The sequence below is a fragment of the Thalassophryne amazonica genome, chromosome 11, assembly GCF_902500255.1.
Source record: "Thalassophryne amazonica chromosome 11, fThaAma1.1, whole genome shotgun sequence".
NCBI lineage: Eukaryota > Metazoa > Chordata > Actinopteri > Batrachoidiformes > Batrachoididae > Thalassophryne > Thalassophryne amazonica.
The window spans coordinates 67,567,905-68,612,141 of record NC_047113.1 but is presented as its reverse complement, the minus strand read 5'-3'; the positions used below and the strand labels follow the sequence as shown (position 1 = coordinate 68,612,141).

The window sequence follows — 1,044,237 nt, the reverse complement described above, 5'->3', positions numbered from 1 at the left end:
GTGATGCAGTTCAGGTGAGGTGGCGTTTTTTCTTTGTTTTCGGTGTTTTTGTTGATTTTCGGTTTGTTTGTTAGTTGTTTTGTATTGTTTTGACTGGTTTGCTTGTGATTTTGTGTGGTTTTGCGGCAGGTTTTGGCGTGGATGGCGTCTGGGCCACCGCCGGCCCTCTCGCTCCATCACGGGGTGAGGGTGGTCCCTGATCCGGCTGTGTCTGTGGAGGATGTCCTCCTGGCTGTGGGTGAGCAGGTCGGACATGAGAACTTAACGTTTGCATCCAGGATGAACACAGCCATGGTGGTTTTTCTGTCGGAGGAGCGTTTCTCTGCTCAGCTTGTTGAAATTGGGGTTTATCTGAATGATTCTTACCTGCAGGCTTCTCCTCTCTACGCTCCGTCCACTAAAATCATTGTTTCCTGGGTTCCTCCGTTTGTTTCAAACGATGCTCTCAGTCGGGAGCTGCAGAGGTTTGGAACATTTCCAGCTGTTTTAAGACGATCGGACTTGGCTGTAAGAGCGAGAAACTTCGCCACGTTCAGTCTTTCCGTCATCAGGTGTTCATGTTCCTGAACTGTCTCACCCAGACTCTGGACGTGTCCTTCAGAATCAAACATGAGGACTCTTTTTACATGGTTTATGCCAGTTCAGGAAGCATGAAGTGTTTTGAATGCAGTGGTGGGCACAGATAACCCAAAAATTAACTTCGATAACAGATAAGATAACTGAAAAGTTATCTTTGATAAAGATAAACCGATAAACCACCCAAAAATGTATCGGAAGTTATAGATAATCAATAACCGATAAATTCCGGTGCTGTCTATGGGACATTTGCAGTTACTAAAGAGCTGAAATTGATTTTTAACACGATCGCTTTTGAAAGCATCAAAAGCGGTAAAAGACCTAAAGAATAAGCAAGAATGTTTGACCATACTGCCTCCTGCAGGAAGCAGCACAGACAAACCCTGAGAGCACCCATGAAATCAACTCTTTATTAATCATAATCATTTTTGTTTCAACATTCTGCATCTGCTAGAAGCTCTTATTTACAACAGCGCTGTCAACACAGAGGACCACCAAGAGGAGCCATAAGCTCCCTATCAAGTTCAACACTCCGGTCAGGAGGAGGTCTTGAAAAATAAAGTCATACTAACTTATGGTTTTTTGAAAATACTGATAGAATAACTCCATTAATGTCAATTCTGTCATTTGTACAAAGTTAAAATATAACATATATCTTTTAATGTTGAATAAGGCACTAATTCTGAGGTTTTGTAACAAACACAGACCGCAAAGCATTCTGGGTAAAAGTGCTAAACAGTGATTGGTTCAGTAATCCATTATGTAAACGAACACATTAATGTGACATGTGTCGTGTGTTGGTTTAAAGATAAATGTGCTTTTGTAAAATATTCCATTTTTATTTGTAACAACAGGCATTTTTACGGAGCCCTGGAAGTGTCATCGCAATTGCATGTTTTAAAACTTTTATGATGTTGTAAAACGTGCACTCAGTATTAGTAAGTAAGTAAGTAAATTTATTTATATAGTGCCTTTCACAGACATAAGGCCATGTACACACGTTGTCGGGTATTTGTAAAACAGAATATCTTACCCTTTCAGTTTGGGGAAAAAACTTCATCCACACTACGTCGTTTAAAAAAAAAATCCATCCACATCGAACCGTATAAATGTGTTGTAATTAGTCTGTCAAACCTTTGGGTGGCGGTACTGATTAAAATTCTATCCAATCAGGAGCCTTATTCTCTTGTCGTCACTTCCACAAAAACTAAAAACATGGCGCCAACCTCGTTCGTGTGGACCAATAAGGAGTCGGAATTACTTCTAACCGTAGTTTTAGAATACAAAGTTAACATATATGCACACAAAAAGCGCCTGGACAATGGACAATACCAACACTTTAAGAGCAGCCATGTACACAGACGTTTAATACTGCCATGAACACTCCTAGCCAGTAGATGGCAGTACCGGCCTTGAAAAAATGTCAAACAAAATTCCAGATAATCCGTGTCTGCTACATTTAAGATGCGTGGAATTTAACAAACGCAAATACACTAATGTCTATAAACCCAGAGAATATATTCACGAGAGTTTTAGGCACTAGAGTTTATTGCTGTTATCTGTGGACCCTCAACAGAGTGTCTGAAATGCATTTGTCCTGTCGTGAACGTCTGAGATTACCTTATACTACCCATAATGCATTGCTGCCTGGCACAGCATGTGCTCACAAAACCTTAAAAATTAGCACATTACTTTAAAATGAAAACATATATCTGATATTTTCAGTTTATAAACTTCAGACATGACAATAATTTTAAACAACTTGTCTAAAATGAGTGGTTAAAATTTGAACCATAAGTTAAACATGTATGCCTCTGGATGACTTGGTGACATTGTGATTATATTAGTATGGTGTTAAAGGAAATGACTGTTTTTTGGTCACCAGTTTTTCTTTGCTTACAGACTATAGAGTGGTTTCTGATTGCAGAGGGTAGAGCAACATGCTTATTAGGAAACTTTTAACAGGTAGGTCTTAACAGCTTTAACACTTTTAAAAATGTTTTTCACTGTTCAGCTTAGTTTAGTACGTTATCAGTCTAAAAGTTAACGGACGGTAATTCATTGGAAGATAATTAGTCCAATGATGGTTTTTAAATTTATCTAAAAAGATAATCCGATAATGAAAACATTATCTTCAATAATTATCTGTTATCGGATTATCGGAAGTGTGCCCACCACTGTTTGAATGTGCTGGTCACAAACATCTTGCGTGTCCACACAAACGCGATGTTTCTGGGGCGTCTGTCGGCAGCCCCGGGTCCAGTTCCGGGACCTTTGGCCTCGGGGTTCGGGCACCTGGTGATGGTGTTTGGTCCGGGCGAAGGGCCCAGCGTGCAGGAGGAGGTCATTTCTCCACAGCAGGGTGTCTCTGTGACTGAAGCTGTCAGTGTAACTGCTGATCAGTTGACAAATGAACATTCTGGGTTGACTGATGCTGTGGTGACTGATGGTTCTGAGGTTGGTCCGGTTGATGTTTCTGTCTCTCCTTCTGTGGTCAACACTGATGTTTCTGCTGCGGCTGAGTCCTCGGTCAATCCATATAGTTTTTGCAAAAAATAAAAAGGTCCGTTACTTTTCTAACAGACCTCGTACACACAGACACAATAGTATGCAAAGAAATATAATGAAAATGAGAGCTGTATCATGTCTGCCACCTTTCTCAAACCGCTTTTGTACAAGCTACGTCGTAAATATAAAGAGTGAAATGAAAGGATTAATAAATGGTATAGTTTTGACTGTATTGAATGTTTGGTTTCCGAAGTAAAGGTCAAACAAGGTTGATATCCATTGGATACTATGACAGGTGACATATATTACCCTGTAACATGATAACTAAGCAGGACAGATGGTGCAAACTATTCCTTATTAAAACCCTATCAACCCAAATAATAGTTTGTATCATTTTTTTACATCATCAAATGATGTCATAACCTTTGGTATATTCTGGATCCTCTCATCAAGCCCTTTAATTTGGTGTATTGCACAACATGTTTTACTGTAGTCTGAAGTTTGACCTAATTTAAGTGACAATTGACCTGAAGCAAAACCCTGAAGGTCAAGGTCAATTGCTTATCCCAGGTAATGGCTTATGGTCAAGGCCTATCGCTATATTCATATTCATATATTCAAAAATTGTGACCAGGAAAGTTGTTTCATCAAATTTAGTGTTTGACCTTCCAGTGATCTTGACCTTTGGCCTTGAGCTTGATCCTTTTGTGTACTGAAAGGTACCTTACTAGGGCTGCTATATTTCAAAAATTGTGACCAGGAAAGTTGTGTAGTTGAATTTAGTGTTTGACATTCCTGTGACCTTGAGCTTTGACCTTAATCCTTTTGTGTACTGAAAGGTACCTTACTAGGCCTGCTATATTTAAAAAATTTCAACCAGGAAAGTTGTTTAGTTGAATTTAGTGTTTGACCTTCCTGTGACCTTGACCTCTGACCTTGATCCTATTGTGTACGGAATGGTACTTTACTAGGGCTGCTTAGATGTGAACTTGCAAGACTCTGCGATGTAAACTGTGTGCTGCACAGCGAGTTAAAGGTGAAAAATGCAACGATTACAAACAAACAAAAACCCATACATACTGCAAAACTTCAATTTGGCCTTAAAAGCCAAGTGGCCTCTGTATATGTACGCGTGCATGTTTTAGCAAGATATTGGGTTGGGGGCAAGATATCAGGGTGGGGGGTAAGATATTATCAGTTATCAAGTTGTTCATTGTTCCTTCGGCCTCAGGGTGTATAGTTTTCTGAAGGGTGTAAAAAGCCATATTCATTGGTGAACAACTTGATAACGATTTTATCATATACAGTGGTCCCTCGTTTATCGCGGGAGTTACGTTCTAAAAATAACCCGCGATAGGTGAAATCCGCGAAGTAGTCAGCGTTATTTTTTACAATTATTATAGATGTTTTAAGGCTGTAAAACCCCTCACTACACACTTTATACACTTTTCTCAAACAGGCATTAACATTTTCTCACTTTTCTCTCCTGTGTAAACACTCAAAGTTCAAACCTTAGTAGAAAAAAAAAAATAGAACGTTTTCCTATAAATAATTATGATGGCTTTTAGAACTAACAAATTTAATTTTAACGATCAACCTACAAGGTTGGACACATAAGAAATTATTAATAGTGACTCACCAGTATTTCACAGCTCCTCTGACCGCGCCTCTTCATCGTGGCACCGCTCAGCTGTCCGGATTGGCTGATTACTCGGGTGGTATGAAAAATATTACCCGTCTGCGAAAAGGGTGTATTCCTATTTATTCTTTAGTGTTTTATCCAATCATATTGGTGTATCATTTATAGGTATATGATAACTTAGGATATCCAGGGGGGAAGATAAACTGTTACGTTTATGGAATCATGAGGTTAACAGATGGAGCAGCACGGTGACTTAGTGGTTCGCACGGTTGCTTTACAGCAAGAAGGTCATGGAATTGATTCTCACCTGTGGCCTTCCTGTGTAGAGTTTGCATGTTCTCCCCGTGTTTGGGTGGATTCCCTCCGGGTGCTCCCGGCTTCCTCTCACATCCAAAGACATGCAGGCTATGTGGATTAGAAGTGTTGATTAGGTATGTGTGCAGGTGTGAATGAGTTTGCTTGTTTATATGTGGCCCTCTGACAGACTGGTGTCCTGTCCAGGGCATACCCCGTCTCATGCTCCATCACTGCTGGGATAGGCTCCAGCCCACCTGTGACCCTTAATGGAAGTAAAGCAGTTGAAGATCAGTGAGTAAGGTCAACAGACAGAGGTGTGTGTTGATGCCAATATCTTTGCATGAGAATGCCAATCAGTCAGAAACATGGATCCAGCTGACCGTCTCTTCACTTTGTAGACAACCCACATCACTATAGCTGCAACAGGGCTGTAACTGACCATAAGGACATTTTTAAAGAATTTGAAAACATTGTATTGAAGACCAGAGTAATAATTAATGGATTTTTTATGACACATTAAAGATGTTAGACCTGGATTGAAAGATGTACCATTAAATTGTGAGGCTGCATTTTGGATGGAGCAAAGGCATTTGAAAGTTGTTTTCCCTCCTTTTAAAAATGGGAAAAAAAAAATTTGAGGACCTGTGGTAAACCTGCAAACAAAATTTGGGGCCTCATTCATGAAATGTCACAATAGTAACATAAACCAGCATGCCACTGCACCCTGTGATTGATGTGGGTGCCATCACTGATACATCATCTACATTTACTGAATTTGATATTACTTAATTGGGTGTTCTGACGAAACTTGGAACTTCCACAAAAAGCACAACGTCTTTTTGACCAAATACTAACAAAACTGTTTATCCTCCTGACTACCAGGACACACACACACACACACACACACACACACATATATATATATATATATATACATATATATATATATATATATATATATATATATATATATATATATATATATATATATATATATATATATATATATATATATATATATATATCATATCAGAACAGAATCACGATCAGACCATGATTCTGTTACTGTTAGATCTTAGCGCTGCATTTGATAGGGTGGATCATTGTATTCTACTTGATTCTACTTGATAGGTTGGAGAATCACTTTGGGATTGCTGGGAATGTCCTTGCATGGTGGACATCCTACCTAACCAATCACCCTCATTGCGTCCTGTATAATAACTTCACCTCAGAAGTTGTTGCCATGATATATAGGGCTCCACAGGGGTCTGTCTTAGGCCCCCTGCTTTTCTCCCTTTATATAGCACCCCTTGGGCATATACTGTGATGTTATGGGATTACTTTTCATTGCTGCACTGATGACACTTTGTACATGCCAGTAACTGCTGGTAATCTCATACACATCAAGACCTTAGAGGACTGCCTTGTTTCTGTAAAAAGCTGGATGTCAAGCAATTTCTTGCTTTTAAACTTGGGGAAGACTGAAATGACAGCCATTGGTGCAGCGAGACATCGACATCAGTTTGACCAGCTAACACTTATCCTAGGCTCGTGCGTGATACATCACACTGACAAAGTGATGATCCTTAGGGTGATCCCACGTTGTCTTTTGACCTACACATCAGAGAAACCACCAGGGGCCTCATGTACAAAATGTGCGTATGCACAAAAATGTAGCGTACGTCCATCTTCACGCTCATGTTCAGATGTATCAAAAGTGAACTGACTGTGGAAGTATACGGTGTGTCATGCAAAAATCCTGGCTGGTGTATGCATGTTTGTACAGCTATTGTGTCATCTCTGACACATGGAGGTGATGCTGGGAACCTTAACACGTTTCAAAACTAAACCGACATTGTACACTTGGATTTGAGTAGAAAGTAAATTTTGTCCGTTTTTTTATTTATTTATTTATTTTTTTTGAAAGGCCATACAGTCCAGGTTGATTCTTTATCAAAATCAAATAAAATATCATAAAAATTTCACTTTGTAAATTCATGCATTTTGTATCCTGTTAGGTTGCCTTCCCTTGTATTATCTGAGACATTTGTAAGTTTTTGCAGATTTACTTATTATTCTATGCAAATCTTTTGGGCCTGTTGTCTTTGATAAGATAAATCGACACTGACAGTGTTTTCACGCATCTTGAAATAAAGGCGGTGACAAAACATCAGGTACTTAGGGAAAATCTTCTCAATGATGCTCCCGCTCCCCGACACATTCCTCCCTCATCACAACTATTGATATCGTTGACTTGATTCTTCACACCGTGAGGTCCTGCAAGACATCATCGTCTGTTCACCACAAAGACGTCTTCAACAGCTCTGCTGTGCTGAGAGTTTATATTACAGCAGGTTTCACATCTTATGCTATTACACAGAGACATTTCATGTGGTGTGATGTGAATCTGTGTAGAACTCGGAGTAATAAGTAAAACTTCCTGCTATGGGAGACTGCTAAAGCTTTACGGTGCTGTGCATTTCACTAATAACTGCCATCAATTGTAGCTCCCAATAATTTAAATATATATATAATGCAAAGGCAATATCGTAAGATACTGGTCATTACAGAAGTCATAAAGTTAAAAGATATCTTAATTAGAAATCACTGACAAGGCAAATTAAAAAGCAAAAGGGGAAGTGGCTGAAATTAAGATGTACAGATAAAGTTATCTGAAAAAGCCAAAAGCATGGAGTTGTTAATGTCTACGGTCATAAGGGAGATGCTTTTAAAGAATTTTCCTTGGGTTTATTGTAGTTTAAAAAGACAGCTGTGTCCAAGATTAGATTTCAGCACAGTTTAAACAGATGCCTCTGCAACAGACTCACAATTGAGGTATTGTGCTGGGACTCATGAATGGCTTTGAATTCAGGCCTTCACATCTTTCATTCAATCAGCGATAAGTATGACCGTAGCTGGCAATGCGCTCAGCAGCCTTGGTTCTGACATGCCTCTTGTCATCATTGCTTGTTTTATTACTGGGTCTAGATTGGGTTTTGTTGGCGAGACCTGATTACAACTGCGGCACTTCTCATTTCACAAATGAACACCTCACCAGGCGCCGCGCCCCGTTGCATCATCAATGACACGCTGAAACTGCTTTCACTTCCACAGCTCCTACTGTTGTGGAACAGCACCAGCTGGTCTGTAAATCATCTATGCATTTGTGTAATAGTGACTCAAAAAATATGCCAGAGCTTTTGGTCGGTCATGAGCTTAACTGTTATTCAGGATGAGTTTCTAAACATATTCCACCTCAGGAAAAATGTCGTAAATACTTAAAACCTTGAAAGGCATCACTGAGCTTTAACCTTGCTGGATTTAAGAAGGCATCATCCTTCATCCAGGCAGCCTGTACAAGTGCTGTTTAACTTATTTTTACTTCGTTCAACTGTCCCCTCTCAGAAGTGGCCGCAAATACTCCATTTCAACTACAAGGGTGATACTATCCCAACAGTCAGCTTGGGCAGTTTTCTACTTTTTTATTCTTGCTGTGTCCTGTATTCAGAGGAAGAGGTGTGTGATATGGATAAAAAAAAATAATATCTCAAATATTTTTGGTAACTTTGATGACTGTTAGAATGTTGCAAGATACAGCAAATGATTTCCAATCCTAAGGGCCCCTTCACACATAGTATGAATAACTACAAATCAGGTCGAATCACGGCGGAACAGCTCATATGAGCGAACCATGAAAACATCGAGCCGATGGGCAGGCGTGAACGACACCACTGTGATGGTTTCGAGCACGCGAACGCAGTGTGACCAGCTGGAGCATGTGTAACCACAGCTGCTGTGAAAAAAAAGAAAGAAAAATACAGGCCATCCATGGGATTTGAACCTGCAAAGCTCTGATTGCCAGCCAGAAACCTTACCACTGTGCTACCATCGCTGGCCTGTAATTGGTACGGAAAAATGCCTGAAATCAACAAGGACATTGACCAGGTGTGCTGTGCGTGGCCGCTGCAAACCGGTGCAAAGCCGAAAGATGTTTTATGTATTTACACGTGAGGACAGCAGGCAGAGACACAAGCCTCACAGAGGAATGTTGTAAGTTCATGTCTTTCAAAACATGGTACGTGTTCTCCAACTGGGACGTCCAAGAGCACAGATCACAACAGCAGCCTATGTGGGCAGACATGCTTCCCTGTCTGTTCTGCACCCAGACCAACGTCTCACTCTGTTATGTGGTCATTCATTTTCATTATTTGTTATGTAATTGCGTATGAAGGTATTGTCGAAATGATTTATATACCTGTCCTGACAGTGGTGTCTGTGTTTTTAATGTGTGCACTGAGTTGTCATCCAGCTGTCAGTGTGCTGTGATCAGCTGACAGGTGCCTCCCCATGCTGTGTGTGATCAGACCTGGCTGTCCGGCCCCCATGTGATCAGATCTATACATACATATAAACATTTTATACAAGTGTGCCCCCCCAGCTCGCCATATGTGTTGGGGGGGGGGGGGGGGGCGACACACGTGCTCACGTGTGAGACACATGCACCACTTGTGTTGCTTTTTGCAACTCCACAGTTGCACTTAAATTTCACATCCAGCTCGAAAGTGATCGTCTACTGACTGTTTTCGTGCTCATAGCGTGAATGGCTCCACATTTTCTAAGTGCCAAGCGAATGGTGGCGATGTTCGTGTGTGTGACCTGGAATTTCGCTGACACCTGCCGCGAGAGGGATGGGCTCTCACAGGGCACTCTCTGTCATTCAGCCGCTGGTGTGCGCAAATAGTTATAGCAACAGGTGCACGAGGCGTTGCAGGCAGCTTAGATTTTAAATGTATTGCATATGGTTCCTGCTTCATACGCAACTCATGCGCAATTCGACCACATTCGTACTTTGAGTGAAGGGGCCCTAAAACTGGTTAAAAACAGCTGTCAACCTGCAAAGTAATATTCAAACTGCCTAATGTTTAAACATTGCTCTGGCCATCAGATGTGTATCTGTATACAGTTTAAAAGTTTTGGTTGCAGTTCCATGTGACATAAACCAGTACATCTGACTAATGCACTTCACAAAGTGCAGGGAAATCTCATGTTTGTGCAGGTCTGTGGTGCATTCACTTTCTGCTGCCACACGATAGTAATGCACATGCACCTGATCATCACTTTTAAATGAACACATCAATGGGTATGAGTTCACTTGCACTCAGTACTTACACAACGAAGGCACTAGGTGTGATAATGATAACTGTGTCAGTTGTACAGTACCAATAATACTTGCACTGTGCACTGTGTAGTGTGCTAATACTTTGGGCCAGGTGCAAGAAAGGAGCCATATATTGCATAACAATACAGGGCAGAAGAGTGTTAAAAGGTAGGGTAATTCATTTCATTTCAGTTACCAAAAAAAAAAAAAACCAAACAAACCTCACAGTCAATCTGTAGCCAACACACCTCATATACATATACGACCTCTTTGTTGTATATATTTGATGGTGAAAGAAATGAACTTCTCAGTCATTTTGCTCAGGAGTCCATAAAAGAAATATGTGTGATGTTACCTGACATCAACACAACGTAAAGCTGACAAAAGCGGTTAATCATACTGACTCATGAAGAGTAAACCTTTCGCTCTTGCTAGTGGAGGTAGAAGATAATGCGGTAGCAATTCTTTGTACATAATTTAAATTTTTCTCACAACTGTAAGTTGTGCATCTCAAGAGAAATTCCGTCCTTCCATATGTCCTTCTCTACGTCTTTCATATCTTAAAACCCAAGAACCATGAAACTCTGAAAATCTAAGTTTTTATACATTAATAATGGGAGGTCAAAGCTCTGAGTGCCACAAAACAATCATAGATTTCTGACACTCACTTTTACTGAATTTTGAGTTTAAAGTAGGAGTATACCAGAAGCCCCCCCAAGTGGCATCAAATGTGTGGCAAAATCTCAACTCTGATGGGCTGTCAGTTAAAACTCAGCTTAAAACCGTGTCCCTTTCCCTTATGGGTAGATTACTTGTTAAAAAAAAATATATATATATATATATATATATTTTTGCCAATTTCACAGCTGATCTAGAAATTACAAAATACAATATCTCAGCATAAGAAAGCAGAGGTTTATCTACAGTTTTACAACTGACTGACTGTTTTTAATGTAATGTTATTGTATTTTTGTCATCTATTTTAGTTATTTATTTGTTGTATGATTGATGTTTTATGAGCAGCAGGCCAAATGCAGTTTCCTTCGGGATTAATAAAGTTCTTATCTATCATCTATCTATCTATTTATGTACTAAGCCTGTTAATAGAGAAGCTGACTGCACACAATTTGAAGGTATTGGGTACACACAGAGTTGTTTTCTACACTTCAAGAACATCTTGTGTAGTTTGTGTTTATTTTCATCAGTCTAAGTCAGGGGTGGGCAATCATGTGCCATGAAGGGCCTAGACACTGTAGGTTTTTCTTACTACCAATCACCTCAGCAAGTGATTTAATTCATGATCAGGTGTTTTAGCAGGTGATTTCATTGACGATCAGGTGTTTATGTTCAGGGGAGCAGCTCATCAGCAACCCACCTGCTGAGGTGACTGGTTGCAAGGAAAACCTGCAGTGTCTCGGCCCTCGCTGCCCACCCCTGGATGCAGAGAGTTATTTGAACTAAGCAAGCTTTTGTACTTCCTTTTGGCACTGTGGCTCCAATCTTAACCAAAAGCAGCACAGAAGTCATCCTTATGGGCTCCTTCACACATAGTGTAAATATGTACAACTCAGGGCAACTCCCGTCTGAACAGCTCGTATGAGCATACTACAAAACATCGCGCCAGCGAGCAGGCGTGCACGATGCCAGTGCGACGGTTTGTGCACCCAGCAGTGCGATGTGTAACCACATCACACTAGCTGCTGTGAAAAAAAAATACATGTCACCCACGGGATTCGAACAGGCGCCTTCCAAAAGCTCTGATTGGCAGTCAGAAACTTTACCACTAAGCTACCATCACTGGCCTGTGAAAGCTGCAGGAAACTGCCTGATATCAGGAAGGATATGGACGTATTTAAAAAAAAAAACACACACACACCATATAAAAACATCACATTATATTGAATCCCTCTTATTAAGTGGACAATACAAATATGATTCATCTGTTCCTCTGTAGATGACCCATGGTCACAAATGTACAGTCATGAAATGACATGAATGAGAAGCAGGGCACTCTTATCATGTCCACATCTGCTGGCAGCATGTCCTGCCCGACACACATGTCTTGTGGATGGCGTGCCACAGAGCAGTCACCACGTCATGTGGAACAGAGCTCACGTGGGTGGCGTGACATTCAGATCATCCACTGCATGTTGTGTTCTGATGGTCCAGATCACCTGGAGTAACCTGTCAATGTGCGTGGCATGTGCGTGCTTGCTGCAGCCCATTGAAACAGCGATAAATTTTTTAATGTATGTCAGCCTGAGGACAGCTAGCAGACACATGAGTGTCACAGTGGGCAGTTGTTAGTCCATGTCTGTCCAAACACAGTACATGTTGTCCAGATGGAATGTCCAGATCGACAGATCTCCACAGCCGCTTCTGTCGGCGGCCATACCTCCTGTCAGTTTAGCGCACACACTCGTGGGGCACTGTGTGTATTTGCAAAGCCACACTTGTGGGGCATTTAGACAAATTTCACTGCAAGCATGACAGTAATTGTCTGCTGACTGGTTTCGTGATGACAGTGCAAATGGCCACACATTTTCTAAGTGCCATGAGAGTGGTGTTAGATGTTCGTGCATGTCACCTGGAATTTCGCTGACACCTGCTGCGAGAGGGTTCGATGGGTTCACACAGCGCACACTCTGGCTTTCAGCCACTGGTGTGCGCAAATAGTTGTAGCAACAGATGCATGAGACGTTAGAAGCAGCTACGATTCTACATGTTTTGTATACGATTCCTGCTTCATGTGCACTTTATGCACAAATCGACCAAATTGCCACTATGTGTGTGAAAGGGCTCTATTATTTGTTCAGCCCGACACACTCGGTGGCAGAAGTTCCTTTTGTTTTTCTCGCATATGGTCTGGAATAGTAAATAATACTGATTTTTAAACCAAGACATAACTGATTTGAATTTAACCTTTAAACTCGGCTACAAGGCGCATAGTAATGCAAAGCAAAGACAGTGAATGCAAGCTATGGCCGGGCAGCACTGAAATACATCCAATAAGCAAGTTTGGCCTCGGCTTAGTTACCTGGAGAATACAACCCACAGTTCCATTGGTCTCCACCCCGGCACAGCCTATTCCTACGGGGAATTAGCTTGTCAATAAGAACGCATCAAACCAACAGGAAAAGCTCGAATTCATTTGACCTGCCTTTTGTTTCCGACATTTTTCAGCTGCCATCTGGAAAATGTCATGACAACCTTACTGCAAAAGTCACACACTGCAGGGTCGACAGCCAGCAAGTGACAGAAGAGTGCTGAAAATAATGTGAGATGTCAGTTCATATATGGTCCAAGAACATCTTTGCCAAGTTGTCCCCAAGAAACTCTGGGTAATACAGTCAGCAGACCTCTGCTGGTTCAACAGACTGTCAATATGTCTTTTGTAGTTTGCACCATTATCAACTGAAGAACAACTTCTGATTAATAACCATAATTACTGTTATCATTATTATTATTATTATTATTATTATTATTATTACACCTTTCCTTCCTATATACTGTACATGTGTCTTAATCTTCCCATGGTGAACTGACCCAAAAAATTTCCAGAGAGTATTAAGTAAATCTTTGTAAGAACTTATTATTGTCTCAGAAAATATGAGGGCAATTGGACATGACTGACAAACTTTCTAAAGAACTCATCCAGGGAGTAACCTTATCACATAAGAGAACCATCTCTTTAGCTGCCTCCTTTTTGAGAGAGTACAATCTATGATATGATGTGCAGAGTCATACCACAACCTAAAATCACAGTAGTAGTCACCTCCTCCCTTGCAGGGGAGGTGAATGTCTAGTGGATAAGCAGTGGGCTTGAGACAAGAGGATCCTCAGTTTAAACCCCAGTCTGGCCAGAAAAATCATGAAGGGCCCTTGGGCAAGGTCCTTAATCCCCAAGTTGCTCCCGGTGTGCATTGTGCACCTTGCATGGCAGCACCCTGACATTGGTGTGTGAGTGAGTGCCTGTGAATGGCTGAATGCAAGGCATTACTGTAAAGCAATTTACACACACACAGAAACACACTCACACACACACACACACACACACACACACACACACACACACACACACACACACACACACACACACACACACACACACACACACACACACACACACACACACACACACACCACGGTCACCTGAAGTATTCTACCTCCTACATGCCTCCTAATTACTACTCATGAGTATCTGCTCAAAGCTTGGAATGTTCTCAGGGTCATTACATTTTCCTTTCCACACACTTACACCGAATGAGATCTGGACTTCATGGTGGAGGTGGTAAGGTCTTATAGAATTTGAACCGCTGCAATGCATCCTGCATCTTTTCCAGTATGAACTCCCTTCAGGATGTGAGCAGCTTCCAAAGTGCCCACATATTGGTTGGAGTTGACAGTGTTGCCGTGTTCCAAAAGTTCTGTCAGGACAATGTTATTGTGCCCATGCTTGATACTGTGCATCTATGGCTGAAATGGGGTGCCTGCTATAGGCCTGGTCATGCAAAGTTTTCACCGCTGGATTTTCACCTTTCAAACTGCTCATCCACCTACTGCCTATGGTGATATACGAGGGTAGGCTGAAAAGTTCTAAGGTTCACCAAGAAGGAGAAATGCCATTTCAATAAAACTTGGCATGCATTAAGTTCAACTCTTCTGATGACTAAATGTGTTATTTTCTTCCAGGTTGTGAGGTAGTTTGTGGTTCATAGCCAAGTTTGAAAGTTCGTGGTAGAGGGAAATGGCAAAAATGGACAAAATCTGGCATCGCGGTGTGATTACGTATCTGCATAAGAGGGGTTAAAGCCCAAGGACATTCATGCGGATATGGTTGCTACATTAGAGGATGAAGCTCCCTCCATATCTACAGTGCAGAAGTGGGCAGCTGAATTTAAGAGGGGCAGAGAGAGCCTTGAAGACGACCCAAGGTCTGGGCGGCCTGCAACAGCCACAACCCAGAAAAACATTGACCTTGTTCATGAAATGATGATGGACGACAGACGATCAATGATTCATCAGCTAGCAGATGCTGTGGGAATATCCCGTGAGAGAATATAACACATTCTGCATGAAGAACCTGGAATGTCAAAGGTGTCAGCTCGGTGGGTGCCACGTCTTCTGACGCATGATCAGAAATGCACCAGGCTAGTCATGTCGAAGGCAAACTTGGCGCAATTTGAAGAGGATCCAGCCAATTACATGGAACGTTTTCTTACCCAGGATGAGTGTTGGGTTCACCACTTTGAACCAGAGCCAAAATACAATCAATGCAGTGGAAACACCCAAGGTCACCACCTCCAAAGAAGGCCAAGGTCGTTTCGTCTGCGGGGAATCTTTTCAGTTTTCTGGGATGCCAAGGGCACTGTGTTCATGGACTATCTTGAAAAGGGACAAACCATAAATGGACAGTACTATTCTAACCTACTGAGACAGTTACGCAAGGCTATCAAAAAGAAGCGACCAGGAAAGCTGATGAAAGGGGTGCTGTTCCATCAAGACAATACCCCAGCTCACAAGTCAACAGTGGCCATGGCCACTATCCACGAGTGTGGATTCGAACTGGTAGATCACCCACCATACTCCCTTGACTTGTCCCCCGTCAGACTTTCATCTGTTCCCAAACCTGAAAAAAATTTTGGCTGGGAAGCACTATCAGAGCAATGATGAGGTGATGGCTGCCGTTGAGGACTATTTTGACTCTCAAGATGAAAGCTTCTATGCCAAGGGAATCGAAGCACTCAAGCACCGCTGGAAGAAGTGTGTGGAGTTACAGGGAGACTATGTAGTAAAATAACCCTGAATTTGTTCAATTCGACAACTGCATCATAGTCAGCCTCAGAACTTTTCAGCCTACCCTCGTATATGCTGTGCTGATGAATGCTACGCAATTGTGCGTGTTCATACCTGAAACTGCATGAAGAAAAAAAATTGCTGTAGTGATAGCCAATATGTAAAGGATTATTCTTGCACATTTCACTTTGATATCTTGCTTGCTATTGAAACAATTGCAATGGAGACAGAACCTCACAAAAATATTTTTACTGTATGCTACAATTCCTATGTGTATTCTTGAGAGGTTTCCTGTAAATGTCGAGCTTTTCCATTATCAAAGTTATTTTGTTTTGGTTCAAGTCTGTCACATGATCCCAATAAATTCAACCACCCAGCTTTTTTTCTTCAGGCAACACGACGACATAATATCAAGAGTCGGTACGGCTGCAAGTATTCCTGTCAAACAGCTTCTCCTCCATTTGATTAGCTGTAATTCTTTTCTCTGTGTTGCCCAAACAAGATGCTGGTATGCAGCAGAACTGTAGTGAAAACTGGCCTTTTGTCTGTGGTGTTGGTAGTAAGCACTACTGTACTAATTAAAGTTTTGGATTCCTGACAGATTTTCCTGGCCTCTGTCAGTGTAAAAATCCACACAGTTTGGACGATTCTGCTGGGCTTTCTCAAGGATGCTGAAGTGCAGCCTCATGGCTATGATCTGTGTTAGTCAGTATATCTTTATTGCAAATAAGTTGCTCCTCAAAACAGCTTCTTATGACGGCATTTTAGGATCACATTGAGGTTTTTTTTACACTTCACACTTGTAATTTTGTGAGAAAAACTCATAATGTTACGACAATAAAGTCATAATATTACGTGAATAAAGTAATTTTATGAGAAAAAAATTGTAATATTACGAGATAATCTCATAATATTACAAGAATAAACTTGTAATTTTTCGAGAATAAAGACGGAATTTTATGAGACTTTGCATCTCAAAATGAGATCTGTGGAGCACTTTGTTAAGTTGTACTTCAGTCTAGGTTTTACAAATAAGGAAATGCTTCATCTTTTGGTCAGTCTGCACCACATTATCATTAGTATCAGAATTTTGAAAAGAAAATGCAAGAAAATGCAGGAGGAACTAGACAGACTTCGCCTGTAGTTCCAGCAATTAGTAGATCCTGAAATCGCCTCTTCCATGGAGGAGGAGATGGCTGGAACTGGCAGTCTGTAGCATTATCACTTCTTGTATAAATACAACTTTATTTTTGTAATATTACGGGTTTTTTTTTTCATAAAATTACAACTTTATTCTCGAAATATCACATTTTTTCCTCATAAAATTACGACTTTATTCTTGTAATAACATGGCTTCATTCTCATAATATTTTTAATATTCTCGTAATATTATGAGTTTTTTTTCTCATAAAATTACAACTTTATTCTTGTACTATTATGACTATATTCTCACAATATTATGACTTTATTCTCATAATATTATGACTTTATTCTCAAAGTCTAAAAAAACCTTCAATGTGGCCCTAAAACGCCACCGTAGCCTCTCTATTAAAAAAAAAAAGGAAAATTTCTTTTCAATTGTCATCGTACTCCACAGCACAGCAATTACGCTACAAGGACCAGACAGTTACAGAAACAGCAGCAACACTTTAAGTAGAATAAGACAGAAATCCTTGAGGGCACTGGATGGATCCCTTCACACATCTTTGCTGGTCTGCTGTTTGTTATCTTATTTGCAGCTGGATGCAGCTGGAATGTGTCAGCAGAGGACTGACTGAGCCTCGGGGGAGATAAAGTGTCAGGTTTGTCCTACAAACTGAGAGAGACCTGTCAGTAATCAGATGACTGCTTCTTCTCTGTACAGTTAGTATTCTTTGTTGTGCTGCCGTGGACACTGAGCCGTTGCCGCCCTTTCCTTCAACCACGCACCATTTATCAGACAAACTCAACTATACTTACATTTTCATGTTTCTTCTGAAATCAGAATGCAGGCATTCACACTCTGAATTCATACACATTTGACAAGATACTGTAACATTTGTCAGCACAGTGCCATTCACTTTTATCATATTGTTTATTGAAAGCAGACATTCTCAGACCTTTTAAAGCTTCAGGTGGTTAATTTTATGCTGACAAAGTTTATGATCTTAATTTACCTTTTTTTTGGGGGGGGGGGGGGGGGGTGCTCCATTTGCTCAGAATCATCAAATCAGATCTGGAAGAAATTCACAGCAGTTTTATGCCGGATGACATTCCTCATACAATGGCAGTTATACATACAGAAACGTGCAGCTCCTGGTGTTCCTATAAGCAGTGTCCCAACCAAGTACTAATTAAGCGCTTAATTTGCATCTTCTACCATCTGATGGGATTAGATGTGCACGGAGGATGGATGCACACTTGACAAATATGTATTTCAAACAACAACAAAAGTCTAATAATCTTTCCCTCTAAAGATGTAGGACTAGAATACTTCTCCTTCCTGCACATCTTCATATGGTGTCTCACTTAAAACCCCAAACCATTTGATGGTGAGTTGCAATTATAAGACTCATGGGAAGATGGACAGCTTGGAAATGTATTTCCATAAGTGTTTCCATTAGATCTCATTGGTCTAGTCTTGTCTATGTGGTACTGTGTAGAATTGGCAATAAATATCATCACAATTTATAAACACCCATGGATACAGGCTTGCAGATGAAACTCAAAACTTGGTTAGGACAGACAGACAGACAGACACCTACAAAGTATACTCCTAAAGCATTTGTTTGCAGAGGGTACAATAAGTTGTTTTAGGGAACATGAAGCAAGAGATGAACTTGCCTACTGGTAGGAATAGTCTTAACTGTAAGAGGCACTATCATTTTTTATGAGAAATTTCAGTGTAAATTTTCAAAATTTAAATATAATTCAGTGCAATCTGTAGAGCCATTCAAAGAACCATCATATTTATTTGTTACGCCCACCAAGAATGTAATAAAATGATTGGCAGTTATTTATTTATTTATGCGTCTGCCTGTTAGCAAGATTAGGTCAAAATTACTGCACAGATTTTGACTACATTTTCACCACATGTAGATATTAGGGCATGGAAGACTCCACTGACCTTTTGAGATGATCTGGATCCAGATCTGGATTCCTGATCAAGATTTCCCTTTATACAGTAGTGTTCAGAATAATAGTAGTGCTATGTGACTAAAAAGATTAATCCAGGTTTTGAGTATATTTCTTATTGTTACATGGGAAACAAGGTACCAGTAGATTCAGTAGATTCTCACAAATCCAACAAGACCAAGCATTCATGATATGCACACTCTTAAGGCTATGTAATTGGGCTATTAGTAAAAAAAAGTAGAAAAGGGGGTGTTCACAGTAATAGTAGCATCTGCTGTTGACGCTACAAACTCAAAACTATTATGTTCAAATTGCTTTTTTAGCAATCCTGTGAATCACTAAACTAGTATTTACTTGTATAACCACAGTTTTTCATGATTTCTTCACATCTGCGAGGCATTAATTTTGTTGGTTTGGAACCAAGATTTTTCTCATTTACTAGTGTGCTTGGGGGTCATTGTCTTGTTGAAACACCCATTTCAAGGGCATGTCCTCTTCAGCATAAGGCAACATGACCTCTTCAAGTATTTTGACATATCCAAACTGATCCATGATACCTGGTATGCGATATAGGCCCAACACCATAGTAGGAGAAACATGCCCATATCATGATGCTTGCACCACCATGCTTCACTGTCTTCACTGTGAACTGTGGCTTGAATTCAGAGTTTGGGGGTCATCTCACAAACTGTCTGTGGCCCTTGGACCCAAAAAGAACAATTTTACTCTCATCAGTCCACAAAATATTCCTCCATTTTTCTTTAGGCCAGTTGATGTGTTCTTTGGCAAAGTAACCTCTTCTGCACATGTCTTTTATTTAACAGAGGGACTTTGCAGGGGATTCTTGCAAATAAATTAGCTTCACACAGGCGTCTTCTGTCACAGCACTTACAGGTAACTCCAGACTGTCTTTGATCATCCTGGAGCTGATCAATGGGTGAGCCTTTGCCATTCTGGTTATTCTTCTATCCATTTTGATGGTTGTTTTCCGTTTTCTGCCACACGTCTCTGTTTTTTTTTTTTTTTTGTCCATTTTAAAGCATTGGAGATCATTGTAGATGAACAGCCTATAATTTTTTGCACCTGCGTATAAGTTTTCCCCTCTCCAATCAACTTTTTATTCAAACTACGCTGTTCTTCTGAACAATGTTTTGAACGTCCCATTTTCCTCAGGCTTTTTTAATGTGTAAATGTTGTGCCTTGAGTTAAATTGTGGTGAAATCACATGAATTTGCACCAACACTGACTCAGTAGTGATCCTGCGACTGTGGAAAAGGAATTGTACAGTGTCCAAAATAGCAGCGGCTAACATGTCTATGTCACATTAAAAAAAATCTGTCCTAATTTCTGTCGAAAAATGGGTAGATAAACTTTGTAAACAGTTGGAAGACACAATTATAATTTTTATGAGCTAACCACCCAGACTAGACCAGTTAATGCAGTGGTTTATTCAGGCAGCTATCTTGTCCATTATTTCTCTTTAACAAGCAAAAAATGTATTTTGATGTAATGTTGACCAGCCTGCTAGCCAATTGATGATTTTATTTAGAGATACAGTTCTAATATTAGACATTTAGCATGCAATGAAAATCATCTCGAGCGCCTTGGGGCAACTGTTTGTTGTGATTTGGCGCTATATAAGAAAAAAGTTGATTGATTGATTGATTGATCTCACAATCAACAATGCAAGAACAGCTTAGGTCCTGCATGATGTCTCGACATCACCAAACTTCACTTAAGCCAATTTTGCTTTATTCTGCATGCAAGAATTTGTGTTTGCTTGCCCACCCATGATGAGTCGCAACTGGAATACCTCTGATTTAATCAGGCATTTGATGTTCCATATGCATTACACACACTACTTTGTTATTGGAGTACTGGTCAAAAGAAAAATGAAATCTGCTTTGGGAAGCCCTTTGTAAAAGTATAAATCACTCTGAGCAGGCTGTCAGAATGGTGCAATTACTTTGTGACATATTCTGTGAAAACAGCATTGTGCTCAGTGATGTTTGTTGTGTTTCCTTTGAGTAAAAATTTGGAGAAGAAAGAGACCAGCTAATGATGAGAAGCTGCTACACTCAGCTCTTTGCCAATTGCGTGATTACACTGTGATTGAATGGAGGAAAACACTGTCATTAGTTCAAATTACAATGATTTGTTCAAATTGCAGATTCAGATATTTTCAAGTATGGGAGAGCTGAAGATTTATACTGACTGTTTTTTTTCCAGCTGATCCCATTTGTTTGGGGCTAAAACAGCATATTGTCCCACTTTATCTCACCTCTAGTATCAAAGCATTACACAGCTACAGTGTTTATGATCTTCATATTAATTTAGCATTTTTTTAAATGCCCGATGTCCTTCCTGACAGAACTCCAAATTGACAAAAGGAAAGCATTGAATTTGCATGTGAGCTTGAACCCAGGACCTTTGTCCTCTGAAACAACAGTGCTAACCAGTATGTGTCCATCCTGTCTACAGTACAGACAATAGGGCGTCAAAATCCAACCTCTCGTCCACGTCGTGAGACTTTGGGTAAGGGATCAAGTCAGGGATTGCCTGATGAAGTGAAATACGGTGGGGACATTGTGCATCACCAGCATTCATGAGCAGCGCAAACCTCCGCTGGTTCACACAACACAATCACATTTGAACCATTTCTGTGACTGCTAAGGTGCATCTTCATGTGAAAATAACTTCATAACCAGTTAAGAAAAGCATGTAACAGTAGTTCTGACTGCCGTGTGGCACTCAGCTGAAGAGAGACAAAAAACAAACACACAAACAAACAAACAAAAAACAGAAAAAACCCAGATTTCTCTGTTTCTTTTAAATAGTTCTTGTACGTTTTTGGGTTTAAGTTTCAAAATGTCCCTTATTATTTGGGCTTCTTTTGGTGAGTAAAGTGGCTCATTTTGGGATTGTTTCCACAGAGGTGGATGCTTGTTTCCTGTCAAGACATATATTTTGCCTTATTTTTTGTTATTTCATCAGCATTATTTTACATTGGTACTATGAAAAAAAATCCTTCTGGTCTGGTGGGGCTTCTGTACTGTTATAAGGGAAAACCTGATTTCTCACAGTGTTGACAGTATGGTGTGGTGACTATCACACCAATGATGCCTATAACACAGGTGTACCACCAATGTTTAATTATTGGTATGTGTGCTTGTTTTGTTTATTTATTTCTTTATTTTTTTACTCACAGGGTGAATAGATTTTGCCTGGCCACAAAAAGACACCATTAAACTGTGGGGCAGATGTACTTAAAGGGGCACACATGCATTTATCATGATACTTCTGCATTCAGAAAATGTAATTTGTGGACTTTGACTATTTTCTTGTTTCTTGTGTTTGTCCCAAGTTTGATTAGCACAACACAGTGTCAAAGAACTGAATCCCATTATGAGAGAATTCACATAAACTCTTGTACCAGAAATGACTGAAATTACTGCAACTCCCTGAGGCAGATAACTTACCAGGAACTGAAGCCACACTAGGACAGAAATCCCATCAGTCACTCTGCAGAGACTTAATGTTGACATTTGGGTGGTCCCATTATTTTGACCTTAACTTGTATGTAATTTATCACAAAAGATGCCTACTGATCAGATAAGCTGTCTGCTTCAGTGCTGAAACATATATATCAAATGCTTTTCTGAAATCAGTGGAGCACAAAATTACAGCCCCAGTTACCTGACAGAGTCCTATCAAGTTTGTGATTAGGTGCCTAACCTGAATGTGAACCAATATCCAGCCGCTATTGTTCTCTCGACCATCAGGCGGCCACCGGTTTTTGATGTGCCTCCTTGAAATACAGATGAGTCATACGTGTCACTAATCATTGGCAGCATTTCCATCTGACAGGGAGTTGATTGAAGGGGTAGGACAGCTGAAAACAAACCAGTGACATGCTGTGAATATTTAAAAAGGACATGTTTTAGTCTGCTTCTGTTACAGAAATAATCTAACTTCCCTTCTCAGATGTAAATTGACTTTTGTTTTTGACCATTTTTCATCTGCATATGTGCATTTTCAAAATGCCACAATTTTCTGTCAGTTTAACATCTTTAACCATTTCACCTGGGCACCTATTACTTTGACGTCCTATACAAAACTGACCCAGGGAAGCAGAAAAAGATAGACTACATTCCTCACTTGCTCTTGCTCAGACGAATAGTCTTGCATGTCAACAAGGTGTTCTGCTTGAATGAATTTGTCCGCCAGCTCGCCTTCGTTGGACTTTAACAGAAAGCAAGAGGATGTATGGGTGAAAAATGTGGGAAGGGTGACAAAAAGGCCTCCCGCTGCCAGACACCATACAGAAAAGACTAAAGATCAAGAGGCGTGAAGAAGGCAAGATTCTTTGTCTTAACTTTATCTCTCTACACAAGTCCATTCACCTACACTCGAAGCTTTATCAGCGTCAAGACCCCCTGTTTCATGAACAACATAAATACTGGTGAATTCTGAAAAAATGGAGTGTAACCTTAAAGAGTTATGGCACCATGACAAAATGGTATTAAACCCCGCGCAGACTGGAGTTGGCAATATTGCTTGTGCTGGATTCAGATCCTGAATTTGATCAGCCCATATCATATCTAAGCCAGATTGTTTTCGTGAGGGGATCACTTAATGCGGGGAGACACAGGGGATAGTAAATAGTAGAAATAGTAAGAAAAAAACACAGCATCATGAAAATGTGACTTATTTCATGATTGGAGCATGAAAAAAGCATGAAACTGGGCTGTGCTTAGTGCTCAATGCGGCTGCAATATCCAGGACCGCGAACAACCTTCTTTCTCTGTGGCGCCACCTCACCAAGAAAACCTGCCGGGTGCACTCTGACATCCAAATCCAAATCCACACACGCACACACCCATGCTCTAACATCCACACAATCACCCGTGTGAGGTGATGTCCAGATTCTGTCTCTCTCACACACACATGGCTTGAATTTGGCTTGAGCCGGATTGAGTTTGGATGCGTTTGTAGGATGAGCCAGATTTGAAAAACAGATCTGAATGCTATCCGACTAGAAAGCAATCCAGACTGAATCAGCGGTGGGGCAAAGTCACCATCACGTCACTCTCAAATCATGAATCAGCAAGTCCCAAGTCAAGTCTCAAGTCATAATGGCCACCAGTTGTTTGCAAGCTGACTTGAGACTTGATTGGGGACTTGCAGATTGATGACTTGAGAATGACTCCATAGTGACTTCATCCCACCTCTGGATTGAATCTGGCTCAAGCAGGATTGCCAACCCCAGTCTGAACAGGGTATTAAGAAACCAAGATCTTGATTGCAAAGGAACTTGCCTATATAATAAATAAAATAATAATGACTTGGATTTATAGAGCACCTTATTATTACTAAGATATCCAAAGTGCATACAAGTTGCATTTTTATTCATTCACTCATTCACATACTGGTCGTGGTAAGCTACAAGTGTAGCCACAGCTCCCCTGGGGCAGACTGACAGAAGAGTGGCTGCTATTCTGCTCCTATGGTACCTCTGACCACCACCTCATTCATATACATTCATGTTTTTGATTGTGGGAGAAAACTGGAGTCCCCAGAGGAAAACCATGCAGACATGGGGAGAACGTGCAAACTCCACACAGAAAGGGCAGGAAGTGATCCCACAACCTTTTTGCTGTGAGGCATCAGTGCTAACCACTAATCCACCGTGCAGCCTAAAAGTGCTTACTCCTAACCGAAGCCTTTTGAAGAGGTCAGAATGCATTGATCTCACCATCTGCAGGTAAAGCTTGGGACTAGTTTTAATGATGCTGACAAAATGTGCAAAGTATTCCGATGTGGAAATCCCAATTCTCTGCTTGCTTCTGTCTGTCTATGCAGTGATCCCACAGGACTCTGACAAGGCAGCACAATTTGTCTTGGGAATGAGGGTGGATGCGGCAAAACGAACAAACTAGTAGTAGGAAAAGGCAGCACACTCATTTGTGAGCATCTATATTTTCCCCTGCACTTGACACACAGAATTGAGGAAAAAGGACAGGACCTGGCCCTCTTCATGTCCCACGTCTAATCTTGAGTGGACCTATCATGATCAGTTATGAATAAACATGCATCACAATTTATTGCACCACTTTGACACCATTACCTTTTGTGTCATAATGTGTTTACCTTGACTGAGTTGTCCTGTTTAGTAATGTGATCATGTTGCCTTCTTATTAAATGGCAATTGGGCTGTTTATATCGCACACTTCCATCTGATAAAGATGTTCAAAGTACTTTACAGTGATGCTTCACATTCAACAACTTGGGCATAAAGAACATTGCTGAAGGGCACCATGGTAACTTTCCTTTACAATTAGGGAATTAAACCCATGACCTTCTGGGCACAAGCATACTTATCATTAAGGGCACCACATCCCCACTTCTGTGGTACACTGAATCTGTGAAATATGGTTTAACTATTGTAATCAATATATTTACTATTATCTGTATTGCACAGTGGATTAGTGGCTAGCATTGCTGCCTCACAACAAAAAGGTCCCAGGTTCAAATACGACCCTGTTCTTTATATGAGGAGTTTGCATGTTCTCCCCGTGTTTGTGTGGGTTCGCTCTGGGTGCTCTGTATTACTCCTACTTCCAAACACATGCAGGTTAGGTGAATTAGTGGCTCTAAATTGATTGCACGTATGACTGTGAATGTGTTTGTTTGTCTTTAGGTGTCGGCCCTGCAACTGAATGGCGGCCTGTCCAGAGTGGACTCCACCTCTCGCCCCTTGACTGCTGGGATTGGCTCCAGCACCCACCCAACCTGAATGAATATACGAGGTCTATTAGAAAAGTATCCGAGTTTATTATTTTTTTCAAAAACCATATGGATTTGAATCACGTGTGATTGCGTCAGACAACCTTGAACCCTCGTGTGCATGCGTGAGTTTTTCCACGCCTGTCGGTTGCGTCATTCACCTGTGAGCAGGCTTTGAGTGAGGAGTGGTCCAGCCCCCTCGTCATTGTTTCATTGCCAGGAAATGGCGGAATGATTTGGGCTTTTTTTCCATCAGAAGACTGGCAGCTGGAAACCATTCGAAACATTTATCTGGCTTTCGGTGAAAATGTTACGGGCTTGGTAGAGAGTAAGGAGTGTTCAGAATAAGCAGAACATGTCCCGTGAGGCTTCATCAAGGTATTGCTGTGCGCCATGTGGCACCGCCGTGACGCGCGAAGCCTCCGCTCCTCATTCCATGACAAAAACTCCTGTAACAGTGGAATGTGCTGTTCATTTCCAAACTGGACGCTGTGTTTTATCCAGGACGTCGTCTGACTAGCACAGGAATTGTGAAAAGGCGTGGACATCAGCACTTTTTCGGCACATTGAGACAGACGTGTGGAGGAATTCCGCACGTCGCTGCGGTGCCGCATGGCGCACAGCAGCACCGTGATGAAGCCTCAACAGGACATGTTCTGGCATGTCCAGGCACATCCACAATTTCTCGGATAATCACTCGATGGAAAAACCACCGACAGCTGTCTGAACGCCATCTCAAAGCCGTCCTGTGAGACCAAAACGGAGGTGGTTTTGTCTCGCTCGAGTAGCGAATCCATCGTGACGCGCGAAGCCTCCGCTCGGCTTTCCATGACAAAATCTCTTGTTAAAGGTGAAATCTGCCGGAAAATGGTTGATGTCCAGCTCTTGTGATAACCAGAGAAATGGCACACGATGGTCACGGATCCAGACAGCCATCCGTTTAGAAATGAAATGGTCGTTCAGCCTGTCGATGGCGGCTTTGGAGCACGGCGCGCCCCACAGCCACTGGGGGCCGTCCTTAAAGTGACAGTAACACTCCTTATTCTCTACCAAGCCCGTAACATTTTCACTGAAAGCCAGATCAATTTTTCTAATGGTTTCCAGCTGCCAGTCTCTAACAGTTTCTGAAAAAAATTCTGATGGAAAAAAAGCCCAAATCATTCCGCCATTTCCTGGCAATGAAACAACGACGAAGGGGCTGGACCACTCCTCACTCAAAGCCTGCTCACAGGCGAATGACGCAACCGACAGGGGTGGAAAAACTCACGCATGTGCACGAGGGTTCAAGCTTGTCTGACGAAATCACACGTGATTCAAATCCATATGGTTTTTGAAAAAAATAATAAGCTCGGATACTTTTCTAATAGACCTTATATATATATATATAATATTTGACTGGGAATTGCAGACGTCTGAACTCAAATGGCATGTCTGATGGGATAAGTGGAATCCTTGGTATGAAGACATCTTCTCCCTTGGCCTTGCTGTGGCCTCCAGGACTCTTGGCATCAACTTCTTAATTGTGAGTCGCATTCCATTGCAGAGCTTGGGTGGGTCAAGATTCCGCAGGTGCATGACTAGGGCACCAACTTTGAGCACCAAGCTGTGTGGTGGGAGGCCTGCTGGTGCCAGGCTGTTAAGGAATTCAACTGGGTAGTTAACCACCTCATCTGGATTGGGCACTGTGTCAACTGACATGTAGCTGGACGCCTGTCATGGAAGCTGAGCCAGAAGCTTAGCACTGATGTCATCCAAGTTCTTTGGAGCAAGGATAGCACGCTCGCTCAGCCAGTTGTGGTTCTGGTAGTTACGGTGGAGGTTTGAAAAGACTTTGGCCACCAACTCACTATGTCATGAACAGTGTGACCAAAGGGCAGCTTGACCTGGTCATCCAGAGTGTCAGGTTGCCCAGTAATCATAAAAGATAAATAGATAAAGAGAATAGATTAAAGCACTAAATTATCGGTTGCCCAGTAACCATAAAGAATTAAAGTGAAAGTTCTTTTAGTCTACGATTTCTAGCAATAATGATTAAAGCAGAATTAATTAAGTGAAAGTTCTTTAATTCTAAGATTTCTAGCAATAATGATTAAAGCATAATTCTGTAACAGATAAATAAATAAAGAGAATAGATTAAAGCATTAGTCCAGTAACCATAAAGAATTAAAGTGAAAGTTCTTTTGTCTAAGATTTCTAGCAATAATGATTAAAATTGAATTCTGTAATAGATAAATAGATAAAGAGAATAGATTAAGGCATTAAATTATTGGTTGCCCTTAATTGTGTCTTTAGGAAGTAAAAGATGTCTTACCTTTAAGGTTTATGTATCTTGCCACCTTTTTCTGTCTTGTCATAAATGGTGAAAATATATATATAACTCAGCCACATGGGGTGTGCAGCCAGTATATTCTGAGTGCCGGTCCCAAGCTCGGATAAATGAGGAGGGTTGCGTCAGGAAGGGCATCCGGCGTAAAACAAGCCAACCCATCTATGCAGACTAAGAATCAAATTTCCATACCGGATCGGTCGTGACCCGGGTTAACAATGTCCGCCACCGGTGCTGTTGCCCAACAGGGTGCCGGTGGAAATTGGGCTACTGCTGGGTGAAGACGACGAAGAAGAGGAGGAGAACGTTTCCACAAACAGCGGGAGAAGATGAAAACTAGACGGGTGGAAATGAGAGTAGGGACTTTGAATGTTGGTAGTATGACTGGTAAAGGGAGAGAGCTGGCTCATATGATGGAGAGGAGAAAGGTAGACTTATTGTGTGTGCAAGATACCAAGTGGAAGGGAAGTACGAGCAGGAGCACCGGCGGTGGGTACAAGTTGTTGTACCATGGTGAGGACAGGAAGATAAATGGTGCTGGGGTCATTTTAAAGGAAGAGTAGGTTAAAAGTGTGTTGGAGGTTAAGCGAGTGTCTGACAGGGTGATGAGTGTGAAATTGGAAATTGAAGGGGTGATGATGAATATCATCAGTGCATATGCCCCACAGGTAGGTTGTGAGATGAAGGAGAAAGAAGATTTCTGGAGTGTGTTAGATGAGGTGGTGGAGAGTGTGACCAAGCATGAAAGAGTGGTGATAGGAGCAGACTTCAATGGCCATGTTGGTGAAGGGAACAGAGGTGATGAGGAAGTAATGGGTAGATATGGTATCAAGGATAGGAATGGGGAAGGACAGATGGTAGTTGATTTTGCAAAAAGGATGGCAATGGCTGTGGTGAATACCTACTTTAAGAAAAGGGAAGAGCACAGGGTAACATATAAGAGTGGAGGAAGGTGCACACAGGTGGACTACATTCTTTATAGGAGATGCAAGCTAAAAGAAATCAGAGACTGTAAGGTGGTGGCAGGAGAGAGTGTCGTTAGACAGCATAGGATGGTTGTTTGTAGGATGAATTTAGAGGTAAAGAAGAAGAAGAGAGTGAGAGCTCAACAAAGGATCAGATGGTTGAAACTGAAGGAGGAAGACTGTTGTGTGAAATTTAGCGAGCAGGTGAGAGAAGCAATGGTTGGAGGGGAAGCAATTTTGGACAACTGGAAAAGTACTGCAGATGTGGTGAGGGAGACAGCTAGGGCAGTACTGGGTATGACATCTGGACAGTGGAAGGAAGACAAGGAGACTTGGTGGTGGAATGAAGAGGTCCAGGAAAGCATAAGGAGAAAGAGGTTGGCGAAAAAGTTTTGGGATTGGCGTAGAGATGAAGAAAGTGTTGTGAAAGTGTAGTGACACAGACCCACAACAGGGGGTGCAAATGAACGGTCAATAGATGAGCCAAAAAGTAACAATTTAATGTTGTGAAATGTGCACAACGAAATTCAGACAATCTCAGAATATAATTACAGTCAAATCACAAAGGTGACGTGTGGGCAGGCTCGAGGATAGAAGACGTCTGTCCTGAGAAGAGCCGGAACCACACGATTTCCGCCGCCTCCGAACCTGGTGAATACTGGAGCCGCCAAGTCCCGAATTCCCACGTGATCACCGTCCCCGACTGTCGGATCTGGTACTGCTGGCGAGAACAAAGACAGTCAAGTGTAGGTGTGTGCACACCCAGTAACAATAACGGTGGGAATGCCACCTCCACCTCTCACTCAATATGTAGCAGAGTACCGCAGTGATCCCTCAGAGGAAAAGAGTGCCGTCCTGCACTCACTCAGCCTCCACAGGAAGAGGGACCGGTACTCCTGCAAACACTCACAATATACAGCTTATTAGTAACACAAATGGCTGAGGATATTACCTCCAATGAAGTACGATATCTCGGCAACGAGGTGGAGATGACGTCTGGTCTTTATGGAGTGAGATGATGTTGAGTAGATGGGTGACAGCTGTCAAGAGATAATGAGTGACAGCTGTCACCCCCGGCTGTGTCCGTGGCGGCAGCGCCCTCTCGTGCCTGAAGCCCGCACTTCAGGCAGGGTGCCCACTGGTGGTGGGCCAGCAGTACCTCCTCTTCTGGCGGCCCACACACAACAGGACCCCCCCCCCCTCAACGGGTGCCTCCTGGCACCCGACCAGGCTTGTTCAGGTGACGGTGGTAGAAGTCGGCCAGGAGGGCCGGATCCAGGATGAAGCTCCTCTTCACCCAGGAGCATTCTTCGGGTCCATACCCCTCCCAGTCCACCAAGTACTGGAACCCCCGGCCCATCCGACGGATGTCCAGGAGCCGGCGCACCGTCCAAGCCGGCTCCCCGTCGATGATCCGAGCAGGAGGCGGTGCCAGTCCGGGAGCACAGAGGGGTGAGGTGTGGTGAGGCTTGATTCGTGACACGTGAAAAACCGAATGGATCCGCAGTGAAGCCGGGAGTTGGAGCTTCACTGCGGCAGGACTGAGGACTTTGAGGATCTTGAATGGTCCGATATATCTGTCCTGAAGTTTCGGGGAGTCCACCTGGAGGGGGATGTCCTTTGTGGAAAGCCACACCTCCTGCCCGGGCTGGTAAGCAGGGGCCGGGGATCGCCGGCGGTCTGCATGGGTCTTCGCCCTCGTCCGGGCCTTCAACAAGGCAGAACGGGCGGAGCGCCACACCCGACGGCACTTCCGCAGGTGGGCCTGGACCGAGGGCACACCGACCTCTCCCTCCACCACGGGAAACAACAGGGGCTGATACCCCAAACACACCTCAAATGGGGAGAGGCCGGTGGCAGAAGACACTTGGCTGTTATGCGCATACTCGATCCAGGCCAGATGTTTACTCCAGGCCGTCGGGTGTGCAGACGTTACACAGCGTAGAGCTTGCTCCAACTCCTGATTGGCCCGTTCTGCCTGTCCATTGGTCTGCGGATGATACCCGGACGAGAGGCTCACAGTAGCCCCCAGTTCCCGGCAGAAGCTCCTCCAGACGTGTGAGGAGAACTGGGGACCACGATCTGAGACGATGTCGGTGGGTATCCCATGCAGACGGACGACGTGGTGGACCAGGAGGTCTGCTGTCTCCTGGGCTGTTGGGAGCTTCGGGAGGGCCATGAAGTGGGCCGCCTTGGAGAATCGGTCCACTATCGTGAAGATGGTGGTGTTTCCCTGGGACGGCGGGAGGCCCGTGACGAAATCCAGGCCGATGTGGGACCAGGGGCGATGAGGCACAGGTAATGGCTGGAGAAGTCCTTGGGACCTTTTATGGTCTGCCTTGCCCCTGGCACAGGTGGTGCAGGCCTGGATGTATTCCCGGACGTCGGCCTCCATAGACGCCCACCAGAAGCGCTGCCGGACAACTGCCACAGTTCTTCGCACCCCTGGATGACAGGAGAGCTTGGAACCGTGACAGAAGTCCAAGACTGCAGCTCTAGCCTCTGGTGGGACGTACAACCAGTTCTTCGGACCTGTTCCTGGGTCCGGGCTCCGTGCCAGGGCCTCCCGCACGATCTTCTCCACGTCCCAGGTGAGGGTGGCCACGATAGTGGACTCAGGCAGGATGGGCTCAGGTGGATCCGACAGTGCAGTCTTGACCTCCTCTTCGTGTACCCGGGACAAGGCATCCGACCTCTGGTTCTTGGTCCCGGGGCGATAGGTGATCCGGAAGTCAAAACGCCCGAAGAACAGTGACCAGCGGGCTTGCCTGGGGTTCAGCCGCTTGGCGGTCCTGATATACTCCAGGTTCCGATGGTCAGTGAAAACCGTGAACGGCACAGACGCTCCCTCCAACAGGTGTCTCCACTCCTCAAGAGCCTCTTTCACCGCAAGGAGTTCTCGATTGCCGACGTCATAGTTCCGTTCAGCCGGGGTCAACCTGCGTGATAAGTAGGCACACGGGTGAAGAACCTTATCGGTCTCTCCGCTCTGGGATAGCACGGCTCCTATCCCTGAGTCAGAGGCGTCCACTTCAACCACGAACTGGCGGCTAGGGTCGGGCTGCACCAAAACTGGCGCAGTAGAGAACCATCGTTTCAACTCCTTGAACGCGGCTTCGCACCGATCCGACCAGGTGAAGGGGACTTTTGGAGAGGTCAGGGCTGTCAGGGGGCTAACTACCTGACTGTAGCCCTTAATGAACCTCCTATAGACATTAGCAAAGCCGAGGAACTGTTGCAGCTTCCTACGGCTTGTTGGTTGGGGCCAATCTCTCACCGCCGCAACCTTGGCCGGATCAGGGGCGACAGAGTTAGAGGAGATGATAAACCCCAGGAAGGACAAAGACGTGCGGTGAAACTCGCACTTCTCGCCCTTCACAAACAGTCGGTTCTCTAATAACCGCTGCAGGACCTGACATACATGCTGGACATGGGTCTCAGGATCCGGAGAAAAGTTGAGAATATCGTCCAGATATACGAAGACGAATCGGTGCAGGAAGTCCCGCAAGATGTCGTTAACCAAGGCTTGGAACATCGCTGGGGCATTGGTGAGGCCGAACGGCATGACCAGGTACTCAAAGTGACCTAACGGGGTGTTAAATGCCGTCTTCCATTCGTCTCCCTTCCGGATCCGAACCAGGTGATACGCATTTCTAAGATCCAGCTTAGTAAAGATTTTGGCTCCATGCAGGGGGGTGAACACGGAATCCAACAATGGCAACGGGTATCGGTTGCTAACCGTAATCTCATTCAGCCCCCTGTAATCAATGCATGGACGGAGTCCGCCATCTTTCTTGCCCACAAAAAAGAAACCTGCCCCCATCGGGGAGGTGGAGTTCCAGATCAGCCTGGCAGCTAATGAGTCCCGGATGTAGGTCTCCATTGATTTGCGGTCAGGTCGTGAGAGGTTGTACAGCCTGCTGGATGGGAACTCAGCGCCTGGAACCAAATCAATGGCACAATCGTACGGACGGTGCGGGGGAAGGGTGAGTGCCAGATCCTTGCTGAAGACGTCAGCAAGATCGTGGTACTCAACCTGCACTGCCGTCAGATTGGGAGGGACTTTGACCTCCTCCTTAGCCTGTAAACCGGGAGGAACCGAGGATCCTAAACACACCCGATGGCAGGTTTCGCTCCACTGAACCACCACCCCAGACGGCCAATCAATCCGGGGATTGTGCTTCAACATCCATGGGAAGCCCAAAATCACGCGGGAGGTAGAAGGAGTTACAAAAAACTCAATCTCCTCCCGATGGTTTCCAGACACCACCAGAGTTACTGGTTGTGTCTTGTGTGTGATTAAAGGGAGGAGGGTGCCATCTAGTGCCCGCACCTGCAGTGGCGAAGGAAGCGCCACCAGAGGGAGCCCTACCTCCCTTGCCCATCTGCTGTCTAGCAAATTCCCTTCTGACCCCGTGTCCACCAGTGCTGGGGCTTGAACGGTTAAATCCCCGCTCAGGATTGTAACTGGGAGTCGTGTGGCAATCTGTGTGTGTCTCATGTGAATGTTATGACCCCCCCTTAGCCCAGTCTCTGAGGGCGGTTGTTGTTGTGGCCGTTTGGGGCAGTTTTTCTGTGTGTGCTTCTTTGAGCTGCAGAGAAAACACTCCCTCCTCATTTTGGCCCTGTGCGTTTCCCTATCAACGTCAGCAGGGGGAGCTGTTGCCCCACAGAGTGCTGCGGCTGTGGAGCGTGGGGAGGGCGGCCCCTTTTCGAACCCGGAAGGGAGAGGGACGGCGCGTATCCGGCCACGTCCTTCGCCTCGCTCCCGACGGCGTTCCTCCAACCGATTGTCTAATCGTATAACGAGATCGATAAGCCCATCTAAATCCCGCGGTTCCTCCTTAGCTACCAGATGCTCCTTCAGGACAAACAACAGTCCGTTTATGAAGGCGGCGCGGAGCGCAACGTTATTCCAGCCGGACCTCGCAGCCGCGATGCGGAAGTCGACTGCATATTCGGCTGCACTCCGGCGCCCCTGTCACATTGACAGCAGCATTGTTGAAGCGGTCTCTCCTCTGTTAGGGTGATCAAACACTGTTCTGAACTCCCTCACAAACCCAGTGTATGCTGATAACAACCGTGAGTTCTGTTCCCATAGCGCCGTAGCCCAGGCGCGTGCCTTACCCCGAAGCAGAGCAATCACATAAGCTTTTTTACTAGCATCTGACGCTTACATGACGGGACGTTGTGCGAAGACGAGCGAACACTGCATGAGAAAGTCAGCGCATGTCTCCACACAACCTTTGTACGGCTCAGGAGGGCTTATGTATGCTTCAGGGGATGGTGGGAGGGGTTGTTGAACCACCACTGGAACGTTCATATCCAGCACAGGGTCGGCAGGAGGAGGAGCTGCAGCATTGCCCTGAGCGCTCGCCGCCATCTGCGCGGAGAGAGCCTCCACCCTGCGGTTCAGGAGGATGTTTTGCTCGGTCATTTGATCCAACCGAGCCATAAAGGTGGTGAGAATGTGCAGCAGCTCACCAATCACGCCTCCTGCAGACGCCTGCGCTTCCTGCTCTCCCATTGGTCGTTCAACAGCCGGGTGACGCCCCTCGGAGTCCATGACACTGGCCGAGATATCCTGTTGTGAAAGTGTAGTGACACGGACCCACAACAGGGGGCGTAAATGAACGGTCAATAGATGAGCCAAAAAGTAACAATTTAATGTTGTGAAATGTGCACAACGAAATACAGACAATCTCAGAATATAATTACAGTCAAATCACAAAGGTGACGTGTGGGCAGGCTCGAGGATAGAAGACATCTGTCCTGAGAAGAGCCGGAACCACACGATTTCCGCCACCTCCGAACCTGGTGAATACTGGAGCCGCCAAGTCCCGAATTCCCAGGTGATCACCGTCCCCGACTGTCGGATCTGGTACTGCTGGCGAGAACAAAGACAGTCAAGTGTAGGTGTGTGCACACCCAGTAACAATAACGGTGGGAATGCCACCTCCACCTCTCACTCAATATGTAGCAGAGTACCGCAGTGATCCCTCAGAGGAAAAGAGTGCCGTCCTGCACTCACTCAGCCTCCACAGGAAGAGGGACCGGTACTCCTGCAAACACTCACAATATACAGCTTATTAGTAACACAAATGGCTGAGGATATTGCCTCCAATGAAGTACGATATCTCGGCAATGAGGTGGAGATGACGTCTGGTCTTTATGGAGTGCGATGATGTTGAGTAGATGGGTGACAGCTGTCAAGAGATAATGAGTGACAGCTGTCACCCCCGGCTGTGTCCGTTGAATAGTAAGGAAGGAGAAAAGGATTTGTACCGATTGGCCAGTCAAAGGGACAGATCTGGAAAGGATGTGCAGCAGGTTAGGGTGGTAAAAGATGCACATGGTAATGTGCTGACAAGTGAGGAGTGTGTGCTGAGAAGGTGGAGGGAATATTTTGAAGAGCTGATGAATAAAGAATGTGAGCGAGAGAAAAGGCTGGATGATGTGGTGAGAGTAAATCAGGAAGTACAAGAGATTAGTAAGGAAGAAGTGAGGGCTGCTATGAAGAGGATGAAAAGTGGAAAGGCAGTTGGTCCAGATGACATTCCAGTGGAGGCATGGAAATGTCTCGGTGAGATGGCAGTAGTGTTTCTAACCAGATTGTTTAATAAAATCTTGGAAAGTGAGAGGATGCCTGAGGAGTGGAGACAAAGTGTGCTGGTTCCTATTTTCAAGAACAAGGGTGATGTGCAGAGCTGCAGTAACTACAGAGGCATAAAGTTGATCAGCCACAGCATGAAGTTATGGGAAAGAGTAGTAGAAGCTAGGTTTAGAAAACAGGTGAAGATCTGTGAGCAGCAATATGGTTTCATGCCAAGAAAGAGCACTACAGATGCAATGTTTGCTCTGAGAATACTATTGGAGAAGTACAGAGAAGGCCAGAAAGAGTTACACTGTGTGTTTGTGGACTTAGAAAAAGCTTATGACAGGGTGCCAAGAGAAGAGCTGTGGTATTGTATGAGGAAGTCTGGAGTGGCAGACATGCAGTGGTATGTTAGGGTAGTGCAGGACATGTACAAGAATAGTGTGACAGCAGTGAGATGCGCAGTCGGAATGACAGACTCATTCAAGGTGGAGGTGGGATTACACCAAGGATCAGCTCTGGGTCCTTTCTTGTTTGCAGTGGTTATGGACAGGTTGACGGATGAGATCAGACAGTAGTCCCCATGGACTATGATGTTTGCAGATGACATTGTGATCTGTAGTGAGAGTAGAGAGCAAGTTGAGTCTAGTCTGGAGAGGTGGAGATATGCTTTGGAGAGAAGGGGAATGAAAGTCAGCAGAAGCAAGACTGCGTACATGTGTGTGAATGGGCGGGAGCCCAGTGGAATAGTGCAGTTACAAGGAGTAGAAGTGGTGAAAGTAGATGAGTTTAAATATTTGGGGTCAACTGTTCAAAGTAATGGAGAGTGTGGTAAAGAGGTGAAGAAGAGAGTGCAGACAGGGTGGAGTGGGTGGAGAAAGGTGGCAGGAGTCATTTGCGACCAAAGAATATCAGCAAGAGTGAAGGGGAAAGTATACAAGATAGTACTGAGACCAGCTATGTTGTACGGCTTAGAGATGGTGGCACTAACAAAAAGACAGGAGGCAGAGCTGGAGATGTTGGCATTCTCTTTGGGAGTAACAAGAATGGACAAGATTAGGAATGAACATATCAGAGGGATAGCGCAGGTAGGACGGTTTGGAGACAAAGTCAGAGAGGCACGATTGAGATGGTTTGGACATGTGCAGAGGAGGGACCCAGAGAGTATATAGGGAGAAGGATGCTGAGGATGGAGCCACCAGGCAGGAGGAGAAGAGGGAGGACAAAGACGAGGTTTATGGATGTGATGAAGGAGGACATGCAGGTGGTTGGTGTGACAGAGGAAGATATAGAGGAGAGGGTGAGATGGAAACGATTGATCTGCTGTGGCGACCCCTAACGGGAACAGCCGAAAGACAAAGAAGTCATAAATGGTGAAAATACAAAGTTTTCAGACAGCAAATCATCAAACTGTACTGGGTTGTACACCAAAGGTAATTATATTTTACAGATTCAATATAATGTTACATTGAATCAAATAACTTCTTTGGTTGAATGTATTCAGACAGGAAGGCGTAACAGTCAGGTGTTTAACAGTTGAGAACAGCTGAGAAACCACATGGTACAACACTGTATGGTCTTACATAAAAGGCTATTTCTTACATAAAGGCTATTTTGGGGATAATTTTCAGTTCAACTTTTAAAAAAAATGGTACCAGTTTGTTCCCCATGTCACGGGATTCAGAATATACAACAAAAATATAAACGCAACACTTTTGGTTTTGCTCCCATTTTGTATGCGATGAACTCAAAGATCTAAAACTTTTTCCACATATACAATATCACCATTTCTCTCAAATATTGTTCACAAACCAGTCTAAATCTGTGATAGTGAGCACTTCTCCTTTGCTGAGATAATCCATCCCACCTCACAGGTGTGCCATATCAAGATGCTGATTAGACACCATGATTAGTGCACAAGTGTGCCTTAGACTGTCCACAATAAAAGGCCACTCTGAAAGATGCAGTTTTATCACACAGCACAATGCCACAGATGTCGCAAGATTTGAGGGAGCGTGCAATTGGCATGCTGACAGCAGGAATGTCAACCAGAGCTGTTGCTCGTGTATTGAATGTTCATTTCTCTACCATAAGCCGTCTCCAAAGGCGTTTCAGAGAATTTGGCACTACATCCAACCAGCCTCACAACTGCAGACCACGTGTAACCACACCAGCCCAGGACCTCCACATCCAGCATGTTCACCTCCAAGATCGTCTGAGACCAGCCACTCGGACAGTTGCTGGAACAATCGGTTTGCATAACCAAAGACTTTCTGCACAAACTGTCAGAAACCGTCTCAGGGAAGCTCATCTGCATGCTCGCCGTCCTCATCGGGGTCTCGACCTGACTCCAGTTCGTCGTCGTAACCGATTTGAGTGGGCAAATGCTCACATTCGCTGCCGTTTGGCACGTTGGTGAGGTGTTCTCTTCACGGAATGATGCGAAGGAGATGTGTTGCACTGCATGAGGCAAATGGTGGTCACACCAGATACTGACTGGTATCCCCCCCAATAAAACAAAACTGCACCTTTCAGAGTGGCCTTTTATTGTGGGCAGTCTAAGGCACACCTGTGCACTAATCATGGTGTCTAATCAGCATCTTGGTATGGCACACCTGTGAGGTGGGATGGATTATCTCAGCAAAGGAGAAGTGCTCACTATCACAGATTTCGACTGGTTTGTGAACAATATTTGAGGGAAATGGTGATATTGTGTATGTGGAAAAAGTTTTAGATCTTTGAGTTCATCTCATACAAAATGGGAGCAAAACCAAAAGTGTTGCGTTTATATATATAGTTTTTAGGGCTACATATTATACTTTGGGTGGGGTGGAATTACAATTGAACACTTTATACTTTTTGTACTCAGGCTTTCTTGATGACATCATCAGGATGGGAGGGGGGTTAGAATTCTGACCACTTTATAATTGTTGTACTCAGGCTTTCTTGATGAAATCATCAGGATGGGGGGGGGGGGGGGGGGAGTGAAATTAGAATTCTGACTGCTTCATACTTTTTGTATTTCTTGATATCTTCAGGATTGGGGGGGGGGGGATTAGAATTCTGACTGCTTTATAATTTTTGTACTCAGGCTTTCTTGGTGACATCAAGTAACCATAAAAGATAAATAGATAAAGAGAAAAGATTAAAGCATTAAATTATTGGTTGCCCAGAACTTTAAAAAAAAGGTACCAGTTTGTTCCCCATGTCATGAGGATTCAGAATATATATAGTTTTTATGGCTATATATTATAGTTTGGAAGTTTATCCCGGACAGACAGACAGACAGAATTAGCCCTTTATCTGTGTGTGTGTGTGTGTGTGTGTGTGTGTGTGTGTGTGTGTGTGTGTGTATATATATATATATATATATATATATATATATATATACACGAAGTCTGTGAGAAAAGTATCGTACCTTTTTATTTTTTTCAAAAACTATATGGATTTGATTCATATGTTTTTACGTCAGCCAAGCTTGAACCTTCGTGCGCATGCGTGAGTTTTTCCATGCCTGTCGGTTGCGTCATTCGCCTGTGAGCACGCCTTGTGGGAGGAGTGGTCCAGCCCCCTCGTCGGATTTTCATTGTCAGGAAATGGCGGAATGATTTGGGCTTTTTTTCCATCAGAATTTTTTCACAAACTTAAAGCTGTAGTAACAGTCCTTATTCTCTGTGAAGCCCGTAAAACTTTCACCGAAAGCCAGATAAATTTTTCGAATGGTTTCCAGCTGCTTATCTCGAACAGTTTCTGAAAAAATTCTGATGGAAAAAAAGCTCAAATCATTCCGCCATTTCCTCGCAATGAAACAACGACGAGAGGGGTGGACCAGTGCTCACTCAAAGCCTGCCCACAGGCGAATGACGCAACCGACAGGCGTGGAAAAACTCACTAATGCTCATGAAGGTTCAAGCTTGGCTGATGTAAAAACATGAATCAAATCCATATAGTTTTTGAAAAAAATAAAAAGGTATGATACTTTTCTCACAGACCTCGTATATAGCTTTTGAAGCAAGCATTGAGTCATTTTATTCAGTGATGTGTATGCAATTGCCTAGAATGTCTAGCATAAACTGCGCAAATCTGCAAATAAGGATCACATCAATAATTTGTTTAGACTTGCTTCTTGACGATTTGTCTTGGAAACTGTAGTACTAAATCTTCTCTGATGTTAAACAGCATACATGTTTGGTACTGTGAAATAATAGTTTATATCCAGCAACATACTGAGCAATCAGAGATCATCAGCCAGCCAATAACACTGGAACTCATCAGTTATGACCTTAGTTTTAGCTGTCAGATGAGAAGTAGAAAGCCATGAGACAAAGAGAGATGAGGGGTTAATGAAATGGTTGGAAACTGAAAAGCAAAAGAGTTGATGAGAAAAAAATGCAGAGGAGTTGGGGAGAGAAGATCAAAACAAAGAGGTAAAGAGACGAGTGGGGAATGAAGTGAAATGAGCAAAGATTAGAAGAGATGGGATGAAGGCAGAGAGTGAAGACAATATGAGAAGAAAGGCCATTACAGGTGAAATAAGAACATGTGAACTATTAGGGATCTGCCAAATTCCCTCCTGAACCTGGGAGCTGCTTGAGCACCTGAGACCAGTGAAGGAGGTTCTGCTATGATCCGTGTCAAATAAAGGATGGATCAACAGCAATGACAAAGAGACAGGGTTCTGTTTTAATTCATCTTTGTCTCTGAACAGTGTAACTCCTGACACTTCTGATGTAACTGTGGATTATGACACACTGTTCATTATGGCTTGTCGGTTTTAGGCCCAGGTCATGCCTGAAGAAGAACTAAATTCTATGTAGGCCCTAATGTCCATTGGTAGTAGTGCTTATCCCCAGATAGGTCCAACAGTATTTGCAAATAGTTGGCAACATACCAGACATAACGTGCATCTAAACTCATCTCCTTATACAAACACCATGTAAAATCTACCTTGAAAGTTGTATTTAGTTATAATGGGCATTGTTATTCGGTTAACTGCTTGGTTTAAAAAATAAAAATAAAAAAAATATCAAATCAAATCAATTTTATTTATATAGCGCCAAATCACAAAAAACACTTGCCCCAAGGCGCTTTATATTGTAAGGCAAAAGCCATACAATAATTCCAGAAAAACCCCAACAGTCAAAACGACCCCCTATGAGCAAGCATTTGGCGACAGTGGGAAGGAAAATCTCCCTTTAAACAGGAAGAAACCTCCAGCAGAACCTGGCTCAGGGAGGGGCAGTCTTCTGCTGGGACTGGTTGGGGCTGAAGGGAGAGAATGAGGAAAAAGACATGCTGTGGAAGAGAGCAGAGATCAATCACCAATGATTAAATGCAGAGTGGTGCATACAGAGCAAAAAGAGGTGAATAAAAAGAAACACTGGGTGCATCATGGGAACCCTCCAGCAGTCTAAGTCTATAGCAGCATAACTAAGGGATGGTTCAGGGTCACCTGATCCAGCCCTAACTATAAGCTTTTTCAAAAAGGAAAGTTTTAAGTTTAATCTTAAAAGTAGAGAGGGTGTCTGTCTCCCTAATCCAAACTGGGAGCTGGTTCCACAGGAGAGGAGCCTGAAAGCTGAAGGCTCTGCTTCCCATTCTACTCTTACAAACCCTAGGAACTACAAGTAAGCCTGCAGTCTGAGAGCGAAGCGCTCTATTGGGGTGATATGGTACTATGAGGTCCCTAAGATAAGATGGGACCTGATTATTCAAAACCTTATAAGTAAGAAGAAGAATTTTAAATTCTATTCTGGAATTAACAGGGAGCCAATGAAGAGAGGCCAATATGGGTGAAATATGCTCTCTCCTTCTAGTCCTTGTCAGTACTCTAGCTGCAGCATTTTAAATTAACTGAAGGGTTTTCAGGGAACTTTTAGGACAACCTGATAATAATGAATTACAGTAGTCCAGCCTAGAAGAAATAAATGGATGAATTAGCTTTTCAGCATCACTCTGAGACAAGACCTTTCTAATTTTAGAGATATTGCACAAATGCAAAAAAGCAGTCCTACATATTTGCTTAATATGTGCATTGAAGGACATATCCTGATCAAAAATTACTCCAAGATTTCTCACAGTATTATTGGAGGTCAGGGTAATGCCATCCAGAGTAAGGATCTGGTTAGACACCATGTTTCTAAGATTTGTGGGGCCAAGTACAATAACTTCAGTTTTATCTTAATTTAAAAGCAGGAAATTAGAGGTCATCCATGTCTTTATGTCTGAAAGACATTCCTGCAGTTTAACTAATTGTGTGTGTCCTCTGGCATCATGGATAGATAAAACTGGGTATCATCTGCGTAACAATGAAAATTTAAGCAATGCTTTCTAATAACACTGCCTAAGGGAAGCATGTATAAAGTGAATAAAATTGGTCCTAGCACAGAACCTTGTGGAACTCCATAATTAACCTTAGTCTGTGAAGAAGACTTCCCATTTACATGAACAAATTGTAATCTATTAGATAAATATGATTCAAACCACTGCAGCGCAGTGCCTTTAATACCTATGGCATGCTGTAATCTCTGTAATAAAATTTTATCGTCAACAGTATCAAAAGCTGCACTGAGGTCTAACAGTACAAGCACAGATGAGTCCACTGTCTGAGGCCATAAGAAGATCATTTGTAACCTTCACTAATGCTGTTTCTGTACTATGATGAATTCTGAAACCTGACTGAAACTCTTCAAATAGACCATTCCTCTGCAGATGATCAGTTAGCTGTTTTACAACTATCCTTTCAAGAATTTTTGAGAGAAAAGGAAGGTTGGAGATTGGCCTATAATTAGCTAAGATAGCTGGGTCAAGTGATGGCTTTTTAAGTAATGGTTTAATTACTGCCACCTTAAAAGCCTGTGGTACATAGCCAACTAATAAAGATAGATTGATCATATTTAAGATCGAAGCATTAATTAATGGTAGGGCTTCCTTGAGCAGCCTGGTAGGAATGGGGTCTAATAGACATGTTGATGGTTTGGAGGAAGTAACTAATGAAAATAACAGACAGAACAATCGGAGAGAGAGTCTAGCCAAATACCAGCATTACTGAAGGCAGCCGAACATTTGGAATGGTTATGAATAATTTTTTCTCTAATAGTTAAAATTTTATTTGCAAAGAAAGTCATGAAGTCATTACTAGTTAAAGTTAAAGGAATACTCGGCTCAATAGAGCTCTGACTCTTTGTCAGCCTGGCTACAGTGCTGAAAAGAAACCTGGGGTTGTTCTTATTTTCTTCAATTAGTGATGAATAGTAAGATGTCCTAGCTTTATGGAGGGCTTTTTTATAGAGCAACAGACTCTTTTTCCAGGCTAAATGAAGATCTTCTAAATTAGTGAGACGCCATTTCCTTTCCAGCTTACGGGTTATCTGCTTTAAGCTGCGAGGTTGTGGGTTATACCACGGAGTCAAGCATTTCTGATTTAAGGCTCTCTTTTTCAGAGGAGCTACAGCATCCAAAGTTGTGCTCAATGAGGATGTAAAGCTATTGATGAGATAATCTATCTCACTCACAGAGTTTAGGTAGCTACTCTGCACTGTGTTGGTATAAGGCATTGAAGAACATAACAATGAAGGAATCGTATCCTTAAACCTAGTTACAGTGCTTTCAGAAAGACCTTTGCTGTAATGACACTTATTCCCCACTGCTGGGTAGTCCATTAAAGTAAATGTAAATGTTATTAAGAAATGAACAGACAACAGGGGTTTTCAGGGAATACTGTTAAGTCTTCAATTTCTATGCCATATGTCAGAACAAGTGCGGATAAAATGGCGGGTGGGCTCATTTACATTTTGAGCGAAGCCAACTGAGTATAATAATAGATTAAATACAGTGTTGAGGCTGTCATTCTCAGCATCTATGTGGATGTTAAAATCACCCACTATAATTATCTTATCTGAGCTAAGCACTAAGTCAGACAAATGGTCTGAAAATTCACAGAGAAACTCACAGTAGCGACCAGGTGAACGATAGATAATAACAAATAAAACTGTTTTTTGAGACTTACAATTTGGATGGACAAGACTAAGTGTCAAGCTTTCAAATGAATTAAAGCTCTTTCTGGGTCTTTGTTTAATTAATAAGCTGGAGTGGAAGATTGTTGCTAATCTTCCTCCTCGACCCGTGCTTCGAGCATTCTTACAGTTAGTGTGACACGGGGGTGTTGACTCATTTAAACTAACATAATCATCCTGCTGTAACCAGGTTTCTGTAAGGCAGAATAAATCAATATGTTGATCAATTATTATATCATTTACTAACAGGGACTTAGAAGAGAGAGACCTAATGTTTAATAAACCACATTTAACTGTTTTAGTCTGTGGTGCAGTTGAAGGTGCTATATTATTTTTTCTTTTGGAATTTTTATGCTTAAATACATTTTTACTAGTTATTGGTGGTCTGGGAGCAGGCACCGTCTCTACGGGGATGGGGTATTGGGGGAATGGCAGGGGGAGAGAAGCTGCAGAGAGGTGTGTAAGACTACAACTCTGCTTCCTGGTCCCAACCCTGGATAGTCACGATTTGGAGGGTTTAATCAAATTGGCCAGATTTCTAGAGATGAGAGCTGCTCCATCCAAAGTGGGATGGATGCTGTCTCTCCTAACAAGACCAGATTTTCCCCAGAAACTTTGCCAATTTGCCAATTATCTATGAAGCCCACCTCATTTTTTGGACACCACTCAGACAGCCAGCAATTCAAGGAGATCATGCGGCTAAACATGTCACTCCCGGTCCGATTGGGGAGAGGCCCAGAGAAAACTACAGAGTCCGACATTGTTTTTGCAAAGTTACACACCGATTCTATATTAATTTTAGTGACCTCCGATTGGCGTAACCGGGTGCCATTACTGCCGACGTGAATTACAATCTTACCAAATTTACGCTTAGCCTTAGCCAGCAGTTTCAAATTTCCTTCAATGTCGCCTGCTCTGGCCCCCGGAAGACATTTGACTATGGTTGCTGGTGTCGCTAACTTCACATTTGTCAAAACAGAGTCGCCAATAACCAGAGTTTGATCCTCGGCGGGTGTGTCGCCAAGTGGGGAAAAATGGTTAGAGATTAACGGGTTGGTGGTGTACAGGGGGCTTCTGTTTAGAACTACGCTTCCTCCTCACAGTCACCCAGCCAGCCTACTTTCCCGGCTGCTCGGGATCTGCTGGGGGACAGCTAACAGCGGCTAAGCTACCTTGGTCTGCACCAACTACAGGGGCCTGGCTAGCTGTAGGATTTTCCAAGGTCCTGAGCCGAGTCTCCAATTCGCCCAGCCTGGCCTCCAAAGCTACGAACAAGCTACACTTATTACAAGTACCGTTACTGCTAAAGGAGGCCAAGGAATAACTAAACATTTCACACCCAGCGCAGAAAAGTGCGGGAGAGACAGGAGAAGCCACCATGCTAAACCGGCTTAGAGCTAATAGCTGCGCTAAGCTAGCAGATTCCTAAAAACACACAAAGTGAATAATGTGTAAATAATTTAGAGGTTTAGTTAAAGTGAAGATTACACTGTGAAATAAATCATTATCTAGTTATCTAGAGCAATCTAACTACACAGATTAAACAGCTAACAGATACAGAAAAACACCGCTGTGCTCCGGAACAGCAAGTATAGGTCCTTTTTAGTTTTTTTCAAAAACTATATGGATTTCATTCATATGTTGTTACGTCAGACATGCATGAACCCTCGTGCGCATGCGTGAGTTTTTCCACGCCTGTCGGTGACGTCATTCGCCTGTGAGCACTCCTTGTGGGAGGAGTTGTCCAGCCCCTCGTCGGAATTCCTTTGTCTGAGAAGTTGCTGAGAGACTGGCGCTTTGTTTGATCAATAGTTTTTCTAAACCTGTGAGACACATCGAAGTGGACATGGTTCGAAAAATTAAGCTGGTTTTCAGTGAAAATTTTAACGGCTGATGAGAGATTTTGAGGTGACACTGTCGCTTTAAGGACTTCCCACGGTGCGAGACGTCGCGCTGCACTCTCAGGCGGCGTCATCAGCCTGTTTCAAGCTGAAAACCTCCACATTTCAGGCTCTATTGATCCAGGACGTCGTGAGAGAACAGAGAAGTTTCAGAAGAAGTCGGTTTCAGCATTTTATCCGGATATTCCACTGTTAAAGGAGATTTTTTTAATGAAAGACGTGCGGACGGGTCCGTGCGTCGGGACGCAACCGGCGCGGAGCGGCGGCACAGGAAAAACACCTCCGTGTTGATAACCATTTGTAAAATCCAGGCGGCTTTTGATGGCTTTCAGTGGAGTGAGTATATGAGAAATTGTTTAACAGCTGGACATGTTCCAACTTGTCCTTAAGGCTTCCAACAGAGGTGTTTTTCCTGTGGCGGAGCGTCGCGGCGGCTGCGAGCCGACGCGCGGACCCGTCCGCACGTCTTTCATTAAAAAAATCTCCTTTAACAGTGGAATATCCGGATAAAATGCTGAAACCGACTTCTTCTGAAACTTCTCTGTTCTCTCATGATGTCCTGGATCAATAGAGCCTGAAATGTGGAGGTTTTCAGCGTGAAACAGGCTGATGACGCCGCCTGAGAGCGCAGCGCGACGTCTCGCACCGTGGGAAGTCCTTAAAGCGACAGTGTCACCTCAAAATCTCTCATCAGCCGTTAAAATTTTCACTGAAAACAAGCTTAATTTTTCGAACCATGTCCACTTCGATGTGTCTCACAGGTTTAGAAAAAATTTTGATCAAACAAAGCGCCAGTCTCTCAGCAACTTCTCAGACAAAGGAATTCCGACGAGGGGCTGGACGACTCCTCCCACAAGGAGTGCTCACAAGCGAATGACGTCACTGACAGGCGTGGAAAAACTCACGCATGCGCACGAGGGTTCAAGCATGTCTGACGTAAAAACATATGAATGAAATCCATATAGTTTTTGAAAAAAATAAAAAGGACCTATACTTTATGGACAGACCTTGTATATATATATATATATATATATATATATATATATATATATATATATATATATATATATATATATATAGATATATAGATATATAGATATATATATGATTATTCGCTTGATCTGATAAAGTAAAATGAATTCATATCATTTTTTATTTTGCCAAATTTTCAGAGGTATAAGTTGTGGTTTATTTTTTGTATGTTTGTTTTTTCTTACTAGTTTGGGGGGTGCCATGAATTATATACATACACTAGACATGTGAATCTCATCGCTGACAACGATTCAATATGCACCTCGATATGATACATATGCCGATACGATACATATGGCGATACACAAAAGAACAGTGACTGCTCTTTGTTGTGGCTGGGTCTAGACTTTGGAATCCTTTGCGCCTTGAGTTGTGCTCGATCAGTACCTTGTCTCTGTTCAAAGCTATTTTAAAAATTTATTTGTTCAGAATTGCTTTTAGTATGTAGAGTCTTATTATGATGGCTGTTTTGTTGTTTTATTGTTGATTTTATGTATTCATGTAAAGCACTTTGGTTCAGTGGTTACTGTTGTAAAGTGCTATACAAATAAAGTTTGATTGATTGATTGATTGACTGATATGTATTTGATTGTGATTCAATTCCTCACAGTGTGATACGATGCGATTTGGTACAATATGATTAATGATGGGTATTGATAAGATTTTATCAATATTGATTCCATAATCAGTTCCACTTATCGATCGAATCAATTCCGTTGTCAATACCTCCTGTGAATTTTCTGCGTACTATAAGTAGGCTTTACAGGTTTTCTATCTCAACAACTTTTTATTGAGTCTCAACGTAAATATGAAATTGCTCACTGGATCCTTGATCTCTGGACAGAAATAAACAAATTTGTATTTTTTGTCAAAAGCATTTCCTTTCAGATATTAATAACACAAATGTAACTCCATAGATTCTGAGCAGAGGATGTTTCATTTTGGGGGAAAAAAAAAACTGTTCTGGTCAGTTGTAGTTTATTTTTTGTATTGTATTTTGTATTTTTTTGTTTGTATTATAATGTTCAGAAAGTGGTGTCAGTTGATTTAAAATGGCGATTCACTCTGAAGTTATTAATTCAAACAGAAATCTGCATGGCTCTTTGGAGCTGTGCACTTAGTCCCACAAAACAGAGGACATTATTATTATTATTATTATTATTATTTTTTTTTTTTTTCCATTACCTGATGGACAACTTCAGTTTATGCACTGCCTGGTGCTCATGCCACAGAACCATCGTGTAAAACTCCGGTGTGGAACAGCCAGAGGTGGGCACAGTTCTGCTAATCTGCTATCGAAGATAACGTTTTCATTATTGGACTAGCTTTTCAGATAACTTTGGAAACCATCATCAGATCAATTATCTTCTGATAAGTTTTGGTCCGATCATTTTTAGACCGCTAACATTTTTGCAGCTGTAGCTTTTTTGTAGTTGATGCACAGTTCTATCCTCTAAAAAACAGAGAAGAGCTGGTTCTAGAAGAAACTACTTTATCCTCTGTAGGCAAAGGAGAACTGGTCACAGAAAAGAGAAAAGAAAAAAACTAATTTCTTCTAACCTCATACTAATATGCTGGCAATAGCACCCAAGTCATCCAGAGGCATACAGTTTTAACTTATGTTTAAAATTTTAACCAAGCTAATTTTGGACAAGTTATTTAAATTAACTTCATGAAGTTTAACGTATGAAGTTTTATAAAGTGAAAATATCAGATATATGTTTTAGTTTAAAATACTGGACTAATTTTAAAGGTTTTAGTGTGGACACGGTGTGTGCACAGTGCATTCTGGGTAAAAGTTCACGACAGGAGAAATGCATTTGAGATGCTCTGATCAGGCTCCACACAGACAACAGCATTAAACTCTTTGTATACTGTGCCTAAAACTCTCGTGAATATATTCTCTGGGTTTACTGACATTGTCATTGTGTTTGTTTTATGTAAAAATACTAAAAACTAATACTAGTTTTTAATACTAGTTTTAATACTAAAAATACTAAAAAATAAGAAGCTCAGGTTGCTTCCTCCAAAAGCCAAAACGTCTGTTAAACTGTGATTCAGGCCGTGTGCTATAATCAAAATGCATAGAACACTGCCATCTACTGGTGACCGGTTATATCACAGTGTTGTCGACCACAGGGTTTTAAAATTATCTGTAGGTTTCCAAAACCCGAGAGACCATACACACAGAGATTAAAAAAAAAAAAAAAAAAAAAAATCATAGACCTGACAGGTTTAGTTGTACAGTGTGTGGTGTCAGTCACACGGTAAAAACAACACACAAACAGATTTCACACACGAACATTCCCAGGTCAAACACCATGCTTTCTGATTGGCTGCATGTCACATTTAGCTCCTCAAGTCCTTCTTAACACACCACATATGACAGGAATATATGATAAGATTATATTTAGTGTCATCACGATTGTAGGGACGTCCTTAAGATTGTCGGAAGGGGAAGATCGGGTCCGATATCGGCCTAATTATCTTGCCATGTGAACCAGGCTTTGATATTATGACAACTCACGGAGCGACTGATTGATCTGTTATAACACTGCACTGAGCTGCTAACCGATCAGATGTTATGATGCCTCACGGAGCAACTGATTGATGACACCACACCGAACATGTTTTCACTATTATTTGATATCTTTGTGCGACTGACATCATTATTCAAGCATTCAAAAGGCAATTCCTATCTCCACACAATTCCAACCACACAGAAACCACACAAGAAAGTTTTTTTGACAGTTCTTGTTATTTAAAGAAACCTTGGCTCCCTAACCATATAGAGTTGTGATGTCATCATGCGTGCGCTTAGGCGCTGTCTAGCGGGATCTTGAAAATTTCATTATTTTATACAAATGAAAAAAATTACATATTTTACAAAAGCACATTTATTAACATGTTACATTGATTCACTTGTGTTGGTTTTTACATAGAATGAATGAATCAACCAATCAGTATGAGCGGAGGCTTAGTATACCCATAATCCCTTTGGGCTTCTGTGTGTTAATATTCAAATCTTCAAAATTAGTGCATTATTTAAAAATTAACAGATATGTGTTATATATCACTTTGTACATTTTAAAAGTTTACATTAATGTAGTTATGCTACCCAGAATAATTTTATTTATAAAGCAAAACCATAATTCAAATCTGCTTTCCATTTCAAGACCTCTGCCTCATTGCTGGACCACTGTATTCTGTCAGGGTAAATGACACTTTCCTACAGCAGAGGGTAGAGTGCACAAAGACAGAAGTGCTGGCTTATTGACTGTTTGGGTTTGTGACTGCCATTGGTTCTTTTAGAAACTTTGGCGGTGTTTAAACTCAAAATCAGCTTCTTAGTAGCTTTAATCCACACAAAGCGACTCATGACTGACATCTTTAAATGGCTTTGAGAGGGGTTAACGAAGAAATTGCGGACCTACTGCTGGAAGCTGGAAGAACCAGCAAACATCGGGTCAAAGTGCTGCTTCATTGCTTCACGCTTCAAGCAGGTCCACTGCAGTCTGCAATCAATGTAGAGAAATTATAATTTCCTGATAAACACCCTCAAAAACAGTGGCTGCTCCGGTGTCCCGAACTGAAGCACCAATAAGGGAATCAGTAAGCAAAAAGGCTACTGATGTCATCATTTTTGTTGTGGTAGAAATGTGCTTTCTGGCTTCCGTCCGTGGTGCATTTAAGTCCATCAGAAAAAAAAAAGATGTAAGCAGGCAGCGACCGATCCGTCGCGATTTCACCCGTCAGTTGAATCGGTGCACACTGAATGATTCAATGCACTTGCATCATGCATGTTTGTATCTAGAATCACAAGTGGCCGAAAGACCCAACCAGAATCACCGTCAATTGTGCCACCTTGATTGACAACATATACACTAATGAACTTGAGGATAAAACAATAAGTGGTATTCTAATTAATGACATCAGTGATCATCTACCAGTCTTTATCATCTATGATTACAACTATACCAATAGAAAAATAATCAAAAAGAATATCAGACAATGAGGTCAGAGGAATCAGTAAACACATTCAGGAATGAATTATTGGCACAAAACTGGGAAGCAGTATTCCAAGAAATCAATGTGTACAATGCATATGAAATATTTCTGAAGGCATTTAAGCAATTATATGACAAATGCTGTCCTAATTAAATAATACACAAATAAACTGAAGTATGGCAACTGTCCATGGATCACAAAGGTTTACAAAATGCCTGCAAGAAGAAAAATGTGCTATACAGAGAATTCATAAGACTGAGAACTAAAGAGGCAAAAAATAAATATAAACAATATAGAAATAAGTTAACAACTATCATAAGGTCTAGCAAAAAAAAAAAAAAAAAAAAGATTATTATAGGACATTATTAGATAATAACAAACATAATATAAAGGGAATGTGGGGTGTACTAAACAGCATTATAAGAAGTAGTTCTAAACAGTTACAATATACTGAGTATTTTATTGATGACGGTAATGTAATTTGTAATAAAAATGATGTGGCTGACAATCAAAATAATTTTTTTTGTAAAAGTGGGACCTGATCTTGTAGGAAAAATCTCTGATCCTGGGAAAGATGGGAAAAACGTGGATGCATTGATAGAATAAAATTATAATTCAATGTTTCTCAAAGCGGTGGAGGAGAAAGAAATATTATATATTGTTAAAAATGTAAAAACGTCAGCTGATTATAATAACACTGATGTGACAACAGTAAAGGAGGTCATTGAAGGAATCTCAAAACTTTTAACATACATCTGTAATTTATCCTTTCAAACTGGTTCATTCTCAAACAAGATGAAAATAGCCAAAGTCATTCCACTGTACAAAACCGGGAACAAGGATCATTTCAACAACTACTGACCTGTGTCTTTACTTTCACAATTTTCCAAAATACAGGAAAAAATTACACAATTGCATTGGTAAATCGAGTTTACAGTAGTGTTCAGAATAATACTAATGCTATGTGACTAAAAAGATTAATCCAGGTTTTGAGTATATTTCTTATTGTTACATGGGAAACAAGGTATCAGTAGATTCAGTAGATTCTCACAAATCCAAACAAGACCAAGCATTCATGATATGCACACTCTTACGGCTATGAAATTGGGCTATTAGTAAAAAAAAAAAAAAGTAGAAAAGGGGGTGTTCACAATAATAGTACTGTGGCATTCAGGCTGTTCATCTACAATGATCTCCAATGCTTTAAAATGGACAAAAAAAAAAAACCAAAACAACAACAACAACAAAAAAAACAGAGACGCGTGGAAGAAAACAGAAAACAACCATCAAAATGGATAGAATAACCAGAATGGCAAAGGCTCACCCATTGATCAGCTCCAGGATGATCAAAGACAGTCTGGAGTTACCTGTAAGTGCTGTGACAGTTAGAAGATGCCTGAGTGAAGCTAATTTACTTGCAAGAATCCCCCACAAAGTCCCTCTGTTAAACAAAAAACATGTGCAGAAGAGGTTACAATTTGCCAAAGAACACATCAACTGGCCTAAAGAGAAATGGAGGAATATTTTGTGGACTGATGAGAGTAAAATTGTTCTTTTTGGGTCCAAGGGCCGCAGACAGTTTGTGAGACAACCCCCAAACTCTGAATTCAAGCCACAGTTCACAGTGAAGACAGTGAAGCATGGTGGTGCAAGCATCATGATATGGGCATGTTTCTCCTACTATGGTGTTGGGCCTATATATCGCATACCAGGTATCATGGATCAGTTTGGATATGTCAAAATACTTGAAGAGGTCATGTTGCCTTATGCTGAAGAGGACATGCCCTTGAAATGGGTGTTCCAACAAGACAATGACCCCAAGCACACTATTAAACAAGCAAAATCTTGGTTCCAAACCAACAAAATTAATGCCTCACAGATGTGAAGAAATCATGCAAAACTGTGGTTATACAAGTAAATACTAGTTTAGTGATTCACAGGATTGCTAAAAAAGCAGTTTGAACATAATAGTTTTGAGTTTGTAGCATCAACAGCAGATGCTACTATTATTGTGAACACCCCCTTTTCTACTTTTTTTTTTTTACTAATATCCCAATTTTATAGCCTTAAGAGTGTGCATATCATGAATGCTTGGTCTTGTTGGATTTGTGAGAATATGCTGAATCTACTGGTACCTTGTTTCCCATGTAACAATAAGAAATATACTCAAAACCTGGATTAATCTTTTTAGTCACATAGCACTAGTATTATTCTGAACACTACTGTATTTATTGAAAAGTACAAATTGCTCTCCGATAACCAATATTGTTTTAGATCATTACAGTACATTACATTACATCATTAGCAATAATACAAGCAATTGAAGAAATCACAAATGCCATTGAACAAAAGAAATATGCAGTTGGAATATTTATTGACATTAAGAAACCCTTTGACACAATCAACTATGAAATATTAATTAAAAACTGGAAAGCTATGGCATCAGAAGTATTGTATCAGACTGGGTTAGAAGCTATTTACAACAGAGGCAGCAGTTTGCTAAGATGGGTGATGTCAGTTCTGAATGTTTGGACATTGTTTGTGCGGTACCACAGGGGTCAGTGTTGGGGCCCAAACTCTTTATATTGGATATTAATGATATTTGTAAGGTGTCACAGATACTCAAACTGGTGTTGTTTGCTGATGACACAAATATTTTCTGTTCTGGGAGAATTTAAAAGAAATGTAGAGGAAATCACTGAAGAAATTAACAAATTGAAAATATGGTTTGACCAAAACAAATTGTCATTGAACTTAAATAAAACAAAAGTAATGTTATTTGGGAACTGCAGAACCAATGAGCAAGTATGAATGGCTCACAATATGCTAAACCATTATATTACACCCAAGGTACTTCATGAATGAATGTTTATTAAATATGGACTGTTGAATAGAAATGTTTGTTATTGTTAACACTAATGTAACTAATGTATATATAGTATGCATAATTTGAGTGTATTTTGTTGCTCATAAAATAAAGAAAAATTGAAAAGAAGTTTGGAAAATCCACTTTTTTTCATCACATAACACGATTATGACACAACCTCACTTTTTCAACCAGGTTATATTTTTTTCAAACCAACCTCAAGGCAATTGCATTGTGCGTTAGTCAATAGAAAACCCATGAAATGAAAAATTAAAAGTAAATAAAAGGCCCTTGAATCAATTTTAAGTACAAAAAAAAAAAAAAATTAAACATGACCCTTGTGGAAGTTACGCCATCTGTCAAAACCAAGTGGGAGATATAGATGGTTAAAAGTCGCATAAACTATAGCTAACATTTACACTTAGATGGGCATTCTACTTTGAAATATGTATTCTCTGATATACATTGTCAATTTGTATAAAAGATACGCGTATTAAGAAATTATAACAAGTTGAAAACAACCTGAGAATTGTCCATCAAAAATAATATCCGCAAGGGTCCATACTCTTATTAATTTCACTTTTCCATTATGGAAAAGTGAAATTTTTAAAGTTAATAGTTAATGAGTTATCTTGAGCTTTGTGGTTTATGAAAGAAATATATGTGTACTACAATTTCAAACTAGTTTGCAATAAAAACATGTAACTTGAAAAACTGACCTTTGTGTTACACTTTCATAACAGTTTAGCATATTGTGAGCCGAAGACAGATATATGCGGTGCAGACTGAAAGGGTTGATGAAAATAAATTCCTTGGGGCAATAATAAATGAGAAAATCAGTTGGAAGCCACACATCAAATATATACAAACCAAAGTATCAAGAAGCATTTCACTGTTAAACAAAGCAAAACATGTTCTGGATCATAAATCACTCTGCATCTTATACTGTTCCATTGTCTTATCATATTTCAATGTCTGTGTAGAAATTTGGGGTAATAACTACATGAGTTCAATGAAATCACTAATTATTCTTCAAAAAAGGGCAATACGGATCATTCATAATGTCAGCTATCAAAATCATGCTCACTCACTCTTAAAATCAAAACTATTAAAATTAACAGACATAGTACAATTCCAAATAGCACAGATCTTGTACAAGGCAAAAAATGACCTTTTACCAAAAAACATGCAGAAATTGTTTAAAGATCGAGAGGGGGGATATCAAATGAGGGAAATGCAATTTCAAAATGAACAAAATCTGCACAAACGAGAAACGATTCTGCATTTCATTCTGTGAGGTGAGACTGAGGAACACTATGAATGAGGAGTTAAAGCAGTGTCCAAACATTCAACAGTTTAAAACAAAATATAAGGAATGTGTTTTCATGGGATAAAGGGATGAAGTGTGAGAGTTACTAGGTGTTCACAGGAAACTGTTATTGATTATTTATTTCTGTATTTGTTTATGGATTTATTTATGTTCATTGTTAGTTGGGTCTATCTTTTCTGTTGTGTTTTGTTTTGTCAGGTTCCTTATGTCTTTGTCTTTTTTCTAAAATTGTATCATTGTATCATTATTGTTATTATTAGTTGTTGCTATTATTATTATTATCATTATTTTATTATTATTATCATGATTGTCAATAATATTTTTAAGGAAACAGGGATTAATATGTAAATCATTATACAGGGAGAAGGGATGGGATTAGATAAGTTTTGACTTCTCAGTCCGTTTTGAACTAATTTTAATTTTACGTTGTCTGTTGTTTTATTTTTTCTTTTGTTATGTTCAAAATAAATCTTCAGTTTTTCAATTCTTCAATAGATACTGATTAGTATTGATTAATCTCAACATGCCTAACACACACACACACACACACACACAAATCATGTACTTATTATTATCCATCCATCCATTTTCCATACACACTTACTCCAATTAAGGGTCGGGGGGGGGGGGGGGGTGGGGTGGGATGGAGACTACGCAGTCATAGGGCATGAGGCAGGGTACATCCTGGACACGATGCCAGTCTGTCGCTGGGCCACATATAGACAAACACATTCACACCAGCACGCACACCTATGGACAATTTAAAGTTTCCAATTCACCTGTCTTTGGAAGTGGGTCGAAGCCACAGCACCCAGATGGAAACCACACAAACACGGGGAGAACATGCAAATTCCACACAGAAAGGCCCAAGATGGGAATCAATCCCATCACCTTCTTGCTGCGAGGCAGCAGTGCTACAGTGCTAATCATTACACTGCCCTATTATTGTTATTACTACTATTAACAATAATAAATAACAATTTAATTAAGGAATCAAAATACTAAACCAAATATACTCCAATAAAAAAAATGAATAAACTCCAATAATAAAAGTACACTACAACAATGCAGAAAGATCCCGAATTAAAAAGGTGATAAAAGAATAATCAATTAGGACTCACGTTTTTCTTGTAGTGTTTCCAACACTGTGAATATCCAATATGTTGTCCGATGTAGGCTAATTTGTCCATCTTGCATTTGAAAATTAGAGTTCTTATGTTAAGAAACAGCAGAGTCTGTGATGTGGACATGTGGTACACTAAGAACCTGTCTGTCGTTAAAGTCACTCCCAGGGAGATGCTGCATTACAAAGTGTGTTTCACATATACGAGGGCTGTCAATAAAGTATAGGTCCTTTTTATTTTTTTCAAAAACTATATGGATTTCATTCATATATTTTTACGTCAGACATGCTTGAACCCTCATGCGCATGCGTGAGTTTTTCCACGCCTGTCGGTGACGTCATTCGCCTGTGAGCACGCCTTGTGGGAGGAGTCGTCCAGCCCCTCGTCGGAATTCCTTTGTCTGAGAAGTTGCTGAGAGACTGGCGCTTTGTTTGATCAAAATTTTTTCTAAACCTGTGAGACACATCTAAGTGGACACGGTTCGAAAAATTAAGCTGGTTTTCCGTGAAACTTTTAACGGCTGATGAGAGATTTTGAGGTGATACTGTCGCTTTAAGGACTTCCCCCAGTGTGAGACGTCGTGCAGCGCTCCCAGGCGCCGTCGTCAGCCTGTTTCAAGCTGAAAACCTCCACATTTCAGGCTCTATGTTGTGAAAGTGTAGGAACACGGACCCACAACAGGGGGCATAAAAGAACGGGCAATGGATAAGCCAAACAGTAACAATTTAATGTTGTAAATTGTGCACAACGGAATACAGACAACAATCAGTTTGGGACTATAGTCAATTACACGTTGGGTGATGTGTGGGCAGGCTTGAGGATAGGAGACGCCCGTCCAGAACCGAGCTGGATCCCACACAGCCCTCACTGCCAACGGATCTGAAGAACACCGGAGCCGCCAAGTCCTGGGTCCCCAGGTGGTCACCGTCTCCAGCTGTCAGACCTGGTACTGCTGGCAGAGAACAGAAACAGCACAGGTGAGTGTGAGTACGCACACTCAGTAATCCCACAGTCTGTGTTCTTTTGGGAGGGAGCACCTCCACCTCCAGTCACACACTCGTGCAGCTCCTGTCTAACCACTTATCTGGTTGGGGTGTGAAGCGAAGCCGTCGCTGATCACACCAAATGCCAATCCCACAGATAAGGCAACACCACAGGAAAACGGCTGCAAAGAAGTTCAGATTATTACTCAAAGTTGTAAGTCAGCAGAGAAATTACCTCCAAGGTAGCTGATTTCTCGGCGAGGAGGTGGAGTTGCAGTCCGGCCTTTATGGTGATGGTGATGAGTTGACTGAGTGACAGCTGGTGCTGATGATGAGTGACAGCTGTCACTCCCAGTGGCTCCGGCGCCCTCTCGTGCTTGAAGCCCGCACTCCAAGCAGGGCGCCATCTGGTGGTGGTGGGCCAGCACTACCTCCTCTTCAGCGGCCCACACAACACTCTATTGATCCAGGACGTCGTGAGAGAACAGAGAAGTTTTAGAAGAAGTCGGTTTCAGCATTTTATCCGGATATTCCACTGTTAAAGGAGATTTTTTTAATGAAAGACGTGCAGACGGGTCCGCGCGTCGGGACGCAGCCGGCGCGGTGCGGCGGCACAGGAAAAACACCTCCGTGTTGATAACCATTTGTAAAATCCAGGCGGCTTTTGATGGCTTTCAGTGGAGTGAGTATATGAGAAATTGTTTAACAGCTGGACATGTTCCAACTTGTCCTTAAGGCTTCCAACAGAGGTGTTTTTCCTGTGACGGAGCGTCGCGGCGGCTGCGAGCCGATGCTGCAATCCGCCCGCACGTCTTTCATTAAAAAAATCTCCTTTAACAGTGGAATATCCAGATAAAATGCTGAAACCGACTTCTTCTGAAACTTCTTTGTTCTCTCACGACGTCCTGGATCAATAGAGCCTGAAAAGTGGAGGTTTTCAGCTTGAAACAGGCTGACGACGGCGCCTGAGAGCGCTGCGCGACGTCTCGCTCCGTGGGAAGTCCTTAAAGCGACAGTATCACCTCAAAATCTCTCATCAGCCGTTAAAATTTTCACAGAAAACCAGCTGAATTTTCGAACCGTGTCCACTTAGATGTGTCTCACAGGTTTAGAAAAAATTTTGATCAAACAAAGTGCCAGTCTCTCAGCAACTTCTCAGACAAAGGAATTCCGACGAGGGGCTGTTCATTCCTCTACGTTCATTACAGACCCTGCAGCGGCTCTGTAATCAACCGTTTCTGCAGTGCGACACCACTTTGAAGTGTGAACCAATGAAGCAATGCTTCGATCCACTGGCTTGTGGTTCTTTGATTCGCTGCTCTTCAGAAACGGCAAGTCTGCTTCTTAACCCCTCTCAAAGCCATTAAAATATCGTGAGTCACTTTTTTGTGGATTAAAGTCACTAACTGGGACTCATGTCTTGTTGCAGTCAAGAAGCAAGAATCGTCCTCCATTCCAATGGCACAGCTCCAAATGCTGCGCGGCTCTCTGCTGAGACAGAGTCCGGTCGGAATTAAGAACTTCAAAATGAATCACCGCTTTGAATAAAATGACACCGCTTACAAACATTATAATACAGACAAGAAACTACAATCGACTAAAACATTTTTTTTCTCCCAAAATGAGACGTCCTGCATTCTTTATGAATTACATCCTGATGTGCAGCACAGCCGGCTGCAAGAGCTCAGCTCAGATGTATGTAAAGACATTCATCCGAATAATGTCTGAAAGGAAATGCTTTTGACAATAACTACAGATTTTGTTTATTTCTATTTATGTCCAGAGATCAAGGATCCACCATGTAGAGTTTATTATGTCCAAAGTTTAAGGACCCAGTGACCAATTTCATATTTATTTACTTTAAGACTCAATAAAATGTTCAATTTCAATTCAGTTTCAATTTAATTGGCTTATAAGGCACCAAATCACAACAAAAGTCATCTCAAGGTGCCTCACATAGAACAGTTCAACATAAAAAATAAAATAAATAAATAAATAAAAAATTCAAATACATAATTAAAAACAAAATTAAAAGAAAAAAACAGATAAATAATAATAATAATAAAAAACTATTCATAAGAAAAAGAATAAAAATAGGCTTTAAGTCTTGACTTAAAAATGTCCATGGACTCTGAGTACCTCATGGTTGCAGGAAGACCATTCCACGGAGTGGGTGCACAATAAGAAAAAGCTCTTTGACCCTCTGAAATAGAAAACCTGTAAAACCTACTTTTAGTACACAAAAAATTCACAAGTGGTATCGATAAAGAACTGGATTGATAAGCAGAATCGATAATGGTATTGATATCGATAAAATCTTATCGATACCCATCCCTAGTCTTGACCATTCCCATGACAACCCATCAGTTCAACGTGTACAAACATCTTGTATCTTGCAAACTAAGCCAACACCAAAATTAAGCATGTAGAACCTGCAGTTCCTTTAATATGATATGATATAAGGTCCATGGAAACACAGTTTTGCAGGGACATGCGGAACATAGTACAATATGTGTTACTGTTTTGGTCAGTGTTCATGTATTGCAACAAGTGGCTGTGAGACTTGATGTGTGCAACAACCACTGTGGCTGTAAGGCAAAAAAGTTATTTACCAATCCCGATTAACACCTCCAGCATTTCCGTGGCAACAGTTCTATGTAATACTCTGCAAAACTCCTGCACTGCAGCATCACAACAAACTTATCAACACCTGTTAAAGGAGAATTTATCAAATGAGTCTGTGATTCTGTATCCAGCAAATAGCAATGTGACAAAATAATACATGCACACAAGCTTCAGAGAAACATATTCATAACAAATTAATCACCTATGCTGTGGAAAAGATAAAAAAAATACAAGGTCAAAGAAAGACTTTTCATGAATATCACAGTATCATTACGCATTAATGCCGTTTGACAAATTAATTTTTAATTAAATATGATTGTAGAATAGATTAAGTCCGCGGAGGTTTATCAGTCTGCATCTCCTCAAGTCTGTGTAATGACTTTTAGTAATAGACGGGATTCCAGATCGGCCAGTTTGAAAACAAAATTACCGCAAAGTCAACATTTACTTTATTCATTTATTCTACCTGTAAAACGATGTTTAACATGCAAGTAACAGGCATGAGAATAAGCTCTTATAATGGAAAAGTGTTTCAGTCCTGGAATGATGCCCAGGTAGGAGTCTAGGGGGGAACTCCCCATCAACTCCAAGAAATTGAGCATTTTTGAGTGACTGACTATAATTCTAAGTGTTAATTGTCAATGTCATTTGTAGAGGTTTTCAGACATTTTTGTTGATGACATACAGCAAATGATTTCTCCCTTTATGGAAAATTATCAACAAAGACTAATCTATTGTCCTCTTCTTTGTTGATGGTATCTGTCTTCACAGAAATTCACCTTCAAACTAATCTAAATGCTGCAAAAGGTGAATTTCAAATAGATCCTGTACTGGAGAAATGTAGTATACTTATGAACTGATAGTGTGCCGAGGTTAGAGCCCTTTCACACATAACATGATTAAAGCTGACTAGTGCACAAAGGAGGAATTGCATGCCATTCGTGAAAAATCGGAGCTGCCTCAAACGCCTCGTACACCTGTCCCTACAACCATTTGCGCACCCAAGTGGCCTAAAGACAGAGAATGCCCTGCATGTGCTCATTCGATCCCCCTCTCGGCAGGTGTCTGCCAAACTCCAGTTGCCACATACGAACATCTAACACCGCTTGCTGGACACTTAGAAAAGGCGGGGCTGTTCGCGTTCCTGGTACAATAGTAAACAGCCAGCGACCACATCCGACCTGTCTGTGAAAAGTGTCTGAGTGCAATCACACCAAGCAACACACATGGGTGTAACTGTGCCAAGCCCCCCCTTGTGGAGTGTGTCATTCTCCCTCACCAACACACACACACACACACCATGAATACAACATTGTCAACTGTGGCTGAAGGTCCCGGAGTACGGTTGCTGTCCAGCGCAGTACGCTGCTGCACCAGCTGACCACTGTGGACTGCAGCTCAGCTGGTGAACACGCAGTGCACATATGTGGGCAGGCGCTCACGCCCTCATGAGGACTGGCCAGCGTCTGAGCGTGCGGAATGGTGTGAAGCTGGCCCTGGCTGGCTGATGTCACTTCCACCACATAAATTGTGGTTTACATGACAGACAGAAGAGTGGAGATTAAATAAACACATAAGGGTGAAGGCGTGAACTCATTCTTGTGTAATTTCTTTGCTCATATGCATTGCTGTGGACATACAGCGCAGGTCAGCTGACCGTCGACTGACAGGTGGACGTGACCATGCACGCAAGGTGTTACATTACAGCACATATATCAGACAGATGCAGCACAAACACATACATTATATTAACATCACAGAACAAAGCAACAGAGCGTGAGCCTTTTTGTTCTGTGAGTTGCCGAGGTCCACTGACAGAGGTGGGCGTGTCTCCCTGCGACGTGCAGCTGTTCAGATATCTATGCTTGCCAGTCACACCTGGGGAACACCCGTAGTGGCTTGTAGGATATTAAGTCACATAACTACAGCGTGAAGCGCGGATGTCGACATGCTGTCCTCACGTGGAAATAAATTAAAACATATCACGTCGGGTGACTGGGTGACTGGCGCGTCAGTGCACCGCTACACTGGTGAATATCGTGCTGTGCAGGAAATCACCCCACAGGATGCCCTCGCAAGGCACGTGTCACTGCAGGATTTCCCCACATTCTAATTATAAGCGAAGTGCGCAACGCATCTGCGCATGCGTGGGTCAAACGGGGGCAAAAATCCCAACTACCAAACACAATGCTCCCATTGAATTTCGTATACAGTAGCATTGGCGGATTGTAAAAGTTAAGGCTTACAGGGATTTTATTAATTTTTCGCTCAGCTGCTGTGTGCACAACTTTCCATGTGCTCGCACTGTGTTTGTGCGTGCGAACAAGAGCATGCACAGTATGTGACATGCCTGTCTGACCGTGCGCCCCTCCCAACAGCAGGTGGAATGTTTCACAGTTCCCAATTTCGTTTTTGGTTTGCGGATTTTCTTACGTTTTCTGCGTCTTTCATGTTATGTGTGAAGGGGCCCTTAGAGTCAGAAGAATTTACTTACAAGTGTTGAAGAATTGCCAATATTACGCAGTTATGAACATTTACCATTTCTCCTGTCATTGTAGTATGTTCAAAGCATGAAACTGTCTTTAGGATATAATAATAGAATACACAAATAATGAAACCCAACATCACTGCACACAATATCACAAAGCATACCCTATGACCAGTGGTGGGCACAGTTCCGATAATCCAATAACCGATAATTATCGAAGATAATGTTTTCATTTTTGGATTATCTTTTTAGATAACTTTAAAAACCATTATCGGACTAATTATCTTGCGATAATTTTTTTGTCCGATAATTTTAGACCGATAACGTGATAAGTAAAGCTGAACAGCTACAAATATTTATAAAACTTAAAATAAGTTGAGTACCTACCTGTTAAATGTTTCGTAGCTGATGCGTAGTTCTACCCTCTGCAAAACAGAGAAGAGCTGCTTTAAGAAGAAACAGCTCTGTCCTCTGCAGGCAAAGGAGAACTGGAGAGCCAGTAATGTTCATTCGCCCTATTGATGTATCCCATAATCCCTTGCGTGCCAGAGAGTCGCTGCAATCAACAAAATATAGACGATCAACATGATGGCAATTGTTATACAAATAATGAATGTTTATGAGTTCAATGGTACGAATATTTCATGAAATATAAAGCTGGAACATACCATTCAACTCGGCTTCACCTCGTTGAATGGTATGTTCAGTTTCACTGAATTAAATATTTGTACCATTGAAAGAATGTAAAAACATTCATTATTTGTTTTATATAATGGCTAAAATATATCCTTTTCATTTTATGTTTTATTAATTTCTAAACAACAGAAAAGGGACTTACATTTTGGTTTTCCACTGTGACGTGTAGTCCAGTGATGCTGTGCACTGACTTCAGACTTCCATTAAAAAAAAAAAAAAAAGACTTTGTGTAGTTTCTCAGTCCAGCCAAAAATCACACCAGCGTTTCATGTTAGCAGCTCTTCATGCATCCAGACGGCTTTGGATTTTGTTTGTTTGTGTGTGTGTGTGTGTGTGTGTGTGTGTGTGTGTGTGTGTGTGTGTGTGTGTGTGTGTGTGTGTGTGTGTGTGTGTGTGTGTGTGTGTGTGTGTGTGTGTGTGTTGCAGTGTTAGCAGAGGTGGTGGCCAAGTGGTTACTGCGCTTGGTTTCAGTTCAGAAGGTTCCGGGTTCAAATCCCACTCCTGCCACATTTCTCCATGTAATGTGGCGTTGCATCAGGAAGGGCATCCGTCGTAAAACTTGTGCCAATTCAACATGCAGATCCACCTTGGATTTGCTGTGGCAACCCCGAGTACAAACAAGGGAGCAGCCAACTCAATCAAATCATCATGTCGCTGTCCTGTGCACGTGCGCACACGCAACCGGCTCAGTCGAGCTGTGGACCTCCTTAGTGCAGCAAAAAAAAAAAGTCACGTCAGAAATGAGTCCAGGTTTTCTTTCTCTTCCTGCTAACAGACAGCACAGTGGATTTGTTTTGTGTGTGTGTGTGGGTATCTTACAATAATTAGCAGTCAGTTAGCTCAAATTATGTCTCAGGAGTGTCGTGTCCCCCGCGTGCACGCGCATACACACACAACCTGGTCGGCTCTTGTGCGTGCATGAACAACAAAAATAAGACTGTATTCGTCCTTAGTGCAGCAAATAAATAAATAAATAAATAAAATAAAAAATCACGTCAGAAATGAGTCCAGCTTTTGTTCTCTCTTCCTGCTAACAACCTCCAGGCATCACAGTGGATTGGTTTTGTGTGTGCGTGCGCCCGCACACACATGTGGGTGCGCGTGCATGAGCATGCATTGGTGCGCACATACTCGTGCACGAGCATGTGTATGCACGCGCGTGCACGAGGGCGTGCACACTTATGTATGTGTGATCGCATGTGCCTGCGTGCATGATGCCGTGCGTGTGCATGTGACAGTGCAATGGTACCAAACGTATGGAACCAAATTTGCACTCTAAATGGAACCAAGTCGCACTCTGAATGCAATGCAACACAAATGGGATGAATTAATCCATGTCATGTGACATACAAAGCACCAATCAAATGACAAGAATCCACTCAGCCATTATATAAAAATGAATATTATGCTACAAAAATGTAATTTTTTTATACTTTTCATCACGTTAATAAGAGACTGCTGCATGATACCCTGAAAACTTGCTAAAACAATTAGAACAAATAATCTGTGTCTGTTACGTTTAATCTGCATGGAATTTAATAAACACAAACTGAATTTCAGACATATTATATATATTAGTCTCGAACGAAGAGGACAAACAGTGTTGTAAAGAACAATAATCAAGACGTTAAAGAGCAAACTTCACTTTCACTTTCACTGTGTGCAGCGGTTAGTGCAGCGTGATCAGAGCGTCTCAATGCAGTTCTCAATGTTACTGAGATCTCGCAGCGTGGCGAGTGCACAATATAATAAAACGTGCGTACAACATCATAAAACGTGTGCACAACATCATAAAACGTGTGCACAATATAATAAAATGAGTGCACAATATAATAAAATGAGCGCACATTCTGTCCACATGCAAAACATTTCGCGATGACACTTCCAGGGCTCCGTAAAAATGCCTGTTTTTATAAATAAAAAAACTGAAGATTTTACAAAAGCACATTTATCTGTAAACACCAACACACAACACACATCACATTAACGTGTTGGTTGACATTTTTTTTCAAGGTACAAATTTGCAGAACTAGAAATTTGTGTTGGCGGAGGTTTGCACTCTATGAGTGTGGTGCTCCAGTTTGCCATGCCATCCAGCACTACTAACGTGTTTTCTGAGAACAACTGCAACACATACAAACCAGAAGGATCAAAATTGTTTTGGGAAATAAAAGTTTACTTTGTGAGTTTGACATGTAATGCACTTTTTTTAAAGAAACAACTGCAATTTGTGATGATTTACAACCCCTGGCAAAAATTATGGAATCACCGGCCTCGGAGGATGTTCATTCAGTTGTTTAATTTTGTGGAAAAAAAGCAGATCACAGACATGACACAAAACTAAAGTCATTTCAAATGGCAACTTTCTGGCTTTAAGAAACACTATAAGAAATCAAGAAAAAAAGATTGTGACAGTCAGTAAAGGTTACTTTTTTAGACCAAGCAGAGGAAAAAAATATGGAATCACTCAATTCTGAGGAATAAATTATGGAATCACCCTGTAAATTTCCATCCCCCAAACTAAAACCTGCATTAAATCAGATCTGCTCGTTGACATTGACCCTATGCCATGACATTGATCCTATGTGTCTTTTTGCAAGGAACATTTTCACAGTTTTTGCTCTATGGCAAGATGCATTATCATTAAAAATGATTTCATCATCCCCAAACATCCTTTCAATTGTCCAAAATATCAACGTAAACTTGTGCATTTATTGATGATGTAATGACAGCCATCTCCCCAGTGCCTTTACCTGACATGCAGCCCCATATCATCAATGACTGTGGAAATTTAGATGTTCTCTTCAGGCAGTCATCTTTATAAATCTCATTGGAACGGCACCAAACAAAAGTTCCAGCATCATCACCTTGCCCAATGCAGATTTGAGATTCATCACTGAATATCACTTTCATCCAGTCATCCACAGTCCATGATTGCTTTTCCTTAGCCCATTGTAACCTTGTTTATTCTGTTTAGGTGTTAATGATGGCTTTCGTTTACCTTTTCTGTATGTAAATCCCATTTCCTTTAGGCGGTTTCTTACAGTTCGGTCACAGACGTTGACTCCAGTTTCCTCCCATTCGTTCCTCATTTGTTTTGTTGTGCATTTTTGGATTTTTGAGACATATTGCTTTAAGTTTTCTGTCTTGACGCTTTGATGTCTTCCTTGGTTTACCAGTATGTTTTCCTTTAACAACCTTCCCATGTTTTTTGTATTTGGTCCAGAGTTTAGACACAGCTGACTGTGAACAACCAACATCTTTTGCAACATTGCATGATGATTTACTCTCTTTTAAGAGTTTGATAATCCTCTCCTTTGTTTCAACTGACATCTCTCGTGTTGGAGCCATGATTCATGTCAGTCCACTTGGTGCAACAGCTCTCCAAGGTGTGATCACTCCTTTTTAGATGCAGACTAATGAGCAGATCTGATATGATGCAGGTGTTAGTTTTGGGAATGAAAATTTACAGGGTGATTCCATAATTTTTTCCTCAGAATTGAGTGATTCCATATTTTTTTCCTCTGCTTGGTCTAAAAAAGTAACCGTTACTGACTGCCACAATTTTTTTTTCTTGATTTCTTATAGTGTTTCTTAAAGCCAGAAAGTTGCCATTTGAAATTACTTTAGTTTTGTGTCATGTGTGTGATCTGCTTTTTTTCTACAAAATTAAACAACTGAATGAACATCCTCCGAGGCTGGTGATTCCATAATTTTTGCCAGGGGTTGTAAATCAGTTCTTTGATGAATAAACACAATACTACCTATCTCCATGCAAGAATTGCTTAAATAACAGTAAATGCCACAGAATTTTCCCCCGTTTTGATAAATTAAACTGGACTGTAATACATGCAGGAAAATATGTAAATCAAATTTGTGGGAGTTCATTTGTTTGCTGTACCTGACCTTTACTCAGTAAAAGGTAATGAAATAATTGAGTTATTTAGAAAACAGCATCTGAATGCAGCCTTGGCAAAACAAGATATTTGATCACAAGAAAGTTTAGTGGGAGAAGGCTGCTTTAAGCAAATTACAGCACATTACCTTTTATAGGCCCTTGTAAACCAGCAATATGACAGTGAACAGTCCTCAAGCAGTTGTTCAGTACTTTCAAGTAAAACAGCAAAACAAATCAGAACAATTTAAGGCACAAATTATAATGTATTCAACAAAGACATTCCATGACAACACCCAATGGGCTTCATGTAAGAAGCGCTCATTTCAACAGATTTGTCTGTAGGTGGCTTGTACGAGTGATTTAGACAGCTTCAAATTGGGGGGGTTGTAGGTAGCTGTGGGAGTTAAGGTACCTTGACACTTGCATTAAACTGATCCCCGTACTGGCATGCAATGTGGCGTGCCAGAGAGTTAACTCGTTGTAAACTGTTATAAACTGTGTGTGAGCTATACGTGGCTGCGTGCAAGTGCACAAAGAACATTTTGAAATGTTCAAAATCTCTTGCACGGATTAATTTTGTGAATTACACATGAACGTTGCGTAATCTTTTTGAAAACACTGTGTGTCACTGCGAGTCGATGCATCTCACTACCACAGCACAGCGCACCTCATCTGAACGATTATGACGAGATGTTAAATCTATAATAAACACAATTTTACAGATACTCATATAAAAGAATGAACATGCAACTGTTTTACCAAACCATTACAATATAAATAATCACCTTTGAGATGATTTAAAATGCTTTCTCCACATCATGAAGCACACAAGAAAAGCTGCAGTTGTAGAAAAAGTCTCTGTAATTCTGGGAGTGATTAGAGATGGTTTCATCAGCCAAGTTCTGAGAGCAAATAAAATTCTCTACAAAATAATTATTTTTATATGCGACAGCATCCAACGGCACAAAGTGCAGCATCCAGTGGGACAAAGAGCAGCATCCAACGGGACAAAGCGCAGCATCCAGCGGCACAAAGCGCAGCATTCAGCGAGACAAAGTGCAGCATCCAGCAGGACAAGCGCAGTGTCCAGCAGGACAAAGCGCAGCGTCCAGCGGCACAAAGCGCAGCATCCAGCGACACAAAGTGCAGCGTCCAGCGGCACAAAGTGCAGCGTCCAGTGAGACAAAGCGCAGCATCCAGCAGGACAAGCGCAGTGTCCAGCAGCACAAAGCGCAGTGTCCAGCGGCACAAAGCGCAGCGTCCAGCGGGACAAAGCGCAGCATCCAGCGACACAAAGCGCAGCGTCCAGCGGCACAAAGTGCAGTGTCCAGCGGCACAAAGTGGATCGCATTGGCACAACGAATTGTGCGGCAGTGCAGGGATTAAATTTGTGCAAGTGTCAAGGTGCCTTTATGTTTCAGAACTGAATGGGGAAGGCATATTCAAACTTTCTACGGGTAGACTCTCTGTTTCTTTTCTCATTCTGTGGCTTTAATAGGTCCTTTTAGTCCACTGTTGATGACTATAACATACTTTTGGTTGTGGATCTCTGCTATGACAACGTTCTTCCTACAAATGCATTAATGTCCTTTTCTTAGTCTTTGATGCCATTTTTCTGAGTGGTTGTTCCAACCCCTTGTCCGCGTCGTGACACCTGGGTAATAGATTAAGTAGCGAACACCAACTTTCTAGTTTCATAATAAAAAACTCTACAATCAGTGTACGTTCTTTACACAAACACAACACAACACACAGAACTCATTCTGTTTTCTCTTTGTTGCTTCCAGCATATAAACCATCTGAGTCAAAGGAAATAACAATCAGTTAAAATAAAATGCCTGTTGGGGTGAAATACATTGGGGAGGGACTGCTACAGTAGCCATGAAGGCCCAACAGGAACCCGGAACACGAGACGGCTAACATGCCTCTAGTGAAACAAGAAGTCCTCAAAGGCAGATCAGGTGGAGAAGGCCCAGATTTCTGAGGGTCTAATTCAGAAGCTGAGACTGTGGTAAAGGTAATTGAGGTTGTACCACTGTGCTCATTTACAAGCATTTTGGCACATGATATGCTAATAAATTACTACACTGCAGTAATGCAATGGGGGAGATAACCTTAAATTTAACTGGACTTAAAATAAAGTATGTGACTCTCTCCAAAAACTATATCGCAGTGATATATGCCAGATCTGGGCTTTGTTTTCCAAGTGCATCTTAAAAAGGTTATAGAAATACTCGTACAGAATTTCTTAAACTAAAGAGTTGTAAACTAGAGGTACTGTGAAGCGAGACGGTTGTTAAAATATTTACAGATTGAGTGGCTCTTGACCACTCCAAAGAGCTATTAATGCATTTTAATATGCTCGGTCCAAAGCCAAGCATCATTATTAACAGTATAAGTATTAAAATTTGGTATGTATTAATACATTATGATTTTCTTTTCCTCATTTATAATCATGACCTCCAACGTGGAGTTTGCAGCTACAGCAGTATATTAATTTGATCTTATTAAAATGCTACTTTTCACAGATAATCTGTTTTGAAATTCAGCTACTTTGGTATGTAATTTAACACTCTGTCCCAAATGCTTTGCATGTTTTTTTTTCTTTTGACAATTTGTGTAAAAAAACATTTATGACAAGCTGTTGATCCTCATATGCATCACCACAAAAATGTAAATGGGTTTTCATCTCGTAACAACCAATACTTACAGTTCAACTCCATCAAAATGAAACCCGCAGTTTCTTGAGAAATCTGATTTCTGTATTCATTCTGTCATCCTATCCTAACTCATATCACTTTAAACTGGGGCCCTGCTACAGTTTTTATTCTGTGTGGAACAACCATAAACAGACTTGGCAGCACAGATTTATTGACTGAATCAACTTTCAGCCTCTTTTGTAAACACTCAGAAGAACTGCTGTCTTGAGGGAGAACAAACTTAGACATATGAGATCTACACACTGTAAGATCTGAAACAGTCCTGTCCAACACATGCAGAATGTGTTTGACGGGACTGTTCAGCTGCCAGTCAATCAGCACCGGTGGGTATTGTTCTAGATGTTCTACAACAATAAAAACATTTAATTACATACATTTTTGAGGGAATCAGAAATAATGTGATAGCTAACCCTTTGAGCTACTTATAAAAGAGATTTTGTTGTCGTCACAGCTTTAAGAATAGTTACTAATACTTCCAAGTTTGTGTTTTGGATACAAACCCATGAGAGTACAGCTCTGTTTTTTCACAGTGGTTCAGTCCACCACAACACTCTTTAAGGGCCCATTCACACAATAACTTGAAGTGGCTAATGCTGGGTGATGTAACAGATTCTCAAAAATGCAGGAAAAAGGCTCAAATTTCCTGTTTTCAAAGCAGGCCAACGTAGCTCAGCAGAGGGCAAAGTTTGATGACAGCCCACTGACTTACTATTCGATGTACAGTGCATCTGGAAAGTATTCACAGTGCTTCATTTTTCCACATTTTATGTTACAGCCTTAATCCAAAATTGAGTAAATTCATTTTTTTTTTTTCAAAATTTCACTCACAACACCCCATAATGACAACATGGAAAAAGTTATTTTTGTTTAATTTTTGCAAATTTATAAAAAAACAACAACTAAGAAATCACATGTACATACGTATTCACACCCTTTGCTCAATACTTTGTTGGTGCACCTCTGGCAGCAATTACAGCCTCAAGTCTTCTTGAATATGATGCCACAAGCTTGATGCACCTATCTTTGGGCAGTTTTGTCCATTCCTCTTTGCAGCACCTCTCAAGCTCCATCAGGTTGGATGGGGAGTGTCGGTGCACAGCCATTTTCGGATCTCTCCAGAAATGTTCAATCAAATTCAGGTCTGGGCTCCGGTTGGGCCACTCAAGGACATTCAAAGAGTTGTCCTGGCTGTGTGCTTAGGACCATTGCTTAGGGTCATTGTCCTGCTGAAAGATGAACTGACTAGCCTCCCAGTTCCCATGGCTGAAAAACATCCCCACATTATGATGCTGCCACCACCATGCTTCACTGTAGGGATGGTGCCTGGTTTCCTCCAAACATGATGCCTGGAATTCACACCAAAAGAGTTCAATATTCATCTCATCAGATCAGAGAATTTTGTTTCTCATGGTCTGAGAGTCCTTCAGGTGCCTTTTGGCAAACTCCAGGTGGGCTGCCAAGTGGCTTTCACTAAGGAGTGGCCACTCTACCATACAGGTCTGATTGGTGAGATGGTTGTCCATCTGGAAGGTTCTCCTCTCTCCACAGAGTGACCATCGGGTTCTTTTCACCTCCCTGACTAAGGCCCTCCCCCGATTGCTCAGTTTAGACAAACGGCCAGCGCTAGGAAAAGTCCCGGTGGATCCGAACTTCTTCCATTTATGGATGATGGAGGTCACCGTGCTCACAGGGACCTTCAAAGCACCAAAAATGTTTCTATACCCTTCCCCAGATTTGTGTCTCATGACAATCCTGTCTACTACTATTTTTCTGAACACTACTGTAAACTAGATTTACCAATGCAATTGTGTCATTTACTACTAGTGCGTAATCCACAAAGGTTTGACTATTTCTTCGTGCCCAAAGGATCCAGAAGAAGAGGTGCACCCAATCAAGTCTCTGATGTTGGCCAGCAGAGGCTGGAGGAAATGAACAGAGCAGTAACGTCGACTAGCGGAGCTCAACTCTTGCTGGTATTTTAGAATGAACGTTGAAGATTTTAAGCACACTGCATTTTATTACGGTACCACAATGATTTGCTTTGTCCAACTGACATAGACTTATCTCCTGTGGAGTCTGGAAAATCCTGGCGCTGGTCAATGGTAAGCAACTTATCACTCTCCATTGACAAATGCCGGGCTAATCGTCAGCATGTGAGAGGGCCATAAAGCTAGTCTTGCTGGTTTCATACTAAAGGCTGATGGTTCTTTGTGTAATTATAGTGATATTACTGAATGTACCACAGAAGCGTTTTAGAGTCACAGTCCTGCTGGGTGCCAAAACCCAAAGATTATTCATTCAATGATGATGATGATGACTGGACCATGATAGAGTCCTTATGGTGTTGTGCTAAACAATGGTGCATCAAGTTCCAGTCATCATGATGATAACTGTACCATGTCCTGAGTCTTAATGGTGTTACACTAAATCCTGGTGGGTCTTGCACAGCTCAACATTAACGTTTTTTCTGCTTTTCCAACACAACTAGAAATTCTCTGGGGACAAGTTAATGATGTCTATCGGTTGTCTGTTTGGACACTACCAAAACTGCACTGACTACATTATGGCGAGCATATCACACCAATGATTGCCACTAACACTCCAAGCGCACTCCTTTTATATGCGGTAGTTTACTTAACCTTGATTGTGTTGTGCCCGATCATCGTGGTTCTTGCTTCAGTTGTGATAAATCATTGTCTGTGTTGTCTTGTGTCTTGGCAGGACATGTCCAAGTTTCACCACAGCAGCTTTGCTGGTGTGTATTTGTGTAAATTCATGGTTGAAACTTTGTATGTGGGAACAGGGCTTAAGCAGTGTATTCATTCTGTCAGGTGTAGAGGGTGCCGACAGCCAAGAAAAGCACCATACAAAAGAACACCCCAGACCACAATAAGAGGCTTTATGTAGCTACTCATTTTTCATTAGAATGCTGGCACGTACATGCGTCTGGCCAATTTATACCAAGTGTCTTATTCCATGGATGGAACTGTATGCATGCTGGAAGGTTCTGTGGACTGTGTCAGCATGCAGACATCAGTGTATTTCTCTGTGTCTGCATATTTGAAAATGAGCATTTTCTTGCTTCCTCTCTGCTCCATTTTATCTGCAGTCATATCCACTTGTGCTAATGCATTGAGACATGATCAGGCGGTACACAGAAATTACAGTTAAAGACAAAATTGAAAATAGATTTCACACTTGACTTGTCAAGCGAACTGAGGATTATAATTTACATGGCTCCTTGTTACTTAATAAACCCAAAATTTAATTAATTCTGCAAATGCTCTTCAGTAAATGCAATGTCATATTCTCCTGTTAATTGGGCTGCAGCTGTTCTTGTGAGGCTTCAGACATTCTTTGGTACATGCATAGACTCTATTAGCTAGTTGTCTTTATTCCTTGACAGAAGGTTAAAAAAGGACCTAGATGCCATAGGTCATCAGATTTGTCAAGGCTGCAGCCTTTTTTTTTTTTAAGTTATTTTGTATTCCTGAATGAATCCTTCTCACTCAGTGTCACATATGAATGGATACTGCATGAAGCATGAACCACTCAGGAAAATAAAATGCTTCCTTTTACAAGTAGAGTGCAATGCAAGCAACTGTGAAACACATTAACTGTTAAATATGACAATCATTTCATCTGCAAGGGAAAAATGCATCAGAAAAGGTTTCTTGAACATCTCTTCCTGAAATATGGCACAAAGTGCAAACAACATAAAAACTTGTCTATAAGAATACCGCTGACCTTGCTGGCTCATGGCCTTGTGTGAACTGTTCAGCCTGAAAAGACTCTCAAAGCAAGTGTTCAGCAGGATGGCTCAGCATGAGATGCAGTATCTTGCCATATGGCTGACACATCTTTAAAATAATAATAATAATTTTAAAAGAACAGACAGTGCAGCCTTAAAAAAATGGTACCATTTTCAGTCCACAATGTACCTTGATACAAAATATTAATATTTAAGAGCTCCTTATATGTTATACATGCATGGTTGACATCATACCTGACCAGTCTGTGTTTTGTACAATAACACTACCTCTAACCTTAGTGACGTGAAATTTGGGGTTCCACAGGGGTCTGTCTTAGGCCCCCTGCTTTTGTCCCTTTATATATCACCCCTTGGGCACATTTATGGTGCTTTGGGATTACCTTTCATTGCTGTGTTGATAATATTCAGTTATACATGCCGATAAATGCTGGTAATCTCATCCACATAAAATCCTTAGAAGATTGCCTTGGATCAGTGGAAAGCTGGATGTCTTGCAATTTCCTACTTTTAACACTTAGCCTAGGCTCATGTGTCATACATCACACGCTAAAGTGAGGAACCTTGGGGTAATTTTTGATCCTACGTTGTCCTTTGACCTCCACATTAGAGATATTATGAGGATTGCTTTCTTCCACCTGCAAAATATAGCGAAGATTCATCCCATCCTGTCTATGGTTGATGCTGATACCCTGATTCGTGTGTTTGTCTCTTCTCGATTGGACTACTGCAATGTTCTATTCTCTGGTTTACCGCAGTCCAGCATTAGGGTCTCCAATTGGTTCAAAATGTTGCTGCCAGACTTTTGACAGGAAGCAGATGTTTTGACCACATTACATCCATTTTGACATCTCTTCACTGGCTTCCTGTCCCTGTGAGATCAGATTTTAACATATAAAATTGTTCACGGACTGGCACCTCTCTACTTAGCTGACCTACCTAAACCCTACGTACCAGCCCGGGCTCTGCGTTCTCAGGGTACAGGACTACTTTGTGTACCTAGGGTGAATAAAAAGTCTGCGGGTAATAGAGCTTTCTCTTATCGTGACCCTGTTCTGTGGAATGATCTCCTTGCATCAATAAAACAGTCAATTTCTGTGTAGACTTTCAAGTCCAGACTTAGAAAACACTTATTTTTACCTTTTGTATGAATAGCATACTAGCATAGCATGTTACTATGCTTTTTACCCTTTTAAATTAATTTTATTAGGAAATAGAGCATGCCGCAGCCTCGACTTTATCTAAAGTCTGGGTCTTTTAGTGAAGCTTAGGGCTAGTGGCCAGCGATCACCTCAGTATTTCTTCAATTTCAATTTATTTTCATTGATATAGCGCCAAATCACAACAAAGCTGCCTGAAGGCGCTTCACACAAGTAAGATCTAACCTTACCAATCCCCAGAGCAAGCACACAGGCGACAGTGGTAAGGAAAAATCCATCTGAGGAAGAAACAACAAGCAGACCAGACTCAAAGGGGTAACCCTCTGCTTGGGTCATGCTACCAACAGAAATTACAAAACAATTCACAAAACAAATATACACATATTTATTTATGTTTTTCTTGTTGCCTAATGCTGATAAATTATACTGTATTTGTTGTCTTTCTGCTGCCTGATTCTGTTTTTTTTTTTCTCTCTGTTTGAGGTGCGGCTCCATCCAGAGATGGGTGTGGTGTCTACTTCTGCAACCCTCCCGTCCTGTGCACCCGCAAAATTTCCTGTATATTCCTTTTATAAATTGTTTTGTCAGGTTTTCCTTACCACTGTTGCCTGTGTGCTTGCTCTGGGGGTTGGTAAGGTTAGACCTTACTTGTGTGAAGCACCTTGAAGCAACTTTGTTGTGATTTGGTGCTATATAAATGAAAAAAAAAAAATTAAATCCTTCAAAATAACATATTGCAATATACACTTTCATTGGCATACATTTGGACATTTTACATTCTATCACAACTATTAAGAGTTGAAGGCAACCACAAATTCAGACCACATGATGCATACTGTCACCTTGAGGTGTAGATGGTTGGGACATGTACAGTGGAAGGACATGTATATAGGAGGATACATAGGGAGAAGGATGCTGAGGATGGAGCCACCAGGCAGGAGGAGAAGAGGGAGGGCAAAGAGGAGGTTTATGGATGTGTTGAGGGAGGAGATGAAGGTGGTTAGTGTGGCAGAGGAAGATACAGAAAACACGGTGAGATGGAGATAGATAATCTGCTGTGGCGATGCCTAGCAAGAGCAGTTGAAAGAAGAAGATACAAACTATTAGTTTGCACCATAAGCCACATATATGCTGACTTTTTCTGCCTGTGAATTGACTGAACTCGGGCTTCAATGATTAATTGATTATTCATCACCTATTCAGTTCTACATGGATTCTCAAAATAGTTGGCAATTTTTTGATTATCGATATTGTTCTTTGTCAAAATTCACTGATTTCAGGTTCTTAAACATTAATATTTTCTGATTTCTTTGTTCTTCTTTGTCAGTAAAATTAATATCTTTTGGTTGAGGGGAAACGACACTTGAAGACATCATCTTGGGTTTTGGGAAACACTGACTGATAAAAATACAGTTTAACAAGTTGCATGCTGTTAAGTCAGCTGTTAAAGATATACTGACAGGCAGTTTACTGGTTCTTCAAAAAACGTTTTAATTATTTAATTAACAAATACGGTTTTCCTGAAATCACAAACAAACAACAAACCTCCTCTTCCACTTTTTTGAGGTGTTCTGGAGTTACACAAAGCAAAGAATCACAATATAATATACGAGGTCTGTTAGAAAAGTATCCGACCTTATTATTTTTTTCAAAAACCATATGGATTTGAATCACGTGTGATTACATCAGACATGCTTGAACCCTCGTGGGCATGCGAGAGTTTTTTCACGCCTGTCGGTTACGTCATTCGCCTGTGGGCAGTCTTTGAGTGAGGAGTCGCCCACCCTCTCATCGATTTTTCATTGTTTAGGAATGGCTCAGAGACTGCTGCTTTGTTTGATCAAAATTTTTTCAAAAGCTGTAAGGCACAACTGAGTGGACACCATTTGATAAATTCAGCTGGTTTTCGGTAAAACTTTTAACGGCTGATGAGAGATTTTGGTCTGGTAGTGTCACTTTAAGGACGGCCCACGCCGTTTCAAGTTGAAAACTTCCACATTTCAGGCTCTGTTGACCCAGTAAGTCGTCAGAGAACAGAGAACTTTCAGAAGAAGTCGGCATGAGGAGTTTATTCGGACATTCCATTGTTAACGGACATTTTGTAATGAAAGAACGTGCAGGCAGAGTCGCATGTCGGGCTGGACCCGACCGCGGGGGGTCGCGACAGGAAAAACACCTCCGTTGGAAACCTTAACGGGCAAGTTGGAACATGCCCAAGCTGTTAAACAATTTCTCAGTTACTCACTTGTTGAAAGCCATCAAAAGCCGCCTGCATTTTACAAATGGTTTTCAACACGGAGGTGTTTTTCCTGTCGCGGCGCACACAGATTTGCCGAGTCGTCACGGAAAAGACTCGGCGAATTTGCGCGCACGTCTTTCATTAAAAAATGTCCTTAAACAGTGGAATGTCCGCATAAAGTCCTCATGCCGGCATCTTCTGAATCTTCTCTGTTCTCTCACGACGTCCTGGGTGAATTAAGCCTTAAATTAGGATGTTTTCAGGTCGAAACAGGCCGACGACGGTGCCTGGAAGCGCTGCGCGACGTCCCGCTCTGTGGGAAGTCCTTACAGCGACAGAAACACCCCATAATCTCTCATCAGCCGTTAACTTTTCACCGAAAACCAGCTAAATTTCTCGAATAGTGTCCACTCGGATATTCCTCACAGGTCCAGAAAAATTTTTGATAAAGCAACGCGCGCCGTCTCGAGCAGCGTGTGAAACAAAGGAATTCAGCCGAGAGGGCTGGACCACATCTCACTCAAGGCCTGCCCACAGGGAAATGACGGAACCGACACGAGTGAAAAAACTTACGCATGCGCACGAGGGTTCAAGCATGATTGGTGTAATCGCACATCATTCAAATCCATATAGTTAAAAAAAATAATAAAAGTGTCAGTTTCTTATCTAATACACCTCGTATTGTGATATCAACTTGCATTACTCTAGAATGGCATTTCTCTAGTACCATAATACACATCATATCATCATTCCTGCCCTGATATACTGTAGTAATATAATTACGTTTAGTTCTTAATGTTATTTTTTCTACCTATTTTGGTCCTTTATTAGTTCAAAGGTTTGATACTAAGACAAACATAGACTGACAGTGTTAAACTGTGTAACACAGATATCCATCATGCATCTGTGTGGAAATTTACTGACACTGTGAAGGAAATTGGCTGAGAAAATAAAAAAGCCAAGTAGCAAACCACTGATCTGTGTTCTGCAAGGTGTGAAAAAATGGCAAAACTCTGCTTTAATATTAAACTTTGAGAATGGCTATTTCAAGCAAAGGTTATATGCTTTATTTTAATTTAATGAAGTGAGCAAGTGCAAACAAATGGGAAAAAGTGAAAATTGTATAGAGAAGTTTATTAAAGTCTCTGTAGGCTGCCAGGAGTTTTACAGCACTGGAGGGATTCAACAACTTCATTTGACTTTGTTTAATTCATGTTATTTCTGACCTAATAAATGATATGGAGACAGATTCACTCCATTTGCAATCATCTCATGGAATTCCAAATCACTGGTAGCTGGTGGAGCTACAACTGAGGAACCAACGCCTATCAATAATTATACGAGGTCTATTAGAAAAGAAACCGACAGTTTTATAAAAAAATATATATATATATGGATTTGAATCACGTGGGATTACACCAGACATGCTTGAACCCTCGTGCGCATGCGTGAGTTTTTTCACGCGTGTCGGTGACGTCATTCGCCTGTGGGCAGGCTTTGAGTGAGCAATGGTCCAGCCCTGTTGGCTGAAATCCTTTGTCTGAGATGCTGCTGGAGATGGCGCGCGTTGCTTTATCAAAATTTTTTCAGGGCCTGTGAGGGATATCCAAGTGGACACTATTCAAGAAATTCTGCTGGTTTTCGGTGAAAAGTTTAACGGCTGATGAGAGGTTGTGGAGTTTCTTTCGCTTTAAGGACAGCTCACAAAGCGGATCGGTGCGGCGCGGTCGGAGGTGGCGTCCGTCTGGCTGTTTCGAGCTGAAAACTTCCTAATTTAAGGCTCTGTTCACCCAGGACGTCGTCAGAGAACAGAGAAGTTTCAGAAAAAGCCGGTTTATGCGGACATTCCACTGTTAAAGTAGATTTTGTAATGAAAGAACGTGCGGGCAAATTCGCTGAGTCGGTTCCGTGACGACGCCGCAAATCCGTCTGCGCCACAACAGGAAAAACACCTCCGTGTTGAAAACCATTTGTAAAATTCAGGCGGCTTTTGATGGCTTTCAACAAGTGTGTATCTGAGAAATTGTTTAACAGCTGGGCATGTTCCAACTTGTCCGTTAAGGTTTCCAACAGAGGTGTTTTTCCTGTCGTGACCCCCCGCGGTCGGGTCGGGCCCGACATGCGAATCTGCTCACACGTTCTTTCATTACAAAATCTCCTTTAACAGTGGAATGTCCGAATAAACTCCTCATGCCGACTTCTGAAACTTCTCTGTTCTCTGATGATGACCTGGGTGAACAGAACCTGAAATGTGGAAGTTTTCAGCTTGAAACAGCGAGACGACGCCGTCTCGGCGCGCAGATCGCCGTCAGGCGCCGTGGGCCATCCTTAAAGCGACACTAACAGACCAAAATCTCTCATCAGCCGTTAAAATTTTTACCGAAAACCAGCTGAATTTATCGAATGGTGTCCACTCAGTTGTGCCTTACAGTTTTTGAAAAAATTTTGATCAAACAAAGCAGCAGTCTCTGAGCCATTCCTAAACAATGAAAAAATCGACGAGAGGGTGGGCCACTCCTCACTCAAAGCCTGCCCACAGGCGAATGACGTAACCGACAGGCGTGAAAAAACTCTTGCATGCCCACGAGGGTTCAAGCATGTCTGATGTAATCACACGTGATTCAAATCCATATGGTTTTTGAAAAAAATAATAAGGTCGGATACTTTTCTAACAGACCTCGTATCTTAAACATTATTTTGTACCTTTTGAGTGTCCAGTGACTGGTGTGATGTGTCTTGTGTGGTTGAGTAGCATCTGTGAGTAGCACCAGCTTCCGGTGCTTGCAGTGGGGAGAAAGGGGGAGCCAAGTGCGTAAGTCTCCTCTTGCCAGTAGATAACCTCTCCCCAGCAAGTCCTATCATAGTCCATCAATGCTGCGACACCTGGCAACTGAGCGCATTTCGTGCCCAGGCTGAAGCGACAGGGATGTACTAGTCTCATGATCTGTCGGTACCATTAAAGCTCCTTTTCAGTAACTCCTGTTTCACACCAGACAGCTACGCTGTTGAAGCCAAAGTGTCATATATTTGTTACCCTTAATATGCTCTACATGATGATTTTGCCAGACAAGAGCTTTTTAGCCAAAGCGGGGCTGTTAATTTACATCGCACGAGCCATGTTAGGGACAGTCTCGTTTCTTATGGGCATAAGGACTTAAACTAAAGAAAAAAGTGTAAGTGCACCTTGAAATCTGTCAGTGGCAACTGGGGGATTCTGACAATAAATATCATTCCGTCACTCATCTTAAACTACTTACTCGAATTAAGGGTCAAAGGGGGCTGGAGCCTATCCCATCAGTCATAGGGTGTGAGGTCGGGTACACCCTGGATAGGACGCCAGTCTGTCGCAGGGTCACATTTAGACAAACAAACACATTCGCACCTGCACACACACCTACGGACAATTTAAAGGTTCAAATCAATCAATCAATCAATCAATTTTTTTATATAGCGCCAAATCACAACAAACAGTTGCCCCAAGGCGCTTTATATTGTAAGGCAAGGCCATACAATAATTATATAAAACCCCAACGGTCAAAACGACCCCCTGTGAGCAAGCACTTGGCTACAGTGGGAAGGAAAAAACTCCCTTTTAACAGGAAGAAACCTCCAGCAGAACCAGGCTCAGGGAGGGGCAGTCTTCTGCTGGGACTGGTTGGGGCTGAGGGAGAGAACCAGGAAAAAGACATGCTGTGGAGGGGAGCAGAGATCGATCACTAATGATTAAATGCAGAGTGGTGCATACAGAGCAAAAAGAGAAAGAAACAGTGCATCATGGGAACCCCCCAGCAGTCTACGTCTATAGCAGCATAACTAAGGGATGGTTCAGGGTCACCTGATCCAGCCCTAACTATAAGCTTTAGCAAAAAGGAAAGTTTAAGCCTAATCTTAAAAGTAGAGAGGGTGTCTGTCTCCCTGATCTGAATTGGGAGCTGGTTCCACAGGAGAGGAGCCTGAAAGCTGAAGGCTCTGCCTCCCATTCTACTCTTACAAACCCTAGGAACTACAAGTAAGCCTGCAGTCTGAGAGCGAAGCGCTCTATTGGGGTGATATGGTACTACGAGGTCCCTAAGATAAGATGGGACCTGATTATTCAAAACCTTATAAGTAAGAAGAAGAATTTTAAATTCTATTCTAGAATTAACAGGAAGCCAATGAAGAGAGGCCAATATGGGTGAGATATGCTCTCTCCTTCTAGTTCCCGTCAGTACTCTAGCTGCAGCATTTTGAATTAACTGAAGGCTTTTTAGGGAACTTTTAGGACAACCTGATAATAATGAATTACAATAGTCCAGTCTAGAGGAAATAAATGCATGAATTAGTTTTTCAGCATCACTCTGAGACAAGACCTTTCTGATTTTAGAGATATTGCGTAAATGCAAAAAAGCAGTCCTACATATTTGTTTAATATGCGCTTTGAATGACATATCCTGATCAAAAATGACTCCAAGATTTCTCACAGTATTACTAGAGGTCAGGGTAATGCCATCCACAGTAAGGATCTGGTTAGACACCATGTTTCTAAGATTTGTGGGGCCAAGTACAATAACTTCAGTTTTATCTGAGTTTAAAAGCAGGAAATTAGAGGTCATCCATGTCTTTATGTCTGTAAGACAATCCTGCAGTTTAGCTAATTGGTGTGTGTCCTCTGGCTTCATGGATAGATAAAGCTGGGTATCATCTGCGTAACAATGAAAATTTAAGCAATACCGTCTAATAATACTGCCTAAGGGAAGCATGTATAAAGTGAATAAAATTGTTCCTAGCACAGAACCTTGTGGAACTCCATAATTAACTTTAGTCTGTGAAGAAGATTTCCCATTTACATGAATAAATTGTAATCTATTAGACAAATATGATTCAAACCACCGCAGCGCAGTGCCTTTAATACCTATGGCATGCTCTAATTTCTGTAATAAAATTTTATGGTCAACAGTATCAAAAGCAGCACTGAGGTCTAACAGAACAAGCACAGAGATGAGTCCACTGTCCGAGGCCATAAGAAGATCATTTGTAACCTTCACTAATGCTGTTTCTGTACTATGATGAATTCTAAAACCTGACTGAATCCAAATCCACCTAACCTGCATGTCTTTGGATGTGGGAGGAAGCCGGAGCACCAGAAGGGATCCCGCACACATGGGGAGAACATGCAAACTCCACACAATAAGGCCACAGGTGGAAATCAATCCAAGGACCTTCTTGAGTTGACGCAACACTGCTAACCACTAAGCCACTGTGCTGCCCTTCTGACAATAAATATAAACAATTAAATTTGCTTACACCCAACAATATTGCGGGGTGGTGGGGATGTTAATGATGCTGAAACTAAGTGATTCTAGTCTTTGGATATTCAGAATACCTAAATTCAGAATTTTTCTGTGGAAAATACATAACTATTTTTCATATTCATGATTACCATAATTGTGAATATGAACAATACTTATGTATTTTCCACAGAAAAATCGCACGACTGAAATAATACGCACATCACTTAACTTTAGCATTTGCCTGTCTGAGCACATCACGTTTCCACATGCAGCTTGTGATTTGAACCCCCCCAGTGAGTACCATTGGACTTGAAAAATATATCAACTGGAAATAAGTATTTTGTGATGTCTTGCTTTTTTTGCAAGTGTAAGAAGAACAAATCATCACTATAGTCAATATTCCACAGTGCAAGTACTACGCACCATAACCAGTATCCAAAGCCACACACAGAGACACACAAACACACCATCATATGTGGATATGTTACAAAACCAGGTAGCCTTCTGCAGAGGGTTACGAAGAAGCCACATGCTCATACATCTGGTGAAAGAACACATTCTACAAAATTATGTGTCAGTTTCTGAGGTTCATTACAAACACACACTTAGAAATATCACATAGATTGAGGTAACTGTGTCTAAAAAAATTCTGATACACAAGCAAATAAAACTTAAAATATGACACCTGGAATGCACCAGAGTCCATAGAACTGAAGTAAGGAGGACTGGGCTCCTGCACCCACAACTCTTTCAATCCTGGTGCTTCCTGTGAATGAGGAGATTCACCCACTTAGACTACAACCGCAGCAATTTGAGAAATGTCAGCTGCCATCCCACAACAGAATTCTGGCCAGTAATATTGATTTTCTAACATGACCCACAACATTACAAAGACAAGTGTGGTTTTCCATAAGAAATCTTCAAAATCCTAAAATAAAATACATTACTATGCAGGATGAGACTTTGAGCATATAGTATGTTAGAAATTCCAGAAAGCAAAATAAAATGCACAATTAATTCATGTTCTTGAAGGGTGGTATCATTGATTGGTTATGTCACAGAGAAATACTGATAATTTCACGCAGGAGGTAAAACTGGAACTATTTGTTTCAATACTTGTTAGTTGGTTAGCAAAATTAGTTATATAACTAATCACCCATTTTACACAAAACTACGTGACTGTTTCTGACTATGAATGGGACAGAGTCTGGCTCAATTTACTAATAAAGGCATTTCACTTGGAAGGCCTTGGAAGGCACCAATAAAGAGCAATTCAGGATTATTTATCAACTTCAAATTACACCAGTGAGGCATAAATTCAATCCTTTATTTTCAAAATACTGTAATAAGTGCAAAATTGGTGTAAAAACTGCAAAACTGGTGAAGGTACATATATTCATTGAATTTCTGAATTGCTCTTATAAATGACTTCTGGTGTAAGGCATGTAAGGAAATTGATGGTATTTTTAAGAAACTGTCCCTTGAAGCCATTTTCTGTATATTTGGGGTTCAGTCCACTGCACTGAACCTTGCTCTCTACTTATTGAAGTTGCTTTTGGTGGTACTGTTTGGTACTATAAGATGAATTTTCCTTCACTGGATGTTAGATCCTGTTCCTACTGTCTCATATTAGGCCAGAAGTATTGCAGATCTTATCATGAGGCAGTAAGCTTCTGGCTGAAAGATAAGTTTAAATTCAACATTTGGAACCCCATTTTAGACTCTATTGGGAATGAAGGTGCTGAGGCTTGTTGGCGGGGCCTGTGTGGGCTAGTGTGGACTGAATTGTCTGGGTGCACTCTCAGCTAGTTCGCCGAAGTTTTATAAACATAGACAACCTCTGATGCGATATCTTGTATTTATCTTCTGTGACGTATGTGTTACTTTATTTTTTGCCCCTTTCTTTTCTAATTTATCACTTTCAATGCTATTTACCCTGTTGTCTGTGAAGGATTTTTTTTTATTTTGTTGTTGTTGGTGAACTTTAAAAGCAATAAAAAAATTCAGTTAGAATCATACTCAAACTCATGCTTGCTGTGTTGCAGTTCATATTGAAAAGTGAACATTTGCTAGTCCAAGTGAAGCGTTTTGATGGTACATAATTAAAGCTACAACAACAACAAAAACATTCAACAAACTGTGGCGAGATTGGTTTCTATTGTCCATCCGAGCCTACCATAGTTTGAGTATGGTGACCACCAGGGGCACTGTGTTGCAGTTTGAGGATAGACATGTTAAAGTGAGATTGATTCGGTTCTCTGCGGCTTGTTACGTGGTGTTGCGCTTAAATAAAGAGCAGTTTCATGAAGGTAACAACTCATGTCTTCCCTCATAACATGACATGGCATCAGAACTAAAGACTGCATGCCTACTTTGAGAGCACGATGGCAAAGTTTGGGCCTCCAGAGCCGTTTGACTTCATGCAGCTTGCTGAGTGGCCAACATGGCGGCAGAGATTCTCGATCCAGCCATCCAGCTTGCACGTTAAAGTGAGCAGGTGAAACAGCAAAGTGCAGAGCACGTGAAGACTGCAGTGAACAAGGTGAGACAAAAACGGTACAACAGCACAAAGGGGAGCTATGATAAACCACGGCAGGCACATGGACAGAAATACACTGAGAATAAACACTACTGTCAGAGATGCATGGGGTGCATGACAAAAAGGAAAACTGTCCAGCCCAAAATAAAAGATGCAGAAGTGCAATAAAATGGGGCATTTCGAGGCTGTGTGTAAAACGAAAATGCTAAAAGAAGTCAGAGCACAGACTGTTATAGACTCAGATGAGGATTTATTTTTTATTGGAGAACTGTTCCTGAGAGCAACAACAAAGTCAAGGCCAAACGTCATTGATGAGTCATACCCAGATACAGACTGGGATGTGGAACTACTTATGAATAGAAGCTTAGTGGATTTTAAAATTGACAGTGGTGCAGTAACCACTGTTATGACAGAAGTGACTTTCAATGAACTACTGCAAAAACCAAAACTGAACAAGTCAAGGCCAGCAGTATACAGCCCAGGTGGGAAAGTCAGAGTGGTAAAGTTCCTCACCACATACAAAGGTCAGAAATACCAGTACTGGATTACAGTCATTAAAGGACAGTGTGTAAGTAACTTGTTAGGCAAGGTAGTGGCAAAGTGCATGGGACTGGTATCACGAGTCAATGCAGTAGTGACTTAATAAGTGATGTGTTTGGGAAAATAGGACTACTGAACTGTGAGCCTGTCAACACTGAGCTGACTGAGGAAGCAGTTCCATACAGCATCAATACACCACGCAGACTCCCTTTTGCGCTCCTTCCAAATGTGGAGAAAGAGCTAAAACGCATGCTAAACCTTGGGATCATTGAGGAAGTTACAGAGCCAACAGACTGGTGTGCCCCAATGGTGCCCGCTCCTAAATGTGACAAGGATGAGGTCAGGGTGTGTGTGAATTTAAAACGGTCAAATAAGGGAGTAAAGCGTGAACGTTACATTTTGCACACACTGGATGATATAATGCCTAAGCTGGCCGGAGCCAAAGTTTTCTCCACTCTGGATGCCTCTCACGGGTTCTGGCAAATTCTGTTGGACCCCAGCTGCCAAAAGCTGACCACATTCATTACCCCAATGGGCCGGTTTTGCTTCAAACGTCTGACATTTGGGATTACATCAGCTCCTGAGATTTTCCAGTGGTTGATGAGTAACTTGCACAAAGGCCTAGAAGGGACTGTTGTTGTGATGAATGATATCCTGGTTTACAGATCTACTAAAGAGGAGCATGATTGCCACCTAGACGCGGTGTTGCAAGTGGTCAAAGCTTCCGGGCTCAAGCTCAACAGGGCCAAGTGCCACTTCAGAAAGAATGAACTACAGTTCTTTGGACACATCATTAGTGTGGATGGTGTGAAGCCCGATGAGAGCAAAGTGGAGGCTATCGCAAAGATACCTAGCTCCTCAAATGTGGTGCTCGGTTTAGTGAACTCTAATGGGAAATTCCTGCCAGGCTTGTCCACAGTGTTACATCCACTGACTAATCTGCTCATGAAAGAGGCTGCATGGCTTTGGGGTGAGCCTCAGGAACAAGCACTCAATGAGGCTGCGCCATTAGCACTGGTTACTATGCCCACAAACCAACAGTGGTCAGTGACAATGCCAGCAGTTTCGGCCTCGGTGCGGCCCTGTTGCAAGACCATGACAGAGACTTGCAGCCTGTTGCCTTTTGCTCACGCATGCTCACGAATGCAGAGAAGAGGTATTCGCAGATAGAAAAGGAGTGTCTGGTATCTGTCTGGGCCTGTGAATGTTTTGTACGCTACATCCAAGGTATGGGCCATGTCCATTTACAAACTGACCACAAGCCCCTGGTGCCATTGATCAACTAATATCATCTTGACAAAACACCGCTAAGATGTCAGAGACTGATTATGCGCCTAATGCAATTCAGTGTCACTGCTGAACATGTTCCTGGCAAGCAGCTGGTAGTCGCTGACATGCTCTCCAGACATCCTTTGAGAGACAGTTATGTGTCTGAGACAGAAACACAGGTAAATGCATATGTGAATATTATGGTGGATAGCAAACCAATTAAGTCACCCAGCTCGAGGAAATCTGCAGAATCACACAAAAGGATGCTGAATTCAAAAAGTGGTCACATTAATCAGAAATGGGTGGCCTCGCCATATAGCGGTGAGCTCACCACTGCATGGATACCATGCAGCCAGAAGCCACCTATCAGTGTTGGATGGTCTGGTCCTGAATCATGACCGAATTGTAGTTCCAACAGCATTCTGAGCTGATGTTTTGGACCAACTGCAAGAAGGTCATCAGGGCCTCACCAAGTGTCAGTAGTCACTAGTGACAACTCCCCTGCCTAGTGGCCCTTGGCAGAGGATTGCGGTTGACCTGTTTGAGTTAGAGGGTAAGACTTATCTTCTTGCCGTTGACTATTTTTCTGGAGACAATGAGATTACTTCCCTCACCACCATTACCAGCAAGCAGGTTATCAACAAGCATAAACACATGTTGGTGAGATGGGGCAGCCTGCTAGAACTGGTCAGTGACAATGGGCAGAGTTCCAAGAGTTCAAACAGAGTGTCACTCACATAACACCCAGCCCCCATTACCCACATCAAATGGAGCTGCAGAAAGGGACGTTCAGACTGCCAAGTACATCCTCAAACAGCCTGACCCCTGCTTAGCCCTTATGAGTTATCGCTTAACACCAATAACAGCAACAGGTGTCAGTCCAGCGCTACTCATGACTGGCCGACAAGTCCGCACTACTGTTCCTGTTCTGGAAAAGACATTACTGCCACGTCCAGTCAACCCAGATCAAGTCAACTTAAAGGACACCACAGCAAAAGATGGTTACAGATTCTTCTACGACTGCAGACATTCAGCAAGCGCCCTCCCCGAACTTCACCCTGGTCAGAATGTTAGAGTGAAGCTTGATGGAGAAAGAGGGTGGACCACACCTGCCAAAGTCATCAGCAAGTCCAAGGAGCTGAGATCCTATCTCGTGGAGGAGGCTAATGGGAATGTGGCCCGTTGGAACAGGTGTCACCTCTAGGCTGTTCCTGGGATTGAAAATTCAGCACAACAGCAGAGTGCCGAGCCTACAGCACCACAGCAGGAGTGCAGTTTCCCAGCTAGAGTTGTGGCTGCTCCATCTGAACCACTGATGAGCTAGCCACCAGCAGGCCCTTCCTCAGGGTCTCCCCTCCCATCATCCACTCCTGCGAGAACAACTTCCTGGGGCCGTGAAGTAAAGCTGCCTCTTAGATTCAGAGACTGATGAGTTTTAAAAGAGCAGAATAATCCCTTTCAAGACGGAGGCAGTCTACCCCTGTGACATTTATGTCTGGTCATGCTGGAAAGACATTTGTCTACTGAAAGGGATGTTGAAAAGTAAATTATTGATATTAGATAGAGAAATGGACAATCTAAGACACGTAACGAATATAGCAGATGTTTGGGATATTGCTATGGTTAACTCTCAAAAGGGGGAGATGTCATGAGATTGGTTTCTATTGTCCATCCCAACCTACCATAGTTTGGGTGCGGTTACCATGGGCACTGTGTTGCAGTTTGAGGATAGTCCTGCATAAGTGAGATTGGTTAGGCTCTAGTGCGGCGTGTTACCCGGTGTTGCGGTTAAATCAAGAGCAGTTTCGTGAAGGTAACTACTCGTTGTCCTTCCCTCATAACATGACACAAACCCCAAGAGAGGTCGCAGTTTTCAAAAAAAAAAAAAAAATAAAAAATCTGATGTGTCCAATTAATTTCTAGGGGTAGTGCTGGCTATTCCAGTCACCCTTCTGCAGTCGCTGATGCCAACTTGATTGTTGAGCAAAAAAAAAAAAAAAAAAATCAAAACAAATATCACTTAAATGTGAGTACAACATATTCACAATGGTTGTCCTCATCATTTGTTCTCGCTGTCAACCCACTACAACCAATATAACTGTTTACAGCGTTGAAAACACAATGTGTGCAAGCAAGCAAAGGCAGTAAAATCCCAGAATAATGCAGCCATTATGAAAAGCTGTACAATTTTATTGCAAGCTTGTTGTATTTTGGCTCTACTGCCTCAAATGATTGTTGGCATGAATCAAGTTTGTTGTCTTTTCCTAACTAGCTGATTGGGACTCGGTACAATTGCTACATCTGCAGTGAGTGATGCAGAAAAGACACTTGAAAAAAGTACTTTTACAATTCACAGCCAATTGCCCGTGCCGCGTACTTAAAGCAGGAAGAGAGAAGAAATGTTGAAGTGAACAGCGATGCTGTCATGTTGAAGGTATTTATTGGATTACTACAAAAGGCACAGAGCATACAGCTACACGACTTTGTTCCAGCTACAGACTGTAATTCTGCCATGTTCCTGTCATGGATACTTGACTATTGTGCAACCACGTTTTGTGGAATGACATTTGAGGATGCTGATGTCCTTCAATGCTGTGTATTTCTCCTTCAAACAACGTAAATGTGTTGGGGAGCGAGGCCTGAAATTGAAAATGACTTTGGAGCAGTGTCTTTATTATACCCTTATTAATCCCTGCTTCTGTTGTACTTGACCAATAAATTGCTATGCAAGCTGAACTATACACCAATCTGCCAGTGTTGAATTTATATATATATATATATATATATATACACACATACACACACACACACACACATTAATCTCATTTAGGAAAGCACACAGCAGGAAAAGTGTTGACGATTGCTATTTTTATATGTCCTAGTGTAAGAGAAGTAAAGTCCTGTTTTCCTTTCGGTCTCGTTCTCATTACCACTGTAAATAGGCTCTCTGTGAGATAATTAAATGCACTTCTACAGCCAAAAAATGCAAATGAATGTGACAAACACAGCAACAAGTCTTTTTATTTCCCCATAGATATGCTGAGCCAGAAGTGATTCAGAGGCAACAAAAGAAACAACCCGATTATGACAGCAGAAGAGCTTTTAGTTGTTTATGTCTGCGCTGTTGTTACAGAACATAATGAACTACTTTGCTTTGTGTTGAACATGCAGGCCGCCACATTCTTGCATTAGCACACAAAGTAACAAAAGCAGAAGAGCAATCAGACTGAATACCTTTGACGCAAACCATCCTACCTTGAAATAACTTGAAAACGTCCAGACGCCACTCCTTATCCTGAGCTATGAAGTCATATATAGCCCTGAGACCCTGGTCCTTATCCCTGGATTCCACAATGTGACACCAATGACAGTCTAAAACTACCTCCCTGGATGTGACCCCAATCTGACGCAGGTTTACTTCTCCAGCCGAGAGCAGTATGAATTACAGCTAGGTGGACTGGGACCATGCAGGTCAAGTTTTTTGTCAAACGACACAGAAAGGGAGCATGACTTGGAATCAAAGCTACAGTAGGTCTACATATTGGTAGCCTAGGGATGGGTGATTTGACAACCAATCTCATATCTCAATAACGATGTATATCATGATATAGTGTTTTCTTTAAATTCAATGAATTAACAGATTAAACATAATGACGAAATGAAAAGGCCCATGTTCTATTTAAATTATACACTAAAAAAAAAAAAATCATATTTGATTATTTATTTGAACATTTTGAGAATGTTTAAGCCTGTAAAATCATTACTCATTGACTTTTGAAACATGAGGAATTTTACACACACACACACACACACACACACACACACACACACACACACACACACACACACACACAGCACACACACACACACACACACACACACACACACATATATATGTACAACCCCAGTTCCAATGAAGTTGGGACATTGGGTAAAATGTAAATAAAAACAGAATACAATAATTTGAAAATCCTCTTCAACCTACAGTATATATCAATTGAATACACAACAAAGGACAAGATATTTAATGTTCAAACAGACTTTGTCGTTTTGTGCAAATATTTGCTCAGTTTGAAATGGATGCCTGCAACACATTTCAAAAAAGTTGGGACAGGGCAACAAAAGACTGGGAAAGTTGATGAATGGTCAAAGAACACCTAATTGGAAACATGTGAGTGTCATGATTGGGTATAAAAGGATCACATCCCAAAAGGCTCAGCCATTCACAAGCAAAGATAGGGCGATGTATCACCACTTGTGAACAACTCGTGCAAAAAATAGTCCAACAGTTTAAGAACAATGTTTCACAACATTCATTGCAAGGAATTAGGGATTTCCATCATCTACAGTCCATAATATAATCAGACTATTCAGAAAATATGGAGAACTTTCGACACGTAAGCGGCAAGGCCGAAAACCACATTGAATGCCTGTGACCTTCGATCCCTCAGGCGGCACTGCAATAAAAACTGACATCATTGTGTAAAGGATCTTACGGCGTGGGCTCAGAAACACTTCAGAAAACCATTGTCAGTTGACACCAGTTCATCGCTACATCTACAAGTGCAAGTTAAAACTTTACCATTCAAAGCGAAAGCCATACAGCAACATCCAGAAACGCCGCCCGCGCTTCTCTGGGCCCAAGCTCATTTGAAATGGACGATGCAAAGTGGGAAAGTGTGCTGTGGTCTGATGTGTCCATATTTCAAATTGTTTTTGGAAATCATGAACGTTGTGTCCTCCAGACAAAAGAGAAAAAGACCGTCCAGATTGTTATGGCGCAAAGTTCAAAAGCCAGCATCTGTGATGGTATGGGGTTGTGTTAGTGCCAATGACATGGGCAACTTAAACATCTGTGATGGCAACATCAATGCTGAAAGTTACATCCAGTTTTGGAGCAACACATGCTGCCATCCAAGCAACGTCTTTTTCAGGGACGTCCCTGCTTATTTCAGCAAGACATGCCAAGCCACATTCTGCACGTTACAACAGCGTGGCTTCATGAGTAAAAGAGTGCGAGTACTAGACTGGTCTGCCTGCAGTCCAAACCGTCGCCCATATGAAAATGTGTGGCGCATTACAAAGCACAAAAAACGACAACAGAGAACCCGGACTGTTGAAACAGCTGAAGTCTACATCAAGCAAGAATGGGAAAGAATTCTACCTACAAAGCTTCAACAATGAGTGTCCTCAGTTCCCCAACGCTTATTGTGTGTTGCAGGCATCCATTTCAAAATGAGCAAATATTTTCACAAAGACAATAAGTTTATCAGTTTGAACATTAAATATGTTGTCTTTGTGGTGTATTTGTTGTGTGGCCCGCCCGAAGAGGAGGTACTGCTGGCTGTTGTGCGGGTTTCAGGGCACCAGAGGGCACAGTTGCCATCCAGGAGCCGGACTGACAGCTGTCAGTAATCACTGTCAACTGCACCATAAAAGCCTGGAGGAGACACCACATCTGTGCCGAGATATCAGCTTACCTCACAGGTAACCTCTCAGGCCGTTTCTGTGCCGTTTGCACATTATTTGCTATTGATTTGCAGTCGTAACCTTTGTATGCTCGCAGCTTGGAGCTGGTTTGTGGAGGTTAGAGGAAGTAGGCGTTTCCCACTCCTCACGTTCCTGAACTTTAAGTATACAATTGGTACTGCACGTTCTCAGCATTCCTGTTGTCACCTGGGAGTGGTGGATTTTCCCTCAGGAAGGAACTGGTTATCCTTTGCTTACGTGCTTACTGGGTGTCACATACCCACCATTAACATTTTTTGGTTCCTGCCAGCAGTACGATCTGACAAGCTGGAAGCAGAGTCCACCTGGGGACTCGGGACTTGGCTGCTCCGTCATACTGCAGGTTCTCCGTTGGGCGGTGGAAGCCTTGTGGCCCCAGCTCGTCTCTGGATATTAGGCGCTCTACCCTCTTGCCTGCCCACGATCACCTATTGTATTTTGTGATTGACTGGCCTAAAAGCAATATTTGACCTGTTGTGCACATTTGCTTGCAATAAATTGGTATTTATTGGTGTTTATCTATTTGACCGTATCATTTCCGCACCCTGTTGTGGGTCCGTGCACGTACCCTTTCCCCAACAGGATATCTCGGGCCAACGTCATGGATCCCGAGGGGCAACAATCCCACCTGTTGAACAGTCAATGGACGCAAGGTGCACAGGCTTCCGCAGGTGGAATAATGGGGTGAGTTGCAGCAAATCTTGGCTGCCTTCACTGCTCGGTTGGATTTGGTAACTGAGCAGAATGTACTACTCAATCGTAGGATGGAGGCTCTCACCACACAGGTGGAAGCGCGTGCACAAGGCGCGGCTGCTGCCCCTCCTCCTGCCAACCTGTTGCTGAACAGGGACCCTCCAGTGGTCGTTCAACGGACCCCCCCATCCCCTGAAGCATACTAAGTCCCCCAGAGCCGTACAGAGGCTGTGTAGAGACGTGCACGGACTTCCTAATGCAGTGCTCGCTCGTCTTCGCACAGCGCCCAGTAATGTACACGTCAGACTCCAGCAAGTGGCTTATGTCGTTAATTTGCTTCGAGGTGAGGCATGCGCCTGGGCTACGGCGCTTTGGGAGCAGAATTCATGGCTCCTAACGACATACCTGGTTTCGTAAGGGAGTTCAGACAGGTGTTTGATCACCCTAATCGAGGCGAATCTGCTTCTGCTTTGCTGCTGTCCATTCGACAGGGGCATCGGAGCGCTGTGGAGTATGCAGTCGACTTCCGTGTCACGGCCACGGGCCGGCTGGAATACGATAGTGCTCCGCGCCGCCTTCTTAAACGGACTGTCTCCAGTCCGAAGGAGCACCTGTGGGTGGGACGAGCCGCGGGATTTAGACGGGCTTATTGACTTGGTCATACGGTTAGACAACGACTGGAAGAACGTCGATGGGGGCGAGACAAAGGACGTGGCCGGGCATGCGCCGCCCCTCTCCCTTCCCGGTTCGAAACAGCCCCGCCTTCCCCACGCTCCATAGCCAGAGTGCTCCGTGTGACGACAGCTCCCCCTGCTGACGAAGCTTATGGACCACGAGCAGGGCCAAAATGAAATTAGAAAACAGACAGAGGAGGCTGGCCGGCGTAGAGTGCTTTTTTCTGCGGCTCTAACGAGCATTGCAGAAACAATGCCCCAAGTGGTTAAACACCAACGCTTGCCCTTAGAGACTGGGATAAGGGTGGGCCATAACACACACGCGGGTAATGCACGTAAATCCGCACGAATCCCAGTTGTGATCCCTGTGCGGATTTAACCTTTCAAGCACCAGCAATTAATGAAAACGGGGTCAGAAGGGTCTCTGCTAGATAGCAGATGGGCTAAGGAAATGGGGCTCCCCTCTTCACCAGTGAGGGTACGGGCACTAGATGACACCCTTCTTCCACTAATAACCACCAGACAAGCCCTTAACACTGGTTGTGTCTGGAAACCACAGGGAGGAGATCGTGTTTCTTGTAACACCTCTACCTCCAGAGTTATTTTGGGCTATCCATGGATTAGTAAGCACAATCCCTGGATCGATTGGCCATCGGGGGTTGTGGCTCAATGGAGCGAAACTGCCACCGGGAGTGTTTAAGATCCTCGGTCCCACCCGATGTGACTGCTAAAGAGGATGTTCGAGTCCCTCCCAATCTCACGGCAGTGCCGGCTGAGTATCACAATCTTGCTGATGTTTTCAGCAAAGATCTGGCACTCACGCTTCCCCCGCATCGACCGTATGATTGTGCCATAGATTTGATCCCGGGCGCTGAGTATCCGTCCAGCAAGTTGTACAAACCTCTCACGCCCCAAGTGGCGAATCTATGGAGACCTACATCCGGGACTCTTTAGCTGCCGGGTTGATCTGGAACTCTTCCTCCCCGTTAGGTGCGGGTTTCTTCTTCGTGGGCAAGAAGGACGGCAGAGTCCGTCCATGCATTGATTACAGAGGGCTGAACGAGATTACGGTTAGTAACCGATACCTGTTGCCTCTGTTGGATTCAGTGTTCACGCCCCTGCATGGAGCCAAATCTTTACAAAGTTGGATCTTAGGAATGCGTATCACCTGGTTCGGATCCAGAAGGGAGACGAATGAAAGACGGCATTTAACACCCCGTTAGGTCAATTTGAGACCTGGTCATGCCGTTCGGGCCTCACTAACGCCCCCGCGACGTTCCAAGCATTGGTAAATGACATCTTGCGGGACTTCCTGCATCGGTTCGTCTTCGTAACCTAGACGATATCCTCATCTTCTCCCCGGATCCTGAGGACTCATGTGAAGCATGTACGTCAGGTCCTGCAAGCGGTTGTTGGAGAACCGGCTGTTTATGAAGGGTGAGAAGTGCGAGTTCCACCGTACTTCTTTGTCCTTCCTGGGGTTCATCATCTCCTCCAACTCCGTCGCCACCGATCCGGCCAAGGTAGCAGCGGTGAGAGATTGGCCCCAACCGGCAAGCTGTAGGAAGCTGCAACAGTTCCTCGGCTTTCGCTATTTCTAATTGGCGGATTATCAAGGGCTATAGTCAGGTTGTTGGTCCCTTTACAGCCCTGACCTCCCCAAAAGTTCCCCTTCACCTGGTCGGATCGGTGCGAAGCCGCATTTAGGGAGTTTGAAACGCTGGTTCTCTACATGCGCCAGTTCTGGTGCAGCCCAATCCTAGCCGCCAGTTTGTTGTGGAAGTAGATGCCTCTGACTCAGGGATAGGAGCCGTGCTGTCCCAGAGCGAACATTGTCTCGACCATGGTCCCCAGTTCTCCTCGCAAGTCTGGAGGGAGTTTCTGTAGGGAACTGGGGGCCACCGTGAGCCTTTCGTCCATGTACCACCCTCAGACCAACGGACAGGCAGAGCGGGCAATCAGGAGCTGGAACAGGCCTTGGCGATGTGTGACATCCGCGCACCCGATGGCCTGGAGTCAACATCTGGCCTGGATCGAGTATGCTCATAACAGCCAAGTCTCGTCTGCAACCGGCCTCTCCCCGTTCGAAGCATGTTTGGGGTACCAGCCCCCATTGTTTCCAGCTGTGGAGGGAGAGGTCGGGGTTCCTCAGTCCAGGCCCACCTCAGGAGGGTGCCGTCGGGTGTGGCGAACAGCCCGCTCTGCCCTGCTGAAAGCCCAGATGAGGCGAAGAGCCATGCAGACCGCCGACGCGCCCCGGCACCAGAATATCAGCCCGGGCAGGAGGTCTGGCTGTCTACAAAGAACATCCCGCTCAACACGGAGTCACCAAAACTGATGGACAGATATATCAGACCATTCAAGATCGCCAAAATCATCAGTCCAGCCGCAGTGAAGCTGAAACTCCCAGCTTCACTGCGGATCCATCCAGTTTTTCATGTCTCCAAGCTCAAATCATATCACACCTCGGACCTTTGCACCCCCGGACCAGCACCACCTCCTGCCCGCATCATCGACGGCGAGCCTGTGTGGACAGTCCGTAGGCTCCTAGATGTTCACTGGAGGGGTCGGGGTCTCCAATATCTGGTGGACTGGGAAGGTTACGGACCTGGAGAACGCTCCTGGGTGAAGAGGAGCTTCATCCTAGATCCGGTCCTCCTGGCCGAGTTCTACCAGCGGCACCCCGACAAGCCTGGTTGGGGGGGGGGTCCTGTTGTGTGGGCCGCCCGAAGAGGAGGTACTGCTGGCCAACGCCAGAGGGCGCCCTGCCTGTTGTCGGGTTTCAGGCACCAGAGGGCGCAGTTGCCATCCAGGAGCCAGGACTGACAGCTGTCAGCAATCACCATCAACTGCACCATAAAAGCCTGGAGGAGACACCACATCTCTGCCGAGATATCAGCTTACCTCACACGTAACCTCTCAGTCGTTTCTATGCCATTTGCACATTATTTGCTACTGAGTTTGCAGTCGTACCTTTGTATGCTCGCAGCTTTTTAGCTGGGTTTGTGGAGGTTGGAGGAGTAGGCGTTCCAACTCCTCACTTTCCTGTGTAGTATACAATTGGTACTGCACGTTCTCAGCGTTCCTGTTTCTGGGAGTGGTGGATTTTCCCTCAGGAAGGAACTGTTATCCTTTGCTGACTGCTTACTGGGTGTCCACACACCCACCATTAACCAGTTTTTGTTCCTGCCAGCAGTACCGGATCTGACAGCTGGAAGCAGAGGCCACGTGGGGACTCGGGACTTGGCGGCTCCGGCGTACTGCAGGTCTCCATTGGCGGTGGAACCTTGTGGGCCCTGGCTCTTCTCTGGATAGGCGTCTCCTACCCTCGGGCCTGCCCACACGTCACCTATTGTATTTTGTGATTGACTGGCTAAAAGCAATATTTGACCTGTTGTGCACATTTGCTGCAATAAATTGTATTTATTGGTTTATCTATTGACCGTTCATTTACGCCCCCTGTTGTGGGTCCGTGCATTACACTTTCCCCAACAGTATTCAATTGAATATAGGTTGAAGAGGTTCAAATCATTGTATTCTGTTTTTATTTACATTTACATCACAACTTCAATGGAATTGGGGTTGTACATACATACATACATACATATATTCATGGAAACAAGTTTTATTTTATTTATTTATGCTTCTGTTTGAAGCTGTGGCCTAACCACAGCTTCAAGGTGAACACCTTAAAGTTGAGATTTGTCATCGATTTAGTCATTCAATTAATCCTCTTGAAATGACATCTATTAGACGTTGCCAACATTGCATAGATGGTACGAGCTAAGATTAGTATGATGAAATGACTTCTTTGTGATCATTTTATTTCAAATGTAGCTTGTTGTGTGGTTAGTTGGCTAACAGATGATCTAAGAGGAGTTTGCTGCAAATTGCTGCAGTGACGTGGCGCCTTACATGCACAAATATCCACTGCTTAACTGGGCACACACACACAACCACACCACACACACACACACACCACACACACACACACACACACACACACACACACACACACACACACACATATCCAGAGCCCCAGAAGCACTCACATAAACGTATTTATGGTATAGATCAGGAGTATTCAGCTCATTCCAGAAAGGGCCAAGATGGTGCAGGCTTTCTTTGCAACATCATGAGCAGATGGAATCAGTTAATCAGTGAAATCACCTGTTGGACTGGGCATTTGCAAAGAAAGCCTGCACCCTCTCTGCCCATTCTGGAATGAGTTGAAGAGCCCTGGTACAGATAGATGACGTCAGATGTGACATCATGACCCGATGTTTTGGCAACGCAGATGTGTCAGATTAACAATAGCAGTACTGATAAGAGGAACTGATAATAGTCATAGGCACATGATTCCAGTGGACTGAAAAAAAATGAGACCAGTTCTCAATTTCCATCCCTAAACCCACTAAGACAGCAGATGACACAAAAACAGACAAATCCTCTAACACAATAAGTGCAAAAACAGGCAAACCTGCTAAGATGACAGAGGTAAAAACAGACAAACCGGTTGAGAAGACAGAGGTAAGAACAGAGAAACCGACTGAGAAGACAGAGGTAAGAACAGACAAACCGGTTGAGATGACAGAGGTAAGAACAGACAAACCGGACGAGATGACAGAGGTTTGAACAGACAAACCGGACAAAATGACAGAGATAAGAACAGACAAACCAGACGAGATGACATAGGTAAGAACAGACAAACCGGACAAGATGACAGAGGTAAGAACAGACAAACCGGTTGAGATGACAGAGGTAAGAACAGATAAACTGGACAAACTGACAGAGGTAAGAACAGAGAAACCGATTGAGAAGACAGAGGTAAGAACAGACAAACCGGTTGAGATGGCAGAGGTAAGAACAGGCAAAACGGACGAAATGACAGAGGTAAGAACAGATAAACCGGACGAAATGACAGAGGTAAGAACAGACAAACCGGATGAGATGACAGAGGTAAGAACAGATAAACCGGACGAAATGACAGAGGTAAGAACAGACAAACCGGATGAGATGACAGAGGTAAGACCAAACAAAACAGACAAAATGACAGAGGTAAGAGCAGACAAACCGGACGAAATGAGAGAGGTAAGAACAGACAAACCAGACGAAATGACAGAGGTAAGAACAGACAAACCGCTCAAGATGACAGACGAAGAACAGACAAGCCGGATGGGATGACAGACACAAAAACAGATAAATCCTCTCAGATAACAGACACAAAAACCAAAAGACAAGCAGATAAATCTGCTGCAATGACAAAAACAAAGCAAATGCAGCAAAATACATAATAAAAAAAGAAGCCCAGCTAAGCTGACAGATACCAAACAGACAAACCTGCAGGCCCCATAGCACATGTGGACACTTTTGCAAATCTGGTCCATTATCCTATCCACATGAACACACCTCAGTATTTCATTACATTTCAAGACCTTTAACGTTGTTCCCTAAAGCGCCTTGTTGGCATCATAGAACTGCAGGTTTGGCAATAATAAATCATAAATATGCAGCTTTCTGAAACCTGTGTTCAATAAATTCCCAAGAAAACTCTAAAATCCCATGTGAGAGGTCTACAGCAGATTGCAGGCTGTTGAGAAAGTACTGTAGGTATCGACTCGCTCTGAATTATTTTGGGAAATACACGCTTGCTTACTCCATTGCATTAGAATTGCCTCCAACTCACCTGCGTGCAGAGTTCTCCTGGAGGGAATAACTGTTTATACTTGTGCCATATGTGTCATTATTCTCCCCTCAGCCATAACAGAAACAAATTTATACTGAAAGTATCCTCATTCCCTTTCCAGTGCAAGCACTATCACCTCAGTCAGGGGACATTGGAGAAAGAAGATTAAAACCTTGTTAAAGTGTCAAACATCAGTAAAAGGTCTGACAGATTTATGGCGGGTAATGTAAATCAAACATCTCCAGAGACTTGAATGCCAAACAAACTGCAATTTCACTATTTTATTGTGCAATAAATTGGGACTATATTCTACCCCACCCCACTTCACCGTATGAGATAAAAATATAAAAATAATGTGAAGTCGCTGAGTGTGGTATCTACGGTTTTCATCTGGAGCCAACAAGCATTGTGCAATGGAACCCTTGTGAAAAGCAGTGGTGGGCACAGCTAACCAAAACTTTAACTTCAGATAATCAGCTAACTGAAAAGTTATCTTTATGAAGCTAAACAGATAAACCACCCAAAAAATTATCGGAAGCTACAGCAAACTGATAACTTTCAGTATTGTCTCCGGTATACTTGCAACTAACAAGCTGCATCGCTTCTAGTAGCGTCAAAGACAACCACAGATCAAACAATGAGTCAGCACTTCTGTCTTTGTGCACCCTGCCCACTGCTGGAAGCTCCTGTTTAATACATAGCTTGTAGCAGTGAAGCAGCTGAGAGGAGCTGCAAAGCTCAACTTTCTACGCAATAGCTGTGTCACCGTGAGGCGGAGGTCTTGGAAAATAAACCAGTGCTGACTTATGGTTTTGAAGTGTAAATAAAATTAATACAGATAGAATAACTCCATTAATGTCAATTCTGTCATTTGTACAAAGTTAAAATATAACATTCATTCATTCATCCATCTTCTACCGCTTAGTCCAGTTATGGGTCGTGGGGGGCTGGAGCCTATCCCAGCAGTCATAGAGCGCAAGGCGGGGTACATCCAAGACAGGACGCCAGTTTGTCACAAGGCTACAAACAGACAAACAAACACAGACACACCCACACACACCTACGGACAATTTAACGATTCCAATCCACCTAACCCGCATGTCTTTGGATGTGGGAGGAAACTGGAGCACCCGGAGGAAACCCACGCAAACACGGGGAGAACATGCAAACTCCACACAGAAAGGCCACGGGAATTGAACCCACGACCTTCTCGCTGTGAGGCAACAGTGCTAACCACTAATCCACCGTGCTGCCCTAAAATATAACGTATATCTTTTAATTTTAAATAATGCACTAATTCTAAGTTTTGTAACTAAGTTTTGTAAAAAAACACAGACAGATGCCAAAGGAATTATGGGTAAATGAGCCTCCGCTAACACTGTTTGGTTGACTCATTCATTCTATGTAAAAACAAACACGTTAATGTGAGGTGTGTGTGTTGGTTGAGAATCACTGGTCTAAAGAGTATTTGTGCCAACTTTGGTACTTGTATCACCATTTGCACGGTTTTGCTCTAAATATTCTCTTAGCTGCTGTACTAGAAGACCAGAAACACCTGTTACACTCAGATCCAGACTGAAGGTCGATTTTCCACCCATGTGTTTGTTTCAGTGATGATTTGGATCACAGGTAAGGTAAGGGTTAGGGTTATATCGGGCTAGAATTAAGGTGGTAAGTGGAGCTCCACCTTCTCCACATTCTGCAGCCAGAAAAGTAAGGCTAACCTCAGTGGTTATCCTTACAAGACTCTTAGCACTAACATAAACCTCTCCCTCTATCTACATAGCCATGAATTAATGATAATGTTGTCCCTAAAGCAAGCTATAACCACAACCACAAGTTAAGAACAATCTGAACACCATAGCCATAACCACAAGTTACCTAGTACCTTAACTCTCAACATATGCATAACATCATTAGAAATGAACCAGAAGCTTAATCTTTCTGATAGCCAAAACGAGAATTTAACAGTAGTCTTAGCAGTCTCCTCACACTGAGTCATAAATTAAAGATAACCTTAAGCATCATGCTAGTCACAACAACAACCACAAGTTGAACTGAAGATTCACCAAAGACATAACCATAGCAACAATTTAACCAAACTTTTAGCCCTCAATATAGCCATAAGCTAACCACAAGATAAACTTCATGCTTGCCAACACTATAAATAATAGACTTAACATTCTTCCTACACATAAGCATAAATTGATAATAATGTTGTCCCTCATTCTAGCTATAACCACAACCAAAAGTTAACAAAAACCTGAGCTCCAAGTATAACCACAAGTTAACAATTATCTTAGTTCTCAATGTCATCATAGCAGCATTATAAATGAACCATAGGCCCACTGATGACGTGATGGCTGGATGTTGGCCGTGCACCCCAAGGTGCTGGATGACCCCTGCCTGTGGCGCAATTGCTTAGGGTCCATTCACACATAACACAATTGAATCCGACTAGCGCACAAAGGAGGAATTGCATGCCATTCGTTAAAGCCGCCTCTAACACCTTGTACACCTGTCGCTACAACTTTTTGTGCACACCAGTGATTGAAAAGACAGAGTGTGCCCTGTGAAAGCCCATTCGATCCCTTTTGCGGCAGGTGTCGGCAAAATTCCAGTTGACACACGTAAACACCCAACACCGCTTGTTGGGCACTGGGCTCTAAAGTGGTTGTGCGTTCTCTATTTTCGTGCTGACAGCACGAAGGGCACCATATTTTCTAAGTGCCCCTACGAGTGTGGCATTGCAAAGCAACACACATGTGGCGTGCCAGTGTGTCGGCTCCCCCCACAAAATTTGTGGCGTTCATGTGTATCGTGCATGTATCATGCTCCCCCCAACACATGTGGCATGTGGGGGTCACACTTGCATGAAATTCTGATATGTATGTACTGATGGGGAGCGGCCATCCACGTCTGAGTGCACACACCATGGTGAGGCGCCTCACAGCTGGTCACCAGCCAGAGACTCACTGACAGCTGCAAATGACGGCTCAGTGCACAAAACGTGCCACATTATAACACAGAGATCACAGCCAGGACAGCTATATAAATAAGTACTACAATAACTACATACACAATTATACACCAAATAACTAAAATGAATGATCACATAACACAGAAACAGAGAGTGACACGTTGGTCTGTGCGCTGAATGGACAGGGGGCGTGGCTTCCAACAGCAGCAGCTGTTGAGATCTGTGGTCCTGGACATCCCAGCTGGGGAACACGTACCATATTCTGATGGACATTACAACTGTCCACCATGATGCGCGCAGTGTCTGCTTGCTCTGCTCCACACAGAAATACATAAAAACATATATCACTTTTTGTGATGGGCTGCAGCGAGCGAGCGCGCAGTGTATATGTTGACAGGCTGTCCCATCTCTATCTAAATTAGATCTAATCTAATTTTTTTTTTTTTTTCTCAGAATCATGAACCTTTAATATCACACAAAGCCAAATTCTGGTTCCTGTTAAAACCAGAATTTTGGTTGATGCCTTTGAAGAAAACAGAATGTCTATTTAAAATTCAATTTAGCTATGAATGATAAGTCTGCTGCTAGACACAGGGGTAAAAATAGTTTCATGATGTAATGATCTGAGGACCGATATAATGAATTTCACTGCAAGAACTAATCTGACACCCAGTTTTACACCTTATCTGAGTTATTAAACCTTGTTCACAGATTAATCAATGATTAAAATAATCCTTACATATATGTATAGACTCCCATAAACTCCTTCTAACAGATAATGCAGGCAGTCTTGTAAAACTTCTATTTAAGAATGTTTTATCAATGACAGTGTTGCCAGATGTATGATAATTATGGTATTTGTACGATAGTTTTAGTTTTTTGTATGATAATTTCAGTTGGTTGCCCAAACACTCATCTCTCTCTGACACCCAAGAATCATTTCGCAGGTGTTGCACTCAGGCGGCATCAAAGACACACCACACACAGGGCTGCTGCTAGCTTTGGCCCGGGACAAAGTCATTTGAAAGCCCACTCCCTCTCCATACAAAGTAATGAGTTCCCAATTCTTGGCCCTGCCCCTCCCTCCCTGGGCCCGAGACAACTGACCTGTAATGTAGACTGTTTTGGCTTTACATATGCACATACGTAGCTTAGCCCACCCCCGTCACCATCACTACACACACACGCAACTTTTGAGCCTAGCAGCTAGTCTGGTCTTTTTAATCAAACACGTTTGTGTCCCTTCACAGAAAAAAGAAATCTTTCTAGTCTGGTAGTGCATTTGCGTTCTTTTTGTGCCATAGTTTCCCCATTACTATAGGGATATTGTGAATTACTGTTTAAAAATGTGACATAATATTCTTTGGAAATAAAAAAAAAAGCTAAAATAGCTACGTTGTATCCGTTTTCTCAGCAGAAGACTGCCCCTCCCTGAGCCTGGTTCTGCTGGAGGTTTCCTTCCCACTGTAGCCAAGTGCTTGCTCACAGGGGGTCGTTTTGACTGTTGGGGTTTTACATAATTATTGTATGGCCTTGCCTTACAATATGAAGCGCCTTGGGGCAACTGTTTGTTGTGATTTGGCGCTATATAAAAAAATTGATTGATTGAAAATACTATAATTTTGAGGTTTTGGTATCATAGTTGCATATTTCCTATTTGGCAACACTGATCAATGAGATAAAGTCACAATAAACGCAACACTTTTGGTTTTGCTCCCATTTTGTATGAGATGAACTCAAAGATCTAAAACTTTTTCCACATATACAATATCACCATTTCTCTCAAATATTGTTCACAAACCAGTCGAAATCTGTGATAGTGAGCACTTCTCCTTTGCTGAGATAATCCATCCCACCTCACAGGTGTGCCATATCAAGATGCTGATTAGACACCATGATTAGTGCACAGGTGTGCCTAGACTGCCCACAATAAAAGGCCACTCTGAAAGGTGCAGTTTTATCACACAGCACAATGCCACAGATGTCGCAAGATTTGAGGGAGCGTGCAATTGGCATGCGACAGCAGAATTTCAACCAGAGCTGTTGCTCGTGTATTGAATGTTCATTTCTCTACCATAAGCCGTCTCCAAAGGCGTTTCAGAGAATTTGGCAGTACATCCAACCAGCCTCATAACCGTAGACCACGTGTAACCACACCAGCCCAGGACCTCCACATCCAGCATGTTCACCTCCAAGATCGTCTGAGACCAGCCGCTCGGACAGCTGCTGGAACAATCGGTTTGCATAACCAAAGAATGTCTGCACAAACTGTCAGAAACTGTCTCAGGGAAGCTCATCTGCATGCTCATCGTCCTCATCGGGGTCTCAACCTGACTCTAGTTGGTCGTCGTAACCGATTTGAGTTGGCAAATGCTCACATTCGCTGCCGTTTGGCACGTTGGAGAGGTGTTCTCTTCACGGATGATGCGAAGGAGATGTGTTGCACTGCATGAGGCAAATGGTGGTCACACCAGATACTGACTGGTATCCCCCCCCCCCCCCCCCAATAAAACAAAACTGCACCTTTCAGAGTGGCCTTTTATTGTGGGCAGTCTAAGGTACACCTGTGCACTAATCATGGTGTCTAATCAGCATCTTGATATGGCACACCTGTGAGGTGGGATGGATTATCTCAGCAAAGGAGAAGTGCTCACTATCACAGATTTAGACTGGTTTGTGCACAGTATTTGAGGGAAATGGTGATATTGTGTATGTGGAAAAAGTTTTAGATCATTGAGTTAATCTCATACAAAATGGGAGCAAAACCAAAAGTGTTGCGTTTATATTTTTGTTGAGTATATGTGCGCACATGTGTGATGGTTACCGTAAGAAGCTATTACATGAAAAGGAAGAACAGGTGGATTAAAAAAAATGATTTACTTTGCCAGACTTGGTTTTGGGGTTGGCAGATGGCTACACCCTTAGTCTCCTTCAATTTTCCCAGCACGTTTCCGGAATCAAATTAAACTGAAAGCACAAATTATGAGTCATAAAGTCATAGTAAGCAGATAATTTCCAAAAGTTGTATTTAATAGTCCTGATCCAAATATATAGGTGCTGCTTCAAATGTAATAACATGTAAATAACTATGGCATTTTAAAGTTCATAGAATCATAGACTGCTAGAGCTGCCCTATTTACATCCATGGATTTCCATCCATCCATTTTCTATACCCGCTTACTCAAATTAAGAGTTGTGGGGTGGCTGGATCCAATACTAGCAATCATAGGGTGCGAGGCAGAGTGCACCCTGGACAGGACACCAGTCTGTCGCAAGGCTCAATGGATTTCCTTTCCAGTAATCTGATGAAAATGAGATTTCTCTAATGCAAGGCAATTATCAAAGATGGCAGAGACTTAGAGGCCTTTTTGCCTGACATGTCAGGACTAACCTGTGTGCTATCTGAACTAGGGCTGCAGCAAATTTTTGTAACTGATTAATCTATTGATTATTTTTGATTAATCAATTCATCTAAATTTTTATTTCATTTTTTATTGTATCCATCTACTGATTCTTTTTAGTTGATTATCCTTTGGTTTATTATTTTATAAACATAAATTCTACACATAACTTCCAACCTTGAATTAAAATATTTTATCATAGAAAGTTTTTTTTTTTTTTTTTTTTTTGTAATCTCGACATATAAAGTATCAAAAATGAAAAAGGCATTCATTGGAAAATCTTGCACACAGGTTTGACTCTTCCTGAGATATAAATCAGTTAATCTGTTAATTATTTTCTGGATTAATCAATTCATTGTTTGGTCCATAAAGTGTCAGAGAATGATGCAATATATTGATCATTGTTTCATAAAGATAAAGATGACATCATCATGTTTTGTTTTACCCACAACCCAAAGAGAGAGAAGGAGCTGAAGTTTCAGACTCAAAATGATTAACGATTTAATAAAATAGCTGGTGATTAATTAGCAGTAAATTGATAAATCATTGAAGCTTTAATCGGAATGTGATCAGTGTTTTCTCTGTCCATCATGGCAGAGTGTTGCCACCTGTCTTTAAGCTTCAGAATCAGAAAAGTAAAGGCGATGAAGCACCAGCTGTCAGTGTCAGTATCATTGACCATAGATCCTGGCCTCCTGCTTTCTCCTTCTGTCCAAACTTCCTGATATGAAAAGGTCACATCAAAATTTATCTGAAAATACTTACTGAAAATACTGAAAGACCTCCAATCTCCCCAGTCTGAAATATCCAGTATCTAAAAGTATGACCATAAAGGATTTATTTACAGACTTTGTAAAGTTGCATTGTTTACAAGAAAGCCAACATGGTTTCTAAAATCCCTGAAGTCCATGAAGAACTGTTAAATGGTCACTTAATGAGCAAAACCCCTAAAACTCCCATCTGCTGAAGAGGGAACCAGAGCCATTTTACTCACTACTAATCACTTATTTTGTTAGAACAACAGAAATAGAACAGAATTGGCACTTTGCTTAATACATTATGTCTTCAGTGCAGCACTATAAAACTCAAAGTAAATTTAACCTTAACAGTTTGAGAAAACTAATTACCTCAAATAATTACGATTCATAAATCACCAAAATTGACTTAAACAAATGAAGCTTGTTACATGTTAAATTAACTAAAATGAGTTAACTAATTAAATGTAACTATTCTGACATACAGAAGCAGGGTGGCATTGTCCCAGGAGCCTTATGTTGGTGAATCCGCTGATTCACAGTTGCAAATGTTCACAATAATAGTGATAAGTTGGGTTAAAATCTGACCTTCAGCTCTGATCAAATCAAATCAAATCAATTTTATTTATATAGCGCCAAATCACAACAACAGTTGCCCCAAGGCGCTTTATATTGCAAGGCAAAAGCCATACAATAATTACAGAAAAACCCCAACGGTCAAACGACCCCCCTATGAGCAAGCACTTGGCGACAGTGGGAAGGAAAAACTCCCTTTTAACAGGAAGAAACCTCCAGCAGAACCAGGCTCAGGGAGGGGCAGTCTTCTGCTGGAACTGGTTGGGGCTGAGGGGAGAGAATCAGGAAAAAGACATGCTGTGGAAGACAGCAGAGATCAATCACTAATGATTAAATGCAGAGTGGTGCATACAGAGCAAAAAGAGAAAGAAACACTCAGTGCATCATGGGAACCCCCCAGCAGTCTAAGTCTATAGCAGCATAACTAAGGGATGGTTCAGGGTCACCTGATCCAGCCCTAACTATAAGCTTTAGCAAAAAGGAAAGTTTAAGCCTAATCTTAAAAGTAGAGAGGGTGTCTGTCTCCCTGATTCGAATTGGGAGCTGGTTCCACAGGAGAGGAGCCTGAAAGCTGAAGGCTCTGCCTCCCATTCTACTCTTAAAAGCCCTAGGAACTACAAGTAAGCCTGCAGTCTGAGAGCGAAGCGCTCTACTGGGGTGATATGGTACTAAGAGGTCCCTAAGATAAGATGGGACCTGATTATTCAAAACCTTATACACTCAACAAAAATATAAATGCAACACTTTTGGTTTTGCTCCCATTTTGTATGAGATGAACTCAAAGATCTAAAACTTTTTCCACATACACAATATCACCATTTCCCTCAAATATTGTTCACAAACCAGTCTAAATCTGATAGTGAGCACTTCTCCTTTGCTGAGATAATTCATCCCACCTCACAGGTGTGCCATATCAAGATGCTGATTAGACACCATGATTAGTGCACAGGTGTGCCTTAGACTGCCCACAATGGCGTGTTAGATCATGTGGACACGCAGCTGGCAATCTGAATGTCACGTCACCTACGTGAGGTCTGTTCCACATGACGCAGTGTCTGTGCTGTGGCGTACTGCTCAATAATGCACTTTGTCTTTGATGTTACGCTTTTCTGTTTCCTGGTTGTTCAGCTTTGTTAAAACCTTGTAACTGTTAGAATGGTCTAAGCAGTGTGTCACCCCTTTGAGTCTGGTCTGCTTGAGGTTTCTTCCTCAAATCATCAGAGGGAGTTTTATTGCCTGTGTGCTTGCTCTAGGGGTTGGCAAGGTTAGAACTTACTCATGTGAAGGGCCTTGATGCAGCTTTGTTGTGATTTGGTGCTATATAAATTAAATAAATTGAATTGAACCATAAGCTTATCCCTCATGCTTGCCAAAACTATAATTTAACCCTAACCTTAACCCTCTGCCTACATGTAACCGTAAATTAACAATAACCTTACCCTTACCCTAGCCATAACCGCAACTTACCCAGAATCATAAACCTCAGTATAGCCATAATTTAACTACAAACTGTCCACAACATAACCATCATGCTTGGCAAAAGTATAATAGCCTTCACTCTCGCCCTACACGTATCCATAAATTAATAATAATGCTGTCCCTTATGCTACCTATATCCACAACCAAACATAAACAAAAATTTGAACACCTTAGCATAATGACAAGTTAACAATTATCTTAGTATGTTTCTGACACTTATCATCTTCGATAAATTCCATTCATCCACATTTTGTCGCTTTAGATAGACGTGAAGCTTCAAACAAATTTAATTCAGAGTTACACACTGCAATTTCCTATAAAGCCTTGTCAGTTTAATTGTGCTGCCATTGCATAATTACCTCCATTCATGAGTGAGACTGACAACTGGAAGCAGTTCTGGCCCACACGCAAATTATGTGTTAAAAAAGAAATAGCCTATTTCATCAAGCACTGCTTAATTGCTTTTGCTCTTCACAAAGCTAGGCTCCTGCTAGCTAGCTTAACTTTGTGGCTGTCTCCATTGTGTTGCCAGCATAACTTATGAAATGGCAATTGAAGACTAGTTGTGGTTTGAGTCTTTGAAGCAAACAAATTTTAAAACTTAATAAAGATTTAGCCTAAGCCAAATTCATGTCTAAATTAAGTTTGAGTGGCTCAGATGCTACCTGACTTCACATTATTCCATAATCATCTATGGACATCATTCAACCAGGCCCTATTGGGACAGCAATGGATGACCTCAGGGTCCCTTAATCCTTTGTGCGCATGGAGTGATTCCAGTTCCACGTTAACATGGCATCGCACAGAAATTCATTGTTTCTTTGCAGTTATCAAGAAATTAAGGACCTTCTGGAACCGGGATACTCATTATAAGTAACCTGCTTGTCCTGAGATTAAAAAAACAAAAACTAAACCTATATACACATTAACTTATGCCTGAATGCCTTCGGTGATCACATTTCATGCTGATTTGCATTTCTTTTCCTTGTGGATGGCGAGCGGTGACACCATTTCATTTATTTACAACCAGCAAGTCAAACTGGTGTTGCCAACCGAATGGTCCCCCTAAAAATCGTCCGCCCCGATGACGCGGTTCATTAACACCTCATTTCTGCTTCAAACTGCACTCCAGTCATCATCTATCTCAGCGACAGATATCTGAAGCTTTTGTACAACAATCATTTCCACATAAATTCAGCATTATTTCATCATAAAAGGCGGCACAAGTGATCAGAGCGCCACGGCTAAATGAGCTGCTAGCTAATGTGTTCAATGTGCGTCGGTCATTTCAAAGCGTCACAGAATTTCATCGAGTTTCTGCTTAAAACGGCTTTGTTTCTGCTTAAAAGTGACTTTAGAATAATTTAAGAGGTTTTAGCTTTATCATCTGATGGTTAATAATCCCATTAATCCATTTGATTGCTTTGGGTGAAGCGACTCTGTCTCAGACGTGCTGCTTCTGAAATAATGCATGCGCAGATTTTTAATGGTGGGCCGTTTGGTCTGTGACACTGTAACGTGAAGAGAATGATGGGACCCTGAAAGGCTCTAGTTGTTCTTCTTAAAAGTAGATTCAAGAAAAAAATGTAGTTGTTAAGTTTTCCAACATCAAAAGAAATGACTAATTACATATAAAAAAAATAAATATGAGCTATTTACTTAACTTGCCCAACCAAGGCGGGTACCGGTATAGAGCTTTTTGGACAATATAAAGTGTCTTGTCCAAAGTTATTGTGTGATATTTGTGTTTCACGCTACCTTCAGAGACTGATGTTGCAAATTTACAAGAAAACCCTTAGATATTCTGTAAGGTGGTAAATTTGTGAGAATCCCCCCACCCCACCCCACCACCACCGCCACCACCACCACACACACAAATTTACAAGATAAATGTGAACACTTTCTAAAACTGTCATGAATTGTATGTCAAAACTCAGAAATTCTCTGAAATTAAAGTCACAAATTTGCAAGACGCCACCCCCAGAGTTATATATTTATGCATGGCATTATTTTTTTTTTTTTGCATTTGGTCATTAATGGAACTTGTCAATAGGTGTATGAGCTGAGGATTTGTCCTTGAGAATCACCAACCATTATACAGTAGTGGTCAGAATAATAGTAGTGCTATGTGACTAAAAAGATTAATCCAGATTTTGAGTATATTTCTTATTGTTACATGGGAAACAAGGTACCAGTAGATTCAGTAGATTCTCACAAATCCAACAAGACCAAGCATTAGTTGTATAACCACAGTTTTTCATGATTTCTTCACATCTGCAAGGCATTCATTTTGTTGGTTTGGAACCAAGATTTTGCTTGTTTACTAGTGTGCTTGGGGTCATTGTCTTGTTGAAATACCCATTTCAAGGGCATGTCCTCTTCAGCATGAAGGCAATATGACCTCTTCAAGTACTTTGACATATCGAAACTGATCCATTACCTGGTATGCGATATATAGGCCCAACACCATAGTAGGAGAAACATGCCCATATCATGATGCTTGCACCACCATGCTTCACTGTCTTCACTGTGAACTGTGGCTTGAATTCAGAGTTTGGGGGTCATCTCACAAACTGTCTGCAGCCCTTGGACCCAAAAAGAAAAATTTTACTCTCATCAGTCCACAAAATATTCCTCCATTTCTCTTTAGGCCAGTTAATGTGTTCTTTGGCAAATTGTAACCTCTTATTTAACAGAGGGACTTTGTGGGGGATTCTTGCAAATAAATTAGCTTCACACAGGCGTCTTCTAACTGTCACAGCACTTACAGGTAACTCCAGACTGGAGCTGATCAATGGGTGAGCCTTTGCCATTCTGGTTATTCTTCTATCCATTTTGATGGTTGTTTTCCATTTTCTTACATGCGTCTCTGGTTTTTTTGTCCATTTTAAAGCATTGGAGATCATTGTAGATGAACTGCCTATAATTTTTTGCACCTGCGTATACGTTTTCCCCTCTCCAATCAACTTTTTAATCAAACTACGCTGTTCTTCTGAACAATGTCTTAAACGTCCCACTTTCCTCAGGCTTTCAAAGAGAAAAGCATGTTCAATAGGTGCTGGCTTCATCCTTAAATAGGGGACACCTGATTCACACCTGTTTGTTCCACAAAATTGATGAACTCACTGACTGAATGTCACACTACTATTATTCTGAACACCCCCTTTTGTACTTTTTTTTTTATTAATAGCCCAATTTCATAGCCTTAAGAGTGTACATATCATGAAGGCTTGGTCTTGTTGGATTTGTGAGAATCTATTGAATCTACTGGTACCTTTTTTCCCATGTAACAATAAGAAATATACTCAAAACCTGGATTAATCATTTTAGTCACATAGCACTACTATTATTCTGAACACTACTGTAAGATCAGACTCTGAAGTAACATCCAACTTGAAAACATGTTTTGTAATCTTTGTATAATATCAAATTAGAAATCCAAAGTGAACTTCTATGATTACAATACTTTTATCAGATTCTAGCAAATGGTGTGCCTCAGTTTTGCCGTTTCTGCAACTTCACATCTCTGTGTCTCGGCTGAAACCACCGGACTTTGTCTCTGTGAACTCTCTGAATTTCTCTCTGAACAGCTGGCTCTTTGGCTAATAGCCGTCAGCTGGAGAGAGCTGTGTGATGTTTCCTCCTGGCAGTGATAGAGCTGCTCACTCAGTCTCCCCTGGTACAAGATGCATCTTGCTGCATTTGGCAACCCAGGAGGCTTGCATCACATCTGGTCCTTCACTGTGCAGTGAGAAGTAAATTCTCCTAATGATGAGCGGCTGGCTGACGGCCTGATCTGCCAGGACCGGCACGTAATGCTCGCCTCCTGCTCTAATGGAGACAAGAATCTAAAGACAGGGACCCTCTATGATTTGTGGAACACTGAACAGATTTCAGGAGTGTGGGTTTGACAACCAAGGCAACAATGCAAAAACTCATAACAGATTACACCCCCACCCCCAACAGCGAGGTCACAATGCTATAACAATACACCATAAACCTAAAGACAATGATGAACAGTACAATAAAACATTAGTTTGAAGAGGTAATTTGAAACAACTGGGAAAGCAGGAGCTAGGACAGAGCTTCTAATTTAGTGACTGGAACAGTGAGAAGGTTTCTAGCAGTGGAAAGGTCGATAGTGTGAAAGTCCATTTATACAGTGGAGAAAAAAGAAGAAAAAAGTATGTCCTATATAGGCTCTGAGGTGCATTGCTGCCATTGCTTATCCCTGGAATACATAGCAAGAAGTGGTTAAGAGTCTATGATTCCCTCAAGATGAAACACCAGTCCATCACAGCTTACTTCCCTAACCAAGGCCGATACCCATTTACAGCTGTGTGGATTAAGATGATGCAGATGAAGTGTCATAACCAAGGACATAGACAGCATCACTGGCAGTCAGTTCCTATCAGCCCATTTTCACATTTTTTTTCATGCCCAGTCATGGAAAGCCCCCAATTTTTTGTGACATTTTTTTAAATTTTGCTTTTAGCCATATAGCGTAGGTGTGTACCCTCCCCTAACCATAACCCCCTTCCCCCCCCTCACCCCACATTTTGTGCCCCATCACAAACCCATACTTTTCATAATGCCACCACGAACTACTGTGAGACTGGGTTGTTCCAATACACTGATCCACCTGGGGGGTTAAAATACAATTTTAAAAGTTGATAACCGTATGAAATCCAACGCTTGAATTTCTAAATCAAATACTAAGTTAAAATTTGACTTAGTTACTCAAAATTATGACTTAGAATGTTACTGTGCCAGATGTAGTCAGATTTATAATTTCACATTTATGACTATACATTGAAATTTAGATGAAAAAAAAAATCCTAATTACAGTCTCTGTGTATTTTTCTCACTTCATTCCTTATTCATCTTTTTTTTTCTTAACCCCTCACAACAAAATCAGGCTAAGTAGGTTCACCTAAAAAGTGCAGTCACATTTTTAATTCTTTATTGATTAACTATTATCAACAGAAAATAAAAATGCTCAGATGCAAAAAGGATGTGTAATTTCCCTCAGTTTCTCTGATGGAGTCTTCCCAAGAGATCAATAAAAGTTCTATCTAATCTCTATCTAAATTAGATCTAATCTAATTTTTTTTTTTTCTCAGAATCATGAACCTTTAATATCACACAAAGCCAAATTCTGGTTCCTGTTAAAACCAGAATTTTGGTTAATGCCTTTGAAGAAAACAGAATGTCTATTTAAAATTCAATTTAGTTATGAATGATAAGTCTGCTGCTAGACACAGGGGTAAAAATAGTTTCATGATGTAATGATCTGAGGACCGATATAATGAATTTCACTGCAAGAACTAATCTGACACCCAGTTTTACACCTTATCTGAGTTATTAAACCTTGTTCACAGATTAATCAATGATTAAAATAATCCTTACATATATGTATAGACTCCCATAAACTCCTTCTAACAGATAATGCAGGCAGTCTTGTAAAACTTCTATTTAAGAATGTTTTATCAATGACAGTGTTGCCAGATGTATGATAATTATGGTATTTGTACGATAGTTTTAGTTTTTTGTATGATAATTTCAGTTGGTTGCCCAAACACTCATTTCTCTCTGACACCCAAGAATCATTTCGCAGGTGTTGCACTCAGGCGGCATCAAAGACACACCACACACAGGGCTGCTGCTAGCTTTGGCCCGGGACAAAGTCATTTGAAAGCCCACTCCCTCTCCATACAAAGTAATGAGTTCCCAATTCTTGGCCCTGCCCCTCCCTCCCTGGGCCCGAGACAACTGACCTGTAATGTAGACTGTTTTGGCTTTACATATGCACATACGTAGCTTAGCCCACCCCCATCACCATCACTACACACACACGCAACTTTTGAGCCTAGCAGCTAGTCTGGTCTTTTTAATCAAACACGTTTGTGTCCCTTCACAGAAAAAAGAAATCTTTCTAGTCTGGTAGTGCATTTGCGTTCTTTTTGTGCCATAGTTTCCCCATTACTATAGGGATATTGTGAATTACTGTTTAAAAATGTGACATAATATGCTTTGGAAATAAAAAAAAAAAGCTAAAATAGCTACGTTGTATCCGTTTTCTCAGCAGAAGACTGCCCCTCCCTGAGCCTGGTTCTGCTGGAGGTTTCTTCCTGTTAAAAGGGAGTTTTTCCTTCCCACTGTAGCCAAGTGCTTGCTCACAGGGGGTCGTTTTGACTGTTGGGGTTTTACATAATTATTGTATGGCCTTGCCTTACAATATAAAGCGCCTTGGGGCAACTGTTTGTTGTGATTTGGCGCTATATAAAAAAATTGATTGATTGAAAATACTATAATTTTGAGGTTTTGGTATGATAGTTGCATATTTCCTATTTGGCAACACTGATCAATGAGATAAAGTCACACATATGTATGTGCGCACATGTGTGATGGTTACCGTAAGAAGCTATTACATGAAAAGGAAGAACAGGTGGATTAAAAAAAATGATTTACTTTGCCAGACTTGGTTTTGGGGTTGGCAGATGGCTACACCCTTAGTCTCCTTCAATTTTCCCAGCACGTTTCCGGAATCAAATTAAACTGAAAGCACAAATTATGAGTCATAAAGTCATAGTAAGCAGATAATTTCCAAAAGTTGTATTTAATAGTCCTGATCCAAATATATAGGTGCTGCTTCAAATGTAATAACATGTAAATAACTATGGCATTTTAAAGTTCATAGAATCATAGACTGCTAGAGCTGCACTATTTACATCCATGGATTTCCATCCATCCATTTTCTATACCCGCTTACTCAAATTAAGAGTTGTGGGGTGGCTGGATCCAATACTAGCAATCATAGGGTGCGAGGCAGAGTGCACCCTGGACAGGACACCAGTCTGTCGCAAGGCTCAATGGATTTCCTTTCCAGTAATCTGATGAAAATGAGATTTCTCTAATGCAAGGCAATTATCAAAGATGGCAGAGACTTAGAGGCCTTTTTGCCTGACATGTCAGGACTAACCTGTGTGCTATCTGAACTAGGGCTGCAGCAAATTTTTGTAACTGATTAATCTATTGATTATTTTTGATTAATCAATTCATCTAAATTTTTATTTCATTTTTTATTGTATCCGTCTACTGATTCTTTTTAGTTGATTATCCTTTGGTTTATTATTTTATAAACATAAATTCTACACATAACTTCCAACCTTGAATTAAAATATTTTATCATAGAAAGTTTTTTTTTTTTTTTTTTTTGTAATCTCGACATATAAAGTATCAAAAATGAAAAAGGCATTAATTGGAAAATCTTGCACACAGGTTTGACTCTTCCTGAGATATAAATCAGTTAATCTGTTAATTATTTTCTGGATTAATCAATTCATTGTTTGGTCCATAAAGTGTCAGAGAATGATGCAATATATTGATCATTGTTTCATAAAGATAAAGATGACATCATCATGTTTTGTTTTACCCACAACCCAAAGAGAGAGAAGGAGCTGAAGTTTCAGACTCAAAATGATTAACGATTTAATAAAATAGCTGGTGATTAATTAGCAGTAAATTGATAAATCATTGAAGCTTTAATCGGAATGTGATCAGTGTTTTCTCTGTCTGTCCATCATGGCAGAGTGTTGCCACCTGTCTTTAAGCTTCAGAATCAGAAAAGTAAAGGCGATGAAGCACCAGCTGTCAGTGTCAGTATCATTGACCATAGATCCTGGCCTCCTGCTTTCTCCTTCTGTCCAAACTTCCTGATATGAAAAGGTCACATCAAAATTTATCTGAAAATACTTACTGAAAATACTGAAAGACCTCCAATCTCCCCAGTCTGAAATATCCAGTATCTAAAAGTATGACCATAAAGGATTTATTTACAGACTTTGAAAAGTTGCATTGTTTACAAAGAAAGCCAACATGGTTTCTAAAATCCCTGAAGTCCATGAAGAACTGTTAAATGGTCACTTAATGAGCAAAACCCCTAAAACTCCCATCTGCTGAAGAGGGAACCAGAGCCATTTTTACTCACTACTAATCACTTATTTTGTTAGAACAACAGAAATAGAACAGAATTGGCACTTTGCTTAATACATTATGTCTTCAGTGCAGCACTATAAAAACTCAAAGTAAATTTAACCCAAACAGTTTGAGAAAACTAATTACCTCAAATAATTACGATTCATAAATCACCAAAATTGACTTAAAACAAATGAAGCTTGTTACATGTTAAATTAACTAAAATGAGTTAACTAATTAAATGTAACTATTCTGACATACAGAAGCAGGGTGGCATTGTCCCAGGAGCCTTATGTTGGTGAATCCGCTGATTCACAGTTGCAAATGTTCACAATAATAGTGATAAGTTGGGTTAAAATCTGACCTTCAGCTCTGATCAAATCAAATCAAATCAATTTTATTTATATAGCGCCAAATCACAACAACAGTTGCCCCAAGGCGCTTTATATTGCAAGGCAAAAGCCATACAATAATTACAGAAAAACCCCAACGGTCAAAACGACCCCCTATGAGCAAGCACTTGGCGACAGTGGGAAGGAAAAACTCCCTTTTAACAGGAAGAAACCTCCAGCAGAACCAGGCTCAGGGAGGGGCAGTCTTCTGCTGGAACTGGTTGGGGCTGAGGGGAGAGAATCAGGAAAAAGACATGCTGTGGAAGACAGCAGAGATCTGTTGTGAAAGTGTAGGTACACGGACCCACAACAGGGGGCGCAATGAACGGACAATGGAGAAAGGTGAATAACAACTTTTACTGTTGTGAAACGAGCACAACCAATACAACAATCAATAATTTGGGGTTTAAGCCGAAATCTGCTGGTGTCGTGTGGGCAGGCTCGAAGGTAGGAGACGTCCGTCCTAGTCGAACCGGAACCACCCAGATCTCCTCTGCCACCGAACCCCAGAAGTACTGGAACCGCCAAGTCCCGAATTCCCAGGTGGCCACTGCCTCCGCTCGTCGGATCCGGTACTGCTGGCGGGAGAGAGCACAAACACACAGGTGTGGATGCGACAGCACCCAGTAAACGGAGAGGGGAGAAGCCGCCTCCACCTCTTGTCACAATAAAGCAGGAAGGTGAGTACTTATCCAAGCAATTGGCTTTCGGTAGTCAGCTGTCCTGAAAAGGTTTAACAGGTTACCTCGATCTCAAGGCGATATCTCGGCACTGAGGTGGAGACGCCGTCCTGCTGATATACCTCCGTGCTGAGTGGAACAGCTGTGTCCAGTGATGGGTGACAGCTGTCACCCTGGCTGCTCCCGTAAGGCGGCAGCGCCCTCTGGTGCCTGGAGCCCGCACTCCAGGCAGGGCGCCCTCTTGTGGTGGTGGGCCAGCAGTACCTCCTCTTCAGCGGCCCACACAACAGAGATCAATCACTAATGATTAAATGCAGAGTGGTGCATACAGAGCAAAAAGAGAAAGAAACACTCAGTGCATCATGGGAACCCCCCAGCAGTCTAAGTCTATAGCAGCATAACTAAGGGATGGTTCAGGGTCACCTGATCCAGCCCTAACTATAAGCTTTAGCAAAAAGGAAAGTTTTAAGCCTAATCTTAAAAGTAGAGAGGGTGTCTATCTCCCTGATTCGAATTGGGAGCTGGTTCCACAGGAGAGGAGCCTGAAAGCTGAAGGCTCTGCCTCCCATTCTACTCTTAAAAGCCCTAGGAACTACAAGTAAGCCTGCAGTCTGAGAGCGAAGCGCTCTATTGGGGTGATATGGTACTAAGAGGTCCCTAAGATAAGATGGGACCTGATTATTCAAAACCCTCAACAAAAATATAAATGCAACACTTTTGGTTTTGCTCCCATTTTGTATGAGATGAACTCAAAGATCTAAAACTTTTTCCACATACACAATATCACCATTTCCCTCAAATATTGTTCACAAACCAGTCTAAATCTGATAGTGAGCACTTCTCCTTTGCTGAGATAATTCATCCCACCTCACAGGTGTGCCATATCAAGATGCTGATTAGACACCATGATTAGTGCACAGGTGTGGAGGTCAGGGTAATGCCATCCAGAGTAAGGATCTGGTTAGACACCATGTTTCTAAGATTTGTGGGGCCAAGTACAATAACTTCAGTTTTATCTTAATTTAAAAGCAGGAAATTAGAGGTCATCCATGTCTTTATGTCTGTAAGACATTCCTGCAGTTTAACTAATTGCTGTGTGTCCTCTGGCTTCATGGATAGAAAAATCTGGGTATCATCTGCGTAACAATGAAAATTTAAGCAATGCTTTCTAATAATACTGCCTAAGGGAAGCATGTATAAAGTGAATAAAATTGGTCCTAGCACAGAACCTTGTGGAACTCCATAATTAACCTTAGTCTGTGAAGAAGACTCCCCATTTACATGAACAAATTGTAATCTATTAGATAAATATGATTCAAACCACCACAGCGCAGTGCCTTTAATACCTATGGCATGCTCTAATCTCTGTAATAGAATTTTATGGTCAACAGTATCAAAAGCAGCACTGAGGTCTAACAGGACAAGCACAGAGATGAAGATCATTCATGATCTTCTTATGGTCTTCTGATGTTCATTAAATGTTAATGACTTACTTTCTCTTTTTGGATTTTAGAAGCAGATGGAGTGAATACATAGAATATGGATTTATTTGACAAAAAAAAAATAGCATGGGTCATAAGCATTTTTGTAAAGATGGTGTATGATGGTGGGCACTAGAATTTTTGTACATTGCTGTAGTGAACCTTCACTCTTGGAGTATATTTTGTTTAATGTGTTGACTCCTGAGGAAGCCTATATAAATATTTATTATGACTATTATCACTCACTCACTCAACTGTTTACTCCAGTTAAAGGTCACAGGGGGCTGAAGCCTATACCAGCAGTCATAGGGCGTGAGGTGGGGTACATCCTAGACAGGGTGCCAGTCCATGTAGAACTGTCTTTGATCTAAGAATATTGTGTATTTAAAGCTACTGATGAGCTTTAATCTTTGTTTACTTTCGGAATGTAAGGCTTTTAGTGAAAGCAGCGGTAATATCCAGAACATAAACTCCTAAATCAGGAACCCAGTTGGATTTCAGCTCTAAGAAACAACATTTTTTTACATTCTGTGCATGCTTAGTGATACAGTAGTGTTCAGAATAATAGTAGTGCTATGTGACTAAAAAGATTAATTCAGGTTTTGAGTATATTTCTTATTGTTACATGGGAAACAAGGTACCAGAAGATTCAGTAGATTCTCACAAATCCAACAAGACCAAGCATTCATGATATGCACACTCTTAAGGCTATGAAATTGGGCTATTAGTAAAAAAAAAGTAGAAAAGGGGGTGTTCACAATAATAGTAGTGTGACATTCAGTCAGTGAGTTTGTCAATTTTGTGGAACAAACAGGTGTGAATCAGGTGTCCCCTATGTAAGGATGAAGCCAGTACCTGTTGAACATGCTTTTCTCTTTGAAAGCCCGAGGAAAATGGGAAATTGGGCTATTAGTAAAAAAAGTAGAAAAGGGGGTGTTCACAATAATAGCAGCATCTGCTGTTGACGCTACAAACTCAAAACTATTATGTTCAAACTGCTTTTTTAGCAATCCTGTGAATCACTAAACTAGTATTTAGTTGTATAACCACAGTTTTTCATGATTTCTTCACATCTGCGAGGCATTAATTTTGTTGGTTTACTAGTGTGTATCATGATGCTTGCACCACCATGCTTCACTGTCTTCACTGTGAACTGTGGCTTGAATTCAGAGTTTGGGGGTCGTCTCACAAACTGTCTGCGGCCCTTGGACCCAAAAAGAACAATTTTACTCTCATCAGTCCACAACATATTCCTCCATTTCTCTTTAGGCCAGTTGATGTGTTCTTTGGCAAATTGTAACCTCTTCTGCACGTCTTTTATTTAACAGAGGGAGATTCTTGCAAATAAATTAGCGCCACACAGGCGTCTTCTAACTGTCACAGCACTTACAAGTAACTCCAGACTGTCTTTGATCATCCTGGAGCTGATCAGTGGGTGAGCCTTTGCCATTCTGTTTATTCTTCTATCCATGTTGATGGTTGTTTTCCGTTTTCTTACATGCGTCTCTGGTTTGTTTGTCCATTTGAAGCATTGGAGATCATTGTAGATGAACAGCCTATAATTTTTTTGCACCTGCGTATAAGTTTTCCCTTTTTAATCAAACTACGCTGTTCTTCTGAACAATGTCTTGAACGTCCCATTTTCCTCAGGCTTTCAAAGAGAAAAGCATGTTCAACAGGTGCTGGCACATGTCTTTTATTTAACAGAGGGACTATGTGGGGGATTCTTGCAAATAAATTAGCTTCACACAGGCGTCTTCTAACTGTCACAGCACTTACAGGTAACTCCAGACTGTCTTTGAGCATCCTGGAGCTGATCAATGGGTGAGCCTTTGCCATTCTGGTTATTCTTCTATCCATTTTGGTGGTTTTCTTCCATGCGTATCTGTTTTTTGTCCATTTTAAAGCATTGGAGGTCATTGTAGATGAACAGCCTATAATTTTTCCCCTCTCCAATCAACTTTTTAATCAAACTATGCTGTTCTTCTGAACAATGCCTTGAACATCCCATTTTCCTCAGGCTGTCAAAGAGAAAAGTATGTTCAACAGGTGCTGGCTTCATCTTTAAATAGGGGACACCTGATTCACACCTGTTTGTTCCACAAAATTGACGAACTCACTGACTGAATGCTACACTACTATTATTGTGAACACCCCCTTTTCTACTTTTTTTTTTTACTAACAGCCCAGTTTCATAGCCTTAAGAGTGTGCATATCATGAATGCTTGGTCTTGTTGGATTTGTGAGAATCTACTGAATCTACTGGTACCTTGTTTCCCATGTAACAATAAAAAATATACTCAAAACCTGGATTAATCTTTTTAGTCACATAGCACTACTATTATTCTGAACACTACTGTACATTTATAAACAATGTAGGTTAGAAATTGCAAGTTTTACTGTTACAGTGCTGTCAACAGTTAAATATGAAGTCAAGAAAGAGGTCTTTATTTTATTTTTTATAAAACAAGTATTTCTTTTCATTGAAGTCAAGAAAGGGTGACTATAAAGTCAATTTTGGCAAAACAAGTATCATTGTTGTCGGAGTTGTTGTCTCAGCTGGGGAAAGTAACTAAAAAGTAACTAGTAATCTAACTTAGTTACTTTTACAATTGTGTAATCAGTAAAGTAACTAAGTTACTTTTTCAAGGAGTAATCAGTAATTGGATTACTTTTTCAAAGTAACTGTGGCAACACTGGACATACTAAAACTGAAAAATCAATCTCAAGTTTCAGCTCTTTATTATTACTGTCATACTGCACCAACAGGTCCAAAATACTTCATGAGCACAATCTCTAAAGCCCCTTTCACACCAGGGCTGCCTCGAGCTTCCTGTGGTGTCATGACGACACAGGAATGGCTGCGTCAGGTGCACGCAGCAGGGGGCAGAGAGAAGGTGAGAACGCAGCCTGCAGGTTCTCTGCACAGAGGGATCAGAGTGCAGTTTGGCTGCAGACAGACTGTGCACTCTGATTTATCTTCTAGTTTATAATTTGTGCTGAGCTGCAGATCTGAGTTCTGTTATAGTTTATCTTTCCTACTTTGACCGCCAGATGCGCGTGCCAGATGCGCGCGCGAACGTACTGATACTTCATGTGGACATGTCCTGTTTCTGTCAATCAGTCTGTGAGTAGGACTTTTATGGACTGTATTTAAACACATTTGTAAGAGAAGACTGAGAAGCTGCTGCAGCCAGCAGCGTTTTTTTTTTCTGTGCCCTTAGTTTTTACTGCATTGTGTACACGGCGTTGTCATGACGACGCACAACGCAACTCGAAGCAGGTCAAAGTAGGCATTGTATCGCGTTATCTGATTGATCGTTATCGATAGAAGGCGTCGCTCAATTGGCTAGCACTACGCTGCACGTGAGGTGTACTCGGCTCTACCAGCGGTCAACTAGGCTCCACCAGCGGTCAACTCGGCATGTGGTACAGCTCAGAAAGTGGCGAATGGGCCAATCAGAAGTTGGCAAAATCACATACCATATAATAATAAGAAATATACTCAAAACCTGGATCACATAGCACTACTATTATTCTGAACACTACTGTATGTCATATAATATTATTGACTTCAGACTCTAAAACCCATGTTAATACATTGTTGCATTTGTGCTGTGGTTATGTGAGGTTAAGAGCGATGACTGTCAGCAAGTTTGCACTGGGTCAATATGTTCTTGATATCTGCACAGTAAGTTTCTGTAGTTTTGTCTGCACCAAAAGTATATCTTGTCAAAGCTAAGCGCCTTTCATTATCTTGTTATCATGTGAAAAGACATAAACAGCAGGCAGTGGTTCCACTAACACAAAGCCCTGCTTTTCACGTCTTTAAAGTATGACCTAGTTAGCCACATGGCCTAAACATGACATGGCATTTTTTGATCATGTAAGCACACACATGGGAGGATCACTTCTTTATCAATGATGTCAACTGATGTATCATTTCAAGTTGACCTGAATTGGAAACCATGCAGAGGAGACCTAAAGCAAGCTGATAAGGAAGCGAAGGAAATTTTGCCAATCAAAGGTGAAAAAAGGTAATGAGGACAGCGCAGTGAGTGGACCGTGGGAGAAGACCACTGCTGGACCGTGAAGATGGGTGGGACTCTGACCAATCAACAGAGAGCAGATTCTGATTATAAAAATGTAGTGTAGTCAGAGAGTCTTCAGTCTTTTCTGCTCTCTCCCCTGCTAGTGATTTGCTAAGAATTACGTTAGGAGTAGCCAACCGAACGGATCCACAGAATTCTGTATCTGGTAAACTTATCTTTACTCACTCTGTTTGAATAATAATTTGTTAACCTCTGGGGACGATGCCATCATATACGACGGCTAAGACCAAGCTTTACTAAATTATAAATTACTTTTTAACGATATGAGATAGAAACTTACTTTTTTTTTGCTGAAAAGTTAACTCTGCGGACTTTCGAGCCAGCCATCGGCCATCTTTGTACTCCGCATAGAAGCTGTGTGATGACGTGCGGAATGTGAGTGTCCAATCGGAATTGGTTCATTGTCACATAGTTTTCCAAAATCTAATTGTAGGGCAGATTCACCTCACGTGAAAAGCCAAAGTTCATATGTTACTAGTTGGCCTGTTTGAATAGCCCCCTGGTGCTCCAATGAGTACATACTATTGGGCTCCAAATGCGCCCTGCGCCATTACGCACTGCAATCACTGAAAGCAGACGGAGAGCCTCTGATGACAATCTCACGTGCTCAAACAAAGAGTGTGTAACTATCAGGATTACTCCACTAGTTTGCATGTGAATGTTACTGGATAACAGAAGAAGACAAAAAACCGCATAGACCATTTTGTATATATTATTCAAAATATGCATTTGTGTTTATTGTTTGAACCTTTTTATTGTACAATCTTTCACACAAGACCTCAAATTACTTTTATAAAGTTTCAAATCAGTTGTTTATTGTTATGTGGGCCGCTGAAGAGGAGGTACTGCTGGCCCACCACCACCAGAGGGCGCCCTGCTTGGAGTGCAGGCTCCAAGCACGAGAGGGCGCCAGACCCAGAAGAAGTGACAGCTGTCACTCATTTACACCACTACATAAGCCGGACTGCAACTCCACCTCCCCGCCGAGAAATCAACTACCGAAGAGGTAATATTCTCTGCTGTGATTATTCATTATTATAACAGTGTTCTGTGTGCAGCCGTGTTCCTGCGGGCTCTATCTGAAGCTGGGTTTGCGGATAGTGGGAGTGCGACGGTCCTCGCCTCTCACTCCATCCAGGGAAGAGACTAGCGGGAGCTGCACGGGTGAAAGTGTTTTTGGAGGTGGAGGTTTCCCCTCCTAACTGAATGCAGACTGTGGATTACTGAGTGTGCGAATTCACACTCATCCATCCTGTCTTTGTTTTCTGCCAGCAGTACCAGGGTCGACAGCCGAAGACAGAGGCCACCTGGGGGCTCGGGACTTGGCGGCTCCGGTGTTCTTCAGGCCGTTGGTGGTGGAAGCCGTGTGGGACGCGGCTCATCTCTCGTCGGGGGTCTTCTATCTTCGAGCCTGCCCACACGTCACCTGGTGTTAATTGTCTATTCATATCTTGTGTGTTTAGTTGTGTATTGTCACAACATTAAATTGTTACTTATTGGCTTATTCATTGTCCGTTCCTTTGCGCCCCCTGTTGTGGGTCCGTGCTACGACACCTTCCCAACAGGATTTCTCGGCCATTCGTCATGGATTCCGAGGGGCGTCAACCCGAGCTTGAACGGCCAATGGAAGAGCCAGGAGCGCAGGCGTCAGCGGGAGGCATGTTGAGTGAGCTGCAGCAGATTTTAACCGCCTTCACGGCTCGGCTGGATTTGGTTACCGAGCAGAATGTTCTCCTTAACCGGAGGGTGGAGGCTCTCACTGCCAGGGTGGAAGCGCGCGATCAGGGCGCTGCTGCAGCCACTCCTCTTGCTGGTCCTGGGCCCGTAACAGACGTGCCACTGGTCGTTCAACGACCCCCCCCCCCCCCCCCACCGTCCCCTGAAGCATACATAAGCCCTCCGGAACCGTACGGAGGCTGTGTCGAGACGTGCGCAGACTTCCTCATGCAGTGTTCGCTCGTCTTTTCACAGCGTCCTGTCATGTACGAGTCAGACGCCAGCCGGGTGGCTTATGTTATTAATCTGCTTCGAGGAGAGGCACGCGCCTGGGCTACGGCGCTTTGGGAGCAGAATTCACGGCTCCTAACGTCTTAGCTGGGTTTGTACGGGAGTTCAAACAAGTTTTTGACCATCCCAACAGAGGCAAGACCGCTTCGAGCGTGCTGCTGTCAATGAAACAGGGGCGTCGCAGTGCAGCCGAGTATGCAGTCGACTTCCGCATCGCGGCAGCGAGGTCCGGCTGGAATAACGTTGCGCTCCGCGCCGCCTTCGTAAATGGACTGTCTCCGGTCCTGAAGGAGCACCTGCTGGCTAAGGAGGAACTGCGGGATTTTGACGGGCTTGTCGATTTGGTTATACGCTTAGACAACCGTTTGAATGAGCATCGTCGGGAGCAGGCCGGGGGGCGTGACTGGGCACGTCCCTCCCCCTTCCGGTTCCGAAAGGGTGACGTCGTCCCCATGCTTCACTGCTAGAGGGCTCCGTGTGGCTACAGCTCCCCCTGCTGAGGAGGCTATGGACACGAGCAGGGCCAAAGTAAAGACAAACGTCAGACAAAGGAGGCTGGCCCTGCGGGGAGTGTTTTGTCTGTGGCTCTTGTGAGCATATGCAGAAGGACTGCCCCAAACGGTCAAACTACAACGCCCGTCTTTAGAAACTGGGCTAAGGGTGGGCCATAACACGCACGCGGGGAAACCCCGCAAATCTGCACGAATCCCAGTAACGATCCTTTGTGGGGATCTAACCCTTCACACCCCAGCACTGGTAGACACGGGGTCGGAAGGGAATCTGCTGGATAGCAGATGGGCAAAGGAAGTAGGGCTCCCCCTGGTGGCTCTGCCGTCACCATTGCAGGTGCGAGCACTAGATGGCACCCTGCTTCCGTTAATCACACATCAGACACAGCCTGTGACCTTGGTTGTGTCTGGAAATCACAGGGAGGAGATCGTGTTCCATGTAACACCTTCTACCTCCCGAGTGATTTGGGGATTTCCGTGGATGGTGAAGCACAATCCCCGGATAGATTGGCCGTCCGGGGTTGTGACGCAGTGGAGCGAAACCTGCCACCGGGAGTGTTTAGGATCCTCGGTTCCTCCCGACATGACGGCTAATGAGTCCCGGGCGCTGAGTACCCGTCCAGTAGGTTGTACAACCTCTCACGTCCGGAACGCGAATCAATGGAGACCTACATCCGGGACTCTTTAGCTGCCGGGCTGATCCGGAACTCCACCTCCCCGATGGGTGCTGGTTTCTTTTTTGTGGGCAAAAAGGACGGCGGACTCCATCCATGCATTGATTACAGAGGGCTGAACGAGATCACGGTTCGCAATCGATACCCATTACCTCTGTTGGATTCAGTGTTCACACCCCTGCATGGAGCCCAAATTTTCACGAAATTAGATCTTAGAAACGCGTACCACCTGGTTCGGATCCGGAAGGCAGACGAATGGAAGACGGCATTTAACACCCTGTTAGGTCACTTTGAGTACCTGGTCATGCCGTTTGGCCTCACTAACGCCCCCGCGACGTTCCAAGCTTTGGTAAATGACGTCTTGCTGGACTTCCTGCATCGGTTCGTCTTCGTATATCTGGACGATACACTCATCTTTTCCCCGGACCCTGAGACCCATGTCCAGCATGTACGTCAGGTCCTACAGCGGTTGTTGGAAAACCGGCTGTTTGTGAAGGGCGAGAAGTGCGAGTTCCACCGCACTTCTTTGTCCTTCTTGGGGTTCATCATCTCCTCCAACTCCGTCGCCCCTGATCCGGCCAAGGTTGCGGCGGTGAGAGATTGGCCCCAACCAACAAGCCGCAGGAAACTGCAGCAGTTCCTCGGCTTTGCAAATTTCTACAGGAGGTTCATTAAAGGCTACAGTCAGGTAGTTAGCCCCCTGACTGCCCTGACCTCCACCAAGGTCCCCTTCACCTGGTCGGATCGGTGCGAAGCCGTGTTCAAGGAGTTGAAACGCCGGTTCTCGACTGCACCAGTTCTGATGCAGCCTGATCCTGATTGCCAGTACATAGTGGAAGTGGACGCCTCTGACTCAGGGATAGGAGCCGTGCTGTCCCAGAGCGTGGAGGCTGATAAGGTTCTCCATCCTTGTGCCTATTTTTCCTGCAGGTTGACCCCAGCTGAACGGAACTATGACGTCGGCAATCGGGAGCTCCTCGCGGTGAAGGAGGCTCTTGAAGAGTGGAGACACCTGCTGGAGGGGGCGTCGTTGCCTTTCACGGTTTTCTCGGACCATCGGAACCTGGAGTACATCCAGACCGCCAAGTGGTTGAATCCCAGGCAAGCCCGCTGGTCTCTGTTCTTCGGGCGCTTTGACTTCCGGATCATGTACCGCCCCGGGACCAAAACCCAAAAATCGGATGCGTTGTCCCGGGTGCACGAAGAAGAAGCCAAGGCGGGGTTGTCGAACCCCACCGTGACCATAATCCCCGAGTCCACTGTCGTGGCCTCCCTCACCTGGGACGTGGAGAAGACCGTCCGGGAGGCCCTGGCAAGGAGCCCGGACCCGGGGACCGGCCCCAAGAACAGAATGTACGTCCCACCAGAGGCCAGAGCTGCCGTATTGGACTTCTGTCACGGATCCAAGCTCTCCTGTCATCCCGGAGTGCGTAGGACCATGGCAGTGGTCCAGCAGCGCTTCTGGTGGGCGTCCCTGGAAACCGACGTTCGGGACTACGTCCAGGCCTGTACCATCTGCGCCAGGGGCAAGGCAGACCATCGAAAGACCTCGGGACTCCTCCAACCCCTGCCGGTGCCTCACCGCCCCTGGTCTCACATCGGCCTGGACTTCATCACGGGCCTCCCGCCGTCCCAGGGCAACACCATCATTCTCACGATAGTGGACCGGTTCTCCAAGACGGCCCACTTCGTGGCCCTCCCGAAGCTCCCGACGGCCCAGGAGACGGCAGACCTCCTGGTCCACCACGTCATGCGGCTGCATGGGATACCATCGGACATCGTATCAGATCGTGGTCCCCAGTTCTCTTCGCAGGTTTGGAGGAGTTTCTGTAAGGAGCTGGGGGCCACCGTGAGTCTCTCGTCCGGGTACCACCCCCAGACAAACGGCCAGGCAGAGCGGGCTAACCAGGAGTTGGAGCAGGCCCTTCGCTGCATCACCTCCGTGCACCCAGCGGCCTGGAGTCACCATCTGGCCTGGATCGAGTATGCCCATAACAGCCAAGTCTCATCTGCTACCGGCCTCTCCCCTTTTGAGGCATGTTTGGGGTACCAGCCCCCATTGTTCCCGCTGGTGGAGGGAGAGGTCGGTGTGCCCTCGGTCCAGGCCCACCTCAGGAGGTGCCGCCGGGTGTGGCGGACCGCCCGCTTTGCCCTGTTAAAGGCCCGGACGAGGGCCAAGACCCATGCGGACCGCCGGCGTTCCCCGGCCCCCACATACCAGCCCGGGCAGGAGGTGTGGCTTTTGACAAAGGACATCCCTCTCTGTGTGGACTCCCCGAAGTTGAAGGACAGATTCATAGGACCCTTCAAAATCCTCAAGATCATCAACCCGGCCGCAGTGAAGCTCCAACTCCCAGCTTCACTGCGGATCCACCCTGTGTTCCATGTGTCCCGCCTCAAGCCACACCACACCTCGCCCCTCTGTGCTCCTGGACCTACGCCGCCTCCTGCCCGGCTCATTGACGGGGAGCCTGCTTGGACAGTCCGCAGGCTCCTGGACGTCCATCGTAAGGGCCGGGGGGTTCCAATATCTGGTGGACTGGGAGGGGTATGGACCTGAAGAACGCTCCTGGGTGAAGAGGAGCTTCATCCTGGACCCGGCCCTCATGGCCGATTTTTACAAGAGACACCCGGACAAGCCTGGTCGGACGCCAGGAGGCGCCCATTGAGGGGGGGGTCCTGTTATGTGGGCCGCTGAAGAGGAGTTACTTGCTGGCCCACCACCACCAGAGGGCACCCTGCTTGGAGTGCGGGCTCCAAGCACGAGAGGGCGCCAGACCCAGAAGAAGTGACAGGTGTCCACTCATCACACCAGCTGTCACTCATTTACACCACTACATAAGCCGGACTGCAACTCCACCTCCCCGCCGAGAAATCAACTACCGAAGAGGTAATATTCTCTGCTGTGATTATTCATTATTATAACAGTGTTCTGTGTGCAGCCGTGTTCCTGCGGGCTCTATCTGAAGCTGGGTTTGCGGATAGTGGGAGGTGCGACGGTCCTCCGCCTCTCACTCCATCCAGGGAAGAGACTAGCGGGAGCTGCACGGGTGAAAGTGTTTTGGAGGTGGAGGTTTCCCCTCCTAACTGAATGCAGACTGTGGATTACTGAGTGTGCGAATTCACACTCATCCATCCTGTCTTTGTTTTCTGCCAGCAGTACCAGGGTCGACAGCCGAAGACAGAGGCCACCTGGGGACTCGGGACTTGGCGGCTCCGGTGTTCTTCAGGCCGTTGGTGGTGGAAGCCGTGTGGGACGCGGCTCATCTCTCGTCGGGGGTCTTCTATCTTCGAGCCTGCCCACACGTCACCTGGTGTTAATTGTCTATTCATATCTTGTGTGTTTAGTTGTGTGTTGTCACAACATTAAATTGTTACTTATTGGCTTATTCATTGTCCGTTCCTTTGCGCCCCCTGTTGTGGGTCCATGCTACGACACCTTCCCAACAGTTTATTATAGTTTGCTGTTTGTTTTGAATAAATGTGTGGAAAATTATTTTTCGCTTTACTTTTTCCTTCCTTATTTTTGATTGTAAAAATTTCTTACACTTATAAAACACAACAAAAGCATATATATTATGAAAGTACAGGTTGTCCTGAAAAAAAAGAGACATAAAACGTGATGGTGGGATGCAGGGAGAGCTGTTAACAGCAATAATAAAACATTTATGCCAGGCTTGTGAATTGTCCAAAAAATGCCCTCAGACCCCAGAGGGCTAATAAATTCCCGCGCAAGAGGTCTGTCATCCGGGACAATGTACATTATAAATTGAGACTGGCTTCCTTTTGCATCAACGGACACGTGGCGTTTGTGACCTAAGGTAAGTAGTTTTGCTGTCCACACGTTGATGTTTGGGTTCATAGGCATTTAACAGAAGTAAATAATTCTGCTCCAACCAGGAGGATGATGTCTTGGGTTTTCAGTTAAATACTATGGTAAAAGGTCCACTCCAACATGTGAAAAGGTAAAAACTCCACAAGGCACAGTATTAGGTTTCACACTCCAACACCAGACTGATGTTCTTTGATGAAGTTACCTGTTACACAGGGCCCTCTCCAACTACACACAGCTCCTGTAAATGCCCACATGCCAAATGAGACCTACAACACCCACTTGGACCAGGTTCCCCATGACACCATCAGGTCTTCCAAGACATTTCTCATGATCAAAGGCCGAAGAGCCAGAGACATAAATGCCACTCTGCAAAATGGTCGGGAGAAAAATTACTTCAACAGTTACTTCCAGTAATGATTGTAACAAAAGTAACAGTGTTTCTTAAACTTTTTCAACCCAAGAACCAATAAAAAATAATAATAATCTTACCATTGAACTCTCCAAATATCCAACAACAATAGGTTTTCATCCCATTCCAAAAGTATATTACTATTTGTTAGACATTGGAGACGTTATGAATATTTTGTCTGACTTTTTTTTTTAAATTTAAGCTGTAATGGAAGACATGTCCATGATAAATGCAATGAAATTAGAATTTTGACTGTATTCCCACATGCTTTCAAATTCCCTCTCAAGTCTTCACTCTGTTCACCTTACATACAATATTTATGTATGTTCATTGCTATAATTTGCATTCACCTACTCAGTTTTTTATACAGCAGGGTTTGTTTTTCTTCAAACAACATGCCTCTCATAAGTGTGAGTTATTCCCTCACACTTACATGCACATAAAAGTGATGGATTTTTTTTATTATGATTCTTTAATCAAAGTTTATACAAGTTTTGTGCTATCAGGCTCAATGGTCAGGAATGGCTGGACACAAATGCAGGACTCAGACAAACAGCTCTAGAGTTTAAAATGGTTCACTGAAAAACTTTGCTGAGGTTGGTACATGTGAAGGCAGTCCAAAAGAAGCAGCAGCACAAACATCATCAGGCTAAAGGTGTGGTCAGATAAAGGCAGGTGATCCAAAAATACGATGAGGCAGGCAGAACTAGAGAGACACACAAACAGCGCTGGAAAGAAGGCACAAGGCACATCAATGTGGTGAGGGACTAGTGCAACCAGTGAAGCTTATATACACCCAGGTGATGAGCTGTAGATTAGAAATAGGTGTGTGTGGAAGCACCAGAACAAGGTGTGGCCAGACAGAGTGCAACACCCACCACCAAGCAGCAAGAGGCAGACAAGAGAGATAGGGGCAGAAAAAGCCTCAGCAGGAAAAAGACCAGCAAGAGAACACACATGCAACAAAACCAATCAAACAAAACAGCTGAACATAACAGAACAAACAAAGCACAATGCAAAAATCCAAACCCTGCATCAGCAAGCTTATCAATCTATAAATGGTAAATGATAAATAGACTGCGTTTATATAGCACTTTTCTATCTGCATCAGACGCTCAAAGTGCTTCACAAATAATGCCTCACATTCACCACGATGTGAAGGTGCTGCCATACAAGGCGTTCACTACACACCGGGAGCAATAGGGGATTAAAGACCTTGCCCAAAGGCCTTTAGTGATTTTCCAGTCAGGTTGGGATTTGAACCGAGGATCTTCTGGTCTCAAGCACAAAGACTTAACCATTAGACCATTACCTCCCAATTCAAATCAATCTATCTATCTATCTATCTATCTATCTATCTATTCTATCTATATCTATCTATCTATCTATCTATCTATCTATCTATCTATCTATCTATCTATCTATCTATCTATCTATCTATCTATCTATCTATCTATCTATCTATCTATCTATCTATCTATCTATCTATCTATCTATCTATCTATCTATCTATCTATCTATCTATTTCTTGCTGTGGTTCATTATGTTTCTACAATGCACTACATTTCTTCCTCAAAATATGAACCATTCATGGTCTCAATGAATTGGAATTTTTTTTTTTTTTTACCATTAATCAAAGATGTTTTATATTATAATATATATATATATATATATATATATATATATATATATATATATATATAAAGCGAGAGAGAGAGAGAGAGAGAGTTCCAATCTATATATAATAATAGCCAAGTGACCTCTGTATATGTGTGTGTGGATGCGTGCATGTCTATGACATCAGTCACGGAGAAACTGGGGAGAGCTGACATTTGCCTTTTGCTATGCTTATGTATTTTGGGTCAAGGATGAACACTACAAAAATGGAAAGTTGATAGGACTAATATTTTTAAAGAAATTAGTGATATTAGCTAACAACAGTGAATATGGACATTGTGCTGTTTTAAATCAATCAATCAATCAATCAAATCACTTTATTTATCCCAGAGGGCAATTTTAAAAAGGCATGACAGTAGCTTGGAAGACTTTAAAAAATAAAAAATAAATAACATACACACAATACACAACCATCAGCAATATACACAGACCATGCAACCACATTCAACAGCTAAAAAGGTTATACATGCTGGATTATAAAGTGCTTTCAAATAAAGTGCTATTGAAATGTGCTTCAAACATCAGATTCCAAGCCATGAGGGGGGTCAAAGTTCAGCGTTTAGGAGATGGACAGCCCTGGGAATAAAGGTTGTCTTTCTCCTCTGAGTCCGACAGCCTGGACACGAAGTCTGTGTCCTGAAGGGAGCCACTGAAACTCTGAAGAAAGCACATGGGTGGTAGTCATTTAATATTTTGCGAGCAGTTTTACTGTCAGTTGATCACATAAGAGGTGAGAGACCAAACAGGTTTATATAGGCTTTGAAGGATTACTTCAAAACTATTTCACGGATGTTTACCAAATTTGCACCACAGATAGATATTAGGGCATGGAAGACTCCACTGAATTTTGGAGGCGATCCAGTGCCGCAGACCAAACGGTCCCCCCCCTAAAAATTGGTCTACCTGCCTTCACTGTGCATATGTCATTCGGGACAACAGCAGCTCATCTGAGACGGTCCTCTCTAACAACAAAGCGATCAAATGGATTAATGGGATTTTTAACCATCAGATGACAAAGTAAAAGATCTTAAATAATTCTAAAGTCAGTTTTAAGCAGAAACAAGGCTGTTTTAAGCAGAAATGAGGCAATACTTGGTGACGCTTTGAAATGACTGACCTGCATTGAACACATCAGTTAGCAGCTTGGGTATCTGCATCGCTCAGATCGCTTCCTCTGTCTTTTATGATGAAATAATGCTGAACTGATGTGAAAATAATTGTACAAAAGCTTCAGATATCTGTCGCTGAGATAGATGATGACTGGAGGCAGTTTGAAGCAGAAATTAAGTGATAATCTCTGAACCGCAGCTAATGACGCATGCGCAGTGAAGGCAGGGCAGACTGATTTTTAGGGGTAACCGTTCTGTCAGTGACACCAGGTCTGGATTGGCAGATGTCTAATAATAATAATAATAATGATGATAATAAAGAAGACATGATCTTTTTGGTATATGAGTCATGCCACAGCACAAATTGCAGGACCTCTCCAACTATTAAAAAACAAACAACAAAAACAGTGACTTAATATACACTAGAGCAGTGATTCTCAACCGAGGTGCCGTGATCGATCGTCAGGGGTGCTGTGGGTATTTTTCATATTCGCGATTATTTTTTATATTCGCGATTTATCCACAAAGCATAAAACGACTCAGAATCTGACGTCAAACGTGCTGCAGCCTCGCTCTCGTCTTAAGGTGGGACAATAACAAGGAGGCTGACGGCCGATTAAAACAGTGCCGTCTTCTTCAAAAGCCGTCTAAAATGTGGAGCTGTCGGTGTGTGTGTCTGTGTCTATGCCTGTGTGTGCGCGCGCACGGAGTTAACAGGCTGCAGACTGCGAGGGAGGGGGTGGGTGAGGGAGATTCCTGAATGCAGGCGCGACACGTTCAGTGCGCAGCGAGCGCGGAGCAGAGAGAGGATTTTAACCCGAGTGAACATGTTAACAAAACGAAAACGTGAAGCTGCCTTTACTTCTCTCTGAACTTTCTCTAAAGGTGTGATTCTGCCGTTACCGTCCTGTTCACACCATGTGCGTGTCGTATGCTGAATTTATGAGATCATGAGATGAAATAAACGGTCAAATAGCTTTAAAAACATATTTAAAAAATGAGAATATATGAATGAACTGAGCCACAAAAAAAAACAATGTTCAGACGCAGAGATCACAAAAAGCAGGTGAGAACTCTGAACTTTAACAGCTGTTATTTTCCAAAGGTATTTATTTGTTCAATTTTGAGCTTAATTCAGTGTTTAAGCACAAAACGTGACTGATGAGGAGAAACAATTTCAGAAATGCAACAGAAACAACCACAAATCAGAAAAAGTTGGGACTGTATGTAAAATGAAGATAAAAATAAAAATGTTGCACCATTCCCAGTTTCTCCACTCACAGAAGCCAAACGTTCTTCCAGAGTTGTGTAATTATACTACAATAGTAGAATATAAAGAAGGGAAAAAAAGAAAAAAAATAGACAATATATTCGTCAATCGCAATTATTTGTCTGACAATTAATCGTCTCCAGAAATTTCTAATCGTGACAGCCCTACTTGAGATCAGAGCGCAAAATGCTTGAGGATTTTCGAAATGCGGTGTTTTCTGTATCGATTTTCTATTGCGATAACTGGGTTTTGTGCAAAACCAGAGGTAATAGCATTATAATATTATTTTGGTTGGTGGTGTGCCGCAGGATTTTGTAAATATAAAAAGGGTGCCGCGGCTCAAAAAAGGTTGAAAATCACTGCACTAGAGAATATGTTATTTGACCTCTAAATTGCACAAATCAGTCAGACATGATGGATGATCTTCATGCACTATAAACTGTTAACATAGGGAACTTTATATTGTTGTCAGAATTCATCTTCAACCTCCACAACCTGCTCCCATGGCCTGTGGGGGCAACAGCTCCAGTAGGGGACCCCAAACTTCACTTTCCCACCTCTGACCAAGGGATACCGCAGTGTTCCCAGGCCAGTGTGGAGATATAATTTCTACACCTAGTCCTGGGTTTCCCCGGGGTCTCCTCCCACCTGGGTGCACCTGGAACACCTCCCTAGGGAAGCGCCAAGGAATTATATTAATTATTATTAATTATTGACGCTTATATGATTTGGTTTGTGCTAATAAGTTGGATAAATTTAGCACATTTTACATTGTGTATCTACTTCACTGCTCCTGCAAGTTTACTTTCGGAAAGCATCTTTAAAAGACATTCCGTTTCCTCATGCTGCCATCAACCACGGTGCAGATGAGCACAGTGAAAGCTGGCGAATGCACGATGAGGATGTATAACTGGCACAAGGTGCAGCGACACCAGTGGCCTCAATCAGTCACCAGGTGCTTTGGTATGGATGGAGCAAGGGAGGTGGTGCTGCTGGCAGGTCCCAGCGCCATGATTAAGGAGCCACCAGCATGATTACGGTGCTCGCCTTATGAATGGTGCAATGGCGAGAAGCAGAGACTGGTGCTAAATTCTCCTCCTGGGAAGGAGACGGAGGCGAGACAGAGGTGTAAGGCGGGAGTAGTCCGAGGTCCTCCCATGTGACCGAAGAAAGATAAAGGAGTGACAATAGATAATTAAGGAACTGCCAGGGCCTCTTTTCTATTCACATGGCTGTTTTATTAAAGGAAATTCAGTCAGGGAGAATATTAATATAAACTACCATCTTGTGTGACTCAAAGATGAATATAAATTGGGAGTGGCAAGGAAAGGAACTCATTAGGGAGCGTTTATCAGGAGTGCAGGGGGGCATGTGATAAAGAGAAGGGGCTGCACATTCACACTGGCTTGGTTGATCTCTGGCAAATAACTGCAGAAAAAGCCATCTCCATCGAAAGTGCATTTAGGAGCTTTAAGGAGTGAATATACTTCAAAACCAATGCAGGCATGCATATTAGTGGACGTGGACACGTACACAGTGGTGCTTATATACCATTTTTATGTCTGCTGAGAAGAACCATTCCTCATGTGACAGTACATTAGTGTCTATAAAAAGTCTGAGTTTGGAGCCTTATGTTTTAACCCTGCAAGTGTGGAGGTGTGCAATGGAGACAAAGCTGAAAAATACAAAATCAAAATGTTTCCAGAAAACAGCTTGATTTAGTAATCGTCCTGAATCTGACCCGTTTGTCAGTTTGATCATCTCAAAAAGATGAGGTAATTTCAAGTGAAATGCGGTTAACAGCTCGGCCTTGGGTCAGGGAGTCGAGTATATTTTGATGGGGATGCAGACTGAGGATAAGAGACCTCTATGAAATGAAATGAAATGTCATTAAATATAGCAGTGAAGCAGAGGCTGTTTCTCTAAATCTTCCTGGAGTCAGCGGTTGAATCTGGTCAATCAATCAATCAATCAATTTTTTTATATAGCGCCAAATCACAACAAACAGTTGCCCCAAGGCGCTTTATATTGTAAGGCAAGGCCATACAATAATTATGTAAAACCCCAACGGTCAAAACGACCCCTGTGAGCAAGCACTTGGCTACAGTGGGAATGAAAAACTCCCTTTTAACAGGAAGAAACCTCCAGCAGAACCAGGCTCAGGGAGGGGCAGTCTTCTGCTGGGACTGGTTGGGGCCGAGGGAGAGAACCAGGAAAAAGACATGCTGTGGAGGGGAGCAGAGATCGATCACTAATGATTAAATGCAGAGTGGTGCATACAGAGCAAAAAGAGAAAGAAGCAATGCATCATGGGAACCCCCCAGCAGTCTACGTCTATAGCAGCATAACTAAGGGATGGTTCAGGGTCACCTGATCCAGCCCTAACTATAAGCTTTAGCAAAAAGGAAAGTTTTTAAGCCTAATCTTAAAAGTAGAGAGGGTGTCTGTCTCCCTGATCTGAATTGGGAGCTGGTTCCACAGGAGAGGAGCCTGAAAGCTGAAGGCTCTGCCTCCCATTCTACTCTTACAAACCCTAGGAACTACAAGTAAGCCTGCAGTCTGAGAGCGAAGCGCTCTATTGGGGTGATATGGTACTACGAGGTCCCTAAGATAAGATGGGACCTGATTATTCAAAACCTATAAGTAAGAAGAAGAATTTTAAATTCTATTCTAGAATTAACAGGAAGCCAATGAAGAGAGGCCAATATGGGTGAGATATGCTCTCTCCTTCTAGTCCCCGTCAGTACTCTAGCTGCAGCATTTTGAATTAACTGAAGGCTTTTTAGGGAACTTTTAGGACAACTGATAATAATGAAATACATTAGACCAGCCTAGAGGAAATACATGCATGAATTAGTTTTTCAGCATCACTCTGAGCACAAGACCTTTCTGATTTTAGAGATATTGCATAAATGCAAAAAGCAGTCCTACATATTTGTTTAATATGCGCTTTGAATGACATATCCTGATCAAAAATGACTCCAAGATTTCTCACAGTATTACTAGAGCTCAGGGTAATGCCATCCAGAGTAAGGATCTGGTTAGACACCATGTTTCTAAGATTTGTGGGGCCAAGTACAATAACTTCAGTTTTATCTGAGTTTAAAAGCAGGAAATTAGAGGTCATCCATGTCTTTATGTCTGTAAGACAATCCTGCAGTTTAGCTAATTGGTGTGTGCCTCTGGCTTCATGGATAGATAAAGCTGGGTATCATCTGCGTAACAATGAAATTTAAGCAATACCGTCTAATAATACTGCCTAAGGGAAGCATGTATAAAGTGAATAAAATTGGTCCTAGCACAGAACCTTGTGGAACTCCATAATTAATTTAGTCTGTGAAGAAGATTCCCCATTTACATGAACAAATTGTAATCTATTAGACAAATATGATTCAAACCACCGCAACGCAGTGCCTTTAATACCTATGGCATGCTCTAATCTCTGTAATAAAATTTTATGGTCAATAGTATCAAAAGCAGCACTGAGGTCTAACAGAACAAGCACAGAGATGAGTCCACTGTCCGAGGCCATAAGAAGATCATTTGTAACCTTCACTAATGCTGTTTCTGTACTATGATGAATTCTAAAACCTGACTGAAACTCTTCAAATAGACCATTCCTCTGCAGATGATCAGTTAGCTGTTTTACAACTACCCTTTCAAGAATTTTTGAGAGAAAAGGAAGGTTGGAGATTGGCCTATAATTAGCTAAGATAGCTGGGTCAAGTGATGGCTTTTTAAGTAATGGTTTAATTACTGCCACCTTAAAAGCCTGTGGTACATAGCCAACTAACAAAGATAGATTGATCATATTTAAGATCGATATTTAAGGGCTTCCTTGAGCAGCCTGGTAGGAATGGGGTCTAATAAACATGTTGATGGTTTGGATGAAGTAACTAATGAAAATAACTCAGACAGAACAATCAGAGAGAAAGAGTCTAACCAAATACCGGCATCACTGAAAGCAGCCAAAGATAACGATACGTCTTTGGATGAGTAGGACACCAGTCTGTCGCAAGGCTCAATGGATTTCCTTTCCAGTAATCTGATGAAAATGAGATTTCTCTAATGCAAGGCAATTATCAAAGATGGCAGAGACTTAGAGGCCTTTTTGCCTGACATGTCAGGACTAACCTGTGTGCTATCTGAACTAGGGCTGCAGCAAATTTTTGTAACTGATTAATCTATTGATTATTTTTGATTAATCAATTCATCTAAATTTTTATTTCATTTTTTATTGTATCCTCTACTGATTCTTTTAGTTGATTATCCTTTGGTTTATTATTTTATAAACATAAATTCACATAACTTCCAACCTTGAATTAAAATATTTTATCATAGAAAGTTTTTTTTTTTTTTTTTTTGTAATCTCGACATATAAAGTATCAAAAATGAAAAAGGCATTCATTGGAAAATCTTGCACACAGGTTTGACTCTTCCTGAGATATAAATCAGTTAATCTGTTAATTATTTTCTGGATTAATCAATTCATTGTTTGGTCCATAAAGTGTCAGAGAATGATGCAATATATTGATCATTGTTTCATAAAGATAAAGATGACATCATCATGTTTTGTTTTACCCACAACCCAAAGAGAGAGAAGGAGCTGAAGTTTCAGACTCAAAATGATTAACGATTTAATAAAATAGCTGGTGATTAATTAGCAGTAAATTGATAAATCATTGAAGCTTTAATCGGAATGTGATCAGTGTTTTCTCTGTCCATCATGGCAGAGTGTTGCCACCTGTCTTTAAGCTTCAGAATCAGAAAAGTAAAGGCGATGAAGCACCAGCTGTCAGTGTCAGTATCATTGACCATAGATCCTGGCCTCCTGCTTTCTCCTTCTGTCCAAACTTCCTGATATGAAAAGGTCACATCAAAATTTATCTGAAAATACTTACTGAAAATACTGAAAGACCTCCAATCTCCCCAGTCTGAAATATCCAGTATCTAAAAGTATGACCATAAAGGATTTATTTACAGACTTTGTAAAGTTGCATTGTTTACAAAGAAAGCCAACATGGTTTCTAAAATCCCTGAAGTCCATGAAGAACTGTTAAATGGTCACTTAATGAGCAAAACCCCTAAAACTCCCATCTGCTGAAGAGGGAACCAGAGCCATTTTACTCACTACTAATCACTTATTTTGTTAGAACAACAGAAATAGAACAGAATTGGCACTTTGCTTAATACATTATGTCTTCAGTGCAGCACTATAAAAACTCAAAGTAAATTTAACCTTAACAGTTTGAGAAAACTAATTACCTCAAATAATTACGATTCATAAATCACCAAAATTGACTTAAAACAAATGAAGCTTGTTACATGTTAAATTAACTAAAATGAGTTAACTAATTAAATGTAACTATTCTGACATACAGAAGCAGGGTGGCATTGTCCCAGGAGCCTTATGTTGGTGAATCCGCTGATTCACAGTTGCAAATGTTCACAATAATAGTGATAAGTTGGGTTAAAATCTGACCTTCAGCTCTGATCAAATCAAATCAAATCAATTATTTATATAGCGCCAAATCACAACAACAGTTGCCCCAAGGCGCTTTATATTGCAAGGCAAAAGCCATACAATAATTACAGAAAAACCCCAACGGTCAAAACGACCCCCTATGAGCAAGCACTTGGCGACAGTGGGAAGGAAAAACTCCCTTTTAACAGGAAGAAACCTCCAGCAGAACCAGGCTCAGGGAGGGGCAGTCTTCTGCTGGAACTGGTTGGGGCTGAGGGGAGAGAATCAGGAAAAAGACATGCTGTGGAAGACAGCAGAGATCTGTTGTGAAAGTGTAGGTACACGGACCCACAACAGGGGGCGCAATGAACGGACAATGGAGAAAGGTGAATAACAACTTTTACTGTTGTGAAACGAGCACAACCAATACAACAATCAATAATTTGGGGTTTAAGCCGAAATCTGCTGGTGTCGTGTGGGCAGGCTCGAAGGTAGGAGACGTCCGTCCTAGTCGAACCGGAACCACCAGATCTCCTCTGCCACCGAACCCCAGAAGTACTGGAACCGCCAAGTCCCGAATTCCCAGGTGGCCACTGCCTCCGCTCGTCGGATCCGGTACTGCTGGGGGAGAGAGCACAAACACACAGGTGTGGATGCGACAGCACCCAGTAAACGGAGAGGGGAGAAGCCGCCTCCACCTCTTGTCACAATAAAGCAGGAAGGTGAGTACTTATCCAAGCAATTGGCTTTCGGTAGTCAGCTGTCCTGAAAAGGTTTAACAGGTTACCTCGATCTCAAGGCGATATCTCGGCACTGAGGTGGAGACGCCGTCCTGCTGATATACCTCCGTGCTGAGTGGAACAGCTGTGTCCAGTGATGGGTGACAGCTGTCACCCTGGCTGCTCCCGTAAGGCGGCAGCGCCCTCTGGTGCCTGGAGCCCGCACTCCAGGCAGGGCGCCCTCTTGTGGTGGTGGGCCAGCAGTACCTCCTCTTCAGCGGCCCACACAACAGAGATCAATCACTAATGATTAAATGCAGAGTGGTGCATACAGAGCAAAAAGAGAAGAAACACTCAGTGCATCATGGGAACCCCCCAGCAGTCTAAGTCTATAGCAGCATAACTAAGGGATGGTTCAGGGTCACCTGATCCAGCCCTAACTATAAGCTTTAGCAAAAAGGAAAGTTTTAAGCCTAATCTTAAAAGTAGAGGGTGTCTATCTCCCTGATTCGAATTGGGAGCTGGTTCCACAGGAGAGGAGCCTGAAAGCTGAAGGCTCTGCCTCCCATTCTACTCTTAAAAGCCCTAGGAACTACAAGTAAGCCTGCAGTCTGAGAGCGAAGCGCTTATTGGGGTGATATGGTACTAAGAGGTCCCTAAGATAAGATGGGACCTGATTATTCAAAACCCTCAACAAAAATATAAATGCAACACTTTTGGTTTTGCTCCCATTTTGTATGAGATGAACTCAAAGATCTAAAACTTTTTCCACATACACAATATCACCATTTCCCTCAAATATTGTTCACAAACCAGTCTAAATCTGATAGTGAGCACTTCTCCTTTGCTGAGATAATTCATCCCACCTCACAGGTGTGCCATATCAAGATGCTGATTAGACACCATGATTAGTGCACAGGTGTGGAGGTCGGGTAATGCCATCCAGAGTAAGGATCTGGTTAGACACCATGTTTCTAAGATTTGTGGGGCCAAGTACAATAACTTCAGTTTTTATCTTAATTTAAAGCAGGAAATTAGAGGTCATCCATGTCTTTATGTCTGTAATGACATTCCGCAAGTTTAACTAATTGCTGTGTGTCCTCTGGCTTCATGGATAGAAAAAATCTGGGTATCATCTGCGTAACAATGAAAATTTAAGCAATGCTTCCTAATAATACTGCCTAAGGGAAGCATGTATAAATGAATAAATTGGTCCCTAGCACAGAACCTTGTGGAACTCCATAATTAACCTTAGTCTGTGAAGAAGACTCCCATTTACATGAACAAATTGTAATCTATTAGATAAATATGATTCAAACCACCACAGCGCAGTGCCTTAATACCTATGGCATGCTCTAATCTCTGTAATAGAATTTTATGGTCAACAGTATCAAAAGCAGCACTGAGGTCTAACAGGACAAGCACAGAGATGAAGATCATTCATGATCTTCTTATGGTCTTCTGATTGTTCATTAAATGTTCATGAACTTACTTTCTCTTTTTGGATTTTAGAAGCAGATGGAGTGAATACATAGAATATGGATTTATTTGACAAAAAAAAAATAGCATGGGTCATAAAGCATTTTGTTAAAGATGGTTGTATGATGGTGGGCACTAGAATTTTTGACATTGCTGTAGTGAACCTTCACTCTTGGAGTATATTTTGTTTTAATGTGTTGACTCCTGAGGAAGCCTATATAAATATTATTATGACTATTATCACTCACTCACTCAACTGTTTACTCCAGTTAAAGGTCACAGGGGGATGAAGCCTATACCAGCAGTCATAGGGGTGAGGTGGGGTACATCCTAGACAGGGTGCCAGTCCATGTAGAACCTGTCTTTGATCTACGAATATTGTGTATTTAAAGCTACTGATGAGCTTTAATCTTTGTTACTTTCGGAAGTAAGGCTTTTAGTGAAAGCAGCGGTAATATCCAGAACATAAACTCCTAAATCAGGAACCCAGTTGGATTTCAGCTCTAAGAAACAACATTTTTTTACATTCTGTGCATGCTTAGTGATACAGTAGTGTTCAGAATAATAGTAGTGCTATGTGACTACAAAAGATTAATTCAGGTTTTGAGTATATTTCTTATTGTTACATGGGAAACAGGTACCAGAAGATTCAGTAGATTCTCACAAATCCAACAAGACCAAGCATTCATGATATGCACACCTCTTAAGGCTATGAAATTGGGCTATTAGTAAAAAAAAAGTAGAAAGGGGGTGTTCACAATAATAGTAGTGTGACATTCAGTCAGTGAGTTTGTCAATTTTGTGGAACAAACAGGTGTGAATCAGGTGTCCCCTATGTAAGGATGAAGCCAGTACCTGTTGAACATGCTTTTCTCTTTGAAGCCCGAGGAAATGGGAAATTGGGCTATTAGTAAAAAAGTAGAAAAGGGGGTGTTCACAATAATAGCAGCATCTGCTGTTGACGCTACCAAACTCAAACTATTATGTTCAAACTGCTTTTTTAGCAATCCTGTGAATCACTAAACTAGTATTTAGTTGTATAACCACAGTTTTTCATGATTTCTTCACATCTGCGAGGCATTAATTTTGTTGGTTTACTAGTGTGTATCATGATGTTTGCACCACCATGCTTCACTGTCTTCACTGTGAACTGTGGCTTGAATTCAGAGTTTGGGGGTCGTCTCACAAACTGTCTGCGGCCCTTGGACCCAAAAAGAACAATTTTACTCTCATCAGTCACAACATATTCCTCCATTTCTCTTTAGGCCAGTTGATGTGTTCTTTGGCAAATTGTAACCTCTTCTGCACGTCTTTTATTTAACAGAGGGAGATTCTTGCAAATAAATTAGCGCCACACAGGCGTCCTTCTAACTGTCACAGCACTTACAAGTAACTCCAGACTGTCTTTTGATCATCCTGGAGCTGATCAGTGGGTGAGCCTTTGCATTCTGTTTATTCTTCTATCCATGTTGATGGTTGTTTTCCGTTTTCTTACATGCGTCTCTGGTTTTGTTTGTCCATTTGAAGCATTGGAGATCATTGTAGATGAACAGCCTATAATTTTTTTGCACCTGCGTATAGTTTTCCCTTTTTAATCAAACTACGCTGTTCTTCTGAACAATGTCTTGAACGTCCCATTTTCCTCAGGCTTTCAAAGAGAAAAGCATGTTCAACAGGTGCTGGCACATGTCTTTTATTTAACAGAGGGACTATGTGGGGGATTCTTGCAATAACTTAGCTTCACACAGGCGGTCTTCTAACTGTCAACAGCCACTTACAGGTAACTTCCCAGACCTGTATTTGAGCATCCTGGAGTGATCAATGGGTGAGCGACTTGCCATTCTGGTTATATTCTTCTATCCATTTTGGTGGTTTTCTTCCATGCGTATCTGTTTTTTGTCCATTTTTAAAGCATTGGAGGTCAGTTGTAGATGAACAGCCTATAATTTTTCACCTCTCCAATCAACTTTTTAATCAAACTATGCTGTTCTTCTGAACAATGCCTTGAAATCCCATTTTTCCTCAGGCTGTCAAAGAGGAAAAGTATGTTTCAAACAGGTGCTGGCTTCCCTTTTACTTTAATAGGGGACACCCTGATTCACACCTTGTTTGTTCCACAAAATGACGAACTCACTGGACTGAATGCTACACTACTATTATGTGAACACCCCCTTTTCTACTTTTTTTTTTTATAACAGCCCAGTTTCATAGCCTTAAGCGTGTGCATATCATGAATGCTTGGTCTTTGTTGGATTTGTGAGAATCTACTGAATCTACTGGTACCTTGTTTCCCATGTAACAATAAAAATATACTCAAAACCTGGATTATCTTTTTAGTCACATAGCACTACTATTATTCTGAACACTACTGTACATTTATAAACAATGTAGGTTAGAAATTGCAAGTTTACTGTTACAGTGCTGTCAACAGTTAATATGAAGTCAAGAAAAGAGGTCTTTATTTATTTTTTATAAAACAAGTATTTCTTTTCATTGAAGTCACGAAGGGTGACTATAAAGTCAATTTTGGCAAAACAGTATCATTGTTGTCGGAGTGTTGTCTCAGCTGGGGAAAAGTAACTTAAAAAGTAACTAGTAATCTAATTAGTTACTTTTACAATTGTGTAATCAGTAAAGTAACTACGTTACTTTTTCAAGGAGTAATCAGTAATTGGATTACTTTTTCAAAGTAACTGTGGCAACACTGGACATACTAAAACTGAAAAATCAATCTCAAGTTTCAGCTCTTTATATTACTGTCATACTGCACCAACAGGTCCAAAAACTTCATGAGCACAATCTCTAAAGCCACTTTCACACCAGGGCTGCCTCGAGCTTCTGTGTGTCATGACGACACAGGAATGGCTGCGTCAGGTGCACGCAGCAGGGGGGCAGAGAGAAGGTGGAGGAACGCAGCCTGCAGGTTCTCTGCACAGAGGATCAGAGTGCAGTTTGGCTGCGACAGACATGTGCACTCTGATTTATCTTCTAGTTATAATTTGTGCTGAGCTGCAGATCTGAGTTCTGTTATAGTTTATTCTTTCTACTTTGACCGCCAGATGCCGGCGTGCCAGATGCGCGGCGAACGTACTGATACTTCATGTGGACATGTCCTGTTTCTGTCAATCAGTCTGTGAGTAGGACTTTTATGGACTGTATTTAACACATTTGTAAGAGAAGACTGAGAAGCTGCTGCAGCCAGCAGCGTTTTTTTTTTCTGTGCCCTAGTTTTTACTGCATTGTGTACACGGCGTTGTCATGACGACGCACAACGCAACTCGAAGCAGGTCAAAGTAGGCATTGTATCGCGTTATCTGATTGATCGTTATCGATAGAAGGCGTTCGCTCAATTGGCTAGCACTACGCTGCACGTGAGGTGTACTCGGCTCTACCAGCGGTCAACTAGGCTCCACCAGCGGTCAACTCGGCATGTGGTACAGCTCAGAAAGTGGCGAATGGGCCAATCAGAAGTTGGCAAAATCACATACCATATAATAATAAGAAATATACTCAAAACCTGGATCACATAGCACTACTATTATTCTGAACACTACTGTATGTCATATAATATTATTGACTTCAGACTCTAAAACCCATGTTAATACATTGTTGCATTTGTGCTGTGGTTATGTGAGGTTTAAGAGCGATGACTGTCAGCAAGTTTGCACTGGGTCAATATGTTCTTGATATCTGCACAGTAAGTTTCTGTAGTTTTGTCTGCACCAAAAGTATATCTTGTCAAAGCTAAGCGCCTTTCATTATCTTGTTATCATGTGAAAGACATAAACAGCAGGCAGTGGTTCCACTAACACAAAGCCCTGCTTTTCACGTCTTTAAAGTATGAACCTAGTTAGCCACATGGCCTAAACATGACATGGCATTTTTTGATCATGTAAGCACACACATGGGAGGATCACTTCTTTATCAATGATGTCAACTGATGTATCATTTCAAGTTGACCTGAATTGGAAACCATGCAGAGGAGACCTAAAGCAAGCTGATAAGGAAGCGAAGGAAATTTTGCCAATCAAAGGTGAAAAAAGGTAAATGAGGACAGCGCAGTGAGTGGACCGTGGGAGAAGACCACTGCTGGACCGTGAAGATGGGTGGACTCTGACCAATCAACCAGAGAGCAGATTCTGATTAAAAATGTAGTGTAGTCAGAGAGTCTTCAGTCTTTTCTGCTCTCTCCCCTGCTAGTGATTTGCTAAGAATTACGTTAGGAGTAGCCAACCGAACGGATCCACAGAATTCTGTATCTGGTAAACTTATCTTTACTCACTCTGTTTGAATAATAATTTGTTAACCTCTGGGACGATGCCATCATATACGACGGCTAAGACCAAGCTTTACTAAATTATAAATTACTTTTTAACGATATGAGATAGAAACTTACTTTTTTTTTGCTGAAAAGTTAACTCTGCGGACTTTCGAGCCAGCCATCGGCCATCTTTGTACTCCGCATAGAAGCTGTGTGATGACGTGCGGAATGTGAGTGTCCAATCGGAATTGGTTCATTGTCACATAGTTTTCCAAAATCTAATTGTAGGGCAGATTCACCTCACGTGAAAAGCCAAAGTTCATATGTTACTAGTTGGCCTGTTTGAATAGCCCCCTGGTGCTCCAATGAGTACATACTATTGGGCTCCAAATGCGCCCTGCGCCATTACGCACTGCAATCACTGAAAGCAGACGGAGAGCCTCTGATGACAATCTCACGTGCTCAACAAAGAGTGTGTAACTATCAGGATTACTCCACTAGTTTGCATGTGAATGTTACTGGATAACAGAAGAAGACAAAAAACCGCATAGACCATTTTGTATATATTATTCAAAATATGCATTTGTGTTTATTGTTTGAACCTTTTTATTGTACAATCTTTCACACAAGACCTCAAATTACTTTATAAAGTTTCAAATCAGTTGTTTATTGTTATGTGGGCCGCTGAAGAGGAGGTACTGCTGGCCCACCACCACCAGAGGGCGCCCTGCTTGGAGTGCAGGGCTCCAAGCACGAGAGGGCGCCAGAACCAGAAGAAGTGACAGCTGTCACTCATTTACACCACTACATAAGTCCGGACTGCAACTCCCCTCCCCGCCGAGGAAATCAACTACCGAAGAGGTAATATTCTCTGCTGTGATTATTCAGTATTATAACAGTGTTCTGTGTGCAGCCGTGTTCCTGCGGGCTCTATCTGAAGCTGGGTTTGCGGGATAGTGGGAGTGCGACGGTCCTCGCCTCTCACTCATCCAGGGAAGAGACTAGCGGGAGCTGCAGGGTGAAAGTGTTTTTGGAGGGGAGGTTTCCCCTCCTAACTGAATGCAGGACTGTGGATTACTGAGTGTGCGAATTCACACTCATCCATCCTGTCTTTTGTTTTCTGCCAGCAGTACCAGGGTCGACAGCCGAAGACAGAGGCCACCTGGGGGCTCGGGACTTGGCGGCTCGGTGTTCTTCAGGCCGTTGGTGGTGGAAGCCGTGTGGGACGCGGCTCATCTCTCGTCGGGGGTCTTCTATCTTCGAAGCCTGCCCACACGTCACCTGGTGTTAATTGTCTATTCATATCTTGTGTGTTTAGTTGTGTATTGTCCCAACATTAAATTGTTACTTATTGGCTTATTCATTGTCCGTTCCTTGCGCCACTGTTGTGGGTCCGTGCTACGCACCTTCCCAAAGGATTTCTCGGCCATTCGTCATGGATTCCGAGGGGCGTCAACCCGAGCTTGAACGGCCAATGGAAGAGCCAGGAGCGCAGGCGTCAGCGGGAGGCATGTTGAGTGAGCTGCAGCAGATTTTAACCGCCTTCACGGCTCGGCTGGATTTGGTTACCGAGCAGAATGTTCTCCTAACAGGAGGGTGGAGGCTCTCACTGCCAGGGTGGAAGCGCGCGATCAGGGCGCTGCTGCAGCCACTCCTCTTGCGGTCCTGGGCCCGTAACAGACGTGCACTGGTCGTTCAACGGACCACCCCCCCCCCCCCCCCCCACAGTCACCTGAAGCATACATAAGCCCTCCGGAACCGTACGGAGGCTGTGTCGAGACGTGCGCAGACTTCCTCATGCAGTGTTCGCTAGTCTTTTCACAGCGTCCTGTCATGTACGAGTCAGCGCCAGCCGGGTGGCTTATGTTATTAATCTGCTTCGAGGAGAGGCACGCGCCTGGGCTACGGCGCTTGGGAGCAGAATTCACGGCTCCTAACGTCTTAGCTGGGTTGTACGGGAGTTCAAACAAGTTTTTGACCATCCCAACAGAGGCAAGACCGCTCGAGCGTGCTGCTGTCAATGAAACAGGGGCGTCGCAGTGCAGCCGAGTATGCAGTCGACTTCCGCATCGCTGGCAGCGAGGTCCGGCTGGAATAACGTTGCGCTCCGCGCCGCCTTCGTAAATGGACTGTCTCCGGTCCTGAAGGAGCACCTGCTGGCTAAGGAGGGAACTGCGGGATTTTGACGGGCTTGTCGATTTGGTTATACGCTTAGACAACCGTTTGAAATGAGCATCGTCGGGAGCAGGCCGGGGGGCGTGACTGGGCACGTCCCTCCCCCTTCCGGTTCCGAAAGGGTGACGTCGTCCCCATGCTTCACTGCTAGAGGGCTCCGTGTGGCTACAGCTCCCCCTGCTGAGGAGGCTATGGACACGAGCAGGGCCAAAGTAAAGACAAACGTCAGACAAAGGAGGCTGGCCCTGCGGGGAGTGTTTTTGTCTGTGGCTCTTGTGAGCATATGCAGAAGGACTGCCCCAAACGGTCAAACTACAAACGCCCGTCTTTAGAAACTGGGCTAAGGGTGGGCCATAACACGCACGCGGGGAAACCCCGCAAATCTGCACGAATCCAGATAACGATCCTTTGTGGGGATCTAACCCTTCACACCCCAGCACTGGTAGACACGGGGTCGGAAGGGAATCTGCTGGATAGCAGATGGGCAAAGGAAGTAGGGCTCCCCCTGGTGGCTCTGCCGTCACCATTGCAGGTGCGAGCACTAGATGGCACCCTGCTTCCGTTAATCACACATCAGACACAGCCTGTGACCTTGGTTGTGTCTGGAAATCACAGGGAGGAGATCGTGTTTCCATGTAACACCTTCTACCTCCCGAGTGATTTGGCGATTTCCGTGGATGGTGAAGCACAATCCCGGATAGATTGGCCGTCCGGGGTTGTGACGCAGTGGAGCGAAACCTGCCACCGGGAGTGTTTAGGATCCTCGGTTCCTCCCGACATGACGGCTAATGAGTCCCGGCGCTGAGTACCCGTCCAGTAGGTTGTACAACCTCTCACGTCCGGAACGCGAATCAATGGAGACCTACATCCGGGACTCTTTAGCTGCCGGGCTGATCCGGAACTCCACCTCCCCGATGGGTGCTGGTTTCTTTTTGTGGGCAAAAAAGGACGGCGGACTCCATCCATGCATTGATTACAGAGGGCTGAACGAGATCACGGTTCGCAATCGATACCCATTACCTCTGTTGGATTCAGTGTTCACACCCCTGCATGGAGCCCAAATTTTCACGAAATAGATCTTAGAAACGCGTACCACCTGGTTCGGATCCGGAAGGCAGACGAATGGAAGACGGCATTTAACACCCTGTTAGGTCACTTTGAGTACCCTGGTCATGCCGTTTGGCCTCACTAAACGCCCCCGCGACGTTCCAAGCTTTGGTAAATGACGTTCTTGCTGGACTTCCTGCATCGGTTCGTCTTCGTATATCTGGACGATACACTCATCTTTTCCCCGGACCCTGAGACCCATGTCCAGCATGTACGTCAGGTCCTACAGCGGTTGTTGGAAAACCGGCTGTTTGGAAGGGCGAGAAGTGCGAGTTCCACCGCACTTCTTTGTCCTTCTTGGGGTTCATCATCTCCTCCAACTCCGTCGCCCCTGATCCGGCCAAGGTTGCGGCGGTGAGAGATTGGCCCCAACCAACAAGCCGCAGGAAACTGCAGCAGTTCCTCGGCTTTGCAAATTTCTACAGGAGGTTCATTAAAGGCTACAGTCAGGTAGTTAGCCCCCTGACTGCCCTGACCTCCACCAAGGTCCCCTTCACCTGGTCGGATCGGGTGCGAAGCCGTGTTCAAGGAGTTGAAACGCGGTTCTCGACTGCAACCAGTTCTGATGCAGCCTGATCCTGATTGCCAGTACATAGTGGAAGTGGACGCCTCTGACTCAGGGATAGGAGCCGTGCTGTCCCAGAGCGTGGAGGCTGATAAGGTTCTCCATCCTTGTGCCTATTTTTCCTGCAGGTTGACCCCAGCTGAACGGAACTATGACGTCGGCAATCGGGAGCTCCTCGCGGTGAAGGAGGCTCTTGAAGAGTGGAGACACCTGCTGGAGGGGGCGTCGTTGCCTTTCACGGTTTTCTCGGACCATCGGAACCTGGAGTACATCCAGACCGCCAAGTGGTTGAATCCCCAGGCAAGCCCGCTGGGTCTCTGTTCTTCGGGCGCTTTGACTTCCGGATCATGTACCGCCCCGGGACCAAAACCCAAAAATCGGATGCGTTGTCCCGGGTGCACGAAGAAGAAGCCAAGGCGGGGTTGTCGAACCCCACCGTGACCATAATCCCCGAGTCCACTGTCGTGGCCTCCCTCACCTGGGACGTGGAGAAGACCGTCCGGGAGGCCCTGGCAAGGAGCCCGGACCCGGGGACCGGCCCCAAGAACAGAATGTACGTCCCACCAGAGGCCAGAGCTGCCGTATTGGACTTCTGTCACGGATCCAAGCTCTCCTGTCATCCCGGAGTGCGTAGGGACCATGGCAGTGGTCCAGCAGCGCTTCTGGTGGGCGTCCCTGGAAAACCGACGTTCGGGACTACGTCCAGGCCTGTACCATCTGCGCCAGGGGCAAGGCAGACCATCGAAAGACCTCGGGACTCCTCCAACCCCTGCCGGTGCCTCACCGCCCCTGGTCTCACATCGGCCTGGACTTCATCACGGGCCTCCCGCCGTCCCAGGGGCAACACCATCATTCTCACGATAGTGGACCGGTTCTCCAAGACGGCCCACTTCGTGGCCCTCCCGAAGCTCCCGACGGCCCAGGAGACGGCAGACCTCCTGGTCCACCACGTCATGCGGCCTGCATGGGATACCATCGGACATCGTATCAGATCGTGGTCCCCAGTTCTCTTCGCAGGTTTGGAGGAGTTTCTGTAAGGAGCTGGGGGCCACCGTGAGTCTCTCGTCCGGGTACCACCCCCAGACAAACGGCCAGGCAGAGCGGGCTAACCAGGAGTTGGAGCAGGCCCTTCGCTGCATCACCTCCGTGCACCCAGCGGCCTGGAGTCACCATCTGGCCTGGATCGAGTATGCCCATAACAGCCAAGTCTCATCTGCTACCGGCCTCTCCCCTTTTGAGGCATGTTTGGGGTACCAGCCCCCATTGTTCCCGCTGGTGGAGGGAGAGGTCGGTGTGCCCTCGGTCCAGGCCCACCTCAGGAGGTGCCGCCGGGTGTGGCGGACCGCCCGCTTTGCCCTGTTAAAGGCCCGGACGAGGGCCAAGACCCATGCGGACCGCCGGCGTTCCCCGGCCCCCACATACCAGCCCGGGCAGGAGGTGTGGCTTTTGACAAAGGACATCCCTCTCTGTGTGGACTCCCCGAAGTTGAAGGACAGATTCATAGGACCCTTCAAAATCCTCAAGATCATCAACCCGGCCGCAGTGAAGCTCCAACTCCCAGCTTCACTGCGGATCCACCCTGTGTTCCATGTGTCCCGCCTCAAGCCACACCACACCTCGCCCCTCTGTGCTCCTGGACCTACGCCGCCTCCTGCCCGGCTCATTGACGGGGAGCCTGCTTGGACAGTCCGCAGGCTCCTGGACGTCCATCGTAAGGGCCGGGGGTTCCAATATCTGGTGGACTGGGAGGGGTATGGACCTGAAGAACGCTCCTGGGTGAAGAGGAGCTTCATCCTGGACCCGGCCCTCATGGCCGATTTTTACAAGAGACACCCGGACAAGCCTGGTCGGACGCCAGGAGGCGCCCATTGAGGGGGGGGTCCTGTTATGTGGGCCGCTGAAGAGGAGGTACTGCTGGCCCACCACCACCAGAGGGCACCCTGCTTGGAGTGCGGGCTCCAAGCACGAGAGGGCGCCAGACCCAGAAGAAGTGACAGGTGTCACTCATCACACCAGCTGTCACTCATTTACACCACTACATAAGCCGGACTGCAACTCCACCTCCCCGCCGAGAAATCAACTACCGAAGAGGTAATATTCTCTGCTGTGATTATTCATTATTATAACAGTGTTCTGTGTGCAGCCGTGTTCCTGCGGGCTCTATCTGAAGCTGGGTTTGCGGATAGTGGGAGTGCGACGGTCCTCGCCTCTCACTCCATCCAGGGAAGAGACTAGCGGGAGCTGCACGGGTGAAAGTGTTTTTGGAGGTGGAGGTTTCCCCTCCTAACTGAATGCAGACTGTGGATTACTGAGTGTGCGAATTCACACTCATCCATCCTGTCTTTGTTTTCTGCCAGCAGTACCAGGGTCGACAGCCGAAGACAGAGGCCACCTGGGGACTCGGGACTTGGCGGCTCCGGTGTTCTCAGGCGTTGGTGTGGAAGCCGTGTGGGACGCGGCTCATCTCTCGTCGGGGGTCTTCTATCTTCGAGCCTGCCCACACGTCACCTGGGTTAATTGTCTATTCATATCTTGGTGTTTAGTTGTGTGTTGTCACAACATTAAATTGTTACTTATTGGCTTATTCATTGTCCGTTCCTTTGCGCCCCCTGTTGTGGGTCCATGCTACGACACCTTCCCAACAGTTTATTATAGTTTGCTGTTTGTTTTGAATAAATGTGTGGAAAATTATTTTTCGCTTTACTTTTTCCTTCCTTATTTTTGATTGTAAAAATTTCTTACACTTATAAAACACAACAAAAGCATATATATTATGAAAGTACAGGTTGTCCTGAAAAAAAAGAGACATAAAACGTGATGGTGGGATGCAGGGAGAGCTGTTAACAGCAATAATAAAACATTTATGCCAGGCTTGTGAATTGTCCAAAAAATGCCCTCAGACCCCAGAGGGCTAATAAATTCCCGCGCAAGAGGTCTGTCATCCGGGACAATGTAAATTATAAATTGAGACTGGCTTCCTTTTGCATCAACGGACACGTGGCGTTTTGTGACCTAAGGTAAGTAGTTTTGCTGTCCACACGTTGATGTTTGGGTTCATAGGCATTTAACAGAAGTAAATAATTCTGCTCCAACCAGGAGGATGATGTCTTGGGTTTTCAGTTAAATACTATGGTAAAAGGTCCACTCTAACATGTGAAAAGGTAAAAACCTCCACAAGGCACAGTATTAGGTTTCACACTCCAACACCAGACTGATGTTCTTTGATGAAGGTTACCTGTTACACAGGGCCCTCTCCAACTCACACAGCTCCTGTAAATGCCCACATGCCAAATGAGACCTACAACACCCACTTGGACAGGTTTCCCCATGACACCATCAGGTCTTCCAAGACATTTCTCATGATCAAAGGCCGAAGAGCCAGAGACATAAATGCCACTCTGCAAAATGGTCGGGAGAAAAATTACTTCAACAGTTACTTCCAGTAATGATTGTAACAAAAGTAACAGTGTTTCTTAAACTTTTTCAACCCAAGAACCAATAAAAAATAATAATAATCTTACCATTGAACTCTCCAAATATCCAACAACAATAGTTTTCATCCCATTCCAAAAGTATATTACTATTTGTTAGACATTGGAGACGTTATGAATATTTTGTCTGACTTTTTTTTTTAAATTTAAGCTGTAATGGAAGACATGTCCATGATAAATGCAATGAAATTAGAATTTTGACTGTATTCCCACATGCTTTCAAATTCCCTCTCAAGTCTTCACTCTGTTCACCTTACATAAATATTGTATGTATGTTCATTGCTATAATTTGCATTCACCTACTCAGTTTTTTATACAGCAGGGTTTTGTTTTTCTTCAAACCAACCATGCCTCTCATAAGTGTGAGTTATTCCCTCACACTTACATGCACATAAAGTGATGGATTTTTTTATTATGATTTCTTTAATCAAAGTTTATACAAGTTTTGTGCTATCAGGCTCAATGGTCAGGAATGGCTGGACACAAATGCAGGACTCAGACAAACAGCTCTAGAGTTTAAAATGGTTCACTGAAAAACTTTGCTGAGGTTGGTACATGTGAAGGCAGTCCAAAAGAAGCAGCAGCACAAACATCATCAGGCTAAAGGTGTGGTCAGATAAAGGCAGGTGATCCAAAAATACGATGAGGCAGGCAGAACTAGAGAGACACACAAACAGCGCTGGAAAGAAGGCACAAGGCACATCAATGTGGTGAGGGACTAGTGCAACCAGTGAAGCTTATATACACCCAGGTGATGAGCTGTAGATTAGAAATAGGTGTGTGTGGAAAGCACCAGAACAAGGGTGTGGCCAGACAGAGTGCAACACCCACCACCAAGCAGCAAGAGGCAGACAAGAGAGATAGGGGCAGAAAAAGCCTCAGCAGGAAAAAGACCAGCAAGAGAACACACATGCAACAAAACCAATCAAACAAAACAGCTGAACATAACAGAACAAACAAAGCACAATGCAAAAAATCCAAAACCCTGCATCAGCAAGCTTATCAATCTATAAATGGTAAATGATAAATAGACTGCGTTTATATAGCACTTTTCTATCTGCATCAGACGCTCAAAGTGCTTCACAAATAATGCCTCACATTCACCACGATGTGAAGGTGCTGCCATACAAGGCGTTCACTACACACCGGGAGCAATAGGGGATTAAAGACCTTGCCCAAAGGCCTTTAGTGATTTTCCAGTCAGGTTGGGATTTGAACCGAGGATCTTCTGGTCTCAAGCACAAAGACTTAACCATTAGACCATTACCTCCCAATTCAAATCAATCTATCTATCTATCTATCTATCTATCTATCTATCTATCTATCTATCTATCTATCTATCTATCTATCTATCTATCTATCTATCTATCTATCTATCTATCTATCTATCTATCTATCTATCTATCTATCTATCTATCTATCTATCTATCTATCTATCTATCTATCTATCTATCTATCTATCTATTTCTTGCTGTGGTTCATTATGTTTCTACAATGCACTACATTTCTTCTCAAAATATGAACCATTCATGGTCTCAATGAATTGGAATTTTTTTTTTTTTTTTACCATTAATCAAAGAATGTTTTATAATATATATATATATATTATATATATATATATATATATAATATATATATATATAAAGCGAGAGAGGAGAGAGAGAGAGAGAGTTCCAATCTATATATAATAATAGCCAAGTGACCTCTGTATATGTGTGTGTGGATGCGTGCATTGTCTAGGACATCAGTCACGGAGAAACTGGGGAGAGCTGACATTTGCCTTTTGCTATGCTTATGTATTTTGGGTCAAGGATGAACACTACAAAATGGAAAGTTGATAGGGACAATATTTTAAAGAAATTAGTGATATTAGCTAACAACAGTGAATAATGGACATTGTGCTGTTTTAATCAATCAATCAATCAATCAAATCACTTTATTTATCCCAGAGGGGCAATTTTAAAAAGGCATGACAGTAGCTTGGAAGACTTTAAAAAATAAAAAATAAATAACATACACACAATACACAACCATCAGCAATATACACAGACCATGCAACCACATTCAACAGCTAAAAAGGTTATACATGCTGGATTATAAAGTGCTTTCAAATAAAGTGCTATTGAAATGTGCTTCAAACATCAGATTCCAAGCCATGAGGGGGTCAAAGTTCAGCGTTTAGGAGATGGACAGCCCTGGGAATAAAGGTTGTCTTTCTCCTCTGAGTCCGACAGCCTGGACAACGAAGTCTGTGTCCTGAAGGGAGCCACTGAAACTCTGAAGAAAGCACATGGGTGGAGGTCATTAATATTTTGCGAGCAGTTTTTACTGTCAGTTGATCACATAAAGAGGTGAGAGACCAAACAGGTTTATATAGGCTTTGAAGGATTACTTCAAAACTATTTCACGGATGTTTACCAAATTTGCACCACAGATAGATATTAGGGCATGGAAGACTCCACTGAATTTTGGAGGCGATCCAGTGCCGCAGACCAAACGGTCCCCCCCTAAAAATTGGTCTACCTGCCTTCACTGTGCATATGTCATTCGGGACAACAGCAGCTCATCTGAGACGGTCTCTCTTAACACAAAGCGATCAAATGGATTAATGGGATTTTTAACCATCAGATGACAAGTAAAAGATCTTAAATAATTCTAAAGTCAGTTTTAAGCAGAAAACAGGCTGTTTTAAGCAGAAATGAGGCAATACTTGGTGACGCTTTGAAATGACTGACTGCATTGAACACATCAGTTAGCAGCTTGTGTATCTGCATCGCTCAGATCGCTTCCTCTGTCTTTTTATGATGAAATAATGCTGAACTGATGTGAAAATAATTGTACAAAAGCTTCAGATATCTGTCGCTGAGATAGATGATGACTGGAGGCAGTTTGAAGCAGAAATTAAGTGATAATCTCTGAACCGCAGCTAATGACGCATGCGCAGTGAAGGCAGGGCAGACTGATTTTTAGGGGTAACCGTTCTGTCAGTGACACCAGGTCTGGATTGGCAGATGTCTAATAATAATAATAATAATGATGATAATAAAGAAGACATGATCTTTTTGGTATATGAGTCATGCCACAGCACAAATTGCAGGACCTCTCCAACTATTAAAAAACAAACAAACAAAAACAGTGACTTAAATATACACTAGAGCAGTGATTCTCAACCGAGGTGCCGTGATCGATCGTCAGGGGTGCTGTGGGTATTTTTCATATTCGCGATTATTTTTTATATTCGCGATTTATCCACAAAGCATAAAACGACTCAGAATCTGACGTCAAACGTGCTGCAGCCTCGCTCTCGTCTTAAGGTGGGACAATAACAAGGAGGCTGACGGCCGATTAAAACAGTGCCGTCTTCTTCAAAAGCCGTCTAAAATGTGGAGCTGTCGGTGTGTGTGTCTGTGTCTATGCCTGTGTGTGCGCGCGCACGGAGTTAACAGGCTGCAGACTGCGAGGGAGGGGGTGGGTGAGGGAGATTCCTGAATGCAGGCGCGACACGTTCAGTGCGCAGCGAGCGCGGAGCAGAGAGAGGATTTTAACCCGAGTGAACATGTTAACAAAACGAAAACGTGAAGCTGCCTTTACTTCTCTCTGAACTTTCTCTAAAGGTGTGATTCTGCCGTTACCGTCCTGTTCACACCATGTGCGTGTCGTATGCTGAATTTATGAGATCATGAGATGAAATAAACGGTCAAATAGCTTTAAAAACATATTTAAAAAATGAGAATATATGAATGAACTGAGCCACAAAAAAAACAATGTTCAGACGCAGAGATCACAAAAAGCAGGTGGAACTCTGAACTTTAACAGCTGTTATTTTCCAAAGGTATTTATTTGTTCAATTTTGAGCTTAATTCAGTGTTTAAGCACAAAACGTGACTGATGAGGAGAACAATTTCAGAAATGCAACAGAAACAACCACAAATCAGAAAAAGTTGGGACTGTATGTAAAATGAAGATAAAAATAAAAATGTTGCACCCATTCCCAGTTTTCTCCACTCACAGAAGCCAAACGTTTCTTCCAGAGTTGTGTAATTATACTACAATAGTAGAATATAAAGAAGGGAAAAAAAGAAAAAAAAAATAGACAATATATTCGTCAATCGCAATTATTTGTCTGACAATTAATCGTCTCCAGAAATTTCTAATCGTGACAGCCTACTTGAGATCAGAGCGCAAAATGCTTGAGGATTTTCGAAATGCGGTGTTTTCTGTATCGATTTTCTATTGCGATAACTGGGTTTTGTGCAAAACCAGAGGTAATAGCATTATAATATTATTTTGGTTGGTGGTGTGCCGCAGGATTTTGTAAATATAAAAAGGGTGCCGCGGCTCAAAAAAGGTTGAAAATCACTGCACTAGAGAATATGTTATTTGACCTCTAAATTGCACAAATCAGTCAGACATGATGGATGATCTTCATGCACTATAAACTGTTAACATAGGGAACTTTATATTGTTGTCAGAATTCATCTTCAACCTCCACAACCTGCTCCCATGGCCTGTGGGGGCAACAGCTCCAGTAGGGGACCCCAAACTTCACTTTCCCACCTCTGACCAAGGGATACCGCAGTGTTCCCAGGCCAGTGTGGAGATATAATTTCTACACCTAGTCCTGGGTTCCCCGGGGTCTCCTCCCACCTGGGTGCACCTGGAACACCTCCTAGGGAAGCGCCAAGGAATTATATTAATTATTATTAATTATTGACGCTTATATGATTTGGTTTGTGCTAATAAGTTGGATAAATTTAGCACATTTTACATTGTGTATCTACTTCACTGCTCCTGCAAGTTTTACTTTCGGAAAGCATCTTTAAAAGACATTCCGTTTCCTCATGCTGCCATCAACCACGGTGCAGATGAGCACCGTGAAAGCTGGCGAATGCACGATGAGGATGTATAACTGGCACAAGGTGCAGCGACACCAGTGGCCTCAATCAGTCACCAGGTGCTTTGGTATGGATGGAGCAAGGGAGGTGGTGCTGCTGGCAGGTCCCAGCGCCATGATTAAGGAGCCACCAGCATGATTACGGTGCTCGCCTTATGAATGGTGCAATGGCGAGAAGCAGAGACTGGTGCTAAATTCTCCTCCTGGGAAGGAGACGGAGGCGAGACAGAGGTGTAAGGCGGGAGTAGTCCGAGGTCCTCCCATGTGACCGAAGAAAGATAAAGGAGTAGTGACAATAGATAATTAAGGAACTGCCAGGGCCTCTTTTCTATTCACATGGCTGTTTATTAAAGGAATTCAGTCAGGGAGAATATAATATAAACTACCATCTTGTGTGACTCAAAGATGAATATAAATTGGGGAGTGGCAAGGAAAGGAACTCATTAGGGAGCGTTTATCAGGAGTGCAGGGGGGCATGTGATAAGAGAAGGGCTGCACATTCACACTGGCTTGGTTGATCTCGGCAAATAACTGCAGAAAAAGCCATCTCCATCGAAAGTGCATTTAGGAGCTTTAAGGAGTGAATATACTTCAAAACCAATGCAGGCATGCATATTAGTGGACGTGGACACGTACACAGTGGTGCTTATATACCATTTTTATGTCTGCTGAGAAGAACCATTCCTCATGTGACAGTACATTAGTGTCTATAAAAAGTCTGAGTTTGGAGCCTTATGTTTTAACCCTGCAAGTGTGGAGGTGTGCAATGGAGACAAAGCTGAAAAATACAAAATCAAAATGTTTCCAGAAAACAGCTTGATTAGTAATCGTCCTGAATCTGACCCGTTTGTCAGTTTGATCATCTCAAAAAGATGAGGTAATTTCAAGTGAAATGCGGGTTAACAGCTCGGCCTTGGGTCAGGGAGTCGAGTATATTTTGATGGGGATGCAGACTGAGGATAAGAGACCTCTATGAAATGAAATGAAATGTCATTAAATATAGCAGTGAAGCAGAGGCTGTTTCTCTAAATCTTCCTGGAGTCAGCGGTTGAATCTGGTCAATCAATCAATCAATCAATTTTTTTATATAGCGCCAAATCACAACAACAGTTGCCCCAAGGCGCTTTATATGTAAGGCAAGGCCATACAATAATTATGTAAAACCCAACGGTCAAAACGACCCCTGTGAGCAAGCACTTGGCTACAGTGGGAAGGAAAAACCTCCCTTTTAACAGGAAGAAACCTCCAGCAGAACCAGGCTCAGGGAGGGGCAGTCTTCTGCTGGGACTGGTTGGGGCCGAGGGAGAGAACCAGGAAAAGACATGCTGTGGAGGGGAGCAGAGATCGATCACTAATGATTAAATGCAGAGTGGTGCATACAGAGCAAAAAGAGAAAGAAGCAATGCCTCATGGGAACCCCCCAGCAGTCTACGTCTATAGCAGCATAACTAAGGGATGGTTCAGGGTCACCTGATCCAGCCCTAACTATAAGCTTTAGCAAAAAGGAAAGTTTTAAGCCTAATCTTAAAAGTAGAGAGGGTGTCTGTCTCCCTGATCTGAATTGGGAGCTGGTTCCACAGGAGAGGAGCCTGAAAGCTGAAGGCTCTGCATCCCATTCTACTCTTACAAACCCTAGGAACTACAAGTAAGCCTGCAGTCTGAGAGCGAAGCGCTCTATTGGGGTGATATGGTACTACGAGGTCCCTAAGATAAGATGGGACCTGATTATTCAAAACCTTATAAGTAAGAAGAAGAATTTTAAATTCTATTCTAGAATTAACAGGAAGCCAATGAAGAGAGGCCAATATGGGTGAGATATGCTCTCTCCTTCTAGTCCCCGTCAGTACTCTAGCTGCAGCATTTTGAATTAACTGAAGGCTTTTTAGGGAACTTTTAGGACAACCTGATAATAATGAAATACATTAGACCAGCCTAGAGGAAATAAATGCATGAATTAGTTTTTCAGCATCACTCTGAGACAAGACCTTTCTGATTTTAGAGATATTGCATAAATGCAAAAAAGCAGTCCTACATATTTGTTTAATATGCGCTTTGAATGACATATCCTGATCAAAAATGACTCCAAGATTTCTCACAGTATTACTAGAGCTCAGGGTAATGCAATCCAGAGTAAGGATCTGGTTAGACACCATGTTTCTAAGATTTTGTGGGGCCAAGTACAATAACTTCAGTTTTATCTGAGTTTAAAAGCAGGAAATTAGAGGTCATCCATGTCTTTATGTCTGTAAGACAATCCTGCAGTTTAGCTAATGGTGTGTGTCCTCTGGCTTCATGGATAGATAAAGCTGGGTATCATCTGCGTAACAATGAAAATTTAAGCAATACCGTCTAATAATACTGCCTAAGGGAAGCATGTATAAAGTGAATAAAATTGGTCCTAGCACAGAACCTTGTGGAACTCCATAATTAACTTTAGTCTGTGAAGAAGATTCCCCATTTACATGAACAAATTGTAATCTATTAGACAAATATGATTCAAACCACCGCAACGCAGTGCCTTTAATACCTATGGCATGCTCTAATCTCTGTAATAAAATTTTATGGTCAATAGTATCAAAAGCAGCACTGAGGTCTAACAGAACAAGCACAGAGATGAGTCCACTGTCCGAGGCCATAAGAAGATCATTTGTAACCTTCACTAATGCTGTTTCTGTACTATGATGAATTCTAAAACCTGACTGAAACTCTTCAATAGACCATTCCTCTGCAGATGATCAGTTAGCTGTTTTACAACTTACCCTTTCAAGAATTTTTGAGAGAAAAGGAAGGTTGGAGATTGGCCTATAATTAGCTAAGATAGCTGGGTCAAGTGATGGCTTTTTAAGTAATGGTTTAATTACTGCCACCTTAAAAGCCTGTGGTACATAGCCAACTAACAAAGATAGATTGATCATATTTAAGATCGATATTTAAGGGCTTCCTTGAGCAGCCTGGTAGGAATGGGGTCTAATAAACATGTTGATGGTTTGGATGAAGTAACTAATGAAAATAACTCAGACAGAACAATCAGAGAGAAAGAGTCTAACCAAATACCGGCATCACTGAAAGCAGCCAAAGATAACGATACGTCTTTGGGATGAGTAATTTTTTCTCTAATAGTTAAAATTTTGTTAGCAAAGAAAGTCATGAAGTCATTACTAGTTAAAGTTAATGGAATACTCAGCTCAATCGAGCTCTGACTCTTTGTCAGCCTGGCTACGAGTGCCTGAAAAGAAACCTGGGGTTGTTCTTATTTTTCTTCAATTAGTGATGAGTAGAAAGATGTCCTAGCTTTACGGAGGGCTTTTTTATAGAGCAACAGACTCTTTTTCCAGGCTAAGTGAAGATCTTCTAAATTAGTGAGACGCCAATTTCCTCTCCAACTTACGGTTATCTGCTTTAAGCTACGAGTTGTGAGTTATACCACGGAGTCAGACACTTCTGATTTAAAGCTCTCTTTTTCAGAGGAGCTACAGCATCCAAAGTTGTCTTCAATGAGGATGTAAAACTATGATGAGATACTCTATATCACTTACAGAGTTTTAGGTAGCTACTCTGCACTGTGTTGGTATATGCATTAGAGAACATAAGAGGAATCATATCCTTAAACCTAGTTACAGCGCTTTCTGAAAGACTTCTAGTGTAATGAAACTTATTCCCCACTGCTGGGTAGTCCATCAGAGTAAATGTAAATGTTATTAAGAAATGATCAGACAGAAGGGAGTTTTCAGGGAATACTGTTAAGGTCTTCTATTCCATACCATAAGTCAGAACAAGATCTAAGATATGATTAAAGTGGTGGGTGGACTCATTTACATTTGAGCAAAGCCATAGAGTCTAATAATAGATTAAATGCAGTGTTGAGGCTGTCATTCTCAGCATCTGTGTGATGTTAAATCGCCCACTATAATTATCTTATCTGAGCTAAGCACTAAGTCAGACAAAAGGTCTGAAAATTCACAGAGAAACTCACAGTAACGACCAGGTGGACGATAGATAATAACAAATAAAACTGGTTTTTGGGACTTCCAATTTGGATGGACAAGACTAAGAGTCAAGCCTTTCAAATGAATTAAAGCTCTGTCTGGGTTTTTGATTAATTAAATAAGCTGGAATGGAAGATTGCTGCTAATCCTCCGCCCCAGCCCGTGCTACGAGCATTCTGACAGTTAGTGTGACTCGGGGGTGTTGACTCATTTAAACTAACATATTCATCCTGCTGTAACCAGGTTTCTGTAAGGCAGAATAAATCAATATGTTGATCAATTATTATATCATTTACCAACAGGGACTTAGAAGAGAGAGACCTAATGTTTAATAGACCACATTTAACTGTTTTAGTCTGTGGTGCAGTTGAAGGTGCTATATTATTTTTTCTTTTTAAATTTTTATGCTTAAATAGATTTTTTCTGGTTATTGGTAGTCTGGGAGCAGGCACCGTCTCTACAGGGATGGGGTAATGAGGGGATGGCAGGGGGAGAGAAGCTGCAGAGAGGTGTGTAAGACTACAACTCTGCTTCCTGGTCCCAACCCTGGATAGTCACGGTTTGGAGGATTTAAGAAAATTGGCCAGATTTCTAGAAATGAGAGCTGCTCCATCCAAAGTGGGATGGATGCCGTCTCTCCTAACAAGACCAGGTTTTCCCCAGAAGCTTTGCCAATTATCTATGAAGCCCACCTCATTTTTTGGACACCACTCAGACAGCCAGCAATTCAAGGAGAACATGCGGCTAAACATGTCACTCCCGGTCTGATTGGGGAGGGGCCCAGAGAAACTACAGAGTCCGACATTGTTTTTGCAAAGTTACACACCGATTTAACGTTAATTTTAGTGACCTCCGATTGGCGTAACCGGGTGTCATTACTGCCGACGTGAATTACAATCTTACCAAATTTACACTTAGCCTTAGCCAGCAGTTTCAAATTTCCTTCAATGTCGCCTGCTCTGGCCCCCGGAAGACAATTGACTATGGTTGCTGGTGTCGCTAACTTCACATTTCTCAAAACAGAGTCGCCAATAACCAGAGTTTGATCCTCGGCGGGTGTGTCGTCGAGTGGGGAAAAACGGTTAGAGATGTGAACGGGTTGGCGGTGTACACGGGGCTTCTGTTTAGGGCTACGCTTCCTCCTCACAGTCACCCAGTCGGCCTGCTTTCCCGGCTGCTCGGGATCTGCCAGAGGGGAACTAACGGCGGCTAAGCTACCTTGGTCCGTACCGACTACAGGGGCCTGGCTAGCTGTAGAATTTTCCACGGTGCGGAGCCGAGTCTCCAATTCGCCCAGCCTGGCCTCCAAAGCTACGAATAAGCTACACTTATTACAAGTACCGTTACTGCTAAAGGAGGCCGAGGAATAACTAAACATTTCACACCCAGAGCAGAGAAAGTGCGGGAGAGACAGGAGAAGCCGCCATGCTAAATCGGCTAAGAGCTAGTAGCTACGCTAAGCTAGCGGATTCCTAAAAACACGCAAAGTGAATAATGTGTAAATAATTAGAGGTGATTCAGCAGAAGGAGTGCTTTAGTTAAGGCACGTAAAGATTACACTGGGAAACAAATCGTAATCTAGATAACTAGATCAATCTAACTGCGCAGATTAAACAGCTAACAGATACAGAAAAACACTGCTGTGCTCCGGAACAGGAAGTGATACAATACCGCAGTGAGAGCCAACCACCAGTAGAGGCAAGCAAGAGCAAAAGAACAATAGTTTTCTTTAAAACGTTGAAATAATTGAACATCAATGAAGCGTGCACAAACAAACTATTGGAATCTGGTCAGTGTAATATTTTCAGAAAAGATGAAGCACTAAAGGGAACTCAGAGGGCACAGCTTTGCAAAGGCCCCAAAGGCCACATATTTTATTCCTTATGGCACCTTCACACATAGTGTGAAGTTTGGACGGTGTTTGGACGGTGTTTGGATGAAAACGACGAAACAGCGTGAAACAGTTTGAAATTAGCACATGAAACATTGCACCGACAGGCAGGCATACACGAACCTGGTGCAAGAGTTCATGCGTGCGCCAGTGCCCGTTGAGCAGGAACAATGCCAGGTGCAGCACATGGTGCCGCTTATGTGGAAGAAATAAAAACCAGCTGGTACGTGTGGAACCACATCGCGCCGCTTATGTAGAATAAATAAAAAAAATAAAAACCAGCCGATACCTGTGGGATCACATCACGCTGCTTATGTGGAATTATAAAACAAACAAACAAACAAAAAAACAAAACAAACAACAAAAAAAAAAAAACACACCACCCCGGCGGGGACACAAACACACCTTTCAAAACCTTTTTTCCAAATAGAGATTTTACCACTGAGCTACAGAGCTATTCTTTGGAAAGTTCTGGGAAACTGCCTCATATCAGGAAGGACATGGATAGTATTACAAAAAAAAAAAAAAAAATAAAATAAAATACCACACCATATAAAACACTGCATCTATCAAGTGAGCAATACAAATATGATCTGTCTGTTCCTCTGGTGATAACCCATGGTCACAGACATACAGTCATGAAATGACATGAAGGAGAAAGCAGTCAGGTGTGTTCCAGTCGGCCGCGTGGGTGTTCTGCCCAGCAACGTGTCTTGTGGACAGTGGCCACAGCACAGACATCGCGTCATGTGGAACAGAGCTCATGTGGGTGACATGATGGTCAGATCGCCCGCTGCGTGTTCTGATCTGACAGTCCGTTTCAACCTGGGGGGCTGTCAGTGTCTGCTCCATGTGCGTGCTCGCTTGCTGCAGCTTGTCGCCACTACGGTGATATATATTTTTAATTATGTCCACGTAAATACAGCAATCAAACAAATGCGCCTCACAGTAGACAGTTGTTAGCAGTGGTGGGCACAGTTCAGCTAATCCGACAGCAGATAATTATCGAAGCTAATATTTTTGCTATCGGATTAGCTCTTCAGATAAGTTTTAAAACTATCACCGGACCAGTTATCTTCTGATAAATTTAGTTCCGATAACTTTCAGTCTGATAACATTTTCTTTGCTGGAAAAGTTTACTGTCAAAAACATTTGTAAACCCTGAAATCAAACATTTTAGTCCGTTTGTTGTGTGTTTCTAGCCACAGAGCACGGTGGCTGCCTGTCGCTTGCTGATGACATCATCATTAAACGTAAAACATGATTGGCCGGTGGACGCACGGAGCATTGTGGGTAGTGTAGTTCAGGTTCACTTTGCATGTTACAGTGGCTTGTCCACTCGACACAAAAACAAAACAGACTAATTTTAACATTATTTTATTTTATTTCTTTGTGGCTGTAATTTAATCGCCAAGACTTGGCAGGGGAGAGGAGCTCTCATGGCGCAGCTGTGTGTACAGAGGGAGGGACTTTTCTTCACGTTTAGACATTATTTTGGATTTAAAACATGGATTATTTATTCAGATGAATCCCACTGAAACTAACAGGGAAGAATTTATATTTACTACGTGTATTTTACTCTGCCAATCAATGCATTAATGGATGTATTTCAGTTGTTGAAGCGGCAGGGTTCAAAGTGTGCAAAAAAAGCAGCAGCTTTTAGCTTGTAAATGACAGTGTATCTAATACCGAGATAAACTGTGACTTCTAATACTGTGTGTTACTGCTTTTGAAAGATGATGACAGTGTTTGGGGTTTTATTTATTTATTTTTATTTACTAATTTTTCATGTGTTCTTTGTGTTTATGATCCTTAAATTTACCCAGAAGCCCCTGCGGCGCTTAAAGTGAAACTGGTTTAGCAGAAGCCGACAGTGTAATCTAATGTGGCCGCGTCCAAATCAATACTAATAGTTATCGGTTATCAGTTATCTGTAATAAAGATAATTTTTTTAGCAGTTTATCGGTTTATCATCACAAAATATAACTTTTCAGTTATCTGATTGTTATCTAAGCTAACTTTTTGGTTAGCTGTGCCCACCACTGCTTGTTAGTCCATAACTGTCCAAATACAGTAGGTGTTGTGTAGCTGGAATGTCCAGAATGACAGATCACCACAGCTGCTTCTGTTGGAAGCCACGCCTCCCGTGAGTGGAGAGCACACACCCACATGTCAGTGTGTGTGTTTGCAACACTCGTGGGGAACTTAGACAAATTTCACAGCAGTACAACAGTGATTATCTGCAGTCTGCTGTCGTGCCAAGAGTGCGACTGGCCACACATTTTCTAAGTGCCATGCGAGCGGTGTTAGGTGTTCGTGCGTCACCTGGAATTTGGCCGGCACCTGCCACGAGAGGGTGCAATGGGTTCGTAGAGTGCACACTTTGTCTTTCAGGCGTTTGTGTGTGCAAATAGTTGTAGCAACTGGTGTACGAGGTGTTTGCGGCAGGGACAACATTACACAGTTTGTACATGATGCCTGTGTGCACTTCGTCCAAACTTCACACTATGGGCCCTTAATGATTTTTTTTTTTACCTCGTTTCTGTTTCTTCATTGATAAAATGCTCCAGCTAACAAAATACAAAAACAAATACAAGCATAAAATAAAGTCTTACATGACATGAATCTGGCCAAGATTTCCATACCATTCCACAACAACTACACTTCTTCTTGGCCTTTTGGATGTTTTGCAACTCATCCATGTGACTTCTTCCATTCTTTAAAGTAAGTTTACCAAATATATACACTTAGGGGGGGCAAGTCTCCATTCAGTCAATCTGTTCAACAAAAGAGATACACAATATACATTCCCCATTGTTTAGAGTTTCTCCACAGCATTATCCACAGGAGGCAAGTAGACTTTAACCAGAGTAAGAAAAACTTTATAATGATGTCTTTTTGCTTGATTTACACAATAAACTCTCCCCCTCAGGGCATATGTTGGGCATAACAGAGACTCTTACTTTTTAAAACTGAAAAAGTCACTTGAATGAATGGCAAAATGTCTTGAAGACCAAGAAGATACAGTGCATAGATACAGTGCATCTGGGAAGAATTCACAGTGCTTCACTTTTTACACATTTTGTTGTTACAGCCTTATTTTAAAATTGATGAAATTCTACACTCAACAATAATGACAATGTGAAATAAGCTTATTTATTTATTGTAAATTTATGAAAATTAAAATAAACTAAGAAAACACCTGTACATAAGTATTCACAGCCTTTGCCATGAAACTCAAAATTGAGCACAGGTGCATCTTATTTCCAATGTTCATCATTGAGATGTTTCTACAGCTTAATTGGAGTTCACCTGGGGTAAATTCAGTTGATTGGACATGATTTGGAATGACACACACCTGTCTACATATAAGGTCCCACAGTTGACAGTACATGTCAGAGCACAAACCAAGCATGAAGTCAAAGGAATTGTATGTAGAACTCTGAGACAGGATTGTCTCAAGGCACAAATCTGGGGAAGGGCACAGAAACATTTCTGCTGCTTTGAAGGTCCCGATGAGCACAGGGGCCTCCATCATTGATAAATGGAAGAGGTTCAGATCCACCAGGACTCTTCCTAGAGCTGTTCGCCCATATAAACTGAGTGATCAGGGAAAAAGGTTTTAGTCAGGAAGGTGACCACGAACCCAATGGTCCCTCTGTCAGAGCTCCTTTGTGGAGAGAGGAGAACCTTCCAGGAAGACAACCGTCTCTGCAGCAATCTACCAATCAGGCATGTGTGATAGAGTGGCCAATATGGAACCCAGTCCCAAATAAAAGGCATATGGCAGCCTGCCTCGAGTTTGCCAAAGAGCACCCGAAGGACTCTCAAACTATGAAAAACAAAATTCTCTAGTCTGATGAGACAAAGATTGAACTCTTTGGCCTGAATGCCAGGTGTCATGTTTGGAGGAAACCAAACACCATCCCTGAAGTGAAGCATTGTGGCGGCAGCATCATGCTGTGGAGATTTTTTTCAGTGGCAGGAACTGGAAGACTACTCAGGATTGAGGGAAAGATAAATGCAGCAATGTACAGAGACATTCTGGATGAAAACCTGCTCCAGAGCGCTCTTGACCTCAGATGGGGGGAAGGTTCATCTTTTAGCGGGACAATGACCCTATGTTTTTGGCTGATGTGCAGTGCCATTGATGGTGTGTATTATCGCATCCAAAGTGTTCAGTTTTGGTCTCATCTGACCAGACCATTTTTCTCCTAGTATTTCACAGGCTTGTCTAATCTTGTTCAGCAAAATTTAAACGAGCTTCAAAATGCTTTTTCTTCAGCAATGCAGTCTTGTATGGTGAGTGTGCATAAAGGCCATGGTGATGAGTGCATTACTTATTGTTTTCTTTGAAACAATTCTACCTGTTAATTCCAGGTCTTTCTGAAGCTCTCTACAATCTGTCCTTGGCTCTTGGACAACTCTTCTGATAATCCTTTTCAGTCCACTGGCAGAAATCTTGTGAGGTGCACCTGGGCTTGCCCGGTTTATGGTGAAATGATGTTCTATCCACTTCCAGATTATGGCCCCAGCAGTGCTCACTGGAACACTCAGAAGTTTAAAAATCATTCTGTAACCAGTGCCATCAGTATATTTTGCAACAATAAGGTTGCAAAGATCTTTGCTTTTACATATATGAAATGTTTCTTGTGCAATACCCTGGTAATGAGACACCTTTTTATAGTCCATTACTTGGGACTGAACCAACTGAGATTAACTTTCACAAGGTTTAGGATTAGGATTACTTATAATTACTGATAGATTTCAGATAGTGTGTTGGCTTTCCATGTATTTTTGCACCTCCCTTCTTCAGGTGTTCAATACTTTTTCCTGTGTCATTCCACATTATTACACATAACTTAATTTATGGATGTCTACGGGTTGATTTCTCTGAATGTGTGGGTTACTTGGGTTGTTACAGACATCTGATGACAATTTCATGTCAATCGCACCTTTAGAAATATATTTACCGAGAAAAATGTTGACACGTTCAATACTTATTTTACCCGCTGTATGTGTGTGTTTGTGTGTGTATATATATATATATATATATTATATATATATATATATATATATATATATAAACGAGTTAATCAATTACCTAGATGGATTTAGAACTCGTGCGTCATTGTGTTCATGATTGTTATAATTTGTAAAATTTACACTCACATATTGTTACATATATGTACCTTTCTGAGTCCTAATATTGTGATATTTTGTGCATTCAAAATATTAAAATATTTCTTTAAAGCAGCATTTATACTGATATATATTTATCATTTCAATGCATGTTAACCTCCTCCTTTTGTAAAAAACAGTGGGCATTTTTAGTCCCCCAAAATCTCAGTGATTGTTATGAAAAGAGGGGGATATTTCAGGGTAACCTCCTTCAAATTGGGTGTTTTTCATTTCATTGAACAAACATGCTGCCACATATCATGACACTGACATAATCAGGTAGTTCAGTGGTCACACTGCAAATAGCGTGAAATCAACACTACCATAGTGTTAAACTGGGTCACTCAGTGTTACATAAAGGTGATCATCTGTAATAGAATTTATTTATGCTATCATAAAATTTACTTCACATTGTGATAGAGTTGATGTAACACTCTTTGGGACCATACTATGTACTATCTGCAGACAGTTTTTCTCAGAAAATTTTACAGAGTACCATCTGTTCTGTTTATTAAGTACAGCGAAATCTAGCTAATTACTAGAATATCTTGTTAAAAGTTTAAAAATCAGAAGGGGTCTTAGCACACTGTATCCCTCCACCAAGGCACAGACAAAAACAAACAATGCATCAGATTTTATGGTACAGGATTTATTGTCAGGTAAAATGACACGTGTTTTCGCTATATAAATAATCACATGAAGGAACATACAAGACATGGCTATATGGATGTGAGAGCAGCGTATGAGCCCAATGTGCTTTGTACAGAGTGTGATGAGAGTGACAGTGCCTACAAAACACTTTTTAGCATTTAAAAAAAAAAATGGTTTCATGACACCAAATCTAAATAATTATTAAAATCAGGATTCTTCATACAAAATTTTTTGAAATGATGCTCTTTGAATCAGAGTAAGAACAAGTCTCAACAACATGATGCAAACAAAATTAGAAATAATCATAACAACATACTAACCCCCTTTAATTTGGATTTAGGAATGTTTTTGTATCCATTCCCAAACTTGTCACATCAACTGGCTGTAAAACTAATGATGTACTTGTGTTATAAAGGGGTGATCCATTGTTTTAGGTTTTATATTTTTAGATAGTTTATATTATGGTGTTCATTTTTTTCTCTTTTCAAGTAAAAGGAATAATGTTCAAAATTTTTGCAAAAATGAACCTGATTTTTTTTATATTTATAAAATAAAAGGGTAAAACCTCAAAGGGGTTGAGTACTTTAACAGATGCTGTATTTCATAAAATATAGGGTTTCAATCATGCTCAGAAAATATGGAAACCCTTTTTAAATTTGCAGAAGAATCAGACATAATAGAGTCACAGCCAGCTGCTATGTACAGAACATAAATGAAGATCGGAGGTTGTCTGCGGAGTAGCACGGTGCCAGGGCTAAGAATTAACACATAAGAGAGGAAACCAAAACATACAAAGTTTAAACAGGAAGTACAGAATCAGTTCATATAAGCTATGCACATTAAAAGTCCATATTCAGTGTGAGAGTGGCTGCAACATGTTTGCCGCTGAGTCAGAGTGCTCGACTAAAAATGCATAGAATGTTCCATTTTAATTACCAGTCATTATGCAAATCAGATTCTGTTTTCTACTCTTTCTACTCTTCTAATCTTTCACAAAAGCTCTTTTCAGACATGTATCACTAACATACCCCAAACTAACATGTCTGTAAAATTAGTGCTGGAAATTCTAAAATAATCTCAGGTGGAGTTAAATTTCCTTCATGGCTAAAGTCTTCTGGTAAAGGTTTGACCATGATTATGTCAGAGACGAAGCAAGAAATCAGAAATGTTGAGCTTTTCAATGCTATAAGGGTGATTCTTTAACTACGGGCACTATTGGCCTTGTAAATGTAATTTCCACCACGCCATTGCCTTACAATATAAAGCGCCTTGGGGTAACTGTTTGTTGTGATTTGGCGCTATATACATGTGCTCTGATGTCACTGTTTATCTCCATAGAAACTACCCAAACAATCTTTCATACAAACTGTTTAAAGGGACATTACAGTGTTGTGGTGGAAATTACGGCAATAGTGTGGGACAATTACATTTTGTTAAAAAAAATCACAACAGTTGTATGACATTGAATACCCCAATTATGTTTTGATTATTTCACTGATATTTTATTCAGAGATATTTTAAAACATTAGAAAAAACATTTCTTTACCATTCATTTTTATCATTGAAGATTAAGTCTGGGTGTGGGACAAGCACAAAACGGCAATATTTGCATATAATGATGCTGAAAAAAGGTGAAAAAGTCATCATAGACTACTAGAACAAATTTCTTAACACACTTTCATTGTAAAGATAACTATAAAAGTGTGAAATTTCCCCTTTTTTGTTTTTCATACAATATGATCAAAGGACATAATAAGTGCCCGTAGTCTAAGAATCACCCGTAATTTTTTTTTTAAAGCTAATTGGTTCATTTAGTTTTTTGAGCAGCTTAAAATAAGTTTTCTAAACTATTTACAATATATTAATTTGCATTTTAAACACACAAAACAAAGAGGATTATTGGATTATTGGAAAAATTGGAGCTGCCTCTAACGCCTCATACACCTGTCACCACAACCATTCACGCACACCAGCAGCTGAAAGACAGAGAGTGCCCCTCGGCAGGTGTCGGCCACTGTCGAGCTGGCTGTGAAATTTGTCTAAATGATATGAATGTCAAGCTCAAACGTGGGTGATGTGACATTCATATCACCAGCTGAGTGTACACATGATCTGACGGTCCATTACACCTGGCACAGCCTGTTGAGGTGCGCGCTGTGCATTCGAGCCATCCCGTCGCAAAAGCGATATATGTTTTTGTGTATTTCCATGTGAGGAGAGCAGGTACACACATGCACATCATGATGGACAGTTGTAAGCTCATCTCCTTCAAAACATGGTACGTGTTTTCCAGCTGCGACGTCCAGGTCCAGAGATCTCAACAGCAGCGGCTGTTCGTGGCCACGCCCACATTTTCATTCAGCCCCCAGAACAAAGCATCACTCTCCGTTTCTGTAATATGTGTTCATTTTTTTTTGTTATTTGTTATGTAATTGTGCATGTAGTTATTGTAGTAATTATTTATACAGCTGGCTGGACATAATAAGACATAATAAGAGCACATGACTGTACGTCTATGACCATGGGTCATGTACAGAGGAACAGGGAGATCATACTTGTATTGTCCGCTTGATAAGAGGGATTACATATTGAAGGTTGCAGTGTTTTTATTGTGTGTGTGTTTTTATTATTTTTTTCCATAGCAGCAGCGCGATGTGGTACCACACCCTCCAGCTGCTCACACTATGATCCCACTGTGACAGTTTCATGCACACTTGTGCACATTCACGTTGGCTCTATGATTTCAGGGTTTGCTCATTCAGGCTGTTTTGCTGTGATTTGTACCTATTCATGCTATGTGTGAAGCCTTAATCAGTGAATTACTTTTTGAAGCAATTGCAAATTTTCAGGATCTGATCACACAAACTGATCACACATTTTACTAACTTACTTATAAATTTATATTTACAGCCGGTTAACATTACAGTCAGTCCCTTTTATGCCAATTTGTGACAAGTTGGGTAGCCCCTTTGCATCATTCAGTGATGTGCGGGTAGCAATTTAACAAAAAATGGTCTAATTTCTCTCTGATAACGGCTTAAATCCCGTATCATCTGTCAACACAACAGTGAACATTTATCTGTGTTTGAATTATGATTACAGTTAGGGATAGGATTAACGCTTCCCCTTTGTCACTAGCTGACACGAAGGGGCTACCCAACTAGTCACATTTTGATGTTCATTCACAGCAAGGGTTTTGTTTCAAAATGTGACAAGTTGGTTGTGAGAATGTGTTGCTTTGGTTACCACTGATTTAATTTGAACAGCTTTAATCTTTTGTTAAAGCTTTTATCTTAAATAAAAACAAACAAACAAAAAAAACACCCATTTTGCCACACTTAATCCATATTAGACTATTTGAGTTCAACAGTCATGACCTTCAGTTTGGCATTTCAGTGTCATTACTGCTGACTTCATATTAGTGTGCATTTGTAACCTTAGTTGTATCTTTAAGCAATTCCCAGAAAAAAGTGAATATAATGATCCCCATATAGATACCATAAGCTTTAGACCAAAATTTCAACCTTGTCCTGTGACCTTGACTTCTGACCAAATTATTTTTCAAAATAAAATTACTTTGTCCTTGGCTGATCATCAATCATTACACCAAGTTTCATCCAAATTGAATCAGTTGGATTCTTTTTTATTTTATACACACATGGCCACAAAGAACCATGTAATAAGTTTTACAGTTTGATATAATTAATAATATAGAATATCATGCATGCTATTTCCATAAAGGTCCCGCCATGTTTAACCAGAGCCATGAAGGAAGCATGCGGTGAAGTTGACGCATGTTTGAAAATCGAAATTCAGTCAGTTCAATGCAGCATTAAGATTTGCATGCCTGAAAAGAGCTGAAGCTTGGGTGAGCTCATCCTCAAAACTGTTCTAAAATGCATGCTTGCAACAGTGCATTCTATTGTAATCTAATCTGTAATCTATATATATTTTGGTCCAGAGAGAAGAAAGTGAAGATTTTTTCTTTTCTTTTTTTTTTTTTTACACATCAGTGCTCCATTGACTCTTTGCTAAAGAACATTCAGAATACTTGAATACCACAACATGTAGTGTGTATAAAGCGGATACAGTTGAACAATCATCACCACTAACTTTCATTTTTCTGCTTTGTACTTTTCAAAAATAGAAAAAAAAAAAAAAGATTTAAATCTTGCCATGTTGGTTATAATTTAGGATCAAAGCTTACCGAGTGTGCCACCATAATGAACCGCTCAGTCTCCACTTCAAATGGGACAGAATCATTGCTGGGGCTCGCTTAATTTGACAGACAGATAGATTTGTGAGGAACCACGAATGGAGGGTTAAAGTAAGAGGTGTACTCCACAGTTACACCGGGAATAATTACACTAAATTGTTAAACAGGGGATTTTTACCTGGAAGGCACAGGGAAAAGTTAGGGATGGGCTTACGTAAATGCCAACAGTTACTCCTGACATATACAGTATAAATTTTTATTTTGTTTATTTTTTGGCCAATAAATGTTCATAATTTTATCCAGAAATAATCTACAGCATTCCCACACACCAAATACAACCATTTGTGTACAATAACACTATGTTGCAAATTTTATTTATGGATTCATGTTTATTTTATTGAGAAATCATGCTGCAAGCAACTCTATGTAGACTTTGGGATGAACCACTCCATGGGAACAAAAATTTCAAGCTAGATTTAAAACATTGGATCCATCGAGTATTAACAGGTGGTCCACGAGTTATGTTCCGTCAGTACAAAGGAACGGACATTTGCACAATTATTTTTTAAATCCCAGTTATGTCGATTTGTATGTACTATGAACGAGAGAACTAGTCTGTATAATTCCTTGGTCAGGCTACCACACCTTTATGTGTAGCACGCATATGTATGGAAGCTGGAGAAATGGCTTTGTTCCGACTTGCATCAAAATCCGTGTTAAGTAGAATCTTAGGAACCAAACTCGCGGACCGCTTGCAGTTTTGTTTACTGGTTTTCAGTTCCTCATCCAATGTAATTACAAATGATCAGTTTGGTTTCTGAATCTGTGGTATTCACTATCTTGAAAAATAACAAAAATCTGCAACAAAATTCATTGCAACAGTACCTTTGAGGGGGAAATAGATCACTGGGCCTTGATGATGGACCTAAGACTCCCCAACCCAGACCACAACATTGCCTTTAAGGACATCAGTGATCTCACAATTAAGCTTGCTGAGCCGTCCATCTAGAATGAAGAGAGAATCTCTGGATGGTGTCATGAGGTACTGCCCAAACAGTCCGCTACCCACCATTACCCTGTTCCTACTGCTCCATGGCCACTCAAATGCTTTGGTGGCCTCTTTCAAACTCTTGATCATCTTAACTTTGCCGGTGCTCAGCTCCACAAACAGAGCATCAGTTTGACGGCCGGAGCTGCCGAACACGTTGTACTGGTGGAGCTCGGTGAAGGAGCGCTGGAATGCCAGGTCAGAAATGTGCAGGTTAGTGTGGATGTCAAAAGGGTCCTGGATCTCCCCTCGCTCTGAGATCAACTGGATTCTCATCAGGCCATCACCATCATCAACAGTGACCATGTAGTGGCCGTCTGGAGATGCAAAGGCGGTACCGGTGACATCACTGTTTTGGCCAATCACAGCATCTGTCACACTGTCCAAGATGAGCTGCGGCTGAGCGGCACCAGTGGAATCAGGCATACAGCTGACAAAGTAGTAACCACCGAGGTGGGTGTAGGCGATAGACTTTGGGATGCAGTTATACTGACGTAAACTGATGTTTTTCACATACGATGTCGTCTCCAGGTCAATTTTGTGGAGGACAGGTTCATTTCGATGAAGGATGAGGCCAAATCTGCAGACAATTTGAAAAGAAAAAAATTCAATCAATAACACATTTTTCCATTTACAACCCCAATTCCAATGAGTTGGGACATTGTGTAAATTGTTAGGGAATTAGGGTTGTCTGTTAACCTCAAACTATATGTATTCTTTTTGTCTGGGTTTGAGTTTTGTTTGGTTATCTGTTTTTGTCAGGCATGGAACAAACCGGGTGGACACAAATCCAAACTCTCACAGTGAATGCAGTTAGAATTATACTCAACAAAAATATAAACGCAACACTTTTGGTTTTGCTCCCATTTTGTATGAGATGAACTCAAAGATCTAAAACTTTTTCCACATACACAATATCACCATGTCCCTCAAATATTGTTCACAAACCAGTCTAAATCTGTGATAGTGAGCACTTCTCCTTTGCTGAGATAATCCATCCCACCTCACAGGTGTGCCATACCAAGATGCTGATTAGACACCATGATTAGTGCACAGGTGTGCCTTAGACTGCCCACAATAAAAGGCCACTCTGAAAGGTGCAGTTTTGTTTTATTTGGGGGAGGGGGGGGGGGATACCAGTCAGTATCTGGTGTGACCACCATTTGCCTCATGCACTGCAACACATCTCCTTCACATAGAGTTGATCAGGTTGTCAATTGTGGCCTGTGGAATGTTGGTCCACTCCTCTTCAATGGCTGTGCGAAGTTGCGACGACGAACTGGAGTCAGGTCGAGACCCCGATGAGGACGATGAGCATGCAGATGAGCTTCCCTGAGACGGTTTCTGACAGTTTGTGCAGAAATTCTTTGGTTATGCAAACCGATTGTTTCAGCAGCTGTCCGAGTGGCTGGTCTCAGACAATCTTGGAGGTGAACATTCTAGATGTGGAGGTCCTGGGCTGGTGTGGTTACACGTGGTCTGCGGATGTGAGGCTGGTTGAATGTACTACCAAATTCTCTGAAACGCCTTTGGAGACGGCTTATGGTAGAGAAATGAACATTCAATACATGAGCAACAGCTCTGGTTGACATTCCTGCTGTCAGCATGCCAACTGCACGCTCCCTCAAATCTTGCGACATCTGTGGCATTGTGCTATGTGACAAAACTGCACCTTTCAGAGTGGCCTTTTATTGTGGGCAGTCTAAGGCACACCTGTGCACTAATCATGGTGTCTAATCAGCATCTTGATATGGCACACCTGTGAGGTGGGATGGATTATCTCAGCAAAGGAGAAGTGCTCACTATCACAGATTTAGACTGGTTTGTGAACAATATTTGAGGGAAATGGTGATATTGTGTATGTGGAAAAAGTTTTAGATCTTTGAGTTCATCTCATACAAAATGGGAGTAAAACCAAAAGTGTTGCGTTTATATTTTTGTAGGTTTAATAGTATAAACAAGCAAGGATTCAGTACACGTGTGGTCCAGCAGTGAAGTGATGGTACAGGCAGACGGGAGACAGAGCCTAGGTCTAATAAACAGGCTGAAGTCAAAATACACGGTGTGATGGCATTCAAAGGCAAAGACAAAAATGTGGTCGTGGACAGAACAATGTCAAATACCGGCAGGCTGATCACAAGGCAAAACAAGACAACGGGTGAGGGCTGAAAAGTGAAATACATTGAACACAAATACATTGAATCTGGCAGGGGAGTGTGAGACTGTGAAGGTTTAAATAGTGGCAGGCTAATTAGGGAGTGGAAATAGGAACAGATGTGCAGAAGACTGTAGAAGGGGCTGGCCGAGAAAGAGAAGAGCAGCTGCAAGAAGGTGCAGTGAGACAAAAAGCAAAGCAGACTGGGGCAAGATAAACAAGTGACAGATAAAAAAAAAACAATGGTGACAAACATGATGTGCTCAAGACAAACAATAATAGATGTAAACAACACAAAGGGAGCAACCAAGGAAATATCATGATCAGCCTAAAAAGAAAGATAAGCAAATAAAGGCTATAATCCAAAACCAAAGCAGAACAGATACTGACTTAACCCTCTGGGGTCCGAGGGCATTTTTTGGACAGTTCACTTGCCTGTCATAAATGTTTTATTATTGTTGTTAACAGCTCTCCCTGCATCCCACAATCAAGTTTTATGTCTCTTTTTTTCAGGACAACCTGTTCTTTCATAATATATATGCTTAAGTTGTATTTTATAAGTATAATAAAGGTTTACAATCACAAATAAAGAAAAAATAAAGCGGAAAATAATTTTCCACACACATTTATTCAAAACACACAGCAAACTGTAATAAACAACTGTTCTGACACTTTATAAAGGTAATTTGAGGTCTTGTGTGAAAGACTGTACAACAAAAAACTTCAAACAATAAACACAAATGCACATTTTAAACAATATATACAAAATGGTCTATGCGTTTATGCTCCAGTCTGAGGAGCGGCCCCTCTCCCTCACCCCATTGATATGGTAAACAGTGCTTTATGCCAGAGGGAGAGAGTCACAGAGTAATCCAGTAACATTCAAATGAAACTCATGGAGCAATCCTGATAGGTACACACTTTGTTTGAGCAGGTGAGATTGTCATGTGAACGCTCTCCGTCTGCTTTCACTTTTGCTGTGGCGCAGGGAGCATTGGAGAAGTTAGGGGCCTATTCAAATGAGCCAACTAGTAAGATATCACTCCTGAAAACGATCTTTGGTTGATCATGCAAGGCAAATCTGCCCTACAATTGGATTTTGGAAAACCATGTGACGGTGAGCCAATTCCAATTGGACACTCACATTGCGCATGTCATCACACAGCTTCTAAGAGGAGTACAAAGATTTCCGATGGTGGATCGAAAGTCCGTGGAGTTAACTTTTCAGCAAAAAAAGTAAGTTTCTATCTCATATCATTAAAAAGTTATTTATAATTTAGTAAAGCTTGGTCCCAGCTGTCGTATATGATGGCGTGGGCCCCAGAGGGTTAAGTATAAAAGTAAATGCAATAACAGATAATGAGATGGAAAAGCAAACTACAAGAACAGGGTTCAACAACCAATAGAGCAGGAGACTCTAGACTGGAGTGGTAAGATGGCGTAGAACGGCACAGCACAACTGGAGCGAGACTTGACGACGCAGCATTTCAAGAAATAGAAAAAAACCTGCTGGATTAAATTTAATATCTACAAATAACAACAAAAGAAAGCCTTAACGACAACAGCTTTTGGCAGACGTGGATATCTGGAACCGACAATAGTGGATTGCATTGCGGATTTGGAAAACTACATCCATCACTACTTCCAGGCCTGCTGCTCGGACATGGCTTCTCTGGCACACAAAGACGACAACAACCCATGTAAACATAAGAAAAAGGACTCCTGTACAGACACGCAGGATCTCCAGACAATGGAGGTGGAGGTAAGTGTGCTCCATTCCATAAACACAAAGCTGGATTCACTCATGGCGTTACACACTGAGATTAAAGACATTTGGGTAAGCCTCAACTTTGCATATGAAAAAATAGAACGGTTGGAGTGTGAAAATAAATCACTCAAAGCATCGGTGGACTTATTAACCAAAAAAAAACCAGACATGCTAACCAAAGAAAACAAGAAGACAAATGAAAAAATACTGGATATCCAGTCTAGGAGCATGTGTGACAACTTAATTTTCTCAGGGATACCAGAAAACCCTGCCTCAGACAATCCAGAAACCCTCTTAAAAGACTTCATGCTTTCCAAACTCAAACTTCCTTCAGCTACTGCCGATAACATCACTTTTCATCATGTGCACAGACTCGGTGGACCCAAGAGCAGAAGACCTCGGCCCATCATCGCCAAACTGGAACACTACAAACATAAAGACCTCATTAAAAGCAAAGCCAGAGAGCTCAGAGGCACCAACTTTGGAATAAATGACAAGTTTCCAAAAGAAATCAACGACCGCAGAAAGATTCTTTACCTGATCATGAAACAGCACAGACAAAATAATGAACGTGCGTACTTGGTAGTAGATAAACTGTATATACATGGTCAGCTGTATCAAAATCCATCCATAACCCCGTGGCTCTTTTGAGGATGTCCGCAGTCTTAAGAAGATGGATAATTTAAACACGCTCCCACCGCACGCAGTCTCTCCTGAAACTACACGCACACTTTAACTTGTTTACACCCGTTACACTCACTCAATATGCACAGGTGTCATTTATGTTTTATGTATGTCGTACTTGTGTCTGTTTGTCTTTTTGGAGAGCCTTTTCAATATGGAGTATCAGAATTCTTTTTTTCTTTAATATGCATCCACTAAAATTGGTGTCATGGAATGTATGTGGCATTCGCTCACAGGCAAAGAAGGTAAAAATCATGAATCACATCGAAAAATTAAATGCAGATATTTGTCTTGTACAAGAAACACATTTATCTAAAGCAGAGGAAAATTTACTGACCGGCCCAATATTTAGTCAGTGTTTTTCAACTTTTTATAACAGCAGACAGAGAGGAGTAAGTATATTAGTTCATAGAAGAGTTCCAGTCATTCTTAATAACTCTGTGACAGATCCTGAAGGTCGGTATATAATAACCCAGGCGACTATTTTGAGTGAAATATTTACAATTGTTAATTTATATGCTCCCAACAATGATGACCAACCCTTTTTTCATACATTGCTTTCACAAATTTCTAATTTAATGCCCAATTTGGCAGTCAACATTGGAGGGGACTTTAACGTTGCTTTAAACCCGTCTTTAGATCTTTCCAGTTCTCCAACATCTGTAAGGCTTTCTCAGTCTGCCAAAACTATAAAGGAGTATATGGATGACTTTGGTTTGGTGGATAGTTGGAGAATCAAAAATACATTGACAAAGGAATACACATTTTTCTCTCCTGTATATCAGTCTCATTCTAGAATTGCCTTGTTCCTCTCTAGTAAGTCTATAACTCCCAAAATGAATTCTAAAATTCATTCCATCACTATCAGCGATCATGCTCCTGTGTCACTCTCCGTACAAATAGAATCCACTATTATACTGTCTCACTCATGTCGCTTCAACACCTCACTTTTAAAGGACTGTGAATTTCACAAAATCATAAGGAAAGAGTGGGCAGACTTTATAGAAAGAAATGACTCGCCGAGTGTTTCTCCTTTGCTTTGGGAAACAGAAAAGGCAGTAATTAGAGGGAAAATTATTTCATATTCCTCTTATAAAAAGAAAATGGTGCATAAATTAGAAATTGACCTTGAAGAAAAAAATAAACATTTAACAAACAAATATGTGGCAGACGCAAGTGATCAAACTCTGTCTGAATTAAATAATGCAAAATTCCAACTTGACAATATTATATTGAAAATACAGAGTTCGTCATTCAACGACTTAGATATAATAATTTCGAACAAAATAATAAAACAGGTAAATTTCTGGCAAATCAATTACAATGCAATAAGGAAAAATCAAGCATAACATCTATCCGGGCTGGGAACTACACACAGTCACCACAGGAAATTAATCAGATATTTAAGAACTATTATAGTAATCTATATTCATCAGAGAATGCACCTAATCCAGTAGATATCCAGTCATTCCTTGATAATCTGAACTTACCTCAACTTTCTAAAGAGCACACTGAATCATTAGACACTCCTGTAACTATCATAGAACCACATGCACCTTTGAATAAAATGCCTAATGGCAGGGCTCCGGGTCCAGATGGCTTTCCTCCTGAATTCCTGAAACATTTTTGGGAGATACTGGGTCCACTATTCTTTAGGACTGTTTTAGAAATTTGGACTAAAGGTCAAATTCCCACTCATATGAATACTGCAGCAATAAAACTTATACTGAAACCACAAAAGACCCTACTCTGACCTCTAATTACCGTCCGCTATCATTAATAAATACTGATGTAAAAATCATTGCTAAGGCATTGGCATCTCACTTTGAAAAAATATTGCCATCAATAATACATAAGGACCAAACTGGGTTTATTAAAGGTCCACATTCTACCAATAATGTCAGAAGACTTCTCAATCTCATTGACAAATCACAGCGTAGCAATACAAAGGCAATAATGGTGTCATTGGATACAGGAAAAGCCTTTGATAGAGTCAGTTGGACTTTTCTTATTAGAGTCCTTCATAAATTTGGCTTTGGAGAATCATTTATTCATTGGATCACAACTCTATATAACTCACAAAAGGCCACAGTCACAACTAATGTGATTACCTCTCAAAGTTTCACTTTGCAAAGAGTGACTAGACAAGGCTGCCCACTCTCACCGCTATTATTCGCAATATTTATCGAACCACTTGTGGCTGCAATATGTCGGAACGTCAACGTCAAGGGTATCAACTCTTCAATGTCTGACCACAAAATCAATTTATATGCTGATGATATCATACTATATCTCCAAGAACCCTCAAAATCACTACAAGAAGTATTTAAACTGATCACTACTTTCTCACAACTATCAGATTGCTCAATTAACTGGTCAAAATCAATAATACTTCCTTTAACTGAGGATTCATGGAATCAGACGTGGGCATGCGGGCAGTGGCGGTCCTAGAGTGATTTACTCCCTGGGCGAAACCCCCTGCGTGCGCCCCCCCCCCCCCCGCGCGCGCACACTAACATGGACACCACCTCCGCCCCACCACCCATGAAAACACTAACTTCGTCCAGAACACCCACAATCCCACAAATTAACTCACAACAGCTATTTTCAAGAACAAATTTCCGGTTTTAATGACTACTGCAATAACAAACACAAAGAAATTGGCACAGTCTAATGTGTCATCATCCATGGACTTATCTGCAATGATCATCTCAAAAGTTAGCAGGAGGGCATCATAATTGTTTGCCACAGTGCTCACTATCCGTGATGTGAAATTCCATTGAGTGGGAGCATTTCTGGGCAACCTTGAGCAGCCTGCAGACTCAAGAAAAGACATCCTCTTTGTGGATTTTGAGAAAAATGTGGCAAACCCAGAGAGTGATGCAAAAAATATTCTGCACTCAGATAAGCATTTAGCCCCCTGAGACAGAACCAGATTCAGTCTGTGTGCATAGCAATGCACAAACATTGCACTGGGGGCTATTGCTTTAACTTTGGCCTGCAAACCATTGAGAGCTGAAGCCATGACAGCAGCCATGGCTTCTTCGTAAGGAAGACTATCAAATGGCTTCGCCAAAATCCGGTCCACAACATTCAAATTGTCTGCCATTATGTGCAGCTTGCTACCTAGTTAGCTCGCTAGCTGGGACTGGCGCGAGGCTAGTGTGAAGTTTGTCCGCCTGTGAGTGCTTTGTGACGGTGAAGGAGCTCAGCAGCACCCGCTGCTCGGTAGGCACAGAAACTGCGATAGAAGTCAGAAAGAGTGATAGAAGTCAGTCTCCAAACACAAGCAGCTACAAAAAAACACCAAAAATAGAAGCTTGATTTGTCACTAGTCGTTTTTAACAAAGAAAATACAGCTAAGAGGATTAGGAAAGTCTCCGGTTCAACTCAGAACAGAATTAAAATGCTCCCATGGATGTTTACACCAAAAGATCGCTGATTCGCTCATTTCGTTGTCAATCAAAAAGGGATTCAGCCTCAGACAGATCATCCAATCATCATGCAGAAGCTGAGCGTCCGGGCCAGCTGAGGCCAGCCCACTGCCCCATAGACCCCCAGATACGCTGAGCATCTGATGAGCCGGACAAAGCCCAGCATTTATCCAATGACTCGTCTCATTTCTCTGCACTCTTTGTGTCGCTATTGAACTCTGTGGACCGTTTAAAGCACTGTGAAGCTGCAGGAATGAGTGAGGGGAAAGCTGCGTCGTTACCAGTGATAAGAAGCTAATTCTGAACAAAAGTTGAGCGCGTTGTAACCATGAACCCCCCCGTCAGGACAACCCCCCCACCCCGGTTTTTTTTTTCCCCCGCACGGTCGTGCCACCCCCCAACCCCCCCCCCCCCCCCCCCGCGCGCGATGCCGCCCCGGGTGGCTGTCCGGTCGGCTGCCCGGTCGGCCCGCCTCCAGGACTGCCCCTGCATGCGGGGATGGTCTGGTGTCTGTGTGGGGGGTCCTGGACTTGCTGGGGAATTTGGGGTTGGGGGTGGGAGTCCGGGGGTCTGGAGGGTTTGCTTTCTGGTGCTGCCTGTTGGCTCCGCGGGCTTCCGGGGGGTTGGGTCGGGTGCTGGCCCGCGCTCCCTTCGGCTCCTCCCTTGCGGGGGGGTGGGTGTGCCTCTGTGCCTGGGGAGCTTGGGCAGCTGGCCGGCCCACCAGTGGGGGCCCAGGTGCTGCGCCGCAGTGCGTCTGGTCCTATTGGTGGTGGGGGTGGGGAGTTGGGATCCATCATTCCTTTTCAGTTGGGACTGTCTGCTCTGCCGTTGGTGGGGTTGGGGTCCGGTACCTGGGCGGGGGGTGGTGCCTCTCCCCGGGGCTTGGGTGTATGTGGCATCCCGTGCCCCGGCCTCTCCCTTCGGGTTTGTGGGGCCCTCCTGTCTCCCTTTGGCTCCTCGGCTGCCCCTGCCGCTCCGGGATCCCATCCTGCACCTTCCCTGGTTCGGAGACCTCCGGGCAGGGTGGCCTGTCCATCTGCGGCTCCCTGGCCCCCTGTCTCCCCTGTCTCCCCTGTTGGTTTGTTCCTCCCTGGGCCTCCGGTGCTCCTCTGGGGCTGCCAGCCTCCCCCCATCTCGTGGTTTCCCTGGCACCTCCGTCGGATCTGGGGTTGGGCTGGGGGCCTTGTGGGGCCGGTGTATGTGGTCCGCTCCCTGCACCGCACCTCTCCTTCCGCCTGCTGCTTGGGGTTGGGCTTCACATGTCACACCCTTTTAATACCCTTCACCAGGTTAGTACCTGCACGCACATCATATTGGGTTGTTAGTAGCACATTGTAGGGTTCATGTAGATTTGTGGTCGGGTGTTGAGATGGGTTTGCAGGACAGTCTGTGGCACAGCTGTGCGCTGCAGCCTTCCACTACCACTCCTGCCTTGCAATTTTAATGCACACAGTTTATTTCTACACATTTAGTAAACACCTTCAGTAATTTAGAGTCAGGGTCACCAGGCGGTGGTGGGTTTGCAGGGCAGGCTGTGGTACAGCGGTGTGCCGTGGCCACCCATAGCAGTCTGCCACCTGCCATCTCTTGCCCTGCTTCTAATGCAACACTTTATCTTTGCTCACTTAGGGGGTTGTACACAGCAAGGGAGAATAATTATAACAACTATGGTGTGGTTGGTAGGTAGGGTGAGTGTGGCATGTGGGGTTGGCCCGAAATGGCTGTGGATGGCTATGGCTCTGGGGTAGGGAGTCTGCCTCGCCCATTCTGCCGTGGTCCCATGGCCCTGCTCTGGGCCTGTGGGGCCCGGGGTCCCGCGGCCCATTGTGGGGGTGGATGGTGGCGGTGGGGCACGAGTGTTGGCACTGGGGGGGTTGGGGGCCATGGTCTCCACAGGTTGGTGCCCCACTCTCGCTCGGTTTGGGGAGCCCTGCTGGCTGTGATGGGGGGCCTGGCTGTTGGGGAGCCTTGTGCACTTCCTGGCCCTGAGATTGAGCCTCGCCTCTTGTCTGGGGGCCAGGCCCCGCCCTCGTATGCCTCGGTGGTCCCTACCTGTGCTTTGGATTTGGTTGCGGTGGCTCCTTTGCCCCCGTCTTTGCAGCCACTCGCTCCTGCCTTTGGGGGCCGTGGCCCTGGTGGTGTGGTTCTGGGGCGGGCTCATGCCGGCGCCCTGTGTGCTTCCTTTGGATATGGGGCTGCTCCCTGTGCCTCGTGAGGAGGGGAGGTCTCGAGGGTGCGTACCGGCACCGTCAGGCTGCTCCCCTGTTGGTTTGTCATGCTGCCCGGTGGCTCTGGGGGCTGCCCTTCCTGGCCCCTGTGCCCTTCCGCTGCCCTTTTTCTCCTTGTTTCTTCTAGGGCCCTGCGTCCTGGACCCATTTCCGTCGATGCTCGCAGCCAGCTGCATGGCTTCTGACATGCTGGAGTGGTCCATGTTGTATGGTAATGTTCTGTACTCTTGTCTTGGCCCAACACACCAGAAACAGTAGTGATCAGATATTTAGCTGTGATCTGGGTCTCTGTGCGTGGATGGTTGTGTGTTTGTGGCCATCACCACAATTCCGTTTTGGGTGCTCTCAAGGGGATCAAGACTCTGGTGTCCTACATTAGGGTATGGATGCTCACTAATTAGACAACAGACTGTTGCTGTCACTGTTTGTTCATGCGTGGTTGTTTGTCCTGGTATGTTGTACAGTTGGGGCACCATCTCCTCAATGTCTCACGTATAGTTACTGTCTTCACCACTCGTCTTTCATTCTTGTCTGTCTTTGTGTTGTTTTGGTGGTCGGCCCTTCCTGATAGAAGTTGTCAGTTGGCTTTGAGTAGGATGTTGTAGGCTGATCGGGAAGGGCGGGATGGGGGTCACACACACCACATTCACTCATGCACTACATACTTTCTGTCTTCCAAGAATAAATTGCATATATGGGTATTAATGTTCATAAATGGTTCTGCCAGTGTGGCATTTAACATTACTATATATGCAGACATGGGGAAAAGAAAAAAAAAAAAAAGCAAACTACAAGTCAAATGGAAAATAAATGGCAGAACACAAAACCAGTGACAAAAGAATACGGATGATGTAAACGAAGGGCTACACAAAATAAATGATAAACAGAGAATGCAATGAATAACTAAAGAAACATATCCCAATACTAAATACAGAAAGTAAATGAAGCAAAACCAGACTATAAAGTCATCAACAGAAAACCAAACCAGAGACAAAAGCATAATTCAAGAAAGGAGATAAACAGAATCAAACTAAGATGGAAGTGACTAAGAAACCAAGAGTGAAAAAATAAAAGGCAACACAATAAATGAAAACAATATGGCAAAAGAGCTACTAAGACAAAACTACACAGAAGACCACAAATAAAAGAATGATGAACAGAAACAAAACCAATGATAACACGAGCATGACCATGATGACATGACAAGACATGAATAAAAAAAGAAAACAGTGAAGACTCAGAGCACAGAAGGAGATATGAACCCAGACTTAAGACAGACGGCCCAGAAGGGTCGGATCATGACAGTTTTTAATTCTTTCTTTTGATCTATTTGTTATTTTTCGTATTTCATTGGTTTTTGTTTGTTTATTCTCTTGTTGGGTTTTTCTGCTTGGGTCTGTCTGTCTCTGCTCCTCTTGTCTTTCTCTTGGTTCTTGGTGATGGGTGTTTCCCTCTCTCTGGCCACGCACTTGTTCTGGTACTTTCTATGCACACGTTTCTGATTTGCTGATTGTCACTGGGGGTTATATAAGCTCACTGGGTGTGTTAGTTCCTCGCCAGTTTGTCATGCCTTGTGGCTTCATTCCAGCTCTGTACCTGTGTTCCATAGTCATGCCTGCCACCTTGTGTGTTCCTGACCTCCAGGCTGTTGCAATGACCACGCCATTTTGCCTGATGATTTTTGTACTGCTGCTCTTTGACTGCCTACTCATGTACCAGCCTCTGCAATCCACTTCAGCCATACGGCCACTGGCAGCACCTATGCACCACTACTGGGGCCTTTTAAAAACCAGAGTTGTTTGTTCGAGCCGTGCATTTGTGTCCAGCAATTCCTGACCATCCAGCCTGATAGAACAAACTGGCCAACAATGGACACAGCCAGCTGTGACCCATTCCAGATGGCAGTGTGCCAGCACAATAGGAAGCTCTTCAAGCTTCCTATTGTGCGCAGTACAGCAAGAAGACCAGCTCACCACTCTCTGTTCTGGGTTTAGCGATCTCACTAAACGCCAGGACTCATGTATGGTGTCAGTGAGCACCCAGATGGGACAATTACTGTCAAGATTCAATCCTGCGGCTTCTTCTGATACGGCCACCAGCAGCACCTGTGCACCTCTACTGGGGCCATCAGCAGCCTCACTGGCTTCCGTACCCGAACCTGTCTATCAGTCATATGCAGTGAGAATGTAAAGTATTCTAATTACTGAAGTCCTGGAGCTTCACTTTGAGTTTTGCTGTTTCTCTGTGCGTAAGCAAAGATACTTTGTGCAGTGGCAATAAAATAAATCAGTCAATAAAAAATAAGCCACTTTCATCCATTACATTTATCATATTACTCAGGCTGGCAAAGACCACAAATTGTCTAGTGTACTTCCATCCACACAGGAAATGTGCTGCTGGGAGTGTAGCAACAGCTGTAATAGAAGTCAGTGCGGATCTCTGTGGACACATCTGTAGTGCTTGTTTTGAATTAGTGACATGTAAAGGTATAAAAAACAAATTCCTGTCAAACTAATTCATTACCCATTTCCACAGGATTTGTTTATTTATAATATTCTACACATGCTGAATGTGATTTTGTTTCCACAGTTTGTGAATTTTCTTTTAGCAAGTCATAAGATGTATTTATTACATTTATTAGACACTTTCATTCAAAGTGACTTACACCAATGCCAAAAACTTCTATACAAGGTCCTGATTTCAGCACTGGGAGCAATTTGAGGTTCAGCATCCTGCTCAAAGAAACTTGGATACATAGACAGCATTAACCGGGATTAAAGGCCCAAACACTTCAGCTAATGGCCAACCTCAACATCTTAAAACTAGAAGGCAGAAGAGTCAGTACTGTCTATACCTACAGAATAATAACAATAATAATAAATATTATTATTAGTAGTAGTAGTAGCTGTATATATTTACTGAATTCCATGTATTATTGCTCCAGGAGGTTATGTTTTCATCCATGTCTGCTGGTTGAGCTATACGCAGAGGTTTCAAACTTGTTCTAAAAAGGGCTGAGAGGGTGTAGGTTTTCTTTGCAACCACCCACTCCACCAGGTGATTTCATTGATTAACTGATTACAGCTGCTCAAAGTGATCTTAATCAGTGAAATCACCTGGTGGAGTGGGTGGTTGCAAAGAAAACCTGCACCCTCTCAGCCCTTTCTGGAACGAGCTTGAGACCTCTGAGCTACATTCATGTCTTTGGCCTTTCAGATAAAGCAATACCAAGAAAGAGCTCTGGACAGAGGTGTTTGGAGATTCTGATATCTTTGCAGGAAACAAGAGATTTGAAGGTTGAATCAGTAAAAATGCTGTGTATTAGGAAAGTCCAAAATCTGTAGGGTTCTGGTGCTTCCTGTCTTTAAATTTAACCCATACAGTTACATATATTAAAGCTAGAGAGATGGCATCCTATACAGCTAATGTAACAGTGCCATTACCAAAGAGTTAAAAAAGGACACAAAGTACCCAGATGTGCAAAACAGCGTGTGTGTTGAGTGAATGTGGGGCCCAGAAAGAAAACAAAAAGAACAAAGAATAAAAACCCAAGACGGACACAGCTGTTTGCCCTCTTTGCTAACGGCACAGCATGCTCCTTGCTGGCACACAGCCAAGCGTGAGTCCTCACTCTAGCTTTCATATATATAACTCTATGATTTAACCTTTATTTTAGGTAAGTCCCATTGAGAGGGACTTACCTAAGTTTCCAATTCACCTAACCTGGATGTGTTGGAAGTCAAAGTCAAAGTCGGCTTTATTCTCAATTCTTCACATGTACTAGACATACAAGAAATCGAAATTTCATTTTTCACCTTCCCTCGGTGATGACAGGACAAGACATTTCAACAATAAGGACAGTAAAGTGCACAAGTATTTACAGTGTAGTGTCTGAGGTAGTAGCAAAAGTGGAAAGTGCAGTAGTGCAAACCATTCAGTATTTGTAGCAGCAGCAGAATTGGGAGAACATGCAAATTCCACACAGAAAGGCCACAGGTGGGAACTGATCCCATGACTTGTTTCTCTGAGGCACCAGTGCTAACCACTAAGCCACCGTGCTGTCTTACTGTATGGATGTGAGTTTTGGACATAATTCAGTGAGCTATGGTGATGACTAGATGTCTTTAGTACTCAGTCTAGGGTACCGCTAGAATAACTTTGCGTCAAATGAGTTATCACTTTGGGAGATTGAGATGAGGAGTATCATTTGCATGTTAAGGTAGCATCAGATACGATGTGTTGGCCATGTGGAGTATTTCTCTGGGCAAGATCGAGCATGTAGGTGCCCCAATCTTGAGGTCTCTAGGGGCTGGAGAAGGCGAAGCATTCACCCATGTTTCACTTGGCTATGGCAGATGGACGGCTACTTTCAAGAAGGTGCTTCCGTGGTGTGGTGGACACAGTGATGCACGTTACCAATGCGTGCTCCTGGACCAGACCTGTTTGTTTACTGTCTTTGTCATTGTTAGATGAAGTGTTGTTCTGCATTTTATGCTGATTTCTCATTAAATAAGGCATCACGCTAAAAAAACAAAACAGATATGGTTAAAGTTATGGAATAAGGCATGCAGTTAATATGAGTGAATGGCCTGGCATGTAATGCTTCCACAGTACTATTATGTCTCACAATAGTAGTGGTACTTGTACCATCAAAAAAGTGATGAAAACACACACACACACACACACACACACACACACACACACACACACACACACACACACACACACACACACACACACACACACACACACACACACACACACACACACACACACACACACACACACACTAATCTCATATTGTTCTCAAAGGTTTTCAAAAAGTCTTGAAACTCTCCTACAATATTTAATAGGTTCTTCATTGACTCATACACCACCCCATCATCTGTTTTCATGAAAATGAAGTCCACAGGCTTTTGATTAAAACTGATCAACCAACCAATCGATGCAATTCAAATGTCTTATACTGCAAATTTGTTTTAAAAAAGTCCTAGTCCTGCCTCTAGATCTGTGGAATCCAAGGATAAGCACCAGCACCAAACAATCTAAGGGCCTATAAAGGACTTATTTCTTCCTCTGCTAAGTCTAATTATTCAAGACCACACCAAACCATTTTTTTGTTGTTGTTGTGAAAAGGGACTAATCATTTTGTAGTAAATCTGAAAAAAAAGACATACACAACCTTCTCATCTGACTCAATAAAGCTCCAAAAGTCACACATCAAACTGTCATTGACCTCCACTAGATATTGAAACATTTTCAGGGGCAGAATTTCTAAGACATGTAACATAATAAAAGGAGGTGGAAAAATGAAAGTGTTCCTGAGTGATGGCCCATTTCACAACTTCGACAACTAAATTCTGCCGCCTGATAATCTTCATATTGGAAGTCAAGCATCATTTATCCTTTCCCCCTAATAGAATTATAGCACTTGCGTGCGGCCAAGGATGAGTGAAAATGCTATGCATTAGGAAAGCCCAAAGCATCTAATAATGACACATTACATTTTTACCACTGCAAAGGGTAAAAAAGGAATATGGTAACTGAACTAAAGCTGACAAGCCTCAATTAAATGTGAATAACAGCTCCATGCTGACAGCCATTTCAATCTTGCTATCATTTATCATCTTTTTTGCCACTTGAACACTAAACTGTCTGTACCTGTGAATAGAAAAGAGCATTTTGAAAGCCACAGAGAATATTATCATCTCAGTGATGGAAACCATTTGTCTATAAATCATTTAATGCACTGGGGCAGACAGTGGAACCACAGCGTTACTCTACTTTGACATTTTAATAAATGCATCATTTTTAAACAGAAATTTAAATCTAAATAATTGTGACTATGAAATCGTGCAACAATGGGCATAAAGATTTATTTAAACCACTGCCCCATTTTGTAAAATTCTTGTTGCACTACTGAAATGAGCACGACACAAATTGGTATTATAAGTCACTCTTGAGTCATTAAGTCATGAATTTTAAGAAACTTGTGATTATAAACCTTAAACAAGTCCATCTGGTTTTGGTAGTGGGTTTGACATTTAGGTCAAAGTGGTCAAAGATTACTGTTAAAGTTATAGTACGTGTATGGAAAAAAAATTCCAAAAGGTCATTTTACACACATGAAATCATATTGATAAAAGAATGAGCCATGAAAATGTGAATATATCACATTTCTTTTGGAGTAGAAGTCACTTTGTTCTTTTTTTTTTTTTTTTTTTTTTTGCTGGTTTGGGAAGTCATGAGACCTATACTCAGGTACAACTTATATAATCAAAAATCACACTTGTGATTACTACTACTATTAATAATAATAATACTACTACTACTAATAATAATAATAATAATAACTATTTCTATAAAGCTTTCCCAGGAATCAAAGTACGAAACAAAATAAACTCCAATAATATAAAAGAATAATAACATTAAGCAACAATGCACAAACATGCCTAATTACAGAGCTGATAAAACAGAAAAAAAGGTGCAACTTATATTCCAAAAAATACTTAAATTTCCTGTCCACACAAATTTTCTAATTTTCCAATCCACATACTTTTGTGTATGAGGGTTATGTATACAACCCCTGGCAAAAATTATGGAATCACCGGCCTCAGAGGATGTTCATTCAGTTGTTTAATTTTGTAGAAAAAAGCAGATCACAGACATGACACAAAACTAAAGTCATTTCAAATGGCAACTTTCTGGCTTTAAGAAACACTATAAGAAATCAAGAAAAAAAGATTGTGGCAGTCAGTAACGGTTACTTTTTTAGACCAAGCAGAGGAAAAAAAATATGGACTCACTCAATTCTGAGGAAAAGAATTATGGAATCACTGTAAATTTTCATCCCCAAAACTAACACCTGCATCATATCAGATCTGCTCGTTAGTCTGCATCTAAAAAGGAGTGAACACACCTTGGAGAGCTGTTGCACCAAGTGGACTGACATGAATCATGGCTCCAACACGAGAGATGTCAATTGAAACAAAGGAGAGGATTATCAAACTCTTAAAAGAGAGTAAGTCATCACGCAATGTTGCAAAAGATGTTGGTTGTTCACAGTCAGCTGTGTCTAAACTCTGGACCAAATACAAACAACATGGGAAGGTTGTTAAAGGCAAACATACTGGTAGACCAAGGAAGACATCAAAGCGTCAAGACAGAAAACTTAAAGCAATATGTCTCAAAAATCGAAAAATGTACAACAAAACAAATGAGGAACGAATGGGAGGAAACTGGAGTCAACGTCTGTGACTGAACTGTAAGAAACCGCCTAAAGGAAATGGGATTTACATACAGAAAAGCTAAACGAAAGGCATCATTAACACCTAAACAGAAAAAAACAAGGTTACAATGGGATAAGGAAAAGCAATTGTGGACTGTGGATGACTGGATGAAAGTCATATTCAGTGATGAATGAATCTCGAATCTGCATTGGGCAAGGTGATGATGCTGGAACTTTTGTTTGGTGCCTTTCCAATGAGATTTATAAAGCTGACTGCCTGAAGAGAACATGTAAATTTCCACAGTCATTGATGATATGGGGCTGCATGTCAGGTAAAGGCACTGGGGAGATGGCTGTCATTACATCATCAATAAATGCACAAGTTTAGGTTGATATTTTGGACAACTGAAAGGATGTTTGGGGATGATGAAATCATTTTTCAAGATGATAATGCATCTTGCCATAGAGCAAAAACTGCAAAAACATTCCTTGCAAAAAGACACATAGGGTCAATGTCATGGCATAGGGTCAATGTCAATGAGCAGATCTGATTTGATGCAGGTGTTAATTTGGGGGATGAAAAAATTACAGGGTGATTCCATAATTTTTTCCTCAGAATTGAGTGATTCCATGTTTTTTTCCTCTGCTTGGTCTAAAAAAGTAACCGTTACTGACTGCCACAATCTTTTTTTCTTGATTTCTTATAGTGTTTCTTAAAGCCAGAAAGTTGCCATTTGAAATGACTTTAGTTTTGTGTCATGTCTGTGATCTGCTTTTTTTCTACAAAATTAAACAACTGAATGAACATCCTCTGAGGCTGGTGATTCCATAATTTTTGCCAGGGGTTGTAATTGCGTAGCTTATAAAGAACAAACATCCTTTGCCTTTAATGTCTTTGAAGGACTACACAATGAGTTTGAAGCTAACAATTTGTCTTAGGCTGCTGTTGCAAAATAAATAAATAAATAAATAAATAAATAAAATAAACAAAACTCAGCAGCTGGGTCTTTCTTGGATTCTTGGGTGCTGCTGGAATCACTTTGAGTCAAATAAACGGTTACATAGGGAGACTCAGCTGAGGAGTATAATGTGCACAGTGAGGGAACGTCAGTCATGGGGCTATTCAACAGAGCATTGTTCTTTCCCGTTTAATTCCAAAAAGCAAATAGCCGCAAGTTATATAGTACCTTCTTGATCCATCTTTGTCAATCTTGAACAAAATTGGTATATGCAATAGTTACGGCCAGGGTTCTAGCACAGACCATTTTAGTGCCAGTTAAATTATGTAATTGCAGATCATACCTTCGGGGATCCGTAGGCCCCTAGATCTGCGGCTCCCCTCAGCTATATGGTTTTATACCACTAAAACAATCTTGGAAAACATTATTTTAACTCATTTTCTGTGGTTTTAGATGCATTCAACGCAAGAATAATAATAATAAAAAAATTATATTATGTTGTAATATATGTAAGATCAAAGTTATTTTTTGCATCCTTCTGTCAAAGTCTAAGTTAATAAATTAAATAACATTGAAAATGTTCTCCCCCTCTAGCTGCCACCTTATCGTGGTGGGGGAGTTTGCGTACCCGGATGATCCTAGGAGCTATGTTGTCGGGGGCTTTGTGCTCCCTGTAGGGTCTCCCAAGGCAAACAGGTCCTAGGTGACAGGTCAGACTAAGGGCAGTTCAGAACCTCCATGACCAATAAAAGATCAAGGACCGAGATGTCGCCCGGTATGGCGGAGTCGGGGTACCACCCTGGAGCCAGGCCTGGGGTTGGGGCTCGCGCGCGAGCGCCTGGTGGTTGGGCCTTAGCCCATGGGGCCCGGCCAGGCTCAGCCCGAAAGAGTGACGTGGGCCCGCCCTCCTGTGGGTTCACCACCTGCATTGGGGGCCATGGGGGTCGAGTGCAGAGAGGATTGGGTGGTGGCCGAGGGCGGGTGGCCCGGCGGCCCGGTCCATGCTCACAGCCCCTGGCTGTTGGGACGTGGAATGTCACCTCGCTAGGGGAGAAGGAGCCTGAGCTTGTGTGGGAGGTTGAGAGATACCAACTAGAGATAGTCGGACTCACCTCCACGCACAGCTTGGGCTCTGGTACCCAACTCCTGGAGAGGGGCTGGACGCTTCATTTTTCTGGCGTCCCCCACGGGGAGAGGCGGAGAGCTGGGGTCGCATTGCTTATTGCTCTCCAGCTCAGTCGCCAAGTGTTGGAGTTCACTCCGGTGAACGAGAGGGTCGCGTCCCTACGCCTTCGGGTTGGGGACAGGTCTCTCACCGTTGTCTCGGCCTACGGGCCGAGCAGCAGTGCAGAGTGCCCGACCTTCCTGGAGTCCCTGGGAGGGGTACTAGATAGCGCTCCGACTGGGGACTCCATTGTTCTCCTGGGGGATTTCAACGCCCACGTGGGCGGTGACAGTGAGACCTGGAGGGGTGTGATTGGGAAGCACAGCCTCCCCGATCTGAACCCGAGTGGTGTTCAGTTGTTGGACTTCTGTGCTAGTCACAGTTTGTCCATCACGAACACCATGTTCGAGCACAAGGGTGTCCATAAGTGCACGTGGCACCAGGACACCCTGAGCCGGAGGTCGATGATCGACTTTGTAGTCATATCATCTGACCTTCGGCCACGTGTCTCGGACACTCGAGTGAAGAAAGGGGCAGAGCTGTCGACTGATCACCACCTGGTGGTGAGTTGGATCCACTGGGAGGGTAGGAAGCCGGTCAGACCTGGCAGGCCCAAACGTATCGTGAGGGTCTGCTGGGAATGACTGGCGGAACCCTCTGTCAGCGAGGTCTTCAACTCCCACCTCCGGGAGAGCTTCTCCCAGATCCCAGGGGAGGTTGGAGACATGGAGTCCGAGTGGACCATGTTCTCCACCTCCATTGTCGATGCGGCTGCTCGCAAGGTCTCTGGTTCCTGTTGCGGCGGCAATCCCCGAACCCGGTGGTGGACACCAGAAGTAAGGGATGCCGTCAAGCTGAAGAAGGAGTCCTACTTATCTTTGTTGGTAGGTGGGACCCCAGAGGCAGCTGACAGGTACCGGCAGGCCAAGCGTGCCGCAGCCCGTGCATTGGCAGAGGCAAAAACTCGGGTCTGGGAGGAGTTTGGGGAGGCTATGGAGGTGGACTATCGGTTGGCCTCGAAATGATTCTGGCAAACCGTCCGACGCCTCAGGAGGCAGAAGCAGCTCTCCACCAGCACTGTTTACGGTGCGGGTGGGGAGCTGTTGACCCTGACTGGGGATGTTGTCGGGCAGTGGAAGGAGTACTTCGAGGATCTCCTCAATCCCACCGTCACGTCTTCCGAAGAGGAAGCAGAGACTGGGGACTCAGAGGCGGACTCATCCATTACCCAGGCCGAAGTCACCGAGGTGGTTAGAAAGCTCCTCGGTGGCAAGGCTCCTGGGGTGGATGAAGTCCGTCCTGAGTACCTTAAGTCTCTGGATGTTGTGGGGCTGTCTTGGCTGGTCGAACCTTGGATTGAGGAGGAGCAGTGTGGTTTTCGTCCTGGTCGCGGGACACTGGACCAGCTCTACATGCTCCATCGGGTGCTCGAGGGTTCATGGGAGTTTGCCCAACCAGTCCACATGTGTTTTGTGGATCTGGAGAAGGCGTTCCTCGGGGCACCCTGTGGGGAGTGCTCTGGGAGTACGGGGTCCTTTGCTAAGGGCTATCCGGTCCCTGTACGACCGCAGCAGGAGCTTGGTTCGCATTGCCGGTAGTAAGTCAAACCTGTTTCCAGTGCACGTTGGCCTCCGCCAGGGCTGCCCTTTGTCACTGGTTCTGTTCATTATTTTTATGGACAGAATTTCTAGGCACAGCCAGGGTGTAGAGGGGGTCTGGTTTGGGAACCACAGAATCTCGTCTCTGCTGTTTGCGGACGATGTGGTTCTGTTGGCTTCGTCAAATCAGGACCTTCAGCGTGCACTGGGGCGGTTTCCAGCTGAGTGTGAGGCGTCCGGGATGAAAATCAGCACCTCCAAATCCGAGGCCATGGTTCTCGACCGGACAAAGGTGCTTTGCCCTCTTCAGGTCAGTGGAGTGTCCTTGCCTCAAGTGGAGGAGTTTAAGTATCTTGTTCACGAGTGAGGGACGGATGGAGCGTGAGATCGATAGACGGATCGGTGCAGCATCTGCAGTGATGCGGTCGCTGTATCGGACCGTCGTGGTGAAGAGAGAGCTGAGTAGGGGGGCAAAGCTCTTGATTTACCGATCGATCTACATTCCGATCCTCACCTATGGTCATGAGATTTGGCTCATGACCGAAAGAACGAGATCGCGAGTACAAGCGGCCAAGATGAGTTTCCTCCGCAGGGTGGCTGGGCGCTCCCTTAGAGATAGGGTGAGGAGCTTGGTCACTCGGGAGGAGCTCGAAGTCGAGCCGCTGCTCCTCTACATCGAAAGGAGTCAGTTGAGGTGGCTCGGGCATCTTTTCCAGATGCCCCCTGGACGCCTCGCTGCAGAGGTGTTCCGGGCATGTCCCACTGGGAGGAGGCCCCGGGGAAGACCCAGGACACGCTGGAAGGACTACATCTCTCGGCTGGCTTGGGAATGCCTTGGGGTTCCCCCAGAGGAGCTGGGGGAGGTGTGTGTGGATCGGGAGGTCTGGGCGGCTTTGCTTGAGCTGCTGCCCCCGCGACCCGACTCTGGATAAAGCGGAAGAAAATGGATGGATGGATGGATGAAAATGTTGAAAACATATTAGTATTTAAGGGACATAGATTTAATCTCTTCTTCAAAAATGACACACAGTAGCTTTTAATCCAGTGAAGCAGGCAGTTTTTCTGTCATCCTGGCAGCTTTGTTTTGACTGGCAGCAGGTTTGACTGATTTGTCAAACCTGCTGTTTTAAATGAAAAACTTTGTGAATAAAGTCCCGTTTACACATAGACGGTAAGAGCTCCCGGAAGCGTCTCGGAAGAGTTTTTGGCCGTCTTAAGGATCACACGCCGTTGTTAACGCCGGCACTAGGGGGCGTGGCTTAGTTCCGGCTTTACCGGGAATCGTTGAAAAAATTATTCAACATGACGAATAATTCCAGGAGCGCTCCCGGAGAATTCGTGTGAAGACGGAGACAACGTGAACAACGGCGCTTGATACTTTTTAATCGCCGTTTCATCCTGCCCCTTCCTGTAGTGCCGCAGTTTACACTGCCGTAATTGGCGGCCAGCATTGTATCCCTAATCAACGGCGTGTAAAACGGCGATTTAGCCCACATCGGCGTCCTCAAAGGCGTTTTAACCAGCGACAGAGGCAGACAAAACGGCGGCGCTAGCGGACAGTACGCCGTTCTAAATGCCACCTCCCGGTTAACGGCATTCCAAACAGCCGACAGGCGGCGGTCAGTATAAAAACGCTAGCGCGCTGCATGCACTCGCTCACTCGCGGCCAGCTCCAGATATTTTTGCAGAGAAGCTCCAGTATGCCTCCTAAAAGAAAATTGGCAGCGGCAAGGACTTACCAAGAGGTCTGGTTCAGAAGCAGAGGGTAGCCCTGTGGTGGAGACGGAGCAACACGTTGAGGAGGGGAAAAGGAAAGGAGAAGAAAAGGCTGAGTATCTCCCTCCCCCTGCAGTGACAGAGGCATGTATTCCTGCTGCTTCAGCCTATTATACTCTGGGGGCGGTGCCTATATGCAAAAGTTCCTGGAGTAACGCAGGATTTGCCTGGATAAATCCAGTGGTACACAGGGCATTATCGGCGGCAGCAGAACACTGCCATTCTCACGCACGTCTTAACCTGCGATTGTAAAGGATAGAACTGGGTATTAACCCCGTTCCCTGACGTGTGCTGGATGCTACGGTGTCAAAACGCTGCTTTATTCGGTGGATGTAGCGGTGTTTTATCCACGTATTTGCGCCTAGTACGGTGGTCAAAACGCCGGTGAAATGCTCCGCCCCTTTCCACCGTGAAAACAGCTGGAACTACAGCGAACTTCGGTCTACGTACTACCCGCCAACAAAACCGTCTATGTGTATACCATGCATAAGTTTCACTTTCCTTTCACTGAAGCTGTGCCCCTAGAGCTCCTCCTCTCCACCCCTTCTCCTCCTCTCTCTCTCTCTCTCTCTCTCTCTCTCTCTCTATCTCTCTCTCTCTTCCTCCTCCTCTCTCTCTCTCTCTCTCTCTCTTCCTCCTCCTCCCTCTCTCTCTCTCTCTCTCTCTCTCTCTCTCTCTCTTCCTCCTCTCCCTCTCTCTCTCTCTCTCTCTCTCTCTCTCTTCCTCCTCCTCTCTCTCTCTCTCTCTCTCTCTCTCTCTCTCTCTCTCTCTCTCTCTTCCTCCTCCTCCTCTCTCTCTCTCTCTCTCTTCCTCCTCTCTCTCTCTCTCTCTCTCTCTCTCTCTCTCTCTCTCTCTCTCTCTTCCTCCTCCTCCCTCTCTCTCTCTCTCTCACATCTGCTGTTTTTCAAACTCTGAGCTTTTTGGAAACACAAAGCCTTTTTAGCTGTAAAATAAACCAAAATTCTGAATGTATCTTCAGATACAGATACAGAAGGACCCCTGGATTAATGACGGTGACTTTTTTTCCGTCAGCTCAGAGCAGAGATGCTGTTTCCAGCTGCTCTTCACAGCTCTGTGGCCACAGAATGCGCTGACTCTCTGATCTCTACTGTTTGTGATTTGATACGAAGAAAATGAGAAATATATTTCTTATTACTTTAATTATTGGTTTAAAATGGCAAAACTATGACTCTATAAGCTTGAAATATGAACAGATTGGTACATTTTCAGCAACATATTAGTTAATTTTTCAGAAATTCTGTGCTGGGCGGCAAAGCAAATTTGACCCAGAGAGCCAGGCGGAAATTTCCAGTACCGGACGGGGCCGTCCATCGCCGGCCACCGTGACTAGAACCCTGGTTACAGCCATCATCGCACCAGTTTTGAAATCTGGGCCAAATTTTTGAACTGTTAAAAAATTCATCCCGATTTGCAAAATTGTCACTGCTACGTGGTAACTTCTGGATATTCGCAGTCTTAACAACTTCAGTCATGTTTGAATGTCTTTAAAACTTGTTTGATTGTGCATCATCGGGGTAAAACTTTGAAGCAGAAGCAGCATTTGTTGCAGATCTGGCTGAGGGCACAGTCAGGCACAGCTCCTTACTTTCATTTTTGGGCGGGTTGCCAGATCTGCACTTTATAATTCAGCCTGTTAGGATGCAAGCCAGAGTAAGACATTTCATCCCGTTTTTACACTTGTTTTGGATCGTGGGTGACTGTAGTAGAATGGAGCAATGTGGAATAGGGGTGTTATAACATTTTGTCATTTAACTCTGATCTTTGTGTTGTTCTAGTTCTGGTATTATTCTCCATATATTATTATTCCCTGTGTTTTCTTCCAAACTACATCATTTCTGGTGCTTTACCTTTGACCTCACTTCCACATTCACTCCACTTAATCTAACTTCCTGTTTGTGGCCTTAATACATTCTTACTGTGTCCTGATTTGACCATGTACTCGCTACATATTGCTCAAACATTCCAAAGTCTGACCATGTCTTCCATGTCCATGGAAATCACATCAAAGTCCTTTTCTGTTTCCATGGTGTTCCTTTTATGTTGTACAAGTTCTTAGTGTGTCCACCCAGTTTTTTGTGGATGCTGTGGAAACATGGCCGAGTTTGATGATGTTTAAGTGTGTTGTAACACCCACCACATTGTGCTCTGCAGAGGTTCCCCTTTCCTTATCATGAGCACATAGGAGGCCTTCAGTGAGATTCAAGATCCTGACAATCATCTTGGTAGATCAACTATAGCAGAGCATTATATTGCCATAGAAATGGAGACTACAAAAAATTAACTGCCAGTTTATCCAAAGGAAACTTCAAACAGCCAAATGACAAAGACACCACCTCATTGACTCCCAGATCTCATGGAACTCAAACAGAGGTGGCTCAGACACAGGTCAACATATCAAGAAACAACCTTGTCAGCTTTTAAAGCACATCCTGCAGCATTTCTTCAGCAATTTGTGACTGCAAATGAGAACATAAATCAGTGCTCAGTGATCACCATGTTTTTCCCCATGATGCCACTGATGCTATGGACCACTTCCTGGAGGCCAAACAATCCATCTTCTGCAAAGAAGTACTGAATCTATAAACGTAGGAGTGACTACATGGCAGTTAGGTTTTCAAAAAGTTGACTTCTTCTACCTACTGCCACAAATGTATTGATTAACCCTCATCACATCCAGAGCTAAGGTTCTAAATTTAAATGCACAGGAAGCCCACTGATAATAAACGGCCTAGTTCTTGATCTACTTATCCCTTGTGTTAAAAATAAACTCGACAGCAGATTAGCATTTTAGAGAGAATTCATTTAGAATGTGAATCCTTATTTCAAACATGGAAAAGTATGTTGTGTTCAGCCAAATCTGACCCCTGTGCTCTGTCAAACAGATGACAAACAGTTTGCTTTCAACACTCAAGCACTTATCCAAGATTGGGTCATGGGGGCCTGGAGTCTATCCCAGCAGTCACAGGATGTGAGGCAGGGTCCACCCTGGGCAGGACGCCAGTCTGTCACAGGACCACATGAAGACAGACAAACACATTCACTCCCGCATACACATCTATGGATAATTTCAAGTTTTCAATCCACCTAAGCTTCATGTCTTTGGATGTGGGAGGAAGCCGGAGCACCCGAAGGGAACCCACATGAACACAGGGAGAACATGCAAACTCCATAGGTGGGAATCAATCCCTTGACCTTCTTGCTGTGAGGCAACACTGCTAACTACTAAGCCACTGTGCTGCCTGGTTTCAACACTGTGAAAGGAAAGAAAAAAAAAAAACAAAAAACTGAGAGTTTACTGGCAACATGCTTTAGAGCTAAAGGTCAGTGGTGCATTCATCCTGCAATAAAAATAGCTACAACTAGACTTACAATACATTAATAATGGGACATTGTTTGGTCTCTCTGAGATGTGTGAACATAGCTAAGCTGCTGCATTCACAGACCCACAGTGTGCTCAGTAAAACTCGTCATTTATCACTTGTGGCAGTGATTAATGCATTAAAGGCCTTTTTGTATTTTTATTTTTTTGCAGCATGAGGTGAAGATATTGTGCATTTTATCATGTTATTATTTCTAGTTTGCAACTGAATAGAACCAAACACTTAAACCCGGAGCAGCTCAGTTAAAAGTCCTGAAGGCAAAACTCATGCATAGAGCAAATAATGAATGTTGCACAGTGAAAGACAGCCAGAACACAACAATTCTTGTTCACCAATCTTCCAGCTCATAAACAGTGAATCAACATCTCGCTTGGCTTGTTTTGCCAAAAGGCAGTTTGTGGCATGATTAGAAATTTGTGAAAAATAGGGTTGGAAACCTCGAGCTGTAGGGTAGTGTAGACGGTGAATAAATAGAATAAATAAAAAAGCCTGTTTGTTTTTTTTTTTTGCTGGCGTGCAGTTTGCTGATTGTGAGTCAATGGCTTTAATGAATGACAGCCCCCACTGAAGTTCCTGCTTGCCCTGTACTCACTGCTGAGGGAATCCCTGGTCATTAAACAATTCCTGAATGTAGGCCAGTGTTCAGACACTGCTCATGCTGCTAAATCGACTAATCAATGCTGCATTCCTCCCAACAGAACTCTGACTCTGTGGGTTCAAAGCAGCATTTAATATAAATGTTTCCCCTACTGTCTTGCTCAAATATAAAGCTAAATCTGAATTCTGATATATAGCTTAAGTTTTCTGTGCACAATAATTTTAAGATGACAACTTAGATGGCTAAATGATGGAGAGATAATGGTTTAATTTAAAGGGCTGCACAATATGGCTAGAAAAATTTGGACCCTTTGGTGACATAAGCTACAAGAGCCAGAGGCAAAGTGACAAGCTGCAATTCATCTTCAATCAGAGTGGACATTTTATAGCAACAAGAAACAAGTGGTCGCTACGCCGCCAGCAAGGCCAGCACAAAATAGATGTGTATTTTATGCTAATGAGTAGGAATGAGCGAGTACACCACTATCTGTATCTGTATCTGTTCAACCATCTAAATTATCTGTATCTGTCAGAACATGAATATTCTTAAGTGTATGAATGAATAACAGAACAGCCTCAGAATTGACATTCATTGTAGAAGAAATTATAAACTACTAAGTATGCATGAACAAGAGTTGTCATACTCAACACAACTTTCTTTTATTTAATTTTATGATCAAACTGTGATTTTTTTTTGCAATTATTTATTTATTTGTACTACCTAACTTTCTTGACATTTTTTTTCCACACAAAGTTAAACAATATTGATTAAGGTGTGTGTGTGTGTGTGTGTGTGTGTGTGTGTGTGTGTGTGTGTGTGTGTGTGTGTGTGTGTGTGTGTGTGTGTGTGTGAGAATGTGTGTGCATGTGTGTCTGTGTGTGTGTGACTAAGTGACTGTGTGAGAGGGAGAGAGAGAGGTTGTTCGACTGACCATTTTTTTATGTACTGCAGTGAGAAAGTGTCAGATACTACATGCAGCCATATACAAAAACATTTTAATATAGGCTACTTTGTGTGTTCAGCTATATGTTGTCATGTCCCGGCCGTTTCCAGGCTTCAGCCCCTATGGCCCTTCTTCATTTAGTTCTGTTCCTTTGGCATCAGCCTCGTTTTGTTAGTTACCTTTTTCTTCATGTGGGGTTTTTTTTTCCATGTTCTGATTTTTGCTTTGTCACTTTCTTCCTTTGTTACTTTTCACCTCAGTTATGTTTTAGTCTTGTTTTGTTATTGCCTCTTTTATCACGTTTATTCAATGTTCTCATATTGCTTTGTCACTTTCTTTCTTTGTTACTTTACAGCTATGTTTTAGTTCCATTCTAGTTTCTTCTGTCTGTTCTAAGTAGGTTTATTGTATTATTTCCCATGATTCTACTTATCACATTCTTGTATGCTTTTCAGTTTTGATCAAGTTAGGGTGGTGTTCATGGTTTTCTTTGTATTATCTTTTATTGTCATGTTTGTATCTGATCACCTTTCTCTTGCTCCTGCTTGTCAGTCTCTCATTGTTTCCACAGTCTTTTCCGGATCACTGCACTCTCAGTTCCACACCTGCACTTTGTCCTCTCAGTCAGCCACGCCCCTTCATCTGTCATTCTCTTGCCCATTTGTCACCGCCCTTCTGCATCACTGGCCTCTTAGCTGTCACCTGACCACGCCCCCCTTTCCAGGCCTTTCCTCCTCCATGTGCACCTCATTTCCTGATTAACACCTGTCCCTATTTAACCTGTGTCTGTTCACTTGTTCCCCGCTCATTCGTTGATACACTCACGTACCAGCCTCTTGTTTCGTTCTTGTTTTGCCAAGCCTTGTTTTTGGACTCTGTTTTGTGTTCTGGATCCTGTTTTTTTTTGCCTCTGCTCTGACATACCTGTTGGCTCATGTTTTGACCTTGCTTGTTCTTTGGACCACGTCTTCAGCTTAATCCTTGTCAAGTACTTTTGCTCCGTGGACTGCCTTGCTGTTATCGATCCCAAGCCTGAATAAACCACCCTTTAAGTATATTTCCTTTTGTCGAGCCTGCATTTGTGTCCTGCCCTCGTCCAGTCCTGACAGAACGAACGAGCCAGACATGGACGCAGCGGGCTCGAATCCGGTCGCCAGGAATCAAGACGCTGATACAATCAAGAGGATTTTTTGATGACCTTCAATTTTTTTTTATTTGTTTTCGTGACTGTTTCTCTCCAAAAGAGAAATTTGATTATCTTGAGCAGGCATGGGAAATCGTGGAAGCCAATGAATGGCTTTATGAACGCTTCCCTGATCTGCAGGACCTGGACACGATTTTTTCTGGCACTAAACTTCCTGACTGGATAAAACATCCAGAGGCCCACCCGTGTTCACAGCCCCTGCCTGTCGATGACGAAGCTGAATGGAGCGATTGTGATGACGATGACGAAGACAATTCATCGGAGTCAGAGCAGTTTGTAGTACAGGACTCGGTAAACGTATTGTTCAAGATACAGGACTTGTTTTATAAATACCATGACAATCTGAGTCCACAGAACCGACGTCGCGTTCTGTCGGACCTTGATCAGCTGTTACAAGCCGAGCCTGACGTGGTTCGCTCCTTTCCTGACCTTGAGAACATAAAGGCTCAGTTTAAGCAGGGCCTTCTTCCGCCATGTATCGAAGATCCGATAGAGTTCATGTTTGAATCAGACATCACCGCAGCCTGTTCGACCGCACCACGGCACATAACGATATCAGACGCAGCCTGGTGTGCATCAGGAAAAGAACCGGCTGCACCTGCAAAACCGAAGACACCGGGACCACGGCCACGCTCAACACCCATGCAAGCCCCTTCACGAGCACCACCTCAGTCCGCACCACGAAGGACTCACGTGGCTTCCACACGCTCGCTTCGGACCGAAGCGGAGCCGGCCTCCTCATGCCCGACTTCCCAACGTCTCCGGGCCACGACAACGGCTGTTCTCAGCCTTCCTCCTGTTCCAGCTCCTCGACAGCCCTGCGCGCCTGTGCCACCGAAGACCGTGCGCTTCGCACCTGCAGCTGCTCCAGTCTCCACGCCAGCGGCACCAGCGACGCTTCCAGCCGGCCCGGTCTCCATGCGCACTGCACCAGCGACTGGAGCGATCTCCGCACCTGCGGCACCTCCCGCCGAACCAGTCTCTGTGCGCATCACTCCAGCGGTTGCTCCAGACTCCACGCCAGCTGCACCAGTGGCTGCTCCAGTCTCCACGCCAGCGACACCTGCGACGCTTCCAGCCGGCCCGGTCTCCATGCGCAATGCGCCAGCGACTGGAGCAATCTCCGCACCTGCGGCACCAGCGACTGCTCCAGACTCCACGCCCACGGCTGCATTGGACTTTGCGCGCACCGCGCCAGCACCTGTTCCAGCGCACGCCGCACCACAACCAGTCTCAAGGCCAGACGGTGCGTCGTTCGCACGCATGCCGTCGGAACCTTCCCCTCCTGCGCCTCCTCATCCTGCTCCAGCTTCACTGTCGGCACAGAAGATGACGATCGAGGACGCAAACCTGGAGATGGTTAGTGACATTTTGCTTGAACTGTATTTGTTGCGGGTCTATTTTGTACTCACATTGTTTACCTCTGTGCTTTGTTGGTTCAAAGCCCCACGCCTACTCCTGGGGTGGACCATGTCTGACCTTGACTCACAGTTTCAGAGCGTCATGACCTGGCTGTTGGGTAAAATTATTTTGTTCTTAGGGGTCTCCCCAGGGGGCGGTTGTGGGTTCATGGAAACATTTTCCATCTCACGCCTGTTAAAATTCTCTCTCACGTCTCCAAGTACTTCTGGCCATGCCAATTATCCACAGACTTTGATTAACCTTCTTGTGCAATACATTCGGCACCCTGAGCAAATACAGGGTTTTCTGGTTGGTACTTGTGTTGGTCTGGTTTTGTTTGTTTTCTGTCTGCACTTTTGCTCGTTTATGGGGATTTTTTGCTTTTTTGGGGTTTTGTTCATGAACTTTTATTTACTGTATGAGGGCTCTTTTCTGTCTTGTTTTTGTCATTGTTGTAAGGTAGTGTGTAAGCACCTAAATGTCTTGTGTTACAGTACCTGGAATGTGAACGCCCTCTGTTTTGCGTGTGGCTTAGCTCTACTCCCTTTTGCCCAGTGGCTTCTATGCACGGTGGGACTCCTCCTGAGGAGGTTGTTTTCTGTACACCACTGCTTTGGAGCTATTCGTCCTAAACCTGGCCCCGATTGTTCTTTGGGAACCACTCTAGGGGCCGGTTTGTCCCAAGGCCGAGTTCCTGATGTCTCCACGCCCGTTTCTCCACGGGTCCACTCCCCTGACCTCATGGTAACTCACGACCCGGGTGTGTGTCACGTGCCCAGGCTCTTTGTTGAGCCGTATTGTCGCCCGCCTGGGGGCCTCTTTCCTGCCTTGGCTATGCCCAGTTTTGGGTCCCTCGACCGCCTGCCCGGGTATTGTTATTCCACGTTTCCTCTGCCTGTTTTGCTGGGGTCTGTTGTCAGACATCCCTGGGGTTTTGTTTTTTTTCGGCCCTCTTGTGGCTCTCCTCTCTCATTCTGTCCTCCGTCCTGTTCCCCCTGCCGCCCTCCCGGTGTCGGGTTCCTGGGCAGGTGCCCGGGGGCACCCGCTTGGGGGTGGGGGTACTGTCATGTCCCGGCCGTTTCCAGGCTTCAGCCCATATGGCCCTTCTTCATTTAGTTCTGTTCCTTTGGCATCAGCCTCGTTTTGTTAATTGCCTTTTTCTTCATGTGGGTTTTTTTTTTCCATGTTCTGATTTTTGCTTTGTCACTTTCTTCCTTTGTTACTTTTCACCTCAGTTATGTTTTAGTCTTGTTTTGTTATTGCCTCATCACGTTTATTCAATGTTCTCATATTGCTTTGTCACTTTCTTTCTTTGTTACTTTACAGCTATGTTTTAGTTCCATTCTAGTTTCTTCTGTCTGTTCTAAGTAGGTTTATTGTATTATTTCCCATGATTCTACTTATCACGTTCTTGTATGCTTTTCAGTTTTGATCAAGTTAGGGTGGTGTTCATGGTTTTCTTTGTACTATCTTTTATTGTCATGTTTGTATCTGATCACCTTTCTCTTGCTCCTGCTTGTCAGTCTCTCATTGTTTCCACAGTCTTTTCCGGATCACTGCACTCTCAGTTCCGCACCTGCACTTTGTCCTCTCAGTCAGCCACGCCCCTTGATCTGTCATTCTCTTGCCCATTTGTCACCGCCCTTCTGCATCATTGGCCTCTTAGCTGTCACCTGACCACGCCCCCCCTTTCCAGGCCTTTCCTCCTCCATGTGCACCTCATTTCCTGATTAACACCTGTCCCTATTTAACCTGCGTCTGTTCACTTCTTCCCCGCTCGTTCGTTGATACACTCACGTACCAGCCTCTTGTTTCGTTCTTGTTTTGCCAAGCCTTGTTTTTGGACTCTGTTTTGTGTTCTGGATCCTGTTTTTTTTTGCCTCTGCTCTGACATACCTGTTTGCTCATGTTTTGACCTTGCTTGTTCTTTGGACCACGTCTTCAGCTTAATCCTTGTCAAGTACTTTTGCTCCGTGGACTGCCTTGCTGTTATCGATCCCAAGCCTGAATAAACCACCCTTTAAGTATATTTCCTTTTGTCGAGCCTGCATTTGTGTCCTGCCCTCGTCCAGTCCTGACATATGTGAATGTGTGTAAGTGGTCTGTAAGACTTTTTCTTGTTTTAATGAACTGTGTGAACTTGGTGATTCATGCAAACATCCAGTGATAGAAAACAGGGAAATAATATATCAGCCTTGTTCACTGTGTTCTTTTCAAAAGCACCGCATTCAGTAGGAGCAAAGTTTTCCAACTGACTTTATATCACCAACAAAACAAAGAGCAAACAAACGGTTAAAAAAAAAATAAATAAATAAATAACCCGACTGGAGTGGAGGCAGTGACCGACGCAATATTTCTACGTAAGGACAGTAGGCAGAGACACGCACCTCACAATTGAATGCTGTATGTTCATGGCCTTTCAAACATGGAACGTGTTCTCAAGCTGGGATGTCCAGGAGCAGAGATCTTTACACCTGTGAGCAGCCACGCCCCCTGCCCATTCAGCACCCAGACCAACGTGTCACTCTCTGTGTTATGTGGTCATTTATTTTCATTATTTGTTATTGTGTATGTAAGTATTGTCGTAATTATTTATATAACTGTCCTGGTGGTGGATTCTGTGTCATCCAGCTGTCAGTATGGTATGATCAGCTGACATGCACCTCCCCGTGCTGTGTGCGATCAGACCTCGCTGTCCGACTGCCATGTGAACAGATCTGTACATACATATAAGCATTTCATGCAAGTGTGCTCCCCCTGCTCCCCCCAACATTCTGACGCCATTCTGTGTGATTCTGGCTATGTGTGACAGGGGTATAAAGAATGAGACTTTCTGAAGAAGCAGCTGGCATCAGGTAAATCTTTTTCACTACATTAAAATTTACTGTATGTGTTGTCCTTGTGTGTATTTATCTATTTGCTCTAAGATCACAATTATACAGCAAAGTGAGTCTATTCTAGTGTTTTAATCAATTATCTTATCTTTCAGATTTGTTTTTACAGTTCTTAAAAAGGACACCCACTCTAAAAAGTATTCCAGAAATGCAATAAGTCTTTCCTCTGACACAGCATTAGAATGCTCATCTGAGTCATCTGAGTATTGCTCATCATCACTGTCATCAGATGATGACAAGAAGAAGAGGAAGTCCAAAAACAGGATGAAGTGGGAAAAGGGGAAAAAGGGGAAAAAGTCACAGAAAAATGAGGAGGACTGTCAGAGGAGTAAAACTGTTACTAACATTTTTCCTATTTTATTTGCATGTGTTAATTATGTTATGTGTCTTTATTTTGACCTTCATAATTGGTGTTTAAAGTGCACTGAAATAAATGCAGTCAGATCTTTGGACCAAAAAATGACATATTTACACATAAGATCCTTCTGAATGTAGTAAAGTAAATCTGCAAGCCCAGATCTGTCATTCAACAGAGAAATCTTCATTTAAAAATGACAAATTTACAGCTAAAATTTAGCCCTCCGCAAAACTGTCAGCACATCCGGGATGCTGCCGAGACATCAGGGAAAAGACCCTATCCCAGCATGCATTGCACGCGCCAACTGTAATTTGTGGATTTAAGTCAGTTTGCATCTGCACCTTTTTCTTGTCTTATATGGAAGGATCTACTTTTTTTAAAACTTCATATTGTCTTGTGGTGAGTACACATTTATTTTATTTGTGCTTGAAAATTATTTTGGGGGACTTTTTCATACGCCTGTTTGATTGAGTGGTGTCGCATTGAAAATCTACTGTCTTTCGCCTCCGGTGTTACCGTTGCGGGGTACGGAGGCGTGACCCACAAAGAATCCAAGTCATTAAAAAGATATAAACCTCTCTCGGTGGCCACAGAGCTCTGCGGCTCTGATTACTGAGACGTGCAGCACTGCGGAAAGTCTGTCCTTGCAGCAACAGATGTCACCGGCCGCTCCACATCAAAACAGCGAGCATAGTCTCTGGACTTTTGCCAAGTTGGCTGCACCTCCATTCAGTAGACAGGGAGGTGGTGCCGGCTGCACAGCAGTCACGGGAGCGATGTGAGTGGCCTGCTTCGGTTTTTACCGAGCACGCAGACTCAGTAAGTGCAGCGGAGGCAGAGAGCGAGGCGTCGGGGAAGAATGTCGCCCGCTGTCGATGTCCCCGCTGATCTGAGCTTGCAGAGCTGTATCTCACATTCATTGCAGCTTACTTTTGGATGCTGAAACCAGGACGTGTATAACAGTAACATTACTAACAGATAAAATCAATTTCAATGCGGGATCGGACTGAAGGCGGGAGCACTCCATCTTTTGCCGGATGTCACTGCAATGACCCGGATGTACAAACAGTTTTCGCCGAGGGCCAAATTTTAGCTGCTAATTTGTCATTTTTAAATGAAGATTTCTCCGCTGAATTACAAATTTGGGCTTGCAGATTTACTTTACTGCATTCATAAGGGTCTTATAAATACATATCAGCTATTTCTTTCTGACATCTGACCACATTTATTTCAATGCAGGTCTACTAAAATACTTTCTATTCCAGCCCAAAGTCCAAATCAGGTGGTTGGCCCGGTACCGATATCTGCTCAAACTCATCAGGAGAGATGTGACAATGGCTGGAGTGCTTATGTGCTACTGAGTGGACTGGAACACCATCGTGATGACAGCCCCCATCAAAGAGCTGTCAATCACTGCACATAGCAAATATAGGGAAGTCTTAAAAAATACAACAGTCAGGTTAAGCTCTCTGCTTGCAGCGCAGTGTGCATTTGCAATAACAGAGGCTCCAGAGGTAGGACAGCTGATTAAAGACTAGAAGTCTAATGGAACGCTACTGCCTTTAAAGATAAAGTAATGATGATTATACTGTTGACTGTTCACTGGTTTCAGAAAGTATTTCAGAGTTGTATTTACGATAGAAACATTTGCACTAAGATACCGTTGCCTTTGAAAAGTATTTCAGAGTTATGTTTACAAGTATTTGTGCTGATAAAATATTTTTGTTTAATAATATTTTGAGTTTTTATGTAGCCTACACAAGATTTGCAACTGTGCGGCTAAGTTTTAATGTCACATTTTTGGCACTTTATTCTTTTATAACATATGTAAGTGTGAACATATGTACATTGATTTTATTTCTGTACAGTTCTGCAAATACTTACTTCTGTATCAACATCTCATGGCTTTACTTGTAGTGATTTTGGTCTGATTTCTGCACTGAAAAGGAATTTGTGACATTTTAGGGTTTTGTCTACCTTAACAAATACTTTATGAAACATAACACTAGAATGCCTGGAACTTTCTGCCGCTGCTGCAAGGCCCTCCTCCCCTCTCAAATTAGTGTTGTGGTGATCACCCTATTGACTGGTTCCTTTGAGCTGCAAATTAGATCAGTACCTGCTCCCTTGCCTCACTCAGAATGTGTTGAAAGAGGGAGACATGTAGGAAAACAGGTCTTGAGGACCAGGGTTGGGCATCCCTTGCCTAAATTGAAGGATAGACCAACCAAAGGACTTCAGTGAAAAAACAACGTTTATTTCACACGTAAAAAATATTCAAGAGAAATCACATTGATAAACAATTTGTGAACACAGTCAACAAATTGTGAGTTCCTGTGTACAGTGTTCTGTTTTTTTGTTTGTTTTAGTTTTTTATCAATTTTTACACACAAATGGAGATCCTTTCCTACATTTCCGACATGTGTACTTGTGGCAAATGGCACATTTCTCTGTACTGCGATTTCTGTTGCAACTCTGACGCCCTTGGCAAGTTGTTGTTTTCCCTTCAGAAACTCTTCTCATTTCACATAGTGCCTCCTCTCTGTCTCTCTTTCCAGTGCGTGTTCCTGCATGTGTCTATTTCTCAGTTCAATTGCAAGCTTATGCTGGAACTTTCACCTCGACTCCTTTGATCCTATACATGCCTTGTACAGTACATGTGCATTAGCAGCAGCAATGTCCAGGATGTTGTAGAAGACAGCTATAGGCCATCTCCGTGTTCCTGTGAACATTGTGTAAGCACGCAATTTTTGATCCAGCACATCAACACCACATTTCAAATGGTTGTAGTCTATGATTACATTTGGTTTTCGCCGCAAATCTTCTTCAAGCTCCACTTTCTTATGCAGCGTGCTGAGAAGACACACATTTTTCTTCTTTTTAGCTGCTTAAACTGTTAGCAGGGCACTGTCAGAAGTGAACACCCATGTTGAAAACTCCTCACATTCTCTGGTGTTTTACCTGCTCTGGAACTTCATGTTGAATTTTGTTTATTGTGCCAAGCAGAGTTGTGTTGCATTGTAGAAGCCTGTTTGTCAGAGACAACGATGTGAAAAAATTGTCCACAGTGACAGTTCTGCCTCTGTCCAAAAAGGGTTCCATAAGCCTTGTCACAACATTGTCTGCAAGTTGCTCTCCTATGGCACGGCTGGGGTCTTTTCCTAAGTAAGCAATGGCATTGCACATGTACTTAGTGTCCAAGTCTTCTGCAATCCAAAACTTTATTCCAAACCTGTCCGGTTTGTTGCAGAAAAGGACATCAGACCTTTGTTGGAAATAACTGTTCATCAACTGTTATGTGTTGCCCTTGGTTGTACGACAACAGACAGTTCTGAACAAAGTGCCCCCAAATGTCTGAAATGGCAGCAAATTTGTCCGTCTGCATGCGTTCCAAACGGGTGTCCTTGATATCGAAGAGTAAATAGCGCATCAACTCTTCATATCAGTCTCGGGACATTGTGGACATGATTTCCGGAATGCCGAAGAATTCTGACCAGCAGTCACGCATGGCACCGGTTCTGCCAATCACTCCTCTGAAGAATAAAACAGCGATGAATGCCATCAGCTCGTAGACACTTGTGCTCCAGTCAGGGTTTGTTTTGCGGGCTTTGTGTACTGTGCAGTCTATGATGGTCCTCAGCATGCTGATGTCAAATAGACAAAGGAAGCTTTGCAAGCGACGAGTCACTTTGCGTCTTTCAATCTCCATCAGCCCTGCATTGCTGACTGATGTCTGGGTTGTCTGCCTTGGCTGAACGGTGCTGAAGTCCTTAATTTGTCACTGAACCCAAACACTTCCATCTCTCGCTATTTCATAAGGTCCTGCCTAAAGATAACATGAGACAAGATGAAACATCTATTGCCCAAAAGGGAAGAATTCTTTTGCATTTAGGAGCATATATAAATAAAACCATAAACAGAAAGACGTGAACACAGACAATGCTACAATATAAAAGCAAAATGCAAATACCTTGGAGTTTTCACTTGCATCCTTGCTTTTCTGGGACTTCTGTTCAGTGCGCTTGCACGTCTGGGATGAAGAAGACTTTTCTCCAGTGCGCCTGCATTTTTGGTACCGTGGTTTGTCTTCAGCATGCTGTTTACCTTTTCTGAATTGGGAAGACTTTCCTTTCACAGATGAAGGCTTCTCTTCATCGTCCTCCTCTGTAATAATTATTAGTCTTTTAGTCCACTTATGTGCAAGTCTCGTGTGAAGAGGCTGTTTCGGCTCTGAATCCGTAGGTGCTGGCATGTCCTCATCAGAGAAGGAATCAGAGGGGATGAACTCTGATTCACCAACGAAGGAATCTTCATCACTACTCCATGAGTCCACATCTGGGAGTGCTTGCAAAAGAGCTAAGGCTTCTAGAGGAGTGTATTTCTTGCTTGACCGTCGTGCTGCCATTGTGATATTTGTCTTCTTGACTTGAAGATATGTCTGCTTTTATAATCAAAATGTCACACATACACCCACATACATCAGATAACACTAACCCCACACACCCTGTTTGTCTATGCAGATTGGGGACTGCATGCTGCATTAGCATATGTTTGGGCTAGTGAATGGCTCATTAATGAACCACCGTGCCACAATGATGGGCTCATGGAGTAGAAGGGGAGCTCTTGGAGTAGAAGGGAGCCTGAGCCTGTGCAAAGTGATAAATAGCCTTCACTTTAGTAGTGTTCACAAAAAGTACTTGTAATTGCCTGAATTAGTAATGCATTGCAGAACTGAGTTGTCATTAACATATCAGGATGTCTAAACTGACTGTCATGACACAGTTATGACAGTGTAATGAAGATATTCTTTGACCTCAAGTAAAGTGGTAGCATTTTGATCTGTCATTAACATATCATGAAGCATCAACTGACTGTCATGACACCATTATGACAATGTAATGAAGATATTCTTTGACCTCAAGTAAAGTGGTAGCATTCTGATTTGTCATTAACATATCATGACAGATAAACTGACTGTCATGACACCATTATGACAATGTAATGAAGATATTCTTTGACATCAAGTAAAGTGGTAGCATTTAGATTTTTCATTAACATATCATGACATATAAACTGACTGTCATGGCCCCATTATGACAATGTAATGAAGATATTCTTTGACCTTGAGTCAAGTGGTAGCATTTTGATTTGTCATATCATGAAGTATCAACTGACTGTCATGAGTCATGACAAAGTTATGGCAGTGTAATGAAGATATTCAAATTGGTCTGTAACCTTGTGCATGTAATTATAATAATCATTATGTCAGCTTGCCATGAACACAAAGTCTAACTCATGGCATAATAGTGCATACATAGTGCACTTACAAACAGTTTGTTCATTGTTTATTAAGTATGAAAAACAATGAGTAAACACATAATGCATGGCACCCACTTTAAAATAAATAAAACATACTGTAGCTACAGCCTAATAATTAAAAAATAAGTATAAAAATAGGCCAGTTTGTAGTTTTATTATGACTGAAATTAATTTCAGAGAGATACCATGTCTTTTCTCCTTAGCCACATACAGCAATCAACTGTCACACCTACACAGCTAAACACAACTACATCAGCTCAGGGACGAAAACAATTGTGCAGCAGGTTGTCTGCACGAGAGCTCCTGACTAGAGTGTGACGCAAGTCAGGAGTATGTATAAAAGGAGGATCACCACCACCTCTGCTACCTCATGCTCCTGTATGAGCACCGTCAATGTCACTTTGTGCCTTTCCTCAGCTTCTATCTTCTACCTGTAGAGGTCGAAGACCCTCAGACACTGCAGTGGTATGGCATCCCTTTGACACAAGCCTCGAGGCTGCGCCACTGTCCAAGGTGCTGAAAGAGTGGGAAAGGCCACTTTGGGTCTGTGCTGCATTATAGCACAGTCCTCCAGTACTAAACACCATGTAAGGCACGTCTGATCACATCCTCTTTCTTTTTTAAGGGCCCATTCACACACAACATGATTGAAGCCGACTCGCGCACAAAGGAGGAATTGCATGCCATTCATGAAAAATCGGAGCCACCTCGAATGCCTCGTACACCTGTCGCCACAACCATTCGCTCACACAAGCGGTCGAAAAACAGCGAATGCCCTGCATGTGCTCATTTGATCCCCCTCTCGGCAGGTGCTGACCAAATTCCAGGTGTCACGAACATCTAACAGTGCTTGCTGCACACTTAGAAAAGGCAGGACTATTCTCGCACCTGGTACAATAGTAGACAGCATTCGAGCTGTTTGTGAATAGTGTCTAAGTGCCACACAAAAGTGGCGTAACACAGCAAAACACATGGGTGCGACAGTGCTGACCCCCCCCCCCCACCACCACCACACACACACACACACACACACACACACACACAAAACAATGGCTTGTGGAGTGTGTTCCCTCCCACCACCACTACCAACACACACACCATGAATCCAACACTGTCAGCTGTGGCTGAAGATCACGGAGTCCAGTGGTGGACCAGCTGACCGCTGTGTATTGCACCTCAGCTGGAGAACATGGAGTGTTCAGCTGCTTTTGTTGCTGTGTGTGTGCAGGCACTCCCACCCTCATGAGGACCAGCCAGCATCTGAGCGCTGGCACGGTGTGAAGCCGGCCGGCCGGCTGATGCCACTTCCACCATGTAAACTGTAGTTTACATGACAGACAGAAAGAGTGAAAATTAAATTAAACCCATATGGGTAAAGGCGTGAACTCATTCTTGTGTGATTGCTTCTTTGCTGTGGACATACAGTGCCTGTCAGCTGACGACAGACTGACTGACAGCTGGGTGTGACCGTGAACACAAGAGAATGAGTCTTTTTTTTTCTGTGACCTGCCAAGGTCTGCTGACAGAGGTGGACGTGTCCCCCTTTGACTTGGGAGTACAGGTGGTCACAGCTCAGGACCACCTGTACTAGCTTGTAGGATATGAAGTCTCATAACTACAGCGTGAAGTGTGGATGTTGGCATGATGTCCTCACATGGAAATAAATTAAAACATATCGTTTCAGCTGACCGTTGCATCAGTGCACCGCAAAGCTGCTGAATATGGTGCCATGCATGAAATCACCCCACAGGATGCCCCCGTGAGGCACGTGTCACTACAGGATTTCCCCACATTGTAATAAGTAAAACACATATCACATTTGCAGCAGATCACTGCTGATGTGTTCACAATGTGAGAGCCGGCTCTTCAGGACACGGGAGCTGGCCAGCTCTTCATGAGATGAATGCATCAGGTAATTCACGTAAAACATGAAAGAACAGTAATCCATGCCATTTCATTCGCTCTGGGTGTACATCTCGGTGGAGGCTAAAACCGCACTTTCTAACAGGAATTAAGTACTATAAATTGTGGTGTTTTTTTTTCCTCCGCTGCTGTGTGCGCAACTGTCCTCATGCTCACAGTGTGTTTGTGTGCGCGAACATGAGCGTGCATGAAACCGTCGCTGTGGTTTTGTGCATGCCTGTCTGAATGTACGTTCCTCCCGATAGCAGGTGGAATGTTTCATGGTTCCCCATTTCATTTTTGGTTTGCGGATTGTCTTCCGGTTTCTGCGTCTTTCATGCAACACTTTTGTTTTTACTCCCATTTTTCATAAGATGATGACCTATTTCTCTCAAATATTGTTCATAAATTTGTCTAAATCTGTGTTATTGAGCACTTCTCCTTGCCGAGCTAATCCTTCCCACCTCACAGGTGTGGCACATCAATATGCCGATTAGACAGCATGGTTATTGCCCAGGTGTGCCTTAGGTTGGCCACAATAAAAGGCCACTCTGAAATGTTCTGTTTTATCACACAGCACAATACTACAGATGTTGCAAGTTTTGAGGGAGCGTGCAGTTGGCATGATGACTGCAGGAATGTCCACCAGAGCTGTTGCCCGTGAATTGAATATTCATTTCTCTACCATAAGCCATCTCCAAAGAGAATCTGGCAGTGCCTCCAAACAGCCTCACAACCGCAGACCACAGACCACAGTGGCCAGAGAATCCTTACTCGCCCTCCCTCAAAAGGAAAAAAGCATCGGTCCAAAACCAAAGTTCTGTCTTACTCTCAGCATTTCTCTCTTTTATGAAGGTAGTTCAACTGATTGGTTGCCTGAAAAGGTGCTGCAGTTAGATCACAATCACAGTGTCTTTCTGAATTCTGGGATTTTCAACTTAAGAGACACCGTCACTCAAGTAATATGGACACAGAACCTTGTCAAAGCTACAGAGTGACTCTGCAGGGGGGCTAAAAAGCCACATGTGACTCTAGAGCTGCGGCGTGCCAGCCTCTGGTTTAAAGTGATCATTAATGACAATGATTTTACCATAAATTCATGTTGGGATTTGCTGTGCTGCTCAATGGTCAAGGTGGCCAACAACTTTTTTATGCATTCAGATGTCAAAGTATCATTTATGAAAAATATTTTTTGTGAAACTTCACTACAGTACAGGACTGAACTACTTCCTCATTTTTAAAAATACATTTTTTTTTTAACTTGTAAATTCAGTCTTTTCTACTGTTGTAACTGCCATTGTGTCTTTCACAATGAAACAAGAAATTTGACATTTTATCATTACTTAGTCATCGTTTCTATAAGTTCTGTGAAAATTTACACACATTAACTGCAACATCAAACACCATGAACGGTCTATTTTATGCACTATATATTAATTATGTACTGTAAGGAGTGGTGGCCAAGTGTTTAGTGCGCTTGGTTTCAGTACAGAAGGTTCCCGTTTCAAACCCTATCCCTGCCACATTTCTCCATGCAATGTGGAATTGCGTCAGGAAGGACATCCGGCATAAAAATCTGCCTTGGATTTGCTGTGGTGACCCTAAGTGAAAACAAGGGAGCAGCCAAAGGGGCTTACTATATTAATTATGTCCTGTAAATTACATGACAACTGCAGCTGAACGCTTCATATTATTAATGACCGCATGTAACAAAAAGCTTTGTATGTAATTATATAAATGAGTTTGTTAAACCTATTCAACAGTGCATAATCAATCTCCTGCTCTAATTTGTAATCAATCAATAATGACACTCAGTAGCTTTCTTTGTCTTTTTGTCTGTGAGAAGCATTCTATCCTTGTTCAGGTGAGTTTAATGGTGTGTTTATACCTTTTAGGGAACACTGAGACCTTGGAGGTGACTTTTTGACATGAGATCTATTCACCAATGCCCAGTTGTGACTTTCATGATATGCATCCCAGAAGGTCATGGTTTGAAACTAGTCCACATCTTGGATGACCAGGATAAAGTGAGATTTTCCATTATTGGGCCGTTGTGTTGTTTTAAAATGTGCCACGATTTTCAAGATATAAAAAAAAAAAATCTTTTTTCTGTGACAAATGCTGACAGTTTCGTAATGCCTTGCAATTCCCTGGAGCCCAAAACATTGTACGTGCCGTAACATCAATGGGAGGTCTTCTGGAAGACCTGTGCTACACTTACACCACGGGCATCCTATGATTGTTTTTGCACATGATCATGTTCATGTCACATGGTGCAAGTCTGGCATGCTATGGTATCAAACTGTGCACTACAACACAAATGTGAGCAACTGTGGTCTTCACATCCTGGTTTATCAAGGTCATAGACCATGACCTTCCAGGATGCATGTCTGTGAAAGTGAGAATGGAGCTTTTGCCTGCACATAGTAGCTAAAGTCCCCCTGCTGCCGCATGGAAATACACTCAACAGGATGATGGACTTTCTCGCTGTAGGAAAGGGGATGTGAGTGGGACTGGGGCATGTGGGGTGTACGCTGAAGCTGTTTGAGAGCAGGTGCCTGTTTATGGGTTCATAGACAACGGCTGGGTTTCCATTACAGATTTTCACAAATATCTAGTGATATTTTTAGAATGTTGAAAAAAGACAACAGCAAAATGACACATATATACAGGAGAAGTTGGCCCAATATAAAGTTGGCCACAAGTATGAACTGAGCACAGGCTACCCTACCACCAACCCTAACCCCGCCCCTACCCCAGGCCGAGTTCTCCCGGGGGCTCCTCTTGTTACCAATGACAGCCTTTTCATTAACTGATGGAATGTGACTGCTAGATCCTCTCGTGATAACTGCCATTCAATCTAGGCTCTCATGACAACTATAATACCAATAGTCGTGGCAACAGAAGGGTAAGTCCTGATAAATGTTTAAAAATTCTTTCTTGTGCTTTGGTTTTATTTCATTGTTTGAGAGCAGATGACCACTCCACTGAGGCTAGTCTGCTTGAAATTTCTTCCTGTAAACAAACAAACAAACAAACAAAAAAAAAAAACACCTGAGGCTGTTTTTCCTAACCAATGTTGCCAGTGTGCCTGCTTAGGGGGTGGGTAACATTTCAAACCTTACTCATGTAGCGATGGGGGGGGGGGTATGTTGCAATTTGGTGCTATATAAATAAACTGAAGTGAATTAAATTGATTATCTGACAACTGGTCAAATATGTGACATTACCTCTTATGGGTCTTTCTACATTTCAAGTATTAATTATGATTTACAAAGTATTAATTAATTACCTCCATTAATTGCAGTATGCTTATATTTCATTATTAATTCCAATTTACAGCCATATGATAACACCTGTACTTCTAAAAGAAATGAGGTATACAACATCAGACTGATTCAGACATAAAATACATGCTTTCAACATCTCTATGTAACAGCAATTATGTTCAGATGATACACTTCGTATTGTAGGCCTATGGACGACAGTAAACGATCCCTGTGTCTTGCAGCTGCAATACTGTTCAGGAAGCTGGTATTTGAGCAACACAAATGGTGGACGTCTCACTGGTAAAGATAGCAATTTTCAAACTCGAGATTGCAAAATTGCAGCCACACTTCCCTGCAATCTTCCCTGTAGGTCTCAGTGGATCTAATTACAGCTGTGCCAGTAACACGGCACCAGCACCACCACCACCACACAGTGACAGGCATGACTGCTCGCTCCTCCTCTGCAGGAGACTGTTAGCATCCTGAAATCCTGCAGACCTCCTCCTTACTCTTGGCCTCTTCTTGACATTAGTCAAGCATATTGTGTCAGTTACTCACAGTAAAGGACATAAGTTTACACACACCTTGGAAAAAACTTCCTCCATTTTCTGCAACTACACATTTTGAATTTTTAACAGACAATATTGTAAGTTAGAATGTCTACTTTATTTCTATAACAAGTTATTTTAAAATAAAACAAGATAGACTGTTTCAGTTTTTGTCATTATGTTATAATTTCAGTGGGTAACCAGTTGGCCAAGAGTAAGCTGAATGCTCCTTCAGCAGCATGAAAGATTCCAGGACATTCCAGAATTTTATGGATTTTTATTTTGTGGAATTTTATGTAAATGCTTCTGTATGATGAATTACCATATTTTTGGGGTTAACTGGTGAATGATTGGCTATATTTAAGGGCCTACCTAAGGAACCAGACCTTCTTGTTTTTACCAAGAACAAATAAGGCCCTGAGGACCACTGGGCCGTGCTCTTCTCTGGATTCCTTAGCATGAAGCATATGAGATATGACACCTCCTGGACGTGATGGCAGTCCATCACAGGTTACTTCGCCTGCCAAACACGGTACCTACAGTGAGGAAAATAAGTATTTGAACACCCTACAGGTTTTGCAAGATCTCCAACTTGGAAATCATGGAGCAGTCTGAAATTTTCATCTTAGGTGCATGTCCACTGTGAGAGACATAATCTAAAAAAAAAAAAAAATCCAGAAATCACAATGTATGATTTTTTTTTTTATAATTTATTTGTATGTTACTGCTGCAAATAAGTATTTGAACACCTACCAACCAGCAAGAATTCTGGCTCACACAGACCTGTTAATTTTTCTTTAAGAAGCCCTCTTATTCTGCACTATTTACCTGTATTAACTGCACCTGTTTGAACTTGTTACCTGTATAAAAGACACCTGTTCACACACTCTATCAATCACACTCCAACCTGTCCACCATAGCCAAGAACAAAGAGCTGTCTAAGGACACCAGGGACAAAAGTGTAGACCTGCACAAGGCTGGGATGGACTACAGGACAACAGGCAAGCAGCTTGGTAGAAGACAACAACTGTTATGATTGTTTATTAGAAAGTAGAAGAAACACAAGATGACTCTCAATCTCCCTCAGTTCAAATACTTATTTTCCTCACTGTATTTGCAACTGAGTGGACTGGAACACAAGCACGTAGCTTGAAGCACACACCTGGAATTGAACCTTGGGTCTATATACTGGTAGTCCAACTCCTGTCCTAGAGAGCTTCCTGCTCTTATTTTGAAGGAAAAAATATTCAGCCAAGGTCGTTGGAACAAAATTTGTGAACTCCCCAAGTCAGGTTCCTCCTTTGGAGCCAATGCCATAGCTGGAAGAGCTGTTGAGGGAGCTGCAGGTTCCCTCCCCCCCATAAATAAGAAAGGAAAATAGAAAGAAAGGAAGAAAATTGGAAAAGAGGAAAAATAGTGAAAGGAAAGGAAAGATCAAGGCTGCATGATTCTTTAACTCCTGGGGAAAATAGAGAGCAAAAAGGGGAAGCTCTCTAAACTTATGGCATGATTACATCAAGTAAGACGGCTTGAGGCAGAAAGTAGACAACTGTGACTGAAGAGTTAAACACTTCATTAATTATGCAAAAAGATGTCTGTTAAATTATGGAGGGGAGCTGACTGCTAAATATTTGTTGGAGAGGGCAGCTCAACGGGTTTTCACACATCTCTGTCACATTATGGAGTGAAGGTGGTGGGTGGGGTGCAAATGAGGGGGTAAGAAAATGATCTATATGTATGGGATGGGGTTAGGTCTCAAAGCCAAAAGCGCCTCCCCCCCTAAAAAATGGAAAATTTCAGCTATGGCCCTGGGAGCCATCTCAGAGAGATTCTTGGCACCACAATTAACTTTACAATCGAACAGTACAAAAATTTAAGAAGGTTGTGACCATACAGATTTTACATCATTGAGGAAGGAGGCCCAAAATAACACCCAGGAAATAATTAGCTTTTGTCCTAAATGTCAACCAGAACAGAATATATGAAGGAGCTGGAGGCATCAGACAGAAATGTGAAATTGTCCACTTTTAACAGACTAGACAAGTGTTTCCAGTTAATAGCTAGGAGAAAGGCTGAGCCTTTTTTAATGTCAGTTTTGGATTAGTTTCAAGATTCAAACAACTTTATTGATCCCTAAAAGGGCAATTCATTCTTCACACCTGATTACCTCAGACAAAAATACAGCAATTAATCCACAATTATTACTAGTTGAACGTAATTATGGCAAACATCAAAATGAAAACAACTGCACATATACATTTGATTGTTTATGTATGCTAAACTTTGAAACAGTCCGTCGCCCGCATTGAGGCAATGAGGGTGTAGGTAGCCGCAGCAGCGTGCTGCACCACCAGCTTCTGGGAGGTGAAGGGCGGAGGAGTGGCAGGGTGGAGGCAAGTGTGTGTGTGTGTGTGTGTGGGGGGGTGGTAGGGGTGGGGGAGGGGAGGGGCGGGGGCGTGTGTCATGTGAGCAGATGAGATGAGTTCATATCAGTCAGATGAGTTTGTATCAGTTTCTGACAGTGTGTGCATAATGTCTGTAGTTGCCTTGACAACATAAGACTGAAGGGGAGGGCAGAAAGATAAGAGGGGCAGCCGAATGGTTCACCAAGGCTGTAGACATTTTTCTGGAGGAAAACAGCAGCGCGTTTTGACCTTTGGAGGCTGATAAGCTTCCCATGTTTAGGGTTAAGCAGAGAAACACATTTATAGCTCCTCTGACTGACCAAGTCCGATTTATGAGTATTACCTGGTCTCTAACATCTTCCTTTGCAAGGCGTACATTTGCTCTGAGATGATTTCCAACTTACGTCTGATTTCAAGGGTTAACACAAGGCTGAAATAAGCATCTCTTTTTCAATGGCCAACATACGAGGGCTGTCAATAAAGTTACGGTCCTTTTTATTTTTTTCAAAAACTATATGGATTTCATTCATATGTTTTTACGTCAGACATGCTTGAACCCTCGTGCGCATGCGTGAGTTTTTCCACGCCTGTCGGTGACGTCATTCGCCTGTGAGCACTCCTTGTGGGAGGAGTCGTCCAGCCCCTCGTCGGAATTCCTTTGTCTGAGAAGTTGCTGAGAGACTGGCGCGTTGTTTGATCAAAATTTTTTCTAAACCTGTGAGACACATCGAAGTGGACACAGTTCGAAAAATTAAGCTGGTTTTCAGTGAAAATTTTAACGGCTGATGAGAGCTTTTGAGGTGATTCTGTCGCTTTAAGGACTTTTCACGGTGCGAGACGTCGCTCAGCGCTCTCAGGCAGCGTCATCAGCCTGTTCAAGCTGAAAACCTCCACATTTCAGGCTCTATTGATGCAGGACGTCGTGAGAGAACAGAGAAGTTTCAGAAGAAGTCGGTTTCAGCATTTTATCCGGATATTCCACTGTTAAGGAGATTTTTTTAATGAAAGACGTGCGGACGGGTCCGCGCGTCGGGACGCAGCCGCCGCGACGCTCCGCCACAGGAAAAACACCTCTGTTGAAAGCCTTAAGGACAAGTTGGAACATGTCCTGCCTGTTAAACAATTTCTCATATACTCACTCCACTGAAAGCCATCAAAAGCCGCCTGGATTTTACAAATGGTTATCAACACGGAGGTGTTTTTCCTGTGCCGCCGCACCGCGTCGGCTGCGTCCCGACGCGCGGATCCGTCCGCACGTCTTTCATTAAAAAAATCTCCTTTAACAGTGGAATATCCGGATAAAATGCTGAAACCGACTTCTTCTGAAACTTCTCTGTTCTCTCACGATGTCCTGGATCAATAGAGCCTGAAATGTGGAGGTTTTCAGCTTGAACAGGCTGATGACGCCGCCTGAGAGCGCTGCACGACGTCTCGCACCGTGAAAAGTCCTTAAAGCGACAGAATCACCTCAAAATCTCTCATCAGCTGTTAAAATTTTCACTGAAAACCAGCTTAATTTTTCGAACCGTGTCCACTTCGATGTGTCTCACAGGTTTAGAAAAAATTTTGATCAAACAACGCGCCAGTCTCTCAGCAACTTCTCAGACAAAGGAATTCCGACGAGGGGCTGGACGACTCCTCCCACAAGGAGTGCTCACAGGCGAATGACGTCACCGACAGGCGTGGAAAAACTCACGCATGCGCACGAGGGTTCAAGCATGTCTGACGTAAAAACATATGAATGAAATCCATATAGTTTTTGAAAAAAATAAAAAGGACCGTTACTTTATTGACAGCCCTCGTATAATGAATACAGAGCATTGCCACCAAAGCAGAAGAAGGCTAAGGTAAGACACTAAATGTGTAATGAATGTTTCATTACATTGATGTTTTCGCCAAATTGGTCACGACAAGCAAACATTAGCTCAGATATAGACTTCTGTGACATACACCACAGAAGACTTCATACAACAGGAGACTTTCTTCATACACAGTCATATGAGACTGTATGCATGTTTAACATGACACCCTGACCAACTGCAAATCACCAATTAAAAATGACTTTGCACATTTTGTCTCCTCCATTAGACTTTGCATTATTAATTTTTCAATATGAATATCTTTAGTTAACATAACTGATGAGAGAACATTATATTGTAGGGTTATTTCAGGTGCTCACTCATTTATTCATGTGTAGCAACGATGACCACTGGGCTGAAAAACTCCATTGGAGAATTTTTTTTTTGCAAGTGCATAAAGTGCCAACGGGATGAATTTAATTTGCAGCTCAATTTGCATGAAGAATTTTATTCAATGGCACTCTGCTTACCTGACATGGTTAATGATGAGGCTGGAGGCAGGAATGAAGAAGTCGTCCACTCTGTCGAAGTTCCTGCCGACCGGCTGGGTGTGAACCGTGTGGTGGGACGTTCTTCCACTGGCCTGATTGATCACCTGGTGAGCAGCAGGGGAGGAAGAGGAGGAGGAGCAGGAGGAGGAGGAAAGTTGTTCAACACGAGTGTGATAAATATGCTCAGTGCTGTGTTGTTTGTACCAATTCCAGCGTGTTAACTCAAACTGTTTGAGGTTTACCACAGAGAGAGGCATGGCAGCTGAGTTCATATTTTAACACTTTTATTACCCGTTAAAAGAAAAAAACACAGAACATCTGTCTTTTCAAACACAACCACCTTGAAAATCTTCCATCATGGATGGCAACATGCTGAGGATGTGTAGTTGCGATCGATTCTGGAGGACAAAAAAAAATGTCTTAACTCATCAAAGTGTCCTTAGAAATGATGCAAATGTATCCTGCAGCAGCAAGACTGTGAATGTCTTGATGCAATTTTAAAAATCTTTAAAAAATGCCATTCAGTTTGAGGGAGTTCAGGAGACAATTCAATCCTGCAGCATTTTCCAAACACTAATATTTTTTAGTGGGTTTGTGGAACAGGAATGATTCGAGGAGTAAAATTTCTCCAGGGAAATTTTGTGCCTGAAGGATTCAGTTGATCCATTCAGCCATTATTCGCCAGATGACTGCACAGATGATGTTCAGTGGCACACCGACAGATGTGTGTTGGCTGTGATTTAACTGTGGCATTAATGACTTTTTGCTGGTTTTCAACACAAGAATGATACACTCGTCATTTCCTTCGGCTTTTCCCGTAACCACAGTGAATCCAGTGTGGATTCGCATGTTGAATTGGCATGTGTTTTATGCTGGATGCTGCTTCTTATGCAGCGCCAGTTGCACACAGGTGACCTTGAACTGGGAACGTTCCATTCTAGAAGTAAGCGTGCTGAACATGTGCAAGTGTAATTTAACCAGAACGTACCGCTGATCTGCCACTTCAATCCAACCAATGCGTGGAGCTATAATAACCTCGGAAAAAAAAGTGAATGCATTTGAATCATGTCATTGCAGAAGAAGAGTAAAGAAAATCAAAAAGACGAAAATGATTTTCTGAAGAAGACAAACTTTCAGCTACTCCCAGACATTTGGGGCTACGGGGCTATCTTGAGGAGCGAGGTCAGAAGCGTGTGTTAGGGGTGTCTGCTGGGGAGGCAATAGGAGTGACAGGTCTCCAGACAACACTATGCATGAGAGAAGTAAGCTTGGACTTGATCTGTTTTCAAAGTCCTTCTCTTGTCCACTCTGCCATGTACACTCAGGTCCATAAATATTTGGACATTGGCACAATTTTTGTAATTTTGCATCTGCGTACCAACACAATGGAGTTGTAATAAAACAATAAAGGTGTGTTTGCAGTGTAACATACAGCTTTAATTTGCGTGGAGATCACAAAATATTGCATAACCCATTACAGACTGCTCCTTCCCAAGTGCAGAACCAAACTCCTTTGTCCCTCAGGCCATCAGACTGTACAGCTCCTCCCTCGGGGGGAGAAGGAGTAGCAGGAAGACAGAGATCGGGAATGAGAATGCGAGGAAGAGTAGCAGTCAGTAAACCAGTATTGATCATTATTATCACTTTACCGAGGTGTTGCTAGGCCGGTAGCGTAGATTTACATCGATGCTACCTGGCTATACCCGCCCGCAGTAGTGAACGAGTATCAGCATACCCACCTGCTGTGCGTAAACAAATGACATCATAGCGCGCAGCCCAAGAACTGTCCACAGAGGGAAAAAAAAAAAACTGTCCACAGAGGAAAAGATAAAAAGGCGAGAAGTGTGTGTTGGTCCCAATATGGATATTCTGGATGATTTTCTCATGGATAGTACGACAATGAACAGCAGCCAGAGCAGCCAGCTTGATGAGGACGCACTGCCGAATTTGGAGAGCAGCGTGCACCAGCCAACACGACAAAAGTTAAAGTGAGCCAACTTTTTATGTACGTGTTATGTGTTGTGTATCTCAGTAAAAAGTGATAATGCAAATAACATGCATTTGTTGTGCGGTATGCATTTTCTGAGTCCCTCCGTCCATTCCGTCATCCGCAATGACAGATATTCGCCTTCGTCTAACTCGGGCGAATATCTGTCATTTTGGGTGACTGGCCATGAACGTCGGGCCTCTGAAAATGCATACCACCTTCCAAAAGCATGTTATTGTATTAGTATGTCTGGTATTTATGTTGTGTATTTGTATTTCAAACTGGTTTTCTTTTTTACTTGTACTTTCACTTTTGACACTGTGTGCTTCTTACCCTGTGTGCTGTTGTACAATGCTGCTGGAACCTCAGTTTCCCTGAAGGAGTCTTCCCAAGGAACCAATAAAGTTCTGTCTAATCTAATCCAATCTAACCTTACGGTCACAAACCAAATGACTATGTCTTCACTGTCATGTACTTCAGTCATTATGACATAAACAGTATGGTACTGTAAGGAACAAGCAGCTTTGTAAATCTGAATAACCATGTAAGAACAAGTGGTCAGGGAAGCCACCAAGGGACCATGAAAAACCTGCAGAAGTTGTAGATTGGAGTTGTTGTGCCTGTGCTGGGAGAAACTGTTCATGGAGGAACTTTTGTCTGTTGCATCATCAGGCACAGCTTCAGAGTGGAATGGAAAAGAGAAAAGGATTTTATACAATACAATAAAATCTAGGCTCGGGTCTGTTGTATGCATTCTGGCAAACTTTATTTGAAATTTAATTTCATCCTTTGAAGAAAATCCCTCCGTGATCCACTCCACCATGAAGCTGTACAACTGGTGATGCGACAAAAATTACACTATGCCCACATCCACAAAAGACTTTAACTCCTTCAGAGTGGTGGTGCTGTACTTAAGTCTGGATGTGGTCTCGAAAGAGTTGTAATAAGTGTGTTGGTGGCTTCCCTCACTCGTCTACTTCCTGCACAGTCGCTGTGTTTTTGGGAACTGCCTCCTCCAGACAGAATGATCATAATGTGTGTATTTCTTAATGACTGATGTGAGGTGCCACCTGCTGTACTTTCTGTGATCTCATTATTGACAAATATATTCAGCTCACAATACCAATTTTTTTTTATTCTGGAATGACAGAAGCTTCATTTAAATAGTGATTTAGTGACAAATCAATGGTTGTTTAGAAGATATTGAACACAGGAATTAATGGTGATGAAATGGATTATGCTGCAAAAATGCCAATGAAGGCATTGATGCTTTTTCATGATTGCAGCTCAAAATTGCAAACGAAGTGCAGTGAAATCAGCAGATGCATCCTCGGAAAGAAACAATCTTATCAGAGGCATATTCCAACACTTCAGGTCTCCATTTGTCCAAGTTTCATTTTACGACATCTACTTAAAATAAGGTTGCTCTCATATGTATTTCTGCTTGGATACCCTCATTTAGAATGAAACATTTGAGTCATTCAGCCTGTTTGCTTGTTGCTCAGACATTGGAGCTTCACAGTGGGAGGTGGTTTACTGTGTGTCCTTGATGGCGTCTAAAAATGCTTGGCGCATAAAACCACTGGCTTTTCGGTAGGCAGGCTTTTCCTTCAGTTTGTCACGATGCACAAAGGAATTGCCACCAACCAAAACCCTAAATTATGTCTTTCTCGGCATCCAATAATAAGCTTGACTTATTAAAGGGTACAATTTTGTTAGAACTGGGGAACGTTTTGAAATCCAAAGTCAAAACAATTGGAAATGTGTCATTTCTCCAAATGCCCATCGATTCCACTGAAAGTGACAATTAATTAAAATTAAGATGAACAAAATCCAAAACCCAGGGAGGTTGATTAATGTAACATAAGGGAGGAAAGACAGAATGACTAAAAAGCATTCAAATTTAATTAGCCGCAATGCCTTTCCAAGTCGGTGAGCCAAAGTTTACAGCAATGATTCCCAAGCTGGGGTGCAGGCCCTGAGGCTGAGCCACAGCAGGGGGCATGTGAATTACTACAACATTAATCTTATTCATGTTGAAAGAGCAATGTTAACGAGTTCATCAAGACTTGTGTCAGAAAGATATATTCAGAAAAAAGAATTAAATATAGAACAAACCGATTTTTAATTGGGAATGAAAGAAAAAAACAAGTGATGTTCATTAAGCAAATGAATGAACAACCCCAATTCCAGTGAAGTTGGACGTTGTGTAAAATGTAAATATAAACAGAATACAATGATTTGCAAATCCTATTCAACCTACATTCAAGTGAATACACCACAAAGACAAGATATTTAATGTTCAAACTGATAAACGTTATTGTTTTTGAGCAAATATTTGCTCATTTTGAAATGGATGCCTACAACACGTTTCAACAAAGCTGGGACAGTGGTATGTTTACCACTGTGTTACATCACCTTTCCTTCTAACAACACTCAATAAGTCATCGCCCAGCACGGCGGAGCCGGGGCCCCACCCTGGAGTCAGGCCTGGGGTTGGGGCTCGCGCGCGAGTGCCTGGTGGTCAGGCCTTAGCCCACGGGGCTCGGCCGAGCCCAGCCCGAAAGAGCAACGTGGGCCCGCCCTCCTGTGGGTTCACGACCTGCAGAGGGGGCCATGGGGATCGGGTTCAAAGAGGACTGGGTGGCGGTTGAGGGCGGGTGGCCTGGCGGTCCAGTCCGCGCTCACAGCCTCTGGCTGTCAGGATGTGGAATGTCACCTCGCTGGGGGGGAAGGAGTCTGAGCTTGTGAGGGAGGTTGAGTGGTACCGACTAGAGACAGTCGGGCTCACCTCCACACACAGCTTGGGCTCTGGTACCCAATTCCTGGAGAGGGGCTAGGTGCTCCACTTTTCTGGCGTTGCCCACGGGGAGAGGCGGCGGGCGGGGGTAGCATTGCTCATTGCTTCCCAGCTCAGTCACCATGTGTTGGAGTTCACCCCGGTGAGTGAGAGGGTCGCATCCCTATGCCTTCGGGCGGCAGTGCAGAGTACCAGACCTTCTTGGAGTCCCTGGGAGGGGTACTAGAAAGTGGTTCGACTGGGGACTCCATTGTTCTCCTGGAGGACTTCAACGCCTATGTGGGCAGCGACAGTGAGAACTGGAGGGGGGTGATTGGGACCACAGCCTCCCCGATCTGAACCCGAGGGTGTTCAGTTGTTGGACTTCTGTGCTAGTCACAGTTTGTCCATCACAAACACCATGTTTGAGCACAAGGGTGTCCAAAAGTGCATGTGGCACCAGGACATCCTGAGCCGGAGGTCAATGATCGACTTTGTAGTCATATCATCTGACCTTCGGCCACGTGTCTCGGACACTTGGGTGAAGAGAGGGGCTGAACTGTCGACTGATCACCACCTGGTGATGAGTTTGATCCGCTCCTCCTGGGATCTCCTAGGGGAGGTTAGAGACATGGAGTCCGAGTGGACCATGTTCTCCACCTCCATTGTTGATGCAGCAATGTGGACGCCGGATGTAAGGGATGCTGTCAAGCTGAAGGAGTCCTACTTGTCTTTGTTGGCAGGTGGGACTCCGGAGGCAGCTGACGGGTAATGGCAGGCCAAGCGTGCTGCAGCCTGTGTGGCTGCAGAGGCAAAAACTCGAGTCTGGGAGGAGGTCGGGGAGGACTATCGGTCAGCCTAGAAGAAATTCTGGCAAACCGTCCGACGCCTCCGGAGGCGGAAGCAGCTCTTCACCAACGCTGTCTACGGTGCGGGTGGGGAGCTGTTGACCCTGACTGGGGATCTTGTCGGGTGGTGGATGGAATACTTCAAGGATCTCCTCAATCCCATCGTCACGTCTTCAGAAGAGGAAGCAGAGACTGGGATTTCAGAGGTGGACTCATCCATCACCCAGGCCGAAGTCACCGAGGTGGTCAGAAAGCTCCTCGGTGGAAAGGCTCCTGGGGTGGATGAAATCCGTCCGGAGTACCTTAGGTCTCTGGATGTTGTGGAACTGTCTTGGTTGACACGTCTCTGCAACATCGCTTTGCAGTTGGGGACAGTGCCTCTGGATTGGCAGACCGGGGTCGTGGTCCCTCTGTTTAAGAAGGGGGACCAGAGGGTGTGTTCCAACTACAGCGGGATCACACTCCTCAGCCTCCCCGGCAAGGTCTATTCCAGAGTACTGGAGAGGAGAATTTGACCGATAGTCAAACCTCAGATTCAGGAGGATCAGTGTGGTTTTCATCCTGGTTGCGGCACACTGGACCAGCTCTACACCTTCCATTGGGTGCTTGAGGGTTCATGGAAGGGGGACCGGAGGGTGTGTTCCAACTACAGGGGGATCACACTCCTCAGCCTCCCCGGCAAGGTCTATTCTAGAGTACTGGAGAGGAGAATTTGACCGATAGTCAAACCTCGGATTCAGGAGGAGTAGTGTGGTTTTCATCCTGGTTGCAGCACACTGGACCAGCTCTACACCCTCCATTGGGTGCTTGAGGATTCATGGGAGTTCGCCCAACCAGTCCACATGTGGTTTGTGGATCTGGAGAAGGCGCTCAACTGTGTCACTCAAGGTGCCCTGTGGGAGGTGCTCCTGGAGTACGTGGTCCAGGGTGCTTTGTTAAAGGCTATCCGGTCCCTGTACAACCGCAGCAGGAGCTTGGTTCGCATTGCTGGTAGTATGTCAAGCCTGTTTCCAGTGCATGTTGGCCTCCGCCAGGGCTGCCCATTGTCACCGGTTCTGTTCATTACCTTTATGGACAGAATTTCTAGGCACAGTCAGGGTGTAGACGGGGTCTGGACCATCGCGGTGAAGAGAGAGCTGAGCAGGGAGGAGGAGCGGGGGGAGGTGTGTGTGGATTGGGAGGTCTGGGCAGCTTTGCTTGAGCTGCTGCACCTGCGACCCGATCTTGGATGAAGTGGAAGGAAATGGATGGATTGATGGACAACGTCCCAACTTCATTGGAATTGGGGTTGTAAAAACCAAACTGCAACCTCTGGACCTTCAAAAGAAGCCAACACAAAACTGCCAAAACCTACAGTTCCTTGAAGGACCACTTGAGGCTTACTTCAAAAGTGAATCAATCTCCATGGAATCCAATGTTAAAATGTCCAACTTGTTTACAGCCTGATACAGAAAACCATTTATATCTCTATAGCTAGTTTCCCTGTTCATGACTACTATACATACAGGGGTTATTTTGCATGGCTCACCTGTTTCAGCTATTGTAAGCCACAAAATGATAAATAATTAGGGGTTTGGTTGGTTTAAGTGACAGCTAATGTGCTTTTCCCAGTTGCTAACAGAGGCCACAACCTGCTGTTGGCTCAAACATGTTTGTACTTTCAAAGTATTTTATTACAAAGATCTGATATACTATGGCTTACTGTGTGGTGAACTTTACTAACAGACTGTCTAAGAAATCTATGCTCCAGTATTTGCGCTTAGTGAAATTATAGCATTATTTAATTTGTGGTATGTTCATGCTGTTAGCAGCAATTAGCTAGAATTGATTGCTTGGTGATGCTAGCTAAATTCATAGATCTGTTGTTGTTGCGGCAGCAGTATGCCCAAGTTTTTAATAGCCACACCCACTCATAAAAACCACCACCCAGTCTGCAAAGATAATCAAACACCCAAAACAAGCTCCATAGCCTGTTAGCCTGAGGTAGCTTGCCAACTACGAAAGAGGTGCGCATGCCCACGCGCCACCCCTTTACACATATATGGATTGGACCTATATTAGGTGGAGTAAGACACCGTCAAGTCGGAACCATCTTATTTGTACTTCAAACCTGTTCTTCAGAAAACCTCTGCATGGCATCACAGAGGGTTTGTCCAGTAAACATAGTCTATGGTAAAAACTAACATACTGCAAAATGAAGGATATTGTGAGATTTTGCGTTTAAAATTTCTGTCAGTTTCAGCAAATTCCAAATGGCATTTTTCATGTTTAAAGAAAAAAAAGCCAACATGGGAAAATACACCTATCAGAGAGGGGAAGGCTGTTGTTGTTCTAGTGGAGGTGTCAGGAAACAGTGTGACTTGCGCACTAAAGGTAGTGCAGTTGCAAATAAAGCTCAAAAGTAAAGGTGCTGCAGACTCAAGCACTAGGTTGCTTCGTAAAATGATTACACATTTGTTTGAGTGACTTGACGGAAAAAAGCCATGTGCTCAACTGCTGAGCAAATGGCTTAACATCACTTCAGAGGATATGGACTCAAGCAAAAATCTCATTAAAACCAAGACTCCTAAGTATGGATATTCACTTGAGGATGAGACCCTCAAACTGATATCCCAGAAAAATAAAAACCAAGTTGGTGAAGTACGCATAATTTAAGATGGGAGTTGCAGTCGGCTCTTGAAATTTGATGAAGAGATTTTTGTTGAAGAGATCGTTGTTGCCGTTTGTCTGTCTGTCTGCCGGATTGCCATCAGGACATCTCAAAAGGATAGATTCCAATTACACCTTGGTGAAGAGGTAGTTCTTGGGTCTTAGAAGAGGTGATTAATTTTTGGTCGAGATCCAGGCCAGGAGGTGAAGCTTGCCTTTGATCACTGATCTTTGAGTTCTGAGCTTTGACGCTGAGCCTGCCTTTGATCTTTGATTTCTGACCCTGATTACTTTATTCCTGTTTGCAAGATAAAAGCAGGACAGATTTTGATTTTTTTTTTTTTTTCGTAAGAAGGAACTAAGAAAAATGCTTCCATTCAAACTCCAGAACTGAGTCAGGATTGTCTCAATGGTGAGGACTTGGGTTTTGCTTAAAGGTTCCTCAGTGTTTGACAACAACAGTCTTGTGAGTATGGAGACACTTTTGGTATTTTAACACAATGTGGATGCAGATGGTACCTTACAGCCATCCATTCTCTAAACTTGCTTATTCCAGGTAAGGGCCCTGGGAGTTGTTGGAACCATTCTCAGCAGTCACTGGATGAGAGGCAGGGTACACCCTGGATAGGCCACCAGTCTATCACAGGCCCAACATATATAGACTGACACACACCTATGGTCAATTTAGATTGACCAATTCACCTAACCTGCATGTCTTTGGAGGTGTGAGGAAGCTGGAGCACCTGGACAGAAATGTAAATGGGTTCTGGTCCTAGCTAGGGAAAGTAACCTTTGATGGGGGGACTTGTAGACTCTCAACCTCTTCACACTGCAGAATCCAATGAGACGCACTCGTATTAATGACCCTACATAGAATTTACTTTTAAAACATCTTCTACCCAATAATGAGTACCTTCCACAAAAATGACACTTTAGATCGTTCACTGGTAAGCCTCAAAATGAAAAAAATAAATAAATAAAATGAAGAAAGAACTATATGGACCCCGTGGCCCATTGGGTAGGTACTTATCCCTGGTTTCTGTTGCACAAAGTGGACAAAAGTCTACGACTGCCCCTGGATGATATGGTAGGTTACTTCGCTAGCCAAAGCTGATACCTATTTTCTGCATGGTAGACTGAGAGAATTCAGAATAAATATGATGAAAGAGGTTGGAGTTATAACACATGAAGAAAATCTACAGCAAAAAAAAAAAAAAAAAAAAAAAAAAATACAATTTCCAAAATAATCACACTTCAACTGGGTCCATTCCAGCTGGACAGAGGATCATCTTAACTAGGAATCTACTGCAGGTTCTGGTAACAGTTGTTACTTGGCATGGGTGACCAACCTAAAGCTTCTCCCAGTTAATATCTTATTCTTACAGTGTTGTGACAACAGCCATGTACAGCACAACACAGGACTTTGAATAACTGAGGACTTTGGAAAACCCAATAACTTTCTTTGCCTTTTAAAATTTTCACCAATGATATCAGTTTAAAATATCTTATGAGTCGGTCTTGCGGTTACCTGCAGAGTTGGGAAGTTCTTCTCCATGTCCCCCCAGCTGAGGAGCCACACATGGTCATGGGATTTGTCATAGTGGAGCTTCACTGGATAAGGGTCAGTGCTGACTACCTGTGGAGGAACAGAATAACCAAATAATAATAATAATAATAATAATGAATAAATAATCAAACTAAGCCTTTTAATCAAAGCAGCAGAGCCACTGAATAACAATTCAACATACTCTAGACCGTCTTTGAAGAGATACTCATTTGATGTGAGATGTTTTTTTTTTTTTAAATAAAGCTTCTCCAGGAGACTAATGCAGTGAGGTGAGAGGAACAGGTCTTCTTTTAACAAGGTAGACTGGAGGTATTCTTTTTTTATTTATAAGGCGTTGTTGGTGCTTTGCTGCATTTAAAATCAAGTGATGACAGACACAATTGGTTTACCACACTGAAGTAATTGCTTTTGGTATTTATTCGTTCCTTGACACAAGGCAGCAATATTCCAAGTCAGAACAATAGATAAGTCACATATGACAGAAAAGCGCTCCTCATGCATTATGTCCACCTGAGTGCAGACAGATGGCGCGCTCAAAGGCATGTGGGTGAGGGTGGGGGTGCGGGGCGGGCATGCATGCACTATCATCAATAAAAAGAAGAAAAAAAGGCAATCATTTCTTTACAACAAAGTAATTGCAATCCTATCTTCCAAGAATCCCCTTTGACTGCAGCTGTAATAGTATTGTTTACCTATGCAAAATATATATTGTATCACACAGTAAACAGATCCTGAGAGAATTATTGGAAATAAGAAGTGAAAATCTGCTGAATGCTAACTAATCTCCAAGCATGTATTCATAGGAGAAAACAAGTGTTCATGTCACTCTTTTTTCTCTCTTGAGCAACAACTTCTTTGTACTGAAGAAAATGATCAAGATTCTGAGTGAATATGGTCTTGCAGCGTGAGTTCTCACTGCGGATCGCTCTACAGACAACCCTGTACTCTGTGTCCACATGCGCATTGAAAATAATTGGATGAAAGATTTGACATTTATCACATGCATTTAAGTGGTTGCAAATATCAAACTAGCACTTGTTCACTGTGAGTTTGTGCATGTCCACTGTATTGATAACTTAATGTAAAGATGGACAACAGGGAGGACAAAATCCGAACATGTGCGTCTCGAGTATCTGAGATGACAGATGAGATCAGGTGGTTAATTAACAACTGATAATATAATGCACTGAAGCTAAACCTCCAGGCGACTGAATAATGAGCTTCTGACGGTCTCTGGGATGCTAACCTGTTTACCGGCTGCTCCCTGAGAGCCTTGTGAGCTGTAAACAGCCGTCAGTAGCACCTGACACACCTAAAAACCTCAGTAATGCCAATGATTGAACTGAATATCATGCTTTAGAAACGTCATCATGTATGAATGATGCATTTCCATTCTCTCCTCTCAGGAAAATAAATGACCCTGCCAAGAGGCAGAGCGAAGTAGCAGACTGAGCCTAACACCATCTGAGAGGAAAACTGCTGTGATACCGTACCTGTGAAGGGTTAGTGGGTTAAGATATTGATGAAGAGGTGAGACTGGAGGTTATGTGGGGGCTGCATCAACGAGGAGGTTAAGTATAGCTGATTCCAGCTTTATTATGTATGACGTGGGCCGGGTCGTGTCATAGAGGTGCAACTCCAGGTATGAAGGCTGATGTGAAAACTGGGAAAAAAAAAAGCATTTGAGGGTGCTGGTGTGAATGGAATGGAGAGGTGATGTGTAAATAATTTAGAAAAATGAGAAGCCTTGGGGCTTTAAAGGGTTTGACAATATAGTCTGGGAGGAAAAAATGTATCTCACGTTAATGGTGTTGTTACAATCATCTATCTCTGTACCCATCTACCTATCTATCTCTAAAATTATCTGTGCCATTCACAGTGGGCTATGACAATTTATTTTTAACCAAATGGGGTGACAATTCTCCTGGAAATAAAACAGTTTTAATGTTTCGCACACAGTGACAGACATGAATCCAGTACAGCTGCAAATCTGGAGGCAAAGGCAGATGGAGGCTTTTGTACGTGACCTTGTCTGTGTTGACAATGAGACATTAATCACCCTCATGTTTTGTGTTGTTGCCAGTTTTATTTTTTCCAAATAAGTCATTATAATATGTCACTTATTGGTGCCGTATTGGCGGCAAACAACAGAAACTATAGCACTGCCAAGACTAGTTTCCAATTCCACAAATTTTTACCTTGGAGAAATGTTTCAAGGTCAAAGTCCTGTCAGAAGTGGATTTTCAGAAGTTAAAATATAATACAAAATATCGATCAAAAGGGCTTTTCAATGTTAAAATCAAAAATCCGCTAAATCCACAATACTGATCAGATGCAGATCAAACTTAAATCTATTCACTGAGAGTGCCAGTTTGCAGCTCATTGTCACAAATGAGAGTGATTGAGGCACTTTTGATTGAGATATAATGTGAAATATACATTAAATGGTGCTTTCCATTTTAAATTTTCAACCCCAATTCCAGTGAAGTTGGGACATTGTGTGAAATGTAAATAAAAACAGAATACATTGATTTGCAAATCCTCTTCAGCCTATATTCAATTTAATGCACCACAAAGACAAGATATTTAATGTTCAAACTGATAAACTTTAATGTTTTTGTGCAAATATTTGCTCATGTTGAAATGGATGCCTGCAACACGTTTCAAAAAAGCTGGGACAGTGGTATGTTTACCACTGTGTTACATCAACTTTCCTTCTAACAAAACTCAATAAGCGTTTGGGAACTGAGGACACTAATTATTGGAGCATTGTAGGTGGAATTCTTTCCCATTCTTGCTTGATGTATGACCTCAGTTGTTCAACAGTCCGGGGTCTCCATTATCGTATTTTCAGGGTTGGGTAGGATTACGTTGAAATGTAATCCAAAAGTAATCAGATTACAAGTAATCCAAATGTATGTATATACATACATGTAATCCACATGTATTCTTTCAAAGTAATCCTACCCAACCTTGCATATTTTGCACTTCTTTTGCTTGTCTTTTATACAGGTAACAAGTTCAAACAGGTGGAATTAATACAGGTAAATAGTGCAGAATAGGAGGGCTTCTTAAAGACGAACTAACAGGTCAGTGAGAGCCAGAATTCTTGCTCATTGGTAGGTGATCAAATGCTTATTTCATGCATTAAAATGCAAATTAATTATTTAAAAATCATACAATGTGATTTCTGATTTTTTTTATTTATTTATTTTTTTAGATTCTGTCTCTCACAGTTGAAATGTACCTATGACAAAACTTACAGAGCTCTCCATTCTTTATCAGTGGGAAAACTTGCAAAATCGACAGTGGATCAAATACTTATTTGCCTCAGTGTATATAAATATGCAGTGTATTTATACACTGCGAGGATTGCTGGATAAATTTATCAACCCTTCCAGAGATGCAATGGGTGAGAATCTGTCAGAAGCCAGCAGGTGCAAAAAAGCAAATATGGCAAAAGGTAGCATTGTGTACAGTAATGTCAGCAATGTGGCTAGTGAGCCAACTGGACCCCAACAACAGCAGGATGGCATGAATATAATGAACACTAGATTACGGATGATGAATAAGTCCAATATGAGCAATGAGGATATGAAACTAAAATTACATTAAAATAAAAAAATTCTGATCTTAAATCAAGAAACATTTTATCTCATCTTGGGATCGGTTCCTGTAGCTGCAAATTTTACATTTTGCATCACCAGTCTTAGCTTCATAGTGGAGTAGAGCAGAGAAGGATTTTCTTTCACAAAACAGATCATATCTAGGCTTACATCTCAGATGTACCTTCTGGCAATTTGTAGCTAAAATTTCAGGTCTTCTTTTTAAGAAAATCCTTCTCTATACCACTTCATCATGAAGCTGTATAATTGGTGATTAGGGATGGGTATTGATAATATTTTATCAATATTGATGCCATTATCGATTCCGCTTATCGATCCGATTCCTTATCGATTCCCTTATCAATACCTCTTGGGAATTTTCTGTGTACTAAAAGTAGACTTTACAGGTTTTATATGTCAGCAACATTTTAAAGTGGTCACTGTATCCTTCTGTATCTATCTCTGGACATAAATAAAAATAAATAAAATCTGTAGTTTTTGTCAAAAGCATTTCCTTTCAGACATTTTCGCATGAATATCTCTCCATACCGCTGAGCTGAGCTCAGCTGGCTCCTGCACGTCAGTGCAGGACGTCTCATTTTGGGAGGAAAAAAATGTTTTGATCGATTGCAGTTTGTATTACAACGTTTGGAAAGAGGTGTCAATTGATTTAAACGGCGTTTCGCTTTGAAGTTATTAATTCCGGCTAGACTCTATTGTTCTAACTTGACTTGGCAGAGAGCCGCACAGCATTTGGAGCTGTGTGAACAAAACGGACAATTCTCATTTCTTTCTCGCAACAAGACAGGAGTCCCAGTTAGTGACTTTAATCCGCACAAAAGTGACTCACGATTGACATATTTAAGGATGAAAGTGGTGAAAAACAAAAAAAGCCGTAACCCAAAATTACCCCCAACACCAACCACACGAAAATGATTGAATTCTAGAAGCTCTGAAATGCAATCTGGGACTATTCCAGAAAATAAACTGCAGTGAGTGAGAAAAAAAAACCAACGTTACTTATTCAAATTCATTCCAGTAGTATTCTGCCCTTACTAGGATGCAGCAGTTTTCTAGCTTGGCAGATAGTTCTGGATGAAATCACTGAAGAAATTAACAAATTGAAAATATGGTTTGACTGAAACAAATTGTCACTAAACTTAAATAAAACAGGGATGAAATGGTGGTGTAAGAGTCAGTAGGTTTTCACAGGAAAAAAGTTATTTCTACATGTATTTCTTTATTTTCATTGTTAGTTGGTTTTATCTTTTTTGTTGTGTTTTGTTTCATGAGGTTCTTTTTGTCTCTTTATCTAAAATTGTACTATTGCATGATTAGTTATTATGAGTTATTATTACTATTATTGTTGCAGTTGCTATTATTATTAATGATATATGAATAAAAATAAATGTTTTAAAAATTTCAATTTGACTCTTTTACGACAACGGACGCTAAGCCATTAATTATTATACAGAAAACAAATGCAAACAAACGTGCTGAAATGCGAAGAGCTTAATGCTAACTTTAACATTGAAAACGCCATAGACGTGTTAGCATCGGTCCCATTTTTACATTATAAAATACATCTATCAGCTGTTTCAGATGACCATAACAGGTCGGTTTAACATAAAAAAAATAAATAAAAAGCTAAATATTACTCACAGACATATGCTCTTTAGGGTTTTAGTGGGGGGAAATTAATATAAAGCAAAATAAAACAATGAATCAATGAAGCAGTAGATCAAAGCAATGCTTTGATCTGTGAATCACTGCTTTGATTGGTTCAAGGTTCAAAGCAAAGCCGCCCTGCAGAGACGTTGATTACAGACCCGCTGCAGGGTCTGCAATCAATGTAGAGAAATGATCATTTTCCTGACAAACGCCCCCAAAAACAACGGCCACTCTGAATGAATGATAAGGGAATCGTTAAGCAAAAAGGTTATTGATGTCGGTGGATCGAATCATTTCTTAACGATACCTGAAAGGAACCGGTTCTCGATACCCATCCCTACTGGTGATACGAAATGCACAACTTGCACTGTGCATAATTTCTCCAATCACAGCCACATAAGCCTATGACTTCTTCTGAGTTGTCTGGGTGTCTTGGTGGCTTTTCTCACTCATCTCCTTTTTGCACAGTCACTGAGTTTTTGAGAACTGTCTACTCCATGCAGATTTACCATAGAGTGCTATACTCTTGTGGCCAGCCTTTGTCTGCCTCTCTCCCCGTCCCACTCTGAGTTTGTGAGATTCTAGCTCTCACCCTGCTTCTGTTTGTGACTGTGCATTACCAAGAACTGTTACCAAGAACTTTATTTGAGCACAACTGTAGCAGCAACTGATATGTTTTCATCCACAAAGTCTAAGATGCATTGTCCAACAAGACAACAAACGCTCTTGATGCGTTGCCTCATTTGCGAGAACCTCCTCATCCATGCCTCGCCTCTCTCTATTACAGTGTGCACCCCGTGGTGGCACAAAAATATCAAACAGTGCTGAAAATACCACACTGAATTAATACTGGTCACACCGGTTTTGGCTCCTTTGCAAACATGTGGCCATAGGAAGATGATGTTATACTTGATTTTAAAGGATCCTATTGAAAAGACTTTGTCTTTTTTGGGGGTGGGGAGGGGATGGTTGAGGCTTTAGACTTTACTATAGAACACAACTAATTAGCTGTTCCTCAATGAAGACTTGCAAGGATTTTAGGTCTTTCAGCCTTGATGATGCATAAAATCAAAGGATCCTTTGATTGGTGGAAGAAAGCAGTCCTCATAATATTTCTAATGTGGAGGTCAAAGGACAACATAGGATCAAAAATTACTCCAAGGTTCCTCACTTTGTCAGTGTGATGTATGACACATGAGCTAAAGCAAAGCGTTAACTGGTTTAATTGATGCCGAAGTCTCACTGGACCAAGAACCATCATTTCAGTCTTATCAGAAATTAAAAGTAGGAAGTTTCCAGAGATTCAACTTCTCACTGATGCAAGACAATTTTTAGGATTTTATGTGAATGAGATTACCAGCAGTTATCGGCATCTACTGGTGGTTGGCTCTCACTGCGGTATTGTATCACTTCCTGTTCCGGAGCACAGCGGTGTTTTGTGGAATCTGTTAGCTGTTTAATCTGCGCAGTTAGATTGATCTAGTTATCTAGATAACGATTTGTTTCCCAGTGTAATCTTCACGTGCCTTAACTAAAGCACTCCTTCTGCTGAATCACCTCTAAATTATTTACACATTATTCACTTTGCGTGTTTTTAGGAATCCGCTAGCTTAGCGCAGCTACTAGACCTTAGCCAATTTAGCATGGTGGCTTCTCCTGTCTCTCCCGCACTTTTCTGCTCTGGGTGTGAAATGTTTAGTTATTCCTCGGCCTCCTTTAGCAGTAACGGTACTTGTAATAAGAGTAGCTTATTCATAGCTTTGGAGGCCAGGCTGGGTGAATTGGAGACTCGGCTCCGCACCGTGGAAAATTCTACAGCTAGCCAAGCCCCTGTAGTCGGTGCGGACCAAGGTAGCTTAGAAGCCGTTAGTTCTCCTCTGGCAGATCCCGAGCAGCCGGGAAAGCAGGCCGACTGGGTGACTGTGAGGAGGAAGCATAGTTCTAAACAGAAGCCCCGTGTACACCGCCAACCCATTCACATTTCTAACCGTTTTTCCCCACTTGACGACACACCCGCCGAAGATCAAACTCTGGTTATTGGCGACTCTGTTTTGAGAAATGTGAAGTTAGCGACACCAGCAACCATAGTCAATTGTCTTCCGGGGGCCAGAGCAGGCGACATTGAACGAAATTTGAAACTGCTGGCTAAGGCTAAGCGTAAATTTGGTAAGATTGTAATTCACGTCAGCAGTAATGACACCCGGTTACGCCAATCGGAGGTCACTAAAATTAACATTGAATCGGTGTGTAACTTTGCAAAAACATTGTCGGACTCTGTAGTTTTCTCTGGGCCCCTCCCCAATCGGACCGGGAGTGACATGTTTAGCCGCATGTTCTCCTTGAATTGCTGGCTGTCTGAGTGGTGTCCAAAAAATGAGGTGGGCTTCATAGATAATTGGCAAAGCTTCTGGGGAAAACCTGGTCTTGTTAGGAGAGACGGCATCCATCCCACTTTGGATGGAGCAGCTCTCATTTCTAGAAATCTGGCCAATTTTCTTAAATCCTCCAAACCGTGACTATCCAGGGTTGGGACCAGGAAGCAGAGTTGTAGTCTTACACACCTCTCTGCAGCTTCTCTCCTCCTGCCATCCCCTCATTACCCCATCCCCGTAGAGACGGTGTCTGCTCCCAGACCACCAATAACCAGCAAAAATCTATTTAAGCATAAAAATTCAAAAAGAAAAAATAATATAGCACCTTCAACTGCACCACAGACTAAAACAGTTAAATGTGGTCTATTAAACATTAGGTCTCTCTCTTCTAAGTCCCTGTTGGTAAATGATATAATAATTGATCAACATATTGATTTATTCTGCCTTACAGAAACCTGGTTACAGCAGGATGAATATGTTAGTTTAAATGAGTCAACACCCCGAGTCACACAAACTGTCAGAATGCTCGTAGCACGGGCCGAGGCGGAGGATTAGCAGCAATCTTCCATTCCAGCTTATTAATTAATCAAAAACACAGACACAGCTTTAATTCATTTGAAAGCTTGACTCTTAGTCTTGTCCATCCAAATTGGAAGTCCCAAAAACCAGTTTTATTTGTTATTATCTATCGTCCACCTGGTCGTTACTGTGAGTTTCTCTGTGAATTTTCAGACCTTTTGTCTGACTTAGTGCTTAGCTCAGATAAGATAATTATAGTGGGCGATTTTAACATCCACACAGATGCTGAGAATGACAGCCTCAACACTGCATTTAATCTATTATTAGACTCTATTGGCTTTGCTCAAAATGTAAATGAGTCCACCCACCACTTTAATCATATCTTAGATCTTGTTCTGACTTATGGTATGGAAATAGAAGACTTAACAGTATTCCCTGAAAACTCCCTTCTGTCTGATCATTTCTTAATAACATTTACTCTGATGGACTACCCAGCAGTGGGGAATAAGTTTCATTACACTAGAAGTCTTTCAGAAAGCGCTGTAACCAGGTTTAAGGATATGATTCCTTCTTTATGTTCTCTAATGCCATATACCAACACAGTGCAGAGTAGCTACCTAAACTCTGTAAGTGAGATAGAGTATCTCGTCAATAGTTTTACATCCTCATTGAAGACAACTTTGGATGCTGTAGCTCCTCTGAAAAAGAGAGCTTTAAATCAGAAGTGCCTGACTCCGTGGTATAACTCACAAACTCGCAGCTTAAAGCAGATAACCCGTAAGTTGGAGAGGAAATGGCGTCTCACTAATTTAGAAGATCTTCACTTAGCCTGGAAAAAGAGTCTGTTGCTCTATAAAAAAGCCCTCCGTAAAGCTAGGACATCTTTCTACTCATCACTACTTGAAGAAAATAAGAACAACCCCAGGTTTCTTTTCAGCACTGTAGCCAGGCTGACAAAGAGTCAGAGCTCTATTGAGCTGAGTATTCCATTAACTTTAACTAGTAATGACTTCATGACTTTCTTTGCTAACAAAATTTTAACTATTAGAGAAAAAATTACTCATAACCATCCCAAAGATGTATCGTTATCTTTGGCTGCTTTCAGTGATGCCGGTATTTGGTTAGACTCTTTCTCTCCGATAGTTCTGTCTGAGTTATTTTCATTAGTTACTTCATCCAAACCATCAACATGTTTATTAGACCCCATTCCTACCAGGCTGCTCAAGGAAGCCCTACCATTATTTAATGCTTCGATCTTAAATATGATCAATCTATCTTTGTTAGTTGTGTTATGTGTCGGACGCAGCTCGGAGAACCGACCAGCGTTTGAAGGACCCAGTATGAAATAAGCAGAGCACGGTACAAAGGCTAACTGAATTTAATACATAACAGTGATGTGATACAAAACAACAAAAGAGTGTGCGGTCTGGCGTGGTGGTGATATGGTGCGCTCCCAGCAGCGCTAACGGTCCAGAGCCAGAAGCCGTTCGGACCCAAGTACCCCGCCAACACCCCCCAGGTGGTCGCAACAAACCGAGTCTGTGAAAGAAGGAACCATTATGTGAGTCCACACTCTACACACAGAGAGACCACTCAAAGGTGTACATAAACAGCAAACACTTCCTGGCTTAATTACTAATCAGCTTCCCAACCTGCAGGCATGGAACATCCAGTTCACAAAACTCCACTGCAGTGGAAGCCGATACATGACTAACGTACAGCTCAATATAATAAGGTGTGAGGGACACCACATTTACTGACTGTATAAACGTTAGTCACAAAATCTAACGTACCTCAGGAAGTGTGCTGACGAGCGTGAGACCTCACCCCCTCCTCTTTCACAGACCGTGCATCAAACCCTGGACGTTCTCTGCATCCACTGATGATGAGATGGCTCCCGAGACGACGATCTCACCCGTCTGGTCACAAGGTCGAGTCTCTGGCAAATACACACTGTATACTCCAGTCTTAAATGCCACCATGTTCCAATCCATATAGATGCACCACAGCTGTGAGTCCTGACGAGCCGCAGGTGATCAGGGTGAGGTCCTGATAACCTCAGCAACACAGCCACTCAGTCCCAAATGCAAGCCACCTGGAAGGAAAAACAAAAGACAGAAACAAAAAGGCAGCCAGGCCCCCCAGCCATACAACAGTACCCCACCCTCACGGGAAGCCTCCCGGCGACCACACAAACCTGGCCCAGGAGAAACACCCCCCTCCAGGGACCATGGCTGGAAACCGCATCTGCATTAGTCTTCCAACAGAATGGTTGATGTCCTCTCCTCTGGCTGCATCATTGCCTTTGTTTCAGTCAGTCACTTAGCACAGGTGTGGCCAGGAGTTCTTAAACCTGTGCGGTCAGCCTTTATCCAACCATGTTCGGTCTTTAGTCATAAAACAAAAAAGACAAACACAAACAACCAAAACACCCCCCCTCCCCAGGGGACCGTCCCATCAAACCCCGGGAAGAGGAGAAAAGAAAAACCCCAAACTTAAGCTTACAAATAAAAGTGCTAAAACACCCCCCCCCCCCCCAAACGACATGTAGGGACCAACACCCCCCAGAGGACTTCCCGCCAGCTCCAGGAGTAATAACCACAGCCGAGGTCCCTCTGGGATCAAACGTCACCCACGGGGACTCCCAGCGCCTCCCAGAGGACCACTTGTCAACCCCAGGAGACGCCTCCCCTCATGACCAACGGACCCAGCCCCGGCCGTCTATGGCTAGATGGACCCACAGCCCTTTCCCCCCCAGAGGACACCACAGTCAAACCCTGAGGGCGGAAACTGGGGGGAAAAACAAGAAGAGAGAAAAAGAAAAAACATACAAACAAAACAACCCCAACCCCACCCCCTTGGCGCAGTGGAAACTGGAAGCACGTCCAGTGTCACCAACCGTGACTATACCCCAGAAGCCAACCGGGAGGAGTGGAACAGCGGTTATGGCAAACGGCACAAAACGGCGCCACTCCTCCGACTTCTACACCAGCCACTAGCTGCGGGTATATCCCACTGCCCCAAACCTCAGCCACGCCGATGGCAGACGGCCAAAGGCGTGCTGAAGCCGGAGGTGGAACAGGGAATCAAAAAACACCCCCCCCCCCCCCCCCCAGGTGCAGAGGTTACCCGGGAAACGCCCAGTATAACCAAACTGCACCACTCCAGCAACGGCGACACTACGGCTCACCCGGCTGGAGCCAGAGGAGAAGAGAGGGAAGAAAAAGAAAATACCCCAAACCCCCCCCCCCTCCCGGGTGCAGAGGCTACCTGGGAAATGCCCAGCACAACCAAACTGCACCCCTCCAGCAACGCCGACACTACGGCTCACCCGGCTGGAGTTAGAGGAGAAGAGAGGGCATAACAAAAACAAACAAAAAAAAAGAAAAAAAAAAACCAAGTACCACCCCATCACCCCCCAGGGGACCGTCCCATCAAACCCTGGGGAGGTGAAACAAAAAGAAATAAAAAGAAAGACTAACAGACCAACATACAGTCGTTTGGGTCCCTTTTTTTTTTTTTTTTTCTGCTTAGACAGGCTGCAGGGTCACAACCCCAGACACAAACAGTGAAAAAAAAAAAATAAATAAATCCCACACAAAAACCAACTCAAAAAACACCCACACGAAATGAACTAACACAAAACAAATCAGTGACGTATACCGTTAAGCTCAAACAAATCGAACACACCTGTTCTAACTTAAGAGCTTAACGGTAATGTGACTAAGTCACCAAAAGAGGGAGCCAAAGTGCTAAAAATGAAAAAAAAAAAACCCTTTGGTGACAGAAAACAAACGAGCTGCATCTCCATGCGCAGCTGTGTGCAACACACAACCAAAATGTGCTCAACTAAATAACGCTGGAGCTGATACAACAGACGCAGTAGTTATCTTTATCCGGGGAAACGGGGCTACAACTGTAACACAGGAAGCTCAGCGACCCGTGCCACAGAGCTCCGCCGTGCGCGTGCACCCATTACAGACACACTCTTGCAGCTCCCGTTTAAACCTCTTATCCGGTCGGAGCGTGACGCGAAGCCGTCGCCAGTCACACTCCACCACGACCCACGGATAAGGCACAAACACAGGAACACGGCTGCAAGAGAGCACAAATCAGTATTCAGCAATGGGTCTCAAACACGCACCATCCGGGCGGAGAGCACCCGCAACTGATCCGGATAACTACTGAACGTCTGCTGCCGCCTTCCCGGCGCGTTACCGTCTCTGCTACCGCTAGGTCCGTGATGTTTGGCCAGAGACTACTGTTATGTGTCGGACGCAGCTCGGAGAACCGACCAGCGTTTGAAGGACCCAGTATGAAATAAGCAGAGCACGGTACAAAGGCTAACTGAATTTAATACATAACAGTGATGTGATACAAAACAACAAAAGAGTGTGCGGTCTGGCGTGGTGGTGATACGTGCGCTCCCAGCAGCGCTAACGGTCCGGAGCCAGAAGCCGTTCGGACCCAAGGACCCCGCCGACACCCCCCAGGTGGCCGCAACAAACCGAGTCTGTGAAAGAAGGAACCATTATGTGAGTCCACACTCTACACACAGAGAGACCACTCAAAGGTGTACATAAACAGCAAACACTTCCTGGCTTAATTACTAATCAGCTTCCCAACCTGCAGGCATGGAACATCCAGTTCACAAAACTCCACTGCAGTGGAAGCCGATACATGACTAACGTACAGCTCAATATAATAAGGTGTGAGGGACACCACATTTACTGACTGTATAAACGTTAGTCACAAAATCTAACGTACCTCAGGAAGTGTGCTGACGAGCGTGAGACCTCACCCCCTCCTCTTTCACAGACCGTGCATCAAACCCTGGACATTCTCTGCATCCACTGATGATGAGATGGCTCCCGAGACGACGATCTCACCCGTCTGGTCACAAGGTCGAGTCTCTGGCAAATACACACTGTACACTCCAGTCTTAAATGCAACCATGTTCCAATCCATATAGATGCACCACAGCTGTGAGTCCTGACGAGCCGCAGGTGATCAGGGTGAGGTCCTGATAACCTCAGCAACACAGCCACTCAATCCCAAATGCAAGCCACCTGGAAGGAAAAACAAAAGACAGAAACAAAAAGGCAGCCAGGCCCCCCAGCCATACAAGTTGGCTATGTACCACAGGCTTTTAAGGTGGCAGTAATTAAACCATTACTTAAAAAGCCATCACTTGACCCAGCTATCTTAGCTAATTATAGGCCAATCTCCAACCTTCCTTTTCTCTCAAAAATTCTTGAAAGGGTAGTTGTAAAACAGCTAACTGATCATCTGCAGAGGAATGGTCTATTTGAAGAGTTTCAGTCAGGTTTTAGAATTCATCATAGTACAGAAACAGCATTAGTGAAGGTTGCAAATGATCTTCTTATGGCCTCGGACAGTGGACTCATCTCTGTGCTTGTTCTGTTAGATCTCAGTGCTGCTTTTGATACTGTTGACCATAAAATTTTATTACAGAGATTAGAGCATGCCATAGGTATTAAAGGCACTGTGCTGCGGTGGTTTGAATCATATTTGTCTAATAGATTACAATTTGTTCATGTAAATGGGGAATCTTCTTCACAGACTAAAGTTAATTATGGAGTTCCACAAGGTTCTGTGCTAGGACCAATTTTATTCACTTTATACATGCTTCCCTTAGGCAGTATTATTAGACGGTATTGCTTAAATTTTCATTGTTACGCAGATGATACCCAGCTTTATCTAGCCATGAAGCCAGAGGACACACACCAATTAGCTAAACTGCAGGATTGTCTTACAGACATAAAGACATGGATGACCTCTAATTTCCTGCTTTTAAACTCAGATAAAACTGAAGTTATTGTACTTGGCCCCACAAATCTTAGAAACATGGTGTCTAACCAGATCCTTACTCTGGATGGCATTACCCTGACCTCTAGTAATACTGTGAGAAATCTTGGAGTCATTTTTGATCAGGATATGTCATTCAAAGCGCATATTAAACAAATATGTAGGACTGCTTTTTTGCATTTACGCAATATCTCTAAAATTAGAAAGGTCTTGTCTCAGAGTGATGCTGAAAAACTAATTCATGCATTTATTTCCTCTAGGCTGGACTATTGTAATTCATTATTATCAGGTTGTCCTAAAAGTTCCCTAAAAAGCCTTCAGTTAATTCAAAATGCTGCAGCTAGAGTACTAACGGGGACTCAGAAGGAGAGAGCATATCTCACCCATATTGGCCTCTCTTCATTGGCTTCCTGTTAATTCTAGAATAGAATTTAAAATTCTTCTTCTTACTTATAAGGTTTTGAATAATCAGGTCCCATCTTATCTTAGGGACCTCATAGTACCATATCACCCCAATAGAGCGCTTCGCTCTCAGACTGCAGGCTTACTTGTAGTTCCTAGGGTTTGTAAGAGTAGAATGGGAGGCAGAGCCTTCAGCTTTCAGGCTTCTCTCCTGTGGAACCAGCTCCCAATTCAGATCAGGGAGACAGACACCCTCTCTACTTTTAAGATTAGGCTTAAAACTTTCTTTTTTGCTAAAGCTTATAGTTAGGGCTGGATCAGGTGACCCTGAACCATCCCTTAGTTATGCTGCTATAGACGTAGACTGCTGGGGGTTCCCATGATACACTGTTTCTTTCTCTTTTTGCTCTGTATGCACCACTCTGCATTTAATCATTAGTGATCGATCTCTGCTCCCCTCCACAGCATGTCTTTTTCCTGGTTCTCTCCCTCAGCCCCAACCAGTCCCAGCAGAAGACTGCCCCTCCCTGAGCCTGGTTCTGCTGGAGGTTTCTTCCTGTTAAAAGGGAGTTTTTCCTTCCCACTGTAGCCAAGTGCTTGCTCACAGGGGGTCGTTTTGACCGTTGGGGTTTTACATAATTATTGTATGGCCTTGCCTTACAATATAAAGAGCCTTGGGGCAACTGTTTGTTGTGATTTGGCGCTATATAAAAAAAAAATTGATTGATTGATTGATTGATGTATAACTGAGTATCATCAGCAAAGCAGTGAAAGGTAATCCCAAAACGCCGCAATATGTGCCCAAGGGGTGCTATATAAAGGGAGAAAAGCAGGGGGCCTAAGATGGACCCCTGTGGAACCCCAAATTTCATGTCACTAAGGTTAGAGGTAGTATTATTGTACAAAACACAGTGAGAACGACTGGTCAAGTATTACGTAAACCATGCAAGGGCACTCCCAGTAATCCCAAAGTGATTTTCCAGCCTATCAAGTAGAATATGATGATCCACAGTATCAAATGCAGCACTGAGATCTAACAGCACCAGAACCGTAGTGGTGTCCGAATCCATTGCAAGCAGAAGAACATTCACCACTTTAGTGAGAGCCATCTCTGTGGAATGATATTTTCTAAAAGCAGACTGCAGCGGCTCAAAGAGATTATTCTCAGTAAGATAGTCCACAAGCTGCTGTGACACCACTTTTTCCAGAATTTTACAGCAAAATGATAGATTTGATATCAGCCAATAGTTTTTCACTACAGTAGGGTCAAGATTAGGTTGCTTAAGTAATGGTTTAATAACTGCAGATTTTAAACATTTAGGAACAGATCCAGAAGTTAAAGAAAGATTAATAATTTCCAGCACAGTAGTCCCAAGAGTGGGCCACAGGTCCTTAAACAGTTTTATTGGTAGAGGATCAAATAAGCAGTTTGTGATTTTTGTTGACGTTATGAGTTTCGTCAGCATGACTAGAGAGATACTTTCAAATTATGTAAATCTAGGTAATACCTCAGTAATTGTGCCCACCTCAATAGAAGGGTGTAGTGGCTGGGTTGAGGCATGCTGGGATATGTTTAACCTAATGTCTTCTATTTTCTTCACAAAGTAATCCAGGAAATCTTGTGCTGTAAAATGACAGAGAACTACAGGTCATTTCACAGGTGGAAGGTCTATGTACCCAGTAATTCTTATAGTCTAAGATAGCATCACACCACACAAGGTGGAATAGTTCTAATTTTGAACTACGCCATTTCCGTTCTAGACCTCTAGCCTTATGCTTGAGGTCACACAGGTAATCATTGAACCAATGTGACTGTGTCTTGGGGAGCACGGTTTTAACACAGGTGGCACAATCATGTCGAGTGCAGTTCTGAGCACTGAGTTTAAACTATCCACAAGACTGTCTACTGACTGGGAATTTGCCAAATGTGAAGCTAAGACATCAGGCAGTCTAGCTTTGAGTTCAGTCTTAGTGGAGGAGTTGATGCATCGCCGTAGTGATATATAAGGTTGTTGTTCCACTAAACATGGCAGCGGAACTGTAAACTTAATAAGTGAGTGATCAGAGACCACTGATGTAAGAGGCATGATGTCAATAATCGTGACAGCAATACTACATGCAAGAACCAAATCCAGGGTATTTCCACTAATTTGCGTTGAGTCCCGAATGCAATGCCAAAATCCTAATGCATCCACAATTTCCATAAATGATATGCAGAGGGGATCAGAAGGCTTATTTATATGAACATTAAAGTCACCAATGATCAGAATGTTATCTGCACTAGTTGACAAGTTAGAGATGAACGCACCAAATTCATCTAAGAATTCAGAATATGGGCCAGGAGGCCTATATACAGTGACAAAGTAATACGGCTGATTTTTATTCTTCTGACCTTGGAAATGCATAATATCCTGAGCAGAGCAGAAAATCAGATGCTCAAATGAGTTATATTTGCAACCCCCAACAGCTAATACAGCCCGGTCTCACTTTTTTTCGTGCTCCCGGCGCGAAATGAGTCAAATTTGTGTGACATTTGCGTGGCTTTTTTAAACTCAATATTACTAACCCTACTCCAACCCCCAACCCTAACCATAACCTAATCCTACTCCTTCCCCCCACCCTAACAATAACTACCCCAACCCCCCGCTTCATTTTTAATTTCATGCAGCCATCACAGAATGAATGAGAATGAATCTGTGCTGCCGTGATGAAAATGAGGCACTTTTTGTCACAATATCACAAACCAATAGATTAATATATATTTCGTGCTCCTGAATCACAACTTGCTGTGAGACAGGTTGGCTAATAAGCTAAACCTAGATTTATAAATAAGAGCAACACCTCTGCCTTGCTTCACATCATGAGGGACGTGACTAAATTATATGCTGGTGGGCAGGCCTCATTTAAGGGGAAGACATCTCTAGGTTTAAGTCAGGTTTCACATAACCCAATCATATCTAAGTGATGATAAATAATTAGATCATTAATCAACAATGATTTTGAGGTTAGTGATCTTATGTTAATGAGACCCAGACTAAGGACCTCAGTGGGGTTGACAGTTGAACTGTCTGGGTTTTGGGGTGGTTCCAGAGTAGCATATATAAGATGCCTGGAAGTAGGTTTAGGTTTGAGATATTTCACACACGTTGTTGGTAGCACGCACAAAATCTTTGATATTGGTGGAGCATCTTTTCCAATATTGCTGGAACAACTTCAATTTCAACATCATGCAGTGTAGTAATGGGTATTAAGTTTGCAAAGCATATCCCTCTATGATTTTTATGGACACATCTACGGAAGTCTCAACTTGCTGAATTTCCCTTCCTGGCAGATAAACTGCACTATCATCATAGTGGATTTTCTGAACTAATTTCCCCGCTAAGCTAATGGATTCCACACACACATTTGTCATAAGCCTTGCAGGGTCTCTAATCACCTGCTCCATGGCCTGCTGTAATTTCCTAATGTTACCCTCCTTGTAGAGCTCTAATTATGTTCACAGACAAGATGGCAGCGCCTTCCCCAGTAGGGTGGAGGCCGTCCGGCATCAGCAAGCCATGGTGGACCCAGAACAAAGGCCAATTATCAATAAAGCTAAAGCCTTGCTCTCTACAGAATTGTGCCAGCCACCTATTTAACAATGTCAGCCTGCTAAATGCCTCATTAGTACCCCGGGAGGGGAGGAGACCAGATACTATTAATCGATGCTGACACATGTTTCTGGCAAGGTCACAAGTCCTCTCTATGTCCATTTTTGTGACCTCTGAGTGCTTCATCCTGACATCATTAGTGCCTACCTGAATAACTATGTGACTATATCTCATGTCATGTTCCTTAGTCTGTCTTCCCAACTGCAGTGTCAGCACCCTAAGATGGGATGCAATATCAGGAGCTCTGGCCCCAGGAATACATTTAACATCAGCCGGCATCTGTAACCTTAATTTGCGGGTGATAGAATCCCCTATCACTAAGGTCTGGCATTTCGGCCTGTAGACAGGAGTGGAAGTCACTCATGGGCTCAGAGAATTCAAATCAAAGGGGGAGAATCAATTCACAGTTCGCAGTGGCAAGTGTGATAAGGGTGCCAGAACTGGGCACCAAGCCCTACGGGGCTTACTCGGCCTAGCCACAGTCCGAAAGCCATTTTCCACAGCTGACGTTTCTAGGCTGATGTTAATGGGCACGCTAACCGGCCCAACACTAACCTCATCTGGAGTGCCCATAACATCTAACTCCACTGAGCTAAGAAGCTGTTCATTCTTACGGACACGGCTCTCTAAGAGAGCCACCCTATCTTCCAACATCACGCAGGATTTAGGAGGGTGTAAAGTACTGTACTTTGTGCACTAGGAAATTCAAAAGTATGGAAAAGCAAGCACGAGCTAACCAATAATGAATAAGCTAACCACTCCTAAGGCTCACACAGGATTCACACAGATGTAAATAAATGAATTAAAATTCACAGCAGTTACACTGAAAAAGTAGTAGAAGTATTACACTTGAGGAACAGTAAAAAAAAAAAAAAAAAAAAACTCCTACGAGTAAACCACTCCTAAGATTAACACGAGTAATGTCTGTGTGTCTTGTCATTTCGGCTGCTCCCGTCTCAGGACGGGGTTGCCACAGCGGATACAGCCAGATCTGCATTGGTAATTGGCACAGGTTTTACGCCGGATGCCCTTTCTGACGCCACTCCAGTTTCAAACGAAGAAACACACACACAGCCGCTGGTGTTCCAAAGAGGTCTCCCATCCAACTACTAACCAGATGCTGCACTGCTTAGCTTCTGAGATCTGATGGGATCAGGCTGACACAGAGCAGACCAGCTGCTAACATAAGAGTAAAGTACTAAGCTAAAATTCACAATTACACTAAAAAACTAACAGAAGTATTAAAGAAACGGTGGTGGTGGTGGTGGTGGTGGTGGTGGGGGGTTGAACTAGCTAACGCAAGCTAACCACTAGCGAAAATGCTAGCCACTCCTAAGATTTACACAGGAGTAAAATAATGACCTAAAATTCACAGCAGTTACAATGGAAAAATGGAAAAACTAACAGAAGCATTAAACAGGTATAGAAACAGCTATAAAAGTTACAACGGGGGGTAATCTAGCTAACGAAAGCTAACCACTAGTGAAAGCTAATCACTAGTGAATGCTAACCACTAGCAATTCACAACAGGACTGTAGTTAAATAAGATTCAGAGTAGATACACTTAACAAATTTAAATGATAATAATTAAATGATAATTAAATGATAATAATTAGGTGACCAAAACCACATCTTCAGCTCTGCTACCTCTCGTTCTTTTTTGTCAGTGACACTGCCTCCAAACCAAGTCAAAGCTAGTCTTAAACTTTCCCTGTCACTCACACAGTTGCCCTTTTATCAACCAGGCACTCCAGCCACTCTTCTCCACCCTGCATGCATGCTCTTCTTCATCTTCTTCAACTTTGAACAGCTGACTGCAAGTATTTCAGTCCATCTATCTTCTCCACCTCAACTCCTTGCAACAGCAACATTTCTCTGCCCTACTTCTCATTCTTTCACATACAAGGGCTGTCAATAAAGTAATGGTCCTTTTTATTTTTTTCAAAAACTATATGGATTTCATTCATATGTTTTTACGTCAGACATGCTTGAACCCTCGTGCGCATGCGTGAGTTTTTCCACGCCTGTCGGTGACATCATTCGCCTGTGAGCACTCCTTGTGGGAGGAGTCATCTAGCCCCTCGTCGGAATTCCTTTGTCTGAGAAGTTGCTGAGAGACTGGCGCGTTGTTTGATCAAAATTTTTTCTAAACCTGTGAGACACATCGAAGTGGACACGGTTCGAAAAATTAAGCTGGTTTTCAGTGAAAATTTTAACGTCTGATGAGAGATTTTGAGGTGAGACTGTCGCTTTAAGGACTTTTCACGGTGCGAGACGTCGCGCTGCGCTCTCAGGCGCCGTCATCAGCCTGTTCAAGCTGAAAACCTCCACATTTCAGGCTCTATTGATCCAGGATGTCGTGAGAGAACAGAGAAGTTTCAGAAGAAGTCGGTTTCAGCATTTTATCCGGATATTCCACTGTTAAAGGAGATTTTTTTAATGAAAGACATGCGGACGGATCCGCGCGTCGGGACACAGCCGAGGCGGTGCGGCGGCACAGGAAAAACACCTCCGTGTTGATAACCATTTGTAAAATCCTGGCAGCTTTTGATGGCTTTCAGTGGAGTGAGTATATGAGAAATTGTTTAACAGGCAGGACATGTTCCAACTTGTCCTTAAGGCTTTCAACAGAGGTGTTTTTCCTGTGGCGGAGCGTCGCGGCGGCTGCGACCCGTCCGCACGTCTTTCATTAAAAAAATCTCCTTTAACAGTGGAATATCCGGATAAAATGCTGAAACCGACTTCTTCTGAAACTCCTCTGTTCTCTCACGACGTCCTGGATCAATAGAGCCTGAAATGTGGAGGTTTTCAGCTTGAACAGGCTGATGACGCCGCCTGAGAGCGCTGCGCGACGTCTCGCACCGTGAAAAGTCCTTAAAGCGACAGTCTCACCTCAAAATCTCTCATCAGACGTTAAAATTTTCACTGAAAACCAGCTTAATTTTTCGAACCGTGTCCACTTCGATGTGTCTCACAGGTTTAGAAAAAATTTTGATCAAACAACGCGCCAGTCTCTCAGCAACTTCTCAGACAAAGGAATTCCGACGAGGGGCTGGACGACTCCTCCCACAAGGAGTGCTCACAGGCGAATGACATCACCGACAGGCGTGGAAAAACTCACGCATGCGCACGAGGGTTCAAGCATGTCTGACGTAAAAACATATGAATGAAATCCATATAGTTTTTGAAAAAAATAAAAAGGACCGTTACTTTATTGACAGCCCTCGTATACTGTCATGCAACAAATGACTTGCATTCCCCTTCTCTCCAGTGCATATCACCACCTCTCTGGGGTCACTGCAACACACACAAATACACTCACTCTCTCCACACACACACACACACACACATACATACACACACACACACACACACACACACACACACACACACTACAAAAAAGCATCGATTTTTGTGGATGAACTAGATGCAGTCTATCAGTGTGATGTCTGATTCAATGGGGATTCTTGGTGAAACAAATGTGACCTTAATTAAGGATAATAAAGTGCAGAAAATACTTTAAGAAGTCATTATTTATTGGCAGCTGTTGTGAAATATTTTCTTCCTACATAGGAACATTTGAGAGTTTTGGCCAAATGGCTTGCAAATTCAGTCAAAGACCAATACATTCTCCACTCTTGCAGCCTTGAGGTTTGTAGGCTCAGATAAAGTGAAAGTTTCAGTTCTGAGAGAGAACCTTGAGTTTTACAATGGCACAAACACAGCACCGATCATTTATTTTTTCTGGGTTTTTTTTTGTCCACATTATATATTGTTGTCATGCTGTTGGCAAAACGGACATGAACTTGCTTTTCCAATTTAGTTGGAAAATTACCTGGACAGCCTTCTGAGACTGAATGTCAACTATGAGTACTCGATCCAAGGTTGGCTGTGTCACATAAATAAACTTGTCCTTGATGTTGACCGCTGATGACCACACACACCTCTGGACCTCCTCTCCTGCTGAGGCGGGGCACACTTCCTCCTGAAAACAAAAAAAAAACAACAAAACAAAACAAAAGCACACACAAATAGTCACCTAATTGTTTCTGATCACACATTAAAAAAAATGCTCATTAAAAAACAATTATCTTCCTCCAGTTCTTATTCTCTGTTTGCTATTTGCAGTCTTATCACCTATGCCGATGTGAGTCCTGTTATCTTGGCAACTTAGACAAATGAGCTTTGCTCGGTCCTGAAAAATCTCTCTAATCACTCCCATTTGTCCATGCTTAATCCACAGAACAAAGCCAGTCTGCGGCTGTTTCCACTCCTGGCAGCTCTGTGCTTCCCGGCCAGTGGAAACCTGATCAGGCCTTCTGTCCCTGGAGCTTTTGCCTGTACTTATCCTCTCCTGAGCCCTGTGAGTCCTCCTGGCTCAGTCCAGACGTTTGTTGCACTCTCTGGGACGATTTATGGAGCTGCTGGCCTATGAGAATGAATGCAGTATCATGCCACGGTCAGATGAACTCTTTCCCCCATAATTACAGTTACAGTCACTCCACTGACAGGTGCCTTCCCAAAGGCCAAACCCTATGTAAGAAGACCATTCAGTAATGTACGACTTTTGTTGAACTCCATCAGGGATGTGTGGGAAAACAGGATTACTAGTACAACACAGACATACTTTGTTCTTGTCTCTGGTTCACCCCAACCACGGTTGGTTTTACTCTCACCATATAAGGGAGATGACACATGATACCTCCTGCCCACATTTGTCTGTCTGTGGACAGGATAACTCATAATGCTATGGATGAGTCCTTTGCCCACGTCAGGTTTTACAGTTTATCTATGCTGCTGCTTACCTGCCATCTGAACTGGCTTTTAAAGACAGCTGCACAATTGTTTGTCATTTTTGTTTTACCTAATCAAAGGCGGGGGGGGCAGTGTTGCACACAGTGGCAAAAAAGATAACAGGAGAAGCTCGAGGCAGCATGATGTCAGCTGGTTGTTCACAAATAGCCAATATGGTTGAATACGCACCAAAACAGTTGTTTAAATGTAGTTTGTTTCTCCTATATTTTGCAAAAGCTAGCAAAAAATAAACACTTTTAATTCCAAAAATGCTGTTTTTGTAACCAGATAACACCTCTGAAGTGATTTACAAGACATGTTATTGAGATGTTTGCATGCATGCCAAGAGAATGTCCATCAAGCAAGAAATCTCACTGCTTTTCAGCATCATTTGTAGCTAATGTGACCTGAGGGTTATTTCAAAAGCTCCTCAGGAAGTGGCCGATGAATACAGCCTACTTTCCTCCCCAAAACAAAGGCTGCAACAGGTGTATCCTTCATGACCCAGACAATTCCAAGAATCATTGCGATCTTTCTTTTTCTGCAAGATACATGTCCTGGGAAAACAGGATGTTTGGTCACCCTATGCTAGCCTAGGAGAGTAGGGCCGAGATAAGCTAATGATGCCATTACAAAATGCTCTGTGTGCTAGACTGTCTTGATGGTTAGTTTGGCCTCTGTGGTCTCAGAAGGCCTGGATTTTTGTAGTCTGCAGGATGCAGTCTCCGAATTGAGAAACAGCCACAGTTTCCCCCTGTTAGCTTGTGTAACATATCATTTCTATAGGAGAGATATAGTCAAAGAAGGAAAATGTCTGGGATTTCTGTATGCTGAAAGATGTCCGCACTTGTTGATGCTGCAAGTTCATCCACCTCTGTGATTTTGTTGCAGCCATTCATTTAACTGAATAGCATGAGCTGAGGCAGAGGTACACAAAAGCATCTCTGCTGTCTGATTACACATAATTCTCTGTGTCTACCTGTGACCACGCAGATGCAGCACAAAGGTAAAAACAGATCTTAAGGTTTTGACACTGGGATGAAGTGTTTTACATTGATCCAAATGCATCTTCAATGCTTTCAGTGACTCTAAATTTCCGTATCAGCATAATGACTTCAAAACACTTGTGCTGGTGCATGAAAGAGAAACAGTTGACACACTGTCTGACACCTTTTCCAATCAGGCCAGTGCTGGATCCAAAATATAAAGTAATCAAGGCAGATTCACTGCAAAAAAATTATCTCACGGCTTCTTGCAGTTTCAGAACTGAGATCTTCTCGAGCCAGGGAACAGTGGCATATTGCCCAAAGGATGAAGACCCAAGTAGAGGAAATCAGGGCACGGTGAATCAGTAGCTATATCTGCAAAACTACATATATTTGCAGCAGTTATGCCATATTTTGATGCATAAAAACATCCCCCTAATAAATTAGTGTTTTGTTTTTGGATACATTAAGGGTAAAACTAAGTGGCAAGAGAAGTCAGTTCTTTTCCTATCAAAAATAAATTTAAATTTTGTGGATGTCAGTGTCTTTGTATTTATTTCTCACAACAGAGGAAAGGTGGACCAAAAAAAAATGTTATTAGTTAGAAGACTACCCCGTCCAACTGATGAGCATGTGTTATGTCTTCTCCAGATTATCAGCTATTCGATAACATGACTCGTGTGTCACATGCACCTGGGGCACAGTGAATCAGTCTAGAAAGTGATTTATTAAGCCACAGTATCAAGTGGATGACAAATATTACTTGTTGAAGCTTATACATTTATTTTCCCATGAATTATTTCTATAATTTGTGTATATAAACAACTGTTTTCACATTTGAACAGAAATTCTGACAGTTGTATTTATAATAGTTTTAAAGAACTTATATCACTATATAAGATACTCTCACATTACATAGCTGGTTTGCTGGATTATAGTTTGTATATGCATCAGCATATATTTAATGATTTTGAAGAAATGTTTATAATCATGTGTTTTTTCATTATATTCTAAGTTGATTCACTGTGCTCTGTGAATTGGTGTCCGGAGCACAGTGAATCAAAAGTTTAAAAATTGATTTTAAACACCTGTAAATTACACTTGGGGAGACATAAATAACACAGCCTTATAAACAATGACTTCCTGTATTAAATCCACAATAGAATGACTTAAACCTATGCATAATGCGTTTATACTGCCACAAAACAACATTTCTGATCCACTGTGCCCCGGTTTCCCCTACTTATAAAACTTACTACTTACAAAAATGAAAACTCTATTTGAAGATATCAAAGGTGAGCTGCAGCCTGTTTGACACATAAAAGAGACCAATTGATTAGGAATTCTGAAGAGTTATAAGAGCCGAATTATGCACTAACACCATCACCAGGTTGATGGAAATACAGTACTGTGAGAGTATTTCAAGTTTTAAGATCAAACTTATCTCATAATTAAAACTTAGCCCATCAGAGGTGAGGTTTTGCAATCTCTGATTTTTTCATCACTCCTTTATTTTCTCAGTGGAGGTAAATTATAAAAATGAGCTGGTATTTGATAAAAACACTCAGTGAGGAAGTTATTTCAACAGATTCAACAGAGTGGCACTTACTCAACTCCATGCTTCTGATAAGGCCCAAATCACCTCATACTGCAATGTTCAAAGGGATGATATGAATTATATACCTTTCAGCAATAGCTCACCAGATGTCTTGAAAACAGATATTAAAGGTTAGCTTCATGGAGAATTTAGCCACAGTAACTGACTCAGAGGTAGGCTGAAATGACTTTTTGAACCTGCAAAACCCCAACGTTTCCTGCCAATCACAAACAACTAACTAAATTTTGATTATACCTGCTTTCTCAAACAGGAACCATGTCTAAAAAGTACACCAGTTATGTGCCTCTCGCTTTAAATGGAAAGGAGCTACTGGATGACCAGCCCTGTTCCTCCTTTGGCAAGATGGCTTCTTTTCAAAGACTGCATGGGCTTGTCTCTTTGAGCAAGCAGAAATCCTGCTGCAATCATAAATTAGGTATTTTAGGATGTAGTTTTTCTAAAAGGAGGTTAGTTTCTACAAGTACTTGTATAATTATGATGGTTTGATGAAGAACAACATTAAGCCCCACCCACATTTAACCATGAAACATAGACTTAAAACTATTTTGCACAGCATGGCCCCTTAGAATGTTTAAAGAATAGCTATTATATATATATATATATATATATATATACCCTCCAATTTACAATCTTAAAAGTTTTTTTTTATCTTCTGTCTTCAACTCTTTAACTGGATTAACTGGAAAAACATGTATTAAGTCTATTCCACAAAAGCACAAGCTTATTTTTTAATTATACATTTCATGATTAGCAGGTTTTTACAGATTGTCCCTAAAATAACTGAATGGCTTCTGTTACGGAGTAAACATTATTTTTATTGTCTATTAGATTAGTTTATTATTATAATTTTTTAAAGCTAGCTTGTTTTTTTTATCAGCAAAACTACAAATATGAAACAACCCCCATGCCAGATGTAAAAAATGTAATAGTTTATGTCCAGCTGTACAATGTTTATTTGCCTCACCAAGGCACTGAATGAGAACGTCTGGTGTTTGTGATGGAAAACTGTTCCAAAAGCTGCCTGAGCTGAAGTCATGTTTGAGTCACTGGTACTGACGTATATGAAAACCCTGCACACTCACACTGTAGCCACTTTGTGTGGTGGTTCTGTAAATATTCCACTTACTGCACCACTAAGAGGTGAGAAATCGAACATCTGATGCCCAGCTGCGGGTGTGAATGGAGGCGTTTGTAATCCTCTGTGTGTGTGTGTGTGTGTGTGTGTGTGTGTGTGAGAGTTTGTTTGCGTTTGTGCAGGCACAGTGCATATATGTGATTTATGATGTAACAAATAAACTCACACAGATCTTCCCATCACCATGCAAATATACACCTGCACGCCGCGGAAACCTTTCCTGTACATAACATCGTGTCGCTGTGAAGCTGTGCCACGAATAAAAGCGCAGCTGTCTACAGAAAAAAAAACAAAAAAACAACAAAAACTGAAGACTATTATTTTTTAAAAGTTTAATTTGTAACACTTGTGAATATGAATGATAACAGTTGAAAAGTGAAGCAGAGAAATAAGGTTTGTGACATTCTCCAGTTAAACCGCTGAATGATTTGTTGTGTTAATATACTTGTGTCAAAACATCATTTGCCTTTAGGGAAAAAAACAACAACTGGGAAACAGCGTTGTGTCAAAAAGAAAAATGTTGCACAAACGTCGCAACCGACTCACACAGAGAGTGCATGAACATGAGTCATGACCAAAATGTGACAAATCTATGAGGTCAGCAGTTAAAAATACACACGCTTATACAACATTCTGAGAGACAGCTTTCACAAAAAAATTAAAAAATAGACCACTGGTGTATAAATGAGGATAATCTTTTGTTTTTTAAACCCATTTTCACAATAAGAATGAAAGTTGTGAGAAGGCTGATGGATACACTGCCCACTCTACACACCACAAAATAAATACACAAGTAAATATACATGTGTGTAATGGTGTCTTTGATGATGTATGACTCAGTCATATGATGTCATAATGAAATCATTCACATTAATCAATCACAGATATTTTGCTGATCAATATACAAGGGGTGATTTAACAGTTTTCAGCACAACCAAGAAGAAACCAGAACTGAATTAAAGCAATGCTTTGTTTTCCAACATAATCCTCATGTGAGTCCAATCACTTTTTCCTGTTAACACTGTTCTCATAGAAGGTCTTACCCTGGAGCTCAAAGATGTCATCTGCTGCAGGTATGACATCATTATCAGTATTATAATGAGTTCCAGCAAGATGCCTTTTCATGTTTGGAAACAGATGGAATTGCAAAGCAGCCAAATCAGGTGAATATGGTGGATTTGGAAAAGGTTTGAAGCCACTTTCATGAATATCAGCCATCGTGGTGACCAACGTGCAGACAGGAGCATTGTCCATGTGAAATCAAAGACCTCATCGGAGCACTGCACACTGTTTCTGCTTTATTTTCTCCCGCAGTTGGCATAAAGGGGGGAGCATACAGGCCCCATTGATGGTCTGTCCCTTCTGGAGGTAGTCCACCATTATGATGCTTTCAGCCTCCCAGAAGACAGAGGCCATGAAAGCCAGTGCGGTCTCATCTCCCAGCAGATGAGACCACGTTGGTTTCTTTGGTGGGGGAGAACCCACATATTTCCACTGATTCGTCTGTTGTTTGGACTGTTGATGGACCCAGGTCTCATCCATGGTCATGAATCGCTGCATGCCTCAAAAAGCCAAAGATTGTCCTTGGATATCTGGAACCTTGTGATCTGCCGTGAGAAGCCTTTGGATCCATCGCACTGAAAGTTTCATCATTCCCAGTTCTTCTGTCAGAAATGTCTACAGTACTGGCTATGTGGCGCTTACATACTCTTCTGTCAGCGAGGACCATATCATGGATCTTTTTGATTTATTGGTCAAGGTGGCAGTTCTGGGTCTTCCTGATTTTGCTCCATCTTCAAAAGTTGTTCTGCCCCTCTTGAATTCGGCTGACCAGCATTTAACTGTCATTACCATCTTCACATTGAAATGGACAGCTTTGTCCATTTTGACAATCTGGCACACCACTAAAATATTCACTGAAATATTACATCTGCAACACTGTACCCAGTGAGTCAAATTTTCCTAAATTCTCAAGAGAAATGTTGGTTTCTCAACATGCCGATGGTGAACTATGGTCTACTTTTTCTGGGTCAGGCTCAAAATTTTTCACTCACCCCACATATGCTTTAGATCATCCATCTTAGTCTTTTGGTTGTTGAGATATCCAAGAAAGGTGTTTTTTGAACCATTATTTTCCTTGACTATGGGTTTTAACCAAATGACTCCAAAATGTAATCACCTCTCAATATTTCCACCAATCTTAAAGGAATTCCATCCAGCCATTTCTGAGTTATCCTGTTCATAGGCACAGACATACACCAGTGAAAACCATACCGTGCTATCGCCGCTTCGCCAACATGCAGGCTAAAATTAGATATCTCCAAATACAGCTGAACCTCTATTCTGTTATACTGTATAACGTGTGGCATGAAAATAACCAAACACCCAGATTTTTAAAATTAATTTTTAATCTCAATTTTATGACCCTTGATGTGTTAAAACTGCTTTGTGCCACATTACAGGTGATAATCTTCTGTTGTGTTGTGGACTGATAAGTAAATGCTTTTCAAAATAAGTAAGATGGATGAATTATAAAGTAGAGAACCAAAAACAGCTGCTACAAGGAATTTGAATATGAAGGCTGGAATATAATGACGCATATCTCAATGATCTCTAGAGCACCGTCTAAAGCACATCTGGGGTGAATCCAACTCCACACACACAGCACTTAATCAGGAGTGTAAAGTAAAGTGCAAGGTGCAAAGGGGCTGTGACCATGAGCATGTTTTAGGTATAACATACCTAAGGTATACCTTAGGTATAACATAAATTATGTAGCATTCTAGAAAACTGGGAAATGTAAAATTTCAGACATCTGACTCAGAAAAGTGCATTGGAATGGCACTCAAAGTCAGAGTTCCTATTGGAAAAATCAGGCAATTTGTTGTGTGTTGTGGGGTTTGGCTGGATGTTTTTGTGTTGTTTTCTTTTCTTTGCTCTCCAGGTGGTATGCAAACTGTTTTTTGTCTGTGGAGAAGGTGCTGGCAGAAGAGTCCTTCACCCTCATCAACATTATTGGCTGCACTTGTGGAGGATGTCCACGTGCAGGCCTAATGACTCGCAGCACCTGTGGATGATGCTCACGTGCAGACTTAAGGACTTTCAGCTGAAGCAGATAATTAGATGGTGTTCTGCATTTAAGCCATGAGTGGTTCAAGCAGAATTGCCGGGAACTCGACCTTGTGACGTTCGTTTGTGAGACGCTGAGGACCGCGCCTGGGTTTGACACATCGTGCCTGTGAAGGAGGACGGGTGAGGGACACATGCTGTCAGCACACATCAGAGGTGATTGATTGTCTGAATAGGTGTTAATAGTAATTTGGTATTTTGTTACGCAGTATATTTGAACATTGATGAGAATTGTGCAGCTCGCTTCTCACGGCCGTGGCGTGCGGACTGATGATCCTCCACCTGTTGTGAGAAGCTGCTCATTTACATAAAGCTTAAAGTCAGACCTGAATGTGTTGCTGATAGCGTGTGCCTTTGAAGGATATTAGTTGTAGCTGTTGACTTACCTCACCTCTTCTATCCTTCACAGAGTCAGTTTGTCGTGTCCACCTGGGGGGTGTTTGGCGGTGAATTTGAGTCCAGAAGCGCCGGGCTTGGATCCCTTTGGGCACTGGAGAGCGCGCTGTCCTTCACTCCGCCAGACAAGCTATATATTATGTTGTACACAATTATTGCACGGAAAGGGAAATAAATGTTTTGTTTTTGGAACCGCTTTCTGGTTATTTAGCGCTGGGTTCAGTCAGATGCAGGTCCGCTCCTCAACCCGCGTCGGCACATAACAGTAGTTCCCGGCCATTCTAAAATGGACCCAGCGGCAGAAGCGGTTCCATTTGCCGAAAGAGTCCAAGAACACTTGGAGAAAATATGGGAGCAATTACAGCATCTCACAAACCAAATTAAACAAACAGATGCCCGCGTTACGGAGCTTGCAGCGCAAGCTGTTCCGCTTCCTGCTGCTCCAGCTGCGGCACCATCGATACCGGTGCAGATAACTCCGTCACCCAGAGATTCGGCTTCCGAACCAATTATTTGTCATCCGGAGCCTTATGCGGGAAACGTTGAAGCCTGTGCTCCGTTTTTGATGCAATGTTCTCTGGTTTTTGCTCAGCGACCGGCTTCCTTCTCTTCTGATGGTAGCCGTGTCTCATATGTGACAAATTTGCTCCGAGGTGACTCCTTAGCTTGGGTCACTGCGTTGTGGAGTAATAATTCTCCATTGTTAGGATCCTTTAAGGATTTCTCCCGGGAGTTCCGATTGGTTTTTGACCATCCGGTGAAAACAAATACCGTTGCCCAACGGTTGCTGAATCTCAGGCAGGGGAGGCGGAGTGCGGCGGATTATTCCGTGGATTTCCGAATTTTTTCTGCTCAGTCCGGTTGGAATACCGCAGCTTTAAGAGGAGTGTTTGTGGATGGTTTGAACGATTCATTAAAAGACGAGATAGCAGTCCGTGACGAACCAAACGATTTAGATGAGCTAATATCTTTGGTTATTCGTCTAGATGATCGGATAAAGGAGCGTGGACGTGAGAGAGGGCGGACATCAGAGCGGGTCTTTTTGTCTCGGGGCTTTCCCCGACACAGATCTGGGCTGCCTCTTCTTCGCCCCACTGAGACTCCTCCGATGGGACCTCTGGCTCCTCTTGCGGATGAGCCCATGCAGCTCGGAAGAGCTGAAGCCGCCATATTGCCCTGGTCACATAAGCGTCAAGAAAGATAGTGATGACGTATCTCCAGGTGTTCTGGGACAGGCACAATAATGGACACACACAAAAAAAAAAACATAATTAGTTATGTGGGCTGTTTTTGTTTTTTTTGTGAGGGGTTATAAATTGTTTGGGTGTTTAGAGGCGGTTCTGGTGGAGTGAATGACTGGCGGGTCGGAGCTCGGCTGGACTCAGCCAATTGTCGGTTTTTATCATTTGAATTTAGGTATTTTCTGTTTGGGATTGGGTTGTTTTGTTTTGTTGTTTTTTATTTCCCTGCTTCCCTAACCCCAACCTCACTTGCCCTAAGACCGTTCGTCTTGTGGGTTGTGGGGTGGTGCAGGTTGGTCACGCTGAGTGTTTCTCAGAAGACCTCTGCACCTAGGGGGGGTTGTCAGGGGCGTTTTTTTGGGTTTGGTTAGGGCCCGGTTCCACTCCAGCCTCGGTGGGCCTTTGACCGTTCATCATTGGTGTTACCGGGGTGTGGTGCAGCGGGAACATACCTCAGTTGGAGGGGTGGGCCAATCTGTTGCCGTTCGCCATTTCGGTAGTTCCGCCCTTCCCGATAGGCTGGTGGTCTGGTCGGGTAGGGGCACCGGACGTATTTCCGGTTTTCCGCTGCGCTTCGGGGTTGGGACCGGGTTAGTTTTTCCTGTTTCCTTCCCCGGGTTAGTAATTTTGTGCCGTTCGCCAAAATGGAGCTAACGACTGGCTCTGGGAGTGATCTGGGGTCTTTCGGGGTGCTGGGGGAGGTAACAGGGTTTTCCAGTTGTTTTATTTGCCCCCGGGGTGTTTTAATGAAGTCCGCCGGGGGTTGGATTTTTGAGTTTTTATGCTTCCTTCCAGGTTCCACCTCCAGGGTTGATGGGACGGTCCTCTGGGAGGGGGGGATTGATTGTGGGGCCGACTCACCAAGTGTGGCCGGGTCTGGGGTTCCTGGGTTGTGGGGAGGGGGCCTCCTGGGGTTGATGGTACGGTCCTCTGGGGGGCGCTGCTCCTCCATGTAAACCTGGGGACCTCTGTGGGATTCCGGTTTTGGTTGTCTCTCCTAGAACTGGCGGTAAAGGTCTTCTGGGGGGGGGGGGTTGTTTGTTATTTTTCTTTGTGAATTTGTGTTTGTATTGTGTTGTTGGGGCTGTGTTGGGTTTCTGCATTAGGGAGTTTTTCTTTTCTTCCCGGGGTTGGATGGGACGGTCCCCTGGGAGGTTTTGGGTGGGTTTTGTGTTTTTTTTGTATGTTGGGTTATATGTGGGACTTTTTTGGGGTTTTGTTGATGCCAGCCGGCCTTCCAGCCGCGGTGCCCTGTCCTGCTGTCTGCTGTGGACCTTGGGAGCGTTACGCCATCTGCTTGCTGTCATGGACCCCGGAGGGAAGTGCTGTTCTCGGGCTTGGTCTGTTCGGTCGCCGGGAGGCTTCCCGTTGATGGGGGGGTACTGTTGTGTGTTGGGGGGTTTGGCTGGATGTTTTTGTGTTGTTTTCTTTTCTTTGCTCTCCAGGTGGTATGCAAACTGGTTTTTGTCTGTGGAGAAGGTGCTGGCAGAAGAATCCTTCACCCTCATCAACATTATTGGCTGCACTTGTGGAGGATGTCCATGTGCAGGCCTAATGACTTGCAGCACCTGTGGATGATGCTCACGTGCAGACTTAAGGACTTTCAGCTGAAGCAGATAATTACATGGCGTTCTGCATTTAAGCCATGAGTGGTTCAAGCAGAATTGCCGGGAACTCGACCTTGTGACGTTCGTTTGTGAGACGCTGAGGACCGCGCCTGGGTTTGACACATCGTGCCTGTGAAGGAGGATGGGTGAGGGACACATGCTGTCAGCACACATCAGAGGTGACTGATTGTATGAATAAGTGTTAATAGTAATTTGGTATTTTGTTACGCAGTATATTTGAACATTGATGAGAATTGTGCAGCTCGCTTCTCACGGCCGTGGCGTGTGGACTGATGATCCTCCACCTGTTGTGAGAAGCTGCTCATTTACATAAAGCTTAAAGTCAGACCTGAATCAATCAATCAATCAATCAATTTTTTTTTATATAGCGCCAAATCACAACAAACAGTTGCCCCAAGGCGCTTTATATTGTAAGGCAAGGCCATACAATAATTATGTAAAACCCCAACGGTCAAAACGACCCCCTGTGAGCAAGCACTTGGCTACAGTGGGAAGGAAAAACTCCCTTTTAACAGGAAGAAACCTCCAGCAGAACCAGGCTCAGGGAGGGGCAGTCTTCTGCTGGGACTGGTTGGGGCTGAGGGAGAGAACCAGGAAAAAGACATGCTGTGGAGGGGAGCAGAGATCGATCACTAATGATTAAATGCAGAGTGGTGCATACAGAGCAAAAAGAGAAAGAAACAGTGCATCATGGGAACCCCCCAGCAGTCTACGTCTATAGCAGCATAACTAAGGGATGGTTTAGGGTCACCTGATCCAGCCCTAACTATAAGCTTTAGCAAAAAGGAAAGTTTTAAGCCTAATCTTAAAAGTAGAGAGGGTGTCTGTCTCCCTGATCTGAATTGGGAGCTGGTTCCACAGGAGAGGAGCCTGAAAGCTGAAGGCTCTGCCTCCCATTCTACTCTTACAAACCCTAGGAACTACAAGTAAGCCTGCAGTCTGAGAGCGAAGCGCTCTATTGGGGTGATATGGTACTACGAGGTCCCTAAGATAAGATGGGACCTGATTATTCAAAACCTTATAAGTAAGAAGAAGAATTTTAAATTCTATTCTAGAATTAACAGGAAGCCAATGAAGAGAGGCCAATATGGGTGAGATATGCTCTCTCCTTCTAGTCCCCGTCAGTACTCTAGCTGCAGCATTTTGAATTAACTGAAGGCTTTTTAGGGAACTTTTAGGACAACCTGATAATAATGAATTACAATAGTCCAGCCTAGAGGAAATGAATGCATGAATTAGTTTTTCAGCATCACTCTGAGACAAGACCTTTCTGATTTTAGAGATATTGCGTAAATGCAAAAAAGCTATTGCGTAAATGCAAAAAAGCAGTCCTACATATTTGTTTAATATGCGCTTTGAATGACATATCCTGATCAAAAATGACTCCAAGATTTCTCACAGTATTACTAGAGGTCAGGGTAATGCCATCCAGAGTAAGGATCTGGTTAGACACCATGTTTCTAAGATTTGTGGGGCCAAGTACAATAACTTCAGATTTATCTGAGTTTAAAAGCAGGAAATTAGAGGTCATCCATGTCTTTATGTCTGTAAGACAATCCGCAGTTTAGCTAATTGGTGTGTGTCCTCTGGCTTCATGGATAGATAAAGCTGGGTATCATCTGCGTGACAATGAAATTTAAGCAATACCGTCTAATAATACTGCCTAAGGGAAGCATGTATAAAGTGAAATAAAATTGGTCCTAGCACAGAACCTTGTGGAACTCCATAATTAACTTTAGTCTGTGAAGAAGATTCCCCATTTACATGAACAAATTGTAATCTATTAGACAAATATGATTCAAACCACCGCAGCGCAGTGCCTTTAATACCTATGGCATGCTCTAATCTCTGTAATAAAATTTTATGGTCAACAGTATCAAAAGCAGCCACTGAGGTCTAACAGAACAAGCACAGAGATGAGTCCACTGTCCGAGGCCATAAGAAGATCATTTGTAACCTTCACTAATGCTGTTTCTGTACTATGATGAATTCTAAAACCTGACTGAAACTCTTCAAATAGACCATTCCTCTGCAGAGAGAAAAGGAAGGTTGGAGATTGGCCTATAATTAGCTAAGATAGCTGGGTCAAGTGATGGCTTTTTAAGTAATGGTTTAATTACTGCCACCTTAAAAGCCTGTGGTACATAGCCAACTAACAAAGATAGATTGATCATATTTAAGATCGAAGCATTAAATAATGGTAGGGCTTCCTTGAGCAGCCTGGTAGGAATGGGGTCTAATAAACATGTTGATGGTTTGGATGAAGTAACTAATGAAAATAACTCAGACAGAACAATCGGAGAGAAAGAGTCTAACCAAATACCGGCAACACTGAAAGCAGCCAAAGATAACGATACGTCTTTGGGATGGTTATGAGTAATTTTTTCTCTAATAGTTAAAATTTTGTTAGCAAAGAAAGTCATGAAGTCATTACTAGTTAAAGTTAATGGAATATTCAGCTCAATAGAGCTCTGACTCTTTGTCAGCCTGGCTACAGTGCTGAAAAGAAACCTGGGGTTGTTCTTATTTTCTTCAATTAGTGATGAGTAGAAAGATGTCCTAGCTTTACGGAGGGCTTTTTTTTAATAGCGCAACAGACTCTTTTTCCAGGCTAAGTGAAGATCTTCTAAATTAGTGAGACGCCATTTCCTCTCCAACTTACGGGTTATCTGCTTTAAGCTACAAGTTTGTGAGTTATACCACGGAGTCAGACACTTCTGATTTAAAGCTCTCTTTTTCAGAGGAGCTACAGCATCCCAAGTTGTCTTCCATGAGGGTGTAAAACTATTGACGAGATACTCTATCTCCCTTACAGAGTTTAGGTAGCTACTCTGCACTGTGTTGGTATATGGCATTAGAGAACATAAAGAAGGAATCATATCCTTAAACCTAGTTACAGCGCTTTCTGAAAGACTTCTAGTGTAATGAATCTTATTCCCCACTGCTGGGTAGTCCATCAGAGTAAATGTAAATGTTATTAAGAAATGATCAGACAGAAGGGAGTTTTCAGGGAATACTGTTAAGTCTTCTATTTCCATACCATAAGTCAGAACAAGATCTAAGATATGATTAAAGTGGTGGGTGGACTCATTTACTTTTTGAGCAAAGCCAATAGAGTCTAATAATAGATTAAATGCAGTGTTGAGGCTGTCTTCTCAGCATCTGTGTGGATGTTAAAATCGCCCACTATAATTATCTTATCTGAGCTAAGCACTAAGTCAGACAAAAGGTCCTGAAAAATTCACAGAGGAAAATCACAGTAACGACCAGGTGGACGATAGATAATAACAAATAAAACTGGTTTTTGGGACCTTCCAATTTGGATGGACAAGACTAAGAGGACAAGCTTTCAAATGAATTAAAGCTCTGTCTGGGTTTTGATTAATTAATAAGCTGGAATGGAAGATTGCTGCTAATCCTCCGCCCCGGCCTGTGCTACGAGCATTCTGACAGTTAGTGTGACTCGGGGGTGTTGACTCATTTTAAACTAACTATTCATCCTGCTGTAACCAGGTTTCTGTTTAGGCAGAATAACTCAATATGTTGATCAATTATATATCATTTACCAAACAGGGACTTAGAAGAGAGAGACCTAATGTTTAATAGACCACATTAACTGTTTTAGTCTGTGGTGCAGTTGAAGGTGCTATATTATTTTTTCTTTTGAATTTTTATGCTTAAATAGATTTTTGCTGGTTATTGGTGGTCTGGGAGCAGGGCACCGTCTCTACGGGGATGGGGTAATGAGGGGATGGCAGGGGAAGAGAAGCTGCAGAGAGGTGTGTAAGACTACAACTCTGGCTTCCTGGTCCCACCCCTGGATAGTCACAGTTTGGGGATTTAAGAGATTGGCCAGATTTCTAGAAATGAGAGCTGCTCCATCCAAAGTGGGAGGGATGCCGTCTCTCCTAACAAGACCAGGTTTTCCCCAGAAGCTTTGCCAATTATCTATGAAGCCCACCTCATTTTTTGGACACCACTCAGACAGCCAGCAATTCAAGGAGAAACATGCGGCTAACATGTCACTCCCGGTCCGATTGGGGAGGGGCCAGCGAAAACTACAGAGTCCGACATTGTTTTTGCAAAGTTACACAACCGATGTAATGTTTAATTTTAGTGACCTCCGATTGGCGGTAACCGGGTGTCATTACTGCCGACGTGAATTACAATCTTACCAAATTTACGCTTAGCCTTAGCCAGCAGTTTCAAATTTCCTTCAATGTCGCCTGCTTGGCCCCCGGAAGACAATTGACTATGGTTGCTGGTGTCGCTAACTTCACATTTATCAAAACAGAGTCGCCAATAACCAGAGTTTGATCCTCGGCGGGGTGTGTCGTCGAGTGGGGGAAAACGGTTAAGAGATGTGAACGGGTTGGCGGTTGTACACGGGGGCTTCTGTTTAGGGCTACGCTTCCTCCTCACAGTCACCCAGTCAGCCTGCCTTCCCGACTGCTCGGGATCTGCCAGGGGGTAACTAACGGCGGCTAAGCTACCTTGGTCCGCACCGACTACAGGGGCCTGGCTAGCTGTAGAATTTTCCACGGTGCGGAGCCGAGTCTCCAATTCGCCCAGCCCTGGCCTCCAAAGCTACGAATACGCTACACTATTACAAGTACCGTTACTGCTAAAGGAGGCCGAGGAATAACTAAACATTTCACACCCAGAGCAGAAAAGTGCGGGAGAGACAGGAGAAGCCGCCATGCTAAATCGGCTAAGAGCTAGTAGCTACGCTAAGCTAGCGGATCCCTAAAAACACGCAAAGTGACTAATGTGTAAATAATTTAGGGGTGATTCAGCAGAAGGAGTGCTTTAGTTAAGGCACGTAAAGATTACACTGGGAAACAAATCGTAATCTAGATAACTAGATCAATCTAACTGCGCAGATTAAACAGCTAACAGATACAGAAAAACACCGCTGTGCTCCGGAACAGGAAGTGATACAATACCGCAGTGAGAGCCAACCACCAGTAGAGGCAAGCAATTAGGAAACAAAAAATGTGTTGCTGATAGCGTGTGCCTTTGAAGGATATTAGTTGTAGCTGTTGACTTACCTCACCTCTTCTATCCTTCACAGAGTCAGTTTGTCGTGTCCACCTGGGGGGTGTTTGGCGGTGAATTTGAGTCCAGAAGCGCCGGGCTTCGATCCCTTTGGGCGCTGGAGAGTGCGCCGTCCTTCACTCCGCCAGACAAGCTATATATTATGTTGTACACAATTATTGCATGGAAAGGGAAATAAATGTTTTGTTTTTGGAACCGCTTTCTGGTTATTTAGCGCTGGGTTCAGTCAGACGCAGGTCCGCTCCTCAACCCGCGTCGGCACATAACACAATTCGATTCACACCGACTTCACCAGGATGGTGGCATCCATGGAGATGCACACTGAACGGTAAAACATCAACTAATAGACTATAAACTATTTTTTTATTGATATTATTGTTTTTTTTTTTTTTTTGCCTCCTTGCTCTCGGCTGAGACAGTCGCATTTTTCTCTTCTCCCTCCCACCTTAACTTTCCTGCTTCTGTGGCGTGTTGTCTGTGAGGCTGCCAGCTTTGCTCTTCTGGAAACAGCAAAAATGGATCTGTTAAAGTGGTCTCTGAATGCAATTGACACTATTTTTTCTACAAGACACTCGGGAGCGGAGGACCCGACCTGTCCTGCCGGGACACATGTGATGGGTTACGTGATGGACAGTTGGAGGAAATGGCAGGTCATGTGCCTTTACACGCTGTCTGTGGAGGACGTCAAAGATGTGTATATATTTGGCATGGTGGTGACCGGGTTCCTGCTGTGTGGAGCGGGCATAGCGCTGGTTTACCGGAAAATTAAGAAAGTGGAAGCGGCATGAATGATTCGATTGGAAGGGCAGTGTCAGCTCAGTCGGCGGGTGTTAACCGCGCGTTGGATACCATCTCCGGAAGAATGGCTGCACTGGAAAACCGCATTGATCGTCAGTAATGACCACATCTCCTCTCCTAATTCAGATGTATTGAAAGCCACTCTGTCTCAGACTGTGGAATCTTTCAGGCGTCTGCCAATCTGGATTTTCATTCGGCTTCCCAAAACACAGCTGCACTTCAAGGCCGCTGTGATTAAAACCTCCTGGAGAAGAACAATGCTCATGCCTCACTCCCCTGGTCTCCCCCCGCCCTCAGCTTCTCCAGCTCTGACGTTGACTGTGGACAGTGGACTGTTCAGGGCTGGGCCCCTCCTCCCTCCAGAATGGACAAACAAGGCCGTTGATGGCGCCTAAAGGCGGCCTCCGGGTATTCTGTCTGATAACTGGACTCTTACAAATCTTGGTCGTCGTCTCTCGTCCTGTTGTTGTGTGTGATCATTGTTCATTGTGCTGATGGGTTTTTTCCTGCATTGCTGCTGCATGATTCAATGCAGCAGCAATGAAGGTTTTTCTTTCCCAAGTTTTACCTTGTGTGTGCTTTTAATATGTGTTCATGTACCGGGCTGACTTATGTGTGTTGTGTGTTATGTGTGTGTCATCTGTCGTCATGAGGCCGGTCATGGTTTGCTCAGCCCTGCTGTTGACCTAAGGCAGGATATACATCTGGAGCTGGTCCCCAGGCGCCTAAAGGTGACTTCTGCTCCTAACTGGCAATTAGGATGGGTTAAATGCAGTAAACACATTTCATTGTGCAGGGAACATGTTCCTTTGTGCATATGACAATAAAATTCTTTTGAATCCTTGAATCCTTTGAATTTGAATAATAATAATAATAATAATAATAATAATAATAATAATAATAATAATAATAATAATAATAATAATAATAATAATAAGGGCCTTTATTGCCATTGTATGTGCATAAAATGAAATCTGTCCTCTGGATTTAACTGATTCTAATTACAGTTAGACAAAATCCAACCACTAGGAGCAGTGGGAAGCCACAGTACGGCGCTTGAGGACTAAATCCAGATGTAGAGACGTTAGACACGGTCATTTAATACAACTTGTTCTGCTGTCGGTCAAAGCAAATATTAGCATATGGTGGATGTTTTTTTTTTTCAATTTGGGTTGCCTAGAGTACTTTGAGATCAGACCGAATACACTCCAAGTAGGACATGTTTGGCATCCCATTTTTCTGGAATGCAGTATTAAACCATTTGTCATTATCTTTATGAAACAGGTGCAGCAGCAGCATCTGGTGCATTGTTATACAGATGGTGTATTCAGAAGTGAAAGGTTTTCTGGCAAAGACAATTTTCCCCTACCCCCATTCCCACTGCACCAGGACACTGTAGCCAGCTTGTAAACCCAGGTAAGAAGAAGCTATGGTAACAAATTGGTACAAACCACTATATTGATTTTTTCTGCCACTGTGTTGCAAAAGCACTACACCTTGCATGGTCACTCCGCCTCATCCCTCCCTCATCCCCCTACACCATACAAATGGGCTGTGCTTGACTGCAAACCATTTTCTTACTGGTCTATGTTGCCTCACGATAGCACTGCACCATCACTGAGCCTTTTTAACACCTCATTTTTTAAGACCAACTTGCACGCTGTTGCACAGAAGAGTGCAAGTACTCGTTCATCTTATATAGCATGCATCAGATGGAAACTAATAGTAACACTTGCACCAGATGTAAGCCAGAAGGTCCTAATGAGTTATTCCACAGATAATGGTCCCTAATTCCTACCACATTGCCCAAAGGTGTGAGGGCACTATTTTTTTTTATTACTTCTCCAGTACTTTTTAACTGTGCACCTTCTAAAATTTTATGCTGTTTGTCTTTCTGTAATTGCATTCTTATCCTCTTTCATGGCGGTTAAATAGAGTTGATTGCCCTCTTGTGTCTTTACAAAGCACTTTGAACTGGCCCTGTGCTTGGATCCTTTGCTTTTTAACTTGGGTTGTTTATTAGTTGACTGTGGATAGAATAACTCACAAAGTTATCGGTGAGTTTGAATGAAAACGTTTGTACAAGTAATTTTGGGAATGTGAACAAGTGAACTGATTTTAGAGATGAGCCAGAAATTGATCCTAGATTGTGATGACAATAACTGAGTGTATTATTATTACTACTTTATTTAGCATTGCAAGATAGGGCACTGGGGCTCTTTACCAAGTTGTAGAACAACACCTCCCTACAGTAAATCATTAGACAGTAGCTGAGCAACCCCTGTCAGACCAGGCTGGAAAGACAGGAGTATGTAGTCTGTTTGATGTCACACATTCTAAATGAAAAAAGAGGATGTAAAAAATATGTATATCATGTTACATGAGGACACTGATTGAGGGTTTTGTTATTTCCTAATCATGCTGATGTTTCCACTTCATTTGCAGAAGAAACTGCCTGAATTATCAAATAAGAGTGTGAGATGTCTACAGATGACTCAGAATGCTGCTGCTAGAGTTTTGAATAAAGCACATTATACCTGTTCTGGCTTCCCTCCTTTGGCTCCCCATGCTGATAAGAGCAGATTTTAAGGTTTGCCTACTGATATATAAGACTCTAAAGGTTATGGCCCATATATCTTATTGGACCTGGTAAACATTATGTGCCTTCACGTTTTGCAGTCACAGGATGTGGGCTTATTCTGGGCCTTCAGTGTTAAGAAGAAGTCAGCAGGCTTTAGATCCTTGGCCTACTGTGCTGCTTTGTGGAATAGTTTGTCTGTTCATATTAGAAAGTCCACTTCTATTGAGTCTTTTTAGGCACATCTTAAAACATATTTATTTCCACCCATTTATCATTAATTTTGTGATTATATATATATATATATATATATATATATATATATATATATATATATATATATATATATATATATATATATATATATAATTTTATTTTAATTATATCTGCTGGTGCTTGTTTTATTTGTACGATGTCTGTTAGAAAAGTATCCGACCTTTTTTTTTTTGCAAAGACTTGATGGATTTGAATCAAGCATGCTTGCATGAGCCAACCTTGAACCTTCATGCGCATGTGTGAATTTTTTCATGCCTGTTGATTACGTCATTGCTGGCAAGCAGCATTTGTGTGAGGTCGTGTGTAGTGCTCTCTATGGTTTTTCATTGCAAGGAAAATGACGGAACGACTGGAGCAGCGCCGCATCAAATTTTGCCAGAAACTGGGTGACAGGCAGGTGGAAACCATTCGGAAGATTCAGATGGCTTTCGGTGACAATGCTTTAGGCATCACAGATTAAGGAGCGGTACAACCAGTTTAAAGACGTCCGCACAACGGTGGAGAGCGAGCCACGCTCCGGTCGGCCATCAACATGCTGAAATGACCAGATCATTTCCAAAGTGAACGCTGTAGTGATGCAGGACCATCGTGTGACTATCTGAGAAATTGCGGAAGAGGTGGACATCAGCACTTTTTCGGCACATTCCACTGTGACAGAAGATTTGGCCATGAAGGCAGTGGTGGCGAAATTCGTGCCGAAGATGCTGACGGCGGAGCAAAAGCAACTTCATGTTGAAGTCTCACAGGACATGCTGGACTCCGAAAAATGATGCCCACCTCTTCCACAATTTCTCGGATAGTCACACAACTGAGAAGCCACCAAAAGCCGTCTGAATCTTCCGAATGGTTTCCACCTGGCTGTCGCCCAGTTTCTGGCAAAATTTGATGCGGCGCTGCTCCAGTCGTTACGTCATTTTTCTTGCAATGAAAATCCGCAGAGAGCACCACACACAACCTCACACAAAGGCTGCTTGCCAGCAACTGACGCAATCGACAAGCGTGAAAAAATTCACGCATGCGCACGAAGGTTCAAGGTTTGCTCATGCAAGCACACTTGATTCAAATCCATCAGGTTTTTGCAAAAAAAAAAGGATGGATACTTTTCTAACAGACCTCGTACTTGACATTTGATTATTATTATTACTACTATTATTATCACAGAACCCATTCCAACAACACATTTTTCATTCCACAGCAAGAATAATAATCCTGGCAGTAAGAAAAAATGTTTATAATCCCACCCCCCACCACACACACACACACACACAAAGGAAACTATAATCCATAGTTGGTATTACTATAACCGGGCATCACAGTGTTTTCCCTGATATTTGATATATCTCAGTAAAACACTCTTCAGCATAGTTAAAGATAATGGATTGGTTGGGTGATTACCATAAACAAATCAATCAATACTCCTGTACAACGCAGAAAACGAGAAAGGCATGCAGGGAGGACTGAGCTCATGTGTTCACTCAACAATTCCCTAAGATGGAAATGGTACGACGACGCTCCCAGTGATTGATAGCCTAATACAAACACACCTCTCAGAGGAACACTCTGCTGACTGCTGAGCATTCATGGCATCACTTTATGTTATAACAGCTATCCAATCAGCACAGGCTCCTGGATGAAAGGCAGCTGAGAGGAAAGTGTCCAGTGGAGAACACGTGTAAATCTAACAGCTTATCTATCAGAGACCCGCTTTGAATATTTGCTACTTGAAAGCTTTAGCGATAAACAGCTATTCAGGAAGCAGTGTGTCTGGAAAGGTGTAACCCTGTCTGAATGCATGTGGTCTGTCGAATTAAATTAAGCACATTAGCTCACATCACAAAGCTTTCCTGTGTTTGTTGGGAATCTTTCTATAAAACTCAATCACACACGAGCATGTGACTATTGATCACCCATTTTCCAATTCTGCATGTTTTTGCTTACTTTCACTGTTAAATCCTTTATAATGCTGCTTTTTGTTATTTTATACAGTGGTGGGCACAGCTAACCAAAAAGTTAGCTTTGATAACAGCTAATCAGCCAACTGAAAAGTTATCTTTTATAAAGCCAAACCACTGAGTGGATTGAATGGGCTCTCGCAGTGCACACTCTGTCTTTCAGCCACTGGTATGCACAAATAGTTGTCACAACAGGTGTACAAGGCATTTGAGGCAGTAGCGACACATGTACGAGGTGTTGGAAGGGGCCGTAAAGGTGTTATTGAAATGAAATTGTCACCAGATGTTGGTAGCAACCCAAGTAATCCACACATACAACGAAATCAATCCATAGATGTCCACGAATTAATCTATGTGTAATAATGTGAAATGACACAGGAAAAAAGTATTGAACACCTGAAGAAAGGGAGTTGCAAAAAGACATGGAAAGCCAAGACCCCAGCTGAAATCTATCAATAATTAGAAAACAGTCCTCACCCTTGTCAGGGCAAATTAATATCAGCAGTTTCAGTCCCAACTGATGGCTTATATAAAGGTGGCTCAATATCAAAGTGTCACACAAGAAACATCTCATGATGGGAAAAAGTAAAGAGCTCTTTTAAAGATCTTGGCAAACATTGTTGCAAAACATACTGATGGAATTGGTTACAGAAGGATTTCTAAACTTCGGAATGTTCCAGTGAGCACTGTTAGGGCCAAAATCCGGAAGTGGAAAGAACATCATTTCACCATACCACCTCACAAGATTTTTGACAGTGGACTGAAAAGAATTATCAGAAGAGTTGTCCAAGATCCAAGGACCACTTCAGAAAGACCTGGACTAAGCAGGTACAATTGCTTCAAAGAAAACAATAAGTAATGCACTCAATCAAAATGGCCCGCATGCACACTCACCACACAAGATTCCGTTGCTGCAGAAAAAAAAAACATGTTGAAGCTCATATGACATTTAGACAAGCTTGTGACGTACTGGGAGAATAAAGCCTGGTCAGATGAGATCAAAACTGAACTTTTTGGATGCCATAATACTCAGTATAAGTGGCACTGCACATCAAACACCATACCAACAGTGAAGTTTGGAGGTGTGAACATCATGGTGTGGCGCTGTTTTTCAGTATCTAGCACTGGCAAACTTCATATAATTGAATGAAGGATGACTGGAAAAAGTAACAAGACATTCTTGACAAAAATCTATTTGGAAGATGAAAATGAAAGAAGAGTGGACATTTCAGCAAGACAATGATCCAAAACACAGAGCCAAGGACACTCCAGTTGGTTTCACAGAATGAAAATAAAGCTGCTTGAATGGCCCAACCAATCATCTGACTTGAATTCAATAGAAAATCTATGGAAAGAACTAAAAATTAGAGTTCATACAAGAGGTACCAAAAGAACCTTCAACATTTAAAAGCTGTTTGTGTAAAAGAATGAGCCAAATCACACCTGACCAATGCATGGGACTAGTTTCTCCATATAGGAGGCACCTTGAAGCTGCATTACCAGCAAAGGCTTTTCTACACAGTATTAAATACATTCCAGTAAGCATGTTCAATACTTTTTCCCGATGTCATTCAATGTTATTACACGTAATTTACTTTCTGTACTTATTCATTTTGGTTTCTTTGGATCAGTGGATTACTTTATTTGTTACAGACAGCTAGCAAAAATTTCCTGCCAATTAGCACCTTTAGAAATATATTTACTGACAAAAATGGTGATGTGTTCAATACATACAAAGCCTGAGTCCTGTTTGGTTGTAGTAAAAGATGAATATCATCTAATTTTCTACTTTTGAATTCATTATTTTTGAAAACTGAGGTTGTGGTTACTGGCCTTGCAGAGAATACATGCTTTATCATGTGTTTAGGTGATTCAACACTGTGATAAAGTTAAAAACTAAACCCTGTCCTCACTTTTACAGATGTGCATCCTGGAAGGTCACGGTGACAAACCTGAAAGTGAACATCTTGGTTGCCACAAATTGTGACCTAGTGCATGATTTGATGGTAAAATGGTAAATGGACTGCATTTACATAGCGCTTTTCCATCTGCATCAGATGCTCAAAGCGCTTTACAATTATGCCTCACATTCACCCCGATGTCAGGGTGCTGCCATACAAGGCGCTCACTACACACCGGGAGCAATAGGGGATTAAAGGCCTTGCCCAAGGGCCCTTAGTGATTTTCCAGTCAGGCGGGGATTTGAACCCATGATCTTCTGGACTCAAGCCCAACACCTTAACCACTAGACCATCACCTCCCTAGGTGATGGTCTAGTGGTGACCTCACATTAAGTCTAGTGGTGACCTCACATTAAGACAGACATAGGGGAGGTGATGGTAGTGATCCCCTTGATGGCATAATGTGCCAGACATGTACCATGTGCTAGGCCATTGTATAACTTTAGCAGAACCTTGACACTTCTAGAAAACCTTCTGGTGATGTCACATCATGTCCAGTGCTACAGCTATCAAGCCAATATTACAGCTAAAAATCTAATGTTTCTCATATATTTTATAAATGTTACTGAGAAATAAACACTTCTAAATCTAAATCTTTTGTAAGCAGATAACACTTCTGAATTGATTTACAAGACATCTGACAGAGATGTAGAGGAGCTAGCTGAGTAGATAAGGAGCTGACCTGCCAATAAGCACACACTGGTTCAACTCCCCCTCACACTACCAGCCTGTGTCAAATGACAAAATACATAATTTACATGATTTCAGTCCACCCAGCTGCAAATGGGTACTGGCCTCGACTGGGGAAGTAACCTGCCCCAGACTGGAGTCCTATCCAGGGGGAGTCATAGACTCTCATCTGGTTGATGCTAAGGAATCCAGAGATAAGCAATGGGCCTCAAGGCCTTTACAGGTCTTATAGAGATGTGAGTGCTCACATCCTGGAAACACCCATCAAGTGACAAAACCAACTGCTTGTCGGCATCATTTGCAGCTAATGTGACCATAGGGTCACACATGACTATTATACACTGCTGCAACTATTTATAGCAACTAAATAAATAGTAATTTTTACTACACAAATAATAATATACCACAGGTATTTGTGTATGAAGAAAAACACTTTTTTTAAATGTTAGTAAGAAATGCAAGCTCTATGACACCATATCAGGCTCGACTTCCTCTGAAAAAAGTACGTACTTATGGTCTAAAGTGTGCATGAGGTATGCACAGCCTTCCTTTAGAAATGCCAGTTCATGTGTGGGGAAAGGGCATGTGCATGGTTTTTGTGCACACAGTGGGCCTCATGTATCAACGTTGCGTACGGCGATATTTGAGCGTATATGGGGTGTACGCCAAAACGGCTGCGCTACTTGGCATTTATCAATGTGGTCATTGGCGTACGCTGCGCTGAAAATATACACCAGGTCGAGAGTATACACCAAAATGAACCAGCGCTGGAATCCACATAAAAATGAAGATGATCAACATGATAAACAGTGCCATTATACAAATCAATGCATATGTTACATAAATAACACTTTCCTGATTATACTACATAATAATCAATACAAATCCCGCCTTTGCGGGATTGTTATGGAGCACGATCCGTGGCCACAGCGCTGACTGCAAAGAAAGCGCTGCTCGCCTTTTTCTCCAGACTTCGAGCCTGGAGCCAGAGCAGCGCTGAGCTTAAGTTCATGTGGTATGATCATTTTAGACTATGAAATTGATAATAACAACTGTAGTTTTGTCATTCCCTTAATTCGCCCGTGCTGCAACCATGTTTTGTCGTCTCCATTCAGTTGTCACAATAAAATAAATACAGAAATACATTTAAAAAATAAAGAAATCAGATTAGGCGTGTCTTATTAATTGAGTGAGCAAATAGCCACATGTCAAGAATTACTGACGTGAAAAGAGAATACAGTGGTCCCTCGCTATAACGCCGTTCACCTGTCGTGGCCTCGGAGTCTCGCGGAGTATTTAGTGCAGTTTTGCATGCCCTTTTTTTTTTTTACAGTGTTCTGTGTTCTGCGTATCTGTTTATAAGAATCTTGTTGCCCAGAAGAGAAAAGAGCGCCAACAACTACTCATAACTGTGTTTGTCACACGGAAACAAACACCTGCTGCAGCGAGATGTGAGTGGGAAAAGGTGCAGCGCCAGGACGCAGAGGCCTGATCTGTAAAATACTGGTGAGTCACTATTAATAATTTCTTATGTGTCCGACCTCGTTCGTTGATCGTTAAAATTAATTCATGGTTCTAAATGCCATCATAATTAGTTATAGGAAAACGTTCTATTTTTATTTCTCAAACCTGAAAACAGTTTGGTATTATTTTCCTACTAAGGTTTGAACTTTGAGAGTGTTTACACACGAGAGAAAAGTGAGAAAATGTTCATGCCTGATTGAGAAAGTGTATAAACTGTGTAGTGAGGGGTTTTACAGCTTTGAAACATCTATAATAATTGTAAAAAATAAGGCTGACTACGTCGCGGTTTCGCATATTACGGGCTATTTTTTAGAATGTAACTCAAGCGATTAATGAGGGACCACTGTAACACTTTATTGATTATATACTACAAAACAACTGATACGACAGCTGCTTCTGACGCTCTATTGGCACGCGTCGTGATTGGTGGAGTTCTTTTTCATTGCCGTCTTCCTGGCTTCCATGTCGTAAAATGAGGGTGTGTCTGAAGCGGAGTCTCAATATTTATGGGCTTGTTTATTGTAATTACGATCGTTTCCACCTGCCGCATTTATCAAGATCACGTCAGGCGTACACCAGAAATGGGCAGGTACGCACTGCTTGATACATGTCACGGCGACTTTGGTGTATTTCAAGTTTACGCCGTAAATTTACGCCACAAGTGCGCAACATTGATACATGAGGCCCACTGTGATAAAGGCACTGCTGTTGGAAGGGTAAGTTCTGTTAAGTGCACACCATCCAACTGGCATCAAACGCAGCAGTCTTCAACTGTCTCTAAAAGTAGAATATCTGATGTCTTACATCTGATGAAGTGTGCATCAGTCTTTAACTTCCATCTAAACATTTTAGATGTGGTAGGACTTGGACAGTGCATCACTGTTTAATGGATCTCAAATGAGATTATTTCACTGGTCATGCAATGTGAGGCATCATTGTTCTATCTGGTGGCATTGCACAATGAACTCCAAACATACTTCACTGTGGCCTGAGCCCTGAAAGAAATGTGTTTCATCTCAACATGTACCGGTGTCTTCAGAATAAAGCAGTGACAAAATAAAATTAAAAATACCAATTTCTGTTTGTGTGCACTCACCTGCAGGCCCAGTAGCTTCTCACTGGGTTTAATGTGACGTTGTATTTCACAAGCCACCGGCTGGATAACTTTAATGCCATCCTCATAGAAGACGTAGAACATGTTACCAATTCCAAGACCTGGAAGGGGAACAACAGCCCCGTTACATACCTCAGATAAGGTGTCAAAAATACAGTGAGAACATTCACATCAGAAATTAGACACCAACTGCTATATGAGAAGCAAATCATTTAATCCCTCTCGTCACAGTTCAGTAACCCAATTACAAAAATTCAATTAACTCAGTCTAATGAATGTTAGAGGAGAAACAGTCCAGACATACCTTCTTCTCGCCACAGAATGTTTGCCACTGCAGGGGAAGAAAAAAACAAGTTAAAGGATTGTAGAGAAAAACATGCAACAATCAGTAGGCTTCCATGGTGAGAGCAAACAGTAAAACACTAACACCTACTGAGGAAAAGAGGAAAGCAAACCACATGAAAGGTTCCCTGTCTCAGCACAGCAAAACAAATGACAGAGCACTCGGGTTGGAAATAATTTGATCTCAAACACTGGAAAATGGAGTGCGGTCAACAAGTTACAAACAGACTACAACTGTTGATGTTGAGGCTGACGAATCGAACCTTCAGGTGACCATCCATCAGGATGAGTTTTATTGATAACATTTCTGAGTCATCTATCAATACTTGACAAATACCATGAGGAGGGCTGACCGTGATGCATCTTACCAAAACCAGTTTCTACTCCATAATCTGTCATTTCTCTCTCAGTACTTTTCATGTGGTATCTGGTGTAGTAATTTAGAAACGTGTTCCCCTTTTTTTTTTTGTTTTTTACTGTAGCACATATTTTCCTTATTTTTGCACAGTGTGAATAAAGATCATGGACTGAGATGACTACTTGATCAGTACTTGCCCTCATTATTTACACAATATTACAGACTGATTTTGTATGTCACCAAAATCACCTCTGAAATGGATTTCAAACCAGATATTAATGTGACTTAATTATGATTTTGGTTATAATAAATTGTTGATAACAAATCTGATATAGCGTACATGATAAGCCGTATCGTACGTCGCAAAGAAGCGCAAAGCCCAGCACAAAGCCCAGCACAAGTGTGATTGCTAGTTTCCTCTTGACAAGGTTGTCAGTTTGCTCCCGCTAATTTAGTGGTTCCCAATCCTGATCCATGGGACCCAAACCCAAACATTTTGTATTTCTCCCTGCTCTACCTGCACACAACGGGCCTCATGTATCAATGTTGCGTACGGCGATATTTGAGCGTATATGGGGTGTACGCCAAAATGGCTGCGTTACTTGGCATTTATCAATGTGGTCGTTGGCGTACGCTGCGCTGAAAATATACACCAGGTTGAGAGGTGGTATAAATTATACACCAAAATGAACCAGCGCTGGAATCCACATAAAAATGAAGGTGATCAACATGATAAACAGTGCCATCATACAAATCAATGCATATGTTACATAAATAACACTTTCCTGATTATACTACATAATAATCAATACAAATCCCGCCTTTGCGGGATTGTTATGGAGCACGATCCGTGGCTACAGCGCTGCTCGCCTTTTTCTCCAGACTTCGAGCCTGGAGTCAGAGCAGCGCTGCGCTTAACTTCATGTGGTGTGATCATTTTAGACTATGAAATTGATAATAACAACTGTAGTTTCATCATTCCCTTAATTCGCCCGTACTGCAACCAGGTTTTGTCGTCTCCATTCGGTTGTCACAATAAAATAAATACAGAAATACATTTAAAAAATAAAGAAATCTGACAGATTAGGCGTGTCTTATTAATTGAGCGAGCAAATATCCACATGTCAAGAATTATTGACATGTGAAAAGAGAATACAGTGGTCCCTCGCTATAACGCCGTTCACCTGTCGTGGCCTCGGAGTCTCGAGGAGTATTTTGCATGCTTTTTTTTTTTTTAACAGTGTTCTGTGTTCTGCGTATCTGTTTATAAGAATCTTGTTGCCCAGAAGAGAAAAGAGCGCCAACAACTACTCATAACTGTGTTTGTCACACGGAAACAAACACCTGCTGCAGCAAGATGTGAGTGGAAAAAGGCGCAGCGCCAGGACGCAGAGGCCCGATCTGTGAAATACTGGTGAGTCACTATTAATAATTTCTTATGTGTCCGACCTCGTTCGTTGATCGTTAAAATTAATTCATGGTTCTAAATGCCATCATAATTATTTATAGGAAAACGTTCTATTTTTATTTCTCAAACATTTGTTTGAGAAAAGTGAGAAAATGTTCATGCCTGATTGAGAAAGTGTATAAACTGTGTAGTGAGGGTTTTACAACTTTGAAACGTCTATAATAATTGTAAAAAATAAGGCTGACTACATCGCGGTTTCGCGTATTACGGGCTATTTTTTAGAATGTAACTCCAGCGATTAATGAGGGACCACTGTAACACTTTATTGATTATATACTACAAAACAATTGATACGACGGCCGCTTTTAACGCTCTATTGGCATGCGTCGTGATTGGTGGAGTTCTTTTTCATTCCGTCTTCCCGGCTTCCATGTCGTAAAATGAGGGTGTGTCTGAAGCGGAGTCTGAATATTTATGGGTGTGTTTATTATAATTACGATCGTTTCCACCCGCCACATTTATCAAGATCACGTCAGGCGTACGCCAGAAATGGGCAGGTACGCACTGCTTGATACATGTCACGGCGACTTTGGTGTATTCCAAGTTTACGCCGTAAATTTACGCCACAAGTGTGCAACATTGATACATGAGGCCCTATGAGCTGTATCAGATGTGTTCACCTGAACACACCCGACTATTCTGACCTGAGTAGATCAGGCACAAAGGGAAAATGTGCAGTTCTTTGGGTCCCGAAGACCAGGATTGGGAAACTGCTCTAAATCACAAAATCACTTGTGCTCATATTGGCATGTTGATCTCAAAATGAGGTGTGGTCAGTTGTAGGGCTGGCATGTTGATATAGTCTGTCACCAGAACGCATTTGCTCCTTATCCTGTTGTTAAGCTCTGACGTAACGCATCACGTGATAAATCTGTTTCCGGGTCCAAACAAACAATGTCAACAATTGTAGTGGAACCTCAACATATGAGTTTTTTTTAAATACGAGCTGTCGCTCGGTCCATATTTTTGTTTGGAATACGAGCGGAAATCTGAGTAAAGCGCCATTCACAACCCACCGTGTGGTTTTTTTTCGCCGTACGTTTTCTCTGCGGATGCCACGGCCACTACGTTTCAACGCACGTCTCTAGGAGTGTAACGATAAAGAGAGTTGACATACGCAGCAGACGATTCATACTGAGGCAATTTAATGGTTTCATTGCTTCTACACTTAAACAAAACCAATTTGACAACCGCTCTGTGACTTTGCGCTCTGCTGAAAGTGAAGCGAAATGAAGCAATGCTTCACAGAGTCGAACTTGGCTAATGCGCGCTTCAGGTTATCGAGCTGCTCATCAGTTTGTGAAAAGTCACACAAGGGTGAAAGACTGATAGAGGAATATAGTCACTACACACTTGATTACCAGCTTTTTAAATTTCAACTTAATTCTAATTTATATGTGTATCACAATCTTCAAGATCTGATACCTACAATTTAATTCCATAGTATGTGGTGAGTAGCCTCCTGCCTCCATACGGATTTGGTTAATTCAATAGTAATGAATGAAAATGTGCCTGCTTTGAATCCGTACTGAGGCAGTACTCACAACGTGCGTCATCTGTACTGCTGGTGAATCTGCAGCCTGACCGCAGTGAAAGTTTGCATGCACTAAAACCTCTACGGTGTGGTCTGCGTGCTCCTAAATTCGTACTGAGGCAGTACTTACGACGTACGGATCTCCAAATTTAGCCCACATTTTTGCAAGTAGACTGCACGCACGTGCAAGTACGGCGGGTTGTGACCACGGCTTTACAGGTCGTGCTTCAGAGAGAAGGGGAGTGTGGACGTTAAGGTAGCGGATTTTGCTGCACTTGTTGCAAAGGAAGGCGATGTCCTGCAACAAGTGTTTAACTGTGACAAAACTGGATTATTCTGGAAAAAAAAATGCCACGGAGGACGTATATAATAACAGAGGAGAAGAAGCTGTTTCACTGACTGGTCGTGTTTCAGCACTTTTTAATGACACTTGTCCTTCACATTTCTGCAACATTTTGAAAGGTTTTGGATAGGTTTTTTATCCAAAGACCTGCGAGTTTACAATTAAAGTTACGTCTGTATGATCCTTTTAATGATCTACAGTTTAACTTTAGTTTGTGTTTACAGTGTGCGCAAACCTCCACCTCCGTAAACCGCATTCGTCTATTTCTAAGGTAAGACCACTTAATAAAACTTTTTTCTTTTACTTTATATATTTCATTATGTACACATAAAATATACATGTCTGTTTGTATATATACATATATATATATATATATATATATATTGCAAAAACCATATGGTTTTGAATCACGTGTGATTGTATCAGCCAAGCTTGAACCTTCGTGTGCATGCATGAGTTTTTTCATGCCTGTCGGTTGCGTCATTCGCCTGTGAGCAGGCTTTGTGTGAGCACTGGTCCACCCCTCTCGTCAGATTTGTATTGCGAATAAATGTCTGAACGATTTGGAGCTTTGCTGCATCAAATTTTTCCAGAAACTGTGAGAGACCTCCAGGTGGACACCATTCGGAAAATTTAGAAGGCTTTCAGCGACGATTTTATGGGGATTACACAGATTAAGGAGTGCTCAAGCCGGTTTAAAGACCGCCCACAGCGTCTGAGAGTGCGGCGCGCTCCAAGCGCTGATCGACAGACTCAAACCCCACTCAATCAACCAGACCATTTCCAACGTGAAAGCTTTGTTGATCTGGGACGTCGTCTAACTTTCACAAAAAAGGCAGAAGGCATGGACATCAGCACTTTTTCGGCACATTCTACTGTTACAGGAGTTTTTTTCATGGAAAGAGAAGCGGAGGATTGCGCCACCATGCTGCTCATGGCGCAGGACAAAATCACCTCCGTGTTGGTCTCACAGGATGGCTTTTAGGTGGCTCAGATGGCTTCCGGTTGCTTTTCAGTCGTGTGAGTATCCGAGAAATTGTGCATGAGCTGGACATGCCCCAACATGTCCTGTGAGGCTTCATCACGGTGTTGCTTTGCGCCATGCGGCTCCGCCGCGACGCGCGGAGTTTCTCCGCTCCTCTTTCCATGACAAAAACTCCTGTAACAGTGGAATGTGCCATTCATTTCTAAACTGGACGCTGTCTTGATCCGGTATGTCGTCTGACTAGCACAGGAATAACGGAAGACGTGGACATCAGCACTTTTTCAGCACATTGAGACAGACATGCGGAGGAACTCTGCGCATCGCGGCAGAGCCACATGGCGCAAAGCACCGCTGTGATGAAGCCTCACAGGACATGTTGGGGCATGTCCAGCTCATGCACATTTCTCAGATACTCACACGACTGAAAAGCAACCGGAAGCCATCTGAAAGCCACCTGAAAGCCGTCCTGTGAGACCAACACAGAGGAGGTTTTGTCCCGCGCCATGAGCGGCATGGTGGCGCAATCCTCCACTTCTGTTTCCATGAAAAAAACTCCTGTAACAGTAGAATGTGCCGAAAAAGTGCTGATGTCCATGCCTTCTGCCTTTTTTGTGAAAGTTAGACGACGTCCCGGATCAACAAAGCCTTCACATTGGAAATGATCTGGTTGTTTGAGCGGGGTTTGAGCTTGTCGATCGGTGCTCGGAGCACGCCGCGCTCTCAGACGCTGTGGGCGGTCTTTAAACCAGCTGGAGCACTCCTTAATCTGTGTAATCCCTGTAAAATCGTCACTGAAAGCCATCTAAATTTTCCGAATGGTGTCCAGCTGGAGGTCTCTCACAGTTTCTGGAAAAAAATTGATGCAGCAAAGCTCCAAATTGTTCAGACATTTATTCGCAATAAAAATCCGACGAGAGGGGTGGACCAGTGCTCACTCAAAACCTGCTCACAGGCAAATGACACAACCGACAGGCGTGAAAAAACTCACGCATGCGCACGAAGGTTCAAGCTTGGCTGATGCAATCACACGTGATTCAAATCCATATGGTTTTTGCAAAAAATATAAAAGGTCCGATACTTTTTGGACAGACCTCGTATATATATATATATATATATATTCAGAATTTAGAATGATTTGGGGATGTTTTACAAGGCTCAAATGCATTAAAATTATTTTAGTTATTTTCAAAGGGGGAATGTTGGGAAAGTGTAGGAACACGGACCCACAACAGGGGGCGCAAATGAACGGACAATGGAGTAAGTCAAAACAACAAAGCTTTACTGTTGTGAATGTGCACAACGAATACAACCAATCACAGCAATGGACAACAGTCAATTCACAAAAGTGTCGTGTGGGCAGGCTCGAAGATAGGAGACACCTCTCCAAGGTAAGACCGGAACCACACGGCTTCCTCCACCACAGGACCCCGGGAATACTGGAGCCGCCAAGTCCCGAACTCCCAGGTGGCCACTGCCTCCGCGTGTCGGACCTGGTACTGCTGGCGAGGAACAAAGGACAGTTAGATGGGGGCGCGTTTGCACCCAGGACTCCGAACAGCAGGGAAGTTACCTCCACCTCTCGTTGGAACAGTAATCCACAAACTAGCACAATCCAAAAAGATACACTCCGTAGCTTCGATATGTTACCTCTCTGGTAGAAAACGATATCTCGGCAATGAGGTGGAGGTGCCGTCCTGCTGATATACCCACAGATGATTGCCGTCAGCTGTCTCAGGTGATGGGTGACAGCTGTCACCGTAGCTGCTCACGTGAGGCGGCGGCGCCCTCTGGTGCCTGGAGCCCGCACTCCAGGCAGGGCGCCCTCTGGTGGTGGTGGGCCAGCAGTACCTCCTCTTCAGCAGCCCACACAACAGGGAAATTCATTTGAAATATGAGCAGAATGGCTTACGGCTTGGTCACGGAAACAAATTAACCCGTAAATCAAGGTTCCACTGTATTACTAAAATGTAATTTTTTAATGTTTTTAATCATGTTAATACAAGACTGCATCCATGAGACCCTGAAAACTTCCAAATAATCCGTGTCTGCTACGTTTAACCTGCATGGAATTTAATAAATGTAAACAGAATTTCAGACATCTTATATATATTACTCTGGAAAAAAGAGGACAAACAGTGTTGTAAAGGACAAAAACAGGACGTTAAAGTGCAAACTTCACTCTCCCCCCGAACGACATGAACAGGAAGCGGTCACACCTCACAACAACTCCCACTGAAAATAACGGAGAAACGACCTGAGCTTCAGGCATTTTTACATAAAACAAATGCAATAACAACGTCTAAAAACACAGTTAATATGTACAGGAGAGTTTTAGGCACATTATCTAAAGAGTTTTATGTGCGAGTTAATGCTGTTGTCCTTGTGCACCGGTTTAAGTGCAGCCTGATCAGAGCGTCTCAGTGCAGTTGTCAATTGTTAATGACAGCGCCGCCTTTTTTTTTTGGACCCGGAAGTTGAAAATCACATGATGTGTTACATTACACTGAACAACAGGATACAATCAAAACCCTGATTCAAAGTCTAGCACTGTATAAAGTGTGCAACATCACACACACCTTAAATAAGCAGGTGATTAATTAATATGACAGCTACTGTAGGCAAAGAAAAAAAATGGAGCAGGAAGAGGGAAAAAATATATCTTCCAAGATAAATCTCACGCTTGCTTTCTTAGAGTAAGGCTACATTATATGCAGTGGTGGGCAGAGATAACCAAAAAATTAACTTCGATAACAGATAATCAGATAACTGAAAAGTTATCTTTGATAAAGATAAAACAATAAACCACTCAAAAATGTATCAGAAGTTACAGATAACCAATAAATTCCAGTATTGTCTTCAGTACACTTGCAACTACTAACAAGCTGATTTTGAGTTTTAACACCACAATCGCTTCTGGCAGCATCAAAAGTGATGACAGACCCAAACAATGAGTCAGCACTTCTGTCTTTGAGCATCCTGCCCCCTGCTGGAAGCTCCAATTTACTACATGGCTTCCAGCACAAATGCAGCTGAAAGGAGCCGCAAAACTCAACTCTCTACTCAATCACAATGCTCCTGTCAGGCGGAGGTCTTGGAAAATAAAGCAATGCTGACTTATGGTTTGGTGTAAATAAAATGAATACTGATAGAATAACTCCATTAATGTCAATTCTGTCATTTGTGCAAAGTTAAGATATAACATATACCTTTTAATGTTGAATAATGCACTAATTCTGAAGTTTTGTAACAAACACAGACAGATGGCATTCTGGGTAAAATGTGCCTCTGCTAACACTGATTGGTTGACTGTAAACCAACACGTTAATGTGAGGTGTGTCGTGTGTTGGTGTTTACAGATAAATGTGCTTTTGTAAAATATGCCATTTTTTATTTGTAAAAAAAAAAAGGGCATTTAAAAAAAGCCAAGTTGCAATTAGATAACCGTCTGATATAACCGGTGTCAAAATAAATAGAACACTGCCATGATCTACTGGTGCCAGTGCGAGTTTTGGCCCTTTTTCAGCTGATTTTGCATTTGTGCAAGAATTTTTTGGATCGCACAAGTTTCAGGTTAATCGCGTGTCCTGCATCGTTTAGTATACATTGAGTAATGAGCTGCGTATAACCTCTCACAACCACCTCCTGATCGGCGATCATATGGTCAGATGAAAATCAAACCTGTTTGATATTCTGGTCAGTCGTCATGAGGGTATCCCACTGCTGAAGCGCTACAAGCATCCAACCTCTTGCACTATGCATGTGCAAACGCCGCATACCTACTCTTGTAATGTTTTTGTTGTTGTGATGAAGTTTGAAAGATAAGCTTCTGTTTACATTTTGCTTCTGGAAACACGAGTCCGACGTGTGGTTTTTGAAAGTACAATGTGTGTGAGAACATAAATTGTGCGCTATGAACTTTTACACCATGCAGTTCTGTGGTACAGTTTGAGCTGGAACTGAGCACAGTGATCAAAAATATCAGCCCAGCTTCAGGGCCAATACTGCCATGAACACTACTGGCCAGTAGATGGCAGTAGAGACCTTGAAAACTTGCCAAAACAAAATTCCAGGTAATCTGTGTCTGCTACATTTAAGATGCATGGAATTTAATAAATGCAAACACAATAATGTCTATAAACCCAGAGAATATATTCATGAGAGTTTTAGGCACTAGAGTTTAATGCTGTTGTCCGTGGAGCCTGATCAGAGTGTCTGAAATGCATTTCTCATGTTGTGAACGTACTGAGATACCCATAACACACCTGGACACAGCATGTCCACACTAAAACCTTAAAAATTAGCGCATTACTTTAAAACTAAAACATATATCTGATATTTTCACTTTATAAAACTTTAGACATGATGTTAATTTAAATAACTTGTCTGAAATTAGTTTGGTTAAAACTTGAACCATAAGTTAAAAATGTATGCCTCTGGATGACTTGGGTGATATTGTCCACGTATTAGTATGGGGTTAAAAGAAATTAGTTTGTTTTTTTTGTTTTTTTTGTTTGGTGGCCAGTTCTCCTTTGCCTGCAGAGGATAGAGCGGTTTCTTCTAGAAGCATCTCTCGTCTGTTTGCAGAGGATAGAACTACACATCTGCTACAAAACATTTAACAGGTAGGTGCTCAACTGATTTTAAATTTTATAAGTGTTTGTAGCTGTTCAGCTTTGTTTACCACGTTAACGGTCTAAAAATTATCGGACAAAAATTTATCGGAAGGTAATTAGTCCGATAATAGTTTTCAAAGTTATCTGAAAAGATAATCAAATAATGAAAACATTTTCTTCGATAATTATCGATTATCAGATTATCGGAACTGTGCCCACCACTGATTACATGTGTATGAAAGTGAATTGAAAAAATCCATAAAACAAAATAAGAGTACACACTGATGGGGAAAAAAAAACCACTCATCCTGCTGCAGGCTTCCCCTCGGGGAGATGTGGTTGCCCAGAGGAGGTGGCGTCACCAGTCAAGCCTCCAACAATGGCCACCGGAGCTGAGCGGAGAAGTAATGGTGTACTGGCTGAGGTACTGTAGTAGTAGCGGAGCGCAACTCTTGCTGAAGTTTTAGCATGAATGTCAAAAACTTTAAGAATCTTGAAAATTTTCCAGGACCACAACGAACATCAGCATTGCCTGACTGACATCAAATTAATTCCAGTGGAGTCTGGCAAACCTTGGCTTTGGTTGACTTTAATCAACTTTTCACTGTCCATTGGAAAAGTCTGCACTCATCGTCAGAGTGTGAGTGCACCCAAAACTCTGACTTGAACTCACACTCACTCATTTTCAACCACTTAGTCCAATTAAGGGTCACGGGGGCTGGAGCCTATCCCAGCAGTCATAGAGTGCAAGGCGGGGTACACCCTGGACAGGTTGCCAGTTTGTTGCAGGGCCACATATACGAGGTCTGTCCATAAAGTATAGGTCTTTTTTATTTTTTTCAAAAACTATATGGATTTCATTCATATGTTTTTACGTCAGACATGCTTGAACCCTCGTGCGCATGCGTGAGTTTTTCCACGCCTGTCGGTGACGTCATTCGCCTGTGAGCACTCCTTGTGGGAGGAGTCGTCCAGCCCCTCGTCGGAATTCCTTTGTCTGAGAAGTTGCTGAGAGACTGGCGCTTTGTTTGATCAAAATTTTTTCTAAACCTGTGAGACACATCGAAGTGGACACGGTTCGAAAAATTAAGCTGGTTTTCAGTGAAAATTTTAATGGCTGATGAGAGATTTTGAGGTGATACTGTCGCTTTAAGGACTTCCCACGGTGCGAGACGTCGCGCAGCGCTCTCAGGCGCCATCATCAGCCTGTTTCAAGCTGAAAACCTCCACATTTCAGGCTCTATTGATCCAGGACGTCATGAGAGAACAGAGACGTTTCAGAAGAAGTCGGTTTCAGCATTTTATCCAGATATTCCACTGTTAAAGGAGATTTTTTTAATGAAAGACGTGTGGACGGGTCCGCGTGTCGGGACGCAGCCAGCGCGGTGCGGCGGCACAGGAAAAACACCTCCGTGTTGATAAGCATTTGTAAAATCCAGGCGGCTTTTGATGGCTTTCAGTGGAGTGAGTATATGAGAAATTGTTTAACAGCTGGACATGTTCCAACTTGTCCTTAAGGCTTCCAACGGAGGTGTTTTTCCTGTGGCGGAGCGTCGCGGCGGCTGCGAGCCGACGCGCGGACCCGTCCGCACGTCTTTCATTAAAAAAATCTCCTTTAACAGTGGAATATCCGGATAAAATGCTGAAACTGACTTCTTCTGAAACTTCTCTGTTCTCTCACGACGTCCTGGATCAATAGAGCCTGAAATGTGGAGGTTTTCAGCTTGAAACAGGCTGATGATGGCGCCTGAGAGCACTGCGCGACGTCTCGCACCGTGGGAAGTCCTTAAAGCAACAGTATCACCTCAAAATCTCTCATCAGCCGTTAAAAGTTTCACTGAAAACCAGCTTAATTTTTCGAACCGTGTCCACTTCGATGTGTCTCACAGGTTTAGAAAAATTTTTGATCAAACAAAGCGCCAGTCTCTCAGCAACTTCTCAGACAAAGGAATTCCGACGAGGGGCTGGACGACTCCTCCCACAAGGAGTGCTCACAGGCGAATGATGTCACCGACAGGCGTGGAAAAACTCACGCATGCGCACGAGGGTTCAGGCATGTCTGACGTTAAAACATATGAATGAAATCCATATAGTTTTTGAAAAAATTAAAAGGACTATACTTTATGGACAGACCTCGTAGATTAAATAAATACATTCACACCTGCACCTACGCACAATTTAAAGTTTCCAATCCACCAAACCTGCATGTCTTTTGAATGTGGGAAGAAGCCAGAGCACCTGGAGGGAACCCACGCAAACATGGGGAGAACACGCAAACTCCACACAGAAAGGCCACAGGTGGGAATTGAACCCATGACCTTCTCACTGTGAGACTTGAACCTTTAGGACAAAATTAATGATGCGGCATGTAAGAAAATCACAATCTTCTGTGAAGATTCAAAGTTAGTTTCTATGGAAATATCAGGGAAAATTCTGCTGCTCAGTCTTCCTTATCCTCCAAAAAGGCATCAGCTTCTCTCCCCTCTCGGACAGGAGAGGGAACCTTTTTTAACAGTGACCTTCTCGCTCATTGTTCATCTGTCCCCAGCCTTCCTCTGCTTCCATTCCATCTTCTACTTTCAGGCATTTTCAGTCTACAAACCAATTTCTGGCCCAATTCACATCCGATTCTAATCTCTCCTCTATTGCAATACTCATTCCCTCAGCCTTTGCTCGGTGGACAGATGCACAGAAAGAAAAAGGGGAGACAAAGCTAACCAGACGCCGCTGCGCTGTTAGTCAGCTTTAATCTTTCAAAAGTGCTTTGTCAAGTGTTCCCTCGTGCACTCTTGCATACATTTTACCTCATTAAAAGTTACACAAATGGAGTGGGGCAGGGAGAGGGGAAAGACAAAGGAAACCAAGGACAAAACAAAAAGAACAAAAAAGAACACAATTTATTTGAGATGTGCCAAAAATAAAAAATGGTGAGAATGGAAAAGAGGAGTTGAGATGAGATCTCGTTTGCCCAAGTCTTTTCCAATAGTCCATGGTATTGATGCTATTCATCACTTGGTAGAAAGACTGTGGCTGTTCTGTGCATACGAGGAGGCCATACATCAACTTCATCATCCATATAACAAAACAAGCCGGCTGCCACTGTAGGCGGTGAGTTCACTCTTTCTGGCCATAATAACTGTGTTTCCACTCGGCTGCAAACACTGGGAATGCCGCGCTTACCAGCCAGTCTGGACTCTGAAGTTCCTTCCCGTCAGCAAGGTTAAATAAATTCAATTTGTTTACAAGAACATGCTGCCGCGACAGTGGGCAAAACAGCCTGTGGTGTTCTCCATAGTGGTGTGGCAGCAGACACCGAATTCATAACACAGGTGGAACGAAGTCCGGCTTCTAATTGGGTCACAGTCGACGCAAATGCAAATACACCTCAAGACGACTGCCTTAGGAAGTCACATTTTCACTGCACTTTCTATGGATTATCCACAAGGTGGCTTCACACAATATCAAGCCCTGCAGAGTATTTAAGCTATACTTTAATTATAAGTACGCAGGTACTTTTGAGCTAACAATCTGGAAGAACTGTGAAGTGCATGAACCACATATAAGAAGGAAGCAAAATGGGTGTCAAAAAAACAAACAAACAAAAAAATCCCTTTTCCTCTGTTGTTTTATTTCACGGACTGCACTGATACAGAGCAAATATGCGTCCAGTGAAATGATTAATTATAGTATGTTCAGAACAGGTAGAGCACACATACTATAGCAGTGGTAGCAGTATTCCAAACACGTTTCTCCAGCATTCACAGAATATCTAGGTGTTGGCTAAGATGCCTCCGGACTCCGACTTTGGGTCTATGCCAGATTTTGTGAAGCTCAACGTCAGCAAAACTGTTTCTACATCAGGGACACCTTCAATACTGAGCAGTACTTTAGGGACCCTCTTTATGAATGAATGAATGAATGGATTTATTCGGCACACACACAAATCCGAAAGAACAGAAACATACCAATAATATGAATGTTATATAAACAAGCCTGTGAGTCCGAAAGGGTGTGGGCAGAAGCAAAGCTTATCACACCAATTAGCTAAACTGCAGGATTGTCTTACAGACATAAAGACATGGATGACCTCTAATTTCCTGCTTTTAAACACAGATAAAACTGAAGTTATTGTACTTGGCCCCACAAATCTTAGAAACATGGTGTCTAACCAGATCCTTACTCTGGATGGCATTACCCTGACCTCTAGTAATACTGTGAGAAATCTTGGAGTCATTTTTGATCAGGATATGTCATTCAAAGCGCATATTAAACAAATATGTAGGACTGCTTTTTTGCATTTACGCAATATCTCTAAAATTAGAAAGGTCTTGTCTCAGAGTGATGCTGAAAAACTAATTCATGCATTTATTTCCTCTAGGCTGGACTATTGTAATTCATTATTATCAGGTTGTCCTAAAAGTTCCCTAAAAAGCCTTCAGTTAATTCAAAATGCTGCAGCTAGAGTACTGACGGGGACTGGAAGGAGAGAGCATATCTCACCCATATTGGCCTCTCTTCATTGGCTTCCTGTTAATTCTAGAATAGAATTTAAAATTCTTCTTCTTACTTATAAGGTTTTGAATAATCAGGTCCCATCTTATCTTAGGGACCTCGTAGTACCATATCACCCCAATAGAGCGCTTCGCTCTCAGACTGCAGGCTTACTTGTAGTTCCTAGGGTTTGTAAGAGTAGAATGGGAGGCAGAGCCTTCAGCTTTCAGGCTCCTCTCCTGTGGAACCAGCTCCCAATTCAGATCAGGGAGACAGACACCCTCTCTACTTTTAAGATTAGGCTTAAAACTTTCCTTTTTGCTAAAGCTTATAGTTAGGGCTGGATCAGGTGACCCTGAACCATCCCTTAGTTATGCTGCTATAGACGTAGACTGCTGGGGGGTTCCCATGATGCACTGTTTCTTTCTCTTTTTGCTCTGTATGCACCACTCTGCATTTAATCATTAGTGATCGATCTCTGCTCCCCTCCACAGCATGTCTTTTTCCTGGTTCTCTCCCTCAGCCCCAACCAGTCCCAGCAGAAGACTGCCCCTCCCTGAGCCTGGTTCTGCTGGAGGTTTCTTCCAGTTAAAAGGGAGTTTTTCCTTCCCACTGTAGCCAAGTGCTTGCTCACAGGGGGTCGTTTTGACCGTTGGGGTTTTACATAATTATTGTATGGCCTTGCCTTACAATATAAAGCGCCTTGGGGCAACTGTTTGTTGTGATTTGGCGCTATATAAAAAAAATTGATTGATTGATTGATATCAACGCCCACCCCTGCTAGAATGAGTCCAACAATTATAACAGTCATAACAACATATACACAAATTCACAACACACTACATATCAACACAGACATACACTTCAATATTCAATTACATTTCAATTCATGTATAAGTATGTTATGTATAAAGCGCCAAAAAAACTTGGCCCAAGTCACTCCATATTAACCCTGCCGACCCCCAGAGCAAGCACTAGGCAACTGTGGTGAGGAAAAACTCCCTCTTAGGAAGAAACCTCAAGCAGACCAGGCTCTAGGGGGTGACCCTCTGCTTGGGCCGTGCATATATACCTGTATACGTACATACATACACACACATTATGTACATATATACACATACACACACATATACACACTCACATATATACCTATATACATACCCACTAACACATAAATAAATATGCACTACATATATATACACATACATACATTTATACCTACACATACATATACATACCCCTACACATATACACGCACACATATACATACATACACACACACACATGTATACATATATACACATACATACTACATATATGCATATACATATATACACACACATATACACGTACATATACATACATATTGACTGATTGATCATTTATTTTGAGTTTTACAAAATAAGCATTTCTTTGACATCTACATTTACCCACATTGGGTTGAAAAGAACAGGAGATACAAACATACACGCATACATACCCGCGCACTTAACCCGAAAAGGGGTGGGATGAAGACGAACTTATTTAATCCCACCCCCAAATACCCATACGTTATTACGACTACCGAGTGTGACCAATATTCCTTTTTTATTACCATGTAATTGATATCATATATTAGTGATGAGTATCTATAATAATAATAATAATAATGATGATGATAAAAACAATTCCCACCATAATAGACAGTAATAATGACAATAATTATTGTCAATCAAAATTTTGTTTTTATTTTTTTATTTCTATTATTATTATTACTACCATTTTTTTAATTGCTATTGATATGGTGTCATTCCTTAAGACATTTTCATATGTCAATAAATTCCCCACATTTACTCAGAAAATGTGTAGCGATGGTAATTCTGTCTCAATATATATATATACATATATATATACATATATATATATATACATATACATATATATATACATATATATATACATATACATATATATATATACATATATATATATATACATATATATACATATACATATATATACATATATATATATATATATATATATATATATATATATATATATATATACATCATACATGCGAACATACATACAGAAAATACACACATACATCACCTATACACACATTCTGCCAGAGAGGGGTCGCCCCCTGACACAGGTCTGCCCTTTGCTGAATGTCCTAGGCTCTGCATTAAAAGACAAGGTTTTGGAGTCTGCTGGCAGAAGGGGGAGACCTTTGAGCAACAGACCCCCACTTGCCGACCCTGATCTGGTGATAATGATGTAAGTGATGTAAGAGGGGGAAACAAGGAGGAAAGAAAAGGAAAAGTCTTTTTATGTATCAATAAACTTACATATGTACATATTTATATAAATGTAAACATAAATATACATATATGTATATATACATACATACATACACACCCACATATACATACATATTATACATACACATATATACATACACACATACACATAATATATATATATATATACGTACATACATACATACATACACACACATACATACATACATACACACACGCATACACATATATATATACGCATACATATATACATACACACATACATATACATGTTTCCCCCTCTCTCTAAGTTATTACCATCATCACCATACTTCTATTTGACTAGCATTTCAACTACAGGATCATGATGTATAAAAATAATACTTTTGACCATGGTTACGACACCGGCAATAACAGGTATTATGCAAATATGTTAACATCTATTATATTAACAAACCTATAGTAAGATTTTATTATCATTATTATCATTTTTTTTTATAATATAGTTTACAATTATGGCTATGATATATATAATTAAATTGATGTACAGGATAATTCCAGGTATTTTATGAAAGTTTGTGTGTCCTAGCGAGACCCCTTCTATTGCTGACAAGGCAAAAAAGAAAAGGTAACTAGAAATAAATTAAAAAGACGTGACGATCACACACCTCTCTCCTCATTCATGTATTTCAACAGAACCATTTCTTTGTATCTTTTTTTGAATTGATGGATGTTAGGACATCGCTTGAGCTGAGGTGCCAAACTATTCCACAGCTTAATGCCACACACGGGGACACAGAAACTTTTCCTGGTAGTTCTCACTGCCTTGACTTTAAAGTTACCACATCCCCTCAAGTTATAGCTTCCTTCTCTCTGGGTGAAGAGACTCAGAATATTACTGGGTAATGAGTTTTTACTGGCTTTATATAATAATTGTGCAGTGTGAAAATTAACCAGATCTGGCATTTTCAACAATTTGGATTGCAAAAATAGACTATTTGTGTGATCAAGATATCCTACCTTATAGATGATTCTTATTGCCCGCTTTTGGATTATACAGAGGGGATGTAGCAAACTTTTATAATTGTTACCCCAGATTTCTATACAATATGTTAAGTAAGGAGAGATTAAAGAACAATACAATAAATATAATGCATTATGATCCAGAAAATATTCTGCTTTGTACATAATAGAGACATTCTTGGAAACTTTTTTATGTATGTGGCTGATATGAGACTTCCAGCTTAATTTACTATCGATGGTTATCCCTAAAAATTTGACTTCTGACACTTTATCTATTTTGACACCGTCTATATTTATTGGTAAATTAGAATTGACATTATGATTTCCAAAAAACATGACTTTAGTCTTTTTTATATTTAGGGATAATTTATTAATATTCAACCAAGTTTTCAGCTTAATTAATTCACTATTTACCACATTAATAAGTTTGCTATAGTTATCACTGGAATAGAATATATTGGTATCATCTGCAAATAATAATAATTTTAATAATTGTGACACATTAAATATGTCATTTATATAAAGATTAAAAAAATGTGGACCCAGTATGGATGTGGGACCCCACAAGGGATGCCCAAACACCCAGATTTAAATCCACCCATCTGCACAAACTGATGTCTCTCCGTTAAATAGCTTTGAATCCAGTTCCAAGCCACTCCCCTGATACCATATCTTTCCAATTTATTGAGTAGAATTGAGTGATTAAGTGTGTCAAACGCTTTCTTTAAATCAATGACTATTCCAACTATATAGTTTTTACTATCTAAGGTGTTTGTAATCTCTTCTATTGCTTCAATTATTGCAAGTGAAGTTGACCTACCAGGCCTAAACCCATATTGACATTCGTTAATTATGTTATATTTTTCTATAAAGGATCCTAACCTGTTGTTAAAAAGCTTTTCTAAAATTTTTTTATGAACTATGTAACATGGCATATAATGCATTCATTTATTAATTCATTCAATCATTCATTTTCTGATGCTTATCCAGGTCTGTGTTACAGTGGCAGCAGACTAAGCAGCTCATCTCACACTTCCCTATCCTTGGCCAAGTCCTGTAACTCTTCCGGGGGGATCCTGAGGCATTTCCAAGTCAGTCAGAAAATATAATCCATCTAGCGTGTCCTCGGTCTCCCCCTTGGCCTCCTCCCAGTTGGCCATGCCTGGAAGACCTCCCTAGGGAAAGAACAAAGTGGCCTTCTCAACAGATGCCTAAAGGCCCCCTGACACGAGCATGACTTTTGATTCATGCACTTACACGTATGTCGTTGTGACAATCCCACCCGCTGTGTTCAAAGCTGGATGCCGTTCTTTGTTCCACCACCTGCCACGAGCTCTGCGCTGGACGCTGTGTATATAAAATAATTATTTCATGGCGGATTAATCATTTTCTCTGCAAACTGGCCGTGTGTTTTTGACCGATTTAACATCTCCTTCTAATCGTTCAGAGGAGTTGCGCTCTGATGTGATCCGCTGACATCACCACTCGCTCTGTTCACTTCTTCTTTACTCGAGGTGGCAAGCTGCACGTAGTGTTGGCGATTAGATCGTGCCATGGAGCATGACATTTATGCGTGAAGGATTTTTTGAATATTTAAAAATTCTCTTTGCACAATTGCACGCGCCGGCAGTTAAAGACAAGTTTGCTCTCCTGCGCGACACAGGTTGTGCAAGTGCATGAATCAAAGTCATGCTCATGTCAGGGGTCCTTAAAGCATCTCAGATCACTCCTTTCAATGCATAGAAGCAGAACTCTACTCTGAATCCTTCTAGGATAGTCAAGCTTCTCATCCTGTCCAGGAGTGTAAGCCCAGATACCTGATGGAGGAATCTCATTTCCATCGCTTGCATCCATGACCTTATTCTTTCATTATACAAAGTTCATGACCATAGGCAAGGATAAGAATGTAAATCAACTGGTAAACTGAGAGCCTTGCCACCTATATATGGCATATAAGTAATGCATAATGCAAATATATTTGAGGGTCTGTCCCATTCATTGTTGTTAATATGGAGCACAATCCAAATTAAATTAAGAAGCAGGGAGCAAAGAAGAAGAAACAAGTTCTATATAGGCACGGGGACCTGTAGGTAATGGTGCTTATCCTTTGATTTTTATAGCGTGAAGAGGATGAGAATCCATGACTATCCCTGGACAGGATGCTGCCCATTATAAGTCACTTCTCCAGCCAACACCAATACACATTTACAGCTGAGTGGCTTGGGACAATGCAGATGAAGTGTCTTTTTCAAGGACAAAGACAGGTAGTATGACCAGGAATCAAACCCAGGTCTACATAGTGGGAACCCAACTCCTATCCAGTCAGATACCTAATCTACCTCCAGGGTGCATCAGAGATGGATATCATCACCTGCCATTGCTTTTAAGACAAGTGTGCAAGCAACAGATGCATTGGTATCCAGAGGACAAAGTCAGAAGTGAGCGATTTGAGACACATCTGGTGCAGCTGGACTTGAAAGATTCAGGACCTCAGAAGATACCACACCAAGGTGCCTGCAGGTCCTTTAATGGTAAGCTAAAAACTAGTCACTCTAACTCAAACAGAATATGCTTTTGCCACTGAGCTGAGGTGTGAACTGTCTGCTGCGCTCTGATGCAGATATGGACTGAGTGAATTTTTTTTTTTTGTTAAGATTGACATGTATGCTTTTTTTGGTCAAAGGACAGGTTGTTAAGCATCGTAATGCTGCATTATCAGCAGTCTGTTTTTATTTCAAAGGTCTGGACCCTATGTGATAAAGGAGCCTCTGCACCCCACCCCACCCCACCGACCATTCAAACTATTGCTAAACAGCCCCAGCTGAAGCCAGACATGTCTTGTACCTGTCTGTTAACAAACCAGGGAAGGTAGAAAAGCAGTGTTCAAACATCGTACAAACCATATTTATTAAAGTTTTGTATTTTTCCACCAATCTTAACAAAATTAACAAAACCTAACCAAATAAAAGCTAAATTCATCATGAACTGTATATGAATATTGTTCTATAAAATAGCAGAGAAACTCTGTGCCTGACTTTAGACTAGATCTTTGGAGGTCTGTGGTGCAATCGCGTTCTGTTTCCACACAATAACAATCTATCTGCACTGCACCTGATCACACCTCACTTTTAGACCAACACTCTCATGGGCACACACATGATTGCATCAAGAAGGTTGTGTGATCCTCCCTCCTCAATGTACTGCTTACCCCATACTAACACTAAGCACGTAACAAGGAAATGGGGTTACAGTCAAATAACCTCTATTTAGTATGTCAGTTGCTCAAAACATGTTTTATTTTAGCTTTTCTTCTCCTCAGTTAATGAAACAGAATATTTAGTGTATATGCACTACATCCTTGAACACCACCATCAGAGATTTAGCCAACGACTGATTGAAATCTGCAGTGAGAAGCAAAAGCAAACTAGCGAAAAAAGTTGAAAACTTAACATTTTGTGCTAAGAATTCAGAGCTACAGCCATTTTGATACCTTTTCTGACCTTTCAAGCACATTTGATTTAGGAGGGTCAAAGAGAAGGCACTAAAAGCTGAAGGATCACTTTTAAAGATATTTCACATCTAATTCAAAGCACCCACAGAATCCTTATGGCCTTTCTGTTGATAAAGTGAAATGGAAATATATAGTACTTTTGCTACTTGGCTTCTACTTTCCACACCATATTCTCATGATGACTCACCTACTGATCAAGTCACACATCTGAAAGAGCCGGTAGTCTTTCACCATCTATATTTTACTTGTCCTTCAGCCAACTTGAGTTGAACATTTTGAAATCTGCTTTCTCCGTTGCTTTTTGTGCTTCCATCGTGTGGATATTTGTGGGAGCTGGAAGTCTTAGGGCTAACTTCAACACAGAGTTCCCAGCCTCACTATTCACTGTCAGATAAAGTAAGGCAACCTCAAAAAATGGGAATGTCAGCGGTTGAATTAGAGCTGGAAGCATGTGGAGGCTAAAGGCTGAATCATCTCTTTAAGAGGCAACACATTCAAAAGGCTTAATCCTGGGGGGGGATCCACAGAGTTAAAAAAAAAAACAAACAAAAAACTACAAGCTACTGAAGAGAGCTCGCGAAAAAAAAAAAAAACATAGAAAAATATAATTCTCAAAGTATTTGTGCCACATCATAAACAGACATGACTATGGGCTTATGGTGTGATACATATGTATGCGCACAGTGAATATAGAAGAGTGCTGACAGAACATCAGGAGTGGTGAGCATGTTACTCCAAGTCAGGGTCATCCAGTGTAAAACTTACAGATGTGGAGCTACACCACATCCACAGTGGCAACCCCGAGCAACCAGGTGCAACCAAAAGAAAAAGAAAACCTATGATGAAATTTTACTCTGGGATTCTTCTTTTGCATATACATAATATATATGGATGCTAGGAGCTTTCACACAAAGTGTCAAATTGCATTAAAGACCACTGAGTTTAGTATCTTACATAATTGACACTTCACAGTGATAACAGAGCACAGACAAGAAGAACCCAGGTTAGATCAATTAAAAGACAACCCACTTTCATATCTGGTCACCCAGTTCTCCTTTTCTCATTTCTATAAGATGCATTCAAAAAGCATCCAACCTTATTTTATTCCATGGAAACAAATGAAGCATGCAAGTTGTCATTTGGTGGGCAGGTGTAGGGAATCTTTTTGCGCATGCATGAATTATTTCTCATCCACAAAGTGCAGCAGTAGCTAACAGTCAGTCTTCGAGTGAACATGTGTACTGAGCACCTGTCAGATTCTCATTTCCTACAAAATGAAGGAACGACTTGAGCAAATATATTGCATCAAATTTGCCAAAACCTTGGTAATACCCAAGTGGAAACCATTCATAAGATTCAGCAGGCTTTGGGTGATGCTGTCCAGAGCATAACACAAATAAAAGAGCAGTATAACTGCTTCAAAAATAGCCATACATCAGTGGAAAGCAAAGCATATTCACATCCACAAAACAAAATGACCAAGTGATTGACAGACTAAACACTTTGGTCATGGATAACCATTGTGTCACCATCTAAGAACTTGTGGATGAGGTGGGGATAAGCACAGGTTTTGTAAATTCCATTTTGCTGAAGTATTTGCTTCCAACAATGGCAGAAGTGCTGGGAGAAGTGTGTGTAATCACAAGGAGACTACTTCAAAGGGGATCAGGATTTCAGACCCCCAGGCAAGTAATTGTATTTTCGCTGCCCAAAGTTGGATAATTTTTGAATGGACCTACGTATATGGGATTCATCTGCTTTATGGTTTTGGCCAAGGTTTATGACAGCCAAACACCCTTCTTGAGAGTAATCAAAGCTCATTTACTGCATGTGGAACTGTCTTCAACAGAGCTGATCAACAGCATTCTCAAAAGATTTTGGTTTGATGACATTCATTTGTGTCCATTCAGCCATCATAAAATGGTATAGTCAGTGGACAGCCATGCTTTCCGGATGGTCCCACAGGACTTACACCAGCACTAGAGATCAGGAGGAGCTCCAATGAAGCACAGATCAACACTCAAGCACTAAATGAGAGCCTGACAAATAATATGATACTTAAAATCACGTTCGCATTTTAGTTTTGGAAAAAGTGTGACAGATCAACTACTGGGTGGACTAGTTTAAACTAGTAACACAAGTAAAAATAGTAGCGCTACTCCTGGCTTCAGTGTCTCATAGAATGCATTGACAGAGATATCCAAAGAATATCATGCTGTTGTTACTGTACAGTCTAAGGGTATTTTTTTTTAACTTTCTATTGGACTGACAGGATTCATTCCACAAAACCTTTAGCATGAAACACAGTCAGCAGGCAGTGGTGATGCCACCTGGTTAGAGCTCCTTGCTGCTGACACCATGTCAAACGCTGCGTGAAAGCACGCTGTGATGAGGCGGGACACCACTGATGGAAACATGGTGCTATTTTGGCACACAGTGATATTCTGTATTCAGAGCAAAAGAAGCAGACAGTGTGGTACACAGTGTGGAATATAAGCGGTCTGTAAGGACTTTGGTGGAGAGCTGTGGTTGTCATCTGGGTGCCATTGAGGCTCAGGAGATTGCAGGGCTTTGTTCCAGCCAATCACTTTAGCGGCAGCTTTCAGTGATTAGATCTACCTCTCTCGCTGAATCTGTGAAATCAACCAATGCTGTTTTTGATTGCAGTAAAAGAATAAGAGGTGCTCGGCATCTGAAAGGCGCTCTGAGAAAAACAGCAACACAGTATTAAATAAAGATGTGTAACAGAGATTGTAAAAGCTACCATGTGGTCCAACATGGAGTGGATAGCACAAGAAAGAGTACAATTATGTTTACGGAGCAGTTTAAAACGTTTTGTTACAGAAAGCAATCCAGTAAGAAAGCTATCACAAAATTAAATCAGAGTACTGACTTAGTCTGAGAGTCTGGAGTATAATTCACACCTTTTTCCCTGGATGTGGAATGTAATTTGTAACAAATCATGTCTTAAACGTACACATTGTCTGTTAAAACCATGTAAGAGTAAGTACACCTCTTTGTACATCCCACCTTCAAACACAGCCTCATATGACCATCCATGAAAAATCTACTTAAGCTCCCAGTTTTCTATAGGAACACAAACTTCCTATGGGCACTACACTAGTATGTACAATGAAAATAAAGGCTCTTCTCCTTCTTCTATATAAATAATTCTTCTTCGTAACAGCAGCTATGACATTGGAAGTAATTTCAGCAATCAGATCATTGCTGTTTGTCTGTAAATTAAAGTGGTCTGCATTTCTATCAAATGATTTCTGATGGAGACACTCAAAGTGTCTTAAAGTGATGTCAGGGTGTTGCCACGATAAGCTGCATACCAGGCACATCTTAATGATTAAGGACCTTGCTCGAGTGTACTTTAGTGATTTACTTCTCTGATTAGGGAATTGAACTGATAATCATTTGGTCAATATCCTGCTTCTCTAACTTTTAGGCCACCCCCCCCCCCCCCCTTTCTTTTCTTTCTCTTCTGTCTGTTTTGCTTTGATTCTGTAATCAAATCAGTGAGCATCAAGGTGCAAATCCTGAACGTTGATACACATCACTGAAATTAGATCCTGATTGCTTTGATCTTGCAGGTAGCATTAGGATGAAACAAAGAAGTTCCAAAGATCAAAATTCAAAGATTGTGGATGAGGTGGGGATAAGCACAGATTTTTTACATTCCATTTCGGTGAAGGATTTGCTTCCAGCAATGGCAGAAGTTCTGGGAGAAGTGTGTGCAATCACAAGGAGACTAGTACTTCAAAGGGGATTAGGATTTCAGACCCCCAGGCAAGTGATTGTATTTTTACACATCAATGGTAGGATATTTCTCTTGACAAAGATCAAAGGAGGCAAGGCCAAAGATCAAATACTCTGTCAGGATCAAAGTAATCAGGATTAATGATCATGAACTACAGGCAGAATCATCCTCTTGACCAAGAACAAGAGGATGTCATGCTCAATGCAGTCATGCTCAGTGATTTAATAGAGGGATAAAAGGTATCAAGATCAAAAGTCATGAACCACAGTAAGAATATTCAGATCAAAGAAGTCAGGATTGGGATAAAGGGAATCAGGATCAAAGCTCAAACATCATAGACCAAAGAAGTTTTGTAGCTTGTTCCTGACATGCAATATTTAACCCTAGGATGGTGTTTGGGTCTGTGGAAAAGTTTTTAAATATTTAAGAATGGATTAAATGGTTAAATATTGCATCTCAGGAACAGGCGACAGAACATGTTTGATCAGTTCTTCCTGACCCATGGTCTACCTATCCACCAGATTTCACTGAAATCCTCTAACATATTTTTGAGATAACCTGTACATTGCCTCCCTGACTAATTAACTAAGTAATCAACTTAGAGACAGGACAGACAATGAACCCCAAGCTCTTTGGTCGGGGCAATTATTAGCAGCTTTTAATGGCACTTAATTCAAAGAGATAAAAGGTGCTGCTTCTTGATCCAGTATTCAGTCCTCTGCCCCTCATATGAAGATGAAGCGCATCTCAGAGATACAACAAAGTGGAGACAGACAAAAGAAACAAGCCGCTGCTCTCAGCTTCCTGGATCCTCTGACACTGCAGAAATAATTGTCACATTGAGGAGGGCAGATATTTATGCCAGTTTAGCAGCAGATTGTGGGAAAAGGATGGCGTGCTGCCTGCTGGTGACAGACTCTGTTAAGGAGATGTCAGAATAGTAACTGCTCAGGTTTTTTTCTGAACTACAAAGCAATTGGGTATATTTCAGAGAAAAAACAATTCCGTTTTTTCGCAAGGCGCCTGTGAAGAGAAGGTTTTGACCTTTGATCTTAGTGGTGAATTCATCTGAAGAAGATCATTCCTGCCTCGATTGTCATATCAGGTTTTTCACTTCATCACCAGGTTAATGCCTCAGTTTGCCTTTGATACCACCTTGGAGCTCCATATGTTCTGCAACTGCAAATATACTGTTCTCGCTTTGCCCATTCTTGCTCTGATGTCTCCGTCTGTTCCACCCTGGTTGTCAATGATTCTGCCCAGGTATATAAAGGCCTCACTACCTCCAGCTCACTTCATACAGCGTGACTGGAATCTAATTTTTGTGCCAATCTTAAGGATCTTGGTCTTGCCTCATGGATCTTAAGACCAACTTGTGAAGAGGTAGCTTCCAGTTTCTGTTGTCTTGTTCTGCATCTGTTGGGTGGCTGTGGGAAAACAGGGGCTAGGTCATCAGCAAAGTCCAAGTCTTCAAGCTGATCCCATAGTGCCATTGGATTCCATTCTTCTGTGTGCTGTTGACCTCTTAATGATCCAATCAATCACCAGGAGGAAGAGAAAAGGTGACAGGAAGCAGCCTTTTCTGACTCAAGTCTTCACCCCAAGCTGTCTGTAAACTGTCCACCATGGACCACCCGGCAAGTCATTCCTTCACTAGAAGATCTTGATCAGGGTGACCCAGTTTAGTTGGCATGCCATAATGGCGTAGCAGCTTCCTAAGAGTTTTCGCGGTCAACATTGTCAAAGGCCATATCATAGTCGACGAAGTTAATACAAACCCCAATTCCAATGAAGTTGGGATGTTGTGTAAAATGTAAATAAAAACAGAATACAATGATTTGCAAATCCTCTTTAAACCTATATAAATTAAATACACCACAAAGAGAAGATATGTAATGTTCAAACTAATAAAATTGTTGTTTTTGTGCAAAATTTGCTCATTTGAAATGGATGCTTGCAACATGTTTCAAAACAGCTGGGACAGTGGTATGTTTACCACTGTTACATCACCTTTCCTTCTAACAACACTCAATAAGCATTTGGGAACTGAGAACACTAATTGTGAGTGTCATGACTGGGTAATTCTGTATCAGAATCCACATCGATACTTCCGTATGGTAGCTTAAATTCACCCATTTCCGCAGCGGTGTCATTGGTAAGCAGCTTTCTCCTGCTCTCAGCTAACAGCGTTAACAGCTAGCAGTATGCATGGCTGGTGTTCTGTCGAAGTGTGCATCTCGTCGGATAAATCAACAGTTAATACTGAGCATGCGTGCGTAAGCGCACGCGTGCGCAGTTGCAAGATGGAAAGGAATGATATTCGACAGGAATGACATCTCATCAGAACACCGGTCAGGGCGTGGAGTAATATATCCAAATGTGAAACTGAATATTTTGCCACCATTACCCTGATATTATATGGTCTGAAATCTCACACGATACCAATCAGATTTGCGGAAAAAATGCAATTGGATTAGAATAAATCTTAAAAAGCAAATGAAAGCACTACAATTGTTACATATTAGAATAGACCCACAATTCTCAAACCAGTGGTGCAAGAGCTCCCTCTGGAGGTACGTCGAGTCAACAAGATTTTTTTATAAAGAAAAAAGAATACTCCTCCCCCAACACACACATCAGAACACATGAACCGCAAGAATTTTTAACCACTGAAATTATTTTAGACTAGGTTTTTCATCTTTTAAAAAGATACAAAAACATATGTTTGTTTTTAAGCGACATGCACAATGCACTTGAGAACCACATGGGTTCTCATTCTTTCATTTTTTCCTTTTGCTAAAGCTTATAGTTAGGCTGGATCAGGTGACCCTGAACCATCCCTTAGTTATGCTGCTATAGACGTAGACTGCTGGGGGGTTCCCATGATGCACTGTTTCTTTCTCTTTTTGCTCTGTATGCACCACTCTGCATTTAATCATTAGTGATCGATCTCTGCTCCCCTCCACAGCATGTCTTTTTCCTGGTTCTCTCCCTCAGCCCCAACCAGTCCCAGCAGAAGACTGCCCCTCCCTGAGCCTGGTTCTGCTGGAGGTTTCTTCCTGTTAAAAGGGAGTTTTTCCTTCCCACTGTAGCCAAGTGCTTGCTCACAGGGGGTCGTTTTGAACCGTTGGGGTTTTACATAATTATTGTATGGCCTTGCCTTACAATATAAAGCGCCTTGGGGCAACTGTTTGTTGTGATTTGGCGCTATATAAAAAAATTGATTGATTGATTCAAAACCCCGGTGAAATTTGCATGCGAGTACAGACAGCGGGCCGTGAATTTTAAAGGGTTTTGGAAGTTTGAAGACATTAAGAGGTGAATAACAATTACTGGTGCCGACTGTGTTAAGCCCCTGTCACAGTAGAGTATTCGTAGAGCTGCTCATTACTCTCTCTCTCTCTCTCTCTGTGTGTCTAATCAGAGCTGTGACTCTTTAAAATAAACGCGCACTCACTGCATGTCGGTGCGCTCATCAAACACCCTGATCGATCAGTCTGATCAAGCTGTAAAGAGCTGTGACTCTTTAAAATAAACGCGCACTCGCTGCATGTCGGTGCGCCCATCAGATGACCTGATCGATCAGTCTGATCAAAGCTGAAAAGAGCTGTGACTCTTTAAATAAACGCGCACTCGCTGCATAAAAATAATAACAATAATGTAAATGACTGTTTTTGAGCCGCACCACACCATGCAGTAGAGAACAGAGCGCACTTCCACAGAGGCAGAAAATAGCACTGTACTGGTTTAATAGCGGCATGGTACACACGACTGTGTGCACACATTAAAATGCGAACACACGCAGCTGCAAGTATGAACGAACACTGAAAAAGGCTGAGTACGCGCGTATTTCGGGCGTATTTAAATGAAACACAACGCTGCAATGAGCAGCAATACGAATACGCCAATGTGACAGGGGCTTTACATACAACTGTACTAACGGCAACTATAAGCTAAAAGGCATGATTGTCAGGAAAGAAAAGTGAGTAGAAATGCAAATTAATCCTATTTGATTTGATTAAAGTTCCTACCGAGAAGACGCATACGGACGTAAAACATGGATAAAAAGGTTTAGTTTCTCAGTATTTCTGAAACTGAATTATTCTGTCGTTATTATGCAGACACTGAAAGCGGATACCCGAACCACATGGTTTAGGTATCCACCTGAAGCGGATACCTGAACTGGGCCCAGACGTGATTGGTGGGCCAGGTTTGGACAAATAGTTTGAAATAATCATTTGGTTCGGATCCAGTCATGTCAGCAAAAAGACACTGGGAGGCACCAGGAGGGTCCACAAAAAGGGTCACTGCATGTACCGTACATGTATGTAGATCTTTACTGGAGAAATGTATTTTTTAATGATGTAATTAAGTCAGTTGCTTTATTTCAAATATGGTTAAAGATGTCAAATCTCTGCAGTAAGCAAAATGAAGCAATGCTTAATAAGAATCGGTTTCGGCTAATACACACTTCAGATATTGATCAGTTTCTGCTTTAACAGACAAACGTGATGGAGCATAATTATAAATTGACAGAAATCTCCCACATGCATGTGGACCTGTTATGTTACACGTACACGGATGTCACTGTCAATACACGTAGGTACGTGTCAATTAATTCTTCTTCTGTTTCATGGGGGCTGGCAACTAATTCATTGATGCATTAGCGCCACCACTGGACTGGAGTGTAGACTAGGAAGTAAATTCTGACCAGATTCACATTCTGTTAAATAACCCTGTCTCTGACGGAAAAGAAAACAAGAAATGAAAACAAATTTCCCAAGAACGTCTTTGCAAAATCTCTGCATGCGTCATTTCGGACCACAGCAGCACGTCTCAGACGGAGTCTCTTCACCCAAAGCAATCAAATGGATTAATGGGATTTTTAACCATCAGATAATAAAGCTAAAACCTCTAAAATCATTCTAAAGTCCGTTTAAGCAGAAACAAGGCCATTTTAAGCAGAAACTCTGCAAAATTTCATGACGAATGCGCAGCCGTGGCGTTCTGATTGCTTCCTCCATCTTTTATGATGAAATAATGCTGAATTTACGTGGAAATGATTGTTGTACAAAAGCTTTAGTTATCTGTCGCTGAGATAGATGATGACTGGAGTGCAGTGTGAAGTAGAAACAAGGTTTTAACCGTGAACCGCGGCTAATGATGCATGCGCAGATGCAAAAGGCAGACCGATTTTTAGGGGGGGGCCGTCCGGTCTGTGACACCGGTTGTAATGGTGGTACTTGGAAAACCAAATATTTTCTAAGGAGATACTGCCTGTAAAAAGATTGAGAACCACTGGATTAGACCATTACCAATGCAAAAGATGCCTTATCTTACTTTCAGAATATCTTTCCCTTTCTTTTTGTCATTCTCTAGCTAATAAGATCTGGGCCCAATTTTAAATCTCAAATCTTCTGGTGCCCACCCAAAACCTTTAATCACATTTTTATTGACATATAAGACTAAGAAGGATTTCCATATATAATATAGCTACAATGTAACTAGACCAATAAATTGAAATTCCATGGCTATTATTTATTCTTTCTGATTGCATGTTAATATATATATAGATATATATATCATATATATATATATATATATATATATATATATATATATATATATATATATATATATACGAAATTTAAAATTTTATCACACAACTGAAAATCAAATGCATTTTTGAAAATTTATGCTGCGTAACCTTTCATAGCCCACCAGGAGCCCATAATCCATGTTGGATACATGTGTTTTCATATTTTTATGAATTAGGTTGTTTTAGCTTATTTTAGCTTTGCATACGAATTGCATTACAATGTATTGATGATTTTGTAATCCTAAATAAAATGTAGTGTGTTGGAGATAAGGGAAAAGTAACAAACGTTTAGAGGTATGTGTGCCATGCCTGTTCCAATAATATAGGTATTGTCTATATTTCAAGATGTTGATTTTTGGTCTTGTGTTACATTTTTGCCATAATCTGTTTAAGGAGGTTATACTTATGCAAATGCAATGAAATTAAGTTATTAGAGCAAATTAAGGATGCTGATCACATATATGATGCTGGTTTTACAATACTGTTTAAGGAATTTATATCATGCTTACTTGACCTTTGTGACCTGTACTGACTGTATGCTATGTTTGGATGCTTGTAACTTCCCTGAACATATTTTGCCGATACTGCTGAAAGACTGAGGCTGTTTCTCACCTCACACAGCCTCTGTGGTTGCGTTTTGCCCACAACGCTGCAACAACGGCGCTTGCTTTGACGGGATGCAGTATTGTTGCTGACAGACAATTTTAAATAAGGAGCTGCAAACTGGCCTAAACTGGTCCTGTGGTCACTCAGATGCAGGTGCCGGGAAGACAACTACCCAATTTTTCAAAGAAAGAAAAACCCTCCCCAACGGCCAATTTTTCGAAGAAAGAAGAAAAATTCCCCACAGCCCACACTTCAGCTAACCCAGATCAACCAATCAGAGACTCTGGAACTCTAAGAACTCTGACTCTTTCCTGTTCAGCGTTCTTTAGCTGAACACACTTCCTGTTGGTATCGGGTTGTTGCAGAATAAAGTGCGCTGCTTTGAACCCACCCTGCGCTTGGTGACTGGTCGATGATCTGTTTTTCTGTTGCTGAATAAATCCAGACGAGGTCTGTATTGTTCACTATTCCATTGTCATTTGCAATTTGTGATTTGTGTCTCTCACTGTCCACCAACACGCGAAGAGGGGGATTTAAGCAGCGAGACCACAGGTGTTGTCCCTCAGGACTGGCTACAGAGTACCTCTCCTCAACACCCACCTGCAGTACCTTCATCGTCCACACGTTGGAAACCACTGATCAAATCAATATAATATCAGTATACGTGGTCTGTCCATAAATTAACGGTCCTTTTTATTTTTTTTTAAAACTATATGGATTTCATTCATATGTTTTTACATCAGACATGCTTGAACCCTCGTGCGCATGAGTGAGTTTTTCCACGCCTGTCGGTGACGTCATTTGCCTGTGAGCACGCCTTGTGGAAGGAGTGGCCCCGCCCCCTCGTCAGATTTTCATTGTCTGGAAATGGCGGAATGAAAAGGACTTTTTTCCATCAGATTTTTTTCAGAAGCTGTTAGAGACTGGCACCTAGAAACCATTCGAAAAATTTATCTGGCTTTCAGTGAAAATTTTACGGGCTTCACAGAGAATAAGGACTTTAACTACAGCTTTAAGGACCCCTTTAAGCACGGTCGGTGCGCCGCGCTGCGAGCTGCGACGATGCGACGATGCGGCACAAACCACTGGATCATTTCTAAGCTGATGGCTCTGTGGATATGAGACCGTCGTGTGCTCTTTCTCTGGTTATCACAAGAGCTGGACATCAGCCATTTTCCGGCAGATTTCACTTTTAACAAGAGATTTTGTCATGGAAAGCCGTGCGGAGGCTTCGCGTGTCACGACCGATTCGCTGATGAAGCGAGACAAAGGAACACCTCCATTTCGGAGTGTTAGAGGACAAGTTGGGACATGTCTATCTCAGCTTTCAGTGCTTACCAGTTGAGTGAGTATAAAAGAACTTGTGGAGAGCTGGACATGTCCCAACTTGTCCTCTAACACTCCGAAACGGAGGTGTTCCTTTGTCTCGCTTCATCCGCGAATCGGTCGTGACGCGCAAAGCCTCCGCGTGGCTTTCCATGACAAAATCTCTTGTTAAAAGTGAAATCTGCCGGGAAAATGGCTGATGTCCAGGTCTTGTGATAACCAGAGAAAGAGCACACGACGGTCTCATATCCACAGAGCCATCAGCTTAGAAATTATCCAGTGGTTTGTGCCGCATCATCGCAGCTCGCAGCACCGACCGTGGTGCACCGACCGTGCTTAAAGGGGTCCTTAAAGCTGTAGTTAAAGTCCTTATTCTCTGTGAAGCCCGTAAAATTTTCACTGAAAGCCAGATAAATTTTTCGAATGGTTTCTAGGTGCCAGTCTCTAACAGCTTCTGAAAAAATTCTGATGGAAAAAAAGTCCTTTTCATTCCGCCATTTCCAGACAATGAAAATCCGATGAGGGGGCGGGACCACTCCTTCCACAAGGCGTGCTCACAGGCGAATGACGTCACCGACAGGCGTGGAAAAACTCACGCATGCGCACGAGGGTTCAAGCATGTCTGACGTAAAAACATATGAATGAAATCCATATAGTTTTTGAAAAAAATAAAAAGGTACGATACTTTATGGACAGACCTCGTATGTTTTATATACAAACATTTCATCTGTAGGTTCAAATATGTAGGACTGCTTTTTTGCATTTACGCAATATCTCTAAAATCAGAAAGGTCTTGTCTCAGAGTGATGCTGAAAAACTAATTCATGCACTTATTTCCTCTAGGCTGGACTATTGTAATTCATTATTATCAGGTTGTCCTAAAAGTTCCCTAAAAAGCCTTCAGTTAATTCAAAATGCTGCAGCTAGAGTACTGACGGGGACTAGAAGGAGAGAGCATATCTCACCCATATTGGCCTCTCTTCATTGGCTTCCTGTTAATTCTAGAATAGAATTTAAAATTCTTCTTCTTACTTATAAGGTTTTGAATAATCAGGTCCCATCTTATCTTAGGGACCTCGTAGTACCATATCACCCCAATAGAGCGCTTCGCTCTCAGACTGCAGGCTTACTTGTAGTTCCTAGGGTTTGTAAGAGTAGAATGGGAGGCAGAGCCTTCAGCTTTCAGGCTCCTCTCCTGTGGAACCAGCTCCCAATTCAGATCAGGGAGACAGACACCCTCTCTACTTTTAAGATTAGGCTTAAACTTTCCTTTTTGCTAAAGCTTATAGTTAGGGCTGGATCAGGTGACCCTAAACCATCCCTTAGTTATGCTGCTATAGACGTAGACTGCTGGGGGGTTCCCATGATGCACTGTTTCTTTCTCTTTTTGCTCTGTATGCACCACTCTGCATTTAATCATTAGTGATCGATCTCTGCTCCCCTCCACAGCATGTCTTTTTCCTGGTTCTCTCCCTTAGCCCCAACCAGTCCCAGCAGAAGACTGCCCCTCCCTGAGCCTGGTTCTGCTGGAGGTTTCTTCCTGTTAAAAGGGAGTTTTTCCTTCCCACTGTAGCCAAGTGCTTGCTCACAGGGGGTCGTTTTGACCGTTGGGGTTTTACATAATTATTGTATGGCCTTGCCTTACAATATAAAGCGCCTTGGGGCAACTGTTTGTTGTGATTTGGCGCTATATAAAAAAAAATTGATTGATTGATTGATCTGGTAAAAAGCATATAAAATTTTGCAGAATGTAATAGCAATCACTGGAAGAGGAAGTCCTCCATGTTGTGTGCCAAATTAAAAAATCAGTGGTATTTCCTCTCCAATAAAGTGCTTGTGAGGATTCTGAAATTATTCATTTGGTGGGCAGATTAATGTTTTAATAGGTGTCATAATGATCCAGCTATTATGACAGTCAATACACACTCAGCGTTCGACTCGGCTAAGTGGCAGTAAAAACATAAAAATGATCAGCAGGGAGAAGACTGTCTTACGTGTTTTAATTCTTGATATTATCTGGGTGTATATCTGTCAACATTCATGGAAGACAAAAACAGTGCTACAAAACACTGCTCACTAAACAGCAGTAGTCTTGAGAAGCTCTTAAACATATGAACAGCAGCTGGCAACTTTCTGAGGAAATTTCACTCGGCTGCTCTCTGACTGGTGTGTCCAATAATAATATCTGACCATCTCCTGTGGCTAATCAAATGCCAAAATAATGCAAATGACGAGAGAGGGTCAAAACTCAATGCAGCCTTCTCGCAAATTTAATGAGGTTTGCATCTGTTTGTTTCACCTTCATGCATGAGTGAGGTGCTCAGCAAGAATGTTCAGAACCAGTTTCTCCGACTTTTCCCCCGTCAGATTTAAATGACCAGTGCTGCATATTTCTCACTGCATATGAGAGCTCTCAAGTGGGAAAATTCAGCTTACTTGTGAACATTTAGTCGAATCTTTCATCCACATTTTCTTATAATTGACAGCTCTGCAGAAGAACAAAAGACACCAAGCTGCCTGGTAATCTGTTTGCCACAATATAAAATTGGAAAATCTTTCCTTAAACCAGCATCAGGATGTCGGTCATCATCTTTCTGCCAATGACAAGTCTGTACTTTCTTCCATCCCCAAGACAGTCAAGACCACTCACACGATAACCTTAACGACTCTCAACAATGACGACAAAACCCTCTGTTGTTCAACTGAACAACTGTGTTTTATCATTATGAACAGTTGCACTGTGGAGGGTTATAATATGGGCTCACAAATGACTGATTATGAGAATGTTCATAGTTTTGGACAGCAGATTTGAACAGTCTGATGAGAGATGGCAGACGATGTACAGCTGGAGTGTGGCCATACTAAAATATGAAATGGAGCAAAATGGGGACAAATGGGGACTGATAATCACGAAATGGGGGTAAAATGTAATGAAATGGAGCAGAGTTAACCAGACTGACTGTTGGGAAGGTGTCGTAGCACGGACCCACAACAGGGGGCACAAAGGAACGGACAATGAATAAGCCAAAAAGTAACAATTTAATGTTGTGACAACACACAACTAAACACACAAGATCTGTAAAGTCAATTAACACCAAGTGACGTGTGGGCAGGCTCGAAGATAGAAGACCCCCGACGAGAGATGAGCCGCGTCCCACACGGCTTCCACCACCAACGGCCTGAAGAACACCGGAGCCGCCAAGTCCCGAGTCCCCAGGTGGCCTCTGTCTTCGGCTGTCGACCCTGGTACTGCTGGCAGAAAACAAAGACAGGATGGATGAGTGTGAATTCGCACACTCAGTAATCCACAGTCTGCACTCAGGAGGGAGCACCTCCACCTCCAATCACACACTCGTGCAGCTCCTGTTTAACCACTAATCTGGTTTGGGGTGTGAGGCGAAGCCGTCGCTGATCACACCAAACGCCAATCCCACAGATAAGGCAGACACAACAGGATAACGACTGCAAAAGAAGTTCAGATTATCACTCAACGATTTGAGTCAGCAGAGAAAATTACCTCTTCGGTAGTTGATTTCTCGGCGAGGAGGTGGAGTTGCAGTCCGGCCTTTATGGTGATGATGATGAGTGACAGCTGGTGCTGAGGATGAGTGACAGCTGTCACTTCTTCTGGGTCTGGCGCCCTCTCGTGCTTGGAGCCCGCACTCCAAGCAGGGCGCCCTCTGGTGGTGGTGGGCCAGCAGTACCTCCTCTTCAGCGGCCCACAAAACACTGACTCCAAATAAGTAGTTTTATGTAATTGTTTGGCTTCTGTTTTGTTTTGTTTTTTTGTGAGGTGCGCTCAGTACATGTCATACAGTCAATGGGTCAGTCTGCTCCATTTTGTTACCTTTTACCCCATTTCGTTATTACCAGTCCCCATTTTGCTAAAAAATAAAGTACTTAATTGAATAATATTTGGTGTCAGTCTGCTCCATTTCACTACGTTTTACCCCCTGTTTCATTATTATCAGTCCCCAATTTGCTAAATTTTGCTTAAAAATTTGTAAATAAAAGTACTTAATTGAATCATATCTGGAGTCAGTCTGCTCCATTTTGTTACATTTTACCACCATTTCGTGATTAACAGGCTCCATTTCACACCATTTCATCCATGACGTATTTTAGTATAGCCAGCTGGAGTGTGGTGCCAGATCTTTATGCACCAAAATCCATTATTCAATTATCTAGGTTTTATTTAGGATTATGGATTATCAGACATGTCACGGGCTGAATAAGACCTAATCCATCCAGATCTGAAGTAGGTAAGGACATGAGCTTGAACCAGCATGAGCCAGTACAATTAGAAGTCCAAAAACAGACAGCAGAAGCCCTCAGACAGATATTTATTGATGTATTTTTCCTCGAATTAAACCTTATTATGCCTCACGCTGTTTGTCCCGGTTCTGTCTGCCATGAACCAGCTCACATGAGTCAGTGAGTGAATGTTTGCCTTCAAGCCTCAAATCAGTACACTGTAATGCATTAACAACAAAAAAAAAAAACCTATCCCAAGACTTCATGCATGACTGCAGCACCTACAATAGAAGCAAATTCTATAGAAATCACCTTTGCAATCCATTGCAGTGCAATCCATTTCAAAATCGAAATTCTAAAAATATGTTAATGCCTGGATGGAGGTATTTTCATTTTATGACATATTTCTAGACGTAAATCATGACTGTCATTTAGATTGAAATGGCAAATGCTGAAACAAAATTGAGAAATGAATAACAAATACTTGAACAAAAATGAAGTAAATAAATAAAAACCCAGAAAAATTTCTTCATCAAAAAAACCCCAGCCACTTTTGTTCAAAAGAGGTACTTCTGTCATGCTGTCATTCATATATTTTAGTAGAAATCTATTCATATAGACAGCAGGTCTCTAAGTTAGATAAGAAGTTGGGTTACCAACACAGTATGTACACCATGGTTTGATTCCCCATCACATCTGTCTGTATACTTGGATAATATTTCACCACACCTGGGCTTACATGGGTGCCAGCCTTGGCTGGAGAAGTAACCTACATCTGCTTGGTGTCCCATCGAGGGTTAGTCTCAGACCCTTATCTGTTTCACACTGCGGAATCCAGGGATAAGCACCAGGACCTACACACGACTAACCTCTACTTGCTTTATTCATATGAATGTTGTTACAATACACCAGTAAATTTACAAAGAAAAGCATATAATAATTTCAAAGAAATAATTACTTTTTAGAACTTCAAAAGGATGCAAATGACTTGCAAACAGTGGATATTTTATTTGGTACAGGTGAGCAGTTCAGTGTTTGCAGGCTGCGGGTGTCTTTAGCAAATTGTTCAGACATTTATTCGCAATAAAAAACGACGAGAGGGTGGACCACTGCTCACACAAAGCCTGCTCACAGGCGAATTACGCAACCGACAGGCGTGAAAAAACTCATGCATGCGCACGAAGGTTCAAGCTTGGCTGATGCAATCACACATGATTCAAATCCATATGGTTTTTGAAAAAAATAAAAAGGTCCGATACTTTTCTAACAGACCTCGTACTGATTGGCAAAACATTTGTGATCGATTGGTATGAATAAATTCATAATGAAGTTACACAGACGTTATCTGATGAAGTCAAATATAGTTAAATACACCACTAAAGACTTGTGTGTATTTACTTGGACATTTATATTGCAGTGTATAGAGCAGGCAGGGCATGGATGAGCCTCCTGATGACTTTCCTATCTAGATGAAACAATTACTGGGAAAACAATCAAGATATTAACCAACAGTTCCAGTCTTGGTATCAGTCCAGGATGCATCCTGCCTCTCAGTGTATGGTGGGAAAGACCCCCACAACACCTTAAATGATAATTAGTCCAAAATATAAGGAGAAAAAGAAGGGTGCAGTGTTTGAGTGTGAAACAACAAAGAAGACATGTTTTCTTAAATAGATGGAAATGTCCATGAATGAGTGGAAAAGATTCCTAACCAGGTACTTGTAGGTAATTGTAGACAAGATCATTATTATTTCCAGCGCTGAGACTTGATTATTGCTTTGTAGGATGAATAAGTAAATAAAAATGAAAGAGGCTGACGCCATGGCTTGTACTTACATGTTTTGCGAGCAGAGTCTTCCACAAACAGTGAAGAGATGTCCTCATCCACACCGGCTTCATTTTTGGCAATGCAGGTGTATGCACCGGTGTCCTCAAAGTGCACGTTGCTGATGTGCACCTCACTTCCATTAGCTTTGAGGAACATAACAAGGGACAGATACAAAAGCAGTCTGGCAATCAAAAAGATATAAAAAAGCCACATCTGTGCTGCCATATTCAGCTACCATTTCGCTGTTACATAACAGCCTTTTAATATGGTACAAGGGCAGCAAGACGATTGTTAGGGCGAGAATGCAAAACTATAGGAGGTCAAAATCAGATTGTAAGATAGGCATTATGACACTGGATAAATTTCTGTTTGAGCATCAAAGAATTTTACTGCAAAATTTCACCGCTGTAGGTTTGGAAGGTGTAAATGTAAAACTTCAAAAAGTTAATATTTCAATGTAAAACACTAATCATTTTTTTCCACACCCCCAAATGTGGAATTTCAGAAGAAGCATTTTAGTTAAAAGTGTGACAAAGTTACATAGCAGATCCATATTCATGCTTGTGTGGGTCATTTATGAACCCAAAATCTTTGAGCTTCAGAATAACTATCCCAATCATTCTGCTTGATGATTAAATAATTTGAATGATTTCATTCTGATGAAAACTCAATATCTATGAGCAAGTTCTGCCAGGCAAGGGCCGAGGCGGGGTACAAACAGGATTGAAAACAAATGTAAGACTCATACTGCAGGCTTAGGAGGATAAAAAGCTTCATCTGAGAAAACAAGCAAAGTTTTGGTACACTGGTGGTCAATCAGCCAAGTAAACAAAACTGGAAGGAGTACGCAGGGTCGTCGTCCAAAAACAAGCAGGTTTCTCTAACATGGCAATGCAGGATACAGAGGCTGAGACTAGTGAGAGGTCAAAAACAAGGTGAGGTTGATACACGGGTAGACAAAAGAACCAGACCCATGGAAGGCTGGTAAGTGAATGTGGAAATTCAACAAACTGGCAGTGAGGTGGCAAACACAAAGGACTTAAATAGAACCAGTGGTAATTAGAGAACAAGACACAGGTGCTGGAGAACAACCTGGAAGCGGGGTGTGGCAAACAGAAGGGACAGGACACACCCACACCAAACCCTGAACATCAGATACGAGAGTGCAGTAAGACAAAAGCAAAGAGAATTGGGGCCAACTCATAGATGAACCTAAAACCACCATGATCTAAACCAGAGGTAGCCAAGTTCGGTCCTCGAGAGCCACCTTCCTGACACTCTTAGTTGTCTCCCTGCTCCAACACACCTGAATCCAATGAAAGACTCGCAGACTTTTAATGAGCCTTTCATTGGATTCAGGTGTGTTGGAGCAGGGAGACAACTAAGAGTGTCAAGAAGGTGGCTCTTGAGGACCGAACTTGGCCACCCCTGATCTAAACAAAATGTCAAAACAACTAATGAACAAAACCCAAGTACAAATAAAATGAAGACTTAACATGAAAAAACAAAGAATTAACCAGAGAACAAATCTAAGTACTGAAAAGAAATCAACAACAGAAACAAAGGCTCAGATAAACTAGACTGGAACTAACACATGGCCTAAGTAAGATAAACAGATAATTTAACATATGATAAAATCAAAACAAACAGCTGATACAACTAATGATTACACAAAGGGAAAAAAAAGGCTGGACACAAACGAGAATGGAACTTGACTCATGACTAAAGCATGATGAACAGAAAACAAAACCGGTGACCTCAATATATCAGAAAATTAAAGACACAGGATCGAAGACTGATACACGAGTGCAGATCATCACAAGAGCCCAGAACAGGCTGAATCATGACAAGTTCATAGCATGATACTCCCCGAATGTTCTGCCATACCAGTATGTACATATACTCAACAAAAATATAAACGCAACACTTTTGGTTTTGCTCCCATTTTGTATGAGATGAACTCAAAGATCTAAAACTTTTTCCACATACACAATATCACCATTTCCCTCAAATATTGTTCACAAACCAGTCTAAATCTGTGATAGTGAGCACTTCTTTGCTGAGATAATCCATCCCACCTCACAGGTGTGCCATATCAAGATGCTGATTAGACACCATAATTAGTGCACAGGTGTGCCTTAGACTGTCCACAATAAAAGGCCACTCTGAAAGGTGCAGTTTTGTTTTATTGGGGGGGATACCAGTCAGTATCTGGTGTGACCACCATTTGCCTCATGCAGTGCAATACATCTCCTTCGCATAGAGTTGACCAGGTTGTCAATTGTGGCCTGTGGAATGTTGGTCCACTCCTCTTTAATGGCTGTGCGAAGTTGCTGGATATTGGCAGGAACTGGTACACGCTGTCGTATACGCCGGTCCAGAGCATCCCAAACATGCTCAATGGGTGACATGTCCGGTGAGTATGCCGGCCATGCAAGAACTGGGACATTTTCAACTTCCAAGAATTGTGTACAGATCCTTGCAACATGGGGCCGTGCATTATCCTGCTGCAACATGAGGTGATGTTCTTGGATGTATGGCACAACAATGGGCCTCAGGATCTCGTCACGATATCTCTGTGCATTCAAAATGCCATCAATAAAATGCACCTGTGTTCTTCGTCTATAACAGACGCCTGCCCATACCATAACCCCACCGCCACCATGGGCCACTCGATCTACAACATTGACATCAGAAAACCGCTCACCCACATGACGCCACACACGCTGTCTGCCATCTGCCCTGAACAGTGTGAACCGAGATTCATCAGTGAAGAGAACACCTCTCCAACGTGCCAAATGCATTCACTGCATGAGGCAATGTGAGCATTTGCCCACTCAAGTCGGTTACGACGACGAACTGGAGTCAGGTCGAGACCCCAATGAGGACGACGAGCATGCAGATGAGCTTCCCTGAGACGATTTCTGACAGTTTGTGCAGAAATTCTTTGGTTATGCAAACCGATTGTTTCAGCAGCTGTCTGAGTGGCTGGTCTCAGACGATCTTGGAGGTGAACATGCTGGATGTGGAGGTCCTGGGCTGGTGTGGTTACACGTGGTCTGCGGTTGTGAGGCTGGTTGGATGTACTGCCAAATTCTCTGGAACGCCTTTGGAGACGGCTTATGGTAGAGAAATGAACATTCAATACACGAGCAACAGCTCTGGTTGACATTCCTGCTGTCAGCATGCCAATTGCATGCTCCCTCAAATCTTGCGACATCTGTGGCATTGTGCTGTGTGATAAAACTGCACCTTTCAGAGTGGCCTTTTATTGTGGGCAGTCTAAGGCACACCTGTGCACCAATCATGGTGTCTAATCAGCATCTTGATATGGCACACCTGTGAGGTGGGATGGATTATCTCAGCAAAGGAGAAATGCTCACTATCACAGATTTAGACTGGTTTGTGAACAATATTTGAGGGAAATGGTGATATTGTGTATGTGGAAAAAGTTTTAGATCTTTGAGTTCATCTCATACAAAATGGGAGCAAAACCAAAAGTGTTGCGTTTATATTTTTGTTGAGTGTACATACACACATATGTATGTATATGTGTGTGTGTGTGTGTGTGTGTGTGTGTGTGTGTGTGTGTGTGTGTGTGTGTGTGTGTGTGTGTGTGTGTGTGTGTGTGTGTGTGTGTGTGTGTGTGTGTGTGAGTGTTGATATACTATAATTAACAAACTGTTCAACTTCTTTAGTGAAGGGCCCATCAGGCCTGCCGGTATGCCTAATTAGTAAATGTGATGTATAAAAAAGCTCATTAAAAAGTCCAATTTTCTCAGAGTGAAAGTGTCAAAACTACTAATCTAAAATGACTAAACTAATAAAAGTCAAACTGTGTACTACCTGTAAACAGTATTGTTGTCACTGCCCAAACCCCCAAGGCCAAGGCATAAAATTAAATATAAATAAATAAAAAATAAAATACTGGATTGTAGGAAGTAACAAAGAGCATGGACTTTTCGTCTATTGTACAGTATTCTGTATTGTACAGGTTTGTTTCATTTTCTAAATTGAATTTAAAAATAGGCAATACCAAATGTCTTGAAAATGCCTTGGGAGTCCTTGCATTGAAAAAGCATGTGAACCCTTAAGGCCAAAGGTACAATAACACTGGCTGCAACTAGGAGAACAGTATTGTTAGGGCTGTATAGTGGCTGCTATAGTAACAGGAGTAATGTGTAATAGTTATCTAAGTCAGGCTATTATGGTGTACAGGCTGTGGATGGTAAATTTAGTCTGCACCTTGCAGTGTGAGCTGTTTGGACAGCTTGGTGGTGATGTCCATGCCATTTTTCAGCCAGGACAGCTGGGGGCTGGGGATGCCCTCAGCGTGGCAGCGCAGGCTGGCAGTCACGCCCGGCTCCCTAGCTTGGCTCTCTGGGTACACTCGGATGACAGGAGGAACTGGAAGGTGGTGAGGAAAAAGAAGGTGGAGAGTTAGTTCAAGCCAGGCACAAACCATTTGAGAAAACCCTATGAATTAAGTTTTCTTTTCGAGAAAATGTCAAGTCCTTTGAACATATGGCATTAGCATAAGCTATCAATAAGATCAAGTGTGTTTTCAGCATTGCTGAAGGCGTGTAGATAAGGTTGGTGTGCTCCGTGAAGCTAAACAAATCAAACAGATAAAGTACAGGAGAAAACCTCTGCTCGGACACTATTGATTTCACTTGGTAGGCATTGATTTTATGTAACCTTTTGTAAGGAAGATGTGAGGATAGAAACAGGGAAAGCTGGAAAAAAAATGGCAGAAACAAAATTTTGTTACTTGCTTGTAACTGTTTCAAAAGCTGACTTTACACATTTCTGCACAGTATGTCACTGTCACAAGAGTTTCACTCCTTCACCCCAGCCGAAAGCAAAAACTACAAAAACCAAGCAAAAAACAAACATAAAAACCTTTACAATTTGAACTTCCATGAACCCAAAATCAATATAAATCAAAAAACACAAATACAATAATATGTATTTATGCATTGGCTGAAAATAAGCTACAACTTGAGATCTACACCCACAAGCAAACTTGTTTAAAGTGTTGCTTCACAAAACATGCAAAATATCAAAAGAAGGAATTTGAATAATCCTTTAAAGGCAGCAGCCTCTTCAGAATAGCATGACAATGATAAAACCTTTCAAAGGGATAGCATCCTTTTCCAGGATTCTCTCCCACACAAATGGGGACTGAAAGTTGGACAATGAAAATTAACTGTTTACAGAAGGACCAGATTTTTAAAAAAATCAGTGTGACTCACTCTGCAATGGTGTGTCATGTATAAAGATAACAACCTGGCAGTGGGATAAGTAGGGACATCAAATCTCTCCATCTTTGCCATCTTGTTTTTGTGCAATCCCTCATAGCCTCTGTGACCCAAAGCAGCGGTGGTGGGTGTGGATGTAGGATGGAAGCCAGAGCCTTGGCAGAGGCTGAGAAAGCAAACGTGACTGTTTCCTGTGGGCACTTGGTTATGGAAGTCTTAACTCAGCCAGGTGAGCAGAGGACTGGAGATTGCCACCTTGACCATCTGGTAACCGTGGCACTCTTGGGCTCTGGAGCTCACTTCAACCTGACTGCCAACAGGCCATCAACCGTGAGCCAACAAGAGCTCCTGTGGCCCCAAGGTTAGTTCGCCAATCACAGTCTCAGAGACTCTGCAGGTATGCCAATGGCCCTCAGAAGTAACAAAGTTGACTAAATAGAGTCCACAGGGACAATCAAACAGTAAGATCTGCTGATGTGAAAATTCTTATTCACATTTATTATCTGCCAAAACAGACACAATATACAAGCATACAGAAATTTCAATTCCTGCTTGTGGTGCTTCACAATTTAGTTGTATTACCCTCGTTTTTTGCCAGAGTTGGCATGATATGTTTTCTGAAATTACTTTGCAAATAATGCTGGCTCAAATGCAAACCTGAAATTCACAGTTGCAACTCTAATGTAACACACACTCATCTTCAACCACTTATCCAAGATCAGGTTGCGGGGGGCATGGGGCCTATCCCAGCAGTCATAGGGCATGAGCCAGGGTACACCCTGGACAGGACAGCAGTCTGTCGCAGGGCCACATATAGTCAAACACTTTCACACATGCACGCACACCTACTGACAATTTAAAATGTCCAATTCACCTAACCTGCATGTCTTTGGGTGTGGGAGGAAGCCAGAGCATGTGGAGGGAACACACACAAACATGGGAAGAACATGCAAACTCAGAAAGGCCATAGTTGGGTATCGATACCATGACCTTCTCACTGTGAGGCAACAGTGCTAACCAGTAAGCCACTGTGTTGCCCCAGACCTGGTAACAGAATAATGAAATTATCTTACAGTATGGATACATAACAAAAAGAAAAACAGACAAAAAATGAATCCATATTTCTTCACTGATTTTTGTAAATGACATAATTCTATTGGGTTCTTCAGAAAGTGTCACTCAGTCCCCACTGGGGAGGATTAGAAATGAGTAGGAAGCAGCTCATATGAAAATCCTCAAAATATGATACAACGATCCTCTGCCAGAAACAGGTGGGTTACTTCCTATAGGTTGGGAGGGGTTCCTGTCTTAAGTGAAGAAGTTCAAGTATCTTTTAGTCTTTAGTCAAAAACTGGGATGCCTGACCTGAGCTGGATTTTGATGGTCTCAGTTTGATTTTCAATCTATTTTCCAACAGTAGTAGTTGGTCAGAAACATTGGGTAGTGCCAGAAAATCAAACTCTTTTACCTTGCAGGGTGATAGAATGCACCTTAAGTGACAGAGTCAAGGTGTCTGTCATACAGAAAGAGCTCAAAGTAAAACAACTACTACTTAGTATGTAGATGAGTTAAGTCAATTTTGGTATCCGAGTAGGATGCTTCCAACCATGGCTACCCGGGAGGAGACATTTGAGCAGATTATGCTGGAGGGATTACACATTGCATCTGACAAGGTCTGGAGATAAAGCCCAAACCTTCAAGGCTAAGTCTTAAGTCTTTCACCTCTGAAGACCAAGGCTAACACTTGAAACCTCAAGGCCAAGTTATAAAAGAAAGAAAGAAAAAATATTTTATATATATATATATATATATATATATATATATATATATATATATATATATATATATATATATATATATATATATACACATAATATTATATATTAAATGGATCATACAAAGATTGTTATATTTAAAATTGCTGCCACAGCAATTTCAATGTCTTTAAAATACATTTTTTTAAATGACCAAACCCAGGTTGAAGGATTAAAAGACAAAGGCCAAGGTCAAGGTCAGAGTCAAGGAATCAATGAACATGTCCAAGACTACAGACAAAGCCAAGGCCAAGGAATCAAAGAAGAAGCTCAAGCTAAAGTCAAGACCAAGGAATCCAAGACCACAGTAAAAAGTCTGGAAAAAATGAGTGTTCATGCATCTTAAAGCCAAGGCCATCCACCAATGTACTACACTACATGTAACTTGGGACCTTTAAGGGGTCTTGAGGAGGAGCTGGTGGTTGTAACAGGAAAGAGGGAGGTCTGAGCTGGTTTAGCAAGGCTGCTATCAACATAAACCCATCCTGGATGAATCTCTATGGAAGGATGGCTGGACAGAAATGCATATTCTGTTACATTTAGACAAAGAAGACATAGATCAGTGTAATATCAGTAAAGCTGTCAACATTATGTGAACAACACTGTTCTCCTCTCAAGGACAAATTGTAGTTTGCTTCTGCACAAAGGCCTGTTTGAGCATGTGATACACAAATTTCGCCACGTTCTTGCATTACAGGGATGCACACAAGCCTAGGAACAGATGTCTGTATGCAGCACAGTGCATAAATGCATGTTAGCATAAAAAAACAAAGATCCACTTGCTGACAGGGGACCAATTGAGCCCCTTTGTGACATGCACTTGCAAAACTCTTGCCTAAAAGAGCAGAAACATAATTAAACACGCTCACTTCTTGGGACTTAATTGCCCACAGTGTGCAGTTAAAAGTGGAAATACCTGAAATGCAGGTGACATGTAGGTCATGAAGTTGATAGAGGAGGAAAAAAATGGTGTGGCAGCAAAATTATGTTTCTCCAGGTGTTGATGTGCTGATCTATACTCTGGTTCTGTCAGAACACAGGAACACAAACCTTATAGAGACACCAACCTCCTGACATGCAGAATATCACCACCAACGACACAACAACATCTAATGTGTGCTCCCTCTGGCTCATCTGCACATGTGCAGCTGTGTTGAACAATGACCAAGCCTTTACTTCATTTAATCTTTAAAAAATCTAATTTGTGAGCTAAAAGCAGATAAATCTTATGGCCGTTAGTGGAAAAAGCATAGAGCGACTCCAAAAATGCTGCAAGAAGCTCTAAATGTTTTACTCTTGTCACGTCTGATAAAATAAACACAAGTAAACATCATGTCCCAGTAATTTCTTTTGGACTGTGTTGACAGCTGTGTTAGGAGAAGCCACACAGTCATGGCCACACAGTCTCAGTATGCTGCCCAAAATGTCTCCACAGAAAGAGATCATTAAACACCGCCCCCCCATGCCATCCACTTAAAAAAAAACCCTAGCAGTTTGGACTGTCATGACTGTTGCAACTAAAATTCACACAAAAATTTGTTTTTGTCAGTGTTTATTTGTTTATTCCACTACTACTCACAGATCCTTTGTCCAATTTCTACTAAACTTAATATGTGGCAGATTGTCAGTCGCAAAATTCCCCTTCAACAGTTTACTTTGGTAAAAAACAACAACAACAACAAAAAAAACACTGTGATTTCCACCAAAACTGGCACACATATGTAGAAAGAAAGAAAAAAAAATACAGGCTCCTGAGTCCCATTGGCAATGTTGCTTATTCCCAGATTCTTTAGTATTAAATATCTAAGAATCCACCTGGATGGGACACCAGTCCATCACGCCTGGGCCCTTACAAATATATGTATGTAATTGGATCCCTGAATTGCCCAGGTGTGGTCAAATTTGCTACAGGTCAATCACTGAGGTCAAGGTTGTGCCTGTATGTCTATTTGTGGACAAACTGTTTGCAGATTCTTTGGCTACACTTAGTACATCAATGAAGGTCGACCACAGTATTATAACCCCAATTTCAATGAAGTTGGGACATTGTATTAAATGTAAATATAAACAGAATACAATGATTTGCAAATCCTCTTCAACCTATATTCAATTGAATACACCACAAAGACGAGATATTTAATGTTCAAACTGATAGGCTTTTTTGTCTTTGTGCAAATATTTGCTCATTTTGAAATGGATGCCTGCAACACATTTCAAAAAAGCTGGGACAGTGGTATGTTTACCACTGTGTTACATCACCTTTCCTTCTAACAACACTCAATAAGTGTTTGGAAACTGAGAACACTAATTGTTGAAGCTTTGTAGATAGAATTCTTTCCCATTCTTGCTTGATGTACGACTTCAGTTGTTCAACAGTCCGGGGTCTCCATTGTCGGATTTTGCGCTTCATAATGCATCACACATTTTCAATGGGCGACAGGTCTGGACTGCAGGCAGGCCAGTCTAGTACTCGCACTGTTTTACTATGAAGCCACGCTGTTGTAACACGTGCAGAATGTGGTTTGGCATTGTGTTGCTGAAATAAGCAGGGACGTCCCTGAAAAAGACATTGCTTGGATGGCAGCATGTGTTGCTCCAAAACCTGGATGTACCTTTCAGCATTGATGGTGCCATCACAGATGTGTACATTGTCCATGTCATGGGCATTAACACACCCCCATGCCACCACAGATGCTGGCTTTTGAACTTTGCGCTGGTAACAACCTGGATGGTCTTTTTCCTCTTTTGTCCGGACGACATGACGTCCATGATTTCCAAAAACAATTTGAAATGTAGACTTATCAGACCACAGCACACTTTTCCATTTTGCGTCCATTTCAAATGAGCTCAGGCTCAGAGAAGGTGGCTTTCGCTATGCATGGTAGAGTTTTAACTTGCCAATGTAGCGACAAACTGTGTTAACTGACAATGGTTTTCTAAAGTGTTCCCGAGCCCACGTGTTAAGCTCCTTTACACATTGATGTTGTTTTTTAATGCAGTGCCACCTGACGGATCGAAGGTCACGTGCATTCAATGTTGGTTTTCGGCATTGCCGCTTATGGGTAGAAAGTTCTCCAGATTCTCTGAATCTTCTGATTATATCATCGACTGTATATGATGGAATCCCTAAATTTCTTGCAATTGAATGTTGAGAAACATTGTTCTTAAACTGTTGGACTATTTTTTCATGCAGTTGTTCACAAAGTTTTATTCAATTGAGTATAAGTTGAAGAGGATTTTTAAATAATTCTATTCTGTTTTTATTTACATTTTACACAATGTCCCAACTTCATTGGAATTGGGGTTGTACCTTAAAAGTGCAACATGATAAAAGTCAAGGTCAAAGAGCTGGATTTTCAATCTGATTTGTTCCAACAAAGTTTGAATTAAGGTCAAAGTCATTGGGGTTAAGATCCATCAAGCAAGAGATTGTGTGTGACACAGCTCTTAGTGTGAAGGTGGCCAGCAGGAGTTGCTGTGCATATGGTTGTCAGTAAACATCACTCCCCAATGCCAAAAGACGCTCTGGATTAAGACACTAGGGCCCATGGGTTTTAGCCTTCTGGTCAGAGAACCCGCCTCGCATTGTGAGTTCGCGTCCCAAGTGGAGTGATGAGGGAGTGAAACGACACACACGATGCAGAGGTTAAAAAGCATCTGCTTGCACATGGCTACTATTGTATATCCAGATGCAACTGTCTTGTCTGTGCCATCTGCTTGATTTTCAAATCAGAAAAACTGGCATAAAAAAAGAAGAGATTATCTACTCCTAGACTGGATTGCAGGGTCCTGCTGAGCTGAGTTTTGGGTTGCTGAAGAGGTTTGCAAAGATAATGTTACAAATGTGTTATTGACATGTTATAGGAAGATTAAACAAATTATTGTCACTTTAACTGTTAATAGAGAAACAAAATAGATGTCTAATTTACATATACTAAAAGGCAACTTTGTGGACGAGTGGGTGTGTGTTTATAGCCGTGGAACATTTCAGGGTCATGGTACACATGACGTGTATCTTAATTACTGGCCTGCTGCCATGACAACCTATTAATCAACAGCTGTATAGTGCAGACTAAGTTTGCTAAAGCACCTCATTAATAAAAAAAAGTCTCAGTCAAACTCATAGAATGAATAAATGTGTAAACATTAAAATTCAGAAGGCATCTGCAAGCATTTGTATTTCACAAAAAATAAACGGCAAGACAGTGTGTAACTCTCAAATACACCAGCCAGTATATTCTCAAATGGCACATTAAACTAGAAGCACTCAGAGAGTGCAAACCTCCGCCAAGGCCATAGGGTCACTGACCCTAAAGAGATTCCCTCCTTAGCACAGTGATCTATTCAACAATTCAGTGTTACAACCAAAACTATGATACATACACTTTTCTTTCCTGTATATTTGACATCCTTGACCATGAAAACATACCACTAGAACTTGGAATCACTTTTATGTCTTTATTAGTTCAAACGTTATTGTATAAAAATGATTTTCAGTAATGGCGGTTTTCTTCTGGATCTAGCTCCATAACATTTGAAGCTACATCAAATCTGATGACACCTTACTGAATCAGTACAGATTCAGCTACAATTTGGTGTTAGTTGTGCATCTCTAGCTTCATTTGTCACCTCACACTGACACATGTTCTATTTTCCTTATATTTTTGCATATTCTGGACTTACGCGTAGCCAGGGGTGGGCCTGGATGGGCCTGGGCCCACCCACTTGTCAGCCAGGCCCGCCCCATCCAATGAGAAGGCTGAGTTGACACTCGATAGTCACCTGTTCTTGCCTCATTGTATTCCTATGATATGGTATTGCATTAGCACTGAGCGACAATTAATACATTTTGTCAAAAAAATCTGGTTCATCTTCTGTGATTTTTATTAATTCATTTTCAGAGTACAGTGGTCCCTCGCTATAATGAGGTTCACCTTTCGCGGCCTCGCAGTTTCGTGGATTTTTTTAAGAGCAATTTTGCATGCTTTTTTTTTTTAACGGTCCATTGTGTTCTGCGTCCTTATCAGGCGGGCCGGTCGCGGCACCGGTCGACATCACCGCGATTGCTCTCACTGCCTCCAATGTGCTTTCTGCGGGCTCGGTAAATGCAGCAGCGGGCCACTCACACTGCCCTCCTGTCTGCTGTGCAGAATTGTGCCAAATCTGGCAACAGGTCCAGAGACTACACTTGCTGTATGGATGCGAATGTTGACCGCAGCCGCAGAGCTCCGTGGCCACCGAGAGAGGACTTGGATTCTTTGCGGGTCCCGCATCCGTACCTCAGTGAGCGAAGGGAGAGTACGCGCATTGTGTTCTGCGTGTCTGTTAATAATCTTCTCGCACAGAAGAAAAAAGAGAGTGTTTACACAAGTGTATAAAGTGTGTAGTGAGGAGTTTTACAGCCTTAAAACATCTATAATAATTGCAAAAAATAGCGCTGACTACTTAGCGGATTTCACTGTTTTCTACTGTTAATCGGATAAAAACGTCCACCAGAACATCCATGTTGACTCACAGACTGAATGCACTCTCCATGCATTCAGTCTGTGAGTTCAACAAAAAACTCCGTCGTCTCCTGCTGTAGCATGCATTAAAAGGAGTCATCAAATGTAAGTGTGAGACCATTAATTACTTTTTTCTTCTAAATAGGCCTAATTGTTAATATTATATTGCAACTACCACGAATCACGTTGGTGTCCGTTCTGATGGTTTTTAATTTGGCCACCGAGCCATGGTTTCCATTGTTTATCAGTTTCATAATTTGGCCACCGAGCCAACCTGTTTTCATGTTGCGGATATATTTTGAATTTTTATTTTAAAGGACTTTACATGACTAAGCATTGCGTTGCTGCTTGCATTGTCCATGGGGTGCTTGTGTCTGACACTTTGCGTCTGTGTAACTGTGCACACAGCGTCTGTGCAGTTGGCTAAGATGTGTTCATCATTAAACTTGGAATTCATTTTTGAAACAATGCCTTATTTAAATACCTATTGACGTTTTGGGTTTAAGGTGCGTTTACACATAACCAAGACATGTTACGAATTTTTCTGTCATTCGTGACACATTCCTGACAGTCTTAATGTGACAACGCATCTGAATAGTTTCTTAATAGTGCGTGTTGGTGCGTGATATTCTTGATATTCGTGGAGCATGTTTTTGCCTGTCAAAACATCTTCCACGAATGTCACACACCACCCTCATTTCGTCTCATGTCATGGAGGAACTGAGCGTATTGATCCGTCTTGATGAGAATTGATCCTTAATAGAACGTGACAACGTTCGTAGTGGTTCCTGTGATGGTTCTTGGAGCCCAAACTGTCACGCGTTATTACGAAGTGACACGGAAACTGTCAAGTTTTGACACGACTTGTAATGCGGCGTCACATTTCACTGCGCGCCACGACAAATTAGTTTTCTGTCACGTGCGCACAATTAAACTCGGCTCCAAATGTCGTTCCACAGTTCCTGCTGAAGCTCCTCAGGATGCTCCTGCAGGTGTTCCGCCTGCTGTTGTAACCGATGAGCAGGAGAACGAGTCTGAGGAATCAGAGGGGCGAGAGGAGACTCACGTGCAGTCAGACATCTCTGCACCTCCTCCAGTCCGGCGGAGGAAGAAGCGTTTTGACACGACTTGAGGAAGAATTAAACCCTGCTGCACCGCATTCAGTTTGACTGCTGACTCCAAGTCGGCTAAAAGTCTAATTTCTGTGCTCTTCAGCGTGCTCCTGCAGGTGTTTCACCTGCTGCATGTGCCTGATGTTTGGGAAAATGCGCGAAACGAGAGCCGCATGAAGCCACACATCTGGCTCTGTCCGTCTCCTCCTCCTCTCTGCACCACTCCATGGCACAGAGCCCAACTACGCATGCAGTCACAAAGTTCTGAAAAACTGGGGCGATCTGAATTCAGTTGGATGAATATGGGTTTGTGTGTGGAGACAATTCACCTCGTTCACAACATGACAGAACTCAATGATGCGCTGTTACGCACAATAGCACGCAACAACACAGAACACTATTCTTGACCGTGCGTAATGGTTCCTGATAATTCTCCAGCAACATGTGCCATTAATCGTAACGTGTGGTATCAGGTTGCAGCAGTTCCTGAGGACACCTGATGCCTCTGCCCCGAATCATCACATTCGTGATCAGCGGCCAAGAATGTGTACTTCGTGGCATTCGTGACTTGTCGTCGTTACGTATAAATGCAGCATTAGGCCCAGCCAAGTAGGCTACCAGACTTGCACTGTGTGTGTGTGTGTGGCGCTGCACTGCAGCTTGCACTATCCATAAAGAGTACTTGTGTCTGACATGTCGCGTCTGTGTGCTCACTTTGCCAGTGCTGTAGGCTAAGTGATAACGTTGCTTGCGATGTCCAAATGAGGCATACTTTTTCAAACGGTGTATTATAATACCTACACCTTACCTACAACCCCAAAGGTTGGGCCCGTCTGATTTTTTTCTGGGCCCACCCGTTTTATGATTTCTGCCTACGCCCCTGATTCTGGATCACCAGATCCAGAATCCGGATCCGATCATCACCAAACTTTGTTGTTTGATAGAACATTTGACTATGTTACACCCTAATTTTTTTCAAGCCTTTCTGCCTTGTTTTTGTGGAGTTAGAAACTAGAATGTCAAAATTCCCCCTATCCCGCAATGGTGAAGAATCCTTTAAAAAATTCCTGGATCTGGATCGTGATCCGGATCACCACTTTACTCATTTGTTCTTCTTGTCATTTCCAACCACTCCACAAAATTTCAAAATCCGTTCCAAACGTTTTTAGTTATCCTGCTGACAAACAGACAAACAGACAAACAAACTCAACCGAAAACATAACCTCCTTGGCGGAGGTAACAAAAGAATTACATGGTCAGGATGAAAAATGTTATGTGGGCCGCTGAAGAGGAGGTACTGCTGGCCCACCACCACCAGAGGGCGCCCTGCTTGGAGTGCGGGCTCCAAGCACGAGAGGGCGCCGGACCCTGAAGAAGTGACAGCTGTCATTCATCCCCTGCACCAGCTGTCACTCGTTCATCATCATCATCACCATCTTAAAAGCCGGATCGTGACTCCACCTCCTCGCCGAGAAATCGACTACCGTGAGGTAATCTCTCTGCTGATTAACACGTTGTGTAGGATTCTGAACTTTTGTTGCAGCCGGTATCCTGTGGTGTTCACCCTTATCTGGGAAGTGGCGTGGAGCGTGACGACGACAACCGCGCTACAGATAAGTGGTCACACTAGGAGCTGCACGAGTGTGTGATTCGGAGGTGGAGGTTCTCCTCCTAACTGTGTACAGACTATAGACCGCTGAGTGTAAGGATTTACACTCATTCATCTTTTCTCTGCTTTCTGCCAGCAGTACCAGGGTCGACAGCCGAAGACAGAGGTCACCTGGGGATTCGGGACTTGGCGGCTCCGGTGTTCTTCAGACCGTTGGTGGTGGAGGCCGTGTGGGACGCGGTCTCTCTCTCGTCGGGGTCTTCTATCTTCGAGCCTGCCCACACCTCACCTGGTGTTCATTGACTTTGTAATTTCTGTACGTTTAGTTGTGTATTGTCACAACAGTAAATTGTTACCTTTTGGCTTACTCATTGTCCGTTCATTTGCGCCCCCTGTTGTGGGTCCGTGCTACGACACCTTCCCAACAGAAAAATATGTGGACATTATAGGGTAAATAGGATGTTTATTTTGCTTAATAATTAATATTTATTTAGCAATAGTAATATTACAGCACTTGCTTTCAGACACCACCTGAAATTAATATTAGATTAATTCAAGATGAATATATGCTTTCATTCCACACATTAGCATTTCTCAGTTTTGTTAGTCCTCTAAAGTATGTGAATTTGTGACTCATGTCACTGATGCCAGTTTAGAATAAAAGACGAATGTGGTGTTTTTTTTTTCCACAGTAAGTAAATTCATTAACATGCAAAGTTGAACAATAAAGCGAAAATCACAAATTCATTCATCCATTTTTTATAGCCCCTTATTCCTATTAAGGTGTCACGTGGGAGCTGGAGTCTATCCCACCAGTCAGTGGGTGAGTGTCTGGATACACCCTGGACAGGACGCCAGGCTGTCACAGGTCCTTAAAACACAAATTGTACCTCAAAACTAAGTCAAGACCTTGTGAAGGCAAAGACATATGTAGACTGTTCTGCAATGACTAGGTAGGACAGTCAGCCTGTGCTGAATCCAAGTGATTAATACTGTTAACGTAAAACAAACCTGGGTGTAAACACCCTCAAATTAAACCTGAAATTGTGCTGTTTAAGCTTATTGGATTCAATTCCAATATGTTGTGGCTGACAAGTACTGCAACCCATATCATTGTTACATTTCAATGATTTTTGGACCTGATTATATTGAGTCTGCAGAATAAATGGATACCCCAATTGCCTCACTTGACAAGATAAGTGAGACTCATCAAGACTAACACACAGGCTTTCAGTGGTTCCCTAGAATCAGCTATGAGATGTATATTTGTATGTAGAGAAAGTCTTGAACTTATAGAGGCATTCAATTATCGTGGCAGTGGCATTTATGCCTTTGGGATCTCCTTTGAGGTTGGAAGGTGCCTGGAGACAGTTTATGTTGTCATGAGGTCACTGGAAAGAAGTGTTTGGTGATGAATATATCTTTGCAAGAGAACAAAAGTCCAAGTGTTTTGGGTCACGGTGCTTCCTGTCTTACTGTATGGCAGAAAGACTTGGACAGTAACCAGTGACTGAATGTGACTAGTGGACTTCAGAAAATGAGAGCATGGGGTCATCGTACAACCAGGCCAGTTCGGTATATAGAACTATTTTCCCGGCAGACAGACAGGCAGGCAGGGAGATTGAAAATGGATTGCTTGAAATTGAGAAAGGTTTTTGGGTAAATTGCTTGTGTGATTTAAGATGACAAAACTGCTCAGTACTTTCAGCTCAAGAACTCTATCTGTGATCCAATCAGAGTATTGTGACACCAACACAACAGGCAGATAGGATGCAGTGACAGTGCAAGTGCACAGTATACAGGTGCAATTACATAGTCGATGAGAGTGGGTCTAATTGAGGTTCAAGCACAAGCATTTTTAGCATGACTCTCAGGAGGTTTCATGGAACAAATTCAACCAAACATATGCAAAGGGACGGGTTCAATGTGTGCTAGAGTTTGAAGAACTCAGACTCGTGACTGAATCCAGTCAAACCACAACTGGAGGCAAGTGTTCCAATTCAGCAAATTCTAACTGTGTATGACAGTAAACAATATGCGTCAAAGTTAATTATCTGCCTAGACACACTTTTGCAAGCTTAAAAAAGTGAAAATGATCCTCCATCCATCCTACCCTGTCAGAAAAGTGGCTTTCACTTTCAATCAACCTTTAATAAAAAAAATGAATAACCCAAGGTGAACAAGCACATTTCAGTGCCTTTTCACCTTTCACCTTTTCGTGCCTTACATTTGAAATGTAAAATGCACGTTACAACTTGCACACACTGGCAAATTTTAGATGTACCCCCCCCAACAAAGCTTGAGCAAAATATGGAAGCAAATCTGAGTGCAAAGAAGAATGAATGTGACACTGCCACTGATTAATGTTAGTACATTGGTCATCACCTGATTTCTTTACTGTAATTTTTTTATTTTTATTTTACATAAATCCTGTTAACCTGAGTCTTGACAGCCATGCAAAACGGTCTTATTAATTGTTTTAACATGAGTGAGAATCTTTGAATTTTCATTGCATTTCACATTTGGGTGATTCTTAGACTACGGGCACTTATGTCCTTTGATCATATTGTATGAAAAACAGAAAAAAGCGGAAATTTCACACTTTTATAGTTATCTTTACAATGAAAGTGTGTTAAGAAATTTGTTCTAGTAGTCTATGATGACTTTTCACCTTTTTCAGCATCATTATATGCAAATATTGCCGTTTTGTGCATGTCCCACACCCAGACTTTTGATCTTCAATGATAAACATTTTTTCTAATGTTTTAAAATATCTCTGAATAAAATATCAGTAAAATAATCAAAACATAATTGGGGTATTCAATGTCATACAACTGTTGTGATTTTTTTTAAACAAAATGTAGTTGTCCCACACTGTTGCCGTAATTTCCACCACAACACTGTAATGTGCCTTTAAACAGTTTGTATGAAAGATTGTTTGGGTAGTTTCTATGGAGATAAACAGTGACATGTATATAGCGCCAAATCACAACAAACAGTTGCCCCAAGGTGCTTTATATTGTAAGGCAATGGTGTGGTGGAAATTACATTTACAAGGCCAATAGTGCCCGTAGTTAAAGAATCACCCATTTATGCTTCAGTTGCTCCACCCACCTCTTTGTGTTATAATCTTGTGTAGGAGGAACTAAATTGTATCAGCATTGCTGCAATTCCTCCTAGTTACCAATCAAGCTTAAAGGTCATCCATTCATGAAAGGATCATTATAGGAGGAAAAGCTTGTCAGTGAATATTCCTCCTGTGAATGTGAGAGGCGGCAAACACGTGCTGGTGTTGACAACCGTTGATACTTGACTGGTCACTGACACCACTTGTTGAAGTGTTATAAATTATTTAATGTCACCAATAAGATGGTTACTGATGACAAGATGTCTTTGGTATGCATTCCAAGTTAGTCCTGACCTGATTCAGTATGCAGGTGCATCAGTGCTGAGGACCTCAGCGAATGCAAAAGCCCACAGGGACACCTACATTTGACCTGGCTGCAGGAGACCAATGTCTGCTTTTGGAAGCTTGGGATGGACTGCTGGGCTGCCTCTGCAGCTGCTAATCATGACCTAAGGTTGTTCTGTCACATTGCGATGTAGCAATGTGTGGCATCAGTGCCTGCTTCAGAAGATATCGCCAAGGCAGCATGAATCATGATACTGCAGTTAAAACTTTTCTTATTTCATGACAATGTGACATTCTTTGACTCCACCCCTTTTTGCAATACTGATGAAATGACTTTGTTATTAGATAGTCATTAAAAGTGATCTTAACTGCAACTTCATATTCATTGTCTTCATTTTTTTCTTCTTCTCTTTCAGGATATCACTATTCATATCATCACCACCTGGGCTGGAGTCTAAAACAGCAGTGTGCCAGAAAACAGAGGTGATGTTGACTTAGAAACAGCTTTGTGACGACTGTGCTAAAAGCATGAAATATGATAATACTGCTTTTGGAGGACTCAGTGCAGTTTTATACAGTCACAGCTGTATGAAACATGCAGCGTTTCCATCTGAAGCTTGATTTCAAAGTGACAAGCTCACATATTCAGGGACACCACCAAGGTAAACTTTGAAAAATGTCAGATATTCAGCAGATAGTTGCATAGCACAGCAAAAGGCACCAAAGTTGATAGACCGCTGTGCCAAAATGAAAAACACACATTGGAATTCAATGAATCCACTTCTTGGATGAGTTCATCTTTGTCACACATGCTTTTAAAGAAAGTTTGCAACATTGAGAAAGAAGAGCAATTAGTACTGATATTGTGTCAGTTGACTTAATATTTCCAGAACGAGGTGTAGATTCACGCTATGGTATCTGGGGATAAGCACTGGCCCAAAAGGACACAGGGTCTGCATAGGACTTATTGCCTTTTTTGGGGATATGAGTCACAGATTTTTTAAACTACTTTGGAATGTCCTACAACTTGTGGCCTGATGGGGAACTTCCCACTAGTTGTAGGGTCCACTAGTCCTTGGGTCAACTAGTCCTAGTATTAAAGGAGAGCATGTTGAAGTTGTTTCTACATTTATAAGTAATGTTACAAAAGTGTGACAATAAAAAAAAACATTTAATTATGTTGAATTACCATTATTTGTCAATTTTTAATTCAATACATTTATAGACAACAGTACAATTAAAGGTGATTAGTGGTGTATGTCAACACAATCATGTTTTACTTTTGTAAATTGAACAAAACTGGATCTGGTTTGTTAGGTATTTGAAAGTATTACATTTTTTGTGAACTTTAAAATCGGTTTTGGGATGTAATACTGTATACACCATCAAATAATATAAAGAGGTTAGGACTAGTAGACCCTAGGACTAGTGGACACTACAACTAGTGGACATTCAGACTAGTGGACCCTCTCCATCCAAAGCAACATTTAAAAATATATATATGATTTAGTACATTTTCAGTAGAGTAGAAGCAAAATTAAACAACATTAAAGTTATTTAGCCTATTGGGTGAGGAAATGTCCACAATTATCTTGCCCTTTCATAGCACACCTCTGAGAATTAAACATTAAGCACCTCTTCTTTTAGATTTTGACAAGCTGAATCCAAAACAGCTTGCTGGAGGCTGTGAATTTCTGCAGTTAATTAGAAAAATCCAGCTAAAATAATGTAAAGACCATGCAGAAATTGACCCATTAGGAATTGTCCAACTAGTGGAATAAATGGAGTATTACCCAAATCAACCAATGAATGAATGCAGCTTACACATGTGATCACCATGAGAAACCGACATTTCAGCCTCCATGGAGATACTGGATGCCATTCAGTTGTGATTCAAGCAAGGTTTGTCACTTTTGAACATGGAAAATGACAAGATAACTGCTTTTATAGAAATGAGCTATTCAGTAAACTATACCCTCCATGTCCATTTCTCTTATATTAAGAAAAATGTGTTTTGGCTTTTCATTTTCCAAATTTCTCTTTAGAAATTTGGCATTTTAGAAATTTATTAAAAGGCTGGCTGCAATGCATTTTCTTTTGTTTTTCAGGATGAATTTCCTAAATGTACCATTCAATCCCAGTTGACCTTATTTTTCAATGTTTCTTTCAATATTTCAATGAGACCTTGCTTCTTTATTTTCTGTTCATGCTTTCCAGTTATGTACATAGTCAAGAGCAAAACCTTTATGTCATCTCAAAAAGAAAACCTCAGTGAACTGGTCACAAAAACCTCTCATACTGGAAAGAATTCCATATATGGACACCATTTTTTTTTCTCCCTACAGTTACCTACTGCCTATTACTGTCAAAAAGCAACATCATGTTGCAAAAACTCTAAATTATCAGTGAAAGTATCAAAGCATTTAGTTAGCAAAGAAAACTGAATTTTTTTACACCAGTCTCAGAGTTATCCAAATATGGGAAAAACACTATGTATGGAACTCTTTACCTTCACTTCTTTTTTTTTCAAGATTTAGACAGCATACATTTTCTCCTTTGATTGTGTCAGTAAGTAGTTACCTTTTCCTCAAATGTTTTCAGGGAATGAATTCCTGGAATACATTTGACCAGGAAAAACAAAACAAAACACCCTATGCATACATCACAGTGACAGTGCCCTCATTTGTCACAGACTTTAGATGGGATATGTCTTGTCAAACTGTACTGAAATAGCTCACATGCTGACGCAAGCTGATTGAATACTGTATGTTCTCAAGTATAATTCACTGGGTTTGCACGGTCCCACTTTGCAAACAATAATAAAAACAAAAACAAAACATGCATTTGATGATAATAATAATAATAATTACAATAACAAAAACAACTGTTTATTTTGGCACAGTGGCTTATTGGTTGGCACTAGGTCTTGGGGTCACTTATTATTTTTATAAGGCTTTCCCAATAATCATTGCATTCACCAAAGAAACTCCATTAATAAAAGTACACTACAACAAAGCACAAAAATCCCAAATGAAAGAGCAACAGAAAAATGGACTCACATTTTTATTGGTGTGTCCAATGCTGTGGATCAGCAATCCATATTCTTCTACATCAAATGGCATCCTGTTGGGAAAGTGTAGTGACACGGACCCACAACAGGGGGCGTAAATGAACGGACAATGGAAGGAGTCAAATTATAACACTTTACTGTTGTGAAATACACAACCAAACACAGCAGATTCAGAATGTGCAACAGTCAATCAATAAAGGTGTCGTGTGGGCAGGCTCGACGATAGGAGACGCCCGTCTGGAAACGAACCGGAACCACACGATTTCCACCGCCACCGAACCCAAGGAATACTGGAGCCGCCAAGTCCCGGAGTCCCCAGGTGGCCACCTTCACGGCGTGTCGGATCTGGTACTGCTGGCAAAAAGCAAAAGACAGTCAAAGGGTGGGTGTGTGAACACCCAGTAACAATCCTGGAGGGAATTACACCTCCACCTCTCACTCAACACGTTGCAGCGGTCTCAGAAGAAAAAGAGCGCCGTCTTGCACAGCCTCCACAAAAACGACCGGTACTCCTGCAAACACTCACAATAACAGATTTACAAATCTCACAAAAAGGCTGAGAGTATTACCTCTGATAGAAGATGATATCTCGGCAGTGTGGTGGAGGTGTCTTCCTGCTTTTATACCAGATGTGGATGATTAGTGACAGCTGTCACTGATGATGGGTGACAGCTGTCACCACGGCTTGTTCCTGAGGCGGCAGTGCCCTCTCGTGCCTGAAGCCCGCACTTCAGGCAGGGCGCCCTCTGGTGGTGGGCCAGCAGTACCTCCTCTTCAGCGGCCCACACAACAGGACCCCCCCTCAACGGGCGCCTCCTGGCGCCCGACCAGGCTTGTCCGGGTGGTGACGATAGAAATCGGCCAGGAGGGCCGGGTCCAGGATGAAGCTCCTCTTCACCCAGGAGCGTTCTTCAGGTCCATATCCCTCCCAGTCCACCAAATACTGAAAGCCCCGGCCCATTCGACGGACGTCCAAGAGCCGGCGAACTGTCCAAGCTGGCTCCCCGTCGATAATACGGGCAGGAGGCGGCGCCGGACCGGGTGCACAGAGGGGTGAGGTGTGATGCGGTTTAATCCTGGAGACATGAAAGACCGGATGGATCCGCAGTGAGGCCGGGAGTTGGAGCCTCACTGCGGTAGGACTGAGGACCTTGAGGATGGGGAAGGGTCCAATGAATCAGTCTTTTAATTTGGGGGACTCGACCTGGAGTGGAATATCCTTGGTGGAAAGCCATACCTCCTGCCCGGGCTGGTATGCGGGGGCCGGGGACCGTCGACGGTCTGCATGGGCTGTAGCCCTCGTCCGGGCCCTCAACAAGGCCGAACGGGCGGTGCGCCACACCCGACGGCATCTCCGCAGATGGGCCTGGACCGAGGGCACACCGACCTCTCCCTCCACCAAAGGAAACAAAGGGGGTTGGTACCCCAGACACACCTCGAACGGGGAGAGGCTGGTGGCAGAGGACACCTGGCTGTTATGAGCGTACTCGATCCAGGCCAGATGTTCACTCCAAGCCGTCGGGTGTGCGGAGATCGTGCACCTGAGGGCCTGCTCCAACTCCTGGTTGGCCCGTTCGACCTGTCCGTTAGTTTGCGGGTGATACCCAGACGAGAGGCTTACAGTGGCCCCCAGTTCCCGGCAGAAACTTCTCCACACCTGCGAGGAGAACTGGGGACCGCGATCCGAAACGATGTCTGTTGGTATCCCATGCAGCCGGACGACATGGTGGACCAGGAGATCCGCCGTCTCCTGGGCCGACGGGAGCTTCGGGAGGGCCACGAAGTGGGCCGCCTTGGAGAAACGGTCCACTATCGTGAGTATGGTGGTGTGTCCCCGGGACGGCGGGAGGCCCGTGACAAAATCCAGACCGATGTGGGACCAGGGGCGGTGAGGGACAGGAAGTGGCTGTAGAAGTCCCTGTGCCTTCTGGTGGTCCGCCTTGCCCCTGGCGCAGGTGGTGCAGGCCTGGATGTAAGCCCGGACATCAGTCTCCAGGGACGCCCACCAGAAGCGCTGCCGGACTACTGCCACGGTCCTACGCACCCCTGGGTGGCAGGAGAGCTTGGACCCGTGACAGAAGTCCAGCACGGCAGCTATAGCTTCTGGTGGGACGTATAGTCTGTTCTTTGGTCCTGTTCCGGGATCCGGGCTCCGTGCCAGGGCCTCCCGGACGGTCTTCTCCACGTCCCAGGTCAGAGCAGCCACGATAGTGGACTCCGGGAGAATGGGTTCCGGTGGATCCGACAGCTCGGTCTTGACTTCCTGTTCATGCACCCGGGACAGGGCATCCGATCTTTGGTTTTTGGTCCCGGGGCGGTAGGTGATCCGGAAGTCAAAACGGCCGAAAAACAGTGACCAGCGGGCTTGCCTGGGGTTCAGTCGCTTGGCGGTCCTGATATACTCCAGGTTCCGGTGGTCAGTGAAAACCGTGAAAGGCACTGACGCTCCCTCCAGCAGGTGTCTCCACTCCTCAAGAGCCTCTTTCACCGCAAGGAGCTCTCGATTGCCCACGTCATAGTTCTGCTCTGCTGGGGTCAACCTGCGGGAAAAATAGGCACACGGGTGAAGAACCTTATCGGTTTCTCCGCTCTGGGATAGCACGGCTCCTATCCCTGAGTCAGAGGTGTCCACTTCAACCACAAACTGGCGACCAGGATCGGGCTGCACCAAGACCGGTGCAGTCAAGAACCGGCGTTTCAACTCCCTAAACGCGGCTTCGCACCGATCCGACCAGGTGAAGGGAACTTTTGGTGAGGTCAGGGCCGTCAGGGGGCTAACTACCTGACTATAACCCTTAATGAACCTCCTGTAGAAATTTGCGAAGCCGAGGAACTGTTGCAGCTTCCTACGGCTTGTAGGTTGGGGCCAGTCTCTCACTGCTGCGACCTTGGCCGGATCCGGGGCGACAGAGTTGGAGGAGATGATAAACCCCAGGAAGGACAAAGAAGTGCGGTGGAACTCACACTTCTCGCCCTTCACAAACAGCCGGTTCTCCAACAACCGCTGCAGGACCTGACGTACATGCCGTACATGGGTCTCAGGGTCCGGAGAAAAGATGAGTATATCATCCAGATACACGAAGACGAATCGGTGCAGGAAGTCCCGCAAGACGTCATTAACCAAAGCTTGGAACGTCGCGGGGGCGTTAGTGAGGCCAAACGGCATGACCAGGTACTCAAAATGACCTAACGGGGTGTTAAATGCCGTCTTCCATTCGTCTCCCTTCCGGATCCGAACTAGGTGGTATGCGTTCCTAAGATCCAACTTTGTGAAGATTTTGGCTCCATGCAGGGGGGTGATCACTGAATCCAACAAAGGCAACGGGTATCGGTTGCGAACCGTGATCTCGTTCAGCCCCCGGAAATCAATGCATGGACGAACACCGCCATCTTTTTTGCCCACAAAAAAGAAACCTGCTCCCATTGGAGAGGTGGAGTTACGGATCAGCCCGGCAGCTAAGGAGTCCCGGATGTAGGTCTCCATTGATTCGCGCTCAGGTCGGGAGAGGTTGTACAGCCTGCTGGACGGGAACTCCACGCCTGGCAACAAATCGATGGCACAATCATATGGACGATGCGGGGGAAGAGTGAGTGCCCGATCCTTGCTAAAAACGTCAGCAAGATCGTGGTACTCAACCGGCACCGCCGACAGATTGGGGGGAACTTGGACCTGCTCCTTAGCCTGGGAACCGGGAGGAACAGAGGATCCCAAACACATCCGATGGCAGGTTTCGCTCCACTGTACCACCACCCTGGACGGCCAATCAATCCGGGGATTGTGTTTCAGCATCCAGGGGAACCCCAGAATCACATGGGAGGTAGAAGGAGTCACAAAAAACTCAATCTCCTCCCTATGATTCCCTGACACTACCAGAGTTACTGGTGGTGTCTTGTGTGTGATTAAAGGGAGTAGGGTGCCATCTAGTGCTCGCACCTGCAATGGTGCAGGTAGCGCCACCAGAGGGAGCCCTACCTCCCTGGCCCATCTGCTGTCTAGCAGATTCCCTTCTGACCCTGTGTCTACCAGTGCTGGGGCCTGAAGGGTTAAATCCCCACTAAGGATTGTAACCGGGAGTCGTGTGGCAATATGTGTGTGTCCCACATGAATTTTTTGGCCCACCCTAAGCCCAGTTTCTAGGAGCGGGCGTTGGTGTTTAACCGTTCGGGGCAATTGCTCAATTGATGCTCCATTGAGCCACAAACAAAACACGCCCCGCGGGGAAGCCTCCTCTGTCTATTAGGTGGTCTAAATGTGGCCCTGCTCGTGTCCATAGCTTCGTCAGCAGGGGGAGCTGTCGCCCCACGGGACGTAGAGGCCAGGGAGCGTGGGAAGGGCGGACCTTGCTCGGACCCGGAAGGAAGAGGGACGGCGCGCGCCTGGCCACGTCCTTCGTCTCGTTCCCGACGGCATTCCTCCAACCGATTGTCTAACCGTATAACGAGATCAATAAGCCCATCTAATTCCCGCGGTTCACTTGGCCACTAGGTGCTCCTTTAGGACCGACGATAGTCCGTTTACAAAGGCGGCGCGGAGCGCAGCGTTATTCCAGCCGGAACTCGCAGCCGCGATGCGGAAGTCGACTGCATAAGCAGCTGCGCTTCGGCGCCCCTGTCTCATCGACAGCAGCACGGTTGAAGCGGTCTCTCCCCTGTTAGGGTGATCAAACACAGTTCTGAACTCCCTCACAAACCAGTGTATGTGTGAAGGAGCCGTGAATTTTGCTCCCAAAGCGCCGTAGCCCAAGCGCGTGCCTCTCCCCGAAGCAGAGTGATCACATAAGCTATTTTGCTTGCGTCTGACGCGTACATGACGGGACGTTGTCCGAAGACGAGCGAACACTGCATAAGAAAGTCCACGCACGTCTCCACACAACCTCCATACGGCTCAGGAGGGCTTATGTAAGCTTCAGGGGATGGTGGGAGGGGTTGTTGAACCACCACTGGGATATTTATATCCAGCACAGGGTCGGCAGGAGGTGGAGCTGCAGCAGCGCCCTGAGCGCTTGCCGCCACTTGCGCGGAGAGAGCCTCCACCCTGCGGTTCAGGAGGATGTTTTGCTCGGCTATTTGATCCATTCGAGCCGTAAAGGCGGTGAGAATATGCTGTAGCTCACCAATCACGCCTCCTGCAGACGCCTGCGCTCCCTGCTCTCCCATTGGCTGTTCAACAGCCTGGTGACGCCCCTCGGGGTCCATGACGCTGGCCGAGATATCCTGTTGGGAAAGTGTAGTGACACGGACCCACAACAGGGGGCGTAAATGAACGGACAATGGAAGGAGTCAAATTATAACACTTTACTGTTGTGAAATACACAACCAAACACAGCAGATTCAGAATGTGCAACAGTCAATCAATAAAGGTGTCGTGTGGGCAGGCTCGACGATAGGAGACGCCCGTGTGGAAACGAACCGGAACCACACGATTTCCACCGCCACCGAACCCGAGGAATACTGGAGCCGCCAAGTCCCGGAGTCCCCAGGTGGCCACCTTCACGGCGTGTCGGATCTGGTACTGCTGGCAAAAAGCAAAAGACAGTCAAAGGGTGGGTGTGTGAACACCCAGTAACAATCCTGGAGGGAATTACACCTCCACCTCTCACTCAACACAGTCTCAGAAGAAAAAGAGCGCCGTGTTGCACAGCCTCCACAAAAACGACCGGTACTCCTGCAAACACTCACAATAACAGATTTACAAATCTCACAAAAAGGCTGAGAGTATTACCTCTGATAGAAGATGATATCTCGGCAGTGTGGTGGAGGTGTCTTCCTGCTTTTATACCAGATGTGGATGATTAGTGACAGCTGTCACGGATGATGGGTGACAGCTGTCACCACGGCTTGTTCCTGAGGCGGCAGCGCCCTCTCGTGCCTGAAGCCCACACTTCAGGCAGGGCGCCCTCTGGTGGTGGGCCAGCAGTACCTCCTCTTCAGCGGCCCACACAACAGCATCCACTATGTTGTCCATTGCATGTTTATTTGTCCATCTGTCTATTTTTTTTTTTTTTTTTTTTTTTTTGGAATATAAAAGTCTTTATGGCACACACCACAAGCTGAGTGCTTCCTGTAACAATCCTCTGTTCACTTCCGCATCTGACATTTTCGTTTGCCCAAACCGCATCAAATAACATCCAATATATTGCCCATCATATGTTTATTTGTCATCTTGCTTATTTTTGAAATTCAAAGTTAAATAACAGCACATGCTGTGGCGTGTACACGTGCTACACTCTGCGCTTATCTGTTGTTAAACTCACCCTCAGGGAAATGCTGTGTTAAAAAGTAAAGTCTACGCACAGCAAAAAAAGATGTGTCTTATGCTCCTGTGGGACTTATATATATGCTTTTTCCTCAAGGGACATTTTTTGACAGGTGCAACTTATCCTTGGGGGCGACTTTTACTCAGTAATAAGTAAAGTAAACTTAAGTAAACTTAAGTAAAGTAAACTTTTTTTTGGTGGTAGGAGCCAGTAAGTGTCAAAATATCCAAACTTATTCGTTACACTATTATAATTTATGTTTCTCTGCGAGTCGATCTGAAGTCTGCATCTCTCAAAGGCTTTATTAGATATAAACAACCATGAAGGTCTGCTTTTCGCACAAAACAAGCATTTGCATTCTGCCTTTTGCAAACATGTCACATACTCCAAAGTAAACTCAATTCCTGTGTGCAAATCACCATTTCTTTTGCCTGGGCAGTCATGAAAACGAAAGGAACTCATCTGTCAATGGAATTTTTCCCACTCAAAACTTAGTTCAGACAAGATGTGAGAGAAGTTGCATTCTGATGTGTTTCTGAGAGTGTCAGGAGAGCCACTGCCAGGAGAAGGCGACACAGCAGGGCTGACAGCTCCATCATAACGCTCCCCAGCCAGTCGTCAATCACTCAGCAAAGCTCTCCTCGGCTGCGGCACTCTAGAAGATGAGCAAGCACGTGACAGAGCACACAAACACCACAGCAAAAACCCGCCACAGAACGATTTCCAGCCAATTCTAGCTGACCTCTTACAAGTCCTCAATCAAACTGAATTTGTGGTTCTTGGAAGCAGACATGGCGGTCATAAGCATGGGATCATCCAACATCGCCAGTGTGCTCCACCCACGAACAGTGGTCACACGAATTGCGATGTGTCATCTCTGGGAAATACACACCTGCTCATGACACACTGTGAGCAAAGCTTCTCTCCCTCAGGTGTGATTATTCTCCCATCTGTGGTCAGAGCCTTCCAAGGAGGCATGGGATCTTCCAGCTCAACCTATTTTTCCAGGATCTGAATCCAGTGCATGGCATACAGCACACCGAACTGCTGAAAAGTATGGATATTTTCCCTTTGTTCAACAAGCGTTTTAGAAAAAAGTTACTCAGCTGTTACAAGATCAGAAGCAGAAAATAAAAAGCACAATGAAACCAGCAATGACTTGATTTTGGTACACTCTTTACACATTGGTTCAAAAAAAGCGTAATTTTCTCTAGAGGGAGCAACTGTTGGACACTTCCATTACATGTGTTTTGAAATTTCTTTTACCCACAGTTCTGAATCAAGAAATGAAAGCAATTCAATGCATTGACAATCTTTTATCAAAAGGAAAAGCCCTCCAAGAAAACCAACAAACTATCACTGTTGTACTGTGGTCCAGTTTTGGTCTTGAGATCACATTTCACTTATTCTTTCTTGACTCTTAACTGAAAGCAGTTCTACTTGATGGTGACTCTGTCTTAGACAAGAAAATGTAAACACATTAATTAAAACAATATAGGAACTGTTATAATAACAATTATGAAGACAGTCTATTATGAGCCATCAGGAGATCTCAATATCTAGCTCAGAGACTTTTACAACATGGTAAACTTTTTTTGGACCCTCTGACCTCATATCATGTTCAGGTTAAGTACAAATGAGCTGCTAAACCACTTTTGTAGCTTAACAGGGGTGATGCTGATTCTAACTAATTTTTAAATTATGGACTTGAAAACAGACTTTTTTTTTTTTTAGGTCTCAGTCTTGGCTTGGTTTGCCTTCTCCAGAGACTCTGTACCAACTCAGTCTCGACCACTCCAAAATCCTAAAGTGTTGGTCTTGCCTTGGATTCAATATAAGTGGTCTTGTCCCCATCCCTACAACAAACTACATTCTTTGCAAGAAGAAAACTAAGTCCTATATAGGCCCTGAGACTCGGTGTCACCGATGCTTATACCTGGAAACCACTGTATGAAGCATATGACAGTCTATGACTCCACCTACAACCCCTGGCAAAAATTATGGAATCACCGGCCTCAGAGGACGTCCATTCAGTTGTTTAATTTTGTAGAAAAAAAGTAGATCACAGACATGACACAAAACTAAAGTCATTTCAAATGGCAACTTTCTGGCTTTAAGAAACACTATAAGAAATCAAGAAAAACAAATTGTGGCAGTCAGTAATGGCTACTTTTTTAGACCAAGCAGAGGGAAAAAAAATATGGAATCACTCAATTCTGAAGAAAAAAATATGGAATCATGAAAAACAAAAGAACGCTCCAACACATCACTAGTATTTTGTTGCACCACCTCTGGCTTTTATAACAGCTTGCAGTCTCTGAGGCATGGACTTAATGAGTGACAAACAGTACTCTTCATCAATCTGACTCCAATTTTCTCTGATTGCTGTTGCCAGATCAGCTTTGCAGGTTGGAGCCTTGTCATGGACCATTTTCTTCAACTTCCAACAAAGATTTTCAATTGGATTAAGATCCTGACTATTTGCAGGCCATGACATTGACCCTATGTGTCTTTTTGCAAGGAATGTTTTCACAGTTTTTGCTCTATGGCAAGATGCATTATCATCTTGAAAAATGATTTCATCATCCCCAAACATCCTTTCAATTGATCATCTTTATAAATCTCATTGGAACGGCACCAAACAAAAGTTCCAGCATCATCACCTTGCCCAATGCAGATTCGAGATTCATTGCTGAATATGACTTTCATCCAGTCATCCACAGTCCACGATTGCTTTTCCTTAGCCCATTGTAACCTTGTTTTTTTTCTGTTTAGGTATTAATGATGGCTTTCGTTTAGCTTTTCTGTATGTAAATCCCATTTCCTTTAGGCAGTTTCTTACAGTTCGGTCACAGACGTTGACTCCAGTTTCCTCCCATTCGTTCCTCATTTGTTTTGTTGTGCATTTTTGATTTTTGAGACATATTGCTTTAAGTTTTCTGTCTTGACGCTTTGATGTCTTCCTTGGTCTACCAGTATGTTTGCCTTTAACAACCTTCCCATGTTGTTTGTATTTGGTCCAGAGTTTAGACACAGCTGACTGTGAACAACCAACATCTTTTGCAACATTGCGTGATGATTTATCAAACTCTTTTAAGAGTTTGATAATCCTCTCCTTTGTTTCAATTGACATCTCTCATGTTAGAGCCATGATTCATGTCAGTCCACTTGGTGCAACAGCTCTCCAAGGTGTGATCACTCCTTTTTAGATGCAGACTAATGAGCAGATCTGATTTGATGCAGGTGTTAGTTTTGGGGATGAAAATTTACAGGGTGATTCCATAATTTATTCCTCAGAATTAAGTGATTCCATATTTTTTTCCCTCTGCTTGGTCTAAAAAAGTAACCGTTACTGACTGCCACATTTTTTTTCTGATTTCTTATAGTATTTCTTAAAGCCAGAAAGTTGCCATTTGAAATTACTTTAGTTTTGTGTCATGTCTGTGATCTCCTTTTTTTCTACAAAATTCAACAACTGAATGATCACCCTCTGAGGCCGGTGATTCCATAATTATTGCCAGGGGTTAGAAGGGATACCAGTGGAACAAGGTTACTTCCCCAGCTAAAGCTGGTATCCATTTACAGTGTAGTAAACTGAGACAATGCCGATGAAGTGTCTTGACCAAGAACCGTATTCAGTAACATGACCATGAATCGCTACAGAAAGCTACATTTTGTCAGGGTTTGAGGGTTCGCTTGTTTGTCTTTTATTTTCGTCTGGTCTCTTTCATTATTTTCATTGATTCATTGTTTTTTTGTGTGTTTATTCTCTTGCTGGGTGTTTTTGCTTGGGTCTTTCAGTCTCGATTTTTCTTGTCAGTCCCTGAATTCTTGGTGGTGGGCGTTTCTCTCTCTCTGGCCACACCTTTGTTGTGGTGCTTTCAACAGACACCTGTTCCTGATTTGCAGCTCATCACCTGGGGTTATATAAGCTCACTGGGGGCGGTTGCTCCTCGCCAGATTGATGCACCTAGTGCCTCCTCTCCAGCTCTTGTTCTCATGTTCAATAGTCCTGCCTGCCTCAGTGTGTTTTTTGACTTCCTGCACGTTCTTCTGACCTTGCCAAATCCTGATGATTCTAGCACTTCTGCTATGTATTTTGGACTGCCTTTCTGTGTACCGACCATTGCTATCCACCTCACTAAATTCTAGAGCCTTGCAATTGTATCCTAACACCTTTGACAAACCCTCCTGTAACATTTTAGTAGTCCAACTGCTACTTGACTGGTCTACCTTCTTAGCAACATTACCATGTATGCAAGGCTATGAAATATAATTATTTTGCCATAAACATAGCTATTGTTTCTAAAAAACTAGTAGTTGTGACTAAACACTACACTTTGCTTCTTCTGCAGTCTGACTCGCAATGCACCCAAGGTGTCATTATTCCCATATTTTGTCACCTACGTGGTGTGATGTAAATAATTATCCTTCAATGGACAGATTTGAGCTGAATCCTCCTTGGTTGACAGCTGAAACATCTTCCTTGTCTTGTGTGTAATTTCACAGATCTTCAGCAATATTTATGGAAAAAGCCAGAGTTTCTCATGACAACTTTCTGACAATTTCATTTTCTTTCTGTTCCAGCTGAGCATTTTTCTTTTTGTATGTCCTTGTATTGTTTCAACAAGCAGTGCAGTGGTGCAGGGGTCAGCACTCTCAGAAAGCATGAAAGCTTTGGAATCAGTTTGCTAGGTGACAACATTTACAAACCAGTCATTGGACAAATGGTCACCCAATGCTACAGTGTCATCACAGTGGGGATGTGGCAACACACAAAAGGTAGTATGCCTCACCTCAGCCTGAACTGTTCCCCAGACTAAACCACAGTTCACAGGTTCAGTGTGACACCTGCTTGAGGTGGTATTGATTTTGCAGTATATGCAAAATTAATGCATGCAGGGTGCACATGATGTCACCCCCATGGCTATAGCAAGGGTTGTTTTTTCCATACAGTTTTCTGGGAGATGTCCAGGTAGGTGTTTTCCCCAAAAACCCAAATCACAGAATCCAAGGAGCAAAGGCACCAAATTACTGTACATCTTTATCAAAAACCTTAATATCTTGCTAAATGTATTGCCCTGCATCTGTTTACAAACCATTTTCCATGTTGGAAGAAATGGTTAATTTATTTTTTCTGAATGGAACAAAAGTGTAGCCTGTTCCCAAACTAAATAGCAACGAATCAGAAATAAAATAGCAGGAAAACAAATGGAGCAGAAATCTTACATTTAACATCTCTCTACAGTCTGGGACGGGCATCCCACCTGTTGATCTATGAATATCAACGTCATCATTTGATCATATAACAGATTACATGATCAATTCTTCAAAATGGCTGTCATTAGTATGTACATGTAAATAGTACAAGGTCCATTAATTGATCTATATTTATTTCAAATTATTAGAGCACTTGTTGGTGGAAAACTAAAGCCACCTTAGTTTGTATGTTTGACAATACAAGTAAGATTTTGATTAATTCCTCCTGAAGAGGAATTTGTTTTCTGCCAAAGTGGCTGGGGGAGCAAACAAACTGAGCAGCCAGGGTACAAATTAGATGCATCTGTATTGATTAGTCTGTGTATAAACTGGGGTCACCACAGCAGAGAAAAGGCTTGATAAAAACACAGCAGGTACAAAACACAGAAGAAGCATGTTGAAGATAATGGCATACAGTACATTAAAGATAGCATCAGGCCTTTATCGCATGATGACACAATGGCTGACTGGCAAATTGAAATGCTCAGTACACTGAATGCATGTTTCTCATGCATGAAAAGATCAAATACTCTGGCAAGAAAATTTGGGGAAGATGTGACCCAACTCAGAATGTGGTAAACAGTGTGGTCCATGTGGCAATCATAATGCACAAAACACCAGTTTTTCCAACCAGCAATTGTTCACAAGACCTGCATATCAGACAGGTTGCATTTTCATTTATGTAAAGCCACACATACAACCTGCCATACGTGCTGCTATTGACAGTCTATGGGGGGGAACCCTTGCCTGTGTACATCACCACAGAAGGTTGCAAACTGCCTGTGGAGACCTTTGGTCCTCTACATGCAAATTCTATGGATCTAGCAAAAATAAATAAAGAAAGAAAGAAATAGTGCATACAGCACAAACATCGTACACCTGAACCACATCAGGAGCATGGCAAGTATAGGCTCTGTGATTACATTTAGACATGTGAGAGAAACACCATCACTGCACAGGTGATGTGCTTTAGAAGTGCTACACAAGTACTCCACACTTGCTATTTGTGCAGCCTGCAAGACAGAAGTATTTCTCACTTTACACCCTTATGTGTGGAGTAAATGCAGTACACACAACACAACTGGCAAGACTCCAAGTAGATATTGGGAAGGGGAGTGGTCATATAGCATGCAGCATTGGAGAAGGGAAGAAGACATTACCACCAGGATTATATTCCATAGTAGACACTAGAACCCCCATGAATAATGTGACACACAGATTGTTTTTCTTTTTCTTTTTTAAAGAGAGGAGATGTGATCGGGTGTGACCTCTGTGGTGATGGGTGCCGGAGCACTGCACTATAATGCTGCACAGACCCACAGTGGGCATTTTCACTCTTTCAGCACCTTGGACAGCGACACAGCCTCAAGGCTCACTGCAAAATGATGCATCACATCCACACGTTATTTTTAATGTTGTAATATTGAATTATTTTCACAAATAAAGACCTGCAAGAAATGTGGCACGGTGCATACAGGATTACAGCTGACACCACCAATGGCTGTCATTGTACCACCGCAACGTCGCCATAACACCGCGGAGGGTGTTGGACCTCCACCGGCAGATGATATAAGCTGAGGAGAGGCATGAAGCGATATTGGCTGTGCTTTTGTCGGAATGTGAGGCAAAAGAGGCGGTGGTGGGCCTCCTTTTATAAGTACTACTGGCTTGTATTGCATGCTAGTAAGGAGTGATTGTCTCGTGCAGACCACCTGTGTCATAGGATGAACTGAACTCCTGCCTTACTGAGGTGATAATTTGTAAGTCACATGCACTTCAAAAACACTGAACAGGCACTGATCATGCATCAGACATACGTTTAGCAAAGGGCTGACGGAGCAAGATTCCATATGCCTCGTGCAAGACAGGCGTGCAGACTGTACATGACAAGTACTCCGCCCATCCTCTTTCACATACTTTCCCTCCGATTGCTACAGCATGGTTGTAACCTACTACTCCCTGTGACACATGCGTGTCCAGCACATTTGAGGTCACTGGAAAGAAGTGTTTGGCATTGCTACATTTATGTAATTCCATGGCATTTACCTTATTTTGGGGAGTACAAGAGTCACTTCTACGCTATACATGACACCATAGAAGTGTCAATACATAAAATAATTAATCAAGGTAGAATACTTAGCTTGATTTTTGATGATAATTTACTCCCCCCCCCCCCCCCCCAAACCGTCAATATATTGCACATACAACCATGAGGCAGAAACCTACACAATGATAACAAAAGATTAATACATGTGCTCAAAGCTTTGTCAGCTCTTTTGACTAAAACTAGAAATAGTGCATCTTGCTTCCATTCTTATGAGGCAGAAAAGTGATGGACAGCATTTTGATTCTAGGGTTGAAGAATTGCTTTTTCTTTCAGCTGCATTTTAATTAACTTTTTGTAGGAAAAAATTCTCAGTAGCTTCAGCAGGGTGAGAACAGATCCTTGGAGACTTCATCCTGTCTAAGCATGTGGAATTCATATCCTCCAGTGAAAAGGTCATCTCCAAGTTTCACCATCAATTACAACCAAAAGTCGTCAACCTATTGAGATCAGCTGTTTTTATAAACAGAATATTTTGCATAATAACTTCAGTGAGTTTGGAGAAAACACAAGAATGAGAGTTTATCATTGCAATTAACTTGAGGAATATATTTTAGAAGAACGGTAATGAGGCATCCGTCTGTCAAATGTAATGAATATGAACTTTTCACATTGGTTCATTGTGGTTTCTTTTTCTACCTTGGGAGATAAACAAGCTTATTCACACAAGCTCAGTTAAGTCCTGCCAGTACTGCCGATCCACCTGCCATACTGATTCAGCTCCAGTATTTAGCAACCATTTAGCATTGTATATCACAAAACTGTTAAAAACGGTGAAGGTACTAATGCTAAGTTAAGGTCCTGACTAATTTCTATTCATCTTATTTCTGTAATACAATAAACTACAGAACATCTCAGTCAAAAGAAGTTCACATGGTTTCACGATTCTACCAAATATGATTCCCATCACAAGTATCACTCGAAATTAGCTAAATGATTGGGTTATTATTTAGTTTATTGCACATTGTTTTCTAGGTAGGGATTTACTGCTAAAACAGCAAGCAAGAAATGATAGCTGTAGTTCTGGTGCCAAGTGCAGATTAGCATCACATAATTTATCTAATTACTTTTAACATCTGCTTTAATAAAGTGTTCTGTGTTATGAAAAAGGACAATTTGTTGAAGTGCTTCTGGGAAGGGAACCCATTTGAGAAAAGGACACAGGAAAAAACAATGTAGTCATTTATTACTCAGTAATGTTGGCATTACGAAGATGTTTGGTGTTGTACCCAGAGGAACTTCTTGGAAATGTTACTTTTCTGTACATAATAAACTGATGTAGTTAACAACAGACAGCAATGCATGAGTAAAAGTAGCATTTGTTTAAAAAATAGATATAGTAGGTATGGTAGAGCATTTATGTGAAATGTAAACTGATCATTTCTTGAATATTCTCGAGTTCATCTTGTGTTCCTTGGTCCTTGTACTCCTAGTGATAGTTTCCACATTGCTCGTGCATATTGTTTACTTAATGTCCTGGGCTCGTTGGTTGCCGCTTCATGTACATGCTTAATTCTCAGTTATCCACTATTTAATAGTCACAAATATTCAACTCCAGTAGTAGATTTTTACTTTCTCACATTTATCTCCAGTGATTTGACCTCCAGTTGCTGACCCCATTGCTTTCCTGTTTGGTCCAAGTTTATCCTGCAGTCTAATGGACTTCCTACATGAGTCTTGTTTATCGACTTTCTGCTAATGTTACTGAATTCTTCTTTTGATGCTGCCCTCATGGACACCTGTTGCTGCTTCAACTGATTAACTGCATATCAAACCTGTGCTTGTGTTACCGACCTTGTTACCAGTTGTTTCCACCCGGATGTTGCTGAGAACAGACTGTTAATTGCTCACTGTTGCCTCCAGTTTTATCGAACAGTAAATAAAAAGTGTTTGAAATTCCCATCAGTGTTGTTTTCTGCTTAGGGGTCTCCAGTTGTGCAACCATCATTAAATGTCACCCTAGTACAAATCATAGCTGGCTCATACCATGAAGAATATATGGGTGATTCTTAGACTACGGGCACTTTTATGTCCCTTGATCATATTTTATGAAAAAAAGAAAAAAAGGGGAAATTTCACACTTTTATAGTTATCTTTACAATGAAAGTGTTTTAAGAAATTTGTCCTAGTAGTCTATGATGACTTTTTCACCTTTTTTCAGCATCATTATATGCAAATATTGCCGTTTTGTGCTTGTCCCCAGTGTTGCCACAGTTACTTTGAAAAAGTAATCCAATTACTGATTACTAATTACTCCTTGAAAAAGTAACTTAGTTACTTTACTGATTACTCAATTGTAAAAGTAACTAAGTTAGATTACTAGTTACTTTTTTAGTTACTTTTCCCAGCTGCCGACAACAACCCTCTGCCACCTCAACATGACAATGATACCTGTTTTGCCAAAACTTACTTTATAGTCACCCTTTCTTGACTTCAATGAAAATAAATACTTGTTTTATAAAAAGTAAAATAAAGACCTCTTTCTTGACCTCATATTTAACTGTTGACAGCACTGTAACAGTAAAACTTGCAATTTCGAACCTACATTGTTTATAAATGTAACTATTAAATTCATTCTAGCATTTTTCTAACATTTAAATTCTCTCTAAATATTTTACTTGTCGAAATTAATATTATTTTAAGTAGTATTAGTAGTTAGTATTAGTAGTAAAAAAAGGCTTCAAAACTGGACCTTTAATCTAGGGGTGTTGTGAGGGGGGCACATCCCTCCCCCACGCCCCCATTCCATCTGGATTCGCCCCTACTTTGGCGTTTGAGCACAAAGAATGGATAACATTTATTTATGCAGAAAACGTGACCAGATTTACAGGTAAGAAAGTTTTATTGTGTTTTCACATCATGTGGTCCTCAGAAAGAGAGTTTAGGTGCATTTGAGTGGAAAATAGTGTTAGTTGTTGACGCGTCGCGGAGGATCAGCTGTTTTTAACGAGATGATACGGAGCGGCTCAGCTCAGCTCTAAATAAAGGAGGAAAAAAAGTATAAAAATGTCTTTGTAAAGCTCAGTGCAGGTGTGCTGATCACCGTGCCTTAAGAGGAGACGACGAGTCGAGCAGCTGCAAAAAACCGTGGATGAAAAGCTCACAGCTCACTGAAAGTGGGCAGTTCAGTCGAACCCCGACCTCCTGCCCACAGACCAAGTTTAATGCTGCTATCGACCCACAATGAAAAATAATAGTAACGCACAGTGACATGGAGAAGTAACTTTAATCTGATTACTGATTTGGAAAGATTAACGCGTTAGATTACTCGTTACTAAAAAAAGTGGTCAGATTAGAGTAACGCGTTACCGGCATCACTGCTTGTCCCACACCCAGACTTATGATCTTCAATGATAAAAATGAATAGTAAACAAACGTTTTTTCTAATGTTTTAAAATATCTCTGAATAAAATATCAGTAAAATAATCAAAACATAATTGGGGTATTCAATGTCATACAACTGTTGTGATTTTTTTTTTTAAACGAAATGTAGTTGTCCCACACTATTGCCGTAATTTCCACCACAACAATAATGTCCCTTTAAAAAGTTTGTATGAAAGATTGTGTGGGTAATTTCTATGGAGATAAACAGTAACATCAGAGCACATGTATATAGCACCAAATCACAACAAACAGTTGCCCCAAGGCGCTTTATATTGTAAGGCAATGGTGTGGTGGAAATTACATTTACAAGGCCAATAGTGCCCGTAGTTAAAGAATCACCCATATGCAGTTATAATCTTACAGCATTGATTTGCTGATCCCAATGTTTCCACATAAATTGAGATAATTCACAAACAAATCATTAAACAATGACAGTGACAATAGCAGAAACAGTCACAAATGAAAACTGCAGCATCTGAAACAGCATGGATGTCAACAAAGGCTGTAGAAATAAAAATATAAATGATTTAAAAATGACAAGATGAAGATTTTAAAAATGGGGATGTGCTCATGATACCAGCAAAACCAAGAATGTGTGAGTTATGGCGGGAATGTAAGTTACATGAATGTACATGTGTGTGGGAAAGCTATGACTTTATGTGCACAGTCCGGAAGATGTAATGAGGTGTGTGAGTCATGAATAACTCGGAGGAGCAGTGGGCACGTAGGGGGCCTGGAACTATGACAGTGCCACAATCGCATGGGAAATGACCTATACCATACAGAAATGGGCTCAGACAGCACGGCTCACCACACTGGTAACCAGGAACAAGAGGTGCACACCACCCACATCGCTGTCCATGTCTCCAATAAAAATAAATAGACTGCATTTATATCCTGTAGCACTTTTCCATCTGCATCAGACGCTCAAAGTGCTTTACACAGTAATGCCTCACATTCATCCCATGTGTGAGGGTGCTGCCATACAAAGTACTCCTTACACACCGGGAGCAATGAGGGGATTAAGGACCTTGCCCAAGGGCCCTAAGTGATCCTCTGGACTCAAGCCCAACGCTTTAACAACTAGACCATCACCTCCCATGACAAAAATAAGGTTTTAATTCCTAGGTTCCTCTAGTTCTTTTAGGAGATGCACACTGGGTCGAATTATGTTGTGATTTTGTGCGATATAAATTGAAATGATGGAAAAGTCTGAAGACTATATTCAGTGAAGTAACAGTTTAGATTTTGTTTTCATCCTTTTGCTTTACAGTGGCTTGCATTTAAAATAAGGTGCATCACCAGCACCTATTACAACCCCAATTCCAATGAAGCTGGGACGTTGTGGAAAAAAAAACAAAAAACAGAATACAATTATTTTCAAATCCTCTTCAACCTATATTCAATTGAATACACCACAAAGACAAGATATTTGGGTGATTCTTAGACTACGGGCACTTATTATATCCTTTGATCATATTGTATGAAAAACAGAAAAAAGGGGAAATTTCACACTTTTATAGTTATCTTTACAATGAAAGTGTGTTAAGAACTTTGTTCTAGTAGTCTATGATGACCTTTTCACCTTTTTCAGCATCATTATATGCAAATATTGACGTTTTGTGCTTGTCCCACACCCAGACTTTTGATCTTCAATGATAAAAATGGTAAAGAAATGTTTTTTCTAATGTTTTAAAATATCTCTGAATAAAATATCAGTAAAATAATCAAAACCTAATTGGGGTATTCAATGTCATACAACTGTTGTGATTTTTTTTTAATCAAAATGTAGTTGTCCCACACTATTGCCGTAATTTCCACCACAACACTGTAATGTCCCTTTAAACAGTTTGTATGAAAGATTGTTTGGGTAGTTTCTATGGAGATAAACAGTGACATCAGAGCACATGTATATAGCGCCAAATCACAACAAACAGTTGCCCCAAGGCGCTTTATATTGTAAGGCAATGGTGTGGTGGAAATTACATTTACAAGGCCAATAGTGCCCGTAGTTAAAGAATCGCCCATTTAATGTTCAAATTGATAAACTTTATTGTTTTTGTGCAAATAGTTGCTCATTTTGAAATGGATGCCTGCAACACATTTCAAAAAAGCTGGGACAGTGGTATGTTTACCACTGTGTAACATCACCTTTCCTTCTAACAACAGTCAATAAGCATTTGGGAACTGAGGACACCAATTGTTGAAGCTTTGTAGATGGAATTCTTTCCCATTCTTGTTTGATGTACGGCTTCAGCTGTTCAACAGTCTGGAGTCTCCGTTGTCGTATTTTGCACTTCATAATGCGCCACACATTTTCAATGGGCGGCAGGTCTGGACTGCAGGCAGGCCAGTCTAGTACCCGCACTGTTTTACTACGAAGCCACGCTGTTGTAACACGTGCAGAAAGTGGCTTGTCATTGTGTTGCTGAAATAAGCAGGGACGTCCCTGAAAAAGACATTGCTTGGATGGCAGCATGTGTTGCTCCAAAACCTGGATGTACCTTTCAGCACTGATGATGCCATCACAGATGTGCAAGCTGCCCATGCCATGGGCACTAACACACCCCCATACCAATACAGATGCTGGCTTCTGAACTTTGCTCTGGTAACAGTCTGGATAGTCTCTTTTTTGTTCATGATTTACAAAAACATTTTCAAACATGGACTCAGGCCACAGCACTTTTACACTTTGTGTCTGTCTGTTTCAAATGAGCTCAGGCCCAGAGAAGGCAGCGGTGTTTCTGGATGTTGTTGATGTATGGCTTTCGCATTGCATGGTAGAGTTTTAACTTGCACTTGTATAGATGTAGCGACAAACTGTGTTAACTGACAATGCTTTTCTGAAGTGTTGCTGAGCCCACGCGGTAAGATCCTTTGCACAATGATGTCGGTTTTTAATGCAGTGCCGCCTGAGGGATCGAAGGTCACGGGCATTCAATGTTGGTTTTTGTGCTTGCCGCTTATGAGTGGATGAATGGATGAGATTTATTGTCATTACAAGTGCAACAACAACGAGATTACATCCACACTCAATTTGCCACAGGATACAGCAATTAATCCACAATTATTACTTGTTTACCATAATAGGGTGATTCTTTAACTACAGGCACTATTGGCCTTGTAAATGTAATTTCCACCACACCATTGCCTTACAATATAAAGCGCCTTGGGGCAACTGTTTGTTGTGATTTGGCACTATATACATGTGCTCTGATGTCACTGTTTATCTCCATAGAAACTACCCAAACAATCTTTCATACAAACTGTTTAAAGGGACATTACAGTGTTGTGGTGGAAATTACGGCAATAGTGTGGGACAACTACATTTTGATTCAAAAATTCACAACAGTTGTATGACATTGAATACCCCAATTATGTTTTGATTATTTTACTTATATTTTATTCAGAGATATTTTAAAACATTAGAAAAAATGTTTACCATTCATTTTTATCATTGAAGATCAAAAGTCTGGGTGTGGGACAAGCACAAAACGTTAATATTTGCATATAATGATGCTGGAAAAAGGTGAAAAAGTCATCATAGACTACTAGAACAAAGTTCTTAACACACTTTCATTGTAAAGATAACTATAAAAGTGTGAAATTTCCCCTTTTTTCTGTTTTTCATACAATATGATCAAAGGACATAAGTGCCCGTAGTCTAAGAATCACCCAATAATGGCACACATCAGAATTAAGACAACACACATACATTTGACATTGATTATGTGCACTAAACTTGAAACAGTCTGTTTTCTGAATTGAGGTGATGTGAGTGTGTGGTAGCCGCAGCAACATGTAGTCAGCTTGGGGGGGAACGGGGACCTACCGCAGTTAAAACTGCACAGCCCCCGGAGGGGGAAAGGAGTGGCGTGAGCAGGGGCCGGGATGGGGTAGTGGATGGGGACAGAAGGGGAGTAGGGAGGAGATGGAGCATGCTTTCAGTCTCTGTCCATGTGTGAGTCAGTTTCTGTCCATGTGTACTGGAGTTTAGAGAAGATAAGGAGGCAGCCGAATGCTCAACAAGGCCATAGAAGTTCTTCTGGAGGAAAAGAACGGGGTTTTTTTGTCCTTCAGAGGCTGCAAAGCCTGCCAAGTATATGGTTGAGCAGTGAAAAACAATTTTACAGCTTCACATGAACAACCAGATCCAATTATGACGGACAGGTGAGGGGTCATGGTTCTGGTGCCAGCCATCTTGCCAATTTTCCAGTAGGTAGCAGCACATAAACCAATAAGTACCAGCCCTCCTACAATAAAACCAAATATAAATAAATCCTCAACATCCTCCACAGAGAATGGCACAAAGCATACAACCCACCACGTCTCCCAGGTGTCAAGGACATAGCCTGCAGGGTAGGTTCCATCTGGGCACGCAGGGTCCCCTGGCCCTGATCTTGTTGAAAAAATGGTGTCAATAGCATTCAGGGACCAGCTGATCAATTCCATGGTTAATCCAATATAGTTTGAAGAATTCACAGTCTGGTGAAGTAGGGACTTTGAAGGTCGGAGCAGAGATAGAGGAGAGGAGGAGATGTGACCGCCCTCGCCGGCGTCCCAAGCTGAACTCCATAGATTCTTTGAATCTTCTGATTATATTATGGACGGTAGATGATGGAATCCCTAAATCCCTTGCAATTGAACATTGAAAAACATTGTTTTTAAACTGCTGGACTATTTTTTTCATGCAGTTGTTCACAAAGTGTTGATCCTCACCCCACCTTTGCTTGTGAATGGCTCAGCCTTTTGGGGATGCTCCTTTTATACCCAATCATGACACTCACCTGTTTCCAATTAGGTGTTCTTTGAGCATTCCTCAACTTTCCCAATCTTTTGTTACCCCGTCCCAACTTTTTTTGAAATGTGTTGCAGGCATCCACTTCAAAATGAGCAAATATTTACCCCAAAACAACAAAGTCTATCAGTCTGAACATTAAATATCTTGTCTTTGTGTTGTATTCAATTAAATATAAGTCGAATATGATTTGCAAATCATTGTATTTGTTTTTATTTACATTTTACACAACGTCCCAACTTCACTGGAATTGGGGATGTACCTTTGCGATGGAAGCAGAGCATCTCTGGTGGCCGACAGAGGCATAACACTTCCAAATTAAGTAGGGAAAGGCCGTGGTGCTGTAGTGGTTAAACAGTTAGCCTGAGACCTAACGATCATTGGTTCAAATCCATGTGAGACCAGAAACTCACAAAGGTTCCTTGGTCAAAATCCCTAATTCCCAAATTGATCTTGCTGTGCAGTTGAACGCCTTGCTGACATCTGTGTATATGAATAGGTGAATGTGAGGCATTGTTGTAAAGCACTTTGAGCTTCTGATTCAGCTGAGCTTCTGAGATGGAGAAGTGCTATTTACTATTAAAACCAGACTGGCAAATGCAGAAAACATTTATAGCTTTGGCTTCTGCTTTTTTCCACTTGGGGTTGCCTCAGCAAAAGGTCTGATATGGACCTGCATGCAAATATTACATCTGATGCCCTTCCTGATACAATGACACATTACATTTAGAATGGGCAGGGGTGGTCTTTAACTGGGAACCTTTTACTTTGGAAGCAAGTGCACTCGTTGCTTGGGCAAATATCAAGCAGGTGTTGCAAATGATGGGCAGCACGATGTCTTAGTGGTTAACACTGTTGCTTCACAGCGAGAAGGTCATGCGATCGATTCGCACATGTAACCTTTCTGTGTCAAGTTTGCGTGTTCTCCCTGTGTTTGCGTGGGTTCCCTCCGGGTGCACCGGCTTCCTCCCACATCCAAAGACATGTCGGTTAGGTGGATTTGAAATGTTAAATTGTCTGTAGGTGTGCGTGCAGCTGTGAATGCGTTTGTCTATGTGTGGCCCTGCGACAGACTGACGTCCTGTCCAGGGTGTCACCCCCCTCACACCCTACAACTGCTGGGATAGGCTCCAGCCCCCATGACCTGATCTTGGATAAGTGGTTGAAGGTGTGTGTGCGCAGTCTTGTATAAAGTACCTCAAAGTGACACTTGAGTGAAAGTACATGTATCTTACCATAAAATTACTTTGGGAAAAGTTAAAGTCTTCTTTAAAAATATTACTTGGGTAAAAGGATAAGGCATCTGACATTTACTGTACTTTAGTATCAAAAGAAAATTTCTCATATAAAATGTACTTTAAGTAAAAGTATGGTGTAAAAGTAAAATCCAAAATGATTGGAGAGTGAAACAGGGACAAAAAGAAAGCCAGTGTGGTGTCTGGAGAAACCAGGAGAGGGCCTCAGCCCCTATAAAGGGCTGGATCGAACCTCTGGTGGAGCAGATGGTGTTGGTGACGGGATGAGTGAGCAACAAGTGGATGAGTATATAGCTGTAAAGAAAGTTGCTGTTCTTTTTCCTGGAAGACCCACACACACACTTCTGTTAAACACAGCTGCCAGGCTCTTGTGAAACAGAGCAGTCATTTATCGCTACGCAGTTTGCCAAATTTAAGGAAAAGTAAAAATCAATCAATAAATAAATAGATAAATAAATAAAAAATGCAAGCATCACCACCACCCACTGCAAAGTAAGGCTGGGTATCCATTCAAATTTCATTAATCAATTTGATTCTGATTCTTAATATTCAGAATTGATCATTTTGATTTGATCTGATATCGATTTGGGTTTTTTGAAAAACCATTTTAAAACAGTTTTTTGTCCAGTATTGCAACATATTAATACCACTTCACAAAGTTTGGCTCTCAAAATGCAGGCAATAGTGTTTCAGAGAGTTATAAATAAAAAAAAAAAAAAAATTCAAAATGGCCCCAGTCTCCCCTACAAAACTCATGTGAGGAAAGTTCTCCTTAAGTGCTCCTGCAGCAGGGGCACTTAGGAGAACTTTTCTCCTGTGGCAGTAGAATGCAGCTATGGGTAATGTTGTCTGACACACCAGAGAACTTTCGTGCGCTGTCCCACGGAAATGGCACGCCATGAGGAAGGAACAAAAATATCTTGAAATGGCTTTGATAGAAATTGATGAATCAATTGTGGACATGCTGTTTCAAAATCAGAACCAGTGCATCCATAATCAATGTGGAGAAATTATTATTTATCCGTTCAAAACAGCCATGCCGGCCAGTTTTGTCCGTACTGAAGTTTTTCACTTAACTCCGATCGTGTGCTGGACTCCAGTGGGAACTAGTCCATGTGTATGTGTGTGTGTGTCAGCGTGTGCACATTTGGAGTCCAAAGCATAGATGGTTTTCACCCTCCACAGTCGTTCTCTTCCTGAGTGGGGGCACAGATTCAATCTTGACATTATTTGTTTTTAAACTTGATCAAATTTCTTCTACTTTTATATTGTAATAATGAGTAACAAAGATGTTTAAGGGAAAAGTACCTGAGTAAAAGTATATATTTTTAGGGGGGGGAGAAAAAAAAATCGATTCACATAAGTATCGCAATTTTTTGTTTTACGATTTTTTTAAATTGATTTTTTAACGAAAATACTGAGATTTTTCAAAATATGAATTCTTCATTTTAGACTACGTTTATCAGCCGGGTTTGTAAAAGTTACCGCTTTTCTACAGCAGAGGGCGAAATGCTTTTCTTCGACTCTACCTGGCAACGTGACGTCACATCCGTCCAAAGGTGGGGGGAAAAACAAAAAAAAAAACAAACACAAATTGAAAGCGGAGAATGGCAGACAACTCACTACGTGGCGTGGGGATAAAACCCACACCATCACATTTTGGATTTTTTGCTTTGAAGGGAAAAGTAGAACTGGACATGTCGAAAGCTATTTGTAAACTCTAATGCACACGTTGCGTACTGTGGAAATACAACAAACCTCAGTGCCCACCAAGCAAGGCACCATCCTGAAGTAAATGCAGAGCTTCCAGCCAAACATCCTGCAGCAGCAAGTCAGCAGACACTGAAAGCAGCATTTTCCAATCTACCCAGCAGTTCTGACAAAGCAAAACGCATCACAAAATCAATCGTGGATTTTATTTGTAAAACCTGCGGCCTTATAGTGTATGGAAAATACGGATTTCAGGAACATGCTGCACATGCTGGAGCCGAAGTACGTGATACCTTCCAGAAAGTATTTCTCTGAAACAAAAGGCTCACATTTGAGTTTTCAGGTGCTCAGGTTCAAGTGCTCTGTTTGTGAAATTTATTTTATTACAGCACTGACTGAGCAGAACAGTTACATACGCTACAAACGGAACTATTTTTGTTTTGTATTATACATTTTATTTACTACTTTTGAAGTATAGGGTTTTAAAAGAGCACTTTTCAAATTCAATTTAATAAAGTTAAAGGCTCACATTTGAGTTTTCAAGTGCTCAGGTTCAGGTATTCTGTTTGTGAAATTTGTGTTTTTTACAGCACTGACTGAGCAGAACAGTTAAATAAGTTGCTAAATAAATATTAAAAACAGATTCACATGTGATGTGTATTTTGGGGGGAATATGCATCCTGATATAGACTGTAAATATCATTATGCAACTTTTCAGTGGTATTAAGAAAGCTAAACTAAGATTCATAAAAATCTGCAATATTGTAAAAATCGCAATTTAAATTGAATCATGAGAGAATCGAGTCAGGGGAAAAGCATAGCGTTCCATCCCTAATAGATTTTAGTGTAGTGGAATAAAAGTGAAAGTCACCAGAAATGTAAATAACGAAGTACATATACGTCAAAATTCTACTTAAAGTATTTCTACTTTGTTACATTACAACACTGCGTGTGTGTGTGTGTGTGTGTGTGTGTTGCAAATGGCCACAACACAATGCAAATACTAAAAACACATAAGTTGTTGCAATAGAGGACTGATGGACTGCTCAGTGCATTGCTGCGCTGTGTTGTTTTTTTGTATATAAGTATTTCACTCATTTGCTTTAATTATTTTAGTCTTAAGTTACCTATATTGTCACATTTTAGCATTTCATTTGCGATGCATTTCTTGGTCTGTCATTAAAATGAACTCAAATGTTCAGTTGTTTCAATGTACAGTTTTGAAGTTTATAGTTTTGTTTGTTAGTTTTGTTCGGGTTTACAGTGACAGTGCCGTTTATGTGTGTGGGCCTCTTACCGTTCACACGGAGAGCGTGGGTCTGAAAAAGATTCTCAACGCCGTCGGCATGGCACGTATAGTTGCCCATATGGCTTGTGGTCACCTTGGTGATGTACAATGAGCCATCGTCCCCAAAGTCCTGCCAGAGAGTGAGAGAGTTTTAATGACTGCAAGTGGCTACTGGCAGTAACGGGGTCGCTGCAGTGACGGCATGAACACATTCAGAGCTGGAAATGAAGTGTGGAATGCAACAAGCCTCCAGCGTGTAAATGAGATGATAAGCATGTTTTATCGGCAAAAAAAGAGAGGTAAATATAAGTGTAATGTGAAATAGCACACTATGAAATGACATCCTTTGGTTTTTCTACATATCGACCTTGAGCCGGTTCACATCGACGTTTACGTCTTCAAACTTCAATTACAACCTCCTGAAAAGACCAATATGATGCATTATCTTTTAGTCACATAAACTCATAACACACGTTTCAAGTTAATTGTCACATAGACCCTTTAGAATAAAAACAAAGAGCTTAATTAAACCAAAGCCTAACCACGATGTGAAATTGACACTGAACAGAGCCAAATGAAACATGATTAATTCATGCTGTGTTAATTTAGCCAATGAACAATGACAAAAAAGGTGCTGGACAAGAAAAAAGAGCAAACAAATAAATTATTCAGCCGAAGCACAGATAGAAGCCCCCAAAGCTAATGAGCCCATTGGCATCATTCTGTTGTGATGAATCCACCTGGCAAAGAGCAAATGCTGAGCGCTCCGTAATAAAGAAGGTGGAGTAGAAAATGTCCATCTTCACAAGAGCTGCAGCGAATACTTTTTCACAGTACAACCTTACACTGCAAAAATGCTAAATTTTACCAAATACAGTGGGGAAAATAAGTATTTGACCCCTGTCAATTTTGCAGGTTTTCCCACCATCAAAGAATGGAGAGGTCTGTAATTTTTATCGTAGGTACACTTCAACTGTGACAGACAATCTAAAAAAAAAAAAAAAAATCCAGAAAATCACATTGTATGATTTTTAAATAATTTGCATTTTATTGCATGAAATGAATGGACATGATTAGGAATGAACATATCGGAGGGACAGGTTAGGTGGGACAGTTTGGAGACAAAGTCAGGGAGGTGAGATTGCGAGGGTTTGGACATGTGCAGTGGACGGACCCAGGGTATACAGGGAAAAGGATGCTGAGGATTGAGCAACCATGCAGGAGGAGAAGAAGACCAAAGAGGAGGTTTATGGATGTGGTGATGGAGGACAGGCAGGTGGTTGGTGTTACAGAGGAAGCGACTGAGCTGCTCTGGCGACCTCTCATGAGAGCAAATGAAAGAAGAAGTTTGACTAATATTTGGAAGTGCGGCATCTTTAACAAATAACAGCTTATTTCATCTCAGATGATAAAGATGTTTCCAAGATACTTTCACTTAAGATTTTTTGATGTATTTATTCACGTTTATACTTTTTTTTATGTGTTACTGCAGTTTTTAACTAATATATATATTATCTAAATGACATTTTCCTGAAGTAATTTCCCTCATTAAATGAAGATTAAATATTTTGATGAGAAATGAACCATATCTTCTGCTTTTCTGTTTTGATATGTCCTTCCAGGTTAGTCACTTTTCTCCAACAACACAGATTGTTTTTCTCTCCCAAATGAGAGCAAAAGCAAATCATGTCTGACATGTCTTTTTCCTGTTTCACACACACACACACACACAAAAAACATTCTTTGCTCTAGATTATCTAGTATGACAGTGCATTAACTACGTACATACAGTTATGACACCAAAAGACAACTTATACAGAAGCCAAATAATTGCTGGCATTCACAAAAATAATTACAATTACAAAGCACTTGTCAGAAAAGTTCACAAAAAAAAAAAAAAAAAAAAAAAAAAAAAAAAATATATATATATATATATATATACACATACATACATACATACATACATACATACATACATACATACACACACATATTAATTACCTGTTCTCGATAAACTGCTTTTAGCATTTTGAACACATCACTGGCTGTTTACAGCCTTGGCATTCAGCTTCCCCTGTAACTACACACAGGCTTAAAAAGTCAGTGGTGTTTACAGTGTGTTTATCAGTTCGTCTCAGCACGCTCCGATCGGGTTACAGCTCGGGCTGAGTGAAGCATTAGAGCTTCACAATATGAGAGGAAATCGATGGTGCGTTTTGGCCCCTTGGGCTGAGAGCATATTGTGTCACCTTCTTAAATGAAAAATGAATAGAGGGAGAAATGAAACTCAGAGGAGTGGAACGAGACACATCGGAGGCTGTCAACATGATTCCTCCACCTCACCTCAGCTATCAGCGGTGCCCAGCACCCAGATCTCTGCAGACAAAGCAGGCCAGTGTAGGACAACTCAAAGGAACAGACAACGGCAGGTATAGAGGGGGTGTTCAAAGAGGCAGTAGCCATCAAGAAACTGTAATTAATAAAAGTGTCAATTGTGGGTTACCCCTGAAAGCACCACATTATTGGATGGCCAACAAGAGGCAGTGACAATCTTTCACAATAATGCTCCAGTCTGCTCTGTTAAGAGCCAGTGAGCAGAACAAGACATCTAATAAAAAAATGTATCCTGTCACATCAGGAGCCACCGCACTATGGAACAGCTTTGGGTCTTAGACTGCAACCACCTGAGCAAACAACTGTTCCATTTTCACCTCTTGAGAGCAGCCATCTATCTCTTGCAGCCAGGTGAAACATGCACATCCTGTTGGCCTTCTTCATCCAAGACGGTAAGTGTTCTCAACACTCTCCCTAAGTAACTGATTAACTCCATGTCATTCTAGTGGTGTACAAGGCTGCTCAGAAAATACCTTGTGCCACAGTTTTCTAGCCCACCTTTACATCACTGGTTAGCATTCAAGTCTCACAATAATACAGTAAGAAGCACCAGGACCTTAAAATCTTCGGACTTTGTTCTCCAAAGGTATTAGCATTGCCAAACACCTCTGTCCAACATCTGCATGACTCCATAAGCTTTTCCCGTTATGTCTCTTGATGTCACAGGCCAAGAGATATGAATGTCACGATCAAGATAAGTGAATCTCTTTCCAGGTTTGACATTTTCACTGCATGTGGACATGTTTCTCTGAGGTAGTCTTTGATCCAGGACAGTCATAAACCCAAACATTCTGATTCGTCACTCAGATTCTCATCATTTGCAATCAGAGCATCTACTGATTCCCCAAAGTGAAGACAAGGTCAGTAATCCCTTCTTCATCAACGAAGGCACAGGTCTCCACTCTGTAATTTGTATGAAAAGTAAGAGACACACTCGGCGGACACTTTATTAGGTAAACTGATGGTCAATGCAATTAGCCTAAACAAGAAGACACTGTTAAATGTTTCAATCATTGTTCAATCCAAATATAAGAATGTCAAAGAAATGACAAGAAACAATATTTTGCATTGGACCGCTGGTTAGCATTGACTGGATTACAGTTTGGAAGTGTGCTGTACAAGATGAGCAAGAAGGAATGCTATGATTCTGAGATGACAGTGCCTTGATTTTAACTCCAATTCATATGCAGCTACTGTGGCTGACAATGGAATAAGATATTTGTCAACATATTTTTGACAGATACAACAAATACTCTACCTTTGCATTCAAGCATGAACACAAGATAAGTGGAAATAGCTTGAAGTATGATAATAAAGGGAGTGGATTTGAATCAGATGGGTACGTCAAACAACCTGAGGGAATTAAAACATCAATGCTTTCATACAAACAGCAGGGGGCACTAAAAGTCCCCATCAAATTTACATCATGAAATGTCCAAGGTTTTTTTTGGTTGTAAATCAGTAGAATGCCCAGTTTTAAAAAATGGTACTGTTATGATGCACATGATCACACTGGGGAAATAGAGCGCACCAAATGCGAAGGAAGTCCACAGAGCATTCACTTAGCTTGGCAGTTGGATGGACACACATGAGCAGGTCCAGTACCACGATCTCAACCCCTTCCCTAGTGGGGGATTAAAAAGTGAGAGAAATCTGAAGAAAAGAAAGAAAGGAAAGCCAATGGTTCTTGCTATAACCTCCAACAAACACAGACGGATTTCAAATCAAAGGAAAAGCCAGAATAAATGAGTGAAGGAACAGAACAAATGCTCTCAACCCCAGAGTAAGAGGGGGGTCATTGAATGGATTGATGTGAAGGAAAACAACATCTCCACTGAACCTCAACCCAACTGAACACTGACGGGAGATTTTGCGTTGGTGTATTAAGCTGTTTTGTCCAGCACCACCGTCAAAACACCAAATGTCTTTGGAAGAATTGTGTTCCAGTCAGCCAATTGAAGTCCAGAGAATTGTAGAATCAATAAAGGTACACTGAAGCTGTTCTGGTGGCTTGGGGTGGTCCAACACCTTATCCTTAAATAAACATATTTGGCTAAAATGCTGGTTATCGCTTGTTTGTATAAAAAACAAACAAACAAACAAACAAACAAACAAAAAAAAACTTAACAGTTGAATCCTTTTTGCATAAACTAAACTATAGTCACATGATTGTTTACAGGTTCTACATGATGTAGAACCTGTTTTCTGCATTTTAAGGTGTGGGTTGGACCAGTTGTATGCCTGGGTGGTTGCCATGGTGTGCTGAATGCAGCAGCACAAAAGACCAGAGCACCCAGATTGGTACTACATAGACATTTATTCAAAATAAATGGGCTTTTGTTGGTTTTCTTTTGTTGAGTTCACAACAAATCATCAACAAAAAAGATATTTATTGTGCCGTAATAATAATAATAATAATAATAATAATAATAATAATAATAAATGTTAGCTTTGAAGGCTTCTTGTGAGTATGATGAAAAAAAAAAACAAACAAACAGTGGAACAATGTCAGTCTATTCAAAAAATTAATGCCGTGCACCTGGAAAGTATTCACAGCACTTCACCTTTTTTTCCACATTTTATAGTACAGCCTTATTCTCAAATCAAATAATTTTTTTAACCCTTCACGATTCTACTCACAACATCCCATAATGACAGCATAAAAAAAAAAACTTTAAATTTTGGCAAATTTATTTTAAAAAAAAGAACCCTAAGAAATCACATGTACAAAAGTATTCACACCTTTTGCTCAATACTTTGTTGATGCACCTTCGGCAGCCTCATGTCATCTTGAATATGATGCCACAAGCTTGGTGCACCTATCTTTGGGCAGTTTTGTCCATTCCTCTTTGCAGCACCTCTCAAGCTCCATCAGGTTGGATGGGGAGCGTTGGTGCACAGCCATTTTCAGATCTCTCCAGAGATGTTCAATCAGATTCAGGTCTGGGCCACTCAAGGACATTCAGAGTTGTCCCGAAGTCACTCGTTTGATATCTTGGCTGTGTGCTTAGGGTCACTGTCCTGTTGAAAGATGAACCATCACCCCAGTCTGAGGTGAAGAGCATTCTGGAGCAGGTTGTCATCCAGGATGTCTCTGTAAATTGCTGCATTCATTTTTTCCCCTCAATACTAAGTAGTCTCCCAGTTCCTGCTGCTGAAAAACATCCCCACAGCATGATGCTGCTACCACAATGCTTCACTGTAGGAATGGTGCCTGGTTTCCTCCAAACATGACACCTGACATTCAGGCCAAAGAGTTCAATCTGTGTCTCAGACCAGAGAATTTTATTTCTCATGGGTTGAGAGTTCTTCAGGTGCCTTTCGGCAAACTCCAGGTGGGCTGCCATGTGCCTTTTGCTAAGGAGTGGCTTTGTCTGGCCACTCTACCATACAGACCTGATTGGTGTATTGCTGCAGAGATGGTTGTCCTTCTGTAAGGTGCTTCTCTCTCCACAAAGGAATTCTGGAGGTCTGACAGAGTGACTATCGGGTTCTTGGTCACCTCCCTGACTAAAGCCCTTCTCTCCTGATCGCTCAGTTTAGAAGGGTGGCCAGCAGTAGGAAGAGTCCTGGTGGATCTGAACGTCTTCCATTTACAGATGACAAAGCCCACTGTGCTCAATGGGACCTGCAAAGCAGCAGAATTGTTTCTGTACCCTTCTCCAGATTTGTACCTGAAGACAATCCTGTTTCGGGGGTCTACAGACAATTCCTTTGACTTCATGCTTGGTTTGTGCTCTGACATGCACTGTCAACTGTGGGACCTTATATGTAGACAGGTGTGTGTCTTTCCAAATCATGTCCACTCAACTGAATTTACCCCAGGTGGACTCCAATTAAGCTGTAGAAACATCTGAAGGATGATCAGTGGAAACAGGAGGCACCTGAGCTCAGTTTTGCTCTTCATGATGAAGGCTGTGAATACTTATGTACCTGTGATTTATTTTTTTTTAAGAAATTTGCAAAAATCTAAAAAAAAATATGTTCACACTGTCATTGTGCAGTATTGTGTGTAGACGCTTGAGGGGAAAAAAAAAAGCATTAATTTTAGAATAAGGCTGTAACATAAAATAATGTGGAAAAAGTGAAGTGCTGTGAATGCTTTCCGGATGCACCGTAAATTAATCATACTTTAAAAGAAAACCTACCTGGGATGGGATCTGCAGAGGACAAAAACACAAGTCAAACATTCAGATATCAGCTTCAGATATCAGCTTTTCAAACTTTACACACACCTTGATTTTACTGGAATCAGATGATAACAAGCAGTGTGCCTTCTTGTACATTTACTGACCCCCATGCTGACTGTAGCCCTTAAATATACAATTCAACAACAGGGTGATTCTTAATCATTCACTTATTTTTTGCTGTTTCAACATGAGAGAGAGCCACTAACAAGAACATCTGGAAGAATTTGTTTTGAATCAGCTGGTGACATTGCTTTTGATGTGGACTCCAGAACAGTGCTTGAGACAGGTTTCAAAACATTCTGCAGCAGTGCTTAGAATCAGTTGTCACTAATTTGCAGTACAGAGGAAACATTTTGGTACCAACTCTAGCCACATGTTTTCTTATTTAATTCTGGTTTTACTTTGCTGTTCTGTCATATATGTCATCCTGAATTTGTCCACAGTGTGGTCATGTTTCTCCCCACAGTTGTTAGCTTGTTAGATGGGCAGAGTCAGCGCAGTGAACACACAACATGTCCGGTGTTCAGGAGGCAGACAAACGACATGAGAGTTTCAACCACAGCTGTTCAGAATTTTTGATAATTCACGCAGCATCCCCTCACCATCCAACAAGTGGCAGACATGTCTATTTGCTATTACATAGGCAAAACAAAGTTGCTATTTCAGTCAAATTGGTGCATAAAAGTTCAGATGCAATGGGGTTTCGCATCACTATATGTTCTTTGAATGTTGTGAATTACAGGATGACAGCTTTTATTGTTTTTGAGTTATTGTCTGCACACGCTAACTGTAAATGACTAAACCAATCACTCATACATCTACAGTGTTGCTGTTTAAGAAATACACTTGCCAGTGTTGGGAAACTGAAATGAATTCTGTTTTGGTGCAATGTTAGCATCATGTCATGACCTAAGTAATGAATAATTTAATTTATTGAAAAATGTTAAAAAAAAATTGAAATTAATGAGTTCTAGCAGCCATAATATAAAAGGATACTGATGATTAATTCTTTGAATGAATTAATGACCCTATAGTTTTGGGGACATCATAAAGCTTCAGTCTCTATTGGCAACATTTGATTTATTTTTTCATCTGTTCTGAGAAATCATAAGAAGAAAAAGTTTTAGAACTGATACAGCACTCTAAAAAAAGTGCTTTACTTATTTAACCTAGTTATGTGAAGCAGGTCCACAAAACCTGGTTATTTAAACAGGATGTGACTTGTTACTATTATTTATAAATCATGTTTCATATTTAAACAACCAGGGTTGTGAGAGTTTTTGACGTACCATATTTTATGGATTATTAATCACACCTGAGTATGCTGTCGCACCTTTTTTTCTGTATTTGGAACTCACTATAACAGACTTTGCCTGGGGGTGAGTTTAACAACAGACAGGAGTGGTGTAGCATATGTGAACACCAGTGTGTGCTGTTACTTAGTAATTATAAGGGCTTTAAAATTCCAAAAACAAACAAGATGGACTCATAGACTTGTGATGGATGTTTGACACAGATGAATATGGACACACATGATTGGAAACACTACAGTAAAAATGTGAGTCCATTTGGTTTTGTAAATCAGCACTTTAAATCTGGAGTTTTGTACATTGTTGTGGTGTACTTTAAGTATTGGCAGGCTTTTTGGTATATAAGTCACACCAGAGTACAGTCTCAGGATCTCCCAAACTAAAAGGGACTTACGAGGTCTGTCAATAAAGTATAGTCTAGAAAATGGAGAATTAGATTTATAAAATAGAACATTTCATTTTATTTTAAAGTTTGTGCGACTACCAAGTATTACATGCTATTTTATAAAGTAGTCATACTTTTTACAGACTTGACAACATTGAGACAAAAGTCAGCTTTTTTTTTCTTTTGGATGTTCTAGAATCACCATCCTGTGAGACAAAACACTAAATGTGTACACAAACCACACAGCTGTGTGAGTCTGTGTCTCTCAGACGTGACTGAAACACTGACAGTGCTGGATGATGATGATGATGATGAAATTGCCAGTAACTGTCAACTTCATGGAATTAGAGTAAGCTGCTTTGTCAAAATTTAGAGAGCCTCTACTGAACTCCAGGATACAAGTGCACCGCTGGGATTTAGCCAGCATTTAATCCGAAGTCAAACATTTCCAAAACGGCCATCCTAAAACTGGGAGAGATTACGCTGCACAAACCTCTCGTGTGTTCTTGCAGGAATATGATTTTAATTAAGGCTGGCAGCGGAAGCTCACAAATATTAACAGCAAGCAATTATACAGAAATTGTCTGCAAGGCAATTTAGAATGAGTTTGAGCACGCCAGGTGCAGACAAAATCCATTCTCCTGTGTGGAAGGAACGACAGTGATTGACTGGGAGTCTGAGAGCCAAAAATAAATCTGGATTAAGCTGGCGTTGGTGTGCCGCTTGTGTTGTGTGGGTAGTTTCTTTGGCGCGGTCTGCAGGCAGCTTTCTGATTAGCCATGAGAGACGGTTCACGCTCATTCACTTGCTGGTGGTGTTCTGCATTTGTACAGCTGCTTTTGGAGGCTAGACGCCGCTAATTCGTGTGTTGATAAAAAAATAAATAAATCTGACAAACACAGTTCGGCGGGTCAAAGTGCAGCAACTTCTCAGTCTGAAGAGCCTGATTAGTCCCTGTGGTAGTTCAGCACATAGTTGCCCTAGCATGCACCCGACGTGATAATTTTATGCAACATCATTAAATACAGGTCTGAATATCCAAGAGGGGCCACAGCGGTTCGGCGTTAATTAAGATGCAAGCAGTTACTTGCATCCTCCTTTCTGCTCTGGTGCATCTATGATGTATAACTCCAGCTATAACTTACTGTTGACTGAAATCAATTTTTGATGCTTTCTCCACCAGTATGATGGCAGCAAACCACAAAAGGCCAATCTTTGATTGATTACCAGCACAGCCTGTTCTGCTTTCCACTGTCTTGACGCAGAATGACTAATGAAAGGAGGATGACAACAATACATAAACAGCCACCATTAAAAAAAAAAAAAAAAAAAAACCACTTTAAAAATGTTAATAAATAATTGGGCCTTTTCAGTATTTTTTTTTTATCATTATTTGGATTGCAGATAATGAACTTCTGCCTTGGCATTTCTGTTTAAATTCTGTTCTTGAGTTGACATTTGAATAGGAAATCCACCTGTGTGAGATCTGATCTGAGCCACAGGGGAAAGTGATTACTGCGGGTTGGTGTGTGAAGCAGAGACAAAGACCACCCCTGGTCGGGACATTGAACTCCACTACGTGTCTTCAGGCGATAGCAGGAGATGAAACAAAAAATGACTTCTAGTGAACCTGGAAAAAGAAAGCTGTAAAACTGTTCTTGGGAAAAAAAAAAAAAGAAAAAATGAAAGATAGATCAAAGCCCAATATGACTTTACATGACCTGACTCCTCTTTTCTCATTTGTTAATCCCAGTGGTGGTTCTAGTCCATTTTAACTAGAGGGGCGGGGAATTGTATGCCATTCATGAAAAATCTGAGCTGCCTCTAACGCTTCGTACACCTGTCATGACAACAATTCGGGCACACAAGCGGCCAGAAGGCAGCGAATGCCCTGCGCGTGCTCATTCAATCCCCCTCTCGGCAGGTGTCAGGCGAATTACAGGTGTCACGCACAAAGCTCTAACACTGCTCGCTGCACACTTTGAAAAGGCGGGGCTCTTCGTGCACCTGGTATGATAGACAGCAGCTGATCACATTCGACCTGTCTGTGAAAAGTGTCAAAGTGCAAAACGAGTGTGGCATCACCAAGCAACACACATGGGTGTAACTGCGTGTTGAGTGCATCGCCGTTTGCGCCCCCAGCACAAAGGGGAGGTGGGCGGGAGCACACACTTCCCCCACCCGCCAACACACACACACACACACACACACACACACACACACACACACACACACACACACACACACGCACACACACACACATGAATCCAACATTGTCAGCTGTCACTGTCCAGCACAGTGTGCTGCTGGACCAGCTGAACACTGTCATGCAGCTGCACTGGAGAACACACAGTGCGTGTGTGTGAAGCCGTCCAACCGGCTGACGTCACTTCCACCACGTAAATTGCAGTTTACATGACAGACAGAGTGGAAATTAAATAAAAGACATAAGGGTGAAGGCCTGAACTCATTCTTATGTAATCGCTTTGTTCATATGCGTTGCTATGGACATATAGCACCTGTGAGCTGACCACAGACTGTCAACAGGACATCACTGTGCACACAAGGTGTTACAATACTACACAGACAGATGCAGGACAAACACATAATACATATATTAAATTAAAATCACAGGACAAAGCAACAGAGAGTGAGCCTTTTTGTTCTGTGAGCTGCCGAGGTCCACTGACAGAGGTGGGCATGTCCCTCTGGGAAATGCAGCTGGTCAGATATCTGTGGGTGCAAGTCATAGCTCGGGAACACCTGTAGTGGTTTGTAGGATATTAAGTCGCATAACTACAGCGTGAAGCGCGGACGTCAACATGCTGTCCTCACGTGGAAATAAATTAAAACACAATGCTTTAGCTGACCGCTGCATCAGCGCACTGTAATGCTGGTGAGTACCATGCCATGCAGGAAGTCACCCCGCAGGACACCCCTGCAAGGCACGTGTCACTGTGGGATTTCCCCACATTGTAATAATTAAAACACGGATCACTACATGCTGGATACACCATGCCGGCTGATGTGTTCATGATGTGAGATGGGAGCCAGCCGGCTCGAGTGCATCACGTAATTCATGTAAAACATGAAAGAGAGAACAGTAATCCACATCATTTCATTTCTTGCTGGTGTACGTCTAGGCGGAGGCTAAATCTGCTCATTATAACAGGAATTAAGTATTATAAATTGTGGTGTTTTATTAATTTTTCCCTCCACTGCTGTGTACACGACTTTCCACATGCTCACAAGGTGTCCGTGCGCGGGAACACGAGCGTGCACAAAACCGTTACCGTGGTATCTTGCACAACTGTTCAACCGTGCGCCTGTCCTGACAGCAGGTGGAATGTTTCATATTTCATTTTTAGTTCATGGATTTTCTTCTGGTTTCTGCGTCTTTTGTTTTATCTGTGAAGGGGCCCTTAACACTGTTGCCAAAGTACTTTCTAATGGGATTGTGGAAGTTTAAACCTTGCTGTGTAGTGCCTTGGGAAGACTGAATTGAATTAGAAGAAAGCAAAGAACAAGGGTAAAAGTGGAATATGACAACACACAGTGCTACTAAGTTATTTACCATATTTTCTGGGTTGCCATCCATTTTTGGTGGTGTAGGTAAATCCATAACAGAAAAATGAGCATGACTGAGGCACTGTTGATTGAGATATAATGCAAAAATGTACACCAAATGGTCTTTTCAGTGTTAAATTCAAATGTCACAATCAAAATCAGATCCAGATTAAACGTTGTCATGTGATAGTGAGTGTCAGTCTGTACCTCACTTTAAAATATGAAAGTGATTGGGGCACATTTGATTACGATATAATGTAAAATATACATAAAAAATAATAAAAGGGGTTTTCAAAGTTAAATTTACATAGCCACAAAATCTGTAGTCTGCATTAGATTCAAATCAAACTTTATCAATCGATAAGGAATGCTATCCTACATAATGCTCTCAAATATGAAACATTTGATCTTTTTGAATTTTTGAAAATTTGTTCAATGTTAGAGATAGGGTTTTTCCAATTTTCCAAGATTTTTCCTGCCTTTGTCCTTTGACCTATGACATTGAAAATTTAATAATTTCTTGTCTGTCAGGATATGAATCTTCAGTGAAAATTTCATAATGATATGAAAAATTGTGGGGGTCCAGGCTGTTCACAGACAACCAGAAGCAAGAACATAACCTCCTCCAACCTCATTGGCAGAGACAATAACATTTCTTCACACATTTATTTGACCATCTTGTTTATTTTGGGAATTTAACAGTCCTTAAGGTACACACCAGAAGCTGAGAGCTTTCTGCATGAATGCACTGTGCATCTGACAATTTCTTTTGTCCAGACTGCATGAAATACCACCCAGTATGTTTTGCATCACACATTTGTTTGTCTATTTTTAACATTTTTTGGAATTACAATTCCTTAGGTTAACAGCACAAGCTATGGTGTGCACATGTACTGTGGAGTTCCTGTCCATTGTTAAACTCTCCCCCATGGAAATGCTGTACTAATCATTACGTCCTCAAACAGAAAAAAAGGTGTGACTTATACTCTGGTGTGATATATATACACCAGAAAATACCACACATTTCTGGGAGTGACCTAAACCTAATCTGTTGTATGATAACACAACAGTTATAAATTATTTATAACCTGTTTGACATACCGTATTTCTATATATCACATAATATGAACAAATCCTGCAGTGAAACTGAAATGCTTGCTGCAGACTCCAATATCCAGCCTTCAAGCTGTTGCTTGCTTATGAAGTGCAATATGCCTGCATTCACCGAGCAATCTGTCCTTGGAAAGATATTCTCAATACTTCTCAAAATAGTATTAGAGGAGTTCAGTTGGTTCAGAGTGCTGTATCTCTGGGTTCTAACCAGGAAAAGAACATTTGACCATATTACAGGCCCCTTCACATAAGTACAAATCACTGCGACTCATGGCGAAACAGCTTGTATGAGTGAACCACAAAAACATCAAGCTGACGTTGGGAGAAACACCTGGTCAGGCAGGCGTGAATGAAGTGTGAGCAGCTGGAACATGTGTAATCACATTGCACAGCTGCTGTGAATAAAAGAAAAATACATGCCACCCACGGGATTCGAACCTGCAGTTTACAAAACCTCTGATCGCCAACCAGAAACTTTACCACTGTGCTACAATCACTGTCCTATAAAAGGTGCTACTGCTATTTAGTTACCCCCCCTCCCCCCAACCGCAACACATCCACCACATGTGTTGAGGATAGGGGGGTGGAGCACAACACACGCACCATTCACATGTACAGCACGTGTGTTGCAGGGCGAGCAGACACGAGGACACATGTCGGGACATACGGGACTAATGGGCCTAGGTCTATTGGGACTGAGCGCAGGAGGCACTTAATCTTTGATCCTTGATATGGAAATATAAGTTAAGGACTAATGGAAGTAATCAACCTTAGTTATAAAAGCCTATATGTTTTTTTTTCTTATTATTTATATATTCAGAGCAGGCGTAGCTCAGTTGATATTTGTTTTCATTACATGGTGAATTTATGTGTGAGACTGTGTGTGGTTGAATGGATGTGTGATTATCAGTGTTTATTTGTTATGAAAGCTCTATGTAATATTAAAAGTAAAATTATAGCAAGAATATTGGATGAATTTTATGTCATAAAAAAGGATTTAAAATAGCGCATTTGAATGTGTGCAGTTTAAGGAATAAAGCGAATGAAGTTTTTAATTTAATACAGGAGTATAATTTACATGTATTTGCGTTGTCAGAAACCCATCTGGACTCAACTATTAACAGCTCCTCTTTAAGTATATATGGATATAAGTTTTTATAGATTAGATCGAAATTCAAATGGTGGAGGAGTAGTTATGTTCAAAGCCACATTCCATTTAAAATCTGAAATGATCTTAATATTCAAAGAATTGAAATTATGTGGATTCAGTTACAATTACCTTATTTAAAACCTGTGCTGCTTGGGTGCTGTTACAGACCACCAAATGCTTCAGTAATGTATCTTGACCAACTATGTGAAATGTTAGATGGTGTATGTGATAAAGGAAATGAAATTTATTTTTTAGGAGATCTAAATATTTATTTCAAAGCTGAAAGTTGTGCTTTAAAAGATAAATTATCTTCAACTGCTAAAACTTGTAATTTGTCACAACTTGTCAGTAAATACACTAGAATAAATGTAAAAGCTGATGGAACCTGTTCAGCAACTCTGATTTAATGTTTACAAATGTTCCAGCATTATGCACTGAGGCAATTTCTGTTCCTGTTGGTTGCAGTGACCACAATTTAACTGCAATTATAAGAAAAACAAAAGTACCTAAACCTGGTCAAAAATTTATTAGTAAACGAATTCTTAAGCATTTTAACAAGGATGATTTTGTTACAGATGTACAAAGCATAAACTGGTCAGAAGTAATACAAGAACAGGACCCAAGTAAAGCTGTGGAGATTTTCAATACCTTAATGACACAAGTTATGGACAAACATGCTCCTATAAGAAAGCAAGCTGTAAGAAACATCTCTGCTCTGTGGTTAGATCAAGAACTTAAGGAATATATGGCTGAAAGAGATAAAACCAAAAAGGAAGCACTGGAAAGTAATAATCTAGTACAGTGGAATAAATATCGTAAACTAAGAAATTATGTGACTAAATTGAATAAAAGGAAAAACATTTATATTACCAGAGTAAGATTGGAGATGCAAAATGTGATCCTGCAAAAGTGTGGGGAATATTAAATGAGATATTAGGGAGGAAAAAAATAACAGCTACATATTTAGAATCAAATGGTGTTTATTTAACTACGGCAAAAGATACTGCAAATGATTTGAGTCAGTATTTAAAGATAAAATTGAGAAATTAAGAAATGACATAGGACCAGTACACGACGAAAATATTTCTTATAAATTAATAAGGAAGTATATTATGAGGGAGAAAGAAAGCAAATTTAAGTTTAATAAAGTCACACAAAATCAAATTAAAGAATTGCTCCTAATAGGTAAGGATAAACCAGCTGGTATTGATAACCTTGAAACTAAATTAATAAAAATGGTGGCTCATATAATTGACTTACCAGTTTCTCACATAATAAATTTAAGTTTAACTAAAGGTATTTTTCCCACACAGTGGAAAACTACAAAAAAAAACTACAAGGAACCATTATCAGGTAAAAATAGGTAAACTCCTCATGCCGACTTCTTCTGAAAGTTCTCTGTTCTCTGACGACTTACTGCGTCAACAGAGCCTGAAATGTGGAAGTTTTCAACTTGAAACGGCGAGACGCTGCCGCCTCAAAGCGCAGATCACCGTCAGGCGCCGTGGACCGTCCTTAAAGCGACACTACCAGACCAAAATCTCTCATCAGCCGTTAAAATTTTTACCGAAAACCAGCTGAATTTATTGAATGGTGTCCACTCAGTTGTGCCTTACAGTTTTGAAAAAATTTTTATCAAACAAAGCAACAGTCTCTGAGCCATTCCTAAACAATGAAAAAAATCGACGAGCGGGTGGACGACTCCTCACTCAAAGACTGCCCACAGGCGAATGACGTAACCGACAGGCGTGAAAAAACTCTCGCATGCCCACAAGGGTTCAAGCATGTCTGATGTAATCACACGTGATTCAAATCCATATGGTTTTTGAAAAAAATAATAAGGTCGGATACTTTTCTAATAGACCTCGTATATGTTAAAAATAAATAAACAAAAATTACATTTAAAGTTAAAGGAAACTAAAGTTGAACAGATAGAAGAAACAAAATTATTAGGTGTAATAGCAGACTTTAAATTATCATGGACCAGTCACATAAATTATATGTTGCAGAAAATGGGTCGCAGTATGGGTATGATCAGACACTGCAGAAAATGTATTCCACAGCATTTAACCAAACAGTTAGTTCAATCATTAGTGCTCTCCCAGATGGATTATGCTTCTGTGGTTTGGTCAAATACAACTAAAAATAATTTGCACAGGTTACAAGTTGCCCAGAACAAAGCGACACGAATTGTGTTGAGTTGTCCATATAGAACCAGTGTAACATCAATGCACAGTGAACTGGCCTGGCTAATGGTAAAATGCAGACTGAAATATTTTTTGTTAACATTTATTAGAAATGTTATTATAACCAAAAGTCCAGAAATTATTTTTAGTAAATTGTTATTTTTCTCTGATGTTCATAATTATGTAACTCATCAAAGCAGCAACATAAGAGGTTTGCTCCCTGTGTGTAGAATGGGTCAAATGCAATGCACTGTTTATCGTGCCATGGTCGCCTGGAATGCACTGCCTACTTTTTTGGTGTCAGAAACAAAAAGTTGTTTCAGAAGAATTTAAAACTTTTCCTATTCACACAATGATCTAATGTGTATATATATGTTTTGTTTTGTTTTTAACTGTTATTATGAACTTCTAATTATGATTATAATGTTTATGTGTATGTATGTGCATATATACATATATGTGTATGTGTAGATGTGTATGTGTACGAGGTCTGTTAGAAAAGTATCCGACCTTATTTTTTTAAAAAACCATATGGATTTGAATCACGTGTGATTACATCAGCCAAGCTTGAACCCTCATGGGCATGCGAGAGTTTCACGCCTGTCGGTGACGTCATTCGCCTGTGAGCACGCCTTGTGGAAGGACTGGTCCAGCCCCCTCGTCGGAATTCCTTTGTCTGAGAAGTTGCTGAGAGACTGGTGCTGTGCTTGATCAAAATTTTTTCAAAAACTGTGAGGCACATCCGAGTGGACACCATTCGAGAAATTCAGCTGGTTTTCTATGAAAATTTTAACAGCTGATGAGAGATTTTAGATTGTTTCTATTGCTGTAAGGACTTCCCACGGAGCGGGACATCGCGCAGCGCTCTGAGGCGACGTCGTCATCCTGTTTCAAGCTGAAAACCTCCAAATTTAAGCGTCTGTTGACCCAGGACGTCGTGAGAGAACAGAGAACTTTCAGAATAGGTCGGAATCAGCAGTTTATCTGGACATTCCACTGTTAAAGGAGATTTTTTTTAATGAAAGACGTGCGGAGGATTGGTGTGTCGGCTCGCAGCCAACGCGGCTCACCCGCCACAGGAAAAACACCTCCATTGGAAGCCTTAAGGACAAGTTGGAACATGCCCTGCTGTTGAACAATTTCTCAGATCCTCACTCAACTGAAAGCCACCAAAAGCCGCCTGGATTTTACAAATGGGTTATCTACACGGAGGTGTTTTTCCTGTGGCCGGCTGCGAGCCGACGCGCCAATCCGTCCGCACGTCATTCATTAAAAAAAATCTCCTTTAACAGTGGAATGTCCGGATAAACTGCTGATTCCAACCTCTTCTGAAAGTTCTCTGTTCTCTCACGACGTCCTGGGTCTACAGAGGCTTAAATTTGGAGGTTTTCAGCTTGAAACAGGATGACAACGTCGCCTCAGAGCGCTGCGTGACGTCCCGCTCCGTGGGAAGTCCTTACAGCGATAGAAACAATCCAAAATCTCTCATCAGCCATTAAAATTTTCACAGAAAACAAGCTGAATTTCTCAAATGGTGTCCACTCGGATGTGCCTCACAGTTATTGAAAAAATTTTGATTATGCACAGCGCCAGTCTGTCAGCAACTTCTCAGACAATGAAAATCCGACGAGGGGGCTGGACCACTCCTTCACAGGTGAATGACGTCACTGACAGGCGTGAAAAAACTCACACATGCGCACGAGGGTTCAAGCTTGGCTGATGTAATCGCACGTGATTCAAATCCATATAGTTTTTTTAAAAAATAAAACTGTCGGTTTCTTTTCTAATAGACCTCGTATATGTATGTGTATACATTATATATTTATTTTTTAATTTTATATTTTTTCTACATTTTTCAAATGAGCTGTACTTTTTCTTGTACGTTACATTATTCAGATATGATTTTAATGGAAGTGGAAATTCATGAGTTTAGAGTTAACAATGGGCTTTCATACTTAAGGAGTGTGTGTGTGTATGTATTGAAAAAAGGACCCCAGGAAGAATAGCTACTGATTTTCAGTGGCTAATGGGAATCTTAATAAACTAACTAACTAACTAACTAACTCTGGCATGTCACATGTGCATTGCTGTTTTGCAACGCCACACTCGTGGAGGCACTGACAAATTTCACATCCAGCTCAAAAGTGATTGTCTGCTCACTATTTTTGTGCTAAAAGCACAAATGTGGTGCCATGAATGGCAGTGCTTTCAACACCATCAGACCGGCGCTGCTGCGGAGGAAGCTGGAGGACGCAGGTGTGGATGGACATTCCGCCGCCTGGACCATTGACTACCTCACTGACCGCCCGAAGTACGTGCAGCTGCGCGGCTGTCAGTCTGAGGTGGTAAGGTGCAGCACCAGGGCCCCCCAGGGCATCATCCTCTCACCTTTCCTCTTCACCCTTTACACCTCAGACTTCACCTACAACACGGACAGCTGCCATCTCCAGAAGTTCTCTGACTCTGCCACTGTGGGTTGTGTGTCTGAGGGGAACGAGCTGGAGTATCAGTCGGTCATCACAGACTTTGTAAACTGGTGTGAGCACAACCACTTGTGTCTCAACACCAGTAAAACGAAGGAGATGGTGATTGACTTCAGGAGGAAACCACCACCTCACCCACCGGTGAACATCCAGGGGGAGACCATGGAAACCGTGGACAGTTTCGAATACCTGGGTGTTCACCACATCAACAAACTGGACTGGACTCACAACACTGATGCCTTGTACAAGAAGGGCCAGAGTCGCCTCCACCTCCTGAGGAGACTGAGATCCTTTGGAGTGAGCAGGCCTCTGCTTGAGACCTTCTACAACTCTGTTGTGGCCTCAGCTCTCCTCTATGCTGTCTTCTGTTGGGCCCCGGGCAGCACAGAGCAGGAGAGAAAGAGACTGAATAAGCTGGTCAGGAAGTCCAGCTCTGTCCTGGGCTGTCCTCTGGACTCTCTGGAGGAGGTGGCTGAGAGGAGGGTGTTCAAATCCATCATGGACAACTCCTCTCATCCCCTGCACCGGACTGTAGTGGAGCTGTGCAGCTCCTTCAGTGACAGACTGAGGCACCCTCAGTGCAAGAAGGAACAATACCACAGGTCGTTCCTCCCTGCTGCTGTCAGACTATACAATAACACTGAAATAACCACATGCAATAATGTCCACAAATCATGTGCGTTAACAACTCATTTACAAATCCCAGCACTAATGTCACCTTATCACATCTAAATTCCACTAAGATGCTACTGTTTTTTTCAATTCCATTCATTCATTCCATTCGTATACATACATACATTATACATTATATATATATATATATATATATATACACACAGACACACACAGTAGTGTTCAGAATAATAGTAGTGCTATGTGACTAAAAAGATTAATCCAGGTTTTGAGTATATTTCTTATTGTTACATGGGAAACAAGGTACCAGTAGATTCTCACAAATGCAACAAGACCAAGCATTCATGATATGCACACTCATGAAATTAGGCTATTAGTAAGAAAAAAAAAAGGGGGGGTGTTCACAATAATAGTACCATCTGCTGTTGACGCTACAAACTCAAAACTATTATGTTCAAACTGCTTTTTTAGCAATCCTGTGAATCACTAAACAAGTATTTAGTTGTACAACCACAGTTTTTCATGATTTCTTCACATCTGCCAGGCATTAATTTTGTTGGTTTGGAACCAAGATTTTACTCATTTACTAGTGTGCTTGGGGACATTGTCTTGTTGAAACACCCATTTCAAGGGCATGTCCTCTTCAGCATAAGGCAACATGACTTCAAGTATTTTGACATATCCAAACTGATCCATGATACCTGGTATGCAATATATAGGCCCAACACCATAGTAGGAGAAACATGCCCACATCATGATGCTTGCACCACCATGCTTCACTGTGAACTGTAGCTTGAATTCAGAGTTTGGAGGTCGTGTCACAAACTGTCTGCGGCCCTTGGACCCAAAAAGAACAATTTTACTCTCATCAGTCCACAAAATATTCCTCCATTTCTCTTTAGGCCAGTTGATGTGTTCTTTGGCAAATTGTAACCTCTTCTGCACATAACTCCAGACTGTCTTTGGTCACCCTAGAGATGATCAATGAGTGAGCCTTTGCCATTCTGGTTATTCTTCTATCCATTTTAATGGTTGTTTGCCGTTTTCTTCCACGCATCTCTGGTTTTTTTGTCCATTTTAAAGCACTGGAGATCATTGTAGATGAACAACCTATAATTTTTTTCACCTGCGTATAAGTTTTCCCCTCTCCAATCAACTTTTTAATCAAACTACGCTGTTCTTCTGAACAATGTCTTGAATGTCCCATTTTCCTCAGGCTTTCAAAGAGAAAAGCATGTTCAACAGGTGCTGGCTTCATCCTTACATAGGGGACACCTGATTCACACCTGTTTGTTCCACAAAATTGACAAACTCACTGACTGAATGCCACACTACTATTATTTTGAATACCCCTTTTCTATTTTTTTTTTTTTTTTTACACTAATAGCCCAATTTCATAGCCTTAACAGTGTGCATATCATGAATGCTTGGTGTTGTTGGATTTGTGAGAATCTACTGAATCTACTGGTACCTTGTTCCCCATGTAACAATAAGAAATATACTCAAAACCTGGATTAATCTTTTTAGTCACATAGCACTACTATTATTCTGAACACTACTGTATACAGTGATGGGCACAGTTCCAATAACAGATAATTATTGAAGATAATGTTTTCATTATCAGATTATCTTTTTAGATAACTTTAAAAACCATTATCGGACGAATTATCTTCCGATAAATTTTTGTCCAGTAGCTTTCAAATCAAATTTATTAATTTATATAGCGCCAATTCACGATAAAATCATCTCAAGGTGCTTCACACAACATAAAAAAAACAATAAAAAATTTAAAAACACAATAAAAACGACCATAAAAGAAAGACAACCATAGAAGAATACAAGAATAAAAACACTAATGATAAAACAGGGAAAACAAATGAGTATTTAAACGTGATTTAAAAGTCTCCACAGTGTCGGACTGCCGAATGTGTGCCGGCAGATTGTTCCACAGAGCTGGGGCACGATAGGAGAAAGCTCTGTGACTGGCAGACTTTTATTCACCCTGGGAACACACAGAAATCCTGCACCCTGAGAATGCAGGGCCCGAGCTGGTACATAGGGGCTTACCAGGTCAGCCAGATAGGGAGGTGCAAGTCCATGACCAATTTTATAAACTAATAACAGTACTTTAAAATCCGATCTTGCAGGAACAGGAAGCCAGTGCAGGGACGCCAAAATGCGCGTAATGTGGTCAAACTTTCTGCTTTGTGTCAAAAGTCTGGCAGCAGCGTTTTGAACCAGTTCAAGACCCCTAATCCTGGACTGCGGTAAGCCAGAAAATAGAGCATTACAATAGTCCAATCTAGAAGAGACAAATGCATGAATCAAAGTCTCAGCATCAGCCATAGACAGGATGGGACGAATCTTCGCTATATTTCGCAAATGGAAGAAAGCAGTCCTCGTAATGTCTCTAATGTGGTGATCAAAGGACAACGTAGGATCAAAAATTACTCCAAGGTTCCTCACTTTATCCGTATGATGTATAACACACGGACCTAAGCTAAGTGCTAGCTGATCAAATTGATGCCGATACCTCGCTGGACCAAGAACCATAACTTCAGTCTTATCAGAATTTAAAAGTAGGAAGTTACTAGACATCCAACTTCTTACTGATGCAAGGCAATCTTCCAAAGATTTTATGTGAGTGAGATTATCAGCAGTTATTGGCATGTACAATTCAATGTCATCAGCATAGCAATGAAAGGGAATCCCAAAGCGCCGCAGTATATTCCCGAGGGGGGCTACATAAAGGGAAAAAAGCAGGGGGCCTAAAACGGATCCCTGAGGAACCCCAAACTTCATGTCCCTACGATCAGAGGAGGTTCTATTACACAATACACAGTAAGAACGACTGGACAGGTATGACGTTAACCATGCAAGAGCAGTTCCAGTAATCCCAAAGTGATTCTCCAGCCTATTGAGTAAAATATGATCCACAGTATCAAATGCAGCACTAAGATCCAGCAGCACCAAGACTGTAGTGGTATCCGAGTCCTTTGCTCGCAAAAGGTCATTCACTACTTTAGTAAGTGCTGTCTCTGTGGAGTGAAATTTTCTAAAAGCAGACTGCAGTGACTCAAAAAGATTATTCTCAGTGAGGTAGTTCATGAGCTGTCGTGAAATGACTTTCCAGGATTTTAGAACAAAATGATAGATTTGATATCGGTCTATAATTCTTCAATACACTAGGGTTGAGACTGGATTTCTTAAGTAATGGTTTAATCACTGCAGACTTGAAACATTTAGGAACAGATCCAGAAGTTAATGAGAGATTTATCATTTCCAGCACAGTCGGTCCAAGAATGGGCCACAGGTTCTTAAACAGTTTTGTTGGTATAGGATCAAGTAAACAGGTTGTGCTTTTAGTAGACGTCATGAGCTTTGTCAGCGCGCCTAGCGAGATACTATCAAAATCTGTAAATCTGGGTAACACCACAGTAGGTGCATCCACCTCCATAGCAGTATGCAGTGGTTGGACCAAAGCCTGCTGAGATATGCTCAACCTAATATCCTCAATTTTCTTCTCGAAATAATCCAAAAGGCCTGTGCTGAAAAGGGAGAGTGAACAGGTGGCTGTCCATGAATGAGAAATGCTACAGTTTCAAACAAAAACTTTGAGTTATGCTTGTTTTTATTGATCAAATCAGAATAATAGGCATGCTTTGTAGCCAGTAGTGCCTGCTTATAATCCAAGACAGCATCACGCCATGCAAGGTGGAACACCTCTAACTTAGAACTACGCCATTTCCGTTCCAAACCTCGAGCCTTCTGCTTAAGGTCACACAAGTAACCATTGAACCAAGTGAGTGTGCCTTGGGAAGGCGTGTCCTTAAAAGAGGAGGCGCAACCTTATCCAGTGTAGCCTTGAGCGCTGAGTTCAAGCCATCCGCAAGACTATCTACTGATTGAATATTCTCTAACCCCGAGGCCAAAATTTCAGGCAGTCTGGCTTCGAGTTCAGTCATAATTGAGGGATTAATGCGTCGCCGCAGAGATAGACAAGGCTTTTGGTCCACTAAATGCGGCAACATAAATGCACACCTAATAAATGAGTGGTCAGAGACCACCGAGGCAAGAGGCAAAATGTCAATGTTCGTGACAGCAAGGCCACGTGTGAGAACCAAATCAAGGGTATTTCCACTAATGTGCGTTGAATCCTGAATGCATTGCTGGAATCCCAACGCATCCACAAGTTCCATAAATGACTTGCAAAGGGGATCAGAGGGCTTATTTATATGAATGTTAAAGTCACCAATAATCAAAATGTTGTCCGCACTAGCTGACAGGCTAGAGATGAACGCACCAAATTCATCTAAGAATTCAGAATATGGGCCGGGAGGCCTATAAACACTGACAACATAGCATGACTGATTTCCATACTTCTGACCCTGACAATATGTAGCATCATGAGTAGAGCGGAGAGTCAGATGCTCAAACGAATTATATTTATGACCCCCAACAGTCAAGAAGGTAAACCTGGATTGATAAATAAAAGCAACACCCCCGCCTTGCTTCGCACCACGAGACATGTGACTAAATGTGTACCCTGGTGGGCAGGCCTCATTCAGAGGAAGAACAGCTGTGGGTTTGAGCCAGGTTTCACATAAACCAATCATGTCCAAGTGATGATCCATAATTAGATTGTTAATCAACAGGGATTTTGAGGACAGTGATCTGATGTTAATGTCGGTTTGACAGACTGACATCTTTGAATAGGCCTGAGTAGCTTAAAATCCACTCCACGTTTTTCCATCCAGCGCCCGGAGAGTGTCAGAGACCGCTGTCGTCACATCAGGACTACAAGTCCTAGAAGCTGCAGCGCTCTAATAATGTGGGCGCTGAGCACCGATGCGCTCAGCTGACCAGATGACCGGCACAGACGACCCAGTTCGATGAAATACAAACTTTCTCCGGGGGCCTCTGTGGACGCAGCAACGTCGGCATTGCAAACCAAGCTCTCTGACAGCGAGAATGTCCCGAGGGACATTGTTGTTGTTCAGGCTCTGTAGCTCAGCTGCAGAGTAGCTTAGCATCACGCCAGCCGAGGAAGTGAAGTGCGGCATTGTACAGCGCAAAATAGGTACTAAACAATCAAAAATGGTTAAAAATGCACACTGAAGGACCAAGAACCACGTCAAGTACATACCCAAAGATTAAAAAAAATTACACTCAAGCCACTAAAAACCAAGTTACACACGAGAAAACTGGAGAAAAACCAGAGGAGCGGCGAACACACAATGACAGTCTCCCACCTGTGACTGTGACCTGTGAATCAATGTCAATATATCAACTTTTAGACCGATAATGTAGTAAACAAAGGCGAACAGCGACAAACATTTTGAAAATTTTAAATCAGTTGAGCACCTACCTGTTAAAAGTTTCCTAACAAATGTATAGTTCCACCCTCTGCAAAACAGAAGAGAGCTGCTTCCAAGAGAAACCGCTCTATCCTCTGCAGGCAAAGGAGAACTGGTCACAAAAAAAAAAAAAAAAAAATCATTTCCTTTAACACCATACTGATACGCTGGCAATATCACCCAAGTCATCCAGAGGCATACATTTTTAACTTATGGTTCAAATTTTAACCAAACTAATTTTGGACAAGTTATTTAAAATTACTGTCAAGTCTGAAGTTTTATGAAGTGAAGATATCAGATATATGTTTTAGTTTAAGTAATGCGCTAATTTTTAAGGTTTTAGTGAGCACATGCTGTGCCCAGCAGTCCATTATAAGTAGTATAGGGTATTCTCAGTACGTTCACGACAGGACAAATGCATTTCAGACACTCTGTTCAGGCTCCACGGACAACCGCATTAAACTCTAGTGCCTAAAACTCTTGTGAATATATTCTCTGGGTTTATACACATTGTTATTGTATTTGCGTTTGTTAAATTCCACGCATCTTAAATGTAGCAGACACGGATTATCTGGAATTTTGTTTTGGCAAGCTTTCAAGGCCTCTACTGCCATCTACTGGCCAGTAGTATTCATGGCAGTATTTGTCCTGAAGCTGAGCAGACACTGTATGATATTTTTAATCACTGTACTTGGTTTCAGTTCAAACTGTACAACAGAACCGGTGTAAAAGTTCAGAGAGCCTGATTTATGTTCTCACACACATTGTACGTTAAAAAACCACACGTTGAACTCGTGTTTCCAGAAGCAAAACGTAAGCTTTTTTTCAAACTTAATTTACAAAAAACTCTCGATGGGAGACATCAAAGTTCAAAAAAACAAAAACACACATTACAAGACAGGTCTGCGGTGTTTGCACATGCACAGTGCGAGCGGTTGGATGCTTGTTGCTCTTCAGCAGCAGGATACCCTCACGACAGCCGACCAGAATAATATCAAACAGGTTTGATTTTCATTCGACCATACGATCGGCGATCAGGAGGTGGTCATGAGATGTTAAATGCAGCTTGTTACTCCATGTACACTACACGATGCAGGATGCGCGATTAACCTGAAACTCGGTCCAAAACATTCTTGCATGAATGAAAAATCATCCGAAAAAAGGGCCAAAACTCACACAGTGTAAAGCCATCATTTACGTGTCAAGACAATATTGAGTGCACATTTTGCAACATCATAAAACGTGCGCATGCCACTAATAAAATGAGCGCACATTCTCTCCCCATGCAAAATATTTTGCGATAGCACTTCCAAGGCTCTAAAAATGCCTGTTTTTACAAATAAAAATGGAATATTTTACAAAAGCACATTTATCTGTAAACACCACGACACGACACATGTCACATTAACATGTTGGTTTACATAATGAATGACTGAACCAATCACTGTTTAGCAGAGGCACTTTTACCCAGAATCCTTTGCGATATGTCTGTTTGTTACAAAACCTCAGAATTAGTGCATTAATCAACATTAAAAGATATGTTATATTTTAACTTTGTACAAATGACAGAATTGACATTAATGGAGTTATTCTATCAGTATTCACACCAAACCATAAGTCGGCATGACTTTATTTTCCAAGACCTCTGCCTAACCGGAGCGTTGTGATTGGTAGAGAGCTAGCTTTGTGGCTGCTCTCAGCTTGATTCTGTGCTAGCCATGTAGTAAACAAGAGCTTCCAGCAGTGGGCAGGATGTTCAAACATAGAAGTGCGGGCTCATTGTTTGGCTCTGTTGTTGCTTTTGATACTTCCAAAAGCAATTGTGGTGTTAAAACTCAAATTCAGCTTGTTAGTAGTTGCAAATGTACCAGAGACAATACTGGAATTTATCGGTTATCTGTAACTTCCGATACATTTTTGGGTGGTTTATCGTTATCAATGATAACTGAAAAGTTATCTGATATCAAAGTTAATTTTTTGACGCGTGAATTTCTCCACTGTGAGATCAATAAAGTCTTATCTTAATATGATAACACAAAGACACACACACTGAGTGGTCATTTCCTCATGTCAGCACTTTTACGCATACACACACGCATGTGAGGTCAATGAGCCTGTGGGAAAAAGAGGACGAGCGAAGGAGTGAGTGACCTCACGGATGGACACATATGGTGTGAGTCCGGTCCTTACGTTGGTTCTTTGATGTCCAGTACAGGTCCTGTGCAAAGGGAGAACACAGCGCTCCTGTCCTGTGTTTGCCATTCAGACATCGGGTAGTCTGCAGTGCCTTTTATGGCCATCTGACACCAGTCTGTGTCATCTACATACACTTTGGATGCAATCTGACAGGTGTGGATAAGGCAGTCTGCATTCCGACACTGCTGGCCACGCCTCTTTTCCTCCCCATTGCGTTGGATTATGGCAATATTTGCCGTGTCGGGCATGGCTCTGGCAAATTCTTGCTATATGTGACGAGTGCTTTAGAGTGTCCCATTAATGAAATCGAATGCTAACATTGAAAACTTTGGTCCTTACTACCTGTTTTCGCACAACAAATAGACATACACTATAATCACCATTTTTTGGAAGGCAAAAACACCAAAATTCTTCACTGAGGTATAAAAGGTCACAGATTATGCAAATATTGTTGTATTTCAGATAAAATAGCCCAAGAGCAATGTCTAAAGTATTTTTTTTTTTTTGTAAAACAATGTTAAAATAGAGGTACTCCATAATTATCCAGTTTCATACTTATCAAAAATAGTTGTCCTTATGTAGAAACACAGGCCTATGACTCCCACAAATATGTATAAGATACACCACAATTCATGGTATGAAATTTATTATTATCTTTTTCATCACAGAAAAGATATAACAAAGAAAATCAATGGCGATTATAGGGTATGTCTATTTGTTGTGTGAAAACAGGGAGTGAGGACCAAAATTTTCAATGTTAACATTCAATTTCATTAATGTAACACTCTAAGGCTTCAGAAAAATATAGGTTTGTAGAGTTGTGGGGGTGGGGGGGTGTACGTAAACCCATGTTGGCCCATTGACACTGGTGTTTTTGAGCAAAATACTCAGATGAATCCTCATACCAATAATCTATTCAGCTCTCACCACTTAATGACCACAACAATCTCTCGAAAGAGTGGTAGGTACCCTTTTCAAGGCAAAGATCGCTTTTCATTTCAAACTAGCATGTGTTCCAAGCATCAACAGCATTAGTTGCTTTAACATAACATACATAAACAACTCTTATAATAACCATCCGCCTGAATCTTGAGATGAAAATTTAGAAGAAATATTGAAACTTTCTACAACCATTGTTTAATAATAAAAAATAAGTGCTACAATGCATCCGGAAAGTACTCACAATGATTCCAAAATGGATGAAATTTATTTTTTCCCTCAAAATTCCACACACTACCCAATAATGACAATGAAGCTATTTTTTTTTAGCTTTTTGTAAATTGATTAATAATAATAATAAAAAACTAACAAATATGGTATGCACTTATGTACATAAGTATTCACACCCTTTGTCATGAAGTTCAAAATTGAGCTCATGTGCATCCCATTTCCACTGATCATCCTTGAGTTTTTCTACAGCTTAATTGGAGTCCACCAGGGGTAAATTTGTTGACTGGACATGATTTGCAAAGGTACAGACGCGTCTACAGATAAGGTCCCACAGATGACAGTGCATGTCAGAGCACAAACAAAACATGAAGTCAAAGGGATTGTTTGTAGACCTCTGAGACAGGATTGTCTAGAGGCACAAATCTGGGGAAGGGTAGGCTACAGAAACATTTAGACTGCTTTGAAGGTCCAAGTGAGCAGAGTTGCCTCCATCATATGTAAATGGAAAAAAGGAAAGATCTACCAGGACTATTCCTAGAGCTGGCCGCCCATCTAAACCGAGTAAACGGGGAGAAAGGCCTTAGTCAGGGAGGTGACCAAGAACCCGATGGTCACTCTGTCAGTTACAGCATTTCTCTGTTGAGAGAGAAGCATCTTCCAGAAGGCCAACCATCTCTGCAGCAATCCACCAATCAGGTCTGTATGATAGAGTGCCCACACTGAAGCCACTCCTTAGTAAAAGGAACATGGCAGCCCACCTGGAGTTTGCCAAAAGGCACCTGAAGGACTCTCAGACCATAAGAACAAAATTCTCTGGTCTGACAAGACAAAGATTGAACTCTTTGGTGTGAATGCCAGGTATCACATTTGGAGTAAACCAGGCACCATCCCTATAGTGAAGCATGGTGGTGGCAGCATCATGCTGTAGGGATGTTTTTTCAGCAGCAGGAACTGGGAGATTAGTCAGGATTGAGGGAAAGATGAATGCAGCAATGTACAGAGACATCCTGGATGAAAACCTGCTCCAGAGCGCTCTTGGCCTCAGACTGGGGTGACAGTTCATCTTTTCAACAGGACAGTGACCCTAAGCACACAGCCAAGATATCAAAGGAGTGGCTTCAGGACAACTCTGAATGTCCTTGAGTGACCCAGACCGGAATCCGATTGAACATCTCTGGAGAGATCTGAAAATGGCTTTGCACCGACGCTCCCCTGATGGAGCTTGAGAGATGCTGCAAAGAAGAATAAGCAAAACTGCCCAAAGATAGGTGCACCAAGCTTGTGCAATTATATATGACTTTTTTTTAATACATTTGCAAGAAAAAAAACAAAACAACAACAACAGCAAACATTTTTCATGTTGTCATTATGGGGTTTTGTGAGTACCATTTGGGAATAAGGTTGTAACATAACAAAATGTTGAAAAACTTAAGTGCTGTGAATACTGTCCGGATTGAATTTAGGTTGTACTATAACCTGAGTATCATTAGTTTTATGGCAAACTTGTCAGTGCAATACTGCTGATCTCAGTAAACTTTTGTTTTTTACACATTTGTCACTACAGAGCCATTACTTTCAAGCCAGTTATCGAGCCGTTATTTTAGATGATCTCAGTTTCCCCTTAAATTCATCTACCATTTTATTTTTTTATTGGCCCAAAATTAGGACCTTCTTGGACCTCTTCTTAAACTTATAACTCATATAGAATTCAATTCCCCCTGTGGTTGATCAGTTTTGTGGCTATGTCACATTGAAGGAAGTGCATACATCCTGCTCCACCCTCCACCCCCTAATGAAACAAAATAAGACTATGTGGCTACATGTGTATCTACAAAGATGAAACATGTATGAGATGCATATACAAGGCAAACAAGGTGCAACGTTAACATTAAGAACACATAACCATACAATTAAGAACACATAACCATACAATCAACCTGCATCATAATAAAAATCTAACTGCCAACCGTGATCAATGGATTGGTGTCTTGTAGATTTAAACACTTGAAATTGCTCATGAATCAAGAGTACTGACTACATTTCCTGGAAGAAAGGTGAAACATCTTCCGATTTGCTCCAAAACTCTGGCGGATGATGTAATTTCTAATTTGTATGGTTAAACTCACTTTGGTAGATTTTTAGTAATTTAATTTAATTAATTTAATTAGCTTATAATGCGCCAAATCACAGCAAAAGCCGTCTCAAGGCGCCTTACATAAAACAAGTCAACATAAAATTGAATAAATAATTAAAAATGAATAAAAAATTCAAATACATAAACAAAAACAGAAGTAAAAGAATAAAACAAATAAAAATAAAAACCATCTGTAAGAAAGAGAATAAAAATAGGTTTTGAGTCTTGACTTAAAAATGTCCACAGACTCAGACTGCCTCACGGTCACAGGAAGACTGTTCCACAGGGTGGGTGCACGATACGAAAAGGCTCTTTGACCTGCTGACTTCTTCACCCTGGGAACACAGAGAAGTCCCGCATCCTGCGACCGCAAAGCCCGGGCCGGCACGTAGAGTTCCACCAGATCAGCCAGATAAGATGGTGCCAGTCCATGAACAACCTTATAAGTCAATAACAAAACCTTAAAATCTGCTCTCACAGAGACAGGGAACCAGTGCAAAGATGCCAAAATGGGTGTGATATGTTCAGACCTTCTGCTACGTGTCAGAGGTCTGGTGGCAGTGTTCTGAACCAGCTGAAGACCCCTAATGCTGGACTGTGGTAACCCTGAAAATAGAACATTACAATAATCTAGTCTAGAAGAAACAAAAGCATGAATCAGGGTCTCAGCATCAGCCATGGACAGGATGGGGCGGATCCTCACTATATTTCTCAGATGGAAAAAAGCAGTCCTAGTAACATCCCTGATGTAGAGGTCAAAAGACAACGTGGGATCAAAAATTACCCCAAGGTTCCTCATTTTGTCCGTATGATGTATGACACAGGAACCCAGGCTGAGCGCCAGCTGGTCAAACTGATGCCGATGTCTCGCTGGACCAAGAACCATCATTTCAGTCTCAAAGTTTAAAAGTAGGAAGTTACTAGACATCCAACTTCTCACCGATAGAAGACAGTCCTCCAGGGATTTTATGGGAGTGAGATTTCCCGCAGTTATCGGCATGTACAACTGAGTATCATCAGCATAACAATGAAAGGCAATCCCAAAACTCCAAAGTATATGCCCAAGGGGTGCCACATACAGGGAGAAAAGCAAGGGGCCTAAAACAGATCCCTGTGGAACCCCAAATCTCATGTCAGTAAGGTCAGGGGTAGTGCCATTATACAAGACACATTGAGAACGACTGGACAGATATGACGTCAACCAGGCAAGGGCACTTCCAGTAATCCCAAAAAAATTCTCCAACCTATTGAGCAAAATATGATGATCCACGGTATCAAACGCAGCACTGAGATCTAACAACACCAAAACCGTAGTGGTGTCTGAGTCCATTGCTCGCAGAAGATCATTCACAACTTTAGTGAGCACTGTCTCTGTGGAGTGATATTTCCTAAAAGCAGACTGCAGCAGCTCAAAAAGATCATTCTCAGTGAGGTGGTCTATGAGCTGCCATGAAACCACCTTTTCTAAAATTTTGGAACAGAATGATAGATTTGATACCGGCCTGTACTTTTTCAATACACTAGGGTCAAGATTAGATTTCTTAAGTCATGGTTTAATCACTGCTCATATAAAACATTTCGGAACAGATCCACAGGTTAATGACAGATTAATAATTTCCAGCACAGTCGGCCCAAGAGTGGGCCACAGGTCCTTAAACAATTTTGTTGGTATGGGATCAAATAAACAGGTTGTGCTTTTTGTAGACGCCACAAGTTTCGTCAGCACGCCCAATGAAATACTATTAAATTCTGTCAATCTAGGTAACACCTCAATGGTAGTGCCCACCTCCATAGCAGGTTTTAATGGCTGGGCAGAGGCATGCTGAGATATGCTCAGCCTAATATCTTCTATTTTCTTCTCAAAATAATCCAAGAAATCCTGTGCTGAAAAGGGAGAACGACTAACAGGTGGCTGCCCGTGAATAAAAAATGCGACCGTGTCAAACAAAAACTTTGAGTTATGTTTGTTTTTACTGATCAAATCAGAGTAATAGGTCTGCTTCCTGGCCAGTAGTGCATGCTTATAATCTAAAATAGCATCCCACCACACAAGGCGGAACACCTCTAATTTGGAATAACGCCATTTCCGTTCCAAACTTCTAGCCTTCTGCCTGAGGTCACGCAAATAATCATTGAACCAAGGTGACTGTGCCTTAGGAGGGCATGACCTTAAAAGAGGAGGCGCAATCTTATCAAGTGTAGTTTTAAGCGTTAAATTTAGACTATCCGCGAGGCTGTCCATTGATTTAGCATTCTCCAGATTCAAAGCTAAAATATCAGGTAGTCTGGCCTCAAGTTCAGTCATAGTTGAGGGTTTAATACGACGCTGCAGTAGTAGACAAGTTTGTTGTTCCACTAAACATGGCAGCGTAAATGTAAACCTGATAAGTGAATGGTCAGAGACTATAGATGCGAGAGGCAAAATGTCAATATTTGCGACAGCAAACCCACGTGCAAGAACCAGATCCATGGTATTTCCACTAATGTGTGTCGGGTCCTGAATCCATTGCTGGAATCCTAAAGCATCCACAATTTGCATAAATGATTTGCTAAGCGGATCAGAGGGCTTATTTATATGAATGTTAAAGTCACCAATAATCAAAATGTTATCTGCACTAGTTGACAAACTAAAGATGAATGCACCAAATTCATCTAAGAAGTCAGAAAATGGGCCAGGGGGCCTATAAACAGTGACAAAATAACATAGCTGAGCTCCAGTTTTATGACCCTGACAGTACTTAGCATCATGGGCGTAACGGAGAGTCAGATGCTCAAAGGAATTATATTTGTGACCCCCAACAGCTAATAAAGAAAACCTGGATTTATAAATAAAAGCCACACCCCCGCCTTGCTTCACACCACGAGACACGTGACTAAATGTGTATGCTGGTGGGCAGGCCTCATTCAAAGGAAGGAGAGTTGTGGGTTTGAGCCAGGTTTCACACAAGCCAATCATATCTAAATGATGATCCATGATTAAATCATTAATCAACAATGATTTCGAGGACAGTGATCTGATGTTCAGGAGACCCAGGGTAAGGACCTCAGTGGGGATGACAGTCTCACTGCTCGGAACCCGGCGAAGCAAGCTCGGAACCCGGCAAAGCAAGCCCAGGTTCCGAGAGCACCACTGGCGCACATCAGTCCGGCGAAGACGTGGATGGCCGGGCCAGCAGTCCTCAGAGCTGACCAGCGGCACCACACATGCTCTTACCGGATCCACAAGGCGCCAGGGCAGCACAGATCCTGCCAGAATTCTGTGCACAGCTCGTCCGGAAGCCAAACAGAGCTTCAGCTTCACCAGATGTCCACTCCGTCTCCCACAGCGATGACTGCGCTTTTGGCCAAAAGGCAGTGCAGGAGCACGGCACAGAAAAGCCGGCACCTCCGATAAAAATGGGGGCGGAAATTTAGTAGCTTTTGTAATACTGGTCTTTATTGTTGAGATGCTCAGGAGGGGGGCACTGGCCCTCCACAGGCACCGCTTAGTGCCGCCATTGGTTAAACCATCAGAAGATCTGCAGTTACTTTTAAAAGAAATAAACCTAATGTAACATTTCACTTTTTGTTAGTCACTGCTCTCAATCTCTCTCAATAGCTATGAATTGTCAAAAAAAAAGAAGGAATACAAAGCTGTTACACGCTTAAAAAAAAAAAAAAATTAAAAAAATCACATAAACAGCAACCAGAACTAGAGCATGAGTTCAGGGCCAGCCAACGGTGCCAAGGATGGCGGGCGCCAGCTGGGCGCCTCTTACTCATTTTAAGGGTCATCAACATTTAATGTTACATTTGTGGCTTCACTGGCTCTCTCTTTATCTACTGCGAGAGTGTTGACTTAATTATGCTCTGCAGTATCATATTCATCTTTGTCAGCCTTGACACGGGAAGAGGAGCAGGGGAAGGTGAAGGAGGTCTTTCTGTCCTCGCCACGCAAGTATCTGTGCTCTCTTTGATGTGGATGAAAGTGACACAGAGAGCTGTCTGGGTTTGTGCACGCAGATTAATACCCGCCATCAGACTGACACACACGCATGCATGCATGCTCTTTCATTGTGTTGTAAAAGTAGGTTCCTCCTCTCGGGCTGAACCCCTTTGGTATCCCCCTCATCTTCTTTCTTTGTCTGAAATCCCTGTCCCTCCCAGCCGACTGAAAGCATCGACACAGACAATGCAAGCTGACATCCTGGATTACTGTCAGACCTACAACACAAAGCCAACGCCGACAGTCAAATAAAATGTGCTGACAATGTGACACACTGCCAAAATAGTGGAGATATGATGAAGATGAAATACACAATTAAATGATTTGTATTTTACAGTTCCTCTTCCTGTTAGAGTTTTTAAAAACTGAAGTGGCTTAAAATAAAGAAAAACAGTCTAAGGCCTGGTTAAACTTGTAATATGTGTCCTTGTTTTTGGCTGTTATTTGTTCATTATTTTAATTTATTTAAGTTCAGGGTCTCCACAGCAGTTCCCAGATGAATCTGTGCGTTGATTATGACTGGTTTTATGCTGAATACACTTATAGATAGAACTCCATACATGAACTAAATCCCAAGTAGTTTTGTGTAGCATTACACTGGTGATCTCTGACTTGTGATTCTAATAGTATTAACAGGCAAGAAACACTATTGATGCCAACCAGTGGTGGGCACAGCTAACCAAGAAGTTAGCTTCAATAAGCATTAATCAGATAACTGAAAAGTTATTTTATTATAACAATAAACCGATGCTAAAAAAATTATCTTTACTACAGATAACAGATAATTATTTGTATTGATTTGGACGCGGCCACATCAGATTACACTGTTGGATTCTGATAAACCAGATTCACATTAAGCGCCGCAAGGATCACAAACACAAAGAACACACGAAAAATGAATAAATAAAAAATAAAACCTCAAACACTGTCATCATCTTTCAAAAGCAGTAAAACACAGTATTAGAAGTCAGTTTATTTCAGTATTAGATACACCGTCAGACGTCTAAATGTGAAAAAAGTCCCTCCTTCTGTACACACAGTTGCGCCGTGAGAGCATCTCCCCCGCTGAGTCTTGGCGATTAAATTACAGCGACAAAGAAATAAAATAATGTTAAAATTAGTCTGTTTTGTTTTTGTGTCAAGTGGACGACTCACTGTAACGTCCAAAGTGACTGTGACTATCCACAATGCTCCCTGCGTCGACCGGCCAATCATGTTTTGTGCTTAATGATGATGTCATGAGCAAGCGACAGGTAGCCAGTCTGCTACAAACACACAACAGATGGACTAAAATGTTTGATTTTAGGGTTTACACGTTTTTGACCGTTAAACATTGCTCACTTTACCAGCAAAAAAAAAAAAAAATATCGGACTGAAAGTTATCGGAACTAAATTTAGCGGAAGATAATTGGTCAAATGATGGTTTTAAAACTTATCTGAAAAGCTAATCTAATAAAACATTAGCTTCGATAATTATCTGCTGTCAGATTAGCTGAACTGTGCCCACCACTGATCCAACTCATTACTTCAATGCACTTCACAAAAAAAATGTGAAAGTTTTTTGTTTTTTTTCTCTGAAACAGGATAGACAGGTGTGATGACCAAGCTTTGGCTTGAATGGTAAATAGACTGCAGTTATATAGCACTTTTCCATCTGCATCAGAAGCTTAACATGCTTTACAATGATGCCTCACATTAACAAACAGACATCAGGGTGCTGCTTTGCAAGGAGCTCACTGCATACTGGGAGCAACTAGGGGATTAATGACCTTGCTCAAGGGCCCCTAGCAATTTTCCAGTCTGGCTGGGATCCTCTGGTTTCTATCACAATGCTTAACCACTAAAGCGTCATCTTACAACTTCACTCACTAGACCACCCCCTCTGTCGACTCCATCTATCTATCTAAACTCCACACAAAAGCAGAAAAAAACAATTTGGACTTAATTCATTTGCTTGCTACTAATTTAAGGAATTTAATTAAGATTGCACTTTTTTTTAAGGCATACAGGCACCAAAAGGGCAATTATCAAATATAAATATATATATTATTTTTTCAAACAGCACACATCTCCTGATTAAAGTTAGTTCTACTCTACTTACATTGAGGTCTTCCAGGTTCAAGGAGTTCAGATACTGGTTATTTCTCTTCCACAGTATGGGAGGTCTGTGCTCCCCCCTGATGGCACACGTCAACACAGCACTCTGTCCCACAGTTACTGTGGTAATGCTCACTTTCTGGTCATGTGGAAGAGTCAGCATGTACACATCTGTTGATAAAAGGAAAACAAAAATGATTGATTTTCAATCACAGGTCTCAAACTCAAATAAGCCCTTGGTCAGATTAGCTATAAGAGACAGAGACAAAGTGAGCAGCTGCCATTCATCAGAGTGGGTGTTTTACACCAACTAGGAGGAGTCAAAATAGACAAGAAACCTTTTTTATGCAAACGCTGAGCAATGTGACATAGTGATTGCCAATCCAAGTGAAGGCAGAGTGATGACGGTGTGATGTACATTGGTTGCTTCCATCCATCTATCCTTTTTCTTTACTTGTTTACTGCTTGCTTATACTGCACTCGTGTGCAATGTTATGAAGCATTATTTCTGCTTGTATATAGTGTAGTCTATCCTCCTGTATATATTGTTATTCCACACATTACTTGACCTCCATATTTTGGTAATTTTTTTTCTACCTTACTTTTTGAAACTTGCACTGTTTGTTCTGTGACTGTCCCTGTGTTGCTACAACAAGGGACTATTAAAGGGTTATCTTATCTCATTTTATAGGGAAGCTGGGTACAGGATGCTAGTCTATCACAGGGCCACATATACGTTGACGGGCAAACACATTCACACTCGCGCACACAATTTAAAGTTTCCAGTTCACCTAACCAACATGTCTGCTGGATGTGGGAGGAGCGGTAGCACTTAGAGGGAACCCACACAAGCACAAAGAACATGCAAACCCCACACAGAAAGGCCCCAAGTGGGACACAATCCCACATCCTCTTTGCTGTGAGCCATCAGTGCTAACCAGTAATCCACCGTACTTGCCCATGTTGGTTGCTTGCGCAAACAAACAAATCCAAGATGGTGGAACATATTCCCAAACAGCTATATTTCTGTATAAATCGAATATTTGGCATTTTTCTTTTATATTTTGGCTGATTAAGACTTATAAATCTAAGAATCCTCTTTCTGTAATCAGAAAATACCTCTGAGGTGATTTACGAGACATCACAAAGAAATGTTAGCAAGCTAACTTCAATCACATACTACTGCCTCACATTAGTGGTGCACCACTGGTGCGCATGATCACACCTCATTTAACACCAACACACCCATGAGTGCAGAGGGTGTTGCACTTTGAAAAAGAAAAAAAAACAACAAAAAAAACTGTTGGCACAGTGTGAAAACTACAACTGTGTCAGGTGGAAACTACCACTGACGCTTGTCTTGTCCTTTGAGTTGGGTGGAAGTTAAGTCACTGTTAAATGACTGTATGGAGAAAAAAGTGCACCAGGAGATGTTTGTTTACCTCAATGTCCTGTACATCTGCACACATATTTTCAAGTTACAGGGTTAGAAGGGAAACAATGATATGAGCACTCATTCATGGTACACAGTATGTTGTACTGTAGGATTATCAGGAGTTTCAAAAAGAAGATTTTAACTCTTTTTTTTTTTTAAGTAAAAATGAGATACTCTGGGTGGTTTTGTTTCCAATTTTTCAAAAACACTTTTAACTTAGATGAGTAGGCACATGGAACAGATCCGTTTGCAGAAACTTAAAGTCTTCTAATTTACGGGAATAAACTCTGTGATCTTATTGTTGAAAATTTATTTTGTTGTCTCCAAGTGTTTTTTAATGAGGCTTGAAAGCAAAAATACAAAATCGCAAACACATCTCAATTAACTTTTGCTTAGTTATATGGGTAGATTTATTTCTAAAACTTTTATACTTCATTGTTTTGCAGCACTGAGCATGCACATGTATTGCAATCTGCAAAGAAATGGGACAGGAGTTAAGTTTAATGTTCTGTAACCAGTTTGCATAATTTATGTAGCAATGGAAAAACGGTGCGTTCATGATGGTCCTCTCTGGTCATCCTCGTGTCCACGGAGGAAAACACTGACAGGTCTGCTGATTGTTGCAATCTGAAAAATGCTGCTTTGTAACTCAAAGAAAGCCCCCCCCCAACCCCCGCGCTTTGATTGTGCTCAATGACAATTTAAAATAAGATGCACTTTCAGCATGATCGCAAATGCCCAAGACTGCATTGTTTCTGATAAAACCAACACAAAAAGAAGATTGTTCTGCCTGTGAGTGGTTACCCACAGAAACACAAGGCCAGACCACAAAGTGCTTCACTCAGTATTCCAGCAATATCTAAATGCTTTTAAAGGATGCGAGCTGACGGAACGTGTTCTGGACAGATACTTTTAACCCAATAATGAGAACAAATAGAGGCACAAAGACACAGCAGAGCGGGTTCGTGAGAGGTTGCCATGACTGTGGTTGGTTAACACCTATTGTGTGCATACAGTGCTTCCATGAGACAATGAACAGAACATGCCCGCATCCATTCTTTGGCGGTATTACGTAAGCGGGACTGGAAGAGAACGCAGTTTAATCTGTCTCCTGGGGTAATGAGCAACACTGCAAAAGGAAACACACTCGATTTGTTGTGGTCCTGAGGCCGTGAAATACTAAAACCAAATGAAAGAGCAGGTCCAGGAGTCATGGCGGAGAATAAGGATGATCTCGCCATCAATTATAGCAAGACTCTAAAGGCCTTGCACCGCTGCTGAGTGCTTCTTTAACCTTCTCCATCATTTGTGGTGTGTGTGTGCAAGTGTGCCGCTTGTTGTGTCCCTAAACTGTGAGCCTGAGTGACTGTAGATCTGGACCAATCAGACTGGAGCTGGGAGACAACAAGTACCACCCCGCCATCAGAGCATCAGATCTCTCATTTGGCCCCATGAAATGCCGTTTAAAGCCAGGCAAATCATTGTCAGGATTACATCAAAATTAGAGGATTAATAACAGATGATTCTTCTGTGTGGAATGTAACTTAAAATTTAAATGTTTCTATTCTGGAGCACTGAGCTGATTTGTGAGGCTGTAGTTTGTGGTGTTGTTGTGTAGGCTTTTGGAGTAAAAGAACACATCAAACCATACCAGGATTTAAAAATAAACCAAACTATTGTATAATCATTACACAGAAAAAGGATGCAATGTGATTATTGATATAACTCCAAATCAGAAAAAGTTGGGATTGCATAGAAAATGCAAAATGAAAAAATAAAATCAGTGATTCTTACATTTACTTTGACTTTCATTTCATTGCAGATGGTTTGACCCCAATATATTATATATTTTTTAATGGTCAATGTCATTTCATTTGTTATATGCATCCATTCTGACATTTAAGGCCTGAAAACACACTACAAAAAAAAAAAAAAGTTATGTTGTTTAAGCATTTTACCACATTGTAGTGTTGCCATTCCTTTTCACAACACGTTAGAGCTTTGGCATTGAGGATACCAAACAATGAAGCGTATCAGATTTTATTTTGTCCCATTTTTAATGTAAACACATCTTGAGTTGTGCAACAGTTCAGGCTCATCGTTGTCACAATTATCATTTCAAAATTCTCAACAACACAATCTCTGTTGGTGATAAGGTCAGATTGCATGCAGACCAATCCAGTATCCGTAGCCTCTTCTTTTGCTTTTCCCTATGTTTTTAATTTATTCAGACATCACTTCAGCTCAGGCTTATGCACTTGCCTTTTACCCACTAAACGTCATTCAGATTCCTTGAATCCTTTAATGATATTACGCTTAGTAAAGGGAGACAGATGCAAATCTCTTCCAAACTTTCATTAAAGAACATTGTTTTTAGATATTTCAGTTATTTTCTGACACTTTTTTGTTTTACAAACTTGAGATCATGTGCCCATTTTTGGACCTCAAATACTCAGTCTTTTGTGAATAATGCACTGTTGTGATGTCTTCATCTCTGATGCTATTTCACCTGTTTAACAAATGTGACAACTTGTTTTTATTAAATGCAGTGTGCATCGACCCAAAAACTGAGTGTTTCTATTGTTACATAAATGGAAAGAGTCTTTTTTAAACCAAGTCTCTAAATTTGCTGTGTTTGCAAATCTGGGCCTATTTCATAGTGACTGCGGTACACTGAAATTTGAATACACACAAACCTATAAACAAACTGTGATGTCACGATGTGTTATGTTTAGCAGTTCACCAAACAAACCCAATTTGCAGGCACCAATAGATGGAAGGTGAGTTACAAAAAAATATATATACTTTAATCTTCCCAATAGTGACAAAGAGTAGAAGCAAGTGACTTGGAGGGAAAGTGGGAAAAAGAGTCCAAACCAAACTTGCCAAAGAAATCTGATCACAAGGGATTTCAGGAATAAACACAACACACTAACAAACATACAACAGCTTAACGGAGGTGACAACGAAGTCTCTTGGTACTTACAACGAAACCTCAGAGGGACAAACATAAGCAATGTGAAAAATCCAACAAAGTGCGGGTGCTACTTAAATACTAACTCAACTGATGAACAAATGGAGGGCAGGTGTGTGACGGGGTCAAAAGTTAAGAGAAAAACAACCAACCAAAAGCTCATTAGAACTTAGACAACTAAGAGTAAGTGAAATAACAAAACACAATCTGAGCAGAAGAAAATCAGAAAACAAAAAATACAAATCTAAGTACATAATACCAGAAACAAACATTTAACTCAAAAATGTATAAAGTGCCAAAGTGGAAAGACAGGCAAGAAAACAGAGCAAAAAGGGGGACAACACCTAATAAACCAACACAGAATCAAAACACCACAGCAGAAAACTAATATGGAACTCAAAAGTAAATCAACATGAGAACACAGGGGACAAACCGGAAAACCAGAGGAAACAATGAATGAAAACAACACTAAGACACAGAGACACACACAGGGGACAGATCATAAAGACAAAAGAGAAGACAGACCAAGGACCAAGACAGAGGGCAACCACAAAGAGGACATACACAAATGACAGACACAGAAGGACACACACAGAATACAAATGGGTGTGGACAGCAGACAACAACATCCTAACTGAAAATGCAGAAACAAAGACAGAGGACTTAAATACAAACCCATAAACATAAGGACAAAGACAGGGTTGACTGACACACAAACACAACACTATGTGCACTCCATTCTCAAAGCACGCGATAACAACAGAGGACAGAGGTTCAAACAGCACTTAATAATCCAGTCACCATCGCAATCCTTGAAAGCAAACGTTCATTTGTTCTTCTGTTCGATTGGCTGCTGATAAAAAAAAAATCCACTCGCAGCCTGCCACTTCTATTAATCTAGAAAAAGAAAAGATTTACATCTGAAATTATTTGCACTTACAATTTCCTTAATCAAATGAAACACTTTTGCTGCTGATATCAAAATATGACAGACATCAGTCGAAGGGTTTCAATCAGTTGACTGATGCTTTTTAAATACATGACAGCAAACAGTCAGAACTGGTGATAAGAGTACAGAGAAGAAAAGAAAGAAAACACATATCGAAAATAAAAATGGAAAATGTGGCACAACTAAACTAATGGGTTCTACGTCATCTCTTAAAAATTTTAAGAAGTTATCTACAGCAGAAATTTAACTTGTGTTCATTGTTCAAAGAAACGCTCCCAATGAAATGATTCTTTCTGAGCCTACACATGCAATTTCCTTTGGTTATGATTGTTATGACTGAGTCTACAAAAGTAATGTGGAAGCAGTTATTGAGATGGTGTACAGTCCCTGTCAATTTCTAAAATATACAGAACATGATGGAGTGAAGGAAAAAAAAAAACCTGAATGCTTGAAAGTTATCAGAGGGCTAATGCATACTCTACACGTTCTACCCAACACAACATAAACCTATAACTCCAAGGCCAATTTATTAGGCACACATTCATTTTTTTTTAAACAGAAATAGCTAATCAGCCAATGTCAGCAACTCAATTCAGACATGGTGAAGACGATTTGCTGAAGTACAAACTGAGACTCAGAATGGAGAAGAAAGGGGATTTAAGTGACTTTAAATGTGACATGTTTGTTGGTGCCAGATGGGCTGGTCTGAGTATTTCAGGAACTGCTGATCTACTGGGATTTTCACACACAACCATCTCTAGAGTTTACGGACAGTGGTCTGATAAAGAGAAGATATCCAGTGGGCAGCAGTTGTCTGGATGAAAATGTGAAGATAATTTCATTGCACCTCTAAGTGTAATGACAATAAATCAGCATCATCGTGGCAGTCCCTTGGGGTCCCTTGGGATGACTGGCCTTATCAGGTGACTGATAAGGCCAGTTTTTTGCATTTACGCAATATCTCTAAAATCAGAAAGGTCTTGTCTCAGAGTGATGCTGAAAAACTAATTCATGCATTTATTTCCTCTAGGCTGGACTATTGTAATTCATTATTATCAGGTTGTCCTAAAAGTTCCCTAAAAAGCCTTCAGTTAATTCAAAATGCTGCAGCTAGAGTACTGACGGGGACTAGAAGGAGAGAGCATATCTCACCCATATTGGCCTCTCTTCATTGGCTTCCTGTTAATTCTAGAATAGAATTTAAAATTCTTCTTCTTACTTATAAGGTTTTGAATAATCAGGTCCCATCTTATCTTAGGGACCTCGTAGTACCATATCACCCCAATAGAGCGCTTCGCTCTCAGACTGCAGGCTTACTTGTAGTTCCTAGGGTTTGTAAGAGTAGAATGGGAGGCAGAGCCTTCAGCTTTCAGGCTCCTGTCCTGTGGAACCAGCTCCCAATTCAGATCAGGGAGACAGACACCCTCTCTACTTTTAAGATTAGGCTTAAAACTTTCCTTTTTGCTAAAGCTTATAGTTAGGGCTGGATCAGGTGACCCTGAACCATCCCTTAGTTATGCTGCTATAGACGTAGACTGCTGGGGGGTTCCCATGATGCACTGTTTCTTTCTCTTTTTGCTCTGTATGCACCACTCTGCATTTAATCATTAGTGATCGATCTCTGCTCCCCTCCACAGCATGTCTTTTTCCTGGTTCTCTCCCTCAGCCCCAACCAGTCCCAGCAGAAGACTGCCCCTCCCTGAGCCTGGTTCTGCTGGAGGTTTCTTCCTGTTAAAAGGGAGTTTTTCCTTCCCACTGTAGCCAAGTGCTTGCTCACAGGGGGTCGTTTTGACCGTTGGGGTTTTACATAATTATTGTATGGCCTTGCCTTAAAATATAAAGCACCTTGGGGCAACTGTTTGTTGTGATTTGGCGCTATATAAAAAAATTGATTGATTGATTGATTGATAAGGCCAGTCCTTGCTTGGAAGGATCGGTGGCAGTGCGGGCATGTGGTTCCAGGAGGAAATGCATGACGAGGTATTTGTTGGTGCTCTTTGCATTTCTTTCTTCTTTCTTTCTTTCTGTGGACATTTTGGACTCAAAGGTCTCCATTTCTTCTCTGATGGTGGTTCTCCAGAGAGGTCTATTTCTTGCTATTTCCTCCCAGTTTGTGAAATCAGTTTTGCATTTCTTGAGGTTTGCTTTCAAGACGTCTTTGAAATGCTTCTTTTGGCCTTCTCTTGAATGCTTGCTGCCCTTGAGTTGGGAATAGAAGATCTGTTTGGGGAGGCATTCATCAGGCATCTATACTACATGACCACTCCATCTTAGTTGGTTCTTAATGATGCAGGCTTCAATGCTGGTAGTGCTCGCTTCTTGTAGTACAATGACGTTGGTTTTCCTGTCTTCCCAGCTGATATTGAGGATCTTCTGAAGACAGCGTTTGAAATTTCTCAAGCATTTTCAGGTGGTGACGGTACGGAGTCCAGGTTTCAAATGCATAAAGGAGCGTTGGTATGTATAATGACAGCCTTTTACACCATGAGTTTGGTTTCTTTCCGGAGGTCCCGATTGTCAAAGACTCTCGTTCGATGTTTGCCGAAAGCTGTCCCTGTGTATTTCAGTCGATGTTGTATTTCATCACTAAGGTCAGTGTTTGCTGACAGGTAGCTCCCAAGGTAGCAGAAGTGTTCTACATTTTCCAGTGGTGTTCCATCAAGTCGCATCATTGGTGGATTGTCAACACAGGGGTCGGGAGGCGGTTGGTAGAGTATCTGAGTCTTCTTGATGTTAATGCTCAGCCCAAGTTTTGTGTACGCAAGATGGAGAGCATTCAGGATCTGTTGAAGATGATTCTCACTGAGAGCCGCTACACAGTTGTCATCAGCATATTGAAATTCTAGCAGACTTCACACTGTTGTCTTTGTCTTGCTTTTGAGGCTAGTGAGGTCGAAAAGTTTGCCATCCATTCGGTACAAAATCTCGATGCCAGGTGGAAGGTCATCTCTTATGATATGCAGGATTGTTGCAATGAAAATGGTGAAGAGAGTGTGGGTGCTATCACACAACCTTGCTTCACTCCAGAGGTGACTTTGAAGGGTTCAGAACTGTCCCCATTGGTCTGAACTCTGGCATGCATGTTGTCATGCAACAGTCGGAGAATCCGAATGAATTTGTCAGGGCATCCATATGTGGTGAGTATTTCCCAGAGGAGATCTCTTGAGACAGAACTGAAGGCTTTGGAAAGATCAATAAATGTCATGTAGAGTGGTTGGTGTTGCTCACAACATTTTTCTTGCAGCTGGCACAGTGAAAAAATCATATTGGTTGTGCTTCGTGATGGTATAAAGCCAGACTGTGTCTCAGGAAGGATCCTCTCTGACAGCGTTTTGAAGCGGTTGTTCAGAATGCGTGCAAGAATCTTTCCTGCAGATGCCAACAAGGAGGTCCCATGGTAATTTCCACATTCAGATCTATCACCTTTGCGTTTGTAAATGGTAGTGATGTTGGCATCTCTGAAATCAGAAGGTGCATCTTCAATTAACCAAATTTTGATCAGGTGTTGGTGGAACTGATGTTGGAGTGATTCACCTCCAAATTTGTAGATCTCAGCTGGGATTCCATCAGGACCTGCTGCTTTGTTGATCTTCATCAATTTGATGCCATTTCTGACCTCTTCAAAGGATGGAATTTGAGCAAGAGAGTCATCTTTGGCTTCATTTGGAATCATGAGAAGTAGGTTTCTAATGACACTAAATGATCATCTCATCTCTCATTGCCCAGACATTTTGCTAGTTTTGAGAATTTTAACTAAGTAAATTTTCCTTACCTCATTGGCAGATTTTTTTGCTTAACACAAGACAGTTTGGCTAGATTTTGGATTATTTGTCTTATTTTCAGAGGGAAACTTTTTGCAGTGAGATAATTCTCATTTGATTCATGAAATTTAATGCTCAAATAATGCTGCTATCAAACCAAGAGATGTGGAGGAATTCAAAAGAAGCATACAGACAATCCAGAGACAGCAAACATCCTACTGCAGCCCAGATGCAAAAATTTTAAAAATAAATAAATAAACTGGAGATTTTTGGAAAGTGAATCTTCCATCAGTCGTGCACAGATAATCCATGATCCTACTACTCCTCCACCTCCTCCTCCTCCTCCTCCTCCTCCTGTGACACTGATGGAATTAGAGTCAGCAGATCAACGCGCCAGTCAGGCACTTGGCACCTCGGTGATGTTGAGGTGCAGGTGGGTGGATACACTGACAAAAATCTCCTGCAATAATGTCCTCCCTAACAGTTCAATTACAGCTTCCCATGTATCTTAATGCTTTCGGAACAGGCTGCAAGCAACAAACTCAATTTGCTGTTGATCCCTGAGGGGACTGAAATGTGTGAAGTTAAGGAGAGAATTTAAAGAAGAAAAGTGAGCAGCCAGAAAGGCTCCATCATTGCATAAGTGATAGGATGGATGAAGGAGTGAAGTCGCAGGAGAGGGCTTGTACTTGACCTCAGTTTGAAACCCCTGTGAGACCTGATGCTGGGCTGGAACAGACTCAACACTGCGAGTCCGGCACCTCCTCTGTCAGATATTTATCAGAGGAGAAAATGGCCTTGGCTTCTCTTTTTGCGCCGATCTGAAGCCTGTGGCATTTAGTGCCATGGGAAGGATCGACCTTCTTCATCCAACCTGTAATTAGTGATTAAAAGGGAAGTCCAGGCTTTTGATTTACTCTACTCTGGTCTCAGAATTGGATGTTGGTCAGCGCCACAGCAAGAGTTAAATCATCTATTGCACTCGAAGCAACAAGCTTGACAGCCAAAATAGCTTGGACCTGCAGGACTTTGCTGCATGAAGACAAATTGCACCAAAGATGCTTAGCCAACCCCTTTACTCTGTCCTCTATCATGATCTGTTGCTCTCTTTCTCAAACACATGCTCACACGCTCTGTCTCTCCTCACCAATTCTCTAATTTCCCTCTAACACATTCTCTCTCAGTGATGTTCAATACAACTACTGAGGCTGAGCGATTGAGCGATTGTGTTCCCCAGTTGCTTTGATGGTGACATTTTTTGAAGTGGAGATAAAGGTATATCCCCTGTTGTCGAGTATTCATAGCCTATATGCAAAGTTTCAGGCGGCGGGGGGGGGGGGCTGCAAAACAGAATACGCACTTCTGAAAATTCTCTGATCTTGGATGGTTGAGTTGATTTTTCGCAAACTCTCTTCCAAGGCAAGGAAAATTAAGTTTTTGATACCGGTGATGAATGACTCGGTGGACGCGAATGCTTGACAGAAACAGAAAATAGCTTGAATCCAGAAATGCAAGCAGTGTCTTTGTTTTCCCAAGGAAAATATTTATTTTTGCTTTTGTGGTTGAATTGCTGCCAATAGCAGCTCGAGTAAGCAAAGCAAAGTGCTCTCAGATAGGAAAACAGCAACAAAACACTAATCAAGGGATGTTCAAATGCCTCAAGAAACATGTTTTGCATCCAGGTTGTATTTCCTCTCAGCTCATAACAGTCATAACTCATGTAAAAAGTATAACAGGATGTGATGCTGAATGAGGAAAACAAACACAATGACGCATGGCTAAGCTGGCTTGCAAACATAATTTGATGTAATTAACATTTAACACAAAGGTGAACTACTGAGTTATTTTATTATATCCATCAAGGAAGTTATATTTTCTGACAGTTCTCTTTTTTTTTTTTCTAAAAGCAGGGTTACTCATTTTCTTTTAGTCTCCACCAAACATCAGAGCAGGTAGTTCAGTGGGTAAGAGCTGGGCTACCTATAGTATGTAGACCTGTGTTCAAATTCTAATTATACTACCTGTGTGTCTCCTCGAACAAGACTCTTAATCTACACTGGATCATCCCATCCATCCATCCATTTTCTTCCGCTTTATCCGGAGTCGGGTCGCGGGGGCAGCAGCTCAAGCAAAGCCGCCCAGACCTCCCGATCCACACACACCTCCCCCAGCTCCTCCGGGGGATCTCAAGGCGTTCCCAAGCCAGCCGAGAGATGTAGTCCCTCCAGTGTATCCTGGGTCTTCCCCGGGGCATCCTCCCAATGGGACGTGCCCGTAACACCTCTCCAGCGAGGCGTCCAGGGGGCATCCGGAAAAGATGCCCGAGCCACCTCAACTGACTCCTTTCGACGTGGAGGAGCAGCGGCTCGACTCTGAGCTCCTCCCGAGTGACCGAGCTCCTCACCCTATCTCTAAGGGAGCGCCCAGCCACCCTGCAGAGGAAACTCATCTCAGCCGCTTGTACTCGCAATCTCGTTCTTTCGGTCATGAGCCAAATCTCATGACCATAGGTGAGGATCAGAATGTAGATCGATCGGTAAATCAAGAGCTTTGCCCCCCTACTCAGGTCTCTCTTCACTACGATGGTCTGATACAGCGACCGCATCACTGCAGATGCTGCACCGATCCGTCTATCGATCTCACGCTCCATCCGTCCCTCACTCGTGAACAAGACCCCGAGATACTTAAACTCCTCCACTTGAGGCAAGGACACTCCACCGACCTGAAGAGGGCAAAGCACCTTTTTCCGGTTGAGAACCATGGCCTCGGATTTGGAGGTGCTGATTTTCATCACAGGCGCTTCACACTCGGCTGCAAACCGCCCCAGTGCACGCTGAAGGTCCTGATTTGACAAAGCCAACAGAACCACATCGTCCGCAAACAGCAGAGACGAGATTCTGTGGTTCCCAAACGAGACCCCCTCTACAACCTGGCTGCGCCTAGAAATTCTGTCCATAAAAACAATGAACAGAACCGGTGACAAAGGGCAGCCCTAGTGGAGGCCAATGTGCACTGGAAACAGGTTTGACTTACTACCGGCAATGCGAACCAAGCTCCTGCTGCGGTTGTACAGGGACCGGATAGCCCTTAGCAAAGGACACCGGACCCCGTACTCCCGGAGCACTCCCCACAGGGTGCCCCGAGGGACACAGTCGAATGCCTTCTCCAGATCCACAAAACACATGTGGATTGGTTGGGCGAACTCCCATGAACCCTCGAGCACCCGATGGAGCGTGTAGAGCTGGTCCAGTGTCCCGTGACCAGGACAAAAACCACACTGCTCCTCCTGAATCCGAGGGTGGACCATCGGTCGAATTCTCCTCTCCAGTACTCCGGAATAGACCTTACGGGGGAGGCTGAGGAGTGTGATCCCCCTATAGTTGGAACACACCCTCCGGTCCCCCTTCTTAAACAGAGGGACCACCACCCCGGTCTGCCAATCCAGAGGCACTGTCCCCGATCACCATGCGTTGTTGCAGAGGCATATCAGCCAAGACAGTCCCACAACATCCAGAGACTTAAGGTACTCAGGACGGATTTCATCCACCCCAGGAGCCTTGCCACCGAGGAGCTTTCTAACCACCTTGGTGACTTCGGCCAGGGTAATGGATGAGTCCGCCTCTGAGTCCCCAGTCTCTGCTTCCTCTTCAGAAGACATGATGATGGGATTGAGGAGATCCTCGAAGTACTCCTTCCACCACCCGACAACATCCCCAGTCAGGGTCAACAGCTCCCCACCCGCACCGTAAACACTGCTGGTGGAGAGCTGCTTCTGCCTCCTGGGGCGTCAGACGGTTTGCCAGAATCTCTTCGAGGCCGACCGATAGTCCTCCTCCATAGCCTCCCCGAACTCCTCCCAGACCCAAGTTTTTGCCTCTGCGACCGCACGGGCTGCGGCACGCTTGGCCTGCTGGTACCTGTCAGTTGCCTCTGGGGTCCCACCTACCAACAAAGATAAGTAGGACTCCTTCTTCAGCTTGATGGCATCCCTTACTTCCGTTGTCCACCACCGGGTTCGGGGATTGCCGCTGCAACAGGCACCAGAGCCCTTGTGACCACAGCTACGAGCGGCCGCATTGACAATGGAGGTGGAGAACATGGTCCACTCGGACTCCATGTCTCCAACCTTCCCCGGGATCTGGGAGAGGCTCTCCCGGAGGTGGGAGTTGAAGACCTCGCTGACAGAGGGTTCCGCGAGTCGTTCCCAGCAGACCCTCATGATACGTTTGGGCCTGCCAGGTCTGACCGGCTTCCTCCCCTCCCAGTGGATCCAGCTCACCACCAGGTGGTGATCGGTCGACAGCTCTGCCCCTCTCTTCACTCGAGTGTCCAAGACACGTGGCCAAAGATCAGATGCTATGACTGTAACCTGCATTGGACTGGGTCTCATCCAGGTGGGGAGTCATACTTTCATATTGTGACATGCTACAGACTGGAGATAAGCACTGGCAGCAACGGGCCTCAGGGTCTACATATGGCATATTCTACCAAACATTGTGAAATAATTGTTTCATAGCGTACAATGCTGTATACCTCAAAAAGTAACCAAGAGATTACTCAACATTTTATGAGGAGTTGCCATTTGGGTCAAAGAAGTAAGAAATAACAACTGTACAAGCTCTGAGGCCCGCTGATGGAGATGCCTATCCACAGATTCTGTAGTGTGAAGTGCATGTGAGTTTACAAAATTTGGATGGGATGTAAGTCCACCCCAGATTACTTCCTCAGACAAGACTGGTATACATTTGCAGATTGGTGGACTGGGGCAACTCAGATGAAGTGTCTTGTCCAAGGACACAAACAGGTAGTGCAATTAGGAATCAAACCCAATTCTACATATTAATAGTTCAAAGCTACCTGGTCTGAAGGATAAGACAAGACAACATTACAGACAGAGAGAAGTTAGAGAAGATTAATTTTTAGTGGTGAGCAACACTTGTTTCCAAAATTTTCCTTTTCTCTCTATCCTTGAGAGATCGGTGAGAGGATAGGGAGCTGGTCTGCCAATCTGTAGACCTGGGTTTAAATCTGGCTCAAGCTACGCACCTGTGTCCTTGGACAAAACACTGAATCTACATTGTCTCAGCCCACTTAGCTGTAAATGGGTACTGGCCTCGACCTGTGTCAGACTGGCATCTGACAGATTCCGCAACGTTGTTAGCTGTCATAGCCTGTGCTTGTCCGGCGATATGCACCAACCAATACAGTATTCTTTTGACAATATCCTGATGACAGACTGGTCTTGACAAATGTATCAATCTCTTCTATTTATGTGTTTTGTCCAACCAACATTCCAAAACCATAACAGATTGAATTGACAGTGGTATAACCACCATTAAGAAGATACAATATAATATTTACAATTTTAAATGTATTTAAGCAAACATTTATCCAAGCTTGTCTAAAATGGAAAAATCTGCAGATCAACTTCTGATCTACAAGTTACCTTTGATATGCATTATGCAATTTCCTACTTCAATGGGATTAATTTCACAATGTAAATAACGGTGTCAGTATTATAATTTGGAATCTACAGTTTTGTCTTTTTACATCTAACAAGCTTGCAGAAATGTACACAATTTACAGCTTCATTGCATTTTTGAAATATTGTTCAACATGTCAAAATCCTCCCCAAGACTATAGGAATTCCATAAAGCACAAGAGGATAATTGTGACCTCTTTCTAATTTCCTCCTACAACATTAAACAACAAGATGGCTGTGAAAGATTAACAAATAGCCTTCGTGAGTACATTACCTGTGGCTGATCTTTCTCAAATCTGATTCTAGAGCAGCTGCTGGATGATCTTCAGGGATGCCCAAGCATTAGTATGCAGCCGAGTCTGGGAGGAGATCTAATTGGACTAATTTTATGCCAACTACCTAGTGTAAAAACAACAACTCACGAAAAACTCCAAGATTTTGTTGCAAGAAGTAAATCTTCAGAGCACTTAAGATGGAGTATAAGAGGGCCCACAACTGAGTGAAAAGCTTCAGACTGAGGTCAAGCCTGATTCTGGTAACAGAAGCTTACATATGTGTGCATGTGTTGAGACAGCACAATAATTGGTAGATTTATCCACTTCTGTCTCATCCATTACTTTACAAGAACATTCCACAATGCAACCTCAGACTATACATCCATATTAGTGTGCTACTACTACTCAGAAGTAGACAAACTCTCACGCATTGGAGGCGTTTCTTGGCAACAGCACTTGCGAAACTGCTTATGCCCATGAAAATAATTGACTAACGTTAGACAGCTAAACTTGCAGATTAGCTGTCAATGCAAAATGAAGATTAGATGGCTAATATTAGGCGACTAACCTTAGTCGACTAAGTAAGTCTAGCAGACTAAAAGATTAGACTGCTTTATGAAACTGGGCCGTGGTGGTTGACAGAGGACATCAAACACTGAGAAAAGCTGACATAAGCTCAGGAGCAGATCTGGCTTCAGGTGAAGGGAGGTCTGAGGATTGCGACTTGGTTAGATATGTCAAAGGCATGCCCCTAACATGGTGGTGTCGAGGCATGTGTAAATGTTTAAAGATATATAGCCCTTTTCCTGCATTCTAAGGCAATTCTCGAAACTAAATACTGACTCTGAAGTAATCTATTTTAATATGTATTTAAAAAAAACATCTGAAATGTTTCAATTATGTATGCAGCAGTGTTTGTTTATGTAAAACCTTTCCCATATTTTCTCACACTATTGGTCAATGGCTCAACAGGGTGGGGGGTCGCAACCCAAAGGTCTACCATTGAAGCTTATACTGACTACTTCACATGACCACATTAACTGGGTCTGGGAATAATTAGGTAATGGTAATAATCACATCTGACATGTTTAAATGCATTTTAGTAATGTGATAAGAATTCAGGCAGTTAGTTGGATTTCTGTCCAAGACTGAAACTTTAAACTGTTATTTTCCTTAACTGCCTTTCAAAAACGTCCTATCAAGACTTCATTGCATATTCAACCAGAATGAATTAATGGATTTTTATTCTCATTTGAGGTTTAATAAAAAAAAGGGTCAAATCAGTCACAGAGCGTATTCTTGACATGTTCAAAATACGTGCTGAGATGGCTGCCACTCTAAAATTCGATGATTGGGTTTAAAGAAGCCTGCCACTCAGGCCACAGAGGTACAAATATCAGTGGCCAGCTCCAGAGCTGTCAGCTGCCAAGTATGTCTCTCTGCAGAGAGAGACTTCATGTCAGTGCTTGTCTTATCTTGGCGTGACCAAGGGGCTTCAATAACCAATAAAGAATAAGAATAATTGCTGATCAGGTGAGGTTCAGGTGCACCCCAATTGCAATGAAGTTGGGATGTTGTGTAAAATGTAAATAAAAACAGAATACAATGATTTGCAAATCTCTTCAACCTATATTCAATTGAATACACCACAAAGACAAGATATTTAATGTTCAAACTGATAAACTTTATTGTTTTGGTGCAAATATTTGCTCATTTTGAAATGGATGCCTGCAACACGTTTCAAAAAAGCTGGGACAGTGGTATGTTTACCACTGTGTTATATCACCTTTCCTTCTAACAACACTCAATAAGCATTTGGGAACTGAGGACACTCTTTGTTGAAGCTTTGTAGGTGGAATTCTTTCACATTCTTGCTTTATGTACAACTTCAGTTGTTTAACAGTCCGGGGTCTCTGTTGGCGTATTTTGCACTTCATAATGCGCCACACATTTTCAATGGGCGACAGGTCTGGAATGCAGGCAGGCCAGTCTAGTACTCGCACTCTTTTACTATGAAGCCATGCTGTTGTAACATGTGCAGAATGTGGCTTGGTATTGTCATGCTGAAATAAGCACAGATGTCCCTGAAAAAGACGTTGCTTGGATGGCAGCATGTGTTGCTCCAAAACCTGGATGTACCTTTCAGCATTGATGGTGCCATCACAGATCTGTAAGTTGTCCATGCCATGGGCAACTTGCACACCCCATACCATCACACATGGTGGCTTTTGAACTTTGTAACAATCTGGATGGTTCCTGAGCCCACGCGATAAGATCCTTTACACAATGATGTTCGTCTGTTCCTTTTATACCCAATCATGACACACAATTAGTGTCCTCAGTTCCCAAACACTTATTGAGTGTTGTTAGAAGGAAAGGTGATGTAACCCAGTGGTAAATATACCACTGTTCCAGCTTTTTTGAAACGTGTTGCAGACATCCATTTCAAAATGAGCAAATATTTGCACAAAACAATAAAGTTTATCAGTTTGAACATTAAATATCTTGTCTTTGTGGTGTATTCAATTGAATATAGGTTGAAGAGGATTTGCAAATCATTTTATTCTGTTTTTATTTACATTTCACACAACGTCCCAACTTCATTGGAATTGGGGTTGTAAATCAGAGAAAATCTTTGGTCTGGGCAGATGGTTTATTTGTAGCAGTGGGTTTGAATGACACAGTAGCTGAACCATGTATTATTCCTACAAGTGGCCTTTGCAACCAGACAAGATTATTTTGGCAACTGAATACACACTTTTACACATGTACACATGTAAAAGAATGAAATAAACCAGATTAACAGCATACATACATGCACCAGGGAAAATGGAATACTGCTCAAAAAAAAAAAAACTTTATTGGATTTCTTATATACTGATAACAGGCATTTATCTGATAAAGCATATCAAAATTATGCAGTTTATGTGAATACTTTACTAATCGGTAACTCCACAAATCAAATAATTTTTTTGTGAGCATGGTCACTAAAATGTTCAAGAATCCTGAAGTACTTTGAAATGCTCCACCAAAGCCTGTTAAAATACAAAGTAACACCCACCACCAACTGCAATTAGAGGGTCATATTTTTCCTGATTCCAGGTCTGATTAATATTTGAGGCACCCATAAATATGAATTTAAAAGAATTACTTAATAATCATGGAATAACATGAATAATACCTGACTACTGTCAGCAACTATTAAAGTCATGTTGCAAAATACACACCTTCAGTGATTACCAGCGATTTCAAGAGGAACGAGTGATCCTCCCCCGAGAATTGTTCAGAAAATTGGCTCTCTGTACTTCAAGCTGAGGATCACTTCAAAAAAAAAAAAAAAAAAAAAAAAAGACAAAGGTAATTTGGCTTCTTTTAAATATCCCTAATATATTCTGGAGGCAGAAGAATCACATGCTGGAAAATGATCCATGAATAATGGCAGCATTTTAACACTACTTCGTGCTCTATGTGAATGGAAAGCTCAGCGGGGGTTTTGACAAGTAAAAGCTCGAGTATCTGTGCCATGTCGAACAACAGCAAAATTGGCCGTAATGGACAGAACCTTCCCGGAGTTGGCTGAGCTGTTGGTTTAGATGTCTAATTATGATCTTTACAAAAGTGCAGCTGATTTCAAAGCCTCACAAAACTGTGTGCAAGCACAGAGCTGAAGTTGCCCTTGGAAACACAAGATCAGAACTGTCTTATGAGAAACAAATTGCAATATAGTCACAGGGAAGACAACAAACAAAAACAGGTAAAATAAGCCAGAAGAAATATAAAAGGAGATAATTCAATGACAGACAATTTTATTTTACAATAACCAGCTGAATCTTAATATCCCAAAAATGTTATATTAGTTGCAGAGGCTGTATTTTTTTTTTTTTTTTTTTTTTTTTTTAAGTTTTTAGAAAATCAGCAACAGTGGTTACTAGTTTTAAAGATTTAAAATATTCTACTAGCACATTGCCTTTGGGGCTCCAGATGAAGTGTTTATAAAGAGGATAGCTGACATTTATCAAGGGTGGTATTAAATCCTGCAAAGTTTCTATCATGAATTTCAATGGAGTGTGAGTCCAGAATGTTTTTAGAACCACCGTAGACCTCAACAGTTTTTAGAGGAAGAACTCAACCATTTTATTGCCTGTTAATTATGTAATTTTTTAATGTTAATTTACAGGACGGGAGGGTTACAGAAGTAGACACCACACCCATGTCTGGATGGAGCTGCACCTCAAACAGAGAGAAAAAACAGAATCAAGCATTGGAAAGACAACAAATACAGTAAAATTTGTCAGCATTAAGCAACCAAAAAAAACAAAAAAAAAAACAGAAGAAATACTAAGCTGATCGCCGGCCATCGGGGACAGCGCACCTACATTCATCTCTCTCTCTCCATCCGCAACTGCATCTGCTCTGGCATGTGTTTGTGTCACGTGGTGCTGCTGCGGGTGGCGCTCATTTAGCAGAGGCGCTATCCTGTGAGCGCTGGTGGTAACCTCGCACAGCCACGCTGTCAAGTGATTGCCAGGCGACTGTCACATTTGTGAGGTATTTATTCACAGTTTATGTCTCTGAATGTGAAGAACAAGTGCAACTTTCTGAAAAGTGTTTATTTTACTCACCTGGCTACCTATTGCAAAACACAGTATATTGCCCTACAAATTAGTGCGCACTGTGCGTGGTCATATGTAAGATTGATTCAGTGTTGTCTTTTTTTTTCAACTAAATCCTCTTGTCAGCTACTAAATGGTGCTGACCCTTCAATCTGTGTAGCTTCCATTAACAAATCACTCTCTTACATCAAATACCATGTACACAGATCTGACCTTAAATGCTTAGTTAAGGTCCTTAACTAAACATTTCAAAATTAAGACAGTAAACTCTACCACAACGTTTAATGCACAGCATGATAATAAGTGAATAATTTAAATTCCTGCTAAAAAGGCATAAATCATAAAATAATAAATCATAAAACTCAGTTTGTATTTTTATTTGTTGGCAGTAAGTGGCAAGCCTGCAGTGCAGTGATGAATATCAGAGCATTTTTTTTTTCAAAAGCAAAAAAAAAAGCTTCAGGTGACGTTTGTGCACTCTACAGACCTTATGTGATAGTAGATATGGACATTGAATAGCAAATAGCAAAGGATGGAAAGTGAAGTTAAGTGGAATTTGAATATGTGGGTGATTCTTAGACTACGGGCACTTATGTCCTTTGATCATATTGTATGAAAAACAGAAAAAAGGGGAAATTTCACACTTTTATAGTTATCTTTACAATGAAAGTGTGTTAAGAAATTTGTTCTAGTAGTCTATGATGACTTTTTCACCTTTTTTCAGCATCATTATGTGCAAATATTGCCGTTTTGTGCTTGTCCCACATCCAGACTTTTGATCTTCAATGATAAAAATGAATGGTAAAGAAACGTTTTTTCTAATGTTGTAAAATATCTCTGAATAAAATATCAGTAAAATAATCAAAACATAATTGGGGTATTCAATGTCATACAACTGTTGTGATTTTTTTTAAACAAAATGTAGTTGTCCCACACTATTGCTGTAATTTCCACCACAACACTGTAATGTCCCTTTAAACAGTTTGTATGAAAGATTGTTTGGGTAGTTTCTATGGAGATAAACAGTGACATCAGAGCACATGTATATAGCGCCAAATCACAACAAACAGTTGCCCCAAGGCGCTTTATATTGTAAGGCAATGGTGTGGTGAAACTTACATTTACAAGGCCAATAGTGCCCGTAGTTAAAGAATCACCCGTGTGTATCAGACTGTGGAGGTGTCTTACTTGTGTTACTGGTGTTTTGGTATGAATTCTGACTTTTAAGTCACACATTTTTATTATAATTACTTTTAAAGACTTCATTAGATCGTGTCTGTCCTTTCTATGTTTTGCTGTTAATTCAATAAATAATTCATATTCATATATTTCTTGTAGCTGTCCTAAACCAGGTCCTCCTGCACATGGCACTAAACCTTACTGATCATAACAATTGCAACTACTGTATTTTTATGACTTACAACGTGGATGTGCGTGCTGCCAGAAAAACCGAGACATCAATCAGTTTGTAGAATAAATAAATGAATAGCCAAAAGTAAAACACAATCTAAGTAATGCCTAAAACAGTCTAAATGTAAATGAAAAGTGATACCAGGGTGAGTGTTCTGTACTAAGTACTATGACAAAATAATCTCTTAAGATGAAATAAAAAATCTTCAATAACTATAGGCTCATAAGACTAATATAAAAACAAGGATAATATACTGTACTCAGCCTCTGAATATTTCAGACATGCTCCTAAGTTGCAATTACTATTTGCCCTCACCACATTAGGAGATTAAATTATTTGTTATATAAACTGCACCAGAATGCAGGAATTTTATGTATGGGCCGTTATCCATTGCTAATATGTTTTTTTTTTTTTTTTTTTTTTTTTTTGTCATTCTGACAATGAATGCAGCTTTTACAAGCAATGTTTTCACTCTGAAATCATGGGAAATTGTATTTCTGGACATCTTGATTTTAAAAATTTAAAAAATGTGCTAAGCACCCCTAAAACTGGAAGTCTAAAATCGCCTCTGCCGGCCACTAGCCCTAAGTTTCACTAAAAGATCTAAACTTTGGATAAAGTTGAGGCCATAGCGTTTCCTAATAAAATGAATATAAAAGAGTAAAAAGTATAGTAACCTACTATGCTAGTATGCTAGCCATAGAAAAGAGAAAATGAGTGTGTCTTAAGTCTGGGCTTGAAAGCCTCTACAGAATCTGAGTGTTTTATTGATGCAGGGAGATCATTCCACAGAAGAGAGGCATGATAAGAGAAAGCTCTGTGACCTGCAGACTTTTTATTCACCCTAGACACACAAAGTAGTCCTGCACCCTGAGAATGCAGAGTCCGGGCCGGTACGTAGGATTTAATTAGGTCAGCTAAGTAGGGAGGTGCCAGTCCGTGAACAATTTTATAGGTTAGTAGCAGAACCTTAAAATCTGATCTCACAGGACAGGACATGTATTTATTCAAATACTTATAAATTGCTTAGGTTCTTTTTATCACATACACAATATTATTATCATTATTATTAATATTATTTTATTATTATTTCTATTTTGCCATTTGATTTTTAAATGGACCACAATAGAAATAATTGTTTTCACTTTCTTGTGTCATTCATGTATTTTTCACCTATTTTCAATTATATAATGTACTTGCATTGAACTTACTCAATAAAATGCATGCACGCACACACACACACACACACACACACACACACACACACACACACACACACACACACACACACACACACACACACACACACACACACACACACACACACACATTTAATATATACATGACTTACCGCCCCCTGTTGGAATGGTGTGTAATCAAGATTGTAATTATCAATGTCCATTGTTCAGTGTTGGTAGTCATAGTTTTTCTAAAAATATTAGACCTGCGGCATTCATCCTTGACCCAAAATACATAAGCATGCCAAACGGCAAATGTCAAGTTTACCCAGTTTGTCCATGACTGAAGTTATACACATGCAGGCACACATGTACACATATGCCACTTGTCTTTTAATATATTATGGTGAGTTGCGCAGGTGAACAAAAACTGAGCCAAAGGGTTCTGTCTTTTCTGAATTGTGCTGCAAGCTGGTGTTTTAGTTTTACACACCCACAGACAGAGACGGCGGCAGAAGACATAAAACGCACTACACTTCTCACTCATGGTAATGGCAAAATGACACTTAACAAAACTGACTAAACAACTGAACTACAAAAATACAATAAACCAATAACACTAAATACACTGTTAAACTAACATGAACCACAATAACAACATTTAAAACCCCAAACCCCCATGGTGCATTGCAGCACAAAATCCATTGTTCACTGTTGTTAACTAATATCGCTATTTTTTTCCAAAAATATCAATCCTATGAACTTTCTGTTTTTGCAGCGTTCATCCTTGATCCAATATACATAAGCATACCAAACGGAAAGTGTGAGCACTCCCCACTTTCTCTGTGATCAAAGCCATACACACAAACGCATGCACACATACGCGCATACAGAAGCCACTTGGCTAATATAGATGTTCAGCATCAGAGCAAAGACAAATGTCACATTTTTTAACATCATGAAAAAAGCAAACAAAGCTGCCAACATCTGAAGTTGGTTTTCTTTTACCACAGTAGCATATTTTTGCCATAGTGCCCATAAAAAAACAGAACCACAGACTCTGCTCTTTTGAAAAAACTTCCTTGTGTCTCATTTTCAAATACTGTATATACAGTGTAAAACATTTCAAGAGAGTTTAACTTCAAAATGAAAGTTCACCTGCTGCCTTGAAAACTGCAAGTTATCTCAGTCTGAAGAATACCTTTGTTTTTGTTTAAAACATAGTATCGATATTCTGTTATGACCTACAGGATTTGTGGTGCATAACCCTGTGATTATTTCTACGATGATGAGAGTTAAGACCTAAGATGGGCTGCTTTTTAATTTCAGTTAAGGACTCTGTTTTTTGTTTCTGTTTCTTATGTTTAAGAAATTCTTGTAAAATTTGTAAAACTTTGTGTTAGAATGGCCGAAGCAGTGTGTCACCCCTTTGAGTCTGGTCTGCTTGAGGTTTCTTCCTCATTATCAACAATAAATCACTATCACTAATAAAATACCTCTGTCCGCTGGCTATGTTCTCTCAGGAGGTCTCAATGTTCACGTCAATATTCTACCATCAAGGAAACAACAAGTGAAGTGAAAATAAAATGTCCTGCCCAAACACAATTACGATTCTCAAGAGTACAGAGAAGATCATTTATGACTGTCAACCAGCTACATTATACTTCATGCACAGTATATATGGTTGTATATATGACTCTAAAAAGAAAGAGACTCTCCTGAGAAAGAAGAGGTTTGTTGGCACATGTCCAAGACTGAAAAAAAAGAAACAAGCCTGAGGGAGCATTTGAAAGGAGGATTTTCTTCAAATACTTCTATATTCATCTTCACTGTTGCTTGGAAAGCAGCTTGCCAGCTTGTTTAGAGAATTGTTTTGTTGGCCTACCCAACTAACATCATTTTCACTGTGCGGTGCAAGTGCAGCGAGGCACACTGCTTTGAGATTCAAGCTGCTTTCCACAATCAGCAAACTGCTAAATGTTAAATGACACTGCAGACACTGTGTAAATGCTGACATGGCGGCGATGTTCAAACGTCCAGCTCACAGTAATCCAGGGTTTAATTTGTATAGTCAGATCCAACAGTTTTTGTGATAAACTGTGACCTTTTGCCAAGTTTATTTGGTGGTGATTGGAGCAGTTGACTGGACTGCTGCAGCTCACATATCACCCTGCCGGAACTCTTTCTGTAAATTGGGTTTTGCCTGCCTGGATGCAGCTTTGACAGTGTGCACAGAATGAAAGAAAACAATCACATGCAGAATGCACTTTTTTTCCAAACTGTTGTTGCTATGCTATTCCATCTTTAAAATGCATGTCTGCTGTGCAGTTAACAGCAGCATAGCTAATTGTTCCAGAAGGGTGTTTTTTTTTTCTTCTTTGTGGGGGGTGAGAGATTATGTAATAAATTTCAAACATACATTTTAAAGGAAAAGTTAAGTGCCTATTATATATGGTGTTTAATCACTCATGAAATGCTCTTGCATTTTTTGAATTTATTTATTACATTTACCATGCACAAAACGCAATAATCACATGAAGGGAAAAGATGCTTTGTATCAGATTTAGCCAGGAGATAATTTCCATCTGCACACAACACATAGTTAACATCATAGCCCTACAGTCAGCATACAGGGTTTTGAAAGGCAGTGCATCCTACAACCTAGTTACCATTAGTGATCCATATTTACAATTCAATGACTTGAATTTACAAAATGTATGTACCTAGGGCAGCATGGTGCCTTCGTGATTTAATGGTGGTGCTGGGGGAACTAACTTAGAATATACACACGGGTGTGAAACCAGTACTGTCGAGAATGTGACACACAGAGTATTAAAACTGGATTTGTCAAATTTTCACAAATGTCAAAGTTTTAGTGGGTGTTGGCTGAAAGGTTCTGCTTCCAAAACAATAATTTAAACACCAACCAAAGTATTAAAGTGAACCTGCACTGAAAAAAAGTATGTTGAATTTACATGAAAAAAAATGGACATCAGTTGCACATATTAAATTTATGTTTGCTAAAAATGATTGTCATGTTCAATATACAAAATTTTTATTTGCTCAAATAACATGACTTTTTATGTTGATTTAAAGCTTTTCTTTTATGTTATGTATATGAAACTATGTTAAACCAACATGACTTGTTTATGTTTAGTGTATATTTAGCCATAATGTGTTAAAGCAACATGAGCTTTTTATATAAAGTATACACAGTGTTTTTATGTTATCAATCTGTTCAAGTAGGTCTCACACTATTAAGTTATAAAGCTTCTGCATATCTTTGCTATTTCTGTATGTTGATTTTTGTTATCTAAATAAATTAATCCAGCATACTCTCTCAACTACAGCATTTACTACCACAAAAAAAACAAACAAAAAAAAAAAACATGAGGCATGAAGAAAAACATTTCTTTTACAACAGCTGTATTTTGTCAAAAATGACAACTTTAATGCTGGACTATAAATCCAGTTTTAACACATCTCACTTGTTAGAACAGACCCTTTTCATTCATAAGGACAGCACTGGTTGACCAGGTTGTTGAAAGAGCTGACCAAATTAATTATTATTATTATTATTATTATTATTATTATTCAATGACGGTTGGCAACCAGCTTATATGGAGCACTACCGCCACCATTTGAACTGCAGTGTTGGTCAGGAGGCTAACATCACATGGCTAACTGCTTTACTGGTAAAGTTTTTCCTCCCATGGAGCGTGGTCCAGGAGGTGGAGTTTCCAGACAAAACATACAGTAGTGTTCAGAATAATAGTAGTGCTATGTGACTAAAAAGATTAATCCAGGTTTTGAGTATATTTCTTATTGTTACATGAGAAACAAGGTACCAGTAGATTCAGTAGATTCTCACAAATCCAACAAGACCAAGCATTCATGATATGCACACTCTTAAGGCTATGAAATTGGGCTATTAGTAAAAAAAAAAGTAGAAAAGGGGGTGTTCACAATAATAGTAGCATCTGCTGTTGACGCTACAAACTCAAAACTATTATGTTCAAACTGCTTTTTTAGCAATCCTGTGAATCACTAAACTAGTATTTAGTTGTATAACCACAGTTTTTCATGATTTCATCACATCTGCGAGGCATGGAGTCAACCAACTTGTGGCGCCTTTCAGCTGTTATTCCACTCCAAGATTCTTTAACAACATTCCACAATTCATTCACATTTCTTGGTTTTGCTTCAGAAACAGCTTTTTTGATGTCACCTCACAAGTTCTCAATTGGGTTTAGGTCCGGGGATTGGGCAGGCCACTCCAAAACATTAATTTTGTTGGTTTGGAACCAAGATTTTGCTCGTTTACTAGTGTGCTTGGGGTCACTGTCTTGTTGAAACACCCATTTTAAAGGCATGTCCTCTTCAGCATAAGGCAACATGACCTCTTCAAGTATTTTGACATATCCAAACTGATCCATGATACCTGGTATGCGATATATAGGCCCAATACCATAGTAGGAGAAACATGCCCATATCATGATGCTTGCACCACCATGCTTCACTGTCTTCACTGTGAACTGTGGCTTGAATTCAGAGTTTGGGGGTCATCTCACAAAGTGTCTGCAGCCCTTGGACCCAAAAAGAACAATTTTACTCTCATCAGTCCACAAAATATTCCTCCATTTCTCTTTAGGCCAGTTGATGTGTTCTTTGGCAAATTGTAACCTCTTCTGCACATGTCTTTTATTTAACAGAGGGACTTTGCGGGGGATTATTGCACATAAATTAGCTTCACACAGGCATCTTCTAACTGTCACAGTACTTACAGGTAACTCCAGACAGTCTTTGATCATCCTGGAGCTGATCAGTGGGTGAGCCTTTGCCATTCTGGTTATTCTTCTATCCATTTTGATGGTTGTTTTCCGTTTTCTTCCACGCGTCTCTGGTTTGTTTGTCCATTTTAAAGCATTGGAGATCATTGTAGATGAACAGCCTATAATTTTTTGCACGTGCGTATAAGTTTTCCCCTCTCCAGTCAACTTTTTATTCAAACTACGCTGTTGTCTTGAACGTCCCATTTTCCTCAGGCTTTCAAAGAGAAAAGCATGTTCAACAGGTGCTGGCTTCATCCTTATATAGGGGACACCTGATTCACACCTGTTTGTTCCACAAAACTGACGAACTCACTGACTGAATGCCACACTACTATTATTGTGAACACCCCCTTTTCTACTTTTTATTACTAATAGACCAATACCTTACCCTTAAGAGTGTGCATATCATGAATGCTTGGTCTTGTTGGATTTGTGAGAATCTACTGAATCTACTGGTACCTTGTTTCCCATGTAAAAAACAACAAATATACTCAAAACCTGGATTAATCTTTTTAGTCACATAGCAGTACTATTATTCTGAACACTACTGGAGCTACTTCTTTCTTTCTTAACATGACTGAGACTTCTTAAATTTTACATCCCTCTAGATTAAAAGAATTCTACAAGACTGACATATGTTCAGAAAAGGAACATAAATGAACTGTGTCATATATACAAACTACATATTTGTACAATGAACGATCCCCTTTTCCCCTTTTTCCAGAGTGGTAAGGAAATAATCCTTTACTTGGTGACTATTGCAACACCAAACTCCTGCAATTTCAGGCATGCACAAAATGACCTTTGACATAACAAATGCACACAATGGTTTGCAAAAAATAGCAACATACAAGTAGAGGCATGTGCATTTGACACAATGGGCGGTTACTGAATTCCTTACAGCAGAGGGTTGTGCACCTTGACATTGATTGACAAATGAATGTTGTCTATGGGAATGCCTGAGTGGATGTCAGTACAGTCAGCAGATGGGCGAGGAGTTTGAAGGGCAAAAATCCAGCCATGATGAGGCTGCATAACCAGGGCCATAGCGGGTGCCTCATAACAGCCAGAGATTTACAGCATCAAGTGCGTGTGCGATGACATAGTCCTCACAGAATTTTTGGACCATGACAGCACTGTCACCTCCCATTTATAATGTGGACACTTGACAAAATCTGTTCACATTCTTGAAGTGGGTTTGTCTGGGAAAAGACAGTTCCTCAGCATGTCCACATAAGAGTCAACAAATGCAGGATGCATTACAGTGGCTCAAATCTTACCACACCCACCATACAGTTCGGATCTCACAGCCTACAACTTTTTCCTTTTTCCACATACAGGACATAGTTACAATAATGGCGCAGAAATGCAAGCAGCTGTGTGTCGACATTTACAAGAGAAGTCACCAGATTTGTTCACTGATCAATCAATCAATTTTTTTATATAGCGCCAAATCACAACAAACAGTTGCCCCAAGGCGCTTTATATTGTAAGGCAAGGCCATACAATAATTATGTAAAACCCCAACGGTCAAAACGACCCCCTGTGAGCAAGCACTTGGCTACAGTGGGAAGGAAAAACTCCCTTTTAACAGGAAGAAACCTCCAGCAGAACCAGGCTCAGGGAGGGGCAGTCTTCTGCTGGGACTGGTTGGGGCTGAGGGAGAGAACCAGGAAAAAGACATGCTGTGGAGGGGAGCAGAGATCGATCACTAATGATTAAATGCAGAGTGGTACATACAGAGCAAAAAGAGAAAGAAACAGTGCATCATGGGAACCCCCCAGCAGTCTACATCTATAGCAGCATAACTAAGGGATGGTTCAGGGTCACCTGATCCAGCCCTAACTATAAGCTTTAGCAAAAAGGAAAGTTTTAAGCCTAATCTTAAAAGTAGAGAGGGTGTCTGTCTCCCTGATCTGAATTGGGAGCTGGTTCCACAGGAGAGGAGCCTGAAAGCTGAAGGCTCTGCCTCCCATTCTACTCTTACAAACCCTAGGAACTACAAGTAAGCCTGCAGTCTGAGAGCGAAGCGCTTTATTGGGGTGATATGGTACTACGAGGTCCCTAAGATAAGATGGGACCTGATTATTCAAAACCTTATAAGTAAGAAGAAGAATTTTAAATTCTATTCTAGAATTAACAGGAAGCCAATGAAGAGAGGCCAATATGGGTGAGATATGCTCTCTCCTTCTAGTCCCCGTCAGTACTCTAGCTGCAGCATTTTGAATTAACTGAAGGCTTTTTAGGGAACTTTTAGGACAACCTGATAATAATGAATTACAATAGTCCAGCCTAGAGGAAATAAATGCATGAATTAGTTTTTCAGCATCACTCTGAGACAAGACCTTTCTGATTTTAGAGATATTGCGTAAATGCAAAAAAGCAGTCCTACATATTTGTTTAATATGCGCTTTGAATGACATATCCTGATCAAAAATGACTCCAAGATTTCTCACAGTATTACTAGAGGTCAGGGTAATGCCATCCAGAGTAAGGATCTGGTTAGACACCATGTTTCTAAGATTTGTGGGGCCAAGTACAATAACTTCAGTTTTATCTGAGTTTAAAAGCAGGAAATTAGAGGTCATCCATGTCTTTATGTCTGTAAGACAATCCTGCAGTTTAGCTAATTGGTGTGTGTCCTCTGGCTTCATGGATAGATAAAGCTGGGTATCATCTGCGTAACAATGAAAATTTAAGCAATACCGTCTAATAATACTGCCTAAGGGAAGCATGTATAAAGTGAATAAAATTGGTCCTAGCACAGAACCTTGTGGAACTCCATAATTAACTTTAGTCTGTGAAGAAGATTCCCCATTTACATCAACAAATTGTAATCTATTAGACAAATATGATTCAAACCACCGCAGCGCAGTGCCTTTAATACCTATGGCATGCTCTAATCTCTGTAATAAAATTTTATGGTCAACAGTATCAAAAGCAGCACTGAGGTCTAACAGAACAAGCACAGAGATGAGTCCACTGTCCAAGGCCATAAGAAGATCATTTGTAACCTTCACTAATGCTGTTTCTGTACTATGATGAATTCTAAAACCTGACTGAAACTCTTCAAATAGACCATTCCTCTGCAGATGATCAGTTAGCTGTTTTACAACTACCCTTTCAAGAATTTTTGAGAGAAAAGGAAGGTTGGAGATTGGCCTATAATTAGCTAAGATAGCTGGGTCAAGTGATGGCTTTTTAAGCAATGGTTTAATTACTGCCACCTTAAAAGCCTGTGGTACATAGCCAATTAACAAAGATAGATTGATCATATTTAAGATCGAAGCATTAAATAATGGTAGGGCTTCCTTGAGCAGCCTGGTAGGAATGGGGTCTAATAAACATGTTGATGGTTTGGATGAAGTAACTAATGAAAATAACTCAGACAGAACAATCGGAGAGAAAGAGTCTAACCAAATACCGGCATCACTGAAAGCAGCCAAAGATAACGATACGTCTTTGGGATGGTTATGAGTAATTTTTTCTCTAATAGTTAAAATTTTGTTAGCAAAGAAAGTCATGAAGTCATTACTAGTTAAAGTTAATGGAATACTCAGCTCAATAGAGCTCTGACTCTTTGTCAGCCTGGCTACAGTGCTGAAAAGAAACCTGGGGTTGTTCTTATTTTCTTCAATTAGTGATGAGTAGAAAGATGTCCTAGCTTTACGGAGGGCTTTTTTATAGAGCAACAGACTCTTTTTCCAGGCTAAGTGAAGATCTTCTAAATTAGTGAGACGCCATTTCCTCTCCAACTTATGGGTTATCTGCTGATGGGATGCAAAACCTTGTCCAGCATTGGCAAAAGTGTGTGGAGTTTCAAAGTAATAATGTTGCCTGACAGAGGACATTCCATGCTTTAAGTAGATATGTGATTCAAGTGTGTGTCTGGTTTGTTATTGAAAAAAATTGTGTAGGAGGCAGAACTTTTCAGCTGACCCTCACACTTTGATTTTAAAAAGCTTTACGAGTTTGAGCGTACTATAGAGAATGTGACAAATGAAGTATAAAACAGGATTTTGTACATAACATACAGCACAAGTTAAAAGCTCTTTATGGAAATGCAATAAAGTGTCTCTAACCTCATAAACTTCATGGATGATGGAGACGTTTGCAAGCCTCTGGAGTTGACATTAATGTCTGACAGTAAGTGTTCCAATGTGTTGTGACACATTCCATCCAAAAGTTAATGACATTTTATGCTGGATGGCACCTTCTGTTTATCCGTGATGCACTGGGCCATCACTCACCAAATTCTTCAACAATGACAAGCGGCTGACTATCAGCAGTGTGGCAGACATCATTCATATCTTTAAAACCATCTAATTAAAAGACATCACTTCAGGCAGACAGTTTCCTTTCCGTGAGCTCAAGCAAATTGCTCTGCAACCCTCTTTTAGTCAATGCAAAAGAGGGATGAATAATGCACGAACATTAAAATCTTATCTTGAGTCCTAACAAGCAATGTTTCCATGCTTTAAATATTCCACAAAGGTGTGCAAAGGGTCCTTATTAGGAAACTAGTCAGACAGGTGCTGTTTCATGAGGAGTCATTCTGCGTTTACTGCTGTACGCCTCCATGCTGCACCATAATTCTGGACACACTGGATCAATGGATTTACTTTATGGCGACGTTTCGTTTACGACGGCGCTTAAGGTATTTGCATGGATTTTTGTCGCTGCCAGTCAGAGATTATGTCAGCAATGAACTGAGAAGCTAAAATGCTGCAATGCATTTTTCCTCCATGTTTTTGGCACAATGACCACAATTCATAAAACGGGATAATGTTGTGTATGTCTGCTCTGTTTAGAACAGATTGAAAGGCAGTATATTCCACAGCACTGCTGGTCTCTTGACCACATATCTGAACTATGTTCAGTGCTATGATGGCTGTCACATAATTGAAGACTGCATTTTCACAACAGCTGTGCACGAGACGGCACCAATAAAAAAAGCTGCAACTCTGACCATGTGTTATGTTATATGGCTCTTTTATAACCCTATATGAAAGAACACCAACAGTAATAAAATAGATTGACCGTGTAGTGCTCAGTAAAACTGATTCATGCATCTGTTTTAGTCAATCCACGTAATGGTTTTTGAATTGCTATTTATTTTCCAATGCAAATCTTAAGATAATGGTAGACGTTTATGGACTTCAGGGCAGCACATCTACTGGTTACAGAGACAATCTCTCAAGTGGATAAGATGACGGTGGTGGGCATTTATTGTAGATTGCTGAGCAAAAATGCTGACATCCACTATGATGTGTATTAGAGGTCACAACTCAAAAATCCCACCCCTACCCACCCCTGTTATATGCATACAAGCAGAACATATTCTACTTGAATTTTCTGCAGAAAACTGCAAAACCAGTGGTGTTGAAATGCACACCCCCATAATCCTTTTTACATGCCTTTCCTGAATAATGTAGTCATGAGATACAAAAATAGGCATCTACAAGTAGCCTTTTCTGCATACAGCACAAATCCAGTGGTTCTCCCCATTACTGATGGAATACCAGTGGTAACCGTGTCTTCATTGTGACCTACTATTGTCTGCAAAAACATGGCTTCTCAGAATATCATAGTATAGTATCTGCACTCCTTATCAGTGAAAGCTGTTAAGGAGTGCAGTGGCATTGTGAGGGTTAATTGCACAACCCATAAACAAAAGTAGAGGACACCCAGAGTGCATACCTGCTTGTATGCACTGACCTAGGCACAGACGTCATTTAATTAAATTGCTGTTTTACTGCTAGTTTGCTGAGAATTTGGTTTGCAAGTTTGTCCCAGATTTAGAGTAGATTCATGTTTTTCTCTTATGACCACACCACTGACAATATTTTGACAAATCCAGGTTTCAGTGTTTTTAATTATTCTGCTTCTATGCACCATGCTCTTTCCCCAGGTAAAATGAATTAAAACAGCTCGATTTACATGAGTGGAGCTGTTCAATAATATTGTTAGTCTCTGGAGTAAACAAATTTGTGGCCTTATTACCAGCTTCTGCTTCTCGGATGCCTCAGAGGTACACTGAAGGTCTATCTTTAAAGTACCTTCATTTAGCGAAGTGAAAGAGGTTTAACAATGGAAAAAAGTAAACACGACAAACTGAGAACTACAGCAGCCTCTCAAGTGTGGAGAATACTTTTCAAGCATTCTTCTCAGGCACAAAATTCTTGAGTCATGACATTAAATGGTAAATGGACTGCATGCATATGGCACTCTTCCATCTGAATAAGAAGTTCCAAGTGCTTTAAAATGATGCCTCACATTCACACACCAATATCAGGGTGTTATCATACAATGTATTCAACTGCATACCAGTAGCATATTAGGGAATATGGACTTTGCCCAAGGGCTCTTATGTTCTTATAGCATTTGAAGAGAGAATTCGCTAGTCATAGGTCCACTGCTCAACCACTAGACTATCACCCCCATCCCCCACCCCTCAAAAAAGCTGTCCTGACCTGTGATTGAGTATTGTAGCACTGGTATTCATTGCAAGCAGGAGTGCTTGCAATGGACTTGGACATCACGATGGTTCTCTTGCCGTTAGATCTTAGTGCTGCATTTGATATGGTGGATCATTGTATTCTACTTGATAAGCTGGAGAATAATTTGGGGATTGCTGGGAATGTCCTTGCATGGGTGACATCTCACTCAACCAGTCACTCTCACTGTGCCCTGTAGAACAACATTACCTCTAAACTTGTTGCCATGAAATACAGGGTTCCACAGGGGTCTGTCTTCGGCCCTCTGCTTTTCTCCCTTTAAATAGCACCCTGCAGTGTTATGGGATTACTTTTCATTGCTACGCTGATGACACTCAGCTGTATATGCTGATAACTGCTAGTAATCTCACATACATCAAGACGTTAGAGGATTGCCTTGCATAAGTAAAAAGCTGGATGTCTAGCAATTTCTTACTTTTAAATTTGGACAAGAACAAAATGATGGTTCTTGGTCCAGTGAGACATCAACATCAGTTTGGGGGAGGTGATGGTCTAGTAGTTACAGCATTGGGCTTGAGACCAGAGCATCCTCAGTTCAAATCTCAGCCTGACCATTAAATCACTGTGGGCCCTTGGGCAAGGTCCTTAATCCCATACTTGCTCCCAGTGTGTAGTGAGTACATTGTATGGCAGACCCTCACATCAGGATGATTGTGAGCCATTATGTGTAAAGTGCTTTGAGCGTCTGATGCAGATGGAAAAGCGCTATGTAAATGCAGTCCATTTACCATTTGTTTGACCAGCTAATGCTTAACCTAGGCTTGTGTATCATACATCACACTGACAAAGTGAGGAACCATTGGGTTATTTTTGATCCCATGCTGTTTGTTCTCTGACATACACATTAGAGATATTACGAGGACTGCTTTCTTCTACCTTTGAAACATAGCAAGGATTCATCCCATCCTGTCTATGGCTGATGCAGAAACTCTGATCCATGCGTTTGTCTCATCTAGACTGGACTACTGCAGTGTTCTGTTCTCTGGTTTATTGCAGTTCAGCATTGGGGGTGTCCAACTGGTTCAAAATGCTGATGCCAGAATTTTGTCAAGAACCAGAAACTTTGACCACATTACACCAATTTTGGCATCTCTTCACTAGATTCATGTCTCTGTGAGGTCTGATTTCAAGGTTCTGTTACAAACCTATAAATTTATTCACAGACTAGCACCTCCCTATTTAGATGACCTAATTACACCCTGCGTATCAGCCCGTGCTCTGTGTTCTCAGGGAACAGGACAATTTTGTCTCCGTAGGGTGAATAAAAAGTCTGCAGGTCACAGAGCCTGGTCTTACCTTTTGTTGAATGATCTCCCTGCGGAGATAAAACAGTCAGATTCTATAGAGACATTCAAGTCTAGACTAAAGACGCATCTATTCTCCCTCTCGTATGGCTAGCATACAGGTATAGTATGGAGCTATGTTTCCTATCCCTTTAATTCATCTTATTAGCAACTGAGCAGGTCTCGGCCTCACATCATCTAATTTCTGGCTCTGTTAGTGAAGCTCAAGACTAGCTGCTGGCAATCTTAGTATTCTCTCTGCTTCCCTGTTTACTGTTGGTGAAACCATACCTTAGGTGCAGTTATTTCTGGCTGACTGATTCTGCTCTTTTTCTTTCTGTCCAAGGCACAGAAGAGACCGCATGAGGTTGACAGCTGTGCACCCCAGGGAAATGAACTGATCACGAGATGCCCTGACTGAAGCTGACTCAATGGTCTGTAGACCACCTTGCTGATGGTGACCTAAATGAGCCACTGCAGTCTGCTTTTGGAATGCAGTCTTCCATGACAAAAGGTTTAATGATAGTGAAGATAATGAGGCGATGGATGGACGCTGGCCCTGCACCCCAGGGCGCTGGACTTATGTCACGATGCCCTGCCTGTGGTGTCGATGACTGCATGCTCACGTAAATAATGCTTTGTTTTGATGCTATTCTGCATTTTCTGTTTCCTGATTCTTCAGCTTGGTAAATTTCTGTAAAACCTTGTAACTTTTGGTAACTGAGCTTTTCCTTACCACTGTTGTATGTGTGCTTTATATGTGTACCTTGAGGCAGCTTTGTTGTGATTTTGCACTATATAAATGAAATAAATTGAACTTAAACTGAACAGAATTGAATTTGGTAGGTGACCGATCTTTGGCAATAGTTTGGTATTGGCTCCAGAGAATTAATTAAAATTTTGTTACACACCTTTAAAATGTTATTACATAATTGTTGAGAGCAAACCTTTGCTTCAGATAACAGAGTCAGATCCCATCAAACTACAATGTGAGAAAGCTGCTTATGTTGTCTATTTCCCTTCAGTTTTAATGCTTCTATAAATTTGGTGCATGTGGTTGAAATGAATGATGATACATGATAAGAATTTATGTCACAAGAGGATTGGAACAAAGTTATGATAAGCTATAGCCCTTCTGTTCTTGTTGTTTCCTGCAGGTATTTCAGAGCTGTATTATCTGGATCTGTTAGGTTCCCCTAATGTGACCCTGCTAGACAGCTGATTTAATTCACATCATTATTAATGTTGTTGTTAACAAGGATTAAGTTGGAGTCACCAATGTTCACAGGATAAGGTATTTCATCTCTGAGGGTACTCTGAACATCATTGAGAGGAATTGTGGTGCATGGTTTGATTTGCAATTCCAAGCTGTATAGGTATCTGAGAAAATGGTCTGTAGTGGCATTAAGTGAAGAAAAGGAGGCATTTATTTAAAGAATCTGTCATCAAGTAAAACATCATCTGCCATATAGTGACCCCTGGCCTGCTTCGAGAGGAATCTTACCACCATTTTCCTCCAAACCTACACCTTGTCCCACAACAGTTATGGCAACTGATAGCATGGTTGTAACAGATGACTCTGCTCACTAAGGGCCCTTGGGCAAGGTCCTTAATCCCATACTTGAGAAATGTACCATGAGCAGTTGAGCAGTTGTATACAACTGCATTTAGTGATGTTGAACATCTCTGGTGTCACAATTCTGGTAGTTCATCCAACAGTCATCTGTGAAGGACTATGCCCAGAGATGCCATTCAGCTGCTCCCTTTTTATTCAGGGTCGCCACAGCAGATATAGCCAGATCTGCATTCCCAGGCATGACATTCCCTTGGCCAAGACTTTTCAAGTGCACTGTCTCAGTCCAGCCAACTGCAACTATGTTGTTGGTGTTGACCTTTCAGCTACTCCCATTTCGTTCAGGGTCGCCACAGCGGATATAGCCAGATCCGCATTGCAGACCTGAATTTGATTCCCAGGCATGACATTCCCTTGGACAATGCACTTGAAAAGTGCATTGTCCAAGGGAATGTCCAAGGGAATGACAATGCACTCTCAGTCCAGCCAACTGCAACTATGTTGCTGGTGTTGACCATTCAGCTGCTCCCATTTCGTTCAGGGTCACGACAGTGGATATAGCCAGATCCGCATTGGGATTTGGCACAAGTTTTACGCCAGATGTCCTTCCTGACGCAACTCCAGTGTAAACTGGAGAAACACACACAGCCACTGGCGTTCCAAAGAGGTCTCCCATCCAAGTACTAACCAGGCCCCGCACTGCTTAGCTTCTGAGATCTGACGGGATCAGGCTTACACAGACTAGATCAGCTGCCCATCCGCAACTATGTTTAATAAGCCTGTGATGTCAGTAAACATTGTAATCCACAAAACATGCAAATTCAGATATAATTTGTGAAGATAGGGGTAAAGTGTGTTTTAGTTTAATTTTACAGATGGTTTTGGTTTGCATTTTGTCAGCACATCTTGAAATAAATAATTTCTGATTGAAAGTGGATTTGGCTCTTCAGTTATTTTGATACCATGCTACAATGAAAGGTTAAAATTAAAATATAATGCACAATGTATATTGTTTTGGAGTGAGCGGTGAGCAGTTTCATTGGAGTGGGGTGAATGCGGCCGGAAGGGGCAGCAATCATGTACTGTCAGTCTGCAGTGGATGCACCCGGGGAACAGGGGAGAGCATGGCTCAATGAGGCACATGGCTCTATGAGCATACAGATTCTTGAAATAAACATTGGACTTTTATTGTAATAAATTGGGCCTGACATTTGGAATCAATATGAAAATTGGGGCCAAATGGTGATGGGAGGCTGGCTTCACTACCACAATGTTGCAATGACTGATTAAATTATCAAGAAATAGACCACCTGAGTTGAACATCAGTCACATTTTAAGCGAATAATCTTCTTTTGGCTCAACCCCTTGTTGTTTGGAGTTGCCAAAGCAGATCTGATATTTATCTGTTTTACTGAAAAACCTGAAATATTGACTGTCATTTACGGTATGTATTTGTCCAGAAACCCATTGAAGAGACAATCAGTGGCACAAGCAAAAATAAATAAATAAATAAAAGAGAGACTAGAGAGAAAGGTACAAATAATCTGTCACAGACAGAGAGATTTAGTTAAGTAAAAATATCCAATTTCCTTGTGAGGAGTTAAGCTGGAAGCTTGGAAATGAGATCTAAAAACTGACTGAAAGTAGTTCGAGTTGGAGAAACTCAACTCTTCGAGGAAGTACAAGTTTTCTCGGATTGGCTGGGGATCCTTTCTTTCTGTGATTTGCCAGAAGGCCTTTTTCTCCTACACATTCATATATGGAGTGTCGCAGACACCACAAGATTACTGCTTGTTTTTTTGTGGAGCAAGCTTTAGAATCGCGTCAAATGCAAAGACGTGATGAGATGAGGGCTGATTACAATTCTCTTCAACTGCTAAATATATCAAGCCAACCAAATGTTGGAAGATATAATGTCAGAGGATATTGAGTAGACTGAAAATGTCAGACGGGGAGGAATCATGAACAAAAACATGATGAGGAAACAACAGAGCAACCTGGTGGTGTTTCTTAGATACAACACCTGTCATCATTATATTTCCTAATGAAGGAAGATTCCAACCTCTTCATCACATGATTTGTGACCTGGTTGTTTTGGCTCAGATGGTACTTTCAAATTTTATTCATCCACCTAGTGGGTGAAAGCTTTGAAGCAATCAGTCAACTTGTGAATGGATTACAAAGATTATTCCAATTTTGACATCATCACAACTTTGTATTTTCTTTGTGTGTGCGTGTTCTTGTGTGTGCGTGCGTGTGTGCATATGTTTTAAAGTAAAGCAAAAGACTGACAGCTCACATCTTACATTTCATATTTCAAAGTAAATACTAATTACGTTTAATTATAGAATGTCTTTTGTTCTTTTTATGGAAAACATAAGGAGTAAACAGATGCCACACATTTTATGACAATAAAAGAAAAATTACAGCAAGATAAGCATGAATTAAGTAAATAAATCTAATTTCAATTTAGTGATGAATTTCAAAGCAAATTATTATTCTTATTAAGAAAAAGCCCTGCTGGAACTTTTAATGGGCCACTTAGTTGATCCCTTGAAGATGTGGACCAATCCGATCTCGTTTGTCGCTGATGGAACAGGTTTGTCCTGAGCTTGCCTGGTTCTGGGGTTGAACCAGTTTTGCCTGGTCATACCAGGTGCAGTTTCGGCTTGGTTTGCCGGCAGGATGGGCTGAGGCGCTTGGCAGGTCTGTCTTGACTCGCTTGACCAACGCATAAAAGGTTCAGGTGTTGGTAAAAAAAAAAAATCTCCTTTAACAGTGGAATATCCGGATAAAATGCTGAAACCGACTTCTTCTGAAACTTCTCTGTTCTCTCACGACGTCCTGGATCAGTAGAGCCTGAAAAGTGGAGGTTTTCAGCTTGAACAGGCTGACGACGGCGCCTGAGAGCGCTGCACGACGTCTCGCACCGTGGGAAGTCCTTAAAGCGACAGAATCACCTCAAAATCTCTCATCAGCCGTTAAAATTTTCACTGAAAACCAGCTTAATTTTTCGAACCGTGTCCACTTCGATGTGTCTCACAGGTTTATAAAAAATTTTCATCAAACAACGCGCCAGTCTCTCAGCAACTTCTCAGACAAAGGAATTCCGACGAGGGGCTGGACGACTCCTCCCACAAGGAGTGCTCACAGGCGAATGACGTCACCGACAGGCGTGGAAAAACTCACGCATGCGCACGAGGGTTCAAGCATGTCTGACATAAAAACATATGAATGAAATCCATATAGTTTTTGAAAAAAATAAAAAGGACCTATACTTTATTGACAGCCCTCGTATACAGGTGAAAAATTTGACAAGCCTTAAAAAGAGTTATCAGGCTGGCAAATTATCAGTTACCAAAATTCATGAAACAAAGGATGAAGCCACGTGGCAGCTTGAAGCTCATTGGGCCTGTTTCGGCCCTAAATGGCTTGCAAAAAGAGAGAAGAAAAAGAAAGTGAGCAGAAAGAGAGAGGGTAAAAACCAGAATAAGAGAGTGAGCAGCTTCATTCTGGAACTTTTAAAGGAGACCTGCATTGAAAAAAATGCAGTCAGATTTTTTGAACAAAAAATGACTTACATTTACACATGAGATCCTTCTGAATGTAGTAAAGTAAATCTGCAAGCCCAGATCTGTCATTCAACGGAGAAATCTTCATTTGAAAATGACACATTTACAGCTAAGATTTAGGCCTCCGCAAATTGTCCCTCTCATCATGGACGCTGCCGAGACTTCACGGAGAAGACCCTCTCTCCCAGCATGCATTGTGCGCCAACTGTAATTTGTGGATTTACGTCAGTTTGCATCTGCACCTTTTTCTTGTCTTATACGGAAGGATCTACTTTTTTAAAAACTTCTTACTGTCTTGCGGCACGTTTGGTGAGTACACATTTCTTTTATTTGTGCTTGAAAATTATTTTGGGGGACTTTTTCATACGCCCGTTTGATTGAGTGGCATCGCAATGAAAATCTACTGTCTTTCGCCTCCGGTACCATCGCGGGATATGGAGGCGAGACCCGCAAAGAATCCCAGTCATTAAAAATATATAAACCTCTCTCAGCGTCCATGGAGCTCTGGGGCTCCGATTGCCGAGACGTGTGGTGCTGTGGATTTTGCCGCAAGAAGTCTCTCCTTGCAGCAACAGGTGTACCGGCTGCTTCGCGTTAAAACAGCGAGCGTAATCTCAGGACTTGTGCCAAGTGTGCTGCAGCTCCATTCAGTAGACAGAGAAGTGATGCCGGTGTTGTGCGCTGAATCTGACACAACACCAGCTGCAAAGCAGACACGGGCGGTGTGAGTGGCCCGCGTCGGTGGTTAACGAGCTTGTTAACGAGCCTGCAGACTTAATAAGCACAGTGGAGGCAGAGAGTGGGAGAGGAAGAATGGCGCCCGCTGTCGATGTCGTTGCTGATCTGAGCACACAGATCTGTATCTCACATTCATTGCAGCTTACTTTTGGATGTTGAAACCAGGACGTGTATAAGTAACATTACTAACAGATAAAATCAATTTCAATGCGGGATCGGACTGAAGGAGGGAGCGCGTCGTCTTGTCCCTGACGTCATGGAAATGATACAGCTGTACAAACTGTTTTCACAGAGGGCTAAATTTTAGCTGCAAATTTGTCATTTTTAAATGAAGATTTCTCCGCTGAATTACAAATTTGGGCTTACAGATTTACTTTACTGCATTCACAAGGGTCTTATAAATACATATCAGCTATTTCTTTCTGAAATCTGACCACATTTATTTCAAGGCAGGTCTACTTTAAAGTGGGCTCCACGTCATGACACTCCACCCAAATGGGTGTGTAATTTCACTCATGCTTCAGATGCAGGGAAAATCAGAGGCATTTCACATACTTAGACAGTTAAATATATTGACATGCATTTTGTTCTTAGGCACCTTTTAACTGAATATTAACGTTCCTTAAACACATCCTAAGAACAAGCAATTGATTACAGGAAAAAAGTTTCACCATGAAAAAGCATCAACAATTCAAGCAATAGCATTGTACACAACAACAGCTAAACACACTTCACCTGAAAGGGAAAATGTTACCAATTAGATTCCAACATACAATGTCCTTTTTGGTCAATCACACAAACAACAAAAACATAATTTTTCATAAAATAATGTTCTTTGCACTGAGACAAAGAGCCCCCCCGAAGTGAAAAGGGGAGACATCCTGGCCTAGTCTGTGAAGTCTCTTGCCTTGACATGTGGCCATTAAACCTGTCCAATAACTTACACTGGCCAGAATTTCACTGATAAAAGTCTCAGGGACACCTTTGAAGAACTCTGAAATACCACGCTGTTAGAATGTGGAGCTGAAGGGTGTATTTCTGGAGACATCCTAAGGAATTTCAAGTGAAAAGTGAAACAACAGTCTTTTCAGTTGAAACATCAGCCCTTTTGGAGAAGAGAATTAATGCACTTATTTGATTAATTCTAAATGAGGGCATCTTCGCTATATTTGTTTGGCAGAAAAGTCCACAAATATGACCCACTTCACACCACAGAGTTGAAAAAAGGAGATCAAATGACCTGCAGTTCATGGGGGGAAATTACAAGCATACCGTTGGTTTGGAGGTTGATGATTGTATAAAGAAGTGGAACTCATTGAGGGACAAATGAATCCAAAAAAAGCTAATGATCCTGTGGCAAATTGCCTAAAGATGTGACGGAGAACTTTAAAAGAGTCACACACGTCAACATTATTGCTTGGCCACGGAGTTACAGAGCTGGAGAAGAAAAAAAAACAGGCTTTAGGATTTTAAGGTACCCCTCTGCAGTGGACTTATAAAAAGAGTGACTCCTCCAGATGTAATCTTATTAATGCACCTAATGCCTGCTGCTTATTTAAGGCACCTGTTTATTTTTTTCCAGATGAAGTTGTTGACCTGCTCATTAAATGCAGAATGTCCTGATTCAAGGTCAGGCATTTAATCAAGGAAATACATGAGCCTAATTGGTGCTGGGGATTCCCTGTAGATCATTTGGCACCTCCTGACTTTAACTAATCCCTTATATACATAAAACATTGTCTGTTTTATAGATATAACAGATTTTGTCCATTTTATACATAGAGCGAAATCTGTCCGATTTATACATATGGCGGATTACAGTTATAATGGACAAAATTCACTGGTCCACCTCAACCCATTATATTTGAGTTTTATTGTACTGGCAAATTACAGACCAATCTCTGGGGACAGTTCTGCACTGGATGACACAATCATTCCTCAATTAGTACAGACATTTGGTATGTGGTGGGCGCAGTGGAGTCATTTGAAGGTTATGTCAAAATGTTTTCAACTGTCATTGGCAATTCAAGTAAAATAGTTTCCATCAGCCAAGAAATTATTTTGCACACACTGACCCTATTATCAAGGTCCATCTCCTATCAAGGAGAGTGGTTCCAGAGCGAGGTTGTGCGTGGAGGCAAGACCCACCACATCTAACTGGTATCACTCCACCTCCCACACAAGCTCCAGCTCCTTCCCCCGCAGCGAGGTGATGTTCCACCTCAGTGTGGGGTGCCTGGGAGTATGCCCATCCATTCTACATGTGTTTTTTGGACTTGGACAAGGTGTATGATCAGGTACCCCGGAAGATACTGTGGGAGGTGCTGCCACAAATGAAGGAGTTCAAGTGCCTTGGGGTCTTGTTCATGAGGGGACAATGGAGTGTGAGACTGGCTGGAAAATCGGCACAGTAGGGGAAGTGTTGCATTTGCTCTACTGTACTGTTGTGATGAAAAGCGAGCTGAGCCAAAAGGCGAAGCTCTCGATCTACTGTTCAATCTTGGTTCCTACTCTCACCGGTCATGAGGGTTGAGTCATGACCAAAAGAACTAGATCGTGGATACAAGTGGCTGAAATTGGCTTCCTTAGGAGGGTGGCTGGTGTCTCCCTTAGAGATAAGGGTGAGATGTTCGGTCATCTGTAGGGAGCTCAGAGTAGAGCCGCTGCTCCTTCGTGTTGAAAGGAGCCAGCTGAGGTGGTTCGGGCATCTGGTAAGGATGCCTCCTGGGTGCCTCCCTAGGAGGTGTTCCAGGCACGTCCATCTGGGAGGAGACCCCGGGGAAGACCCATGACTAGGTGGAGAGATTATATTTCCACACTTGCCTGGGAACACATCGGGATTCACCAGTCAGAGGTGGTCAATGTGGCGTGGGAAAGGAGAACTTGTGGTTATGACCTGATATCATCTATGCAGGCTGCATCTCCCTACATAGATCTTGACTGGCTTATAGATGTGCATGTGCATCTGATGTCAGCTTGTTGTCATTATGGTGTATTTCCTTTAGAAGACACACAAAAACAAGTCAGTTTGAACACAGAATAATTAATCAAAGGAATATGTCAATCATTTGGATAAATGATCACTATTTACATTTGTCTGCCATGAGCCTCGATATATTTAGACAACAGCACAGTTTGCCATTGGTTTAATTGGGCAAATTATTGAAATTATTGTCTCTTTTCTTCCTCTCTTTAATGGGTCACGATAAGTTTAATGTTTAATGGGTCACGATAAGTTGTCCAAAAGTCCGAACTATCCAAAAAAGTGCGTTCACCCTGCAAATGCACTGGACCCTGCTTCAGTTTTATCCACACCAAGATCACCGTTGTTTGTCAGAAAAAAAATGTTTGTCCTTTGGTTTGGACTGTGGTACAAGGCAGCTTTCACACCTGCCATTTTCGTTTGGACCAAACTGAAAAGTCTGAAGGTCCAGACCAATCACATGATGTGTGAAACCACCATTCATTAATCATGGCTGTGTTTTAGGATGCCACATATCATGAAATAAATCAGACTGTCATGTGCCATTAACCTTAAGAATCAAGTTTGGAACAGCCTGGTCCATTATTACTTCCATGGTGAACTCAGAAATGAGAGATTTTCTGGTGAAGAAACAGTTCCATGCACAAAACATGCAAGCAAGTGGAATTAGAAGACCACCACAGCTCCCTGAGGTGAAACATTTGAAGGCTGCATTTTTCCAACCCTTCCCTCCTACTTGTCCTCATCCTCCAACTATCTGACCTCCTCTAAATCCCAGCAGTTGTATATCATATAGAGAAGTAATTGAATTAAACAATCAGCTTCATCATGTGTAAGAAATCACTGAAAGATTAAAGCTATTGATAAATGACAGAGTTGTGTGCATGCAGCAGCTGCTGCATGTGGATTTGATCATGAGTAACAAACCTTCCACTGCCTATGTGATACTGAGGTTGTTTTCATGGTCAGTAATATTACTATTTACATGTAGCAAATCTGCAGTGTGTGTTTTAAATGATATAAAAACAGAATGATTGTCTACAAAGCAACAATTAAACTTACCAAATGTTGTGTAAAACTCTTCTTTCGTCAGGTGCTCATCATCATCGATGTCATTGTACTTCAGCAGGTCGAACAGTGTGCACTCCGGCTTGTCCTTGGATAGTCCTTCTTGTTTAATCACCTACAAGATAAGATTGCATTGATGTTTAGTTGTACAAGAAAGATTCATTTTTCTTCAGGAGAAACTTTGGTTATTTTATTCCTTTACGTGTTGGTTAGTAATGTATGGCACGAGCTGTGCCATTCTATATTTTAATGTTTAATGCAAAAATAGTGACTGTAAATGTCTAAAATAAGTAATTCAACATGATACTTTGCATTATTCACAAAGATGCATCATCTGAACTCATTTTTGGCAAATACTAAAGTGATAATTAATGAAATTACATCTGATTTATAAAACTAGAGTCAAGCAACTGAAGATGGGTGAGTGAGTGAGTGAGTGAGTCAACCCCTAATTTGCTGTTTTCCATATCAAATTTTAGTTATTTTGAGTTGTTACATTAAATGCATGTCAGACAATTTTTCTACTCTAATCCCAAAATGTCCACAAAGCAACATTTTATTCTCTTCATTACTAAATAGAGACAGAAGGTGTCTATCCCTATCAAAAGCAATAGCTGTAACACAACAACAATAATTTAACTTCCAATGTACATCTGTAGTGAAACATTAATGACATGACCTTTTAAATGCAACCACAAATGTGGTTACCTCTCCTTGCTTATCATACTTATGTATAGCTTTAGTCAAAGAAATGAAGGTCATGAAATGTTGCACAGCGCCACCAGCAGTTTTGGCGCAGTAACTACTAGTACTGATCAATTCAGAATGAAATGCACAAGCACAGCTTTTCTGCAAGAATATATAAACACGGCTTATACGCCATCCTGACATCATTATGGAGAACTGTCTGATGGGAGTAAGACTACACTACGTATAATCAGTGTCATAAGTCAACATGCTGCACTCACTGCCTACTTATCAGGTACGCCCGCACAACTGCTCATTATACCAAAAACCTAATCAACAAATCATCCGACAAGACGTGGAGGCATTTAGGCACACAGGCCTGATCAATATCTGCTGAAGCTTAAAATAAGCATCAGAATGGGGAAAAAAGGTGATTTGTGTGACTTTGAATTTGGCATGGCTTTTGGTGTTGATGTGCTGATGTACACTGATCTTCATGTGCAACCATCTCTATGGTATACAGAGAACATCCAAAAAGAATAATGTATGTAGTCATCTCATGTATGAAGCTCATCATCCAGTGAGCAGTGGTCCTCAGAAAAGTGCAACACCAGGTGCAGTTCCAAAATAGTACTTTGATACTGCTTTTTACATGCTGAAAGTGTGCACTGGATGTTGCATTATTAAAAATGCGAAAATGATGGTAAATTACTAAAATATGGGAAAACGTCTTGCATAAACAAAGGCTGATTGATGAATTCTGCTGTATGTAGAAAGATTTCCAGTGCTTACAATGAAAATTGTGTATTAATAATGATGACTGGAAATTCTGAATTTAGCTTCCAGGATTGCCTTAGAATGCGGTACAACTTTCAAATCCAAGTCCCCCCCCCCAACCCCACTACGAGATCCACCCCTGATGTATTATCTGTCAGGTGACTGCAGCAAGAACACGAACATGCTGAAGTTTTTTCACAACATCCCAGAAACCACTGCATGTTTCATCATCATCCTGCTGAAACATGATGCTATTAAGCATCATTGACACGGCCCTGGCAGTAAAACATCCATCATGCCAGATCAACTGTCAAACTACTGATCGCCAGGGATGGCTTTATACATCATGTCTCCTCTATTGGATCAGTGAACTTCCTCTCCCACATGACTTTCCACAAAATTTAGGGATCACCTGTCATGGGATACAGTACTTTAAGTTTAGCCTAGAAAGATTAGAAACCACAAATGGTACACTAAAGAAGCAGCCGTCTCTTTGGTACTGCCTGATAGTCAATGTGTACAATGATGGTTGTATTTCTATGGTAATTTATCCCGTGCATGATGTAAGAGCAGAACAATTTGCGTAGGCTGGGGTTCCCTTTATCATTGAAATTGTATAGAACTCTTGAAGGAGCCTTATTCAGCTTACAGTGAATATTCTTTCAATAATATATTTTAGAAAATGGGTTCAGAATCTGCCATGAATGATCACATCTCTGCAGAGGTGAAGCACATCAACACCACAGTGTTCCTCAAATATACTGTACCTGATTTGAAGTGATGCAACAAATGTTTCTTTGCAGTTTTAAGTGACATGCCAGGTGCTAATCTGACATAATCCTGAACTAAGAAGTATGACATCTGCTATCCATTTTTCACAAAAAACTTGATTCTGGAATCTCTGGTCCATCCTTCCCTGTGGTTCAGCTGGTGGTTTTTGAAAGATATGTAAGTGGATCAAGGGTTTCAGGCCTTGATGCTGTAACTGTGTTTCCTAAATATTTCATGGCATGGACTAAGCTCACACTAAATGTTTATATCTTTGGTTATTTTAGATTCCTGCAGTCACTTGTCTGTATTGAATTAGGACCCCTTCACACATAGTGCAAATTTAGTCGAAGTGCGCACGAAGTACACATGAAGCAGGAATCGTATGCAAAACATTTAAATTCATAGCTGCCTCAAATGTCTCGTACACCTGTTGCTACAATTATTTGCGCACACCAGCAGCTGAAAGACCATACGTAATTGGGCAAAGACACTTTTTTGTAATGTTGCCTCTATCTACCATCACAATGGAGTTGAAATAAAAAAAAATGTGCTTGTACAACTAGAACACAAAAGCCAAGTGTTGCATTCCTTTGAACACATGGTGAAGACCTCCAACAACCCACAAAGGTCAAGAAGATACCATGTACCACCTAGGTGCACCAAATACACTGAACAACAGCAACAACAACAAAATTATTAGCATAGCCAGTATCACCTTGTGCCTCTCCTCAGCTTCTATCATCTGCCTGTGGAGGTCGAAGACCCTCAAATCTTGCAGTGGCATGGTGACTGTCATTAACATCATTAGCCATAATGCTGGACACACTGGGCTTCATTTATCAACACTGCGTAAAAACAGGCGCAGATCTGAGCACACAATTGGTCTTACGACAAGACACACGTGTGATTTATGAAACATTCGTATCTGACCAATCCCAGCGTACGAATGATCGGCTCTTGATAAATGCGGCAGCTGAATTTAATCGTCATTAGCATGTTACGCCCTTAAATATTCATGGTTCGGAAGCCTCGCCCACCGTGCTCAACATGGAGAGAAGAAGCACTGGGAAGAAGACAAACTTTTCGGAGATGGAAATCGGCATCCTAACATCGGAGGTGGAGAAAAACACACTTGTACTTTTTTTGGCAGTCTGAAAAGTGGAGTCAAAGGTGCTCATAAAAATGCCGTGTGGAAGAGTGTAACGGAGGCGGTCAACAGCGTTGCTGCAGAGGAACGGACTCTGGCTGAGGTTTGAAGAATTCTTTGACTTAAGTTATGCCTAATGATTTTGAATCAATCTTTTATGCACCCACAGTTAAAATCTTATGCCTGCTAATTGATTAATAATTCTTTGCATTTAGGTCAAGGACAAGTGGTCCGATTTAAAGCTGGCCACCAAAAACGTGTTGCGGCACTTAAGCGCAGCATTAGGCATTTTAATGTGCAATGATTAGTTGTCATGTTTAGGCTATTTAGCATATGTATTTTTTATTTTACAAAGAAAGCAGTATCATTAATAATGTGGGCTTTTTTAAATTAATTTTGTTTCATCCATTTTAAGAATCTGTTTTGATCTGTTCTGAATTTGTGGCTGCTTATGCTTGGATGACAGCTGAGGTTTGTTTCAGAATTATTCTCAGACTCAGACAGATTTTGTAGTGCTGCGCCGCAAATCCACAGACTCAGATTTGCATACACGAGCTCAGACCAGATGTGAGCTCTGACGTGAGATTCGTTTTAGCCTCCGCTCACGTCCAAATTGATAAATACTGAAGTTTGCGTAAAAACTGTCGAACGCACATTTTCTGCCGTACGTTCGTTTGATAAATGGGGCCCACTGTGTGTATATTTTTTCACAGCCTTATTTGTGAAAATCATTCAATACTGCAACAATAAAAATGGCTTGTGTGGACATGACACATTCTTTTGACATGAACCTAGTGGCTTGGCCACTGTCCAAGGTGCTGAAAGAGTGGAAATGGCCACTTTGGGTCTGAGCTGCATTATAGCACAGCCCTCCAGCACTCAACACCATGGAAGCCATGTCTGATCACATGTCCTCTATGTTTTAAGTAAAAATCCATGTCAGATTATTTGTGGGGGGGGGGGGGGGGGTGTCTGGTGTGTACTATGGAATATAATCCTGGCAGCGCCCACTTCTTCCCTTCTCCAATGCTGCACTCTAAACAATCTACCCAATGAACACGGAACAAAAATATAAATGCCACACTTTTTTTGCTCCCATTTTTCAGCTGAACTCAAAGATCTAAAACATTTTCTATACAGGGTACCCAAAAGACTTATTCCTCTCAAATATTGTTCATAAATCTGTCTAAATCTGTGTTAGTGAGCTCTTCTTCTTTGTCGAGATAATCCATCCCACCTCAGAGGTGTGGCATATCAAGATGCTGGTTAGACAGCATGATTATTGCACAAGTGTGTCTTAGGCTGGCCAAAATAAAATGCCACTTTTAAATGTGCCATTTTATCACACAGCACAATGCCACAGATGCGGCACGTTTTGAGGGAGAGTGCAATTGGCATGCTGACTGAGGAATGTCCACCAGATCTGCTGCCTGCAAATTCACTGTTCATTTCTTTACCATAAGCTGTCTCCAACGGTGCTTTAGAGAATTTAGCAGAAACATCCAACTGGTCTCACAACCGCAGACCACGTGTAACCACACCAGCCCAGGGCCTCCACTTTCAGCATGTTCACCTCCAAGATCATCTGAAACCCGGTAATCGGAGAGCTGCTGCAACAATCAGTTTGCAAAACCAAAGAATTTCTGCACAAACTGTCAGAAAACATCTCAGGGAAGCTCATCTGCAGCTCATTGTCCTCATCGGGGTCTCGACCTGACTGTTCGTCGTCGTAACTGACTTGAGTGGGCAATGCTCACATTTGATCACACTGATCAACTCCATGCAAAGGAGATGTGTTGCACTGTGTGAGGCAAATGGTGGTCACACCAGATACTGACTGTTTTTTTGACCCCACCAGACTCCCCCACCCCCAACAATAAAGCAAAACTGCACATTTCACTAACACAGATTTAGAAAGATTTGTGAGCAACAGTTGAGAGAAATATGTCTTTTGTATATATGGATGGATGCATGTATAGCTGTACTATCATTGTCATTACAACAACGAGATTTCCACACTCATATTCCACAGACAAACAGCAATTAATCCACAATTATTACTTGTTTACCGTAATAATAGCACATCAGAATTAAGACAACGCATATACATTTGACATTGTTTATGTGCACTAAACTTGAAACAGTTTGTTTTCCAAATTGAGGCAATGTGAGTGTGCGGTAGCCGCTGCAACTGGAGTTGCGCCGCCGCCAGCTTGGGGGGAATGGGGACCTGCCGCAGCTAAAAACCGCGGGTGGCATGAGTGGTGGCCGGGATGGGGTGTGTGATGGCTGGAGCAGGATGGGAGGTGAAGGGAAAAATGGAGCATGCTTCAATCTTTTGTCCATGTGTAAGTCTGTCAGTTTATTGTCTTTGTGGGTTGAGATAAGAATGGAGCTGAATAATCTCACCAAGGCCTGAATAAATTCCTCTGGAGGTAAACAGTGGGCAATTTGTCCTTCAGGCTCGATAAGCCTGGAGTGTTGTGGTTGAGCAGTGAAAAACACTTTTTTAACAGTTCCACTTGAACAACCAAATCCCAATTATGAATTAAGAATATTCCCAATTATGAATTAAAATTAATCACCGGCCTCTGAAACCTTCAACTTCAACTGCAAGGCACGCATCTGCTCCAAGATGTCATCCAATTTGCGTCTAAGTTCAAGAGTTATCGCAGTCTGAGAATTCACTGCCTTGCCAACCTCGTTAATCATGACGGACAAGCGAGGGGCCGTGGTTGTTGATGCCGCAGTCTTGCCAATTTTCCAGTAGATCAGGGCAGCATATAAGCCAAAAAGTACCAGCCCTGCTACCATAAGACCAAAAATGAATAAATTCTCTACGTCCTCAACGGAGAAAGGCGCCAAGCATGCCACACGCCAAGAGCTCCAGGAGTCGAGAACAAAGCCCGCAGGAAATGTTCCATCTGGGCAGGTAGGATCCCCCAGTCCTGACCTTCTTGTAGAAAAGATGGTGTCAACAGCGTTCAGAAACCAGCTGATCAATTCCATGGTAAATCCAATAGTAGTCCAATAGATCCAGTATCCAATATAATTTGAGGAATTCACAGTCTGGTGAAGCAGGGACTTGAAGGTTAAAGCAGAAAGCAGAGATAAGGGAGAGTGGAGGAGATGCGACCGCCCTCGTCAGAGTCCCAAGCTGTTTTCTTTGATCTTTGAGTTCAGCTCATGAAAAATGGGAGCAAAAACAAGTGTTGTGTTTATATTTTGGTTCAGTGTAGATGGAGATGGACCAGTTATCCACAAGGAGTTTGATATTCAGGACCCAGGGCAGTAGCCACTGTGGATCTAATCCCTTAGTGGTCCCTAAGCTTGCACTGTGCATAATTTCTCCAATCACAGCCACGTAAGCTTATAACTTCTGGGTTGTCTGGGTGTCTTGGTGGCTTTCCTCACTCTTCTTCTTCTTGCACAGTCACTCAGTTTTTCAGAACTGTCCATGCAGATTTACCATAGAGTGCCATATTGTTTGTATTTCTTCATAATTGATGTAAATAAAGTCCAAAACATTCAGTGGCAGCTTTACCCTCAGAGAGCCTCATCCACAACTACCACAAAAGACAGGCAGTATATGGTATTAAGAAGAGGGGTATGTAAACCTTCGATCAGGTTCATTTGGGTAGTTTGTGTTGTCATTATGATTTGAAAAGAGTAAACACTGTTGTTTGCCAGTAAATGGCTTCACCCAACCATGAACCATGAGCGAAAAAAAAAGTTTTTGTGTTATCGTTCATATTCTCTGAAAAATGGCCAAAAAAACTAAACTTCTGCCAGGGTATGTAAACTTTTGGCCCCACCTGTATACATATAGATACCAAGTAAATAATTTTTAAGAAGACTGCACATATGGCTGAGGGTATTTTATATGATATGAGGGTGTTTATATTCTATAATATCAAAGCTTATGGGCAGATTAGTAGCATCATTTAATTTGCATTGTATGTGGAATATTTTTGATAAAATTTAATTTTACTTCCAGAGAAACTTTTTATCTGGGGATGAAACATTAATTTAAATTAATAATTTTGTATTATTTTTGTATATTTTTTTCATCATGTGAATTTCCTCAGGAAATGTATTGATTGTAATATGTTTGTGTTAAACTGTTCAGTTTCGCTCTTAAAATGTGTGTTCAGTTGCATTGTCGTATCTGACTAATGTCATACTGAGCCTTCAAATCTGTGATTAAAAACTTCCATAGGAATTTTCTCAGGGAATTTATTGATAGTAATGTTTGTGTTAAAACTGTCCACAGTTTTGCTCTTAAATATGATTTTTATTAATTGTATGTAGATGTCTAAAAGATTGTTGTAGTTTTTGTTTCAAGCAGTGATTTATGTTTAAGTTGAATTTATTTTTGCTCCTAAAATGTGTATTATCAGTTGTATGTAGATCAATAGATGATTTTTTTTTTTTTTTTTTTTTTTTTTTAGGTTTCATTATTAATTCTAGAAGATTTATTCTTATTATGTCTGAACATTTTTTTGGAGTAGCGTTTGTGGTTTACCGCTTAAGAAATGTTTTGTAACGTTGACAATTTTTCATTTTATGTGCTTTTTGAGCAATGATGTTTAATTCTGTAAAGATGAATTCCTCTGTTATCAATTAAGTGATTTCAAAAGTTTCTCAATTATTGATTTTATAACATTCTCATGCAAACATTCAATGAACATTCAAACAACGTTTGGTTTCCAGGTGGGAAAACATGGCTGAGAATTGGTGTGTCCTTGGGGAAGGCACATAAGCTTTACCACTGGGCACAGTTGATCCCACACATTTGTGGAATAAACATGAAGGCCAAGAGGTTTACCTTGATATTAGCTGCCATCTGTATGTGAATTTGCATCCCCAATTATCTATTTTGATCTTGCCTAGATGACTTCTTTTGCCCTTTTCTCACTCTTGACTCAACCCCATGAACTTATTACGTGCTATGTTCTTATTTATTTATTTTTTAATAAAATGTCTTTCCATAACATTTTCTGAACTGGATACCAGCATCTACAGCTTTTTGAGATATGTGTTGTCCTATAAGTTATGACCTCAGAAAGTAAGTACAACTTTATACAAACATTTTTATCTGTAAACTTTAAAAAATGTCATATATTTTAAGGAGCTCTGAGCAGATGTCTCTGCTTGCAGCAAGCGGACATAACCTCAGACTCAGCTCGGGTAGAGACAGCGAGGGCACTATCTCAATGACTGTCTCAACACTCGTTGCATAAATCACAGAATCAAAGGAATTTTATGTTCATATTAGTATAAAGGTGCAGGCAATGCATGATGGGGGGGCTTTGATTTGCCATTTTAAATAAAAAAAAAACTAAGGGCAGGAGGACAACTTCTCCCGCTGGCTCTTCTTGTGCAAGTTAAGTTGGCTGGGGTGAAGCATTTTCATTCATGAATTTCAAATGAGATCAAACAATGCTCCAATTATAAAGGGCACTTGAGGACATGAGGGTGGGAGCCCTGTTTTTGTAGTTCAAACTGCAGATAAGTGTGTGAAAAGCTTGTGCAGTGGCCTTTCTGAGGGCTTGTTCACTCCAAAATGTCATTTGCATAAATGTCTCATCTTCTTTCACATGCACCTTTTGTCAATAAGTCAGAAACCCTGGACATCAAACTCAGGCAACAGATGTTAATTTCAGTGAGGAGCTCTTATGTTGAGGCACTTTATCCCACTACTGAGATAATTTATGAAACAATGGGCCCTGGATCACAATCCAGACTTTTAATGACTTCCTGGACTTGGGCATCAGAAGTGTATCTGTATGCAGTGAAAGTATTGAACTTGAAGAGATATTCACTTATCTCAGCAGTGGAATTTATGTCTCTCATTCCTTGTCACTTATCATTGAGAGATGCCTATGTCATTGGACCGAGGTGTTTGCTAATACCTTTGCAGAATAACGAAGATCCAAGTCTGTAGGGTCCTGATGCATCCTGTCCTACTGTATAGATATGAGACTTGGATGCTATCTAGTGACCTAAGATGATAACTGAATGTCTTTGATATCAGGTTTCTTGGGAGTATCCGGAGTATCAGCCGGAGTGACTTTGTGTTAAGTGAACAGTTATTTTGGGAGAATAAGATAAGGAGTATCACTTGAGTTATGAGGGAATGTCAGCTTAAACATTCTGGACAAATGGCACATGTCTCTTGAGATGATCCAGCAAGCAGAAGACTCAACCAGCAACCAGGCAACCGCAGGAGGCCAAGTGGACACCCATGTTTCACCTGGCTTTGTAACACATTCTCTCGATGAAATAGTCATATTTTTAGGCTTGGTCAGCGCTCCTGTCTGTCACTATGTGGTAAGCTAGGTAGCCCAGAAGTGTCATTTCATGACATTTTGTGGCAGCACCATCATTTCTCTCTGACACAACTATCTGCTTCCACATCCTCAGGGAACATTTGATGCTTTGGTTATGGTTAAAGTTATGATTAAGGTTATAATTAGGTTTCGCATCTCCCTGCCCATCACACAGTGATGTAACAGGACTACCAAACTTGTTGCATATCAATGTTCGGCCAAAATAGTGTGCATCAAAATGTGACAGTCTGGATGTGACACTTCACTTCTGTGGCAAGTTGATGCTACTTTCTAGAGGTGGGAATGGACCAACTGTCTGCCTGTGTGCTTGCAAGCCAAGAACCAAACAGTTCCATAGTGTGGTGGATGTGATTATCTAACCTGTCCTAAATGTGTCACAATATTGGTGTTTCAACAGAACAGAAGCAGAATACTGACTACACAATAAAGAAGAGAGACTAGGGAAAACCAAGTCCTGTGTAAACCCTGTTCAAGTCCTGGTCATGCAACCTGTCTGTGCCCATGGACCGAGACCACCCAACTGTAAACAGGTATCAGCTTTGACTGAGAATTTAACAAGCGGTGCACTGGTGTTCCACCAAAGAGGGAGCTAAAGACTTTTATTTGCTTCACGCCATGGTATCCATGGGAAAACACCAGCGTCAAGGGGCCAATGGAAGCTTTAATATAATAGATTTTTTTTGTGTGTGTGCGTTTATGTGTTGAGGAGTTAAACTAACCACATATTAAAATTCTGTGTGCAGCTTAAAAAGAAAATGGAAAAGCAAACAAACCCCAAACAAAACACACAAATATAAATCCCTATGACCACCACCTGCAATCCACTGATATTTCAATTCTCATATCCAGCAATGCTGCATTTCTCATCTTCTGTCAGGTTGGCTTGTGTAGTTAATTCCATGTACAAGCTACCCACAATGCCATACTGTATGTGTCAAGGATGAAAAGGGATGAAAGCGAAATACAGCCAACGAGGATCCCTTGACAACAGCTTCTCCTTCTGGATGTTAATTATTACTGACGAGTGTGTGTCATTCAAACACCTAGATGGGTGGAGTGGTGCACAGCTTGGCTTAGAACACAAGGAACAGGGTCGCCAAGAGCTTTGAATAACCGCCCAGAGTTATAGCCAACAGTTTAAAAGGCCATATTCAAAACCACATTCAGAGCACCCTGAGAATATTCATCACCAGCTCAACATGCAGGGGAGGTCAAAAAAGTGAAGCATCTTATAATATACATTCTATGAGGTTAAATAAATAGTTATGTGTCTTGTACAGGAGGGTAAATCAGCTACATTCCCACAGCAGCTTTCCATCTGAGAGCAGATGCCCTTTACAATAATGCCTCACATTTATCCATTAACACACACTGCCATCAAGAGCTGCCATGTGCTCAACTGCACTCTGGGTGCAATTTTAGGTCAGCATCTTGCTCAAGGACAGGTCGCCACATAGAGACTAATAAAATCAACTGTCCTTCGGTTAAGGGATAACATACTCTAACACCAGAGCTGCAGTCCATTAGTTCTACTGGAAACGAGAGTTGATGCTGAGAAGTGATTCAAGTTTTAGTAGCTCAGTGGGATAAGGAGTTGGTTACCAATATGTAGACCGGGGTTTGATTCTCAGTCACACTTCCTTTCTGTGTCCTTGGACAATACAACATCTGCATTGCAAGTAACCTGCATCAAAGTGGCATCCCATCCTGGGGGACTAAGAGAATCTCATTTGCTTCAGAATTCAGGGCTAAGCACAGGTATCAATCAATGGGCTTCGGGCCCCTGTTGGGCTTAGTAGTGAAAGGGTGATGGCCTTGGTGCAATCCATTGCTGTAATTCAACTTCTAAACAGGATCATCCTGCTAACACCATAGTCACCAAGAGCTCTCCAAAACTTCTCACTCAGCCACAAACTGAGAACCTGAAGCAGCTAAATGTGAATCTCTTTTTAATCAAATGGTATTTTTCTTTTTTAACCAATCGTAGTCAGTGTGTAAGAGTCAATAACTCCATCTCGGAGGTGACAACCATCAGCACAGGTGCTCCACAGGGCAGTGTCAGCTCACCACTTCTCTTCACACTGTACACAAATGAATGCTCACATATTCATTCAGGAAATTATGTTTTTATATCAGCTTATCACTCAGAAATAGAGAATTTCGTTCAGTGGTGTGACACCAACCATTTCATCTTAAATGTTTCTAAGACTAAGGAGATCGTCTTGGACCCTAGGTTTGTAGGGGACCGCAGTCCCGTGGTCATACACAACACACATATAAGCCAGGTTTTCAATTCAATTTAATTGAATTTCAATTTATTTTCATTTATTTAGCACCAAATCACAACAGAGTTGCCTTAAGGCGCTTCACACAAGTAAGGTCTAACCTTACTAACCCCCAGAGCAGCAGTGATAAGGAAAAACTCCCTCTGAGGAAGAAACCTCAAGCAGACCAGACTCAAAGTGGTGACCCTCTGCTTGAGCCATGCTACAGACATAAATTACAGAACAATTCACAAAATGAATATACAGGAAATGCTGTTGGTGCACAGGACAGGAGGTACTGTTTGCTCATACAAGTACCTAGGAATTCATTTAGATAATACTATTAGCTGGAAGGTCTATGTTGATAGTCTGTGTACTCAAATCCAGTAGAGACTACAGTTTTTACGCAGTCTCAGAGTTTTTGGTGTGGACCAGCGGATCATGTTTATATTCTACCAGGCTGTCCTGGAGAGCTTGATAAGGTGTGAAATATCAGTGTGGCTTGGTAACCTCACTGTGCAATTAAAAAACAAACTCATTTGATCAACACTGCTATGAAGGTGATGGGATGGAAGGAGTGCCAGGGCCTTTGCTCACATCCATAGAAGCGTGTACCTCCTTCAGCTATGAGAGTGTCTTGGTGACTTCCCTCACGAGTCCCTCATGAGTCTCCGACATGCACAGACCCTCAGTTTTTGAGAACTGCCGACTTCAGACATACAAACAGTACCATACTGTTTTCATTCCTTAAAGGTTCATATAAATGACATCTGACATGTATTCATTGACTTGGAAAAGTTGTATCATCACCTGACTAGTCTAAAGAAAACCAGCAGTAAAAAATGATGATTTCTAATCTAATAATCCTTATATTTCTTTTGTTCAATACTTATGGACACATGAATATAAATGGTTATTATTCCTAAATAGATTGAACAATCTATTTAGGAATCTATTTAGGAATAATTCCCTGCCTACTTCGGGTAGGGAATTATACAGTTTTGCCCCAAGTGAAGGAGCTCAAGTACCTTGGGGACTTGTTCACGACTGAGGGGACAATTGAGCGTGAGATTGGCCGGAGAATTGGTGCAACAGGGGCAGTACTGCATACCGTACTGCTGTGATGAAAAGTAAGCTGAGCCAAAAGGGGAAGCTATCGATCTACTGGTCAGTCTTTGTTCCTACTCTCACGTATGGTCAGTGGTGGACACAGTTCAGCTAATTCGATAACAGATAATTATCAAAGCTAATGTTTTTGCAAGCAGATTAGCTTTTCAGATAAGTTTTAAAACTATCACCGGACCAATTATCTTCCAATTAATTTAGTTCTGCTAACTTTCAGTTTGATAACTTTTTTTTTTTTTGCTGGTAAAGTGAAAGTTTAAAGTTTAACGGTCAAAAATGTTTGTAAACCCTAAAATCAAACATTTTAGTATGTCTGTTGTGTGTTTGTGGCAGACTGGCTGCCTGTCGCTTGCTGATGACATCATCATTAAGCGCAAAATGTGATTGGCGGGGAGCATTGTGGGTAGTGTAGTTCAGGTTCACTTTGAATGTTACAGTGAGTGTTATCGTCTGCTCGACACAAAAACAAAACGGACTAATTTTAACATTATTTTATTTTATTTCTCTGTGGCTGACGGTATAATTTAATTGGCAAGACTCAGTGGGGGAAAGGAGCTCTCACAGCGCAGGTGTGTACAGAGGGACTTTTCTTCACCATTTAGACATTGTTTTGGATTTTACAAAGGATGCTTTATGTGGATTATTTCTTCAGATGAATACCACTGAAACTAACAGGTAAGAATTTATATTTACTATGTGCCTTTTACTCGTATACGTATACGTATACTCGTATACTCGTTTACATGTATTTCAGGTTGTTTAAGCTGCAGGGTTCAAAGCGTGTGTAAAAAGCAGAAGCTTTTTAGTTCATACTTCTAATACTGTGTTTTACTTTTGGAAAATGAGGACAGTGTTTGGGGTTTGATTTTTTATTCATTAATTTTCCATGCGTTCTTATGTGTTTGTGATCCTTGAATTTACCCAGCAGTGAAAAATGAATGTGAAACTGGTTTATCAGAAGCCAACAGTGTAATCTGATGTTGCCGTGTCTGAATCAATACTAAAAGTTATCAGTTATCTGTAATAAAGATACATTTTTTAGCAGGTTATCAGTTCAGCGTCATAAAAGATAACTTTTCAGTTATCACATTAATGGTGATAGAAGCGAACGTTTTGGTTAGCTGTGCCCACCATTGCCTATGGTCATGAGGGCTGGGTTGTGACCGAAAGCACTAGACTGCGGGTACAAGCCTCCGAAATGGGCTTCCTCAGGATTAGAGATACTGTGAGAAGCTTAGTCATCCGTGGGGAGCTCAGAGTAGAGCCGCTGCTCCTTTGCATTGAAAGGAGCCAGCTGAGGTGGTTCGGGCATCTGGTAAGGATGCCTCTTGGGCGCCTGGCAACCGCTTATCTGTGACCGATCCCAGATAAGCGGTTGAAGATGAGTGATGACATTAAACAATATTTAAAAAAAACCCTTGAATTAATTGTGAAAATCTGCACTACAAGCACATATTCGCTATTTTATTTCAATCCCAGTGTGGAGGTTTACAGAGACAAAAAGTGGCAATGTCAAAAATATTTACAGGCCTGAGGGTATTTATGCACAAATAGGCATTGTGGTTGGATAACTCACAGCTGATTTTGCCACCTCTAATACAGGAGGTAATGTTTGTTGCCCTGTTCGTTTGTCTGACTTTTAGAAGAAGAAGAAAGTGTTGTGTGGGCCGCTGAAGAGGAGGTACTGCTGGCCCACCACCACCAGTCGGCGCCCTGCTTGGAGTGCGGGCTTCAAGCATGAGAGGGCGCCGAGACAACAGAGAGTGACAGCTGTCACTCATTTACACCAGCTGTCACCAATCACCACCTTCCCTACAAAAGCCGGATTATTACTCCACCTCCTCACCGAGAAATCAGCTACCGTTAAGGTAATTCTCTGCAATTCATACTTTCTGAGACTAATTATTGTTCTGTGTGCAGCCATATTCCTGAAGTCTGTAATAATTGGATTGGCGTGCAGTGAGAGTCTGCGACGTCTTCGCCTCTCACTCCATCCCAAGGAGCAACTGTCAGGAGCTGCACGGGTGATTCTGTATCGGAGGTGGAGGTTTTCCCTCCCTGAAGACCTGTGGGTGAAGGATTACTGGGACTGCAGACTTCTTAATGCAGTGTTCGCTCATTTTTGCACAGCGTCCAGTTATGTACGCATCAGATGCCAGCCAGGTGGCTTATGTGATTAATTTGCTTCATGGTGAGGCACGCGCCTGGGCTACGGCGCTTTGGGAACAGAATTCGTGGCTCCTAACGTCATACGCTGGGTTTGTACGGGAATTCAAACAGGTGTTTGATCATCCCAACAGAGGCGAGACCGCCTCGAGCGTGCTGCTGTCAATGAGACAGGGGCGCCGGAGCGCAGCTGATTATGCAGTCGACTTCCGCATCGCGGCTGCGAGGTCCGGCTGGAATAACGTTACGCTCTGCGCCGCCTTCGTAAACGGACTGTCTCCGGTCCTGAAGGAGCATCTGCTGGCTAAGGAGGAACCGCGAGATTTCGACGGGCTTATCAATTTGGTTATATGCTTAGACAACTGGTTGAATGAACACCGTCGGGAGCAGGCCGGGGGGCGTGGTCGGGCACAAGCCGTCCCTCTTTCCTCCGGGTCCGAAAGGGTGTCGTCTGTTAAAGATTTTGTATATATGTTATCACTGTTAAACGTTTGTACATTTGTCTTCTTTCTCATGAGAACGGTGTTGTGCTGTTTTGCACTTCACCCTGAGAATGTATGTGTTATTCAACCTTGTTTAGCTTTGTCTTCTTTCTCATGAGAACGGTGTTGTGCTGTTTTGCACTTCACCCTGAGAACGTACGTGTTATTCAACCTTGTTTTAGCTTTGTCTTCTTTCTCATGAGAACGGAGATGTGCTGTTTTGCACCTGTCTTAATGCAATCCTGAGAATTCAATTTTGTTTTAGCACTCTGGGGTCAATCTGAGCTGGGAATGAAGGACTGGATGTACTTATTGTTATAACATAACTTTGTTTTCGCAGCCTCTAACGACTGGGAGCAAGAGAACGTTTTGACTATTGTGATGTGGTGTTTAGTGTGAAGGAGTGTGGAAGACAGGACACTTCAGGCAGATGCAGAACAGCTGATACCTGCAACAGACGAACGAGATGTGCTGACCTGAAGTGTTCTTCCTTACAGCTGCACTTGACGTATGCGTTTATGTTATGGGAAGAAACTTGTCTTGCGTCATTACCCCCACCCTTAGGACAAGTTTCTTGTTTATGTGATGAGGGCGTCTCTTAATAAAAAGAGCGGAAAAGCAGGCCAGACTTTAGTGTAGCCTTGGTGTACAGCCTGGCCGCACTCCGCGCGTAATATTTGATTTTCTGTCTCACTGGTGTTTCTTGACTCTGTTTGTCTTGTTAAAGGTTTTAAAAATGTTTGGAGGAGAAAATACCCAACATTGACTGGGGGCTCGTCCGGGATCTCAACAACACCGGAGGTGTCCGGCGGAGGTTGTCAAGTCCAGACGTAAATCCTTGGCCAAGGTCTGATCGATCGATTGATCGTGTCTGCAATTGTCGACCACCGTTGGCATCGTCTGGTTGACGAGATTTTCCCGAAGACGACAGACAGGAAGTCGAGTCAGTGAGTAAAATTTCTTTGTAAACAGTACTGAGTGAGTGGTGATCAGATCACATAAAACAGTTAAATTCCGCAAGCGATGATACAGAATCGCCTGTTAATGCAAAGCAGTTAAACTCTGTAAGGAGGGTGCGGACTCCTCTGTTTTAATACGCGTACCGGTAGGGGATAAAAGTGATCACATAAAACAGTTAAACTCCGTAAGCGATGATACAGAATCGCCTGTTAATGCAAAGCAGTTAAACTCTGTAAGGAGGGCGGACTCCTCTACGGTTGCGAGGGACGCAAGTAGTTAAATTCCGGAAGGAGGATACGGACTCCTCTGTTTTAATACGTAAAGGAAATCCCGGGTAGAAATACGTGCACTGTAAAAAGTAGTTAAATTTGGCAGGGACGGCGGAGTCCCCTAAGGCAGGACATTAGTTAAATTTCACGGGAGGGCGAGCTCCCCTGACATAAGAATACGCGTACGATTATTAGGAGTGTTTCTATGTGTAAATAGTGTTTTGCGCAAGTGTAAATAACTGTGTGAAAGTGTAATACTTTGGACAACGTTAGTGACAACCGTGCGTGTGGAAGCAGAGGCAAGTGATTCCGCTTCCTACGGGGAGGTGAAAGGAATCAACCACACGACGGCAAATTAATTGTCACGTCCAAAGAAAGTGTGAAAACTTCAGATTTAGAACACCCTAGGTGTGCCCCCGTCTGAAGTCCAAATTATAACAAGGGATAATAAAAATGGGGGGTAAGACGTCTAAAAATAAGGAAAATTTATCAACTGACGACTGGAAAGTTATGGAGGCAAAAAATCCAAAAGCAACAAAGAAATTGGAGACCTGGATAAATAAACATGACTTTGACGGACGACTGAACCTGATCAGTATACAGAAGCTAAAGAAGGAGTTAGAACGGGAACATAAAGGTGATGAGAAAAAGATGCAGAAAGTAGGGGCAGATTTAGTGGCATTTTGGGAGGAAGAAGCAGAGAACAGACAGAAAGGAGCAGAGAAGCGACGATTAGAGAAAGCAAGGAAAAAGAAAGCTGTAGGTAAGGCAGAAGAAGATGTGATAATTCAGCACAGAGAGCCAGAACAGCCTCAACAATCACCGCCGGCTGGATCGTCGGTGACAAAGAGACCTTTATCTCCTCTACCAGAGGATGACGATGTACCGCCACCACAGTATGATTTGGCGGTAAAACCTAAGGTAAAAAGAGGAAAACCAGAAAAACCACAAACACGCAGTCAAGCGAAAGTGCCTACAGCCCCTCCCATGGTGGAACATAGTGATCAGGGAGGTGCCTATCCTATGATAGAAGTACCAAATCCTCGTGCAGGAACAGCAGGACAGCTACCAACCATGCTCGTTTATCGGACATGGAATGCTGATGATATCAAAGCAGCAGTCGACATGATACCATCGCCACATGTCGATATTGAGGGATTTATGCAGGATATAGAAAACATTAGAACATCTTACCACCTTAATGGACCTGAAGTCCAACAGGTGTGGATGAAAGCATGTGGCCCTAAATGGAGTCAGGTACGCGGAGACTGGAATCCTGCAGATCAACAAGGCGTGCCACTGACACATGATGATCTAGTCTTGAAAACAAGAGTGGAAGCTATGATTACACGTGCAAAAGGAGTGTTAGGACCAAAGATAAATTATACTGAAATTACCAGGACAACTCAGAAAGAAGGAGAGCCATGGACAGAGTTTAGGTGCAGATTTGAGAATGTGTTTAGGGTCCATAGTGGCATATTGCCAGAAACACCTGTGTATGAACAACAATTGAAAAACGCTCTGATCCAACATTCCAATAAGGATATAAAAGCTTGGATACAGAAACATTGGATTGGATTGCCTACAGGCACATTGGAAGACACACATACACACTGCTGTCATGCAGAAGAAGTCTTAAAGCAGAAAAAGACAAGAAACAGCGACAAAGGAGTGTATGTAGCACATGGAGATGACGAAATATATTACCAGCAGGGTAACTTAAGACAGCAGAAGCAGTGCAAACGCCCCAAAAAGCCATGGCAAAATAGACAAGGTGGACAGCCACAACGTCAAGGACCATGGCAACCACAACAGCAGCCCAGACAGGGAGGGCCACCACGTGGTCCCCTGATTTGTTGGAACTGTGGAAGAGAGGGACATATGTATAGAAATTGTCCGAATCCACCTACTGAGGGAGCAGCAGGAGGAATTCCACAACGGAATAATCCTCCTCAGCCACAGTATCCACAATGACTAGAATCCATAATCCATGATTCCACATCATATAGGCAGTCTGATTGCGATATGGATCTGTGTGCCTTGCTGGGAAATCCGGTACCAAAACCAGAAGTGGCTTTGTTGGTAAATGGACGACCAGTGACATTCCTTTGTGATACAGGAGCATGTAGAACCACATGTAATGACAACATACCTGTCCATCAATTAAGCAACGAACTCTTTAGGGTTCGCTCTGCAAATGGACAAACATCAGACGTCCCTATCACCAAACCCATAACGTTGACAGATCCATTTGGCCTGACGTGTACTATGTCAGTGTTAAGCATGCCACAATGTCCAGTTAACCTCCTAGGACGAGACGGATTGACTGCATTGGGCTTGTCCATAATTGTGGAACAAGGGAAATTAGTTGTTGAACGCACAGGAGGCGTTAACATAGTAAGAGAAGAAAGCGCTGACCCCACATTCCACTATTACTATACATTTGACATCTCAGAAGAAGATGCTGCAGGATGGGGTAAAGATGTCGTCTTGCAAGCGACAGCCCTACTAAAAAATCCTGAACAACAGATGTCACCACCTGACCTGCATGTCACAATGTGGCATAAAGATCCTCCAGGTCCGGATGGTGACTATGAAACTAAATTGAAAAATGTTTCACCTGTGAAACTGACAATGACCGATTTGATTCATGATGGCAACTCAATAGCCGTCATAACAGTAACAGGCGCCACTGAAGATGTATCAAAATTGAAATTCACAGGTATGCCATTACATATGTCACTTTGTAAGCCATATTTGACAGAATGGCAAGAATTGGGACTGACAGTCATAACAGCTTTGTCAGCCTCTGATTGGAGTAGAGTTGGCCCACGAACGGAGTTCAGTCCATCAACCAAGTTGTATAAAGTGCTAGTTAATGTCTCATTGGTGCTGACAGCTGGAACACACATTGATGCGTCCACTTCACAATCCTGAGTGTTTCAGTTGAGTCCTGAAGAGGATGCTCTTCTCTCTTCAGTACCGTCAGGATTGTGGACAACAGGTCCTTCAGACGTAGGACTGATTAAAAATGCACAACCTGTAGTTATAAGGCCAAAAACAGAATACAGACCATGTGTAAGACAGTATCCATTGAAACCTGATGCAATTGAAGGAATCAGGCCAGTAATAGAGGATTTATTAACAGCAGGAGTAATAGTGCCATGTCCAGATTCACCATGTAACACACCCATATTTCCTGTGAAAAAGGCTCCGCCCTCAGTGGGGTGGAGAATGATTCAAGATCTGCAGGCAGTAAATGCTGCTGTGATTAAAAGAGCACCATGTGTCCCAGATCCACACACCTTGTTAAATTCGCTGAGACCAAATTCTAATAGTTTCTCAGTAATTGACATAAGTAATGCATTTTTCTCTGTGCCAGTACACCCAGATAGTCAATTCTGGTTTGCTTTTACCTTTAAAGGACAACGATATACATTCACCAGATTACCGCAGGGTTACGCAGAGAGTCCAACTATTTATTCTCAAGTCATGTCAGCATGTTTAGCCAATTTCGTTCCACCGGCAGATAGCCAACTATTAGTGTATGTTGATGACATTTTGATTGCCTCTGACACACGAGAAAACTGCATAACTGACACAGTAGCATTATTATGTTTCTTATTTGACAATGGCCACAGAGTGAGTAGAAACAAAGTTCAGTTGTGTAGGGATAAAGTAAAATATTTAGGACATGAGTTATCAGCCACAGGGCGCACGATCCTGTCTGACAGGAAGGAAGCAATTTTGCACGCTCCAAAACCACAAACCAAAAAGCAGATGATGTCATTTCTTGGATTGACAAATTACTGCAGGGCATGGATTCCTTGCTATGCAGAGTTGACTAGTCCACTTTCTGATTTGATGTACAAAGATGATATTTCAATGTCAACCGTGTTGGAATGGAACAAAGATGCTGAGGAAGCCTTTGTAAAAGTAAAACAAACATTAGTGTCATCCACAGTTTTGGCACTACCAGATTATAGTAAACCATTTACTCAAACAGTTGATTGTAAGAATAAGTTCATGACTAGTGTTTTGGTTCAAGTGTATGGCTCAAAATTGAGGCCAGTTGCCTACTACTCATCTAAATTGGATGCAGTAGCAAGTGCTTTACCACCATGCGTACAGGCTGTTGTTGCGGCCTCTATGGCTGTTCAAAGTAGCAGTAATGTTGTTCTATTCCATCAGTTGACATTGAAAGTTCCACATGCAGTCTCTGCACTTTTGTTGCAGACAAACATGAGCCTTTTGTCCCCAGCAAGACATCTTTCGTGCATGTCCTTGCTATTATCACAGCCACACCTTACGATAGAGCGCTGTACAACATTGAATCCCTCCACATTGATACCTTTACCTGAGGATGGTGAGCCGCACAATTGTCTTGATGTAGCAACAGTTTGTACAAAAGCACGCCCAGACCTCCGGGACACACCCATCCCAAACAGTACAATCGTGTATGTGGATGGTTCTTCCACCAAAAATGCTTATGGACAAACACAATCTGGATATGCTGTCGTCACAAATTCAGAAGTATTAGATTCTGCTTCATTGCCATCGTCATTTTCAGCACAAGCAGCTGAATTAGTTGCTTTAACTGCAGCTTGCTATCTGTTTCAAGGTACGGCCGTATCAATTTATACAGACAGCCAGTACGCTTTCAGCACAGTGCATGTGTTTGCAAAACTGTGGGAGGAGCGTGGAATGGTGACATCATCTGGAAAGCCAGTGACTCATGCCACTCTCCTAACTGCCCTACTGCAAGCTGTGAAGTTGCCTCAACAAATTGCTATATGCAAATGTGCGGCTCACACTAAAGGCTCTGACAGTGTTTCAAAAGGAAATGATTTTGCTGACAGAGTAGCAAAAGAGGCAGCAGCAGCTTCTTCTATTTTTGTTATACAGGAAACAACTCCAGATTTGTATATAGGTCGTACACTGCTTGCTGATATGCAACAGCAGGCAACAGACAGAGAAAAACAAATGTGGATAGCTAAAGGCGCTACGTATGCAAATGACTTGTACGTATGACCACAAAAGAAACCCATATTGCCAAAAAATATGTTTAAATGGGCAGCTATTATGAGCCATGGCGTGACGCATGTCTCATCAGGGGGTATGATATCGCAATTGCAATCTATTTTTTGTCTTTATGGGTTCGATGCATATGCAAAACAGCATTGTAGAGCATGCATGATATGTGCAAAACACAACTCACAAGGCAATTTGAGACCCCAAAGAGGTAAATTTCCAACACCACAATATCCCTTTCAAGTGATTCATATGGATTATATACAGCTGAGTAAACATGAAGGGAAGGAATTTTGTTTAGTCATAATTGATGCCTTCTCAAAATGGGTAGAATTGTTCCCTACAAAACATGCAGATTCACTTACAGTGGCTAAAGCATTATGCAAAGACATCATCCCACGATTTGGAATACCAGAAACAGTCTATTCAGATAACGGAGCGCATTTTGTTAATGCAATAGTGCAATACGTAGGAGAAGCACTACAGGTTAATCTCAAAAATCATTGTGCTTATCATCCACAAAGCGCCGGATTAGTGGAAAGGATGAATGGAACAGTAAAAAACAGACTTAGAAAGACAATGGAGGAAACAGGCAGACCATGGACACATTGTGTAGATTTGGTAAAAATGTATATAAACATATCTAGTACCATGGGGTTGACACCGTATGAAACATTGTTTGGCAGAAAATATCGATTGCCATATTATGGACAAATTTGGGATGTACCTGAGGAAGCCAATTTGGCGGATTACATGAGAAAAATGTTAGAAGGACAACGAGGGAGAGTTCCAAACACTGATGATCCCATTTCTCCACAGGAGGACCCTAAAGTGGTACCTGGAGACTGGGTGTTGATAAGAAGCATCAAGAGAAAACACTGGCATTCACCTAAATGGGAAGGGCCCTATCAAGTACTACTCACAACACCCACAGCTTTGAAAATTGGGGAAAGAAGTACATGGATTCATTTAACTCACTGTAAGAAAGTCATTCCTGCAGACACAGACAAACAGTAAGAACAGTAGGACAAGACTAGTAATAGTGTGTGAGCTTGGTGTTAAGATCCAGGTTAGACACGAAAGCTAGCAGAAGACATTAAGAAGCCACTGTTCTGAACATAGGTGTGCTGTAGTGTGCAGAAATGGCGAAAGAAAAAGATAAAAAGAAAGGGGGTTTCTGGACCCCACGGACAGTCCTTGTTATGCTACTTTTCTTTTTTGAATTGGTATTATTATTAAAAGCCATGAGCACGGGACATGATAATAAGGATCACATCCACAGATTGCAGAGACCAAAAAGAAGTAACAAAGACCCCAGTCCGATAATCAATGCCACAGTACATAGCTGTGATGGGAATAATGCATACCGATTTGGTGTACAGGCCTGCATTCCTAGAAATACTTCTGTGATCATCTCTGTACCATATAGTGCTCTTATCCATGGAATGCCGGATGGTGACAGAGGGACTAATTACGGAAATAGTTTCTCATGGTATATGACCAACGATCAACAAGATAGGAGATGGGAAACGTTGGTAGCCGATGAATGGAGTAGATGGACACCAAGATGGGCACAAACCGAGTGGGCTAAGTACCAGAGTCAAAGTCTCAAAATGTATCAAACAGATGATAAGCTGTCTATAGTGGTGAATACCACAGAAAAAGGAACCATATTCCCACCTGATATAGAGGGAGACTGTTGGTTGTTCCTCCTTTGGGTATACAAACAAGGAAAAGATCCGTATTTCCATTTCTTCCTCTGTGAAACAGATAGAGTACAGCAACCAATATTGACCGACTTAAGTACGTCAAAGGGGGTGTCCATACAAGCAAAGGGGGTGCCCATACAAGCAAAGGGGGTGTCTGTACAAGGCACAAAAGACGTGAAGGCAGATGACTGGTTCCTAGTAACTACAGGAATTAGTGGACAAAATAACAATTGGCTTTTAATGGCAGAACAAGCAGGACTAGCAGCAAAGAAGGACTGTGTTGTGTGTATGGGACCCAGACCTATATTACAGGTAATACCGGCAGCATTACCCAAAGACTGTCTACTGACTGCTATGACACAGACATACATTGCGGCAAACAACAAATGTTCTAAGTGGGACAAGATCTATCCAGTGACCAAATTGACTAAGATTAAACCTTTATTCTCAAGCAAAGTTGGGCATGCTAACCATACATGTGTACACTTGACAGGGACAAGTAAGACTTTGGGTAGCTTAAACCACACCGCCTGGTGTAAGAATGTGGTCCATAGTACTCCCACATTCAAACCTGTCGGGAGGAGTGACGTATGGTGGTGGTGTGGGGATAACAGAATCTTTGACAGACTGCCACGAAATGTGTCAGGTTATTGTGCATTAATATCATTATTGTTACCAGTTGAAGCCATACCCATGACCCCTGAAGACGTTACGACATATGCAGCCTCTCTTATTCCCGAAGATTGGCAGAAAGACGTAGCCAGACATAGAGTGAAAAGAGATTGGAAAGGAGTGGGAAATCCAACATATATTGACGCAATAGGAGTCCCCAGGGGAGTGCCTGACGAGTATAAACTGGTTAATCAAATAGCAGCTGGATTCGAATCTTCCATCTGTTGGTGGTGCTCCATTAATAAAAACGTGGACAGAATAAACTACATCCACTACAATGTACAGAAATTAGGAAATTGGACTGAGGAAGGATTTAAGGCTGTCCATTCACAGTTAGAAGCCACGTCCCTTATGGCCTTCCAGAATCGCATTGCTCTGGATATGTTGTTGGCAGAGAAAGGAGGTGTTTGTGCCATGTTCGGAGAACAATGCTGCACATTCATTCCCAACAACACAGCTGCAGACGGCAGTCTCACTCAAGCCATTGACGGGCTGAGAACGTTGAACAGGAAGATGAAAGAGCACAGTGGAGTAAACACCGAAGGCTGGGATTGGTGGCTGGAAGGGATGGGAAAATGGAGGTCTTTGATTTCTTCACTATTAGTGTCTATAGCAGTATTTGCTGCAATTCTAACATTGTGTGGATGTTGTTGTATTCCATGTCTCCGAGGCCTTGTAAATAGAATGATAACCACAGCAATAAGTCCAGGACCAGGAGGGGGTCCAGCATCATATCCACTTCTGGGGACAGATGACGACAAGGAGGACGATGGCTCTCCTGACCTGTACCCAGACCAATGGAAGTATGATGACCCAGACACCGATGATGGTGACAATGATGACATCACCTCTGGGGTGTAAGCCTATAGAGAAAACATACCATGATGAACCTCTTAGTGAAAATCTCAAAAAGAAGTGCTAAGCTGAGTGATGCCTACTGTATGTTTAACAGGCGATAAACAGGAGGGGAATGTTAAAGATTTTGTATATATGTTATCACTGTTAAACGTTTGTACATTTGTCTTCTTTCTCATGAGAACGGTGTTGTGCTGTTTTGCACTTCACCCTGAGAATGTATGTGTTATTCAACCTTGTTTAGCTTTGTCTTCTTTCTCATGAGAACGGTGTTGTGCTGTTTTGCACTTCACCCTGAGAACGTACGTGTTATTCAACCTTGTTTTAGCTTTGTCTTCTTTCTCATGAGAATGGAGATGTGCTGTTTTGCACCTGTCTTAATGCAATCCTGAGAATTCAATTTTGTTTTAGCACTCTGGGGTCAATCTGAGCTGGGAATGAAGGACTGGATGTACTTATTGTTATAACATAACTTTGTTTTCGCAGCCTCTAACGACTGGGAGCAAGAGAACGTTTTGACTATTGTGATGTGGTGTTTAGTGTGAAGGAGTGTGGAAGACAGGACACTTCAGGCAGATGCAGAACAGCTGATACCTGCAACAGACGAACGAGATGTGCTGACCTGAAGTGTTCTTCCTTACAGCTGCACTTGACGTATGCGTTTATGTTATGGGAAGAAACTTGTCTTGCGTCATTACCCCCACCCTTAGGACAAGTTTCTTGTTTATGTGATGAGGGCGTCTCTTAATAAAAAGAGCGGAAAAGCAGGCCAGACTTTAGTGTAGCCTTGGTGTACAGCCTGGCCGCACTCCGCGCGTAATATTTGATTTTCTGTCTCACTGGTGTTTCTTGACTCTGTTTGTCTTGTTAAAGGTTTTAAAAATGTTTGGAGGAGAAAATACCCAACATCGTCGTCCCCACGTTCCACTGCCAGAGGGCTCCGTGTGGCAACAGCTCCCCCTGCTGACGAAGCTATGGACACGAGCAGGGCCAAATTAAAATCAAATATCAGACAAAGGAGGCTGGCCCGCGGGGAGTTTTTTTACTGTGGCTCTTGTGAGCACATGTTAAAAGACTGCCCCAAACGATCAAACTCCAACGCCCATCCTTAGGAACTGGGCTAAGGGTGGGCCATAATATGCACACGGGGAAAACCCATAAATCTGCACGAATCCCAGTAACAATCCTGAGTGGGGATTTAACCCTTCACGCCCCAGCACTGGTAGACACGGGGTCAGAAGGGAATCTGCTGGATAGCAGATGGGCAAGGGAAGTAGGGCTCCCTCTGGTGGCTCTGCCTTCACCATTGAAGGTGCGAGCACTAGATGGCACTCTACTCCCGTTAATTACACATCAGACACAGCCCGTGACCTTGGTTGTGTCTGGGAATCACAGGGAGGAGATCGTGTTTTTTGTGACACCTTCTACCTCCCGAGTGATTTTGGGATTTCCATGGATGGTGAAGCACAATCCCCGGATTGATTGGCCGTCTGGGGTGGTGACGCAGTGGAGCGAAACCTGCCACCGGGAGTGTCTTGGATCCTCGGTTCCACCCGGAATCACAGCTAAAGAGGAGGTCAAAGTCCCCCCCAAACTGACGGCGGTGCCCGAGGAGTACCACAATCTTGCTGATGTCTTCAGCAAAGATCTGGCACTCACTCTTCCCCCACACCGACCGTACGATTGTGCCATCGATTTGATCTCGGGCGCTGAGTACCCGTCAAGTAGATTGTACAACCTCTCACGTCCGGAACGCGAATCGATGGAGACCTACATCCGAGACTCCTTAGCCGCCGGGTTGATTCGGAACTCCACCTCCCCGATGGGTGCGGGTTTCTTTTTTGTGGGTAAAAAAGACGGCGGACTCCGTCCATGCATTGACTACAGAGGGCTGAACGAGATTACGGTTCGCAATCGATACCCGTTGCCCCTGTTGGATTCGGTGTTCACGCCCCTGCATGGAGCCAAAATATTCACCAAACTAGATCTTAGGAATGCGTACCACCTGGTTCGGATCCGGAAGGGAGACGAATGGAAGACGGCATTTAACACCCCGTTAGGTCACTTTGAGTACTTGGTCATGCCGTTTGGTCTCACTAATGCCCCCGCGACATTCCAAGCATTGGTTAATGACATCTTGCAAGACTTCCTGCACCGGTTTGTCTTCGTATATCTGGATGATATACTCATCTTTTCTCCGGACCCTGAGACTCATGTCCAGCATGTACGTCAGGTCCTGCAGTGGTTACTAGAGAACCGGTTGTTTGTGAAGGGCGAGAAGTGTGAGTTCCACCGCACGTCTTTGTCCTTCCTGGGGTTCATAATCTCCTCCAACTCCGTCGCCCCGGATCCGGCCAAGGTTGCGGCGGTGAGAGATTGGCCCCAACCAACAAGCCGTAGGAAGCTGCAACAGTTCCTCGGCTTTGCAAATTTCTACCGGAGGTTCATTAAAGGTTACAGTCAGGTTGTTAGCCCCCTGACTGCCCTGACCTCCACTAAAGTCCCTTTCACCTGGTCGGATTGGTGCGAAGACGCATTTAGGGAGTTGAAACGCCGGTTTTCGTCTGCACCAGTTCTGGTGCAGCCTGATCCTACTCGCAAGTTCATAGTGGAGGTGGACGCCTCTGACTCAGGGATAGGAGCCGTGCTGTCCCAGAGCGGGGAGTCCAACAAGGTTCTCCATCCATGTGCCTACTTTTCCCGCAGTTTGACCCCCGCTGAACGCAACTATGACGTGGGCAATCGGGAACTCCTCGCGGTGAAGGAGGCTCTTGAAGAGTGGAGACACCTGTTGAAGGGAGCTACGGTGCCTTTCACGGTTTTCACGGACCATCGGAACCTGGAGTACATCCGGACCGCCAAGCGGCTGAACCCCAGGCAAGCCCGCTGGTCCCTGTTCTTCGGACGCTTTGACTTCCGGATCACCTACCGTCCCAGGACTAGGAACCAATGATCCGACGCACTGTCCCGGGTGCACGAAGAGGAAGCCAAGGCCGAGTTGTCAGACCCCATCGAGACCATCGTTCCCGAGTCCACTGTCGTGGCCACCCTCACCTGGGACGTGGAGAAGACCGTCCGGGAGGCCCTGGCAAGGAACCCAGACCCGGGGAACGGTCCTAAGAACAGACTCTACATCCCACCAGAGGCCAGGGCTGCCGTCTTGGACTTCTGCCACGGATCCAAGTTCTCCTGTCATCCCGGAGTGCGTAGGACCGTGGCAGTGTTCCAGCAGCGCTTCTGGTGGGCGTCACTGGAAGCCGACATCCGGGTCTATGTCCAGGCCTGTACAACCTGTGCTAGGGGCAAGGCGGATCACCATAAGATCAGGGGCCTCCTCCAGCCCCTGCCTGTGCCTCATCGCCCCTGGTCTCACATCGGCCTGGACTTCGTCACAGGCCTCCCGCCGTCTCAGGGCAACACCGTCATCCTTACGATAGTGGACCGGTTCTCCAAGGCGGCCCACTTCGTGGCCCTCCCGAAGCTCCCGACGGCCCAGGAGACAGCAGACCTCCTGGTCCACCACGTCGTGCGTCTGCATGGGATACCATCGGACATCATTTCGGATCGTGGTCCCCAGTTCTACTCGCAGGTCTGGAGGAGTTTTTGTGAGGAACTGGGGGCCACTGTGAGTCACTGCCAGAGGACCTTCTCCCATGACAAGACCTGGTCATAAACTCTGAGTCTTGACAATCAGCTTTTATCTATAGGACTATGTAAAAGAAAAGACCTTTGCTTAAAAAAAAAATGCATCAGTATTATCTTATTCTTCGTATATAAAACTTCTAATGTTGGTTGTATTGATTAATCAAACAAAATGCTTTGCATATATTCATTCCATTTTATTGGCATGTGTTCCTTGTAACTGATGTGTGTTTAAGTGTGATCTTTCTGCATTATCAATATGTTGATGGTGAAATATTCTGTTTTGACCAAATGGAGTGTTTAAGTGATGATTAATAAGGTGTATCGATTCGAGTGTCTTAGAACAATAGTATACCAAAATAGTTAATGTGTTTAAATAATTGAATCATTTCTGTCTGCCTCTGACATGAAGTTTTCTGTGAGATTACACAGGAGTTTAGTGATGTAAGTCCCCCTTTTAAAGTTAGAACAGAGTTATGCTCCTTCACTCTCTCTCTGTCTTTGCTCTTTTTCCCTCTTCATTCCTCTCCTCTTCCTTTCTTTTGTCTCTTCGCTTTTTGCAACTCTCTTCTTTTCTTTTAAATGCTTAATTTTTATTTTTGGGTCAACAAGGCCCCATTGCTAAGCTAAGCTATGCTAACGTTACCACGTGGCATTCATTCATCCTTTATTCTTTGACAAACTTTTAACAAAGTTTTAACCTGGCGCTTTAAGGTACGTCAAGTCTTTTGAATTTTTAAGAGCACTTCTGATCTGAACCTTTCAAAATAATAGCGAATTTATAGAAAAGCGACTCTCCTTTTCTGTCGGCTATTTTTCCAATGCTCTTAAAGTTTTATCTTTTCCTAATTTAAAGAAGACTTTTGATCTGGCTCCAACAAACTTTTTAAAAGCTACCAGAAACCTTTTTTGACAAACGCCTTCCACTTCTGGGGTCCAGCAGCTGACGACGGAGCTGATTTCAAACCTGACTGCAAGCAGTCACCCTGTCGGTAAAACCAGCCGACACAAGCTGTTGGGATCACCCGGGGAGACCACTGAGTTAACCCCTGACCCAAGTGAGCACACTGCAGAGCCTACATCACTGACGGACAGACAGACCGTCCGAACCACCTTTTCAACGGACAAGGTAGGTGACCTAGTTAAAGGTTCCAGAAAAAGGGTTTTGTTGTCATTGGAGCAGCTGGTTGCTCCACTGACATAAAAGTGGCTCCTCCTTTTTAACCATATTCATGTTTGTTTAATAATTTTCTTAAAACAATTGGCTTCAATTTCATCACTAAATTCTAACCAGATTTATTTACTTAAAGTCTTTAAGCTTCATCTCTCCGCTCTCTTTCAATGTCTCATGAGTTAGTAAAAACTGTGTCCATAAATGAACTCATTTAATCACTGTCCACAAAATGCCAGTAAACTGTTCACGTCTTGTATAATTGTAAATAAATTGTAAATATTTCTGCTGTCATTCATTTGGTGTTCAGAAGGAAACCTTTGGTCAATCGTATCATAGAATTCAGACTTTCAGACCCAAGACTGATTAATTCAATAGAGACTGATTGATTCATTTGAGACTGATAAATTAATGAATGTTTAAATTAAAGTACCTATGCTTCAAATAGGTGGTGCCCCTGAGTAAATTTAATATTAAATAATAATTATTAAACCCTAAAATTATTTTGGTGACGCATTACATGAGGTCCAGGCCAATCTAATTCAATTTGGGAGTTTAACAATACCTGATTACATTTTATTTTGGTGCTCCCATGCAAGCCGATCTAGAATTGACCAAATTGTTACATCTTTATGGTCCCTCGTTGTGAGACCTAAATATTTGCTACATCAGGTATCAGGAGGTGGTTTTTTTATGCACGGAGCATCTTCTTTCCTCATACCAGACATGGAAACTTTATTTTTATTTTTTTTAAATAATAGCTCTTGGCAGTGCTGCCCAAAGACTGCCGTATCCCACAAGAGTGCAGCTCTTTTGACCCATATTGCTTTTCAGAAGATTTACCTCGAGCAATGTGTCACAACTAATGGAGCAAAGGCTAAGAAGAACAAAATGCCAAAACTTGGCAGATATCAAAGTGGGCATTTTACACACAGGAACCACATATCCTTCCTTAAATTCATAAAGCCAAGTACCTTAGCCTTGGATTCTTGTTGATAATTAAATGCAAATAACTTTGTGGGCTTGACAGACTGTTAGAGAAGTGATAATGTATGTAAGTGCATGTTCTCCCGAAATAAACTCCACTTGTGTGAAGTATTCTTACCTGCGACAGCTCCTTGGCATCTACGCGGCCACTGTTATCCACATCGAAGCGTCTGAACATAATATCAACCAGCTGCTTCCTGGCAACCATGCTGTCCTTGTGGCTCCCGTATATGTTAGAAGCCATATATCTTCTGTCATTCAGCTCCAGAATTTTGGTTTTCATCTGACGGTAATCAATCAATCTGCAGTTGTCATCTGGGAGAGAAAGAAGAAAAGTATTGCTAAATGGTGAGGAGGAAGGAGAGAATATTTACCAACAGGCACAACGTCCTGAAATGATTAATCAGTTGGTCAAAAACAGTCAGCCATTCATCAAACAGAAAGGCCAACATGTTCTTGAAGGAGTTGGTCAATAGATGGCAAAAGGGCTCCACCTCCATAAGGGAAGGTGGGTTTGTTTGTTTGTTTTAATTTGAATTTTTGCTTTTAAATTGAAGAATTCGCTTGACTGAATTATGCATATTACAACTGCGTATGATGAATTGGAATAAATTTTGGAAGAAATTAGCACAGCTCAGCAACAAGTCTTAACAAATATGACTGACAACCTAAAACCAATTAATGTTCGAAAAAGGTAAAAAAAAAAAAAAAAAAAAAAAAAATGTAATTATTTAAATTGCTTAAATGTTGCCACTATCAAAGCCTTGTCAAATGTCCACCCTTATGTTCTTTGTTTTACATAATTACTAATTATTTACCTTTAGGAAAAAAATTAGTTGAGGAACGAATTCTAATGGATATTATTCACTATGTCCTTACATTTTATAGACTAATCAGTCCCTGCATTTCCTCTCCCTTGTTGATGTAGCTTCAATGTGTTTCAGTGTTTTAGGGATTTGGTATTTTGCTGAAGGGCAGTGACACACATCAGCGATCTTATGAATTCTGAAAAAAATATTCAACCCACCAAACCTTAAGTTCTCTTGTTTTTATAGACTGAATAACCGATTAACCACCCAACCAATGAACCAGCCACCCAACCAACCAACCAACCGAAAAAAGCCAGTAACTAGTTGTAGACTTATCCATGACATTCACTATCATAAAACTCTTTATTGCTTATTTAGTTACAATTTAAATGCTAATACTAAGTCTATGTAAATGTTTGTTAACATAATTTTCTTATGTTTCATAATTAGAAGCATAAGAAAATTATGTTATTTGGACACAATGTGATCATATGCAACCAATCATGTGCAACCAATGTACCCATTTAATAATGTAAATCCAACAGACTTTTTCATCATTCATGATTAAAACAAAAATTTGTTACATTTCAACTGTCAGCCAATTAACACCAGTAAAAATGAAAACATTATTAAACAAGCTGATATTTTATATTCAGTGAAAGACAAAATGTGAATTTTTTTTTCCATTTTACCAAACAATGACTGTCTTACAGTTTCTTGCTGCTTCTACCTAAAATTCAACAAAGACTGATGTAGAGATCTGTCACACAGGTGTCACCAGTGTTGCCACAGTTACTTTGAAAAAGTAACTTAGTTACTTTACTGATTACTCAATTGTAAAAGTAACTTAGTTACTTTACTGATTACTCAATTGTAAAAGTAACTAAGTTAGATTACTAGTTACTTTTTTAGTTACTTTTCCCAGCTGCCGACAACAACCCTCTGCCACCTCAACATGACAATGATACCTGTTTTGCCAAAACTCACTTTATAGTCACCCTTTCTTGACTTCAATGAAAATAAATACTTGTTTTATAAAAAGTAAAATAAAGACGTCTTTCTTGACCTCATATTTAACTGTTGACAGCACTGTAACAGTAAAACTTGCAATTTCGAGCCTACATTGTTTATAAAGGTAACTATTAAATTCTAACATTTTTCTAACATTTAAATTCTCTCTAAACATTTTACTTGTCGAAATTATTATTATTTTAAGCAATATTAGTTGTAGTAAAAAACGGCTTCAAAATTGCACCTTTAATCTAGGGGTGTTGTGGGGGAGGGGGCACATCCTTGCCCCACGCCCCCATTCCATCTAGATTCGCCCCTGCTTTGGCGTTTGAGCACAAAGAATGGATAACATTTATTTATGCAGAAAACATGACCAGATTTACAGGTAAGAAAGTTTTATTGCGTTTTCACATCATGTGGTCCTCAGAAAGAGAGTTTAGGTGCATTTGAGTGGAAAATAGTGTTAGTTGTTGACGCGTCGCGGAGGATCAGCTGTTTTTAACGACCAGATACAGAGCGGCTCAGCTCAGAATTCTAAATAAAGGAGGAAAAAAAGTATAAAAATGTCTTTGTAAAGTTCAGTGCAGGTGTGCTGATCACCGCGCTTTAAGAGGTGAGGACGAGTCGAGCAGCTGCAAAAAACCGCGGATTAAAAGCTCACAGCTCACTTAAAGTGGGCAGTTCAGTCGAACCCCGACCTCCTGCCCACAGACCAAGTTTAATGCTGTTATCGACCCACAATGAAAAATAATAGTAACGCACAGTGACATGGAGAATTAACTTTAATCTGATTACTGATTTGGAAAGATTAACGCGTTAGATTACTCGTTACTAAAAAAAGTGGTCAGATTAGAGTAACGCGTTACTAAGTAACGCGTTACCGGCATCACTGGGTGTCACACACAAACACTGACAGCAACACAAGACGCAGAGGTGTTGTATTTACAATCTGTCATCATGGGCTTCCGATCAAAGGAGTCAACCTCATGAAGGTTGAGAGGAGTCGAGGCAAAGAGGAAATAATGACAAGAACTAGCGGCTGACACATGTCAAACCAAGTCTTCATTCTTACTCAATCTGGGAGTGTTGCTTCTGTAATAACAGTTATATTAGGGGATGTCAAAAGCATTCTTCACCCCCAAACACTTCTCAAGTCCCCATGGGAGAAAGGCGACATCTTTGACATGTGGGGAACACACGGAATAACAGAGTCTACAGGCAGCCTTCTGAGAGATGACGAATATTGTTAAAGATGATCAGGAACTAATCTTACGCAGCCTGCAGTGATGTAACGAGGCCATCACTCTGAGAGATGATAACGAGTTAACCAAATCAAAGCAGCTATCAATCACTCGCAGCACTTCCATCATCCAACCAGCAACTTGAGCAATCAGTGAGGCGCATGATGTAATCCTGACTCGCACCATCATCTGGGCAAAAGAGGCTGAAGAAGTCCTACAAACACCGTTGGCAAAATCACAGTTTCCAAAACCTTTGATGTAGTTTTCAGATCACATCTGTGTGACCTTGTAACGTTCCAACGTGGTGAAAATTCTGTTGAATATTTCACTGAGAAACAGAGTGAGAGGTGACTATTTTATTCTGTGCATTACAGTTTAAACCTTAGTTACCATCTACACCAGAGGTGGAAACCGTGTGCCATGAAGCCCCGAGACATCACTGAGCCGTCTTGTCAGATAACAAACAAGCAGGAGGATTTATTAATTCCAAACATTTCTCTGGCAGTTGAAACAGTGAGCAGCTGGACCGTTCTTGGGGCCGAACTCAAATGAGCTGAATTCTCACCCTGAAAAAGTGCATCAGCTGTGGCTGGCTGCTCAGGCTGCAGTGCACTGCACATTGCGAGCCGCGGTGTGATTTGACAAGCATCAGGACTGCCGTGGTCACAAATGGCAGAATGAATAAAAGATAAATGGCTTCTGGCACACCCAGGGGATATGAAGGTCAGTCACGTCAAAGGAGCAAATGCTGCTACATGTGCACAATCGCTGCTGTACACACAAAAAGGTCTGAATACACATGGGAAAGATGCCGCACAAACTGTTTCATCAAACAATGGAGAGTCATACTGTCGATTACAGGTATTAATTCAAAATTGCTTTAAAAAATGTTTATTCTGGTTGACTAGCAAGACACTTGTTTGCTTGTTATGTACTCATCAGGTATATACTTAACTGATTATATTTAAAACTTCCTTTCTTTATACTGACAAACATACAGAAAAAAGCTCAGTATATTTGATGTATATTGAAAATTACAATATATATATATATATATATATATATATATATATATATATATATATATATATATATATATATATATATATATATATAGTGAGGGATCAAAGATCGAAGGTCCTTGAGGGATAGAAGGTCATGGGCATTCAATGTTGGTTTTCCACCTTGCCGCTAATGTGTAGAAAGTTCTCCAGATTCTCTGAATCTTCTGATTTTATAATGGACTGTAGATGATGGATCCCTAAATCCCTCCTGAAAATAACATATTCTGACTTTTTCCCAATGTAAAAAAATCCATCTGCGTGTCCAGCCTGTACAAAACAGCGTCATGAAGACATACCATGTGCACGCTCACGGCAGGACTAAAATAGTGTCCAGCAACACAAACGGCAGTGTCACCACATGGTACAATCCAAAATCCAACAGTCTCTGAAAATATTAAGAGTTTTGGGGTGAAATGTGTTGCCTCCTGTCTCTCTGATGTTTCTGATTTTCCTAAAATGTGCATCACATGCTGAGAAATGCCGACAAATCAGAGTAAAATGCAGAGTAATAAGACGTTTTCCAGAAATGCACCTGCTGACCCGGGGAGGAAAGCTGGACCTTTTGTTTTTCTATTTTTATTTTATTTTTTGACAAGATAGAGAAGTGTCAAAATCTGAATCACAAGGACAAGGTGAAATTTTCACACTTTGAAGTGAATGCCCCCAGCCTGGTGATACTGTGATTCAAATTGAAAACTATGCAGGGGAAAAGTGTAAAAAGTCTGGAATCTCCCACATTTTAAATTGTCTTTCTGTACATGCTTTCAAATAAGGTTATTGCACATTTGTTACATACAGTGTGTCAACAAAACACAAACATTTTAGATTAATTTAACTAATCAACAATTCAGCACAGAATCAGACCAGAAACAGTATGAATAGATTTTCATTTTTGACTTTGGGCTTCAGGACACAAGGTCGGACAGGGCACCGAGTGGAAGTGTTGAGCGCATGGTTAGCTCCCAACAGCACCGCTATATTAAAACTATCTGGGGAGAACCCTGTCATTCAAAGTTAAAGACAGGGATTTTCGAGTTTTCTAAGATTTTTCCTGACTCTGACCTTTGACCTTGAAAATTTAATCTGTTCTTGCAAATCAGGATATGAATCTTCAATAAAAATGTCATAACAATATATGAAAAATTGTGGGTTCCAGGCTGTTCACAACAAACAAACAGGGGCATAAACATAACCACCACCCAACTTTGTTGGTGGAGGTTATGTTTATGGTATCACTGAATCACAAAGAATTTATTTGCAAGGATGGATATATTAAAAATCTATATTTAAAAAATAAAATAAAAATGCAGGTGTTCCACCACCCCTTCTAATTTGGTGTGGTCAGCGTATAGCACAAGTCCTATACAAGCCCCAAGGCCATTTAACCCCTCAATCTTGATACTGTTTCTTGAAATGGATTAGATGGCAGTTCAGCCCAGATCACTTCCCCAATCAAGGCCAAAATCCATTTACAGCAGGTGGACTGGAACAATGGAACTCAAGAGTCTCATCCAAGGACACAGATAGGTAGCCAGAAGACTTTAAATCAAATGTCTGCCTTGTCCACATGGAAACGGAACATTCCCTATGCATTTTTTTCTTTGTCATTTTCAAAAGTTTTCTGTAAACATGGAAAACTTTGTTTGTTTCAAGAAATACTGTTTGTTTCAAGAAATATCTCTGTCCCCACAAAAGTGAGAGAAACAGCCTGACAATGCTGTTGTAGTACATATGACAGGCCTGTATGTGGCATTGGAACGCTTCCAAAAAAAAAAAAAAAAGTGGAACATGCGCATAACTGGTGTAAGGAGTTAATCAATGTAGCAACAGAAGCTAGAACTTTGCAAAGTGGCACAGAAACTAAATATAAACTCATTTCTCATTTTTGCATCCTTTCAGCCAGATTCATCATCACAGCCTTATGAAAATTGTTGTTTTGGAAGATGACATCTGGAAATGCAATATTACTGTGGAAACTTCTTGTGAATAAATAGGTTTTTAACAAAGTCCCTCAGTGTTTGCCTGCTCTGTTTCAGTTTCTCAGCCTGAGCCGAGAAAAAAAAATAACATTTTAAAAGTCAAAGGTCCTGTCTACCATTATTTTATTAGTGTCACAGTGCTCCATTTATTCACGATCAGCGTTCATCATAGTCATCCTTCATCTCTTCAGGACTCTGCCATGATAAAAATAAATCCCATTAATGATCCACCTAGACAAAAAAAGTGTATTAAATTACCTTGTTAACAACAACATGTCATGAGACAATAATATGATGTTATGAGGGGTTGAGATTTGAGAGGTGGGGCTGTGACATCATTGTCTCAGTAAAGTTCCATATTGCTTGTCCACATGACAATGCAAATGCGGCATCTTCAGATTTATCCACTCTGGAACCTGTTTTCAAAATGTAGCGATTATGGGCTCTGAAAACATCAGCTACGGGTGGACAAAACACTAATATGATACAAAATTCCGTGGATATGCCTGACTTTAGTCTGAAAATCTGACACCAATCAAACAGAGCCATCTTCCTTACTATATCAATGCAACTGAATTTATTGAATTGCTGTTTTGTTTTTTTGCCAATAATTCTAAATATAAATTCCATCAGTGATAAGTTCATTCATCACCTCTTAATTTTCAAATATTTTAAAATATATTTTCTTATTAAAACTATACAAAGTAACAAACTGAGCAAACAGAAAGGAAAAGGTTTTTTTGCATTTGGTTTTGGTTTATAATGTGTTAAATAAGAAGGAGTTATAACAGCAACAGATCATATGAAAATAATGTTTCTTATATGCCATGATGATAAGGCCAATGTGTGATTTTAGTCAAAATAATAAATAAAGCAAAAGCACTGCTTCAATGGGTTTCTTACATATTCACTTTGACCTTCAAGCTGTGTGAAAAAGAAAATCCAACAACTTACAATTTTGCTAAAGATTATATACGGTATTTGTATTTGTAATGGCATGAAATATGTCAGGTAAAATTTGCAGAGATGTGATGTTTTTATTCATGCATGAACAAGTCTCCTTGTCGTATGTTTTGGAGAAGTGCAGCTTAATTACCAGGTATTACCAATCGTCTTCTTTTTCCCCCTTGTGGAGATTTTACAATTTCCTTTCAGCATTGTGTGGCTGTCTGCCAAGCTATGACATGCTAATGACAGTACAGTGCTTTTGGTAAAATCCAATTACAAACTGGGTAAACACATTCAAGGAGCAGTTAACAAGAGTTCTAATAAAACCACCAACTGAAAAAGTCCTGCTAGAACTCTTTAGCATTATCCAGCTTTTGTCAACAACCTTTATAAATGGAACACATTATTTGACACCATTTCCACACCACAGTGGAGTTATTATGTTTCAGAATTCACATTTTCCTTCACTATTGTGGGAGCTGAAAAGAACAAATCTTTGAAGCAGAATGAAAATGACTGATGATAAAAAACCTACAACAAATATTTTAAAAACTGCACAATCACCAAAAACATTCATAGGTTTAAAATTGTCAGAATTAATAGTTCCTAAATATGAGAATTGCACATATGTAGTTATATAACTTGTAGATGATATTAATGGGTTTTGATAGTTCTTAGACTGGAAATATATTTTTGATTAGTGTATGCTGGTTTTGAAATGGATACATTTGAGATCATCTGGTTTCAACTGCTCTCTACCATAGGTAAAGCTGTTTTGGTGTATTTAGGTTGTCATAAATGGTGTTTACTTCAAATAGTACAAAATGGTTATGATAAGTACTAAATAAGGATGTAACGATGCATCATGAATTGTAAAAAAAATCTGTAAAAATGCGTGAAGATTCAAATAGGTTAAAATGAAAAATAGATTGTGATGCTCTTTCAATTACACACATCAGTGGCTGATATAAAGTTAATTTTAGGTTGGATATTAGATCTACATTTGAATGTTCAATTTTAAAACCAACTTCACCATGGTCAGCCAGAAATGTCTCTGGTCACGCATCATTTTCACAAAACCACGCATTGACTTCCAGCACTGTGTGGCTGGGTGAGGCAAACATTTTATAGCATTGCTGACATGAAATTTCAAAATATAACCAAAATGTATAAAGTGATAAATTATGCATTCTGTCCTGATCAGAGCTGGGGTGAGATGACATCAGAATGCACCTTCTTATTATGTGACTCTGGATGATAAGCATTTATATTAGTATTTTACAGAAATAATTTAGTGATCACTATATTAAAAATATTAAGAGGTTTTGGACATAATTTATTCAACTACAACAGAATTCAGTCATAATAGAAATTGTGGGTGTTTGACTTACAATTTGACTTACAAACTTACACAGCAAAATTAACACCGGCAGTGTTAAATTAACATGGCCATTGTCTCTATAATCCTCACTGACCCAGTGTGGACCCATATAGACACTGTCAGTGTTAATTTAACACTGGTGAGTTTGCTGTGTAGAAAAGATTTAATTGTGATGAACACAGATTTGTTTTAATTTCTTAAGTCAACAGTGTGGCAGTGTATATTTTTTTAGTATTTTGATGTGGGATTTCTTTTAAAAATTCAATTTTGATTTTTGTTATTTAGGATATAATGTAATTTTACTTGCACTTTTTACAAGAGAACATGTATCATTTTGCCCAGTTTATAGAAACAAATTGGATATTTTTTCACTTAATTTGTTTGGAAAAATCATATTGTGGATGTAAAATCAGGAATCACATCGAACCCACTGGCAGGTTGTTGGATTAAAAGATTAATCTTTTTTTTAAACTGTTGTAAAGGTGTCCTACATAAAGGGTAGATTATATCAGATACTTTGAGGCTTCTTTAAGTGCTGTTTTGAATAAAATGCAGTATTTCTTAAACAGACTAGGTTCATTTTAACATTAATAACCCACACTGGAGTTTATTTTACTGGTTCGGCATGAATGCTCAGTGACCTTGTGGTGAGTAATGTTTCAGGTCACATGGGCTCCATATGTGGCATGCGGCCAGGTTCTGCACTGACAAGCTATTGCTGCTTTACTAATTGCCTTTGACCATTCATATAATGTGGAGTCAAGCCCCCAGCAGAATGGAACTGCACGTCATGCACTCATATGTGCTATATCGATTGGGGAAAAAGTGATTTATTCTATGAAATCAATTTGTCATTAAGAGGAACAAAGTAATGGCGGCTGGTGTCCTGAGAGTGTGCCCTCAAAGAATTTTATAGCGACAGCAGTGCTTACTTTTAATAGTGTAGCTCTTTAAATACTATAAAACTAGCAATTGGGTATTAGTTTTAGTTGGAATTCCACAGCTACAAGATCCAGGGTTGCTGCGCAGAGTTCAACCTACAAGCTCCATTATGCAGCTTCGGCTAACTGGAGAGGTTGAAATGATCTGTAGACTTGAAGAGATTTACTGCAACAAAACACATTTTCCGTATGCCTTCCCCATTATGTATGTGGTGTTCTGCAATAACAGAGGCACGCCACATGAAAAATTCAAATGTGGAGAACTTTATTGCAATGCACTGAACTTTGCACATACACCCAATAAGTGTATAGTAGTGTTTAATGCTAATAAAGTAAATAAATAAAATCTGCATCAGGAAATGTCTGCTTTGGTTTTCAAACACAGCTGTCCAGTTTGCTGTAAATTTTTTTTAGATTCCATCATAAATTTCATCTGATGTTGTTGAATAAATGACTGAATGCAGCATTAACTCTGAACCTTGCATATGCTTCCTACTTTATGTTGTCTGGAAAATCTCATGGAACGAATTCACTATATGTTCCAAAGAAATTACGATATTTTATTATAACTACAATTTAACACAAAGTAAATCTTCTCAATTCTGTGAAAAAATAAGAGCAAAAGAAAAGCCTCTAAGTCACAGAATGGCAAATATTGTCGAACCTCACAAATTTTTGGATTTATTCAGGGTTCATGAAAGGCTGCAAAACAGTTTGCAAAGAGTTTTTTAAGACTGCAAACAAACTATATATATATATATATATATATATATATATATATATATATATATATTTGTCACAACTAAGTTTTGAATATGTTCAAAACCTCTAAGCAAATTTATTTTTCCAGGAACTGTTTTCAGCATTTGTAAATGGTTGTGACACATTATCACTAAAATCCTTTTTGGTTCGCAACCACTCTCTGACCCAAACAGTGTACTTTTTCTTTTTGCTTTCTTCTTTGTGTTCCTCTTCTCTTATGCAGCAGGACAGCTGCTTACTAATCTCTGCTGTTGTTGAGGTATTTATACTGTGTCTGCTGTGAACATTTGATTGAAAATAATTGTTGTCTGCAGAGCTTTTTTTTTTTTTTTTTTTTACAGATGTGAATAATGGAATGGAATGGGACTGGTAAATAAGAGAAATGGTAAATGGACTGCATTTATATAGCGGTTTTCCATCTGTATCAGAAAATCAAAGTGCTTTAAAATTATGCCTCACATTCACCCATTCACACAAACACACTCACACACTGAGGTCAGGGGGCTGCCATGCAAGGCGCTCGCTAGACACAGGGAGCAACTTGGGAATTAAGGACTTGCCCAGGGGCCCTTGACAATTTTCCAGTCTGGCTGGGTTTGAACAGAGGATCCTCTGGTTTGAAGCCCAACACTTAAGCACTAGACCATCACCTCCCTGAGGGTCTGAATACAGTGTAGATATTTCACATTTTCTAAGAGCACTGCTGTGCATGTGGAGGCTACACAGTCATTAATGCACACTGTCAAGTGGCAAGAAAAAACTCCAGCATTCAAAATAGCTATGAGGTCAAGTAGCATGCACAAACATCAGAAGCTATTTTGTGAATCAAAAAAAAAAGTGCTTAGAAAATAACCAAACGGTGCTTCAAAATGCAAAACTCTGATTCAATTTGTTCCAGTGCCTCAAAACCTAGAATAAAACATCAAATGCAGCCGTCGTTTCGTCTACACAGTTTATTTCTGCATGAATCTTCTTGTATTTTCGTGTGTGAATATTAAGGGTTATGTGATTTCCAATAATGAGAAGGAAGGACAACGGCTTGTTGAATGAAAAAAAAGAAAATTCCCAGATAGACTCCTCTTTTGATCTACTCAGTGATTGCTGTATGATGTCCTTCTCAAAGAAGACACTTAAAATGAGGTTTGCCTACACAGAGAAAATAGTGCTTAAAACTCCCACATGAACTATGCTGAACACAAAAGTCCAAGATTGTCTTCATGTCCCTGATTATTTGATTTATTGGTCCACAGTTTTGACAGTGAATGCAAAAATAAGTTGCACAGAGGGCTCAAGTCCATTTGGGGGAGTCCAAGCGCACTATGACATTTAAGCAGCGGGAAATACTATCTCAAAGCTAAGCTCTATGTACAAAGGTTTGGGGTTTAGAGTGTCCTTTAAGGCATGGGCAATACCTAGTTTGACATAAAAGCAATCACAGTGACACTTGTCCTCCCCTTCAAACTGCAGTGTGGCAGAATCACAGTGCTGTGGTATTGAGATAGGGGGTGCAAGTGAAAGGATTTCCGGCATATTAACAGATTAGCACCAAACCTGTCCAGCAGTCACAAAAATCAAGTCAAATCAAACATATTGCGAATTGAAATTCTCTCAGTCTCCAGGACAACACAGAGTAAAACAACAAAACCCACAACAGGAGAACATAAAATGAATATATATAAATACAGTAGACAGTAGAATGTGGTCAGTGAGGTACCTGGTGGTAGCAGTATGTCTTGTGCAAATTAGATTAGAATACATTAGATACAACTTTATTGATCCCTTGGGAAGACTCCCTCAGGGAATTTGAGGTTCCAGCAGCATTGTATAGCAGCACACAGGGTAAAAAGCACACAGAGTATCAAACATGAAAGTAAAAAAAAAAATAACAGTTTGCAAATACAAATACACAATATACGTACCAGACATACCAGACAGACAAATTAAGCAGTGATTCAACATTGATGAACTCATTCAAACTAATTTAAAGTGCATGTAGTGCATAAGCAGTCCTTCGAGATAGGTTAGATATGTTCAGTGTTTGTGAGGTGGGTGTCAGGAGCAAGAAGTCAGTGACTTGGGGGGGGGGGGTGTCAGGATCCACGGTTTGTGTGTGAGGGAGCATCAGGGGAAATGGGGGTAGAGCAGGGAGAGAGGTGAGTGCTTTCACAGCCTGGTGACTCAAATTGTCCTTCAGACAGCTGGTCCAGGCTTGGAGACGCCGTAGTCTCCTCTCTGATGGTAGCAGGCTGAGGAGGTAGTTTAATGGGTGGGTGGGATCTCCCGCGATGTGGATGGCCTTGCAGGTGAGGTGGGTGCTATATATGTCGGGGGGGTCTTCTCAGCTGCTTTCACGCTGTGCTGAAGGGTCCTGTGGTAGGATGTAGTGCAGGTACCACACTGTGATGCAGCTTAATAGGATGCTCTCAATTGTGCCCCTGTCAAAGGTGCACATGATGGGGGGCAGGGCTCTAGCTCTTCTTAGCTTACAGAGGAAGTGGAGGCATTGGTGAACTTTCTTGGCCAGTGATATAGTGTTGGTGGTCCAGAAGAGATCCTCTGTGATGTGCACACCTAGGAACTTGGTGCTGCTCACCCTCTCCATAGCAGCACTGTTGATGCTCAGAGGGAGGTGTTGGGTGTGTGCTCTCCTGCAGTCCACAACAATCTCTTTTGTCTTCTCCACATTCAGGGAGAGACTGTTGTGTTCACACCATGAGGTCAAGTGGTTCACCTCGTTCCTGTAGTTGGTCTCGTTGTTGCTGATGAGACTTACCACGCTTGCACTATGTGCAGACTTGGTGAGGAGTTTGGTGTTGTGCAGCGGTGTGCAGTTGTGGGTCAACAGAGTGAAGAGGAGAGGGTTCAGCACACATCCTTGAGGGGCCCCTGTGTTCAAGGTGATGAAGCTGGATGTCTTGCTGCTGACCCGCACTGCCTGTGGTCTCCCTGTCAGGACGTCCAGCAATCAGTTGCACAGTGAGGTTTTCAGTCCCAGCTGGTTCAGTTTGATGATCAGCTGTTGGGGGATGATTGTGTTCAATGCTGATATGAAGTCAATTAACAGCAGTCAAACATATGAGTCTTTATTGTCCAGATGTGTGAAGGCTGGGTGGGGGGGCAGTGGTTATGACATCCTCGGTCGAGCGATTGGACCGATATGTGAACTGGAAGGGGTCCAGGGAAGGGGGGGGCACAGACTTCACGTACTCCCTGACTCCTGTTCAAAGCACGTCATGAAGATGGGGGTAAGAACAACTGGACGGTAGTCACTGAAGCCAGAGGGTGAGGACTTCTTTGGAACCGGGATGATGGTGGTGGCATTGAGGCATATGGGGACAACTGCCTGACTCGGTGCGATGTTAAAGATGTCTGTGAAGACATCTGCACTGTCCCTCAGAACATGGTCAGGTACGTTGTCAGAACCAGAAGCTTTGTGAGTGTTGCTCCTGCTGAGTGTTCTTCTAACACTGTCCGTAGACCGCATGATCACGTGTTTGTCAGGGGGGGCACTTCTGTACAGGTGTGGTGTTGAGTGCCTGAAACTGGTTGTGTAAATCTCTGCTGTCACTGAAGCGTTGGACTATCCTCCTGGAGTACTGCCTCTTAGACTTTCTGATGCTGCATGACAGGTTAGCTCTTGTTGTCCTCAGGCTGACCTGGTCTCCTGCTTTGAATGCAGCATTCTGAGCCTTCAGAAGCCTGTAGACCTCACCTGGCAGCCACGGCTTCTGATTGACTCAAACAGTGATGGTTTTGAGGGCTGATATGTCATCAATGCATTTGGTGATGTAGGCAGTGATGGAGTCCATGTACTCCTGGAGGTCAATGGGGTTGTGGGAGGCACATTGCTTGAACACATCCCAGTCTGTGGTGTTAAAGCAGTCCTGAAGTGCCTCTACAGATCCCTCTGGCCACACTCTACACTAAAACCGGTTTGGTGACTTTAACCAGTGGTTTGTATGCTGGTATTAGCATGACAGCGATGTGGTCTGAGGCACCAAGGTGGAGGAGGGGAAAAGCGTAGTAAGCTTTCCTCTGGAAGGTGTAGACGTGATCCAGAGTGTTATTTCCTTGAGTGGGAAAGTCTATGTGTTGTTATAGTTTGGGAAACACAGTATTGGGATTTATGTGGTTAAAGTTCCTGACAAGAGACAAGAGACTTATAGTGTTTCTTAAAGCCAGAAAGTTGCCATTTGAAATGACTTTAGTTTTGTGTCATGTCTGTGATCTGCTTTTTTTCTACTAAATTAAACAACTGAATGAACATCCTCCGAGGCCGGTGATTCCATAATTTTTGCCAGGGGTGTAGTTTTAATGTTTCTTTTCATTTTGCTTTATCTTGCACTGGTTCATCTCAGGAAGCTTTGGGGGCTTTGTCTGCCATGCAATCTGACAGGTTGGTGTTAATTCATTACCTCACAGAAACTCTGCTTCCAATTTCTTGATACCTGTGCCTGGTGCCTCCCAGTTTAATAGGAAGAAAAGATGTCATTCTGATTGGTTAATGTTTGGACAATAATAAGCCTAATTAAAATGACAAATCCAAACGCTTCTGTCCCAGCATGGAGCATTTCGCTGGTATATCTTGATGTATAAATAACGTCGTGCACAGACAAGCTCTGAATAGACTAGTGCAGACTAGGAACTCATTTTTGTGTCCGCCGTCAAGATAGGGCCCTTGTTGTCTCAACACACTGACTTACTAATGTAATTCCTTTCCATTTTTCATGAGCATCATAAAAATGTACTCCTTTCACCAATGTCTAAGTGCAGAAAGAAAGAGATTATCATGTGCTGCAGCTTCTAAAGATAAAAATGATAAAGTCGAGAAACAGCTGAAATACAATTCCATAAAAGAAGAGAGTGTGCCCATCCCAAAATACCATGTGTCTGACTAGGCAAAACTGACAAACACTTGAATAGATGGTTTGGTGGATGTCTTTGGAACCAATGGGAGTTCCAGTTGGAGTGAAGTAAACTTGTGGATATCCCATATCTGTATGAATGAGTTCCTGCATCAACAAACACAGAAACTCTACACATTTTGGTTCTCTTTAACTCTGATCTGCTGCTCACTGTATATTCAGTTTATCCCATCATTGTGAACACAAGTTGTATCTGGTTCTATCAGTTACATATTTCATGTTACAAGTTACGGCATTGTCTGTCAATCTCATGTTGTGTGTGATTACTGTTCCGTATTGATAGAATGGCCATAACAGATGGCCAACTCACACAGCCTGATGTGCTTGAGGCTTTGTCTTGTAAAATAACAAAAAAATGCTTGAGACCTTACTCGTGTATAGCATTTGTGATTTGGCTTATGTTATGATTTGGCGCTCCAGAGATATGCAAAGTTTTTTAACTGCAGTGACAGATTTGTCAACATTGTGGAACGGTTGAGAACTCCATGCCTTTTCATATTGAGCACCAACTTTAAGGAATCTGCCTGATGTCACCACCAATTGTTGGTGTGTGCCTGGGATGTGACCCCTGCATGTGCATGCCATATGTATGCTATGTGCACACTGTGTGCGTGGCATTCATTCATTGGTGTTTAACATAGCATTAGCATTCTCTGCTGCTACCTGGCCAGTGTTTTGTCAACTTTGTCTCTGTTTAATTTTTTCATTTTATCTTGGATTTGGGGTTTCTGAACATCCTTGTGCTTTCCATCCTCTCACACAAGACAGCATGTGCATAGCCCATTTATGGCATGTTTGTAGCATCTAAAGCCGCGTTCACACCAGGCGCGATGCGAGCGACAGCAGCCACAGGTTGCCATGTAATCCCTATGGAAGGAGGCGTTGTGGCACCAAGCCACGCAATGCGACGCGATGGACGCGAATGAAGCGATGCGAGTGAAGCAATTTTGAGCAATTGGCGCATCTGTGGCGTGATATTGCGTCGTGTCGCGTTGTGTTGCCCTCCTCCCCAAGTTGAAAAATCTGAACTTTTTCGTCTTTTCGCGCCGCGATGACTAATCAGGGACTGGATATGTAGTGACGTGGAGATGTCTGGAGTTTGACTGAGTTGGATGTGAACATGTCCTGTCTCTGGTATCAGCCTGTGAGCAGGACTTATGTCCCTTTTGTCCTTTATTTCACAATTATGACAGAGTTTGGGGGAAGAACGAGCTACAGCCCTGCAGCAGGGGCAGTGGAGTTTTTTGTTTTGTTTGTTTTTTCACGTGCGCGAGCAAATCGTCCGTGAAGATTATTTTATGTATTAACTACACAGATGTATAATAAAAAAAATGGTGACTGGTTTATAAACACAATTATGACAGTTTTTTGGGGAAGAGGGAGCAGCAGCCCCGCAGCAGGGGCAGCGGACAGTTTTTTGTTTTTTAATTGTTTACATGTGCGTGCATGAATGGGACAGGAGGTCCTCAAACTGGGTCCTGCATAGGCGGAAGGACTGCTGAAAGCGGCCGTCATCCAGACGCAGCTCTTGCAGCAAATAATGATACTCCCGGAATTGGGAATGTCTCATGAGGATGTTGTGAACCCTGGGACGGCGCCGCTGGTGAAGTTTGTCAGCTTTCCACAACAATTAAGAGCACAGCAACTCGCTCCGTGTGATCAAGGTCCGTCATGTTAACTTGACTGACAACCGGAGCCGGCGAGCGGAATGGAAGCTCCTCCTATTTGATGATGCACTGGGGTGAATTTTCGCAGTGAAAGCAGAGTGACACACCGGGCAATGGTGGCGCGTCCGTCCGGTGTGAACACAGCATAAACGGCAACCACACAATAAGTGAAGTTGAATGTTTTGGTCATGTTGAAAACACTTGCCATAACCTGGTGAGTGTCAGCAACCATATGACATTTGCGACATATAGTGGTGAGTCTTACACCCTGCCCCAAACACCACAAAAACACTGTCAGTTAGACAGGGGATTTCACTGTACCTGCATGTCCACTGTCATCTACTTTTTCCATGTAGACATCATACCATATGTATGATATCATTGCTTTTGTCAAAGCAATGAGCAGAGCAGTGCACATTACCCAAGGAGCTATGTGCCTCACATAGCTGTACTCTTCCCACACATACCACAGTGCACATGGTTACTCCCTGCTCCAGCTCATTGGTCACTCCAAAACAGAAAACAATCTGCACTGTATTTTTATTTTAGCTTCAACTGTAGCAAATCCATATTCAAAAAGCAATGATTTACTTCAAGATGCACTAAAAAAAAAAAAAAAAACAATCTGTAAAATGAAATCCATATCTAAAATGCACACATTACATTTGATTATTTACTAGATGATTTGTGAATGACATGTCTTGACATCACACATTTTTGATGTCAAAGACTTTCCTGATTGCTCACAAAGTTCTATAACTGTGTTTTTACCACAGACTGCACCCATTTTCAGGCCCACATTAGGTATCTGATTCTTTTAATTTAATTTAACCAGGTTAGTCCCATTGAGATCGAGATCTCTTTTACAAGGGAGACCTGCACAATTATAAAGTTTCCAATTCACCTAACCTGCATGTCTTTAAATGTGGGAGGAAACCGGAGCACCCGGAGGAAACCCACGCAAACATGGCAAGAACATGCAAACTCTACAAAGAAAATGGTGGGAATCAATCCCATGACCTTCTGGCTGTGAGGCGACAGTGCTAACCACTAAGCTGCCAACCATTGAACTTCAAATTGCTCACAGAAGAAATGTGAAGAAAGAAGGGCAATGCTTGACATGATGCCACACTCAACAAAAAGGCAAAAATACAGTTTGAATCCAAAAGCAGAAAATGTAGAAATATTCCCAGAACACAGAGTAAAATCTGTGCATTATCAGCGCATGCTGTCCGCTGTTCACCGAGGCCTTAAGTATGGAGGAACCTTATTATCCCTCTTTAAAAGCACTGCTATTTTATTTATACAAAGAAAATGCAGCTCAGTGGAATAGCTGCAGTCAACTCTGCTCAAACTATCCCATCTCTGCCCCCCCCCGCTCACACACAGACACTCCCCTGCCTCCAGCATTTCCATCTCTGTCTCCAGAGCCTGGGGTACTGCCACGACTCACAATACATCAAGACAGCACAGTGTGACAACTGGGTTACCCAAATCAGAGGTCACTGATTGCAATCTTTAAGAGCAACTAGAGGTGTCACTGCCGATACACCTGACTGAATCTGAAATGGATATCACGGCTGCAAACACCTCACAGCTGCTGCAGCTGTGAGGTGTTTTACAGCCACGCCATATGCAACACCCAGCTATAGGGTTCTTTAACATCTCTGGGTTCCTTGTTTTCATATTACTAGCTAGTCTTCTGAGTGAGCAGCTTGGGACGGTTTGCTTTCCTTCATTCAGTCGCTGTCACTTCTGGTTCCTCCACGGATGCAGGTGTAATTCTCTACCTCCCATCTCTCATCAGGACTGCTGCTCTTCCTCATGTCTTCATCTTTGATATATTGCCCTTCCACATTCCTCCTCTCTCACCTTGAAGGAGATCATTATCATCCATGAGACTCAACTCAAAAAGCCCACCACATCCACCCCAAAACCTCCTGAGGGGTTCAGAGCCTCTGAATCTCCTCATTTAAGAATCTCATCCTTCATATGATCTGCTACCGCTCTCCACATCCCACAACCGGACTACGACCATTTCACTGAGCTTTCATTCTGGATCTGTTAGATCCATACTGGGTGTGCTGTGAGTGCTGATGGAACAGTTTCATTTTTAACAGAGAATTGATGAGACATCTTTACTGCTTTACCGTTTTGTGTTTGTGATATTGAAAACTCAAAATCCAAGCAAAAGCTCAAGTCCACTGCATTAGTGATCAGTCCTGCAGCCTTTGTCAGTGCTGACAAATAAAGACCCATACTGGTCATTTTCTATTCACATTGCATTGCTGGAAACCATTTGTGTTTTTTTGTTTGTTTGTTTTTCAAAATATAAAAATTGAACAGTGAACGATTCCCTCTTTCCAAACTGGCATTGGATTCAGGTCATTCCAGTCCTCAACTAAAATTATTTCTTAAAGCCTTCTTAGAATAGATCTTTCATAATACCCACTTTCTGTCACATCTGGCATAGGCTCCAGCCTTCCCATGACCCTTAAATGGAATAAAGGAGTTGAGAAAATGGACAAATGCATTGATGGATCATAGCTATTTTTAAATCATGTTAGAATTTTAGATTTAGTTTTTCCAATGGTGGTGAAGAACTGGCAACAACTTGAACACAAGAACAAAAACAATGAAAGTACTGAGAGCTGCATGCTCTAAACAAATAAGATTTCCTGGTATGATGTCCTTGTGAATTTATCATGACGCTACTTATACCAAGCAATCTCAATTATTTTGTTGATCAATATAAACTTTAGATCACCTCTCTAGCCCTATTGGTTGTGGAGATACGGCTGAAAATATAGTTTTTTGGCCATGGTTTTGTTGACCTTAACCTTTGTCTGATAATCTCCAAAACTGAAAAACAAGATATCTGCATAAGAAATATCCCAACCAAGTTCAGTGAAAATGTATCCAGCCATTCCAAAATTATCTTGTTCACAGACAGACACATACAGTTACAATAATCTGTTTCGCCAGAGCACAGGGTAATTATGTGACACATATTTAAAGTAGACCTGCACTGAAATAAATGCAGTCAGATCTTTGGACCAAAAAATGACATATTTACACATAAGATCCTTCTGAATGTAGTAAAGTAAATCTGCAAGCCCTCCGCAAAACTGTCAGCACATCCGGGACACTGCTGAGACGTCAGAGAGAAGACCCTATCCCAGCATGCACTGCGCACGCCAGCTGTAATTTGTGGATTCATGTCAGTTTGCATCTCTTACAAAAGCACCTTTTTATTGTCTTATAGAGGGTTTTCATGTGACGTATTGGTCACGTCATTTTGTGTCCCGTGGCCATTCTGGATTACAACGCGGTGGCCGCTGTGATTACACTTCGTGCATTTGGCGAACAATTGCAGAAGTTTCAACGTCGGTGTGAAGAAGCCTCACGGCACCGTGGCACTGTGAGAGATCTGCCGCTAACAGAAATCCACTGCTCCCAGAATTTTATTTTATTTTATTCGGCAATAAAATTATATAACAATACATAAAAATACCGCAGAGGATAACACAAGAACGCTTCCAATTCGGATGCTTATTTACATTGTGGTCCTCGAGCACCGAGCTGCTGATCCGCAAGCTGCCCTTCCAGTGCCTGGTGAGAGAAATCGCTCAGGACTTCAAAACCGACTTCCGCTGTCTTGCGGTACGTTTGGTGAGTATACATTTCTTTTATTGTTGCTTGAAAATGATTTTTGGGGACTTTTTCCATACGCCCATTTGATTGAGTGGCGTCGCATTGAAAATGTACTGTCTTTAGCCTCCGGTGTTACCGTCGTGGGGTACGGATGCGGGACCTGCAAAGAATTCAAGTCATTAAAAAGATATAAACCTCTCTCAGCGGCCATGGAGCTCTGCGGCTCCGATTACCAAGACCGTGCGGTGCTGCGGATTTTTCAGCAAGGCAACAGGTGTTACTGGCTGCTCCGCATCAAAACGGAGAAGAACGTCGCCTGCTGTCGATGTAGCCGCTGATCTGAGCATGCAGAGCTGTACCTCGCATTCATTGCAGCTTACTTTCGGATATTGAAATCTGGATGTGTATAACAGTAACATTTCATCGCACACCATCTGTGTGCGAAGATGTACACGTCCAGATGTACGCAGATGACACGGCCGTTTATGCCTGCGGGAAGGATGCAGAACAGGTAGCCAATAAACTCATCGTGGCCATGGAGAAGGTAGCCAGGTGGCTACATGACTCATGCCTCACTCTAAACACAAAGAAAACTGCTACAATGTATTTCACTAATAAATGCAAAAAGTCACCCTTTCCCAATATTACAGTAAATGGAGAAACAATTCAGAATGTGACAGAGTACAAATATTTAGGTATCATGTTAGACCCCACACTCACCTTCAAAAAACACGTTAAACAACTGTGTCAAAGCCTCAAATACAATATTAAAACTTTTAAATGCATTAGAAACTCACTCACACAAGGAGCGTCACAAATCTTCTTTAATACCATGATAATGTCCCGTGCTTACTACTGCATAACCTGCTGGTCCCAGGCAGAAAAAAACACCCTCAGGCCATTAGAATCACTTCACAAGCAAGCCCTAAAAGTACTGGACAGGAAACCAAGACAATACCATCATTGCCATATTCTAGAAAAACATGGACTCCTCAATTTTGAAAATATCCAGAGATTTGCCTCAATTCGTCTGGTCTTCAGAATCTTAAATAACTCTGCACCTGCACCACTTAAGGATTTTGTTCACTTCACATCTACAGTCACTACCAGAGCCACACGAGCGTCCACCAGGGGGCAGTGTGCCATCCCAAAGTGCAAAACTTCATTTGCACAAACTGCCTTTTCTTATAATGCCATAAAAGAATGGAATAATCTTCCAAACGAACTAAAACATCAGACAAGCTATATCACCTTCACAGCAGAGCTTAAACAGTGGCTAGGGAATGACCAAACCTGCCAGCACTAATATTACTGTGTAGAAGTGGTTATTTGTTATTTATGTCTTGATATAAAATGATAGCTATATTAGGTAGGTCATTATGTATTTATTTATTTTAAAGATAAGGACTTGTCTGTAATTGCAATCATTGTTGAAATCTGTAATTTATTTTGTATATGTGTGAAAGTTGGAGCGGTTGTGGGAGTGTGTGTGTCTGACAGTGTCGGACTGTATGTGTGGTATTGTTTGACTGAGTATTCCTTCACTGTATCTTATTATATAATGGGGACTGCAGATGGAAACTAGCTATTTAGCTACAATCCTGTACAGATCATCTTTGTTTTATGAGCTTAATGTCTCTGTACATTGTCCCTTTTCAAATAAAGGCGAGTAATAATAATAATAATTACGTACTAACAGATAAAATCAATTTCAATGCGGGATCGGACTGAAGGCTTTTTTTTTTTTTTTATCGGACCGAAGGCGCAAGCGTGTCGTCTTCTCCCCGACATCATAGAAATGACCCGGATGTACAAACTGTTTTCACGGAGGGCTAAATTTTAGCTGTAAATTTGTCATTTTTAAACAAAGATTTCTCCGCTGAATAACAAATTTGGGCTTACAGATTGACTTTACTGCATTCATAAGGGTCTTAAAAATGCATATCAGCTATTTATTTCTGAGATCTGACCACATTTATTTCAATGCAGGTCTACTTTAAATGTTTTCAGAAGTGAAAAATAAAAGAACTCTGAAATGAGTTTCAAAGTAACTATCATGCATAATTAATGAGTCCACAGTATTTACTATGAAATTTGCATTTCCAAGGCATTTTTCAAGTACCAAGTCAGAATGTCTACCCATAGTTACAAGACAGATTGATTTCAGGTTTTATTCCAGATTCATGGTTAAATGGGTGACCTTAGTTGAATTTAAAACCTCAGCCACATCCCGCTGTAGATGCTGCTATGGGCAGTCTACAGGGGGGAAAAAAATGGCAAAATTGTGCATGTTTCATGGCTGTGTTCATCATCATAGAAGGCTGCAGACTGCCTGTGGATATACAAGGTCTATTAGAAAAGTATCCAACCTTATTATTTTTTTCAAAACCATATGGATTTGAATCATGTGTGATTGCACCAGACAAGCTTGCATGCCAGAACATGTCCCGTGAGGCTTCATCACGGCATTGCTTTGCGCCATGCGGCACCGCCGCGACGCGCGGAATTCCTCTGCACGTCTGTCTCAATGTGCCGAAAAAGTGCTGATGTCCACGTCTTTTCACAATTCCTGTGCTAGTCAGACGACGTCCCGGATAAAACACAGCATCCAGTTTGGAAATGAACGGCACATTCCACTGTTACAGGAGTTTTTGTCATGGAAAGAGGAGTGGAGGCTTCGCGTGTCGCGGCGGTGCCGCATGGCGCAAAGCAACGCCGTGATGAAGCCTCATGGGACATGTTCTGGCATGTCCAGGCACATCCACAATTTCTCGGATAATCACTCGATGGAAAAACCACCGACAGCTGTCTGAACGCCATCTCAAAGCCGTCCTGTGAGACCAAAACGGAGGTGGTTTTGTCTCGCTCCAGTAGCAAATCCATTGTGATGCGCGAAGCCTCCGCTCGGCTTTCCATGACAAAATCTCTTGTTAAAAGTGAAATCTGCCGGAAAATGGTTGATGTCCAGCTCTTGTGATAACCAGAGAAATGGCACACGATGGTCACGGATCCAGACAGCCATCCGTTTAGAAATGAAATGGTCGTTCAGCCTGTCGATGGCAGCTTTGGAGCGCGGCGCGCCCCACAGCCACTGGGGGCCGTCCTTAAAGCGACAGTAACACTCCTTATTCTCTACCAAGCCCGTAACATTTTCACCGAAAGCCAGATAAATTTTTCTAATGGTTTCCAGCTGCCAGTCTCTAACAGTTTCTGAAAAAATTCTGATGAAAAAAAGCCCAAATCATTCCGCCATTTCCTGGCAATGAAACAATGACGAGAGGGGTGGACCACTCCTCACTCAAAGCCTGCTCACAGGTGAATGACTCAACCGACAGGCATGGAAAAACTCACGCATGCGCACGAGGGTTCAAGCTTGTCTGACGCAATCACACGTGATTCAAATCCATATGCTTTTTGAAAAAAATAATAAGGTCGGATACTTTTCTAATAGACCTCGTATATATATATATATATATATATATATATATATATATATATATATATATATTTTTTTTTTTTTTTACTTGCGCATGGACATTCTACAGATTCTGTAATCAATCAAAAATGCATATAGCACGTATGGGGCCAGTACTGTCATTGTACATCTGATCCAAGTCTGGAGCATGGGTAGCAGTGGCTCTGCGATGACAGTAAGACATGCGGTAATTGCACAGGTGCCATGCATCAGAAGAAATACACAAGTATTTCACACTTGCTATTTGTGCAGGAAGTGAAGAAGAGGGCATGTACTCTCCCATAGTACATGTCAGACCCCACCCTCTTCCCCAATGCTCCCCCCCCCCCAAAAAAAAATAATCTGATGCATGGGTTTTTATTTAAAAAAAGAGAGGAGATGTAATCACCTCTGTAGTGTTGAGCCAAAGTTGCTGTTTCACTCTTTCAGCACCTTGGACAGCGGTACAGCATCAATGCTCAAGGACACATTTTTTTTTTTTTTTTTTTATTGTAGTAACATTGAATGATTTTCATGAAAAACATGTTCAGGCAGTGTGTCCAGGATTACGGCTGATGGGGGTTGGACCTCCACAGTCAGACTGTAGAAGCTGAGGAGAGGCACAACGCAATATAGACTGTGCTAATACAGGAACACAGATGTTGGAATGTGAGGCGGCAGAGGTGGTGGTGGGCCTTCTTTCATAGGTACTTCTGGTTTGCATCACAGTCTAGTCAGGAGTAATTGTCTCATGCCGACTGCGTCACAGGCGCGGGCTGTACTCCTGGCTTACGGGGTTGGTATTTTGCAAATCACATGCACTCCGACTGCGTCACAGGTGCGGGCTGTACTCCTGGCTTACGGGGTTGGTATTTTGCAAATCACATGCACTCCAAAAACACTGAATACACACTGATCATGCATCAGACATATGTTTGGCAAAGGGCTGACAGTGCAATATTCCCCACGCATCGTGTACGACAGGTGTGCAGCCTGTACATAACAAGTACCACACCCAGACTTGTTCACAAACTTTCCCCTGGATACCTGCCGCACGGCTGTGACCTGCCACTCCCTGCAACCCGTCCATGTCCAACACAGGTCAGATGGGCTGTGAGTGAGGCTTAAGAGGCTACCTGAAGAACCAACAATTTCTTGCATTTAAGAGTAACAGCAACAATAAAACAAATCTAAGGATTTCAGCTAAAACCTCTTGATCACGATTTTGTATCTTCACAAGTCAGGTTCCTCCTTCCTCAAAAAGATTCATAGTGTCATGATCAGTGGTTCAATGTATTTTACAAAAATATAAGATGCTTGGTACCATACAGACTTGACTTCACTGAGGATGGATGTGTCAATTAGCACCCAGAAATTAACAAATGTTCATTGTAAAGGTCAAACTGAATCTCAGAATCACAACCAAGGACTTGATGAAGGAGTCGGAGGCATCACCATGAATTAAAAGGATGCTGACCAAGAAGGAAGAATCTAAAATATAAATTAACAACAAAAGCTTGAGTTTGAAAGCTTTTTGCCAAAGTGTATGCAAACCAATGTTCACAGCTGTATCATCACTGACTTTAAAAAGCATATCAGAATAGCTGTGTGAAGTAGGTCTGTATTTATTTAAGAATTTTGGGCAATGTAATTAATAAATATTCATGTATGGTCTCAAACAAGCAAAATAGCCAGTAAAGTACTTTAAGTGAACTGTCCAGATGTTCCAAATCCACATTAACTACTATTTAGAATAATTTTCAAAAGAATATGTTCACAATTTCTTACAGAGAAAATCAATGTAAAATTTGGAATATGTGGAAAACATTCAAGTCTTGTCTCAAAAGATTCAGGCCAAAAGTTGACTTTAACTTGGTCGTGCTGCAATGCAGAATTGAGTACCTTGTTTTTATTTTAATTTTCCATTTACACCTTCACTACAGGTTGGAGTGTCCTATTTTTGTGGCAAAGAAAGACATTAAAAAAAAAAAAGACTGTGGGACAAATTAAGCCACAACTGTCAGCCTAAGCATATTTAGAGGTCTTCTAAAAACCAAGTCAGATGTTAATGCACTTTTGGTGCTCAGTTTCAGTTATGACTGAGCTGACAGTGTTTCAGTCTGTAGGATCTGAGCGGAACTTGTGTTTGTCTGAGGTATAAACATCACAGAACTCTGATACTGAACTGAGGGGCACATCAGATGGAAAGCGTTTACTCCTTTCCCCTATAACCTTTTATACAAATTTACCAAATTTGCAGCAGGGATGCATCCCTTGAATGCCAAAGTTAAATTCAGTGATGAGTGACCTTGATGAAATATTGAAGGTCACAGAGCCACAACAAGAATCACAAAACTGTATCACTTTCTGTATGTATAACTTTCTCAGAATTTCAGACAGGTTCATCAAATCTGTAGTGAACATGCATCCCTTCAAGCTCTAGAAAAACTATATATACGAGGTGGATGAGCCTGGATATACCAGATCATGTCCTGTGAGGCTTCATCACAGCATTGCTTTGCGCCATGCGGCTCCACCGCGACGCGCGGAATTCCTCCGTACGTCTGTCTCAATGTGCCGAAAAAGTGCTGATGTCCACGTCTTCCACAATTCCTGTGCTAGTCAGAGGATGTCCCGGATAAAACACAGCGTCCAGTTTGGAAATTAACGGCACATTCCACTGTTACAGGAGTTTTTGTCATGGAAAGAGGAGCGGAGGAATTCCGCACGTCGGGACGGAGCAGCATGGCGCAAAGCAACGCCATGATGAAGCCTCACAGGACATGTTCCAGGCTCATCCACAATTTCTCGGTTAGTCACACGACTGAAAACCCACCGACAGCCATCTGAAAGCCATCTCAAAGCCTTCCTGTGAGACCAACACGGAGGTGGTTTTGTGCCGTGCCATGAGCGGCATGGTGGCACATCTGTCTGCTTTTCTTTCCATGAAGAAAACTCCTGTAACAGTGGAATGTGCCGAAAAAGTACTGATGTCCACGTCTCCTGCCATTTTTGTGTAAGTCAGACGACGTCCCGGATCAACAAAGCCTTCATGTTGGAAATGATCTGGTTGTTTCAGCGGGGTTTGAGCCTGTCGATCGGTGCTCGGAGCGCGGCGCGCTCTCAGCAGCTGTGGGTGGAATTTAAACCAGCTGGAGCACTCCTTAATCTGTGTAATCCCCACAAAATCGTCCCTGAAAGCCATTTGAATTTTCGGAATGGTTACCACCTGGAGGTCTCTCACAGTTTCTGGAAAAATTTGATGCAGCAAAGCTCCAAACCGTTCAGACATTTATTCGCAATAAAAATCCGACGAGAGGGGTGGACCACTGCTCACACAAAGCCTGCTCACAGGCGAGTGACACAACCGACAGGCGTGAAAAAACTCACTCATGCGCACGAAGGTTCAAGCTTGGCAGATGCAATCACACATGATTCAAATCCATATGATTTTTGAAAAAATAAAAAGGTCGGATACTTTTCTAACAGACCTCGTATATATATATATATATGAATTGTTTTGATAAGACATTAAATTAAATTTGTGAACCATGCTCAAAGTGGTGTTATTGTGTACGTACAGTAGTGTTCAGAATAATAGTAGTGCTATGTGACTAAAAAGATTAATCCAGGTTTTGAGTATATTTCTTATTGTTACATGGGAAACAAGGTGCCAGTAGATTCAGTAGATTCTCACAAATCCAACAAGACCAAGCATTCATGATATGCACACTCTTAAGGCTATGAAATTGGACTATTAGTAAAAAAAAAAAAAAGTAGAAAAGGGGGTGTTCACAATAATGGTAGCAACTGCTGTTGACGCTACAAACTCAAAACTATTATGTTCAAACTGCTTTCTTAGCAATCCTGTGCATCACTAAGCTAGTATTTAGTTGTATAACCACAGTTTTTCATGATTTCTTCACATCTGCGAGGCATTCATTTTGATGGTTAGGAACCATGATTTTGCTGGTTTACTAGTGTGCTTGGGGTCATTGTCTTGTTGAAACACCCATTTCAAGGGCATGTCCTCTTCAGCATAAGGCAACATGACCTCTTCAAGTATTTTGACATATCCAAACTGATCCATGATACCTGGTATGTGATATATAGGCCCAACACCATAGTACGAGAAACATGCCCATATCATGATGCTTGCACCACCATGCTTCACTGTCTTCACTGTCTTCACTGTGGCTTGAATTCAGAGTTTGGGGTTCGTCTCACAAACTGTCTGCAGCCCTTGGACCCAAAAAGAACAATTTTACTCTCATCAGTCCACAAAATATTCCTCCATTTCTCTTTAGGCCAGTTGATGTGTTCTTTGTCAAATTGTAACCTCTTCTGCACATATCTTTTATTTAACAGAGGGACTTTGCGGGGGATTCTTGCATCTTCTAACTGTCACAGCACTTACAGGTAACTCCAGACTGTCTTTGATCTTCCTGGAGCTCAATGGGTGAGCCTTTGCCATTCTGGTTATTCTTCTATCCATTTTGATGGTTGTTTTCCATTTTCTTCCACGGGTCTCTATTCTTTTTTATCCATTTTAAAGCAGTGGAGATCATTGTAGTTGAACAGCCTATAATTTTTTGCACCTGCGTATACGTTTTTCCCTCTCCAATCAACTTTTTAATCAAACTACGCTGTTCTTCTGAACAATGTCTTGAACGTCCCATTTTCCTCAGGCTTTCAAAGAGAAAAGCATGTTCAACAGGTGCTGGCTTCATCCTTAAATACGGGACACCTGATTCACACCTGTTTGTTCCACAAAACTGACAAACTCACTGACTGTATGCCACACTACTATTATTGTGAACACCCCCTTTTCTACTTTTTTTTTACTAATAGCCCAATTTCATAGCCTTAAGAGTGTGCATATCATGAATGCTTGGTCTTGTTGGATTTGTGAAAATCTACTGAATCTACTGGTACCTTGTTTCCCATGTAACAATAAGAAATATACTCAAAACCTGGATTAATCTTTTAAGTCACATAGCACTACTATTATTCTGAACACTACTGTATGCATGTGAGTGAGCCTGAGAGAGAGAAGAAAGACAAAGCAGAGAATGAGATGGAGAGGACAGAGAGGCTTTGTTCACTTCTCAGATCTGATCTCAGCAGAGCTGATTACACATAGTTTACTCCTTACTCCTTTGGTGACAGGGCTTGTTGATGACACGATAGAGAAGAGTGACCCAGGGGCTGAACAAACCTAGGCCGAGGCATCAAATCAGCACTCTGCTGCAGGTTTATATTTGGTCTATAGCACGCCAGGAATATTGTTTTTCCACTGCTGCCATATGTTGACAAAGTAAGCTTTGTAGTTGGCATAGAAACATGTCACAGATGTAGAGTGGAGCTTAAGTGATGTCACCAGCTGATTTACAGACTTAATAATGTTTGACTGTCGCCTAGAGGACAACAGTAGTCTAATATTATAAATTCTGTTCTCCTGGAAACTTTTGCAACAGTGCAATCTAGTCATAACAACACACAGGCTTACTGACATGCTTTGCTGAAGCTGATATTAATCAGAGTAGGTTACAGCAAAAGTAACTTCAATAGCTCGGTTGCGGTGTTTTGCTTCGTTAAGTCTTTGTTATAGAACATGTTCCATTGTGGTTGATAAAATTACCCATTCTTAGATTCATGGATAATTATCCTGGAGGCTCACTGTGACAAAGCAGTGTTGTAAAGTGATCCAGGGCACAGTGCATTGACATAATACATCAAGCTTGTACCAGTCTGTGAAAAACAACCATATACCTGCAAATGTCACAACCCACCCATAAGTATGACTTAAGCTCAACCGTGGCGCTTCCAAAGAACCTGTACGTGATGCCATGACACATATGAAAACATTAAGGGCTCCACAGAAATGCAGGAACTTCTGAAATAATGTCAAAGTTTACGACGGAAAATTAAAATTTTGAACATGTCATAAATTCCCCGACTGTTCCAATAAGACCACGGCACAAAGACAGAATATCTGAGTTGACCCTCCTGTACCCTCAGAAGGTTCCCAAGGTAAGATCAAAGTTTGTAGCTGTGACCAAAACTGAATTTGGTTTAATGTAGAACCTAAAAATTTGGTTCCAATTTGGGTCCACCAACGGGACTGGGAAATTTGACAGTGAAATGAGTGGATGTACAGAATTAATTGATATGTGATCACCCTATCTGTCTTTCTGATTGTAGGTGTGAATGCAAGATATCAATGGATGTCATCAATAGACACACTAGGTAAAACATAGGATATCCTTTTCTGCCTGGATTGTTTTTATAAGATGAGCTTGATGGTGCACTGGTCAGAGAAGAGCTGATATAATTTTCTTGGTGGATTTATCTCAGTTTTAGGAATGCAGCTGGAGACATATCCTCTTCTGATTCTATCTAAGTATGTATGATAACAACATATCTTAAAAATTTCCACCACAATTGGGATTTTAATCAAGCCTAACCCCTACACTGGACATACTGGATGATTTTCGCTATAATCAGAGGTCAAACTCAAATTTTAAACCCGATGCTCATATATAGAAACATTTTCTGGAAGTCTCTGGAAGTACAGGTGTAGCTTTGCTGTGCTCTCTGAGTTTATTCCTTTGATTTCTCTCTTTAATATTCTTGGCTTATGACATCACAAAGATCTGATGGGGTGGTGGTGGCAGGGTGTGCAGAATTCTGACTGAGGTACAGGTAATAAATGGACTGCATTTATATAGCGCTATATAAATTGCACTTTACAAATAATGGCTCACGTTCATCCCGAGATGAGGGTGCTGCCATCCAAGGTACTCACCACTTGCAACTCAGGAGTTAAGGACCTCGGCCCTTAGCAATTTTCCGGTCAGGCTGGGATTTGATCCGAGGAGCCTCTGATCTCAAGCCCAACGCTTTAACCACTAGACCATCACTTCCCCTAATAATAATGTAATAATGGTTGTCTATTTGTACCCAAGTGGAATTATTCTCTGAATATCCTACTGGTAGTTCATTTTTGATGGAAATGGGAAGTAACTTCCTTTTGCACTTTGGTTCCATGGATACTGAGATAAACCCTCATTCCTATCTTCTGGGTTGTTTTGTTGATGTTTATTCATCTATATGTCTATTTACTTACCTACTGTGGCTACCTACTGGCCTACTTTCTATGTGGATTTTGCATGTTCTCCCTGTGTCTGCGTGGGATTCCCCTGAGGCAGAATAAAAAAACATGCTTATTTAGGGTCTGCTCCTTCCTCTGTCCCCGACCAAGGCAGAACCAGAGGGGCAGTTGGTCTCTGGGTGATGTGGTTGGATTGCATCTAACTGTAGTTAAGATGGGTTAAACGCACAAGACAAATTTCATTGTATGTATGTGCAATGACAATAAAGGTGTTGTGTGTGGGCCGCCAGAAGAGGAGGTACTGCTGGCCCACCACCAGTGGGTGCTCTGCCTGAAGTGCGGGCTTCAGGCACGAGAGGGCGCTGCCGCCATGGACACAGCCGGGGGTGACAGCTGTCGTTCATTACCTCTTGACAGCTGTCACCCATCTACTCAACATCATCTCACTCCATAAAGACCAGACGTCATCTCCACCTCGTTGCCGAGATATCATACTTCATTGGAGGTAATATCCTCAGCCGTTTTGCAATATTGTTTGTATATTGTGAGTGTTTGCAGGAGTACCAGTACCGCTGTCAGTGGAAGCTGAGAGAGCGCTAGAAGGCACTCTTTTCCCTGAGGAATCTTCAGTACTCTGCAAGTTATTGAGTGAGAGGTGGAGGTGGCATTCCCACCATTGTTGTTGCTGGGTATACACACACCCACACTTGACTGTCTTTGTTCTTCGCCAGCAGTACCAGATCCGACAGTCGGGGACGGTGATCACCTGGGAATTCGGGACTTGGCGGCTCCAGTATTCACCAGGTTCTGGGGCGGCGGAAATCGTGTGGTTCCGGCTCTCCTCAGGACAGACGTCTTCTATCCTCGAGCCTGCCCACACGTCACCTTTGTGTATTGACTGTTGTGATATTCTGAGATTGTCTGTATGTTCGTTGTGCACATTCACAACATTAAATTGTTATATTTTGGCTCATCTATTGACCGTTCATTTGCGCCCCCTGTTGTGGGTCCGTGTCACTACACTTTCCCAACAAAAGGCCCTTCTTCTTCTTCTTCTTCTGCCTACACACCCACCTACCCATCTACCAATCTTTCTACCTATGTTCAATCACAATTTCTTTTTGTGTATTTATCTTATGCCTGGAGTATTAATTGCATGTTCTGCAAATTGTTAATAAATGATGCTATAAAAAGCTAATTAAATTCCATTTACATTTCTGAACCCAGTTCACTCCTTTGAAGTGTTGTTTTCCTGAGTGGACATTTGATCTCTTTACCTCAACTGCTAAGTTTGTTTTGGCCCCAAGAGCAGCCTCTGATGAATGTTTGCCCTACAGGAACAAACCCTTAAGACTGCTTTGTGGGCTGGTGCTCCACCCAGCTTTATGAAGAGGTTAGTATTGCAGTTAGACATTAATGGACACACAGTCTCTAATCAGTGTGCACCATTCACACTTTGATTACATCAATGCATCTTGAAGCCTGCTTCTAATCCCATAACGTGGTCACTGTTAGGTTAAAGAGCTCGATTATCATTTTTCACACTGTGTGAACAATAAACTGCCGTAGTGTTCCAAAGCATACTCTCCAGCTTTTATTGATCAGGTCTTAAAACATTCAGCTTCAGAAACAGGGATGGAAACAAGACTTATGTTGTTGCACCATTCATCTGTCATTATGTCAGCAGAAACATTGAGCTTATTAGCACTACATAAACTCTTCAAATGGCATCTATCTGTTTGCCGAATATCGACTTAAATCACCAAGGCAAATATCATCAGCATTTAGCCGTTATAGCTTTTGTTCATGTCCTATCCTCATTGCTCATGAGATATCAACTGGTTTTGTATTTTTAGGACTTCCTGACAAGCAATAAACACTATAATTTCAGGTTTTACTAATCTACCATTCTTCTGCACATCTTTCTGACCCTTTGTTAAAGCATATTGAACATCTGTAGAAAAGACCAGATGGGCCGAGGGTTCCGTAGAGTGTCACACATTTATTTTGTGACAACATTGGTCATTTGTCTTCCTAATGGTTTGTCAGAAATGAAAATATTTGCTAACGCACAGGAGTATTGGCAGCTCGCTCAGTCATTTCTGCTTTTGACAGACTCATTCCAAATGGAAAAGCCAATGCAGAAAAAATGCTCCATGACAAAAATAAGAAATGAGCCTTCATGTGCCCTGCATTGTGTCAGATGACCATTAAACTGAATTTGTGGAAGGTCAAACTTGGATTGACAATGTTACTTTATCTGTTTGGTGTCATGAAATGGGTGGGGATGGAGGTTTGTCGATGATAAATTTTTTCCATGGCTCTTAATCTTTCAGTATAGAGAAAATTATACATTCCTGTAAAATGCCTGATATCAAGAAGGACGTGGACATATTAAAAAAATAACAATAATACCACACACCATATAAAAACACCACATTTTATTGAATCCCTCTTATCAAGCGGGCAATACAAGTATGAAGTCTGTTCGTCTGTAGATGACCCATGGTCACAGATGTACAGCAATGAAATTACATGAATGATGAAGCAGGGTGCTCTTATCATGTCCACATCTACTCGTGGCGTGTCCAGCCGTCACACGTGTCTTGTCGGTGGCGCGCCACAGGACATACACTGCGTCACGTGAAACATTGCTCACGTGGGTGACGTGACATTCAGATCGCCCGCTGCATGTTATGATTTGACGGTCTGTTTCACCTGGGGCAGCTTGTCAATATGCGTGTCATGCGTGCGCTCGTTGCAGCCCATTACAACAGTGACATACGTTTTTATGTATGTCCACATGAGAACAGAAAGCACACAAACACACGCGTTTCTGTCAAAATGTAGTACGTGTTCTGCAGCTGTGACATCCAGAACCAGAGATCTCAACACCTGCAGCTGTCGGCGGACACACCCCTATCAATCCAGCACACAGGGCAACACACCATCTGTATATCAGCAGCTCATGCAAGTGCGCTCCCTCCCATACCTCCAGCATGCCACATGTTTACAGATGGGGGAGTGCAACACGTGCGATTCACACACGGCACATGTGTGTGCGGGGGGAGCCAACATTCTGGCACTTCACATGTGTGTTGCTGTTTTGCAAAGCCACACTGGGCACTTATACAAATTTCACATCCAGCTCGAAAGTGATCCTCTGCTGACTGTTCTGACTGTTGTCATGCTAATAACATGAATGGCCACACATTTTCTAAGTGCAAAGCAAGCAGTGTTAGATGTTAATGTGTAGGAATGGGTATTGATAAGATTTTATCGATATCGATGCCATTATCGATTCTGCTTATCGATCCGATTCCTTATTGATTCCCTTATCGATACCTCGTGAATTTTGTACTAAAAGTAGGCTTTACAGGTTTTCTATGTATTTCATTGAGTCTTAAAGTAAATAAATATGAAATTGGTCACTGTATCCTTGATCTCTGGACATAAATAAAAATAAACAAAACGGTGTTTCGCTTTGAAGGTATTAATTCAGACTGGATTCTATCATTCTAACTTGACTCGTCAGAGAGCCGCGCAGTGTTTGGAGCTGTGTGAACAGAACGGAGGATGATTCTCGTTTCTTTCTCGCAACAAGACAGGAGTCCCGGTTAGTAACTTTAATCCACACAAAAGTGACTCACGATTGACATATTCAGGGATGAAAGTGGTGAAAAACAAAAAAAGCTGAAACCCAAAATTATTATTATTATATAAACAAAAATAAATTTAAGAACTATTACAATTTGAAAACAAATGCACCCGAATGTGATGACAGCTACAACTGCTTAATGCTAACTTTTAATATTGAAAATGCCATAGACATGCTAACGCGTTAGTATCGCTCCCATTTTTAAGCTATAAAATACATCTGTCAACTGTTTCAGAAAACCATAACAGGTCTGTTTAACATAGAAAAGGTAAATAATACTCACAGACATATGGCGGAAAATTAAGCGAAAGAAAGAAAGAATAAACGAAGCAATAGATCGAAGCATTGCTTCAATCTTCGAACCACTGCTTCAATTGGTTCAAGGTTCAAAGCAAAGCCGCGCTGCAGAAAAGTTGATTACGGACCCACTGCAGGGTCCATAATCAATGTAGAGAAATTATCATTTTCCTGACAAACACCCCCCAAAACAATGGCCACTCTGAAGGACCGATAACAGAATCGTTAAGCACAAAGCTTATTGATGTCAGTGGATCGAATCATTTCTTAACGATACCCGAAAGGAACCGGTTCTTGATACCCATACCTATTCATGTGTGTCAGCTGGAATTTGGCCAACACCTGCCATGAGAGGGTTGAATGGGGCCCTAAAAAGATTTGATCCACCAACATCAATAGGCTTTTTGATTAATAAGTCCTTTATCGGTCCTTAAGAGTGGCCGTTGTTTTTGAGGGTGTTTTATCTGGGAACATATCCTTTCTTTACAATGATTGCAGATCCTGCAGCTGCTCTGTAATCAACCACTTCTGCAGCTGCTGTTCTTGAAGCTTGAAGCAACGAAGGAGTGCTCCAACCCACTGCTTCATTGGTTCATTGCTTCACTGCTTTTCAGAAGTGGCAAGTCCGCTTCTTAACCCCTCCCAAAGCTATTTAAAAATGTTGGATTAAAGTCACTAACTGGGACTCTTGTCTTGTTGCGAGCAAGAAATGAGAATCGTCCTTTGTTCTGTTCACACAGCTCCAAACGTTGCGCCGCTCTCTGCCAAGTCAAGTTAGAGACTGGCCGGAATTAATAACTTCAAAGCGAATTGCCATTTTAAATCAAATGACACCTCTTTCAAAATGTACAAAGTAATACAGACAACAAACTACAACAGACTAAAATGTTTTTTTTTTCTCCCAAATTGAGACATCCTGTGTTCTTTTATGAATTACATTGATGTTGACTGCAAGAGCTCAGTTCAGATGTATGGAGAGCCTTTCATGCCATTAATGTCTGAAAGGAAATGCTTTTGCGAAAAACTGCAGATTTGGTTTATTTTTATTTATGTCCAGAGATCAAGGATCCAGTGAGCAATTTCATATTTGTTTACTTTAAGACTTTAAGAAAACCTGTAACGCCTATTTTTAGCACACAGAAAATTCACAGGAGGTACTGATAAGGGAATTGATAAGGAATTGGATCGATAAGCGGAATTGATAATGGCATCGATAGATAAAACCTTATCAATTCCCATCCCTGTAAAGTTGAATTAATATTATTTATGTTAAAATTGTGTTAGTTATGCCAAAGACATTTAAAAACACAGAGATGTTTAAATGTTTCTTAAAAACGATGTTTAATATATGACAAGGGAAAAATAGAATAGAAAGTTTGGGTGTAAAAATGTGTGAAAAAATAGAAAGCTCTTTAAAAAACATGTTTAAAATGTTTACAAAGGCTGTAAAATGTTTAAATGCATAGACAATTCCTTAGAAATGCACAAATACTTTTAAAATGTGTTTAAGATGTGTAAAAGAATAAAAAGAAACACACAAATATGTTGAAATTGTGTGTATGTGTGTTGCAGATTGTGAAATTGTGTGTATGAGTTTCGTAGATGTTGAAATTGCATGTATATGTGTCGTGGGGGGGCAGCTATTCATTTGTTCTCTGAGGGGAGCTCACTCTCCCACACTTTGAAAACCCCTGATTTACTGAAAGCAGTAACTGGTTAGCAGCTTTGTATTTCTTGATGAGCACATATTGACAGAATACAATATTTGCTCACAACTGAGATGAACAAATCCATTTTTGAGCTAGCTACATGTCAACCAGCCTACAGCCTCTGTCTTTCTTTATGTCTTTTAGGTGTTTTTTAGCAATTTTTGCAAATATGAGATCCATGAATTAGTCCAGAGGCCCACTGGTACTGATGCTTATCTCCAGATTATGGAGCATGAAGTGCATGAAAGTCTATGACTCCCCCTGGATGGCAAGCCAGTCCAATGTACAAGGACACTTCTTAAGCCAAGGTCAGTACCCATTTGTAGCTGGGTAGACTGTGACAATGCAAAGTGTCTTGTCCAAGGACACAGGGAGCGTGAACAGAAATTGAAAGCAGGTCCATATTTTGGAGTTGGGCTACACTTCAACTTAACAGTATCCTTACTTACCACTCTTGAAATATATTACATATGAAAAAAGGAGTCATTTATGTTACAAAAACTGAAAGCAAACTTTTCAAACATTTCAAGAAAATCAGTTGTCTTAAAATATATTAAAATATTAATCCAGAAAGTTTTCATGGTGCTTCAGTTTTTTCACCTTTTTTTCCTGTTGCAGCTTTATGCCAAAATGGATAACATTCATTTTTCCCTAAAAATTCTACACTTAATACCCCATAATGACAATGTGAAAAAAAGTTTTTTTTCCTTGATTTTTGCAAATTTGTTAAAAAAAACCAACCAAACAAACAAACAAACAACAACAACAACAACAAAAAAACAACTAAGAACTCACGTACATAAGTATTCACAGCCTTTGCCATGAAACTCAAAACTGAGCTCAGATGGATCCTCTTTCCATTGATCATCCTTGAGATGTTTCTACAGCTTAATTTGAGTCCACCTGGGGTAAATTCAGTTGATTGGACATGATTTGGAAAGACACATACCTGTCTACAATTAAGGTCCCACAGTTGACAGTACATGTCAGAAGCATGAAGTCAAAGGAATTGTTGGTAGACCTCCAAGACAGGACTGTCTTGATGCACAAATCTGAGGAAGGGTACAAAAACATTTCTGCTGCTTTTAAGATCACAATGAGCAAAGTGGCCTCCATCATCCATAGAAGAAGTTGGGATTCACCAGGCCTTAGTTAGGGAGGTGTGGAGAGAGGAGAACCTTCCAGAAATACAACCATCTCTCCAGCAATCTGCCAATCAGGCCTGTATAATACACTCTAAAAATGAAACGCTGTCTCAATGAGAAAAAGTAATGTGCATTGATTTTTTAGTTATTTCAACTTAACTAAAGTTGTTTCAGCTTAACTAGAGAAGTCTTGTGGGATTAACTCAGTTGACAATTGAAATAACTAAGCACTGTTGCCCCACAGCAAAAAGGTCATGGGATCAGTTCCCACCTGTAACCTTTCGGTGTGGCGTTTGCATGTTCTCCTTTTATAAACTTTATAATTGTCCAGGTCTCCCTTGTAAAAGTTGTCTTGATCTCAATGGGACTAACCTGGTTAAATTTAAAATTACTAAATTGCCTGAAGACCAACTGACTAAAGATAAAAGTGCATTTAGATCAAGATGCGTTAATGCAGTCTCCAACAGAATTTAACATAATGTTTTGACAGTAGTGAATGAACTGCAGACTTTTTCTTCAACTCCAAATGCATGTATGAAAACATGGTTTTCAACCTGAGCTTTCCAGAGTTCTTTTTCCCATCTTCTTCCTCAAAGAGAGCTTTCACTCAATTTATTGCAGTCTTCAGCACATTTGTCATATCATTGGGTAAGATTTATTTCTTTTTTTTTTCCCCAGACATAAAATAAAGTCAAGGCTTTGATATGGGAAAACGCCCAAATGCCTGTAACCCAGTCACCTTTCTCCCTCTGCACTCTTTTCTTCTCTCCATCTATGTATTTGTGACCTACTCACAAACACGCTGCTTCAATGTTGGCAGCTATTGTTCATTTTTATATCACCAAATTGTTTAAAGGTTTTATATCCAGGTTGGAGAAAATGCGTGAAAAGGGAGGGAAATGGCAGACAGAAAAAAAGGGGGGGGGAGGGGGGGCACTGCAAGATGAAAGCATCAGATCATGGATAGCACAAAAACGTGCTTTTTTTAAAACTTGCGCTTTAATGGAAGGCCATCCTGTGCATACTGCAGAAAGAATTTTGGAGCCCATTCCCTCAAAGCAAAAACACAAATTTGTTTCATTTGGTCAAATCATTAAAAGTCTGGAGAGTTTAAAGCATTTCCTAAAGCTTGCTTATTTGTTACATGATTTAGTAGACAGACGGAAGTGAAATTCTGTTTGCAAAAAGGTGAATCTGTAACAATCTGTAATAGTCTATATCATTTTCAATGCTCTAACATAATATTAACATTTTCCCAAGTGAATAAAAGTCAGAATAACTTTTTGTAAGTTGTATCTTCGGAATGCATCATTTCAGAAAAACTTTTTTGTTTGAACGTCATACAAATTATTCAACTTTTGTCATCAGCACAGCAGGTGAGAGGTACATCAAACATGTTTAACTGGCTAATTTGTCAAATGATTGTTAGGGATCCATGACCTAGACCTCTGCTCAAGCCTTTGATGATATAATTGGCCATTTTAGGCCAGATGATTAACATGCAAATGATTATTGGATGCTTTGAAGCTGAGCAAGCTATAAAAAAGCTCCCCATTGATCAAAGACTACAATTTACTTTTCCATTGCACAAACCTGTAGGGGTGTTGGCATGTTCTGCACAGGACTGCACAACAGTAGAGGGGGGTACACAACCAACAGTATCAATTAGTTTCATCCGTTGAATAGATTTTTTGCTTTTGTGTGTTTATTGGGGACAATTCTTTTGAGCTGAAAATGATCATTAACAAGATAATTTATTTTCATCTCACAATATGAGGCATGTGATAAATGTTTCAATCAAACATTTCTTTTTATGCTTGTGTTTTAAAATCAAAGCCAAGCTTTCTTGCATGTACATCAAATTAATGTTTGGCAAACCTTTATGTAATATTTATGATTTGCTCATAGTTCTGTCTCAAAGCTTCACAAGCACAAGTTTGCTTTTCACGGCTGAACATCATGTTCTGGAAAATAATAGGTGCAATTTAGCCACCCCGCCCCACCACAAAAAAAAAAAAAAAAAAAAAAAAAAAGATGGCCTGCTGCAGGTTCCCTACAGATAAGCTGTACTGGGGCATCAAAAGGCAAAACTGCTGCAGAGCTGACAGGGACTTGCCCATAGGACATCCAGTTGGTTTCATGGAAGCAAGCCATCTGTAGGTCACAGACAGAAAATTCACAGTGGGTCCTCAAAAAGTAAAACTGCATTGAGCTCTGTAGGGACTTGCCCACAGTGGACCTATGTGTGGTTTCTGAGGTATGCCCCCTGTGGGTTACCCATAGATAACCCACACAATGTTTCAAAGGGAAAAAAATGACTCTAGACCCTACATGGAGTTGCCCATAGTGGGTCTATGTACATTTCATGTGGTTCAGCATCTTGTAAACCGTTCCCAGTTAACTCACACTGGTGCCCCAAATGGCAACAATGACTTGGGGGATACAGGAGAAGTTGGCCCAGTCTGAACTCAGCCCCAGGTGTAAATTGGGTCTGGAGCTGACCCTACCCCTAACTCAGGCCGAGTTCTTAACCTGGAATGAGTTCTCTGGGGGGGCGAGTTCTCTTCTTATCAATGTGGGCCATGTATGGGCTTACCCATAGTGGGGGGTTGCACAGGATTACTGTGGGTCTCCTCTTTCCCACAATGCTCACAATAATCCTGTACTGGAACTGCATGGGCATGTTTGGCAGGATCTTTGATGGACAACTAATAGCATCCTCCTGAGATTTTTGCTCAGTAGTTTTACAACAACTGATGTTATTCTGGATATAGAGTTTAAAAAGCAGTCTAGTTTTGGTATTTCTGTTGGGATTTCAAGATACAATCACTTTTGTGCAATTTATTTAAAGTAAACTGACACTACCTACTTTCATAACACTCCATGATTGCCCAAAACTGTTTCCCCAAAGCATTTAAAAGCAGATGGTGTTAATTGTTTTTAGAAATAGGTTAAATCAAGCCTCAGGTGTGTATACTGTGTACTACTGAGGAACACATGGCACAACAGAGTAAAATAATATAGCAAAATACACAGGCACACCACCCTTCGGTACACACTGACTAAAATTGCTCAAACTCTTTGTGTGTTTATCCTCAAAGGATCTTTTTTCCTTGCTAAATACAACTCTGGTGAATCTTTATTTATACTGCAGACACACAGAGAGCAGTTAGGATACTGGGACAATTTAATCACAGTAAGGGACTAATATCAGTGACTCTGTGAATATTCATAAGACGTAAGTCGCATTGAGGCCCTAAGTCCCATTGGTACCAGTGCATATCCCAGGATTCCAAGCGTGAAGCAGATGAGAGTCTACAGCTCCCATCTGGATGGGGCACCAGTCCACTGCGGGTTACTCTCCCCAGCCAAGGCTGTCACCCATTTACAGCTTAGTGGACTGGGTCAATGTGCATGAAGGATCTTGTCCATGAACACAGCCTGGTAGTATGACCAAGAATCAAAACAAGTCTACATATTTGTTGCCCAACGTCTCATGAAATCTCATTTATCCAAATAACATGAGCACACAATTGAGCATTTGTGTCATCATTGACATGATATAAGAAATCATAATATTCCACTCATAGTATCTGTACCTGCTTTTAAAATTGCATCCAATGTGTAAACAAACTGGTGTCATTTTTAAAGAGGTTTTAGTGCATATATGACCTGATTTGTGATTGAAAAATGTACTTCTTAAATGTGTCCTTGACATCAGAGAAAGTAGGCCTACAAGAAAAAGTACTTTTTTGTTGCTCATGCAAAAATTGAGGCACTGTGATGTTCAAAAATGCATCTAATACTTTTGAATATATTGTTCAGATTATACAGAATTTTTGCATATTTTGACAGAATACTATTATTTAAATTGTTGATAAAGTTTTTAATTGCAAGTCTAAACATGAACATAAAAAAATTACGTAAAACATTTCCACCCATTTCCACCCATTAACCTAGCCAGAAACAATTTAGCTGAGTGATCTAAGTTTAAATTTGTTGGGTCAACATGATGAATTTGTGTTACTTTTACCTAATTACCATTGCTCAGGCCAACTAGATTTGAAAAGGCAAATGTAGACCTAAATGTAAATTTGTTGGGTCAGCATGATGAATTTGCATTACTGTTACTCAGTTACCATGGGTTAGGCCAACTCGATTTGTAAGGGTAAATGTAACAAAAATAAATATTAAGTCCCTTAGGGTGCTCCCTTGTATGTGCCACAGCAAATCTGAGGTGGATCTGCATGTTGAATAGGCACAGGTTTCACTCCTGATGCCCTTCCTGACACAACTCCACATTGCATGAAGAAAATGTAGCAGGGTGTGGGGTTTGAACGGGGAACCTAAAAAGAAAAACAAAAAACTTTTTTTCAAATTATCATTATGGGGTGTTGTGTGTAACATTTTGGGGAGAAAAAAAGGAAGTGCTGTGAATACTTTCCTGATGCACTGTATATAGTTGCACATGGTGTTAATCTACAATTGCAGCCTATCTCGCACTTTTTTGTGTGGTTGCAAAAACAGACTGATCCTGTGTCAGTTGATCTGTTGCCTAACAGATGAGCTCATAATCTGGATAGAATAAGGAACATAAGCTCCTCTGCCCCAGAACAGAAAGATTTAATAAGTTCCTGCAGCATTGACACATCTCTCTTCCCTCAAAAAAAATCCACAATCCTTTAATATTTTTAGAATGCTTTATGAATTCCAAACAAATTACTTCTTTTTGCTGAGTATGATAACAGAACAATGGCTTTCATTCACAGAGCAAAACACGATTTACCTGAAATCTTGTGCCAAGTCTGTGGAACTGACAATAATTTGGATGCCCTTGCAGGCTTAATGATGCACAGGTCTAGATTTTAATGAGGAGCTTGTTCTTTTGGCACTGCAGCTGATCACAATGCCAGGTCTCACACAGAGGTCGCAGTGTTAATGGCACCACAGAGTCATTAAAAAGAAACCAGAATGCACAGGAGGTTCTGAAACTCTCACTGTACACAAACTAATCTCACTGGAGTGATTCCGGTGGGAGAAACACTGCAGACACCTCGTTAAGGTAGAAGGTCTCCAGAGGCAGGAAGCGATGAAGCTTCACGAGCATGTTTTTCTGGCAGGGCCCAGGAGAGTCATTCAAAAAGAGCTTGTTGTTCCGAGATGTCAGGAAAGCAGCTCCCGACAAAAGCACTGTAGTTCAACAAGGCCTCCTTTTATAGAAACAGCCTAATTACGCATGTTCTTTATTGCTGTGTGGTATGTGCACGTAGTTTATTCTACGATAACGATGTGCTGTGCACTCATAACTAGAAGTTACAGTAAGAAAAAAGCACATTAACCTCTAAAACATCAGCAGGCCAGAGAAATTAACATTTGACAAAAACTGATGAATGCATGAATATGTTAGACTGCAGTTATGAACAGCACATCTCACGAGCATGACCCACAGAAATTTTCTTAGACTATGTATTAGTACCCATAGGCATGAAGAGAAGAGCCACAACAACCTCATATTGGACCACAATGACCTTGACTTTCACCCAAATGATTGATCTCAGTTCTGACCTTGCCATGGCAACTCCAGCATATGGTGATATGCATATGGTGAAATTCAAATTGAAAATCAAATTCTGTGACCTTGACCGTTGCCAAAATTAATTCTTCAAGGTCAAATTCCAGGCTCAACATCCATTGACATCCCACTTTGGTAGACATTAGCAAATGCCCTGGGAGGAACAGGCCAAAAAAACCTTGGCCCCAGAAAGTGACCTTTGGTAAATTTGACCTTGCTGGGCCCAGAACTCACTTCCATGTGTGTGCCAGGTTTGGTGCAAATTGGGGTGATGAACTAAACTTTTAAACTCAAACCCCAAATGACCTTAACCTCAGTGATTGACCTTTGCCAAGTTTGATCTCGTCTGGGCAGTTCAAGAACACAGATCCATATGTGTGGGTCAAAGATGGTTGACACTGTAACAACAACAAAAATCTAAATAACAACCTTTAAACTCAGTGACCTTCAACTCAACCAAATCAAGCAATTTAATGGCACTTCTGAAATTGGTTGTCATCAGGTTTATTGGATTTCAGTCAAAGGACCTGGAAGGAGTAGGGAAGCAAACTCAATGTAAGGTATGATACTGATTACTACAGCACATTTAGGAAACTAATACAAGAGCATATTTCATGATGTCATTGGTCAAGAGGCGTAGATTGACTTTCAACATAATGATGATAACACCTAATCCACTAACTGAAAGGTTTATTGTATGGGTTGTTTTGGTCTCTAAAACCCTAAAAAAAAAAAAAAAAAAAAAACAGATCGAAATAGCTGAAATTTGAATATGTTGAAGTGCATACCAGCAGGTTCCCAAAAACATTTAGCAAGATGAACATACATCATGAAATTAGGAAAAAAAAGTCCAACTAAATAGCATTTTCCATTCAATAAATACTTAATTCAGAGTACATCAAGTATTAAACGAATAAACAATAATAAGATATAAATATAACATAAAGCCAAAATATCCTTGGCCGTATGAGAGCATCATCTTCTTTATAATTTGTAGTTGTTTATTTGTATAAAAAGTGCAAACTATATATATATATATATATATATATATATATATATATATATATATATATATATATATATATATATATATATATATACAGTAGTGTTCAGAATAATAGTAGTGCTATGTGACTAAAAAGAAAAAGATTAATCCAGGTTTTGAGTATATTTCTTATTGTTACATGGGAAACAAGGAACCAGTAGATTCAGTAGATTCTCACAAATCCAACAAGGCCAAGCATTCATGATATGCACACTCTTAAAGCTATGAAATTTGGCCATTAGTAAAAAAAAGTAGAAAAGGGGGTGTTCATAATAATAGTAGTGTGGCATTCAGTCAGTGAGTTTGTCAGTTTTGTGGAACAAACAAGTGTGAATCAGGTGTCCCCTATTTAAGGATGAAGCCAGCACCAGTTGAACATGCTTTTCTCTTTGAAAGCCTGAGGAAAATTGGACGTTCAAGACATTGTTCAGAAGAACAGCGTAGTTTGATTAAAAAGTTGATTGGAGAGGGGAAAACTTATACGCAAGTGCAAAAAATTATAGGCTGTTCATCTACAATGATCTCCAATGCTTTAAAATGGACAAAAAAAAAAAAACAAGAAAAAAAAAACAGAGATGCGTGGAAGAAAATGGAAAACAACTATCAAAATGGATAGAATAATAACCAGAATGGCAAAAGGCTCACTCAATGATCAGCTCCAGGATGATCAAAGACAGTCTGGAGTTACCTGTAAGTGCTGTGACAGTTAGAAGAGGCCTGTGTGAAGCTAATTTATGTGCAAGAATCCCCCACAAAGTCCCGCTGTTAAATAAAAGACATGTGCAGAAGAGGTTAGAATTTGCCAAAGAACACATCAACTGGCCTAAAGAGAAATGGAGGAATATTTTGTGGACTGATGAAAGTAAAATTGTTCTTTTTGGGTCCAAGGGCCACAGACAGTTTGTGAGACAACCCCAAACGCATGGTGGTGCAAGCATCATGATATGGGCATGTTTCTCCTACTATGGTGTTGGGCCTATATATCGCATACCAGGTATCATGGATCAGTTTGGATATGCCAAAATACTTGAAGAGGTCATGTTGCCTTATGCTGAAGAGGACATGCCCTTGAAATGGGTGTTTCAACAACACAATGACCCCAAGCACACAAGTAAATAAGCAAAATCTTGGTTCCAAACCAACAAAATTAATGCCTCGCAGATGTGAAGAAATCATGAAAAACTGTGGTTATACAACTAAATACTAGTTCAGTGATTCACAGGATTGCTAAAAAAGCAGTTTGAACATAAGAGTTTTGAGTTTGTAGCGTACACCCCCTTTTCTAGTTTTTTTGTACTAATAGCCCAATTTCATAGCCTTAAGAGTGTGCATATCATGAATGCTTGGTCATGTTGGATTTGTGAGAATCTACTGAATCTACTGGTACCTTGTTTCCCATGTAACAATAAGAAATATACTCAAAACCTGGATTAATCTTTTTAGTCACATAGCACTACTATTATTCTGAACACTACTATATATATATATATATATATATATATATATATATATATATATATATATATATATATATATATATATATATATATATATATATATAGTTATTTACATTAATTATTAAGATCTAATTGTCTTAAGTACAATTTGTGCATGTTCAATCAAGCCCCTTTATTTTGTCACGTGATAATTTCACAAGGACCACAATGAAAATACGTTTATGCTTTATTGTGTTATCAGTGTATCATTGATACATTCACCTTTGTATATTCATATTGATGTTGCAGAATAAACTCAATCAATCAATCATAAACAATATTTTATTAACATTTTAATGGTATCTGCAGGAGGGTGTGTGTGCATATACATGAGCTTTTGAAAAGGGCAGAAGATGTGTGATGTGCGTGCATGCTGACGTCCCTGAGATGTCTTGTAAATCACTCCAGAGGTGTTATCAGGTTACAAAAACAGCATTTTCAGTTTTACAAGTGTTTATTTGTCACTAGCCTTTACATAATATATAAAAAGGTGTTATATTCACTGTTTTAACATTTTCCATAATCCCCCTGTGCTTCCCAGAATGCACCTTGGCACCAGCAGAGTTCCAGCATTTCAAAGCCATTTAAACCATGGCTAATGAGGATGTGGATGGAGTCGATTCAGCGAGTTCCTGAGCGATTATGATGATGACACATTCTTCCAAGTTGAGAAGGTTATCTAGAAGAGGTGTAGTACCTGTGATGAACCTCTGCTGTGCCCCGACGTTATCTTGTTGTTCATACTTCATGAGGTGTGTTTACATTGTACTCTAAACCAGAACTCTGCTGAAACTGACCTCTAAGTCACGGATGATGAGATGATCTGAGATTCACAGCTGCAAAACAGTGAATTTAGCCAGAAATGGTTTTGGAGCGCCAGAGAGACCAACCAGTCACATCATGGTACCGCTCTACTCTGATTGGCTGTCACCCCCCCCCCCCCAAAAAAAAAAACAGATTTGCATGATTCATAGCATAAAAATAGGAAACATAATGTGAATTTTTAACCTCTTGAAATACCTCTTAAAATAAGTCAAGGTTAGCCATCTTTGAATTTGTCCAAGGTCTGTGTCTCAAGAATGTTCCCTGTGAATTTCAAGACCCTGGCAGTAATAGAACTGGACTTATGCTGAGCACAGACAGACGGACAGACGAAAAGATGGGCAGACAGATGCAAAGCAATCACAATACCCGATGGCCATATTTTGATGGCCTCAGGTAAAACACATGGAAAATAATTTTAATTTAATTAATGCATTTACTTTAGCATAACATCCTTCTCCTCCATGTCTTTGAAGCAATGCTGTTTTCCTTTGTATGATGTGTCAGTTTCATTTATTGGATTAGTGTATAAGCTCCAACAGGAACAAACTTGCAAGATTTTGCATATCTTTGGGGTTTACGAACACTTTTGACATAAACCTTCTTCAGAAAAATGTTAGCTGACTTAAAGTTAGCAGAACTCATTGGTCTGCTAATTAGCTGAAAATTAGCAGAAACGCTATTTCGCTAACCAAAAGGTTAGCTTGGCTAATTAGCTGCTAGCCGATTAGCTGAACTCTGCCCCTACTGAATGTATGCAGGTATATTCGTATGATAAGTATAATTATAATCCAAGCTCCTGGTTTGAAGACGATTTTATTTCCTGTCATCATCTCTGGTAAATCTCCATGATTGTCGAGTCAACTTTTGTAGCTCGTGTTTCACTCACAGGAAAAGCCCTGTGGCAAATGTTGTCTTTAGATTTGGCAGTTATACTGCAATATGTCTTGACCACAAGTCTAAATACAAGAAGTCAACCTTAAATAATCTAAATACAACAACCCAGTGTTGAAATAAAGTTTAAAAATCGAAAAGCTCTAAGGTGCATTTGTTAAGCCAAAGTGTGTGAAGATTTCTAAATGGTATAATCTTTCAGATAATTGGATGTGTCGATTGTACTGAATCCACTTGCTTGATGTGCAGGAACCTTCAGTGCTTCCACTCATGGCAGCAACCTGCTCCAGAAATCGCCTTCATCCACACATTGCCCTCCACAGATTAGACAGGCTTTTATACACTACTTAATTTTCAATCAGATGCGATCCTTGCTAAGTTACCATGCGATGTGATGGGGAAAATGGAGGTCATCTTGTGCTCTCCTCTGTGCTAATGAGAACCTTTAGTCAAAACGCAGCTGTCATTTTTTATCCCGTCTTCCATCGCAAATACCACAAGAGGAACAAAGAAGGTGTTTGATGTGGCTTATCAATGTTTCCAGCACACACCCATCCAGCTGGGACCGGAACCAACAGGGGCTCAACCTCACTGCATATGGGTATCAGTCCAAAAGGAATCAATGGCAACAGCTCAAGGTTTAAGCCCTCTCAGGGGATTTAATTGTCTGTCAATCACTTTAATCTGAAGCAGAATCTCCTCAGCGATCATGAAACATCCTGGATTTGTCTGCTGGTGATATGTGGTCATATTAAGACATAACAATGCTGTGAATGTGAGCAGATAAGAGAACAATCTTATGGATTTTGTTAAAAATACAAACACAAACGAACACGAGAGTTAACCTATAAGTAAACCTATATAAACACACATACCCTTGTGTTAGTATGTCTATATATATATACAGTGAGGAAAATAAGTATTTGAACACCCTGTGATTTTGCAAGTTCTCCAACTTAGAAATCATGGAGGGGTCTGAAATTTTCATCTTAGGTGCACGTCCACTGTGAGAGACATAATCTAAAAAAAAAAACAAAAATCCGGAAATCACAATGTATGATTTTTTAATAATTTATTAGTATGTTACTGCTGCAAATAAGTATTTGAACACCTGTGAAAATCAATGTAAGGGCCCTGTCCCACTGGGGAGAGGATCAATTGCGCATGAGTTGAGTACACAAATTACGGGTGTTCGTTGTCGTCCGCAACAAAAATGGCCAAAAATGACAAATGCCCCAGTATGAATTACGGATATATTAATAATATATAGCGAATATATGATGAACAATCACGGTTGTATAACGCATGTAGTGAGGAAATGGATCTGACGCATTGCGATTATCACGACAGTATTACGGGTGTATTATGAATGCATCGCACACGTGTTGCGCATGCACGGCATCTGCATTGCAGTCATAAACTAAGCGCACTTGGGCCATTCAGCATCACTATTTACACCAACAATACAGCTTCTGGAGCAATTGCTGGACTTGGACAAGTTGATCACAGAGTTAATGTTCATGTGGTCATGCGAGGGTTATGAGTTTGGGGAGCGGGAGGAGGGAAGCCGCTCTGGGTGTGAGACAGTGTTTTTTTTTTTTTGAGAGTGTCACAGAAAACAGACTTCACCGTGAGCTGTGCCTAAACAGCAACTCTTCCTTTTGTTGATGTTAAATAAAAGTCCTGGAGGAGACCCGATTGCAGCAGCTATGTCTCTGTGGATTTACACAGCCGGACCGGCACTGACTGGCAGGTATGTCACTTTCTGCCACATATAGTACTTTGGGTTTACGTGACGTGTTTGTTATGCATTCACAGATTGTCCGCAAATCAGCTGCAAAGCAGATGTAATAAAAGCACTTTATTCGTGGCCAATTTGTATGCATTTGCTACAACATATTTTAGTTTGTGATGTGGATGTGATAGGCACGCAATATATTTGTTTTACACACTGTCCCGGGCCGCTGCCAATCCCTGTCAGTTGTGGATATCAGCAGTTAACGGCAGATATACTGCGCACAGATTGAGTATGTATTGTGTATGAATTGAGTATGTATGGAGTATGTAAGGCGGATGTTATCCACATCCAGATTTTTGAGCAGCTCAAAAATTCTGGCTGTGGACATGCGTGCCTCTGCGGATGATCACGGACATGTTCGGATGACGGCCGACTCATACAGGCATGTTACATGGATATTACGGATGTTTGGCGAATATGGGCCAATTTTGTGCGCAATCCATACGCAAATCCTCCTACACGCCAGTGGGACAGGGCCCTTAATATGTGGTACAGTAGCCTTTGTTTGCAATTACAGAGGTCAAATGTTTCCTGTAGTTTCTCACCAGGATTGTACACACTGCAGCAGGGATTTTGGTCCACTCCTCCATACAGATCTTCTCCAAATCTTTCAGGTTTGGAGTTTCAGCTCCCTCCAAAGATTTTCTATTGAGTTCAGGAGTGGAGACTGGCCAGGCCACTCCAGGACCTTGAAATGCTTCTTACGGAGCCCCTCCTTAGTTGCCCTGGCTGTGTACTTGGGGTCATTGTCATGCTGGAAGACCCAGCTATGACCCATTTTCAATGCTCTTAAAAGCTGTGTTCTGGTCTCATCTGACCACATGACCTTCTCCCATTCCTCCTCTGGATCATCCAGATGATCGGGCCTTGACATGTGCTGACTTGAGCAGGGGGACCTTGCTGCCCTGCAGGATTTTAAACCATGACAGCATCATGTGTTACTAATGTAATCTTTGTGACTGTGGTCACAGCTCTCTTCAGGTCATTGACCAGGTTCTCCTGTGTAGTTCTGAGCTTTCTCAGAATCATCCTTACCCCACAAAGTGAGATCTTGCATGGAATCCCAGACCGAGGGACATTGACAGTCATCTTATGTTTCTTCCACTTTCTAATAAATAATCATAACAGTTGTTGTCTTCTACCAAGCTGTTGGCCTATTGTCCTGTAGTCCATCCCAGCCTTGTGCAGGTCTACAGATTTGTCCCTGGTGTCCTTAGACAGCTCTTTGGTCTTGGCTATGGTGGACAGGTGAAGTGTGATAGATTGAGTGTGTGAACAGGTGTCTTTTATACATATAACAAGTTCAAACAGGTGCAATTAATACAGGTAAATAGTGCAGAATAAGAGGGCTTCTTAAAGAAAAATTAACAGGTCTGTGTGAGCCAGAATTCTTGCTAGCTGGTAGGTGTTCAAATACTTATTTGAAGCAGTAACATACAAATAAATTATTTAAAAATTATTTAAAAATCATACATTGTGATTTCCGGATTTGTTTTTTTTAGATTATGTCTCTCACAATGGACATGCACCTAAGATGCAAATTTCAGACCCCTCCATGATTTTGAAGTGGGGGAACTTGCAAAATCGCAGGGTGTTCAAATACTTATTTTCTTCACTGTGACATTGTGTAAAATGTAAATAAAAACAGAATACAATGATTTGCAAATCCTCTTCAACCTATATTCAATTGAATACAACACAAAGACAAGATATTCAATGTTCAACCTGATAAACTTTATTGTTTTTGTGCAAATATTTGCTCATTTTGAAATGGATGCCTGCAACATGTTTCAAAAAAGCTGGGACAGTGGTATGTTTACCACAGTGTTACATCACCTTTCCTTCTAACAACACACAATAAGCGTTTGGGAACTGAGGACACTAATTTTTGAAGCTTTGCAGGTGGAATTCTTTCCCATTCTTGCTTGATGTACAACTTAAGTTGTTCAACAGTCTGGAGCCTCCATTGTTGTATTTTGTGCTTCATAATGTGCCACACATTTTCAATGGGTGACAGGGCTGGACTGTAGGCAGGCCAGTCTTCTACCCGCACTCTTTTACTACAAAGCCACGCTGTTGTAACACGTGCAGAATGTGGCTTGGCATTGTCTAGCTGAAATAAGCAGGGACGACCCTGAAAAACACATTGCTTGGATGGCAGCATGTGTTGCTCAAAAACCTGGATGTACCTTTCAGCATTGATGGTGCCATCACACATGTGTAAGTTGCCCAGGAACACACCCCCATCACAGAGGCTGACTTTTGAACTTTGGTAACAATGTGGATGGTCTTTTTCCTCTTTTGTCCGGAGCACATGACGTCCATGATTTCCAAAAATAATTTGAAATGTGGACTCATCAGACCACAGCACACTTTTCCATTTTGCGTCTGTCCATTTCAAATGAGCTCGGAACCAGAGAAGGCAGCGGCGTTTCTGGATATTATTGATGTATGGCTTTCGCTTTTGCATGGTAGAGTTTTAACTTGCACTTGTAGATGTAGCGAAAAACTGTGTTAACTGACAATGGTTTTCTGAAGTATTCCTGAGCCCATGTGGTAAGATCCTTTACACAATGATGTCGGTTGGAACTGTTGGACTATTTTTTCAAGCAGTTGTTCACAAAGTCGTGATCCTCGCTCCAGCTTTGCTTGTGAACGGCTGAGCCTTTCGGGTATGCTCCTTTTATACCCAATCATGACACTCACCTGTTTCCAATTAACCTGTTCACCTGTGGAATGTTCCAAACAGGTGTTCTTTTGAGCATTCATCAACTTTCCGAGTCTTTTGCTGCCACTGTCCCAACTTTTCTGAACAGTGTTGCAGGGATCCATTTCAAAATGAGCAAATATTTCCACAAAAACAACAAAGTCTATCAGTTTCAACATTAAATATCCTGTCTTTGTGGTGTATTCAATTGACACAACGTCCCAGCTTCATTGGAATTGGGGTTGTAGTAACTTCCTACTTTTAAACTCTGATAAGACTGAAATGATTGTTCTTGGTCCAGCGAGACATTCTCCACTCTGCTCAGGATATTATGCATTGCCAAGGTCAGAAGAATAAAAATCAGTCGTACTACTTTGTCACTGTATATAGGCCTCCTGGCCCATATTCTCTATTCTTAGATGAATTTGGTGTGTTCATCTCTAACCTGTTAACTAGTGCAGATAACATTCTGATTATTGGTGACTTTAACATTCATATAAATAAGCCTTCTAATCCCCTCTGCAAATCATGGAAATTATGGATGCATTAGGATTTCGGCAATGCATTCGGGACTCAACGGGCATTAGTGGAAATACCCTGGATTTGGTTCTCGCACGTGGTATTGTTGTCACAAATATTGACATCATGCTCTTATTACACTCACTTATTAAGCTTACAGTTTCGCTGCCGTGTTTAGTGGAACAACAACCTTATATATCACTACGGTGATGCATCAACTCCTCAACTAAGACTGAACTCAAAGCTAGACTGCCTGATGTCTTAGCTTCACATTTGGCAAATACCCAATCAGTAGACAGACTTGTGGATAGTTTAAACTCAGTGCCCCAAACAACACTCGACATGATTGTGCCACCTGTGTTAAAACTCCCCCAAAACACAGTCACGTTGGTTCAGTGATTACCTGCGTGACCTCAAGCATAAGGCTAGAGGTCTAAAATGGAAATGGTGTCGTTCAAAATTCAAAGTATTCCACCTTGCATGTCATGATGCTATGGCATGATGGACAATAAAGTTTTATCTTATCTTATCTTAGCTTATCTATTTTAGACTATCAGCATGCTTTACTGGCTACAAAGTGGCCCTATTACTCTGATTTGATCAACAAAAACAAGCATTACTCAAAGTTCGACACGGTGGCAACCCTTATTCATGGACAGCCACCTGTAGTTCACTCTCCTTTTACAGCACAAGATTTCCTGGATTACTTTGAGAAGAAAATTGAAGATATTAGGTTAAACATATCCCAGCATGCCTTAACCCAGCCACTACACCTTGCTATTGAGGTGGGCGCCATTACTGAGGTATTACCTAGATTTACAGAATTTGATAGTATCTCACTAGGCATGCTGACGAAAGGCATGCTTCTTAGGCCCCCTGCTTTTCTCCCTTTATATAGCACCCCTTGGGCACATATTGCAGTGTTTTGGAATTACCTTTCGCTGCTATGCTAATGATACTCAGTTATACACAGTGGTGGGCAAAGTTCCGATAATCCGATAACAGATAATTATCGAAGATAACATTTTATCTTTTAAGATAACTTTAAAGACCATCATCAGACTAATTATCTTCTGATGAATTTTTGTCCAATAACTTTTAAACTAATAAACAAAGCTGAACAGCAACAAGCATTTTTAAAATTAGTTCAACACCCACCTGTTAAAAGTTTTGTACCAGATGCACAGTTATAACCTTTGCAAACAGAAGAGAATTGCTTGTATAAAAAGCATCTCAATCCTCTACAAACAAAGGAAAACCAGCCCCAAAAAGAAAAAAAAAAACATTTCCTTTAATACCATACTGATATGCTGGCAATATGACCCAAGTCATCCAGAGGCATACATCTTTAACTTATGGTTCAAATTTTAACCAAACTAATTTTGGACAAGTTATTTAAAATTACTGTCATGTCTGAAGTTGTATAAAGTAAAAATATCAGATATATGTTTTAGTTTTAAAGTAATGTGTTATTTTTAAGGTTTTGTGAGCACATGCTCTGCCCCGCAGTGCATTATGGGTAGGATGATGTAATCTCATTACGTCACGACAGGACAAATGCATTTCAGACACTCTGTTCAGGCTCCATGGACAACAGCATTAAACTCTAGTGCCTAAAACTCTCTTGTATATACTCTCTACTGCCACCTAGCATCTACTGGCCAGTAGTGTTCATGGCAGTGTCTGGGGGCCAGTAGATGTCAGTGTTCTATTTATTTTGACCCCGGTTATGTCAGATATAAGACTTGTTCTTCTCTCTGCTCCTTTTCATTCTGCTGATTGTGATGCTTTATTTCTGTTTTTTTTTTCTTTTAAATGAATGAAATAAATATTAAAGAAAGAAAGATGATTGTCAAATCAAATTTTTGCTTTGGAAATGACTTTTTTTTTTTACAAATGAAGTTTAAAAACAAAACAATTGCTTAATAATAATAATAATAATAATAATAATAATAATAATAATAATAACATTATTACAAGACAGCTCTGCAGTGTTTGCACAGGTACAGTGCGAACAGTTGGATGCTGCTTGTAGCTTTCAGCAGCAGGATAACCTCACGACGGCCGACCACAATAATATATCAAACAGGTTTGATTCTCATTCGACCATACAATCAGCGATCAGGAAGTGGTCGTCAGATGTTGACCGCAGCTTGATACTCCATGAACACTACACGATGCAGGACGCACGATTAACCTGAAACTTGGTCCAAAAAATTCCTGCATGAAAAATCATCTCACACAGTGTAAAGTATATTTTACAACATCAAATGAATGTTGTAAAGAGAGAATGCAAAAAAAAAAAAAAACATGCAAAAAAATTTGCGATGACACTTCCAGAGCTCCGTAAAAATGCCTGTTTTTACAAATAAAAAAATTTAATATTTTACAAAAGCACATTTAAACACCAACACACAACAGACGTCACATTAATGTGTTGGTTTACATAATGAATGACTGAACCAATCAGTGTTTAGCAGGCACCTTTACCCAGAATCCTTTGTGATCTGTCTCTTTGTTACAAAACCCCAGAATTAGTGCATTATTCAACATTAAAAGATATATGTTATATTTTAACTTTGTACAAATGACAGAATTGACATTAATGGAGTTATTCTATCAGTCTTAATGTTATTTATAAATCAAAACCATAAGTCAATATGACTTTATTTTTCAAGACCTCTGCATGACCGGAGCTTTACAATTGATATAAGACTGGTTTTACAGCTGCTCTCAGTGTGTCTCTGTGCTGAGAGGGCTGTAATAAACAAGAGCTTCCAGCAGGGGCTGAATATTGAAAGAAAAAAAAAAGTGTGGTCTCATTGTTTGGGTCTCGGGGTTGCCTCTGTCTGTGCTCGGATTGCTGTAGAACTTCCAGCAGGGGCAGACTGTTGAAAGAAAAAATAATGGTCTTATTGTTTGGGTCTGTTGTTATTTTTAATATTATTAGAAGATATTAAATTTGTTTTACTAGTAGTTGTAAATGTGCCAGAGATAATATTAGAATTTATCTGTTATCAGTAATCTGTAACTTCCGATAAATTTTTGGGTGGTTTATTGTTTTATCTTTATCGAAGATAACTTTTCAGTTATCTGATTATCGTAGTTAATTTTTTGGTTATCTGTGCCCACCACTGGTTATACATGCAGATAACTGCTGGTAATCTCGTTCACATAAAATCCTTAGAAGATTGCCTTGCTTCAGTGAGAAGTTGGATATCTCGAAAGTTCCTACTTTTAAACTCTGTTAAGACTGAAATGATTATTCTTGGTCCAGTGAGACATCGGCATCAATTTGACCAGTTAACGCTTAGCCTGGGCTTGTGTGTCATACATCACACTGACAAAGTCAGGAAACTTGGGTTAATTTTTGATCCTACATTGTCCTTTGACCTCCACATTAGAAATATTACGAGGACTACTTTCTTCCACCTGGGAAATATAGCGAAGATTCGTCCCATCCTGTCTCCGTGTTGGAAACCATTCAGAAGATTCAGACGGCTTTCGGTGGCTTTTCAGTCGAATGAGTATCCGAGAAATTGTGTAACAGCTGGGCATGTCACAACATGTCCTGTGAGACTTTCAACATGGAGGTGTTTGTTGTGTGCCATGAGCGGCTCCATCCCGACGTGCGAATTCCTCCGCATGTCTTTCATTACAAAATCTCCTGTAACAGTGGAATGTGCTGCAAAAGTGCTGATGTCCACATTTTCTGCGATTTCTCTGGTAGTCACACGACGTGCTGGATCAACACAGCCTTCACTTTGGAAATGATCTGGTCATTTCAGCCTGTCGATGGCCGCTTGAAGCGCGGGGCGCCCTCCGCCGGTGTGGGCTGTCTTTAATCCAGTTATAATGGTCCTTAATCTGTGTGACGCCAATAGAATCTTCACCGAAAGCCATCTGAATTTTCCGAATGGTTTCCACCTGGCTGTCTCACACAGTTTCTGAAAAAATTTTCATGGAGCAAAGCAGCAGTCGCTCAGCCATTTCCCTGACAATGAAAATCCGACGAGGGGGCTGGACCAGTGCTCACTCAAAGCCTGCCCACAGGCGAATGACGCAACCGACAGGCGTGAAAAAACTCACGCATGCGCACAAAGGTTTAAGCTTGGCTGATGCAAGCGCACATGATTCAAATCTATAGTTTTTGAAAAAATAAAAAGGTCCGTTACTTATCGGACAGACCTTGTATATTGTAGCCTGCAGTCACTTGATGACAATTTCAATTGCAATTTCAGGGACACTTCTAAAATATTAAAAATAATAATAAAATGGCTGTTTGTGCAAAATTCAGTGTTTTTGGTGGGGGGGGTGGGGGGTGGCACTTGGAGGGGGGTGGGGTGCGGCACTCGGAGGGGGTCTCGCCCATGGATTAATTCAGTGACACATACAGATTGTGCTGCTGTGCTGCAGAAAAAAACTAAATAATAAATATATATATATATATATATATATATATATATATATATATATATATATATATATATATATATATATATATATATATATATTTTTTTTTTTTTTTTTTTTTTCATGAACTGTGAAAAATATTTGCCCACACTTACTTGGCAAAATAAAGCAACAAACAAAGTCACTAATTAAAAAACTAACATTTTGAGGCATTTTATTATATGTTCAAAATTGCTGATATCATTTTGTCAAATAAGTAAACAAATCATCCAACAAATTATTAATAAATTCAATGAAGCTGACCACACAAAACATGAAATATCCTGGATTCACACTGCCTGCAGTCAAATATTAGTCAACGTAAATGTACTTTATTTATTTATTATATTTTACTTTATGCTTTTATTTATGTATTGTTTTTGCTGTTTTTTGCATTTTCTACACCACCCCAACTTTTTCTGATTTGTGCGTTGTAATAATAATTTATCTTGGCTCTTTCATAAGACATTGTTCACAGAAATCTGAATTTATGGACCATCTGTGTCAGATCAGCAGCAGCTTGGCAGAGGAAGGTTTTTTTTTTCTTTCTTAGATTTTAGCGAAGCAAAACAGAGATAGATGGAAAATTAAAACAGCTGCGCATCACTAATTAAAATTCAGTCCACATTGATAGATGGTCCTCCATTTACAAGAAGCTGATAGCTATTTTATCAGATTCTATATGTCCAAAAACAAGAAAAATGTAAGCCAAGTCATGCAGCCATGAGCGCATTAGTCTCACAGGCATGTCATCCATCTGGCACTGACACTTCATTTATGAATTTAACAGGCTATAGTCATATATTATAACCAATGTTAATATATTAAGACTGAAGGAAGACTTCATGCCAATGCAAAAATAAAATTTTCATTGAGAAGGAGTCGTAATGAATTTTACAGGGACTTTAATCATCAACAACACACTGGCATGAAATTACAATGTTATGATACTGAGCAGCCTGGAGTCACATTTGTCAGATATTTTCCAGCCTGCAGGCAATAAAATGTGTTCAGCTGAGCTGGATTTGAAATCTACTAACTACACTCACTGCTGTATTGTTCAACAGTTACGCAATGTATTATTCAAACACTTGATTAAACAGCCACCCGCCGGTCACACTGCTAAAAACGGGCTGAACTGCAAATCTCATGCTGAATAATCTTGAGACTTGATTCATTTTAACGTCATGGTTAATGAGATTAGTTCTCAGAAAGAGGAATGACAGGTCCATTTTGGAAATTAAATTTTAGTTAGAATGCCAAAAGTGATCACTTTCCCACCTAAAGGCCTTGTGATTGAAGGGTCAAAGTTTCACTTCCTCAACAAGACAGATAAAATACAATTAGGGAAAAAATAACTTTTTTTTTTTTACTGTGAACACCACAGGGTGCACAAGCCGTTTGTGAGTAGTGCTGCTGACGCTGCATTCCATCGGAAATTACAGGTTCACTGGGCTCAGGCACCTTATATCGGCCAGAATTAATCTTTTGTGTGGATACAATTAATTATTTTGCCACAAGCAACTGCTGAATTTGAAACAACAAAAAAGTTGTGTAATTTCTAATGGTACTTGAACACAGCGACAGCAGCAGCTCCTGCGTGCGCTTACTATTTTTATTAAATATAACAATATGAGTGTAGGAATGACAATCCAGCCCTTATGTACATGTGGCAACAGGTAGATAGTTCACATGATTATATAAAGAGCTGTTCTGGAAGGCGGAATTCACATTGTGAATCAGCTGCAGCTGGTGGAATTACCGCACATGGTGAGTCAATGCGCGGTGTTACCACAGACTGATCAATGTACAGCTCTGATATATTCAATCATCTTTACACTTATATTTATCCCCCCTTTTAAAAGTTTTCTGTTACAAATCAATATATATGACATTAACATAATACAGTGATAGAGCAGTGACCACGGCACACCAGAGTTTTTTTTTTGTTTTGTTTTGTTTTTTTTTAATTGGAGCAAGATGTAGCGCACAGCATGTCGTCAAGACAGTGAGGACTGCTATGATGAGGAGATGATCCCTCTTTTGTTCTGGATGAGGAACAAGAGCATGTGGCTCCACTGACGTGCGCACAGATCTCCACAGCTTCTGTTTGCAGTTTCTCCAGGACTCAGGTGCTATGAGCTCTGTCCCAGCGCCGAATCCTGGAATTCAGAGATGCAGACACACATTGCTCCAGCTGTGGCTCCAGGCGCATTTTGTTTAAAGCGTCGAGATCAATGTTAGCTTTGGTTTTGTTTAGTTCCTCTTTCATCATTTTTGCGCTTTTGCTTTGCAAGCTATTCGGTGATAAAGCTCATTCGTCCACCTTTTCTCAACGAAACGAAAGTTTCCCATGAGTGTGACTTTTCAAACACACACACTGACACATGGGTGTGTGTGCTCCACTTACGGGAGGTGTGGTGGTGATCTGTCATTCTGGACATTCCAGCTAAACAACACCTACTGTGTTTGGACAGTCATGGACTAACAACTGTCCACTGTGAGGTGCGTGTGTTTTTACATGGATATAAATCAAAACATATATCACCGTGGTGGCGACAAGCTGCAGCAAACAAGCACGCGCACGGAGCGGAAACTGATAGCACCCCCAGGTTGAAATGGACCGTCAGATCAGAACACGCAGCGGAAGATCTGACTGTCACGTCACCCATGTGAGCTCTATTCCACATGACACGGTGTCTGTGCTGTGGCACCCTGCCCACAAGACACGTGTGTAGGGCAGAACACATGCGCGGCCGACTGAACGCACCTGACCAGTAGATGTGGACATGATCAGAGCACACTGCTTCTCATTCATGTCATTTCATGACTGTATATATGTGACCAGAGGAACAGAATGATCATATTTGCATTGCTCACTTGATAAATGTGGTGTTTTTATATGGTGTGGAATTTTATTTTTATTTTTTATTTTTTTGTAATACTTCCACGTCCTTCCTGATATGAAGCAGCTTCCCGCAGCTTTCAAAGAACAGCTCCATAGCTCAGTGGTAAATTCTTGGACTGAGAATCAGAGGTTTTAAAAGGCATGGGTTTGCGTCCCGGGTGGTGTGTTTTTTTTTTCTCTTTTTTATTATTCTACATAAGCGGTATGATGTGGTCCCACAGGTACCGGCTAATTTTATTCATTTTTTATTTATTCGACATAAGTGGCACAATGTGGTTCCACGCATTCCAGCTGGTTTTTATTTCTTCCACATAAGCGGCGCCATGTGGTGCACCTGGCACTGTTCCTGCTCGACGGACACCGGTGCATGCACGCACTCTCGCACTGGGTTTATGCACGCCTTCCCATCGGCGCGATGTTTCATGCATTAATTTTGAACTGTTTCGCACTGTTTCACCGTTTTTGTCCACATGCCATCCAAATTTCGCATTTTGTGTGAAGGGGCCATTAATAATGTTTAAATTTTACTGTTGCTACACTTTGTGTGAAATCATAGTCATATCGTATATCATATTGATATGACTATTGAGATATGATAATTTGGCCATATTGTACAGCCTTAGTGTCAACTAGATGAAACTTTGTATATTAATTTATAAGCAAGAATGGAAAATAGTTCCACGTACAAAGCTTCAACAATTAGTGTCCTCAGTTTCCCAAACACTTATTGAGTGTTGTTAGAAGGAAAGGTGATGTAACACAGTGGTAAACATACCACTGTCCCAGCTTTTTTGAAACGTGTTGCAGGCATCCATTTCAAAATGAGCAAATATTTGCACAAAACAATAATGTTTATCAGTTTGAACATTTATCAGTTAGACACAGAGTCCACCAGGGGTTTTGATCCCATCCATTCATAAAGACATTTCACTTGTGTTCTTTCATGTTTCACCTGACGGCAGCAGATAGATGGCTATTTTAGAGATGTGGGAATGGACCGGTTGTCTGCCTGGGTTGATACCAGCCAGGACCCAAGGCAGTTCCATAGTATTGTGGATGCAGCAAAGCGCAGCACCAGCACATGCTCCCAGACTTGACTTAACTAATCACTTATGGCCATAATTTTTACAAAATTTAACCAGCACAAAAACTTCACGCATGCGCACGAAGGTTCAAGGTTGGCTCATGCAATCACACGTGATTCAAATCCATCAGGTTTTAGCAAAAAAAAAAAAAAAAAAAAAAAAAAAAAAGGTCAGATACTTTTCTAACAGACCTCGTATATACACACATTCCTAATTAGAAGAACAAGTTGGTAAATTCCATACTTTGTCAAAATATTCATATGCTTGGTTTATGCATAAATCTGCATGTACGGATGGGTGATAAAATAGTTATTGGTGTCTACAATACTCCTCCTGGTAATGTATGTGGCACTGCCCCCGGTGGCGAGCTATTAAAGGCAAGCAGACATGCAAAATGAGATAGTGATGAAGCTGCTCTCACTGCACTTCCATGAGCAGAATGCAGTGCAAATGTTCACTAATTTGCATCTGACTATCATTGTTGGAAAACTGATGAAGCTTTTGAAATAACAGATGTGCAGCTCTGATCACAAAATCATCTGCACAGGTTCAGCTGTTTGCGTGCTCATGTGCATGACAGACTGCAGAGATTTGCAAGTTACAGAATGACAGAGTTCATTTCATCTGGTGAAACTCTTCAGGGGATTGATGATTAATGAGGGGTCTGATAATGTTTAAATCAATCAAGCTCATTATTAATCAATTCACTGGTGTTTGATGGTTCCTCAATATTCACAACAGTTCCTTTTGGGATTTTTCCCAAAAGGAAATACAATTTCACACAGACTCCTCCTTTCCCATTACCCTACGGTCACATTAGCTACAAGCGATAGATGCAAAGTGATGACTTGGCATTCATTTTCAATCAGAGTGGCCATTTTGCAGCGACAACAGACAACAGTCGCTATGTCGCCAGTTAGACAGGACCAAAACAGACGAGGAGTCTATTTAAGCAAATGCTGAGTGATGCAACATGGCGACTGCCAATCCGAGAATAATTGGCTTTCTCTTATCATGCACCTGCTTTGTGGAATGATCTCCCTGCATCAATAAAACAGTAAGCTTCTGTAGAGATTTTCAAGTCCAGACTTAAGACGCACTTATTTTCCCTTCTGTATGACTAGCATACTGGCATAGTATGCAGTGTATAGTATGCAGTATGCATAGTATGCAGCACAATTCCATTAATTTGCTAACCGCTACGTAATTAGCGAAGCAAACTTTTTTGTTAGCAGATTAGCTTTACAGATAATTTTGAAAACCATCAACAGATCAACAGACCACTTTCCTTCCTCTAAATTTAGCACCGCTAACTTTCAGTCTGCTAACTATTTTAAAGCATAGTGAATAAACCTTAACATTCCAAATCATACATTTTTATAATTAGCTGTTGCCTGTTTTGCAATACTCAGATGGCTGTAAGCTCAGTCCTCTCTCAGCAGAAGAGAGCAGAGCAGACCGACTGCTATTGCCCAAAAGGAAAGAAAAAAAAAAAGTGATTTTCTTTCAACATGGCAAAAGACATTGTGGAGGAGACCTGAAGCGCAACACACTTTTCACTTATGGTTTTACTCATAAACAACTAATCCCGGACAGTTTGTCGATATTAATGGTAACTGTGTCATTTTTATGAAGAGAAAATATCACACATATGACATATCTTTTAAAGGAATGCGCTAAATTCTGAAGGTTTGAGCTTTTAACAGACACGTGCCGAAAGGCATTATGGGAAAATTCAAATGTCTCTTTTGATCACTTACCCCCCCCACCCTCCGTCACAATATAAACACTGCCATCTACCGTGTGGGAGTGTGAATAGTGGCCTGTGTTAGTTGTGATTGAATTACACTTCACAAACAGAATTTTCAGTTTTGTAAATGCCTTTTTTTACTGATAAAAAAATGACATACAACACACATAATTGTGTGTTGGTTTTTACAAAAAAATAAACCAACCAGTGAAGGAGACTCATTTTTTTCCCCATAATGCCTTTCAGCAAGTGTGCCTGTTAAAGCTCAAACTGTCCGGAATTAGTTGCGTATGCGTAAAACCATAAGTGAAAAGTGAGTTGCACTTCATGTCTCCCCCACACTGTCTGTCTTTTTGCATGTTGAAAGTAATTTTTTTTTTCTTTCCTTTTGGGCAACAGCAGCTGGCCTGTTCCACACTCTTCTGCTGAGGACGGCTTGAGCTCACAGCCATCTCACTACGCAAGACAAAAGCTCTGGCTCGTTGTTCGCATTTTGGGTTTGTGATCACTTTTGATTTTACTCAGAAGCCTCGACAGTGCTTAAACCTGAAACTGGCTGTTTAAAATCCAAACTGGCTTATCAGTAGCCGACAGTACTGAAAGTTAGCTGTAACTTCCTCTATTTTTTTTTTTTTTTTTTTGCGGTTTATTAGTTAAGCATTATAAAAGTTAACTTTTCAGTTAGTGGATTAGCAGTTATTAGCTGTGCCCACCACTGATAGCATGTTACTATGCTTTTTACCCTTTTAAATTAATTTATCAGTAAAGAGAACGGGCTGCAGCCTCAACTTTATCTAATATCTGGGTCTTTTAGTGAAGCTTAGGGGTAGTGGCTGGCACTCACCTTAGTATTTCTTCTGTTTGTCTTGTTGCTTAATGTTGACAAAATATACTGTATTTGTTGTTTTTCAGATGCCTGATTCTGTTTTTTCTCTCTGTATGAGGTGCATCCAGAAGGGTGGTGTCTTTTTCTGCAAGACTCCTGTCCTGTGAACTGGCATGGATGCCCAAAATTTCTTGTCAATTCTGTTGGTAGCATGGCCCAAGCAGAGGGTCGCCCCTTTGAGTTTGGTCTGCTTGAGGTTTCTTCCTCATATCATCAAAGAGAGTTTTTTCCTTACCACTGTTGCCTGTGTGCTTGCTCTAGGGGTTGGCACTATATAAATAAAATGAAATGAAAAATGAATGAAGACAGTGTGATGTTAGCTGGCCGGTCGCTCAAACAAAATAAACAAAGATGGTGGAAAATGCTCCAAAACAGCTGTATTTCTCTATAAATGTATTTGTTTTTTGTTGTTTTTTTTTCATATATCGTAAAGGTTAGCAAGGAAAAACACTTTTAATTCTAAAAATGCTATTTTTGTAACCAGATAACACCCCTGAACTGATTTACAAGACATCTCACAGAGTTGTTAGCATGCTAACTAGTGATACACAATGTCATTGTGCAAGTCATTGGACTGAAACAAATCAAGCAAACTTTGGTTACATTCAGCAGTCAAGTATGTCGTAAACACTCCTGTGGCAATCCCTTGGCAGTGGTGGGCACAGTTCTGCTAATTCGCTAACCATCGAAGATAATGTTTTCATTATTGGATTAGCTTTTCAGATAACTTTGAAAGCCATTATCAGACTAATTATATTTCAATAAGTTTTAGTCCAATAATTTTTAGACCGCTAACATATGTGGTAAACAAAGCTGAATAGCTATAAACATTTATAAAATTTTAAATCAGTAAAGTTGAGTTGTTTTGTAGCAGATGTGTAGTTCTACCCTCCATAAACAGAGAAGAACTGGTTCTAGAAGAAACCACTCTATCCTCTGCAAACACAGTACAACTGGTCACAAAAAAAGAAAAAAACTCATTTCTTTTGACCCCATACTGATTTGCTGGTAATATCACCCAAGTCATCCAGAGGCATACAGGTTTAACTTATGGTTAAAAATTTAACTACACTAATTTCGGACAAGTTATTTAAATTAGCATCACATCTGAGGTTTATAAAGTGAAAATATCAGATATATGTTTTAAAGTAATGCGCTAATTTTGAAGGTTTTAGTGTGGAGATGCTTTTTGGGTATCTCAGTACATTCATGACAGAAGAAATGCATTTGCGACACTCTGATCAGGCTCCACAAGGACAACAGCATTAAACTCTTTTTATATTGTGCCTAAACTCTCATGAATATATTGTCTGAGTTTATAGATATTGTTATTGCGTTTGTGTTTATTAAATTCCACACATCTTAAAGGTGATAGAGAGAGGTTGAATTGGGCATTAATCCTTGTTCTGTGATGTGATATGTAGCCCCCCCAAAAATTGGTTGGGTCTGTAATGGCTCAGAACCTTCCTAAAAGGCTCTCTGAAACAGCTATGTTACTATGCTGGGTTTAGAATGTGTCGTTTGCCCTTAATGACGTCGTTTCGGAGCTTATTTGGCAACCTCATTATGAAATGCACGTAGGTGTTGGCGCTGATCGGTTGCCGTTGTTTGATTGGCTGCCCTTGCTCTCACTGAAAAGAAAGCGCGGAGGATCAGCTGTTTTTAACAGCAGATGCGGAGCGGCTCGGAGAAAAAAGCATAAAAATGTCTTTGTAAAGCTCAGTGCCATTACCGGCATCACTGGTAGTTGTTGGAGCTCTTTCTTCTTCTGGGCGAGAAGGTTTTTATAAACAGACACACGCAGAACACAATGCGCGTGCTCTCCCTTCACGGCGCCGCGACTGGCTGTTTGATTAGGACGTAAAAAAAAAAAAAAAACATGCAAAATTGGACTAAAAAAATCCGCGAAACTTCATTTGTTTTGTTTTACTTCGGTTACTGTGACTTCCAAAGGTTATGCATTGAAACAAGCAAGCTGCCCTTTGCAGGCTTACTTGCTGCCAGCATAATAATGCAAATAGCTAGCTGCTAAGGACTTAGCTCATTCCCTTTAGAGGAACAAACCAGCGCTAACGTGCCATTCTAATGTGCAATTCTTACAACAGGAATATAGCGCAACACAAATTTAAAACAAAAGAAAATGTGATGATACTTACAGGCTGTACTGATTGTTGGGGTTGATTTTGTCACAAAGTCGGAACTGACTACTGAGTATTAAATGCCGACTGAAGCCAGCTCAAAATTGAGCAAGGTTGGTGAAACAGTCCTCCGTGAAATGCGCAGAGCAAAGAAATAGTCGGCGGTTGTATGTCCTGGGGATGCGGTTAAAAATGAATAAAAGCCAGTGATCGCGTACATTGCTTTCTGTGGGAAGAATATGGAAAGATCATAGTCCGCTATGACAGCCTGGGAAGGCACACCTGTAGCTCGCCATTGCTCCTCTTCCAGTGGTAGGAATGCGTGGGCACAACCTTATGAATAATTAATTTTGAAGGGGCGTGTGTGAAAGAGGGTGTGTGTGGGTGTGTGTGTGTGTGTGGGGGGGGGGGGCTACTGGTGAAAATGTGACACGTTTCCCTCAAATACAAATTGGCCTATTTTCTGGTGGCAATTCAAAAAAGGAGAATTACTTGAAACAGAGCTTCTGAAACTTGCTGGCACTTCGTGTGTTTTCCCCACAGCGGGGAGACTCTGAACTAACACCAAAAACATGAAAAAGATGATTTTGATTCTCTATCCCCTTTAAACGTAGCAGACACGGATTTTGTGGAATTTTGTTTTGGCAGGTTTTCACTGTCTCTACTGTCATCTACTGGCCAGTAGTGTTCATGGCAGTATTCGCCCTAAAACTGGGCAGACACTGTACAATATTTTCAATCACTGTACTCGAAGCTATGTAGTAAACAGGAGTAGAGAAGCTTGAATCTTCGACTGGACTAGGTTGCTTGACGCAAGAACGTTTTGCTTCAAATCGCAGAAGCTTCCTCAGCTAAGATTCTTGCTCTGGTAGTCTGACTTCTGTCTTGACTCTTGTAGAGAAGAATAAACAGAAGCCACAAAAGCTGGAGTTTTTTTAAACCTAACCAGACCCCTCCTACCGAGAGGCAGACTGCTATAGGCTAGTGACTAAACAATAGCTCTAATTAGCAACTATTGTGCTGTAGTTAGCACCCTCCTAATGACAGGGTAGCAGTCCCTCCTAATGATGGGATGGACGCCTTTCCTGATGGCTCCCTTGAAGACTCTCCTGATGATGTGAATGACTCATAACCATGAACAAAAGACTGAAACTCCTTTGACCTGAGTACCCCATTGTAAACAGGGGACAAAGCGTGTCTCAGACCCCCTCCCCGGTTAAGGCTGGGTTTCAACTGTTTCACATAGAATGCCTCCTTGACCCCTCTCTCAAACCATTTCTTCTCTCTGGCTAAGATTTTAACTTCCTTATCCTCAAAAGTGTGGTTAGTCTCTTTAAAGTGGAGATGAACTGCAGATTGAGGTCCACTGGCGCCCTCTGTGCGGTGCTGGTAGAGCCTTTTGTGTAAAGGTTGCTTAGTCTCACCTATGTAGTGTTCGTTACAGTTTTCCTGACATCTGATAGAATACACTACATTGCTCTGTTTGTAACTAGGGATCCTGTCCTTAGGGTGAACTAATTTCTGTCTCAAGGTGTTAACCGGTTTAAAGTAAACTGGGATTTTGTGCTGTCTGAAGATCCTCTGTAGTTTTTCCCCTACTCCTCTGCTAAATAAGGGAGACACTCCTCTTCTTCTTGTCTCCGTCTCCTGTCTATCTGGTCTCTTTGTTCTCTGGGACTTCTGCACTTTGTCCAGGGACCATGGTGGGTACCCACATACTGTGAGGGCTTTCTGGACAAGTTGTTGTTCTTTAGCCATTCCCTCTGCAGTTGTGGACACCTGTAGGGCTCTGTGTTGAAGAGTCCTGATCACTCCGAGCTTGTGTTCAAGGGGGTCATGGAGGCATTCTATCTGAAACGTCTCTACTATGGAAACACGAGCTTGTGTTCAAGGGGGTGGTTTGAGCCAAAGAGCAGATATTGGTCAGTGTGAGTGGGTTTTCTGTAAACCCCTGTTTGGAGCTGCCTGTTCTCTCCAATCGTAACATCACAGTCCAAGAAGGCTAAATGGTTGTTTCTGGCATCCTCACGTGTGAACTTGATATTGGAGTCCACCAAGTTGATGTGTTCTGTAAAGTCCTCAACCTCCTGTTGCTTGATTTTAACCCATGTGACATCGACATATCTGAACCAGTGACTGGGAGGGATGCCCGTGAAAGACATCAAGGCTGTCTTCTCCACTCTCTCCATGTACAGATTGGCCACAATGGGGGATACCGGAGACCCCATCGCACAACCATGGATCTGCCTGTAGTAATTCCCCCTAAACAGGAAATACGTGGTGTTGAGACAGATCTCCAAGAGTTGGCAGATGTGGTCTGGTGTGAGTTTGGTCCTTTCAAGTAGAGACACATCCTCCAGCAGTCTCTGCCTCACAGCTGAGACGGCTTCAGTGGTGGGGATGCAGGTGAACAAGGATGTCACATCAAATGACACCATAGTTTCATCTGCCTCCAGCTGCAGGTCCTTGATCTTGTTCACAAAATCTTGTGTGTTCTCCACATGGTGGTCTGTGTTACCCACTAGAGGAGCCAAAATCCACTTGAGGTGCTTGGCCAAATTGTACGTGATGGAATCTGTGCTACATACAATAGGCTTGAGTGGCACATCCTGTTTGTGGATTTTGGGCAGTCCATAGATGCATGCTGACATCCCCAGGGTACAGTCTGTAGTATGCCTGCCTGTCGATGAGTCCCTCTTTCTCCAGGTTTTGGAGGTAGCTAATGATTTTCTTCTTATAGCCACTCATGGGGTCTCTCTTCAGACATTCATATGTATTGGAGTCACTGAGCAAGTTGTTGATCGTGGCCTCGTAGTCCGATGTGTTCAGGACCACCGTGCATCTGCCTTTATCCGCTGGCAGGATGATGATGCTTTGGTCCCTCTGCAATGCTGACAGAGCTTTCTGTTCTTCTCCTGTGATGTTGGACGGAGGAAGCTTAGCACTGTTCAGCACTGCTGTGACTCTTAGTTGGAGGTCCCCAGCTTCTGACTCTGACAAACTGTTATGTTTAATGGCTGACTCTACTGCAGTGATGTAATCTACTGTCGGTATATGTTTTGGGGTCACTGAGAAATTTAGTCCTTTAGCTAGCACATCCTTTTCTGTCTGTGTAAGAACCATGTCGGAGAGATTCTTTACCCAATTTTTCCTGTTGTCACTAATTTGTCTGGGTGTATCTTTAAAACTACTGCCATTGAAAGTACGCCTTTTCTGCACTAAAAGGTTGTGAAACTTCCTGATTTGCCTATCCTTACTTTTTAAATGCTCAACCATTTGAGTTTTAACTATGAACTTTGTGATCTTATTATGGGCCTCTTCCCCCACTAAAGTTTCTAACCTTTTGTGAAGACTATCAAGATTATTTTGGAGGTCTAATATTTTAAAATGAAGCCTTCTAATTCTAAGACCCAAAATCCTCCTAAGGTAACTGTGCTCTGCTGTGTGACCTGCTTCTATTGCCTTTTGCTTCATGCATTTGGGAATAACATTATTTTGTTTGCATCTCAGGTTAAATCTTAAGTGGTTTCTAAAGTTAGCTATCTTTTTAGCAGTCTTTTCCAGCTTACGTACCAGTGCCAGGGCCTCATGCCCACAGTTGGTCGCAATGTTTCTGTGTAGGCTCTCAGTTGTCCAGGTGGTTTCCATAGTAGAGACGTTTCACATAGAATGCCTCCATGACCCCCTTGAACACAAGCTCGGAGTGATCAGGACTCTTCAACACAGAGCCCTACAGGTGTCCACAACTGCAGAGGGAATGGCTAAAGAACAACAACTTGTCCAGAAAGCCCTCACAGTATGTGGGTACCCACCATGGTCCCTGGACAAAGTGCAGAAGTCCCAGAGAACAAACAGACCAGATAGACAGGAGACGGAGACAAGAAGAAGAGGAGTGTCTCTCCCTTATTTAGCAAGAGTAGGGGAAAAACTACAGAGGATCTTCAGACAGCACAAAATCCCAGTTTACTTTAAACCGGTTAACACCTTGAGACAGAAATTAGTTCACCCTAAGGACAGGATCCCTAGTTACAAACAGAGCAATGTAGTGTATTCTATCAGATGTCAGAAAAACTGTAACAAACACTACATAGGTGAGACTAAGCAACCTTTACACAAAAGGCTCTACCAGCACCGCAGAGAGGGCGCCAGTGGACCTCAATCTGCAGTTCATCTCCACCTTAAAGAGACTAACCATACGGTTGAGGACAAGGAAGTTAAAATCTTAGCCAGAGAGAAGAAATGGCTTGAGAGAGGGGTCAAGGAGGCATTCTATGTGAAACAGTTGAAACCCAGCCTTAAACCGGGTAGGGGGTCTGAGACACGCTTTGTTCCCTGTTTACAATGGGGTACTCAGGTCAAAGGAGTTTCAGTCTTTTGTTCATGGTAATGAGTCATTCACGTCATCAGGAGAGCCGTCAAGGGAGCCATCAGGAAAGGCGTCCATCCCATCATTAGGAGGGACAGCTGCCCTGTCATGGCTTTGTTTAACATGGGAATGCCATTCTACACCGACAAACACATGGTCCTTGCCAGATCCTTATCTTCGTCCGATGGGAAATCCCAGATGACTGAGGTCTGAGGACCTGTTGCAGCCTTCATCCACTTTCAAAGCCAATGGGATACAAGTCATCACTTCCTCGGTCTGATCCGCCTTTGAGGACTTCTTGTTTCACCAGAAACCCGTTAGCTGTCTTGTGTTCAGGGTTTCTGTTTGGCCTTCAAGGCTACCGTAGCAGCTTCCCGACCACATTTCACCCCAACAGCCAATCCTCTAATTGATCTATTACACAGATGTCACACTCATAGTGACAGTGTAAGGTTTTTCCTGTCCCTTATACATTGTGGACATTAATGCCAAGTAACTACAAAGTGGCCACACCCCTAGTACGGCCATCAGGCGACAAACATGAACTGCTTCTTGCCTTCATTTGTAGCTCATATGATCAGAGGGTTAGTCCAGAAATGACTGACAGTCTTTCACACAATGTTAGGTTAGTAAAGATCCATTCCCAAAGCAACCACACTGTTTTGAGTTAATGGAGTCATGTTTGCTCATACTCGAGTTCTGCCGTTGTTAGAATTGATGTCGTCATATGGACAAATTCATCCACTTCATACTTCAACTCAGCACTTTGAGAAATAGAAATAATTTTCTGAATTTACATCCCAACATAAACCTATGATTGACAAAAGTAGTGTGCATTTCTTTAAAGTTGCTAAGACAAAAGAATAGTTTAATATGATGGAAAGGTATCTGATTTCCAATCATATTTGAAATTTGAATTTTTACAGTTTATGTCTTCTTTATGTAAAAAGTATTTAATTTTTAGATGGGAGTCCTGATCTGGAGCATGTGCTGGTGCCAGCATCACCACATCAGCACACTATGGAACCAACCTGAGTCCTTGTTTGTGAAATTTCATACTGTCGTCTTAAGTTAAATATTTAAACAGTTCTTTTAGTCAGACAGGGAAGATTGTTTTACCTGCTTTACATGTTTCAGCTACTTCCTGTAGCCTTCCTCAGAAGCGTCACAAGATGGGGAAGTGACGTGTCTTGTAGGCTGCTACTTCTTGGTTTGGCCAAACAGCAGGGGGAACTTACGCCCCCTACTGTCTGACGTCTTCTCCAGGACGGCATCCCATGTATGTGATAGGGTGTAGGCCCCTATTCCCGATTCATGCTTCTTGGACCTCGCTTGCGGATCTCGATGGCCTCTCTGATCCAGCGGTGGTATTTGTTGCTTTCAGTACGTATGACCCTGGCATTGGTCCAGTCCATGATGTGATTTTTTTCTCTTGCAATGGTCAGATATGGCTGATTTGAGATTTTCCTGCTCGGCTTGTTCTTTTATTGCTCTTGTTTGTCTGTTGGCTGTCTCTTTTTCACATTCTTTTTGATGTTCATTCTTCCTTGTTCCAAATTGTCTCCCTGTCTCCCCAATGTATGTGTTGTTGCATGATAGGCATGGTATTTCATATATTACATTGCATTTGTGTTCTGGTCATTTTGGAAAAGGTACGTCGACGACATTCTAGAAAAAATAAAAACTGGACACACACACAACAGCTCAGAGACCACCTCAACACCACAGACCATACAGGCAGCATCAAATTCACATACAAAGAGGAAACAAACAATGAAATAGCTTTTTTGGACTTAAAAATACACCACAACACAGATGGCAGTATCAAACTTAAAATACGCAGGAAACCCACTCACACGGACCAATATTTGCTCTGGACATCGGAACACCCCACAGAACACAAGCTGTCAGTAGTCAGAACACTGTACAACCGGGCCACCATAGTCACAGATACACAGGACAGGGAAGAGGAGGAGACACAAATACACAATGCACTCACAAACTGCCAGTATCCACAATGGGCAACAGGTATAAAACACAGAAAAACACATACAAAAGAAGAAAAAGAACACTCTCAACAAAAACAAACCGTCCATAGTCACTTTGCCATATATCAGGGGGGTCACTGAATGCATCCAAAGAGTCATGAAAAAATACAACATCAATACACCGGTCAAACCACACATCAAACTCAGACAGCTTTTAGTCAGGCCCAAGGACAAGATAAAACCAGAACACAAATGCAATGTAATATATGAAATACCATGCCTATCATGCAACAACACATACATTGGGGAGACAGGGAGACAATTTGGAACAAGGAAGAATGAACATCAAAAAGAATGTGAAAAAGAGACAGCCAACAGAAAACAAGAGCAATAAAAGAACAAGCCGAGCAGGAAAATCTCAAATCAGCCATATCCGACCACTGCAAGAGAAAAAAATCACATCATGGACTGGACCAATGCCAGGGTCATACGTACTGAAAGCAACAAATGCCACCACTGGATCAGAGAGGCCATCGAGATCCGAAAGCGAGGTCCAAGAAGCATGAATCGGGATGAGGGGGTCTACACCCTATCACATACATGGGATGCCGTCCTGGAGAAGACGTCAGACAGTAGGGGGCGTAAGTTCTCCCTGCTGTCTGGCCAAACCAAGAAGTAGCAGCCTACAAGACACGTCACTTCCCCAACTTGTGACGCTTCTGAGGAAGGCTACAGGAAGTAGCCGAAACATGTAAAGCAGGTAAAACAATCTTCCCTGTCTGACTAAAAGAACTGTTTAAATAGTCAACCTGAGTCCTGGTTGCAACAACCAAGGCAGACATCTAGCCTATCTCCACCTTTGGAAAGTAGGCATCTGTAGATGTGGCAAGTTTGTATTTCCAACAGTGATGAGATATGTAGGGACCCTCTTGGCCATTTCCAGTTACCAGGGTCCTCAGTACCAACACACGTGTGTCCGGTATCATGCACAGGAAAATTGGTCAAATAGCCCTTTGGTCAAGCAGGTTTTCGGAACCACTTATGGGAACTAAACACTTCCAATCCAGCCTCTATTAATGAATGTTATGGCGTTATGGGGTAAAAACTGCAAAAATGACAACAAAGACCATTTTCAGTTTGCGCAGGGGTCAGAATTTAAAGTTGCTCCAATTTTGGAAAAAAAAAGTGGTGCAAATTATTACTTAAATTAAAAGAGTTTTAAAAGGATTTTATCATGGTACGGGATAACATGCCATGTCAAAGATTCCAATGGGCGCCAACCTTGTTTGACCATTACTTTCGAGACAAAGTTTTATTAATTTATTAATCCTATTAGGTCAACCTATAAAATGCTGCACTTTCTTTTACCATAATTGGAGCAACTTTAACTTTTGTACCTTGTACAAACTGAAATTGATCTTTGTCACCATTTTTTTTTTTATGCCATAACTCAATAAGATTCAGTCATAGATAGTTCAAACTATTCCTTTGTGGAATCTTTATGACCAGACAAATAGAATACCTTGGACAACAACTGGAGCATATTTAAATGTTGACCCCTGTCTAATCCTTCATTGACTGCTACCTGGTTATAGATGCTGCCCTGGGATTGCTTCCATAAATGTTTGTGAAGGCCATAGTAAACTGAGGCTGTATTGTATCTGTATACTGTAATGTCATCTGTAAATCGTTATTACATGTAACAGATGTTTGGCTCACATGAATACACAGTAAAAATGTGTGAAACTGTTCTTAAGAGGTGTTGGGAGAAATTTTGAGGTAGCAATGTTATTAGTGTAGCATCAAACAGCAGGTGGTGTCTTAACAGCCCTCCTTTCCTAAGTGTATCTTTGAAATATTCAGTGTTCTCTTTAATACTCGATCAAATGCTGCGTCCATCTGAACTTTCCTGTCTCAGCTGTCAACACTGTGGTCACACTGAGAAGATGTGCGACCTTAAATTTACTGTATCCTGAAAAGATGTTACAATTGTGTGTGGGCTGCAATGCCACCTTCCCCCAAGTGGTTTCATTTTGATTTGACCTCTCCCATGGCCCCTGTCTCTGACTATGTGAGGGTTCCTAAAATGAAAAACTTCATCAAATCTGGTGACTTTATGGAATAAAAGCTGACTAAAGAAGGTTTTGAATGTAGTTGTGTGCTTCAGGCTATGTCTGTGTCCTTGTACAAAGAGAAAAACCAAATGATCTGCACAGCCACAGCACTCCCAAACAGAAAATTGTTATTTATTTATTTAAAATGAATGTAACGTTTTGGGCAAGAGCACTTCATCAGACAGCATGTTCAATGTCAAACACCTCTCTAAATATTGACATAATTATTGACTGCCCTCAGCTGAAGACTTAAAAAAAAAGAAAAAAAAAAGAAAAAGATTACATGGTGGACAAAGAATCAAGAAAACAGCCTACATTGGAAAAACCACAAGGTCTTTAAAAACAAGAATTTCGGAGCATAGATCCAAAATTCGTAATCATGATAACAAAAGTCCTGTGGCTGTGCACTTTTCTGTGAAAAATCATAATGTGAGTTCACTCAGATACTTGGGCATTTACCATGTACAAATTAATAATCGTGGTGGTGATGTTAACAATTTGCTTCTGAAAAGAGAATCCTTTTGGATTTATACTCTCAGCACACTTTCCCCCAGGGGTTTAAATGAGGATTTAATCTGAGACCGTTTTTGTAATATATAACATATATGTTTTCTTGATTCTTTGTCCACCATGTAATCTTTTCCTTTTTTTTTTTAACCATGAAGTTGTCTTATGATGTATCAGTTTCTGCAGGATTTGTTTGATTTGTACTTTTGCCATTATTTTTGTCACCTTGTATTGTTTTTTTATTTTATTTTATCAAGATACAATATGTGCTCTATATTAGTGTCTTTGTTTTGTTTTGTTTGATGTCTTTGTCAGCTGTGGCGTTTATTTATCTGATTGCTCTTATTAATTTGTGAGGATGTTTGCAACAGATAATATTACCAAATGTTTTTAATTGGTTTGATTAGTCTTCAGCTGAGGGCAATCAATAATTATGTCAATATTTAGACAGGTGTTTTACATTGAACATGCTGTCTGACGACGGGCTCTTGCCCGAAACGTTACATTCATTTTCTGTTAAATAAAATTTTTCTGTTTGGGAGCGCTGTGGCTGTGCGGATCATTTGGTTTTCCACTTTGATTTATTTTATTTTACATTTATTCTACAATGGACTATCCCATAAAGGGGGAGTTCTGTACTCTTATCTGCTTTAAACTACAGTCTTCAGATATAAGCACCTGACCAAAGGGCCTCAGTGCCTATACAGGGAGTACTGTCTCTCTGCTACAACACCCAGGTCAGGTCAGGTCTGGGAGGAAGCACTGGTGTCAGGTGTTGCCACATCCACCACATCACAAGACCGCGTTGCATCCTGAATGACAACCATGCCTTTTGAAAATATACATCTATCTGCCACAGCCTGGTGAATTGTGGGTGTCCCCTTGGCCTTTTCCAGTAGCTTGAGTCCTCAACACTGAGGGAAATGTGTGCTGGAACATGCCCAGAGGAACGTACCAAGTAACTTCCATTCACCATGGAAGTGATCCTCATCATCTTACTCTCCTAAAGTAATCATAGTCATTTCAGTGGTACCCAAGAATCTTCCAAAGACATCTAGTTGGCAACTTAGGTCACCGTTTAGCATCTCATTACCATACAGTAGCTTTTGAAGCTGCATAACCTTAAAGACTTGGAATATTCATTCTATTACAAAAGTATTGGTATCACCAAACACATCTCTCCAATGCCCTTATGAATCCATAACCTCTTCCCAGGCTTCTCTCAGTCTCAAAGTCTGAGGACCCAGAGATATGGATGTCAATGCTAAGATAAATGAATGTCTCTACATGGTCATAGAACAAGTAGCTGAGTGGATAAGGACCTGTTCTCTGTGTTATGTGGTCATTCATTTTCCTTATTTGTTATGTAACTGCATATGTAGGTATTGTCATAATTATTTATATAACTATTTATATTATTTATATAATTATTTATATAACTCTCCGTGGGGCACTTACACAAATTTCATATCCAGCTCGAAAGTAATTGTCTGCTGACTGTTTTCATGCTGATAATGCGAATGGCCACACATTTTCTAAGTGCCAAACGAGCGGTGTTAGATGTTCATGTGTGTCAGGTGGAAATTGGCTGACACCTGCCGTGAGAGGATTCCATGGGCTCTTACAGCGCACACTGTCTTTCAGCCGCTGGTGTGCGCAAATACTTGTAGCAACACGTGTACAAGGCATTCCAGGCAGCTACGATTTTACACGTTTTGCATACGATTCCTGCTTCATGCGAACTTCATGCATAATTTGACCAAATTCGCACTATGTGTGAAGGGGCCCTTAGGCGAGACCAGGAAGTCATTGAAAGCCTGGATTTTAGTCTTGATCTAGGACAAGAGCAAACCAAGAGACTCAGATTCGTCACGCAGCTACAACAGTAAAGCAATAATGTTAATGTTTTTTTTTTTTTTTTCCACTTCAAGTCAACTGCATTTTGCTTTGAGAGGCTTTGTAAAAGTTAGATGAGGCAGCTAATAGATTTAGATTTACCTGGTGAACACAGGGAAAAAGCTTCTATTCCATATGGATCAAGTCACATGAGAAAAAAGTCATTTTTAAATAGCTGCCTTGATATCTTTCTGGATCCAAAAAGAAATTGCTTGTTCTTTGGCCAGTGGCCTAACCTTCAATCACATTTAATTAAAATCAGCTGGTAAGTAAATTAAGTAATCTCCCTGGTAAATAATACAGACGGACACACAAAAGGCCAGAAAACATAACCTTCTCAGGCGCAGGTACTTACAATCGTGTTGATTGAAATTCATTATTACACAGCGATAATGAGGGATCTCTCTGCTTATTCTTACGTAAATTGAAACCATTACCTTGAGGAAAAGCAATCAAGTGACACATTTAACATGCCATTGAGGGCACATTCTCTTTTACCCACCAGTAACCCCTCAATCATAATAACATCTGGATTTGGTTGCCAGCTCTATTAAATTTGTTCAATTACCCATTTTGTGTGCTTAGCTCTGTGCTTTGTTGAGCTGAAACAAAGAATGAATTCTCTACAGCTGTGTATTACAATGCCAATCCTCCCAATGAAATAATTTTAAATGATGGCAAAAATTTATTGTGTATGGTTTTATTCCTTCATAGTTTTAAAGTGCTGAGAGGAATATAGTACCTTTGGCAGACATTACAGATTCATGTGCCCTTTCCTTGGAGCTCCCATCCAAAAAGAAATTGATTACATATCAGTCACAGTAAAAAAAGAAAACCTGTCTGGACTGAGAAAGGAATAAGATGGGAAAAACAAAAACCTACATTTTTTTTTTATTATTATTATTTCTTTTTGGCTGGTGTTGATCTGATATTGATTGTCTGACATTGGTCAAATATCCCATTCTGCAATGTGAACAGACACTCAAATGGGGGGAGGAGGGTCTGTCTGACAAAGCAGGACACCTGAGACAGACTGATTAGAATCGTCACCCACGAGGGATGTCATCGATCGGACTTCCTTTTTCTGTGTCTGGGATGAAGCAGATGCTTAGAGTGCTAACAATGGCTTATCACAAGTGTTTCTCCACAGGTTGTTTTTAAATATGCACCAAGTCTGCCATTAAAAGAGAGATTGGTAAATTGGCATACGGTGAATGTAATTATCAAAGCCTGTAAGTGAGTCCTTGCCTTTCATTGTGGTTTCCTCTGTCCTAAATTAAACATTTCAGGAAACAATGTAAGGAAAATCAGACTTCCATGTACAAAGGTATAAAAGGTCAAAACTATTTCAAATGTCCTGTGTTATACAAATTCCTCCATTGCTGTTTAAAGCCATGGCTCTCTTACACAGGGTCTTTGGCGAACAGCAGAAGTCCGTTTGGGGTGTGCCCAACTTATTGTGACTATATGGCACATAATCAAACTTCAAAATAGGACGCAAGGTGCAAGAGGGTTAGTTTAGCCCTCTTATTATTCATGGGAGTGTTTTGGGCATAACATGAAATAAACCAATCAGTGAGAGAAGTGGTTCCCATCGGTCAAAGTAATGCATGTTTTCTATTTAGTATCCCCACTTCCACCTGCACATAATTAGCTCTATAAGGTGTACGTGTCGTTAATCAGCCAGCAGTTGACTGGCTGAACATACCTGACTGAGCTAATCTGGTCTAAGTAGATCAGGCACAAATGGAAAGTGTGAAGTCCTTTGGGTCCCAATGACCAGGATTGGGAGACACTTGATTAGAGTGTCAACTGAGGACAGCACAGTGACCTCCCCACCATAAGGCCTCTGGTTCAAAAACACTCATATCCCATTCTCCTGGAACACCTGAAGTAGGAAGCGTTAATTGCAATATGTGCCAAATCAACATGCAGATCCATACCAAATCTGTTATAGTGAACCTCTCTATGTTTTGTATATAATACAGTAAGTGGGCATTTCACCAATCAGAGCAGACCCAACAGGTCAGTTCCATTACAGAGTGACATGTTCAAGATATCTCTCAGAGATTTCAAAAGAATGTTTGCCATACAATGCATATCAAACCTGCTATGCAGTATGAAGGCCAACAGAAACATCTGTGAACATAGTAGGGCTCCCTAAATAGGGTCAAAGCATTTATGAACAATTTAGCAACAAATGAAACAGATCATACCACATTTTTCTGTTCTTGGCAAAGTTCTCTAAATCTTCCAGGTTAATCTCAAGGCATTTCCAAACCAGCTTGTCAGTATAATCCCACCACCATGTCCTGGGTCTTCCCTAGGGCCTCCTCCCTGTTGGATTTTCCTGGAGGACCATCCTTGGGAGATCACCAGATGTCTCAGCAACCTCAGCTGGCTCCTTTGGGTGCAAAGATGCAGAGACTCTTCTCAGAGTGCCTACCAAATATTCAAGCTTCTCAACCAATGAGAGCAAGCCCAGATACCTGACCACATAATTTCCATCACTTGTTTATGTGACTTTGCTCTTTTGGTCATTACTGAAAGCTCATGACCACAGGTGAGGATAGGAGGGTAAAACGAGAGCCTCACCTTCTGGCTCAGTTCTTTCTTCACCACAGCTGTTTAGCATAGTATTTGCAGAATCTCAGATGCAGCCCCAATCCATCTGTCAATCTCATGCTCAAACTTACCCCATCTCATGAAGAAGAACCTGAGATACTTGAACTCCTCCATTAAGGGCAAAAACTCTCTGAACCAGTGGGGCCAACCCACCCTTTTCTAACAGAGGACCATGGGCTCAGATTTTAATGTACTGATCCTCATTCAGCTGCTTCACACTCTAGCCTGAAACTTTCCCAGTGCACATCAGAGATCACTGTCTGATGAAACCAACAGAACCTCATTATCCACTAAGACCAGAGATACAATTTTCAGGTCATCAAATTGTACACCCTCCAACCCATGAAGCAAACTTGAAATTGCATTCATAGAAATCAAGAAAAGTGTCAGTGACAAGGACTCGGCCCCGGGCAGAGCCCAACACCCACCGGGAACAGGTCTGATGTGGTGCTGAGGATGTGGACACAGTTCCTACCATTTTTGTACAGAGACCTGTTATGGATATGTGTGACAGTTACTGATACTTCACTCCCAGATGGTGGTTCATTGATGTGTTTGCGACAAATGCTGATATCGTCATAGATCATTCTTTGAGACTTACAAATAAGGACATAAGGATAGCCTGACAGCTACGAGACTGAAAATTGCCAATGAATACTTTGATCCCTCTGCTTCTAGACAGTTTGAAAACATTGTCCTCATACTGAATGCAACAAAAGTTCAAGGCGTTAGGGTAATTTACTTTGCTGATGTCTACCTTTACAAAAATGAAACCAGCCTTCTTCCCAGAGACTTCGAATAATTGGTGTGTTTATATAATCAATGTTTGAGAGAAGTCAACCTTCTCTGGGGAAATATGAACACTGCAGCTCTACCACCTGCTCCCGTCTGCAAACCAAGCTGTGCCTTCCACAAAGTGTTATACACCCATTTTTAGATTGTGTCCTTTATTTTGTGCAACAAACTCCTGTACTTGTCAATATTGTATGGCATTACTTACTGTATGTTCTGTTTGGAGTGCTGCGGTAGCTTCATTATATCTGATATTTTGTGGATGAACAGTGTTTTGATATTAATCATCTATTGGCACATTGCAGTGTGAAACAAGATTCTAAACAAAACCTGTTTTGCTGAGAATATTAATGATCTCCACCTGAAATGTACTGCTGTGTTTAATGTTTTTTTTTTGTCTGTATCGCGCTCCCACATGGATTCACAAACATCATTATTTTCCATCTGACAAGATGAGAATAAAGATACTCTGGCAGATTTCTTTATAATGCAATAAAACGAGGATAATTGACAGGAGAAACACATGCACCAATAAACGGGGGTATAATTACAAGAATTTTTAACACCTGCTGTGAGACATTTTGTTGAGATTTATTTCAAAATGTAGTCCAACCCGCCGAAGTAAATTACAACTCATTTGAAGAAACAATGGCCCCGACACTCCATGTGCAAAGCAGTGCACAATGCAACATGTGCTGCTGCCAAATTCCACTCGGTGCAGGTGTCATTTTCACGCCAAGTGCCCATTTTCCTTCCAAATGTACTTGCATTCATTTGCCCTAAAATTTCCTTCAGCATCTCTGTCATAATTTCTACTTCTAATTTCTACAGCCATGCTTGAAATTATGACAGATACAGGTGAGGATCAATGAATTTCCTACTTTGGCCCATGTTGCCATCTGGGCAATTCTAGGGTCATGAAATTACAGTGACGTCAAAGCCAGCCATATTTTAGCATACCATTAAAAATTTGATCTGATTGTAATTCCTTTACAATACAATGACCCATCGTCTATCATGCAAAATACAATAAACAACAACAGACCTATCAAGTTGTTTGTAAAGCCTTGCTGCTAATCTCATGGTTCTGTGGCTACTGAATGTCACTGATTCTTGTTATGTGTTCCATCACACCCAGATGAAGACCATGTGGCCAATACTGCATCCTGACAATTTTCATGAACGCAGCGGGGATATGGCCAAACTCGGACGTTCTCACTAATTTTGTAGCACACACATGATTATGCACGTACTATGTGCAATTCATTCCTACGATGTTCTGAACAGTCACATTGCACATGAACATACCACACTGTCACTGTGTGAAAAACACCTTCCTGCCAAACAAGCCGTCTCTATTAAACATATACTCAAATATGCTCTGTGCATATGTGTGGCTGTGCATGTGGACATACAAGCACATGGTTTGAAGCAAACACGTTTAAAAGGAGGTATTTTTTTCTACTTTTTTGGCTGTGTTCCAGCACCATGGACAGTGACTGGCTTCTTACATTCATAAAGCAATCCACTGATGTTGGGCGTGCAAGCCCCTGTCACACATGTTCTGAATAAATGAAGTCCCTACTAGGATTAACTACATTGTTAACATGTCACTGCAGTTGTTACTATATCCCCATTTAGTTCTTAGTCCATCTTGATACAACCATGTCCTCGCTGCATATTTTTTGAACATGCCCAAATTTCAACCACATCATCCATCTCTGTAGAGAATACACCACACCCTCAACAGTTTCTAATAGGTCATACAGGTTCTTACTGCATCCTCCCAATTTTGACCATGTGGCTGAGTGTAATAGGGCATATAAACTATCCTGAGTTAAATTTCTGGGCCTGGACATAGAGGATCTTGGAGGACGATGCCCCCAGACAGATACAATTGCATCCTCAACAGTATCCTTAAGATATTGGAAAATAGACCACTTTAACACCTTTTTATATTTAGAGATGTACAGAAATTCCTTTTTTATTATTAATATCTATTCTTACTGCTTTTGTGCAAAACAACCCCTATGTTTTGTCATTTGGTGGACTATATACAGTGAGGAAAATAAGTATTTGAACACCCTGCTATTTTGCAAGTTCTCCCACTTAGAAATCATGGAGGGGTCTGAAATTTTCATCTAAGGTGCATGTCCACTGTGAGAGACATAATCTAAAAAAAAAAAAAAATCCGGAAATCACAATGTATGATTTTTTTAATAATTTATTTGTATGCTACTGCTTCAAATAAGTATTTGAACACCTGTGAAAATCAATGTTAATATTTGGCACAGTAGCCTTTGTTTGCAATTACAGAGGTCAAACGTTTCCTGTAGTTTGTCACCAGGTTTGCACACACTGCAGCAGGGATTTTTGCCCATTCCTCCATACAGATCTTCTCCAAATCTTTCAGGTTTGGAGTTTCAGCTCCATCCAAAGATTTTCTATTGAGTTCAGGTCTGGAGACTGGCCAGGCCACTCCAGGACCTTGAAATGCTTCTTACAGAGCCCCTCCTTAGTTGCCCTGGCTGTGTACTTGGGGTCATTGTCATGCTGGAAGACCCAGCCATGACCCATCTTCAGTGCTTTTACTGAGGGAAGGAGGTTGTTTGCCAAAATCTCGCAATACATGACCCCATCCATCCTCCCTTCAATACAGTGCAGTTGTCCTGTCCCCTTTGCAGAAGATCACCCCCAGAGTATGATGTTTCCACCCCCATGCTTCAGGGTTGGGATGGTTTTCTTGGGGTTGTTCCCATCCTCTAAACATGGTAAGTGGAGTTGATTCCAAAAAGCTCTATTCTGGTCTCATCTGACCACATGACCTTCTCCCATGCCTCCTCTGGATCATCCAGATGGTCACTGGTGAACTTCAAATGGGCCTGGACATGAGCTGGCTTGAGCAGGGGGACCTTGCTGCCCTGCAGGATTTTAAACCATGACAGCATCATGTGTTACTAATGTAATCTTTGTGACTGTGGTCCCAGCTCTCTTCAGGTCATTGACCAGGTCCCCCTGTGTAGTTCTGAGCTTTCTCAGAATCATCCTTACCCCACAAAGTGAGATCTTGCATGGAATACCAGACCGAGGGAGACTGACAGTCATCTTGTGTTTCTTCCACTTTCTAATAAATAATCATAACAGTTGTTGAATTCTACCAAGCTGCTTGCCTGTTGTCCTGTAGTCCATCCCAGCCTTGTGCAGGTCTACAGTTTTGTCCCTGGTGTCCTTAGACAGCTCTTTGGTCTTGGTGGACAGGACAGGACAACCTTGGTGGACAGGTTGGAGTGTGATTGATTGAGTGTGTGAACAGGTGTCTTTTATACATGTAACAAGTTCAAACAGGTGCAATTAATACCTGTAAAGAGTGCAGAATAAGAGGGCTTCTTAAAGAAGACTGTGTGAGCCAGAATTCTTGCTGGTTGGTAGGTGTTCAAATACTTATTTGCAGCAGTAACTTACAAATAAATTATTTTAAAAAATCATACATTGTGATTTCTGGATTTTTTTTTTTTTTTTTTTTTTTAGATTATGTCTCTCACAGTGGACATGCAGCTAAGATGAAAATTTCAGACCCCTCCATGATTTCTAAGTGAGAGAACTTGCAAAACTGCAGGGTGTTCAAATACTTATTTTCCTCACTGTATATATATATATATATATATATATATATATATATATATATACATATATACATATATATATGTGTGTGTGTGTTTGTGTGTGTGTGTGTGTGTGTGTGTGTGTGTGGTGTGTCCATAAAGTAACGGTCCTTTTTATTTTTTTTTTAAACTATATGGATTTCATTCATATGTTTTTACGTCAGACATGCTTGAACCCTCGTGCGCATGCGTGAGTTTTTCCACGCCTGTCGGTGACGTCATTCGCCTGTGAGCACGCCTTGTGGAAGGAGTGGTCCCGCCTCCTCATCGGATTTTCGTTGTCTGGAAATGGCGGAATGAAAAGGACTTTTTTTTCCATCAGAATTTTTTCAGAAGCTGTTAGAGACTGGCACCTGGAAACCATTCTAAAAAGTTATCTGGCTTTAGGTGAAAATTTTACGGGCTTCACAGAGAATAAGGACTTGAACTACAGCTTTAAGGACCCCTTTAAGGACGGTCGGTGTGCCGCGCTCCAAGCTGCGACGTCGCGGCACAAACCACTGGATCATTTCTAAGCTGATGGCTCTGTGGATACGAGATCATCGTGTGCTCTTTCTCTGGTTATCACAAGAGCTGGACATCAGCCATTTTACGGCAGATTTCACTTTTAACAAGAGATTTTGTCATGGAAAGCCGCACGGAGGCTTCACGCGTCATGACCGATTCGCTGATGAAGCGAGACAAAGGAACACCTCCGTTTTGGAGTGTTAGAGGACAAGTTTGGACATGCCTATCTCGGCTTTCAGTGCTTATCAGTGGAGTGAGTATAAGAGAACGTGTGGAGAGCTGGACAGCAGAAGCCTCCGCGCGGCTTTCCATGACAAAACCTCTTGTTAAAAGTGAAATCTGCCGTAAAATGGCTGATGTCCAGCTCTTGTGATAACCAGAGAAAGAGCACACGATGATCTCGTATCCACAGAGCCATCAGCTTAGAAATGATCCAGTGGTTTGTGCCGCGACACCGCAGCTCGGAGCGCGGCGCACCGACCGTCCTTAAAGGGGTCCTTAAAGCTGTAGTTAAAGTCCTTATTCTCTGTGAAGCCCGTAAAATTTTCACCTAAAGCCAGATAACTTTTTCGAATGGTTTCCAGGTGCCAGTCTCTAACAGCTTCTGAAAAAATTCTGATGGAAAAAAAGTCCTTTTCATTCCGCCATTTCCAGACAATGAAAATCCGAGGAGGGGGCGGGACCACTCCTTCCACAAGGCGTGCTCACAGGCGAATGACGTCACCGACAGGCGTGGAAAAACTCACGCATGCGCACGAGGGTTCAAGCATGTCTGACGTAAAAACATATGAATGAAATCCATATAGTTTTTAAAAAAATAAAAAGGACCGTTACTTTATGGACACACCACATATATATATATATATATATATATATATATGAGGTCTGTGAGAAAAGTATCGGACCTTTTTATTTTTTTCAAAAACTATATGGATTTGAATCATGTGCGTTTACATCTGACAAGCTTGAACTCTCGTGGGCATGCAAGAGTTTTTTCACGCCTGTCGGTTACGTCATTCGCCTGTGGGCAGGCTTTGAGTGAGGAGTGGTCCACCCCCCTCGTCGGAATTCCTTTGTCTGACTTCTTCCTGAGAGACTGGCGCTTTGCTTTATCAAAATTTTTTCAGAACCTGTGAGGCAGATCGAAGTGGACACCATTCGAGAAATTCAGGTTTTCGGTGAAAATTTTAACGGCTGATGAGAGATTATGGAGTCTTACTGTCGCTTTAAGGACTTCCCACGGAGCCTGTTTCGAGCTGAAAACCTCCAAATTTAAGCCTCTGTTGACCCAGGACGTCGTGAGAGAACAGAGAACTTTCAGAAGAGGTCGGGATCAGCAGTTTATCCGGACATTCCACTGTTAAAGGAGATTTTGTAATGAAAGACGTGCGGACGGATTGGCGCGTCGGCACAGGAAAAACACCTCCGTGTTGATAATCATTTGTAAAAACCAGGCGGCTTTTGATGGCTTTCAGTAGAGTGAGTATCTGAGAAATTGTTTAACAGCTGGACATGTTCCAACTTGTCCTTAAGGCTTCCAACGGAGGTGTTTTTCCTGTGTTGACGCGCCAATCCATCCGCACGTCTTTCATTACAAAATCTCCTTTAACAGTGGAATGTCCGGATAAACTGCTGATCCCGAGCTCTTCTGAAACTTCTCTGTTCTCTCACGATGTCCTGGGTCAACAGAGGCTTAAATTTGGAGGTTTTCAGCTCGAAACAGGCTGACGACGGCGCCTCAGAGCGCGGCGCGATGTCCCGCTCCATGGGAAGTCCTTAAAGCAACAGTAAGACTCCATAATCTCTCATCAGCCACTAAAATTTTCACCGAAAACCAGCTGAATTTCTCGAATGGTGTCCACTTCGATCTGCCTCACAGGTTCTGAAAAAATTTTGATAAAGCAAAGCGCCAGTCTCTCAGGAAGAAGTCAGACAAAGGAATTCCGACGAGGGGGGTGGACCACTCCTCACTCAAAGCCTGCCCACAGGCGAATGACGTAACCGATAGGCGTGAAAAAACTCACGCATGCGCACGAGGGTTCAAGGTTGGCTGATGTAATTGCACGTGATTCAAATCCATATAGTTTCTGAAAAAATAAAAAGGCACGTTATTTTTCTCGCAGACCTCATATATATATATATATATATATATATATATATATATATATATATATATATATATATATATATATATATATATATATATATATATATATGTGTGTGTTTTTCTTTTAAGGCATTTCATGATCACTTAAGCTGAGGGTAAAGGCTTCCCAGCAGCCAAGCAGCATCAGATGAGAAGAACCTTTCAAATGATGCCTGGTTATCTGCCAAATTGACTAGTGGTGTAGACGAACATAACAGCCAACATTTGGCTGATGGCAGAAGGTAATTTCTCATCCCTCTAAAGTCTCACACCTCACAGGTGTTTCATTTATTAAATATCCGGTGCAACATTGAAAATAAGCACTACTGAAGTACCTTCACTTCCTTACTCCTTTAGGTCATAAGTAACCTAGATGACATCCTGAGTAGCTCATTGGTTCTGACTTTGAGCCAACATTGCCCACAGACAAGCATTTTTGTCCTATTAGCATGCCCATATTAAAATGAAACACGCAAGTATATATTCCTGTATCCCTTATATATGGATTTCATAGAGGTCATTCATTCCAGTTTCTGAACCCACTAGGTTGTTAAAATAAAAAACATATTTTTTTTAAAGAACTGTGCCAGAAATATTTTTAAATACATGGAAAAAAAGCACAGAAGTAGAGCACACCCTGAATCATTTTTTAGCACATCTTAAAATCAACAACAACACAAAATCCAGTGTAAGCTACACAACATGTAGAACAACACAGAGGAAGTCACAGGAGCTCTTACCTTTGTAGAAGCACTCCTCACTGTGTGCGATGGTAATTTTGTGTCCTCTGAGACAGGAGGTCCGGTGAAGCTCACAGTGGTTCTGGTACAGTTTCCTGTCTGAACCGCATACTGGCTTGTAGTGCGGTTTACAATGATCCAAGCACTTACACTCTCCTTGGCCAAAGTCGTGGTCGACAACGCAGTGATGGCCCAACCCACAGTACTTGTGTTCACATGGACCTGGATATCCATTGTGGTCCATAAAACCTGGGAGAAGAAAAAAAAAACAACAACAAAAAACAGTAAGCTATCAGAATTTGAACTGATAAAAATATGAGTGAGTCCCAACACATAACAGCTTTATGTACACAGTGACTTTGGGGTCATGACATCTCTCGTCCTGTTGTTGTGTGTGATCATTGTTCATTGTGCTGATGGGTTTTTTCCTGCATTGCTGCTGCATGATTCAATGCAGTAGCAATGAAGGTTTTTCTTTCCCAAGTTTTACCTTGTGTGTGCTTTTTATATGTGTTCATGTACTGTGTGTAGTGTGTTATGTGTGTGTCGTCTGTCGTCATGAGGCCGGTCATGGTTTGCTCAGCCCTGCTGAGCACCTAAGGCAGGATATACACCTGGGCGCCTAAAGGCGACTTCTGCTCCTAACTGGCAATTAGAATGAGTTAAATGCAGTCAACACATTTCATTGTGCAGGGAACATGTTCATTTGTGCATATGACAATAAAATTCTTTTGAATCCTTTGACAGTATAAAGCCCCCATCACACATAGCAAGAATGTGCAGGAACCATGCCCAACATGGCAAATATTGCCATAATCCAACACAGTCAAGAGGAAAAGAGGCGTGGTCAGCAGTGTCAGAACGCATCCAGATTACCTCATCCACTCCTGCATGATGGCATCCAAAGTGCATGTAGACAACAGGTAGATGACACAGACTGCAGTCAGACAGCCATAAAAGGCGCTGAAGACTGTCTGATGTCCAAACGTCTGGATGGCAAACACGGGACCGGAGTGGGAGGGAGCACTGTGTCCCTCACGCACACGTGCGCCCTGCACACACGTGGGGCTGAAATTATCACTCAGCTGTGTGTCTGTGTGTGTATGTGTGTGTGTATGCATAATGCTGCATGAGCCACTAAGCACGCACGGAGTGCACGCGCGTGCGTGTGTACCCCTGGACAGCTTCACTGAAAGTTTGCTGGCAGTGGGCCAAGCAGTCCCATGCATCAGACAGAACATTTCCAAAGAACTTTAATTTATTTTGTGTGTGTGTGTTTTGGCTCACATCATAAGCACAATGCAACTCTGGACACTGCGATGGTTGGATTATCACATGGGATTTATTTTTGCAGCACACAGCAGCTGGGTGAGAGGATTTGAACCACAGGCTGTGGTCTGGCTCCACGTCCACACTGTGAAACACTTCTAGGCTGTTGTTGGAAGTGAGATTCATGTTTATTCATGCTGTCATGGCCTGGCACAACAGTTCCATGTCATATCTCCTACAGACGTAGAAGGTGATCATTTATTTATTGATCTGTTCAGGTCCGAGCCTGATGTGTGCAATGATGCGTTACTGCACACCACGGAGGGGCACAGCTGCCTGTGTTACATACAGATATGATGGAGACAATAGTTCACATATTTACATCACCCATGGGAAGGAATGGAAATATCTGTACTGTAAGGTCTATTGTGGATCTGTTCAGATTTGCAGCGGCATGCAGACAGTGGCGGAGTAATGGAGTGGACATTATTATACGTGGCACATGCAGGTCATACTGGAAGGCTTTGCCGTGTCAGATCCATCTTGGGGTTCCCTTGTATGTGCTCAAATCGTTTCGGATCCCTTTTTGCCGGCATCAGAATGTGTAAATTGTGGTATGATGATCCTGACTGCAAATGGACCACCGTGGGATAGGTGTCCCATCTCGATGGTGCCCGGAGGGTTTTGAACATGTGCATCGCACTCGGGGCCGCCAGTTGGACTACATTTTGACCAACTGTGTGGACTTCTGCACATGGCTGCCAGAACATTTTGGAACTGCAACCCAACACTTTTTGGATGTGCACCGTTTCGTTATTCTGACGCCATTCTCCATGATTCTGCCTATGTGTGACAAGGGCATTAATCTCAGGCTTTGGGTACCACTTAAGGGGCTAAACAACACTTATAATCCAGTCTCAGTATACTATGGCTTATACAAAAATGAAGGGTGGCTATCCCAGAGTGGCAACTTTAGGCAGGCAGGGGTCAATGATGGATTACACAGGGGACCTCATATTAAAATCCTCCAATCATATTGAAAACTATACCACATTAATATCACTTTACCAAGGTGTTGCTAGGCCAATAGTGTAGATTTACGTTGATGCTACCAGGCTATACCTGCCCGCTGTGCATAAACAAATGACGTCATAGCACGCAGCCAAAGAACTGTCCACAGAGGAAAAGATAAAAAGGCGAGAAGTGTGTGTTGGTCCCAATATGGATATTCCAGATGATTTTCTCATGGATAGTATGACAATGAACAGCAGCCAAAGCAGCCAGCTTGATGAGGACGCACTGCCAAATTTGGAGAGCAGCGTGCGCCAGCCAACACGACAAAAGTTAAAGTGAGCCAACTTTTTATGTACGCGTTATGTGTTGTGTATCTCAGTAAAGTGATAATAATGCAAATAACATGAATTTGTCGTGCGGTATGCATTTTCTGAGTACCTCCATCCATGCCGTCACCCAAAATGACAGATATTTGCCCTCGTCTAACTTGGGCGGGAGAGGGAGAAAGTGATATCACTCAACAATGAGTTGCAGGAAAGCTCTTTTAAAACTGAAAAAGTTATTTGTATGCGTGGTAAAACGTCTTGAAGACCAACAAGACATCGAGCTCCAGGAGGGGTCTTGAAACTGAATCAAACAATATCAACTGTGTCTGCTGCCATGCTGTTTCTGAAACTTCTTCTGCAGAGACACTGCCATGGAAATTCTGTATCACTGTGAATGTAGATCAGCAAAGTATGAACTACTGCAATTTCCCTAAAACATCAGCACACTTCTGCCAAGTCAAGACAGTTTCTAATCACACTGAAAAATCATCTCTGGGTGTACAGTTTTATCTATTCTTGGAGGTCGAATGAAACGGCCTGTTGTCACAGACAAGATCGTATGATGTGTAATGGTTTTAGTCGGTACACACAGAGTAAGGAACCCATGGGGCAACAGTGTCTGTGAAGAGTAAACCAGAAAGGCAGTCCAAAAACACAGGCAGATGATTAGAACACAGGTGGTCGACATACGAGACAGAGAAACCAAAAGTGGAAGGCTAAACTCAAGGGAAAAAAAAAAAAAACTTGAGTAGCAACTGTGAGCAACCAACCACTGGTGGACGGGAAAAAATGTTCAGTGACTTCAAAGGAGCAAGACGTTCTGTCACGAGAGTAAGGAAACACCATGGTTGAAATAAAAAGTGAGGTGATTAGTGAAGGAAATAGGAGTGCATGTAAACACGAAGAAAGCCACAGAAATAAATGACAGGGATCTTCAAAATAAAAGCACCAGAAAACGTAAACAAAGAGTGGCGGTGAAAACATGAGGATACTGACAAGAATGATCATGTTTTTCATCCTTGTGATCAGTTTTTCATTGTTATCATTGTTTCTTGTGCATCTGTGTAATAAATGTAAAGTTCAGTTAACTCATGAGTGTTAGGATTTTACCTTTTCTGTTCATATCCTCTGCAGTGTTTCCCTTCCCCCATATGTCCGTATGTTTTGTAGTTTTGCAATTTAAAAACCAGCTCATTCATCCACTCCTTGCAAGTGCATTGACTTACCAGCTGTGGTACAGTTGGCATTTAGTTTGTAGCACCCAGATCATACAGCTTGTGCAAACCTTTTGAGACTGGATTTAACTTTCTTTGTTACGTCCGCGGACCCGGCGCCATGAGGGGGCGTTTGGGGGCAACGCCCCCTCACGTCATCAACCTCGCCCCCTCGGATGTGAGAGTAATCAAAAATAAAAATAAAAAAGAAAGAAAAAGAAATACTGGAAAATATAGTGCCTCACAGTTTCGCGGATTTTTTTAGTCCAATTTTGCATGCTTTTTTTTTTACAGCGCATTGTGCTCTTTGTCCTCATCAAGCAGGCCGGTGTTCTGTTGAGATGACGGGACACCTGTTGCGGCACCGCGAAGGGAGAGTATGCGCATTGTGTTCTGTGTGTCTGTTTATAAGAATCTTCTCGCCCAGAAGAAAAGAGAGCACCAACAACTACCCATAACTGTGTTCTTCACTCGGAAAAAGACACCTGCAGCGAGGTGTGAGTGGAAAAAGGCGCGACAGTGGCGCAGTGCCAGGACGAAGAGGCGTGATCAAAGGAACTGTGAAATACTGGTCAGTCACTATTAATAATTTCTTATGTGTCCAACCTCGTAGGTTGATCGTTAAAATTAAATTCGTTAGTTCTAAAAGCCATCATAATTATTTATAGGAAAACGTTCTATTTTTATTTCTCAAAAAAATGTTTGGGCCTGAAAACAGGTTGGTCTTATTTTTCTACTAAGGTTTGAACTTTGAGAGAGTGTTTACACACGACAGAAAAGTGAGAAAATGTTAATGCCTGTTTGAGAAAAGTGTATAAAGTGTGTAGTGAGGGGTTTTACAGCCTTAAAACGTCTATAATAATTGTAAAAAATAACACTGTCTACTTCATGGATTTCGCCTATTGCGGCTATTTTTAGAACGTAACTCCCTCGTGATAAACGAGGGACCACTGTATATCTACATGAAAGGTTTATCTTTGACCCGTTGTGTGACTGTCATGCCCAATTGCACTGTGTTTGCACTTGTGATGGAGGGCTGTATGTGGGTTTAATCTGCTGTCTCGTGTCATTTCTCAGCTCAGTTGTTGGTTTGGTTTTGTGGTATGCAGGAGTCACTTGACCGAGGGTCTATACGTTCAAATAATAATTAAAAAATACTGTCATCACTCTTTACTCTTACTCAGTCAGTCTCTTACAATGGTGTAGCCTAAATACACAAGCTTTCTAGGAGCGCACCCAATTCATTACGCACGCTCAGAGGCAGGTACCCTCCAGTGCGCACTTTTTTGGGGGGGGACCCCGCCCCCTGTGATAAACTCATTGCCCCCTTAATATTTTTTTTTTTCTGGCGCCGGGCCTGTACGTCTGCCAATGAATTTGGAAGAGATTATGTTTGTTTTTCTGGTTGTTTATTTGTTTGTTTGTGAACAGCCTGGAGCCCACACTTTCTCATATATCATTATGAAAATTTTTACTGAAGATTCATATCCTGATAGGCAAGAACTGATTCAATTTTCAGGGTCATAGGTCAAAAGTCAGGGGAAAACTGGAAAAATTCCTTTCTTTAACATTCAACGAATTTTCAGAAATTCATTCCTCTGTCAAAAGAGGTCAAATTTCTTTCATTTTTGACAGCATTGTGTAGGATGGTATCTTTTGTCAACTGACAAAGCTTGATCTGGATCAGATCCAGATTACACATTGTGTGGCCATTTAAATATAACATTGAAAAACCCATTTAATGTAAATTTTACATTATATATCAACCAAAAACATACCTGAATCACTTTTATATTTGAAACTATCGCCTGGCAAAGTTTGATCCAGATTGTGGATTTTGTGGACATTTGAATTCAATATTGACAAGCCCATTTTCTGTACATTTTTCATTGTATCTCAATCAAAAGTGGTTCAATCACTCTCATTTTTCTGTTATGGATTTACCTACAACAACAAAAATGAATGGAGGTTTCAATGTTATGCCTGTTTGTCTGTGTTCCCATTATCAATCAGAAACCAAGCACCAAAAAGCAATGTCAAATTGTGCATAGCAGAGATAACCAATGGTCTGTGAAAATTATCTGAAAAAGAATTCAGAAACCAAAAATACTGAAGAAAAATCCTGACAACACCACAAAAAACTTTGATCCTTTGAAAACTTTGAAGTGCATGAACTAAATACATACTCCTGACATTTGATCACAAATAATTTAGCATATGAAAAGTCACTTCTAACAGGACTCTGACCTTGAGGTTTTTTTTTTGTGTTTGTTTGTTTGTTTTTTTCCCCAAGGTAAAACTTTGTGGAAATGGAAACAAGTGTTGGTGGAGGTTTGCGGTGCTCTAGTTTCTTGTGTTTTTTCCTAACCCACCATCCCCAGCCTCACTACCAGTTTGCCAACGTCAAGCATTCAGGGCTGCAGGCCCCCAAGGACAATTCAGCTCACCACTCTGACTACTGCACTCTTTGTAAAAACAATCAATCACGTTACAATTTTTAGTCATATGTACAGTAAATCCAAAATTTATTCACAGCACCGCACATTTGTTTTTGCTTGTTTGTTTGTTTTTTTTATGTTACAGCCTTATTCCAAAATGGATGAAATTCATTTATTTCCTCAAACTCCTACACACAATACCCCATAATGACAATGTGAAAAAGTATTTTTGAGATTTTTGCAAATTTATTAAAAATTTAAAAACTATAAATCACATGTATAATTATGAATAACATAATTATTCATGGCCGTTGCCATGAAGCTCAAAATTAAGCTCAGGTGCATCCTGTTACCACTGATCATCCTTGAGATGTTTCTGCAGCTTAACTGGTGTCCACTTGGGGTAAATTCAATTACCTGAACAAGATTTGGAAAGGAACATCCATCTCTACATAAAGGTTCCACAGTTAGAGTGTCAAAAGTACAAACCAAGCATGAAGTCAAAGGAATTGTCTGTAGACCTCTGTGCTCAGACAACTGACAACTGTGCTCAGAGAATGCATACAGACAACTGTGTGTTATGTGCACAGACAGCTGTGCACAGTGGTACAATGCACAGCTGTCTGTGTGTATTCCACTGGCAGAATACAGTGTAATTATTCACCAATTTGCTTCAATACTTTGGATGGAATAAAATTTAAATGTCTGAAATAGGAGGGCTTTTTTTGCTCAGTCATGTGGCAGAGTTTGTGCATAAGGAAGCACAAGGCCCATACCTGCAAGAGGCTAACTGAAATTATTTTTTGTCTTACTGCCATTAATGTGCAAATCCTGATTTACATACTGATGTTGATGTCACATTACAAGGCACTATCAATTCCACAGTTAACCTTTGTAAATCACCTGCAAAACTATCTCTGTCCCAAAGGGAAAATATTTTTTCATTATCTGGGCTCTTTAGCAGCTCAGGCCCTTAATGACTCATTTTGACCAGTGCTGCAGTTGTTCACCATTGCCCACATTTATCTCCTCATTTATGTCCTAGGATTTTAGTAAGGACCTCCAAGGTTGTAAAGTTTTGTTCAAGGATATATCTAAAAGTTTACAGCTGGATGATCTCTTTGTCTTTAAGATCTTTCATCACTTATCCAAGCAGATTCTTCTTTTTTTTTCCTTAATGGAGATGAACACTCAGCACCTCATGCTTTTTCCACAATGTGGCTCTCCTAATCATGATGTGATTCCAGAGTTGAGGTGTGAGGGTGTGACATGAAATACAAATCAAATCAAATGTGAGGAACTGGTCCTCGAGCGATTCACTTCAGGGTGCGGTTCAATATCCAGAACACTGACCTCTCTGGAGGAAGCAAGCAAAATCTTGATAAGGAGTAGTGGAGTGGCAGAAGAAAGGTAGAAAGAGAATATTAAAGACCCCTGTGACGCAGGAAGAGCCTTTGAAATCAGTAAAAATGGTAATGTTCTGCATGGCTACAAGTATAACTGAATATACAAAATGTTTAACGAGAACAAAATGTTCCATACAAAAAATAATTAGTGAGATTTCCTCTGTGTAGAATGCTCTGTTGTGGTACGTGATTTCAAGTTGAACACTAACAAGCCTTGACAGGCTGGTGATTTGTCGGTACGGTAATACATGAACCATATCAAATATATTGGCTTTCTAATAGTTGTGTGCTCACAGTTAGATTGCCTTTTGGAAGAGTTCTAACAAGGTGGAGGAGAAGTGGGCACCTCTCAAAATCACCCTGATACAAAACAAGAACAACAAGTGACTAACGTGATTACCGATCTCAGAATTGATAAGTCTTGTTTGTGTTGGGTAGTGGTGTGGGAAGGACTAGAAGCTGTACCATTTTGTAAACACTTTATACTTCAGATTTTTCAAAATAAAATTGGATAATGTGATGTTTTGCCCTGTGATAGACTGGCATTCTGTCCAGGGTGTACCCTGCCTCATGCCCTATGACTGCTGAGATAGGCTACAGAATCCTGTGACGCTTGATTGAAGTAAGTGGGTATAGTAAATGAATGAATGAATGTAATGTTTTGTGGCAAGCTATTATGACATCTGCTGCTAGTGTTTAGGCCCATCACCTCAAAATTCAGAAATATCAAGATAGCTTGTGAGGCACTTCTTCCAATTTGCATGTAAAAATTCACCAAAATTGAACATGACAAGAGATTATGCCAGTGAATATATTCATAATTGCATTATTGGGTGAATCTCTGTGAATCCTCAGAATGCCATTAGATTAAAGTGATGCAAATTTTGCACTAACTGTTAGGAGCCAGAACACCAATCTTACCGCCGCATGACAATATAGGAAGATTTAAAGGTTTGTTATTGTTTAATTGAGGTTTAACAGGTATTTATGTGGTCATCTGATGCCATTTTAGAAATTGCAAACTATATATTTTTTAACGGGATGAAAAGTAGAAACTCCTTCAGTGACTTTGATGAAACTCTTGCAGACTCATGGTTTTAAAGTCCGGTCTGTGTGTTTTATAGTACAAATCATTCATACAAGTCATCAGTGTTACAAAGCAGTTTCTCCAAAGAGGCTTAATGTAATTGTTTAGGCACAATTGAAGACCCCAGAGTATATATGCAGGTGGTAAAAAAAAGTCAGTGGATGCATTTGCAGCAAATTAAACCGTAACACTCAACACACTTCTTTACAGCAGTTTGTTCAACAAAAGTGTCCATGTGGGAACAGGTGGGTGGGTTGATTGATGAGACAGGCTGCAGCTTAAAGCATAACAGTAAGGCAGACCATGTGGCAACAGCATCCATGTGGGAAACAGCAATCGGGTTAACAAGATGAGCATGCAAAGGGTGAAACATAAGTCACCAAACATAACAGGCAAATTGTCCAAAGAATGAGAATCACAAGGAGGCAACATGGGTCAGCAACTTGAAATCAAACAGGAAATAACAACACAAAAAAGCAGACATAGCAGATAGACAATCTGGCACTGGAGTAAAGGCTGTGACTGACTAATGTGCATGACTTAGTCCAACCTGGAAATGAGTGTGCATATATAAACGTGTAGCCCAAGTGCCCATGGAAAGGAAAGAAAGTCAATGGAACAAACAGAGTCCAGTCATTCTCCACTTAAAGCATCACAGAGGAGAATTCATGAGGAAAACTGGTAAATGGTGAGAATTCAATAAAACATATCCTAACGATCACAAGAAAGAAACAATACCTCAGAGAGCAGTGCAACGACACCAGAGATGTTATCAAAACCTAAACCATGAGACCTAGCACCAGGGACATCTGGTCATCTCCTTAGGTCACTGGGGAGTGTCCAAGTCTCACAAGAAAGCACCAGGACCCTAAAGACTGGACATTCGCCCTTCTGCAAATGTATGGGCATCATCAAACACCTCTCTGGTGACTTCATACATTCTTTGTTGGTGTCTTTTGATCTAAAATGTCTAAAACCTAGAGACTGTCATTGCTGAGATAAGTGAATGTCTTTACAATTTTGACACTTTCATCACAGACACAAATGCACTTCTGATGGCCAAGTTCAGGAAGTCATTCAAAGCCTGGATCTTAGTCTTAGTCCACAACAATCATAAACCCAGTCACTTCTCAGGGTATCCATTAATTCCACAAAGATCTAACATCCATAAAGTCAAGGTCAGTCAAATTTTCCTTAGCAACAATGGCACCTGAGGTGCTGGTTTCCACAACTCTACCCAATCCCCAGTTCATGCAAGAATGAAACAGGGTAGGAGGTGGAACACCCCCCCCCCCCCCCCCCGACAAACACCACTATTCACTGGAAAAGAACCACAGAATCTGCCCCCCAGTCTGCACAGCACAGATAAAAGGAACTGACATAAAAGTGAGTGAATCAGATCTAGGTCTGTCTTAAAATTTAATGAATCTTTTCTCTGACCCAAAGAACATTGCTCTAAAAAACCTTAGAATCACAAAACTCATCTTATTTTTGAGTCATGGGAAACGGACAGACAGGCACAAACAAATAACCTCCAACCCTGCTGCTTGATGATCACTGAAGACACAGATTTAACCTTGGTGTATAAATATACGGAGACATGTATAGTCTAGTAGAGAAGAGATGAGCCCAAAACAGCGTGATGGAACCGTTTGGGGATCAGGATGTCGAATGTTCCAGGAAAACTGTGCCGGCCTGAATCAGAACATCTGCAAAGAAGCGTCCAACTGTGACTAAAGTTGTCTGTTGCTGCAAAAGTGTTATTTATTAATGCCCAAAACCTCATTTTGAACCTGCATTAATAAACATTTCTAATATTAATATTGAATCATGAGTCCGTAATGGGAAATGGCTGCTCCTTAATCACAGAGAATTTTCAACAGTGCAGCTACATGTTGATTTTTTTATCCTCCTCCCAGTCACTATTTGTTTTCTCCACAGCCTTTACGTCTACTATATGGTTGCATTTGAGGCGCTCTCCTCCCGCTCCCTTCAAAATCCCTCGGTGTGACCCTTGAATATCGAGGAACTAGCAAGCCGAAGACCCAAACCGAAGTTTAAAGGAGAGTGAAAATTGATTGGAGCAACATTTGTCCAGTGGCAAGAAACACAACTCCAATGCGATTATAATGTTGCTCTGTGTCTGCTGGATATGCAACTGTTGGTTAGCATGCCAACCATAACAACTTGAAAAGCATGGTGCCAACCATGTATCTGTCAGCTTGTTTTGATGTTTTCTGGCCTGTACAAAAACCTATGAAAACGCAAAGCTTTCATCTCGAAAATTATCCTTACCCTGGATTTGATTCCACTTCCCGATAGATTATTTTTTTCATTTGATAACATGAGGCAGCTTTAATTTGTCTAACTGCATTATTATCCTTTCAAAAATTTAAAAGTAGGCTCAGTCTACACAGCAGTGTAACTGTGGCTCCTACAAATTACATTCAAATCATTTCCTCTGGCAGGAGGATTTTGTAGAACCCAGACAGTTGCTTGGAACTCAGAAAAGGAGAAAAATCTTTGCATGCATTTTGGTGCATGATCAGTTATAATTATTTCACTTCAGGCAACAACAACAACAACAACTCAATAAAACTGGAAAAATGCCCCCCCCCCCCCCCAAAAAAAAAAAAAACACACACACACTTACATCAAACACCACTCTGCCTTAAACTAAAGGGCAAGATTCTCAACTTGCATGGAAAATTGTACCTCCATCAATCCACCAAAAGGAGGTATAAAATGCTCTGAATAAGGGATCTTGGAGGACCACTGACAGATTAATAACAACTACATTTATTTCTATAGTGCCAAATCACAACACAGGTTGCCTTAGTTGGATGACCATCCATACTGGCCACCATAGCAATGTAAAACACCAACAACAATAATTGCACAAATATCAATACAGAGGTGCATAAAAGGATGAATGAAAGGGCTCTATAACAGCTGACTTTTCCTGAACTCTAAGAACACACACCAAACCTTCATCCCAAAAACGGACAGCACAGGCTAGATTTTTTTTTACCCAGTACACAACACTTTTACCAAAGGGACATTCTATTTATGTAGAGGAGACATGAACAACTGTACAACTGCACCTCGCAGTTCTTCATGTATCTCTTCACAATTTTTATTTAAAACACTGGAATCCTTATGTGGGATGATTCTATTGTCCAACAATGGTGGCTAACTGATATCATGATGCAGAGCCACCATCCTGATGGAAGAAGACTTGCATTAAATGGACATGTAAGTGTAAGCCGTGTGCACACTGAAGCACATCAACTCAATCAATCAACTTGTTTCTTATATAGCGCCAAATCACAACAAACAGTTGCCCCAAGGCGCTCCACATTGCAAGGCAAGGCCATACAACAATCATGAAAAACCCCAACGGTCAAAACGACCCCCTATGAGCAAGCACTTGGCCACAGTGGGAAGGAAAAACTCCCTTTTAACAGGAAGAAACCTCCAGCAGAACCAGGCTCAGGGAGGGGCAGTCTTCTGCTGAGACTGGTTGGGGCTGAGGGAAAGAACCAGGAAAAAGAGATCAATCACTAATGATTAAATGCAGAGTGATGCATACGGAGCAAAAAGAGAAAGAAACAGTGCATCATGGGAACCCCCCCACAGTCTACGTCTAAAGCAACATAACCAAGGGATGGTCCAGGGTCACCCGATCCAGCCCTAACTATAAGCCTTAGCGAAAAGGAAAGTTTTAAGCCTAATCTTAAAAGTAGAGAGGGTATCTGTCTCCCTGATCTGAATTGGGAGCTGGTTCCACAGGAGAGGAGCCTGAAAGCTGAAGGCTCTGCCTCCCATTCTACTCTTACAAACCCTAGGAACTACAAGTAAGCCCGCAGTCTGAGAGCGAAGCGCTCTAATGGGGTAATATGGTACTACGAGGTCCCTAAGATAAGATGGGACCTGATTATTCAAAACCTTATAAGTAAGAAGAAGAATTTTAAATTCTATTCTAGCATTAACAGGAAGCCAATGAAGGGAGGCCAACACGGGTGAGATATGCTCTCTCCTGCTAGTCCCCGTCAGTACTCTAGCTGCAGCATTCTGAACCAACTGAAGGCTCAGAAGCATCTTATGTTTGCCAACATGCACACACAAATTTAATCTTAGATATCAAGAAGGGTTTGCATGCCTGGTTACACAGACACACATCATGGACAACGTTCCAGAGTTCTGCAGAATGCTGAGGAGGTCTCGGCTGCTCCAAGCATGGCCAGGTGGCAGCTGCTTCACAAAATCACTGTTCATCGCCCCATTACAATAAATGAACACATCGGTGATTAATTTCTTAGTATTTCTAAGTACTCGTCATAACAACTGTAAAATAAAGTTTTAACGCAGCAGTCATGATTGTCTAGTTAAGAAGACATTTCACAACTCTCATCCACAGTGTATCCAAAGTGGTGCATTCAAAAGAAGCCTGATGCAAATGAGCATTTCAAGTCTGAAAACTGCAAGCTGCCCAGTGAGGTAAAAATCATCCATTTCCACATACAAACCCCATGTGGGGCACAAAGTGACATGAACAAAACATGCAGGTAGCTTCAGTCATGTGATTTATGTTCAGTGCTCTCCAACTCTCTGTGATGTTTGTCACTCCAGCAAACATTAATTTTCTTGAGGAGGAGGAACACATTTGAGGAGTTTCAATAACTATCTGGATCCGCTGCATGCAAGGAGCTCTCTAATGGCACTTTTTAAAATGATGAAGACTAACTGAGGAGGACACAGATTGGAATCTGCCGACTTCACTCTCACAGTGCATGCTGTTGCACTATCGACCAATAAATATTGACTAGAGAGAGGGGTTTCACTGCATTACTGAGGATCTGTGATGAATCTGGCTTCTAGCAGCAGCGGATATATTAACTTACACAAACATAACAACATAAGCTCCCGGTGTTGTGGAGAGACCATGAAGCAGGCAATTTGTTTTTCATCTTAGACATACAACACATGGTCAGTTTTCAGGCGATGCCATCAGACAGTAAAAAGATGTTTCATGTTCAGAGTTTATGGTAGATTCTACAGTGCACTCCCCACCCCCCAAAAAGAACACCCTTACAATAAAACACACACACACGCAAATCTGATTAAAAAAAATCCAGATTTGGTGTTGAAGAATCAGTTTGTTTGATTGCTTCACTAAATAAAAACATAGATGGAAGACGTTCAGATCCAGAAGGACTTTTCCTAGAGCTGAGATGTTTCTACCGCTTAATTGGAGTCCACCTGGGGTAAATTCAGTTGATTGGACATGATCTGGAAAGACACACCTGTCTACATATAAGATCCCACAGATGACAGTGCATGTCAGAGCATAAACCAAGTATGAAGTCAAAGGAATTGCTTGTAGACCTCTGAGACAGGATTGTCTTGAGGCACAAATCTGATGAAGGGTACAGAAACATTTCTGCTGCTTTGAAGGTCCCAATGAGCACAGTGGCCTCCATCATCCATAAATGGAAGAAGTTTGGATCCACCAGCGCCTTAGTCGGGGAGGTGACCAAGAAGTCAATGGTCACTGTCAGAGCTCTAGCATTCCTCTGTGGAGAGAGGAGAACTTCCAGAAGCTAAATTTAAAAATTAATAAAATAACAAATGACAAGGATCTATTTTAGCCTTTATCTAAAACAAATAATGAATGAATTAATTCATTCTTTCACTGGAACAAATATTTAATTCGGTGAAAGCTGGAACATACCATTCAACTAGGCTTCACCTAGCTGAATGGAACATTTCATCTTTCACCTCATGAAATATTCATACCATTAAACTCACAAACATTCACTATTTGTATAATAATACAATAACATGCTGTTGTCATGCGGTATGCATTTTCAGAGGCCCGACGTCCTGCCCAGTCACCCAAAATGACAGATATTCTGTCATTACGGGCGATTGGGCGTGGACGGAGGGACTCAGAAAACGCATACCGCATGACAACAGCATGTTATTTGCATTATTATCACTTTTTACTGAGACACACAACACGTAACACGTACATAAAAAGTTGGTTCACTTTAACTTTTGTCGTGTCGGGCTGGTGCGCGCTGCTCTCCAAATTCGGCAGTGCGTCCTCATCAAGCTGCCTGCTCATGGCTGCTGTTGTCGTACTATTCATGAGAAAATCATCCAGAATATCCATATTGGGACCAACACACACTTCTCCCTTTTTAGTTTTTTTTTCCCCCTCTGTGGACAGATCTTGGGCTGCGCGCTATGACGTCATTTGTTTGCGCACAGCGGGCGGATATAAATCTACGATACCGGCCTAGCAACGCCTCAGTAAAGTGCTAATAATAATACAATAACATGCTTTTGGAGGGCGGTATGCATTTTCAGAGGCCCAACGTCCTGCCCAGTCAACCAAAATGACAGCTGTCATTGAGGGTGACGGCATGGATGGAGGGACTCAGAAAATGCATACCGCACAACAACAGCATGTTATTTGCATTATTATCACTTTACTGAGATACACAACACATAACGTCTACATCAAAAGTTGGCTCACTTTAACTTTTTTCGTGTTGGCTGGCATGCGCTGCTCTCCAAATTCGGCAGTGTGTTCTCATCAAGCTGGCTGCTGTTCATTGTCGTACTATTCATGAGAAAATCATCCGGAATATCCATATTGGGACCAACACACACTTCTCGCCTTTTTATGTTTCCCTCTGTGGACAGTTGTTGGGCTGCGCGCGCTATGACATCATTTGTTTACGCACAGCGGCTGGTATAGCCAGGCGCGCGCTACTCTCCAAATTCGCCAGTGCGTGCTTTATCAAGCTGGCTGCAGCTGCTGTTCATTGTCATACTATCCATGAGAAAATCATCCAGAATATCCATATTGGGACCAACGCACACTTCTCGCCTTTCATCTTTTCCTCTGCGGACAGTTGCGCGCTATGGCATAATTTCTTTACGCACAACGGGCAGGTATAGCCAGGTAGCATCGACGTAAATCTACGCTGCCAGCCTGGAAACGCCCCGGTAAAGTGATAATAATGTGCAATATCCACTGCCACTGCAATACCCACAGTTGTATACATACTTTGCTCTTTTTTATATGCAGTAAATGGACTGCATTAATATAGCGCTTTTCCATCTGCATCAGATGCTAAAAGCACTTTATAAATAATGCCTCACATTCACCACGATGTGAGGGTGCTGCCATACAAGGTACTCACTACACACCGGGAGCAACTAGGGGATTAAGGATTTTACCCAAAGGCCCTTACAGATCACCTCCCCTGCAGTCTTTTTTTTAATGCTACTACGTTATTATCCTATGTTTTTCTTTTTTAATTTGCACTCTGGACATACCTCTTTCATTCTGTAACATTTTATGTTTATTTTCCTTTTTTTCTCCAGACCTTTCAAGTCTGTGCATGGTTTACTCAATTTTATATTTGCACTGAAAGCCTTGCACCTTACCTTTCGTTGTACTGGTTACAATGACAATAAAGAATCTGTATCTGAATCTTGTTATTGACTGGTATGAATGACTTCATAATGATGTCACACAGAAGTCATATGATGAAGTCATACATAGTCAAAAACACCATAACAGTATACAGTATTTACTTGTACATTTATATTGTGGTGTGTAAGATCGCAGGGTCTGTATCATCATTCTGTTTTTGTTGTTGATGTTGTGTTTGTTTTGTTTTTTGATAAATACCTAGATGAGGCACTCAGAGAGCATCTTACGTTTGCTAACATTTCATGCAAATTATTTCTTCATGTTTCAGTGACATCATAAGACAGTTCTGCGTGGCAAAAACATTTATAAATTCATAAATTCTGTCGAATATTGAACCACCAATACCTTTATTTTGAAGTAGGTTTTAAGGCTGTTTTACTTAAACAGGTATGCCCTTGAGTTTGACCTTTAAAGGTCACACAAGGTCAAATGTTATGTGGCCAAAAGAAAGAACATTTGTGACTTTATATTACTGTTTAATGGTAACCACAGGTGTATCTTCAACCAATTCCTAAAAATACCTAGTTTATATATCAAAACACTACAGAAAGTACGGGCCAAAATGTTTACCTAGATATGTGACTTTAATTTTCAGCTTTTTTTTTTCTTTCTAATAAATTTCATCATTTTGCTCTAGGCTAATCCACCAAGTGTGGCGCAAGCTGGACACTTGGGTTCAAAAACAATTCTACTGCACTGCAGAAGCTGCAAGTAAAAAACATTGTCCAGAAATAAAGACAAATTTTTAAATAGAATTGATGCAGTTACAATTTCTGCACCTTGCAGAAGCTTTACGTCAATGCTTGACTTTATTATTTTTTTAAACTGTGATCTGTGGTTGAATTTGCAGTGGAAATGAGCCCAAGCTACAGTATGTAGGATTTATTACCATGATTGGTGTTAATTTCTTATTATTGTTCTTTATTTATTTATTGCTATTTATTCTTATTTATTGCTATTTATTATTTATTTATTGCTATTTATTCTACTTGCCAAGGTTCCCTCTGCATCTTTTACTGTAGAATATTTTGTAACCTTTGACAGCATTGCTACACACTGACTTGTCATGATGAAAACTGTGCCACAACATTACAGCAGACAATAGTTTACAGCAATTAAAACATTAGATAAAAGGATCAAGTAAGTTGGTATTAAAGTGTTGTCACGGTCATGGTTGTGAGATTCGCTGCTCTGGACCTGCAGCTGACAGGTGACAAGTACTTTTGTAATGAATATTTAATAAAGACATCACATTTTCATGAAATGCCAGAGATGTGATCATGACTCACAATAAAGGAGCAGCGCTGTGGCTGTTGGACAACATCGCTGGATTGAGTGAAGCCGAGCAGAGGCCATCAGAAGCAAATGGCTCATTAAGGCCGTGACATTTTGAGTTAACAGCAGTAACCTGTGCTCACATGAGCACAGTCTGTTGTTTAATTTATACACATCTATAAATCAGGACCATGCAAAACCATGCATCCTTCAAAAAGTACAGTGGACAAAAAAATGACACATTTATAAATTAAGACAACAACAGCAAATGCAGAGCGTACTTACAAATGCAACATCAGCATCAATCCAGCAGGCACTGGCCTCAAATGATGTCTTGTAAATTGAGAAAATACTTGCAGATGCAGAGAATACAAAAAATATATCCTAGAATACAAATCTGCTTCAAATCGACACAACACACCCAAAAACAGAACAAAAAGCCACAACAAAATGTAAGGGCCCTGTCCCACTGGCGTTTAGGAGGATTTGCGTATGGATTGCGCACAAAATTGGCCCATATTCACCAAACATCCGCAATATCCGTGTAACATGCCTGTATGCGTCGGCCGTCGTCCGAACATGCCCGTGATCATCCGCAGAGGCACACATGTCCGCAGCCAGGATTTTTGAGTAGCTCAAAAATCTGGATGCGGATGACATCCGCCTTACATACTCCATACATACTCAATTCATACACAATACATACTCACTCTATGCGCTGTATATCTGCCGTTAACCGCTGGTATCCGCAACTGACGGGGATTTGTGGCTTGGCGGCGGACTGGGACAGTGTGTAAAACAGATATATTGTGTGCCTGTCATGTCCACATCACAAACTAAAATAAGTTGTAGCGAATGCATACAATACGAATAACGCGTTTTTATTACATCTGCTTTGCAGCTGATTTGTGGACAATCTGTGAATGCATAACAAACGCGTCACGTAAACCAAAAGTATTATATGTGGCAGAAAGTGACATACCTGCCAGTCAGTGCCAGTCCGGCTGTGTAGATCCACAAAGACGTAATAGCTGCTGCAATCCAGGACTCTTATTTAACACCAACAAAAGGAAGAGTTGCTGTTTAGCCACAACTCACGCTGAAGTCTATTTTCTGTGACACTTACCAAAAAAAAAAAAAAAACACAGTGTCACACCCCAAGTGGCTTCCCCCTCCTGCTCCCCAAACTCATGAACAGTTAATCCTCGCATGACAAAATGAACATTAACTCTGTGATCAACTTGTCCAAGTCTGTATGGTTTGTGTGAATAGTGATGCCGAAAGGAGCAACTGCGCTTCTTTTATGACCGCAATGCAGATGCTGTGCACGTGCAACACGTGCGCGATGCATTCATAATACACTCGTAATACTGCCGTGATAATCTCAATGTGTCAGATCAGTTTCCTCACTATATGCGTTATATAACCGTGATTGTTCATCATATATATTCGCTATATATTATTAATATATCCGTAGTTCATACTGGGACATTTGTCATTTTTGGCCATTTTTGTTGAGGATGACAACGAATGCCCGTAATTTTTTATACTCAATTCATGCTCAATTAATCCTCTCCCCAGTGGAACAGGGCCCTAAGACACCCATCACACATAGTAAGAACGTGCAGAAACCAGGCCGACATGGCAAAATTGGCCACAATCTGGACGCAGTCAGGAGGGAGTGGGGCATGTGGACTGCGGGCGGAACCCATCCAGACTGCCTCATCCACACCTGGATGATTGCATCCAAAGTGTATTTAGACAACAGGCAGATGACACAAACTTCTGTCAGACGGCCATCAAAGGCGCTGAAGACTGCCCGATGTTCAAACGGCTGTATGGCAAACATGGGACCAGAGTGGGAGCCAGTGTTCTGTCCCTTTGCTCAGTCCCTGCCGGTACTGGATATCGGAGTAGAATCAACGTATGGACCGGACTCATGCCATATGTGTCAAAAACTGACATTGGTGCTGTTATTCACTCACTCATGTAATCACATCTTCACTCATCCTCTCTTTCCCAGCACTCACTGACCTCACAGCAGGAGACCACACGTGCATGTGTGTTCACATTCATTGTACATGATGAATGCGTGCCACATACATGTTATTACATATCAACATTTCCTTTGCACTCCCTGGCCAGGGTCCAGTGAAGGTGGACATCTGTGGCACAAGCATTACATGCTGGCAGGCTTTGCCATGATGATCCATATCAGACCTCAATCAAACATGATCAGATCATTTGAAATGCTGTTATGATGCCATCAGAATATGTAGATTGAGATCAGATGGTGCACAAACTGCACATAGACCGCCATCAGATGGGCGTCCCATCTTGCCAGCACCAAGAGTGTTTTGAACTGTAAAACACACTCGGGACAGCCTCTTTGTTAGTAATTCTGTTGTGTTCATATTTGTACTCTGAGTTTGCAAGCATATTCTCAGTTCACAAGACATTTTTTGATGCAAGTGCATGTTTCTGATTCATGTACGCTAGGCTAGTTAATGGCTAAATTGAAGGTAGCTCATCTGGCTATAGTTAGCCTACTTTTGAGATTTTCATTTTTATTTTACATGATGTAGATTTTTAATGGTTCTTCAGCTTGAAGGGTTCTTTAATAGATATCAATAGATAGTATCTAAGTTTGGGGATTCCACTAGAAAGCATGTAGAGTACGGAATTTGTCTTCCTATAGTAGCAACCCATAACCTAGCTAGCAGGGTGAACTTTAGACAGAAACCTAAAACATATTACATCATAGCTTCTGTTTCCATAATAACATAACCAGATTTATAGCTTAGCCTACTAGCTATAATTTAGTTTTACAACAAGTCTACACACTAGGTAGATGCATACTACAATCTTCTCCTGTACACTTAGGATTCAGGAGCTAACTCCTATAATATTATGTAGTAACTATATTTCTTGTATATGTTGCTTACTGCCCTGATTGTGTAAATGTCACTTATATACATGCTGTCCATATTCTTGAGCTGCTTAGGTGGGTAGGAAGAGTTCCCATGGGATAAAAAAGCTTTTCAACCTACCATCCCTGGTTCTGAAGACCACACTGAAAAAACAAACTTTTGGGGCTAGTAAAATATATTAAATTGGCTTGAATAATTTCTACATTGTAATATCAAGATTCTAGGAGAACTAGAATTTCCTAAGTAACACCAAAAAAATTTACACACTTTATTCATGTGATAAATGCACTGTGTGGGAAAAGTAACTTTTAATATGAATTTGGTGGTCGTATTTAAGCGGTTTATAGTCATAACATAACAAGGGGAAAATAGCGAGTAAATTTTAATCTGAAAAATCCATCTGGGTGCGGGGGAATGATGGATGGAGCGAATGCAAATTTAGTTTAACGTAGTTAAAGTTTCGACCATTCTGTAAGTCGGACATCGGGATATGTCACGTGATCTGCAGCACGCCGTCGTCGCCATTAAGTGAAATGGAAGGGTGAAGGGCCTTTGCAGGCGTCAGACGCGGCAAGTGCCGGAGGCATTGCGGAGACGTTGCAAATCGTTCTAAAAAGCATTATTTTCAATGAGACGCATCGCGTTTTTGACACGGCAGATGCATCGTGGGGAGCGCGCATTGCTGCCATGGTGAAAGTTCAACCCAATCCAACTTTGGCCGCACACTCTCACGCGCGCCATTATCTTAGCTTATGGGAAGCTAAAAGTTGACGCTCTTGTTTTGGCTATCCAGTTTTGGATATTCTGTGTCTGTGCGCACCCGTGGCCGACGTGCTTGATGAATTCCTGCGCAGAAAGTAGTTCCAGATAATTGATATATTCTGGTGAGATAATGAGTATATCTCATCTAAATTAATTCTAAAATTTACCATTAATAAAATTATGAAGATGAGTGGCTGTAATAAATATTTAAGAAACTCAAAGTTTATGACCAACTTCACCTGTTATTGCTTAAGCAGATTGTAAACATTGACACAATGGAGTTTGATGCAGAAGAGTTCAGAAAGATACAATTGGAATGGTTTGATGACCATTTACAGATGGTGATGAAAGACTTTGGTGATAACTTCGTGTTAAAGTCAGAACAAGAAGCTGCACTGAAACACATCTATCAGGGAAGAGACACATTCTGTGTGTTGTCACTCCAATAAGAGCAGCGCACTGAGCACGGTGCTTTCACCACTGTGAGCTGTGATGTAGCTTTGCGCTGTCCAATAGAAACGAGGCATCAGGCCAAGACGCTGTAGACTTCAGTGCAGAAACCATTGATCTGTATAAAACAGTTATAAACAGATCAGTGGCAGAAAAAAGTTGCAGAATGGCTCATTTATATGCAGCAGTTTTCTGAAGAAAATCCTTGCAAATTTTTTTTTACATCATCATCATATAGTAAAAAATAAGAGTCTTTAGAAACCTTTCTTCATCTGTAAATGAAATCATAATTTACCTGTTATTTCAGATTAGTTCATCTCTTGTTTAACATAAGGAACCGTGGACACTTATTTTTAGACATAAAATAACATTATAAAACAATAACATCACGCCGACTTACAGAATACTGTAACTTTTCATTTTACTAAATGTATTTTAACTTGTGGCTACGTCACCTGGGCTACTGTAATCCACCTCTGCGGATAGCTACAGAGGCTAAAGTAGAAATAACTCAGCCGTTAGGTTTTATGGAGGTTTGAGGTTGTGTTTTTCACAGTGGAAACACACTTTTAATATTAGCCAGTGAATGATCTGTCATCTTCCCAGATAACAGCTATTTGAATTTTGAGCGTGGCGTAATGGCCGTGAGCAACTTGTGATCTGAGGCAAAGCTCCAGATCTCTCTCTCGCTGTTCTTTAATGTACACTTAAAAATTGAGCATTGTAATTATTCTATTATTAATAACCATTTTATTTCATTTTTAGGGCAAGGAGAACACTGGTGTCATCAAACGGCCTGAAAAAGTAATGATATGGTTGTGTAAGAATTGCAGCTTTAGAACATCAACATGTTTACAACTCTTAAAGCATTATAGGTTGAAACATTTACCCACTGGTCGGGCACTGCCATGCTTGTACTCAGATTGTCCTTGTTCTTTCAAAAGTTGGGGTGCACTTCGCACACATATATATATATATACATATATACACAAGGGATCACGTACAAACTGAACAATTAGGGCATAGTGTTTCATTTTGTTGTCTTCTCTGTAATTCAACCAATTTTGACACAGAGAGGCAATATTTTGAACACCTGGGAGTTCATCTGAAAAAACACAAAACTGTTTGTTGTGTTTTTAAAGACTGTAATTACAGTACAAATATATATTCAACCTTTGCATCACATAAAAGTAGGAAGCACAATCCTCACTGCCTTGAAGATTTTAAACACACCGCATTTCAGACATACTCAATTCGGACAACAGAAGATAGTTGTCAGTTGGTTGATGAAAGTGACATTTCATCTGATGAAACACTTGTCAATGATGGTGAAGATTTAGGTAAAGTAATTGTTAATCATCTTGCTTCATTGTTACTTAAATTAAACTGCATCTTCAGTGTTCCAAATAGATGTATAGATGAGATTGTAGAGGAGCTCCAATTCATTAGTTGTTCAGCATCTACACCTGTTATAAAAAATATTGTAACTAACACATTAAAAAACCATAACTGCACTGTTGATGGCTTGGTCATCAAAGATTTGGTAAATAGCATTTGCCAGTTAAATCCTCTTGGCTCAGCCGTAAGTGAAAAAGGTCCTCTTGGTACAGCATTCCAAAGAAATAGGTATCTAAAGGAACATTTCTTTGTTGTTGAGCCATTAGAGTATATACTCGATGGAAAAGAGGGAAGGACATTCCAATATGTACCAATATTTCTGAAAAATAGGGATATTCAGGAAATAGTGTTTAGGAGTGCAAGAGATTGTGGTTCTGCAGGTCAGTATACTAGTTTTCGTGATGGTTCTCACTTCAAGAAAAATGCTTTTTCTTTTTGAAGAGGAGTTAAGACTTTCACTTCTGCTCTACTGTGATGATTTTGAAATCTGTAATCCTTTAGGAACTTCTCGAAAGAAGCACAAGGTAACAGGTGTCTACTGGGTATTGGCTGATATTCCATCACTTTTAAGGTCTACATTATCATCAATTTACTTAGCTGTTTTGTGCAAGGCAGATGATATTAAGAGATTTGGTTATCCTCAAGTGCTAGACCCATTATTAAATGATTTGAAAACATTTGAAGAGGATGGTCTTTATGTGCCATGTTTAGGAAAAATTATTAAAGGCACTGCATTTTCTTTGATTGCAGATAATCTTGGTGCCCACTCAGTTGCAGGGTTTGTTGAAAGTTTCAGTGGGTCATATGTTTGGAGATTTTGTACTGGAGAGCGGTCCCAGTTTCAGGAACTTGAAGTCAGGACAGGAGCATTCTCTGGTAGAACAAAACAGCAATACCAGTTGGACGTTGAAGCAGCACTGTCTAGTAACACACACAGCCGAGGAGTTAAAAGGCATTGTGCAATTACTCAAAAATTAAATCATTTTCATGTGACAACAAGTTACCCACCTGATGTGCTACACGATTTACTTGAGGGCATTGTACCGGTAGAGCTGGCATTGTGTTTAGATATCTTGATAAAGAAAAAATACTTCTCTTTGGAAGCGCTCAATAGAATTGTCAAACAATTCCCATATAAGTGGAAAGACAGGACAAATTGCCCCCAAGGTATACCACCAAACCTCACCACACGTAAAACCATTGGTGGCAACGCACATGAAAACTGGTGCCTGCTAAGGCTGCGTCCACTTATGATTGGCCACAAAGTACCAGAAGAGGAACAGGCATGGCAGTTGCTGATGACACTCAAAGATGTTGTTGAGTTGGTTATGTCATCTATCCACACAGATCAAAGCATTGGTTACCTAGAAAGCCTGATCGCTGAGCATAGGCATAGATTTAGCAGTGTTTTTCCATACGAGAAACTGATTCCAAAACACCATTTTATTGAGCATTACCCACAGCTCATTAAAGCATTTGGCCCTCTTGTGTCCTTATGGACAATGAGGTTTGAAGCAAAGCACAGCTTCTTCAAGAAGATAGTGAGGCAAACTAGCTGCTTCCGTAACATTTTAAAATCTATGGCAAAAAAACACCAGGCTATGATTGCATACCATCTTCATGGTTCAAATGTGAAAAAACCTATGGTCTCTGTATCAAGGATGTCAAAAATTCCTTCAGTACTTGTAAATGAGAACATACAGCAATTTATATCACACACATGTCCTGATCAGACAGTTGTTCATATGACAAACAAGGCAGAATTTCAGGGCACCAGTTACAGTATTGGCATGATATTGGCATATGGCTCCACTGGTGGGTTGCCTGACTTTGTGGAAATACTCCAAATCCTCATTGTTCATGACAGCTTAGCATTTGTAGTGAAATTACAAAGTTCATGGTATTGTGAGCATTTCCGATGTTTCCAGTTGGAGTCCACAAGCATAGTCAAAGTAGTTGAGCAGGCAGAACTTGTTGACACATACCCATTGACTGCCTATACAGTTGAAGGGCGGCGAATGATCTCTCTTAAACACCACATCTGCTTGCCAAACTAGGTAAAGTATCACCTTAAATTGTGTGAAATCAGGATGTGCCTGTTTTCAAAATCTCTTTATAAAGGAACATATTCTGTGCTCTTGTCTTACGAAACAATATCCCTGTACTACGTGTTATTATTGAAGACACTCAAATTCACAAATTGTCTCTACCAGAAGGAATCCCTAGCACTGTGGATGCACTTTTGTCAGCTGCACAGGATCATTTTAAACTTGAAGGACGTTTTACTGTTATGTACATGGACAAATACTTTGATAATCAGTTCTTCACTCTAATGTCAACAGACCTGATTAAGGACAAAGACACAATCAAACTAGTTAAAACAGAACCTGTTATTCTCACATTGACTCCCATCTATGCAGCAGCTACATCCTCTTCTTCTCTGTCACTTCTGGATCAGTCTTCCCAGGATGACAGCTCCTCACTTGGTTCATCTGACACCATAATTCTACCTAAACACCCAGAGCATCGATCAGAACCTTGGCCCACTAATTTTGTGATTCCCACTTTCTCATATGATGTTGAGGTCCTCCTTCAAGCAGGAAATAATGCTTATAAGAGTGATGGCTCACTCCTTCAGAATCCAAGCATGAACTCTAATATACTTGAGAGACTTGCTGAAGCCATATTCAACTTCACTGCCTACCAAACTGGTCTTCAAATACTGGCAGTTGTAGAGGCTTTAATTCGAAAGCATCCTCATCTCAGGGAACCTACAACATCATTTTCAGGCATGTATGGATGGCAGCAGCGTCTTAAATACAAGATGGCTAATTACTGTACAAAAATGAGAAGACGTGATATACCTTGTCCTGAGCTCGACATCAACTCCTTGAAAAGGAAATCCCCTGGTGAGAAAAATCCTGCAAAAAATTGCAAGAGACCAAAGAGGGCAGAGGTCAACTACCTACCTCCAGATCCACCTGGAGAAACTAGCGACAGTCTCGAGATTGAGAGACGGGAGCTTCTTCTTGAGGTTAAAAAGAAGAACAACACAAAGTTGGTTCAGGAAAAGATGGCCAAAACGTTCTCCTGTCGAAGGCTTGAGGTTGTGAGTGGTAGTCCAGCCGTTGCTGATTTTAAAGAAAGATGGCCTGCTTTGTTTTGTGAAGCTGAGGTAGGTGAAGCTATTGCAACAAAACATACAGAAAATGCATTGGTTTTCCATTGTTGCTATTAACCACGGGTGTGCTTGTGAATCTTGTCATTTCAGATTAAGGAAGAATTCAGGAGAATTACGACAATCTCTTTGGAACATACCTTCATGTCCAAACTGGACTACTATACACCAAAACTGATTGCCTTAATGAAAAGTAAGGGAGGTGTCCTGGGGACCAAGCTGAGGCCATTACTTGACAAACTAAGTCAGGTGTGTAGAGCTGTACATGACCCAGATTTTTGTCAGAACATAACTGACTGGTCAATTCAAAGATTTGCAGATGTGTGGCACTATTTTCCTCTATTGTTACACAAGTATGTTCCTTGAACTATGTATGCTTTTGCATTTTGTTAGTTCATTGTGTATGATTCATAGCTCGTTATTGACACAATTTCAATTTTTTGACAGAACCAAGGCATTGAGATGAGACGTGAAACTGTGCTCCGTGGCCTCATAGTCTACCTTGGAGAGAAAGAAGAGGAACTATTTGAAGATTGCCTGGTAAAGCATGGTTTCTTAAAACACCACAAACTTTTAACCCTCATACCCTGTTTTGAAATAGTTGTGTTGTTACTATTAAGGGACAGGTGTCCTTTTTAAAAACACTATGAATATGTAATATGTTAGTTTTTCACTTTTAAACATTTTAATCAACTTTAGCCTTAATCATGAATATTAAATATTAATTCCAGAATTTTAACCCTTTAAATGCCAGTGTTTGTGACATCATCACAAATTCTTATTAAAAAAACACACATTAATATTTTCAATATACTGAATGCAAAGTGATTCTTGGGGGCATTATTTTGTATAATACATCCATCCATCCATCCATTTTCCTCCGCTTTATCCGGAGTCGGGTCGCGGGGGCAGCAGCTCAAGCAAAGCCGCCCAGACCTCCCGATCCCCACACACCTCCCCCAGCTCCTCCGGGGGAACCCGAAGGCGTTCCCAAGCCAGCCGAGAGATGTAGTCCCTCCAGCGTGTCCTGGGTCTTCCCCGGGGCCTCCTCCCAGTGGGACATGCCCGGAACACCTCCAGCGAGGCGTCCAGGGGGCATCCTGAAAAGATGCCCGAGCCACCTCAACTGACTCCTTTCGACGTGGAGGAGCAGCGGCTCGACTCCGAGCTCCTCCCAAGTGACCGAGCTCCTCACCCTATCTCTAAGGGAGCGCCCAGCCACCCTGCAGAGGAAACTCATCTCGGCCGCTTGTACTCGCGATCTCGTTCTTTCAGTCATGAGCCAAATCTCATGACCATAGGTGAGGATCGGAACGTAGATCGATCAGTAAACCGAGAGCTTTACCCCCTACTCAGCTCTCTCTTCACCACGACGGTCCGATACAGCGACCGCATCACTGCAGATGCTGCACCGATCCGTCTATCGATCTCACACTCCATCCGTCCCTCACTCGTGAACAAGACCCCGAGATACTTAAACTCCTCCACTTGAGACAAGGACACTCCACCGACCTGAAGAGGGCAAAGCACCCTTTTCCGGTCGAGAACCATGGCCTCGGATTTGGAGGTGCTGATTTTCATCCCGGACACTTCACACTCGGCTGCAAACCGCCCCAGTGCACGCTGAAGGTCCTGATTTGATGAAGCCAACAGAACCACATCGTCCGCAAACAGCAGAGACGAGATTCTGTGGTTCCCAAACCAGACACCCTCTACACCCTGGCTGCGCCTAGAAATTCTGTCCATAAAAATAATGAACAGAACCGGTGACAAAGGGCAGCCCTGGCGGAGGCCAACGTGCACTGGAAACAGGTTTGACTTACTACCGGCAATGCGAACCAAGCTCCTGCTGCGGTCGTACAGGGACCGGATAGCCCTTAGCAAAGGACCCCGGACCCCGTACTCCCGGAGCACTCCCCACAGGGTGCCCTGAGGGACACAGTCGAACGCCTTCTCCAGATCCACAAAACACATGTGGACTGGTTGGGCGAACTCCCATGAACCCTCGAGCACCCGATGGAGCGTGTAGAGCTGGTCCAGTGTGCCGCGACCAGGACGAAAACCACACTGCTCCTCCTGAATCCGAGGTTCGACCATCGGTCGAATTCTCCTCTCCAGTACTCTGGAATAGACCTTACCGGGGAGGCTGAGGAGTGTGATCCCCCTATAGTTGGAACACACCCTCCGGTCCCCCTTCTTAAACAGAGGGACCACCACCCCGGTCTGCCAATCCAGAGGCACTGTCCCCGATCGCCACATGATGTTGCAGAGGCGTGTCAGCCAAGACAGCCCCACAACATCCAGAGACTTAAGGTACTCAGGACGGATTTCATCCACCCCAGGAGCCTTGCCACAGAGGAGCTTTCTAACCACCTCGGTGACTTCAGCCTGGGTAATGGGTGAGTCCACCCCTGAGTCCCCAGTCTCTGCTTCCTCTTCGGAAGATGTGACGATGGGATTGAGGAGATCCTCGAAGTACTCCTTCCACCGCCCGACAACATCCCCAGTCAGGGTCAACAGTTCCCCACCCACACCGTAAACAGTGCTGGTGGAGAGCTGCTTCCACCTCCTGAGGCGTCGGACGGTTTACCAGAATCTCTTCGAGGCCGACCGATAGTCCTCCTCCATAGCCTCCCCGAACTCCTCCCAGACCCGAGTTTTTGCCTTTGTGACCGCACAGGCTGCGGCACGCTTGGCCTGCCGGTACCTGTCAGCTGCCTCTGGGGTCCCACCTACCAACAAAGATAAGTAGGACTCCTTCTTCAGCTTGACGGCATCCCTTACTTCCGGTGTCCACCACCGGGTTCGGGGATTGCCGCTGCGACAGGCACCAGAGACCTTGCGACCACAGCTATGAGCAGCCGCATCGACAATGGAGGTGGAGAACATGGTCCACTCGGACTCCATGTCTCCAACCTGCCCCGGGATCTGGGAGAAGCTCTCCCGGAGGTGGGAGTTGAAGACCTCGCTGACAGAGGGTTCCGCCAGTCATTCCCAGCAGACCCTCATGATACGTTTGGGCCTGCCAGGTCTAACCAGCTTCCTACCCTCCCAGTGGATCCAACTCACCACCAGGTGGTGATCAGTCGACAGCTCTGCCCCTCTCTTCACTCGAGTGTCCGAGACACGTGGCCGAAGGTCAGATGATACGACTACAAAGTCGATCATTGACCTCTGGCTCAGGGTGTCCTGGTGCCACGTGCACTTATGGACACCCTTGTGCTTGAACATGGTGTTCGTGATGGACAAACTGTGACTAGCACAGAAGTCCAACAACTGAACACCACTTGGGTTCAGATCGGGGAGGCCGTGCTTCCCGATCCTTCCCGGTCTCACTGTCGCCGCCCACGTGGGCGTTGAAATCCCCAGGAGAACAATGGAGTCCCCAGTCGGAGTGCTATCTAGTACCCCTCCAGGAAGGTCGGGCACTCTGCACTGTTGCTCGGCCCGTAGGCCGAGACAACGGTGAGAGACCTGTCCCCGACCCCAAGGCGTAGGGACGCGACCCTCTCGTTCACCGGAATGAACTCCAACACTTGGCGACTGAGCTGGGGAGCAATAAGCAATGCGACCCCAGCTCTCTCAACCTCCCGCACAAGCTCAGGCTCCTTCCCCCCTAGCGAGGTGACATTCCACGTCCCAACAGCCAGGGCTGTGAGCATGGACCGGGCCGCCGGGCCACCCGCCCTCGACCGCCACCCAATCCTCTCTGCACCCGACTCCCGTGGCCCCCCAAATACTAGAAACATCATTTCATTTCTCAAATATCACTGTGATCATCTGCTCTATGATATATTTAACTGACATTTCTGGTCCAGACAACCAATGATTTATAAAGGAAAATCATGAAAATTATCAGGGGTGCCCAAACTTTTGCATACAACTGTATATTACCTGTAATAATAGCTGCAGATGGCATGAGACATGACCACACATTTAGAACTTTCTGCAGTGGTTATTCAAATTGTAACCTTTACAACTTTACAATGTACTTGCCAGCAGATAACTTTACTGATTAATTTAAATGCCTTTGTTCTGATCAGCAACCCCTTGTTAGTCCTGAGCATACAGCCATCATGTTTTTCCAGCGTTTTGTTTTGTTTTTTTTCCCCAACCTTACTCATTAAATATACACCCACCACAGTGCCAATATCAAGTTCATATACATTGTGTTGATGGAAAAATTGATCAGGATTTTTAAGGCGTTAAACTGCATAGATAGTCTAGCTGGTTTTGGGTGTGTTAATATGCCCCAATATATAACCAAAACAATGACCAATGTTTCACTGCAGATAACGAGGGGAGAATCTGTTTGAAATAAAATTAAATGAATATGATTTCAGGAGGGGATGTTTGGAAACATGCTAATCTCTATTTTCCTAAAGCCCCTTTCACATTGGTATATTCGTAGACCTGCGTATTGCGGCGTTGTTTTATTTCAATATGCCGAAATGCGCGAGTAGTCAACCTTTTTCCGTGTTCGTAGATCTGCTTGCAGCTGCGTGTGTTCACTTTTTAATGTGTGCACACAGGCGTGTGTATCTTGCCGCTATTTAAACCCAATTCACTCCTGCCGGCTGTGCAGAACACATCACTGCAGGAAAACAGTGGACTGTATCATGAGGTTTCTTTCCAGTTTCATTACTGCCACGTATGTAGCCAAAGCTGCTAGTTTCTGCCTCTGTGGAAGTGTGCTCTGTTCTCTACTGCACGGTATGGTGCACGTCAGAAACAGAGTCATTTAACATTATTATTATTATTGTTATTTGTCTTGGTGGATCATTTTCATTGTGTCCAGATGCTGCTGAGTCTGGCTGTGGTAAAGGCTGCTGTGAATGAAGCGCTGTGACTTGTTAAACTATTAAAGCTCTGGTTGCTCTGATCAGGTCCGCTGATTTGATCTGATCTCAGACATGCAGCAATGAAGCTTTTATTTTAAAGAGTCACAGCTCATTTCAGGTTTGATCAGACCTGATCAATCAGGGCGTTTGATGAGTGAACTGACATGCAGCAACGAGGCTTTTATTTTAAAGTCACAGGTTTGATCAAGCACACACAGAGACAGACAGAGAGAGAACGACCGACCTGCTGTTTCTTTTATGTTTCTGGATTTCTGAGTTGAGGTTCGATTCCCTGTTCTGAGCACACACAGGCGCTGTGGGCTGTGTGATCATGTTCTCCAGCTGATTCCTCTGGATTCACGCACTCAGTTTTTGGTTTTGGACAGAACCGCAGTGTTGCACAGACTTGCATGCAGTAACACTGTGCTGCGCAGACCTGCTTAAAACTGTGTCCAGCCCTCTATGCCGAAGAAAATTAAATATGTTTAATTTCTTCCATCCTACGCATGTAGCCCTCAACATACTGCTGCATAGGGAGAAAAAAAACTCGACGTAGAGCTGCTCACCTCAGCATAGATGATACGCCACAATGAGCAACTCTACGAATATGCCAGTGTGGAAGGGGCTTAAAATGTGCATCCACTGATCAGAGTAATGTTTAATAATGGTTGTTTTTAGGGCATATGTAATCTAGAATATTCAGATCACTTAAGTGATTCAAATGGTTCTGTTTTTATTTATTTATTTTTATTTTTTAATTAATTGAATTGTCATTTTATGCAGGAGGACAACCGCAGTGATGCCACTCAGCACATCCTAAAGATTCTGGTTGTCCATGGGCCGGATGGAGAAGATCCAGTGGATGTATCCATCCTTCTTGAAGGCCAGGAGATGTTGCCAGGATGCGGCAATGGTGCCAAAGCTTGTGCACTGCTAATGGGACTGATTTATGCCCTCAACCTTGCATACCCCTCACCACTGCGCTACACCTGTGAGGTCTTTCAGAAACTTTTCTTGGAACTGGATGGGATTAAGTTATCCCCAAAAGTGCAAGCTTTAAAGTTGAAATTGTTGTCTTAAATTTTGTAGCCAAGGAAACGGTATATAACAGGGGTGGGCAATGAGGGCCGAGACACTGCAGGTTTTCCTTGCAACCAATCACCTCAGCAGGTGGGTTGCTGATGAGTATAAACACCTGATTGTCAATGAAATCACCTGCTGAGACACCTGATCGTCAATGAAATCACCTGCTGAGGTGATTGGTAGTAAGGAAAACCTGCAGTGTCCCACCCCTTCATGACACGATTGCCCACCCCTGGTATATAATCTTAGCTGCCAGTGTTCCCCATGCTTCTCTATCTTACAAAAGACTGAAAAGACTATAGCAGCTTTCTTGGACCCTCTGTTCAGACGGCAGCTTGTTTTTGTTTGTGCGCTTCACTGTCCCTACATTTTAAGGACTTCAGCCTGCTGGCTGGATGTTATCGATGACCGGTTTTGGCCCTCGGGCCATACATTTGATACCCCTGGTTTAAAGTACAATGCCATCGTGCTATTTTGAATGTTGCTGTTGGGCTGTTATATTTGAAGAAAAGTTTTGTTATAATATTTGAAAAGCTCAGTGTTATAGTTCTGTTATAATATTTGAAAAGCTCAGTGTTATATTTGGAAAATGCTGTTATAGTATTGAAAAGCTTAGTGTTTGAAAAGTGCCATTATAATATTTGAAGAAAAACAGTTATATTTGGAAAAATGCACTGTTAGAATATTTGAAGAAATGCACTTAGAATATTTGAAGAAAATTTCTGTTATATTTTATGAAAAGCACTACAATATATGAAGAAAAGTGCTGTTATATTTTATGAAAAGCACTGTTAAAATATTTGAAGCAAAGTGCCGTTATATTTTATGAAAAGCACTGTTAAAATATTTGAAACAAAGTGCCGTTATATTTTATGAAAAGCACTGTTAAAATATTTGAAACAAAGTGCCGTTATATTTTATGAAAAGCACTGTTAAAATATTTGAAACAAAGTGCCGTTATATTTTATGAAAAGCACTGTTACAGTATACAGTGCCATTATAATACAGGGTGAACACAAAAACACTCCTTGGTTTCAAATATTTATAATAACAAAAGTTACATGAATATTTTTACAATTTTGAAGAAAAATCCGCAATAGAGGAAAAAAAAAACTTGAGTTTCTATAACTAGATATCAAAATTGTGAAATTATTCATGTAACTTTTTGATATTATAAATAATTGAAACAAATTTTGAAAAGCTGACATTTTCCATTGTTGTACAGTAGTTCAGTTTGTTCAAAACATGTTTTAAAAACGACCTGTTCAGATGTGAACTTTTGTAAATAAATGTTTATTCTTCTGTACTCAAGTTGTGATTTGTGATAAAAGTATATTATCTGGTTACATTTATCAAAATAAGCATAATTTACATAATTATAATGAGTAATAAAACATGATACAATTTATTTAATTTTAAATGGTAGAAACATTAAGGTCTACTTATATTTTTCATAACAGTAATTATTACAAATATATTAGATTTACTTAATATTTTCATGTTTGATTTTCCTGCCTATGGAAAAAGTCATTTAATTGTACTTGATTTGTTTGCGTAAATACAACATCTAAATTATGTAGAACAGCATAACATTTACTTAATATCTTCATGAACTTTAAGTTCTTTAGTAAGTACATTTTACTTGATAGTGCCAAGTAAGTTGAACTTGATATTACAGAAGTAAAATTTACTTAAAAAATGTTAGTGCAATCTGTTACAAGGATTTAATCAAGTAAATCTTACAAGTTTGTTTTTTCAGTGCAGGCACCTAAGTGGCTCTACCCTTTTATTTTATATATATATATATTAGATATTAGATATTTAGATGTACCTTAGTAAACACTAGTAGAGTTTCACCTTAGATTTGGAATGCACAATAGAAGATATACCTTACTGAATTTTCATACAGCATTTAGCTTTTTGCATATTTTTTTCTTCTTAATTTAGAAGTGTTGTGGCCCCTCTTGACCACCATATTTATGCTTACACAGACCTTATTTGACACAAAGATTTATGAATGTGGCCCAGACCTGCCTGACTGTCCATGACAAATCATTCATTGTCACTCTCTTGTGACAGATATGTGGCTTTCAATTAAAAAGCTCAGACGAGTCCAAGCCTCAGTTTTGGCAGTTGATTGTCAAGATAACAAAGGACTTAAAGTCATATTCAAATCCTCATGCTAAAGCTGTCACAGAGGATTTGGACAAGATACAAGTGTCTGTACTGTGACCTGATTGGAACCGGTCAATTTGCTAGTTTATTAATTCCCCACAGTGCCCCGGCGTAATGATTATTCCATGAATTTGTGTCGCACAGCCAGGAATCCTTAGCCACCAGCAGGGTCAGTGAAGGGCACGATCATTCGTTATCAGCATGCTCATCAGACACTCTGGTCATCATTTGACATCAGAGACAAATGAGGAATTGGACAGACTCGATCATTTAGTGACAACCTATCATTCTCCACACAGTGGACAAAAAAAACACGCTGGCGCTCAGTGTGTGTCCACGGGTCGATATGAGGATTATAAACAGGAAAAGTGTGCATGTAAATTGGATATAATAAGTTGGAAGAATACCTATCACCTGTATGGTGGTGGGAGACAATATTTGCTGTAACGGTATTTCTTCAGCTGCTCTAGCAATTTCTTCTCAGCTGCTTAATTCAAGAAAAAATGTCAAATTACACACACACACACACACACACACACACACACACACACACACACACACACACACACACACACACACACACACACACACACACACACACACACACACACACACACACTTTCTACACCCCCTTATTCCAGTTAAGGGTCATAAGGGAGTATCCCATCGGTCATTTGGTGAGAGACGAGAGAGACAGACCGAGAGATCATAAATATATATGTTTTTGTTGTGCATCATGCTGCTATTTCTTTTCTTTGCAGGCAGTGCTGATAATACACGGTCATATTAATATCACAATGTGGCATGTCGCTTCCCACCTGGTCCTTTCCATGTGGAGTTTACAGGGTGTACAGTGCCTTACACCCTATGACTGCTGGGAAAGCCTCCAGCTGACCCACCACCCCACCCTGTGACCCCTGATTGGAGCAAGTGGGCATGGAAAATGAATGAATGAGACTCTCGACAATATGTATGTGCAGGCAGAGTGTATGTGCAATGTCAACCTGCTTATGGAAGGTGAGTCTGACTGCTGCTGTAGATTTCACTGGAATTTAGACGTGATTTTTGTGGTCTGAAGTGCAAATGTGTTCTGGTGACAGTCAATATCAATGTGATAGCTCTAGCCCCCAACCTCACCTGAATTTTAGACCAACACATCCAAAAGAGTACAAGTAGTAATGTTATTTAGAGGATTTGGGAGATGGCCATAAAAATGATGAATGTATGCAGTGGAAACTAGCTAGGATTTTCAAACAAGAAAACATATCAAATCTAGAGCTAAAGATTTACACTACAATCACATCTTGAGTGCTTCATTTCAACTCCATTGTGGTTGTGTGCAGAGGCAAAATTGCAAAATTCTTTCAGTCCATGGGGCATGGCTGCATCCTACAATGGCCTTTAAATTTTTATTCATGAAAAACAAGATAGTAATATCTATAACTCTGTCACATCGTCCCACCATGCTGTTCAATTTACAATGTGTAGTTGTATTTTATTTAACTTCATGGACATCACTGTCATCTTCCACAGTGTCTGTTCCACACACATACTGTAAATGCTGTTTTAGATGCAAAGAAAACAACTCTGAATCATCTAATTAACAACTGCACAGGTGCTGTCGACTCACCGTGTGTGCAAGTGAAATGTTCACCTTTAGTCACACCATGTCGGTGACACCAAGGTCCCGACACATGTGACTCCAGCATGCTTCGACCCTTTGTGCATGCATAAAGAGATGAACACTGTGAGAAGCGATAGCAGACGTGAGTGCATGTGGTTGACACTATCAGATTGCTGATGCAGTTTGATCCGTGTGTGATCATAAATCATCTGAATGTCACTGGAGAGTTTTGTGAATTTGGCGGCACAGTGCTTCAATGGATTAGGGGTTCCACTCCTGCTCAGTTTCTTTCAGTTTGCATGTTCTCCCCATGTCTGCATGAGTTTTCAGCAAGCACACCATCAAAACATGCACATTATAGGTCATGCTCCTTCCTCTGCCCTTGACCAAGGCAGGGTCTCTAGATGGATTAAATGAAGACAATTTTCATTGTATAAATCCTATTTATTGGAGTATAAGTGGTGTGGGTCTTTTATTGTTTTTTTCTTAGTTTCAGAGATCCTGCAACTTATACTCTAGTGTGACTTATATACTGAAAAAAAGACAAGTTCATCATTAATACCAAGTACATTGGGACACCTTGGGACAACAACAAGTAACGGAGACAACAGTAAGTTGATCATCGCATATTAATTTTGTCAAAAGTTAACTTCTCAAATAAATAAACAGTCAAGACCTTGCTGCACATTTGAGCAGCTTTTGTCGCCATCTTGCGGGCGATGTCAGCATTTCAGGGTTTCTGATCTACTTCCTACTTAGTAAGTCCCTTCGGCTGCTCCCTTGTTTGCACTCGGGGTCGCCACAGCAAATCCAAGGTGGATCTGCATGTTGAATTGGCACAGGTTTTACGCCAGATGCCCTTCCTGACGTAACTCCACATTACATGGAGAAATGTGGCAGGGGTGGGATTTGAACCCGGAACCTTCTGCACTGAAACCAAGCGCATTAACCACTTGGCCACCACCGATCTATTTCCTACTTGAAACCCAAAATTCATTGAAAAAGTATTTTATAAATGTCAGAAATGCATGATTTTTTTGGCACCCAGAGGTTTGACCTGCCAGTATTAAGGTAGAAAAAATTTGATTTAGAAAATTTTACAGTTCTTGAGTTTTAAGATAAGAAAGTTTGCATGGATGGATGTACAGAAGGATGAAATTTCTCCTCCTCAACTTACAGTTGTGAATAATGACACCAATAATAATAATAATTATTATTATTGTTATTATTATTGCTGCTACTGTAGGGGTTTCTAGGCTGTTGCGCATCCATTGTATCAAAGCATGTCATTGAGAACTAAATAAACTTAATATTTTTGCATAGATTATGAAGCACTAAATTGACATTTTTATGTTTGCAACTCTTATTCCCTGCAGTTATTTTATGAAAATCACAATTGAAATTCAGCACTCCAACATTCCGACTGGCTTGGAATTTTATGATGTTTTCATCACATGAAGCTTTGTGTTGATAAAGTGAGGCACTTTAAGCCAGACACCATGCAATATTTGGGAGACGCCCTCTTAGATGCTACTCTACAGCTGGACTCCCGCTACTGAATTTTGACAACAGTGTGTAGTTTGTGATAAAAAAAACAACAAAACAAATGGATGCACAATCAGGGCATGAAAATGTCTAAAACCTTCAGTAATAGCTGACGTGACAAGGTTTGGAACATGTTTTAAAAACTGTAAAATTTGGACACACTGCAATCCACAAAAGCGAATAAATGGATGTCACTAATGCATCTTTTACTTTGTGCATCTTGAATTAACTCGTTGCTGCAGTTCGATCATTTTTTATGCCAACGTAAAACTGAAGGCTAAAATTAAAATACAATGCTGATTGTGGCCTACAGTGAACAATTTCATTAACGGGAGTGGGCAGAGATTGTGCGCGCTGCTGCGCAGTGGCTTTGTGAGGGGGAGTGGTAGAAGATTAGCACAGCACAGACCCATGCTCCATCCCATGACCAATTTTCGAGAAACACATTTTGGTAGTTTTTGTGTAATCCTGCTGAGAGTCTGACCAACAAACAAAGATTAATGGTAACATAAGCGCCTTGGCAGAGGTGATAAAAAGCAATTCACAGATGTAATTATGTTATGTCCTATTTCTCTTGTGAGATTATTTAACTTGTCTCAGCATTAATATTGTTCACTGGGTGCATATGTCATATTTTTCATTGGTGCAGCACCAGGGTGCTGAATGAGCTCACAGAACAAAGTGAACAACAGTCTCCAATCTTACTCACTGCCCAGCGTTAAGATGCCACACCCCCCCGAGACTCGTGACTGAAAACAAGGGGATGCAAATCAGAATAAATAACAACTGAACATATACTAAAAGTTTACATAGCACAAAAACAATGCCACATTCTCTCCCAGCAGCCGACAAGATGCTCGGCTCTGTTCCACAAAGTCTCAGCAGATGTTAAGTGGATACACAGGCTTCAGCAGACAGCAAGAAGCTATATCAGGAGCACTTAACATCTATTTTTAGTCCACCTGTTGTCATGCAAAGAAAAGGTTTAATATAGTCATTTATGCCAATCACTCCACCACGATCTCGGGTATTAAAACAATAATACATAATTTAAATTGTGACCATTAGCAGTGTGACACTGAGCTCCAGAATGTCACCTATTTGTTGAGTGTGATTTATTTTCAGCCAACAGGAGCTGCAGGTTTGAGAAGTCATGTTGATTTTATTTCTGTATTTCAGGCCCTTACTTTCCAAATGTTCAGTGCTTTGGCTTTCCTCAACAGAATTTTCACATATATTTCTGCAACATATCTCACACTTGTATACTGTAAAATAGGCAAATATCCACCAATTAATTTTCTGTTAATTATGTTGGGTGAGGTCCAGGTCATTTAGATCCTCTAGTTGGACTTCAAGATGTTCTATGCCAACTTAGAATATCTAATCCAGCAGGGCTGCATGGTGGATTAGTAGTTAGCACTGTTGCCTCACAGCAAGAAGGTCATGGGTTTGATTCCCACCTGTGACCTCTCTGTGTGAAGTTTGCATGTTCTCCCCGTGTTTGCATGGTGCTCCAGGTGTTCTGATTTCCTCTCACATCTAAAGACATGCAGGTTAGGTAAATTGGAAACTTTAATTGTCCAGGTCTCCCTTGCAAAAGCGGTCTCAATCTGAATGGGACTACTTGTAACCTGGTGAAATAAATGTTAAATTAAATGAACCTTAGTGGCTCGATTTGTCCAGACCACCTCCAAAGGGAAACACCCAGGAGCCATTTGAGTAAGATGTCTTAACTAGCCCAACTGACTAAGTGAAGGACGTCTGGGCTCCAGGACGTTCGAAGCCTACACCCTGTTTCTAGGGGTAGGTCTAGCCACCTGGCAAAGGAAACTCATTTGGGCAATTTCTACTTCTGATTTCATTTGATACCCAAATGACAAATCACAAATACCCAACCTTCAGTCCACAGGTGAAGTTTGGGACATAAGTTGATGAGCAAATTAAAGAGCTTTGCTTTGTGACTCAATTTTACCAGGTTAGTCCCATTGAGATCGAAATCTCTTTTACAAGGGAGACCCAGACATTTTTTTTAAAGTTTCCAATTCACCTAACCTGCATGTCTTTAGATGTGGGAGGAAGCCTGAACATCTGGAGAAAACTCACATAAATGTGGGGAGAACATGCAAACTCCACACATAAAGGCCACAGGTGAGAATCGATCCCATGACCTTTTTGCTGTGAGGCAACAGTTGTAACGACTAAGCCACCATGCTGTCTTCACCCTGGCAATCCAAAGTGATACCTGCATTACTGGAGTTGCCTCAAGTTGATAGTCAGTGTCACAGTCAATCAATATTAGTCAGAGATTAGCTGATTGGTGTTGCTCTCTGAGGGGTAAATATCTCTTAAAGGAACAGCATTGTTTTTGCATTCACATGTTGACGGTATAAAAACCATCATATGAGTCATGATAGAGGAAACATTGTTTGCAGTGGCAGATGGTCTCTGATGAAGAGACAGACGGTCAATTTGCGGTGTTAATGAGCCAGACAATAATTTACTTCAATGAAAGATACAGCAGCATTTTGAAATTTTACACACACACACACACACACACACACACACACACACACACACACACACACACACACACACACACACACACACACACACACACACACACACACACACACACACACACACACACACACACACACACACACACAGAGAAAAAGAAAACTAAGCTGCTTCAATTGGTAACACTCAAATTAATGACATTTATTCAAATTAAGTTCACAAGTTGCTGGAATTATTACTTGCTAATTTGGCCTAATTAATTTGAGTGCTACCAATTAGGTTGGTCCAATAATCCTGTTTTTCTCAAGGTAATATTTTTTTTACCTGTGACCTTCTTGCTCCACCACCATGCCATCTGATACAATACTGTGCAACTCTGTGCTAAAACAATTAATCTTCCTCTCTTCCTATTTGTCTTTAAAATTAGTAAAACAAATTGACATCCAATTATCACTGTTGCTTTGGAAACAGAAAAAGTTTTTTTTTTTTTTAACTGCTGCTCTCACACCCTCTTATGGCAGAACTTTCCATCATCCACTCATTGAAAACAATCAAACGTACGTTTTATCATCACATTGCCATCATGTGAATGCAATATAAGGATTCTGCTGAGAGCCAATCCCCAGCAGGACAATAGAAATAATGTGTTATTGTTTACAGTGCCACCACATGACAGCTAGGTGGAATTACACCTGAAACATCAATCAGAACCTTTATTTTTTTTCGAAGACAGAAACATGTTTCCAAAATGATATGGCAAAAATAGGAATGGTGTTGTATTGCTCTGTACCAATAGTGTCACAAAATGATGGTTTAGAGAAATTAAACTTGAAAGATCTTTTGCCATCTTTTACACCTTCTGAGTTGCAAGTCACTGCAAATTCATCTTGTACTTGATAGTATTGTTCATCACAGAACAGTACATGGTGTAGAATAAAATACGTAATCTATAAAACACAGTCTAATCTGTAAAACAGTGGAGTTATTGAAAATAAAAATGGCTTATTAATGCTTGTTGCTATTGGGCATTTAACCACATTAATTCAAATGTAATAGATTTTAACGATTTATAACTATGTAATTGTATTAAAACAAGTTTGATTAATAGTAAGTCTGAGGTGAATTGAATAATCATATTTTATCATATCACTACTACATCTGTACCATTTTTGCAATATATTAAGGACCAAAATCACCAGAAGTGGTTTGAATATTGCCATTTTTATTCATTTTAAACCAGAAAGATCCTCTAATCTCCAAAACTATGAAACTAGTAAAAAGCAAAATTTGAAGAGGTGTCATTATCATGTCTCCTTCTCCAACCTCATACTGCAGTATTTGCAGTTCTTTGACAATGTTTTTACTACTTGTGGCACAAACAACCCATGAAGATTTTATGAGAAGCTGTTTGAAGCAAAAGAGGTTTTTTTTTTTTTTTTTAACCATTTGGAAGTGAGTCGGAAAATAAGTTTAAAACACTGACGACTTCCATTCTACCCCAGTGACTCCATTCTATAGCTATTCCTCTGATTTACAAAGAGCAAGTGAAATCTTGGAAAATAAGAGGCCTTGTCTCACATTTTTAGGATCACTCTATTTTTATTTAGTCAATTGCACAATAATGTGACTGCCAGCAAATAAACAGAAATGCTGTCGAAGTTGCGTATTCCTACAGAATGCTGCAATTATGGCAGTTTTATGGGATTATGTAATTTTTGCCAATTTAGGTTAATGAAACATGCATACAAATTGAGAAAAAAAAATCTGAAAAATGTGTCAAAAATAAATTAATAAATTCAACAGAATTTTCTGTTTATTTCTATTTATTATTCAATAGAACAAAACATGGATTTAGTTTTTAAAAATTGCTTTTTGTCTGAATTGTTAATTTCCCTCATCTCAGGAGTGACATTTGCCAGGCCTGTATGTAATGTATGTAATGCTTCCACAGAAAATGGAGAAAAAGATGTGTATAAGAGCTGACCAGAGTAAAACTAATCATTGTCACAAAGAAGCTAAAGCTACTACAAAGTGGCACACTGAGTAAATATAAAGTCTTAGTCTGACCTGTTGGGTCATTTCAACTGGATTAAAAAAAAAATATACTGTATATTTGTATTGTCAACTGTGTCGGTAGCATGGCCCAAACACAGGGTCACCCCTTTGAGTCTGGTCTGCTTGAGCTTTCTTCCTCAAATCATCAGAGGGAGTTTGTCCTTACTGCTTTCGCCTGTGTGCTTACTCTATTGATTGGTAAGGTTAGATCTTACTTGTATGAAGCACCTTGAAACAGCTTTGTTGTGATTTGGTGCTATATAAATGAAATAAATTGAAATTCATTAATCATCACAGCCAAAAACTGCTATCCATATCATACTGAATCAGGAAAAACTCCAGCCCTATGTGGACAAATGCCTGTAAAATACAAAACTTTTTCAGATAAGATGAACTTGTCTCTGTGTGGAGGGGCCGACGTGTTTATAATAGGAGGGGTTTTTTGTTCAACTGGCAGCATGTGAACAAGCTTTGTTATGAGGAAGAATTTGTGCATGATGAAACGCAAGACACATGCCTGCAAGTACCCGAATGTTTATTTATTATTTATTTATTAGTTTATTTGACAGGGACAATGTACATTAATGAACATTTCTGTAAATGCACCAGAATTAGCCTTAGCGGCTATTTTTCATCTGCAGTCCCTGGATAGGTGGTAGCAATCACCCTAAAAATAAGTGTTAGTTAAAATACATACTTAAAACACTTCACATTATTATACAATTTAGTAAAAATATAAACGCAACACTTTTGGTTTTGCTCCCATTTTGTATGAGATGAACTCAAAGATCTAAAACTTTTTCCACATACACAATATCACCATTTCCCTCAAATATTGTTCACAAACCAGTCTAAATCTGTGATAGTGAACACTTCTCCTTTGCTGAGATAATCCATCCCACCTCACAGGTGTGCCATATCAAGATACTGATTAGACACCATGATTAGTGCACAGGTGTGCCTTAGACTGTCCACAATAAAAGGCCACTCTGAAAGGTGCAGTTTTATCACACAGCACAATGCCACAGATGTCGCAAGATTTGAGGGAGCGTGCAATTGGCATGCTGACAGCAGGAATGTCAACCAGAGCTGTTGCTCGTGTATTGAATGTTCATTTCTCTACCATAAGCCGTCTCCAAAGGCGTTTCAGAGAATTTGGCAGTACATCCAACCAGCCTCACAACCGCAGACCACGTGTAACCACACCAGCCCAGGACCTCCACATCCAGCATGTTCACCTCCAAGATCGTCTGAGACCAGCCACTCGGACAGCTGCTGGAACAATCGGTTTGCATAACCAAAGAATTTCTGCACAAACTGTCAGAAACCGTCTCAGGTAAGCTCATCTGCATGCTCGTCATCCTCATCGGGGTCTCGACCTGACTCCAGTTCGTCGTCGTAACCGACTTGAGTGGGCAAATGCTCACATTCGCTGGCGTTTGGCACGTTGGAGAGGTGTTCTCTTCACGGATGATGCGAAGGAGATGTGTTGCACTGCATGAGGCAAATGGTGGTCACACCAGATACTGACTGGTATCCCCCCCCCCCAATAAAACAAAACTGCACCTTTCAGAGTGGCCTTTTATTGTGGGCAGTCTAAGGCACACCTGTGCACTAATCATGGTGTCTAATCAGCATCTTGATATGGCACACCTGTGAGGTGGGATGGATTATCTCAGCAAAGGAGAAGTGCTCACTATCACAGATTTAGACTGGTTTGTGAACAATATTAGAGGGAAATGGTGATATTGTGTATGTGGAAAAAGTTTTAGATCTTTGAGTTCATCTCATACAAAATGGGAGCAAAACCAAAAGTGTTGCGTTTATATTTTTGTTGAGTATATATATAAAGAATTAAACATGCAGGTTAAATATATTTTCTAAGAATATTCAGGAGATTTGGTGCTGACATGTTTGATGGTCAATGAGCCACTTCCTCAGATTAACCTTAAATGTGTTAAAGGTGGTCATTTCTCTAATGACCACAGGTACTGTGTTCCACTCTTGTGCTGCCCTCACAGAGAAAAAAGCCTGACCAAAAGCACTTCTCCTCAGTGGGACCACACAGTCTCCTCTAGTGGCTCCCCTGGTGTTACGAACAGCAGCAGACCTTACATTCACAAACTGTTCCAGAGGGGGAGAGGACAGACCATTTATAACTTTAAACAAGAGACATAAATTTACATATTTAATCATATTTTGCCAGTCTAAAAGTTTATATTTTTGTAAAATAGCACAGTGGTGGTAGCGCTGAGGCTTCCTATCCAATACTTTGATAGTTTGTTTATAAAGGGTCTCTAGTGGCTTGAGCGCTGTTGCATTTGCATTGGACCATGTAGTCAGGCAGTATTTAATATGTGATAAAATCATTGCATGCATAAAAACTTTAGCTGCCTGTACAGATAGTTGAGGCCGTATGTAACGAAAATTAGAGAGGCTAAATTTAACTTTGTGACACACTTTTTTAACCTGTGTTTTAAATGTGAATGTGTCATCGAGCCAGAACCCTAAATATTTATATTCAGACACCACTTTGATCCTTTCCCCTGCCACACAGACATTTGGTTCAGTGACTAGACTTTTAGATCATGTAAAAAAACATTGCAACAGTTTTTGATACATTAAGTTGTAAACAATTTTCCTCAAGCCATGTTGTGACATCAGCCATGGACTGTGTTAATTTGTCACAGACCTGCTGTACATTATTTCCATGTACATAAAGAACAGAATCATCAGCATACATTTGAGTGAACAAATTTGGGCAGACCAACGGGAGATTATTTATATATAATAAAAATAATAGTGGCCCTAAAATTGAGCCCTGTGGCACTCCTGTATTAAGACAGAGAGAAGGTGAGTGATAATTACCAATTCTTACAGATTGTGACCTATTTGACAGATACGACTCAACCCATTTTAACCCATTTTAAAATTAAATCGTTGCAGTTTCATCAATAAAATATCATGGTTCACGGTGTCAAAGGCCTTTTTGAAATCAAGAAATATGAGGACTGTCAATAAAGTATAGGTCCTTTTTATTTTTTTCAAAAACTATATGGATTTCATTCATATGTTTTTACGTCAGACATGCTTGAACCCTCGTGCGCATGCAAATAAAACCAGTTTTATTTGTTATTATCTATCGTCCACCTGGTCGTTACTGTGAGTTTCTCTGTGAATTTTCAGACCTTTTGTCTGACTTAGTGCTTAGCTCAGATAAGATAATTATAGTGGGCGATTTTAACATCCACACAGATGCTGAGAATGACAGCCTCAACACTGCATTTAATCTATTATTAGACTCTATCGGCTTTGCTCAAAAAGTAAATGAGTCCACCCACCACTTTAATCATATTTTAGATCTTGTTCTGACTTATGGTATGGAAATAGAAGACTTAACAGTATTCCCTGAAAACTCCCTTTTGTCTGATCATTTTTTAATAACATTTACATTTACCCTGATGGACTACCCTGCAGTGGGGAATAAGTTTCATTACACTAGAAGTCTTTCAGAAAGCGCTGTAACTAGGTTTAAGGATATGATTCCTTCTTTATGTTCTCTAATGTCATATACCAACACAGAGCAGAGTAGCTACCTAAACTCTGTAAGGGAGTTAGAGTATCTTGTCAATAGTTTTACATCCTCATTGAAGACAACTTTGGATGCTGTAGCTCCTCTGAAAAAGAGAGCTTTAAATCAGAAGTGTCTGACTCCGTGGTATAACTCACAAACTTGTAGCTTAAAGCAGATAACCCGTAAGTTGGAGAGGAAATGGCGTCTCACTAATTTAGAAGATCTTCACTTAGCCTGGAAAAAGAGTTTGTTGCTCTATAAGAAAGCCCTTCGTGAAGCTAGGACATCTTTCTACTCATCACTAATTGAAGAAAATAAGAACAACCCCAGGTTTCTTTTCAGCACTGTAGCCAGGCTGACAAAGAGTCAGAGCTCTATTGAGCTGAGTATTCCATTAACTTTAACTAGTAATGACTTCATGACTTTCTTTGCTAACAAAATTTTGACTATTAGAGAAAAAATTACTCATAACCATCCCAAAGATGTATCGTTATCTTTGGCTGCTTTCAGTGATGCCGGTATTTGGTTAGACTCTTTCTCTCCGATTGTTCTGTCTGAGTTATTTTCATTAGTTACTTCATCCAAACCATCAACATGCTTATTAGACCCCATTCCTGCCAGGCTGCTCAAGGAAGTCCTACCATTATTTAATGCTTCAATCTTAAATATGATCAATCTATCTTTGTTAGTTGGTTATGTACCACAGGCCTTTAAGGTGGCAGTAATTAAACCATTACTTAAAAAGCCATCACTTGACCCAGCTATCTTAGCTAATTATAGGCCAATCTCCAACCTTCCTTTTCTCTCAAAGATTCTTGAGAGGGTAGTTGTAAAACAGCTAACTGATCACCTGCAGAGGAATGGTCTATTTGAAGAGTTTCAGTCAGGTTTTAGAATTCATCATAGTACAGAAACAGCATTAGTGAAGGTTACAAATGATCTTCTTATGGCTTCGGACAGTGGACTTATCTCTGTGCTTGTTCTGTTGGACCTCAGTGCTGCTTTTGATACTGTTGACCATAAAATTTTATTACAGAGATTAGAGCATGTCATAGGTATTAAAGGCATTGCGCTGCGGTGGTTTGAATCATATTTGTCTAATAGATTACAGTTTGTTCATGTAAATGGGGAATCTTCTTCACAGACTAAAGTTAATTATGGAGTTCCACAAGGTTCTGTGCTAGGACCAATTTTATTCACTTTATACATGCTTCCCTTGGGCAGTATTATTAGACGGTATTGCTTAAATTTTCATTGTTACGCAGATGATACCCAGCTTTATCTATCCATGAAGCCAGAGGATACGCACCAATTAGCTAAACTGCAGGATTGTCTTACAGACATAAAGACATGGATGACCTCTAATTTCCTGCTTTTAAACTCAGATAAAACTGAAGTTATTGTACTTGGCCCCACAAATCTTAGAGGCATGGTGTCTAACCAGATCGTTACTCTGGATGGCATTTCCCTGATCTCTAGTAATACTGTGAGAAATCTTGGAGTTATTTTTGATCAGGATATGTCATTCAAAGCGCATATTAAACAAATATGTAGGACTGCCTTTTTGCATTTACGCAATATCTCTAAAATCAGAAAGGTCTTGTCTCAGAGTGATGCTGAAAAACTAATTCATGCATTTGTTTCCTCTAGGCTGGACTATTGTAATTCATTATTATCAGGTTGTCCTAAAAGTTCCCTAAAAAGCCTTCAGTTGGTTCAGAATGCTGCAGCTAGAGTACTGACGGGGACTAGCAGGAGAGAGCATATCTCACCCATGTTGGCTTCCCTTCATTGGCTTCCTGTTAATGCTAGAATAGAATTTAAAATTCTTCTTCTTACTTATAAGGTTTTGAATAATCAGGTCCCATCTTATCTTAGGGACCTCATAGTACCATATTACCCCATTAGAGCGCTTCGCTCTCAGACTGCGGGCTTACTTGTAGTTCCTAGGGTTTGTAAGAGTAGAATGGGAGGCAGAGCCTTCAGCTTTCAGGCTCCTCTCCTGTGGAACCAGCTCCCAATTCAGATCAGGGAGACAGATACCCTCTCTACTTTTAAGATTAGGCTTAAAACTTTCCTTTTCGCTAAGGCTTATAGTTAGGGCTGGATCGGGTGACCCTGGACCATCACTTGGTTATGTTGCTTTAGACGTAGACTGTGTTTCATAATTATTGTATGGCCTTGCCTTGCAATGTGGAGCGCCTTGGGGCAACTGTTTGTTGTGATTTGGCGCTATACAAGAAAAAAGTTGATTGATTGATTGATGTGTGAGTTTTTCCACGCCTGTCGGTGACGTCATTCGCCTGTGAGCACTCCTTGTGGGAGGAGTCATCCAACCTCTCGTCGGAATTCCTTTGTCTGAGAAGTTGCTGAGAGACTGGCGCTTTGTTTGATCACAATTTTTTCTAAACCTGTGAGACACATTGAAGTGGACACGGTTCGAAAAATTAAGCTGGTTTTCGGTGAAAGCGTTGGAAGCCTTAAGGACAAGTTGGAACATGTCCAGCTGTTAAACAATTTCTCAGATACTCACTCCACTGAAAGCCATCAAAAGCCGCCTGGATTTTACAAATGGTTATCAACACGGAGGTGTTTTTCCTGTGCCGCCGCACCGTGCCGGCTGCGTCCCGACGCGCGGACCCGTCCGCACGTCTTTCATTGAAAAAATCTCCTTTAACAGTGGAATATCCAGATAAAATGCTGAAACCGACTTCTTCTGAAACTTCTCTGTTCTCTCACGACGTCCTGGATCAATAGAGCCTGAAATGTGGAGGTTTTCAGCTTGAAACAGGCTGACGACGGCGCCTGGGAGTGCTGCACGACGTCCCGCACCGTGGGAAGTCCTTAAAGCGACAGTATCACCTCAAAATCTCTCATCAGCCATTAAAATTTTCACTGAAAACCAGCTTAATTTTTCGAACCGTGTCCACTTCGATGTGCCTCACAGGTTTAGAAAAAAATTTTGATCAAACAAAGCACCCGTCTCTCAGCAACTTCTCAGACAAAGGAATTCCGACGAGGGGCTGGACGACTCCTCCCACAAGGAGTGCTTACAGGCGAATGACGTCACCGACAGGCGTGGAAAAACTCACACATGCGCACGAGGGTTCAAGCATGTCTGATGTAAAAACATTTGAATGAAATCCATATAGTTTTTGAAAAAAATAAAAAGGACCTATACTTTATTGACAGCCCTCGTATAGCTCCAACAACCCCACCTTTATCAAGTAATGATTTTATGTTTTCAGTGAGAAAGCAAGTTGCCGTTTCTGTGGAGTGTCTAGCTCTAAAGCCAAACTGCATCGGATGAAGGTTGAATGATGAGGTGTTGAGGTGTTGAGTCATTTGTTCAGCTACAATTTTCTCCAAGACCTTTGACACCGTAGACAAAATATTAATTGGACGATAATTTTGAACTGAAAACTTATCACCAGATTTGAACACTGGGATTACAGCAGCAGACTTCCATATTTTAGGAAACAGAGCCTGTGCAAATGATTGATTAATAATGGTTGCAATTGGGTTAATTAAAAATGCAGCCAAGTCTTTTAGCATTAGAGCATCCATACCAAAACTATTCTTTGTTCTTGAAGATTTTAGGGTAGAGATAATTTGTGACACCTGAGTTTCTGAGACACACTTAAAAGTGAAAGCTGGCTCCACGGTTACAACTGGAGAGCTCAGTGTGACATTAGGGGAAAACCCTTGGGCTATAGATTTGACTGAATCTATGAAAAAATTATTGAAGGCGACAGCAACCTCTTGTACATTACATGTGATCCTATCTTGAATTTTTACTTCTAATTGGGGATTAGCTTTTGTTTTCTTTCCTGTTAGTTTGTTTAATTGATCCCACAGTGTTTTAGTATTGCCATTTGATTTTTCAATTAAAGTTAAGAAAAAGCTTGCTTTAGCTTTTCTTATACTTTTGACAATTTTATTTCTGAGAGTCACAAACATCTTTCTTGCAGTTGCTGTCTTTGTTTTAACTGCATGTTTTAGAGCCATATCTCTTTCCTTCATTAGATTGATTATTTCTGAAGTAATCCATGCAACTGAATTTGTATTCCTTTTGTTTTTCATACTTACACTAAATTTCTTAATTGTATCTTCAAGTTTTGTTGTAAAGATTTCACTATTAGTTTGACAGTCGTCTGAGTTTACTTCATTCCAACTGATTTGTTCTACAGCTAATTTAAAGTTGTTCATCTGACTCTTGGGAATTCCAACAAAAACATTAGATTTGCAGTTTGAGTTGAATCTTCGCTTTGTGAGTTTCCTGGAAACGAGTGTCAAGTTATGGTCAGAAAGACCAGTTAACATGTTGAAAGATTTTGATATTCTCTCTGGTCTATTGCTAAAAATTAAGTCAATTTGGGTTTTACTTGATGCAGTGATTCTTGTTGGCCCATTAATTAGTTGTTGCAAATCAAATGTATCTGCAATTCTTTTAAGATTCTTCCTAATTTTTTGATTAGTCCAATCCAGATTTAGATCTCCCATTATAATTATTTCATTCTTATTATTGCATTCCTTTAAAAGATTGAATTTCCTTTTGTGCTTACGGCCAGTAACGCACAACATTCATTCATTTACATATATTACTGACTATGTTATGTTACAACCCACTGTCAATTGCACAATAAATCACCCACAAACCTGTCTCCAACCCAAAGTACAAAAGTTTGGATTGCCCTCACAATTTGACACTTGTTATCTGGGATCTTTGTAAACCAGACCATTTGTTTCAGTCAAAGGTCTGCAATAATCACAATATTTTTTTTTTTAATTCTTCTTCATTAATTAGACTCTTATCATGCAATTATGCCCTTCCAGTGCATTTGATTATGCTGTTTTCTTTCCTCACAAAAAAACAGTTTTTTTTTTCTAAGACAAAAACATGTTTCCAAAATTATATGGCAAAAATAGGAACGGTGTCGTATTGTTTTGTACCAATAGTGTCACCAAATGATAGTTTAGAGAAATTAAACTTGAAAGATCTTTTTCCATCTTTTACACCTTCTGAGTTGCAAGTAACTGCAAATTCATCTTGTAGTTGATAGTATTGTATCACAGAACAGTACATGGTGTAGAATAAAATATTTAATCTCTGAGTGACATCTTCTGCCTGACTGTGCACTTTAAATTACACAAATAGTACTGGAACCACCAGAAAAAAAAAAAAAAAAAAATCTTTACAACAGTAAAGCTACAAAGCATAAATACAGCTTCACTCACTCATCTTCAACCGCTTAGTCCAATGAAGGGTCGCGGGGGGCTGGAGCCTATCCCAGCAGTCATAGAGCGTGAGGCGGGGTACACCCAGGGCAGGACGCCAGTCTGTCACAGGGCCACAAACAGACAAACAAACACATTCACACCCACTCGCACACCTATGGACAATTTAAAGATTCAAATCAACCTAACCCGCATGTCTTTGGATGTGGGAGGAAACCGGAGCACCCAAAGGAAACCCACGCTAACACGGGGAGAAATTGCAAACTCCACACAGAAAGGCCACAGGCAGGAATTGAACCCATGATGTTCTCGCTGTGAGGCAACAGTGCTAACCACTAAGCCACCGTCCTGCCCATAAATACAGCTTTAAGTTGAATAATTGGAATATAAAGTTATTTACATCTTACTTGCGGAGCTGAAAATGTCTAGGGTATTTTCAGCTTAAATCCATTTATTTTTTTTGTAATTTATTTATTTTACTGCAGCATGAATTACTGAACTGAAATATTGAATAAATCTGCAAAACATATAAATACTGAACTTTTATTTGCAATATGCAGAACTTTTTTTTTTTAAATCTTAGGCAAATCCTTGACAAGTGAAAAGTTTTTTTTTTTTTTTTTTTTTTTATTAAAACTAAAATGTTTAAAATGCTAAGACCAATGTTTGTCATCTTGGGTTTCAGTCAATGTGAATATAAAAATAAAAAATAACCATCCTGTTGACTGAAAGTCTTGAGACTTTAAACTCCAACAGGAGGACTGAAATGTCAAACAGAGTTTTCCCTTCAACTCAAAGTGTTAAAGTAGCCATGTAGAAGGACAAAGGTCCAACACAATGTATTGACATTGGCACCAATACTGTGCTCATTATGCGCATGGTTCCCGGCCAACATGACTGAGTATATATCGTTATTGGTTGGCTGCTTCCACATGATCGACTAAACAGGCTTTGAATTGATTTTTCTTTCCCTTGAAGCAGCTGTGTCACATTCCAGTCAGCCAATATTCCGAGTTTTAATTTTGTGCAGCAAGAGTAAGATTTTTTTTAAAATAATAATAAGAACAAGAATGGGAAATTTAATGCATTCTTAAACAAGATAGCATAATTTTACTGCTGGTGCAGGGGGTAAAATATTTCATAGGGGTTATTTACTGCTTTCACATTCATCTTGTGGCTCCTTTGTACGAAAACTGAGTGCATGAATATACTATGTGTGTTTGGAAACTCCGACGAAGCACCAATATCAAAACCAGCTTAATTTATTCATAAAGTGTTGAACACATTCATCACAAGACACTCCTCATAGGACGCATTGTAAATACAAACACTGAATTGGAAATATTCACAAGCTTGTCAATGTTTCAACATGATATTAATGACTGCAGGAGGGTCGTCCTCTGCTGCGTTTGGCCCAGCCTTTGATTTATTGTCTTACAAAGCTGAATGGCGGAGGATTAATTAGACCCTGGTGACACTCATCAGACTGATGCAGAAGTGAAAATGTTCCTTTAATAGCAAAAAACATTAAATGTGTATTTTCAATGCAAGATCTTCAATTTGTGTGGAGATTAAGGTTTGATTGTTTATGCAAACACTTTCATCTGCACAAATTGCATTAATCCATCAGCTGCTAATTTTGATGGCATTATTTACTTATGCAAATTCAGTGTATATTGTTGAAGCATGGTGGAAAAACTGATGGTGTGCGAAGATTATTCTGTTGGAAAATATGGAAGAATATAATCATTTGCTGCACTCTATCCAGGGTTGGGACCAGGAAGCAGAGTTGTAGTCTTACACACCTCTCTGCAGCTTCTCTCCCCCTGCCATCCCCTCATTACCCCATCCCCGTAGAGACGGTGCCTGCTCCCAGACCACCAATAACCAGCAAAAATCTATTTAAGCATAAAAATTCAAAAAGAAAAAATAATATAGCACCTTCAACTGCACCACAGACTAAAACAGTTAAATGTGGTCTATTAAACATTAGGTCTCTCTCTTCTAAGTCCCTGTTGGTAAATGATATAATAATTGATCAACATATTGATTTATTCTGCCTTACAGAAACCTGGTTACAGCAGGATGAATATGTTAGTTTAAATGAGTCAACACCCCCGAGTCACACTAACTGTCAGAATGCTCGTAGCACGGGCCGGGGCGGAGGATTAGCAGCAATCTTCCATTCCAGCTTATTAATTAATCAAAAACCCAGACAGAGCTTTAATTCATTTGAAAGCTTGTCTCTTAGTCTTGTCCATCCAAATTGGAAGTCCCAAAAACCAGTTTTATTTGTTATTATCTATCGTCCACCTGGTCGTTACTGTGAGTTTCTCTGTGAATTTTCAGACCTTTTGTCTGACTTAGTGCTTAGCTCAGATAAGATAATTATAGTGGGCGATTTTAACATCCACACAGATGCTGAGAATGACAGCCTCAACACTGCATTTAATCTATTATTAGACTCTATTGGCTTTGCTCAAAAAGTAAATGAGTCCACCCACCACTTTAATCATATCTTAGATCTTGTTCTGACTTATGGTATGGAAATAGAAGACTTAACAGTATTCCCTGAAAACTCCCTTCTGTCTGATCATTTCTTAATAACATTTACATTTACTCTGATGGACTACCCAGCAGTGGGGAATAAGTTTCATTACACTAGAAGTCTTTCAGAAAGCGCTGTAACTAGGTTTAAGGATATGATTCCTTCTTTATGTTCTCTAATGCCATATACCAACACAGTGCAGAGTAGCTACCTAAACTCTGTAAGGGAGATAGAGTATCTCGTCAATAGTTTTACATCCTCATTGAAGACAACTTTGGATGCTGTAGCTCCTCTGAAAAAGAGAGCTTTAAATCAGAAGTGTCTGACTCCGTGGTATAACTCACAAACTCGTAGCTTAAAGCAGATAACCCGTAAGTTGGAGAGGAAATGGCATCTCACTAATTTAGATGATCTTCACTTAGCCTGGAAAAAGAGTCTGTTGCTCTATAAAAAAGCCCTCCGTAAAGCTAGGACATCTTTCTACTCATCACTAATTGAAGAAAATAAGAACAACCCCAGGTTTCTTTTCAGCACTGTAGCCAGGCTGACAAAGAGTCAGAGCTCTATTGAGCTGAGTATTCCATTAACTTTAACTAGTAATGACTTCATGACTTTCTTTGCTAACAAAATTTTAACTATTAGAGAAAAAATTACTCATAACCATCCCAAAGACGTATCGTTATCTTTGGCTGCTTTCAGTGATGCCGGTATTTGGTTAGACTCTTTCTCTCCGATTGTTCTGTCTGAGTTATTTTCATTAGTTACTTCATCCAAACCATCAACATGTTTATTAGACCCCATTCCTACCAGGCTGCTCAAGGAAGCCCTACCATTATTTAATGCTTCGATCTTAAATATGATCAATCTATCTTTGTTAGTTGGCTATGTACCACAGGCTTTTAAGGTGGCAGTAATTAAACCATTACTTAAAAAGCCATCACTTGACCCAGCTATCTTAGCTAATTATAGGCCAATCTCCAACCTTCCTTTTCTCTCAAAAATTCTTGAAAGGGTAGTTGTAAAACAGCTAACTGATCATCTGCAGAGGATGACCTCTAATTTCCTGCTTTTAAACTCAGATAAAACTGAAGTTATTGTACTTGGCCCCACAAATCTTAGAAACATGGTGTCTAACCAGATCCTTACTCTGGATGGCATTACCCTGACCTCTAGTAATACTGTGAGAAATCTTGGAATCATTTTTGATCAGGATATGTCATTCAAAGCGCATATTAAACAAATATGTAGGACTGCTTTTTTGCATTTACGCAATATCTCTAAAATCAGAAAGGTCTTGTCTCAGAGTGATGCTGAAAAACTAATTCATGCATTTATTTCCTCTAGGCTGGACTATTGTAATTCATTATTATCAGGTTGTCCTAAAAGTTCCCTAAAAAGCCTTCAGTTAATTCAAAATGCTGCAGCTACAGTACTGACGGGGACTAGAAGGAGAGAGCATATCTCACCCATATTGGCCTCTCTTCATTGGCTTCCTGTTAATTCTAGAATAGAATTTAAAATTCTTCTTCTTACTTATAAGGTTTTGAATAATCAGGTCCCATCTTATCTTAGGGACCTCGTAGTACCATATCACCCCAATAGAGCGCTTCGCTCTCAGACTGCAGGCTTACTTGTAGTTCCTAGGGTTTGTAAGAGTAGAATGGGAGGCAGAGCCTTCAGCTTTCAGGCCCCTCTCCTGTGGAACCAGCTCCCAATTCAGATCAGGGAGACAGACACCCTCTCTACTTTTAAGATTAGGCTTAAAACTTTCCTTTTTGCTAAAGCTTATAGTTAGGGCTGGATCAGGTGACCCTGAACCATCCCTTAGTTATGCTGCTATAGACGTAGACTGCTGGGGGGTTCCCATGATGCACTGTTTCTTTCTCTTTTTGCTCTGTATGCACCACTCTGCATTTAATCATTAGTGATCGATCTCTGCTCCCCTCCACAGCATGTCTTTTTCCTGGTTCTCTCCCTCAGCCCCAACCAGTCCCAGCAGAAGACTGCCCCTCCCTGAGCCTGGTTCTGCTGGAGGTTTCTTCCTGTTAAAAGGGAGTTTTTCCTTCCCACTGTAGCCAAGTGCTTGCTCACAGGGGGTCGTTTTGACCGTTGGGGTTTTACATAATTATTGTATGGCCTTGCCTTACAATATAAAGCGCCTTGGGGCAACTGTTTGTTGTGATTTGGCGCTATATAAAAAAATTGATTGATTGATTGATTGATTGATGTGAAAAAGCAAAGATAAAACTCTTATTTGTAAGTTCTTTTGGCTTTTCCCTGTTTTCACTTGGGGTCACCACAGTAGATTGGACATGGATCTGCATGTTGATTTTTGCAAAGGATGGGCCTTCTGACACATCTCCACAGTACATGGAGAATGGCCATGGTTGGGCTTAAATCAAGGTGGCAAAATCACAAGTCAGAATTTCAATACATCCACTTGGGAAATGATTCACAATATTAATACCAGCATTTTGGCATCAAAATTAAACCTATATGTTGAAAATACCCCCCCGAATGTAACAAAGTATGGTCTTTTTTCAATTATCCATGCTCTTCAAAAACTTTACAAACATAAACCATTGTCAAAGGTTTTATTTCAGTCACACTGTGTGAATAACACAACATAGGAGGAGACCATGCTCTTCAAAAACTTTACAAACATAAACCATTGTCAAAGGTTTTATTTCAGTCACACTGTGTGAATAACAGAACTTAGGAGGAGGCCATGCTCTTCAAAAACATTACAAACATAAACCATTGTCAAAGGTTTTATTTCAGTCACACTGTGTGAATAACAGAACTTAGGAGGAGGCCATGCGCTTCAAAAACTTTAAAAACATAAACCATTGTCAAAGGTTTTATCAAATTCGTTAGCCTGAGATCTTGTTTTTGGCTTGGCCATGACACTTGATTTACTACAAATTATCATGCTGTGACTTGAAATTACATGTGTAATTTCAAGTCACAGCATGATCACTGTACTACATGATCACTGTAATAATATCAGTACTTATGTAGCTTTTGTGACTTCTCTAAAACAAGTACTACCAAGTCAGAAGCATTATATATATCATAAACGTGAATGTTGTGTTCAATGCAGGGTTCATCAAAACTAATCATGAAGTCAAAACAATTACATTCTAATATTTCGAAAGATGTTAAAATTACAGTATATATTACAGTTTTCTTTTTTGCATGGGGTGGGGTTTTTCATGTAGACACCCACTTCCTATATGAAATATCTCCCAAATTACACAATGCACAATCTCTGAAGTGGATGTAAGCATATTTGAAAAAATATATATATATATTTTCTACCATTACCACCTCCTGCTAGTTTGGCTTTATTAATTCTTGGATATGTTTTAAGAGTAAACAAATTAAAACATAAAAGCAATACATTTCAACTCGAGCTTTCATCAAGGCACAGGCCAGTTGTACTCTTGTTAACTTCTTCCTAAGACTGAATGGACAGTCATTTTTGTGATATTTGAAAAGGTTATGTTTAATTTTACACTGTGTGAATGCCTGTAGAGGAACTAGAAAGATAGGAAGAGGTAATTCCTACATAGGTCCTGAGGCCTGTTGGTGCCTGTGCTTATTTCCGGATTCTGTAAATTGGATGAGAGTCAATGACTCCCCTGGATGGGATGCCAAGTAGATGCGGGTTACTTCCCTTGCCAGGTAGCATGGGTGGGACTTAAACACGCGTCTACTTATTGGCAAGCCAGCGACGTATCCACCAAGTTGCAAGAAATGCATACACGTTTACAAAGAAATTCCCCATTTTTCCAATTACTGGAAGGGAGAAGCAGAATGGATAACTGGAAGACCACTAATTCATGAAATCAGCTGTGTGAATGTATAGTTCACTGAATGCCAGATGTGTCACTTGTTGATTGTCAAAGAATTTGTACTCCTGGTTTCAGCAATATCAGTGTATTAGTTCTGTTCAAACTAATAGCTGTGACCTTCTGAATGTTTTAAGAAAATTCATTAGATTTCTAACATCCACATGTGGATGCAGAGCATCATCAAAGCCTTTTGGATTATTTCTTTTGTTACGCTTGATCATGCCCCCAGAGTTTATTGAGGTTGACTGAAAGTACTACAATCATCTGGAATCAAGATATGGCGCCTGATCAATAAAATGTACCCCCCCCCCCCCCCGCCACCCACACACACACACACACACACACACAGACACACACACACACACTCTTCTTCTTTCGGCTGGTCCTGTTAGGGGTCGCCACAGCAGATCAATCGTTTCCATCTCACCCTGTTCTCTGTATCTATCTCTGTCACACCAACCACCTGCATGTCCTCCCTCAGCACATCCATAAACCTTCTCTTTGGCCTCCCTCTTCCACTTCCAAAGAAAATCTCAACATCTTCAGCTCTGCCACCTACAGCTCTGCCTCCTTTTGTTAGTGCGTCTGTCTCTAAGCTATACGACATAGCTGGTCTCACTACTGTCTTGTAAACTTTCCCCTTCACTCTTGCAGATACTCTTCGGTCACAAATCACTCCCACCACCTTTCTCCACCCACTCCACCCTGCCTGCACTCTCCTCTTCACCTCTCTACCACACTCTCCATTACTTTGGACAGTTGTCTCCAAGTATTTAAACTCATGTACATTCACCACTTCTACTCCTTGTAACCACACTATTCCACCAACCTCCCTCTCATTCACACACATGTACTCGGTTTGCTCTTACTGACTTTCACTCCCCTGCTCTCCAGAGCATATATTCACCTTTCCAGGCTAGATTCAACCTCCTCTCTAGTCTCACTACAGATCACAATGTCATCTGCAAACATCATAGTCCGTAGAGACTCCTGTCTGATCTCATCTGTCAACCTGTCCATCACCATTGTGAACAAGAAAAGACTCAGAGCTCATTCTTGGTATAATCCCACCTTCACCTTGAATGAGTCTGTGATTCCCAGTGTGCATCTCACCGCTGTTACGCTGTCCTGCACTACCCTCACATACTTCTCAGCAACTGCAGACTTCCTCATACAATACCATGACTCTTCTCTTGGCACCCTGTCATAAGCTTTTTCTAAATCCACAAACACACAATGTAACTCTGTCAGCATGAAACCATATTGCTGCTCAGAGATTTTCACCTGTTTTCTAAGCCTAGCTTCTACTATTCTTTCCCATAATTTCAAGCTGTGACTGATCAACTTTCTGCCTCTGTAGTTACTGCAGCTCTGCACATCACCCTTGTTCTTAAAAATACGAAGCATCACACTTTGTCTACCACTCTTCAGGCATCCTTCTTACTTTCTTTTATGAAACAATCTGGTTAGAAACTCCACTGCAATCTCTCCTACACATTTTCATGTCTCCAATGGAATATCATCTGAACCAACTGCCTTTCCACTATTCATCCTCTTCATAGCTGCCCTCACTTCATCCTTACTTATCCCTTGTACTTCCTGATTTACTCTCGCGATATCATCCAGCTTTTTCTTGCTCTCATTTTCTTCATTCATCAGCACCTCAAAATATTCCCTCCAGCTTCTCAACCCACTCTCCTCGCATGTCAGCCCATTACCATGTGCATCTTTTACCACCCTAACCTGCTGCACATCCATTCCAGCTCTGTACCTTTGTCTGGTTAATCAGTAAAAGTCATTTTCTCCTTCCTTACTATTCAACTTCTTGTACAATTCACAATATTTCCTTAGCTTTTGCCACATCTCTTTTCACCTTACGCTGCATCTCCCTGTACTCTTGTCTCCTTTCTTCATCTCTCTCACAAACCTCTTTCTCCTTATGCTTTCCTGGACATCTTTGTTCCACCACTAAGTCTCCTTGTCTTCCTTCCACTGTCCAGATGTCACACCCAGTACCTTCCTAGTTGTCTCCCTCACTACATCTGTAGTACTTTTCCAGTTGTCCAAAATTGGTTTCCCTCCATCTAGTGCCTCTCTCACCTGCTGTCTAGCTACACTCTCTCTTACAGCCTTACACCTTACAGTCTCCAATTTCTTTTAGCTTGCATCTCCTCCAAAGAATGTAATCAACCTATATACATCACCATATGCTCCTCCCTTTTCTTAAAGTACGTGTTCACCACAGCCATTTCCAAATCAACAACCATCTGTCCTTCCACATTCCTGTCCTTGGTACCATAGCTACCAATTACTTCCTCATCACCTCTGTTCCCTTCTCCAACATGGCCATTGAAGTCTGCTCCTATCACCACTCTTTCGTGCTTGGGCACACTCTCCACTACCTCATCTAACTCACTCCAGAAAGCATCACCCCCCCCCCCCCCCCCCCCCCCCCCCACACACACACAAATTGACAAGGGTGAACATAATTTCTTACCAGAAGTAATATGAACCATATTTTTTCTTTCTTGATATCAATGATCATTTCAGGAATACTGTGTGACAGTGAAACAAACTGATCAAAAAGATGAAACCACAACTGCTACATTCAAGGAAGTAAAGCACATGTAAGAAATCTAAATCTCAGTCAACAGCAGAATTTAATTAGTTGAAAATTAATTGTTTGACTCAAACACACAATAACTGGGATAAATGAATTCAAATGCCAAGAAATACTCGCTCTCATCAAGTAAAAAGTAAGTTCCGCATGCAGGACTTACTTTTTAACCAGGCCAATATGCTGGTTAATTCCCTCACAATGGCCAGAATCACTTTAGATCTTGGTGTACTGGTACAATGGTACAATAGACTACATTTATACAGCACTTTTCCATTTGAACCAGAAGCTCAAATCACTTTACATTGATGCTTCACATTCTCACACTCACACACACACACACACACATACACACACACACAAACATGCACTCTCTGGTGTTAAGCCCAACGCTTAACAACTAGACCATCACCTAGAGGTAGGACGCAGAAAGGTAGTGTAAAATTTACAGCTGGAAGCCCAACTCCAACACCACACAATGCCACCTGCTCACGACAATCAACACCTGGATCCTGCTCAACACCATAATGTAACTGGTCAGGCTGCTTAATAAGAGTCATCATTTCATTATGTTTCATTGACAGCACATCCAGAAAATATTAATAATGCTTCACTTTTTTCCATATTTTGTTATGTTACAGCCTTATTTCAAAATTTATGATTTTTCCCCTCAAACTTCTACACACAACACCCCATAATGACAATGTGAAAAAAGTTTTTTTTTTTTTTTTTTTTTTTTTTTTTTACAAATTTATTAAAGATAAAAACTAAGAAATCAAATGTAAACAGGGTATTCACAGCATTCCGCATGAAGCTCAAAATTGAGCTCAGGTGCAACCTGTTTCCACTGATCATCCTTGAGATGTTCCTACAGCTTATTCGGAGTCCAGCTGGGGCAAATTCAGTTGATTGGATATGATTTGGAAAGGCACACACCTGTCTACATATACGTAGATTAGTTGTAAACATTTTGAGAAATATATTGAAATGTTGGAAAATCTCACATCTTGCTATAAAAAAGAAGGGAACAAAAATAAAACAATGCACTTCTATCCCTCTCAAACAAAATTGTCACTAAAATTTAATGGTACTTCCTCTTGATAAGATTAATCCCTTCACAAAGCTTCATTTACATTGTAAAATTTTGAAAACAGTGATTGAAAAATCAATGAAAGAAAAACAGAAAACAGAGCCGATGGCTCTGCTGCATAGGAGCTGAATTACTTGTGATCATAGACTGCATGACTAACTAATCATGACCAAATAGTGCCCCAGTGACAGTTTGTACTAAATTTCAGAAACATTCGATGAAGTGATTGTCAGAAAAACCATTACACGGTGCATCACGTGTGAATCTCGATTGTGTTAGCCCAAGGCACTTTGGTCCAAAGGACAAAAACATCTAATCTTGTTTTATAAAACAACTCTTACAAACAAACCAGCCAAAGAAAGTTTTGCAAATGCCAAATGAAAAGCTTTTGGGTAATCTTGCTCACAAACAAAGTAAAAAAAACAACTGATGAAAGCATTAACTATTCAGCAGAAGTCTTTTTGGGCAGTTGATTTATTTGGAGGTGACCTCCACCGACAGTGTTGTTCTGGAGTGCTTTGAGTCATTAACCTTGTATTGTGTATCAGCCAACTTACCGTATCCATGTGCCGTTACTACATCGAGTTCAGTATTTGAGCTACATTAAAAAAATTGTATCAGGTACATTAAGTAGACCAACAGATTCTGTTACTTCCACTGTCATATGGGTGCATTTGTGTGACGCTTGACTGAGAGGGTGGATATGAGAGCACCTGGCAGCCTCTTGGCAACTTTCCGTCCCATTTCACTCGCTGGCCTAATGACTGAACATGGCCCAGTGCCGCTGTCATTCTGGACACATCAGGATGCAGCACTGACAGCATTTCCACCACCAACCCCATTTATAAGATTACCGACTAATTGCAATCTCCCTGTGCTGCTGCCATTACGGCTTCACATTACACTGAACTCTCTGGTCAGTCGGTACGCAGCAGCACACCGTGCAGAGCCTTGTTCCATGTTGGATATTTTGGGTTTACTTTATCTTCTGTGTTAATAGTTTTTAGGTGAACGTTTGTGTTATTGCATCTGGGGTCCTCGCAACTAAACATTACACAAAGATCACAAAACTCTTTATTAGTGCAGCAGATAGGCAAATTGATTGTGCATTTTGTGACTAAAACATGAAATTTGGCACACATATTCTAAATTAAGTAATGTTCATTTTCAGATGTAGAAGTATCCTGGAGCTGACCTCTAATGACAGACGGGGGCCAATGAAGAATTACAAAGGGCTCAAAATTTAAAAAATGTTCCAATCATATTGAAAGGTATATCATATTATTTCTCTGATCATAACGATTCTAAAAAGGTATAGATTAGACTATCACTGGCTAAATGTTGTGGAGTTACAGGGTTAAAACAGCAAAAAGGATGACAAAGGTCAATTTCAGTTTTTACAGGCATCAAAAGCAAGTTGCTCCAATCTTGGTAATAAAGTGATGCAAATTATTGGTTGTGCAAATAGGATTAATAAATGGAATAGTTTTGTCTGTGTTGAATGCTTGGTGTCCAAAGTAGAGGTCAAAACAAGGTTGATGTCGATTGGATTCTATGACACATGTTACCCTATAATATGATAACTAAACATGACAGATGGTGCAAAGTATTCCATTTTAAAACCCTATTAACCGATAATTTGCATCACTTTTTTTTACCAAAAATGGAGCAACTTTATCTTTTGACCCTTGTACAAACTGAAATTGACCTTTGTCATCCATTTTGCTGTTTTTTAACACCATAACTCTATAGCATTCAGTTGTAGATAGTCCAAACTATATCCTTTTGGAATCTTTATGATCAGACAAATCATATATGAGTGGAACACTTTTAAATTTTGACCCCTGTGTAATTCTTCATTGACCCCTGTAGGTCATTAGAAGTCAGCTCCAAGATACTGCCACATCTGAAAATGAGCATTACTTAATCTAGAATATGGGTGCCAAATTTCATGTTTTAGTCACAAAAGGAACAATTATTACGGACGTTTAGCTGAGCTGTACCACTATATAATGTGAAGACATTTTGAGAGATAAAATCATCATTATTTTTGGATTATTGTGGAGGCATCCGAGAGTTTGACCAACTATGAGATTGTGTTTGGTGTGCTACATCGATTTGTTCAGGTTGGGTTATGGCAATAATTCCCACCCAAAATGAATGGCAGGCTGCCCCACAGGCTGCAGAGTTATGTTATTTAAGTCAGGCTTTCTCAGGAATCAACACACTAAACAAAATAAATTTGAAAAATAAAAGAAAAAAACACTAAAAGTACACCACAACAATGCAAGGGAATCCAAAATTAAATAGCCGATTACAACAAACAAACAAACAAACAAAAAAAAAAAAACATGAAATGGAGTCACATTTGGATTGCAGTGTTTCCAGTGCTGATGGCCAGCAATCTTCAATGTTCAGCTGATGATTTCTTTTGTCCAAACTGTGTCAAATAATATACAATAACTTTTCCATTGCATGTTTATTTGTCCATCTTTCTTGTTTTTGGAATTTAAATGTCCTCATGATAAGCATCAGCACAGGCTGTGGTGTTCACATGTGCTACAAAGAGTTCCTGTTCCTTGTAAAATTCACTCCCAAGGAAATGTTGAAAACTCTTGAAAAGCATGCAGCCTATGCTCTGGACATTTGGCAAATGTAGTGGATGTAGCCCAGATTGGCCAACATGCATTTCTAAGGGCCCCTTCACACAAAACACAATTGAAGCTGATTCCTGCACGAAGGAGGAATTGCATGCTGGTCATGAAAAATCGGAGCCATTTCGAACGCCTCGTTCATCCGTCGCTACAACGATTCGTGCACCTCAGCGCCCGAAAGAGAGAGTTCCCTGTGAGAGCCCATTTGATGCCTCTCGCAGCAGGTGTCGGCAAAATTCCAGGGGTGACACATGAACATCTAACACCGCTCACTTGGCACTTAGAAAATGTGGTGCCGTTCACACTGTTAGCATGAAAATAGTGAGCAGATGATAACTTTTGAGCTGGATGTAAAATCTAAGTGCCCCCCATGAGTGGCCCCCCACACACACACACACGTGGCATGCGGGGAGAGAGCACACTTGCATCACATGTTGATACGTATTTACAGACATGATCACATGGGGTCCGGACAGCCACGTCTGAGTGCACACAGCTGGGATGCAGCGGCCGCACACAGCGCACGTCAGCAGGCTGCTCCATGTCAAACAGACCATCAGATCACGCAGCAGATGATCTGAATGTCACATGTGTCCAGCCCGAAACATGTGTCCAGCAGAACATGCGTGTTGCAGGACTATGACAATATGACAAGCCGACAGTGCCACAAATACACCACTTTGAGTCACCTATCACCAAAAATATGCTGTAGCAAATGCCATTTTGTCAGTTATTATGGTGCTTTTTTCTCTTAAAAAATGTTTATCTCCTTGTTGATTTTAGCCATTTTACACTCCTGTTATAATACAGTGATTGTAGCGCAGTGGTAAAGTTTCTGTCTGTTAAGCAGAGCTTTTGTAAATTGCAGGTTCGAATCACGTGAGTGGCATTTATTTTTTATTTAACCAGGGATATTTAACCACAGGGTTCTGTATTACATCCACCTTTATATATTATTTATATCAACCCAGTGATATTCACTAATCATACAGCTGATTTTTATTTTATTTTTCTCCACATCAGCGGCGCGATGTGGTGCAACACTTTCCAGCTGCTCGCGCTGTGTTCGTGCATGCACACAATGGTTCGTGGTTCCCCATTTCGTGTTTGGTTTGTGGATTTTCTTCCATGTTGATGGTAATTTCAAAATGCATTATTTAAGCAAGAGAAAACCAATCGTTTATGATAAATACAAACAACCAAGGAAGGCCAGAGCAGATTCTAAAGGCTAAATCAGACAAACTCAATCAGAAAATTAATTTATTTAATTACAAGTGTTGTGCCATTTTATGTACCTCTCATTGGAAATCAACAAATTTGGAAACACTACTCCCCCTCAAACTGCCACCTTATCATGGTGGGGGAGTTTGCGTACCCGGATGATCCTAGGAGCTATGTTGTCGGGGACTTTGTGCCCCTGGTAGGGTCTCCTAAGGCAAACAGGTCCTAGGTGACGAGTCAGACTAAGGGCAGTTCAGAAGCTCCCATGACCAGTACAAAATCAAGGACCAAGACATCGTCCAGTATGGTGGAGCTAGGGCACCACCCTGCAGCCAGGCCTGGGGTTGGGGCTCACCTGGTGGGCCTGGTGGTCAGGCCTTAGCCCACGGGGCCCGGCCGGGCTCAACCTGAAAGAGCGACGTGGGCCCGCCCTCCTGTGGGTTCACCACCTGCAGAGGGGGCCATGGGGGTCAGGTGCAGAGAGGATTTGGTGGCAGTCGAGGGTGGGCAGCCCAGCGGCCCGGTCCGCACTCACAGCCCCTGGCTGTTGGGATGTGGAACGTCACCTCGCTGGGACAAAGGAGCCTGAGCTTGTGCAGAAGGTTGCGAGATACCGACTAGAGATAGCCGGGCTCACCTCCACACACAGCTTGGGCACTGGTACCCAACTCCTGGAGAGGAGCTGGACACTCCACTTTTCTGGCGTTGCCCACGGGGAGAGGTGGAGAGCTGGTGTAGCATTGCTTAATGCTCCCCAGCTCAGTCACCATGTGTTGGAGTTCACCCCGGTGAACGAGAGGGTCGCGTCCCTACGCCTTCGGGTCGGGGACAGGCCTCTCACTGTTGTCTCGGCCTACAGGCCGAGCAGCAGTGCAGAGTAACCAACCTTCTTGGATTCCCTGGGAGGGGTATTTGATAGTGCTCTGACTGGGGACTCCACTGTTCTCCTGGGGGATTTCAATGCCCATGTGGGCGACGACAGTGAGACCTGGAGGGGGGTGATCGGGAAGCATGGCCTCCCCAGTCTGAACCCAAATGGTGTTCAGTTGTTGGACTTCTGTGCTAGTCAGAGTTTGTCCATCACAAACACCATGTTCGAGCACAAGCGTGTCCATAAGTGCACGTGGCACCAGGACACCCTGACCCAAATTATCTACTGAGGTCGATGATCGACTTTGTAGTTGAATCATCTGACCTTCGGCCATGTGTCTCGGACACTCGGGTGAAGAGAGGGGCTGAGCTGTTGACTGATCACCACCTGGTGGTGAGTTGGAATCACTGGGAGGGGAGGAAACCAGTCAGACCTGGCAGGCCCAAACGTATCGTGAGGGTCTGCTGGGAACGACTGGCGGAACCCTGTGTCAGCAAGATCTTCAACTCCCACCTCCGGGAGAGCTTCTCCCAGATCAAGGCGGAGGTTGGAGACATGGAGTCCGAGTGGACCGGTGCTCTGGGATAACGGGGGTCCGGGGTCCTTTGCTAAGGGCTATCCGGTCCCTGTATGACTGCAGCAGGAGCTTGGTTTGCATTGCCGGTAGTAAGTCAAACCTGTTTTCAGTGCACGTTGGCCTTCACCATGGCTGTCCTTTGTCACCGGTTCTGTTCATTACCTTTATGGGCAGAATTTCTAGGTGCAGCCAGGGTGTAGAGGGGGTCCAGTTTGGGAACCACAGATTCTCATCTCTGCTGTTTGCGGACGATGTAGTTCTGTTGGCTTCATCAAATCAGGACCTTCAGCGTGCACTTGGGCAGTTTGCAGTCAAGTGTGAAGCATCCGGGATGAAAATCAACACCTCCAAATCCGAGGCCATGGTTCTGAACCAGAAAAAGGTGCTTTGCCCTCTTCAGGTCGGTGGAGTGTCCTTGCCTCAAGTGGAGGAGTTTAAGTATCTTGGGATCTTGTTCACGAGCAAGGAACGGATGGAGTGTGAGATTGACAGACGGATCGGTGCAGTGTCTGCAGTGATGCGGTCGCTTTATCGGACCGTGGTGGTGAAGAGAGAGCTGAGCGGGGGGCAAAGCTCTCAATTTACCGATCGATCTACGTTCCGACCCTTACCTATGGTCACAAGATTTGGCTCATGACCGAAAGAATGAGATTGCGAGTACAAGAGGCCGAGATGAGTTTCCTCTGCAGGGTGGCTGGGCGCTCCCTTAGAGATAGGGTGAGGAGCTCGGTCACTCGGGAGGAGCTCGGAGTCGAGCCGCTGCTCCTCCACATCGAAAGGAGCCAGCTGAGGTGGCTTGGGCATCTTTTCCCCCTGGATGCCTCGCTGGAGAGGTGTTCCGGGCACGTCCCATTGGGAGGAGGCCCCGGGGAAGACCCAGGACATGCTGGAGGGACTACATCTCTCGGCTGGCTTGGGAACGCATTTGGGTTCCCCCAGGGGAGCTGGGGGAGGTGTGTGTGGATCGGGAGGTCTGGGCGGCTTTGCTTGAGCTGCTGCCCCCGCACCAGACTCCGGATAAAGCGGAAGAAAATGGATGGATGGATGGATGGAAACACAAAAAAAGTGAAAGAACTTCATTTATCTCTTTATTGATTGACATTTTGTGCAGCTTATGTTGCTGTCTGTCTCTGCCCTGTATTGAGGAGTTAAAGAGATGGATGAAGGCTTTTTGTTGTGCAGCCTTCAGAGGGTTATACCATTTAAACTCAATAGGGGCCTTCTTTTTAAAGGGGATGTGCCCCCTCCCACCAAAAAAAAAAGAAGAAAGAAAATAGGGCATGAACTGAAAAGTGAAGAGATTAAAGCAGACATCACTTCTGTCTACAAAAAAGTCACAAAAACTTTTGTTTTGGCAAGATGAAAAAGAAAAACCCTGTCTGAGACATCAACTGGAGAATGAAATGAAAATAAAAACTGCAAAACCATACAACAAGACAAGAGCACCCTGTCAGTCAAATTTATTTTTTTATATTACTTTACATGTAAACACTGGTGCCAACTGTGCAACATAAAAGCAGCTTTAAAGGATAATCTGAACTCTGAGTATGTTAGAGATTTGAACACCTTTGCCAGTTAGACCCGTACTTCTGTTCAAGTTTTCTGATGTTTTCGGAATGTGGCGTTGTCAGTGTCATGAGGTGATTAATGTTAAGATCATGGAAAAAGCTGGATGAAGACAGAGAAAACAGTTTAATAACTTTATTTTTAGAAATCACATGAAGGATCAGAGTAAACACCTCCACCACGTGTGAAAAACGTGTGATTTTTGCACTGAGCTCAAACAAGACTTCTAATAGATCAAAATCTTTATCCAGGTCAATGAACAGGGAAGACTGACAGGTCTCAGCAAGGTTTGTTCATTAGTTGCTGAGAACTGATCAACACTGATCAAAATACTGAATAAACCTAAACCCACCTAAGAATTACTTCACTTACTTCAACAGTGACACTCATGTTTCTGGGTTCTATGCCCTTGAGATCAAGAGATGCCTGGGGAAAGCTCATGGAGTCATGAAGTCACTGAACAGAGATGTTTGGTGATGTCAGTACCGTTGCAGGAAAATGAAAGTCTTTAGACTAAGGATGCTTGGACATTAACGAGTGACCTAAAGCAATGACTAGATATCTTTGGTACTAGGTCTTTTTAGAGGATCCTGGGCATTGTTGAAATGAATTTGTTTCAAAAGAATGGCTTCCTCAGTAGAATTACGAGGGCTGTCAATAAAGTAACGGTCCTTTTTATTTTTTTCAAAAACTATATGGATTTCATTCATATGTTTTTACGTCAGACATGCTTGAACCCTTGTGCGCATGCGTGAGTTTTTCCACGCCTGTCGGTGACGTCATTCGCCTGTGAGCACTCCTTGTGGGAGGAGTCGTCCAGCCCCTCGTCGGAATTCCTTTGTCTGAGAAGTTGCTGAGAGACTGGCGCGTTGTTTGATCAAAATTTTTTCTAAACCTGTGAGACACATCGAAGTGGACACGGTTCGAAAAATTAAGCTGGTTTTCAATGAAAATTTTAACGGCTGATGAGAGATTTTGAGGTGATTCTGTCGCTTTAAGGACTTCCCACGGTGCGAGACGTCGCTCAGCGCTCTTAGCCGCCGTCGTCAGCCTGTTCAAGCTGAAAACCTCCACATTTCAGGCTTTATTGATCCAGGACGTCGTGAGAGAACAGAGAAGTTTCAGAAGAAGTCGGTTTCAGCATTTTATCCAGATATTCCACTGTTAAAGGAGATTTTTTTAATGAAAGATGTGCGGACGGGTCCGCGCGTCGGGACGCAGCCGCCGCGACGCTCCGACACAGGAAAAACACCTCCGTTGAAAGCCTTAAGGACAAGTTGGAACATGTCCTGCCTGTTAAACAATTTCTCATATACTCACTCCACTGAAAGCCATCAAAAGCCGCCTGGATTTTACAAATGGTTATCAACATGGAGGTGTTTTTCCTGTGCCGCCGCACCGCGTCGGCTGCGTCCCGACGCGCGGATCCGTCCGCACGTCTTTCATTAAAAAAATCTCTTTTAACAGTGGAATATCCGGATAAAATGCTGAAACCGACTTCTTCTGAAACTTCTCTGTTCTCTCACGACGTCCTGGATCAATAGAGCCTGAAACGACAGAATCACCTCAAAATCTCTCATCAGCCGTTAAAATTTTCACTGAAAACCAGCTTAATTTTTCGAACCGTGTCCACTTTGATGTGTCTCACAGGTTTAGAAAAAATTTTGATCAAACAACGCGCCAGTCTCTCAGCAACTTCTCAGACAAAGGAATTCCGACGAGGGGCTGGACGACTCCTCCCACAAGGAGTGCTCACAGGCGAATGACATCACCGACAGGCGTGGAAAAACTCACACATGCACACGAGGGTTCAAGCATGTCTGACGTAAAAACATATGAATGAAATCCATATAGTTTTTGAAAAAAATAAAAAGGACCGTTACTTTATTGACAGCCCTCGTAGATGTGGAGAGTCACTTGCATTCTCAGGGAATGTCAGCTGTTGCATTTTGTCCATGTGGCACATGATTGTAGTTGTAATCCACGATGGAGGTACCTCAAGTACTGAGAACACAAGTGGTTGGTGACGGCCAAGGACACACCCGAATTTCACCCAGCTGTGGAAGATAGATGGTTATTTCCAAAAATTTGGAATGGATTGGTGATCTGCAAAGATGGTTGCCACCCAGGGCCAGAGGCAGTTCAGTAGTGTGGCAGATGTGCAATAATCATGCTGTCTTATCAGAAGCTGAAAGGGAGTTCCAAGATGGCAGCAAAAGTCAGTCCTGTTTGAAGTCTGTGAGTTTTTGTCTTTTTATGTATGAGTTTTGAAGCAGAATGACTGATTCTCTCCAACACAACCAAATTATCTACTGAGGGGGATTTCAGTGGAGATGACTGTTATTGGATTGCTGGAGATTTAAACCTATCTACAATCAACCTGTTGGAGAGCCGTAGCAAACAGCTAGCTATCTATTAGCTTCTAGCTATTTGCCTTGTTTACAGCCTACTTAGTCTTTATCCCGCCTGCTGATCCTCAGCTTGCCAGCTGGCTCTTGGCCTGTCTGCTGGCTAGCTCTCAACTTGCCAGTTAGCCTTCAGTTTGTCTGGTAGTATTCAACCTGTCTGTCAGCACTTAATTTGCCAGCTAACCCTTAACCTGTCAGTCATCCTTCAGTCTACTTGCTAGCCTTCAACCTACCAGCTCGCTCCCAATTTGCCAGCTAACCTTCAACCTGTCTGCTAGCCTTCAACTCACCTGCTAGCCCTCAACCTGCCAGCTAACCTTTGTTGTGCCAGCTAGCCTTTGACCTGCTTGCTAGTCTTTGATGTGCCTGTTAGCCTTTGACCTACCAGCTAGCCTTTGACCTACCAGCTAGCCTTTGACCTGTATGCTGGCACTCGACCTGCCAGTTGGCTCTCAGCCTGCCTGGTAGCATTCAACCTGCCTGGTGATTTTCAGCCTGTCTGGTAGCTTTCAACCTTCCAGCTCACAATTTCTTTTTTTTAACTCAATACTTTAAAGCCTATCTTGGTAGTCTGGAGAATATAAAGTGAAATCTTGATCCAAAATCCAGATCCAGATATGGATCAGCTCCAAAGTTGAATGGAGTCTTCCATTGCCTAATATCTACAACCCCAATTCCAATGAAGTTGGGACGTTGTGTACAGTGTAAATAAAAACAGAATACAATGCTTTACAAATCCTCTTCAACCAATACTGAATTGAATACACCACAAAGTAAAGATATTTAATGTTCAAACTGATGAACTTTATTGTTTTTGTGCAAATATTTGCTAATTTTTAAATGGATGCCTGCAAAATGTTTCAAAAAAGCTGGGACAGTGGTATGTTTACCACTGTGTTACATCACCTTTCCTTCTAACAACACTCAGTAAGTGTTTGGGAACTGAGGACACTCATGATTGGGTATAAAAGGAGCATTCGTGACGTGCGGAGGAATTCATGCATTTGGGACGGAGCCACTCATGGTGCACAACAAAAAGCACGTCCGTGTTGGAAGTCTCACAGGACAAGTTGTGACATGCCCAGCTGTTACACAATTTCTCGGATACTCACTCGACTGAAAAGCCACCGAAAGCCATCTGAATCTTCCGAATGGTTTCCAACACGGACATGCTTTTTGTTATGCACCATGAGCGGCTCCGTCCCGACGTGCGTCTTTCATTACAAAATCTCCTGTAACAGTGGAATGTGCCGCAAAAGTGCTGATGTACACCTCTTCCACAATTTCTCTGGTAGTCAGACGACATCCCGGATCAACACAGCCTTCACTTTGGAAATGATCTGGTCGTTTCAGCCTGTCGATGGCCGCTCGGAGCGCGGCGCGCCCTGCGCCGCTGTGGGCCGTCTTTAATCCGGTTGTAATGATCCTTAATCTGTGTGACGCCCAGAGTATCTTCACCGAAAGCCGTCTGAATCTTCCAAATGGTTTCCACCTGGCTGTCTCTAACAGTTTCTGGAAAAATTTGATTCAGTGCTGCGCCAGTCGCTCAGCCATTTTCCTGACAATGAAAATCCGATGCAGGGGGTGGACCAGTTCTCACTCAAAGCCTGCCCACAGGCGAATGATGCAACCGACATGCGTGAAAAAACTCACGCATGCGCACGAAGGTTCAAGCTTGGCTGATGCAAGCGGACATGATTCAAATCCATATAGTTTTTTAAAAACATAAAAAGGTCGGATAGTTTTCTAACAGACCTTGTATATACAAGGTCTATTAGATAATAAACCGACCCTTTTATTTTTTTTAACTATATGGATTTGAATGACGTGCGATTACACCAATCATGCTTGAACCCTCGTGCGCATCCGTGAGTTTTTTCACGCGTGTCAGTGACGTCATTTCCCTGTGGGCAGGCCTTGAGTGAGATGTGGTCCCGCCCTCTCAGCTGAATTCCTTTGTTTCACACGCTGCTCGAGACGGCGCGCGTTGCTTTATCAAAATTTTTTCTGGACCTGTGAGGAATATCCGAGTGGACACTATTCGAGAAATTAAGCTGGTTTTCGGTGAAAAGTTTAACGGCTGATGAGAGATTATGGGATGTTTCTGTCGGTGTAAGGACTTCCCACGGAGCGGGACGTCATGCAGCGCTTCCAGGCGCCGTCGTCGGCCTGTTTCGACCTGAAAACATCCTAATTTAAGGCTTAATTCACCCAGGATGTCGTGAGAGAACAGAGAAGATTCAGAAGAGGCCGGCATGAGGACTTTATGCGGACATTCCACTGTTTAAGGACATTTTTTAATGAAAGATGTGCACGCAAATTCGCCGAGTCGTTTCCGTGATGACTCGGCAAATCTGTGTGCGCCGCGAGAGGAAAAACACCTCCGTGTTGAAAACCATTTGTAAAATTCAGGCGGCTTTTGATGGCTTTCAACAAGTGAGTAACTGAGAAATTGTTTAACAGCTTGGGCATGTTCCAACTTGCCCGTTAAGGTTTCCAACACGGAGGTGTTTTTCCTGTCGCGACCCCCACGGTCGGGTCTGGCCCGACATGCGACTCTGCCCGCACGTTCTTTCATTACAAAATGTCCGCTAACAATGGAATGTCCAAATAAACTCCTCATACCGACGACTTCTGAAAGTTCTCTGTTCTCTGACGACTTCCTGGGTCAACAGAGCCTGAAATGTGGAAGTTTTCAACTTGAAACGACGAGACGCTGCCGCCTCGAAGTGCAGATCGCCGTCAGGCGCCGTGGGCCATCCTTACGGCGACACTACCAGACCAAAATCTCTCATCAGCCGTTAAAATTTTTACTGAAAACCAGCTGAATTTATCGAATGGTGTCCACTCAGTTGTGCCTTACAGTTTTGAAAAAAATTTGATCAAACAAAGCAGCAGTCTCTGAGCCATTCCTAAACAATGAAAAAATCAACGAGAGGGTGGGCCACTCCTCACTCAAAGACTGCCCACAGGCGAATGACGTAACCGACAGGCGTGACAAAACTCTCGCATGCCCACGAGGGTTCAAGCATGTCTGATGTAATCACACATGATTCAAATCCATATGGTTTTTGAAAAAAATAATAAGGTCGGATACTTTTCTAATAGGCCTCGTATATATATATATATATATATATATATATATATATATATATATATATATATATATATATATATATATATATATATATATATATATATATATATATATATATATATATATATATATATATATATATATATTTTTTTTTTACATCCTTTTCCAAAAAATATTTTCTTACACTGACGACCTGTTCAAGGACAGCACAAAGATAGTTACCCAGTAATGAAATCACTATGAAGGCCTGATTAAATAAAGCCTGATTTGCTTGTAAATTGCCCAACTGTATGCCAGTTGCAGGGCAGCTATGAGTTACTCCATGTTTTGAACTCTGGCACTGTCCTACCGCTCAGATGAAAAGGTACATTAAAGTTAATCTTGGCTAACAGCAGGGCTGTTCTTCAAGATAATGTTCCTCCTGTGATGTCTATGTCGACCTTCAGGTGAAAAAAAAAGCAAACTGCTGCAGCCGAGCCTCCATCATTACCCACAGAAAGTACCGGGATTGATGCAGATCGCTGGCAATTATTGATTAATCTCAATTACATTGTCTCACTCCATTTACTTCTACATACTGAGGGAAATGGTTTGCCCAAAATGATGGGTATCAACATCCTGGGAATCATTTCTACATTGACGATGGGTGTTGATGATAATATTGTTAATCTTAAATATGTTATGCTTCCTTTAGCAGTGCTGACGAGCACTGTGGAATCCATCACTCTTGCGACTTATGATTTTCAAATCAGTAGTTCAACGTTTTGTCTGCGTGTTCATTTAGCATTTCAATGAGCTGAAAATAAAATGCATCCTCTCAGTTTATGACAGTGTGTCCTTGTGACCAAACGTCTGATCAGGATTTATGATCAGGATTAACTCACAAAGCCAAAAGGCAGAGAATCATGATTTTAATCTGTCATGTAATTGAGATTGTAAACTAACATCATTTTTTTTTATTATTATTATTTATTTACTTATTTTGAAATGGAGTGATTGCCAAGGCAAGTAAGGATCAGATTCACACTTGGGGTGCAGACTCGGGCACATCCAAAGCCAATGACACAATGTGGAATTTAAAAGAGGCTTGAATTAGCATCTGGCAGTTAAAATGAAAAAGCAGAGTGTAAAACGTGATACATTATTCAAATGCATGCATTTTGCTGAAATGGATTACGTCTTTCCAGTTAAGTAAAGTTAACTCAAAAAACTTCAAGCATCAATAATTGTGTTACTTTTTATGACTTGCATTTTATTATTTTCTTCAAATGAACAGATAACATCAAAAACAACTAGAAATACAGAACATTTTCTTCCCCAATATAGAACAAGATCCCCCCATCCCTCCCTCCCTCCCTTTTTTTTTTTAACTTTGACACTCTTATTGTTTTTTTTTTTTTAGTCTTTATTGTATTATTTGAAGTGACATGACAGACCTATGTTGGTGGATTGCTATTCAGGTTTGACTGGACAATTTACAGCCACCCTTTGTTCATTTGCAGTTTAAATCCTATTGAGAAAATAGGAGATTAGTAAACAAAGGGCCCCAAATGATCTATTGTGCACATGCTATCGTGTATAATGCTTGCACATCTGGGGCATGTCCAACTCCAGAGTGCTATTTAAAAAGTTATTTCTTTCAGCTTTATTGCTCAGGAATCCAATATGGATCTGCATGTTGATTTGACACAACTTTTGCACTGTATGCCCTTCCGGATGCAAATCCACATTACATGTGGAATGTACATGGAGAATGGGCATGGATGGTCTTGAACTGGGAAATGTCTGTTTTGAAAGCAAGTGCACAAACCACTTGGCCTCTATATCAAGTGGTATGACAGAGCTAGTTTAAGCTTTGCATTGTGTTGTGTTGCCTCACTCGGGGCACAATCTCCTGGACAGGGTTCAGGTACTTGGACCACAAGGCTAAAACTAATGGGCTCTAGTGTCTGTTCCTAGAGCATCCTTTGGTGTTGAGTAGTGAGGCTTTTTGGCTACATACAGTGGCTTGCAAAAGTATTCAGCCCCTTGGTATTTCACACATTTTAATTTGTTTATGGTTTCAAATACAAAAAGTAAATCAGGCTTCTCAATCTAAAAATTTCTAAAACTATCTTCCTTAGACTCAAACTGAAAGTAAATCTCTACAACTTGATATAAATTAATTAAAAATATAAAAGCCAAGATGATGGGTTGCATAAGTAATCAGCCCCATTTGGTATTATACCTGTAAATAATCAGTTTAATTGCCAGTTTTCTTCAGACAAGTCAGGAGATGGATACATGAACAGTTTCAAGTCACTGAATATGTCTTGACCTTTATTTACATCAGTTATGAAGAAATACAAACAATAGGGCACTCTATGGTAAATCTGTGTGGAGTAGACAATTCTCAAAAACTAAGTCACTGTGCAAGAAGGTGAACACTGAGTAAAAGCCACCAAGACAACCAGATAACCAAAAATAAGTTTTAGGCTTCTGTGGCAGTGATTGGAGAAATTGTGCACAGTGCAAATTCTGCGTTTTATATCTCCAGTTATAAAGCTTCATGATGAAGTGGTATAAATGAGGGTCTTCTTTCACTAAAACATCAAATCTAGGCTTGTATCTCACATGTACCTTCTGGCAAATTGTAGGTGAACTTTCAGATATTTAAGAAAATCCTCCTCTGCTCCACTTCATCATGAAGCTGTATAACGGGGGATATAAAATCCAAGACTTGCACTGTGCACAATTTCTCTAATCACAGTCACAGAAGCCTATAACTTCTAGGTTGTCTGGGTGCCTTGATGGCTTTGCTCACTCTTCTCCTTCTTGCACAGTCACTCAGTTTTTGAGATCTGTCTACTCCACACAGATTTACCATAGAGTGCCATACTGTTTGTATATATATATATATATATATATATATATATATATATATATATACAGTATATATATACAGTATATATATAGTATATATATATATATATATATATATATATATATATATATATATATATATATATATATATATATAACTGATGTAAATAAAGTCCAAGACATATTCAGTGACTTGGAAATATTCATGTATCCATCCACTGACTCATTTGAAGAAAACTGTCAATAAAACTGATTATTTTATATTTTTAATAAATTTATATCAGGTTGTAGACATTTACTTTCAGTTTGAGTTTAAGGAAGATAATTTCAAAAATATATATATATTGAGAAGCCTGGTTTACTTTTTGTATTTGAAATGCCATAAACAAATTCAAATCTGTGAAATACCAAGGGGCTGAATACTTTTGCAAGCCACTGTATGCATAGCATGCTGGCTTGCCTCCGTCACTCTAGCCAGTTAGCTTCATCGCCACATTGGGCTAACTAGCTTTGTCAGTTAGTATTGTTGCCGGCTTGAAAATGAGCCTATTGAGGGTTTTTTTTGTTTGTTTGTTTTTTAATGTGTGTGTGTGTTTGCTTTGTGATGTCTGATGTCTTTTTCTGATAATTATCTCAACACTTATAATACCAGCAGGAATTCAAGCAAGATGCATCAGCAAGTTTCAAGCATTTTCTATCAAGAAAAAAAAAACAAAAACAAACAAACATGTCTACCTTCCATAAAATCCACCTTGCCAGTCATTGATGTGAATGCAGAATTTGTCTGCATTCACACTCCAGGTAGAAATTGCTCAATTTTGACTTTTTTCCTCTTCATATCACAGATGAGATACTTTCTATTCTGAGAGAACAGCAACAAGCCACATAAAATACACCAGTGTGAATCACAATAAGCACATTACCATCTTCTAATGGAGCCACAGCCATTTTGGGCAAAAATTATCATTATACCAAGAGCAAATGACTCCAACCTAAAGGGTTATTTTCACATTCAATGATTTACCTGAGAAGAGAGAGAGAGAAAAAAAATCTCTTGAGCATGGATGGGCCTGCTGGAGCAGTCTAGTCATATTGTTGTGAGATAACCCACGAGCTGTCGTATTTGTCAGGATTTGACTTGTCATTCATAAAAAAAACCCCAGCTGTGAATAGCACTTTAAAACTGGGCATGCAGACCTGCAGGGCAAATGGGCTTTGAAGTACAGTTTGAAAATAAAAGGTAACAGCAGAGTTTTGACCCCTGAAAAGGAGACAGAACTGTACAGTACAGCATTTAGGTCAGACCCACCGGTCCTCTTATAGCTTAGTGGGTCAAGGGCCATAAGTGGCCCTTAAAGGTGACCGCAAAGCCCTGAAGGAATTATTTATTTATTTATCTATTTATTTATTTATTTTTGGATCTGGGTTATCCATGCAGACACAAATACAATGGCTTGCAAAAGCCACCAAGATACTTAGACAACCCAGAAGCAAAACATCAAATCTACGCTTGCATCTCAGATGTACCTTCTGGAAAATTGTAGGTTAACTTTCAGGTCTTCCTTTTAATAAAACCCTCCTCTGTACCACTTCATCCTGAAGCTGTATAACTGGGGATACAAAATGCAAAACATGCACTGTGCACAATTTCTCCAATCACAGCCACAGAAGCCTAAAACGTCTTGGTTATCTGGTTGTCTTGGTGGCTTTTACTTAGTGTTCACCTTCTTGCACAGTCACTCAGATTTTGAGAACTGTCTACTCCACACAGATTTACCATAGAGTGGCATACTGTTTGTATTTCTTCATAATGGATGTAAATAAAGTCCAAGACATATTCAGGGACTTGGAAATGTTCATGTATCCATCCCCTGACTCGTCTGAAGAAAATTGGCAATAAAACTGGTTATTTACAGGTATTATACCAAAGGTGCTGATTACTTATGCAACCCATCATCTTGGCTTTTATATTGTTAATTAATTTATATCAGGTTGTAGAGATTTACTTTCAGTTTGAATTTAAGGAAGATAATTTTGGAAATTTTTATATTGAGAAGCCTGGTTTACTTTTTGTATTTAAAATGCCATAAACACATTAAAATGTGTGAAATACCAAGGGGCTGAATACTTTTGCAAGCCACTGTATCTGTTGCAAAGGGGAGCTTCCACATTGGTGCATGTCCGTCGTGGAGATAATTCAAATCAGAGGCCACTCGAGCCTGCTCTGGACAACAAGTGGTAAATTGGACTGCTTTTATGTGGCTACTTCTTTTGGCTGTGTTCACTTCAAAGATTGATTCATTTGGCTATTTGTTAGCTTGAGTTTTCTACTTACACTATTGCCTCGACTACTTGCAGGAACAAGATGCAGATTGACTCACAAGCAATTCTTTCTGCAGCACTCCAATAAAGTATTACTGAGTACAAAAAAATCCCACTGTTTCTAAACAAGCCCCATCCACTCGTCCTGTTAAATGAAACAAATGTAAAATTGGAAAATCTTGCAGTTTCTTGAATACCCACTTCCAAATGCAAGTCACTCCCCATAGATGTCCATGTTAAAATCCCCAACTTTACAGCAGAAATAAACTTGGTACAAATAATAGTCTTGGTCTCTATAGCTAGTTTCCCTATTCATGGCGATTGTATAGGGGTGGGGGCGGGGTAGATTTATTTTCATATATAATTCATCAGGGGCAGCATGGTAGCTTAGTAGTTAGCACTGTTGCCTCACAGCAAGAAGGAACTGGGATCACTTTCTACCTGTGTGGCTTTTGCATATTCTTCCTGTGTTTGCGTGGGTTCCCTCCGGGTGCACCAGCTTCCTCCCACAACCAAAGACACGCAGGTTAAGTGAATTAGAAACTTTAAAACTGACCAAAGGTGTGTATGTGAGTGTGGATGTGTTTGTCTGTCTTGTTCTAAATGCAGATAAAACAAAATGTACGTGGTGTGTCGATAAAGTAACGGTCCTTTTTATTTTTTTTAAAAACTATATGGATTTCATTCATATGTTTTTACGTCAGACATGCTTGAACCCTCGTGCGCATGCGTGAGTTTTTCCACACCTGTCAGTGACGTCAATCGCCTGTGAGCACGCCTTGTGGAAGGAGTGGTCCCGCCCCCTTGTCGGATTTTCATTGTCTGGAAATGGCGGAATGAAAAGGACTTTTTTTCCATCAGAATTTTTTCAGAAGCTGTTAGAGACTGGCACCTGGAAACCATTCGAAAAAGTTATCTGGCTTTTGGTGAAAATTTTACGGGCTTCACAGAGAATAAGGACTTTAACTACAGCTTTAAGGACCCCTTTAAGGACGGTCGGTGCGCCGCGCTCCGAGCTGCGACGTCGCGGCACAAACCACTGGATCGTTTCTAAGCTGATGGCTCTGTGGATACGAGACCATCGTGTGCTCTTTCTCTGGTTATCACAAGAGCTGGACATCAGCCATTTTCCGCCAGATTTCACTTTTAACAAGAGATTTTGTCATGGAAAGCCACGCGGAGGCTTCACGCATCACGACCGATTCGCTGATGAAGCGAAACAAAGGAACACCTCCATTTCGGAGTGTTAGAGGACAAGTTTGGAAATGCCTATCTCGGCTTTCAGTGCTTACCAGTCGAGTGAGTATAAGAGAACTTGTGGAGAGCTGGACATGTCCCAACTGTGCTGGTCTTAATTTTTAATACCTTTCATTTTTAATACCTTCCATTGCAGATGGCACCCATGCCATCACCAGTGAAAACCACCAGCAAGTCTGCAAAAATATGCATCAATATAACAATCAAAGCTACCCTGCTAGCCTTGGTTTGTTTGTGAATTAAGAGATGGGGTGCGTGTTTGGGCTTCATTTGTCTTCACCTCTCCCCACCCCTACAGGTCATTCCATTTATGCATTTATGGGTTTGCAGAGAGTTAAGCACTGCCAAGCTGGCAACATCCAGAGCTGTACCATTTGAGCTTCAGAACTGCTTTTCACAAAACCTGTGGGTGACATCATGCAGGGTTTGTCCACTGTATATAAAATATAAATGGAGTGTCGAAATGCAACCCCTCATCCTTGTCGTGACACCTGGGTAATGGATCAAGTAGGGGATTGCCTGTTTGGGTGAAATATGGTGGGGACCTTGTTTGCCCTGTGGGTGCTACAGTAACTATAAAGACCCAACATGAATCCTGAAACAAGAAGTCCTCAACTGCGGATCAGGCAGAGGGGGTGATGGATGTAACCCAACGGCTGTGAAGGCAAATGAAGACTACTACTACAGCAGGTCCTCAGACCCCAATCATGTGGGGTTTCCCAGCTATCAGAGCAGGCTAAGAATATGTTAAGGGCCGTGCATTTATCACAGTGCAACAACATTCCTGCGTTAAACAAACCCAAGCATAAGCATCTCTTGAAGAGACCATCTCCCTCGCCATGAGGGATTGCCATGATAAAGTCTATATTTCCAAAGTGTCTGCAGTGGGAACACAACATGGATGTTGTCCCACTTTAGAGATGATGTATTTATAGTGAGAATAATTTCTTTGCAGCTCACTGAGGGAAGGAAAAGTGGAAAACCAACACCATATCCAGTTTGAAGGAGCTTTGAGTGGGTTTACATGCACTTAATCATCATGCAAACACACAGCTCACTGGTGCGTAAAAGACTTAAGCCTGTCAGGGAGGCTCAGAAGCAGTCTTGATGTAATGGTGCCTTTGCTGCAGTTCAGTCTCTCCTTAAAATGTACTTCTGTCACCACTCAGAACATCTGTGATTAAAACTTGACTTGATTAAGACTTACTGTACAAAAGCTTTTGCAAATTAAATTGTGGCAAAGCAGTGAAAGGCTGGGTGAAACAACGGGGAGGCTTCCAATAACTATCTGAGAAAAGTGGTGTGCAACACAGTTCACCGCTCCACTGTTCTGTGCAGCTGTGACGAGTTATTAAAAGTGTAACCCAAGCCCAGAGGGTGGTGTGTAATTTTAGAATTAATATACAATTTAGAGCTCTGTGTTTGCAGCTTCTGAATTATTTAAATGTACGTCTGCTATGAGCTCAGGACTAGAGGGGTAGAGCAGCTACTATGCATACAAATTAATATATTATGTCAGTATATGAAAGAATGGGAGTCAGCATCGATTAGGGGAACATAAACGTTGGTGCCAGGCAACAAAACAAGATGTTTGTTCTTGTGTAGGGTTCAAATGTGAATGGATCTCCACTCTACAAATGGGAATGGCTTACAATGTTCAATTTGTTCCTCATGGTTGATATTCCAGTCTGCCTGTTAGGAAATCTTTCTGTACTGACCAGGATTACATGCATGACAATGATTCCATTTCCCCTAGACACTCAGTTTATCCATAGATACGAGCAGATGTTTAATTTGTGAAAAGACAGATTAAAGGCAGATTTTCCACATATTTAAAAATATATTGCTCTCCCTAATAGGACACACTGTTGTCTGTTTTATGGTCAAAATACTGCATGCATGCACAAAATCTTTCCAGGAGTCAAGAATGTCAATCACTCTGACTATTTTATGTAAAGGCAGGGGCGCACAGAAAAATGGACAGTAAATGCAGTGATGGGCACAATTAACCAAAAAGTTAGCGTCGATAACCATTAATCCGCTAGCTGAAAAATTAACTTTTATAACGCTAAACCGATAAACTGCTAAAAAAAATTACCAGAAGTTACCGCTAAGCACTAACGTTTAGTACTGACTCGGCCGCGGCCACATCGGATTACACTATCACATAATAGGCCAGTTTCAAGTTTAAGCATCGTAGGTGCTGCTGGGTCAATTCCCAGGATCACAAACATAAAACGAGCGCACAAAAATAAAAAAATAAAACCTCAAACACTGTCATTATCTTTATCAAAAGCAGTAAATCGCAGTATTAGAAGTCACAGTTTATCTCTATATTATATATTTATAAACTGTTAATGGAGCTGTGTTCATAAACACAAAACAAATGTGTGAAAAATAAATAAATACAAAATTAAATACAATACACAGTCACTGGGCCTCATGTATCAATGCTGCGTACGGCGATATTTGAGCGTATATGGGGTGTACGCCAAAACGGCTGCGCTACTTGGCATTTATCAATGTGATCGTTGGCGTACGCTGCGCTGAAAATATACACCAGGTCGAGAGGTGGTGTAAATTATACACCAAAATGAACCAGCGCTGGAATCCACATAAAAATGAAACTGATCAACATGATAAACAGTGCCATCATACAAATCAATGCATATGTTACATAAATAACACTTTCCTGATTATACTACATAATAATCAATACAAATCCCGCTGTTGCGGGATTGTTATGGAGCATGATCCGTGGTTACAGCGCTGACAGGAAGGAAAGCGCTGCTCACCTTTTTCTCCAGACTTCGAGCCTGGAGCCAGAGCAGCGCTGAGCTTAACTTCATGTGGTGTGACATCGTTTTAGACTATGAAACTGATAATAACAACTGTAGTTTTGTCATTCCCTTAATTCACCCGTACTGCAACCAGGTTTTGTCGTCTCCATTCGTTTGTCACAATAAAATAAATACAGAAATACATTTAAAAAATAAAGAAATCTGACAGATTAGGCGTGTCTTATTAATTGAGCGAGCAAATATCCACGTCAAGAATTATTGACATGTGAAAAGAGAATACAGTGGTCCCTCGCTATAACGCCGTTCACCTGTCGTGGCCTCGGAGTCTCGCGGAGTATTTAGTCCAATTTTGCATGCCTTTTTTTTACTGTGTTCTGTGTTCTGCGTATCTGTTTATAAGAATCTTGTTGCCCAGAAGGGAAAAGAGCACCAACAACTACTCATAACTATGTTTGTCACACAGAAACAAACACCTGCTGCAGCGAGATGTGAGTTGGAAAAGGCGCAGCGCCAGGACGCAGAGGCCCGATCTGTGAAATACTGGTCAGTCACTATTAATCGTTAAAATTAATTCGTTAGTTCTAAATGCCATCATAATTATTTATAGGAAAATGTTCTATTTTTATTTCTCAAACAAATGTTTGGGCCTGAAAACAGTTTGGTATTATTTTCCTACTAAGGTTTGAACTTTGAGAGTGTTTACACACGAGAGAAAAGTGAGAAAATGTTCATGCCTGATTGAGAAAGTGTATAAACTGTGTAGTGAGGGGTTTTACAGCTTTGAAACGTCTATAATAATTGTAAAAAATAACGCTGACTACGTCGCGGTTTCGCGTATTATGGGTTATTTTTTAGAACGTAACTCCAGCGATTAATAAGGGACCACTGTAACACTTTATTGATTATATACTACAAAACAATTGATACGACAGCCGCTTTTGATGCTCTATTGGCACGCGTCGTGATTGGTGGAGTTCTTTTTCATTGCTGTCTTCCCGGCTTCCATGTCGTAAAATGAGAGTGTGTCTGAAGCGGAGTCTGAATATTTATGGGCGTGTTTATTATAATTACGATCGTTTCCACCTGCCGCATTTATCAAGATCACGTCAGGCGTACGCCAGAAATGGGCAGGTGCGCACTGCTTGATACATGTCACGGCGACTTTGGTGCAATAGATTGTCTCAACGCCAGTGAAGCAGGGAGATCCTTGCACTATTAGGTGAGGTTGGTTAACAACACTGTATCCTAGCAATCATGACTGAACTACAGCAGACCCCGGAGCGGCGTGCTCAGCGCCGCCGTTGCCGGACTGTTGGTAGGGCAGCCGGTTGTGCTGTGACCTTAGTGTGTTTCGTGCTCCTCGGATTCCTGGCCTGGTGGTTGACCCAAGAATTGAAGCTCACTGTGGACCGAGCCAGAGAACAACGGAAGCAATGTCAGAAGAGGTTTATTCATAATGTGAATGAGACAGATGGACACCCTCATATATACCATACTAATTTGTGGTACAGATATGTTCATTTATTGGCTATGGAATTACATGTTACTAATTGTTATGTTTGTTCGCAAATGCCTATATCCTCAACACACCCAGCTCTGACGGCTAAACCGTACCCTAAACTGTATTTCGGGGACAATAGTTCTCAGCAAATCTGATAAGACGTAATACCACTTGTCTCAGTGCAACCACTTTTATGATAGGGACTTCAACAGAAGATGTACAAGCATGCCCAAGTGCTGCTCCATTGACTAGACTGAAGGGAAATGCAAAAATATCATCACATGTTAAATTGTCATCACAACGGCCATTCCCGATTTGCTTTTACGGGACAGGGAATAAAACTGTAGGTAAAATTAGGAAACGTCTGTGTACCCAAACTTATGTTTTATCAAATAATTTAAGCCTAACCAAAACATATTATGTGGATGGTACTTATCTTCATCACATTGGATGTGGATGTAATTATACAGGCTCCTGTCCATGGGGAACGGATGAATCGTGTGCTTATGTTAGTAAGTTTTTGCTACCACCTATAAATGGTACTCCGGTGTATGATGACATCTATTGGCTTTGTGGTTCCAGGCTGTACATGAGTCTCCCACCAAATTGGGGTGGTGTGTGTGCACCTACCCAGGTGACTGACCGTACATATGTGGTAGTGCCAAGGACCTCCACAGAGAAGAATGGCAGCACCAGACGGAGGAGATCGATATACCCAGATGTGTTGCCACATGATCACATGTGGGGCTCGGATGTACAGAAGGACCAAAAATTGTGGTCTGTAGGAGATAAAATAGCACATTCACTGTTCCCCTGAAAAGGAGTGGTAAAAAATTAATTAATGATTGAAACTCTGAATTATCGACTGGGACTGTTCATGAATGTAACTGAGAAAATAGTAGCAGCTCAAAATACTGAAATAGATGCTTTACGTACCATGGTGATGCAAGATTGCATGGTTTTAGACTTGCTTACTGGTTCACAGGGAGGAGTTTGTGTTCTGCTGAACACAACATGCTGTACTTTCATCCCAGACTCCATTCATTCAGTGGATGTGTAGGATGCATTGGAAAAGCTGAATAAACTTTGTGATGCAATGCATAAAGACATTCTAGCCGTGAGCCTGTGGGATCCCTGGTCCTGGTTGACTTCAGGACCATGGTGGCAGTTACTATTGAAAATAATGACACCAGTTATTGTAGTCCTAATTCTGATTGGACTTTGCATGTGTTGTGTGATCCCTTGTATCAAAACAATAGTTGGCAAAATGGTTTCAAATATATTTGTACAGTGTAATCTGGCTTTCCAACAAACTATGCCAAAATATCAAGCATTGAAACAGTCAGACCTTAGTGGAGAAAACTATAATGACTGTGTTGAGAATTATGATGATATTGAAAAGCCCATAATTCCAGTTTACGCTTGAACTGTTGACGTGATGAGTTAACACACTCTTAGCCCATGAAGCTTTAGCTGAAAATGTAATAAGACAAGTGGTTAAAGTGGACAAATTTTCTATTGAAGTGTGTTTTGGACATGACAAACTTATGTAAATAAATGATAAACAGGGAGGATTATGTCAAGGATTTTATATAGTTCATGCTTATATTATCATTTATTTCCTTTTTATGAGTATGTGTACTTTTCCTCTTTGTGAGAAGAGGTTTTAAAAAGAAAGACTTGTCTGCATTTTTCATGATTGAGCAAACTATTTTTCATTTTGCATAAGTGCCTTATCCTGCTTTGGACGAGCCACAAGGCTCAAGTCGCAGGAATGGAAGGTTCCAGCCGTCACCTTGCCTTGATATCTCCCTCTTGCAGACATGACTCATGTGTAACCTCTCCCGACTGTCCTTGTTTGTTTTTTCTCATGTTGATGAACTAAATAAAAAGCTGGGCCAGAGGAGGGGATTTTAGGAGAGCTTTGGAGCTGAGCACTTACAAGCTGCTTCTTATTCTCATCCTCTGCACAGAGCAAAAAATATATATTTGTCTCTCTCTGACTGGTTTCTTTACAGTGTCTGTGCCTCTCATTTCTTTAAAAACAGGATGCAAACCCAACAGGTGTATTTCAAGTTTACACCGTAAATTTACGCCACAAGTGTGCAACATTGATACATGAGGCCCACTGTCTTTATAAAAAGCAGTAAATTGCAGTATTAATAGTCACGGTTTATATCTGTATTATATTTATAAACTATTACAGGAACAGCCCACCCGTGTTGCGTTCAACATGACTGGTAAAATCGACACCTCACTTGTCGCGTTGAGCTTCCCCACCGAAGGAAAACCACGGAAGTTTTGTCTTTAGATATACAGCAGCAAGTGTCCTTTCACTTTAAAAAACATAAGATTTGCATGTATGCGCTTTAAAGCAGAAACACTAACTGTCGATTTACGCTACGGGAGCTCATCTCGACAAAACACCAATGTGAGGGGACTGTTGTAGACACACAACAGACAGGAACTAACATGTATGATTTTAGGGTTTACAAATGTTTTTGACCGCTAAACTTTACTCACTTTAAAAAAATGTTAGCGGACTGAAAGCTAGCAGAACTGAAGTTAGAGGAAGCTAAATGGTCCACTGATGGTTTTCAAAGTTAGCTGAAAAGCTAAACCGTTAGCTGAAAAAGTTAGCTTTACTAATTAGCGGTTAGCAGATTAGCGGAACTGTGCCCGGGACTGAGTACATATTAGATATACTTTATTGATCTCACAATGGAGAAATTACGTGTACACTCCAGTTACCTCAGACAGCAATTAGTCCACAATTATCACTTGTTTACCATAATAATGGCACACATCAGAATTAAAGGCAACACATACACATTTGACATTGTTTATGTGCACTAAGTTTGAAGAAGTCCGTTATCCAAATTGAGGCAAGTGGGTGATGGCCACGCAGCAACCCTGAGTTGCACCGCCATCAGCCTGGGCTGGGGGCGTGGGCTTGCAGCTAAAACTGCACCGCCCCTGAAGAAGGGAGAAGGAATGACAATAAGCAGGAGCCAGAAAGGGTGGGTGTTGATGGGGGAAAGAGGGGGTGGGGGAGGGAATGGAACATGCTTCAGTCCTGTGAAAAGCAGTTTATTGTCTTTGTGAGATGAGATAAGAAACAGCCAATGTTCCCCAGGCTGAAACAAATCCCTCTGGAGGAAACAGTTGGGCAATTTGACCTTCAGGCTTGATAAGCCTGTAATGTTATGCTTACAGCAGTGAAATCACTTTTTAATAGTTCCACTTGCACAACCAAATCCCAATTATGAATTTAGAATATTCCCAATTATGAATTAAGAATATTCACCGGCCTCTGAAATCTTCAGCTTCAACTGCAAGGCATGCATCTGCTCCAAGATGTGATCCAATTTGCATCTGAGTTCAAGAGTCATCACAGTCTGAGAATGCACTGCCTTGCCAACCTCGTTAATCATGATGGACAAGCGATGGGCCGTGGTTCTTGATGCCACTGTCTTGCCAATTTTCCGGTAGATTTGCCCTCCGTAAAGCTAGGACATCTTTCTACTCATCACTAATTGAAGAAAATAAGAACAACCCCAGGTTTCTTTTCAGCACTGTAGCCAGGCTGACAAAGAGTCAGAGCTCTATTGAGCTGAGTATTCCATTAACTTTAACTAGTAATGACTTCATGACTTTCTTTGCTAACAAAATTTTAACTATTAGAGAAAAAATTACTCATAACCATCCCAAAGACGTATCGTTATCTTTGGCTGCTTTCAGTGATGCCGGTATTTGGTTAGACTCTTTCTCTCCGATTGTTCTGTCTGAGTTATTTTCATTAGTTACTTCATCCAAACCATCAACATGTTTATTAGACCCCATTCCTACCAGGCTGCTCAAGGAAGCCCTACCATTATTTAATGCTTCGATCTTAAATATGATCAATCTATCTTTGTTAGTTGGCTATGTACCACAGGCTTTTAAGGTGGGAGTAATTAAACCATTACTTAAAAAGCCATCACTTGACCCAGCTATCTTAGCTAATTATAGGCCAATCTCCAACCTTCCTTTTCTCTCAAAAATTCTTGAAAGGGTAGTTGTAAAACAGCTAACTGATCATCTGCAGAGGAATGGTCTATTTGAAGAGTTTCAGTCAGGTTTTAGAATTCATCATAGTACAGAAACAGCATTAATGAAGGTTACAAATGATCTTCTTATGGCCTCGGACAGTGGACTCATTTCTGTGCTTGTTCTGTTAGACCTCAGTGCTGCTTTTGATACTGTTGACCATAAAATTTTATTACAGAGATTAGAGCATGCCATAGGTATTAAAGGCACTGCGCTGCGGTGGTTTGAATCATATTTGTCTAATAGATTACAATTTGTTCATGTAAATGGGGAATCTTCTTCACAGACTAAAGTTAATTATGGAGTTCCACAAGGTTCTGTGCTAGGACCAATTTTATTCACTTTATACATGCTTCCCTTAGGCAGTATTATTAGACGGTATTGCTTAAATTTTCATTGTTACGCAGATGATACCCAGCTTTATCTATCCATGAAGCTAGAGGACACACACCAATTAGCTAAACTGCAGGATTGTCTTACAGACATAAAGACATGGATGACCTCTAATTTCCTGCTTTTAAACTCAGATAAAACTGAAGTTATTGTACTTGGCCCCACAAATCTTAGAAACATGGTGTCTAACCAGATCCTTACTCTGGATGGCATTACCCTGACCTCTAGTAATATTGTGAGAAATCTTGGAGTCTTTTTTGATCAGGATAAGTCATTCAAAGCGCATATTAAACAAAGGACTGCTTTTTTGCATTTACGCAATATCTCTAAAATCAGAAAGGTCTTGTCTCAGAGTGATGCTGAAAAACTAATTCATGCATTTATTTCCTCTAGGCTGGACTACTGTAATTCATTATTATCAGGTTGTCCTAAAAGTTCCCTAAAAAGCCTTCAGTTAATTCAAAATGCTGCAGCTAGAGTACTGACGGGGACTAGAAGGAGAGAGCATATCTCACCCATATTGGCCTCTCTTCATTGGCTTCCTGTTAATTCTAGAATAGAATTTAAAATTCTTCTTCTTACTTATAAGGTTTTGAATAATCAGGTCCCATCTTATCTTAGGGACCTCGTAGTACCATATCACCCCAATAGAGCGCTTCGCTCTCAGACTGCAGGCTTACTTGTAGTTCCTAGGGTTTGTAAGAGTAGAATGGGAGGCAGAGCCTTCAGCTTTCAGGCTCCTCTCCTGTGGAACCAGCTCCCAATTCAGATCAGGGAGACAGACACCCTCTCTACTTTTAAGATTAGGCATAAAACTTTCCTTTTTGCTAAAGCTTATAGTTAGGGCTGGATCAGGTGACCCTGAACCATCCCTTAGTTATGCTGCTATAGACGTAGACTGCTGGGGGGTTCCCATGATGCACTGTTTCTTTCTCTTTTTGCTCTGTATGCACCACTCTGCATTTAATCATTAGTGATCGATCTCTGCTCCCCTCCACAGCATGTCTTTTTCCTGGTTCTCTCCCTCAGCCCCAACCAGTCCCAGCAGAAGACTGCCCCTCCCTGAGCCTGGTTCTGCTGGAGGTTTCTTCCTGTTAAAAGGGAGTTTTTCCTTCCCACTGTAGCCAAGTGCTTGCTCACAGGGGGTCGTTTTGACCGTTGGGGTTTTACATAATTATTGTATGGCCTTGCCTTACAATATAAAGCGCCTTGGGGCAACTGTTTGTTGTGATTTAGCGCTATATAAAAAAATTGATTGATTGATTGAATTGATTGATAGATCAGGGCAGCACATCAGCCAAAAGTACCAGCCCTGCTACCATTAGACCAAAAATGAATAAATCCTCGACGTCCTCAACAGAGAAAGGCGCCAAGCATGCAACACGCCAAGACCCCCCAGGAGTCGAGGACATAGCCCGCAGGATACATTCCATTTGGGCAGGTAGGATCCGCCGGTCCTGACCTTCTTGTAGAAAAAATGGTGTCAATAGCGTTCAGAGACCAGCTGATCAATTCCATGGTAAATCCAATAGTAGTCCAATAGATCCAGAATCCAATATAATTTGAGGAATTCACAGTCTGGTGAAGAAGGGACTTGAAGGATAAAGGCAGGATAAAGGAGTGGAGGAGATGCGACCACCCTCGTTGGAGTCCCAAGCTGTATCTCCCTTTGAGATAACTTTTGCATAATATTGTACAGGTCTGACATGACTTGAAGTCAGATCTGGGAGCTTCCATTAATGCCACACTTTGCCAAATCCACCACACAACAGAACAGCCTTGTGTCCTGGAAGACCAGAGTGGTTGGCCAGAGAAACACATGACAAAGTCAAAATGTCACAGTTGACATTCCTTCACAATGTAACTAACACCCCTGTTCTGAGTGGGTAAGTAATCTTTTGTTTAACATAAAGTAATTCCAACAGTACCTGAGAAACCCTTGAAGAGACCTAGTTACAAAGACACCCAGTTGGCCATTTTATATGGTCCAAATCTCACAGCCATACAGTAAGACACAAAGCTCCAAGACACTGAAGATGTGGACCTTCATTCTCCTAAAGATATAGACATGGCTCCAAAAGCTCATGCTGGGTGAATCTCTTTAAAAGTGTTACACTTTGACTATATACAGACCTCTCATCACAACTGAATTAGTGGGAAATAGTCAGCATTCTATTGGTGGTGAACACATTAGCATTTTGGCTGTTAGTAAGGCCATGTTACAGTAATCATTCTCATTGAGTTGTGCTGCTATATTCTCTATATCTCTCTGAGATCCTGCCTGGACAAGCTGTGGTTGTCCTGGATCTGATGGACAGTATAAGATGGGGAGCATTGGCAAGATGATGTGACTAGGACCAGGAGGTTCTTCTACTACATTCCAGGAAGGAGCAGAAGAGCTGCAGGGAGCACCGGTGCCTATCCATGGCATGTCAGAAAAATCCATCCATCCACCCATGAGTGGGATGTGTGGGGTCTACATGGGAGCTGTTTGAGATCCAGAAGGAGGGGGGGGCAGCACATCCAAGAAGGACACATTCAAGCGGGACAAACTGATCAGGCGGGCTGGCTCTGTGGTTGGCACGAAGCTGGACTATCTGGTGAGTGTGGGAGAGAACACTGGACAAACTGCTGGACATTATGGGCGATGCCAGTCACCCTCTGCACACCGTCATCAGCAACCAGAGAAGCCTCTTCATCCACAGAATGCTCCTTCCCAAGTGCAGGACCAACAGACTGAAAAACTCCTTAGCCAGAAAACCAGTATTGGTCAGTATGTCTGATATTTATATTGTGGATTTGCAAACTGTTTTTCTTTTTTTTCCACGCTTCTTACCCTGTGTGCTGCTATACAATTGCGCTGAAACCCCAATTTCCCTGAGAGAGTCTTCCCAAGGGATCAATAAAGTTCTACCTTATCTAATCTAATTAAAATAATGGACAAACCATAACTGCACTGAAATTTGAACTCAGATCACTGGATGTATGATTTGGAGCCCAAATTATTCATGATACACTATAGACCAGATGGAAACGATTGTCTTCAACAGGCAAAGCATGGTGAAGGAATGCACAGGTATTCTTTACTTGTGGTTCCTATTTCAATTTCAGTTCAATTTAATTAGCTTATAATGCGCCAAATCACAGCAAAAAACATCTCAAGGCGCCTTACATGGAACAATTCAACATAAAATTTAAATAAATGAATTAAAAATGAATAAAAAAATTTCAAATACATAATTAAAAACAGAAGTAGGGTAGGGGTGGTGGCCAAGTGGTTAATGTGCTTGGTTTCAGGGCAGAAGGTTCCGGGTTCAAATCCCACCCCTGCCACATTTCTCCATGTATTGTGGAGTTGCGTCAGGAAGGGCATCCGGCGTAAAACCTGTGCCAATTCAACATGCAGATCCACCTTGGATTTGCTGTGGCGACCCCGAGTGCAAACAAGGGAGCAGCCGAAGGGACTTACACAATTAAAAACAGAAGTAAAAGAATAAAACAGATTAAAAAAACTATTCATAAGAAAGAGAATAAAAATAGGTTTTCAGTCTTGACTTAAAAATGTCCACGGACTCTGACTGCCTCATGGTCACAGGAAGACTGTTCCACAGGGTGGGTGCACGATGAGAAAAGGCTCTTTGACCTGCTGACTTCTTCTTCACTCTGGTTCCTAGGTTTAGCATCTGTCTGTTGGACAGACTGTCACAACAGAGTCTTTTATTAATAAGGGTCTTCTTTAGGATACTACAGTACTACTTAATAATTGCTTGTAATATATGCAACAATCAGCTTCATAACAATCCAACCAGTAGTCATGCTTTTAACATGCAAAGTGGACTGTAAGATTTCCTCAGCAATTTGCATTATGAAGCAAAATCATTCAATTCATACCATAAAAACACGTCACCAGAAGCCAAACGTCCAGCTGCGGTTTACATAACAAGGTCAATTAGTGGGGCATAAACCCATCTTAGGACTGCAATTACACTTTATCTTGCAGACCAGCAGACATTTGCTTGTCTCTCTTCCATACTAACATTCGGCTGCAGGATTTCCTCAGTCCGTAATTATTTTGTCAAATTCTCATCCACTCTAAATAGAAGAGCCATCCATCAATTTTCCAAATCAGAGTTGCACAGGGCTGAAGTCAATCCCAGCATACACTAGTGAAAGGTTTTTGCACTGCGCATGTCATAAATCAACACAGTACAGACTGGTTTGGATTCGGTTATGACCCAGATAAAGAATTTTTAGACATGTGGTTAACCTTATTTAAATGTGATTATAATTAATCCCCAATTAGCTTTGGATAGGAATTAATTTGCACTTTTCCGTCAATCTGACCTGGACCTCTGTTCAGCTTCTATGATGTTTAGACCTGCTGGATATCCATTAAAACTGAAGATGAGGATGTCAGCTGTATAATGGAAGTTTTAATACTAAATTGACCTCCCTTGGGTAGTAATGACAAGGCTCCAATGTTTAGGTGATGTATACTTTTTTTTAACAGTTCGCTTGACTTTTTTTTTGGTGAAGGGAATAGGTTTGCTGAAAACTGTCCAATGTGAGATCTGTCCTCTAGTCTTACGGAACATGACGCATTAAACTGAATCACAGCAGACAGCTGGGGCCGCCCTTTATGGTAATGCACCCTCTACAATTACTGCTTCGACCTTCTCTGGTGAAGAAAAATGGGGAGGTGTCCATTTAGTGGCCGTTTCAAACACTTAGTGGCAGGCGCGTTGGACAGCAGGACCACCTTTTGCCTGACATTGACTCTTGTTTAGAGGAGACAGAGAAGACATTAGAGAGGTGACAGGTTGACAGATGAGATGCAGCTGTCAAACGGCAAGAGGACCGCATTACTGCATCAACAAGAGCTTATATCACACAGCTAGATGAAACCAGTTCGAAACGACAAGATGTACTCAGAGATCTTAAACCTCCACCAGGAGAATAAAGGCCAAGCACTTTCAACCACAAGAAGTCATGGAACATTTTATGGAGCCTGACACCTTTGCTGATGTCTCCCCAGCAGGAAATGTTCCTGAAAGGAGATTTTAATCCAATTCATCCACATTTGGGGCACGTCCAGCTACACAGTGCTGTTTAAAAAGTAAGTTATTTCGGCTTCTCCGTTATTGCTTGGGGTCGCCACACCAGATTCAAATTCAAAAGGATTCAAAAGAAGTTTATTGTCATATGCACATAGGAACATGTTCCCTGCACAATGAAATGTGCTTACTGCATTTTTACCCATCCTAATTGCCAGTTAGGAGCAGAGGTCACCTTTTTTGGCACCCGGGGACCCAGCTCCAGATGTATATCCCTGCCCTAGGTCATGAGCAGGGCTGAGCAAACCTTGACCGGCCTCATGACACACTTAACAAACAACAACACACATAAGCGCCATCGACAGGCCTTATCTCTCCATCCTGGGGGGGGAATCCCAGTCCTGAATCAGTCCACCAGCGTCTCAAGGTCCCACAATCAACATCTCAGGACTGGGAAGGGAGGGAGGGAGGGAGGGGAAGACAAAGAGGCGGGGGAGACGAGGAGCGAGGCTATCAGGAGTGTTCTTCGGGGGGAGTATTTTATCCCAGCGGCCTTGAAGGACAGCTGGTGTTTGGAAACCAAATAGATATCCAGATTAACAGACGCCTGGCAGATTCCACAGTCTGAAACTTCAGAGTGGCTCCCAAATACATCTGAATAGAGGAGATGTGGTCTTACTGACGATCAAAGCGGTTTTCCAGTGCAGCCATTCTCCCCGAGATGGATTCCAACGTGCGGTTGACACCCGCCGACTGAGCTGACACTGCCCTTCCAATCGAATCAATCATGTGGGGCAGCCTGGACGGGCCAATTAATGCCGCCTCCACCTTCTTAATTTTCCGGTAAACCAGTGCTATGGCCGCTCCACACAGCAGAAACCTGGTCACCACAGCTCCAAATAAGTAAACATCTTCAACGTCTTCCACAGACAACGTGTACAGACACATGACTTGCCACCTCCACCAGCTGTCCATCACGTAACCCGCCACATGTGTCCCGGCAGGACAGGTCGGGTCCTCCGCTCCCGAGTGCCTTGTGGAAAAAATAGTATCAATTGCGTTCAGAGACCACTTGATCAGATCCATTTTGCTGTTTTCCAGAGGAGCAGGGCTGGCAGCCTCACAGACAAAACACGCTACAGTAGCAGGAAAGTTGGGGAGGGAGGAGGAGAGAAAAATGTGACTGTCCCAACTGAGAGCAAGAAGGCAAAAAGGCAAATGTAATGTAATATTTATCTCCATTTTGAATTGGGACAGGTTTTATGCCACATGCCCTTCCTGATACAACCACACATTACATGTAAAATGGGCATGGGTGGTCAAGCCTTCTATCATGAAAGCAAGTACATGAACCACTTGGCAAGCACCCCTTCACATCACTGTTTACATAACACACAATCTGAACACAAACTAGATCAGAGTGCAGAAACTTGTACTTCGTCACCTTATTCATCATGGGTGTGTTTTTGCATAAACTAAAGCAGTCAGGGTTGTCTATCATTCCCATTAAGACAATTGCACCAGTTGCTGACACACTGTTATTGAGATGGCAAAAATAATAGATGTTTTCAAGCAGAGTCTACAAGTAGTACTGAAATTGTGGGGGAGTTGAGTTGTTGAAAGGAAACAAATTTAAAAATTCAAAGAAAGAAATTCAAAGAAAGCAAATATAAATGAAAATGGTAGCAGCATCCAAGCCAACTGTTTAAAAAGTCTGCTGCTGCAAAGTAGAAATTTGTGCAGTATATGTGGCTATGCATGAATGAATGAATGAAAATGAATGAATGAATGAATGAATGAATGACTGAATGAATGAAAACTGTTTATTTCGAACATTTGATACAACAACAATTACAAGATAGATCAGTAAAGACAACAACAAAAAAGTTCCTACTGTGTACCCAACATGTCCGAAAAGGGGTAGGGTGAAGCATCAGCTTATTTATCCCTACCCCTTCTTCCCCACAACCAGTAATACCCTTTGCCACATATACACATAGATTCCTACACACCTAAATCGATATCAATATATATATATATACATATACATACACATATATATATACATACACACATCAACATACATACACATATACATACACATATATACACATATACATATATACACATATATATACACAAACATAAATATACACCTTCACATACCTACTTACATACAAAATACTATATATTTACAAGCCGAAGCAAAAAACAAAAACACCCTAACCCTCATTACCCTTCCTCCTCCCTATACCCAGAAAAAACCATATTTTTGTACCGCTGTTTGAACTGGTTCATGCTTGGACATTGCTTGAGCCCCACTCCCAATCTGTTCCACATCCTCACCCCACAGACAGAAATACAGAAACCTTTTAATGTTGTTCGTGCCCACTGATGCTTTAAATTAAATTTCCCCCTCAGACTGTAATCCCCTGATCTGTTAAAAAACATATTTTTAATATTTGCTGGAAGTAAATTGTTTATTGCTTTATACACAATTTGTACTGTTTGAAAATGAACCAAGTCTGTGAATTTTAAGAATTTGGATTGTAAAAATAGTGGATTTGTATGATCTCTATAGCCAGTATTATGAATAATTCTTATAGCTCTTTTCTGCATTACTGATAGTGATTGTGTTGTACCTTTATAAGTATTACCCCATACCTCTGCACAGTACTGTAAATATGGTAAAACCAGTGAGCAGTAAAGAATGCGGAGTGAGTTGTGGTCCAGAATATGTTTTGCTTTGTTTAGAACTGAAATGCTTCTTGACAGTTTACTTTGTATATGTTTTATATGAGTCTTCCAGTTTATCTTATCATCTATTATCACCCCCAGAAACTTATTTTCATGTACCCTTTCAATATCTACCCCCTCGACTTGTAACTGAACCTGTATGTCTGTATTACAATAGCCAAATAACATGTATTTTGTTTTACTTAAGTTTAATGATAATTTGTTTCTGTCAAACCATATTTTCAATTTTCCCATTTCTATACTGATCCTCCTCAGTAACTCCTGCAAATCCCCCCCTGAACAAAAAATGCTTGTGTCATCTGCAAATAATACTAATTTTAATATTTTGGAAACATTGACAATATCATTTATATAAATTAGAAACAGTTTTGGACCCAATACTGACCCCTGTGGGACGCCACAAGCATTGTCCAAGCATGATGATGTATATTCCCCCAACTTCACAAACTGTTTTCTGTTACTTAAGTAGCTTCTCACCCAGTGCAACACCAACCCCCTAATCCCATACTGTTCAAGTTTATTGATTAATATGTCATGATTAATTGTATCAAAAGCCTTTTTAAGGTCTATAAATATTCCAACTGAATGTAATTTGTGGTCTATGGCGTTTGTAATCTCCTCAACTGATTCTATTAATGCAAGTGATGTTGAACTATGTGCTCTGAATCCATATTGACTATCAGTAAGTAATTTATGTTTATTTATGAATTTGTCTAATCTATTATTGAATAACTTTTCTAATAATTTGGAAAATTGTGGAAGCAAAGAAACAGGTCTATAATTTGTGAAGTGGTGTCTATCCCCAGTCTTATACAGCGGCACAACCTTAGCTATTTTCATTTGATTGGGAAATTTACCGGTTTGAAATGATAAGTTACAGATGTATGTTAATGTTTCTACAATCCATTCAATGACCTGTTTTACCACCACCATATCAATTTCATTTAAATCGGTAGATGTTTTATATTTACAATTATTCACAATGTCTATAATTTCATTTCCATCCACTGCTGTGAGGAACATTGAACAGGGATTTCTTTCTATAAGATTATTATCCCAATCCTCAGATTGGGAATCGGGAATTTTTTCTGCCAAGCTTGGTCCAATATTTACAAAAAAATTATTAAAACCGTTGACTACCTCATCCTTATTTTCCTTCTTGACATTATTATGTTGATGTTGACTTCCTGTTCCGGAGCACAGCGGTGTTCTACTGTATCTGTTAGCTGTTTGAACTGAGCTGTTTGAGTTCTTTGAATTAACAGTCTTTTTCAAGACTTTTTTACTTTTTTACTTTTTTTTTACTTTTTCACCGTGCTCCAACGCCTAAGGAAGACCTCTAACGGTCGAAGCATCGCGACGGAGCTCTTTTATCAGCTGGCCTTCATCAGCGTTGGCAGGCTAACTAGCTTGCTAACGCTTTCGTTTTTATTTTTGTTTTATTTTTTAGCACTGTTGTCGTGCTGCTCCACAGCTTGCCTAGTGGATTTTTATTTTATTTTTTAGCACTGTTGTCGTGTGTTACCTGTGCTGCTCCACAGCCTGTTCAGTGGATTTTTATTTTATTTTTTAGCACTGTTGTCGTGTGTTACCTGTGCTGCTCCACAGCCTGTTCAGTGGATTTTTATTTTATTTTTTAGCACTGTTGTCATGTGTTACCTGTGCTGCTCCACAGCCTGTTCAGTGGATTTTTATTTTATTTTTTAGCACTGTTGTCATGTGTTACCTGTGCTGCTCCACAGCCTGTCCAGTGGATTTTTATTTTATTTTTAGCACTGTTGTCGTGCGTTACCTGTGCTGCTCCACAGCCTGTTCAGTGGATTTTTATTTTATTTTTTACCACTGTTGTCGTGCGTTACCTGTGCTGTTCCACAGCCTGTCCAGTGGATTTTTATTTTATTTTTTACCACTGTTGTCGTGTGTTACCTGTGCTGCTCCACAGCCTGTCCAGTGGATTTTTATTTTATTTTTTAGCACTGTTGTCGTGTGTTACCTGCGCTGCTCCACAGCCTGTTCAGTGGATTTTTGTTTTGTTTTTTGGCACTGTTGTCGTGCGTTACCTGTGCTGCTCCACAGCCTGTCCAGTGGATTTTTATTTTATTTTTTGGCACTGTTGTCGTGCGTTACCTGTGCTGCTCCACAGCCTGTCCAGTGGATTTTGATTTTGATTTTTTTTTTTTTTTTTTTTTTTTTTTAGCACTGTTGTCGTGTGTTACCTGTGCTGCTCCACAGCCTGTCTAGTGGATTTTTATTTTATTTTTTACCACTGTTGTCGTGTGTTACCTGTGCTGCTCCACAGCCTGTCCAGTGGATTTTTATTTAGCGCTGTTGTCGTGCGTTACCTGTGCTGCTCCACAGCCTGTCTAGTGGATTTTTATTTTGTTTTAGCACTGTTGTCGTGCGTTGCCTGTGCTGCTCCACAGCCTGTCCAGTGGATTTTTATTTTTATTTTATTTTATTTTTTAGCATTGTTGTTGTGCGTTACCTGTGCTGCTCCACAGCCTGTCTAGTGGATTTTTATTTTGTTTTAGCACTGTTGTCGTGCGTTACCTGTGCTGCTCCACAGCCTGTCCAGTGGATTTTGATTTAGCACTGTTGTCGTGCGTTACCTGTGCTGCTCCACAGCCTGTCCAGTGGATTTTTATTTTGTTTTAGCACTGTTGTCGTGCATTGCCTGTGCTGCTCCACAGCCTGTCCAGTGGATTTTTATTTTTATTTTATTTTTTAGCACTGTTGTCGTGCGTTACCTGTGCTGCTCCACAGCCTGTCTAGTGGATTTTTATTTTGTTTTAGCACTGTTGTCGTGCGTTGCCTGTGCTGCTCCACAGCCTGTCCTGTGGATTTTTATTTTTATTTTATTTTATTTTTTAGCACTGTTGTTGTGCGTTACCTGTGCTGCTCCACAGCCTGTCTAGTGGATTTTTATTTTATTTTAGCACTGTTGTCGTGCGTTACCTGTGCTGCTCCACAGCCTGTTTAGTGTCGGATTCCCTGTTTGGGAATCCGCTAGCTTAGCGTAGCTACTAGCTCTTAGCCGTTTTAGCATGGCGGCTTCTCCTGTCTCTCCCGTACTTTTCTGCTCTGGGTGTGAAATGTTTAGTTATTCCTCGGCCTCTTTTAGCAGTAACGGTGCTTGTAATAAGTGCAGCTTATTCGTAGCTTTGGAGGCCAGGCTGGGCGAATTGGAGGCTCGGCTCCGCACCGTGGAAAATTCTACAGCTGGCCAGGCCCCTGTGGTCGGTGCGGACCAAGGTAGCTTAGCCGCCGTTAGTTCCCCCCTGGCAGACCCCGTGCAGTCGGGAAGGCAGGCTGACTGGGTGACTGTGAGGCGGAAGCGTAGCCCTAAACAGAAGCCCCGTGTACACCGTCAACCCGTTCACATCTCTAACCGTTTTTCCCCACTCGACGATACACTCGCCGAGGATCAAACTCTGGTTATTGGCGACTCTGTTTTGAGAAATGTGAAGTTGGCGACACCAGCAACCATTGTCAATTGTCTTCCGGGGGCCAGAGCAGGCGACATCGAAGGACATTTGAAATTGCTGGCTAAGGCTAAGCGTAAATTTGGTAAGATTGTAATTCACGTCGGCAGTAATGACACTCGGTTACGCCAATCGGAGGTCACTAAAATTAGCATTGAATCGGTGTGTAACTTTGCAAAAACAATGTCGGACTCTGTTGTTTTCTCTGGGCCCCTCCCCAGTCGGACCGGGAGTGACATGTTTAGCCGCATGTTCTCCTTGAATTGCTGGCTGTCTGAGTGGTGTCCAAAAAATGAGGTGGGCTTCATTGATAATTGGCAAAGCTTCTGGGGAAAACCTGGTCTTGTTAGGAGAGACGGCATCCATCCCACTTTAGAGGGAGCAGCTCTCATTTCTAGAAATCTGGCCAATTTTTTGGGATCCTCCAAACTGTGACTGTCTAGCGTTGGGACCAGGAGGCAGAGCTGTGGTCTTATACACCTCTCTGCAGCTTCTCTCCCCCTGCCATCCCCCTATTACCCCATCCCCGTAGAGACGGTGCCTGCTCCCAGACCACCAATAACTAGCAAAAATCTATTTAAGCATAAAAATTCAAAAAGAAGAAATAATATAGCACCTTCAATTGCACCACAGACTAAAACAGTTAAATGTGGTCTATTAAACATTAGGTCTCTTTCTTCTAAGTCCCTGTTGGTAAATGATATAATAATTGATCAACGTATTGATTTATTCTGCCTAACAGAAACTTGGTTACAGCAGGATGAATATGTTAGTTTAAATGAGTCAACACCCCCGAGTCACACTAACTGTCAGAATGCTCGTAGCACGGGCCGGGGCGGAGGATTAGCAGCAATCTTCCATTCCAGCTTATTAATTAATCAAAAACCTAGACAGAGCTTTAATTCATTTGAAAGCTTGTCTCTTAGTCTTGTCCATCCAAATTGGAAGTCCCAAAAACCAGTTTTATTTGTTATTATCTATCGTCCACCTGGTCGTTACTGTGAGTTTCTCTGTGAATTTTCAGACCTTTTGTCTGACTTAGTGCTTAGCTCAGATAAGATAATTATAGTGGGCGATTTTAACATCCACACAGATGCTGAGAATGACAGCCTCAACACTGCATTTAATCTATTATTAGACTCTATCGGCTTTGCTCAAAAAGTAAATGAGTCCACCCACCACTTTAATCATATTTTAGATCTTGTTCTGACTTATGGTATGGAAATAGAAGACTTAACAGTATTCCCTGAAAACTCCCTTTTGTCTGATCATTTTTTAATAACATTTACATTTACCCTGATGGACTACCCTGCAGTGGGGAATAAGTTTCATTACACTAGAAGTCTTTCAGAAAGCGCTGTAACTAGGTTTAAGGATATGATTCCTTCTTTATGTTCTCTAATGTCATATACCAACACAGAGCAGAGTAGCTACCTAAACTCTGTAAGGGAGTTAGAGTATCTTGTCAATAGTTTTACATCCTCATTGAAGACAACTTTGGATGCTGTAGCTCCTCTGAAAAAGAGAGCTTTAAATCAGAAGTGTCTGACTCCGTGGTATAACTCACAAACTCGTAGCTTAAAGCTGATAACCCGTAAGTTGGAGAGGAAATGGCGTCTCACTAATTTAGAAGATCTTCACTTAGCCTGGAAAAAGAGTTTGTTGCTCTATAAGAAAGCCCTTCGTGAAGCTAGGACATCTTTCTACTCATCACTAATTGAAGAAAATAAGAACAACCCCAGGTTTCTTTTCAGCACTGTAGCCAGGCTGACAAAGAGTCAGAGCTCTATTGAGCTGAGTATTCCATTAACTTTAACTAGTAATGACTTCATGACTTTCTTTGCTAACAAAATTTTGACTATTAGAGAAAAAATTACTCATAACCATCCCAAAGATGTATCGTTATCTTTGGCTGCTTTCAGTGATGCCGGTATTTGGTTAGACTCTTTCTCTCCGATTGTTCTGTCTGAGTTATTTTCATTAGTTACTTCATCCAAACCATCAACATGCTTATTAGACCCCATTCCTGCCAGGCTGCTCAAGGAAGTCCTACCATTATTTAATGCTTCAATCTTAAATATGATCAATCTATCTTTGTTAGTTGGTTATGTACCACAGGCCTTTAAGGTGGCAGTAATTAAACCATTACTTAAAAAGCCATCACTTGACCCAGCTATCTTAGCTAATTATAGGCCAATCTCCAACCTTCCTTTTCTCTCAAAGATTCTTGAGAGGGTAGTTGTAAAACAGCTAACTGATCACCTGCAGAGGAATGGTCTATTTGAAGAGTTTCAGTCAGGTTTTAGAATTCATCATAGTACAGAAACAGCATTAGTGAAGGTTACAAATGATCTTCTTATGGCTTCGGACAGTGGACTTATCTCTGTGCTTGTTCTGTTGGACCTCAGTGCTGCTTTTGATACTGTTGACCATAAAATTTTATTACAGAGATTAGAGCATGTCATAGGTATTAAAGGCATTGCGCTGCGGTGGTTTGAATCATATTTGTCTAATAGATTACAGTTTGTTCATGTAAATGGGGAATCTTCTTCACAGACTAAAGTTAATTATGGAGTTCCACAAGGTTCTGTGCTAGGACCAATTTTATTCACTTTATACATGCTTCCCTTGGGCAGTATTATTAGACGGTATTGCTTAAATTTTCATTGTTACGCAGATGATACCCAGCTTTATCTATCCATGAAGCCAGAGGATACGCACCAATTAGCTAAACTGCAGGATTGTCTTACAGACATAAAGACATGGATGACCTCTAATTTCCTGCTTTTAAACTCAGATAAAACTGAAGTTATTGTACTTGGCCCCACAAATCTTAGAAGCATGGTGTCTAACCAGATCGTTACTCTGGATGGCATTTCCCTGATCTCTAGTAATACTGTGAGAAATCTTGGAGTTATTTTTGATCAGGATATGTCATTCAAAGCGCATATTAAACAAATATGTAGGACTGCCTTTTTGCATTTACGCAATATCTCTAAAATCAGAAAGGTCTTGTCTCAGAGTGATGCTGAAAAACTAATTCATGCATTTATTTCCTCTAGGCTGGACTATTGTAATTCATTATTATCAGGTTGTCCTAAAAGTTCCCTAAAAAGCCTTCAGTTGGTTCAGAATGCTGCAGCTAGAGTACTGACGGGGACTAGCAGGAGAGAGCATATCTCACCCGTGTTGGCCTCCCTTCATTGGCTTCCTGTTAATGCTAGAATAGAATTTAAAATTCTTCTTCTTACTTATAAGGTTTTGAATAATCAGGTCCCATCTTATCTTAGGGACCTCGTAGTACCATATTACCCCATTAGAGCGCTTCGCTCTCAGACTGCGGGCTTACTTGTAGTTCCTAGGGTTTGTAAGAGTAGAATGGGAGGCAGAGCCTTCAGCTTTCAGGCTCCTCTCCTGTGGAACCAGCTCCCAATTCAGATCAGGGAGACAGATACCCTCTCTACTTTTAAGATTAGGCTTAAAACTTTCCTTTTCGCTAAGGCTTATAGTTAGGGCTGGATCGGGTGACCCTGGACCATCCCTTGGTTATGTTGCTTTAGACGTAGACTGTGTTTCATAATTATTGTATGGCCTTGCCTTGCAATGTGGAGCGCCTTGGGGCAACTGTTTGTTGTGATTTGGCGCTATACAAGAAAAAAGTTGATTGATTGATTGATTGATTATCAATGAAATACTGAGGGTAACTCTGTTTTTTATTACCATTTTTGATAATGCTATTTAATATATCCCATATTCCTTTAATATTGTTTTTGTTATTATATAATATGTTACTATAATATTCCTTCCTACATACCCGTATAATATTAGTTAATCTATTTTTGTATTTCTTATATCTATTTTCTGCCTCTTTAGTCTTTAGTTTTATGAATTCTCTATACAGTGTATTTTTCTTATTACATGCATTTCGTAACCCTTTCGTCATCCATGGTCGAGCTTGGATTTTTTGTTTTCTGTAGTCTTGTTTAATTGGACAATTTTTATCATATAATGATGTAAATATTTGTAAAAAAGTTTCATATGCACTATCAACATCACTTTCACTGTATACCTTTTCCCAGTTTTGCTCCTGTAAATCCTTCTTTAGTGTGTTCATGTTTTCCTCTGTCCGCACTCGCCTGTATTTTATTTTCTCCTCTGGCTGATTCCGCCGATGGTTTCTATTATAAACGATGAAAACTGGTAGATGATCACTAATGTCATTGATTAATAATCCACTCACAGTGTTATTCTCAATATCATTGCTGAATATATTATCAATTAAGGTGGCACTATGGGATGTAATTCTGCTTGGCCTGGTGATTTTTGGATATAAACTCATACTGTACATTATACTGATAAATTCATCTGTTATTTTATGCTTATTTGGATTGAGCAGATCAATATTTAAGTCACCACAAATGAACACAGTTTTTTGATTAGTTTTTGAGAACATTTTTCCCATACAGTCAGTGAATGTTTCAATACTAGATCCTGGTGCTCTATATATACAGCTGACTAATACATTTTTGCTTTTTTCTTCACATATTTCAATAGTTATACATTCTAATAAGTTATCAATCACAGTTGTCATATTGTCTACTATTTTATAATCCATGTTCTTATCCACATACACAGCCACTCCTCCTCCACTCTTATTTTTTCTGTTTACACAATTAAATTCATATCCATCCAGTTCAAAATCCATTCCTTTATCTTCATTGATCCATGTTTCTGATATAGCAATTACGTTAAATATTTTTTTAAACTGACTTAAATATTCTTTAATGTTGTTAAAGTTTGCATATAGACTTCTGCTGTTGAAATGGATTATTGATAATTTGTTATCCGTTCTAATGATCCGATTAAACTGTTCATCTGTATAATAGCAACAACTGTCATTGATATTTGAGAAGAAATTATTGTCCGGGTCTATATCGTGCTCCAAGTCCAGTACATTGTGGTCTGTGTATTTAAATGTTCTCAGTTCTACTTTTCCATGATCAGCAATCCTTTGAGTTATATCCTTCTTGTCTCCAGATGTAGATGAATAGGTAGTAGATGAATAGGTTCCTCTGGTCTGTGTCATGGTGTTGTGATGTGTTTGTGTCCTCATACCTTATTGGTCATATTTGTCCAGATCCTCGCTTTAAGAAACACTATTGTTCATATTTGTCCAGCTCCTCGATGTTCCTTATTGCCATGACTTTTGCTTGTTCTGGTGATCCGTTCAGTTTGATGAATATTTTACAGTTTGAAGTCCATGTGTGCTGGATTTTTCCCTGTTTCTTCAAGAAGCGTGCTTTCCTGGCGATGTCGGCATTCCGTTTGGTGAGATGTTCATTGATGAATACGTTTGTCCCTTTCAGTTTTCTTCCTTGTTTTAACAGTGCTGTTTTGTGTTTTCTGTTGATGAATCTCATGATGACGGTTCGTTTATCACCGTCATTTCTCCGGGGCAGAGGGTGGCACGCTTCAATGTTATTTAAATCCATTTCTATACCTTTAGATAGGAGGAAATCAGCAACCTGTTTTTCCACAGAGCTGACCTCCTGTTCACTGGGCTCCCCTCCGCTCTCATCTGTTACCGCCCGTGCGTAGGACCGTGGTTTGATGTGAAGACCTGTGATGATGACGTCGTTAATTCTGGTGTACTGCTCCAATTCAGCCACTCTATTTTCCAGCTGCACCAGATGCCGGTCTTTCTCGGCATTCTGGAGCCGTAATGCCTTCACCTCCTCCACCAGATCCATGATTGATTTCTGTTGCTGCTTCACAACAGAAATCTCCTCTGATAGAAAGTCCAGAGATTTTTTAATATCGTCACCTTCCTCCGCTGTCAGAACCTTCTTAGGCCCCATGGTCGGCTTATGAGCAGCTTGTCGATCGCCGATGTTAACAGCCTGCGTTGTTTGTCACCGGGATGGATCTGCACTGCGCTGGTGCCGCGCGGCCTCGGTGTTTCCGCGCTGATGGATCCGCGGTGGCTGCACGAGGCCTCGGGGAAGCAGCACTCGTGACGCGCGGCTCTAATGACGCAGCGCGCGGCCTCAGTGAATTCACCACGTTGGGCCTCGGACGTTGTTGCTGTCCAGTCGCGGGGCTAAGTTGCCGGTTGAGGTGGTATTCCCACTGTCCGGGTTGGCAAACACCGGCGTGGCAGATGGCAACTACAAACACCACCTCTGAAAACTCAGGTACAAACTTTTTGCAGCTCGCTCTGACGACACGCAGCTCTGACTGACTGTGACTGACGCAGCTCTGACCTCAGGTTCCTATCCACCTAACCTGCATGTGTCATTGCTGGCTCACACTGTCAAGAGGCCCATCGCTGGCTCTCTTGGCAATGAGATCATAGCCAGAAGAAGCAAAACAATTCAAGGTCTGGGAAGACGACACCACAGGGTATTGGACAATCACATCACCCTGTCAACCAAACTCAAAGTGTATAATGCTACTGTCCTCATGTGACTCCATTATGGCTGTGAAGCTTGGATTTTCTACTAACGCCATCTGAAACAACTGAAAAATTTCCATCAAAGTGCCCTACGTGTTATCCTAGGCATAAAAAAAGGGGGGGAACAGATTCAAAACAGTGAAGTCTTTGACAGAGCCAAGATGGCCCCAATGAGGTGATGCTGCTGAACATGGGGCTCCATTGGTCTGGCCATGTCATCAGGATAGAGCTAAATGTATTTCCAAACAGCTTCTTTTGGGGAGCTGGCTCAGGGGCTGAGGAAACAGGGTCATAATTGTAAGCATCGTAAGGATACCTGATAAATGTGTTGATGCAGTGCAAGACAAATGGTGTGGCATGCTTTAATAAGAAGGCCCACAGCTTCCGCAGTTTCATTTTCAATACCAGAAAGTTCTGTGAGCTTCAGGTGTCCCATCTGCTCATGACTCTGCAAATCCAAAATTGGCCTGCAGAGCTACTACTGCACACACAGATGACTGCACTGCCACGTGTTCCTCAAGACCGAGGGACCACCACCACATCTGTAATCATCTGGGTCAGAGAACAGATAAGATGCAGTGTCTGAAGTGTGTCCCTACTACTTGCTTTACTTTGGAGTCTGCTCCTTTCTCTGCCCTTGACCAAGGCAGTGTCTCTACATCTTGAGTTGGTCCCCCGAGTGCCGGACTGTGGCTGCTCACATGCAGCTTCTGAATTATTTAAATGTACACCTGCTATGGGCTCTGGTTGAAGCTAGTGGTTGGATTGTGTTTAACTGTAATTCGCATGGGTTAAATGCAGAGGATAAATTTAATTATATGTAGACATCAATGTACAATGATTGTAAAGTCTTCTTCTTCTTCTGCTGGCTTACTTCTCATATGTCCCATAGTAATGGTTGTGTCGTAGGTTCCTAACCAATGTTATTACATATTGAGTACACAGATGCAGGGACTGAAAAAGATCTGATAAGAGTTTATATAACGGTGGAGTGGACCCTTTTCATTTGATTGGTGCTTTGTATGTCATGTGACATGGATTATTTGATCAATTTACTGTGCAAATTTGGTTCCATATGTTTTGTACCATTGCATGCTGCAAACCCCAACCACACATGCGCTAGTGGGGGAGGTGTTTAGCTAAACATGGAGTTTGTTTTGCTGACGGACAATGATTTGAATGAGCTAACTGACCGTGTTAATTCTTCTAACACACAAAGAAAAACATCTGCTACGCCATAAGCCATCTGGAGGTATGGAGAGCTGTTAGGATGAAAACCTGGACAAATTTCTGAAGAGATTTTTTTTTTTTTTTTTTTTTTTTTTTTTGCTGGATTGAAGAAGCACACAAACTTTTTTTTTTTTGGAAATATCATGGACTACATCGTCAGAATTATTTTTGAACTACTGTATCTAACTGTTTTTCCAAGTTGACTGAGAACAATTTTGGAGTCTTATTTAAAGTTCACGTTGGACTGTTGATGTAAAAGCACCAGTGACAGACACCAAAATGTAAGTCCCTTGTCTGTTGTTTATAAATTAAAATACAACCCCAATTCCAGTGAAGTTGGGATGTTGTGTGAAATGCAAATAAAAACAGAATATAATGATTTGCAAATCCTCTCAACCTATATTCAGTTGAATACTCCACAAATACAAGATATTTAATGTTCAGTCTAATAAATTTTATTGTTTTTGTGCAAATATTTGCTCATTTTGAAATGGATGCCTGCAACACGTTTCAAAAAAGCTGGGACAGGGGTGACAAAAGACTGGGAAAGCTGATGAATGCTCAAAGAACACCTGTTTGGAACATTCCACAGGTGAACAGGTTAATTGGAAACAGGTGAGTGTCATGATTGGGTATAAAAAGAGCATCTCCAAAAGGCTCAGCCGTTCACAAGCAAAGATGGGGTGAAGATCACCACTTTTTGAACAACTGCATGAAAAAATAGTCCAACAGTTTAAGAACAATGTTTCTCAACGTTGAATTGCAAGGAGGGATTCCATCATCTACAGTCCATAATATAATCAGAAGATTCAGAGAATCTGGAAAACTTTCTACACGTAAGCGGCAAGACCGAAAAACTAAAGGAACTTACTGCCTGGGCTCAGGAACACTTCAGAAAACCAGTGTCAGTTAACACAGTTCATCGTTACATCTACAAGTGCAAGTTAAAACTTTACCATGCAAAGTGAAAGCCATACATCAACAACATCCAGAAATGCCGCCGCCTTCTCTAGGCCTGAGTTCATTTGAAATGGACAGATGCAAAGTGGAAAAGTGTGCTGTTTTCTGATGAGTCCATGTTTCAAATTGTTTTTGGAAATCATGGATGTTGTGCCCTCCAGACAAAAGGAGGAAAAAGGCCATCCAGAATGTTACCAGTGCAAAGTTCAAAAGCCAGCATCTGTGATGGTATGGGGGTGTGTTAGCGTCCATGACATGGGAAACTTACACATCTGTGATGGCACCGTCAATGCTGAAAGGTACATCCAGGTTTTGGAGCAACACATGCTGCCATCCAAGCAATGTCATTTTCAGGGACATCCCTGCTTATTTCAGTAAGACAATGCCAAGCCACATTCTGCACGTGTTACAACAGCATGGCTTCGTAGTGAAAAAGTGCGGGTACTAGACTGGCCCGCCTGCAGTCCAGACCTGTTGCCTATTGAAAATGTGTGGCACATTATGAAGCGCAAAATACGACAACAGAGACCCTGGACTGTTGAACAACTGAAGTCATACATCAAGCAAGAATGGGAAAGAATTCCACCTACAAAGCTTCAACAATTAGTGTCCTCAGTTCACAAACACTTATTCAGTGTTGTTAGAAGGAAAGGTGATGTAACACAGTGGTAAACATACCACTGTCCCAGCTTTTTTGAAACATGCTGCAGGCATCCATTTGAAAATGAGCAAATATTTGCACAAAAACAATAAAGTTTATTAGTTTGAACATTAAATATCTTGTCTTTGTGGTGTATTCAATTGAATATAAGTTGAAGAGGATTTGCAAATCATTGTATTTTGTTTTTATTGATATTTTACACAACATCCCAACTTAATTGGAATTGGGGTTGTAATATGAAATGGCAAGGATCTATTTTAGCAATTATATAAAACAAATAATGAATGTTTTTACATTCTTTCAATGGAACAAATATTTAATTCTGTGAAAGATGGAAGATGGAATGTTCCATTCAACGAGGCAAATATTTGTACCATTGAACTCATAAATATTTATTATTTGTATATTGGCTGATGGGTGTGTTCAGTTCTAACCTTAAATATCAACTGCAGTTTAATCTCAAACCATGCACACCAGACAGAATGCACAGAGGACCATTCACACGGGATTTCCTCAAACATGCACTTTGCATCTGGTATTTAGTTTTAAACTGACAGAAAACAAAATCCATTCTTTAAAGCATGATAAGTCCAAAAGCTCCAGCAGCAATTGTGCTTCACCCACGCTCCGCTGCTCCATCAGATAACAACTTGAAATCAAACAGCCATAAGTTAAGGCATGGTTTTCCATTTCATATTAATGAGCACAAGGGGAAGGACAGATGAAGGAAGAGAATTGGAAACTCACCCTTTATCCTCAAGCTCTCAGGAATCCCATCCTGCTGGAGCAAAAAAAAAACAAAAAAAAAACATGAGTTATCAGTTATGATAAAGTGCAGGAACACGGCATCAGCACTGTGACAGAAAGCTGTTTTCATTTAGCTGAATCAGTGAAATCCTCGCTGCGTGTGCAATAGAAATGATCCTGCTACAGACTGCTTATATATACATGTTTTTTTTTTTTACTTAATTACCCAGCTCCCATTACAAATGGCTCAGTGTTTAAATGAGGTCATAAGAACATCAATATAGACATGACATTACTTATCTGAGGTAATATAGTAAATCTAAATGATGCGCTCTTTTCCTCCTACTGAGACCCAACCCGGTGCCCTGTGTATATTTATATACACATTTTATTAGGCACTGTTACATTGCTGGGACCTTTTCAAGTATTCAGGACGAGTATGATTCTTCCTTTCACGCTGAAGAGTGCTGCCATTTCAGCTCCAATATACCTGCCCTTTGGGCTTTTTATGGTTCTGACTTAAGAGGAGAACAGAGTGAGCGAGGTGGGACTGAGATGGTCTGGGGATGTTTAGAGAAAGCAGGAAGCTTTGATGGCTTCAGATGAAGCCTATCAGAAGAAAGAGTTGTAGTTCCTTGACTGTCCACTTGAGGCTAGCTTCAAAAGTGAGCAACTTTCCCATTCAACTCCATGTTAAAATGTCTAACTTTAGAGCAGAAACAGGCATGTTCACAGCCTGGTAAAAAAAAAAAAGTTTTGGTCTCTAAAGTTGCCTCCTCCATGATAACTGTGGAGGAGGTGCATTTTTTTTTCTAACTTCTTAGGTTAACATAATTTAAGCCATAATTTTATGTATAATTGGGGGCGTGGTCAATTTGACTGACAACAGTTGGACCTGAGCATCTCCGCCTCTCACTCTCCACCTGATGCAGCTGCTAGCAGTTGTGGAGGGCTGTGTCTGTTGTTTGGAGTATTTTATGACAAACACCTGGACTAAATCCTTGGTTGTTTGGATCAGCAATTTCAGGTAAATATATCATATAGCAGACAAACAGTGATATTTGAGAAGTGAAATGAAGTTTATAGGATTTACAGAAAGTGTGCAATAATTCTTTAAACAAAATTAGGCAACTGCATAAATTTGGGCACCCCGACAGAAAAAATACATCAATATTTAGTAGATCCTCCTTTTCTATAAATAGCCTCTAAACACTTCCTATAGCTTCCAATTAGAGTCTGTATTCTGGCTCAAGGTATTTAAAATCACACATTTTCAATAATATTCAGGTCTGGGCACTGAGATGGCCATTCCAGAATGTTGTACTTGTTTAGCTGCGTGAATGCCTTAGTCGATTTTGAAAGATCCAGCCCCGGCGCAACTTCAGCTCTGTCACTGATTCATGTACATTGTTCTCAAGAATCTGCTGATATTGACTGGAATCCATGTGACCCTCAACTTTAACAAGATTCCCAGTACCTGCACTGGCCACACAGCCACACAGCATAATGAAACCACCTCAAACATTTTTTTTTTGTAATGCTGTGTTCTTTTTCAGCCATGCATACCACCCCTTGTTATGTCCAAATAACTCAATTTCATTTCATTCAGTTTCATCAGTCCACAGCACCTTACTCCAAAATGAAGCTGGCTTGTCCAAATGTGCTTTAGCATACCTCAAGCAACTCTGTTTGTGGTATGTATGCAGAAAAGGCTTCCTCTGCATTACTCTCATCCAGCATCTCTTTGTGCAAAGTGCACTGTATAGTTGAATGATGCACAGAGACACTATCTGCAGCAAGATCATGTTCTAGGTCTTTGGAGCAGGTCTGTGGACTGACTATGACTGTTCTCACCATCCTTCGCTTCAGTTTATGAGATTTTTCTTCTTTCCTCCCTATGTTCCTCACAGTGGAAACTGACAGCTGAAATCTCTGAGATGGCTTTTTGTATCCTTCCCCTAAATCATGATGTTGAACGATCTTTTCAGGTCATTTGAGAGGAGTTTAGAGGCTCCCATTTTGCCACTCATTAGAAGAAGTGCAAAGAAGGGAAACATTTGCAAATGGCCACCTTACCCTCGTAAATACCCTTTCTCATGATTGGATTCACCTGTGTAAGGAGGTCAAGGGTCAATGAGCTTACCAAACCAATTTTGTGTTCCAATAATTCGTGCTAAAGGTATTCAAATCAATAAAATGACAAGGGTGCCCAAATTTATGCACCTGCCTATTTTTTAAATAATTATTGCACACTTTCTGTAAACAGTAGAAACTTCATTTCACTTCTCAAATATCAGTGTCTTCATCTGCTATATGATATATTTAACTGACATTTCTGATCCAGACAACCAATGTTTTATAAAGGAAAATCATGAAAATTATCAGTGGTGCCCAAACTTTTGCATAAAACTGTACGACAGAAGAAGATTGAGAGGGAAGAGTGAGAAGGAGCCAGGTGATCTGAAAGGGAACAACAAAAAGAAGAACAAGATGACATTGAGGTAGGTACTATTCTCTTTAGTGGTACAGGAACTACTGAGTGAAGCTTGCATGGCTGAGCAATTACCAGCGCTGGGCATAGTTCAGCTAATCAGTTAACAGCTAATGAATGAAGATAACTTTTTTTTTCCATTAGTGGAGTAGCTTCTTATGTAAACTTTGAAATCCATTATTGGACAAATTAACTTACACTAAATTTAGTTCTGCTAACTTTAAGTCATCCATACATTTTCTTCCACTTTATCCGGAGTTGGGTCGCGGGGGCAGCAGCTCAAGCAAAGCCGCCCAGACCTCCCGTTCTACACACACCTCTCCTAGCTCCTCCGGGGGAACCCCAAGGTGTTCCCAAGCCAGCCGAGAGATGTAGTCCTTCCAGCGTGTCCTGGGTCTTCCCTGGGGCCTCCTCCCAATGGGATGTGCCCGGAACACCTCTCCAGCGAGGCGTCCAGGGGCCATCCAGAAAAGATGCCCAAGCCACCTCAACTGACTCCTTTCGATGTGGAGGAGGAGCGGCTCGACTTCGACCTCCTCCCAAGTGAACGAGCTCCTCGCCCTATCTCTAAGGGAGCGCCCAGCCACCCTGTGGAGGAAACTCATCTCGGCCGCTTGTACTCGCGATCTCGTTCTTTCGGTCATGAGCCAAATCTCGTGACCATAGGTGAGGATCGGAACGGAGATCGATCGGTAAATCGAGAGCTTTGCCCCCTTACTCAGCTCTCTCTTCACCACGACGGTCCGATACAGCGACCGCATCACTGCAGATGCTGCACCGATCCGTCTATCGATCTCACGCTCCATCCGTCCCTCACTCATGAACAAGACCCCGAGATACTTAAACTCCTCCACTTGAGGCAAGGACAATCCACCGACCTGAAGAGGGCAAAGCACCTTTTTCCGGTCGAGAACCATGGCCTCGGATTTGGAGGTGCTGATTTTCATCCCGGACGCTTCACACTCGGCTGCAAACTGCCCCAGTGCACGCTGAAGGTCCTGATTTGACGAAGCCAACAGAACCACATCGTCCGCAAACAGCAGAGACGAGATTCTGTGGTTCCCAAACGAGACCCCCTCTATACCCTGGCTGCGCCTAGAAATTCTGTCCATAAAAATAATGAACAGAACCGGTGACAAAGGGCAGCCCTGGCAGAGGCCAACGTGCACTGGAAACAGGTTTGACTTACTACCGGCAATGCGAACCAAGCTGGTAAAACATACCAATGGTCATGTATTTCTGTTTCTCAGATGTTTTTTTTTCTTTTTATCATTGCTGTTGTTCTATTTCAGAATCAGAATCACAGTCAGAAACAGAATAGTCTTTATTTTCCTAGTATCCACAAGAATGCAAGAAATTTGACTTCGGTTTGAGCTGCACTCTCTGTGTACGGCATGTATAAATATACAATTAATCACTGAATATTTCACAGTAAAAAAAAATGTGCAAATGAAATGTGCAAGTAAAATAAAATGTGCAATAAGAGAAATAAATGTGTTAGACAAACAGATTGAAGTTGACTTGTAAATGAGGTAAATGAATTAGTGAGTGTTTTGGCAGGTTAAACTGTTCATCGGTGTAATGGTCTGTCTCATTGTTTTGACATACAGAGCTCTGTATTTCATGTCAACATTCTTCCTATAAATTAATTCACATCATAAATTACATCATCACATCATTAAAAATATTGTTTTCCTTCTAGTTAATCACAGTTTTTCTTTTTTAATGCCACATAGAAAAATACATACAGTACATCTGTTTTAAGTCAAAAATTTAAGAAAGTCATAGAAAAAAGCACAAAAAACAAAGACTTCAGAAAAGAGCAAATAAAAATGATGCTTCCAGTAGAAATCAGCCATTTAAGAGCATGCATTTTGGAGAAGATTATAGAAGATTATTGAGACTACTATTCTGAGCATCTGCTACACACCAACCACAGAGAGAAACGAGACAAACATAAATATTTGATTTCTCTACAGTTAAATCTGCATAGTTCATCTGTCTTGTTCTTGTACAGAAAATTCAGACTTATTACCCGCTCAAGTAGGATGCTGAAGATAAAATATGCAACAGGTCTACACTCGACAAAGTACAGTGGTCCCAGAGCAGCTGCTGGAAATAGAAGATGTGCAACTACCCTGTTCCTGCATTTGCAATGAAAATCTCAACAGCATATTTTAGTTTAAATCAGCTGAATTTACTCCATGTCAATTAGTGCAGAGACTACACAGCATTTGTGGATCTAACATCAGTCTCTTTTTTAAAAAGGGTTTCTGACTACTAGAATAAAATGCACCACAGCTCACTTGGTGTTCTTCCATGTTGGAGTTCTTGTACTTTAACTAGAACTAGAATCACTCAGAACACTTGTATCCACTGTCTGACTGTTGGGTCTAATGAGCCCCTTTTCAGAAAAAAGAACACCCACGTGGGACTTACTTTGTCATTAACAAGTCCTAACTCAAAGGTAGAAGCAACCAGTCCGCTTTTATGTACAGTTGTTAGTGCTTATGCTGCAGGCAAGAGATGATACGAAAATGCTACCATGTCAATTATAATAACACCTAGTCTGACGAATACATCACAAGTAACACTCATTATGATGAAACTAGTGCAAGGAAAATGTTAGATTTTTCATGACGCCAGTATTTTTTTTTAAAGAAAAGCCTCAACGTACTGCAGCAAACTCTGGAGACGTTAAAACAACAATTTGCAAAATCGCATGTTTTTTTTTAGCTACAAAGGTACAAATGCAAAAGTTGTACATGCTGATGAAGTGTGAGAAAACAAAGAAACAAAATGCTGGTAACAGTTTCCCAGACTGTAAATGTCTCAAATTTAAAAATAACCACTTTAGACTGACAAAAAAGAGAAAAATAGCAAATTCTCACATTTGAGAAGGTAGAAGCAGAAATTCTTTAACAAAAAATGTTGATCATTACAGATGACAAAACAAAAAAAGTTGCCCATTAATGGGTTTATTCACTTTTGAGGCCATTCGTTCAAAAAAAAAAAAAAAACCTAGGCTGACTAATGCACTCTTGCAGACATAGTTTAGCTCTTGAATGGACTATACACAAAACCAAGACAAAAGATGTTTCTGGCACTAGGGCTGAAACAATTAATCAAGTAACTCAAATATTTTCATTACAAAAAAATGTTCTTTGCCTCAAGGCTTTGTTTAAAGCTGTAGTACATACACCAGGCCTGTATGTGGTGCTGTAACAATCCCACAAAAAACAGAGAAGAAGCCAATAGAACAAGCGCATAACTAATGTAAGTGCTAATCGATGTAGCAGGCAATGCTACATGTTTACAAATCCACAAAATGAGTAAAATAAAGCCTTTTAAGCGAAAGGGTCCACACTGATCCTCTGAAATGGACTTATTGCACATTTAAAGTGAAGCAGTGTGTTTGTGTATTTAAAAAAAAAAAAAAAAAAAAAACTCCACTGGCCGCTCATCCCCACAGGACTCACACTTTAAATTAATCATGTTTAACTATTTGAGAAAAAAATGCCTATATTCAGATTTGATAAATGTTTTTAATCAACAGGCTGTACAGTTAATTTATCAGTGCAGCTGTTTTGGAAACACTGCTTTTTTTCAAAGGCTTTGTTATTCGCCAAGTATCCACAGAACACAAAGAATTTTACTTTGTTTTGAGCTCCACTCTGTACGGTATGTATAAATATACACTAAACACTGAATAAATCACAGTAATAAAAAAGTGCAAATGAAATGTGCAATAAGAGAAACAAAAATGTCCTGTCTGCAGACTGAAGATTTCACAGACCACCTGAGCTTATGGTTTGACAAAGCTACAAAACTTTTAACAATGTGAAAAAATAAATAATTTCCCGGGAAAACAGAGAGAGGGGGAACATCCTAAACTTAAAAATCTACATGATCACACAGCAACATTGTGCCATTGCTTAGGGACAGCCCTGCCACTACTGAAAGTACTACAAAAGTACTTTTTATCCAATTACTTGATTAATCGATAAAATAATTGTTAAAATAATTGACTCCAAAAGTAATCGATAGCTGCAGCCCTATCTGGTACGCTTACTAAAATATTTTGCCATCAACAGCCTCCATCTGTTTTTCTGCCAGTGCTGATCGAGACAATTCAGTTCAATTTATTTTTTTTTTTTACATAAAACCCAGTCACAACATAAGTTTCTCCAAAGCACATCACAAAAATCTAATTTATGCATCATTTTTTTTATGTGTATAATATATTTTAAATGAACAGAAACATCCATTATGTCTAAACTATCCATTATTTACAGAGTTTCTGACTGACTGATCGTGACGTTAGTTGGACAGGACACATAACCAAATAGAACATTATAGCGAATATGTGGCCACCCATGAACACTGACATCTACTGGATGGCAGTGCTCATGGCTTTAAGTGCTAAATCACTTAAACAGAATTTTCAGTTTTCAAATTGCCATTTTTTTACAAATGAAAAAAAATACATATTTATAAATACAGATTTATTTGTAAAAACCAACACACACATTACAGTAACTTGTCTGTTGGTTTTTACATATTCTGACCAACCACTGATGACAGGAAACTAATTTTCCCATAATGCCTTTTGATGTGTGTGTCTGTAAACACTAAAACCTTTAAAATGAGTGCATTACTTCAAAACTAAAACATATAGCTGTTACTTTCACTTTGTAAAATGACAGAGGTGACATTAATTTCAATAACTTGTCTGGAATTAGTTTGTTTAAAATTTTAACCATAATCAAAAATATCTTGCTGTGCATGACTCCTGTGATATGTCTGGCTGTGAAAATATTTTTTTTTCTCCTCTCTTCCTTTCTCTCTGGTTGTCAGCTCTCCTCTGCTGACAGAAGATTGAACTCCAGCTCTCATAGTTGTTTGTCTTCTACAAAACATAGAGGAGGCTGGCACTAAAATGTATGATTTCAGGCTTTACAAATGTTTTAACTGTTAAGCTTTATTCACTATGCCCACAAAAATATCTTAGCAGTCTAAAAGTTATCGGAAGATAATTGGTCCGCTGATGGTTTTCAAAGTTAGTTGAAAAGCTAATCAGCTAACAATAAAGTTAGGTTTGCTGGTTAGCGGACTAGCGAAACTGTGCCCACCACTGCTTACAACAAATTTATCTAGATGCCTGAATAAATGACGTGAATAAATTAATTAATTAATCTACTTTACACCACTAAACCAGGGATTAGTTGTGGAGGCAGTTGGATAAGTGGTTCTGGTGCATTTTGGGATAATAAGCTGCTGGGCATTGTCACATCCACCACCTCATAGGACTGCTTTGATGGGACTGCTTTGGATCCCAAGGCAGACCTCTCTCTCATCCTTAAGTCCCCAAAGTTATCATTCTACACTTATGCCTGTGTCCCCTCAGTGGCATGGATCATATTTAGAAAAATATAACAGATCACCACATGGTCACAAGAATTCCCTCTCCCCAGCAACGCCCACCAGCTCCTCTTGGATGATCTCAAAGTGTTCCCAAGGCAGACAGGATATAATCCCTCCAATGTGTTCAGGAACTACTTTACAGTCTCCTTCCAGTTTAATGTGTCCAGAAAGCCTCCAGATGGAGATTGTACTAATCAGCTGACCCAATCAACTCCTTTCAGCAAAAGAAAGACATTCAGCATTCCCAGCAGGAGGTCTGAAATGCTGTATTTCTATTTTGTCGATGGTTTACTGCTTGGCATATCAGACTTTCATCTTTACATTGGACAATATGTGCAATCACAAACAGGTGTCCCTCAGATTTGGCAAACACAGCCAACCATTTTGGCTGTTAATTTTTCTTGTGAATTTCCTGTTGTACTTTCCATCAAAAAGCTCCCCTCATACAAATTCATGGACAAGCATTATGGAATGATGCTCCATTCGATTCACCAAATGACAACACCTGTGGCTTAGTGACATCTGTTACCTCCCCACCTCCTTCCTCGAAATGAAGTGACATTTAGAACTGCACTTCAGGTACGGAAGATATCAGGTGGGGTTTTGTTTGCATGGCAGCCTGTGTTCACACTTCATTTATTTGGAGATAGTGATTTCCCCGGGGCTGATGGCACCGTGTCTCTGATGCCCCAGCTCGCTGGGGACGGTGAAGCACCCAGCTGCACAAAATGTGGCTCATCGGCCCCTGTCACAGCGAGCTGGCTGAACACATCTCTGTCTCTTGTCTTTGCCTCCAAACACTCCAAGAACAACACCAGTCTTTCTTCTGCTTCACTTTATAAAACTTTCAAGCCTCCAGATCAGCGACACATTAACTTTTTTTCCTGCACTGGTAACAGCAAAAATGTAGATGTGGCTGAGCATTAGATTAGTCCGTCCATGCCAATTTGTGTACACAATAATTCCAAAAAAACATCTTGTAATTAAAACATGCACTTAATGGGCATGAAGTGCTCAATTTATGGTTAACTTTATTGGTTAATTTTCTGGAGTACAAATTGTAGTCGAAGAGGAAAAATGCATTTACAGTATATGTCACACTGGAGTTTAAATTGCACCTTTTTCTGTAATACCAGCTCTCGAATTTGGGATTTTTGTGCATTGTTGAACTGTGATTTTATTATTGGCATTTTTTTTTTCATTATTAGATTCATTTTGTTTAGTGTTTTGATTGCTGGGAAAGTCCTGTCTTTAAAGGCATTATAATTATTACTATCCATAACACATATGTGATTTTTCGGTGTATAAGTCTCACTGCAGTATAAGTCTCAGGGTCTGTCAAACTAGTAAAAAAAATGTGACTTTCTATACTCCAGAACACACAGCAAAAGCAACATAAACTAGGACTGCAAGCAGTCATATACGGGCCCTCGTTCCGCGCAACCGCCTACCCAGGCCACTGGGTGCCCTTGTGAGCACATGTGGGCATGTGCACGCAGGGGCAACCACTCATCACACAGTTAAAATTTTAAACAAATCACACAATGCATCAAGGAGTTATGACATGTTGATTGTCATCCACTAGGGGGCGCTCAGTGTACAAACAGAGGGGCTGGGTGTGTTCAGGGGCCAACCGTCATCATTCATGTGAAGTTTCAAGTCAATCAGGCAAAGCATGAAGGAGTTATCATGACTTGATGTTCCATGGCAAAGGGTCAAAATGGCGGCACCATAGCGGCCACACCCTTCAACATAGAGAAAAGCTTTCGATAATTTTTGGTCAGTATCATCTTTGGATGCTGTCAAAGAAATTTGAAGTGCAATGGACAAAATCCCTAGGAGGAGTTGGTTCAAATACAACATGTGGAAATCATTTCAAAATGAGAAGAAAATTCAAAATGGCCGACTTCCTGTTTGGAGTAGACTCATGGTGCAAGAGACTTTTTTGTACGTCTATGCAAGTCACACGTGTACCAATTTTCATCTCCCTACTCCAAAAAAACCCCTATGGGGAGGGGTTTTTGAAATTTTCAAGGGGGCGCTATTGAGGCACTTTGACTCGCTCATGGGCGAGGCCCCTATGAATTGTAGGAGGTTGTCATGCTTGACCTGTGTATCAATTTTCATGATGATATGACAAAATTAAAGCCGTCAAAAAGAAGAACGTAATTTCATGGCGAAAGGGCAATATTCGGTACGCCACCACACAGAAGCCGTTACTCATAAGTTCACGGTGATCATCGCCTATGTTCACCAACTTCTTCTGCATGTTTTAGAAGTGGAAGGAAGTTGATGGTGTTAAGTATGTGACATCAGTACCTGTTTAAGTATAATGTTCCATGGAGAAGGGTCAAAATGGTGGCGCCATAGCGGCCACACCCTTCGACATAAAGAGAAGCTTTCGATAACTTTTGGTCAGTATCGTCTGTGGGTGATGTGGAAGAAATTTGAAGTGCACTGGACAAAATCCCTAGGAGGAGTTCGTTCAAATACAACATGTGAAAATCACGCCAAAATGAGAAGAAAATTCAAAATGGCCGACTTCCTGTTTGGAGTAGACCCATGGTGCAAGAGACTTTTTTGTACGTCTATGCAAGTCACACGTGTACCAATTTTCATCTCCCTACTCCAAAAAAACCCCTATGGGGAGGGGGTTTTGGAAGTTTCAAGGGGGCGCTATTGAGGCATTTTGCCCCGCCCATGGGCAATGCCCCTATGAACTGTAAGAGGTTGTCGTGCTCGACCTGTGTATCAATTTTCATGATGATGTGACAAAATTAAAGCCGTCAAAAGGAAGAACGTATTTTCATGGCGAATGGGCAATATTCGTCACGCCGCCACACGGACGCCGTTACACGTAACTTCACGGCGTTCATCGCCTACGTTCACCAATTTGTTCTGCATGTTTTAGAAGTGGAATGAAGTTGATTGGGTTAAGCATGTGACATCAGGACCTGTTAAAGTAAAAATAGGACATTTCCCACCACCACCGGGGGGCGCTATGGCGCAGGTGGGAACTTAAGATATGTAGACGTTCAGGGCAGAGCCCTCATCATGTTTAGCAAGTTTGAAGGATCTACGATGAAGTATGTGGGCGTGACAGCCGTTCGAAGTGAAATGGCGTGCTCCGAAAAGCTCGCCAAAGTTTGACGACCCCTAGCAGCCACGCCTTTTGACTTAATTAGAATCTTTTGATAACTTTTGATCACCATTGTGTTGTGATGATTTTGACCAATTTTGAAGACAATCGAACTTGTCCTAGGGATTTCCCCTAGGACGAGTTCGTTCAAATGTAAGTAGTGGAAATGGCCAAAAATGGCAAAAATTTACTCAAAATCGAAACTTAAAATCAAAATGGACGACTTCCTGTCGATATTTCACCATGACAGTAAGAGACTTTTTCGTGCGTCCTGGCATGGTAAATATGTGTACCGAATTTCGTGAAGCTACGATAAAAAAAGCCCAATGAGGAGGGGTTTTTGAAAATTATCTAGGGGGCGCTATTTCGCAATTTTTCTGCGACCATGTGCGACCCAAAATATCGAATTTCGGATCCGGCCGGACGACTTTGGAAAGTTTGGTGAGTTTTTGAGCATGGGAAGAGGCCGAAATTTCGATTTCAAAAGTGAGAATAATAATAATAATAATAATAATAATAATAATAAACAGCGCAATTACAATAGGGTCCTCGTAGGACGTTGCCTACTCGGGCCCTAAAAATGCAGGCATTGACAGTTCACAGCTCCTTGAGGTAAATGATCCAGATGGACTGAAAAATTTGGAGCTGGTTCTCGATTCCCAGCGCTACTGGGGAAGTAACCTTCATCAGACTGGCATCCCATACAGGACCTCTTTATGCTACAGAATCCAGAGATATGCAGTGTTACCAGGGATGGCTCAAAAATCTTATGGGTCATTGGTCCTACAGGTTGCTGGCCCTACTGCAATGATCCATAGGACCAATGAGCCTTAGGACTACAGTAATCATGTCACCAGCGGGCCTCAGGGCCTGTATAGGACTTATTTCTACTTCATGCTGTGAAACTGAGGTATATTTACACAATACAAGTAGCACATATGCTATATATGGTTTACAGTTTCTTTTGTGGACCTGTTAGCTCATGGTTGCTTTTTAACTTCTGAAAAAGGCCACTGAGGCTAATCACAATAGCACAAGATTAAATTTCCAGCAAGGATGAATTAGACCTCTTGATATCGACAGCTTGTTTGTGTTGTAGCGCTTGAGATCCATACAGCCTCTGCTCTATCAGCGCCTGTGGACTGTTTACAGGAGCCGCTTACCTCAGCCTCAGGCTGGGTGCCATTTGAAAGTAGACAGCTCATCAAAATGAGTGACAAGCGTTGGAGCTAAAGCTGACCAGCTAAGCAGTAGTATGATGAAAATAATACTGACAGTGGTCACACTTCAGCTAAACAGTCATTAGTGCAGCTTGAACTCCAGATCCTGGTTGACTTGGCCGATCCCTGTCTCTTTATCTCAATCTCATTTGCTCTGCCCCCACACTCCCTCCCTGCCGTCCTCTCTGCTTATCCACCTTTAATCTCGATTTGCCATGTGGTCCAGCCAGTACTGGATGGATGGGGCTTTGCACACACCCGTCCTTGCTTCCATTTTGTTTGTCCTGACGTGTCGGAGGGACAAACTGAGAATTGCTTCTGTCCCTCATGTTAAAGCAGTACATATACTTGACTGTAATTTTGACAAATTACACACTGACATTGTTAAATGAGACTTGTCTTGAGCCTGCATGGGTAAAACATGATTTAAAGTAATGCATTATACTTTTTTTTTTTAATCAAATGTCCTTAAGTGTCTCTGACCAGCCATGGCTTATTGCAGTAATGCAGTCATGTCCATAAGTGTTTGGTTAATAATATGTAATTCCCCAATGACAGCCAGAGAAGGTCTGTAATTATATAACTGTATATCTTGCATATCTTGGAGGCTTCCCTCACAAGTGGCTTCCCTCACTAGTTTCTTTCTTGCACAGTCATTCACTTTTTGAGACCTGCATGCTCCAGACCGATAGACCATACAACATCCTGTTTTTGCCCGAGGCCAAGGGTTCGACGTGGTGGAAACACAGAATGCAGTCAGACTTCGACTGTAAGTCCCTTCGGCTGCTCCTTTGTTTGCACTCGGGGTCGCCACAGCAAACCTGAGGTGGATCTGCATGTAGAATTGGCACAAGTTTTACACCGGATGCCCTTCCTGACGCAACTCCACATTACATGGAGAAATGTGGCAGGGGTGGGATTTGAACCAGGAACCTTCTGAACTGAAACCAAGTGCATTAACCACTTGGCCACCTGCCATTCAATATATTTCCACTTCGACTTTGACTCTCTACACTCAAAGCGATCAAAAGGATTAATGTGATTATCAACCATCAGATGACAAGGTAAAAACCTCTTAAATTCTTCTAAAGTCAGTTTTAAGCAGAAATGAGGCTGTTTTAAGTAGAAACAAGGTGATAATCGGTGAGTCGTTACTGACACTCTGAAATGCAGCTGCACCTGTGGTGCTCTGATCGGTCCGCCGTCTTTTATTACGAAATAATGCTGAATTTATGTTGAAATGTTTGTTGTACAAAAGCTTCATATATCTGTCGCTGAGACAGATGATGACTGCAGTGCAGTTTTAAGCAAGGTGATAATCAGTGAATCGCTGGTGATGCTCAGAAATGACGCTGCTGTGGTCCAAAATGACATGTGCACAGCGAAGGCAGGGCGGACCGTTTGGTCGGCGACACCAGCATTTGGCCTCTAGTGTGATGGGGTATAAGAAAGAAATACATATTTCTGAGACTAAATTCACTGAATATATCTCATTTATCAGCCATGTCCTTTTTGTGTGATATCACATTCTGTATTAATAACCCATGCAAAAAATTTAACAATAAAATATTGATGAATTGTGAAGTTGTATATACAATATACGTACAATATATATATATATATATATATATATATATACACTCAACAAAAATATAAACGCAACACTTTTGGTTTTGCTCCCATTTTGTATGAGATGAACTCAAAGATCTAAAACTTGTTCCACATACACAATATCACCATTTCCCTCAAATATTGTTCACAAACCAGTCTAAATCTGTGATAGTGAGCACTTCTCCTTTGCTGAGATAATCCATCCCACCTCACAGGTGTGCCATATCAAGATGCTGATTAGACACCATGATTAGTGCACAGGTGTGCCTTAGACTGCCCACAATAAAAGGCCACTCTGAAAGGTGCAGTTTTGTTTTATTGGGGGGGATACCAGTCAGTATCTGGTGTGACCACCATTTGCCTCATGCAGTGCAACACATCTCCTTCGCATAGAGTTGATCAGGTTGTCAATTGTGGCCTGTGGAATGTTGGTCCACTCCTCTTCAATGGCTGTGCGAAGTTGCTGGATATTGGCAGGAACTGGTACACGCTGTCGTATACGCCGGTCCAGAGCATCCCAAACATGCTCAATGGGTGACATGTCCGGTGAGTATGCCGGCCATGCAAGAACTGGGACATTTTCAGCTTCCAAGAATTGTGTACAGATCCTTGCAACATGGGGCCGTGCATTAGCCTGCTGCAACATGAGGTGATGTTCTTGGATGGATGGCGCAACAATGGGCCTCAGGATCTCGTCACGGTATCTCTGTGCATTCACAATGCCATCAATAAAATGCACCTGTGTTCTTCGTCCATAACAGACACCTGCCCATACCATAACCCCACCGCCACCATGGGCCACTCGATCCACAACACTGACATCAGAAAACCGCTCACCCACACGACGCCACACACACTGTCTGCCATCTGCCCTGAACATTGTGAACCGGGATTCATCCGTGAAGAGAACACCTCTCCAACATGCCAAACACCAGCGAATGTGAGCATTTGCCCACTCAAGTCGGTTATGCAGATGAGCTTCCCTGAGACAGTTTCTGACAGTTTGTGCAGAAATTCTTTGGTTATGCAACTGATTGTTTCAGCAGCTGTCCGAGTGGCTGGTCTCAGACGATCTTGGAGGTGAACATGCTGGATGTGGAGGTCCTGGGCTGGTGTGGTTACACGTGGTCTGCGGTTGTGAGGCTGGTTGGATGTACTGCCAAATTCTCTGAAACGCCTTTGGAGACGGCTTATGGTAGAGAAATGAACATTCAATACACGAGCAACAGCTCTGGTTGACATTCCTGCTGTCAGCATGCCAATTGCACGCTCCGTCAAATCTTGCGACATCTGTGGCATTGTGCTGTGTGATAAAACTGCACCTTTCAGAGTGGCCTTTTATTGTGGGCAGTCTAAGGCACACCTGTGCACTAATCATGGTGTCTAATCAGCATCTTGATATGGCACACCTGTGAGGTGGGATGGATTATCTCAGCAAAGGAGAAGTGCTCACTATCACAGATTTTGACTGGTTTGTGAACAATATTTGAGGGAAATGGTGATATTGTGTATGTGGAAAAAGTTTTAGATCTTTGAGTTCATCTCATACAAAATGGGAGCAAAACCAAAAGTGTTGTGTTTATATTTTTGTTGAGTGTAGTACTATTTTCCAACTGAAGACTGAAAATTGCTCAAAACAACAACATTCTGCACCTGTGTAAAAGAAATGGATACCTCAATTTGAAGCAATACTTCTTTGATGTCGCTCGCTGAGCAGCATCAGTAAGAGGACCATCTGCAGCCTTTCTGTGTCCCAGCCGACCGCTGAGAACAAACTTTGAGCATGAAGAAAGGCTGAAGATATTTTCTGGACCAGATTTGTAATGGGACTACTTTTTTAACAATGGCTGCAAATGTTCACCGAGTTGTTTGACAAGCGAAAAGATGAGCGGTGTTTACCTCTGTTCACTCGCGAGACAAATTGTAACAGTATGCAGATGCTGTAATGACATTCCTCGGCTGTGTAATCACAGCGTCTGGCACATTAATTTCATTGGAGTGAAAAGGTACATACATCATTTTTGTAGCTTCTCCTCAGATTCCTGTTGCATGTGGCCGTGCATTACTTTAATTATTAAAGCGACTACGAAGCAGGGGGAAATAATGAGTGATGCTCCAAAACATGACGCAGCAAATGAAGCGCCACTCTGGGTGACACAAAAGAAGGTAAAATCCTCGATTAAGGTGTGTTGTCGGTACATACGGCTTCACTGCATCACAAAAGACAGCAAAGTGGAAGGACTGTGTTCAGAAAAGGATTAAAGTAGAAAAAGGATGTGTTTCAAGCTGCAGAAAAATAAACAAATGGACAGACGCTTCAATTTTTTTCTGTGTTTTTCAGTTTCTTGGGTTTTTATTAACATTTTTGGCTGTGATAGAAAATGTAACGTACATCGTAATGTTTTAACTCGTGGGCGCTATAATTGAAGGAATGATCTTCCAAGCAAATTCTAAAGGCATTAATGGTTATTTTCAGAAAACAATATGTCACACTGTGTCATCACAGTGATTCCCAAAGTGTGGGCCACAAACGTACTGCAAATGGGCCATAAGCAGTAACTATAAACAAATAAAAAATAAATAAATAAATATCAGTTCATGGGCTTAGTGGTTAGCGCTGTTGCCTCACAGCGAGAAGGTCGTGGGTTCAATTCCCGTGGTCTTTCTGTGTGGAGTTTGCATGTTCTCCCCGTGTTTGCGTGGGTTTCCTCCGGGTGCTCTCTTTTTCCTCCCACATCCAAAGACTTGCGGGTTAGGTTGATTGGAATCTTTAAATTGTCCTTAGGTGTGCGTGTGGGTGTGTCTGTGTTTGTTTGTCTGTTTGTGGCCCTGCGACAGGCTGGCATCCTGTCCTGGGTGTACCCCGCCTCGCACCCTATGACTGCTGGGATAGGCTCCAGCCCCCCGCAACCCTTAATTGGACTAAGCGGTAGAAGATGGATGGATGGATGGATGGATATCAGTTCATATTTATTGCCCGTACAATACAGTACCGGACCCTTTATTCTCTCCGTGTGGGTGGTGGGTCCATATAGACGTGATACCATGTTACCCAACTGAGCCCCACTGCTGTAGACCCAAACACCAGGCACTCACCTGCGAGCTCCTCCACTAGGCCTGGTTGCAGGAGGAGGCATGAAGGGTCTTTTCTGAATAGTCCTTTGTCTGTCTCCTCCAACAGGTGGCCAAAGGAGGCCCCACCAGGAGCTAATCCTATGTACAACACAGCTCCCAGGATCCCACAAACCCCTCCACTATGACAAACCCTCCACCATGACAGCTCACCTATCCTCAACTGTGGTCATGACCTTTGGGTATTTGGTGAGGATGCCCCAATGGTGGCCTCCCTACGGAGATCTTACAGGCATGTCCAACTGGGAGGAGGCCCTGGGGAATATCAAGGACATGCTGGAACAGGGGTGGGCAACTTGTTCCAGAAAGGGCCAAGAGGGTGCAGGGTTTCTTTGCAGCCACTGATACCACCAGGTGATTTCACTGATTAATATCACTTTGAGCAGATGGAATCAGTTAATCAATGAAATCACCTGGTGGAGTCAATGGCTGCAAAGAAAACCTGCTCCCTCTTGGCCCTTTCTGGAACAAGTTGCCCACCCGTGTGCTGGAGGAATATTTATCTCCCAGCTGGCTTGAAAACACCCCATGATCACCCAGGAAGAGTTAGAGGACTTGGCCAAAGATGACGGCCCAGACAGGCAGAGAAGGAATGAATAAATAGTGCTAGAGCACTGTGCTCATAGAGTGCAAACCTTCACCAATACTACTTTCCAATTCCACAAATTTTTACCTTGAAAAAAATTTCAAGGCCAAAATCCTGTTATAAGTGGCTTTACATAAGCTAAATTATAATACAAATTATAGATCAAAAGGGCTTTTTAGTGTTAAAATCAAATATCCACTAAATCAACAATACGGATCAGATGCGGAACAAACTTAGTCAATTCACTGAGAGTCCCAGTTTGCACCTCATTGTTACAATTTACAGTGACTGAGGCACCTTTGATTCAGATATAATGCAAAATGTACACCAAATGGGCTTTGCAACATTAAATTCAAATGTCCACAAAATACAAAATTTGAATCAGGTCCAGATCAAAATTTGTCAGGTGATAGTGAGTGCCAGTCTGCACATCACTTTCAAATATGAGAGTGATTGGGCCATGTTTGATTATGATACAATGTAAAGTATACATGAAATGGAGTTTTCAATGTTAAATTTAAATGCTACAAAATCTGTAAACCTGATCAGACTTTATCAGTCGATAAAGGATACCATCCTACTTAATGCTTTAAAATAGGAAATAAATTTGATCTTTTTTGATATAGTTAAAGGATATGAATTTTCCAATTTTCTAAGATTTTGTCTGATTTTAACATTTGACCTATGACCTTGAACACTGAATCAGTTCTCGCCTATCAGAATATGAATACTCTATAAAAATTTCATAACAATATATGAAACATTGTGGGTTACCAGCTGACAAACAAACTTTGTGGGTGGAAGTAATAATATTATAATATAATATAACAATAAACATGTATTTGATTTTCAGTGTTGTAATAATATTTAAAATTACCTAAAATTGTTATTATAAAATGTATTATTTAAAAATGTCATTAAACAAAGTTATTGGATTTAATTTTTTTGTTACTCTTCATTTATATGACCTACTTTAACATACAAAAAAAGGAAAAGTAAACACTGATGGATTAATACAAAATTTAATCTTACTGCTTCACCTCAGGGAACACTGGTGGCCTCTGTCCAATGGCATGCTCTGACGTGTTGTGTCATATCTGTTAATTTGCAAGAAAATCTCTTAGTTTAGTGATCTTTCTAGTGTGTGCCAAGATGACAGATGACACTCTGATTGGTATATTTCATGTTATGCACAAAATATGCCTATGATTAATCAAGAGAAATAATCTGACTGCTTTGCACAGTGCACCCCATTTTGTTATGTTGTGTGCAAATAGCAAATACGAGTTGGATACACACCAATTGGGCTTCTGCTGTGCACTACAGATCATCTTGATAGGGCTCATTATTATCATTCAGAGACAAGATCCAAACATACCACAGACTGCAGGAAGAGGTTGACCATAACCCACTGGAGAAACAGGAGGGTTGATTCCAGCCAACAGTGATGAGTAGTTAATGAGGGTGAAAGGAGAGGATCTGCTGACCCAGTGAGGGTGAACCAGTGGGTTATGGTCAACCTCTTCCTGAAGTCTGTGGTATGTTTGGATCTTGTCTCTGAATGATAATAATGAGCCCTATCAAGATGATCTGTAGTGCACAGCAGAAGCCCAATTGGTGTGTATCCAACTCGTATTTGCTATTTGCACACAACATAACAAAATGGGGTGCACTGTGCAAAGCAGTCAGATTATTTCTCTTGATTAATCCTAGGCATATTTTGTGCATAACATGAAATATACCAATCAGAGTGTCATCTGTCATCTTGGCAGTGAGGGTGAACCAGTGTAACCAACAGAGAGAACCAGTGTGACTGAGAGAAGGGAAAAAAGACCCTACCTAACAAAACAAAACATCCAAGTTTTAATCCCACAGCGTTATCAATAATAACAGACCCTTTGGACATTTTTTCACCGTTGGACTTTGAGATCAACCTTCTGTTTTGGTTCACAAGAATGTGATCTTCCGACTTGTGGAATGTGGACTACCACTTCCTGATCATGTACTCTTACGTATATTTAATTATTTTCCTACTGTTAAGGTTTTGGTACAAGTTAGGACTAGTTGGAGACTGAGTGACTTCAAAGACAAAATCCCTGTTTGTCAAAACACAATAACGGAAGCTTAGCATCTCAATCTGATATACTAGACTTGAGTCTCCCATCTGAAGCAGATCATCCAAAATTAATTCCAGTGCATGACACTTCTCTACCCAGAGGAGCCGACACCAAACTTAAAGCTGTAGTTTGCCAGTTTTCTATCTCAGCACATGAAGCTCGGATTCACCTGCTGATGCATTTTGCAAGATTTTAAACGCACACCTGAAGATATGGAGCTACGGAAAAGACCCATTTCATCCTTAAGACGTCAAAGATTCTGGTTAAAAAAATGCAACTATGAGATTATAAAATCCAGGCATGTTTTCTTTTTTTCTTGCTTCCACTCAGTCCAGGAGGATTAGACAACGGACGTACTGAGGCCTTACAAAACAGGATGCACACAACATTTCATCTGACCTCTGCACATAGTGATAAGGCTTAAAACTGTGATGTGGACAGTCACTGGCGTGAGACAGAGCCGTTTAACAGCTAGCAACGGGTTAGCACTCCATAATGACTGTTTGCATCATTGACCAAATGCAGCAGAAACAGGCAGACACTCTCTTTCTGCACTGTACTGGGGTCGAATTTTACCAAAAATCAAACACAAGCAACAGCAGCCTCTAGTGGCCACGGGGATCCTGCAAATATCAGCTGTTTGTCTCATTTTACTTGTTAAAAGATGACAACATGATGTAAAAAACGAGGTTCACTAGTCCTCACCTGCATGTTCCAGAACCCAAAATTTCAGAGATACGGAAATATGCAATTGTATTTATGGACTTAAGGAAATTTCACAGACCAACTTTATGACTTACGAGCTGTGTTTACATGGACCCCAACAATCAGTTTTTAATCAGAATGATTGAGACTCTGAATGGAAATGTTATTCAAATGCTCAAAATTAAATATGTGGATCTGATCAGAAATCTGATAGAATCAACAAGGGTACTTCAATATTTTTACATTCTATTAGAGCAGAACAAAAAAACAGACTGTTTCACACAGATGAACTTTCTACACATGGTTATCTCTTGAATGCTGACGTAAGATTTATGACATACTCTGGGGACATTTAATCACGCATTCTGTTATAAAGAGATGATGGCGAATTTATAATTTAGTTTTTAAAAATGTTATTATTTTGATGGAGAGGAACAAAATGAAGTCTTGTTCCATGCTGTGCATGAACTAACAGCACCTGCTACATTGTCTGCTCCACCCTGCTACAGTGTGTGGTCCACCCCTGCTACAGTCTCTCTGCAGTGCCTGATCTAGCCTCTGCTACCAGTGTCTGATCTAGCCCCTGCTGCAGTGTCCGTTCCAGCCCCTGCTGCAGTGTTTAATCCAGCCCCTGCTGCAGTGACCGATCCAGCCCCTGCTGCACGGTCTTGACCAGTCCCTGCTGCAGTGTCTGGTCCAGCCCCTGCTACAGTCTGTGATCCAGCCCTTGCTACAGTGTCTGGTCCAGCCCCCGCTGCAGTGTCTAACCCAACCCCTGCAACAGTGTCTGAACCAGCCACTGCTGCTGTGTCTGATCCAGCACCTGCTGCAGTGTCTGTTCCAGCCCCAGCTGCAGTGTCTGATCCAGCCCCTACTACAGTGTCTGGTCCACAAAAGACAGCAGTGTCTGGTCCAGCCCCTGCAACAGTGTCTGGTCCAGCAGCTGCTACAGTGTCTGACCCAGCCCCTGCTACAGTGTCTGGTCCAGCTCCTGCTAGTGTTTGATCCAGCCCCTGCTACAGTGTCTGGTTCAGCCCCTGCTGTTGTGTCTGGTCCTGCCCATGCTGCTGTGTCTGATCCAGCACCTGCTGCAGTGTCTGATCCAGCACCTACTATAGTGTCTGGTCCAACACCTGCTGCAGTGTCTGACCCAGCCCCTGCTACAGTGTCTGGTCCAACACCTGCTGCAGTGTCTGACCCAGCCCCTGCTACAGTGTCTGGTCCAGCTCCTGCTAGTGTTTGATCCAGCCTCTGCTGCAGTGTCCAGTCCAGCCTCTGCCGCAGTGTCCGGTCCAGCCACTGCTGCCAGTGTCTGGTCCCGCCCCTGCTACCAGTGACTAATCCAGCCCCAGCTGCGGGGTCTGGTCCAGCCCCACTGCGGTGTCTGGTCCACCCCCTGCTGCAGTATCTGTTCCAGCCCCTGCTGCAGGGTCTGGTCCAGCACCTGCTGCAGTGTCTGATCCAGCGCCTACTGCAATGTCTGGTCCAGTCCCTGCTACAGTGTATTGTCCAGCCCCCGCTACAATGTCTGATCAGCCCCCGCTACAGTGTCTGGTCCAGCCCCTGCAACAGTGTCTGATCGAGCCCCTGCAACAGTGTTTGATCCAGCCCCTGCTGCTGTGTCTGATCCAGCCCCTGCTGCTGTGTCTGGTAAAGCCTCTGCTACAGTGTCTGGTCCAGCCTCTGCTACCAGTGTCTGGTCCAGCCTCTGCTACCAGTGTCTGGTCCAGCCTCTGCTACCAGTGTCCGGTCCAGCCTCTGCTACCAGGGTCCGGTCCAGCCTCTGCTACCAGGGTCCGGTCCAGCCTCTGCTACCAGAGTCCAGTCCAGCCCCTGCTGCAGGGTCTGGTCCAGCAGCTGCTGCAGTGACCCGTCCAGCCCCTGCTGTAGGGTCTTGTCTAGCCACTGCTGCAGTGTCTGTGCCAGGACCTGATACAGTGTTTGTTCCAGCCCCGGCTGCAGTGTCTGATCCATCCCTGGCTGCAGTGTCTGATCCAGCTCCTGCTACAGTGTCCGGTCCAGCCTCTGCTACAGTGTCCAGTCCAGCCTCTGCTGCAGTGTCCGGTCCAGCCACTGCTGCCAGTCTCTGCTCCAGCCCCTGCTACCAGTGACTAATCCAGCCCCCGCTGCGGGGTCTAGTCCAGCCCCCGCTGCAGGGTCTGGTCCAAACCCCGCTGTGGTGTCTGGTCCAAACCCCGCTGTGGTGTCTGGTCCAACTCCACTGCGGTATCTGGTCCACCCGCTGCTGGAGTGTCTGTTCCAGCCCCTGCTGCAGGGTCTGGTCCAGCACCTGCTGCAGTGTCTGATCCAGCACCTGCTGCAGTGTCTGATCCAGCACCTACTACAGTGTCTGGTCCAGCCCCTGCTGCAGTGTCTGATCAGCTCCCGCTACAGTGTGTGGTCCAGCCCCCGGTAAAGGCTCTGGTCCAGCTCCTGCAACAGTGTCTGATCCAGCCCCTGCAACAGTGTCTGATCCAGCCCCTGCTGCTGTGTCTGGTAGAGCCTCTGCTACAGTGTCCAGTCCAGCCTCTGCTACCAGGGTCCGTTCCAGCCTCTGCTACCAGGGTCCGGTCCAGCCCCTGCTGCAGTGACCCGTCCAGCCCCTGCTGCAGGGTCTTGTCTAGCCACTGCTACCAGTGACTAATCCAGCCCCCGCTGCGGGGTCTGGTCCAACTCCACTGCGGTGTCTGTTCCAGCCCCTGCTGCAGTGTCTGTTCCAGCCCCTGCTGCACTGTCTGATCCAGCACCTACTACAGTGTCTGGTCCAGCCCCTGCTGCAGTGTCTGATCAGCCCCCACAACAGTGTCTGGTCCAGCCCCTGGTAAAGGCTCTGGTCCAGCCCCTGCAACAGTGTCTGATCGAGCCCCTGCTGCTGTGTCTGATCCAGCTCCTGCTGCTGTGTCTGGTGGAGCCTCTGCTGCTGTGTCTGGTGGAGCCTCTGCTACAGTATCTGGTCCAGCCTCTGCTACCAGTGTCCGGTCCAGCCTCTGCTACCAGGGTCCAGTCCAGCCTCTGCTACCAGGGTCCGGTCCAGCCTCTGCTACCAGGGTCCGGTCCAGCCCCTGCTGCAGGGTCCCGTCCAGCCCCTGCTGCAGTAACCCGTCCAGCCCCTGCTGCAGGGTCATGTCTAGCCACTGCTGCAGTGTCTGTGCCAGGACCTGCTACAGTGTTTGTTCCAACCCCGGCTGCAGTGTCTGATCCAGCTCCTGCTACAGTGTCTGGTCCAGCCCCTGCTACAGAGTCTGGTCCAACACCTGTTGCAGCGGCTGGCTGGACACTGGCAGCAGTGTCCAGTCCAGCCTCTGCTGCAGTGTCCGGTCCAGCCACTGCTGCCAGTGTCTGGTCCAGCCGCTGCTACCAGTGTCTGGTCCAGCCCCTGCTACCAGTGACTAATCCAGCCCCAGCTGCGGGGTCTGGTCCAGCACCCGCTGCGGTGTCTGATCCAAACCCTGTTGTGGTGTCTGGTCCAGCCCCACTGCGGTGTCTGGTCCACCCCCTGCTACAGTCTCTGTTCCAGCCTCTGCTGCAGTGTCTGTTCCAGCCCCTGCTGCAGGGTGTGGTCCAGCCCCTGCTACAGGGTCTGTTCCAGCACCTGCTGCAGTGTCTGTTCCAGCCCCTGCTACAGTGTCTGGTCCAGCCCCTGCTGCAGCGTCTCGTCCAGCCCCTGCTACAGTGTGTGGTCCAGCCCCTGCTGCAGTGTGTGGTCCAGCCCCTGCTACAGTGTCTGGTCCAGCCCTGCTACAGCGTCTGTTCACTCCTATCTTTAAGATAACATCTATTTTGATTGGAATCCATGATATAAACATAGCTACCGAATAACTGACTCATAAACCCACTGACATACTGACCATTTGACTCACTCAAAAACTCACTGAATAACTTATTCACTGACTCCCTGACTCAATGGCTTTCTGTCTTACTAACTCACTCCCTGGCTTACTTAATTGCTAACACATTGATATACTTATTGACTCACTGATTTACTGAAAAACGTATTGACTGACTGACTGACTCAGCTTCTGACTAACTGATTCACTAACTGAATTATTGTCTGACTGGCTGACTCTAATTCCAAAGAATATTTCCAGATTATACATTTTGCTAAAAATATGCAGGGCATCTTTGTCACTGATATTAGCAGTAAAATGCATTTCATGTTTTTGACAAGGTCAGAAAGTGTCCGACTGTGTATTCAACACCTTTGGGGGGCTCCCGACTCTGAGCTCAAATCTCACATAGCCCTACGATGCTCCCACCATCTGTTCATTTTGTGTCCATCTTGCTCTTTTTCTAACTAAAGCATACCTTCCCCTCCTTTTACCGTTGTCATATTTGCCTTTCATTCCTCCACTAATATGAGAAAATGACAGATTGCACTTCCATTTTTTGTTCATTGTCACTGTTAATTTTGTCTTGGATTAGAAAGAGTGAAGAAGTGTTTATCACTGCACATAATTACAAAAGTGTTTAGAGGGAATGTGTACCAAAGGACTGCAGTCCAACGAATGCCTCTTGATGAACACTTTGGTTTCCCAGAATCCCAGTCTGCCAAAACAGTGATGGTTATTCCCAGTCTGGCTGTAGTTGTTCTATCTCTAATAGAGCTCTGGAACCAGATCATTGGAGGCAAAAATACAGTCTGCTACTAGTTTAGAGGAAAAAAGAAATTGTAAGTTGCTCTTTAAAGGTGTCAGTTTTGTCTTCTGAGACCTGTCCTGTACTGATAACTCAAAGCATGTTCAATTACATCTGTTATTGAACCTTCAATGAAAACTCAAGGCTCATCTCCATTGTTGCTCAGCTGTGTTTCACATAAATCTGATGCCGTCTTTGAATTGACAGTCCCACGGGAAGCAGGCTAATGTCTGATCAAGTAGGGATTCTTTTTGGTGGGCAGAAATATAAACACCAATGGAAATCCGTCTGATGCAGGAAGAAACAGTTCTGCAATTAGGCTCATCTGCGCTAAAAGCACACAGTCTTATTACTGACAGCAAATGAACAAAATAAGTAGGCAATCAATACCTTGTGTCGAAACCTCATCACCGGTCGATAGGGTGGCGACCCAAATCCTTCCTTGCTGGGCCTCCCATTGGCACCGAGCACCCCGATCGCCAACAGTAAAATTGCCGCAAACCACCATTTGTCTGTCTTCATTGGTCTTTTCCTGTCAAAAAACAAACAGAAATGGTGAGCGCTCTACTTCTCCAGTACTCTAGAGGTCCAATACCCATTTGCCAAGACAATACATCAAGCTTGCTATAATTAGTGCAGAAAATGGGATCCACAAAACTGCTGTGAGTTTAAACTGAAGCTATCAATATGCACCCTGCACTCTGTGAGGAGATTGGATCTGCTTTTGAATCAATTTAGGGGGAAATAGACATCATGAGCAAAATCAAGATAAGGGAGACAAAGACGATACATTAAGGCAATTAAGGCGATGGCTTTGGATTAATTAGCAGAATTGTCTCAAATGTTGGTGATGTAGTACAGAGATTATGTGTCAGTTTCCGCACAGCCCTGCAGCGATGCAGCCCAAAAGTCTTTATTTAAGGGAGCAAAAGTATTCACTTTACATCAGCAGCATAACTGCATTTGTAATTATTCAGTACACTGTATAAATAAGTTTAACCTTATTTGGCACGAATTAAACAAACATAAAAAAATCCCTTGTGAAAATCCCTGCCCCAGAAACAGCCGCGCTTGATGTCCTATAATGGCAAGAAATAGAGGAAAATAAATAAGAACTGTTAGAAAAGTGCTCTGATCTAACAACTGAATGCAGGTTTTAGGATACAATCTGAGAAAAATATATACATATTTTTTTTTTTCTCAGAGGTGGGAACAGCAGCATCAGTGAGTAAAATAATGTCTTCTACCTGTGCATGAAAAACAGGTGTTTTCACTGATCTACCTGCCTGAAGAGTTGAACTAATTCAAATAAGCTGGTTTTCGTGGGAGGGTGGAACAAATATGTTGCTTCAAACTTTCATCAACATACTGTATCTGTAATTACATCACATAGTCTAAGAGTTTTAATGCTTTAAAAAAAGTGATGGATTTTGTGGAATAAGCTGAAATTTTCAGCATGGCTCCAGAAAAATGTGTAGAATCCCATAACAAGTCCCCAAAAATCCACCTTGTGGATTTTTTTAAATGGCCACTGTTTCTTAGCTAATTGTCCGATTTAAACATTTTAGGGCCCGGTCCCAGTGGCGTTTAGGAGGATTTGCGTATGGACTGCACACAAAATTGGCTCATATTTGCTTAACATCCGCAATATGTGTGAAACATGCTTGTATGAGTCGGCTGACACCAACCCACAATTATCCGCAGAGGCACGTTTTTCCGTTACCAGGATTTTTGAGCTGCACAAAATTTGGCTGCGGATGACATCTGCCTTACATACTCCATACATACTCAATACATACACAAACATACTCAATCTATGCGCTGTATATTCACTGTCATCTGCTGATATCTGCAACTGACAGGGATTTGCGGCTTGGCAGCGGACTGGCACAGTGTGTAAAACAGATATTTTGCGTGCCCATCATGTCCACATCATGGACGAAAATAAGTTGTAGCGACTACATACAGATTGGCCATGAATAAAGTGTTTTTATTACGTCTGCTTTGCATCTGATTTGTGGCAGATGCAAATAAGATGCGCTGTGTTCACAGCTGGACACTGTTCTTTGTTCTACCGGCTGCCACGCACTCTGCGCCGGATGCTGCGTATATAAAATAATTATTTTGTGGCAGATTAATCATTTTATTCTGCAAATTGGGTGTTGAAAACGGCTCTAATCACCTCCTGAATCACAGAGGAAGCGTGCATGCACGCGTGAACGGCTCAACTGCAGAAAGTATTTTGATCCGTCTAAAAAGGTAATTATTTGACCTGTTTACATTGTCAAGACTTGATAAAACAGTTGCGTGTTTTTTCCTTCTTGTCTGCAGCTGTTACAGTATTTATTCCTATGTTTATAACAGATTTAACTTCTAGTTATAATCATTCAGACGAGCTGCGCTCTGATGCGATCCCCTGACGTCACCACTCACCCTGTTCACTGCTTCTTTACTCCAATCAACTTGTCCAAGTCCAGCTATTGCTCCAGAGGCTGTGGTGTTGGTGTGAATAGTGATGCCGACGGCCCGAGTGCACTTCATTTATGACCACAATGCAGATGCCGTGCATGTGCAACACGTGGGTGATGCATCATAATACACCCGTAATACTGCCGTGATAATCGCAATGCGTCTGATCCGTTTCCTCACAACATGCGTTATACAACAGTCAGTGATTGTTCATCATATATTCGCATTATTAATATATCCGTAATTCATACTGGGACATTTGTCATTTTTCACCATTTTTGTTGCGGATGACAACGAACGCCCGTACTTTGTATACTCAATTCATGCGCAGTTAACCCTCTCCCCAGCGGGACAGGGCCCTTAGATCAAGATGTCATGGACAGTGGTTTGAATTCTCACACTTATTTCACCTCATGCATAATCATCAGCACAGTTCAAAGCATTTGCTGTCCCACAGGACCTTCCATCAACCTCAACTATTCTCTTCAACTCATTGGTTCTCTATTCTCTTCAAACATTATTGTTAAGTGTATATGTGTGAAAAATGTGAAATCTGACTGAAAGTAGAAATAATCTAAAGGGGAAATTATATGCAGTGAGAATTCAACCAAAATAGCTTGAAAAATTTGTTTTTAATATGACAAATAAAGTGATATTGGTGTATTTTCATGAAACATACATCAAATATATTTTCCCCAGATATTCAGTGTTACTGTAGATCGCATGAAAATACACCCCTAACTGATCTATCTGAAACTTGAAGATGATGGTAGAGAGTTTCTCATGCCCTGAAATAAATATATATATATATATATATATAGGGATGTCCCGATCAGGGTTCTTTGGCCCGATCCGATTCCGAGTCATCTGATTTTGAGTATCTGCCGATACCGAGTCCCGATCCGATACGTTAAAAAACTGAATGAACAATGAACACATTCTAAATATATAATAATTTCATTTTACTCACCTTATTTTATTATTTATCACTTAAACAGTGCACTTCTCCTTGAGGTAGCTTGAACAATCAAGTAATAATCTACCAGACTTAAAAAATGTACAAAATTTCCATGTTATTTTATTTGTCTAAAAATAAAAGTCAAAGGTTCCTTATGTTAAACAAGAAATTAGCTAATCTGAAATAACAGGTGGTTTTAATTTATAGATGAAAGGTTTCTAAAGAACCATTTATTGACTTAGCTATTTTAATTGCAAGTGTTCTAAACTAAACAGGACAAAGATGCTTTTTCTGCAGAGCTTTTGATGAATACGTTTGACTTGACTTGTTGATTTCTTCTCCCGTCAAGCCATCACAGAGCTGCAGATTTTTTGGCATCTCCATGCCACCAGTGTCCGCTCATCATCCTTCAGTGGAGGGAGATGACTGACAGCAGGACGGCGACCTCGTTTTCTTGTTCTTCTGGAGTGACACCAAGTCAGACAACAATGTCACTGTTGTGGCAGCTCTGCGAGCCCACATGCTATTCACCGGAGGTCAGGGGTCACAATGAGAGAGCAACATGTCACAGCGATGTGTCAAGAAATGACGGAATGATGAAATTTTATTTGTGAGACTTTCTGTGACTTTCATTGCTTTCCCGAGCAGCCGCACGCTGTGCCTGTTTGAGCTGGCTGAGAAGAATTAATGTATCCATTTTCTATCATTACTAACTAGTGTTTTCTCTCAATCTGAGTTTTATGAGCAGTACGTTATACTTATGGCAGTAAAAGTTATAATAATGAGCCATAATTATGAGATATGCAATAAGTTAGACTTAGAATTAGACTTAGAATTAGAAAACTTTGAATAAGAAAATAATTCCTGTAACTATTAGATCATAAATCATAGTTATGAAATACAGTTGACAAGTTGGAATTATGAGTTTAGTCACCATCTGTAATTATTCATATGTGTGTTATGGGCACAACATAAATTACACCAATCAGATTGTCATTCTATTCAGGAAGGAATGGACTAAACAAAAATCCTCCAGGGTGTCAAAGTGCATTAGCAGAAAGCAGCCACCAAAGCTCCCTGAGGTGAAGCAATGAAGCACTAAGGGGAAGTCTTGTATTTTTCCATCGGTGCTTACTTTATTTTGCATCATTGTTTGTAAAAAGCATTGTAAACTCTCCTATGAAAGACATATCTGAATACTGTACCAAAAAGAGCAGGAAAAAAAATGCTAATTATACAAGACAGTGTTTTTGTTCATCTATGGTGCAATTGCTTTCTACTGCCTTACAACAGGAATGCACCTGAAGCACATATGACCACACCCCATTTTAAGACCAACACAGCGATGGATGCACACATCAGTGCACTCACAATTTAAAGAACGTGGGCATCAGACGTAAAAATAAAAATTGCACTGTTTGGAAAGTAGCAAAGAATTCTATGCGGTGCACTGATTTTGCCAAATTACAGGACCATCTCACAAATACAGTATGACTTTTTATCTGTTAATTTGCATCTCATGCACACTACTAAATCATGATGTCAATATTTATGGTGCATATTTTTCCTTTTCATCTCACAGAAGTATGGACAGACGCCATTCATCTTCCTGCTTTGAAATTCCTTTTCGAACGTTTTCCCTTCTACCAGAGTTTGCTTCGTGATTAAAATAATGACGACAGAAACAGACTTCCAGTTGGAAAAACAAACAACAGCTGTGGCGTGTCTGCTAGACTTTAACAACCAATTTGTAGCTGCTAAGTCTGTTACAAAATGCTACATAAAACATCTCGGCCATAATTGCAAAGCAGAATAATTTCCTCAGCCACAACTAACGATGACCAGCAGATCACATGGTGCACCTTTGAATTCGCAGAAACATCATTCATATCCCACAAACACAACTTTAACAGTCTGAGATTACAGTCGCTCGCCACCCTGTGATCAATTTCTCACTTCCTTCATCGACCGACGTGATACTTTAAAAATATTTTTTCAACTGTGAGATCCAGATGACTCACTCAATCCAGATCACTGGAGACATATTGAAAATCTTAATTAGTTCTATGGTAATAGCGTAGAACTAACAGCGGCGGTAATAGTTTCACCAGCGTTTGCTTGCTTGTTTGTTAGCAGGATAACACAAAAAGTCATGAAAAGATTTCAATAGAATCTGGTGGGCAGATGGATAACATTCCAAGAAATTCCAAGGCCGGGATTAACATTGGGGAAGGTCGGTGTGCGGCAACCGGATTTGTGGTGGTGGCGGTAATTAATAGTGGCCTGTACTGAACTACATGAGTTAACATAGCACCACCCAGGAAAACAGATAAATTGGAGGAAGACATGGAGGAGATAAAGACCTCATTAAACTGTATTTCAAAAGACATGATCAGTTTAGACAAGTTGATGAAGGAGATCAAGGAGCTCCAAAATCTTGTTAAAGAAAAGGACAAGATTATTAAGAAACTTGAGCAACGGGTGGATGAACTTGAACAATATTCTAGAAAAGATGATGTTATAAAAACTGGTTTGGAAACAAAACATCGGTCGTATGCAAGGGTGGTGGATTCTGGTGGAGCCAGTAGGGAGGATGCACCACCTGAAGAACTACAAACACTAGAACAGCAAGTTACAAATTTTTTATATCAAAAAGGTGTTGTCATACATCAAGACACTATATCAGACTGTCACACAATTCCATCCAAAGACAGTAAAAATAAACTACCTAATATTATAATACGATTTACAAGCAGAAAATACAAAAATGAATTATTAAGACAGGCAAAGAATCTGAAAGGAACAAATGTCTATATAAATGAGCATCTAACAAAAAAAAATAAAATAAAAATGCAGATATTGCCAGGGAAGCAAGACTATTAAAAAACAGAAACATATTGTTGCTACATGGGTCTGGAACTATAGGGTTTGGATTAGAGTGAAAGAAGGAACAAAGGGTATACAAATCAAAGACATGGAGGACCTTACAAAGTACAGACCTGAGTAGACAAATAAATATGACGTCAGTTGGTAGTATGACCAACAAAAAATCAGATCTAGCATGGAAACAGATGATAAAATATATGACATAGACACCAATATTGATGAAAGTATATTTGATTTGACTACAATTGGCTGTATTATATGGAAAAACAGTTAAATAGTGAAACAATTACTGAAGATACCCTGTCACTCATACATATAAATATCCGAAGCTTGTACTGTAAAATGTCAAAAATAAAAGATTATTTAAACCAGTTTAAAAATAGATTCAGCATTGTTGCAATCACAGAATCTTGGCTTAAAGATGACCTCATGGCTGATGTTCAAATGGAGGGATATGAGTTATATTTTGTAAATAGAAGAGATAAAAAAGGTGGAGGTATTGCTTTGTACATAAAAACAGATCTGACATGTAAAATTGTAGAAGAAATGACAATTATAGATGATGTCATAGAAATTGTAACAGTGGAAACTGTACATGAAACATCTAAAAAAATTCTAATCAGTTGTGTATACAGAACACCAGATGCTTGTGTTGTGAAATTTACAGAGAAAATAATAGAATTATTCCATCAAATCAAAAACAAAACGCTCTTTATGTGTGGAGACTTTAATGTTAATGTGGAAAGCTCCAGTTGCCAAAGAGTAAGTCATTTTGTGAATTCAATGAATAGCTTGGGCTTATTCCCTTTGATAACAAAACCAACCAGAATTACATAGCAAAGTGCAACTGTAATTGACAATATATTCACAAATAGAACAGATGAAATTATTAAGAATGGGATATTGATGACAGATCTCCTCCTGTGGGTTCACCACCTGCAGAGGGGGCCATGGGAGTCGGGTGCAGAGAGGATTGGGTGGCGGTCGAGGGCAGGTGGCCCGGCGGCCCGGTCCATGCTCACAGCCCCTGACTGTTGGGACGTGAAATGTCACCTCACTAGGGGGGAAGGAGCCTGAGCTTGTGCGGGAGGTTGAGAGATACCGACTAGAGATAGTCGGGCTCACCTCTATGCACAGCTTGGGCTCTGGTACCCAACTCCTAGAGAGGGGCTGGACGCTTCATTTTTCTGGCGTCGCCCACAGGGAGAGGCGGAGAGCTGGGGTCGCATTGCTTATTGCTCCCCAGCTCAGTCGCCAAGTGTTGGAGTTCACTCCGGTGAACGAGAGGGTCGCGTCCCTACGCCTTCGGGTCGGGGACAGGTGTCTTACCATTGTCTCGGCCTTCCTGGAGTCCCTGGGAGGGGTACTAGATAGCGCTCTGACTGGGGACTCCATTGTTCTCCTGGGGGATTTCAACACCCACGTGGGCGGCGACAGTGAGACCTGGAGGGGGATGATCGGGAAGTACGGCCTCCCCGATCTGAACCTGAGTGGTGTTCAGTTGTTGGACTTCTGTGCTAGTCACAGTTTGTCCATCACGAACACCATGTTCGAGCACAAGGGTGTCCATAAGTGCACGTGGCACCAGGACACCCTGAGCCGGAGGTCGATGATCGACTTTGTAGTCGTATCATCTGACATTCGGTCACGTGTCTCGGACACTCCGGTGAAGAGAGGGGCAGAGCTGTCGACTGATCACCACCTGGTTGGATCCGCTGGGAGGGTAGGAAGCCGGTAAGACCTGGCAGGCCCAAACATATCGTGAGGGTCTGCTGGGAACGACTGGCGGAACCCTCTGTCAGCGAAGTCTTCAACTCCCACCTCCAGGAGAGCTTCTCCCAGATCCTGGGGGAGGTTGGAGACATGGAGTCCGAGTGGACCATGTTCTCCACCTCCATTGTCGATGCGGCTGCTCGTAGCTGTGGTCGCAAGGTCTCTGGTACCTGTCGTGGCAGCAATCCCCGAACCCGGTGGTGGACACCGGAAGTAAGGGATGCCATCAAGCTGAAGAAGGAGTCCTACTTATCTTTGTTGGTAGGTGGGACCCCAGAGGCAGCTGACAGGTACCGGCAGGCCAAGCGTGCCGCAGCCCGTGCGGTCGCAGAGGCAAAAACTTGGGTCTGGGAAGAGTTCGGGAAGGCTATGGAGGAGGACTATCGGTTGGCTTTGAAGAGATTCTGACAAACCGTCCGACGCCTCAGGAGGCGGAAGCAGCTCTCCACCAGCACTGTTTACGGTGCGGGTGGGGAGCTGTTGACCCTGACTGGGGATGTTGTCAGGCGGTGGAAGGAGTACTTCGAGGATCTCCTCAATCCCATCGTCACGTCTTCCGAAGAGGAAGCAGAGACTGGGGACTCAGAGGCGGACTCATCCATTACCCAGGCTGAAGTCACCGAGGTGGTTAGAAAGCTCCTCGGTGGCAAGGCTCCTGGGGTGGATGAAATCCGTCCTGAGTACCTTAAGTCTCTGGATGTTGTGGGACTGTCTTGGCTGACACGCCTCTGCAACATCGCGTGGCGATCAGGGACAGTGCCTCTGGATTGGCAGACCGGGGTGGTGGTCCCTCTGTTTAAGAAGGGGGACCGGAGGGTGTGTTCCAACTATAGGGGGATCACACTCCTCAGCCTCCCCGGTAAGGTCTATTCCAGAGTACTGGAGAGGAGAATTCGACCGATGGTCGAACCTCGGATTCAGGAGGAGTAGTGTGGTTTTCCTCCTGGTCGCGCAACACTGGACCAGCTCTACACGCTCCATCAGGTGCTCGAGGGTTCAAGGGAGTTTGCCCAACCCGTCCACATGTGTTTTGTGGATCTGGAGAAGGCATTCGACCGTGTCCCTCGGCGCACCCTGTGGGGAGTGCTCCGGGAGTACGGGGTCCGGGGTCCTTTGCTAAGGGCTATCCGGTCCCTGTACCACCGCAGCAGGAGCTTGGTTCGCATTGCCGGTAGTAAGTCAAACCTGTTTCCATTGCACGTTGGCCTCCGCCAGGGCTGCCCTTTGTCACCGGTTCTGTTCATTATTTTTATGGACAGAATTTCTAGGCGCAGCCAGGGTGTAGAGGGGGTCTGATTTGGGAACCACAGAATCTCGTCTCTGCTGTTTGCGGACGATGTGGTTCTGTTGGCTTCGTCAAATCAGGACCTGCAGCGTGCACTGGGGTGGTTTGCAGCCGAGTGTGAAGCGTCCGGGATGAAAATCAGCACCTCCAAATCCGAGGCCATGGTTCTCGACAGGAAAAAGGTGCTTTGCCCTCTTCAGGTCGGTGGAGTGTCCTTGCCTCAAGTGGAGGAGTTTAAGTATCTCGGTCTTGTTCACAAGTGAGGGACGGATGGAGCGTGATATTGATAGACGGATCGGTGCAGCATCTGCAGTGATGTGGTCGCTGTATCGGACCATCGTGGTGAAGAGAGAGCTGAGTAGGGGGGCAAGGCTCTCGATTTACCGATCGATCTACGTTCCGATCCTCACCTATGGTCATGAGATTTGGCTCAGGACCGAAAGAACGAGATCGTGAGTACAAGCGGCCGAGATGAGTTTCCTCCGCAGGGTGGCTGGGCGCTCCCTTAGAGATAGGGTGAAGAGCTCGGTCACTCGGGAGGAGCTCGGAGTCGAGCCGCTGCTCCTCCACGTCGAAAGGAGTCACTTGAGGTGGCTCGGGCATCTTTTGTGGATGGCCCCTGGACGCCTCGCTGGAGAGGTGTTCTGGGCACGTCCCACTGGGAGGAGGCCCCGGGGAAGACCCAGGACACGCTGGAGGAACTACATCTCTGGGCTGGCTTGGGAACGCCTTGGGGTTCCCCTGGAGGAGCTGGAGGAGGTGTGTGTGGATCGGGAGGTCTGGGCGGCTTTGCTTGAGCTGCTGCCCCCGCGACCCGACTCCGGATAAAGAGGAAGAAAATGGATGGATGGATGGATGGATCTTAGTGAGATCTTAGTCATTTACCAGTTTTTTCAATATTTAAATATAAAAATAGGTACAAAAAAAAAAAACTGTTATGAACTTTATGAAAATACTGATGAAATCATATAATAAAAATTGTAAATTAATAAAAACTAGTATGAAAAGAGTAAATAAACCATGGCTGACTAAGGGAATAAAAAACACTTGTGTAAAGAAAAACTATTTATATAGATGCTTTTTAAAAATGCAAACAAAGGAAACAGAACACAGATACAAAAAATATAAAAATGAACTATTGACAATAATTAGGAAACAAAAAAAAGATTATTATAGTGAACAATTGAATAAGAGTAAAGATAATATGAGGGCAACATGGGGAATTATAAAAAGTGTGATGGAAAGTGACGGAGTGAAATCAACTTTTCTGAATTACCTTGTCAAGGAAAATAAAGAGATAAATGATATAAAAGAAGTTGTAAATAAGTTTAATGATTATTTCTCAAAGGTGGGATCAAATCTGGTGGGAAATAAACCAATAGTAGAAGATAAATTAAATACTATTGTAAATACGGTCAATAGTATTTTCCTTGACAATGTGGAAAAAGATGAAATAAGAAATATTGTAAAAAACTGTGTAAGCAAAAGATCAACTGACTATGAAGATTTAGACATGATGACTGTAAAAAAAAGTATAATAGAAACTGTTATTGAACCATTCACTTACATTTGTAATCTGTCTCTGTCAACAGGAATTTTCCCAGACGAAATGAAAATTGCCAAGGTAGTCCCATTATATTAAAATGGAGACAAACATAACGTTTCAAATTACAGGCCAGTGTCATTGCTTCCACAGTTTTCTAAAATTCTGGAAAAGGTTTTTGTGACAAGGTTGGATAAATTCATTGAGAAACATCATATTTTAAATAATGCTCAGTATGGATTCAGAACAAAACATTCGACAGCTATGGCAATTATGGAATTAACAGAGAAAATATCAACAGCAATCGATAATAAGGATTATTTTGTAAGTGTTTTTATTGACTTGAAAAAGCTTTTGATGTTATCGATCATTCAAGATTGCGTCACAAGTTACAACAATATGGAATAAGAGGGATTGCACATCAGTGGGTAAAAAGCTACTTAGAAAATAGAAAACAGTTTGTTCAGATAAATAATACTAAATCAGAATTGTGTAATATTATTTGTGGAGTACCACAAGGGTCGGTACTTGGACCCAAACTGTTTATTTTGTATATCAATGATTTTGTGAATGTATCTAATGTACTTGGTACCATTTTATTTGCTGACAATACAACATTATTTTACTCTGGATCAGATATACAGGAAGTAGCACAAGTGATAAATACAGAGTTGGAAAAAGTTAAATACTGGTTTGATATAAACAGATTGTCACTTAATCTTAATAAAACAAATTTCATATTGTTTAATGACAGAGTTAAAAAAAATGATGTGTCATTAAAAATAGATGGAAGGGACATTCAAAGGGTAAAAGAAACTAAATTTTTAGGAGTTATGATTGATGAAGATTTTACATGGAAGTCACACATAAATTACATAAAAGGAAAGATAGCGAAAGCCATTGCTGTTTTGCATAAAGATAAATATTCATTAAATAGTTATGGATTATTAACATTGTACAATTCATTGATTGTTCCATATTTGACTTATTGTGTAGAAATCTGGGGATCAACATGTACAACTTATACACAACCTTATTTATTTTGCAGAAAAGAGCTTTAAAAGTGATTAGCAACAGTCGTTTTAGAGATCCATCTAGTCCATTGTTCATTAAGTATAGGGTACTTAAATTTCATGATTTAGTTGATTTGAAATTATTACAAACAATGTACCCAGCGAATAACAATACCTTACCAATAAACATTCAAAATATGTTTGAAAAAAGAGTAAGTAGTTATAATTTGAAGGGCATAGAAGTCTTTAAAAAACCAAGATTCAGAACCAAGATAAAGGAACGGAGTATTGCAGTGAATGGTGTAAAATTATGGAACAACCTCAACAAAGAAATCAAAGAATCAAGGACGCTTAAATTATTTAAAAATGTATTAAACTTGATGTATTTCGTAAGTATGAAACTATGAAATAAGTCAGCGGGCTGTGATAAAGCCAAAAATGTAATCTGTTAATAATGTTTAGAATGTTTGAAGTTTAAAATGTAATCTGTTAGGGATGTAATCTTTTAAATAATGGTTAAAATTATGAGATAAGTTGGTGGCATGTGACAAAGTCATAGAAATGTAATCTGTTAAATTATGTTGATTAATGATGCTTGACACTGCAAGATTGTATTGTAAAAAAGGGGGCAGAATATATAAGACTTGTTCTTCCAATCTGCTCCTTTTCATTCAGTGGTTTGTAATGTTTTGTTATTTCTGCTTTTCTGTTTTTTTTTTTTTCTCTTAAATGAAATAAATAAATATATATATATATATATATATATATATATATATATATATATATATATATATATATATATATATATATATATATATAAAGTGATTCAGTTTTGTAGGTGATCTAAAATAAATTCTGGAACTGAGATTCAGAAAAATGTTTGGCACAAAAATTTTGATAATATCCTACAAAATGAGCTCATTTATTTTGAATATGATCTGGATGGTAAATGGTAAATGGACTGCATTTATATAGCGCTTTTCCATCTGCATCAGATGCTCAAAGCGCTTCACAAATAATGCTTCACATTCACCCTGATGTCAGGGTGCTGCTATGCAAGGCGCCCACTACATACTGGGAGCAATAGGGGATTAAAGACATTGCCCAAGGGTCCTTAGTGATTTTCAAGGATTTGAACCAAGGATCTTCTGGTCTCAAGCCCAATGCCTTAACCACTAGACCATCATCTCCCCTGGATAGCTTGTATTTGTGTATTTGGAGAAGGCCAAGGGCCACATTTCACCTGACTGTGGCAGACAGATGGTTATTTTAGAGATGTGGTGATGGATTGGTTGTCTGCTTGGGTGGTTGGCAACCAGGACCCAAGGCAGATCCATGGCATCTTGTGTCCAAGCATGGCACCAGCACGCATGGCCCTAGACTTGACTTGAAGGTAGCGAATTGACTGGCATGTGTCAGTCGACTAATACGGCTGTAAGCCTTTTTTTTTTTTTTTTTTTTTTTTTTACTTAAAAATGCTAAACTTCATAAGTAAAATATATGTTCATTAATTTATTCACTGCCACTTATCTGGGTCATGATGGCAGTGGAGGGAGCTTGCGGCATGTTTTAGATCCAAATCCAAGTTTGGCTCAATACTTCTGGAATTTGTGGACTGAGCAAAGATCCTGGTAAAATGTGGGTAGTGATGTTACCTTTAAACCTGCAGGTAATGAATCACCTTTCAAATACACTGAAAACTGATTATTGTCGCATTGTGCTGTAGTCCACTTAAAATTTTAATGTAATCAAATCCATTCTTGATGCCTTTCTAAACTATTCAGATCCAAGTAAGAACTCTGACCACAGCTGCCTGTTTTTGTCCCCTTTTGCTGCACCAGGTGGATTACCATAAGTGTTTAGCAATCAGTCAACTTTGTCACAGCATCCTGGTGTTAAATGGCTTATTAATGATCTAAGTTTTGCAGGATGCTGTCAGAGGCATATGCAAAGTTTTGTGACTTTGAGCTGAGTCAGAGAGCAATGTTCCTCACACAGAATTTAACTGAGTCAGGACTTCTGACACCAGAAAAATGACAGTTCTCATCAAGAAGACGTAGTCGTGTGAGCTCGGACGAATCAGAGTAGGCTCATCAGCTGTGGTTATAGCAAGAAGACATGGGGGGGAAAATGTTGGGCAGGTGATCTCCAGGATCAGGGTCAGTGACCCCTGCTCTAAATAAACTAGAGTTCTGTCCTAGATCAGGCCTGTGAGAAAACAAGCCAAGAAATGCTTGTGCAGATTTTGTCTTTATGATGTCATTAAGACTGGCATCATCTGTCCGTGTGATGACGATATTAATTGCATTGGACACCATTATTCAGTTGTTAGACAGATGGTTGTCCTAGTTTTTGTCTTATTGGTAACAACAATGCCAACAATATAAATTCAAACTGATGCTGTTCCGGAATGCAGAAACCCATCACTAATCACTGAATTATTTTATTTTTATTCCCTGTCACTTTCATTCATTTCATGACATGATGGAAGGGTGTTGTGGACTCAAATAGCATCATCACCTCAGTCAGCATGTCATATACAATTGTAAATATATAACAAACCTTTTCCTCGTGTCTGACAGAGGGTATATGTGTGCATGAATGCTGAATGCTATGCATGATATTTATTTCTCTTGAATCCACAAGAGCCCAAAGTTTTCCCTTTCTTTTGTGAACCCCTCTAAGGGAGTGCCAACATAGCTTTAGCCTGTGGTTTTAAATCCCCAGAAACATGCTGAAGCTTTGGAATTGACTTTCAAATGAAGACTGCCCATTTCGCACTATGTACACAATACATCATGTCTTGACAAGCTCTCAGAGTCTGTCCCCAAACCCTCCCTTCCCATCTCATTCAGCACATTTTTTGCCAGCCAGAATAACAATAGATCGGCCCATATGGTGCTCTCACACTGCACCTACTGTATGGGCCAAGTGCACCATTGTGGAATTTATCAGTTGGATATTTTAATGTTCTCATTAACTCATCAGGTGGATGGCACATGTTGTAAGTTAATAATAATAGTTAATAGTTAATAATACTGCAATATGTAGATAATGTGCTCTTCGTAATGTCAGCTTGTCTATATATAATTAATGTATTGTAATGTGATTTTCAAAGTTTTTTTTTTTTTTCCACAGTCCCTCACTTGCTCTCTGGAAATCTGGGACAGAAGATAATTCATTTGAGTAAACATCACCATCACTGGTATTGCCTGCAGTGTTGTGTGGGCCGCCGAAGAGGAGGTACTGTTGGCCCACAACAAGAGGGCGCCCTGCCTGTTGGTGGGTTTCAGGCACCAGAGGGCACAGTGGCCTGTTTGGATCACCAGGTGCACCTTGTCAGCTGTCATCCATCAGTCATCACCTCATCTATAAAAGCCTGGGAGAGACACCACTACTCTGCCAAGTTATCTGCTTACCTTTAAGGTAAACCAATTCAGCCGTTTTGTGCCGTTCGCACATTCATTGTTACTGAAGTCTTTGCAGTTGTGACTTATACTTGCAGCTTGTAGCCGAGTTTGTGGAAGTTGGAGGAGTTGGCGTCTCCACTCCTTACTTCTGATTTACTGAGTATAACCATTGACACTGCACGTTCTCCAGTTTTTCTCTGCACTCTGGGAGTATCTGGATTTATTCCTCCAACAGGATAAGTCGGCCACGTCATGGACTCCGAGGGGCATATACCACCGAGTGAACAACCAATGGAGATGCAAGGTGCGCAGGCTCCAGCAGGAGGTGCGTTGGGTGAGTTGCAGCATATTCTCAGCAACCTCACTGCTCGGTTGGATTTATTAACCGAACAGAATATACACCTCAACCGTAGGATGGAGGCTCTCACCGCTCAGGTGGAGGCGCGCGCACATGGCGCGGCTGCAGCCACTCCTCCTGTGGACCTGTCGCAAAACAGGGAAAATCCAGTGGTCGTTCAATGGACCACCCCCCCCCCCCCCTTCCCCTGAAGCATACATTAGCCCCCTGGAACCGTACGGGGGTTGTGTCGAGACGTGCGCGGACTTCCGGATGCAGTGCTCGCTCATCTTTGCACAACGCCCTGTGATGTACGCGTCAGACCACAGCCGGGTGGCTTATGTCATAAATTTGCTTCGAGGCGAGGCACACGCCTGGGCTACGGTGCTCTGGGAGCAGGACTCACAGCTCCTCTCGACATATACTGGGTTCATCCGAGAGTTTTGGCAGGTGTTCGATCATCGCAACAGAGGCGAATCCGCTTCAAATATGCTGCTGTCGATAAGACAGGGGTGCCGTAGGGCAGCCGAATATGCAGTCAACTTCCGCGTTGCGGCAGTGAGAGCTGGTTGGAATTCAGTAGCGCTCCACGCCACCTTCGTAAATGGGCTGTCTCCGGCCCTAAAGGAGCATCTGGTGGCGAAGGATCAGCTGCGGGATTGAGATGGGCTGATAGATCTGGTTATCCGGTTAGACAATCAGTTAGAAGAACATAAATGGGAGCAAGACGAAGGACGTGGCCGGGCGCGCGTCGTCCCTCCCCCTTCCAGGTCCGAACCAGCGCCGTCCTCACCCCGCCAGGGCTTTCCGCGTAGCACCAGCTCCCCCTGCTGACGAAGCTATGGACACGAGCAGGGCTAAAGTAAAATCAAATAACAGACAGAGGAGGCTGGCCCGTGGAGAGTGTTTTTACTGCGGCTCGAGTGAGCATGCGCAGAAAAACTGCCCCAAACGGTTAAGCGCCAACGCTCGCCCTTAGAGACTGGGTTAAGGGTGAGCCAGAACACACACGCGGGCATTCCACGGAAATGCGCACGACTCCCAGTCACAATCCTCTGTGGGATTTAACCCTTACCGCCCCAGCACTGATCGACACGGGGTCAGAAGGGAACCTACTCAGTAGGTGGGCTAAGGAGGTGGGGCTCCCTCTAGTGGCTGTTCCTTCACCATTGAAGGTGCGGGCACTAGATGGCACTCTTCTTCCAGAAATCACACACCAGACAGCCTTTAACCTTGGTTGTCTCTGGCAATCACAGGGAGGAGATTGTGTTTGATGTAACACCTTCTACCTCCAGAATTATTTTGGGTTTTCCATGGATGGTGAAGCACAATCCCCAGATCGATTGGCCGTCTGGGGTTGTGGCTCAATGGAATGAAACCTGCCACCGGGAGTGTTTAAGATCCTCAGTGCCACCCGGTGATGCTGTTAAAGAGGAGGTCCGAGTCCCCCCAATCTCACGACGGTGCCGGCTGAGTATCATGATCTTGCTGACGTTTTCAGCAAAGATCTGGCACTCACGCTGCCCCCGCACCAACCGTATGATTGTGCCATTGATTTGGTTCCAGGCGCTGAGTACCCGTCCAGCAGGCTGTACAATCTCTCACGTCCTGAACGCGAATCAATAGAGACCTACATCTGGGACTCTTTAGCGGCCGGGCTAATCCAAAATTCTTCATCCCCGTTAGGTGCAGGTTTCTTTTTTGTGGGCAAGAAGGATGGCGGACTCCGTCCATGCATTGATTATAGAGGGCTGAACGAGATTACGGTTCGCAACCGATACCCGTTACCTCTATTGGATTCAGTGTTCACGCCCCTGCATGGAGCCAACATATTCACAAAACTGGATCTCACAAATGCTTATCACCTGCTTCAGATCTGGAAGGGAGATGAATGGAAGACGGCATTTAACACCCCCTTAGGTCACTTTGAATACCTGGTCATGCCGTTCGGCCTCACCAACGCCCCCACGACGTTCCAAGCTTTGGTTAATGACGTCCTGCGGGATTTCCTGCACAGATTCATCTTCGTATATCTAGACGATATCCTCATCTTCTCCCCGGACTCTGAGACCCATGTTAAGCATGTCCGTCAGGTCCTGCAGCGGTTGTTGGAGAACCGGCTGTTTGTGAAGGGCGAGAAGTGAGGGTTCCACCACACTTCTTTATCCTTCCTGGGGTTCATTATCTCCTCCAACTCTGTCGCTCCTGATCCGGCCAAGGTAGCGGCGGTGAGAGATTTGCCCCAACCGGTAAATCGTAGGAAGCTGCAACAGTTCCTAGGGTTCACCAATTTTTACAGGAGGTTCATTAAGGGCTAGAGTCAGGTTGTTGGTCCCCTTACAGCCCTGACCTCCACAAAAGTCCCTTCTCCTGGTCGGATCGGTGCGAAGCCGCGTTTAGGGAGTTGAAACACCGGTTTTCGACTGCACCAGTTCTGGTGCAGCCCGATCCAAACCACCAGTTTATTGTTGAAGTGGATGCCTCTGACTCAGGGATAGGAGCCGTGCTGTCCCAGAGCAGGTAGTCCGATAATGTTCTCCACCCTTGTGCCTACTTCTGCTGCAGGTTGACCCCCGCTGAGCAGAACTATGATGTTGGCAATCGGGAACTCCTGGCGGTAAAAGAGGCCCTCGAGGAGTGGAGACATCTGTTGGAGGGAGCTGTGGTCCCATTTGTGGTTCTCACTGACCATCGGAACCTGGAATACATCCAGACCGCTAAGCGTCTGAACCCCAGGCAAGCCCACTGGTCACTATTCTTCGGATGTTTCAATTTCAAGATCACATATCGCCCTGGGACCAAAAACCTTAGGTCTGACGCACTGTCCCGGGTGCATGAAGAAGAAATTGGAACGAAGCTGTTGGAGCCACCTGATACCATCCTGCCGGAATCCATTGTCATCACCGCCCTCACGTGGGACGTGGAGGAAGTGGTCAGGGAGGCCCTAACGCTACACCCAGATCCCGGAGGTGGGCCACCAAATAGGCTGTACATCCCACCAGATGCTCGGACTGCCGTATTGGACTTCTGTCACGGTTCCAAGCTCTCCTGCCATCCAGGGGTGCGAAGAACCATGGCAGTGGTCCGGCAGCGGTTCTGGTGGGCGTCGGTCGAAACCGACACCCGGGACTATGTCCGGGCCTGTACCACCTGTGCCAGGGGCAAGGCAGTTCATCAGCCAGAAAAGGGACTCCTCCAGCAGTTACCTGTGCCTCGTCGCCACTGGTCCCACATCGGCCTGGACTTCGTCACAGGCCTCCCTGTGTCCCGGGGAATGACTACCATCTTGACGATAGTGGACTGGTTTTCCAAGGCGGCCCACTTCGTGGCCCTCCCGAAGCTCCCGACGGCCCAGGAGACTGCAGACCTCCTGGTCTACCACGTCGTGCATCTGCATGGTATCCCCACTGACATCGTTTCGGACCATGGTCCTCAGTTCTCCTCGCAAGTCTGGAGGAGTTTCTGTAGGGAGCTGGGGGCCACGGCAAGCCTGTCGTCCGGGTACCACCCCCAGACCAACGGCCAAGCAGAGCGAGCAAACCAGGATTTGGAGCAGGCCTTGCGGTGTGTCACCTCCGTGCACCCGACGGCCTGGAGTCAACATCTGGCCTGGATCGAGTATGCCCACAATAGCCAAGTCACATCGTCTACCTATCGTAAACCAACTCGGCCGTTTTGTGCCGTTCGCACATTCATTGTTACTGAAGTCTTTGCAGTTGTGACTTATACTTGCAGCTTGTAGCCGAGTTTGTGGAAGTTGGAGGAGTTGGCATCTCCACTCCTCACTTCTGACTTACTGAGTATAACCATTGACACTGCACGTTCTCCAGTTTTCCTCTGCACTCTGGGAGTATTTGGATTATTTCCTCTAGGAGGATTTCTGTGAGTTACTGACTGTTTGCTGGGTGTACACACATCCACCTTAACCTGTGTTTGTTCCTGCCAGCAGTACCGGGTCTGACAGCTGGAGCGGTGGCCACCTGGGGATTCAGGACTTGGCGGCTCTGGTGTGTTGCAGGTCTCCGTTGGCGGTGAAACTTCGTGGGTCCCGGCTCTTCTCTGGATAGGCGTCTCCTACCCTCGGGCCTGCCCACGCGTCACCGTTTTTGGATTGACAGACTAAAAGCATATTTGAGTGATTGTGCACATTTGCAAAATAAATTGTATTTATTTGGAATCTCTATTGACCGTTCATTGATGCCCCCTGGCGTGGGTCCATGCATTCACTTTTCCCAACATGCAGAAGGTCATAAATCCAGCTTGCATGGAGGATGAGTGGAAAAAACAACAAATAAAAGTTTGGAAAAATCTAAATTCCTCTTATTCCATTATAAATTTGTGCTACCACACAATCAAAACACATCTTGACACTGCAGTCGTTGAATGCAACAGAAACATTGCCCAAAAAAGAAAAGCTGATTATAAAATACCACTCTTCTGGAGTTTATTATTATTATTATTATTATTATTATTATTGTTATTTTCTACAGCATCTATCTCATATTTGTGGGGATTTGAAATAGGCTACGAGATTGAGCAGTTCAGGGGTTCAGCAGTTTGCTCGCAGACACTTTTTTAGGTCAAACACAGTAACACTTTAGTCAGTTGACCATCAGCTTTACCAACTAAGTTACTGTATATTCACACCTCTGTTGGAGTGTGAACTGTTCCAAAAAACACCTGAGAAACAAAGTACTTATTTCTGCAACCAAGCTAGCTAGCAATCTATTTAAACTGGGGAGTACAATGATCTGCTAATGGCTAGGTAGGCTAGCATGTAGCTACAGTAGCACATACATGCTATCTACAACCACAACTCCAATGAAGTTGGGACGTTGTGTAAAATGTAAATCAAACCAGAATACAATGATTTGCAAATCCTCTTCAGCCTATATTCAATTGAATACACCACAAAGACAAGTTATTTAATGTTCAAACTGATCAACTTTTTTGTTTTGTGCAAATATTTCAACAGTCCGGGGTCTCCATTGTCATATTTTGCGCTTCATAATGTGCCACACATTTTAACATGGGTGTCAAAATCCAACTCTTAGTCCATGTTGTAACACCATGGGTAAAGGAGGGGAGGGTCCACTGGTCCTAGTGTGCCTTAACTGAGAGAGTGGCGTCAGCTCAGAACATGGCACCATTTTGGTTCCACTGCGCTGAACTACTGAATGAACCTTTAATGTTTTCAACATTTTTTAAATTATCTAACCACATACAGCAACACATCCAGGTAAAGGTACTTTCAAAATAAATACAAAATAGTTGAGCTATCAAACGTACATAAATTTACAATTTATGATGATTTATTTAAAGCCTGATTATTTAAAGCCAACTCTTTAACTGTGTTATGCAATGATGTCCGTGACAGTTTTAAAGTTCTCTGTCTATGGATTATGCTTTATTATGGACTAATTTGACCCTCAACAAGCTTTTCTTTCTACAGTCATCACCTCCAAATCAAAGGTAAGCTGTACAATTTCCTCTTTTACCGACTTCGTGCTGTAAAGTTGTGGACTTCTCTGACACAATTGTAATCAGAGTGCACACTGTAATATACAATTCTAGACTTTTGATGAGGTTTACCCGTGATTATGCGGACCCCATCGATCCACTGGAGATGCCTGTTAAGTCCATGACGAAGAGTCATCAAGCTTGTTTTCTTATAACGTTCGCCATTCGCCTGTCTAGCATCTGCATAAAATCGACCGAGTACTCCGTCAAGCATCCGTCTGTCATAAGTTTCAAAGTTGGGCGCATGTCCCTTTTCAGTGACGTACTTGCAAAACAGGTTGGCTGCTGACTGTGTATTTCTGCAGGTGTTCTTCACATCTTTTTTGTGTAAAATTTGTTTTAAGTCAGCGTTGTTAACAGACGCAAACCTGTCTTCTGCCATCTGTCAACAAACTGACAGCCAAAGTAGGCGTTGTATCGTGTTATCTGATTGGTCGTTATCGATAGAAGGCGTCGCTCAATTAGCTAGCGCTACGCTACACGTGAGGTGTACTCGTTTCGCACGCCCGGTCTACTCGGCTCCACCAGCGGTCAACTCGGCATGTGGTACAGCTCAGAAAGTGGCGAATGGGCCAATCAGAAGTTGGCAAAATCCCATACCATATAATAAAAACTATTATAATATGATGGCAGACGAAGAAGTTAAAGCAGAAAAGTGTCAAATCACAGCCATTTGTGTCTGATTTAACAGGTGCACGTCAGGCTTCAGGTCTGAGTCTGAGCACGGTTTGAAAAAAATAAACAGTTGGACTTTTAATCTATACCTCTGCACGTCCGGGGTTTTTAATGGAAATACACTGCAATTGCATGGGACACTTTATCCGATGTGAGCGATATGTATGTAACGGATTAGTTACAGTCAGGAGGTGCTGAACATCTACAGGGAATCCTGAATTGGGACGTGCACCTCATTTAATGACTGGGTCAAATTTTCCTCTGAAAATGTTTTTCTGCCAAATGTATTTGATCCATTATCAAAACGTAATCAGCATGCGCACTGCAAAAAACTTATAATATGATGGCAGACGAAGCAGTGAAAGCAACAAAGTGTCAAATCACAGCCTTTTGTGTCTGATTTAACAGGTGCATGTCAGGCTGCTGCAGGCTGTGGCTCTGAGTCTGAGCACGGTGTGAAAAAATAAACGGTCGGGCTTTTATTCATGGAAATTATTCCAGTCCCACATACAAGGGGTTTAATGGAAATACATTGCGATAGGACGGGACATTTTATTCTATGTGAGTGAAAATCTGTTGTACCCAGCATTTTCAGTGAATTAATAAATAAAATAACTGGATTTACATGCAGACAGATTAATAGTGAACGCTATTTTGAACCCAAGATGGCACCATGAGTCACGTTTTTTTTTTCAACTCGCCATATCGCCACTTTCTCAATTAAGGCACACTACGTGGTCCTAGGGTCCACTAGTCCTAACCTCTTTATATTATTTGATGGTGTGCATTACAACCCCAAACTGATTTTAAAGTTCACAAATAAATGTAATACTTTCAAATAGCTAACAAACCAAATCCAGTTTTGTTCAGTTTACAAAATAAAACACAATTCTGTTGACATGTATCATTAATCACCTTTAATTGTACTGTTGTCTATAAATCTGAAATCAACAAATAATGGTTATATGAATGTATGTATATATGTATGCAGCACGATTTGTGTTCAGAGTGAACCACCGCAGCGATTAAGCGATCAACGGCAAACTTGGTATGGTGACTGGGGACACCATAAAGAATTAAACTGAAAGTTGTTTTTGTCTAAAATTTCTAGCAATAATGATTAAAGCTGAATTCTGTAATAGATTAATAGATAAAGAGAACAGATTAAAGCATTAAATTATTGGTGGCCCAGTAACCATAAAAGATGAATAGATAAAAAGAATAGATTAAAGCATGAGCCCAGTAACCATATAGAATTAAAGTGAAATTTCTTTTTGTCTAAGATGTCTGGTAATAATGAATAAAAGATGAATTCTGTAATAGAGCTATAGATTATTTCTAGCAATAATGATTAAAGATAAATTCTGTAATAGAGTTTTCACTTTATATACTGTTTTTGTACTATTTATTAACTTCTCTCTGTGCTGTTTTTATTCATTAATTTATTTTTTAACTTGTGTAACCTTTATATGTATGAATGAGAGCGACAGATGCCACACAATTCCCCTTGGGAATAATAAATTATTGATCTATCTATCTATCTAGATAAATAGATAAAGAGAATAAATTAAAGCATTAAATTATTGGTTGCCCAATAAACATAAAGAATTAAAGTGAAAGTTCTTAAGAACAGAAGTGACATCAAATCATTAAGATACAGAATGGCCATCAAATCATAAAGGCGCAGAAGTGACCTCAAATCATTAAAGTACAGAAGTGACACACGCAGTTAACCTTATATATATAGATACTTGCATTGTAGTGGGTACACCTGCTAGTTAACCATAATTAAATGGGTTTTCTTTAACTGCTACAATTTGTAACATTACTTAACCTACTTTAGTGCAAAATATAGCCTACCATAAATGTAAAAACAACTTCAATATGCTCTCCTAAATACAAGGACTAAGACTACTGGACCCTAGGACTAGTGGACCCAAGGACTAGTGGGAAGTTCCCAGTAAGGGATCAAGTAGGGGATTACATATTGGGGTGAAAAATGATGGTGACCTTGTGTGTCTAGTGGCTGCTATGGTTGCCACAAAGTCCCGACAGGAACACTGAACATGAAACGATTAACCGGCTTTGGTGAAACAAGAAGTTCTCAATGGCGGATCAGAAGGAGGAAGTGATGGCTTGTAACACAATGGCTGTGAATTTGATCTTCTGGCATTTCTCATTTCTCATTGACATTCCCACATTAAACAAACCCATGCACAGGCGTTTGTGGATTAACCCTTGATATAAATTTTCATTGTGTCCATTATCCCATAAGAGGAATCAATTAAGAGACAATCTTCTTTGCCACCGTGGTATTGCCATGACAACATACTAACACACACAACCTATGTTTAGCAAGTAACATAAGGTTGTTATACCACATTAGTGAGCTATCAAATACGTAACATTCCTGACATAAAGTTTTGTATGATAATTAGCTGCATATGGACAAGGTAAAACTTACTGGAAGACACAGTTACAGTGTTCTGTAGCTCCTAGCACCAACTGCACTGGTTCTGCCACCAAAATGCTTCAGAAATAAATATATTCAAGCTTACTTACCAATTCTGGACCATTGAGAAGGAAAATAATGTTTGAAATTGTTGATGTTCTAGTTTTTATCCCCCTTGTATGAGATATATGGGGGATATAGTGATCAGCATGTCCATCCATCTGTCCGTCAGTTTTTGCTTGTTAGCGTCATATCTCAAACACCAGTTGACCTAGTTCATTCATATTTAGCACAAGGGTGTACTTGGGTGATCCCCTGACATCAATTGATTGCAGCTACATTGGGGTCAATTTCAAGGTCACAGCAAGATATTGAAGATATTGTGATTCCCACCCTTGATAGTGCAATATTGCAAGAAACAGTTGACCAATTTCATTTATATTTAGCATAAGCACGTACTTGGGTGATCCCCCAACACTCTGTATAACTGACTTGTGGGGGCCGAGGGGATATGTCATCTCCTGATGACTTTTGTTAAGATATGCCACTGCTATGCTACTAAGGGTTTATGTATAACCCTTTTGCTGATTTTTAAAGTGTCACAACAAGAGAACAGGTGAACTATAAACAATCAGAGAAACATGAAAAGACCCATGTTCAAAGTTGATCATGAAAACTCTACTAACACAATAAATTATGTATATGTAAAATGAAAAAAAAAAACTTAAATACCTTGGAAACAGTAGCAAATTAGCCATTTCTGTTGTCATATTTGACATTACCATGCCAAAATCCATAATAAATAGCACATTTTATTTCTAAAGCAGACAACTTCTAAAACTTTGTAGAGCAGTGTTATTTGCAAAGATGCACATGTAACAGCAGTACAAATTCCTGGTGTGGTTAGGCTTCTTCTTCATACCATGGAGACTTCCCTGCAATTCTTCTCACTGTTTTTTTCCATCAGTGGGAACACATGTGCTATCATTTTCATTTTTTCTGGAGATCCATGCATTTGCAGTTTGTAAATTATATGGCAGACAGTCTTCTTACAGCCAGTGACACAAACACAATCCCCAAAACATATACTATATTTTGGAGAGTCAGCAGATTCTGAGCTTTAGTCCCTTTGTCTGTATAGACTGAGTATGACTATCATCCAGCATATTTTACAAAATCCTGTCGTGTAGCACAGCTTCTCAAGGGACCTCTGTTAGTTGACAAATAGCATCTCATCCTCAAAAAAAAAAAAAAGGAACACGTAATCAGAATATAGCATCAAGTCAAGTCAATGTCTGGGATATTGATCTGGTGAGTTACATGGCGCATGGCGCTAGCCGAACAAAGGAAAAAGTCACAAATCGTCGACAAAAGGTGGACGAAGGATCTTGCACTTTTCCCATCACACTATGTAACAAATTTTTATTTTTGTTTTGTTCCTGGGTACACAGTGTGTTTTCCTAACCTGTTATGCCTTAAATAAATAGAAAATAGCTGTTATTCCACAGAAACTTTGCTTCTGTGATCAGGACAATGATATTTTGAAATTTGTCTGTTTTCAAGAATATTCTCGATTCGCCTTCACTACTACTGAGTCGTCTTCTAGAATATTCTTTAACTGCTAGAACTGTCCAGAATTTTCTAGAAGTTTCCAGAATTATCTAGAAATTTCAAGAAACTTTTAGAACTTTCTAGAACGTTAAAAAAAATAAAATCAAAGTTTGTGCTGAATGTAGTCATTTTTCCATAGACTTTAGACATAAGCAGTTGAAATATAACACTTAGAAGCCAGGAACAAAAATTGTGTTACATAGTGTCACCGAAAAGCCTGTGAATCAAGAGCACCAAAAGGAACGAAACAAAACCAGAACTAACAAAAGAAAAACAAAGCGAATGTTGACCTTGACGCTTTAAACAAAATCAAAATGAAATGTTCGCAATGACATTACCGACAGCAGGTATGAGACGGAGCGCATGACTGCAGCACCTGCAGGTGTGGGATCTGGTTGTCTTGACAACAGAGATGTTGCTTGTCTTCACAACAACGTGTGTGCACACGCAGGCCAGACACAAATGGCTGGAACGTGCATAAATAGATAAAGAGGTTGATAAAATGTTCTTACCACGATTGTTTCTGTATGACAACGTTGCTTTTTGTCCCACACATGAACGAGTCATCAGCGATACAAGGATGTTACGTGCAGCTCGTTGGAGCTTTAGTTATTGATCTGCTTAGATAATGTCAATGTTCATGCAAGACGTCGGACTTGGGATGTTGGACGAAGTTGAACGAACGCTGCCATTACAGGAACTACACAAATGAGAAACCGTCAAGACAGAAAGCAAAATGAAATACGGAAGAATTGAAGATGTCATCGGAATTGGTTCACATTTTTCAACAGTTTGAAAATTCTGATGAAACGCCAACTACAGGGACGTAGCTGGACGAGAGTTACACGATGTATCCGAAAGTCAACGTAAGTTCAGATTTCTTGTTTCGTTTTGATACGATACACTTTATTGTCCCTTCCGGGAAATTTGTTTTGGACTCCAAGAGCTGCACAGATAAAGCTGCCATGGCAACATAAATAACTCACGCATATTGCACAAAACTTAATACACACACCAATATTTCACATACCCCTTTTGCACAGCAGTCTCACACATATGGTTAAAAGGAAAATACTGACAATACAATAAATAACACTGAATGGCAATGACACCATGACATTAATGCACAATCCTGCTACCAATCCCAGGAACCACTGTTTAAAACTCTGACGTGGGCATGAATGAGTTTTTTAAGCGATTCAGTCTACATTGAGAAACTGTGTATCGCCTACCAGACGGTAGGTGTTTATACTCGAGGTAGAGGATGTACCTGGACCACACAGAGATGGTACAGGGAGTCCAACTCCTCCAGGGCGGCACATCAATACGTGCCACTGCCGGAAGGTTTGCTGTGTCTCCCACCATAATCTCAAGAGCATGGAGGAGACTCCAGGAGACAGACAGTTACTCTAGGAGAGCTGGACAGGGCCGTAGAAGGTCCTTAACCCATTAGCAGGACAAATAATTGCTCCTTTGTGAAAGGAGGAACAGGATGGGCGCTACCAGAGCCCTACAAAGTGACCTCCAGCAGTGTGACTCAACAATCACAAAGAGACTTCATAAGGGTGGCCGGGTGGGGGACGACATCTTTTAGTGATGTAAGTAAAACCTCATCTTCACAGCAAAAAGTTCATTTGGCAAAACATTGAAAAAATTTCAAAAAAATAACATCAAACCTTTTCCTCAAACATGTTTTATGCTAGAGTGTAATTAATAATTACATTAGATTCGACAGAGCTTTATTAATCCCTTGGGAAGACTCCCTCAGGGGGAATTGAGGTTCCCGCAGCATTGTATAGCAGCACACAGCGGAAGAAGCACACAGAGTACTCCTCCTCCCCCTGATTGAGGAGTTGTACAGTCTGATGGCCTGAGGGACAAAGGAGTTTTTCAGTCTGTTGGTCCTGCACTTGGGAAGGAGCAGTCTGTGGCTGAAGAGGCTCCTCTGGTTGCTGATGGCGGTGTGCAGAGGGTGACTGGCATCATCCATAATGTCCAGCAGTTTGTCCAGTGTTCTTTTCTCTATCACCGTCACCAGAAAGTCCAACTTCATGCCAACCACAGAGTCAGCCTGCCTGATCAGTTTGTCCAGCCTGGACGTCTCCTTCTTAGATGTGCTGCCCCCCCCAGCACACCATGGTGTAAAAGAGGACGCTGGCTACCACAGACTAGAAGAACATCCACAGGAGTTTCCTGCAGATGTTATGACGTTTTTCAAAATAACTGATAAAACAACCTGGTCTCACGGCAAGTCGTGCTTCAGCAGCACAAAACATACATTAATCTATTGGTTCATGATATTGTGACGAAAAGCGCCTCATTTTCGTCACAGCAGCACGAATTCATTCTCATTCATTCCGTGATGGCTGCACGAAATTAAAAGTGAAGCGGGGGCGGTAGTTATGGTCAGGGTGGGGGAAAGAGGAGTATTAGGTTATGGTTAAGGTTAGGGGTGGGGGTGGTAAGTAGGGTTAGTAATAGTGAGTTAAAAAAGCTCCGTCACGAAAATTTGACTCATTTCGTCACGGGAGCACAAAAAAAAAAAAAAACTGTGAGACTGGGCTGGATAAAACCAAACTGTATTTCTGTTCTTTTTTCCTTCATATTTTTAAATACACTTTACACATTTGTTGATGAGAAAAAACAAAACCTGGCCATCAGTCAAAAAACACATTTGAGAGACCAAGCAAAGATGTCAAACATTCTTTGGTTTCAGTTTCTCAAATAAGGATTAACTGCTCATTTATTTTACATTGTCAATTAAACATACTGAGTTTTTCTTTTTTTTTTAATCAAAAAGGAAATTATGATGAACAGTTCTCTTTTTGACATTTCATTATAAGTGTGATTCACATCTAAGCAACCTCCAGAGTTCAGTCTTTCGCCCCACTTGGATTCATAACAAGTGCGTGCTGTGTGTAGTTCACTGACATTAAATCATTCTGGGTATCGGAGTTCAATTGCTTTATCTTCCACTTACTGCCAGCGCTGAAAGCTGCCGTGTTCAACACCTTTCAACCCGCCGAGTTCCCGCTGAGCTGTTCAAATTGCAGCAGTAGCCGAGCGAAGCTGTGCTGCACGTCACCCAGGTTTAATTTTTTTTTTTTTTTTAAATGATGAATAATGAACAAGCAGTACTGGATAAATAAAAAATCATGCACACTCAATCATATCATGCTGGATAAACAGCTGCAGTAAGACGGCCTGACTCCTGCAAGGTCACCAAGCTGTTTGAATAATTCACTTTAAATATAAAACCTTCTTGACTTTGCAAAAGCTGTTTTACAGACTGAGACTTGACCAGTTTGTCAACTGAATTATTTAACCTAATCAATTAGTTATAGGCAATATTTCAAAATGCAAACAGCATCTGACTGCTACCGCAGACTAAAAACATTAACTGTCATAAGTTTGTAATTTTTATTATATACAGTCACATAATTCCAGCTCCAGATATCTTGTTTCAGACAACAGGTCACATCCCTGCTGCTCCAGCTTATCTTCCTTCATTCGTATGCTACGGCAGAAACAAAGTGATGACAGATACGAAATAAGAAAATTGGAGAAAAGGCTGCTTGCATGCTTGCACATAATTTAACGGTCAGAATCTATTCTGCCAGATCTACAATCTTCTTTACACAACATTCTTTAAATGCCATTTTTGCAAACTGTGTTTGAAAACTGTCAAGTGTTAGAAGTGACATTTGAAGTTTCATTCATCAAAATGTTGTGACAGCATTGTGTCAGCATTTTGAAAATACAGAGCATCAAAGAAGGAAAAAAACTGACTTTAATCTTCACATGTAGATTTGCAACTTCAGGTCTAAGTTTTGGAACTTTTTTTATTTATCTCTGACACACAATAATTTACCTTTTTATTGATTTACAATTGCTGTCTCTATAACTGTAGAATGATTTGTCTGTAAATTGCCATATTTCACCTCATGAAATATTCGTACCATTGCACTCAAACATTCATTATTTGTATAACACAGAGCACAGCACACACTTTTAAGAAATAGATGATTTGCCACCCCCTGCTGGAATGGCGGGTCAGTCCAGAACGTAATTATCCACATCCATTCTTCAGTGTTGCTAGCTAATATCAGTAGTTTCTCCAAAAATATTAGTCCTATCAGTGTGCCATTTTCACAGCGATCATCTTTGACCCAAAATACATAAATATTGGCTCTCACTGCGGTATTGTATCACTTCCTGTTCCGGAGCACAGCGGCGTTTTTCTGTATCTGTTAGCTGTTTAATCTGCGCAGTTAGATTGATCTAGTTAACTAGATTACGATTTGTTTCACAGTGTAATCTTTACGTGCCTTAACTAAAGCACTCCTTCTGCTGAATCACCTCTAACTTATTTACACATTATTCACTTTGTGTGTTTTTAGGAATCCGCTAGCTTAGCTCAGCTACTAGCTCTTAACCGGTTTAGCATGGCGGCTTCTCCTGTCTCTCCCGCACTTTTCTGCTCTGGGTGTGAAATGTTTAGTTATTCCTCGACCTCCTTTAGCAGTAATGATACTTGTAATAAGTGTAGCTTATTCATAGCTCTGGAGGCCAGGCTGGGCGAATTGGAGACTTGGCTCTGCACCTTGGAAAATCCTACATCTAGCCAGGCCCCTGTAGTCGGTGCGGACCAAGGTAGCTTAGCCGCCGTTAGCTGTCCCCCAGCAGATCCCGAGCAGCCGGGAAAGCAGGCTGGCTGGGTGACTCTGAGGAGGAAGCATAGTTCTAAACAGAAGACCCCTGTACACCACCAACCCGTTCACATCTCTAACCATTTTTCCCCACTCGGCGACACACCCGCCGAGGAACAAACTCTGGTTATTGGCGACTCTGTTTTGAGAAATGTGAAGTTAGCGACACCAGCAACCATAGTCAATTGTCTTCCGGGGGTCAGAGCAGGCAACACTGAAGGAAATTTGAAACTGCTGGCTAAGGCTAAGCGTAAATTTGGTAAGATTGTAATTCACGTCGGCAGTAATGACACCCGGTTACACCAATCGGAGGTCACTAAAATTAACATTGAATCAGTGTGTAACTTTGCAAAAACAATGTCGGACTCTGTAGTTTTCTCTGGGCCCCTCCCCAATCGGACCGGGAGTGACACGTTTAGCCGCATGTTCTCCTTGAATTGCTGGCTGTCTGAGTGGTGTCCAAAAAATGAGGTGGGCTTCATAGATAATTGGCAAAGCTTCTGGGGAAAACCTGGTCTTGTTAGGAGAGACGGCATCCATCCCACTTTGGATGGAGCAGCTCTCATTTCTAGAAATCTGGCCAATTTTATTAAACCCTCCAAACCGTGACTATCCAGGGTTGGGACCAGGAAGCAGAGTTGTAGTCTTACACACCTCTCTGCAGCTTCTCTCCCCCTGCCATCCCCCCAATACCCCATCCCCGTAGAGACGGTGCCTGCTCCCAGACCACCAACAACCAGTAAAAATCTATTTAAGCATAAAAATTCAAAAAGAAAAAATAATATAGCACCTTCAACTGCACCACAGACTAAAACAGTTAAATGTGGTCAATTAAACATTAGGTCTCTCTCTTCTAAGTCCCTGTTAGTAAATGATATAATAATTGGTCAACATATTGTTTTATTCTGCCTTACAGAAACCTGGTTACAGCAGGATAAATATGTTAGTTTAAATGAGTCAACACCCCCGAGTCACACTAACTGTCAGAATGCTCGTAGCACAGGCCGAGGGGGAGGATTAGCAGCAATCTTCCACTCCAGCTTATTAATTAATCAAAAACCCAGACAGAGCTTTAATTCATTTGAAAGCTTGACTCTTAGTCTTGTCCATCCAAATTGGAAGTCCCAAAAAACAGTTTTATTTGTTGTTATCTTTCGTCCACCTGGTCGTTACTGTGAGTTTCTCTGTGAATTTTCAGACCTTTTGGCTGACTTAGTGCTTAGCTCAGATAAGATAATTATAGTGGGCGATTTTAACATCCACATAGATGCTGAGAATGACAGCCTCAACACTGCATTTAATCTATTATTAGACTCAATTGGCTTCGCTCAAAATGTTAATGAGTCCACCCACCACTTTAATCATACTTTAAATCTTGTTTTGACTTATGGTATGGAAATTGAAGACTTAACAGTATTCCCTGAAAACCCCCTTCTGTCTGATCATTTCTTAATAACATTTACATTTACTTTAATGGACTACCCAGCAGTGGGGAATAAGTTTCATTACAGTAGAAGTCTTTTGGAAAGCGCTGTAACTAGGTTTAAGGATATGATTCCTTCTTTGTTATGTTCTCCAATGCCATATACCAACACAGTGGAGAGTTGCTACCTAAACTCTGTGAGTGAGATAGATTATCTCGTCAATAGTTTTACATCCTCATTGAGCACAACTTTGGATGCTGTAGCTCCTCTGAAAAAGAGAGCCTTAAATGAGAAGTGCCTGACTCCGTGGTATAACTCACAAACTTGCAGCTTAAAGAAGATAACCCGTAAGTTGGAGAGGAAATGGCGTCTCACTAATTTAGAAGATCTTCAATTAGCCTGGAAAAAGAGTCTGTTGCTCTATAAAAAAGCCCTCTGTAAAGCTAGGACATCTTACTACTCAACACTAATTGAAGAAAATAAGAACATCCCCAGGTTTCTTTTCAGCACTGTAGCCAGGCTGACAAAGAGTCAGAGCTCTATTGAGCCGAGTATTCCTTTAACTTTAACTAGTAATGACTTCATGACTTTCTTTGCTAACAAAATTTTAACTATTAGAGAAAAAATTACTCATAACCATCCCAAAGACATATAGTTATCTTTCGCTGCTTTCAGTAATGCTGGTATTTGGTTAGACTCTTTCTCTCCGATTGTTCTGTCTGAGTTATTTTCATTAGTTACTTCCTCCAAACCATCAACATGTCTATTAGACCCCATTCCTACCAGGCTGCTCAAGGAAGCCCTACCATTAATTAATGCTTCAATCTTAAATATGATCAATCTATCTTTATTACTTGGCTATGTACCACAGGCTTTTAAGGTGGCAGTAATTAACCATTACTTAAAAAGCCATCACTTGACCAAGCTATCTTAGCTAGTTATAGGCCAATCTCCAACCTTCCTTTTCTCTCAAAAAGTCTTGAAAGGGTAGTTGTAAAACAGCTAACTGATCATCTGCAGAGGAATGGTCTATTTGAAGAGTTTCAGTCAGGTTTCAGAATTCATCATAGTACAGAAACAGCATTAGTGAAGGTTACAAATGATCTTCTTATGGCCTCAGACAGTGGACTCATCTATGTGCTTGTCCTGTTAGACCTCAGTGCTGCTTTTGATACTGTTGACCATAAAATTTTATTACAGAGATTAGAGCATGCCATAGGTATTAAAGGCACTGCGCTGCGGTGGTTTGAATCATATTTATCTAATAGATTACAATTTGTTCATGTAAATGGAGAATCTTCTTCACAGACTAAGGTTAATTATGGAGTTCCACAAGGTTCTGTGCTAGGACCAATTTTATTCACTTTATACATGCTTCCCTTAGGCAGTATTATTAGACAGCATTGCTTAAATTTTCATTGTTACGCAGATGATACCCAGCTTTATCTATCCATGAAGCCAGAGGACACACACCAATTAGCTAAACTGCAGGATTGTCTTACAGACATAAAGACATGGATGACCTCTAATTTCCTGCTTTTAAAGTTAGATAAAACTGAAGTTATTGTACTTGGCCCCACAAATCTTAGAAACATGGTGTCTAACCAGATCCTTACGCTGGATGGCATTACCCTGACCTCTAGTAATACTGTGATACTGTCATTTTTGATCAGGATATGTCATTCAATGTGCATATTAAACAAATATGTAGGACTGCTTTTTTGCATTTGCGCAATATCTCTAAAATTAGAAAGGTCTTATCTCAGAGTGATGCTGAAAAAACTAATTCATGCATTTATTTCCTCTAGGCTGGACTATTGTAATTCATTATTATCAGGTTGTCCTAAAAGTTCCCTGAAAAGCCTTCAGTTAATTCAAAATGCTGCAGCTAGAGTACTGATGGGGACTAGAAGGAGAGAGCATACGTGGTGTGTCCATAAAGTAATGGTCCTTTTTATTTTTTTTTAAAAACTATATGGATTTCATTCATATGTTTTTACATCAGACATGCTTGAACCCTCGTGCGCATGCGTGAGTTTTTCCACGCCTGTCGGTGACGTCATTTGCCTGTGAGCACACCTTGTGGAAGGAGTGGTCCCGCCCCCCTCGTCGGATTTTCATTTTCTGGAAATGGCGGAATGAAAAGGACTTTTTTTCCATCAGAATTTTTTCAGAAGCTGTTAGAGACTGGCACCTGGAAACCATTCGAAAAAGTTATCTGGCTTTTGGTGATAATTTTACGGGCTTCACAGAGAATAAGGACTTTAACTACAGCTTTAAGGACCCCTTTAAGGACGGTTGGTGCGCCGCGCTCCGAGCTGCGACGTCGCGGCAAAAACCACTGGATCATTTCTAAGCTGATGGCTCTGTGGATACGAGACCGTCGTGTGCTCTTTCTCTGGTTATCACAAGAGCTGGACATCAGCCATTTTCCGGCAGATTTCACTTTTAACAAGAGATTTTGTCATGGAAAGCCACGACCGATTCGCTGATGAAGCGAGACAAGGGAACACCTCCGTTTCGGAGTGTTAGAGGACAAGTTTGGACATGTCCAGCTCTCCACAAGTTCTCTTATACTCACTCGACTGGTAAGCACTGAAAGCCGAGATAGGCATGTCCCAACTTGTCCTCTAACACTCCGAAACGGAGGTGTTCCTTTGTCTCGCTTCATCAGCGAATCGGTCGTGACGCACGAAGCCTCCGCGCGGCTTTCCATGACAAAATCTCTTGTTAAAAGTGAAATCTGCTGGAAAATGTCCAGCTCTTGTCATAACCAGAGAAGGGTTCAAGCATGTCTGACGTAAAAACATATGAATGAAATCCATATAGTTTTTAAAAAAAAATTAAAAAGGACCGTTACTTTATGGACACACCACGTATTTCACCCATATTGGCCTCTCTTCATTGGCTTCCTGTTAATTCTAGAATAGAATTCAAATTCTTCTTCTACTTATAAGGTTTTGAATAATCAGGTCCCATCTTATCTTAGGGACCTCTTAGTACCATATCACCCCAATAGAGCGCTTCGCTCTCAGACTGCAGGCTTACTTGTAGTTCCTAGGGTTTTTAAGAGTAGAATGGGAGGCAGAGCCTTCAGCTTTCAGGCTCCTCTACTGTGGAACCAGCTCCCAATTCGAATCAGGGAGACAGAGACCCTCTCTACTTTTAAGATAAGGCTTAAAACTTTCCTTTTTGCTAAAGCTTATAGTTAGGGCTGGATCAGGTGACCCTGAACCATCCCTTAGTTATGCTGCTATAGACTTAGACTGCTGGGGGGTTCCCATGATGCACTGAGTGTTTCTTTCACTTTTTGCTCTGTATGCACCACTCTGCATTTAATCATTAGTGATTGATCTCTGCTGTCTTCCACAGCATGTCTTTTTTCCTGATTCTCTCCCCTCAGCCCCAACCAGTCCCAGCAGAAGACTGCCCCTCCCTGAGCCTGGTTCTGCTGGAGGTTTCTTCCTGTTAAAAGGGAGTTTTTCCCTTCCCACTGTCGCCAAGTGCTTGCTCACAGGGGGTCGTTTTGACCGTTGGGGTTTTTCTGTAATTATTCTATGGCTTTTGCCTTGCAATATAAAGTGCCTTGGGGCAACTGTTGTTGTGATTTGGTGCTATATAAATAAAATTGATTTGATTTGATAAATATAGAAAATGGCAAATGGCAGCTCTCCCCAGTTTGTTCCTGATCAAAGCTGTACATACGCACACACACAGAGCTTTTTGTCTTTTCTGCATTCTGCCGTAGGCAGGTGCTTTTATTGTTACTCACCCACAAACAGAGACGGTGGCTGAAGACACCAAATGCATTACACTAGTGGTTAGGGAAGGTGATGGTCTAGTGGTTAAAGTGCTGGGCTTGAGACCAGAGGATCCTTGGTTCAAATCCCAGCCTGACCGGAAAATCACTAAGGACCCTTGTGGCCAGGTCCTTAATCCCCTAGTTGCTCCCAGTGTGTAGTGAGCACCTTGTATGGCTATACCCTCAGATCGGGGTGAATGTGAGGCATTATTTTAAAGTGCTTTGAGCGTCTGATACAGATGGAAAAGTGCAATGCAATGCAGTCCATTTACTACACTTTTCACTCATGGTAACGGCAACATGCCACTTAACTAAAATGACAAAACCAAATGAACTACAAACACGCAAATCAATAACACTAACAACACTGTTAAACTAACATGAACCACAATAACACCATTTTAAACCCCAAACTGCCACGGTGCATTGCAGCACAAAACCCATTGTTCACTGTTGTGAATATCTCTAATTTCTCCAAAAATATTAGTCCTATCAGCTTTTCTGTTTTTGCAGCATTCATCCTTGACCCAAACCTCATAACCATACCAAAAGGCACATGTCAGCTCTCCCCAGTTTCTCCGTGATCAAAGCCATACACACGCACGCATGCACACAGCCAAATTTAATAATTTGTTGCTTATTTCTGCTGTACATCAATGAAATTAACACTTTTACTGGACTGCTAAGAAATAAAAGAAATTAGGTGCAAAACTGTTTCTTACTGGGGAAAAAAAAAACCCTGAACAGAAAACTGCTGAACAAAGAGGATGCATCGATTGAACATTAAACACTTATCTTTATTATTTGAATGTCTGCAGGAGTCAGCGCTCTATCAGTGGACTCACTTAACATTAATCACGTTTTGTTGCCTCTGGGAGGAAACAAACAAATAAAAACAAGAGAAACACAATTATCTTCAGCAGGTCTGTTTGCAGTCCAAATGCAGCCCGCCCTTATCACTGCTTCAGGCCTGTTTCAGCTGTCACACAGAGACGTGCCAGTTCACCCTGTTTGCACTGTAAACCATCTTTTCTTAGAGAGGATTCTTTAATATTATTCAATTCATCAGCAAGGTCACTGGAGGTGAAGTGGAAGTCAGCAGATAAGCAGCTCTGCTTCGTCTTCTTTGGCCATATGGTGGAACTGACGCATGCCGCATCCCTGACCCCCTTCAGCGTGCACAGTGGTGCTTCCAAGTGCAGATCAATTTGTTTGCAGCGCTACAGTTTGTCTCTGAGATATCTAGAAAACACTGAAGCATCTGCTGTGTGTGTTTGCACGCTGCTGCAGCATGTCTTATTTGGCAGAGTTATCACGGCACTTCTCATACTCATACATCCCCACCAGCATTCTACACTGATAAAAGACTCCTTTAAGTTCAAAGCACGTCCAAAATCCCGGCGATACTCTTTCTCCAGGAGTAGAGCATCCATTTGCTCCTGATTTTTTCCACAACAAATGCAGAAGACACTACGCCAAGCTCTCAAATGAAGCAGGCCCATATGACAAAGATGCAAAGCGATGACTTTGATGAGTAAAATGTCTAACTGAAGATCATAGTTCAAGTTTTTGAAGTATTCTATACAGCCAAGTTTATAATATATGGACAGTGGAAATTTGTAATTTGTCTCGGTGCACCACCATAAAAATGTTTGTTGTTTGTTTGTGAACAGCCTAGAACCCACAATTTTTCATATATCATTATGACATTTTTACAGAAGATTCATATCCTGTTAGGTAAGAAATTATTAAATTTTCAAGGTCATAGGTGAAAGTCAGTAAAAGAGTCAGTAAGAAGTAAGAATTTTCAAAATTCATAACAACCTATAATTTTTTTCATGGACTAGCACCTCCCTATTTAGCTGACCTAGTCAAGCCTTACGTACCGGCCCAGGCTCTGAATTCTTTGTGTCCCTAGGGTGAATAAGAAGTCTGCGGGTCACAGAGCTTTCTCTTATCGTGCCTCTGTTCTGTGGAATGATCTCCCTGCATTAATAAAACACTCAGATTCTGTAGAGACTTTCAAGTCCAGACTTAAGACACATTTATTCTCCCTTTGGTATGGCTAGCATGTTAGCATAGTATGGTACTATGCTTCCTACCATTTAACATGAATTTTATTAGTAAACAGAGCAGGTCTTGGCCTCAACCTTATCTAAAGTCTGGGGCTGTTATTGAAGCTTAGGGCTAGTGGCCAGCGATTACCTTAGTATTTCTTCTGCTTTCCTGTTGCTTAATGTTGATGAAATATACCTTAAGTTTAGTTTTTTCTGGCCGGCTATTTCTGTTTTCTTTTTCTCTCTGGCCGAGATGCGGCTGGATCCACGTGCTGGATTGGATGATTTCTGTGGCGGACACAGGACAGACTCTGTTGTACACTGAAAAAAGTAAAACATCAGTGCACTTCATTCAATGTACTTATTTACATTGGTCTAATGGAAAAATGTGGTTTCCAGTTTGTATCTGCTGGAATCACTTTACCAAATCATAAATATACATTGTGAAAAACTAAAAAAAATAAAAACTAAAAAATAGCTGTAACAAATTACATCAATTGATTTAAGTTGATCCAAAGTATCATTTTTTTTCAGTGTAGGAACAGATGCAATGAGAGGCTCGATGATTCCCCCTCCCCAACCCCCTGGCGGTGGGATTGGACACCTGCATGGACTGTCATCAATTGTTGTTATGTTGTGTTCTGTATTGTAAACCTTTTTGGTAGAATGGCCGAAGCAGTGGTCACCCCATTTGAGTATGGTCTGCTTGAGATTTCTTCCTCAAATCATCAGAGGGAGTTTTTAGGGGTTGGTAAGGTTAGACCTTACTTGTGTAAAGCAGCTTGAAGATGCTTTGTTGTGATTTGGCACTATATAAACTAAATAAACGGAAAAATAAATTGAAATCATTCTGTCAAAATAGGTTGAATTTCTTTCACATTTTAGAGCATTATGTAGGATGGTATTCTTTATCCGTGGATAAAGTTTAATCCAGATCTGATCCGGATTACAGATTTTGTGGCCATTTAAATTTAACATTGAAAACCCCATTTAATGTATAGTAGCATGTTGCCCGTGGGGATCCACAGGCTCTAGATTAGGTAGTGTTTATAAAATAGGTAGCTGACATTTTTCAAGGGTGTTAATAAATTATGCAGTTTCTACAAGAAAGTTCCAGAATGTTTTTAGAACCTTAGACCCCAACAGTTTTAGAAGATGAACACAACCCTTTTATTTCCTGTTAGTTACATATTGTTTTTATGTTAATTTAGAATCAGAAGAATCAGAATCACCTTTATTGTCATTGTAATTTGCATTGCAACGAGATTTGAGTGCAACTCCAACAGTTACTGTCTTAATGTATTTAGAAATTGTTTAGGTTGTTGTTATCATATACACACTATTACTATTATTGTTATTATTGTCTGCCAATGGTTTGGAGACAAAGTCAGAGAGGCAAGATTGAGATGTTGAACATGTGCAGAGGAAGGACCCAGCATATATAGTGAGAAGGATGCTGAGGATGGAGCCACCAACTGAGGCCAAAGAGGAGGTTTATGGATGTTCTAAGAGAAGACATGTAGGTGGTTTGTGTGACACAGGAAGATGCAGAGGACAAAGTGAGATGGAGACTGATGATCTGCTGTGGTGACCCCTAATGGGGGCAGCCAAAAGAAGAAGAAGAACAACAATAAAAAGAATGTTTATTTGGATTTAATTTTAAACATACTTTAAATTATGTGCTTATACAGTAACATCAGCCTTCAAGTAATATCCACTTGGAGACAGCTTGCACATTTGAAGCTTTAAACATTCTGTTTAATAGAAATTATGACAAAATCATCCAGAACACAGCCAGTTTTCATGTGTCCAGCTGTTGTAACGGCTTTGAGTAAATAAATAAATTAAAAGAGTGGGCAGGTAGAAGCAGCAGGAAGACTCAGCATGTTTGCAAAACATCATCAACAGGAAGATAACAGGACCAAGATACTGTAGTATCACCAGAAGGAATTGCCAAGTGTAATAAAGAAGTGCAACAAGTAAATAACAACAATTATAGCATGGAAAGTTGTAAGCAAAACCATTAGAATGAGATCTGTACTGCACTTAGGCCCTGCACTGCTCACAAGGGCTTGTACAAAAATGTAGATTTGTAAATGAGTGTGTGTGTGTGTGTGTGTGTGTGTGTGTGTGTGTGTGGTGTGTGTGTGTGTGTGTGTGTGTGTGTGTGTGTGTGTGTGTGTGTGTGTGTGTGTGTGTGTGTGTGGATGGGGGAGTGATCCCAACCACCAAATCTGTCGAAGTTTGATGCACCAAAAAGCAATTTTGTTTATCTAACTCAGAAAACTGACAAACCTGTGCTGCCACCTATTGGATGGTTTGAGAATGTGCGTCTATATCAAATTTAATATTTTGAGGCTACAGTCAGGACAGGGTTTGTAAGTGTATGACCATGGACTCCACTTATAGTTTACTACACATTATTAAAACAGGAAAGAAAAAATCTGTCAGTAGATTGCAACAGCGTTTTAGGGCCACACTAAGGATTTCTTTTAAGACTTCGAGAATAAAGTCATATATTATGAGAATAAAGTCATAATTCATGAGTAAAAACTCAATCTATGAGGAAAAAAACTTGTAATATTACAAGAATAAAGTCATAATTGTTATGAGAAAAAGTAAATCATAATATTATGAGAATAAAGTTATCATATACAAGAATAAACTTGTATAATTATGAGAAGGACACGGACTTTGCAGTTAGTAGCTCCCGAAATTGCCTCTTTCGTGGAGGAGTGGAAGTGGCAGTCTGCAGGGTTATCACTTTTTGTATAAATACAACTTTATTTGTTGTGTGGGCCGCTGAAGAGGAGGTACTGCTGGCCCACCACCACCAGAGGGCACCCTGCCTGGAGTGCGGGCTCCAGGCACCAGAGGGCGCTGTCGCCTCACAGGAGCAGCCGGGGGTGACAGCTGACACTCATCACCTGTGGACAGCTGTCACCACTCATCTGATCTGCATCGGTATATCAGCAAGACGTCATCTCCACTCTTTGACGAGATATCGTTCTACCTGAAAGGTAATATCCTCAGCTGACTGCTGGATAGAAAGCCCTTTTTGTGATTTTTGTGAGTGATAACAGACTTTTTCTCCAACGAGAGGTGGAGGTAGCTTCCCTGCCGTGCAGATTGCTGGGTGCAGACGCACCCACGTTTAATTGTGTTTTTGTTCCTCGCCAGCAGTACCAGGTCCGACACGCGGACGCAGTGGCCACCTGGGAGTTCGGGACTTGGCGGCTCCAGTATTCCCGGGGTCTGGTGGCGGAGGAAATCGTGTGGTTTCGGTTCTGCTTTGGACAGGCGTCTCCTATCTTCGAGCCTGCCCACACGACACCTTGTAATTTGACCTCTGATCTGTTGTGTAATCTGTTGTGTTTGTTGTGCACGTTCGCAACAGTAAAGTGTTGTTATTTGACCTATTCCATTGTCCGTTCATTTGCGCCCCCTGTTGTGGGTCCGTGTACTTACACTTTCCCAACATTATTCTCGTAATATTCTGACTTTATTCTTGTTATATTATTACTTTATTCTCGTAATATTACAACTTTATTCTCGTAATCTTATGACTTTATTCTCGGAGTCTCAAAAAAGAAGAAAAAACTCAATATGGCCCTAAAACGCCGTCGTAGTAGATATTTTAACCTCATTATTGCAAGAAGTAACTGAATTTGCAAGAAGTGCATTTTGTTTTCTTCTGCTTTTGCAGAAGTGCAACACAGACAGAAATTTTAGAGAAAATAAAATACATGTGAGAGAGCTGACAGTAGTTATTTCCAATTGGTGTAATGTGGAAATAGTCTTGTTATATGTCTTGATAATACACTCAACAACAATATAAACGCAACACTTTTGGTTTTGCTCCCATTTTGTATGAGATGAACTCAAAGATCTAAAACTTTTTCCACATACACAATATCACCATTTCCCTCAAATATTGTTCACAAACCAGTCTAAATCTGTGATAGTGAGCACTTCTCCATCCTTCTCCTTCTCCATCCCACCTCACAGGTGTGCCATATCAAGATGCTGATTAGACACCATGATTAGTGCACAGGTGTGCCTTAGACTGTCCACAATAAAAGGCCACTCTGAAAGGTGCAGTTTTGTTTTATTGGGGGGGGAAACCAGTCAGTATCTGGTGTGACCACCATTTGCCTCATACAGTGCAACACATCTCCTTCGCATAGAGTTGATCAGGTTGTCAATTGTGGCCTGTGGAATGTTGGTCCACTCCTCTTCAATGGCTGTGCGAAGCTGCTGGATATTGGCAGGAACTGGTACATGCTGTCATATACGCTCAATAGGTGACATGTCCGGTGAGTATGCCGGCCAAGCAAGAACTGGGACATTTTCAGCTTCCAAGAATTGTGTACAGATCCTTGCAACATGGGGCCGTGCATTATCCTGCTGCAACATGAGGTGATGTTCTTGGATGTATGGCACAACAATGGGCCTCAGGATCTCGTCACAGTATCTCTGTGCATTCAAAATGCCATCAATAAAATGCACCTGTGTTCTTCGTCCATAACAGACGCCTGCCCATACCATAACCCCACCGCCACCATGGGCCACTCGATCCACAACATTGACATCAGAAAACCGCTCACCCACACAAGGCCACACACGCTGTCTGCCATCTGCCCTGAACAGTGTGAACCGGGATTCATCCGTGAAGAGAACACGTCTCCAACATGCCAAATGCCAGCGAATGTGAGCATTTGCCCACTCAAGTCGGTTACGACGACGAACTGGAGTCAGGTCGAGACCCCCAATGAGGACGGACGAGCATGCAGATGAGCTTCCCTGAGACGGTTTCTGACAGTTTGTGCAGAAATTCTTTGGTTATGCAAACCGATTGTTCCAGCAGACTGTCCGAGTGGCTGGTCTCAGACGATCTTGGAGGTGAACATGCTCGATGTGGAGGTCCTGGGCTGGCTGTGGTTACACGTGGTCTGCGGTTGTGAGGCTGGTGGATGTACTGCCAAATTCTCTGAAACGCCTTTGGAGACGGCTTATGGTAGAGAAATGAACATTCAATACACGAGCAACAGCTCTGGTTGACATTCCTGCTGTCAGCATGACAATTGCATGCTCCCTCAAATCTTGCAACATCTGTGGCATTGTGCTGTGTGATAAAACTGCACCTTTCAGAGTGGCCTTTTGTTGTGGGCAGTCTAAGGCACACCTGTGCACTAATCATGGTGTCTAATCAGCATCTTGATATGGCACACCTGTGAGGTGGGATGGAGAAGGAGAAGGATGGAGAAGTGCTCACTATCACAGATTTAGACTGGTTTGTGAACAATATTTGAGGGAAATGGTGATATTGTGTATGTGGAAAAAGTTTTAGATTTTTGAGTTCATCTCATATAAAATGGGAGCAAAACCAAAAGTGTTGCGTTTATATTTTTGTTGAGTGTATTTTCAGGTGAATATCAGTTAATAAATTCTTTGTGAAGACTGCTGCAGTTGATGTACAGTTCATCCTTTTATTTATTTATATTTAAATACTTACAGAGTTACAAGAAGGCTCTCCCAGAATGCACTGGGCAAATGTCAGGAAAACTGAGTGCGTTTGTATGTGAAATTATATTACAATTACACTCATATTTTTTAAGCTCTTGTAATAAATTGCCAACACATTTCCATTGTCAGTGTTGTAATTAACAGCTCTGATTTGCACACTTTAGAAATTAATGCAAGACCTTTGGTCCATTATTCCTGCATGACTTTCACACCCAGAGTGAGCCACAGCAACTTTGAATGCCTCAAATAATGATTTCATTCTTCAAAGTGCACAGAAACACTTTAAGTTTAAAACCTTTACAGCCAATATACATTTCTATTTGAGCTTTCTACAGCACACTTTGTAACTGCACTGTGCGTAATATTAAAGCAGCCTGCTTAAACAAATTCCTTTATCATTATTATTTATGCAAGTACCTCAGATAATGTTTGGCATCAAGCAGGTGTCCTCGTCACTCCCTGCACCACACAAGGATGAGCTGAAAAGGTCACAGGTTCACCGTGACGCCCAGGTGGGAAGAGATCACATGTCAGATCACGATGACAACCACGCGCCGGGGCAATGTATCAAAAAGTGGCCTCTGACACAGCCAGGTGTTTCGACGGATTGTCTTAAGAAGATAGGTTGAGTTTGTCAAAAAGAACACGAGGACAGCCACAGGCTGAGAATGTGCATTAGCTTCACTATCTAATATTATCACGCTGAGCAACCAAACAACTTTAAAATTTACTTCAAAGAAAGACTAAAACTCCCTGTGCCTTCAAAGTATCTTAAATTGTCTTGACATGACCAAGGCTTTGAGCTCTCAGGGTCAAGGCATCCATGACAACTGGGAGAGACATAATGGATGGACTGGCACTGTGTTTGGTCCAAGTACACAGACAGGAAGAGTGAATGGGAACTGAACCCAAGTCTACTGTAAGCTGTACTCTCAAAGCACTTTACAAAGCCTCTGATGTCAACGTGCTGCCATGCAAAGCATGTAACTGCACACCGGGAGCAAGTTGGGAATTGTGAAGTTCCCAAGGGACCTTAGTGATTTTTCTGTTTGAAGAGGATTTGAACAGAGGATCCTCTGGCCTCAGTGCATTAACCTGTAGACTATTAACTCCCTCCTATGTGTTGCCCAACTTTATATCCCCCTGATGTACCAGCACTACTGACTAACAGACCAAGTCCTGGGGAAAAAAACAGCTTCAAGACACCTTAAGATCAAGTCAATCAATGAATCAATCAATTTTTTTATATAGCGCCAAATCACAACAAACAGTTGCCCCAAGGTGCTTTATATTGTAAGGCAAGGCCGTACAATAATTATGTAAAACCCCAACGGTCAAACGACCCCCCTGTGAGCAAGCACTTGGCTAAAGTGGGAAGGAAAAAACTCCCTTTTAACAGGAAGAAGAAACCTCCAGCAGACCAGGCTCAGGGCAGGGGCAGTCTCTCTGCTGAGACTGGTTGGGGCTGAGGGAGAGAACCAGGAAAAAGACATGCTGTGGAGGGGAGCAGAGATCGATCACTAATGATTAAATGCAGAGTGGTGCATACAGAGCAAAAAGAGAAGAAACAGTGCATCATGGGAACCCCCCAGCAGTTTACGTCTATAGCAGCATAACTAAGGGATGGTTCAGGGTCACCTGATCCAGCCCTAACTATAAGCTTAGCAAAAAGGAAAGTTTTAAGCCTAATCTTAAAAGTACAGAGGGTGTCTGTCTCCCTGATCTGAATTGGGAGCTGGTTCCACAGGAGAGGAGCCTGAAAGCTGAAGGCTCTGCCTCCCATTCTACTCTTACAAACCCTAGGAACTACAAGTAAGCCTGCAGTCTGAGAGCGAAGCGCTCTATTGGGGTGATATGGTACTACGAGGTCCCTAAGATAAGATGGGACCTGATTATTCAAAACCTTATAAGTAAGAAGAAGAATTTTAAATTCTATTCTAGAATTAACAGGAAGCCAATGAAGAGAGGCCAATATGGGTGAGATATGCTCTCTCCTTCTAGTCCCCGTCAGTACTCTAGGTGCAGCATTTTGAATTAACTGAAGGCTTTTTAGGGAACTTTTAGGACAACCTGATAATAATGAATTACAATAGTCCAGCCTAGAGGAAATAAATGCATGAATTAGTTTTTCAGCATCACTCTGAGACAAGACCTTTCTGATTTTAGAGACTATTGCGTAAATGCAAAAAAGCAGTCCTACATATTTGTTTAATATGCGCTTTGAATGACATATCCTGATCAAAAATGACTCCAAGATTTCTCACAGTATTACTAGAGGTCAGGGTAATGCCATCCAGAGTAAGGATATGGTTAGACACCATGTTTCTAAGATTTGTGGGGCAAGTACAATAACTTCAGTTTTATCTGAGTTTAAAAGCAGGAAATTAGAGGTCATCCATGTCTTTATGTCTGTAAGACAATCCTGCAGTTTAGCTAATTGGTGTGTGTCCTCTGGCTTCATGGATAGATAAAGCTGGGTATCATCTGCGTAACAATGAAAATTTAAGCAATACCGTCTAATAATACTGCCTAAGGGAAGCATGTATAAGTGAATAAAATTGGTCCTAGCCAGAACCTTGTGGAACTCCCTAATTAACTTTAGTCTGTGAAGAAGATTCCCCATTTACATGAACAAATTGTAATCTATTAGACAAATATGATTCAAACCACCGCAGCGCAGTGCCTTTAATACCTATGGCATGCTCTAATCTCTGTAATAAAATTTTATGGTCAACAGTATCAAAAGCCATCACTTAGGTCCAACAGAACAAGCACAGAGACGAGTCCACTGTCCGAGGCCATAAGAAGATCATTTGTAACCTTCACTAATGCTGTTTCTGTACTATGATGAATTCTAAACCTGACTGAAACTCTTCAAATAGACCATTCTGTTATGTGTCGGACGCAGCTCGGAGAACCGACCAGCGTTTGAAGGACCTAGTATGAAATAAGCAGAGCACGGTTCAAAGGCTAACTGAATTTAATACATAACAGTGATAATATAATAACAAAAAGGTGCGGCCTGGCGTGGTGCGCTCCCAGCAGCGCTAACGGTCCGGAGCCAGAAGCTGTTTCGGACCCAAGGACCCCGCCGACACCCCCCAGGTGGCCGCAACAACCGAGTCTGTGAAAGAAGGAACCATTATGTGAGTCCACACTCTACACACAGAACACTTAAGGTGTACAACAGCAAACACTTCCTGGCTTGATTACTGATCAGCTTCCCAACCTGCAGGCATGGAACATCCAGTTCACAAAACTCCACTGCAGTGAAAGCTGATACATGACTAACAAACAGCTCAATACAATAAGGTGTGAGGGACACCACATTTACTGACTGTATAACTGTTAGTCACAAAATCTAACGTACCTCAGAAGTGTGCTGACGAGCGTTTGAAACCTCACCCCCTCCTCTTTCACAGGCTGTGCATCAAACCTGGACGTTCTCAGCATCCGCTGCTGATGAGATGGCTCCCGAGACGACGATCTCACCCGTCTGGTCACAAGGTCGAGTCTCTGGCAAATACACTCTGTGCACTCCAGTCTTAAATGCCAACATGTTCCAATCCATCCAGATGCACCACAGCTGTGAGTCCTGACGAGTCGCAGGTGATCAGGGTGAGGTCCTGACAGCCTCAGCAACACAGCCACTCAGTCCCAAACGCACGCCACCTGGGAGGAAAACCAACAGACAGAAACAAACCGGCAGCCAGGCCCCCCCAGCCATATAACACATTCCTCTGCAGATGATCAGTTAGCTGTTTTACAACTACCCTTTCAAGAATTTTTGAGAGAAAAGGAAGGTTGGAGATTGGCCTATAATTAGCTAAGATAGCTGGGTCAAGTGATGGCTTTTTAAGTAATGGTTTAATTACTGCCACCTTAAAGCCTGTGGTACATAGCCAACTAACAAAGATAGATTGATCATATTAAGATCGAAGCATTAAATAATGGTAGGGCTTCCTTGAGCAGCCTGGTAGGAATGGGTCTAATAAACATGTTGATGGTTTTTGGATGAAGTAACTAATGAAAATAACTCAGACAGAACAATCGGAGAGAGAAAGAGTCTAACCAAATACCGGCATCACTGAAAGCAGCCAAAGATAACGATACGTCTTTGGGATGGTTATGAGTAATTTTTTCTCTAATAGTTAAATTTTGTTAGCAAAGAAAGTCATGAAGTCATTACTAGTTAAAGTTAATGGAATACTCAGCTCAATAGAGCTCTGACTCTTGTCAGCCTGTCTACAGTGCTGAAAAGAAACCTGGGGTTGTTCTTATTTTCTTCAATTAGTGATGAGTAGAAAGATGTCCTAGCTTTACGGAGGGCTTTTTTATAGAGCAACAGACTCTTTTTCCAGGCTAAGTGAAGATCTTCTAAATTAGTGAGACGCCATTTCCTCTCCAACTTACGGGTTATCTGCTTTAAGCTACGAGTTTGTGAGTTATACCATGGAGTCAGACACTTCTGATTTAAAGCTCTCTTTTTCAGAGGAGCTACAGCATCCAAAGTTGTCTTCAATGAGGATGTAAAACTATTGACGAGATACTCTATCTCCTTACAGAGTTTAGGTAGCTACTCTGCACTGTGTTGGTATATGGCATTAGAGAACATAAAGAAGGAATCATATCCTTAAACCTAGTTACAGCGCTTTCTGAAAGACTTCTAGTGTAATGAAACTTATTCCCCACTGCTGGGTAGTCCATCAGAGTAAATGTAAATGTTATTAAGAAATGATTAGACAGAAGGGAGTTTTCAGGGAATACTGTTAAGTCTTCTATTTCCATACCATAAGTCAGAACAAGATCTAAGATATGATTAAAGTGGTGGGTGGACTCATTTACTTTTTGAGCAAAGCCAATAGAGTCTAATAATAGATTAAATGCAGTGTTGAGGCTGTCATTCTCAGCATCTGTGTGGATGTTAAAATCGCCCACTATAATATTCTTATCTGAGCTAAGCACTAAGTCAGACAAAAGGTCTGAAAATTCACAGAGAAACTCACAGTAACGACCAGGTGGACGATAGATAATAACAAATAAAACTGGTTTTTTGGCACTTCCAATTTGGATGGACAAGACTAAGAGACAAGCTTTCAATGAATTAAGCTCTGTCTGGGTTTTTGATTAATTAATAAGCTGGAATGGAAGATTGCTGCTAATCCTCCTCCTCGGCCCGTGCTACGAGCATTCTGACAGTTAGTGTGACTCGGGGTGTTGACTCATTTAAACTAACATATTCATCCTGCTGTAACCAGGTTTCTGTTAGGCAGAATAATCAATATGTTGATCAATTATTCTATCATTTACCAACAGGGACTTAGAAGAGAGAGACCTAATGTTTAATAGACCACATTTAACTGTTTTAGTCTGTGGTGCAGTTGAAGGTGCTATATTATTTTTTCTTTTTGAATTTTTATGCTTAAATAGATTTTTGCTGGTTGTTAGTGGTCTGGGAGCAGGCACCGTCTCTATGGGGATGGGGTAATGAGGGGATGGCAGGGGGAGAGAAGCTGCAGAGAGGTGTGTAAGACTACAACTCTGCTTCCTGGTCCCACCCTGGATAGTCACGGTTTGGAGGATTTAAGAAAATTGGCCAGATTTCTAGAAATGAGAGCTGCTCCATCCAAAGTGGGATGGATGCCGTCTCTCCTAACAAGACCAGGTTTTCCCCAGAAGCTTTGCCAATTATCTATGAAGCCCACCTCATTTTTTGGACACCACTCAGACAGCCAGCAATTCAAGGAGAACAGGCGGCTAAACATGTCACTCCCGGTCCGATTGGGGAGGGGCCCAGAGAAAACTACAGAGTCCGACATTGTTTTTGCAAAGTTACACACCGATTTAATGTTAATTTTAGTGACCTCCGATTGGCGTAACCGGGTGTCATTACTGCCGACGTGAATTACAATCTTACCAAATTTACGCTTAGCCTTAGCCAGCAGTTTCAAATTTCCTTCAATGTCGCCTGCTCTGGCCCCCGGAAGACAATTGACTATGGTTGCTGGTGTCGCTAACTTCACATTTCTCAACATAGAGTCGCCAATAACCAGAGTTTGATCCTCGGCGGGTGTGTCGTCGAGTGGGGAAAAAACGGTTAGAAATGTGAACGGGTTGGCGGTTGTACACGGGGCTTCTGTTTAGAACTACGCTTCCTCCTCACAGTCACCCAGTCAGCCTGCTTGGGATCTGCCAGGGGGGAACTAACGGCGGCTAAGCTACCTTGGTCCGCACCGACTACAGGGGCCTGGCTAGCTGTAGAATTTTCCACGGTGCGGAGCCGAGTCTCCAATTCGCCCAGCCTGGCCTCCAAAGCTACGAATAAGCTACACTTATTACAAGTACCATTACTGCTAAAGGAGGCCGAGGAATAACTAAACATTTCACACCCAGAGCAGAAAAGTGTGGGAGAGACAGGAGAAGCCGCCATGCTAAATCGGCTAAGAGCTAGTAGCTACGCTAACCTAGCGGATTCCTAAAAACACGCAAAGTGAATAATTTAGAGGTGATTCAGCAGAAGGAGTGCTTTAGTTAAGGCACGTAAAGATTACACTGGGAAACAAATCGTAATCTAGATAACTAGATCAATCTAACTGCGCAGATTAAACAGCTAACAGATACAGAAAAACACAGCTGTGCTCCGGAACAGGAAGTGATACAATACCGCAGTGAGAGCCAACCACCAGTAGAGGCAAGCAAGAGTCCAAGCATCAAGAAACGCCAACGCTGTCGTACACTACAACAGGGACTTTCAAGTTACAGATTAGAGCAGGTCAAACAAAAACCTTTGTTGCCTCCAGAGGTGACTACAGCTCAGATAGTAGAACATACTACCCATTAACCAAAGTGTTGTTGGATTTATTCCCAAATTTCTTGTCTGTTTGTCAAAGTGTCAGTGAACAAAAAGACACTGAAGCCCCAAATATGCAATTGAGCGCTCCTGTCAACGGTGAACGCATGGCATCGTTGTGACATGTTTTGAACATCACCTCTCAGACGGAAAGAAGAAAAAAAGAAAAAAGTAGTTTACTTCTTTCATCTGGCACGAAAGCTGCCAATCAATCTGATCTGAGATGGCCGATCTCGTTCCACTTCCAAGCAAGTTCTGGTGCAGCTCTTTTGTGGTGTGAATGTATAGCAGACTGACCTGAGGAAGGTACAGTTCTGCAAAAACAAAATGTTATTTTCAAAAAAATTACAGCATATTCTTTGCAGCATCAAACAGTGATGTTCTGTACAGTGCTGCACCACGTCAAACACAAATATGAATTTATGCCATTGTTTTTCTTTTATTGCAGTTGTTATTGAATTATTGCACATGTCACCTGGCTGTGGCAGAAAGATGGTTACTTTGAAGAGGTGGGGATGTCTGGGTGGTTTCCATCTCTGACACAAGGCGATTGCATTTTGTGCACCTAGTTTAATTCACATTCGAAAAGGTTATTCGGCCGAAATGAAAATTGTGTCCCAGACAGGTGAGAAACAACACATTCTATGCTACTTATGTCCCAATAACAACTCAAAAAAATAATAATAAAAATAATTAAATAAAATCTTTGAGAAGAACTCCAGATTAGCATCAGCACATCAGGAAGCAGATTACCCTGAATGATAATGAAAATGATGATGATGATGATGATGATGATAATGCTGCGTTCACACAGGGTGCGATCAGACGCACCACAAATTCGCGGGGGTCACGTGGCGACGGACGCGCCACCATCGCCCGGTGTGTCGCTCTGCTTTTGCTGCGAAAATTCGCCCCGAAGCATCATAAAATAGGAGTAGGTTCCATTCCTCTCGCCGGCTCCGGTTGTCAGTCAAGTTAACATGACGGACTTTGATCACACGGAGCGAGTTGTTGTGGAAAGCTGACAAACGTCATGAGACGTTCCCAATTCGGGGAGTATCATTATTTGCTGCAGGACTCAGTTTGAGGACCTCCTGTCCCGTTCACGTGCGCACATGTAAACAATAAAAAAAAAAAAAAAAAAGAAACTCCGCTGCTTGCTGTGGGGCTGCTCCTCGCTCTTCCCCAAAAAAACTCTGTCATAATTGTGTTTAGAAACCAGTCACCATTTGTTTTATTATACATCTGTGTAGTTAATTAATAAAATAATCTTCACAGATGATTCGCTCGCAGAAAGAAAAAAAAAGAAAGAAAGAAACTCCCCCCCCAATATCGCGACACAAACGCGCCGATCGCTCAAAATCGCTTCACTCGCGTCGCTTCATTCGCGTCCATCGCGTCGCGCTGCATGAGAAGAAAAAAGATTCCTTTGTTGTACAGTGCATCCAGAAATTATTCACAGAGCTTCACCTTTTCCACATTTTATGTTACAGCCTTATTTCAAAATGAAGCAGATTTATTTTTTCCCTAAAGTTCTACTCACAACACCACATAATGACAACATCAAAAAAGATTTTTTTTACATTTTTCCAAATTTATAAAAAAAAAAAAAACTAAGAAATCACATGTACATAAGTATTCACAGCCTTTGCTCAACACTTTGTTGATGCACCTTTGGCAGCAATTGCAGCCTCAAGTCTTCTTGAATATGATGCTACAAGCTTGGTGCACCTGTCTTTGGGCAGTTTTGCCCATTCTTCTTTGCAGCACCTCATCAGGTTGGATGGGGAGTGTCAGTGCACAGCCATTTTCAGATCTCTCCAGAGATGTTCAATTGGATTCAGGTCTGGGCTCTGGCTGGGTCACTCAAGGACATTCACAGAGTTGTCCTGAAGCCACTCCTTTGATATCTTGGCTATGTGCTTAGGCTCATTGTCCTGCTGAAAGATGAATCATCACCTCAGTCCTCAATCCTGACTAGTCTCCCAGTTCCTGCCGATGAAAAACATCCCCACAGCATGATGCTGCCACCACCATGCTTCACAGTACGGATGGTGCTGGTTTCCTCCAAACATAACGCTTGGCATTCACACCAAAGAGTTCATTCGTTTTCTCATCAGACTGGAGAATTTTGTTTCTCATGGTCTCAGAATCCTTCCGGTGCCTTTTGACAAACTCCAGGTGAGCTGCCATGTGCCATTTATTAGGGACTGACTTCCGTCTGGCCACTGTACCATACAGGCCTGATCGATGGATTGCTGCAGAGATGGTTGTCATTCTATTCTCTCCACAGAGGAATGCTGGAGCTCTGAAGGAGTGACCATCGGGTTCTTGGTCACTTCCCTGACTAAGGCCCTTCTTCCCCAGTTGCTTAATTTAGATGGACGGCCAGCTCTAGGGCGAGTCCTGGTGGACCTGAACCCCTTCCATTTACAGATGATGGAGGCCACTGTGCTCATTGGGACCTTCAAACCAGCAGAAATGCTTCTGTACCCTTCCCGAGATTTGTGCCTCAAGACAATCCCATCTCGGAGGTCTACAGACAATTCCTTTGACTTCATGCTTGGTTTGTGCTCGGACATGTTGTGGCTGGGGTGCCTGGCGTGCCTGGCTGGCTTTTGTTTGTCTTCTGTTTTCTGTCTTTTGTTTTTCCTTCCAGGTGGCATGCGTTCAGGACTGAGTGGCTGTGTGGCTGAGTTATCAGGACCTCCCCCTGATCACCTGAAGCTTGTCATGTGCAGCTCGTCAGGACTCACAGCTGTGGTGCATCCTTTATGGATTGGGGCATGGTGTGCATTTAAGTCTGGAGTACACAGTGTGTATTTGCCAGAGACTCGACCTTGTGACCAGACGGGTGAGATCGTCGTCTAGAGAGCCATCTCATCATCATGGATGCAGAGAGCCGTACCAGGTTTGACTGCCATGGTCTGTGAAAGAGGAGGGGGTGAGGTCTCACGCTCGTCAGCACACTTCCTGAGGTACTTTAGGTTTGTGACTAACATGAGTACAGTCAGTAAATGTGGTGTCCTCACACCTTATTATATTGAGCTGTTATGTTAGTCGTTTAATCAGCTTCCACTGCAGTGGAGAATTGAACTGGGTGTTCCATGCCTGCAGGGTGGGAAGCTGATTGGTAATTAAGCCAGGAAGTGTTTTGCTGTCTATTGTACACCTTTAAGTGGTCTCTCTGTGTGTGGAGTGGTGGACTCACATGATGGTTTCTTCTTTCACAGACTCGGTTGGTCGCGGCCACCTGGGGGGTGTCGGCGGGGTCCTTGGGTCCAAACTGTTCTGGCTCCGGACCATTTGTGCTGCTGGGAGCACACCGTAATTCCACCTCGCCAGACCGCGCACTTATTTGTTATTATTCAGCACTCACTGTTATGTTATTAAATTCTGTTATCCTTTGTACTGTGCTCTGCTTATTTTATACTGGGTCCTTCAAACGCTAGTCGGTTCTCCGCCCACATCCGACACATAACAGGACATGCACTGTCAACTGTGGGATCTTATATGTAGACAGGTGTGTGCCTTTCCAAATCATGTCCACTCAACTGAATTTACCCCAGGTGGACTCCAATTAAGTTGTAGAAACATCTCAAGGATGATCAGTGGAAACAGGATGCACCTGAGCTCAATTTTGAGCTTCATGGCAAAGGCTGTGAATACTTACGTACGCGTGATTTCTTAGTGTTTTTGTTTAATAAATTTGCAAAAATATTTAAAAACAAAACAAACAAAAAACTTTTTCACATTGTTATTACAAAATGTTACGTGTAGAACTTTGAGGAAAAGGAAGAATTTCATTCATTTTGGAATAAAGCTGTAACATAAAAAAAATGTGAAAAAGTGAAGGGCTGTGAATACTTTCAGATGCACGGTAGCTGTTCAACAGAATAGGTCTGATGTCAGCAATATGACTATGTGAAATGGAACTGGTCTCAAAATAAAATACCATATTTTCCATAGTATAAGTCACACCTGTTACAAAAATCCATCTTGAAGAGGGAAAAACCCACTTATCAATCACAATGGAGTAGAAGTCACATCTTTTTCTGTAATGTCAGCTCTCTAATTTGGGACGTTTGTGCACTGTTGCCATGTACTTTTCATTTTTAGTATTCTTTTATTATTCAAGTTTATTTTATTTTGTGGTTTGATTCATAGGAACGCCCTATATAAATAGTCATTATAACTCACTCACTCACTCTTCTTCAACCACTTACTCCAATTAAGGGTCGGGGGGGCTGGAGCCCATCATAGCAGTCATAAGACGTGAGGCAGGGTATACCCTGGACAGGACGCCAGTCTGTCACAGAGCCACATATAGACAGATAAACACATTCACACCTGCACGCACACCTACAGACAATTTAAAGCTTCCAATCCACCTATCGTGCATGTCTGAGGAAGCTGGAGCACCCGGAGGAAACCCATACAAACCCAGGGAGAACATGCAAGCACCACACAGAAAGACCACAGGTGAGAATCGATCCCATGACCTTCTTGCTGTGAGGCAACAGTGCATCCATCATGCTGCCCGTCATTTTATTTCCAGTGTATAAGTCACACAATAGTATAGCAGGAGCTCCCAAAATCGTAAAAAAAATTAAATAAAATAGCGATTTACACTCCAGAAAATACAATAAACAGTCTTTACTTTGGTATGTGTACAAAGCTGAGAAGGTGGCTCTGGGAGATAGGAGTTATTAAAGTCAAGTCTGGGAACATTTGCTGGTGCAAAGCATCGCTGCATTCACTACATTATGGAACTGCTTTGAGTCCTGGATGGGAATGACCCAGGGATACAACTTGTCCAACCCTACTTTTGAAAGTAACCCTCTGTCTGGGGAAGACAGGTGAAACATGGGCAACTCCTGACCCTTGTCCTATCTGTTGGGTGATATTTATACATGTGCACTACATGTCCAAAATGCCATGGCAGATGTTCCCTCACAATGCAAGTAATAATCCTCATCTAAGTCTTCCCAAATATCTGTTTCTTTGACACAAAGCCATTCCAGTGGTAACCAAGCGTCCTCCAAAAAGACATGGTACCAAAGACATCCATTCGCCACCTTTGGTAGCATCCAGGTCTCACTATACAGTACGACAGGACACACCAGGACCCTAAAGACTTGGACCTTCAGATATTGGCATTATCAAACCCCTCTGTCCAGCAACCTTGTGATGCTGCCAACTCATCCTGTCTCTTGATCTCAAAGGCTGAGATCACAGACACATGGATGTCTCTGGGAGTTCAACATTTTCACTGTGAGTAGTTACACATCTGTCTGTCGGAGTCAGATGCACATCTAAACCAATTAAATGTACTGCAGGTGTGAAAAATACCTTTAATACATGAAAAAGTCTTTCCGTTTTGTTCCTGGTAGCATCGCACTGGCACTTGTTAAAAAAAAACATTAATGCCTTTATTTACCTATATCAGAAACTTTAAGTGAAACTAAGCAGAAAGTTTAATTGATTTCACACTCTGACATGACATGACCTGTCTTGTCAGTTCTACAGAATTAGATGCCACCTCCTGACAAAAGCATCATAGTGTAATCACCAGCCATTCATCTAAAACAGTGACAGATGTTTTGGTGAAAGCATGTGCAGCGTGCTTTGTGCAAAGAGAGCACTTCCTGTGCTGACTCCCACCTGTGCGGGCAGCTGCATTCTGACAGCACTGAATCTGCTTCAGCTTTAAAACATCCAATCAGCTTCAACTTTGAGAGGATGCATTTATATAGTAGGATGTACTGCTACACCCACCACCTTCAGGTGATGCTGCAGCCTCGGCAATAACGAGGAGTCTCTGCCGATAAAAACGCGTGCGATACATCAGCAGCACCTTTACGAGGTTTGACAGACCGTCTTTTGCTTTGGTTTGTTTCTGAGCGAAAGAAATCAGTGTTTTCATGACAGATTACTTCAAAACGCTCATTAAAGCACAGCAGCCTATTGTTCCAACCGTTCCAATGCCGAGTGAACTGCAAGTCTTCATTAACTGCACCTGGTTTTCACAGCAAGATAATGAGCAACAGGGACTACAGCATAAAAAGAGTTGAAAAAGGTCTCAGTTTAAAAAATAAAGAAAAGAAAACCACATCTGCGCTTTTGCTTCTCTTTATATCCGAGGACATATTTTTCAGATGGGTGAATTTCTTTGTGGAGTCTAAACAGTCTGAGCCAAATCTGAATGAGTGTGTAAATGCTGAGGGCCAAACCTGGTACAGCGTTAATTACCGCAGTTATTCTGGATCACATCCAAATAAGAGGCACTCGAGCTGCTTAATGTCCCTCTATAATCACAGTAATACATTATATATGAACTGTTGTGCTAATGGCATAATTTGTTAAAGTAACTAATGCATTCATTTGCCAGTTTTTTTATGTCAGTGAGTTATCGTTGTATTGTATAGTATCATATAGGTGGTATTGCTGTGTGGTGTATTGGAAAGCATGAACATGAAGTAAAGCACTTTTACCTGCAGTAATGTGCACATTTTTGCAGAAAGGGACTCAAAGGATCAGCTAAGAAGTTAAAAAAAAAAAAAAAAGCATAAAGGACATAAAATCTATGAATGAAGTTAAAATTTCAACATTGGTTTCAATTTCACAACATGCTTTGTTGTATTAACGTCATGCATTGATTTTTTTAAAATGTGCATTCAGAGGCATTGCACTCTGCAGCAATATAGACAACATCTTGGCAAAATGAACTCATCCTAAAATGAGGTGAGCACTCAGAGAGCAAAAACATCTGGCAGTGGCATTATGAGGGACATCGCCTTTACTAGCATGGAGGCAAAAGGTGGCGGCCAGAATCTTTCTCTGCAAGATATCTACAGCTGATTGACACATCACTGTCAAAAATGGAGGTGAACAGAACCCAATCACAGGCACACAAAGGCGCAAGGACACGCTAATGTAAAATGAAGAGATGTGTCTGAAATGAATCCAAAAATACAAATACTGAGTCTTGAGATTACAAAGAAAAGCAAACATATGAGTCATCAGGGAATACCTGCAGGAGAAGAGTGGTAAAATCACTAGGAGTACAGACAGTGGGAAAAAAACAGGAAGCAAACCAGGATATACCATCAAAATGAAAGGGCACAGGAAGGAACTTGAATATTGTGTGAGTGACTACTAACTGGACACAGCTGGGAGAGTGATGAACATAATACAAAGATGGCTCAGAGATCAGAAAGGGGCCAGTACAACAAGAGGGAGCCAGAGAACACAGATAGAGGGAGAGACTACATGAAACAGGTAACCAGTGAACAGGAAGTACATTCACATGGAATACACATGAAGGAGGCATCAATGTAAACAGGGAAATAACTCTAAGAGGGGTTGGCAAGGTTTGACCTTATTTCATCTGAAGCATGTTGACGCAGCGTTTGTTGTGTGGGCCGCTGAAGAGGAGGTACTGCTGGCCCACCACCACCAGAGGGCGCCCTGCCTGGAGTGCGGGCTCCAGGCACCAGAGGGCGCTGCCGCCTCACAGGAGCAGCCGGGGTGACAGCTGTCGCTTATCACCGACGACAGCTGTCATCAATCATCAGATCTACAGTGGTATATCAGCAAGACGGCATCTCCACCTCATTGCCGAGATATCGTTCTACCTGAAAGGTAATATCCTCAGCCTGACTACTTGATAGAAAGCCTTTTTTTGTGATTTGTGAGTGATAACAGACTTTTTTCTCCAACGAGAGGTGGAGGTAGCTTCCCTGCCGTGCAGATTGCTGGGTGCAGACGCACCCACGTTTAACTGTGTTTTGTTCCTCGCCAGCAGTACCAGGTCCGACACGCGGAGGCAGTGGCCACCTGGGAGTTCGGGACTTGGCGGCTCCAGTATTCCCGGGGTCTGGTGGCGGAGGAAATCGTGTGGTTCCGGTTCTGCTTTGGACCAGGCGTCTCCTATCCTCGAGCCTGCCACACGACACCTTGTAATTTGACCTTTGATCTATTGTGTGATCTGTTGTGTTTGTTGTGCACGTTCGCAACAGTAAAGTGTTGTTATTTGACCTATTCCATTGTCCGTTCATTTGCGCCCCCTGTTGTGGGTCCGTGTACTTACACTTTCCCAACAGCGTTGTTGTGATTTGGTGCGATATAAATAAAATAAATCAAAAATTATGTTGAAGAGGACTGAGGAACAATGACCAAGAGTTGTCTCCCTTTGGAGGTCTTCCAGGCACATCCAACTGGGAGGAAACCCTGGGGAAGGATACTCCTGGACATGCTGGAGAGATTATCTGTCACAGCTGGCTTGGGATCCCCTAGCAAGAGTTAATGAGCATGGCCAAGGGTAGGGAAAAGTAGGATGAGCTAATGGATCTACTGCCACTGTGGCCCGGACACAGATAAGTGGCAGAAAATTTGTGAATTTATGATTGTATATATTTAACAGAGGCAGATCTGAATCGCCATTCTTTTGTTGCTATTTATTCTCCATGGAACTGTTTGATACTTTTGCCAAGGAGGTTATGTTTACACCCATGTTTATTGGTTGGTCTGGTGGTCTGTGTGTCTGCCAGCAGGATGACAAAGAAAATGATGAGGTCAGTTTTGATAAAATTTTGCAGCAGAGAACATGTGCCGAAGAAGAATCCATTCAATTTTGGAGATTGATAAAAATGGGCAAATCCAGGATTTCTGCTTTTCTTTTTTTAAGCTTTCAACATTGCTCAATTGTGCTTTTAAAAAATCATTAATTTCTCAGAAAATATCACATGGAACTGTATTGTATGTAAAGTCTGATATTTATCAGGAATATGTCAGACATTTAGGGGACCCATTGGTACAAGGTACATTCTGTGGTTTCCATATGGTAACAAACAGATGTAGAAACACAGACCTTGGCAAAGGATTACTCTCCAAGTGTTCTTCTACTTCTTTATTATTACGTCACAGTTCACAGATGCAGGATTTGCAGAAGATGTAAACTGTAAGCTTTTCTGACTTGTAATTTGAGGCAGTTCCAGCGGTCAATTGATGCTGGCACTGACCTCTGTCTTCAGGAGGAAAGGTACAAGATAAATTCTAGTGGCTTGTGGTAACAAAACCTTTGGAAAAAATGAACCTAACATATTGAACGTCTCTTGTTTCACCCACTCAGTGATTGTTCTACTGAGAATGCATCCTGCAAAATTCACTCTCATTCACTTTTAGTCACAGTCATACCTGCAAGCTGTCCTTAACAACCAGTTTTCCAGACAGATAACCAACGGTGGACGGGGACAATTTAACGGCACCGCAAGGCTCAACATTTTCGACCAATATGTCCACATTTAGCATGTTTTCCACTTGCACTTTATCCTCTTGCACTATTCCATTACAGCATTTTGTGTCACTCATCCAGAAAAGTCCCTCCACGTTCCTCCCTACTCCTGTGTACTAGTATCACATATGGATATCTTTCTCTGCAGTTTAAGTGATGCAGAAAAATAGATGACTTCCACAGCCTCTGGTATTACTATGCAATAGTGAAACTACACACAATGTTACACTGTAATATTGTTTTAAATTGAAACACAACTGTGACTCCGCCCGCAGATGTCTTCATTAATCTGTGTCAAACTGCGGGTTTTTACTTTGGCTGTTAGTGGTTTGTCCCATAAAGCAGGAAATTGTTGTAAAAAGGGACGTTATCCAACAATACAGCGTTCAAAACAGAAGATGAAAGCTAACTTCAATGCAGATTGCAAAGCTTCCAACGTTAATATTTTTTTTCTTCTTCCAAAGTGAATCAGGGACTTCAGTTCATCGACATCTCTTCCCTCGGCCTCTGATGTCCAGTTTTTTTTTTTCTACTCTCTTTTATTGGAACGTAGAACCACTCCAAGAACATCAGTTGGGGACAAAATGCTCGACAAACATCTTACACTCCATTGTCAGAGACAATCGTCCCCATCCTGGAAGGTGTTTGTGTGCGATGAGGTCACAATAAAGAATGGGTAGCCAAGAACATGCGGTGTCCATGTATCACTGGGGAAATATATACAGTGAGGAAAATAAGTATTTGAACACCCTACGGTTTTGCAAGTTCTCCCACTTAGAAATCATGGAGGGGTCTGAAATTTTCATCTTAGGTGCATGTCCACTGTGAGAGACATAATCTAAAAAAAAAAAATCAATCTGGAAATCACAATGTATGATTTTTTTTTATTATTATTATTTATTTGTATGTTAACTGCTGCAAATAAGTATTTGAACACCTACCAACCAGCAAGAATTCTGGCTCACACAGACCTGTTCATTTTTCTTTAAGAAGCCCTCTTATTCTGCACTCTTTACCTGTATTAATTGCACCTGTTTGAACTTGTTACCTGTATAAAAGACACCTGTTCACACACTTAATCAATCACACTCCAACCTGTCCACCATAGCCAAGACCAAAGAGCTGTCTAAGGACACCAGGGACAAAACTGTAGACTTGCACAAGGCTGGGATGGACTACAGGACAATAGGCAAGCAGCTTGGTAGAAGACAACAACTGTTATGATTATTTATTAGAAAGTGGAAGAAACACAAGATGACTGTCAATCTCCCTCGGTCTGGGATTCCATGCAAGATCTCACTTTGTGGGGTAAGGATGATTCTGAGAAAGCTCAGAACTACACAGGAGGACCTGGTCAATGACCTGAAGAGAGCTGGAACCACAGTCACAAAGATTACATTAGTAACACATGATGCTGTCATGGTTTAAAATCCTGCAGGGCAGCAAGGTCCCCTGCTCAAGCCAGCACATGTCCAGGCCCGTTTGAAGTTCACCACGACCATCTGGATGATCCAGAGGAGGCATGGGAGAAGGTCATGTGGTCAGATGAGATCAAAATAGAGCTTTTTGGAATCAACTCCACTTACCATGTTTAGAGGATGAGAACAACTCCAAGAAAACCATCCCAATCGTGAAGCATGGGAGTGGAAAACTTTGTCATATTCTGGGGGTGCTCTTCTGCAAAGGGAACAGGAGGACTGCACAGTATTGAAGGGAGGGTTAATGGGGTCATGTATTGCAAGATTTTGGCAAACAACCTCCTTCCCTCAGTAAGAGCATTGAAGATGGGTCATGGCTGGGTCTTCCAGCATGACAATGACCCCAAACACACAGCCAGGCCAACTAAGGAGCGGCTCCGTAAGAAGCATTTCAAGGTCCTGGAGTGGCCTGGCCAGTCTCCAGACCTGAACTCAATAGAAAATCTTTGGAGGGAGCTGAAACTCCAAACCTGAAAGATTTGGAGAAGATCTGTATGGAGGAGTGGACCAAGATCCCTGCTGCAGTGTGTGCAAACCTGGTGAAAAACTACAGGAAACGTTTGGCCTCTCTAATTGCAAACAAAGGCTACTGTACCAATTATTAACATTGATTTTCACAGGTATTCAAATACTTATTTGCAGCAGTAACATACCAATAAATTATTATAAAATCATACATTGTGATTTCTGGATTTTTTTTTTTTTTAGATCATGTTTCTCACAGTGGACATGCACCTAAGATGAAAATTTCAGACCCCTCCATGATTTCTAAGTGGAGAACTTGCAAAATCGCAGGGTTGTCAAATACTTATTTTCCTCACTATATACGAGGTCTGTTAGAAAAGTATCTGACCTTATTATTTTTTCAAAAAACCATATGGATTTGAATCACGTGTGATTGCGTCAGCCAAGCTTGAACCCTCGTGCGCATGCGTGAGTTTTTTCATGCCTGTCGGTGCTTCATTCGCCTGTGAGCAGGCTTTGAGTGAGGTGTGGTCTACCCCTCTCATCTATTTTTTTATTGCGAATAAATGTCTGAACGATTTGGATCTTTGCTGCATCAATTTTTTCCAGAAACTGTGAGAGACCTCCAGGTGGACACCGTTCGAAAAATTAATATGGCTTTCAGGGATGATTTATGGGGATTAAACAGATTACGGGGTGTTACTGCCCCTTTAAGGACGGCCCACAACTGCTGAGAGCGCAGCGCACTCCCAGCGCCGATGGACAGGCTGACACCCCGCACAACAACCAGATCATTTCCAATGTGAAAGCTTTGTTGATCCTTGACCTCGTCTGACTTTCACAAAAAGGCAGAAGATTTGGACATCAGCACTTTTTCCACCACATTCCACCGTTACAGGAGTTTTTTTTCATGGAAAAAGAAGCCGAGGGACGCGCCACCGTGCCGCTCTTGACGCGGCACAAAACCACCTCGGTGTTGGTCTCTCAGGACGGCTTTCAGGTGCCTTTCAGACGGATTCCGGTTGCTTTTCTGTCGTGTGAATATCCGAGAAATTGAGCTTGAGCTGGACAAGCCCCAACATGTCCTGTGAGGCTTCATCCAGCTCATGCACAATCACAATCAGATATTCACACGACTGGAAAGCAACCGGAATCCGTCTGAAATCCACCTTTAAGCCGTCCTGTGAGACCAACACCGAGGTGGTTTGTCCCGCATAATGAACGGCTCCGTTGGCGCGTCCCTCGGCTTCTTTTTCCATGAAAACAAAACTCCTGTAAGGGTGGAATGTGGCGGAAAAAGTGCTGATGTCCACATCTTTTGCCTTTTTATGAAAGTCAGACGAGGTCCCAGATCAACAAAGCTTTCACGTTGGAAATGATCTGGTTGTTTGTGCGGGGTGTCAGCCTGTCCAACGGCGCTGGGAGTGCTCTGCGCTCTCAGCAGTTGTGGGCCGTCCTTAAAGGGGCAGTAACACCCCGTAATCTGTTTAATCCCCATAAAATCGTCCCTGAAGCCATATTAATTTTTCGAACGGTGTCCACCTGGAGGTCTCTTACAGTTTCTGGAAAAAAAATTGATGCAGCAAAGATCCAAATCGTTCAGACATTTATTCGCAATAAAAAATAGACGAGAGGGGTAGACCACACCTCACTCAAAGCCTGCTCACAGGCGAATGAAGCAACCGACAGTCATGAAAAAACTCACGCATGCGCACGAGGGTTCAAGCTTGGCTGACACAATCACACGTCATTCAAATCCATATGGTTTTTGAAAAAAATAATAAGGTCGGATACTTTTCTAACAGACCGAGGTATATATATGGTCTGTGTACGTATATATATATATATATATATATATATATATATGTGTGTGTGTGTGTGTGTGTGTGTGTGATTGTGTAGATATGTATGTATGAAATTTTGTTTGTGTGTATACGTTTGTTATTTTTTTAGTATAAGGGATGGGTATTTATAAGCTCTGCTTCTGCCCTCACCCTTTCTGACATGCAGGCCTTCTGTAAAGTTGCTTTGTTATGAGTTTTTTTGTTTTTGTTGTTGAATTGTGTGCCGAATAAACTCATTAATTCATTCATTCATTCATTCAATGTAATTCCATTACCACCTTGAATGCATCTGTCATTCCTAAAACTTCAAGACACCTGCTCCTAATTCTCATTTTCATGATGATAAGGATATTCTCTGCAGCAAGCCCAGCCATGCAGACCAGGCAGCAGACAAGCAACATGTTCAACATTTTCAAAGCGAGCTATCCCACACCTGCTCCTAATCTTCATCATCCACCAACCATCCATCAGGTAGCAAGCAGATCTGTGGGACATTTCATTATATTCTGGACTGATCTAGTCCATAAAAGCTTCAAATTTTAACAGGTTTTTACTCATTATACTCAGTTGAAATTTTGCAGATGTACAAGACAATAGCATTTATTCTTTTTTTAGTTATTCTATTAACAAATTGGAAGGAATGAACTAATTTACCAAGGTACCTAGTCACTCCCCTAATTATACAGTGTACAGGCCTCGGCTTTACCAAACCACTGAAGAAGTTTGTAAAACATTAGCTTGACCTTTAAATACTTTTGTATATCAGCACAAACTTGTATGTTATTGTTCAAATTACCCATCTGTGTTTTGTGTGGTTTGTGGTACTTTTGGAATGCACATAGTATACCTACAGTTAAAACCTCTAATTTAGCACCACCACACTAATACGTGGTTGATAAATTTGCAACTCATTAAACAAACACATGGCTCCAAATTCCAAATGTAAAACATCGATGCCAACAGATGATAGATACAGGAAGATGGGTACATTTTTGGCTGAATGATGACATAATTAATTACTCCCCATCATTCCATGAAGCTGAATGTCCCATTCATTCAAATATCTATCAAAAGGCATAAAAATGGGATTAGGCTGATCTTTGAACTTATGCCTGCACATTGTGTCTCTCTGCTAAATTAAATTTTTCACTGAAGAAGGAATGGCACAAATACATCCTGGCAGTAATTTTATTGTGCATTGTGTGTCATTTGTCTCTGCACCTGTATGCCTGCCAGCTCTCACTTTTCACACTGAGACTTGCAGCAAAATTAACATCATCCACCAGCCAGGTGTCGGAGGTGTCGGAAGATCGCTCTCTCTGTTGCAATGCTTAGTGAATTTGAAACTTAATATGAATGATGATGGTGGATGAGAAAAAAGTTACTTTCCTGACCTGGAAGCTACTGCAGATGTTAAACACTAAATCACTTTCAAAGTTAATCTGCTATAAACCCAGGCAGACACTTTACATCCAAGCATAAGAACTTCTGGAATGCAATGAAAAATTTCAATGATTCTCAAGGGGCATCACTAAAATCCAGCAACACAAAGCAGCTGATTTGTCACTGAGAAGCTGATTGATCATTGACTGTATGTAAAGTCGGTTTATCATCTGAAGGTGACCGTTTGTGGACTGTGAGGGAACAACAGTTTAGTGAGAATCTCAGATGTGTTTCAATATGTCAGCCTGATTTATTCTTTAAATGAAACACCTCACACAAATGACAGTGGTGGATCAGAGTTTAGGCGATTGCCTATCTGTTCATTTGCCTGCAGGTAATATCTCAGAAAGCGGAAATGTCATTTCACTTAATTATCTCCTACCGTGTCAAACAAAGTGTCTGCAGGAGATCTGGTTGAGAACACTATGTATCTATCCATTGGCTCCAATATCTCCAAAGGTTAACTTACCAAACTGACCAAAGTGGGCACACTGGGTAGTCCCAGTGGGGGACAATCACCATACCAATAATAACCTTTTGGGCATATTAATTACGTGAGGCAGTCTGTGTCTGCAAAATCATACTGGGACATTATTATCACTTACTGAGGCGTTGCTAGGCCGGTATAGTAGATTTACATCGACGCTACCTGGCTATACCCACCTGCTGTGCGTAAACAAATGACGTCATAGCGTGCAGCCCAAGAACTGTCCGCAGAGGGGAAAAAACTGTCTGCAGAGGAGAAGATAAAAATGTGAGAAGTGTGTATCCAGTATCCCAATATGGATATTCCGGATGATTTTCTCATGAATAGTACGACAATGAACAGCACCTAAAGCAGCCAGCTTGAAGAGGACGTACTGCCGAATCTGGAGAGCAGCGCGCGCCAGCCAAACCGACAAAAGTTAAAGTGAGCCAACTTTTTATGTACGCGTTACGTGTTGTGTATCTCAGTAAGTGATAATAATGCAAATAACATGCTGTTGTCGTGTGGTATGCATTTTTTGAGTTCCTCCATCCTCGTCTAACTCGGGCGAATATCTGTCATTTTGCGTGTCTAGGCATGAACGTCGGGCCTCTGAAAATGCATACCGCCCTCCAAAAGCATGTTATTGTATTAATACTACTTGAGCTAGGCACATAAAATTTTTACACAACCCATGAACACTTCAGCGTACTGTACTTCCTGTTTTAAAGTATTATTGTAAGACTTTGGCAATAACTAGTGACCCAAGGCAATGACTAAATGTGTCTGGTATTAGGTCTCTTCAGAGGATTCTTGGGTACCGCTGGTCCCCAAGGGTCCAAGTCTCACAAACATTCAGTAAGGCAGGAAGAACCAGGATCCTAAGGGTTTAATCGCAAAGGTATTGCCCAAACCCTCTGTCCAGCAACCTATAAGCTCTCAAAGGCTAAAACCCACACACATGAATGTATGTACAAGGTTAACACTTTTACCACATACTAATGCACTTCTGATGGCTGACTCCCGGAAGTCATTGAAATCCTTGATTCTAGTCTTGATCAAGGCCAATCTCACACCCAGACATATCGAATCCTAACTCAGTTTTTCCAGTGCTACAATGAGGACATTCGTTGACTCCACAAAGATGAAATCTTCATCCGTGAAGTCAAGATCAGTAAAACTTTCCTCATCACCAACAAAGGTGCCTAAGCCACTGGTTTCCACAACCCTACTCTGCATGCCCCTCACCCACCTGCTGGTAAAAATAGGCCTTCATCAGGGATGCAGTCTGGCTCCGACAATATGGAATTATGGGAATATGGAATTGAGCCGGTGGAGCAATTCTAAGACTGTATTTTCCACTCCAAAGGATTGCTGCTACTTGTAACGGGCTTCTGGGTGTCTCACAGTGTATCCTCTGTCTTTGATCTGCCCAGACACTCCTTCACAAAATGTCAGATCGCACACAGTGATGAGTATCTGGCTGCCAGTCTGTACTGTATGACAATTTGAATGAATTCATCCTCGAAAAGTCTGCACATTATTTATCATCACCATGAATAACCACCCATTGAGAAAATGAAGTGATTCTAATATCTTTGCTGTGCACGGGATTCTGTCGAACTTGGCAAGACATCTGAGAATTATACACACCCTGCAGTGTTTTATCAGCTTCAAGTGTAGCCTATGAGTTACTTAAACGCTACAATTAATAACAATTAAAGGCATGAATGAGCAGCATAAAGTATTTTCAACAGTCATTTTGCTGTGCCGGGACACAAGAGTATGGCGATAGATTTTAGGTGGCAAAGGTTTGACAGTGGCAGCGTTATACAGCCCACATTACAATCATTTATGATCACGCGAGGCAGTGGCAGGACAGACCTTGACTTCTGTTTTACAGATATTTAATTTATAGGCCATTTGTTCTGTTGTGTCGTACAGGCTCCTGGGACTCTGGCAGAGACATATTGTTAACAATCATTACACAATCAAATTGATGTGATCGGCTGTAGTCTGTCCAGAACAGTGATGTCATACTTGGCCAAAAGCGAACACAATCAGGGAACTACAACCTTTGATCAGTGGAAGTGTTTTCCACCAGCGAAACCATGCATTAGTACGGGACCTCTGCGGGGCACAAGCAGCCACTTCATGTTTTTATTTATGACATATCAGATGATCAGGACACTAAATTATGCTAAAAGTGATACAAAGCAAATGAAGGGAAATGGCATGTCCTTTCCTTGCCAGCATAAGTGAAAAACTGTAAATCTCTGGTGATGGTGGCAAATCTGAATCTACTGTAAGTTTACCTGATGGTTGTTTTAACTCATCTATCTACTCCATGTGATCAGTCTCGTTTTTTTTCCTGGAGAGTTTGTACACATGCACTAATTCCCGGGCTTTGAAACCCCTTGTATGGTTAATGGATGCTGGACAGATGATGGAAATTCACATTGGATGTGTCTGACAATGAGAGAGACACTTTTCCACACAACTCAAGACTGGCAGCATGCACTGGTGCTGCCATTTGCTGCATCCACAACACAATGGAAACACCTCGAGTCCTGGATGGCAACCACCCAGGCAGACAACTGTTCCATTCCCTCATCTCTAAAATAGCCATCTACCTGCCACAGCCAGGTGTGAAGTGGGTGTGCCCTTGGACACTCAGACACCTGCGTGCTGGATCATGCACAGAGAAACAGGCCACATGGCCAAACTGTCATAGCTGACACTCCCTTATAATGCAAGTGACTCTCCTCATCCTAGTGTCTCTTAGTAACTGCTTGTTTGATATAAAGTCATTCCAGCGGTACCCAAGGATCCTTCAAAGAGACCTATTACCAAAGACATCCAGTCATTGCCTTAGGGCACTGGTTAGTGTCCAACTCTTACAACCATACAGCAAGACAGGCAGCACCAAGAAATAAAAGATTTGGACCTTCATTCGCTTGCAAAGATATTGACATTGATCTGCAGGTTCCACATAAAATGTATTAAATCAGAAAAATAAACTGTTATTTTCTCGGGGTGCCATGATGAATTTTCCTCAGGATTTGGTATGAATCATGGTTTCAAGGTCACAGTATATCACGATACGTTTCCTCACAGACCTGAATTGGGGTGACTGCTGGTCATTATTAGTTGACTCATTGATTAATCTTGACAATAAATAAATAAGGTCAAATCTGAGCAGACTGACAAAGTAAAACAAGTGCAGCATGGAGTGTGGCAAATGTTCCTGACCTGTAGGTTCCTTGTGGGAATTCTCATTATTGAAAGGAATCTTCCTGTCACATAGACCAACCCTCACAAAAAGTTACAGGTCAAACACTGAAAGTGTTGTGAAGTGATCTGACAGAAATTAAATCCTTGATGGCTGCCACAGCTGCCATTTTGGATTAGCAGCAGCACCCATTATCAAAAAGTACCTTCCTCTCAAAGAGACCAACACTCAGGTCAAACACTGAAGGCATTCCAACATTATCTGATGGAAATGAAATGTTAAGGGACAGACTTATAGGCCTCAAGATGACATCCTGGAGTGTGCATGTGTTGCATTTCATTAAAATGCAACACATGGCCATAATAACCCACATACAGAATGACGCAGTGATAGACAGCAGTGTTATCTTCCCTGAAACAGACTGATGGGTTCCTTACAGAATATTTACCTGTGTCACCTGATGTACTCAAATATATTGCACAGTTCCTCATAAGCATAAAAAAATCCTGGTGACCTTCATCCTTCAGGTTCATGCAAAGTCTGTAACAGTCTGGGATAGAGAATGTGTCACTTGCCTTGCCTTCAAAAGTCACCATGAAATGCCTTGTCGTGCGTCATCGTGTGCAACAGCTTATGACAACAGCAATTTAACAGCCCACTTGAAGTTGAATGGAGACACAGCATGTAGGAGGTCATGCTTCATGATTATATAAACATTTGGAAGAGTCAAAATTGATAAGTTAAAGAAATAAAAAAGTACAAATCCACCAAGAAACACATTCTCATAAATCATCACCTCAGCTAAATGCATGCTAATCGTAATTTCATTATTTCTGGACTCAGGAGAATAGGACAAAGGTCCTTTTTTGCTGTTGTTTCGTGTGCTTTCAGCAACCCAGGAGTTGCTTTAAAGACAACTGCAATGTGCACTATAGAATGAAAAATGGTTTTCACATCATCAAACAAACCCCCTGCTTGCCTGGAGATATATAAGAATGTCAAGAGGTAGTCTTGCCTAGAACATGGCAGCAGGATAAAATATCGCAGACACTCTGGGTTTGCTGCACAATAAAGACTCCCCATATTGAAGAGGGGAACAACAAAGACATGAAGATGGTAGCTGGCAGCAGTTAAAGCACAGAAAGAGGGGAAAGCATGTGTTAGATGATCTATTCCTGAGGTGAACTCGGCAGATAGAAAACAGTTTGATTTACAATAACGTACAACAGCCAAATCATGTCCAAATATTTGTGATTGAAGATATATTACTCATATAAATTAGGTCACATCTGGGAGCATGGCTGGTTTCTGGGCATCAATGCATCCAATACATTTTGGTCCTGGATGGCAACCACCCAGGTAGACAACCGGTCCATCCCAACCTCTCCTTAGGGACCATCTATAAGCTGCAGCCAGGTAGAACATACACAATGCCTTGGCCTTCTTTATTCAATGGGGTTGTCAACACTGAGGCACCTGGATGCTGGATCATGCACAGAGAAATGAGCCACATGTACAAAACTTCCTATCTGACATTCCCTTACAATGAAAGTGATACTTCACATTTTGGTCTCCCTAAGTAACCATTCTGTAGGTACAAAGTCATTTCACCACTATCCAAAGATCCTCCAAGGAGACCACAGACATCGTGCCATCACCTTAGGTCACTGGTTAGTGTCCAAGACTCACAACCATATACTAATGGAGGAAACGCCAGGACCATAAAGACTTTGGTTATATCTGAATACTCACGCACCTCACCTGCCATCATGGAAAGAAAAAAAAATAAAAAATGGAAAAAAAAAATAAATTAAATGGCTATATTTATCCAGTGCTTATCCAGTACTATAAAGTTATTTTCCTTTAACTTCACCAGTTTTAGATTTTTTTTTTAAATTCTAAATTACTGAATTTTCACATTTGCCTTTCAAATACCGAGAAGAGATGTGAGGCAGCGACCAGCCGTGTTCTACCTTGGACTGCGCAGTCACTGGGCTAACTGTTGGAATGCTGTGCAGTGAGACTCTGTCTCACTGTCTCTCTGTATGTCACTATTAAATTGGCCAAACACTTTTAGCGGAGCAGATATGTGCATGAATCGTGACTTTGATGATAAAAGCATGAAATTTGGCATAGGGTTCAAGCATAGCCTAAAGATATTTTTTGGCTATAGGGGCATTGCAGAGGCAGCTATTTTCCAAGATGGCCACCATGCATTCTTGTTTTATTAGCAGCTCAGGCTGTAGACCACTAAGGATCTTGATCCCTGTGCCTAATTCTACATTTTTAAGGAAGAGGAATGCAGTGGTACTATGTATATCCCCAAATGATGAGTCAGGGAGGGATATTATGTTATTTTTGTGGACCACCACTGTGTCCACTACTGCAGTGTTTTCACATCAGCACCTTAACTCCAAGAGCTTTCATCCAATTCTTTTCTAATTTTTCTGGAAACATTCATGGCCCCCTGAGGATGAACTCTATTGATTTTGGTGACCCTAGGACCTTCCCTCTAGTGCCATCAATAAGTCAAATGTTTGAATTAGGATTTGTGTATCTTTAAAACCTTTCATCTAAATCAATGACATGTCATGGGTTTTTTGTTTGTTTGTTTTTAATGACAACAAAAAAAGAGGTCACACAGTCACAGTGAATGCTGAAATGCAACGCTAGCTCTGAAAACACAACTGCAGTGGCATAGTGACAACAAAAAAAGAGGTCACAGTTATAGTTTAAATGCAACGTTACTTCTGCAAGCACTTTCCACTGCATCCCTTTCTTGCATCCACAGCAGAGGAGTTCACAACAGGCCCTGGTAGATTCTGGTGATACAAGTTCAGCTATGGTCTTCTACCCTGCCCCATTTCTGCCATGTGTTGAATTAGCTGGACATATCAGTATCTCATCTCTATCTTCCTGACACAGAACACATTTATTCCAGTCTGTGGTCAGGCACTGTGTATCTGACATTCCAGGCTCAGTAGGGTCCACTAACTTGAACAGTTTTGCCATTGTCTCACAATTCACTATGCTACGTAAAGAACAGTATGTGCTAGCTCTAGCACCACCAATCCAGCATCAGCTGAAGCCACCAGGAAGGTATGTCAGCTGCCATCACAGTCACATGGAAGAGTACAGTTAAGGCCCCCTGACACTTGCAAGACTTTGATCCCTGCACTTGCACGCACTCTGCCATGCAGAAGAGTAAACCCATCTCAAACTCATTGTAAACCATTGTCAACTATATGCGGCTTTGTGCAAGTGCGTAAAGAAAATTTTGAAATGTTCAAAATCTCCAGCATGCATTAATAATGTGAACTTTACGTGAACATTCCGCAAACAATTAAAAAACTCTGCGTGTGAGTGTGAGTGATTGCTTCAGTGCACACAGCACAACCCATCTGAATGATAATAACAAGATGTTAAATATATCATGAGCATAATTTTACAGCTATTCATAAGAAGGAAAGAACATGCAACTGTTTTTTGAAGCTATGACAATATAAACATTACAAATATCTTTTAGACGGTTCCGATAAGTTCTCCACCTCATGGAGCCGGCACGAGTGAGAGAGAGAGAATAAAAGGTCCAGCGGCAACAGTCCTCTGTGATTCCAGAAGCAATTAGAGGTGTTTCAACAGCCAACTCTGACAAAAAATTATTAACCTGCCACAAAATAATTATTTTACATAAGCAGTGTCCAGCATACTAAAGCGCAGCGTCCAGCGGAACACAGCAAGGCATCCAGCTAGGAACACAGCAGGTGGGATTGTCAAGATGACGTGCATTTAAGTTCACGGATAAAAGTCGTGCAAGTGTCAAGGTACTTTTAGCTGCAACAGGCCAGTCAAGGTCAGCTGAAAGCATACAAATTTACATACAGATTAGTACCAAAAATTGAGATCAGCATCAGACCCAAAACAACTGAATATCGATGTTTTGACCAATGAAATAACATTTTCAAATCAGTTTGAAATATGGTGCATATGTACTCACAGCCGTTCATAAATGCTTGCTACTCAGCTAGATTGCTGATATTAGCCAAATATGTTTGCTACCTAGCTTGCTTAATAATGAGGATTAATAAACATATTGCTTGTACGAGGTCTGTTAGAAAAGTAACGGACCTTTTTATTTTTTGCAATAACCTTATGGATTTGAATCACGTGTGATTGCATCAGCCAAGCTTGAACCTTCATGCGCATGCATGAGTTTTTTCACGCCTGTCGGTTGTGTTACTCGCCTGTGAGCACGCCTTGTGGGAGGAGTGGTCCAGCCCCCTCGGCGGATTTTCATTGTGAGGGAAATGTCTGAACGGCTGGAGCAGCGGTGCATCAAATTTTTCCAGAAACTGTGAGAGACAGCCAGGTGGACACCATTCGGAAAATTCAGATGGCTTTCAGGGATGATTTTATAGGGATCACACAGATTAAGGAGCATTACAACTGGATTAAAGACGGCCCACAGCGGCTGAGGGCGCGCCGCGCTCCGAGCGGCCATCGACAGGCTGAAACAACCAGATCATTTCCAAACTGAATGCTGTGTTGATCCGGGACGTCGTCTGACTACCAGAGAAAAGGCAGAAAAGGTGGACATTGCACTTTCCCGGCACATTCCACTGTTAAAGGAGATTTTGTCATGAAAACAGGAGCGGAGGAATTTGCCATGGAGCCGTTAATGGCGCGGAACAAAAGCACCTCCATGTTGGTCTCACAGGACATGTTGTAACATGCCCAGCTCTTCGACAATTTCTCAGATACTGACTCGACTGAAAAGCCACCCAAAGCCGTCTGAATCTTCTGAATGGTGGAAGAGCTGGGCATGTCCTGTGAGACTTCCAACACGGAGGTGCCTTTTGTTCTGCGCCATTAGCGGCTCCGTCCTGACGCGCGAATTCTGCTGCACGTCTTTCATTACAAAATCTCCTGTAACAGTGTAATGTGCCGAAAAAGTGCTATGTCCACATCTCTTGCCATTTCTCTGGTAGTCAGACGACGTCCTGGATCAACACAGCCTTCACTTTGGAAATGATCTGGTCGTTTCAGCCTGTCGATGGCCGCTTGAAGCGCGGCGCGCCCTCAGCCGCTATGGGCCGTCTTTAATCTGGTTGTAATGCTCTTTAATCTGTGTGATCCCCATAAGATCTTCACCGAAAGCCATCTGAATTTTCCGAATGGTTTCCACCTGGCTGTCTCTCACAGTTTCTGACAAAATGTTAATGGAGCAAAGCGGCAGTTGCTCCGCCATTTTCCTGACAATGAAAATCTGCCAAGGGGGGTGGACCACTCCTCCCACAAGGCGTGCTCACAGGCGAATGATGCAACTGACAGACGTGAAAAAACTCACGCATGCGCATGAAGGTTCAAGCTTGGCTGATGCAATCACACGTGATTCAAATCCATAAGGTTATTGCAAAAAATAAAAAGGTCCATTACTTTTCTAACAAACCTCGTATAAATACATTTGATTAAAAACTTTTACATGTTCATTGTTGAATATTGAGACAACCTGCTCATACATTTCTTGCAACAATCAAATCTGCGCCAACAAGTCATACTGCAGAGAATAGTGGATGACCAAAAGCTGCTCCAGGTCAGACTATTTTTAGAGCTCCCTCTGCTGGATAATTCTTGTAAACAGCAATTAATGAAACATTGAGAAGTAGGGTACTGTGTTGTACTCAGTCACAGTTCGAAAACGTGTAATATCACCATGTCACCATATTTTAATCGTTTTACAATTATTTAATTACCTGAATTCTAGCCATATGTTGTTACGTAGGTGCTAGCATGTTGTAAATAGTACTACTGCATTCCTCATCCTTGAATATGTAGGATTAGCCACCGAAATCAAAAGCTTTTGCATGTGAGTGTGAGTGATTGCTTCAGTGCACACAGCACAACAAAGCAAAAGCTAGAGCCTGAGCAACTGATAAAACAACAACCTGAGGCAGCCATCTTTGGAAAATGGCCATCTCTGCGATGCCCCTAACCAAACATTATCTGGTTGGTATGCTCTAACTGCGTGCAAAATTTCATGCTTTTATCATCAAAGTCACGATTCACCACAAATATTGTGCATATCTGCTACATTATTTGGCTGTATGAACATAAATTCCATAATTTAGCTGATGTACATAATGTACAGTGTTTTTTGTCAACAGCTGTATGTGTGTAACATGTTTTGTGTGCTGAGCGATCATAAAACGGCTGCAAAAAGGCACCAAATGAGGCATGCCGTTCTCCTTCCTCATGTTAGGGAGCACTAGTGATCCCAGGGATTCTTCTTGCAGCAACTCCTCAGCTCCAGAATAAGTGACAGCAAGTTACAAGAGCAGCCGTTCATTCAATTTTTCCCCTCGCCTGGACTTTACTTTGAGAATGGAGGATTACACATCCAAATTGTAACAAATTTCTAAACTGCACTTTCAATTGAAGCAGGAGGTAATAATTAAAGGAAGACTGACACTATAGCTAAAAGGTTTGCTTCAGACAACAGAAGAGTGGCTCGTTTCAAACAGAGCGGGACACACGTGAAGTCTGGCTGTGCTGATGTCCAGTAAGAAACTGCCTTTTCAATTTTTCCTGCCTTATTATCTCAACTTGTGACAGTGATTGGACTCAGATGGGATACTGTGACCTGAGGAATTCACAAAGAAGTGTCTTCACAGACAAGCGGTCGACTACTCACATTCAAAGCCAGAAAAGACTCCAAACATACAGTCAGAACAGGACTGATGAAAGATGACTTGCTTTCCTCCACTGAGACAGAGAGACTTTTAAAACTGAAGGAAGATAAGGAAAACTTCCACAAGCAAGTCATCAATGTTTTTGTTCAGAAGGAACGGCAGATGGACTTCATTCATAAGTAAAGGTAAGTCCATAATAACGTATTATTATTATTATTATTATTATTATTATTATTAAAATGTCCTTTTTGTGTGTATGTGTAAAGAATGCTGAAAGGCAAAAAGCAAAAAAACAGTATGCCACAATCCATAGGGTATCCAAATACTCAGTGTGCATTTAGTTGCAGTTGAATGGTGCCGGTGTTGCAGACCAAATGATCCCCCTATAAATCGGTCTAACGTTTGCATCTGTGCATGCGTCATTAGAGGCGGTTCATGGATTAAAACCTTGTTTCTGCTTCATACTGCCTCCAGTCATCATCTTTCTCAGTGACAGATATCTGAAGCGTTTGTACAACAATCATTTCCACATAAATTCAGCATTATTTCATCATAAAACATAGTGGAAGCGATCAGAGGGCCATGGATAAACAAGCTGCTAGCTGATACGTTCACTGCGCATCGGTCATTTCAAAGCATCATGAAATTTCATTTTTGTGCTTAAAACGGCCTCGTTTCTGCTTAAAACTGACTTTAAAATAATGTAAGTGGCTTTACCTTTATTATCTGATGGTTAATAATCCCATTAAAACTTATAATTGGTTTGGGTGAAGAGACTCCGTCTCAGACGTGCTGTTGTGGTCTGAAATGACGCATGCACAGATGTAAAAGGTGGACCGATCTTTAGGGGCGGACCGTTCAGTCTGCGACACCGGGATGAACAGTACACTATCTCATGAGGTAGCTGGAGCCTGAAAACTGAAGAACTTACCACAAAAACTGAAGGATAGCAGAAGTACATATTTGGGTAATGGTTTGGTAGGTGCTTAAGGCCCCTTCACACATAACACGATTTAAGCCAACTAGCACACGAAGGAGGAATTGCATGCCATTTGTGAAAAATTGTAGCTGCCTCCAACGCCTCATACAGCTGTCACCACAACTATTCGCACACACCAGCGGCTGAAAGACAGAGTGTGCCCTGTGAGAGCCCATTCGATCCCTCTTGCGGCAGGTGTCGGCCAAATTCCAGGTGATACACATGAACATCCAACACCGCTCACTTGACACTTAGAAAACGTGTGGCCATTTGTGCTGTCAGCACAAAAACAGTGAGCAGACACACACAAGTGCGCGTGTGTCGCACCCCCCTGCTCCTCCTCCAAAACACATGTGGCGTATGTGTGTTTCGCACCCCTCCCCCCACTCCCCCTACACATGTGGCATGCAGGGGTACACACTTGCATAAAAGGCTTATTTGTATTTACAGACATGAGCAAATGCAGGGCCAGACAACTACGTTAGAGCACACGCAGCATAGCGGGTCACCTGTCAGCTGATCACATCACACTGACAGCTGGATGACAGCTCAGTGCACACGACATGTCACATTAAAAAGACAGAGACCACAGCCAGGACAGGTATATTAATAAGTACTACAATACCTACCTGAGGTGGGATGAAGTCACAATCAAGTCAATCTCAAGTCATGAATCAGCAAGTCACAAGTCAAGTCTCAAGTCATAATGACCACCAATTGTTTGCAAGCTGACTTGAGACATGACTTGGGACTTGCAAATTGATGACTTGAGAATGACTTGACAGTGATTTTGTCCCACCTCTGCTACTTACATACACAATTACATAACAAATAACTATAACAACTGATCACATAACACAGACACAGAGTGACACGGTGTGTGCGCTGGACTGACAGGGGGTGTGTCCACTGACAGCAGCTGCTGTTGAGATCTCTGGTTCTGCACACCCTGTGTTTGGATGGACATGACATAACAACTGTCCACAGTGACGCAAATGTGTCTACTTGCTGTCCTCATGTGAACATACATAAAAACATATATTGCTGTTGCGATGGGCTGCAGCAAGCGAGCGCACGGCACGGACATTGACAGGCTGCCCCAGGTGAAATGGACCGTCAGATCATAACATGCAGTGGATGATCTGAATGTCACATCACCAATGTGAGCTCTGTTCCACATGACACGGTGTCTGTCCTGCGGCTCACCATCCACAGGACATACATGTTGGGCCGGACATGCGTGCAGGGCCGGCTAGACATGCCGGGCCAGCAGATGTGGACATGATAAGAGAGCACTGCTTGATTCATGTCATTTCGGGACTGTACGTCTCTGATCATGGATCATCTACAGAGGAACAGATGGTTCATACTTGTATTGTCCATTTGATAAGAGGGATTCAATAAAATGTGATTTTTTTATGGTGTGTGGTTTTATTTTTTTAAATACATTTATCTGTAGTGATGGTTGCACAGTGGTAAAGTTTCTATCTGGCAATCAGAGCTTTTGTAAATTGCAGGTTCGAATCCTGTGGGTGGCATGTATTTTTTTTTTTCCACAGCAGCTGTGCAGCTGCAGCCTCCAGCTGCTCACACTATGTTCCCGCTGCAACAGTTTCGTGCACACTCATGCGCATGCACAAAGCCTTCACAGCGGGATCGTTCACACCTGCCCGACTGTGTGTCCCTCCCAACATTGGCTCAGTGTTTCCAACCGGGCTGTTTTGCCATGATTCGCCCTGATTTTCCCATTCAGACATATCACTTATTTGTGATATGTCTGAATGTGCCCTAACCAGTGTTAGTACATACTGAGTATTTGAATGCAGGGTTGGAACTTCATTCTCCTTGAAAAGGTATTGGCAGTGCCAAACACCTCTTTTCCATGATGTCATGACTACATGAGCTCTTCCCAGACTTCTCTCAAACTCAAAAGCCAAGAATCCAGAGACATGAATATCACTGCAGAAACACAAATTAATTAAACATAAAATAATAAATTAATACTGTCATATGTTTTACACGTTAAAGTACTAAATGCAATATCGGTCAGGGTAAGTGGTCAGAAACTAGTGTTATTGTTGTGAGGTATAAATTCCTTTAGTCCCAGCAGCAGATATCTGTCAGTGGGGCATTAATTATAGGGTGGAACTTGACCTACTCAAAGGCCCATGAATTGTTGGTAAGGTGCTAGAATACAAGAAATTAGGACTCTCTGTTTTATTTGTCTTGGCTTTGCTATTAGCTAAAACGCATAATTCTTGATCAGACAGAAAATCAGATTTAAGCCACAATAGAGAAGACAGTGAAACCAGGGTAGAGAATTTACTGGTGATATTGATTCCTCTCCAGCACATTCTACAAATACAACAAAAGCCCACACACTCACAAATAGTTGAAAACTGGGAGGTAAAAAACACTTTCTGTAGCCTCTAAAGGCCACAGCACACTGAATCACAGTCTTCAAAGAGAGACTAAACCCCCTTTGTTTGACATTGAAATGTAAAGCGAAGCAGCTGTCAAAATTTGTAATTTTCCATTTTTGTTGATTTGGCAGCTCCAACAGCCTCTGTTTTAATTGTTGAGTTCTACAATGGTGCAAGCCAGCTTGGTATGTTTTATTGGCTCATTCACATGACTTCTGCCAAACATGGACGTGAAGCAACAATGAAAAATGGATCACAATGACAACAAAAATGTAAACTTGTTTGTCACCTTCCTCATGTACCACATCTTCTGGAGTATACGAGGTCTGTTAGAAAAGTATCCTAACTTTTTTTTTTTTTTTCAAAAACCTGGTGGATTTGAATCACGTGTGTTTGCATGAGCCAACCTTGAACCTTCATGCGCATGCATGAATTTTTTCACGCCTGTCGGTTGCGTCATTTGCTTGTAAGCAGCCTTTGTGTGAGGATGGGTGGAGTCTCTCGTCGTTTTTCTTTGCAAGGAAATAGCAGAATGACTGGAGCAGCGCGAGTGCATCAAATTTTGCCAGAAACTGGGCGACAGCCAGGTGGAAACCATTCGGATTATTCAGACGGCTTTTGGTGACGATGCTATGGGCATCACACAGATTAAGGAGTAGTACAACCGGTTTAAAGACGACCGCACAACGGTGGAGAGCGAGCCGCACTCCGGTCAGCCATCAACACGCTGAAATGACCAGATCATTTCACCAGATCATCATCAAGTGCTGATGGAAGTGCCATGAAAAGAGTGGCGGCGAAATTCATCGGCACGAAGCTGATGGCGGAACAAAAGCGCCACCGTGTTGAAGCCTCACAGGTCATGTTGTGATATGTCCACCTCTTCTGCAATTTCTCGGATAGTCACACGACGGTCCCACATCACCACAGAGTTCACGTTGGAAATGATCTGGTCAATATATTAGCCTTAGTGTTTGGGACACCTCTGTTTCATGATCTGATGAAAGACTGGATTTTATTTGAGTTTCTGTACACAGTATGGAGTCTGCTTTTTGGGAATATTCCAGTTTGTCATTTAATATTAGACGATGAGTCCATTAACACAGCACTGACTGTTTGGGAAAACTTTGGTTTTAGTTGTGGCTTTCCTTTGTATGGAGAACATTTCCTGACATGACTGACAGTGGTCCAACAAAAAGGTGAGTCCAGGACAAACCCCGCTCACTGCGTCATTTATCCATTGTTGTTTTAGTTCTGTTTCTCTGATGTGTGCTGCAGCACTGCGCACTGACAGATGTCCATTTAATCACTTCAGTTGTTGTTTACTCAGCACATTTTGCTGTTTCGTAAAGACGTTTATTCATATTTGCTTGAAATGGGCGTGACCGCTAACTCTATTTTACCTCTGGAGCCCGACGATCACCAAAGACATGAGGAAAAGCTCAAAGTAGTGATGCCATCACGACTGCTCGTATAACAAATACTTTAAGTGTTTTAAGCACATACTGAAGGTAACTGAGCTGTTAGTTCTCTCTCTCTCTCTCTCTCTCTTTTATTTGTTTCTCCTTTCCACTGTCATGAAAATGTATGGAATTGTGATTTTTCATAATAAGTCACACTGAACTATAAGTTGCAGGATCTCTCAAAGTAGTTAAATAAAACATGACTTATAAGCTGGAAAATACAGTAATATGATCTTGTGAGAGGATTAACAACAGTGCATTTTCTACACAATGGCCTTAATCCACAAAAAGGCCTTAATATTAATATTTTTGAACAGTCATTATTTTTGAGCAGTCACAGCACAAAACAGTTTGAATTATTCGCATCATGAAACATCACGCAGACGGGCAGGCACCAGCTGCATGATGTGGTTACACATTGTGCAGATGCTGTGAAGAAAACAATAAATAAAAAATAGGAAAAGTACATGCTGCAACAGTTCAGTGCATGCGGGAACACAGCAACTATTCCCCAGCAGCTTTTAAAAAATACATGTTACCCACGGGATTCGAACCCGTGCCTTCCAAAAGCTCTGACTGCCAGTAGGAAACTGTACCAGCTACCATCGCTGTCCTGTGACAGGTGCTGGAAACTGCCTCATATCAGGAAGCACATGGACATATGAAGAGCTCTTTTTCCAAAATGCTATAAATCCATTTTGATTGTTTTGAGAAAAATTACTTTTATTTATCCAGACCCACAAATATTGCAGAATATTTAGTTTATCTTGTTGTAATAGATGGTTGGTTCAGTCTGAACATTTTCAACAATAATTGACAAATCTAATGACGTTATTGTTTATAATCCAAAGTTTATTTTATTTTTTTCCAAAACGCTATAAATCCACTTGTTTTTTTGAAATGTTATAAATCCATTCATTATTTTTTTTCTGTCTTTGTTTTTAAAACAAGAGAACATGTTGTAGATATCAGGAAATTTCATCAAACAATTTGTAATAAAAGCAAATAATAAAGTAACACTTCAATAACGTTCATTCATTTTGCTTAATCTTACGTTTTAAGACTATCCACCATGGAAAACAACTAACTAAATAACAGTCAGTTTAATTTTTAAATGCAATCCATTCAATGTGCAACCCTAAATAGCATGACAAAACCACCATTTTAAAACAATAATAATTGATAAGAATACATTCAGTAGTCGGTTAAGTGCTGAACCTGTATGTGTGTGTGTGTGGCATCCTGAGAGCATGAACTCTCTAAGTGCTACACAACTTGAATAATGTAACTTCAAACATGTCTAAAAATTATTTTTTTTCCTCCTTGAATAAAAAAGTAATATCATAGTGTGTATCTTTATACTTCATAGTAGACCTTACAAACACACTACACTTGTTGTTTATGTTCTGGACAACAACTGTGTAAAATATCACATCTCTAGTCATAAGCACTCTGAAACTGTGAGCTTTTTGTATGTAAATGTGCCATTTGGCACAATTTATCTAAATTAGCTCCAAATGTGCCAAACAGGATTATTTATATTTTATGACTAATTTGACCATAAGTCCAAAAAAGTTGAAAATAAGTCATGTGAAATGATAAAAGATGATGCTTAAAACTCCTGTGCGCTCTGGCCTCATTCGCTTTCACCTTTACGCATGCTGATATCGGTCGCCTTTGTAATTAAAGACCATAATTCCCATGATGCACTGGGAAGGTTATCTCATTGGCTAACAGAAAATATGAGTCATGGGTTTGAAACATCACTGGGTTTGCTAACTCTGAATGGCCAAAATCTTCAATGCGTAAGTGCCTTGGAACGCATGTTTTACTCCAAAGCGTCCACCAGACGAATGCGCGTACCAAGAACAGAGCTTACACTGGATTTAGAGAGTAAACAGGTTAGTGAATAAGCGCAAGTCACATGGAAAATCCGAAAGTATTGGAAATATGAGAAAGACACGTTTTAATCATCATATTTTTACTTTTTCATGGAATAAAATGGACTTTGATGGATTATAACAACATACAACATTTATTTATGGGAAATACAACTGGATATTATTTTTCTGTGGAGTTTCACAAACAAAGGAACCCACTTATGGACGGATTTGACGTGTTTTGAAGCTCCAAAAGACAAGCACAAGGTAAGAAGCGATAATTATGAATTCTAATATGATGACAAATTATTAGTTACTGGCATTTACGCACCTTTTATAGGACAGTGATGGTAGCGCAGTGGTAAAGTTTCTAGCTGGCAATCTGAGCTTTTGTAAATTGCAGGTTCAAATCCCGTGGGTTATCCCGTGGGTTAAGTGGGAATCCCACATACACAGCAGACTGTATTTCAGGGAGACATTCCTGTCCTTCGGTCTTTGTCATCAACATTTTGACGCTGCCGTTTAACTTCTGTTATTGTCATCAGATGAAGTAGAGCCCTGTCCTGTTCAACCTTAACAGGCTTATCATAAAACTTCTGAAAATTCATTACAATGTCATCGGGTGTTAATGTATCTGCATGGCAAAAATTTTGGCAGCAGTGTGTTTACATCCAACGGAGGGAATCAGACCGCCACCAGAATAGCAAATTTTCTTTGTTTTCTCTCGTTCATGGTTGTCCTTGTTTAAACGATGTCTTCTACCACCTGATGTAGGTCTTACAGGTTCTTCAGAACCATCAAAAGTATTCACAACAAATATTCCAGAAAGTTATTTGGGCATAAGAACTTACACAAGCAACAAAACTCCCCACTTCAGATCATCGCCATGTTGGATAGCTCTGACCGAACTCTGATTGGTCTAGAGGAAATGTAGCACTCAGCCAAAAACCATGTGCAGTGCCAATTGTGGTTTGGAAAGAAACAACAATTTGCAGCACATATAAACTAGGAAATATAGCGATTTGGCATGAAACATTAATGGAGCAGTGAATATGTTCTGTACACAGCAGAATAGCGTGTCAAACTCGGTTTTTTTTTTGTTTGTTTGTTTGGTTGTTTGTTTGTTTTAATTGGTGTTTATCGCGTTTTGGAAAAGAGCTCTTCATATTTAAAAAAATGATGCACCATATAAAAACGTCGCACTGTATTAAATCCCTCTCATCAAGTGGGCAATACAAATATGATCCATCTGTTTCTCTGTAGATGACGCATGGTCACTGACACAGTCATGAAATGACATGAATGAGAAGCAGTTCGCTCATCTCATTTATGTCCACATCTGCTGGTGCGTGTCCTGCTGACACACGTGTCTTGTGGACGGTGTGCCGCAGGACACCGCATCATGTGGAACAGAGCTCACACGGGTGACGTGATAATCAGATCATCTGCTGCATGTTATGATCTGATGGTCCGTTTCAACCAGGGCAGCCTGTCCATGTGCACGCACGCACTCATTGAGCCAGAGTAACATAAGGGAAACCACTTAAGCACAGGCAGGACAAGCTAACTCCACACAGATAGGACCAAGTTGGGTTTGAACCCCAGACCTTCTGGCTGTGCCCTGTTGTTTGTCAAATGCAGACTGAGAAGAAAAAAAAACATTTAAGCATTGAAGAAGTATTTCTATGTAGGCTCTCAGTTGTCCAGGTGGTTTCCATAGTAGAGAAGCTCGAATCTTCGACTGGACTGGGTTGCTTGACGCGAGGACGTTTCGCTTCAAATCGCAGAAGCTTCCTCAGCTAAAATTCTTGCCACCAGACGACCAGAGCAAGAATTTTAGCTGAGGAAGCTTCTGCGATTTGAAGCGAAACGTCCTTGCGTCAAGAAACCCAGTCCAGTCGAAGATTCAAGCTTCTCTACATTGAAGAAGTAAAAAGTGCTTCACAATTATTGCTAATGGACCCCGTAATAAAACTGCTTTATTCTAAAACTGCACCAAGGGAGTCACACTAGTGGTGTGGAACTCTCTGATATGAACATATGCAAATGTGCATGTGAAGCTAACCATTCAAATATAGTTTTAACACAGATGCATCTGAGAGTATTCAAACCAACTATTGTTTTAAAATATTCCCTGCAAAGGCCGTATTGGGTCTTTGCCACAGATGTAATAATAAATCAAGAGGGATTTTATGTTGGCAAGCTGAGTAATTCTTCATCTCACAAAGCCTGTGATGCATCTTCCACTGGGTAAATTAATAAATACACATTCAGGTATGTTCCATTATTTTTGTCTCACAGTTCACTTTAGTTGCTCATATTGAAAAAGCACCCAACCATCAATAGCAGCTTTCTGAAGGCACTGGCAAAGGTTAAAACATCCAGTTTTTTAAGAAATTTCTACTCTACCTCCATGTTTGTCTGCCAACAGAAACTACAGTTTTTTTTATGTTTTGGGAACATACCGTAGTATATATGTGGCAGTACAGACAGATCACAGTGTGTTACTGGTTACCACTGGTCTATACAAGCCTTACTGGTTAGGATTTTAAATTTTTCTATTTGCATCCTCTGCTGTACTTCCCCTTCCCCTGCATGTCTGTGTGTCTTGTGAGTCTTAGGCTAGGTGTGGCTGACCTGCTTACATCTCGCACCTGCAATCAATCATCTACTCCAGTGCAGTTTAAAAGACCAGCTCATTCATCCACAGCTTGCTAGTTCATTGACTTACCTCCTGTGCTGTCCACACCCAGCCTTGCCACCTGTTTTGCCCATGCACAGACTTCAGACCCGCTGACTCTTCATCTATGTCTGATACACTTTTTAATCTTTGGACAGATCCCTTAGTTTTACACTGTGGCTCTTCTCTTTTGGTAAGTAAAATCATTTATTTCACCTAGTCAGTGTATGGTGTCTGCATTTTGGGTCCAATTCATTCTTCTGGTTAACATTACTGACCTAGCGTAGTAGTGAATCGTAAGCTGTAGCATGTGAGGCACTTTTGAAACCACTGTCCTCTCTAAAATTGTCTCATAAGGGCAATCAGAAAATATTCCTGAAGTATTTCCTGCCATAGAGCCATCACACAGGGTAATTTTCAGCGGCAGTGCCACTGTTCTTCTCACCATCCAGAGTCATCCACATCTATCTCAAAAAATGACTGTCCTTATTAGGTATCCAGTAGGGATGGGAACTGATAAGATTTTAAAATATAAATGCCATTGAGTCTGCTTTTTGATCTGTTCTTAATTGATTCCCCTATCAAGAGTGTTTTGAAGGTTACTTTTAAAATGTAATAGATAACACATTACTAGTTACGCTGTTAAAAATGTAATAAATAATGTAACTATTTTAATTAATTCAGAGTAATGTTAGTTATTACTTTTTGATTACTTTTCTAACAAATGTTTTAAATTGCACAATAAAGCTGAAAAGGCTTAAAAATGTACATTTAAACCCGGTGATGTAGACCTCACAACAATGATTAATGTCAGTTGTTTATTAAAAGTTCTTCATTATAACTCAAGATCGCATGATCACCTGCAGAGAACATCTGCCTCTCCCCTGTATCTCCCAGTGTCCCCCATTTTCTGTCCCCTGACCAACAGCATTCCAACAATTCCATTACTGCAAAACTGACCAATTTGTGTGGAATAAAAGTCACCAGATTTTTTTCGCTAATAGCTAGGATATGATTTTTAGTCACAAGGGAAGGTCAAAATGCCACTATGTTTCATTACGAACGCTCTAAATTGGCAGCACTGAGACGGAGGTTGCTTGCAGAGATTAAAAAAAAAAAACATGCAGGAACTGATAAGAGGAACTGATTGTGTATGAGGCATACAATTCCGATGGATTGAAAAATTTGGAACCAGTTCTCAATTCCCATCCTTGGTGTCCACACAAATGTTATTCCTCAAATATATGAAAGCTTTGATGGATTTATTTGCATTTCTATTTTTTAAATGTTTGCTCTTTTCCCCCCTTGCCTTGAAGAAAGCCACCGTAATGAAAAGCTGAGCTTCATTATCACCTTTTCCGCTGCCTGCATCTGCATCTGTTGCTGAACTGATTAATAAACCCTGATAGCAGAAAGAGCACACTGAAATCTGGCCTGTTTATCTAAATGTTTGATGGCATTTTAAAAATCTATTTTGATCCAATTTACTTAAAAATATGACACAGGGTAAGATGTAGTGTTAACTCATTACTCCAAGACCAGGTAGATCTGGGTCCCAATTCAGAATTCATCCATTTTCTCCACTTCTCCACAGTAGGCTAAATAAAGTAATTTAGACATGTTTCTGTCCATCCACATCCACCAGCTTATCCTGGAGGCATCACAAGCTGTTCCAGCCCTGTTGGGATACATAATCTCTTGTGTGTTCTGGATCAATAGATGCCCAGAAAAGCCTCTAAATAATGGTGTCCAGGAAGTATATTAATCTAAAATATGACCTACCACAAATCACTCTTCTTAATGTTTCACCTTGTGTTCCACACATTCCACAAAATCTCCATGACAACAACATCTTAACTGTTTCAGTTCATCTCCACTGTGGTGGTGCACTACACCTCAAGTCAGAGCCCTGAAAGTGGGTGTGTCACTACCACCTAGGGTGGCAAAACTTTCTAGCCATAATTTACAAGTTATGTATTCCTAGTTATTATTTTTTGGTATGATAGTCATCCTAAGGTGTCAGCTACAACAGGTAGGGCTCATGAAGTATTAGGCAGGGCTCAAAATATAAAAATGCTCCAACTGAATTGAAATGTCTCACATATTATGTGTTTGATTATAAGCATTCCAAAAAGGAATGGTTTGGACCATGAAAATTCAATAAGGTATATCTTATACATTATATTCCAATTCTAAGGTGGAACTATGCTTGTACGAGGGCTGTCAATAAAGTTATGGTCCTTTTTATTTTTTTCAAAAACTATATGGATTTCATTCATATGTTTTTACGTCAGACATGCTTGAACCCTCGTGCGCATGCGTGAGTTTTTCCACGCCTGTCGGTGACGTCATTCGCCTGTGAGCACTCCTTGTGGGAGGAGTCGTCCAGCCCCTCGTCGGAATTCCTTTGTCTGAGAAGTTGCTGAGAGACTGGCGCGTTGTTTGATCAAAATTTTTTCTAAACCTGTGAGACACATCGAAGTGGACACGGTTCGAAAAATTAAGCTGGTTTTCAGTGAAAATTTTAACGGCTGATGAGAGATTTTGAGGTGATTCTGTCGCTTTAAGGACTTTTCACGGTGCGAGACGTCGCTCAGCGCTCTCAGGCAGCGTCATCAGCCTGTTCAAGCTGAAAACCTCCACATTTCAGGCTCTATTGATCCAGGACGTCGTGAGAGAACAGAGAAGTTTCAGAAGAAGTCGGTTTCAGCATTTTATCCGGATATTCCACTGTTAAAGGAGATTTTTTTAATGAAAGACGTGCGGACGGGTCCGCGCGTCGGGACGCAGCCGCCGCGACGCTCCGCCACAGGAAAAACACCTCTGTTGAAAGCCTTAAGGACAAGTTGGAACATGTCCTGCCTGTTAAACAATTTCTCATATACTCACTCCACTGAAAGCCATCAAAAGCCGCCTGGATTTTACAAATGGTTATCAACACGGAGGTGTTTTTCCTGTGCCGCCGCACCGCGTCGGCTGCGTCCCGACGCGCGGATCCGTCCGCACGTCTTTCATTAAAAAAATCTCCTTTAACAGTGGAATATCCGGATAAAATGCTGAAACCGACTTCTTCTGAAACTTCTCTGTTCTCTCACGACGTCCTGGATCAATAGAGCCTGAAATGTGGAGGTTTTCAGCTTGAACAGGCTGATGACGCCACCTGAGAGCGCTGCGCGACGTCTCACACCGTGAAAAGTCCTTAAAGCGACAGAATCACCTCAAAATCTCTCATCAGCTGTTAAAATTTTCACTGAAAACCAGCTTAATTTTTCGAACCGTGTCCACTTCGATGTGTCTCACAGGTTTAGAAAAAATTCTGATCAAACAACGCGCCAGTCTCTCAGCAACTTCTCAGACAAAGGAATTCCGACGAGGGGCTGGACGACTCCTCCCACAAGGAGTGCTCACAGGCGAATGACGTCACCGACAGGCGTGGAAAAACTCACGCATGCGCACGAGGGTTCAAGCATGTCTGACGTAAAAACATATGAATGAAATCCATATAGTTTTTGAAAAAAATAAAAAGGACCGTAACTTTATTGACAGCCCTCGTATACTAAGCCAGAAACTTTACCACTGCGAATTCATTTTTTGATGGTATCATGAATTGCAGGGTAACACAGGGGAGTCTATGGGGTTCATGGTTAGGGATGTGGGGAAGGGGTAGAGTTAGCAATAGGAAAATATAAAAAAATGTCAAAAAATATGACATTTTGTGAGAGGAGCATAAAAAAAGCATGGGAATTGGCTGCAATTTCAGTGTGTATGGCTCAAAAGTCAAATATGCCCCATTTTCAACAGTAATGCAACTTGTTGGATGAGTTAACAGCATTAAGAAATGGAATAGTTTGTGCTGTCGGCCATGCTTACACTCTAAACAATGAACCTCTGTCTCCATCCATCCATCCATCCATTTTCTTCCGCTTTATTCGGAGTCGGGTCGCGGGGGCAGCAGCTCAAGCAAGCAAAACCACACACACACCTCCTCCAGCTCCTCGAGGGGAACCCCAAGGCGTTCCCAAGCCAGCCGAGAGATGTAGGCCCTCCAGCGTGTCCTGGGTCTTCCCCGGGGCCTCCTCCCAGTGGGACGTGCCATGAACACCTCTCCAGCGAGGCGTCCAGGGGCATCTGGAAAACATGCCCGAGCCACCTCAACTGACTCCTTTCGACGTGGAGGAGCAGCGGCTCGACTCCGAGCTCCTCCCGAGTGACCGAGCTCCTCACCCTATCTCTAAGGGAGCGCCCAGCCACCCTGCGGAGGAAACTCATCTCGGCCGCTTGTACTCGCGAACTCATTCTTTCAGTCATGAGTACCTTAAGTCTTTCCCTTTCTACCCTAATCATCTGCAGAGGAATGGTCTATTTGAAGAGTTTCAGTCAGGTTTTAGAATTCATCATAGTACAGAAACAGCATTAGTGAAGGTTACAAATGATCTTCTTATGGCCTCAGACAGTGGACTCATCTCTGTGCTTGTTCTGTTAGACCTCAGTGCTGCTTTTGATACTGTTGACCATAAAATTTTATTACAGAGATTAGAGCATGCTATAGGTATTAAAGGCACTGCGCTGCGGTGGTTTGAATCATATTTATCTAATAGATTACAATTTGTTCATGTAAATGGGGAATCTTCTTCACAGACTAAGGTTAATTATGGAGTTCCACAAGGTTCTGTCCTAGGACCAATTTTATTCACTTTATACATGCTTCCCTTAGGCAGTATTATTAGACGGCATTGCTTAAATTTTCATTGTTACGCAGATGATACCCAGCTTTATCTATCCATGAAGCCAGAGGACACACACCAATTAGCTAAACTGCAGGATTGTCTTACAGACATAAAGACATGGATGACCTCTAATTTCCTGCTTTTAAACTCAGATAAAACTGAAGTTATTGTACTTGGCCCCACAAATCTTAGAAACATGGTGTCTAACCAGATCCTTACTCTGGATGGCATTACCCTGACCTCTAGTAATACTGTGAGAAATCTTGGAGTCATTTTTGATCAGGATATGTCATTCAAAGCGCATATTAAACAAATATGTAGGACTGCTTTTTTGCATTTACGCAATATCTCTAAAATTAGAAAGGTCTTGACTCAGAGTGATGCTGAAAAACTAATTCATGCATTTATTTCCTCTAGGCTGGACTATTGTAATTCATTATTATCAGGTTGTCCTAAAAGTTCCCTGAAAAGCCTTCAATTAATTCAAAATGCTGCAGCTAGAGTACTAACGGGGACTAGAAGGAGAGAGCATATCTCACCCATATTGGCCTCTCTTCATTGGCTTCCTGTTAATTCTAGAATAGAATTTAAAATTATTCTTCTTACTTATAAGGTTTTGAATAATCAGGTCCCATCTTATCTTAGGGACCTCATAGTACCATATCACCCCAATAGAGCGCTTCACTCTCAAGACTGCAGGCTTACTTGTAGTTCCTAGGGTTTGTAAGAGTAGAATGGGAGGCAGAGCCTTCAGCTTTCAGGCTCCTCTCCTGTGGAACCAGCTCCCAATTCAGATCAGGGAGACAGACACCCTCTCTACTTTTAAGATTAGGCTTAAAACTTTCCTTTTTGCTAAAGCTTATAGTTAGGGCTGGATCAGGTGACCCTGAACCATCCCTTAGTTATGCTGCTATAGACTTAGACTGCTGGGGGGTTCCCATGATGCACTGAGTGTTTCTTTCTCTTTTTGCTCTGTATGCACCACTCTGCATTTAATCATTAGTGATTGATCTCTGCTCCCCTCCACAGCATGTCTTTTTCCTGGTTCTCTCCCTCAGCCCCAACCAGTCCCAGCAGAAGACTGCCCCTCCCTGAGCCTGGTTCTGCTGGAGGTTTCTTCCTGTTAAAAGGGAGTTTTTCCTTCCCACTGTCGCCAAGTGCTTGGTCACAGGGGGTCGTTTTGACCGTTGGGGTTTTTACGTAATTATTGCATGGCCTTGCCTTACAATATAAAGCGCCTTGGGGCAACTGTTTGTTGTGATTTGGCGCTATATAAATAAAATTGATTGATTGATTGATTGATGAGCCAAATCTCATGACCATAGGTGAGGATCGGAACGTAGATCGATCGGTAAATCGAGAGCTTTGCCCCCCTACTCAGCTCTCTCTTCACCATGACGGTGTGATACAGCGACCGCATCACTGCAGATGCTGCACCGATCCGTCTATCAATCTCACGCTCCATCCGTCCCTCACTTGTGAACAAGACTCCGAGATACTTAAACTCCTCCACTTGAGGCAAGGACACTCCACTGACCTGAAGAGGGCAAGCACCTTTTTCTGGTCGAGAACCATGGCCTCGGATTTAGAGGTGCTGATTTTCATCCCGGACGCTTCACACTCGGCTGCAAACCGTTCCAGTGCATGCTGAAGGTCCTGATTTGACGAAGCCAACAGAACCACATCGTCCGCAAACAGCAGAGATGAGATTCTGTGGTTCCCAAACCAGACCCCCTCTACACCCTGGCTGCGCCTAGAAATTCTGTCCATAAAAATAATGAACAGAACCGGTGACAAAGGGCAGCCCTGGTGGAGGCCAACGTGGAAACAGGTTTGACTTACTACCGGCAATGCGAACCAAGCTCCTGCTGCGGTCATACAGGGACCGGATAGCCCTTAACAAAGGACCCCGGACCCCGTACTCCCAGAGCAGTCCCCACAGGGTGCCCCGAGGGACACGGTCGAATGCCTTCTCCAGATCCACAAAACACATGTGGACTGGTTGGGCAAACTCCCATGAACCCTCGAGCACCCGATGGAGCGTGTAGAGCTGGTCCAGTGTGCCGTGACCAGGACGAAAACCACACTGCTCCTCCTGAATCCGAGGATGAGTCCGCCTCCGAGTCCCCAGTCTCTCCTTCCTCTTCGAAAGACGTGACGATGGGATTGAGGAGATCCTTGAAGTACTCCTTCCACCGTCCGACAACATCCCCAGTCAGGGTCAACAGTTCCCCACCCGCACCGTAAACAGTGCTGGTGGAGAGCTGCTCCCGCCTCCTGAGGCATCGGACGGTTTGCCAGAATCTCTTCGAGGCCAACCGATAGTCCTCCTCCATAGCCTCCCCGAACTCCTCCCAGACCCGCATTTTTGCCTCTGCGACCGCACGGGCTGCGGCACGCTTGGCCTGCCGGTACCTGTCAGCTGCTTCTGGGGTCCCACCTACCAACAAAGATAAGGAGGACTCCTTCTTCAGCTTGATGGCATCCCTTACTTCCGGTGTCCACCACCGGGTTCGGGGATTGCCGCCGCGACAGGCACCAGCGACCTTGCGACCACAGCTACGAGCAGCCGCATCGACAATGGAGGTGGAGAACATGGTCCACTCGGACTCCATGTCTCCAACCTCCCCCGGGATCTGGGAGAAGCTCTCCCGGAGGTGGGAGTTGAAGACCTCGTTGACAGAGGGTTCCGCCAGTCGTTCCCAGCAGACCCTCACGATACGTTTGGGCCTGCCAGGTCTTACTGGCTTCCTACCCTCCCAGCGGATCCAACTCACCACCAGGTGGTGATCAGTCGACAGCTCTGCCCCTCTCTTCACTCGAGTGTCCGAGACACGTGGCCGAAGGTCAGATGATATGACTACAAAGTCGATCATCGACCTCCGGCTGAGGGTGTCCTGGTGCCACGTGCACTTATGGACACCCTTGTGCTCGAACATGGTGTTTGTGATGGACAAACTGTGACTAGCACAGAAGTCCAACAACTGAACACCACTTGGGTTCAGATCGGGGAGGCCGTGCTTCCCGATTACCCCCCTCCAGGTCTCACTGTCACCGCCCACGTGGGCGTTGAAATCCCCCAGGAGAACAATGGAGTCCCCAGTCGGAGCGCTATCTAGTATCCCTCCCAGGGACTCCAGGAAGGTCGGGTACTCTGCACTGCTGCTCGGCCCGTAGGCCGAGACAACGGTGAGAGACCTGTCCCTGACCCGAAGGCGTAGGGACGCGACCCTCTCGTTCACCGGAGTGAACTCCAACACTTGGCGACTGAGCTGGGGAGCAATAAGCAATGCGACCCCAGCTCTCTGCCTCTCCCCGTGGGCTACGCCAGAAAAATGAAGCGTCCAGCCCCTCTCCAGGAGTTGAGTACCAGAGCCCAAGCTGTGCGTGGAGGTGAGCCCGACTATCTCTAGTCGGTATCTCTCAACCTCCCGCACAAGCTCAGGCATCTTCCCCCCTAGCGAGGTGACATTCCACGTCCCAGCAGCCAGGGGCTGTGAGCATGGACCAGGCCGCCGGGCCACCCGCCCTCGACCGCCACCCAATCCTCTCTGCACCCGACCCCCATGGCCCCCTCTGCAGGTGGTGAACCCACAGGAGGGGAACCTCTGTCTCAACAAGAAAAATTTATGTAACAACTTGCATCAGCAGCAAGGCTGAAAACCGACACTCAACGCCCGTGGCCTTCGATGCCTCCCTCAGGTGGCACTGCATTAAAAACTGACATCATTGTATAAAGGATCTTACCATGTAGGCTCAGGAACACTTCAGAAAACCACTGTCAGTTAACACAGTTTGTCACTACATCTACAAGTGCAAGTTAATAGTTTATCACACAAAGCGAAAGCCATACATCAACATCCAGAAATGCCGCTGTGTTCTCTAGGCCCGAGCTCATTTGAAATGGACAGACGCAAAGTGGAAAAGTGTGCTGTGATCTGATGAGTCTACGTTTCAAGTTCAAAAGACAGCATCTGTGATGGTATGGGGGTGTGTTAGTGCCCATGGCATGGGCAACTTACACATCTGTGATGGCACCAACAATTCTGAAACGTACATCCAGGTTTTGGAGCAACACATGCTGCCATCCAAAGCAACGTCTTTTTCAGGGACTTCCCTGCTTATTTCAGCAAGACAACGCCAAGACACATTCTGCACATCTTACAACAGTGTGGCCTCATAGTAAAAGTGTGCAGGTACTAGACTGGCCTGCCTACAGTCCAGACCTGTCACCCACTGAAAATGTGTGGCACATTATGAAGCACAAAATATGACAACGGAGACCCCGGAATGTTGAACAACTGAAGTCATACATCAAGCAAGAATGGGAAAGAATTCCACCCACAAAGCTTCAACAATTAGTGTCCTCAGTTCCCAAACGCTTATTGAGTGTTGTTAGAAGGAAAGATGATATAACACAGTGGTAAACATACCACATTGGCAGCACCCTGGCATCAGTGTGTGAGTGTGAATGGGTGAATGTGAGGCATAATTGTAAAGCACTTTGAGCATCTGATGTAGATGGAAAAGCGCTATATAAATGCAGTCCATTTACCATTACATTTCACTGTCCCAGCTTTTTTGAAACGTATTGCAGGCACTCATTTCAAAATGACCAAAATTTTTGCACAAAAACAATAAAGTTTCTCAGTTTGATCATTAAATATCTTGTCTTTGTGGTTTATTCAATTGAATATAGGTTGAAGAGGATTTGTAAATCATTGTATTCTGTTTTTATTTACATTTTACACAACATCCCAACTTCATTGGAATTGGGGTTGTAAATTGCAGGAGGAAAACTATTTGTTTCATGCCAGTATACCAAACAGAAGCTTGTCCAAATGATGGTTACAATCCAGACACGCCATCCACTCATATACGAGTATTTACATGTCAGCAGGTGCACTGACATATTAAACATGCAGTATGATGTTAGATCATAACTGGCTTATATATTAAAACAACTGAACAGTCCCTCTGGAATAATTATGGTTCACTAACACTAATTGTTATATTTATGGTAAGGTACATGTATGTACAGTAGTGTTCAGAATAATAGTAGTGCTATGTGACTAAAAAGATTAATCCAGGTTTTGAGTATATTTCTTATTGTTACATGGAAAACAAGATACCAGTAGATTTAGTAGATTCTCACAAATCCAACAAGACCAAGCATTCATGATATGCACACTCTTAAGGCTATGAAATTGGGCTATTAGTAAAAACAAAGTAGAAAAGGGGGTGTTCACAATAATAGTAGCATCTGCTGTTGACGCTACAAACTCAAAGCTATTATGTTCAAACTGCTTTTTTAGCAATCCTGTGAATCACTAAACTAGTATTTAGTTGTATAACCACAGTTTTTCATGATTTCTTCATGTTTGCGAGGCATTAATTTTGTTGGCTTGGAACCTTGATTTTGCTCCTTTACTAGTGTGCTTGGGGTCATTGTCTTGTTGAAACACCCATTTCAAGGGCATCTACTCTTCAGCATAAGGCAACATGACCTCTTCAAGTATTTTGACATATCCAAACTGATCCATGATACCTGGTATGCAATATATAGGCCCAACACCATAGTAGGACAAACATGCCCATATCATGATGCTTGCACCACCATGCTTCACTGTCTTCACTGTGAACTGTGGCTTGAATTCAGAGTTTGGGGGTCATCTCACAAACTGTCTGTGGCCCTTGGACCCAAAAAGAACAATTTTACTCTCATCAGTCTGCAAAATATTCCTCCATTTCTTAGGCCAGTTGATGTGTTCTTTGGCAAATTGTAACCTCTTCTGCACGTCTTTTATTTAACAGAGGGACTTTGCGGGGGATTCTTGCAAATAAATTAGCTTCACACAGGCGTCTTCTAACTGCCACAGCACTTACAGGTAACTCCAGACTGTCTTTGATCATCCTGGAGCTGATCAGTGGGTGAGCCTTTGCCATTCTGGTTATTCTTCTATCCATTTTGATGGTTGTTTTCCGTTTTCTTCCACGCTTCTCTGTTTTTTTTTTTGGGTTTTTTTGTCCATTTTAAAGCATTGGAGATCATTGTAGATGAACAGCCTATAATTTTTTGCACCTGCGTATATGTTTTCCCCTCTCCAATCAACTTTTTAATCAAACTACGCTGTTCTTCTGAACAATGTCTTGAACGTCCCAGTTTCCTCAGGCTTTCAAAGAGAAAAGCATGTTCAACAGGTGCTGGCTTCATCCTTAAATAGGGGACACCTGATTCACACCTGTTTGTTCCACAAAACTGACAAACTCACTGACTGAATGCCACACTACTATGTGTTATTGTGAACACCCCCTTTTCTACTTTTTTTTACTAATAGCCCAATTTCATAGCCTTAAGAGTGTGCATATCATAAATGCTTGGTCTTGTTGGATTTGTGAGAATCTACTGGTACTTTGTTTCCCATGTAACAATAGGAAATATACTCAAAACCTGGATTAATCTTTGTAGTCACATAGCACTACTATTATTCTGAACACTACTGTATATGTGATCTGTGTTCTTAAATGTGTGATTTATGACTATTTATTACCACATTATATGTGCAATGCTGCCAGTCATATTTCAACCCTCTCCAAAATGTTTGTACACATGGGGTCACAGTTTGTGTACATATGAAAACATTCTGTCATTTTGTACTCATAAATAACAACACATATTAAAATTGTCATGCACATCTTTGTGGTCCAGATTTTCACTTGCACAACAGTTATAATTGAGGCTCTTGGTACTTCCTGTCCTAACTGCACAGTTTTGAGACTTGGGTGTTAGCCACTGGCTGAAGGTGGTTCATGAAGACAAGGTGACTAAAAGCAACTGACAGTGACAGTGACAGAATGGACACCAGCAGTGAAGAATGGGCAGCTGGATGATCTTGGAGTGTTATCAGATGGACGTTGGAGTGGCACGGTGAGGACGATGACAATGATGGTGATTATGACCACTATGATTCTAGTTAATCTTTTTCAGATCCCCAACAATCCCTCCACCAATGTGGATTTGGTATTAGGTCTCTTTGGAGCATACTGGAATGACTCTGGGTCAAACAAATGGTTCATTACAGAGACTAAGATAAGGAGCATCATATATATTGTGACAGAACATCAGCTCCAATATTCTTTTGCATGTTTGTCTGGGCAAGATCCAGCACAAAGGTGCCTAAGTGGGCACGCTCATGTTTCACCTGACGGCTGCGGCCAATAGGTGGTTACTTTTGAAAGGTGTTTGCCTGCTGCCATCCAAAATCAGTTCCTTGATCCAGCACTCAGGTTTGCTCCCGGTATCCCGACAAGATGAGCTACCCGTCGGGAGGAGCTCCACCGCACAACTGTGCATGCGTGCACATGTGGAGTTCTCTCTACCCAGGATTTTAACACCTCCCCCATCAAGTTTAGCTACCTCTCTCTTTACAGCGGAACGGCGCATGTGCAACTCTTTCTACACGTGGAGTGGAGCTCCCCCACCAAAGAAAACCCACGTAAGTTTTGGCTTTACATAAAAATAGAGCAATAAGTGTCTTTTCAATTTTAAAAAGTAAAGATTTGCATGTACATGCTGTCTTTAAAGCCCATTATTGACAGTACATTTTATTGTAGGCTGAAACTAATATTTTTATTGTGTTTTTATTGTGATGAATGATTGAGGTTAAGGACACTTATATTTTTATAGTGAGTATTTATTTGCCCGTCAAAATAAGATACATTTCTCAAGAATCTTATATTCAGTGAATGAAAGTGAAATACGATAGGGACCTCAACTTCACTGTTGATTGACACTAGAATGAGCTCATCTAGACAGCGCAGCTCATCTCGACAGAACACCGGACCTGACCTAGTCGTTTTCTTTGATGTGGTCAACATTGCTGCTCGACTTTGTCTGCATGGAACAACCTGGTCTCACGTCAAGTCGTGCTTCAGCAGCACGAAATATACATTAATCTATTGGCTTGTGATATTGTGACGAAAAGTGCCTCATTTTCGTCATGGCACCACAAATTATTTCTCATTCATTCCGTGATGGCTGCACGAAATTAAAAGTGAAGTGGGGGGGGTTATGGTTAGGGTGGGGGGGAGTAAGATTAGGTTATGGTTAAGGTTAGGGTTGGGAGTGGGAGTAGGGTTAGTAATAGTGAATTAAAAAAAGCTCTGTCATGAAAATTTGACTCATTTCGTCACGGCAACATGTAAAAAAAAAAAAAAGTGAGACTGGGCTGCATGGAAAAAGACTCACGCCTAATCCTGAAAATGAGCACCTCTCCCTGTGCCCGTCCTTCTACAAAAGGAGCTGGTTATTTATTGGAACCAGTATGTTTCACAAGTATGCTCAGTATATGCTGCACAACCTGTAACCGATATAAATGATATATTACTTGGTTGCCGTTCTGTATTCATGTGGCGAATCAATTAATGAGCACAGTTTTAAAAATACTGATCCACTAATTCATCTAATGCACCAGTGGAAATAGATTATATCATGTGCTTTCAAAGAGATAAAGTGAAGGCACTGTGGGTATAAAGGGATTGAAGTTGGATTGTGATTTCCTTTCAGCTGTATGCAATCTCCTTCTCCACAAGAATTGCAATTACTATTGCAGTTATGAGAGAAATGGGATAAACATCCACTGAGCCCACAGTGAATTACATAAAATTGTATAAAAAATAAAGATGCTGCTTCTGAATTTGATGTGTGCAGTAAGACACACTTTTCTTTCTGTGAACAGTTTATTTAATCATGTACAATAATGAAGCAATGCATATACTCCAGTTATGATTCGAACAATGATGAAACTCTTATTGTTACAGACTCAGGTGGGATTTAGAGTTTGAATCCACTTATGAAATATGACATATTAATGACAGATTTTGGAACTGTAAACCAACTGAATGAAATGCTTCAAAACAAAAAATAAAAGCATGATTTAACCATCCTTGAAAGACATCAATGGCATCAGAAAATGATTCACTGACAGTCCCCCACCCATAATAGATTAATTTTTCTCATCACAATCCTGCTTTTTCATTCTCTGACCAAGTGAGTCAACTGCTTCACATAATTTACTGCTTCAAAATATCTGAAACACTAGATGAAACAATGGCTTCTGAAAATTGCACCGGTTCAAAATTTATGAATCTCAAAGTAAATCTATTGCTTCATAAAATGCTTCTGTTTTAAAATGTCTTCATCACTTAACATGTGAATCATTTTTGGCAAATGATTCATTGTTTATTAACTGTGTCAAAGAAAATTGCACAATTACAATTTCAAAATCCATTAAGTTCAAAGTGAATCAATTTACTTCAGAAAATTATTCCCCATTTTGAAATGTGTCAAAACACAAAATGCGTAAATCACTTTGGGAAATGATTCATTGCTTTTGAAATGTACAAATCACAATCAACCCACAAGCATACATGCTGTTTCAAAATTCATGGTGTTCAAAGTAAATCAGCTGCTTCAGAAAAGGTTCCCGGTTTTGAAATGTGAAACAAGAAAAGCAATCAAACAGGGAAATTACTCATTATTTTTGAAAGGTTCAAACACAATGCAGTTTCTTTTGAAAACAATATTTTTGAAACATTTGGAAAAATTCAGTGATCCAGTTGCTTAATAAAATGATTTGCTGTTTTAATATGCCTAATACAATGAATGAAACAACTGCTTCGGAAAATGACTGTTTAAAACTGCTTCAAACACACAAGTACCATCCCAGCCCCAAAGGGACTTCTTGTCTACAGCACTGGTTGCAGTCATTAAACAATATGTGTAGTTTTATTTCCCCCCATAGTTAGCTGTTATTTCATGAAGCATAAACGTTCAAAGGCTTTTGTGGTCTTTAAATCCGTGTCCTATTGATGACCGAACTTAATCTGGGATTAGGTGATCTCCAGATGCGTCTGCTGCTCTGTCAGGATTAAAATTACGCCAAATTTCATTCGCAATCACCAAACAACCACAAACTGATGGTCACCCTGTGCGTGAGAGTCTAATATTCTGCATCCAAACGACTCAGGCGCAGCCATGAGGACGGAAAACAAAAGTATAATCCCTCTGCTGCTAACGGTGTCACTCAAGGATTATGGTGCCAAGGGCAAAAAAAAAAAAAAAAAAAAAAAAAAAAACGCACTCACTCAGCACCGCGCGGATAAATTAAAGGCTTTGCGTTCTTCTTATCACTCAAAAACACATCGATTAGAATGTGTTTCGAAGTGTTTGCGATAGTTTCTCAGTAACTTTGACACTTCTCATATCACAGATAATCTAGACTGTGAAATTTTAAGCGCCACGCAGTTTGAAATCGAGACTTTGAGGCGCCTCGGTGATGATGAGGGTTAAAACGCGCGGATCAATCGTGGACTTTTCCTACTCAACAAAAAAACAATAAATAAATGAAATAGAGAGAGAGAATGGTCATTGTTACCTGTGTGCCCAGACGTAAAACATCCAGAGGGATAATTCACGGATTGGTGGACTTCTCAACAAACTATGAGTGCGATTATCTCCAGACGGAGGTCCGCTCAGATCCACGACTGGCGCGGAGTAATTTCCGATGTGAAGAGAGAGGAGGAGAAACAAAGCGTCCTTCGGACAAGTTTGCGCCCAAGAAGGCACAGGGGTTTCTGTTAATCCTTTCCCCTAAAATATCACCAGTGTGAAGTCGACGGAGGAACAGCAGCAACGGACGGAGAGCGGGACGCGGAGTTCAGCACCACGACACTGTGGACAGCTCCAACGGCGCGGGGATCTCGGCCGCTCTCGGCTCTCTTGTGCGCCACCGAGGCACGAGCCACCAGCCCCAACCTCACCTACCGGCTCGGTCCCGACCGGATTTACATACAACCACGAGGGAGGGAGGGCAGAGAGGGAGCCACGGACCAATCACATACACCCCGGAGTGGACAGAGAGCGCGCTAAACCGGGACAGACTATGTGGAGTGGCTCAGTCTGTCCGCGGCGAACCAAACTGTCCTTGAGAGAGAGAGAGAGAGAGAGAGAGAGAGAGAGAGAGAGAGAGAGAGAGAGAGAGAGAGAGAGAGAGAGAGAGAGAGAGAGACTGCTTCACTCACTCATATGCGCACATACGCAGGAGCGCGCAGCTCCAGTGGTACAGAGGGGGGAAAAAAAACTCCTCTTACTGGATGACCTCCAGGTCACCATGAAGGGTAAATAATCAAACTACTTTTTCCACAACTATACACTTTATTTATTTGTTTTCTTCATTACTTATTCATTTGCATTGAATTGTTTAAATGAAAGTAACCAGAGTACTGTTGCACAGGGCCGGCCCAGCCTGTAGGCAGTATAGGCAATTGCTAAGGGTGCTGCCCATTCAGGGGGTGCCACAAATGAAGGGAAGAAAAGTCAATGTTGCCTATTTTATACTAAAGCTTGTTAATGCTAGTCATCTTTTAATATAAAATAAATATAAATCTATATTGATTTAGCTGCATAGCAAAGGCTATTAAATAGTAATGATGATAATTGTTTCCCCCGCCAAAAAAAAGTGTCTGACGAGCCCTTCTGGCTCATTATGTCATTGCTCCATAGCAACAATGTCAAAACGGTCCGAACTGTCTGGTGTCGTATCACGATCCAAGTGATTTAACAACAATGTCAAATGGGCCAAACTGTCTGGTGCCCAGAGGAGGAATAAAAGAAAAGAAGAAGAGGGAAAATGGGACCAAGACAGCAGTACAGTAAAAATAATATGATTAATTATTTTTTCTGTTGCATTGCATCAGGTAGCGAGCAGTGTTAACATGCCTTCATCCATGGTTTACTCATTCCTAAGGCATTTTGGGGTGAAGGTTCAAGTGCAGTTATGCATAAACCTTCAGAAAAAAAAACATTTTGACCATTACTAATGTTGTATTTACATGTTGCATATGGCACATGGTAAACTGGAATAAGATCTGATCTGGACTCTGTTTGACATGCATAATTGCTTTGTTGTCTGCACTTTGTTCATTTTAAACTTTGTTGCAGGCACTCTGTTGCTATTACAATGTTCTAAACAGTGGATCACCCCTCTTAGTTTCTCTCTGCTTTAGGTTTCTTCCTAAAAACAAAACAAATCAAAAACAAAACAAACAAACAAACAAAAAACCCAGAGAGAGTTCTGCCTTGCAGCTGTCACCTGTGTGCTTTGCTGTGATTTGGTGCTACATAATTTTTTTTTTTTTTATTGAATTATGGATGGTACGCAAGTGAGTTGTGTGTGTGTGTGTGTGTGTGTGTGTGTGTGTGTGTGTGTGTGTGTGTGTGTGTGTGTGTGTGTGTGTGTGTGTGTGTGTGTGTGTGTGTGTGTGTGTGTGTGTGTGTGTGTGTGGGACGTGGGGGCGTTGCTGCACACATATAGTGAGATAACAGATGTCGTGACATTACAGTTGAGGTAGATTTTGCTTAGTGTCAGTTACTGTGTATAATTACACTATTTGTATGGCACCACTGATTGAATGAGCAGTGTCTTACCAAAAAAGAAAAGTTCATGTTTATGTGCGCATGCTTGCAATAAAAGGAGGCAAACAGAAAGCAGACTGATGAGATGTCGGTTCGAGGTGAGGAATTTTATTTTTACTGAAACAACAGTTGCATAACAACATCACTGGCACCGTGCTGCCTGTTGTACTGAAGCACAATACTTCAGTTGGTCTAGTCTGAGCAAAGGATATTTTTAGAACTTGTTTACCAGCTGTCCTGAGGTCTCAGAGTCTCCTTTGGGTTAACTGTTTGACTAAAAGTAACATGGTGGAGAGCAGTATCATTATCAGCAGTCTCTGTTAACGCTGGCTTTACAGCTACGAGCCAAACATCCATGCCTCTCATTTCGCAAAGCTCGTCAATAATTCACAATATTGAACACAAATTCTATGGCTGGTGAGTTTAAACTCTGCCAAAAAAAAAAAAAAAAAAAAAAAAGAGGTGGTTTTGTGAGCTCAGCTTCAAAATCAAAATCTGAGAGAAATAAGTGCCTCAACTTTCTTGCAGTATTATCAGGACAAACTGAGGAATTACTGGAGTCTGTAGTACCTCACAAAACTACTGCTGGCTGCAGGTGAGGACCAGCGAACCTCCCATTTTGGGCTATATTGGCATCTTTTAACATTTAGAGCTTCACAATACTCTACTTTGAATCTGGGCTTAGATGTACAAGCCGCCTCAGTCTTTTAAATTCATCCTAAACATTTTACATGATTTGCCAAGTCACTTTTGGAAGTGCTGCTGGGAGCAAATCAATGCATTAATCATTTGAATTATATCACCAACTGAATACCACATTTTAAAATTATATTATCACTACTGAATACATCATGTTGAAATGTGAACAGTTTTTCATTTGTTACACAGAGATGTTTGAAAACCACCTTTCCATGTTTAAGTGATCTGACCTTCATTTTGTTACATTTTCAGTACTCCGTTTCAAGTTGTGCAACTCATTCCCAAAATTTAAGGCTCAAACAAATTAAATAAATAAGAATGAAATAAAGCCCTGTGACAGACTGGCATCCTGTCCAGGGTGTACCCCGCCTCTCGACCTATGACCGATGGGATAGGCTCCACCTCCCCTGTGACCCTTAATTACAATAAGCACATATAGAATATAAATTAATTAAAAATAAAAATATCAAAGCAGATCAACACCTTCATTTATTTTTCAAAAACCCAAAAGTCTCTAAAACCTAAAATTAAATTCTATCAATCAAATGTATTGGAATTACACAGGTGGAACCTGACTGATAATTTTACAAAGTGAAATTTAGACCACAGAATGGTACAAAGTTGATTTCCAAAGTCAGACACAAATTTGCATCTTCTCCGTCGTGTCTGTGTGGGTTGTCATCCTCAATCAAAAACGTACAATGTAGCTTCTATGTCTTTGTAGATTTGGAGTTGCATCTTGAAGGGCATCTGGTATAAAACTTGCGCCAAATCAAGATGCAGATCCATACCAGATCTGCTGTGATGACCCCAAGTGAATGACAGAAGCCAAACAAGACAAAATTGAGATTTAACTTTCAACACCAATTATGGAGTAATGATTCAATGCCAAATTTTGATATTCAGTTGCTGATACATTATAATTTTCTTCCAGCATTTTTAATAGGAAGTAGCTGGTGCTCCACTCAGTCATGAACTCATGACCAATACGAAAACATGCATGCTGTCAGGGTTTGAGTTTTTGTTTGGTTTTTCTGTTTTATTTTGTTATTTTGTTCTGTTAGGTATTTTGCATTCATTGGTTTTGGTTTGTTTGTTCTCTTGTCTCACTCTTGGTTCTTACTGATGGGTGTTTCTCTCTCTCTCTGGCCATGCCTTGGTTCTGGTGTTTTTCATGCACACCTGTTTCTGATTTGCTGATTACCTCCTGGGTTATATAAGATCACTGGGTGTTTGTCCCTCACCACTTTGTCGTGCCTTGTGCCTTCATTCCAGTTCTGTTCCTGCATTCATATTCCAGCCTGGCTCATAATGTGTACCTGACATCCAGCCTGTTGCCTCAACCATGCCGTTTGGCTGATGGTTTTTGTACTGCTGCTTTTTCTGGACTGCTTACTCGTGTACCAACCTCTGCTATCCACCTCAGTAAAGCTTTCTAAAAACCAGAGCTGTTTGTATGAGCTGTGCATTTGTGTCCTGCAGTTCCTGACCATCCAGCCTGATACATGCTAATTTAAAAATGTCAGTTCTTTCTACCCCTCTCTGCTGCTGCAGTCGCTGACCTGGATGCTGCCTCCCCCACTACACTTGACCACCACCAGTCAGTCCCTGTCTGACACCTGGGGAGTAGCCTCTGCCCCTAAGTTCTTATGATGATCCCAGATCTATGTACATATTATCACTATGGACTGAAATTTTTAATCGTTTCTTCTCTGCTGAATCTTTCTGGTAGAATTGCTTTAATGTTGCAAGTTTAGTGTGATTTAATGTACTCATTATTTATGACAGCACAAATCTCAGATGGGGATAAACACCAGAATGCAGCTTGCCTTCCTCTGTCCTTTTTTTGCAGGCCATTATTACCTAACTCCGTGGAGGTACTCACTCCCCAAGCGCACATTTTATTATTATTAATGTTAAATATTGTGCACGCTTCATGTCATTTTTAGTGCTCTTAAATTTTTTGTTTGGCAGTGATCGCCTTTATCACCTGCACTGATCACAGCCCCATCTGTTGTAAATGTCCGCTCAATGCATTTGGCACTATATCACCATGACCACTCAGCTGCAATCAACCAAAGTCGTCACACGGTCTTTCAATCAGAGGGTAGGGTTACCATGGTAACCATTAAATTATTTGCATATTAATTAACATGCAGGGTTTGTAATAATGCATGCATGCATCTCTTTAATCAAAGCCACAGAGAGTGAGACTTTGTAATTGGTTGGTTTTGTTTGAGGGCAGGATATCAATTGCAGCAGGAATCAAACATCATCAAGCACAGGGACCTCATTTTAACCTTTTAACTAGACCTCCTTCTCACTCGCCTACTTATGTTCTTGTCAACATCTGACGTCTGTTCGGACTATCTCTGAAAAGCACAAGACTGTTGATGGACGCAGTCTTTCCAGCAGCAGCGACTGACAGAGGAACAGACCAAACAGCACGAACCTGACAGTGTATTTAAGAATAAGCATGAAATAATCCTAATACAGAATTTCAGGATTGTTCATCTTTGGTACAGTTGAGTTGCTCATGAGTGGCTTTCGCATAAAATATTTGTGACATTCTACTTCTCAGACCAAGTGACATTGTGTACAGTATGCTGGCCTTCAGCCTGCTCATACAACAATCTACCTCTCACAACCGTTGACTTTTATCTGTTCATAGCTCCAACCACAAACGCCTCTTCATGTCACAGCTGAAAACTGGAGTATAATCGAGAGTTTAAAAATATGACTACAGTAACGTCATCGTAATCAAACCTGATGGAGGCAGTGATGCTCATTCAGCACATACGCCAAATCTACTGACCACTTTTGTAACGTCCAGAGTGATTCTTAAAACAAATAAGAAAAAAAAATGCTCCCTTGACATTCTTCCTGTGAATCTGCAGATTATGGCACCACATCTGTGCCTGTAAACAACCCGTGTGGATATGTCACACGGGCACAGGCGTGATGGCTGTGATTTATCAGGCTGACAATTTATGCCATGCATGCTAAATAAAGAATTGCAGAAAGAATGGTCTCTATAGCTCAAATACAGCATGTTGTTTACACATGTGATTCTCTGCAGGCGTTTATTTGTATTAATCACACCAACGGGACAATATTGTGTTTATAGCACCAGATTTGGGCATCTCATCTCACATCTGGTTACAAAAAGCTTCTTCCTTAGGGCTGCAAGAAAGCTTTTTTGTCATGCCTTTGCTCAGTGAAGTTGGGTTGAGGAGTGGGGTGTTTTGCTTTCACCCAGTCTGTCCAGGTATCCATCTATAATCTGTACAATAACTAAAGAACAGCTTGTCTGATTGAACCATTTCTTGGTGGTGTACTGGAGAGACTAGAAGAAGCTTCCTTTCAAAAATGGCTACCATCCATTATCCAATATGGCTGCTATGAATGCCATCCGTTGTTTCTGTGCAGTAACAGAAGAACACCTCACCAGAGTGAAACCATTTCTTGGTTGTGAAGTGAAAGCTGGTGCAGTTTTTTCATAATTAGTGTGGACAGATTGTTTGTTGCTGTGACGCCACTCTGAACGTCACACGGTTGTATACGCTTCTTTTATTTCTGTTTAGCACTCTTCTAGTTATTAATTGTATCTACTCTGAACGTTATTTAACAACAGTCCTGTTGTGAATCGCTAGCAGTTAGCATTCGCTAGCGGTTAGCATTTGCTAGCGGTTAGCTTTCGCTAGCTAGGTCGACACCTCCCCTCTCCATTGTTACTTTTTATAGCTGTTTCTTTTCTACCCATTTAATACTTCTGTTCATTTTTCAGTTGAACTGCTGTGAATTTTAAGTAATTTTTACTCCTGTGTAAAATCTTAGGAGTGGCTAGCATTTTCGCTAGTGATTAGCTTGCGTTAGCTATTTCTGACCCATCTCATCTTTTTTCATTTCATTTTTTACACTCGTTAGTTAATTAACTGAATAGTGTTTATAGCTGCTGCTTTTTTAACCTGTTTAATACTTCTGTTAGTTTTTCAGTGTAACTGCTGTGAATTTTAATTCATTTATCTGCGTCTGTGTGAGCCTTAGGAGTAGCTTATCCATTATTGGTTAGCTCGTGTTTGCTTGGCTACATTTTTGAATTTCTTAGTGCACAAAGTACACTACTTATTATACTTTACACCCTCCATAAATCCTGTGTGATGTTGGAAGATCGGGTGGCTCTCTTAGAGAGCCGTGTCTGTAAGTTAGAGCAGCTTCTTAGCGCAGTGGAGTTAGATGTTACGGGCAATCCAGATGAGGTTAGTGTTAGGCCGGCTAGCGAGTCTATTAGCATCAGCTTAGAAACGTCGGCTGTGGAGGACGGCTTTCGGACTGTGACTAGTCGGAGGAAGCCCCGTAGGGCTTGGTGCCTGGTTGTGGCACCCCGATCACACTCGCCAGTGCAAACTGTGAATCAGTTCCCCCTTGGATTTGCCAGATGTGAATTCTCTGAGCCCACGAGTGACTTCCACTCCTGTCTCCAGGCTGAAACACCGGACTTTAGTGATAGGGGATTCTATCACCCACAAAGTCAGGTTACAGACACCGGCTGATGTTAAATGTATTCCTGGGGCCAGAGCTCCCAACATTGCATCTCATCTTAGGGTGCTGATGCTGTAGAAGGGAAGACAGACGAAGGAACATGACATGAGATATAGTCACATAGTTATTCACGTTGGCACCAATGATATCAGGATGAAGCACTCAGAGGTCACAAAAATGGACATAGAGAGGACTTGTGTCCTTGCCAGAAAGATGTGTCGGCATCGATTAATAGTCTCTGGTCCCCTCCCCTCCCGGGGTACTGATGAGGCGTTTAGCAGGCTGACATCATTAAATAGGTGGCTGGTGCAGTTTTGTAGACAGCAAGGCTTTAGTTTTATTGATAACTGGCCTTCGTTCTGGGGCCACCGTGGTTTGCTGATGCCGGACGGCCTCCACCCTACTGGGCAAGGCGCCGCCATCTTGTCTGCGAACATAGATAGAGCTCTACAGGGAGGGTAACATTAGGAATCTACAGCAGGCCACAGAGCAGGTGATTAGAGACCCTGCAAGGCTTATGACAAATGTGGGTGTGGAATCCATTAGCTTAGCGGGAAATTTAGTGCAGAAAATCCATTATGGTGATAGTGCAGTTTATTTGCCATGGAGGGAATTTCAACAAGTTGAGACTGTAGCCTGCTTCCGTAGTTGTGTATAAAAATCATAGAGGGATATGCTTTCCAAACTTAATACCCATTACTATATTGGATGATGTTGAAATGAGGATGGCCCAGTGGTTGTTCCAGCAATAGCAAAGATTTCATGTCTGCTACCTACAACGCGCGTGGAATGTCTTAAACCCAAACCTACTTCTCAGCATCTTATATATGCTACTCTGGAACCACCCCTAAACCCAAACAGTTCAACTGTCAACCCCACTGAGGTCCTTAGACTGGGTCTCATTAACATAAGATCACTGTCCTCAAAATCATTGTTGATCAATGATCTAATTATTGATCATCACTTAGATATGATTGGGCTATGTGAAACCTGGCTTAAACCTACAGCTGTCCTCCCCTTAAATGAGGCCTGCCCACCAGCATATACATTTAGTCACATCCCTCGTGATGCGAAGCAAGGCGGGGGTGTTGATCTTATTTATAAATCTAGGTTTTAGCTTATTAGCTGTTGGGGGTTACAAATATCACTCATTTGAGCATCTGATTCTCCGCTCTGCTCAGGATATTACACATTGCCAAGGTCAGAAGAATAAAAATCAGTCATATTACTTTGTCACTGTATATAGGCCTCCTGGCCCATATTCTGAATTCTTAGATGAATTTGGTGTGTTCATCTGTAACTTGTCAACTAGTGTAGATAACATTCTGATCATTGGTGACTTTACCGTTCATATAAATAAGCCTTCTGATCCCCTCTGCAAATCATTTATGGAAATTGTGGATGCATTAGGATTTCGGCAATGCATTCGGGATTCGACGCACATTAGTGGAAATACCCTGGATCTGGTTCTCGCACGTGGTATTGCTGTCACAAATATTGACATCATGCCTCTTACATCAGTGGTGTCTGATCACTCACTCATTAAGTTTACAGTTTCGCTGCCGTGTTTAGTGGAACAACAACCTTATATATCTTTACGGTGATGCATCAACTCCTCAACTAAGACTGAACTCGAAGCTAGACTGCCTGATGTCTTAGCTTCACATCTGACAAACACCCAGTCAGTAGACAGACTTGTGGATAGTTTAAACTCAGTGCTCAAAACTACACTCGACATGATTGCACCACCTGTGTTAAAACCGCGCTCCCCCAAATCACAGTCACCTTGGTTCAATCTGCATGACCTCAAGCATAAAGCAAGAGGTCTAGAACGGAAATGGCGTCATTCAAAATTAGAAGTATTTCACCTTGCGTGGCGTGATGCTATCTTAGACTATAAGCATGCATTATTGGCAACAAAGCGGACTTACTACTCTGATTTGCTCAACAAAAACAAGCATAACTCAAAGTTCTTGTTCGACATGGTGGCAAAACTTTTGCATGGACAACCACCTGTAGTTCGCTCTCCTTTTACAGCACAAGATTTCCTGGATTACTTTGGGAAGAAAACAGAAGATATCAGGTTAAAGATATCCCAGCATGCCTTAATCCAGCCACTACACCCTGCTATTGATGTGGGCGCCACTACTGAGGTATTACCTAGATTAACAGAGTTTGACAGTATCTCACTAGGCATGCTGACAAAACTCGTAATGTCAACAAAAAGCACAACCTGTTTATTTGATGCTATGCCAACAAAACTGTTTAAGGACCTGTGGCCCACTCTTGGGCCGACTGTGCTGGAAAGTATTAATCTTTCTTTAATGTCTGGATCTGTTCCTAAATGTTTCAAATCTGCAGTGATTAAACCATTACTTAAGAAACCTAATCTTGACCCTAGTGTATTGACAAACTATCGGCCAATATCAAATCTATCATTTTTCTCTAAAATTCTGGAAAAAGTGGTGTCACGGCAGCTCGTAGACTATCTTACTGAGAATAATCTCTTTGAGCCACAGCAGTCTGCTTTTAGAAAATATCATTCCACAGAGAGGGCTCTCACTAAAGTGGTGAATGATATTCTGCTTACAATGGATTCAGACACCACTACGGTTCTGTTGCTGTTAGAGCTCAGTGCTGCATTTGATACAGTGGATCATCATATTCTACTTGATAGGCTGGAAAATCATTTTGGGATTACTGGGAGTGCCCTTGCATGGCTGACGTCATACTTGACCAGTCGTTCTCACTGTGTTTTGTACAGTAACACTACCTCTAACCTTAGTGACATGAAATTTGGGGTTCCACAGGGGCTGTCTTAGGCCCCCTGTTTTTCTCCCTTTATATAGCACCCCTTGGGCACATATTGCAGCGTTTTGGGATTACCTTTCACTGCTATGCAGATGATACTCAGTTATACATGCCAATAACTGCTGGTAATCTCGTTCACATAAAATCCTTAGAAGATTGCCTTGCAGCAGTGAGAAGTTGGATGTCTAGAAACTTCCTACTTTAAACTCTGATAAGACTGAAATTATGGTTCTTGGTCCAGTGAGACATTGACATCAATTTGACCAGTTAACGCTCAGCCTCGGCTCATGTGTCATACATAAACTGACAAAGTGAGGAACCTTGGGGCAATTTTTGATCCTTCGTTGTCTTTTGGCCTCCACATTAGAAATATTACTAGGACTGCTTTCTTCCACCTGCGAAATATAGCGAAGATTCGTCCCATCCTGTCTATGGCTGATGCTGAGACCCTGATCCATGCATTTATCTCTTCTAGATTGGACTACTGCAACTTTCTATTTTCTGGTTTACCGCAGTCTAGCATTAGGGGTGTCCAATTGGTTCAAAATGCTGCAGCCAGACGTTTGACACGAAGCAGAAAGTTCGACCACATTACACCCATTTTGGCATCCCTTCACTGGCTTCCTGTCCCAGTGAGATCAGATTTTAAGGTTCTGCTACTAACCTATAAAATTATTCATGGACTGGCACCCTCGTACCTAGCTGACCTAATTAAACCTTACGTACCGGCCTGGGCTTTACGTTCTCAGGGTGCAGGACTACTTTGTGTCCCTAAGGTGAATAAGAAGTCTGCGGGTCACAGAGCTTTCTGTTATCGTGCCCCTGTTCTGTGGAGTGATCTCCCTGTGTCGATAAAACAGTCAGATTCTTTGGAGACGTTCAAGTCCAGACTTAAGATGCACTTATTTTCCCTTTCATATGGCTAGCATACTGGTACAGTTTTATTTTACACTTTTTACTCTTTAATTCATTTTATTAGTAATTGGAGCAGGCCGTGGCCTCAACTTTACCTAAATTCTGGGTCTTTTAGTGAAGTTTAGGGCTAGTGGCCGGCGATCACCTTAGTATTTCTCTGTTTTTCTTGTTGTTTAATGCTGACAAATTATACAGTATTTCTTGTCTTTCTGATCCCTGATTCTGTTTTTTCTCTCTGTTTAAGGTGCAGCTCCATCCAGAGATGGGAGTTGTGTTCGTGTTGGCGATCCCCCTGTCCTGTGCGCCAACTGCATTTCTTGTATATTCGTCCGTGAATTGTTCTGTGAATTATTTCTGTAATTTATGTTTGTAGCATGGCCCAAGCAGAGGGTCACCCCTTTGAGTCTGGTCTGCTTGAGGTTTCTTCCTCAGAGGGAGTTTTTCCTTACCACTGTTGCTCTGGGGGTTGGTAAGATTAGACCTTACCTGTGTGAAGCACTTTGAGGCAACTCTGTTGTGATTTGGCGCTATATAAATGAAAATAAATTGAAATTGAAAAAAATTGAAGTGGAGGAAGCATCAGTTTGAAAATGGAGGTCAATCCTGCTGTTCGGTATATTTTTCATTGCTATAATTATTTCTCACTAGGTAATAGTACCCCTAAACATAAATAGGGTGATGGCAATCTCACAGATGACCCCATTGACCTTGGCTCAGAATGACTGACCCTTGGTTGATCTGGTCAAGGCAAGTCTGGAATCGACCAAAGGGTCTGCCACTTTTGGTCTGAATCAGGTTGAAAATCACATTCCTTTGACCCTGACCTTTGTCAAAACAAATTGCCCATTGGACTGTACCTTAAGGACATCCATTTTGTTTGCATGTTTGACAATTCTTTGTTGCATTTTGTTCACTTGATTCTTGTAATTGTTAAAATGGCCTAAGCAATTGGTCACCCCTCTGAGCCTGTCTGCTTGAGGTGTCTTCCTCAAAAACACTCAAGGGAGTTTTTCTTTACCACTGTTGCCTACATGCTTGGTCGGGGTTTGGTGAGGTTAGACCTTACCATTGTGAAGCACCTTGGGGTGACCTATGTCGTAATTTGGTGCTATATAAATAAATCAAATTGTTTTGGTAAATTTCCTGGTTAAATCTCATTGAAATATCAAGTTTGATAGAAATCACCAAAATGACCGTGAAGATGTTGACCAACAAACAGAGAGGCGGACATGACCTTGGTCTCAGTGATTGACATTGCTGGTCAATTCTGGAACCCACCTCCATACATGTGCCAAATTTGGTGTAAATCTTAGCCGTCATCTTAAATAGTGACCTTTGAACCCAGTTACCTTTACCCCAGTAACTGACTTTTGGGAAATTCCAGAACCCACTTATATATCTGTGCAACCTTTTTTTTTTTCTGTTGTTTTCTGTGCAAAATCAAAATTTAGTTTTTTTTTCTCAATATCCTTTGCCAAAATAAACCCTTTAAGGACAATTCAAACCTTTCATCCACATACCAGGTTTGCTGGTGATCCACCAAAGGATCTGGGAACAGCAGGGAACAAACAGACAAATGCTGCACAAATACTGCAGAAATTCTAGTCCAGTTCTTGTGTCCATACAGATGGAATACAAATAGTGATACGACATGAAAAGCGACACCAGCAGTAACAGTGAGACGGTCTCATGCAGTGTCGGTGCCGTGAAAACTGATAGTTTTCTCAGCCTTCATATAATTCTGAATCTCCATTTAGTAGTCTGTTTTGTGCTCTGCCTGGCAGCTGATGTCTTTCAGCACTCCTGAATGCTTTCATACTTTCACATGCTGCCCTCATGACTGTTTCCCTCTAGTCATTTATGCATAGAGCGATACTTTGAAAATGACTGCAAGTCTTTGCTGAGTCATTCCTAATGGAATACTCTCCTGCTAAATTCATAATGCAACAGTCATGGCACTTGGATTGAAATCTTTTGTCTGCGGCTGCAGGTCAGCACACACATATATCAGAGGCTGCAAACATCTCCATCGGCACGCCGCTTCCAGGCCACCAATCTCTACATTTTAGCTCAGAATTCACAAAAATAAGTATGCCTACCTTCAAAAGATTGATGATGAATATTTATTCTAATTAGTATTAGAGTGAAAGTAAGACAGAAACTTGGACTTTTCGATAACGTTACATTTAAAGACGCATTTCAGAGCATCAAAACATGTCAGGAAGGATGGCCCCCAAACATTTTCTCTGCAGGATATAGACCAAAACGTGACTGATCAAAACTTTTGTGTACATGTCAATGGAGGGTTGCAGCCTTTTGAAGTACTTCTTAGCCCAGCATTATTTCCCCAAGGACGCCAAATTCAAATGCTAAAGAAAAACATGAAACCCTTCTCTGATACAAAGAAATCAGCTCCAGGAATGAATGAGAGATTATTGGCAGAAGTCCACTCAGGATTGAATGAAAACTTTGACGAACTTTGGTTTTCTTCATTTCAAAAGGAAATTTTATCTTCTGCTTGATTGCCTAATCAAATCATTGTCTTTGCGACTCAGATTCTGTGGTTTTTAAATCAAGGTTTCACTGTGTGGAGTTTGTATAGTCCTCCCATGTTTTTAGGAGAATGATCTCCAGATAGTGGAAGTACAGCCCATATCAGCTGTGAGGCACCTTAGTACCGATGTGTGTCTCCCAGTATCACAGCATGAAGTGGATGAGCATCTACAGCTCCACCTAGATGGAACACCAGTCTATCACAAAGGATTTTTGGGGGGTGAAGATGAACACCTTGACAAACTAAGACCAAGTCCACATGTACACAAGTATTTTTGAGAACAGGGATTCTCCGCTTTCTGTCTTAAAATAAATATCACCATCCACATGAAAAGGTAAAACACATTGTAAAGCATTGTTGAGCATACCAAAGAAACAGATGGTGATGCTGCATTCACATACGCTGTAAGTGGCAGAGGGGAAACGACGTTCCAGTATTTTCAGTTTCATGTTGACCTCAAAATTCTGCCATCTCTGCCTGCTAGCACATCAACTGTGCACTGCAATGGTACTCACTGATAAAAGCTAAAATACATCTTACATCTTGCTGCAATGACAATTACAAACCGGATGTTTTATCTTTAACGAGTAGAAAATAGAGACACCCACAGGTGGATTATTTAAGTGCAGAAAGTCACCTGGTTTTAATCAAATAAGCAATAATAACTTAGGTGACATTGCAGAGAGAAATGAATCTATCGCCTCACAAAAAAGTTAACTTGTTAAGCTGCCACCAAAGCCAGGGCTTACTGTTTGATATATCTCAATACAAAATGCTAAAACTCTGTTGTATCTTTGAAGGAAGAATATTATTGTCCATGTTAAAGAAAACCACATCTCATGTCAACTTTAGTATGCCACTGCAAAAGACAATAATTCTGCTATGATTACCAGCATGACAGTTTTTTCTACAATCATCATGTGAATGCAGCATAGGTTGGGTAGGATTACATGTATGTATGTACATACATTTGGATTACTTGTAATCTGATTACTTTTGGATTACATTTCAAAGTAATCCTACCCAACCTTGTGTATAACCATATTGCCCAGTCAGCAGCCTGGAGGACAAAAACTCTGTTTTCCTTGTGTACAGGCAAACACCTAAACCCACATTTTCCAAAATGTTATCCTTGTACAGTATTGTTAAAAACTCTGTTTTCCGTGACCTAACATGGAGTTTTGTGTGGATGAAAAGATGAAAAGCATAGAAACATTTTCAAAATACCCCTGTATGTTTTGTCACCCACTACACCAGATTGGGGGGGCATAATGGTACATTTTATTTAGAGAGAGGCTTATGCACATAAACAAAACAATCTTAATGTCTTTGTTAGAGGACCTCCCGCTTTCCTCTGAGTTCTGTTAATATTCCATCTCCTACATTCAGCCAGCATTTCCAGGCTGAATCCTCATCTCCTTAGCTGGTTCAGATCTGTCTGGATAAATTCATTTTATCTCTCAGACTTTGAGGTTGAGATCCACCTGGAAAGAGCTCATGGAGGCATGAGGTCACTGGATAGATGTGCATTTGCGGGAGAACACTTATCCAGGTAGTGGTGCTTCCTGTCTATGGCGGTACCTAAGGTGACAAGTGGATGTCTTTAGTACCTGAATCCTTGGGTACCACTGGAATGACTGTGTCAAGCAAATGATAACTTAGGGAGACTCAGATGAGCAGTTATCACTTGCAGAGTGAGGGAATGTCAGCTATGATATTTCCACCAGGTGACGCGCTTAGCTGGGTATGATACAGAAGAAAAGATGGACTGGTTGTCCACCAAGGTGGTTGCTATCCAGGACCCAGGGGAGGTGATGCACAGCATTGGAACCTGTCCCCAGTCCTGACCCATTTCAGCTTGCGGCTGCCGGCACATGATGATCTGCAAGTCAGCCTCATCCTGACAGATCTGAACCAGCTGAGGAGAGGAGGATTCCACCTGGGAAGGTCAGCTGAATGCAGGAGACAGAAACCGAGAATCAAAGCGTGTGAGAGGAAAGAGGCAGGAGAAGCTCTCTCAGACGCATTTTGATTTATTTATTTTATGTGCATAAAACTTATTCATATTTGGCTGCATGCTAAGAGTGAACTATAACAAGTCTGCATTTGGATCCGGGCCAGGCTTAGTCCGGACAAAAGAAGATACGGTCCCAAATCCCTAACTGTTGCAGCCGAATTCCCAGCTGCAGGCCAGAAGACTGCAGAACGTAAACATGCAAGTGTGAACAAGACATCTCTGGAAAAGAGAAAAATGCTTCAGCTCTACTTCTCTGTCCCATTTTGGGGTTTTTTCAACTTCAGAAATGGAAAAGCAATAAAAGTGAGAACATTGAGGGAGGAAATGAAACATAAAACCAGTGAACAATTTGAATAATGCAGTCACGGGAGTCACATAAGAAGTATTTGAGGCTAAGTGGGTCTACCAGCGATGCATTTCCATAGCTCTCTTAACAGCTGACAGATTCATGCGTCCCCGGCGAGTCGGCTGTATTTGAGCATCAACAGTGTATAAGAAGCATCAACACATAAAATTGTGAGATAAATGTATCCAAGGTGCCTGAGAGAGAGGTCAAATACAGCATATTATATCATTAAGGCACATTAACAGTGCAGTGTAAAAGCAGCACATCACTAATCACATGAAGGACAACAACTGTATGGAACAGAAATGAAACGGCATAAAGAAAATATTTCTGGAACTGATTGAAACTGGTGCATCCCAGTTTCAATTTCATTTTCAATTTACTTTCATTTATATAGCGTCAAATCACAACAGAGTTGCCTCAAAGCGCTTCACACAGGTAAGGTCTAACCTTACCAAACCCCAGAGCAACAGTGGTAAGGAAAAACTCCCTCTGAGGAAGAAACCTCAAGCAGACCAGACTCAAAGGGGTGGCCCTCTGCTTGGGCCATGCAATCCCAGCAACTAATTATATATATATATACCACACAAGGTCTATTAGAAAAGTATCCGACCTTATTTTTTTTTCAAAAACCATATGGATTTGAATCACGTGTGATTGCGTCAGACAAGCTTGAACTCTCGTGCACATGCGTGAGTTTTTCCATGCCTGTCAGTTGCGTCATTTGCCTGTGAGCAGGCTTTGAGTGAGGAGTGGTCCAGCCCCCTCGGCGGATTTTCATTGTCAGGAAATGGCGGAATGATTTGGGCTTTTTTTCCATCAGACTTTTTTCAGAAACTGTTAGAGACTGGCAGCTGAAAACCATTTGAAAAATTGATCTGGCTTTCGGTGAAAATTTTACAGGCTTCACAGAGAATAAGGACTGTTACTACAGCTTTAAGGACGGCCAAAAAGAAGCTCGGCGCGCCGCGCTCCGTGCCGCCATCGAGAGCCACAAACCACCAGATCATTTCTAAACGGATGGCTCTGTGGAGCCGGGACCATCGTGTGCACTTTCTCTGGTTATCACAGGAGCTGGACATCAACCATTTCTCGGCAGATTTCACTTTAACAAGAGATTTGTCATGGAAAGCCGAGCGGAGGCTTCGCGTGTCACGATGGATTCGCTGCTGGAGCGAGACAAATCACCTCCATTTTGGTCTCACAGGACGGCTTTGAGATGGCGTTCAGACAGCTGTCGGTGGTTTTTCTATCGAGTGATTATCCGAGAAATTGTGGATGTGCCTGGACATGCCAGAACATGTCCCGTGAGGTTTCATCACGGCGTTGCTGTGCGCCATGCGGCACCGCCACGACGCGCAAAGCCTCCGCTCCTCTTTCCATGACAAAAACTCCTGTAACAGTGGAATGTGCCATTCATTTCCAAACTGGACGCTGTGTTTTATCCGGGACGTCGTCTGACTATTACAGGAATTGTGAAAAGACGTGGACACCAGCACTTTTTCGGCACACTGAGACAGACGTGCGGAGGAATTCTGCGCGTCGCGGCGGTGCCGCATGGTGCAAAGCAAAGCCGTGATGAAGCCTCACGGGACATGTTCTGGCATGTCCAGGCACATCCACAATTTCTCGGATAATCACTCGATGGAAAAACCACCGACAGCTGTCTGAACGCCATCTCAAAGCCGTCCTGTGAGACCAAAACGGAGGTGGTTTTGTCTCGTTCCAGTAGCGAATCCATCGTAATGCGCGAAGCTCGGCTTTCCATGACAAAATCTCTTGTTAAAAGTGAAATCTGCCAGAAAATGGTTGATGTCCAGCTCTTGTGATAACCAGAGAAAGTGCACATGACTGTCCCGGCTCCACAGAGCCATCCGTTTAGAAATGATCCGGTGGTTTGTGGCTCTCGATGGCAGCACGGAGTGCGGCGCACCGAGCGTCCTTAAAGCCATCCTTAAAGCTGTAGTAACAGTCATTCTCTGTGAAGCCCGTAAAATTTTCACCGAAAGCCAGATAAATTTTTCTAATGATTTCCAGCTGCCAGTCTCTAACAGTTTCTGAAAAAATTCTGATGGAAAAAAAGCCCAAATCATTCCGCCATTTCCTGACAATGAAAATCCGCCGAGGGGGCTGGACCACTCCTCACTCAAAGCCTGCTCACAGGCGAATGACGCAACCGACAGGCGTGGAAAAAACTCACACATGCGCACGAGGGTTCAAGCTTGTCTGACGCAATCACACGTGATTCAAATCCATATGGTTTTTGAAAAAAAAAAAATAAGGTCGGATACTTTTCTAATAGACCTCATATATATATATATATATATATATATATATATATATATATATAACATGTATTGTTACTTTGTCAAGTTATGTTATAGAAATAGAACATATGATGATGCATTTTCAAATCACCTGCAACATCAGTTACACATAAAGACAGGTTCAGATGCAAAACCTACTATCTCCAAAACCACAAATTTTTAGATCAGAAAAACATGCACTTGGCTGCTTAGGCATGAACATACCATTTTCATTTTATTTATGGAAAACTGTCTATTTTCTATTGAGTTTTCCTTCCTTTCTATTGAGTTACTGAGTTCTGAACTTCACATAAAACACAGGTTGTTAAAAATATTAATATAGCTCCCCTGTTTAAGCACTCCAACTATGATTCCTTACATACACTAAACTTATTGGACATTTTTAGAAAATAAAAACAAGGCCAAAAACAAACAATCAACAAGTCATTACACCAGTGCACAGTATCACATTGATTTTGGCCCTGTGTGTCTCATCTATGTGAACAAAATAACAAAGAGCAATAGCCTATTCAGCAATCACAAAAATGACTCCATTTCATCTTAAGAATTTGAAGAAGAATTCTGGAATAAAAGATTTATATACTTTTTAACATCAGAGTGCCTCAAATGCCTGTCTTTTGGACTGCCACTTGTACTCTTGTTGACTTCTTCTGAAGACGGAATGGATTGTCACTTTTGTGACTGTTGAATAGACTATTGCTCTTATCTTTGATGAGCATGTGCTTTTCTACTTATATTGTATGACCAGCACAGTACCCTGTTTCAGTCATTCATTTTCTATACCAGCTTATTCCAATTAAGAATCACAAGAGAGCTGGAGCCTATCCCACTAGTCATTGGGTGAGAGGGAGGGTGACAGAATGACAGCCTTTCACAGGGCCACACATAGACAGACAAACATATTTACGCCTACTCTACCAGTCAAATGTGTACTTTTGACTGGTAGAGTAGATTTAAAATTTCCAATTCACCTAACTTGCATGTCTTTGGAAGTGGGAGGAAGCCGGAGCACCCGGGGGGAACTCACGCAAACACTGGGAGAACATATAAACACCACACCAAAAGGACCGAGTTGGAAGTGAAGCCATGACCTTCTTACTGTGGAGCAACAGTGCTAACTACTAAGCCGCAGTGTTACCCAACCCTCTGTTTTCTTCACTAAAATGACCAAGAGTTTTGATCCAATTTGGACCTCACTTGGTGGAAAGATCGACAACCAGGCAACAACAAAGTGATTTGATTTGGAGAAAAATATGTTAAAAGCATGATCACAGCCTGAGCTCAAACCTTTGGTCCTATAGTTACCTATTACTATAAGCAACAGAATGGTCATCATTGTGTCCCAAGGCTCTTGAAATGGAGTATTTCCACCTGGTGGATAGTTACCATTAATACAGGTACAATGGAATTTCACCAAGAGCTCTATCACTTTCATATAGGCGACATTTAGAGTGTATACTTTAAGAAACAGGTTAAATACAAAAACCTGTTGTTAGTATTAAATATCAAATATCAGCTTCTATTGGTCACATGACCTTGGGTGAGCTTGAAAATTTACCTCAGTTTAGAGTCATTATGAACTAAAAGGAGGTGGACACATTATGTGTTAGTCAAGAATAAAATGGTTCAGTTTTGAAGAGAACTGAGGTAAAGTCAACTCCAAGCAGAAGAACAATTTATTACTGTACCGCTGCATCACAAAGAATTCATTTGCAAATGTAAAGTTACACTGTCTGAGTGCCCCTTCTTGTTAACATTTCCACCTGCAGGCTTGGTGCTTTATTACAACCATAGAACTCTGTGATGCTTTATTAATGCAAAGATTAATCCTAACCACCTGACAGCTAACGTTTCAGTCTTCTGCAACAGCCTGGCTTGATGTCAATATGATCTATGAACAATTTGTTGGGTGATGTGGGGACAGTCCACACTGTTGTGTCCCCATGACGACTGAGTCTGACTAAATCCATCCGTTAATCATATAAAGTCTCCCACAAACATGAACATGTCTCAGGACAGACAACAAGTTCAATTCATGACAAATATCTTTGGCACGTTACATTTCAACAGATGAAGGAAAGTTGAAATTGAACTAAACATGTCGTCTTCAGAACTTAAAAGAAAGAAATGCCAATTTTTAAATTTCTCTTTCTAGAGAACAGAGTTCTGTGAGCAACTGAAACCACAGCATTTTATTACGTCCGCCAAGGAGGTTATGTTTTCGGTCGCGTTTGTTTGTTTGTCTGTCTCTTTGTCAGCAGGATAACTCAAAAAGTTTTGAATGGATTTTGATGAAATTTTGTGGAGTGGTTGGAAATGACAAGAGGAACAAGTGATTAAATTTTAGTGGTGATCCAGATCACGATCCGGATCCCGATGGTAACACGTTAGCATGTCTATGGCATTTTCAATGTTAAAAGTTAGCATTAAGCAGTTGCAGCTGTCATCACGTTCGGGTGCATTTGTTTTCAAATTGTAATATTTCTTAAATTTATTTTTTGTTTATATATTAATAATGTAATGATTATTATATACAATTTTTGAGAAAGAGACAAAAAGAAATGGATCACTGTGCCAAGGAGGGAATCTCTTTAGTCTTTCCCTTTCTACCCTAATCATCTGCAGAGGAATGGTCTATTTGAAGAGTTTCAGTCAGGTTTTAGAATTCATCATAGTACAGAAACAGCATTAGTGAAGGTTACAAATGATCTTCTTATGGCCTCAGACAGTGGACTCATCTCTGTGCTTGTTCTGTTAGACCTCAGTGCTGCTTTTGATACTGTTGACCATAAAATTTTATTACAGAGATTAGAGCATGCTATAGGTATTAAAGGCACTGCGCTGCGGTGGTTTGAATCATATTTATCTAATAGATTACAATTTGTTCATGTAAATGGGGAATCTTCTTCACAGACTAAGGTTAATTATGGAGTTCCACAAGGTTCTGTCCTAGGACCAATTTTATTCACTTTATACATGCTTCCCTTAGGCAGTATTATTAGACGGCATTGCTTAAATTTTCATTGTTACGCAGATGATACCCAGCTTTATCTATCCATGAAGCCAGAGGACACACACCAATTAGCTAAACTGCAGGATTGTCTTACAGACATAAAGACATGGATGACCTCTAATTTCCTGCTTTTAAACTCAGATAAAACTGAAGTTATTGTACTTGGCCCCACAAATCTTAGAAACATGGTGTCTAACCAGATCCTTACTCTGGATGGCATTACCCTGACCTCTAGTAATACTGTGAGAAATCTTGGAGTCATTTTTGATCAGGATATGTCATTCAAAGCGCATATTAAACAAATATGTAGGACTGCTTTTTTGCATTTACGCAATATCTCTAAAATTAGAAAGGTCTTGACTCAGAGTGATGCTGAAAAACTAATTCATGCATTTATTTCCTCTAGGCTGGACTATTGTAATTCATTATTATCAGGTTGTCCTAAAAGTTCCCTGAAAAGCCTTCAATTAATTCAAAATGCTGCAGCTAGAGTACTAACGGGGACTAGAAGGAGAGAGCATATCTCACCCATATTGGCCTCTCTTCATTGGCTTCCTGTTAATTCTAGAATAGAATTTAAAATTATTCTCTTACTTATAAGGTTTGAATATCAGGTCCCATCTTATCTTAGGGACCTCATAGTACCATATCACCCCAATAGAGCGCTTCACTCTCAAGACTGCAGGCTTACTTGTAGTTCCTAGGGTTTGTAAGAGTAGAATGGGAGGCAGAGCCTTCAGCTTTCAGGCTCCTCTCCTGTGGAACCAGCTCCCAATTCAGATCAGGGAGACAGACACCCTCTCTACTTTTAAGATTAGGCTTAAAACTTTCCTTTTTGCTAAAGCTTATAGTTAGGGCTGGATCAGGTGACCCTGAACCATCCCTTAGTTATGCTGCTATAGACTTAGACTGCTGGGGGGTTCCCATGATGCACTGAGTGTTTCTTTCTCTTTTTGCTCTGTATGCACCACTCTGCATTTAATCATTAGTGATTGATCTCTGCTCCCCTCCACAGCATGTCTTTTTCCTGGTTCTCTCCCTCAGCCCCAACCAGTCCCAGCAGAAGACTGCCCCTCCCTGAGCCTGGTTCTGCTGGAGGTTTCTTCCTGTTAAAAGGGAGTTTTTCCTTCCCACTGTCGCCAAGTGCTTGGTCACAGGGGGTCGTTTTGACCGTTGGGGTTTTTACGTAATTATTGCATGGCCTTGCCTTACAATATAAAGCGCCTTGGGGCAACTGTTTGTTGTGATTTGGCGCTATATAAATAAAATTGATTGATTGATTGATTGATGAGCCAAATCTCATGACCATAGGTGAGGATCGGAACGTAGATCGATCGGTAAATCGAGAGCTTTGCCCCCTACTCAGCTCTCTCTTCACCATGACGGTGTGATACAGCGACCGCATCACTGCAGATGCTGCACCGATCCGTCTATCAATCTCACGCTCCATCCGTCCCTCACTTGTGAACAAGACTCCGAGATACTTAAACTCCTCCACTTGAGGCAAGGACACTCCACTGACCTGAAGAGGGCAAGCACCTTTTTCTGGTCGAGAACCATGGCCTCGGATTAGAGGTGCTGATTTTCATCCCGGACGCTTCACACTCGGCTGCAAACCGTTCCAGTGCATGCTGAAGGTCCTGATTTGACGAAGCCAACAGAACCACATCGTCCGCAAACAGCAGAGATGAGATTCTGTGGTTCCCAAACCAGACCCCCTCTACACCCTGGCTGCGCCTAGAAATTCTGTCCATAAAAATAATGAACAGAACCGGTGACAAAGGGCAGCCCTGGTGGAGGCCAACGTGGAAACAGGTTTGACTTACTACCGGCAATGCGAACCAAGCTCCTGCTGCGGTCATACAGGGACCGGATAGCCCTTAACAAAGGACCCCGGACCCCGTACTCCCAGAGCAGTCCCCACAGGGTGCCCCGAGGGACACGGTCGAATGCCTTCTCCAGATCCACAAAACACATGTGGACTGGTTGGGCAAACTCCCATGAACCCTCGAGCACCCGATGGAGCGTGTAGAGCTGGTCCAGTGTGCCGTGACCAGGACGAAAACCACACTGCTCCTCCTGAATCCGAGGATGAGTCCGCCTCCGAGTCCCCAGTCTCTCCTTCCTCTTCGAAAGACGTGACGATGGGATTGAGGGATCCTTGAAGTACTCCTTCCACCGTCCGACAACATCCCCAGTCAGGGTCAACAGTTCCCCACCCGCACCGTAAACAGTGCTGGTGGAGAGCTGCTCCCGCCTCCTGAGGCATCGGACGGTTTGCCAGAATCTCTTCGAGGCCAACCGATAGTCCTCCTCCATAGCCTCCCCGAACTCCTCCCAGACCCGCATTTTTGCCTCTGCGACCGCACGGGCTGCGGCACGCTTGGCCTGCCGGTACCTGTCAGCTGCTTCTGGGGTCCCACCTACCAACAAAGATAAGGAGGACTCCTTCTTCAGCTTGATGGCATCCCTTACTTCCGGTGTCCACCACCGGGTTCGGGGATTGCCGCCGCGACAGGCACCAGCGACCTTGCGACCACAGCTACGAGCAGCCGCATCGACAATGGAGGTGGAGAACATGGTCCACTCGGACTCCATGTCTCCAACCTCCCCCGGGATCTGGGAGAAGCTCTCCCGGAGGTGGGAGTTGAAGACCTCGTTGACAGAGGGTTCCGCCAGTCGTTCCCAGCAGACCCTCACGATACGTTTGGGCCTGCCAGGTCTTACTGGCTTCCTACCCTCCCAGCGGATCCAACTCACCACCAGGTGGTGATCAGTCGACAGCTCTGCCCCTCTTCACTCGAGTGTCCGAGACACGTGGCCGAAGGTCAGATGATATGACTACAAAGTCGATCATCGACCTCCGGCTGAGGGTGTCCTGGTGCCACGTGCACTTATGGACACCCTTGTGCTCGAACATGGTGTTTGTGATGGACAAACTGTGACTAGCACAGAAGTCCAACAACTGAACACCACTTGGGTTCAGATCGGGGAGGCCGTGCTTCCCGATTACCCCCCTCCAGGTCTCACTGTCACCGCCCACGTGGGCGTTGAAATCCCCCAGGAGAACAATGGAGTCCCCAGTCGGAGCGCTATCTAGTATCCCTCCCAGGGACTCCAGGAAGGTCGGGTACTCTGCACTGCTGCTCGGCCCGTAGGCCGAGACAACGGTGAGAGACCTGTCCCTGACCCGAAGGCGTAGGGACGCGACCCTCTCGTTCACCGGAGTGAACTCCAACACTTGGCGACTGAGCTGGGGAGCAATAAGCAATGCGACCCCAGCTCTCTGCCTCTCCCCGTGGGCTACGCCAGAAAAATGAAGCGTCCAGCCCCTCTCCAGGAGTTGAGTACCAGAGCCCAAGCTGTGCGTGGAGGTGAGCCCGACTATCTCTAGTCGGTATCTCTCAACCTCCCGCACAAGCTCAGGCATCTTCCCCCCTAGCGAGGTGACATTCCACGTCCCAGCAGCCAGGGGCTGTGAGCATGGACCAGGCCGCCGGGCCACCCGCCTCGACCGCCACCCAATCCTCTCTGCACCCGACCCCCATGGCCCCCTCTGCAGGTGGTGAACCCACAGGAGGGGAACCTCTGTCTCAACAAGAAAATTTATGTAACAACTTGCATCAGCAGCAAGGCTGAAAACCGACACTCAACGCCCGTGGCCTTCGATGCCTCCCTCAGGTGGCACTGCATTAAAAACTGACATCATTGTATAAAGGATCTTACCATGTAGGCTCAGGAACACTTCAGAAAACCACTGTCAGTTAACACAGTTTGTCACTACATCTACAAGTGCAAGTTAATAGTTTATCACACAAAGCGAAAGCCATACATCAACATCCAGAAATGCCGCTGTGTTCTCTAGGCCCGAGCTCATTTGAAATGGACAGACGCAAAGTGGAAAAGTGTGCTGTGATCTGATGAGTCTACGTTTCAAGTTCAAAAGACAGCATCTGTGATGGTATGGGGGTGTTAGTGCCCATGGCATGGGCAACTTACACATCGTGATGGCACCAACAATTCTGAAACGTACATCCAGGTTTTGGAGCAACACATGCTGCCATCCAAAGCAACGTCTTTTTCAGGGACTTCCCTGCTTATTTCAGCAAGACAACGCCAAGACACATTCTGCACATCTTACAACAGTGTGGCCTCATAGTAAAAGTGTGCAGGTACTAGACTGGCCTGCCTACAGTCCAGACCTGTCACCCACTGAAAATGTGTGGCACATTATGAAGCACAAAATATGACAACGGAGACCCCGGAATGTTGAACAACTGAAGTCATACATCAAGCAAGAATGGGAAAGAATTCCACCCACAAAGCTTCAACAATTAGTGTCCTCAGTTCCCAAACGCTTATTGAGTGTTGTTAGAAGGAAAGATGATATAACACAGTGGTAAACATACCACATTGGCAGCACCCTGGCATCAGTGTGTGAGTGTGAATGGGTGAATGTGAGGCATAATTGTAAAGCACTTTGAGCATCTGATGTAGATGGAAAAGCGCTATATAAATGCAGTCCATTTACCATTACATTTCACTGTCCCAGCTTTTTTGAAACGTATTGCAGGCACTCATTTCAAAATGACCAAAATTTTTGCACAAAAACAATAAAGTTTCTCAGTTTGATCATTAAATATCTTGTCTTTGTGGTTTATTCAATTGAATATAGGTTGAAGAGGATTTGTAAATCATTGTATTCTGTTTTTATTTACATTTTACACAACATCCCAACTTCATTGGAATTGGGGTTGTAAATTGCAGGAGGAAAACTATTTGTTTCATGCCAGTATACCAAACAGAAGCTTGTCCAAATGATGGTTACAATCCAGACACGCCATCCACTCATATACGAGTATTTACATGTCAGCAGGTGCACTGACATATTAAACATGCAGTATGATGTTAGATCATAACTGGCTTATATATTAAAACAACTGAACAGTCCCTCTGGAATAATTATGGTTCACTAACACTAATTGTTATATTTATGGTAAGGTACATGTATGTACAGTAGTGTTCAGAATAATAGTAGTGCTATGTGACTAAAAAGATTAATCCAGGTTTTGAGTATATTTCTTATTGTTACATGGAAAACAAGATACCAGTAGATTTAGTAGATTCTCACAAATCCAACAAGACCAAGCATTCATGATATGCACACTCTTAAGGCTATGAAATTGGGCTATTAGTAAAAACAAAGTAGAAAAGGGGGTGTTCACAATAATAGTAGCATCTGCTGTTGACGCTACAAACTCAAAGCTATTATGTTCAAACTGCTTTTTTAGCAATCCTGTGAATCACTAAACTAGTATTTAGTTGTATAACCACAGTTTTTCATGATTTCTTCATGTTTGCGAGGCATTAATTTTGTTGGCTTGGAACCTTGATTTTGCTCCTTTACTAGTGTGCTTGGGGTCATTGTCTTGTTGAAACACCCATTTCAAGGGCATCTACTCTTCAGCATAAGGCAACATGACCATCTTCAAGTATTTTGACATATCCAAACTGATCCATGATACCTGGTATGCAATATATAGGCCCAACACCATAGTAGGACAAACATGCCCATATCATGATGCTTGCACCACCATGCTTCACTGTCTTCACTGTGAAACTGTGGCTTGAATTCAGAGTTTGGGGGTCATCTCACAAACTGTCTGTGGCCCTTGGACCCAAAAAGAACAATTTTTACTCTCATCAGTCTGCAAATATTCCTCCATTTCTTAGGCCAGTTGATGTGTTCTTTGGCAAATTGTAACCTCTTCTGCACGTCTTTATTTAACAGAGGGACTTTGCGGGGGATTCTTGCAAATAAATTAGCTTCACACAGGCGTCCTTCTAACTGCCACAGCACTTACAGGTAACTCAGACTGTCTTTGATCATCCTGGAGCTGATCAGTGGGTGAGCCTTTGCCATTCTGGTTATTCTCTATTCCATTTTGATGGTTGTTTTCCGTTTTCTTCCACGCTTCTCTGTTTTTTTTTTTTGGGTTTTTTTGTCCATTTTAAAGCATTGGAGATCATTGTAGATGAACAGCCTATAATTTTTTGCACCTGCGTATATGTTTTCCCCCTCTCCAATCAACTTTTTAATCAAACTACGCTGTTCTTCTGAACAATGTCTTGAACGTCCCAGTTTCCTCAGGCTTTCAAAGAGAAAAGCATGTTCAACAGGTGCTGGCTTCATCCTTAAATAGGGGACACCTGATTCACACCTGTTTGTTCCACAAAACTGACAAACTCACTGACTGAATGCCACACTACTATGTGTTATTGTGAACACCCCTTTTCTACTTTTTTTACTAATAGCCCAATTTCATAGCCTTAAGAGTGTGCATATCATAATGCTTGGTCTTGTTGGATTTGTGAGAATCTACTGGTACTTTGTTTCCCATGTAACAATAGGAAATATACTCAAAACCTGGATTAATCTTTGTAGTCACATAGCACTACTATTATTCTGAACACTACTGTATATGTGATCTGTGTTCTTAATGTGTGATTTATGACTATTTATTACCACATTATATGTGCAATGCTGCCAGTCATATTTCAAACCCTCTCCAAAATGTTTGTACACATGGGGTCACAGTTTGTGTACATATGAAAACATTCTGTCATTTTGTACTCATAAATAACAACACATATTAAAATTGTCATGCACATCTTTGTGGTCCAGATTTTCACTTGCACAACAGTTATAATTGAGGCTCTTGGTACTTCCTGTCCTAACTGCACAGTTTTTGAGACTTGGGTGTTAGCCACTGGCTGAGGGTGGTTCATGAAGACAAGGTGACTAAAAGCAACTGACAGTGACAGTGACAGAATGGACACCAGCAGTGAAGAATGGGCAGCTGGATGATCTTTGGAGGGTTATCAGATGGACGTTGGAGTGGCACGGTGAGGACGATGACAATGATGGTGATTATGACCACTATGATTCTAGTTAATCTTTTTCAGATCCCCAACAATCCCTCCACCAATGTGGATTTGGTATTAGGTCTCTTTGGAGCATACTGGAATGACTCTGGGTCAAACAAATGGTTCATTACAGAGACTAAGATAAGGAGCATCATATATATTGTGACAGAACATCAGCTCCAATATTCTTTTGCATGTTTGTCTGGGCAAGATCAGCACAAAGGTGCCTAAGTGGGCACGCTCATGTTTCACCTGACGGCTGCGGCCAATAGGTGGTTACTTTTGAAAGGTGTTTGCCTGCTGCCATCCCAAAATCAGTTCCTTGATCCAGCACTCAGGTTTGCTCCCGGTTATCCCCTACAAGATGAGCTACCCGTCGGGAGGAGCTCCACCGCACAACTGTGCATGCGTGCACATGTGGAGTTCTCTCTACCCAGGGATTTTAACACCTCCCCCATCAAGTTAGCTACCTCTCTCTTTACAGCGGAAACGGCGCATGTGCAACTCTTTCTACACGTGGAGTGGAGCTCCCCCACCAAAGAAAACCCACGTAAGTTTTGGCTTTACATAAAAATAGAGCAATAAGTGTCTTTTCAATTTTAAAAAGTAAGATTTGCATGTACATGCTGTCTTTAAAGCCATTATTGACAGTACATTTTATTGTAGGCTGAAACTAATATTTTTATTGTGTTTTTATTGTGATGAATGATTGAGGGTTAAGGACACTTATATTTTTATAGTGAGTATTTATTTGCCCGTCAAATAAGATACATTTCTCAAGAATCTTATATTCAGTGAATGAAAGTGAAATACGATAGGGACCCTCAACTTCACTGTTGATTGACACTAGAATGAGCTCATCTAGACAGCGCAGCTCATCTCGACAGAACACCGGACCTGACCTAGTCGTTTTCTTTGATGTGGTCAACATTGCTGCTCGACTTTGTCTGCATGGAACAACCTGGTCTCACGTCAAGTCGTGCTTCAGCAGCACGAAATATACATTAATCTATTGGCTTGTGATATTGTGACGAAAAGTGCCTCATTTTCGTCATGGCACCACAAATTATTTCTCATTCATTCCGTGATGGCTGCACGAAATTAAAAGTGAAGTGGGGGGGGTTATGGTTAGGGTGGGGGGGAGTAAGATTAGGGTTATGTTAAGGTTAGGGTTGGGAGTGGGAGTAGGGTTAGTAATAGTGAATTAAAAAAAAGCTCTGTCATGAAAATTTGACTCATTTCGTCACGGCAACATGTAAAAAAAAAAAAAAGTGAGACTGGGCTGCATTGGAAAAAGACTCACGCCTAATCCTGAAAATGAGCACCTCTCCTGTGCCGTCCTTCTACAAAAGGAGCTGGTTATTTATTGGAACCAGTATGTTTCACAAGTATGCTCAGTATATGCTGCACAACCTGTAACCGATATAAATGATATATTACTTGGTTGCCGTTCTGTATTCAGGTGGCGAATCAATTAATGAGCACAGTTTTAAAAATACTGATCCACTAATTCATCTAATGCACCAGTGGAAATAGATTATATCATGTGCTTTCAAAGAGATAAGTGAAGGCACTGTGGGTATAAAGGGATTGAAGTTGGATGTGATTTCCTTTCAGCTGTATGCAATCTCCTTCTCCACAAGAATTGCAATTACTATTGCAGTTATGAGAGAAATGGGATAAACATCCACTGAGCCCACAGTGAATTACATAAAATTGTATACAAAAATAAAGAGCTGCTTCTGAATTTGATGTGGTGCAGTAAGACACACTTTTCTTTCTGTGAACAGTTTATTTAATCATGTACAATAATGAAGCAATGCATATACTCCAGTTATGATTCGAACAATGATGAAACTCTTATTGTTACAGACTCAGGTGGGATTTAGAGTTTGAATCCACTTATGAAATATGACATATTAATGACAGATTTTGGAACTGTAAACCAACTGAATGAAATGCTTCAAAACAAAAAATAAAAGCATGATTTAACCATCCTTGAAAGACATCAATGGCATCAGAAAATGATTCACTGACAGTCCCCCACCCATAATAGATTAATTTTTCTCATCACAATCCTGCTTTTTCATTCTCTGACCAAGTGAGTCAACTGCTTCACATAATTTACTGCTTCAAAATATCTGAAACACTAGATGAAACAATGGCTTCTGAAAATTGCACCGGTTCAAAATTTATGAATCTCAAAGTAAATCTATGCTTCATAAAATGCTTCTGTTTTAAATGTCTTCATCACTTAACATGTGAATCATTTTTGGCAATGATTCATTGTTTATTAACTGTGTCAAAGAAAATTGCACAATTACAATTTCAAATCCATTAAGTTCAAAGTGAATCAATTTACTTCAGAAATATTCCCCATTTTGAAATGTGTCAAAACACAAAATGCGTAAATCACTTTGGGAAATGATTCATTGCTTTTGAAATGTACAAATCACAATCAACCCACAAGCATACATGCTGTTTCAAAATTCATGGTGTTCAAAGTAAATCAGCTGCTTCAGAAAAGGTTCCCGGTTTTGAAATGTGAAACAAGAAAAGCAATCAAACAGGGAAATTACTCATTATTTTTAAAGGTTCAAACACAATGCAGTTTCTTTTGAAAACAATATTTTTGAAACATTTGGAAAAATTCAGTGATCCAGTTGCTTAATAAAATGATTTGCTGTTTTAATATGCCTAATACAATGAATGAAACAACTGCTTCGGAAAATGACTGTTTAAAACTGCTTCAAACACACAAGTACCATCCCAGCCCCAAAGGGACTTCTTGTCTACAGCACTGGTGCAGTCATTAAACAATATGTGTAGTTTTATTTCCCCCCATAGTTAGCGTTATTTCATGAAGCATAAACGTTCAAAGGCTTTTGTGGTCTTTAAATCCGTGTCCTATTGATGACCGAACTTAATCTGGGATTAGGTGATCTCCAGATGCGTCTGCTGCTCTGTCAGGATTAAAATTACGCCAATTTCATTCGCAATCACCAAACAACCACAACTGATGGTCACCCCTGTGCGTGAGAGTCTAATATTCTGCATCCAAACGACTCAGGCGCAGCCATGAGGACGGAAAACAAAAGTATAATCCCTCTGCTGCTAACGGTGTCACTCAAGGATTATGTTGCCAAGTGGCAAAAAAAAAAAAAAAAAAAAAAAAAAAACGCACTCACTCAGCACCGCGCGGATAAATTAAAGGCTTTGCGTTCTTCTTATCACTCAAAAACACATCGATTAGAATGTGTTTCGAAGTGTTTGCGATAGTTTCTCAGTAACTTTGACACTTCTCATATCACAGATAATCTAGACTGTGAAATTTTAAGCGCCACGCAGTTTGAAATCGAGACTTTGAGGCGCCTCGGTGATGATGAGGTTAAAACGCGCGGATCAATCGTGGACTTTTCCTACTCAACAAAAAAACAATAAATAAATGAAATAGAGAGAGAGAATGGTCATTGTTACCTGTGTGCCCAGACGTAAAACATCCAGAGGGATAATTCACGGATTGGTGGATTTCTCAACAAACTATGAGTGCGATTATCTCCAGACGGAGGTCCGCTCAGATCCACGACTGGCGCGGAGTAATTTCCGATGTGAAGAGAGAGGAGGAGAAACAAAGCGTCCTTCGGACAAGTTTGCGCCCAAGAAGGCACAGGGGTTTCTGTTAATCCTTTCCCCTAAAATATCACCAGTGTGAAGTCGACGGAGGAACAGCAGCAACGGACGGAGAGCGGGACGCGGAGTTCAGCACCACGACACTGTGGACAGCTCCAACGGCGCGGGGATCTCGGCCGCTCTCGGCTCTCTTGTGCGCCACCGAGGCACGAGCCACCAGCCCCAACCTCACCTACCGGCTCGGTCCCGACCGGATTTACATACAACCACGAGGGAGGGAGGGCAGAGAGGGAGCCACGGACCAATCACATACACCCGGAGTGGACAGAGAGCGCGCTAAACCGGGACAGACTATGTGGAGTGGCTCAGTCTGTCCGCGGCGAACCAAACTGTCCTTGAGAGAGAGAGAGAGAGAGAGAGAGAGAGAGAGAGAGAGAGAGAGAGAGAGAGAGAGAGAGAGAGAGAGAGACTGCTTCACTCACTCATATGCGCACATACGCAGGAGCGCGCAGCTCCAGTGGTACAGAGGGGGGAAAAAAAACTCCTCTTACTGGATGACCTCCAGGTCACCATGAAGGGTAAATAATCAAACTACTTTTTCCACAACTATACACTTTATTTATTTGTTTTCTTCATTACTTATTCATTTGCATTGAATTGTTTAAATGAAAGTAACCAGAGTACTGTTGCACAGGGCCGGCCCAGCCTGTAGGCAGTATAGGCAATTGCTAAGGGTGCTGCCCATTCAGGGGGTGCCACAAATGAAGGGAAGAAAAGTCAATGTTGCCTATTTTATACTAAAGCTTGTTAATGCTAGTCATCTTTTAATATAAAATAAATATAAATCTATATTGATTTTAGCTGCATAGCAAAGGCTATTAAATAGTAATGATGATAATTGTTTCCCCCGCCAAAAAAAAGTGTCTGACGAGCCCTTCTGGCTCATTATGTCATTGCTCCATAGCAACAATGTCAAAACGGTCCGAACTGTCTGGTGTCGTATCACGATCCAAGTGATTTAACAACAATGTCAAAATGGGCCAAACTGTCTGGTGCCCAGAGGAGGAATAAAAGAAAAGAAGAAGAGGGAAAATGGGACCAAGACAGCAGTACAGTAAAAATAATATGATTAATTATTTTTTCTGTTGCATTGCATCAGGTAGCGAGCAGTGTTAACATGCCTTCATCCATGGTTTACTCATTCCTAAGGCATTTTGGGGTGAAGGTTCAAGTGCAGTTATGCATAAACCTTCAGAAAAAAAAACATTTTGACCATTACTAATGTTGTATTTACATGTTGCATATGGCACATGGTAAACTGGAATAAGATCTGATCTGGACTCTGTTTGACATGCATAATTGCTTTGTTGTCTGCACTTTGTTCATTTTAAACTTTGTTGCAGGCACTCTGTTGCTATTACAATGTTCTAAACAGTGGATCACCCCTCTTAGTTTCTCTCTGCTTTAGGTTTCTTCCTAAAAACAAAACAAATCAAAAACAAAACAAACAAACAAACAAAAACCCAGAGAGAGTTCTGCCTTGCAGCTGTCACCTGTGTGCTTTGCTGTGATTTGGTGCTACATAATTTTTTTTTTTTTTATTGAATTATGGATGGTACGCAAGTGAGTTGTGTGTGTGTGTGTGTGTGTGTGTGTGTGTGTGTGTGTGTGTGTGTGTGTGTGTGTGTGTGTGTGTGTGTGTGTGTGTGTGTGTGTGTGTGTGTGTGTGTGTGTGTGTGTGTGGGGACGTGGGGGCGTTGCTGCACACATATAGTGAGATAACAGATGTCGTGACATTACAGTTGAGGTAGATTTTGCTTAGTGTCAGTTACTGTGTATAATTACACTATTTGTATGGCACCACTGATTGAATGAGCAGTGTCTTACCAAAAAAGAAAAGTTCATGTTTATGTGCGCATGCTTGCAATAAAAGGAGGCAAACAGAAAGCAGACTGATGAGATGTCGGTTCGAGGTGAGGAATTTTATTTTTACTGAAACAACAGTTGCATAACAACATCACTGGCACCGTGCTGCCTGTTGTACTGAAGCACAATACTTCAGTTGGTCTAGTCTGAGCAAAGGATATTTTTAGAACTTGTTTACCAGCTGTCCTGAGGTCTCAGAGTCTCCTTTGGGTTAACTGTTTGACTAAAAGTAACATTGGTGGAGAGCAGGTATCATTATCAGCAGTCTCTGTTAACGCTGGCTTTACAGCTACGAGCCAAACATCCATGCCTCTCATTTCGCAAAGCTCGTCAATAATTCACAATATTGAACACAAATTCTATGGCTGGTGAGTTTAAACTCTGCCAAAAAAAAAAAAAAAAAAAAAAAGAGGTGGTTTTGTGAGCTCAGCTTCAAAATCAAAATCTGAGAGAAATAAGTGCCTCAACTTTCTTGCAGTATTATCAGGACAAACTGAGGAATTACTGGAGTCTGTAGTACCTCACAAAACTACTGCTGGCTGCAGGTGAGGACCAGCGAACCTCCCATTTTGGGCTATATTGGCATCTTTTAACATTTAGAGCTTCACAATACTCTACTTTGAATCTGGGCTTAGATGTACAAGCCGCCTCAGTCTTTTAAATTCATCCTAAACATTTTACATGATTTGCCAAGTCACTTTTGGAAGTGCTGCTGGGAGCAAATCAATGCATTAATCATTTGAATTATATCACCAACTGAATACCACATTTTAAAATTATATTATCACTACTGAATACATCATGTTGAAATGTGAACAGTTTTTCATTTGTTACACAGAGATGTTTGAAAACCACCTTTCCATGTTTAAGTGATCTGACCTTCATTTTGTTACATTTTCAGTACTCCGTTTCAAGTTGTGCAACTCATTCCCAAAATTTAAGGCTCAAACAAATTAAATAAATAAGAATGAAATAAAGCCCTGTGACAGACTGGCATCCTGTCCAGGGTGTACCCCGCCTCTCGACCTATGACCGATGGGATAGGCTCCACCTCCCCTGTGACCCTTAATTACAATAAGCACATATAGAATATAAATTAATTAAAAATAAAATATCAAAGCAGATCAACACCTTCATTTATTTTCAAAAACCCAAAAGTCTCTAAAACCTAAAATTAAATTCTATCAATCAAATGTATTGGAATTACACAGGTGGAACCTGACTGATAATTTTACAAAGTGAAATTTAGACCACAGAATGGTACAAAGTTGATTTCCAAAGTCAGACACAAATTTGCATCTTCTCCGTCGTGTCTGTGTGGGTTGTCATCCTCAATCAAAAACGTACAATGTAGCTTCTATGTCTTTGTAGATTTGGAGTTGCATCTTGAAGGGCATCTGGTATAAAACTTGCGCCAAATCAAGATGCAGATCCATACCAGATCTGCTGTGATGACCCCAAGTGAATGACAGAAGCCAAAACAAGACAAAATTGAGATTTAACTTTCAACACCAATTATGGAGTAATGATTCAATGCCAAATTTTGATATTCAGTTGCTGATACATTATAATTTTCTTCCAGCATTTTTAATAGGAAGTAGCTGGTGCTCCACTCAGTCATGAACTCATGACCAATACGAAAACATGCATGCTGTCAGGGTTTGAGTTTTTGTTTGGTTTTTCTGTTTTATTTTGTTATTTTGTTCTGTTAGGTATTTTGCATTTCATTGGTTTTGGTTTGTTTGTTCTCTTGTCTCACTCTTGGTTCTTACTGATGGGTGTTTCTCTCTCTCTCTGGCCATGCCTTGGTTCTGGTGTTTTTCATGCACACCTGTTTCTGATTTGCTGATTACCTCCTGGGGTTATATAAGATCACTGGGTGTTTGTCCCTCACCACTTTGTCGTGCCTTGTGCCTTCATTCCAGTTCTGTTCCTGCATTCATATTCCAGCCTGGCTCATAATGTGTACCTGACATCCAGCCTGTTGCCTCAACCATGCCGTTTGGCTGATGGTTTTTGTACTGCTGCTTTTTCTGGACTGCTTACTCGTGTACCAACCTCTGCTATCCACCTCAGTAAAGCTTTCTAAAAACCAGAGCTGTTTGTATGAGCTGTGCATTTGTGTCCTGCAGTTCCTGACCATCCAGCCTGATACATGCTAATTTAAAAATGTCAGTTCTTTCTACCCCTCTCTGCTGCTTGCAGTCGCTGACCTGGATGCTGCCTCCCCCACTACACTTGACCACCACCAGTCAGTCCCTGTCTGACACCTGGGGAGTAGCCTCTGCCCCTAAGTTCTTATGATGATCCCAGATCTATGTACATATTATCACTATGGACTGAAATTTTTAATCGTTTCTTCTCTGCTGAATCTTTCTGGTAGAATTGCTTTAATGTTGCAAGTTTAGTGTGATTTAATGTACTCATTATTTATGACAGCACAAATCTCAGATGGGGATAAACACCAGAATGCAGCTTGCCTTCCTCTGTCCTTTTTTTTGCAGGCCATTATTACCCTAACTCCGTGGAGGTACTCACTCCCCAAGCGCACATTTTATTATTATTAATGTTAAATATTGTGCACGCTTCATGTCATTTTTAGTGCTCTTAAAATTTTTGTTTGGCAGTGATCGCCTTTATCACCTGCACTGATCACAGCCCCATCTGTGTAAATGTCCGCTCAATGCATTTGGCACTATATCACCATGACCACTCAGCTGCAATCAACCAAAGTCGTCACACAGGTCTTTCAATCAGAGGGTAGGGTTACCATGGTAACCATTAAATTATTTGCATATTAATTAACATGCAGGGTTTGTAATAATGCATGCATGCATCTCTTTAATCAAAGCCACAGAGAGTGAGACTTTGTAATTGGTTGGTTTTGTTTGAGGGCAGGATATCAATTGCAGCAGGAATCAAACATCATCAAGCACAGGGACCTCATTTTAACCTTTTAACTAGACCTCCTTCTCACTCGCCTACTTATGTTCTTGTCAACATCTGACGTCTGTTCGGACTATCTCTGAAAAGCACAAGACTGTTGATGGACGCAGTCTTTCCAGCAGCAGCGACTGACAGAGGAACAGACCAAACAGCACGAACCTGACAGTGTATTTAAGAATAAGCATGAAATAATCCTAATACAGAATTTCAGGATTGTTCATCTTTGGTACAGTTGAGTTGCTCTGAGTGGCTTTCTGCATATAAATATTTTTGACATTCTACTTCTCAGACCAAGTGACATTGTGTACAGTATGCTGGCCTTCAGCCTGCTCATACAACAATCTCCTCTCACAACCGTTGACTTTTATCTGTTCATAGCTCCAACCACAAACGCCTCTTCATGTCACAGCTGAAAACTGGAAGTATAATCGAGAGTTTAAAAATATGACGACAGTAACGTCATCGTAATCAAACCTGATGGAGGCAGTGATGCTCATTCAGCACATACGCCAAATCTACTGACACTTTTGTAACGTTCCAGAGTGATTCATTAAAACAAATAAGAAAAAAAAATGCTCCCTTGACATTCTTCCTGTGAATCTGCAGATTATGGCACCACATCTGTGCCTGTAAACAACCCGTGTGGATATGTCACACGGGCACAGGCGTGATGGCTGTGATTTATCAGGCTGACAATTTATGCCATGCATGCTAAATAAAGAATTGCAGAAAGAATGGTCTCTATAGCTCAAATACAGCATGTTGTTTACACATGTGATTTCTCTGCAGGCGTTTATTTGTATTAATCACACCAACGGGACAATATTGTGTTTATAGCACCAGATTTGGGCATCTCATCTCACATCTGGTTACAAAAAGCTTCTTCCTTAGGGCTGCAAGAAAGCTTTTTTGTCATGCCTTTGCTCAGTGAAGTTGGGTGGAGGAGTGGGGGTGTTTTGCTTTCACCCAGTCTGTCCAGGTATCCATCTATAATCTGTACAATAACTAAAGAACAGCTTGTCTGATTGAACCATTTCTTGGTGGTGTACTGGAGAGACTAGAAGAAGCTTCCTTTCAAAAATGGCTACCATCCATTATCCAATATGGCTGCTATGAATGCCATCCGTTGTTTCTGTGCAGTAACAGAAGAACACCTCACCAGAGTGAAACCATTTCTTGGTTGTGAAGTGAAAGCTGGTGCAGTTTTTTCATAATTAGTGTGGACAGATTGTTTGTTGCTGTGACGCCACTCTGAACGTCACACGGTTGTATACGCTTCTTTTATTTCTGTTTAGCACTCTTCTAGTTATTAATTGTATCTACTCTGAACGTTATTTAACAACAGTCCTGTTGTGAATCGCTAGCAGTTAGCATTCGCTAGCGGTTAGCATTTGCTAGCGGTTAGCTTTCGCTAGCTAGGTCGACACCTCCCCTCTCCATTGTTACTTTTTATAGCTGTTTCTTTTCTACCCATTTAATACTTCTGTTCATTTTTCAGTTGAACTGCTGTGAATTTTAAGTAATTTTTACTCCTGTGTAAAATCTTAGGAGTGGCTAGCATTTTCGCTAGTGATTAGCTTGCGTTAGCTATTTCTGACCCATCTCATCATTTTTTTCATTTCATTTTTTACACTCGTTAGTTAATTAACTGAATAGTGTATTTTATAGCTGCTGCTTTTTTAACCTGTTTAATACTTCTGTTAGTTTTTCAGTGTAACTGCTGTGAATTTTAATTCATTTATCTGCGTCTGTGTGAGCCTTAGGAGTAGCTTATCCATTATTGGTTAGCTCGTGTTTGCTTGGCTACATTTTTGAATTTCTTAGTGCACAAAGTACACTACTTATTATACTTTACACCCTCCATAAATCCTGTGTGATGTTGGAAGATCGGGTGGCTCTCTTAGAGAGCCGTGTCTGTAAGTTAGAGCAGCTTCTTAGCGCAGTGGAGTTAGATGTTACGGGCAATCCAGATGAGGTTAGTGTTAGGCCGGCTAGCGAGTCTATTAGCATCAGCTTAGAAACGTCGGCTGTGGAGGACGGCTTTCGGACTGTGACTAGTCAGAGGAAGCCCCGTAGGGCTTGGTGCCTGGTTGTGGCACCCCGATCACACTCGCCAGTGCAAACTGTGAATCAGTTCTCCCCCTTGGATTTGCCAGATGTGAATTCTCTGAGCCCACGAGTGACTTCCACTCCTGTCTCCAGGCTGAAACACCGGACTTTAGTGATAGGGGATTCTATCACCCACAAAGTCAGGTTACAGACACCGGCTGATGTTAAATGTATTCCTGGGGCCAGAGCTCCCAACATTGCATCTCATCTTAGGGTGCTGATGCTGTAGAAGGGAAGACAGACGAAGGAACATGACATGAGATATAGTCACATAGTTATTCACGTTGGCACCAATGATATCAGGATGAAGCACTCAGAGGTCACAAAAATGGACATAGAGAGGACTTGTGTCCTTGCCAGAAAGATGTGTCGGCATCGATTAATAGTCTCTGGTCCCCTCCCCTCCCGGGGTACTGATGAGGCGTTTAGCAGGCTGACATCATTAAATAGGTGGCTGGTGCAGTTTTGTAGACAGCAAGGCTTTAGTTTTATTGATAACTGGCCTTCGTTCTGGGGCCACCGTGGTTTGCTGATGCCGGACGGCCTCCACCCTACTGGGCAAGGCGCCGCCATCTTGTCTGCGAACATAGATAGAGCTCTACAGGGAGGGTAACATTAGGAATCTACAGCAGGCCACAGAGCAGGTGATTAGAGACCCTGCAAGGCTTATGACAAATGTGGGTGTGGAATCCATTAGCTTAGCGGGAAATTTAGTGCAGAAAATCCATTATGGTGATAGTGCAGTTTATTTGCCATGGAGGGAATTTCAACAAGTTGAGACTGTAGCCTGCTTCCGTAGTTGTGTCTATAAAAATCATAGAGGGATATGCTTTCCAAACTTAATACCCATTACTATATTGGATGATGTTGAAATGAGGATGGCCCAGTGGTTGTTCCAGCAATAGCAAAGATTTCATGTCTGCTACCTACAACGCGCGTGGAATGTCTTAAACCCAAACCTACTTCTCAGCATCTTATATATGCTACTCTGGAACCACCCCTAAACCCAAACAGTTCAACTGTCAACCCCACTGAGGTCCTTAGACTGGGTCTCATTAACATAAGATCACTGTCCTCAAAATCATTGTTGATCAATGATCTAATTATTGATCATCACTTAGATATGATTGGGCTATGTGAAACCTGGCTTAAACCTACAGCTGTCCTCCCCTTAAATGAGGCCTGCCCACCAGCATATACATTTAGTCACATCCCTCGTGATGCGAAGCAAGGCGGGGGTGTTGATCTTATTTATAAATCTAGGTTTTAGCTTATTAGCTGTTGGGGGTTACAAATATCACTCATTTGAGCATCTGATTCTCCGCTCTGCTCAGGATATTACACATTGCCAAGGTCAGAAGAATAAAAATCAGTCATATTACTTTGTCACTGTATATAGGCCTCCTGGCCCATATTCTGAATTCTTAGATGAATTTGGTGTGTTCATCTGTAACTTGTCAACTAGTGTAGATAACATTCTGATCATTGGTGACTTTACCGTTCATATAAATAAGCCTTCTGATCCCCTCTGCAAATCATTTATGGAAATTGTGGATGCATTAGGATTTCAGCAATGCATTCGGGATTCGACGCACATTAGTGGAAATACCCTGGATCTGGTTCTCGCACGTGGTATTGCTGTCACAAATATTGACATCATGCCTCTTACATCAGTGGTGTCTGATCACTCACTTATTAAGTTTACAGTTTCGCTGCCGTGTTTAGTGGAACAACAACCTTGTATATCTTTACAGTGATGCATCAACTCCTCAACTAAGACTGAACTCGAAGCTAGACTGCCTGATGTCTTAGCTTCACATCTGACAAACACCCAGTCAGTAGACAGACTTGTGGATAGTTTAAACTCAGTGCTCAAAACTACACTCGACATGATTGCACCACCTGTGTTAAAACCGCGCTCCCCCAAATCACAGTCACCTTGGTTCAATCTGCATGACCTCAAGCATAAAGCAAGAGGTCTAGAACGGAAATGGCGTCATTCAAAATTAGAAGTATTTCACCTTGCGTGGCGTGATGCTATCTTAGACTATAAGCATGCATTATTGGCAACAAAGCGGACTTACTACTCTGATTTGCTCAACAAAAACAAGCATAACTCAAAGTTCTTGTTCGACATGGTGGCAAAACTTTTGCATGGACAACCACCTGTAGTTCGCTCTCCTTTTACAGCACAAGATTTCCTGGATTACTTTGGGAAGAAAACAGAAGATATCAGGTTAAAGATATCCCAGCATGCCTTAATCCAGCCACTACACCCTGCTATTGATGTGGGCGCCACTACTGAGGTATTACCTAGATTAACAGAGTTTGACAGTATCTCACTAGGCATGCTGACAAAACTCGTAATGTCAACAAAAAGCACAACCTGTTTATTTGATGCTATACCAACAAAACTGTTTAAGGACCTGTGGCCCACTCTTGGGCCGACTGTGCTGGAAAGTATTAATCTTTCTTTAATGTCTGGATCTGTTCCTAAATGTTTCAAATCTGCAGTGATTAAACCATTACTTAAGAAACCTAATCTTGACCCTAGTGTATTGACAAACTATCGGCCAATATCAAATCTATCATTTTTCTCTAAAATTCTGGAAAAAGTGGTGTCACGGCAGCTCGTAGACTATCTTACTGAGAATAATCTCTTTGAGCCACAGCAGTCTGCTTTTAGAAAATATCATTCCACAGAGAGGGCTCTCACTAAAGTGGTGAATGATATTCTGCTTACAATGGATTCGGACACCACTACGGTTCTGTTGCTGTTAGAGCTCAGTGCTGCATTTGATACAGTGGATCATCATATTCTACTTGATAGGCTGGAAAATCATTTTGGGATTACTGGGAGTGCCCTTGCATGGCTGACGTCATACTTGACCAGTCGTTCTCACTGTGTTTTGTACAGTAACACTACCTCTAACCTTAGTGACATGAAATTTGGGGTTCCACAGGGGCTGTCTTAGGCCCCCTGTTTTTCTCCCTTTATATAGCACCCCTTGGGCACATATTGCAGCGTTTTGGGATTACCTTTCACTGCTATGCAGATGATACTCAGTTATACATGCCAATAACTGCTGGTAATCTCGTTCACATAAAATCCTTAGAAGATTGCCTTGCAGCAGTGAGAAGTTGGATGTCTAGAAACTTCCTACTTTAAACTCTGATAAGACTGAAATTATGGTTCTTGGTCCAGTGAGACATTGACATCAATTTGACCAGTTAACGCTCAGCCTCGGCTCATGTGTCATACATTAAACTGACAAAGTGAGGAACCTTGGGGCAATTTTTGATCCTTCGTTGTCTTTTGGCCTCCACATTAGAAATATTACTAGGACTGCTTTCTTCCACCTGCGAAATATAGCGAAGATTCGTCCCATCCTGTCTATGGCTGATGCTGAGACCCTGATCCATGCATTTATCTCTTCTAGATTGGACTACTGCAACTTTCTATTTTCTGGTTTACCGCAGTCTAGCATTAGGGGTGTCCAATTGGTTCAAAATGCTGCAGCCAGACGTTTGACACGAAGCAGAAAGTTCGACCACATTACACCCATTTTGGCATCCCTTCACTGGCTTCCTGTCCCAGTGAGATCAGATTTTAAGGTTCTGCTACTAACCTATAAAATTATTCATGGACTGGCACCCTCGTACCTAGCTGACCTAATTAAAGCTTACGTACCGGCCTGGGCTTTACGTTCTCAGGGTGCAGGACTACTTTGTGTCCCTAAGGTGAATAAGAAGTCTGCAGGTCACAGAGCTTTCTGTTATCGTGCCCCTGTTCTGTGGAGTGATCTCCCTGTGTCGATAAAACAGTCAGATTCTTTGGAGACGTTCAAGTCCAGACTTAAGATGCACTTATTTTCCCTTTCATATGGCTAGCATACTGGTACAGTTTTATTTTACACTTTTTACTCTTTTAATTCATTTTATTAGTAATTGGAGCAGGCCGTGGCCTCAACTTTACCTAAATTCTGGGTCTTTTAGTGAAGTTTAGGGCTAGTGGCCGGCGATCACCTTAGTATTTCTCTGTTTTTCTTGTTGTTTAATGCTGACAAATTATACAGTATTTCTTGTCTTTCTGATCCCTGATTCTGTTTTTTCTCTCTGTTTAAGGTGCAGCTCCATCCAGAGATGGGAGTTGTGTTCGTGTTGGCGATCCCCCTGTCCTGTGCGCCAACTGCATTTCTTGTATATTCGTCCGTGAATTGTTCTGTGAATTATTTCTGTAATTTATGTTTGTAGCATGGCCCAAGCAGAGGGTCACCCCTTTGAGTCTGGTCTGCTTGAGGTTTCTTCCTCAGAGGGAGTTTTTCCTTACCACTGTTGCTCTGGGGGTTGGTAAGATTAGACCTTACCTGTGTGAAGCACTTTGAGGCAACTCTGTTGTGATTTGGCGCTATATAAATGAAAATAAATTGAAATTGAAAAAAATTGAAGTGGAGGAAGCATCAGTTTGAAAATGGAGGTCAATCCTGCTGTTCGGTATATTTTTCATTGCTATAATTATTTCTCACTAGGTAATAGTACCCCTAAACATAAATAGGGTGATGGCAATCTCACAGATGACCCCATTGACCTTGGCTCAGAATGACTGACCCTTGGTTGATCTGGTCAAGGCAAGTCTGGAATCGACCAAAGGGTCTGCCACTTTTGGTCTGAATCAGGTTGAAAATCACATTCCTTTGACCCTGACCTTTGTCAAAACAAATTGCCCATTGGACTGTACCTTAAGGACATCCATTTTGTTTGCATGTTTGACAATTCTTTGTTGCATTTTGTTCACTTGATTCTTGTAATTGTTAAAATGGCCTAAGCAATTGGTCACCCCTCTGAGCCTGTCTGCTTGAGGTGTCTTCCTCAAAAACACTCAAGGGAGTTTTTCTTTACCACTGTTGCCTACATGCTTGGTCGGGGTTTGGTGAGGTTAGACCTTACCATTGTGAAGCACCTTGGGGTGACCTATGTCGTAATTTGGTGCTATATAAATAAATCAAATTGTTTTGGTAAATTTCCTGGTTAAATCTCATTGAAATATCAAGTTTGATAGAAATCACCAAAATGACCGTGAAGATGTTGACCAACAAACAGAGAGGCGGACATGACCTTGGTCTCAGTGATTGACATTGCTGGTCAATTCTGGAACCCACCTCCATACATGTGCCAAATTTGGTGTAAATCTTAGCCGTCATCTTAAATAGTGACCTTTGAACCCAGTTACCTTTACCCCAGTAACTGACTTTTGGGAAATTCCAGAACCCACTTATATATCTGTGCAACCTTTTTTTTTTTTCTGTTGTTTTCTGTGCAAAATCAAAATTTAGTTTTTTTTTCTCAATATCCTTTGCCAAAATAAACCCTTTAAGGACAATTCAAACCTTTCATCCACATACCAGGTTTGCTGGTGATCCACCAAAGGATCTGGGAACAGCAGGGAACAAACAGACAAATGCTGCACAAATACTGCAGAAATTCTAGTCCAGTTCTTGTGTCCATACAGATGGAATACAAATAGTGATACGACATGAAAAGCGACACCAGCAGTAACAGTGAGACGGTCTCATGCAGTGTCGGTGCCGTGAAAACTGATAGTTTTCTCAGCCTTCATATAATTCTCTGAATCTCCATTTAGTAGTCTGTTTTGTGCTCTGCCTGGCAGCTGATGTCTTTCAGCACTCCTGAATGCTTTCATACTTTCACATGCTGCCCTCATGACTGTTTCCCTCTAGTCATTTATGCATAGAGCGATACTTTGAAAATGACTGCAAGTCTTTGCTGAGTCATTCCTAATGGAATACTCTCCTGCTAAATTCATAATGCAACAGTCATGGCACTTGGATTGAAATCTTTTGTCTGCGGCTGCAGGTCAGCACACACATATATCAGAGGCTGCAAACATCTCCATCGGCACGCCGCTTCCAGGCCACCAATCTCTACATTTTAGCTCAGAATTCACAAAAATAAGTATGCCTACCTTCAAAAGATTGATGATGAATATTTATTCTAATTAGTATTAGAGTGAAAGTAAGACAGAAACTTGGACTTTTCGATAACGTTACATTTAAAGACGCATTTCAGAGCATCAAAACATGTCAGGAAGGATGGCCCCCAAACATTTTCTCTGCAGGATATAGACCAAAACGTGACTGATCAAAACTTTTGTGTACATGTCAATGGAGGGTTGCAGCCTTTTGAAGTACTTCTTAGCCCAGCATTATTTCCCCAAGGACGCCAAATTCAAATGCTAAAGAAAAACATGAAACCCTTCTCTGATACAAAGAAATCAGCTCCAGGAATGAATGAGAGATTATTGGCAGAAGTCCACTCAGGATTGAATGAAAACTTTGACGAACTTTGGTTTTCTTCATTTCAAAAGGAAATTTTATCTTCTGCTTGATTGCCTAATCAAATCATTGTCTTTGCGACTCAGATTCTGTGGTTTTTAAATCAAGGTTTCACTGTGTGGAGTTTGTATAGTCCTCCCATGTTTTTAGGAGAATGATCTCCAGATAGTGGAAGTACAGCCCATATCAGCTGTGAGGCACCTTAGTACCGATGTGTGTCTCCCAGTATCACAGCATGAAGTGGATGAGCATCTACAGCTCCACCTAGATGGAACACCAGTCTATCACAAAGGATTTTTGGGGGGTGAAGATGAACACCTTGACAAACTAAGACCAAGTCCACATGTACACAAGTATTTTTGAGAACAGGGATTCTCCGCTTTCTGTCTTAAAATAAATATCACCATCCACATGAAAAGGTAAAACACATTGTAAAGCATTGTTGAGCATACCAAAGAAACAGATGGTGATGCTGCATTCACATACGCTGTAAGTGGCAGAGGGGAAACGACGTTCCAGTATTTTCAGTTTCATGTTGACCTCAAAATTCTGCCATCTCTGCCTGCTAGCACATCAACTGTGCACTGCAATGGTACTCACTGATAAAAGCTAAAATACATCTTACATCTTGCTGCAATGACAATTACAAACCGGATGTTTTATCTTTAACGAGTAGAAAATAGAGACACCCACAGGTGGATTATTTAAGTGCAGAAAGTCACCTGGTTTTAATCAAATAAGCAATAATAACTTAGGTGACATTGCAGAGAGAAATGAATCTATCGCCTCACAAAAAAAGTTAACTTGTTAAGCTGCCACCAAAGCCAGGGCTTACTGTTTGATATATCGCAATACAAAATGCTAAAACTCTGTTGTATCTTTGAAGGAAGAATATTATTGTCCATGTTAAAGAAAACCACATCTCATGTCAACTTTAGTATGCCACTGCAAAAGACAATAATTCTGCTATGATTACCAGCATGACAGTTTTTTCTACAATCATCATGTGAATGCAGCATAGGTTGGGTAGGATTACATGTATGTATGTACATACATTTGGATTACTTGTAATCTGATTACTTTTGGATTACATTTCAAAGTAATCCTACCCAACCTTGTGTATAACCATATTGCCCAGTCAGCAGCCTGGAGGACAAAAACTCTGTTTTCCTTGTGTACAGGCAAACACCTAAACCCACATTTTCCAAAATGTTATCCTTGTACAGTATTGTTAAAAACTCTGTTTTCCGTGACCTAACATGGAGTTTTTGTGTGGATGAAAAGATGAAAAGCATAGAAACATTTTCAAAAATACCCCTGTATGTTTTGTCACCCACTACACCAGATTGGGGGGGCATAATGGTACATTTTATTTAGAGAGAGGCTTATGCACATAAAACAAAACAATCTTAATGTCTTTGTTAGAGGACCTCCCGCTTTCCTCTGAGTTCTGTTAATATTCCATCTCCTACATTCAGCCAGCATTTCCAGGCTGAATCCTCATCTCCTTAGCTGGTTCAGATCTGTCTGGATAAATTCATTTTATCTCTCAGACTTTGAGGTTGAGATCCACCTGGAAAGAGCTCATGGAGGCATGAGGTCACTGGATAGATGTGCATTTGCGGGAGAACACTTATCCAGGTAGTGGTGCTTCCTGTCTATGGCGGTACCTAAGGTGACAAGTGGATGTCTTTAGTACCTGAATCCTTGGGTACCACTGGAATGACTGTGTCAAGCAAATGATAACTTAGGGAGACTCAGATGAGCAGTTATCACTTGCAGAGTGAGGGAATGTCAGCTATGATATTTCCACCAGGTGACGCGCTTAGCTGGGTATGATACAGAAGAAAAGATGGACTGGTTGTCCACCAAGGTGGTTGCTATCCAGGACCCAGGGGAGGTGATGCACAGCATTGGAACCTGTCCCCAGTCCTGACCCATTTCAGCTTGCGGCTGCCGGCACATGATGATCTGCAAGTCAGCCTCATCCTGACAGATCTGAACCAGCTGAGGAGAGGAGGATTCCACCTGGGAAGGTCAGCTGAATGCAGGAGACAGAAACCGAGAATCAAAGCGTGTGAGAGGAAAGAGGCAGGAGAAGCTCTCTCAGACGCATTTTGATTTATTTATTTTATGTGCATAAAACTTATTCATATTTGGCTGCATGCTAAGAGTGAACTATAACAAGTCTGCATTTGGATCCGGGCCCAGGCTTAGTCCGGACAAAAGAAGATACGGTCCCAAATCCCTAACTGTTGCAGCCGAATTCCCAGCTGCAGGCCAGAAGACTGCAGAACGTAAACATGCAAGTGTGAACAAGACATCTCTGGAAAAGAGAAAAATGCTTCAGCTCTACTTCTCTGTCCCATTTTGGGGTTTTTTCAACTTCAGAAATGGAAAAGCAATAAAAGTGAGAACATTGAGGGAGGAAATGAAACATAAAACCAGTGAACAATTTGAATAATGCAGTCACGGGAGTCACATAAGAAGTATTTTGAGGCTAAGTGGGTCTACCAGCGATGCATTTCCATAGCTCTCTTTAACAGCTGACAGATTTATGCGTCCCCGGCGAGTCGGCTGTATTTGAGCATCAACAGTGTATAAGAAGCATCAACACATAAAATTGTGAGATAAATGTATCCAAGGTGCCTGAGAGAGAGGTCAAATACAGCATATTATATCATTAAGGCACATTAACAGTGCAGTGTAAAAGCAGCACATCACTAATCACATGAAGGACAACAACTGTATGGAACAGAAATGAAACGGCATAAAGAAAATATTTCTGGAACATGATTGAAACTGGTGCATCCCAGTTTCAATTTCAATTTTCAATTTACTTTCATTTATATAGCGTCAAATCACAACAGAGTTGCCTCAAAGCGCTTCACACAGGTAAGGTCTAACCTTACCAAACCCCAGAGCAACAGTGGTAAGGAAAAACTCCCTCTGAGGAAGAAACCTCAAGCAGACCAGACTCAAAGGGGTGGCCCTCTGCTTGGGCCATGCAATCCCAGCAACTAATTATATATATATATATACACACACAAGGTCTATTAGAAAAGTATCCGACCTTATTTTTTTTTCAAAAACCATATGGATTTGAATCACGTGTGATTGCGTCAGACAAGCTTGAACTCTCGTGCACATGCGTGAGTTTTTCCATGCCTGTCAGTTGCGTCATTTGCCTGTGAGCAGGCTTTGAGTGAGGAGTGGTCCAGCCCCCTCGGCGGATTTTCATTGTCAGGAAATGGCGGAATGATTTGGGCTTTTTTTCCATCAGACTTTTTTCAGAAACTGTTAGAGACTGGCAGCTGAAAACCATTTGAAAAATTGATCTGGCTTTCGGTGAAAATTTTACAGGCTTCACAGAGAATAAGGACTGTTACTACAGCTTTAAGGACGGCCAAAAAGAAGCTCGGCGCGCCGCGCTCCGTGCCGCCATCGAGAGCCACAAACCACCAGATCATTTCTAAACGGATGGCTCTGTGGAGCCGGGACCATCGTGTGCACTTTCTCTGGTTATCACAGGAGCTGGACATCAACCATTTCTCGGCAGATTTCACTTTTAACAAGAGATTTTGTCATGGAAAGCCGAGCGGAGGCTTCGCGTGTCACGATGGATTCGCTGCTGGAGCGAGACAAAATCACCTCCATTTTGGTCTCACAGGACGGCTTTGAGATGGCGTTCAGACAGCTGTCGGTGGTTTTTCTATCGAGTGATTATCCGAGAAATTGTGGATGTGCCTGGACATGCCAGAACATGTCCCGTGAGGTTTCATCACGGCGTTGCTGTGCGCCATGCGGCACCGCCACGACGCGCGAAGCCTCCGCTCCTCTTTCCATGACAAAAACTCCTGTAACAGTGGAATGTGCCATTCATTTCCAAACTGGACGCTGTGTTTTATCCGGGACGTCGTCTGACTATTACAGGAATTGTGAAAAGACGTGGACACCAGCACTTTTTCGGCACATTGAGACAGACGTGCGGAGGAATTCTGCGCGTCGCGGCGGTGCCGCATGGTGCAAAGCAACGCCGTGATGAAGCCTCACGGGACATGTTCTGGCATGTCCAGGCACATCCACAATTTCTCGGATAATCACTCGATGGAAAAACCACCGACAGCTGTCTGAACGCCATCTCAAAGCCGTCCTGTGAGACCAAAACGGAGGTGGTTTTGTCTCGTTCCAGTAGCGAATCCATCGTAATGCGCGAAGCTCGGCTTTCCATGACAAAATCTCTTGTTAAAAGTGAAATCTGCCAGAAAATGGTTGATGTCCAGCTCTTGTGATAACCAGAGAAAGTGCACATGACTGTCCCGGCTCCACAGAGCCATCCGTTTAGAAATGATCCGGTGGTTTGTGGCTCTCGATGGCAGCACGGAGTGCGGCGCACCGAGCGTCCTTAAAGCCATCCTTAAAGCTGTAGTAACAGTCATTCTCTGTGAAGCCCGTAAAATTTTCACCGAAAGCCAGATAAATTTTTCTAATGATTTCCAGCTGCCAGTCTCTAACAGTTTCTGAAAAAATTCTGATGGAAAAAAAGCCCAAATCATTCCGCCATTTCCTGACAATGAAAATCCGCCGAGGGGGCTGGACCACTCCTCACTCAAAGCCTGCTCACAGGCGAATGACGCAACCGACAGGCGTGGAAAAACTCACACATGCGCACGAGGGTTCAAGCTTGTCTGACGCAATCACACGTGATTCAAATCCATATGGTTTTTGAAAAAATAAAAATAAGGTCGGATACTTTTCTAATAGACCTCATATATATATATATATATATATATATATATATATATATATAACATGTATTGTTACTTTGTCAAGTTATGTTATAGAAATAGAACATATGATGATGCATTTTCAAATCACCTGCAACATCAGTTACACATAAAGACAGGTTCAGATGCAAAACCTACTATCTCCAAAACCACAAATTTTTAGATCAGAAAAACATGCACTTGGCTGCTTAGGCATGAACATACCATTTTCATTTTATTTATGGAAAACTGTCTATTTTCTATTGAGTTTTCCTTCCTTTCTATTGAGTTACTGAGTTCTGAACTTCACATAAAACACAGGTTGTTAAAAATATTAATATAGCTCCCCTGTTTAAGCACTCCAACTATGATTCCTTACATACACTAAACTTATTGGACATTTTTAGAAAATAAAAACAAGGCCAAAAACAAACAATCAACAAGTCATTACACCAGTGCACAGTATCACATTGATTTTGGCCCTGTGTGTCTCATCTATGTGAACAAAATAACAAAGAGCAATAGCCTATTCAGCAATCACAAAAATGACTCCATTTCATCTTAAGAATTTGAAGAAGAATTCTGGAATAAAAGATTTATATACTTTTTTAACATCAGAGTGCCTCAAATGCCTGTCTTTTGGACTGCCACTTGTACTCTTGTTGACTTCTTCTGAAGACGGAATGGATTGTCACTTTTGTGACTGTTGAATAGACTATTGCTCTTATCTTTGATGAGCATGTGCTTTTCTACTTATATTGTATGACCAGCACAGTACCCTGTTTCAGTCATTCATTTTCTATACCAGCTTATTCCAATTAAGAATCACAAGAGAGCTGGAGCCTATCCCACTAGTCATTGGGTGAGAGGGAGGGTGACAGAATGACAGCCTTTCACAGGGCCACACATAGACAGACAAACATATTTACGCCTACTCTACCAGTCAAATGTGTACTTTTGACTGGTAGAGTAGATTTAAAATTTCCAATTCACCTAACTTGCATGTCTTTGGAAGTGGGAGGAAGCCGGAGCACCCGGGGGGAACTCACGCAAACACTGGGAGAACATATAAACACCACACCAAAAGGACCGAGTTGGAAGTGAAGCCATGACCTTCTTACTGTGGAGCAACAGTGCTAACTACTAAGCCGCAGTGTTACCCAACCCTCTGTTTTCTTCACTAAAATGACCAAGAGTTTTGATCCAATTTGGACCTCACTTGGTGGAAAGATCGACAACCAGGCAACAACAAAGTGATTTGATTTGGAGAAAAATATGTTAAAAGCATGATCACAGCCTGAGCTCAAACCTTTGGTCCTATAGTTACCTATTACTATAAGCAACAGAATGGTCATCATTGTGTCCCAAGGCTCTTGAAATGGAGTATTTCCACCTGGTGGATAGTTACCATTAATACAGGTACAATGGAATTTCACCAAGAGCTCTATCACTTTCATATAGGCGACATTTAGAGTGTATACTTTAAGAAACAGGTTAAATACAAAAACCTGTTGTTAGTATTAAATATCAAATATCAGCTTCTATTGGTCACATGACCTTGGGTGAGCTTGAAAATTTACCTCAGTTTAGAGTCATTATGAACTAAAAGGAGGTGGACACATTATGTGTTAGTCAAGAATAAAATGGTTCAGTTTTGAAGAGAACTGAGGTAAAGTCAACTCCAAGCAGAAGAACAATTTATTACTGTACCGCTGCATCACAAAGAATTCATTTGCAAATGTAAAGTTACACTGTCTGAGTGCCCCTTCTTGTTAACATTTCCACCTGCAGGCTTGGTGCTTTATTACAACCATAGAACTCTGTGATGCTTTATTAATGCAAAGATTAATCCTAACCACCTGACAGCTAACGTTTCAGTCTTCTGCAACAGCCTGGCTTGATGTCAATATGATCTATGAACAATTTGTTGGGTGATGTGGGGACAGTCCACACTGTTGTGTCCCCATGACGACTGAGTCTGACTAAATCCATCCGTTAATCATATAAAGTCTCCACAAACATGAACATGTCTCAGGACAGACAACAAGTTCAATTCATGACAAATATCTTTGGCACGTTACATTTCAACAGATGAAGGAAAGTTGAAATTGAACTAAACATGTCGTCTTCAGAACTTAAAAGAAAGAAATGCCAATTTTTAAATTTCTCTTTCTAGAGAACAGAGTTCTGTGAGCAACTGAAACCACAGCATTTTATTACGTCCGCCAAGGAGGTTATGTTTTCGGTCGCGTTTGTTTGTTTGTCTGTCTCTTTGTCAGCAGGATAACTCAAAAAGTTTTGAATGGATTTTGATGAAATTTTGTGGAGTGGTTGGAAATGACAAGAGGAACAAGTGATTAAATTTTAGTGGTGATCCAGATCACGATCCGGATCCCGATGGTAACACGTTAGCATGTCTATGGCATTTTCAATGTTAAAAGTTAGCATTAAGCAGTTGCAGCTGTCATCACGTTCGGGTGCATTTGTTTTCAAATTGTAATATTTCTTAAATTTATTTTTTGTTTATATATTAATAATGTAATGATTATTATATACAATTTTTGAGAAAGAGACAAAAAGAAATGGATCACTGTGCCAAGGAGGGAATCTCTTTAGGATCAGTGACCCTATGGCCTTGTTTAGAGAAGTGTTTCATAAATGTTAAAAAATTCATATATTTGCAGTTTAGTTGAATAATAAATTGAATTTTGTCTCTTATTTGTTTTTGTCTATAAGCACATGCAATATCATTATCAGTGCTCAGATGACAGTAGCTTCTGGGAAAGGTGCAAGTTGCAATAAACTGTGATGCCAAGCGCTAAGGATACATGCTATCCAGTCACAGCAGATGAAACTTTTTTTTACTACTGAGCAAACATCATTGTTAGGCTTTTTTAGGTTCAATGATTCCACAGCGTGTAGATGTTATGGCGTCAGTGACCCCATGGCCTTGGCGGAGGTTTGCGCACTCTGAGTGCTTCTAGTTTCTCATTTAAACTCTGATGTTGTCATTTTAGTTTCTTCCAGATGTATGTGCAAAGTCTCAGGCTTTTCATCAGCCAAACAAAAATGTCTGAAACCGTTGTATTAATGCCTGATCCATCCGAGAAGGTTTCTGGTGATATTTGCTAAAAATGTCAAACCTCAGTCAGATTCCGAGGTGTTATCTCACAGTGTTTCAGAGTTTGAACACAACATCAAAAATAAGGAGAAAATCTCCCTTTATCAGGCAGAAAACATTTGCAGGATGAGCTTGTGTTTATCTGAAATTATGTTTTGCTTCAGGTTTAACTTCACCACAAACTTGTCCAAATGTGTCTTTATGTCCTTTTTTAAAACAATGGTTTTCATGAATACATTCTCCTATGTAACAGTACCTGCCGGCACAAAGGCAAGTAAAGGCTACAGCAGTTCTGGAATCCACCTGTGTGTGCCACATTTGGTCCAAATCGAGTTGAAAATCAAATTCCTTGATGACAACCTTTGCCAAAAAATAATTCTTTAAAGGGAGTTTTTGATTCAACTATCACTGCCATGCCAAGTTTGGTAGAAATCTGCAAAAGGACGTGATAGGAGCTGGTTAAAAAAAAAAAAAAAATCAGGCGGACATGACCTAAGCCCAAGTAAGTGACTTTTGGCAAATATGACCTCACTAAGTAAATCCAGAACCCACCTTAATTTGTGTGCCAAAGTTGGTGCAAATCTGACATTAACACACAAACAAACAAACAAAATCAATTTTGGATCTTTGACTCCAATGACCTTGACTATAGGGGATTGACTTTGATTGGGTAATTCCACAATGCACCTCCATGTGTGGCAAGTTTGATGCAAATTGGAGTGAAAAGATTCATTTTTGACCTTTGAACCCATCTGAATTTTTTTTTTTTTTTTTTACATGTCTGTCAGTTTCTGGGTTTTAGCATATCGCATGTTTCAGTAGGAAATCCATGCAAGTCTTTGTATATGAGTCCCCAGGTCTGCATCCGTTTTGCACACTTCTTTATATATCAGCTCTCACAATTCCAAGAAAGCCTGACCAAGGTTGACCCTTCTGTAACCCCCTGCTCGGTCATGTGCTCTTTTTCTCATCCTCAACAGTGGTTGTTTTTTTTTTTTTCTTTTGCTTTTTCATAGGCTCTGCAATGACGATGAACATGTAAGAAATAAATAAATGGTAAATGGACTGCATTTATACAGCGCTTTTCCACCTGCAGACGCTCAAAGTGATTTACAATAATGCCTCACATTTACCCCAATGTGAGGGTGCTGCCATGCAAGGTACTCACGACACACTGGGAGCAACTAGGGGATTAAGGACCTTCCCCAAAGGCCCTTAGTGATTTTCCAGTCAGGCTGGGATCTGAACTGAGGATTCTGTGGTCTCAAGCCCAATGCTTAACCACTAGACCATCACCTCCCCCAAATAAAGTATTCATTGGCTTGTTCTTATAGCGGCTAGCTCTCTTGTGCCTCGATAGCAGTTGTATATGTATGGGTTGTTGTCGTGCTGTAAAGCAGTTTGTGTTTCTCGTGAGACCTGAGACTCTCGTCAAAATAGTCGGCATCCCTAAAGTTGCAAGGCTAGTTTTCCGCTACAAGATGTTTGGTGAGGAGAGAGCCCTCATTCTCCCAGAAACAAGTCATTTCACAATTACAATTACTCCCACACTGTCTTATGGGGAAATGTTGCAGAGTTCCTCTTTAACAGCATTTCTGGGTTTAGTGAGATATACGAGGTCTATTAGAAAAGTATCCGACCTTATTATTTTTTTCAAAAACCATATAGATTTGAATCACGTGTGATTACATCAGACATGCTTGAACCCTCGTGGGCATGCGAGAGTTTTTTCACGCCTGCCGGTTACGTCATTTGCCTGTGGGCAGTCTTTGAGTGAGGAGTCGCCCACCCTCTCGTCGATTTTTTCATTATTTAGGAATGGCTCAGAGACTGCTGCTTTGTTTGATCAAAATTTTTTCAAAACTGTAAGGCACAACTGAGTGGACACCATTCGATAAATTCAGGTGGTTTTCGGTAAAAATTTTAACGGCTGATGAGAGATTTTGGTCTGGTAGTGTCGCCGTAAGGACGGCCCACGGCACCTGACGGCGATCTGCGCTTCGACGTGGCAGCGTCTCGCCGTTTCAAGTTGAAAACTTCCACATTTCAGGCTCAGTTGACCCAGTAAGTCGTCAGAGAACAGAGAACTTTCAGAAGAAGTCGGCATGAGGAGTTTATTCGGACATTCCATTGTTAACGGACATTTTGTAATGAAAGAACGTGCGGGCAGAGTCGCATGTCGGGCCGGACCCGACCGCGGGGGTCGCGACAGGAAAAACACCTCCGTGTTGGAAACCTTAACGGGCAAGTTGGAACATGCCCAAGCTGTTAAACAATTTCTCAGTTACTCACTTGTTGAAAGCCATCAAAAGCCGCCTGAATTTTACAAATGGTTTTCAACACGGAGGTGTTTTTCCTGTCGCGGCGCACACAGATTTGCCGAGTCTTCACGGAAATGACTCGGCGAATTTGCGCACACGTCTTTCATTACAAAATGTCCTTAAACAGTGGAATGTCCGCATAAAGTCCTCATGCCGGCCTCTTCTGAATCTTCTCTGTTCTCTCACGATGTCCTGGGTGAATTAAGCCTTAAATTAGGATGTTTTCAGGTCGAAACAGGCCGACGACGGCGCCTGGAAGCGCTGCAAGACGTCCCGCTGCGTGGGAAGTCCTTACACCGACAGAAACACCCCATAATCTCTCATCAGCCGTTAAACTTTTCACCGAAAACCAGCTTAATTTCTCGAATAGTGTCCACTCAGATATTCCTCACAGGTCCAGAAAAAATTTTGATAAAGCAACGCGCGCCGTCTCGAGCAGCGTGTGAAACAAAGGAATTCAGACGAGAGGGCGGGACCACATCTCACTCAAGGCCTGCCCACAGGGAAATGATGTCACCGACGCGTGAAAAAAACTCACGCATGCACACGACGGTTCAAGCATGATTGGTGTCATTCAAATCCATATAGTTAAAAAAAAAAATAAAAGGGTCGGTTTATTATCTAATAGACCTCATACAATCTGGGAGGAGTCAGGGAACACCTGATTTAAAGTCTTATTTGAGGTAAGCTATGCCTTCATCCCACCACAGCCGTGTGGGCCCCCGTCCACCTGTCTGCCTCGGCCCTTCGCTTCACCATCTTTAGCCCTCCGGTAAACTTCTGACACCAATATCAGTTTAGTAATCCACTTTAGGGCCGGTTGCTGTGAGATCTGAGGCTCTACACGCCTGAAGCTTCAGTGTCTAATCCTCTGCGTTTGGAGCCGTCAGTCCACAGTGTGCAGGCTGTTGTTTTTCTGTGGACGGCTGGGATTTATGATCACACAGTGAAGCTACCTCACACGCCAACATGTGCACCATTACTTTAATAAGCCTGAAAGAAAAGGCATGATGTTGTGACCATGTTTAAACAGAGCCGTTGTTCTGCAGCCGGTCTGAGCTGACTTTCATTTTTATGAAAGGCTCATGGGGACATCTAGTGTTAGATGAGAAAAAGTAAAATAGCATCCTTGATTTTGTTATCCCAAAAGTTTCAAACCATAGTCTGGTTGTGTGGCTTTTAACTGCTCATTGTTTGAAACCATTCTCTACCAACCATGGTAAAATAGTCAATAATAATGACAAGCAGAATACATTAAATTTTAATTCTGTTTGGATCTTGATTTTTTTTTTCTGGATTTTATTCATTTATTTTACTTTTTCCTGTAGCTCAAGATTAGGATTCTTTTTTGTCCTTTTAACTATGACTGAAAATATTTTTGTGAATGAAATGGATGTGAATTAGGGATCTTTTTTAATTGGTGTCCTTTTCAAATTTACATTTTTTTATCCAGTCAGTGTAACACATGGTAAAATGGTCAATCTTATTAAGAAGGAGAATTTATTACATTTACAGTGGCTTGAAAAAGTATTTGCTCCCTTGGTATTTCATGCATTTTCATTTATTTATGCCATTTCAAATACAAAAAGTAAATCAGTTTTCTCAATATAAAAATTTGGAAAATTATGTTCCTTAAACTCAAACTGAAAACAAATCTCTACAACGGGATATAAATTAATAAAAAATATAAAAGCCAAGATGATGGTTGCATAAGTAATGGGCCACTTTGATATAATACCTGTAAATAATCAGCTTTATTGGCAGTTTTCTTCAGAAAGGTCAGGGGATGGATACATGAACATTTCCAAGTCACTGAATATGTCTTGGAATGCCATGGTTCTCAAAAATTGAGTGACTGTGCAAGAAGGAGAAGAGTGAGGAAAGCCACCAAGACAGACAACCCACAAAGAAGTTACAGACTTCTCTGGCTATGATTGGAGAAATTGTTCATTGTGCAAGTTTTGCGTTTTGCATCCACAGTCATACAGCTTCATGATGAAGTGGTATAGAGGAGGATTTTCTTTCACCAAAACAAACTGTAGCTGAACTTTCAGGTCTTTTTTTTTTTTTTTTTGTTTAAGAAATCCTCCTTTATACCACTTCATCATGAAGCTGAATAACTGGTGATGTAAAATGCAAAACTTGCACTGTGCACAGTTTCTCCAATCACAGCCAGAGAAGTCTATAACTTCTTCTGGGTTGTCTGGCTTTCCTCACTCTTCTCCTTTTAGCACAGACATTCAATTTTTGAAAATGGTCTACTCCATACAGATTTACCATAGAGCGTCATACTGTTTGTACTTCTTCATAATTTATGTAAATAAATTCCAAGACATATTCAATGACTTGGAAGTTTTCATATATCCATCAACTGACTTGTCTGACAAAAACTAATTATTTACAGGTATTATACCAAAGGGGCCCATTACTTATGCAACCATCATCTTGACTTTTATATTTTTTATTAATTTATGTCAAGTTGTAAAGATTTACTTTCAGTTTGAGTTTAAGGAACATAACTTTCCAAATTTGTATATTCAGAAACCTGATTGAGTTTTTGTATTTGAAATGGCATAAATAAATTAAAATGCATGAAATACCAAGGGGCCAAATACTTTTGCAAGCCACTGTAGGTGCTGGTTGCATCGTGGATCTCAAATTTTCATTTATTTATTTATTTTAAATAGTCTTTTGACAGTTTATTTCCAAAAATATTTTTCATTGATGCACATAAAGCATTGGGGAATGATTAATCTCATTAAGAATGACAAATATTGGAATCTGGACATGATTTTTTTTTTTTTATACATTATAAAGATTTCCAAAAGCATTTTTAACTCGTCCCTGCAAACCCCCTGTAGTATGGTCAATCTTATTAAGAAGGAGATTTCATAAAATTTTGGTTCTGATTGGAATCTGGATGTGAAATTGTCAAAACATTTTTGACATTTGTCTCTTTACTGGACATTTTTATCAATGCTTCCATTTCAATCAATGCTTCCAAACCATTTTTAAGCCAATCACCAAGCACACTGGCAGAACAGTCAATTTTATTGGGGTGTCAAGACTGGGACCATGAACTGGAACCATGCTTCATCTTATCCACTGCATATACCCAAAAAACAAAACAAAACAAACTAAACCACTATTCTCAGTCCTGACTGGCCACCACATAGGCAGACCACAAGGTGCTATCTATGTCAGACAGCCATGTGATTTCAAACTGTGATCTGGACACTGGAACATGCACAAAGAATCCAAGCACACATGGCCATAATGTCATAGTTAACATTCTCTAACAATGCAAGTATGGCACATCATCTGAAGTAACCATTCATACCAGTGGTACCCAAGAATCCTCAGAAGAAACTGAGCACCAACATTGTTGACACTGGTCACTGGTCATCCTCCAACTCACATAACCATCCAGTAAGACATGAACCAAAAAGACATAAAAACATGGAATTTTGTTCTCCTGCAAAGTTGCCATCTCCAAACACCTTTGTCCAGTGACCTCAGGGATCCTCCAACGCTTTGCAAATATCTCACAGTCTCAAAGACAGAGGATCCAGAGACACGTCCCTGTCAATTGTTGCATTTCAACTCTACTGTGGTAGTAGTGTACAAAAGCACAAATCACAAAAATTGTGACTGCAATTACTTTTCTATGTTTGGTGTTACTGTGGAACGACTTCTCTCCCACTTTCTGCCTCATTGCTGTTGACCGTCTTTTCCTCCCCTGCTGCTCCTTGCTTCCCCTGCTTTGAAAGGATCCCATTAACAATCCAAAGTGCTCAGACACCCACATATATTTATTTACAAGTCATAAACCAGGGCAATCAGCAAACTTGCACCATGCCTAAATTCTCCAAACACCCATTAGGAAAGTGCCGCAATCAGTGGAGGAATTCACATGACAACAAAGTGGTGCTTGACACCGCTCGGGGATAAAGGGAAAAGCTGCTGAGGATTTATGTCTGAAAAGCATCAAAGACCATGAGAGAGACAAACCCCGGGGACAGGATGGAGCTCTGTGGAGATGAGGGGAACAAGTCCAGTTTGGCTGGAGAACTGACTCCCACAGCCACAAACTAAAATGCTTGTTAGCAAATAACTTTCTGCAGCAAGCAGATTTTATATATTTTGTTGAAGTAAGTAGCAAATACAGTGTTTTTTTATGTCAAGGATGTATTCACCTTGGCTTTATCGCGTCTGATACAGCGTTGTCACTTGTTACATTTGGTCAAATAATGCAGCAGTGGAAGATTTTAGTGCACTAAGGGGGTATAGTTTCCTCAGTGAAAGGAGCCAAAATGACAAACGCTGACAAAGATTTAAAGTGTGTTGAGAAGAGAGAAAAAATATTTATGTTAAGGAATACTGTAAATCCTTATTCTTTAAATCAGTTTGCAGCATATATCCTGAGGCATTACCGCTGAAGCTCACACCACCATGTGGGCAGATCTCCCGTACGGCGGCGGCTCCATGTTACTGCCCCAGTGGATAAAGGCACAGCCACTAGGTGCTTGCTGACAGACTCCCCTCACAGGAAAACAGAACCTGTCCCACCATACTTGAGCAAAATTGCATGTTTGGTCTGTGTAATTAGATCAGGTCAAACTTTAGTCAGGTAATCAGGTGAGATCAGGAAGTGTGGCCACTTTCCGTTTCGAACAGATTTGCACCCGGTGAAAAATTTGCAAGACCAATTACAACTGTTAATTTAATACGGGGAGGGCTTTTTGGATTGAGAGGTTAGAAAGGTGGGCTTGTGACCAGAAGATAACTTGACTTGCTTCATGTCAGACAGGAAAATCATTATGGTCTGATGTGCAGTTGAGCATCTTGTATGTCAGCAGGCTGACATCAGTGTGTGTGAGTGTGTAAATGAAAGGCATCACTGTAAAGTGCTGTGAGCATCTGCATCAAATTAAAAGCACAATTTTTACCATGTATGCATTAATGGATAGAAAAGCACCATTTGACACACATTTTTGAACACCTACAGTATGGCCTTATTTACTATAATCACATAACAAGTGCTAATTTGGCAGATTTTCCAAGCTTTTGCATATTGGGGATGAGAACATTTTGTGGGTGACTTACTAAGAATAAATGTGCAAACGACAGCAAGTATTACATGATGTAGACAGCAGTATGATGAGGATTTTGCATGTGTTAATGACTATAATCACAAATTGAAACTCAAACTATACACAAAATAATAAACACACACATTTTAAATGCAAATGTAATTGACTGAACATTTACCAAATCAAAAATGATTGTCATAGGAGATGTACAGTGTTTGCCACAGGTTCAAATTCAGCACTGCTCATTTTAAATTATCGGTTGAAGGCAACGATCAAATACATGTTCCCACGACAGCACAATCACACCAGTGTTAACATATTCTCTTTGCTTTCATGTAATCGAAGGAAACGTGACCACTTGGTTATGTCATTATATGAACAGGCAAATAAGTATTTGATCCACTGTCGATTTTTCAAGTTCTCCCACCTACAAAGAAGTATTTGATCACGTACCAACCAGCAAGAATTCTGGCTCTCACAGACCTGCTAGGTTTTCTTTAAGAAGCCCTCCTATTCTGCAATCTTTATCTGTATTAATTGCACCTGTTTGAAGTTGTTACCTGTATAAAAGACACCTGTCCACACACTCAATCAATGACACTCCAACCTGTCTACCATGGCCAAGACCAAAGAGCTGTCTAAGGACATCAGGGACAAAACTGTAGACCTGCACAAGGCTGGGATGGACTACAGGACAATAGGCAAGCAACTTGGTGAGAAGACAACTGTTGGTGTAATTATTAGAAAATGGAAGAAACAGAAGATGACTGTCAATCTTCCTCTGTCTGGGGCTTCATGCAAGAGCTCACCTTCTGGGGTAAGGGTGACTCTGGGAAAGCCCAGAACAACACGGGAGGACCTGGTCAATGACCCGAAGAGAGCTGGGACCACATTCGCAAAGATTACATCAGTAACACACGACGCCATCATGGTTTAAAGTCTTGCAGAGCAAGAAAGGTGCCCTGCTGAAACCAGCATATGTGGTCAGATGAGACCAAAATAGAGCTTTTTGGTATCAACTCCACTTGCCATGTTTGGAGGATAACAACAACCCCAAGAACACTGTCCTAACCGTGAAGCATGGTAAATGGTAAATAGACTGCATTTATATAGCGTTTTTCCATCTGTATCAGACGCTCACAGCACTTTACAATGATGCCTCACATTCACCCATTCACACGGACACACTCACACATTGTTGTCAGGGTGCTGCCATGCAAGGTGCTCCATACACACCGGAAGCAACTTGGGGATTAACAACCTTGCCCAAGGGCCCTTAGTGATTTTCCGGTCAGGCTGGGGTTTGAACGGAGGATTCTCTGGTCTCAAGTGCAATGCTTAACCAGTAGACCATCACCTCCCCTAGCATGGGAGAGGAAATATAATTTTTGTGGGTGCTTTTCTGCAAAGGGGACAGGATAATTGCATTATATTGAAGGGAGGATGGATGGGGTCATGTATCACAAGATTTTGGCAAACCACCTCGTTCCCTCAGTAAGAGCATTGAAGATGGATCGTGGCTGGGTCTTCCAGCATGACAATGACCCAAAACACACAGCCAAGGCAACTTATGGCCCAGTCACATGGCATATAGGGTTGCCAACCGTCCCTTGAAAAACGGAATCGTCCCTTATTTGGAAATAAAAGTGTGCGTTCTGTATTGACCTGAAACGGGACGCAGTTTGTCCCGTATTTCTGTGAGAATCAAAGTCTGTAAAATGTCAATGGAATTGACTTGCGCTTTATTTGGAAACTTACGGTAAATTTGATCCCAGCCTCTCTCCTGCTCTTCACCAATGAGCTGACAGACACGAGTTGACGATACAGAATCACTCTTATCTCATTGGTTGAGGGACATCCGCTCGCAAGAAGATCCCGGACGAGAATCATGAGCCGACGACCATCGTCGGACGACCATAACAAATCAGCATGGCTGATACCGACACCGACACTGGCACTGCAGATACGCCTACGAACAGCAATGTCTGTAACGTCGTTACTCCTCCTCGAAAAAAAGAAAGCAAAAATACATGGGCAAATGGGAAAAGGAAAATGGCTGGGTGGAAAAGGTGCACGACAACAGCTATAAGTATTGTAAGTATTGTTTACTTTTTCAGACTTTCACTGTTACATTGTTTTGGATATTTTTTTGTTAATTTATACACTTTTAAGTTAAGCAATAACACGACAGAGAAAGATTTATTTTTAAAGAAATTTTTTTTATATTTTGAAGCAGGACAGGATGCTCATATTGAAATTGTGTGAAAATTTATTTTGCACTAAAAATAAATTGCTAAATAATAATTTGTTTTCCGCATGTTCATATCATAACAAATGCATGTGTGCATCTACTTAAATTCAGTGTCAAGTCAATAGTCAAATGGTTAAAAATCGTTTCACACACACGCTGGGAAGGGTCGGTCCATGGAAATAGAGACTGGAATGGACGTCACGTGACTAGCGGCGTGCCCCACGTTGGCCATTACTTTGGGTGGAGAGAGACCTTGATCCTGTTAAACAGAAGCGATATGAGGAGAAAAAAGGCAGCCAGTGCTCCACCATCAACTGCATGAACCACAAAAACAAATTCTCCGATACTAAAATGAACTGTAAAAGAGCCTTAATGTAATTATGTAAAACAAATGTCTATTTTAAAGTCGTTATGCCGCAATTTAATGTCAGTATACTGAGACTATAACTCAACGCCATAAGTTCTTGTTGGGAAAGTGTAGGAACACGGACCCACAACAGGGGGCGCAAATGAACGGACAATGGAGTAAGTCAAAATAACAAGCTTTACTGTTGTGAATGTGCACAACGAATACAACCAATCACAGCAATGGACAACAGTCAATTCACAAAAGTGTCGTGTGGGCAGGCTCGAAGATAGGAGACGCCTCTCCAAGGTAAGACCGGAACCACACGGCTTCCTCCGCCACAGGACCCCGGGAATACTGGAGCCGCCAAGTCCCGAACTCCCAGGTGGCCACTGCCTCCGCGTGTCGGACCTGGTACTGCTGGCGAGGAACAAAGGACAGTTAGATGGGGGCGCGTTTGCACCCAGGACTCCGAACAGCAGGGAAGTTACCTCCACCTCTCGTTGGAACAGTAATCCACAAACTAAGCACAAATCCAAAAAGATACACTCCGTAGCTTTGATACGTTACCTCTCTGGTAGAAACGATATCTCGGCGATGAGGTGGAGATGCCGTCCTGCTGATATACCCCAGTGATAATTGCCATCAGCTGTCTCAGGTGATGGGTGACAGCTGTTACCGAGGCTGCTCCTGTGGGGCGGCGGCGCCCTCTGGTGCCTGGAGCCCGCACTCCAGGCAGGGCGCCCTCTGGTGGTGGTGGGCCAGCAGTACCTCCTCTTCAGCGGCCCACACAACAGTTCTTTTCATTAAGCTGCGTTCACATGCGGAAACAAAAATGTTTAAATATATTTATGTCTATATATATACTTGCAGCTGTTGTTTAATATGATATGTACATGGTGGTCACAGGAGGCATTTAAATTTTAACAGTGTGGTTGGAGGGGATGGAGGAGATACTTTTTACCCTGACTGAGGGTCAAAAGTCATAAATTCTGAATGGCTTTATATCTACTTGTAATAAAATGTTAGTAAAAATCATATATATGTTGTTGTCATTACAAGACTAGCAGTAATATTACAGTGGAAAAAGCAGCAAGGTAAATGAGCACAATGGCAAGGCATACTTCAGATTAATATTTTAATACATAAGGATTTTTTATCCGGACATGTATGGGTTCGTTAGACCTTTTAATTAGCATGAATACAACTTACAAGCGTCATTTATAAAAATCCATCGAGAATTATGATGACAGGAAAAAAAAAATCAAAGTAAATTAACAGAATGGAATATTTTCCACAAATTTCCACACTTTACATAAAACATTTTTTTTCTACCTAGACATGTATGGGTTCATTAGAAAGAGCAATTAAAAGGCTTTAAAACAAGCCTACTTTTATTAAAATCTGTTAACAAATAGCGACAATAAAGTGAGAAAAGCAGCACAGTTTGTTGTAATTTCCCCAGATTTCTGCATTTTACATAAGTTTTTTTTTCACCCACACATGCATAGGTGCATTGGAAAGAGCTTTCAAAGGGCTTTGAAACAAGCCGACATTTATTAAAATCCATTAAGAAATAGTGACGCTAGTGCAAAAAAAGCAGTCAGTTTATTATTTATGAGCTGCACATTTCCACCCTTAGTAATGGCGCCTTCCTGTCCTGAGTGACGCTAATAGATAGAGGCGCGCACGTCCATTCCAGTCTATATTTCCATGGGCCGGTCAGCCCTGCCAGTGAGGTGTCCCTTATTTATTTTTCAGAGAGTTGGCAACCCTAATGGCATACGACGATTCCTGAATGAAGGGTAAAAAGTAAAAGAGTCATAAATCATTGAGAAAAGGTGGATGAATGAGCTTTTGACTTTTCCCATCACTGAATAGCCTGTGAATCAAGAGCGCAAAAGGAATGAAAGAGGAACAAAACAAGACTGAAGCTAATGTTGATCCCCACACTTGAAACAAAACGTGCCTGGAGCCACTGCTGGAACAGTGTGTGTCTGCATCCTGCTCTGCATTCCAGGACTCGGCTGGGACAAAGCTCTGTAACGCCTGAATCCTGGAGAAGCTACAAAGAGAAGCGCACGATCTGACCCATTGTGGAGATCTGTATCACTGTATTACGTTACTAAGCCATATATATTGATTTATAACAGAAACCTGTCAAAGGGGGAATAGAAATAAGTTTAAAGATGACTGAATATATCATCAGAGGTGTAAACTGATCAGTCTGTGTGAATGCCGCATGTGTGGTTATTTCCACCAGCTGCAGCTGATCCACAACATGAAATCTGCCTTCCAAAACAGTTCTTATATAATCATCTGCAGTGGTGGCCACAGCTATGCGTCCAGATGCTCAAACTGCCATGAACACTACTGGCCAGTAGATGGCAGTAGAGACCATGAAAACTTGCAAAAACAAAATTCCAGATAATCCATGTCCGCTACGTTTAAGATGTGTGGAATTTAATAAACGCAAACTGAATTTCAGACATATTATATATATTATTCTGGAACAAAGACGACAGACAGTCCAGCTCTCCACAATTTCACTGATATTTACTGGACTGGTAAGCATTGAAAGCCGAGATAGACATGTCCAAACTTGTCCTCTGACACGCCGAAACGGAGGTGTTCCTTTGTCTCGCTTCCAAAGTGAATCGGTCTTTACGCGCGAAGCCTCCACGCGGCTTTCCATGACAAAATCTCTTGTTAAAAGTGAAATCTGCCGGAAAATGGCTGATGTCCAGCTCTTGTGATAACCAGAGAAAGAGCACACAACGGTCTCGTATCCACAGAGCCATCTGTTTAGAAATGGTCCGGTGGCTTGTGCCGCGTCATCGCAGCTCGGAGCGTGGCGCGCCGAGCATCCTTAAAGGGGTCCTTAAAGCTGTAGTAACAGACCTTATTCTCTGTGAAGCCCGTAAAATTTTCACCGAAAGCCAGATAAATTTTTCGAATGGTTTCCAGATGCCAGTCTCTAACAGCTTCTGAAAAAATTCTGATGGAAAAAAAGTCCTTTTCATTCCGCCATTTCCAGACAATGAAAATCCGATGAGGGGGCGGGACCACTCCTTCCCAAGGCGTGCTCACAGGCGAATGACGTCACCGACAGGTGTGGAAAAACTCACGCATGCGCACGAGGGTTCAAGCATGTCTGACGTAAAAACATATGAATGAAATCCATATAGTTTTTGAAAAAAATAAAAAGGACCATTACTTTATTGACAGACCTCGTATATATGATATTTTCATTTTATAAAACTTCAGATGTGACATTAATTTAAAATTAATTAAAATTAGTTTGGTTAAAATTTTAACCATAAGTTAAAACTGTATGCCTCTGGATGACTTGGGTGATACTGCCAGCGTATCAATATTGGGTCAAAAGAAATTAGCTTTTTTTTCTTTTCTGTAACCAGTTCTCCTTTGCCTGCAGAGGATAGAGCAGTTTCTTCTGGAACCAGCTCTCCTCTGTTTGCAGAGGATAAAACTGCACATCTACTACAAGACATTTGACAGGTAGGTACTTAACTGATTACAAATGTTTGTAACTGTAAAGCTTTGTTCACCACACCTCCAAAAATATGTTAGCGGTCTAAAAATGATCGGACCAAGACTTATCGGAAGACAATTGGTCCGATGATAGTTTTCAAAGTTATGTGAAAAGCTAATCCGATAATGAAAACATTAGCTTCGATAATTAGCAGTTAGCGGATTACCAGAACTGTGCCCACCACTGATCATCTGAATCATCTAACTGTTGCCACATGTACAGAAGGGCTGGATTGCCATTCCTACACTCATATTGTTATATTTAATAAAAAATAATAAGCGCATACAGGAGGCAATTGCTGCTGCCGCCGCCGCATTCAAGTCCCGTCAGAAATTACACAACATTTTTGTTGTTTCAAATTCAGCAGTTGCTTGTGGCAGGAGTGCGGTTTTAATTTTATTTTTGGTAAAATAATTAATTGTATCCATACAAAAGATTCATTCTGGCCTATACAGGGTGCCTGAGCCCAATGAAGCTGACCCCCCACCCACATAAAAAAAAAAATTCCAAGCAAACAGGCTGAGTTTGCCCTGTAATTCCCGTTGGTACATGAACGCAGCAGCAGCAGCACTTCTGGACTGTATGAAAACATTCAATTGGTTGAACAAAGTCTAACTAAACGCTAATGTTACAAAAACTTGTGAATGAAGCGCCACCTGCAGGAACGAAGCTGCATGAAGGTTAAATGATGCCAACGAAAGTCCAGATTTCTTGTTTCGTTTGGGCTTCGTTGCCCTTTAAGTGCCGTCTGACCGGGCCTTAGGAGTGGTTCCGCATTTCAAGGTCCTGGAGTGGCCTAAAAGACCTGAACTCAATAGAAATTTTTTGGAGGGAGCTTAAAGTCTAATGGGCCTTTCACACTGAATCCGTCAGGCCAATGCGTCAAAGCATCGGGATCCGTCGAATCCGTCGGATGGCGTCAGACGCGTCACTTTGGAAGCGGCAAAAAATAAATAAATAAATATAATAAAGGTGGAGGGGCGGAGATTGCCACGTCACACTCTGGCTGTTTTCACAATCTGAAAAAGTTAAGCGGTCGCCATCTTGAATGGGTAGCCTGAACCACAAAAAAGCTTTAAAAAACAGTAGTAGAACGATTATCCCATCACCCTGCTGGGAGAAGCTTTTTTCCAGCTACTTTTCGGAGTGACGTCGACCGAGGAGGAGGATGGACGAGGAGGACCGACGATCGAACCGCGACAGCGGGCCAAACCGCACGGAGAAGCCGGCCTTCAGGCATCATCACTGTGCAGATCGAGGCAGGCAGCCGGGGTGATGGAGCAGACCCACTCAGTCCGAAATCTCCCACTTTTTGGATATATGCGAAGTCCCAGTTTGCCCAACAGAGTTTAGTTCTGCAGCTTTATTGAGGTGAGAATAATGTAAAAATAAAAGGTGACATTTACTGAACTGCTTTGAAGGTTTAATGATCGGCTAACGTTAGCTTAGCCTTTTAGCACAGTTGATCTGAGTGAACACTTTAATTTCTAAATGGTTCAGTCTTTTTATTTTTACCAAATAAAGCTACATCTTTTTTCAGACACCACAACAGCTCAACTTTAAATAACTTATTTTTCGGGCGTTTTTTCCATTGTTTTTTTTTCCCGTTTTTCTGCTTTTTTATATATATATAAACTGTTTAGTGTTTCTTTATATTTAAAGAAATATTTTTATTTGTCCCAATCAGGAACATTTGCTGTGCAGACAACCAAATTTCCATTGATGAGCTGAACACCGCGAAGTCCAGTCGAAAGAAAACCTCTGCTTTTCAGCAACACCACCAGAGTTCAAACCTGCAGAAGAGACCTTCATCTGGTCCAGAGAATCCAGCAGAACATCACCTGCTTCTAAATAAAAGGCTCTTTGAACAGAAACTATTGTATTAATTTTTAAAAAGCTGTTTCATTTTATATTTTAACAATAAATGAACGGATCATTAAAAATGTCCACAAAATCAGTCAAAAGACATTTGCACAGGTAGAAGCTCTCCACTTACTGTGCTCAAATTCATATTTTAGAAATGACGCTGTCCTGATAACAACATTAAAGACAATTACATATTTTGGCGAAATTACAAGTTGAAATGACTATATATATTTATATATATATATATATATATATATATATATATATATATATGTATATATATATATATATATATATATATATATATATACATACGAGGGCTGTCAATAAAGTATAGGTCCTTTTTATTTTTTCAAAAACTATATGGATTTCATTCATATGTTTTTACGTCAGACATGCTTGAACCCTCGTGCGCATGCGTGAGTTTTTCCACACCTGTCGGTGATGTCATTCGCCTGTGAGCACTCCTTGTGGGAGGAGTCGTCCAGCCCATCATCGGAATTCCTTTGTCTGAGAAGTTGCTGAGAGACTGGCACTTTGTTTGATCAAAATTTTTTCTAAACCTGTGAGGCACATCGAAGTGGACACGGTTCGAAAAATTCAGCTGGTTTTCGGTGAAAATTTTAACGGCTGATGAGAGATTCTGAGGTGATACTGTCGCTTTAAGGACTTCCCACGGTGCGAGACCGCGCAGCGCTCCCAGGTGCCGTCGTCAGCCTGTTTCAAGCTGAAAACCTCCACATTTCAGGCTCTATTGATCCAGGACATCGTGAGAGAACAGAGAAGTTTCAGAAGAAGTCGGTTTCAGCATTTTATCCGGATATTCCACTGTTAAAGGAGATTTTTTTAATGAAAGACGTGCGGACGGGTCCGTGCGTCGGGACGCAGCCGGCAGGAAAAACACCTCCGTGTTGATAACCATTTGTAAAATCCAGGCGACTTTTGATGGCTTTCAGTGGAGTGAGTATATGAGAAATTGTTTAACAGCTAGACATGTTCCAACTTGTCCTTAAGGCTTCCAACAGAGGTGTTTTTCCTGTGGCGGAGCGTCGCAGCGGCCGCGAGCCGACGCTGCAATCCTTCAGTAAATCAGGCCCATAAATCCCCTCTGGCATCAGTTTTAAAATGACCTAAACACTGCATTTGATCCACGATGAAACAATGTTAAGATTCCACATGCTGTTGCAGATAGACATCTTCCCTTTCTAACTCAGCATCTTCTTCACCACAACAATCCAAAGCAACACCCCATTAAAGAGGACACCACCTCAATCTTCCTTGGCAATTTCAAACTCTATTTTCGTGTCACTCAGAACCAAGATGCTCACTCATGATACTTCAAATCTGGGGCAGCAGCTCAGGGGAGAAATCCAGAAGCTTCTGGCAGAATACGGCTTCAAATTTTTAGATGCAGTTCCAAGTGTCTCCATGATAGGTGATAGTTTGCACTCCGTGATTAAGTTCTAATGCCAAGGAGGTTTCCAAAACGGGCATTCTATTTAAGTACCAACACTTGCCTTGGAGACATTTATTCAGCAAGTAGAAACTTGATTTTGGAGCTGAATGTGTGGCTTTATGACTTGTGCGTCACCTCCTGTTGATTATGTTCCTTGTATTACTTCACAGCACGTGAGCAGTCGGTGATGAAGCTAAAAGAGATGGGTCCCTATGAAACTCAGAGTGTACCAAGGCACGTTATCCCCAAATGACACTATTCAGACAGACGTGTACCGGCGATGCCTTGCAGCAAGCTGGAAAAATTTGGCAGGTTGTCTTGGCAACCAACCACAGTGCATCAGTTTCTTATTTACTCTCTGTCGCCAAGTGTTCTGGTCCTACATTCAAACAAGCAAATTCTCAAGCTTCAGCCTGCATGTATGTCATTTAAATGAACAAAAAGTACAGATTTTTATTGGCCACTTTGTTTATCCACATCTTTTTTGTCTAATTCCTCATAAGTAGGGTACATAAGCATTTGGACAGTGACAGTTTTTTTTATATATATAATGTTGCCTCTGTACCCCACCACAATGGAGCTGAAGTGTTGTCTTTAGTTTTAATTAATAAATATCACAATCACCAAAAATACAACAATTTTTAACATCTCTCTATTTCCAGAAGCCAAACATTATTAGATAATATATAATTATAAAATATAAGGATTATTGTTAATATTTGATGAGCATCCTTTGGTATCCTTCAATAAAGACTCAATCACACCAGGAAAAAAAGTGTTTGGAGACTGCAGCGTGACCCCTGTTACCGCAACTGTGTGCAATCACCTTGCTATTGAGTTGCAACCGCGAATACCTAAATAGGTGTGTTGGAGACAGTGACCAGAGCTGCAGCCACCCACAGTCAGGTGCGCAGCCAGACAGTGCTAAAACAATCACGTTGTGGTTTAACAATGTCTGAATGAACCCAATATGCAGGCAGTAATGAGACAGGAGGTAAGTTGCAAAAACCAAGGTGATTTAATGTTCACTTAGTGACAAACAGTTCAAACAGGTGACATGAAAGACCATGGGTAAAATGTCTAAAACCAAACACAGGAATCAAATCACAGAGTATACCCAAAAATAAAATATATCGGCTTACAAGAGGTGATAATCAGTTCTTAAGGTACTTACAAACCCAGGGGAGACCAATGTGAACAACATGCAGGAACAAGCAAATAAACAAGGAAGAAGAGTTACTTAAATACCAAAGCAACTAATGAACAACAGACGTTGGACAAGGTCAAAGGTCAAGACAATTTAAGGGAACACAATATGACTGACAAAGTGAGGAAACTTGGGGTAATTTTCAGTGGGGAGCTAGCCAAAATGTTAGCTTCGATAACAGCTAATCAATCAGCTAACTGAAAAGTTATCTTTTATGAAACTAAACCGATAAACCACCCAAAAAATTATAGGAAGGATTATATAGAAGCTACAGCTAGCCGGTAACCGATGACTTTCAGTATTGTCTCCGGTACGCTTGCAACTACTAACAAGCTGATTTTGAACTTTAACATCACGGTCACTTCTGGTAGCGACAAAGGTGACCAGAAACCCAAACAATCAGTCAGCACTTCTGTCTTTGTGCGCCCTGCCCACTGCTGGAAGCTCCTGTTTACTACATATTTTGCAGCAGTGAAGCAGTTGAGAGAAAGTAAACTCAACTCTACACACACACAAAAAAATACATCATTATTCCTTAACCCTCTGGGGTCCGAGGGCATTTTTTGGACAGTTCACTCGCCTGGCATAAATGTTTTATTATTGCTGTTAACAGCTCTCCCTGCATCCCACAATCAAGTTTTATGTCTTTTTTTTTCAGGGCAACCTGTGCATTCATAATATATGCTTTTGTTGTGTTTTCTAAGTGTAATAAAGGTTTACAATCAAAAATAAGGAAGGAAAAATAAAGCAGAAAATAATTTTCTACACATTTATTCAAAACGCACAGCAAACTATAATAAACAACTGTTTTGACACTTTATAAAGGTAATTTGAGGTTTTGTGTGAAAGACTGTACAAAAAAGGTTCAAACCATAAACACAAATGCATATTTTGAACAATATATACAAAATGATCTATGTGCTTTTTGTCTTCATGGTAAAAGCACCAGAGTTATCCAGTAACATTCACATGCAAACTAGTGGAGGAATCCTGATAGATACACACTCTTTGTTTGAGCACGTGAGATTGTCATCAGAGGCTCTCCGTCTGCTTTCAGTGATTGCTGTGCGTAATGGCGCAGGGCGTATTTGAAGCCCAATAGTATGTACTCATTGGAGCACCCGGGGGCTATTCAAACGGGCCAACTCATATCACTCCTGAAAACGATCTTTGGCTTTTCTCGTGAGGTGAATCTGCCCTATGATTGGATTTTGGAAAACCATGTGACTGTGAACCAATTCCGATTGGACATTCACATTGCGCATGTCATCACACAGCTTCTATGAGGAGTACAAAGATGGCAGATGGCTGGCTCGAAAGTCAGCGGAGTTAACTTTTCAGCAAAAAAAGTAAGTTTCTATCTCATATCATTAAAAAAGTTATTTATAATTTAGTAAAGCTTGGCCTTAGCAATTGTATATGATGGCGTCTGCCCCAGAGGGTTAACAGCATATAGCAGTGCCCCAGTGAGGCAGAGGTCTTAGAAAATAAAGCGGTTTTGACTTATGATTTTGATTTAACTCCAATTATGTCAATTCTGTCATTTGTACAAAGTTAAAATATAACACATATCTTTTAATTTTAAATAATGCACTAATTATGAAGTTTTGTAACAAACAAAGAAAGATGGCAAAGGGATTATGGGTAAAATGAGCCTCTGCTAACACTGATTGGTTAACTCATTCATTCTATCTAAAAACCAACATGTTAATGTGAGGTGTGTGTTGCTGTTTACATATAAATGTGCTTTTGTAAAATATGCCTTTTTTTATTTGTTAAAAAAGCCATTTGAAAAAGCCAAAAGATAAGTTGTGATTAGACAACCATCTGATATAATTGGGGTCAAAATAAATAGAACACTGCCATCTACAACCCCAATTCCAGTGAAGTTGGGACATTGTGTAAAATGTAAATAAAAACAGAATACAATGATTTGCAAATCCTCTTCAACCTATATTCATTTGCATACACTACAAAGACAAGATATTTAATGTTCAAACTGATAAACTTTATTGTTTTTGTGCAAATATTTGCTCATTTTCAAATGGATGCCTGCAACACGTTTCAAAAAAGCTGGGACAGTGGTATGTTTACCACTGTGTTACATCACCTTTCCTTCTAACAACACTCAATAAGCATTTGGGAACTAACTGTTGAAGCTTTGTGGGTGGAATTCTTTCCCATTCTTGCTTGATGTACAACTTCAGTTGTTCAACAGTCCGGGGTCTCTGTTGTATTTTGCGCTTCATAATGCACCACACATTTTGGGTGCATGGGTGACAAGTCTAGAATGCAGGCAGGCCAGTCTACTACCCGCACTCTTACTACTCAACAAAAATATAAATGCAACACTTTTGGTTTTGCTCCCATTTTGTATCAGATGAACTCAAAGATCTAAATCTTTTTCCACATACACAATATCACCATTTCTCTCAAATATTGTTCACAAACCAGTCTAAATCTGTAATAGTGAGCACTTCTCCTTTGCTGAGATAATCCATCCCACCTCACAGGTGTGCCATATCAAGATGCTGATTAGACACCATGATTAGTGCACAGGTGTGCCTTAGACTGCCCACAATAAAAGGCCACTCTGAAAGGTGCAGTTTTATCACACAGCACAATGCCACAGATGTCGCAAGATTTGAGGGAGCGTGCAGTTGGCGTGCTGACAGCAGGAATGTCAACCAGAGCTGTTGCTCGTGTATTGAATGTTCATGTCTGTACCATAAGCCGTCTCCAAAGTCGTTTCAGAGAATTTGGCAGTACATCCAACCAGCCTCACAACCGCAGACCACGTGTAACCACACCAGCCCAGGACCTCCACATCCAGCATGTTCACCTCCAAGATCGTCTGAGACCAGCCACTCGGACAGCTGCTGAAACAATCGGTTTGCATAACCAAAGAATTTCTGCACAAACTGTCAGAAACCATCTCAGGGAAGCTCATCTGCATGCTCGTCGTCCTCATCGGGATCTCGACCTGACTCCAGTTTGTCATCGTAACCGACTTGAGTGGGCAAATGCTCACATTCGCTGGCGTTTGGCATGTTGGAGAGGTGTTCTCTTCACGGATGATGCGAAGGAGATGTGTTGCACTGCATGAGGCAAATGGTGGTCACACCAGATACTGACTGGTATCCCCCCCCAATAAAACAAAACTGCACCTTTCAGAGTGGCCTTTTATTGTGGGCAGTCCAAGGCACACCTGTGCACTAATCATGGTGTCTAATCAGCATCTTGGTATGGCACACCTGTGAGGTGGGATGGATTATCTCAGCAAAGGAGAAGTGCTCACTATCACAGATTTAGACTGGTTTGTGAACAATATTTGACGGAAATGGTGATATTGTGTATGTGGAAAAAGTTTTAGATCTTTGGGTTCATCTCATACAAAATGGGAGCAAAACCAAAAGTGTTGCGTTTATATTTTTGTTGAGTATATGAAGCCACAGTGTCGTAACACGTGCAGAATGTGGCTTGGCATGGTCCTGCTGAAATAAGCATGGACGTCCCAGAAAAAGACGTTGCTTGGATGGCAGTATGTGTTGCTCCAAAACCTGGATGTGCCTTTCTTTCAGCATTGATGGTGCCATCACAGATGTGTAAGTTGCCCATGCCGTGGGCACTAACACACCCCCATACCATCACAGATGCTGGCTTTTGAACTTTGTGCTGGTAACAATCTGGATGTTTTTTTTCCTTGACACGACACGACATCCATGATTTCCAAAAACAATTTGAAATGTGGACTCATCAAACCACAGCACACTTTTTCACTTTGCGTCTGTCCATTTCAAATGAGCTAGGGCCCAGAGAAGGCGGCGGTGTTTCTGGATGTTGTAGATGAATGGCTTTCGCTTTGTATGGTAGAGTTTTAACTTGCACTTGTATATGTAGCAACCAGTGTTGTACAGTAATGAAGTAAAAATACTTCACTACTGTACTTAAGTACGTTTTGGGAGACTTTGTACTTTACTTGAGTTTTTTTAATTCAGTTGACTTTCACTTTACTTCACTACATTTCCGACCTTAATTGCATACTTCTACTCCGATATATTTTCTATGCGCCATGCCGTTACTCGTTACAAAAAAAAAACCACGCACACACACACGAAAAAGTTGTGTTTTCACCCAGAGACACCACTGACTAGTGACTGCAACGAAGTCAGGCCGATTTGTCATGAGGCATGTCTGGTAGGCTTTTTTGCAGTTGCGCACTTAGGGGGTGTTTGTCAGGAAAATGATAATTTCTCTACATTGATTACAGACCTGCAGCGGGTCTGTAATCAACTTTTCTGCAGCGCGGCTTTACTTTGAACCTTGAACCAATCGAAGCAGTGATTCACAGGTCGAAGCAGTGCTTCGAGCTACGATTCGTGGATTTTATTTCGCTTTATCCTAATTTTTTCCCGCTAAAACCCTGAAGAGCATATGTCTGTGAATAATATTTAATATTTTTATGTTAAACCGACCTGCTATGGTCTTCTGAAACAGTTGATAGATGTATTTTATAACTTAAAAACAGGACAGATGCTAACACGTTAGCATGTCTATGGCGTTTTCAATGTTAAAGGTAGCATTAAGCTGTTCACATCCGCACGTTTGTGTTGATTTGTGTTCGTTGTCGTAAAAGAGTCAAATTGTAATTTTTTAAATTTATTTTATTCATATATTATAGCAACAACAATCAGTCTACATAATAGACAATAATAGTCAATAATAATAGACTAATAATGTTACAATACAATTTTAGAGAAAGAGACAAAAAGAACCTAATGAAACAAAACAACAGAAAAGATAAAACCATGTAACAATGAAAATAAATAAATACATATAGAAATAACTGTTTCCTGTGAACACCTAGTGAGTGGCCTACTCTCGTTTAGGTTTTGAAACCTTGTTTCTGAAGTGTTTTTGTGTGATGTGCACAATTTTCAGTATTTTGACTAATACTACCAGTCATTTACAAGCTTAGATAAACTTTTATTAAAAAAAAAAAAAATCAGTCCGTTTTTGATTATTAACATTTACTTGTACTTTTACTTTCAATACTTGAGTACATTTAGTTGTACATTACTTGTCATACTTAAGTACAACAAATACTAGATACTTTAAGACTTTTACTTGAGTAGCATTTCAATTGGTTACTTGAACTTCCACCAAAGTAATTTTTTTAATGGGTATCTGTACTTTTACTTAAGTGTGATTATTCGGTACTTTATACAACACTGGTAGTAATGAACTGTGTTAACTAACAATGGTTTTCTGAAGTGTTCCTTTACACAATGATGTCAGTCTTTAATGCAGTGCCACCTGAGGAATCATGGGTCACGGATGTTCAATGTTGGTTTTTGGCCTTGCCGCTTACATGTAGAAAGTTCTCCAGATTCTCTGAATCTTCTGATTATATTATGGACTGTAGATGATGGAATCCCTAAATTCCTTGCAATTGAATGTTGAGAAACATTGTTCTTAAACTGTTGGACTATTTTTCACGCAGTTCACAAAGTGGTGATCCTCGCCCCATCTTTCCTTGTGAACGGCTGAGGCTTTTGGGGATGCTCCTCTTATACCCAATCATGACACTCACCTGTTTCTGAACAGGTGTTTTTTGAACATTCATCAACCTTCCCAGTCTTTTGTTGCCTCGTCCCAACTCTTTTTGAAATGTGTTGCAGGCATCCATTTCAAAATGAGCAAATATTTGCACAAACAATAAAGTTTATTAGTTTGAATATTAAATATCTTGTCTTTGTGGTGTATTCAATTGAATATAGGTTGAAGAGGATTTGCAAATCATTGTATTCTGTTTTTATTTACATTTTACACAACATCTCAACAACCAGGGCGCTCAGACCCTAACGCATAATCCTTTGCGCATCAGAGAGTTGCTGAGGTTTAAATAGCAGACAGAAAACACAATTGTAAATCAACATTATACAATCATAATGTACATTTTAATTTCTTTTCATCAGCTGCAGCAAGAGGCTACAACAAAACTCTGGCGCACAAAGGATTATGAGACATCTCAATACTTAGGGTGAATACTGCCATGAACAGTAGAGGTCGTGAAATCTTGCTAAAACAAATATTCCAAATAAATAATCTGTGTCTGCTACATTTAAGATGCATGGAATTTAATAAACGCAAACCGAATTTCAGACATCTAATGATACACACACATACACACGGATTAAACAACAAGAAGCCGTGCATTATACGGTTTGAATGCAGGACGCGGAGTCTAAAACACCGCAAAGCGGAGTGGTGTTACTCTGCGAGTACATTCAGACCGTATAATGCATGGCTTCGAGTTGTTTAATCCGCTTATACCATGGTCCCACACAGCTAACACACAAATATTTAAGTGAACAGAACTTGATAAAAATGTGAGTATTTGGGACTATTATATGTTTTGTCTCCAATGCGCTTACCGAGTCTGTGGGCTCACGCCGCAGTGGTCTACTCACACCGCCCCCCTTTCTGCTGTGTGGAGCTATGGCAAACTCTGGCAACAGGTCCAGAAACTACTCTCGCTGTTTTGACGTGGAGCGCTCGGCAGCCTGCAAGGACAGAACCGTTTTCTTCTTTCCCGTCTTCAATCTTGTCCAGTTCGTCCGATGTTAAATCTTTACGCTGTTGCTTTTGCTGCTGTTCTTGTTTGCTCTCCTCCTCTTTCCATTCCTCAAATGTTTTATTTTGGCCAAAAATATTAAAATTCACTTGGAAATCCATGTTTTATTGCGTTTCTGTCATTTACTTGTCAAAACACAGCTGATCTGCGCCAAGTGATTTGCGCATTGCTATGGTGACGACCAGAGCGGAGTGATTATAACAGTGACTTAACTTGCCGAACTACGTGTGCGTATACACGAAAATAATAATGCACGCCAGTTAGACATGGAATTCTCACTGACCATGGCGTGTGTGTGTATATATATATATATATACACTCAACAAAAATATAAACGCAACACTTTTGGTTTTGCTCCCATTTTGTATGAGATAAACTCAAAGATCTAAAACTTTTTCCACATATACAATATCACCATTTCTCTCAAATATTGTTCACAAACCAGTCTGAATCTGTGATAGTGAGCACTTCTCCTTTGTTGAGATAATCCATCCCACCTCACAGGTGTGCCATATCAAGATGCTGATTAGACACCATGATTAGTGCACAGGTGTGCCTTAGACTGCCCACAATAAAAGGCCACTCTGAAAGGTGCAGTTTTATCACACAGCACAATGCCACAGATGTCGCAAGATTTGAGGGAGCGTGCAATTGGCATGCTGACAGCAGGAATGTCAACCAGAACTGTTGCTCGTGTATTGAATGTTCATTTCTCTACCATAAGCCGTCTCTAAAGGCGTTTCAGAGAATTTGGCAGTACATCCAACCAGCCTCACAACCGCAGACCACGTGTAACCACACCAGCCCAGGACCTCCACATCCAGCATGTTCACCTCCAAGATCGTCTGAGACCAGCCACTCGGACAGCTGCTGGAACAATCGGTTTGCATAACGAAAGAATTTCTGCACAAACTGTCAGAAACTGTCTCAGGGAAGCTCATCTGCATGCTCGTCGTCTTCATCGGGGTATTGACCTGACTCCAGTTCGTCGTTGTAACCGATTTGAGTGGGCAAATGCTCACATTTGCTGCCGTTTGGCACGTTGGAGAGGTGTTCTCTTCACGGATGATGCGAAGGAGATGTGTTGCACTGCATGAGGCAAATGGTGGTCACACCAGATACTGACTGGTATCCCCCCCCCCCAATAAAACAAAACTGCACCTTTCAGAGTGGCCTTTTATTGTGGGCAGTCTAAGGCACACCTGTGCACTAATCATGGTGTCTAATCAGCATCTTGGTATGGCACACCTGTGAGGTGGGATGGATTATCTCAGCAAAGGAGAAGTGCTCAATATCACAGATTTAGACTGGTTTGTGCACAGTATTTGAGGGAAATGGTGATATTGTGTATGTGGAAAAAGTTTTAGATCGTTGAGTTAATCTCATACAAAATGGGAGCAAAACCAAAAGTGTTGCGTTTATATTTTTGTTGAGTATATATATATATATATATATATATATATATATATATATATATATATAAAAAAAACTCTGGAACAAAGAGCACAGTGTTTGACATAGGCAAGACATTAAAGAGCAAACAGGAAGTGACTGTAGCTCACAATGATTCCAATTGAAAAGAATGGAGAAACAACCTGAGCTTCTTCTGGCATTTTTACATAAAACAAACACAATAACAGCATCTATAAACCCAGAGAACATATTCATGAGAGTTTTAGGCACAATATACAAAGAGTTTAATGTTGTCCATGTGGAACCTGATCAAAGCATCTCAAATGCATTTCTCCTGTCATGAATGTACTGAGATTATCCATAATGCACTGGACACAGCATGTCCGCACTAAAACCTTCAAAATTAAATCAGTCAATTTAATTTATATAGCGCCAAATCACAACAAACAGTTGCCCCAAGGCGCTTTATATTGTAAGGCAAAAGCCATACAATAATTACGTAAAAACCCCAACGGTCAAAACGACCCCGTGAGCAAGCACTTGGCAACAGTGGGAAGGAAAAACTCCCTTTAAACAGGAAGAAACCTCCAGCAGAACCAGGCTCAGGGAGGGGCAGAGAAAGAAACACTCAGTGCATCATGGGAACCCCCTAGCAGTCTATGTCTATAGCAGCATAACTAAGGGATGGTTCAGGGTCACCTGATCCAGCCCTAACTATAAGCTTTAGCAAAAAGGAAAGTTTTAAGCCTAATCTTAAAAGTAGAGAGGGTGTCTGTCTCCCTGATCTGAATTGGGAGCTGGTTCCACAGGAGAGGAGCCTGAAAGCTGAAGGCTCTGCCTCCCATTCTACTCTTACAAACCCTAGGAACTACAAGTAAGCCTGCAGTCTGAGAGCGAAGCGCTCTATTGGGGTGATATGGTACTATGAGGTCCCTAAGATAAGATGGGACCTGATTATTCAAAACCTTATAAGTAAGAAGAAGAATTTTAAATTCTATTCTAGAATTAACAGGAAGCCAATGAAGAGAGGCCAATATGGGTGAGATATGCTCTCTCCTTCTAGTCCCCGTTAGTACTCTAGCTGCAGCATTTTGAATTAACTGAAGGCTTTTCAGGGAACTTTTAGCACTACCTGATAATGATTTACAATAGTCCAGCCTAGAGGAAATAAATGCATGAATTAGTTTTTCAGCATCACTCTGAGACAAGACCTTTCTAATTTTAGAGATATTGCGTAAATGCAAAAAAGCAGTCCTACATATTTGTTTAATATGCGCTTTGATTGACATATCCTGATCAAAAATGACTCCAAGATTTCTCACAGTATTACTAGAGGTCAGGGTAATGCCATCCAGAGTAAGGATCTGGTTAGACACCATGTTTCTAAGATTTGTGGGGCCAAGTACAATAACTTCAGTTTTATCTGAGTTTAAAAGCAGGAAATTAGAGGTCAGCCATGTCTTTATGTCTGTAAGACAATCCTGCAGTTTAGCTAATTGGTGTGTGTCCTCTGGCTTCATGGATAGATAAAGCTGGGTATCATCTGCGTAACAATGAAAATTTAAGCAGTGCCGTCTAATAATACTGCCTAAGGGAAGCATGTATAAAGTGAATAAAATTGGTCCTAGCACAGAACCTTGTGGAACTCCATAATTAACTTTAGTCTGTGAAGAAGATTCCCCATTTACATGAACAAATTGTAATCTATTAGATAAATATGATTCAAACCACCGCAGCGCAGTGCCTTTAATACCTATGGCATGCTTTAATCTCTATTAAAGTTTTATGGTCAGCAGTATCAAAAGCAGCACTGAGGTCTAACAGAACAAGCACAGAGATGAGTCCACTGTCTGAGGCCATAAGAAGCTCATTTGTAACCTTCACTAATGCTGTTTCTGTACTATGATGAATTCTAGTGCATTACTTCCTTTAATGCGGAGGCATTAAAGGAAGTGTCTCAATGTGCCGAAAAAGTGTCCATGTCTTTTCACAATTCCTGTGCTAGTCAGACGACGTCCCGGATAAAACAGCATCCAGTTTGGAAATGAACGGCACATTCCACTGTTACAGGAGTTTTTGTCATAGAAAGAGGAGCGGAGGCTCCGCGCGTCGTGGCGGTGCCGCATGGCGCACAGCAACGCCGTGATGAAGCCTCACGGGACATGTTCTGGCATGTCCAGGCACATCCACAATTTCTCGGATAATCACTCGATGGAAAAACCACCGACAGCTGTCTGAACGCCATCTCAAAGCCATCCTGTGAGACCAAAACGGAGGTGTTCCTTTGTCTCGCTCCATCAGCAAATCGGTCGTGATGCGCAAAGCCTCCGCTCGGCTTTCCATGACAAAATCTCTTGTCAAAAGTGAAATCTGCCAGAAAATGGTTGATGTCCAGCTCTTGTGATAACCAGAGAAAGTGCACACGACGGTCCCGGCTCCACAGAGCCATCCGTTTAGAAATGATCCGGTGGTTTGTGGCTCTCGATGGCGGCACGGAGGGCGGCGCGCCGAGCGTCGTTAAAGCTGTAGTAACAGTCCTTGTTCTCTGTGAAGCCCATAAAATTTTCACCGAAAGCCAGATAAATTTTTCGAATGGTTTCCAGGTGCCAGTCTCTAACAGTTTCTGAAAAAATTCTGATGGAAAAAAGCCCAAATCATTCCGCCATTTCCTGACAATGAAAATCCGCCGAGGGGGTGGACCACTCCTCACTCAAAGCCTGCTCACAGGCGAATGACGCAACCGACAGGCGTGGAAAAACTCACGCATGCGCACGAGGGTTCAAGCTTGTCTGACGCAATCACACGTGATTCAAATCCATATGGTTTTTGAAAAAATAAGGTCGGATACTTTTCTAATAGACCTCGTATATCATATTTTCACTTCATAAAACTTCAGAAGTGACATTCATTTAAATAACTTATCCGAAATTAATTTGGTTAAAATTTTAACCATAAGTTAAAATGGTATGCCTCTGGATGACTTGGGTGATGTTGCCAGCGAATGAGTATGGGTCAAAAGAAATGAGCTTTTTTTATTTGACTAGTTCTCCTTTGTCTATAGAGGATAGAGTGGTTTCTCCTGGAACTAGCTGTCCTCTGTTTGCAGAGCATAGAACTATACTTCTACTACAAAACATATAACAAGTCGGTATTCAAATGTCAGACTTTATAAATGTTTGTAACTGTTAAAGCTTTATTCACCACGCCTGCAAAAAATGTTAGTCTAAAACTTATCAGACCAAAATTTATCAGAAGATAATTAGTCCACTGATGGCTTTCAAAATTATCTGAAAAGATAATCCGATAATGAAAACATTAGCTTCAATAATTAGCGGTTAGTGGATGAGCAGAACTGTGCCCACCATGGTAATTTTTGAACCTATGTTGTCCTTTGACCTCCACATTAGAGATATGAGGACTGCTTTCTTCCACCTGCAAAATATAGTGGAGATTTTTCCCAACCTGTCTATGGCTGATGCTGAGACCCTGATTCATGTGTTTGTCTCTCCTAGGTTGGACTACTGCAATGTTCTATTTTCTGGTTTAGCACAGTCCAGCATTAGGGGTCTCCACTTGATTCAAAATGCTGCTGCCAGACTTTTGACATGAAGCAGAAAGTTTGACCACATTACACCCATTTTGGCATCTCTTCACTGGCTTACTGTCCCTGTGAGATCAGATTTTCAGGTTCTGCTACTAGCCTATAAAATTCTTCACGGACTGGAACCTCCCTACCTAGCTGACCTAATTAAACTCTATGTACCGGCCCAGGATTTGCGTTCTCAGGATGCAGGACTACTTTGTGTCCCTACGGTGAATAAAAAGTCTGCGGGTCACAGAGCTTTCTCTTATCGTGTCCCTGTTCTGTGGAATGATCTCCCTGCATCAATAAAACACTCAGATTCTGTAGAGACTTTCAAGTCTAGACTTGACACTTATTTTCCCTTTTGTATGGCTAGCATACTGGCATAGTATGTTACTATGCTTTGTACTCTTAATTCATTTTATTAGGAAATGGAGCGTGCCGTGGCCTCAACTTTATATAAATTCTGGGTCTTTTCGTGAAGCTTAGGGCTCGTGGTCAGTGATCACCTTTGTATTTCTTCTGTTTTTTCTTCTTGCTTAATGTTGACAAATTATACTGTATTCATTGTCTGATGCCTGATTCTGTTTTTTTTCTCTGAGGTGCGCCTCCATCCAGAGATGGGTGTGGTGTCAGTTTTCTGAGGCCCTCCTGTCCTGTGCACTGTCAACATTTCCTGTATATTCATTTTGTGAATTGTTACTTCCGCCAAGGAGGTTATGTTTTCGGTTGCGTTTGTCAGCAGAATAACTCAAAAAGTTTTGAACGGATTTTGATGAAATTTTGTGGAGTGGTTGGAAATGACAAGAGGAACAAGTGATTAAATTTTAGTGATGATCCGGATCATGATCCGGTTCCAGGAATTCTTTTAAAGGATTCTTCACCATTGCGGGAAAGGGGGAGTTTTGACATTCTAGTTTCTAACTCCACAAAAACAAGGCAGAAAGGCTTGAAAAAAATTAGGGTGTAACAGTCAAATGTTCTACAACCCCTGGCAAAAATTATGGAATCTCCGGCCTCGGAGGATGTTCATTCAGTTGTTTAATTTTGTATAAAAAAAAGCAGCTCACAGACATGGCACAAAACTAAAGTCATTTCAAATGGCAACTTTCTGGCTTTAAGAAACACTAAGTGTAACAAGCCTGGCTCGACGGCAAGTCACAACCCAAACAAACTAGCTGGGAGGGGGGAAATAACTCAGAAGGTTCAGGCCAATTAAAATAGTTTATTTAACAAACAATAATAATAAAATGCAACATAAATACAAGGCATGCAAATGTAAGTAAGAATCAGTGGTGTATGCAGTGCATGAAGGCGCATGAATGTAGGTGCAAATGTGTTGGCGTGTGAAAACCAAAAGTACCAAACAAAACATGAACTGAAGACAAACCAAATGGGTTACCTGGTGGGGAGAGAGCAGAGAGAGTGAATGAGCACAGCACAAACAATTTAACAGCACAGCACAGGTGCCACCACTCAAGCAGCCCCACCCCTGCCTGCCGTGGGGAGCCTCCCACAACAGGCAGGGGAGGGCCGTGACACCCCCCTCCTTAAAATGAGGGTACTACTCTCATCCAAACAGGCCTACATACATAAGACCCAACCAAAATAATACCCGTGCATACAGTACTTTCTGCACCCTTCCACGAGCTGTCTGCACCTCCACCCAGCAGCCCTGGTACCTGGGGAGCAGTTTAGGAGCAGGAGGACAAATAGTAAGGCAAAAAGGAGCAGAGAAACATTAGTTTAAAGGAGCACGGGAAAGAGCATCAGCAATAATGTTATCTTTACCACTGATGTGTCTTATGTCAAGAGTGTACGGTTGTAAAAACAAAGCCCAACGCATAAGGTGCTGGTTGGGATTCTGCAGAGACTTCAAAAAGGTCAGTGGATTATGATCAGTGAATACAGTCAACGGAGTCGACCCGGAACCTACATAGACCTCGAAGTGCTGTAAAGCCCAAATGAGGCCCAAAGCCTCTTTTTCAATTACAGAATAATTAAATTGATACTCATTAAATTTCCGGGAGAAGAAACTTACAGGGCACTCAACATTATCATCATTGTCCTGTAGAAGTACTGCACCTGCCCCAATCTGACTGGCATCCACCTGCATTTAAAAGGTTTACTAAAATTTGGCGCTGCCAACACCGGAGCAGAACACAGCAATGCCTTAACTAAATCAAAGGTCTCCTGACACTGCATGGACTAGAAAAACTCAACCTTGGCTTTCAACAGGTTGGTCAGAGGGGCAACTACCATAGAGAAGTTTTTACAGAAGGAGCAGTAGTACCCGGCCATCCCAAGGAAGCGCATAAGCTCCTTTTTAGTAGTCGTCGGAGGAAACTGCTTTACGGCCTGTATTTTAGCCTCCACGGGACGGACAAAACCTTGACCCACCACTTCACTAAGGTAGGTGACTGTGGCTCTGGCAAACTCACCTTGCCAAGTTTACAGTCAACCTGGCCCACACCAGCCGATCAAACAAGGCTTGCACTCTCCGGACATGCTCCTCACAGGAATCCGAGTAGACAACCACATCGTCAAGATACACTGCACACCCTTCTAAACCAGAGACTACACGGTTCATCAGCCTCTGAAAGGTGGCAGGAGCATTCCAGAGTCCAAAAGGCATCACTGTGTATGAAAACAAACCAGATGGTGTTATAAAAGCAGCAATCTCACGTGCCTGTTGAGAAAGTGGAACCTGCCAATATCCTTTCAAAAGATCAAACTTACTTACATACTTCGCAGACCCAACCTGATCAATACAGTCCTCCATCCTAGGCAAGGGATAGAGATCTGCTTTTGTAATACCATTTACTTTTCGGTAATCTGTACATGGTCGAAAAGTAGAGTCTGGCTTTTCAACAAGCAAACAAGGTGAAGCCCAATCAGAATGGGATGGTTCTGCAATACCATTATTTAACATATACTGTACCTCAGAATCCAACTGTCGCCTCTTCTCAGAAACCCTATAAAATTTTTGTTTAATAGGCTTAGCATCTCCGATGTCTATGTCGTTCAATTAAATGAGTTTGAGTTGGAGTATCAGAAAATAAAGCTGGATACTTTTTAATTAGCCCAACTAACTGAGTACGCTTCTCAACATCCAAGTGGTCAACTAAAGTACCAAGATTTTCCAAAGTCTGCGAATTCTTTAACCGTCCTCTCAAAATCTCATCTGCAGCCCAAGCTACCTCTTCTCCCCCCTCCTCACAATCAAAGCCACCAGGGGCAGTAACAGGCACAACAGCCAATGCTGCCCTCTCCACATGACCAGTATCCCTCTGATCAGAATCTCGAGAGTGGTAAGATTTCAATAGATTCACGTGATACAATTTAGAAGTTTTCCTATGTCCAGGAGTTTCAATAAGATCGTTTAGATCAGACACTTTTCGCAGAACTGTATAAGGACCAGAATACTTTGCCTGAAACGGAGAATTAACCAACAGCAAAAGAGCAAGTACTCTGTCCCCAGGACAAAACTCACGCAATTCACATTCCCTATCATACTTTTGCTTCATTTTCTTTTGAGAACACTCAAATTTTTGTTTTGCAAGTTCACCTGCTCAGAATCAGAATTTCTTTATTGTCCCGTAAAGGGAAATTAATGTTGCAGCAGGAGCACACAAAGGACAAGGTACACAAAGATAATATCAACAGTGAAAATAAGACCCAATTAAAAGTCTAAAATCAAACATAATAAAGGAATAAACATAATAATAATAAAAGTAACTAACTAACTAACTAAACTTTTATCACTAAACTTAGTAATAAAAGTAAAACTTAATAATAATAAAATAAAAACAAAAACACCCATACAATGTCAAATATTCAATCCAGAGTCCATGCCAAAAACAAAAGTATTGCAAAAATGCAATATGTGGATGTGCAAATAAGCAATAGTAGTGCAAAATAAACATCAAAGGCTAATTGCAATTGAGTAATAAAACTGCACTAGGGATAAACGAGACCTAAAACGACGGCCTGAGGGCAGAAGCTCAAACTCTTTCTTTCAGTGGATGATTAGAACAATCCAGAACAGCATTAGCCTCTCTCAGGACCTGTTATAAATAGACATTACCCCGGCCTGCTGACTACCTGAGATTTTTCCAGCAGTTTTGACAAGACTGCCAAGGTGACTCTTATTTGAACAATTCAAATTTCCAAACCATGCAACAATACAAAAAGTCAAGACTGATTCAATAAAACTTCTATAAAAAAAAGAGTCATCATCTCAGAAGAAACCTGGGAGGTTCTCATCTTCCTCAAAAAGAACAATCTTTGCTGAACCTTTTTGGAGATAACATCAACATGAGGTTCGAAGCAAAGTTTATTATCAAGGACCACATCCAGATATTTATAGCTCTCCACCATCTCAACATCAACATTTTTAATAACAGTTGGTGATAGAAAACAGGTAGACTTCCTAAAAATCAATAATCATATCTTTAGTTTTTGACACATTCAATTCCAGAAAAGACTCCTCACACCAAGAGACAAAGTCATCAACAGCAGGCCCATGGTCCTGCTCATCTCCCTGAAGAAGACTAACAATAACTGTATCATCAGAAAACTTTAAGATGTGTCTGTTACTGACACTGCTGCGGCACTCAGTGTACAAAATAAAGAGCAGGGGTGACAAGCAGCAACCCTGAGGAGAGCCAGTAGAAGAGGGGAGCACACAAGAAAGAACACCGTTGACTCTCACACACTGTGACCTATGAGTTAAAAAGTCAGTTATCCAATTAATCAGGTGAGGATCAAGTTTAAAATGATGGAGGAGCCTATCAGCAAGCAAAAAGGGTTGGATGGTATTGAATGCTGAGGAAAAGTCTATAAATAAGAGTCTGGCATGTGTCTTCTGCCCCTCCAAATGCCTAAACAAAAAGTGCAATAATGTTACCACTGCATCCTCCACACCTCTGCCAGCTCGGTATAACTTAAACCTAAACCCATTGACAAAAGCAATCAAGTTCTGTGGTGGCTCCTCAGGTAAACAACCCTCCTGGAGAACAGCTAGAGGACCCCTAACCTTATGCCCAAACACTAAGTCATTAGGGCTAAACCCTGTACTTTCCTGCACTACCTCACGAGCAGCCAACAAAAGCCAAAGTAAACCCTCTTCCCAATCAGCAGATAGTTCAGTGCAATATGCACGGAGCAACGACTTCAAAGTTTGATGAAAACGCTCTAATGCTCCTTGACTCTGAGCATGATACGCTCTTGTTATGCTTAACTTTTAACTGCTTCAGAATCTGAGCAAACATTTTGGAAGTAAAATTTGAACCTTGATCTGACTGAATGATCCTCGGAATACCAAATGTAGAAATAAACTGAGTCAAAGCTTTAACTACAGACTTGGTAGTGATAGTACGCAAAGGAAAGGCAGCAGGATATCTAGTTGCTTGACACATTACCGTCAGCAAGTAGCTATGACCTGATTTCGAATGTGGTAAAGGCCCAACACAATCAATGATGAGATGCTCAAATGGCTGACCAATTGCTAGTATCGGATACAAGGGTGCTGGCTTAGCAACTTGATTAGGTTTACCAGTAAGTTGACAAGTATGACATGTTTTAATAAACCTTGATACGTCCCTCTTTAAGTGTGGCCAGAAAAAATGACGCAAAATTCTGTCATAAGTTTTCCACACACCTAGATGACCAGCCACAACACCATGCGATGTCTGAAGGACTTTACCACGCAAGGAGGTCGGTACAACTATTTGACAAACTGCTTCTCCCAAACCTTGATCATTATGTGGAACATATTTTCTAACCAACAGTCCATCAAGAAGAAAATAACACTGAGCACTGTCCCTCACTGCTACTTCAGGAACAACTTTATCAAAAAGTTCAACCAAAGATTTGTCACCCTTTTGCACTGCTATCAAGGAATCTCTAGAGTTTATCAAGCTTCCAATTTGAAGATCAGTTGGCAACTCAAGATTATCAGGCTGGCTCTCTGCCTCCTTACGCCGAGAAACAACACGAGTAGTAACGCAACTTGGGAAACATCTAGACTGCAATCTGGGGACCCACCAGCAGAGGGCATGGTTAACTCCTTGAAAATGTTAGGCTTGCCATCCGCCCACACTTTCCCACCTGCCAGATCATTTCCCAGAATCATGTGGACACCATCCACTGGCAACCGAGGTCTGACACCAACCACAACATCACCCTCGACCAAACCACACACAAGATTGACTTTATGTAAAGGGGATGAAAAGGAACTAAACCCATTCCACGGATTAGAACACAACTTCCTGTATCTGACAATTTTGAAAATGGCAACACAGACTAAAATAAAAGAATCCAAAGCTCCTGTGTCCCTCAAAATTTTAATTGGAACTTGTTGATTCCCATCTAACAAAGACACAACACCATCGGAAATGAAAGCTGAAAACTCACCCTGGGTAGATTCAGAACCAACCTTAACCTGTTGGTGGTAGAGCTCACCCTGGGGGACAGGTGTGGCAACAGGACTTGTAACTGGAGCTGCCATCACAGCCGGCTTTACTTGTTCCGACCTTTTGGAGCTAAGCAAAGGACAATCTTTTTTCCAGTGTCCCTCACCCAAACAGTATCTAGAGGTATTTGCATTAACTGGTCCTTTTGATCCCACCTTAGCAAACCTTCGCTGAGGTTTTTGGAAAGAAACCCCAGGCAATGGTGCCTTATGTTTTAACATAGACTCACTTTTATTATGACCTTCCCTATTTGAGTCAAAACGAGTTTTATGGGTCAACACATTCATCTGCCAGAATAGCTGCTTCCCCAGGAGACTTGACTTTCCGTTCCTTAACATATGTGGCAACAAAATCCGGTACAGAATTTTTGAATTGCTCCAACACAATTAAATTAGACAAATCCTGTAAAGTAACCACTTCAGCAGCTGTAGACCATCGACTAAAGGCATTTGACAAGTCCCTTACAAACTCAGAATAAGTCTGTGAATCCTGTTTCTTCCTGTACCGAAAACGTTGACGATACGCTTCCGGTACCAGCTCGTAGACTTTAAGGACTGCCGCTTTAACAGTAGCATAAACCTTACTATCTACAACATTTAATGCTGAAAAAGCCTCCAATGCTTTCCCTGTAAGCACACACTATAACAAAGTAGTTCTATCCACATCTGACCAGGCCCTAGCATCAGCAATGCGTTCAAACAAAATAAAATGCGTATCTGGATCTGATTAATCAAATTTAGGTAATAAATGAAGATCCTGTGAAACATCAAACTGAGGCTCCCTTTCAACCTCTGGTCTATTGCCACTTCTCAGCATTTTCAGTTCTAGCTGCATCTGCAACAGCTCCCTCTGCTGCTCAAAAGTTAACATGACTCGACTAGGCTGAACCGCTGCCCCTTGACTGGCACCCGACAAAGAGAACACCAGCGTCCAAAAGACCTTGTTTTAATGAATCCCTAACTGTTTCCTTTAACTTCCTATCCACTATAACAATTTTGTAATGCTCTGCAATCTCCAATAGCTATTCTTTTGTGCACAATTCTAAAGCCAACTCTGAAGGTGACTGAACAAAACTAGCCAACATGGAGGACATCATGTCAGAAAGACCAAACAAATTAACGAAACAAATTTGGAAAACTCACCCGCTGCCCCTTGACTGGGTTATTGGTAAAGAGCCCCACCCCACTAAACTCAAGAAAAAGCTAACTGACTGCCCCCTAGTCTCCGTGCAGTCTGGCGGGAGGTTTTTAATCACCAGTGACCCTAAAGGCCACTGTACCAATGGGGCTGTGAGCTCCCGCACATGCAGCCACCCACAGGATCCCACGGACGTGAACCCGAGCCGATGAAAGGGGAGAGGGGATAGGGAAGCTCTACCCACCTCGCTGCCACCTACAAAAAAAACCAAAAAAAAAAAACATCACGAGCCACCTAATGTGACCCGCTGATAAACCTAACAGGGGAGGACTCCCACCAGGCTAAACCCAGTACTAGGCCCAGATGTGAACTTCTAACCAAAGTAGCACAAAAGAAAAATGCTAACTGCTCTCAACCCCAACTGGCCCAAACCAAATTTCCCGATACAAAACTGGCTATCAAAGTAACCTACTGAAACTACTGCAAACAAAGTTAATTACAAATTAGGTCAAACAAGGCCAAACTACAAATGCAAAACCACAAAATAAACAAACCAACCAAAATTTTACCCAAACATTAAGTTAAATTAACTTTAAATTAGACGAGCCCCCACGTGTAACAAGCCTGGCTCAACGGCAAGTCACAACCCAAACAAACTAGCTGGGAGGGGGAAATAACTCAAAAGGTTCAGGCCAATTAAAATAGTTTATTTAACAAACAATAATAATAAAATGCAACATAAATGCAAGGCATACAAATGTAAGTAAGAATCAGTGGTGTATGCAGTGCATGAAGGCGCATGAATATGTAGGTGCAAATGTGTTGGCGTGTGAAAACCAAAAGTAACTAAAACAAAAAATGAACTGAAGACAAACCAAATGGGTTACCTGGTGGGGAGAGAGCAGAGAGAGTGAATGAGCACAGCACAAACAATTTAACAGCACAGCACAGGTGCCACCATTCAAGCAGCCCCACCCCTGCCTGCCGTGGGGAGCCTCCCACAACAGGCAGGGTAGGGCCATGACAATAAGAAATCAGGAAAAAAAAATTGTGGCAGTCAGTAACGGTTACTTTTTTAGACCAAGCAGAGGGAAAAAATATGGAATCACTCAATTCTGAGGAAAAAAATTATGGAATCATGAAAAACAAAAGAGCGCTCCAACACATCACTAGTATTTTGTTGCACCACCTCTGGCTTTTATAACAGCTTGCAGTCTCTGAGGCATGGACTTAATGAGTGACAAACAGTACTCTTCATCAATCTGGCTCCAACTTTCTCTGATTGCTGTTGCCAGATCAGCTTTGCAGGTTGGAGCCTTGTCATGGACCATTTTCTTCAACTTCCACCAAAGATTTTCAATTGGATTAAGATCCGGACTATTTGCAGGCCATGACATTGACCCTATGTGTCTTTTTGCAAGGAATGTTTTCACAGTTTTTGCTCTATGGCAAGATGCATTATCATCTTGAAAAATGATTTCATCATCCCCAAACATTCTTTCAATTGATGGGATAAGAAAAGTGTCCAAAATATCAACGTAAACTTGTGCATTTATTGATGATGTAATGACAGCCATCTCCCCAGTGCCTTTACCTGACATGCAGCCCCATATCATCAATGACTGTGGAAATTTACATGTTCTCTTCAGGCAGTCATCTTTATAAATCTCTTTGGAACAGCACCAAACAAAATTTCCAGCATCATCACCTTGCCCAATGCAGATTCGAGATTCATCACTGAATATGACTTTCATCCAGTCATCCACAGTCCACGATTGCTTTTCCTTAGCCCATTGTAACCTTGTTTTTTCTGTTTAGTTGTTAATGATGGCTTTCGTTTAGCTTTTCTGTATGTAAATCCCATTTCCTTTAGGCAGTTTCTTACACTTCGGTCACAGACGTTGACTCCAGTTTCCTCCCATTCGTTCCTCATTTGTTTTGTTGTGCATTTTCGATTTTTGAGACATATTGCTTTAAGTTTTCTGTGTTGACGCTTTGATGTCTTCCTTGGTCTACCAGTATGTTTGCCTTTAACAACCTTCCCATGTTGTTTGTATATGGTCCAGAGTTTAGACACAGCTGACTGTGAACAACCAACATCTTTTGCAACATTGCGTGATGATTTACCCTCTTTTAAGAGTTTGATAATCCTCTCCTTTGTTTCAGTTGACATCTCTCGTGTTGGAGCCATGATTCATGTCAGTCCACTTGGTGCAACAGCTCTCCAAGGTGTGATCACTCCTTTTTAGATGCAGACTAACGAGCAGATCTGATTTGATGCAGGTGTTAGTTTTGGGGATGAAAATTTACAGGGTGATTCCATAATTTATTCCTCAGAATTGAGTGAGTCCATATTTTTTTCCCTCTGCTTGGTCTAAAAAAGTAACCGTTACTGACTGCCACAATTATTTTTCCTGATTTCTTACAGTGTTTCTTAAAGCCAGAAAGTTGGCATTTGAAATTACTTTAGTTTTGTGTCATGTCTGTGATCTGCTTTTTTTCTACAAAATTAAACTGAATGAACATCCTCCGAGGCCAGTGATTCCATAATTTTTGCCAGGGGTTGTATCAAACAACAAAGTTTGGTGATGATCGGATCCGGATTCCGGATCTGGTGATCCAGAATATGCAAAAATATAGGGAAAATAGAAAATGTGTCAGTGTGAGGTGACAAATGAAGCTAGAGATGCACAACTAAAACCAAATTGTAGCTGAATCTGTACTGAATCAGTAAGGTGTCATCAGATTTGATGTAACTTCAAATGTTATGGAGCTAGATCCAGAGGAAAACCGCCATTACCGAAAAATCGTTTTTATACAATAACTTTTGAACTAATAAAGACATAAAAGTGATTCCAAGTTCTAGTGGTATGTTTTCATGGTCAAGGATGTCAAATATAAAGGAAATAAAAGTGTATGTACCATAGTTTTGGTTGTAACACTGAATTGTTGAATAGATCACTGTGCTAAGGAGGGAATCTCTTTAGGGTCAGTGACCCTATGGCCTTGTTCAGATAAGTGTTTCATAAATGTTAAAAAATTCATATATTTGCAGTTTAGTTGACTAATAAATTGAATTTTGTCTCTTATTTGTTTTTGTCTATAAGCACATGCAATATCAATATCAGTGCTCAGATGACAGTAGCGTCAGGGACCCCATGGCCTTGGCGGAGGTTTGCACTCTCTGAGTGCTTCTAGTTTTGTAAATCGTGTTGGTAGCATTGCCTAAGCAGTGGGTCACCCCTTTGAGTCTGGTCTGCTTGAGGTTTCTTCCTCAAATCATCAGAGGGAGTCTTTCCTTACCACTGGTGACTGTGTGCCTGCTCTGGGGGTTGGTAAGGTTAAATCTTACTTGTGTGAAGCACCTTGAGGCAACTTTGTTGTGATTTGGTGCTACATAAATGAAAATAAATTGAAATTGAAAACTAAAAACTAAACAGACATCAGAAGGTGAGTGGAAACAAAACATGACCATAAAAAATCTAAGAAGAAGAAAACCACAAAACCAAAACTATGAGAAGCGAAAACTAATACAGTACTCAAAATTGAACAAAGTGCAACAGTGGAAAAACTAACATGGAGACTAACACACAAATGAGGAGGCAACAAATAATCACCTATAGCAAGAATTCCACAATAACCAAAAGTACATCAAGAAACAACAGCAGAAAACTAACGAGGAATTTGAAAGTGACTGAAGTTTGAACATGGGGGATAAAACCACACAACAAGAGAAACAAATGAGTATGACAATAAGACACAGAGACAGTGGACTGATCACAAAGACAAACTGGGAGACAGACTGAGAACAAAGACAGAGGATGTACCACAAGCAGGATACACCCAAATGACAGGCACAGGAGGGCACACACTGAATACAAACAGGGGTGCAGGCAGCAGACAATAAACATAAATGTAAGCACAGAAACAAGACAGAGGACTAAATACAAATCCATAAACATATTGGACCAGACAGGGCAGGCAGTCATACACACAACAGACCATGAGATGGATTCTGATGGTGAGTCACCTTCTGTGGGTGTACGAGTGAGCGGGGACAAGTTGGCAGTTATGTGCAATAATGACATCACACAGAAGTCATATGATGGAGTCATGCACAGTCAAAAACACCATTACAGACATGTGTATACTTGATATTTATATCACAGTGTGTGGCGCGTGCAGGGTATGCGTCTGCAATGTGATGCCCTTCATCTCAAATGCATTCTGGTGGTGTACAGGAGCAAAATTCCAAAAAAAAATGCCACTGTGTAAATACTAAATATAAATAGTTAACTACTTTCCCTGTATTTCCGAATACTCATCACTGAGTAACTGTATTACCGCAATGACTACTTCTACAATAGTGCCGAAGCGTTTGCAGCCGCTTCACACCAAAACGCTGCTCTGCAAACAGGCCTTCAGCTCGCCACAGTTTGTTTGCCTGCTTCTCTGTTTGTCACTTATTAAAAAGTCACAGAATGTCTCCTTCAGTTCTAAACCACATAGTGGGGCATGATTATTCCATGTTCCTCGGAATGTCACCCTGCTCTGAAGCAGAACCGTGTTCGGTCGACCTCACCGACTCCCGTCGCCCGTACAGCACAGCCTCATCTCACAGTCCACAAGCCAGCACGTTTCATGAGTCTGTGTGTGTGAAGACAGACGGGAGGGGTTGGAATAATACTTTTTTGTGTTTACAAGGCTGGAAAAAACAAGTGTGTGTTTGTCCCGCTCACCTTATGTGTATGTGTGTGGATGTCGGAGGAAATAAACCAGCATTTATTCCCCTGTAGCAGCACTGTGTGTCATATCCAGGTGAGTGTGACAGATCAGGGGGGCCTTCACCGTGGTGACAGGGGAGCTGAGGCCATCTCGTCTGCATTATTCATGAGAGCCGGGGGTGTCTTGTTGGCACGGAGCTTTGACACAGCACAGATAGCACTGCAGCAAGATAATAAGACACTGCAGCTCATCACGGCATCATCGGCATCACAGTCACACAGCAGCACCTAGTGCTCACTCTTTGGAAAAACTACTTTTTTGGCCCTTTTTGTTTCAGTCAAACCACCGAAAAGGATAACATTTAATTTTCTGATAATGAAAATAGCTAACTTTCCACCTGATATAATATTGTGTCGTGACTCAATACATTTCACTAATGTTTTTTGTAATCTGTGATTCCAAAATAAAGCTTTCTGCCTGACATATTAATATTTCTCATTACATTACACGAAGTCAAAGGTCACGTGACTAACAGAAAGGCAGTATAGGTAGTCATGTTCGTGTTTCATAAACATAAACATAACATTAACAGTATAACTTGAAAAAGTTGTCCACGGTGGATCAGGTGGAGGAGATGATGGCTTTTTACCCAACTGCTGTGAATGCAAATGAATTTCAATTAAAGTGGTCAACAGCAGCAACCCCGTGTGCTTTATTAGCAGACACAGAATTTAGGAAGAGTGAGGCTGAGATGTGTCCATTGCTATTAATATGATTTAAAAGGAGAGGAAACATAATTTCATACTACACTGGTATGCTAGCCATACAAGAAAGAGTAGATGAATGTGGACATGAATGTCTCTACAGAATCAGACTGTTTCATCTCTCTAAGTGTGACAAAGGCCAGCAGGGGTCACTGTGCCTGTGGTAGTCAATAGGCCTCATCCCCCCGCCCCCCCGACAGCCAAACACTTAAGCCAGAGCCTGGGTTTTGGACGACTGGTCAGAGCATCCGGCTCCAATGCCTAAGATCGTGGGCTCGGATCCCAAGTGGATCGAATGGGAAGAGTCAAAAACAATGCAGGCGAAAGAGAGTAATAGCTGCTACAAAGGGAGGTCATTCTACAGGACAGGTGCATGATAATAGAAGGCTCTGTGGCCTGCTGACTTATTTATAGCCTTAGGTACACAAATTACTCCTGTGTCCGGAGAATGCAGAGCACCAGACGGTGCATAGAGTTTTATTAGGTCAGCTAGCTAAGGAAGCACTAGTCTGTGAGTGATTTTAAGAGCTAGTAACAGAACCTTAAACTCAGACCTCACATACAGGAAGCCAACGAAGAGATGCCAAAATAAGTGTAATATGATCAAACTTTTTGCTTCTAGTCAAAGTTCTAGCAGCATCATTCTGAACCAGTTGGAGACCTCTAATGCTGGACTGTGGTACACCAGAGAACAGGACATTGCAATAATCCAGTCTAGAAGAGATAAAGGCATGAATAGGAGTCTCTGCGTCAGCATGACAGGATGGGCCGAATCCTTGCTATGTAATGAAAATGGAAGAAAGCAGTCCAAGTGATATATCTAATGTGTTTGTCAATGGACAGTGTGGGATTGAAAATCACCCCAAGGTTCCTCACTTTATCACTATGATGAATAACACTCTTAAGCGTTAGCTGTTCAAACTGATGTCTATATGTCTTGCTGGACCAAGGACCATCATTTCAGTCTTGCTAACTTTAAAAGGAAGAAATTACTCGACATCCAGCTTTTTATGAAGACTGGAGCAGGTCCTGTGACCCTGATTGTCTGGGATTTCCCAGCCATCAGACCAGGCTCAGGATTTGTCAAGGGCAATGTGTTGTTCGGCGTTCAACAACATTCCCATGTTAAACAAATCCATGCACAGGCACCTCTAGATCCACCCTGATGTAAATTTTCTACGCTGCACTGCACACCAACAAGTCTTTTTGGCAATTGGCAAAGAATGACAGGGACAGGGTTGTTGTCCGTCAGAAACAGTGAATGTCAAGATTTGCCCAATCCACATCCACCATCTCATCCAGAGACAGTCGTTTGCCACGTGGGTTGCACGACAACAAACACACCTTCACAACCATGGGGACACAATTTTGACCTTGGCGTATCACCTTGATTTTTCACCAGATTTTCACAAAATCAACCACACTAGAATAAAGCATCACACACACATTAAAGTGAAAGTTCTTTCTGTCTATGAATTCTAGCAATGATGATTAAAGCTGAATTCTGGGTAACACTTTATAATAACTGCATGCTATAAAGCATTAGTAAAGCATTTATAAAGTGTAAGTAAATGCTAAAATAACTACTTGTAAAACATTTACAAAGCATTCTTTATTAGCTACTTATAGGTAAGAATATAAACAGATAGCTTAATAATTATTAATTATTATATTTTTATATTATTAATTATTATATTATATTATATAATTATTATATTAATTATTATATTATTAATGTCTTTATAAAACATTTATAAATGATTTTTTAATTCTCTATAAACCATTTCAGAATCCCACAATAATGACTTCTCTCTGGACCAATTATTTGCTCATCACATTCCTCTTCTGTTCTTTTAACTGCTACCTGCTCTCTGTTCTCTAATTCTTTCCTCTTTTCCTTTTTAGCGCTCTTAAATACTATACCTCCAGTTAAGGAGGTCCTCATATTGAGCTTTTTCCCAGTGCCATCTTTTTTATGGTTATTATTAATATCATATAATATTATTATTCCTTGTTTTTATTTTATTTAATTACATTTCTTAATTTTAATTTGAGCAACCAATCATTTATTTATTTTCTGTTTTATTAATTACATTTCTTAATTTTAAGCACCCAATCATTTCTAGGAGTATAAACCTATTGTTTTTTCAAACCAAGTAAGATGTGATTTTACTTACCTCACAGACAAATGCTGCAACACCAAGTGCAAATTATACTATATCGCAGACAGATGGCAGCAGCTCACACAATTGTTCAACAAATTAAAATGTTTTTGTTCTCACTGACGACGAACGTCCAAGGAGAGAGATTAAAATTAAAAACTGGTTTTAACTGTTTTTCAGACCATATGGACCAATGTTGCTTAATCACTGGCGTTCTCATGCACACTTCCAGCAGACACCTCACCGAAAACAATGGTTAATCGGCTGCACGTGTAAATGTTCGCAAAAGCTAGGCTAAAGCTGCCATGGCTAACCATTGTCGTACCAAATCTAACTGCTTAACATATTCTAAGGTTGAAAATCATCAAGCGGACACTTTGTTTCTGTCCAAAAGGCTGTCCGCTTGATCGATGTGAATTTATATCGTCAGATGTAAAACCTCATTAATTTTTAAGACCTGATAGCCGTTTAGCCGCTATCACTTAGCGGCTAATGGTGACCCATTCTGAACCCACATTTAGTTATCGGTTAGCAGCTAATGGGGGCGCAATTACTCACAAATCGACACCACATCCTAACCCAACATCACTTTAACATTTCGCGATGAATGAACCCGCACTCCTCATCTAATACAGCTGTACCAATTCCTCAAAACAAAATATGCGTTGATAAGTATTTATGAATGAATATATTAAAGTGAAATGATCAACTGTTGGTGACTCTGCGTAACACATAAATAGCATCTACAAATGAGTTATATGCAAATTTATTTATAATGCAAATTTATCACTTTAGCTGAGCTCACACCATATACTTTACTAACAGCTTGTAAAGGCTTTATAATAGTATTTTTAAGTTTACTAACGTGTTGATAAGCATTTATAAATGGATATATAAAAGTAAATTGTCAACTGTTGGTGACTTGGAGTATAATATGTAATTAGCATCTACAAATGAGTTAAAAATGCAAATTTAACCATCACTTTATTTAAGCTCACACCAAGTACTTTACTAACAGCTTGTAAAGGCTTACTAAGGTTTACTAATGCATTGATAAGCATTTATAAAGTAAAGTAAAAGTAAGTCCCTTCGGCTGCTCCCTTGTTTTTGCACTCGGGATCGCCACAGCAAATCCAAGGTGGATCTGCATGTTGATTTGGCACAGGTTTTACGCCGGATGCCCTTCCTGACGCAACTCCACATTACATGGAGAAATGTGGCAGGGGTGGGATTTGAACACAGAACCTTCTGAACTGAAACCAAGCGCATTAACCACTTGGCCACCACCCCTGCTATTGATAAGCATTTATAAATGGACATATAAAAGTGAATTTTCAACTGTTTGAGATTGTGATTAAAATATATATTAAGCAAATACAAATGAGTTATAAAACAAATTTAATCACCACAAGGATATTATAAATGCTTAACTAATGCCCAGTTAAGGCTTATTTGTACATTGAAACAAGAATTCGTACACAGATAAAGTCTTCAAAACTGTATACTTATAGTGATGGGTAAAGAGACTTGAGCTTTGTACATTAAACAAATGATACATAAAGTATTGAGGAACAAGGCAAAGAAGTATAATACTATCTTTACAAATGTTATAACTGATACATTGAGATAAATTAATGGTGTATTAATGCTTAGTAAAGGCTTACTAATTTGTGAGGAAAAATGTAAATATATATATTATATATATATATATATATATAGTCTCACTTTTCAAACATCTTCACGCTATACTCTCACACATAAACACATATGATGATTAAAAGCTGAATTCTGTAATAGATAAATAGATAAAGATAATAGATTAAAGCATTAAATTACTGGTTGCCCAGTAACCTTAAAAGATAAATAGATAAAGAGAATAGATTGAAGCATTAAATTATTGGTTTCCCAGTAACCATAAAAGATAAATAGATAAAGAGAATAGATCAAAGCATTAGCCCAGTAACCATGAAGAAATAAAGTGAAAGTTCTTTTTGTCTAAGATTTCCAGCAATAATGGTTAAAGCTGAATGCTGTAACAGATCTATAGATTATTTCTAGCAATACTGATTAAAGTTGAATTCTGTAATAGATAAAAGATAAAGAGAATAGATTAAAGCACTAAATTATTGGTTGCCCAGAAGTTCTTTTGCTGAATCCTGTAATAGAAAAATAGATAAAGAGAAACAATTAAAGTGTTAATTTATTGGTTGCCCAATAACCATAAAGAATTAAACTGAAAGTTCATTTTGTCTGATATTTCTAGCAATAATAATTAAAGCTGAATTCTGTAATAGATAAATAGATTAAGAGAATAGATTAAAGCATTGAATTATTGGTTGCCCAGGAACCAGAAAGAATGAAAGTGAAATTTATTTTTGTCTAAGATTAAAGCACATAATAGACATCACGTCATTAAAGTAAAGAATTGACATCAAATCATTAAAGCACATATAATATCAAATCATTAAGGTACAGAAGTGACATCAAATCATAAAGGCACAGAAGTGACATCAAATCATTAAGGTACATTACTGTGGCAGTAATTAAGCAATCAGCAGCAAACATGGTATGGTGACTGGGGCGCCAGGGGGGATGTATTTCAGGCCCTTGTGTTGAAAGCACGTGCACAAACACAGGTATTCACACACACACACACACTAGATTAAAGCATCACACACACATTAAAGTGAAAGTTTTTTTCAAGCAATAATGATTAAAGTAGACCTGCAGTGAAATAAATGTGGTCAGATTTCAGAAAGAAATAGCTGATATGTATTTATAAGACCCTTATGAATGCAGTAAAGTAAATCTGTAAGCCCAAATTTGTAATTCAGCGGAGAAATCTTCATTTAAAAATGACAAATTTGCAGATAAAATTTAGCCCTCCACGAAAACAGTTTGTACATCCGGGTCATTTCCATGACGTCGGGGACAAGACGACGCGCTCCCGCCTTCAGTCCGATCCCGCATTGAAATTGATTTTATCTGTTAGTAATGTTACTGTTATACACATCCTGGTTTCAGCATCCAAAAGTAAGCTGCAATGAATGTGAGATACAGCTCTGCATGCTCAGATCAGCGGCAATATCGACAGCAGGCGACGTTCTTCCCCGACGTCTCTCTCTCACTGCCTCCGATGCATTTACCGAGTGCATGCACTCGTTAAATGCCGCCGCGGGCCACTCACACCCCCGTGTCTGCTGTGCAGCCGCAGACACGGCTCTGTCTACTGAATGGAGGTGCAGCCAACTTGGCACAAGTCCAGAGACTACGCTCGCTGTTTTGATGCGGAGCGCCCGGTGACACCTGTTGCTCGCAAGGACAGACGCCGCACGTCTCGGTAATCGGAGCCGCAGAGCTCCGTGGCCGCTGAGAGAGGTTTATATCTTTTTAATGACTTGGATTCTTTGCGGGTCCCACCTCTGTACCCCGCGACGGTAACACCGGAAGCGAAAGACAGTAGATTTTCAATGCAACACCACTCAATCAAACGGGTGTATGAAAAAGTCCCCAAAAATAATTTTCAAGCACAAATAAAAGAAATGTGTATTCACCAAGCGTACCGCAAGACAATATGAAGTTTTAAAAAAGTAGATCCTTCCGTATAAGACAAGAAAAAGGTGCAGATGCAAACTGACGTAAATCCACAAATTACAGTGCTGGGATAGGGTCTTCTCCCTGACGTCTCAGCAGCGTCCCGGATGTGATGACAGTTTTGCGGAGGGCTAAATTTTAGCTGTAAATTTCTCATTTTTAAATGAAGATTTCTCCGTTGAATGACAGATCCTGGCTTGCAGATTTACTTTACTACATTCAGAAGGATCTTATGTGTAAATATATATCATTTTTTTGGTCTAAAGATCTGACTGCATTTATTTCAATGCAGGTCTACTTTAAAGCTGAATTTTGTAATAGATAAATAAAGAGAATAGATTTGTCTAAGATTTTTAGCAATGAAATTATTGGTTGCCCAGTAACCATAAAGAATTAAAGTGAAAGTTTTTTTTTGTCTATGAATTCTAGCAATAATGATTAAAGCTGAATTGTGTAATAAATAAATAGAAAAAAAAGAGTAGATTAAAGCATTAAATTATTGGTTGCCCAGTAGCTGAATTCTGGAATTCAAGTGAAAGTTCCTTTTGTCTAAGATTTCTAGCAATAAGGATTCAAGCTAAATTCTGTAATAGATAAATAAATAGAATAGATTAGATTGACACCAAACTTGGTATGGTGACTGGGGGCACCAGGGGGGATGTCTTTGGGGGCTTTGTGTTGAAAGTGCACATGCTTAAACACACATACACACACGCACACCAGATTAAAGCATCACACACACACATTAAAGTGACAATTCTTTTTGTCTAAGAATTCAAGCAATAATGAACAAAGCTGAATTCTGTAATAGATAAATAGACAAAGAGTATAGATTAAAGCATTAAATTATTGGCTGTCCAGTAACCATAAAGAATTAAAGTGAAAGTTCTTTTTCTCTAAGATTTCTAGCAATAATGATAAAAGCTGAATTCTGTAAAAGATAAATAGATAAAGAGAACAGACTTGTCTAAGATTTCTAGCAATTAAATTATTGGTTGCCCAGTAACCATAAAGAATTAAAGTGAAGGTTCTATTTTGTCTAAGATTTCTAGCAATAATGATTAAAGTTGAATTCGGTAATACAACCTCAATTGCAATGAAGTTGGGACGTTGTGTAAAATGTAGATAAAAACAGAATACAATGATGTGCAAATCCTCTTCAACCTATATTCAAATGAATACTCCACAAAGACAAGACATTTAATGTTCGAACCGATAGACATTTTCGTGCAAATATTTGCCCATTTTGAAATGGATGCCTGCAACATGTTTCAAAAAAGTTGGGACAGGGCAACAAAAGACTGGGAAAGTTGATGAATGCTCAAAGAACACTTAATTGGATATAAAAGCAGCATCGCCAAAAGGCTCAGCCGTTCACAAGCAAAGATAGGGCGAGGATCACCACTTTGTGAACAACTGCATGAAAAAATAGTCCAACAGTTTAAGAACAATGTTTCTCAACATTTAATTGCAAGAAATTTAGGGATGCCATCATCTGCAGTCCATAATATAATCAGAAGATTCAGAGAATCTGGAGAACTTTCTACACATAAGCGGCAAGGCCGAAAACCAACATTGAATGCCTGTGACCTTCGATCCCTCAGGTGGCACTGCATTAAAAACCGACATCATTGTGTAAAGGATCTTACCACGTAGGCTCAGGAACACTTCAGAAAACCATTGCCAGTTAACACAGTTCGTCGCTACATCTACAAGTGCAAGTTAAAACTCTACCATGCAAAGCAAAAGCCATACATCAACAACATCCAGAAACGCTGCCGCCCTCTCTGGGCCTGAGCTTATTTGAAATGTACAGACGCAAAGTGGAAAAGTGTGCTGTGGTCTGATGTGTCCACATTTCAAATTGTTTTTGGAAATCATGGATGTCGTATCCTCCGGACAAAAGAGGAAAAAGACCATCCAGATTGTTAACAGTACAAAGTTCAAAACCCAGCATCTGTGATGGTATGGGGAAGTGTGCGTGCCCACGGCATGGGCAACTTACACATCAGTGATGGCACCATCAATGCTGAAAGGTACATCCAGGTTTTGGAGCAACACATGCTGCCATCCAAGCAACGTCTTTTTCAGGGACATCCCTGCTTATTTCAGCAAGACAATGCCAAGCCACATTCTGCACATGTTCCAACAGTGTGGCTTCATAGTAAGAGTATGGGTACTAGACTGGCCTGCCTGCAGTCCAGACCTGTCACCAATTGAAAATGTGTGGCGCATTATGAAGCGCAAAATACGACAACGGAGACCCCGGACTGTTGAACAACTGAAGTCGTACATCAAGCAAGAATGGGAAATCATTTCACCTACAAAGCTTCAACAATTAGTGTCCTCAGTTCCCAAACACTTATTGAGTGTTGTTAGAAGGAAAGGTAATGTAACATGAGCTTTTTTGAAATGTGTTGCAGACATCCATTCCAAAATGAGCAAATATTTGCACAAAAACAAATTTTATCAGTTTGAACATTAAATATCTTGTCTCTGTGGTGTATTCAACGGAATATAGGTTGAAGAGGATTTGCAAGTCATTGTATTCTGTTTTTATTTACATTTTACACAATGTCCCAACTTCACTGGAATTGGGGTTGTAGATCTATAGATTATTCCTAGCAATAATGATAAAAGCTGAATTCTGTAATAGATAAATAGATAAAGAGAATAGATTAAAGCATTAAATTATTGGTTGCCCCAGTAACCATAAAGAATTAAAGTGAAAGCTCTTTTTTTTAAATTTTTCTAGCAATAATGATTAAAGCTGAATTCAGTAACAGATCTATAGATCGGCCCACTAACCTTAAAGAATTAAAGTGAAAGTTCTTTCTGTCTAAGCTTTCTAGCAATAGGCAAAAGTCAAAGTGTCTTTATTTGTCTCCTTAAGGAGAAATTTGTCTTGGACAGAGGGGTCTGCTACACAACAACACATTCGTCACATACCACCCATGCATCAAAAACAACCACATAGTAGATCAAAGTTAAAATATAAATGCATAATCAATAGAAAACATAATAACATCTTAGTGCAAATTCCGCAACACATTACCTTGTACTATCTTCCCTGAGCTGTCTGCTCATTTATGAGCTTCACCGAATGTTTATATGGATTATATTTACAAAGAGGAACCCTGTACCTCCTAAGCAAAATATATTCAAAGTGCAGTACATGAGAAGCATCTCATAAAATATTGTCTGCACATCTGAGAACTGCCTGTTCAACCAACTCTTGGGGAGTTACAGGTACCACCATACCATTGATTTTGCCAGCTAGTTTAATCAGATTTAGTATTTAAGTTTTTGATTTAACCGTTAAATTACAAAACCAGCTAGTAATACCATACCATAACAGACTCAATAGTTGCTCAACATAATATTCCTACATACACCAAACAATCAGAGTCGATGGAGAAAGTGCATGTGCTGGTGGATTCGGGCACAAATGCTTGACACTTGCGTGTGCCAGCTTAAGTTGCTGTCGATGTAAACCCCCAGATATTTATATGAATCCACCTGCTCAATTTTACATCCATGTATGGCAACCATACTACGGTCCCCAACAGACCTGGGGTCCACCAACATCTCCTCTCCATCTATTATGATCTGAATTGCCAAAGGGGGGGGTCTGGCTCTGCTGTATAGTCATCTCTTATGTTCCCATAGCACTTATCAAGAGTCTTATTGCTCCTAGTGCTACACTGAACATACTGATAGAAACCAGGCAGGGATTTATTTAAACTGCAGTGGTTTAGACCACCAAGAACAAACATGGGAGCATCCAGTTTGTTTTGAAGATGAGAATAGACAGAGGTAGGTCAGAGGTAGGATAATGACTAAAGCCGAATTCTGTGATATATAAATAGATAAAGAGAATAGATTTGTCTCTAAGATTTCTAGCAATAATGATTAAAGCTGAATTCTGGAATTAAAGAAAGAAGTTAATTCTGTCTAAGATTTCTAGCAATAATGATTAAAGCTCACTCACTCATCACTCATCTTCAACCGCTTTTCTGGGTTCGGGTCGTGGGGCAACAGCTCCAGCAGGGGACCCCAGACTTCCCTTTCCTGTGCCACTTTGACCACCTCTGACTGGTGGTCATGATTAAAGCTGAATTCTGTAATAGATAAATAGATAAGAGAATAGATTTGTCTAAGATTTCTTGCAATAATGATTAAAGCTGAATTCTGTAATAGATCAATACCATAAAAGATAAATAGATAAAGAGAATAGATTAAAGAATTAAATTATTGGTTGTGTTGGGGCTGGGGTGCCTGGCTGGCTTTTGTTTCTGTCCTCTGTTTTCTGTCTTTTGTTTTTCCTTCCAGGTGACATGCGTTCAGGACTGAGTGGCTGTGTGGCTGAGTTATTAGGACCTCACCCTGATCACCTGAGGCTGGTCATGTGCAGCTCATCAGGACTCACAGCTGTGGTGCATCTTTATGGATTGGGGCATGGTTGCATTTAAGTCTGGAGTACACAGTGTGTATTTGCCAGAGACTCGACCTTGTGACCAGACGGGTGAGATCGACGTCTAGAGAACCATCTCATCATCATGGATGCAGAGACCGTACCAGGTTTGATGCCATGGTCTGTGAAAGAGGAGGGGGTGAGGTCTCACGCTCGTCAGCACACTTCCTGAGACTCGGTTGGTCGCGGCCACCTGGGGGGTGTCGGCGGGGTCCTTGGGTCCGAACTGTTCTGGCTCCGGACCGTTTGTGCTGCTGGGAGCGCACCGTTCTTCCACCTCGCCAGACCGCGCACTTATTTGTTATTAATTAGCACTCACTGTTATGTCATTAAATTCTGTTATCCTTTGAACCGTGCTCTGTTTCCTTTTTGCTGGGTCCTGTCAAACGCTGGTCGGTTCTCCGACTGCGTCCGACACATAACAGGTTGCCCAGTAACCATAAAGAATTAGTGAAAGTTCTTTTTGTCTAAGATTAAAGCACATATAAATCATAAAAGCACAGACGTGACATCAAATCATTAAGGTACAGAAGTGACATCAAATCATTAAAGTACAGAATGACACACACAGCCTGCCTTACATAAATATACTTGCTTTGCAGTGGGCAAACCTGCTAGAATATATATAAAATGCCGACTGTCCTCCAAACAAACTGCACTTTAGCGGAAATTATTCCCAAAATATAGATATTAACCAGGAATGTGATAAATGAAAGAAGATATAAATTCTTCAACCACACATCATTTATTTGTGCTTTTTGCGATGATGCCTCCATTTCAAAGACTACTTCAGCATTATTGTCAGTCGCATTTAGAATAAATTCCACAAAGTGCCGAGATCTCCACAGTGCACTCCACATTACATTTGTCCCTGAACTGCTCTAAAATTAAAGTGCACTAAATGGCTCCAAGAATAAAACTTTATTGCTGCAGCACCTGTTATTCCGGCAATGCAGCTCAATGTGTTTTACATTAAAAAATAAAATATTTCAACAACTACAGCAATAATTAAAACGAAAACACATTTAAAATGTTAAAGAAATGTAGGAGAGATTTAAACTAATAGCAAAAATACATGAAAATACACCTTAAGTATTACAGACAAGCGGTGTACCCAGAAGGTACACTGCTAGTATTTGGACATTGTAGATAGACTGAGTTCCATAAGTGCTTAGTCCATACATTAGGAGCTAATGCGGACAGAAAAGAAGGAAGGAAGGTTGGTTCATAAGTATTTGGACAATATCGATACACTCTGGTCCATAAGTACATACTTTGTCCATACATACTACATATATATTGTAAATTACATGAGAAACCTATTAAATATGGATTTATTTATTTTTTTGCCATGTTGGAAATGTATTTTGTAATGAACAGTAGTGATTTAGAAAGTGTAGATGTTTGACCATCTTGCTTGTTCCATTGGAAGAGTGGACTAAGTTACATGATGAAGGCCTGCCATTTGCTATAGGATATTTAATTTTTTTTTAAACAGTTTTTGATTCTATACCTCACTCCAGATCATTACAGAAATTACAAAAGTACTGCATTGTTGGTAAACTAAATTATTGGTTGGAGGATTGTCTTAATGGGACGTGACGGTGTACTGGTTAAGTGTTGGGCTTCAGACCAGAGGATCCTCAGTTCAAAACCCAGCTAGACCAGAAAATCGCTAAGGGCCATTGGGCAAGGTCCTTAATCTCTTCGGTACTCCCGGTGTGTAGTGATCGCATTGCATGGCAGCACCCTGACATCAGTGTATGTGTGTGTGTCTGTGTGAATGGGTGAATGCGAGGTATAACTGTAAAGTGCTTTGAGATTTTGATGCAGATGGAAAAGTGCTATATAAATGCAGTCCATTTGCCTTTTAAAGAGACTAAGCAGAGAGTATGTGTTAATAGTGCAACATCTTGTTGGTTAAATATCAGTAGTGGTGTCCCTCAGGGGTCTGTTCTTGGACCATTCTTATTTTTACTCTATATCAATGATTTGATCTATTCAATGATCAATAATTATCAATGATGAGGAGTACCATATCTACAAAATGTGAGTTATTTGCAGATGATATTACAATGTACCGCCCACTTTTTCACACTGGTTGATTCACAAAGAGTACAGGATGATATTGTTAATGTATTAATATATTATTATTAAAGTGTTGCATGCAGGAAACAGAAGTCCTAGTTATGATCAATATTTGAATGGCACTGTATTAGAACCTGTGACTGAAGAGAAAGACCTGCGTGTGCTACAATCTGTGCTTTAAGCATGTTGCCAAGGCTGCAGCTGGGCGAAATAGTGTACTAGGTATGATCAAGCCAGTATTCACTTATATAAATAGTCATTTTTAATACTGTACACACCGAACACTTTAAACATGATGCATTATTCCTACTAATGCACAACTGATACATTACACATGCTGTCTTGGCACAGCAAATCCACAGTGGACATTACTGCATGTTTAAAATATTTACTGCCACTATATAATAACCTTGTTCCAGAGTGATTTTAATCTACACTACTCATTAAATTCCTCATAAGCCTTAGCATATATACATATCTTCTTCCCGTTCCCAGTAAATCATAGCCACTATTTAAAACACTTTTGTTCCTACAAATCATCACATTGTAAATTGCCAGTTGGTCAGGACTGTGCCAAGAACACCTCCTTGGCTTCATAATCATATATCTATACCCATCTATTGAGGGACATATAATTCCCAAATCTGTTGCAAAATGAGCCCCTACTTGGTCATTTTTATGTTGTCCCTCAACCAGAGACACGTTCCAATCTTAAATGATAAATGGACTGCATGTATATAGCGTTTTTCCATCTGCATCAGATGTTCAAAGCACTTTACACTAATGCCTCACATTCATCCCCATTTCAGGGTGCTGCCATACAAGGCGCTCACTACAAACCAGGAGCAACTAATTTAAAACCTGACCAGTCACTGTTTGTGGTCATATTTCCTTTAATCTTGGAAAACCAAAGTCATTAACAACCAACCATTAACAACCATTAAAGCCACAGTGTGTAGGATTTAGTTTCATCTAGCGGTAAGACTGGAGACTGCTTGATGCAGTCACTGGTCACGATTTTGTTTCCCTTCACATCTTCGCTTCCTTGGTGATTGGGATTCATGCTCCCTCATCTCCTCTTGTGATAAGCAATGGTTATGATTCTCCATATCACAAAAAAATGCGAAATCTCAAACTTGTTAGCTTCAAACTAGCAATCAATAGACAGTGTATTTTCTTTTTTTTTTCTGTAGACATCTGGCTGCCCTGTAAAATGTGAAAGGCAGAGTAAATATGGTCCTTTTGGGCTACCGTATCGACATGGCAGTGCAGCATGGTGGTGACCATGAGGGGCCCTGCTCCTAGGGAGATATGAAGGGTTCATTCTAACCTCATGAAGGCACATTGATTTGTTGTTGTAGGTAATTTATACACTAATGAAGAGACGGTTGTCAATACTATATCTCATTTCTGTTACTGTAAGAAATGACCCTAAATCCTATACACTAACTTTAATATTACTTCTGGATTGTGCTCCTCGCATGCTCTGAAGTGAGCCACCATTTGTCTCAATCTGTTGCATTTTATTTAACTGAGAGCAAGTATCAATTTTTAAAAAAAAAATTCTGTGCATCTTTATATGCAATGTTTTTAATTGGTTGTTGTAGCAACTTATAAAAGCCCATTTCACTGCATTTTTAGAGCAATGTTTAACATTATATTTGTTAGCTTAAAGCTACAATATGTAGGATTTAGGGCCATTTATTAGCAGAAAAATAGAGCATTCACAGCCATCTGTTAATTGGTGTATAATTAACTGCAACAATGACTCAATGCATTTTCATACGTTTAGAATGTGCCCTTTATGGATACCTGGGAATGGGGCCCCTCATGGTGCTAATAAGTTTGAGAACCCTCATTTTTGTAAAATGCAGGATCGCACATACATATTGCATGACAACAATGAGGAGTCTCATTGAATAGAACATTTCATCTTTCATCTTTACCATTGTATGAATGAAAAAAACATTCAGTTTGTTTTATATAACACCTAAGGCAGAGCCTTGTCATTTGATATTTTATTAATTTATAAACAAGAGGAAAGAGACTTACATTTTGGTGTATATCACTGGTCCTTTGAGATCAAGAGGTTCCAAACAGTCCAACACAAACGTCACATAGCCGTCCAATCCAATCCAATGCAAAACAGTTCTCAGTCAACTTGCAAAAACAGTGAGATAGTTCAAAAACAATCCTGATGATGTAGTCTGTACCTGATGCTGTGCATAAACAAACTCCACCATATTTGCTTTGAAGCTAAGTGCCGTCACTGCTAGCATGAGCATGTGCTGTGGTCACAGCATGCAATAGCACAAAATGTACAAAACCAAAATTGCACGCTAAATAGAACCAAAAGTGCACGGTAAATGGAACACAATGGTAAATGATATGAATAATCCATACTGAGTGACATACAAACCACCAAACAAATGACAAAGATCTATTCAGGCATTATATAAAACAAAATATTTGATGAGCCTTGAATAAATGAACAACAAAAGAATTAATGGTTGATGTGGGTAAATGAAAGGCCATGGTGAATTAAACACTAATTTATTACTATGATTTGGAAAAGCGTTGACATGATCCCTGGCTATAATAAAATACAAAATGGACGAAATGGAGCAAAATGGGGACTGATAATTTAGTGCAGCAGATGAGCAAAAAACACTTCAGTTAGTGGCAAAAGCATAACATTTGGTATATGTGCTCAGTATTACCTTCTCTTGTGAAAACAATGGATGGCCATGCAAAATTTCAATATGGCCACCATTTTTCAAGATGGCCACCAGTTTTACAAATTTCTGGCATTTTTCGTGAATATATATGAATATGGTACTTCATTTATCACTCATACAGTGTACTTGTAGGAGAGTGATCCAATACATCACAAAGTAATTTATTGACCATGGCTTCTCCTAAGTGAGCTGATATCTCCAGCACCCTGTCATAGGAAATGCTCACACCATGGTCATGAAGCATTTCCACCAGGGTCCTCTTCCTGGTTTTGGCATAAACTGCCATGCTCATGAACACTGGGAAAGGAGTTTCCCTATCCTTTGAGTGTCGATGTGTAATTGCTCCAGCCTTTGGCTTTCTGAAGCAATTGTATTGCAAGAGCTGAGCAAGGGCTAGGTTAGTTTGAGAAGAGCCAGACATCAGCTGTGACTTGTTGTCAGTTCCGTGTGAAGGAGGGATGGCATGACTGATGCAGCCTTCACCAAATGTATCATTAAATCTGGATTTGTGCCCCAGAATCTGTTTCCTCAGTATTTTTGCTGTCTTTGCAATGATACTTGCATCTGATTGTTCAGATGCCTGAGATAATGCTATTGCAACTTCTTTTTCGAAGGCAAGGTTCACATATATTCCATTTTTGTGTGGTTACCGCCCTGGAATTTCGTCCAACAATTTCTCCTTTAACCTTGTCACTTTGACAGTTGGGCACACAACGCCAAGTTGTTCCAGTCATCCATCCATCCATCCATTTTCTTCCGCTTTATCCGGAGTCGGGTCGCGGGGGCAGCAGCCCAAGCAAAGCCGCCCAGACCTCCCAATCCATACACACCTCCTCCAGCTCCTCCGGGGGAACCACAAGGCGTTCCCAAGCCAGCCGAGAGATGTAGTCCCTCCAGCGTGTCCTGGGTCTTCCCCGGGGGCCTCCTCCCAGTGGGACGTGCCCGGAACACCTCTCCAGCGAGGCGTCCAGGGGGCATCCGGAAAAGATGCCCAAGCCACCTCAACTGACTCCTTTCAATGTGGAGGAGCAGCGGCTCAACTCAGAGCTCCTCCCGAGTGACCGAGCTCCTCACCCTATCTCTAAGGGAGCGCCCAGCCACCGTGCGGAGGAAACTCATCTCGGCCGCTTGTACTCGCGATCTCGTTCTTTCGGTCATGAGCCAAATCTCATGACCATAGGTGAGGATCGGAACGTAGATCGATCGGTAAATCGAGAGCTTTGCCGCCCTACTCAGCTCTCTCTTCACCACGACGGTCCGATACAGCGACCGCATCCGACGCCATCCGTCCCTCACTCGTGAACAAGACCCTGAGATACTTAAACTCCTCCACTTGAGGCAAGGACACTCCACTGACCTGAAGAGGGCAAAGCACCTTTTTCCGGTCGAGAACCATGGCCTCGGATTTGGAGGTGCTGATTTTCATCCCGGACGCTTCACACTCGGCTGCAAACCGCCCCAGTGCACGCTGAAGGTCCTGATTTGACGAAGCCAACAGAATCACATCGTCCGCAAACAGCAGAGACGAGATTCTGTGGTTCCCAAACCAGACCCCCTCTACACCCTGGCTGCGCCTAGAAATTCTGTCCATAAAAATAATGAACAGAACCGGTGACAAAGGGCAGCCCTGGTGGAGGCCAACGTGCACTGGAAACAGGTTTGACTTACTACCGGCAATGCGAACCAAGCTCCTGCTGCGGTCGTACAGGGACCGGATAGCCCTTAGCAAAGGACCCTGGACCCTGTACTCCCGGAGCACTCCCCACAGGGTGCCCCAAGGGACACGGTCGAATGCCTTCTCCAGATCCACAAAACACATGTGGACTGGTTGGGCAAACTCCCATGAACCCTCGAGCACCCGATGGAGCGTGTAGAGCCGGTCCAGTGTGCCGCGACCAGAATGAAAACCACACTGCTCCTCCTGAATCCAAGGTTCGACCATTGGTCGAATTCTCCTCTCCAGTACTCTAGAATAGACCTTACCGGGGAGGCTGAGGAGTGTGATCCCCCTATAGTTGGAACACACCCTCCGGTCCCCCTTCTTAAACAGAGGGACCACCACCCCGGTCTGCCAATCCAGAGGCACTGTCCCCGATCGCCACGCGATGTTGCAGAGGCGTGTCAGCCAAGACAGCCCCACAACATTCAGAGACTTAAGGTATTCAGGACGGATTTCATCTACCCCAGGAGCCTTGCCACCAAGGAGCTTTCTAACCACCTTGGTGACTTCGGCCTGGGTAATGGATGAGTCCGCCTCCGAGTCCCCAGTCTCTGCTTCCTCTTTGGAAGACGTGACGATGGGATTGAGGAGATCCTCGAAGTACTCCTTCCACCGCCCGACAACATCCCCAGTCAGGGTCAACAACTCCCCACCCGCACCGTAAACAGTGCTGGTGGAGAGCTGCTTCCGCCTCCTGAGGCGTCGGACAGTTTGCCAGAATCTCTACGAGGCCGACCGATAGTCCTCCTCCATAGCCTCCCCGAACTCCTCCCAGACCCGAGTTTTTGCCTCTGCGACCGCACGGGCTGCGGCACGCTTGGCCTGCCGGTACCCGTTAGCTGCCTCTGGGGTTCCACCTACCAACAAAGATAAGTAGGACTCCTTCTTCAGCTTGATGGCATCCCTTACTTCCAGTGTCCACCACCGGGTTCGGGGATTGCCGCCGCGACAGGCACCAGAGACCTTGCGACCACAGCTACGAGCAGCCGCATCAACAATGGAGGTGGAGAACATGGTCCACTCGGACTCCATGTCTCCAACCTCCCCCGGGATCTGGGAGAAGCTCTCCCAGAGGTGGGAGTTGAAGACCTCGCTGACAGAGGGTTCCGCCAGTCATTCCCAGCAGACCCCACCAGGCGCTTGCGCGCGAGCCCCAACCCCAGGCCTGGCTCCAGGGTGGGACCCCGGCTCCTCCATACCGGGCGACATCACGGTCCTTGATCTTTTACTGGTCATGGAGGTTCTGAACTGCCCTTCAGTCTTTGTATAACTGGGACATCTCTGCTAAAGGAAATATTTCTGGACCATATGAACTCAAACAGGCTTCAACTATATACACCCCCTGGCAAAAATTATGGAATCACCTTCCTCGGAGGATGTTCATTCAGTTGTTTAATTTTGTAGAAAAAAAAGCAGATCACAGACATGACACAAAACTAAAGTCATTTCAAATGGCAACTTTCTGGCTTTAAGAAACACTATAAGAAATCAGGAAAAAAAATTGTGGCAGTCAGTAACGGTTACTTTTTTAGACCAAGCAGAGGGAAAAAAATATGGAATCACTCAATTCTGAGGAAAAAATTATGGAATCATGAAAAACAAAAGAACACTCCAACACATCACTAGTATTTTGTTGCACCACCTCTGGCTTTTATAACAGCTTGCAGTCTCTGAGGCATGGACTTAATGAGTGACAAACAGTACTCTTCATCAATCTGGCTCCAACTTTCTCTGATTGCTGTTGCCAGATCAACTTTGCAGGTTGGAGCCTTGTCATGGACCATTTTCTTCAACTTCCACCAAAGATTTTCAATTGGATTAAGATCCGGACTATTTGCAGGTCATGACGTTGACCCTATGTGTCTTTTTGCAAGGAATGTTTTCACAGTTTTTGCTCTATGGCAAGACGCATTATCATCTTGAAAAATGATTTCATCATCCCCAAACATTCTTTCAATTGATGGGATAAGAAAAGTGTCCAAAATATCAACGTAAACTTGTGCATTTATTGATGATGTAATGACAGCCATCTCCCCAGTGCCTTTACCTTGTAAAGGTAAACTTTACCTTTAACCTTTACCTTGCCCATTGTAACTGTTGTGAAAGTGTAGGAACACGGACCCACAACAGGGGGCGAAAATGAACGGACAATGGAGGAATCAAATAACACTGTTTTTACTGTTGTGAAAAAAGGCACAACAAATACAACTGATAACAATAGGGAGATTGAGTCTAATTCAAAGGTGTCGTGTGGGCAGGCTCGACGATAGGAGACGTCTGTCCAAGTCGAACCGGAACCAACCCGATTTCCTCCGCCACCGGACCCCGGGGATACTGGAGCCGCCAAGTCCCGAATTCCCAGGTGGCCACTGCCTCCGCTCGCCGGATCCGGTACTGCTGGCAGGAAACAGAAACAGTCAGGTGTGGATGCGGCTGCACCCAGCAACACGGAGGGTGGAGAGTCCACCTCCACCTCTCGTCAACAACAATCAAGAATGTGCAGAGTAAGCAGTTATCTCTCAGGGGGAAAAGGAGTGCAGTCCTAGCTCCCAGTCACCAGCTCCTGCTGTCTTGAGATTAAACAGGTACTCCTGCAAAACACGTACAGAACAATACTTATGTATAAGCACACGAACGGCTGAGAGTCGTTACCTCTTTGGTATGGCGATATCTCGGCAAATGAGGTGGAGATGCCGTCCTGCTGATATACCTCCGTATTGATTGGGATCAGCTGTCTCCAGTGATGGATGACAGCTGTCGTCCTGGCTGCTCCTGTAAGGCGGCAGCGCCCTCTGGTGCCTGGAGCCCGCACTCCAGGCAGGGCGCCCTCTAGTGGTGGTGGGCCAGCAGTACCTCCTCTTCAGCGGCCCACACAACAGGACCCCCCCCTCAACGGACGACCGGGTTTGTCAGGGTGGCGACGGTAGAAGTCGGCCAGGAGGGCCGGGTCCAGGATGAAGCCTTTCTTCACCCAGGAGCGTTCTTCGGGGCCGTACCCCTCCCAGTCCACCAAATACTGAAAACCCCGACCCATTCGTCGAACGTCGAGGAGCCGGCGCACGGTCCAGGCCGGCTCTCCGTCGATGATCCGGGCAGGAGGTGGCGCCGGACCCGGAGTGCAGAGGGGTGAGGTGTGATGGGGTTTAATCCTGGAGACATGGAATACCGGATGAATCCGCAGTGAGGCCGGAAGCTGGAGCCTCACTGCGGCGGGATTGATGACCTTGAGAATCTTGTAAGGGCCAATGTATCGTTCTTGCAGTTTTGGGGAGTCCACTTGAAGGGGAATGTCCTTGGTGGACAACCACACCTCCTGCCCAGGACGATACGTGGGAGCCAGGGCCCGCCGCCGGTCTGCATGGTTCTTCGCCCTCGTCCGGGCCTTCAACAAAGCAGAACGGGCGGCACGCCACACCCGACGGCACTTCCGTAGGTGGGCCTGGACCGAGGGCACACCGACCTCCCCCTCAACCACCGGAAACAACGGGGGTTGATACCCCAAGCACACCTCGAAAGGGGAGAGGCCGGTGGCGGACGACACTTGACTGTTGTGGGCGTACTCGATCCAGGCCAGGTGGGTACTCCAGGCCGTTGGGTGCGCGGCTGTCACACAGCGTAGGGTCTGCTCCATCTCCTGGTTGGCCCGTTCTGCTTATCCGTTGGTCTGGGGGTGATACCCGGACGAGAGACTGACCGTGGCCCCCAGTTCCCGGCAAAAGCTCCTCCAAACATGCGAGGAGAACTGGGGACCGCGATCGGAGACGATGTCTGATGGTATCCCATGCAGACGGACGACGTGGTGGACTAGGAGGTCCGCTGTCTCCTGGGCCGTTGGGAGCTTCGGGAGGGCCACGAAGTGGGCCGCCTTGGAGAACCGGTCCACTATCGTGAGGACGACGGTGTTTCCCTGGGACGGCGGGAGACCCGTGACAAAATCCAGGCCGATGTGAGACCAGGGGCGATGAGGCACGGGCAGCGGCTGTAGCAATCCCGATGTCTTGCGGTGGTCTGCCTTGCCCCTGGCACAGGTGGTACAGGCCTGGATGTAACCCCGGACGTCGGCCTCCAGGGACACCCACCAGAAGCGCTGCCGGGCGACTGCCACGGTTCTTCGCACCCCAGGGTGACAGGAGAGCTTAGAACCGTGACAGAAGTCCAGAACTGCAGCCCTGGCTTCTGGTGGGACGTAGAGTTTGTTCTTCGGTCCGGTTCCGGGGTCCGGGTCTCGTGTCAGGGCCTCCCGGACGGTCTTCTCCACGTCCCAGGTGAGGGCGACCACGATAGCGGACTCCGGGATGATGGGATCCGGGGGATCCGACGACTCCGTTTTGACCTCATCTTCATGTACCCGGGACAAAGCATCCGATCTTTGGTTTTTGGTCCCGGGACGGTAGGTGATCCGGAAGTCAAAACGGCCGAAGAACAGTGACCAGCGGGCTTGCCTGGGGTTCAGCCGCTTGGCGGTCCTGATATACTCCAGGTTCCGGTGGTCAGTGAAAACCGTGAATGGCACGGACGTTCCCTCCAACAGATGTCTCCACTCCTCAAGAGCCTCTTTCACCGCAAGGAGCTCTCAATTGCCGACGTCATAGTTCCGTTCGGCTGGGGTCAACCTGCGGGAAAAATAGGCACACGGGTGAAGGACCTTATCGGTCTTCCCGCTCTGGGATAGTACAGCTCCTATCCCCGAGTCCGAGGCGTCCACTTCAACCACTAACTGGCGACTAGGATCGGGCTGCACCAGAACAGGTGCAGACGAGAAGCGCCGTTTCAACTCCTTGAATGCGGCATCGCACCGATCCGACCAGGTGAAGGGGACTTTTGGTGAGGTCAGGGCTGTCAGGGGGCTAACTACCTGACTGTAGCCCTTGATGAACCTCCTGTAGAAATTAGCAAAGCCTAGGAACTGTTGCAACTTCCTACGGCTTGTGGGTTGGGGCCAGTCTCTCACCGCCGCAACCTTGGCCGGATCAGGAGCGACGGAGTTGGAGGAGATGATGAACCCCAGGAAGGACAAAGAAGTGCGGTGGAACTCACACTTCTCGCCCTTCACAAACAGTCAGTTCTCCAACAACCGCTGCAGGACCTGACGTACATGCCTGACATGAGTCTCAGGATCCGGAGAAAAGATGAGTATATCGTCTAGATATACGAAGACGAACCGGTGCAGGAAGTCCCGCAAGACGTCGTTAACCAAGGCTTGGAACGTCGCGGGGGCGTTTGTGAGGCCGAACGGCATGACCAGGTACTCAAAGTGACCTAAGGGGGTGTTAAATGCCGTTTTCCACTCGTCTCCCTTCCGGATCCGAACCAGATGATACGCATTTCTAAGATCGAGCTTGGTAAAAATTTTGGCTCCATGCAGGGGTGTGAACACCGAATCCAACAGGGGCAACGGGTATCGGTTGCGAACCGTGATCTCGTTCAGCCCCCTATAATCAATGCATGGACGAAGTCCGCCGTCTTTTTTACCCACAAAAAAGAAACCTGCGCCCATCGGGGAGGTGGAATTCCGGATCAACCCGGCAGCTAACGAGTCCCGGATGTAGGTCTCCATTGATTCACGCTCAGGCCGTGAGAGGTTGTACAGCCTACTGGACGGGAACTCACTGCCCGGAACCAAATCAATGGCACAATCGTACGGACGGTGGGGGGGAAGTGTGAGAGCCAGATCCTTGCTGAACACGTCGACAAGGTCGTGGTACTCCACCGGCACCGTCCCCAGATTGGGCGGGACTCTGACCTCCTCCTTAGCTTGGGAGCCGGGAGGAACCGAGGAACCTAGACACACCCGATGGCAGGTCTCGCTCCACTGAACCACTACCCCGGACGGTCAATCAATCCGGGGATTGTGCTTCAACATCCAGGGAAAACCTAAAACCACACGGGAAGTGGCCTGAGTCACAAAAAACTCGATCACCTCCCGGTGATTTCCTGACACCACCAGAGTTACAGGTGGTGTCTTATGCGTGATCGGAGGGAGTAGGGAGCCATCTAGTGCCCGAACCTGTACAGGCGAGGTAAGCGCCACCAGAGGGAGCCCTATCTCCCTGGCCCATCTGCTGTCCAACAGATTCCCCTCAGAGCCCGTGTCCACCAGTGCTGGGGCCTTCAGGGTTGAGTCCTCGTAAAGGATCGTAACTGGGAGTCCTGTGGCAATGTGGGTGTGTCCCACGTGGATGTCTCGGCCCACCCCTAGCCCAGTTTCTAGGGGCGGGCGTTGGAGTTTAACCGCTCGGGGCAGTCTCTCACGTGGTGCTCTATTGCACCACAAACAAAACAAGCTCCATGGGCCCGTCTCCTCTGTGCATCTGGTGCCCTAAATGTTGCCCTACTCGTGTCCATAGCTTCGTCAGTAGGGGGAGCTGTGGCCCCACGGAGCGCAGGGGCCGTGGAGCGTGGGGAAGGCGGAGCGCGGTCGGAACCGGAAGGGAGAGGGATGGCGCATGCCCGGCCACGCCCTTCGTCTCGTTCCCGCCGACGTTCTTCTAACCGGTTGTCTAACCGTATGACAAGATCGATGAGCCCATCTAAATCCCGCGGTTCGTCCTTAGCCACCAGGTGCTCCTTAAGAACCAAAGACAGTCCGTTTACAAAGGCGGCGCGGAGGGCAGCGCTATTCCAGCCGGATCTCGCAGCCGCAATGCGGAAGTCGACTGCATAGGCAGCTGCGCTCCGGCGCCCCTGTCTCATTGACAGTAGCACGGTTGAAGCATTTTCGCCTCTATTAGGGTGATCGAACACGGTTCTGAGCTCCCTTACAAACCCATCGTATGTCAGAAGGAGCCGTGAATTCTGCTCCCAGAGCGCTGTAGCCCAAGCGCGTGCCTCGCCGCTAAGCAGGTTTATTACATAAGCTACTTTACTAGCATCGGTCGCGTACATGACTGGACGCTGTGCGAAAACGAGCGAGCACTGCATAAGAAAATCTGCGCACGTCTCCACACAGCCTCCGTACGGCTCTGGGGGGCTTATGTATGCTTCCGGGGAAGGTGGGAGAGGTCGTTGAACAACCAGTGGAACGTCAATGCTACGCACAGGGTCTACGGGAGGGAGAGCCGCAGCGGCGCCCGGAGGGCGCGCTTCCACCTGCGCGGCGAGAGCCTCCACCCTGCGGTTCAGGAGGACATTCTGCACGGTCATTAAATCTAACCGAGTCGTGAAAGCGGTGAGGATCCGCTGCAACTCACCGATTACCCCTCCTGCAAACGCCTGCGCGTCCTGTTCTTCCATTGGCCGTTCAACAGCCGGTTGACGCCCCTCGGGATCCATGACGCTGGCCGAGATATCCTGTTGTGAAAGTGTAGGAACACGGACCCACAACAGGGGGCGAAAATGAACGGACAATGGAGGAATCAAATAACACTGTTTTTACTGTTGTGAAAAAAGGCACAACAAATACAATTGATAACAATAGGGAGATTGAGTCTAATTCAAAGGTGTCGTGTGGGCAGGCTCGACGATAGGAGACGTCTGTCCAAGTCGAACCGGAACCAACCCGATTTCCTCCGCCACCGGACCCCGGGGATACTGGAGCCGCCAAGTCCCGAATTCCCAGGTGGCCACTGCCTCCGCTCGCCGGATCCGGTACTGCTGGCAGGAAACAGAAACAGTCAGGTGTGGATGCGGCTGCACCCAGCAACACGGAGGGTGGAGAGTCCACCTCCACCTCTCGTCAACAACAATCAAGAATGTGCAGAGTAAGCAGTTATCTCTCAGGGGGAAAAGGAGTGCAGTCCTAGCTCCCAGTCACCAGCTCCTGCTGTCTTGAGATTAAACAGGTACTCCTGCAAAACACGTACAGAACAATACTTATGTATAAGCACACGAACGGCTAAGAGTCGTTACCTCTTTGGTATGGCGATATCTCGGCAAATGAGGTGGAGATGCCGTCCTGCTGATATACCTCCGTATTGATTGGGATCAGCTGTCTCCAGTGATGGATGACAGCTGTCGTCCTGGCTGCTCCTGTAAGGCGGCAGCGCCCTCTGGTGCCTGGAGCCCGCACTCCAGGCAGGGCGCCCTCTAGTGGTGGTGGGCCAGCAGTACCTCCTCTTCAGCGGCCCACACAACAGTAACCTTGCTTTTTTCTGTTTAGGTGTTAATGATGGCTTTTGTTTAGCTTTTCTGTATGTAAATCCCATTTCCTTTAGGCAGTTTCTTACAGTTCGGTCAAAGACGTTGACTCCAGTTTCCTCCCATTCCTTCCTCATTTGTTTTGTTGTGCATTTTCGATTTTTGAGACATATTGCTTTAACTTTTTAACGTTTTCTGTCTTGACGCTTTGATGTCTTCCTTGGTCTACCAGTATGTTTGCCTTTAACAACCTTCCCATGTTGTTTGTATTTGGTCCAGAGTTTAGACACAGCTGACTGTGAACAACCAACATCTTTTGCAACATTGCGTGATGATTTACCCTCTTTTAAGAGTTTGATAATCCTCTCCTTTGTTTCAATTGACATCTCTCGTGTTGGAGCCATGATTCATGTCAGTCCACTTGGTGCAACAGCTCTCCAAGGTGTGATCACTCCTTTTTAGATGCAGACTAACGAGCAGATCTGATTTGATGCAGGTGTTAGTTTTGGGGATGAAAATTTACAGGGTGATTCCATAATTTATTCCTCAGAATTGAGTGAGTCCATATTTTTTTCCCCTCTGCTTGGTCTAAAAAAGTAACCGTTACTGACTGCCACAATTTTTTTCCTGATTTCTTATAGTGTTTCTTAAAGCCAGAAAGTTGCCATTTGAAATTACTTTAGTTTTTGTGTCATGTCTGTGATCTGCTTTTTTTCTACAAAATTAAACAACTGAATGAACATCCTCCGAGGCCGGTGATTCCATAATTTTTGCCAGGGGTTGTAGTTTACCAGTTCTGTCAGAACTAGTGGATATGGATCTTCCTGTTCACTCTCATTCTGTTCTTTCTCAAGACTCCTAAGGTGAGATCTCACATTGTTTTTATATTTTGTGAGACATGCCAGATGGTATTTCAGCTCTTGTGCCATTGCATCTCCTGCAGCTAATTTTGCCAGAAGTGCACCATCATTCAGAGTTTCAGCATACTCTTGCAGTTTTTTTGTCCACATTCTTTGTCATGACATTGTGAAGATCTGTCGCAGGTGCCATTTTTTCACAAAAATGCAGGTGTCATTGTTATGACTCTTTCGCCACTGCTTAGCTTGTGTTTCTGCCTTGGCACCTGCTTCGGCTATAGCTCGTCTTTTTCTTGCACGATCCAGTTTTGTATTATTATTATTATTATTATTATTGTATTATTGTTGTATTCATTATGTAAACCAACACGTTAATGTGACATGTGTCGTGTGTTGGTGTTTACAGATAAATGCGCTTTTGTAAAATATTCCATTTTTGTATTTGTAAAAACAGGCATTTTTACGGAGCCCTGGAAGTGTCATTGCAAAATGTTTTGCATGTGGAGAGAATGTGTGCTCACTTTATTATATTGTGTGCACGTTTTATGATGTTGTGAGCACGTTTTATTATATTGTGCACACATTTTATTATATTCTAAAATGTGCACTCATTATTGTCTTGACACATAAATGTTGGCTATTCGCCCGATTGATGTTTCAAATCCCGCAAAACTTCGAAGAGGTCGCCGCGCTGCGAGATCTCAGTAACATTGAGAATGCACTGAGATGCTCTGATCATGCTGCACTTTAACCATTGCACACAGACACCATTAACATTGCAACATAAAACTATTTTTATATTGTGCCTAAAACTCTCATGAATATATTCTCTGGGTTTTTAGACATTGTTATTGTGTTTATTTTATGTCTGAAATTCCGTTTGCGTTTATTAAATTCCATGCAGATTAAATGTAACAGACAGGGATTATTTGTTATAATTGTTTTAGCAAGTTTTCAGGGTATCATGCAGCAGTCTCTTATTAACATGATGAAAAGTATAAAAAATTACATTTTGGTAGTATAATATTCATTTACAACTATCATCGTGCTGATTCTCTATATTGTTTGACTGCAGCGACTCTCTGGCACGCAAGGGATTATGGGATAAGTCAATAGGGCGAATGAACACTACTGGCCAGTAGATGGCAGTAGAGACCTTGAAAACTTGCCAAAACAAAACTCCAGATAATCCATATCTGCTACATTTAAAATGCGTGGAATTTAATAAATGCAGACACAATAACAACATCTATAAACCCAGAGAATATATTCACGAGCATTTTAGGCACTAGAGTTTAATGCTGTTGTCCATAGAGCCTGAACAGAGTCTCTGAAATGCATTTCTCATGTCGTGAATGTACTGAGATTACCCTATCCTACCCATAATGCACTGCTGGGCACAGCATATATCCACACTAAAACCTTCAAAATAGAGCAGGTTCTTCTTAAAGCAGCTCTTCTCTGTTTTGCAGAGGGTAAAACTACACATCAGCTATGAAACATTTAACAGGTAGGTGCTCAACTGATTTTAAGTTTTATAAATATTTGTAGCTGTTCAGCTTTATTTATCACGTTATCGGACAAAAATTTATCGCAAGAAAATTAGTCCGATAATGGTTTTTAAAGTTGTCTAAAAAGATCATCCGATAATGAAAACATTATCTTCGATAATTATCGGAACTGTGGCCACCACTGGCCATCCAGTGAATATAAAAAAATCCCTCTGAAGAACACATGCACCAAATTTGAGACTTTTGTCACAAACTGAAGTGTTCTGATGAAAATTTTGATTTATCTGCTGCACTATTACGAGATGAGGTGACAATCGGAGATAACATGCCCAGTCACCAAGTTTACCAATAATCACCAAAATGGGATGAAATGTTGTTGGTATTGGCTTCTGAGATGGATTGTGGCATCAATTTTGCATTAAGCATATTTTATTATGTGAGTAATTTATGATGTAAAGTTCGTGTTGTTATAATTGAGTGCATGTAGCTAAATGTACTGTAATTCTAGGCCCCATTTTGCTCCCCATTCCACTCCATTTTGCTCCATGTCATATTTTAGTATGGCTCCATGAACCTTGCAAAATACAGTCAGTGAATCAACAAAAAACATGATGGAAATTTGGAGCAGGTGTGGTTTAAAACTTGCATGTAGATTGAAACAAGCATGTTTGTCAGTTTGTTTCATTTTCTATAACCGAGGCGACCACCAAATGCCACCGCTGCTTATTTATCATTGGTATTTAAACAACAAAACGTATGGATCACAAATAAAAACTGCACACGTTTTGACTCATCCCGTACGTGGTTTCTCCAATAGTCCCTGAACGCAGCACCCTTCCAACCTGTTGCACACGGCGGCTCCGCCCCCTTTTCCTTTCTCCGTCTGTCAAACTCTTCTCTCTCTGTCTGCTTTAGCTCGCAAATCTCTTCTCAGTCTCAAAAGCATGGCTTCAACGAACCGGGTTATCGTGTACGGTGGGAGAGGAGCTCTCGGCTCTGTGTGTGTTCAACATTTTAAATCCAAAGGATGGGTGAGTGACGCTCACAAAGCTGCGGCGCGGCGGATGCTAACAGGCTAACACGCTTCTGTGTGTCTGTGTCAAATCCTCAGTGGGTCGCGAACATCGACATGACGGCTAACGAGGAGGCCAACGAAAACGTGATTGTGAAGGCGACTAACTGTTTAAACGAGCAAGCGGAACAGGTGAGAAAACCAGAGTGTGGGTTGTCATTAATGTCAAACTGAAGGTGCCAGGTGTGTTAACATAAAGTTTCATCCTGTTGCCAGATTGTTTGGCTAAAATTTCGTCGACACAGTGTTGAAACTTAAGAAACACGTACAATGAAGTGGATCTTATTTAACGTGGATAGCCAACGAAAGCACTTATTAGCAGCTTATTTCCAGAAAGATCCACGGCACGTGTCTCTCCTCCCCACTGCCCCTGTTCAGAGTTGAGAGCTAAGCTTGGCTGCGATCAGGAAGCGAACCCAGATCCCAGGCATGATCCCAATCCAACGTGCAAACCATTACGCCACCACCTCCCATTCTTGTAAATAGCCAGCCATCACCCTTATTAAAATAATTTATCCTCCTGTTAGTGTTGAGCCTTAGTGATCTTTACCATCACATGCATTATGTTAGTGTAAAAAAAAAAAAGTCAATATACTTCCAACATTTAAATTCATTCAAAATATTCTGATGATGCCAGATTGTTTTTTAAATTTTATTTCTGAACATATTTTAAATTGTGTCTTTAAAAGAAAGATATAGGGCCACCGAGAACTCTGACCAGTGTCAGGTACTTTTCTTTCCGCTGTATTTTTCTTTTCCCAACACGCATTTTGCACATGTGCGCAAGTCGGAAAACTGAGCTGATTCGTCACATATCATTCCCCCCCTCCGCCCGTGAAAATATTTCCCCCTCTCAAAACATGTGTGCATATAATTGCTTACGATATATACCAAATGAATAAAACAAATGTACAATGTGAGAATGTATTGTTGCATAATGGGGCAATATTATTATTGTAAGAAAAGATTTCATTATAATTATGTCATACAATTTTTTCCCAAAGATGGTATGGTTTCAGGAAGGGGAAATATTTTCATTGGTGGGGGGGTTATTGATATGTGCCATATCGTGCTCAATTTTCCAATTTATGCACGTGCAAAATGCATGTCGGGGAAAAAAAAGTATGTGATACTGGGACTTGAAACATAGGAAGCAAGAAGTTAAATAAACACTTTGGTATGTTTCCTGGGTGACATAACCTTTTGTTTATTCCATAATATTGTGTTTTTGTTCAGCCAGAGTTGAACATATATATGCAACATGTACAACAGTAGGTGAATGCCTCAATTGAAAACCCTTTGGCTTCCATTTTTTTTACACCAATAAATAAATAAATATGACATTGTGACATTGGGGCTGACACTTTTACATGCACCCAGTGTGTATGCAAAAAAGATAAAGACACCCACAAAGTGCTGTGTAATAAATAAAATCTGCAGCAGAGAGATGGGTCGTAACATGGCTAATACTCTGCAGATGACAAAAACCAGAAATGGCACTCGCTGAATTAAACTGTCACACTTGATGCAGTCGGAATAGCTTTTGATACAACGAACCGCCTGGCATTGCATGTTAAATTAAATATCATAAATCTGTTACAACAACAAAAGCTAATCTCCCGTTCCATCATTATTTTGTCACAGATGAAGCATATTGTCCAAAATGGCTCAGAGTGGAAATAATGCCAGACATGGAAAATAATTAAGGGGTAACCAATCGAAAGCAGCAGCACAGGACTGAAGGTCGGAGTTGGCCTAATATTTCCCAATATAACCCAATCTGGCAACTCTGTTTAAAGGTTTTTGTGTCATGGGGGGGTGTTCTTCTGCCACAGCAGCTCTGATGACTTAAAAATTAATAATAATAATAATAATGGTAGGCAGGATTAAGCTTCAGCATGAATGTAAAAAGTATCATTTTTCTAATCTTATCTGCCAGAAAATGGTGTTACACCTATTTTATTTTATTTTATTTTTTTTTAAGCTAAGAAAATACAGGATGCATTTGTTGCATTTCTCTTATGTTACTATAGTTTATGACGTGGTATCGACTGTCACAATTACAAAAAGTTATGCATTCTCCATATGCTCCCCCCCCTTCCATTGAAATGCTGCTTAAAACTCAAAAGCGTCAGTCTGTCATAAACACATTTATGTGTCCAAATCTATGGCCTAAGGTATTAAAAAGGTGTTGGCTGTTTGTAATTTTGTGCAGGTGATGACAGAGGTGGGCCAAGTGTTGGGAGAACAGAAAGTGGATGCTATCTTATGTGTTGCAGGAGGATGGGCGGGAGGAAACTGTGCCTCCAAAGGTCAGAGTTGAAGCCTTTATTTGCTTTGGTGCTAGTTATCAGCCGTTCTGTTCCCTGTAGAAACGCATGAATAAATTTCAACTTAAACAAGCATTTATGATGTTTATCAAAATCAGGATGAAATGTTTTTTGAAGGTGTCATTTACAAATGTTGCATGTCCAAAATGGACTCTGTCACATGTGACAAAGCACAATGTAAAAAGGCTGTGAGGGGAGGAGGGAGGATTGGTGAATACGAGGGCTGTCAATAAAGTAACGGTCCTTTTTATTTTTTTCAAAAACTATATGGATTTCATTCATATGTTTTTACGTCAGACATGCTTGAACCCTTGTGCACATGCGTGAGTTTTTCCACGCCTGTCGGTGACGTCATTCGCCTGTGAGCACTCCTTGTGGGAGGAGTCATCCCGCCCCTCGTCGGAATTCCTTTGTCTGAGAAGTTGCTGAGAGACTGGCGCGTTGTTTGATCAAAATTTTTTCTAAACCTGTGAGACACATCGAGGTGGACACGGTTCGAAAAATTAAGCTGGTTTTCAGTGAAAATTTTAACGGCTGATGAGAGATTTTGAGGTGATTCTGTCGCTTTAAGGACTTTTCACGGTGCGAGACGTCGTGCAGCGCTCTCAGGCGGCGTCATCAGCCTGTTCAAGCTGAAAACCTCCACATTTCAGGCTCTATTGATCCAGGACGTCGTGAGAGAACAGAGAAGTTTCAGAAGAAGTCGGTTTCAGCATTTTATCCGGATATTCCACTGTTAAAGGAGATTTTTTTAATGAAAGACGTGCGGACGGTCCCGACGCCGTGCGGCGGCACAGGAAAAACACCTCCGTGTTGATAACCATTTGTAAAATCCAGGCGGCTTTTGATGGCTTTCAGTGGAGTGAGTATATGAGAAATTGTTTAACAGGCAGGACATGTTCCAACTTGTCCTTAAGGCTTTCAACAGAGGTGTTTTTCCTGTGGCGGAGCGTCGCGGCGGCTGCGTCCCGACGCGCGGACCCGTCCGCACGTCTTTCATTAAAAAAATCTCCTTTAACAGTGGAATATCCGGATAAAATGCTGAAACCGACTTCTTCTGAAACTTCTCTGTTCTCTCACGACGTCCTGGATCAATAGAGCCTGAAATGTGGAGGTTTTCAGCTTGAACAGGCTGATGACGCCGCCTGAGAGCGCTGCGCGACGTCTCGCACCGTGAAAAGTCCTTAAAGCGACAGTCTCACCTCAAAATCTCTCATCAGCCGTTAAAATTTTCACTGAAAACCAGCTTAATTTTTCGAACCGTGTCCACTTCGATGTGTCTCACAGGTTTAGAAAAAATTTTGATCAAACAACGCGCCAGTCTCTCAGCAACTTCTCAGACAAAGGAATTCCGACGAGGGGCTGGACGACTCCTCCCACAAGGAGTGCTCACAGGCGAATGACGTCACCGACAGGCGTGGAAAAACTCACGCATGCGCACGAGGGTTCAAGCATGTCTGACGTAAAAACATATGAATGAAATCCATATAGTTTTTGAAAAAAATAAAAAGGACCGTTACTTTATTGACAGCCCTCGTAGATAGATGCCGACTATAGTTTTTTCTAGCTTGTCAGTAAAACTGCATGCTGTTGTATGTTTGCAAATACTGTACTGTCTGGCCTCCAGCTTGTAATATCTTAGTAAGTGTGCTATACATTATTTGACCAGTAGATGGTCCAAGCTGTTAATTGAAGCCTCAAGTAATGAAGCTTTTGGTGAAGAAATTGGCTGGGAGGTTGTTTGGAGTATAAGAAATTGAAGCCTATATATTTCAATGAGGCTTCATCTTGCTGTCACTGTTTTGATTTTTTTTAAAGGTTTTTTTTGTTTTGCACGTAGTGTTTGTTCAAATAAAATGTTTCTGTCAAATTCCATCTTCCAAGAGGTACTTCAAGCACATGCTCCAGCAACAGTTGTGTAGTTCACGCCTCCATACGTTCCGCGTCTTTGACTCCTGTAGTAGTGTCCCGAAGATTAACAAAGAAAGTCAAACATCATGTTTTGTTGTTGTGAGATGCAGGGCTGTGAAAACTCCGCGGGTCCACGGGATTCCGTGGGATTCCGCGGATTTCATCATGGGGGGGGGTGTTAGTGATGCACTCTTTAATCATGAACATCACTGAGTTTTTGAAATGCTTATCGCAAAGCGTTCTCTTTTTTTACAACATTGTGTAAGTTTTATAATTCCGCGGACACTGATCTGTGTGTTACAGATACAAATCAGTTTCCTTAGATCTGCAGTTTCATGGAGGAAAAATGCCACTCAAAGCGTAGCTGTTACAACAGTTGTCGTAAAGCAGGACTGGTTGGTTGCTGCAGCGACGCTGTGTGGCTCCTGTGCGACGCTTAAGCTAAACTTAGCATGTGGACATCCTAAACTTTTAGAGCTGTCAAGTTTTTAAAAGAAGATTTGTGCAGAATGTCTGTGTCATGGAGCGACGTCGCACAGAGAGAAGATGGCGAGAAAGACTGTTTAAAAAAAGGACAAGAATCCGTGGAATTGTCGCTGGCTTCATCAACACACCTGAAAGATAAAAGAAACGGGAAAAGTGAACTGTTCTCTTTTAGGAAACACCGTAAGAATTTTTATCTCCCTGGAAAATAAACATTCTGCTGTTCAAACAGGATTTTAGACAAGATTATGTGACTTTTTTCACTAATGTAGACTTTCTTTCACTGTAAAAAAGACATTGTGGCTTTGACTGGATTTAGGCTGCATGAATTTACACAAGAATATAAGTGACTTTTTACTATAAGGTATGTTATTGATATTTTACCATGATTTTCCAAATATTCTACAAGGTTTAGCTGTGTTTTTTGAAATGCTGTAACAGTCTTTTCAGTCTTCATAAATTTCATGTAGTTTAATTGTTCTGAGTTAATGCATAATTTGGTTTACAGTTAAAAGGAAAATCATTCCAGGTCCTACTTCCACGTCATATTCTGTTATTTCAACATCATCATTGACAGGTCAAATAAAAGGTTGAATATAGGATAATTTAAATAGCCACTAATTTTTAGATTTGTTCTTCCAGGAGATGCTGAAAAAGTATCATTAGATAAAAACTTAATTCTGGGGCCGCACAGGGCCCTAGACCCCAGCTCCTGGGGAGCTGTACCCCCCCAAGCAAATTTTCCTCAGATTTTACAGTTTTCGTTTCACAGCCCTGGAGATGTAAACATGAGAAGTACAGTATAGTGGGCTTATCTGTGTAGTCGAGCACACTGTTAACGATACAGACAAAATAAATAATTTGACGTTAAACTAAAAAAAACTGCTCTTGTCTAATTCAAACTACTTACAAGAGTAACACCCTTGTCCAAACACCTTTTCTGTTCAAGTTACTGATCCCTGTGAGAAGAACATATGTTTGAGTTTGGACAGATTTTCAGTAAGCAGTGATGGATTACTGGATACTTGGGACTAAAATTTTAAACTCTCAAAGTTCTGCATAATCCTCCCTGAGTCCTTCCATATAATATACTGGAACTCTTTGTGAAATACTGTTGTAAAGTGTCCATCGGGTGGAGATATTGCTCCATTTCAAGAACCTTGGGTACAAGCTGCTGTGGAACACAGCGGACCTGTTGCTTATAGTAGTAGATACTTTGAAACATTTTTCTTTTATGATTTTCGACAATAGCTGTTATTAAATGCATAATTGGGTAGTACATCTTAAAAATTTGCTGTTACAGTTAGGGATGGCACAATATCGCTTTTTCGTATCTGGTGTTATACCAATTCCGGAATCTTCAGTATCTACTGATACCAATGTGACAGAGTTTTCCTCGTTTTAAAATGACTAATCTGTTAATAACTATACTTGTTTGGATATACTTTGCGAACCTAGCCATCTAAGAAAACATCAAGTCAGACTGTGAAACCAGTATTGTATTGCCCTAAAGGAATACATTAAAAAACACACACACACAATGACACACAATGAGTCAGATGTCAAGTAGATGACTCGCATTGAATCATTTTTTTATTCTAGATTTTTAAATTTTCAATATCAGAGTCTTGATTTTTTGTCTGTTAAATTAATCAACTATTTGATAGTCGATTAATCATATTGAGTCATTACAAAAAAAATCAAATTCTTTGATTTCAGCTTAAATGTATTTTTTCTACTTTATTTTAGTAGCTCACTAACCTAGTCCTTCTCTGGGAGTAAAGTAAATTTCTTTGAGCTGTGGACAAAACAAGAAATTTGAAGGGGGTCATTGTGGTCTCTGGATAACACTGATCAATGTTTTTCATCCCTTTTTGACATTTTATGGACCTAACAACTATTTGAGAAGATAATTTATCAATTATGGCAATTATTAATTGCAGCCCTGTTCAGATCCAGTAATTTTTTTTATCTCATTGTAGACTGATACTAATCCATAATCTCTAATCAGTGTACACCTAAAAACAATATCCATAAAAAAGTGAAAGTATGCATTTTGTGTTTTTTGAAGTGTGTCATATGTTTGAAAAAGATTGATTTTAATAAATGCTGTCAAACAAAGCAGCCTTTTGGATACAGAGGACCGGACTGGAAATCCACTGTGGAATAAATTTTGAGAAAATGTCCCTGAAATCTGTTCTGGGTTGTTGCTCTTAGACGCGATAATGAGCTAAATCTGATTGATCTGAATTTAAAAGATATCTGATGACAAACACGCCTGATTTTTAAAACATTTTTGGTGTCTGTCAGACTTATTCAAAAACATAGATCTGGTGTGGAAACAGAGCGTGTGGACCTCGGCGATCTCCAGCCAGCTCGCCGCTAAGCACCTAAAACCAGGCGGGCTGTTGACTTTGACCGGAGCCAAACCGGCTCTAAAAGGCACCGGAGGTAAGGCACATATTTGTTTACCCTTCTCATCACGATGGCCTCGCTCTGCTGTGAATCGCGTCAGAGTGTCAGGGGGACTTTGATATATTGGAGACTCCGTTGTGCATACATCTTTGTTGTCCAACCTGCCAGTTCAAATAAAGCGCATAATAGAAAGCGCTGGCGGGCTTTGACCAGAGGTGACTTTGCTGATCAGCAGCACGACGACTCGCAGCAGTGAGAGGAGCAGATGTCGATAAAATGGATCCAAGAAAACAAACAAAATGATACAGAATACATGATGAGGCGAGCGAGTCTCTGTGGTTATACAGTCTTAAGAAGAAAATCGAAGGGAGAAAAAAGAAACGCTGCCCTTTTTGTTTATCAGAAGGTTTGGGGTTTCTGTATTGTTTAGCAAATACAATGGAATATGTCATTGTATTGTGTGCATGTGGACACTGGTGCAAGTGCAGTGATTGAGTTCAGATCAAGTGGCTGTGAGTCGTTTATAGATTTAGAGGTTAAAGGTTTAGTTGAACTACAAACCCTGGCAAAAATTATGGAATCACTGGCCTCGGAGGATGTTCATTCAGTTGTTTAATTTTGTAGAAAAAAAGCAGATCATAGACATGACACAAAACTAAAGTCATTTCAAATAGCAACTTTCTGGCTTTAAGAAACACTATAAGAAATCAGGAAAAATAATTGTGGCAGTCAGTAACGGTTACTTTTTTAGACCAAGCAGAGGGAAAAAAATATGGAATCACTCAATTCTGAGGAAAAAATTATGGAATCATGAAAAACAAAAGAACGCTCCAACACATCACTAGTATTTTGTTGCACCACCTCTGGCTTTTATAACAGCTTGCAGTCTCTGAGGCATGGACTTAATGAGTGACAAACAGTACTCTTCATCAATCTGGCTCCAGCTTTCTCTGATTGCTGTTGCCAGATCAGCTTTGCAGGTTGGAGCCTTGTCATGGACCATTTTCTTCAAGTTCCACCAAAGATTTTCAATTGGATTAAGATCCAGACTATTTGCAGGCCATGACATTGACCCTATGTGTCTTTTTGCAAGGAATGTTTTCACAGTTTTCGTTGTATGGCAAGATGCATTATCATCTTGAAAAATGATTTCATCATCCCCAAACATCCTTTCAATTGATGGAATAAGAAAAGTGTCCAAAATATCAACGTAAACTTGTGCATTTATTGATGATGTAATGACAGCCATCTCCCCAGTGCCTTTACCTCACATTTAGCCCCATATCATCAATGACTGTGGAAATTTATATGTTCTCTTCAGGCAGTCATCTTTATAAATCTCATTGGAACGGCACCAAACAAAAGTTCCAGCATCATCACCTTGCCCAATGCAGATTCGAGATTCATCACTGAATATGACTTTCATCCAGTCATTCACAGTCCACGATTGCTTTTCCTTAGCCCATTGTAACCTTGTTTTTTCTGTTTAGGTGTTAATGATGGCTTTCGTTTAGCTTTTCTGTATGTAAATCCCATTTCCTTTAGGCAGTTTCTTACAGTTCGGTCACAGACGTTGACTCCAGTTTCCTCCCATTCGTTCTTCATTTGTTTTGTTGTGCATTTTCGATTTTTGAGACATATTGCTTTAAGTTTTCTGTCTTGACGCTTTGATGGCTTCCTTGGTCTACCATTATGTTTGCCTTTAACAACCTTCCCATGTTGTTTGTATTTGGTCCAGAGTTTAGACACAGCTGACTGTGAACAACCAACATCTTTTGCAACATTGCGTGATGATTTACCCTCTTTTAAGAGTTTGATGATCCTCTCCTTTGTTTCAGTTGACATCTCTCATGTTGGAGCCATGATTCATGTCGGTCCACTTGGTGCAACAGCTCTCCAAGGTGTGATCACTCCTTTTTAGATGCAGACTAACGAGCAGATCTGATTTGATGCAGGTGTTAGTTTTGGGGATGGAAATTTACAGGGTGATTCCATAATTTTTTCCTCAGAATTGAGTGAGTCCATATTTTTTTCCCTCTGCTTGGTCTAAAAAAAGTAACCGTTACTGACTGCCACAATTATTTTTCCTGATTTCTTATAGTGTTTCTTAAAGCCAGAAAGTTGCCATTTGAAATGACTTTAGTTTTGTGTCATGTCTATGATCTGCTTTTTTTCTACAAAATTAAACAACTGAATGAACATCCTCCAAGGCCGGTGATTCCATAATTATTGCCAGGGGTTGTACACTCACCTGCTCCTGCCTTCATGTCAGCTTCAGCTAACAAGTTGAGCTAGCAACCACGGTAAGATAACGGCCATGTGGGCAAATGCGAGATGAAATAAATAGGAAACTCAAACTAAAATTAAAAGAATGGATATAACGTCTGCTTGGGGCTAACATCAAAACTTTTATTCTCTACTGCAGATTACTGACGGAAACTCCAAAACAGTATTTTGAAACCTTTATTCTAGAGTTCTCATCAAAACAAAGCTAAAAACATTCTATACGAACTGAGGTCTCATTATGTCACCAAGTGTTTGGAAATGTTCCTCTTTATTTGCTCCATCTGGTGTTAAAAGATAGTTAAACACAAGTGAATAAATTGCTATAGTCAGTGCATGGTCTGTACATGCACGAGCACTTATGTTGTTTGTATTTTATACCTATTTGCAAGTAATTAGTAATCTTGTTTGTTTTTATGCTTATGTTTGAAAACTGCCAACACACTTACACAAATATGCAATATATGTATAGTTTATCTGTACAGTAGTTTTCAGTCAGTATCTATTATTTCATCCAGAAATGATTAAAATGTCAAGGTCTATGACCAGGTGTGCACATAACTGGTGTGTGTGCATACACAAAACGAATGATGTGCAGCAGAAAATATGGAGGGAAGCGATGAGACCAAATTGTAATAAAACGGCTTCCCTTAATGTTTTCTGCAGTGCATCATTTATTTTTAGCACCCATGGGCACCTGACCACCAGATATGTATACGCTTGCCCATGACATTAATCACCATCTATTTTGATCATCAGTTACTGTAACTGTTTTGAGTTAGTTAATGTTCAAATTTGCACATTCTTCTGAAACGAGAACTTTTCCTAGTTTCTGTAGTTGTTTCTTTACCACTTTCTGGCAATAAATGGAGTATCTTTGGGTTGTGGACAGAATATTTGAATTCATCATTTTGGTTTTTTGGGACCACTGATCATTTTTTCACCATTTTCTGACATTAATCGAGAAAATAATCAACAGATTAATCAATACTGAAAATGAGTTGCAGCCCTAAAGTAAATGTATATAACCACTTTAAATTGAAACATGCATGACAGTTCATTAGTTTTGATTTTTTGTGTGTGTGTGTGTGTGTGGGGGGGGGGGGGGGGGTTGGTATTGTTAACATGTAACCCCAGCTCACCCTATGTGGCGTCTAGCGGCCCCTCCCACCCCGAGCCAGCTTTGTGATAGGCTGAAATTTGACTGCATAACAACACAAAGCTGCAGCTCAGCGGTTTGCACGAGCCAACGTGCTCATTGGCTGCCTGCTGAGCACCAGAATGACTCAGCAGTTCTCACATTGTACACACAGACATATTGTGGCACAGACACTAAAACAGACCTCAGTGTCTAACGGTCACATCTGTCCACTGACATTCTGGAAACAGAAAAGAAGACATTTGGCAGTAATCAGTTTGTGTATTCTCTGGTTTGGAGATTAAATTTAAAAAACTCATTTAAAAGCACACACACACCTATTGGACAAAATTTTGTGTTTTGAGAGGATCTGTTTGTAAATCACTCGTTTCCAAAGATGGACTGAGTTTAAAGCTTACGGAGTTTAAGACTCTCCAAACCAACAGGGAAATGGTTTCTAGGTAAATAAATTAGCGATAATGTTTGTTTTGTTTTTTAGAAGTTTCAAACACTCTATATCAAACATGAACATGTTGAAACCTAAAAATTAGCTTCTTTTTAAATGTTTTTTTTATTAATGTCTATTTATTTAGTTTATATAGCACCAAATCACAACAAAGCTGCCTCAAGGCACTTCACCAAGTAAGGTCTAACCTTACTAACCCCTAGAGCAAGCACACAGGTGACAGTGGTAAGAAAAAACCTCCCTCTGATTTAAAGGAAGAAACCTCAAGCAGACCAGACTCAAGGAGGTGACCCACTGCTTAGGCCATTCTAACAGTTAAAAGATTTTGCAAATTAAAAAAAAACAAAAAACATAAACAACCCAAGGTGAATTTGATGAGATTATTATTATTATTATTATTATTATTAATACTCTAAATCAGCCTTTCTCAAAGGGCAGTCCACTGACCACTGGTGGCACGTGAGCATATTGCTGAAGTATCACATTTAAAATTGATATCTTTTAACTGAAAAGTGTTTCTCAGACTGTTTAAACATGACTCTAAAGTCTAATAGATAGTAATGCTAATGTGTAACTTTCATTATTAACTCAACTCTAATGTAAATTCTTATTGTTTCTGGATATGTCGGGGGTTTGGTGGTCTGATCTCAGATATGATCCAAAACAAGATGTTTCCAAGACTGTCTCACGTAACGAGATTTTTAAGATGCATGACGTAAAAATAAGTCTCTGTATCTCTCTGGTATTTTATTTTAAGTGATTTTTGTCTGATATTATGTGTACATTAGATATTTTCACTCAAAATGAGACAAATATAGTCGTCTAATAAATTTTGGGTTTTTGCAGCGTATCCCAACTCATCAACCATCAAACGACCTGCTCCGTTCTATTTAGTGAGACAAAAGAATCGAATCGACGTCATCTGGTTGCTGATTGCTTCACACTCAATTCAGATTTCTGTGTGTATGTGTGTGTGGTTCCCCCAAGTTTCCATCTGCTGATCTTCTTGACTTTGCAAACACATTAAGGTTGTTCTCTCACGTTCAGGCATGGTGGGTTACGGCATGGCCAAAGCTGCCGTCCACCAGCTGTGTCAGAGTCTGGCCTGCAAAAACAGTGGCCTGCCATCAGAAGCTTCTGCTGTGGCTATTCTCCCGTAAGTACTTTCTTCTTTTCGACCTCTACTTTTCTTTTTTTCTTCTCTCACTCACAGTTACCTAGGGTCAGTGGGGTAATGTACTGCAGGGCTGAGCACTTTATTAGGGTCAGTGTCTTACACGTCACTTGAAGTGAACATTTGGTAAGGAGACATTAACTTCTTATTTATTTATTTATTTGATTTCTCTACATGATGCTCTAGTTATATGCAAAGTGAAACTATTAAATATACAGTGAGGAAATAATTTTCTTACATTTTAAGAATGTAACTTGTGCTTATATGTTGTTACTTAGCTGCTGCTGATGCCTTTTTATTCTGAACAATATACTGCCTCTTATTCTGAAAATACCCTGATTATCAAAAGGTTGCTGCCCCTTAAAAGGGTATTGACAGGGTGAATTATGTCTGTGAACTCACACTGCTGGACGAAGAAAATAAAAGAAAATATACTTTTGAAAGTAACGAAGGCAGGAAATGTTGTCCAAGCACAGCCATGTGCCAAGGTTTAAAACATGCTTCATGACATCACACAGGGTTGTCTGCACTGTCACAGACCAGCGATCTATGTGAGCAAAAATATATTTAATGTGTACATGCATTTTGAGATATATATAAAGTAGATAAAACTAAAGCCAGCATGTAGAAGCAGCAATATATTTCAAGTATGGATAACTTGTAAACTTTTAATTTTAAAGGACAACAAGGAGTTTATTTGCCGTGTCCCTGTTTGAGTAAAACCAGACTATTCTCCACAGCCGGTCCATGCATTTGTATTTTTTTTCATTCCTGCCTTATTGTAACAGTTAATATGCATATGTCGGGGACATGAATGAGCAAAGCTCGTCAGCATCTCACCATGTCATTTAGGTTCTTCATACTTTATTTTGAGTAAATGCTTCAGGGGAGCTTTAGCATGGCAAAAACCTTTCAGCTTCTGACCCCCCGCCTTTTTAAGCATTATTCTTTATTTGCCTCTCACATACTTGGAAAAGCTCCTCACCATCTAACCATGTCCTTTAGGTCCTTCAGACTTTTTCAGTATAATGGTTCTTGGGAGCATGAGCATTACTTAAACTCCGCCCCCAGACCCCTGACTTTTTAAGCATTTTCCTTATTTTGCGTTTCTGCTTCTGGAGGGGCTCTGCTCCCCATACTCTCCACCTTTTTAAGCATTTTTCTTTTCTTTTCTTTTTTTTTCTTTTTGCTTTTCAGCTGATCCCCCTCATTACAGCCCTCTTAACCCCCTGCCACTTTAAGCATTTTTCTTTAATGTAGATGTAAATTAATATTCAAAATTTTCAGCAAGTTGACAGTAGGGCTGTACAATATGGTCAGATTATCGTAGCTCAATATTGTCATGTAAATGTCACTTATATACATGCTTAGGTATAGCCGCTTAGGTGGGTGGGGAAAGTTCCCATGGGGGAAAAAAAAAACAAACTTTTCAACCAATATATATATATATATATATATAAAGACATTTTGGTGTACCTTGGTAAACACTAGTAGAGTTCCACCTTAGATTTGGAATGTACTCGTATAATAGAAGATATACTTTACTGAATTTTCATATCAATATGATTTACGATATGACTATGATTTGACACAAAGTGTAGCAACAGTGAAAATTAAACATTCTTAAACAAAACTGTAATAATACCACTCATTTTGCACTCATCATAAGGTTAGGATACTGTACCCTCCAAAAGTATTGGAACACTTGGAATTTCACACATTTTCATTTGTTTGTGCCATTTTAAATACAAGAAATACAAAAAATAATTAAAATGATCTCCTTCAAACTCAAACTGAAAGCAAATCTCTAAAACTTGATAAAACCTGTAAATAATAATCAGTTTTCTTGCCAGTTTTCTTTAAAGTCAGGGGATGGAAACATGAACATTTCTAAGTCACTGAATATGTCTTGGACTTTATTTACATCAATTATGAAGAAATACAAAAGTTTCTTTCACGAAAACATCAAATCTAGGCTTTCATATCAAATGTATTTATTGTCAAATTGTAGCTGAACTTTCATATCTTCTTTTTAAGAAAATCCTCCTCTACAGCACTTCATCAGGAAGCTGGATTTTATATTTTTAATTCATTTATATCAAGTTGCAGAGATTTGCTTTCAGTTTGAGTTAAGGAAGATAGTTTTAGAAAAAGAATGTATTTGAAATGGAATAAACAAATTAAAAATGTGTGAAATACCAAGTGTTCCAATACTTTTGAGGGCGGTTGAGAAACAGTGAGGAGCAGAATCTTAAATCTCATATATGGTGCAGCAGATAAGAGTTTTTAGAGTGGAATCCTGCAAATGGTGATACAAGCATCAAATGTGGCACAGATAATCCATAGACATGAACTCTTAAAAAAAACAAAAAAAACAACTGATTGGCCACTTGAATTTTCAATAGGCAGCCAGGTAGGGGTCACCTGAAGAATTACACAGGGGTCTAAATCAGGGCTGGGCAGCTTGTTCCAGAAAGGGCCAAGAGGGTGCCAGGTGATTTCACTGACTAACTGATTCCATCTGCTCAAAGTGATATTAATCAGTGAAATCACCTGGTGGAGTCAGTGGCTGCAAAGAAAACCTGCACCCTCTTGGCCTTTTTTGGAACAAGTTGCCCACCCCTGGTCTAAATGAAAAGACGCTCCAATCATATAGAAAACTACACCACATTTTTTGCCTGATCATAAAGATTCCAAAAAAGGTATAGTTTGGACAATCTGTGACTGAATGTTATGGAGTTATGAGGTAAAAAACAGCAAGAATGGTGACAAAGGTCAGTTTCATTTTGTACAGGGGTCAAAAGTTAAAGTTGCTCCATTAATTTAGCTCCAGCTGTATTTGTGCTGAATTTGATGCTTGTATCACCATTTGAAGGATTGTTTATCTGCTGCACTAATAAGCCAACAGAGAATGAACCAGCTCCTGTCTGTTAGCTTAAACATGTATATAAGCCAACCTGAATTAAAGGAGAAATGCTGCTTTTAACAACCTGGACCTCATTTCTGGCTTAAAATATGGTCGTTTACTCACCAATATAAGTTTGGTGTGATTAGAAGTCCATAGTTCAAACGACGTGTTCAGTTCAAATCTGAAGCAAACATTTTTCTTCTTCGACTAAGGTGGATTAGAACTTTTTGTGGTACACAGCACAAACTACTGGACAGGAGGAACCTAGCAGTCAGTGTGACTCATTGCAAATGCAGGTCTTTCAACCAGACGTGTGGTGCTGTGACATGTCAATCATCTGTGTCCAATCAGATTTCAGGAGAGTCCAGTGAAACCCCAACCTCCCCTCTAGCTCCACCCGTGCCAGGAAGTGTTTGACATTTGAGCATTTCCTGTTTCACTGTGACTGATAAATTGGCACTTCCTGTTTGAGTGTGAGCTTGCCACTGAGTTCCCGTGAGATTCCATGGGATCTCGTCTGTCAATCCAGGAAGTGTTTGACATTTGATCATTTCCTGTTTTACTGTGGATTTGAATTTTAGCACTTCCTGTTTAGGACGCCCTGTACCGTGAGTGAGCTTCACGTCACTGCGCGACGCTTTGCTCATAATATATGGTGCTGCTTTAAAACTACATTATGAGCGGACTGTAAAAGGAACAAGAGATGAAACCTATTGTTCTTTAAAATTATGTGCACTGCCTAATTTTTTTTTTTTATGTTGAACAAAGATGTGTGCTGTGCTGATAAGCTGCAGAAATGAGGTGGATAAGGCTTCCAGTTTGACCCAGTGAATCGATCTAGTGCACATGAGCTGTTTTAGATCAGTGACGCACACGCTCGCCTCCGTGCCGTTGCTGCCTCGCTTATTGAATTTAAATGAGTTTTTATTTCTGCTCTGTCATACTGAGAAGCTGTATTTCAGGGCCGTATCTCCCTCCAGCCCATTGTTTTGCTTGTTTTGTTTGTTTTTTTTTCCCTCCAGGAAGCCGTCACATGTGCTTAACGTTTTATCCTTGTGACTTGTAGTTTTCCTGCAGTCTCATCCTACCAGCTCATTTATCCTGCTGTTTGATGCATTCGCTGAAGTCACAATGTGAAATGTATTTCTGCAAATTGTTGGTTGAACGAATGGCAGTTTGGAACTTTAAAATTGACATCCGTCAGCTTTTAAAATGTGTATTAATGTGCAAACCACTCAGCAGCAACTGGACTTCTTCTTCAGAAGTCACAAGAATGAGTGACAAAATGTCTTAAACACCAACGTGAAGTCCATTTTCTGTGGAGTAAACTTGTATTTAATTAACGAATTAAACTGAAATTATCTGTAAATAACTAAACCTTTATGTGCTCTCAAACTTCTGTGCTGTGCTGCGGCTGCAGTCATCTCTTCCTCTACTTCCTTACCATGGTTGTCGTGTTTTAATTTTGCAGGGTTACCTTGGATACGCCGATGAACAGGAAGTTCATGCCTGATGCCGATGTCAGTTCTTGGACACCGCTGCTTTATGTTGTAGAGTGAGTGCTGAAAGATGGAGCTGCAAATTCAGCTATTCTTTTGTAATGTGGAGCTACTTGGACATAGATGAGACCTCAAAATATAAATGGTTGACTTTTATTTTAATGTACCGCCCAAGATCATTTATTCCCAAACACCATTAATTCTCACAATGGAGAACCTTTGCATAGGTGATGACTATGAGCAGAAATGATGTGAATGTGACAGTTTTGGTAGCATACACTAGTGCTACCTCTCGACATAATTGCCAGCAAGTGTCCATCTTTTGCATCCAGATAAACCCTGGGCAACCCTTTGGCTTTTTCCAGTTGCTGGAGTTCTCACCACTGAGGCACCTGCCCGTTGGATCTTGCTCATGGAAGCGCACCACATGGCCAAAGTATAGCTGACATTCCATCATCATGCAAGTAGCTTTCTTCAGCTGAGTCTCCCAAAGTAAGCGATCATTTGACAGTCATTCCAGTCATACCCAAGGATCCCCCCAAAGAGGAAAAAAGACTTCTGGTCACTATCTTAAATCACAGGTTGGCATCAAAGTCTCACAACCAAACAGGAATCACCAAGAAACTTGTGGCTCCATAAAATCTTCCCAGGTGTCTCCTGATCTCAAAGGCTGAAGACCTGAAGACTTGAATGCCACCACGACAATAAGTGAATCTCTCACCAAATTTGACACTTCCACCACATACAAGTACTGATGCCTAAGTCCCGGAAGATACTGAAAACCTGGATCTTGGTGTTGATTTAGGACTATTGCAATGCTGACACAGCACTCAGCTTCTCGAGTGCTGAAATCAGGAGCTCAGTTGATTTCACAATCAACAGCAAAGTCAAGGTTAATGAACTTTCCTCACCAATAAAGGCACCTGAGTTGCTGGACTCAACATCCTTTCCAACACCTAGTCTGTGCAAGTGTAGGAACCAGAACACATCCCTGAGGAACACCGGAATTCATTGGACTCTGTCCCCAGTCTGCACAGCACTCACAGTGTATTGTCTAGCAACTAAATGTACATCCCATAAATCCTTTTTCAGAGTACCTCGCTCCACTGAGTCAGACCTTTCACAATTATCAAAATATGCCGCAAATAAGATAGTCACGCTTTGGTCGAATAAGTGCGATCAATGAAGATCACAAAACAGGCTTTGGGATGTGTGTGACACCCAGCATTTTGTTACACAATTAGCAGCAAGTGACTTTGTACATTTTAGATGTTTCTTTAAATATTCAGGGTCTGCCTCGTATTTGTTGATGTTCTCCAAAATGTAATGTTCCAAATCCAGGCCAAACCAAACACTCACAGCGTGTTCACGTTGCAGTAAAGAGTTTAATTTCCTCGCTGTGCTTGCTTTGTACAGTTTCCCCCCAAATGGTAACAGTGCTGAGTCTTAGTTTGTCAAAGTCCATGCATTAGTAAAACATTTCAGGAAGACAAAGGCTTTTATTGCGTCCCCCCCCCCCCCCCCCCCCCAAAAAAAAAAAAACAAACAAAAAAAAGTTTAAGAAAGTTATTTCTTCACTTTGCCCCTGTTTTAATACCCTCATTATTTAATTTTTTTCCATGTTGGATCCAGTTTTGTCAGTGAAGCTTAGAAAACCAGTTAATTAGGTTTTCAGTTTTCCTGCCAACAAATCGATGCAGTTCAAACTCAAAAATATATTTTCAGTACTGTAGATGTAGCGACTAACATACTGTTAGTACAGTTCTTGATTAATTCAGTTTCTCCCCCCCACAGGTTGTTCTTCAGTTGGGCAAGCAGGGTGGACCGGCCTGCATCAGGAACCCTGCTGCAGCTGGTGACCTCCGGCGGTCAAACTGAGGCAGTGGCGGCACTGTAGAGGACAGACCTGTGGAGATGGTGATGGTGGGGTTGGACAGGAAGAAATAATGATGGATGGATGCAGAAAGGGAGGGTGAGGAAGAACAAGATGGGGTGGGGGGAGGGGGGGGGGTTGATGAAGAGAGATGGTGACATAGTAAAATAAAGGAGGTTGATAATATGAGGGCCAGCTAAGTCTTGTTTCAGAGGGGCAATGAGGCAGGGCTTGGCATGCAAGCAGCTGATTCCATCTAGTGGTGAATGACTGTAATAACAGACCTTAAGGTTCTTTTCCATTTACCAAAACATTTCTTCAACACTGAAGATGAACATTAGATTTTGCTCCAGGTAGATTTTAAGAACATTGTTCAACATTGAGGGACATGAACTGTTTTGCAGACTTTTGCTGATGACCCAAAGTTGTACTGTTGCTCTTAAAGCTGGTTAAAACAATAACGATACCTAAACACTTTAACTTGGTCCAGTTGTTGTTTTCTCCATTATAGTCTAAATCAGGGGTGGGCATGAAAGGGTGCACATTTTCGTTGGTAGCGATCACCGCATTGGGTGATTTCACAAATAAAGTTCCTTTCACTCGATGTCCCTATAGCAGACCCAAGTTGGATCTGCATGTTGATTTGGCACAACTTCTACACCGGATGGCTTTCTTGACACAACTTCATATTATATACAGTCGTGCTCAAAAGTTGACATACCCTGGCAGAAGTTTAGTTTTTATTTTGGCCATTTTTCAGCGAATATGAATAACACACAATTTTTTTCAATCATGGTTAGTGGTTGGGTGAAGCCATTTATTGTCAAACAACTGTTTACTCTTTTGAAATCATAATAACATAAACTACCCAAATGACCCTCATCAAAAGTTTACATACCCCTTTTCTTAATACCATGTGTTGCTCCTTTAACAGCAATGACAGCTTGGAGTCTTTTGTGGTGGTTGTGGACGAGGCTCTCTGATGGTAAAGCTGCCACTGAATATGTTTCGGACTTTATTTACATTAATTACAAAGAAATACAAACAGTATGGCACTTTATGGTAAATCTGCATGGAGTAGACAGTTCTCAAAAACTGAGAAAACTGAGTGACTGTGCAAGAAGAAGAGTAAGGAAAGCCACCAAGACAACCCAGGAGAGGTTATGGGCTTATGTGGCTGTGATTGGAGAAATTGTGCACAGTACAAGATTTGCATTTTGCATCACTACTCTTAACTTCATAATGGAGTAGAGCAGAGAAGGATTTTCTTTCACCAAAACAGATCAAATCCAGGCTTGCATCTCAGATGTACCTTGTGGCAATTTGTAGCTAAACTTTCAGGTCTTCTTTTAAAGAAAATCCTCCTCTACACCACTTCATCATGAAGATGGATAACTGGTGATACAAACTGCAAAGCTTGCACTATGCATAATTTCTCCAATCACAGCCACGTAAGCCTATAACTTCTTCTGGGTTCTCTGGGTGTCTTGGTGGCTTTCCTCACTCTTCTACTTCTTGCACAGTCACTCAGTTTTTGAGAACTGTCTACTCCATGCAGATTTACCATAGAGTGCCATATTGTTTGTATTTCTTCATAATTGATGTAAATAAAGTCCGAAACATATTCAGTGGCAGCTTTACCATCAGAGAGTCTCGTCCACAACCACCACAAAAGACTCCAAGCTGTCATTGATGTTAAAGGGGGAACACACAATATTAAGCGTATGTAAACTTTTGATCAGGTTCATTTGGGTAGTTTCTGTTATCATTATGATTTGAAAAGAGTAAACACTATTGTTTGCCAATAAATGGCTTCACCCAACCACTAACCATGAGTGAAAAAAATTATTGTTCATATTCTCTGAAAAATGGCCAAAAAAAAAAAAAAAAAATCTGCCAATAATAACCTTTGAGCACAACTGTAGATATTCTGCAGCACCAGAGGAACTATTTTAACAATAAAGGATCATTTGCAAGAACTCTACTACTTTTACGACATTTCTCACCAAGTAACCAGGAACCATTTGTATTCCTTACTGTGTTGGGAACCCTCTGGTACAATTGATGGGTGAACTTGGCAAAATTGGGGGATTGCAGATTAGTTCGACACTGAATGAGATTCAAGACTGAAAATGATGTGATTGATGGAAAATGTAAACAAAACTTTGGATTGGTGCGGCAGCACAACCCCTTCATGTCACGTCTCCTCAAAATTGACTCAGTGGCTCAAAGTGTATTTACGTGTCCCTTGTCAGTGTGTGTTTGTGGCATTTTCACAGTACTCTTAACTCAGTACAAGGGGCAACATAGTTCCCAATTGTGTCTCAAACTTGTTTATTTGAACAGGAACACTCATATGTATTTTCGTAATTTAAAAATGTTAATTACAACTATATTTTTTGCAGAAATCAAGTTTTTTTTTTTTTTTTTTTTTTTTTTTTAACTTACACTTATACACTGTTACTGTTATACTACATCAACATGGTCTCCTGTTTAAAATGTGGTCATGTGTTTCTCTGTGAATTTTGCCAGCTTATGCAGCCTTAAGATTTTTGGGAATTCAGCATATGAATACCTCTGATAATGCATATAATTAAAATCATGCATGGAACTGGCTTTCTGTGTACTTGAAAACTGAAAGTAATAAATTAATTACATGTACCTGTGGACATTTTGGTTTGTGATGTTAGCTGTGTGTGTGTGTTGGGCGGGGGGGGGGGGGGGTGCTGTCTTCTTCTTTTGAACAGATTTTAAAGTGTGATGTCCTATGTTTTTGTAGTGATAAAGTGTCCCTGGTGTCCGCGCTGTGAATCAGGTGCTCTGTCTTGTGGTGACATTTCCAAATCGTGTATTGGAGTCCCATCAAATTCATAATTAAATGAGCTGCTGGGAACCACATTGACTGGATATTTAATAAAGAAAAAAAAAAGCTGACACTGTTGGATTTCACAATCAAACACGAGTTAAATAATTACTCCTAATAGCAAAGATAATCAGGTTTATTAGATGCTGATTTGACCTTTAAAAGAAAATCTGAACCCCTGCGTGCTGCACAGTTTGTGATAGTCATTTTATTGTCTGCTCAATATATTCTGCAAAGTGCACTGTGTGGTGCACACAAAGTAATTTTCTGCAGAGGCAAATAACAGAATATAAAGATGACAAAGTGATAAAGACAGCGTGGGCACACAATTGTGCAACTTGTGACAGTATCCCAAGTCCTAGCAGAAAGATGATGTAATTTAATGTTTTTAAATTTATGTCCGTGCTTGTTCATTGAACTGTATAAAATAACCACTAGGTGGTGCACAAGAATAAGTCCTGTGACTGTTGGTGCACTTCTTTTTTTTTTTTTCTTTTTTAAATCACATGGATGAGTTAACGCGCTTACGTGGTAAGCAGATGAGTTGCAAACTGATCCTTTCATAGTTGCTTTCCTGCAGAGCGTCCTGACCTTTCACCTCTGCAAACGCGAAACTGCAGTAGTATTATCTGCTACAAGATCCACTTTAAAAGTAGGATTATGACTTTACAGCTTTTGCAGAGCTGTTCCCTGTCTGCACAAAAATGATCAAGTGACGTGTTGACTTTTGGCTTGGAGCAGAATGTACGTAAATAGTCTGCAGGGCAGCAACTGGGCCTTTTTCTTAAATTCTAATATTTTCCACCGGCTGGCCGCAGTTCAGGCAACGATATGGCTGCTGACAAACCCCCTGCAATAAATCACCATGCCGAGGATTAATAGGAATGAGCAAAGCGCCTCAGCTCAGTGTAGCTGATATGTATTTATTCTAGGTGGCGTGGCAATTCATCTCGCCGCGCGCAGAGGCCGTAGGCGAATTCACCACATCTGTGCATACATTACCTCCCATGATGTCAGCACTATAGAGTGATTGCCGATGGGGATCGAGTCAGTGTTTATCACAGAAAGTGTTTCAGCTGATCAAAGATTACCGGTGAGATGGAGCACGTTCCTGTTTCAACTGGGGCGGATAAGTTGTCACCTGGTGTCACGGATGCTATTGTTTTGTGTAACATGAACCTACAAGCAGCAAATTATTTGTGTCACAGATGCAGTGGCATGCTAAAGAGGATTTATCTGGATTTCCTCTTTCAGTCTGTCGGAGAACTTATTTACATCTGATGGTGGTTATGCAAATATAAGATGACTGATTTAGGAATGTCTGCAACGTCGTATTTTCACCAGTAAAAGGGAAAGAGTTGGGTTGCGTGAAGACACCTGGAATGTAGCAGGTAATAAATAAACACACAGTTTGATGCAGAGTACAGGGTTCATGCTTTGATATTTTAGCGGTGACTATTTGGAAATAAACTACCTGAAGTGAGTAGAGCTCATTCCGTGGGATACATATGAAGGTGTAGGGGCCCTGGGGTGAATCCCATTTGACCATTTGTGGCTGAGTCCTTGAGAAAGACACAAAAAGAAATACTTGACATTACGGCATCTTGCCCCACTTGACTCCACACAAAACCTAGTAAGATAATCCTGTGTGTCACATAAATATCCATATACTCGAGCACAATTAACATTTTTCTTTTCACTAGTTCTAGACTTCTATAAGAAGTTCCTTCAGTTTCTCCCTTATTTAATTTGGGTTGCCACAGCAGATCTGTACAAACCAAATTTTGAACTGGCCTGAGCACCCACTCTTTTGGGGAGTTTAATTTGCTCCCCTCTGGCCACTGTTTTGGGCTTCCTAAGCTGAGGACTAGTCGTGCCAGGGATTCTGTTATTCCTGTGGCCATTAGAAATTTGAATGCACTGAACTGACTTCTTACATTTTTTTTTACAGGACTTTTAAATAGTGTACTATTTTTTTTTTCTGTCCATGTTTATGATGATAGTTTTTAGTTGTGTATTGATTATTGGCTTCTTTTGTCATTGGTTTTATTGGAGGAGTGTTTTTACTGTTGAGTGTCTTGTGTGTACAGTTGCTGTGGGTGTCTGGTGATGGTGCTCTGTTGTACTTGTGTTTGGACATCCTGCTGCATTTTCCTTTTTAAGGATAAATAAAGTGAAACTTGAACCTTCCGCACTGGAAACAAGTACACTAACTGCTTGTTTCCAGTGTGGAAATTTCCCGTTCAAGGCTACCCCTGACCTCTACTGCAATGTTATTTATAGTAGTACTGATAACTATATACAAGTATATTACAGAGCTTTCCCATGATTCAAAGCCCTAAACAAAACAAAAAAGACTTCAACAATAAAAGAATGAATGACAGTATGAAAAGTACACAACAATAATGCACAAAATCCCAAATTAAAGAGCTGATTAAATACGTCAAACTGACCCATTATTGTATCTCCAATGCTGTGGGCCAACAATCTGTGTGCATTTGGCGATTTGACCAAACTATGTCAAATAACATCAAGTATGTTGTCCAACGCATGTTTAATTGCCCATCTTGCTTTCTTGTGGAATTTAACAGTCCTGATGTTACACACCACAAGCTGAGGGTTTCTGTAAATCCACCGTTCATTTCTCCTTGTAGGCCAGTAATCCGTTTCCATCTGAAGATTTTTTTTTTTGTCCAAATTTTGTCAAATAACATCAAATATGTTGTCCAATGTGTGTTTATTTGTCCATCTTGCTTACTTGTGGAATTTAAAACTCCTTGTGTTAATTAACAGCTCAGACTATGGTGTGCAGATGTGCGACTGAGCTGCTGGCTGTTGTTAAACTTGCTATTGAGGGAAACACTGTCTTACAAAATCAGTTCCACATTCAGAAAAAAAAAATGTGTTACTTATAATCCGACGCGACATGCCATCCACAAAATATCACAAGTTAAAATGTTGAAATGATTGAGGGTCGGCAAAAGTCTGCTATTTGTCAAGCCATGACTACCTTGGGTTGGGTCCTGGATGGCAACCACCCAGGCAAACACCCAGTCCATTGCCCCTGTTTCAAAAGTAGCCATCTATACACTGCAGCCAGGTAAAGGGTGGACGTCACCTTGGTCTTAACTGGTTGCTGGGATCTTAAACACTGGGGCACCTGCACACTGGATCTTGCTCAGAGAAACATGCCACTTGGCCAAAGTGTGATACAAGTGATACTCCTCATCTCAGTCTCTCTAAGTAACAATTTGTTTGACACAAAGTTATTCCAGCAGTACTCACGCATTCTCTGAAGACACAGAGTAGTAAAAACATTCTAGTTGCCACCTTTGTCAGTGGTTGGTGTCCAAGTCCCACAATCATAAAGTAAAGCAGATACCCCAGGACCTTAAAAACATGGATGTTTATTCTCCTCCAAAGACACCAGCATCACCAAACATGTCTGTCCAGTGACTAGCCACGATAACTCTCAAAAGCGCTCCTCAGGTGTCTATCAATCAGCTGCGGACGCAGAGACATGAACATTACTGGATCTTAAGCTCCTGTCAAACAGACAGCGTGTTTGTAACATTTAGCGATGCGTGTAGCACTCGTCATTATCCACCACAAACATGCCACACTGTTGCTGAGTCTTGGTCATGTTCGAAACACTCATCGCTCAACTCCACTCGTCGCGTGGTCGGCCCTTACACGACACTAACACGCCACACACACGTCGTTTGTATGAGAGCCTAGAAAGCACCAGGTTGTTCAGAAACTTCTTATCCATTTTGTAAGATTGGATTTGCTGGTTTTAATCTAAAACGCTGTTGAGATCTTTGTCCGTATGCTGCGTGTAAAAAGTAAAGAACAGACGACTGCGAGTGGAGGATGTGTGGCAGCATTAACGTTATTGACAGAGGATTGAGACGAAGTAATTCATGGTGAGAAGAGCAGTGCCCTGCTTACATCAAACCCCTGGAGGTGAATTTCCTGATTAAAGCCCCTGACCCCCCCATATAACACATGCACACACACCCTCTGTCATGCCCGTGTCTGCATTTGTATGCATCCATGTACACTTGCTGCTGATGCTGTGTGTGCATGAGTCTGTTTGCTTTTTCAGCTTATGTTCTCGCCATCCAGTGTCTGAAGCATTGTGCGTTCACCGCAGGTGCATTTTGTTTGTAAGTGCATGCTACAGCCTGTGAGTGCACGTGACCGTGTGTGAGTGTGGATGACTTGCAGCTGCAATCTTGCTTGTGTAAACTTAGATAAATTATTTATCATGGTAACCATTATTTTGGAGGAAGCAAACCTTTGCTTTTTATCCAATGGTGTCAAAGTGGGAACCTGAGGGCCAGTTGAGGCCCATTAGTACTTTACATTGTCTCTTGCAGCATAGCTGATGTATTGTTAAATATGACTTGCATCATAACTTTGCGTGTATGTGGTATACTTTAATTTGAAATACCCAAGTTATAATTTCATTGATGTTTGCTGGACAGGCTAACATGTTAATAATCTTTGAAATAAGGCGCCTTAACATTTGTACAGATTTGATCCCCACACTGGCACGCCAGATTGCGTGCCAGTGAGAAAACTTGTAAGCGGTGATTGAGCTTTGCGCAGCTGCGTGCAAGTGCGCAAAGAAAATTTTGAAATGTTCAAAACTTCTGGCATGCATTAATTTTGTGAACTAGATGTGAACATTGCTCAACCTATTAAAAGCACTGTGTGCCACTGCCAGTTAATGCGTCTCATTGCTGCAGTGCAGCGCATCTGAACGAGATGTTACATCTATAATAAACATAATTTTACAGATACATTATTTAAGTTATAAGAAGCAATGACAATGCAACTGTTTTACCAATCCTTTACAATATTAGAAATAATTACCCTTGAGACAATTCCATATGCGTTCTCCACCGCATGACGCGCATGAGAGAAGCTGCAGCTGCAGATCATTTCTCTGTGATTCTGGCAGCGAAGTTCAGAGAGCAAATGAGAAATTGGGTATGAAATGATGATTTTATATAACGTGGTGTTAAAAGGGACAAAATGCGGCATCCAGCGGGACAAAGCGTGTCGCATTGGCAAGACGACTTGCGCAGCAGTGCAGGGATCAAATTGCTACCTCCTATGAGGAGGTAGCTATATTATATATAACTTGTCAAAAGCTCATGGAGGGTCTGTGAAAATGGGAAGAGCAGCACGTTGTGAGATTAGGAATTTGTGCACTTGAGTGCCATTCTAGTTTTTGTCCTTGCTTTTATTTTTCTGTTGTCTCTTGTAAAACACCTTGGCTGCTTTTTTTATGGGGGTGGGGGTGGGGGGGGGTGACTACATTTATGTGCATTATGTGCACGTATTATCATGCTTTTATTTACGTGTGCTTGCGCACACAGCATGTACCCTCCATATATACATGATCACGTGCATGTCATGCTTCTGTATGTGCATGTGTGTGTGTGTGTGTGTGTGTGTGTGTGTGTGTGTGTGTGTGTGTGTGTGTGTGTGTGTGTGTGTGTGTGTGTGAGAGAGAGAGAGTATTACGGGGTTACGTCTGGGGTGGGGGTGGAGGTGGGGGACAAGCCATGTGGAAGCAATTGAAGCCTGCAGAGGCAGTGAACATGGAAGGTGAGTCCAGATGGTAGTGGTTAGCCCTTGGCTGCTCTGAGTAACATGACCTGGAGGGGAGGACCCCAGTACCTCCTGAGGACCAGCCGCCACATGTGTTGCGTGAGAGTACACCACCCAAAAACATAGGAACTGCCCCTCAACTTCCTGACTGCCTGTTCTCAGAGGCAAGTTTCAGAAAGAGGATCAGACAGAATAGGTGGATTTTTTTTTTTGGATGAGGCCCGAGGGTCAGATGTCAGCATTAGTACACATAGACAGAAAAAAATACACACACACACACACACACACACATATATATATATATATATATATATATTACAGAGCCTTGAAATTAGGTGGCTTGTCCAACCTAATTAAAAGTTAGACCCCAAAGGATGCAAAAACAAGAGTTTGGAGACTTCAAATATTCATTTGTGCTTCTTACCAGCAACTCAGTGCATAAGATGCTGGTCTGTATATATGAATATCATACATATCCATATACATCCTTATTCTCTTTGGTTCATTCATCCATTCATCAGGGTAGCAGAGGTCAGCCTTTCTTAGATATTAAGGTCATATTTTGGGTTCTAAGGAAAAAAAAAAGGTTGGGATCCACTGCTTTAGTTACAAGAAATTGGTTTAAAAAAAAAAAAAACTGACATCTTCAGTTAATGTTCCCAGCAATTACCTCCAGTTTGCTATTTTGCATGACTTTTTGTTTAGGCAGTTAAAACAAATGCAACAGTTCCAGTATACTGAAGTGACTATAATCATGATTTTTGGATATAAACTCTTCTAAAGCTCGAGTTTCTTTTACAGATATGGTTTTACATCCACCTTTGCCTCTAGATGGCACTAAGTCATAAGTGAACCTGAGCTGTGCCAGCATAATTTAAATTTATGTGATATGTTTTTTGATTTAATTGAATGGCCCTCAAGCCTCTAAGACACAGAGCGGCACTGACACGGATGGAGAATTTATTTTCCAATGTGCGGCGGCAGTGTCAGGTCCAGTGTCTGTGGATGGTACTCAGCACGTGCTCAGTGAGAGGTGAAAATCCATGTCATTGAATAAATGATGGGCTTATGAAGACCTCTAGTCGCTACTGTAATGCACACAATAATGAAAGCTCTCAAATAAGTCAACAATTATTAAAATGATACTTGCAAAGTCAATGTGAACTGAGAGAAATCCTGTTGCTTAAAAACATTTCAATCAATCAGAGAAACAGGCGCAAAAGCAAAATCTGTTTTTTTTTTTTTTTTTTTTTAAGGGTTTTTGATTCAGGATTAAGTTCTGTCAGTATATGCAGTAAAGCAGATATAACCAACTGTGTTGACAAGGAGGTCCAATAAAATTCATTCTTACTGCCAAATTATCCTTACATCCATTTTCAAAACCTGCTTTTGCCAGTTTGGGGCCTCTGGGGATGGAGCCTATCCCAGGAGTCACTGGGCGAGAGGCACGGTACATTCTGGACAGGCCGCCTGTCTATCTGAAGTAACCAACTATAAATATTGAAAATTTTCATGATATTCATAAAAAAAAAAAAAAACAGAAATAAAGAAAAGATTGGTAAAGTTCATTTTCTGGTAAAAATGAAAACATATTTACTTGTAATGTAAGTGTATCTAAGTGTTTCAAAGCTCAGCATTTATTTTTGGACATCCATTAACATTAATTTATGGCCCTTCAAAGAAAATAATATGGCCATCTGACTTGAAATGAGCTTGTTTGTCAGTTTCTTTAATTTTCAAAGCCTCAGTTTAGTGGCCACCATTCTACTGCTTGTGTTGTAATCAAGTTGAAATATTTCATGGTTGATGTTTGCAGATGATCTAAACATATCAGGTTGCGTTTAAATTTATTCAAGTAAAATTGTATTGAACTCTCGGAGCCCTGATGACACTCTCTTACATCCTGCACAGTAAAATCACCAGTGTTAAATAACACTGCCAGTGTACATACGTATGGTCCTACTCAGGTCAGAGTGGGAACATATGGTCACTGTCAGCGTTAATTTAACACTGCCCGTGCTCATTTTGCACTGGTGATTTTACTGTGTGGTCAACTTCTCATCACGTTTCTATTTGTAGATTATACCTTTATAAAGTGTTCTACACAAATATGTGCCTCACATTCAGAAAGTTGAGATTGTTCTGAACTTTTTGATATGCAACACATGGATATTATACAAGAAAGTACCTAAATCAATACAATACCCTTAGGTGTCTAAATTGAAGTGAAAAGGAAATCATCCCAACTTTGCCAACACCAATGTGTAGTGTAAATTTGGTGAAAATCCATTAAGTAGTTTTCACGTCCTTCAAAGCCTACACAAAGTGAAATTTTGATCCCGAATCCGGATCCAGAGCTGGATCACCTCTGAAATTCAGTGGAGTCTTCCATACCCTCATATCTATCTGTGTTGCAAATTTAGTGAGAATCCGTCAAGTAGTTTTGAAGTAATCTTTCAAAGCCTATATAAAGTGAAATCATGATCCAGAATCTGGATCCTGATCACCTCCAAAATTTAATGGAGTTTTCCATGGCCTAATATCTATCTGTGGTGAAAATTTTGTCAAAATCTGTGCAGTGGTTTTGATGTAATCCTGCTAACAGGCAGACGAATAAATAAACACAGGTGTTTTTATTATGTCATTGACGGATGTATTAAAAACATATTAATTTCAAAGTAAAATTCTGGAAATACATTAAATCAGCCACATTTTGTGACAAGGGTCTTATTTTGAAGCTGTGTTCCAACACTCCTCCCTTACCTCATCCTGACCTCACTGTCATCAGGGGAGGAGGGGATTTGGGAGGAGCCGGTCTGGGCCCCCAGGGCCTCGGGGTATACTGACACTTGTGTTTGGTTTTTTTGCTTACCTCTTATTTTATTTCCTTACTCACATTTCATTGTCATAAACCTTCGGTATTTGTCCTGATTTGATGCTCTGATTCGGATTATTGCAACTTTTTTTTTATGTGTTTCTGGATGAATGCATAAAATGTAAATCCACCTTAAATGCCTTGTAGCCAAACTGGGCTAAGCGATGACAAGCAGCAGTGAGGATGAACACGGCCTACTGTCAGAGGTAATAACCTCGTTATGAGCCCGGCAGTGGCGAGGGGTGGGGGCGTTTGTGGGCCAGCATCACATATGATCCGCCTAATCACGTCTGTCACTTCTGGGACCAGACGTTATCGGACAAGATCTTGTTCCCGTTTTGAACAAGGCGGGTCAAGGATTTACTTTCAAATTATTAATTAGGGGTCGACACAGGTCTGCGACGACTAGAGGACACCCGCAAAAGACACTAAGCTCACACATACAGCTGAGACCATACGTTTAAATGCACCTTTACTAAAAATGGCCAATTTCCACCAACTGTATATTCCAGTTTATTATGTTGTATATTTGTAAAGTAAATTGTAATGTGCACTTAATTGTAAAATAAAATTATTTTAAAAATAATAGTGGCGAGATATATTCCAACTATTTCAGTTTATATTCACAACATATTTCTATTCATATTTATATTCACCAATTTGCAATTTTCCATCCATTAGTATAACTTGATTTAATTAATTTTAAAAGCTTTTGAATGAATGAAATGACATAATAAAACTGACATAATTCAGGATTACTTGGAGAATCTTTGACTATATTTAAGGGTGTACTTGAAGGACGAGTGCAGACTGTGCTGAAGAATGGTGTGTGTGTGTGGGGGGGGGGGGGGAATCTAGAATGAAACCAAGTCTGGTGTTGTGAAAAGTGTGATGACACGGACCCACAACAGGGGACGTAAATGAATGGTCAATGGAAATGCAAAAAGTAACAATTTAATGTTGTGAAATGTGCACAACGGAATACAGATACAGTTTTACACTACAGTCAATTACAAAGTTGGTGTCGTGTGGGCAGGCTCGAGGATAGGAGACGCCCGTCCAGAGAAGAGTCGGGACCCACACGATTTCCACTGCCAACGGATCTGGAACACCCCGGAGCCGCCAAGTCCTGAGTCCCCAGGTGGCCACCGTCTCCAGCTGTCAGATCGGGTACTGCTGGCAGGAAACAGAAACAGTTAATAGTGGGTCTGTGTGCACACACCCAGCAAAACAGTCAGCAAGCAGTTCCTTTTCGGGTGGGAAAACACCTCCACCTCCTGATCTCACAATTCCTTTGAGTGTTCGTGCAGACCCCAATATACACTTAACGAGTGCAGGAGTGCAGAGCGGAAAACGCCAACTCCTCCCAACTTCCTCCAACTCGACTGTAAGTGAATATGGCTGCAAACTCAAAATCACAGATTAACAGCTCCCAGCTTAGATGCAAAGTACGTTACAACTTAAGCTTAGCTGCGGAAAGCACAAAGACGGCTGAGAGTTTACCTGAAAAGGTTTGTCGATTTCTCGGCAGAGATGTGGCGTCTTCTCCAGGCTTTTATGGGTGAGGTGTGATGAGGTGATGAATGACAGCTGTCAACTCCGGACTCCTGGTGCTCCTGGCGGCGACTGTGCCCTCTGGTGCCTGAAGCCCGCCTTCAAGCAGGGCGCCCTCTGGTGTTGGGCCAGCAGTACCTCCTCTTCAGGCGGCCCACACAACATCTGGATCTTGAAAAGTCCCGTTCGAAAAGATTAAAGGTGCCACAAGCACCTGTGCAATCTCTTATACAAGAACATAAGAAGCTTGGAACCATGGACTTCATTGAGGAAAGAGGGTTCCCAGGAACACCCAGGAATTTTGTCGTCAAGGTCCATCAGAACCTCAGAATCACAACTATTTAATTGATGGCGTTGCTTCTCAACATTTCCCAACCTCTACTTCCAGTGATATAAAAACCAAAACATGTTGGGGGGGGGAGTTTACAACTAATTATTTCCAATTTGATTTGTGACCTTTCACATTCATTCCTTCATTGACTCCTACCAATGACCTTAGAAGTGTCCCAATTACAATGAATGAATTGTCCTACCATTACTATAAACATCAGTCAAACTTTCTATTATAAAATGCCACTAAAGATCAAGTGATATCTTCAAATATTTAATGTTTCTGACCAACATTCCAAAACCCAACAAACATTAATTTTGTTGCAATGATACCTATCCCCACAGATAAGCTGAAGCAAAACTCAATCAAATATTCATTGCCAGTTGACAGATTGGGTACTGAGTTGCTTTTGCTCCACTTTAAGGATAACGCTGACACAAATATTTCCTCCACTTTCACAAATGTTGCCGTCATAGTAACACAAATCAGTATAAATTATATTTTCCTTGAAGCCAAAACATCCAACAGCCAGTAGGATGGTCAAAGCCAATGTGGGTGGATACCGCAGGCAGCCGCCAGTCAAATCCAGGTCAGCAAGCTGCAGGAGGTGACTGAGATAAGCCTCTTGGGAGTTGTACAGCTGTCTCTCTCAGGCCAGATTATGCAGTCACAAACTTCTGTCTCTCAGCTGTGCAGCTGTCTGTCCCTTTCTCTGTCTGTCTGTTTCAGCTTTTCACTCTCTTTCACAGTGTAGCAGGGTGAAGTCCGTATTGAAAAGGAATTCCCCTTTGGCTGACCTGGTAGAGTTCTGGTCTTTAGTTCGAGCAGTCTGGGGTTCGATCCCACCGCTGTCCTGGCTACAAAGGTCCTCCGGTCACACCAGCATGGCACCTTTGTGGAGGGAAGATGGTGTACAAGTTCAAACATTCACATTTGGGAATTATGAGTTTCAGATGCTCAAAGCACTTTACAGTAATGCCTCACATTCACCCTGATGTCAGGCTGATGCCATACAAGGCGCTCACTACACACTGGGAGCAACTCGGGGATTAAGGTCCTTGCCCAAGGGCCCTTGGTGATTTTCCGGTCAGGCTGGGATCGAACCGAGGATTCTCTGGTCTCAAGCCCAACGCTTTAACCACTAGACCATCACCTCCCCTTCTTTGTGGAATCAGCCTCCTCAGTGCTCCTCCCACCCCCACTGCCACCTCCACCCCCACCTCCCAGACACATCTGTTTCTCATTTACATCCTGGGTTTTAAGATCAGTCAAATGAGGTTGTTTGGGTGGGTTGGGGGGGGGGGGGGGGGTGATCAGAAACATCACCCACATTCACTTTTTCTAAATATGACTTTGTTTCCAATATGTGTAATCCAGCTTTTTAGCCGTAGGGGTGCCTACAGAATGACAAAATGTACCCGTTTTAACTGCTGTGTGAAACTTTGATTATCAAACAACCATTTGTTAAAAGTCAAAGATATCCAAATCCATTGCAAACCAAAATGTAATCTTAGATACCTAAAAATACATTAATGACCGAAAGTACATGGTGACAACTTAAAGACGAGCCAGAGCTTTCAAATATTTTGTCTCAAAAATTAACGAAGGTCTCATTGAAGATGTACTGTATTACCAGCAGAGGTTTCTAACTGAAGTTGGTTGACTGAGGTCTGATTCATTCCCCTCACTGGCCACCAGTAAGGACTGCTAAATGTGATAGTCTCCAGAGAAGCAGTAGGGGGCAGTAATTTTTTTTATACTTCAAGACTTCAATAATTTATGGCAATAAATTAGCAGTGTGCTTACTGCTTGTGTGTGTGTGTGTGTGTGTGTGTGTGTGTGTGTGTGTGTGTGTGTGTGTGTGTGTGTGTGTGTGTGTGTGTGTGTGTGTGTGTGTGTGAAAAAAACATTAAAAAATAAAAAATCGTTCTGAAACAAAAAAGCCTATAGTCTGTATTTATTTCAGAACGATTTAAGTGGTTTAAAAAGCATCAGCTATCACTGAAATATAGTGTTTGGTCAGTAGTTTGGGACTGTCATCCCCCTGCTTTGCTGCTGGAACAGAGAACATTTCTCGTGCATGCGGACTGGATGACTGTTCTCAATCCAATCAGAGAAATGTTTACATCAGAAGATTAAATAGCAACAGCCAGCATCACATATGTATTTTTGTCAGTCTAGAGTATCAGTCTTGCAGCAAATAACTGACTCTAAATGAATTTTATTGTATTTTCCGTGCTTCCCCGAACAAGTAACTGTCAAATCACATTTTTCTTTCTACAAATATGGGAATGATAGTGAAAAATATCATTAAAATGTATAGTTTTATGTAAAATGGTATCAAAATTTTCCGCTGAGTGGGATTTTTCGCCCAGTGGGATTTCTTTTCATGGGGCCCAAAATCCCTAGTGACACCCCTGATAATGACAATCTCTCTGTGTTGAGAAAGATTGTCTCTTGATTGTTTCCCGGATGGGATGGTGAGCACGCAGATGACTAAACAGCCTCAGTCTTGATGCACACTGTTTGTCAATCGGTTGAAAGACTTGCGAGTGTGCAGTGCAGCATAGAAAATCTACAGAGTCAATCTAAAGACCCCTGTGCATGGGTGTGTTTAACGTGGGAATGCTACTGCACACCGACAAACACACGGCACTTGATGGATCCTTAGCTTGGTCCGATGGCTGGGAAATCCCAGACGATCGCTGCAGCTTTATGTAAGGGTTGCTGTTGGGTCTTCATGGCTACCCTAGGCACACAAGGTACCCACCGTATTTCATCCCAACAGCCAATCCCTAGCATATCACCAGCATATCATGACATGGACGAGGACTTTTAGTAGCTGTCACTACCTTGATGACGTTAGGTCCAGTTAATCCACGATTACTGAGGACATAAGTCAGTCAGAATTTTTAACACTCAGCCACCCGTCATGAAAACCATCGCCCATTCAGCAAAAATATGCTTTAACTAGAGCACCGTGCTCGTAGAATGCAAAACTCTGCCAACACTAGATTCCAGTTCCACAATTTTTTACCTTGGAAAATATTTTTAAGGTCAAAGTCCTGTTAGAAGAGGCTTTTCATAAACTAAAATATAATAAAAAGTATAGATCAAAAGGGCTTCTGCAATGTCTGCAGTATGGATCAGATGCAGATCACACTTACTCTATTCATTGAATGCCAGTTTGTACCTCATTGTCACAAATGAGCGTGATTGTGGTACTCTTGATTGAGATATAATGCAAAATGTACACCAAATGGGCTTTTCAATACTAAATTCAAAAGTCCACAAAATCCACAATCCGGATCAGATCTCGATCAAACTTTGTCAGGCAATAGCGAGTACCAGTCTGCACCTCACCTTCAAATATGAGAGTGATTGGGGAACGTTTGATTAAGCTAAAATGTAAAATATACATTAAATGGCGTTTTCAAGTGTTAAATTTAAATGGACACAAAATCTGGAATCTGGATCAGATCTGAATCAAACTTTGTCAGTCGATAAGGGAAACCAGTCCTACATACCTCTCTCAAATATGACAGAAATGTGATCTTTTTTGACAGAGTTATGAATTTTTGAAAATTCGTTCAGTGTTAAAGATAATGCACAGTAAATTTTGCAGAGTAAAATATAATCTGCCAGGATAACATTTGGTCCCAGTCCAAAAGGAGTTAATACACTCTACTATAGAGTGAAATCAGCTCTACCTGTTGGGGAAAGTGAGGAACACAGACCCACAACAGGGGGCACAAATGAACGGACAATGAAGAAGTCAAATAACAAGGTTTTACTGTTGTGAATTCGCACAACAAACACAACAGATCACAATTGTAAGAATAAGCCAATTCTACTGGTGACGTGTGGGCAGGCTCGACGATAGGAGACGTCCGTCCGAGTCGAACCGGAACCACCTGATTTCCTCTGCCACCGAACCCCGGGAATACTGGAGCCGCCAAGTCCCGAACTCCCAGGTGGCCACTGCCTCCGCTCGTCGGATCCGGTACTGCTGGCGAGGAACAGAAACAGTCAGATGTGGGTGCGGCTGCCCCCAGCAACACGTAGGGTGGAAACACCACCTCCATCTCTAGTCACAAACAATATTGCAGTGAAGGGTACTTATCCGATATGGATCAAGTTCAGTCTTCAGCTGTCTTAAGCACAAGCAAAAACAGGTTAGTCCTCAGAAATATGATAACTGGCTGAGTGCGTTACCTTCCTGGTAGAACGATATCTCGGCAATGAGATGGAGATGCCGTCCAGCTGATATACCCCTCAGCTGATGGATGTCAGCTGTTTCAGGTGATGGGTGACGGCTGTCACCTGGGCTGCTCCTCTTCAGCGGCAGCGCCCTCCAGTGCCTGGAGCCCGCACTCCAGGCGGGGCGCCCTCTGGTGGTGGTGGGCCAGCAATACCTCCTCTTCAGCGGCCCACACAACACTACCGTCTTGTCAAATCCCATTTTTCAACTCCAATAAGAGTCATTCACAGTGTGAAAGAGTTGATTTTACCATGTGATGGAATTGATGTAGCACTGTGATGAAGTATACAGTGAGGAAAATAAATATTTGAACACCCTGCAATTTTGCAAGTTCTCCCACTTAGAAATCATGGAGGGGTCTGAAATTTTCATCTTAGGTGCATGTCCACTGTGAGAGACATAATCTAACAAAAAAAAAAATCCGGAAATCACAATGTATGATTTTTTTAATAAATTTATTTGTATGTTACTGTTGCAAATAAGTATTTGAACACCTGTGAAAATCAATGTTAATATTTGGTACAGTAGTGTTTGTTTGCAATTACAGAGGTCAAATGTTTCCTGTAGTTTTTCGCCAGGTTTGGACACACTGCAGCAGGGATTTTGGTCCACTCCTCCATACAGATCTTCTCCAAATCTTTCAGGTTTGGAGTTTCAGCTCCCTCCAAAGATTTTCTATTGAGTTCAGGTCTGGAGACTGGCCAGGCCACTCCAGGACCTTGCAATGCTTCTTACGGAGCCCCTCCTTAGTTGCCCTGGCTGTGTGTTTGGGGTCATTGTCATGCTGGAAGACCCAGCCATGACCCACCTTCAATGCTCTTACTAAGGGAAGGAGGTTGTTTGCCAAAATCTCACAATACATGACCCTATCCATCCTCCCTTCAATACGGTGCAGTCACCCTGTCCCCTTTGCAGAAGAGCACCCCCAGAGTATGATGTTTCCACCCCCATGCTTCACTGTTGGGATGGTTTTCTTGGGGTTGTTCTCATCTTCTAAACATGGTAAGTGGAGCTGATTCCAAAAAGCTCTATTCTGGTCTCATCTGACCACATGACCTTCTCCCATGCCTCCTTTGGATCATCCAGATGGTCACTGGTGAACTTCAAACAGGCCTGGACATGTGATGGCTTGAGCAGGGGCACCTTGCTGCCCTGCAGGATTTTAAACCATGACAGTATCATGTGTTACTAATGTAATCTTTGTGACTGTGGTCCCAGCTCTCTTCAGGTCATTGACCAGATCCTCCTATGTAGTTCTGAGCTTTCTCAGAATCATCCTTACCCCACAAAGTGAGATCTTGCATGGAATCCCAGACCGAGGGAGATTGACAGTCATCTTGTGTTTCTTCCACTTTATAATAAATAATCATAACAGTTGTTGTCTTCTGACAAATGTGATTTTTCCAATTTTCCAAGATTTTTCCTGACTTTGCCTTGAACATTGAATCAATTTTTGCCTATCAGGATTTGAATCTTCCGTAAAAATGTCATAACGATATATGCATAATTGTGGGCTCCAGGCAGTTCACAAACAAACAAACAAAGAAACAAGGACAAAAATATAACCAAACAAACAAACAAAAACCCTACAAGTTATATTCTGGAAAATATGGTCTAACACCTTAGCACACTGCACGTAATATGCACCTTGCGCTTAGTAAATGGCATGAGACAGACCCCAAACACACTTGTGCCATGGAAAGGAAGCTTGATATGCAGTATGCAGTCTTTATTTAGTGTCTATTCCCCAAAATGGTGATAATGGACAGTGACATAATTTTCACTCAATAAGGGAGAATACCTGTTTTTATTTTGACCATTTATTTTACACTGAAATAAACAATATATTAAACTTTTTTTGTGATCCACATTCTTTGGTAAAGCCCATAAGCTTTAATTAGGTCCCTACCTAGCTGACCTAATTAAACCTTATGTACCGGCCCGGGCTTTGCGTTCTCAGGTTGCAGGACTACATTGTGCCGCGAGGGTGAATAAGAATTCTGTTGGTCATAGAGCTTTCTCTTATCATGCCCCTGTTCTGTGGAATGATCTCCCTATGTCAATAAAACAGTCAGATTCTGTGGAGACTTTCAATTCCAGACTTCAGACACACTTATTTTCCCTTTTGTGTGGCTAGCATACTGGCATAGTATAGTTCTACACTTTTTACTCTTTTAATTAATTTTATTAGGAAATGGAGCGTGCCGCGGCCTCAACTTTACCTAAATTCTGGGTCTTTTAGTGAAGCTAAGGTGCTTTGTGCGTATGCACCGAACAGCATTTTGGAATATTCGGCCTTCTTGGAGTCCCTGAATGGAGTCCTGTATGGATCCCCAGTGGGGGACGCCATTGTTCTGCTGGGGGACTAGGGCAATGACAGAGACACCTGGAGAGGTGTGATTGGGAGGAACGGCCTCCCTGATCTAAACCTGAATGGTCGTTTGTTATTGGACTTCTGTACTAGTCACGGACTGTCCATAACGAACATCATGTTCGAACATAAGGATACTCATACGTGTACATGGTACCAGAGCACCCTAGGCCGAAGATCAATGATCAATTTTGTGATCGTATCATCTGATTTGAGGCTGCATGTTCTGGACACTTGGGTAAAGAGAGGGGCAGAGCTGTCAACTGATCACCATCTGGTGGTGAGTTGGATCAGAGGGTGGGGGAGGACTTTGGACAGACCTGATAAGCCCAAACGGATAGTGCAGGTGAACTGGAAGCATCTGGAGGAGCCCACTGTCCGACAGATCTTCAACTCACACCTCCGGCAGAGCTTCTTTAGCATCCCTGTGGAGGTTGGGGGCATTGAACCAGAATGGGTAATGTTCAAAGCTTCCATTGCTGAAGCTGCAGCGGGTAGCTGTGGCCTGAAGGTCTTAGGTGCCTCAAGGGATGGCAGCCTTCGAACACCGTGGTGGACACCGGTGGTCAGAGAAGCCGTCTGATTGAAGAAGGAGTCATTCCGGGATATGTTATCTCGGAGGACTGCAGAGGCAGTTGTAAGGTACCGGCAGGCCTGAAGGGCAGCAGCCTCTGCTGTGGTGGAGGCAAAGCAGCGGGTGTGGGAGGAGTTCGAGCAACCATGGAGAAGGACTTTCGGTCGGCACCAAGGTGCTTCTGGCGGGCCGTGAGGCACCTCAGGAGGGGAAAATGGGGAACCATCCAAGCTGTCTACAGTAAGGATGGGACTCTGTTGACCTCAACTGAGGATGTAATCCGGCACTGGAAGGAACTCCTGCATCAGACCGGAGCGCCCTCTATAGTAGGGGCAGAGCTGGAAGCTGATCAAGGATTTTCATCAATTTCCCTGGTGGAAGTCACTAAGGTAGTCAAACAACTCCACAGCGGCAAGGCCCCAGGGGTTGATGAGATCTGTCCAGAAATGCTGAAGGCTCTGGGTGTTGAGGGATTGTCTTGGCTGAGACGTCTCTTCAACATTGCGTTGAGGTCTGGGACAGTGCCTAAGGAGTGGCAGACTGGGGTGGTGGTCCCCATATTTAAAAAGGGGGACCAGAGAGTGTGTGCCAACTACAGGGGCACACCTCTTCAATCAGTCGAACCTCTGATTGAAGAGGAACAATGCGGGGTTCCATCCTGTTCATGAAACAACCAACCAGCTCTTTACTCTCACAAGCATCCTGGAGGGTGCCTGGGAGTATGCCCACCCAATCTACATGTGTTTTGTGGACTTGGAGAAGGTGTATGATCGGGTACCCCTGGAGATGGGAGGTGTTGCGGGAGTATGGAGTGAGGGGGTTCCTTCTCAGGACCCTCCAATCTCTGTACTTGCAAAGCGAAAGCTGTTTTCGGGTGCTCGACAGTAAGTTGGACTCGTTTCCGGTGGAGGTTGGCCTCCGCCAGGGCTGTGCCTTGTCAACAATCCTGTTTGTGATATTCACTGACAGGATATCGAGGCGTAGTCGGAGGGAGGAGGGTTTCCAGTTTGGTGGGCTCAGGGTCTCATCACTGCTTTTTGCAGATGATGTGGTCCTGTTGGCTTCATCGGCCGGTGACCTCCAACACTCACTGGATCGGTTCGCAGCTGAGTGTGAAGTGGCTGGGATGAGGATCAGCACCTCTAAATCTGAGGCCATGGTTCTCAGCAAGAAACGGATGGATTGCAGGTAGGGAATATGGCCTTGCCCCAAGTGAAGGAGTTCAAGTACCTCGGGGGGAATCAGCGCAGCAGGGGTGGTATTGCATTCGCTCTGCCGTACTGTGGTGACGAAAAGGGAGCTGACCCAAAAGGCGAAGCTCTCGATCTACTGGTCAATCTTTGTTCCTACTTTCACCTATTGTCATGAGTGTTGGGTCATGACCAAAAGATCTAGATCGCAGGTACAAGTGGCCAAAATGGGCTTCCTCAGGAGGGTGGCTGGTGTCCTCCTTAGAGATAGGGTGAGAAGTTCGGTCATCCGTGTGGAGCTCGGAGTAGAGTCGCTGCTCCTTCACATTGAAAGGAGCCAGCTGAGGTGGTTCGGGCATCTGGTAAAAATGCCTCCTGGGCGCCTCCCAAGGGAGGTGTTCCAGGCACGTCCATCTGGGAGGAGACCCCAGGGAAGACCCAGGACTAGGTGGAGAGATTATATGTCCACACTGGCCTGGGAACACCTCGGGATCCCACAGTCAGAGGTGGTCAATGTGGCAAGGGAAAGGGAAGTCTGGGGTCCGCTGCTGGAGCTGTTGCCCCCGCGACCTGAACCCAGAAAAGCGTTTGAAGATGAGATGAGATGAAAATTTAAATTTAAATTAAATTGAATTGAAATTCAAATACCAAAGTAGCTTTTCCACATGAATGAGGTTGTATTTTTATGAACAATTTGAAGAATGAGGGTTAAATATTTTAGACGTCTCACACATTCTTGGCCTGTTTTTGGATATATTTCCGGCCTTCTACTTTCCTGCTGTAGATTTGACTTACGGGTCTTTTTCACAGTCTTACTCGCTCTTTCTTCAAATTATCTTTAATAACTTCAAGCACCTCATTCAGAAGTACTTGATATTGTTTGATGTTGAGCAGCTCATCCAGAGGAGCATATGTGAGACCTTCTGTTGACATCTTGTACCTGGGTCTTCTCAGGTATCAGCAGGTCTTCAGGTCCACTTTGAGGTTTGTTATTTTATGTTTTTTCTTGTTTTAGCCCAGAACTCATCACCAAAATCTGTTATTACATGGGAAACTTTGCTGACAAAAAACCAGCGACAGCACAAACACTACCAAAAATGTACAGCCAAGACTTGTTGGTCTTTGACTTCATGTCGTCCTTTGTCCTGGTCTTCTGGGCTTCCAGCTGTTGTTTAACAGTGGCTTCTTTCTGTGCCTGTTCTTTTATTCTCAAGGCCTTCTGGGCTTTCCGTTCTTGTTGGAATGCTATTTATCTTATTGCCAGGTCTTCTTGCACTCTGACTTTGTGGGCTCTCAGTTCATAGCAGACCTCCTTTGTGTATTTCAGTTCTTGTTCGTGGACAGTTTTCAAGGCTGATAAACTGCCTTTTATTTCTTTGAGCTCCTGTTTCAGATGCTCTTGAGCTTGTTTGAGCTTAAGCAGGTGTTCCACATGAGCACCTACCAGACCTTCTGTCAATGTCTTTTCTTTTTTCATTTCTTTCAGATCCATTATCAGATGCTCTTCCACATCAGCATCTATGAGACCTTCTGTAGATGTCTCCTCATCTTTCATTTCTTTCAGATCCATCATCACATCCTCTTGAGCTTCTTTGACCTGAAGCAGTTCTACCTCATTAGGATCTGTGAAACCTTCAGTGGACGTCTGTTCATCTTTCATTTCGTTCAGATCCATTATCAGATCCTCTTCCACATTAGCATCTATGAGACCTTCTGTAAACGTCTCCTTGTCTTCTTGTAAAGTGGTCTTCACAGGTTCCAAGAGGTCTTCAGGTGAACTTTGATGTTTCTCCTCATCCTCTTTTGGTTGTGTGTTTGTTTTGTGTTTCTTGTGTATTTTTTCTTCTTCTCCTCCTTCACTTCTTGGTGCTGTGTAAAACAATAAAGAAAAACAAACATTAGCATGAAGTGTATTAAAATATAATTGTCATATTTGTATTCTAGTGTCAATAAATGTCCTCTGACCAGAACATTACAGAGTTGGGTGCTTACGTTTGACATGAGTCCATGATTTGTGACATCTTCAGGTGGGCTTCATTCCATGAGTGTGTGTATTAGGGCGTAATAACAACTCCGATCTAATGGCAGTAACACTGAAACCAACAACAGATTGTTCATCACTTTAGAATGCAGAGTTTCTGCAGAATAATGAGCTCTAAAGATGGTTGTACACATTCAGAAAGATCATTCTCACACAGGTGACAGGTGACTGATGCTGTTTCCTCCGTGTCTGTGGAGATCTAGTCTGTGCCGTTGGCTTTGAAGAGGCCTTCTGTGCTGCCTTCTTGCCTCCCTATGCACTACCCACTCTGCTCTGACTCTGTCCTGGTTCATAGAGAGGGTGCTGCTGCTCCAAGGCCTTTTTGCGTCCCACATGAAATGATGGTGAAGCATTTGATGGTTCCTCCATCTGGAGTTCATCAAACTGACTGGACACCTCAATGGGTTCTGGAGACTTGTATTTAGCTCTTCCACTCTTTTTTTGGAGACCTTTGTCCTCTCACCTGAGTTCTCTGTCACCTGCCTTGTTCTGTCGCACTGTGGAAAAAATAAGTGAAAAATAATTATTTTATTCTCATCTGTCTTGTCAGCAGCACTGAAACCTAAAGAAATGATTAGGCTGATGTTTGTAATCTTGTCCAAATATTCATGTGACATTTAGTTTCCAGTGTCAGTGGTCACATTGACGTGTCCCTGTCCCTGTGGGACAACCATCAACAACCAGGTGTGACTGAACAGAGTTACTCCTCAGGACAGAACAAACAACATTTCTCTTTCACTTTGGACTCACGAGAAGGTTCTTCATGTACACAGGCTGCATATGCACAAAAATGTGGCGTACGTCCATCTGCACGCTCACGTTACTCAGGTTTATATTTGTTTATATTTGCACTGAAAGGCTTGTAGTTTAACTTTCGTTGTACTGGTTAAAATGATAATAAAATATCTGTATCTGTTCAGATGTATCAAAAGTGAAATGACCGTGGAAATGTGTGGTGCACCACACAAAAATCATGGCTGGCGTACACACGTTTCTATAGCTATGGTTCCACTGGTGACACGTAGCGGTGATGTTGGTAACCATTAATAGTGTGTAAACATGAAGTCATCAGAGTGATGTGCACATCAGATGTGCACATGAAGAATTAACACACCCACCTGTTTACAATTATATGGGTGGACATGAAAGCATGTGCAAGGTGATGCATAAATCCATGCATGTCTTTGCACATGAGGCCCCTGGACTGCTGAACCCACCTCCAAACCCCAACAGGAGTTTCCTACACACTGAAGAATCATCTATAGTCCTGGATCCTGGATTCAGATTAACATTATGCTTCAAATCAAATAACGTTTAATTCATTTAAAGTTAAGCTTTCACAAAATATGGACACTTGGTGACTACAAGCCTTTAGAAAAGAAAGACACTGACAAATACATTTATTTCAAGCTGCGTTTTAGACTTTCCTTTTCCCTTTCAGACACCTGCATCTAATTTCCATCATGTGATTTCTTACAAAAAATTAAAGAAACAAATCTAACCAGCAGGTGGCAGTGTTTTGCAGGAGGCAGACAGTGCTCAATGCTTCTTAAGTTAAACAATTATATGGCCTTTAATTCAACTTTTAGTCTGAAGGAAAAGCACTCTATAAATGCAGTCCATTTACCATTTTCTTAATGATTCAATCTTTGTCAAACACAAACCTTAGGGCCCCTTCACACATAGTGCAAATTTGGTTGAATTGTGCATTAAGTGCACATGAAGCAGAAATCGCATGCAATACGTGTAAAATCGCAGCTGCCTCTAATGCCTCATACACCTGTTGCTACAACTATTTGTACACACCAGTGGCTGAAAGACAGAATGTGCGCTGTGAGAGCCCATCGAACCCTCTTGTGGCAGGTGGCAGCCAAATTCCTGGTGACACGCATGAACATCTAACACCGCTCGCATGGCACTTAGAAAATGTGTGGCTATTTGGACTGTTTACACAACAACAGTCAGCAGACAATCACTGTCCAGCTGGATGTGAAATTTGTCTAAGTGCCCCCATGAGTGTGGCTTTGCAAACAGATACACTGACACGTTGGTCTGTGTGCTGAACTGACAGGGGGTGTGGCCGCCGACAGGAGATCTGTGGTTCTGGACGTCACAGCTGGGGAACACGTACCGTGTTTGGACGGACATGAAAAAACAACTTTCCACTGTGATACGCGTGTGTCTGCTTGCTGTCATCCCGTGGACACACATAAAAACATATATCGCTATTGCAATGGGCTACAGCGAGCGCGGGCACGCCGTGCACATTGACAGGCTACCATAGGTGAAACGGACCGTCAGATCATAACGTGCAGGAGGCGATCTGAATGTCATGTCACCCACGTGAGCTCTGTTCCACATGATGCGGTGTTTATCCTGCAGCATACCGTCCACAAGACACGCGTGTCAGGCAGAACATGCACACAGGACCGGCTGGACACGCCGCCAACAGATGTGGACATGACAAGAGCTCCCTGCTTCTCATTCATGTCCTTTCATGACTGTATGTCTGTGACCATGGGTCATCTACAAAGGAACAGATGGTTCATACTTGTATTGGCCGCTTGATAAGAGGGATTCAATAAAATGTGGTGTTTATATATGGTGTGTGGTTTTATTTTTTTTTTTTTAAATATGTCCATTTTTGACATCAGGCATTTTCCTGCACCTTAAGCAGGACAGCAATGGTAGCCCAACAGTAAAGTTTCTGACTGGCACTCAGAGCTTTTGGAAAGTGCTGGTTTGAATCCAGTGGGTGGCATATATTTTTTATTTTTTATTTTCACATCGCGCAGCTGACCACATCGCGCAGCTGCTTGCACTGCGCCACGTGCATGAATCGTCACAGCATTGTGAATGCCTGCCTGTCAGCTTGATGTTTTTGTGGTTCGCTCATAAGAGCTGTTCCGCCGTGAGTCGCCCTGAGTTGTAGTTATTTGTTCTATGCGTAAGGGGCCCTTAGAGTTGTAATCCAAAAACCTTAAAGCTGAAATCCAACAGACTGATTGGATTCCTGATTTAGGAGTTTGTGTTCTGGATACTACCACTTTTAAGTGTTTGAATGCTTCTTTCTAGATTTAACAAACTTAATTCAAGACATCTTGTCAAGTGAAATATGTCCATACAGCAAAATAATTTCCCTCAAATTTAGCGTTTTTATGCTGTTTTTAGATACCCCTTTTTTGCAGTGTAGTTTAGAGCCAATATGGATGAAACATGTTTGAGAGGGTTTTGTTTTAGGTTAGATATTCAGAGTTAAATTACTTAAGTGTCTGTTAATTTATTCTTCAATAAATTAAGAAATTTGTGCAAAAAAATTGAATCTGTGTTGAACATGTGCCTCAATGAGCTGGAATAGAAATCTTTTTACATTTCAAATTGGATTTTATTATAACATGCAAGGAACCACGTCAAAGAAATTTTAGACATTTTGTATTCTTAAAGGTGAAATATTGGAAGTCTTCTATGATGTCACTGTAAATCAGGTTTTTGTATGTACGTTTCGCATTGCTGTGTGTGTGTTTCTGTGTGTGTGCGCGTGTATAATTTATTTATTAATTTATTTTAATTTGTTGCAGCGGGTTAGGATAATATACTGCAATTTTAAAAGACAATGATGCTTTTAATTTTGTGAATCCCTACATGGACTTTACTATGTTATTTGCTAATACAACTCTGGTGAACCCTTCAGACAAAAGCATACTACTTTTGTATTTAACCAAGATTACGATACAACAACTCACCCACACCCATGGACTATATATTTTAATCAGCAATAATTTGTAAAATATTCAATTCCCTGTGACCCATTTGACCTGTTAACAGATATTATGTTTTTATTCCCCAGCTGAGGGAATTCTTCAACTCCTGATTGGTAAGCCTCTACATCCTACATTAGTAATGTTAATTTATGCAACACAATACCCAGCTAATAAAATTTTGGAATTTGTAAGTGTGACTTGGTCTGGGATAATGAAATATGGTGCATCCAGAAAGTATTCACAGTGCTTCACTTTTTTCAATATTCTGTTATGTTGCAGCCTTATTACAAAATGGAGTAAGTTCATTTTCCCATGAAGTTCTACTCACAACACCCCATAATGGCACCATTAAAATGTATTTATTTATTGCAAATGTATTAAAAATAAGCAACTAAGAAATCATATGTACATAAGTATTCACAGCCTTTGCTCAATACTTTGTTGATGCACCTTTGATATGATATGATGCCATAAGCTTGGCATACCTGTCTTTTTGCAGTTTTGTCCATTCTTCTTTGCAGCACCTCTCAAGCTCTATCAGGTTGGATGCGGAGCATCTGCATTTTCAGATCTCTTCAGAGATGTTCAATCAGATTCAGGTCTTGGTTCTGGCTGGGCCACTCAAGGACATTCACAGAGTTGTCCTGAAGCCACTCCTTTAATATCTTGGCTGTGTGCCTAGGGTCATGGTCCTGCTGAAAGAGGAACTGTCGCCCCAGGTCAAGAGTGCTCTGGAGCAGGTTTTCATCCAGGATGTCTCTGTACATTGCTACAGTCATCTTTCCGTCAGTCCTGACTAGTGTCACAGTCCCTGCCGCTAAAAACATCCCCACAGCATGATGCTGCCACCACCATGCTTCACTGTAGGGATGGATCCTGGTTCACGCCAAAGAGTCCCACCTTATCTCATCAGTTCAGAGAATTTTGTTTCTCATGGTCTGAGAGTCCTTCAGATGCCTTTTCTCCAATTTCAAACTCCAGGTGGGCTGCCATGTGCCTTTCACTAATGAGTGTCTTCCATCTGGCCACTCTACCATACAGGCCTGATTGGTGGATTGCTGCAGAGATGGTTGTCCTTCTGGAAGGTTCTCCTCTCTCTACAGAGGAATGCTGGAGCTCTGACAGAGTGACCATAGGCTTCTTGGTTGCCTCCCTGACTAAGGCCCTTCTCCCCCGATCACTCAGTTTAGATGGGCAGCCAAGCTCTAGGAAGAGTCCTGGTGGATCCAAACTTCTTCCATTTACAGATGATGGAGGCCACTGTGCTCACTGGGACCTTCAAAGCAGCAGAAATGTTTCTGTACCCTTCCCCAGGTTTGTGATTCAAGACAGTCCTGTCTCAGAGGTCTACAGACAATTCCTTTGACTTCATGCTTGGTTTGTGCTCTGACGTACACTGTCAACTGTGGGACCTTGTATGTAGACAGGTATGTGTCTTTCCAAAATATGTCCAATCAACTGAATTTACCCCAGGTGGACTCCAATTAAGCTATAGAAACATCTCAAGAATGATCAGTGGAAACAGGAAGCACCTGAGCTTAATTTTAAGCTTCATGACAAAGGCTGTGAATAATGTACATGTGATTTCTTAGTGATTTCTTAGTTTTTATTTTTATTATTATATTATTATTTTTAACAAAATGGCAAAAATCTAAAAAAAACAAAAAAAATTTCACATTGTCATTATTATTGTCATTCTAACAACACTCAGTAAGCATTTGGGAACTGAGGACACTAATTGTTGAAGCTTTGTAGGTGGAATTCTTTCCCATTCTTGCTTGATGTACGACTTCAGTTGTTCAACAGTCAGGGGTCTCAGTTGTCGTATTTTGTTCTTCATAATGCGCCACACATTTTCAATGGGCGACAGGTCTGGATGGCAGACAGGCCAGTCTACTACATGCACTCTTTTACTACGAAGCCACGCTGTTGTAACACGTGCAGAATGTGGCTTGGCATTGTCTTGCTGAAATAAGCAGGGACCTCCATAAAAAAGACATTGTTTGGATGGCAGCATGTGTTGCTCCAAAACCTGGATGTACCTTTCAGCATTGATGGTGCCATCACAGATGTGTAAGTTGCCCATGCCATGGGCACTAACACACCCCCATACCATCACAGATGCTGGCTTTTGAACTTTGCGCTGGTAACAGTCTGGATGGTCTTTGTATGGCTTTCGCTTTGCATGGTAGAGTTATAACTTTCACTTGTAGATGTAGTGATGAACTGTGTTAACTGACAATGGTTTTATACAAGTGTTCCTGAGCCCACGCGGTAAGATCCTTTACACAATGATGTCGGTTTTTAATGCAGTGCCGTCTAAGGGATCGAAGGTCATGGACATTCAATGTTGGTTTTTAGCCTTGCCGCTTACGTGTATAAAGTTCTCCAAATTCTCTGAATCTTCTGATTATATTATGGACTGTAGAAGATGGAATCCCTAAATTCCTTCCAACTGAACATTGAGAAACATTGTTCTTAAACTGCTGGATTGTTTCTTTCATGCAACTGTTCACAAAGTGGTGATCCTCGCCCCATCGTTGCATGTGAACAGCTGACCCTTTTGGGGATGCTCCTTTTATACCATTCATGACACTCACCTATTTCCAATTAGGTGTTCTTTGAGCATTCATCAACTTTCCCAGTCTTTTGTTGCCCCCTCCCAACTGTTTTGAAATGTGTTGCAGGCATCCATTTCAAAATGAGCAAATATTTGCACAGAAACAATAAAGTTTATCAGTTTGAACATTAAATATCTTGTATTTGTGGTGTATTCAATTGAATATAGGTTGAAGAGAATTTGCAAATCATTGTATTCTGTTTTTTATTTACATTTTACACAATGTCCCACCTTCATTGGAATTGGGGTTCTAGAATTTTGAGGAAAAAAAATACTTTCATCCATTTTGGAATAAGGCTGTCACATAACACAATGTGAAAAAGTGAAGTGCTGTGAATACTTTCTGGATGCTCTGTATCCTATAATAATATGTAAATGTGGTGAATTATTGAGCAGGCAAGGCTGAGAATTCCTTATTAGTTTCCATATTTATTTCACAAATCCATCAATTTTTTAGAGAGCTTCACATGCCCCATCCAACAAGTGAATCTAATCAAACACTGAAATCAATAATTCAGGTGTTTATGTGCTAGATGTTATCTGCGTGACTGTATATGTTCTTTGTATCTATAGTGGATTTGATATTTCTAATTTTCATTTGCAGCACAGGAGAGCATTTACTTGAGATACTTACCTTTCAGAAGGAAAGGTGTAATCTTTGAACTTGAACCATGTTATTTTTCAGCATATATCGAAAACCTGCAATGGCTCAACTAAATGTTCTTACTAATAGATTATTAGATTTATTATTATTTTTTACTTGCAGCTTCAACTGATGAGGAATCTAGCAATTTTTATGAGTCTGTGCGCGAGTGCTTTTCAAATTTGTGAAAAGTCAGGGGCTATGAGTTGCTGAATCCTGGTTTCAATGTTCAGGGAACCACCACTGGACATGGTATTCTAATATCAGCTGCACTGGAGAATGATCGTGTTCTTCTTGGAAGAAGCTGGAAACCTCTGCAGAACTCTTACCACAGACTCACTGTAGTTTCCATCAGGATTCAGTTGAAATGTTACAGACTACCATCTGCTGCTCACTGTCCAACAAGAAAGAAATCTGACTCGAGTTCACGATCAGAAGAAGGCCCCAGGTTAACTTTGAATCTGGTCCTTTCTCTTTGGAATTTGCAAGTTCTCCCCTTGACTGCTTCGATTCCATCCAGGTGTTCTGGCCTCCTCCCCCTTCAAAAGACATACAGGCACGGTGAACTGGTGACTCTAAAGTGACCATAGCAGGTGTAAGTGGGAGTGTGAATGTGTTTGTCTGCGTAAATGTGTTGGCCGTGTGATCCAGAGTGTATCCTGGCAGTGTGCCCTTCCCAATGACGGCTGGGATAGGCTGCAGAAGATGGATGGACAGATGGACAGACAGATGGACTGGCGGACGTACAAACTTCAAGATCAGACCGCTTCATAGGAAATTGCACAGATTCTGGTTGAAGGACTTATACACATGCACACAACTGGCGATCGGCAGTGGAATGTGAGACTTCTTCCATGATCAAACTCTTAAGGTTGTAGGGATTGAATTGGAGTTGCTCGTGTTCGCAGAAGCAGGTGTTTCATATCTGAAAGCAGTCTGAATGTTATCCAGTAAAGTTGTAGTGCACAGCTTGATGGAAATTCTACATTGTTTATGGAGCTGAGGAAGCGGACACTAATAGCCATGAGGGTAGACAAGGAGGTGTTTGTTAGAGGAATCTGTGATCAGGTGACTCACCATCTGGGGTCTAGTGACCTTCAGCATGCTTACAGAAGAATCAAAGCACCTCCTTCCTATAGCTTAAGTCTCATCCCACTACAGTCATAGTAGGCAATAGCTCGATCCTGACATATTTCTCTGCTGCACTGTCCCATTGGGCCGGTTGCTTTGAGCAGGTGTATAAGGCTGAGCCTCATAATGGGATGTTAAGACTTCTTTTGTTCCAGGATTCCTGTGTTGATTCTTGCTTCCAGACCTGACCTAACCTGTTTCTTTAACATTCTGAGTCACTTGTTTTTCCTTTTCTGACATCATAAACTCTGTTTTTCTCAAAACCTTATTTTTCAGCTGAACTGTTGGGTACAATTTTACCAGTTGGACAGAGAGATATTTGTTATAAAAAAAAAAAATAATAATAAAAAAATAGGCTCTGTCTCACTCTCTGAGATCCTCTGCCCGTCAAGGTTACATTAGTAGAAAATAATAAAATTAATAATAAATTAAAATTAATAATAGAATTGTGCCAATTTAACATGTAGATACACCTTGGATCCGCTGTAGCGACCACTAGTGAAAATAAGGGACCAGTCGAAAGGACTTACTTTTAGAAATAATAAAATGGGAGCACCTACATCAGTTCTTCTGTATCCAAATATTGTTGTCGTCTACATAAATTCTTGATAATTTTTGATGATGAGTTTTACATGTCAAAACTATAACAGTACAATACTTAAACACAGCTTCAGTATTAAAAAAGTAATTTTTTGCAAAGAAAATATCTACTAATAGTGATATTAATGTTATGTACATCTGACTGTAGATGATATTTAACAAATTAGATGAGGTTTGGCTATTGCTACTAACCCCCTAAAGACAGCAGAGCCCTTTGGGGCTAGTGCTAAGCGTTGGGCTTGAGACCTGAGGATCCTCATTTCAAATCACAGTCTGACTGGAAAATCACTAAGGGCCCCGGTCAAGGTCCTTAATCCCCAAGTTGCTCCCAGTGTGTAGTGAGTGCCTTGCATGGCAGCAGCCTGACATCGGGGTGAATGTGAGGCATTATTATAAAGCGCTTTGAGCGTCTGATGCAGATGGAAAAGCGCTACATGTATATAAATGCAGTCCCTTACCATTTAGCCCTCTGTATTCTGTGTGCATTCAGTTGTGTCTGGAATCCATCAGTGGAACCCATAGCCCCCAGTCTAGTCAGTGCTTTCGAGCAAACCAGCAGTGTAGTGGCATACATTTCATAGAAGCATCATGCTCTGCTTCGCTTCAAATCCTCACCAAGTCTATTTTTGGCAGATGTTGCATCTGGTATGCTTCTGACTGACCAGTCACATAGCCCTACAAATGGGGAAAGAAATACTGGTGTTTCTCTCCTGCAAACAGGCACTGTATGTGTAAATATTCATATGAAATAATTACATATTCTTTACAACTAAAATATAGTCAACAGCTTTTACATCCATACCTGTGCCCCATTCTCCTTGTACACCTGGAGTTGTGCCACAAAGGACATCCAACTTAGAGGCCCCTTCACACATAGTGCGAATATGTACAACTCCAGGGCAACACCCGTCAGAGCAGCTGGTACCACGAAACATCACGCTGAGGGGCAGGCATGCATGAATCATCACACCAGTATCTGCAACAGTGCCACCAGCTGCACGATGTGTAACCATCGTGCAGCTGGTGTGAAGAAAAAAAAAAAAACAAATAAAAAAAAAAATGTTGCGACGGTTCTGTACATGTGGAAACACAGCAGCTTTTCCCCAGCAGGTGCACGTTGTGCCTTCCAAAAGCTCTGATTGCAGTCAGAAACTTTACCAAGTGAGCTACCATCGCTGTCCTGTAAAAGGTGCTGAACACTGCCTCATATCAGGAAGCACATGGACATATTTAAACAATGCACCATATAAAAACATTGCATTCTATTAAATCCCTCCACGTGGGTGACGTGACAGTCAGATTTCCTGCTGCGTGTTATGATCTGACGGTCCGTTTCTACCTGGGGCCAGCCTGTCCATGTGTGTGCTGTGTGCGTGTGCAATTGCTTGCTGCAGCCCGTGGCCACAGTGATATATCTTTTTATTTATGTCCACTTGATGACAGCAAACAGACACGTGCATCACAGTGGTCGGTTATTAGTCCATGGCCGTCCAAACACAGTACTGTCCAGCTGGGATGTCCAGAATCTCCACAGTTGCTTCTGTCATAGCCAGACCTTCTGTCAGTTCAGCGCACACACCAAAGCCACACTCGTCGGGCACTTTGACAATTTTCACTGCGAGTACAACAGTGATTGTCTGCAATCTGTTGTTGTGCCAAGAGTGGGAATGGCCAGACATTTCTAAGTGCCATGCGAGCGGTGTTAGATGTTCGTGTGTGTCACTTGAAATTTGGCCGACACCTGCCGCGAGAGGGTTTGATGGACTCTCACAGCGCACACTTTGTCTTTCAGCCACTCGCACAGCGCACACTCTGTCTTCCAACCGCTGGTGTGCGCAAATAGTTGTAGCAATAGGTGTATGATGGCGTTAGAGGGAGCTACAAAATTACACGGTTTGCATACAATTCCTGCTTCATGCGCACTTAATGCGCAATTCGACCAAATTTGCACTGTGTGAAGAGCAGTGTTGCCACAGTTACTTTGAAAAAGTAATCCAATTACTGATTACTCCTTGAAAAAGTAACTTAGTTACTTTACTGATTACTCAATTGTAAAAGTAACTAAGTTAGATTACTAGTTACTTTTTTAGTTACTTTTCCCAGCTGTCGACAACAACCCTCTGCCACCTCAACATGACAATGATACCTGTTTTGCCAAAATTCACTTTATAGTCACCCTTTCTTGACTTCAATGAAAATAAATACTTGTTTTATAAAAAGTAAAATAAAGACCTCTTTCTTGACCTCATATTTAACTGTTGACAGCACTGTAACAGTAAAACTTGCAATTTCGAACCTACATTTTTTATAATTGTAACTATTAAATTCTAACATTTTTCTAACATTTAAATTCTCTCTAAACATTTTACTTGTCGAAATTATTATTATTTTAAGCAATATTAGTAGTTGTAGTAAAAAAACGGCTTCAAAACTGGACCTTTAATCTAGGGGTGTTGTGAGGGGGGCACATCCTTGCCCCACGCCCCCATTCCATCTGGATTCGCCCCTGCTTTGGCGTTTGAGCACAAAGAATGGATTACATTTATTTATGCAGAAAACATGACCAGATTTACAGGTAAGAAAGTTTTATTGCGTTTTCACATCATGTGGTCCTCAGAAAGAGAGTTTAGGTGCATTTGAGTGGAAAATAGTGTTAGTTGTTGACGCGTCGCAGAGGATCAGCTGTTTTTAATGACCAGATACAGAGCGGCTCAGCTCAGAATTCTAAATAAAGGAGGAAAAAAGTATAAAAATGTCTTTGTAAAGCTCAGTGCAGGTGTGCTGATCACCGCGCTTTAAGAGGTGAGGACGAGTCGAGCAGCTGCAAAAAAACGCGGATGAAAAGCTCACAGCTCACTTAAAGTGGGACGTTCAGTCGAACCCCGACCTCCTGCCCACGGACCAAGTTTAATGCTGCTATCGACCCACAATGAAAAATAATAGTAACGCACAGTGACATGGAAAAGTAACTTTAATCTGATTACTGATTTGGAAAGATTAACGCGTTAGATTACTCGTTACTAAAAAAAGTGGTCAGATTAGAGTAACGCGTTACTAAGTAACGCGTTACTGGAATCACTGGTGAAGAGGCCCTAAAAATTGCACCGCATTGACTCGTGGAACCACCTTCTTCACTCTCATGAGTCTAAACAAAACAGGAGCAGCCAAAAATCCAGGGGGCTGGAGTGGGTGTGGATGGGGACAAAAAGGAAAACACCAGCAACATAACAACTCGCTATGCCTCTGATACTCAATCAATAGGGAATAAAGATGCACAAAGAAGAACAAAAAACGTGATGCTTACACAACATCACACATCTGTGCCTGGAGTGTTTGAAGGGTAGGAAGTAGGTAGAAAACCAAAATAAGGTTTATAGAAATGAACCCCAAAAACTGCACCCCAAGTCTATATAGTATGTACGTATATCTGGCCATGTGGGTCATGATCTCATTTGTTTTGTAGCTTCCCCTAGTGAGCATATGATATAAGTAAGTTACAGTTAAAATTACAAACCAGATTGTTTTCCCCAAGTTGAAGCAAACTTTGTGAGTGTCAGCTTCTTTGCATTGAGTCCAATAAGCCCACGATGGATCTTAAACATTTATCAATCGCACATGGCTGACTGCTAACATGTTCTTATTTTAATTAATTGGCCCCCTCATAGTATGTTATAAGATTAAAAATACTGAAATGATGGCAGCAGAAATACCCATGTTGTGGATGTACAAGACTCTGCAGTTGGTGATGATGATCTGTTGAAGGCTGCACAAAATGTGTTTTCTCGTCTTCGTCATCCTCATCCTCTTCTTCTTCGTCTCCATTCCCCTGCCTCATTTGCAGTGATTATGTTATCAGGGCAGCCAGGCAAAAGGGTGGAGCAACCATAATTTCAGTGCGGGATTAGGCAGAAATAACGAGGTCACCAAGTTACAGTTGCCATGGCAACGACACATCGAAGAACACAGGATGCCATTGTTTTTTGTAAAAAAAAAAAAAAAAAATATATATATATATATATATATATATATATATATATATATATATATATATATATATATATATATATATATATATATATATATATATATATATATAAGAAACAATGCCCAGGATTTTTCTCCTCTCTCTCTTTCTCTCTCTCTCTCTCTCTCCCATCGTCTCCTCCCTCTCTTGGTGTGGCTCTTCATATATATATATATATATATATATATATATATACACATTGTGTGTGTGTGTGCGTGTGTAGTTTTTAGACAGTGAGGAGCTCTCATTCTCTCTGTCTGTTTTCCAAAATCCTTTTCTTTCTGAATACATTCAGAATAATAAATTCACTTTTCAATGCATTTGCATCTTTCTCATATTCATATTTGGTGGGAGGTCTGCTCCTCTCATTTTAGCGTGGATGTGCCTGCTCTATGAAGCTCATTAGAGGAAAACCCAACACTTTCCACATGTGCCTCGACTCCTTCCCCACAACCCCTACCTCCCACCTTCTCCATAAAAAAAAAATAAACTTGGGTTCAGTTTTTGGCTGGTTTCATTTATGAGGAAAAGCTATTTGAGGGGATGAAAGTCAGGAAAACCTGGAGAACCTACTTCACCACCAACAGCTGATTGTTTCTGAAAGGAAACTATTTGGTGTTGTGGCTTTTGCAAGGATTTATATTGAATTTGCTTGAAATGTTGAGCTTCTATGTAAAAAGCAGTCCCATGTTGAATCTACCTGCTGGTACAGTCAAGGAACAGCAAGCAATATTCACAACATAATAATCAACAGGCTTGCAGTAGAGTGTTGTAATTTGTAGCAGTATTGATCATCTGTGAGATGATGCCAATTACACAGAGTTCTGGGAAAAGCATGGTGGGGAATTGCTAATGACACAAGAATATTGGGGATGAACCCCCATCTTTGCTTTCGGGATTGTTCAACACAGACGTTTCTTGATGGCATTGGTTCAGGAACATGTAAGTTCACTCTCGTCCCCAGAGACAGGACTTGAAATTGACTATTTGGCAGTATACAGCACCACCTGAGCCAAGGGTGCAGAGAACTCCGTGCACTGGCAATGCCCAGCCACCTCTTTGGTTTCATAATATACATATGTCCGTCTACTGGGGGATATTTAATTCAAACAGAAATTATTGTAAATTCGCCCATGAAGTCAATTTATGTTGTCCCTCAACCACAGGCCATTGCTGACAAGTCATGTTGAGATGACATCATGCACAGGGGTTGTGTCCCCTCAAAGCTGACCAGTCACGGCTCATAATGCCCCTACTGTTTATCTTGTAAAAAACAACCAAATCATCACAATTAATGCCAATTCTTGATGATAATCTTTACCATTTATCTCCCAAATGAGCTACAATTTGTCCTTATATGTTGTTTTACTGAGTGGATGCTGTCTTTTTTTCAGAAGCCTGTTTCCCTACATTATTTTAGCAGTGTTTTTTTGGTTACCATGGGAACTATCTAAAATCCTATTTTTGGCATTATTTTAGCAATGTTTTCCTTGGTTACCATGGAAACCATTGAAAAGCCTATTTATCGACAATATCTTTAGTGTGTTTTCCCTGGATGCCATGGCAACCATTTATAACCAATGCTATAAATTACACTAATAACAGTTTATAATGAAAGAACCTTTCATTTAGCTTAATAATGATATACAACGTCTTTGATTTGTGTATAAAATCCACAGTTTACAAATGTGTTGTTCATTTTATTAACTGAAATAAAACAGTGTCTTGGTGCTCTGCAATCAAAAATACAAGTAGATGATCTTGTTTTTTGTCTTTGTTTTCATTTTTGCAAACATGTATAGGTGTACTAATATGTAGCTCTTCAGCATCTCACCATGTCATTTAGGTCCTTCAGACTTTTTTCAGTAAATGCTTCTGGAGAGCATTAGCATGGCTAAAAATCTTCAGCTTATGGGGAGTGACCCCAGACCCCCCAACTCAAAATTTGGAGTCAAAATTTGGCACTTACTGTTTCAGTGTGAACTTGCCACTCAGTTCCCGTGAGATTCCATGACATCTCGTCTGTCAACCCAGGAAGTGTCGATCCAGGAAGTGTTTGACATTTCCTGTTTCACTGTGGACTCAAACTTTGGCACTTCCTGTTTGAGACTCCTTGTACCATGAGCGAGCTTCGCGCTGCTGCACGTCGCTTTGCTCGTATTAATATAATGAACGCAAAATCTTTGACTGAGCAGCGTTTTTCACTATGAAAAAATATTGAAGTTGTTTGTCTTCGGGGGTTGATGATTTGATTAAAAAAGTGATGTTTACACAACAAAAGCTATTTATTACCTGACTTATATGGCACTGACAACATGTATAACATGTATTCATTTGCAATTATAAATATACTGAGAGATATTTAATGATATTTCATTTGGGGAGGTGATGGTCTAGTGCAGTGGTCTCCAAACTATTCCAGAAAGGGCCGAGAGGGTGCAGGTTTTCTTTGCAGCCACTGACTTCAGCAGGTAATTTCACTGATGAACTCATCCCACCTGTTCAAAGGGATGTTAATCAGTGATATCACCTGCTGAAGTCAGTGGCTGCAAAGAAAACCTGCACCCTCTCAGCCCTTTCTGGAATAGTTTGGAGACCACTTAAGTGGTTAAAGCGTTGGGCTTGAGATAGTAGAGAAGCTTGAATCTTCGACTGGACTGGGTTGCTTGACGCGAGGACGTTTCGCTTCAAATCGCAGAAGCTTCCTCAGCTAAAATTCTTGCTCTGGTAGTCTGACTTCTGTCTGACCCTTGTAGAGAAGAACAAACAGAAGGCACAAAAGCTGGAGTTTTAAACCAAACCAGACCCCTCCTATTGAGAGGCAGACTGCTATTGGCTAGTGACTAAACAATTGCTTTAATTAGCACCTATTGTGCTCTAGTTAGCACCATCCTAATGACAGGGTAGCTGTCCCTCCTAACAATGGGACTGACACCTCTCCTGATGACGTGAATGACTCATTATCATGAACAAAAGACTGCTTTGACCTGAGTACCCCATTGTAAACAGGGGACCCCATCCCCGGTTAATGCTGGGTTTCAACTTTTTCACATACAATGCCTCCTTCAATTTTTCAATTTCAATTTTCAATTTATTTTCATTTATATAGCGCCAAATTACAACAGAGTTGCCTCAAAGTGCATCACACAGGTAAGGTCTAACCTTACCAACCCCCAGAGCAACAGTGGTAAGGAAAAACTCCCTCTGAGGAAGAAACTTCAAGCACACCAGACTCAAAGGGGTGACCCTCTGCTTGGGCCATGCTACAAACATAAATTACAGAACAATTCACAGAACAATTCACAGATGAATATTCAAGAAATGCTATTGGCACACAGGACAGGAGGATCACCAACACAAATACAATTCACCCCTCTCTCAAACCATTTCTTCTTTCTGGCTAAGATTTTAACTTCCTTGTCCTCAAACGTGTGGTTAGTGTCTTTAAGGTGGAGATGAACTGCAGACTGAGGTCCACTGGTGCCCTCTCTGCGGTGCTGGTATAGCCTTTTGTGTAACGGCTGCTTAGTCTCACCTATGTAGTGTTCGTTACAGTTTTCCTGACATCTGATAGAATACACTACATTGCTCTGTTTGTAACTAGGGATCCTGTCCTTAGGGTGAACTAATTTCTGTCTCAAGGTGTTAACAGGTTTCAAGTAAACTGGGATTTTGTGCTGTCTGAAGATCCTCTGTAGTTTTTCCCCTATTCCTGCTAAATAAGGAAGAGACACTCCTCTTCTTCTTGTCTCCATCTCCTGTCTGTCTGGTCTCTTTTTTCTCTGGGACTTCTGCACTTTATCCAGGGACCATTGTGGGTACCCACATACTGTGAGGGCTTTCCGGACAAGTTGTTGTTCTTTAGCCCTTCCCTCTGTAGTTGTGGGCACCTGTAGGGCTCTGTGTTAAAGAGTCCTGATCACCCCGAGCTTGTGTTCAAGGGGGTGGTTTGAGCCAAAGAGCAGATACTGGAGGCAGATGAAACTATGGTGTCATTTGATGTGACATTGTTGTATACCAGCACCGCAGAGAGGGCGCCAGTGGACCTCAGTCTGCAGTTCATCTCCACCTTAAAGACACTAACCACACGTTTGAGGACAAGGAAGTTAAAATCTTAGCCAGAGAGAAGAAATGGTTCGAGAGAGGGGTGAAGAAGGCGTTGTATGTGAAACAGTTGAAACCCAGCCTTAACTGGGGAGGGGGTCTGAGACATGCTTTGTCCCCTGTTTACAATGGGGTACTCAGGTCAAAGCAGTTTCAGTCTTTTGTTCATGATAATGAGTCATTCACATCATCAGGAGAGGCGTCAGTCCCATCGTTAGGAGGGACAGCTACCCTGTCATTAGGAGGGTGCTAACTAGAGCACAATAGGTGCTAATTAAAGCAATTGTTTAGTCACTAGCCAATAGCAGTCAGCCTCTCGGTAGGATGGGTCTGGTTAGGTTTAAAACTCCATCTTTTGTGGCTTCTGTTTGTTCTTCTCTACAGGGGTCAGACAGAAGTCAGACTACCAGAGCAAGAATTTTAGCTGAGGAAGCTTCTGCGACTTGAAGCAAAACGTCCTTGCGTCAAGCAACCCAGTCCAGTCGAAGATTCAAGCTTCTCTACTATGGAAACCACCTGGACAACTGAGAGCCTTCACAGAAACGTTGGGCTTGAGACCAGAAGATCCTCAGTTCAAATCCCAGCCTGATCAGAAAATCACTAAGGCCCTTGGGCAAGGTCCTTAATCCCCTAGTTGCTCCCGGTGTGTAGTGAGTACCTTGTATGGCAGCACCCTCACATCGGGGTGAATTTGAGGCATTATTTGTAAAGCTCTTTGAGCATCTGATGCAAATGGAAAAGCGGTATATAAATGCAGTCCATTTACCATTTATTTATCATAAAACAACATTTTAATTCAATTAAAGTAGATACTTATGCTATGTACAATGTAGAAATATTCATTACAGGACCATATTCATTACAGGATAAGCAACAAATTAGTAACAGTTCACAGTATTTCGATATGTAAAATGTTCTTTACAGTACCTGCCGTTATGAATAAGCAACAAATTACTAACAGTTCATACTGATTCTATGTATATATCATAGATATTTGATTGTTTCTTCAAGATTTATAATCACTGTCACAACAATATATATTATTTATGGCTAATTCACAAATTAGATTATAAATGACTAATTACCACTGAGCTCTTTTTAAGAAGCTGATCCATTAGAGAGTCAGATTTCATCTGATTCAGTTACTTTTACCTGTCTGAAGAATACAGGATTACTGCACCGGGCACAAGTCTACTACCTATTTTTTTTTTCTCTTATTTTATTTTGTGGGTGTTGGCCTCCTGACTTACGTTCCAGTCCAGCTGGTGGCGATAATGCTCTGTATAAGCTGGTTGCCAACCACCATTAAACGTGAAGAAGAAAGTCAGATTTGGACGGATTCTTTTCCGAACGACTTTGTTGATCGAAGCTGTACAGTTACAGCGGTAATGCGGCTCGCTCAGTGTATTCCTACGCCAGCCTTTCGCTGAGTAGGATGGACTCCGCCGCCTCGCACTGCTCGGTATAATTTCATAGTGAATATGGTTATTGTTGATGCACGTTCAGTTTCATGAGCACTGAAGATGTAATTGAATTAAATATTTAATTTATTATGTGTATACATATACATGTCCATTCATTTGTGGTATAACAAGTACCCCCCAACACCACCACCTCCCAAAATAACAAAAACAAAAATGAAAAAGAAAAAGAAATTGTGGTTGCGCACTTTCACTTTTCCACATTTACCAATGGAAAATCCCAGTGATTTAATTGTTCAAGGGGGATTTTCATGTCCTTACAGTGACACACAAACCAAAACCAACTCCCACCCTGGATGTATTTTCTATCTGACCTCTTCAAATGTGATTGTAAACTGCAAATTAAAAACATTTATGATGACAGTTCATCTGTTCATTGTTTCGAATTCATGGCATACTAATATTACTGACTGTTTTATAAAGGTTCATTTGTCTGTATGTGGTTGGGGGCTGGTTTCTTTTGTGAAGAACAATTTACTTGTAGAAAAGGGGCTATATGAATACTGATTGATTGATTGATTGATTGCATGGGTGCACAGCACAGTGGAAGGTGTGCCGCCAATGGTGGCACAGAAAGCTGTGTCTGAACCAACAGGCAGCTGTCACCATGTAAGGGCAACAGCACCTGGGGACTGACTTTGTATACCCACAGTCAGCATGGGATCACATGATGACAGCGTCACAGCGACATTCACTTATACGTTTAAGCATCACGAGGTGGGTGTGTGCATCATAGTGTAATGCTATTGCGTGGATGATTTGGTGGGATACTGTTTGATTGTGGTTGTGGGGTATGGACTGACCAATGTGGCCATGTGTGAAACTGTCATACAGCCTGTTTTAGTACTGTCAGGCCACAACAAAACTAAGCCACATGTTTATATACACCAACAACCAATTCACAGTATCAGTGTCAAGGCCAAACATACAATTTTATGTATCGTGTCAATGTTATAAAGTTACGGAGGACTGAAATATGTGTTAACCCTAAAGGTGGAAATAAATTCTGTTCCCGCCCTCTTGAATCATGTGACTGCACAACTGTCATCAATTGACTCATTAGTCATACATGCAATGCAATGTTTTCTAAGCCTGTGCCAGGCTACTCGGTACTCTAGGTTCCTTTTGATGTCTCATGGGTAAGAAATCAGTTTTCATCCTTAATCTTGAATTCCCTCTCATGTTGTTAGCACTGGATGTAGATCAGTGGTGCTTGCAGAAAATATATGCTTGGGGGGAATCATAGCCTTGAATAGATATTTGATATCAAATTCCATGATTCTCTTGGGCCAACCATTCTGTAAATACCTATAAGATGTGAATGAATGGATGTAATGTGCGCCGACAGCAGGTAATTTGTGTTTTTTTAACTTTAATTTTACAGGTAGTTATTTTTTTTATTATTATTATTTTATTAGAGCATCTTGAAATTAATCATTTGTGCTTAAATGTGGATTTGGCTGCTCAGTTATTTTGATGCCGACTTAAAGACTGAAATTAATTCAGTTTAATTACAATTTAGATTGTTTTCTGTTTTGGAGGCACACAGTTGCTTTGCACAAAATGCACAGCTCCACCCATCTCTCTCTCAAAAGTATAGCTATACATGTGTATAATATATGTGGCAAAATCAAATGATCACCATGTGCATGGAACATGCAGTGATAGGGACCTACCGTTCTATGAACAGAACATCTTCTCTCCAACATAAACCCCATGAAAAGCATGGTGTGCTCTTCAACAGAAGACAGTTTTGAGATGTTAGCATTTTATGTTTGTGGAACAGTGTGGTTGAACACAAGCAGTTGTGTCATGAACTGTGTCCATTTTCAGGTGAAATCTGCATTAACCAGCTATCATCAGTATACAATAGTATAAAACATGAATTTTGACTGCTATTGCAATAAATGAAGCCCAATTTTTTCTTTTTAGGAAGCAGGACACAAATTGGGGCCAGAAATCAGCAACGGGAGATCGATTTAACATCAACAAAGTAGCAGCTCTAGAACTCCAACTAAAGGTTTTATCTGCAGAAACCCATTGTGGCAATTACAAAACACAAATAACTGTGGGAACAGTTTTTGGTAAGTTAATATTATCTTTAAACTTGTGGAAACAATAGTATGAATTTGTACTTTTGTCAGCTCAAGTTAGATAACTTTAGCTTGCCTGCTGACACCAATGCATGGTAACTTCAACAAGCGTATTTTATAGTCGTTAGACCTAATAAAATAATCTCTTGAGTGGATAACTTGAGGAAATTCATCAAAATGTACTACTGCTCCATGCACCTCTCTTGCTCAACGTGGCAAGTCAACTTTTCAGGTGCATTTACAATTAAATCTGGTTTGAAAAAAATAATAAAAATCAACATATTTCAGTGACATTCTTGGGCTTTTCAGATAGACTGATTTTGAATAAATGAAACCCGGTTCTCTAAATCCATGCACATTTTTCCCTCACCTTGTCTCATATGTGCTGTATCACTAGAATGAGAAGGCTCAACATTCAGCACAGAGTGCAAATGTTTTAAAAGCACATTATGGCACTGCTACACATGAAATAAACACACCTGTATTTTAATCACACACATCATCAACAGTGTGTTTGCTATTTCAGAGTGCAGTGCTGATGCAATAATAGGCATCGCCCTGGGGTGAAACCGGGGTGAAAACGTAAAAAAAAAATATAAGTTTCACTTAACTTTTCTTGAAATATGCAGCATGTGTTTCTATTGGATGGCACATGATGGAAACATTTTACCGTATCACTTTGCACGTAAGAAAGTTTATCCGCGTGTAGGTTTTCTTTCTGCACACAGACTATGACCGTTTGTGACATGGGCATAGGCAGCAGATTGAGGCGTGGGAACAGACCCTCAACCCCCTTAGTGAGTAAAGATCCACTTTTGAAGATATTTTTAAGACATTTTGCACATACTACTACTACTACTACTACTACTAATAATAATAATAATGAATATATTTTAACAACTAAAACATTTGGTCAATAACACGCTGAGTATCTTGGTTTTCCTTCTACAATTCTGTGGTAAGTGGAATTGAGGAACAATACAAAAAATAAGTTTACTTGATTCTGAAAAAATTAAATGAAAAGGGGTACTTTTTGTCAAAGGTGATCCCCCTCCCCCAATGCATGGTAGTGCTATTAACTTGTCAAGCATGCACAATGGATTGGATTTTCATGTGTAATATGTTTCCGTACAAGTGCAATATCTAGGAAAATACAAGTACTGGATTGGGACTCTGTATTGACATACATCAGTAAGTCAGTCCCTTCGGCTGCTCCCTTGTTTGCACTCGGGGTCGCCACAGCAAATCTGAGGTGGATCTGCATGCCGGATGCCCTTCCTGACGCAACTCCACATTACATGGAGAAATGTGGCAGGGGTGGGATTTGAACCCAGAACCTTCTGCACTGAAACCAAGAGCATTAACCACTTGGCCACCACCCCTGTCATCAGTACATCTGGATTATTGGATAAATTGGTTTGCTTGCCATACGGCAAGTAGATCTGACTTCCAACTTTCCCAGCATGGCAAGTGACCTATAGCGTTAAGCATAGCTCTCTATAAATAATTTTACCAGCTACCATGTGTGCACAACATCACAACTACGCTCTTTGAAATGACATATTTATCATACGTATTTAACAATACATGATAAGGCGTGTTGCAGATAATAAATGACTTATTCAAGAGGATTGTCTGACATGTCATAACTTGCACTTATCCTTCTACCTCCATCATATTTAAATGTGAGACAGTCTAAAATTGTCCAACATCATACGTGTGCTTTTATTACAAGTGGTGCATCACACACTGACTTTAATTTTGCTGTGAGGTTTGTTACAGACTAAGTATGGATGTGAAGATATGTGTTCTTTTTAGTTCTATTGTTAAGTGTTTTGTTTTTTAAAGACAAAAAAGAGTTCACCTGCCCTAAATGTGTGGGAGGAATCATAGCACCTGAAGGCAAATCAGACAGAACCTGCAAAATGAAGCCCAGCAGGACATCTGCAATCTTAAAATGCTTTCCTAAAGTAAAGCTAAAAGCCTTGGCAATTTGTAAGTTGTCAAATTTGAGATATATTGATGAGCACATCTTTGTGTGAAAGGTATAATATTCTATGAAACTAGTTCTTTTATTGCAGCTGAGATTTGCTGGGATTTCATTTTAAAAAGCAAAGTGAAACAATTGTGTATCTGTGCATGTAGGAACTCTGCCCGTAAAAAAAAAAAATTCACCTTGAAAGGATTCATTTTAAACAGATTACAATCTGTTTAAATTATCTTAGATAATTATCTAAGTTCACACAGTCTGCATGAGAGAGGACTGTTTGGACATTTCATTGGTTCTGCTGCAGTCTCCATTAAAATCAAAAATGGGCGTGGTCAACAGCAGTTCCTTTCCATTTAAAGGAATACTGACAGAAACAGGTTATTTCATAGAGAGGCGGAATACATGTTATATATGACATTTTATAGAACATTTATCATTATTTTAGGCTGTATAACCTGAGAGTGTAAGGGATATTTTGGTCGCCAGACATTTGTAACCCCTCACACCATTACTGCCTTACCAACACACAGCTTTGCTCTTAAAAATATATATTCTATAACCACAAACTCTCCAAAACAGTGTAAAAAAAAATTAATACAATTATTGAAAAAAAATTCTCCCTTGGCAAACATATGGTACTTTATCATATGAAGGTGTAAAAAAACACTTTCACCATGGAACATTACATGATGCAAAGTACAGATCATTTTCAATTAGATTTCATTTTTGACTTTATATTGGTAAATAAGACAGTTTCTGACTTTAAAATTAAGACGTTATACAGCAACAGTTAAATTGTGGAATATATGTCAAAGATGTTTATATTTACATTATTTACATCTAAAGCACCCCATGAATTAAAATTCCTAAGCAATAGTACCAGTGAACATGAGGGCTACTGTGGTCACTTTTGATTCAAATTCCTGAGCTTTGATCCCCATCTGGGCTTTGATCTCAATCACTAACACCTTTATATCCCCTACTGATCTTTCATCATTGTAGCTGAAATTTGGTAATGATTAATAAACTTTGATCATGACCTTTGATTGTGAATACAAACCTTTATTCATGAATTTTGGATTTTGCAATCAAAATCAAGGTCCAGTATTAAGGATTAAAGCCAAAATCCAAGAATCTGCCTCTTGCTCTGCACTAATTTAACAGGCATTTCCTTGTCCCATACCTCAAGCACATTTCTTTCAAATCAGTTCATTTGTTTTTGTGTAATCTTGTTAACGAACAAAATAAGAAACATGACCTCCTTTGTGAAGATGGCAATGAAAATGCGGCTCAGTATTTCATTTATGAAGTACAATGATCATTTTAGCCATTACAGCACATACTTTGTCTTTTCATGATGATTTCTTCTTATTGTCACTTGTCAGTTAGGATCATTTATTGATTAGGCTGGTCAGAACTATAAGGTTATTCACTTGTCAAATTTTGTAATTGTTATTGGCAAAACATAACACCCCCCCCCAGTAATAAGGCAGGCTGGCACACAGCCAGCAGACCCGAACCAGTGGACTCCACCTCAGTGACCGTCATTACGTTGGCCTCCAATGTCTAAAACATGATAGGCAATCAATAATCAATTAAAATAATCATGTGCTTCCCACTAAAGCTGCAGTCACAGTGTCCAAATGTTGGATTTAAACCCGTCTCTTATTTATTCCGTGCTCAGTCCGTACCGCAAACTTTCTTCTTTTCTCTTTTTTTTTCCAGTGGCCTAAAATGTGTCATGGATCCTCCATCACGCAGCTTTAAACAGATGCACGGATTGAATATGAATTCAGACCACTGAAACACAAATTTCAGGAATATGACTCGCAGAGGAACATTCATTGTTTCTGGAATATTCTGTGTGCCTTACGTCAGGTAGCAGAGAGATGGGCCGTGTGTGTGTGTGTGTGTGTGTGTGTGTGTGCCCATGTGCAATTGTGTGTGTGTGTGTGTGTGTGTGTGTGTGTGTATCTGTGCGTGCGCGCAAGGCTGCTGCCATGCCTACAAGATGGGGGATGGTAGCAGCACAGCCAGCTATTTTTCTTTCTTTCTCTCCTGAACATCAAGTTTGGTCTCCCAACAGCCTCGTCCTCCACAGCACATGCTTACCTGCTGAAGCACTGGACACAGGCATATGTATTGATAAAGCATATTAAAGAAGGATTTACTGACTATCTATTGTGATACAGATGCTTACTGATCCTTGGAAACATGGTACCAAAAGAAAATCTTGTACATGAAGATGAATTATGAGCAGCCAGCACGGATGCAAGTGTTTAATGACTAGTTTTCTTTCTTGCAATGCTACATGTCAGTGCCATCTTCCCACATGTGCATAATCAGTGGGATGTACCTGAAAGATTTGTTACGCAGGAGAAAAAGTATAAATAAATAAAAAATATATGATGAAAAACACTTTATACAAATTATATTGTGCCCTAAGTGTGGATGTCTAATAAAGATCAGGCAGAAGAAAGAAGAAATAGTTAATCACTTGAAGATAAATGTAACTGCACAATCCATTATTTTCTCATAAGTAACTGTAAATTATATACATGTGAACTATATACATCCCTTTTTGTAGGTGGTCATATTTTGTATATATATATCCCCTGGCAATAATTATGGAATCACCGGCCTCGGAGGATGTTCATTCAGAGCAAAAACTGTGAAAACATTCCTTGCAAAAAGACACATAGGGTCAATGTCATGGCCTGCAAATAGTCCGGATCTTAATCCAATTGAAAATCTTTGGTGAAAGTTGAAGAAAATGGTCCATGACAAGGCTCCAACCTGCAAAGCTGATCTGGCAACAGCAATCAGAGAAAGTTGGAGCCAGATTGATGAAGAGTACTGTTTGTCAATCATTAAGTCCGTTGCCTCAGAGACTGCAAGCTGTTATAAAAGCCAGAGGTGGTGCAACAAAATACTAGTGATGTGTTGGAGCGTTCTTTTGTTTTTCATGATTCCATAATTTTTTCCTCAGAATTGAGTGATTCCATATTTTTTTCCCTCTGCTTGGTCTAAAAAAGTAACCGTTACTGACTGCCACAATTTTTTTTCCTGATTTCTTATAGTGTTTCTTAAAGCCAGAAAGTTGCCATTTGAAATGACTTTAATTTTGTGTCATGTCTGTGTCTGCTTTTTTTCTACAAAATTAAACAACTGAATGAACATCCTCCGAGGCCGGTGATTCCATAATTTTTGCCAGGGGTTGTATATATATATATATATATATATATATATATATATATATATATATATATATATATATATATATATATATATATATATAGTGGTCCCTTGTTTATCGCGGGAGTTACATTCTAAAAAAAATAACCCACGATAAGCGAAATCCGCGAAGTAGTCAGCGCTATTTTTTGCAATTATTATAGATGTTTTAAGGCTGTAAAACCCCTCACTACACACTTTATACACTTTTCTCAAACAGGCATTAACATTTTCTCACTTTCTCTCCTGTGTAAACACTCTCTTTTTTCTTCTGGGCGAGAAGATTAGAAACAGACACACGCAGAACTCTCCCTTCGTTCACTGCCTCCGGAGGTATAGATGCGGGACCTGAAAAGAATCCAAGTCCTCTCTCGGTGGTCACGGAGCTCTGCGGCTGCAGTCAACATCCGCATGCGCATGCAAACAGCAAGCGTAGTCTCTGGACCTATTGCCAGATTTGGCGCAGCTCCGCACAGCAGACAGGAGGGCGGTGTGAGTGGCCTGCTGCTGCATTTACCGAGCCCGCAGACTCAGTAAATGCATCGGAGGCAGTGAGAGCAATCGCGGTGATGCCGACCGGTGCCGCGACCGGTCTGCCTGATAAGGACGCAGAACACAATGTGCTGTTAAAAAAAAAAAAAACATGCAAAATTGCACTATATATACGAGGTCTGTCCATAAAGTATCGTACCTTTTTATTTTTTTCAAAAACTATATGGATTTCATTCATATGTTTTTACGTCAGACATGCTTGAACCCTCGTGCGCATGCGTGAGTTTTTCCACGCCTGTCGGTGACGTCATTCGCCTGTGAGCACGCCTTGTGGAAGGAGTGGTCCCGCCCCCTCGTCGGATTTTCATTGTCTGGAAATGGCAGAATGAAAAGGACTTTTTTTCCATCAGAATTTTTTCAGAAGCTGTTAGAGACTGGCACCTAGAAACCATTCGAAAAATTTATCTGGCTTCACAGAGAATAAGGACTTTAACTACAGCTTTAAGGACCCCTTTAAGGATGGTCGGTGCGCCGCGCTGTGAGCTGCGACGATGCGGCACAAACCACTGGATCATTTCTAAGCTGATGGCTCTGTGGATACGAGACTGTCATTTTTCTCTGGGCCCCTCCCAAATCGGACCAGGAGTGACATGTTTAGCCGCATGTTCTCCTTGAATTGCTGGCTGTCTGAGTGGTGTCCAAAAAATGAGGTGGGCTTCATAGACAATTGGCAAAGCTTCTGTGGAAAACCTGGTCTTGTTAGGAGAGACGGCATCCATCCCACATTGGATGGAGCAGCTCTCATTTCTAGAAATCTGGCCAATTTTCTTAAATCCTCCAAACCGTGACTATCCAGGGTTGGGACCAGGAAGCTGAGTTGTAGTCTTACACACCTCTCTGCAGCTTCTCTCCCCCTGCCATCCCCTCATTACCCCATCCCCGTAGAGATGGTGCCTGCTCCCAGACCACCAATAACCAGTAAAAATCTATTTAAGCATAAAAATTCAAAAAGAAAAAATAATATAGCACCTTCAACTGCACCACAGACTAAAACAGTTAAATGTGGTCTATTAAACATTAGGTCTCTCTCTTCTAAGTCCCTGTTAGTAAATGATATAATAATTGATCAACATATTGATTTTGTTGTGAAAGTGTAGTGACACTCAGAATATAATTACAGTCAATCCACAAAGGTGACGTGTGGGCAGGCTCGAGGATAGAAGACCTCTGTCCTGAGAAGAGCCGGAACCACACGATTTCCACCCCCCCAGAACCTGGTGAATACTGGAGCCGCCAATTCCCGAATTCCCAGGTGATCACCGTCCCCGACTGTCGGATCTGGTACTGCTGGCGAGAACAAAGACAGTCAAATGTGGGTGTGTGTACACCCAGTAACAACAGCGGTGGGAATGCCACCTCCACCTCTCACTCAATAACTGCAGAGTACTGTAGATTCCTCAGGGGAAAAGAGTGCCTTCAACACTCTCTCAGCTTTCACCGACGGAGGTACCAGTACTCCTGCAAACACTCACAATATACAAATATTGCAATCACAAATGGCTGAGGATATTACCTCCAATGAAGTATGATATCTCGGCAATGAGGTGGAGATGACGTCTGGTCTTTATGGAGTGAGAGGACGTTGAGTAGATGGGTGACAGCTGTCAAGAGGTAATGAGTGACAGCTATCACCCCCGGCTGTGTCCACGGCGGCAGCGCCCTCTCGTGCCTGAAGCCCGCACTTCAGGCAGGGCGCCCTCTGGTGGTGGGCCAGCAGTACCTCCTCTTCTGGCGGCCCACACACAACAGGACCCCCCCCTCAACGGGCGCCTCCTGGCGCCCGATCCGGCTTGTTGGGGTGTCGACGGTAGAAGTCGGCCAGGAGGGCCGGATCCAGGATGAAGCTCCTCTTCACCCAGGAGCGTTCTTTGGGTCCATACCCCTCCCAGTCCACCAAGTACTGGAACCCCCGGCCCATCCGACGGACGTCCAGGAGCCGGCGCACCGTCCAAGCCGGCTCCCCGTCGATGATCCGAGCAGGAGGCGGCGCCGGTCCGGGAGCACAGAGGGGTGAGGTGTGGTGAGGTTTGATGCGTGACACGTGGAAAACCGGATGGATCCGCAGTGAAGCCGGGAGTTGGAGCTTCACTGCGGCAGGACTGAGGACTTTGAGGATCTTGAAGGGGCCAATGTACCTGTCCTGACGTTTCGGGGAGTCCACCTGGAGGGGGATGTCCTTCGTGGAAAGCCACACCTCCTGCCCGGGCTGGTAAGCAGGGGCCGGGGATCGCCGGCGGTCTGCATGGGTCTTCGCCCTCGTCCGGGCCTTCAACAAGGCAGAACGGGCGGAGCGCCACGCCCGACGGCACTTCCGCAGGTGGGCCTGGACCGAGGGCACACCGACCTCTCCCTCCACCACGGGAAACAACGGGGGCTGATACCCCAAACACACCTCAAATGGGGAGAGACCGGTGGCAGAAGACACCTGGCTGTTATGCGCATACTCGATCCAGGCCAGATGGTTACTCCAGGCCGTCGGGTGCGCAGATGTGATGCAGCGGAGGGTCTGTTCCAGTTCCTGGTTGGCCCGCTCTGCCTGTCCGTTCGTCTGTGGATGGTACCCGGACGAGAGGCTCACGGTGGCCCCCAGTTCCCTGCAGAAGCTCCTCCAGACGTGTGAGGAGAACTGGGGACCACGATCAGAGACGATGTCGGAGGGTATCCCATGCAGACGGACGACGTGGTGGACCAGGAGGTCTGCTGTCTCCTGGGCTGTTGGGAGCTTCGGGAGGGCCACGAAGTGGGCCACCTTGGAGAATCGGTCCACTATCGTGAAGATGGTGGTGTTGCCCTGGGACGGCGGGAGGCCCGTGACAAAATCCAGGCCGATGTGGGACCAGGGGCGATGAGGCACCGGCAGCGGCTGGAGGAGTCCTTGGGCCTTCTTATGTACTGCCTTGCCCCTGGCACAGGTGGTGCAGGCCTGGATATATTCCCGGACGTCGGCCTCCATAGATGCCCACCAGAAGCGCTGCCGGACAACTGCCACGGTCCTTCGCACCCCTGGATGACAGGAGAGCTTGGAACCGTGACAGAAGTCCAAGACTGCAGCTCTGGCCTCTGGTGGGACGTACAGACGGTTCTTCGGACCGGTTCCGGGGTCCGGGCTCCGTGCCAGGGCCTCCAGGATGGTCTTCTCCATGTCCCAGGTGAGGGTGGCCACGATACGACGGAATGATGGGCACCGGTGGATCCGACAGCACCGTTTTGACTTCGTCTTCGTGTACCCGGGACAAGGCATCCGATCTCTGGTTCTTGGTCCCGGGGCGATAGGTGATCCGGAAGTCAAAACGTCCGAAGAACAGTGACCAGCGGGCTTGCCTGGGGTTCAGCCGCTTGGCGGTCCTGATATACTCCAGGTTCCGATGGTCAGTGAAAACCGTGAATGGCACAGATGCTCCCTCCAACAGGTGTCTCCAGTCCTCAAGAGCCTCTTTCACTGCAAGGAGTTCTCAATTGCCGACGTCATAGTTCCGTTCAGCCGGGGTCAACCTGCGTGAAAAGTAGGCACACGGGTGAAGAACCTTATCGGTCTCTCCGCTCTGGGATAGCACGGCTCCTATCCCTGAGTCAGAGGCGTACACTTCAACCACGAATTGGCGGCTAGGGACGGGCTGCACCAAAACTGGCGCAGTAGAGAACCGTCGTTTCAACTCCTTGAACGCGGCTTCGCACCGATCCGACCAGGTGAAGGGGACTTTTGGAGAGGTCAGGGCTGTCAGGGGGCTAACTACCTGACTGTAGCCCTTAATGAACCTCCTATAGAAATTAGCAAAGCCGAGGAACTGTTGCAGCTTCCTACGGCTTGTTGCTTGGGGCCAATCTCTCACCGCCGCAACCTTGGCCGGATCAGGGGCGACGGAGTTAGAGGAGATGATAAACCCCAGGAAGGACAAAGACGTGCGGTGAAACTCGCACTTCTCGCCCTTCACAAACAGTCGGTTCTCTAATAACCGCTGCAGGACCTGATGTACATGCTGGACATGGGTCTCAGGATCCGGAGAAAAGATGAGAATATCGTCCAGATATACGAAGACGAATCGGTGCAGGAAGTCCCGCAAGACGTCGTTAACCAAGGCTTGGAACGTCGCGGGGGCGTTGGTGAGGCTGAACGGCATGACCAGGTACTCAAAGTGACCTAACGGGGTGTTAAATGCCGTCTTCCATTCGTCTCCCTTCCGGATCCGAACCAGGTGATATGCATTTCTAAGATCCAGCTTAGTAAAGATTTTGGCTCCATGCAGGGGGGTGAACACGGAATCCAACAATGGCAACGGGTATCAGTTGCGAACCGTAATCTCATTCAACCCCCTGTAATCAATGCATGGACGGAGTCCGCCATCTTTCTTGCCCACAAAAAAGAAACCTGCCCCCATCGGGGAGGTGGAGTTCCGAATCAGCCCGGCAGCTAATGAGTCCCGGATGTAGGTCTCCATTGATTCGCGCTCAGGTCGTGAGAGGTTGTACAGCCTGCTGGACGGGAACTCAACACCTGGAACCAAATCAATGGCACAATCGTACGGACGGTGCGGGGGAAGGGTGAGTGCCAGATCCTTGCTGAAGACGTCAGCAAGATCGTGGTACTCAACCGGCACTGCCGTCAGATTGGGAGGGACTTTAACCTCCTCCTTAGCCTGTAAACCGGGAGGAACCGAGGATCCTAAACACACCCAATGGCAGGTCTCGCTCCACTAAACCACCACCCCAGACGGCCAATCAATCCGGGGATTGTGCTTCAACATCCATGGGAAGCCCAAAATCACGCGGGAGGTAGAAGGAGTTACAAAAAACTCAACCTCCTCCCGATGGTTTCCAGACACCACCAGAGTTACTGGTTGTGTCTTGTGTGTGATTAAAGGGAGGAGGGTGCCATCTAGTGCCTGCACCTGCAATGGCGAAGGAAGTGCCACCAGAGGGAGCCCTACCTCCCTTGCCCATCTGCTGTCTAGCAGATTCCCTTCTGACCCCGTGTCCACCAGTGCTGGGGCTTGAAGGGTTAAATCTCCGCTCAGGATTGTAACTGGGAGTCGTGTGGCAATCTGTGTGTGTCTCACGTGAATGTTTTGACCCCCCCTTAGCCCAGTCTCTGAGGGCGGTTGTTGTTTTGGCCGTTTGGGGCAGTTTTTCTGTGTGTGCTCCTTTGAGCTGCAGAGAAAACACTCCCCGCGGATCAGCCTCCTCATTTTGGCCCTGTGCGTTTCCGTAACAACGTCAGCAGGGGGAGCTGTTGCCCCACAGAGCGCTGCGGCTGTGGAGCGTGGGGAGGGCGGCCTGTGCTCCCTGCTCTCCCATTGGTCGTTCAACAGCCGGGTGACGCCCCTCAGAGTCCATGACGCTGGCCGAGATATCCTGTTGTGAAAGTGTAGTGACACGGACCCACAACAGGCGGCGCAAATGAATGGCCAATAGATGAGCCAAAAGGTAACAATTTAATGTTGTGAAATGTGCACAACAAACATACAGACAATCTCAGAATATAATTACAGTCAATCCACAAAGGTGACGTGTGGGCAGGCTCGAGGATAGAAGACGTCTGTCCTGAGAAGAGCCGGAACCACACGATTTCCGCCGCCACAGAACCTGGTGAATACTGGAGCCGCCAAGTCCCGAATTCCCAGGTGATCACCGTCCCCGACTGTCGGATCTGGTACTGCTGGCGAGAACAAAGACAGTCAAGTGTGGGTGTGTGTACACCCAGTAACAACAACGGTGGGAATGCCACCTCCACCTCTCACTCAATAACTGCAGAGTACTGTAGATTCCTCAGGGGAAAAGAGTGCCTTCAACGCTCTCTCAGCTTTCACCGACGGAGGTACCAGTACTCCTGCAAACAGTCACAATATACAAATATTGCAATCACAAATGGCTGAGGATATTACCTCCAATGAAGTATGATATCTCGGCAACGAGGTGGAGATGACGTCTGGTCTTTATGGAGTGAGAGGACGTTGAGTAGATGGGTGACAGCTGTCAAGAGGTAATGAGTGACAGCTGTCACCCCCAGCTGTGTCCATGGCGGCAGCGCCCTCTCGTGCCTGAAGCCCGCACTTCAGGCAGGGCGCCCTCTGGTGGTGGGCCAGCAGTACCCCCTCTTCTGGCGGCCCACACACAACAGATTTATTCTGCCTTACAGAAACCTGGTTACAGCAGGATGAATATGTTAGTTTAAATGAGTCAACACCCCCGAGTCACACTAACTGCCAGAACGCTCGTAGCACGGGCCAAGGCAGAGGATTAGCAGCAATCTTCCATTCCAGCTTATTAATTAATCAAAAACCCAGACAGAGCTTTAATTCATTTGAAAGCTTGACTCTTAGTCCTGTCCATCCAAATTGGAAGTCCCAAAAACCAGTTTTATTTGTTGTTATCTATCGTCCTCCTGGTCGTTACTGTGAGTTTCTCTGTGAATTTTCAGAACTTTTGTCTGACTTAGTGCTTAGCTCAGATAAGATAATTATAGTGGGCGATTTTAACATCCACACAGATGCTGAGAATGACAGCCTCAACACTGCATTTAATCTATTATTAGACTCAATTGGCTTTGCTCAAAATGTAAATGAGTCCACCCACCACTTTAATCATATCTTAGATCTTGTTCTGACTTATGGTATGGAAATTGAAGACTTAACAGTATTCCCTGAAAACTCCCTTCTGTCTGATCATTTCTTAATAACATTTACATTTACTCTGATGGACTACCCAGCAGTGGGGAATAAGTTTCATTACACTAGAAGTCTTTCAGAAAGCGCTGTAACTAGGTTTAAGGATATGATTCCTTCTTTATGTTCTCTAATGCCATATACCAACACAGTGCAGAGTAGCTACCTCTGTAAGTGAGACAGAGTATCTCGTCAATAGTTTTACATCCTCATTGAAGACAACTTTGGATGCTGTAGCTCCTCTGAAAAAGAGAGCTTTAAATCAGAAGTGCCTGACTCCGTGGTATAACTCACAAACTCGCAGCTTAAAGCAGATAACCCGTAAGTTGGAGAGGAAATGGCGTCTCACTAATTTAGAAGATCTTCACTTAGCCTGGAAAAAGAGTCTGTTGCTCTATAAAAAGCCCTCCGTAAAGCTAGGACATCTTACTACTCATCACTAATTGAAGAAAATAAGAACAACCCCAGGTTTCTTTTCAGCACTGTAGCCAGGCTGACAAAGAGTCAGAGCTCTATTGAGCCGAGTATTCCTTTAACTTTAACTAGTAATGACTTCATGACTTTCTTTGCTAATAAAATTTTAACTATTAGAGAAAAAATTACTCATAACCATCCCAAAGACGTATCGTTATCTTTGGCTGCTTTCGGTGATGCCGGTATTTGGTTAGACTCTTTCTCTCAGATTGTTCTGTCTGAGTTATTTTCATTAGTTACTTCATCCAAACCATCAACATGTCTATTAGACCCCATTCCTACCAGGCTGCTCAAGGAAGCACTACCATTATTTAATGCTTCGATCTTAAATATGATCAATCTATCTTTATTAGTTGGCTATGTACCACAGGCTTTTAAGGTGGCAGTAATTAAACCATTACTTAAAAAGCCATCACTTGACCCAGCTATCTTAGCTAATTATAGGCCAATCTCCAACCTTCCTTTTCTCTCAAAAATTCTTGAAAGGGTAGTTGTAAAACAGCTAACTGATCTTCTGCAGAGGAATGGTCTATTTGAAGAGTTTCAGTCAGGTTTTAGAATTCATCATAGTACAGAAACAGCATTAGTGAAGGTTACAAATGATCTTCTTATGGCCTCAGACAGTGGACTCATCTCTGTGCTTGTTCTGTTAGACCTCAGTGTTGCTTTTGATACTGTTGACCATAAAATTTTATTACAGAGATTAGAGCATGTCATAGGTATTAAAGGCACTGCGCTGCGGTGGTTTGAATCATATTTATCTAATAGATTACAATTTGTTCATGTAAATGGGGAATCTTCTTCACAGACTAAGGTTAATTATGGAGTTCCACAAGGTTCTGTGCTAGGACCAATTTTATTCACTTTATACATGCTTCCCTTAGGCAGTATTATTAGACAGCATTGCTTAAATTTTCATTGTTACGCAGATGATACCCAGCTTTATCTATCCATGAAGCCAGAGGACACACACCAATTAGCTAAACTGCAGGATTGTCTTACAGACATAAAGACATGGCTGACCTCTAATTTCCTGCTTTTAAACTCAGCTAAAACTGAAGTTATTGTACTTGGCCCCACAAATCTTAGAAACATGGTGTCTAACCAGATCCTTACTCTGGATGGCATTATCCTGACCTCTAGTAATACTGTGAGAAATCTTGGAGTCATTTTTGATCTGGATATGTCATTCAAAGCGCATATTAAACAAATATGTAGGACTGCTTTTTTGCATTTACGCAATATCTCTAAAATTAGAAAGGTCTTGTCTCAGAGTGATGCTGAAAAACTAATTCATGCATTTATTTCCTCTAGGCTGGACTATTGTAATTCATTATTATCAGGTTGTCCTAAAAGTTCCCTGAAAAGCCTTCAGTTAATTCAAAATGCTGCAGCTAGAGTACTAACGGGGACTAGAAGGAGAGAGCATATCTCACCCATATTGGCCTCTCTTCATTGGCTTCCTGTTAATTCTAGAATAGAATTTAAAATTCTTCTTCTTACTTATAAGGTTTTGAATAATCAGGTCCCATCTTATCTTAGGGACCTCATAGTACCATATCACCCCAATAGAGCGCTTCGCTCTCAGACTGCAGGCTTACTTGTAGTTCCTAGGGTTTGTAAGAGTAGAATGGGAGGCAGAGCCTTCAGCTTTCAGGCTCCTCTCCTGTGGAAACAGCTCCCAATTCAGATCAGGGAGACAGACACCCTCTCTACTTTTAAGATTAGGCTTAAAACTTTCCTTTTTGCTAAAGCTTATAGTTAGGGCTGGATCAGGTGACCCTGAACCATCCCTTAGTTATGCTGCTATAGACTTAGACTGCTGGGGGGTTCCCATGATGCACTGAGTGTTTCTTTCTCTTTTTGCTCTGTATGCACCACTCTGCATTTAATCATTAGTGATTGATCTCTGCTCCCCTCCACAGCATGTCTTTTTCCTGGTTCTCTCCCTCAGCCCCAACCAGTCCCAGCAGAAGACTGCCCCTCCCTGAGCCTGGTTCTGCTGGAGGGTTCTTCCTGTTAAAAGGGAGTTTTTCCTTCCCACTGTCGCCAAGTGCTTGCTCACAGGTGGTCGTTTTGACCATTGGGGTTTTTACGTAATTATTGTATGGCCTTGCCTTACAATATAAAGCGCCTTGGGTTTGTTGTGATTTGGCGCTATATAAATAAAATTGATTGATTGATTGATTGCTCTTTCTCTGGTTATCACAAGACCTGGACATCAGCCATTTTCCAGCAGATTTCACTTTTAACAAGAGATTTTGTCATGGAAAGCCGCGCATAGGCTTCGCGCGTCATGACCGATTCGCTGATGAAGCGAGACAAAGGAACACCTCCGTTTCGGAGTGTTAGAGGAAAGTTGGGACATGTCCAGCTCTCCACAAGTTATTTTATACTCACTCGACTGGTAAGCACTGAAAGCCGAGATAGACGAGGGGGCGGGACCACTCCTTCCACAAGGCGTGCTCACAGGCGAATGACGTCACCGACAGGCATGGAAAAACTCACGCATGCGCACGAGGGTTCAAGCATGTCTGACATAAAAACATATGAATGAAATCCATATAGTTTTTTAAAAAAATAAAAAGAACCGTTAATTTATGGAGACCACGTATATATATATATATATATATATATATATATATATATATATATATATATATATATATATATATATATATATACACACACACACAGCTGAAGATAAATGGTGAAGAGGAAGAGAAGGAGATTTCAATTTATTTATATATCACCAAATCACAATAAAGTTGAGTCAAGGCGCTTCACACAAGTAAGGTTGGTATGGTTAGACTTTACTTGTGTGAAGCGCCTTGACTCAACTTTATTGTGATTTGGTGATATATAAATGAAAAATTAATTGAATAAATTGGTCTAACCTTACCAAAGCACCTTTACTTTAAAGTGGACTTTACAGAGCACATCAACCCGGTGGACTCCAATATCAAGTTCATACGTGAGGATGCCAGAAACAACCATTTAGCCTTCTTGGACTGTAATGTTATGATTGGAGAGAACAGGCAGCTCCAGATAGGGGTTTACAGAAAACCCACTCACACTGACCAATATCTGCTCTTTGGCTAAAACCACCCTCTTAAACACAAGCTCGGGGTGATCAGGACTCTTCAACACTGAGCCCTACAGGTGCCCACAACTACTCAGGGAAGGGCTAAAGAACAACAACGTGTCCGGAAAGCCCTCACAGTATGTGCATACCCACGATGGTCCCTGGATAAAGTGCAGAAGTCCCAAAGAACAAAGAGACCAGACAGACAGGAGACGGAGACAAGAAGAAGAGGAGTGTCTCTTTCTTATTTAGCAGGAGTAGGGGAAAAACTACAGAGGATCTTCAGACAGCACAAAATCCCAGTTTACTTTAAACCTGTTAACACCTTGAGACAGAAATTAGTTCACCCTAAGGACAGGATCCCTAGTTACAAACAGAGCAATGTAGTGTATTCTATCAGATGTCAGGAAAACTGTAACGAACCCTACATAGGTGAGACTAAGCAGCCATTACACAAAAGGCTATACCAGCACCACAGAGAAGGCGCCGGTGGACCTCAGTCTGCAGTTCACCTCCACCTTAAAGACACTAACCATACATTTGAGGACAAGGAAGTTAAAATCTTAGCCAGAGAGAAGAAATGGTTTGAGAGAGTGAAGGAGGCATTGTATGTGAAACAGTTGAAACCCAGCCTTAACCGGGGAGGGGGTCTGAGACACACTTTGCCCCCTGTTTACAATGGGGTACTCAGGTCAAAGCAGTTTCACTCTTTTGTTTATGGTAATGAGTCATTCACGTCATCAGGAGACTCGTCAGGAGAGGCGTCAGTCCCATCATTAGGAGGGACAGCTGCTCTGTCATTAGGAGGGTGCTACCTAGAGCATAATAGGTGCTAATTAAAGCAGTTGTTTAGTCACTAGCCAATAGCAGTCTGCCTCTCAGTAGGAGGGGTCCGGTTAGGTTTAAAACTCCAGCTTTTGTGGCTTCTGTTATTCTTCTCTACAAGAGTCAAGACAGAAGTCAGACTACCAGAGCAAGAATTTTAGCTGAGGAAGCTTCTGCAATTTGAAGCAAAACGTCCTCTCCTCAAGCAACCCAGTCCAGTCGAAGATTCAAGCTTCTCTACAAAGTGCAGAGCAAGCACACAGGCAACAGTGGTAAGGAGAAACTCCCTCTGATGATTTGAGGAAGAAACCTCAAGCAGACCAGACTCAAAGGGGTGACCCTCCGCATAGATACACTGATCAAGATATCATTGATGACCAAGCCCCTCTATGGGATGTACCATCGACAGATAAAGGAAGTGGCTGACATCAAGAACTCCTATCAGTGACTAAAAAAGGCTGGACTAAAGGACAGTATAGAATCTCTGATCATGGATGCACAACATCGAGCCCTAAGCACCAGGTTTATAGAGGCAACCACTACCAACAGGATCCAAGTTGCAGGCTGTGCAAATGTGCTCCAGAAACAGTCCAGCGCATAGTAGCAGGATGCAAAATGTGAGCTTGGACAGCGTACACTGAGAGGCACAACCAAGTTTTGGGAAAAGTGTACAGGAACATCTATGCCGCATATGGATTAGAAGTCCCCAAGTCCCAATGGGAGACACCCTGAAGGTGGTTGAGAACGACAGGGCTAAGGTCCTGTGGGACTTCATATTCCAGACAGACAAGCAGCTGCAGGCCAACCAACCAGACACAGTGATGGTTGAGAAGGGAAAGAAGACTGCAGTTGCGATCGAGGTGGCAATCCCAGCTAATGTTGTCTTCAGTTGAAAGTGTTGTGGCCTCTATCATCCACCGTAATTCTGGCTGTAAAAATTGCTTTTGATGGGATATTATTTAATACTTTTAATAATGTTTACATTGCCATTCTTTAATATTTGTCCATCTATCATCCATTTTATATACCTGCTTACTCTAACTAAGGGTCACGGGGGAAGTGGAGCCTATCCCAGCAGTCATCGAACAAGAGGCAGGGTGTACACTAGACAGGACACCAATCTGTCACAGGGCCACATATCACACCCGCATGCACACCTATGGACAATTTAAAGTTTCCAGTTCACTTAACCAGCATGTCTTTGGATGTGGGAGGAAGCCGGAGCATCTGGAGGGAACCCACGCAAACACGGGGACAACATGCAAACATCACAGAAAGGGTGGGAAGTCTTTAACATTTATGAAGAAGTGAAATGCTGTGAATAGAATTCATTTGATGGTGGAAATAACGTTGAAAATAATCAAATTAAGTATATTTTCATGTAGTAATAAAGTGTTCTGACAATAACTTAACTCCCTGTTAAAATCATCTTGTCGCTGTACAAGTATTTACATAATTCCATCCCCATCAGAGCCAATCTAACACATTTAGATTGTATTGAACAGCCTGCAAGAAGCCACATTAGCTCTATGAGTGCATAATCAACTCTTGGACACTCAGTATAATTGTCACTCAACAATCAACACTTGTGAAAAAGAAATGCTGAGCACCGGATTGCTATTTTCAGCACAATGACAATTTTCTCATTTAATGGCCAAGAAAAGTTTCATACTTTAGTTGTTGTGACGCTGTGCCACACAGGAGGAAACCTAATGAGGAGGTCAGTCCAGGCGAAACCCAAAGCGAACCTGAAACCTCAGCTGAGCCTCCGCTAATAGGAACCTCACAAACACGACAATGACTGGAACTGAAAAGTACATGGTAATAATTGTATGAGTCAATCATCAAAAAATTATCTCTGCCTTGTCCAATATCTTCAATAAAAAAATGCCCTAATTTTAAAATTGTTCCAAGTTTTGAAATGTGAAGGAGTCACTCATTCTCATTTATACTGATTTAAATTTCTTTTTCTGTTGCAGACCAAACTTGATCAAATGGCTGGTCAGCTGGTCTTAAACTAGATATTAGTTGTTTTTGAACGATAAACTATATAAACCTACGTATATAACCTATATAAACTTTAAAACATCACTAAACATGGACTGAAAATGTGTAAAAAAAAAAACTCCTTTGAATATTTCTCTATTATGGATGGATGGATGGATGGATGGATGGATGGATGGGCGGGCTTTTAAAACAGATACTAGCACGTTGCCCATTTTTTAATATAGGTAGCTGACATTTTTCAAGGGTGGTAATAAATTATGCAAAGTTTCTATAATGATTTTAACTGAAAGTGCACTAAAGTAAAATGACTAAATTTTGTGAATAATTGTATTTATTATTTGGCACATTTACAAGTGGCAAGGCTGAGATATTTCTTTTGTTCAGAGCTTGTCTGGTTATCAGGGACTGATTAATGGTGATATCAACGTCCATTGTTCACAGTTGTTACCTATTATCCCTAATTTCTCAAAAAATATTAGTTCTATCAACTTTCCGTTTTTGGGACCTTAATCCTTGACCAAAAATACATATACCAAATGACAAATGTCAGCTCTTCCCAGTTTCTCTGTGATCAAAGTTATATGAACTACGCTGTCAGATTGTTCAATGCAGTATAATTAAATATTTTTCAACCGGATATTAGCTGCTGCTTCTTCACTGGTTTTAGATTTGGTCTATGACAGTATATCAAACTCGATCTGGCATGACCAGTTTGAGTTTGGTTGTAAAGTGTTCCTAATCAAGAATAGTTTTTTATTTGGCTTTAAATCATGTGTTAGTTGTTGTTCAACTGGTTTAAACAGACATACATCACTTTTAACTGGGTGTAAAGTACACAAGTTGTAGAGATGCTGGTTTTGTGAAGATATCATGAAATAAACTGGTTTAAAACCAAATATTAGTTGCCTTTAAAATGGATTCTAATTTTTATAACCATTTCCCAAGCAAACACGCATAGCTTTTTTAACTGTGCGTGAATTAATTTACTAAGGGACTGGTTTTAAATTTGAAGCTAGAATTAATTAAACTGACTTAGATACTGTTTCTTTTTAACAAATTTTAAACTTTTCTAAATTCTTTAAGTTGTTGAGGCACTAATTTTAACCTGTTAAACAGCAAATACATACAACTACACTGGTTTTAAGTCAATTTTTGGCCATTTTTTAAACTGTTTTTAATCTGGATTAATGCAGTTTGAACCAGCCATCAAAGCCATTTTTGAGCTCGGTGTAAAAATGTCATTTTTTTCGTTGGGTTTTGAGAAATTTATTTATACATTTATTTTCACCACTTTAGAAATGATACCATTTTTGGGGCTGTTTTTGAAATAGTTTTAAACTGGTTTAAATTAATGTACACTGGTTTTAAATGCTTTTAAACTGGGTTAAACCAACGTAAACCGGTTTAAAACTGCTTTAAACTGGTTTAAACTAACATAGATGGGTGTTGTATTGTTTTAAAGTGGCTTGTACTGGCCATCAAACAAATAGCCATTTTTTAACAAGGTGAAAAAAAAAATGGAATTTGTTTTCCTGGATTCCGAGACTTATTTTATTTCTTATCACCATCACATTGTTTTAAACCAAGTTCTGGCTGTTTTTGAACTAGTTGAAAATTGGTTTCAACCACTGGTAAATAGTATTAAAGTGGCTTCAACTGGTTATCAAACAAATAGCCATTTTTTAACATGATGTCAAAGGTAATTTTTTTTTTCCCCTGGGTTCAGATTAAATGTTTTTTGTTCTTTCTTTTTACCATTTTATAAATTATTGATTAACCAATAAATCATAACCAATAATTAACACATTAATTGATCATGAAAATGACCATTACATGCAGACTTAATAAGCTTCTTCTGATTTTGCTTGCACGCTGAGCAATTAGAGTCTGTGCATGTTGGTAGCCAGCGGGTCTAACCTTTGCATGACCTCTGTCTCTTTGGCTGCAGAATATTAGCCACCACATAGTAACCTCTAGCTCACGATATGTGCAGGGACATCTGAGGGGCATTTTCTCGCCAGTCGGTAGTTGGTGCAGCCTTCTTGCTGAGAAAACATCCAAAACATCTGCAACAGAGGAGAAAGAGTTCGGGGGGGTTAGAGGAACGGCGGAGGGGGTAGCAGAGATGTGTGGGGGCGGCAGGCAGCAGAAGTACGTCTGCGCTGCAAATCTGACGAGGACTTTTGAAAGGCTAAATCCCAAAGGGAGCGCTGCTGCCTCAGCTTGCTGCACTACAAACAGTCAGCGCAGAGACGGGCTGGGCTCTTTTAACTGGAGCCGAAAAAAATAATCGGAGTGGCTGCATGCTGTACCTGACAAATGTTGCATATGGAAAAAATATTTACAATGCAGAAAGTGCAGGAACACTTTATATGTAGAGTATGGATGGTGTTGTTTTTTTGTTTTTTTTTTCCTGTTTGAAAGGTTTTTGCAGCGGAACTGCTGCCTGGGCGCTGGCGTTTCACAGCAAGACTTCATTGTTTCTTGTTTAGCTTCAGCATTTTCCAGTTTTTCCACCACTGTCACGGCGTATTTTGGGGGTGGAGAACAATATTAGCTGCAAAATGTAAATTAGATTTTTGTTTTGTTACACATCTTAACAGTTTTATGAATGCAACTCCAACGTATTCTCCAGGACGGGAAGGAAAACAATAAGAATTGTCATGTTTATGAGGTCAAAAGCAGAATGAACTTGTAGCGACCCCTCAAAGCTACACTCTCGAAGGAGTGATAGGACAACATCTTGTCTCTGAACAATTCTGCCCTGCAGCGACACAGGTTTACAATCTGTGTGACTGCTAATCCCATTGGAACAGTGGGGGTAATCTGCACACGTTGATGGTGGGAACCCTCTGATTGGAGATCCCGTCCAGGCTCCATGCCAATGCTGTGAGCTGTGCAAATGAGATTCGGATCACATCCTTTCCTTTATTCAGCTAAATCACATCAGCAGCTACAGTTGTAATGATACTAAAATGTCAAACTCAACACCAATACTCAGGAAAAATGCTCGATATTTTTGATACCTTGGGTGGAAATCACTGAAGATTAAGAGGCATTTAAAAAATAAAGATTAGAACAATACAAAACAATAACATCAGTGTAACTATTTTATTGTCTGACATTGTGTAAAACAAAAATACAGTCTCCACAACTATAAGGTACACAACAAATATTTTGTACTGTATTTTTAATAGTTGTGGGAATCCCCCAGTAGTGAGGAAGATTGTCTCTTGATCGATTCCCGCGTGGGATATCTATGTCTACATGCATCATATTTATATCTACACACACAGGTCGACCCCAGAACATAGGACATAGGAATGCTGTTGCACGTCAACAAACACATGTTCCTTGACAGAACCTTAGCCTAGTCCAATGGCTGAGAACTCCCAGACACTTGGGTTCTGAGGACCTGCTGGAGCCTTTATCTGCCTTCACAACCAGTAACAAGCCATCCCCTCCTCTCTCTGATCCACCATTGAGGATTTCTTGTTCCACCAGTTCCCCATTAGCCATCTTATGTTCAGGGTTGCTCTTCATGATTACCATGGGGCACACAGGTCCCCACCATATTTCACCCCAGCAGGAAATCCCCTACTTGATCCATTATCTGGGTGTTACAATGTGGACGAGTGGTTGGATTTTGACACCCAATATATTAGCAGTGCAAAGAAACCCACAATATTTTTAGATTGTCTGGGGTAGTCCAAAAACAAAATCCCAAGAACAACTTATGTGTTACTTGTACAGTTAAATATGTTACTGATTGCGTTCATATTGTTTTCAGATTTCGGAAATTTCCTATTTTGGATTTTCTGAGCCGTCTTGAATGCAGCAGTAAGACATGTATGAAGCTGTTAGCTGACTTTGATACCAAATGGCATTTAAACAAGAATGCAATCATGTCATATCTAACACCACTTTGCAATGTATTTTTCTTTGGCCACCTTTCATTTTTATTACCGATGTAACGCTGCATCACGGCTGGTTGTCTCTGACTCTACTGTATGGCCTAGCAAGCTGATATGGGTGCTACAAAGCACTGATTCTTCATCTGCTTCAAAGCAAGAGAGCAGTCGGACCCTGCGAGTGTGTGCGTGTGTGTGCGTGTGCATGCGCGCGCTTTGAATTTGAGGGCAGTTAAAGGTGTGAAGGGGGCTGTGTGCCTGACTGTCAGTACCGGTGTGTGTTAACTGGTGGAAGTGAAGACAGTGTTGTCGATGTTGATACTCTTGCAAATCAGTATCTAATCCGCTACTAATTTTTAGCATCGATTAGTATCTGAGAATTATTTTGTTTGTTTTGTTTTCACAATCATATCGGCAAAAGGAAACGTTAGGTTTACAAATTTTCAGCTCACGCTCCATCTTTGACATGAGACTGTTTTATTTTTTAAAACAGCTCATGAGACACGTTTCATTTGGGTCGTTTCCATGTGCGAGCTACCTGAGTCTGTCTGTGGGATGAATCATCGCCGGACAGAATGATTCATCAGCCCCTCTCTCTTTTAGATCTGAAATGGGAAAAAAAATCTGAGCCCAAGTGGGTCACTTTTAGTGGCATTTTGTGGGTGGAGGGGTGGGCAGGGTCAAAGTTCACCCTGTGTCATCATGCCTTCTAATGCCCTGAACATGTTGCAACCACTTTTCCAGTTAGAGGGAAAGTTGTTTGCAGCCGCTCTTTCATTTCCATAAAACATGAAATAGCTCTCTGCTCCTCCGCCGTTTATGCTCCAGTCATACGGACACCGATAGATGGAGCTGTGGGTTTGGGGAGGAAGGAGCAGGAGAAAGAGGGGTGGTGGGGTGGGGGGGGGGCACTTTCTCAACAGCAGAAGTTGAGACGGAAGTGAGGGAAAGCCACTGTTTCTAAATCTACAGGGCGACTCATTAGTGGCGCCGTTCCCACTGATGTTCCTGCTTCGGAAGCGGCGCGTGTTTAGATTTGCGGGAGCGAAGCAGAGGCTTTGTGCTACACACACGATCGTCGCGTATCTCCAAAGACTGTGTCGCCATTAAGTAACAATGTCTCCTTGATGATTCATGTTGGGGGGAGCAGGGGGGGGGGGGGGGTAGACATAAAATGTGTTTTTCGAAGGTAGTGGTCACTTTACTTAAACGGATGTGGGGACATCTCAGGAAAGACACTCTTGGGAGCAGCGTGCACGTGCGCTCCTTGACAGCACGTGTCCATGGCCGTGCTTGTGCACCCGTTCGTGCGCCTGTCAGGTTTCCTGCTGCGCCGGTGCGGCTGGGAGCCCTGGCGAGGGTAAAATTCCATTCTCTCAGCAGAGGAGCGTTTCTGCATGAGCCAATTCCCAGGAGACACTGCTCTGCATGTCCTCCAGACAGCCGAGCTGAGGCACAGGCTCAGGCTTGCTTATTAACTGACCTGAAGGGAGGGGGGGGAGTGCAGTGGCGGGGGAGATGGAGAATGGAGGAGGAGGCGGGGTTGGATGGGTGAGTGTGGTGGGGGGGGGGGGGGGGGGAGTTGAGCTTTGGGAAGAAGGAGGCGGTGGGTGTATGTGAGTTATGTGTGGGAGCGCGCACAAGCTTGCGCATGCTCAGGGGTGATGGGTTGTGGGGATACAGGCGCGCGTGCGTGCTCGCTCGCACGCACGTCAGAGGCAGAACTGGTTTGAAAATATTAACCCTTTGCTCGCCGAAGTGCTTCAAAAATTCAGCAGGGCTGCACAAGAAAAGAAGAAAAGAAAACGTCTAACAAGCTGTGCTGTCTTTGCAGTGCTCCGTGCACACACAAAACCGCGTGTGCACCTTCAAAAGGCTGCAGGAATTTGTTGGTTTTCTTTTTTACATAATTTGTTGAACTTCACATATTTATCGGAAATAATGCAGTTTTCCATCCACTGATTTGTGTTATTTTGCCCGAGTGGTGGCCATGAGCTCCATAAAGCTTTTTCACTTGCACAACTGGAGTTCAAGATAATGGTGTAAATTCTTTTTATGCTCCACCTTTGTGCACAAAACCTACTGCTTTAAAAGAACTCTTCCTCCAGTATTAATCTATTTGCACTAATTCGTCATTCCTGCAGTGTGTGAATATTAGTTTGTAGTTTGTGTGTCTGCCCATAATTGCCTTAACATGAATGTAAAACTCATTTGTCACCGCTACGAAGGGAAACGGCATAATTGAAAAGTGCTTTTCAATTATAGAATTTGTTTAACTTAAATAATTAAATGAAATATGGTGCTTCAAAGTTTTACTCCTCTTTTTTATACATATTATTGTTGTTATTATTATTGCATCCACCAGTGAAGAGGAAAAAGGGGGAGAAGAGAAAAAAATCACTCGCGGCAAAATGCAAATGAGCCTGGAAGCTATTACGATGCTAATGAGATTCCACCATAGAAGTTGCTGCACCGGCATCCGGGGTATATTTCATCCATATTTGGGAAAACAGTCGTGAGCTTGAAATAGGGGACACGCATGCGTCTTGGTGGTCACAGTCTGATTTGCACTCACTTTCAGCAACCAGTTTGACAGGTTTTTCTTAGTAGTAGTGAACTACACTTGTAGTTTAATTTGTATAATTTTTTTTTATCATGTACTGTGAGATTCTTTCAGAGTTCATCACTCGTTTGTCAATCATCAGCAAGCTGCTTTCAGGAATGTATCAAACCCAATATGCTTGTTCTTTAATTGTTGATGCACAGTTTTGATAATGTGCAAATGTTTTTTTTTACCTGAAGTTTGTAATAATCCTACACATTTAGGTCCATATATATTTGGACTTTGACAGTCAATGCATACTGGAGTTGAAAACAAATATTAGCTCATAATGCAGACCTTCAGCTTTCATATGATATCCGTGACATCTCGAGATGGCAAGCCAGCAGATAACACAAAAAACTTAATATTCACACCTGTAAGTTGTGCTAGTCAAGAATTGCTGTCCGTCCATCCGTCCGTTCATCCGTATGGCAAAACGTTCCACGTCCTAAAGCTCAAGAACAGCATAACTCTGAAAATCTAAATTTTTTATTTTTTTTTAAGATCTGCCTGCCAAACAAATCATGCATTTCTGACATTCACAAATGGCTGTTTTTTTTTTTTATACTGAATTTTGGGTTTAAAGTAGGAAATGTAACTCTCGGGAAGAGTATCAGGATGACAGGAGTAACAGGAAGACAGGGGACTGAAAGGAGAGGAACAGTAGTAGCCAGTAGTGAGCAGTATTTCTCAAATTTATATTTGTATATACATTTTGCTAATTGTTTTTTTTTACTTCTGATGCTCTGTGTGCTTCGTACCCTGTGTGCTGGCTAAGCTGCTGGAACCTCATTTTCCCTGAGGGACTCTTACCAAGGGATTAATAAAGTTCTATCTAATCTAATCTAATCTCTAATCAAATGTACCACAAGCCCTGAAATGACATCACCCGCTAGATGGTGATAAATGTGTAGAAGTAATAATAAAATAAAATAATATTGCTAATACTGATAATAATAATAAAATAATGATATTAATGTGTGAATATGAGAACAACAGCCTAATCAATTTCTAAATACATTAAGACAGTAAATTAACATAAAATAATTACATAGATCAAGGTGGTAGTGTGTTACTGACTCACTGTCATCCTACATACAGATAATATTTCTGCTTCCTCTCTGTCCTTTCTGACATCTTGTCTGCTTAAGACACTCTTAGGCTTCTTAAAAGTCCTCCTCTCTCCTCTTACCAGTTTAGGAGCTCTTATAAGGCCGAAGGTGCTTTGCAGACAACTTTCATCTTACCAAGGGCAAATTGTAAGAAATACCTAAGAATTCGAGGAATTCTAAGATTTTCTTTCTTAGAATAATGTCACTAGGAGATATTTTAGCCTTATGCTGCATTGTGTGGATACGGGCCCTGGTCTTGAATCCTGTTCCACAAATTGGTAGTCCAAGTTCAATCCCACAGAGCCACCTGATCTGACTGACTGATACTGGGTTATGTGTAAATCGATGTTGTCCAAAGTTCAGCGTCGATTTGATCATGTGACATGATGAGAGTTGTTTGTCTGCTGAGGTGGAGTACGTACTGCATATCCTTCATCACCTCCAACTAGCAGTGCAATTGCTAGTTTTTTTTTTTTATTATTAAAAGTAAAGAAAAAACAATGAGGTGTGCAAAAAATGATTGTACACCTGCAGATTTTTGGTATTGTCGATCACACAAAGGGGTGAATTTCCTACAAATGCAACTCATGTCCATGTTTATCACCATGGAAATGCACCATATAGTACAAAATAAAATGGCTGTATAGGCAGTATTCATCTTTATATATTCATTTTTTTTAAAATAAATCACTCTTTTGTGGAATAACTAGACAGTAATTAAAACATGGCGAGTGTCGGCATGAAAGGTTTTTTTTCTAAATGTTCTGCAGCACAATGTTGCTCTGATCATTAGAATAACAATACCACAATTATCATGACTCAAACTCCACCTTCTGACTAGAAAGTGTTTTGAATGTTGCACATTGTCCTCCAAGAATAATAATAAAAAAAGACAGAAAAAGAGTGAACCCACAACTTTATATTTCCACATGCTGCTGTGAAACAGGATAAGATGTGTTTCCAAGGTATTTCTGAAGCACCATCGATGCATTCAGGTGCAAAACCTGTAGCATGGATGTTGGGGTGTGCAGTCTGTGCGCGAGGTAAGAGATGGGGATACGTTACCATAGTAATACCAAGAGGGAACCCAGAGAAAGAAGCGACTGCTGTATGGTGTTCCCTGACCCTTTCCATGTTCATCACACAAGTGTTTTGTCTCCTTCACCCTTGATGTTTTGCAACTAAAGCTCTTTCCTTCTTCCTTGATGCCTTTGCTGCATTTATTAAATGAAATAGGGTTGAAACTTTCATCCAATGTGTAGGAGACAGCGGTACATCCTCAAGGTACTTCTGGATTCCTATTCTATTCAGCTCAACAGTGTTGTCCTGAGTTCAGGGAGGCACCGTACAAATAATATAAAATACAGACCACATAGAAATAAATTCAATCTCTTGCACTATCTGTTGAACAGATGCCTAATCTAATAACTGAGATTAAATATACATATAGTTTTTTTAAACTGTCTTCTTCTTTGTCTTTCGGCTGTTCCCGTTAGGGTCACACAGCAGATCATCGTTCCATCTCACCCTGTCCTCTGTATCTTCCTCTGTCACACCAACCACCTGCATGTCCTCCTTCAGCACATCATAAACCTCCTCTTTGGCCTCCCTCTTCTCTCCTGCCTGGTGGCCTCATCCTCAGCATCCTTCTCCCTATATACCCTGGGTCCCTCCTCTGCACATGTCCAAACCATCTCAATTGCGCCTCTCTGATTTTGTCTCCAAACCGTCCCACCTGAGCTGTCCCTCTGATATGTTCATTCCTAATCTTGTCCATTCTTGTTACTCCAAAAGAGAATCTCAACATCTTCAGCTCTGCCACCTCCAGCTCTGCCTCCTGTCTTTTTGTTACTGTCACTGTCTCTAAACCGTACAACATAGCTGGTCTCACTACTGTCTTGTAAACTTTCCCCTTCACTCTTGCTGATATTCTTCGGTCGCAAATCACTCCTGCCACCTTTCTCCCCCCACTCCACCCTGCCTGCACTCTCTTCTTCACCTCTCTACCACACTCTCCATTACTTTGAACAGTTGACCCCAAATATTTAAACTCATCTACTTTTACCACTTCTACTCCTTGTAACTGCACTATTCCACTGGGCTCCCTCCCATTCACACACATGTACTCAGTCTTGCTTCTACTGACTTTCATTCCCCTTCTCTCCAAAGCATATCTCCACCTCTCCAGACTAGACTCAACTTGCTCTCTACTCTCACTACAGATCACAATGTCATCTGCAAACATTGTAGTCCATGGGGACGCCTGTCTGATCTCATCCGTCAACCTGTCCATAACCACTGCAAACAAGAAAGGACTCAGAGCTGATCCTTGGTGTAATCCACCTCCACCTTGAATGAGTCTGTCATTCCGACTGCGCATCTCACCGCTGTCACACTATTCTTGTACATGTCCTGTACTACCCTAACATACTTCTCTGCCACTCCAGACTTCCTCATACAATACCACAGCTCTTCTCTTGGCACCCTATCATAAGCTTTTTCTAAGTCCACAAACACACAATGTAACTCTTTCTGGCCTTCTCTGTACTTCTCCAACAGTATTCTCAGAGCAAAAATTGCATCTGTAGTGCTCTTTCTCGGCATGAAACCATATTGCTGCTCACAGATCTTCACCTGTTTTCTAAGCCTAACTTCTACTACTCTTTCCCATAACTTCATGCTGTGGCTGATCAACTTTATGCCTCTGTAGTTACTGCAGCTCTGCACATCACCCTTGTTCTTGAAAATAGGAACCAGCACACTTCGTCTCCACTCCTTAGGCATCCTCTCACTTTCCAAGATTTTATTAAACAATCTGGTTAGAAACTCTACTGCCATCTCTCCTAGACATTTCCATGCCTCCACTGGAATGTCATCTGGACCAACTGCCTTTCCACTCTTCATCCTCTTCATAGCAGCCCTCACTTCTTCCTTACTAATCTCTTGTACTTCCTGATTTACTCTCACCACATCATCCAGCCTTTTCTCTCGCTCATTTTCTTTATTCATCAGCTCTTATAAATATTCCCTCCACCTTCTCAGCACACACTCCTCACTTGTCAGCACATTACCATCTGCATCTTTTACCACCCTAACCTGCTGCACATGCTTTCCAGCTCTGTCCCTTTGTCTGGCCAATTGGTACAAGTCCTTTTCTCCTTCTTTACTATTCAACTTCTTGTACAGCAATATGCCTTTTCCTTCGCTTTTGCCACTTCTCTTTTCGCCTTACACCACATCTCCTTGTACTCCTGTCTACTTTCTTCATCTCTACGACTATCCCTAAACTTTTTCGCCAACCTCTTTCTCCTTATGCTTTCCTGGACCTCTTCATTCCACCACCAAGTCTCCTTGTCTTCCTTCCACTGTCCAGATGTCATACCCAGTACTGTCCGAGCTGTCTCCCTCACCACATCTGCAGTACTTTTCCAGTTGTCCAAAATTGCTTCCCCTCCAACCAGTGCTTCTCTCACCTGCTCGCTAAATTTCACACAACAGTCTTCCTCCTTCGGCTTCCACCATCTGATCCTTTGTTGAGCTTTCACTCTCTTCTTCTTCTTTACCTCTAAATTCATCCTACAAACAACCATCCTATGCTGTTTAACAATACTCTGTCCTGCCACCACCTTACAGTCTCTGATGTCTTTTAGCTTGCATCTCCTATAAAGAATGCAGTCCACCTGTGTGCACCTTCCTCCACTGTTATATGTTACCCTGTGCTCCTCCCTTTTCTTAAAGTATGTATTCACCACAGCCATTTCCATCCTTTTTGCAAAATCAACTACCATCTGTCCTTTCCCATTCCTATACTTGATACCATATCTACCCATTACTTCTTCATCACCTCTGTTCTGTTCACCAACATGGCCATTGAAGTCCGCTCCTATCACCACTCTTTCATGCTTGGGCACACTCTCCACCACCTCATCTAACACACTCCAGAAATCTTCTTTCTCCTTCATCTCATAACCTACCTGTGGGGCATATACACTGATGATATTCATCATCACCCCTTCAATTTCCAACTTCACACTCATCACCCTGTCAGACACTCGCTTAACCTCCAACACACTTTTAACATACGCTTCCTTTAAAATGACCCCAACACCATTTCTCTTCCTGTCCTCACCATGGTACAACAACTTGAGCCCACCGCCGATGCTCCTGCTCTTACTTCCCTTCCACTTGGTCTCTTGCACTCACAATATGCTACCTTCTCCTCTCCATCATATCAGCCAGCTCTCTCCCTTTACCAGTCATACTACCAACATTCAAAGTCTCTACTCTCATTTCCACCCTTCTAGTTTTCTTCTTCTCCCGCTGTTTGTGGAAACGTTCTCCTCCTCTTCTTCGTCGTGTTTGCCCAGCAGTAGCCCAATTTCCACTGGCACCCTGTTGGGCAACAGCACTGGTGGCGGACGTTGTTAACCCGGGCCGCGACCGATCCAGTATGGAAATTCGATTCTTAGTCTGCCATAGTTGGGTTGGCTGTTTTAAAGCCGGATGCCTTTCCTGACTCAAACCCTCCTCATTTATCCAGGCTTGGGACTGGCACTCAGAATGTACTGTCTGCACACCCCATGTGGCAGAGTTAGTTTTTTAAACTGTGTTAGACATTAATTTTGTTTAAGATCTTTGATCTAAATGAAAAAAAATATTTATAGGTATATAGAGAGATATGTTATGTGTTGGCAAACTGTATCTTAGTAAGAAAATCCTTCCTCGCCATGAAGCTGCACAACTGGTGATGCATTTAAATAATTACATCCACCAAGGACATAATATGAGCGAAGGAAATGTCAAATCTAGAACACTTCCTCGCATGAGTGGAGTTAGAGTAGAGGCCTGGGTTGCACTGCACTCCCCTGACATCTGATTGGACACAGATGATTGACATGTCATGGCACCACACATCTGGTTGAAAAGCACTGCATTTTGAAATCAGTGAGTCACTTTGACTGCTAGGTTCCTCCTGTCCAGTAGTTGGTACTGTGTACCACAAACGTTCTAATCCACCTTAGTAGAAGAAGAAAAATGTCTGCCTCAGATTTGAATTGAACATGTCATTTGAACCGTGGACTAATAATGACACCAAAGTTGGCATTTCTCCTTTAATTCGGGTTGCCTTATATATGCGTATTTCTCCATTGATTATTAAACTAGCAGGCAGCTGTTGATTAAATAACCTCTTAATTTTGCTGTCTGAAGGACTTTAAAGAAAAAACTTTTAATTTTGCTCTCTGAGTAACACCAGGATGATGCATTTCACTTAAAAACACACATGCCGCAGAGTGTTTCTCAGCTGTACTCAAAAGTATTGGAACACTTGGTATTTCATGCATTTTAATTTCTTCATGGCATTTCAAATACAAATAAATGCATAAATCTAAAGTTATCTTCCTTAAGCCCCCATCACACATAGCAAGAATGTGCAGGAACCATGCCCGAAACAGCAAATATTGCCAAACTCTGACACAGTCAGGAGGAAAAAAGACATGGTCAGCAGTATCAGAATACATCTAGATTACCTAATCCACACCTGCACAATGGAATTCAAAGTACATGGAGACAACAGGCAGATGGCACAGACTGCTGTCAGACAGCCATAAAAGGCACTGAAGACTGCCCGATATCCAAACGTCTAGATGGGAAACATTGGACCGGAGTGGGAGGGAGCTCTGTGTTCCTCTGCGCACAAGAGCGCAGAGCGCATGTGTACATGGTGCATGTGCACCACGCAGCGTATGTGTGCATGGTGCGCAGGCGCCCCATGCAAACGCATGGGCTGAAATTATCACTCAACTGTGTGTGTGCGTGAGTATGCATAATGCTGCATGAGCCACTAAGCTCATGCGCGGGGCACACGTGCAAGCACTGGCTGCACATGCCACTGGACAGCTTTACTGAAAGTATGCTACCAGTGGGCCAAGCAGTCCAACTATGTGTCAGACACAGCCTTTCCAGCAAACTTTAATTTATTTTTTTGTGTGTTTTGGCTCATTTCAGGAGCACACCGCAACTCTGACACTGCGATGGTTGAATTATCATATGGGATTTATTTTTTCATTGTTGATTCCAGCACACAGCAGCCAGGTGAGAGGACTTTAACCACAGGCTGCAGTCTCGGCTCCACATCCACACTACACTGTTGGACCACTGTTGGAGGTGAGATTCATGTTTATTAATGTTGTCACAGCCTGGCACAACAGTTCCATGTCATATCTACTACAGAGTTAGAAGGTGATCATATGTTAGAACCCTAATTCCAATGAAGTTGAAATGTTGTGTGAAATGTAAATAAAAACAGAATACAATGATTTGCAAGTCCTCTTCAACCTACAGTATATTCAATTGAATACACCACAAAGACAAGATATTTAATGTTCAAACTGATAACTTTATTGTTTTTGTGGAAATATTTGCTCATTTTTGAAATGGATTCCTGCAACACGTTTCAAAAAGCTGGGACAGTGGTATGTTTACCACTGTGTTACATCACCTTTCCTTCTAACAACAGTCAATGAGTGTTTGGGAACTGAGGACACTAATTGTGAATGTCATGATTGGGTATAAAAGGAGCATCCCCAAAATGCTCAGCCATTGACAAGCAAAGATGGGGTAAGGATCACCACTTTGTGAACAACTGAATGAAAAATAGTTTTTTTTTACATTTCACACAACGTCCCAACTTCACTGGAATTGGGGTTGTACAAGGTGAGATCCGTTCAGCTGTGAGCCTGATGCGTGCAGTGACGCATTACTGTGCACCACGGAGAGGCGCAGCTGCCCATGTTATATACGGATATGATGGAGACAATAGTTTACATTATTTAGGTCACTCATGGGAAGGAATGGACAAATATCTGCACTGTAAGGTGTATTGTGGATATAACAGCCTGTTCAGATTCACAGCGGTGTGCGCACAGTCGTGCACAGTGCTTTAAGTTTGATAGCCGCTGTTCACATTCACTGTACATGATAATAATTATGAATTATTATCATGATGAAGCGTGCCACATATATTTCAACAGTTCCTTTGCGCGCCCGGGGGGGCATTATTATGCATGGCACGTGCAGGTCATACCGGCAGGCTTTGCCATGCCAGATCCCTCTCGAGGTTCCCCCGTATGCGCTCAAATTGTTTCGGATCCTGTTTTGTCACCATCAGACTATGTAAGTTGCGGTCAGATGGTCCTCATATTGCACATGAACCACTATTGGATAGGTGTCCCATTTTGACAGTGCCCGGAGGGTTTTGAACATGTGCATCACACTCTGGGCCGCCGGCTGATTTTGACCAACTGTGTCAACTCTCGCAGATGGCTGTCAGAATGTTTTGGAACTGAAACCCGTCATTTTTCAGATGTGTGCTGAATTGTCATTCTGATGCCATTCTGCGTGATTCTGGCTATGTGTGATGGGGGTATTAAACTCAAACTGAAAGCAAATGTCTACAACTTGATATAAATGAATTAAAAATATAAAATCCAGCTTCCTGATGGAGTGGAGTAGAGGAGGATTTTCTTAAAAAGAAGACCCGATAGTTCAGCTACAATTTGCCAGAAAGTACATTTTTGATGAAAGCCTGGATTTGAACCCTCTGGGGCCGATGCCGTCGTACACGACGGCTGAGACCAAGCGTTACTAAATTATAAATAACTTATTAATGATATGAGATAGAAATTTACTTTTTTTGCTGAAAAGTTAACTCCATGGACTTTCGAGCCACCGTCCACCATCTTTGTACTCCTCATAGAAGCTGTGTGATGACATGAGCAATATGAGTGTACAATTGGAATTGGTTCACCATCACATGGTTTTCCAAAATCCAATCGTAGGGCAGATTCATCTCACGTGACACACCAAAGATTGTTTTTAGAAGTGATGTGTTACTAGTTGGCCCGTTTGAATAGCCCCCTGGCTGATCCAATGCTCCCTGCGCCATTACGCACAGCGAAAGTGAAAGGGAGCAGACGGAGAGTATCGCATACAATCTCACGTACTCAAACAGTGTGTGAGTATCAGGATTGCTTGACTTGTTTTCCTGTGAATGCTATTGGATAAGCCTGTGGCAAGCTCTCTTGCTTTGGTGTAAAGCATTGTTTACCATATCAATGGAGCGTGAGGGGAGGGGCCGCTCCTCAAACTGAATGAGCCTCGAAGTGTGAATGTTGCTTTCAGAGCAGGAGAGAAACAACAACACACAGTCAACTTCATCGTAGAAGTTTGTGATGTGACCTTTGTGTAATAACAGACAGAAATTGCTTTGAGATGAAGACAAGCAAAACGCATAGACCATTTTGTATATATTGTTCAAATGTACATTTTTGTTTATTGTTTGAACCTTTTTGTTGTACAGTCTTTCACACAAGCGCCCAAATTACTTTTATAAAATGTCAAAACAGTTGTTTATTATAGTTTGCTGTGTGTTTAGAATAAATGTGTGTGCAAAATTAATTCCGCTTTACTTTTTCCTTTCGTATTTCTGATTGTAAACCTTTATTGCACTTATGTAACACAACTATAGCATACATAATTTGAGAGTACAGGTTGTCCTGAAAAAAAAGAGACATAAAACTTAAGTGTGGGATGCAGGGAGAGCTGTTAACAGCAATAATAAAACTTTTATGCCAGGTGAGTGAACTGTCCAAAAAATGCCCTCGGACCCCAGAGGGTTAACCACTGAATCTGAAACATGACGGTAGATGCATGAAACGACGTGGAATAAGTCTCTTTGCCAAAGGGTATTCCATGTGACGTCAGTGACCCTATGGCCTTGGCGGAGGTTTGTTCTCTCCGAATGCTTCTAGTATTTGAAATGAAATAAACAAATTAAAATGTGTGAAATATCAAGTGCTCCAATACTTTTGCAGGGAACTGTATCCTAACCTTATGATGAGTGCAAAATGAGTGTGGTATTATTACTGTTTTGTTTAAGACTGTTTAATTTTCACTGTTGCTGCTCTTTGTGTGAAATCATAGTCATATTGTATATTATATTGATATGACAATATTGACATACAATAATTTGGCCACAATTGTAGAGATCTACTGTCAACTAGCTTAATTTACATCTAAATGGACTGAATTTATACAGCGCTTTTCCATCTGTCAGACGCTCAAAGCGCTTTACAATAATGGCTCACATTCACCCCGATGTGAGGGTGTTGCCATACAAGGGGCTCACTACACACCGGGAACAACTAGGGGATTAATGACCTTGCCCAAGGGCCCTTAGTGATTTTCCAGTCAAGATGGGGTTAGAACTGAGGATCCTCTGGTATCAAGCCCAATGCTTTAACCACTAGACTATTACATCCCCATCTACATTAGAAACATGCTTAAAGTGGCAGGGGGTTAACAGGGCTGTAACTTGGGGGGTCTGTGGGGTGGAGCCCCCCCTTCCAGAAGCTAAAAGGTTTTCGCCATGCTAATGCTTCCCTGAAGCATTTACTAAAGAAAAGTATGAATGACCTAAATGACATGGTGAGATGCTGAAGAGCTTCACTTCTTCATGTTCACAACATATACATATTAAAATACTTGGCGTTTATTTATTTATTTATTTGTGGGCCTGTTAGCAGGATTACGTCAAAACTACTGCATGGATTTTGACTAAATTTTCACCACAAATAGATATCAGGGCATGGAAGACTCCACTGAATTTTGTAGGTGAGCCGGATCCAGACTGGCGGATGTCAGTAATCATGTTTTGCTCTTGTTCATTATACATATTGCCAGTTCCTCCAGTCACAGCCAGAGAAGCCTATAAATCCTTCATAGTTATTATTGGTGTATTGGTGGCTTCCCTCACTAGTCTTTTCTGCACAGACACTCAGGTTTTGAGATCTGCCGCCTCCATACAGCTTTACCCTGCTGTACGTACAGTTTGTGTTTCTTAGTGTTTTAAATTCAAAGACATATTCAGTGATTTAGAAATGCCCATGTGTCCACGTTTGGGTGTGTTAAAAGAAGAAAAAATGGCTGTAAAAGTGATGCTGTAGTTGTGTTATATCAAAGGGCGCTCATGCATTCCATTATTTTGAAGTTCAAATTTTTATTTTTTTTATGTCATGTTGAACAGTATTGTTTTCACTGAGAATTTAAATCTCATATTTTTAAAAATGACACTATAGAGAATTATTTAATTTTGTTTATTCGGTGTCATAGGAAAAATAACATGTTTAAATGCAGAAGGTGCCAAAAACCTTTTCATGCCACTGTATGCAGAAACATTCGTGTCACTGTGGTCAGTTTGTTTTAAATTGATGTCTGCACGTCCACTTCATGTACGGGAAAACATCTTTTCAATATGAACAACTAAATATTGAAATCTGTAAAATGGGCTGTTCACGTCTGTGTACCGCAGCCACACTCGAGTGGTAAGCGCTTTAGGCGAGCAACCAAATCCTGTTAGAAATGTCAATTGAAAAGGTCTTCAGATATTAAAAATGTAGTTTTTAATTAAAAGCTTATTAATAGATTTTCAAACTTTTTTTTAATTACCCGAACGGATGCCTGAGGCATTTGGATTACAACTTTTATCTTTCTTGATTCAGACTGCCTCTCCCCATTCAGCCATTTTGGATTAAAAGTCAGACTTCATAAACGCTGTTCATTAATTCCCAGCGCGGGCGGTTAATGTGAGATTTGGTTGCAACGTTACGGCCGGTCTGTGTGTTTATTTTTAGAATCTTGTGGCTACTTCGCAGCCCAGGCATAATCTGTCACGGAGGAGAATCATAATATATGCCCCCCCCCACCAAAAAAAAAACAACAACAAAAAAAACGATTCTCACTGCATCCTGGTGTGCGTGCTTTGGAACAAAATGTGATTGGCTAAATTCAACATGTTAGTTTGTAATGCATGTTGTGTGTGTGTGGTGTGTGTGTGTGTGTGTGTGTGTGTGTGTGTGTGTGTGTGTGTGTGTGTGTGTGTGTGTGTGTGTGTGGGTGTGTGTGTGTGTGTGTGTGTGTGTCTTTTTTGACATCTGTTGCAAAGAATGTGCAATAAAAATACTAAATCAATGTGCAGATTTTTGGATGTAGATGTACTCAGTTATATTACCATGGCTATGAAGATAGTAAGGGCTATGACCATCTGACATTTGACCCATATGACCTTGATCTTTACCCAAATGATTGACCTCTGGTTGACTTTCTCAGGGCAATTCTGGAATTTGCCAAAGTGTGTGCTACACTGGTTGAGAATCCAATTCCATGACTTTGAGCTTTGACAAAATGAATTATTTAAGGGATATTTTGGAGTCAACCTTCGCTGGCATACCAGTTTGGGTACAAATCAGCAAAAGAACCTGGGAGGAACAGACTGCAAAATAGACAGTCAGACATGAACTTGGCCCCAGTGGTAGACTAGAGGTCTACCATTAGGGCCATGTTGACCCCAATGATAGACTAAGTTGACCTGTCCTGGGCTATTCTAGAGCTGACTTCTCATTTGTTCGCCAGGTTTGGAGCAAATTACAGTGAAAAACTTCCATTTTTACCTTTGACCCCAATTTCCTTTATCCTGATCATTGACCTTTGGTAAATTTAATGTTACTGTTACTTTGGCAATTCAAGAACCCACCACCATATGTGTGCCACTTTTGGCAGATGTGTGAAAATCTAAATTTTGACCATTTCACTCCAATGACCTTGACCCCAATAATTAATTTGATGTGTTACCTTGACAATTCCAGAACCCAATGCCGCATGTATGCCAAGAGTGGTGTGCATGAGTGAAAATCAAGATTTTGACCTTTCACCCTGGTGGCTTTGACCTTTTCTAAAATCATTTCAAGGCAATTCTGAGCTCATGAACAGACGGATAGTGTGATGTTTTCAAAGAATAGGTTAACTGATGCCATGCAAACATATCTCCATTTTCACTAATTAACTATAAGTGCACTGAGAGTACCAGTAGCTGGTTGTTCAGTGGGACAGGAGTTGGACTAACAATGTGTAGACGTGGGTTCCAACAGCTGAAAACGATGAGTCTTACACATTAAAGTAACAACTTTCTTTACCTTCAGTTCCATTGATTGGGACCGAGTTATGATGAAAGTTTAGAATTTATTGGCTGAATATTTAGGACCAACCTGTGTGATCTTAATGGATGGAATTTTTCAAGGGGTACTAAGACAGTAGTCGGAAAAATTCATCAACCAGTTTTCACTGGAACTGCTTTCTGCTGATGAAGTACTGTCAAACATCCAAATTGTGTTTTATGGAATACAATTTGTTTGTTTGTGGTTTAACTTGCTGCGATTATAAAATGCAGTTTTGTTAAGTTAAATTTCTACGGTGCATTCTAGTCTGACAGGTGTGTGCTCAGCAAGTGAGGAGCTGCGAAACACCGAAACTCCAGGGTTAAACTGTCAGGTGTGAGCAGAGTAGGTAGACATGAAAACATGCAGGTCAGGCACCCTCCAGCAACTGTTTTGGGCAGCCCTGAATTAGGAGGTGGGGTTGTGGGGGGTCAGTGATCACCCTAGAGGTAGATGCACTCGCTGTAGCTTCATGCACGGCTGTGGCCAGTCCAGAGCTCTGGATCAGAGGCCCAGTTCCTGAATTAGGGTCAGGATTGATGATGTGATGTAAGAAAAAGAAATAAAAAAAAACCTGCCTGACTCCAGTAAAGTACACAGGGACACCTGTGCTCTGCTAGTTCTGGGTTTTAAAAAGTAACACAGCACTGGCACTGCTCTAACCAGAACTCTGCAGGTCCACTGAAACGTTCCTAACATGCCAGGTGGCAGCTGTGACCGATCCACTTTCAAGTCTTGATTCAGTCTTCAAAGTATTCAGGTCCTGCAATATAAGTCACACAAATGCTTGTTATTAGTTACAACACCATTACTTTGATACAGAAGGAGGATGTTCTATATTTAATTGATTGATTGATTTAATTTTATTAACTGGTTTATTACTGTATTTTCCACAGTATAGGTCCCGCCAGAGTATACATCACACCTGTTTGAAAAAATGCCTCTTAAATGGGAAAACCCCATATATTGATTGGATTTTTGTGCATTGTTGTAATGTATTTTTTTTAATTAATTGCCATTTGTTCTTTTATTGTTAGGTTATTTTCTTTAGTGCTTTGATTCCAGGGAAAGTCCTATATTAATGGTCATTTATTATTATTATTATTATTATTGTTATTAATGAATATGTGATTTGTAAGTTTACAAGTCGCACTGGAGTATAAGACGCAGGCCCTCCCAAACTGGTAAATAAAAATTTTAAAAAGCATGACCTAAGCTCTGAAAAATGCATATTAGTTTTATAGATAGATAGATAGATAGATAGATAGATAGATAGATAGATAGATAGATAGATAGATAGCTTTAATTTCTCAGGTTTTCTAGAGACTTTCTGGTCTGTAACCTCAACATCCAGTTGTTTGATCAGAGTCCTGTAACAGATAGTGACAAACTAATAGAGGTAAACTCAATGTCAGGAGAATCTCTTTTATTAATCAGTGACTACTTGTGGAATAGTTTACCGCCATGTGTCACACTATTTGGTTTCCTCACCAGATTTTAAAATTTACTTTATTTTAAAATACTGCTATGTCAATAATGATCAACAATTTTTTTTTTCTTGCATGGACTTTTGAGAACTGATTTAGGGTCATTTTGGGGTGCTGAATCCAAATCTGAGCTCATATTTCCTCTATCACATCTTTTTTTTTTTTTTTGCAGTCTGCAAGTTCCGTATTGATGGATTAAAAAAAGATGCTCATTCACTCACAAGTTTGACACCACTAATCCTGCACAAAAGCAACTTCAAAAGCATAGTTTTTAAACCAAGTTTACGAAATGTGAACAAAGAGCCGTAATATTGTTTATGGCACAGAAGAGGTATACGTGAGTGCAATTTTTTGATATGAAGCAGAAAGTTTGACCACATTACACCCATTTTGGCATCTCTTCACCGGCTTCCTGTCCCAGTGAGATCAGATTTTAAGGTTCTGCTACTAGTCTATAAAATTGTTCATGGACTGGCACCTCCCTACCTACCTGACCTAATTAAACCATATGTACTGGCCCGGGCTTTGCATTCTCAGGGTGTAGGACTACTTTGTGTTCCTAGGGTGAATAAGAAGTCTGCAGGTCATAGAGCTTTCTCTTATCGTGCCCCTCTTCTGTGGAATGATCTCCCTGCATCAATAAAACAGTCAGATTCTGTGGTGACTTTCAAGTCCAGACTTAAGATGCACTTATTTTCCCTTTCGCATGGCTAGCATACTGGTATAGTTTTGTTTTATGCTTTTTACCCTTTTAATTCATTTTATTAGTAAACGGAGCGGGCCACGGCTTCAACTTTACCTAAATTCTGGGTCTTTTAGTGAAGCTTAGGGCTAGTGGCCCGCGATCACCTTAGTATTTCCTGTTTTTCCTGTAGCTTAATGCTGACAAATTACACTGTATTTCTTGTCTTTCTGATGCTTGATTCTGTTTTTTTCTCTCTCTCTGTTTAAGGTGCAGCTCCATCCAGAGATGGGAGTTGTATTTGTGCTGGAAGACCATCCTATCCTGTGCACCAACAGCATTTCCTGTATATTCATTTTATGAATTCTGTGAATTGTTCTGTAATTTATGTTTGTAGCATGGCCCAACCATAGGGGTCACCCCTTGAGTCTGGTCTGCTGGAGGTTTCTTCCTCAGAGGGAGTTTTTCCTTATCACTGTTGCTCTGGGGGTTAATAAGGTTAGACCTTACTTGTGTGAAGCGCCTTGAGGCAACTCTGTTGTGATTTGACGCTATCCATCATCCATCTTCTACTGCTTAGTCCAATCAAGGGTTGCGGGGGGCTGGAGCCTATCCCAGCAGTCATAGAGCGCGAGGCGGGGTACACCCAGGTCAGGACGCTAGTCTGTCGCAGGGCCACAAATAGACAAACAAACACAGACACACCCACACACACACCTACAGACAATTTTAAAGATTCCAATCCACCTAACCCGCATGTCTTTGGATGTGGGAGGAAACCGGAGCACCCGGGGGAAACCCACGCAAACACGGGGAGAACATGCAAACTCCACACAGAAAGACCATGGGAATTGAACCCACAACCTTCTCGCTGTGAGGCAACAGTGCTAACCACTAAGCCACCATGCTGCCCTGATTTGATGCTATATAAAATGAAAATAAATTGAAATTGAACTTTTGCTTCAATGTTTGATACAAGAAATATATTTTCATATCTCAAAAACGTGATGTGATGGGAAAAAACTAACACCAGATTCAGATTCAGCGCCCCCAAATTACCCAAAATCTGTTGAAAACTTCATGCAAGAAAAATTGTAACCTTCTTAAATGTTTTAATTAATCACGTTGATGTATTGTACATGATGTGTTGTATGCTTTTCCGCACAAAGTAAATGAAACATCATAACGTCACATCATGGTTCAGACATTTGTTACAGATATTAGAAAGGGAATTAAACACTCAGGATTTCAACATATTCTCTGGTTTGTTCCAGAGTCCCTGAAATCATGTTATAACATTATTATATTAGGCTCATACACCTGTTGCTTGCTATTGATATTTGTCCTGGTCTGCAGGAATGAACTGTTTTTATTTATTGATAATAAAGCAGGACATTTAATAGCTTGGCTGTGACAGTGCAGCCGTGTCTGTGGATGAACAATGAAGCACCATAACATTGCTGCTATATTATTTCTGAAGCTAAATTCTCAACCAGAATCTGAACTAATGTGACTATCACGCACATATTCACTGTTTACACAAAGTTATTATGACATTGTGATGAGCACGTTTTGAAAAATATGTGTTATCATGAACCAGTTACATATTCCATTGGCTCTACATTGAATGAAGGTGTTCTGATGTATTTAAATGTTTTTTTGTTTGTGTGTTTCTTTGTTTGTTTTTTTGCAGTGTTATTTGCAATATATGAAGTGACTCTACATAAACCACTCTGGGCATTTCCATCTGGACCTTTTTTCCAATTCTGTATCTGAAAACAATCATTTTTGAGGGATGTTTGAAGGGAAAGATGACGACTCCCCTTCAGTCTCTTAAAAAATGAGGCATCCTACAGTTCATGGGAATGCACAAAACAGAGGGAAGGTGCCAATTGGTAAACAGACTGCATTTCTATCAGACTTTTCCTTCGGAAGCAGATACAAATGTGCTTTACATTGATGTCGTACATTCACCCATTCACACACACACTGATGTCAGCATGCTGCCATGCAAGGCACTCAGCTGTCAGCCCAGTCTCATGAGTTTTTTTTTTCATGCTCCCATCACGAAATGAGTCAATTTTTTTTTTCTTTATCTTATTGTACTATTACTAACCTACCCCTCCCCCAACCCTAACCATAACCCCCCAACTCCCCACAGCACTTTTAATTTTGTGCTCCCCTCACGGACTGTATTAGAATAAATTTGTGCTCCCTTTACGGAAATTTTGCACTTTTCTTGACAATATCACAAACTAATAGATTAACGTATATTTTGTGATGCTGAATTACAACATGCCGTGAGATATGGTAGCAGCCAACTGCACGCTGGAAGCAATTTGGGGATTAAAGACTTTGACCAAGAGCTCCTATTGATTTTTTTTTTTTTTTTTTTTTTTTTTTTGGATCTGATGGTGATTTGAACTGAAGATGTTCTGGTCTCAAGCTCATTGTTTTAAGTTCTAAACAATCATCTGAGTGGGGCAGGGTGAAGGGAGAGTTTTGGGATTGGACCTTCATCTGCATTGTCTCAGTCCACCCAGCTACAAATGGGTACCAGCCATGACTAGGAAAGTAACCTGAGTCAGTCTGGTGCCCCTTCCAGGGGTAATCGCAGACTCTTATGCACTTCACTCCACAGAGTCTGGAGGCAAGCACCTGCACCAATTGACCTCAGGGTCTGTATAGGACTTACTAGTTCTTTCTCTTGAAAGTGAAGAATCATAAAGAATAAACAAAGATGTGCAGCCAAAAGAACCACCAATCCATCCGTAAACTGTGGCTCAAATCTGCAAGAGACCCTCAGTCCTACCAGGCCTCCAATTCCTTGGAAAACTGTGGGGACAAAAAAGACTTACAGAAAGGAAACATGTCATCTGCTGACATAGTAAAGAGAACAAACTTGTCAAATGACATGTCCAGCGTTTGCCCAAAATGAGCCCAAATAATTGGTCACAAAATAAAGGAGACCAGAGAAAGCGGCTGGTTTTCTTTTTAAAAGGGTTAATCACAACCCAAAATATATCCACTTCAGAGCTAAAATGAGCAGAAACGTTGATCTCTGACAATCAAGATATCCAAGGCATCAACTTTCACAAAAGGATCACAAAAAGATATGGAAGTCTATCAGGTCTGTAAATATTTGGACAGTGATACAACTATTATTTTAATTTTGCCTCTGTACACCACCACAGTGGACGAGAAATGAAACCATCGAGATGTGTTTGGACAGCATACTACTATACTACTATAAATACTAAAATTGTTTAAATATTTTTATTAAAATATCAGAAATGGTTGAAAATCCTTGTTTCTGGTTTGTATGCATTTTTATGAGTACTAGTTATTAATACTGCTGTTTAATGGATGGTGAATATATAATGCCTTCACCAGTCTCAATGAAGCGCAGAAGTAAAATCTGTCACAGCATCCTTCTCACCATGGCAACACACCAGTCAATGCATGAGACTCACCATCATAGCACCTGCCTGTGCAAAAGTGTGGGTATAAACGGTGCCACATCTGTGAACTGTGAACTGCATCCATCGCATTCACCTGAGCTACTGGTGAGTAAATGTGAAGAAGTGCCTTTATATAGAAGTTAACTACTTCCATGTTTCTGAAGAAGAGTGTTCTGAATGTTAGACTTCAGGAACAGAAGATCTTCACGTGTTAGAATGCATTAGACTATGTGGAGATTAACTCGACAAACAACGGATAAAATAAATCAGGCCCGGATCCAGACCGGTTTGGACCGATGCAGTTGCATCGGTCAAATTTTTTATGCATCGTTCGTCATCAGTAAAAAAAAATCTTGAATAATCCCGAATAGTTCCAAACGTGTCCCCATGGTGAACACAGCTTTGGTTTTCATGTCAACCTATAGTCCGTAAATTATACAGATTTTTCCGAGTTTCAGAGTCATACGGACGTACAAATAAAGTCAGAGATTCAGGGTTTGTTCTGCAGTGGCTCTGTAATCAACCATTTCTGCAGCGCGACTCCACTTTGAAGCCGTGAACCATTGAAGCAATGCTTCGATTCAATGGTTCGTGGCTCTTTGATTCACTGCTCTTCAGAAATGGTAAGTCCGCGTCTTAACCCCTCTCAAGTCATTAAAATATCACGAGTCACTTTTGTGTGTATTAAAGTCACTAACTGGGACTCTTGTCTTGTTGCAGTAAAGAAACGAGAATCGTCCTCCGTTCCGTTCACACAGCTCGAAACACTGCACGGCTCTCTGCCGAGACAGAGTCCGATCAGAATTAATGATAAAACGTTATAATACAGACAAGAAACTACAATCGACTAAAACGTTTTTTCCTCCCAAAATGAAACGTGCTGTATTTCTTTACAAATTACATCCTGAAGTGCAGCACAGCTGAGCTCAGCTCAGATATATGGAAAGTACTGCCTGAAAGGAAATGCTTTTGACAAAAATTACAGATTTTGTTTATTCCTATTTATGTCCAGAGATCAAGGATCCACCATGTAGAGTTTATTATGTACAAAGTTTAAGGATCCAGTGACCAATTTCATATTTATTTACTTTAAGACTCAATAAAAGGTTCAATTTCAAGTCAGTTTCAATTTAATTGGCTTATAAAGTGCCAAATCACAACAAAATCTAATACGAGGGCTGTCAATAAAGTATAGGTCCTTTTTATTTTTTCAAAAACTATATGGATTTCATTCATATGTTTTTACGTCAGACATGCTTGAACCCTCGTGCGCATGCGTGAGTTTTTCCACGCCTGTCGGTGACGTCATTCGCCTGTGAGCACTCCTTGGGGAGGAGTCGTCCAGCCCCTCGTCGGAATTCCTTTGTCTGATAAGTTGCTGAGAGACTGGCGCTTTTGTTTGATCAAAATTTTTTCTAAACCTGTGAGACACATCGAAGTGGACACGGTTCGAAAAATTAAGCTGGTTTTCAGTGAAAATTTTAACGGCTGATGAGAGATTTTGAGGTGATACTGTCGCTTTAAGGACTTCCCACGGTGCGAGACGTCGCACAGTGCTCTCAGGCGCCGTCGTCGGCCTGTTTCAAGCTGAAAACCTCCACATTTCAGGCTCTATTGATCCAGGATGTCGTGAGAGAACAGAGAAGTTTCAGAAGAAGTCGGTTTCAGCATTTTATCCGGATATTCCACTGTTAAAGGAGATTTTTTTAATGAAAGACGTGCGGACGGGTCCGCGCGTCGGGACGCAGCCGACGCGGTGCGGCAGCACAGGAAAAACACCTCCGTGTTGATAACCATTTGTAAAATCCAGGCGGCTTTTGATGGCTTTCAGTGGAGTGAGTATATGAGAAATTGTTTAACAGCTGGACATGTTCCAACTTGTCCTTAAGGCTTCCAACAGAGGTGTTTTTCCTGTGGCGGAGCATCGCGGCGGGTGCGAGCCGACGCTGCAATCCGTCCGCACGTCTTTCATTAAAAAAATCTCCTTTAACAGTGGAATATCCAGATAAAATGCTGAAACCGACTTCTTCTGAAACTTCTCTGTTCTCTCACGATGTCCTGGATCAATAGAGCCTGAAACGTGGTGGTTTTCAGCTTGAAACAGGCCGACGATGGCGCCTGAGAGCGCTGCGCAACGTCTCGCACCGTGGGAAGTCCTTAAAGCGACAGTATCACCTCAAAATCTCTCATCAGCCGTTAAAATTTTCACTGAAAACCAGCTTAATTTTTCGAACCGTGGCCACTTCGATGTGTCTCACAGGTTTAGAAAAAATTTTGATCAAACAAAGCGCCAGTCTCTCAGCAACTTCTCAGACAAAGGAATTCCAACGAAGGGCTGGACGACTCCTCCCACAAGGACTGCTCACAGGCGAATGACGTCACCGACAAGCGTGGAAAAACTCACGCATGCGCACGAGGGTTCAAGCATGTCTGACGTAAAAACATATGAATGAAATCCATATAGTTTTTGAAAAAAATAAAAAGGACCTATACTTTATTGACAGACCTCGTATACTAAAACAAATATATCACAATTGTATTTGTTTATTATAACAAATACATCACAATTGTGATGTATTTGTTTTAGTATATTTAGTCATGGACATGATGAATATTGTTACCTGCTGGACTGTTTCTAATTTTGATTGGTATCAATGGAAAATATCTTCTGTGAACTGTCTGTATCTCAATATATTATTATTAAGAATATATGCAGTCATATTTTTATTGATTTTATCAATTGAAAAAAAAAATCATATATAGATTCAGGTATAATTGAAAGATTTTGGCAATAAATTTGATCCTGTTTACATTTAATTTTTGTTATAGTGTTTTTTTTAGGACATCATATTTATACAAATAAGAGGTGTTCACTATGGTCCATGAAGTATAATAAATATATGAAAAGAAATGTGACAGTGTATGTTGCACACAAATAAAAGAATGAAGATTATTGAATAACAAGACGCGTACGATTTTTATTTTACCATTGGGCAAAAATGTATCCGGCAAATTTTCACTCTGTATCCAGCCCTGTAAAGGTATTAGTGTGCTCTGTCACAAAAAAACCTATTGACCTCCACTTGTATACACTACACATACTGATGTGTAATTAGTGGCAAAGAAAATAAATGTCATTCTTTGAACTAAAAGGTCCCAATGCCTTTTTGCAATTTCGAATGGTTGTACTTTTAATAAGAACTCCAAGTAATTAAATGGAATTGACTTCAGTCAAATTGTGGCCAGAATATGAAATATGTGATGCATTAAGTGTTTGGACAAACTGAACCAACATTAGGGCCCCTTCACACACAGTACGAATAAGTACAAATCAGGGCGAATGACGGTGGCACAGCTCGTATGAGCGAACCACGAAAACACTGAGCTGACGGGCAGGCATGAGTGATCTCGCTGCGAGCGGGAACACAATGTGAGCAGCTGGCGCATGTGTAACCACATTGCACATCTGCTGGGGAAAAAAATACATGCCACCCACGGGATTCAAACCTGCAATTTACAAAAGTTCTGACTGCCAACCAGAAACTTTACCACTGCAATACCATCGCTGGCCTGTAAAAGGTGCAGAAAAATGTCTAAAATCAACCAGGAGATGGATGGATGTAAAAAAAAAAAAACCATAAAACCACACACCATAAAAAACACCGCATTTTTTATTGAATCCCTCTTATCAAGCGGACAACACAAGTGTGAACCGTCTGTTCCTCTGTAGATGACCCATGGTCACAGATGTACAGTTATGAAATGACATGAATGAAGCATTGCGCTCTTATCATGTCCACAGCTACTGGTCCGATGTGTCCAGCCGGCACCATGCGCATGTCCGGCCCGACGCATGTCTTGTGGATGGTGCGTTGCAGGACAGACACCGCGTCATGTGGAACAGAGCTCAAGTGGGTGACATGACATTCAGATTGGCCATTGCGTGTTATGATCTGATGGGCCGTATCACCTAGGACAGCCTGTCAATGTGCGCACCGTGTGCTTGCTTGCTGCTGCCGGTCGCAACAGCGATATAGTATGTTTTTATGTATGTCCACATGAGGACAGTAAGCAGACACACGCACGTCACAGTGGACAGTTGTAACTTCATGTCCGTCCAAACACAATATGTGTTCTCCAGCTGGGACATCCAGAACCAGAGATCTTAACAGCTGCAGCTGTCAGTGGCCACACCCCTTGCCAGTCCAGCACACACACCGACATATCACTCTCTTCTGTGTTATGTGAGCTGTCAGTGAGTCTCTAGTCAGCAGCTGGCAGGCACCTCGCTGTGCTGTGTGCACTCAGACCTGCCTGTCAGGCCCCCATGTGATCATGTCTGGGCAAAATACATATCAGCATTTTATGCAAGTGTGCTCCCCCTGCTTCTCAACACATGTGGCATACAATACATATCAGCATAAAATGCTGATATGTATTGCATGCTGCCCAGACATGATCACACGTACACCTCGTGTTTTGGGGGTGGGGAGCAATACACATGCGCATGTGCAATACACACGCACACATGCGATACACATGCAGGCCACATGTGTGTTGCTTTTTGCAAAGCCACACTCGTGGGGGCACTTAGACAAATTTCACATCCAGCTCGAAAGTGATCATCTGCTGACTGTTTTCCTGCAAACAGCGTGAATGGCCACACATTTTCTAAGTGCCAAGCAAGCCTTTTTAGATGCTCGTGTGTGTCACCTGGAATTTGACACCTGCCGTGAGAGGGATAGAATGGGCTCTCACCGGGCACACTCTGTTCTACCATTAAGACTCAGGAGAAAAGATACGGTTAAACATTTATTTCATACATATAGATATCTTTGACAAATGAAAGATAGTCTTGAGCAGGTCAAACCCGAATCCTGCCATTGGCAAAAGGCAGGGGCAGAGCCTACCCCCAGCACTGGACAGGGACCAACTCGTGGCTGCGGGGTGGAGAAGGCCACAGTGCAAATCAGGGTGTAAAGCAGGAACCAAGTAGAGAGAAGGCATGGACCACAACCACAGCAAGGACCAACAGGAGGTGGCAGGGCGGAGGAGGCAAAGTCCTGGACAGCGACTGCAATCAGCAGGGAGGTGAGTCAGGATTGTCATCTTTAAATGGCTTTGACATTTCCTATTTGTTGCGATTGACTAAATTGTGGACAAGCTGCTTCTGATTAGAGGTACATCTGTTACCGATTAGCAAATGTAAATGAAGGCTTGAAAACTGAGTCTCCCTGGTAGAAATTGCGCTATACGCTGCGTTTCTTCAGTGTCTATCAGTCATTCTGGAAAATGGACAAAATTTAAGTGAAGTCAAAGTAACAATTGAAGTCCCAACACCAAAAGTACAATAAAGTTGATCTGCAACTTGAATTTTCTGTTAAACTAGTGTTCAGGTAGTCTTTTATCAGTTTTTCCTTTGGTATTTTTCATTTCTCAGAAATCACATGTGAATCAAATTGTGTGGGTGGTGAAAAAAAAAGTTGTGATTATTGTTGTATTGTGTGTTTCACTTAACAACTGACATTTGATCATCCTGCAAATTTCTTTGTGTACCAAAGTACACCTCATCTGAGGACTGCTTTTTGTCGGTGTTGTCAATTTTTAAATAATAATAATAGCAATGGTAATGCCCACAATCAAGTCCATAAGTATTTGGACAGTAACACAATTTTTTACATTTTTCTTTTGTGTACAATCACAATGGAGCTGAAATGTGCTTCTCATGTATATTTTCAGCTTAAATTCAATGTATTAAACAAAAACATCACATTACCACTTTGGAATTAAGGTTCTCATAATGAAATTGAATAATTATTAATAAGGCCTGGTTCCAGGACGCTGTCTTCCAAAAACAATGGCGTCTTATGTGGATAACATAACTAACAACTGCAAAACTTACAATTGCTCCAGTTTGTTTGATTTATTGAGGATTATGTGTGATTCACAGCCCAAGTCTCATGTTTTGTTTTTTTTTTTTGTTTTTTGTTTTTTTGTCCTCCTGTCACGAAATGACTCAAATTTCATGACGGGGGTTTTTTTTTTTTAACTTACAATTATGAACCCTACTCCCCCAACCCTAACCTTAACCATAACCTAAACCTACTCCTTCCGCTAACACTAACAATAACCACCCCCAACCCGCCTGCTGCGCTTTTCATTACATGCAGCCATCACGGAGTGAATTAGAATTAATTTGTGCGCCCATGACGAAAATTTTGCACTTTTCTTGACAATATGACGAACCAATAGATTAATGTATATTTCGTGCTGCTGAATCACCACAATCTATTACACTGGGTTGGTGATTCATTACCATAGGTACACTGAATAAAGAACCAAATTAAGTGACTTGTTTCAATTGGTAACACCTAAATGAATTCTTTGAAATTAAGTTAATATGTTAGATTAACACACGCTAATGTAATTTAACTTAATTTCAAAGACATAATTCATTTAAGTGTTGACACGATTCAACCCTGTTGGGTTCAAGTATTTTCTTTCTTCAGTGTACACAGCAAAGAAATGACGTTCGGAGCTGATACCCAAATTGTTATTTAATTTAACCTTTATTTACCCAGGTTAGTCCCATTGAGATCGAGATCTCTTGGAGACCTGGACAAGTATCAAAGTTTCCAATTCACCTAACCCTGCATGTCTTTAAATGTGGGAGGAAACCCATGCAAACACGGGGACAACATGCAAACTCCACACAGAAAAGCACCAGGTGTGAATTGATCTCAAGACTTCTTGCTGTAGGCAACAGTGCTAACCACTAATCCACCGTGCTGCATTTTAACACTCACAAAATGTCCATGTCAAAACTAAATTACGTTAATATTTCTAACACGCTGGCAGTACTATCTGGCGAATGCTTACAATTTAAACACTGAGTTTTATCATTACCAATGTGTCCTGGATATGAAAATCTGGCAGATTTAACACAGATCATCATAAAGATGCTACATTGGGTTTGAACCTACAGTCTTCTAACTGTAGGTGGCAGTACTGCTGCTAGACCACCAAAATATATATATATATATATATATATATATATATATATATATATATATATATATATATATATTATATATATAATATATATATATATAATATATCTATATATATATAGTATTATATATATAATATATGTATATATATATGTATATATATTACATATACATATATATATATGTATATATATGTATATGTGTGTGTGTGTGGTAATGCATTTCTCACTCATTCATGGATGCCGTTAAACTAACCCCCCGGTGGAGAACTGAATGACTGCTTTGTGATTTAACACTGTTCAAAGTGTCACTTGGGCTTCAGACCAGATTTTTTTCTTTTCAGTCTTTGTTCTGAGCAGAATCGGTATTTCACCGTTTCTGGTTTTGAGTTCCCCTGAAAGTTATTGTTCCTGAACCATTTAGAACCAAATGAAATACTGATAATAATGTTCCATGTAAGGACGGTGTGAAATGGACAATATGGGGATTCAAGATGTTATTAAAAATGTCCGTTGATAGAGGCAACTTTTTAATCTGTTCTCTATCACTAATCAATCAATCAATCAACTTTTTTCTTATATTAGCGCCAAATCACAACAAACAGTTGCCCCAAGGCGCTCCATATTGTAAGGCAAGGCCATACAATAATTATGAAAAACCCCAACGGTCAAAACGACCCCCTATGAGCAGCCCTGTGGCCACAGTGGGAAGGAAAAACTCCCTTTTAACAGGAAGAAAACCTCCAGCAGAACCAGGCTCAGGAGGGGCAGTCTCTGCGAGACTGGTTGGGGCTGAGGGGAAAAAAACAGGAAAAAGACATGCCGTGAAGGGGGGGCAGAGATCGATCACTAATGATTAAATTGCAGAGTGATGCATACGGAGCAAAAAGAGAAAGAAACAAGTGCATCATGGGAACCCCCCCAACAATCTACGTCTAAAGCAGCATAACCAAGGGATGGTCCAGGGTCACCCGATCCAGCCCTAACTATAAGCCTTAGCGAAAAGGAAAGTTTTAAGCCTAATCTTAAAAGTAGAGAGGGTATCTGTCTCCCTGATCTGAATTGGGAGCTGGTTCCACAGGAGAGGAGCCTGAAAGCTGAAGGCTCTGCCTCCCATTCTACTCTTACAAACCCTAGGAACTACAAGTAAGCCCGCAGTCTGAGAGCGAAGCGCTCTAATGGGGGTAATATGTACTACGAGGTCCCTAAGATAAGATGGGACCTGATTATTCAAAACCTTATAAGTAAGAAGAAGAATTTTAAATTCTATTCTAGAATTAACAGGAAGCCAATGAAGAGAGGCCAACACGGGTGAGATATGCTCTCTCCTGCTAGTCCCCGTCAGTACTCTAGCTGCAGCATTCTGAACCAACTGAAGGCTTTTTAGGGAACTTTTAGGACAACCTGATAATAATGAATTACAATAGTCCAGCCTAGAGGAAATAAATGCATGAATTAGTTTTTCAGCATCACTCTGAGACAAGACCTTTCTGATTTTAGAGATATTGCGTAAATGCAAAAAGGCAGTCCTACATATTTGTTTAATATGCGCTTTGAATGACATATCCTGATCAAAAATGACTCCAAGATTTCTCACAGTATTACTAGAGATCAGGGAAATGCCATCCAGAGTAACGATCTGGTTAGACACCATGCTTTCTAAGATTGTGGGGCCAAGTACAATAACTTCAGTTTTTATCTGAGTTTAAAAGCAGGAAATTAGAGGTCATCCATGTCTTTATGTCTGTAAGACAATCCTGCAGTTTAGCTAATTGGTGGTGTATCCTCTGGCTTCATGGATAGATAAAGCTGGGTATCAATCTGCGTAACAATGAAAATTTAAGCAATACCGTCTAATAATACTGCCTAAGGGAAGCATGTATAAGTGAATAAAATTGGTCCTAGCACAGACCTTGTGGACTCCATAATTAACTTTAGTCTGTGAAGAAGATTCCCCATTTACATGAACAAACTGTAATCTATTAGACAAATATGATTCAAACCACCGCAGCGCAGTGCCTTTAATACCTATGACATGCTCTAATCTCTGTAATAAAATTTTATGGTCAACAGTATCAAAAGCAGCACTGAGGTCCAACAGAACAAGCACAGAGATAAGTCCACTGTCCGAAGCCATAAGAAGATCATTTGTAACCTTCACTAATGCTGTTTCTGTACTATGATGAATTCTAAAACCTGACTGAAACTCTTCAAATAGACCATTCCTCTGCAGGTGATCAGTTAGCTGTTTTACAACTACCCTTTCAAGAATCTTTGAGAGAAAAGGAAGGTTGGAGATTGGCCTATAATTAGCCAAGATAGCTGGGTCAAGTGATGGCTTTTTAAGCAATGGTTTAATTACTGCCACCTTAAAGGCCTGTGGTACATAACCAACTAACAAAGATAGATTGATCATATTTAAGATTGAAGCATTAAATAATGGTAGGACTTCCTTGAGCAGCCTGGCAG

At 41.8% G+C, this 1,044,237-nt stretch overlaps 3 protein-coding genes and 1 long non-coding RNA gene across 9 annotated transcripts; 3 read left to right on the top strand and 1 right to left on the bottom strand.

Moving 5' to 3' along the window:
* Window positions 1-173,933: 173,933 nt before the first annotated feature.
* Window positions 173,934-835,913, bottom strand: fstl5 (follistatin-like 5). 6 transcript variants are annotated; one of them, XM_034182069.1, is made up of 17 exons: window positions 835,513-835,913; window positions 704,436-704,577; window positions 678,986-679,019; window positions 568,998-569,246; window positions 481,942-482,138; window positions 450,750-450,870; window positions 406,115-406,281; window positions 376,303-376,317; window positions 369,770-369,890; window positions 326,168-326,329; window positions 321,931-322,065; window positions 283,895-283,921; window positions 283,573-283,691; window positions 256,548-256,697; window positions 234,626-234,733; window positions 224,814-224,938; window positions 173,934-175,827 (listed from the first exon to the last, which is right to left on the bottom strand). In XM_034182069.1, the coding sequence occupies exons 1-17, from the start codon at window positions 835,533-835,535 to the stop codon at window positions 175,125-175,127; spliced, it is 2,598 nt and encodes an 865-aa protein (XP_034037960.1). In that variant the 5' UTR covers window positions 835,536-835,913; the 3' UTR covers window positions 173,934-175,124. The 6 variants fall into 6 exon arrangements, with proteins under 6 accessions (XP_034037960.1, XP_034037962.1, XP_034037959.1 ...); XM_034182071.1 differs by lacking the exon at window positions 835,513-835,913 and adding an exon at window positions 803,846-804,269 and having other exon boundaries at window positions 376,303-376,314; XM_034182068.1 differs by lacking the exon at window positions 835,513-835,913 and adding an exon at window positions 803,846-804,268.
* LOC117520749 lies at window positions 204,172-209,193 on the top strand. Its single transcript, XM_034182074.1, has 3 exons — window positions 204,172-205,747; window positions 208,602-208,644; window positions 208,779-209,193. The coding sequence occupies exons 1-2, from the start codon at window positions 205,129-205,131 to the stop codon at window positions 208,607-208,609; spliced, it is 627 nt and encodes a 208-aa protein (XP_034037965.1). The 5' UTR covers window positions 204,172-205,128; the 3' UTR covers window positions 208,610-208,644; window positions 208,779-209,193.
* Window positions 703,986-728,987, top strand: LOC117520751. Its single transcript, XR_004563751.1, has 3 exons — window positions 703,986-703,996; window positions 708,398-708,401; window positions 728,906-728,987. It is a non-coding gene; the product is annotated as an uncharacterized LOC117520751 (long non-coding RNA).
* A 91,885-nt stretch (window positions 835,914-927,798) lies between the features above and the next one.
* qdpra (quinoid dihydropteridine reductase a) lies at window positions 927,799-947,010 on the top strand. The gene is made up of 7 exons (XM_034182067.1): window positions 927,799-927,965; window positions 928,046-928,138; window positions 930,222-930,318; window positions 935,041-935,181; window positions 940,080-940,188; window positions 944,586-944,669; window positions 946,408-947,010. Exons 1-7 carry the CDS (start codon window positions 927,879-927,881, stop codon window positions 946,508-946,510), a joined length of 714 nt encoding a protein of 237 aa, XP_034037958.1. The 5' UTR covers window positions 927,799-927,878; the 3' UTR covers window positions 946,511-947,010.
* Window positions 947,011-1,044,237: the final 97,227 nt, after the last annotated feature.

What these genes read in the sequence shown, in the direction of transcription:
- LOC117520749 (XM_034182074.1), top strand. Translation starts at nt 205,129, where the DNA reads ATGCCCGACTTCCCAACGTCTCCGGGCCACGACAACGGCTGTTCTCAG.
- fstl5 (XM_034182069.1), bottom strand. Translation starts at nt 835,535, where the DNA reads ATGTTTTACGTCTGGGCACACAG. An exon ending in TTTTACGTCTGGGCACACAG is followed by an intron (nt 704,578 to 835,512) that starts GTAACAATGACC and finishes GTTTTTTGACAG; the next exon opens with GAAAAGACCAATGAAGACAG. An exon ending in AGACTCTGCTCGCAAAACAT is followed by an intron (nt 283,922 to 321,930) that starts GTAAGTACAAGC and finishes CTTCCCCTGCAG; the next exon opens with TGGCAAACATTCTGTGGCGA.
- qdpra (XM_034182067.1), top strand. Translation starts at nt 927,879, where the DNA reads ATGGCTTCAACGAACCGGGTTATCGTGTACGGTGGGAGAGGAGCTCTC. An exon ending in AGGAAACTGTGCCTCCAAAG is followed by an intron (nt 930,319 to 935,040) that starts GTCAGAGTTGAA and finishes GGTGTCTGTCAG; the next exon opens with ACTTATTCAAAAACATAGAT. An exon ending in CCGCTGCTTTATGTTGTAGA is followed by an intron (nt 944,670 to 946,407) that starts GTGAGTGCTGAA and finishes TCCCCCCCACAG; the next exon opens with GTTGTTCTTCAGTTGGGCAA.